At 42.8% G+C, this 1,091,956-nt stretch overlaps 4 protein-coding genes and 2 non-coding genes across 13 annotated transcripts in view; 3 read left to right on the top strand and 3 right to left on the bottom strand.

Annotated features, from left to right (window-relative positions):
• Positions 1-151,286: 151,286 nt before the first annotated feature.
• On the bottom strand, positions 151,287-151,358 carry TRNAI-GAU (transfer RNA isoleucine (anticodon GAU)). The gene has a single exon. It is a non-coding gene; the product is annotated as a tRNA-Ile (tRNA).
• Positions 151,359-326,810: 175,452 nt separating this feature from the next.
• PPFIA2 (PTPRF interacting protein alpha 2) lies at positions 326,811-814,567 on the top strand. Of its 3 annotated transcripts, XM_060245141.1 has the most exons (32): positions 326,811-327,157; positions 337,530-337,780; positions 573,693-573,755; positions 630,112-630,213; positions 646,266-646,430; positions 654,835-654,909; positions 687,727-687,843; positions 701,857-702,078; positions 703,551-703,697; positions 706,798-706,932; positions 714,164-714,247; positions 715,241-715,372; positions 716,805-716,867; positions 724,925-725,016; positions 730,739-730,874; positions 731,832-732,052; positions 735,170-735,407; positions 736,831-736,860; positions 741,406-741,536; positions 746,656-746,810; positions 752,601-752,694; positions 781,825-781,906; positions 793,213-793,413; positions 796,915-796,977; positions 800,143-800,172; positions 802,325-802,500; positions 802,931-803,028; positions 806,991-807,166; positions 807,253-807,321; positions 808,919-809,078; positions 810,686-810,787; positions 813,066-814,567. In XM_060245141.1, the coding sequence occupies exons 2-31, from the start codon at positions 337,532-337,534 to the stop codon at positions 810,742-810,744; spliced, it is 3,765 nt and encodes a 1,254-aa protein (XP_060101124.1). In that variant the 5' UTR covers positions 326,811-327,157; positions 337,530-337,531; the 3' UTR covers positions 810,745-810,787; positions 813,066-814,567. The 3 variants fall into 3 exon arrangements, 1 of the variants encoding a protein (XP_060101124.1); XR_009555743.1 differs by lacking the exons at positions 326,811-327,157; positions 337,530-337,780; positions 810,686-810,787; positions 813,066-814,567 and adding exons at positions 472,568-472,834; positions 713,638-713,724 and having other exon boundaries at positions 806,991-807,321; positions 808,919-809,058; XR_009555744.1 differs by lacking the exons at positions 326,811-327,157; positions 337,530-337,780; positions 573,693-573,755; positions 810,686-810,787; positions 813,066-814,567 and adding exons at positions 472,569-472,834; positions 713,638-713,724 and having other exon boundaries at positions 806,991-807,321; positions 808,919-809,058.
• Positions 814,568-815,927: 1,360 nt separating this feature from the next.
• ACSS3 (acyl-CoA synthetase short chain family member 3) lies at positions 815,928-918,533 on the bottom strand. Of its 4 annotated transcripts, XM_060245137.1 has the most exons (16): positions 918,116-918,533; positions 913,854-913,998; positions 899,256-899,444; positions 891,262-891,396; positions 890,802-890,942; positions 889,047-889,127; positions 888,869-888,964; positions 876,095-876,246; positions 875,178-875,281; positions 847,700-847,795; positions 844,524-844,587; positions 832,167-832,248; positions 824,086-824,208; positions 818,344-818,443; positions 818,005-818,180; positions 815,928-816,534 (listed from the first exon to the last, which is right to left on the bottom strand). In XM_060245137.1, exons 1-16 carry the CDS (start codon positions 918,451-918,453, stop codon positions 816,463-816,465), a joined length of 2,094 nt encoding a protein of 697 aa, XP_060101120.1. In that variant the 5' UTR covers positions 918,454-918,533; the 3' UTR covers positions 815,928-816,462. The 4 variants fall into 4 exon arrangements, with proteins under 4 accessions (XP_060101120.1, XP_060101121.1, XP_060101122.1 ...); XM_060245138.1 differs by lacking the exon at positions 888,869-888,964 and having other exon boundaries at positions 918,116-918,201; XM_060245139.1 differs by lacking the exon at positions 899,256-899,444 and having other exon boundaries at positions 918,116-918,200.
• Positions 918,534-960,101: 41,568 nt separating this feature from the next.
• Positions 960,102-1,057,324, top strand: LIN7A (lin-7 homolog A, crumbs cell polarity complex component). Of its 3 annotated transcripts, none has more exons than XM_060244566.1 (6): positions 960,102-960,241; positions 989,793-989,911; positions 1,040,407-1,040,478; positions 1,043,567-1,043,776; positions 1,045,110-1,045,319; positions 1,057,109-1,057,324. In XM_060244566.1, the coding sequence occupies exons 1-5, from the start codon at positions 960,196-960,198 to the stop codon at positions 1,045,317-1,045,319; spliced, it is 657 nt and encodes a 218-aa protein (XP_060100549.1). In that variant the 5' UTR covers positions 960,102-960,195; the 3' UTR covers positions 1,057,109-1,057,324. The 3 variants fall into 3 exon arrangements, with proteins under 3 accessions (XP_060100549.1, XP_060100548.1, XP_060100550.1); XM_060244565.1 differs by having other exon boundaries at positions 1,057,030-1,057,324; XM_060244567.1 differs by having other exon boundaries at positions 960,120-960,241; positions 989,793-989,885; positions 1,057,030-1,057,324.
• On the top strand, positions 1,045,592-1,045,658 carry TRNAS-GGA (transfer RNA serine (anticodon GGA)). The gene has a single exon. It is a non-coding gene; the product is annotated as a tRNA-Ser (tRNA).
• Positions 1,057,325-1,087,768: 30,444 nt separating the features above from the next.
• The window catches only part of MYF5 (myogenic factor 5), a 5,100-nt gene continuing 912 nt past the window's right edge, over positions 1,087,769-1,091,956 (bottom strand). Inside the window, exons 2-3 of the mRNA XM_060244418.1 lie at positions 1,088,930-1,089,005; positions 1,087,769-1,088,712 (exon numbers count right to left, since the gene is read on the bottom strand). Of these exons, the coding sequence (XP_060100401.1) occupies positions 1,088,519-1,088,712; positions 1,088,930-1,089,005 (270 nt within the window). The 3' untranslated portion in view covers positions 1,087,769-1,088,518. The remainder of the gene's footprint in view (positions 1,088,713-1,088,929; positions 1,089,006-1,091,956) is intronic.

Below are 1,091,956 nucleotides of genomic sequence, written 5' to 3'. Positions count from 1 at the left end.
CCTTTCACCTTTGTCCCCTTATCTTCAGGAATGGTGTTTGAGAGGTGAATGCAAGGGGTTTTTGTGTGTACAGTTTGGCTCCTGGCCATTAAGTAAATGTATTCTATGGGGAAAGTGTTGTGTCACTTTTCTGAGAGTTTAAACCAGATATTTGAGACCAATCTTTTTGTAGGAATGTGGATAAGGAAGACTGAAAGTTTAAGTCGTGGACATCAGAAAACAAGTAATTTTTCCTTGGTGAAAAATAATTATATAATTACTATATTTTTAATTATGCTTTTGATTCAATTACTCCATCTCATGATGTAAATATTAGTAAATACAAGTTTAAGTGCACTGAATAATTACAGTATACCAGGGCAGCAGCATAGAGTTGTCTTATTGTGGAATTAAACTCACCCAGTGAGAAACTCTATTCTATTTAATAGCCCTGAGTACATTGTCCTCAATAAGGCTGTGGTAATAATAAAAGAGCTCTCTAATGCCTGCTTCAAAAGTATAAATAATTAAAGCACTCATCTATAAATGCATGCATACCATTAAACAAGTTTTACAATGCATTTTATTGTAAATGGAAAGTATAGCAAAATTTGGTTGAGTTTAAGGGACTGCATAGAAGACAGGGCAGGATATAAAAAGTGAAAGTAATATTTTTGTTACTAAAGGCTGTAAAAGAGAAATATTTTATTCTAAGTATATGCTGATCTTCTGTCCTGTATAGGAGCCCCAGGCTAACTTACAAAATCTATGTAAAGCACTAAAACAACGTTATTGTAACAGCGTCAGTAAAAACAAACCAATAACCTATACTAAAAAACTGATATAAAATCAGTCTGAATACTAGCAAGATAAAATTACTAAAGATCCGCAAACCAGCAAAAAAATGGCTGATCTTAAGCAGAAAAAGCAGTTCAGGTCCTAAACTTTAAATATCATCTTTAAGCTTTCAAATTTGAGAGTGTCCTGTGCAAACTTCCTGTAGGGTATCATCCTGCAATCATGGTACTGTTCAGGCAAAAGCTGTCCCTTGGCAGCTACTGCCGTATAACAGAAGCGTACAGAGCAGACCTTCTAGTAATGCTGTCTGTGCAGGTGGCTCTACATGGAAAAAGGCAATCCTTGAAGTACCTTGACCCTAGACTTCATAGATGGGTGCCAGTATTTTGTGGTTGTATTAGCTGGACTGTAGTATCTAAACTTAATATAGTCATGTGTTACTCTTTCCAAATAAATGCTGTAATACAATTGCCTTTTTTAAAAAAAATCCATGTTATACTCTAAATATATAGTGTTGGTTTTCTAAGTATAGCTTTCAAATTTTAGACCTTGATCCTAGTACTAGTACACAGAAGTAATTTCTACCATCCTGCATATCAAAATTGTTAATTTTTGACAACTGTACTTTTAAGATATTAGTCTTCCCCCTTTTTATTATTTTTATTTCAAAAACATTTTAAAAGCACAATTTGTTTACCATTTGGATTTTAAGTTACCCTTCCCTGCAGGCAGGGCTCAGGGCAGTTTACATCAGAATACCAACAGTATTGAGTTAAATCAACATTAGGTTGTAATTATATTCATAATCCATACATATCAAACCTTTTAAACTGCTGCTTCAGTGTGGAATAGCCTGCTGCTTCCATTTCTGAGCTAGAGTTGCTCTAACTAAGATTGCTGTGGTAGGATTCCCTGTTGCTTTCCCATTCTATATGGGATTTCAACTAAAAGATAAATCCTCAGTGTGAAATCAAAGGTATGAATCCAAATAATGAACGCTTCCAAAATGTTTCTAACGCCATACAAGACCACTGAAAGTGGAAAGGTCCCCATCACTTTACTGCACTTCCAGTATAACTAATTTGCCTGAAATTTTAGCTGATCTCACTCGTGTCAAATCCACGGATAATACATTTTCAAAGAGTTATTCCTAATCCCTGCATTAATCAGTACTCATGCCACTACCTGGAATACTGTTTTCAGGGCTTTTTTTTTTTGTAGCAGGAACTCCTTTGCATAACTGGATTTTAGAAAGATGCAGCCCTTTGATTTTTATTCTGCCAAGTCCATCTATTCAAAGAAATCATTATTCCATTCTGCTCCAGTTCCCATATAACACTGCTGCCTTCCCAAAATCAATATACCAGTACTACAAATAGTGCAGATTGATAATACCTAAATTTGTTAGGAGCAGTTAAGCCTCCTGATCAAAAGAGCCCCATGGCGCAGAGTGGTAAAGCTGCAGTACTGCAGTCGGAGCCCTCTGCTCACGACCTGAGTTTGATCCCAGCGGAAGCTGGTTCAGGTAGCTGGCTCCAGGTTGACTCAGCCTTCCATCCTTTTGAGGTCGGTAAAATGAGTACCCAGCTTGCTGGGGGGAAAGTGTAGATGACTGGGGAAGGCAATGGCAAACCACCCCGTAAAAAGTCTGCTGTGAAAATGTTGTAAAAGCAACGTCACCCCAGAATCGAAAACGACTGGTGCCTGCACAGGGGACTACCTTTACCTTTTTAAACCTCCTTTTACACAAGATGTTTGTGCAATTTTCCTATGCACTCTTGACTTTTTTGTATGTAAAGTGTCATCAAGTTGCAGCCAGCTTACAGTGACTGTAGCAAGGGCCTTTCAAGGCAAGTGAAAAGCAGAGATTTGTCATTGCCTTCCTTTTCAGAATAGTAAGTCCAGTAGCACTTTTAAGACTAACAAATTTTATTGTAGCATAAGCTTTCGACAAACACAGCTCTCTTCATCAGATGCGTGTCTCTTCCTCTGCAGTGTCACCCTTTTATTATTATTTATTTTATTATTGTTATTTATTATAATCGTCCAAATCAAAAGATAGAGGACGATTATAATATGATGGAAGGATTAAAAATAGTGGCTAAACGTAAAAACTGTCGTAATAGGTGATTTTAACTACCCGCAGATTGATTGGGACAATATGTGTTCTGGTCGAGAGAAAGAGACTGAGTTTCTAGATGCTCTCAATGACTGTGCTATAGAGCAGATGGTCTCAGAACCTACCAGGGGTGGGGCGATCCTGGATTTGGTCCTAAATAATGCCCAAGACTTGGTGAGAGATGTAAAAGTGATGGCACCGCTTGGGAGCAGTGACCATAACGTTATTGATTTCACCATTTGTATAAATAGAGAGTTGCCCCAAAAGACCAGCACAACCACATTTAACTTTAAAAGGGATAAATTCTCTGAGATGAGAAGCTATGTGAAGAGGAAACTGAAAGGAAAGGTAAATACAGTCAAAACCCTTGGGGAAGCTTGAAGGCTATTTAAAACTACAATCCTAGAAGCTCAGATAAAATATATACCACAAGTTAGGAAAGGCAGAAACAGGTATAAGAAAAGGCCTGCATGGTTAACAGAGTAATGGAAGCTGTAAAAGGTAAGAAGGACTCCTTTAAGCGGTGGAAAGCTAGTCCAAGTGAGATTAATAAAAGGGAACACAGGCAATGGCAAATCAAATGCAAGACTGTGATCAAGCAGGCAAAAAGGGACTATGAGGAGCATATTGCAAAAAATATAAAGACCAACAATAAAAATTTCTTCAAATATATTAGAAACAGGAAACCAGCCAGGGAGGCAGTGGGGCCCTTGGATGACCAAGGGGTAAAAGGATTATTGAAGGAGGATAGGGAAATGGCTGAGCAGCTGAATGCATTTTTTGCCTCCGTCTTCACTGTGGAAGACGAGAAGTGTTTGCCCGCTCCAAAACCACTAATTTTGGAAGAGGTGTTGAAAGACCTGAGTCAGATTGAGGTAACAAGACTGATACAACTGATAGACGAATTAAAAACTAATAAGTCACCAGGTCCGGATGGCATACATCCAAGAGTTCTGAAAGAACTCAAAGTTGAACTTGTGGATCTTCTGACAAAAATCTGTAATCTTTCATTGAAATCTGCCTCCGTTCCTGAGGACTGGAAGGTAGCAAATGTCACCCCCATCTTTAAATTCTCAACTTGAGGAATCTAAACCTGTGGGTAAATAAATGAATTTTTTGTATGTAGTCCATTTGCACTATTATTCAGATTATACAGCAGGATGTTTATTTAGCATCCTTGGACCTCAAGGAAGCATACACCAATCTTTCAGACAGTTCCTGTGCTTCTCATTCCAAGATCACAGTTTTCAATACAAAGCCTTACCATTCAGCCTTTGAACTTCACCAAGGTTCTTGTGACACTGATAGCAGTCCTGAGGCAGCAGGGAAATTCACACTTACCCTTACATGGATGATAATCTGATTAGAGCTAAAAATGTTGGGTCAATGATCAGGGACACCAAGTTTACAAATACAACTACCTCAGGCACATGGGTTCCTTATAAACCTGCAGAAAATCCAGTTGCATAGCCCTGCCTAAAGCAAGAGGAAGCATGACATAACCAGCTTGGATGACTTTGTCCCACTGAAGAGAAGAAACTTTCAGGTAAGTTCAGTGTTTCAGTCTCACTGTCCTGTGTTATAAACATTTATTAATGAATAGCTGTTATGCAGTCGAGCACTAATTTATACAAAAGGGCTGGTTGATATGATAATTTATTCAGAAATAAAGCAATATTGATTTTAAAATAATGAGATGTTGTTTCATAAGTAGAGAAATGAGCAGATAGGTATCTATGACATTCCCCCCTTCACTTTGCTGAGCAGATCCTTTCTTCTTTTTTTCTTCTCCATTCCCCAGATTTTAAAATCCATATAGATATATTCTGACCCAGCCTAATATACGGAGGAACTAAAAACCCTTTGTTGGTATATGTTTGAATATGGTACATGTGAGGCTGATGTGAATTTACAACTACATACAATAGATAATTTGTCACAAAAATGTAGCTGTTTTGTTCTACGGACAGGTGTTTGTAACTTGTGAGATCACAGGCACAGGCTTAGCTAACACAAAATTTCTGAAGTCTGTGGAGACAGGAATATGCACATAGGTTCTGATTTTCTGCCGTTAACACTTGAAAGGGATCAGCCCTCAGAAAAGGACTACCAGTTCCACTTCCCTATTTCAGGATGCTCCTAGGTTCTTCACTGTCCTATCTATTTCTCCCCATCTTGCTTCTTAATACTCTCAGGTCAACAGTAGAATCCTTCCTGAACCCCCTGTGAATCAGTGCTTTTAGACAGATATAATGCATCTGCAGTTAGCTGTCCATTGCAGTATCCAGGAGAGTTGGTGTATGGAATGATCTTACATTTTTCACTATATTCTTATACACATGAATGAAACAGGCATTGACATTCCAACTCTCTGCAGTGAAACTCTGGGAACAAGCTTTTTCCTCACACACATAAAAATATGTTTTTTAAAAAATTGCAATCAGACCAGATTTGTCTTTATAGAAAGCCAGCACACAAATCATTTATAGAAAGAGGTATGCAATCTTTTAGTTCTGCTACTTTTAAATTGGAGGGGTTAGTACCTCACAGACACTTTTGGATAAGGTATCTCCAAGGCTGCAAGTCTAAACACACCTGGGAGTATTGTCCCCTTTAAGTCCATTTTATCCCTGTTACAATTGTGTGTGGTAGAAAAAATAGTGTGCAATCTTGTGTGTGTGCCCATCATGAACATATATTTTTATTCTAGCCTAAGTTTTAATAAACTTGAGCCCTCTTAGTTGTTATCCAGAAAGACACCCCTGTACTGAGTCCTAAGCCATGCACCCCTGGAATGTGATATTGCAATGTAACCCTAGAATATTAATATGACACAGCAATGCCCATTTGAATTGGAATGGTCTTTCTTGCACATAAGGGAGAAAAATCCAGTTCCTTCTAGGCCCCAGGCTGGAATGATGTCGTATGGTTCACAGGCTGGACAGACGTGATGGCTATGCTGAAAGGCTAAGGAGCATCCATCTTTCTGCTCCTGGAAATGAAGAATTCCAGGCCCAGAGAGGGACACATAGTGGGCAGAGCTGTAAAAGTTCCTTCACTTCTTTTGGCAACCTTTTAAGTCCTATTATCAAAACATAAAAACAATATAAGGGTGACCAGGAACCCTGCAACACAAATAAATGGCTTGTATATATATGTTCTGTTATTCTTCAGGGCAAGATAGCAGAAACACAAAGAACATAACATAAGAGAAGCCATGTTGGATCAGGCCAATGGCCCATCCAGTCCAACACTGTATCACACAGTGGCCAAAATATATACACACACACCACACACATACACACACAGTGGCTAATAGCCACTGATGGACCTCTGCTCCATATTTTTATCCAATCCCCTTTTGAAGCTGGCTATGCTTGTAGCCGCAGCCACCTCCTGTGGCAGTGAATTTCACATGTTCAGTCAGAAACACAAGGCCTCTGGAGGGAGATTTCTCTTGAGAAGGGGGGGGGGGGGTGAAGGCAGGAGGGGATGGAGAAATCCTAATCTTGACAGGTAGAACAAAATATATGTTCATTGCCTGTTTTCTAGGGTAAATTACATCACATCAAGCGATTCAATTACCCAATGAGGAAGCAGAGTGTCACACCAATGGAAAATCTGAGTGTCATATGTTGTGTACCGAGTTCGTTATAAGGTGCTGGTTATCACCTTTAAAGCCCTATATGGCCGAGGACCTGCCTACCTTGGGGACCGCCTCTCTCCATATGTTCCCCAGAGAGCACTGAGATCTAGTTCTCAAAACCTACTACGAATACCTGGACCAAGAGAGGCCAGATTGAAGGCAACTAGGAAGAAGGCCTTCTCCACAATGGCTCCCAAATGGTGGAACCAACTACCAGAGAAGGTGCGAGCCCTGCAAGACCTAAATCAATTTCGCAGGGCTTGCAAAACCACCCTCTGTCAACTCGCATTTAAGATGGCACCTGGAGATGACACCTAGCCATCCTATACACATTCTGAACTGTGGCACTTTAATTTAATTTATATTTGATAAATTTTAATTGTTAATTAACTTAATCTGAATTGTATTTAACTATCTTAATTGTTTTTTAATGTATTGATGGATTTTAGTGTAATCGTGGTGTAAACCATGTCATGTGAGCCGCCCTGAGCCCTCTTCGGCGGGGGAGGGCGGGATATAAGAATAAATTTATTATTATTATTATTATTAATATCCAATCAGAGATCATTGTATCATAGAACCATACCCCAATAGAGGAATTTTAATTACACTGGCCAAATGACTTTTTATGGCCCTGTTTTTCCAAACTGATTCCTTTGAAGCTCCCCAAAAGTGATAGATTTCTCCCTTAATGTCAAACATGGATAGACATCCATCAAGTGTTCAGGAGATTGGTTGACTTTGATAGCCTTAGCAGTAACGAAAGAAAAATAGAAATTTTGTTAAGTCTGATTCCCTGGCAGAAATGTGAGACCAGTTTATAGGTATACCACACATTCACAACAAGATGGCCACTTAACCTTTAGCTCATGTTACAGTTTGATAAATGCCAGCATGCATCAACAGTGCTTCTTTATGTATAGGACAAACAGGTCATTCCCTACACAAAATAATAAATGCACACAAATCTGAGGTTAAAATGGCAGTATTCTGAAATCCTGTAGGGTTATATGTCAGTCTCAAATACACTAGTGCTGATCTCTAGGTTTCCATTCCTCAGCATAAGAACACTTCAAAAAGTTATTTGCAGAAAGAGACAACTACACTGAAAAAACTGGTAAAGGTACTTTTTCTACTCTTGGATGTCTCTGTTGCTGTGCATTTAGCTGCACTATGCTAAAAGCCTGTCACAAGTGCACTGCTGGTGCTTTCGTTCTTAACACACACACACACACACACACACACCAAAAAACCCACTTGCTTTTGGGCTCCATTGTTCAAACCCCTTGTGAGAATTTTGCTGAACTCTTAAGATTTGACACATTTTCTAATATTTTTCCCTACCAAAAATGGGGAAATAACCAAAGCATATAAAGCAGACAGATGGAAATATTCATCATGCCACTGTGGCCACATAGGAGAAAGTAATTTAAAAGAATGATAGGAGTAAGGTTTTATTATGACAATGATAATTCAAGAAGCATTTTAAGGTAGATGCTGAGCTGATATAATTTAGTACACCTTCTGGTGATGCCAGGGGTGTGTGGCATATGCAAATGAGTTGTGCTAATAAGCTCTGGCACCTCTTTTTCTATGAAATAACCCCTGTGTGTGACTATAAAGCATGCTAATCCAGGCAAAAAAATAATTGCCGATATCCAGATTGGATTTCTACTGTGTACTTGCTTGCGGGTAGCAATCATGTTCATCAAAATTATTAAACCTGCCATTAACTAACTTGCTCAGTCACCTTTTCTACTCATTCAGTGCCTTCCAAGGAAGGTAAATAAAACTTTAAAACTTGTTCCTAATTTTATAGAGGGAGTAAAGGTGGAACTACTTCAAATGAAATCTAATTTTTTTTTCTTTTTATACTTTATCATGGAACTCCACTGGGTGGTGGTATGGAGCTGAATTTCAGTGGAAACATGCAGATGCAACAACAATTCAAGAGATCCAGTGCTATTTTAAAGCATGTCAGAGTTCAAAGTGCTTGTCACTTTAGCAAAAACATACATTTTAAAGCGCAGCATAAGTATGACTTAAAAATTGTAACTTTAGGTCTTGTCTACTCTTTGCCTGTTTATTAAATAAGTATAATAGCTTAATTATATGGTCTGCAGTATAACAGCAAGAGCAGATTATGGGCTATAAAGCTGATCACAGCACTGATTCAGAAAGGTAGTTCGCTTCAGCACTGGGTCACAATCTCATCCTGGTGCCAGTGATAGACTGCCCTACATGGCACATCTGTACCATAAAAGAAGGTAAATTCTAGTGCCTTAACCTTGTTGCGACAGCAATAATAGCAAGTGGTTTATAGGGTTTTTAAATGCCATTGTGGCAGAGCTGGTCATCATACAAGTTTGGACCACTCCAGTTAAAAGAACATAAGCCTGCATCAGGCAGTAACTCCTTAATCATACAAACTCATCTGTGGCCACAGTTATCTCATCTCTGGTTGTCTCCTTCAAAGCAAAATAACTTGCTATTTATACTAGTTCACATATAATTGTGACAATGGTGTGTTTACCATACTTACATATGTATGTGAATGTGGAATGTGGAATTTTGGAGGGAGCAGAGAAAGGATGCTTGATTTCTTGCTTGTCAAGGTTGGGATAATGAGCAGCTCTCAGGCAGAGCTAGGAGCCAGAGACCAAGTTGGTTGATGGTCTGAAAGCAGAAATCTAGACTGTTGTGATTCAGAGATATTAGATGTTTTGAAGTGCATCAGGGATTTTTTGGGATCCTGACAGCCATTCATTTTCTCAGGGAAGAGAGCCATAAAATGCAAAAAGAGGTCAAGGAGAGCAAGAGATGGGTTTCCACTGGGAGATAACTATTTGCTGATCTGCCAGGGAGACAAAATTGGTAGTTGTTGTAAAACATGATCTGGGTACAGAGACAGGTGAGATGTGAACTGCAGAATGATTGAAGGGAGACTGGGGTACTCCATACCAAACCTTTAATGGCATAACAGTTGCAAATAAAAATACACAGAATATAAAAATTTAAACATTGGCGATAAAATCAAAATGAAATCGAGCTTACAGATGCATTCATACATGGTCAGATTTAAATTTAAGGATGTCAGCCAAAAATTTTGCCACAGCCTCGCTAACCTCCCCCTCAGAATCATTCAATAAATAATAACAGGGTGGCAGAATAGACAAATCTGGGGAGAAAGAAAACTTGCAAAATAAATCTTTATGGCTGTTATGATAAAAGGAACAATCAAGCAATATATGCTGAATTGAGTCGGGAATATTCACTCCACAGGAACAGAGTCTGTCGCCTAAAGGGACTCAATGATATCTCCCTTGTAAAACGTTGGAGGGAAACACATTTAGTCTAGCCAACATAAATGCCCTGCGATGACTTGGAATGGTTAAGTCTGATAGATAATGGGGCATTTTGCCGCAGAAAGCATAAAGACCTAAGGAAGCTGGGGAACAAATATAAGGGTCTGTTGGATGTAGTTTTGTTTCCTCCAACTCCAACAGTCTCAATTTAATACATCTGAAGATATATGACTCATCAGAAGTAAAAGAATCATCAACCTCTAACACCAACTTGTTAAGTTTGGACATAAGAACTGCTCACCAGGATGAAATATATGAGTCTCCTTTCACACAATCAAGAAGGCTGTTAGGATCTGTTCTAAAGTGAATTTTGAGCTAGAATTTAAACACTGCAATCTGGGCTTTTGTCTCCACCAAAGACTGATCCACTTCAGAGCAGAGAACAAAGTAGGACACACATTTTGGCATACCAAGAATTTGTCTAAAGAATGAGACTTGAATGCCCTCCACTTTCCTGGTAAATGCTGAGATCCATATAGGGATACCATAAAGAATTTGGGCTAGCATTTTAGCTTTGAACACCTTAATTGCTGCCAGAACTAATTGGTTGCCCCTTGCAAAAAAAAACCTGTTTAATTTGAGCAACTGAACATTTAGCCAAGTTGACGGTGTTGTTACGATGTAAAACCCAGCTTAACTTGTGATTAAAAGTGATCCCCAAGTATTTAAAAAATTTTGTTTGCTCAATTGTTGAGTTGCCAATAAACCAACGGGGCGAAGGATGTTTTCTTTAAAGACATTTTGCAACAACTTAATTAAGTGACTTATGAACAGGTTATGTTAATGGGAGATTTCAATGGAACCATCAACAACTCTCTGGATAGATCTGGAAACAAAAAGAAGAAAGATGGGAAGCTACCAAAGTCCTTCTTTGATTTAACAGAGCAAGAAAGTTTGGAGGACATTTGGAGAAAGTTTAATCCTAATGTATGTGACTATACCTTTTTCTCAGCAAGGCATAACTCCTTCTCAAGAATTGATATGTTATGGGCCATGAAGGACCTGGGACTTATTACAAATAAGATGGAAATTCTTCCAAAAATAGGTGCAGACCACAATCCACTAATGTGGTCAGCGAAGGCTATGAGAAAGAGCAGAAGATGGTGACTAAATGAAGATTTGTTGCAAAAAGTGGAAGTAGTGGAGTCTCTGGAAAAAGAAACTAAAGCTTTCTTCCAAATAAATGAAGACCAGGAGGTTAAAACACAGACCGTTTGGGATGCATATAAAGCAGTGATGAGAGGATTACTAATCTCATTGAACAACAAAGACAAAAGAGCTAAAGAAAAACAATTGAAAGACTTACAAACAGAAATAGGCAAAAAAGAAAAAGATCTAAAAAAACGACAGGGGAAAAAGAAAATAATGCGAGAAATTACAATTTTGCAGAATCAATTGAGACATTTATTGAACAAGGAGGTGGAATGGATGTTAAAAAGGTTAGAGCAAAAATCATTTGAAGGTGCCAACAAACCAGGGAAATATTTGGCTTGGCAACTTAAGAAAAAAAGGGAGAAAAAGTTTGTAAATAAAATTTGTGTGGAAGGGAAAGAAATTGTAGATCAAGCTGGAATTAAAAGGGAGTTCTTTAAATTTTATGCCAAACTATATAAAGGTCAACAGGTAAAAAAAGAAAAAATAGATGCCTATTTGCAAAGATTAAAAGTGAAACCTTTGAATTATAATATGGAAAAAATTTTGAATAATCCAATTGAGAAGGTTGAAATTGAAGCAGCGATTTGTTCAATAAAATTAGGGAAAGCTCCGGGTCCAGACGGCTTTTCAGCAAAATTTTATAAAGTCTTGGCGGATGTACTAGTACCCCAAATGCAAAAGCTGATGAACTGTATTAGAGAAGATGGGAAGGTACCAGATTCTTGGAAAGAAGCTGTTATTTCATTAATACCGAAAGAAGAAAGAGACTCCACGAATGTTAAAAACTATAGACCGATTTCACTACTGAATAATGATTACAAAATATTTGCTAGAATTCTAGTGGAAAGACTCAAATAGCATTTAAACATTTCTATTCAGGAAGAACAAGCAGGCTTTCTCCCTAGGAGGCAAATAAGGGATAACATCAGAAATGTAATAGACATTGTTGAATATTATGAAAAACATCCAGAAAAGGAGGTGGCTTTATTTTTTGCGGATGCGGAAAAAGCTTTTGATAATCTTAACTGGGACTTTATGTTTGCAGTTATGGAGAAAATGAAATTAGGAGATGATTTTATAAGGATGACCAAAGCAATATATACAGAACAACAGGCAAAACTCTGTGTGAATACTGACTTAACTGAACAACTGAAGATTAGCAAAGGCACAAGACAAGGTTGCCCTCTATCACCATTGTTGTTTATAATGACCCTAGAGGTCTTGTTGACTCAAATTGATGAATACAGTGAAATAGAGGGATTGAAGTTGAAAGGCTTTTTCTATAAATACAGAGCCTTTGCAGATGATGTGATGTTTATTAATGAGAACCCAGTACAAACGATGCCTTTGTTGTTAAGTACGGTGAGATAGCTGGCTTTTATATTAATAAAGAAAAATCGAAAATCCTTACTAAGAATCTGATACTAAACAAACAGAAAGAATTACAAAATGCCACTGGATGCGAAGTTGCTTCCAAAGTAAAATATTTAGGTGTGGAGATGACGATGAAAAACATTGACTTATAAGAACAACTATGAAAAGCTGTGGCATAAAATAGAAGGTGATATGTTAAAATGGAATAAACTAAACATATCTGTGCTGGGGAGGATATCTGCAGTTAAAATGAATGTTCTACTAAGGATGATGTTTTTATTTCAAACTATCCCAATAGTGAAAGATAAGAAACAATTTAACCTGTGGCAAAGAAAGATTTCAGAGTTTATTTGGGCGGGCAAGAAACCAAGAATCAAAATGAAAATCTTAACAGATGCGAAAGAAAGAGGCGGCTTCCAATTACCTGATTTAATGCTATACCATGATGCAGTTTGTTTGGTATGGATTAAGGAATGGATGACCTTGATCAACAAAAAATTATTGGTGCTAGAAGGACATGGAAATATCTTTGGCTGGCATGCGTATATGTATTACGGGAAAGAGAAGATGGATGGGTTTTTTTCACATCACTCTATAAGGAGGAATTTGCTGAATACTTGGAAAAAATATAGTAAGTATGGAGATGAGAGGAAACCACTTTGGATTGTGCCAACAGAAGTAATATGTATGCCGCAAAGTGTAAGGGAAGGGAAATGGGTATCATACGAACAACTGCTAAAGTTTAAGGGGGCAAAGTTGAAATGAAATTGGTTGAAGAACTGCAGGACAAATTTGATTGGTTTCAGCTGTTACAAATTAAAAGCTTGATAGAGAAAGACATTAAGAGCACAGGTATAAGACGAGAGAAAATAGAAATGGAGAAAATGCTGTTGGGTGAGAATGAAAAATTGATCTCAAGGATGTATAAACTGTTATTGAAATGGTCTACAGAAGAAGAGGTGGTGAAGCCTCAAATGATTAAATGGGCGATTAACTTTAATAAAGAAATACAGATGGAGACGTGGGAACACCTATGGAAGAATTCAATGAAAATATCAACGTGCTATAACATAAAAGAGAACTGTTTCAAAATGCTGTACAGATGGTACATGACACCTAAAAAGCTAACAAAAATGAGTAATCAAGCTTCAGATAGGTGTTGGAAATGTAAAAAACATGAAGGTTCTTTCTACCACATGTGGTGGACTTGTGAAAAGGCGAAACAATTTTGGACAATGATTCAACAGGAGATCTCGAAAATCTTGGGTTATAATATTAAGAGAGCACCAGATGTCTTTCTGGTGGGATTACAAATGGAAAGTTTTCCAAAGCAAGACAGAACATTGTTGTGGTATTTGCTTTCAGCGGCGAGAACATTGTATGCGCAAATGTGGAAGCAAGACAGAATACCTGAAAAATGGGACTGGCTCTTAAAGGTTCTTAACTGGAGTGAAATGGACAAACTTACTAGAATCTTAAAAGACAACAATTTGGAGAAGTTTAAAGAAGACTGGAGTAAATTCCAAAGTTACGTGGAAATACAATGGAGGGTGAAGAGTCATTTAGTAGTTTATGACAACATCAATTGAACTTTAAATGATAATGAACAATCGTGATTATTGAGTTAGTAGAATATAGTTACATGGTAATTATGCATATATGAGTTAAGATAAGATTAAGAGAGCTGGAACTCCGGAGTTGACTTTATAACTTTGAGCTTTGTGTTTAATAAATACTAAGTGAATTATAGAGAAAGGGCTATTGAAAGATAACTCTTTGTGTAAAAATTTTATAACGGTGAAAAGATATTTAGCAGTTCAACATTAATTGAACTTTTAATGATAAAGAGGTATTATGATATTGTGATAAAAGTATTAGTAGAACATAGCTATTTGGTAAATATATATATATGAGAGTTAAGATAAGACTAAGATAGGGGGAACTCTGGAACTGAATTAATAATTATGAGCATTGTGTTTAATAAGTGCTAAGTGATTATTAGAGAAAAGGTTAGTGAATGATAACTTTTTTTTCTTTCTAAAGATTTTATAATTGTGAATTTACCTTTAATATGCTTTTAATTTGTTTTAAGTACCGGCGGAGGTCATGAATAAGAAATGCTTTGGGTTGAAATAGAGGGCCCAAAAGGAAATTTAACTATGGGAGTTTGTTATCGCCCACCAAATCAAAAGAGAGAGGACGATTATAATATGATGGAAGGCTTAAAGATAGCGGCTAAACGTAAAAACTGTGTCATAATAGGTGATTTTAGCTACATGCAGATTGATTGGGTCAATATGTGTTCTGGTCGCGAGAAAGAGATTGAGTTTCTTGATGCTCTCAATGACTGTGCTATGGAGCAAATGGTCTCAGAAACTATCAGGGGTGGGGCGATCCTGGATTTGGTCCTAAGTAATGCCCAAGACTTGGTGAGAAATGTAAAAGTGATTGCGCCACTTGGGAGCAGTGACCATAATCTTATTGATTTCACCGTTTGTATAAATAGGGAGTTGCCCAAAAAGACCGCCACAACCATGTTTAACTTTAAAAGGGCTAAATTCTCTGAGATGAGGAGGCATGTGAGGGGGAAACTGAAAGGAAAGGTAAATACGGTCAAAACCCTTGGGGAAGCTTGGAGACTATTTAAAACTATAATCCTAGAAGCTCAGATAAAATACATACCACAAGTTAGGAAAGGCACAAACAGGCATAAGAAAAGGCCTGCATGGTTAACAAACAAAGTAATGGAAGCTGTAAAAGGTAAGAAGGACTCCTTTAAGTGGCGGAAAACCAGTCCAAGTGAGATTAGTAAAAGGGAACACAGGTTGTGGCAAATCAAATGCAAAAAACATAAAGACCAACAATAAAAATTTCTTCAAATATATTAGAAGTAGGAAACCAGCCAGGGAGGCAGTGGGGCCCTTGGATGACCATGGGGTAAAAGGATTATTGAAGGAGGATAGGGAAATGGCTGAGAAGCTGAATGCATTTTTTGCCTCCGTCTTCACTGTGGAAGATGAGAACTTTTTGCCTGCCCCAGAACCACTAATTTTGGAATGGGTGTTGAAAGACCTGAGTCAGATTGAGGTGACAAAAGCGGAGGTCCTACAACTGATGGACGAATTAAAAACTAATAAGTCACCGGGTCCAGATGGCATACATCCGAGAGTTTTGAAAGAACTCAAAGTTGAGCTTGTGGATCTTCTAACAAAAATCTATAATCTTTCATTGAAATCTGCCTCCGTTCCTGAGGACTGGAAGGTAGCAAATGTCACCCCCATCTTTAAAAAGGGTTCCAGAGGAGATCCGGGAAATTACAGGCCAGTCAGTCTGACTTCAATACCGGGAAAGTTGGTAGAAAGCATTATCAAGGACAGAATGAGTAGGCACATTGATGAACATGGGTTATTGAGGAAGACTCAGCATGGGTTCTGTAAGGGAAGATCTTGCCTCACTAACCTGTTACATTTCTTTGAGGGGGTGAACAAACATGTGGACAAAGGGTGGTGAGAACCAGAGAGGATTGTGAGGAACTCCAAAGAGACCCGTTGAGGCTGGGTGAGTGGGCGTCAACGTGGCAGATGCGGTTCAATGTGGCCAAGTGCAAAGTAATGCACATTGGGGCCAAGAATTCCAGCTACAAATACAAGTTGATGGGGTGTGAACTGGCAGAGGCTGACCAAGAGAGAGGTCTTGGGGTCATGGTAGATAACTCACTGAAAATGTCAAGACTGTGTGCGTTTGCAATAAAAAAGGCCAACGCCATGCTGGGAATTATTAGGAAGGGAATTGAAAACAAATCAGCCAGTATCATAATTCCCCTGTATAAATCGATGATATGGTCTCATTTGGAGTACTGTGTGCAGTTCTGGTCGCCGCACCTCAAAAAGGATATTATAGCATTGGAGAAAGTCCAGAAAAGGGCAACTAGAATGATTAAAGGGCTGGAACACTTTCCCTATGAAAAAAGGTTGAAACACTTGGGACTCTTTAGCTTGGAGAAACGTCGACTGCGGGGTGACATAATAGAGGTTTACAAGATAATGCATGGGATGGAGAAAGTAGAGAAAAAAGTACTTTTCTCCCTTTCTCACAATACAAGAACTCGTGGGCATTCGATGAAATTGCTGAGCAGTCAGGTTAAAACAGATAAAAGGAAGTACTTCTTCATCCAAAGGGTGATTATTGTGTGGAATTCACTGCCACAGGAGGTGGTCGCGGCCACAAGCATAGCCACCTTCAAGAGGGGTTTAGATAAAAATATGGAGCAGAGGTCCATCAGTGGTTATTAGCCACAGTGTGTGTGTGTGTGTATAAAATTTTTGCCACTGTGTGACACAGAGTGTTAGACTGGATGGGCCATTGGCCTGATCTAACATGGCTTCTCTTATGTTCTTACATCAGTCAGATCTGGATAAGTCATGGAAGCTGTGTGGCATCATCACCTAATGGTTGCTGCCAGGCCTGGCTCCATGAGTTCTCCCTCAAAGTCCAAAATACATCTGTAAAGGGTCCTGTCCCTTCATACTGCCATCTAATAACAGAAACTAAGACTTCATTAATACTGTAGTTGTTGCCTGGTAACAGTCACAGAAGGCATTTATTGTTTTAAAGGGCAACGTGCTGCTTCTATTTTGTGGGGAGATTTACCCACCCAGTGTTTTTTTTAAGACTTCATATTTTTCTGCAAACCTAAGGTCTTTCTCTGGCTTTTACAAAGATTTATCTTGTCATGTGGATAATTAGTTATATTGGTTACAATAGTAGCTCTGATGACAGTCATCAAAGCCCAAACTTTTAGAAAGAAGAAAATGGAGGTGTGGGGAGAGGGGTGGTGTTTCTGTCCAGCAGAGCACAAGCAAAGTTCAGCAAATTCTTATTTTAGCCACTTGATTTGTAATGTTTCCATCTTCAAATGACTGCAGGCAAAACATGTTTCAGATGTTAGCAATGTTATAAATTAGTGGTGGACAAAAAGCAATGGGAGCCTTCAGCAGTCACCTTTCCCCTGATTCTGGAGAGTGAGAAAAAGGGCACCACTTCTGTTCCAAATAAACTTGGAGCCATGTTTCTGAATGAAGAATTGCATCTTCTGAATGATATGTTTTTATGGGGTATATGAATATCCTTCCAGAGAACACAAAATGTATATCCCAGAGCACATTTTGATTCAAGCTTAGAAATAAAACTTACTTTTGTGATTTGGACCTTTAAGCTTAATCATCATTTCAGCTTCAGAGTCTCCACTATGTTGAAAACAAAGCAAATATAAATATGGGAAATGTCACCCCAGAGTCGTTTCCGATTCTGGGGTGACATTGCTTTCACAATGTTTTCATGGCAGACTTTTTATGGGGTGGTTTGCCATTGCCTTCCCCAATCATCTACACTTTCCCCCCAGCAAGCTGGGTACTCATTTTACTGACCTCGGAAGGATGGAATGCTGAGTCAACCTTGAGCCGGCTACCTGAAAACCCAGCTTCTGCTGGGGATCGAACTCAGGTCGTGAGCAGAGCTTAGAACTGCAGTACTGCAGCTTTAACACTCTGCGCCACAGGGCTCTTAATATAAATATGAGAGACTCATAAATAATGATTAATACAAGTTACTTATCCATTTCACTAAAAAATCTTTCATAAATGAATGGAGGTGAAAGATATTGCTGTATGACCTTTTTGGATGTTTCATATTATGTTTCATAATTACATGCTACCTAAAAGTTATTGATATTTATGGCTGGGGGCTGCATAAAGATATTTGCACAAATTCTTGGTTATTACAAAAAATTAAAAGGTGAGGCTCATGTTTTTGACTGCAGGAAGCACAAACACAAACAAAGTAAGTGTAAATGAGGAGAGATAAGAAATGGGGCATAAGGGAAGACAAAACCCAAGACTTTGATTAACAGCAAGCCTTGGATTCAGCAGGAGCTCACAGGAGTGCAGCTTCTGAACCTTTCTGACAGTTCAACCTCCTTCTTCCCACCTTGTCCATTGAATAGTAGGTGCAGCTGCATAACAATCCCTAGATGAGCTCCACCACCTTTTTTCCCTACAAAATGACCCCTGGTTAACAGAAAGAAAAATATGCATGGGTAGCCGAGGCTAACCCAGTCTCATTAGATCTTAGCATCATTCAGCACCAGCTTTAGTTTCAAAATTATTTTCAAGGACAGCCCCATGTAAAATGCATTATGGTAGTCAATCCAAGAAGACACAAATTTGTGAATTTCCTGTATTGTGCAGGGGATTGGACTAGATGATCCTGGAGGTCCCTTCCAACTCTATGATTCCATGATTCTATGAAATAATTAGGTGACAGTAACCAGAAATGGAAGATTCTGTGTTTGATATAGTTAATAACATGCTTCTTTTGCCAGTGCCATCACTTGTTGATCAAGTGATTAACACCTCTACTGAAAGGGTAATGGACAGCTAGTTTGGTGTAGTGGTTATGAGCAGTGGACTCTAATCTGGAGAACCAGGTTTGATTCCTCACTCCTCCACATGCACCCAACTGGTTGATCTTGGGTCAGTCACAGTTCTCTCAGAGCTGTTCTTTCAAGTTATCTCAGAACTCTCTCTGCCCCCACCTACTTCACAGAATGTCTGTTATAGGGAGAGGAAGGGGAGATTGTAAGTCGTTCTGAGATTCTGAGTAAATGGCAGAATATAAATCCAACTCTTCTTCTCTTCCTCCTCCTCTCACTGATAATAGGTCCATTCACTATCCCCAGATATAGATTCCCCCTTCCACCACCCTTAATAGTCCTGGTATCAAGAGGCTGTGTATCCATAAACTACACATGAAGCTGGCTTATATTGAACCAGATTTTGTTCTATTAAGGTCAGTACTGTCAGCTCTGACCAGGAGCAGGTCTGCAGGGACCTATTCAGAGGTCTTTCATATCTCCTACTACCCCATCTGAAAATGCTAGGGACTGAACCTGTGACATTTTTCATTCTGCAACTTATTGGCTCAAATTGTAAGTCAATATTTATGGGCATACATCCTCCAAGGACTTCCATTTTATATTGCCATCTCTGTTGCTAAGCAACAATGTGAAACTGTGGGTTCAGTTTGCACAACAAAATACAGTTAGTACATGTTACGGTTTAATGCTGACCAACGTATTATGGCTTGTTGTACTGTTCTCATTCATATGTCAAAACTAATTGGGATTTTATCAGTCTAGGATATTTATTTATTTATTTATTTGATTTATACCCCACCCTCACCACCAAAGCAGGCTCAGGGTGGCTCACAACAACAAAATAAAAACAATCAGTTTAAAAATAGCATGCCATTAATATGACAATTTAAAAATCAATCATTAAAACAATCTATTTCTGATATAATTTGTAGTTGTTTCGTTTCCGATGGCTTCAGTATTCTTACATTTCCTCCCACAATACGATAACTCTAGATCAGTTAAAGGCTAGCCGGAAGAGTGTGGTTTTACAGGCCTTGCGGAACTGGGTGAGGTCCCACAAGGCCCTCACATCCTCCAGTGGCTGGTTCCACCAGTAGGGGGCTGCTACCAAGAAGGCCCTTTCTCTGGTAGATTGAAGTCTAGCCTCCCTCGGCCCAAGGATCACTAGTAGTTTTTGAGATCCAGATCTAAGTGCTCTCTGGGGAACGTGTGGAGAGAGACGGTCCCTAAGGTAAGCAGGTCCTTGGCCCCATAGGGCTTTAAAGGTAATGACCAGCACCTTGTAGCGAATCCGGTATAAGATAGACCACAGATGAGCATGCAGCTTAAGCAGGTATACACAATATACAGACAAGAAGATGGGCCAAAAGGCCAAGTAGTTCAACAAATGATTTTAGTTATGCCATAGAAATAGGCACAAAGGAATACAGAATCCAATCAAATGAATGCAGGATTCAATTGACTAGCAGCCACTGGTGATCAACAAAGAAAGCAAGATCAAACAAACTAAATAAACACCCAAAGAAGGACAATTAATCACTCTTCCTAATAAGCTAGTCACTCCCAAAATTTATTGACTCTGAAGTGTTCTGTTTGCTAATTAATTCACTTCAGTGTTTTCAACTTAAAATCTTCCTTAAATTTTTAAAAATGAATTTGCAATGTTCTGTGAGTTTGAATTCCTCCACCAGGACCTGATGCCATTCTTTATGTTTAGTTTGTAGCCATACATTATCTTGTGCAAAGACTGGTCTCTTTGGTGGAAGGACGTAGTTGGCAGATGACAGGATATGTCACATTAGAAGACATGTGGGGAAGGGAATGCTTTGTACACAAACACTGTTCCATTCTATTCTCTGTACTCAGGATATATACAGCTGCCCATGGAGAAGCACTTCAAACCTATACAAGTTCCAAACATAATAAATATGTTGGTCTTTAAGCTGCTGTTACTACATATTGTTTTTAATAAATGCATACAAATTATAAAATTAAAGGTACTGACTCTCAAATAGAAAAGAGGGGAAATGAGGGCAAATTTTATAACAGATGTGCCTTCAGTAGATTTCTCATCATTGTTGGCCATAAATACATCTGGGGGTTACATGATGGCACAAATGAGAAACCAGGCATTGCCTTTAAATCAAATGCTATTGATTGCTGAGCTGTGAGAGCCATTGTCTGTTAGTGATGTGGAACTGTCTGTGAGCTCTTGCCAGTTCTTTGTTGCTGAGCAACAGCATTTTGACCCCTCCTGTTAAGAATTTGTAGTATGTATGTATGGATTAAAAATAAGAATGATGTGGAATGAAAATTGTCTACTCATTGTTCTCAATTCTTTAATAACCAATCAAATTGCTTGTTGTGCTAGGACATAATAGATGACAAGGAATAATCTTAAACCAATACTGGAGGTCCTAGTCCATGCAAACTGAATGGTTTGGAAATCAAATAACTTCAGCCAGCCATCAGGTAAAAAACCTCTAAATTCAAACCCTTGTTTCCTCTGTCTCATAGATTCCCTATTACTGAATTTTGAAATTAAAAATAAATAAATGAGATTACTGGGAAGTATGTGCATGTATAAAATTGGGGAGATTATTTGAAAGTATCATATGTATTAAGGATGCCAGCCTCCTGGTGGGACCTGGGGATTCCCTGGGATTACAGTTTATCTCCAGACTACAAAGATCAGTTTCCCTGGAGAAAAAGGCTGCTTTAGAGGATGGACTCTATGGCATTGTACTTCACAGAGGTCCCTCCCCTCCCCAGGTTCCATCCCCAAATCTCCAGGAATTTCCCAAACTGCATCTGACATCCCTATTTAATGAAGCATATAATACATATGTGACATATACTTTAAAAATAATGCTAATAAACTGAGTTTCTTAAAATAATATTTCAACCGTGATAAAAAAAAATTTTTAAAGAGCTTTCCCATATAAATTAAATAATATATGACCAATGTTTATGCCAAACATTGTTTGCTAACAAAATTATTCAGAACAATACTTTGTTAAAAAGGACAGGGGTAGTGTATGCTCTCTGCAATTTCTGCATCATTTAATGTGTCATGTTAATGTTTATGCTTTGTTTCAGCTCTGTTTCAGATTTCTGCTTAGTCTCAGATTTCTGCAGTCCAAATTCTATTGCACTGCTTATTGGATGTCCCATCCTACTGATTGCATTGACTTACACTACATAATCTTCCTTGAGTATTGATGAGAAAGGTGGACTATAAATAACATAAATAAATAAGTTAGGTTTCTTTCCCCTCATGGGGAGGGGCTGTGACTCAGTGGTGAGCATCTGCTCTGTATGCACATGGTCCCATATTTGTTCCCCAATGCCTCCAGTTAAAAAAGATCAGATAGTAGGTCATGTGCAAGAATTTCACCTGAGACTCTGGAGAGCTGCTGCCAGCCAGAGTACTCAGACCAGTTGTTTGACTCATTCTAAGACAGATTCATGTGTTCATATATTTTCACTGGTAGTTTTGAATTAAAAAAATGGTAAGAGGAATGCGCCCTCAGAAGGGACCTCTTCTTCAGTTGGTGAGCGGGAATCCTTTCAAGCCAAGGAACCATCCCTGGGCAGGGGGAGAGGGGGGGGTTGGTAGTTGGTGATTCGATCCTTAGGCAAGTAGACAGTTGGGTGGCGAAACCACGTACTGACCGTATGGTGACTTGCCTGCCTGGTGCGAAGGTAGCGGACATTACGCGTGTAGTAGATAGGCTGATAGTGCTGGGGAGGAGCCTGTGGTTGTGGTGCATGTTGGCACCAACGATGTGGGGAAATGTAGTCGTGAGGTCCTGGAGGAAAAATTTAGGCTGCTAGGCAGGAGACTTAAGGCCAGGACCTCCAAGGTAGCCTTCTCAGAAATGCTACCTGTTCCACATGCAGGGCAGGAGAGACAGGCACAAATTAGAAGTCTCAATGTGTGGATGAGACGATGGTGTAAGGAGGAAGTTTGTTAGGCTCTGGGATGCTTTCTGGAACAAGCGGGAGCTGTACAAAAGAGACGGTCTCCACTTGTCCCCGAATGGAACCAGGCTGCTGGTGCTTAAAATCAAAAAGGTGGCAGAGCAGTTTTTAAACTAAATCTTGGGGGAAAGCTGACAGGAGATGAAATGTCTCTGGTTCGGGACGACTCGTCTCAAAGAGATGAAGAATTGGCTGCTATTTTTCTACTGGGTAACAGATCAGAGTTGTCCACTGTGATGGTGACAAACAGTATGCCAGAGTCTCGAGGCGGCAGGAGGAAGGTGGTGGGCCTAGCTTGCCTGGGAAATTATAGATGTTTGCATGCAAATGCTAGAAGTGTTTGAAGTAAAATTGGTGAATTGGAATGTTTAGTGTTGGGAGAAAACATAGACATTGTGGGAATTTCAGAAACTTGGTGGAACGAGGAGAATCAGTGGGACACGGTGATTCCTGGATATAAGTTATATCGGAAGGATAGGGAGGGAAGGGTTGGAGGTGGGGTGGCTCTATATGTCAGAGAGGATATACGGTCCAGTAAGAGTGAGGTCAGAGAATTAGATTCCCTTTTAGAAATGCTTTGGGTTGAAATAGAGGGCCCAAAAGGAAATTTAACTATGGGAGTTCTTTATCGCCCACCAAATCAAAAGAGAGAGGACGATTATAATATGATGGAGGCTTAAAGATAGCAGATCAACGTAAAAACTGTGTCGAAATAGGTGATGTTAACTACCCGCAGATTGATTGGGTCAATATGTGTTCTGGTCGAGAGAAAGAGATTAAGTTTCTTGATGCTCTCAATGACTGTGCTATGGAGCAGATGGTCTCAGAACCTACCATGGGTGGGGCAATCCTGGATTTGGTCCTAAGTAATGCCCAAGACATGGTGAGAAATGTAAAAGTGATTGCGCCACTTGGGAGCAGTGACCATAATGTTATTGATTTCACCGTTTGTATAAATAGGGAGTTGCCCCAAAAGACCGCCACAACCACGTTTAACTTTAAAAGGGGTAAATTCAATGAGATGAGGAGGCATGTGAAGAGGAAACTGAAAGGAAAGATAAATACGGTCAAAACCCTTGGGGAAGCTTGGAGACTATTTAAAGCTATAATCCTAGAAGCTCAGATAAAATATATACCACAAGATAGGAAAGGTACAAACAGGCATAAGAAAAGGCCTGCATGGTTAACAAACAAAGTAATGGAAGCTGTAAAAGGTTAGAAGGACTCCTTTAAGCGGTGGAAAACCAGTCCAAGTGAGATTAGTAAAGGGGAACACAGGCTGTGGCAAATCAAATGCAAGACTGTGATCAGGCAAGCAAAAAGGGACTATGAGGAGCATACTGCAAAAAACATAAAGACCAACAATAAAAATTTCTTCAAATATATTAGAAGTAGGAAACCAGCCAGGGAGGCAGTGGGGCCCTTGGATGACCATGGGGTAAAAGGATTACTGAAGGAGGATAGGGAAATGGCTGAGAAGCTGAATGCATTTTTTGCCTCCGTCTTCACTGTGGAAGATGAGAACTTTTTGCCTGCCCCAGAACCACTAATTTTGGAAGCGGTGTTGAAAGAGCTGAGTCATATTGAGGTGACAAAAGAGGAGGTCCTACAACTGATGGATGAATTAAAAACTAATAAGTCACCGGGTCCGGATGGCATACATCCGAGAGTTTTGAAAGAACTCAAAGTTGAACTTGTGGATCTTCTAACAAAAATTTGTAATCTTTCATTGAAATCTGCCTCCGTTCCTGAGGACTGGAAGGTAGCAAATGTCACCCCCATCTTTAAAAAGGGTTCCAGAGGAGATCCGGGAAATTACAGGCCAGTCAGTCTCACTTCAATACCGGGAAAGTTGGTAGAAAGCATTATCAAGGACAGAATGAGTAAGCACACTGATGAACATGGGTTATTGAGGAAGACTCAGCATGGGTTCTGTAAGGGAAGATCTTGCCTCACTAACCTGTTACATTTCTTTGAGAGGGTGAACAAACATGTGGACAAAGGAGACCCGATAGATGTTGTTTACCTTGACTTCCAGAAAGCTTTTGATAAAGTTCCTCATCAAAGGCTCCTTAGAAAGCTGGAGAGTCATGGAGTAAAAGGACAGGTCCTCTTGTGGATCAAAAACTGGCTGAGTAATAGGAAGCAGAGAGTGAGTATAAATGGGCAGTCTTCGCAGTGGAGGACGGTAAGCAGTGGGGTGCTGCAGGGCTTGGTACTGGGTCCCATGCTCTTTAACTTGTTCATAAATGATTTAGAGTTGGGAGTGAGCAGTGAAGTGGCCAAGTTTGAGGACGACACTAAATTGTTCAGGGTGGTGAGAACCAGAGAGGATTGTGAGAAACTCCAAAGGGATCTGTTGAGGCTGGGTGAGTGGGCGTCAACGTGGCAGATGCGGTTCAATGTGGCCAAGTGCAAATAATGCACATTGAGGCCAAGAATCCAAGCTACAAATACAAGTTGATGGGGTGTGAACTGGCAGAGACTGAGCAAGAGAGAGATCTTGGGGTCATGGTAGATAACTCACTGAAAATGTCAAGACAGTGTGCGTTTTCAATAAAAAAGGCCAACGCCATGCTGGGAATTATTAGGAAGGGAATTGAAAACATATAAGCCAGTATCATAATGCCCCTGTATAAATCGATGGTGCGTTCTCATTTGGAGAACTTTGTGCAGTTCTGGTCGCCGCACCTCAAAAAGGATATTATAGCATTGGAGAAAGTCCAGAAAAGGGCAACTGGAATGATTAAAGGGCTGGAACACTTTCCCTATGAAGAAAGGTTGAAACGCTCGGGACTCTTTAGCTTGGAGAAACGTCGATTGCGGGGTGACATGATAGAGGTTTACAAGATAATGCATGGAATGGAGAAAGTAGAGAAATAGGTACTTTTCTCCCTTTCTCACAATACAAGAACTTGTGGGTATTTGATGAAATTGCTGAGCAGACAGATTAAAATGGATAAAAGGAAGTACTTCTTCACCCAAAGGGTGATTAACATGTGGAATTCACTGCCACAGGAGCTGGTGGTGGCCGCAAGCATAGCCACCTTCAAGAGAGGTTTAGATAAAAATATGGAGCAGAGGTCCATCAGTGGCTATTAGCCACAGATTGTGTGTGTATATATAAAAAAAATGTTTTGGCCACTGTGTGACACAGAGTGTTGGACTGGATGGACCATTGGCCTCATCTAACATGGCTTCTCTTATGTTCTTATTTTCTCACCAAGCACGACGGATCCCCAATAATTACTGATGTCTTTGACCTATGCCTCTTATTGCCTACTCAAAGGGTTGTTCCACCATATGTCTCTCCACATTTTGACTGCGGAAAACCAACCTCAGTCACAGTGCCGAATAGTGCATCATCACTTAAAATATATAAACTCTTATCCATCACCATCCCCACCAGACTAACCACTTTCCACATCTACACAGAGGGGGAACTGGAGCAAGAAGGAGGAAGTCCTTCAGCAGACAAGCAAGCTGTTGTCATCAATTCCGAATTGGAAACAGATGAAGGCGCATGCAGTGGAGTGCCAGACACAGCCACATAGATAAGAGCACCCTCCCCTTGCATAGTAGCGACCAGTGTTCCCTCTAAGATGAGTTATCATGAGCTAGCTCACAGATTTTTAGTTTTCAGCTCACACAATTGTGTCTTAACTCAGGAGGGATAGCCCCAGAGCAAACTAGTTTAACCAATAGCCAAATCACTCGCTCACAACTTTAATGCCAGTAACTCATGAAGAATAAGCTTTGCTCACAAGACTCCCCAGCTTAGAGGGAACATTGGCAGTTTCATACTTTTCTCACCCACTAGGTGAACAACACGTGCAATCTTCCAAGAAACAGGAGAGCATGGGGCCAGAGATGGCAGCACTCATAGAGAAATGAGACAGACTTGAAGCATGGCATGAAGACATGGAGATAACAGGTGAAATAAGGGATATCTGGTGAAAAAAGGGTGCTATATCATCACCTGGGTGCACCACCACTCACCCGTGTTCCACTAACTATGTACTGAAGAGAACCAAGCATATGAGGTTCATCACCAATGCCCCATTGTTAAAGAGGGTGCTGTCTACAATCAATGATACTCAACCTTCATGGCCACCTTTAATGTTGTTTTGTATAGTTAAAGATTCATGTTATATTTTGGACCTCTAGTCCAGAAAACCCTCCCTATAGACAAATAGGTGATAGGCTAGAAACCTTGTATGGGGAGATCATGAAGCAGCTTTTTAGACCTCACGCAATAACTATTTACAGACAGTTATTATTTCTGAAACCCTTAAGCAGGTATGCCGATGCTCCATGATAGCTGCTTCTTTTGAACCTCAAAGCACAGCATGCACTCAACCTTAATTGAAACCCCCCTTTGTTCTTTATTGTAGCAAGAAGGCATGAGCACCGTCTTGAGATTCTCCAGAGAGGTCTGCAACGACTCCACCAAAGGGACATCCAGCAACGACTGACTGAAGGGCTCAGAGTTCATGAGAGAGAGGAGAGCAATGTGGGTGGCTCCAAGGGTAGGGAGGTTACTGTTGAAAATTACGAGGAACCTTCATGGCCATCGGTTGAGGAAGAGGTTAAAGGAGATAGTATTGAGGAGGGAAAAGCAGAATTGCTTGAGGAAAAGTTTGGACAGGGAGATGATGCAGCAATGGAAATGGATCAGGGAAAATGCGAGGCTGAGGGGGGAGAAATTGAAAGGCGCCATACCACCATCCTCAGGGAGACCCATTAAGTTATTTCATTGTTTTAAAAAAGGGTAGACCGTCATGGTGATGTTCAACCTGACAATGCCCTTCCCTTCCCTTTCCCCCTATTTGAACACCTGTTGTTCAGTGACTCCTCTCGTGTAATGATGCACGTTGCTCCTTACATGCTTGTTTAATAAAGAAAGTTTGAAGCAATGCACAAAGCTGTGGTGTTTATTTTTCAATTTATCTGTAACAATGGATTTGTTGTTTAACAGGACTAACTCATATTGGGACACAACATAGTTTGGGAACCATGGGAGTGAGATAGCGCAGAACCATGGTATAGCCTGTAATGACTGAAATTTTAGTGCATAAGCATTCTTAATTTCACAAAATAAAGGCTCACTGGCCAAAAACTAGGGGAAAGTGGCAGGTTTTAACAAGTAATGACTGAAACTTTAGCGCATAACAGTACACATTCTTAATGATGTTAGCCACTGTGCTGTGGAAGGATTCAACAAGCCAATTCTTAATTTCACAAAATAAAATCTCACTGGCCAAAAACTAGGGGAAAGTGGCAGGTTTTAACAAGTAACGCATTGCCTGCCATCAAATGTCTTCTCACAGAATTTTTTTATCCCAACTAGGAATTAGGGGGAGTACAGCTTCTTCCTTTTGGGTGCCCTCTTTGCTCTCTCTCCTGCAACTGCAACCTTGACTGAATCACGTGCCAAGGTGCCTGAGGCTGTTTCAATTACAGAAACAGCCTCCACATCAGACCCTGCACCCCCCCATTCCCATCACTCTTTCCTCTGTAAAGTCAAGATGCCTTTGCCCTAGCATCTGAACCAGTAGTGCAATACACCTCGAGATGTCTTCCAACGCTGCAGCTGATGCCTGCATAAATCCATGGATAGCCTCCCGGGAAGAACGGTCCTCCAACCTGGATGCTTGCAGCTCGTTCATGAAATCTTGGTGCTCCTCTCTGGCTGAATTCATCATTACCCTATTTTCCTGACTGGCATGTTGTGGAAGCTGCTCACCGACTTTTTGCAGTGCATACACATGCTTCTTCCTTGCCCTGATGACCGCAAGTCTGGAACGTGGGCTGAGGTCCACCATGATAGCCCCAGGTGGAATGTCTGAAATAACAGTATGGATAAAAGTTGAGTCAGTAATCAGTACTGTAGTTTGCTAGACACCTCACAGCAGTACTTAGGGGAGAGAGCCTGGCCTGGGCAATAGGGTGAAGGATCTTTCATGTGGGGTGGGTAGCTGGATGGTGGGAGCAATTTAGAAATGATAGGGGGGCCCAGTAAAGGAAGGACTGCAGGAAGAAAAATGTGGAGGGTGGACAATTTGATGGGATCTAATGAGGAAGGGAAGAAGGGAAGGAATAATGGAGGGAAAGAAGGAAGGAAGAAAAAGAAAAGAAAAATGAGACAGGAGAAAAAGAAAGTAAGAAAAAGAAATGAGGGAAGGAATTAAGGGAGGAATGAAGGTAGGGAGGGTTGGAGCTGATAACACATGATGGTTATGAATTGTGCAAGTAAGGAGTAGACTCAGAGAAGATGAAAGGGGTTGCTGGGCCTGGAGTAGTAGCCTGGAGTAGGCAATGCCCAAGAGTAACACATAAATGTGCATTAGAAAAATCCACACACTCACTGTCTGGGTCCCGCTCACTCCCATCTGCTTGCCCCTTGTCCGGCATTGCATCTGCAGCCTCATCCATCTCCTCCCCTGCAGGAGAAGTGTTTGACAGCACGACAGTAACTAGACATAGGAAACTCAATGCTGTTCCCATAACCTAATGGTGAATCCCACCCATGAGTAAAGAAGCAATGTGTGATGTAGTTATAGGCTTTGACTGAAAGGTCATAAACTCACGTCCAGATGCTCCTCCAGTAGCTCCACTGCCTCCGTCATCTTGCTGAACAGTTGAATTCTCACCAGAGTCGGTGCCTGTAAGGATAACATAGCCTGAAATCAGACACATTAATTAATGCAGTCTCAAGCCACTTGTAATGAGCTTTCAAACTTGATTTTCCTGGGTGAACAGGTAAAATACGGTTGGAAAATGCATCGAGAGAGGATTGAAAGTGCGTCATTTAGTGTGAGTGATCATGGCCTTAATTATGCAAGTGTTCCGTGGAAAGGCTGCCCATCTGGTTTTCAGAGAATGGGTGGCTTGCCTCACAGAGGCATAAGAACCATACTGACATTTACCTGAAGCAGATAAAAGGCCAACTTGGGTTGGGTCACCGTCCTCATTGAAACTTCCAAACAAACCAGTCTGCAAGTCTTCAAGTTCCTGGACAAAGCCTTGAGAAAATAAACTTGACACATTATGCGATTATTGCTCATTGCATCTTAAAAGGTAGTGAGGAGGGAGGGAGGGAAGAAAGAAAGATTGAGGTAGGAAAATTGGGCTAGGAGATGTGTAAAGAAAGCAACTCCAAAAGCTTTATCCAAGCTATTCGCTTGTATAGCTTTCATAGGTTATGTAAATTAACACATTTCCTCCTAACTTGTTATGCCATTAAAGGTTTGGTATGGAGGTGTATTGGTAAGTTGTTATTTGATTTGGTTACATTGCATTAATTATTGGCAACATATGTTAGACTGATGTATATCTTTGATTGAAGATGAGTGGGAAAAGGCAGCTTTACTGTTGAGGCTGGTGATTACCCACTGAGTATGAAATCATTCTAAAAAGATGGAAGTTTGAATAGAACACCTGCAGCAGAAGAAACATTTTTGCAAAACTATAATCATCTGCACTCGAAATCCGGTCGGCACTGGCACTTTATTCTCCCCAAAGCTGTTTGAAGAGAGGGCTGGAGGAGAGAGAGAGAGTTTCGCACCATCCCTCACTTCTGGAAGTTTAGGGGGGGGACCTCCATCAGTGCCCTGATCGAATATTCTGAATCAGCCCAGGCCCTGCCGAGGCGGTGGAGCCTAGCCTCATTAACCCACCCACCCCCGCAGTGATCAGAGGGGTGCCACAATGAGGATCGGGCAGCCTTCACAGGGCCTGGACTGATTCCAAATTGTTCCAAATTATTTGAATAGCAGCAGTACCTGTCTGTCGTGTCGGGAGTTGGGCCCCCCCCCCACCATACCTGAACGTCCATCTCCTGTATCATTGCTAATGACACTGCCGGTCACAGGGTCTAGCTCCTGTGAAAACAAAAGATGTCTGATTACCCGAAGGCTTGGTCACAGCAAGTCTACGCTTCGTGTTTTGCGACACTCGATGCGGGCATATGTCTGCTTCTCCATGGAGTATGGCATCTAGGTCTTCGTAGACGGGACATCTCTTATGGTCTGATCCTGATTCAGAGTTCGCCGCCACCACCTTCTTGTACTCTGATCTTAACGCCTTTGTCTTGGTGCAGCATTCCTGGGCCGTCCTACGACATCCTCGAGTGGCCATGCCCCTGCCGATTCCATCATAAATATCGATGTTTCTATGTGACTGGCGCAGTGCTCTCTGCACCCTACTTTCCCCCCACAATGCAAGCAGGTCGAGGGTCTCCTCTCTTTTCCAAGAAAGACCTCGCACATCAGACATGCCTGATGTCTTTATTGAGCGCTTGAACCGTTAAGTGGTGGGGCACTGTTACTTTCCAGGCACCGTTACTTCCAAGGCTTTGTAGCGGGAAAACCCTATTTATACGTTACCAATTTCAGCCGGATCAATCAAGGAGGCAGCAGAGACGTAGTCAGGAAAACAGCTTTCTTTATTTTACGTGCACGGGCCCTTGACACGGGCTGCAGACTCTCAGGAGAGGCTGAGAGACTGAGCCCCGAGCCCAAGAAACTCACAGCTTTTATAGGCCAGTTAGGGTGGCATAGGGTGGCATATAGGCATACTTCTTTATTTTCATACAGTATACATTTCAGTACCCTTCTCATGGTCCAGTACAGACGTTCTCACTTCCCTTCTCATCCCTCATGTTGCAACCCATGTTTACACGGCTCAGTTCCTCTTAATGGAGTTTCCCGTTCTATGACGTTCATCTATCCAACAACAGCTTCTTTGTATTGATCACATTCATTTGTCTCACAATCTCTATTACAATCTCTATTATGATCATATCCACAGTTTCATATTCTAAGTCACATTTAGTTATCTCAGTTTCCAGCAGGGACTTCCCACAGTGGTAAACATGAATCTTACTTCCGTTATGGTAAACATCTATGCTTACTGTCCTGGATGTTACTTGCTTCAGCTTGCGGTTAGTTTATGCAATTATGCTCACTATAGCTAGTCCATAGAGGGGTTAGTTCCTCTTTTCTTAAAACTCTGCATGTTTATTACTAACAGAGCTTTCTGTGTCTACTTGGTCAAGCTTGCGTTTCCACTGTCATACACTTGATTATGATTTATAGATTAATAAAGCATTGTCAAAGCATTTATTCTGGGGTCCTGCCACAGCTTGAAATAAGAAGTTCCGGCCAAACTAGCCATGCATTCTAGTGTCGCGTGCGGTAAACGGAACCTGACCATATGCCGCGCCAATCAGAAAGACCTGGACTATCTCCTGGGTCAAATTGCGGTGAGATCAATCCGGGGCAAGTCGGGATGACCACGATGCTGCCGATTAACAGTTGTGGAAGTCTGAACATGCTCTGGAAATCTGAATGGGAGACGTGACTATGCGGCAACTAAAGATGCAACTGAACAGGCCCAAGAAGTACAAAAAAGATACCTGGCTGCTTTGAAGGCCTTTCTGCAGATATACTGGGTTTTATTTTTCCCCCAAAATCTATGAGTGAGAAACAGAATTTGAAAAACCATGCTTTACTAAATCAAATCCATGCTACTTTTAAATAAATTCCTCCCGATATCTAATTTCCCCCCCTCAGCATGGTGAATTTACCTAATTAAAATGTCTTGCTTTCTTCAGGATCTGGATAGTAAATGGCCTGGGTCACACCAGGCTAATCCTTTTTGATCTCTGGTCCCCAATTGTAGAGACTGGTGTGATCCAGTAGGGTTCTTTGTAAGTTAATTATGATACCTTCCCCTTCAACTTCCCCCCTGCCTCCTTCTCCTGCTTCTCTTTCTTAAAGAGCAGAGGTAGTTAAGGCCTCATTGATCTAAGAAGCTAAGCAGGACTGACTCTGGCAAGTATCTGGAGGGAAGAAATCAATAAACATAGTTGGAATTAATTTTAAAAAATGGTATAATGGAGAATTGATCCATGGGCATCTCAGGCTCTGGGGGGGGGGCTGGGTTTTGAGGTAGATGCACCAGATTTGCAGCATAGTATCCAGTGCCTCTCCCCAAAGTTTGGGGTCCAATTCTTTGAGCCCCAAAAGAAGATGCCCCTAAAGAAGATGCAACATTAGCAAGAAGATTAAGTAAGATTATTCAGAATTACATACTTCCTGATCAAGTAGGATTTATCAAGGGACGAGACTTTATAGATAATACACATAAAGTACTTAACCTTATTAATGTATCTAAAAAAATAAATTACCAACAGTTTTAATATCATTAGATATAGCTAAAGCATTTGATTAGTTAGAAATAGATTATCTTAAGACACTCTTAACTAAAATGGAATTTGGAAAACATTTTATGACAGCAGTGAATGCTATTTATGACTCTCCATCTGCAGTAATAAAGATTAATACACAATTTTCTAATAAATTTATATTGGAGAGAGGAACTAGACAGGAATGCCTGTTATCTCCCTTATTATTTGATATGTCTATTGAATCGTTAGCTTCACAAATTAGAAATTCTAAGTTAATCAAGGGCATATTAGTAGGTAAAACAGAATATAAACTTACTTTATTTGCTGATGATATGCTATTATTACTTACTTCTCCCACAAAATCAATACAAGTGCTTAATTTGGTCCTACAAGAATTTGGAGAAATTTCAGGCTTATTAGTAAACCAATTAAAATGGAAAAGTTGCCTCTAAATTTATCTCAAAACTAACAAGCAGAAATAAAAAAAAATTCAGATTACCAGTTGGCCCCTAAATCAAATAACTTATTTAGGAATCAAGATTTCAGTAGATATTAATAATTTGTTCAATTTAAATTATTTAACTTTGGCAGAAGGAGTTAAACCTTCAGTTACAGAAATGGGACAAATCTTTATTTTCTTGGTATGAAAGATATCATTTAATAAAATCATTTATCTTGCCGAAATTTATATTTTTATTTAGAGCATCACCAGTGACAATTCCTAAAAATATTTTCAATGTTGGCAAACTATTCTAAATAATTTCCTGTGGGCCAATAAAAGGCATCGAATACGTTTGAATATATTATGCCGAAGAATCACAAAAGAGGGTATGCAATATCCATCTTTGTTTAATTATTATAAGGCTACCCAATTAAATAAAATTGTTATAATGTTAAGAAGAGAAAACTTACCTGATTGGGCACATAGATATTCAATCTTGTCAATGCCTTTTCATATCCACGATGTGATATGGCAAAGAGCTTCTGAAAGACCAATACGAATAAGACAGGACCCTTTTTTAAAATCCTTGATGTCTGGGACAATATGAGAAATAAACTACTTCCCAACCTATCAAGATTCACTTCTTTTATTGGACAAACATGGTACTTACCTGCCAAACATCAGCAACAATATCAAAAATGGCATCAGTTTGGGGTTGACACCCTTAATGACTTAATTAAGAACAAAAAATTTATAGATAAAATCACTAGAAAAAAACTATTTTTTTCAAAACAATTGGTTAGAATATTATCAAAGATTTCAGGTTTTCACGGCTGGTAACATCATTAGGGTTTGTAGAATCTTTCGGGCTCTAGTGCCGTGTTCTACTGGAGAAAGTTTTCCTTCTGGACGTTTCGTTCTCAGCTGCGGAGAACATCCTCAGTGGCGTTGCAGCCGGAGCAGGCGCTCTGACCTTCTTGGCTGCTGTGCATTGAGTGATGCACAGCAGCCAAGAAGGTCAGAGCACCTGCTCCGGCTGCAACGCCACTGAGGATGTTCTCTGCAGCTGAGAACGAAATGTCTGGAAGGAAAACTTTCTCCAGTAGAACACAGCACTTGAGCCCGAAAGATTCTACAAACCCTAAGAATATTATCAACTTAAACATCTCCATGAGTCTATTAAATTAATAGAAATAGTAAAACAACCATTAACACTATTTGAAAAAATTTTACAGTCAAAAACAGGTATTTCTAAAGGGATACTCTCCAAAGTATATCAAGCCATTTTATTTAATACAGAAACTAAAAGACTTCCATATCAACAAAAATGGCAAACATTATGTAATTCCAATCTTACAACTGAGATATGGGATAAAATTTGGAATAGCTATGCTTCAACTACTCCTATTTTAGAACTTGGGCAACAAACCTTGAAATTATAACTTTTTGGTATACCACTTCCCAGCAATTATCTCATATAACAAAAGAGCTTTCACCACAATGCTGGAGGAAATGTGGTGAGATTGGCACATATAGACATTGCTGGATGGACTGCCCAGTAATAAAATAATTTTGGAATATAATTCTTCAAAAAATAAAAGATATTACTGGATTCTCATTGGAATTAGAGCCAGAAATTTTGCTTTTGAATGTATGGCCTCATTATATACAGTCTAGGTCTACCTATGAAATGATAACTATGCTGCTATATGCAGCAAAATCAAGTATTGCTCTCCTTTGGAAAAGTGAACGACAACCAACATTAAGCCTATGGCATAAAAAATTATGGAATCTTTATTTAATGAGTAAAATAGCATCTAACATAAAATCAATATAGAATCCTCTTCAGGTTAATACTTTTGAAATCGTTTGGTTTCCTATTTTAGAATATTTAATAGCTCAAGGTGAGATTTCTAATATAATAAAAATATTATTTGTATTAGCTAATTTAATGTAACAATTTGTATAAGTAACAAGTAAAAAATAATTTTTAGTTGATGTAGTTCGATGGTCAGATGGTAAATTTATTAACAATCCGGTATGAGATAATACCTACTTTATATGTATTGTTAAATTGTTCCTTTTTATTGCTTAAGTGTTTGATTACAATAAAAATTGTTATTACAAAAAAAAAAGATGTGATGGCTGGAACTCCCTTTGGAATTCAGTTGTGCTTGTCACAACCTTGCTCCTGGCTGCACTCCCAAAGTTCCCCGATATTTCTTGAATTGGACTTCAACAACAGAATATTATTAATGGTTATCCACAATTATAAAAACCTATAGTGCTTTACATATTTTTCCTTGGGGGCTTTTTTCTATGTGGGCTACTTTCACTATGGGCTTCTTTCCATGTGGGTTTATTTCCATGTGGGCATGTTTCCATGGGGGCTTTTTTTTCCTGTGAGCATTTATGTCAGTGGGGTTTTTTCTTTAGGCATTTTTCCTTTGTGCTTTTTTCCTAGAACTGGGACAAATATCCACAGCTACTATCTCATCCCAATGCTGCAGTAAAGGATGCTTTTTAAATGATTCTGGAAAAAGAAAATTTCAGTGTTGTCTGTGTGAAAAACTGAATAAACAAAGGCCTATTGGAATCTCATCCATTTGCAGGAAATGTCTATAATGGAATCATAGAACACATAAATAGTATGAAAAAATATATATTTAAAAGAGCAATCAGTAGTCATTCTCTTATCTGGTGATGTTAATGCACAATGAGAGTGCATGACTTATTTTATAGTTCAAATCCCATATACATACAAGTGAAATATTAATCTGCTGTTCAAAAACCCAAGGAAACTGCCTTTGCTTCTAGAGTTTAGTCAATAAAATATCAACAGTCCTTCTCATTAAAATAAAACAGAAAGGTTCAAGAATTGTCAGGTACATAGCAATGAAAGTCAAAGGACGAACAAATACAAGCATTTTGTATGCTGACATCTTGGGATACGGTTTATATATTCATTCATTCATTCATTCATTCATTCTGTAAAGCTTTAGGCCTACCAACTGCCCTGTTTAAACAATAAATAGATTAAATATGAGCAAGGACTAGAGAAAGGTTCCAAAATAAAAATAATCACAAAGAATAGCATTAAAGGGTAAACAGATAAAACCATGCAAACATGTATCTCAAGGTCAGAGATGAAATCATCCCATAGTCTTTGGTAAAAATAGCAGCAACAGCACCCAGCTTTCACTGCAGTAGCTACAAGACTGGCAAAACAAAGAGCTAGCAGATCAGTCAACCTTGAATTTTCATATAAGTAAATAGGAAAATGTAATGCATAAGCTGAAGCACATTTCTAGGGAGGGAGAAACACAGAGCTTGAGAAATAGAATCGTCAAGCAGAGAGGGTCTGATTTGGCTGACATTTGTTCATCATAACAATGGCCAACATTCTCTGCTGCTTTCTTTCTTACCTTGACCTCTCTATGAGCACTTTTGCCATGGGCTTTGTAGATCTAGGGAATAGATTTTGGATGTTACATGAAATTAGCTTAACATATAAATATCATTTTATAATTTCAGGTTCAATTAGGGACAGCTGTTTAATGGTTGCATCCAAGAGAGACCTTCAACATTTTTTTGCAGCACTGGGAGAAGTTGCACCTTCCAAACTTTGCCTTATAAACTGCAGACAAGGAATCCTTAGTGACATTGAAGTCAGACTTTACATTTGGATTGCTTTATAACAAAGATCCAGAAGTTCTGCAGCATATGAGGTCTAAAAGACTTAAGGATGGCAGCCACCAACAATAGGACAGAACTGTGTTTATGGATCAATATGCAAAGTACCAGGCTGCTGTGTGTGTGTGTTGTATCAAGTAGAATAGCAGAATAGTTTATAGACACATCTCAAACAGAATATTGAAGGTGCAAGCAGGCACCAGATGTTCTAAAAATGTACCTTCTCCAAATTTTAATTGGTGATGTGAAAGATTCAATGTGTCAGTGAAGGTTCATTAGAGTCCCAAAATAAGCAAACTCAGTTATTTGAAACAAAGTTGCATTTATTGGCTTCTCCAAAGTTGCTTCAGCAGGATAGACATTGGAACTGATGTGGATCAGTTCGACACATTGGTATTTAAGATTACACATCAAAAGAATTCATGCGCCTTCTTAGTTCTCAAAACAAGGCTGTCTTCGAAGACGATACATTTCAGTTCCCCCCTTATCTCTTACAGTTGGTGGTTACAGTTCCCGGAGGCAATGTCCTTGCCATTCCCGGGGCGGGGGGGGAGGTGAGAAGAGGCCCAGGAACTTCTTACTTCAAAGCCTTTTTAGTAGCCTTTGATATTCCTGGGAAACTACTCTTGGGTTTGCCCTTAAGGGGCATCCCCCAATTCTACTACTATAGATCTCCTGGGTTAGTAACACATATATCTTTTATTAGCATATTGATTAGTATAAGCAGTTAATGATCAGAGTTTCAAATAGCATTAATGAACAGAGTCTGACACAATGAACCCAGATTTTTTTTCATTTGCCATCTTTTTCTATTTTGGATTTCGGCTGCCTTAGTTTTGGAGGCAGAGTATTCTGAAACGGTTTGAGAGTTGCTGAGCTTCTACCACATCAGGGTACAAACTGACAAAACACTTAATTGCCCCCCAAGGTGGAATAAAGAGTCAGACACAATGCGTTGGTATAAAATTGGGCCACTTTATTAAACATCATAATAAACAGCAAGGGCACCCAATCAGCGGCCTGGCCAGGGCTAGGGGTCACCGCGACCGCTCCCCTGCCATTAGCGGGAGAGAGATTCAGCCCCCCAGCCAGAGCTGTGTGACTCAGCTCCCACCAGGCAGGCCCAGGAGGGAGGCACGCACCAGAGGACCCAAACCCAGATGCACGTCTCGACAGAAAGGCCCCCTCTAGTCGAGCCTCCAGGACGGTCTGCATTCTTCACACCCCGGGTCACCAAACCCAAGGTTGATCATGCCAGACCACTAATTCCCCAAAAAAGGGATGCTTCACAGTCCTCCCCTAGCTGCATAGTGTCCTAAACCCCCAAAACCTGCCACTACTAAGGCCAAGTCTCTACTTAGGGCTTAGCGCCCACCGGGAGGCCCAAAACCACCCGCAACCCTTGCCACAAAGCTCTAAAGAAAAGCATATTACCCTTTTCTGAGAGATGTACTCCATCCCCTCTGTAGAGATCATGAAATGTCCAGATGGGGCCCAACCCCCCTTCCGACACCTCCTTATTAGCCTTATACCGGGCCCTCTCAATAGCGGCAGGGTCCCAAGCATAGCGCCAAACAAGGCGGGGCAGCATGGCTGACCAAACTATGGTGGTCCCAGGCCATCGCTCCCTAATACACTGAAAATCATCGCGGGCCTGCCAAACTAAGGCCTTGCCCTTTAAAAGCCCTAAATCATTACTCCCCAGGTGAACAATTAAAACCTGAGGAGGAGGGCCCACACTGTCTTGAAATAACAAAGGCACCAAGCCCAGCCACTGAAGGCCCTGGTGCCCCCGCCACTCAATACAAACATGTTGGCTGAGTCCCAGCTGAGAGCCGACCAAAGTTCTCCGCGCCTGATGAGCAACCCAAAACACGTGGCTATGGCCACAGACGAGAACTCAAGTCCTCTGGCCAGGAACAACAGCATCTAAAGAGAAAAAACAGTTAAACAAGAACATAACCAATATCAGTCAAGCAAACAAACTACCAAGGCCTGAAGAAAGGTCAAACATAAGACTTGTAGGCCAAGGAACGTCAACAGCCCAAGCGCTGAATGGAGGATGAAGGATATCCCATGGCGGCAGCTGTCGAAGCTGCCCCAATTCTAAAGGAATGGGTCCCAAACCGCACCCCAGACAACCCCAGCTCACCTAAAGCACGTGATGCCACTGCCCAAAACTGATGCTTCGTCAACGGGCTACCATCATAATGGCAAAATAAAAACCCATCCTTGGACCCCCGGACTGCCAAATAAGCAGCCAACGCAGTAACTGGACACAGCTCAAGCTCTGAACAACTACCCAACTCAAGTACGGTACCTCTTTGCAACTGATCCATCTTAAGAGCGATGGACAGTAATCACTGCCTTACCCCCAGATAGCTTCAGGTCCCTTAACAACAGAGCCTTACCAGAAACATCATTTCTGGACTGTGCCACCAGCTCGCTGACTCTAAGGGCCCCAAAAAAGGCTACTAAAGTTGCAGAATGAAACAAACATGCTTCAAAAGAAAAAGCACACACCACGTCCCAAATCCCAATTCAAGCCCCACAGAATTGATGGAGACATAGGATTCCGCGTATCTACCCTGGGTCCGGCCTCTCTGGCCCAACCCTCCAGCATCTTTCAAATACGAAAATCAGCTGTTTCCTCCCTATAACCCAGTGCCTTACTGGCAAAAGCCAGTGCAGACAAACACCCCCTAATGGATCGCACAGCCAATACCTTACCTCGAAGCGAAGCACAGTAATGGAGCAACTGCTCCACCAGGAGGGGCCAAACGATACGATACCCTACCTCAGCCATAAAGTCTTCAAACTGCCGCACAGCCCATTCGTAAGACTTCCTGGTGCTAGGCGCAAGGGCTAGCCCTATCGCTCTGCAGGCCTCGATTCTCCAATCAGCCATAGCCCCTGGGGCATTGGCACCACCTCTCTGTCGGCGTCTGGGGCCAGCTGACAAAACCTCTCCATCTGTTTATGAGATAGAGTGTCAGCCACCCCGTTACTCACCCCAGGCACATGTTTGGCTAAGAACAAAATATTAAGCCACAAACAATGCAGAGTGAAGGCCCTCACCAACCTCATCACCCACTGGGATTTGGATGAAAGGGAATTAATGACACGGACTACTGCCATATTATCACACCAAAAATGAACTGTGTGATTGGCCGTATCCTTCCCCCACAGCCAAACCGCAACTAAAATGGGAAATAACTTGAGAAACGTAAGATCTCGGTTCACACCTACCTGCATCCACGAGTCTGGCCAACCCGCCACGCACCAATGTCCACGGAAATAGACTCCAAAACCCAAAGACCCCGCAGCATCAGACATGACCTGGAGCTCAGCTTCGAGCCTCATGTCCTCTCTCCAGAAAGAGACCCCATTGAAGGACTCCAAAAATTCCTGCCAAACCTTCAAATCATCCCTCATGCTGCAGGTAACCCGTGTTTTATGCTGAGGCAAGCGTAGCCCTGCCATAGCATCACAGAGCCTTCTAAGAAAAGCCCTTCCAGGAGCAACCACTTTGCACGCGAAGTTGAGGTGCCCCACTAACTGTTGCAGCTCTAACAAGGTAACCTTCTTTTTACGAAGAAAGGCAAAAATCCTAGCCCTCAATTCAACTATTTTCTGAAGAGGTACCCTGGACAGCTGCACCACTGTATGAATCTCAATTCCCAAAAACGTCAACTTCTGGGTCAGACCCTCCGTTTCCTCTGGAGCCAAAGGGACCCCAAGCTCCACAGCCAGCTCAATAAAGCCTGACAGCAGCTGCCTACAACACCCAGTCCCCTTGGGTCCCACAAAAGGTAGTCATCCAGATAACGAACGACGTCTTGTAAACCCACTTTATCCCGTACAGCCCATTCCAAGAATGTGCTGAAATACTGGAACGCAGAACATGATACAGAGCAGCCCATAGGCAATGCTCTGTCCATATAAAACTGACCCTCAAAAGAAAACCCCAGAAGCTCAAAATAATCAGGATGCACTGGTAGAAGGCAAAATGCAGATTTAATATTGCATTTAGCCAACTCTGCACCCACCCTGCAGTGTCTCACCATAGCTACAGCCTGGTCAAAGCTGGTATACCTAACTGAGCATAAGTGCTTGGGAATCCCATCATTCATAGACCTCCCCCTGGGGAAGGAGAGATGGTGAATCAAACGAAATTCACCAGGTGCCTTTTTCGGCACCACGCCCAACTGCGAAACCCTAAGAGTACCCACTGGAGGTTGTGAAAAAGGACCCAAGATCCTACCCTCCGCCAATTCCTTGGCAATCTTATCTCTAACAACCTGTTCTAAGTCCTTAACTGACTTAAGGTTTCCAGACATAAACGGGACACGAGGCCCCTGAAAAGGGATCCTAAAACCAACTTTAAAACCTTCCAACAAATACAAACTGTCTGCCCTTCATGGGTACCTCGACAACCAATGCTCAAGAGGCCCCCCCCCTTATTGGGCTGGGACTTTTTTTTAGCTTGATAGGATCCTCCACCCCCACCAGGCTTCTTTGCATTCTTACATCCCCGAGCTCTGGGGCAGCTGTCAAAGGAGTGGGACCCACAGCACATGGGGCATTCGTGCTTGAACTGGCAAACCTTCCTGCTACACACTCCCAGAGAGCCAAATTCTCAGCAGAGCAAGCAAGGTTGAACCGCCTGCCCCGCTGAACCGGGGGGAGAGCCTGATGCAGTCAAAGATGTAGTAGATGACCTGCACACCAGGTGACCGCTATCAGAGCACTCACCCAAGTTAGGCCTAGCCGGGGACATGACCTGTAGCCACAGCTGCTGATGGATATGGTCCCACTGAAGAGACGGATACAGGGCAGCCCTCATCTGAAATTCCTAATCATACTGTAACCAGGCAGGGCCGCTAAATGCAGGGTAGCCCTTATAAATTATATCCAAATATTGGAAAAGGGCAGCTGCCCGCCAAGGCTGCACCCAGGCAATCACCCCGGCATAAATACAAAACCCCGGAAGTTACAAATAGACAATTCATCAGTTCAACACCATATTGTTTTAATTGTTTTAACTGTCTTGTTGTTTAATTAATTGTTGAACTGATGAATTGTCTATTTATTTATTTATTTATTTTAGCATATTTCTATTTCGCCCATTCCCCATAGGGCTCAGGGCGGAGTACAACATATGATAAAACAAGAAAATACAATAAAAACATTCTATAAACAGACAACTCAACAGCACTCAGATTACCATGTCATCACATATTTGTAACTACTGTTGTTGATTTCTTTTATTGTGATTTTATTGATTGTGAGCCATTCTGAGCCTGCCTCAGTGGGGAGGACGGGATATAAAACTAATCTAATCAACATTTGATGTCATTTCATTTCCGATGGCGTTAAGTACTTATTATTAGGTGTCCTTTTTGCTATTATATCAGTGGATCCAGAATCAGTTATAGACTAGCCGAAATAGTGTTGTCTTGCAGGCCTTGCAGAACTGGGCGAGGTCCCGGAAGGCCCTAACCTCCTCCAGCAGTTGATTCCACCAATGGGGGGCAGCAATCGAGAAAACTCTTTCTCTGGTGGATTTCAATCTTGCCTCCCTCATCCTGGGGATTGATAATAGATTTTGCATACCAGATCTAAGTACCCTCTGGGGAATGTGTGGGGAGAGAAGGTCCCTAAGGTAGGCATGTCCTCAACCATATAAGGCTTTAAAGGTAATGGCCAGCACCTTATACCAAATCTGGTATACTATTGGCAGCCAGTGCAGTTCCCACAGCCCCGGCTGTATGTGCTCCCACCTGGAGAGCCCCAATAGCAGCTTGGCTGCCATGTTCTGCACAAGATGTAGTTTCCGGATTCGAGACAAGGGCAGCCCCATGTAGAGGGCATTACAGTAGTCCAGATGAAAACCCAGCCAATACCTCCAGGCAATCTGGGCAAGGGGGTGCATATAGATGTTAAACAACATCGAGGAGAGCACTGCCCCCTGAGGCACACCGCAATTAAGCGAGAATCTCCGGGATGACTGTCCCCCTATCACCACCCTTTGTCTCTGACCTTGAAGGAAAGAGGAGAGCCATTGCAAGGCCAACCCCTGAATCCCTGCGTCGGTGAGACGGTGGGTCAGCAACTGATGGTCAACTGTATCAAACGCAGCCAACAGATCTAACAACATCAGTACCACCAACCCGCCTCAGTCCAGATGCCGCTGGAGATCATCCACCAGGGCGACCTGGTCCCATGACCAGGGCAGAAGCCAGAATAATGGCAATCTAGGATGGAAGCATCCTCCAGAAAACTCTGTAACTGTAGTGCTACTGTCCTTTCAATAATTTTACCCAAAAAGGGTAAATTTGAGACTGGCCGATAATGTGCCAATTCAGCTGAATCCAATGTTGATTTTTTTCAAGGGAGAGTGGACCACTGCTTCTTTAAGAGGCATTGGAAAAAGCCCTTCAGAGAGGGAACTATTTACGATATCCCATATAGGATGTCGTAGCTCCATCCGGCAAGCTTTAATCAGCCAAGATGAGCAAGGGTCTAGATCACACATCATTGGGCACACAGTGGAGAGAATTTGGTCAACTTTTTCCAGGCTGAGTGTTGTAAAACAATCCAAAGTTGGTCCAGAAAACAGGCACGGATCCTCGAGTTCATATACTGTTTCAAGTGTGGCAGGGAAGTCGTGATGGAGTAACAAGATCTTATCTGCGAAAAAAAGTTGCAAAAGTCTCACAGCCGATATCCAATTCCCTAAGATTTGGTCTACCTTGTGGCAGGGTTGTAAGTGTCCAAATTGTACTAAACAATTGTGCCGGGCATGAATTCGGAGATGCAATCTTGGCCGCAAAGTAAGCTTTCTTTGTGGCTTTGACTGCCATCTCATAGGACCTCATAAATTCTCTATAAGATGTTCTAGTCGCTTCATCTTGAGTACGCCACCACTGCCTCTCTCGCTGTCTGAGCTTTCGCTTCATCAGCCACAGTTCTGGGCTATACTGTAGCAGCAACCTTAGCTGCTGGTGGTCAGGCAGAAACAAGGCCACAGGCAAAATCAGGAAGAAACAGCAGTTTATTTAACGTGTACACGGGCCCCAGACCAGACTCATGTCTGAACACATCTGGGAGCCCCGATTGCAGGAAGGTCTACAGTTTTATAGTCACAGACAATCATTTCCAGTAAACACCTGCCCAATTACAGGAAAGGACAACCCCACATCCTATACATCATTACAAGCGTCATATTACTAAAGGAACAAGGAGGAGACAGGGAGGGTCTTTCCATACATGGCATTGATGTTGCTAACACTCTTGCAGCAATATCCTTCATAAAAAACACATTTGCCCCTTTGACCTGATTCCAAGGTATATGACTCAATGCTTATTCCAGCAAGCTTCTAGCTCCTCTTTTCAGCAGTTGTGATGAGCCAGTGGGCCAAAGATTAACTTCCTCTTTTGTTGCCTTACGCTTCTCTTTCCCTACTTTCGCAATCTTGAAGGATTATTTCAGAGACACCTAGCAAGCACTTTAAAATCTCTTTGCCCTTTTGCTTTCTTGCCCTTGTGCCTAATTAATGGCCTTCAATTTACCTTATTTAATATATTTTTATTTCAGCCCTGCTTCAATACCACTGTGCCAATTTAGAGTGAGGATACAGGGGGCACTGGGGAGCGATCTCATCAATGACCCTAGAGAGCCGGTCGTACCAAGACTCAGCTAGGTCATCCAGAGAATCGCCAGGGGGCCAGGGATCCCGTAGAGCCATCTGGAATTGTACCAGGTCCATCAGGCTCCACAGGTGAGCTAAAATATGCTTGCTGCCTAAACAGGTTTGGGGTGGGACGTCCATATGAGCCTTCAGGGCATAGTGGTCCGGCCATGGCACTGCTTCTGCCACTAAAACTCCTGCTGCAAAGATCAGGTCCAGCATGTGCTCAGTCTGGTGGGTGGGCATTGTTACAAATTGGGAGAGTCCTAGTGTCACCATGGATGACATTAGGTCCACTGTCTGATTGGAGTCCGCATCATTGGCATGGACATTGAAGTCACCCGGGATCAAGAGCCTTGGGTGCTCCAATGCCCAGCCTGTTATGGCCTCCATCAAGGATGGTAAGGCACTGGCCAGTGCGTTAGGTGGACATGTAATGAAGGTTTCTTTTAAAGGGTATTGTGGATTCCATCGTATAAGCCACCTATGGATATTTTGGCTTATTTTTCTCTTTTTGAATGTACCTGGGTAGAGATGCTGGTTCCCCAACAATTTTATATGACTATTTTGAGATCTTTGTTGTCTGGGGATCTTTTGGAATTTATGGGACAATTATCTCCCCAAGATGCTCTGTCTTATGATAAATTTAAAGTTTTGGCTAAGCAGCATTTTGCACTGAATGCTGAAACATATAGGAGAACATTTAGAAGGGTGGACTGTACCTTATGGACTGGAAGCCTCCATTTGGCTGCAGCTAAATTAGGGCAGAATCTGGATTATTTGCTAGCAGTTGAAGGGGTTAGTAGTTTTGAGGGCCTGAGAGAACTGATTCTGAAGGAGCAATTCCAGAAATTATTGCCAGATGAAATTGCCCCATTGGTCCTTGACAGAGCCCCTGCTACAGTAGAGAATGCAACTGGCCTAGCAGAACTTTTCAAGCTGAATAGGCAGAGTGGATTTGGAAAGCAGCTTCCAGCTGGAGGAGTTAGCAGTTGCTCTGCTGTGACAGATGGGTAGGCTGGGAAAAGGTGGGGAGGGGAGTAAATCCTCCACCCCCCAGGAGAAGAGCTCTTCCCTAACAGCTGAATTTCATTCTAAGGTTGGCCCTTCTAGTGGAATCTGTTTTTTTCTGTAGGAAAACTGGCCATTTACATAGAGACTGTGAACTTTTAAAAGCTAAAAAACCAGTTAAGGAACCTCCCAGTACTAGCAGTCCAGCAGTTCAGATTATTTCCTATGACCCTCTTGCAACTGAGGGCTGGGGGGAGAAAGAAGAAACATTGACAGGTGCTTTAACTGTTGCTCCAGTCACTACTGAATTAGTGGCTGAACCTAGGACGTTTACATTTGCTACTGCTTCGACAGAAGCATCTAGTTTAGGAGTTAATTCTGTTCCACCCAGTGTGAATTGAGCAACTCTACAATTTTCAAGAGAGGTAAGGATTAATGATATAACTGTTAGTGCATTTCGGGACTCAGGAAGTGATGTCACTGCAGTTCAGCAATCTCTAGTTAAAGATCATCAAATGTTAAACAAATTTGTGTGGATAACTCCTTATGCTTCTGCTGCAGTTCAGAAAGAGCTAGCTAAAGTGGAATTGGAGTATAAAGAACTGAAGATGGTTTTACAGGTAATTGTACATTCAGATGGGTTTAAAGTGAAGACGGAGATTGCAGCGTACAAGACGATGATCCGTATGACATTCTGCACTGGGCATTACTCGGGTGTGTAAGACATCTCGAAGGTCTCTCTGGCGCACCAGAATGTAGTCGATAAGGTGCCAGTGCTTGGACCGTGGGTGCATCCAGGTTGTCTTCAGACTGTTCTTCTGCTGGAAGATAGTGTTGGTGATGGTGAGCTGGTGCTCCATGCAGAATTCTAGCAGGAGGCGCCCGTTGTCATTGCAGTTGCCAATGCCGTGTTTGCCAAGTACTCCTTTCCAGGCTTCCGAGTCTTTACCTACTCTGGCATTGAAGTCGCCAAGGATGATCACCTTGTCCTCTGTAGGGGTCTTCCGTACGAGGTTGTGTAGATCAGCATAGAACTTGTTCTTTTCTGCAGGATCTGCTTGAAGGGTTGGGGCATACACACTGAAGAGTGTTGCATGCTGCTTGTTTTGAAGTGGGAGGCACATGGACATGATGCGATCTGAGTGACCTGTTGGCAGGTTTTCGAGTTTGGAGGCAATGGAGTTCCTGACCATGAAGCCAACGCCAGAAAGGCGGCTCTCAGCCTTTGACTTACCTGACCAGTAGAGGGTATAGCCAGCACCGTGTTCTTGAAGACTACCTTCCTCAGGGAAACGGACCTCATTGAGAGCTGCTATGTCGATATACAACCTGAGAAGTTCGTGGGCAACTAGAGCAGAGCGTCGTTCAGGGCGACCACTGTCTACTGTGTCAAGCATGGTTCTGATGTTCCAACACGCAAGCTTTAGTCTTTGCACACTTTGTGAGGCAGGTGCATGCCTTTTCTTTGTTGTTATTTTTTGACCGCAAGTAAGGATGCCCATTGACCGCGGCTAGCCAACTGGGGTGGAGGAGACGAGCTTTGTTTAGGCCACCTTTTCTAGGCCCCTCTCCGTGTGGAGCAAGCAGTGCTGTCCCTAGATAAGGCTGCTTGGTCGTTCAGGGTGCTGCCGAAAAATGCTTTCATCTCCGGATTAGCATCAGGCGACCAATACCCTGAACCGCCTACATGCAGGATCGGGACTGCGGCTTCCAGTGGCACCTTCCACCTGCCGTTTCGCCCCTTGCCCATCGCTGCAGGACTTGATGCGTTGTGGATTGTGTATGTGGATATGCCCTTCAGGCCTGCGCAGAGGAATTTTTTAGGTGAAGCCCAGTGTGCGCGGTACTGGCTCCACCCTTTCACCTGGGGGTCATCTGCCATGGCCCAGTAAGCCGGGACGCCGGCAGCGAGTCCTCCAGGTGGTAGGTGTTACATTAACAAGCTCTATCTGCCCGGGTTTGATGTTAGAGTTTTCCTTCTCGTAGGCTGGCGAGGTTGGTGGGCCCAGCCTGCCCATCCGGTTATACCGCCGGACAATTTGGTCGCACCATGACGTAGAAAACTCTGTGAAAAACGGGGGGGACCATCGAGAAGGTGTTGCTACGGATGCAGTAATGCAGGAGAGGCCATTGCAGTGACCATCTGCCAGGCATAGCCAGACAGTGACCACGCGGCGTTCACTACACCGGGAGAGGAGAGGCTATGTATTGCACATACACTTTCCCTGGGGGGGGTAGGATACCCAGAGGGAGCCCACCCCCCCACCCCAGCCGAAGTTAAAGCTGCCTTCCAGGCAAAACTCCAGTCAAGAATTGAGGACCCCAGTTGCCCCACAGACCCTTCTCCAGAAGCACTCTGGGAACACCTAAAAACTACCGTCCTGCAGATCTCTGAAGAAGTCCTCGGGTTCTCTACAATGAAGAACAAGGATTGGTTTGATGAGAACAATCAGGAGATCCAAGATTTACTGGCGAAAAAGAGATCTGCCTACCAAGCACATCTTGCTCAGCCCTCCTGTCCTGGGAAAAAAGCAACCTTTCGCGCTGTATGTAGCAACCTCCAGCGCAAGCTTCGAGACATTCAGAACGAGTGGTGGACCAAGCTTGCTGAGAGAACCCAGCTGTGTGCAGACACTGGTGATTTAAGAGGGTTCTACGAAGCCCTGAAGGCAGTATATGGTCCATCATATCAGACTCAGAGTCCCTTGCGTAGTGCAGACGGCCAAGTGCTCCTCACCGACAAGGCATCCATATTGAACCGGTGGTCGGAGTATTTTCAGGTCCTCTTCAGTGCCAACCGCGTAGTTCAAGATTCAGCAATCCACCTCACCCCACTTCAACCAGTGAAAACAGAGTTGGATGAGATCCCCACTCTAGAAGAGACTGTTAAAGCCATCAAGCAACTGAAAAGTGGCAAGGCAGCAGGAGTTGATGGAATTCCACCAGAGATCTGGAAGCATGGGGGCACAGTACTACATAGCTCACTTCACAAAGTACTTGTCACCTGCTGGGAACAAGGCAAATTACCACAGGACTTTCGCGATGCAATCATCATCACCCTATACAAGAACAAAGGGGAAAAGTCAGACTGCTCCAACTACCAGGGGATAACCCTGGTCTCCATCGCAGGCAAAATCCTTGCCACAATACTCCTGAACAGACTGATGCCCACCATTGCAGAAGAACTCCCAGAGAGCCAGTGCGGCTTCAGAGCTAACAGGAGCACCACCAACATGGTATTTGTTCTCAGGCAGCTCCAAGAGAAATGCAGGGAACAAGGCTCTGTATATGACTTTTGTCGACCTTACCAAAGCTTTCGATACCGTTAGCAGGAAAGGCCTGTGGCAAATCTTGGAACGTTTAGGATGTCCCCCAAGGTTCCTCAGCATGATCATCCAGCTACACGAAGACCAGCGAGGCCATGTCAGACACTGCAACGACCTCTTGGAGCCCTTCCCAATAGGCACAGGTGTAAAGCAAGGCTGCGTTCTCGTGCCAACTCTCTTTACGATCTTCTTTAGCATGATGCTTCAAAGAGCCGCAGTAGATCTAGATGAGGACGATGGTGTCTACATCCGCTATTCACCGATGGCAGCCTGTTCAACCTGAGGCGACTAAAGGCCCACTCCAAGACAATGGAAAAACTCATCCGAGAGCTACTGTTTGCTGATGATGCTGCACTCGTCTCCCACTTGGTATCAGCTCTGCAGCATATGATGTCCTGCTTTGCAGAGGCTGCCAAGCTATTCGGCCTAGAAGTTAGTCTGAAGAAGACAGAAGTTCTCCACCAGCCTGCACCCCAGGAAGATTATCACCCTCCCTGCATCACTGTGGGTGAATCAGTTCTGAAGACAGTCCAGCAGTTCAGCTACCTGGGGTGCATCATCTCCTCAGATGCTAAGATCGACAAGGAGATTGACAACAGGCTGGCAAAGGCAAACCGTGCATTTGGCCAACTGCACAAAAGAGTGTGGAGCAACAAGCATCTGAAAAAAGGCACAAAGATCAATGTTTACAAAGCGGTTGTGATGACAATCCTCATCTACGGCTGCGAATCGTGGGTTTTATACCGTCATCACCTGCGACTCCTCGAGCGCTTTCTTCAGCGCTGCCTTCGCACCATCCTCAACATCCCCTGGAGTGACTTTGTGACCAACACTGAAGTTCTCAAGCGGGCGGAGGTTACCAGCATCGAGGCACTGCTGTTGAAGACGCAGCTGCGCTGGGCAGGACATATTTCTAGGATGGAAAACCACCGCCTTCCCAAGATTGCCCTGTATGGCGAACTCTCCACCGGCCATCGAAATAGAGGGGCACCAAAGAAGAGGTACAAGGACTCCTTGAAGAAATCCCTTGGCACCTGTCGCATCAACCATCACCAGTGGTCTGACCTAGCCTCAGATCGCAAAGCATGGAGGCACACCATCCACCAGGCTGTCTCTTCTTTTGAGAACGCACGCATAGTTGGTCTTGAGGACAAAAGGAGATTGCGGAAGAATCGCACTGCTACAGCACCAACCCTAAATCAGACTTTTCCCTGCAGCCACTGTGGCCGGACCTGCCTGTCCCGCATTGGTCTTGTCAGCCACCAGCGAGCCTGCAGCAGATGTGGACTATTGCACCCTTCTTAAATCTTCGTTCGCGAAGCCAAGCCGAGAGAGAGAGAGACATTCAGATGCAGCCTGTAAAATTCCTGTGCTGCTGGGTAATGACTTTGGTTATCTTTATCATAAACATACCTTGTTATCTAACCCTGCTTGGTCCAGTGAAACCCATCAGTCTGTAGACACTCATACTTAGGGTGAGAGCAGCATTGTTGTGTCTTCCAGTAATAATCTTCCCTGCATGCCAACTGAGTTGAAGCCGGCTATAAATCTGGAGCAGGCAGGTTTTCAATTGGGGAGGGGTGAAGAGGTAGCAGCTGAAACATTGTCTACAAGCAGCTTTGCTCTCCTTTCTTTAATGGAATATTTGGAAGACCTTAAAAGTGCTCAAAAGACTGATCCAACATTAGAGACCTGCCGTGCTCTTGCAGTGCAACCTCGTAATCAAGATGCTTGTGTTTGGTTCTACTTTGAAAAGGACTTGCTTTATAAGGAACACAAGCCAGAAGCTTTTCCTGAAGAATGTGACTCTAGAAAACAGATTGTGGTCCCTAGTGGATTTAGAGCTAAAGTTTTGGACTTAGCACATACATCTGTGTTTGCTGGCCATGCAGGAATAAAAAAGACACTGGAAAAGGTAACTAGGTATTTCCATTGGCCAGGGGTTTATGATTCACTACGGGATTATGTTAAGAGCTGTCATATGTGTCAGGTGGTTGGTCATTCAAATGATAACCCCCCAACAACCTTGCAGAGTATTCCTATGGGTTCTGCTATTTTTGAGAAAATTGGTATTGATCTGGTGGGCCCATTTAATAAGCCAATGCGTGGGGGTAAGAAATATATTCGCACAGTGATTGATTATCCTCACATATGGCCATAGCCACTCCTATGGCTACTACTTCTGCTGCAAATCTGGCTAAAGCTCTTTTAAATGTTATTTGCACTTGTGGAATTCCTAAGATTATTGTGTCAGATTTGGGGTCAAATATGATGTCTAATCTGACCCAGCAGGTGTTTGCTTTAGCAAAAATTGATCATCATACCAGTATAGCCTTTCAACATCAAGGGAATGGCTTAGTGGAAGTCACTCAAAAAACTTCAGTTAACATGCTGCACAAATATGCATTGGCTCATGGTAGTACTTGGGATAGTGAGTTACCTTTTGTGATAGCTGCTTACAATGACACTGTTCAAGAGAGTTTGGGTTTTGCCCCGAATGAGTTGGTGTATGACAGGACCTTAAATAATCCCTTATCCCTGTTAAAGAGTCAATGGGAAGGTTTTGTGGATGCTAAACCTCAGTGTGTTGCTGCCTAGTTCCAAAACTTACGGTGCACTTTGTTGGATGTCTGGGAAGCAGTTCAAAGTAGTTTAAAGGCTGCTCAGGAGAGTCAAAAGCGGTTTTATGATCATAAGGCTGAAGATAAAGAATTTTTATCTAATGAAAAGGTGCTGATTTTGAAGCCAGTTAAACCACATAAATTGAGTCCAAAGTGACTGGGACCTGGCACTATTGTTCAGAGACTAAGCTCAGTGCGTTATTTAGTGGCCTGTCCAGAATTGCATTCCAAGCCCCAAGAGTACCATGGGAACTCACTTAAAAAATATTATGAGAGAACTGTTAATTTTGTGAGTTTACAATCAGAGGAAGAGGATCTGTTTCAGGGTCCCCGTGATTTATTGGCAGAGTATCAAGCTTCATGCTGCCTTGATGTTTTGTCTAATTCTAGTTTTTCTGAAGTGCAGGCTGTTCAGTTATATAGTTTGTTAAAAAAAAACTTTGAGAGTGTTTTCTGTGGGCAGCCTGGAAGAACTTCTATAATAACTCATTATGTTGACACTGGGGCTGCCGCTCCAGTTTCAAGTAGTCCTTATTGGGTAAATGATGCCCATGCACAGGATGTGGCTAAGGAAATAGCTGAAATGCTTGAATTGGGTGTGATCAAACCTAGTCAGTCTCCATGGTCATCACCTGTGGTATTAATCCTAAAGAAAGATCAAAGCATAAGGTTCTGTGTGGATTATTGTAACCTAAATGCTTTAACAGTAGCCGATTCTTTTCCTCTCCTTTGCATTGATTAGTAGAACGCCTAGGGAAAGCAAGATTTATTTCTGTTTTTGTTTTGACCAAAGGTTACTGGCAGGTACCTTTGAAAAACATTTAAAAGCTGCTACTGAGCCTCAGACCATTTCTAAATTAAACAGGACAGTTGAAAACTAGTGTGTAATATTGGACAAGAACAGAGAAAGCCTGGGTGGCAATCCCTGTTCTGCAATGGAACTCAATAGATGGAGAAGAAGAAGAAGAGGAAGAGGAAGAAGACTGCATATTCTGTTTAAACCAATTTTTTGTAATATATTGTAATAACATATCTTCATATGTTCCCCAGAGAGCACTGCATTCCAGCTCACAAAATCTTTTGGAAATCCCTGGGCCTAAGGAGGCCAAACTTAAAACAACTAGGGAGCAGGCCTTCTCTATAAAAGCACCCCAATGGTGGAATCAGCTGCTGGAAGAGGTGCGGGCCCTACGGGATCTTAACCAGTTCCGTAGGGCCTGCTAAACTGCTCTCTTCCAAGAAGCCTTTAAGATGTAACCAGAACGAATATTACACTTCTTGGATAAACAGAGACTGTAGCACCACTGTATTGTTTTAATGTTATTCTTAAAATTAATTTATATTTTGTATTTATATTGTTGATTGATTTTATCTGTTATTGTCGTACCATGATATTGTATCATGCTCTGTAAGCCTGTAAGCCTGAGCCTGCCTTGGTGGGGAGGGCGGGGTATAAATAAAAACATTATTATTATTATTATTATTATTTGTCATTAAATGTTAGTACACATATATAACATTTTCTCCACCCCACCCCCCTTTTGTGATCCCCAGTAGTGCATGCCCCCGTATCAAATGTTCCCATATTATTATTTAATCTAATTTGTTATAAGGTAATAAGGTACTAAACTTTGTCTATTAGAAAATCTTTCTCCGAACAACTCAAAAGTTATAATCCGTCTTCATGATATTTCTTCTTAGTCATTAGGAATAAGGAAAAAAAGCTATAATCCAATAATCATATCTTTTAAACTGTAATCCATACATCGTTTCTTTAAAAATTAATCATTGTCAAAGATCACCAAATGTCCTTTAACGTTCCATTGTTTTTCAATGTATTTTTGAAACTTTCCCCAATTGTTTTTAAATTTCTCTAACTCTTGTTCTTCTAAGATTCTCGTAAGTTTGTCCATTTCACTCCAGTGCATTACTTTCAGAGACCAATCCAGGAAGAAGACTGCATATTTATATCCTGTCCTTCTCTCTGAATCAGTCTCACAGCTGCTTACAATCTCTTTATTCTTTTCCCACAACAGATACCCTGTGAGGTGGGTGGGGCTGAGAGAGCTCTCACAGCAGCTGCCCTTTCAAGGACAATGTTTACAAGAGCTATGGCTGAACCAAGGCCATTCCAGCAGGTGCAAGTGGAGGAGTGGGGAATCAAACCCAGTTCTCCCAGATAAGAGTCTGCACACTTAACCACTACACCAAACCATCTCTCCGTCAGCCAGCTCACCTTACAAGATTATTGTGAAGATAAAATACACAGAAGAGAACTATGCATGTTTTGATTTTGTATTATTTTATGATCACTGTATGACCCTTTGAATAGGTTATTTATTCACCAGGCTATAATCAAATATATCACAAATCATAATAGCATTTTTCTGAGGAAGCAAGTGATTCTTTCTATATGTATTACTGCCAAAGACATTTTTACATTGTCAATTATTACTCCTGCTGAATTTCCTTAATAGTTCAAATATCTCTTTTCTAATGTTCCTTTTTAATGACAATTTGAAATGGAATTCTGCCCAATAATTCTAGTGGCATTAATTTTAACTGCCAGTAAATTTATTTTATATCTTTTGCTAGTATGGAGTAAAAACTTACCTTTTAAAAAGTTTAAATATAGTAAGGTAAGTGTTATGTATTGGAACTGGAGTTTGGCCTTAGGGCCAGCAGAGACTTGGCTGAGCTTGAGACCCTGAAACAATAGCCAACTGGATTCAGGAAGGAGGCCCATCAAGGATCATTAGGCCAGCTATTAACCTATAGTTGTGTGTAATGGGATGATGGTAATGGGATTCAGGAAGAAGGCTCATCAGGGATCGTTAGGCCAGCTATTAACTGATAGTTGTGTATAATGGGATGATGGTAATGGGTTTTTGGGTGGGGAGGTTTGCATGCATATAAGCAGGGTCGTTGGTCCTGCCAGACTGTTCTGTTCCTATCTCACTATGCTGAATCACTGAATAAAGAGCTGAACTCACTATCTCTTGGGTGTTCTCATGCTTTGAACCCAGTACATTTTACTGGTGATGAAGGTGGGATCCTGGTGAGTGAGGAGCCCCGGCCATCGGCACCACACCATGCATTGCTGTACTCTGCATCCAGCATCGCACAACGCATCGCCACTGCCGGATGACATGGCTGCTGCTCCAGGACACTTTGATGAGTTCAACGCCACCACAGAGGACTGGGAATCCTACTCCTCCCGCTTCACTTTCTTCCTGGAGTCTCTGGACATCACGGACGAGGCAAAGAAGCGGGCCACCTTCTTCCATGTCTGTGGTCACTCGACATTCGAAATCACCCGTTCCATGCTGGCTCTGACCGACCTCAAAGACATGCTGTACCAGACCATCTTGAACCAGCTTCAAGAGCACTTCATGCCTAAACCCTCCATTATAGTGGCCTGCCACGTGTTCTACGGAAGGAACCAGGCAGTGGTGAGACAATTACAGCTTTCGTTATGGCTCTCCAAAGGGTGGCCTGCCACTGCAGTTTCAGCAACCTGGAGGAGGTCCTTCAGGACCTGCTACTGTGTGACCCCAGGAATAAAAGAATCCAACGGAGGCTCCTTGCCAAGGAGGACCCCACATTCCAGGTCACAATGGAAGAGGCCCTCGCTGCAGAGGCAGCAGACCAGTTCACTGTGGAGGTCCATAGGCCGCCAAGCCCACCAGTTTCCAAGAGGGCCACCACAGTAGCTCACCACGTGGAATCGGCTGACAAAGTGGAAGAGGTCCTACAGCTGCCCCGACCGCAATGCCACCTCATGCTGCAATCTCAAATCCCTGCACCAGCTGCGGAGAGCTCCAACACAACCTGGGAAACCCCTATTGTCTGTCAGTGCGGGTGTGTGCAGAGTGAGTGGTGTGATATATACAACAGTGAGCCCCAGTAAAGAAGTGAGCCAGACACCTGCAGCTAGTGCTAAAACAGTGTATTTACAGAATATATACAACGTGTCCACTAGTGCAGTAATATACATCAACCTTAGGATCAAAGTGCTCCGCCAGCATGTGACTCCTCAAAAAGAGACCTGTGCACTGGTAGTGCAGTCCATATATAGTTCCATCAGCCAATCCTGGCAGTCCATAGTCATGCTGACTCAGCAGGTACTTTCCACCTGTCCTTTACCGGCTAGAACCGGCTTGCTGATAAGGTCACTGTGACCTAGCCTGCCAGCTAGATCACTTGCTGTCATGTTGTAGCTGTCAAACTGTGTAAAGGCAGACTTAATACTAACATTGTCACCCCCATAAAGCCTAATGGAGATGTTCGTATCTGTGCAGACTACAAGTGTACGCTGAACAAGGCGCTACAAGACTACGCCTACCCAGTGCTGGTGGTCAGCCATGTTCTAACTTCCCTTGCTGGTGCGAAAATCTTTGGCAAATTGGATCTGGCACAGGCATATCAACAACTGCCAGTCAATGAAGCCACTGCCAAGGCACAAATGATTGTTACGCATAGGGGGGCATTCAAGGTTAAGAGAATGCAGTTTGGGATCAGAATGGCCCCGGGTATCTTCCAGAACTTAATGGACTCCCTCTTAAAAGGTATCCAAGGGGTCCAGCCCTTCTTTGATGATGTTCTGATTGCCACCTCCGCACTGTCCTACAACGTTTCGACTCAGCTGGACTAAAAGTGAAGCAAGAAAAGTGTCTCCTGCGAGTCCTATGGTTCGAGTTTCTGGGATTCTTAGTCGACACAGAGGGCATCCATCCAGCTCCCAGCAAAGTCAGCACCATAGTCGATGCCCCGGAACCCAAATCCAAACAAGAGCTACAAGCATTTTGGGGGTTGCTGAACTTTTATCATTCCTTCTTGCCCCTCAAAGCCACGTTCGCAGAACCCCTTCACCGTCTCCTCGACAAGAATGCTCCTTGGGTCCTTGATAAGAAGCAAGCCTCTGCATTCCGTGCCATCAAAGACCTGCTGACCTCCAACAAGGTCCTGGCACACTTCGATGAATCCTTGCTGGTCATCCTCACCTGTGATGCTTCTCTGTATTGTGTTGGGGCGGTCCTCAGCCATCGCCTCCCGGATGGCAGGGAGGTGCCAGTAGCTTATTACTCCCACACTTTGAATTTGGCTGAACGCAACTACACGCAAATCGACAAAGAAGCACTGGTATTGTTGCAGGAGTAAAAAAGTTCCACAACTACCTCTATGTGTCAGAACTTGTAACTGTGATTTCTTTGCTTAGCCAAACTGCCTCCATGTTGTAACTTAGAAAGCTGACAGCGGTCATTGACCCGGGCCTCTCTGCTATGCCAAATATTTAGGGCAGTAAGACAGGCGGCAGAGAGTCTCTGCTTAACATCCACAGGTGCCCTTTGAAGCCGGGCCGTTTGGCCTTCGCAATAGGGGGGCATCCTCCTTTGCTGATAACGAAGGCTGGGAAGGAGAGACAGCCGCTTGGGACCCGTGTGAATTATTGTTTTATTATGCTTTGCTGTGGGCATAAAATGTAACCAACTGCCCAGAATCGCCATTACTGTTATTTCGTTACTATAGTACTGTAGTTCTTCCAATAAAGATTCCTAACTTGCAACAAGTATTGGACTCTTCTGAAGTTCATCCAAGTTCTGACACTATGGGCTGCTGTAACACCATTGTCACAGACTACAAGCCCTTGCTGGGTCTACTTGCTCCCGATCAGCAAACCCCCCAGATGCTTTTGCCCCGGGTCCTGAACTGGTCTATTTTTCTAGCAGGCTACCAATACTCCCTGCAGCACAGGCTAGAAAAAGTGATGGGGCATGCCGACACCCTCGGTCGCTTGACATTACCTGCCCAAGACCTGACGCCGGTCCACCAGATCCTACTCATCAAGGATCTCCCTAACCGACCATTGCAAGCTGCTGACATTGCCCGCCACTGCATCTTATCCCACTTTCTTGACTGGGTGGGGAGGGGATGGCCTACTGGCCGGACAGGCTCCAAATTTACAGCTTTTTCCTCATGCCGGAATGAACTCTCTTCCCACAAGGGATGCTTACTCTGACGTAGCCGGGTGGTGGTTCCCTTTGCCTTGTGCCAACGAGTTTTGAAAGCCCTGCACGAGACTCACCTGGGCATCGTTAAAATGAAAGCGCTCGCCCGGAGCTATGTATGGTGGTCGAGGATGGACAATGAGATTGAGACCTGGGTCAAGAAATGCCAGGCCTGCCAGGAAACCCAGCCAGAACCACCCCGTGCCCCTGTGCAACACTGGGAGTTCACCCGCAACCCATAGTCCTGGTTGCACTTGGACTTTGCGGGTCCCTTCCAGGGGCAAATATTCTTTATTTTGGTGGACTCATAGACCAAGTGGTTGGAGGTAGTCCCAGTCACTTCCACCTCCGTGAGGCAATCTGGGTACTCCATAGCATTTTCTGCACACACGACATCCCGGACACGGTGATCACAGACAACGAAATGGCCTTCACTTCAGAGGAGTTCCAAGAGTTTCTGGATCGCTACCTCATCAGGCACATCCACTCTGCCCCATTCCAATGGACAGGTGGAACAGATGGTGCACACCACAAAAGAGTCTTCCCAGAGATTAATTCACGAGGACTGGGACCACTGATTAGCTGCGTTCCTTTTCAGTCATTGAGTGACCCCTAGTGCTACCACAGGTTGTAGCCCAGCAGAGCTTCTCATGGGTCGCCGCCACACCTGAGGGGCTTCATCAGTCCAACAGGGAGTGATGGAAACCAGCACATCTTAGAGACTATGTTTGTTAGGTGTTGGGAAACTTTGTGGGGAGGAGTGTTATGTATTGGAACTGGAGTTTGGCCTTAGAGCCAGCAGAGACTTGGCTGAGCTTGAGACCCTGAAATAATAGCCACCTGGATTCAGGAAGAAGGCCCATCAGGAATCGTTAGGCCAGCTATTGACCTATAGTTATGTGTAATGGGATGATGGTAATGGGATTCAGGAAGGAGGCCCATCAGGGATCGTTAGGCCAGCTGTTAACCAATAGTTGTGTGTAATGGGATGATGGCAATGGGTTTTTGGGTGGGGAGGTTTGCATGCATATAAGCAAGGCCGTTGGTCCTGCCAGACAGTTCTGTTCCTATCTCACCATGCTGAATCACTGAATAAAGAGCTGAACTCACAATCTCTTGGGTGTCCTCATGCTATGAATCCAGGTTTGTCCAATTTCAAGAATTCAGTATAGGAAAGCTATGCTGAGTCAAACTAATGATCACCCATTCCTGTGTATATTCTCCAAATATGGCCAGTTCTTGATTCTTTAGAAATTAGCCATCGCTGTAATGAAGTGCTCAGTTTCCTGCTATGTTTCTTGCCATTTAAGATATCAACCTGCAATTTAAGACCTCAAGGAAACAATGGAGACTTTGTGCCCTCAGGTGGAGCCATACATCATTAGATATTGTATTACTACTGTCATTTACCTCCTGGATTTTCCTGTGTGAACAGGATAGAATCACTATATTTAATAGCACCAAGCTTCAAACAAGATGTTCTGACATTTTCCCCCAACAGCTTTGAATTCCTATCATCCAAGGACTTGTCTAGAACTAAAATACAAATACTCCTGCTTATCTGGTTTATAGATAAGAGAATAAATCATTTTTGCTTTCTATGTCTCTATCCATGTACTACTGTAGTCTTCAAAGAAAGTTCTGTTGCATAAGTATGTGAAGAAGATTATTGCCTTTGCTACAACCAGCATGCAATTAAATGTGTCTTCTTAAAGGAAGAAAACAGAATTCATAGAGCTATTGTAAGTACACCTCAGTGTACATTTCCCCTTCTTGAACATCCTACTGTTCCTTGCATGTTCCTGATCCATGCATGCAACAGCAACAGTTGGTGATTTTTGTCAATTCCTTCCCCTGCTGCAATGGCTTTCCATCTCCCCCTTATGCTGTTCGTAGAAGTCACCTATCTCCAGAAGCAACATTTCAAAGGGTATTTCAGGCTGCAGCAGGAGGGAGAAAATCATGATTTAGAATAGATCCTGCTCATTATCTCTCAAGCTCATATGTTTCAATAGCAGTGTTCCAACTGGCATAGTGGTGGAAAGTGCTGTCAAGTTGACTTGTGGTGATCCTATAGGATTTTCAAGGCAAGAGCTGAAATGAGGTGGTTTGCCATTGCCTGTCTCTGTGGAACAGCTCTGGACTTACTTGGTAATCTCCCATCAAGAATTAACTATGGCTGAGCCTGCTAAGATTCTCAGATCTTACAAGAGTGGTCCAGCCTGGGCCATTCAGGTCAGGGACAACTAGCATGAGGATTATTTATTTAAGACATACATGTTCAAGCCTCTGTTGGATATATGGAGTCATTGTTTTTTGGCCATCTTGCGATCATTACTCTGAAATATTCTGCATCATCATACCAACACCACGCAGTAGACAGAGCCTTTAAGTGTTGTGTCTGAGCTACATATGAAGTCTTAAGAAATGGAAAGCATAGATTTCAGTTCATTGTAAAACTGCTTTAATCAACCGCATTTTAAATCTGTGAATTTTTCTTTTGTCCTTTGCCACCCTGTTAGCCAGAAAATAAACAATCTATCACAATTATAAGAGCTATCATAAAAGACAGACATCTCACATTGAACTGGCACTCCTGATCGATGGGTTCTCATGTAAAACACTATTGCAGGTAAGCAGTTCATGAGAAGAAAGAAGTCAATGCCAAGGAAGAGATTTCCACCCACAATTTCAAAGCAATGTCAATAAAATGTATGATCTGAGCAACAGAACTCAGAGACTTGACAGATACTGAATATTTTAAAACTCTAACAAACAGAGAACTTCATCTTTGCTGATTTATTTGCATACCAACCAGAGCAAGAAAATTTCTACCACCACAGAGTTGTTATATTTATTTCAAATATCTGTATTCTGGCATTCTGCCATGAAGGCACCCACGGCAAAACTAATCCCATGATTGCTGGTGTGTATGCAGTGGATTCACTTGGCAGGGTACTGGAGGAACGTTGAATCATTTGTTGCCAGATGTTTATATTTTCAAATCACTGCACCTCACAGCTGCTTTCCCGGCAGGATACAAGGTTCACATATATTTCTCTACTAGAGGAGTGACTTTGAATGAACAAATAGCCAGAAACCTAAATGCATTAGACAGGGGAAGAAGAAGAAGACTGCAAATTTATGCCCTACCTTCTCTCTGAATCAGAGACTCAGAGCGGCTTACAATCTCCTATATCTTCTCCCCCCACAACAGACACCCTGTGAGGTGGGTGGGGCTGAGAGGGTTCTCACAGAAGCTGCCCTTTCAAGGACAACTCTGCAAGAGCTCTGGCTAACCCAAGGCCATTCCAGCAGCTGCAAGTGGAGGAGTGGGGAATCAAACCCGGTTCTCCCAGATAAGAGTCCACACACTTACCCACTACACCAAACTGGCTCTCTAAGACATATTAATGAAGTTTAGGTCCATCAGCAGCTATTAGCCATACTAAGTAAATGGAATCTTCATACTCAAAGGCAGTAAACTTCTGAAACTCAGCATTAGGAGGCAATATAAGGAGAGGACCCTGGTCTCTGTGTGTTAGCAGTCAGACCCCTTCTCCCACTTAGAGGTACATCACCCTAAAACTGTAAATGTAGGGCACTGGTTGAGCCAAAATGGATGATAGTAGGGCAACAGCCTGATAAAACAACCTCAAAGTGTGAGTAAAAGAGGTTGGCTGGCTACTTCCCTGTCTTCACCCTGGAGACATGTACAGCTCAGTAGATCACCCAGGATCTACTGATACACTCAGGAACAATCTCATTAACACCCAAGCCTTGCTTCCACTTTGCCCATTACTCTTGATTAAGCACCACACAAACAATATTTAAATTTATTCACCTTCCCCATCATACTTCCTGCCTAGTGCTTGTAGGGCCATCAAACCTCTCCTATCTCTTTATCTACCTCTGGTAGAACAATCAGTTCATTGTCCTCTGGCCATGAGTCAACCTGCCTCAGAATATGTTTTGCCCTATAAATATGGCACTCTGTAAATATGCCCTATAAATATAACACAACAGCAGTGTAACATAGAGGGTGACTCTTACTTCCAGTAAACCTCTCTTGGGAGGCTGTATGGCCCTAGTGTCATTCCTCCAGCCAGCTGCTCAGGAATGGTCCTGCAAAGACTCATCTTCATTATCAGTAGGCAGCTGGTGGTGAGCCAGGAGGTGTGCACTTTGTTGTTTGACCCGTAGCTCAGCTCTCAGACTTCATCTGTGACATTCCAAGGGTGCAATTGATCCTGGAGTCAACTGAATTTTACCTGTTGGATTGGAGCTGGAGGGTGGAGGTGGCTCTGCACCAGCTGTTGGCTATAAGTCCTGGCCTACCAACTCATTTTCCTGCTGGTCAGCTTTTGTCAACCCTAGGCTGGCTACACAGGGCTCCTCATCCTCTGAGGAGACCTCGCTGTCACTGAGCCCTGACTGACTCATGGCACTTTTTTTTTGTCATATATCATATTCATACTCCTCCCTCTTCAGTTTACTCTATTGCACATATCAACCTCTTGAAACTTCTGTTGAAGCAGTTGCTCAAACTTCTGGAATGTGAACAGTATCTTCCTTCCACTACTGGCAGCTGATGGAATCATTATATACATTTTTCAGCTCCAGAAAATGCCATGTTCCATGCCATGAAGGTTTACATTGTGATATACCTTCCAACTTTGTCACAGTAATATATATTATTAAGTTTCTAAATGTCATGGGTGGCAGTGAAGAATCAGAGGTGTGCAGACACTGCAGTATTGTAGCACAGCTGGAAGACACAGCCTGCCTGCAAAGACAGTGCAAAAAAAGAATGTACTGCTTAAAACAAGGTACTGTTAATTCCAGCATTTTTAGTTTCAAAGGATAATGTTTGTTTTTTTCTCTACATGTTATTTCATTCCTTGTGTGCCTGCATCTTATCTGAGCAAAAATGGACTCCTCCTTTCTCCTGAAGGTGTATAAAATAACCCCTCCTTTGGATTTCTTTTCTACTTGTGTTTCATCCCTCTAGTGATTGTGTAGCAGGAAAGACCCCTGCAGTAGGCAATTGATGGGCATCTCAGTGAAATCTGTGATGATGAATTCAAAAGGGGTAATGCCTACATGCTGTATTCCTGGCGGTTGGCTTGGGCCTTGCCTAGGATTGTTTCGAGCACAGGGCACACACATGGTGGCTACCTTAGCACACAGACTATGGAGTTTGGGAATATACAGCTCCTATCTAACAGTTCAGTCATGGCAGTCTTTCCAAAATGAGTTCCTTCATGAGTCTGCTGCACTAGGGGCCAGGCTATTGCTTCGGGTACTAACAGTCGCTCATCAGGTAACTGGATCTATCCCTGAGCACGAGTTGGGGAGGCTCCTTGGGTCTCTGCCCATTTCTCTTCTTTTTTGGTGTATCGGGGGGCTCATTCAGACAATTGAACTTGGAACACTGGGCAAACTGAGTCGTCTGCTTTCAAGTCCTGTTCTTGAGCAGCAGCTTGCTTCGTGACCTCGTCTGCTTTCTGGTTTCCTTTGTTCATTGGACTAAGGGGCTTCTGGTGAGCATTGCAATGCATGACTGAGACCCTTCTCGGTGCCTAGATGGCTTCAAGGAGTTTCAAGATCTCTGGTCCATACTTAATGGTCTTTCCAGCAGAATTAATTAGTCCTTTCTCTTTATATAGCGCTCCATGAGCATGAAGAGTCAAAAATGCGTATTTAGAATCTGTGTAGATATTAGCTCTCACGCCCTTGGCCAGTTCCAGAGCTCTTGTCAGGGCAATCAATTCGGCCTTCTGAGCTGAGTTGCCAGGAGGCAACGGTCTGGCTTCTACAATACTTTGCAATGTGACCACAGCATATCCAGCATATCGGATCCCATCTTGAATGTAGCTGCTCCCATCTGTATAGTATTCTACTTCTGGATCAGACAGAGGAACATTCGTCAAGTCTGGGCAGCTGGAATACACTTCATCCATGGTCTGAATACAATCATGATCAATCAGCTGGTCACTGATAGGAAGTAAGGATGCGGGGTTGAGAGTGCCAGTGATGGCTAGCCGAATTCAGGGATTTTCACACCTCATAGCCTGATACTTAGTCATGCGGCTGTTCGTGAACCAGTAATTCCCTTTGTAGTCCATGAGTGTTAGGACTGCATGGGGCATCTTCACTTCAAACTCCTGACCCAGGGTAAGCTTGTCAGCTTCCTTCATGAGCTCCGCTGTAGCCGCAACCGCTCTAAGACAGCCAGGCCAGCCTTTGGCCACTGAGTCCAGTTGCTTGGATAGGTAGGTGACTGGGTACTGCAATTACCCCAATACTTGTGTTATGACTCCAATAGCAATTCCACTTCGCTCATGCACATACAGAGTGAAGGGCTTCTCCACGTCTGGGAGTCCTAGATCTGGGGCTTCAAGCAACAATCTTTTAAGCTCTTGGAAGGCGTTTTTCTGTTCGGCTGCCTTCTCAAATGGTTTGCGCTCTCCCCCCTTTGTATCTCTGTAAAGGGGCTTAGCGATTAAGGCGAAGTTGGGGGTCCAGACACAGCAGAACTCTGCGGCGCCTAAGAACTCTCTGACACAACGCCTAATGGTGGTCTCGGGAAGTGCACACACGGCTTCCTTTCTTTTCTTACCCAAGGCGCGAAGAGATATGGAACCCTAAGTACTTCACTAGGGGCTGGCATAGCTGGGCCTTCTTCCTAGACACCTTGTATCCCGCCCTTCACAGTAAGTCCAGGAGCTCCAAGGTCGCTTGGTAGCAGTGCTCTTGGCCTTCCGCCACTATCAATAAGTCATTAGCATATTGAACAAAGATGCAGGCATGCACAGGTCCAAGACTGCTGGCAGGGAAAACCACTGCTCTCTCCTTCAGCAGGCTCTTCAAGGGTGCTGCCACGGGGTGATCAGTCCCATCTTCCTTCTGAGATGGGCGGTAGCCAAGCAGTCTCCAATAGAGGGGTCCTATTCACAAGAAGCAAGATTCATACTCACTCTCTGGAGGGCTTCTGACTAATGCTGGTTCCTATCACCTCTTCAGGTCTGATTAGGCTCACAGCTCAACCTGGCTGAGGATGGGGTAGACAAATGATGGTCAGCGAAATGAGGCTAGGAGCTCCTACCGATACTCTGGTCTCCCCTGCCACCACCTATGGCTGGCTGGGGCTAATCAGCAGGGATAAGGTCCCCCCTCATTAGACTGATCACATGCACCAGAAAAAATGTAGCAGGAAAGACCCCTGCAGTAGGCAATTATTGGTTGGTTGAGTGACAGATGAGGCCTGAGGCAGGATCAGGAAAACAACCTTTTATTGAAGTAAAATGCATGCATGGATCAGACCAGGCTAGTGCCAGGAGAGATGAGACTGACCCTGATTAAAGGAAGAACACAAGGTTTTATACTGCTTAAAGTTACACATCAGCATAATCAATTGAACTGGAAACATATCAAGACACAGATGGGACATGATTGGTTCTTTTAGGTACTTTCCATACATGGCATTACATGGCAGCATTATGTGTAGTCATAAGACAAGCTAAACCACAGCTTTCCAGTTCAGTAAACAACATCTTTGGGATTTTCTCCAGGAATCTCTCCCGGGGTGCAATTTATATACTCATATTTCATCAAGTTGCATGTCATAACATTAGTTTGCTAGCTCTCATACTTCCTGGGTTTCTTTGGGACTTTCCAAGCAAGGCCAACCTTACGCAACACAACAGATACATTTCACACTTCTAAGTATGCTTTTATACTGCCCTGCAAGCAAGCTTATCTGCTTCTTGTGGCCTAATCAGTTTGATCCCAATCCTTTACCAATCAATAGCCAATTTTATTTTGATCCTTAATAACACCTGCCACAATTGCTTCAATATTTCATTGCTGTATTTCCAAACCCTTTAAAAATGCAGGGAGATAAGTTGGAGATATAGCAATGAAATATCAAAGTAACCATTAGAGGGAGCAAAACACATGAAGAAAGGTGGGGAAACCCAACATAGTATGGGCACACAAGCAACAAAAATGAGACTTGAGGAAAAGCCTGCTGTGTAACAGACTCAGAGGCAATGAAGAATTCCTTGCTGGTCAGCAGGAGGAAAGAAGAAAAGAAGAAGCAAGTGTGTATGAATCTTTAGCACAGAGCCATTCCATGCCACAGCATGCAGATGGATCTGGACAGAGAAGGACAGCAGGCAGCCTAAGTCAAACCTAATCCATAGAGTCCCAGAAGGCCAAAATAAAAATGAACTTTTAGCAAACAACAAGAGAAAGATAGTCTGCGTGAAGGTGAAAATAAACTTCACAACTTGAAGAAGGGATGGGGTAGAGCTATGCCACAGCTGACAATTCTCTGGGTAGGACTGGCATGCTAGCATCATACCAGTATGCTGACATCACTTTCAATAAAAATGAAAGTAACTGTCATGGAATAAAAAAACTGTATACATAAAAAAACTGTGGTAAAACAACAACATTTTTGCAAATCCTAGAGCATCTATAACATCACTCACAGTTTTTACTGGAAGTGATACCAGTACACTAGCATGATGCCAGCATACATGCCAGTTGTCCCGCTCTTCCTTCCTTCTGGCACTTGAGGTACCAGAAGGCAAAATATTGGGTTGCCTGACAATCCTAAGAAGGGGTCATTTTACACACCTTCAGGAGGAAGGAGGAGTCCATCTTAGCTCAGATAAGCAGCCGGAAGCACACAGTCATGAGGAAACAAGGGATGATTCCTACATATTGAGGCCGAGATAATGAATGCAACTTAAAGACTGAGAGTGCCCAGGGGTTTTTTTTGTTTTTTGGTTTTTTTTAGAAAAAGCCCAGCAGGAACTCAGTTGCATATTAAGCCACACACCCTGATGTCACTGAAAGTGATGTCACCTGTTCAGTAGGTTACTTTCTGCATGTTGACACAGAACATCAGCTGCATTTCATGGACATGTTTTCTCACACAGCCGAATGAAATACCTTGTTTCATCCCACCCACCCCCACACACAAACATGGCTAGAGAGACAGTGCGCCACATACAGCAGAGTGGGCAGTGGCATGCCCAGCTTATCCCAGGAGGGGGTGTTTGTGAGTGGCTCCACATCTCTCACTCTCTTTGCATGCCCATTGGAGGCTGGAGGTGGCAGAGAGGATGGAATGCATGGTCTGGGAACAGGTGGCTGCCTAGTGCCTTCCCTCTGCCGGAGACCTTTTTTTGAGCCGGAGCCCTGGCCAAGCCAGCCAGAACTGCATTCCTGTGTGTTCCTGCTCTAAAAGAACCCTGGAAGTGCCTGTCTCTTACTAATCAGAGAGCTGTATTAGAACTTGGGATGGGGTATGAATTAAAACTAGTTTTATTTGCTCAGTCTGTTGTGCTACCTACTCAATGTGCATCTTTAATTTACTTATTAAACTTCTTTTCACTTCAAATGAAGTTGTTCTGATCTCTGTAAACCGCAACAAGCCCTATTTCATTCAGCCCACATTTAACAGGCATAGAAAAGGAGAGAGAGACCTAACACAATAGTATAGTCTTTCAGTGACCTAAAAGAGAAAGGCGCCTGAGCTCAAACCCTTGAGCTGAGGCAAACCTTTTAGAAATGATGGTGATGCCCTGAGAGAAAAGTGGAGGAGCAGTGGAGGAGGAGGAGGAAGCATCTTACCTGGGGTCTAGAGGCAGGAGACCCCAGGTTCACTGAATGATTTCTTCATCCCCATGCTGCAGAACAAATGTTTGTGAGGCTCATGTCACCTCAGTACCAGGGCCAGATCTAGGGGAGCAGAGGGGGGGCTTGCCCTGGGCGCCGCCAGAGAGGGGTTGCCAAATTGGATATGGAGTCCATTCTATTCTATGGGACCATAAGATAAAATGGACCCAATAGGAGGCATCAATTTTTAATTTTGCCCCCCCCTCCCCAAAAAACATGTAGATCCAGTCCTGCTCAGTACCATTAGAAGCAGCTCTAAGGATATCTTCCTTTTGTTTCCCTTCAATTTATTTACATTAAATGGAATGTGATCCACTCTGATTTTGATCTTTGTGCTGGGAACTACAGTTATTTACATAGCACAATAGTTTAAAATGTGCTTCACCAAGCGTATCTTATTTATTCTCATAATAATATTAAATTCCCTTTTTACAAAAGGGAAACAAAGCATTAGAGACAGTTGCTTACTTAGGGTAATTTGGTGAAAGCTGAAAAGCTTTCTAGCCTAGCTTTCTCCAGCCCATGCTAGTTTTCTGTGTGAGAACTTGTACACATGTTAGCACTCAAACAGATGTGCATCCCTCCCATCTGACTTCTGGCTTGGTACAATCTTCAACAGGATTTACAATAAGTTTACATTGAAGGTGTAGATTAGGTCTTCTTGAACACTGAGGTTTTTTTTTTTAAGGAATTCATGCATCCAGCAGGGAAAAAAATATGCAAGCAATGAAACATGGAATGGATGTTCATGCAGGTGTCAGTCATTGTTCAAAGCCCCAAGGATGGTAGGTATTGTTCACTTGAGCCACCCTATACTTGCTTAGTTCCTCAGACCTCATCTAGACAAACAGGTCATCATGTGATAACACTGTTTGGGAGCTGTACCAGTTCTGACTGCTGACAGCGAAATCCTATACATAGAAAACTACCAAGCCAGTACTGGCAAACAGGGCTCTGAAATGATTGTTGTGGAATGTAAAAGAGCATGGACCTCACCACGCTGATGGCAATGGGAAACTGCATACAGCAGAATCTTAATAAACGCTGCGAAGATCAGGGAATCTCCTCTGATTATGTTCTGCCTCCTTCCCTACCCAAATAAAGTGAACTCTACAGATGTGCAAAAGAAACTCTGTAATGCAGTTTCTTCTCATCTTTGTCTTGCTGCAGTCCTTGTTTTGTCAAAACTAAGCAGAATTATATTAGGATTCATGTGTTCTTTTTTGCAGGAAGCTTCCAGTCCGAATCATGTTCTCGAAATCATACACTGTTAGTAGCTTCATACCACAACTATTTCTCAGCTTTGCTTGTAAATGGCAATGACAGAGAGTTGGCTACCATTCTCATAATGTCATTCCTAGGAGGAGAAAGAAAAACTGCAGCTACCTTTGCAACACACTCCTTAGTAAATGTTGCTAAGTGACAGACAGACTTTGTCCCTCTGGAGAAGCCACTGAAAATTGCATGTGTACTTAGGTGGAGTTTAATGAAATACCAAGGAAACACTCAGAGACCTTTGGATCTAATGCATGCTGTGATCTTGGTGAGAAAAGTACTGCTCTGCAATAAATACATAACTGTGTCAAAATGCGGGCCTGGCATAACCTGAGTAGCATTGCTGCAGAAATCACTGAAATGAACCCCCCAGGCATTTACAGTTATGTTTTCTTTAGTTATGCATGTGCCTCATCACACATTGTAGCTTGTCTAACAAGCAAGAAAGTCCATGGTGTAGAGCCATATTTTCCAAAAGCACCTGCACCTTTAAGAATTAGGATTGTCAAAACACAACCCATTTATTTCAGCCGCAGCACTCACTAGGAATGCACTGGAGTAAATTCTGAAGCACCTCAGGTATGGTGGACATTATGAGGAACATGGGCATAACAGAGCTGTCATTCATAAGGGTAATACTGAAGTTACATTGATAGAACATAGGTCAAAGGAAATTATAAACTTGACAAAGGAATGGGGTAATGCTCCAGACAGGAGAAGTATTATTTTTCTTTGGGCAGCAAAATGCCACAAACTAATTTGGGTGATCACAGATAGCTTTATGGAAGAAATTGCTCTGGCCATATATATAACGGAAGGGTTAGAGTGATCTGACTAGTGGCTAGAGAGAAAAATCTCCAGAATTTGAACACAGCATGAAAGAAGATTGTATATTGTTTTATTATTTTAGATTGTGTATATATATATATACACATTGTATATTGTTTTATTATATGTATCTGATTTTAACCTTGTATTATTGACTGTTACCCACCCAGAGCCCATGTGGGAAAGGGCAGGCTATAAATTAAAAATTAAAAATAATAAATAAATAAATAAATAAATAAATAAATAAATAAATAAATAAATAAATAAATAAATAAATAAATAAATAAGTAAGACACAAAGAAGTGAAGAAATGGAGCCGAGAATGCCTATCTGGATAACACTACACAAAATGTAAAGAGCTTCCATGTTGCTGAAATGTTTTTGCCTCAGGGCTATGAGATTATCAGTCATATGTTAACATATTTGAAACAACAGGAATATATATTTGTTATGTTACAAATCTGTCCTATTGGGCAGGCAGATATTTTTATAAAGCAGATTTTTTTAAAAAAATCAACTTGCCTACTTGATGTAGTAGCTTAACCAAATTGTTTCCAGGCTGTCCTCAGAAATCATCCTTAATAAGCCCAGTTAAATTTAATGGCCTGATTTTCTATAGACTTCTTCCCTCTTGTGCAAAACTTGTTTCTTTTTATGGGAGCAGTAAAACTGTTCATATCCTTTGCATCTGTTAAGAGAGATAATAGGGGAAACACCTGCTGTTTTCTTACTGATGAAGCTCAGCATCAACTGGTTGTATGAATTGTCTCTAGGGATATGTGACTTATTGTAGAAATGGATAGTTCATGAAATTTTATTCATATGGGAGGCTTTTGGAAAGTTACAATGCAGTGCTGTAAAGCAATTTATAGGCCTGAAGCAATCAGATCTGATCCTTAATAGACAACATTACAAGGAAATGCTTATTTTGTACCCATATACACAACTCAAATAAGTACAAGTTTTTTTAAAGATAAATTTTCTTGACAGCAGCCCTGAAACTCTTTTCTCATTCTGCTTGATCTTTTTCATTTCCCTAATTTATGACACTCTACAGCCCCTGTTTTCTGAGCACTGAGGGAACAATGTTATCTGTTCAGACACTTAACAGCATTAATTAAGCAATAACACATATGCCCATGAACATTAGAACTGGATAAACGTAACCTCCCCTTTTGCATTATCTGAAAAAAAATGTAGTTTAGAGCTAGGAGAAAGATCTGCTTGTCAGTGGACCTTGTTGTTTTTACTAATTAGGTATTGTAATACAAATTAAAAACATACAGTCAAAAGCAAACATAATGTACATTTGTGGATTAAACTGCAATCACTTTTCTTGAAAATTAGAGTTATTTAAATTTGGAGACTGGAGGCAAGAGCAGACAAAATAGATCTTTCTACAAACCTGATAAAAAACCCTCAGCTTTGCAGAAAAATTCAAAATCTAAAACACCTCTTCTAACTTCTTTTTGAAAACTCTTTTATTTTTACAGGTTTTTTAAAGCATTTATTTTACAGGGGGAAAATATTGAGGTGTGAATGCAAGATGGTGTAATGTGGAAACGGGAAAAAACCACAAGTTGGGTGGCTGAAAAGGGAAAATTCTCCCTGTGAGAGTGGCATGTTTCTACTGAAGAGCTCCATAGCTGAGGTGATAGGATGATTTGTTGTAGATAAATTAATTGTAGATTAAAACACTGCAAAATAATAGAAGCAGTGCTTGTACCTTTAAGAAACGAATGTGTGCTGCAGTGGCCATTGTGGGGGTCACTAGGCAGCCACAACAATATTGTTAGCCTTCAACCTTTCATTTTTGTTTGTAAAAGACTGGAGTGAAGGCACTTTTCAGGGCTGACTTGCATGACTCACCCAAGCAAGACTACTTCTTTGTTCAAGCCCCACCTTTCCCAGAACTAAGCAAAAGTACCTGCCACTTGGCCACTACATGGCAACTGACACAAAAATATATTACAAATACTTAACTATGAACATGGAAATACAGGCAGAAGAGTATATTATGCCTCATTTGTTTGCCCTCAAGTGAGGTATAGGGAATTTAAGTAGGTGGGCAAAGATGGCAAATACACAGGGTCAATAACCTGGCAGTCTAACCAGGAAACCTTCTAAATAATGAGATTTTTCTTGGTAAACTAAAGGTTTTTTAATTAAGAAAATAACACAACATACAAGAATAAGGAATCACTCTACAATCATATAGACCTAGAAAAAATAGCAGGAAAAACTGGATAGAGCCACAAATAGGGAATGACACAGACAAAGGAAATATTTTACCTCTTGCAGAATCCAGAAGCAGCAGCCAACAGCAATGACGATAGGGGAAATGGGGAGCAAGAAGTGACCAGTATATCTTGCAGAATAATGGATCCAATACTGATCAGGTATTTGGGGGTGACTCAAGCAGTAAGGATAGGGGGTACCATATGAGAAACACCTGACTGGCCAAAACCCAGCCTTATTATACCCAGATTTGTGTTCGGGGGCACTATCAGGTGACTCCTGACATCATTCCCAGAGATGGCTCCCAAGCAAATTGGCAAAAGAATTAATGGGCATTGATGGTTTTATCTATTGCAAACCATTGCTAAAACAAAGAATTATGAGTGGTGAATTCAGCACCAAATCACTATCTATTGTGACACCATGGTAAACACAATGGGGAAGGTCTACATGATTGGATTAAATCCTTGACAGTAATAATCTTTCTGGGCGTTTTCATTGTGCCAGACACTTGCCTAGATGATTGGCAGGAACAGTCTTTTGTTGGGTGTGAAGTTGTGACAGCACATCTATTGTTGACTGTTTGCTTCTTCGTTTATATCTCCATGGGGTGGTCAAAGTATGTGAGGCTCTTGTCTTACCCTTATGGCATTTGGCAGGATCAAGAGTTGTTGTTTTAGGACATCACAGGAACATGGCTTCTATGAGTGCTGCTTCTTGAAGCTGTCTTCAAGTGACAGGAACGCAGATCCAGCCTGCAGGGCTGGGTAGTTCTCTGAGGAAGCATGATCTGGAGTCCTCTCTCAGCAGGAGAAACTCAAACAGTCACATCAATAATAGGAGTAGGTACAGGAACTGTCTGGAGCCTGGCCTGGAAGTATTGCTGCTTGGCTCACACAGAATCAATGTCCATATTGGGTTAGCACATATGCCCAATACTTAGAGTTCAACAAAACTGATCATTTTATCATGCAGGAGGCAAGTGTTTTTGTAATATAAGTCCATAGAAACTAGGGTTTTTGTGGTTCTAGCACTAAGGTCAGAGTGAACATAGTCCACACATGGTGGGAGAGGGGGTCCAGGGTTAACACATTATAGTACAAATCTTAGAAATGTTCCCTTATTGTAAGCCAAATTGCCCTCTAAGAGAGGTTGGGGAATTTAAGTGTTGGGCAACTATGGCTCAGCAGGATACAGAATCTATGTATACAAGAGATGACCTCCAGAATTTCCCTCAAAAATAACGAGGAGGATCTTGGTGTAAAATATAAGTTGGCTTTATTAGAAAAATCAGTCAAGCATACAGGTAAATTAATTCATTCAGCATTCATACAGTTCTAGGAAAAATAGAGATGAAATTGATAAGGGTCATATATAAGAGATAACACAGACAAGGAAATACTTTACCTATCGTAGTCTTCAGATGAAGCTCCAGTAGTGACAAAAAAGGAAAAGGGGAGCAAGACACGGCCTGCGTATCTTACTACTGAGGGCCTGAAACTGATCAGGTTTAGGGGGTGAGTCTAACAGCAGGGTATGTATACTGTCAGATGCACACCTGAGAAGCCCTGGGTTCGACCTTTTAAGGACTACCCTGTGCCCTCAGGGGGTAGGGGTCAGATGACACCGGGTCAGGTGGGCTATGATGCTGGGACATGTGGTATATGACCTCAGAAAAGGGGAGGCTCCTTGGTGGCGTTTGGAAAGTAACGGGATGAAGGGGTTGACTATACTGAACAAAGTTATCTACAGTGACAATATAAGGTTGAATTGTTATCTAAAGTGACACCCAACCTACACAATGGCGTCGGTCTCTGGGTTAGACTGGGTCTTTGTCTTCTTTCCATCTTGGCTAGCACAGTCTTTTGTAAGATGTATAGCCTGGAATGTTGGGCAGGATGCACAAGGTAGATAAGCTTGATTGCTCTATGGAAATGTCCAGGGGAGCAGTGGGTATGTGGGGCTCCTGTTTAGCTCTTATGGCGTCCCAAATACATAGGAAGATGATTGCTGCTGCTGTTAACCCGTGTAATGGCTTCCTTCAGGAAGGCTGGAAACCACATCGCTGGACAGCTCATGGCAGCGGCGCAACCTCTTGTTCTGCAGAGCCAGAGACTGACACATGATAGCAGGCTGGGAGGCCCCTTGCTAGGTGTGGGCCCGTTCATGAAAGCATTTTGCTAGTGACTGGGTCCCGAGTAACACACACAGGCCTAGTAGCAAGCTGATAGCTCAGCCTATGATGCGTGTAAGTTGGAAGTCCAGATGCCCTTGAACCACACCGGGAATCACGATGTCCGTATGAGCATGAGGGAGGGGGCACAGGCTCACATTATGCTTAAGGGGCATTTCATGTATTAAATACCACAAACATTCAATGCAAAAAATGTATCTTTACGTGTCAGTCCATTATAAAATATGGGGTAACTTAGCCTTCAAACACACACACATTCACACACACAACCCTCCCCCCCCACCCTACGTAATGGTGGTTTTAAAGTCAGCCAGCAGCTACAACCTACTATTTCGTCATATGGCTATAGCAGCAAAATACTATGTTTTAAAAGTTGCTACTATACAACTATATGTTTTCTTTGACAAAGATAAAAATTAAGATTCATTGCCAACTGGACAGAAAAGACAAGAGGTAAAGCTGCCCCTCTTTTTTCTCCTTTAGTTGTACATTTTTTTCTTCTTCTTTAGCCGTACACCTTAGGGAGAATCCGGCCCCTTCCCGCCCGCGCCAGCTTCAGCTGGCTTTAGGGCGGGGGCCGAGTTTGCCTCCCCGGATGGAGCGAGGCAAACGGCCTCTTCATCCGGGGATGCTGGGGGGCGTGGTTGCTGGGGCTTCTTAGCCCGACCACGCCTCCGGCCATGCACTTTGCTGGCCATTTTCGGCCCACCCTCCCACCCGGCAATAGTACAGGCTCCTCCGGTCGCCATTGTTTTCGGGGCCAGGTAGGAATTTTTTCATCCCATCTGATTGGCCTGAGCTGGGATGTTTTTCGCCTACCTTGTACTGTTGTTTTGAGGTTGGGCTTATTGTTAGGTAACTTTATTGGTGGCGGGACTTGAAGGCAGGTTTGTTTTGGTGACCACCCATGGTTTTCCCCGTTAAGGGAAGTGGCGGGGGATGGACGGCAGCTGGGTTAAAACGGCCCTCTGCTGTCTTTCTCGCTACAGGGTTACCTCGTTTAGCGAGCCGTTCCTGGGAGGGCGGCTGCGCCATTTGGAGGTTACACCCGACCATGCTGGCCTGGCAGCAGCTAGTTTACCCGGCTGCTGCTGGGGGCTGGGTGGCTCGCCCCATCGGGTCCGGGAAGGGTTTTGGAGTTCCCTTTGCCTGCCCGGTTAGTTAGGTTGCCCCAGGCTGTTGGTTCAATAAAGTTGCCCTGTTTTACACCCATACACCGTGTTGTCTCGTTCTTCCGACTGGGGGGGCAAAGACAGCTATTGTGCTGCACTCTTCTCTGTGCTTTCCTTTTTATGGTGCATCAAGAAACAGCAGGGTCTGTTTCTTGGCTATAGCCCTGGATCAACTATGAGAGATGCTTCATTCCCCATTCCTAGACCTAACCAAACCCTTAATCTAAGATTATTTAATATATAGCTATCATGTGTGTGTCTATGACCTAATAACCTAAGATTATTTAATATATAGCTATCATGTGTGTGTCTATGACCTAATTGGTGGTTGCTAGGAATGTGGAGTATTGCACACAGCAAGATGGCAGACAGTAGTCCATATATTTCTGTAATGGGGGGCACTCATCAAAGGAAGCTGCTATCAGAGACATGTGATGTGTACTGCATCCCTTAGGAAAGGGTTGCCAACTCCTGTTTGGGAAATACTTGGGGATTGGGAGTGAAGAGGGCATTGTTTGAAGAGGAAAGGGACCTCAGCAGGGTATAATGCCATAGAGTCCACCCTCCAAAGCAGTCAGGGGAATTGATTGTTATCATCTGGACATCAATTGTAATCCTGGGAGATATTCAGACTCCACCTGGAAACTGGCAACCTTGGAAGCAGGAAAGTGGTGCCCTTTCTAACCTGCTACCTAAAGAAAGCTGTATCATATAGCTTCATGGACTGTGCTCCCCGCCCCCCCCCCCCCCTTCCCGGTATTTATGCTAGGGAAAAACCTTCATTCTTTTGTTGCAAGTTTTAGGAACAATTCCCATTCTGTTGAAATGCAGTTCACATTCTGTGGAAGTCAATGGCAAAAGTACTCTTGCCATTAATGGTTCAATGAAAGCGTAGGTTGAAAAAAGCCCGTTAACCTTTTGTACAACAAACTGCCTACCAGTTTCACAATTAAATGTGTGCAGATTGCTAAAACTGGTTGCTCTTTGCTCTTCTGGCTGCAGCCAAGGGTTCTGAAAGCTGCTGTCAATAAAACTCGTGGAAGCTTGTGCTGAATATCTCAACATTTTCCCTACCATAAATCACCTGTTTCTGGTTAGTGTAGCACAGTAGGACTACCTTAAACTGTTTAACAAATCAAAGCTCAATTAAGTGATTTTTTTAAAAATAAAAGAGACAGAACACTGGGACTTTTAAAAAGATTAATTTTCTAATTTTTTTGTTTCCTTTTAGGTTGAGATGTGTAATGTTGCAACATCTGTGCTATGCTGTTGTAAAATGAATTTTGAAAGTGTAAGATTAGACACTGACTGCACCTTAGGCTGAAGTGTAAAGCCCTTTGACCTGAGTTCTTCCACAAAACTGCCAGGACCAGCCCCACAGCACAAACAACCCTGCTGGCCTCTTGAGGCAGCATGTTTAATTTTCTCTCCCCTAAAAAGCAATGGTAAATTATTTTTCAGAACTAGATTGGCAGCATAGTAGCTTTCTCCTGTTCAACAAAGGACAATGTATTGTTTTGAATGTGTACCTGTTTGTCCTTCGCATTATGCCAAGCTAGCAGCTAGCAGAAAGGAAGTAGCAGCAACTTGGGCCCAGGACTCACTGCAGGGCCTATTTGTGGTGCCATGGGGGTGGGTGGCTGGGTGGAGAGGGTGATTGAGGCTTAGGTGATGCTTGCTGGTGCTAAGGGGGTGGGCTGGTAGCAAGCTGGGGCCATTCCTGCCTACCAGCTGGCCTATCAAGGAGCTGGGAAGGGCTACAGACAGTTACAGAGGGCATTCAGCTGGCCTACTTAGGGTGATGCAGGGGAGTCAGCTGATGAGCAGGATCCATACTGTCCCATGCTTCTTACAGCTGTAACCAATAAAGTTGTGGCCAATCTTATCCAAAAACCTGTGTGTGTGTATGTTATTTCAAGCTTGTATTGAAAATGGAGTTAGTAGGAAGGAAATAAAGGAACACCTGGCCTTTGGTGCCTGCCTAGCCGCCCCCTCCCCCTCTTGGCACTGGTGCCACAATATGTGCTCCGCTTTTCAATATGTCATACTGAAAAGGGTTTGGCCTAAGGAGACTGATGTCAGGCTCTACTACAGTGATAACCAACAAGAGATCCACAAGGGTTATGACATCTCCCAGTGCGTTCCTGGTGCGCACTTGCTCTTGAGGATAAAATCTAAAGTGACTGGAATTAAACAAAAATAAAACCCACTAAGGAAATGGAAAGGAGGACGATTAGCTTGGAACGTGCAATTTTCTGTTGAAATTCCCAAATTTTGCTATTGTTCATTTCCTTTGGAAACTATTTTGTGACTGGCATCTCTCCCTTCCCATGTGTTGTATATGTGCTTAGAATTGTATCTATAAGCTGGAGTTCTTGCCTGACTCACTGTGGCCTGAAGGACAGAGCTTGTGGGACTCGGGAACAATAGGCAGCAGGATCCAAATCCTGCTGCCCTGCTCCAATCAAGAATCCCTGCCTGGTTTGAATGGTCCAGTCACAGGCAGCGTGGGAACTTTGGGTGTGTATATAGAGAGGGCCCTTTTATTCAATAAAAGAGCTATGTTCACTACCACCTCGCCTCATCACTGTATAGAACCCACTATATTATACCATGGCAGTTTTGTTGTGGTGGCACTCACTACTTTTCCATATGTACTTACTGTTCAATTTGTTGGGGACCTCTGCTGTAAACTTGAATAATGTTTGTGAACTAGTATGGATGTTTCCTCAGTGGGATATATGTTGAAAGAAGGGTCATTGTTGATTCTACTGATAACACCCATCAAACCCTGGGGGAAGTGGCCTGGCTGAAGAGGAGAATAAGGTATGGCTGCAATCTTAAAACGACTGTCCAGGGTTGATGATTTTGCCCCCACACTTATCAGCACAGGAAGAGAGGTTGCTGACTATGCCTGAGGAGGTAGCAAATGAAAGATACAGGAGTAGCCCACTGCTGCAGGAGCTGCCCTCCACCCTACTGAAATGCTGGTGGGATAATGATGTTAGTAAAGGAACTCTTTTGTTCACACTAAAAGGTGGCATTGTGCCAAGGATATACTCATTGCTCATTAAACTCATTTCTCATGGTCTAAATGCAGCACCCTTACTGAAGCCAAGCACATCTGAGTGGGATCAGTGAACCAAGTCATGGTGGGCAGCTGCAGGTTGGGGGAGTCAGCCAGAGCTGGCAGTGGTGAAAAGCCACCTGGCAAGGAAGGCTGCTGGGCAGGCAGCACCACATCAGACAAGCACCCCCCAAGTGCTTGATCGGGGGGCTGAGGACTGGCCAGATGCCAGCAAGAATTGTGGGTTGAGGAAAAATTGAAATAATAATAAAGAGAGGCTGCAGTCCATTCTGAATGTAAGCATATTTCCTTTATATTTGAATGCAATGCAAGCAATGTTTATTTTTTTGTCACATTTCTAGCCTGCCTTTATTCCGTCATGAAACTTTTAGCAGCATACCTAGAGATTCCTAGAAGATCTCCCACACAGATGCTGATCCCACCCAGATGCTGATCCCACCCAGATGTGCTCGGCTTCAGCAAGGTTGCTGCATTTAGACCATGATAACTGTGTTTAAGGAGCAATGAGTATATCCTTGTGACAATGCCACCTTTTAGTGTGAACAAAAGAAAATCCTTTACTAACATCATTATTCCACCTGCAAATTTGTGAAGAGCAATTATGGATGTTTGAAGAATTTATTCTTGATTTCATGAGGACAGAAGATGATAAAAGTGGGATATTTTAAGACAAGATATAGCTGATGTGGCAAACTGATTATATAAGATGTCAGATGAGCTTTCAGCTTTACTAAAGGAGAATCTTAATGTTAAACTTGGCAAGAATTTTCAAACATCTGAATTCTCAGTAGTTTCCTACCAGCAAGTCTTACTAATCATTTTTGTTTTAGTGCCACTAGTCATGTCTAAGTGGTATCAGGAGAATGGGCTTTCTCATTTTAAATGAATTAATGATCCACATTTAATGAGAAAATAATTGATCGTTACTTAAGGGGGGGAATAGTTAAATTTATCATCTCTGTTCTTAAATGCATTGCAAAGTCAACTGTATAGATACCTTGCAGTACAGGGAATTATGATTTCTTGCTCATAGCTTTTTGGTCTTAAAAAGTATGATTTCTGTAGTTATTCTGGAGTAATGACAGCAGTAGATGGGCACTTCATTTTCATGTTTCATTAATTGCTGTACCAAAATCAAGCTGAGTGCAGTTCCCCAGACATATACTATAGCCTGCCTGTAGTGTTCTTGACCCCCTCTGTTGCTTTTGCAAGTTCAGCCTTGAAACAAAGACAGGAGGTTTTCAGAATCACTTTTGGGTTACCACATGTGGCCAATGGGCTATATTGTGCTTAGTGGGTCACCAGTTGTTCAAGAATATTCTACAGTGACCACATAAAAAAAGTTTGAACTCCTGTTGCTAGCGTTTTTTCTTTTTCAGAAAAAAAACTTTTTTCAGAAAAAGGTGGGGTACAAGAGGGAAAAGGGGGAAGGGGGAAATATAAATGCATCAATAAATTTCAAATATTATTAATAGTTTCATACAATAAGTAAAATCAACATAGTGAAAATACATATTTCAAATGCGAGAGCAGATAGTAAAACATTATTGCAGTATTTTGAGGAGAATTCTCTCTTTAAAAGAATAAACAAGAACTTCCTTAGTTGCAATATTCTATTAATAATAAATGAATTAGCGTATTTTTCGGTCCATTAGACGCACCGGACCATTAGACGCAGGTGGCTGGCTGGGAGACAAGCGGCGACTCCCTCCGCCCCCACCGCAAACCCAGCACTTCGCAGGGAGCAATCTCGCCGCTTGTCTCCTGGGGGCTGCAGGCCCCTCCCCCCTTGTCTTTTAGTATTCGCTCCATAAGACGCACGCACTCCCCCCCTTTTTTTGGGGGGGGGAAGTGTGTCTTATGGTCCGAAAAATACAGTACATCTTTTAGACAAATTTGGTGCTAAGTTTAAAGCATGCTAAAAACCTAGATATTGTCTTAATCGTTTAACAATCTTGAAGTCTTATTCTTACAAAATATTTAAATGTAGCAGAATACTTAATAATAAAAAGGGCTAAAACTCAATAATCAATATCTTCATCACTTTGATATAATATACAAATGATTTTAAGAATCAAGATATTTAACTATTCCCGTAATATATTAAGCTTGCCATTGCTGCTGAAATTCTTTCAGTGGTCTTCTAGTTATATAATTAGTTAGTTTTGCCATTGCTGCATATTCAGCTAGTTTTCCTTTCCAGATCTCTATTGTAGGACAGTCTTCTGTCTTACATTTCATTGCAAATGTTGTGCTGGCAGCTGTCAATATATATATTAAGTAAGTCTTGTGAAATTACCCCTATATTGCCTCACATTGCTGGCATTTTTTCTTTGGTGAAAGAAGGTGCATCATTTCACATTCTTGTGTCGCAAGATGCATCTGCTAGAATTTGCACATCCACCAAACTGTAATAGGGGTAAAGCTCTATTTGGTCACTCTTGCTTCTCATCCTTCCTTGTCATTCTTTGCTGATAGGAGAAAACCCCACAATCTGATAGGAGACAGAGAAGAGGATATTTGGGCAAGAAAGCAAGGGGCCCTTCAGCCATACCTTGTTCCGTCCAAGCTCTGAGTCTTTCTGGCTTTCCATGTTATCCTAATTGCTCCTACAATTTAGAACGAAGATATGAGATACCAAAATATAGGTTTAACTAGGGTCTGTACAGTGTTAGATATTGACATCAAAGGCATCCAGCTAATCTTTTATTTTTTAGGTTAGAATGAATGGAGCAGCCACTGCAGAAAAAGCCTGCAGGAAGGGAGGTGGAGTTGGCTTCAGCAGGCACTCCTTCCACAGACTATCTGGACTGCATGTGGCATTTGGCCCAGCCCTGCTCCCATGGAGCCTTGTACCAGGGGTAAGAAGATTTGCTGCACCCAGTGGTGATTTGTTGGTATCTTCTTTCAGTCTTCTACTTCATGAGAGATCAAGATAGGTAGCCGTGTTAGTCTGACTGTAGCAGTATGTTTATGTTTAAATCGATTTATACCCCTCCCTCCCTGCTGAAGTGGGCTCAGGGCGGCTTACATCAAATTATAGTAAACTATGATTGCAGTCATAAAATGAATAAAACCATTAAACAGTACAAGTTAAAACAATCTGCCGGTGCTAACAAATCAGATTTTACTCATATTCTCAGGACAACAATTGTTCCAGAATTCTCCTACAGTCGACTGAAGGCTTGCCGGAAGAGAGCAGTCTTACAGGCCTTGCGGAACTGAGTGAGGTCCCACAAGGCCCTAACCTCTTCCGGCAATTGATTCCACCAGGAGGGGGCTGCCACTGAAAAGGCCCAATCCCTGGTGGTCGGCAGTCTTGCCTCTTTCAGCCCGGGGATCACTAGGAGATGTTGCGATCCAGATCTTAGTACTCTCTGGGGTACATGTGGGGACAGATGGTCCCTCAGGTAAACAGGTCCTCAGCCATATAGGGCTTTAAAGGTAATAACCAGCACCTTGTAATGAATCCGGTACACTATTGGTAGCCCGTGCAGTTCCTGCAACTCTGGCTGTATGTGCTCCCACTTGGGCTGCCCCATTAGCAGCCTAGCAACTGCATTCTGCACTAGCTGAAGTTTCTGGGTTCACGACAAAGGCAGCCCCAAGTAGAGAGCATTACAGTAGTCCAATCTTGAGGTGACCATTGCATGAAACACAGATGCCAGGTCGTCATGGCCAAGGAAAGGAACCAACTGTTTCGCCTGCCTAAGATGAAAGAAGGCGGATTTCGCAGTTGCTATCTGGGCCTCCATTGTCAAGGAGGCCTCCAATAGCACCCCCAAGCTTCTGTCCTTGGGCGCCATTGTCAGTGGCACCCCATCAAAAGTAGGTAGGGGGATTTCCCTGCCCAGACCACTGTGACTCAGGCAAAGGACCTCTGTCTTTGTTGGGTTCAGTTTCAATTGGCTCAGCTTAAGCCAACCAGCCACGGCTTTCAGCGCCTGATCCAGGCTTTCTGGGACATTGTCAGGTTGGCCATCCATAAGCAGATAGAGCTGGGTGTCATCAGCGTACTGATGGCAACCCCGCCCATACCTCTGGACAATCTGGGCAAGGGGCTGCATGTAGATGTTAAACAACATTGGAGATAGAACCACCCCCTGAGGCACACCACAGTTAAGCGGGTGTCTCCGGGACGATTCTCCCCCAATTGACACTCTTTGTCCCAAACCGCATAGGAAAGAAGAAAGCCACTGTAAGGCTAGCACCAGAATCCCTGCGTCGGCGAGGCAGTGGGCTAGCAGCTGATGGTCGACTGTATCGAATGCAGCCAATAGGTCTAACAGCATCAGTACTGTCGAGCCGCCTCGATCCAGTAGAAGAGAGTAAGAGTATATTCATTCATACATACATACATACATACATATATATATATATATATATATATATATATATATTCTGCCCTCTCTTCAAACAGGCTCAGGGCAGATCACAACACATAATAGGCCATTCAGCCACACAATATAAAAACATTCATAGGCAATTAAAACATTTAAAAACATGATTTAAAAATAATTGTACTAATGTAGAAACTGGTTCTGCTGGAACTCCTTAAAGCCTAAAAAAAATGAAGAAATGAGCAACAACTCAAGAAACCTCATACCCTGCCACAAATAGTGTTGGGGTGTGATCACATGAGCAGTTTGGCCTAACATAGCCACCCCTGCCCTCCAGATAAAATGGGCAAGATCAGAGCTTTTTTTTTTGTAGAAAAAGCCCAGCAGGAACTCATCTGCATATTAGGCCACACCCCCTGACATCACCATTGTTTCACACAGGGCTTTTTTTGTAGAATAAGCCAGCAGTGGCTCATTTGCATATCACACCACACCCCCTGACATCAAGCTAGCCGGAACTGCATTCCTGCTCAAAAAAAAGCCCTGGGCATGATCAAACATGCACATCTGGTTCCTGTGCCCCAATCATCCATATTTCATGCTAAAATGACTCCCACATGGATTAGATGGAAATTCCAGTTGCTACCTGGGCAAAGCACTTTCATGGCAGGTTTCCGGGTATCTGATTGCCCAGGTGCACCATGGAAATGAATGAGCAGTGTGATCATTCCCCTCTGTTTCTGGCACATCCTTTCCCCCCAAACCCATTCCAATGTGCATTTCAGTGCCCCCATAGAACATGGCCAGGAGTGCATGTGCGCTTGTCTGCTTCTGCACATCGCACAGTGGTACTTAGGAAAAAAACAACCCAGCTGCAGGTCCATGGTTGCAGCATGTTAGCGATATGAATGACCAACCATGGGCCTACAGTGCTAAGATGTCAGCTTAGCTGGTGCTGTCTGATCAATGCAACACGTCTCAAACTCAAGTGGCTTTTATAAATCCAAGATACTGCTGTGGCAACTGGCCTGTCTGACTGTACCATTAGTCTTTAAGATGCTATTGGACTCTTAATCTCTTCTACTGCCACTTCACGATGTAATTATATTAGCTTAAATCTAATCATTATAGTGTACTCAAATCTAAGAATGTTTAATTTTTATAATTTATTCTGAAAAATCTATTGTTATCATGCATTATTGTAATTTGTGTTAATAAGGCTCTTTGCAATTTAATTTCTTTAGCTGAGCATTAGCAGATACTAATAGCCTGTGAACAGGGCATGAACTTTGTTGTTGTTCAGTCACACAGTCGAGTCTGACTCTTTGCGACCCCATGGACAAAGTCACGCAGGCCCTCTGGTCTTCCACCATTCTCCGAAGTCTGCTCAAATTCGTGTTTGTTACATCAGTAATGCTGTCCAGCCATCTCATCTTTTGCCATCCTCTTCTTCTTTTGTCTTCTGTCTTTCCCAGCATCATGATCTTCTCCAGTGAGTGCTCCCTTCTCATTTGGTGACCAAAGTATTTGAGCTTCAGCTTCAGCATCTGACCTTCCAGGGAACAGTCTGGGTTGATGTCCCTTAGGACTGACTGAATTGATCTTCTTGCAGTCCAAGGGACTCTCAAGATTCTTCTCCAGCACCACAGCTCAAAAGCATCTATTCTTGTGCGCTCGGCCTTCCTTATGGTCCAACTCTCACAGCCATACATTACTACTGGGAATACCATCACTTTGACTATACGAACTTTTGTTGGCAGGGTGATGTCTCTACTTTTTATTATACCACCCAGGTTCACCATAGCTGTCCTCCCAAGGAGCAAACATCTTTTAATTCCATGGCTACAGTCACCATCTGCAGTGATCTTGGATCCCAGAAATGTGAAGTCTGTCACTACTTCCATGTCTTCCCCTTCTGTTTGCCAAGGTGTGATGGGGCCAGATGCCATGATCTTAGTTTTTTTGATGTTGAGTTTCAAGCCTACTTTTGTGCTCTCCTCTTTCACCCTCAACAAGAGGTTTTTTAGGTCCTCCTCACTTTCTGCCATTAGAGTGGTGTCATCTGCATATCTGAGATTGTTGATGTTTTTCCTGGCAGTCTTAATTCCGGCATGAACTAGGGGGCTGTTTATCCTTCTTGCATCTTAATTAGGCTCAAACGTATGAAAACATGAACGAAGTCTCATCTGTTGTACCTTCTGAATGCAATAAGTAAAGTCCTGATGTGCATTTTTGTAACTGTGGACTTTTGTAAAGCAGGGATTTTATGAAACATGGGGACATATAATGATTTATCTCTTTTGAAAGGTAATCAATTCCTATTTAATTCATTACTACTACAGATAAATAGGTAATTAAACAAAGGTTGTTTTCATGGAAGAAGGACTTGATTAAACTAATACGTTTTCTATAAAAGAAAGCTATGTATTGCTTGAAGCTAATGGTTTCAGATTTTTCTGTTGTTTTTTTCTTAAGTTCCAAAATGCAGCTCTTTTGAGGTTCAGCCAGAACAGGCTTCTTCTTCTTCTGGTCTTTGCATTCCCGGGTTGGTCAGTTATTGCTATGATAGCTCTGCCTAGTCACATCAGTCAGATTGTGCATTGACTTACATGGGCACAAAGTGTCACACTGCTAAAAACATTAGCCCTAAGAAAGAAAGGAAAACCCACAACAAGCTGGTAGAATTTCCAAGGGCATAATATCCTTCTAATCCTCTTTAGTAAAAATAAAGAACACTTTTAGAGAAGGAGAGGCGGGTAAGCATGAAGGTAAGGAGGTACAGGGAGAGATGTTAGATTTCCTACATTAATATTGATATGGTGTTTATTCAATCACTGAAAATACTGCATCATTATACTACCAACAAAGCAGGCATTAAAAATGTAGTAAGCCTTGACATAATCACAGAATACTTGATTACGAAACAAAGGCATACTGCACATTTTGTTTACCTTCTGATTTCAAAGTCACAATTACTTTCATTATTAATGTTGTTGTTGTTTAGAGCCATTGGTGTACTTGCACTTCACAGAGTAATGGAAATAAAAGACTGGTTCCTGTCGTGAGAAGCTTACGCTTCGATGGAGGACAGAAAAACAGAATGAAAGTGGACACACAGAGGCAATGGTAAATCATGAATATTATGCCCGAATGCAGTTGTGTATTGTTAAGTTACTTTTCTTCAGTGGTGATGACAGATGAGAAAACCAACCCTACAGTGCAAAATCACCTTTCCCAAACACAGAGCTATTTCCTGACATTTTCTAAGCCATTTTTAGGCCTCAGCTTGGCCTTTCTATTGTCTGAAGTACAGCCATCTTTGAACCATCCAGAAATTTCTGCCTTTCATAGAAGCACAGAGCCAGTCTGTCTCTCTGGAAGGAGGTGCATCTTATTTTGTTGGGCAAGAAATAGCCAGGAGACTGGTTTATTGGGCCTGAAGGTCATTTGCTTGTTACAGTAAAGCAGAACACCCCAGAAGCTTGCTGTAGAAGAACACGCAGTGCCAAAAATATCAATAGGACCCCAGAAGGGCCTGTCCTATGCTATCCTACCGAAATGCCTGCAACCAAGGCAGGTTCACCCACTAGGCAAACTAGGCGGTTGTCTAGGGCACTGGGAGGAGGGGGCATTGAATTGGGCTCCCTCCCGATGCCCACCATAACTTCCTAATTTGCCTGCCTGCCTCCCCACTGCTGCTGCTGCCTACCCCCTCTCTTCCCTTGTGCTTTGACCACCCCCACCCCCCATCAGAGCATCCCACACTGCGGCTGGGCCCTACTGGCTTTGATGTGGGCGGTGCATCGTCTAAACCTTTGAAGCACAAGTGGGAGAAGGCTTCACTCCCCCTCACTTCCAGTTCCAGGAAGGGGGGGAGAGAAGCCTTCTCCCATGAGTGCTTCAAAGATTTAGATGGTGCGCTGCCCACATCAAAGCTGGTAGGGCCCAGCAGCAGTGCAGCGTGCTCGGGGGGGGGGGACAGAGTGCGCTGCTGTGTTGCAGCGCTGCAGCGGGGGGTGGCACTGCCTGCAACTCATGGTGAACCCACAGTGAGCATGCAGATATATATGTGCTCAACATGACCAGGGTGATGTAATGTAGGTGTGTGAAAGTTAATCTGGACACCCCACAAAAGAAAACCCTTAAACAGCATTGGGTCATTGGCCCTCTCCCCTGGTTCAGGGTTTGGGGAGGTACTGCCTGGTAGCTCAAGGAATCCAGATATTATAGCAGGGTGATAGGACAGGTATACTTGGCTTTCCTCTTGCTGTGTGTTGTTTCTCTATGGCAGATGCTTTCCTGCTTTGTGGAGTGGAAGGAACTTAACCTTTGGGAAAGGAGCTAGTTTCTGGCCTCTTGGGGAGATGGGAAGTTTGCTACAGTGCTTTGTCCATCAATAAACTGTACTTCAAATGTGAACTTGCCTCTGTGTAGACTGGGCCCAAAAGGTCAATGAAAATCTTTCCAATAGTGCATGACTCTGCTCTTTTGGGATGAGGACTGATCCCCCTCACCACAACAGAGGCTACTGTGTGATTTGGTCTTTCAGAGAGTTCCCTTTGGGTTTCAATGTTAACTGGTGGGACTACCCATTGCAGGCTATGCCTGCTAGGTAAAACAGTGGCAAAGAAACACCAACCCAGAATTCTACCTAATAGTAGGGTTGCCAAGTCCAATTAAAGAAATATCTGGGGACTTTGGGGGTGGAGCCAGGAGACATTGGAGGTGGAGCCAGTAGCAAAATTGTGAAAAGCATAATTGAACTCCAAAGGGAGTTCTGGCCATCTCATTTAAAGGGACTGCACATCTTTTAAATGTCTTCCCTCCATTGGAAATAATGAAGAATTGGGGCATCTTCTTTCAGGGTTCATAGAACTGGACCCCCTGGTCCAATCTTCAGTCGTGCCCACTAACCAAATTGGGTAATCTTATTTGTCAAGCAGTCAGTTGAGTTAAGTGGTTGTTCTAACATGAAGACCAAATCACCTGCAAATGCCCACAATTTGTAATGCTCACCCTTGACCAACGCACCTTTAATATTAGAATCTTCTCTTATTTGTTTATTCAAAATCTCCAAACATAAGATTAATAAATGCGGTGACAACGGACAGCCTTGTCTTGTACCCTTCTGGATAGTAATTGATTCTGTTGTTTTCTTATTGGGAAAAAGAATACCTGCAAGTTGGTTTTATCCCTGCTGCATGAAACTTGCACATACACACAGGCAGGGGTCATTTTGTAGAAAAATAGGTGGTGGTGCTCATCCAGGAATTGTTATGCAGCTGCACCTACTATTCAATGGACAAGGTGGGGAGGAGGAGGGGGAACCCTCAGAAAGGTTCAGGAGCTGTGCTCCTGTGAGCTCCTGTTGAATCCAAGGTCTGCGCACAGGGATAAGGAAGAAACGACAACAAGTAGTTAAGCCCAGAGACAATGTCTCCCACACTATTTTAAAAAATGCATCTTTAAAAATGGCATCAGTATTCATTTCAATTTGGCTAGATTATTTCCTACAGGCATGTAATGCAATTTAGTTATGCATGGGAACCTGGCTGCATGAAAATAGTAATAACCTTGGAGACTGATAGTTATATTTTTGTCACTGTTTGTGGAGCTATTAAAGAAAGGAATCATCCCCTGCCCCCGCTTCTTCCGTGACTTGTGCAAGCTCAAAAATACTTGTGAGGAGATGTCATACTTGTGGTTCTATGTAATGTTGTAATCAATAAGTTTCCTGGGTTTTGTAAGCAGATGTTGCCCAATACATATTCCCAGTGACAGACATCTGCAATCAAATATTATTACAGTCAATGAAACCTGATCCAAAACATTTTAAGAGTCTCTTTGCCCATACAACATCACAATAATATTGTCTTTGGTACTGCTGTTTTCAGGATATAAAGGAGCTATTATTCAAACACTCCTAGGGTTTTCTTTAATTTATTATTGTTGTTGTTACTATTCATTACTATCCCACTATTCATCTAAAAAGCTCCCTCTCCATTTGATCCTCACAACAACACTGTGGCATAGGTTAGGCTGCGAGAGAAAGGCCCAAGGTGTTTCAGAAAGGCCCAAGCAAGCTTTCAGACAGAATGGGGATCTGAAGCAGTTTCCCCAGTCCTAGTACAATACTCTACGCCATGCCAGCATACATACTGTTTGAATTTATGATATTGCTAGTATTGTGGAGTACTGAATAAATATGTTTATATTGCATTAACGCCCTCAAAAAAATCCAGTCTTGTGATTTGATTCAGGGTTGGACACAGTTCTTTGGAATTTTCTATGCAACTTTGCCTAGGGAGCTACAGAAAACAGGTGTTTGTCTCTTTTTGGATTCTTTCTATCACTGCCTAAGTATGAGAAATAAGAATAATTATTCGTATTTCAAATGCATGGCTTCAGAATGAAACAGGCAGGCTTACAGGCTTGATAAGCATTTGTCTACACTTTAACAGGGTTAATTAGCCTGCATTTACATACTATAGTTTAATTAACTCATATTAAGCCGTAAGCATATTAGGGGCTCTTTTTAGGGAGGGTTATACTATTCCAGGGGCCTAGGTACCCCAGTGATGCAAGAAATATCCACTGAATAAAAGTCAAACAGTAAATTCTAATTACATAAAGGAAGTTAATGTCTCAGGGTTTTTTTAAACGATGAGCAGAACAGATAGAAGAAAACAGGCAGCATGACTTTGAGCATGTTAACTTAGAAGTAAATCCCATTAAGTTGCATAAGGCCATCAGGGACAAAATAGACATGATGAAACCTGTGAAGCAGCTTCCTGTGCAGATGTTCCACACAGTCTCATTGCTCTGTGGGCAAACACTTGCTTGACATGGAGAAGGGCCCAGTTTCCTCTCCTGGCATATCAAGCCAAAGACTTTGTCTGAAAGCCACAGTTCCTCAAAGCACATATTACAGAGCTAGATGGACTGATGATCTGTTTCAATATCTAAAAAGCTTAATATATTCATGGATGCCCTGTGTATGTAAATGTGCTTACTGCACCACTGCATGTGGAGATAGCATTAATTTAGCTTGGAGGGCCACAGGTATGCTAACAGGTATGAATGGTCTGACTCATGGCAGGCATGGACAAGACTTTTATCAATGTCTACTGTCATCTCTGTGGCCATAAGATCTCCATGTGAGAGTACCCCTGCTTGCTCTGCTTGTTGAGAATTCTACTGGCTCACTTAAACACTGACAGAGGAAGTTGAAGCAGGATGCAATCATGCAAGCACAAGGAAGGAGTAACTTTTGGTAAGCTTTGCTTATCTCTGCCTGTCTTTTCATTCATGAGTCATATTTTTGTAGAAGTGGTGTAAAGAGAAGAGCTGGGGAAATTAGAGATGAGGATATAGATGAATGGAGATAAACATATGAGTCTGTGATTCCCCCTGCTGTGTATGAGAGTGTGAGTCTCCCTATTTGTAGGTAGGAGAACTATCCATATTTCACCAGACAGAATAAAGATTATGTCACATAATGATTGTAACATGTGGCCCAGCTCTTACTCCCAAGGAAGTGTGCATAAGATCCCACCTCCATAGTCTAATCAGTGCTGGTTCATAGAATAGGTTTAAGGCACCCCAATGAAGGGGTATCGCTTCCCTCTGGGGGGTATTTTCGGAATAGGCACTAGATGCTATAGTGAAGATTTGGTGCCTCTACCCCAAATAACACCCCCCCCCCCAGAGCCCTAGATACCGGCAGATCAATTCTCCATGATTTTCTATGGGAATAAATCTCCATAGGGAATAACAGAGTTATTACAGAGTAATAACAGAGTTATAACAGCAGACATTTCCCTCCCCTCCCCCCACTTTCTGACGACCCTGAAGTGGGGGTAGGGCCTCCAAACCGGGGGATCCCCTGCCCCCACCTGGGGATTGGGGGCATGTCTTGTGGCAAGGAGTTGCGTGGGTCAAATGCTGCGCGACCCTGCACTCATGACAGGAGTGGGGGGTGGGATGCGGCTTGGCCTCCGCCAGTGCCTTCCTGTGAACGGGGCAGGGGCCTCCACTTGCCTCTCTGAGACAGCCCTGCTGGATGTGAATGCCGGCCACGGCACCGACCGACAGCAGCACGGTCACCCCAAGCACCACCTTGGATACCGCCGACATGTCCCAGGATGCAACGCGCCACATGGAGCATGCGCCCGCCTCCCCGCACACAACCCTCCTGCACATGGCTATAGGCTTAGCGCGCCCAATGACCCCCAGCCCAGGTAGTCGAACGCCGAGAGCGACCGCCTGTTCCTGGAGCAGCTTTGCTCCAAAGAGCCTTCCAGGGGCAACCCCCACCCCCAGAGAGCAGGGAGCGGCCTGAGGCCCAGTCAGCTGCATGTGGTTCCGCTCGGGAGCCTCGTGGTGCAGCTGACCATCTGCCCGGCTGGCTTGTGTTCAAACATCGCCTCCCAGAGGAGCAGCTACGGAGAAGAGGCGGCAGCAGTGCAGTGGCATTGCCAGCTCCGAGATGGGGTGGCTTGCCACGCTCCTTCACGCCGTTTCCCCCTCCCCCCGCTTCCATTTTTTTGGGGAGCGGGGGAAGAGGCTGGAAATCCTGGGGTCCCCCGCCAGGGCGAGAGGGTTGGGAAGCCTACCCTGCCCAGACATGGATAATGAGCGGAAAGGCCCCCTCAATGGGGAGGCTCCCGGATTTGTTTAGAGATTAGTCTGATCTGGGGTTAAATAAACGGCTTTTCTTCCTGATTTCACCTGTGGCCTTCTTTCTGCCTGACCACCAATGGCTAAGGTTGTTGCTACAGTGTGACTTTGTCCATGGGGTCGCAAAGAGTCAGATTCGACTGTGCGACTGAACAACAAAAAATGAGGGAGGACTATGGATATCTTTAGGAAGCACCATTCTACCCTAAGGTTCTGTTTTCCAGAGATATCTGAATCCCTGTGATTATGACTGGAAAAGGGGGAGGGACAAAAATGACTGAGAATAGGCTGTTTATTTTTTAATATGGAAAGGTTTAATCACTAGCCCATGTTGGATCTGAGCAGCAGCTGCAGAATGGCCATAAAGGGGAAGTTTCCTCCCATCTTTACCATTAGCAGGCCTCAGATTCAGTGGGAGATCACAGGAGCACAGCTCCTGAACCTTTCTGAGAGTTCCAGCTCCTCCTTCTGAGAGTTCCACCTCCTTGTTCATTGAATAGTATTGCAGCTGCATAACAATCCCTAGATGAGCTCCACCACCTATTTTTCTACAAACAACCTCTGACCATTAGGATAGCACAAAGATGTGCTGGCGCCATTGAGGCCCAGGGTGCACTTCAGAGATACTGCTTCTGTACCTAGCAGGCATGGGGGGGGGGGGCGGAAATAAGAGGAGCCTTCACGCATCTGTGCTACTGGAATGCTGCATCCCACCAAGACAAGATGGGAGGAGGCCTGCATGGACAAGCCAAATATCTTTCTGACCCTAAACGTTTTCTTCCCAGTTGTCCAGTGAGATTATCTTCCAAGTAAGTGTATGTTGGATTGTGGCTTTAATTGATGGGTATGTAGGGTGGTTAGTAAGTTTGCCAGCCCAAGACTGTGGGAAACCTGCCAATGTGGGGGTAGGTTCTCTGGTATTGTTGTGACCTTAATTCTGGAAAGACCCAGAAGCAACAAAATCACATAGGGCTGATGTATTAGCATTCGCCCATTGCCCCTACACTGTAACACAATTTCCACAATTTTGTGCAGTAAGTGCCATCACTGTTCATTGACCCTGACAATTTCCTCTCTACTTGCCTCTCTGACAGTGGAGGAGACCCGGCAGCCCTAATGGGTAGTAACATTAAATAAAAAACACTAACATTCATGTTAAAAACAATGAACTATAATTTTAAAAAGAACTTCATACTAACATAGTAAAACAGGTAAAATATATAAACAAACAGGAAAACATGGATAGGGCAGTCTTCATTTTATGTATTTATCTACTTTATATTCTGTCTTTCTTGCTGAGACTCAAGACTGTCAGAACTTGAAGAACTTCAGACGGTTCCCAAACTCGTTACAAAGTATAGGATCTTTATTGAGAACTATAGTGCTGGAGGTACGAGATAACAGTAATGCCAGTACTGGCATTTGGTTACATTTTATGCAGTCAGAAGAGATACCATAAAGTCATCTTTCACACGGATTGCAGACAAGTGTCTCCTTCCCAGGCCCTGTTATCAGAAGGGAGGATGCTCTCCTGCTGTGAAGGCCAAGCGGCCTGGCTTCAAAAGGCCACCTGCAGATGTGGACCCTAGGCTATCGGTTACCCTTCAGTGATCACAGAATATTGCCAGGCCCTGGGATCTTGTGTTAGTTGTTTATACAGCATAGCATGGGTTAGTATCAGGTTACAGCATGGAGTTGGTCTGGCTAACAGCACATAGGAAAGTTACAAGTTCTGACAAAGACAGATCACAGAATATAAAGCAGTGCAAACAGGCAGCTTAATGAACTGTGCAATAGGACCACAGAAGTGGATAATAGGGGTGTACATTTGACTAAATCTAAGCTGGAAAAATATTCTTTCAGCCAGATATTTTTTCAGGCATTTATCACCTACCTGCTGGGTAGTCATAGTTAAAGGGTGTTTAAAGAGATTGCAGTCCCTTTAAATGACTTCCAGATGAACATACCACTAGAAAAGGGTGTTTAAAGGGACTGAAAGCCCTTTAAACACCTTCAGAATTCTCTCACAGAGTTGCACCACTTGCACAGGTTGGAGGAGGCATTTAAAAGGACTGTGATCCCTTTAAACCCCTTTCCTTCTTCCCCTGAAACTAATGGAGGATGGAGGCACCTTCTTGGGGGGCCCAAGATTTGGACCCCGGGTCCAATCTTTTTGAAACTTGGAGGGGGCTGAGGAGAGGTACCAGCAGCTATGCTTCAGATTTGGTGCCTCTACCTCGAAAACACCCCTCCAGAGCCCCAGATACCGCCAGATAAATTCTTCATTAATCAATGGTCCCACAGGGTATAATGGAGCTGTTAGCCCTGGACCCTCTCTCCCACCATTATGGACTCTAGTTCTCTGGCCCTGGTGCCAGGCTTACATGGACTTTCAGTTACAATGGACATTAGTAACTTAAGTCTCATGTGCCTACTGCACTATGGACATTTAGCCTCACTGGATTATGAGCATTTGGCCTCTCTGCCAGCCCCAATATAGACATTTACCCTGTATGGACCATGCAGCAATGTTTCCAGCCAGACTTCAGCCAGCTTCCTGCCTTTGCCTGATATTGTGTGACTCAGTGGTAGAGCATCTGTTTGGTAAGCAGAAGGTCCTAGGTTCAATCCCCGGCATCTCCAACTAAAAGGGTCCAGGCAAATAGGTGTGAAAAACCTTAGCTTGAGACCCCGGAGAGCCACTGCCAGTCTGAGTAGACAATATTGACTTTGATAGACAGAGGGTCTGATTCAGTATAAGGCAGCTTCGTATGTTCATATGTTTGTGCCTGACCTGCAAAGAGGACTCCAGACTATGCTTCCCAGATGATCTGCTCAGCCCTGCAGACAGCACCTTTACTCCTGTCATCCAGAAGACAGTGCCAGAAGCAACTCTAGCAGAAGCCATGTTTCTGAGATGACCCAAAACAACAACTTCAGCTCCTGCAAACCACCATGTAAAGATGTATGAACCATGTACTACATTCCAGAGATCAGGTATGCTTTGGAGATGTAAATGAAGAAGCCAACAGGCAACAATAGACTTGCTGCTATGTTTTCATACCTAACAAAAGCTTCTTCCTGCCGACCATCAAGGCAAGTGTGTCACACAATAGAACATCATGGAAGATGATTGCTTGTCAACTACTCCATCCTGTCATGTAGACCTCCTTCATTGTTTCAGCCAGGGTGTCACAATAGGTAACAATTTGGCGCTAGATTGCCCACTCATCTTTCTTTGTTTTAATGATGGTTTACATTAGGTAAAGTCATCATTGCCTATTAATCCTTTTGTCAGACTCGTGGGAGCCATCTCTGGGCTGATGTCAGGTATCACATGACACTGCCTCAGGATGCAAATGCGGCTATAAGAAGGCCAGTTTTTGGCCAGTTCAGTGTGTCTCTGACAGTACGCTTACCCTTGCTGTTCAAGCTACCCCCCAATTACCTGATCAGTATTGGGTCCATTATTGTGACATATGCTAGTTATTTCTCCCCCCCCCTTCTTTTATTGTCTTTACTATTGGATTGTTCCTTCTACTTCATCGAGAGGTAAAGTTTAACCCTGTGTGTCTTTCCCTTATATGTTTCTCTGTCTAATTTCCCCTCTATATTTTCCTAGGACTATGTGATTGTTGTATGATTTATTTTTCTTGTATGCTTGAATAATATTCTTAATAAAAACCCATTTTTAGTTTAGAAATCTCCTTGTTTTTTGAGAGGGCTCCTGGGTAGACTGACTCCTGTATACACAGGTTATTGACCCCGCTCAGTTTGCCATCTTTGCCCACCCAAATTAATCCCCCTATATCTTGTTTGAGGACAATTTGGCTAACAGAGCTGACAAAAATTGGGAACTCCAAATATTTATGGAATCCAAATACCATATTTGTATGGGGATTTGGGAATATTTGGAGAAACCTATATGTTTTGGCTTCTATTTACCTGAACCTGAAAAATACTGGGGGGGGGGGGGGGGGGGTTGCACTCCCCTAGTAGAGAACATCAAACTTTCACAATATGACCTGCAGCATAAGTTTAATTTCAAATATCACAATTCCTGCTAACAATCTATCATTGTTTTGGGGAAAGACTCAACTGCTGATTGGAGAAATGCTGGCGTCTTTAAATATCAGGAAGGATACTGAACCCTTGAAACTATATTTTATTAAATATCCTACAGATAAACCAGCTGCAGAACAAGCAGTTATCACCATATGTATAATAATGGCAGAAAATTAGATTATATTTTTAAAGCTACAGTGTTTAGTGTGCTACAGATGTTTGTTTTCCCTATGTGGGCCTTATTCTAGTTTAATCTTCTTACATTGTAGAATCTTGTAAAAATGGATGAGGTATAGACATAAATTTCAAAGGAGAAGCAAATGTGGTTCTCCTTATGGAAAAGACAATTGTTTTGACATAGCAGATGTTCTAAAAAGAGGAATTTGGTGTCATCATCTTCCATTAATATTGTTATAATGCTAAATGTTTCCTGGGACAAATGATTAAGTGAATCAGTGGAAGAGTATGGTCATATGAAACCATTTAAGTTCAGTTATACATAACAGAAATGGTGAATTCAAACATAGATCTTTCCCCAAACTAATAGACACTGAGGACAGGGGACCACAATCTGCAAAAAGGTATTACTGATATCCTGCTTTTCATGAAAAGGTTTATGTTGATGTATTATTCCCCCCCCACCCCCAATTTCATCCTGATAACAATGTAGCTAGGCTGGGCTAAAAGAAGGTGATTGGCACCAGAGGGGAGAAAATAGTTGTTGGGGTTTTTTTTGCGGGGGGGGGCATCTTTGGTTCAGTGGAAGGCATCTTCTTTGCATATAGACAAAGATTCAGTGCTCATCATCTTCATGTAGTAATAAGGTAATCTGAAAGATGTCTGTCTGTAACCATTGACAGCCACTGCCAATCGGAATAGACAATTTTCTTACCAGTTCTCTTTCCTCAGAGCTGTCTGAGGAAAACTGATGTTAGTCAAGAGATAAACCATGACTGAATGGAAGGTTGAACCTGTTGTGTCCATGAAGCTCTTTTTGGTCAGAATCTACTGAACTAGAATAAGTCGCACATAGGGAAAACAAACATATGTAGAACTGCCCATATGCTGCTGTCACATAGTTTAAGCCTATGGTTCAAATATGAAGAAAAAATAGCTCCACGTGAATGCACATGCATTGTGGTTGATTCAAAGAGTAATTGATTGAGAGTTTAATTCACTCAATACCTCATGCTATTGAGGAAATTCTTGATAATTGGATGTCTGAGTCATTGGTACTGTGTTCCTGCTGGGAGAACAGTATCCTGGCCATGGTAATGCTACTGAGGCATAGGATTATTGAGATCCTAGTTGTTCAGCTCAGATATGTCTAGCAGAAACGTCTATTCTCTAAAATTTAGAAATCCTAGCCTAAAATGAACAGCTCAAAAACATTTGATACAAGGTCATATGGCTACTACCTTGACTAAAAATTCCAAAAAAGCACATGGTATAGTCCTCCCAGGATTATATTACCTAGAATAAAAATCTAAGCATAGCCATGTGGCCCATAAAGTCCAGCATTCTGTCTCTAACAGTGGCTAGTTAGATACAAAAGGAAAGCCCAGAAGCAGGCCCATAGGCAGCCCTGACTGATCTCCAGCATATGACAATCAGAGGCTGGGTACAGATGGGCAGCTTGGGGCAGCAGCCTCCTGGCTCAGCAAAAAAGCCAGCACACCACCATGCAAAGATGTATGAACCATGTCCGAGGTGCCCTGGGCCGGTCAGACAGCACTCATTCAGATGGCTAGGAAAGGCAACAGGGAAGCACTTTGGAGATTTGGTACCACTTAGTAAGTGGTAGCTTTTTAAGGCACTGGAAATGCACCAGAAGAGGACATAAGGCTGCGAGCAAGGCGGGACCCAGATGTGCACGTTTGAATGCACAATTTAAATCTCGCTGTGGGGAGTTCCTGTGTTGGCCCAAATAGGCCATCTGTATTCAGCCAGAGGCATATGCTTTGTCTTGCATATGCTGATAAACTATGAGTTACAGTCATTTTCCCTTAGCTCTCTATTTGACATAATGGAATGACTGCAATCTACTGCTGAAAGTTGTTATGAACTCTCATGCTGACTGGCATAGGAGAATGGCCTTGAACAGTAGCATCTGTTGGTACTGCTTAGTATACAGGTGAAGAGTATCTATTTTACTACTCTGAATTTGAAGCCAAGTTGGAATGTTCAAATACTGTCAAATGGGTAGTCTGTTAAAAAACCTGCACTGAAGGAGTGTTAAGGGGTTTACCAGATGAAGTTCAGCTGTTGAAATTAATGGGCATTAATGCCAAACTAGATGCTATATCAGAATATGGATATCTATCTGAACTCACTGTCACACAGAAGAACAGGGTATCTTTGCAACATTTTGTTGCTTCATTCAGCTCTAGAGCATTGTGAGGGGAGAGGACTTCCACCTTCCCTCTCAAGCAGTTTTGGCTAGCAGAAATGGCATGGGGGGCTGTTTCTGGCTCCTCATGTCCTAGGACAGTCATGGGGATCCCAAGAAAGGGGTAAACAGGATCCCCATGGCTATTTCTGCTGGTGAAAACAGTTTGCGGGAGGGGGGAAGATGGAAGTTCTTCATCTCCCTTCATGGTGCTGCAGAGCTGAATGAAGTAATGGAGCACTGTAAAGTAAGTTACTCGGTACTTCCGTGTCACACTGAATTGAGTGGGCACACATATTCCGAGTCCTGGCTCATGCCAGATGTAACATCTAATTTGGCTCTTACCTTAATCAAAATTTGGTTTTTCTGTCTTTTTGGGGTGTAGGACTAAAAGTGATTTCTAAGGGAAAATGAAGAAGCCATTCTTTCTGTAGTGAATGGTATAATCTTGTAAACAGCATAACAGAGAGAAATAGCCAGCCAGAAAGAAAGAAAGAAAGAAAGAAAGAAAGAAAGAAAGAAAGAAAGAAAGAAAGAACATTTTATTGTAGTCAGTGAAAAAACAGCATTTTTGGTCCTGAGACTGGAACCTATATCTGTATACTTCCTAGGTTAGTACTTAATTTATTAATTATCATATGCGGGGCTTTTTTTTGTAGCAGGCAGTCCTTTGCATATTAGGCCACACACCCCTGATGTAGCCAATCCTCCAAGATCTTACAGTAGGCCCTGTAAGGAGCCCGGTAAGCTCTTGGAGGATTGGCTACATCAGGGGTGTGTGGCCTAATATGCAAAGGACTGCCTGCTACAAAAAAGCCCTGATCATATGGTATTGTGTGTGGTACAACCAGGAAACCCTAAGATTGTCTGGCAGCCAGAAGTCCTAGCTCTTTTAGTATTTTGCATCACTTGGTGGTGAGCTAGAATTGTTTTTAAGGCCAGATACATATCAGAGTTGGTTTGCCTTTGCTTGCCTCTGCATCATACCCCTGATATTCCATGGAGGTCACCCTTCCAAATACTAGCCAGTTAGTTTCTAAGATCTGATGAGATTGTGCTAGCCTGGGTTAGTAAACTCCATGCTCACAAACTGGTTAATTATGCATAGATATATGGTAGGACAAGCATAGTTCATGCCTGCTTCCCCTTTATGCATGTTGATTTCAAAGCACATGATGTTATCTGTCAACTAATTTATTTCCACAGTTGGAACTGGGAGAAGGTAGAATTATTGATGTTTAATAAGTGGATTCAGGTGGGTAGCTGTGTTGGTCTCACTTAATTACTCTCAGTGTTCCACAATTAAGATGTTTTACTTTTACACATCAATCTCCAATTATGGTTTATTTATTTGCTTCACTATGTTTTCCCTTGGAATTAAATTCACACAAATGATGACCATATAAACTAAGCTTGTTATTCCTGCTGGTCCTTGAATCTGTTAAACATCTTCATAATCTTGTATGTTAATTTGTTGCTCATCCTCTACCTATATGTATGGATTGGTAATTTCTGTTTCAATGTACCTGAAGAAGTGTGCATACACGCAACACTTATACCTTGAATAAAACTTTGGTGGTCTTAAAGATTCCACTGGACTCAAATTTTGTACAAATGGCCTATGTTTGAGGTAATTGTATGATTTTATTCTGATTTGGGGCTACAATTTGGGCCTAAGTTTGTTTCTACCTTTTTTTTTGTTCAGTTGCAGTCAAGTCCGATTCTTTTATCTAATTTGTAATAAATACATGTATTTTTGTATATTTGGTAATATTTATGTTTTATGTTTAGATACAGACTTATTAAGCCCTCGCATTCTTCTGTAAACTTTTGGTTCTTAATTCAATTCTTTTGGATTAAGTTTTTGTCCTCCCTTTGTTTTATCTTTTGTTGTGGTCTTTAAGGTGTCACTGGACTTAAACTTAATTCAATAAGTGGTTATCCTTACAAATAAATTTTAATATCTCAACTTCAGGTAGAAATTAGGCAAGCCAGAAAGAAAACATACATTAATATTTGGCTCCAGCAAATGAGGACTGTTGCATAGGTTTCTCCCCTGCTGTGCCTGCACTGGCACTACTGCACTTCTTTTTTTCAGTAGCAGTAAATAAAATCTGCATTTTGTTTTGTGTTGACATTTTGCTGTCCTGTTCTTCAAACACAGGTATACTCTAGGGATGGGTGCAAACCAAATCATGAACCAAGTTTCATCATGAATCAGGCCAGTTCACAATCCAAACTGTCCACCTGGTTCACAATCTGCCCACAAATTGCTTTTCCTTCACAACTGGAAGTGTGCTGCCACTGCAGCAAGACCAGGGGAGGGAAAAGCAAACATTTAAAAGTGCCCCCATGAACCTGAACCAGTTTGGAAAATGGAAGAGTTCATGGAGGTTTACAAACCATGGTTTATGAGACCCCATGAACCACAAACCTCCATGAACCCTGGTTTGTGCCCATCCCTAATATACTCTCCTTTAAAAAAACCAACTTCCTAACATGCTCTTTAAGAACAATTTCGCTATTGTAGTTATGTCTCATTTGTCTGAAAGACAGATCATTTTGCTCATGTTTATAAATGAACAGAAGAATGGGAATGTTTCAAGGGCTGTAATACATTTTATTACTGCTTTCTCCACTAGGTAGCTTTTTTTTGTCTGTTTGGACACACACCATATGAACCAGCTGCACATTCAGAGAACATAAAAAGAGAACTGCCTTGTTGGAGCAGATCAGTGATGCATCTAGTTCAGTGCTTTGTCTCCAACAGTGATGAACCAGATGCCTTTGAGAAACTCGCTAAAAGGACATGATAGAGAGAGACATCCCCTGCTATATACACATTCCTAGGTGATCTGTCATTCACTAGCTCTAAACTACAATATTTTTTAAACATTGCAGTTTTGTTCAAGATTATGCCTAGGATTACTAACCACTGTAGCAAAATACAAACGTGCTTAAAACTCTTGTGTATAAAGCAGGGGTCGTTTTGTAGAAAAACAGGTGGTAGAGCTCATTCAGGGATTGTTATGCAGCTGCAATATTATTCAATGGACAAGGAAGTGGAACTCTCAGAAGGAGGAGGTGGCACTCTCAGAAAGGTTCAGGAGCTGTGCTCCTGTGAGCTCCCACTGAATCTGAGGCCTGATATAAAGTATTTTTAAAAGCCATCTATTTCATTTATCACTAAGATTTCCAAGGGCAATGAGTTCTAGCAGTTAATTTAAGCATGTTATGAAGAAGTGCTTCGTGAAACTAATGTTTATCTGTGGGTTTTATTGTGTGGCTCACAGTTCGACACAGCTTTCCTTCTGGTATATTATAATTCTCATAAATTGGTTCCACAAGTTCCTTTGTAATTGGAAATGGAAGTGGGCATACAATATATCACATTTAGCACAATTGGCTACTATAAACTTTTTCTTGCATTTCTGCTTGCTCTAAGAACTTAAGAGAAGCCATGTTGGATCAGGCCAACGGCCCATTCAGTCCAACACTCTGTGTCACACAGTGGCAAAAAATTTTATATATACACACACACTGTGGCTCTAGTGCCAGCGCACTGGATTCAACCAAATGTGTATAAAATTCAGTTGTGTGATCTTTGTCATCCACATTACTCCAGTGGTTTCCACACACCAAGGAGGAAGAGGAGTGTGGGGTACTGAAAAATTACAAAGCCCTGTAGGTTTTTTAAATTATCAAGATCTAGCAAAAGTTTCTGTATCTGTGTGCTTCATCCACATACATGTTTCCATCATCTTCACACATACATTAATTTCACTTGCACAACCCTTTAATTGTATTTGTCTGTATTATTTATAAAGTTTTATGGCTGCTACTTGACATTACATTTTATGACATATATAGTCCAGCCCCACAATGTCTCATTTATGTCAGTTCCAGCTCTCATAATAAAGGAGTTCAGTTGCAATCCTGAACATATGAAGCTGCCTTATACCGAATCAGACCCTGGGTCCATCAAAGTCAGTATTGTCTTCTCAGACCGGCAGCAGCTCTCCAGGGTCTTGAGGTTTTTCACACCTATTTGCCTGGACCCTTTTTAGTTGGAGATGCCGGGGATTGAACCTGGGACCTTCTGCTTACCAAGCAGATGCTCTACCACTGAGCCACAGTCCCTCTCTTGGAGAAATCCGGGTCTTACCTGTAGGCTGACAACCTACCAGGACCATTTCCCCTTCCCAGTACACTTCTGCTTTAAAAAAGCCAGCAATGAGGGGGAAAATTAAGGCTATAACCACAAAATGGGGGAGGACTTGCATTTCCACAGGAATTTTCAAGATCCCTGAATTTTCAGGGTGTTTTTTTCTTTTAAAGTAAATCCTCTTGTACTTTTATTTCTGGAGACTGTAAACACCTCAGTCTGTTTTTTTACTCAGGAAAACATTGACCAGAAGGAACAGTGGCCATGGTATAGCCCAGTCTCATCAGAATTGCAGGATCAGTACTTGGAAGGGAGACCACCAAGAAAACTTTTCAGTAGACAGCAAAAATTGAATGAAGGAGAGAGAAATGGAACAATGGGTGGGGGGGGGAGAGAAACGGAATGGGGGGGAGAGATGGAAAGAAATAAATGGAAAGACGGGGGGAAGAATGAAAGGGGAAATGGAATGAGGGGAGAAGAAATGGAATGAAGGGGGAGAAATGGAACAAGGGGGGAAAGGAAAGGAAAGGAAAGGAAAGGAAAGGACTGTCTTACCACCACATGCTGTTGCGCAGCCCTGGCAGGCCACTGTGTGAGGCGGCTTGGCCCCCCAAGTGCAGCAGGTGACCTGGGAGCTGGGAGGCTGCCGTTTGAGTGCAGTTGGGCCCCCCAAACATGGCAGGCAACATTGGGAGGCCACCACTCAAGCATGGCTCGGCCCCCCAAATGCAGCAGGTGACCTGGGCTCCAAGAGGCTGTCGCTCAAGTTCATCAGGGCCCCCTAAATGTGGCAGGTGACCCAGGCACCAGGAGACCACTGCTCAAGTGCAACAGGGACCCTCAAATATGGCAAGCAACCTGGGCACCAGGAGACTGGCACAGCTTGGCCTCCTGAACACAGCAGGTGACGAGAGCCAAGGCAGAGCCAGAATGCTATCAAAGGCAGCCAGAATGCTGCTGAGGCCAGCCGGAACAGCATTCCAGTGCATTCTGGCTCACAAAAAGCCCTGTACATACTCTACTGAAGGGGTGTCAAATTCATTTGTTATGAGAGCTGGATCTGATATAAATGAGATGTTGCTGGGCCAGGCCATGTGTGCCATAAAATGTAATGCCAGGTAGCAGAGATATACACTTTATAAAGGACACAGACAAACAGAAAGATTTTTTTAAAAAAACTTAAAACATACTTATAACATGAGCACTTGTTGGTCTTAAAGGTGCTTTCTATGTATCTCTCTTGTACAATCCAGGGAACTGGGCAAAGGAAGTTCTGGCTCTTTACTTCTTTCCCCAAGGGACCAGGAGGGGGAAGAACCTCAGCCAGTAGAAGGAAGAGAGGCTTGGCTCAGTAGCTCTGCTGTGCAATTGAGAGAACCTGGCAAAGCAAGCTATCCTTCCCCTCCTTCCTCCCCAAGGGAGAAGCCTTAGCCATTGGAGAAAATAGAGGCTTTGCTATGTAGCTCCAGTGTGATTGATCAAGCTTGGCAAAACAAGCTGTGATTCAGAATGAAGCAAGAGAGAGGGAGAAGGAAGCAGGTGACAGCCAATTGCTCAGGAACCTGATAGGAGCCCTCCAGGGGCCTAATTCAGCTCCCAGGCTGTATGTTTGATACCCCTGCTATTGTATCCTCCATAAAAAAATACTTAATGGTGTATGCTTACATTCATGTAGATGCAGCCTGAGATGAAAACTACTAAATGAAGCATGAATATCAGCTGCCTACAGTGTTCACAAAGCATTTTTCTTTGCTCAGGGAAAACAAAGGGTACTTCATATTTCCATGAAGCTCTACAATCTAAACTTCATCCATACCAGCTGCTTTGATATCTTTTCTAACAATTATGATTCTGAGTCATGTAGCACCAAATAGACCCTCATCAGGCAGACACTGTCTTTGATCCGAGGTCAAAGCAGGCCTGAGTATGTCTTTAGTGCTGTCTGCTGAATGGCTGCCCATATCAGACAATATCAGAACTTGGGGAGAAAGCCTCTATTACATGTTTACCCTAGTCCCTATTTTATCTTCACAAATGATTGGTCCAATGTCACCTAGCAAGCTTCAATGCAAAGGGAAAAATTGAACCTTACAGTCCTTCTTTGACTTCTATATATTACACTGTCTCAAAGAGGTTGTTCTTTCCCTTTATTTTTTTTAATGAATTCATAGTTTCTAAATAATATGCCAGTGTGTTCATCTGCTTGATGACTCATGGTTAGATGACTTGTGCTCAATATTTTTCTATTAATTATCTGACTGAGCTTTCACATAACAGTGGAAATGGCATCATAACTACTCCTCCCACATTGATGCAAAATATCCACATTTCCAGTCCGTTTCTAGTTCTGATATTTTCAGATCATTCAGCTGTCTTCTTGTCTTCATATGGCACAAACACAAACGGCACCAATTATTTCATTTTCAAGTGGACTATATATAAACAAGAATGTGACCACAGAGGGGATTCCCTTTCACATTATTTTATTTAAAACATTTTAATGTCATATTTCCACCAAATCAGGGTCCCCAAAGCAGCGTACATAAAAACATCTGAACAATTTAAAATATTTAAATTATTTTTAAAACTCAATAAAACACACAAATCAACAATAACCGGAACTGGGGAGGAGAGCCAATAACAGTTATTGGAAGTTTACTAGAACCATCCAAAAAAAGATACCACTAGAGAGAGACAGATGAATCTCCCTAGGCAGGAAGTTCCAAAATTTTGGTGCCTTGACTGAGAAAGCCCTTTCTAGGGTTGCCACTGTACAGCCTCACATTGAGGGGCAACTGAAAATGACCAGAGTAGATGGGTAGGCTCATATGGGGTTTCCCTTCAAGACTGTCCAGAAGACTGTCCAACACCACCAACATAGGGACATACATTTCTGTCATACTGATGGCTGGCTGCTGGCCCCTGCATCCCACCACTGGTGCCCGCAAGTGACAGGGCACTGCAGCCGTCCTGTGCCATTGTAACTGCCATTTACACCAAAGTAACTGGATTTATGCTGGTGTAACTGGAACTTATGCCAGCATGGGACTGAGTTGACTCCCAGAGCACTTTCAGGGGGCCCCTTTCAGTCCTTAACCCTCTGATTCCACTCACTTTCAAAAAAACAACAGTCAGATTGCAAGGCTTCTGTTGGGCCCAACAAACTTGCTTGGCTCCAATTTGCATTTTGGGGGAAAAGTGACTCTCTATTTTATTTTACTTTTCAGTTACATTACCATTACATTGTATTTTGGAAATGGAACACAGGGAAGGGTAGGCACTGTTTCCTTGTTAAAATAGCTTTGTTTGTTTACATGCTTGCTGTTCTTGCTTTTTGCTGGGTTTGAGATGGCTGTATATATTCTTGACTGAGAACAGTTATTTTTTTCGGGGGTGGGGGGTGGGCAGCTGCTTCAGCCATTCCTAAACTCTTTTTTCAATTTTCCATTTCATTTTTAAATGGTGAGGTGGTATCTACTGAACAAAAGAACAAATCCTAAAATGGCAGCCTGGGTTCTGTCTCTCTGAAGCAATGAGAAAGCCCATCTATATAAAGAAGGGAGGGGGATGCAAATCAAAGACCTTTTTAAAATTTCATTTTGCATTATGTGCAACCCAGAGAGAACATTGGCAAGGAATGTGTACTATGTACATGTTCATGCTCTTCATTTTGGTGTTACTTAAAATGATGTGCTACAGTTTCAAAGGGGCAACCAACTAGCTAATGCTTAGAGAAGAAACTGAAAAAAATCAGTTGAGTTGCACTTTCAAAACTACAGCAAATGTATTGGCATAGGATCTGGGGATACTTTTGGTAGGCAGATATTTTGTGCCTTCTTTAAGCCTGTGATTATCTGTGCTTGCTGAAGTGGATGCTGAAACAGTTCCTTTTAAAAGTTAATTAATGGCCCAGCAAGCCTGTTAAGCATTCTTTTTAAAATGTCAACACTCTAAAGCAGGGATCTCCAACCCTCGATCCGTGGACCAGTCCTGGTCCGTGACCTGTTAGCAACTGGGCTGTGAGTTGTATAATTATTTCATTATATATTACAATGTAGTAATAATAAAAATAATAAGACAACATTGGATTTATATCCAGCCCTTTACTCCAAATTGTAGAGTCTCAGAGCAGCTCACAATCTCCTTTACCTTCTTCTCCCACAACAGACACCCTGTGAGGTGGATGGGGCTGAGAGAGCTCTTCCCAGAAGTTGCCCTTTCAAGGACAACTCTGTGAGTGCTATGCTTGACCCAAGGCCATTCCAGCAGCTACAAGTGGAGGAGTGAGAAATGAAACCTGGCTCTCCCAGATAAGAGTCTGTACATTTAACCACCATGCCAAACTAATAGAAACAAATGCACAATTGTATCATCTCAAAACCATCTCCCTCCCCGGTCCCTGGAAAAATTGTCTTCCACCAAACCGGTCCCTGGTGCCAAAAAGGGACCGCTGCTCTAAAGAGTTAGTCAAGTAGGTGTAGGCGTGTATTGAAAATTGTTCACCACCTAGGAAGCTACAGTTAACAGGAACTGGTTTCAAGCATATAACTTTCAAGCATATGACTTCCTTTATTTATTTATTTATTTATTTATATTAAGATTTATACCCCGCCCTTCTCACCTAAGTGTCTCAGGGCGGCTTACAACATAATAATTAAAACAACTTCAGTTTAAAACATTTAAAAATACAATTAAACCATAAATTAGTAAAAAACAAGATAGAATAAAACCGGCGGCCTATAGATACATTTTGTTCCACCCAAGATGTTTTACATTGTCAGCTAATGTCATAGGCCTGCCGGAAGAGGACTGTCTTGCAGGCCCTGCGGAATTGCCCTAGATCCCGCAGGGCCCGCACCTCTTCCGGCAGCTGGTTCCACCAATAAGGTGCCGTTATTGAGTAGGCCCGATCCCTGGTGGATTTTAGACGGGCCTCCTTTGGCCCGGGGACTACCAACAGGTTTTGTGAACCTGAGCGTAGTACTCTCTGGGGAACGTGTGGGGAGAGACGGTCCCTAAGGTAGGCAGGTCCTAGGCCATATAGGGCTTTAAAGGTAATAACCAACACCTTGTACCGGACTCGGAATATTACTGGCAGCCAGTGCAGACCCTGGAGCCCCGGCCGAATGTGCTCCCATCTTGGGAGCCCTAATAACAGCCGGGCAGCAGCGTTCTGCACTAACTGCAGTTTCCGGGTCCGGCACAAGGGTAGCCCCATGTAGAGGGCATTACAGTAGTCCAGCCTCGAGGTGACCGTAGCATGAATCACTGTTGCCAGGTCGTCACGTTCCAGGAAGGGGGCCAACTGCCTCGCCCGCCTAAGATGAAAAAAAGCGGACTTGGCAGTGGCTGCTATCTGAGCCTCCATCGTCAATGAAGGCTCCAACAGCACCCCCAGGCTCTTAACCCTGCCCGACGCTGTTAATGGAGCGCCGTCAAAAACTGGCAGGGGGAGTTCCCTTCCCGGGCCGCAGCGCCCCAAGCAAAGGACCTCTGTCTTCGCCGGGTTCAGCTTCAGCCCACTCAGCCTAAGCCACCTAGCCACTGACTGTAACGCCCGGTCCAGATTTTCTGGGGCGCAGGCGGGCCGGCCGTCCATAAGCAGATAGAGCTGGGTGTCATCAGCATATTGATGGCAACCCAGCCCATACCCTCGGGCCATCTGGGCAAGGGGGCGCATATAGATGTTAAATAACATTGGGGAAAGCACCGCCCCTTGAGGCACCCCACAATCAAGCGTGTGTCTCCGGGACAGTTCCTCCCCAATCGCCACCCTTTGTCCCCGACCGTCAAGGAAAGAGGAAAGCCATTGCAAGGCCAACCCCTGAATCCCTGCGTCGGCAAGGCGGCACGCCAGAAGCCGATGGTCGACCATATCGAACGCTGCCGATAGGTCCAGCAACATCAGCACCGCCGAGCCGCCTTGATCCAGATGTCGCCGAAGGTCATCTACCAGGGCGACCAGCACCGTCTCCGTCCCGTGGCCCGGGCGGAAACCAGACTGGTAGGGGTCAAGGACAGAAGCATCCTCCAGGAAGCTCTGTAGCTGCAACGCCGCTGCCCTCTCTATAAGTTTGCCCAAAAAGGGCAAATTCGATACCGGCCGATAGTGTGCCAATTTGGTCGGATCTAACGTTGTTTTCTTCAAGAGGGGACGGACCACCGCCTCTTTAAGCGCTGATGGAAAATGTCCCTCCAATAGGGATCTATTTATGATATCCCGTATAGGATATCTTAGCTCCCTCTGGCAGGTCTTAATAAGCCAGGAGGGGCATGGGTCCAATTTACAAGTTGTTGGGTGTGCAGATAGGAGGATCCTGTCAACTTCTTCCAGGCTGAGCGCGCCGAAGCCGTCCAGAACACAATCCGAAGACAGGCACGGAGCCTCAGGTTCACTAGCTGTATCTAATGTGGCAGGGAAGTCGGAACGGAGCGATGCGATTTTATCCGCAAAAAAATCCGCAAAAGCCTCACAGCCAATTTCCAATTCATTAAAATTTGGTCTGCCCTGTGGCAGCGTTGTAAGGGTCCGAATTGTATTGAACAGTTGTGCCGGGCGCGAAATTGCGGACGCAATCTCTGCCGCAAAGTAAGTTTTCTTTGCGGCCTTGACTGCCATCTCATAGGACTTCATAACCTCTCTATAAGATGTTCGAGTCGCTTCATCTCGGGTACGCCGCCATTGCCTCTCTAGTCGTCTGAGTCCTCGTTTCAACCGCCGCAACCCCTGGTTATACCAGGGTGTCGGCCTTGAACGAGGGCGCAGAGGACGCCTAGGCGCGATCTCATCGATGGCCCCGGTGAGCCTACTATTCCAAGACTCCACCAGGTCATCGAGGGAATCGCCAGGGGGCCAGGGATCCCGCAGAGCCGTCAGGAACCGTTCCGGGTCCATCAGGCTCTGCGGGCGAGCTAAAATAAGCTCGCCGCCCAAACGGGGTTGGGGTGGGACGTCCACACGAGCCTTGAGGGCATAGTGATCCGACCATGGCACTGCTATGGAAGCAAGATCGTTCACTAAAACTCCCGACGCGAAGATCAAGTCTAACATGTGACCGGCCTGGTGAGTGGGTGTCGTAACTACTTGGGAGAGTCCTAGTGTCGCCATGGAAGACACTAGGTCCATCGCCTGATTGGAGGTCGCGTCATCGGCATGAACATTGAAGTCACCCAGAATCAAAAGCCTCGGGTGCTCCAATGCCCATCCTGCTGCGGCCTCCATCAGTGATAGTAAGGCGCTGGCCGGTGCGTTGGGCGGTCGGTACACCAGGCAGATCGCCAACCCCTCCCCAACATCCCACGCCAGGCCGGCACATTCAATGCCCTTGATCTCCGGAGCCGGGAGGGCCCGGAAGGAGTAAACCTCTCGAATGAACAGGGCCACCCCTCCCCCCCGCCCGCTAGTCCGTGACTGGTGAAGGACCGAGTATCCCGGGGGCGCCATCTGGGAGAGTATCCCGGGGGCGCCATCTTTGCATGGTGATTGTTTGGATAAAAAACTATTAAATACTTTGGCAAATTTGAAATGCTATTACAAAAAAATTAGAAGCTGTAGGGATTACACTGGGCCCACACAACCCAGGCAAGCCTGTCCCAGCAGACATTCACACATATTTGCCAAGGATCTAAATTTAACATCTAATGTGGACAGGCCATTATGTTCAGACTACATCCAAGATTCTTATTTTATTTTATTTTATTTTTAGGTTAGTTGGTTTTTGTATTATTTCAAACTTTGACCTCCTTCAGGATCAGGTAATAAATCTATGTTTTCTGATGCTATGATTAACATGGCTATCCATCTCCTATTTTTATATGTAATTTCTCCTTCAGAATCCTGATATTTTCCTTTGACATTTTCAGTCCACCATTCCACTGAATTTGCCATGGATAGACTTGTAATTAGAAAGAGGAAAGTTCTTTCTGATGCGGAATATTCATCTTGTACACCTACAACAGCCTGCAGTAATGTGAAGCAAAAGCCAGGACGACAGTACCAAGATGCTTGGAAAAGAACCTATGAATGGCTCTCTTATGATGTGGCAATGAAAAAATCATATTGTGACATCTGTCACTTTGAAGCAAATGACATAAATGTTCCTCTTCCAAACACATCAAGAGACTAAGATACAAGTGAAGGTTTTGCTCAAATGGCTTCTCAAAATGAAATAAGGCATTGATCAGATTTCAAAGTCATCAGAATTCTTTTTTTAAAAAAAAAACTTTTTAAAGATTTTATTATTAACTATTTTGACAATACAGAATAAATATATGAAGAAGCATTTTAGCAACCTCCAACAGAAATTACTGAGCATATAAGCACGATAAATCCTGTACAATACAGTTAGAAAATTCAACATAACGATATCATCAAGAGTAAGACTACTTTGTGTAACCAAAATAATACACAAAATATTTTTCAAAAACTGATTCTGAGGTACTGTCTGACTGCACCCCATATTGTATGATAATGATGATGATAAGAAATATGAAATAAGAAAGAAAGTGAACTAAGAATAACATAAAAATCATTAAAAAGTAGGTAAGATATAAATAAAATTAATAACAAATCCTATTCAAAATTCAGAGTGAAAGAATTTGTCTAGAAGTTGAGTAGCCTGGTAGGATATCATGAGTTGAAATATACTCCATAAATGGGAACCATTTTTCTTCAAAAGAAGTAGATTTAGGATAAATGTCCGATTGGCTATTTGGTCTGTGATTTTTTTCCACAATTAATTGATCCCATATTTTTGTGAACCATAACAAGATTTAAGGTGTTGTGTTGGATTTCCAGAGAGAAGCTATTGATGTTTTTGCTGCCATTAATAAACTATCAATTAATGAGCATCTGATTGGAGGAACTGTTGTATCTTGCCAATATTGGAGAAAAAGTATCAGAGGCTGAAATGGGATTCTATAACCAGTCATTTTAGCAATGTGTTCAAAAACTGTGTTCCAGAAAGCTGCAATAAATGGACATTGCCACCAACAATGTATGAAAGATCCAGTGTCTCCACACCCTTTCCAACATAAAGGAGCTGGATGCTGAAAATTTAGCCAGTTGTTTGGGACTAAGATACCAGTGAGTTAACAACTTAAAGTTTTGAAGCTTCATGTGTCATGAAGATGAACTGACAAGCATAGAATGGTCCTCTGTTACAACATTATTACAATATTTATTCCAAGACATTTGATAAGGTAAGAGTTTTTAGATCGTGAACTTTTTTAAAGTATTGCATATATTTGCGATGTAAGACCACAATAATTCATTTCCTTACTATCTAGCAGCTTTTCAAAGTCTGTTTGTGGAGACTGCAATACTATATTTAGTTTGAGTAGTCATATGCCAAAGTTGAAGATAGAAAAACCAGGAAACATCTGCTTGTAATTTTCGTTCCAGAAGTAGCTTAGGAAGAAGGCCTTGTTTTGAAGATATATCTACTAGATGAGTGATTTAGCTTTCCTCCAGACTGAGAGGATATGTGGGTCACAACCTGGAAGGAACAAATCTTGTAAAAAGGAGGAGAATCTGGATATGTTTGGTAATAACTTGCCTTTGAGAGAATCCCAAGATTTAAATAAAGTTGGCAGTATTAAGTTATTACTTATCACTTGTGAACGAGATGATGGTTTCCTCCAAAAAGCCTCCTGAATGTTCATAATGTGAGGGAGCTCAGAAATGGTCTATGTCCAGTCAGCATACTTCACATTCCTGAGCAACTTAACCACTGTTGTCAGCAATGCAGTTATGTAATACAAAGTTATGTCAGAATACTTTAGACCTCCTTGAGAGGTGCATAGTCTTAAGATATTGAAAGCAATACGTGGTCTTTTGTGCTTCCATAAAAACTGATTAAGTATGCTTTGCCAGGCAGTCAAAAGATTGTTTGGTATATAAATTGGAAGAGTTCAAAAAAGAAATAAGAGCTTTGGTACCACAAAAGATTTTATTAAGTAGAAGCGATCATGCCAATTGAAGAATAATTTGTTCCATTTTCTAAGATCCGACTGGATATCTTGAATTTTCTTCAAATAATTAATCTTCAGCAAATCACTAGATGAGGAGGAGAGTTGAATCCCTGGGTAGGGCAGTGATGATTTTGACCATTTATAAGCAAAAAGGGTTTTCATAGAGTTTATTCTATCATCTGATAAGGTAAGAGGTAAAATTGCAGACTTTGAGGTGTTCACTGTCAAACCTGCAATAGAGCTAAATTCTGCAAGAACTTCTTGAAGATGCAGTAAAGATGTTTCTGGTTCTGTGATGTACAAAAGCATGCCATCAGCAAACATACTAACTTTAAATTCATGATTTTGCAGGGGAACTCCACATATGTTGTTGTTATTTTGGATCACATTTGCTAATGGTTCTAATGCTATTGCAAAGAGAATAGTCTCTTTGGGACATCCCTGACGTGTACTTCATTGTAGAATAAATTTGTTAGATAATGTTCCATTCACTCTGACATATGCAGAAGGATTAGCATATATGGTGTCCACCATACGTACAAAATTATCCCCAAAGTTCATATTTTTCAAAAGGTAAAGTAGATATTTAGTTTCCAATTAATCAAACACTTTCTCAATATCTAATGAAAGTAACAACGTTTCTGGGCCCTCCCACGTACAAGATGAGATTATATTTATGGTCTTAAATATGTTGGAAGTGAGGTCTCTCCCAGGCATAAAACCAGTTTGATCAGGTTTAACATAATAAGTAATGAAGGTAGACAATCGTTTGGCTATGAGGGAAGTAAAAATTTTATAGTTCTGATTTAGGAGAGAAATAGGACGATAGGAAGCAGGAGTTGTAGCATCTCTCCCTGGTTTAGGTATCACCACTATTGATGCTTCATTCCATGATGTTGGCATTCTTCCTGATGTCAGTATTTCATTGCAAGCATCTACTAATGGAGCAGCCAGGAGTAAGGCAAATTTCTTATAGAATTCCGAGGGGAAACCATCAGACCCTGCTGTTTTATTATTCTTCAGTGTTTTAATTGTATGTAGAATTTCCTGTGAGTCAACTGGCCTATTTAAGTCCATACAATGTTCTTCAGAGAGTTTTGGTAGATGAGGCACCTTTTTAAGATATTCATCTATATCTGAAGATTTTTAGAAGTATAGAGCATAGGATAATAATCAGCAAAGATCTTTGCAATTTCTTGCGACTTAGTATGAATCTTGCCATTGGCATCTCGAAGTGAAGTAATCATTCTAGAAGCTCGCTTTTCCTTCACTCTCCATGATAAGAGTCTTAAGGATTTGGGAGAGTGACTCCATGTTTTCTGTTTTATATAAAGCAAATTCTTCCAGTCATTTGATTTTGTCTTTAAGATTGTTTGCTTTTGTCTTTTAAGGTGAGATGACAATGAGATAGATTTTCCACGCAGAACCACCTTAAGTGCATCCCAACATATAGCCGATGTAGTATCTTCTTTAGCATTTTCTGAGAGATGTTTGACATTTAATTCCAATTCATTTGTATAGTATGTTGAGTAAAGTAGTGATTTATCATAAGGCCTTGCCCTTGCCCGAGGAGAATCATTATCTGTAAGCATCATACAAGATACCCACACATGATCAGACCACATTATGTTATTTAATTTTTTAAAAAATATATATATCCCCCACCAGTTAATTAGAGTAAAAATCAAATGTATACCCACACCCACCCACCTATACACACACAAAAACAAAGGAATTTATGTTCAAAGACTTTTCAAAGCAAGTAAAAACTTGCTTTGTAAAAAAGTTGAATAATCGAGACTTTTTTATCTATCACTGAAGAAAGTGGCCGTTCCCATTTACGCTTAGAGGCTGACTTCCCAAAATCAGCAGGCATCGGCACTTGGTGATTCTGAAGAAGGAGTCTTCCAGATTCCCAGTCATCAGCACTATATGTGTGTTCCTTATGGACTACTTGTATTTTGACTTGATCCTTCCAGTGATAAGGGATGTGTGCATGTCGCAGAGCCTCTGCAATGGGTTTCAAATCTCTTTGTTTACCAAGAACATCAGGAGGGAGATCTGGGAAGATAGCTATAGCAGAGCCTTTAAATGACAAAGAACCTCGGGATCTGGGAGCATCAAGGATTGATTTTCTCATGTGAGAGTCAGGTATCACAGCCAGAATGTCCCTTGGACCATATTTTTTATTATTGCGGGCAGAGTCCAGTCTGTAGGCAGCTGTTATTAAAGGAGTCACCCCACCTCCAATTTTAACTCATGAGTAAGTCACCTTGTTAGAAATGTAGAGAGTTCCAAGATTGGGGCCAAAGACTCATCAAAGCCCCGGAATTTAAGGTGAGTTTTATGTGAAGAGGCATCCAAGGCTAAGACTTTGGACTGTAAGCGTTCGTATTCTGATTTAAGAGCCTGGTAGCCATTTTGTTAGTGCTTATTTCATATGCTGAGTCTGCTTTTTGTGTAACAGTTTGTATCGATATTTTTAATTCAGTCAGTTGCTCTGAAAGTGGCATAATAAGAGCTGACATGTTGGCCATCAGCTTCTGTTCCATTTTATTAAACAGTGAGGTAAAAATCTCATCTTGCGATTGGGGGGGCTGCGGGCTTACCAGGGCTTGTTCTGTCACCGTGTTGTTGCTTTCTTCTTCACTCTCTTCACTGACAAAACCGTCAGAAGCTCAGGCATAAAGTTCAGGAATATATTTAGAGTCCTTTAAAGCTGGCCCTGACTTGTTTGCCTTCTTACTTCCCATGTCAGAGATAGATATTTAAAAGTTCAGATTGCTTATTTATTTGGTTTAAGGAGGCTGAGGAAGCAGAGCACTAAATTAGGCGTCCATTTCCTTCAGCACCAACGCCACGCCCCACCCCCCATCAGAATTCTGATTTGTAGTGTGCAGCTGTCCAAGCCATAGCATCTGTTAAAGCAAGGGTAAATGTACATAGCAAGTTTTCAGAAGGCCAGTAGAAGCAAATGCAAGATACTAGAAAGGCACTGCTGACAATTTTATCATCAATAAGATACCTCACCTGTCAGGACAGTGCATGATGAGGAAGAATCAAACCTGATGAGGAAGAGTTAAAGCTACATGCTGATGATATTCCATAGCTAAAATCACGATTGAATCATACAAATTACAAAGGGATTTTACCTACCATTGTTAATGAAATGCTTGAGATAATGGGTCACAATTTTCTCAGTGGCAGAGCTAGGTTGCCAGCACAAGGACAGTGCCCCAGGCAAGGTGTTGCTGCTGTCTCCTCTTTCTTCCTCCCATGTAAGCACAAGCATGACCACAGGGGCCTGGTGCCTGCACCTCAGAGCATATGCACTAGCCAACCATCATGGCTCCGCCTCCCATGTTTGTGCTGGAAGCACAGATGGGAGGCGAAGCCACAGTGGCTGATTAGTGCACAGGTGCAGGTGGCACTGCCATGCTGGCTTATTTCCTTCAGCTCAGAGGTAAGGGTGGGAGGAAGGGCCCAAACCAGCACCCTCCCTGAGGCCCGCACCCCTAGGCAGCCACCTACTGCTGCCTTATGGACATGCCAGGCCTGAATTTTCTACATACACTAATGAGAGAGATTAAAGCAGCTGTTTATTACAGAATATTTGTTGATGAGACTACAGATATCACCATACAAGAGCAGGTTTCATTTTGCTTCCACATTGCTGCAGAGGATGTTTGTGGAGGAATTTTTTTATTTATGAAACCGAATCCACCACTCCTAAAACTCTCTTTTCTATTCTGAAAAATTTATTCTGTCACCTTGGTCTTTCTCTTGACAGATGTCGTGGCTAATGCTATGATGGGACACTGAACGTTGCTGGGCATCTTAGTGGAGTACAGGCTCTTGTAAAGGCTGAGAGGCCTTTACAATGAAAAAAGAAATAAATTATACCCTGGCTCAAAGACTTTAACCATGCATTTACCAAATGAAAGTATCTGTGATGCCATAATTTAGTAAATTTCAGTACTATATGTTTGGTGTAGTGGTTAAGTGTGTGGACTCTTATCTGGGAGAACCGGGTTTGATTCCCCACTCCTCCACTTGCACTTGCTGGCATGGCCTTGGGTCAGCCATAGCTCTGGCAGAGGTTGTCCTTGAAAGGGCAGCTGCTGTGAGAGCCCTCTCCAGCCCCACCCACCTCACAGGGTGTCTGTTGTGAGGGAGGGAGATAAAGGAGATTGTGAGCCACTCTAAGACTCTTCGGAGTGGAGGGCGGGATATAAATCCAATATCTTCTTCTTCTTCTTCATTGCTTTGCATGTTGTAAGCCCTGAACCCCCTCTCCAACTGCTTTGAACTGTTATGGACCATAATCATCTGGCTGTTATGCTACACCAGCTATGGACATTTATCGTTTATGGACTGTACAGCAGCGTATCCAACTTGTTTCCTGTCTATGCCTGCTATTGTGTAAATTGCCTATGCCTGCAAAATTGAGGGAACATTGGACTATGCTTTATCAGCAGCCCTGAGAGAAACCATGTTCCTGAGATGTTCCAAGAAGATAATACTCTCTCTTGCAAATTGCCATGCAGAGAAGATTTCTTCCTCAAACACCACATTCTAGTGTCCTGCAAACACTTTGGAAATGCAGACGTGAAGGCATAGCTGTCAACAATGAACTGCCACAACATCTTTTCATCTAAACAAAAGAATTTTCCTGCCACCCATTAAAGCTAACCTCCAGCTCAATAGAACATCGTTGAAGAGATCGCCTGTCATCAGCTACATCCTGCAACCCATCTCCTCTCTTTTGCTTCCCCATTGTTCCCATCTGAGGTGCAATGTTCCCGCTAAGCTGCAGAGTCTTGTGAGCAAAAAATCTACTTTGTGAGTTACTGGCATTAAAGTTGTGAGCTACTGCATAAATTAGTGTGCTCTGGAGCCACTTTTCCTGAGCTAAGACAAAAATGTGTGAGCTGGAGGCTAAAAATCTGTGAGCTAGCTCACACTAATTCAGCTTAGAGAGAACACTGTTGAGGTGCTACAATAGTGAATATTTGACCCTAAACTGACTACTCCAGGAAGTTGATTTAGTTTTTTGAGAACGTATCTTCTGAGGAAAGAGGAGATCCTTAGGTAAAAGCTGGTGGATATGCACAAAGCTTGTTTAGATTTGCTTCTTACTTCATGAGATTTGCTTCTTACTTACAGTTATTACTGCTTGGGTTTGGTCATTTGGACACATTAAGCACAACTCTTCAAAAAAGTAATCTACAGTTCCATCAAGCAGAAGTTCTTACTTCTGCAAAGGAGAGTACAAAGCAACTGCAGAACAACGTTGACTAGTTCTGGTCACAGACAATCAAAACAGCAAAAGTCCTAAACCTGCACAATGTGTTGATGCTGGGAGTGATCCTCACCAGTTTAAATCTGCTAAGGATTTCTACAGGATATTTTTTAAAAGTGAAATCATTGATACTATCTACAGCAGTTTTCACAAGAGCTTTTCCTCAGATGTGTTCAAACACATGAACAAAACTGAAAAGTTTGCCATAAGAAAGGATAATAGTACATACATTCTAAACTTTCACAAAACTGATTTGGATGCTGCCTGACTACAGCTTCATCAGGATATATTTTTTGATATTGCTAGGGAGCAGAAAGTTAAAATTTTAGCTTTTTGTGATGTGACTGATCTATTCAGTGGAGAACAAGGGAAATGTCTGCACTGCATCAGATACTACCAGAATCAGAATAGGCTTACCATACCTGTTTCCTCCTGCACCTCAGAAAGGTCATTCTCATGCCTTTATACAGTAAAGATCATTCTATGGTCAAGCATGCAAGGCTCAATCACATGGCTTTTCTTCATGGAATAAACAGATCTCTCAGGAAATTGATATTAATGTTATAGCTAACGAGGTCATTCAAAGAACATCAATTAGAAAAAATACATTCAGTGTCATCTAAGTACAGATTTTACTTGTACTTAACTGATGAAGTCTGCTTAAGAGCATATGAAAGCTTACATTCTGAATAAAACTTAGTTGGTCTTAAAGGTGAACTTGTCTACTGCTTTGTTCTATTAACTGATATGAGTTTGAAGTGAGAAGAAAAAAAAATACTATTACTCTGAGCTGTGTACATTGCTCAGAAATTGAGTGCACAGCAACCATTTTGGGTCCTAAGACTGGCCAATCAATATCAACTGGCAATCCAAGGCCCCAAAGACATCCATCTAGCCTCAACAAGGGTGTCAAGAGATCGAGTCTCCTAGGTGGGTTAATCCTGGTCTCTGAGTTGTGTAAAGGCTCAAGCCCTTGTTCATTCTAAGGTTTCACCTGTGTGTAAGTCATTAGGGAACTGGCTTTTAGGTATCAAAACAGCTGGGTCTTTCATCAATCACATACATCTGGGTATAGGCAAACATTTCATCTGACAGTTTGACATCTAGAATGGTAAAAAGCAGCTTGACAGATCTTGATCTAGGTGGAGCATCTAGATCAATTAACCATCTAGATTGGTCTATTAGGACCAAATGCAGAGGCCAGAATATAGGGAGTCAGAGTTTAGCTCAAGAAGGTCTCCAGCTTGAGGGTGGTAGAGCTGAAGATGTTGCAGGGTGAATGAACCTTAGTTCGTCACTGACTACCACAAGGCTGTGTGAGTTATTCTGCTGTAAAAAACTTAGGACGTTTTCCCACAGAGCTTACCTCGGAGTGACGTCCCTCTTCACCACGCAGCATCTGCGCGGATTTCCCACCAACTGCTCCGCATAACCAGGAAGAGCCGCGGCTTTTGCGTCACTAACGTAAACTGGTTTTTAGCGGTTTACATCTGCGATGCAAAAGGTCCGGCACTTCCTGGTTATGCGGAGCAGTTGGTGGGAAATCCGTGCAGACACTGCGCAGTGAAGAGGGATGTCGCTCCGAGGTAAGCTCTGTGGGAAAACACCCTTACTGAGTTTCTGGGAAAAGCCTTAAAAATTACAGCTGGCTGTAGGGCTATGTGGTAAGCATAGATAGTTAGGGGGTTTTGTTTTGTTTTGCTAGCTTTGCTAATAATGTGTACCTTTTTCCTTTTGTATGTTTTGTCCATGTTCTGTTCTATTCTTTATAAAAATAAATTTTATTTATTTTTTGAACTTTAAACCTAGTCTGGTCCAAGTTTGTATAATTGGCTTGTTTTTAATCTCTCTGTTTCACCACTTCAAAGGGAAAGACCCCTCCCTAAGTTCTTGTAGGATATTCCCTTGAAAGAACCTATGGCCTTGATTAAAATATTTTTCACTTTTACCTCCACCAACCCCCAGATATCATGACAAAGGGCAGGCCTTTTTGGTCTGGCCCCAAGCTAGTGGAATGAGCTCCCCACAGAGATCAGGGCCCTGTGGGACCTGTTAAAATTCTGCAGGGCCTGTAAAATGGAACTATTCTGTGAGGCTTTTAGTTGAGGCAGTGGGCATTCAACAGGACCAGCACCTCCTGCCTAAACCTACTCAGACTTGCTCACATATGCTCAAACTCCGATACTGTTTATCTAAATTGCTGGCTTAAAATTATCATTGAGCAGGTTTACTTATTAAATTTCTGATCAGATCCAAGGAACTAATGCTCACCATCTTAATGTTTACTTATCTGTTTAAATCAATGCATTTTAGTTTTTAGAGACAATCCATTCAATATATTATGTATTCTATTGTATGATTTTGTATTCTATTGTATAAGGAACTAATGCTCACCGTCTTAATGTTTGCTTATCTGTTTAAATTGATGCATTTAAGTTTTTAGAGACAATCAATTCATTATATTATGTATTCTATTGTATGATTTTATGTTGTAACCTGCCCTGAGTCTACTTTGATGGGAAGAGCAGGATAGAAATCCCATAAATAAATAAATAAATTCTGCCCTGACTCAGAGGCTTCAGCCATGCATTTACCAAATGAAGGCATCTATGATGCCATAATTTAGTAAATTTCAGTACTTAGTCACCCTTATGACTAAGGCAGAAACAAGACTCCTGTAATTGAATGTCTAGAAAAACTTAAAAAAAATTCCCCTACAGGCTTTTCTGCGTTGCCTTTCTTAGTGTCAAATTTGTGACTGTTAGTTTATCCTATGCACATGATATGGGGGAAAGCCGACAGAAGATGAAATGTGTCTGGTTCGGGATGACTTCTCTCAAAGAGATGAAAGATTAGCTGTTACTTTTCTACTGGGTAATGGAATAGAGTTGTCCACTGAGATTGTGACAAACAGTATGGACTGCCTGGCAAAGTCTCAAGGCATCAGAGGAAGGCTGTGCGCCTAACTTGCCTGGGAAATTATAGATGTTTATATACAAATGCTAGAAGTGTCTGAGGTAAAATTGGGCAGTTAGAATGCTTAGTGTTGGGCATTTCAGAAACATTGTAATATATAATGAAATAATTATACAATAATTATACAACAGCCCGGTTGCTAACAGGTCACGGACTGGGGGTTGGGGATCCCTGGTTTAAATGTTTTAATTATTATTATGATCACCACCTTGTGGACCTTGACCAGATGGAAAGGTGGCATAAAAATATTTTAAGTAAATAAATATGGCCCAGTGCAGAATTAGATGTAATGATAGGTGATTTCTATGACATCTGGTGGTTAGACATCTGGTGGTTATAACATCTGGTGCTGTAACCTGTCCTTATCTCCATTTAGTAATATATCCCTTAGTAATATAGACTGCTTTCTAGAGTGTGTTTTAAGAGTCTATTTAGATTTTATTACTATTTAACTGTCATGGTTGCCTCCCCCTCAGGAATTCTTGGAATTATGGAGTTATGCTTTTGTGGAGTTGCTGAGCATTCACTATTCACAAAGAAAAGTATTAAGTGACTCTCTATAGCTCAGTGTGGTGCTAACCTGTATGCTATTTTACATCTAGTTTACTGTGCAAAGTGCTGACACATTTATTATTATTTAAAACATGTCTAAACTGCTTCTTCATAAGATCATCCAACATTCAATTAAAACATTCATGATAAAATACTCCAATTGTTACCTTAAAGTAAGCATAATCCTAGTCTAAAATGAAAAAGTAAAAAAACAGATGTAAAACATTCTGTATTCATAGCAGCAGCCATAATGTAAAACATCATGCACAATAGACAGTTTTAAAACAGGTTGCAGATTCTCTGTTTTTAATTGCTAAAGATGTATGCAAAACACTGTGTGAGGCACAATATAATCTCCATCTTTGAGATTGGATCTTCTGGATGTTAGAAAAGATACAGAAAGATGAATCCACAAAGCCTGATTCTGTACTATGGATTTCCAGCTTCTTCAGAAGTATCACTTAGTAGTTTGAGCCCATTATCATTAAATCAAAAAGTGTTATTTCAGGGAAACAGAAGGTTTCACTCAAGCCTTTTGTCAACCAAAATGTAGCAGCAGAACATATTTGAAACCATTTTTGTTATATATAATTTTATAGCTAGTGGAAACCATGCACTCTGTTTAGCAGCTGCAATGCTTTAGCCCTTCAAGTATTACCTGTAGTCTTATAATAGACATTGAGACCATTTATTTTACAGATGAAAGCTGTCCTCAAACAAGGGGGCCGCTATATTAATGGAAGTGATTTTTAAAATATATATCATATATTTTATCAGTCAGTTTGTACAGAATCTTAAAATAGTAACTACTGGTGTAAAACAGAAATGGGTGTTTAGGATGACTGGAAACTAAAAACATGCCAAGTTTAGATATGGCAGAGGCTGAGAGTGGTTATTTGTTTTACATGCTTAACATGATATACATTAGTCAGGGTTATACCACTGACTCTTTGTCAGAGTCAGGAATTCATTGCTTGCATTCTGCAGCAATGCTGCTAGGCTGCTTAGGCAAGCTTTGCCTCCCTGGGAGGGAAGGGAGGATATCCAGCCCATTTGGGCACGCGTTTGAGGGGGCGGGGCTTGGCCATTGTAACGGCCAGACCTCTGCTCCCTGCTTCAGTCCCCAGACGAGGATTGGTCTAGGTGGGAGTGTTTTTGAGCGCTCCTGGAAGGCTCTAGGGGCTCCTTGACTAGTGTTGAGGTCCCCCCCATTGGTTTCAGCGTTGGGGTGGCTATTGGCGATTGGGTCGCTGATAAGCTGGAGAGGAGCTGTGGCTCCTGGGGTTTGCTGTGGTGTCTGGCTGGGCATTGAGGAGCTTCGTGGGAGAAGAAGGAGCTCCATTTTGACGGCCAGTATATCGTTATTAGGGTTTTATAAAAAAATGTTTTTCCCTTGCCTGAGGGGCTTGGGGGGTTAGTCCTCTCCCTTGTTTGACAGGGCAATAGGGGTTTGGTAGAGTTGTGTGGATCCCCTGCTGGGGGCAGGGAGGGTGTTGTTTAGCAGGGTCAGCCATATTTTCCTTCCCCTCCTTGTTGTGTGGGGCGGCGGCCATATTTGGTTCCCTTTCTTCTCCAAGGGAAGGCAGCCATTTTAGAAGGATTTTGAGGGGAGGCCATTTTGTGGGTCTGCCCTAGTCTGCGTCAGGCAGGCATTTCTGAGGGGTGGCTTTGGGGGACATCTTCGTAGGGGGCCACTTGGATGTATTTGTAGGCACTATTGGCCCTGAGCATTGTGACAATGTCAGGTAAGAAGGGGTCTGGAAAACCCAAGGACAAGCAGCCTGCGCCAAAGGCTCTAAGGCTCTGCCTAAGAGGCCACCACCGCCTGTATCTTCTTCTGATGATGATGGTGATGAGGGGGTTAATGCTAGCATAATGCAAAGGCTGTTGGTGCTGGAGGAGATGTCTGGTATTCCTCCTTCAGAGAGGGTAGGAGCGGAAAAGTCTTCTAAAATGGCGCTCCAGGCGAATATGTTAACCAGGTTGTCTTTTCTCGAGGGCAGGTCTGGTGCTTTCATCACTGACAGTGCCATGGGTCTCGGAGTTCCAGATGGGGGATCGGTGTCATCGTCGGGAGCTGCTGGACCTGGGTCGACACTGGTGCCTGTTGGATCTGTTGGTAAGGCTGGGGAGATTCCACAGGCATATGCGGGGCTGGCTTGGCCTTGGGGGTCATGGGGTCATGCCTCGCCTGCCAGGCAGGGCATCCCTGCTGTGAGTTCTGGGTTTTCTCCCCCCACAGGTATGGGCTCACAGTCAAATTGGTCTTGGCCGACTGGACAGTGTGGCCCTTGTGGAGTTTGGTCGGGTGTGGGGCAGCAGGCCCTTGCAGGCTCTTGTATGGGAGGTTGGGGCTACCCTTCTCTTTACGGGATGGTCCCTTTTACCACTTTACCTTTGGGGGAAATAGCTTTGCCTTTAGGGGATCATTTGTTCCTAAGATCCTAAAGGGGGAGTATGTCGATATCTTCTCCCTCCTGTTCCAGGAGTTGGAGAAGAAGGATAAGGAAGACCTGGATGACAAGGAAAAAGAAAAATTGAAGAAGCGCAAGGTGGACCAGACTTGGGCCAATTGGCTTCCAGGGGCCGATAAAGGTGGGTTCTCTTAAATACTGGCTGTTCAGGTATCCGTGGACAGCTGACAGCATTTACCTGCTAAAAGGTTTTAAGTTCGGTTTTAGGATTCCTTTTCAGGGGCCCCGGGTTCCATTTATGTCCGAGAATCTTAGTTCTGTTAAGGGTTTAGAGCAAGTAGTCAAAGATAAGATTGCCAAGGAGTTGGCTGAGGGCAGGATTTTGAGCCCATTTCCCCACCCCCCTGTGCCTAAACTTAGGGTTTTGCCCTTGGGTGTAGTGCCTAAAAATGCACCTGGGGAATTTTGTTTGATTTACCATCTTTCCTTCCCCAAAGGGAAGTCTGTTAATGATGGGATTCCCAAGCATTTATGCTCTGTTAGGTATACCAGCTTTGATCAGGCCATAGCCATGGTTCGATGCTGCAGGGAGGGGGCAGAGTTGGCAAAATGTGATATTAAATCTGTATTTCACCTTTTACCTGTCCATCCTGCTGATTTTGAGCTCTTGGGATTTCCTTTTGAGGGTCGATTTTACATGGACAGAGCATTGCCAATGGGCTGCTCTGTATCGTGTGCAGCTTGGCTGTTTGTGAAAAAGTGGGTTTGCAGGATGTCGTTCATTATTTGGATGACTACCTTTTTGTGGGTCCTGCGGGGACTGGGCGTTGTGCACAGCTGTTGTCTGGCTTTATGGAGCTGGCTGCAGACTTGGGGTTCCATTGGCTCAGGAAAAAACGGAGGGTCTGGCCCAAAAACTGATCTTTTGGGGGATTGAGCTGGATACCCTGGCACAACTGTCCAGGATACCTTTCCAAAAAATAGTAGATTTAAGGAATAGGATTCATTCCTTTCTTCTTAAACGGAAGGTTACCTTGATTGAGTTACAGCAGCTGGTCGGGCATCTTAACTTTGCTTGCAAAGTGGTTGCCCTGGGGCGAGCCTTTCTTTGTAGGCTTTGTGACGCTAAGGCAGGTCTACGCTTGCCTCTACATAGAACATGAGTTAGCAGCAGCATGAAGATTTGAGGGTTTGGCAAGAATTTTTGGAGTTTTTTAATGGGATCTCCTTTTGGAGAGACGACATGAGACTGGAAGCTGAGCTCCAGGTCATGTCTGATGCTGCTGGGTCCTTAGGTTTTGGAGTCTATTTTCGCAGACACTGGTGCGCGAACAGTTGGCCAGGCTCCTGGATTCAGGTAGGGGTGAACCGAGATCTTACGTTTCTCAAGTGCTTTCCCATTCTAGTTGCAGTTTGGCTGTGGGAGAAGGATATGGCCAATCACACAGTTCATTTTTGATGTAATAACAGCAGTAGTCCACGTCATTAATTCCCTTTCATCCAAATCTCAGCGGGTTATGAGGTTGGTGAGGGCCTTCACTCTGTGTTGTCTGCGGCTTGATATATTGTTTTTAGCCAAGCATGTCCCTGGGGTGAATAACGGGGTGGCTGATGCTCTCTCTCATAAAAAGATGGAGAGGTTTCATCAGCTGGCCCCAGATGCTGATCAAGAGCCGGTGCCAATGCCCCAGGAGCTATGGCTGATTGGAGGGCCGAGGCCTGCAGAGCGATAGGCCTAGCCATTGCACCTAGCACCAGGAAATCTTATGAACGTGCTGTGTGGCAGTTTGAGGACTTTCGGGCTGAGGTAGGGTATCGCATTGTTTGGCCCCTCCCGGTGGAGCAGTTGCTCCACTACTGTGTTTCTCTATGAGGTAAGGGATTGGCCGTTAGAGGGTGCCTGTCTGCATTGGCTTTTGCTAGCAAGACACTGGGTTATAAGGAAGAAACAGCAGATTTTCATCTCCGAAAGATGCTGGAGGGGTGGGCCAGAGAGGCTGGACCTAGGCTGGACACGCGGAAACCTATTTCCCCTCTGATTCTTAGGGGCCTTGTGTGACATAGTGCTTGGGACTCTGCAGGTATTGAGAGGGCCCGCTACAAAGCTAACAAGGCAATTAGGAAGGCATTGGAAGGGGGGTTGGGTCACTATCTGCCCCATCTGGATATTTCTATGAAATTTCCTGACCTCTACAGAGGGGATGGGGTGCATCTCTCCGAAAAGGGTAACGTGCTTTTCTTGAGGGATCTCCAGCAAGGGCTGCGGGTAGCCTTGGGCTTCCCGGTGGGTGATAAGCCCTAAGTAGAGACTTGGCCTAAGTAGAGACGTGGCAGGTTTTACTGGGTTTAGGGTACTATGCGGCTAGGGGAGGACCACGAAGCATCCCCTTTTGGGGGAGTTAGGGGTCTGGCATAATCAACCTTTGGGTTTAATGACCCGGGGTGGGGAAAATGCAGACTGTCCTGGAGGCTTGACTAGAGGGTGCGTCTGGTGGTTGGGCCTTCTGGGGCCTGCCTCCTTGATGGGCTGGCCTGACAGGAGCTGTGTCACACAGCTCCGGCTGGGGGCTGGGTCTCTCACCCGTGAATGTCAGGGGAGCGGTCTGTTGAGACCCCTAGCCCTGACCAGGCCACAGTTTTGGGTGCCCTTGCCGTTTTTATTATTATGCTTAATAAAGTGGCCCATAGTTATACCAATGCCTTGTGTCCGACTCTTCTTTCCGACTTTGGGGGGGGGGGCAAAATGGTATATGACTTTGAGAATTGTGCCTATATGATGAATACAATGCAAAAGAACAGTGGCAGCACAATATATGAAATACAAAAATACAAAAATACAAAATATTGTGCACAAATACTCTTAACTGGTGTAAATAAAGTTCTATTATAATGAAATGAACAGCCTACAACAGTGGGCATACATTCATACAGTATAAATAGAAATAGAAAACAACAGTCTCAAAACAATATTCCAAGGAGGACCCCACACAGTCACAGAGTTTTCAAAATGAGTACAATGACTCAAAAATAAAGTTCCACAGGAGTCCCTCCGTTGTTTGTTGACTTCTGAAGGACAAATTCTAGCCTTCACGCAAACCCCGGATTTGATTGCGTTCCGCTGCTCCTGCAGCTTCCTCGTAAGTCAACTGAAAAATCCAGCCAAGTTCTTTCTCAAACGCCCAAAAGCTGCAAATTAAGATATCAAAATGGGCGTTTGAGAAAGAACTTGGCTGGATTTTTCAGTTGACTTACGAGGAAGCTGCAGGAGCAGCGGAACGCAATCAAATCCGGGGTTTGCGTGAAGGCTAGAATTTGTCCTTCAGAAGTCAACAAACAACGGAGGGACTCCTGTGGAACTTTATTTTTGAGTCATTGTACTCATTTTGAAAACTCTGTGACTGTGTGGGGTCCTCCTTGGAATATTGTTTTGAGACTGTTGTTTTCTATTTCTATTTATACTGTATGAATGTATGCCCACTGTTGTAGGCTGTTCATTTCATTATAATAGAACTTTATTTACACCAGTTAAGAGTATTTGTGCACAATATTTTGTATTTTTGTATTTTTATATGATGAATACAAGCTTCTCGGCATGAATTGACTTTTAGCTTGTATATAGTAGTTTAAGTGTTCAAAGTGTTTTGACACATTATCCTGTTTAACCTGTAATGCAGACTAGTATTATTATTGTCATAACATAGGGGTGCAGGGGACAGAAGAAAAAGGCCATTTCCACATAAGTTATTGGCCAAGGTTTGATGCTGTTGGGAAGAGGGTTCCCCCCTGCCCCACTTCTCAACAATATTGTGGTGCAATCATTCTTCTTTAAGGGTTTCTCTGACCTTTGTCCAATTTCCCCTCAAACCTGCTTTGTTGTGCTGTGTGGGTGGAAAAGTTTGGATTTTCTCAGTCCCACCCACACAGCAACTGTTTCCCCTGCTGCTGCTGGCCATTCCCCCCCCCACCGCCGCCGCCTCAAGGGGAGGCTTTTTGCATTGTTGTAAAAAATTAACACATTAATATTATTATATTATATGTGAATTCCCAGCTTGCATTAAAAAAGAGAGAGATGTCCTTCCCCTCCATGTTCACAAATAGCCATGTGTCATTAAGGCATCTGACAAACATTCACAGCTGAGTTCTTGGCATTAGGGGGAGGTATTTGTGAGTTTCCTGCATTGTGCAGGGGGTTGGACTAGATGACCCTGGAGGTCCCTTCCAACTCTATGATTCTTTGAACCTGGAGAATAAACATACTGTCTCTTAATGTCTGGCAATAGGAGAACCCCAGAGGTAATATTTCAATATTTCTTCTTCTTCTTCTTCTTCTTCTTCTTCTTCTTCTTCTTCTTCTTCTTCTTCTTCTTCTTCTTCTTCTTCTTCTCTTATTTATATTCTGTCCATTCCCCATTGGGGGCTCAGAGCGGAGTACAGCAAAGAGAAATAAAATCATAATAAAACCAATTACAACATTCATCAAAGTGCAGCAAGATGATTCAGCAAGATGACATGACAGCAAGGTGGTATAGCACAAAATAGTACCACAATACAGCATCACAGTACAGCAGTGCACTGTATTGAACAGCAGAACAGTTGGGAGGAGGCCAACTGATCAATAAATAGATGCCGCTGCCTCATCCAAAGACCTGGCGGAACAGTTCCGTTTTGCAGGCCCTATGAAAGGCCAACAAGCCAGGTAGGGCCCGGATCTCCATAGGGAACTGATTCCACCAGGTCGGGGCCAGGACCAAGAAGGTCCTGGACCTGGTAGAGGCAAGATGGGCATCTTTTGGGCCGGGGACTATCAGAAGATCTTGGGAGGCTGAACAAAGTGACCTCCGGGGCATATATGGGAGGAGACGGTCCCGTAGGTATGTTGGTCCCTGGCCACGCAAGACCTTAAAAGTAAAAACTAACACCTTGAAATGGATCCAGTACTCTATAGGCAGCCAGTGCAGGAGCGCCAGCTGTATGCTCACCCGTACAGGTGATGCAGTCAGCAGGCCAACTGCTGCATTCTTTAACCGCTGCAGTTTCTGGATCAGTTTCTGGGGTAGGCCAGCATAGAGTGAGTTACAGTAGTCCAGCCTGGAAGTAACCATTGCATGGGTCACTGCAGACAGGTCTTGGAGGGATAGGTATGGTGCTAGCTGCCTGATCTGCCATAGATGGAAAAAGGCAGACCCAGCAGCCACTGTGATCTGGGCCTCCATGGAGAGGGAGGCATCCAGAATCACCCCCAGACTCTTCACCTGTTGGGCCGGTACCAGAATGGCATTGCCCAGGGCTGGGAGCTAGATGCACAACCACACACCCCTCGACTCAAGTACAGGACCTCCATCTTAGTTGAATTTAACTTCAGTTGACTCTGCTGTAACCATCCAGTCATGGCTCCTAATGCCTCGGACAGCTGTTCAGGGGCAGAAGACAGTCTGCTGTCCACCAACAGATAGTGCTTGGTGTCATCAGCATACTGGTGACAGCCTAGTCCAAAACCTTGGGCAATCTGGGCAAGGGAGCGCATATAGATGTTAAATAATATGGGCAAGAGAATAGCTCTCTGCAGCACTCCATATATAAGTGGGTGCCACAGGGAGGTCTGTTCACCAAGCATCACCCTTTGTCCCCATCCCCGGAGGAAGGAGGAAAACCATTGCAAGGCTACCCCCTGCACCCCGGCAACGGTGAGGCAGTGGGTCATTAGGTCATAGTTGACCATGTCAAATGCTGCTGATAGGTCAAGAAGAATCAACAGCGCTGACCCACCTTGGTCCAGATGCCTTCTTAGGTCGTCTAATATTTTAAAATTGTTATTATTTCTAAGCACAACCATTCTAAACCACGGGCTAGACAGTAATTCTCAAGAGACTTTAAAAATAGGTTTCATTTCTTCAGAAATTTCAATTTATTTGTGGCTACTCTGGAGTAAAGCATATTGAATATGTTTGCTATTTCAATATTTGGATTATATTTGAAAATGATAAGCATGAGAAACCGCCCTGAGCCTGCTTTGGCAAGGAGGGTGGGATATAAATCCAATAATCCTAAACCTAAACTTAAGTGGGGGAAATAAACCTGGGTATTTTCATTCCCTAATCATTTTATATTGGAGGCTACAATTCATTTTCCTCCTCATAATTTGTTCCTTGTATTAATGATTTATAAACCAGACATGCTGAAATATCTGCAGGCTAGACTGGATGCAAGCAGTTTATGAAGCAATGCCTTTAGCAGGTGCAAGTTAGTAATTTTGGCTTTTCCCACCCCGCCTTGAGTCGTGTGCTGAAAAACTGCAAGTATCAAGTGACCTTTTGGAAAACTGACAAAATTGTAATGTCTTTATCTGTGTGTTGATTGCAGGGTGTTCCTTGAACTTCCTCATATTAATTTGGTCTTAAAATTCACTGGTACCTAAAATGTTTTAAGGAATACATTTTCAATACAAGAGTGTTGTTCTAGGAAGTAAAAATGTTGTATGTCCATTATATGTGAATTAATTGTAGAGTCTTTCAAGCAAATATCATTTACATACAGATGCAGTAGCAAGTGAGAACTACTGAGATCTGAAATGTAGATTGTTCAGGAGGATCATCATGATCTCTAAAATCTGTACAGAGTTATGTTTTGTAAAATATCTGTTATCAATGCCAAATAACTCATCAAATAAGTAATACAAACACAGCTGAGTTCTTGGTATTTTTTCCAGATAGTAAAGAGACATAGAATAGTGAGAAAGCATATACTGTTTTCGCACACAGCTTACCTCGCAGTCACAATCCTGTTCCCTCCGCAGCGTCTGTCGGATTTCCCACCATGTGCGCCGGAGTTACAGGAAGTGCCGTGGCTTTTGTGTAGCAAACGTAAACTGGGTTTTAGCGGTTTACGTTTGCTACACAAAAGCTGCGGCACTTCCTGTAACTTCGGTGCAGATGGTGGGAAATCCAACAGATGCTGCGGAGGGAACAGGATTGTAACTGCGAGGTAAGCTGTGTGCAAAAACAGTCATAATCTTTGTAGGGATAAGACCGATGATTGGTACCTGATTTCTCCAACTATAGTACATAGAAGACAATTACTCATCAGAAAAGACAATTTTAGGCTAGGTAAACCAGTGATCTATTAACACAATTTTGTAACATCATTCAGTTGATTAGATGGCTTTTTTGCAGTCAAGTCACAGCTGACTTACAGCAATCCCGTAGAGTTTGGGCAAGATACATTCTGAGGTGGTTTGCCATTTTCTGCCTCTGCATCACAACCCTAGTATTCCTTGGAGTCCTCCCATCCAAATAGTAGCCAGAGTTGACTCTGCTTAGCTTCTGAGGTCTGACAAGATCATGCTAGCCTGGGCTATCCAGGTCAAGGCAATAAATTAGTCTTTACCAAAATGCATTTTCAGAAGCCACAATACCAGTAAAATCGCTTCATAAATGATGTTAATTCTGCTCTGTTGATGGAGGAACCTAGGTCTCCAACATTCCTCAGACATTCATAACATGTTCTGAATTTTGGTCTCCACTGCATTTTAAAGTTATCACTACATTCCTCAGGTTTCCTTTTTGAAATGCACATTGGAGACACCAGTGTGGAAAAGGCCTTTGATGATGGTGTGGAATTGTTTTCCATTGCCCCGAAAGGTAGGACCAGAACCAATGGGTTGAAATTAAATCAAAAGAGTTTCTGACTCAACATTAGGAAGAACTTCCTGACCGTTAGAGTGATTCCTCAGTGAAACAGGCTTCCTCAGGAGGTGGTGGGCTCTCCTTTCTTGGAGGTTTTTAAACAGAGGCTAGATGGCCATCTGACAGCAATGAAGATCCTGTGAATTTAGGGGGGAGGTGTTGTGAGTTTCCTGCAATGTGCAGGGGGTTGGACTAGATGACCCTAGAGGTCACTTCCAACTCTATGAATCTATGATAATCAATTGAAGGGCTTTAGAGGCATGAATAAGAAGCACCAAGAGAAGGAAAAGCAGAGTATCAAGATGTAAATACCATGAACCAGCACTCTGTGGCTATATCTCCTTCTCAGAGGCTGATCTCTACCTGGTCTGGGGGCTTGGTCCTGTTGTGTGAGAACTGTTACTCACTGAATTCAGTGACCTAGAGAAGCTTGAACTATGAATTACGGAGAACTAGTTTGTTTCCATACCAACAGATCTAAGTATTTCAGAGAAATCAACCATGGAATCAAGGAGTATGCAAGTCAGTTAGCTTATCATGTGCATTAACCAGGAAAACAGATTAGCAATGTCATGTGAACACATATGTAGCTTGTTCCAGATATAGTTAGTCCTTCTCATGGATTGCTGCCTTGACATGGTGAGAGGGCTTGTGCGGTTCAGTGAGGCTGTGGGCTATGCCATGCAGGACCACCCAAGATGGACAGGCCACAGCTGAGATCCCAGACAAAATGCGATCTACTGGAGAAGGAAATGGCAAACCACTCCAGTATTCTTGCCAAGAAAACCCCATGGACAGTAACAAAAGGCTAAAAAATATGGCACTGGAAGATGAGCCAGTCAGGTCGGAAGGTGCCCAATATGCTACTGGGGAAGATCAAAGGGCAAGTATAAGTAACCACAGAAAGAATGAAGCGGCTGGGCCAAAGCTCAGCTGTGGATGTGTCTGATGGTGAAAAAACAGTCCGATGCTGCAAAGAACAATACTGCATTGGAACGTGGAATGTAAGATCTATGAATCAAGGTAAGCTGAATGTGGTCAAACAAGAGATGGCAAGACAGAACATCGACATCTTGGGAATCAGTGAACTAAAATGGACTGAAATGGGTGAATTTAACTCGGAGGATCACTACATCTATTATTGTGAGCAAGAGTCCTGTAGAAGAAATGGTGTGGCCTTTATAGTTAACAAGAGAGTGAGGAAGGCAGTTATAGGACACAATCTCAAAAATGACAGAATGATCTCAGTCTGTATCCAAGGCAAACCATTCAATATTACAGTAATCTATGCCCTAACCAGTGATGCAGAAGAGGTTGAAGTGGACCATTTCTATGAAGATCTACAACACCTTTTAGAATTAACATCAAAAAAAGATGTCCTTTTCATCATAGGGGATTGGAATGCCAAAGTAGGAAGTCAAAAGGTGACCGGAACAACTGACAAGTTTGGCCTTGGGGAACAAAATGAAGCCGGTCAAAGGCTAATAGAGTTTTGTCAAGAGAACAAGCTGGTCATAGCGAACACCCTCTTCCAACAACCTAAAAGGCGACTCTACACATGGACATCACCTGATGGGCAACGCAGAAATCAGATTGATTATATGCTCTGCAGTCAAAGATGGAGAAGCTCCTTAAAGTCAGCAAAAACAAAACCTGGAGCTGACTGCAGCTCAGATTATGAGCTACTCATTGCAAAATTCAGGCTTAAACTGAAGAAAACTGGGGAAACCATTAGACCATTCAGGTTTGACCTTGATCACATCCATTATGAATACACAGCGGAAGTGAAGAATAGGTTTAAGGAACAAGAGTTGATAGAAAGAGTACCTTAAGAACTATAGATGGAGGTTTGTGACATTGTACAGAAGGCAGCAATTAGCACCATCACAAAGAAAAAGAAATGTAAGAAAGCAAAGTGGCTGTCTGATGAGGCTTTACAAATAGCTGAGGAAAGAAGGAAAGCAAAAGGCAAAAGTGAAAAGGAAAGATTCACCCAACTGAATGCAGATTTTCAGAGGACAGCAAGGAGAGATAAGTAGGCCTTCTTAAAGGAACAATGCAAAGCAATAGAGGAAAATAATAGAATGGGAAGGACAAGAGATCTCTTCAAGAAAACTGGATAAATCAAAAGGAATGTTTTGTGCAAAGATGGCCATGATAAAGGACAAAAATGGTAGGGACCTAACAGAAGCAGGAGAGATTAGGAAGAGGTGGCAAGAATACACAGAAGAATTATACAAGAAAGATCTCAATGTCCTTGACAACCATGATGGTGAAATTGATGACCTCAAGCCAGACATTCTGGCGTGTGAAGTCAAATGGGCCTTAGAAAGCATTACTAACAACAAAGCGAGCAGAGATGACGGTATCCCAGTTGAGCTATTCAAAGTCCTAAAAGACGATGCTGTTAAATGATGCACATATTATGTCAACAAATTTGGAAAATGCAACAGTGGCCACAGGATTGGAAAAGATCAGTTTATATTCCAGTCCTAAAGAAAGGTAATACCAAGGAATGTTCAAACTATCACACCATTGCACTCATTTCACATGCCAGCAAGATCATGTTAAAGATCCTACAAGCTAAGCTTCAGCAGTATGTAGATCGGGAACTACCAGAAGTTCAGGCTGGGTTTCGGAGAGGTAGAGGAATTAGAAATCAAATTGCTAACATTCAATGGATTATGGAGAAAGCATGGGAGTATCAGAAAAACGTCTATTTCTGTTTCATTGATTAGGCTAAAGCCTTTGATTGTGTGGATCACAACAAACTGTGGCAAGTCCTTAAAGAGATGGGAGTACTAGCCCATCTCACATGCCTCCTGAGAAACCTATATAAGGTTCAAGAAGCAACTGTCAGAACGGGATATGGAACAACTGATGGGTTTAGAATAGGAAAAGGAGTTCGACAAGGATGTATGTTGTCACCTTGCTTATTTAACATCAACAATTTCAGATATGCAGATGATACCACTCTAATGGCAGAAAGTAAGGAGGACCTAAAGAACCTCTTGTTGAGGGTGAAAGAGGAGAGCACAAAAATAGGCTTGAAACTCAACATCAAAAAACCTAAGGTCATGGCATCCGACCCCATCACACCTTGGCAAATAGAAGGGGAAGACATGGAAGTAGTGACAGAATTCACATTTCTGGGATCCACGATCATTGGAGATGGTGACTGCAGCCATGAAATTAAAAGACGTTTGCTCCTTGGGAGGACAGCTGTGGTGAACTTGGGCAGTATAATAAAAAGTAGAGACATTATCCTGCCAACAAACTCTGTATAGTCAAAGCGATGGTATTCCCAATAGTAATATATGGCTGTGAGATCTGGACCATAAGGAAGGCCGAGCGCAGAATAATAGATCCTTTTGAGCTGTGGTGCTGGAGAAGAATCGTGAGAGTCCCTTGGACTGCAAGAAGATCAAATCAGTCAGTCCTAAGGGAAATCAACCCAGACTGTTCCCTGGAAGGTCTGATGCTGAAGCTCAAATACTTTGGCCACCAAATGAGAAGGGAGCACTCACTGGAGAAGACCATGATGCTAGGAAAGACAGAAGACAAATGAAGAAGGGGATGCAAAAGATGAGATGGTTGGACAGCGTTACTGATGTAACTAACATGAATTTGAGCAGACTTCAGAGGATGGTAGAAAATAGGAGGGTCTGGCATGACTTTGTTCATGGGGTTGCAAAGAGTTGGACTCGACAGTGTGACTGAAAAACAATATATAGTTAGTACTGCAAACTAAAGCTGAACTATCTAAAAGAGAAATACAGATTTTACACCCATAGCACAGTTCAAATTAAACAATAATCTGTGGATTGAAAATTATTTTCTAATTATATGTTATAAAATTAGTCTTTGGTTGACTAATGGGGGCGCATGAATGTCGACCTATTCTGGAAGCAGAGCAGGCAAACCCATGTGGGAGGAGACCACAGAGACATTGGCTGGGGCATCCAAATAATGGCCCAATATGGTGTTTTGTCTTGAAACGTAAGCTAATGTACCGCGTGCGATCGCTACAGAGGCTACCAGGGGAAACCCACGGGTCCCCAGATGTAGCTCGCTAGACACCCCGCCCATCAAGATCTGTGGCGAGAAGTTTAACTGGCCAGGATTGGACTGGTCAGATTGGGGGCAGATCCGGGGAATGTATATAAGCGGGACCTGGCCCGTGTGTTCTCTCTCTTATTAAATTTTTATCATTCATTTTTGCCCCACAAAGCGGCCATAGCAGAACCCCTCCACAGGCTCTTAGATAAAAACGCCCCGTGGGTCTGGGGAAAGAAGCAGGCAGCCGCTTTTCAGGCGGTCAAGGAGCTCCTTGTATCCAATAACATGCTCCACCATTTTGATGAAGCCCTGCCGGTGATCTTAGCGTGTGATGCGTCACCGTACGGGGTGGGCACCGTCCTGGGTCACCAACTTTCAGACGAGAGGGAGGTCCCGATAGCCTACTACTCCAGGACCCTGACCCCTGCAGAGCGCAACTATGCCCAGATTGATAAGGAGGCCTTGGCAATCGTGGTGGGGGTGCATAAATTTAACGACTACCTGTACGGTAGACGTTTTGCGATCGCCACGGACCACAAGCCGCTCCTGGGACTCCTCGCCCCAGACCGCCAGACGCCACAGATTCTGCCGCAGTGCGTCCTGCGGTGGAATCAGTTCCTAAACTCTTATTCGTATGCCCTGGTCCACCACTCGGGCAAGGCGATGGGTCAAGCGGACACCCTCAGTCGCCTGCCGCTGCCCTCCATGGACCCGGCCCCAGCCCACCATGTGCTGTTCATTGAAACGCTACTGGAGAGACCCCTCCACACCGCCATGGTAGCGAAGGCCACGGGGCGGGACAAAATACTCGCACGGGTTCTCAACTGCGTGGGGAGGGGATGGCCTGAGGAAAAACAGGCCAAAGAATTCAGGGCATTCACAACATGCAGGGGAGAACTGTCCACACACAAGGGGTGTCTTCTCTGGGGAAGCAGGGTGGTGGTTCCCCCCCATTGCGGAAACAAGTGCTGGAGGCCCTACATGAAACTCATCCAGGGATTGTACGAATGAAGGCCCTAGCACGCAGTTATGTATGGTGGCTGGGGATGGACAAAGAGATCGAGGGGTGGGTTCGAAGGTGCCAAGCCTGCCAGGAGTTCCGGCCCGAACCGCCCAGTGCCCCGCTGGGAAGCCCATAGGAGGTCCACCGCTGGGAAGCCCATAGGAGGCCGTGGTCTAGGTTACACATTGACTTTGTGGGGCCATTTCAGGGCCAAACATTCTTCATTCTGGTGGACGCTTACACCAAGTGGTTGGAAGTTATCCCCGTAGCCTCCACATCAACGGCGGCGGCGGTCTGAGCGTTGCGCAGGGTCCTTTGCACACACGGGATACCCGACACCATCGTCTCAAATAATGGGACCGCGTTCATCTCCCAGGAATTCTGGGAGTTCTTGCAGAAATATCTAATACAACATATACGGTCCACCCCCTTCCATCCGGCCACCAATGGCCAAGTGGAGCGGATGGTACGCACCACAAAAGAGGCCCTGGGATGCATAGTACAGGGGGACTGGGACCACCACCTGGCCTTCTTCTTATTTGACAATAGAATCACCCCCAACCCAGTCACCGGGGTGAGCCCAGCCAAGTTGTTAATGGGGAGGAAGCTGATCACAAGGTTAGACCGGTTAGGGGGTTCTTTCCGGGGGATCCTGTGTACGCAAGGAAATACGCAAGCGACCCCGAGTGGGTAGCGGGCCGGGTGTGGCGATCGCTACAGAGGTGACCAGGGGAAACCCACGGGTCCCCAGATGTAGCTCGCTAGATGCCCCACCCATCAAGATCTGTGGCGGGAAGTTTAACTGGCCAGGATTGGACTGGTCAGACTGGGGGCAGTTCCGGGGAATGTATATAAGCGGGACCCGGCCCGCTTGTTCTCTCTCTTGTAAAGTACCACTGAATAAAGCATGTTCCCTTCAAACCATCTCGTCACTCAGTACATTACATATGGTAACCGGACTTTGGAGCCACAGGCAAGAGCCAGTCTCATTTGGAGTACTGTGTGCAGTTCTGGTCGCCGCACCTCAAAAAGAATATTATAGCATTGGAGAAAGTCCAGAAAAGGGCAACTAGAATGATTAAAGGGCTGGAACACTTTCCCTATGAAGAAAGGTTGAAACGCTTGGGGCTCTTTAGCTTAGAGAAATGTCGACTGCGGGGTGACATGTTAGAGGTTTACAAGATAATGCATTGGATGAGAAAGTAGAGAAAGAAGTACTTTTCTCCCTTCCTCACAATACAAGAACTCATGGGCATTCGATGAAATTGCTGAGCAGAAAGGTTAAAACGGATAAAAGGAAGTACTTCACCCAAAGGGTGATTAATATGTGGAATTCACTGCCACAGGAGGTGGTGGCGGCCACAAGCATAGCCACCTTCAAGAGGGGGTTAGATAAAAATATGGAGCAGAGGTCCATCAGTGGCTATTAGCCACAGTGTGTGTGTGTGTGTATAAAATTTTTTGGCCACTGTGTGACACAGAGTGTTGAACTGGACGGGCCATTGGCCTGATCTAACATGGCTTCTCTTATGTTCTTAAGACAGTAATCCAGGTGTGGCCTGACATGCATCTGTGGGGCAAGGCTGGATTATGTCTTCAGCTGCCAAGTGCCCTTAGGCATGTATGGACCAGACTGCGTTGGAAGAAAAGATGGAACAAGGTTCCAGGAGAAGGGTTAATTACTGAGAAGAGCCTTAATAGTGGTGATTTGGCATGCCTGGGGGGGCCAGTGGAGGAGGAAGGTCTGGATACTCTATAGCCAGAGCATGTGAATGGAACTGCACTACAGTGCTTCTAATAAAGCTGTTTGAGACTTATTTCTCTGGACTTGGGCTTGTTGCCCCAATACTATGGAAGAAAGACCCCTCCCCTACCCAGACTATTAAGGTCTGTATGAGGCCCCCCATCCACTTCCCTCCCTCAGAGGCAAGGTTTTCCCTCTGTTTCTCTTTCCCTTTACTGAGCCACCCTAGTAATGTGTTTTCTTCTTTGCTGAAGAACTCTTGTTATCCTACCCTGTCACAGTATGTTTGGGCTGTTAAGTTTGCTCAGGAACCTAGGGAAGGATTGGGAGTCCCCCTTAAATAACTTAAATGGCACTCAAAGCATTTTGAAATTCAAAATAATAAAATATTTAACATAGAGGGGAAAGGTCAAGTGAAATGAGGCGTTGAACATTTCTGAAGTAATTCAATATAGATAACTCTAAAGTAAAATCAGTACATGCACAGTCTGTAATTCTTATGTTTCAAACTGAGAGCTTCTTAAGCTATTCACAGTTACTTGAATATTTATGTTAAGAGTCTTTTGTTCCAGTTTTTGTAAACACTCCAGTATATTTGCTTTGAGTATTCTTTGACTCTTGGTTTCCAGAAGGCTGGTACATTCTTTCTAGTACTCAAACCCATTCTATTGAAACACCAGTACTTGTCTTGAGTTTTTAACTGACTCTTAAAGCTAAAGGCAGTAACCAGACCAGGGATCTCGTCACTCTTCAGAGCTAACTCCCTGTTTGACTGAGTAGGCTAATTCTCATCTCACTAGAAGATCTAATCCCTTTCTTTGGCTTAAATGGGAGTCTTTGTCTACTTCCCAAACTTCCTTATCAACTTTTCCTCCAGGCTTCTGACTCTGTTAAACTGCTCTCAGTCAGGGCTGAATTCTGAAACTGTCAGTAATTCACTCCTAGTAGGGCTGAAATCAGATTGAATTCTCCTCAACATCAAGTTCAGAAGTCTTTCTCTGCTCAGATGATACTAACCAATCAGATCTCTTGGAACAGCTGTCACTCAAGTCTCTTTGGCTCTGTGGAGAATTAACCCGTCTCAGTACTTTATCTATTTACACAGCGCTTTTAAAAGTGCAGTCTGTCACAGCCTGCAACTCTGCAGGTGACCTGGGATGCTCCCACATCACAAGCACTAGTAGAGATGCTGGGGACCCGAAAGCATGGTACCTGGCGACAGTGCTGGCTGCTCCCCCCACTGCCTCCCTACCTCCCTCTGCAGCACTACGCTCTGTCCTGCCCCCCCCATTGATCAGAGGAGCGTGCTGCGATGAGGAACAGCCCTACTGGCTTCAAGGCAGCCAGCATCTGAGTGTTCTTTGAAGAGAGAGCTGGAGGAGGCTTCTCTCCCCTCCTTTCCAGAACCGGAAGTGAGGGGGGAGCAAAGCCTCCTCCAGCTCTCTCTTCAAAGAACACTCAGATGCTGGCCGCCTCAATGCTGGTAGAGCCGATCCTCATCATGACATGCTCCTCTGATTGTGTTGGTGGGGGGGCAGAGCGTGGTGTGGCGAAAGGGAAGGAAAAGGGCTGGAAGCAGTGGTGGTGGTGGCAGTGGCAGGAGAAGAAGAAAAATTTGATGCCCCCCTCACGGCACCCTAGGCAACTGACTAGTTTGCCTAGTGGGTGAGTTGGCCCTGTCTGGAAGCCATACCCCTTCACAGATCTACCTCAGAGGTGCTAGCTCATGAACTCCTGGCTGTCTTTGGCAGGATGGGTTTCCCATAAACAAGGCTGTTGGATCAGGCACATAATCTGTTGGGATGAGTGTTTAGGGATCTGTGGTACCTGCTAGAACTTAAGCTGTCCCATTTGGCCACTGACCATCTCAAAGCTATTGAATTGGTGGAATGATTTAATAAGACCTTAAAGCAAATAATGTGCAAGTTTATGTAAACAGAGCCACAGCAATGGCACCAGTGGCTGAGGGGGAGGGCTTAAGAGAAGTTTCCCAGGCCAGAATGGGATTCTCTCTGTAAACTACTGGGGTCGACGCAGTAAGAGACCAGAGTCAGAGAGTGATTTCAGCAAGCTTTACTTCAGGAACACAACACAGACTGAGCTCTATTCAAACCTCCCGCTCCTTTATACAATTCTTGCCCCCTTCTGATTGGTCCTTAACTATGTACATGGATTGGCTATTTACAGGGGCCTAAGGGCCTATCAGGGTACAGTATGAGCCTAGATGTTAATTGGCTACTTATGTTTCAATCCTTCCCCTGATTGGGCACGCTTAGGCCTTCTCTGGAACCCTGGTGTGGAGTACAAGCTTTGGCTTGTTCAGCTTCCCTCCAAAAGTAACAGTTCCCTCCAAAAGTAACAGTTCTCCCATTTGAGCCTAGGACACAACACCCCTCCCCCCATAGTTCCAGCTATCAGGTGACATAGTCCTGGAGATATGCCAGAGGGCGGCGGTCTCGTGTCGAGCGTCGGAGCTCCGAGGGGACTGGGCGTTCCGACTCGGTTGGTGGTTCCGCGGCTGCAGAGCTGGAGACATCTGGGATGGCGGCCCCGGGAGACCTGGGTTCAGCTGCGCGGTCGGGGGTGTCCTCCTGCTGGGCCGAAGCGGGCTCCACGGAACCCTGTTCTGTGTCAGGCTCACGGGGACTTACGTTGTCCGGATCTGGAGCCTCTGACCTTGGCTCCCCGGCAGGCAGGCGACCACGGAGTTGGTCGATGTGTCGCCTCAGGAGATGTCCATCCTCCAAGGTCACTGCATAGGAGACCGGTCCGGTGACGTGGTCCACCTTTCCAGGGAGCCAGGCGGGGCCAGTGGTGGCATAGTTCCGTGCCCACACTGTCTCACCTGGGTAGAACCCTCTGGGGGCTTTAAGGTGTTCCGGCGCCGGTCGCCTGTCTGGGGCTCGGTCAGGGTGCAGCTTCTCCAGCAGGGTGGTGATGCGGCGGCCCATGAGGAGTTCGGCTGGACTGCGACCTGTGGAGGCGGTGGGTGTGGTCCGGTAGGCCATTAGGAAACACGCCAAGTCTTTTGGCCAGTCTGAGGGGCCCAGACGGTTCAAGGCCTCCTTTGCCGTGCGCACCATCCGCTCTGCCTGGCCATTGGTGGCTGGATGAAACGGGGCAGAACGAATGTGCCTGATGAGGTTCCTGGCTAAGAAGTCCTGGAACACTGCGGACGTGAATGCTGTGCCGTTGTCGGTGACGATGGTCTCCGGCAACTCGTGGGTTGCAAAGATGGCCCTCAGAGCCGTGATGGTCGCCTGCGATGATGGCGAGGGCACCTGGACCACCTCCAACCACTTGGAGTATGAATCCACTAGTATGAGTAGAGTCCGCCCATGGAAGGGGCCAGCAAAGTCCATATGCAGTCTTGACCAGGGGGTTTTGGTGGATTCCCATGGTTGCACTGGGCCACGTGGGGGGTCAGGCCTTGACACCTGGCATGTCGGGCACCTTTTAACCCAAGCCTCAATTTCTGCATCGAGGCCGGGCCACCAGACATAGCTCCGTGCGAGAGCCTTCATGCGGACTATGCCCGGGTGTGCCTCGTGCAGGGCTCTAAGCACTTGGTCTTGCAAGGGTTTGGGGATGACGACTCTGTTGCCCCATAGTAGGCAGCCTTTGTGGGTGGATAGTTTGTCTTTCCGGGCTGCAAATGGAGTAAATTCTGGCCCAGTCGAGCCCTTGGGCCACCCCCTCCCCACCCAGTCCAAGACACGGGAGAGGACTGGATCACGAGCGGAGCGGGCAGCAACGTCGCGGGCGAGCAATGGCCTGTCCGGAAGCATGTCCATCAGTAGGATCTGATGAGCCGGGGCTGGATCGGGATCCACGTCAGGCAAGGGCAAGTGGCTCAGGACGTCAGCATGTCCCATTGCCTTGCCCGGGCGATGCACTAGGGTGTAAGTGTAGCCGGCTAGAAAAATGGACCAACGGAGGACCCGTGGGGACAACACCTGAGGGGTCTGCCGGTCTCATGCAAAGAGGCCCAAGAGGGGTTTGTGGTCCGTATAGAGGGTAAAGGGCCGGCCGTAGATGTAATCATGAAATTTTTTGACGCCGACCACAACTGCCAACCCTTCTTTGTCGATTTGGGCGTAGTTCCGCTCCGCCGACGAGAGGGTCCGCGAGTAGTACGCGATAGGGACTTCGGTCCCATCCGGGAGTCGGTGGCCCAGAACTGCCCCCACGCCATAAGGGGATGCATCGCATGCAAGGACCAAGGGCAGGGTCTCGTCGAAATGGGCAAGGACGGAGTTGGACATCAGGAGGCCCTTGATATCCTGGAAGGCTTTAGCATGCTGGCGGCCCCACGCCCAGGGTTGGTTCTTGTCTAGAAGCCGGTGCAGGGGTTCGGCAACTGCTGCCTTGTGGGGGAGAAAAGCATGATAAAAGTTTAGGAGGCCGAGGAAGGCCTGGAGTTTTTGCTTGTTGGTGGGCGCTGGAGCATCTCTGATGGCACGCAGCTTGGCGTCGGAGGGGTGGACCCCCTGGGCATCGATGGAGAACCCCAGGAATTCCACCCGATCCACGCCCAGGAGGCACTTCTCCCGTTTGACCTTGAGGCCGGCTGTTTCAAAACGTTGTAGGACTCCTCTAAGGCGGGCGGCGAATTCTTCAGGCGAGGCTGCAGCGATCAGCACATCATCGAAGAATGGAGTGACTCCGGGAAGTCCTTTTAAAAGAGAGTCCATGAGTTCCTGGAACAACCCCGGAGCCACACTCACGCCAAATTGCAACCGCTTTACTCTAAAGGCCCCCCGGTGGGTCACAATTGTTTGGGCGTTGGCCGTGGCCTCATCCACCGGCAGCTATTGGTAAGCTTGGGCCAAGTCCAACTTGCCAAAAAATTTTGCGCCGGCTAGGGTGGCTAAAACGTGGCTGACGATGGGCACAGGGTATGCATGGGCCTGAAGAGCCTTGTTGAGGGTGCACTTATAGTCTGCACAAATCCGCACCTCCCCACTGGGCTTGACTGGAGTCACGATGGGAGTTTCCCAGGTTGCGTGGGTGACAGGCTCTAGTATTCCCTGTGCAATCAGTTTATCCAGTTCCTCCTCAATTTTAGGCTTGAGCGCGAATGGAACTCGCCGCGCTTTAAGCCTAATAGGCCGCACTGTGGGGTCGAGGTGTAGTGTAACCGGGGGACCCGTGTAGCAGCCCAAGGTGCCATTGAAAACGGCCGGGAACTCTTCACAAACCTTGTTAAAGTCCACTCCGACAGTCTTATTGACCCCCCTGATCTCTATTCCCAGGGGCTTGAACCAGTCGAGACCCAAAAGGTTTGTAAGGTGGTTCTTGACCACTAGCACTTGTAGCTGGCCCTTGAACCCCTTGTATTGGACTGGGACCGGGCCCACTCCCAAGATAGGCACCTTATTCTTCTGGAAGTCCACTAAGGTAAACCCCGGGTCCCTGAGACGAGGCCTCAGCCTGGTGGGGATTTTAAAAAATGTCTCTGCCTCTATAATAGATGATGCTGACTCAGAGTCCACCTCCATTTGGCAGGGCACCCCCCCCCGATCCCTACATTGACCCGGATTTTGGAGGGCCTGACTGGCGAGGGTAGGTACTGTACCGGGTATGGGTGGGCGTGGAGAGCGTCGGTCTCGAAGTCTGGCTGGCCTTCGGAGTGCGCAGATCTTTGCGGGACACGTGCTCGGGATGTGGATCTGCAGGCACAGGCGATGTGGCCTTCTTTGTTGCAGAGTCGACAGGTGGCATTCCGGAATCGGCAGGTCTTCCGCTCATGCTGGCCCTCGCAACTTGCACATGCAGGTGGTGTCTTGTGTCTCATGCCCTGTGGGACATGGGTGGTCTTCCTTCCTGCTGAACGATAGCCGGTTTGTAGAGCTCTGTCCTCATCCGAGTCCTCCATAGATGGTTCAGGGTTGATCTGGTGTGTCGCAGCCTGTCTTGTCAGCCGCGGCTCTGCTGATCTGCCCTTCTCCCAGCTGGTGGCCACGTCGATTGCCTTTGTTAGGTCGCACTCGGAGAGGGACAGGAGTTTCTGTACTAGTTTTTCGTCCCTCAAGCCCCATACAAACTGGTCGAGCAGGGCTTCATTGAGGTCTGCGAAACTGCATCGGCTTGCCACCCGGCGCAGGCTTGTCAAGAACGCCATGGTGGTTTCGCCTGCCTTCTGTGTCCTTTGTCGGAAGTCCCAGTGCCGGGTGAGCTTGGTTGGCTGGGGCTGGAAATACTTCTCCAGAGCGCTGATGATGTTGTCCACCAGCGTCTCTGAGAGCTTCCTGGGTTGGAGAAGAGCCCTGGCTAAGTCCACGGTCTCCGTGCCACACGTACTGATAAGCAGAGCTCTCTGCATGGTAGTCTCTGTAATCTTCTGGAAGGTCAGGTATGACTGGAAGCCTTCGACCCACGAGTCCCACAGCTCGGGGCGATCGATGCTAAAGGGCTGCAGGAGGTTAGCTGAAGCCTCCATTCTTGGCAGCGTGTCTGGGCGGCTTGAGAGATGGGGTGTGCGCAGAGCAGAGGTGCGGACCCAGATGGCTTGGATTTAGCCACCTTTCCGTGTTCCTGGTTCTGTTGCTGGTTCTTACTGGGATCCCATCCTCGTCGCCAGTGTAAAGTACTGGGGTCGACGCAGTAAGAGACCAGAGTCGGAGAGTGATTTCAGCAAGCTTTACTTCAGGAACACAACACAGACTGAGCTCTATTCAAACCTCCCGCACCTTTATACAATTCTTGCCCCCTTCTGATTGGTCCTTAACTATGTACATGGATTGGCTATTTACAGGGGCCTAAGGGCCTATCAGGGTACAGTATGAGCCTAGATGTTAATTGGCTACTTATGTTTCAATCCTTCCCCTGATTGGGCACGCTTAGGCCTTCTCTGGAACCCTGGTGTGGAGTACAAGCTTTGGCTTGTTCAGCTTCCCTCCAAAAGTAACAGTTCCCTCCAAAAGTAACAGTTCTCCCATTTGAGCTTAGGACACAACACTCTCCCTTTGAGCTGTTATACAGGAGGTACCCTCAGGGTTTCCTCAATTTGATGCAAGAACAGTGGGAGGTGTCAGGATCTCATGGACAATGGCTGATCCCTACAGGGATCCCAGGCTCAGGGGAAGTGGGTATATGGCCAGGAGGAGGCGGAGAAGGAGAAGAACCTGTGAGGTAGGTGGGGCTAAGTGCTCTGACAGAAACTAGTCTTAAGCAGAACAACTCTGAGAGAGTTATGACTGACCCAAGATCACTACAGCATCTGCATGTGGAAGAGTGGGGAATGAAACCCAGTTCTCCCAAATAAGAGTGTTCACAGTCACTACACCAAATTGGCTCTAGTTCTTCCAAGTTATTGGAACAATGGCAGGGGCCCTTTGAGATGACCAGGAGGGTTGGAAAGCTAAACAATGATGTCAGGAGACGGGAGATGAAGAATCCACTCCACATTTATTATGTTACTCTTCTCAAGACTTGACAGGAATGAGAGTCTCAGTTTGCTGAGGTGCTGGAGGCTGAGGAAGGACAAGGAGACACCAGTTATGACCTGGTCTCAGAGGTTGCTTGGGCCTGACATCAGTTGCCTTTGGAAAATCTGTCACTGGAACAGGTGCACCTGGTGAAGCTGTAGAGGCTGCATTAAGGGATGTACTGCCAGGAAGGCTGGGGCATATCACCTGGGTTCAACATGGTATTGAGATGAAGCTTGGTGTGTTGGTGTGTACAGGACACCACTCATGGCCTAAAGCTGTAAATGCCAGTGTCAAGCAGGATGGAGAAGAGATGCAATGGCTAGGGGTGATAAAGGAGTCTAAGAGTCCCTAGCAAAGTTCCTCTGTGTTGGTGCCTAAGCAGCCTCATTTCAGTGCCTGATGGACTATGTTCTGACCAAGATGGAGTGGATCACCTTGGCCTATATTGTTGACACTGTGATCTTCAGTCTGGACTAGGAAAATAATCTGGTTCACGTGATCCAGGTGCTAAGAAGGTTAAATGAAGCTGTCTTACAGCTAAACCAAAAAAGTGCAAGGTAGCCTGGATAGAGGTGCCCTATTTAGGATATTTGGTTGACCATGGGCAGATATATCTGTTGAATGTCAAAGTGTAGCTCCAGCCCACTGAAAAGAAAGCCGTATAGCACTTCCTAGGTTGGCAGGATATTATAGGTGCTCCGTTCCCTGGCTTCCAATGGTGGCAACTTCTCTGATGAACATGATACAGAAGCAAATGCCTCACAAATAGCAGTTGTGGCGCAAGGTGTTTAGGACAGTGTTTACCCAAGAGCCGGTGTTACAGATTCCAGACCCAGTGCAGCACTTTGTTCTGAAGACAGTTATGTCTGGAATGAGATTGGGGCAGTGGTCAAGGAAGAAAACCCCATCCTGTATCTCAGCCAAAAGCTATCCGAGTGAGAGCAGAGGTACATCTTGATTGAGAGGGAGGACCTAGTGTAAAGTGGGCTATGCAAACTCTGAAGCACTATCTATGGGGATTTCATTCACACTGGTGACCAATCATTCTCTTTTAATTTGTTTACAATGTGTGAAGGACAATAACCTGTGGCTGACCTGATGATTCCTATTTCTTCAGCTATGCATCTTTGTAGTACATCATGGGGTGGGTGGAACCCATATTAATGCAGACTTTCCCCCAACAGGTGGAAAACGTGCAGTTGCTGATGAACTGGTCACCTTCTCAATAGGGGAGGGGTCTTTGGCTGGTAAACTGGGCAAGCCCAGATGGGACAGGGGTCACAAGGACGTTGATCAGGGAACTCGGGCAATCTGATTTTGGAGCCATGCATTCTGTTGGACAAGGCTAGATTATGGGATCAGTTGTCCTTGCTGGAGAGAAAGTGCCCTTAGGCATCTGTGAACCAGACTGAGTTGGGGGAAGAGATGGAATGAGGCTCCAGGGGAAGGAGCTAATTATTGGGCACAGCCTTAAATGCAGTGATTTGGCACACCTGGGATTATCAGTGGAGGAGGACGGTCTTGATATTTTGTACTTGGATGAGTGAATGGAACTACTCCACAAGATTTTAAATAAAGTTGTTTGAGATTTGCTTCTTTGGACTTGGGCTTCTTGTCTCCACAGTATGAAAGGACAACCCCTGCCCAGTCTATTAAGGCTGGGTGAATCAGGACACACCCACCCTATGCTACCTATATAATGGTTTCTGCTAAAGATTATCAAACAATAATACAAAATTATAATGGCTATGCTGTCATTTTTATTTTATTGTGTGCAATTGCATGTATTACAGCGTATAAGTAGCATTTAATTTCTGATAAGACAAGACCTGCAACATTTCTTTGCTATCCCACTTTGAGCATGTAATACCCAGAAAACCTAATCAAGCACCAGCTCTCATTTGTTCATAGTTTTTGTAAAGGGTCTGTAGGGTAGGTAGGGGCTATGAATCAGGTACAGTACTTGGTCCATGTATACATGCAGGAGGGCTCAAATCCAGTCCCTAGCCATCTCCAGTGAAAAAACAGTCAGGCTGGACCTTTCTTTGCATGAGTTCTTGTAGATTTATTGCTAGTCACCTTATTCTGAACTGACTCTATAAAGCAGTTTCATATATTAGCCTCCAACCTAGATGATCCATATGTAAATCTTCAAAATTTTGCTAAAGTATAATGCTTAAGGGTGATCAACTATGGTAGGAGAGGGACATCAACATGTAGCAGTTGATTACTTCACCCCACACTGTGTAAGTCTCAGGCAGCACAGGGAATCAACTGTAGGGCAGTCAGGAGCTCCCAACCACTCTATACCTGGTCATCCTTTCACTGCCTAAATCTCAAGCAAGATGAGGAGTCCACTGGGGCCTCCGAACCACCCTAACATTGGTTAGTCTCCTCCCTTCTCTGCCTCAAGCAGCGCATAGAATCACCTGTAGAGTGCTTGGGTGGGTCAAAACCCTACAGAAGGTAATTGGATGGATGAGGGCAAATAAACTAAAGCTCAGTCCAGACAAGAGTGAGGTTTGCTGGTCAATGGAGAAGCCTCACAGGGATTGCAGAGCCAGCCTTTTCTGCATTCCCTCTGAAGAAGCAGGTTTGTAGCTGGTTGGAGGCTCAGGTAATCTCTGTGGCACACTGCACCATTTATCAGCTCTGGCTGGTGTACCAGCTACAACTATTATCTGAAAAGCATGATCTGGCTGTGGTAATATATGTTCTGATCACAGCCAGGTTAGGTTACTGCAACTTGTTTTATGTGAAACTGCCTTCGAAAACAGTTTGGAAACTTTCATTGGTCCAAAAGGCAGCAGCTCTGTTAAACAATGTAAGAAATGGTATTATGTAATTAGAAATACAGTGCAGTGAGCAAGATAGAAACATATAGCAACAGATATGTCTGTATTTGTAGTATAGCCCACAATCCCATTCTCTCTACTGAAACACCTAAATGACTAATTCTGTTATAATGTAGTTGTATTCCTGTACAAAAATGTCCTCCTGAACAGCTCTCTTTTACATAGTTTGTGGAAAGCCAGAAGAATAAGAGTCTTCCTGACTTCCTCAGGCAGGCCAATGGATAAGGTTGGAGCCATATAGAGAATGCATATGTACCAGCAGTTGTTGATCTTGCCCATTTGCAGGATGGCAAATGAGTGAAGGTATTGTGGCAGGGCACATGAGAAGAGGCAGTCCTGAAGATTAGAGGGTCCAGAACCATGATATCTCTGACGGCCAGTACGTTGAATGGAACCCAGTAACTAATTGCTGGTGGCCAAACTGCTCCAGGCTTTCCTGGAAGACACATCTATACTTGATCCATTCCAGTCCAGTTTCTGCCCAGACCACAGGATGGAGACTGTATTAAATGCCCTCACAGATGACCTCCAGGGGCACTTGGATCGAGGTGGTCAGTGCTGCTGGTTCTTTTAGATCTGATAGCAGCATTTGACATAGTCAACTACGATCTCATGGCCCACTGCCTTGCCGACATAGGAGTTCAAGGAGTTGCCTTGCAGTGGTTTTCCTCCTTTCTCCATGGTCGAGGACAGAGGGTGGTGCTTGGCAAGCAGGTCTTCTCATGACACCCACTTGAATGTGGTGTGCTGCAGGAGGCAATTCTCTTACCAATGATGTTTAACATATATATGTAGCCCCTTGCCCAGTTAGCCCAGGGGTTTGGGCTGTGTTGTCACCGGTATGCAGATGACATCCAGTTTTATCTGTTGATGGACAGTCATCCAGACTCTGCCCTGGATCATCTGAACAAGGCACTGAGGGACATGTCTGGATGGCTGCAGCAGAGCCAGCTGAAGCTTAATCCAACTAAGATGGAGGTCCTGTACCTGAGCTGGGGTGGAGTAGCACAGGATATCAGGCTACCAGCCCTGGACAGCACACCTCTTGCGCTGGTCCAGAAAGCAAAGAGCCTGTGAGTGATCCTGGATGCCTCACTTTCTATGGAGGTCCAGGTCACCACAGTTGCCAGGTTGGCCTTTTATTATCTCCGGCAGATCAGGCAGCTAGCACCTTACCTCTCCCCTCTTAGCTACAGTGATCATGGCAATGGTCACTTCCAGAGTAGATTACTGTAACTCACTCTGTGCAGGCTTGCCCTTGGGGCTAATCTGGAAACTGCAGCTGGTGCAAAATGCAGCAGCATGCCTGTTGATGGCATTGCCTGTGTGGGCATGTATCCAACCGGCACTACCTACTGAGTACCATATTCACTTCAAGGTTTTGATGCTAACCTTTAAAGCCCTGCATAGCCTGGGACAGACATATCTGAGGGACTGCCTTTCCCCACATGAGCCCTGAAGAGTTCTGCACTCAGAGAACTAACATCTGCTGGTTGCCCCAGCCCTAAGGACATCCACCTAACCTCAGCTAGGGCCAAGGCCTTTTCTGTCCTGGCCTGGTGGAATATGCTCCCATTGGAGGTTAGAGCCTTGTTGGATTTGTTACCTTTTAGCATGACTTGCCAGACGCAGCTGTTCTGCCAGGCCTTTGACTGAGGCAGCAGGTGCCCAAACTACATCAAACTGGCCTCCCTTGCCAAAGCACACTACATTTGACCAAAAGTGTGCTGGAGTACACCATCTGATGGCCCACTTGTAACATGATATTTATCGGTCAGCTAGAAATTTATTTATTGGTCAGCTAGAAATTGTACTGCTGTGAACTACTCTTTTTCCTGCTCTGTAATGAAGATCTGTTTTAATATACTGATTTTATCCATTTTAATCCTATTATTTTACTGTTTGATTATGTTGTAATTCACTCTGAGCCCATTCATGGGGTAGGGTGAAATATAAATTCCCTAAATAAATAAATAAATAATGGGAAGCCAATGAAGTAACTGCTGCGTGGAAGTACTATGCAGGCACTGCCTACTTCCTAATAATAATCAGGCTGCAGCATTTTGTGCTAAATGGAGATTCCAAGATGGCTTTGAGGCAAGACCCAGGGTGTTTTGTTTTGTTTTGGGTTTTTTGGGGGGGATGCAGTGCAATAGAGTTCCAGAACCTCTTCATGGAAACAAAATTCTCAAAAACTGTTTAGAAGTTAATGAGGGGCAGCCATCTGTTTCTTCTTCATTTCCCTCTTGAGAGTTCTGGTACCTTTTTTCCAGAAAAAAAAAGCCTTGGCAAAACATATAAACAGTTTATTATAGTAGTCTAATCTCAATGCTACCTTTGCATAAATTCAGATTTTCAGAACTAAGAAAGTGTGTGTGCATGCACACATTACTTTGCTTCTCCTGTAGTAATGTTGGGTCCAGTAAAGCCCCTAGGCTCTTGACTGAGTCAGCAAATTCAGTTGAACCCTTGCTTGCAGGTGTACTACCTGAACACCAAGAAAGAAGAAGATAAGAAGATATTGGATTTATATCCCGCCCTCCAGAGTCTCAGAGCAGCTCACAATCTCCTTTATCTTCCTCCCCACAACAGAGACCCTGTGAGGTGAGTGGGGCTGAGAGGGCTCTCACAGCAGCTGCCCTATCAAGGACAACCTCTGCCAGAGATATGGCTGACCCAAGGCCATTCCAGCAGGTGCAAGTGGAGGGGTGGGGAATCAAACCCGGTTCTCCCAGATTAGAATCCGCACACTTAACCACTACACCAGACTGAACCACTACACCAAGTCCTGAAATCTTTATAAAACTATCATATACATCCACTGGAAAATAAAAACACAAGTCTTCAACAAAAAAAGAAATTATTTTGGGGAAAGCTGAAAATCAAATTTATAAACTTTTTCCCAGGGCTTTTTTTTTTTGTAGAAAAAACCTGGCAGGAACTCATTTGCAAATTAGGCCGCACCCCTTGATGCCAAGCCATCCAGAACTGTATTCCTGCTCAAAAAAAGCCCTGCATTTTCCTGTCTCTTCACATATCATTGTCATTAAAATGAGGCACTAAGAGTCACTATCTTTACTTAAACAAATAGCCAGATTTCTGTAGTCCTCCACCCCAGCCTGTACTTTACCTTCTTAGCAAAGGATTTACAGATTGGCCTTGAAAGGTCATTTTTAGTGCTGGTAAATGGTTATGAACATACTGTATAAATGAACATATGAAGCTGCCTTATGCTGAATCAGACCCTCGGTCCATCAAAGTCAGTATTGTCTACTCAGACTGGTAGTGGCTGAGGTTTTTCAAACCTATTTGCCTGGACCTTTTTAGTTGGAAATGCCAGGGATCGAACCTGGGACCTTCTGCTTATCAAGCAGATGCTCTACCACTGAGCCACTGTCCCTGCCCACATACTCAAACTTCCCTCTTATCCTGCTGTGTATTCTACCTATCCCCTTACTGGCTCAGCTACAGGTCATCTAGCCCCTTAACATAAGAACATAAGAGAAGCCATGTTGGATCAGGCCAATGGGTCCATCCAGTCCAACACTCTGTATCACACAGTGGCCAAAAATTTATATATATATATATATATATATATATATATATATATATATATATATATATATATATACACACACACACACACACACTGTGGGCTAATAGCCACTGATGGACCTCTTGAAGCTGTCTATGCCTGTAGCCGCCACCACCTCCTGTGGCAGTGAATTCCACATGTTAATCATGTTATCTACCTCGACCCCAAGATCTCTCTCTTGGTCAGTCTCTGCCAGTTCACACCCCATCAACTTGTATTTGCAGCTGGGATTCTTGGCCCCAATGTGCATTACTTTGCACTTGGCCACACTGAACCTCATCTGCCATATTAAAGTCTACCCACCCAGCCTCAACAGATCCCTTTGGAGTGCCTCACAATCCTCTCTGGTTCTTACCACCCTGAACAATTTAGTGTAATCCGCAAACTTGGCCACTTCACTGCTTACTCTCAACTCCTAATCATTTATGAACAAGTTAAAGAGCATGGGACCCAGTACTGAGCCCTGCGGCACTCCACTGCTTACCGTCCTCTACTGCGAAGACTGCCCATTTATACTCACTCTCTGCTTCCTATTAATTAGCCAGTTTTTGATCCACAAGAGGACCTGTCCTTTTACTCCATGACTCTCGAGCTTACTAAGGAGCCTTTGATGAGGAACTTTATCAAAAGCTTTCTGGAAGTCAAGGTAAACAATATCTATCGGGTCTCCTTTGTCCACATGTTTGTTCACCCCCTCAAAGAACTGTAACAGGCTAGTGAGGCAAGATCTTCCCTTACAGAACCCATGCTGAATCTTCCTCAATAACCCGTATTCATCAATGTGCCTACTCATTCTGTCCTTGATAATGGTTTCTACCAACTTTCCTGGTATTGAAGTCAGACTGACTGGCCTGTAGTTACCCGGATCTCCTCTGGAACCCTTTTTAAAGATGGGGGTGACATTTGCTACCTTCCAGTCCTCAGGAACGGAGGCAGATTTCAATGAAAGATTACAGATTTTTGTCAGAAGATCCACAAGTTCAACTTTGAGTTCTTTCAGAACCCTTGGATGTATGCCATCCGGACCTGGTGACTTATTAGTTTTTAATTCTTACAATGGCTCTCCTCCTTCCTCGAAGATCGGGGACAAAGGGTGGCAATTGGTGGCGAGCGGTCCCGGAGGCACACACTGGATTGTGGAATGCCTCAAGGGGCAGTTCTCTCACCAATGTTATTTAATATCTATATGCGCCCTCTTGCCCAGATTGCCAGGAGATATGGACTTGGGTGCCATCAATATGCAGATGACACCCAACTCTACCTGCTGATGGATGACCGGCCTGACTGCGTCCCTGAAAATTTAGACCGGGCCTTGCAGGATATGGCAATGTGGTTGAAGGGGAGCGGGCTGAAACTGAATCCAGCGAAGACAGAAGTCCTTTGTCTGGGTCGGGGCACCCGGGAAGGGGAAATACCTCTCCCGGTCTTCGATGGGGCGTCGCTGAAAGCGGCACACTGGGTTAGGAGTCTGGGAGTTTTACTGGAGCCTTCATTATCAATGGAGGCCCAGATTGCAGCCACTGCCAAGTCAGCCTTTTTCCATCTGAGGCGGGCAAGGCAGTTGGCTCCCTTCCTAGAGCGCCAAGATCTGGCAACGGTACTTCACGCAACGGTCACCTCGAGACTGGATTACTGTACATGGGGCTGCCTCTGTACCGAACCCAGAAGCTACAGCTGGTGCAGAACGCAGTGGCCAGACTGTTGCTGGGGCTCCCTAAATGGGAGCACATACAGCCTGGACTGCGCGAGCTGCACTGGCTGCCAGTTATATACCGGGTTCGTTACAAAGTGCTGGTCATTACCTTTAAAGCCCTATATGGTCGAGGACCTGTCTACCTTAGGGACCGTCTCTCCCCATATGAACCCCAGAGAGCACTGAGGTCAGCTGGTAAAAACTTGTTGACCACCCCCGGACCAAGAGAGGTGAAGCTGCAATGCACCCGCAATCAGGCCTTCTCCTCTGAAGCCCCGAACCTATGGAACCAACTTCCAGAGGAAATGCGGGCCCTGTGGGGACCTTGAACAATTCTGCAGGGTCTGCAAGACCTTCCTCTTCCGACTGGCTTTCGCTGACGTAGAAAGAAATTGCTAATGATTACCGCCATCATAAAGAACAAATAGCATTAGCACTTTTATCAATTTAATTAATTAATTTTAAACTTATCAGAATTTTAATGTTAATGTTTAATGTTAAATGTAACTTTGTCTTTTGTATAATGGAAATTTGAATGATGTTGTTAGCCGGCCTGAGCCTGCTCCGGCGTGGAGGGCGGGATATAAATAAAATTATCTATCTATCTATCTATCTATCTATCTATCTATCTATCTATCTATCTATCTATCTATCTATCTATCTATCTATCTAATTCGTCCATCAGTTGTAGGACCTCCTCTCTTGTCACCTCAATCTGGCTCAGGTCTTTCAACACCCCTTCCAAAATTAGTGGTTCCGGAGCAGGCAAACACTTCTCATCTTCCACAGTGAAGACGGAGGCAAAAAATTCATTTAGCTTTTCAGCCATTTCCCTATCCTTCTTCAGTAAACCTTTGACCCCTTGGTCATCCAAAGGCCCCACTGCCTCCCTGGCTGGTTTCCTGCTTCTAATATATTTGAAGAAATTTTTATTGTTGGTCTTTATGTTTTTTGCAATATGCTTCTCATAGTCCCATTTTTGCCTGCCTGATCACAGTCTTGCATTTGATTTGCCATTGCCTGTGTTCCCTTTTATTAATTTCACTTGGACTAGCTTTCCACCGCTTAAAGGAGTCCTTCTTACCTTTTAGAGCTTCCATTACTTTGTTTGTTAACCATGCAGGCCTTCTCTTATACCTGTTTGTACCTTTCCTAACTTGTGATATATATTTTATTTGTGCTTCTAAAATTCTAGTTTTAAATAGCCTCCAAGCTTCCCCAAGGGTTTTGACTGTATTTACCTTTCCTTTCAATTTCTTCTTCACATGCCTCCGCATCTCAGAGAATTTACCCCTTTTAAAGTTAAACGTGGTTGTGCTGGTCTTTTGGGGCAACTCCCTATTTATACAAATAGTGAAATCAATAACGTTATGGTCACTGCTCCCAAGCGATGCAATCACTTTTACATCCCTTCTTAGGCTATATGTGCTCCTTTTATGCACAGATAATTTCCTCCTTGCCTTTAGCCCCTCATTCATCATATTTTCTTTCATTTCATCTTTACATATATGTTCCACTTTTCAGTTGCTTGCCAGCTTCCTTCTAGCTATCCTGCCACTCACGCCTCTTTCTACTGCTTTTTTTATATACTGTTTAGAACATTCTAGTAAATTAGCAGCTGGCACTTGCTGGGCACTTGCTTGGCATTGTGAAATTTACAAGACCCCTCAAGGTACACCACCATTGAAATCCTATTTTGAACTTGAAAGCCTCTTTCAGTGACTTTTCACCTCCCCTTCATTTTAATTTAATTTTAATTTAATTTTTGGATTTATATCCCACCCTATTTCGCAAGCAGGCTCAGGGTGGCTCACAACAACAATTTCAATACATAGTACAGATTAAAATTTTACTGCGCAAATTTAGTGACAGTCACTAGGTTTATGAACTGATGAGTATATAAAATACATTGTATCACTTTATAATCCATGTTTCCCCCATTCATATTTAACAATAACACCTCATGTTTCAAACTTTAAAAATATTAACAGAAAACTTATTTCTCCGGAAACCAACCCTAAAATGCTAGGCTCATGGGGTTCTTATATACTTACAATTACGTGTTGTTTTTTGCTAGTGGTGGAATGTTTCAAGGTACTTGAGTTAGTCTGAAGGAGTTGCTAATGAGGTAGGAAATGAAATTATCTTCATGATTAAGGATATGATTGATTTACAGGACAGGTCTCTCTTAAGCACCCTGTGGAATGAAATGGAATTGTCCCACAACCAAATAGTGGCTTCACACTGGTATGTCAGAAGACAGATGAAGGAGAAGTGCCTGTGAAAATAGGGAATGGGTTAGCTATTAATCATAATGCCTAAGTGGAAGCTCCATTTATAGCAGGAAAATATCACTGAATATCACTTTCTGGGGGAAAGCAACAATAGAGAGATGCTTTAGGGTCCAAGCCTGTATAATGGGAATCCTGTTGGCCACAAAGTGCTGGACTAAGTGAACCATTGGTCTCATCCAGCAGACCTCTTACATTTTTATCAATTGTTGGGAAAATTGTTATATTTAAAATGAATCATTAGATTCAAAGAATAGGGTTTTTGTATTTGTGTGGGAAGGAAAGTCATCTTCCATTCAAAGGATGCAATTCTAACCCAACAAAGCTTTGCAAAGATTTTGTGAGACAATGTAATATCAATATATTCCTCCTCTACAATGAGACTACAAATTGAAGTCAAGTATCATAATGGTTATAAAGTACCTTGAAAAGATATTGTGCACACCACAGTCAGCTTGATGTTATGAGTATGCAATGCCATGACAACTATACAAGTATTAGAAATATGTAATAAAAATACAGGTCTTGTCCTTCACCTGCTTGGGTTTTTTTAAATCCATAGTGTATGACTAAGAACTGACAATAAAATACAGAGACTATTTCCCATTACCAACACTCCTAGGGGAGTGCTACAGGACATCAGCTAGATTTGAGTCCAGTAGCACCTCAGAGACCAACAAGATTTTCGAGGCATAAGCTTTTGTGAGTCAATGCTCCTTTCATCAGATATTAGGTCACACTAACACTCAAATAAGCCTATGTATTCAGGTTAAATTTCTTTTAAACCTTTCTTTAGAAGGAAAGGTCATGAATTTAATGATCACAGGAAGACTGTAGGTGAACTTAATGCCCTAAATATCTGAAGAACCACCTTTTTCTGTATAGTCCAACTTGTGTGGTAAGGACTTCAACAGAAGCACTACTCCTGGTGTCTCCTCTCACACAAGTGAAGCAGGCAATAACTAGAGATGGAGACTTCTGTGTGATGGTTCCCTGCCTGTGGAATACCCTCTTCCTTGAAATTTGCCTGGTGCTATAGTTGCCAGCCCACAGCCTGGAATCCTCAGGAGCATCTGAAGGGTGAGGGCAGGTACACCACTATCACACTTGGTACATCATCCCTTCCAGTGAAAACCAGAAGTGATCTCATGAAGACTGGGGCGGGGCACTCTGGGATTCTCAAAAACTCTTTGGTTAAACTCTTTGGTTACATCATGACATCACTTTTGTTTTTCCTGAAAGTGACACTGTGTGCCAGCATGATGCCAGCATGCCCCTTTGATTTGCCAACATTTTTCTTCTATCAGTGGGCAACATAAAGGTTTGCCAGGAGGTGTCCCTCCATAGTGGGAGACGTGGCAAGCCTACATGGCATCTGCATTACTGGTTTTCAAGTACCAGTTTGAAATGTTTTTCTTTACTCAAGCATTTGATTGAATTTTATATCTATGACTTGTTCTTCTCTGACTTCTATACAAGGACTTGTACTGATTGCTGTTTTAAAATATTGATTGATTACTTTATTGTATTGTGCTATTTTTATTATTTTTTATTTTAAATTGTCTGTTTGCTGCTTTATGTAATTAACTGTCTTAGACAGATTCTGGAAAGTGTGAATATGCTATGGCAAGGACTCACCCATAGCCGCCTTTGTGGGCTTGGGGATGAAGGGCAAAGGGGAAGTAGCCATGTGGTCTTCTTGCTGCATGGCTGGGAACCAGTGGGTAGGGTCCAGCTGGCTGCAGGGGTGACCTGGCTCATCAGACATGCATCAGTGGAGGGGGGTAAGAACAGCAGGCAGTCTGAGGGCTCCTATTTCCTAGCCTCTTCTATTTTAAGCAGTGGCCTCTATGCTTCTGACCTCAATGCATTTTTGTGGCTTTCCCTCTCCCTCCCTGAATTTCACTTATAGGTGCATGTTTCAATTTCTTATTGTTCTGTAATTTTCCTTGTCACTGCTTTTCTAGTTGTTTGGGCAATGAGGCAGATCCTGGTGGGGGGAGGCCATGCCTGAGTGCCTGCCTCCCACAGCTTGGGGACTCTCTTTAGGGGTTTGGAGTGGAGTATTATCAGGCCTGTAGCTAGGAGCCATGAGGGGAGGGGGCTATGGGGGGCCACAGGGCGAGGGGGCAATTTAAATAATTCAGGAGGCTGGTGACTGCTCCTACCACCCTTCCCATGCTATTTGGACCCCACCAATCAGCTGATTTGTGGGCCCTTTAAATGGCTTGGGAGGGGCAGCAGCCAATTTAAATTGCACAGAAGAGAAGGACAATCTGGGGGTGAGGGGGCCCCCAAATTGTCAAGGGGGCCATGCCCCGTGGGCCCTGGTTAGCTACGGGCCTGCGTGGAGTCAATTCAGCAGCATGCACAACTTGGGGGCTGCTGGTAGGGATGTCACCACTAGGTGGCAAGGGAATCATGTAGTGGCCAGCACCCATATTGTTCCCAGGGGTTGTCACTCCATGGTTTTCACCCTCAGCAGGCAGGCTGGGAGGTGGGGTTAATTGGGAAGCAGGTGGGTCACCCAATCCACCCCTTTGCTGTGCCAATGCTCCTGTGATGCAGTCAATAAAAGCTGTAGCCTTTACTTTCCTAACACAGGTTGTATTTGTTCTCATTCCTCACCTGTACTTCCCCATGCCCCCGGGCCCACAAGTATCTTTAAAATAAATAAACGATTCAGTCCTAAGTAAGTATGTGAAATGAGAACAATGGGAGGCAAATAAAATGAAAATGTAGCACATTTAATATTTTTTAAAAAAACATAATGGGCAAGTTAGTTTCCAGCCACAGTAAGTAGCAATAACCACCATTCACGTTGAACTTGAAAAGAACATGACAAAAAAGATGAGTAGATTAAAAGTTACTGGCATACCTAAATGAGTCTACTATTTCTTTTATCTTATTAGAGATTGATTTTTCAAGCTTCTCTCTGACACATGTATTTGTATATTAAGGTACTTTTGCATGACCTCACATGTAGATACTGAAGTAAAGGCTGCAAAATTATTTCAGCGGTAAGGTACATTTGGCACAAACAGTGGCCATTTTGTTCAGCATGGCAGCTCTACTACAAAAGCAGGATGTAGTCAAGTCAGGACTGAACAGGATAGAGCAGGGGTGTGAAATATTTGGTCCGAGAGCTGAATCACGCCCCCGGAGGACTCCTATCAGGCCCCCAAGCAACTGGCTATCATCTGCTTCCTTCTCCTTCCCTCTTGTTTCCTTCTGTATAACAGCTTGCTTTATCAGGCTTGCTCAATCACACAGGAGTTGCAGAGCAAAGCCTCTATTTTCTCCATTTGCTGAGGCTGCTTCCTTGGGGATGAAGGGAAGGGGGAGGGAGAGCTTGCTTTGCCAGGATCTCTCAATTGCACAGCAGAGCTACTAAGCCAAGCCTCTTTTCCTTCTATTGGCTGAGGCTCTCCCTCCTGGTCCTTTGGGGAAGGAAGGAAAGAGCCAGAGCTTCCTTTGTCCAGCTCCCTGGATCCCATGGGGGAGCTACAAAGAAAGCACCTTTAAGACCAATGAGTGCTAATGTTTTAATCGTGTTTTATTTTACATTTAAAAAAATGTTTAATTGTGTGTCTTTTATAAAGTTTATATACACCTGCTACCTGACATTACATTTTATGACATACATGGCCTGGCCCAACTTCTCATTTATGTCAGATTCGGCCCTCATAACAAATGAGTTCAACACCCCTGGGATAGAGTGTATCTCAGAGACAATTTTTGGAGCTAGAGTGGTTACCTCATCAACTGTAGATCCTTGAGAGCCAGTTTGGTGTAGTGGTTAAGTGCGCAAACTCTTATCTGGAAGAACCGGGTTTTATTCCCCACTCCTCCACTTGCACCTGCTGGAATGGCATTGGGTTAGCCATAGCCCTGGCAGAGGTTGTCCTTAAGAGCTCTCTTAGCCCCACCCACCTCACAGGGTGTCTGTTGTGGGGGAGGAAGGTAAAGGAGATTGTGAGCCGGTCTGAGACTCTTCGGAGTGGAGGGCGGGATATAAATCCTATATCTTCTTCTTCCTGGTACTGTTTTCAGTAACAGCCCTGTACCAAAGGTTAGTGCTGCACAGTGTAGGAACACAGTGCTGCTGTTCAGTGCTCTTTCACTGGCTGCACCTTAACAGGAGGTTGCTGACAGAACCCTTGTTTTTGTGGTGAAGTGAAAGAACTGCTATACTAAACAAAATGGTCTGGCATGATACCATTTGACATGCATATCTTTCCCTCTGTCCCTTACACCCTTGCAAAAAACCTTGATGCAGATTACATTAAAGTGAAATACAAATGTTTTGTGGGTGGGGATTCTCAGATAACTTGGATTCAGACACAGTTGATAGATCTCTGCCCCCCTTACATTGTATCAATAGCACTTGGGAGAAGGTGCCCACAGCTGAGTGGGATGGAAAGATGCCTAGCGGCTGTTTGTTCCACTCTCTCTTCCGGTTCTATTTTACTTTTTGCTTTTAGCAGGTTGGTCTAATAGGCAAATGTGGGGTAAATACTCTTGTTTCAAGTGCCAGTGATAAAGGATTATATATCCATTGCTAATTCCATAAATCCTTTAACAATTTTGAAGTTAACAGGGTTTTCATTTTTCCAGTTTAAACTCTGAAATTTGACTTTCTGAAATTTTTGATAGGTAGTTATTTATAGAATTGACTGCATGTTGCCCAAATCCACGTCTGTGTTGTTATTTCTTTAAAAACAAAGAGCTATGCAACACAGTTTTGAAACTATCAAAATCGGGGAAGGAAAAAAATGCCTATGTTTATAGCATTTGTCACAATTAGAGTGTCTATTTCCATTCATTTACTTGACAGGATAACAAGTGACCTTCTAGGTTCTTTGAACAGCACAACCAATATTCTAAGATCAGAATCAGTTTTGATTAGAACTTCCTCTATGTGAGTAAAATTCATGTCATGTTCCCTTAGACCCTGACAGTGTCACGATGACAATTTTTATAATGTGATTCGGAAGGTATTTTCTCTGTCACATCCCATTTGGCAATGTAAGTAACCCATGAATCCTCCCAAGGAAATGACTGATCCCCTGCAAAGCCTAAAGGGTGTGCAGTTGATAAGGGTGACAGTTCTGTCCACTGAAGACAGAATAAAACTTACAAAGACTAAACATGTCTAAAACATACTGAGGTTAGCAAAGAAAAAACGTATATAGAAAATGAACAATAAATTCAGCAAAATGTCTTGTTTTCTGTTAGCAGATCTTAACCAAAATACTGAACTAAAAGATATTTATATAATAGATTATTTATTACACCTTATACATGAGAGCTACATGGAAGGGAACTTAAGAATAATCATAAATCCATTAAAAGTAAAAACCCATAAAATAAAGTAAATAGGCCAAGGCTAGGGATTTAATCTTTTATTTTTAAAAATGCATCACCTAGTAACTGTAAGCAAAAGAGTAACAATTCGTTTCCTAGATACACATTTACATTTATATCCTAAATTTACATTTTGTTCACCTGTTTCATGTGTTCTATTGCCATAGCAACCCTTTGGTCTCACACTTCAAAATACAGATACCATTGCCAGATAACACCAAGTATGTAAAGGTATTTCTGATGAACTTGTTGACACACACCATTTCTTTCTTTCTATGCAATATGCAGCTGCCAGGTCATGACCTCTGTCTTAGACATATCCTCATTACTCAATTTTTACAAGTTTCACCATTGCTTGTCATTTGTTCATAAAATCAGATCTGAATCAGTTGTAGCCATCTCCCAAGGATTGCAAAGTATTGCTCTTTATTATATCTATTGTATCTGTCTGCTCAGTCAATCAACAGCTGTAGTCAAACTGTGAGGGCAGGAAATTTAAGAAGCCTAATGCTAGCTATAGAATCAGTTCAATCAGTTTCACAGAAATCCTCCAGGTTCCTATGGAAGATTGCATCATGTAGTTGAACTGAAGCCTAGTACCATTGTATGGAGGCAGCACCCCTGCATTAACCACCTTAGTTGGAGGCTGTCCAGCCAAGGGAGCTGCCCAACTTTGCTCAAAGGATCCCATAGGTCTGATACAGAGAAGGACCAGACAGGAAGGACAGACCCAGGGAAGAGCACATGATGAAACAGAAAAGGGCAGTCCCAGCCTTAACAAACCCAGGTAGAATAGAAGCAAGCTCCTTTAGAGGAGGCCAGGGGGTGGAGTAGGGTGTGCCCAGACCCAGGGGGAAGCCCCAGTGACCTAGCCCCTGGACTGGAGGGAGAAAGAGGGGCTAGAGATGACTCTCCTCCAATGAACCCTCAAAAAGTGGGTCCAGAAAGGGCCAAGGAGAAAGTGCCAGGCTATAAGGAAGAGGCTAGAAGAAGAGGACTGAGGCAGTCAGAAGAGAGGGAACAGGGTGCAAGCAAATCCCCCCTCCTATTCTCCTGGAAATAGAGGCCTTCTCAAGGTCTGCTGGGGGGGAAAGGTGAAGCTGGAGGGTGCTACATCCCAAGGCTCTGTCCCTATGACAAAGGAGTCAAACAACCATGTAAATAAGGTAACACACTATCATATTTTATGCTGATTCACTTAGAATAACTTTTAAAAATCCAGAATCAATATTTACAACTATTTCTGAAAATGTTTGTCACTCCTGTATGTCAAATTCCCCACTTTGGTCCCCCAAAATAAAATAATCTTTTTCTTTATAAAGTTCCTTTTATTAGAAGATCCAAAGTAACAGGTACAGACATCTTGTCTGAGTCAGATCTGGTAAGTCCCAGATCTTCCTCCAGTATTATAGGATACACTAACAAGCATTTGCCCCCTTCCAGGCATAGAAAGATACATGAGTAAATTTCCAAAGCATAACATAAACCACTCAAGACTAACACCTTAGATACAATATTGTTACTTTTGCTACAGCAGACTAAACAACAAGTGTTTACCCTGGGATCTAACAAGTGAACAGGAAGACAGGAAAGATAAGACATCCAACTTTCAGAGCAAGAAGTTCTCAGTTTTCAGAGCAACCAATTAACTCTTCATGGCACATTTGACACTATATTCTTTTCCCCATACAGGCTGGAAATGCCTTATTTTCAATGACCTGGCACAGAAGTTCTGTTCCCTTTAATTCTGAACATTTAAAATAAACTACCAATGAGTTCTGTCCCATGACCTTACTCCTGAGTATTTGATACCATACCATCACCACTTTGGTCAACTGTCTTCTCTAATTCCCATCCTCTTTGCTGTTATTTAATTAGGCTGTGGGGAGGATAAAATAATTTTTTTTTCTTTGTAGCAAACTTTCCTATTGTCTAATTTTAGCGAATGAAAAATTCTGTGCAAGTGTGAATTTTCAAGATAACCTTCACAGAAAAATAGAACTCTGTAGGTATAGCTGAAGGACGTGCAGTTAAGGTTCAGGATGAAGGGAGGTGCTATAACTCAGTGGTTCAGTCTGTCATCTCCAGGAAAAGAATCTGAGTAAGCAGTTACTGGGAAAGATCTTTCTCTGCATGAGATCTTGGAGAGCAGTTGTTGGTCAAAGTAGACAACAGATGACTCCATCATCCAAGACAGTGTGAGGAACCTTCATAAGTGGCTGTAGCTGGACACTGCCTTTTTTAGGACTGACAATTTTTGTTACATGTATGTCCTGCTTATCTGCCTTTGTGCAGCTCAAGAAAGCTGTGCAGCTCAACGCAGGATTTCAAGGAGGCCACCTGCTTAGGTTCCGCAAGGTTGCAGTATCATGTGCCACTTCACCAGATTCTGAGAATTTTTGTCTTCTGTCCTCTTCTGGAGGAAGGCTAAAAGTCACATTCCCGTGAGTTTTTAAATAACCTTAATACTTTACCCGATACACCTATTCTCTGAGACTTTTTTCTACTGATATTGTGAACCATATCTACCCCAGTTATGATAAGAAGCCCACCAGATGTTTGAGAAATCTCTTTCTGTTGCCTGCAAAAACAGGAGAGGTGTTAAGCATCTGGCAGGCTATACTGTACATTCAGCAAGATGATCACCAGTAAACAATTTATTCTTTTTTCTAGCTGTTCTGTGAAGACTTATGTGCTACCTGGAAATGCAGGTTAAATATGTAGGTATCTCTTCACACACACTTCTCTTAACCTCTCTTGGCCTCAAGACCATAGCCAAAATAGAAGCTCCACAAGGACTTTGCCACTTGGAAGTTCCTAGTGGTTGTTTAATACATTCTGAGGCCCTAACACATGGTAAGGGTGAGTGGGTCATGTGATCACACACATTAAATCCAGAGGTGTAGGTGGCTATGGTGGGCCAAAAAGCCAATCTGATTGCAACCATTATTTGCAACATGCTGAGGAAGAAAGCAGGCTGACCAGGAGGATAAGGTTGAGTTCAGAGCAGAAGAGAGGGGTAGAATGGACAAAGAGGTGTCTTCTTGTGGTAAGAAGAGGCCAGCAGAGCCATGGGATGGGACTAGAAGGAAAGGAGATAGACACTAATAGCAGAGAGCCAGGGAACAAGTCAAAAGACATGGAAGCGCATTGCTGGCTAGTGAAGAGAATGTTTCAGAGTGGGACTCGGGTGTATGTGCATACATTGCTTGATGCTTAAGTGCCAGAATTGTTGAGTGATATACTGTAGGTCAGTTCTGGGCCAAAGCTGAACCTAGAATTTTATCCCTAAAATGCATACCTTTTCTTGCTTGTGGTAGGATCAAGATTGCTATTCCTTTCTCTGGGGAAAATATTAATAGTGGTAGGAGATGAGTACTTTATTTCTGTAGCTCATAGGTTATATATTGGTTCAACATTCCCTGAGTAGGTTGAAATATCACATTATATTTTAAATTTTTATTTTACAAAATTTATATCCCACCATTCTGCTTCATAAGGGCCACCAGGTGGCTAACAAATTAAAACACACATAATAAAATTATATCTTAAAAACCATTATAAACCATATAAACCAACAAAAATGCTTCATTAAAACAGTTAAAACCAAAGCTAAAATAGATAAAAAGGTAAAGATAGTCCCCTGTGCAAGCACTGGGTCTTTATTGACTCATGGGGTGATGTCACATCAGGACATTTTCTTGGCAGACTTTTACAGCGTGGTTTGCTGCTGCTTTCCGCAGTCATCTACAATTTACCCCCAAAACATAAAAAGAACAATTAAAACACTGGGCAGTAAAGAGGGATTGCTGAGGGAATGTCTTCACCTGCTGGCAGAAGATGGCAACAGAAGGGGGGGAATGAGAACATAAGAGAAGCCATGTTGGATCAGGCCAAAGGCCCATCCAGTCCAACACTCTGTGTCACACAGTGGCAAAAAACCCAAACAGCTGCCATCAGGAGATCCATCAGTGGGGCAGGACACTAGAAACCCTCACACTATTGCCCCTCCCAAGCACCAAGAATACAGAGCATCACTTGTCCCAGACAGAGAGTTCCAAAAATATGCTGCAGCTAATAGCCACTGATAGACCTCTGCTCCATATGCTTATCCAATCCCTTCTTGAAGCTGTCTATGCTTATAACCACCACCACCTCCTGTGACAGTGAATTCCATGTGTTAATCAACCTTTGAGTGAAGTACTTTCTTTTATTTGTTCTAACCCCACTGCTCAGCAATTTCATTGAGTGCCCATGAGTTCTCGTATTGTGAGAAAGGGAGAAAAGTACTTCTTTCTCTATCTTCTCTATCCCATGTATAATCTTGTAAACCTCTATCATGTCACCCCTCAGTCGACATTTCTCCAAGCTAAAGTGCCCCAAGCATTTTAACCTTTCTTCATAGGAAAAGTGTTCCAACCCTTTAATTATTCTAGTTGCCCTTTTCTGCACTTTTTCCAATGCTATAATATATTTTTTGAGGTGTGGTAGCCAGAATTGTACACAGTACTCCAAATGAGGCCACACCATCGATTTATACAGGGGCATTACGATACTGGCTGATTTGTTTTCAACTCCCTTCCTAATAATTCCCAGCACAGCATTGGCCTTTTTTATTGCAGTCGCACACTATCTCGACATTTTCAGTGAGTTATCTACCACGATCCCAAGATCTCTCTCTTGGTCAGTCTCCTCCAGTTCACACCCCATCAACTTGTATTTATAGTTAGGATTTTTGGCCCCAATGTGCATTACCTTGCACTTGGCCACATTGAACCTCATTTGAATCTCACTGAAGACAAAGATACAGAGTTTTGGTGCCATAACAGAGAAGGCCTTCTCCCAGGTCGCCAGCTGCCTGATCTCAGAAGGTTTTGGAAGGCCTTGGAGGATGATCACAGTGGTCATTTAGCTTTATAAGGGTGTAGGGAGTCTTTCAGCTGTGTTGGTCCCAAATCATAAAGGATTTTAAAGGTCAACACCAATGCAATGTTATTGTCTCACAAGCACCAGTCATTAATTTGGTCTGGGTGTAGGTAAGATCTCATGAAGTCACAAGACAAGCCCTAGATAAAACTAATTGTATTATTTTGAGATGGCATTTCATTGCATTTAATTCCTATAATGATTCCTTGGTATAATCCAAGTCTGTCTACACCTTTAGCTTCATAGCAGAAGGAATGTAGGATTTCTGTGGGTAACAGCACACATCACAATCCATCAGTCCATCACAATCCACAGTCCATCACAATCCTTAGTACATCATTAGCCTTTTCTGAATGTTCACACTATGCATAACTCCACTCCATTCCCTCCCCCAGTGCTGTCCCAAACGTCATCATCAACAGTACTGCTTATTTTGTTTCTTTGGCTTGAAACCAATTCTCATTTCCTGCCAAGTGCCACAGATACTACAAAATGCTTGTCCTGCCATTGTACTTTTGCTACATGATATAGACAGCAGAGTGTGCTTTGAAAGGCTTTTTATAAATAGAACAGAGATGCTGTAATAGCCTACTGATTTTTCCAGACAACTTCTGTCTGCTGATTGGGATTCTGAAGGGACTCCCCTCACCCCCCCAGTACTAAAACAATCCAAGTTATGTATTTGCATAACAGCATATTCTTCAGAACAGTAATATGTTTGTGTGTTTGCCTTTTATGCGTCAAAAAGCTTCTCTGTTGAAGAGACATTCTAAAATGTCCTTAATTTATTTTTTTCTTTAAATGCATTGATTAATCTGCCCCCCTTTTAACCTGCCTCTCCTCAGGGAATTCAGATCATCATATGTATTTCTTCCTTGTTCTGGCTTATTCTCACCATGACCCTGTGAAGTAGCTTAGACTGAAAGAGTCTTGGCCCAAGGGACTTGAACATGGACTCATTTGCCCAACATTCTAATCACTGTACCACACTAACTGTAATATATGAACCCTGAACCATCAAAGCTTCTCTAGGCAACTTTCCCTTGGAGAAGAAAGCCCTGAAGACTTATAACAGCCTTGTAATCATCTGATTATTATGGTACACTGAAATGCAGAAATGCACACTGCAAAAATGTACACTGAAATGCAAAAACAAATATCAGATACACAATTTTTAGAAGCAAGGCATTAAAACAGATCTTTCCCCTTTTTACAGTATAACTTTTGTCTCAAGTCAAGCAACTAATAAGATCACATTGTATTTGTTTGAAATTTAAAATAAATATTTTGAATTCTATTTTATTCTATTATATTCAATATTTGACTCTAACTTTCTGTAGAGTGGTTCCACAGTGGAACAGGCTTCCTCTGGAGGTGGTGGGCTCTGTTTTGGAGGTTTTTAAACAGAGGTGAGGTAGCCATTTGACACTGTGCTGGCTCTGTAAACTTAGATCAGATTATGAGAGGAAGAGCAGGAAAGGTTGTATCAGTACTTAGTTCTCATGGCCCTTTCCTATATGCCCAGGGACATGCTGATTCCACTTTAGGGTCAGGAAGCAATTTTCTCCAAGCTAGTTTGGCCACAAATCCTCAGAGTTTTTTTAAAAAATCATTTTCTGGGCATGGAGCAGGGGCCACTGGGGGTGTGGGAGAATATAGTTGTGAATTTCCTGCATTGTGCAGAGGGTTGGACTAGATGACCCTGAAGGTCCCTTCCAACTCTATGATTCTATGTATAGTTTTCTTTCTGTGCAATAATACCGTGTAGCATATTAATCAGCATGTATTAAGCACATTCTCTTTCCACACACACTATCTTCTCCAGAAATACTGCCTTAAAAATACAGTACTCTTACAAAAACCAAACCATCATTTTAACAGAATTACACCAGAGTATCCTGAATCTGTTACCTCTCAAGTTAATAAGTGGACATAGTAGATGGCATATATAGTGATGGAGGAAAGAGGAGGGCTACTGTTACCAAAATGCCATGGGGAACCACTTGCAGTGAAAAGTCAGCAACATCTCACTCAATAAGTGCTTGATTCCCTGGGCAATGGCTCTAAGTAGGGAGTTTCATAGACCTCTTCCTTATCCATTATTGCATTTCCACTGCCATCAGTAAGGGTTTTTCTGCACCTCTGAGTCTGCTGTATCAGCTTCACTCAAGCCTATTGTGAAGTCTCAGTTTAGGGACATATCCTTTTCTGCACAGTGTCCTGATACTTGGGTAAAAGGATTGGGAAATTAATGAGGAATTCATACTCATTTCTTTTTTTTCTTTTTTTTAAAACAACTTATTGTGAAGAAAACACATAGAAGATTAAACCTAGATTGTTATTAAAAACTATTTTAGCAACATATGCAAGTGGATTGATCCAGAAATAAGCATATATATGCTTCTTCATACATCTCAGTAGTCTAGATTAAATGCATCAGATCTCAATACTCCCCTGACTTGTCCAGTGCTATTTTTAACAAGAAAAAAAATCTGTCCAATTTTCTAGCCTTGATAACTCTTCTTGTTTCAGTCCTAGGTAGTATACTCTGTCATTTCTCCCACTGACTTTTTCAAATGTCATTCATTAACTGTCACTCTCAATCTGTCCTCTGCTTTTCCAAGTTTCTAAAAGTGGTTTCCCTACCCTTGTGCAGAGATATTTATTTAACCAATGATATCCCAGGACTTTTATAAGCAGTTTCCTGTTTTACAGTTTCAAGTTACAGAACTGTAAATATATACATTGAAAAGTTAAAGCACTTTATTTAAATACCAACAAAGTATTGTGTGACAGTCATTTCATTACATTAATTACTTACAAATTCTGAAAATAATTGTAGGCTAAGGATTCTATGTGTATTTTTAAACAAGCAAAAAGATGACAAACTATTAGAAAACGTATAAAGAATCTCCAGATCCTGAAATGATAGGCTAAAGCTTTGATTTGATGCTTGCCTCATGCCACTGAAGAATATCCCTTGTGGAAGTAACTTGACCATGGAGTCCAGGAAGTTTTGGGCGGTAAGGGAAGCAAATGTATGTTTTACTTCACTTGTTTTTTCTTTGGGTGTTTAATATATGGTTTTCTGTTGTAACACACTCACAGCAAATGGGATGAGATTCAATGGTATGGAGCTTGAAGAAAATCAATATAACGGAGCAGTTAGAATCTGACCTTATTTGATGTGTTAAAGGGAGACTTTCTCATTGGAAAAGTACTACATGGAGCTTTCTCCTTAGCTGTTAACATAAATAGAATCTAGGACTAAAAAGAAAGATCACTTTGAACACTCTAATGAAGTCATTAAAATCCCATGCTGTTCTGCAATTCTACAATATTACTTTTGCATGCAAAGTGAGTGGCTAAATTAAGTAGATGAAGGTATCTGTAGCATTGAGAATCCACACACATGCCTAATTGCAGTTGGACATGGCATAGTTGTTTATTTATTATCCTACTTTTCAGTCAAAATTAGCTCCCAAAGTAGTTCACAATTGGGAAAAGCCAAGAAAAATGCCATTAAAAGGGGATTCTTTGCTGACATGACGGAATCTAGACATGGTGGAATCTAGACATGACAGAAGTGTGCGTGCATGCTTTCTAACCTTTGAACATATTAAGCTTCATTATACAGTAGCAGACCATTGGTCTGTCAGGGTTGGAATTATCTCCTCTGATGGACAATAGCTTCCAGTGTCTCAGGAAGAGATTATTCACATCACCTACTACATGGTGCTTTTTTAAACTGGAGATATCAGGGCTTGAACCTGAGGCTGAGACCGTCTGCATAAAAAGCAGATGTTCTACCACTGAATCACAACCCCTGTCCCCACTTTCTATTACAGTTTCATATATTGTGGCTGAAAAGTGTGAATGCAGTTGAGCTTCCTAGTGGAGAGGCCAGGGCATGAGAGAAAACCTTAACAATAAAAATATAATAAAAGCATGAAAAGAATTAAAGTTATCAGTTGATTCTTTTGAAAAATGCCATTCTTTTTTGTGTCATAGCATTTGGATTTTCCCCCTAGGTTGGACTGTTTGCTTTATCTGTCCCCATCTTTCACTGCCATGAATAGACTTTCCTCCCTGATGCCTATATAAACATCCAAAGGGAATTACCATCAGGATGTGGATTTGCTAATATTTTTCTTTCATACTTCTTTTCCCCTTTAGATGTAAAATTGTAGAATTACGTGAAAACCTGTGTTCTTATCTGCAGTAAGCTGAACTAGAAATGCCAGTGTTGCTTTGCCTGAAATCTCCATTAACACCATATGTTCAGAACTGAAAAGGAAGTTCTTTTATTACCTTCCCCAAACCCACAGAAGTATGTAGAGTGGCATATACCATCATGCTCAGTGGCAGCAAAGCCTCAAACAGCATCTCTTTCTGTGCCCTTGGGTGCAATCTGCCTTAACCTAGCGTGACTTGTTTCCCAGCGCTGCAAATGCTGGTTCACACAGGCTGCTTGGATTTTAGGATGGAACTCCAGCAGCAATAACTTTGATTTGAAGGAGTAACTCTCTAGGTTGAGAAAAGTATGATAGTAGTTTAAGAATGGCTTTTGACTTTAACAATTTACTGAGTGGAACAATTTTGATTGTATACATTGGCAAATCAAATAAGACAGTGGATGGAGGATGAGGGTAGAGTCATACTAGGTCAGAATGGGTTCCTGACAATGGTCCTGTATGCTAATGGTGAAGTTGTATCAGTCTGATTAACTTGATATTCCCTGTAGTGTTTTCATTGCTTATGAATCATATTCTTGGCTGTATTTTCTTTACTTATGAGTTATTCATACATTCTTGTATTGTTTATCTGATGTGTATTATGAACAAGTGATATATCTATACGACTTTATTCACCTAACTTATGTTGCATATCTAATCCTTCTGAGTAACTAACTTAGAGACTGTTTAAAGTAAGGAACCCCAAAGAGGGAAGTGTGACCATGAGAGAATTGCCTGTTATAACATTCCTTGCCATAAGTGTTTGCTTTGCTGATTTATCTCAATAAATGCTTCTTTCGTGTTCACCTGAGAAGTGCACTTGAGTGATACTCAGAGCAAAACCTTACATATTGCCAGAACTCCATTGCAACTGTGAACAGTTCTGATCCCTGAAACCACCCAATGCCATGAGTGAAGCTGGAGACAATGGGAATGGGGCTGTCAGCAGACAAGAGAACAAGCCTGATGATATAGGGCTTTTGAAGGGTCCTAATCTCAGCAAGCTGGAAGAGAAGGCCAAGGGGATGCAACTTTCACCTCTCAAGATTGGAAATGGGGACCCCAAATAAGTGGCTGGGAGGATGACTCAAACAGGTGGCCAGGGATGACCCCACAGCAGTAGCAGCCACAATTCTCTCTGGCTATGTGAGAAACTGGAGGGAGGGAAGGCGCCAGGAGTCACTTTGGATGAAGTGACGGGGGCTGGAGAGAGAGAGTGGTGCAGATGAATGGGGGACCCACAGGGCAGCTGGAGTAACTGTACCAGTCCAGACACAAGACACAGGGGTGAGTGACAAAGCACACCTACAAGCCAAGATGCATGCCTTGGGAGATGAACTTTATCAGGAGATCACTGCCCTGGGAGACTATGTGAGAACATCCCTCCAAGCCATTTTTGAAGTTCAGCCAGGAGACCAACCTATGCAAGTGGTGCAGGCTCAGGCAGGTGGCCCCTCAGGAGGGGAGCACCCAGATGGATGATTGAAGCAAGCACAGGCTCCCCCAGGAGGGGGAGACCAGCCAGGACAACCTCGAGAACCCCAGCCTCCACAACCAAGAGTGCCAGGGGCTCCCATTCGGTGTTACGAGGTGTATGGAAGTTGGAAGTGAAGTTTGATGGTGACCCCAAGAAGCAGAGCTATTTCCTGGTGCAGGTGAGGGAGTTTCTTTAGAGGTGGGGGGATATCTTCTCCACAGAAGCAAGCCTCATCAACCATCTCAGTTTGAGACTAGAAGGCACCACAGTTAAACAGTATGTGATGATGTATGAAGCCAGGTCTCCTGACTTACACACTGAGAGCAACTTCCTCCAAGCATTACGAGAACAATTCCAATACTCATTAGAAGAAGAGTGGGCCAGATCAATGCTAAAAAGACTGTCAAAGTTGGTGAGAGAGTATTCAGCAGATTTACACGCCTATGCCACTAAGGTGAGAGACTGGAATGAAAGTATAAAAGTCAAATTCTACAAGGCTGGCTTGAATGTGGACTTGGTGGCCAAAGCACTGATTCTGGACAACCCATGTACACTCCTGTGTTGGGTACTGCTGGCATGTGAGGTAGAGAACTGCAAACAGATGGTGAAATTTATGAACCAACAGCAGCAGACAACTCACGGATGGAGCAGTAAAGAGGCTCCTGGAGGGAAGGACACAGTCGAGGAAGGGCCTCCCCACACCAGAAAGACAGTGTAGGATGAAGCAGCACCTGTGCCTAAAATGTGGAGGGGAACCCATTTTGTGGTTGACTGCCCCTCTGGATCTTGAGCCTCCCTTCTGATGAAGAAAGAAGAAGTGATGGTCAAGATGGCTATGAAAAGCTGCGCTAGGGGAGTACCTAAAAGGAGCAAGGAAGGAGCAGTGGCCATGTGCCCAGTGAAGAAATACAATGATGTGAGAGAGAGACCTCCAGCCAGCAAGAAATGAGAGAGACCTGCTGTGAATGGCACCAGACAGCAGGTCCAAGGGCTTGATGTCCAGCCTCAGGTGAAGGCTAAAGTAACTTTGTTTTGTGTGCCCATCATGTTAGTGAACCCAAAGTTGAAAACCCCCATACAGGTGCAAGCTCTGTTAGATTCATGGTACACCAGAAACTTAATTACCCCCAACATAGTCACTGGGCTGGGGTAGAGACAGTGGAGCTCCCGGATCCCACCTGGTTTTAGCAAATAGACAATTCTGCGATGTGGGGAAAACCATGCTCTTTAGAAACTGAGTTGAGCCTAATGGGGATGGGAACCCAATGGGAAGAGCTGGTGTTTATAGCAATCACCTCAGCCAATTTCCCAGTGGTACTAGCGGCACAGTGGTTATCACAACCCATAAGGGCAGAAAAAAGATGTGAAGAGCACAGTTGGGATGTATGCTGGGATTCAGACCCTCCTCTCACTGAAGTTGTTTGCCTGACCAGGGAGGAGCTGAGCAAGATTTCCTGGGAATATAGAGACCTGAGCCAAGTGTTTGAAGAGACTGAGGCAGACGAGCTGCCCCCTTACAGACCCACTGACTGTGCTATAAAGCTTATTCCAGGAGAGACTTTGCCTAAAACAAAACTATACTCCATGTCTTCCGTGGAGAGAGCCAAATTAAGAAGTTTTTAGACAAGAACATAGCCTGAGGGTTCATCCAGCTGGCAAACTCCCCCCCACACACACACACACTGCCCCAGTCCTCTTCCAGAAGAAGGATAGAGGGCTGAAACTGTACAGATTATAAGGGGATAAATTCAGTGTTGATATCTAATGCTTATCCAACTCCATTGATCAAAAATCTGTTGGGGGTGGTGACCAAACAAAAAATATTCACAAACCTGGATTTGCATGATGCGTATTTCTAGGCATGCATATGCAAGAGAGATACAAATGGAAAGCCACGTTCAACACTCAGTTGAAACAGTTTGAGTATTTGGGGATGCCATTTGGATTACAGGGAGCTCCAAGGGTGATCGTGAACCTGATCAATGAAGTCTTGCACAAATTCCGTACAAGAACTTAGTCATTTACTTGGATAATGTGTTAATTTATTCAGAGGACCTCCTGTCCCATGTAAAGCTAGTGAGGGAGGTCCTGGTTGCTCTCTATGAAACAAACTGTTAAGTTTTCAGAATGTGAGTTCCACAAACAAAAGTTGGATTGAGTGTCATGGGAGGATATGGGGATGGATCCAGCCAAAGTGAAAGACATGGTGGGGTGGGAAGCCCCCAAAATGAGGAGACAATTACAGTTATTTTTAGGTTTTGCAGATTTCTACAATCCCTTCATTAAAAAGTTTGCGCAAGTATCCCTGCCCCTCACAGACTTGTTTAAAATGAAAGGGAAGGGCCTTGAACATAAGCAGCCATCGGCCAGGCTGAATTGGACTAGCCAATGCCAGGAGGCTTTTGAGCATTTCAAACAGTCGTTCATGTCAGAGCCAGTGCTCCAGCACCCCAACGAGAACTGCCCCTTTGTGGTGCAAGTCGATGCTAGTGAAGTGGTGGTTGGCAGAGTAATATTACAGAAAAGGTCAGATGGTAAACTCCACCCCTGTGCATACGTCTCCCAGAAGTTCAATGACACAGAAAGAAATTGGTCAGAGTGGGATAAAGAGGCTTCAGCTGCTAAATTAGCTCTGACTACTTGGCAACAATGATTGGAGGGAGCCTTTTGAAATTTAGACAGATCACAGGAATTTAGAAGCATTAAAAGCCCCTCACAGAATGGGGGATAAACAAGTGAGATAGGCAGTTTTTCTTTAGGTTTCCACTAAAGCATCTACCTGGAAAGTACAACTTCCTAGTGGACATGTTGTTACACCTCCTGCAACATTACAGTAAAAGGGAGGAGGGAATTGACTCTTGTTTCAGCTGGGAGGATCAGTCATAATGAGAAGTCAAGCAAACAGAGAGCTCACCCCTCCTCCTGACAACATTTGGGCAGAGAGGATTAAAAAAGCAACAGAGGAAGAGGAGGAGGAAGAAGAAATTTATACCCCACCCCTCCACTCCAAATCTCAGAGTGGCTTACATTCTCTTTTACCTTCCTCCCCCACAACTGACACCCTGTGAAGTAGATGGGGCTGAGAGAGCTCTCCCAGAAGCTGCCCTTTCAAGGACAACTCTATGAAAGTTATGGCTGATCCAAGGTCATTCCAGCAGCTGTAAGTGGAGGAATGAGGAATCAAACCTGGTTCTCCCAGATGTGCACTTAACCACTATACCAAACTGGGGAAGCAGAGTTTAAAAGTGAACTGGAAAAAAGGGATGATGGTTGTTTGTACACAGGTGATTGTCTATATATGATTGTCTCAATAGGCCACATCATGGCCAGTGTGCATCATGGTAAAGAAAAGAAAAAAACCTCCTGGTCTGTTACATCCATAGAAATGGCTTTCAGGCTCTGGGCTATCATTACAGTGGACTTTATGAGAGATCTTCCTCCTAGCAAGGGGAAGACAATCATTTTGGTAAGACTGGACACTTTTTCTAAACAGGCTCACTTTGTGCCATGTGCACAGATACCCACCACTATGCAACTGGCTAAATTGTTTTTGCAACATGTTCTTAGGCTGCATTCCTTCCCAGAGAAGGTGATCTTGGACCGAGGAGTGCAGCTTGTAGCCAAATTTTGGAAGGAAGTTTACCAATACTGAACAAAGGCTAAGCTCCGCCTACCACCCAGAGATGGATGACCAATCAGAGAGGGCATAACGTTACACAGATCTTGAAAAGTGGGCATTGTTTTGATGAGCAGTTGCAGCATAGTAGTGATGGTGGACAGTCCTTTGGACTAAAATGGAATAAGTTCTGGGGTTTTGAAAGTATTTATTTTAACTTCAGTGTCTATAGGCTTTTTGGTCATGCCATTTGAGATTACCTTACTGAGAGTGGAACTGGGGTCAGTGTTCATCTGTAACAGGCGATGTCCTGTATTTTTGTTAAATGTCAGGAAGTTGGTTTGATTACATCCCCAAATGACTCTGGAATCTTCCTGGCTGTTTAATAATGGGGTCTGATGTACACAGGCACTAGCCATGCAACACTTTATTTGGGATGATCTCAGTGGCCTCCAAAACAGACCTTCTGGCAGAGGGTTTTCACAACTCTTTTGTATCCATACAGTGAGTCAGTGCTGAGTAATTTCTAGTTCCCCATAAGATTTCTCTTGGCTTTGTCAAAATAGACTTTAAATTGTGCCACATTAGTTTCTTCTTGGACATAAGATTGTATTTGGAGGCAATACTCATGCTACTGTTTGGACATCTTTCTGGAAAAACTTGGATGGCAGATTATCATTTATTATATTTATACTCCATCTTTCATCTGTCATGGAATTGAAAGCTGTTGGCAGATTATTCCTTTTATAGTCTCAGACATCCAAGTGACCAGTTTTCTTGAGAGCAAAGACTTACCCTGCCAACTTTGACTTGACAGAGTCTGAAGTACAGAAGCAAGCAGGGTAGACAGAGCATAAGATTAGCAGCCATACTTGATTCAGAAAAGCTTACTGACTTTCCCTCACCTTAAATTGGCTGGGTGAAAAGCAGCCCTAGCCATTCTGAAGGCAGCTTCTAGAATTCAGCTGGCTAGATCTTAAGGGGGCAAGAATCCTACAGGGGATTTTCAGTTAAAGTGATTGTCTGGATCTGTGGCTGGGGCATGGGCTGCTAGCCTGGCACTGCGTTTTTTTTTCTTGGTTGCATTTGTGTGATGTCACTGCCTCTGTTGTTCCTGCCAGGGAGGGAGAATATTGGAAGGATAGTGGTCCAGGCCCAGGTCTGACAAAGTTGACTGTTATGTATGAGGACTCAAGTGAGAACTGAATGGGTGTTCCACATGCTCATTGGAGCCAGACAACCAGAGCTTGGGGACTTGGGAACAATAGGCAGCAGGATCCAGATCCCTGCTCCAATCATGAGCCCCCTGCTGGTTTGAATGGTCCAATAGAATGCTAGCACAGGGATCCTGATATGTATATAAGGTTGGCCCCGTTGGCCCTTTTCCCCAGTCGTATACTTAGGCCTTACTATGCCGAAATCAATAAAGAGCTTATAATTCACTACCACCTTGCTTCTTCCATGTATGGAACGTACTATATTATAGTGGCGATGAAGGTGGGATCCTGGTGAGCGGCCCAGACCAGCACCACAACGCGCATCGCTGCCTCAGTTCCAGCACTGCACCCTGCACTGCCTTGGAAGAGATGGCTGCTACACCAGGACCAATTCCAGCTTTCAACTTGGCCAGGCCTGAGAGATGGGAAATGTGGTTAGAGCAGCTGGAGAACCACATCGAATACAATAGGTCATGGGTTGCAGGAAGAAGGCGCTGCTCCTCAGCTCCTGCGGAATGGACGTCCTGGTCCATGACTACCAAAAGCAGGAGATTGCAGTAAAGGGAGTGTGCCAGCTGCGGGGAGGACCATGAGCGTCGCTCCTGCCGATTTTGGGATGCCATCTGCCACCAGTGATGAAAGACGGGCCACCTAACAAGGGTCTGCCGCTCCAGGCCAAGGCGATCCACCCTGAGAATCGCCGACTGGCAAAGTGCGGGCAGACACCAAGACACCGCCAAGGCGGAAGACCTCAACTCTATCTACTCCTCGGAGGAGTTGGCTTACCTGCTCCTCTGAGGAGTAGATGGAGTTGAGGTCTTCCCGAAATCGGCAGGAGCGACGGTCCATGAACGGGGATGGCTGCAAATGGGCTTCCTCCCAGGGCATAACTTCTGGAAGGTCTAGAGTGAAATTACAGTCTGTCCAACCCCCGAGTCCACTTCCATTTTACATGGCTTGCCCTCTATGAATGTAGTCACATGCAACTTCCCAGACTAATTTCACTCTGGACCTTCCAGAAGTTATGCCCTGGGGGGAACCCCTTTTGCAGCCATCCCCGTTCATGGTCCGTGACTACCAAAAGCAGGAGATTGCTATAAAGGGAGTGGGGTTTCCGAGGGTGAAATACGACAGCTTCTCAGGGAGACTGCCCCCAATAGTTGTGGAAGAGGACTTGAGCAGTTTACTGGGCAGAACATGGTTTGGACCCCTCAGAATCCAGGTGACTGGATTAAACCAGGTTCCTACCTGGCTCAGGGACTTCCAGAGCATCTGCGGGGAGTTTCTGGCAGTTTTTAACGGAACCCTGGGAACTTACACGGGGGCCCCTGTGTCTCTGGACCTAGACCCAAATGTCCAGCCCATAAGGCAGAAGGCCCGGCGTGTTCCCTTCGCCCTGAAACACGAGGTAGAGGAGGAGCTAGACCTCCTGGTAGCCCAGGGAGAGTTGGAACTGGTTGCTAATGCCCACTGGGAGATGCCCATCATCACCCCAGTCAAGCCCGACAGCTGTGTCCACCTCTGCGTGGACTATAAGTGTACGATAAATAAGGCGCTACGGAACCACACCTACCCAATGCCAGTTGTGAGCCATGTGTTGGCCTCCCTAGTGGGGGCCAAAATTTATGGAAAATTGGACTTAGCTCAGGCTTCCAACAGCTGCCGGTGGACGCCGCCATGGCTGAGGCGCAAACAATAGTGATACATAGAGGCACCTTCAAGGTCAAGCGCCTCCAGTTCAGAGTCAGTGTGGCCCCGGGTATCTTCCAGAACCTAATGGACTCTCTTTTAAAAAGTATCCCGGCGTCCAGCCATTTTTCGATGATGTGTTAATTGCCACCGCCATGGAGGACGAGTTCGCTTCCCGCCTTTATGCAGTTCTCCAAAGATTCGACGCAGCAGGCCTGAAAATGAAGAGGAAGAAATGTCTGTTGGGGGTTCCTAAAATTGACTTCCTGGGATACTCCATGAAGGAAAAGGTGAAAGCCATCTGTGATGCCCCCACCTGTCAAGTCGGCAGATTCAATAACGAGTCTTTGTTGATAACAAAGTAGCTAGTTTATTGATATCATGGTTCTCGACTACAAGGAGATTGAAAGACTAAAGATCATACAGTAGAATGCAATCATATAAGGTACACTTCAAAGGGATTCTTGAGGGAGGGGTACTATGCAGGGCACATTCACACATTGATGTTACAATTTCGTTCTCAGGCCTGCTTTGGCCTTGAGTGTCTCTTCGGCTCCAACCTCCCCCGATGACCAGCCTAAGAAGGCCCAATAATCTCTTTCACATATTCCCATTTCAAAGCACAACTACATAACAAAGGAAAGGAGGGGGGGGGGTGAGGAAAGCTCGCGCTAGCAGCATTGGCATACAGTATGGCTTTACCCAGGATGCTTCTCTCCTGAACCAAAGATTGAGCACAGGCCTTACCAGAGTTAAAGCAGACTTGACACCACCCCCACCAATAAAGCGGAACTACAGGCTTTCTTAGGACTCCTCAACTTCTACCACGCCTTCCTTCCCCACAAGGCGGTGGTAGCGGAACCCCTCCACTGCTTACTGGACAAATGGGCCCCATGGGTATGGGGCCGCCGGCAGGCCAACGTTTCCAGGCGGTGAAGGACCTCCTCATATTCAACAGTCTGCTGGCGCATTTTGACGAGCAGCTGCCCGTGGTCTTGGCGTGTGGTGTGTCTCCTTACAGGGTAGAGGCGGTATTAGCGCACATGCTGCTGGACGGTCAGGAGGTTCCGGTGGCTTATTATTTGAGAACATTGCAAAAACCTGAGTGCAACTATGCACAAATAGATAAGAAAGGGTTGGGCATTGTTGTTGATGTTAAGAAATTTCAGAAATGTTAAGAAATGATTATTTGTATGGCCAACCCTTCACCATTCTCACAGACCATAAACCACTCCTAGGCCTGTTTGTCCCCGACCGCCAGACACCACAGATGCTGTCACCCTGGGTTTTAAGGTATTTTTTGCCTTTATTTTTGTGTTTGCTGGGTTTTTTTCCCTTTTTGTCTGGATTACTGGCTTATTGTTTGATTTTGGGTCTCACTCTTGGATTACAAATAGGGTAATTAGCCCTGGATTACAGATTTACACTTTGTAGTTTCTGTACTTGGAATCTAGTTGGAAGACTTGGTGGTGATTTGGATTACAACTGAATCAGCTTTGTTGCAAAATTCATATCAGGGAATGGCTGCTGTTGTAGTGAACTGAACTGAACTGTTTTCCCTATTGACTATCTAGTGTGGTGAACTGAAAAGTGGTGTTTATTATTATTTTTAGTATTGTTTTGGCTAACACAAACTGTTGATAGAAGCCAGAAGGTTGTTTTCATTTTTGAACTGTTTTGGTGGAGTTTAGCTTATCTGGTATAAACAGGAATATAGAGTTTCAAAACAAATGTGGAAGAGGTGTTATTGGATTTGTGGTTGTGAGTGTACTTATTTTAACAAGAATGAGTGGTCCCAAAGAAACTGTTAAAAGAAAAGACAACAAAGAAGGAAAGCAAACATTTCTTTCACCTAATGTTCCATCTGGACCGGGCAAATTTATGACCATGCAAGGAGATATGAAAGAAATGCAAACTGCTTTAATGTCTGCTATAGTACAGTTAACAAGCAAAGTAGATAATATTGGTGAACAGATGGCAGAGATTAAAAAAAGAGCTTTTGAAAAACAGCAGACAGACAGCTGAGACTAACAAGGCTCTAAAAGTGTTAGATGGTCAGGTGACAGAGAATATTCAAAAGGCAGAACATCTGGAAAAAGAACAGTGTATACAAGATTCTAGACTCTTGCAATTGGAAGTAGGTAGAGCTGCATATATGCTGAGGTTTCAAAACATACCAGAAGAGAAAAATGAAGATTTACAGAAAATTCTAAGTGAAGCCTTGGCTGAAATTTTACAGGTGGCTTCTGAGAGGATGGAAGAAGAATTTGACCAAGTTAGACGGGTACCATCGAGCTATACAAGATAAAACAAAATGCCTAGTGAAGTTCATTTGAGATTCACAAGGAAGAAAACCAAAGATGACATTCTAAAACAAGTAAGAGATAGACCTATGATGATATGGAAATATGGTGAAAATTCTGAGAGAGGTTCCCTGGCCTGTGAAACAAAAGAGGAGAGAATATCAAGAGTTAACAGATTTTCTGAGAAGAAGAGAAATACCTTATATGTGGCTAATGCCAGAGGGCCTTTTTTTTACATACCAGAAGAACAGATACAGGATTAACTCCATTTTAAAGTTCAGAATTTTTTGGAAAAAATGAAGAAAAAAGAAAGCAAAGAAAAGAAGGATGAAGAGGAGGAGGAGGGAGAAAGCTCTGGTGAAGAAAATCCAAATGAACCATGCAGATACCATACAAGACAACACCCCCAAAAAAGATAAGAAAGATAATGATAATCCAAATCCATAATGGCTTCAATAGTTTCAATTAATGTGAATGGACTCAATTCTCCTGCTAAAAGGAGGAAGATGTTTAGATATTTGGCAAAATTGGAAATGGACATAATTTGCTTGCAAGAAACTCATATTCTAATGAAAGACCAACACTTTTTGAAAAATAAAAAATTGGGTAATTTATTCACAGCAACAGACATATATAAGAAGAAACGAGGAGTGGCAACATATATTAAAGATAAATTTAATCCACAATTGCCATTTGTCTCTGAAAATGGGAGAATTTTATTGGTTGAAATTACAGTGGACAATAAAAAAATCTTACTTGCAAATATTTATGCCCCAAATGATCACCAAGAGAAATTTTTTCAAGATTTGCGTCTTAAATTATCAAATTTGGAGTATGCAGAATACTGTTTAATAGGAGATTTTAATGCAGTCTCTGATAGACAACTGGATAAAAAAATGCATAAACAGATGAAAAGTAAAAGTCTTCAGTTACCAGCAAGCTTTTGGAAATTAGCAGAAGAAATGGATCTGGTAGATGTATGGAGTACAAGATATCCCAATTCCAAAGACTTTTACTTACTATTCCTCCAGTCACCAAACCTTCAAGAATTTACATGTGTTGGCTTTCGGCATGTTTGATTAAAGATCTAGCTGACATAGAAATTCAAACAAGAGTTATCTCAGGTCATAGGTCTGTAATGATAAAGCTAAAAGGTCTAAGGAAGAGAAAATTATGGAAGTTAAATACTTCAATTTTGAAAGATAAAGACTTTCTTAAAGAATCCAAGGCCAAAATGGGATATTTTTTCAAACAGAATATAACACAAGAAGTAAAGATGCAAGTAGTCTGGGACACTGCTAAAGCTTATTATAGGGGCCTTGCAATTAGATATAGTATCAAAAAAAAAGAAAGAAAAAAAATCCAAAATTTAATGTCACAAGCCGGAGAAGCTGAAAAGAATCTTAAAAAACAACCAACAAAATATGAATTTAAAAAAAAAAAGGTGAAAGAAATGCAACATAAATTGAATTTAATTCTTATGGAAGAGATGGAGATTAAATTGAGGTATGCTAGACAAAAAAATTTTGAACATGCCAACAAGCCTGGAAGGTGGTTGGCTTATAGGATGAGAAAAGAGAAGACCAAAAGAATCATTATGACACTGAAAGATGAAAGCAATAAAGAGGAAAATCAAAAGCAAGAAATATGTCAAATTGTGGAGCAGTTTTATAAAAAAATAATATGAAGTTGCTTAAGTTCAAAAAACGGAGTTAGAAGAATATATCAATCAAAATAACCTCAACAAATTTACAGAGGAACAGCAAAAAATTCTAAATGAGCCAATAACAATAAGGGAACTTGGAGAGGCAATGACATCTCAAAAGAATGGCAAAACTCCTGGGTCAGATGGTTTACCTGCAGAATTCTATAAAGCTTATGAAGAGTCTTTGCTCTTACCATTTAAGCGTTTTATTGAAAAGATTCAAGATGAAGGTCAAATACCAGCTTCATGGCAAGAAGTTACAATATCTTTGATTCCAAAAGAAAATGATTATTTGAAAGATATTAAAAACTATCGTCCAATTTCCCTTTTAAATGTGGATTATAATTTTTTTGCTGCAATACTGGCACAACGTTTGAAGAAATACACCACGATCAAGCAGGATTTCTTCCTAAAAGATATTTGAAAGACAATGTCAGAACAGTTTGTAATATTTTGGAATATTATGAGAGTCATCCAGAGAAGCAATTGGCTTTAGTTTGTTTAGATGCTGAGAAGGCCTTTGATAATGTTCATTGGTATTTTATGTTACAACAACTGAAAGGCATGGAATGTGGTGAAAACTTCTTGAGAGCAGAAGCAATATATTCCTCACAAAATGCAAGGATGACAGTGAATGGCGAATTAACAGATGTTATTAATATTCAAAAAGGTACAAGACAAGGCTGTCCATTGTTGCCTCTACTTTTTATCTTATCTTTAGAGATGCTGAATAACCAAATAAGGGAAGATGCAAATATAAAGGGAGCTGTGATAAAAGATGAACAATATAAACTCAGAGCCTTTGCTGATGATTTAGTCTTTATACTAGAACAAACTGATGGACTCAATTGACTGTCTTATAAATAAGATCAAGCAATTTGGATATTATGCAGGGTTAAAGATTAATTATCATAAAACAAAATTTTTGACAAAGAATATGACGATGGAACAAATTCAATCCTTCTAGCAAAAATCAGGATTTTTGTATTAAAAAAGAATTAATATTTAGGTGTTGTTATTTCAAATAAATGCAGCAATCTAAAAGCAGATAACTATGACAAACTACTCAAAGAAATTAAAAAAGATTTGGAAAAATTGCATGATTTGAACTTATCTTTAATGGGAAGAATAGCCCTAATAAAGATGAATATTCTACCAAGATTACTATTCCTGTTTCAAACTATTCCAATACTTTTAAATAGTGGATTTTTTCAAGAATTGAACAACATGGTTGCCAAATATGTTTGGCAAGGTAAAAAACCTAGGATTAAACTAAAGACATTGCAGGATTCTAAATTAAGAGCAGGCATGGGCCTGCCAGACTGGCAGACTAGCCGCCCTGAGCCTGCCTCGGTGGGGAGGGCGGGGTATAAATAAAATTTTATTATTATTATTATTATTATTATTATTATTATTATTATTATTATTATTATTATTATTATTATTATTATAAAGCATCTGCACTTTTATGGGCAAAAGACTGGATACTTTTGAATGACAAGAGACAACTGCTATTAGAAGGACATGATTTGACTATGGGGTGGCATGCCTAAGACTTGAAGGCCACTCCTATTTTAAGAATCATTGGTTTTGAAAATCTTTGTATCATATGTGGTCATGGTTAAAGACTAGAATTCACCAAAAAATTCCAAGATGGGTTTCTCCAGTAGAAGCATTTACCCATCCAAATCTCCTAAAATTAAATCAGAATTATAGGTATGATGACTTGTTGGGAAAAGACAACAAATTGAAAACCAAAGAAAAACTGGAAAATATGGATATCAAAATGAATTGGTGGCTGAGAATGCAAGTTGAATCTAGATATGCCAAAGATAAGGTGACAGGTTTTAATACAGAACAATATTTATTTTATAAAAAAAAATTGGGCCCACAAGAAAACTTTATCTCCAAATTATATGCATATCTACTTCAAATGAAGACACAAGGTGAACTTGTAAAGGATTGTATGGTCCAATGGGCAAAAAAGTTTGGTTACAATATTGCATTAGAAGACTGGGAGAGACTGTGGAAGCTTAACGTTAAATTAACTAGGTCAGTAACTTTCAAAGAAAATCTATATAAGATGTTTTATAGATGGTACCTGACCCTACAGAAATTGTGTAAGATTTATACCAATAAGTCCAACCAGTGTTGGAAATGTACTAAACAGATTGGTTCCTTTTACCATATGTGGTGGACATGTGAGATTGTGAAAGACTATTGGAAAATGGTGCATGAAATGCTACAGAAGATCATGAAGACACAGATCCATTTCAAACCAGAACTATTTTTATTGAACATATTTCCTGAGGACTATTGCAAAGAAATGAGGCACTTGTTGGCGCACTTTAACGTAGCACCTAGTATTCTTTTGGCGCAGAGATGGAAATCTCAGGAAATCCCCATGAAAATTGACTTGGTGGGAAAAGTTCTGGAAACAGCAGAACTGGACTTTTTATCCTAGCTGCTGGCTGGGAAATCTAGAGAAGAAGCAAGAAAATATTGCATGAAATTTTATGCCTGGTTACACAATCAAGACTTATAAGATTCTCTGGTGTGAACTCATTTTTTCCTGTATTTTATATTATAAAATTTACCTTTACTGGAATTGTCAATATTACTAGATAATTTTAACAAAAGGTGTATACTATAAAATTTGAAAATGGATTATGTACAGTTGAGATAAAATAATAGGGGACAATTTATGTAAAGAAAATATTGTAGAATTAAGCTTTTTGAAAGTATTCTTATGCAAAATAATACCAGGATGTATTGTTCCTTTTATTTTCCTGTCCTTTTATTTTCCTGTTACTAGATAATTTTAACAAAAGGTGTATACTATAAAATTTGAAAATGGATTATGTACAGTTGAGACAAAATAATAGGGGACAATTTATGTAAAGAAAATTTTGTAGAATTAAGCTTTTTGAAAGTATTCTTATGCAAAATAATACCAGGATGTGTTGTTCCTTTTATTTTCCTGTTTCCCATCCCTATCTTTTTCTCAAACTAATAAAACTTTTTGAAAACCTAGAACTTTAACACCATTTCTTTCACTGGTTTCTCAAAATACTTTAAAGATCCCAAATCTTTCAAAGCCTGGTATGTTATCTAATATTTATGTTCTCAGTTATTTCAGAATGCTATATGATGGGAAAGACAAAAAAATTAATATTGTGAAATCCTTCCACAATTACTGGGAATGGGTTTTATAGTGTTCTACAATATTTTCACACTTTGCCTGATTTCATGTTGCCATTTCTCCCTTTTCTAGTCCCTATTTGTATTTATCTTTCCTCTTCTGTGTTAATAGGGCCAGCTTTTCAAACACCAGGTAATATTTTTAGGGTAAAAAGCATTATTAAACTAAGCTATCATTAGGGTTTGTAGAATCTTTCGGGCTCAAGTGCCGTGTTCTACTGGAGAAAGTTTTCCTTCCAGACGTTTCGTTCTCAGCTGCGGAAAACATCCTCAGTGGTGTTGCAGCCGGAGCAGGTGCTCTGACCTTCTTGGCTGCTTTCTCCAGTAGAACACGGCACTTGAGCCCGAAAGATTCTACAAACCCTAATGATGTTACCAGCCGTGAAAACCTGAAATCTTTGATAAGCTATCATTAGTTCAACAGCTGCTTGCTTTGAAATAAGCAAGAAATATTAAAGTAACTTATAAGCAAAGCTGCTTTCATTGAAGCAAGAGCCATTATGCTATGATCCACAAATTACCTAAAAGCCGGAAAGTTTAACTTCAATGAGATGAAAGGTCTATCCACAAAAAAATTCAATGACACAGCACCTGGCTTTACATTAATTTAGTACAACAGAGGTAAAACAATTTCATATCCCCTTCATCTTATAACAGTCTGAACTTATGAGTCACTCTGCCAGCAGAGAAATACTCAGAACTCAGCTAGAGTCAAAAACAGCTCTACTGTCACAATGCTGTGACCTATGACTTTATTCTGGTGTCCTAATTCTTCCAGGTTACCGTCCAATCCCATTTCTCTGGTATTTTTTCTTGCTTCCAAAGCTGCGCGTATAAAGTCCTAGCAGTTGATAACAGGTACCAAATTAGAGTCCTATCTTCTTTTGGAAATTTTTCTAATTGTAAACCAAGTAAAAACGTCTCTGCAATTTTCTTAAAATCGTAGCCCAAAATTTTGGAGATTTCTTGTATCATCTTCCAGAATTCTTTCGCTTTTTCACATGTCCACCACATATGGAAGAAAGAATCGTGGTGTGAAATGGACAAATTAACTAGAACACTAAGAGGCTATGATTTAGAGATATTCAAAAGGGAGTGGAGAAAATTTAAAGGATATATGGAGAAAACTTGGAAAGTAAAGAAACATTGGACAATTTTTTAGTTGTAAGAATATATATATTGAACTTTGAGCAGTTAGAAGTGCCTTTAGTATTGGTTTGAATTTATAACCTCGGGGAAGTCAACATTGGAGGGAGGGGGGATGGAAATGTCATATGGGTTAATGCGAAAAAAAAATTAAGAAATAGTTAAGTTTTGTAACCATATGCTACCAATAAATTGTTTAAACACATAATTCTTCCAGGTTACCATTGGTGAAGGATTGTGTATTGGTGCTATTATATTGGCAAAAGTCACAAGGGCATAACGGTACTCAGGGCTGCTATATGACACAGAAAGAAGTTACAAGGTAGGAGTGAGGATGGTTCACCTGTGCAAAATTCTTCTCTGTTTCATACAGAAAAATTATCTAACTACATTGGTGCATTTTTTTTTTAAATTTGAAGATTTATTACAGAAATTTGTTGCTGTCAGGTAGGACTTGCACTAAGAGAAAATATGTGGAGAAAACTTTATATTTTGTATGCACAAAATATTACAGTCTTGTTTCAATAAAGATCCGTAACTCAGCATCTAGACTAACTGTTCCATGTCCCAAGTGCACCAACCAGAAGTCATTATTATAACCCTGATCTAAATTTAGCTTTGATTTTGGCAAATGTGTTTATAACTGGCCTTTATTTTACCATCAGGTGTTAGAAGATTTATATCCTACTTTTCCACAGTGTGTACAAGCAATAAAATTAAAATCAAATGATAAAACACCATCAAAAACTACAGTCATCAGTGTAAAACAGACATTACATAATAAATTTGAAATACACAGCTAAATGCTCTGGATACAGGAAAGGCATAATTGCTAAATGCTGCCACCGAAAGGAGACCAAGGAGGAGAACCTACAGGCTTTCAATGGAAAAGCAATCTATTAAGCAACAATCTCTGTAACAAAGCCATGGTCAACTAGTCATCATTTAAGACAAAGTCTTAAATAATAATGCATATAATGATATCTCTCTGCAAGTCTATTTCCCACCTTCTGTACAGATTGGAAAGGTACTGTTGAATTATTAAATAAATGGGGTCTTCCTCCTCATTCTGTAAGTTTCTGCCTTCTCCAGCCTGTCTATGGATGGGTGACCTCTTTCATTAGGTAGAAAGTAGTGAACAAGTTGGCTGTATCAGGTTGAGCACATTGCCAAGGGCAAGTGAGTGGAGGATTTTCTGTAATCCCTCTCAATTGTCTGGATGCCAATTATGCCACACTGGAAAAGGAATGATGAGAAATCTTTCTGAACTCATTGAGGGCACAAATGCTAAGATCACATGCAGAGAGAGAGAGAGAGAGAGAGAGAGAATATTTGTATGGGAAATAAGCACAAATGTATTTTAAGATAGTAGAACTGAACTGAGCTGATATGTAGCTACTGCTCTGCTTGGATGTACCCAAAGGCAGCACTGTCAACATTTACCTGGTTTTATGTGTACTATGCAGCATTTTAAGGCCATTTACGAGCATCTGGTTGCACTGCTTCTTGTCAGCATTTTCTGTTAAATCCCATTATGGAAGTTCATCATTCAATTTATTTCATGATGGCTTTTGGCATGCAAAATCACACATGAGATGCAGATTTTGTTTAAAATTTACACTCAGGCTACCTAGCAATTCTGAATTAATTGGACATTGGCAGCAGTAGCAAGATTTTTTTTTTGCTGACTTGAAGGGTTATTTTTGTGCTTAAGTCACTTGTGGGATTTCAAAACTACAACAGTAGACAAATTTATTTTGGCACCTGCCATCTATATACAAATTGTTGGAAGAGTGTGTCTCATTTAGTGCACAGCATAGCTTATTGTTTTAAGTACTAAGTACTATGTGAAGAAAGTGGATAGATACTATGCATGTTTGTAAACTGGAGTACAGCTTGCAATTTAGAGATATATTGCAAGACTTTCTCCCATGTAAGCAGTACTCTTAGATCCTGCCTTGTTTAAACACTTTTATTAGAACATTGTCATATTGGCAAAATGTGCCAGGCCAATGCACCTCTGTCACATTAAAGTTTATGCTGTGCTTCAGTTTCTTTCTGGTGGTTTCCAGACTTCTAATATCCTATTGCATTGACTATTAAATGTCCCATTTTGTTGATAGTGCTGACTCACTATGTGTAATCCAATTTGGGCCCTTGTGAGAAATGTGGACTATACTGCACATGTATGGTCTAAGCATGTGCTAAGAACATTTAAACAAGATGGAGATTGTGATGAATACTTACTCAAATAAGTGACTCATAACAAGTAATCGTGGTTGATGTCATATCTAAATTGACCCCAAGTACTTGAACAACCAGCTTCCAGTAAATTTATCAAACCCAACAAGGAGACACACAGTTAAATGTATCAGTCACTCCTCTACATACATTAAAAGCATATGTAAGTAAACAGTCCTAAATGCTGACAATAAAAGATGAGTTAATGCTTATGGGCCACACAGTGAAGATTTACAAAAGTAACTGGGCAATAATCTTTGAAAATAGATAATGCATTGGGGGAGGGGATTGGCCATTCCTGATTAGATGTGGTGAATCTTCTTGTCTTTGCCCCAGTATTATCTTTTTTCTCCTGTGGCCTAAGGTGAATTTCTTCCTGCAAGGTGGATGGTGCCAGAAGAGTGAGCAAAGCAGTTGAATGTTTTATGGAGGCTACTTGTGGCGTGCTAATTCATCACCCAGACATATTCTTCAGGCAGATGGTCTTGTTCAGGGCTCCGTGGAATATGAGGTGCCCTGATATCTGGGTTGCAGCCTTAGAAGCCTTAGCCCACCCCTTGTGGCAGTTTTAAGCCTTGGACCAGATATACCTGCATACCCATTCCTTTGGGTGAAGACCTCCTAAAATGTCCTTGGGGGTGGAGTCAGCCAGGTAGCATCATGCCCAGCTTGAGGGCTGTCACTTCACTCCACTTCTGCCCATGTTGGCCCACTGGTCCTGTCTTTCCAGATCTATCCCCAGCAGTCAAGCTAGAGAAAGGTTTCATCGGCCAGCAAGAGTGTCACCTGATGCCCAGATCCACACCCTGCACCACTCCAATGCTCCAACAGATGTAATCAATAAAGATGTGGCCTGTTTTATCCCAACTCATTGTTTGTGTTTTCTCCCTATGTCTTCTCCCTGCTACTCCCATCCACCATTAGGATTGCAAACACAGTTATGCCCTTGATTTCAATGGTCCTAGAAGGGTGTAACTCTTCCAAGGATTCAATTGAAAGGCATGTAAAGTAAGGATCATATCAACAAACACACATACAAGCAAGATTCTTGACCAAGCACAACCACTGCATATAAACTGTACAACTTGCTTCTGTCTTAATTATGGTATTTATTATTATTGATCATTTTAGGCTTACAAAGGAATTCCAGGCATAAGGACACATAAATTGGTATTTATTGTAACAATATGAGGATGCGACTGACAAAACAAATGCTAATGCTGTCAGGAAGAATTCTCTGGGGTTTGTCAGAGAAGACTGAATGAGGACAGTTTGGTGTGTATCAGCTCACCCCTGCTGGGTCACTGAAGTAGCAAGAAACATTTTGCCCCCCAAGTCGGAATAAAGAGACGGACACAATTAAATTGGTGAAAATATGGGCCACTTTTATTAAAATAACTAGCAACGGCAAGGGCAACCGAACTGCGGCCAGGTCAGGGCCAGCGGTCTCCTCAGACCGCTCCCCTGCCTTTTTCAGCGGGCGAGAGACCCGGCCCCCCAGCCGGAGCTGTGAGCCACAGCTCCCATTAGGCAGGCCCAGCAGGGAGGCTCGCACCGGAGGGCCCCAAACACCAGACGCGAGTCTCAGCGAAAGGCACCCATCCAATCGAGTCTCCAGGACAGTCTGCATTCACAAACCTCGAGCCACACCCAAGGTTGATCCTGACAGACCCCTAACTCCCCAAAAGGGGGAGGCTAACCGGTCCTCCCCAGGCCGCATGGTGCCATAAACCCCGTAGAACCTGCCCTGAAAAGTGACCAACTCTACCAAGGCACCAACCCTAAGCCAATTCCTCAATCCACTGAAATGCTATGCAAGGTAGGCAAAAAACACCCCCCAGTCAAATGCCAAATCGCCGGGGAGTGAAAAAATTCCTACCCGGCCCCTCCAAACGGAAGCGACCAGCGATTGCCTGCATAACAAATAGGGCGGGCGGGTGGGCCGAAAACGCCGGGAAGACTGCCGCGGCATCGAGCGGGGCTTCAGCAACAGCGCTGAAGCCCCGCCCCCTCAGGACGCGCTCAAAAGAGCGCCGAAGAGTCCGCTCTCCCTCCAAGGGGGGGCAAAACTTCCCCTTCAGCCACGCTGCGATGCAGCGGGCTTCAGGAGGCTTCTTTGCCCCCCAAGTCGGAATAAAGAGACGGACACAATTAAATTGGTGAAAATATGGGCCACTTTTATTAAAATAACTAGCAACGGCAAGGGCAACCGAACTGCGGCCAGGTCAGGGCCAGCGGTCTCCTCAGACCGCTCCCCTGCCTTTTTCAGCGGGCGAGAGACCCGGCCCCCCAGCCGGAGCTGTGAGCCACAGCTCCCGTTAGGCAGGCCCAGCAGGGAGGCTCGCACCGGAGGGCCCCAAACACCAGACGCGAGTCTCAGCGAAAGGCACCCATCCAATCGAGTCTCCAGGACAGTCTGCATTCACAAACCTCGAGCCACACCCAAGGTTGATCCTGACAGACCCCTAACTCCCCAAAAGGGGGAGGCTAACCGGTCCTCCCCAGGCCGCATGGTGCCATAAACCCCGTAGAACCTGCCACAACTAAGGCCAAGTCTCTACTTAGGGCTTAGCACCCACAGAAAGACCCCAAACCAACAAAAGCCCTTGCCGCAAATCTATCAGAAAAAGCACATTACCCTTTTCCGAGAGATGCACACCATCCCCTCTGTAGAGGTCGGGACATTCCTTAGAAATATCTGGATGGGGCAAATAGTGGCCCAAACCACCCTCCAGAACCTTGCAAATTTCCTTATTCGCTCAGTGGGCAACCAAACTGCGGCCAGGTCAGGGCCAGGGGTCTCCTCAGACCGCTCCCCTGCCTTTTTCAGTGGGCGAGAGACCCGGCCCCCCAGCCGGAGCTGTGAGCCACAGCTCCCGTTAGGCAGGCCCAGCAGGGAGGCTTGCACTGGAGGGCCCAAACACCAGACGCGAGTCTCAGCGAAAGGCACCCATCCAATCGAGTCTCCAGGACAGTCTGGATTCACAAACCTCGAGCCACACCCAAGGTTGATCCTGCCAGACCCCTAACTCCCCAAAAGGGGGAGGCTAACCGGTCCTCCCCAGGCCACATGGTGCCATAAACCCCCAGGCACTGCGCCACACCCAGCGCGGAATCATGGCCGACCAAACCATAATGGTACCAGGCCATCTGTTCCTTATGTACCTGAAATCGTCTCGGGCCTGCAAGATCAATGCCTTGCCCTTAATCAGCCCGGGATCATTCCCTCCCAGGTGAAAAATCAATGCCTGCGGAGGAGGGCCCCCAGACCCATGAAACAAAAAGGGAAGCAAGCCAGGCCACTGAAGACCCCGGCGCCCCCTCCATTCTATTGTGACACGTTTGCTGAGCCCCAGCTGAGAGCCAACAGCAGTTCTCCGAGCTTGATGTGCCGCCCGAAACACATAACTGTGCCCGCAGATGAGAACTCTGCTCCTCCGGCCAGGAACAACAGCATCTAAAAGGAAAACAGACAAGTTATACAACCCAAACCTCAAAATACCCCAGCTCCTAACCAAAACTTATTAGCGGAGCAAAGGGCGAATATAACCTTTGTAAGCCTGAGACCGCCAACGGCCCAGGCGTTGAATGGACGAAGTAGGATAACCCAAGGCAGCAGCCGTAGAGGCTGCACCGATTCTGAAGGAATGGGTACCAAACCTCAATCCAGACAAACCCAACCAGGCTAAAGCCTTTTGACGTCACAGCCCAAAATTAATGCTTTGTCAACGGACTGCCCCCAGCGTGACAAAACCGCGATCCTTCGCAGCCCCTCCGCAAAGCCAAATAGTCGGCTAATGCGGAAACTGGGCAAAGCTCCACCTCTGAGCACGAACCCAACTCTAGCACAGTCCCCGTGCCCTCTTGATCAGTTTTAGATCGCCGGATAGTAAGGACCACCTTACCCCCCAGCAACATAATATCCTTCAATATGAAACATCACGCGTGGAGCTTGCCACCAGTTCACTAACCCTCAGAGCCCCATAAAAGGCTACCAAAGAGGCTGCGTGGAACAAAACTGCCTCGAAATGAGACGCACACACTGCGCTCCAAACCCCTTGCAAACCCCGAAGAATATCAGGAGACAAAGGGACCCTAGTATGAGGCATAGGCCCAGCCTCCCTGGACCACCCTTCCAGCATCTTTCGAATACGAAAATCTGCTGTTCCTCTTTAAACCCCAAGGCCTTGCTAGTGAAGGCCAGCGCAGACATGCGTTCCCGAATTGATTGCACGGCCAATCCCTTACCTCTCAAGGAAACATAATAATGGAGCAACTGCTCCGCTGGGAGGGGCCAAACAGTGCGATGCCCTACCTCAGCCCTAAAGTCCTCAAACTGCCGCACGGCACACTCATAAGACTTCCTGGTGCTAGGTGCAATGGCTAAGCCTATCGCTCTGCAGGCCTCGGCTCTCCAATCAGCCATAGCTCCTGGGGCATTGGCGCCGCTTCCAGATCGGCGTCTGGGGCCAGCTGACGAAACCTCTCGATTTGTTTACCATCTGTTTATGATAGAGAGCGTCAGCTACCCCGTTATTCACCCCAGGAACATGCTTGGCCAAAAAACAAAATGTTAAGCCGCAGGCAACGCAGAGTGAAGGCCCTCACCATCCCCATAACCCGCTGCGATTTGGACGAAAGGGAGTTAATAACCTGAACAACCGCCATGTTATCGCACCAAAAATGAACAGTGCAATTAACCATATTACTCCCCCACAGCCAAACCACAACTAAAATGGGAAAAAATTCCAAAAACGTGAGGTCCCGGCTCAAACCGGCCTGCACCCACAACTCAGGCCACTCTTCCATGCTCCAATGTCTACGGAAGTAGACCCCATGACTTAAGGGTCCTGGACCAAGTTGGCACTCGAGGACCTTGAAAAGGAAATCTAAAGCCCAACGTAAAACCGTTCAACAAATAACAACTGTCCTCCCCACATGGATACCTACGAAGCCGCTTCTCAAGAGGCCCCACCTTTATCGGGCTGGGACCCCTCTCCAGTTTGAAAGGGACCACCGCCTGATCTTTTCTGGCCCTTACGTGGACGAACTGTAGGGCAGTTGTTGAAAGAATGTGGGCCAGCACACAGGGGGCATCCGTGCTTAAAGTAGCAGCCTTTACGACTGCACGCCCCCTGGGACCCATACTCCCATCAAAGCAAGTGGGGTAGAACCGCCTGCCCCGCAACCCTGCGGGAGGAGGAGGACACACCAGAAGGCGAAGAGGAAGCCCTAGTCACTAGGTGACCACTGTCAGAACGGTCCCCCAAATTGGGCCGAGCAGGTGACATCACCTGCAGCCACAACTGTTGGTGAATCTGATCCCAAGGGAGTGAAGGGTACAAAGCGGCCCTCATCCTGAACTCCTGGTCATATTGGATACAGGCCGAGCCGCTGAACATCGTATACCCCTTGTATATGATGTCCATATATTGAATCAACGCGGCGGCCCGCCAGGGCTGCGCACATGCTATCACTCCCGCATATATGAAAAACCCCGGGAGCCAATTGGCCCAGGTCCGATCAACCTTCCTCTTCCTGAGCTTCTCCATCCCTTTATCGACCAGCTCCTCCTTGCCCCTCGTCTCCAAATCCCTAAATAAAAGGGAGAATACGTCCACGTATTCCCCTTTTAAGATTTTCTCTCTTGTGGCAGGCAGCAGGTGATCACCCAGCACAAAGCCACCTCCCCAAAAGTCATAGCACTAAAAGGGACCGCCCCGTACTTACCAGCCGATAAAGCAGGCACCAAAGCTGATCCAGTACCACCCGCACCGGACGACGTGCCCGCACCAACATCAGAGCCAGCAGGCCCCACAGCTCCTCCAGCAGCAACTGCAGCAGATCTGCCTTCCAGAAGAGATAAGCGGGTCAATACATCTGCCTGCAAAGCACGCTTGGACAACCAACCCTTCTTGGGCAACTGAGAAGGTGGAAACCCCAATGCCTGCTCAAGTGCCCGCAGCCTCTAAAAAATGGCTGCATTAACTTCATCGTCCCCTTCATCGTCCGAAGATGAAAGGGGGGGCGGGGGCTTAGAAGGAGGCTTAGGAGCCTTAGGGGCAGGCTGCTTCCCTTTTGATTTTCCCTGCCTTTTCGACCCGACATGTTCGCTAAAGCGCACAGCAAACAGCAGACTTTCTTTAACTAGCTTAGCCAAGCCTGAGGCCAGCAAAGGAATAAAAGGTGGAAAACAGCCCTCAAAATGGCCACCACCTCAGTGAACTCTAAAATGGCCGCGCTTAAACACCTCGTAAAATGGCTGCCCCAAGAGCAAGGGTGTGATAAAGAAGAAGCAAGGCCGAAATGGCCCCCAAGCACCAGGAGAAGTACAGCACCTCAAAATGGCCGCCGCAAGAGCAAGGGGTGTGGGGAAGAAGAAGCAAGGCCAAAATGGGTGTCAGGCACCAGGGAGACGTACAGCACCTCAAAATGGCCGCCCCAAGCACACGGCTTGAGGGAGAAGAAGCAAAGCTAATAATGGCTACCCAGCCTCAGGGAGAAGTACTCTTACCAGCACCCCTGAACTTCAGCCTCTCAAAACAGCCGCCCAGCCCCGCTGTTCCCCACAGTCTTGGTCAAATGGCCACCCCATCCCCTGACAGCACCACAGTCCTGAATAAGACACCTAAAAAAGTCTGCTGTGAAAACGCTGAGAAAGCAGCGTCACCCCAGAGTCAGAAACGACTGGTGCTTGCACAGGGGACCTTTCCTTTTCTCCCCTCCAAGTGCTAACCAGGGCTGACCCTGCCTAGCTTCCAAAACTGGACTAGTCTGTCAGCCAGTAAGAAAAAGGGGGGGGGGATCCCAATGGACTGCTCTTTACCCCCAAAAGGCGATGATCCTATAGTCAAAAACGACTTGTGCTTGCACAGGGGACCTTTCCTTTCCTCCCCTCCAAGTGCTAACCAGGGCTGCCCCTGCCTAGCTGCCAAAACTGGGCTAGTCTGTTAGCCAGTAAGAAAAGAGGGGGGGGGGATCCTAATGGAATGCTCTTTACCCACAAAAGGCGATGTTTCTTTAACCCCTGTGAAAACCAACCCAGCAGAACACCCAGCAACAGCCCACAAGAGAAACTTTCTCCAGGGCACACACAAGCCCTGGTAATCAAACTGTTTAAAGGTAGAATGCTCCCTCGACGCTCTCAGCTCGGCTCAGACGATCCACCGACGCTCCACAAACAGACAGCCCAGACGCGACAGGAGCTCATACACAAGCTCCGAGCCAGCCGAAAACGCCGGGAAGACTGCCGCGGCATCGAGCGGGGCTTCAGCAACAGCGCTGAAGCCCCGCCCCCTCAGGACGCGCTCAAAAGAGCGCCGAAGAGTCCGCTCTCCCTCCAAGGGGGGGCAAAACTTCCCCTTCAGCCACGCTGCGATGCAGCGGGCTTCAGGAGGCTTCTTTATAACTAAAAATGTCAGGAATCTCAGACAGTTCTACAAAAGAGGGTATTTCTCCATAGTTAATATTCTTCCCACTAATTCAGATTGTTGAGGATTCCAGCTGTAATACTGGCATGCTGAGCATAAGCGTTTGTAGCTTTTATCTTTCCAGAGTTCATGTTATTGTTTGGGAATAAATCATACTTGAACTCTGACTGTGAGATATTTAGTCAAATGAAACAGGCATTGTTTGAGACCAGGACTGAGGTTGTGACTTGGTTGTTTGAAAACAAGATGACTAATTTGCTGTAACGTTGATTTTTCATCTGTGGAGAAAACTACAGATGTATTGGTTTAGGACTAGGACTGAATGTAGATAAATGTTAGTCTCATAATTTCAGTGCAATGAAGATTTTTTGATCTGGACCTAAAATATGGCCTGAACATGAAAGATTTCCACTGTTTTCTTGAATAGCTACAGAACCATTTGATTTCATCAGGGGGTTCTGTTCTGTATATAAAAGTAAATGAGAGTCTTGAGGCATCTTAAAGGCAAATGAAAATATATGTCAAAATAAATCTGCTAGTCTTTAAGGTGTAACAAGATGCTTTGTTGTTGTTGTTGTGTCATAGCCACATGATCGTCCTTCAGATATTTGCTCCATAGCTGTCTTTTATATGAATTTCATGATAGCCACTTCATCCTAAGTGCTATTCTAGGAAAGCAGCAGCCGTTGCTAATGAAAGCTTTCAAACTCTTGACAAAATTCAAGAAATTGGTTTCCTCTGTTTCTTCTTTCATGTATCACTTGAAAAATAAATTTTCCACTGAAGCCAAATGTGTAAACCAAGTATGTTGAATCCATACAGGACAGAGTATATGGTTTCTTTTATGCAAGGTTAACTGAAATGAATGGAACTTGTTGAATAAAGTGTTCTTCAGCACCATTACTTTCAATGTGGGGTTGTGCTAAAGAAGTTTTGGGAGGATTGTATTTAGAGCTGTACAAAAGTTACAGAATTGGATTTTTTCTTTGGACTATTCACATAAATCTTCTATTTTAAAAAAGTGAATGCTGCAACACAGACATCCTTTAGCTGGTCAGATGATGGACCTGCTACGTAGCTTGTGCAAATAACTTCAGACATGAATGGTCTGCTCAGATGAGCAATATAATGCCAGCAATGGGGACTTCTACTGCAGGACTAGAAGATGAGCTCTGATCTTTAGAAATTCTTGTTCAGTGTTACCCAGGCTACAGGGGGGATGGGCTGTAGGGGCAATTATTTGAGCACCAGCTCTCTTGATTCCTTGCTGCTTAGCTAAAAGCCTTGTAGTCCATCACATGTCCCTCCCTTCAGGACAACTGCACAAGGAGAAAGGTTTCAGCCTTTTCCTGAGTAATGGGTACATGTGAGCTGTCCTTACCTTATACTATATAGCATTTTAGCACTATAATATTACATATACAAACCTTATTTATATACTGTAATAAATAAACTTACCAATAAAACAATGCAAAACAGTTTTCAGGTCTTAACATACATTCATTTACATTTCACTTGTGCATTGTTCTCGATAGCGCAACAGCAATCACATTTTGTTTACCTTGGATGTGCTCAATGTCAAATTTATAATCTTGAAGTTGCAGGCTCCATCTTACCAGTTTGATATAGGTACTTTTTACCTGGTTCAACCATTTCAAAGGTGAGTAATCCATGCACAATGTGAATTTTCTTCCCCATCGGTATGGTTTTGATTTACTTATGGCCCACACAATAGCTAAACACTCTCTCTCCATAACTGAGAGGCGTTGTTCCCTTTCTACCAGTTTTCAGCTTAAGTACAGGATGGGCTGTTGCTGACCATCCTCTCTGCACAGACTTAACATTGCCCCGATACCAATATTAAATGCATCAGTAAATAAGGTAAAGGGTTTTGAAAAGTCAGGTTCTGTTAAAATAGTCTTAAGGTGGTCAAATGCCTTTTGGCATTCTGAATTCCAAATTATTGGGTCAGGGTGTTTCTTTTTAGTGCATTCACACAGAGGAGCTGTGATTGCACTGAACCTTCTGTAGTACCCCACTACACTAATAAATGCTAAATCTGTTTCTTGGTGGTGAGTCTGGGCCATTCTTGTATAACTTGTACCTTGCCCCAGTCCACTTTGATCTTACCACCTCCTAGCACATACCTTAAATATTTTATCTGAGTCATGGCTAGCTGACATTTGGATGCTTTGACAGTGAGACCACTGTATTTTATTCTTTGGAACACAATTGTAAGATGCTGCAAATGTTCCTTCTAGGTCTGGCTGAAAATCGCAATATCATCAATATAAGTGACAGCAAACTCTTAATCCTCCCTCCCTAGTAATGAAAGTATTTTTTTTAACCAAACTTTTTATTTTTGCAATATATTGAAATAAATTCATCTATTCAAATTCAAATAACACATTTTCCTCCCCCCCACACCTCTTATTCATGACCTCCGCCGGCACTTAAAACAAATTAAAAGCATATTAAAGGTAAATTAACAATTATAAAATCTTTAGAAATAAAAAATTATCATTCACTAACCTTTTCTCTAATAATCACTTAGTACTTATTAAACACAAAGCTCATAATTATTAAATCAATTCCAGAGTTCCACCTAATTTGCTGTGACGTTGATTTTTCATCTGTAAAGAAAACTACAGATGTATTGGTTTAGGACTAGGACTGAATGTAAGAATGTAAGACTAAGACCTTAGTCTTATCTTAACTCTCATATATATATTTACCAAATAACTATGTTCTACTAATGCTTTTATCACAATTCTTCTTTATCATTTAAAGTTCAATTAATATTGTCATACACTACTAAATATCTTCACCATTATAAAGTTTTTACACAAAGAGTTATCTTTCATTAACCTTTTCTCTAACATTAACTTAGTACTTATTAAACATAAAACTCATAGTTATAAACTCAACTCCGGAATTCCAGCTGTCTTAATCTTATCTTAACTCATATATGTATAATTACTATGTAACTATATCCTACTAACTCAATAATCACGATTCTTCTTTATCATTTAAAGTTCAATTAATGTTGTCATAAACTACTAAATGTCTCTTCACCCTCCATTGTATTTCCATGTAACTTTGGAATTTACTCCAGTCTTCTTTACACTTCTCCATGTCCTTCTAGCACCAATAATTTTTTGTTGATCAAAGTCATCCATTCCTTAATCCATACCAAACAAACTGCATCATGATATAGCATTAAATCAGGTAACTGGAAGCCGCCTCTTTCTTTTGCATCTGTTAAGATTTTCATTTTGATTCTTGGTTTCTTACCCGCCCAAATAAACTCTGAAATCTTTCTTTGCCACAGGTTAAATTGTTTCTTATCTTTCACTATTGGGATAGTTTGAAATAAAAACATCATCCTTGGTAGAACATTCATTTTAATTGCAGATATCCTCCCCAGCATAGATATGTTTAGTTTATTCCATTTTAACATATCACCTTCTATTTTATGCCAGAGCTTTTCATAATTGTTCTTATATGTTTTTCATCGTCATTTCCACACCTAAATATTTTACTTTGGAAGCAACTTCACATCCAGTGGCATTTTGTAATTCTTTCTGTTTGCTTAGTGTCAGATTCTTAGTAAGGATTTTCGATTTTTCTTTATTAATATAAAAGCCAGCTATCTCACCATATTCTTTAATTTTCTTTAACAACAAAGGCATCACTTGTACTGGGTTCTCATTAATGAACATCACATCATCTGCAAAGGCTCTGTATTTATAGGAAAAACCTTTCAACTTCAATCCCTCTATTTCACTATCTTCATCAATTTGAGTCAACAAGACCTCTAGGGTCATTATAAACAACAACGGAGATAGAGGGCAACCTTGTCTTGTGCCTTTGCTGATCTTCAGTTGTTCAGTTAAGTCAGTATTCACACAGAGTTTTGCCTGTTGTTCTGTATATATTGCTTTAATCATCCTTATAAAATCATCTCCTAATTTCATTTTCTCCATCACTGCAAACATAAAGTCCCAGTTAAGAGTATCAAAAGCTTTTTCTGCATCCACAAAAAATAAAGCCACTTCCTTTTCTGGATGTTTTTTATAGTATTCAACAATATCTATTACATTTCTGATGTTATCCCTTATTTGCCTCCTAGGGAGAAAACCCGCTTGTTCTTCCTGAATAGAAATGTTTAAATGCTGTTTGAGTCATTCTGCTAGAATTCTAGCAAATATTTTATAATCATTATTCAGTAGTGAAATCGGTCTATAGTTTTTAACATTCGTGGAGTCTCTTTCTTCTTTCGGTATTAATTAAATAACAGCTTCTTTCCATGAATCTGGTACCTTCCCATCTTCTCTAATACAGTTCATCAACTTTTGCATTTTGGGTACTAGTACATCCGCCAAAGACTTTATAAAATTTTGCTGAAAAGCCGTCTGGACCCGGAACTTTTCCTAATTTCATTGAACAAATCGCTGCTTCAATTTCAACCTTCTCAATTGGATTATTCAAGATTTTTTCCATATTATCATTCAAGGGTTTCACTTTTATTCTTTGCAAATAGGCATCAATTTTTTCTTTTTTTACCTGTTGTCCTTTAAACAGTTTGGCATAGAATTTAAAGAACTCCCTTTTAATTCCAGCTTGATCTACAATTTCTTTCCCTTACACACAAATTTTATTTACAAACTTTTTCTTCCTTTTTTTCTTTAGTTGCCAAGCCAAATATTTCCCTGGTTTATTGGCACCTTCAAATGATTTTTGCTGTAACCTTTTTAACATCCATTCCACCTCCTTGTTCAATAAATATCTCAATTGATTCTGCAAAATTGTGATTTCTCGCATTATTTTCTTTTTCCCCAGTCGTTATTTTAGATCTTTTTCTTTTTTGCCTATTTCTGTTTGTAAGTCTTTCAGTTGCTTTTTTTCGCTCTTTTGTCTTTGTTGTTCAATGTAATTAGTAATCCTCTCATCACTGCTTTATATGTATCCCAAATGGTCTGTGTTTTAACCTTTTGGTCTTCATTTGCTTGGAAGAAAGCTTTAGTTTCTTTTTCCAGAGACTTCACTACTTCCACTTTTTGCAACAGATCTTCATTTAGTCTCCATCTTCTGCTCTTTCTCATAGCCTTTGCTGACCACATTAGTGGATTGTGGTCTGCACCTATTTTCGGAAGAATTTCCATCTTATTTGTAATAAGTCCCAGCTCCTTCGTGGAGCATAACATATCAATTCTTGAGAAGGAGTTATGCCTTGCTGAGAAGAAGGTATAGTCACGTACATTAGGATTAAACTTTCTCCAAATGTCTTCCAAACTTTCTTGCTCTGTTAAATCAAAGAAGGACTTTGGTAGCTTCCCATCTTTCTTCTTTTTGTTTCCAGATCTGTCCAGAGAGCTGTTGATAGTTCCATTGAAATCTCCCATTAGCATAACCTGTTCATAAGTCACTTGATTAAGTTGTTGCAAAATGTCTTTAAAGAAAACATCCTTCACCCCGTTAGGGGCATACAAGCCCACCACCAACATTTTTTTTTCATTTATCAACACCTCCATTGCAATGTATCTGCCATCATTGTCTTTAAAAACCAGTTTAGGTTCCAGTTCTTTTTTAATGTAAAAAACCACTCCTTTTTTTTTCTTTAGCTAATGAAAAAAATTGTTCTCCCAAAGCCTTATTCCATAAAAATTTGTAATCCAATTGTTTAATATACACTTCTTGTAAACAAATTATATTACATTTCTGCTTGTTAATCCAATGAAAAATTGCTCTTCTTTTTTGCAGTGAATTAAGTCCATTTACATTCCAAGAAATTAATTTGTAATCCATAATGTTTTCTCAGTTATTCTATACCTTCAAATTCTTTATTGTCCACAAAAAAATCATTCATTCCTTGAGTGTCAATTATTATTTTTTGCAGTCTTTTATATTCAAAGCTGAGACCTTCTGGTAGAATCCATCTATATCTTATGCCCTTCTCTCTTAGCTTGTCCATCAATTTTTAAAATTGTTTTCTGTCACTGATAATCTTTCTCGGCAGCTCCTTCATTATTTGTACTCTGCTTTCCTCTCTCACCATTGGGGTTTCAAATTGCTTGCTTAGGATCCTTCCCACCACGTCTCTCCTGGTAAACTTCACTACGACATCCCTGGGTAGTTTACGCTTTCTGGCAAATTCTGAATTGACTCTATATGCATAGACACATAAACACTCCATCTCCTCCGGATCTTCTTCCAAAAATTCAGCTATAATTGTGGCAATATGAGTCTTCAAATCCTCTTGGTCATTCTCAGGTACTCCCCTTAGCCGAATCATGTTCTCCATCAACTTACAGTCTTGTAGTATTGCTTTATCTTGCATTTTCTTAATGGTAGCATCTTGATCTCTAATTTTTACTTCTATCTCATCAGTCTTTTTAGCTATTGCTTGAGACTCTTTCCTTAGTTCATCAATTTTCTTCTTAAATTTTTTCTTTACCTCTTCAACACTGGAGTTTATTTCCTTAGTTAATTTATTCTCATTTCTAGTGATTAAATCCCTCTTTGCCTTCAATATTCTTGCTTCCATAGCATCCAGTTGTTCATGAACTTGTTTAGACATTCTCCCCTCTCCCACTGAGGCAGCTCTTAACCTTGTAACTCTTTATTCCAACTTCTGCTCAAACATTACTGACTGCCCATTGCAAATAATTTGTTTTTAGTTGGTATCTTCACTCCCCAATCTGATAGTTGCATTCAACAGAACAGAGCATGCCCTTTTCAACAAGCCTAAAATCGCCGTCCTCAGAGCTTCCTAGCTCAAGATATTAATTTTTAAAGTTCCAAGCCTCTCTTTTTTAAAAAGTTTTCCTTTTCCCCCCTAGGGTTTATTTTCCATTTTCAAGCACATAGTCCATGTTATTTAGCCCTTAGGAGATTGTTTATATATGCTTTGAATCCTTTTAAAGTACACTTTCAGGTTATTTAGTGAAAATATTTTGGCCTTTCTGTAATTGGCCTCTGATGTTTCTCTATGGTTACTGACTCTTGCAAGTAGCCAGATACTTGGATGCTCCTCATTCACTCCACACTTACTTCCTGACTCTCTAGCACTGAAGTCTTGTTCTCAATGGTTGTAAGCCTTGCAATGATTGCAGGAAACGTCACTTCCTGTTTTAAGGAGAGAGTCTGCAGCTTTGTTACGACTGGATTTTTTTTTTGAAGCCACAAGAATTCATAACAGCAAGTATTTTTCTGCACTTTTCTGCTTTCTTTTAAGTCCAAAAAACCCACTTCTACCCCCTTCCACTTCTCCTTGATTTCACACTTTGAAAAATAGTTCTGGGTCCCAGATCTTCCCTTTTATCAAGCTTAGATTAAACCTGGAGTAGCAGATAAGGATCTTTACCTTATTAACGACATCTATTCTCTCGTTATACCGTCCACTTTATCTCAGATGTTATTATAGTTCATAGGAAGTTGAAGCCTTAGTGAGTTTGTCAATTTAATGACTCCAAAGATTCTTTGTAGGCAATAGAATGCAATTCTTCATCGGGGGAATCTTCAAAGCCAATAAAAAACCCCTCCTGGGATCGTTCATCAGCCAAAGTGAATCCCCCTCGAAATAAACACGCATGCCATAGACAAGTTCCTTTACTGGAAAGAGTAGAAAGTAGGCTTTAAGAAGCCTTTTCTGTCCAAAAACAAAGATCTTGGTCTGCTCCACACAAGGAAACAGGTCAGCTTACCAAGCTTCAACCCCGGAAGTCGTAATGAATGAATGAAAGTATTTTTGGTTGGTCTTTGGGGTTCATGGTCACTTGCCAATAACCTTTTGTCAAATCAAAATGTTGAAATGAAATTAACAGCCCCAATTGTTTCAACTAGTTCATCTTCCCTAGGCATTGAGTAGACATCAGGTTTGGTCACTTTATTTAAACACCTGTAATCTATACAAAACCTCATAGTCTTATCTGGTTTTGGAACCAGAACCACACGTGAGTCCTAAGGACTTTCAGATGGTGCAATCAGTCCAAGGTTCAACATTTCCTCCACCTCCATCTTCATATATGTGGTATTTGGGCCGGACACTTCATATGGTGGGAGTGCAACAGGCCTCAAATCCTCCGTATTGATCTTGTGGTGGGCTATGTTTGTTTTCCCCAGCAAGTTGAAGAAAATACATTGAAACTTAGCTAGAATGGCTTGTATTTGCCCTTGTTGGTCTTTAGAAAGTGAAGCGGCTAACTTAACTTTATCAATAGCGCTCTCCTTTGTGATTCTCCCCCAACCAGACAACTCAGTTCCATTACTCTCCCCACCTTTCATCATAAGTACCAAATTATTATGATCATAATATGTTTTAAGCATATTTATATGGTATATATTATATTGGTCCCCATCATCACTTATTGTTACCAAATAGTTTGCATTGGAGACTTTATGGGTTATTGTATAAGGTCCTTCCCAGGCTACTTCCAATTTGTTCTTCCTCCTGGGCTTAAGTAGTAAAACTGGATCTCCAGGCTTGAATTATCGTACCCGGCCTTGGAGTCATATCATGCCTTTTGTCACTGTGCTCTTCTCATGTTGCCCGTTGCTCCCGTTCTCAACTCCTGTAGATGGTCTTTAAGCTCTTGCAGGTAGGTGATGACATCGATGTTCTGAATGACATTGATGTTCTGACCATACGTCTTTCAAGATGTCTAGCGGACCTCTTGCTTGTCTCCTGTAGAAGAGCTCAAAGGGACTGAACCATGAGCTTTCTTGGGGTACCTCCCTGTACCCAAAGAGCAAGTGTTGTAATCAATGGGATGTTTGTAGGCATACATTTTCAGCATATGATTCAGTGTCTTGTTGAATCTTTCATTCAAACTGTTGGCTTGTGGATGGTAAGCAATTGTTGTCACATGTCAGATGCAACAGGCTTTCAGTAGTTCTTACATGACCTGAGACATAAAGATCATGCCTAAATCTGTTACCATCTCTTTGGGAAATCCAAGTTTTGAAAGCCAGGACCCAGACTAACCCAGGTCCTCTTTATGGCACCATGGGAAGGGGCAAGAGCAGGGGCAGCCATGGCAACGCCTTACCAGGCAGAGGGGGTAGGTCAGGGTCAAGCATGTGAATCTGGGGCCCGTCTGACCTGATGCCAGCCTCGATGCCAGCCCTATAAGCTGGCTTGGGTGTTTAGGGGGTGGAGGTGCCCAATGGCTACTTAGGGCACCATGCCACTCCTGCTCACCATCTTCGGCCATCAGACAGCTTGGCCCACTCTCCCAGCCCTTTAGTTAGGTGTTTGGGTAGGAGTTTGCATAAGGGTCTGTCTACTTGATTTCTTTTTGTCACAACTTGGCAGTATCAGCATGGGGCTGGGTCCATTCTCAGGAAGCCAGCCTGCATGTCCATTTCCTGAGTGTGGGGATCCCCCTAAGGGATCTTGGTGAGGGGCAACTGATATGCCCAGCCGGGGGGCATGTCCAGGGATTACCCTCATGCTCAGGTGGCAGGGGAGACCTCATCATCCGCCCTAGTTGGATCCAAAAACCTGCCATCCCAAGGCAAGAAGCTGATCATTGACTGGCAGGTGGGTCAGTCAATGAACTGGATTGTTACCCTCTGCTGTGCCTAGGCTTACTACAGCTGTAACCAATAAAGTTGTGGCCAATTTTATTCCACTCTTTCTGAAAAATGGTGTGTGTGTGTGTGTGTTATTTCAACTGAAACTGTAACTTAGACTATTAGGCTCAGCGGTGCTGATGTTGTTGGACCTATTGGCTGCGTTCGATACGGTCGACCATCGGTTACTGACCTGCCGCCTTGCCAACGTGGGGATCCAGAGGTTGGCCTTACAGTGGCTTTCCTCTTTCCTCGAAGGTCGGAAACAAAGGGTCGCGATTGGGGGTGAGCTATCCCGGAGGCACACGCTTGATTGCGGAGTGCCTCAGGGGGTGGTTCTCTCCCCAATGTTATTTAACATCTATATGCGTCCCCTTGCCCAGATCGCCCGAAGGTATGGGCTGGGCTGCCATCAGTATGCTGATGACACCCAGCTCTATCTGCTTATGGACGGCCGACCAGTCTGTGCCCCAGAAAATCTAGACCGGGCGTTACAGGCTGTGGCTGGGTGGCTCAGACTGAGCGGGCTGAGGCTAAATCCAGCGAAGACAGAGGTCCTTTGCTTGGGTCGTCGGGGTCCGGGGAGGGAAATCCCCCTGCCAGCTTTTGACGGTGCGCCGTTGATAGCGGCGAACAGGGTCAAAAGCCTGGGGGTACTATTGGAGCCCTCCTTAATGATGGAGGCTCAGATAGCAGCCACTGCCAAGTCCACATTTTTTCATCTTAGGCGGGCAAGGCAGTTGGCCTCCTTCCCGGAGCGCGACGATCTAGCAACAGTGATCCATGCCACGGTCACCTCGAGGTTGGACTACTGCAATGCTCTCTACATGGGGCTGCCTTTGTGTCCAACTCGGAAGTTGCAGCTAGTGCAGAATGCCGCAGCCCGGCTGTTGCTGGGGCTCTCAAGAAGGGAGCACATCCGGCCGGGGCTCCGGGATCTGCACTGGCTGCCAATAACTTACAAGTCCGGTACAAGGTGCTGGTTATTACCTTTAAAGCCCTATATGGCCTAGGACCTGCCTACCTGAAGGACGGTCTCTCCCCACATGTTCCCCAGAGAGTACTGAGATCGGGAACTCAAAACCTCCTCGTTATCCCCGGGCCAAAAGAAGCCCGCTTAAAATCTACCAGGGACAGGGCCTTCTCTGTTATGGCCCCTTCCTGGTGGAACCAGCTGCCTGAAGAGGTGAGGGCCCTGCGGGACCTTGCTCAGTTCCGCAGGGCCTGTAAGACAACCCTCTTCCGGCTGGCCTATAACTAACCGGCACAAGAAACTAAGTGTGGTTCTATTAGACTTCTGCCTCTCTTAATGCTTTAAATGTTTTTAATTATTTTAACTGTTTAAATACCTAAACTTAATTTATGTGGGATTTTATGTTGTAAGCCGCCCTGAGCCACTTGGTGGGAAGGGTGGGATATAAATCATAAAATAAATAAATAAATAAATAAATAAATAAATTATTTGTAGGTGTTTGAAGAAACTTTTGTCTTGGGTGCCCACCTCAAGCCCTCCTCTTAGTGCTGGAGCCACAAATACATTAGTAATATTTCTGCCACTGTTTTGTATTCAATGTCTTTTAGAGGGACAGTTTCTGGGAATTTGATTGTGTAGTCAACCATGGTGAGAATGTACTTGTTCCGTCTCCTGGTGACTTGAGAGAGGGGACCAACAATGTCCACTCTTTCCCCAAAAAATGTTTCTGAGACCACAGGGATTGGCTGTAACCTTCCTTTGGTTCTATCTAGAGTTTTTCCTGCTATTTGGCAGGCCTGGAAGGATATGTAAAAAGCCCTTATGTCTTTTCCCATACTGGGCCAAAAGAACCTCTCCTGCACCTTGTTTTGTTGATGCCCAGGTGAAATGCCACTGGTGTTTCATGGGCTAATTGAAAAACTTGCACTCTATATTTCCTGGGAATGACAAATTGTTTCTTTTTCTCTCAGACTACATTATGTTTTCTTTTCAAGGCAACTTGATACAGTCTTTGGTCATAGTTTTTGAATTGACAAGGGTTTTCCACAGTAACCTCTTGTTCATTTGCTTCAGCTTCCTGCCACAGTTCCTATAAGCTGGGATCTCGTTGTTCAGTCAGGAATTCTGCAGCATGTACACTCTGTAATCATGTCTCCTCTTCTGCACTGCCAAGGGCTTTTGGATCTGGTTGCTGTTCAGCTTGTGCTAGTTGTTGAGCTTCCGTACTTCTGGTGACAATGTTAACTGAGACTTCCTCCTGGCTTTTAACTTGGGAAGCCAGATCATTCCCCAATAAAATTGGTATATCAATATCCTTCAGAACTCTCAGTATCCATTTGCCTTGGAAGTTCTTGTAATTTATAGGGACCTCAGGTAGAGCTACTTCAATGCAGGTCCATGAATGCCTTTAATGGTGCATGTTCTCCCATGCTACTGGTGTTTCTGCACTTATTTTGGTTGGATCAAGAAAACCTGCATGCCAATATCTAGATAAGCCTCTCCTTCTTCATCATTTACTGTCACAATCTCTATATATTCTCTATTCAAATCCTCTTGCACCTTCCATATTTGTAAAATGCTAGCTGGCTTTTCTTGTTGTGAGTTTACTGTGGGTGTAGGGATTTCTGCTGTCTCTGTGTCTTGGTTCAGACACTTCACTACTTTGACAGTTTTGGTCACTGGTGTTCTTTTCCCTTTCTCCAGCTTTGGGCAGAAACTTCTAAAATGCCCCTCTTCCTGACAGTGGAAGCAGCTCACTGTCCTTTTTCTAGTTTGAGGAGGACTGGCTCTCCTTGAACGATTGTTGTTAGCAGGCACACACTTTTCTAAGGAAGCCCACATTTTGGATTTTTTCATAGGTGCCACCCACATAGATCTTCCTAAATCTCCCTTTATCTCATCAAGTATTGTGGCTGCCTCTTCCACAGTTTTTAATCCCACCCCCCTCAGAACCCATCTAAACTGGGAGGGAACTTGGCTGTAAAATTGTTCCAGCTTGATTAGGTTTTCCAATCTTCAAAAATGGTGACTTTACTTCCTTCAATTTGCCTGTTTAGGGCTCTATCTAGGTGACACCCTAATTGTGAGTATATCTCCCCTGGCTTTCTCTTAATTTATCTGAATGTTTTCCAGCTTTGCTCAGCCATGAACCCATAATGAATTCTAACTCTTTCTTTGAATACTTCATAGTTAGATGTCGCCTCATCATGCATTTCTGAGTATATAAATTTGGGGTCTTAAGTACAACATCCAGTCTTCATCAGCTATATGTAAATCATGACAGGTTCTTTTAAAACTGGCTTCAACATAATCCCCTTTCTGGTATCTAGGGATTTTTTTTCCTGTTCTACTGAGGGACGGTCTTCATTTCCAGGGTTAAAGTGAAGGTCTGCCCTTAACTGTATTTCCTGTAATTTGAGGTTAAAAATTTATTCCTCATGTTCAGGTGAATGGCAAATATATCATTACAGGTACAGCTAACCCAGAATATAATTAAACATGAATATTTTGGAACCAGCTAACCAGGAATAGGTTCTTGAAGTTCATTTTCAAACAGGGTTTTAATTAAGATGCAAAAGCCTGGGGAGAGCTGGAAAAGATGTCTATCTCAAGCTCAGTGGGTGACTGGAATATATGAAAAAATGCTTTTGAAAACTGGCACTGCTTTAATATGTTCAGGAGGAGAGTGAATATTTGACAGGTCAGCTTTCCCTAATGTTTCTTGCTTGTTTCAGAGAGTTGCGAACTTTATAACAAAAGCTACTTGACCCATATAAATTACTAAAAGTATGAATATTTCATCAACAGATCCTCCCCAGCATTTTTTAGAAGCAAGTGGTAGAGCTGGACCTCTTTGTCCTGTTTCAGTCTACAAACCATGACTCTTTGGCTATTAAGATTAAGGATGCTTGAACACCAATCTGGCTTGTGGTCTTTTTGCCTATCAAGAGCAGGGAGACAATTTTCATCAGTTTATTTGTTCACAAATAGTTTGTTCCCATTCCATACCATACCAAACCTTTAATGGCATAATAGATTCAGATAAAAATACACAGAATATAAAAATTTAAACATTGGAGATAAAATCAAAATAAAACCGAGCTTACAGATACATTCAAACATGGTCAGAATTAAATTTAAGGATATCAGCCAGAAATTTTGCCACAGCCTCACTAACCACCCCCTCAGTATCACTCAATAAATAATAACAGGGTGGCAGAATAGACAAATCTGGAGAAAAAGAAAGCTTGCCAAATAAATCTTTACGGAGGTTATGGTAAAAAGAACAATCAAGCAATATATGCTGGATTGAGTCAGGGGTATTCGCTCCACAGGAGCAAAGTCTGTCGGCTAAAGGGACTCGCTGATATCTCCCTTGTAAAACTTTGGAGGGAAACGCGTTTAGTCTGGCCAACATAAATGCCCTGCGATGACTTGGAGTGGTTAGGTCTGATAGATAATTGGGCATTTTGCCACAAAAAGCATAAAGACCTAAGGAAGCTGGAGAGCAAGTATAAGGGAGAGTTGGCCGTAATTTCGTTTCCTCCAATTCCCACAGTCTCAGTTTAATACATCTGAAGATATATGACTCTTCAGAGGTAGAAAAATCATCTACCTCTAACCCCAATTGATTGAGTTTAGACAGAAGCAGTGCTGTCCAGGACGAAATATATGGGTCTCTTTTCATACAATCAAGAAGGCTGTTGGGATCTGTTCTAAAATGAATTTTGAGACAGAATTTAAACACTGCAATCCAGGCTTTTGTCTCCACCAAAGACTGACCCACTTCAGAGCAGAGAGCAAAGTAGGACACACATTTTGGCAAACCAAGAATTTGTCTAAAGAATGAGGCTTGAATGCCCTCCACTTAGTTTGTGGAGTTTGTTCCCATTCACTGTGTAGTTTGTTCCCATTCACTAGGTTGCTTTTCATATATTCATACAGTACAGTACCATGCAATCAGCAGTGTTTTACTTACATTTTCAGTTTAATGAGAGTCCTACACCCCTCCCCCCACAATTCCTCCCCCACAGATCTATTGGCAGTGTACACAGTTTGTCAGCCAATCATATAAATAAACAGTGGACAAATGAAACAAAAGAGCCTTCATCGTTCAACAAATAAACATCCCTGAGAGAGAATTCTACAGTTTTGATGCCACAACTGAGATAATCCTTTCTCAGGTTGTCACCCATCTAGCATAAGATGGTGGGGGCAACTGAAGCTGGGCCGGAAAAGGATGACCATAGTAACTGGTCCTTAGATACCCCAAAGAATGCATTTTAAATGTGAATTCATACATTTCTTTTGGTTTTCAAAAAATATATAATACTTTGCTGAAAAGTTAGTAACTACCAAAATATGTATCACTTGATCTAATAAAGTATATCAATGACTGACATTGCTATAGTGACTTTAGCAATTTGATCTCCAGTAAACAACTGTAAAAATGTGCTCCTTTCTGGAAGGATAGCTTATATGAATAAAACTCCAAGGATTTTACCCCCTGAAAATAAAATATGAGAGAGCTCTAATCTGAAATGGTAACTAAAAAATCCAATTAGGAAAAAAAAACATATAGAATAGCTTTTAAAAGGTTAAAGAGCTTCAGTACCTTAATGGGGCTGATATCCCGTTTAAAGTTAGTTTCAGGAAGAAGACATTTTGCAGACTGCAAGAATTCTCATTACTCTTTGTCATGATGTGAAAAGGGAGGGGGGGAGTAATGAGATTTGGTTTTAAATAAAACTATTGAAAATGTTGATTGCCTCCTAACTCTGAAAACTTATCTATATTGAGTACAGAGGTGAGAGTGCACAACTTGTGCCATCTAATTACGCTTATTAATTACCCCAAATACTGCCTCACTCAGTATCATTTGTAATATATTCCTGTAATTCTAATGTATCTGGAAGCTGGTCCTATTGCAAATCAATGGGGTTGGTCAGTGACTCCCTTCCTTTAAATTGAATCCAATGGGTGTGATCCAGTCAGCTTTCTCCCAGTCTTAGTCAACTCTCCTCTTGATTACAGTCTCAGACCTGTGTCTTTTGTCCATGCATGTCCCATGATCCCAAGCAAAGCCTTTTTAGTGGTCAATGGTTAGTTACCAGTGGAAATACTTATTGAATCCAATCCAGTGATTCTTACCAACTAAGTCTTTCTCTAACTTAACTGAAAGGACAAGGTTTGTATCCAGTGACGCTTTGAAGACCAACAAAGTTTTATTCAAGGTACAAGCTTTCATGTGCATGCACACTTCTGTAGCAGCAACCCACTAGAGTTTCCACTTGCTTCTTGTACCTATATCATGGATACTTTTGGCTATATAACAGAAGCACAGCTATTGCAGGTGTTCTGTAACCCCAAACCTGCACACAATAATGGGGACAAAGTTGTTCCTGACTTTCTAAAACCAAAAGGTCTGTGTTTGGCGAGGCCCTAGGTTTATTTAGCCAAGGCCTACTTAGAGTATTGAATCAGGTTTCATGATCCCATTCCTCATCATCTTTTATGAAATGTTTATAAGACAATGACATTTCCCATTCACTCCGGTTCACGGGGGTCTAATTCAGCCAATGGGCTTTCCAAATCCTGATTGCTAAAATACTTTCCCTTGACCTCTAACCACAATCTCAACTATTCGAATTTGGGACAGCAATATTTTCAGAAAAATCCTGTTTTCCCAAAACTCTTAGCTTTCAAATCGCAGAATCCAGCTCCAGTATCTGCCTAAACACAAGTAAAGAATAAAAAACCCACAAAACATTGACTAAGACTTGTTATAGGTCTTCAGCTTGATCAGCTAGTTGCTCCTTTGATGGCTAGTTGCTCCTTTGATGGCTTCAGCTAGTTGCTCCTTTGATGGCTTCTTCCTCCCGAGTGTTGAGCACGTGAGCTAGTGTGACAGCAGCTAGGGGTCATCTAGTTGCCTGTGAACCCCACTGTTGTGGGTAAGTGGGGCCCAGAAATCGTCTGATAAGTTTTAGGCCCAGGAACAGACTGTACCTGGGAAAGCTCGTTTAAGATGAGTCCAGGTTGGAATTTATGCATGGGATGGTGCACCTGGAGAGGGAGAGTTTCTAACACATATTTAGACACATCATTCATAGCTCTTCCTAATGACTGAATCTCTTGAAACCACACAAGAGTCCCTACCTGGGCCGGGTCTCCCTTACTCCCTGTTACACTAGGAGGGGCCTTCCATGAATAATTTCTTAAAAGAAGTTAATTTCCAGCCCTTTCCTGGGTAAGCTTCTCAGTTTGAACAACGCAATGGGCAATGTGTCAGGTTACTTAAAGCTAGTTCTCTGACACATTTTAGCCACCTAATTATATCAATGAACCGGTGTACTCTCTCACCTTTCTCTGGGGCCGATATCTTAGAGGCCTTCTTGGTTCTGATGGGAAAGGCCTTATTCCAACTGGAGTAAGCACACAAAAACTAATGAGTACTTAGTGATCTGGACAGCTCAGTGAAATTTACTATCATAAAAATGGGGTAGTTCCTACATACTGCACCCCTAGGGCGCCGATGTGGGGATTCAGGGGTTGGATTTACAATGGCTTACCTCTTTCCTCGAGGGTCGGGGACAAAGAGTGGCGATTGGGAATGAACTGTCCTGGAGGCGCCCACTTGATTGCGAGGTCCCTCAGGAAGCAGTACTTTCCCCAATGTTGTTTAACATCTACATGCGCCCTCTTGCCCAGATTGCCCGGAGATATGGGCTGGGTTGCCACCAGTACACTGATGACACCCAGCTCTATCTACTTATGGACGGACGGCCTGCCTGTGTCCCAGAAAACCTGGACCTGGCATTGCAAGCTGTGTCTAGATGGCTCAGGCTGAGCGGACTGAAACTAAATCCAGCGAAGACAGAGGTCCTTTGCTTGGGTCGCCGTGATCCAGGGAGGGAGATTCCCTTACCGGCCCTCGACGGTGTGCCTCTGACAGTGGCGCACAGGGTTAGGAGCCTGGGGGTGCTATTGGAGCCTACTCTAACTATGGAGGCCCAGATAGCAGCCACCGCCAAGTCCACATTTTTTCACCTTAGGCGGGCAAGGCAGTTGGCCCCTTTCCTGGAGAACAGCGATCTGGCAACAGTGATCCATGCAACGGTCACCTCGAGGCTGGACTACTGCAATGCCCTCTACATGGGGCTGCCCCTGTGCCGAACCCAGAAGTTGCAGCTAGTGCAGAATGCCGCCGCCCAGCTGTTGTTAGGGCTCCCTAGATGGGAGCACATTCAGCCAGGGCTTCGGGGACTGCATTGGCTGCCGATAACATACCGAGTTCGGTACAAGGTGCTGGTTATGACCTTTAAAGCCCTTTATGGCCTGGGACCTGCCTACCTTAGGGACCGTCTCTCCCCACATGTTCCCCAGAGAGTGCTGAGATCGGGGTCTCAGAACCTCTTTATAATCCCTGGGCCAAAGGAGGCCTGTCTGAAAGTGACCAGAGACAGGGCCTTTTCAATTGCAGCCCCCTGTTGGTGGAACCAGCTCCCGCAGGAGGTGAGGGCCCTGCGGAATCTTGAACAGTTCTGCAGGGCCTGTAAAACAGCCCTCTTCCGGTTGGCATACAACTGACCGATACTTGGATGCCTGAATATCCAAATTTATGAACATCAGAATATTTGAATACTGGAATACTCGAAGAACCGACTTAAGGAAGAGGTAGCATAGTATATTGATGTGTGCTTTATGCATTCTGTGTTGTAAGCCGCCCTGAGCCCGCTTTGGTGGGGTAGGGCGGGATATAAATCGAACAAATAAATAAATAAATAATTTAGGCCCTGTCTTGGATTATTTCTGGCATGGGACACACATCTGGTTGCAGCTGTAGCACACAGTCCACAACACCTGTCTATCTAGTAGCCTTGCTATGGCAGAGTCTCCTATAATGTGTTCTCTTATAAGTTTGCTGCACTAGGGCCAAGCTATAGCTTTGGGGACAAATAAGCATATTATCAAATAGCTGTCCTTGGTAGATGTTCCATGGGCTTTCCCTCCTTCTTCTTGGGTATAATGGTGAAACCATTCAGATAGCTTGGCTTGAAACACTGGGCAGATAAGTTTTCTGCTGCTGCTGAATGGCTTTGATGTGCTGTACAGTGCAGCTTCCAAAAATCTCAGGATCTTGGGGTTATATTCAGTAATCTCTTCTGTGTGAATTAATTCCTTCTCATTAGATAGGGCTTCATAGGCATAGAGGGTCAAAACATACATGGTAAATTGGTGCAGATGCTTGCTCTGGCTCCAGCTGCTAATTCAAGTGTTCTGGTCAGGGCAATTGGCTCTGCCTTTGCAGGGTGACCCCAGCATATTCCACCTGGCGCACTCCATCTGGTACAGAACTCCAACTGTAGTCCCATATCTTTCAGGAATGAGGAGGGTGGCAGCCTTGCTGACATCAGGTAGCCCTAGGGCCAGAGCTTTTAACAGCCTTTTAACTTCTTTAAGGTCTGATGTTACTTAGAGTCTCACTTTAAAGGGTGTTCGCTCACCCCCCCTTTGTAACTTCACACAAGGGTTTGGCAATTGGGGCTTTCTTTTCCTTGGGGAGGCTCCTGTAGGCACACACGAAGTCCTGGCACTGGGCCAGCTGCTTCTTCTGTGCCTCTACCGTTTCCTTGGCCATCTCTCTCTGGTGCAATTTCGACTTCAGCCTTCAGGCATGAGGCTTTATTGATGGCAGCCAGTTTCCCTTTGAGGATCTGCTCGGTCTTCTGCTTGCTGCTAGGCAGCTTTCCCTCTGCCAGCTGCTTGACCTTTTCGTAGATGCCCAGTAGCTCGGACACCGCATACATCAGGACCTCCAGGTCGATGACCCTCCGCTTCTCCATCTGGACCTGCACCTCTGCCAGGGTATTCTCTCTTATCTCCTGCAGCAAATGGGGCAGGAAAATACTATCGAGGGAATCACTTCAGCCCACAGCTTCCTCTGCAGGCCTTCCACATTTTGGGCCAGCTGCTTGGCTTGATGTCCATAGCCTTCCATCTGACTGGCTGAATAGCACCTCTCTAGTCTCCTTCAGGCTCAACTCAGCCTCCTGCCGCCTTTACCTGATATCTGAAGCTGGCTGAGCCACAAAGGCACCACTCACCATCTGCTGAGCACCTGCGACTTTGTGGTTGGTGGACAAATAGATTCAGTGGGCTTCACATAGGTGCTCCAAAAAGGCATCTGGTTTCTGGAGGACTTCTGCTACCTCACACATATTAATGGGTTTCATGGCCGCCTCCTTCATGCCTGCTGGTAGGGCCTGCCGATATGGGCTTAATAGGCAGATGGGAGCCTCTCTGTTGGCATCCCACGTGATGTCAGTTCCAGGGAAATGAATTGTAGCCCGTCATGGCACGTTATTCCCTTCCTCCTTCTGTCCCATCATGGCCCAGGAATTGGGAAGCCTGGATCTGCTGGAGAGGCATCACATGGCTGACGGGGACTTCTTCTGAGGTGGCAAGCTGGCCAGAGGCAGGGGGCTTGCTTCTGGAGACCTCTCTGGGGGAGCCCATAAATCTGGAGTTCTTTGGTCTTAACCGATGAAGGGGGCGAGGGTGAAGTCTAAGTGGCAAAAGGGAAAGGCTGGGAGCTTTGTGTTGGACCGGCTCCCTGCAAGGGGCAACAGAGACACTGCCCTATGTCCTAATATCTGATTCCCAAGGGTGCTTTGGTATAGATTGCCTTGGCCTGAGACTGAGATGCCTGAGATGCCTGTCCAAGAGTAGTGTATCTTGCAACCACATAGGTGGTTTAAAACCAAACTATACTAAGAAACAATATACAAGGACTAGTCTGAGTGGTCAGGGTAACTCATAACCTTTGTCACATGAACCCTCAGATGACTGAACAACACCAAATGTAGGTCATTCTAGAATCATAGAGTTGGAAGGTACCTCCAGGGTCATCCAATCCAACCCTCTGCACAATGTAGGAACATACAAATACCTCCGCCCAAATTCACAGGATCTCCATCGCTGTCAGATGGCCATCTAGCCTCTATTTAAAACCCTCTAGATCACAAAATGTTACAAACACTTCAAGAGCCCTATCTATACCATAGTCTCCACTAAAACCTATGTCAGAATTGCAATCATGCAGTCTAAGGGTGTCCCCTAGACTGTGATCCTCCCATGGTTAACCAGACAGATGAGACATTCTTAGACACAAAAGGGAGTGGGTGAGAGAGTGGTCTTGACACAAGGAAACACACGTCGCTTCGTAACAGCTGCTGCCTTCAGCAAATGTCACGTTTCATTCACACACAATCTCACCACAAGCCCCTTCCCAGTTCCAGTACTAGGCTAGCACAGCTTCAAGGGCACTGGTGGGGAGAACTACATCCCCTTTCTACAGCAAGTTTTACAAGTGTGCAGCCGATGGGTGATCAAGTCCTCCTTCCCTCCGAGACGGGCTGAGGCCAAGCAGTCTCTTATGGAGAGGTTCTATCTACTAAACCCCATCCACATACTCACCTGCGCAGGTCTTCTTACTAGAGCTGGTTCCTGAATGCCTTTCTGTGGTCTGTTTGGTGACCCGTCCAGCCAGGCCAGGCAGAGGCAGACAGAGTCCAGGCAGCTGAAATCAGCTGGGAGCTCCTTCCCGGACCCGAGGCTGGCTTGACCATGGCCCCAGGCTGGTCTGGGGGCCAAAGGGCGGGGCCCAAATCCCCCCTTTTGACCAGCCCAATGCACCAGAAAAATGTAGCAGCAACCTTAGCTAATGGTGGTCAGGCAGAAACGAGGCCACAGGTGAAATCAGGAAGAAACAGACATTTATTTAACATGTACATGGACCCCAGACCAGACTCATGTCTAAACGAATCTGGGAGCCTCGATTTCAGGAAGGTCAATAGTTTTATAGTCACAGACAATCATTTCCAGTAAACACTTGCAAAATTACAGGAAAGGACAACCCATATTCCATACATGATTACAAGCGTCATATTACTAACGGAACAAGGAGGAGACAGGGAGGGTCTTTCCATACATGGCATTGATGTTGCTAACACTCTTGCAGCAATATCCTTCATAAAAAACATATTTGCACCTTTGACCTGCTCCCAAAACATTTTCCAAGGTATATTGCTCAATGCTTATTCCAGCCAGTTTCCAATTCCTCTTTTCAGCAGTTGCAGTGGGTGAAAGATTAACTTCCTCTTTTCCTTACTTTCACAATCTAGAAGGATTATTTCACAGAGGCACCTAGCAAGCACTTTCAAAATCTCTTTGACCTTTTTCTTTCTTGCCCTTGTGCCTAATTAATGGCTTTCAATTTACCTTATTTAATATATCTTTTTATTTCAGCCCTGCTTCACTTCCTCAGATACGATCTATGCATGTGCACATGAAAGTTTGAATAAAACTTCATTGATCTTAAAGGTGCCACTTTGTTCTGCTGCTTCGGACCAAAACGGCTACCCACCTGAATCAATCGTAATTTAAAGGAGTCATTGGATTCAGATCAGTGGAATTTACTTTAGCATAGCCATTTGTCTGATCAGGATGAACAGATACATGCTAAATCTACTATCTTGTACCAATAACCCTAATCCTCATTCTAATACTGCTACTGCATAAAATCCAGTTTGTGTTTCTTATACACACTATATAGAAACAGTTGTTGTACAGTACCAATAAGGTCCAATATAGGCCAAGTTTCTGTGGTCATGATGGTTCTTGCAGTGTCTTTCCTTTAAGTCTGGCATAATCCCTCCAGCTTTCTTAGAGACAAGTAAAACTGTTTCCCTCTTCTTCTAGATTGCTTCCTTTTATCATGTTTATCTCTGTGCTTTCTTCCTTATCTGCTTCTTCTCCACTGTCTCTGCCTTTCTCCTCCCTGACTGGAAGCTAAAACTACAGGTACTCCTAGGTTGCCTTATTCTCAGTTCCAATGCAATATAATAAGTCTAAGCTGTTGGAAATAGGGTCTATATGTATATCAAATGCTACAGAACACTCCTGTGCAGAGTTACGCCTTTTACCTAAAGGACCTAAAGGACCGCCTCTCCCCATATGTACCCCGGAGAGCACTGAGGTCTGGTTCTCAGAACTTATTAACAATCCCTGGGCCAAGAGAAGTTAGGCTGAAGGCCACTAGGGAGCAGGCCTTCTCGGTGATAGCCCCTCGTTGGTGGAATGACCTTCCAGAGATGGTGCGAGCCCTGCGGGACCTGAACCAATTCCGCAGGGCTTGCAAAACATTTCTTTTTCAGCTGGCATTTGAGACATCAGGTGGTAATTGAGATGGAACCTGACTAACGAACAGCCATCTTAAATACAGCAGGATTATACTAATTTAGCACCTATTTTATATTTTATATGTTTTTATGTATTTAAATAACTTATCTGTAATTAATGTTTAAATTGTTATGTTGTTATGTTTTATGAATCATGGGATCCCATGTCGGTTATATTGTTCAATGTGAATCATGGGACTCCCGTGTCTGTTAGCCGCCCTGAGCCCGCTTTGCGGGGAGGGCGGGATATAAATAAAATATTATTATTATTATTATTATTATTATTATTATTATTATTATTATTATTATTATTATTAGCCCTTTTCCTTCAATGGATTTGGAAGGGTATGCTTACAATTGCACTGTAGAGTATCCCTTGTTTTTAAATCTCTGCTCTGAAATTTTAACACTGCATTCTTATGCAGAATTACACCTTTCCATAGAAGGGTCCATCTCTGCATAGGACTGCATGGTAATATATTTGCAAATGGCTGAAACAAGATGTAACAGTTGGGTGAGTAGGCCATAATACCTACCTCCTGCAAGTGTGCCCAGATCTGATTTTATTCTAAAGGAATACATATAGCTATTTGAGCATCATTTTTAGAGCATTGCACTGTCCTCACTGGACTTGAAGGAACTGCACAGCAGTGTTTTACAATATCATTTTGAAAATACCAATAAATCATGCATCTCTGTTGGTATTTGTTTTCATTTAAATTATCTGTCTTCGGAAGATAAACTGTATGTGTCATCTGAACAGGATTTACTCAACCTCCTTTATTTCTCATTCCATCATTTCTCTCCTAATGATTGATTAAGTAAACAATTTAAATACATAAATAACTCATATTGTAAAGATCTTTGAGGGTAAAAAGAGGAAGGACAGAAATCAAGTTTGAAGAAATGGCTAGTTTTTAGTCATTAATCATGTGTCATTCTCCTTGCAACTCTGAAAGGATGCTGAAACTAACTTGGATATAGGTGTTTTGGCTCTCTTAAAGTTACATTTGCAATTGATTTAAGGGAGCAATATATATGAAGAAGAGGAGGAGGAGATTAGATTTATATCCCACCCTTCACTACCCAAAGGAGTCTCAGAGCAGCTCAGAGCACCAAACTGGTTATACATAGCTCAGTATCTCATTGCATGGTTTCTCAACATCAGGGACTGATGCCTCATTTTCTATTCCCTTTTTGACATCAATAATATTTTTCAAAATCTAGCAACATAATAATATTACTGCTTCCACCTTCAAAATTAATTATCTTTGTATGTTTCAGTGGTTTTGTTAAACAGCTCTCTTTTCTGGTGACAATGCATTGGGTTATCATCAGAGTCAAATCACCACTATCCACTTGTTTATTCTTTTAACAATTTACTTTTCTTTAAGAACAGTAAAAGACTCATGTACATAAAACATAGTTCATTATTTCTTTTAAATCAATGAAGATTGTGACAAATGTAAATAACAAAGAAGATATAGACCAGGGGTGTCACACATGCAGCCCAGGGGCCAGATCAGGCCCCCAGAGGGCTCCTATCAGGCCTGTGAGCAAATCTTCTTTCTTCTCCCTGACTCTTGCTTCCTTCTGTGTCACAGCTTGCTTTGCCAGGCTTGTTCAATCACAAAGGAGCTACAGAGCAAAGCCTCTATTTTAGGGTTGCCAAGTCCAATTAAAGAAAAATCTGGGGAATTTGGGGGTGGAGCCAGGAGACTTTGGGGGTGGAGCCAGGAGACATTGGGGGTGGAGCCAGGAACAAGGATGTGACAAGCATAATTGAACTCCAAGGGAGTTCTGGCCATCACATTTAAAGGGACAGCATGCCTTTTTAAATGCCTTTCTTCCATAGGAAATAATTAAGGATAAGGGCACCATCTTTTGGGGCTCATAGAATTGGACCCTCTGGTCCCAATATTTTTGAAACTTGGGGGGTATTTTGGGAAGAGGCACTAGCTGCTATACTAAAAATCTGGTGCCTCTACCTCAAAAAATAGCCCCCCCAGAGCCCCCAATACCCATGGATCAATTCCCTATTATTCTCTATGGGAATCATTCTCCATAGGGGATAATAGAGTGCCTAGTAGACATTTCCTCCCCCCCCCCGTTTTCTAAAGGGGGGGGGCCCTCCAAACTAGGGAATTCCCCCCTCCCTGCCCCCTCCCTCTCTCTCTCTCACACACACACACAAACATTTACCTTACTTGGTCTTTTTCCAGCAGAATTTGCTGGCTGTGAAAAAGAAAGTAAGACTGCACAGGAAAAGAAAGGGAGGGGCCGTTCCTGTTTCCTGTGCAGCCTTAAAGGGCCGTTCCTGTTTCCTGTGCAGCCTTAAAAACGGATCCCAAGCTGTAAAACATGATTCCTGCAGGTATGTTCTCTCTCCCCCGCCCCCAGACTTTTTAAGAGCGGGGGAGGAGGCTGAAAATTCAGGAGTCCCCAGCCAGGGCGGGAGGGTTGGGAAGCCTACTCTATTTTCTCCATTGGCTGATGCTCCTCTCTTGGGGAGGAAGGGAGTGAGGGAGAGCTTGCTTTGTCAGGCCCTCTCAATCACACAGCAGAGCTACTGAACCAAGCCTCTCTTCCTTCTATTGTCTGATGATGCTCCTTTCCCTCTCATCTCCTGGGGAGGGAGGGAAAGCGCCAGAGCTTCTTTTGCCCAGTTCCCTTGATCACATGGAAGAGATACTAAGCACCTTTAGGCCAAAATATTGCAATAATGCTAATCTTTTAAGCGTGCTTTATTTTAAGGGTTTTTTTCCCAAAAAAAATCTTTAAATGTGGTTGTTTGTGTCTCCTGCATTACATTTTATCTCCTCCTCCTGCATTACATTTTATGGCACAAATGGCCTGGCCAAACAAGGTCTCATTTATGTCAGATTTGGCTCTCACAACAAATGAGTCTGACACCCCTGGTACAAATTTGGAGAAAAAGTTTCCAAGTTAATTAGAGTTTTAACAGCCATATACTAGTAAGGGGAAAATGAGACTGGGAGGGGGGGAGTTTCCATAGTAAGAAAGTTATGTACAGATAAAATGATTATATAGGATAAAAGTATATGGTGTTGTCTCTCAGTGTGTTTGTGGTTTAAAGTGGCTTGGACTGTGTGTGCATGTGCATGTGTAAGAGAAAGAAGGGGAGATATGGATAAGCTTCTTTTGAGAAAAGGGGTCCCAAGAGCCATGTTAGCTGAGTACTACAGAGTACAAATGCAAAAATAAATGAATGTACCACTTCCAACCCTGAGATTCTATAACTTATTCAGGAAACTTTTGTGACGCAGCTCCAGAGGCATGCTTTCGGGCCACAGCCACATGCCTGAGAAATGGACAAGCACTAAATATACCACCAAAAATACTTGATTTTTAAAATTTAAACATTTGTACTTTTCTCTGATACCAGAGACTCAAAGCATACAAAATATATAAAACCACACTTTAGAACTAGGCATACAGGCGCTTAGAATATACTTTCAGAAAGTAGTAGGATATAGTCACTCTGGGCACTGCTTATTGTAGCAGCACATCTGCTGCAGGGTCACAGGTTGTAAGACCCAGGCTAATAGACCCAGGCCATGACCCCACTGGCTTATGCCAAAGGTTGCATCTTCAGATATGTCCAGGCTTAAATCAACTGCAAAACAGGGAAGGGCAGATGCTGAACTACAGGTGCTGAACTACAGATCTTTTTACTGTTTACTTTCAACTGTTTTCTTTCTTAATCAGTATCATCTATATGAATCAGAAAATCTGAACACCTATGATTAATCTGATCAATCAGCCATCTTGTCCAGCACCCAGATTCACACAGTTGACCAACCAATCACTTCCAAAAGGGGTACTGGGCCAAAAATAAACTTGTGATATACACCTCTGCCACCACCCTCTGGTGAAAAGAGCTATAGAATTATAGAGTTGGAAGGGACACCCAGGGTCATCTAGTCCAACACCCTGAACAATCCAGGAAATTCACAAATGCCTCCCCCTAAAATCACAGAATCAGCATTGCTGTCAGATGGCCTTCTAGCCTCTGTTTAAAAACCTCCAAGGAAGGAGAGCCCACCACCTCCCAAGGAAGCCCATTCCACTGTGGAACCACTCTGTCAGGAAGTTTTTCCTAATATTGAGCCAGAAACTCTTCTGATTTAATTTCAACCACACATACCTGCAAGTTAATGTTACCTAATGTATGGACCACTCTCTGCAAAGTTTTAGTGTTCTTATCTCCAGTTATTGGCATCATACAAGGCTTTGAATTATTGTTTCACTCCTCCATACAATTTAGTTTTAACCCCTCCTACTAGGTTAGCAAGGCTCTTACCAAACACCTTTTTTCCCTACCTTTGTAACCATCTCCCAATAGAAGACTACCATCTTGAAAGCATAAACCATGGTCCAGAAATCCAAACCTTTCCTGATGACACCATTGACGTAGCCAGTCATTTATTTAAAGTATTGTTCTTTCTCGTCCTAAGCCAAAGCCTTCAACAGGAAAAACAGACAAAAACACAACCTGTGCTCCCAGTTCCTTTACCTTTACATTTCTCCAAGTGACTTACCTCTCAGGAACAGAGGATGGAGCTGAGAGAGTAGGTGTCACCTAGGTACCCATTAGTATACAAGGTTCCTTAGGGGGCAATCCTCTCCCCAATGTTGTTTAACATTTACCTCCCCAATGTTGTTTAACATTTACCTGCCCCCCCTCACCTACTAGTGTGGAGTTTTGGGCTGGAATGCCACCACTATGCTGATGACACCCAGCTTTACTTGTTGATGGGTGGCTGGCCGAATACCACACTGGCAAATTTGGCTGGAGGGTTGGAGGCTGTGGTGAGATGGTTGTAACAGAGCCAGCTGAGATTGAATCCTTCTAAGATGGAGGTTCTATGGATAAGGCATGGAGACTCAGGTTTGGAATACCAACTTCCAGCTTTTGACAGTGTGCCTTTAAAATCAGCACCAACCATCAGGAGCTTGGGTGTGATCCTGGATGCCTCCTTAACAATGTAGGCCTAAGTTACAAATGTTGCCAGACTGCCATTCTTCTAACTGTGCCAGGTCAAGCAGCTGGCCCCCTTCCTGTCTCATCCTGACCAAGCCAAAGTAATCCACACAACGGTCACCTTCAGATTTGATTACTGTAACTTGCTTTATATGGACGTATCCTTGAGGTTGACCTGGAAACTTCAACTGGAGTAGAATGCAGTGGTGTGGGTGGGTCCTTACAGAGAACCCGTGTATAGCACATATCTATTCCATGCTGTGTGCATTGCACTGGCATCCAGTGGAGTATCAAATCAGGTTCAAGGCCTTGGTGCTGACCTTTAAGCCAATGTTCAGCTTAATGGTTCAGGATGCATATATCTTCAGGACTGCCGGTATACCCCAGAAGACTGTTGCACTCAGTAGATCAGAATCTATTGGTGTTCCCTGGCCAGAGGGATGTCTGGCTGTCCCTGACTAGAGCCAGAATGTTTTCTGCCCTGGCTCCAACCTGGTCAAACTGTCTGCCAAACAACATCCATGCCCTGTGAGATTGGATGAAGTTCCACAAGGCCTGTAAGGCAAAGATATTCCACCAGGTATTTGGTTGAGGAGAGCGATGGTTACATCCTCAGGGCATTCCCACTCCCTACCTCCCATGAGGCAGTGTCACTACTAAAATTTTAGCACCATCATTTAGATAAATCTATAGTGTTTTCTATTGTTTTTAAAATTGTTTTAATTATGGATTATATGAATTTTACTACATTATACACCATCCTGAGCCCTGCATTGGTGGGGATGGGAAGTTCAAAATTAATTAATTAATCAGTTAATTAAATCAGAAGCTGTAACAGCTACAACCTTCACCCATACAACATCTGTGGAGAAGAAGGCATGGGAATGTGCATGCTGAATTTTAAATAGGCAGCCCAGGGCTGCTATCTATTGGCCAGCTGGTATGAGGCAGTCTAATTTCTATACCAATAGTTCTTCTTATCTTAGGGTCATCCAGTATCCATGCAGGAGTAACAGGAATGAGAATGTTATACATGTTATGTAAGTGCTTAGTTTAAATGCAAATATTTAAATACATGCAAACCAGTGGAACAAAATGTCCATCTACTGGCAAAAATGAAACAATATAAACAATTAAACTGAGGAACAGTTAGTTCTATAAATAATATTGGAATTAAATACAAAATTAGTGCTCACATATGTCATTCAGACTGCCATAGGCTTACATGAAACACTCATAGAAACTCTGTTGGGAAATGATCCAAGTTAATCCTAATTATATTTATTTTTCATTTGTTCATTTAAATGACTAATCCTTCAGTAGCATGACAGCTTTCTGAGATAATGTAATGTATTTCTATATCATCGAGCCATCCCTTTTCTAACATGAATTATGTTCATTTTTATTTTATTCTATTGACAATAAATGTAGGATTTGAATTTGTCTTCTTGTATTTAATTTAACTTTACAGGTATTTATTTTTAACAGAGTTCAATTAATTGGCCTGAGAACTAAACCCCAAAATTTGCACCCATGATGTGATGAGTTCCCTGGAACTGCAATAGTTCAATAAGTTATTGTCCACTGGCTGCCAAAAGACCAGGGTTCAGTGCTCTTTGCAGCAGAAAATTCTGATTACAGTTGAGTCATCAGTCTTGCTATGTAGACATAATAGTCCTTACTGCAGTTTCTTGAAGGTTTTACACTCAATCTGTACTTCTAAATTAACTTTATCTAAATATGTGTTTAGAATATTTGGTGGTAATTATATACAGAGAGAGAGAGATATGAAACAGTGGCTTCATGGCTGTATACTTCTATTATGTAACACAGATTGGTAAAATGAGTAGGTATTAAAGAACAGCATGTTTGGCATAACCAGTATTAAAGGAAGCATTGCAAATTTCACAAAACATATTTACACTCTTTGAAGACGGAAGATCACTTCCACTGTTTCTGGACCCAGGCTTCCACTTGCTACTCAAACTGGACCCAGAGAAGGGGAAATTAGCTTTTAAAAGGGTTCTAGAAGGGAATAATGCAGGACTTTGTAGGTCTGCATATTCCAGGGTGGATCTTAGTAGGGGTATGATACAATAAAATTGTGAAGAAAGTGAGTGAGAGTGATTATAAATACAAACAGATAATTTAATTGCATACAAAATAAAGTAAAAAAAAAAATAAAGAACCTATGCTAAGCACCTGAGAACTAATTCCCTAAGTAACCTCACACCCACACCCACACACCAACAAGAGGACACACTTATATACAGGGCTTTTTTGTAGCAGAAAGCCCTTTGCATATTAGGCCACACACCCCTGATGTAGCCAATCCTCCTGGAGTTTACAGTAGGCCATGTACTAAGAGCCCTGTAAGCTCTTGGAGCAGCGTTTCCCAATTGCAGGGTTGGGGCCCGGCACTGGGACACGCAGGGCTCAATGTCGAGTCCTGGGGCCTCCCCCTGGCTGCCCCCCTGCATCACACCGCCCCCCAGCGGTGCCACACAGCCCGCCTCCTCCTTCTCCCTCCCTTCCCCATTGCTGGTAAATTCCAGGCTTTGTAAAGCCCCCCCCCCCTCCTTGGTAAAGAAAATGGACCAGGAAGTGCGGGGGAGGGATCAGCTGCCCGCCGATTCCAGCCGCGGTCCATTCAAAGTACCAGCAGCCCGCCCCACGCTGAGTTAGCTCAGCACCGTTTTCCTCGCCGACAAGAGAGGGGGGGAGCTTTACGAAGCCTGAAATTTACCAGTGGTGGGGAAGGGAGAGAGGAGGAGGCACTTGCTCAGCGAGAGTCAGCAGTTTTAAAGGTGAGTTGCTCCCATCCCGTTTTTTCTGTTTTTCTTTTCCTTTCCTCTTGCTTTCCTCCTTTTGTCTCTCCTTTCTTTCACTCCTTCCTTCCCTTTTCCTTCCTTCATATTTCCTTTCTCTTCCTTTCCCCCCTCCGTTTCCAACTCTCTCCTCCTCCCTCCCTCCCTTTCTTTCATTCATTCTTTCTTTCTTTTTGTCCCATCTTCTCTCTCTTTCTGTCAGTCTTTTCTCCTTCCTTCCTTCCCATTGCTAATCTGAGTAGACCTGCGGGGGGGGGGGGGAGATGCCCTGCCATTTAATTTGATTTCTTTCTTTCTTTCTCTCTCTCTTTCTGTCAGACTTTTCCCTTGTCTCTCTCCTTCCTTCCTTCCTTCCTTCCTTCCTTCCTTCCTTCCTTCCTTCCTTCCTTCCTTCCTTCCTTCCTTCCTTCCTTCCTTCCTTCCTTCCTTCCTTCCTTGCCATTGTTAATCTGAGTAGACCGGGGCAGGGCGGGGGGAGAAGCTTGAAATGCCCTGCCATTTCATGTTTTCCCAGGATGAGAGCATATTATATTTTTAGTTTTCTGCTGTGTGATTTTTTGTTTTTTTATTCTAAAAATTGCATTGCAAAATTCCACCATTCTCCTCCCTTTCCTAAACAAAATATTGCAAGAGTTTTAGCCTTGTTTGTACATCATTTCCTGTCTCCCAGATTCACCCCCAAAGTCTCCTGGCTCCACCCCCATATTTTAGTGGGCCACGAAGGAGAAGTGTAAAAATAACTGGGCCACGGGGTGGGGGGGGGGCATTTGGAAAACCCTGTCATGGAGGATTGACTACATCTGGGTAGTGTGGTCTAATATGCAAATGAGTTCCTGCTACAAAAAAAGCCCTGCTTATAAGGTGGGAAAGAGGAAACTGGGACACTTTTAGGGAAGGGACATATGACCTGAACTCCTGGGTCTGGAGAGGTCCAAGGTCCAGAGTGAGTGAGGAGGACAAAAAGGGAGCCTGCAACATTGTTGCAGGGGAATTCAAGTATTTGGAAAAATCTGGCACACTTTTCACTGAGTTGTGTGGGACACAGCTTTAGTTGGGAAGGCCACAAGCATGCTTAAGTAACATCCTTAAAGGTCAACATACAGCTAGGCCTGACTGCAGAGCATTGTGGTTCAGAGTGGTAAAGCTGCAATACTGCAGTCCAAGCTCTCTGCTCACAACCTGAGTTCGATCCCAGCGGAAACTGGGTTCAGGTAGCCGGCTCAAGGTTGACTCAGCCTTCCGAGGTCAATAAATTGAGTACGTAGCTTGCTGGGGATAAAGTGTAGATGACTGGGGAAGGCAATGGCAAACCACCCCATAAAAAGTCTGCCCTGAAAACATTGTGATGCGACGTCACCCCAGAGTCTGCTTGCACAGGGAACTACCTTTTTTTTTTTTTTTTTAAGCCTAGCTAAGAAGAAGAAAAGACAGAAGATTTACCAACATTCTAGTTGTATCTATAACAGAAACATAACTTTCACTATGCCCTACTGAATCTCTACTATGTTTCTAAGTAACAATAGAAGTAAAGGGGAGCTAGACCCCAGAACTGGATTTATCTGGTCAAGATGCACGTGAAGTAGAATTTCTTTCTGTGGCATAAATCCTGACCAATTAACGGATTCCAGTCTGGCAAAATATGTTAGTACTGTGTAGTTGGCACTCGCATACTGCAGCAAATTAGTATGTGTATATGCCAACATATAATCAAGGCTATATAAAGTACTGCCCACCCTGAAAGAGGGTAGAGCAGTTTAGTTTGCAGGCTTTGGCTTAGCTCTGCTCTTTATTTATAGCAATAAACTTTTTTCTTCCCCCTCCAATAGATTTCCCTGAGTGTTTCTATTGGTCAAGAATACTTAGAGCACAGATTTGTGTAACAGTTGGGGTGGTCTTTTTACAACAATTTGTAAATTGGACCCATGCCCCTCCTGGCTTATTAAATCTTGCCAGAGGGACCTCAGATATCCTGTACGGGATATCATAAATAGATCCTTGACAGAAGGGCATTTTCCAATGCCGCTTAAAGAGGCAGTGGTCCGTCCCCTCTTAAAAAAAATCTTTAGACCTGGCCCAATTGGCACACTACCGGCCAGTCTCAAATTTGCCCTTTTGGGGCAAACTTATCGAGAGGGCAGTGGCGATGCAGTTACAGACTTTCCTGGAGGACGCTTCCGTCCTTGACCCACTTCAGTCCAGCTTTCGCCCAGGCCATGGGATGGAGACGGTGTTGGTTGCCCTGGTAGATGACCTTCAACGGCATCTGGACCGGGGTGGCTCGGCAGTGCTGATGTTGTTGGACCTATCGGCTGCGTTCGATATGGTTGACCATCGGTTACTGACTTGCCACCTTGTCGACGCAGGGATTCAGGGGTTGGCCTTACAGTGGCTTTCCTCTTTCCTTGAAGGTCGGGGACAAACGGTTGCGATTGGGGGGGGAGCTATCCCGGAGGGGCACACTCGATTGTGGTGTGCCTCAAGGGGCGGTTCTCTCCCCAGTGTTATTCAACATCTATATTAGTCCCATTGCCCAGATTGCCTGAAGGTATGGGCTGGGATGTCACCAGTATGCTGATGACACCCAGCTCTATCTGCTTATGGACGGCCGACCAGTCTGCGCCCCTGAAAATCTGGATCGGGCATTACAGGCCATGGCTGAGTGGCTCAGACTGAGTGGACTGAGGCTAAATCCGGTGAAGACAGAGGTCCTTTGCTTGGGTCGTCGAGGACCGGGGGGGGGGGGAATCCCCCTGCCAGTTTTTGACGGTGCGCCGCTGATAGTGGCGGACAGAGTCAGGAGCCTGGGGGTACTATTGGAGCCTTCCTTAAAGATGGAGGCTCAAATAGCAGCCACTGCCAAGTCCACATTTTTTCATCTTAGGCGGGCAAGGCAGCTGGCTCCCTTCCTGGATCGTGACGATCTAGCAACAGTGATCCATGCCACGGTCACCTTGAGGTTGGACTACTGCAATGCCCTCTACATGGGGCTGCCCCTGTGCCGAACTCGGAAATTGCAGCTGGTGCAGAATGCCGCGACCCGGCTGTTATTGGGCCTCCCAAGATGGGGGCACATTCAGCCGGGTCTTTGGGCTCTGCACTGGCTGCCAATAATATACCGAGTCCGGTACAAGGTGTTGGTCATTACCTTTAAATCCCTATATGCCCTGGGACCTGCCTACCTGAAGGACCATCTCTCCCCACATGTTCCCCAGAGAGTACTGAGATTGGGAACCCAAAATCTTCTCGCTATCCCTGGACCAAAAGAAGCCCGCCTAAAATCTACTAGGGACAGGGCCTTCTCTGTTATGGCCCCTACATGGTGGAACCAGCTGCCGGAGGAGGTGAGGGCCCTGTGGGACCTTATTCAGTTCCGCAGGGCCTGTAAGACAACCCTCTTCCGGCTAGCTTACACCTAGTTTGGTGTAGTGGTTAAGTGTGCGGACTCTTATCTGGGAGAACCGGATTTGATTCCCCACTCCTCCACTTGCACCTGCTACATGGCCTTGGGTCAGCCATAGCTCTGGCAGAGGTTGTCCTTGAAAGGGCAGCTGCTGTGAGAGCCCTCTCCAGCCCCACCCACCTCACAGGGTGTCTGTTGTGGGGGAGGAAGGTAAAGGAGATTGTGAGCCGCTCTGAGACCCTTCGGAGTGGAGGGCGGGATATAAATCCAATATCTTCTTCTTCTTCTTCTAACTGACATAGGAAATTAAATGTAGCTCTACCAGATTCTTGCTATATATACTGGTGTAATGCTTAATTTTTTTTAAGGTTTTAAATGTTTTGAATGTTTTAAATGTTTATATATTTAAATACCAATTTAATTTTATGTTTGACTACCTGTTGTGAGCCGCCCTGAGCCACCTTGGTGGGAAGGGCGGGATATGAATCATAAATAAATAAATAAATAAATAAATAAATAAATAAATAAAGGGGATGAATCCCATAGCTGGACATGGGAATCCGCTTTCCCAGGAACATGATAGGTCCAAGAGAAAAAGTCTGAATTTCACTGGCTGGTTGAACTGCTGTCAAACTTTGGTGGTGGAAAATGGGGAAAATACCTTTATTAGGTTATTGTGAGCCAAATCTATATGGACACAAAAACCTGGGTAAGGCAACATGATTAAGGTACTTTAATTAAATTAAATCAGACAGATCTGCATTGACACAAAAATTTGGGTGAGTCAAGATAGCTCCTGAAACAGGATAGATCAAGGGTGGCCAAACTCACAACATAAGAGCCACATAGAATAAACATCAGATGTCTGATAGCCACAAGACATGAACATCAGGCATTTGAGAGCCGCAAAGAAAGAAGAAAGGAAGACAAATAGAGGGGGCGGGAGGGAGATGTGGAAAGAAAGCAACTTTAACTAAATACCTTATCCAAGCTGCCTGCTGGCTTGGTTTGGAGAAGTAATTTAAAGAGGGAAATGCTTTCTCCAAGCTGGCTGACAAGGCAGTGGAGGCTTCAAGAGTCACACAATATGTGCGAAAGGGCCACATGTCGCTTCCGAGCCACAATTTGGCCACCCCTGGGATAAATGTTGTGAACAAGTCAGCTACCTCCTTCTCTGAGGATAAGGGAATGGAAGAGTCATGCCCTGCACCAGTGGAACGCTTGTCTGAATACCTCGATTTAGAGGCAGAGCCAGCAAAAGACATGTCAGGCAATGAGGGTTACTCATTCTGGAGGCAGACAAAAGAAATGGGACAAAGGTCACATAGGAGACATCAGGTACATTTGACAGCTCTGGAGAGACAGGGAGAGATAAAGAAGTGCTTGGCTAATTGTTCAATGGCAATCATTACTAATTGCTGATGCAGAATTGTTACAGAAGCCAGAATTGCAAGTCAGTGAAGAAGTAACACTTGTGTGTCATTAGGCTAATAAAAGGGAATTACCCTCACTATCACCCCCACAGAGAGCTGATTATTCAGCAAACAAATTACTGCCTGGCCTGGCCTTGCTGCTTTGAAATCCTGTGTTGTTAACCAGTGTGTGTTTTTCAAACAGACTTCTTTTCAAATTAACTTCTTTAATTTCTAACCATTAGGGATAGGGTTGCCAAGTCCAATTCCAAAAATATCTGGAGACTTTGGGGGTGGAGCCAGGAGACACTGGGGTGGAGCTAGGAGCAAGGGTGTGACAAGCACAATTGAACTCCAAAGGGAGTTCTGTCCATTACAATTAAAGGGACCTCACAACTTTTAAAATGCCTTCCTTCCCTCCACCCACCCCTTCTCTGATTTCACCTCAGAGGCGGAGCGGGCGATGCCGCTGCGCTGCTGCCGCCTCTTCTCCGCTTCACCATAGCTGCTCTTCCAAGATGGGCTCAGCCTGAGCCCATCTCGGAGGAGCAGCTACGGTGAAGCGGAGAAGAGGCGGCAGCAGCGCAGCGGCATCGCCCGCTCCGAGATAGGGCGGCCCACCACGCTCCTTGGTGCTGTTTCCCTCCCTCCCCCCGCTTCCATTTTTGGGGGGAGCGGGGGAAGAGGCTGGAAATTCTGGGGTCCCCCGCCAGGGCGGGAGGGTTGGGAAGCCTAATTAGGGATGACATGTTCAGAGTTTATATACCTCACCAAACAAATCCTTCCAGAAAAATTTCAGACTGATAGGACATTTTCAGTTATTTTGTAAATAACTGAACGTACGGAATAGGGAAATCAATGAAATGAATGACATTTATTACTTAGTTACTCCATTTATTTAATTTCTCTAATGATAGACCACTGAGGATTCATATATGAATGTGCCTACATCTGACTCAGAATTGTATTCTTTAACTAGCTGTCCTAGGTAGAGGAAGACCAATCCCACTACCTGAGGTCTTTGAAAGGCCAGAGACAGACCCTGTGAACTTCTGCGTGCAGCACATGTGCTCTGTCACTGGCAATAGCACCTTCAGGAAGGACGTCTATATGAAAAAATGTGCTCATCAAGCATCTCCGTTTATCTCCATTAGTCCTTCGGAGATGTAAGCAGGAAGTACCGCTAGGTAAGTATAGGAATAGGCAGAAGTTTGTGTTGTGATAGCTTCTATAGGTTAAGTTGTGTAAACTGGACTGATATAGTATTTATTATTAACTAGATGAATAATGCATTGGGGAGCAGAGATGGAGCAATCTATGAGCTAGATCTTGAAACTGTAAGAAGTTTGGGAATATTAGCATTTGACAATGCAATTTTAAAAATAAAACATCAAGAAAAAGCACAACGATTACAGTGGAAACTAAAAATATAAAACGCTCTGGGCTTGAGAAAACATGAAATGTCTGGGCATTGCAAACTTCTCCCTCTGCCCCCAGGTCTACTTAGACTGGCATTGGCTCTTCAGTATAATAGCTCTCTTTGGCTGTGGGTTCCCAGGTTAGAGTACTCAGTAAGAGTACTCACTAGGCTCCAGTTCTCAGGTCCATTCAGCAAAGACATGCTGGCTCAAAGCATCAACCCTTTATTTTCAAGATCAAAGAACAGTTTATAACTGGCAATATATATGCTGAAATGTGAAACTGAGCTCCACACCATTAAAATACATTGCAGTACAGATAAAGCTGCAAGGAAAACAAGAAATGGACTTTCCATTAAGGTCTCTGTACCCAGATAGATTACTAGGCTATCTGAGCACAGAGACTTTAATGGAAAGTCCATTCTGCATTTTCTTTGCAGCTTTGCAAACCCAGAACTGCTTCCTGCTTCAGCCTGCAAAGACAAGGAAGAAGGACCTGGGAACTTCAGCAGCCTTAGAGCTTCAAAGGGTGAAGGCAGGAAGGGAAAGAAAAGAGTCCCGCAGCCCTGATTAAAGCCCTGGGCAGGTTGGTCCTGGCCCATGGACCAGACTTTTGACATTTCTGGTCTAAATATTTTGGAAATTGTATACAACATGATGAATGATGACAACTCTCACTGAAATATGGCTTTTCAGTACCATCAAACAAAGCAATTAATTCAGTTGTTCAGATTGTCTCATGAGAGCAACTCATTTATATGTTGCAATGGCACATAATTTTCTTAACAATTGCCAAATAAATACATGAAAAATAGCAAAATGTATTAGTATCTTCTTCTAGTATGGGAGCAAAATAAGCCACTTAAAACAACAACTCCCAAAGGTCCCCATCATAAACACAGATTATAAAGAGATGAAAGTATAAAATTTAATTAACTTTAATGAATATTTATTGTCAAAAATTATAGTAGTAAGCTTCTATGTTAATAATTCCTTAGGAGGCCTAGTAATAAACATGACTAGAAATACATGAAATACATGTTGAATTATTCCCAGTGAAAGGGAAAACCTTTCATCAAGTGATCTTTATAATAGCTGTGTGAATAATGGCAACACTCCTCCTATTATTTAATCTCTGGTCGCCTCACTTTTGCCTAATTATATATTTTAATAGATTCAACATTCCTATTCCAGCCTGTGTTGCAATGGAGAGGAAATAATGTTTTCACCAAACCTCAAATGAAAATATTACAGGGCAAGGATTGGGACCAGCAGGCCCGTAGCTACGAGGGGGTCTGTGGGGGCACAGCCCCCTAACTTCTTGCCAAGGACCCCTGACTCGGGGGCCCCAAGGAGCCCCCAGGTGATGGAGAGGTCGCTGGCGGGGCAGCACCAGAAGCAGCAGGGGCCTCCTGCCTGAGTTAAAGGGCCCGCCAATCAGCTGATTGGTGGGCCCTTTAACTCAAGGGGGTGGTGCTGGCTGCTGCTTCTGCCCCCCACCGGTGCACTATTTTAGTGGCAGAGAAGGAAGGTCGGCAGCCACAGTGACTCTTCCTACTGCTCTTGTTGCTGCCCTCCCTTTCCACCACTAAAACAGCATGCAGGGTCGGGGGCAGAAGCAGCCCCCAGCCCCCTGCCTGAGTTAAAGGGCCCATGGAGCAGTTGGGGGCTGGAAGCTGCTTCTGCCCCAGGCCCTGCATGCTATTTTAGTGACAGGAAAGGAGGGCAGAGACGAGAGCGGCTAGAAGCAGAAGCATCCCCCAGCTGATCCACGGGCCCTTTAACGCACCGGAGACTGGGGCTGCTTCTGTCCCCGGCCCACTCACTATTTTAGTGGTGGGGGAGGGTGGTGACCAGAGCAGCAGGGAGGCTGCTCTCTCACCAGCAATCCTTCCACACCACTAAAATAGCACGTGGAGCTGGGGGCAGAAGCAGCCCCCAGCACCCTGCTCTTGTTAAAGGGCCACGGACCGACTGGGGGCTGCTTCTGCTCCTGGCCCCATGCGCTATTTTAGTGGCGTGGAAGGAAGCCTGGTGAGAGAGCAGCTCTCCCTGTCGCTCTTATCGTTAGCTTCCCTTCCCCGCCACTAAAATAGTGAGCGGCGGGGGGACAGAAGCAGCCCCCAGTCTCCTGTGCATTAAAGTCTCTCCCTTTAACTCATGCTGGAAGCTGGGGGCTGCTTCTGCCCCCAGCCCCGCTCACTATTTTAGTGACGAGGAAGGGAGGCGATGAGAGCAGCAGGGAGGGAGGGTGGGGGGAGTGAAGAAAGGGAAGGTTGTGTGGGGTGCCAGGAGGCATGAGTGCCCCCCGAAAAAATTATATGCCCCCCGACCTTCCAGATCCTGGCTACAGCCCTGGGGACTAGCCTCAAGACATTCTCTGTTCCAGAGCTGAAGAGTACACTTTGGAGCAGGAAAGGGAACAGTGAACCAGTAAGGAGGTGAGAAGGAATGGTCTGCCTGGAATCATCCATGTAACCTACTTAGGTTTTGTCTACAAACCTAGCAGATGAGGTGTCTTTGAATTGCCTTCATTTCTTTCACTATTCAGACATTGCTGCAAGAAAGCCAGTTTTATCATTATCAATAACAGAAACAAACTTTTTGTTTGCTCACATCTCCTTTTTAAAGGAAGGTGAACATTCCCAATGTTAATGTCTTGCCAGAAATGAACCCTTTTCAGCCATGGTCAGTCTGGGAAAGGGCAGTTATCCATGCAGCCCTAAGCACACAATAGCTGGCATGCATTATTTTTACACCAGTTCTCAATTATCTAGCTCTTAGCCGGGTTAATGGGGTTGGAATTTGACCTGAGCCTCAACCTCAAAGGGGTAACAAATTTAGGCATTCGTTCATTTTTTTTTATTCAATAATTTCTCACTTCTTTTAAAATGTATTGTATGTCATCTTTTTTATTATAGCTAGGGGTCTAATAGCAGGAAGTGCCCTGGGTCTCTCTAGACCTCAAGAGGACCTAAATCTTCGCCAGTGCTTCCTACCTTTGTATTTATTTGTTCTTGACCTCAAAATAGCATTTTCTTAGCCTACCCAGAACTCAGACCACTAGGCTTGCCAGCCAATAGCTGGTTCCTGGTAGGGTACTGGGTGTGTGTGTGTGAAGTATGTCATGGCCCTGTTGCTCTAATGGTGTGTTGTCAGTTCTGGGCAAGTGACATCCTTGCATCAGCATAACCCTGAAGGGTTCACTGGAAACTCTATGGTTTTACCATTAGGTTTCCTGTGAATCCTAGAGCATCAAATTTACACAATGATGTCATTTGCAGGACAAACCTGGAAGTGATGCAACACAACTGAATTAGTGAAAATTCTTCTCTCATTTCTCTTCTCCTTACTGAGCAGTGGCAGGGTTGGGGGTTGTTGTCAGGAGGCGTCCAGCTATAGTGGGACATTTAGTACCCCTTCAGACTACACTAGGAGGAGATACAAAGAATAAGAAATAGAACTTAATAGCCTCAAGAACTACAAAAGTCATTTGAGTAGTTCATATTATTGGCTTTGGTAAATACCATATGGAGAAGCTTGCTAGGCAAGGTTTCAATTGTAGATAAAATCCAATGGCACTATAATCCATTAAAATTTACATTATATAAACAATGCTTCCTCTAAGCTGTGGAGTCTTGTAAGCAAAATTCTACTTTGTGAACTACTGGCATTAAAGTTGTGAGTGAGGGATGTGGCTATTGCATAGATTAGTTTGCTCTGGGGGCATTCTTCCTGAACTAAGACAAAAATATATGATCTGGAGGCTACAAAACTGTGACCTGGTTCACATTAACTCAGTTTAGAGGGAACACTGTATATAAGGTAACTAGGATGGCAGTGCACCATTGATGTCAATGAAACTGATGTCACTATGTAAGCTGACAAGACATTTCTCATGTTATGCACAAGAGGCATTCTCTTTCCGTGCTTCCTAGTATTTTGTGAGAAGGAATGCATCTGCCTCAAGGGTAGATTCATAACTACTTCCATTTGTGAGACATGTAGAAAATGCATGTTTTCCTTAGTAGTACTTGGGACCATGTTACAATACAACATATGATATTACATACAACATGATATTACTAAGGCCAAGAAAAGCCAATGGGGGGTGAACATAATGTCTCCTGAGTCAATCAGGAAAGGAAAGGTCACCTGTGCAAGCACCAATCATTTTCCAACTCTGGGGTGATGCTGCTTTCACATTTTCACGGCAGACCTTTTTACAGGGTGGTTTGTCATTGCCTTCCCCGGTCATTACACTTTCCCCCCAGCAAGCTGGGTACTCATTTTACCGACCTTGGAAGGATGGAAGGCTGAGTCAACCTCAAGCCGGCTACCTGAACCAGCTTCCGCTGGAATCGAACTCAGGTCCTGAGCAGAGGGCTCCAACTGCAGTACTGCAGTTTTACTGCTCTGCGCCATGGGGCTCGTACCCCTGAGTCAATCAAGCAGGGATCATATAATGAATGAGAAGATATCACTACAGTGATTTGTAGAAATGTCACTTAATAGAGAATTAGATTTGGCTATGTGATAACATCACAGAGGCTAAACAATTACAGGCTGAGTGTAATGTTTCCTATAGGTGAACACTTTTGAAGCAATTGCTTTAAAAATGATTGAAGTGGTCTTTCAGTGCTGATAAAGCATATGTAGAAAATGGAGAGGACTTCCAGTTTAGTCCTGGTTCATCCCCAGGATGCTTAGCTGTGAAACTGTGCCTGAATGCAGAAAGCCTGAATGCTTTCTGATTGTTCTGTTACCAGAAGCAATGGGGTCTGAATGATGTTCTCTGCCAAAGTCATTCCTTCTTGGCTTCTACTGAGTTCTTTGTACTGCAGTGTTTTTGAACAGCCAGCAACAGAATCATACCAACACTGTATTTTCTTATCAAATAGCTCTATATAAAAAACCTTAGCAGATCTTTCATATTCAGTATTGCCTTCCAGTTCTGCAAAATTAAAAAGACCACAGAGATTGCTCATAGCAGAGCATCTAGCTCAGAGGCTATTGTACAAAGCAGAAAGATTTCAAAATGGATGAGTGAAAACAAGCCAATCACTAGTTACCTCCCCCTTCCTTCAAGATTTTATTCATTCTCACAGCGCTGACCAACTTTAAACAATGCAATTTTACATGCCAATTTTCCTGTTTTATACTACAGATATTTCAATATGCAGTCAAAGCCAGTAAAACTAGCTAAAAACAGAAAAATTGGCTATGCTCTAATTAGAAATTTTCCATGTATTTTATGCTTAATAAAATGTTCTTGATAGAGATTAAAGTTAGTTTGCTCAGTACAAGATTTGTGGATGGGCCTGGAATTACTTGGGTTTGTTTTTTTTACACAGTTTTTCCCATTCCAGTTAATTGCTTTCCCCCCAGGATGTGTTGTATTTTCACTAATATTAAATCAAGCACAGGTGTGCAGTTGTAATATTATATACAGAAACAGAAATAAATTGTAATTGATAAATCAAAAGCATGCTTGACCAGCTCGATGCCATTGCCACACTTACAGTGTTATCCTAAAAAGAATTACAAACATCTCTCTAAATCCATTGGCTTCAATAAACATAGAAGGATGTAACTGCTTAAGATGGCACTGTCACTTGCCTAGAGTAGGTCTTCCAATAGCATATCCCAGTGGCTATAAATTAAGATGACAAGGAAGCCAGCAGCCACAAACCTGCTGTTTCAACAAGTGTCAAAAAAGGCAGTTCTAGAACCCACCAGATGCTGCTTCAGGCAGATGACCCAGAGGCAAGCATTAAAAGTTGATGCTGCTGTTGTTCTAGCAACACTAACACCTAGGCAACTGAAGAAGAGGGTGGTAAGAAGAAGTAGGTGGCATGTCAGAAGAAGTGAGGAGGCATTTAAGTCTCAGCAAGGCTAAGCTGGATTCCTGTACGGATCTTTGGTGCTGAGTTTAAGACAGCATATAGAGTGGAGCAATCCTCTTCCCTCTAGTCTGAGAATAAGCAACTGGGAGCATCCAAGGAGGAGCATCCAGGATGGCTAGAATAGCATGGGAGTGGCATGTCTCTCAAACGGAACATGGATTATAGGAACTGGCAATATTTAACACCAGACCATTCACGTATCTCTGCAAAGCTCTCAAAGTAAGGCCTGAACTAGGTGAATTCCATGAGTCAGGTTAGGGTTATCCCTGTATCAACCTGCCTTCACTTCAGCCACATGGGAACTTATCTCCTCGAGCACCCCAGGGCCCCATTCAGACAGAGACTGTGATGGGGTGGAGGGAGGAGAGGCCACTGCCTCCTGTCCTACTGTTTTCCCAATACAGAAGGGGCCATGACTCTTAGAAGGCTGCATAGACTGTATTCAGTGCACATGTAGACTCCAAAACCCTAATGGCTGTCAGTTGAGCTATGTTTACAAACAGTGTTCCCTCTAAGCTGAGTTAGTGTGAGCTAGCTGACAGTTTTTTAGCCTCTGTCTCACACATTTCTGTCTCAGCTCAAGAAAAATGGCCTCAGAGCAAACTAATTTATGCACTAGCTCACAACTGTAATGCTCACAAAGTAGAATTTTTGCTCACAAGAGCATTGTGAGCATTGCTTAGAGGGAGCATTGCTTACAAAGTCTAAATTTCTGATTAACTAGAACAAAGCTTGAGTCCAGTGGCACCTTTAAGACCAACATAGTTTTATTCAAGGTTTGAGCTAATTGTAAGAGAAGAAAGGTGATGTACAATATAATAAAAATGAGGTCAAACATGAAAATCAACATACTCAAAGGAACAAGAATTCAGAGCTCTGTGCTGTGCTGGCAAATACTGGGCCAATGCACATAGTGAGCATTTCTCATATTAACAGCCAATATATACAACCATCAGTCCTCAGATTCAGCAGGAGCTCACAGGGGCCCAGCTCCTGAACCTTTCTGAGGGTTCCCCTTCCTCCTCCCCACCTACCATGTCCATTGAAGAGCAGGTACCGCTGCATAACAATCCTTGGATTAAGAGAGCAGGCAGCCAGCCAGCCACCAGGAGCTTTGCCACACCCCCAGCAGTCCTCATTAACCCCTGGAGAAGCCCTATGCCACTCTTTCTTCACTTCTTATGTGATTTTAGGCAGCGAGTGGCTTGCTGGCCTTTTGACTCGGGATGGGGACCAGGAGAGCCCCAGGTGAGTGAGGCCTGCTTGGACTGGCTGGATCTCTAGCCAGCCCAAGCAGGCCTCACTCACCTAGGGCTCTTCTTTCTTGCATCAGGTTGCTTTTGACTGGTGGGGGAGTGGCATATGCTAATGAGTTATGTTAATGAGCTCTGCCATCTATTTTTCTACAAAACAACCCCTGACAACCATTACCATGCAGAAACATTTGCAGTGACTTCCACCACATGGTCACAGTGTAAGAATTTGTCCTAATTCTTTTTGCTGCTAAAGCAATCCATAAGACCTGGGAATGACATATACCATCTAGCTACAACCCCAAGATCAAATTGGTCAAAGTAGTTTTTGTGCCAGGCATTATTGATAGGCAACAACCACACCTGGATACACATTTTAATCTGTATTTGGATATGGATCCAAATTATGCTCATGATTCATGAGCCAGGAAATGATACATTTGCCAATCTCCCAAGCTAGATTCTCAAATCTCATTGTATCACGTTTTTTTGCAAAGATTTAGAGTACCTGAGTGTCTATTCATCATTATTAATATTTTTATTGTTGATGTTCTTTAACTCTTCAGCTGTGTGGGAAAATGACAGGAATACAGCTAACATTTACTTGACCCTTTGCAATTAATTGCAGTGGAATCAGAATTTCTCTCTTTATATGTATGTAAGACCTATTATGTCAGCATGAGCTTGACATGCTGTTTCTGTAACATGCCTTTCCATATGTATTCTGTTTCTGTAACATGATATTCCATGGGCATACTGTTTCATGGTGCCTATAGACTTTGAATCCTATAACTTTGAATCTAGACTGGTAACAGACATAACTATGTAAGCACTAAGAAATGTGCAGGTGGAATAGGGAGTAAACCACATATGCTTTCCATTGTACTCTAAACTGAACTGGTACTTATCATATTGCTTGGTAACACATAAGGACAACAGCGCTGTTGACCTTCATCCTCCAAATAGCTCTATGCAGTGCCATCCATGGTAGGAGACTTTTTGCATGCATTTTTTTCACTATAACTGTATGCTTTGTTCCTGCTTTCGTTATTCCTGGCTTTGGCTGTTTGCAGCACAAGGCACATGCTCTGAATTTAAACTTAATAAACCTTTTACTCTTTTAATGTGAGGAGTGGTGTCAATAACTGGCAGAACCTTGCACATTACAGAATTGCTGTTTTATACAAATTAGGGTGTAAACCAAACAATAGATTTCACTTAATGTCAGTAATATATGTATGCGTACATCATTTCCGCACATCTTAAGATATTTTGCTAAATGTTCACATCTGCCAAATCCACCCAAAGGAAATTTTACTGACACAACGTCACATTACCCAACACCAACATCCTTTTTCTAGGCAATAGAAACATTTCTCAGACCACACTAGGCAGAAGCAGATGCTGAACCTAGTCAATGGGAATATATCTTTCTTATTTTAAAACAGCTATGCTGGCTGACAATTTGTTTCCAAGTTCAGTTTAAGGGGCTGGTTATAACCTCTGAAGCCCTTCATAGCTTAAGACTATCTCTTCTCGCATATCCCTGTGCTCCAGTTTTATTCCTCAGGATGCCACCTGATAGTTGTTGCCTCACTTACAATAGCCAACCCAACATAAACTACAACCCCATGCTTTTAAACTACAGCCTCATGCTTTTCCCATCATAGCTTCCACCATATGAAATATGCTGCCTGAGGAGATGAGAGGGAGCATCATTCTTAGAGGTGTTTAGGCAATGCTTCAAGGTTATTCTGTTTGCTAGGGCTTTGGATGGGGGTAGTCTGGAGTCATTTTTTGGGGGGAAGGAGGGAGTTACGGGTCAATTTATTATGTTTTAAATTTAAATTAGTAAGCTGCATTAAGGTATAGGAAAGACATGGTGTAAATATTTTAAATAAATAAGAAAAACCTCCTGCTGTCCACCACTTCTCCATTGCAAATTCCTTCCTGAAATGACAGTTCATAGCTAGAGACAAAGCAGCTGAGGTTTGTGACTTCAAGCTGCCTGTGTAATATGAAAGTACACCTTTGTATACCTAATAGAGCTTAAAAACAGTTGCTTGAAGCTTTGTATTCCTAAGCAACTTTTTAATGTCATCATAGTCAAGATGATACATCACCATTTGCCAACATATATGTCAAGACAAATATTTAGTCAGTGTCCAATTTTAATTATTTTTGTGACATTACTCAATTTGATATTCCTTTGGGGGAGTAGAAAGCACCTAAGTGCTATCAAAACTACATTTGCTGAACTATTCAAATAATTAGCTGCTTTAGAGGTAAGCATTTGATAGTGATTATTGTCTAGTAGTCATTATAGAAATGAATTTCCAGCCAAATGACCTAGATTCAGATAGTATGTTATGCATTTGACTCCACTAAATACCACCAAGATCTGTCTGAAAGACTTTGAAAAAATAATTAGCCATGTTAAACTTTAAATATTTATTGAGGGTTGTCTCTACACATCTTCATCAGGATGACTTGTTTGTATTTATTCCTTCATTTTAAAATGTACTTTTGAATTTTGAGCAACACCTGCAAATGTGTGTACATTCTAAGTCTTGATATATATGCTAACCTCCAATAATGTAGTACATTAGATCTACAGAGGTGAGATCACATATGCAAGAAGAACCTTATGAATACACATTTCACACAATAATTAAAGTAGCTTTCATAAATTCCCAGTGAATTCATAAGAAAAGAAATCTGCTTGTCATACATCCTGCTGAAAAGGTTCTTCAGAACATTCAGTCTTAAATCCCCAAGACAATGGATTCCAGTTTTTGCCATCCAATGTACAACTGTTTATCCCATAAGAATACTCACTTCCTGGCATACTTTATTCAATGAGTGTAATGGATGAGTCTTATTAATACAGTGTGACATTATATTCCAATAGCAGTGATTGTTCCATGCAGGCAGTGCTTTCTCAAACCAAATATCACTTACAGGAGAAGATGCATCATGTAGCACATAAGGTCACATACTTTAATACCTGAGATGCTGATGGCCAACATTAATAATCTTTACCATGCTAGCTAATCACTTGCTATTGAACAAGCTTTATCAGCAGTTAGATGAACTGCATGACATAAAATTTAGAATGACTGTCTAATATTTATCATCCATTCTATTAATTCTCAGAAGAACATATAAGTAATTCTTCATACTAGAACATACCATTGTAAAAAGGGGGGCAAACTGTATAACATTCTTCAAATTTCATTGGTTGTATTGCTCCCAGGAATTTGCTCTGAACGGAAATTCAACAGTGCACTTGAATATATCTGCTCTGAATACCTTATCAGTATTTTTCAGGCATATTTGGGTATCCTCAGTGGTATTGGTATCTGAAAATATTCAGGAATACCAGGGGCTGGCATTTTAAGGATTCCTTTCCACTTTTTAAAACTTTAACCAATTTCCCAGGCAACAGGAGGGAGACTCATAGCTGGCACAAGTTAGGCAGTGGGAATTGCAGAGCTGTGGGTCTGGCTGGCTCCTTCTCCATCACTCCTTCCCATCCTTTGTAAGAGTGATGCCTTTTCCAGTACCTTTCCCCTTTGCAGTCCTCTCTCCTGCAAGTAGGATGGCTGAGGGGTACCTTGTTGTGGGGCCCATGGAACCTGTCCACTATGCATTCCGTTTGAAAGGTTCTTTAGAACATTCACTGTTAAACCCATAAAGTTTTAAATTCCCAAGGTTGAAACCATGGTGGTGGGGGGGTGTCTTTAACAGACTGGCAGCACTGGTTGCTCTGCCATTGTAGTGTAATTTGATTTGAAAAACAGCCACCATTAAGTTACCCAAATGGAATAATAGAACCCAACCAATCCCAGAATTCCACAAAACCTTGAATGCAAATCCTCAAATGCTATTGGTGGTGGTGGAAAATGCTGTCAAGTTGCAGCTGACTTATGGATACCCAGGACTTTTTTTTGTAGCGGGAACTCCTTTGCATATTAGGCCACACACCCCTGATGTAGTCAATCTTTCAAGAGCTTTCAGGGCTCTTAGTACAGGGTCTACTGTAAGCTCCAGGAGGACTGGCTACATCAGTGAGGTGTGGCCTAATATGCAAAGGAGTTTCTTCTACAAAAAAAGACCTGTGGATACTCTGTAGAGTTTTCAAAGCAAGAGACATTCAGAGGTGGTTTGTCATTGCCTGCCTCTGTGTAGTAGTCCTGGACTTCCTTGGTGGTCTCCCATCCAAATAGTTACCAAGGTCAACAATGCTTAGCTTCTGAGATCTGACAAGATTGGGCTATCCTGGGCTATCTAGGTTAGAGCAAAATAGTACTGGGGGACCCAAATATCATTGAATACCAGTATTTATACACTTCCCAAAATGTGAATCTAAAAATACTGTTGGTTTTTTTCAGGTAGACATCTCTAAATTCATGATCTGCTACTTTAACTATTAATGACTTGGGCCTCTTGAATTTTGTTTATGCACGTCTGAATAAGTAGCTGGCTGACTTGTGTTTCTAGGGAAAAAAACAATTGATAGATAGTTGCTAAAACTAAGCCATTAAATACATTGTAGTGAAGGGATAATCCCATGCTGCCCTGAATGCAGTTGAAAAAGATCAAGATCTGGATGGATACATCAAGCCCTGATATTCTTAATAATGAAGTCCTATGTTTTGTTTCAAAAAGACTAGTTTATTTAAGAACTCGAAGGTGCCCAAGGAACATGGTTCTTGGAAAGAATGAGATACCAGAGGTTACAAGATGCTATATAGGGTATCATAAACTGTTACAAAAAGTGCTCTGTTCAAATCTAAGGTTCAAAGGGTATAGCAGTAATTTTCCTTTATTCTACAAAGCATTTTATCACCAACCCGTGAACTGATAACGTTTGTGAATGTTGGGGAGTATACGCTTTAGACATAGCAGGCCATTCACCGTTACATAAACATTCTTAGCCAGATGGCAGGGAGGACGTGGAAAGGGGGTTGTAAATAATGGAGGAAAATCAGAGCCTGAGTTTGACATTTGTTCAACCATCTTACACTGAAATAGCCAGGCTTGACAGGATGGGTGGATGGGTGGGTGGGTGGACGGGTGGGTGGATGGGTGGATGGTTAATATTACAGTCTGAACTTAGGCTGTTGAGTAAAACAGTAAAATATCTAGGGACTATTAAACAAATGAGAAATCAAATAAAAAACAACTGTAATTCTCTGTCCCTTGGTGCAAAATGTACTCCTATGATGATGAATCATAAATAGTTATAATAGGCAGAATAATCTGAAGGTTACCAGATTTCTGTTTCAGACGTGTCCCCCCATCAGTTTCTTTCATTATCTTCCAATATCCTCCACATTATCTTATCTTTTTACCCAAAGAAAAAATAAAAGCCTAAACTCTGCTATTCCCCAAAATGTCAAAAAACAGAGTTCTTCCCTTAAACCCTCTCAGACTCCTTCATCCTATCCTATAGAAAATTAGCTTCAGAAAATTGCCTGAGACATCCCTGATAATGTGTAGCTCCTTGTGCCAAAGGAAAATTTCAGGGCAGTCATAATGCCATGTCTGCATCTTCTGCTTCAGTGGTGCATAAAGAGAGAAGAAGCATCATCTAAACCTCAGCTATTAGGGTGCGGAAGATAACTTCATTGTGTAATAATATCAGAGATTATGAGACAGAGACTGCTTTGTAGTTTACTAACCCAGTTATAAGAATTCCGCATTTTTAATGCTGTGGTTATATTCAGATGGCACAGATAGGAGAATTTTGTCTGAAATGGGCACAATGAGAACTTGTTTCTTTGTTTGCATGGTCATTTCATGACCCCTTTCACATAGAGTCAGAGCACTTAGTTGACCTAGAGCAACTAGAATTCTTCTTTCTTCACAAATGGGTCTGTAAACCCAGGATCAAACTCTTATTGGTAGAAGGGGAGAGACACAAACTATATATACTGCAGCACCTGAGTAGATAAGGGTACCTATAATCATCAAGCCGCATACCAAAGTGACAGCTGCCTCCTCCCCCTCCCCCCCACACACAAAATGAATACCGGATGATTCCTATGGGGGACTGAGGCAATTGTCCCTGATGGGAGGCTAGTGAGCTCCTGATCCACCCATCCAACAAATGCCAGATGTTTACTATGGGGGAAAAAGAGGGGTTAGCCTATGCTTTTGGTGTAGCCTGCTTCATATTGTTTGGGAAAAGCATGCTTTGCAACACAGACGTTATTTAGAGAATTGTGGAGAAGCAACTGTTCTAAGCTGACATAGTTTGGAGAGGAGACATACCCAATGGATAAAATGATGGATTTAAACTGAACACAGCTAACCTTATACCAGTAACATGTCCCTTTAACATCAGGTTGCATGTTGATACAACTCTCTGGGACTCAGTAAAGCCATAGAGTTTTGCCTGAATCCTAGATCCTTGGTTTGGCACCCCCCACAGTTATTTGCTGAGAGGATGCTGTTGTGTGTAAAATGGTTGCTATTTTGCACTGGTTTGTGTTTGCAATGGGTGAGCTTTTCAAAAACAGGTGCGTTGTAATTCTAGGAGATCCCCACCCGGAGGTTGGCAATCCTAATGCTGGGCATTTGTGCAAAAGCTGTGCTTTGGGGGGGGGGGGAAGCTATGTTGGGGGTGTTAAAGGTTTTTCAGTGTCTCTCTGTATGTTTTACAGGGGGGGAAAGTGTTGCAAGGCAAGCATGACTAGTTCTGCCACCCTTCTAATAACACTGCCCCATTAATTATTAATTGCAAACACCTATAGTTTCTTATTCACTCTTTTCCAAAATTAAATCCCATTTTTCTAGCATCTTCAATGGCCTGTTCTCAGACGATTAAGAAGACAGCCTCTTGTTCTCTGCAAACACTCAGGGAGGTTGCCAATCTCCAAAATGGAGAATCTAACTTTGGCTGCCAAAACAAAAGCACATTCTTGCAAAAAGATTCTCACAGGCCCATGTCTGGGAAAGTGATTTCTTCCAAGGGGCTTTGGAACATAGCTTTAAAAAAAACCAAACAAGGTAGAACTTTTCAGAATAAAACATTTTCAGCTTCATGATATTTTGATAACTGCCTTCTACTTTGATTGATCTTATATTTTGCTATTTGAGAGACAAACAGCATTTGACCTGCAAACAGTCCTAAAAGGTCAGGGGCTCTAGGTCAATGGTTTTACAGGATGGGAAGTGCAGGCGGCAGAAGGTTACAGAAATGTTGTTGTACAATATATTTCAAATGTTGCCATCTTAACACTTCCTGGGCATTCTTAAACACATCTGTCCCAGCTTAGACCTGATAAGGTCAGTTAAGATAAATAAGCAGAAAGAACTTCGTCTCTTGACTAGGGGATGGCTAGAAAGAGGGTGTGCCCCCCCTCCTATTTGTTGAGAGATGTGATGGTAAGTGTTGGTAAAAAAATAAAAAAAATTGCTGCCATTGTGGGTTTTTTACAAGGCTGTTTTGTATTTGCAATGGGAGAGTTTTTAAAAAACAGATGTGTTGTAATTCTAGGAGATTTCCACCTGGAGGTTGGCATCTCTAATGCACAGCATTTGTGCATGTGCAAAAGCTGTGCAGAGCTGTGTCTGTTTGTTACATGTTTTTAAGTAATTAGTTTCCCTCACATTTCAATGCAATGAACATTTTTAAAAAATGTTAGTTCTTTGGGCTGCCAGAGCCTCTGATTTTAAATGCATAATTTGTCAAAAGAAAAATTTAATAGCAGTGGTCTGATAGGCACAGAACTATGGGTGCCAGCCACAATATGAATCACCCAACAAAGAAATTTTATTTTTACACAATGTATAGTCCGTATTAAGCAGTTAGACATTCATAACATTACCTTATAACATTGCAAATTATTGTGACTATATGCATATTATAAATGGTATTATTGCTTCAATTTTTAATTTTGTATTAATGTTGACTTCTCTCTTTGAAATGAAAAATGATCAGTGTGCCTGGTCACAACCCATCCATGAATTCTATGATATATGTAAGGGTTGGTGCATGTTTCTTAACTTATCATAAGTTTAATTCATTGTATACACACATCAATGCTGATATTAACTTGTTTGCTTCAAAAAAGTAATAAAAATATAAACAGGGGGAAAAAATTTAGATGTGCAAAAAGCATGAGCGAAGGTCCTGGTGTGCAGGCAGTCTGTTTGAAACACGGTCTGCTCTTTTAATTGGAAAATCATTATTTGCTACAAGTTATTAAACTAGAGCACAAGATAAAGGGGGAGATGACAACAGTGTCTACCACCTCTGTAGATCTAAGGAAAATTATAACAACAATTTAACCATACAGTAGTTACTGTCACAACATGCCATGGATGTTCATGGAGCAAATACAAAGCGGTCCCCCCCACCCTTCTCCATGTAGGGGAATCCATTTCCTAGCATTTGGCCAAAGAATAAATTTAAAGACATATATAGAAGTTATTTCAAAAAATGAACACGGGGCTGAACAACGGTCTCTTCAGTTTATATCTATTGCTCTGATTTAATATCTAGAATGGGTATTCTTCTAGACACACATGTACTCTAAACCTGCACGAGGCACTTTGTGTAGTTTTGAACTGTATCATTATATATAAAAATTATTGCTTAAAATGACAATAATGTGTATTTTAAAAAAGAATAATAATAATACAGAAAGAAAAACAGAGAATAGAGAGAGCAAGATAATTATATAAATAGTTTACATTTTAACAAGCAGATTCTCAGCATTATTATAAGGTACAATTGTCATAAACTGTAGAGCTGAAATAAAAGTTAAGATTAAAAGTGAGAATTTCACAAAGATGATTATTGACTAGATGACTGTTCCCCCCAGCCTGGAACACTTCCTCTGTAGCTTCAAATAGTTAAGCAAACTCTGTTTGGTTCTCCACAATTCAGTTGCTTCTCTACAATTCCCTAAATAATGTCTGTGTTGCAAAGCATGCTTTCCCCTAACAATATGAAGCAGGCTACACCAAAAGCATAGGCTGACCCCTCTTTTTCCCCCATAGCCATAGGAAACATCTGGCATTCGTTGGATGGGTGGATCAGGAGCTCACTAGCCTCCCATCAGGGACAGTTGCCTCAGCCCCCCATAGGAATCATCCGGTATTCATTTTGTGTGTGTGGGGGGGTGGCAGCTGTCTACTACTCACCTGCATTTGGTTGGTGAATTAAAGCTTGATTCAAGGCTGGAAGCCTTCACTGGTGCTGCATCTGTGATGGAAGAAGGGAGAGCGAGATAATGTGTGTACAGCAACAAGCTGTATTCATGGCCATTGGGGACAAACCTGTTTCTGCAGGACATTTGAATACAGCCTTTATTTGCATGTATTTCAAAACATTAGGAGTTGAGGAAATGGGAGGCATTTGGGGGTGCAATTCTTTTACTGTTTACATAGCAGGGGTCCCAGTAACAATATCCTCTGCCTTCACTGAAATCTGCGGCTCAACACTGTTGCAACTATTTTAATTAAAGATAGTAATTTCTGTAGATGTTAGTGACAGTTGGACAGCCATATGTGAATCTCCTCGCTAAAGTAGCCTTATGTTTTTCTCTAGTACTTTTTAAGTTTGGTATTTACCAACTAAGGTACAGTAAAAAAAAAAAAACCACCTCTTTTTAACGGTAAAGACAAGCCATATAGCTGTACTCGTTAGTGATTTTTTTCTTTTGTACAACTCTAGATCTAAAGACACACTTTCTTATGTGTTCCCTTAAGACCTTCCTTAAGTTTAAATACTGTTTAATTGCTGGCAGACAATGACTAATAAATAAGATCTGGATGTTGCTTGCTAGTTTCTGTACGTTCAAATGAGAAGCTCTGGGCTATAATTATGTGAACGATTGCTTCAAATGGTGACTGTTTGCCTGTCAAAATGCATAGCCTTTATTTTCACTTAACAAAATAAGACAAGATGCTAAGGAAAAAATGGTAATGTGTTAGAACAAGAAACAGAGGTAAGATTGCTCAGACTAGTTCCTGAAAATTCCAATGCACATTACAGTAGAGTATCAAAGGTGAAGAGAGGGGAAGGTTGAGATATTGGAGGTGGACAGAGACTCACCTCTGCATCAGAAGTGCAAAAAATAGGGGTAAGAAGGAAGGTGTCATAGGTTCTGGTAAGTAGATACTGCTTGTATAGGCAAACATTTTTCCTGCTGCTGAAGTCACACTGGGATCCTTTCTTCAGAAACATTACTCGGGTCTTCTCACTCTTTCTCTGCCAATTTATGTTTCCTCAGCTCTCCTTTCCAGCCAATAGTCCACATTCCCTGCCCTACCTCCATATTAGTGTTCTGATCATGCTGGCCTTAGAGGGAGGCAAGAGATCCTTATTTTTTTACTGAGATATAGCAGGTATGACAGGTGGGAAAAGGTAAGTGAAACTCACAGTGGAATGTGTGTCAATTTACATGCATGTCATCTATTTAAAAGAGCCCCATGGCACAGAGTGTTAAAGCTGCAGTACTGCAGTCCTAAACTCTGCTCATGACCTGAGTTTGATCCCCGGTGGAAGCTGGGTTTTCAGATAGCTGGCTTGAGGCTGACTCAGCCTTCCATCCTTCCAAGGTTGGTAAAATGAGTACCCAGCTTGCTGGGGGGAAAGTGTAGATGACTGGGGAAGGCAATGGCAAACCACCTCGTAAAATGTCTGTTGTGAAAACATTGTGAAAGCAACGTCACCCCAGAGTAAAAAATGACTGGTGCTTACACAGGGGACCTTTCCTTTCCTTTTCCATCTATTTAATCTCCATGCCACATCTTGACTAAACATAATTTTAGGTTTGTATGTTTGTGTTTTTCTTATATTTTCAAATTGTATGAATGTCTACAACCTGCTGTACACAAGAAGACACAGTTTTTAAACTATGTTTGGGGGCATTAAAAAATATGGCCTTAATCAGATCAGGACTCTGTTTACAGAATATATCTCTGTAGCTACAACCCATTTAAAAGCCATTGCAATGGTTTGTTGACATCTGAACACCAAAGATAGCAAAGGTGGTGCAGACTTCCTTGGCTCACTGGGAGTGATTTGTTTATTTGAAATTCCTCCTTTATTTTATACCCCTCCTTTCTCATCAGACCCATGGCAAAATAAGCAGGAGTACTATTGTTTTCCTACCTTGAGTTAGGTAGGAAAAGGGCATAGGCACTTCACCGCTGATATCTTTCAGTGCTGAGATGTTGTAGACTTTAAAACTAGTGTAATGCAAGCTTATATGAGATTTCAGTTCATTCATGCAGGACACAGTTTGAAAGGTCTGAATGAGCAAAATCTCATTTTTAAAAAATTCCAGTGGTTATCAGTGAATAGCTAAGTAACCCAGCTAATGTGGAACAATATGCTCTGCCATTTGCATGTTGTACACACATTGAAACAATTTCTTTGGATTTTCACTTTCATATGAGACTTGACAGATTAATGGCATTGTCCTCTGTATGTCAAATGTCACTGAGGGAGAATACTGCCACAGCTGTGATGTTCATTAGATGTGATCTAGCTGAAGGTGAAAGACAAGTATTGGCAGATATGTTTTTGTGTCCTCTGGTATGTCACTTGGTTGTTAACCTCTTTTCTAGCCAGCTGAAATCACTAACAATGTAGACCACCATGTGAGGACACAAGTAACATATAAATAAGAAGATGCACTTATATATACAGCTAAAGAGGGGAATTGCTATGAGAAGAACAGAGCAGTAGAGAGACAGCACCTCTAAATCAGTCATCCAGGGTTTAGGGAGTTTTGGAATATTTAACAGCAATATGCAGTGTTGTTTAGATTTGTCATGGTTATCAGAGAAAATAGCCAAAAAAAAGTCACACAACTGTGTTATATAAATAAATGACTAATCTCACTGTTACACTTGCTGAATTCTGTCACAGATTATCATATGCTGCTTGATTTCCTTGATGTTATTGTATTTCTTGTAGTTAATACTATGTATCAAATATTTTTGTATATGAACTTTTTATCATAGTCCTGTGCATCATGGATTTAGTACTCAATAGCTACTGCATAATAATATAGACATAAGAACAACTGTGACTTATATTGTACTGAATCTTTCCTCACAGAATCAAAGACCCACTTTCTGTTTCTAAACAGAATGAATACATTATTGACAGCTATGTGTAAACTGCTTCCTAACAGCTTTGTCCCATGCTGGTCCAGTTAATGTTTAGTTCTATTAATTTTATGGACTGGGATTGAATGAGAAGGAGAAGCAGGGTATAAATGTTTTAATAAATAAAAATGTGGCTCCTTGCTGAGGCACTCTTATGTGGCATTCTTATGGGTCGGGGGGCTCAAAGAAATTGTGTTTGATGGTCAGCACAAGGTTTGGTACAGGTCTGGTAAAATATCTCCAATTAAAATATTTACTAGAAGAAAAGTTGTCTCCTTTATAGTGAATAAAATATTCCCTTGAAGGTGTGTTAGTATGTCCATTTTAAATGGGGGAATAATATAATTCACCTGTTGGACAGATTTCTCCCAAATATACTTCTCTTTGAACAAACTGATACTAAAATACATATTGAAAAAATAATCCACATTTTCCCATAAAATGGCTGAACATATATGAATTGCAACTGAATGGTGATATTTCCACATCCAAAACAGTCGCATTTTGATTCCTATTATTAATTACCCACACACTGTTCAAAAATGCAAGGACTGCATAGGATAAAGATATTGTCTTTTCTATACTCTGGAAAAGGTTTCTGTGCCTATTCAACCCACAGGGGGGAAAAAAGAACTAGTTGAGTGGCATGGCTAACATGTTGGCTAGCACTGGGAAATGGGCAGCCCAATCCAGACATACGTAGCGGCCGGTCGCTCGGGCATGGGCGTATCTATGGCATCGCTCGTTGGCTTCCAAAGGGGAGACATTATGCCACACTTGGAGGGGAAAGAGCAGCCCGACGAGCGAGAGACAACCCGTCGCCATGGTGATTCCGCCCAGGCGCACGCCATTGGCCAGCTGCTGAGGTGGGGGTAGGGGAGGGTCAGGCTCGTGCGGGACTACAGAATTGGCCAGCCCATTGCACATAACCGGGTGAGGGGGCGGAAAGCCCATGCCTGAGAGGCTGTCAATCCTCCCACTCCCTCCCGCTGTCAGAGTCTCTGCTAATGGCAGGCAGGCAGAGGCATGTGTGGACAAGAAGGAAGTGCCAAGTGCAGGAGGTCGCTGTCCTAGACAGCAGCTGGAATGTGTGTCTGGGAGCAGCCAGACCAAGTCCGAAAGACACCCTCTGGAGCCTCTGACTTATCAGTTTTTAATTGTTCTATCAGTTGTAGAACCTCCTCTCTTGTCACCTCAATATGACTCAGATCTTTTAACATCCCTCCCATAATTAGCAGTTCTGGTGTGGGTAAACACTTCTCATCTTCCACAGTGAAGACAGAGGCAAAAAAATGCATCCAGCTTCTCAGCCATTTCCCTATCCTCCTTCAGTAATCCCTTTACCCCTTGGTCATCCAAGAACCCCACTGCCTTCCTGGCTGGTTTCTTGCTTCTAATGTATTTGAAGAAATTTTTAATGTTGGTCTTTATGTTTTTTGCAATATGCTCCTCATAGTCCCTTTTTGCCTGCCTGATCACAGTCTTGCATTTGATTTGCCACAGCCTGTGTTCCCTTTTATTAACCTCACTTGGACTAGCTTTCCACCGCTTAAAGGAATCCTTCTTACCTTTTACAGCTTCCATTACTTTGTTAACTATGCAGACTTTTTAAAATACCTATTTGTGTTTTTCTTGACGTGGTATATATTTTATCTGAGCTTCTAGGATTGTAGTTTTAAATAGTCTCCAAGCTCCCCCAAGAGTTTTTACCCTATTTACCTTTCCTTTCAGTTTCCTCTTCACATGCCTCCTCATTGCAGAGAATTTACCCTTTTAAACTTAAAAGTGGTTGTGTTGGTCTTTTGGGGGTAACTTCCAATTTATACAAATGGTGAAATCAATAACATTATGGTCACTGCTCCCAAGCAGTGCAATCACTTTTACATCTCTCACCAGGTCTTGGGCATTACTTAGGACCAAATCCAGGATCACCCCACACCTGGTAGGTTCTGCCATCTGCTCCATAGCACAGTCATTGAGAGTGTCTAGAAACTCAATCTCTTTCTCCCAACCAGAACACATATTGACCCGATCAATATATGGGTAGTTAAAGTCACCTATTATGACACAGTTTTTAAATTTAGGCACTATCTTTAAAGACTTTCAAGATGGCGGTGGTGAGAGCCTAGGTGCTAGGGCTCCCGCCTAGGTAACAGCTACAAACAACATGATACTAACAAACAAAATGAACAAGACTAAAATTAACAACAGTGTGACTACCAAGCATCAATTAGGGTCTTTAACTCACAAGACAACGGAGGCGGCGGCTCTTAATTCTCACGGAGAGAGAACTAGGAATACCGCCGCTGGCCGGGCCAACGCTGATGCGGAAGCTGGGCGCAGCCGCGGACTGGAGTGTGGGAAGTGTCCGAACGATGCCAGGGAGAGAAGTGTGGTGCAGAGCGGTGTAACGAGAATGTGGGTGGCAATCGTGCTACGGGGTGTGGCCGGAGGCTGCTTCGGATGGAGGCCAGGGAACTTGCTGGAGTGTTGTGAGTGGACAGAGTGGTGGACTGGTCCTGGGGCATTTGTCTCGGTGGGCACCCTCCAACTCTTGTTTCTCGCCCCTCATTGTTTTACCCTGTGGATGCTGCCCAGGCACAGCTGGGCCGGCAGCTGGGAGTTCCCCGACTGGGAAGCCCTGTATGGGGCTCGAGTGATGCGGGGAAGCCCAGTGTGCTGAGCTACGGAGGGATTGGAGGTGGCGACGGAACTGTGACTGTGCAGGGACGTAGCTGAACAGTTGGGAGGACAAAGGGAGGGCCTCACCCCCCCTGGGTTGCCTGAGCTGCAAATGCTAGTAGCCCCTGAGAAAGCCACATCCATATGAACTGCACCTGCACTTTGAGAACATTCGTGAATACCTGAGCACTGGCACTTTAAAAACTGTACTTTACGATCTTCCTCCCTAATTTGGGATCCTGGACTCCCATTCCATTGAACAACAGATTTTTACTGACCACTATTTTGATTGGAAATTATTATTAATTAATTAATTAGATATTAGTCAATTGATTGGTACTACGGATTTAATATTATATATTTATATTTTTAGCAGATTAATTGGGGGGATTGGAATCAGGGGGGGACTTTCTTATTAAAATGCTAAGAATGAAAATAATTAATTTCGACTAATCAATTAGAGGGGAATTTAGGGTGGACTTTATATTAATTAATTATCGATTAAATAAATAGTGAGTCTGATAATTAGGGGGTTGAAGTGGATGGTGGGGTGGGAACCTAAATTGTGAGTTTTCAGATAATCCAGGTGGGAAGGGGAGGTCGTCCTAGTATCAGTAAGATCATACCGGGCATAGGTGTGGATGCTTGGCCAGAAGATTCCAGTGCTCCTGGGAAGGGGAAGGTATGACGGTGGGAATAGACAGAATTATAAGGGAAAGAGGCGGAGACAAAACAGTGCTTGACCTCCTTCCAGTCTACTTCCCATCCCAACAGTGACAGGTAGTGGGGCCAAGAGGAATTGCCCGTCTCCGTCATTGGTGTTATGCAATGCCAGGTCCGTAAATAACAAGACCTCAATCCTTAAGGAGTTCCTGCTCCGGCAGGACATGGACCCGGCTTACGTGACTGAGACCTGGGTGCGAGAGGGGGAGATGGTGGCTCTCACCCAGATGACCCCCCTGGGCTACTCGGTCTTTCACCAATCATGGACTAGTGGGTGGAGGGGAGGGGTGGCATTATTCATACAAGAGGGTTACTCCTTCTGAGCTCTCCCGGCCCCAAAGATAGATGGCATTGAATGTGCTGGCCTAGCATGGGATGTTGGAGAGGAGTTGGTGATCTGGCTGATGTACCATCCACCTAACGCACCAGCCAGCGCCTTACCATCCCTGATGGAGGCGGTGGCGGGCTGGGTGTTGGAATACCCAGGACTTATGGTCCTGGATGATTTCAATGTCCACGCCGATGACGCGGCCTCCAATCAGGCGATGGGCTAGTGTCTTCCATGGCGACACTAGGACTTTCTCAATTTGTTACGACTCCTACGCATCAGGCAGGGCACACGTTAGACCTGATCTTTGTGTCCGGGATTTTGGTGAACGATATTGCAGCAGAAGTGGCGCCATGGTCGGTTCACCTAGCTCTCAAGGCCCGTATGGAGACGCCTCAACCCTGTATGGGCAGAGAGCCTATTTTGGCTCTCCCGCGAAGCCTGATGGACCTGGAATGGTTCCAAATGGCTCTACGGGATCCTTGGCCCCCTGGCGATTCCCTTGATGACCTGGTTGAGACCTGGCAAAACCGGCTATCCAGGGCTATCAACGAGATCGCACCTCGACGCCCTCTGTGCCTTCGTGTGAGGCTGGTTCCATGGTACACCTCGAAGCTGTGACAGCTGAAACAACGGCTCAGATGGCTAGAGAGGCAGTGGCGGCATACTCGTGATGAAGCGACGAGAACATCCTATAGAACGTTTATGAAGTCTTATGAGATGGCAGTCAAGGCCGCAAAGAAAGATTACTTTGCGGCTAGGATTGCGTCTGCAAATTTGCGCCCGGCACAATTATTTAGAATAATTGGAAATCTTGCTACACTGCCTCAAGGCAGACCAAATGTGAGAGATTAGAGATAGGTTGTGAGGCTTTTGTGAAATTTTTTGCAGATAAGACCACGTCGCTCCGCCAGGACTTGCCTACCACATTGGACACAGTACATGAACTTGAGGCCCCGTGCCTGTCTTCTGATTTAGTTCTGGATCACTTTGACACACTCAGCCTGGAGGAAGTTGACGGAATTCTCCCGACTGCATGCCCAACAACTTATGATTTGGACCCTTGCCCCTCCTGGCTGATTAAATCTTGCCAGAGGGAGCTTAGATGTCCTTTACGGGACATCATAAATAGATCCCTCTTGGAGGGGCGTTTTCCAACACCCTTGAAAGAGGCTATGGTCTGTCCCCTCTTGCAAAAGAGTACAGCAGATCCAGCCGAATTGGCAAATTACCGGCCGGTCTCTAATTTACCGTTTTTAGGTAAAATTATAGAGAGGGCAGTGGCATTGCCGTTGCAGGGCTTCCTGGATGCCGCTTCCATCCTAGACCCCTGCCAGTCCGGCTTTTGCCCGGGCCATGGGACGGAGACAGTGCTGGTCGCCTTGGTAGATGACCTCCAGCGGCATCTGCATCGAGGTGGCGTGGCAGTGCTGATGTTGTTAGATCTGTCGGCTATGTTTGATATGGTCGACCATCAGTTACTGACTCACCGCCTCGCCGACATAGGGGTTAGGGGGTTGGCCCTACAGTGGCTTTCCTCCTTCCTCAAGGGACGGGGACAAAGGGTGGCAATTGGGGGTGAGCTGTCCCAGCGGCGCACACTAGATTGTGAGGTGCTGCAGGGAGCAGTTCTCTCCCTGATGTTGTTATCATCTACATGCGCCCCCTTGCCCAGATTGCCTGGAGGTATGGGCTTGGGTGCCATCAATATGCAGATGACACCCAGCTCTATCTGCTAATGGACGGCCAGCCTGACTGCGTCCCAGGGAATCTCGACCTGGTATTGCAGGCTGTGGCAGGTTGGCTTAGGCTGAGTGGGTTGAAGCTGAACCCGACGAAGACAGAGGTCCTTTGCATGGATCGTGGCAATCTGGGAGGAGAAATTCCTCTCCCGGCCTTTGACGGTGCGCCGCTGAAAAAGGCGCACCGAGTCAGGAGCTTGGGTGTTCTACTGGAGCCTTCATTATCAATGGAGGCCCAAATAGCAGCCACTGCCAAGTCAGCATTTTTTCATCTGAAGTGGGCAAAGCAGTTGGCCCCCTTCCTAGAGCGTTAGGACCTAGCAACAATGATCCATGCAACGGTCACCTCAAGGTTGGATTACTGTAATGTCCTCTACATGAGGCTGCCTCTGTGCCGAACCTGGAAGCTGCAGCTGGTGCAGAACGCGGCGGCTAGGCTGTTATTAGGGCTCCCGAAATGGGAGCACATACAGCTGGGGCTACGTGGACTACTCTGGCTGCCAGTTGTATACCGGGTTCGCTACAAAGTGCTGGTTATTACCTTTAAAGCCCTACATGGTCGAGGACCTGCCTACCTGAAGGACCGTCTCTCCCCATATGAACCCCAGAGAGCACTGAGGTCAGTGGGGAAGAACCAACTGACTATCCCCGGGCCAAAGGAGGCAAAATTAAAGATTTCTCATACACGGGCCTTCTCCATTGCAGCTCCACACCTATGGAACCAACTCCCGGAAGAAGTGCGGGCCCTGCAGAGCCCTGAATAGTTCCTCAGGGCCTGCAAGACCTTCCTCTTTAGGATGGCCGTTACCTGACTGAATGACTGATGGACTCATCTTAAGTGATTCTGCCATCATACATACTTGCATCTAATAGAACAGCACCAGAAATGTTATTTTTAAATTGGAATGTTTTAAGTTGAATGTTGATTTTAAGATTTCTTGTATAACTTATTGTACAGACTGATTATGTTGTTAGCCGCCCTGAGCCTGCTTCGGCGGGGAGGGCGGGATATAAATAAAATGTTGTTGTTATTATTATCTTTAATTTTTTCATCATATTATTATTATCTTCTATTTTTTGATCCGGTGGGTGATAAACTCCCATAGTTAAACTTCCTTTTGGGTGTCATGTTCTCAGGATGCAGGTAGGCAGGAGTCTAAAGCCAGTCCAAGGTCAATGTCCAGGAAGTCAAGCAGGAGCCAGGTCATCAATGCAGAATCACAAACCGGAATCAGAAGTCAATGTCCAAAAGCCAAAAGGTCAGGGTGCCAAGGAAATCAAGCAGGTCAGGATCAGGAAGAGAATAGACTCGTTGCTTCCACAAGGTTACCAGGTCCTGGGTGGGAGCTATATGGGGGCCTCAATCAGCCTGCTCCCTGGGTGGCAGTGACTCTGCTCGAAATCAGGGCTGAGAGATCTGAAGCATCGGCGTGCCTCATGTCTTCGCTCTGAAAGTTCTTTCCGGAGCCTGCTTCAAACCCTTGAGTTGGGAGGGGGGGAGCTTGGAGGAGATCATCAACAGCTGACACTGGTGCCTGGAGAGTGATTGATGGGCCAGCTGCTGTTTGTTCAGCTGAGAAACTGGCTGGCAACTCTTCCAGGTCTGTTAACCCTTCCAGCTCCTCCTCGTCAGGGCTCATGACATTGGGCCCCCTATTTCAACCCAAAGCATTTCTAGAAGGGAATCTAATTCTCTGCCCTTCTCAGTCTTACAGGACTGTATACGCTCTCTAACATACAGAGGCACCCCACCTCCAACTCTTCTTTCCCTGTCCTTCCGATATAATTTATATCCAGGAATCATTGTGTCCAATTGATTCTCCTCATTCCATCAAGTTTCTGAAATACCCCCAATGTCTATGTTTTTCCTCAACACTAAGCATTCCAACTTCCCAAGTTTGCCTTGGACACATCTAACATTTGTATACAAACATCTACAATTTCCTAGGCAAGTTAGGCCTGCAACCTTCCTCCTGCTGCCTCAAGACTTTGGCAGATAGTCCATGCTGTTTGTCACCATCTCAGTGGACAACTCTAATCCATTGCCTGATAGAAAAGTAACCACTAACACTTCATCTCTTTGAGATGAGTCATTCAGAACCAGAGACATTTCATCTCCTGTCAGCTTTCCCCCAAGATTCAGTTTAAAAATTGCCCTGCCACCTTTTTGATTTTAAGTGCCAGCAGCCTGGTTCCTTCTGGGGACAAGTGGAGACCGTCTCTTTTGAACAACTCCCATTTGTTCCAAAAAGCATTCCAGTGCCTAAGAAACTTAAACCCTTCCTCCTTACACCATCATCTCATCCACACATTGAGACTTCTAATTTGTGCCTGTCTCTCCAGCTCTACGTGTGGAACAGGTAGCACTTCTGAGAAGGCTACTTTGGAGGTTCTGGTCTTGAGTCTCCTGCCTAGCAGCCTAAATTTTTCCTCCAGGACCTCACGACTACATTTCCCCACATCATTGGTGCCAACATGCACCACGACCACTGGCTCCTCCCCAGCACTATCAGTCTATCACTTGCTGAATACCACCACTTGCTGAATGCAACAGACTTCTGGACAGGGAGGACTGGCTGTGTGTGTACACATGTGTAGTGTGAGTGAGTGTGCACATGAAGAAGGATCTCTCCCTCCCTCTCTTTAATCTCTGTGTCCAGCTCTGAGTTGCCTGTTGATTGCCTTCTTGCTAGAGAAAGCAAGAGCATGAGCAAGCAAGCAAACTGAAATTAAACTGCAGCCAGCAAATTTGATGTCAGTGGAGATTATGTTGTAACTCAACCACACATGCCCTTTAAAAATGTTGGGCAGGACTAAAAAAGGAATGATGGACTGGGGGTTTGGCATGAACCAGAAATAGATGAAGAACACCCAAAATGGGGCGAGTGTTTGCAAGCTGCGCATATAAAACAGTAATGCAGAACCATTGTGGCAGGTCTGAAATAAGTGGTCAAGCTTAAAATCACAGGCAAGGCCCTAATGCAGAAATGGTTCAAGATTTAAATCTCTGCTGTGCATGAAGTGCACTGGTTGATGTCTCTCAGCCTCAACCTCTCCCAAGGGTCATTATAAAGACAAAATATATGATAGTCCAAGCTTTGAGGACAAACATATAACAGATGGGTAAGATGTCTTGTTGGTCTGAGGCCTAAACACACATCAATTTTTGAAGCGAGTATATATCCAAGCATTCTATTTATGAGGGATTATTGAAAGCAAGAGCAGCTTGGTGGCAGGAGACATGTGAAGATCTAATCAGCTTCTCCACTTCTGTCAAGACAGTCTGATTAATGGTTTTGTTTATTTTCTGCATGGTTTTTCTCCTGATGACATTTTACCTGGCAACAAACTTTGATTTTATCAGACTCTCTACTGTTGAATAAAAAGGAGGAGGTCAGTTGAGTTTCATGTTTCCTTAGAATAATTTCAGTGAAGAGCATAATTGATTGACCTTTATATCATCATGTCAGTTATAATCACTGTATTTTCTGAGTGGAATAACGTACATTATCAATTCAACAATGAAGTGGCTTTAGCCAAGCATTCACAAAGAATCACAAAAATGCTTAGAATGGGATCAAATCCTACATTCTGAAACAAAAAAAGAGATTAAAATTCCTGGCCATGTCATCTAAAGTCTCCATTAAAATGAGAGGTTTGGAGAGGCAATCTGCAAAATCATTTTATTTGAGGAAAAAATAACCTTTTTTCAGCAAGAGGACCCAGCTGACCCAGAAGTCCCTGGGTTGAAGCTCAAGCTAAAAATGTCATCTGCTCTTTTTATACCTAGAACCCTATGTATACCTAGAAGAAGACATTTAGGCAATAAGGCTGAAAACCTAAGCACATTTACTTGAAATCAATAGGACTTGTGTGTGTGTGTGTTCAGTGATGTCAAGTTGCTTCTGACTTACAAGTGACCTGATGTGGTGAATTAATGACCTCCACAACATTGTATTATTAGCAGCCATTCTCAGGACTTGGAAACTGAGGGCCATTGCTTCCTTGATTGAGTCAATCCATCTCCTGTTGAGTCTTGGGGTGCTTTCACACATTGACAATTTGTAAGTGGATTTTTCCATTTTACACAGTAAAATCTAATAGCAAATTTCAGTAAAATGGATTATCCTATGATTATTCCTTGCTCTTTTCCTGCTGCCTTCAACTTTTCCTAGCATTATTATATTTTCCAGTGACTCTTGCCTTCTCATTATGTGACCAAAGTACAATAGCCTCCTCAGTTTAGTCATTTTATCTTCTAGAGAGACTTGATTTGGTCTAGAATCCACTTCATCTTTTTGGTGGTCTGTGGTACCTATAAAACTCCCATCCAACATCACATTTCTAATTAATCTACTTTCTTCCAGTCAGCTTTCTTTAATGTCCAGCTTTCATACTCATTTATAGTAATGGGGAATTTCTTAGTATGAATTAACTTAACCTTGGTTGCCAACCACATCTTTCACTGTTTTCTGCCAGTAATTTGGTCTCATCTGCTCATCAGTGTATCTTAACTAGTCAATGTTCTTTTGACCAGTTTTCACTCCACTTTCCTCTAAATCTGATCCCACTATCTTTATGACATGTTCTGTATATAGATTGAAGAGACAGGAAGATAAAATGCATCCTTTTCTAGCACCTTTCCCAATTGGAAATCATTCTGTTTCTCTAAAATGTGTCCTAACATTAGCTTCTTGTTCAGAATACAGGTTGCACCTCAGAACAATCAGATGTTGCGGCACCGCATAGTCAAAGGCTATGCTGTAATCTAATAATACTAATAATAAATTTATTTTTATATCCTGCCCTTCCCCACCAAAGGCAGGCTCAGGGCGGCTCACAGGACATGGTGTATACCATGATTATAGTAAAATACAATCATTACTATAAAAACAGTTATAATATAGTTAAGTTACATTCATAAATTAAGTTAAAAGTTAAATAAAACAGTTAAACCATTATAGATTATCAATTAAGGTGCTACAGTTCAAAATATGTATAGGATGGCTAGATGTCATTAACCGAGTTCCATCTTAAAAGCGAGCTGAAAGAGGGCGGTTTTGCAAGCCCTGCGAAACTGATTTCGGTCTCGCAGGGCTCGCACCTCCTCTGGTAGTTGATTCCACCATTGGGGAGCCATTGTTGAGAGGGCTTGCTCCCTCTTTGTTTTCAATCTGGCCTCCCTTGGTTCAGGGATTTTTAAAAGATTTTGAGAACTAGATCTCAGTGCTCTCTGAGGAACATATGGAGAGAGGCGGTCCCTAATGTAGGCAGGTCCTCGGCCATATAGGGCTTTAAAGGTAATAACCAGCACCTTATAACGAACTTGGTACACAATTGGCAGCCAGTGCAGCTCCCGCAGCCTAGTCTGTACATGTTTCCACCGAGGTAGTCCCACTAACAGCCTGGCCACCGCATTCTGCACTAGCTGCAGTTTCCGCGTTCGGTATAAGGGCAGCCCCATGTAGAGGGCGTTACAGTAGTCTAGCCTCGAGGTGACCTTTGCATGGGTCACAGTTGCCAGGTCACTACGTTCCAAGAAGGAGGCCAGCTGCCTCGCCCTCCTAAGGTGGAAAAAGGCGGATTTAGCAGTGGCAGCTATCTGGGCCTCCATTATCAAGGAAGGCTCGCCCAGCACTCCCAAGCTCTTGACCCTGCACACTGGTATCAGTGACACACCATCAAAGGTTGGTAGGGAGATCTCCCCTCCTGGCCCGCCGCGACCTATGCAAAGGACCTCAGTCTTCGCTGGATTCAGCTTTAGCCCACTCAGCCTGAGCCAACCCGCCACGGCTTGCAGCGCCCAGTCCAGATTTATAGGGACATCGTCAGTCCGGCCGTCCATCAATAGATAGAACTGGGTGTCATCAGCGTACTGGTGGCAACCCAGCCCATACCCCCAGGCAATCTGGGCAAGGGGGCCCATGTAGATGTTAAACAACATTGGGGAGAGAACTAATTAAGTAGGTGTCTCTGGGACAGCTCTCCTCCAATCGCCACCCTTTGTCCCCAACCTTCAAGGAAGGAGGAGAGCCACTGTAAGGCTAGCCCCCGAATTCCTGCATCGGCGAGGCAGCAGGTCAGCAGCCAATGGTCGACCATATCGAACGCAGCCGATAGGTCTAGCAACAGCAATACCGCCAAGCCGCCTCAATCCAGATGTCTAAAAGACATAGGCTTATTATTTTCCCTGAAATGCTTTTGTATACTCCAGTAACCATTGTAAATCTGCAATATGACCTCTAATGCCTCTTCTTTTCTGGATCCAGCATGAAGATCTGTCATTTCTCATTCCATATATAGTGACAGTCTTTTCATAAGATTCTGAGCATCATTTTGCTTGCCTGATAAGTTAACGCAAGGGCTCAATAGTTGCTGCAAATTTTGTCATCTCCTTTTTGCTCACCAACACCTTGAATGACAACATGGCACCAATCATGGGTTACACTAGGGGCTTTATTTATAATAAGCTGATCTTAAGAACTAAATCCAAACACCTAAAGCACGGGTTGTGGCAGGCTTGCAAGGCAAGTCTCCTAATCAAGCAAAACCACCCTGATTTCAGATCCAGATATGGAATCAATCCAGATTTTCAGCAGCCCAACTGCGGTACCTTAACTGGACTAAAACCCAGTCTTACTGTTGTGGATGCTGCCCCAATGTGATAGGAATATGTTCCATAATGCTTCACCATACCCAGGGCCTTGTGAGTGATGGACCAGAACTGATATTGAGAAAATGGAAAGCAGCTCTCATGCTGGAATAGCTGACCAGCCCTATGACCAACTGCCTGAAGTGATACAGCCATCACCCACACTGGGCAAATTCTGTTGACCATACTCGGATGCAGTGTTGGTCAGTTTTGGTCTACCATACCTTCAAACTGACAGCATTGCAGTCAAGAGCCACATCAGAAATGAGGAAGGCCCTATTCCTCCCATCCCATCGGGAGTTGACTTAACAATTCACTAATAATGAATGCTCTGAAGAAGGCTACCAGGGTAGCCACTGTGAACAAGTCCTCTTCCCATGGAGTTGAGTATATGTCCCTAAACGAACCCACTAGGGTCCTGAGATCTCAGGCATAAAATGGCACCATGTATCAGAAACTGGGGGCACTTCCTGGACCCATCCCTTTAACATGTGTTGTAATCTAAATTCCCCCATCCTTGAGTCTCTAGGCTTTTGAATGAAATGCTATTGCCACAAGGTAGCCCCTGATCACCCTCACTGTTAGGTGCTTTCTCCTCAATACCACCACAAACTGCAATAAAAGTAACTGGACAACATTGACTGAGCCCTAGCCTTTCCTAAACCTGGTAAAATTTACTGGTACCTAGTTTAAGATGCCCTCATACTTGGCAATAATGATGCCTTGACTGCTCATGTGACCTTGCTCTACCAAGACTCCACAGAGCCTCCAACATAGGCTCTGATTCCTTGTTCTCCTCTGGAGCTAACTCTTTGAACTGCTCCTCCTGAAAGCAATATAAATCATCAGCAATGTTGTTGTCAATGAACAGTATATTGCAGCATAAAGACTGTAAAATGAAAGTCATCACAAGCCAAATACCCATGGTGACTGTGAGTGTCAAGCATGCGGTTTCAATGATGAGTCAGGTTTGATACAAAACTATGTTTATTGATAGACCGATACTTTTTGTGTAACAGTTTCTTGAGAGTGATGCTAAAGATACATTGATACAATACTTTTAAGGCATACTTCAAAAGGATTCCAAAAGGTGGGGGCAAGGGATGCGCTCTCACACATAAACTATCATAAATGTCTACATTCTCATAGCGTTATCAGGACGCCATCCTTGCTTTCCCCAGATGTGCCACACTCCCTAACAGGAATGTATGGGAAGGTGCTGATTACTCTTTCTCAAGTTAGTTTTGTTTCTCTCTACTTCTACTTCACAAACAATAAAGCAAGAAGGGGGAGGGGGAAAGAATAACACAGTTAATAGACCTTGGTCCTCCATGATATTTCACAGGCCAGCTTTATGGGGGACTCTAAAACAATCAATTACCAGTGGAATTCTACCATGCTTGACATACTGCCCCCCTTAACATCAACGTCGGGGTTTTTGAGGGAATGCTTTATAGAACTTGTTTACTAAATCAGGGGCTAAGACAATTTGTTCTGCCACCTATTCATTCTGGCTGGCAGGGAAATGCTTCCACTTAATCAGTACAACACTCCACGTTTCACTTTAGCATCTAAAATTTCTTCTACTTCATGATGACTCTGATTCCCAATCTGGATAGTTTATGGAGCTGGTGGTCGAGGGTGCCAAGAAGTACCACCCGGGTCTCTTCGCAAAAGACTGCAATGAAAGACAGGGTGTATTTTACTAAACATCTTGGGTAACTCCAGTTCAACTGTCACTTTATTGATTACCCTTTTTATTTTGAATGGACCCAGAAACCTATAAGCCAACTTCTTTGAAGGCTGATTCAGCGGAAGGTTTTTTGTTGACACAAACACAAAATCACCCACTTTGAAATCCCACACGGGTACATGGGATTGATCATATTGTTTTTTATAAGCTTCCTTGGCCAGTTCTAGATTCTCTTGGATTCCCTTCCAGCTTCCCTCCAATTTACCCCACCATTGTTCAAAAGAGGTGGGGTCTCGGGCTCGCTCTCCCCCCGGCAGCAATGGGACAGGCTTGCCTTCATAGCCATTCACAATCTGAAATGGGGAAGCTTTGGTTGAGCTATGCACACTGTTGTTGTAACCGTATTCGGCAAACGGCAAGAGGTCCACCCAATTAGATTGCTGGTGGTTCACATAACACCGTAAATACTGTTCTAAAAGCGTGTTCATCCGTTCCATTTGTCCTTCCATCTGGGGATGGTATGCTGAGCTCAACCCCTGTTCTATACCCATTAGCTTGCAAAACTCCCGCCAGAAGTTGACAACGAACTGTGGGCTTCTGTCACTAATGATCTTATCAGGGAATGAGTGGAGTTTCACAATATGGTGGAAGAACAAATAAGCTAGCCTCTTAGCTGTTGGCAGTTGCGCACAAGGAATGAAATGCGCCTATTTGGAAAAGGTGTCTACTACTACCAGAATTACGGTCTTCCCCTGTGAGACTGGTAGTTCGACTATGAAATCCATTGATACTATGGACCAAGGACGTGTAGCTGTTTCTAGAGACTTCAACAATCCAGGGGGCTTCCCTCCTCTTCTCTTAGCCATTAAGCAAATAGGGCAAGAAGCCACAAACTCAGAAATGTCCTTTTTCATAGAGGGCCACCAGAACTGCCTGTTAATTAGGTGCAGTGTCTTCACATACCCAAAGTGCCCAGCCAGTTTATTGGAATGGCAAAATTGCAGGACCTCTGAGCAGAGGCTCTTAGGGACATAGAGTTTGCCATCTTTATACCAAAATCCATCCTCCTCCTTTTGCACTTCACCCGGCCGGTCTTCCCCTTCATTTTCAGTCTCGGTGGCCAGCTGTTTCCCTGCCCCCCACTTCTCTGTCTGCAGATTCTGCCTTGATTTGGACCGTGTGGTTACCATGGTGGCTACTTGGGAGGGGGAGATCAGGGAGTCCACTACCTCCTCTTTCTGGCTATTGTGCTGAGGTGGGTGCGAGAGGGCGTCTGCCAAGAAATGTTTTGTTCCTGGGATGTGCTTCAGTACAAAATCGAATTTAGAGAAAAATCCCGCCCACCTAATTTGCTTCTCAGTGAGTTTACGGTGGCCAGTGAGCGCCTCCAAATTTTTGTGGTTGGTCCAAATTTCAAATGGCAGCTTGGCATCTTCAAGCCAGGACCTCCAGGTTTTTAAAGCATAGGTCATCACAAAAGCCTCTTTGTCCCACACGACAAATTTCTCTGCTCCTGAAAAAAATTCTTAGAAATATAGGCACAGGGTTTCAGCCTCCCCTCCTCGTCCCTTTGCATGAGGATGGCTCCGACAGCGAAGTCGGAAGCGTCACATTGCACAATGAAAGACCTTAATTCATTGGGGTGACTCAAGACTGGCTCACTGGTGAACAGTCTTTTAAGCTTATTGAATGCTTCCTGACATTTAGGTGTCCAATTTAGCTTTGCTCCCGTTTTTTTTTTTGGAGTCTGGACCCTTCCCCTTTGTCTTCAACATTTCAGTGAGGGGCAACATTATTTGAGCAAACCCTGGTATGAAGGTGCGGTAAAAATTGGTGAACCGGAGGAACGATTGGAGCTCTCTATGTGTCATTGGGGGAGCCCAATCTAGTACCACCTGACCTTACTTGGGTCCATGGCCAGTCCCCGCCCAGACACCCTGAAACCCAAGTAATCGAGTTTGGTTTTATGGAACTCGCATTTGGACAACTTAGCATACAATTTGTGCTTTAGCAGTGTGCTGAGAACTTCCCTCACTAGCTTCACATGTGCTTGGAGGTCTTGAGAATAGATAATTATGTCATCCAGGTACACCACCACCCCCTTAAACAAATATTCTCTCAGCACTTAATTGATAAAGTTCATGAACACTCCTGGTGCTCCTTGCAATCCAAATGGCATCACTAGGTACTCAAATTGTCCCATTGGTGTATTGAACGCCATTTTCCACTCATCCCCCTCTTTGATGCGCACCCTGAAGTCCGCATCTCTCAAGTCCAATTTAATAAAAATCTTCTCCTCCGACACTGTACTGAGTAAGTCCTTGATGAGGGGTATTGGATATGCATTAGAAGTGGAAATCCCATTGATCCCACGAAAATCAGTACAAAGTCTAAGTGAGCCGTCCTTCTTTTTCCTAAAGAGGACGGGGGCTGCGTGGGGGGCCGTGGCAGGTTGTATGAAGCCTCTTTTCAGGTTCTTATCTAGAAACTTCCTCAGCTCCATCTTTTCAGCCCACCCCATTGAGTACAGCTTTGCCTTGGGCAGGGTTTGCCCCGGGATCAGTTCAATGGCATAGTCCATGTCCCTATGGGGTGGGAGTTCATCAGCCCCCTGTTCACTGAATACCCCCCTTAAGTCTCAATATGCCTTGGGGATCATCTGGACTTCCTCCATTGTCAGGCAAACCTTATTTCAGGGCGGCGGACTGGGGTCCCACTCCTTATTCCAATGATGGGCTCGGCACATCATATATTTGAACTCTATTGTCTGGTCCCCCCCAGCGGATGTCTGGCTCGTGCTTTGCCAGCCACCCCACTCCCAACACTACATTGTAAGAGGAGGATGGGGCTATTACAAAAGCCTCCTGGTCCCAGTGGTCTTTAATGCCCACCGGCACCAATTGAGTCTCTAATACGCATGGCTCCCCCCTCATTACTGACCCATTCATTTGATCAAATTGGATGGCATGCGGCAAAGCCGCCGTGGGAGCCCCAAAGCGTCCACCAGTTTAGGGGTGATTATGTCCCAAGTGCACCCCGAGCCAATCAAGGCTTTCACCTGAATGAACCTTCTGAGTTTGCTGTTTAACAAAATCACTGGTACAAAATATAGCGACCCCGTTACTCTCACCCGGAGTAGTGCTGATTCGTCGGCAACCTGCTGATTGGCACCATTTAGAGCAGGTCATCCTCGTTTCCCGCTGGCTCGTCCTCCCAGGACATCTCACTCATCGATAACGATGGTCTCCTCGTCCAGCACCGAGCTCGTGGCCGCACTGCTCTTCGCCACATCCTTAGGGCGGCTGGTCTGCTTTCTTGGAGTTGTCTTGGTGGTGGTTGACGCTGGCCAAGGGGAGTTAGGGCAGCTGCTGGCCAGGTGGTTTGGGTCCCTGCAACGAAAATATTTGCGGACCACTGCGGACTTTCCTGCTCCTCCCTCCACCTGAGTCTTTGCCTCTGTCTTCACCCCGGGTTTCTGATCACGGCCCATCTTGCCACTCTGCTGCTGGTGCTGCATGTCCACTCTCTTCATGTTGGTCTCTACCTCTCCCGCCAGCTGTATCCACCCCACCAGGGTGGTTGGCCTCGCTTGCTGCAGGGCTCGATCCAGAACACTCACATTCAGCCCCCGGGTGAAATGCTCGATCTTCATCAGCTCACTCCACCCCCTCACTTTAGCTGCGTTGGTGTGGAACTCAGCCGTGTACTCATGGATTGACTTAGAGCCTTGTTGTATGTCCCTTAGGGCAGCCAATGCATGGGTCTCCTGAAGGTGGTCCTCATACTGGGCCAGCAATGCTTGGAGGAAGGTGGCCACATCATCCAGTTCTGGGCTCATGGCCTCGTACAAACTCACGTACCATCACTTAGCAGCTCCCTTCAGTTTCGATCCCAGGTAGTCCACACGGCTAAATTAGTCAGGGAAGGTGTTTCCCCAATAATGCATGTAGCTATTGGCCTGGAACATGAAGTACTCCACCTCTTCGGGGTCCCCATCGAAGGTGGCCTCCAACTCCCTCCCTTGGCCACTCTCTCAATGGGCCAGGGGTGCTGCCGGTTGCGCCCAGGGCGGTATTGCCAAGGGTCTAGCTGCAGGCGGTTGCGGGGCTCTTCTCGGGTCAGTCGTCCGCAGGATATGGTCGACTTGCCTGTTGAATTCTCCGGCCATCATGGTGGTCATTGCTTGCATCTCATCCCACAACCCCTTGGTGACCTCTTCAACTTCCTTTCTTACCACCGAACGGAACTTTCGAGCAATCTCATCTTCCTCATCCCCTGGGCCCATTATTTCATGGGTCCCAGCCGTTTCCACCTCTACCAAAGGTGGATCGCTTTCCATGCAGGTCACTGCTGCACTCCCCTCCTCTCCAGGCTCAGCTGCCTTGTCTGCTCCTGTGGCCATCTTCACCCGGCGCATGTGCCTGGTTAGGATGGCATCTCTGCGCGCCAGGGCCTCGTCCATCATAGTGGTAGAGGTGCGCGGTTGCCACTGGCGCAGGGTGACCGAGAGTTGTTGAATATGGAGAGGGGAGACCTTCCCAGCAACTCTCCGGGAGCCCAGCATGTGCCACAATGGGGTTCGTGCTCTCACCCCTTCTTCAGGTTCTGGAAGTTCACTGCTTACTGGAGTCTTTTCAGCCATCCAGTTACAAAGTTGCCAGGGATTCTTATAGGATCACTCTCAAAATGCCAAGCATGTGGTTTCAATGATGAGTCAGGTTTGATACAAAACTACGTTTATTGATAGATCAATACTTTCTGTGTAACAGTTCCTTGAGAGTGATGCTAAAGATAAATTGATACAATACTTTTAAGGCATACTTCAAAAGGATTCCAAAAGGTGGGAGCGAGGGATGCGCTCTCACACATAAAGTATCATAAATGTCTACGTTCTCATAGCGTTATCAGGACTCCATCCTTGCTTTCCCCAGATGTGCCACACTCCCTAACAGGAATGTATGGAAAGGTGCTGATTACTCTTTCTCAAGTTAGTTTCATTTCTCTTTACTTCTACTTTGCAAGCAATAAAGCAAGAAGCGGGAGGGGGAGGGGGAAAGAATAACAGAGTTAATAGACCTTGGTCCTCCATGATATTTCACAGGCCAGCTTTATGAGGGACTCTAAAACAATCAATTACCAGTGGAATTTTACCATGCTTGTCAGTGAGGTCAGATTAATAACCACTTGCACCGTGGCCTGATTGTCACACCAAAACTTGACGACCTTTCTCAAAAGCTGCAGGTGCCACAAATGAACCACCACCATAGGGAAAAACTCCAGAAAGGTCAAATCCCTGGTGAGGGATTACATTGTCAGACTTTAAAAAGAGAGTACAGAGAGTATGGTGGCGTAGTAGCACGTTATTCTCTCCTTAAAAATCTTAAAAATCAATTTAAAATAATGATCTGCTCACCAGAAGCATTGATGGTATCATTATTCCACAGATACTCATTATCTGTATCTCAGTGGCTCTCTCTCATCTATACTGTCTTTTATCTCTTCCATTCAAACCAAATCCCAGCAGGTTGTCAGTTTCTTTCACAAAAAAAACTTTACTCAAGTGTCTTGGAAAACTGGGGGAGGGGTCTGTGATAACAGCCAGAAACCATCAAATAAAGAATATTTTTCAATTATACCTGTGTTTAGTGAATACATATTTCAGTTGGAATGGGTGTATTTGGTTTTAACAGCCAATTTAATCACAAATATTTTGTTCATCTTTCATCTTCACTGAAGGGAGCTAACCATTCACTGGGAGAGTTCAAACTGTTTAGCTGCAGCATTTCAAGACATGCATAATATAAATGCTGTCAATATAAGGCTGTAGAAAGATGCCAGGAAACAGAGAATACCCCAGTATTGCCCCTCATAGTAGTCTGAAGAAGAACAGTGGTGTTTTCTTCTATTTAGTGCTATAGCCTTCAAAAATAATATCATGAAAATGTACACATTCCTTTCCTTTTATACTGGAGGTAAAGTGTTGGTTTCAAACCCTTTCTGCAGAAAATGAAAAGGTGCTTTTGTATGTGCAAGAAGGAAGTGCCATTTTTTTCCTTTGCATTGTAAACTAGAATACTACATCCTATACTTTTCCTCCCCTGATTCTCAGGAATGGTTTTTCTTGAACTTGCAGAGGACTGCAACAGGAAGAGGGAGGGTTCATTCCACTTACAAGTTTTTGTTTTAGATTCCATGCAGTAAGACACCCTGGTTTTTAGGACTAAAAGGAATACAGTCCACTTAGGTGGGAAGCCTGAGAGCAGAGATACCTTTCACCACATTAGCACTACTCTCAGCTCAGTCTAGTGCTGTTGCCAATGTTGGAATGGGCAGGACTGGTTCCCTTGGGATGATTTTCCATTCCAGAAACTGGATTGCTGTGGGGTAGTCTAATCCAAAAGTGATGACTGGGTATCAAATATGCTTGGCTGCCATTTTTCAAGAGTTGGTTGAGGAGGAGGCCAATTCCATCTGTCCTTTAGTCTTCCTAGTGCTGGGAATACCTCAGAGGAGTGCATGATTGTCAGATATTCCACTGAGAACTGGCTGCAGGGTTCCTGAAGTGTTCTTGAGTACCAACACAGCAAATCATGTCTGAATGTTGCACACTAATCCTAAGACAGGTTTTCTTCCATCTCCCCAATGGTAAGGACATGGACACCTGGAATCTCTGCATAATGCAAGTGTTGTTTGACATCTTTTCCTTGAGCACAAGACTGAGGGGCAAGATTGACAAGTTGAAAGCATTGCTTAACATCCTATACTTAACATCCTATACTTTGCAAGGGTTGGCCTTGCAATGGCTTTCCTCCTTCCTCTCTGATCGGGGACAAAGGGTGGCTATTGGGGGTGAGCGATCCCAGAGGCACACACTTGATTGTGGGGTGCCCCAGGTAGCAGTTCTCTCCCCAATGCTGTTTAACATTTATATGCGCCCCCTTGCCCAGATTGTCCGGAGGTTTGGGCTGGGTTGCCATCAATACGCAGATGACACCCAGCTCTATCTACTAATGGATGGCCGGCCTGGCTCTGCCCCAGGGAACCTAGATTGGGCTTTGCAGGCTGTAGTGACGTGGCTCAGACTGAGTGGGCTGAAGTTGAATCCAGCGAAGACAGAGGTCCTTTGTGTGGGCCGCGGCGCCCGGGGAGGGGAAATAGCTCTCCCAACTTTCGACGGCGCACCATTGAAACCAGTGTGCCAGGTAAAGAGTTTGGGTGTTTACTGGAGCCTTCATTATCAATGGAGGCCCAGATAGCAGCCACTGCCAAGTCAGCATTCTTCCATCTGAAGCGGGCAAGGCAGTTGGCCCCCTTCCTGGAACGTCGCGACCTCGCAACAGTGATCCATGCAACGGTCACCTCAAGATTGGACTACTGTAATGCCCTCTACTTGGGGCTACCTCTGTGCCGGACCCGGAAGTTGCAGCTGGTGCAGAACGCGTCGTCCAGGCTACTATTGGGGCTCTCGAAATGGGAGCACATACGGCCGGGGCTTTGCGGACTGCACTGGCTGCCAATTACCTACCGAGTCCAGTACAAAGTGTTGGTTATTACCTTTAAAGCCCTATATGGCCGAGGACCAGCCTACCTAAGGGACCGTCTCTCCCCATATGAACCCCAGAGGGCACTGAGGTCAGTGGGTAAAAACAAAATGACCATCCCTGGGCCGAGAGAGGCCAAACTCCAAAACACCAGAGCACGGGCCTTTTCAGTTGCGGCTCCTGCACTGTGGAACCAGCTTCCAGAGGAAGTGCGGGCCCTGCGAAACCTCGACCAGTTCCGCAGGGCCTGCAAAACCGCCCTTTTTAGACAAGCTTATAACGATATCGACTGCTGAGTTGCTAGGAACAAAGAACCGCCATCTATAATATTATCTAAACTGGCAGAACCAGCGCCAGAACAGCTTTATTGCTGCCAGATATATATAATGTAACTTAAACTATGTATTTTAATTTAATTAACTGGTTTTTATATGTTTAATTTTAATTGTTAAATTCAATGTTTTACCTATTTATGTTAATGTTGAATTTTACCTATTTATGTTAATGTTGAATTGTTGTTAGCCGCCCTGAGCCGCCTAGGCGGGGAGGGCGGGATATAAATAAAATCTATTATTATTATTTATTATTATTAACATGTAATTAGCACTTCTGATGAAGGCAGCTGTGTGCAAGGGCCACTTCTGAGTTGTGAAACAGCTGGTTGTCAGGTATGTTCTTCAGGCTACTAATTAAGCATCTCTGCTCCAATAAATATTGGACTGGACAAATTTGGAATTTTTTTTCTTTTGTTGTGTTTTACCTATTGATGTTGCCCTCCTACATTGCTTCCAACCTTGCATACCCTTGACCACCAACAGGAAGAAAGAGGTTCCACTCTTTTAGTAGTGTATGCTATCCAGGGCCATAGGACAGCAGAGAACTATGTTGAAGCAGGAATAGTACCATGGACAGTTCCATAGTACACATAATACAGTCATAGCCTCATCCCACAGACACTGAAGCAGTAATCTGGCATAGGGATATAATTCAAATGTGAATATATTTTAACAAGTACAAAGATGTCCTTAGCACTGAAACAATAAACTACTTGTGTCACGTTCCAGATTCCTGTCTTGACTGTATTTAAAAAGGAAATGAAGCAAGTCTTCGTAACTTTGAGATGTAACTTGGAAAAGAACAGAATGTTAATTGGGAATCACAGCATGAGAAATTAGTAAATATTGTACTTGTGGGGGGGCTGGTTTAAAAATGGAATAGAGGAGTCTAAAATTATACTTTTGGCAGCTAACATTTCTGCTGATAGGATGATACACTATACTGACTTTGAAAACAATGGGAAAGAATTAATGTGCTTAATTATTAAATACTTTAAAACTGATTTTTTTGCTTTTGTAACAAATAGAAGCTTTATTATTTTAAATAGCTGTTCTTTGTTATTTACAAGTTATGCAGATATTATTCATTTTGTGTCTCTGTGTGTATAAAATGCTGTTTTATCATATATATAAAACTATTTTAAAAAGCATCATATGCTTAATCTAGAACCATGTGAATTATGCTGTAGTTCATTTTTTACTAGTGTATTCTTCCTTAGATTTCACCTATTCTGCCAAGGAACTCTGGACCATGTACTTGGTTGTGACCCCTGTATCCCCACAAGTGTTTTAAGTAAGTTACACTGAGCTAGAGTAACTGGCCCAAGATCACACTAGTGATGGCAGCATCACTTCACCTGTCTCATGAGATCTGAAAGTTTTTCTGGCACTTTATTCATAAATGTTCTTGGAATGAAGGCTGAGCAGTAAAGTGTCTGAGTTTGCAGATGGCACAGAACTATTCAGGATGGAGAAAGCCAAGGCTGAAGAGCACTAAGAGAATCTCCATAAATTGGGTGAGTGGGCAAATGAAGTTCAATGTAGGTAAGTGTGAGGTGATACACACACAAAAAAAATCCAGCCAGCTATATGCTAATAGAGTCTGAATTTGCTGAGACTAAGAGGAAGAGGGTTGGGTTTACAGTGGATCAGTCAATGAAAATGTAAACCAAGTGTGTTATAGCAGTGAAAAAGGCAAACTCTGCTGGGGATTTTTAATAAAGGGATTGAATATAACCAATATTATAATGTCCCTATATAGTTCCATCATGCCTTTAGGGAGTGAATGATTTTATGGCCCACTTATAAAAGTTATAACTTTAAACTAGCCACTCACATGGTCTCTGCCTAATTGATCTCATGAGGTGCTTGCAAAGATAAAAGGTAAATGAGGAGATCCATATATGCCACCCTGAGCTCTTTGGAAGAAGGATAACAATACAGTGAATGGATGTATCAATAGAGATATTCATATGGAATTCTATTTTTTGTGGATTGTGGGAAAAGTTCTGGTACCTAAAATAATGGCAAAACTAGATGTGATGGGGAGAAGATTCCATGTGTATGTGGACATATGCCTGCATCCACATCTGAAGCAGATGTGCTTTGAAGCATGTGGTAAAGACTCAGCTAAGCCCTTTCCTATTGTAAACTATTGCTTTCAACTTTCTTATTCCAGCCCAGGTCTGATATTGGATGACAGCCTCTCTGGAAGTGCAAAAAGCAATGATATCCACAGGGCAATACCATGCAGAGCTTTAACCTTCTAAGCATAACTCTGTTTAGAATGGCCTTGACAGTGAGATGAGCTGTCATCCTGTCTAATTTGACCTACAGATACTATAACAGAAATCATGAGGTAGAAAGAAGCCATCAGAACATTATTTTTTAAAATAACTTCCCTGGAAATTTAAAAAAAAAATCTGATTTGCTTAAATTACTTGGTTATTAGTGACAGAAGTAGCTAGTAGCCATGTGTGACCAATGACCAGAAACAAAGACAGAATGACCTTTCTGAAATATTGCATTTATTAACACTTCAATGGAGTAACTCTATTACTTGCGACTTCTTAATGACAAAAGAAGAAATTGATTTGGGATGAAACTTGGCCCAACACCATTAACCTTAGAACATTTCTTCCTTTATAGTCTGTAACTTGAGATTATAATATCCACATAAATAAAGAGCTGGGCTAAGAAACTAAGGCCTTATGGGAACCATTAGCAGTTACTGTGCACAGGCTTCAATCTATACAACAAGATGTTGCTAAAAACATAAGTCAAAATGCAGGAATAAGGTATTTGTTTAGGAGATGATAATTCAGAGAAAGGATACAAATATCTGCTTCAACTGTTTGTTTGCTAGATTTGTGTTTTTATTTTTTTAAATTTTATTTATAGCCCACCCTTCCCATAGAACATACTCAGGGTGGGTTACATCATAGAAACAGTCAAAAGCTAAAATTAGATTAAAATTATATAAAATCTAATATTACAGTACTAAACATTGAAAGCTAAAAATAACAGATTCAGCCTCACAGGAATGGCCTATTGGTCCAGGTCCAGCAGGTCCTGCAGCATTCAGATGGAATGGATGGGGGAGGCCAATAACAGGTGATGTCCACTACCACACCTGAAGGCCTGAAAAAAATGAGAGAGGTCACACAAGAATATTAAAGAACACAACCCACAGATTATAGTGACCACAATTTCTAACTATAAATATACTTCAAAGTGGATGGGTAAGGACAATATACATTCACCAAAACAAAATAATAATAAAGTCACTAAAACAAAATAATAATAAAGTCCAATAAGCTGGTAGAGTCTCAAATTGTAGAGTCCCAATGAGTCTCAAATTGTAGAGTCCCAATGTACAGGAAGTTGACTTGATATTCTTGCTTCGAAATTTCTTCCAGCAAAGGTGTACTCCACTTTTTCTCCAATAAAGACTGCTTCAATAAGTGAAGTCAGTTTCACAATCTTCTTTCTTCATACATAAATAGTTATAATAATTTTAAAATACATCTATACAGGACATGAAGTGTCAGTACAAAGTTTCTTATGACAGGCAACGGCTCCAAAATGAGCCATTAAAGCAGTCTTTATTAGAGAAGAAGGAAAGCCCATGGGCAACCATCCTGGCAATGTTCCAGGTGACCACTCTCCTACCATGTTTGATTCCCCCTCTTGGCATGACAGTGCCACCCTTACCAAACATCTCAGGCAGAGATGCCTGGCATCCCTGCTCTGTTGCGGAACTCTCCTGGAGAGCTCTGGAGGTAGTTGCAGTGGGACTCACCTCATGGCTGGCTGGTGGTGACTGCTTGGGCACCCCAGCACCAGCCTGCTTCTCCTCCATAAGATGCACCACCTGGAGTCAGTTGGCCAGGGTCCTGCCTACAATTGATCCGGGCCCTGCACAGCTGGCATTGCGCATAGCATGGATCCTCCATCAGCCGGAAGTGCTTCCAGACTGCAGAGCTGTATGGATGCCCAAGCTGACCAGCAGCTTTGGTATCCACTGGAGCCACTTCTTATGAGGTGCTCAGGACAGACACATAGTGTCTTGGGGTGGCAGGAGGACCTGGCCGCCGGGGGGAAGTGGGCGGAGATGGAGGCAACTCGTGTGTCTCCAACTCTTCCCCCTCCACCCAATGCAGCCTTCCCTCCTGGCCATCCCCTGAAGGCCTGCTGGTGCCTGAAGGAACCAAAGAAGGGGACTGGTCCTCCTCAACCAGCTTCTCCAGCTCCTGCACAACACTCTGCATCCTCCTTGGGATGATTGTTTTGGACAGAAAACTGTCCCCAAAGCTCAGCTCCAAGGAGGAATGCTCTTGCTACCCCTCCTCCGGCTGCTGAAGCTGAGCAACATCAGCTGGAGGAGAGACTGCCCAAGCGGCAGACCCCTGCTCAGTGCCAGCACCTAATGGCACTTCTGCTGGGGGCATCCCAGCAGCAGCCTCGATGAAGGGCCCAAGGCGGACCTTCTTCATCACACTATAGCCAGAGGTTGGAGTGCTGGAAGGCGGCTGTGGAGTGGCCCTACACACAGGTGGGGGGAACCATGGTCCTCCCCCTCCCCTCCCCCCCTCTAGTCTTCTCCCTGGCCTTGCCCCCAGGGCCCCTCTTCTGCTGCCTGTCACCCTTGGCCAGTCTCACAACCTGAACTGAGAGTGCAATCAAGCTATCAAAATCTTTTGGCTGTCCCTGGGTTAAAAGAGGCTAGACTTAATTCCACCAGAGCAAGAACCTTCTCAGTTGCGGCCCCAATACTTTGGAACACCCTCCCAGAAGCCCTGCGGGACTTATCACAGTTTTTCAGGGCCTCAAGACTGAACTGTTTCAGATGGCATTTGACATCTAATGGGAGAGGGCTGCCACCACATCTGGATCTATCATGCTTTAGTAATAACTGCCTAGGATCTGTATGCGTTGAGAAAGGAAAATATTAAATGATCTGCCTGAAGTAGCACCATTGCAATTGATTTGATTGTTTTATTGTTCTATTGTTTTAATATTGCTTATTGTTTAATGTGTATTTTATGTTGTTAGCCGCCTTGAGTCTGCATAGAATGGGTGGGATATAAATAAATAAATAAAATAAAATACAAACCTAACTCACTACACTGTACCCTGAACCAACAGGTGGCCTGACTTCTTTTTAAAAACCCTCTCACCAAAAGTGAGAGGCTTTTTTGGTCCCTAACCTGCCCTTTTTTTTGATGAAACCAACAGCCCAAAGACACAAACCAAACCAAAAAGGAATCTCAAACAGCGACAGTAACCAAAACCCCCTGCCCCCGCAACCAGGAAAAAGAGACAACAGGAAGCACTCTTAAAAACTTAGCTTTTAACAATAAAACTGAGGCCAACCCCCCCCCCCCCAAGGAAACAGAACCTGGAAAAAGGGACAATAGGAAGCACCCAAGAGCAGCAACAAATCCAACAAATAATCCTCTTGAAATAGTAAAAAACTTAACTTTTAACAAAAAAACTTAGTCCAAGGAAAAAGTGACAATAGGACAGAAAGCAACTGCAGCAGCAAGAAATCCAACCAAATCCAACTAAGAAATCCAACAAATCCAACTCTTCAAAACTGAACTTTTAACAACAAAAATTAGGCCAAACCAACACCCCGCCCCCAAGAAACAGAAACAGAAGGAAGAAGGAACAACAGCAACCCAACAGCAGGAACAAACCCAACAGAGAATCCATTTTAAACCGTAAAAAACTTAACTTTTAACAATAAAACTTAGCCTCCACAACCCCCTTCCCAACAACCTTCACCTTAACCAACAAGAAATCCAAGCCACCCACCAAAATCAGGAAAAGTAAAAAGACAGTGTGCTTTTAAAAGTCCTTTAACTAAAGTAAGATATTAGGCAACTCCCCCTGCCCCCACACCAGGCCCCAACCCCCAACAGAACCCTCTAATCCAAACCTCAAATAAGCCACTCACCCAAATCTGGATAAGTAAAGGGACTCTGAGACTGATGTTGCACTCACCCTATGCTGCTCTGACGTTCCCCTTTTCAGCACGGTGTCTTTCGGATTTCCCACTATCTGCCCCAAGGCTTCAGCCTGCATTGCTGTTTTTCTGCAGCAAAGAGAAACTGCTAAAAACCAGTTCGGCTTTGCCACGCAAAAACGGTGATGCAGGCTGAAGCCCCAGGGCAGATAGTAGGAAATCGGAAGGATGGACATATGAAGCTGCTTTATACTGAATCAGACCTTTGGTCGCATTCCTTCGATCGTGGGCGTTGCAGACCAAATCTTTAACCAGAACCTATCTATGACTAAAAACCTAACACTAACACTATGGGCCCATTCACTCTGAGGAATCTCATAGTCTATAATGGAGAATGGAGAGACTTTCAAAAATATTCCCTATCGACACTATACCTTTCCGTATGAAACTTTCAGGATTACTCAACACAGGAAATGACAGAATTTTGCAGACCGTCGCATTGCTTCGATCGTGGGTGTTGCAAAAGGGCCCACATGACCGCAGGGGTGGGCTGACTTTCCCAGGTGTGCCAGAAACGCTCAAAGAGGGGATTCCAATTTTCTCCTGAAATCCAACGTTTTAAAGGTTAAGTTACCCTTCAGGGTTACTTAAACCTTAAAACACCGGATATTTGGAGACCGTTTTATTGCTTCGGTCCTTGGGAGCACAGGAGGCACTCCATCACCGTAGCCGTCGGCTGCCTTTCACTGTAATGATTCCCATAGGTTATAATGGAGAATGGAAAAACATGCATTTTTTTCCCCATGAAGAGCATACCATTCAGCTTGATATGAAAAATACATCTTTCCCAACTCTAAACCAAACCCCAATTTTAACCAGAAAATAAGAGTGTCCTGAACTCTAACCCTAGCCCTAACCCTATGGGCCCATTCACTGTAATGAACACCATACGCTAAAATAGAAAATGGGAAAAAATCCCAAAAATTCTCCCCCTCAAGATTATACCTTTCAGTGTGATATGAAAGGTACTTCTAACCCAAACGTAAACCTAACCCAATCTTTAACCAGAACCTATCTATGACTCAAACCCTAACACTAACCCTATGGGCCCATTCACTCTCATGAATCTCATAGGCTATAATGGAGATGGAGAGACTTTCAAAATTTTTCCCTATCGACAGTATACCTTTCAGTACGAAACTTTCAATATTACTCAACACAGAAAATGACAGCATTTTGCATACCGTAACATTACTTCGATCGTGGGCATCGCAGAAGGGCCCTCAAGACCGCAGGGGTGGGCTGCCTTTCCCGGGTGTGCCAAAAACGCACAAAGCAGTGGATTCCAATTTTCTCCTGTAATCCAATGTTTTAAGGGTTAAGTTACCCTTCAGGGTTACTTAACCCTTAAAACGCCGGATTATTGGAGACCGTTTTATTGCTTCGGTCCTTCGGAGCACAGGAGGCACTCCATCCCCGTAGCCGTGGGCTGCCTTTCACTGTAATGATTCCCATAGGTTATAATGGAGAATGGAAAAACATCCAAATTTCTTCCCCATGAAGAGTATACCATGCAGTGTGATATGAAAAATACATCTTTCCCAACCCTAAACCAAACCCCAATTTTACCCCGAACATAAGTGTGTCCTGAACTCTAACCCTAACCCTATGGGCCCATTCACTGTAATGAACACCATACACTATAATAGAGAATGGGAAAAAATCCCAAAAATTCTCCCCCTAAAGATTATACTTTTCAGTGTGATATGAAAGGTACATCTAACCCAAACCTAAACCTAACCCAATCTTTAACCAGAACTCAAACCCTATGACTCAAACCCTAACACTAACCCTAACGGCCCATTCACTCTCATGAATCTCATAGGCTATAATGGTGAATGGAGACTTTCAAAATTTTTCCCTATCGACAGTATACCTTTCAGTATGAAACTTTCGGGATTACTCAACACAGAAAACGACAGCATTTTGCAGACCGTCGCATTCCTTCGATCGGGGGCGCCGCAGAAGGGCCCTCATGACCGCAGGGGTGGGTGCCTCTCCCGGGTTTGCCAAAAACGCTCAAAGCAGTGGATTCCAATTTTCTCCTGAAATCCAACGTTTTAAGGGTTAAGTTACCCTTCAGGGTTACTTAACCCTTAAAACGTCGGATTATTGGAGACCGTTTTATTGCTTCAGTCCTTCGGAGCACAGGAGGCACTCCATCCCCGTAGCCGTGGGCTGCCTTTCACTGTAATGATTCCCATAGGTTATAATGGAGAATGGAAAAACATCCAAATTTCTTCCCCATGAAGAGTATACCATGCAGTGTGATATGAAAAATACATCTTTCCCAACCCTAAACCAAACCCCAATTTTACCCCGAACATAAGTGTGTCCTGAACTCTAACCCTAACCCTATGGGCCCATTCACTGTAATGAACACCATACACTATAATAGAGAATGGGAAAAAATCCCAAAAATTCTCCCCCTAAAGATTATACTTTTCAGTGTGATATGAAAGGTGCATCTAACCCAAACGTAAACCTAACCCAATCTTTAACCAGAACTCAAACCCTATGACTCAAACCCTAACACTAACCCTAACGACCCATTCACTCTCATGAATCTCATAGGCTATAATGGTGAATGGAGACTTTCAAAAATTTTCCCTATCGACAGTATACCTTTCAGTACGAAACTTTTGGGATTACTCAACACAGAAAATGACAGCATTTTGCAGACCGTTGCATTCCTTCGATCGGGGGCGCCGCAGAAGGGCCCTCATGACCGCAGGGGTGGGTGCCTCTCCCGGGTTTGCCAAAAACGCTCAAAGCAGTGGATTCCAATTTTCTCCTGAAATCCAACGTTTTAAGGGTTAAGTTACCCTTCAGGGTTACTTAACCCTTAAAACGTCGGATTATTGGAGACCGTTTTATTGCTTCGGTCCTTCGGAGCACAGGAGGCACTCCATCCCCGTAGCCGTGGGCTGCCTTTCACTGTAATGATTCCCATAGGTTATAATGGAGAATGGAAAAACATCCAAATTTTTTCCCCGTGAAGAGTATACCATTCAGTGTGATATGAAAAATACATCTTTCCCAACCCTAAACCAAACCCCAATTTTACCCCGAACATAAGTGGGTCCTGAACTCTAACCTTAACCCTAACCCTAACCCTATGGGCCCATTCACTGTAATGAACACCATACGCTATAATAGAGAATGGGAAAAAATTCTGCTCCTCAACATTATGCCTTTCAGTATGACATGAAGGTCCATCCAAGTCAGTATTGTTTTCTCAGACTGACAGCGGCTCTCCAGGGTCTCAAGCTGATGTTTTTCACACCTATTTGCCTGGACCCTTTTTTGGAGATGGCAGGGATTCAACCTGGGACCTTCTGCTTCCCAAGCAGATGTTCTACCACTGAGCCACCGTCCCTCCCTTCTTGTATTGTGAGAAAGGGATGCTGCGCTGAAAAGAGGAAGAGTGGCATAGGGTGAATGGGAAATAAGTCTGAGTTTTAAAAAGTCCTCTTACTTATATCCTAAGTAAAATAAGAACAAGAACCCCAAGTCTTGCCTTTGTTTGTCTTCCAGTCCCGGCAGGCCATCCATCAGCAACCCAACAGCCCTGCTAAGATGCATGCATTTGCAATGCATTTTGCAAATGCATACTTCTGATTGACTGCAGGGACTCCTGTCCCCCTCCTCCTCCCTCCCTGATCCCAGGGAGGCTATGGGAGAAGTGGGAAAAGGCTTCTAAGGGTGGGAAAGGAGGGAAGCAGCTTCCCTGAGGCTGTAAAACCTTCTTTCTTGCCTTTTTCATTGAATTCTGAATACGAATATATTGAACTATACAAGAACTCGTGAGCATTCAATGAAATTGCTGAGCAGTAGGGTTAGAATGGATAAAAGGAAGTACTTCTTCACCTAAAGGGTGATTAACATGTGGAATTCAATGCCACAGGACGTAGCGGCAACTACAAGTGGGGGTTAGATAAAAATATGGAGCAGAGGTCCATTACAGGCTATTAGCCAAAGCATATTATAGAAACTGTCTGGGTCAGTGATGATCAGTATTGGTGCTTGTTGTGGGGAGGGGGGCAAAGTGGAAGGGCTTCTAGCCCCACTTGTGAACCTTCTTTTTTTTGCCACTGTGTGGCACAGAGTATTGGACTGGATGGGCCATTGCCCTAATCCAACATGGCTTCTCTTATGTTCTTAACCGTATTCGGCTGCTGTATAATGGGGGGAAATAGGATTCGGAAGTTTTCAGCTCCAAATACTTCTGAATCAGGGGGTATTCGGGGGATAATTCAGTTTGGCCAAAATGAATGCACATCCCTAGTGATCAACTGTATTGAATGCTGCTGATAAGAACATAAGAGAAGCCATGTTGGATCAGGCCAATGGCCCATCAAGTCCAACAATCTGTGTAAAATAGTGGCCAAAAAAATTATATATATTTGACCTGACTGCTCAGCAATTTCATTGAATGCCCACAAATTCTTGTATTGTGAGAAAGGGAGAAAAGTACTTCTTTCTCTACTTTCTCCATCCCATGCATTATCTTGTAAACCTCTATCATGTCACCCCGCATGTTGGTATAGAGTCCATAGGGCAAAGCATGTGTAGATCTAGATCATCTAACCTGACAGCTCTTGACAGGTCAGGCTAATGTAACCTTGGCAGAAAGCAGGTTGGAGATGGACTGTGCCTGGAAAGCACCTGCTGTGCGTCAGCATATTTCATGGATAGATGTGATTGGCTGACCAATGTATATAGGAGGAACAGTGCCAGATGAACTTTATGGTCGTTTTCGCACTCACCTTCCGCCGGCGCGACCCCCCTCTTCACCGCGCAGGATCTGCGCGGATTTCGCACTAAACGCTGCGAAGCAGCCAGAAAAGCTGGCAGCTCACGTCGCAAAAGCCGCGCAAACGCCAAACTGCTTTTTGGCGGTTTCTGGCTGCTCCGCAGAGTTTAGTGCGAAATCCTCTCTGGTTCTCACCACCCTGAACAATTTAGTGTCATCTGCAAACGTGGCCACTTCACTGCTCACTCCCAACTCCAAATCATTTATGAACAAGTTAAAGAGCATGGGACCCAGTAATGAGCCCTGCGGCACCCCACTGCTTACTGTCCTCCACTGCGAAGACTGCCCATTTATACTCACTCTCTGCTTCCTATTAATTAGCCAGTTTTTGATCCACAAGATGACCTGTCCTTTTACTCCATGACTCTTGAGCTTTCTAAGGAGCCTTTGATGAGGAACTTTATCAAAAGCTTTCTGGAAGTCAAGGTAAACAACATCTATTGGGTCTCCTTTGTCCACTTGTTTGTTCACCCCCTCAAAGAACTGTAACCGGTTAGTGAGGCAAGATCTTCCCTTACAAAACCCATGCTGAGTCTTCCTCAATAACCCGTGTTCATCAATGTGCCTACTCATTCTGTCCTTGATAATGGTTTCTACCAACTTTCCTGGTATTGAAGTCAGACTGACTGGCCTTTAATTTCCTGGATCTCCTCCGGAACCCTTTTTAAAGATGGCGGTGACATTTGCTGCCTTCCAGTCTTCAGGAATGGAGGCGGATTTCAATGAAAAATTACATATTTTTGTCAGAAGATCCACAAGTTCAACTATACAAACAACTGGTCTGGACCGACCTTTAGAAAGGATGGCTGTGATTATTAAGAGCCAGCATGGGTTTCTCAAGAATAGGTCATGTCAGACTAACCTGATCTCTTTTTTTGAGAAAGTGGCTACCTTGCTGGATCAGGGGAATGCTATAGACATCATTTATCTTGATTTCAGTAAGGCTTTTGATAAGGTTCCACATACTATCCTTGTTGACAAGTGATTTGGATCCTGTTAGCATTAGGTGGATCTGTAACTGGTTGATAGATCGCACCCAAAGAGTGCTTGTGAATGGCTCCTCATCTTCTTGGAGAGGAGTGACAAGTGGAGTGCCTCAAGGATCTGTCCTGGTAGCGGTGGACTGGGTCTAAAAATATTGGTTGCCAGGAGACAAAGGGGGCACACCCACAGCTATAAGGCTATCCTTTAATTTTTATTAGAAATAAATATTTTTTTCAAAAAATAAATAAGTGGAAAAAGGTACAATTAAAACTTTTGCAAAATAAATGTGTGTGTGTGTGTATAGTAACTACAGTGCACATATATTGTACATGTTACTGGCAGTATGCTGTAGATATTAAATGTAAGTACAGATTGCATTTTCTCCAGGGGAGCTGATCTCTGCCAGCTGGAGATCAGTTGTAAAAGTGGGAGATCCCCAGGCCCCACCTGGAGGCTGGCAACACTAAATACAATGTAAATTTTAGTTGCATTACAGTAATAATAATGGGAGTTCTATTATATTTTCAAGCTACTAAAAGGACATTAACATTTTTAACATATTGTCTAATATTTAAGGGGGCCCTCTTCATCAATGGCTCACTTGCCATCGGGCAAGCTGACACCTTGGCCAGTCCACCACTGTTTCCTGGGACCTGCTTTGTTCAACATCTTTATTAATTATTTGGATGAAGGAATAGAGGGAATGTTTATTAAATTTGCAGATGATACTAAATTGGGAGGGGTTGCAAATACAGTAGAAGACAGAAACAGCATACAGGATGACCTTGACAGGCTGGAAAACTGAGCTAAAACCAATAAAATGAATTTTAACAGGACTAAATGTAAAGTTCTGCATTTAGGTAGGAAAAATCCAATGCATGGTTATAGGATGGGAGAGACTTGTCTTAGCAGTAAGTAGTATGTCGGGAAAGGATCTAGGGATCATACACTGAACATGAGTCAATGGTGTGATGCGGTGGCTAAAAAGGCAAATGCATTTTTGGGTTGTATCAACAGAAGTATAGTGTCCAGATCACGTGAAGTGATGGTATCGCTTTACTCTGCTCTGGTAAGACCTCACGTGGAGTATTGTGTTCAGTTTTGGGCACCACATTTTAAGAAGGATGTAGACAAGCTGGAATGGGTCCAGAGGAGGGCGACGAAGATGGTGAGGGGCTGGAGAACAAGTCCTATGAAGAAAGGTTGAAGGATCTGGGGATGTTTAGCCTGGAGAGGAGGTGTCTGAGAGGTGATATGATCACCATCTTCAAGTACTTGAAGGGCTGTCATCTAGAGGATGGTGTGGAATTGTCTTCTGTGACCCCAGAAGGCAGGACCAGAACCAATGTGTTGAAATTAAATCAAAAGAGTTTCCGGCTCAACATTAGGAAGAACTTTCTGACCATTAGAGTGATTCCTCAGTGGAACAGGCTTCCTCGGGAGGTGGTGGGCTCTCCTTCCTCGGAGGTTTTTAAAAAGAGGCTAGATGGCCATCTGACAGCAAAGAAAATCCTGTGAATTTAGAGGGAGGTATTTGTGTGAGTTTCCTGCATTGTGCAGGGGATTGGACTAGATGATCCTGGAGGTCCCATCCAACTCTATGATTCTATGACCTGGAACAGGAAGCTATATGCTGCTACTGGGAAGTGCTAGAACAAAGTAGGAGTCAAGGAACACCTTTAAGACCAACAAAGATTTATACAGAATGTATGCTTTCGTATGCATGCATACTTCTTCAGAAGAGGGGATGAGGTACAGTGAGCTGAAATGCTGTGCTGGTATGTCTCAGAAAAGTGAAAGTAAGACCTGAAATGGGCTATTTTACTGCATTTCACTCCAGCATATTCCAGTCTTCTTCTGTGGGATCCTACCCTCCCAAAGGACTTCTGAGGACATTGCTTGTGCAGGAGATTTTGCCTTGGACCTGATGGGTATGGATGGCTCCTGGGAATTTGGGTGGGCTTGAATGTCTTGGAAGGATTGCAGGGAGCTGTGTTACACCTCAAACAACTTTTTATTGGGGAATATTAATATTTCTTAGCTCAAAATGGTAGGCCTATGAGAGGTGAGGTGCATGGGATCTATGGTTAATAATGGATTTTATTATAGCATAAGTTTCAAATAGTTACATCCCAATCAAACAATTTCAAGCATACAAGAGGAATACAAGAGGTTAGCTGAATAAGCAGGATGGGGGAAGGTGATACAATACCTATATCTTTGTAGGGTAGACTCAGTCAGAGGAAATGCAAGGCCTCTGGAGGGAGATTTTTCTTGAGAGGAAGGGGGGGTGAGGGTAGGAAGGGGGTGGAGGAAGGAGAGGATGAAGGGATTCCTTTTTTCCTTCCTTTTTCTTCTTCTGCAACCAGCTTTCCTGCTCTTACGCTACGCTGCGCTAAACCTGACAGGTTGGGTTGTCTGTTTTCTAGGGTAAATTACGTCACATCACTCAATTAACCTACCCAATGAGGGGGGAGAGTGTCACACCAATGGAAAATCGGGGTGTCATATGTGTAATATCCAATCAGAGACCATTCGCATCATAGATCCATACCCCAACATAGACATTTTAATTACACTGGCCAAATGACTTTATGGCCTTGTTTTTCCCAAAACTGGTTCCTTTGAAGCTCCCCAAAAGTGATAGATTTCTCCCTTAGTGTCAACCATGGATGGGCATCCATCAAGTGGTCAGGGGACTGAATGACTTTGATGGCCTTAGCAATTAATTAAAGAAAAATAGAAACTTTGTTAAGTTGGGAAACTTTGTTAAGAGTCAAAATTGTGAGATCAGTTTACACGTTATACCACACATTCACACCAAGATGAGTGCTTAGTCTCTAACCTTTGTGTTCCTGCTGTCTTGTCCTGAGGATTACCAGATACAAGCCATTTATTTGTGTTGGAGGTTTCCTGGGTCATTCTTATTTCCTTATGCTTTGATAACAGGACTTTTAAAGGTTGCCAAAAGTGAAGGAATTTTTATGGCACTGCCCACCAGTCTCTCTGGGCCCGGAACTGTTCATTCCCAGGAGCAGACAGATGGACACTTCTCAACCTTTCAGCTGGCATCATGTTTGTCTGGCTTGTGGGCCAGAACCACATTACAGACCTGCTTTGGGTCAAGAAGGAACTGGATTTGTCTCCCTTATGTGCAAGAAAGACCATTCCAATTCAAATGGGCATTGCTGTATCCAATTAATATTCTAGGGTTACATTGCAATATCACATTCCACGGGTGCATGGCTTGGAAATAAGTACAGGGGTGTCTTCTTGGGTATCAGCTGTGGGTTTTAAGCATCACTTTTCATTGGTCAAATAGCCACAACTCTGTCTCCAAAAACCTTTCAGATCATTGGGTGCTGCTTGTTCTTCTCTGCTTGTGTCCTGTAAATTCTGTGTTTAAAAACTTTTTAAAAATTAAGCCTAATTAGATTACTGTGGAGTTGTTTTTCCCACCCACCATTTGCATTTTAGTTTTATTGGGGGGGGGGGGGAATAGTAAGATGGAAGTTTGGGTGGGAGGATGCTTAGTATGGGAGTGTTAGCCAATTGGATATAAACTGAAGATTTTTAGACCACTGATTGTTTTAGATATTTATTTATTTATTTATATTTTTACTTATATCCCGCCCTTCCCACCGAAGTGGCCCAGGGCGGCTTGCAACATAGTAAACTTACATAAATTTAGCTTAAAAACATTTACATAATAACGATTAAAACAATAAATTAATAAGACATAAAAACATAAAAACCAGCGGTCTATTAAATGCATTCTAGTTCCATCCAAAAAATTTCTCAGTATTAGTTAGTTGTTGTAGGCCTGCCGGAAGAGGGCTGTCTTACAGGCCCTGCGGAACTGCCCTAGGTCCTGCAGGGCCCTCACCTCTTCCGGCAGCTGGTTCCACCAGTAAGGCGCCGTTACCGAGAAGGCCCGATCCCTGGTGGATTTCAGGCGGGCCTCCTTTGGCCCGGGGATTACTAACAGGTTTTGTGAACCCGATCGTAGTACTCTCTGGGGAACGTGTGGGGAGAGACGGTCCCTAAGGTAGGCAGGTCCTAGGCCATATAGGGCTTTAAAGGTAATGACCAACACCTTGTACCGGACTCGGAACGTTATTGGCAGCCAGTGCAGATCCCGAAGCCCCGATAGCTACTTAGATAGCTACTTATTGTACTGTGGGTTGCTGAGTGGTAGGGGTACAGGAGGGAATTAGAGAATGGAAATAAAGAACATCATTCAGGGTGCTGGCACTGGGTTGGGGACCCCAGTAATTGAGGGTAGAGGGAGGTATGGCAGTGGAAGAAGGTTGTGGGAACGAAAGAGACAGATATATAAATATGCTCAATCTCCTTCCAACCTTCGTCCCATTCCAAGGCACACTGGCATAATGGCTAGGATTGTAAACTCCCCTCTGACAAACAAATGTCAGATTCATTAATAATAAGACCAGTACACTGCAGGATTGCCTGGCAGCTCAGAATATGGATCTAGCTTGCATGACTGAGACCTGAGTATGGGAGGGCAAAACTATTGCCTTGCAAGAACTGACTCCCCCAGGCTTTTCAGTCCTTTATCAGTCCCAAACTAGGGGAAGGGGTAGCCTTACTCATCCTGGAGGATTTCTCCTTCAAGCCACTCCCCACCCCCAAAATCACCCACATTGATTGTGTTGGTCTTGTATGGGATCCTAAGGTGAGCTTGGCTGTCTATCCAGTGTACCAATTGCCTAGCACACCAGTGGACAGTCTGCTGAGCCTTTTGGAAGCCATATCCAGGTGGGCCCTGGAATTCCCAAGACAATGTCCTTGCCAGTGAGGTGGTGCCCTCCATTCAGGCTTCAGACTTGGTGTTTTCCACAGCAGCACTAGTGCTCACCCAATTTGTATCAAGTCCCACACACCAAGCAGGCCACACATTGCATCTGATTTTTGTCATAGGGATAGATGTGGATCTGACTTCAAAGGAGGAGGTGCCATGGTCAGACCACTCAGTTTGAAAGGCCCAGCTGGGTGTTCCTACCCCCTATGTATAGGTGGTGAGCTGATTTATGCTCACCAGTGGAGACTAATGGATTCTGTTGAATTCCAGAATGCTCTGCAGGATCTGATGCCTTCCAGCACCTCATTAGCTGAGCTGGTAGAGGACTGGAATTTCCATCTCTCTGAAGTCATTGATGAGGTTCTCCCCAACATCCTCTGTGCTCTCATGGGGAATCATCCCCCTGGTATACCATGAAACTTATGGGGATGAAATGAGAACTCAGATGACTTGAGCAAGTTTGGCAGCAGGTTTGTGAGAAAGCCACAAGAACACCTTATAGGACATTTATGAAATCCTATGAGGTGGCAGTGAAGGCAGTGAAAAAGGATTTCTCCACTTCCATTGCATCTGCTACTCATGCCCAGCACAATTGTTTTGGATGATCTGGTCTTTAACATCCCTTACAAAAGGGAGCCAAAATAGTAGTAATTTGGACATTAGCGATGAGGTTTTTGCAAGCTTTTTCACAGATAAAGCCTTGTCGTTCTGCCATGACATTTCCACCAATAAGTGAACTGGAGGCCCCTTGACCACCTTTGGATTCAGTCTTGGACTCTTTCAGCCTGCTCTTTTCTGCTGTTGTTACAGGATCCTGGGTGCTGTCAAACCAACCATGTGCCTCCTTGACCCATGCCCCTCATGGCTAGTGAAAGCTGGCAGTGAGAAGTTACAGGCCTGTTGATGCATATCATCAAATAATCCCTGGAAACTGAGGCTTATCCAGATGGTGTTAAGGAGGCTGTAGTTGTACCACTCTTGAAAAAACCAACTCTGGATCCTTGCCCTTTTCATTTCTGGGTAACGTAATTGAGAGGGTGGTAGCTGAACAGCTCCAGGGCTTCCTGGAGGACTCATCAGCATTAGACCCACTCCAATCCAGTTTCTGCCCAGGTCATGGGATGGAGATGGTGTTGGTCACCTTGACATATGACCTCTGTAGACAGCAAGTCAGTGCTGCTATTACTAATAGACCTTATGGCAGTATTCAAAACAGTTCATTACGATATTTTGACCCACTGCCTCACTGACATAGGAGTTCAAGGGGCTAGCCCTTTAATGGCTTGTCTCCTTTCTCTGAGGCCAGGGATAGAGGGTTGCACTAGGAGAGAATGTGTCCTCTAGACACCCCTTAATACGTGGGGCTCCTCAGGGGGTACTTCTCTCCCTAATGTTATTTAACATCTATATGCATCCCCTCACCCAGCTGGTGCAGAGTTATGGGCTTGGGTGCCATTAATATTTTGATGGCACCCAGTTGTATCTATTACAGAATGGCTGCCCAGATACTGTCCCACAAAATCTGGCTGCAGGTGAGTCCATGGTTGAGTAGTTGAAACAGAATAGGTTGAAACTGAATCCAACCAAGATGGAGGTTCTATGGCTGGGGGGTGGGCTTCAGGATTGGTGCATAGGTTGCCCACTCTTGATGGGACACCACTGACACTGGCACAGTCTGTTAAGAGTCTGGGAGTGATCTTGGAGCCTCCTTGAATGTGGAGGCCCAAGTCACTCACATTGCCAGGCTGTCATTTTTTCCTTTGTGCCAAGCTCAGCAATTGGCCTCTTTCTTGTCGTGCCCTGATCTAGCCACGGTAATCCACTCAGTGGTCACCTCCAGGCTAGACTACTGTAACTCCTCTATGCTGGCCTACCCTTGAGACTGACCCTGAAGCTCCAACTGGTCCAGAGTATAGTGGCATGAGTCCTGATGGGAACACCATGGATGGCACGTATACAGCCTGTGCTGCACCAGCTCCACTGGCTTCCGATGGAGCACTGAGTCAAGTTCAAGATTTTGGTACTGACCTACAATGCCTTGAGCAATCAAGGTCCAATGTACCTATGGGACAATCCCCTCCATTATGTCCCTGGGAGAGTGTTATACTCCTTAGACAGCAATCTGCTGGTGGCTTTCACCTCTAACGACATCTGGCTGTCTTCAACCAGAGCCAGAGCCTTCTCGGTTCTGGCCCCAACCTGGTGGAACTCTCTGCCAAACTCCATCAGGGTCCTGCAGGATCTTATGCAATTCTGCAGAGCTTGTAAGGCAGATACCTTCCACCAGGCTTTTGGTTGAGGACAGCGATGGTTACCATCTTAGGTGGCATCTTTCTCTGCTCTCTCTACATGTTTTGCCTCTTCCCCTTGCCTGCAAAGTACCCGGCAGTCTGAACCGGGATTAACTAATTATCATCATCTGATTTTTAAAATGTTACTGATTGTTTTATTTCTGTAGTTTTTTGTGGGTTCTGTACATCACCCAGAGCCCTGCAGTAGCAGGGATTGGATGGTACATAAATACAATAAATAATAACAACTGAAGCAACAAAGGATAGTGAGAAACCAGTCTTGCTGACCAATAGATTCAGAAGAATTTGAAAACACAAATCATTTAATGAGTTGAAATTCCACCTATTCTACTTTCCCTCAGATTTTCTAGGTAACAATATTAAAATTTTATAGAAGCAATTAAAATCATGAAACACTAAAATATTAATATTAGAACATCATTCCATACTTGCTTAATCTTAGCTCAAATAAAAATGTCTTATAGTTATTCCAGAAAATGTTCAAGGTCAGACTGAATAAGCAGTGGAGCTAAAACTTGCTGCTGACGTGGCACTGCTGAGTTCTTTCCGCTTTAGCCAATGAAGATTTAAACCTTTGAGCTGATAATCAGACCTGTGAGAAACATGAAATAGAAGTAATTGAGGCTCTGTTGAAAGTTGGAATAGGTTGTTTTAGGGTTTCATCTTAATATTATGTACCATTCCCACTTTTCTGCTGCAGTTTAGACTAATAGCAATTAGCAACAAAGAAATCCCTCCTAGAGTCAAGCTGCCAAGGGAGAGTGGTTCAGTTTTCTGCATCTGAGGGTGAGAGTCACTAGCAGAAAAGCCCAGCAGAAGAATCAGTTTACTAATCTTGCAAAAGCTGGTATTTGCAAGAAGGCTTTGACAGGAATATCCATCTATATCTATCTATATTATATATTCTTGTCAAATATATATATTTGTTGATACAAATCTCTTTAATTGTATTCAGTTTCAAGAAATTCATTTTTTTACAGATGCTATGTCATCTTCCATACTCAGTGTTTCTAAAAACTGTCACTTAGAATAGCCTATAAGATATTATCTGAGATTCATAGGAAAAGTAACTAATTTACACAAAGTGCTTGATCAATATTGAGCATTTCCAGTCTTTTTCCAATGATGATTATTCCAAATTAAGATTATTTAAGTGACAGCAATTGTGATGATTTAAAAATCTACCAGTGCCATCCTAAACAGAGTTACATCCTATTAAGCCCATTGCCCTCAGTGCACTTGAAAGGGTGTAATTCTGTGTAGGCTTGCACAGTAAGTGCGTTTTGCAGATGGCTTGGTCCTGAGCAGGGACCCACTGGAAATACTGGTACATGCAGCAATTGTCTAGAGTTGATAACACTGACTAGAACGTGTTCTAGTATGGATACGAAACATAGCAATATGGCTCCAGATTTTTACTGTTTAAAGCCTCAGAGGTATTAGCTGAGCACCTTACTTCAAGCAACCTCAGGCCACAATGACAGACTGAGTATTAGACTAATACTCATCTCATCACAGGCTTTTCTCCCCATCCCCCTTTGCTTTTGAATGTTTAATACCACTCTGCATAAAACATTTTTTTTTTCAGTTTTCTAGTCCATCTATGTTCAAGACTCACTATGAGGAAAACATCACTGGGGATATGCCCAGACAGTTCCACGGAGAAGATATTGCAAAACACTAGGCTTAATCTCTGCTCCTTCCTGGCACTTTTAAAATGTAGGTTTGCATGACAGTAACTCATCTGCTAGGACTATTGAGGAATCTGCCTTACAATTTAGCCTTCTCTGGAGGTATAATCATGGGTAAAGCCAGGGTTATGAGCCATCTCTCAGTCTTGGTTAATCAGGCTTGCCATTCAGGTAATTCACTCATCACAACCAGGAGATTTAACCATCCCACCTTCCCCATTGCCACACTTGGCATCTATAGCTCCCCCACTGCCTCCTTGGGACTATTTTTGGCCATGTTCCCACTTTATCATCACAAGCACCCAAAACAACCAATAACAGTCAGGATTCTGGCTTTCCTTCAAACAGAACAATAATTTCACTAAGGTTCCAAAAATGCCTCCAATAGGATTTGTCCCCAGCAGTAAATACCAAAGAGAAAATAAAATAAAAATAGCAGCCATCAAGTAAGAAATTACGTACAATCTTATCACCAAGGATTGGTTCTCTACTACTGAAATAACTGGACAAAGACCCCCTTTGTCATGACCTCCACTGAGCAGGCTCTGGATTGACTCAGAAGCCTCAGAGGAGGAGCCTGAGAGAAATATGGCCTGGAGGACAGTAGGGAAATCCAGAAGATCCTTCCATAGTAAATGCCCAGCCCATCTGTTCCAGAAGCTGCCTCTAAGAAGTAGAGGTGTGTGCTTGGTGTAAACTGAGCCAAAAGAAATTCCTCAGCCAATTACCAAGGGGGCTGGTGATTCAGCTATTTAAAAATGACTGCCCCAAAAAACTCAAAAATATTCAGTATTTTTTTGGGGGGGGGCACTGGATAACAGCAGTTACAGGGCATTTAAAAGGATCTCAGTGCATTTGGAGTGAACCCTCAGGCATTTAAATGGACTTGTCCACAGCAGTAAATACCAAAGAAGACAGTGTCCCTTTAAATGTTCCCCCCCCCTTTCCATTGGAAATAATGAGGATGGGGCACCTTTTTTGGGGGGGGGCATAAAATTGGACTTCTTGGGCTAATCTTTTTAAAACTTGGAGGGGTTTTTTAGGAGAAGCACCAGCAGCTATGTTGCAAATTTAGTGCTTCTACCTCAAAAAAACAGCTTCTCCAGAGCCCCAGATAACCCTGGTTTGATTCTCCATTACAGCCATTGACTAAAATGGTCCTCATAGGATATAACGGACCCAAACCCTCCCCAGCAATCTCAAATATTTCCTAAATCCCGATATCATACTGATATTGGGATTTGGGAACAGCAAGAAATATCAATATTTTAGGATTCAGTATACCCAAACCAACAATAAAACTATGACCTACCCCCCCAAAACCAACCCCCACCTCTATTGAGAAGCCAGTAGTTGGAGCTCATCAACCAGAAATTCCATCTGCCTTCCCAAGTCCTTGGGCAACTCAGCACCAGCCCAGGGCCGGACCCACAAGTTTAACAGGATTCACCTCACCCTAGTAAAATATCATAAAATTAACATTTGGATGCAACAAAAATCCAGTTGAAAAGTAAAATCCATGAAATAAAACAGAAATACATTTTATTTATTTAAAATATGAATGGTGGTGGAAAGTGCCATCAAATCACAACTGACTTTCAATGACACCATAGGGTTTTCGCGGCAAGAGTGAACAGAAATGATTTGCCATTGCTCACCTCTGTAACAAACCTAGACTTTTGTATTGACATACTCAAACAAGGGATATTGGCTGTTTATCTTATTATATATACTAAACCTATCTTCCACTATATTTTAATGTTTTTTTTCCTAATGGCAAACTAGAATGATGTATATATTTATATTACATGTTAAAAGGTAAAATAGTTGGACAGGAAAAACTTCTGGGAAATAAATGCCCTCTTTTTGACTCAGGTTTATTAGCAATAGAATAATTAACAGGCATTCTCACATTCTGACATGTTACTGTTTTATGGTTTCCCACGCTAATGCAACCCAGATCAAAGGTTTTCTAAATTTGTTAATTTTACTATTCTGCTATTGGATTTTAACTTTGTACCACTATTCCAAACCCCACCAGCTATATGTGGCTCTGCTTACTGTACCTCATTCCTCGTCTGAAGAAGTGTGCATGCACACGAAAGCTTATGTTCTGAATAAAACTATGTTGGTCTTAAAGGTGCAATCGACTCCTTTTTTGTAAACCTAGACTTTGTTGGTGGTCTCCAATCCAAGTACTAAAAAAGGCTAATCCTTAGCTTCTGAGATCTGGCAGCAGTTGGATAGCCTGGGCAACCCAGGACAGGCCAGATATGCATACCCCACCTTAATCTCCTTACACTCAAAGTGGCTAACAAAGCAATACATTGCAAACTCATTAAAAAAAAATAAGAGCAGGCCCATAGCCAGGAAATTTTAGATGAGAGGGCCCAGGAGATAGGTGGTGGGGGGCCAAAAAATGATGTCATAAACTTTTTTTAGGACAGGACTTGGCAGTGATGCATCCGTTTGCCATGGAGAAACAAACCCCCGGGGGAGGGGGTGCTTATTAGCCCCACTCTCTGCACCGAACTACCCGGTCATCCTCATCCTGTTCTTTAGAAGGCAAAACCCCTGGATTGTGTCTTTCAAGGAATGGTGCCCTGCAGGTGTCCAAAAATGAAACATAAAAGCCCTTGAGGTTCAAAGGGCTGCCTCCAAAGGGTCCTCAAGAGAAGGCAGAGGAGAGTGAGAGGACCCAGGGCAGGAGTGGAGCAGTGGAGCCACACAGCCAGGTGCGTGTGAAAGGAGGCTCGCCTGGGCTGAAATTGACAAGCCGGCTGCCAGTTTCTCAGCAGCATCTTGTTTGCCAAATAGAAGCCCCAAAATTGGGCTCTTTTTCCTTCTTTACAATGACTTTTCTTTGTTTTCTTTTTCTTGCTTAAAGAAAAAGATGATGTCACTTAAAGGCAAACAATTAAACAGATTGGAAATAATAAAAGGGAAGAGGGAGGTCAAGGGAAAGAGGGGGAGGGAGAGCCATCACCTTCTCACCAGGCGGGAGGCAACAGCTTGGGTGCCAACGGAAAGTAGCCACTCGCTCTTGGGGGTGGGGAGGAAAGGGAGCCCCTCCTTGTGCCTGTTGGAAGCAGATTGAGCAATTATCTAGTTTACCTTCTCCTCTCGGAAGTTAACAATTGGTGGGATTGTGGCTGCTGCTATTGACCCAACACTTTCCCTGCAGTTTTGAGGTAGACTGAGCAGGGTGTTGCTGAGACAAATGGGGGTGGGGTGAAAACCACAGCACAGTGAACGAGTCCCTTCCCAGCTTGTTTCCGGCTGGATTGAACTACTGGGCTTCAAAGGCGAGGCCGTTCTGTCCTTTCCCAGGCTCTCTCTCTCTCTTCCCCTCCTAAAGGAGGGGCCCAACAGAGGGAAGGGGGGTTTCAATAGAGCGGCTTTGACCCCCTGCCCCCCATAGCTATGGGCCTGTATAAGAGTCCATTAATAAGATAATAAGATAAAAACAATACACAAGATAAAACACAACAAATTCTTCCAAAACAGCTTACACTCCATCAAATGCCCTCTGAAATAAAACCACTTTAACTGCCTTCCTAGACTCTCTGCACCCACTCAGGTAAACCATTCTTATCACCTAAAAGCTCACAACATGACTGCTGCTAGATGAATAAGCTTACAAGGGAAGATTCTATGTGCTTGCCCACAGAGCCAAATGAATGCTAGTAGGTTCCAGGAGGCTCTGCGGGATCTGATTTTCCCTGGTGGCCCATTGGATGAACTGGTGGAAGACTGGCATATTTGTCTTTCTGAAGCCATTGACATGGTCGCTCCACAGCACCCTTTTTGCCTCCATGCCCACTTGGTTGCATGGTATTCCCCAGAGTTGAGGCAGCTTAGCCAGAGCTTAGCCACTCTGAGCCTGTCGAGGGAGGGCAGGATATAAATTTGATAAATAAATAATTAAATTTAATGGGAGCTGAGACAACCGGAGAGAGTGTGGTGAAGGGTCCGTGATGAAACTACAAGAGCATCATATAGGTTTATGAAGGCCTATGAGATTGCAGTGAAGACTGCTAGGGAATTGGACATAGGCTGTGGGGCATTCTTGGGTTATTTTGCAGATAAAGCCTTGTCATTCTGTTGCAACCTTCCAGTCACAATTGATTCAATAATGGAACTGGAAGTCCCTTGCCCATCTTTAGGTCCAGTTTTGGACCATTTCAGGCTGCTCTTCCAAGATAAAGTTGATAAGATCCTGGCTGCTGTGAAACCCATCACTTGCCCCCTTGATCCTTGGCCATCATAGCTGGTTAAAGCCTATGGTGATGGTATACAGACTCCCCTGAGGGAAATTATCAGTTTGTCCTTCTCAATGGGGACATTCCTGGGGGCCTTGAAGGAGGCAGTGGTTCATAATCTCCTGAAGAAATCATTTTTGGACACCACAGTCCTTGCAAACTATCACCCAATCTTGAACCTGCTGTTCCTGGACAAGATAGTAGAGAGGGTGGTGATGACACAGCTCCAGCCTTTCTTGTAGAATACTGATGGCCTGGATCCCTTCCAGTCTGGCTTTTGCCCTGCCCATGGATGGAGACAGTCTTGGTCACCTGGGTGGATGATCTCCAGAGGCATCTGGATTGAGGTGGTTCGGAACTGCTGATCCTTCTTGATCTTGAAGGTAGAATGCCAGCAGGGGGGTGGGGGCTTTCCAGTGTTTTGCACTGAGTGTCACATGTATGACTATCTGACCAGAAGTCTTGGGTGTGTGCTCGATGCAAGGAGCTCCTGGTCCTCAGGGAACGAGTTTGTACCCTTGAGGCCAAGGTGACTGACCTGGAAAAGCAGAGACAATCAGTTAGGCACTCGGAGAAGACTCTCAGGGATGTATTAGATGAGCCCCACTCTGAATGTGGCAGCCCCGTTGCTGCCAGGGAGCATGAGGGTCGAGAGGGAACAGGGCACCATGCTGAGGATAAGGGGAATGTGCCCTCAGAAGGGACCTCTTCTTCAGTTGGTAAGCGGGTATCCTATCGTGCCAAGGAATCATCCCTGGGCAGGGAGAGGGGGGGGGTCTTGGTAGTTGGTGATTTGATCCTTAGGCAAGTAGACAGTTGGGTGGCAAACATTCATGGTGACATGCCTGCCTGGTGCGAAGGTAGCGGACATTACGTGTGTAGTAGATAGGCTGAGAGACAGTGCTGGGGAGGAGCCAGTGGTCGTGGTGCATGTTGGCACCAACGATGTGGGCAAATGCAGTCGTGAGGTCCTGGAGGAAAAATATAGGCTGCTAGACTTAAAGCCAGGACCTCCAAGGTAGCCTTATCAGAAGTGCTACCTGTTCCACGTGCAGGGCTGGAGAGACAGGCACAAATTAGAAGTCTCAATGTGTGGATGAGACAATGGTGTAGGAAGGAAGGGTTTAAGTATGTTAGGCACTGGGATGCTTTCTGGAACAAGAGGAAGCTGTACAAAAGAGACAGTCTCCACTTGTCCCCAGATGGAACCAGGCTGCTGGTGCTTAAAATCAAAGAGATGGCAGAGCAGTTTTTAAACTAAATCTTGGGGGAAAGCCGAAAGGAGATTAAATGTCTCTGGTTCGGGAGGACTCATCTCAAAGAGATGAAGGGTTAGCTGTTACTTTTCTATCGGATAATGGCTCAAAGTTGTTCACTGAGATGGTGACAAACAGTATGGAGTGTCTGCCAAAGTCTCGAGGCAGTAGGAGGAAGGTTGCATGCCTAACTTGCCTGGGAAATTATAGATGTTTGTATACACATGCTAGAAGTGTTCAAAGTAAAATTGGAGAGTTGGAATGTTTAGTGTTGCGGGAAAACATAGACATTGTGGGAATTTCAGAAACTTGGTGGAATGAGGAGAATCAGTGGGACATGGTGATTCCTGGATATAAGTTATATCGGAAGGATAGAGAGGGAAGGGTTGGAGGTGGGGTGGCTCTGTATGTCAGAGAGTGTATACAGTCCAGTAAGACTAAGGTCAAAGAATTAGATTCCCTTCTAGAAATGCTTTGGGTTGAAATAGAGGGCCCAAAAGGAAATTTAACTATGGGAGTTTGTAATCGCCCACCAAATCAAAAGATAGAGGATGATTATAATATGATGGAAGGATTAAAGATAGGTGCTAAACGTAAAAACTATGTCGTAATAGGTGATTTTAACTACCCGCAGATTGATTGGGTCAATATGTGTTCAGGTTGAGAAAAAGAGATTGAGTTTCTAGATGCTCTCAATGACTGTGCTATGGAGCAGATGGCCACAAAACCTACCAGGGGTGGGGCATCCTGGATTTGGTCCTAAGTAATGCCCAAGACTTGGTGAGAGATATAAAAGTGATTGCACCGTTTGGGAGCAGTGACCATAACATTATTGATTTCACCATTTATATAAATAGGGAGATGGCCCAAAAGACCAGCACAACCACGTTTAACTTTAAAAGGGGTAAATTCTCTGAGATGAGGAGGCATGTGAAGAGGAAACTGAAAGGAAAGGTAAATACAGTCAAAACCCTTGGGGAAGCTTGGAGGCTATTTAAAACTACAATCCTAGAAGCTCAGATAAAATATATACCACAAGTTAGGAAAGGCACAAACAGGTTATCCACGACGTGGGGTCGTGGTTAACAAACAAAGTAATGGAAGCTGTAAAAGGTAGGAAGGACTTCTTTAAGCGGTGGAAAGCTAGTCCAAGTGAGATTAATAAAAGGGAACACAAGTTGCAGCAAATCAAATGCAAGACTGTGATCAGGCAGGCAAAAAGGGATTATGAGGAGCATATTGCAAAAAACATAAAGACCAACAATAAAAATTTCTTCAAATATATTAGAAGCATGAAACCAACCAGAGAGGCAGTGGGGCCCTTGGATGACCAAGGGGTAAAAGAATTACTGAAGGAGGATAGGGAAATGGCTGAGAAGCTGAATGTATTTTTTGCCTCCGTCTTCACTGTGGAAGATGAGAAGTATTTGCCTGCTTCAGAACCACTTATTTTGGAAGGGGGGTTGAAAGACCTGAGTCAAATTGAGGTGACGAAAGGCGGTACTACAACTGATAGACAAATTAAAAATTAATAAGTCACCAGGTCCGGATGGCATACATTCAAGAGTCCTGAAAGAACTCAAAGTTGAACTTGTGGATCTCCTGACAAAAATATGTAATCTTTCATTGATATCTGCATCCGTTCCTGAGGACTGGAAGGCAGCAAATGTCACCCCCATCTTTAAAGAGGGTATAAATTCCACACCATCCTCTAGATGACAGCTCTTCAACTACTTGAAGATGGTGATCATATCACCTCTCAGACACCTCCTCTCCAGGCTAAACATCCCCAGATCTTTCAACCTTTCTTCATAGGACTTGTTCTCCAGGCCCTCACCATCTTCGTCGCCCTCCTCTGAACCCATTCCAGCTTGTCTACATCCTTCTTAAAATGTGGTGCCCAAAACTGAACACAATGCTCCACGTGAGGTCTTACCAGAGCAGAGTAAAGCGATACCATCACTTCACGTGATCTGGACACTATACTTCTGTTGATACAGCCCAAAAATGCATTTGCCTTTTTAGCCACCGCATCACACCGTTGACTCATGTTCAGTGTATGATCCCTAGATCCTTTCCGCACATACCACTTATTGCTAAGACAAGTCTCTCCCATCCTATAACCATGCATTGGATTTTTCCTACCTAAATGCAGAACTTTACATTTAGTCCTGTTAAAATTCATTTTATTGGTTTTAGCTCAGTTTTCCAGCCTGTCAAAGTCATCCTGTATGCTGTTTCTGTCTTCTACTGTATTTGCAACCCCTCCCAATTTAGTATCATCTGCAAATTTAATAAACATTCCCTCTATTCCTTCATCCAAATAATTAATAAAGATGTTGAACAAAGCAGGTCCCAGGACACAGTGGTGGACTGGCCAAGGTGTCAGCTTGCCCGATGGCAAGTGAGCCATTGATGAAGAGGGCCCCCTTATATATTAGACAATATGTTAAAAATGTTAATGTCCTTTTAGTAGCTTGAAAATATAATAGAACTCCCATTATTATTACTGTAATGCAACTAAAATTTACATTGTATTTAGTGTTGCCAGCCTCCAGGTGGGGCCTGGGGATCTCCCACTTTTACAACTGATCTCCAGCTGGCAGAGATCAGCTCCCCTGGAGAAAATGCAATCTGTACTTACATTTAATATCTACAGCATACTGCCAGTAAAATGTACAATATATGTGCACTGTAGTTACTATACACACATTTATTTTGCAAAAGTTTTAATTGTACCTTTTTCCACTTATTTATTTTTTGAAAAAAATATTTATTTCTAATAAAAATTAAAGGATAGCCTTATAGCTGTGGGTGTGCCCCCTTTGTCTCCTGGCAACCAATATTTTTAGACCCAGTCCACCGCTACCAGGACAGATCCTTGAGGCACTCCACTTGTCACTCCTCTCCAAGAAGATGAGGAGCCATTCACAAGCACTCTTTGGGTGCGATCTATCAACCAGTTACAGATCCACCTAATGCTAACAGGATCCAAATCACTTGTCAACAAGGATAGTATGTGGAACCTTATCAAAAGCCTTACTGAAATCAAGATAAATGATGTCTATAGCATTCCCCTGATCCAGCAAGGTAGCCACTTTCTCAAAAAAAGAGATCAGGTTAGTCTGACATGACCTATTCTTGAGAAACCCATGCTGGCTCTTAATAATCCAGCCATCCTTTCTAAAGGTCGGTCCAGGCCAGTAGTTTGTATAGTTGAACTTGTGGATCTTCTGACAAAAATATGTAATCTTTCATTAAAATCCGCCTCCGTTCCTGAGGACTGGAAGGCAGCAAATGTCACTGCCTTCTTTAAAAAGGGTTCCGGAGGAGATCCGGGAAATTAAAGGCCAGTCAGTCTGACTTCAATACCGGGAAAGTTGGTAGAAACCATTATCAAGGACAGAATGAGTAGGCACATTGATGAACACGGGTTATTGAGGAAGACTCAGCATGGGTTTTATAAGGGAAGATCTTGCCTCACTAACCTGTTACCACACTTCAAAGAGGATATTATAGCATTGGAAAAAGTCCAGAAAAGGGCCACTAGAATGATTATAGGGTTGGAACACTTTCCCTATGAAGAAAGGTTAAAACTCTTGGGGCTCTTAAGCTTGGAGAAACGTCGACTGCGGGGTGACATGATAGAGGTTTACAAGATAATGCATGGGATGGAGAAAGCAGAGAAAGAAGTACTTTTCTCCCTTTCTTGCAATACAAGAATCCGTGGGCATTCAATGATATTGCTGAGCAGTCAGGTCAAATACATATAATTTTTTTGGCCACTATTTTACACAGATTGTTGGACTTGATGGGCCATTGGCCTGATCCAACATGGCTTCTCTTATGTTCTTATCATCAACATTCAATACAGTTGACCACTAGGGATGTGCATTCTTTTTGGCCAAACTGAATTATCCCCCGAATACCCCCTGATTCAGAAGTATTTGGAGCTGAATACTTCCGAATCCTATTTTCCCCCATTATACAGCAGCCAAATACGGTTAAGAACATAAGAGAAGCCATGTTGGATTAATCCAATGGCCCATCCAGTCCAACACTATGTGCCACACAGTGGCAAAAAAAAAGGAAGTTCACAAGTGGGGCTAGAAGCCCTTCCACTTTGCCGCCCCCCCCCACAACAAGCACCAAGAATACTGATTATCACTGACCTAGAAAGTTCCTATAATATGCTGTGGCTAATAGCCTGTGATGGACCTCTGCTCTATATTTTTATCCAAACCCCTCTTGAAGCTGGCTATGTTTGTAGTTGCCGCCACGTCCTGTGGCATTGAATTCCACATGTTAATCACCCTTTAGGTGAAGATGGCCACTAATTTTGGAAGGGGTGTTGAAAGACATGAATCAGATTGAGGTGACAAGAGAGGAGGTCCTACAATTGATACACGAATTAAAAACGAATAAGTCACCAGGTCTGGATAGCATACAAGAGATCCGGGAAATTCAAGAGTTCTGAAAAAACTCAAAGTTGAACTTGTGGATCTCCTGACAAAAATATGTAAACTTTCATTGAAATCTGCCTCCGTTCCTGAGGACTGGAAGGTAGCAAATGTCACTCCCATATTTAAAAAGGGTTCCGGAGGAGATCCGGGAAATTACAGGCCAGTCAGTCTGACTTCAATACCGGGAAAGTTGGAAGAAACCATTATCAAGGACAGAATGAGTAGGCACATTGATGAGCACGAGTTATTGAGGAAGACTCAGCATGGGTTCTATAAGGGAAGATCTTGCATCCCCAACCTGTTAAATTTCTTGAGGGGGTGAACAAACATGTGGACAAAGGGGGCCCAATAGATGTTGTTTACCTTGATTTCCAGAAAGCTTTTGATAAAGTTCCTCATCAAAGGCTCCTTAGTAAGCTCGAGAGTCATGGAGTAAAAGGACAGGTCTTCTTGTGGATCAAAAACTGGCTAATTAATAGGAAGCAGAGAGTGAGTATAAATGGGCAGCCTTCACAGTAGAGGACGGTAAGCAGTGGGGTACCGCAGGGCTCAGTACTGGATCCCATGCTCTTTAACTTGTTCATAAATGAGTTGGAGTTGGGAGTAAGCAGTGAAGTGGCCATGTTTGCAGATGACACTAAATTGTTCACGGTGGTGAGAACCAGAAAGGATTGTTAGGAACTCCAAAGGGATCTGTTGAGGCTGGGTGAGCGGTCCACAATATGGCAGATGAGGTTCAATGTGACCAAGTGCAAAGTAATGCACGTTGGGGCCAAGAATCCCAGTTACAAATACAAGTTGATGGGTTGTGAACTGGCAGAGACTGACCAAGAGAGAGATCTTGGGGTCGTTGTAGATAACTCACTGAAAATGTCAAGACAGTGTGTGATTACAATAAAAAAGGCCAATGCCATGCTGGGGATTATTAGGGAGGGAATTGAAAACAAATCAGCCAGTATCATAATGCCCCTCTATGGTGCGGTCTAATTTGAATACTGTGTACAATTCTGATCACCGCACCTCAAAAAGGATATTATAGCATTGGAAAAAGTGCAGAAAAAAGCAACTGGAATGATCAAAGGGTCAGAACACTTTCCCTATGAAGAAAGGTTAAAACACTTGGGGCTCTTTAGCTTGGAAAAACGTCAACTGCAGGGTGACATGACAGAGGTTTTCAGGATTATGCATGGGATGGAGAAAGTAGAGAAAGAAGTCCTTTTCTCCCTTTCTCACAATACAAGAACTCATGGACATTCGATGAAATTGCTGAGCAGTCAGGTTAAAATGGATAAAAGGAAGTACTTCTTCACCCAAAGGGTGATTAACATGTGGAATTCACTGCCACAGGAGGTGGTGGCAGCTACAAGCATAGCCAGCTTCAAGGTGGGGTTAGATAAAAATATGGAGCAGAGGTCCATCAGTGGCTATTAGCCAAAATGTGTGTCTGTGCATGCGTATATATATATATATATATATATACGCATGCACATATATATATACACACACACACACACATACATATACATATATTTGGCCACTGTGTGACACAGAGTGTTGGACTGGATGGGCCATTGACCTGATCCAACATGCCTTCTCTTATGTTCTTCAAGTACTTTTATTGCTGTGTTCTTTTGCTGTGCTTTTGCTTATGTGTGTAGTTCTCAAACTGTAAGATGTTCTAAATGTTGGGAAGGAGGGAGTTCACAATGCATGCTGCGTGTTCAATCTATGGAAATGTATGTGGCTTGCACAGAACGAAATACAAAAATAGTTTGTGTAGAATGTGGAGTGTCATATTATCAGGCACAAATTGAATATCAGGAGGGACAATACCTTAAAGAGGGAGTTTCCGCTGACCGACTTCACTCTGTGCATGCTGGCCAGTTAATTTAAAAGCTTACAAAATCAAAAAGCCTAACCCTAAGTTTAAGGCATCTGTCCAGGAGACTAAGAAAATTCTGTATAGGACTGTGTTTGATGATGCTCAGGATGAGAAATTTGTTATTTCAGAGCCTTATGCCCATTTTACTTTATTACCAGGTCCGGATGGCATACATCCAAGAGTTCTGAAAGAACTCAAAGTTGAACTTGTGGATCTTCTGACAAAAAATATGTAATCTTTCATTGGCATCTGCCTCTGTTCCTGAGGACTGGAAGGTAGCAAATGTCACCCCCATCTTTAAAAAGGGTTCCGGAGGAGATCCGGGAAATTAAAGGCCAGTCAGTCTGACTTCAATACCGGGAAAGTTGGTAGAAACCATTATCAAGGACAGAATGAGTAGGCACATTGATGAACATGGGTTATTGAGGAAGACTCAGCATGGGTTCTGTAAGGGAAGACCTTGCCTCACTAACCTGTTACATTTCTTTGAGGGGGTGAACAAACCTGTGGACAAAGGAGACCCGATAGATATTGGGCGTTTTCGCACTCCGGAGCCACTGGCAGAGACTGACCAAGAGAGAGATCTTGGGGTTGTGGATTATTAGGAAGGGAATTGAAAACAAATCAGCCAGTATCATAATGCCCCTGTATAAATCGATGGTGCGGTCTCATTTGGAATACTGTGTGCAATTCTGGTCGCCGCACCTCAAAAAGGATATTATAGCATTGGAAAAAGTCCAGAAAAGGGCCACTAGAATGATTATAGGGTTGGAACACTTTCCCTATGAATCAAGTTTAAAACGCTTGGGGCTCTTAAGCTTGGAGAAACGTCAACGGCGGGGTGACATGATAGAGGTTTACAAGATAATGCATGGGATAGAGAAAGTAGAGAAAGAAGTACTTTTCTCCCTTTCTCACAATACAAGAATTCGTGAGCATTCAATGAAATTGCTGAGCAGTCAGGTTAAAACGGATAAAAGGAAGTACTTCTTCACCCAAAGGGTGATTAACATGTGGAATTCACTGCCACAGGAGGTGGTGGCGGCTACAAGCATAGACAGCTTCAAGATAGATAAAAATATGGAGCAGAGGTCCATCAGTGGCTATTAGCCACAGTGTGTGTGTGTGTGTCTACACACACACACACACACACACATATATATATATATAATTTTTTTTGCTACTGTGTGACACAGAGTGTTGGACTGGATGGGTCATTGGCCTGATCCAACATGGCTTCTCTTATGTTCTTATAGTCCCCCAGGCAGACTCCTCTGCTGCCGTTGCCTCCTCCCCAAGCCCCCCTGACCCAGCATGGAGGAATGTTTCCATTCCCCAGAGATAGTCCCTATTTTCTGGTTGCAATTCCAAGTTTATCAGTGTCCCTGTGTTTGCCTTTTATTGATTTCTTGGTCAAAAATTTGTTAGTGTGAATTGATATATTTGCCATTCTGTGGCAAATGACAAAGAAACCTCAGCCTAATGTCTAACCTAAACCAAATTGTTTTGCTTGAATTGGTGGTGCTTATGACCTGAATTTGGATTGGGACCATGTCAGGGGGAAAGGAGTTAAAGACTTTCTCTCCCTATTTGCTTTTAATGGTGCAACCTTCAGGACCGCCTTTCCTAGTATACCCCCCAAAGAGCATTATGCTCTAGTGATCAAAATCTGCTGGTGGTCCCTGACTCAAAGAGTGTCCAGCTGTCCTTGACCAGCCTGGTGGAACTCTTTCCTGGGAGAGATCAGGGCCCTATGGAACATCTTACAGTTCTGCAGGACCTGCAAAACAGAGTTGTTTCTTCAGGCTTATGGTTGAGGGCAGCAACAAGCTCCTTTCTGATGGGATCAATCTAGGATTGGCCTCCCCCTCCTTCTCCTATCTCTACTTCCCTTCCCTTCTAATCAGATGTCTATATATTGCCACTCCATAGGATTTTATGCCATCTTTTAGCTGTGTAATGGATTCTATTGATCTAATTGTAATTCTTATAATCTTTAGTGTATTTATTGTATTTTTTAATGTTTTAGAATATTGTATACAGCGCCGGCCCGTGAGTGCATGGCGCTCTAGGCAGGTGCCCCCCACCACCGCTCCCCCACGGCGCTGCATTGCAGCACTGCACTTCATCTAACCCCCCCAGGTGCCGCTCCAAGATGCTCACCTGCCCACTCCTCCTCCCTTCCCTTTCCATCACTGCTTGCCTGTGCAATCACAACGCTGCACCGGGGCCCTGCCAGCACTGACGTGGCATGCATCAGGCGGGCAGCAACGGGAAGGGAAGAGGAGGGGGGTGGGCATCTCGGTGTGGCACCTGGGGGGGGAACAGAGTGTGCATTGGGTAGGCAACAACTGGATGGGATGGGAAGGGGACAGGGGCACCTCGGCATGGCACGGGGGTGGGACAGGGGTGGGAAAGGATGGGCGGCTGCAGTGGTGGGTGCACGGGCAAAGGAGGCAAGCAAACTAGGTGCTTGCTTGGGGCACCAGGGGTGGAGCCCAATTTGGTACCCCCACCCTCCCAGCGCCCTAGGCAACTGCCTAGTTTGCCTAGTGGGTGAGCTGGCCCTGGCTGTATGCTTTATAAATTGATGTTACCCGCTCTGAGCTGGCTTTGGGGAGAGCAGATTATAAATTCAATAAATCAAATAAACTAAACTGTCAGTCAAAGTCACTTGATATTTCTTCGTATTTACATTAGTTGTGACCAATGGAATTTTTGTGTACTTCAACACTAAATTAAAAATGATCTGAGAGGACTAGGGATAATAGTGTCTGGTTTAGTTGTGGGCCCATGCACTGTTTGTTTTTATCTCCTGACAGCTGAATGAGCAAATACATAAGGAGGTACTTCAAAGCTGTGAAAAGCATATATTGATTCTGCCTTTCTTATTGGTGATGACACTCCTACACACTTTGGCTTATTCTTCTACTTGTGACTAATTCATTTTTGTGGGGGTGGGGTGGTTCAACATAACAAATTAGTCAACCAAAGTAATAATTTGAGAGAATTGTCTAGCTCATTAAAACCTCATTTTGTTGCACAGATAAATTCATCTAAATTTAATATACTGCTGCTCTCGATACTGGCAAATTATTTTGGGGGTATGCACAAATCATGCAAAATGTGTCTTATTTGAGAAACGGAGGAACAAGGAACTTTTTCTGCTCCAGCAAGATATTGTCTCTTTCTTAACTATATCATTTTTAAAGAAGGTGGGACTTTTCGGAGGGATTATAGAACTGTCCCTCTGCAGAATGTATGACATTCCTTGATTTCTGCATACAATACCTTCTCCCACATAAACCTGCCCATGAACTAAGATCATTCTTTGAGACCCTTCTCTCAATGCCCTCACCTTTGGAGTTCTGTTTTTGTTGTTATAAATATATCCTTACTGAGCTCAAGGCAGCTTCCAATATTAATAAAATGCATTACATAGACTACATAAAAACATAAAACCAAAAATTTAAAAGTACAATTTAGGACTGCTTTAATAAAATACCATCGTAAATAAAACTGTCTTCAGCTTTCGCCTAAAGAATGGAAGAGATGGGTCCAGGTGCACCTCTCTGTGGAAATTGTTCCATAATCCTAGGGTTGATCTTATGATGAACTCTGTCCACTTCTATTCCTCAGACGCTAGATTTTCCCTCCATTTTTTCTTTCCTTCACTGACTCAGCAGCTGTGATCATGTGTATTCTTCTCCCCTGAAGAATCTGTGGCTGTCCCACCCTGTGTCAGTAATATATACTGGCTATTTGCTCAGCCCAGGAACTTGAGGGAAGGGGTAGGATTGCCCTTTAACTTAAACCACTAAAAATGACACTTGAGATGCCTTTAAAATTTAAAAAATAACAAAAAAAATTAACACCAAGGGGAAAGATCATGTGAAACCAGGGGTTGAAATTACTGAGGAAGGTCAAGGCCACAGAATGCAATGTTGTTCAGTTGCCTGTATTATAAGGAGGCTTGTTTGGAGATTATTACCCCATTGTTGGATAAGATTCCTGGTTATACAGATAAAGCCAGGCTTGATTATCTTAACTTATAAGTGTTCCAAGATCATTTATCAAGTAGCTAGTTTTTGTGTAATGATACTTAAGTTATAGAAACTGTATTTTAATTAGGTTTCAATTTAACTTTTATTTTGTATATCTGGTAATTTGACTCTGGTGGCTTGCTGCCACTTGAGTCAGCATTCCCCGCACCTGACCCAGCAGCAGTGGAAGAGGCACAGCTGCAAGCAAGAAGCCCGCAAACTCACCCCCAAGTTAGCTCAGCTGAGGGAGCAACTCTGCCAAGACTTAGCAACCTGTTGGAGGGATGCATGCCTGTGAGGAAGGTGGTCGCTAAGTCCTGAATTTTAACAGGAGATTCCCCGCTTGCTAATTGGAGCATCACCAGAGGCCCATTTAACCACCTGCTCAGGTCTGAGCTCTCCATGGCAACAACAAGTTGCCTCTGTGCCAATTCGCATCCACCCCAGGTCTTGCATTCCTGATCAAACTCTTCAGCTTCCTGACTCCCAGCTTCAGATGACCTTACTCTTCACCCCCCCCCCCCGACTCAGCTACCTGACTCAGCTTTGGTTAGAATTCCCTGACTTGACCCCAGACTGGACTTTGCTCCTGACTGCACCCAGCCCGTGACAAGACCACAGACTACTAAAATCACAACAAATCAATAGGCAAGTCAACTAAACTTAAACAAAACCTCCTCTGAAAGAAAAAAAAAAACCTTGTCAAGCTGGGAATTCCAATTCAATCTTCAGACCAGGCTTCACAGATGGAGCCTAAGATAGCGCCCAATCCACCAACGGCAGACCCAAAAGCAACAGACAATGAAAATGCTCTGCTTTGCCAAGTGAGATGTAACTCTGCTTTGCCAAGATATCCACAAATATTTTAAAGAATTAACAGATGAATACCTTTACCCAATTAACTGGCTGAAATGACCAAGGACTTATTGGACACTACTAAAATAGGCAAACAGCTGAACGGAGTCTATCATTACAGGGAAAACTAAAACAAAGTCTCAGAACATTCCATAACAAAATTGGGTCATAGCACTCAAGAATTGCTAGAAAGCCCATAATCTTAGATTTAGAGGGACAGAGGACGAAGCAGAAGAAAACACAAACCTGGCTATCTTTGCGTCTAACTGGCTAGCCAAGGCTGTATTGCTGGAGGAAGGTACAGCCCCAGTGATAGCATGGGCAATATACCTGGGTCTACTGGAGTATGCACAAAGAGTGAGACAAAGAGATATCTTAGCTCAATTTGTATACCCCTGGATGAGACACAAAATATTTAAAGAAGCAAAATAACAGGGATCTCTATTCTACAACGGCAGAAAAAAATTGGTTCTTCTAGATCTCTCACTGGAGGTGGTAGAAAGAAGAAAACAAAACAAAAAATGGCAAAACTACACAGCACTAACATTTGATTCTAATGGAGCTCCACAGATATCCTTGTTTATAAAACCTGAATTTATATGGTGCCACAGATATCAATATGGGGAGAATTTTACTGGAAAAACTGGACATACACCTTACACCGGAGGAGGAAGAAGCTCTATGCCATGTAAACCCACTGGAGGAAGAGTCCAGCCCATTAGAAACAGAATGAACATGTCAGCGACAATACAAAATAGTAGCAACTCTTGTTAGAACTATAAAACACTTTTTAGATATATAAAACTATTGTTAAATAGAACACTAAGATTAGCCTATAGTTAATTATAGTAGTTAATATTTTATAGGTCTACTTAATACAGATGAACAGTAAAATTTATGAGTAGGATATGTTTATTATTTCTCCATGGTTCCCCCCCCATAAATATGCTTGTGAAAACCATTTATAGTATATTTATGTTTAAACCTTTATGCTGTTAGAAACAGATAGTTAGTATAATTGTGATCCATGAGTAGAAACTTTATATTTGCAAATAGAATCTAATTCTGCTGACGCTTTTCTTATGGTTTTCTTGCTATGCAGCCCTATGCAAACCCCCCCCCCCCAAAAAAAAACAAATCAAAAACAGCATTAAGTCTTAATGAAATCACAATTGGATTAGAAACCTGGGGTCTCTCATTAACATTTAAAATCCAGTGACCCAGAACCCAATTTTTCACAATTCCTAATGTTAATAGAAGATTTTAATAATCAAAGAAAGCATACGATGAATATTTCTTACAAAGAAGCTGGTGGAGGCTGGAAGCTTTCTAAATAGCTATAACAGTTATGTCACCTTCCAAGCACCTGTATCCTTATCCAACTCCTAACACATTCTTTAAAAATAAAAGGATGTTGGTGCAAAATATCATCTGTTTGCTCATGTTTTTAAAATCTTCTAAGCAGATTGAATCATCAGTCCAAATGACACCCACACATTTCATTTTTGTTTGCTTGATTTTTTTTATTTTGAAGTGATATTATGTGTTCATACATGAGCTTCCAGATCCAAATAAACTGAATACACCAAAATCTATGCAATGCCATAACTGCAGAAATCATGTAGAGATGAAGCAAATAGAAGTGCAGTAAGTATTAAACCAGTCTGCACGTGGAGAAATTACCATGCAGAAGGTGAGAGTTTGACGTCAGGGGTGGCCATGGTTGAACATCTGCCAAGGCTCCCAGGCCAGTTTATTGACCACTGCTGATCAGTAATCTTTAGCCTGTATGTTCTCACTAGGAAATGGGAGATTGTTTCAAGACTCAAACAATGTAATGGGGACTGCTAGGGTGACCTACCATTTCCTGGTGGCAGAGCAACCTGGGAATACAGTATTATTCTCTTGTGCTCTTTTCAACTTTAGTGGTGCTGACAGGATTGAAAAGAGGACTCAGTGTTCTCCCCAGCAGTAAACGAGTGATTTATTCTGAGATCACTGTGCTTCGTTCTGGGGTAAGTTTTCATTTCTTAATGAGAGAAAGACTGAAGGGAGTGGAACAATGACTTTCTTTGCCTCCCTTTAGCTTTGTTGGGATTAGGCACTAGGATTTATGCATGGGGGTGATGGTGGACACTGGAGGAAGCAGTGGAGACTTGCCTAATGTTAAGTTCTAGGTTCACTGGAGGATATTTTGCCAAGGGCCCCCAACCTGTAAATGATCCAACAGAATGCTTCCATGTGGTTGCTATAATAAGCAGATCAGTCCAAAGAACATAGCATGTGTTGATACTCTCTAGAAAACTGGTGAAAAATGCCACATTGTATTTTGTAACTGTTGTTTAATATTGGGTCTATATAGAAAGACTAAATTTTAAAGCTGCTTTTTATTTCTTCTTTTTTCCTCTCAGTTTTTGCCTTAGAGCGAAGGTTAGAAAAATAGATTGTTTTCCTTTGTTCTAAATCCAGTTCTTTCTGCTTTCAGGCTGCTTTCAAAATATATTCTTGGATCTGCACACCCACAGATAAGACAGTCAGGTCTCTCCATATGCACAAAGATTTTCTCTTATCTGGAAGAAACAGCATTACTCAAGTATCAGAGCAACCCAAGTTCAGTGAGGTTATTATTACTGTTGTTGTTATTATACCATAACTGTGCATAGTCCTTTATGAAGTAACAGCAACAACAAAAGGCTCTTGCAAAGAATTCAGGTTTTCACGGCTGGTAACATCATTAGGGTTTGTAGAATCTTTCGGGATCAAGTGCCGTGTTCTACTGGAGAAAGTTTTCCTTCCAGACGTTTCGTTCTCAGCTGCGGAGAACATCCTCAGTGGTGTTGCAGCCGGAGCAGGCGCTCAGACCTTCTTGGCTGCAGCCAAGAAGGTCTGAGCGCCTGCTCCGGCTGCAACGCCACTGAGGATGTTCTCCGCAGCTGAGAACGAAACGTCTGGAAGGAAAACTTTCTCCAGTAGAACACGGCACTTGATCCCGAAAGATTCTACAAACCCTAAAGGCTCTTGCCCTTGTGAGTTTGCATTTGAAATTTGTATACTAGGGAAGTCAATAAATGGAGGAGAGGAAAGTGAGAACAAAGGTAAAAATGGAACAAGGTTTGTTCAGCTGAATTACATGTCCTTGGGTGCAGTTTCATTTGGGAATTATAATAAAGGAATTTAAATTTCATGGGAAAAATGCGGTTTGAGGAGGGAATTGGAAGTAGAGAAAGTATTATTATAATGTGGGTATTCAGACGGGTCTGTTGAAACAACTCTTGGGCCAGTGCAACTAATATCAGTGGCCACTTAGATCAGACCCAGCCAGCTGCAATGAAGAAGGATGTAGGCCCACATCACACCACTCAGATCTGTCACATGGCCCCAGTATAGGGACTACTCTGCTTGAATATGGCTGGCAGTAATGGCCACAGGTATTGTTGCTGCTGACTAGGTCTGAGTCAAGTGGTCTTCAAAGTGCTTCCAGCACTGTGGTGGCTTGCCTTGCCCTTGCCCTGGCCACCTGCAACACTCCATGGCAGCAGTCCAGCAAGAATTTTTCTGGTAAGTTAAAAGACTCTTCAGTTCCTGGAATTGTGGGTAGGTGTTCCAGGAAGAAGGAGCAGCGATGGAGAAAGGGTAGAATGTTTTAAGAGGAAAGGAGAGTTAGAAAAACTGAGCATGGTGTGGCATATGGTATGCAAAGGGATATTGTTGTCTGCCTATGGACAGATAAGAAGGATGAAAAGCCATGAGGGCTGTTGATGGTAAGCACAAGAAGCTTTCCTTGTATCAGAGAGTATCAGAATCCAGCATAGAGAATTAAGAAAGAGCATCACATGGGCTGAACAACAATAGAGATTCATCATCATCATCATATAGCTGTCACATGAAAACATTGTTTGAGAGCAAGGAAACAGGCATTCTCTTAACATATAATCTAATGTTATACATGTTCATTTAATTAAAGGTTCCACTCCCAAAAAGACTATACTGAAGACTACCAAGAAATAATAATGGAGGTTCTCTGAGGCTGCAGTCACACTGGAGGCTTGGTGTGATCTGGCCGTGCCTGTATTTATAGAGGTTTAAATGGTCGTGGGAAGAGATGACCAGACAGCACATCCTGAAGCAGCTCCTCCATGTGCTGAAGCATCCACATTACTGGTTCCTCAACCATAGAGCACGGTGTCCAGTTGGGGTGGGTGGGGGAAAATGGCTGCGCATACACTTATGTGCACATCCCTACTGGGCAAACAAACCATGACAGAGATGGAAGTGACCATTCATTTTCATTTTATTTGATTTATATCCCGCCCTCCCGCCAAAGCAGGCTCAGAGCGGCTCACAATATAAAAACCACAACAACCAGTTAAAAACAATACATATTATAAATTACACATTCAATAGTTAAAACAATCAATAGGAAAACAATTCACACTTCCCATCTGGCATCTGGGACAGGAGGGGTTCAAATGTTTGGAAAAGCTGCATGGAAACCCTGGCATACATTAATACTGAACTTTCCCCAGTGTCGGCCAACTTCACTTCCAGGACAGGACAGACCTTGGTGTTGACATCTGGGGCAAACTGGGTCTAATTATGGGTCTAATTATGCTATTAACATTGACAAAGCTGATGATATTGGCATGAACTGCTCATGTGACCACAGCCTGAGAAAGGGTTTCTCTCTTAGTGTGGGTGTGGGCATGCATATGTGCCATTCAGTCACAGCTGACTTATGGTGACTCTGCAAGGTTTTCAAGGCAAGAGACATTCAGAGGTGGCTTGCCATTCCCTGCCTCTACATGGTGACTCCGGTATTCCTTGGTGGTCTCCCATCCAGATACTGACTAAGGCCAACCCTGCTTAGCTTCTCAGATCTGATGAGATCTGATGAGATCTGACTAATTAGCACATCCAAATCAAGCGAAGGTTAAATAATTGCATTGGATCTTCTATCAGCCTTGCAGCATCAGTGCAAAGAGCATATCAGCCTCTTCTTCTGGCTGTACTCTCCATTCTAGATCATAATTGCCATCAGATTGTCTCCAGAGGTTCTTTCACCAGTGCAACATTTCACTAGCTCAGGAGTTTTCTTTTTTGTGTTGAATGTCAATTGTTGGAAAATTTGCCTCTCTAAGACTGCCCATGAAAAAACAAAGTTGTCACTTGAAAAGAGAATGTAATTGAACAGTCTTAGTTCTAGAATACTGGATGATTTATTATTGTTCTCGGCTTGAGCCCAAAATATAGGCAAGTACAATGGAGCAGAAATTTCATGTAATGTAATATATTAACCTTAATTATAACAATGGTTTGATCATTTAGCACACCCACTCTTTGTACCATATTTGACTCAGTAGAAGTGAGAAATATAGCAGAAGGTTGTAATGCTCAGAAGTATAAGAATCCAATTTAACAAAACTGCTATAATAAAATCATGAGTACAGGATGAGTCCATGAGGTATGTGACTGAGAGGGCTGCCTGTTAAAATGGAGTACCCCAATACCTAGAGAAAGAGATTCCTATATACAAAATGGAGCCTGACCAGAAATGGGTCAAGAAAATACCCCATTCAAAATGTAGTAGAACCAGTAGAGAGTTTGTTCTGGTTATCACCTAAAGACTCCGTCTCAGCACTACCCCTCCTATCTCTTCCACCTCCGCCCAAACAGTATGGCTCACACCTTAATCCTCAGCTACGGATCAATGGCCCCTCCTTTTGGCCCACCCAGCTACTTCTATTCACTCCTATAATAAACACCTGTCCTGCTTTGTCTACCATAGTAAGTTCCTTCCTGAGTGTCAAATCCAAACCGGTACAATATCATCCAGTTTCACCCTGGCCCATCCTTCTAGTGAATACATGAAAATCACAATCTACTATTCTCAACTAAGACTCCATTCAAGAGGGTCATCACCAGACCATTAAGGACTCCTTAGTCACTAAAGGGTCCCCCCACCCCTCAAAACCTTATATAATCTGAGTGAACACTCCACGCCGGTGTGCATTCTGTAGGGCGCCATTTGCAGTTTGTACCCCCCCCCCCCGTTACTCCTGTAATTGTATAGGGCTTGCTACGCTGGTCGTGTTTGCCCTCCTCTTTGATGTTCCTACTGAACGGACACCTCCTCTTCTGGATCAGGTGACTATCGCCCCCTTCAACGACTACTCAATCTCCTTATCGATAACCTCTACCCCTCCTAGCTTCTTGATTGCCTGTATTGCGTATTTGTGCATGTGAATGTATTATTTTTACATATTTTGAGTAAACATTATAAAATCTATTTACCTGGAGTATTCTTGACTGAAGACCAACCTCCATATCATTGAAGTAAAGATCCTTTGCTCCTAATTTGCTCTACCTAGTCTCCATATTCGCTAATTTCCCCATTCTAAAAGGAGACTCAAAGCATTTCCCATAACAGGTAGATGGGTGGGTAAGTGAGAAGTAAGGAGAGGCTTCAGTGACTGTGAGGATGGGGGAAGAAAGAACAGGAAGGAAAGTAGTGGTTGGGAAGAAATGGAAAGGGAAGGTGCCTGGGATGGAGGGAAAGGGGGAATGAGGGGAAGAAGCCAGAGCCAAGGCAAACATGGAGGAGCAAGCTGGGGTAAGTGTGGAAAGCATGAGAAGGAGCATTGGTTAGAGTGAGATTTCTCTGCCCACAAGTCCTTGACAGGCCTCCATTTGTAGATTATAAAGATGAATAAACATTTTTCTCAATATTCTCTCACTCTTCTTGGAAATTTGTATATTAAATATGGAGGTACTTCATTGTTAAGTTCAGGCACAGGTAAGCCAAGTGTGAAAGTAGCATAAATGAAAGAGAAAAATACCCATGCATTTAAACTCTTTTATTGCAGGCTGCTTTCTTGCTTAAAAAATGGCTTGCCTGTTCAGCCAGGTGATCTCCAACTGTAAGGATTTTTGAGCTGCCTTCTAATTTTCTGCCATGGATGAAAAACAAACAAAAATCCTTGTTGAACAAAAATACTTCCTGCATATTTATGTTTCACAAGGAGTCTGCTAAATGCAAAAGTGGAGACAGAGTTACCTGTTCATCCATGCAATGGCTAAAATGTATGATTATTGCATTTAGGATGTGGAAGTGTTTATTGTTCAGATGCATGGACCCAGGCTACAGAGACAAACCAATAATGTAAAAGAATCCCCAAACCCCTGATTGCCAATAATATTTCTCTTGTTTTCAGTAATCAGTGATTCCCTTTAATAATAATGGTGATATTTAAGAATGAATGGTTTATTTACATTTATCTACAAAGAACCTCTATTCATGTGCAGCCCAATTTTGGAAGAGCAAATGCCACTAAATATTTAATAATTTCCTGGGCAAATTTAGATTTCCTCTCCATTTTTCCAAGGTAGAAATTGATCTGGTATGTAACTCATGTCAATAAATCATAAATTACCCTCCCCTCCCTTATATCTTCCCTCTGAGATTAGTTAGCTGTCCACTGCTAAATGAATCTGTGCCACAGCAAATAAAAAACCTGTATAATTGATCAATTCAGGAAACAAAAGGAATACACAGTTCAATCCTAGGCAAAGTTATATCCATCTATGTTCATTGAAGACAATAAGCTCCAAAAGGTATAACCCTGTTTAGGATTGCACTGTATGTCACCTAACTCCTGGCCAAGTTTCTTATTTCCTTGCCACCAGATTCTTTTCTTGCAGCTGGAAATGTAGGGTATCCTGTAATGCATATAGAAAAAGTGTAGGGTTTAACATCCTCATCCTGCTTCAAGAAACCTTTGAGCACATGACATCAGCACAACTAATACTATGATTTGTGCAGAAACCCTGAGACATGCAACCTCCTCCATTTCTCTAAGATGGTAATGTGAAGATGCATCTTGGCAGGTTCTTTCAAATTGCCCTGTTAAGGAAGATACTTTTTAATACACCACTCCACACATTCACTTCCAGGCAAATTACTGACAAGTCTTTGGGAATCCTGCTAAGAAAAACAGAGGTATCATTTGAAAAAAAACAGGAAGTCATGGGAGAACTCTGTGTTTTCATGTATATAGACATCATAATACTTCCATGAATTCTAAGGATGCAATCCAACCATCAGTTAATAGATAAATCTTTTTACTTCGGTGGGCTTTACGCATGGCTAATTATTTGCAGAATTCTGGTCTTCATTGTTATCACTGCTCTACTTTCTCTCATTGCTATTTTTACTATAAGCATTTCCTAGGCAGAGCTGGGGGCAGGGAAGCAATTGACCAAGTGCAAATGTTTTTGAGACCATTCCCCCTGAAACTGCTGCCTGTTCATGTGCATGAAGCTGGATCAAATTATAAACAGCTTCACTGATGCAGAATTATAACAGTACTTTAAAAACAAATGACTACATGACCTAGAAATGCAACATGTTGAATGTAAAGAGCAGTTATTCTACCCAAGTTTTCTCTATGCCATCAAATTAATGAAAATTTGAAAGCCAGAAATGGCTGAAAGTTCATGGTCACAATCCAGAATGTTTTAACTTACTGGTATCAACAAGTTTAAGTGCATGTATCATACACTGGATAGTGACCTATATGTTTGTATGTTGCTTTTAGGTAGATGTCCCAACAATTTTTAGTTTTGTTTCATTCTTCAGAAAAAGCCGCCTCCCCCCCACCCCCCCCCCCAAAAAAAATCAGTTCAGCAGCCTAGATGATAGTCAGCTTTGTACTTTTAGAGTTTCAGATCTAGATTGACATATAATCCACCTGAACTATCTACTACTTAGCCTAATGCAGTTCATGTGGTTCATTCTGTATGTATATAGTCAGGATATTATGTGTTGAAATAACATGTGTTGATTTGACAAATACGTGGGATTTAAAATATAGACAATCTGTCTAATGATCTCATTAGCAGCAGTAAAATTAGTTTTCTGAAATGATAGTAAGTCCATCTTTTCTAAAAGATATATTCACATGCAAACTATATTGTGATTAAAAAGGGGGGACATATTGCACTAAACTGCTTTGAGTTAAAGTACTGCTGTAGCTGCTGCTGCTACTTCTACTGTTACTCAATATTACTACAGCTACAACTTCTGGTTTGTATTTATTTATTTTTTAAACAATTATATTCTGCCTTTTTACCATCTCAAGTTTGAGGCTGTGCACCTATTGTTGAGACAAAGAGTCAGGATTGGGAGTCTATTGGTGTACTGCCAACCCTACTACACAACACACTCCTAGCCAGAACTAACAGAGATGGTTTAGGGGCAGTGTTGAAGAATCCTAGACTAGTTGTCCAGGAGAACATCAACATTCTTGCTGAGGCTACTTCTCAAGAGCAACTCAGGATTTCATGGTTTCCATGACAACCATCCCAGGTATGGAAGTTGTTGGGAAATACATGTTAATTTGAGGCTTTGGAATGGTAAATTGGAGTCGAGGCTTTAGCTTATCAAAAGAACTAAAGTTTACTAGAAAACATCAGGATAGGGTACTTGAGATAAAACAGAAAAACAATCTCGTTTACCAGCTAGTCTAACTATGTCTGACTACATGGCTACGTTCTTTGTTCTCCACTGTTCTTCTCCCCAAAAAATATTTCGCCAGGAAGAAGAGCAATTGAGCTTGCATTCAAGATCAAAGCATTTCATACCTAACATACCTAGCATACCTAACATACCTCACATCATTCGTGGGTAAAAGAAGAATCAGCCCACTAAGGGGTTTAGGTCACAATACATCACTTGCTCTATCAGGTAAACAAACAGTTAACCCTATAATGGCTGGAATGTACATAGCTTGTATTCCAACAACCCCCTTCTCAAGTTATGCAACATTTCAGTCATTAGCAATTTCAATCAAGTTCATACTTTCACGTAGTCATTCAAACTTCAGTCTGTCGAGCAGCTTCGTCATGTCAGCGATCATTTCTTCAGAAGGGCAATATTGTAATTCAATCAGTCCTTCTTTAATCATCTCTTGCACAAGTAAACACTTGATGACAATATCTTTGTTGTCTAGTTTTATATTCTCAGCTTTGCATATGCTTATGCATGCTTGGCTGTCTTCATACATGAGTACTGGTTTAGGTTCCTCTATTCCAAATTCCTTAAGAAGAAAAATAATCCATCCCAGTTCATTGCATGCCCTTTGAGCAGACACACATTCAGCTTCAGCAGTAGATTGAGCTACAATCTTTTGTTTCTTAGTGTTCCAGTCAATCAAACTATCTCCACAGAATAATACATTTCCACTTGTTGATTTTCCATCTCCTTCATTTCTCCCAAAGCTGGCGTCCATGTAGACTACTAGTCTTGGGTTGTCACATGCTGAAATTAGTAATTTGTAATCAGCAGTTTTAAATAGGTATCTTGCCATTCTCTTTATGGCATTCCAATCATGGTAATATGGTGAACTTGTCTTTCTACTCAAGATTCCAACAGCAGTAGAAATATCTGGTCTCAAGATTCTGCTTAAGTACAGTAGTTTTCCCATTGCTTCTCTATATTCACGATTGTTTTCAAGCAATTTTCCTTCTTGCAAAGTTAAGTATGCTGGATCAAGTGATGTACTAATGTTTCCATGTTTCTTTATTCCCATGGATTCAATAAAGTCCATAATTTTGTGTTTTTGGTTCAGCACAAAACTTCCATCTTCAGCTCTTTCAATTTTTATTCCAAGGTAATGTTTTATGTCTCCAGTTGTTTGACTTCCACATCTTTATTTAGCTCATCAGCAATTTCTTTGATGTCCTCCTTGTTGTAGCAACATAAAATCAGATCATCAACGTAAGTCAATATGTACTGGTATTGTCCATTTTTGAGTCTTGTAAACAAACAGGGTTCCAATTTCCCTTGTTGAAATCCTTGCTTCTTTAGTAGTTCTGTCAGCTTATCTGACCAACCTCTTGCGGCTTGTTTTAATCTATAAATTCCCTTTTGAAGTTTACACACAAGTTTTTCCTTTCCAACTTCTTCAAATCCTTCAGGTTGTTCCATGTAGATTTCCTCTGTTAAGTCTCCATTGAGGAAAGCTGTTTTAATGTCCATGTGTTCAACTTGCATGCCTTTGGAGGCTGCAATTGTTAGAAGTATTCTGAACGCAACATGATTTATGACAGGTACAAAAGTCTCTGTATAGTCAATTCCTTGTTCTTGCTTGTATCCTTTTGCTACTAAATGTGCTTTGTATCGATCCACACTTCCATCAGGATTGTATTTTACTTTGAGTATCCATTTACAACCAATAGCTGTTCTTTCAGGAGGTAAGTTTGCAAGTGTCCAAGCTTGCTTTTCATGTAAAGACTTCATTTCATCATTCATTGCATCCATCCATTTCTTTCTTTCTGGATCGGGTAGCTGATTTATTTCTTTCCAAGTTGAGGGTTCTTTGACAGGTTGTACTGTTGCACAAATTCCAAGTCTTGGTGGTGGTACGCCTTTGTTGCTCCTTGCTGACTTTCTCACAGTAACTGTGGTTGTCTCTGCTTCTCTTGGACTTCCTGCTTCCCCTTCTGATTCAGTGCTTTCTTGTGAAGGTGGACCTGCCTGCTCACAGGTGGTCTCTGCAGGTTGCCAAATAGCAAATTCACTGAAGGTAATATCCTCGATAGGATTCTGTACTGTGGATTCAGCTTGCATAGGAGCTTGCAAAACACTGTTGCCATCTATATATACGATACTGCATTATTTGACAGTACGTGCATTAGGGTCTAGGATTCTGTATCCTCTTCCACCATTGGCATAGCGTACAAGTATACCAAGTTCTGCTCTGGGGTCTAGTTTTCCCCTTTTCTCCTTAAGTACAAATGCGTATGCTTTGCAACCAAAGGGTCTTAAATGTTTTAATCCAGGTCGTTTGCCATACCAAATCTCAAATGGCGATTTATTAGTCACTTTGGATGGAATTCTGTTATGCAAATAAACTGCTTCACCCCACATGTAATCTGGTAGTCCAGATTGTATTAGCATTGATCTGGCCATTTCCATAATTGTTCAGTTCAGTCTCTCAGCTGCACCATTCTGCTGTGGTGAATAGGGTATAGTAGTTTTATGTTGAATGCCTTGTTGTTCCATAAACCTTTGGAACTCACTGCTACTGTATTCAGTTCCATTGTCTGTGAACAATACTTCTGGAACTTTGCCAAATTTATTTCTCACAGCAGCAACATAGGATTTAAATTTGTCAAATATTTGATCTTTGCTTTTAATTAAGAAGACATAGACATATCTTGACTTGGCTTCTATAAATGTTAAAAAATACTTTTAAAGTATTTAAGCATGTATTTAAGCAGAGGTCCATCAGTGGCTATTAGCCACAGTGTGTGTGTGTGTGTGTGTGTGTGTGTATATATAATTTTTTTTGGCCACTGTGTGATACAGAGTGTTGGACTGGATGGGCCATTGGCCTGATCCAACATGGCTTCTCTTATGTTCATGGAATTTTCACATTGATCACATCATTACACATGAAACGTTCCATTGCATTTCCTTGGGCGTCGTTCCTTTCATCAGCTGATGTTGAGGGATTTTCCCCTTCTGTGTCAGACATTGTTGAATTCAGGCTTCCCAGGTCGGCAGAATAAAGCGGCGTGTCCTTGAGGAATGCAGTGCTTCCAGCTTCTGATCTTCACTCAGCAGCCTCGAGCAATGGAATTAGGCTCCCGGTGGGTCCTTTGTTCCTCTGGTCATTCCATTAGCGAAAAATATGGCCCTTTTCAAAATAGCTTCTGGTCACTTTAAAATACTTTTCTCTGTCTGCCTGTTCTGACTTTTAAAAAATCACTTTCCAATATGCCAAGCTCCAATATAAACCATTTGTTGTAACCATCCTCTGCTACCAATTTGTTGGGGAAAACATGTTAATTTGAGGCTTTGGAATGGTAATAATTGGAGTCGAGGCTTGAGTTTATCAAAAGAACTAAAGTTTACTAGAAAACATCAGGATAGGGTACTTGGGATAAAACAGAAAAACAATCTAGTTTACCAGCTAGTCTAACTATGTTCTTCTCCCCAAAAAGCATTTCGCCAGGAAGAAGAGCAATTGAGCTTGCATACAAGATCAAAGCATTTCACACCTAACATCCTCTCTGACCAATGTTGTGTTCACATCTTTCGTGGGTAAAAGAAGAATCAGCCCACTATGGGGTTTAGGTCACAATACATCACTTCCTCTATCAGGTAAAAAAACAGTTAATCCTATAATGGCTGGAATGTACATAGCTTGTATTCCAACAGAAGTGCACAAACCAGAAAATGCAGTTCAGTTCATGGTTAATGGTGTGTGCAGACTACAGACCATCACAATGTTTTTTGAGCTAGACAAACTGGTTTAGTTCATGAAGTTTATGATATGGTAAAATGCACCCCCCCCAAAAAAAAAAAACACGTGCTAGAGATGCCAAACTTGTAGGAGATCTCCAGATGACGCTCCTCTACTTGTCCTCCAGGTTTGGTGAGTATTGGACTTATGAGGTCTGATTTACAGCCCCCTAAAGAAGCTGCCCCCAGGAAAGCCCCCAAAAGAAGCAGCCCACCAAGCTTGTAGTGGATCTCCAGTTGACTCTCCTCTATCTGGCCTTGAACTTGGGTCAGGATTTGATTTACGTGATCTGAGTTATGCCCCCCCTCCCAAATAGATACTTCATTTTTCCAAAGGACTAAGAGGAAGCCGGAGAAATTATCAGCAGAAGGTAAGGGGCATCTTTGCAAGCCCAGCAGAACAAGTGGCACTGCAAACCCAACAGGAATAAGACCAAGCCAAGAAAGTGCTTTTGAGGGAAATGTCAGGCACAGGTTCAAAAGTTTAAAGAATGGATCCCTGGCAAGCTACACACACCAAAGGCACAGGAAATCTCTTCCTGCCTCCCGCTGCTATACCTCTCCAAATTGGGGGTGGATTATATTTCTGGGGTCCCAGTTACTGAACCCAAGAAAGGTCTCTCCAGTGCTTTCTCTGGAAAAGACAGCTGCAATTATCTGAGTCTATGGAACAGCTCAGGAAAAAGCCAATGACACCCAAAAACTTCACTTGGGCAGATCACCCCTCCCCAGCCAGACACTGGAAGCAAAGCAAGCAACCCTCCCATGCTTACAGTCCCCCCCCCCCCCGTCTTCAAAGGCAGGTTCTGAAGGATAGAAAGGCAGATATCCCCCGAGTTTCAACAAAATGTTATGCCACAACAGCTTGGTGGGCTGTCCCAAATTTATGCCGCAACAGATAGGCAGGCACACTAGTCCCACCAAACCAGTGAAAACCAGAGTGTTCTGATTAAAGTGATTAGTGTTGCAATGACAGAAAGGCAGACATCCAACAGGATAAGGGCTCCCTGAAGTATGTCATTCTGGATCGGAAGAAGGAAAGTGCTGTCGCTGCTGCTTCTTGGTTTCTTCTCCTTGGCTTTTTTCCCCTCTAATAATAACTCTTGCTCTCTGTGTGTCCTTTGGGAGGGTGGGGGTGGATGGCAGAGAATTAACGCTGGGCGAGCTGCGAAAACTCAGCAGCAGCATCTGGGGAACTGCGCGCGCGTGTGTGTGCGCGCGTGAGGCAGAGAGCGCTCGACGTGATTACTTCAGAATTTATTTAAGGGCTGGTGGAAACCACTGCAGCGGCTTCCAGGGGAAACCCCAGCCCAAGAAAGGAGGGCGACAAACACGCCTTCTGACACAAGAGCCTCGCATTCTGCTGCAAGTAGTCCTGCAAGTGCTCTCGTCTTGAAACGAAGTGACTTTTTACTATCGATCGCACAATTATTGTAACCCAGCAAATGAACCCCAATGCCCAACAGATGCGCGTCCTTATTTTGAGTATTCACGTCTACAGCAAACTGATTACACGGGATCCCCGATTCCAGGAGAACCGCTGGGAGCCAGAATAAATCTCAGATTTGATCAAGGAGGCGCCAAACCATTCTGATCAAATCACCTTCTGGAGAGAAATCATGCTTTCTGTGATAACAGCATGTAAAAGGGTTAAAAGGGGAAAGGACATGAGATTGTGACATTATTTGGACCTTACTATCCCTCTGCATTTGGATATTACTGCATTGCCTCTTCCTCCTTGTTGGGAAGCAGATCCCTAGGTTGTGGCTCTCCCCCCACCCCGGATCTTCAACTCAGAAGAAATACATGGTTCTTAATCGAGTTATGTGCATTTGCTTATTCCCATAGCTGATTTCCCAGTGATTCTAGACTTTTATTTACTCCCATCCCCGTTCACTTGAATTATGGCAAAAAAATTTCTCTACCTGTTTAATTCGGCTTTAGGTTTGATTAAAAAACACCCCGTCCCTCACGATTGAATGGAGAGGTCTTGAGCGTAAGCCTAGGCGTGGAAGGAATGGGCCATTCCAGCTGTCACTCCTCGAAGTTAATTTCCAAGGAGTGTAAAATCCCCTTTTCGCGACCCCTCCCTTCTTAATCCCGGCTTTCCCGGCTGGAAAAGGGGCTGCTGGACCTTTAAGAGGCGCCTCCTCTTCTCCCCTCCTTTTAACAATGGTCTCAACCGAGCTCTGCTCCTCAAAGCAAAAATTGTAATATGCCATTTTTCCCATGGACGTTTCCCCCTTTCGGCTGCTCGTGAAGTGACAGGAGAAAATGCTGAGGTGCTGCCGAGCGGCTCCAGGTGCCGGCCGAGGGGGGCTTCAGGGGGCTTCTCAGAGGAGTAGCAGCGGCGGCGGCAACCCGGCTTGGGAGGCGAGTTGAGCAGCGGCTGGCTGGCTGAGTTTGAGTGTGCGTGAGGTAGCGAGAGCGCCCATTCGGGAGGGACTGCAGTCGGCACTGATTTCACTGGAAACGCCGCCAGGAGAAGAGGCATTAGGTACGGAAGCCACCTGCCTTTCCTCCGCGCGCGCCATCCCGCCTCTGGAGAACGGGCGGGCAAATGTCAACGGGCCGCCTATCACGAGATTTTTTTCTCCCCCCCCCCCCCCCGGTAGAATATTAGGAAGTCGACTTCTCCGAGGGGCTTCTAGGGTGCTGCTGGAAGCAACGCCAGAGGAGCCCTGGCAGCCCTAGCTCATGTCATGATACTAACCGCGGGGGGGGGGGCGGAAAGTGGTTCTGCTCTTTTTTTTCCACGAGGTGATCCCGTAGCCCAGTGGAAGAGCCGCGGCGGGGAAGGAGTTAACTAGGAGGAGGGCTAGGCAGCATGCAGTGTGAGGCAGACAATGGCAAGGATTTTCCCTTATGGAATTGCTCGCCGTGGGTGAAGTGAGGTGTAGCTGACAGCATCTGTAAAGGGGGGAAGGAGGGAGAGAAGCTGGGGAGGAAGGACGGGGAATTTCAAGCACAGCATCGCTTAGGGGCTGCTGCCAAGAGGAGGGATGGTGCTTTTGAAGTGCGAAAGGGTAGGACGAGCTCTCGCTGCTGATGTCACAGCAGGCACGACGTAAGGGTGGGGGGCAGGCAGAGGAAGAGATTGGCCGAGGGGACAAAGTAGCTGAGGGCGAAGACTTCGTTGAAGGGAGAATTAAATTTAACACAGCGAGGAGTTGAGGGCTCCAAGAGATATATCAGTACTATTACTGCTGCTAGTAAATAATAATAGTAGTTGTAGTAAGCCCTTTTGAAACTGAAAATCTTCAAGGTGAACTCTGGCAGAGTGAAGGAAGAGTCTTTTGTCAGGCTTCCAGACTCTACTGTTCTGTCCACCTCTACAGAAAGGGAAATCATCTGGATCAGCAATATAGCAGGGCACAAACAGAATCAATATTTCTCTCTCCCCCCCCCCCTTTCAGGTTTTGTACTAGGAGGTGTTTGATATCAAGATGTGGAGGAAATAGAGTGGGTGGGGTCTCGGGAAAGGAATGACTAACAGTTTGCTGAGAATTTTTATCCTTTAGTAGGAAAATTAACATAGTGTAGACAGGGCTGGCCCTAGACTGTCTGGCACCCTAGGCAAGGCTAACTTCTGTCCCTCCCATGCACTAATAACTTCACCGAGTCACATGGAGGAGTGCCCTATTTGGCACCCCCAGAAGGCCAGTGCCCTAGGCCATTACCTAGTTTGCTTAGTGGCAGGGCTGGCCCTGACACATTAGTGTTTTGAAACACCAAAGTAGGAAGGCTTTGGATAAGCATTGTGGGCCATACTTTAATGGTACCCTTTTGGGGATAAGGTGAGAAAGAGCCTTCTGTGCCCTTAGAGTAATCTTAAAATATACAAGTGGCTTGGTTTCCTGTTCATTTATCATCTTATCCCCAAAAGTGCACCAAGTCACAGAACTTGATGATGTCCTACACTGATAATGGATAGTATAATGCTTATAATGTGGTGGACTCTACTGAGGGAGGTGAGATGTGTTTTATTAAACTTGATTAACAAGCACTTCTATAGTAATAATTCTCTTACCATGTACTTTCATTTGTTGTGACTAATACAGGAGCTACTATAAAGGTTAGAATCCATGATAGCACATGGGCTTTGCATACAGAAAAACCTGTGTGAAATATTTGGCATTTCCAATTTTAAGAAGTACCTTCAAATTGCATATTTGAGCAATCTGACGAAGCCTTGCAAAATTGTTGTCAGTCAGGGTAGATGGCATGGAACCATAGTCTGACTATTAGAAGTTTGGGAAGTTTTATCTAATTTTTATCATTGCTCCATAATGACTTGATTTTCCAAATCAGCTGGAAAATATCTATTTGATGCTTCAGTGGATTTCTTTGAGAACTCCAATCTGAAGTTCACTGATGTCAAAATTAATGCTGGTAATATTGGCCTTGTATAGGAGTATCATTGTAGCCAGAAAAGTATGTCTCTTGTGTGATAAGTGGAAAACAAACTAGAAGTTTCAATGAAAAAATATTTAACTTCTGTGAAGTCTTAAAGGAATTTAGTTGAATTCATAAAACCAACATTTTGTGACACAATTCCAGACGTTTACTTAGAATTTAGTTTCATTTATTTCAGTGGGTACATCCCATGCAAGTATGCATAAGCACTGGTTCTTTGAATTTTAATTAAATATAGGTTCTTTCTACATGAAGCTTTGAAACACTAAAATAGAAGTTTTGTGACCTCAGAAGACATATTTTAATGATGGAGTGGGAATTCTGTCCATCAAAATTATTCAGTAGAATTAGATGCTTATGAAAGGTCCTAAATTCCTGAAACAAACATAGCTAAATGATGAATCTACAGCAAACATCATGTTACATGAAACCTTGTGTCTGATTTACACATGAAGAATAATATGTGAGTGAAATGGCAGAATCCTGTGAAAAAAGAATAGATGGTAACACTTAAGGCTGCAGATGACAGATTCCAGCTTTAAATGTTCCTTCATATACATAAAAAGGGAAGGAAAGGTCCCCTGTTCAAGCACCAGTCATTTCCGACTCTGGGGTGATGTTGCTTTTACAAAGTTTTCATGGCAGACTTTTTATGGGGTGGTTTGCCATTGCCTTCCCCAGTCATCTACACTTCCCCCCCAGCAAGCTGGGTACTCATTTTACTGACCTCAGAAGGATGGAAGGCTGAGTCAACCTCGAGCTGGCTACCTGAAAACCCAGCTTCCACCGGGGATCGAACTCAGGTCGTGAGCAGAGCTTAGGACTGCAGTACTGCAGCTTTAACACTCTGTGCCACGGGGCTCTTATACATAAAAACTCCCATGTAAATGGAAAACTGGCTGAACAGCAAGAGAAATGCCACTGTCTTTTTGTTTGCTGTGTGGTTTTCTGCTTGTGGGGAGTTTCTAATCATAGAGGAACATTCCAAAATGGGATCTTCTGCCTGCAGTCTTTATTGGTCCATTCTACCACCTTTCATATCTGCCACCTCACCCCCTGCATATGAGAATCATGCCTTTGTATTAGAATGGCTTGCCTTGCAGTTTGCTATAAGAAAGTATAGCCCTTTTGTTTATTTTTCTGTATTAAATAGTAATAGGTTTGGGCTAAAATTATTTTGGGCCAGTAATTGTAGAACTTGGCACTTTATCACCTCTGTTCATTGTACTTCAAAACTGTTATATGGAAAGGGCATTTTGCACTGGGTAGTTTTGTTATGTTTGGGGTGAGTGTTGATCAATTAATTCATTATATTTTCCTAATGAATTCAAGGCTCAGTAATTAGTAGAATACTATTTAGAATACTTCTGCTGAAGAAGAAAGGAGGCATGTGATATAATTTGGGCAACCATATTTTCCTTTCACATGTATTTGTAAAAGTTTAGAAATTAGACTATTAAATGTATTCATATTAAACACTTTTTAGAACTTAGATTATTAAGTATATTCATATAAAATGGTTCTTTCAAGATTATTTCAATTTAGAAGTATCTTTCTGGAAAAGAATATCCAATATCTTGAAATAAAGTGTTTAAAATCTTTTATTTATTTGAGTAAACAATAGTCAGGCATGTCAATCAAATTACAGGAATGATTTAAAATTACAAATTATAATCAATTTACCATTGAAGCACCAGCAAACTCCCATTCACTTTACTACAAGATTTTGTACAGGATTGTACTACATCTAAAATAAATTACTTTTGTGATTCAGTAGGTTTTTTTGTTGTTATTAAAACCTGATGTGTATGCTTTATTGAAAGGTGGCTTTTGCAAGGAATCTTGTTAATGGTTCCTCATTCTCTTGGAGAAGAGTGACAAGTGGAGTGCCTCAAGGATCTGTCTTGGGACCTGTTTTGTTCAACAGCTTTATAAATGATTTGGATGAAGGAATAGGGAAATGCTTATTAAATTTGCAGATAATACTAAATTGGGAGGGGTAGAAAATACAGTAGTAGACAAAGACAGGAGGATGATCTTGGCAGGCTGAAAAACTGGGCTAAAACAAATAAAATGAATTTTAACAGGAATAAATGTAAACTTCTGCATTTAGGTAGGAAAAATCCAATGAATAATGATAGGATGGGGGGAGACTTGTCTTGGCAGTAGTATGAGTGAGAAGGATCTAGGGGCTTTGGTGGACCATAAACTGAACATGAGTCAACAGTTTGTTGTGGTGGTTTAAAAGGCAAATGTGATTTGGGGTTCTATGAACAGAAGTATAGTGTCCAGATCACGTGAAATGATGGTATCACTTCGCTGTGGTTAGACATCACCTAGAAGGATATAGACAAGCTGGAACATGTCCAGAGGAGGGCAACAAAGATGGTGAGGGGTCTGGAGATCAAGTTCTATGAGGAAAGGTTGAAGGAACTGGGTATGCTTAGCCTGGAGAGGAGATGGTTGAGAGGTGATATGATCACCACCTTCAAGTACTTGAAGGGCTGTCATATAGAGGATGGTGCAGAATTATTTTCTGTTGGACCAGAACCAGTGAGTTGAAATTAAATCAGAAGAGTTTCTGGCTGAACATAGGAAGAACTTCCTGACAGAGTGGTTCCTCATTGGAAAAGGATTCCTTGGGAGGTTGTAGGCTTTCCTTCCTTGGAGGTTTTTAAACAGAGGTTAGATGGCCATCTGATAGCAATGTTGATTCTGTGAATTAGGCAGATCATGAGAAGGAGGGCAGGAAGGATTGCATCAGTGCTTAGTTCTCCTGGGCCTTTCTTACATGCCCAAGAAAATGTTGATTGCCACTTTGAGGTCAGTCAGTTATTTTTCTCCAGGCCAGTTTGGAAAGGGATCCTGGAGGTTTTTGCCATCTTCTGATCATGGAGCAGGGGTCACTGGGGATGTATGTGTGTGGGGGAAGTCTTTGTGAAGTTCCTGCAGGAGGGTTAGACTAGATGACCTTGAATGTACCTTCCAACTCTATGCTTCTACAATAAGAATTCAATTCACTTTCATGGTGGTTGGATTTTAATGTCATCTTTTTTAAAAAAAAAAAGTTCAATAGGATGCAGTGTAGAAATGACAGTCTGTTTTGTTTGAATTTGGGTTCTAGTTGGCTAATAGCCTGACACCATCTTTAAGAATGTTTCGGTGGTATTTAACACCTCAGAGATTAAGCCATATTGCGATAAATCAATCCTCCAAATGTTGGAAAAATTGTGGAGAGGTGGGCACATTTATACGCTGGTGGGCACATTTATACACTGCTGGTGGTCTTGCCCGAGGGTGCAGTCGTTTGGGGCAGTAATTGTGGCAAAAATCAAGGATATCACGGGCTATAATTTACCCTTAAGATTGGAACTCATTTTGCTTGACTGTTGGAAAGTTATTCCTATTACTTCTCTCATTAAATCCCTGATATCCCTTTTACTAGCTGCTGCTAAAATGGTGTTAGCCCAATTTTGGAAATCTCCCAATATTCCCCCAGTTAAAGCCAGGTATGCTAAAATCTGGGAGGTCTATGCTATGGACAAGATAGCAGATAGTTTATGCAATATAAACAATTCAGAAGGTAACGAATCTCTGATGTACAAGTGGCTTCCATTTCTTAAATTTTCTTTTGGTCCTGTGCGTACATGTATACCTGGTAGATATTATGACATTATCAATTTGATGTAATTAATATATGGACAGAGTACTTATTTTTTTTAATTCAGCTGTCAATTATGTATGTGTGTGTGAATATATATATATATATGTGTGTGTGTGTGTGTGTGTATTGTGTTTTGTTGTTTTGTTTGTATTTTGTGTATATATATTTTTTTTCTGCTGGTATGCTATGCTTATAAACAAAGAATGATTGCAGATACAGTCATTGATTGCTTTATTTGTATGTTTATTAAATTCAATAAAAAGTTTTTGGACAAAAAAAAAATAGCAATGTTGCCCTGACTTGGATAGCCCAGGGAAGCCTGATCATATCAGATCTTGGAAACTAAGCAGAGCCAACCCTGGCAAGTATTTTGATGGAAGACCACCAGAGAATACCAGGGTCAGGAGGCAGGGGCAGGGGCTATCAAGCCACTTCTCTAGAACATAAGAGAAGCCATATTGGATCAGGCTAATGTCCTCTGTGCCCAGTAGGGGTTGCCAGATGTCACCAAGTGTGCCAGATGTCCAGGCACACTTACAAAAATATAGCAACCCAAAAAGAAAAGAAAGAATAGCAGTGCTGTATGTAAAATACATTTATTTATTACATTTTAAATTCCACCTTGTTCCAGGATTTCCCGGGGGGGGGGGGTTAAACGAGAATTACACAACAATACTAAAGTAGAGTAGTTGAATAGAGTAGAGAGTAACTGCCCAGTCATCTTTATGGCTGCAGGGACATCTAAATTTGGGTCTCCTTAGTCAACACTATAGCAACATGCATGCGAGCAGCATCCCTTGACTCAAAGATGATGGTGGAAGAAAAAGTTAGATGAACATCTGCACTTTCCTACTATATGATATTTCAAGAACCACCTCTTATCCCATCCAGACTATACCTGAATACAGCACTACCCTTAAATGATTTATACCTTATATCTGTAATGTAGACAACTTAGACAGCTATCCAAGTTTGGATGCTCTCTTTATCTCTATGCTTATGCAAGTTAGCTGGCAGCAGACTGCAGACAGCTGTGTCGCAAACATATAAACAATATTACAAGAGTAACAAACAGAGCAGCAGTAAGGATCTCCCTAACATAACTGCCAATTGTCACATTGGTCATAGGCAATTCTACAGGTAGCAATGGTATGACTGTACAGCCATTCCCCCCGCCCCCCCAATGCTATGATCAGAACAAACCCTAGACACTTGGAAGAACTGCCTTCTTCCCTATGACGATGCCAGTGTTAATACAAGAGGATTAATGTATTTTCTGTGCAACCTCCTACTTTTTGTTAGCGATGAATAGCTTATGTACTATGTGCAATTTACATATATAGGCAGCTTATATTAATGACATCTGTAGCAGGTAATATTTCCCTTATGAACCTCTTTCCATCTTCCAAGGGAAATTTCCAGAGACATATTGCTTTACTGATGTCTGCATCTTTGGTGTGATGCATGGGGATTCCAGAACTGATAGGCAAATTGCCCAGCTTGGTTAAGCCACAAGGATGGACTCTGACTCAATGACAGAGAACAGGCATGTCAGAAGTCCCACATTTATCTGTAATCCCATGATGTGGCTCATCAGAGTGGCTATCATATATACAGTATATATATATATATATATATATATATATATATATATATATATATATATATATATATATATATATATATATATTCCTACTTCAGTATGGACACAAAGAAATATATATATATATCTTCCTACTTTGGTTTGGACACAAAACCAGTAATGGTTATGATGTTGTATGCCACTTGTTTCTCCACAGTTATGACAACACTTCCTGGCTTATCTCATTAAGAGAGTTGGGGGAGGATTGGAGTGTGCTGGAATTCTATCTATGTATTATTACCAACATGTGGTCCCATCTGCAGATACCTAAACCTGAGGATCAGTGCCACATGGATGCTGAAGAGATTCTTCTGCAAATGTGAAGGACCCCCAAGGTTTGCAGGAAAATCTCAAATTTTAAAAAAAAATCATGGGGAGATTTAAATCCCCCTCAAGTAAAATAGCATTCTCTGTGCAAGTGCAGAGAATGCACTTGTCTCCGGCATTTGGAGGAGGCTGGGAGCCATGATAGGCCTGGCAGCTACTAAAAAGGCTGGGACTCCATGCTGGGCATGGCAACAGCTGCCAGAGAGCCCAGAGGCCATGCTGGGTTTGGCAAGAGAGTAGAGGAAGGTGGGATTCCCCCCTGCAAGTCTCACAGGCCCCCACTTGTTCAACTTTATTCTACATAAATCAGTAATGCTGTCCCCTTCTAGTATGTTAAGGTATTTTCTAATCTAAGTAGAATTGTGCTGAGTTGAACACACTGTATTTATTATAATAAATTTGAACAGGTTTAAGTATGTGATGCAGTAGGTTTCACCTTCCAAAGGCTTCTTTTGTGGCATAGGGTTGGCCATTTTCCCTACATCTATATAGGCATTTCTTGATTCAGTTGTGTTTAGAACTGTGCACTTCTGTCAGTTTATGAAGGTCTAAATCAGTAGTCAAAGGATATAAATAAGAAGCAAGTTTGGTTTTTTAGTGTTGTAGTTTTGACTATTCAGACTATGATATGGGAAACCCACATTCACCCATTCTTCCATGAAGCACCTTGGGTTAACCATGCTCATTCTCACCGATCTCAGTGGGTTGTGAGGAGAAAATTGAAAAGGGAGAATCATGAGCTCATTGGAAGACAATTAGAGCGCCTTTAAAAAAAAAGTGGGTTAAAATGCACTAGATTCACATATTTCTTGTTGTTTGGTCTAGTGCTGCTATAACCCTCAAAATGACCTGGCCTTCATCTTTGGCTTGGGGTTCATGACAGCCTTGTCCTCAGAACATGATTCAAGGAAATGCATTTTGCAGATAACAGCAGGGGCACATAACCCTGAAAAATACCAAGTGAGGTCAATGCAGGTACTAGTTCAGGAAAGGATTTAAGAACAGTACTAGTTTGACAAACAACTCAGACTATTAATTGCACTAAGTGATAAGTGTTCATTTTCTGTGCTATGAAGTGTTGACAAACAGCCTCAATAGTGAAGAGATTATTTGAAGGGTGTACCTATATATTGCTTGGGTGAGAGGCCATCAGACATTAGTTGATGAACTTTTATAACATTTTTGCTTGATCTTAAACCCAATATTTTTCAATTGATCCATACATGTTACCACCAGTCATTAGGAATGTGCACAAGATCCACAGCTCTCTACATTGCTTCTTTAGATAACAGCTTTAAAATAAGATGGACATACCCATTATTCAAATTTCTGTTGCAAAGAGTTAAAACAGATATGCCACCAGTAGGTGAATGAAGCTTCACACGCAAGGACAGGCATATTTATCAGGTATAAAATTGCTCTTGGTGCCAATTCTCTTTATTGAACATATTCAGTTTAACATTTGAAGACTCTTAGCAAGAAGATAACTATCCTGTTCACTTTAGTAAAAAGCTATGATGGTTCTGTTCATTTCCATAGTGTTTTTACAGGCAATGTTCTTAAATGGTATGTATTGTTTATTGAGAAATAACCAACAGCATATTATTGGTTCTATATACTGGTTTATGGAATTACCTTGTGTTTCTCAGTAGCAGAAATCTTAGTAATGTTATTATAATTGTGACATTAATTGCTTTTCCAAGTGCCACCCTTAGGCTAGGCTGTAACAATCTTTGAACAAATTAGCTTTGTAGAAATGCTTCTGTCTTTTTGTAACCTAGTTTGAGAAACAAATGGTAAAGAAGGCAATTAGTAAGAAATACTTAATTCTTATTGGAAGAGATTCAGGAGCCAATGAACTCAAACTTTGTTCTTATTGGAAGAGGTCTTCTGTGCGAAGGGCTGACTCTATCTTAGATGAATTGCCAAGAATAGTAGACCACATTCAGATGTCATGACAAACTTCTAGGTTTATTTACTGATTTGCTATATCTGCATGCTCTCTCCCTTCATGTATGGGAAATGATTCAAAGCTTTCTGGCCTGGTAAGCCTTCAGACTTCAAGCTTCTCAATATGTCCAAATGCAGGCACTGAAGTAAACTGAGTTTTGCTCTCTGCAGATCAGGACTCTACATCTTCATCTTCTACTACTACAGCATGTGACTGAAAAATTGTGTGGAAGAAGTTTTTTTTAATTTGCACATCATTTACACATCATAGCAATCTGGTGCTTGATGGTTTCCTAAACTAGGAAACTTTCATTTGCACTCTGCACACTATTGGAGGGAGGAGGAAGTGTATGAGCCTGGCAGTGGCACCCAAGTTGGGTTTGTGCCAGTCATGAATAAACAGGTATTCGTTCTGATGTCTGAATGTGACTGTAGACAGAAATAACATTCTTAGATTTCTTGCAGGTTAGACCCTGATATAAGGAACTGTTAGGGAAAGCTATCCTTGGCAATTAATAGTAACTATGGGTGTCAGTACAAATAAGCAGAAGATTAAATGTAGGATACAGAGGGGTGGGTGGGTAAAGGTCAGGTAAAAGAAACTAAAAAAAGGAAATCTTTGACATGATTGCAAAGGACACTGTCTGTGTCAATCTGCTGATGAGACTTTAAATGTAGACAGGCTCAGAAACTATGCAGTGTGGAATGATCCATTACTTTATATAGCTGACAAGCAGCTTTGAGACTAATGATCAACACGAAATGTGAAACTTAATTTTAGTGGAATAATGTGAGATCAAGTTCTCTGAATGATATACTTATTTTATCTATGTAATACTTCAGGTTTTTAATTCTTTGTTTCATTTTAAGAAATGATGTGTGAAGTGATGCCAACGATCAACGAGGACACCCCCATGAGTCAAAGGGGGTCCCAGAGTAGTGGGTCAGACTCGGATTCTCACTTCGAGCAGCTAATGGTGAACATGCTGGATGAAAGGGATCGTCTCCTTGATACACTTCGAGAGACCCAGGAAAGTCTGTCTCTTGCACAGCAACGCCTTCAGGATGTCATCTATGACAGAGATTCCCTCCAGCGACAGCTCAACTCTGCACTGCCACAGGTATGCTGCATTTATATATCTTTGGAACTTCAGTGCGTAAGAAGTACTTATAGTTAACAGCGTGATCCATAATGCTCTATCCTGCCTCCATACCTACCGTAGTGTAAGGCAAGTTATGTTTTTGTATCAGCAAAATTAGATATATAACACATGCAAATGAAAGAAATCCTATGCCAGTAAGAGATGTGAAATTTTATAGCATTCAGTTGTTTTAATCCTTATGTGATAAGCTGCTCCTGCCAAAATTCTCTCTTCTATGTACCTATTAAAAGAACATTCTATTCATTTGTTTTGTGCCATCATACTTCCAAAACTATATGTGAGTGCAATCCAATGACTCTCCTTCATTAAATGATAAGTCTTACATTGGAAGAAATTATTCAGTTAGCAGAAATGAATGATTGTATTCTGTGCATCTAGGCTTGCCAATCCCCAGGTCCCAACGGGGGTTCTTCCGCTCTCCTAGGCTCCTTCCCACCCCCAGTCAGCTGGCTGGCGGGGGGAAGCCCCGCCTTCAGAGGACCATGTGCTCTGGAGGCTTCAGTCTCCAATTGAAGGGCTTCCTCTTGGGAAGGAGTGTCTGTGTTACTTTGAAGAAGGTGGCAGCAACTCGTGAGTAGAGAGGCCAATCCCTCACTTCAGAGTCGCGAGAAACGGGGTGGGGGAGAGGGAAAAGTCTGCTGGGCACTTCATTATTCCCTATGTGGAGATCGATTCTCATAGGGTATAATGGGGAATTGATCTGGAGGTTTCGGGGGCTCTGGGGGAGCTGTTTTTTGAGGTAGAGGCACCACATTTTCAGTATAGTATCTAGTGCCTCTCCCTGAAGTACCCCCCAAGTTTCAAAACGATTGGACCAGGGGTCCAATTCTATGAGCATCAAAAGAAGGTGCCCCTATCCTTCATTATCTCCTATGGAAGACATTTAAAAATGTGTGCTGTCCCTTTAAATGTGATGGCCAGAACTCCCTTGGAGTTCAATTATGCTTGTCACACCCTTGTTCCTGGCTCCACCCCCAAAGTCCCCAGATATTTCTTGAATTAGACTTGGCAACCCTATGTGCATCGTGCCCTTTTAAATTTATTAATCATGTCAGAGTGCTGATATGATAACTGGAAGTGAGATATTTCCCCAGATACCTTCAATGTTCAGATATTTTCCCCTCATCTCCTTCTGTTTTAACCCAAACAAGATGTGGTGATATCCATGAAAAGAGAACACACAATTTCTTCAGCCAAGTTCTATAGATGTGCTTTAACAATTTTGCAGTATGCATAACAGATTGTAGGTGTGTTTTCTTCCATAGAGATTGTCTTTCAGCTTCACCTAGGTCGTTTTCGCATTTACCTTCCGCCGGCGCGACCCCCCTCTTCACCGCGCAGGATCTGCGCAGATTTTGCACTAAACGCTGCAGAACAGCCAGAAAAGCCGGAAGCTCCCGTCGCAAAAGCCGCGCAAACGCCAAACTGCTTTTTGGCGGTTTCAGTTTGAGCGGCTTTTGCGCCGGGAGCTTCCGGCTTTTCTGGCTGCTCCGCAGCGTTTAGTGCGAAATCCGCGCAGATCCTGCGCGGTGAAGAGGGGGGTCGCGCCGGCGGAAGGTGAGTGCGAAAACGACCCTAGTCTAAAAATGGAAGCTGGTTTCATGCTATGTACAGACTAGACTTTCCCTCCATTTGCCGGTTAATACTTATAAAGGGCTACAAAACAATGCATATTAAATTCATCCATGGTAACTGTGAAGATGATACTATGGTGTTTGAAAACACTCACTCTTTAATAAAGAGTATCAACTGTTTTGGCTCCCTAGGCTGATAAGTGAAAGGGTACTTTCATGTGTGAATGGAAAACATGAGAAAGAGAAGAATGTAGAGAACTGTTAAATAACAGCAGAGAGTTCTTCAGTATCCTGTAACCAAGGCACAATTAGATGGTAAGAAAAGATTGTAATGGTGTGGATAACAATTTAGAGAAATAATAGCAGATATTAGTGATGGTGGTTCTCCCACCTTGGTGGCCCTGATGAGGGCAGAAAAGTAGGGTGTAGATTTTGTAAAACGTAAATAATGGTCAGTTGTCATTAAGTTTAGTGAGCTCTCCACAAGTAAGTTATATTTGATGATGTTGCCAAAATGTACATTTCTTGTTCAGAACATGAATTTGCTTAATTGGTAATGGTAGGCCAGAGCAACAAGATAACTGTGCCAGAAAAAAACACTTTTCTCACAATTTAAATAGAAATATCAAAAGTTTCTCATAGGTGAACAATCACACACAAAAAAATGGTAATAGTAGGCATCATTGTAGATCAAATGTCATTCCACTGAGAATGTGCAGTGAGATTCTGTTTATGTAAAAAATGGGCTTTCATTAAGTCTGAGTTTTGTCAGAGTTCTGACCCAGCTCAGACAGTGCTAAGTAAACATTCTAAAACTTCCCATACTGTGTAAGGTTTGGTATGAAGTTTATGAAACTTCCCACCAGTAGCTCTGAATTTCTTGACATTGTTAACTTGACAAGGAGGCAAAAACCATTGCTCCCAAAAGCAATTACTTATTTGCATTTAGCACTGAAGTCTTGGGGAGGGACCAAAAAAAAGGCAAGAAAATGTGGAGACCCTCCATCCCATTGAATAATTAAAACCTTGACCAAGGCTATTGCAGTTGAAAAGCTTCTCAGAGCTTGATTGTACCAACTCAGGGATTGCATCATTTCTTTTCTTTCCACTTTGGCTGGGGAAATCCTGGAGATTTGGGAGTTGAGCCTGGGAAAGGGAGGAGCATCAATAGGGTATTATGTCTTAAAACCTACCCTTTAAAGCAGCCATTTTCTCCAGGGGAAATAATCTCAGGTCGTTTTCGCACTTAGCGTTTGCTCCCCTTATTCCGCGGCACAATTATGTCCGGCTCATTTTCCTCGTTTTCGCACATGGACTCTTTTGCGGAGTCGCTTTCCATGAAGCCCCGGCTCAAATCGTTTTCCCACTGGCATCGACTCGAGTTCGATGCCCTGTCAATCATTTTTTTTTAAGCGCAAGTCTGGTTGCATAACTACGTAACAACGTAACATCGAGCAGTCACAGCTGTTCATTCCCCTTCTTTTCGTGGACAAACCGCATCACGTGTGCCGCTTCTGCTTATGGATTGGCTGCAGCTGTAGTATCCTCCACAGCCCTTTATGTATTAACAGAAGCATTCACAGTGGAGAATCCCAGCACTAGATTCCCCCCCCCCCCAACACAAATTCCGAAGTTGCGAAATATCGCAATAACGAAGAGAGAGAAATTGAGGGGTTTGTGTGTGTGTGTGTGGCAGCTTCTTCCTTTCCCAGCCTCGCTCCCTCCCGGGTGGCGAAGCTGGGATTTCCTCCGCGCTCTTCCCCCTCCCCGGCTGGCGCTTGCAGCTGCAACGGGGACCTGACTGATTCCTGCTGCCAGAGCTCCCCCCCCGCCCCATTCTCTCCTTCCCCTTATGTGGCGCGTGTGAAGAGCGAGCTCGCGTCTATTTTCTAACCGAGCGGAATGTAGCCAGGGAGGAGAATGCAGGACTCCAACTTCCCATTTTATACATGGCGATTTTGTGCAGGTCCAGAAATGCTGGTGGCACAGCTGAGGGAGGCATTGCCTTTTTAAAACACACACACATGAATGCTTTGGCCCGCGCCGGCACTAGATTTCCCCCCCCCCAACAATGTATAATATATAATGCAATTCCGTAGTTGCAAGATAACGCAACAGCGGAAAAGCAACCTCACATACCCGCCACTTCAGCGAAATAACGCAACTAAAGTCAATAATAATAAAAAATTATAACGAAACCAATTGAAGTGGCAATTGAGGCTATTCCAGGAGGGGGTTTTTTTTCTATTTGTTAATTTCGAAATATCGCTATTATGCAAGAAATATGAAGTTTTTTTTAAAAAAATGGCCGTGCGGGCACTTTTGGGAAGCGCCGCGAACGGCTGATGATTGGCCAAGGGGGTGGATGGGGTGGGAGGACGGAAAGGGAGAGGGTGACGCCCACAAAGCAGTTGATCCGGCGTGGATGGATTTCCCACAGCAAACTCCGCGGAGTGGATCCGGAGGTTTTCAAAAACTCCGGAAGCATGTTGAAAAACATACTCCGGCGTGAAACCCCTGAAGCGCCGGAGCAAACCGCAGCGCCGGAGCAACAGGTGCGAAAACCAGGAAAAGATCCGGAGGTAAATGGGGTGCTACGCCAGAGTAAACGCTAGTGCGAAAACGCTCTCAGTATTTTGGAGTTCAGTTGTGATTCTGGGATATATTCAGGCCTCACCTGGAGGTTTGCAGTCAAAGGTATATCCACAGCTGCACAGAGCCTTAAAATCACACTTGCTTAGATCTGTCTAAGTTGTGGTTAATGTCCTAGACTTGGAGCTTAAATCATCATAAACTGGAAGCACATTTTGTATGTATGCACAATGTCACCTTATAGTATTAATCAATACTATATTCTAAAGAAGGCCCAGGATGTGTTTTGAACATTTCTCAATAGTGTTGGTAATTACCCAATTTCAAATAAAGCTGAGATTGCCTATTGATAGTTATACTGCTTCCTATAAAAGAAAACTAATAGAAATAATATTCTAATACAAACCAATGTAACTTAAGTTTTATGTACTAAAGGAAATCTGAAATGATTTACATACATAGGTGACTTTCCTGTGAGATGGGCTTGTGTGGTTTTCCTATTGCTGATGTGGCTGCTGATAAAACGTAACAGCAATGGGGCCTCAGTATAGCAGGTTTCCCCATAGTTCGCTTGTTCTGGCCACTTCTCTTTGGGGCTTTTTCTTTTTTTTTAAATTTGCATTAGACTATATATTGTTGTATCAATATAATGGTATGCAACTATAGATGTAACAGGTTCTCTGAATTCTCAGCTTTCTTTTTAAAAATAAAATTATATTTCTAGTTCCCTTTGCTGCAGGGGCTTGACTTTCTTTTTATATTTTTTCAAGGAAAGTGTCTAGAGACTTCAAAAGTGAAAGCTAGGAATTCAGAAAACCTGTTACAAATATTGGTACAATGGTATATTGACATAACCATTGTGGCAAATTCCCGGAGATTGTGAGGGGATGAGGGGGTGGGGCACATGAGCATTTGTGCATTCCTGTGACAACAATAATGTAGCATTGATTTTAAAAACCTAAAAGCCTCTCAGTGGCATGGGAAGGAAATGGCCATCCTGGGACAGGGGCACAGAAAAACTGAACCTTTCCAGTAGGGTTGCCAAGTCTGACTCAGGAAATACCTGGGGACTTTGGGGGTGGAGCCAGGAGCAAGGAAGTGACTGTCGGAGCGGGAGTAGCAGAGTGAGGGAGATGACTTGCCCGACACAGGGCTTCAGGAAAGAAAATCAGGCAGACACGTGCAACTAGTGCCAAAAGGTGTATTAACATATATACACGACAAGTGCTCTCTTGTGCAGTCTATACAATATCACCTCCACGGACAAAGTGCTTCGCCTAACCACCATCTCACAGGGAGAGACCTGTGTGATGCACACACAGATCATATATAGTCCAAGCAGCCAATCCTGGCCGTGCTGACTCAGCAGATTGCATCACTTGGCTTCTGCCGGCTCAAGCCGGTCTGCTGATCAGGTCACTGTGACCTAGCCTGGCAGCTAGATCACCAGCTGTCATACTGTAGCTGTCAGACTGGGTTTATGTAGATTCTTGCTCCAACACACCTCCTAATCTATTTAAACCCAGTACACCAAAACACTTTACACAGTTTACATACATGTCCACCAGCAACATTACAGTTCATATTTACGTAGCTCGGAACCCTTTCCGGAATTCGTTCAGGAACTCATCATGATTGTAAAACACATCATCGTGTTCCTGTTCAGCCAGCTCTTTCAGACGCTTGGCTTCAGCCTCCTTCTCCCTTGCCTCGCATTCTGCCACCCAGGCTTTCCATTTCTTAGCCTTTTCTTTTAACATTTCCTCAAATCCGGGTGGGTCTGGATTGACAGTCAGAGTGACATAGGGACACTTGTACCTAGCGGGACGTTGGCCTTTGGTGGACCTGGCAGACACCCGTGGCCCTGTGCTTGGACCAGCTTTGTCTTCTTCGGGTTGCTCTGTTCCCACCTCCTGGGCTGGTTGCTCTGCCCCTGTAATTGGGTGTTGAACCTCCTGACTCTCACACTTTACCTCCAGTTCCTGCATTTGAGGCTCTGCCTCCTGACTCTGCTCGTCAGGCTCTGTGCCAGCATTCGGCTCACCTTCTCCAGCCCCACTGGGTGCCACCTCCTGGGCTGGAGTTCTGGGCTGCGCTCCAACATCGTTATCGCTACTTGGCAGCAGGACAAATTGTTTCTGCAAGGAGTGCAACCTTGGCCAGCTGCTTTCTTCATTGAACTGGGCACTCTTATTAAGTGTTATCTTGCTTTTGCTATTGCAGAAACGATAACACCTGGCCCTTGGCTTGTAGCCCAGAAAAATTAGGCTCTCTGCCCGGACATCCCCCTCCCCGCTACTCGTGGAGTGGATGCCAACCCGAGCCCGTGACCCAAAGACTTTTAAAGAACTCAAATCTGGGGTCTTGTTCAACAGTAACCTGTAAGGCACATTTTTCACAGTATTACACCAAACCCTATTTTGCAAAAAAACAGCTGCATGTATGGTTTCTGCCCAATAGGTCATTGGCAGTTGTGCATCCTCTAACATGCAATACATCACATTCTGCAATACAGCCCCATGCCCATTTTCTCGGGGCGTTGCCGGGTTCGTCAGACGGTGGGCAATGCCCTTGTTCTCCAGCCAACGTTTCATCTGGTTAGATAAGAATTCCCCCCCTCTGTCGGTTTGTACAGCTAGGAGATTAACCCCTAATTGTCTCTCCACTGCTTTGACCCACTTGGTGAATGTCTTATACACCTCAGACTTATGCACCATGGTGAAAACCCACGCGTACCTCGTGTGGTCGTCGGTGGCCACCAAGCAGTATCTCCTCCCCGACAGACTCTTTGGCAATGGGCCAATAACGTCTAAATGGACTAGTTCCAGGGCTCGTGTGCTTTCCCTTGAGCTTTCTTTAGCAACAGCACACGCCTTGCTTTTGGTCTTCTTGCAGACCTGGCAATCCAAGTAACATTTGCAAGGATTTACTTTCAAACTAGGCACAAGCTCCAGGGTTTTCTTTAACGCCCCAAATCCGCAGTGCCCAAGTCTCCTATGGAGCAAATGTATACAATTATTGTGCACAGGCTCATTCGACACCTGAGCCACCTGGGCACAATCACTCTGGACCACATACAGTTTACCTTCCCTCTTTCCTGTCACAAGCAACTTTCCCCCACCTCCCAGGATTTTGCAGCAGGTTTTCTCAAATCTCACCTGGTATCCCTGGTCAAACAGTGTGCTAACACTCAACAGGTTAGACTGCAGTGAGGGTACATACAACACATTTTGCAACATACATTTCAGTGCAGGAAATTCCACATTGCCTGAGCAAACAGAATTGGCAGTGGTCCCATCAGCCAATCTCACATACTTATGCTCAGGACTGTCAATGTTTTTCAACAACTCCTTCTCGCAGCAGAGATGGCTCGTTGCCCCGGAGTCTAAAATCCAAGCAGACCCTGTGCTCTCTACTGCAGACGTGACCAGCCGGGTTGCTTCCTCACACGGGCTGGCGGTCCTCCGCTCTCGCCGCACACGCCCCCGCCTCTTCTCCCTCTCAGGGCAAGCTCGGAGCAGGTGCTGCGACGACCCGCATCCATAGCAGCGACGGACTGCAAACGCAGTCGGCTCCACTTCCTCCACCTTCGGACGCCTGCCAGCAGCAGAAGCTGGCTCATTCTTGGCTGTCTTCCCGGACACACCGATAACAGCACGCTGCCCGGCCGACACCCCCGGACAGCTCACGGCCGCAATTCTCTCTTGGAAGTCAAGCAGGTGGGCACAGACGTATTCCATGGTCAGGGTCGCTACGTCCACCGTCTCCAGAGAAGTTATCAGGGGAGTGTACTCAGGTGGCAACGACGACAGCAAAATGTACACTCTGTCGTCTGGAGCTACAGTCTTGCCTCTTGCCTCCAGCTCAACGAAACAGTCCGTTAGCCGTTTGATGTGATCTTTCACACACCCTCCAGCCGGCATAACGGTGCGGAACATCCTCCTTGTCAAGGCCATGAGGGAACCAGCAGTGGTGCTAACATGCACCGCACTCAACGCGTCCCAGGCAGCCTTGGGAGTGTCCTTCCCTCGCACATAAACCAGCTGGTCATCTCCTATAGATAGCACTATGTTGGCCAGTGCCTTATCCGATAACACAGTCTCGGCAGGAGATAAGTCAGCAGGGGGGTTACTCACGAACAGCCATTGCCCTTCACGCTTGAGGTAGTGTTGCATTCTCAGGCTCCACACCGCGTAGTTGGCTGAGGTGAGCTTCTCAACAGCTACTCCAAGCTGTTGCTGAGCCATCGTGCCGACTCCTCCTCACAGCTGGCTGCCGACGTCCCTCTGGCTCTCAAACAGAGAACGGTGGTGCTTCTGTGTCCTTCGCCGGCGTTCCTCGCCTCCGGCTCTTTCCAAACTCACAGTCAGCTCAACTCGCAACTCTCTCCTCCGCGCAGCGGAACCGCCCTGGGCCCATAACCCTGTCGGAGCGGGAGTAGCAGAGTGAGGGAGATGACTTGCCCGACACAGGGCTTCAGGAAAGAAAATCAGGCAGACACGTGCAACTAGTGCCAAAAGGTGTATTAACATATATACACGACAAGTGCTCTCTTGTGCAGTCTATACAATATCACCTCCACGGACAAAGTGCTTCGCCTAACCACCATCTCACAGGGAGAGACCTGTGTGATGCACACACAGATCATATATAGTCCAAGCAGCCAATCCTGGCCGTGCTGACTCAGCAGATTGCATCACTTGGCTTCTGCCGGCTCAAGCCGGTCTGCTGATCAGGTCACTGTGACCTAGCCTGGCAGCTAGATCACCAGCTGTCATACTGTAGCTGTCAGACTGGGTTTATGTAGATTCTTGCTCCAACAGTGACATCACTTCCAAGTCAAAGGTCAAGAGATGTCACTTCCTGAGCTTCACCCCTCTATATCACTTCCAGCACACTGCATCAAACCCCACCTCTAATCCCCTTCATGGGGGTTTAGGAATCCTAATCTCTACATCATTTAAATTGAATGTGTCCATCTAAAAAATTCAAACCCATGGGCAATGGCTGTCCTCCTACACTTCAAAATGGGGTCTCTTCTAATACTAAATGTATATATCCCTCCCCAGCAAAAATGATCAGATATAGCAAGGTGCTGTAATGAATCTGAATTTTTTATTGAAGACCTTTTATTAGATAATCCAGCACACCTGATTCTAAAGTGGGGGGGGGGGGCGGGGAGAGACTTTAGTGCTAGACTCAGTTCAAATGATAAGATTCTAATTGACAAATTTGGATGAAAGCTTGCTAAATAATGTCACTTAATTCAAAACAGATATGGGCTTCCGCCTTAAACATTGGAAGCCATTCCCAATCTAGTAAGATTTAGTTACTGCTGTCTTCTCAGGTCAAACACAATTACAAGCCTAAGTAGCTCTATCATACCTCTGGTAATTCTGTGGTCAGGTATTCCTCAGTTGCATTCCCTTCGCCACAAAAAAGAATTTGCAGCTCTTTATGCTTCAGGAACTTGGCAATTTGGAGGCTTAAGATAATGCACACCAGAGGAAAATTCTTATATGCACACTAGAACATATTATGTCCTCCTTTATGTCTAGCAATTGGGAGTGGAGGTTTGCATATATCACCCCTACCAAAAATCCTAATAAGCAGCTCTGGTTACCATCATGTCATAGAATAGCTCTAGGGTTGCCAGGACCTGTCACTGACCAGAGGCAGAAGTAGTTTTGTCAGCTCCAGTTGGGGTATTCCTGGAGACTTGGAGGTGGAGCCTAGGGAGGACACGGAACTCAGTGGATTACAATGCTCCCAAAGTCCACCCTCCAAAGCATCAATTTTCTCCAGTAGAAATTGACTTTGTAATCTGGAGATATGCCATAATTCCAGGAAATACTTTCAAGTATCAGTTATTCATCTTTCCATTTAGTGGGATTAGAAAAGAACACAATATCAAAGCAATATTTGCAGTACTGCATTTAGAACACCTGAGACTCAGAAGCAATGTTCCCTCTAAACTGTGGGGTCATGTGAGCAAAAATTCTACTTTGTGAGCTATTGGCATTGAAGTCATAAGCTTCTGCATAAATTAGTTTCATGTGGGGCCATTTTTCCTGAGCTAAGACAAAAATGTGTGAGCTGGAGACTAAAAACTGAACTAGCTCACACTAACTCAGTTTAGAGGAAACATTGCTCAGAAATATGTTTAAATGTCATCTAGAACCAACATATTCACAATGCAATAAACTATATTGCTTCCTTTTCACAAAAAATACAATTCCTGTCAAACTAGCTGATCTTTACCTGGAAAATCCCTCTCCCCAGTTGTTATAGGATTGGTTTGTTTGGTGTGTTTGTTGTGATAAAAAACTGCTATATCTTAAGGGGGGGGAAGGAGAGCAGGATAATTAACTCAGCTAAACAATGCTAGCAAATAAAACTAGGTTAGTTTTAACACCCATTTTCTCAAGTGAAAATGACTTCTGTAATCTGGAGATGAGTTGAAGAAGTATGCTTGCACATGAAAAATATACCTTGAATTAAACTTTGTTGGTCTTAAAGGTGCCACTGGGTTCAAAGTTTTAGCAAGGTTTTAAAAACTAAGACAAATTTCTTCAGAATGTTCCAGATACCCGGACCAGCATATACCAAAGTTAAGCTGAATATGGGGTAGCCAAAGGCAATAAAAGCAGAGGAGGCAATAAATCAGATAAGACTGAATGAAAAATTAAACAGTCTCCACAAGACTGGGACTGCGCTTAGCCTAGCCCAGTTGAGAAACACATAAAACAAAAACTTAAGCACTCTAAACAGATACCTTAAATCATTTAAAATCAAGCACTGTAGAAAGTACCTTAGTCGCAGAGCAAAACAGCATTAGGAGACTACTCCTTGCCTGCACACACGCCCACTGACACTTCCTGTTCTGGAAGAGAGGCTTTTCTTCTTACAGATACATTCAAACATGGTCAGAATTAAATTTAAGGATGTCAGCCAGAAATTTTGCCACAGCCTCACTAACCACCCCCTCAGTATCACTCAATAAATAATAACAGGGTGGCAGAATAGACAAATCTGGAGAAAAAGAAAGCTTGCCAAATAAATCTTTACGGAGGTTATGGTAAAAAGAACAATCAAGCAATATATGCTGGATTGAGTCAGGGGTATTCGCTCCACAGGAGCAAAGTCTGTCGGCTAAAGGGACTCGCTGATATCTCCCTTGTAAAACTTTGGAGGGAAACGCGTTTAGTCTGGCCAACATAAATGCCCTGCGATGACTTGGAGTGGTTAGGTCTGATAGATAATTGGGCATTTTGCCACAAAAAGCATAAAGACCTAAGGAAGCTGGAGAGCAAGTATAAGGGAGAGTTGGCCGTAATTTCGTTTCCTCCAATTCCCACAGTCTCAGTTTAATACATCTGAAGATATATGACTCTTCAGAGGTAGAAAAATCATCTACCTCTAACCCCAATTGATTGAGTTTAGACAGAAGCACTGCTGTCCAGGACGAAATATATGGGTCTCTTTTCATACAATCAAGAAGGCTGTTGGGATCTGTTCTAAAATGAATTTTGAGCCAGAATTTAAACACTGCAATCCAGGCTTTTGTCTCCACCAAAGACTGACCCACTTCAGAGCAGAGAGCAAAGTAGGACACACATTTTGGCAAACCAAGAATTTGTCTAAAGAATGAGGCTTGAATGCCCTCCACTTTCCTGGTAAAAGCTGAGATCCATATAGGGATACCATAGAGGATTTGGGCAAGCGTTTTGGCTTTGAATACTTTAATAGCTGCTGGAACTAATTGGTTGCCCCTTGCAAAGAAAAACTGTTTAATTTGAGCAGCTGAACACTTAGCCAAGTTGATGGTGTTGTTACGATGTGAAACCCAGCTTAACTTGTGGTTAAAAGTGATCCCCAAGTATTTAAAATTTTTTGTTTGCTCGATTGTTGAATTGCCAATAAACCATCTCTGTGGGCCCCAGCAATTTGAAAAGACAACTACTTTAGATTTGGTATAATTGATAGTAAGTGAATTACAATTACAGTAGTCATAAAAGGCGTTCAAATACCTTTGCAGGCCCACTCTTGTACAAGAGAGGATGGTAGTGTCATCGGCATAAAGTAATAAGGGGACCGCTTGGCCTGCAAGTTTAGGCGGATGACCATTGATAGGGGTCAAAAATTGTGCCAGGTCAGTTAAAAATAAATTAAAAAGATGTGGGGCCAGCACACAACCTTGTTTTACCCCCTTTAACACTGGGATTTTACTAGTCAAGTCACCGCTAGAAGAAAATTTCACTTGGCAAAAGGTATTAGAATGAAGTTTCCTCAAGAGAAACAGCAAACGAGGGTCCATTCCCAGGTAACCTAGCTTGATCCATAGTTGGGCTCTATCTATTGAATCAAAAGCACCCTTCAAATCGATGAAGGCAGCATATAATTTTTTTGACCCGGTATGCATATATTTTTCAGCAAGGAAGGCCAGAGTGCAGCAGTGATCCATAGCAGATTTGCCTTTGGAGAAGCCAATCTGTTCAGGACCTATGATGTTGCCTAGGCGCATCCAGTCAGTTAATCGGAGTTCTAAATGTTTTGCATACAATTTGCCCACTATAGATAATAAACTAATGGGGCGGAAGTTTTCTGGTAACTCCAACCCCCCCTTTTTGTATATTGGGATAATTATAGAGTCAAGCCAAGAGTCAGGGATGGAGCCATGCAGATCGATAAAAGAGAACAATTTTGCAAGGGGCAAGAGCCACCAATCGGCAAACTTTGTGAATACCTCAGCGGGAAGGCCATCAGGGCCAGGTGCTTTACCCGCTTTTAAATCCTTCAATAACTCACTGATTTCCTCTAGAGTTACTGGAGGCCAGACCGGCATATCAGTAACTGAGGGGTTTGCTAAGATAGGAGGGGATACACATGGGGCAGCAAAAATGTTAGAGAAGTAATCAACCCATGTTTGCTCAGAGATATTTGGGTCAGTAGCAGAATTGTTTTTTAGATTACCTGAAATGATTCTCCAGAAGGCCTTATTATCGTTAGATTTTATCGAGTGGTAAAGTTGGTCCCATTTATTCTGAAAGAAAGCTTTCTTTTTGGATGTAGTAAGCTCCAGGTAGGCTGTCTTGTAAGCAATGTAGGCCTTAATTTTTGATTGGTCTTTGGAGTGACAAGCCTCTTTAAAATGAGCTCTCAGTTCTTGTTTCCAAGCTAAACAATCTGTATCGAACCAGCTGGAGAAACTAGACCTAGACAAGATCACCGGTTTAGCTTTGGCACTACAATAATCAATTAATAATGAAAATCCTGAAAGGATTGAATCATCTGAATTGGAATTTATGATTGAATCCCTTAATCTGCATAGCGCTTCAGAGCCAAAGAGGGAAGAAAACTCCCTTTCTAGGGCCGGGGACCACTTGATTTTTTTTAGAACATTCTCAGGAGCCTTCATGGATTGGGAAGGTGATACCATATTAACCTCCAGATCCAATCGTAGGGATAGAGTTAGGGGCAGGTGGTCACTTTCTGTGCGCGGATCGATGTAAAAGTTATCGGTAGATGACAGAAGGTTGGGTGAGCCCACACAAAAATCTATCACACTGCAACCCCTTGTGGAAAAAAAAGTAAAGTCATTTGCAGCTGGAAATTTGGAGAGACCATTAAATATTATAACATTGTGCGCTATGCAGAATTCAATTAATCTAAGACCCGCCTTATTGGTTAAAGTATCTTTAGAACAACGGGGTAAACATAGTTGTAGTGGAGGGGATTCAACCGCTTCAAAGCCAAAATGAGAGATCCATTTCTGATTGTTACTGCCTATCCGAGCATTAAAATCACCAAAAATCATGAGCTGAGCAGTATGGAATTTCCTAGACAAAGACGTCACATAGTCAGAAAATTTCTCCCAGACAGCATCAAACTCCAGCTCACCATTAGAAGGGGCTAAATAAACATTAATCATGATTAGGGTCAGTGCTGGGGAGGACAGCAATAAAGCCTGGGCAATTGGCGGGCAAGGATCCAAGAGGATCACCTTAAATGGTAAGCTGGATTTCACCAAAGCAGCCATGCCTGCTTTACTGCGACCTTTAGAGTGAGATCTATAAGCGGGGAGATTAAAAACTTTAAAATCCGTCAGTCTAAAACTGTCTTCTGCCCATGTTTCCTGAAGGAAGACACAATCAAAGGATTTCAAAAAGTCCAAAAAATCTGAGTCATTCGCTTTACTCTTCCACCCAGCAATGTTCCAGGAGATGATGTGGATCTTCCTTGTGGCTTCCCTAGCTGGTAGTCAATCGATAATGGATATCCTTTCTAGAACCCTGGAGTCATCAGTGAAAATACAACCATTATGTTGGGGTGCCCTTGAGCCAGTTAGAGAGAGTTCCATAGACAGATCAATTAAGTCAGCTGATGGGGGACAAGGGGGCAGGGGGTTGCTTGCAGGATCTAGGTTGATTGAAGGAACTGATTTCCCCGGCTCTAAAGACCTTTGCAGCTGCAGCTTAGTACCTTCAAGTCTTATGAGTATCGCCTGTTGATCTTTTGCTGGAAGACTCCCAAATGACTGCAAAAGGTCATCTTCTAATGAAACATTAAGGGGACTATGCGTCACATCCATACAGGGCTGCACTGATGACTCATTATGCAACTCGGGGTTTGCTTGGGACTGACCAGATCTGGATACCTTAAGACACATTGCAGCCTTATATTTTGCCGCTGAAGATGATGCGTTCTTCAAGAGATGGGGATTACTTCGTGTCCTGACCCCTGCGGACAGGTTAGGCAGCAGAGCATTAGTTTGAGAGTTAATAAAAGATCGAACAGGGAAAACCCCCTTTGACCATAGGTAATTCTTTCGCCTCAGAATTAGTGAAGGAATGTTGGAGGATTGAAAGGTAAGCAGAATCCTCTGCATTTGAGACTGATCATTAAGAGATTCAATGGTAATCAAGTCAATTTTGTGATAGTTCAGATGAAGAAGTTCACAGAGATGGGATTTAGCTAAAAGTTTACTTCTCCAGCATGGGGTCTTCCTGCCATAAGGACAAACAGTGATGCAAACCTTATTGGGCTGTAGAACCAATTGTTGCACGTTCCTTTTAAGGCCCACGCTGACCTTAGACTCCGTAAAGGAGCTCCGGGGATCAACCTCCTGAGTTGCAGACGGACATCGCTTTAAAGGGGCTAGAGCTCCAATAGAGGTATCATCCAGCTGGGCTAAGTAGACTTTATCCATTGACACTGATAGTCTCTTTAGTTCTAAAGAAAGGTCAAGAATTTGGTCTTCTAAACTCTTTAACTTTTTAAAGATACAATCCACTGTGCTTGCAATAAGGGTAATTGGGGCAAGTTCGTCAGAAGACATGGATCTTTCTTCATTATCATGCTGACTCTGCTGCACCTTTAAAGCCCCCACCCCAGACAGGAGTTGAGAGTCAACGCCATCCTCGTGATCAGACTCATTAGTCAATTCATTAGTCGGTTCCTCCTTTTCAGCAGGCTCTACCTCGTCATCTAAAGGGGAGAAGCGATTCGATGTTTCAATAGCAAATGATGGCAGAGCAGATTTGGACTTATTGTTTAAGGTAAAAAAGTCCTCTATCCTGAACTGTTTGCAAAGTGGCAAAGAAGCAGATTCCTCCTCCACTTCTCTTGGCCGCTTGCCTGATGCCATTAAGAGGGTTCTGTTGGGTGGCAATTAGCCCTGTCCTGATAAAAATGAATAAAAAAATAAATAAATAAAACAAATACCAAACAACTAATGTCTTAAAACTTACAGATAAAAGCCACAACATCTGCTAAGAATATCGTAAAATATCTTTAAAAGCCAAATTTGTCAGAGCCAACTCTGTAGCCGACTGCACTCCGCCTTGTTGCTTTGCAGGAGTTGACTTAATTTCAACCTTCAGTTCAAATTAAAAGATTCTAAAAAACACACACAAAAAACAAAACCCTGTCTTTGAGAGACAGGCTAAGACTGTGTAAAACTTTATAAAACTTTATAAAACTTCAGCTGTAGGTCATTAGCTGCAGCAGCTTCTGATTAGGAAAACGAAGGCAGAGGCTTATTGACTAATTAAACAACCAGAGCTTGGGAAAGACAAAACAGAGGCACCAAATATCAAAAGTGAGGTGATAGGATAAGATTATTTAAAAACAATTCCTTCCATCAAGGCAAGATAAAAGTTAAAAGATTAAAACAACTTAGCGTTAGTAGGAGCGAAGAGACAAGCGGCTGCCTTCCTCCGAGTCTGCGCAGAATGCCTCCAAAGGGATCTGTCGAGACTGGGTGAGTGGGGCTTTTCTTCTTAAAGGCAAAGCAACCCCAAAAGTTCTCAATAAGTATTCTACTGCAAAGTTCTGCAGAAGTTGCTGCTGACAGGTTGAGTGCAAGGCAGTTTATCAGTTCATGCATCATTCAAAATCTCATCAAGAACACCTCATGCCTTTCTATTCTGCAGTGAAGGCACAGGGCAGGTTTGTGTGACGAGAAAATGTTTGCTAAATCTCCAGTATGATCTCCCCTCTCTCTGTGCCTGGAAGGAATGCTTATTTACACACCAACCACCGTTTGAGTAATGAGATCTACAAATCGCGCAGGCTCTACAAATCTTCCTTACTAACAGGACAGGACACCTCCCTCCCTTCCCTTCTTTTTTGGCTCTTGCTTCCTCACACAGGCACTCACCAATTGAAAACCTAGGCTAACCACCATCATCCCGCTTCTTCCTAGCATGCCTGGGTGATGACTGGACTCCAGTGCTGGGCCTTTGGCGGGTGCAGGGGTTCAGGCAGGCTGTCTCTCTCACTCATATGGACATAAACGGAGGCACTTTCTCCCTCTATCTTTCATACAGCCACGCATGTTCTTTTCTCTCACTGGCCAAGAGCGAGTAGCACCAAAAATTGGTGCTCTCCCCCCCCCCGCTTTTAGATTTTTGGAGAGTGGGGGAGGAGGCCGCAAATGCGGGGGTCCCCCGCCAGGGCTGGGGGGTTAGGAAGCCTACTTTCCAGCCCCACAGCAGCCATTCAGAATGTCTACAATCTGATAATGTTTGACATAAAGCTGGGGAAATCCCAGGGATATGCACAAATGTACCATAATGTTATGGGAGAGCAGGGAAACAACTCATTTCCCAACAGTGTTGTGTAGAAATGGCCATGGTCTCAGTAATTCTTACAGCAATTAGTTGTAATGGAGTGATGGGCCCTAAAAAGTGAGTTTGTGATGGTTGAAACTTTTGAATGCTCACTTTTATGACTTTATGGCATGAGTTATTTATATATTTCCTCTTTAAAATTCCTGGTAATTAATGAGATGATCCCCTCCAAATAGTCTTATAGCTGCTTTACCTGCTGACCCGTATGTTTCTAAATGGTCCCAATTAATACAGGAGAAAATTAACTCTTTAAGTATTGATTTAGACTTCCTGGCTAACTCCAATGAAACCTATATATTCCAAACAATTCAAAGGAGAATCCAGGACATTGATTTACAGCTAATGAAAGCTGGAGCAGAGGGGACTTGTTCCCTTCATTTCCTGGGTCTTGCCTTCCCGCAAAACTCTATGGCTCAATACTTTTCAAGCTTAACAATACCTTCTCAATGCAGAGCATTAATGCTGGCCAGTCTGAACATATTTTCTTCAGCTGTGGTTACAGGCAGATACAAGGGTATTCCCTATGAGGAAAGACTCTGCAGATGTCTCTGTAAAGAACCTGACTCTGTTCAGCATGCCCACTGTTTTGCTCAGCTACGTTCACATTTGATTAGTCCTCTTTTCCAACTCTCTGAGACTGCGACCAATAGAGGCATTGAATTCTTTCTAGCAGACAAAAACTCAGAAGTTACTGATCAGGTGGCAGACTTCCTGACAAATGTACTTAGGGGCCAAGAAAAGGTGGAAAGAAACGAGGGAAGAGGAAAGGGTAGGAAGAGTGAGAGAGATGGGGTGTATCTATGGTTCCTCTTTGGATGGTTAGGCTTTTTACTATAACCATTTTAATTACTGTAATATTTGAGAAGTGGAGCAGAGGTCAATCAGTGGCTATTAGCCACTCTCTGTGTGTGTGTGTATATATATATATATATATATATATATATATATTGGCCACTGTGTGATACAGAGTGTTGGACTGGATGGGCCATTGGCCTGATCCAACATGGCTTCTCTTATGCTCTTATGTTATGTTCTTATTACTGTTTAAAACTTTTATCACTTTGTTTGTCCTATTATTATTACTACACCTAATGTTACAAATTGTTGTATTTTGATTGTTTCTCCTTTTGTCGGCATATAGGCTGATTTATACTGCTTTTTTAATTGTATGCCAATAAAGGTTTTTGGAATTTTAATTAATGAGATGATCTTTACTGAAGTCAGTTGGGAGTTTCTGCACCAAATTCTTCAAGGCAGGAGTGCACTTCTAATTTTTAATTTTATGAATACAGCCTCTTTTTATTAAAGTAAGAGGAGCTCTGTTTAAGTTCTTCCACTATTGTAAATACCATAAGTTCTGCTTTGCATTTCCATGTCTTGTGATATGCAAACTCTGTAAGATAGTGATCTGTTTTATCTGATCTCTGTCCATGTATTACATATTCCCTTCACTTTCTCTGTCTTTAGCAACAACCCATGCATTTCTTATCTAGAACTGCACATGTCTTTACCTCAAGTGCAGCTCCATCATTTTCTGTGGAACTTTAGCAGGACTACGCATGACTCAGTAGCGTTGCCTGATGAATTATTCCAGATTGCCCTTTGTGCACCATTAAATTAATTATTTTAGCATTGGGCCAGCATGAAGAAAGTAGGAGGAAATTATGTGAGATTCTCTTCAGTTTAGCTGCAAAGCATACTTCCCAGAAAAAAACTATAGAAAATGATTTCTTGAAGTCACTACTTTGTCAGTGCATGCACACACGACAAGCTGAGGATTTCAGTAGACTGTACATAAATTAAAATTACGATAGTATTGGATTTCTTCCCACTCATGTAAAATGGACTTCAGAAATGTAGCTATTTTTTCCAGATTTTTTAAAATGGTTACAAAATGTTTTTTTTTTTAAAGACCAAATATGACAGGACCTGTATGTACCTATGTAACTGCAGGGGAGGGATTTACCAGGAGTTGGAAGGAACCCAGTCTGCATCACTGGCAACATGATGACATCACTTCTGGTGTGTATTGGAAGTGATGTCATTACATTGTGATGTTGCAGTATGTCACGTTCTCAGGGTGCAGGCAGGCAGGAGTCCAAAGCCAGTCCAAGGTCAAAGTCCAGGAAGTTAAGCAGGAGTCATGTCACCAATGCAGAATCACAAACCGGAATCAGAAGTCAATGTCCAAAAGCCAAAAGGTCAGGGTGCCAAGGAAATCAAGCAGGTCAGGATCAGGAATCAGGAAGGAGCGTGAATGCAAGCCAAAGAATAGACTTGTTGCTTCTACAAGGTTACCAGGTCCTGGGTGGGAGCTATATGGGAGTTTCAGTCAGCCTGCTCCCTGAGTGGTAGTGACTCTGCTAGAATTCAGGGCTGAGAGATCTGAAGCATCGGCATGCCTCATGTCTTCACTCTGAAAGTTCTTTTGGGAGCCTGCTTCAAACTCTTGAGATGGGAGAAGAGCTTGGAGGAGATTGATCATCAACTGCTGACACTGGTGCCTGGAGAGTGATTGATGGGCCAGCTGCTGTTTGTTCAGCTGAGAAACTGGCTGGCAACTCTTCCAGGTCTGTTAACCCTTCCAGCTCCTTCTCGTCAGGGCTTATGACACAGTAGGCTTCCCAACCCTCTCGCCCTGGCGGGGGACCCCCGAATTTTCAGCCTCCTCCCCCGCTCTTAAAAAAATCTGGGGGCGGGCGGAGAGAGAACATACCTGTAGGCATCATGTTGTTTTACAGCTTGGGATCCATTTTTAAAAGGTGTCCCTTTAAGGCTGCACAGGAAACAGGAACGGCCCCTCCCTTTCTTTTCCTGTGCAGCCTTACTTTCGTTTTCACAGCAAGAAAATTCTGCTGGAAGAAGACCAAGTACGGTAAGTATTTGTGTGTGTGTGAGAGAGAGAGGGAGGGGGCAGGGAGGGGGGATTCCCTGGTATGGAGGCCCTCCCCCCCTTTAGAAAGTGTGGGGGGGAGGGAAATGTCTACTAGGCACTCTATTATTCCCTATGGAGAACAATTCCCATAGAGAATAATAGGGAATTGATCCATGGGTATTGGGGGCTCTGGGGGGGCTATTTTTTGAGGTAAAGGCACCAGATTTTTAGTATAGCAGCTAGTGCCTCTCCCCAAAATACCCCCAAGTTTCAAAAATATTGGACCAGAGGGTCCAATTCTATGAGCCCCAAAAGATGGTGCCCCTATTCTTAATTATTTCCTATGGAAGAAAGGCATTTTAAAAGGCGTGCTGTCCCTTTAAATGTGATGGCCAGAACTCCCTTGGAGTTCAATTATGCTTGTCACATCCTTGTTCCTGGCTCCACCCCCAATGCCTCCTGGCTCCACTCCCAATGTCTCCTGGCTCCACCCCCAAAGTCCCCAGATTTTTCTTTAATTGGACTTGGCAACCCTATGACACAGTGATGCTCTGATATTTGAGCAAAAACTCCATGGTAAAAATGACTTCTACCATAGAGGTTTTGCCCAAATACAAGGTCATTGCTGGATATCACCTGTGTAATGATGTCAGTATCACCAGTGACATAGCTTGGGCCTTCATCCTGTTTCTGATAAGTCCCCCCTGTTTACCAGCTGATCAATGATGGTGGCAGGGTCATGGGCACTGGATCCCCCTTCTCTGGCAGTAGGCTAGCAACCCTGATATATTCACTAATATTCATCAATACATCTAATTCTGAGCATGGTTTTAGAATGGAGGTCAAATATCTGCATAATAGGACTATGTGCAGGTGTGTGTGGGGGGATTTGACAGACCTGAGGGACCTTCCCCCTCAAAGTTTGCAGAGCAAAAAAACAAAAGTATATATATATATATATATATATATATATATATATATATATATATATATATATATATATATATATATATGGTAAGCATAGTTAAAATGCCACAGAACTAGAGAATGCTGTACGAGATCTTGTAAAATGTTTTGATACTGCAGTCAGCACTGCGGGTTGCTTAGCAACTGAAGCTTGGGCCTAGGCAACTCTTGTGGAATAGAAGGCTGAGCAAAAGCAGCAAAAATAGCTTGGAAAGGAAGACAAAGCAGTGTGTGGAAAGGGGGGCAAAGTAGACAGAAGTTGGGAATATAAAGAACAAAATTGGTGAGGTTTCCCTCCTAAGTGAGTCTTGCAGATTTTAACCTTGTAAAATATATAAATACACAAAATCCAGTGATTAGAACAACAGATTCAAGATAAACATAAAATGGGCATTGTAACTGATCTCTAAATACTTTCTTATTTTAAAAACGAAGATTTAACTTTTTTTAAAAAATGCACTTGACAAAGTTGGTATTCCAGAACCATATACTATACAATTAGAAAGGCCCTTGACCCACTTTTTTTTTAAACTTGCTTCTCTAAGTGGGAACTCTATCATGATTAAGGATTTCACCTAGAATCTGTGATGTTCCATACCTCTGGAACTATTTTCTCCAGGGGAACTGATCTCAGTCTAAAGATCAGTTTTAATTCCAGAACTGCTGACCACACCTGGAGGTTCATAACCATATTTACTACACACAAGCATACTGAATCAGGATTACCAGGGCAGATCTAGTGTGACATGTAGACTACATGAAAACACTAATATTCAGAAGAACTGAGGAAAGGGTCTGTTTGGAACTCAGGCTTTTGGAATAAGTGATTACTGTTAGTGGTTTCTAAACTGAGAGATTATATTGCTCCATCTACTATGCAAGTAGGGTTGCCAACCTCTGAATAGGGCCTGGAGTTTCCCCAGAATTCCAGCTGATCTTCAGATGTCAGAGATAATTTCCCCTGCAGGAAATGGCAGCTTCTGAGAGTAGACTCTGTGGTATCACATCCTCACTTCCCGGGTACTGCCCCCAAATCTCCTGGAATTTTCCTAGCTAAAGTTATCAACCCCATCTGCAATTGATGTCCTTCAATAAAAATTCATCTACTAATATCAGCTATAGTGAGTGTATGTGACCATTGCTGCATAGTAAAGGAATTAAACTTCATCTGTGCTCAAGGGTACCTTCTTCATTAGTTGCTAGGATGAATCTTTGCACTGAGAACGAGGCATTCCTGATTCAGGAGAAATATTTATCTCATTTCTAAAAACAGAATGGTGGGACTTTTTAAAATGACAGTGACATGTAATTCTGATCATTACGTCATGGCTGAAATTGGTGACTAGTTTATTTGCAGTTCCAAAGTATTTATTTGCAGTCCCAAAGTATGTTGAATTCTAGTTTTAATCCAGGTGTTAAAGGAGTCTTTATAGAAGAAATGCATTTTGCACATGTAGTGTCGCTGTAAATTCCACTTGAACTGAAGAGACTTTGATATTTACTAGGCAGGAAAGCTCTATTTCCTTTTTCAAATGCAAACTTGAGGGGGTGTTGGGGGAGGGTAAAAAGGAAATGACCAGGGAGGAAAATGTAATGACTTTACTGTATTGTACATGGTGTGATCAATATTAAGCTTTAATTGTGTTGTGTTAAGGAAATTTACAATAGTCTCATTTTCTTGATTGCTGTTTAGCAATAAGGATTGTGCTGATTCAGGGAAGAAGGGTGTAGTCTAGTAAGCAAATAGTTGTTTTTAGATAATCTGAAATTATATATTCAGTTGTATGCTGTTTCCTTCTCTTGCACATTTTTGCCATTCCAATTGTATTAATTTCTCAAAATGCACATACCTCAAAATATCAAGCAATAAATCTAGATACCTTTGTAACAAATAGAATAGCTCTTTCAGAGGACATGTTTTCTGTTGTTGCTTTAAAGAATGTCAACCGTTCCTTTAAAAAATCATTTCAGAGTTTATTCCAGTGTTATATTTTGTGCTTACATCTTAAAAGTTGTAAGCACCGGGTTTCCTGAAAAATACTAATTGACTTGTACAGTCAGAATAGGGTTACTGGTATTTTCTGGATGCCAGCGGGGGGACTGTCCTTGTGTGTGCAAAGCCATAGAGTTTTGTTTATTTATTTATTTTAGTAAATTTCTATTTCACCCATTCCCCGTAGGGCTCAGGGCAGAGTACAACATATAATAAAACAATAAAATACAATAAAAACATTTTCCCCCAAAATGCTACAGTGTCCCCACATATTGTGCCCGGCGTGATTATATCACTTCCGGGTAACTTCATCATGCCAGGCACATTGCATGCTGATGGAGCTCTTCAGGGCAGGGCTCCCCCGCTGGCCAATCCTGTGCCAGCAGTTTGGAGGTCCTGAAATTGGGAGAAACCCTACCCCCAGCAGGAGAATGGGAACCCTAAGTCAGAAAGGCATTCACAGCAGCAATGGATCTGGTTGTCTGATCCCCTTTCACATTCAAATGAGGTATGGAACAGGAGTGGTAGGATTAGAGACTTGCCAGCAAATTGGAGGAGAGGTAGGGAAGGATGCTTAAGAGATCTCTGTTCTCCCATGCTGTCGTAGTTTAGAGAGCTGAGTTGCTTGTGCTTGGAGCAGAGAATAAGGGGGGGCAGGGTTGGGGGTATGAATTGGGGGTATGTCATGGGCAGATCAGAAGCAGAATTGGCATGGATCTCTGAAATCTTTGAGCTCAAGTCTGAACATCGCAAAATGACAAAGGCCAGAAGCTAGGCTTGTCAGAGCATGTTTGTGTTGCTTTTAAATTGATGCAATGTAGGCACTAGCGAGCTTCCCCATCCATCCTATGTAGCACATCCATCCTATGTAGCACATCTGTGAGAGAAGGGAGGGAGATAACTGAGCAGGGTGAGACTCTGTGTATTTTTCTATCATATGAGTACATTTAAAGCTACACCTCCAGTCTTTGAGTAGTGACCATCTGTTAATCTTACTGAACCTTTCCCCACCCAGTTCTATAGGCCTTGTCTTTAATATTTTCTGCATAGGATGTGAAGTCAAAGTCTTAGACTGCAGCTCCTAAGTGTCACCTACTTTTTTACTTCTATTGTTTTTCAGTTGAGGTCACTTCTGCAAAATATAACTTTGTGAAGTAGTTGATGGTTTGCATGTTCAGGGTAATCATCACAAGGTCCAGTCTTATCTCTGGAAACAAAATAGAAAAAATTGCTATAGACATTTTGTTCAGGCTTCCATAGGATAGTGAAACATTTTGGTTTTGGGTGCTACTTTACCAGTCTGAAGTTTGCAGATAGCTAAATGCAAAAGCGGATGGTGCTGTGCATTTGGATCACCTACTTTTTTGAATGGAGGTTGCAATTTCTATTTCCTTCTAAGGTGCAACTGGATATCTGCTTCACTTAGCAGCATTTAATCTAATCAAATCTACATAACATCCTATACAGAGAATATACTTAATCTGAGGCATATTTTTTTCACTCCCCATCCCCCACCTTCCATTTTGTTGTTTGTTTCATTATCTAACCTGAGTAGAGGTCTTGGAGAATCTGAAAGCTTACAAACTATTCTGCAGTATTTTGGTTGGTGTTCATTTGTTGTTATTGATCTTTCAAAAATACAAATGCTACCTTCCCAGAGGCTCACTTGAGGGCAGCTCAGAAGTAAAACTACAATAAAATAATAAAACCACAACATGAAAACAGCAATTAAAACAAGCTAGGACTTAAAAGCAAGACCAGCAGCTTGAAATCAGTCTGCTGGTGGCAACCCAGAGATCACGGCTTTGGACCCACAAAGCTACCTAGGATCTCTGTTTAGTGGCCATATGACCTTTCTCTCATCATTTCTCACTCTTGAGTATACACACATGCACATGCCATTTCAGCAAGCAGAATTCAAATGGAGCAGGAAAGCAGCTTTTATTCTCTTTCTGAGCATGGGGAAAATCAAAGAAAAGTGTGATAAGTGAAAAACAGGGCTGTCGCCAGGATCTGGAAAGTCAGGGGCATATAATTTTGGGGGGGGCATTCATGCCCCCTGGCACCCCACACAACCTTCCCTTTCCTCACTCCCTCCCGCCCTCCCTGCTGCTCTCATTGCCTCCTTTCCCCGCCACTAAAATAGTGAGCGGGGTTGGGGGCAGAAACAGCCCTCAGCTTCCGGCATGAGTTAAAGGGAGAGACTTTAACGCATGGGAGACTGGGGGTTGCTTCTGTCCCCGCCTCGCTCACTATTTTAGTGGTGGGGAAGGGAGGCCAGCAACGAGAGCGGCAGGGAGAGCTGCTCTCTCACCAGGCTTCCTTCCAGGCCACTAAAATAGCGCATGGGGCCGGGAGCAGAAGCAGCCCCCAGCCGATCCGTGACCCTTTAACAAGAGTGGGGTGCTGGGGGCTGCTTCTGCCCCCGGCTGCACATGCTATTTTAGTTGCGTGGAAGGAATGCTGGTGAGAGAGCAGCCTCCCTGCCGCTCTGGTCACCACCCTCCCTTCCCCGCCGCTAAAATAGTAAGTGGGCTGGGGACAGAAGCAGCCCCCGGTCTCCAATATATTAAAGGGCCCACGGATCAGCTGGGGACTGCTTCTGCTTCTGGCCCCACATGCTATTTTAGTGGCGTGGAAGGAAGGCTGGTGAGAGAGCAGCTCTCCCTGCCACTCTTGTCGCTGCCCTCCCTTCCTGTCACTAAAATAGCATGTGGGGCCGAGGGCAGAAGCAGCTTCCAGCCCCCAACTGCTCCGTGGGTCCTTTAACTCAGACGGGGTACTGGGTGTTGCTTCTGCCCCTGACCCTGCATGTTGTTTTAGTGGCGGAAAGGGAGGGCAGCGACAAGAGCAGTAGAGAGAGTTGCTCTGGCTGCTGAACTTCCTTCTCTGCCACTAAAATAGTGCGCCGGTGGGTGGCAGAAGCAGCAGCCAGCACCCCCCCCTTTGAGTTAAAGAGCACACCAATCAGCTGATTGGCGGGCCCTTTAACTCAGGCAGGAGGCCCCTGCTGCTTCTGGTGCTGCCCCGCCAGCGACCTCTCCATCACCTGGGGGCTCCTTGGGACCTCGGAGTCAGGGGGCCTTGGCAAGAATTCGGGGGGGCTGTGCTTCTACAGGCCCCCTCATAGCTACGGGCCTGGTGAAAACAAGTATCTGTTCCATCCTCTGGTAGTTATCATCATCCATGTATTAGGTTATCTGTAAGGGCTCTAAGCAGATGCTGTAACAAATTCAGGCAGTTCTGGTGTGCTACATTATCAAAGCTAACTGACACATGCACAGAAATATGTTTTGTTTAAATTACTGCGTAGTCCAGTACTACTCATCCTCCACAAAAGCCCCACCTTTGCTTAACTCACAACCAGACCTCAAATAATATTGGCTTAAATTAATAGAAACTGTAAGAGACTTGCATAGACGGGAGGAAAAAGGTGAGGCTTATTTTAATTGGAAGGAAAGGTAGAATGGTAGCAGTTCTGTTTTGTTGGCACACTGTCTGCTTTATCACAAAATGGCCTATTTAGCATATTCATTGTCTTGTGTGAGGCAAAAGCCATGTATAGTTTCAAATGTAGATTGTGTGTTTTGCAGTTTTCAGTTGAGTAGTATCTGCCAAATTGACAATTAGGTAGAACATAGTGAGTTCCCTCTTTCTAATATCTAATATCCATTATCTTTCTAATATCTTGCTGAACCAGTTGCCATTTTCCCATGCACAATGGCAGCTATCACATCCTCCAATATGTTTTAGTTACTTTATCATGGATACTTTCAGGGCAGAACTGAGCTAGCTATAAAGCTTTTTATGTATGCATAGCCTTCTGAACCCTGCAGATATCCATTACTTTCTATGAGAAAATGAAGGTACATGTTAATTTTTTTTGGGGGGGGGGGGGCAGATTTGTGATAGTGATCAGTAGCTGGTTTTGTTCTGTGCTAATATTAAAGTAGGTAACTTTCATGCTGGATTGCTTATGTTTGGCATTCACATGTGTACATTTCTTTTTGAAAAGCCATGCCATAAATTTATAAGTTTAATGATATGAGTTGCCTTCTAGCACACGATAGAATAAAATGGAGGTGTATAGGACACAAATATCTGGCAGTCACGGCTTGTGGCAAGATGGTTAGCAGCAGGAACTTTGTGTTCCAGTCTCTACTTCTTAATTCTGCTTCATAAACATCCCTATCAGCTACTTTAGCTTGAACCAGACATGTTAATGGGCACATAAACTATTTGATGGCTCATTATCTCTAAGCTTGTAAAAACACATGACCTAAACCGAAATCAAAATAAATCCAGACTGGTCAACAGCACGGTGTTTGTGCCATTTAAATAATTTGCCTTTGAGGATGCAGCGGAAGGGGGAGGGTGTCTGAAGCATAAGGAAATGCAGTGTTAATTCTAATTAAACCAAAGAGTTAAAGAAAGGAAACCGTCTGCTTAGAATCAAAGGCTCTATCATTTGATTTAAGCAAATCCTCAAAGCCTCAAATTATTCATTTGAAAACATATTTTTACTCTGGACAGCATCTGTTCAAAAGTCTTAAGCATTTTGAGCTGAATTTTCTTCCAAAGGAAGTGAGGATTCTAATATTTACTACTTTTACAGCCTGATCCACAATAAAAAGTCACAGCAACTGTGGTGATAGTTCACAGAATAAAACTCTACAAAGGTAGACCTGGAGCTGAAGTATATACATAGTTGCAGATTTGAGTGATGTTTGTTGGCATTTATTCACTAGTAAATAATTATTCTTACTATTAGCTAGGTTTCTATGCCATTTAGCAACTGGAGAATATATTTTAAAAAAATAGGAAGCATAACTTGCTTCTCAACAGCTTGGAAGAGGCTATGTGCGCACATAGAGATAGATTTATTAGGGATGTGCAAAAAAAAAATTCGGTTTTACACGGATTCGGAAGTATACAGGGGGGAAAAATTCGGAATCCCCGTATACTCCTGAATACCGCATTCAGAATAGCCGCATATACGGTAGATGCGCGGCTATTATCGAATATACGGCCCTTTTATACCCTATGGGCCATTGAAATCAATGGCAAATAGGGTATATTTGAAGCCACATGGAAGGGAGGGGGTTTGAGGGAGAGCCCCCAAATTTTCAGGGGACCTGCAGGGGACTCTCCCCTCCAACCCCCCCAAGTCCCAAAAAGATTGGGCCAGGGGATCCCATTCCAGGGGCACCCAAAGAGGGTGCCCCTATTCCATCATTATACCCTATGGGCCATTGAAATCAATGGCAACATAGGGCATAATTAGAGGCTACTGGGGGGCAGGGGGTTTGAGGGAGAGCCCCCAAATTTGCAGGGAACCTGCAGGGGACTCTCCCCTCCAACCCCCCCAAGTCCCAAAAAGGTTGGGCCAGGGGGTCCCTGTCTTTGGGCTCCCCAAAAGGCCCATTGCCAACAATGATGAGGAAAGCCCAATTAGCCACTTCCTCACTGTAATTGTCGTGGGAAAAGTGGCTCTGGGGAGCAGGGGGTTTTGAGGAGAGCCCCCCAAACTGCTGTGCAGCTTCAGAGCACTGTCCCACACAAAACTCACAAGGCCCAAAAAAATTGGACCGGGGGTCCAATTCCTGGGGCACCCAAAGCCAAACCTAACCACATCAGAGAATCTCTATAGGACCCAAATGCACTACATCCCTCTATCTACTCTATGAACCCTGCAGGCCTGGAAGCAATATAAACCCAGTTGCCAGCGTCACTGCCACACAAAACACAATCTGCTCAAGGTCTGCTCTGCAGACCTGGCTGCAGCAAACCCAGATGCCAGCTCTCCAGCCCTGCCCCAAACAACACGGGGAGAGCTGGCCAACCACAACAAGCCTGCTGGTTCTGGGTCTCTCACCCAGGTGCCAGCTTCCCTGCCACAGAACACACAATCTACTCTATAAAAACAAGAAAGTGACCCAGCCCACACACACCCTCGCCAACCCCCACACCAACCAGAGGTGATTAAAAAAAAACAAAATAAAACCAGCAGAATCACAAAAGGCCAAGTGTTAAAAAAGTGGCCTTTTCACCAACAAGAAAGCTCAGGCCAAATCAGTCAACAACACCCCCCCTAAAACCAGAACCAGGAAAAGGGGAACAAAAGTGGCCTTTTAAACAATGGAAATTAGGCCAAACAGCACCCCCCCCCCCAAGAACCCGAAGAGTAACAGCAGCAGCACAACACAGCAGCAACAAATCAAACACTGAATACTTTTAAAACAGTAAAAAAATAACTTTTAACAATACAAAAACTTTGCCAACCCTCCCCCCCCCCAAAAAAAAAACCCTTCACCCTAACCCCAAGAAATCCAAGCCACCCAAATCAGGAGAAGTAAAAGGACACTGCACTTTTAAAAGTCCTCTCACTAAATTAAGATATGGGCAAATTGGCAGAAACCCCTAACCCCCTAACCCCAAATAAGCTACCCCACCACCACCACCCAAATCTGGATAAGTAAAGGGACTCTAATTCTTAAAAAGTCCTTTTACCAACAATAAATAAAAACAAGAACCCCAATATTGTCTTACCTTGTCTTCTCTAGTCTGGTAAGGCTGAGTGAGAGAGCAGCAGGCAGCAGCTGAAGCCAAGGGCCAGCCAGCAGCAGCACAATCTCTCACACACAGCAGCAATGGAGGAGTCCAGCCAGGAAGGAAGACTCCTTAAAAAGCCCTGCAAAGCATGCATTTGCAATGCATTTTGCAAATGCATGCTTTGGATTGGCTGCTGGGGCTCCTCTTCCCTCTCCCCCCCTCCCTGATCCCAGGGAGGCTATGGGAGAGGTGGGAAAAAGCAACTAAAAGCGGGAAAGTAGGCAAGCAGCTCCTTTGCGGCTGCAGAAGCTACTTTCCCGCCTTTTGAATTGACAGCCGTATTCGGCTGCCGTATAATGGGCGCCTATGGGGATCGGCTGCAGCCTATTCCATATACAGCCGAATCAGTGGTGATTCGGCTGTAAATACAGTTCGGCCGAACCGAATGCACATCCCTAGTTATTATTCAAGAGGAGAGGGTTGTTGACCTGATCCTAACTCCTCCTTCACAATTGGTCTTCATGAGTGTGAAGGTCTCAGTGTGGGTTGTGTGTAGCTTACATGTTATGTATTGAAATAAGCAGGCCTCATTTTGGGCAGGAGCTCACAGGAGTGGAGCTCTGAAACCTCTACATTTTATTGTGCTCTTTATTTCTTACACTCACCCCCTCAAAATAAAAAATTCTTCTGGGCTCCATTGTTCATTTTGCTGAACTCTATGATTTGACAAACTTTGACAAATTTTCCCATTACAACAAATGGGAAAATAACCAAAACATATAAAGCAGTGAACTTTCTGATGGCACTTGGGTTTGGGTTTTTTTTGGCCACTGTGTGACACAAAGTTTTGGACTGGATGAGCCATTGGCCTGATCCAACATGGCTTCTCTTATGTTCTTAAATCTTCATCATGCCACTGTGGCCACATAGGAGAAAGTATGATGGGAGTGAGTAAGGTTTAATTATGACAATTATAATTCAAGAAGCATTTTAAAGTAGATGCTGAGCTGACATAATTTAGTACACCTTCCGGTGATGTCAGGGGTGTGTGTCATATGCAAATGAGTTATGCAGAGTTGTACTAATGAGCTCCAGCACCTCTTTTTCTACAAAATGACCCCTGGAAATAAGCTTTAGTGTAATATAATTAAAATGAATACAAAGAACTTCATGCCCAGCAGTTTCTGTATATCTTATAGAGTAGTAGATGAACCCTTGGGTTAACACACATGCAGCCTACCACTTCTGGTCCTGTTAGGTCTGCTTATTTGTTTAAAAGTGCTGTTCCCAGCATCATTATTTTGTGCATTATCCTCTTTTTCTTGACTACATTAATTTGAACAGAAAAGAAATCATACTATTTAGAAGTAGATTGAGAAGTATAGTTACTTGGGATACTTCCATGGCTGCATTATCAATCAGCTAACAGTTATCAGTTTTCAAACCATATTGAGCAAGTTTGCTTTAAAAGAGGTAAGTGACACTATAGAAATTACCATCTTTGCAGAGCAGCAAAAAGGCACTTTTGATATATTTATAATAAAGAGGGACATATACCCTTCAGAGAAAATGTGTTGAAAGTTTTCTGTGGCGTGGTTATAGTCAGGGAACCAGAAAAGACACTAGGTAGAGGGGAAATCCTAGTCATTCCCTTGCTGGTCCCTGCAGTCTCCACTGTGATAATCCTACCCCTTAATTAGGGGCTGTGGGCTGGGTTCAGGGCAGAAAACATGTCAGGTATTCTTGTGGCTCCAAGTTCACACTCTAATCAGCTGGCCAGCAAAGGAAAGAGTGTTCTGTATACTTTCTAATATGAACCTTCTTTGCCACCACCGGCCAGGTGATGGGGCGGAAGACACTTAGTGTCTACTCAAGCCAAGAACTTTTTCTTCCATGATGCTACCTCAGATCAGGTGATTGAGGGTGGGACTTGGCAAAGAAAGGAAAAGCCGAAATGTGTGACTGGTTCGAGGTCACCATCAAGTTTTCATGGTAGAGTGGGGGATTCAAACCTAAATCTCCTAAATTTAGTCTGTCACGCTAACCAGTCTTGCTTTTGTGATATTTGTGAGAACTCATTTCATGTGCAATTGAGTTGTGATAACTGCAGTTGCATGGATGCTTTGGTGGTTAGTTTTTTTTTTAAAAAAAACAGTTTAGTAAATGTAATGTACTGAGTGACGAGACGTGTTGAAGGCAACGTGCTTTATTAGCGAGTACATCACAAGGCAAGGCAACGCGGGCCAGGTCCCGATTATATACATACCCTGGAACAACCCTCAGTCTGGCCAAGTCCAATCCTGGCCAGTTAAACTTCCCACCACAGATCTTGATTGGCGGAGCGTATTTGCGGAGCTACATCCGGGGACCAGTGGACTTCCACTGGTCACCTCCATAGCGTCCGCTGTGTTATAATTTCGGGACTGAAATGCAAGACACAACACTCCTCCCCCCCTAGTTCAAGACATGAAATCTTTCAAGTAGGTTGGCACCCTGTGTTCCCGGGTCGACCTCCTCGGGGTTATTTGGGGAGTTGGAGTGGCCGCCGTGGCTGGCGGGGCAGCTGGTTCCTTGTGGTGGGGTAACGCTGGAAAAGGGCTGTCTGTCGCCTGTTGCTGTTCCAGAATCTCCTCTCTGGGGGGGGGGGGTGTGTGCTCCCTCCGCTGTGGTGCTCTTCTGCCCGCATAGTCGGTGCAGCTGGCATAGGCTGGGCAGCTTCTGGGGGTGTTGCTGTTAGTACTCTTCCGCTTCCCACTCCCCTGATCGCTGTCAGTTCTTCCGGCAATGTGCGACAGCACAGCTGGTCAATATGCCTCCTTAGGATCTGGCCCTCCTCTGACGAGACCTCGTAGGAGCGGGACCCAGTGACCTGCAGCACCCGGGCGGCTAACCACTCCAGCCCGCTTGCAAAGTTCTTTGCTTATAACGGATCCCCTGGAAAGAATCCCCTAGCGGCTTCCCTGGTTTCAGGGGAACTGCAGAGGTCCGTAGCCCAGTCAGGATGCAACCTGTCTAGCCTCGTGACCAACTTCCTCCCCATTAGTAGCTCGGCAGGGCTTAACCCGGTGATGGGGTTGGGGGTGATTCTGTTATCAAATAGGAAGGCTGCCAGGCGGTGATCCCAATCTCCCTGTACAATGCGACCCAGGGCCTCTTTAGTGGTGCGCGCCATGCACTCTGCTTGGCCGTTGGTGGCTGGATGGAAAGGGGCGGATCGAATGTCCTGGATGAGGTACCGATTCAAGAACTCCTGGAATTCCCGGGAGGTGAAAGCGGTCCCATTGTCTGTGATGAAGGTCTCGGGAACCCCATGAGTGCAAAAGACCCTTCGCAAGGCTCTGACCACTGCCGCGGTGGAGGTTGAAGCTACGGGAATCACTTCCAACCACTTTGTGTATGCATCGACTAAGATAAAGAATATTTGGCCCTGGTATGGCCCGCAAAGTCTAGGTGTAACCGGGACCACGGCTTCCTGTTGGACTTTCAGCGGTGGACAGGGGCACTGGACGGATCAGGTCGAGACTCTTGACAGGGTTGGCACCTTCGAACCCACCCTTCTATCTTCTCGTCCATCCCTGGCCACCATACATAGCTACGTGCCAGGGCCTTCATGCGCACTATCCCCGGGTGTGTTTCATGTAGGGCTTCCAGCACTTGCTTCCGCAATGGGGGGGACCACCACCCTGCTACCCCAGAGAAGGCACCCCTTGTGCATGGACAGTTCTTCTCTGCGTGATGCGAATGCCCTGAATTCTGCATCCAGTTTGCCCATGGGCCACCCCCTTCCCACCCAGTCTAAAACGCATGCGAGGATGCGGTCTCTACCTGTGGCCCTAGCTACCTCAGTGGCATGGAGGGGCCTCTGTGGTAGAGTCTCTATAAGCATCACATGGTGGGCTGGGGTGGGATTTGGGTCCATAGAAGGCAGCGGCAGGTGACTGAGGGCGTCCGCGTGTCCCATAGCTTTGCCGGGGCGGTGGACCAGGGCATATGTGTACGAGTTGAGGAACTGGTTCCACCACAGGACGCGCTGTGACAGAATTTGCAGTGTCTGGCGGTCTGGGGCGAGGAGGCCGAGTAGTGGCTTATGGTCCGTGGCAATCATGAAATGCCTACTGTGCAGGTAGTCATTGAATTTATGCACACCCGCCACTATTGCCAAGGCCTCCTTGTCTATCTGGGCATAGTTGCACTCTGCGGGGGTCAGGGTCCTTGAATAATAGGCCATGGGAACCTCCCTCCAGTCTGGGAGTTGGTGCCCCAGAACGGCACCCACCCCGTACGGGGAAGCATCGCAAGCTAGAATCACTGGTAAGGATTTGTCAAAATGGTGGAGCACATCATTGGAAACAAGGAGGTCCTTGACTGCCTGAAAAGCGGTGGCCTGCTTTTTCCCCCAGTCCCACGGGGCGTTTTTATCGAGGAGCCTATGAAGGGGTTCTGCGATGGCCGCTTTGTGGGGCAAAAATGAATGATAAAAATTTAATAATCCCAAGAAACTTTGTAACTCCATCTTGCACATGGGGGCCGGGGCGTGGACAATAACCCTGGTCTTGTCGGCTGTCGGATGGATTCCTGCGGCGTCTACTGCTAACCCCAAGAACTCTACCCTCAACACCCCGAGGGAACACTTCTTCCGCTTTACTTTAAATCCCACCACCTGGAAACGGCGGAGTACCTCACGCAGACAGCTACTGAACTCCTCATTGTCCGGGGCGGCGATCAAAACATCATCAAAAAACGGTTGCACTCCGGGGATCCCTTTGAAAAGAGAATCCATTATGCTCTGAAAAATCTCCAGAGCCACACTAACCCCAAATTGCAACCGCCGCACCTGAAAAGCTCCCCTGTGAGTCACGATGGTCTGGGCTTCTGCTGTCTCGGCGTCCACCGGGAGTTGCTGGTACGCCTGGCCAAGTCCAGTTTCCCAAAAACCTTAGAGCCTGCTAGGGCTGCCAGTACGTGGCTGACCACCGGAACAGGTATGGGTTGTCCTGAAGTGCCTTATTTATTGTGCACTTGTAATCAGCGCATATGTGCATATCTCCATTCGGCTTCACTGGAGTGACTATGGGTGTTTCCCATGCAGCATAGGATACCAGTTCTAACACTCCCTGGGCCGTGAGGTGGTCCAGTTCTGCTTCTATTTTTGGTTTAAGAGCGAACGGAACTCGCCTGGCCTTCAGACTTATGGGTCTCACGTGGGTATTGAGGGGTAAGGTGATGGGAGGCCCCTTGTAGCACTCCAGGGACCTATCAAACACTTCCGGAAATTCCTGGCACACGTGCTCGAAATTTTGCGTTTGCATCTGTTGCACCCCCACTATTTGAATACCCAGCGGTCGAAACCAGGCCAGCCCCAGTAATGTGGTGAGCTGGCGTTTGACCAGGAGAATGTCCAGCTTGCCCTTAAAGTTCTTAAACTCTACCCTTACAGTGGCCCAACCCAAAATCTGTACAGGGTTTTTTTGGAAGTCCCGCAGTATGAAGTCCACTGGTCACAGCCTGGGCCGGCTACGGGGACAAAGTTTTCTTAGAGACTTTGTCATCGAAATTATGGAGATGGAAGAGCCCGAGTCCAGCTCCATTAGGCATGGAGTGCCCTCGATTAGGACCGACACCCTGACCTTATATGGGGTGGTGAGGGGCAAGTTCATTACCTGCAGGCTAGTCGATGCGGTCGAGTAGGCATCGGTTGAGTCGTGGTTGGTGGGCTGGCATCGGCGGGTGGCCTTGGCCCGGCAAGCCTGCGCTATGTGGCTCACTCTTCTGCAGTTCCTGCAGTCCATGTTGCGATAGGGGCAGTCCCGGTGCTCATGTGGATCCTCACAGCTGGCGCACTTCGTGATGGCTGGTCTCTCTGTTGCTTGTGGCCAAGTGGGCGCTCTCGGCCACATTCCTGGTTGGCGACGTAGCTGTTTTGCCTCCTCCTCCTCTGGGTTGCCCGGTGCCATCTCCTCCTGGTGGACGGCTTCCTCTCGCAGGTTGTTGTAAGCTTTGGTTGCTCTCTTGAATGTGGTGGCTTCGTTGAAGGCGAGTTGGAGGGTTAACTCTTCCTTTGCAAAGAGCTTTTGCTGCAGTCTTTCATCTCAGAGGTCCCAGACGAAGCAATCCCTCAGGGCTTCATCCAGCTTGTCGAAGTTGCAGTTCCCTGCGATTTGGCAGAGGGAGGCCAGGTAGACTACGGCTGTCTCTCCCGTCCCTTGGTCCCTCTTGTGGAAGAGTAATCGGTGGGCGATGATGGAAGGCTGGGGCAAGAAGTGCCCGGTCAGGAGTCTGACTATCTCCTCGTATGTTTTCTCCGTGATCTTTGCGGGGGCCGAGAGACCCTTTGCGATCTCGAATGTGGCCTCCCTGCAGACACTCAGGAGCATGTCTCTCTTACGGCTGTCGTCTGTAATCATGTTCGCTCATAGGTAGCAGTCGACCCGCTCTGTGTAGGTCTCCCACCTATCGGGGTTGGTGGGGTTGAACTCTGCAAGGTGGCCCGTCGTCCCACTTGGGTTAGCCGTGGCGGCGGCAGGTGTTTCTGTCTCGAATGCATGCCTTCCTCTTCTCCTGCCAGGTCAGCGAAGTCCCGCTTGGGGAGTTACCTGGCTAGAATCCCACCTTCATCGCCACTGTAATGTACTGAGTGACGAGACGTGTTGAAGGCAACAAGCTTTATTAGCGAGTACATCACAAGGCAAGGCAACACAGGCCGTGTCCCGATTATATACATACCCCGGAACAACCCTCAGTCTGGCCAGGTCCAATCCTGGCCAGTTAAACTTCCCGCCACAGATCTTGATTGGTGGAGCGTATTTACGGAGCTACATTCGGGGACCGGTGAACTTCCACTGGTCACCTCCGTGGCATCTGCTGTATTGTAATTTCAGGACTGAAATGCAAGACACAACAATAAAGCAATATAGTAGTTAGTACTGGAGTAGGATCTGAGAGATCCAGGTTGAATCCTCACTCTGCCATGGAAGCTCACTGTATAACTTTGAGTTGCTAAGTCTCTTGGACTGCCAGTGGAGGATGGGGTGGTGATGGGGGTGAACTTACCAGGAAAGGGCACTAACGCCAAAAATAAATGTGACATGCCTATGTGACTCAGAAGTGATGTAGACATGTCAGGGACATTGGGGGGGTGATACTCTGGTTTTGGGGCAAAAACTCTATGGTGGAATTAGAGTTTTGACCAAAAACCACAGCATCGCCCCCTGACATTATTAGTTTATTAGTTTAGAGGCTAATTTTAATCATTAAAATTAAGCTCATTAAGAACATAAGAGAAGCCATGTTGGATCAGGCCAACGGCCCATCCAGTCCAACACTCTGTGTCACATAGTGGCAAAAATTTTTATATATACACTCATACTGTGGCTAATAGCCACTGATGGACCTGTGCTCCATATTTTTATCTAAGCTCATTAATTTTATGAATTTTTTCCTGTTTGGCAGTAATCCCCTCACTGGCCAGCTGGCTGGTGCTCATGAGATGGAGCCAAAAATCAGATGATTTCTGCCCCCATGAGGTGGGTGCCGGCATTCCTAGTATGACCTTGGCCAGTCACTTTCACTCAGCCTAAAGTACCTCGCAGCATTGTTCTGAAGCTAAAATGGAGGAGAGAAGAATGATACAAGCTACTTCTGAGTCCCTACTAAGGAAAAAGGCAGCGTGTAAATGCAATACTGGGTGTTCTCCTCTACTGTTCACAGGGAATTTCTGCCAGTGGTCCCTGCTTTCTCCTTCAGATTCTGACAACCCCCCCATCTCCTTGTCTTCTTTCCCTTCCTCACCCTCCTTCTCATCCCTTAGTCCTAATACTAGTCCCCAACTTCCTCTTGCCCTCCTTCTTTCTTGGGACTTTCACCACCTCCTCTCTGGTTTCTTTTTTATGGGGACCCCCACCTCCTAGCCACTGGGATGAAAAGAAGGTGGAGGTTGAAAAGCACCAACCACCAGCCTGCAGCCAGCCACTGGCTCCCTTAGTGCTCATCTCTGGCCAGCCCCACCCCCATCCAGCAGTGCCCGTTTATTTTAGAGGCTGCTGTGTGCCATACACCCTGCCAGCCCAGATATTGCCACTGTTGTTTACCTCACTCTCCCAGTCTGCTCTTACTTCCCCTGCCATGTCAGTTCACACTGCCACCTATTCCTCCCTGTTTCTATGGCTGTAGCCTGCCTTCCGCCTCACTACCCTTCTTTCTTGCATTGCTTGATCTGTTCCTGCCTGCTTGCCCTTGGAGCTGCCAGCTCTTCCTTCCCCCAGTCACCACTGCTGCCAGATAGCTGGTTTTTCTAGGCTACAATTATGGGGTTGCTAGGCAACTCCCAAAATGGTAGTTTAAGTTGCATCTATGCAGGCACATACATTGTTTCTCTGGTTTGTGACTTTTAAAAAAATCCATGATTTTCATTTTAAAGTTTTTGGATTTTTCTGCAGACTGGGGGTTCCATGTAACTTGCCTGTTCTCTGGGGTTTTCAATCCATACAGGGGTCGGATTCAGAGTTAGATATTACTTGTTTTATTAAATGAAGAGTGCTTCATTTAATAGTATAGGCTAGTGATTCATCAGATAGAATTACTGGGAACTACAACTAATTTCAGTTTCTACAAGAAATGGTAATTGGAAACCTGAACCTTACTAATAGAAAGCTCAGCATTTGAGGAACTGGCAATAATATTAAAATAATACTGTGGGCATGTATTTAATTATTTATTAGATTTCTATTCGACCCTTTCCCAAAGGCTCAGGGCAGATTACAACAATACAACAATATTGGCTTATTTGCTTGTTTGTTTATTGTATGGCAGCATAAAATAATCCTATATATCATAAATAATAATTCCCTAATGGTGGTGGCCAAATGGAGCACTTCCATTAGCTGAAGGGTACATTCAACAAACTATTGGCCTATCTTGCATCAGTCACCAGCTCTGGGTTCCCATTGGCTGATTCCCCTGTCCCATGCCTACTGCAGGCCCAGGAGCACTGAACAAACTGCCAAAACAGTTTTACCTCAGAGACAGACACATCTCTGATGCTCCTCTGTGTCTGCTCTGTTAACCGGCCTCAGAAAGGGCTGCTGCTCTACTGCAGCATCACGAAGCATTTCCTCAGAGGCAAGACTTGTAAATTGAAACTTAATTGTGTACCAAAATTGTGGAATCTTGCCATGCTCTGATATTGTTTGAAAAGCTAGTTAAAACTTCTATCGAAATGGGGGAAGATAAAAGTGCTCCCTCATCACTGTGTTTGCTGTGTTTTTGAGACTACTGTACAAGACATCTGAATGTTGGAAGAAATTTTACCATCATATGGTTCCCACCGGGGACTCCTGATTCAAGTTAAAGGACTTTTCTTCTGCATTCCAGAATTGGACTGAATATATGAGTACTGAGGTCCTTTTTTGCACACATGAAGGTGTTTGTTTATTTATTTTATGACTTCTATCCCGCCCTTCCCAACAAGTGGCTCAGGGCAGCTTACAACACAGGAATCTGACATATTGTTGTCAGGGTATGACTGGTAAAAAATATTGTGTATGAGAGTGTTTAGATTATATGAACTTTATATAAGTATTTGTATCAGTTTTCTTTATTTAAGAGGCTAGTCATCACGGAAACTCCCTGGGGGGTTGTTTTCTTCTACTCCACTTGGAGGTTGGCTACCCTTGGCCTGGCAGCACCTTCTGGGTGGCTTGATGACACCTGACTGGCATGACTTAACTAGGCCTGGCTGCTTGCTCCTGTTCAGCAGCAGTGCCCCTATGACAGCCAGTGTGACTTAGCAGTTGCCAACTCCAGGTTGGGAAATTCCTGGATATTTGAGGGGTGGAGCCTGGAGAGGGTAGAGTTTGAGGAGGGGTGAGACCTTAGACAGGTACAATGCCATAGATTCTACCCTCTAAACCAGCCATTTCCTCCTGGGGAACCATTGTTGCCAATCTCCAGACAGCAAGGATGGGTGGGCACTCACCCATAGCCTTGAGGTGCATGCTCTACAGTATACCACAACACAACCAGGCCAGGCAACCCCCCCCCTCACACTGATGCTAAATGTAGCAAGGTTGAACATGATAGGAAAAGATGGTGACAGTGTTAATATTATGAAAGCCAAGCAGTTTCTAAGCACATGCTGGTAAAGTGAAAGTAACAGATCTGCCAGGTAGATCATCTAAGTGACAGAAGGTGGCTGGTTGCCAGATTGCATCAGCCTGGACAATGTCAGCCTGACTCAGCAGCAAGCTGATTGGTTACCTGGGTGGATGGATTGTATAAATGTGCAAAGACACTTTACTGTGTGTGGGTTATGTATGGTAGAGTTGCAGCGGAGCATTCTGTCGGTTTGGAGAGTGGAGGTGTAAATAAATTGTATATAGTGGTTTTATCACTGCTGTGTGCAAGCCTTCATTCTTTGCGTCACCTAAGACCACCTTCACTAAACACAGGCACATCAAAAGGGTTATAGGCCCAGCACGCTTCTGCTGCGCCTGTAAGTTCTGAGAGAGGTGGTGAAGAAGGACGCTGAGGTGCTCCAGAGGCTGTCTTGGAGAGAGGACCAGCAGTGGCTGAACGTCGGAGGCTGAGCAGGATGGCTACAGTAGCAGCTACTGTCCTGGTGGATAAACGTACTACCACCAACTATAATACATGGTCGTTGAGGCTCGAGTATTTCCTGAAGCGAGAGGGGCTATGGGACTGTGTTTCTGCTCCTCCCGAGGATCCCACGCCGGTAGAGACCATTCAGGACCAGAAGGCTCTTGCCACAATCATCTTGAGTGTCTGACGACCAGCTGGTGCATGTTCGAGGGCAACAGAAAGTGAAGGAGGCTTGGGAAGTCCTCAAGGCCATGTATGTCCAGAAATTAGCAGGCTCGCTGATATCTCTAACTCGGAAGCTGTACAGGAAACGAATGCTGGCCGGGGAGTCGATGAGGGACCCCCTCGACGGTATGTCTGTGTGTTTCCAGGAGTTAGAGCAGCGGGGGAAAGCTATGCCTGATGAGGACAAAGTCTACCTAATCCTCAGCTCTCTTCATGAGAGGTTTGACATGCTTTTAATAGCGTCTGAGGGCCAGGATTCAGATAAACTGACTTTACCATACATAACGGGAAAGCTCCTGGCTGAAGACCAGAGGCAGCTGGAATGCAAAGAGCAAGCTGGTGGCGACCACCGGGAGAAGCCTGGGGGAGTTGTTTCCAGCTGGCAGTCAGAGCCGGAGGAGAGAGCTTTACAAGTAAAAAAGAAAAGCTGTTACATCTGCAACCAAGCCGGGCATCTGCGGAGGAGTTATCCCCAGCAAAGGAGAGGCCGGCAGCCATCTTCAAGGACGCAGCAAGCAACTCTGGTGAGGACTGCCTCAGGGCTACAGAGTGTGCCGTGGATTATAGACTCTGGAGCAACGCAGATGTTTTGCTGCAAGGAGGAGCTGTTGCAGGACACCAAGCCGGCAAGTCTAAAAACTGTAAGCCTAGCAGACGGCTGGGAGGCTGACGTGCTTTGCCAAGGCACTGTGCATTTTCCGGGACTAAAGTATACCTTTACTAATGTACTGTGTGTGCCAGCTTTGGAGACAAGCCTGCTAAGCGTCTCAGTATTAGCAACAGCTGGTTTCACAGTATCTTTTGATGTTAATGGCTGTAAGATACTGAAAAAAGGTAAACTGTGGGCAAAGGGTGTGTTAAAGGAAAATGTTTATGTATTAGACCAGATGGTGGGAAAGGCACATACAGTGTGGAATAAGCAGCCCCACAGTAGGTGCTTTCATCGATTGCACAGACGTCTGGGACACGCAAGCTACAATACTATCAATAAGACACTGGCTATATTGCAAGGGGAAAAGGTTGATAAATGTGATGTGTTCCTAGATTGCAATATATGCAAAGAGGCAAAGTCTAAAGCATTCCCAGTAGCAAAAAAGAGTGACCGAGTGTCAGAGAAACTTCTCCAATTAGTGCATGCAGATGTGGTGGGGCCGTATGCACCCAGTGTATCAAAGAATAGATATGGTTTAATCATAGTGGACGACTACAGTCGCTTTGCGTGGGTGTATGCAATTAAGCAAAAATGTGATGTATTTCCAACCTTCAGGTACTGGGCGAAAAGAGTACAAAGGCAGTTAAACTGCAAAATAGCAGCTCTCCAAAGTGATATGGGGGGTGAATTTATGAGTAAGAACTTTGGAACTTGGTAAAAAGAGGAAGGCATTAATCACAGAGTTGCCAACGTCTCCTCTCCAGCAGAAGATGGCGTGGCGGAGAGAAGAGGAGGCACTTTACAAACCATGTGTCACGCCTTACTGGCAGACAGTGCACTGAAATTGGCATATTGGGGAGAAGCATTAAAAACAGCTTGTTTTATCTCTAATAGATTATGGACTCAGGCTCTAGATGATATACCATATAGAGTTCTGTATGGAAAAAAGCCAAACCTTGACTACCTTAGAATCTTTGGGTCTAAGGCATGGGTGAATATTCCTCTGGACAAGAGGAGGAAAGGGGGAGCCAGAGCCAGAAAGCTATTATTTGTGGGCTATCAGAATGGCATGAAAGCATATCGGTTTGTGGACTCAAATGATATGGTAAGGCTGAGTAGAGCAGCTTCGTTCTGTGAGGATGAAAACTGGACTAGAATACATGCCAATGAAATGCCTAAGAGTGTTGAATTACAGCTATCTCTGCATAGTGAGGAGGGGCAAAATGATGTAAACAGAGAAGCTCCCTCACTGAGACAGAGAGAGGAAATTGCTGGCAGTTCAGATAGTATAAAGCAGGAAAGCTCTGAAGCTATAAGGTGCAAAACACCTGAGGTCAGAGTGTCTGCTAGAGAAAACAAGGGGATACCACCTAAACGGTATGGATATGACAGTGACATAAATTATCTGTCTAATGGAGGTTATCTGGCTAATGGGGAGCCCAGGTGTTACCAGAGAGTACTGGATCTGGATTATGGTACCTCTTCCACAGAGGAGGAAGAGTCACAAGCTAAGAGTTCTGAAAAGGTTGAGGCTCCAAGAAGGTATCTCGAGAACGGACTCTATGTGCCAGCAGACTGGTAGTGTTAATGCATTGAATGTAACTCCAAAGGCAATGCTGGCTGCTACAAATGTATTAATTAAAGAACTAAACTGAAAATGTAACTGCAATAAATAAACTCAGAGTGTCAAAATGTGTAAGCACCAAAGAATGATATGAGTGCTGGTAAGCTCAAAGCTGTAAAAATAGTGTGCCTCTGTAGTACAGATGATATGGTATGTGCTCTGGCAGAGCAGCCAGAGGAGGAAAAAGGGATGAGCCGGGGGAGGCTACCTAAGTAAACTATCTAACTGTTAAGAATGTACTTGGAACAGTAATTAAAGTAACAGAACTAAACGTGTGTGCCAACACAGAGTCACAGAGGCAGTATACTGAATGGTGATGATTGTATATCTGAAAGCAATGTAAAAAATATGAAAGCAAATGTGAATGTAAACTGTGTATCAATGTTACTATAGAACATGTGTAATGTGTAATGTTAAGATATGTTGCAGCTATGTGCTATATAAACTGAGGAGGGGTGTTAATATTATGAAAGTCAAGCAGTTTCTAAGCACGTGCTGGGAAATTGAAAGTAACAGCTCTGCCAGGTAGATCATCTAAGTGACAGAAGGTGGAATCATAGAATATGATGGAAGGAACCTCCAGGGTCATCTAGTCCAACCCCCTGCACAGTAAAGGAACTTCACAAATACCTCCCACACAAAAACACATTCCCAGTGTCCCCTGGTCCATGACCCGAAGATGGCAAGAAACCCTCCAGGATCCCATGCTAAACTGGCCTGGAGAAAAATTGCTGACTGACCCCAAAGAGGCAATCAGCAAGCATTTCCCCATGCCTGTAAGAAAGGTCTCTGAGAACTAAGCATTGATGCAACCCTTCTTGCCCTCCTTCTCATGATCTGCCCAATTCACAAAATGAGCATTGCTGTCAGCAGTGGCGGACTGGGTCTAAAAATACTGGTTGCCAGGATATATAGGGGGCCCACCCACAACTCTAAAACTATCATTTAATTTTTGTAATAAATAAATACAAATTTCAAAAATACAGAAGTGGAAAAAAGGTACAATTAAAACATTTGGAAAATAAATGTGTGTGTGTGTATATATATATATATATATATTAGTAATTACAGTATACATATATTGTACATATTATTGGCAGTATACAGTAGATACTAAATGTAATACAGATTGCATTTTCTCCAGGGGAGCTGATTTCTGCCAGCTGGAGGTCAGTTGGAAAAGCAGGAGATCCCCAGGCCCCACCTGGAGGCTGGCAACCCTAAATGCAACATATTTTTTAGTTGCATTACAGTAGTAATATTGGAACATCTATTATATTTTCAAGCTGCTAAAAGGTCATTAACATTTTTAACATATTGTCTAAAGTTTAAGAGGAGTCACTTCATCAGGGGCTTACTTGCCGTTGGGCAAGTTGACATCCCGGCCAGTCTGCCACTGGCTGTCAGATGGGCATCTAGCCTCTGTTTAAAAACTCCCAAAGAAAGGAGAACCTACCATCTCCCAAAGAAGCCTGTTCCACCGAGGAACCATTGTAACTGTCAGGAGGTCCTTCCTAATGTTTAGCTGGAAACTCTTTTGATTTGATTTCCACCTGTTGGTTCTGGTCCAACCTTCTGGGGCAACAGAAAACAATTCTGCACCATCCTCTATAGGACATCCCTTCAAGTACTTGAAGATAGTGATCGTATCACCTCTCAGTCTTCTCCTTTCCAGGCAAAACATACCCAGCTTCTTCAACCTTCCTCATAGGAGTGGGTCTCCAGACCCCTCACCATCTTTGTTGCCCTCCTCTGGATAGATTTCAGCTTGTCTATATCCTTCTTAAATTGTGGTGCCCAGAACTGAACAATACTCTAAGTGAGGTCTGATCAGAGCAGAGCAAAGATGTAAGCATCATATAAAACATAAGGTGTCTTAGTTGTTTGCATTTGTCATATGCAGGCAACATAGAAATGAACGCTTTCCCCTGCCCCGTCTTCATTTGTATACGGTCACCTCAGTGAATGAGTAGCGAAGTCCAATCAGTAAAGTCCAATTGGTATGCCAAGGCATATGTATTGTACCTGCTCTCCCACTTAAAATAAAATAGCATAAAAGTCCTGATAAATCAAAGTGTCCATCTTGTCTATTGTTATTTGGCACAGTTCTGCTGGAAACATACTTTCAAGACTTCTACAGCCTAGACCTGGTTCTGCTCTGCTCTTCCCCCCAACCCTACAACTAGTATCCAAAGGCATCTGCCCCTGGAGATTCCATTAACTATTGTCAGCATTATGAATATGTCAGCCAATGGAGCCTTGCACTTCATTTGAATCAAGTTGGGGAGCCAGTGCAAATCAACCCACAGCATAATTTGCTATGAATCTTGCTTGTTATGCCCCTTCTCCTTTCTTATTCTTTGCAATTTAATCAAATAGCTTCCATCACTACATTCACCATTGTGACTCAAATCTATTTATGACAAACTGCTCTTTCCATCTGCCTATTTTATGTAGATAATTTGTATTCTGCCTATCTATTACAAGATGACTCACAGCACAAAATCAAAATATTATAAAATCATAAAACAGATTTTTGAAAATTGCAAAACAGAAGCCAATATCAGAATAAAAATAAAACAGCAGTGGAACTTTCAGCTCTATCTCTTCTTATTTCAAGTGACAGTGCAGCCATTCAATGTCTAATAATTCTCAGCTCTGTAATTATTACACTTTCTTCATATATCCATATCATATCTAAATTCAGCTGCTGTATTCTCATCTCATAAGAACATAAGAGAAGCCATGTTGGATCAGACCAACGGCCCATCCAGTCCAACACTCTGTGTCACACTGTGGCTAATAGCCACTGATGGACCTCTGCTCCATATTTTTATCTAACCCCACCTTGAAGCTGGCTATGCCTGTAGCCGCCACCACCTCCTGTGGCAGTGAATTCCACATGTTAATCACCCTTTGAGTGAAGAAGTACCTCCTTTTATCCGTTCTAACCCAACTGCTCGAATGCCCACGAGTTCTTGTATTGTGAGAAAGGGAGAAAAGTACTTCTTTCTCTACCTTCTCCATCCCATGCATAATCTTGAAAACCTCTATCATGTCACCCTGCAGTCGACGTTTCTCCAAGCTAAAGAGCCCCAAGCGTTTTAACCTTTCTTCATAGGGAAAGTGTTTCAAGTTTGTAATCATTCTAGTTGCCCTTTTCTGGACTTTTTCCAATGCTATAATATCCTTTTTGTGGTGCGGTGACCAGAATTGCACACTATTCCAAATGAGACCGCACCATTGATTTATACAGGGGCATTATGATACTGGCTGATCTGTTTTCAATTCCCTTCCTAATAATCCACGACCCCAAGATCTCTCTCTTGGTCAGTCTCTGCCAGTTCACACCCCATCAACTTGTAATTGTAGCTGGGATTCTTGGCCCCAATCTGCATTACTTTGCACTTGGCCACACTGAACCTCATCTGCCACCTTGATGCCCACTCACCCAGCCTCAACAGATCCCTTTGGTGTTCCTCACAATCCTCTCTGGTTCTTACCATCCTGAACAATTTAGTGTCATCCGCAAACTTGGCCACTTCAGTGCTTACTCTCAACTCCAAATCATTTATGAACAAGTTAAAGAGCATGGGACCCAGTACTGAGCCCTGCGGCACCCCACTGCTTACCGTCCTCCACTGCGAAGACTCTCTGCTTCCTATTAATTAGCCAGTTTTTGATCCACAAGAGGACCTGTCCTTGTATTCCATGAATCTTGAGCTTACTAAGGAGGCTTTGATGAGGAACTTTATCAAAAGCTTTCTGGAAGTCAAGGTAAACAATATCTATCGGGTCTCCTTTGTCCACAGGTTTGTTCACCCCCTCAAAGAAATGTAACAGGTTAGTGAGGCAAGATCTTCCCTTACAGAACCCATGCTGAGTCTTCCTCAATAACTCGTGTTCATCAATGTGCCTACTCATTCTGTCCTTGATAATGGTTTCTACCAACTTTCCTGGTATTGAAGTCAGACTGACTGGCCTGTAGTTACCCGGATCTCCTCCGGAACCCTTTTTAAAGAAGGGGGTGACATTTGCTACCTTCCAGTTCTCAGGAACGGAGACAGATGCCAATGAAAAATTACATATTTTTTGTCAGAAGATCCACAAGTTCAACTTTGAGTTCTTTCAGAACTCTTGGATGTATGCCATCCGGACCTGGTAATAAAGTATAATGGGCATAAGGCTCTGAAATAACACATTTCTCATCCTGAGCATCATCAAACACAGTCCTATACAGAATTTTCTTAGTCTCCTGGACAGGTGCCTTAAACTTAAGGTTAGGCTTTTTGATTTTGTAAGCTTTTAAATTAACTGGCCAGCATGCACAGAGTGAAGTCGGTAAGCGGAAACTCCCTCTTTATTGTCCCTCCTGATATTCAATTTGTGCCTGATAATATGACACTCCACGTTCTACACAAACTATTTTTGTATTTCGTTCTACAAAAAATATTTTTGTATTTCGTTCTACGCAAGCCGCATACACTTCCATAGACTGAACACGCAGCATGCATTGTGAACTCCCTCCTTCCCAACATTTAGAACATTTTACAGTTTGAGAACTACACACATAAGCAAAAGCACAGCAAAAGAACACAGCAATAAAAGTGCTTGAAGAACATAAGAGAAGGCATGTTGGATCAGGCCAATGGCCCATCCAGTCCAACACTCTGTGTCACACAGTGGCCAAATATATGTATATATATACACAAACACAGACACACATTGTGGCTAATAGCCACTGATGGACCTCTGCTCCATATTTTTATCTAACCCCACCTTGAAGCTGGCAATGCTTGTAGCCACCACCACCTCCTGTGGCAGTGAATTCCACATGTTAATCACCCTTTGGGTGAAGAAGTACTTCCTTTTATCCATTTTAACCTGACTGCTCAGCAATTTCATTGAATGCCCACGAGTTCTTGTATTGTGAAAAAGGGAGAAAAGGACTTCTTTCTCTACTTTCTCCATCCCATGCATAATCTTGTAAACCTCTGTCATGTCACCCTGCAGTTGATGTTTTTCCAAGCTAAAGAGCCCCAAGCGTTTTAACCTTTCTTCATAGGGAAAGTGTTCCAACCGTTTAATCATTCTAGTTGCCCTTTTCTGCACTTTTTCCAATGCTATAATATCCTTTTTGAGGTGCGGTGACCAGAATTGTACACAGTATTCAAATTAGACCACACCATTGATTTATACAGGGGCATTATGATACTGGTTGATTTGTTTTCAGTTCCCTTCCTAATAATCCCCAGCATGGCGTTGGCCTTTTTTATTGCAATCGCACACTGTCTTGACATTTTCAGTGAGTTATCTACAAAGACCCCAAGATCTCTCTCTTGGTCAGTCTCTGCCAGTTCACAACCCATCAACTTGTATTTGTAACTGGGATTCTTGGCACCAACGTGCATTACTTTGCACTTGGCCACATTGAACCTCATCTGCCACATTGACACCCGCTCACCCAGCCTCAACAGATCCCTTTGGAGTTCCTCACAATCCTCTCTGGTTCTCACCACCTGAACAACTTAGTGTCATCTGCAAACATGGCCACTTCACTGCTTACTCTCAACTCCAAATCATTAATGATCAAGTTAAAGAGCATGGGATCCAGTACTGAGCCCTGCGGTACCCCCACTGCTTACCGTCCTCCACTGAGAAGACTGCCCATTTATACTCACTCTCTGCTTCCTATTGATTAGCCAGTTTTTGATCCACAAGAAGACCTGTCCTTTTACTCCATGACTCTCGAGCTTACTAAGGAGCCTTTGATGAGGAACTTTATCAAAAGCTTTCTGGAAGTCAAGGTAAACAACATCTATTGGGTCCCCTTTGTCCACATGTTTGTTCACCCCCTCAAAGAAATGTAACAGGTTGGGGATGCAAGATCTTCCCTTACAGAACCCATGCTGAGGCTTCCTCAATAAATCGTGCTCATCGATGTGCCTACTCATTCTGTCCTTGATAATGGTTTCTACCAACTTTCCCGGTATTGAAGTCAGACTGACTGGCCTGTAATTTCCCGGATCTTCTCCGGAACCCTTTTTAAAGATGGGGGTGACATTTGCTACCTTCCAGTCCGCAGGAACGGAGGCCGATGTCAATGAAAGATTACATATTTTTGTCAGGAGATCCACAAGTTCAAGAGTTTTTCAGAACTCTTGAATTTCCCGGATCTCTTGTATGCTATCCAGACCTGGTGACTTATTAGTTTTTAATTCGTCTAATCAATTGTAGGACCTTCTCTCTTGTCACCTCAATCTGATTCAGGTCTTTCAATACCCCTTCCAAAATTAGTGGTTCTGGAGCGGTCAAACACTTCTCATCCTCCACAGTGAAGACGGAGGCAAAAAATGGATTCAGCTTCTCAGCCATTTCCCTATCCTCCTTCAGTAATCCTTTTACCCTTTGATCATCCAAGGGCTCCACTGCCTCCCTGGCTGGTTTCCTGCTTCTAATATAGTTGAAGAAATTTTTATTGTTGGTCTTCATGTTTTTTGCAATATGCTCCTCATAGTCCCTTTTTGCCTGCCTGATCATAGTCTTGCATTTGATTTGCCACAACCTGTGTTCCCTTTTATTAATCTCACTTGGACTAGCTTTCCACCGCTTAAAGGAGTCCTTCTTACCTTTTACAGCTTCCATTACTTTGTTTGTTAACCATGCAGGCCTTCTCTTATACCTGTTTGTACCTTTCCTAACTTGTGATATATATTTTATCTGTGCTTTTAGGATTGTATTTTTAAATAGTTTCCAAGCTTCCCCAAGGGTTTTGACTGTATTTACCTTTCCTTTCCGTTTCCTCTTCATATGCCTCCTCATCTCAGAGAATTTACCCCTTTTAAAGTTAAACGTGGTCGTGCCGGTCTTTTGGGGCAACTCCCTATTTATACAAATAGTAAAATCAATAATGTTATGGTCACTGCTCCCAAGTGGTGCGATCACTTTTACATCTCTCACCAGGTCTTGGGCATTACTTAGGACCAAATCCAGGATCGCCCCACCCCTGGTAGGTTCTGTGACCATGTGCTCCATAGGACAGTCATTGAGAGCATCTAGAAACTCAGTCTCTTTCTTTCGACCAGAACACATATTGACCCAATCAATCTGCGGGTAGTTAAAATCACCCATGACTACACAGTTTTTTCATCTAGCCACCATCTTTAAACCTTCCATCATATTATAGTCGTCCTCTGTCTTTTGATTTGGTGGGCGAGAACAAACTCCCATAGTTAAATTGCCTTTTGGGCCCTCTATTTCAACCCAAAGCATTTCTATAAGGGAGTCCAATTCTCTGACCTCAGTCTTACTGGACCGTATGCCCTCTCTGACATACAGAGCCACCCCACCTCCAACCCTTCCGTCCCTATCCTTCCGGTAATACTTATATCCAGGAATCACCGTGTCCCACTGATTCTCCTCATTCTACCAAGTTTCTGAAATTCCCACAATGTCTTTGTTTCCCCCCAACACTAAACATTCCAACTCACCAATTTTACTTTGAAGACTTCTAGCATTTGCGTACAAACATCTATAATTTCCCAGGCAAGCTAGGCCCGCCACCTTCCTCCTGCCGCCTGGAGACTCTAGCAGGCAGTCCATTTGTTTGTCACCATCTCATTGGACAACTCTATTCAATTACCCAGTAGAAAAGTATCAGCTAACCCTTCATCTCTTTGAGATGAGTCTTCCCGAACCAGAGACATTTTATCTCCTGTCGGCTTTCCCCCTAGATTTAGTTTAAAAACTGCTCTGCCACCTTTTTGATTTTAAGCGCCAGTTGCCTGGTTCCATCCTGGGACAAGTAGAGACTGTCTTTTTTGTACAGCTCCTGCTTGTTCCAGAAAGCATCCCAGTGCCTAACAAACTTAAACCCTTCCTCCTTGCACCATTGTCTCATCCACACATTGAGACTTCTAATTTGTGTCTGTCTCTTCAGCCTTGCACGTGGAACAGGTAGCACTTCTGAGAAGGCTACCTTGGAGGTTCCCACCTAGCAGCCTAAATTTTTCCTCCAGGACCTCACAACTGCATTTCCCCACATCTTTAGTGCCAAATGCACCACTGGCTCCTCCCCAGCACTGTCTATCAGCCTATCTACAACACGCGTAATGTCTGCTACCTTCGCACTAGACTGGCAAGTCACCATACGGTCAGTATGTGGTTTTGCCACCCAGCTGTCTACTTGCCTAAGGATCGAATCACCAGCTACCAAGACCCCCCATCTCTCTGCACAGGGATGGTTCCTTGGCACGAAAGGATACCCGCTCACCAACTGAAAAAGAGGTCCCTTCTGAGGGTGCATTCCCCTTATCCTTAGCCCGGTGCCTTCTTCCCTCTCGACCCTTAGGCTCCCTGGCAGCAACAGGGCTGCCACGTTCAGAGCGGGGCTCAACTAACACGTCCCCGAGAGTCTTCTGCGAGTGCCTAACTGACTGTCTTTGCTTCTCCAGGGCAGTCACCTCAGCCTCAAGGGTACGAACTCGTTCCCTGAGGACCAGGAGCTCCTTGCATCGAGCACACACCCAAGACTTCTGGGCAGATAGTCATACATGTGACACTCAGTGCAAAACACTGGAAAGCCCCCACCCGCCTGCTGGCATTCTACCTTCATGATAGCTTTTTAAAAATATGCAGTCCCCTTTTAAACCCTGTTTGTTTATGTGGTTCCCCACCTGGAGAGTCTACTTACCTTATTGGGAACACAAGGAAAATAGGCATCTGGGTTCCTGGTCCTTACACAGCCCCCAGGCTAAGAGACACAGGCCAAGAGCCCTTTAGCTCTCTGGCAAAGCACAGCTTAATAATGCAAAGAGGGTGGGGAACACAGCCACTCCTAATCTATCAGCAACAATCACCTTCAGCCCACTCAAACCAAACAGACAGCAGTTCCCCAGCAACCACAAACTCAGAATTTTCAGCAGTCACACAAACTCTGAAATTCTCAGCAACTTTCCCAGCTGCTTAGAAAGCCAAACCTCACCCTTATAGAACTTATTCTCTGCTCTCTCTCAGAGCTCTCTGAAATGTGCTCAGCCTCTGGCAAGGCACAGCTTTGCATGATTCTTTGGTTACACACTCAACACAAGGAATAATGAGGGAGGCTCAAGAGATTCAAAATAACTAATTCAAGGAAATATCTACCTCTATGTTGCTCCAGATTACTTCCTCAACGCTTCGGCCATGGGTAGACCAGCCAGCTTCCGGGGGTGGTTGGGGCAGGGCTTGCTGATGAAGCTCGAGGGTGCTGGACCTGCTTTCAAGCAAGTCCCACCAGCTTCAAGTTATTGACTTTTAACAGTCTTTACTAGATGGCTTAGGAGCGGATAGAGTCTTTAGTAAGTTTCAAAGTCAATGGCTTCCACAGGACTGGCTGTGCCTTCAAGTGGTCTGCAGCTGGCTTTAAATGAGACCACTGAATCCACGTTGCCACTCCTTGGACCTTGACGGCTGCAGGAGAACTTAAAAGAACAGTAAACGGGCCCTTCCATTTTGGCTGTAAAATCTTAGCCCTCCAGCTTTTAACCCACATACTATCTCCTGGCTGGTAAGCATGTACAGGAGAATAAATTTGATATGGCAGTCTCAAACACATACCTATTCACATCTTTTACATCTTTGTCCAGGGCTTGCAATTTCTCATAAGTTATAAGGCTCCCTAACTGAGAGGTCACCCCGAACTCCCTGAACTATAGGGGGCGGTCTTCCATAGCTTCTAGGCAGTCATGTTCTAATTCTTCCCCAGGAGTTGGCAACAGGGAAGCTGGGTTCAGAGTTGACACAGTCACTATCTTGTCACGGAGATTTTCACACATAAGATATAGTTGAACTGTAGCACTGAAATGTTGAACTGTATATAGTTGAACTGTAGCACTGAAATGTATAATTCACAATGGTTTAACTGTCTATTTAATTTTAACTTAACTTTTGAATGTAATTTTATTTGTTTTAATTGCTTAATTGTTTGTTGTAATATTGTATTTTACTATCATGGTATATACCGTGTCGTGTTAGCCGCCCTGAGCCTGCCTTCGGCGGGGGAGGGCAGGATACAAAAATAAATTTATTATTATTATTATTATAAGAGCTTGTATAACAGCTTGCCTTGCTGTCTGTCTTGTTCGCTTCTATAAGCGATTTATGGCTACCCCAGCCCTTCTTCAGCCTCAGTTCTTCCTTTTGAATTTTACCTCATGACTACTGAACTCAAGGGGTGGGTATAATATGGATTTCTCAGTACTAGTCTCTTCGGGGTTTTTGTTTTGTTTTCAGATGGATATAGATCTCGATAGGTAGGGGACCACAGCAGCTTTGATGGTTATTCCCAATATACAGGCACCAGAGAACTTAAAAGTAAACCACAGAACTTTATTTACACACACAGTCTCCAACTGGGGAATGGGAGATATTTACATGGGCTATATTGTATCTCAGATAGTTAACAGTTGCTCAATAGTTCAGGCTTATAATACAGATATTACTTAGGTCTCTCTCGGGGTACACAGTTCATATATTCACTCTCCAACACTATTCTAGGTTGGCCTCTTGGGCGTAATGTGCCTGGTCTCTCTTGAGCCGACTGGTGTCTCTACTCCCAGCCCTTCAGACTCCTCTAGACCCACATCTTTTCCCTCATCCACCTCTTTAGTTCTTAAGAGGAGTGTATATGGTTCTGTGACCTCTCAGGTCTTTCACTGTGACTCTCCTTCTGTCACACACAGCCCCTTGGCTGTCTCTACGAGCTAGCAGTGAGCTTAACTTACCTCGAAGTCTCTCCTCAGCTGTCTCAGCTCCTTCGGAAAAATCAACTGCTCTCCTCAGCAGTCTCCTTCAGCCTGTTAGTCACTGATGACTCTCAGCCGTTAACTGTCAATCACTCCTTCTGAGAGTTCCAAGCACTCCAGCCCCCACCCTCAGATCATCTGACTCAGGCTCTATTCGTCCTTAGTTTTTCTCTTAACCCTTCCATTGCCATCACAGCTTGGTATCTGACCATGCGGGCAGTAGTGAACCAATAGTTCCCCTTGTGCTCAAGAAGCGTTTGCACATAATGAGGCACTATTGCTTCTCGCTCATGCACATCCAAGTAAAGAGCTTTTCGGTATTTGGTAATCCCAGGACTGGAGTCTTCATGAACTGGCACTTCAAGCTTTTAAAAGCATTCTGACATTGCTCTGTCCATTCAAAGGGTGCTTTTTTTCTCCCCCCTTTGTGGCTTGGTACAAGGGCATAGCTGTTATAGCAAAATCGGGGTCTTCAATTCTGTAGAACCCTGCTGCTCATAGGAACTCTCTTAGCTGGCACCTGGTAGTGGGCACGGGAATGGCACACACAGTCTCTTTCCATTCTTTGCCTAGCTGCCATTTGCCCTGAGATATATGGAAGCCCAAAACTTCACTGTCTCTTGGCATAGCTGAGCTTTCCTTCAAGACACTTTATACCCAGCCTTAGTCAGGAGCATTAGCAGGGCAGCAGTGGCACCTTGACAAGTCTGTAAGTCTTTGGCCTCTACCAGCAGATCATCACAGTTCTTTGGTTTCCACCATTCATTCCTTGCCCACGTATAGCCCCTCTGCCTCTCATAGATGGCTGCCCAGCCAGAGCCATTGCCAACAGATCAGCCTTCTTTTTCATCTTTCTTTCTGCCTACCGCTTTTGGTTTGCATCTCAATTGGCAATCTCTAACAATTAGGATAAATTCATGCCTGCAAAGTCGTCTTGCTTCTGTAGCTTTTTGCGGATGTCAGCATAAGATAAGGCAATGAAAGCTGTATTCACCATGTGCAAGTTTTCTTGCATCCTCAGGATCGAATGGAGTATACATTCGAAATGCTTGCATCAAGCGCATCAAGCGCTCAGCAAAAGCTCCAGGGCTCTCATCTGCTTTCTGGAGAATTTCACTGACTTTGGACATATTAAAAGGCTTCTTGCCTGCCTCTTTCATGCCTTCTAAGATTGCCTGTCTGTATTCGGGTAGATGCTCTTTGGACTCATGGCCATTGGGATCCCATTTTGGGTATGTTGCAGGAAAATGGGCTTTTATCCACTCCTCTCTATCTGCAGTCTCTGGGGGAACCTTTCCCTCTTTGTGCTTTCAGGCATGATGCAGAATGCAGCTCCTCTCCTCTGTAGTAAAGAGGGCCAGTAAAAGCTGTTGACAGTCTGCATAGGTGGGCTGATGTGTGGCCATAATGCTGGTTAGCAGATTAGTCATTGGAGTAGGATTGTCAGAAAATGCTACTAGATCACTTGAAGTGAAAGGCACATACATGTATCGGGTTTCAGTGCCAGGGCCGGGCTATATTGGGACGTGGACTTCCCAGAGGGGAGCTAACAAAGAGCCCTCTGCACTAGATATAAAACCTGGAAAAGTCAAGGGGGAGACCATGGAGGGGCTAGAAGTTTGCTCAGTACTGGGAAAGAGTTCAGTGTTGGAGGAGAATTCTAGGGGTGAGCTAAGGCCTGTTGCTAATCCTTGATTGTTAGACACAGGTGTGGGATAAAGGGGAGCTGTTGCATGGAACGATCGTTCAGAAAACAGCTGCTGGATTGGATTTAAAGTTCGCAGAGAACTTGTTCGCCCTTTCACAGCCCAGGCTTCCTCATTCATCCCTACTTTCTGGTTCTCCTCATCAAAGGTTTCTGGAGCACTTTTAACTAGCTGCATTTTGCTCTCACCTTCAGCCTCGCCTTCTGCTGCCCCGGCACCTGCTTCAGCTGGGAGCATCAGGAGAGGTGGATACACTGGAACATATGGCGGGAGACTAGCCAAGGGGTCTTCTGGTTCGGCATCTAATACTGGGGGCTTTTCCTTCTTTGGAGGGGGTCATTGTTTTTGTTAACACGTCCTAGTGCAAAGCCATAACTTGACTTGCAGCTTTGGCAGCAGCCCTCTGAGCCCATTTTTCCATCCTCTGCAACTTTTCTGGCCACTAGTAAGACTTCTGCACCATTGCTGCCCAACTGTCGATGTAGGGGAACTGACTTGCATGTCTTAAGGACTGTGTTGTGCTACACTTTTATAAACTTGATAAAGCAAGCCTTGGTCAAAGCTGCCCTCGGGCAGCCATTCTACATGTAAAGTCACCCAGTCTTTCTGACATAACGCTTTCAGAGTTCCGGGAGTCAATTTGACTCCATAATCATCACAGAAATGTTCCTTGAAGTTTTTATACATGTACTCTAGCAGGATTTTTGACTGATTTCCATCCATGGCACCAGACGTTTAGATAAGACATTTCTAGGGAAAACTGAAAACAGCAGCCGCCAGTAAGGGGTCTGGCAGCCAAGGAGCCCTGGGGGTTTCACTTCCTCTCTCTCATGACCCAGTGAGGTTGCCCTACTGGGAACTGCACAAGAGAAAGTCCCTTTCGCTTAGAGGCTTTGCTTCCTCTCATTCACACACGCACACACACCACAGAAATCCTCCCAGATCCTAGCTTCTGCACTTCAGCTCCAAAGCGAAGTCTAATAGACAGAGCTTAAGGGGTGATCAGACCCTTCTTCTCTCCTAAGGAGAGGAAATGAGAATTCCCAGACGATTCATACTCACAATCCTGAAGATCTTCCAATTCCCTGGATACATCGGTTCAACCAGGCGTGGAATCTTGGTTGGTGAACCGGACACCTTCCCCCACCGAGGCGGAGAGAGCTGGACTCGATCAAAAATGTGACCGTGGCACCTAGTCCGATCTTCCCGCCACGAAGGTAGAAGGCGGACAGTTATGTAGCCACCCCAAGGGGAAGGAAATGTCCTACCCTGTTATTTTCCCATTGGCCAGTGCACCAAAATGAAGCAGAGAAATAACCAGGTCCGCACAGACTTACTGGTATGAAGCAAGGTTTGCTTTTTGGTACCAAAAGGAGGACTCAGTTGGGCACAGGGCCCCAAAATGACTGATGCATTTTCTGAGCACAGACAGTTTTTCTAGCAAGAAAGAAAGCAAGCAGGCTGGCGTAAGCTTATCTGATTTCAAAGATCCTGCCTCATGGACCTCTCCCCAGTAAATTTCCATGACATGATTCCTTTTACTCTATCTATTTACAGCAAGTTGTCTGTAGGAGGCTGTTCTCTTACCTAATCTTCAAGCTGGGGCTCACAGCCACTGGACAGTAGTCAATTTCTAATGGCAGTATTGCAACAGATACCTTTAGTTTGAAGGAAAAACATGCTCATTCAATATAGCAATTATTATTATTATTAGGGGTATTAATTAATTATTCAGGGCTCTCCATTGATCCATGCAGAGGAATATCTGTGTGGGCTGGAGGAGTTGAGTAAGGAAAGGACAGGGAGTTAAAATTGCTCCTTTTTAGATTAGTGAGGAGAATTTGGAAGCACTAGCTATCGATACTGCTGATTGACTAATACTTGAAATGTCACCAACCCCCAGAACACTTCCGTACTTCTATTTTTTTCTCTGTCTTAATAAAAGCATAAATCCATACAAGTGTGTATATATTATTTTAAAATATAAAAAAGAGGAAAGGAAACGAGAAATTGTCTTGTCAGATTTCTGTAAAAATAAACTATTGGTGGGATAAGTAAGCAAGTGGTAGGAAGCAAGAGAAGGAGATTGGATTTTTCCCTCACCAAATGTGTGCCCTTCCCAATAAGTTCATTTGTTAAAAAAATGTAAAGGCAAGGAAAAACTAAACCTATGTTAAAATGGAACAAGATAGAGATGTGAACTGTGTAATAAGGTGTTAAAAGTAGCACAGACACTGTAAAAAAAAAGACACTGATCCAAACAAAGCTAAAACAATGTCCCAGCCATTCAGTTCAAGCTCATGCTGAAATCATCTATAGAAATCAGTGTAAATTAAGGGGGGGGGGGGTCTAACATTTGGCTAGATTATGGTTGTGTCTGCTTTTCCATTTATATTTATGTCCTGTTCCTATGTGAGAATGCTTTGTGGCTTCTATTAACAAGGAGGGACTTGTGATTCTCGTCAAGTATGTTTTAGATAATACACTGGTTAATGTGCACTTCACAGCTGATGAATTTGATGAGGGAAGTCATGACTCAGGGGACTAACTTTATTTCCCTCCAGTTCCTTCATTTATATCAATGGGTCCCAAAATGGGAATGAGATCAGCCATCTGCATCAGCCTTTGCATGTTCATGACAAAAAGCTCTTGAATAAGAATACAGATAACTGATGGAATTAAGTCTATTATATAAATATTACATTACAGTATATTGCTACACAGAGTATTTGCCAGTGACCACCTGAATAAAACTAGTCCTAAACCACTATGATATTTTTAAATTTAAAACACAGTCCTATATTTGGCTTCAAAAGTAATTCTGCTTAACTTCTATGTGATATAGTTTTTTCCCTAACAATTAGCTGATTCTGCATGGGAATGAGGGCCATTTTCAAGAGCTGAAAAGTTTTAAAAATGAGCTGTAAAATGGCAGCACATACCTATGGTAGTATTTCCTAGCTTTGCCCTCAGAAAGTGAGTAGCTCAAGATAACCCAATGAGCTTCATGGCTACACTGGAATTAGAGCCTGGTTTGAAGATGGTGATCATATCACCTCTCATCCGCCTCCTCTCCAAGCTAAACATCCCCAGCTCCTTCAACCTTTCCTCATAGGACTTGGTCTCCAGACCCCTCGCCATCTTTGTCGCCCTCCTCTGGACCCGTTCCAGCTTGTCTATATCCTTCTTAAAATGTGATGCCCAAAACTGAACACAATACTCCAGGCGAGGTCAAAAAACAGCCAACATAAACATAAATGCTAATTTTATATTTTGTTTTAAAAAATACTAACATTTGCAACAAAATTGTAACTCATGAAATATTTTTCCATGAACAGTTAAAATAAAAGGCCCTGAAAAGCATGACAGAATGTATACGAAATATGAATAGTCATAGCTAACCTTACTTTTGATTAAAATAATTTGACTGGGAGATCTCATAAGGCTTTTCCAGTTAGTGCAAGTAACCCTTCAGCTTCTACTAGATTTCTGCCAGTTCTCCAACTCCTTCTGTGGACTGCACTATTCCTCAGCACCACACTTTTCAAGGGCAACTAAAATGATTAAAGGGCTGGAACACCTTCCCTATGAAGAAAGGTTGAAACGCTTAGGGCTCTTTAGCTTGGAGAAACGTCGACTGAGGGGTGACATGATAGAAGCTTACAAGATAATGCATGGGATGGAGAAAGTAGAGAAAGAAGTACTTTTCTCCCTTTCTCACAATACAAGAACTCATGGGCATTCGATGAAATTGCTGAGCAGACAGGTTAAAACGGATAAAAGGAAGTACTTCTTCACCCAAAGGGTGATTAACATGTGGAATTCACTGCCACAGGAGGTGGTGGCGTCCACAAGCATAGCCACCTTCAAGAAGGGTTTAGATAAAAATATGGAGCAGAGGTCCATCAGTGGCTATTAGCCACAGTGTGTGTGTGTGTGTGTGTGTGTGTGTATATATATATTTGGCCGCTGTGTGACACAGAATGTTGGACTGGATGGGCCATTGGCCTGATCTAACATGGCTTCTCTTATGTTCTTATGTTCTAAGGTATGGATAAAACCAACACTTAGAAATAGCATGCTTAACACAGAGGGTTGGACTAGATGACCCTAGATGTCCCTTCCAGCTATATGATTCTATGTGTGTGTGTCCCTTAATAAAGCCATGTTTGGAAATACTATCAAAGCCTGACAAGAGACTTGTGGGGGTGTGACAAATTGCACTTCCATTTAGTGGAAGTGCAGCTGCTGGGAATTTCCTTTGGGAAATCCTTTGAAAGCAAAAAAGGAGGATAAGGAAATGAAGACTGTATTCAGGGGAACTGTACTTCTGCATTTTTAAAATTTATTTTTAAGGAATTGAAAGTCTCTAGGCTCCACCACTAAAGTCCCCAGGTATTTATGGAGTTGGTCCTGGGAACCCAATGTGGATGACCTCTGGATCAAAGTCATGACTGGTTATGACTGGTTCGGCAGTACTGATGTTACTAGATCTGTTGGCTAAATCTGTTGGCTGTGTTTGACACCACCACCTCACCGATGCAGGGATTCAGGGGTTGGCCTTACAATGGCTCTCCTCCTTCCTATATGGTCGGGGACAAAGGGGGACAGTCATTCCAGAGACATTTGCTTAATTGCGGTGTGCCTTGGGGGGCTGTGCTTTCCCCCAATGTTGTTTAATATCTATATGTGCCCCCTTGCACAGATTGCCCAGAGATATGGGTTGGGCTGCCATCAGTATGCTGATGACACCCAGCTCTATTTACTGATGGACTGGCCGTCCATCAGTAAATAGAGCTGGGTGTCATCAGAACATCTGGATCAAGCCGTGGCAGGATGGCTTAGGTTGAGTCGATTGAAGCTGAATCCGATGAAGACAGAGGTCCTTTGCCTGAGTCGCGGTGGTCCAGGTAGGGAAATTCCCTTACCAGCTTTTGACGGTGCACCACTAACAATGGTGCCCAGGGTCAGAAGCTTGGGGGTACTTCTGAAGCCTTCCTTGACAATGGAGGCCCAGATAGCAGCCACTGCTAAATCTGCATTCTTCCATCTTAGGTGGGGGAGGCAGTTGGTTCCCTTCCTGGAGTGCGACGACCTGGCAACTGTGATCTATGCTATGGTAACCTTGAGACTGGGCTACTGTAATGCCCTCTACATGTGGCTGCCTTTGTCTTGAATCCAGAGACTGGTGCAGAATGCGGTGGCCAGGCTGTTACTGGGCTTTCCCAGGTGGGAGCACATTCAGCTGGGGCTACGGGAACTGCACTGGCTGCCAGTAGTATACCAGATTCGCTACAAGGTGCTGGTTATGACTTTTAAAGCCCTATATGGCCGAGGACCTGTTTACCTTAGGGACCGTCTCTTCCCACACATTCTCCAGAGGGTACTTAGATCTGGTACACAAAATCTATTAACGATCCCTGGGCTGAGGGAGGGTAGACTAAAATCTACTAGAGAAAGAGCCTTTTCAGTTGCCGCTCCCTATTGGTGGAATCAACTTCCGGAGGAGGCCAGAGTCTTGCAGGACCATGTCCAGTTCTGCAAGGCCTGCAAAACCATACTTTTCCAGCTCGCCTTTAATTGATCCTAACAGTCCAATACAGTAGCAGGAAGAACATCCATCATCTAACTGAACTGAAAGGATATCCTGATATTACCACCATATTGTTTTAAAGTATTTTAGATTGTTTTAATTAATGACTGACCTGAACCTGTTTAAATGTAATTGTTAGCTATATTGTTATTGTGATTTTATAGGTTGAGAGCTGCCCTGAGCCTGCCCTGGTGGGGAGGGTGGGATATAAATCTAATAATAAATATAAATAAATAAAAAATGTGGAAGAGTGGGAATCAAACCTGGTTCTTCAGATTAGATCTGCCGCTCTTAGCCATTACACCAAACTGGCTCTCAGGATAATTCCACAGTTCATACTGAAGCTTTCCCGGATGATCCCATACATAGGAAGATTTCCAGTGTGAACTAATGTGATTAAAATAGCTTTCATGCTTGAAACGGTTTGCAAATCAGCCTTTTATTTCCTGAATACCTCGAAAAGCATTATAAAGAACAGTGCAACCTCTAAAATTTAACTCTTGTGAGTATTTAAGACTCATGAACAGATTCTGTTGTAGTCATGATACAAAATATCCACATTCTTCCCAAATGGCAGGAAAAAATAGTGCTTCTGGATTAGGGGCTATCAGGTTTCCTGCTGTGGTAGGACACTCCACTGGCAGCTCTTGGTACCTGCAACTGCTCCAAGCAGTGCTGGGAGAAAAACTAAAAAACCCTGTTGGTGGCATGCATGTAATTATATCCAATTCCAGTAACCTTTAATGGCATAACAATAGCTTACAGAAAGAAATGCGCACACAATTTGCCCATATGCAAAGATAAACAATATAGATACATCAAATTATAGTGCAATTATATCACTTCCAGAGAAAATCTGGAAGTGATTTCATGCCACTCTAGGAATCAACAGAGACGCTGGAGCTTTGCCCTAGTTTCTGGTGATTCATAGAGTGATGTAATGTAACTTCTGATGTTCCCATTGCTCATGCAATGTTGGCAGCCCCATGTCCCCATCTCCCAACCTCTTAGTGATTGCCAGGTATGGTATGGTCTGCCCAAAGAAAGCCCTGTCAATTTTTCATACATAAATTGCCGTTATATCAGATATCAAATTGGGTTTATGGTGACAGTGGCTCTTCTTGCTCATCCTGAATGCAGTAGGGGCCACACCTTGCCTGGCCCTGGGGGTAGTTGTGGGGTCACAGTGATTCTGGGGACCCATCTTGGACCACCTCTGAAATTTTGATTACTTGAAACATATTTCTGTGTTGCCATGGTGATCTTTTGTAATTTATCTGTGCTTCATTGTAAAGCTGCATACATAATTAGTTTCTCATGTCTATTCTAGCTTTGGAATCCATGTTGCCACCAAGCCTTGGCCAACAATAATTTGTCTAGGAATGTACATGTTTGTTTTATCTTTTAAACCTGTGATTCCTTTTCATTATATTCATTATTAAATATTTGTTTTAGTTACTTGGTTAATTTTGTTTCTACTGCATTCAATTGGAAACTAATTTCTGGTTGTGACTATCCCCTCCCCATCCTATTGGCATGAAATTCTTGGCATTGTACTTCTGACACAGTCTCCCCTGTCAAATTCCAGAGATGAGCAAAAGCATCCTCAATTAATAGACAAATTAAATTCTCACTTTCAGGGAGCACAGAGAAGCATATGATCACCTAAGAAAGCAGGGAGCTATTGGATAGCATGGTGCTCTGTCAGGTTCATATCTGCTTCCATGCCCTGATGAATCAAAACAGCATTAGCAGATATGGCACTAGTGGTTTACAAATTTCCCTGAGTGATTCCAAATGGTGGAGGTAGTTTCATTTGGATTGATTGTAGAGGGTAGCCATATTGGTCTGCAATACAACAGCTAGATTTAAGTCCAGTATCACCTTAGAAAGCAACAAGATTTTTGGAGTATGCATGTGCTTTCACTGAAGTGGACCAGTTCTATGAAGATCTACAACACCTTCTAGAATTAACACCAAAAAATATGTCCTCATCATAGGGGACTGGAATGACAAAGTAGGAAGTCAAAAGGTAACCGGAACAACTGACAAGTTTGGCCTTGGAGAACAAAATGAAGCTGGGCAAAGGCTAATAGAGTTTTGTCAAGAGAACAAAATGGTCATAGCAAGCACCCTCTTCCAACAACCTAAAAGGCGATTTTACACATGGACATCATCTGATGGGCAACACAGAAATCAGATTGATTATATACTCTGCCGTCAAAGAAGGAGACGCTCCTTACAGTCAGCAAAAACAAGACCTGGAACTAACTGCAGATCAGATCATGAGCTACTCATTGTAAAATTCAGGCTTAAACTGAATAAAACTGGGGAAGCTATTAGGCCATTCAGGTTTGACCTTGATCACATCCCTTATGAATATACAGTGGAGGTGGTTTAAGGAACTTGAGTTGATAGAGTGCCAGAAGAACTATGGACGGAGGTTCATGACATTGTACAGAAGGCAGCAATCAGCACCATCCCAAAGAAAAAGAAATTCAAGAAAGCAAAGTGGCTGTCTGATGAGGCTTTACAAATAGCTGAGGAAAGAAGGAAAGCAAAAGGCAAAGGTAAAAAGGAAAAATTCACCCAACTGAATGCAAATTTTCAGAGAAAAGCAAGGAGAGATAAGGAGGTCTTCCTGAAGGGACAATGCAAAGCGATAGAGGAAAATAATAGAATGGAAAGAACAAGAGATCTTTTTAAGAAAATTGGAGAAATCAAGGGTACGTTTTGTGCAAAGATGGCCATGATAAAGGACAAAAATGGTAGGAACGTAACAGAAGCAAGCGAGATCGGGAAGAGGTGGCAAGAATACACAGAAGAATTATACAAGAAGGATCTCAATATCCTTGACAACCATGACAGTGAAATCGCTGACCTTGATCCAGACATCCTGGAGTGTGAAGTCAAATGGGCCTTAGAAAGCATTACTTACAACAAAGCGAGCGGAGATGATGGTATCCCAGTTGAGCTATTCAAAGTCCTAAAAGATTATGCTGTTAAAGTGATGCACACATGGCAACAAATTTGGAAAACACAACAGTGGCCACAGGATTGGAAAAAAGTCAGTTTATATTCCAATCCCAAAGAAGGGTAATGCCAAGAAATGTTCAAACTATCGCATCATTGAACTCATTTCACATGCCAGCAAGGTCATGTTAAAGATCCTGCAAGCTAGGCTTCAGCAGTATGTAGATCAGGAACTACCAGAAGTTCAAGCTGGGTTTCGGAGAGGTAGAGGAACTAGAGATCAAATTGCCAACATTCGCTGGATTATGGAGAAAGCAGGGGTGTATCAGAAAAATGTATATTTCTGTTTCATTGGCTATGCTAAAGCCTTTGATCGTGTGGATCACAACAAGCTGTGGCAAGTCCTTAAAGAGATGGGAGTACCAGACCACCTCACATGTCTCCTGAGAAACCTGTATAAGGGTCAAGAAGCAATGGTCAGAACAGGATATGGAACAACTGATCTGCTTATTTAATTTACTGGCCTTGATGAGGCCAGTATTCTCCATGATATTACAGCCATTCGATGTTATATATAAATACCATGAATACCATGAATTAACTGATGCCTACAGCTGCTGTCCTCACAGCGTCTCTGTGTTGTGCAGATAAAAGTTAGACTTGAAGACTGACACAGAATGCAAAGCCTGAGCTCCATTTTTCTTCCATCCTCCAATGTCACTGTGTCGTGCAGAGAAAAGGTAGGCTTGAAGACTGACACAGGCTGTATATCCTGAGCTCCATTTTCCTTCCTTTCTTCCCCCAACATCTCTGTGTTGTGCAGGGAAAAGCTAGGCTTGAAGACTGACACACGCTACAAAGCCTAAGCTCTGTTTTCCTTCCTTCCATCCCCCAATTTCTCTGGGTTGTGCAGAGAGGAGCTGGGCTACTCGATGAAGCAGAAGCCAGAATTAAGATTACCGGGAAAAACATTAACAACGTCAGATATGCAGATGATACGACTCTAATGGCAGAAAGTGAGGAGGACCTAAAGAACCTCTTGTTGAGGGTGAAAGAGGAGAGCACAAAAGTAGGCTTGAAACTCAGCATAAAAAAAACCAAACTAAGATCATGGCATCTGGCCCCATTATTCCTTAACAAATAGAAGGGGAAGACATGGAAGTTGTGACAGACTTCACATTTCTGGGATCCAAGATTACTGCAGATGGTGACTGTAGCCATGAAATTAAAAGACGTTTGCTCCTTGGGAGGACAGCTATGGTGAACCTGGGCAGTATAATAAAAAGTAGAGCCATTACCCTGCCAACAAAAGTCCATATAGTCAAAGCAATGGTATTCCCAGTAGTAATGTATGGCTGTGAGAGCTGGACCATAAGGAAGGCCGAGGGCATAAGAATAGATGCTTTTGAGCTGTGGTGCTGGAGAAAAATCTTGAGAGTCCCTTGGATTGCAGTCAGTCAGTCTTAAGGGAAATCAACCCAGACTGTTCCCTGGAAGGTCAGATGCTGAAGCTGAAGCTCAAATACCTTGGCCACCAAATGAGAAGGGAGCACTCACTGGAGAAGACCCTGATGCTGGGAAAGACAGAAGGCAAAAGAAGAAGGGAACGGCAAAAGATGAGATGGCTGGACAGCATTACTGATGTAACAAACACGAATTTGAGCAGACTTCGGAGGATGGTGGAAGACAGGAGGGCCTGGTGTGACTTTGTCCATGGGGTCGCAAAGAGTCGGACTCTACTGTGCGACTGAACAACAACAACAATAATGTGTGCTTTCAAGAGTCAACACTCTGTCAAAAGCACTCTTGACTTTCAAAAGCTCATACTCAAAAAATCTTGTTAGTTTCTGAGGTGCTACTGGAATTGAACCTAGCTGTTCATTTGGATTAGATACCCATCTGAATTTAAAGAATGGAGGAGTGTTCTGATTGGATTTTGATGAGTTACATTCCATATATATATCCCCTGATGGCAGTGATATGGCAAAGCTGAATTTTGTATATAGTAACTGGCCAGAGGATTCTCCAGCACCTGCTAGCATGGCCTTGGGTCAGCCATAGCTCTGGCAGAGGTTGTCCTTGAAAGGGCAGCTGCTGTGAGAGCCCTCTCCAGCCCCACCCACCTCACAGGGTGTTTGTTGTGGGGGAGGAAGGTAAAGGAGATTGTGAGCCGCTCTTCGGAGTGGAGGGCGGGATATAAATCCAATATCATCATCTTCTTCTTCTTCATTAGCTACAAAGTCACAAGAAGGAATCCTGAGTAAGTATAATTCATACAGTGAATAGTCACTTAGCAGCTTGGGAACCTCATGTAGCTCTTTGACATACTACCTCTGACTCTCCTGAACATTATTCTCCAGCATGGCACTTGTCCCATGATTCAGGAAGATGGGCAGTGGGTCTTTTGGTTGACAAGTGTTTCCCACTTTGAAACAGCCCCTGCTGGTGAAATAGGCAGGCTATCATTTGGTTAATGATAGTTGCAAATGTGGATCTCTGAGAGCCACAGAGTGAGTATCACTGCAATAGTACTTTCAAAATGTCTTAGTACTTTCAAAATGTTACTGATTACACATTAACATGGTGCTTCTTAGGACTATAAAAATTCTATGTAGTCTACAGGCAAAGTGAATTGGATAACATGTCATTAAATATAATACATAGAATCAAAGAGCTGGAAGAGACCTCCAGGGTCATTACAATACTCTGTTTTTGTAACAACAGCTTTCCCCCTTTTGTGTATGGAAATGGGGCAATAGTTGTGCAAATGCATTCTCCTTGAGTGTCTTCATTTATGTTAAATGCATGTATTGATCTTGATCTGGCATTGCTAAAAGTACACAAATAACTGGACACAAATGACTTCTAAGAACTTGCAAAGGTGTGTGAGCACATATTTTCAGTTTATTTATAGTTCTGAATGAATTTTTAAAACTTGCATTTAGCTGTAAAGAGAGCAAATTCATAACACAATGGCCAAATAGGGTTGCCAGCCTCCAAGTGGGGCCTGAAGACCTCCCGCTTTTATAACTGATCTCCAGCTGGCAGAGATCAGCTTCCCTGAAAAAAAATGGCTGCTTTGAAGGGTGGACTCTATGGCAGTGTACCGTGCTGAGGCCCCTCCCCTCTGCAAAGCCCTCCCTTTTCTGGATCCACCCCCAAAATCTCCAGGTATTTTCCAACACAGACCTGGCAACCCTACTTCCCAGTGTAATTGAGTAAAGATAGTAACCAATCCATTGTGATTGTCATAGAACAGCATTTCCCATTTGCAGGGTTGTGACTCAGTACCAGACCACGGAAACCTCACTACTGGGTCACAAGAAAAGCCAAAGCTAGCCCCGCCCCCAGCAAAGCATGACCTCTGCTCTACTTCCTTCCTTTCCCATCTCTCTGTTGTGCAGAGAAAAGCTAGGCTTGAAGACTTACACAGGCTGCAAAGCCTGAGCTCCATTTTCCTTCCTTCCATCCCCCAAAGTCTCTACGTTGTGCAGATAAAAGCTAAGCTTGAAGACTGAAACAGGCTGTGACACTCTGCCCCCTCATTCGGTAGTTTAATTGCGTGATGTGACGTAATTTACCTTAGAAAACAGACAACCCAACCTGTCAGGTTCAGCAAGTCCAGGGGGTCCAGAGAACGCAGCAGAGAGAAAAAGAAGGAAAAAGGGAATCCCTTCATCCTCTCCTTCCTCCACCCCCTTCCTACCCTCACCCACCCTCTTCTCAAGAGAAATCTCCCTCCAGAGGTCTTGCATTTCCTCTGACTGAGTCCACCCTTCAAGATCTAGGTATTGTATCACCTTCCCCCATCCATACTGATTCAGCTAACCTCTTGTAATTCCTCTTGTATGCTTGAAATTGTTTGATTGGGATGTAACTATTTGAAACCTATACCTATAATAAAATCCATTATTAACAAAAAGAATTTTCAGTGGTCTATCTCCGTAGACAAAGACAGAGATCCTGTACACCTCACCTCTCGTAGGCCTACCAAATATTAATATTCCCCAATAAAAAGTTGTTTGAGGTGTAACAGAAGTGGTGGAGAATGCGAGCATGTCCTGTACTTTTGGGAGCTGTGAGACAAGCCTCAGAACCTAAATTTACAGACTTAGAGAAAAGACCCTGAAAAATCCTTGTGAAGTGTGTGTGTGAGATTCTGTGTGCTTGAAAACTATCGGTGGGGATCAGCTTTCTCTTTTATCTCTCTACGGTAGAGTGTCAGTCAGCCACACCGATTGGGCCATGAGATTCCGTGCAAACGGCCATGAGCTTTAGTCAAATGCAAATGGCTGACACTCGCTGAGGTCCTTGGGAATCAGTGCCCATCATGGGCCTCCCTGTTTGTTATTTTGCCCAGGGCTATTTGGTTGGGTTCTCATAGGCTAGAGAAAAGTCTCACCTGTGTGCAAAATTCCCTTTCTCAGGCAGAATGCTGTCCCTTTAAGGAGCAGCTCAAGAGAGAGCCAGCAGTTTTACCCTTAAAAGCAGCTCCGATTAAGCCAATAGAGACATAATGCCAGACAAAAAGGACCCCTCAGACAAAAAGGACCCCTCAGACAAAAAGGACCCCTCAGACAAAAAGGAGCCCTCTTCCCCATCCCAAACAATGTTTAAACCCAAAGAGAAGTTAGGCAAACTTCAGAAGTGGCTTATCAAACAAGGAGAGAACCCACGGAAGGGAGGTGTGTTTAAAGGGCCAGACCCACGCACCACTCTGAAAAATGCCTTTCAAGATTTCTGTGAAGGGTTTAAGCCCCGTTCGTCCTCTAAAGACAAGTATGCTGCATGGGGACTATGGTCAGCTCTGGGAGACTGTGCAGAATATGCACAAGAGATGCAGGCTAATTATGAGAACTATGCTGAGCAGACAGGTTAAAACGGATAAAAGGAAGTACTTCTTCACCCAAAGGGTGATTAACATGTGGAATTCACTGCCACAGGAGGTGGTGGTGGCCACAAGTATAGCCACCTTCAAGAAGGGTTTAGATAAAAATATGGAGCACAGGTATGTGTGTACCGTATATAATTTTTTTTGCCACTGTGTGACACAGAGTGTTGGACTGGATGGGCCGTTGGCCTGATCCAACATGGCTTCTCTTATGTTCTTATGTATGTTCTTATGAGGAAGCTGCAGGAAAATTGGCAAAACTAGAAAAGGAATTAGCTGAAAGAACAGAAATAATGCAGAGAGACTCCAGAGAAAAATTACAACAGCTAGAACAGGAACTGACAGAAAAATTGAACACTCTAAAACAGGAATCTGAGAAGTTAGAGGCTACTGAGAGATCCTACATAGAGCAGATAGACACACTACAATATGAGGCACACAACAGATGGGTCTCCCTTGACACAGAATTACGTGAAAAATTAGAATTAAAAGAGGCAGAGATAGAGAACTTGCGTGCTGAGAAATATGACCTATTTGTTGACAAATAGGCTTATGTCTCCTCTTCTTTAGATGCCCAACAGAAACTTAAGGATGCTTTGACCCGTGCTAGTGCAGCAAAACAAAGGGCTGCAGACTTAGAAAAACAACTCACAGAAACTCAAGGCCCAGGAGAAAACCCAGAAGCATATGTAGACAGGAAAAAGCTTTTGGCCATGCTAGCCAGGAGAGTCCAAAGCCTACATGAAACCTATGAATTTGATGATGCAGACTTTAAAACAACGCTTGTTGCAGGATTAAATACCCAGACAAAACCCATCATTGGTCTACTTGATCCCATTGCAGTTCCTTGGGACACCTTAGCAGCCAGAATTAGGCAGGCTACTGACTATCTGAGAGAGACAGGAGGCCTAAAACTGCAAAACCGTTCCAATCATAAAAATCAGGAGCCCAAAAACTCAGAGCCAATTCAGGTAGTCACATATGCTAACAATGGCCCTCATTCACTATACAGGAATGAGACAAACAGCCGACCTAATGCACCTCAGCCCCCTCCACGCAGCTGGAATAGGGACAGGGCAGGCAACAATAGACACGGACATGACCCTGCTAGAGCTGCTCCACCCCAGAATTTTCACCCAGTGCCCCCTCCTAGACAGAGTCTTCCTTCCTTAGGAAATAGTGGAGATGGGGGCACCTTCTTTAGGGGCTCATAAAATTGAACCCCCTGGTACAATCTTTTTGAAACTGGGGGGGGCAGAGGCTGGGGAGAGGCTCCAGATGCTATGCTGAAAATTTGGTGCCTCTCCCTCAAAAAACAGCCCCCCTCTGATATCAGCAAGACACCCCTGGACTGATACCCCTAGAATATGAATATGACATAGCAATGCTCATCTGAACTGGGATGGTCTCTTTTCCACAGAAAAGAGGCAAACTCAGTCCAATCTCTAGGCCCCTAGGCAGGCTGACATGGCACTGAGTCTGGTTCACAGACTTGGCAAACATTTGGCTGTGCTGAAAGGCTAAAGAAGCATCCATTTTCTAATCCTGGGGATGGAGAGACTCAGGCCCAGATAAGGAAATATAGCAGGCAAAGCTGTAAAAATTCTTTCACCCTTCAACCTCTTTCGTGCAGTTCTCAAAACAAAGAAACAACATGAGGGACACAAACACCCCCTTGCAACTCCTAAGCAAATGGTCTGTATGTATGGTCTGATGGTCTGCTATCCCTCAGGAAAGACAGCAGAAACAGAAAGACAGCAGAAACAGAAAGGTTAAAAGCCAAGTGCCATCTTGTGTGAATATGTGGTATATCTCTAATTTGGTATCACATTTCTGCCAGGGAATCTAGGTTCTATAGAATCTCTATTTTTCTTTAATTACTGCTAAAGGCTATCAAAGTTAAGCCATCTCCGGAACTTGTGATTAATGGAAATCCATCCTGACATATAGAGAGAGATCTATCACCTTTCATGGAGCTTGAAAGGAAAACTACCTCTGTAATAAAAGAGTCATAAAGCCATTTGGCTAACGTAAATAAGATTCCTCTTTTTGGGGATTTCATGAATGACACTCTGATTTCTCATTGGATACTTGGTATACACTCTGCGTTATTATTGGACACTGGGAGTCTCTGGATGTGATGTAACTTACCCTAGAAAACAGGCCACCCTACCTGTTAAGAGTATCTTTCCATCCTCCCGTCTTCCTGGCAGCCTTCCATCCTCCCATCCCTTCCTGCCTTCATTCCCCCCCCCCCGCCCTTCTCGGGAGAAATCTCTCTTCAGAGGTCTCTTGCCTTCTATGACTGAGCCTACTCTGCAAGAACTAGGTAATTATATCACCCCCCCTCCCTGCTTATTCAACTCTGTAATTCCTCTTGTATGCTTGAAGATTATTTGATTGGGATGTAACCATTTGAAAATCATTTCCTGTAATAAAATCCATTAATTTAACCAAAGGATTTCAGTGGTCTGTCTCCATAAACACTGACAGAAATTCTGTTTTACCTCACCTCTTACAATCTACCATTTCGAGCTATTAATATTCCTCAATAAAAAGCTGGCTGAGGTAACACCCCAAGCCCCAGATGCCCATGGATAGATTCTCCATTATACTCTATGGGAACCAGTCTCCATAGGGTATAATGAAGTGTTTAGCATTTCCCCTCCCCCCACTTTCTGATAACCCTGAAGTGGAGGGAGGGCCTCCAAACCAGGGGATCCTCTGCCTCCAACTGGGGATTGGCAACCCTAAAGCTGATGATTTATCAGCCTTTGCTCTTTTAAAAGCTGAGCTGTACACAGGCTTCCCCCCACTCCATGCTGGCATCTCTAGAAAAAAATTATAAAAAATACCCTTAAGGCATACTGGCTCCAAGACCTGGCTCAACAAATACTACCTATTACATTTCTCAGCTATAGGAATGTGGTGATGAGAGAGAGAGAGATCAGTTGGAGTAATTCAGTCGATAGTAATGAATAGGGAATTCTGTCTTCTGTCCCAAGTCTATATGTTTGTACTTGGTGCAGAAACAGATACGATCCAACATATCTGCTCTTTCTTCCTGCATGCGTATGAAACAATTGGAAAGGGGTTTTAAAATGATTGTTAAATTCCAAATGGCATCAATAGTTGCATGTTTGTTTTAATTACAGACAAGTGACTTCCAAGAGAACACTTTTAGCATTCTTAGTTTGGAATTATGCCTCCAGCACCCATCCTTGACATGCATTCCTGGTTCTGTGGCAACCTATGCTGCTCCCCATCTGTTTGGATGGCATGATGCCTATTTGTAAGTATGTCAGAGCCTTGCTGTAGGGCATGTGTGGCAGAACATAGTGGATTCAAGGAGACAACATAAATCGCTAAAAGTGGCTTTTCATTATTCTGGAGCCATTCATGCATTGGCTTCTGAAATCTGCAGAATTCACTAATGCCTTCATCCTCCCACAACCACACAGAAAATCATCCCAACTGAATATGTGGGAATGGTCCAGGATAATGGCAACAAATTGCTCTTTAATTTCCTATCAATTTTAATTAATCTTTTAAAACAGCTATCACACAACATTTAAAGCATGCTAAAACTATCACTCTTGTAGCATTGGTCGGTTGAAATTATGCTAATATACGGAATTAAGCCAATCCACAATTATGTTTATTACATGTTAACCTCAGCCTTCTTCCCAAGGAGTTCAGGTTCCATTAGATCTTTGTGGTTCCATTAGATCTTTGCAGCAATCCTGTGCAGTAGGTAAGTCTGGGAGTGAATGATTGGTCCACTAAGTTATTGTTTATCATACTCTAATAGTGGTCAGGATATCTTTGGATAATTCAATCCAGTGACTGGAGCTGTGAACAAGCCTCCCGAGGGTCCCCCCCAAAACATTGGGGAGTTCTAAAAAGTCCAAAAAATGATAAAAGGAGTGCCTGTAGCGTTAAGCTGTAGAATGCATCCGCGGCTTTTTGCTAGGCAACCACAGCATTCCAAGGGTTTTTTTTGTCAATAAAAGGCAGGGGGAGGGGGCAGGGCCCTTTCCAGGCCTATTTTGATCTTTGAAGGAGGACTCATCAGGACCAGGCCTGGCTAGGTTACTAGCTCCAAGTTTGAAAGTTCCTGGAAATTCTGTGGTGGGTTCAGAGGGAGGCATGTTTTGAAGAGGAGGAGGCCTCAGCCAGATATGCCATAGACTCCACCCTCCAAAGTAGTCATTCTCTCCAGGGGAGGCAGATCTCTGTATCTGAAGTTCAGTTGTAATCCTGGGAGATTTCCGTGGCCCACCTCGAGGCTGGCAACCCTATGCCTGGAAGCATCCTTTAGATGATTTGATATCACCTAATTTGCTTGACTCACCTATTAGGCCTGGCTTCTTGCTACTGTTCAACAGCAGCCATCCTTTGAAAGCCAGCATAGTGTAGTGGTTAGAGTTTCAGAGCAGGGTTTGCAAGACCCAGGTTCAGATCCTCACCTTGCTGTGGAAGCTTACTGGGTGATTTTGGACCAGTCATTTTTAGTAATCTACCTCAGAGAGTTCTTGTGTGGATAAAAAGGAAGAGAGGAGAATAGTGTAAGCTGCCTTGGTTCCCACTGTATAGAAAGGCCATTTTTTTCAGGTAGAGGCTGCAGAGAGGGAGGCAACAGAAGCTGAAGACAGAGGTGCAGATAGATTGTGTGGAAAGGAGATAAAGCTGACAACTCCAGGTTGGGAAATTCCCGGAGATTTGACAGGTGAAGCCAGAAGAGGGTGGGGTTTGAGGAGGGGAGGGACTTCAGACATGTATAATGCCATAGGCGCCACCATCCAAAGCAGTAATTTCCTTCAAGGGAACTAGCGTTGCCTCCTACAGGTGAGGGCTGGTGATCACCCAGAATTACAATTGCTCTCCAGATGGCAGAGATCACTTTCCCTGGAGAAAATGACTGTTTTGGAGGGTGGAACCTATGGCAATATACACTGCTAAGGTTGCTCCCCTCACCAAACCTCACCCTTCCAATGTCCACCTCCTCAATCTTCAGGAATTTCCCAACTTGGAGCTGGCAGTCCTAATGGATAATTGATCTCTGTAGTTGTGATTCCTGGACAGCTGTCACAATTACTGCTGCTGTGGTGGGGGGAGAAGCAAGTGGGTGGCTGGGAGAGTGATGGGGGCAGAAAGAGTGATGGGGTGGGACAGAAAGAGAAAGGAGGTGACAGATATGGAGGAGAGAGAGAGTAGGAGAACAGGTGGCAAGGAGGAGAAAGAGCAAGAGGCAGAGAAGCAAGGAGATAGAGAAGGAAGCAAAGGCGGTGGTGGGGAATGGGATAGTTGCTCCCATAAGTTTCTGACAGGTTTTTACTTGTACCATCTATTGTACAAACCAGCATAAACACACAGGATGTCTTTATATGCAACTTTAAAATGTTTTGGTTTGATATGCTAAAATGAGATTATATGAAAAAATGAGTTATATGAAAAGACTGGGCATCCATCTTTGGTCTATTTGGAGTAAAGAATAAAGCACACTTGGTCACAGTTTTCACTGTGAAAAAAAACTATATCACCTGCAATGTCTATGAAAAGAAAAAGTTGAAGAAATCTGCCTGGTTTGTTGAAGATGGTATGAAATATTGTCTTCACTTTGGCCATTTTATTGGATTGTCCATGTAATGTCATGTGATCATGTTATGTTTTGCTTTTTTTTCCAATTTGGAGTCACCTGCCATTTGAATGGGGCTTCCTATTCAGTTTGGTATTTTTTAAAAAAAGTTTGTCCCAAAACAAAAATCAGTTTGCTGGAATCCTGTAATACTTTAGAAATCTGAAACTTTCTAGAAGTGCCCTTCCTAAGTAGGAACTTTCACATTTGCTTCTAATGTTACTTTAAGCAAAACTTGTTGCTAACTCCAGAAGAAGCTCCAGGGTTCTAGGCCTTCGCAATGCAGTGACACATCACAATGTGACACTTCTACACAATTATCTGTAATAACTCACTGGAGCTTACTTATCTTTAAAACAGAACATGGAAAATGGCAGTGTCACACAGCAAGAAACCAGGCAGGGCCTTCTGCTGGCTGCCACCATTCTGATAAGGGTCTGTCTGGGGGCCCAGAACACCCACCCAAACCCTATATCTTCCTTATTAACAGATACCCTTTAACCATGACCAAGGAAACATGATGACCCAGGCAGTTTAACAATAACAACTGTTTATTTATAGTGCTCAAACAACAGGTGGCTAATAACAGACTTTTAGTGCAGCAGTGAATAACAAGTAAACGGTACAACTAAGCAGCCCTAACGCATCTAACTAGATGTTCCTTGTTACTAATATCAAAACTTGCACCTCCTTTGGGTGAAGGATCCCTTCCTCCAGCTACAGCATTCTCTTCAGACTGCAGCCCTTCCAAAGAGAACAACTTCCCTTTCCAGCCAAGCTTTCCTCCTAGGTCCTACCCCCTCTGGGCTAGTTTTCCCTCAAAAACATTGCTACCCAATCAGAGGGATAGAAGGAATCCTGGGAGATGTAGGCCCTTGTATGTACTCTCCCTAGGCTTCTCCCTACCCTCCAGGCTGTACTAGGTCTCAGATCATGACAGGCAGTTATAAATATATTTATTTGCAGCATTTTAGTCCACCTTCTTCTGTAATGGAAAGATGATAAAAGCAATATACAGTTGCAAATCTATAAAAATAAACATATGAAAATTAAAACTGTATAGAAATTTCAAAAGCTCTGCTGAATAATCTTGCTTTGGACAACCTGCAGAATCTCAGCTCAGCTTTTCTAACAGCTTCAGGAATAATAAATACATATTTTATACTTTTTAATTATATTTATTATCTCTGTTTTTATAATAATGTGAACCTCTCTGAGCCTTGGTTTGCCAATCCCCAGGTCCCAGTGGGGGTTCTTCTGCTTTCCCAGGCTCCTTCCCGCCTCCAAAGCCACCATGTGACTTTCCACCTCCGGAGGCTTCAGTCTCTGATTGGAAAGGCTTCCTCTTGGGATGGTGTGTCTGTGAAGAAGTTGGCAGCAACTCTTGAGAAGAGATGCCAATCACGTGCTTCAGAGTCGCCATAAAGGGGGTGGGGAGAGAGGGAAGGAAATGTCTGCTGGGCACTTTATTATTCCCTATGCGGAGATCAATTTGCATAGGGTATAATGGAGAATTGATCTGGAGGTATCGGGGGCTCGGGGGGGGGCTGTTTTTTGAGGTAGAGGCACCACATTTTCAGTATAGCATCTAGTGCCTCTCCCCAGAATACCTCCCAAGTTTCAAAACGATTGGACCAGGGGGTCCAATTCTATGAGCCCCCAAAGAAGGTGCCCCTACCCTTCATTATTTCTTATGGAAGGAAGGCATTTAAAAAGGTGTGCTGTCCCTTTAAATGCGATGACCAGAACTCCCTTGGAGTTAATTATGCTTGTCACACCCTTGCTCCTGGCTCCATCCCCAAAGTCCCCAGATATTTCTTGAATTGAACTTGGCATCCCTATCTGAGCCCCACTTTGTGGGGGAGGAGTAGTGTATAAATTGAAATAATAAATAAGGAAGCCTGTTCCATAAACTAGGAATATCTACTGAAAAGGTCTTAGATCCAGCGGTAGCTGTTGGAGCAAGAATCTACATAAACCCAGTCTGACAGCCACAATATGACAGCTGGTGATCTAGCTGCCAGGCTAGGTCACAGTGACCTGATCAGCAGACCGGCTTGAGCCGGCAGAAGCCAAGTGATGCAATCTGCTGAGTCAGCATGGCCAGGATTGGCTGCTTGGACTATATATGATCTGTGTGTGCATCACACAGGTCTCTCCCTGTGAGATGGTGGTTAGGCGAAGCACTTTGTCCGTGGAGGTGATATTGTATAGACTGCACAAGAGAGCACTTGTCGTGTATATATGTTAATACACCTTTTGGCACTAGTTGCACGCGTCTGCCTGATTTTCTTTCCTGAAGCCCTGTGTCGGGCAAGTCATCTCCCTCACTCTGCTACTCCCGCTCCGACAGGGTTATGGGCCCAGGGCGGTTCCGCTGCGCGGAGGAGAGAGTTGAGAGTTGAGCTGACTGTGAGTTTGGAAAGAGCCGGAGGCGAGGAACGCCGGTGAAGGACACAGAAGCACCACCGTTCTCTGTTTGAGAGCCAGAGGGACGTCGGCAGCCAGCCGTGAGGAGGAGTCGGCACGATGGCTCAGCAACAGCTTGGAGTAGCCGTTGAGAAGCTCACCTCAGCCAACTACGCGGTGTGGAGCCTGAGAATGCAACACTACCTCAAGCGTGAAGGGCAATGGCTGTTCGTGAGTAACCCCCCTGCTGACTTATCTCCTGCCGAGACTGTGTTATCGGATAAGGCACTGGCCAACATAGTGCTGTCTATAGGAGATGACCAGCTGGTTTATGTGCGAGGGAAGGACACTCCCAAGGCTGCCTGGGACGCGTTGAGTGCGGTGCATGTTAGCACCACTGCTGGTTCCCTCATGGCCTTGACAAGGAGGATGTTCCGCACCGTTATGCCGGCTGGAGGGTGTGTGAAAGATCACATCAAACGGCTAACGGACTGTTTCGTTGAGCTGGAGGCAAGAGGCAAGACTGTAGCTCCAGACGACAGAGTGTACATTTTGCTGTCGTCGTTGCCACCTGAGTACACTCCCCTGATAACTTCTCTGGAGACGGTGGACGTAGCGACCCTGACCATGGAATACGTCTGTGCCCACCTGCTTGACTTCCAAGAGAGAATGGCGGCCGTGAGCTGTCCGGGGGTGTCGGCCGGGCAGCGTGCTGTTATCGGTGTGTCCGGGAAGACAGCCAAGAATGAGCCAGCTTCTGCTGCTGGCAGGCGTCCGAAGGTGGAGGAAGTGGAGCCGACTGCGTTTGCAGTCCGTCGCTGCTATGGATGCGGGTCGTCGCAGCACCTGCTCCGAGCTTGCCCTGAGAGGGAGAAGAGGCGGGGGCGTGTGCGGCGAGAGCGGAGGACCGCCAGCCCGTGTGAGGAAGCAACCCGGCTGGTCACGTCTGCAGTAGAGAGCACAGGGTCTGCTTGGATTTTAGACTCCGGGGCAACGAGCCATCTCTGCTGCGAGAAGGAGTTGTTGAAAAACATTGACAGTCCTGAGCATAAGTATGTGAGATTGGCTGATGGGACCACTGCCAATTCTGTTTGCTCAGGCAATGTGGAATTTCCTGCACTGAAATGTATGTTGCAAAATGTGTTGTATGTACCCTCACTGCAGTCTAACCTGTTGAGTGTTAGCACACTGTTTGACCAGGGATACCAGGTGAGATTTGAGAAAACCTGCTGCAAAATCCTGGGAGGTGGGGGAAAGTTGCTTGTGACAGGAAAGAGGGAAGGTAAACTGTATGTGGTCCAGAGTGATTGTGCCCAGGTGGCTCAGGTGTCGAATGAGCCTGTGCACAATAATTGTATACATTTGCTCCATAGGAGACTCGGGCACTGCGGATTTAGGGCGTTAAAGAAAACCCTGGAGCTTGTGCCTAGTTTGAAAGTAAATCCTTGCAAATGTTACTTGGATTGCCAGGTCTGCAAGAAGACCAAAAGCAAGGCGTGTGCTGTTGCTAAAGAAAGCTCAAGGGAAAGCACACGAGCCCTGGAACTAGTCCATTTAGACGTTATTGGCCCATTGCCAAAGAGTCTGTCGGGGAGGAGATACTGCTTGGTGGCCACCGACGACCACACGAGGTACGCGTGGGTTTTCACCATGGTGCATAAGTCTGAGGTGTATAAGACATTCACCAAGTGGGTCAAAGCAGTGGAGAGACAATTAGGGGTTAATCTCCTGGCTGTACAAACCGACAGAGGGGGGGAATTCTTATCTAACCAGATGAAACGTTGGCTGGAGAACAAGGGCATCGCCCACCGTCTGACGAACCCGGCAACGCCCCGAGAAAATGGGCATGGGGCTGTATTGCAGAATGTGATGTATTGCATGTTAGAGGATGCACAACTGCCAATGACCTATTGGGCAGAAACCATACATGCAGCTGTTTTTTTGCAAAATAGGGTTTGGTGTAATACTGTGAAAAATGTGCCTTACAGGTTACTGTTGAACAAGACCCCAGATTTGAGTTCTTTAAAAGTCTTTGGGTCACGGGCTCGGGTTGGCATCCACTCCACGAGTAGCGGGGAGGGGGATGTCCGGGCAGAGAGCCTAATTTTTCTGGGCTACAAGCCAAGGGCCAGGTGTTATCGTTTCTGCAATAGCAAAAGCAAGATAACACTTAGTAAGAGTGCCCAGTTCAATGAAGAAAGCAGCTGGCCAAGGTTGCACTCCTTGCAGAAACAATTTGTCCTGCTGCCAAGTAGCGATAACGATGTTGGAGCGCAGCCCAGAACTCCAGCCCAGGAGGTGGCACCCAGTGGGGCTGGAGAAGGTGAGCCGAATGCTGGCACAGAGCCCGACGAGCAGAGTCAGGAGGCAGAGCCTCAAACGCAGGAACTGGAGGTAAGGTGTGAGAGTCAGGAGGTTCAACACCCAATTACAGGGGCAGAGCAACCAGCCCAGGAGGTGGGAACAGAGCAACCCGAAGAAGACAAAGCTGGTCCAAGCACAGGGCCACGGGTGTCTGCCAGGTCCACCAAAGGCCAACGTCCCGCTAGGTACAAGTGTCCCTATGTCACTCTGACTGTCAATCCAGACCCACCCGGATTTGAGGAAATGTTAAAAGAAAAGGCTAAGAAATGGAAAGCCTGGGTGGCAGAGTGCGAGGCAAGGGAGAAGGAGGCTGAAGCCAAGCGTCTGAAAGAGCTGGCTGAACAGGAACACGATGATGTGTTTTACAATCATGATGAGTTCCTGAACGAATTCCGGAAAGGGTTCCGAGCTACGTAAATATGAACTGTAATGTTGCTGGTGGACATGTATGTAAACTGTGTAAAGTGTTTTGGTGCACTGGGTTTAAATAGATTAGGAGGTGTGTTGGAGCAAGAATCTACATAAACCCAGTCTGACAGCCACAATATGACAGCTGGTGATCTAGCTGCCAGGCTAGGTCACAGTGACCTGATCAGCAGACCGGCTTGAGCCGGCAGAAGCCAAGTGATGCAATCTGCTGAGTCAGCATGGCCAGGATTGGCTGCTTGGACTATATATGATCTGTGTGTGCATCACACAGGTCTCTCCCTGTGAGATGGTGGTTAGGCGAAGCACTTTGTCCGTGGAGGTGATATTGTATAGACTGCACAAGAGAGCACTTGTCGTGTATATATGTTAATACACCTTTTGGCACTAGTTGCACGCGTCTGCCTGATTTTCTTTCCTGAAGCCCTGTGTCGGGCAAGTCATCTCCCTCACTCTGCTACTCCCGCTCCGACAGTAGCTGCCCTAGCCACCCTACAGGAAAGAATAATAAACCAATAGGAGGAATGGAGCTGTTGCACAAGCTGATACTGGGAGAGGGGGTCCAGAAGGTATGTAGGTCCCAAGACATGAAAGGCTTTAGAAGTACCAACCAGCATCTTGAATTCAACTAAAAATAAACTGGGGAACAGGACAATGATCTTAAAATAGGGGTAATATATGCAAGATGTCTGGTCTTAGTGGGTTGTTGCATTTTGTACCTGCTGAAGTGTCCAAATTGTCTTCAAGAGTAGCCCTACCTAGAGCATTTCACAGTAGTCTAACCTCAGAGTTACTGTTACATGGACCAGAATGGTCAAATGCAGCCTCCAAACATGATGTACCTGATAGCAGCTGCTTCTTGCTATCCCCTCAACCTGTTTCTCCAGTACAATAGCTGGTTTTAAAACTATCCCCAGTCTCTTAACCGAGTCTGAAATAGAGTTGCCAAGTCTTACCTTGGCTTTGGAAGGGGATTATTCTCACTGTGGTACCATAAAGTTTTTACCCAAATGCTAGAGCATCCCTCATGCAACATGACTGGAAGTGACATCATCATCCCGGGCACGTTGTATGACAGTGGAGCTCTTTGGGGGTAGGGATCCCCCCAGGAGCCCACTCCATGCTGGCGGGTTGGGGACCCCAAACCAGGGAAACCTCACCCCACAGCGGGAGCTTGGCAGCCCTGGTCTGAAAAAGGCAAAATTACCTTATGAAGAGTCCGCTACATAGCCCTCTCCAAGGCTCTAGCATTTACAATCAACCTGACCTCTGTCTACTTTGGATTAGCACTCTAAAATTAATAAATTCAGCAATATACAGGCATGCAGTGAATTGAATATCTAACTGGTACAGTCAACATTAATGGCATGAAAAGCTACACCAGCAATGTGTCTGATTTTCTTCTAACTGCAATATACATTTCTAAAGCTAGCTTCAGCAAAAATTACAGTATATTTGTATTCATCATGTGTATGTTAACAGGTTTCCTGAAAGATACTTAGAAACTGTACACAGATCAAATATAAATATCATATGTGCACAATTAATATAATTATAAAATATATGTTTTGACCTATTACATCCTGTATAAGCTGTTACAAAACACTGAAAATACTTACTGCTAAAAGGTTATAATTGTGTTACTAAAAACAAAACCTATCAGCCTGAGGCCGCTGGCAAGAACAACATTTTTGTGGCCTTCTCAGAGTATGATGAGTTGCAGAACTCATAATCTCCAACTGTTCCACTTCAGCTGCAATGACCATGTTTTATTTGAAGCCATATCATCATCAATTATCTGCAACTTGATATGTTTCTTCATTTATTCTGTGCTTTCATTTTTGTTCTTCGCTATGTATGACTATGAAGTGAAAGCTAGAGGCCAGGATAGGCATTACAAACAGGATTACCAAAGGTAACTACAGGCTTCCTGAGAAAGATTTGTTCTGTGTTACCCTTTACAACCAAGGTCCAACCCAAAACTCACTTCAGGGGAAGAAGAGATTTGATTCTTACTAAAACTAGAAACCCCCATCACACATCTCACAGAGGTCTGAGAGGAGCAGAGCAGCTCTGATAGCTGAAACAGCTGGAGAAATTGCTGAGAATTTCTGAGTTTTGAAGGACTTCATTCTGAGGTTTGTGGGGCTGCCTAAAATTCTGAGGTGTGATAGCTGGGGAACGGCTGTTGTTTGGTCTTTGTTTGCTCTTTGTTTGGTTGAGTGGGCTAAAGGAGAAAGAGATTGAGAGTGATTGCTGAGGAGTGCCTCTGCTCCACCCTCCTTGCATTTTAAGCTGCGCCTTGCCAAACTTGGTGGAATGAGGAGAATCAGTGGGACATGGTGATTCCTGGATATAAGTTATATCGGAAGGATAGAGAGGGAAGGGTTGGAGGTGGGGTGGCTCTGTATGTCAGAGAGTGTATACAGTCCAGTAAGACTGAGGTCAAAGAATTAGATTCCCTTCTAGAAATGCTTTGGGTTGAAATAGAGGGCCCAAAAGGAAATTTAACTATGGGAGTTTGTAATCGCCCACCAAATCAAAAGAGAGGGGATGATTATAATATGATGGAGGGCTTAAAGATAGCGGCTAAACGTAAAAACTGTGTCGTAATAGGTGATTTTAACTACCCGCAGATTGATTGGGTCAATATGTGTTCTGGTCGAGAGAAAGAGATTGAGTTTCTTGATGCTCTCACTGACTGTGCTATGGAGCAGATGGTCTCAGAACCTACCAGGGGTGGGGCGATCCTGGATTTGGTGCTAAGTAATGCCCAAGACTTGGTGAGAGATGTAAAAGTGATTGCGCCGCTTGGGAGCAGTGACCATACTGTTATTGATTTCACCGTTTGTATAAATAGGGAGTTGTCCAAAAAGACCGCCACAACCACGTTTAACTTTAAAAGGGGTAAATACACTGAGATGAGGAGGCATGTGAGGAGGAAACTGAAAGGAAAGGTACATATAGTCAAAACCCTTGGGGAAGCTTGGACACTATTTAAAACTATAATCCTAGAAGCTCAGATAAAATACATACCACAAGTTAGGAAAGGCACAGACAGGCATAAGAAAAGGCCTGCATGGTTAACAAACAAAGTAATGGAAGCTGTAAAAGGTAAGAAGGATTCCTTTAAGCAGTGGAAAACCAGTCCAAGTGAGATTAGTAAAAGGGAACACAGGCTGTGGCAAATCAAATGCAAGACTGTGATCAGGCAGGCAAAAAGGGACTATGAGGAGCATATTGCAAAAAACATAAAGACCAACAATAAAAATTTCTTCAAATATATTAGAAGTAGGAAACCAGCCAGGGAGGCAGTGGGGCCCTTAGATGACCATGGGGTAAAAGGATTACTGAAGGAGGATAGGGAAATGGCTGAGAAGCTGAATGAATTTTTTGCCTCCTTCTTCTCTGTGGAAGATGAGAACTTTTTGCCCGCCCCAGAACCACTAATTTTGGAAGGGGTGTTGAAAGACCTGAGTCAGATTGAGGTGACAAAAGAGGAGGTCCTACAACTGATAGACAAATTAAAAACTAATAAGTCACTGGGTCCAGATGGCATACATCCGAGAGTTCTGAAAGAACTCAAAGTTGAACTTGTGGATCTTCTAACAAAAATCTGTAATCTTTCATTGAAATCTGCCTCCGTTCCTGAGGACTGGAAGGTAGCAAATGTCACCCCCATCTTTAAAAAGGGTTCCAGAGGAGATCCAGGAAATTACAGGCCAGTCAGTCTGACTTCAATACCGGGAAAGTTGGTAGAAACCATTATTAAGGACAGAATGAGTAGGCACATTGATGGGCACGGGTTATTGAGGAAGACTCAGCATGGGTTCTGCAAGGGAAGATCTTGCCTCACTAACCTGTTACATTTCTTCGAGGGGGTGAACAAACATGTGGACAAAGGAGACCCGATAGATGTTGTTTACTTTGACTTCCAGAAAGCTTTTGATAAAGTTCCTCATCAAAGGCTCCTTAGAAAGCTTGAGAGTCATGGAGTAAAAGGACAGGTCCTCTTGTGGATCAAAAACTGGCTGAGTAATAGGAAGCAGAGAGTGAGTATAAATGGGCAGTCTTCGTAGTGGAGGATGGTAAGCAGTGGGGTGCCGCAGGGCTTGGTACTGGGTCCCATGCTCTTTAACTTGTTCATAAATGATCTAGAGTTGGGAGTGAGCAGTGAAGTGGCCAAGTTTGCGGATGACACTAAATTGTTCAGGGTGGTGAGAACCAGAGAGGATTGTGAGGAACTCCAAAGGGATCTGTTGAGGCTGGGTGAGTGGGCGTCAACGTGGCAGATGAGGTTCAATGTGGCGAAGTGCAAAGTAATGCACATTGGGGCCAAGAATCCCAGCTACAAATACAAGTTGATGGGTTGTGAACTGGCAGAGACTGACCAAGGAGAGATCTTGGGGTCGTGGTAGATAACTCACTGAAAATGTCAAGACAGTGTGCGTTTGCAATAAAAAAGGCCAACACCATGCTGGGAATTATTAGGAAGGGAATTGAAAACAAATCAGCCAGTATCATAATGCCCCTGTATAAATCGATGGTGCAGTCTCATTTGGAGTACTGTGTGCAATTCTGGTCGCCGCACCTCAAAAAGGATATTATAGCATTGGAGAAAGGGCAACTAGAATGATTAAAGGGCTGGAGCACTTTCCCTATGAAGAAAGGTTGAAACACTTGGGACTCTTTAGCTTGGAGAAACGTCGACTGCGGGGTGACATGATAGAGGTTTACAAGATAATGCATGGGATGGAGAAAGTGGAGAAAGAAGTACTTTTCTCCCTTTCTCACAATACAAGTACTCGTGGGCATTCAATAAAATTGCTGAGCAGACAGGTTAAAACAGATAAAAGGAAGTACTTCTTCACCCAAAGGGTGATTAACATGTGGAATTCACTGCCACAGGAGGTGGTGGCGGCCACAAGTATAACCACCTTCAAGAGGTGTTTAGATAAAAATATGGAGCACAGGTCCCTCAGTGGCTATTAGCCACAGTGTGTGTGTATATATAAAATTTTTTGCCACTGTGTGACACAGAGTGTTGGACTGGATGGGCCGTTGGCCTGATCCAACATGGCTTCTCTTATGTTCTTATGTTGTGGTTAGCTCTAGAGAGTAAAAAACACAGCCAAAGAGATGGTGTCTGTCTTCGACTTACTATCTCCTTTCCTTATATAGTTGTTAATTCAGTCCATGAAGGGGTCCTGAATACATTTAGCAAAACCATGTGGAGGCAGAAGAATTAAACATACAACCTTGTATTTTAAATATAGAATTTTGTGCTGTCTAAAAACCCATGATCTATATAGTTGTTCAGTTGCACAGTTGAGTCTGACTCTGTGACCCCATAGACAAATATGCCAATAATGGAAGCACCAAACCTCCACATGTAAATCTTGATCTAAACCAAGATCTTTAAAGTGCTGAGAATATGTGATGTGAAGCTCACTAAGTCACATTGGACAAGTTATTCTTTCTTAAGTAATATACTTCACATAGTTATTGTGAGAAAAAATGCCTACTGAACTCCTTTGAAAGATGACAGGATACCACTATGTTCATGGCTCTTTTTGTAGAAAAAGCCCTGCAGGAACACATTTGGATATTAGGCCACCCACCCCAATATCACCATTGTTCACACAGGGCTTTTTTTGTAGAAAAAGCCCAGCAGAAACTCATTTGCATGTTAGGCCACACCCCCTGACACCAAGCCAGCTGGAACTGCATTCGTGTGTGTTCCTGCTCAAAAAATGCCCTGACTATGCTGAACAAAACCAATGTATATCCACTCTGCCTTTTTTTGTTTGCATAGCATTTTAGTTTATGAATGTATAATTATGAATATTTTATAGGATATCAAGACCTCGATGACCCAGGCTAGCCTAATCTTGTTAAATCTTGGAAGCTAAACAGGATCAGCCCTAGTTAGTATTTGGGTGAGAGACCACCAAGAAAGTGCAGAGTCATGATGCAGAGACAGGCAATGGCAAGTCACCTCTGAACATCACTTGCTATGAAAAATACATCAAGTCACCATAAGTTGGCTGTGAATTGACAACACTTTCAACCTCCACCATAGGATGCTGAAGTACTCCTCTCCCATGAAAATCAGTTCTATTTTAAGGCATGTGGTAAAAGTATTTAACTAGCAATATGTTAATCAGAAAATTGTGAACCTCATTATCTTAATTGTGACTGCATTCATTAAAATTAAATCAGATTCCATACACATCCTGCTATAATTATAGTGTTAAGAACAGAAACATGAACTGAAAATGTCAATTAAAGACAGTATGTAGACTGTCAAATGCATTTAAACAATGGAGATTTCTGTGAACCAATAACTATTTATAGAAATTATTTGGCTCAAGAACTGAATAGCAGAGATTATAGCAGAGAAAGTTTTTATTTTCTCGCGTAAGCCATTGGCAAGATATGTTATAAATTTGCCATCTTGCTGCTTTTTGTTGCTATTAATAGCAACTTAGATGTAGAATTTTGTTTATGCATCTTATGAAGACTTGAGGCACATAATAAAGATCAGATAATTTGTGATTTCAACACTGTAGACATAATAGCAAGAAGAGAGCATGGTACTGCTTTTTTCAAAATCTTGTGGGATTTTAAATTACTTTCCCTGATATGTACACACACTCAATCATCGCTTGCTTTCACAGCTGAGCTATCACTGGTTGAATGCTGCCTCACAGCCTTCAGTTTGGGCTTCAGTTTTATTATGTATTCACATACTGTTTCTGTAACTAAGCTTGTTTCTGCCCTCCGGGATCCTAATGCCTTTGCCATGATTGGACATTCTGGTTGAACTGGCCAATTGGGGCCCCGGGCATGTAGCTACTGTATGCAGAACATAGGATCCTGGAGAGACCAATAAGGTTATCTCCTGCCAACTACATGGGCGTGTTGTGGGCATGTTTATTACCGTTTTCGCACACAGCTAACCTCGCAGTCACAATCCTGTTCCCTCCGCAGCGTCCGGTCGGATTTCGCATCATCTGCACCGGAGTTACAGAAAGTGCTGCGGCTTTTGCGTAGCAAACGTAAACCGCTAAAACCCAGTTTACGTTTGCTACGCAGAAGCTGTGGCACTTCCTGTAACTCCGGCGGAGATGGTGAAAAATCTGACCGGATGCTGCGGAGGGAACAGGATTGTGACTGCGAGGTAAACTGTGTGCGAAAACGGTGTATGTGTTTTCCCACTGTATACACTCCCTGCCTGTCCGTATGTTTCCTCAGTCTGATTAAAAATAAAATAGGCTGAACCCACGGCTGAACTCACTATTTAACAAGTTTATAGTTCACCTATTACCATTGGGCAGGGGTCATTTTGTAGAAAAATAGGTGGTGGAGCTCATTAGCATAGCTCATTAGCATAGCTCATTAGCGTATCCCCCCCATCCAAAAGCAACCTGATGCAAGAAAGGAGAGCCCTGGGCGAGCGAGACCTGCTTGGGCTGGCTAGAGATCCAGACAGACCAAGCAGGCCTCGCTTGCCAGGGGCTCTCTTGGGCCGCCCTCCCCCCAGTCAAAAGGCCAGCAAGCTACCCGCTGCCCAGAATCACATAAGAAGTGGAGAAAGGGTAGTGTGGGCTTCTCCATGGGGTAATGAGGGCTGCTGGGGGTTTGGCAAAGCTCCTGGTTGCTGGCTAGCTGCCTGCTCTCCTAATCTAGGGATTGTTATGCAGCTGCACCTATTATTCAATGGACAAGGTAGGTGGGGAAGAGGAGGGGGAACCCTCAGAAAGGTTCAGGAGCTGGGCTCCTGTGAGCTCTTGATGAATCTGAGGGCTGCCATTGGGGAAAGTGAACAAAGGACTAACATCTGAACACCTGATTAGGGTTGCTAGCCAAGCACCGGCAACCAGCAGGAGTATTTTGGGATCAGGAAATGACATTATGACATCATTTTTGGTTTGTACTCTAGGAGCTGGTTCATCTCTATAGGTTCAAACACCCTCTCTGCTACGAAGCTTCGTAGATTCTCATGGAGTAGTTTGTTCCCTCTCTGCCTAACCTAACTCACAGTGTTGTGATGATGAAGTGGAGGAAAGGAAAAATAGAAGGATGCCAGCTGAGGATCCTTTCTCTTCTCACATTTTCTCCATGTTGTCTCTTGCTGTACTGGCTAGGGATGCTAGTTCTGCTGTGGGAAAGTCCTGGAGATTCTGGGGATGGAGCATAGGGGGCTGGGAAGGGGAGTAACCTCAGCAGGGTATAATGCCTTACATTCCACACTCCCATTTTCTCCAGATGATCTGATCTCTGCAATGAGATCTGCTGTAATTCCTACAGATCTCCAGGCTCTTCCTGGAGGCTGGCAAACTTACATGCACTCACTGCCCATGAGCTAACATCCTTTTCCAACAGCTACTCCACACCAACAGTAACAGTAATACCAATACCTCCTGTCCAGGGGAAGGAGTATTCCCACAGCCTCTCCCCACTTCCACTCGCCACCCATTTAAACACACAAACGCAGAGACACATGCACCTTCATCTCATAGAATGTGCCGATTGGCCAATTGCTGAGGGAAAGGCCTCTCCCCCGCCACTTCCACCACTCATTCAAATGCATACTCATTCAAACACACACACCTTCCCCTTGCAGATCTGGCCAGCTGGCCAGTTGCTGAGGGGAAGGGAGACTCATGCAACTTCTCCCCCCCTCCCTGCTTCCACTCTCCACATTCAAACACACACTTATTCACACACACAGATGCACATACCTTCCCCTCACAGAAGTGGCTGGCTGGTGAGTTGCTGAGTGGAAGGGAGACTCGTGCGGCCTCCCCTCCCCCCACTCATTCCCGCTTTCTTACTGGCTGCTGAGCATGCTAGGGCTCCATCTTCCCCCAAAAAATGACTCCCAGTCACCTCCTCTCCCTCCGTAACGGCTTCATATGTTTATGTTCACACCACCACCCAGACCCAAACCCCAACTTACCCTTCTGCTTCGCAGCCCAATTGAGGGCTGCTAGGGGTGGGGCTTAGCTGCTGTCAGCAGGCCAAGCTACTCATATGCCTGCCTTTAAAAAAAAACACCCACCCTATACTTTAGAGCTTCTGGAGCAGTGCTCCAGAGAGCTCCACCCCAACTGAGGACTGGTGATGTGTATTTCAATGGTAGAATACTGCAGGGCCCCATAATAGTGGGGTGCTATTTTCTTCTGTGTAGTTGCAACCCATGAGATTATGAGCTCTGGATTATGGTTTGACTGCATTTTCAGTTGTCGGGGTGCTATAATAAAAGCCTGCTACCTTGAGCATAAAATAGACATATGGATTCCTTGCTGTAGAGCTTCTACTTTCTTCTACAATGTACTGCTTTTATAATTGCAAGGAATATTGTATGGTATTGATAACTCTTTATACTGCTTTCATCTTTGTTGCATTCTTCTAAAATAGGGGAAACCATACCATTTCTCCTCTCTATTTTACTTGCATTTTAGATTTCCTCTTCCTTGTCCAAGGTCTATTAGTTTGTTGTTGTTTTTCTGTATTACTCAGTGGTTTTTTCCCCTCTCCAACTGCTTCACTCTTACCACTGATTACCTCTCTGCAGTTGCTTGTTCTGTCACTCACTGTCATTTGTAAGTAGCAATGAACTGCGACTGGCAAATCTGAGGACTAAAGGAGGGGTGAGATTTCTCTGTTCCGCTTCTAGAAGAGCAAAAACTCAGCAGAAATCTTTGTGGCACACTTCACAGCATTCTTCACAGTGCTTTGATGCATTTACTCACTTTTTAATTGCTGACAGTAATGATAATCATAAATTAAACGTGTTGTTTGTTTACCAGGGTCTTGTATCAGCTGCGGATAGTTAATTTCAGAATGCAGTTATTTGAGACCATAGATTTTTCTGACAGTTTGATTTCATAATTTCTCATTTGCAGAGCTCTATGCTTGGTTTACTCAGGCCAGGAACTTCCTTTCCCAGGCTAAGCAGAGCACAGTTCACCCAGGGAAGGCACCACTTTCCCTGGGCTGCCTTTGTGTACAGGTCACCTGAGCTGGGTGCCACTTTTTACCCCTGGGTTGGACTAGCCCAAGGTGTGTGGGGGCAAGCCATCAGCCCGAGAGGACTTTACTTGATGGCTATAATCGCCAATCTGCCCCAGTTCTATTTAGTTGTCAGAACATACAGGGAAATGTTTAAACAGCCCTGCTTTCCTGAATGCAGCTGACACAGATTCTTAATGACTCCCTTTGTCCCTAAATAGCTTTTTGATGTCAGGTGAGGATCAGTGGAAAACTTAGAGCTTGCTGGTCAAAGGAATGCAGTTTGCAGATTCAGCCATCACAAAAGCCTCTAGTGGCTTGTAATTGTTGTGTCCTCCTTTGACATGCAGCAGATCTGACAATCAGGCAGTCCCCAGCTACTGCCATACCCTCTCAGGCAGCATCTCCTGGTTATTTAATTTTCTCTTCTCTAGTCAGCTTACTGTGATTATATGTATTAAATAAATGTTTATTTGTTTTATAGGCAGGGGTCGCTTTGTATAAAAATAGGTGGTGGAGCTCATCCAGGGATTGTTATGCAGCTGCACATACTATTCAATGGACAAGGAGGTGGAACTCTCAGAAGGAGGAGGGGGCACTCTCAGAAAGGTTCAAGAGCTGCGCTCCTGTGAGCTCCCACTGAATCTGAGGCCTGTTTATAGGTATTAAATAAATACAAAGCCATAATTTCTACAAACAAAAATCCCCATAGTTCAGTTTTGTTGTTCAGTTGCACAGTTGAGTTCGACTCTTTGCAGCCCCATGGACAAAGTCACACCAGGCCCTCCTGTCTTCCACCATCGTCTAAAGTCTGCTCAAATTCGTGTTAGTTACATCAGTAACACTGTCCAGCCATCTCATCTTTTGCTGTCCCCTTCTTCTTTTGCCTTCTGTCTTTCCCAGCATCAGGGTCTTCTCCAGTGAGTGCTCCCTTCTCATTTGGTGGCCAAAGTATTTGAGCTTCAGCTTCAGCATCTTCCAGGGAACAGTCTGGGTTGATTTCCCTTAGGACTGACAGATTTGATCTTCTTGCAGTCCAAGGAACTCTTCAAGATTTTTCTCCAGCACCACAGCTCAAAAGCATCTATTCTTCTGTGCTCAGCCTTCCTTACGGTTCAACTCTCACAGCTGTACATTACTACTGGGAATACCATTGCTTTGACTATACGGACTTTTGTTGGCAGGGTGATGACTCTGCTTTCTATTATACTGCCCAGGTTCGCCATAGCTGTCCTCCCAAGGAGTGAACGTCTTTTAATTTCATGGCCACAGTCACCATCTGCAGTGATCTTGGATCCCAGAAATGTGAAGTCTGTCATGACTTCCATGTTTTCCCCTTATATTTGTCAAGGAATGATGGGGCCGGATGCCATGATCTTAGTTTTTTTTTATGCTGAGTTTCAAGCCTACTTTTGTGCTCTCCTCTTTCACCCTCAACAAGAGGTTCTTTAGGTCCTCCTCACTTTTTGACATTAGAGTCGTATCATCTGCATATCTGAGGTTGTTGATGTTGTCCCCGGCAATCTTAATTCTGGCTTGTGCTTCTTCCAGGCCAGCATTCCGCATGATGTACTCTGCATATAAATTAAATTAGCAGAGTGACAATATACATCCTTGTCAAACTCCTTTTTCTATTCTAAGCCAATCAGTTGTTCCATATCCCGTTCTGACTGTTGCTTCTTGACCCTTATACAGGTTTCTCAGGAGACATGTGAGGTGGTCTGGTACTCCCATCTCTTTAAGGACTTGCCACAGCTTGTTGTGATCCACACAATCAAAGGCTTTAGCATAGCCAATGAAACAGAAATAGACATTTTTCTGATACACCCCTGCTTTCTCCATAATCCAGCGAATGTTGGCAATTTGATCTCTAGTTCCTCTACCTCTCGAAACCCAGCTTGAACTTCTGGTAGTTCCTGATCTACATACTGCTGAAGCCTAGCTTGCAGGATCTTTAACATGACCTTGCTGGCATGTGAAATGAGTTCAATGATGCGATAGTTTGAACATTCCTTGGCATTACCCTTCTTTGGGATTGGAATATAAACTGACCTTTTCCAATCCTGTGGCCACTGTTGCTTTTTCCAAATTTGCTGACATAATGTGTGCATCATTTTAACAGCATCATCTTTTAGGACATTGAATAGCTCAACTGGGATACTGTGATCTCCACTCGCTTTGTTGTTAGTAATGCTTTCGAAGGCCCATTTGACTTCACATTCCAGGATGTCTGGCTCAAGGTCAGCGATTTCACTGTCATGGTTGTCAAGGACATTGAGATCCTTCTTGTATAATTCTTCTCTGTATTCTTGCCACCTCTTCCTAATCTCTTCTGCTTCTGTTAGATCCCTACTGTCGTTGTCCTTTATCATGGCCATCTTTGCATGAAACATTCCCTTGATTTCTCCAATTTTCTTGAAGAGGTCTCTTGTGCTTCCCATTCTATTATTTTCCTCTATTGCTTTACATTGTTCCTTCAGGAAGGCCTCCTTATCTCGCCTTGCTGTTCTCTGAAAATTTGCATTCAGTTGGGTGAATTTTTCCTTTTCACCTTTGGCTTTCACTTTCCTTCTTTCCACAGCTATTTGTAAAGCCTCATCAGACAGCCACTTTGCTTTCTTGTATTTCTTTTTCTTTGGAATGGTGCTGATTGATGCCTTCTGTACAATGTCATGAATATTGACATCTTGGGAATCATTGAGCTAAAATGGATGGAAATGGGCGAATTTAACTCAGAGGATCACTACATCTATTACTGTGGGCAAAAGTCCTGTAGAAGAAATGGTGTGGCTTTTATAGTTAACAAGAGAGTGAGGAAGGAAGTAATGGGATACAATCTCAAAAATGACAGAATGATCTCAGTCCGTATCCAAGGCAAACCATTCAACATCACAGTAATCTAAGTCTATGCCCCAACCACTGATGCAGAAGAGGCTGAAGTGTCCAGAGTTAAGTATGTGAAGGCAGATCTTTCTCTACCTTCTATGTTGCCCACTAGACCTGATGGAAATCTTCTGCCGCAGAGAGCTGGAGAATGCCCATAATCAACATTTACTTCACTGGCAGAAGAAACATATCTTTTGTATGTTTTCTATTCACAGAGAGAAAGGCTTAGCAATTTTGCTTTATTTTGTTTCTTAATAGCAAGCCCTTGTGCCACAGTGTACTTGTTTTGGAAGATCTACTAGTCCTCTTCAGAAGATTCTCAGGGTATGTGTTGGAGTGGGGAGGTTGCTGAGTGAAGGAAAAAGCAAGAAATCTCTTCCTCTGCTAGGTCATTCCTTTCTCACTTTCATTTGCTTGATCTGAATTTCTGGATTTGAAGATCAAAATCTCTCTCTCTCTCCCTCTCTCTCTGGGTGTGGGTGTGGGCGTGTGCATGCATACGTACCATTCAGTCACAGCTGATGTATAGTGTCTCTGCAGGATTTTCAAGGCAAGAGATGTTCAGAGGTGGTTTGCCATTGCCTGCCTCCATGCCATGACCCTGGTATTCTCTGGAGGTCTCCCAGTCAGGATCAACCCTGCTTCTCTTATGAAATCTGACAAGATTGGACTATCCTGGGCTATCCAGGTCAGGTGCTATTTCTAGCCTAGCTAAATACACTTTGCATTTGTGCATATGTACCCTATCCAAATTGTGCTATCCCTTATGTAGGTAACTACAAGAGTTTCAGTTCCCCAAGAATTTATAGTCATATATATAAGAGCAACAAATTAAAAGCAAGAAGAGAGGCTCGGCACCCAAAAAGGTTGCTTGAAAAAGTTTTATTGGGTTAACTACTTTTAAAGGATTTCTTTCCTTTTGGTAAGCATTTGGTAAAGTAGAGAAGCATTAAGAAAGGTGTGTTGAAAGTAGTTATTTTGTATATGGAGCAATACAGAAATCAAATCAGTGCTCATCAGTGCCCTTTCATATACCACTATTCCTCTCCATAGAAATAAACCCTGTGCAAGAAAGTGCTTGTATACAGTACTGAATTAATACCCTTGCCAACTGTATTTTTATGTGGTGTATAGAAGAAACAGTGATCATCTCTGCATATAGACTGTAGTATGGTAGGTGGAAAAGCCCTCTAATGCTCAGTTTTCAAGTGTTCTTTTTAAATGGTCATACAATATATGATACGTTTGTAGTTAGTATGCCTTTTAAGTATAAAGTCCATTCTAATTTTTATTATTGCTGCTCTCTTTATTCTTGTAAAGTGTGCTTCAGAGAGACTAAAATGAACAAGCTATAAATATGGTATATCTTTCATCACTGTTTTTCTATCACAAGCAAATGGATTTGAAAAGAATGAGCACCTCCTTGTGGAGATAAATTAGATTGCTGAATAGAAAGCATTAAGACAACACACCTCCATTTGCTTCATCATGTGTATGAAGCTTGCATTCATGAAAGGCCAATTGGCTTGTTAATTTATTAGACAAAACTGAAGTAAATTTTACAGAAACATGTGGGCACAAATACGACACCTGGGAAATATATCGAATCTATATGGTGATTAAACTATGACTGGAAAATCTGAATTCAGATTTCTTCTCCACTGTGAAACTTACTGGGTGATCTTGTGCAAATTATTTTCTTGGTTAACAAATACCAGGGCTGCTGGGACATGTTACAAAGATCCACTCCGCTTGTGTCATTGTGGTTTCTGTGCAGTCTCAGGAGTATATGGTAATATGAAGAAGTAGAGTGCCGTGTCTCTGTTATTTCTTACTTAGATAACCAACACATTGCACATTACTTGATTACTGCACGCTTGCTGCTGAATAAGTGAAATTATTCAATTAAAATGACTGCAGATAAGAAAATACTGGGCAATGACTGAAGGTAAAAAAAAAAATACTAGGCGCTACTAGCACTGTAGTGCTAGTTCCGTGATTGTTCACTTACATTGCAAGGCATTATTTGATACTGCATTCACCAAGTTTTGAACCTATAATTGGTCCCTGGTGTCATCAGAAAAATCAAAAGCAACTGTAACATAGAACCTGCTTTGCTTTGGGAAGGTTCCAGATTCACTTCCTATTTCCTTGGTATCTGGTTAAAGGAACTCGGGAAGCAGATGTCAGGAAGATGTTTGCCTTTCAGAGACCCTAAAAAGGTACTGCCACTCATTGCAAATAATATCGGGCTACATGGTTCAGATGTTAGAGAGAATACTTCATATCCTCTGTCATCTGTCTCCCATGTGCACTAGAGTCACATTCATGAAATGTGCAATGTAGGGATGGGCACGATTCATGCACAAATCAATTCATGCATAAATTGTGATTCATGCACAAATTGGGCTGGTTTGTGGTTTATTTTGAACTGGTTTGGGAGAAAATGCCTCCCATGAACACTCCTGAACCTCCTGAAACTCCCATAGGGGTTCATGAGGTTCAGGAAGGGTTTGTTACTTCCCTGTAAGACTTAGTCTCCGCAGCCAACCTGTGGCTGCAGGGCTCTTGAGGAAGCCAAGGGAAGAGAGTTTAAAAGGCCTTCCCTCCCAGGATTGTCTTCCATGGGCATCCTATGGCTGTGGGGCACTTGGGGAAGCCAAGGGAAAGCAGTTTAAATTACCCCCCAGATGGCTTGGCTTTCATAGGTGCCTCATGGCCATGGGGCACTTGGAGAAGCCAAAGGGAGGCAGTTCAAACTGCCCCCTCCAAGCCTCAGCTTCCCTAGGTGCTCTTTGGCAACGGGGTACTTGGAGAAGTCAATCCTAGGAGGGAAGACAGTTCAAGCTGCCGTCCCTCAGATTCTCAGCTGAGTCCGCAGGGAAACCTCTCCCCACAGGATCAGCTGTTTTGCAGGCTCTGCTGGGCTGTCCAGCTTCCACTGGGCAGCCCAACAGAGTCCCAGCTGAGCCCATGCGAAGGCCCCTCCCTGATCTTTCTTTGCTTCCCCAGTCAGCCTGCCAGGGCTGATTGACTTGGGAAGAGAGAAGGGGAAGGATCTCTTCATTGTACCCTATGGGCCCATAGGATACAATAGAGAGATCCTGGGGTGGAAAAGGGAGAGGGTGGTATTTAAATGCCTCCCCCTCCCTCTTCCAGCTATGTGGCTGCTCTCTAGAGTCCCATGGCAGGCGCACTGGGGAGAGAAATGGGAGGTAGAGCGAGTCAGTTTCATTCCCCTTGGCTTCCAAGCCTAGGGGAGTGAAGCTGACCCAATCTACCTCCCATTCCCTTCCCCAGCCAGAAGCTACAGAGGCCACCTGGGGAAAGAAAGGAAAGGGAAAGCTGGTCAGTTTCATTCCTCTGAAACTGACCATGCCCAAAGGGAAGTGAGCTCTGAAGGCATTGAAATGCCTTAGGAGCTTACGGGGGAGCAGATAAATTGGACTAATTGATGAACTATTGGGCAATCAAATGAACCACGAACCATCATTTTCCTTGTTCATGCCCATCCCTAGTGCAATGTATTCTGCATAATGTAACAGTAATTTTTCTTAAATGTTGGGCTCTCTTGGAACACTTTAGCTCATGCAGTCATTTTGGAAATACACAGATTAGCCATCTAATTTATGGCTAGGTCATGTAGCAGTGTTTGCTCATAAGCAAATTATGTTTCTGTTTCTTTCCTCACTCTTAATGTTTAACAGTGTCTCTGGATTTTTAAAAAATGTTCATTGACCTCAGCCCATTTTGCTTTTGCTGAAGATTTCATATTTCCTGTTACGGGGCTTTTTGCATTTCCAAATGCTAACTGAAGCTGTAGTTTGTCTTGTAAATGCAACTGAAAAGTTAATGGGTTAAATATCAAGGAACTATTTTGCTATTGGTAGCAGGAGCCTCTGACTCATTCAAGAGGATCTTTATGGGATGCAATCCAATACATTTTAGCATTAAAGGGGGGGGGGAACCCTTCCTTTAACATCCTATGGATGTTTTGCCTAACTGGGTCCCTTCCAAATCTGCTTTAAGGTTTTATCTATGCTTTTATAGATAGATATTAATGGTTTTATTTTAATTTTACTGGGAATTTAGTCCTAAACAGTAAATAGAGCTTTAAATTCACTGTTGGACAAAATTTTATGGCAGTGCTTTACAGTAATAATAATTATGCTCATAGCTGGCTAAAGCAGCGTGTAGTCGCAGAACACTATGTGCTGGGGTTTCAGTGAAAGGTGCTTTATTCTTGTAGCGCTCCATTATTTCTGTATGAGCCATTGCACCTTCTATTGTTTGTTGGTTTTATGTGTTTAGAAGAGTTCTCTAAAGTAGTAAAACCTTGTTTATTCTGGCTTTTGTTTTGGTAATAGGTTTCAAAACACTATTCATTATAGACATCTAAAAATAATAGAAATATGAAGAGTAGGAATTGCACAAGAAACAATCATAATTATGTGAACTGTTATTCTGAAAAGTTTTGAGGGGTTTGTTTTACCACAGAGTTTTTGCCCAAATAGCGGAGCATCACCTGGAAGTTATTTGCATGATGATGTCACTTCCTGCATGACCTAGGCCTTCTTCTTCCTACCAGTAAATCCCCAGAAGTTATTTGCATGATGATGTCACTTCCAGCATAACCTAGGCCTTTCCCCTCTTATTCCCCATCAGTTGCCAGGAAGGACCTGTGTATCCTATGTACAGATCTTTTTCTAACCAATCACAATGTCTTAGATATCACGGAGCATTTCTGCAAGCAGAAGAATATGCACTCATGAAGCACAACTTTCTTGTCCTTCCAAAAATCTTGAAAGATACGACCTGTGAATTCTTTTATTTTTATTTGATTTAAATAAAACTATAACACGATGCATCTGGTAGAGAGCAAACTCCTTTGCACACATACAAAAGGTAAGAGGCCCTAGGAGTCAGACAGGGGACCCTCAGGAACAGGATTTCAGGGGGTATTTCAAGCTGCTGCAAGAATATTCATCTGAAAGTACCCGCGAAGTTGTAAATTAGCATTAGACTTTAAAAAACTGTGGCCTATAAAAAATTATTTATAGTGGACAATTTGAAAGACATCCTCCAAACTTCCACCTCTGTTATTTTCTAAGCACTCAGGAACATGGAGGTATTTTATAGGCTAAAAACTAGCTGTGTGTATGTAGCTTTTGTCTAGTTGGTATGATATCTGCATTGTGAGAAGCAATGCCTGAAAAAGATGTGCAGAGAGTACTAATCTGCATTTTTCTTGATCTATGTTCCTCCCCATTGTACTGACTCCTTTATACTGAAAGAATAGCCACAGAATACCAATAAGATATTTTCCAGATTTTTTGGGGGGGCTCATATTTAACCATACACACACCCCTAACTTAAACTATAGCATGATGTATCTGATAGTGTCCTCCCTGTTTTTATCTTTTTATCTTCTTATTTTCTATTATTCCTGTTGAATCTCTGGAGCTGATCTTGTATCAAAATAAAACTTGAATGTTAAAGGATTGGACTCCCTTGCTTGCATACAAAAGGTAAGAGACCCTAGGAGTCAAACTAGCTTGATGATTTTTGTTTGTTGCTCCAAGGTATATATTAAAAACATTGTATTCATGGGGCTTGGCCTAGGGGTGTGTTGATACTGTGGAAACATTCCTGCAGTTGTATAGGGCTTTAAAGGCTACTTCTGACCTCTGAGTATTACATTGAACACATTTGAATATGTAATAGATAATGACTGTAGTTGGTTTTTCTTTCCATGTTTCATGATTTGCAATTATATTACAGCTATATTAATATTTGGAAACTTGAATATAATCCAACAATTAAGTTATGTTTGTGGACGTTAATAAGCATAGATAATATTATGCATCTTTTGTTCACAGCTAATTAAGGAACACATTTTCCGTTTAGGGCTTTGCAGCTAATGCCAATGAATATCTCAAAACATTACACAGCTTCTGCTATGAGCCAGCTCATTCAAACATGAACACCATGTTTCCTGGGGGAGAAACTCCTTTATGATGATAAGCTAGAATGTTGGTTTGAGCTGCAGGTGCTTCTGTATCAAAATGCTACAAATATTTTAGAAGAAAATCCACATGGATTGGAGGTGTGATTAATTCCATAGTCAAGTTTTTGAAAGAAGGTTAAGGGAGGTATCGTTTGATTCAGAGAAACCTGTAGATGTCTCTGTGGTGTTTTGTTCTGTGGCATGTCCTTGGCAGGAAGGGTGCTTCTTCACTGCCCAGTCCCCAAGTCCAGATCATCTGCTTGAAGGATATTATAAAAATATAACATTATCTTCATCAACTTAAGGATCCTATGAAAGCCTTTATCAAGATAATGACACCAAAACCGATTAACTTAGAATGACTTGTGCTAGTGAAGAAAAACCCTTCACCCAAGAATTTATCTCAATTATTCTGACTGTTACTGTCTATGGACAGGAGCCCTGCTGCTGAATGACAGTTGGGTGTGTGTGTTGGAGATAGTAACCTTCAAGCTCCTACCACAGAGAACTCAAAGTCTTAGTTATGTTAGTGGCTTACTATTAGGGGTGTGCATTCGGTTTGGCCGAACTGCATAGACCACTGAATCACCCCTGATTCAGAAGTATACGGCACCGTATACTTCCAATTCCATTTTCAGGCCATTAAACGGGAGCCGTATATGGCTCCCCGTATACTTCCATATAGATATTCGGAAGTATACAGAAGTCAATGGAAAAGGAGCTTCTGCAGCCTCAGGGGAGCTGCTTGCTTCCTTTCCCGCCTTTGGAAGCCTTTTCCCGCCTCTCCCATAGCCTCCCTGGGATCAGGGAGGGAGGGGGAGAGGTGCCCGAGCAGCCAATCCAAAGCATGCATTTGCAAAATGCATTGCAAATGCATGCTTTGAAGGGCTTTTGTGTAGCTGATGGCTGGGCTAATCCCTCAGCCATCAGCTACATTGTTGTTCTTTTGTTTACTTGGGTATCCAAGTAAACAGTGTTCTCTGGCCAATCACAGAGCAGTGCTATTTTTTTGAAACTGATCTGTGTAGGGTCAGAATCTGCCTGGCTGGACTCCATTCCATTGCTGTTGTGTTTTGTGTTGGTGTGAGAGAGAGACTGTGCTGCACTGGCCCTTGGCCTCAGCTGCTGCTGCTCTCTCTCAGCCTTTCCTGACCTGCCTTGAGAAGAGAAGACGTCTAAGGTAAGACAGTCTTGGGGTTCTTGTTTTTATTTTAGTTAGTAAAAAAACTTTTTAAGACTCAGAGTCCCTTTACTTATCCAAATTTGGGTGGGTGAGTACTGGGTAGCTTATTTGGGGTTAGGAGGTTCTGCTGGGGGTAGGGGCCTGGGGTGGTGTGGGGGGGTTGCCAATTTGCCCGTATCTTACTTTAGTGAGAGGACTTTTAAAAGTGCAGTGTCCTTTTACTTTTCTTGATTTGGGTGGCTTGGATTTCTTGGGGTTAGAGTGAAGGCTTTATTTTGGGGGGAGAGGTTGGTAAAGTTCCTGTATTGTTAAAAGTTAAGGGGTTTTTTTTACTGTTTTAAAAGGATTCTGTGTTTGATTTGTTGCTGCTGTGTTGTGCTGCTGTTGTTCCTTTTCTCTTCTGGTTCTTGCGGGGGGGGCATTTTGGCCTAATTTTCATTGTTTAAAAGGCCACTTTTTTAACAGTTGAGTTTCTTGGCCTTCTCCTGTTGTCCCTTTTCCTGGTTCTGGTTTTGGGGGGAGGGAAGCTGGCACCTGGGTGAGAGACCCAGAACCAGCAGGCTTGTTGTGCTTGGCCAGCTCTCCCCATGTTGTTTGGGGCAGGGCTGGAGAGCTGGCATCTGTAGATTGTGTGCTCTGTGGCAGGGAAGCTGGCACCTGGGTGAGAGACCCAGAACCAGCAGGCTTGTTGTGCTTGGCCAGCTCTCCCCATGTTGTTTGGGGCAGGGCTGGAGAGCTGGCATCTGTAGATTATGTGTTCTGTGGCAGGGAAGCTGGCACCTGGGTGAGAGACCCAGAACCAGCAGGCTTGTTGTGCTTGGCCAGCTCCCCCCATGTTGTTTGGGGCAGGACTGGAGAGCTGGCATCTGGGTTTGCTGCAGCCAGGTCTGCAGAGCAAACTTTGAGCAGATTGTGTTTTGTGTGGCAGTGACGTTGACAACTGGGTTTATATTGGTTCCAGGCCTGCAGGGTTCATAGAGTAGATAGAGGGATGTAGTGCATTTGGGTCCTATAGAGATTATCTGATGTGAAGTTAGGTTTGGCTTTGGGTGCCCCAGGAATTGGACCCCCAGGTCCAATTTTTTTTTGGCCTTGTGGGTTTTGTGTGGGACAGTGCCCTGAAGCTGCACAGCAGTTTGGGGAGCTCTCCTCAAAACCTCCTGCTCCCCAGAGCCACTTTTTCCACGACAATTACAGTGAGGAAGTGGCTCTAATTGGTTTTTTCTCACCATTGGAAGCAGTGTTTCTTTTGGGGTGCCCACTGATGGGTGCAGTCTTTTTGGGCCAGGGGGGTTTCATGCTGGGGAGTCCCTTGAAGCTGCCATGCAGTTTTGGGGCCTCTCCCTCAAACCCCCCTCTGGCCAGAGCCACTTTCCCCACAGCAATTATAGTGGAGGAAGTGGCTAATTGGGCTTTCACCGTCATTGGTGGCAATGGGCCTTTTGGGGAGCCCAAAGACAGGGACCCCCAGCCCAATCTTTTTGGGACTTGGGGGTTTTATAGGGGAGAGTTCCCTGCGGGTTCCCTGCAGTTTTGGGGGCTCTCCCTCAAACCCCCTTCCCCCCAGTAGCCTCTAATTATGCCCTACGTTGCCATTGATTTCAATGGCCCATAGGGTATAATGGTGGGATAGGGGCACCCTGGAATGAGACCCCCTGGCCCAATCTTTTTAGGACTTGGAGGGTTTGTAGGGAAAAATCCCTTGAAGGTCTCCTGCAAATTTGGGGGCTCTTCCTCAAATCCCCTCCCCTCCAGGTGGCTTCCAATATACCCTATTTTGCCATTGATTTCAATGGCCATAGGGTATAATGGGGCCGTATATTCTGAACTAGCTACGCATCTACACGGCTATTCCTAGTACAGTAATAGGAAATACACAGTATTCCGTATCTATTTGGCCCTGTGTATTTCCGAATCCGTGTAATTCCGGGGTGGTTTTTTTTTTTTTTTTTGCACACCCCTACTGATTATCCCATCCCATCCCCTGCTAGAAAGTCACACCTATAGCCATCAAGTAGGGAAGACTAATATGATAGAAGAATGATTCTGGTGGGTAGCCATGTTGGTCCGAAGTAACAGAACAAAGTTTGATACCGCTGTGGCATAACTTTGTTATGATAGAAGGCCACCCCAAGGGGAAAGGAGAGAAAGAAAGCTTTTTAAAACTCTGGGCTTGGAGAAGGGCTTTGCCATTTTGCGCAGCTATTCAGATGCATACAATCGATGGAGCAAGCTTACTCCAAGGGACTGTATCTTGTCCACAAAGCAGGGGACAAGAAAGAGGAGTCCCGTTTTGGAGATCTATGCTACTGATGAACTCTAATTTCCTGCTGCTTCAGGTAAAGCTCACCTAAGGCAAATATCATTTAAGAAGTACCAAGAGAAGGGAAAGAGATCTCCTTTTCTTTGTTCCCTTGTTAAGCCCAAAAGCTTGAATAGAACATGGGTATTATTTTCCCCCATTTATTACACTTCCTTATATTTTGAACTCTTCATATGTGATCTCTGGAAACTCACCACATCTATTTAGTCTACCTATCTGAAGGTGGTAATGGGGAGGGGCAACAGAGAAGCTTGTCAACCCTGGGGAACAATAGCTCTAAAGTGTGAAGTTGCAATAGATTGCCCTTCGCTTGCTCATAAAAGGATAGCAGGAGGCACAAAAATGAGGCAAACTCAGTGTCAGGCCCTGGGGCCTCAAGACTGGGCTCCTCTGTGGAGTGGGCCTCCAGGATGCAGATTTTCTCAGGCATAGACTACCCCCAATGCCTCAGAATTTGGGAGGATGAAGGGTTAGACACTTTGATCACCCTCTCCTGCCACAAACTCTCTCAGTTGTTCAGATTTGTTGTTGTTGTTGTTTTGGTCATCAAGTCGCAGCCAACTTATGGTTCCCTATAGGATTTTCGAGGCAAGACTCATTCAGAGGTTGGTTGTCATTGCCTGTCTCTGCGTAGTGACACTGGCAGTCCATGGTGGTCTCCCATCAAAATACAAACCAAAGCAGACCATGCTTAACTTCCACAAGATATGACTAGATAGGGCTATCCTGGTTATCCAGGAAAGGGCATGCTGGATATAGTTTATATAAATTTGCAGCTAGTAAAAAGTGCTTCTTTCATATCTGCCACTAGATGGCAGTAAGTGTAAGGATTATGTCAAAATGAGAAATGTGCAGTTAGAATTGCATCACATGTGGTTAAAGGCAAAAAGTTCTCATATGTTGGATTATGAAAATACCACTTGTTAGGTTTCAGCAGACCTGTGCCATGAATGCAAGACCTAAGTAAGATTATATGATCTAATCTGTGCAGGTTTGTATCATATTTTTTTTGAAAACTCTTTATTGTTTGCCACAGTGAACTAACAAATGGCTACAGTTCTAGAATTTGTCATGAGATATATTGTATTTCATTCAATAATGAAGATGTTGAAAGATTCATTATATTTAATGCATTTGTCCTAGCTCTTGGGCTCAAGATTTTAAAATGAATTTGGCACACTTGTATGAAGATCTGTTGTTACATAATCAGGCAAACATGTTTAAAAGATAATTCAGATGCCGCTTCTCAGGTACTAGCTGCTAGAAGTTGTGAAATTTGAATGAGAAGAACAATGGATCTGAAAGTAATGGATAAAAATCACATTAAAATGTGACTTAAGAGAGTAACAATCTCAGTGTTCTCTTGATAAGACGTTAGAAGTCATCTGATGGATACACACATAGACAGAGAAACACACACATATATAAAGCATTGCATGCTGGCATTTTCCAGCTTTCTCAATGGCTGTGGTATGTACCACATCAGCCATTGGCACATCAATCGCCAGTCAACTGTACTTACCTACTATTGGTTGAGTCTGCTCCTCTTTTCCATGTGTTGGGCCATGGGGAATCTGTTAGGCAGTGGCTGTTCCTAGGCAAACCAGTTTGCTTCTGTCAGTGAAAACCAAGTAACAGTAACAGGCAGGGGAAGGAGGCCTTTTCCTAAGCCTATTTTGATCTTTAAGGAAGAACTCATTGGGGCCGGTCCTGACTAGAGTTGCCAGCTCCAAGTTGGGGAATTTCTGGGCTTGGGAAGGGGAAAGGCATCAGCTGAATATTATGCCATAGAATCCACCTTTCAAAGCAATTACTATCTCCAGGGGTAGACAGATCTGTTGTCTGCAGTTCAGTTGTGATACCAGGAGATCTTCAGGCTCCATCTGGAGGTTGGCTACCCTAGGCCTAGGTGCTTCCTACTGTTCAGAACCAGCCCCCCATGACAGACAGTGTTGCAAAACAGTTAGTGCTTCAGAGCAGGGTCTGCCAGACTCAGGTTCTTGCTATGGAAGCTGAGTGGGTGATTTTGAACCAGTCACCGACTTTTAGCCTAACCTACCTCACAGAGTTGTTGTACAGATCAAAAGGGGAAGAGGAGAATGATGTAAACTACTTTGGTCCCCACTGTGGAGAAAGACTGCATTTTTCTTAGGTAGAGCCTGCAGGGAGGGGGAAGGAGATGGAAAGCTTAACTCAGGAGGCCCAATAAATGTAGGTAGATAGTTGCCTGGAAAGAAGATAGGGTTGCCAACTCCAGGTTGGGAAATTCCTGGAAATTTGAGGGGTAGAGCCTGAAGAGAGTGGGGTTTGAGGAGGGGTGGGACCTCAGACAGGTACAGTGCCATAGACTTCACCTTCCAAACAATTTCTGCCTGGAGAACTATAGTTGCCAATCTCCAGGTTACAGAGACACACACTAATGCCTAATTAGAACCACTAATGCCTCTTTGGAGTAATTGACTAACTGCATGTGTATTCTTTTTGAGCATTGGTTCCAGATTATGAAGTATTTTGATCACAGGAAGTTGATATCGAAACACATAAATTCTACCTGGGAAACGTGCTATCAAATATGCTTATTCATCTTTGAGTCTTCACTACACTGCAACATTGTTGTTTTGAGAGTCTTTCAGCAATAGCTTTGTTTCTCCACGGAGAGATCTATGTGTCAACACTGCTACACTATAGCAGCCTTTTGGGTGGACTCTTTAAGTGACTCTGGTTTTTGTATGATTTGTATTTTCATAAATTGTGAGCATGTAAAAATAGGCTTATTGCTTTACATGAATTTATAACTTTATTACTTAGCCTTAAAGTAAATGTATCTTGGCACTGAGCTTTTGTAAGTGTTTGTAGTTTATTGTTAGTCCTTAGAGACTTCTTCAGAGATTTTACATCTCTTTTGAACACGGTTCTTTCTAGGTTCTCAGCCATACTGTGTTTTCCCCGTTTAGTTTACACAATCTCCAGGTGAGGGCTGTAGATCACTCTGGATTACAACTGCTCTCCAGATGGCAGAGATCATCTCTATACAGAAAATCCCTTGAGGCACATACTCTATGGTATACCATAACACAACCATGCCAGGTCACAAAAGACAGATCACGCCACAAGCTCATGCTGATGCTAAATGCCACAAGGCTGAACATGACAAGAAAAGGCTGCAACAATGCACTGCAAACAAAAGGAATGCTGAGCTTCAGCAACTGTGACTATCATCATGCTCCCCGCAACACCTCCCATAATTATTCTTCCTTCTCTCAATTCTGGGCCTGTTTCAGGGCCTTGACCCACCACAGACACAGGGACACACACGTGTGTGTGGGGGAAGGCTGGCATATGTTTCAGCTGCAGAGTGGGTGGGAAGACAGTGAGGAGGGTGAGTGAATGACAAGGATTGGGGTGGGTGGGAAGTCAGAAAGGCTGGGGGGAGGTGAGTGAAGGCCAAGGGTTGCGGGTGGGTGGGAAGATAGCAAGGGTGAGTGAATGTCATGAGTGCGGGGAGTAGTGGAATGCCAAGGGGGTAGTTGAGAGGAAAAGGTGGTTGGGGGTGGTATTGGGGGTAAGTGGTAAGACACTAAGAATGGGGGAGGGAGTGAATGTCTTCACTTGGGTGGGTGGGTGAGAAGACAGCAATGGGGGGACATTCACCCAGAGCCTCTTTTTAGAGCCTGTTGCATTTTTCTTCACAACAGGCCTTATTCGTAGTCTGTATATCAAACTTTTAGAACTTGACCTAAGAAGGAGAAACTTCAGGAAAAACTGGCAAATTCCATTTTCAAAAAAAGTAAAGAAAGGATTTTTATGGAAAATCCATTTGTGGCAAATAGCAAAATATAGAGTTAATGCTGGTATGAGTCTTGATTATTTTCAATTATTGCATAAATTCTAATCACTGGACACTGCAATATGCATTCTGTAGTCTTACATATCTTCTTATAGCAAATTCCTCCATACTATTACATTGTTACTAGTGGGTAAATCAACCACCTGAATCAACTACCTGAATGAAATTATACATGAATGAATAATTTCATTCATTATAGAAATCAAACCCACCCTTACATAGCTTTTTCTTTGACTGTGACTAGATAGTTTCTGAAAGTAATGATACTGTTCCTCACAATTTGAAACATTGCAGCAATCTAAAGCAGTAATAATTAGAAGTCTCAAAGGCCTTAATTAAAGTGGATATCTTCCCTCCCGCTGAAAAAAAGTTCACCAGCTTGCCTATAGACTGTTGCTGCCATTCCTCCCAGTCCTGAATATTCCAGCCATGAGCCATAGATACACAGGAGCAGAGATACACAGATGTGCACATCTTTCCTTCTTCCACCAATACCACATTTAGGAGCTTCTTTTGAAAATCCCACATGTCAGAATGATGTTCTGCTGTCCAGGAAGAAAAGGAAAAAGCCTGTTAGTACATGCATGAAAGAGGATTGCAGCCATTATCTGGAAGGTGGTTATGTTGATTTACAGTATTTGCAACCAGGTAACAATAACAAACCAGTATATACTGAATGTTTTCTGTGCATAGCCATTGTTGGATTTATTTTTCATTTTTATTCTAGTTTATATAGGTTTCCAAACAGACTCATCACTAGATGTCTGTGCTGTTGAAAAGCAGTATAAACACATTACCCAAATCACTCACAACTGGGAGTATTCAGCATCATAATACAAGTGTAGCATCTCTCAAAAGTAAAACGTGATCTCTTTGTTGTTGGCTCCAGCAACAATTTTTAGCCAATACTACTTTTGAATTTGAAATAAATAAGCAGGATAGTCAACGACCACCACTGGCCTCCAGACAAAGATGTCTTCTGGACAACTGTGCACACACTCTCCAAAATCAACCTATTCATTATAAGGAAATAAATTATGACTTTCTGACAGTATGAGTAGGCTAATAATTGGATTTCAGTATATGTGCCATACTTTCCCTCTTCAGTCTCTCACTTTTATTTCCCACCCCTCATCCAGGGACTGCAGGAGTCCATACCTCTGTCTCCCCTCCCCACACTCACACTTCATCCTCACAATAGATCTGTGAGGTATGTTAGGTTGAGAGAGCATAGTAACTCTAAGATTTTGCTTTTCCCTTCCCATCAATAATAGGACTGTGATATTTATAGGTGCCTACTAGTAGCTGAACTCCCATGTCAACCAATTGTGTAATTTTGTCTGTCCTATTCTCCCCACCCCCAGCAATCTATGCCCTTGGTTATAAATGACCTGATTTTCTCTTAATGTTTTAATGGGTTTAGGCTTAAATAATATGTATACATTGAAATCCTGTTTTTCCTGTTCATTAAAAAGGAGTGTCACTTCTTTGGCTGATCAGTCATCTACTTTTTATTTTAAGAGGCTCAGTGTCAGATTCTAATATTAAATGTGAGATATAAATAGGCTTGCAAAATCTGCTAAAACATGCATAAAATATACAATATATTTTTAGATGCACATTAGCAGCTGCTTGTTGGAGAATAGAAACTGGGAACTTCTTTTTTCAGATTAATGTGTGTCAATTTAAAGAAAAAAGATACTGGAAGTCACCACTGAATAGTACACAATGATGTTTGCCAAATAATAAATGTCTTTTTAAAACAATCCTAGACGTTGCAGTGTTTTGGCACGTCTGTAAGTTTGATAGTCTAAATAATCCTTTTTAAAACTTTCAAAATTTTAGTACATAAACTGACCTTTTGTAGGATGATTCACAGATTATTTTTGCATGTGTTGCAGTATGGAAGCATTTGTTTCCTTCATATATCTGACTGCAAACCCAATAGGGCATAATTTTGTATTAGAAAGGGCCACAATGAAAGGGGCAGGCTGTATCTATAAATAATCCACATTAGAACAACATATTTTCTTATGAATATTTGGTTTTGACTTTTCACTGAAGAGTTCTGCAAGGCTCTTTAGTGCTGTGCTTTAGTCAGATTTGTAAATAGCTGGTGGTAGTGGAAACTGCCATCAAGTAACAGCTGACATAGTGACCCCAGAGTGTTTTCAAGGTGAGAGGCATTCAGAGGTGGTTTGCCAGTGCCCACCTCTTTATCACGACCCTGGTATTCCTTGGTGGTCTCTCATCCAAGCACTAGCCAGTGCTGACAATGCTTCGCTTTCGAGATCTGATGAGACTGGGTTAGCCTGGGCTATCCAGGTCAGGTATAAATGGCTACATTATGACAAATTTAAAGTAAAACACAAAGTCATGCATATCTGCATTTTGCATTGTGGTTGTAGCAGTGAAGCCTTGGCATTGAAATGGTGTGGAAATACTCAGAATGTTGGTGCACATTCAGGAAATACAGCAACCAGAAAGTTTGCAGTATAGTTTTTGTGTGAGAAAGAAAGAACAGGATTCAAACCTTACATAGATTTCAGCTTCGTGGACTCAAAAAAGACTTGGAAGTCATTCAAAGAGGTAGAGAATTTAGGGACCAGGCAGCTCAAAGGCAGTTTCTTGAGAAACAAGAAGAGAAGATGCAGGAAGAAGAGTATTTCAAGATAAGGGTAAACAGGGCAGAGAAGAGGAGAGGCTACTTGACAAAGAAACAATTTGACTAGCAAATGCAGTTTGAACAGTTAGGACTCTGACAGTGCAGTCCTTATCAGGGTTACACCCTTGTAAATCCATGGACCATTGTAGAATGCTGTCACTCTATTTAGAATTGCACTGTGAGCCAAGTAACAAAGAATGGCTAAGGTTGAAATACTGACTGTTGTATATTATGAGCTGTATAGAAAAGTGGGGATCCTGTCACTATAGCAATCAATCAATCAGATTTATATGGTCAATGACTAGCACAAATCATGGGATTACAGGTTATTGTGAGGTTTGTCAAGTAACAGTCAGATAGACTTCCTCTATAGAACTACAAGTGAAGCTTTATTGAGTTGCTACAGTTACATAACCTTTTGCATTGCAGAAGCATTGCTAGGAATGAAAGTAATTGATACAGGCAGTCCTAAGTAACCCCAAGTCCCAAACTCCCCCCTTCTAGACCTATCTAACATAAACAGTAAAAAAGCAGTTATCTCTAACGCAAACAGAGCAGGGATTCCAAACTATTAGGAAGGGAACTGATCCTGCAGCCACTTGGATGGAATCTAGCTGCCAACAGGCTCTAAACTCAGATAAGGGTCTCTGACCAAATCCAAATACCTTTATTGGTATAGAAATAAAAAGTACAGCATGGCAAATCTACAGAGTTTCAGTTATAAAAACCAGTCAAAAATCAAGAAGGAGAGCTAATCATTTGCTCCCTGATTGTTATGACAGCCAAAAGATACTTTGCAACTAGGCTTGTAATATGGGAACATTGGTCAGATAACAGAAAGAAAACTAACTTTGCTTCAGCTAATCCATAAAGGTTAGACAGGATAGCTTTGATTATACAGTCTTGCACTTCCCTGTAAAAATCTCAATGAAGTAAGATATGGGCAACTGTTTCAATGTGCCTTCCATTACATGGGCAAAATCTTTCCTGATAAGGGACGTTAGCAAACCTCCCAGACAGTACTGCTGAGGGTAAAGCATTGAATCTTGAGCGGTGTAACTGGGGCGAAGTAATTTGGGAAAGGTAGGCAGCAGGCAACCCATTACCTGGAAAGATACCAAATGCTAAAGGGAAGAAAGTTTTATGTTCAGAAGAACAAAGGGACTGTTTCTTAATATCTAAAATCCTCTTTCAAAGTTCTGAATGCCTGTGTTTCACTTAACATATAGAGGTTGTCCAGAGAGATACCTATGGAATGTATTTTCTTCTGGATCTCGCTATACCAATTGGAAATGAAGGAATCAGCTAACATCCTATGGATATAACTAGCAGAGTCAGCCCTAAAGTGTAGGCATAGCCAAAACTTTATAGTTAATAGCCATGTCCTGGTCTCAATCAGATGGGTTCCAGTCTCTAGGCACATTGTAACATAGCTAACACTGTTGGGAATCCCCAAAATACGGCATAAAAACAGTGCCTGAATTTGCTCAAGTTGGGAATTGAAGGCGCTAACCCAAATGGGGATTCCATATAACAACAGAGAAACTGTTTTGGCATTAAAAACACAAATGGCAGCTGGGATAAATTGGTTGCCCTTCTCGCAAAAAAAAAAAAAAGCTAACCAACCCAGATGAACTACATCTTGCCTCCACATGATCTTGACCAGCACCTAAGCAGGACACAAAACAATTCATGTACAAAAGTTCACAATACCCAGCCATTTCTCCTGGGTCCTAGCCTCAAAGCATTGACCATGAGATTTCAGTAATGAATGTCAATAAATCAAAAGTCGGTTTGCAGTTTACAGATACACACCAGAACAACATCTTAACAGCATACTCAAGATTGCTACTACACAGACAGTGTCTCCAGATTTTTATGCAATAATCTAGAGCAAGAGGTGTCAGTTATCAGAGATTGTTAAATAAACAAAATATTGCAAGAGTGCCAATCTTTTAAGCATGATTTATTTTAAGTTTTAAAAAAATCTTTGTGTTTGTCTGTGTCTTTTATAAAGTTTATATCTCTGCTACCTGGCATTACATTTTATGACACGTAGCCTGGCCCGACAAGGTCTCATTTTTGTCAGATTCAACCCTCATAACAAATGAGTTTGACACCCCTGCTCTACCTGATACTTGATGTCTGCTACATAAATAGCTAGAAAAATACCATTAAAAAAAACTCTTATAGTACTGACCAAATACAATAGCTATTTCCCCAGTGCTACAAATTTCCAGGTGTTAACTGAGTGGAAAACGTTCTGTTTTACTAGTAGGCTTTCAGGTGGCAAGCTACTCTGGACTAATATTGGGATGCCTATACATGCAAGGGCAGAGTCTCATATGGGTGGCTATCATAATCCATGGGTCTTTTCCCTTTCACAGATTCCCAGTGCAAACTATTGCTGGCACTGATTGTCAACTCATTGTGTTGGGCTCCAGGGATAGATGGGGCATTCAACTGGTTTACGAGCCACCCAGTTCCCAAGTGGGCATCCTATCTGAGCTGGCAGAGGTGCTTTCAAGCCTGGTGATAGAGATACCTAGACTGGGATACTTCAGTATTCATGCTCAGAGCCTCTTGTCTCTTGTCTGGGTTGACTCTGTATTTTGTAGCCTCTTTGAATGCCATGGCAGCGTATGAAAAAAGACATACTTAGACTTAAGTAAACCTAGTGGCAAAATTGTTTCATTTAGCCCAAAAGATGGTCCCTACCTTGACTTGGCTGATTTGGTCACATGGATCTAAGCTGCAGTAACCTTGAGACTCATCTATTGTAATGCTGTCTACTGGGAAGCTCCAACTAGTGCAGAATTCTGCAATCTGGTTACTGTCAGGAGCTTGATAGAGTATTAACATCACACCCATTCTTTACGTCACTCTGCTAGCTACCTATCAGTTATTGGGTTAAATTCAAATTACTGGTTATCACTTACAATGCCTTGGGCCCATGCATCTGCAGGATCTAGGATTGCTGGCTGAAGGTTGGGAAATGCTTGGGGAGGGAGAGGTTTGGGGTGAGGAGGGACCTTAGTAGGGTATAATGCCAAAGAAGTCTTTTTCTCCAGGGGAACTGGTCTCTGTCACCCAAAGATCAGTTGTATTTTCAGGAGACCTCCAGGCCCTAACTGAAGGCTGGGCACCACATAAATAACACCGTGTACAAATATACTCCACTTGCATAATGAAACTATAGTAAGCACTATATTAATTCATTCACCTATATAAAGAAGTAACATACTTATTGCACAATGCAATGATTACAATCAGCCACAAATTGGGTTTACAGACCTCAACAAAATCTCAGAGTCTTTGGTTAGAGGATAATAATTGCAGTCCAGCCAGGAAAATTCTCATAGGCTCATATGGAAACAACTCAGGTGGGATGACAAGCATCTTAGGTAAATATTTGAATGTATCAAGAGAAATACTCTTCTTCCGATCACCCTTTGTTCTGAATAGCTGCCTGTACATATTCATTTTCTGTTGTAGTTTCCTCATCATGGAACGGCCTGTCTGAAAAATCAAGGAGGGGTTCCACTTTTCATTCTGATGGTGTAAAACAGAATTGATCAGGAGGCCATTTTTATAAAGGAAAGAACTATGATATACTGGAATGGAATCTTCCTTGAGTCTCAGTGAGAAAAGTGAACTATGAATAAAGCCAATAAAATAAATTGATCCTATTCATTAGTTGAAATGCATGCTGATAGTGAGGGATGTGTGTCCACTGGATGAATATCTGAAACAGGACAAAGCCTCTAAATAGTAATCTTTTTAAAAATCTCTAAATGTAGACAAAACCCTATGGCTTTAAATTGATCTAAATAGTTACTGATTTCACCATTTGTATAAATAGGAAGTTGCCCCAAAAGACCTGAACAACCACGTTTAACTTTAAAAGGGGTAAATTCTCTGAGATGAGGAGGCATGTGAAGAGGAAATTGAAAGGAAAGGTAAATACAGTCAAAACCCTTGGGGAAGCTTGGAGGCTATTTAAAACTACAATCCTAGAAGCTCAGATAAAATATATACCACAAGTTAGGAAAGGCACAAACAGGTATAAGAGAAGGCCTGCATAGTTAACAAACAAAGTAATGGAAGCTGTAAAAGGTAAGAAGGACTCCTTTAAGCGGTGGAAAGCTAGTCCAAGTGAGATTAATAAAAGGGAACACAGGCTATGGCAAATCAAAAGAAAGACTGTGATCAGGCAGGCAAAAAGGGACTATGAGGAGCGTATTGCAAAAAACATAAAGACCAACAATAAAAATTTCTTCAAATATATTAGAATCAGGAAACCAGCCAGGGAGGCAGTGGGGCCCTTGGATGACCAAGGGGTAAAAGAATTACTGAAGGAGGATAGGGAAATGGCTGAGAAGCTGAATGAATTTTTTGTCTCTGTCTTCACTGTGGAAGATGAGAAGTGTTTGCCTGCTCCAGAACCACTAATTTTGGAAGGGGTATTGAAAGACCTGAATCAGACTGAGGTAACAAGAGAGGAGGTCCTACAACGGATTGATGAATTAAAAACTAATAAGTCACCAGGTCCGGAGGGCATACATCCAAGAGTCCTAAAAGAACTCAAAGTTGAACTTGTGGATCTCCTGACAAAAATATGTAATCTTTCATTGATATCTGCATCCGTTCCCGAGGACTGGAAGGTAGCAAATGTCACCCCCATCTTTAAAAAGGGTTCCAGAGGAGATCCAGGAAATTACAGGCCAGTCAGTCTGACTTCAATACCAGGAAAGTTGGTAGAAACCATTATCAAGGACAGAATGAGTAGGCACATTGATGAACACATGTTATTGAGGAAGATTCAGCATGGGTACTGTAAGGGAAGATCTTGCCTCACTAACCTGTTACAGTTCTTTGAGGGGGTGAACAAACATGTGGACAAAGGAGACCCAATAGATGTTGTTTACCTTGACTTCCAGAAAGCTTTTGATAAAGTTCCTCATCAAAGGCTCCTTAGTAAGCTTGAGAGTCATGGAGTAAAAGGAAAGGTCCTCTTGTGGATCAAAAACTGGCAAATTAATAGGAAGCAGAGGGTGAGTATAAATGGGCAGTCTTCGCAGTGGAGGACAGTAAGCAGTGGGGTGCCGCAGTGCTCAGTACTGGGTCCCATGCTCTTTAACTTGTTCATTAATGATTTGGAGTTGAGAGTAAGCAGTGAAGTGGCCAAGTTTGCAGATGACACTAAATTGTTCAGAGTGCTGAGAACCAGAGAGGATTGTGAGGCACTCCAAAGGGATCTGTTGAGGTTGGGTGAGTGGGCGTCAACATGGCAGATGAGGTTGTAATGCACATTGGGGCCAAGAATCCCAGCTACAAATACAAGTTGATGGGGTGTGAACTGGCAGAGACTGACCAAGAGAGAGATCTTGGAGTCGTTGTAGATAACTCACTGAAAATGTCAAGACAGTGTGCGATTGCAATAAAAAAGGCCAACGCCATGCCAGGAATTATTGGAAGGGAATTGAAAACAAATCAGTCGGTATCATAATGCCCCTGTATAAATCGATGGTGCGGTCTCATTTGGAGTACTGTGTGCAATTCTGGTCACCGCACCTCAAAAAGGATATTATAGCATTGGAAAAAGTCCAGAAAAGGGCAACTAGAATGATTAAAGGGTTGGAACACTTTCCCTATGAAGAAAGGTTAAAACACTTGGGGCTCTTTAGCTTGGAGAAACGTCGACTGCGGGGTGACATGATAGAAGTTTACACGATTATGCATGGGATGGAGAAAGTAGAGAAAGAAGTACACTTCTCCCTTTCTCACAATACAAGAACTCATGGGCATTCAATGAAATTGCTGAGCAGTCAGGTTAAAATGGATAAAAGGAAGTAATTCTTCACCCAAAGGGTGATTAACATGTGGGATTCACTGCCACAGGAGGTGGTGGCGGCTACAAGCATAGCCAGCTTCAAGAGGGAATTGGATAAAAATATGGAACAGAGATCCATCAGTGGCTATTAGCCACAATGTGTGTGTGTGTGTGTGTGTGTACGTATATTTATATTTTGGTCACTGTGTGATACAGTGTTGGACTGGATGGGCCATTGGCCTGATCCAACATGGCTTCTCTTATGTTCTTATGTTACTTGTAGACAGATCTAAAAGAGTTGTTGGACACCAGCTGTGGGACTAGTCCTGTGGGGTTCCTCAGGGCACAGTCTTATTCCCCATACTGTGCAGCCTCCATATAAAGCCCTTAGGAGAAATGTCATAACTTTGGAATTGAGTGTCATCAGTATACTGATGAAACCCTGCTCTACATTCAAATCTCCTTGCATTGTGGTTAAATGGCAAAGACAGAAGAAATTGAAACTGGATTCAGGTAAAATAGTGATGCTAATTGAGGCCTTGAAGGACACTATACTTCCCACCTTTAACAGAGTTCAACTGACCTTCACTGACTCAGAACTAGGGATTATACCGGATCCAGTTTTACTGCTAAAGAAGCAGATTAATGCAGCTGCAGAAATGCTTTCTTTCAACTTCCTCAAGCCTGGAAGATGGCTCCCTACCTTGACTCAGTTAATCTAGCCACCTAGATCCATATCATGGTAGCACTGAGATTAAACTATTGTATCAACATGACTCTGCCCTTGCAGTTAACCCTGAAAGTGCAGTTATTACAGAACGTGGCATCTCAGGAGCTGAATGGATGTGCACATTGCACCAATTCTGCTGTCACTCAGTTGACTGCCCATCAGCTACCACATTCAGTTCAAGGTACTGACTATCACATACAAAGCCCTGCATGACAATGGACCATCATATCTGTAAGGCCACCTCTCCTCTTACATCCTGCTATGACAGCTCCATTAATCTCTTAAGGATTTTCTGCAGATGCCACCCTACTAGAGAGCCAGTTTGGTGTAGTGGACTCTTATCTGGGAGAACTGGGTTTGATTCCCCACTCCTCCACTTGCACCTGCTGGATTGGCCTTGGGTTAACCATAGTTCTGGCAGAGGTTGTCCTTGAAAGGGCAGCTGCTGTGAGAGCCCTCTCAGCCCCACCCACCTCTTGTGGGGGGGGAGAAGATATAGGAGATTGTAAGCCTCTCTGAGTCTCTGATTCAGAGAGAAAAGAGGGGTATAAATCTGCAATTCTTCTTCTACTAAGGTTGCCAGGTCTCATTACTGGAGTTTCTGGTGCATGTGTGTGTGCTGCAATGACATCACTCAGAAATGATATCATTGAACATATGAAGCTGCCTTATACTGAATCAGACCCTCGGTCCATCAAAGTCAGTATTGTCTACTCAGACTGGCAGCAGCTCTCCAGGGTCTCAAACTGAGGGTTTTCACGCCTACTTGCCTGGACCCTTTTTAGTTGGAGATGCCGGGGATTGAACCTGGGACCTTCTGCTTACCAAGCAGATGCTCTACCACTGAGCCACCATCCCTCCCCATTATTGTGCCAGGTACATTGTGTGGGAATGCTCTATCATTTTTGGGGAAACTCTATGATCACCATAGACTTTTTACCCAAATGACAGAGCATTTCTTGCACATCGTGTCTGGTGCGATGACATCACGTCCTGGTGACATCATTGTGCCAAGCACGTTGGGCATGGCAGAGCTATGTGCCAGTGGATTGGAGGCCCTGAAAGTGGAGGAAACCCCCCATCGGGAATGGGAATCCTACACCCTGCAAACAGGCAAGATTAACAGCCACTAATCCATATGGTTAATTTGCATTGCCTGCTATTTCAGTACCCATGATGATCCCTTACCCAATAAATTCAATTGGTAGGGATATCCAATTTGTATGGAAGAAAAAGTACAAGAAATAGCTTCTTAGGAATAATTATATTGTTTCACTAGAGTAAATTCTTTCTTACCATGTAGGATCTCTTGTGTTTTCTATTTCCCTTTTAAAAATTCCATCTGCTGCTTTTACGTATATATAATACCTTGTGTGGTTATCATATAGTGAAAATTCAATGTGTGCTCTTGCATGTTTGCTCATAAACACACGCATTTCTTTTTGCCATAAATCATATCTGTACAATTTAGGGAATGTTACTTTCTTCTTGGTTTTGTCACTGAATAATTCAACCAGTCTCATACATTTGGGAATGGGGAGAAAGCCATCTACAAAAAAAGTGATCAGACACACAAGCCATCTCTCATTTTGGAACAAAAATGCTGGGTTCAAGCTGTGCAAATTATAATTTATTACAATAAGTTATATTGATATAAATTTGAAAGGAGTAACAGAGCCACACAAGAAAAAGGTGAAGATTTTTAAAAATCTATAAAACATTATTAATTCATCTGATTAATTTAACTTTGTCATCTCTCATCCTAAATGGCTGCTATTTAATTTGAACCTAAATTCATCTGTTCACTGTGTTTTCTGACTAAGCCAGTTACTCTGTCATGGACAAATCTAGGGGGAAATGGGTGAGTCACCATTGTTTTATATTAGTATCACAGATTTTATTTAAATCATTGACTCACTAGTGTCTTAGTGATTCCTGTGTTCTGTCTACTATGTTCTGTCATGCACTGATTCAATGGCCCTTTAAACATATATGTTGATTAACAATAAGAGAGAGAGAGAGAAACTCATTCCTTATTTCTTCAGAAAGAAAATTACAATGTTAATTTGCTGTCCTGGAGGATTAAAGAATTGTGCTGAACATTGTGGGAGATACGTTCATTGTGGGAGCATGTTCACCCATAGCATAGTTTAGGTGGATAACTGCTCTAGAATTCCTTCTTCATAAAGAATTCTTCACCATCACCAGCCCTTTTCACAACTTTTTCAAACTTATTTAAACTTATCACATTGAAGGGGGGAAGGGGAAATGGTAATAGGACTACCAAAAACCTAAAGCTCTTCCTCAGTTTCCACAGTTCCTGATTTTAATGAACCCTTAATTTAGACATGAAATCCATAATCCATAGGTTTTTCTTCTTTCTGATCAGTGAGCCTGGAAGAGTTTTAAGAACTTGCATTTCCCACAATCATGGGGACCTCATGAAGAGGATATACAGAGGTCATATGCCCAAGTTAAGTTATATACATGGAAGTATGGAAGTCAAGAAGAAAAACTTTGGATATACCCATGTTACCCAAAGAGGTTATCTCCTGTATTGATGTGATGTCATCATACTGCATGTGCTTTGTGCATGCAGAAGAAGATCCCAGAATGGAGCCAGGATTTCCCTGCCAGATGCCTAGAAGGGTTGCCTTACTTCAGGTAAGGGCTGGTGATCACCCAGAATCACAACTGCTCTCCAGATGACAGAGATCCTGGAGAAAATAGCTTCTTTGGAAGTGGACACTATGGGATCATACCCTGCTGAGATTGCTTCCCTCCCCAAAAGTCACCCTCCAAGGCTCCATCCTCAGTCTCCAGGAATTTCCCAGCTTGGAGCTGGCAATTCTAAGAAAACTGATCTTTGTAGCTGGGAGTCGCATTGTTATTCCAAGAGATCTCCAAGTTGGCAGCCCTAGGAGGAGAGAAGGAAGCAGAAAAAAGGGAGAGAACATGGGGCTTTCAAGAAAAGGGAAAGAGGAAATAGTGGGGGAGGGGGTAGTGAGATGGCTCCCACATGTTCTTGCATGTCCCACCCCCTTGTATTTTCTAATTCTCAAGCTGGCTGAATATGAGGAATCTTAAATCAAGATAATGGATTCATGAATAGATCAAGGCAGATCTTTCTACAACCCTGGAAAACACCAGAGGTTAGTAAAAATCTTTGAAATCTAAAAAACCCAACAATGTTGTGGTTTTAAAAATCCCAGAATGATGTAAGAGACGCTTGTAGCTTTATGAAAGAAAGGCCCTTAGTGGTATTACAAGTCTTGGATTCTGCCAGCAAAAGGTAGAGGACAGGGATCTTTTTCAGGACTGCTTTGACTTTTGAGGGCACACTCATTAGTGCAAAGCTTGGTGGCACCCAGCATGACCCTATGCAAGGCAGGCAAAAGACGTGGTGCCCAGCCCTGTGCAAGATGGGTGAGGGAAGTGGTGCCCAGTCCTGCTCAAGCGATGCAACCTCTTACCCACCCAAGGCAAGTGAGGGAGTAGCACCTGGCCTGCATGAGGTGGCCAGTCCCACTGGTATACTACATGAGTTGGGTAAGGGAGTTCAGTAAGGGAGTCCACCGAAGCCCACAAGTGGCAAGGGAAGCAGCACCTGGTCAATTGATTAAGTAGGCTACTTCTTCCTTCTTTCTTCCTCACTTCAAGAGGTGGGACAAGATCATGCAGAGTGCCTCTTCTTTTCTCTTTTTGGGAGTGGGGCTAGGGTGGTCTGGGGGAGGGACCTTTTCTAGGCTTTTTCACTCACAGTCCACCTATGCTCATGGGGCTGCTGGGAGGATGAAATGGAGGAAAGGAAGATGATCTAAAGTTCTTTAGGCTGCTGCTGGGGAGAAAGATGGGGTATAGATGAAGTCAATAATAAATAAGAACATAAGAGAAGTCATGTTGGATCAGACTAATGGCCCATCCAGTCCAACACGCTGTGTCACACAGTAGCCAAAAAACCAGGTGCCATCAGGAGGTCCATCAGTGGGGCCAGGACACTAGAAGCCCTCCCACTGTGCCCCTCTCAAGCATCAAGAATACAAGCATCACTGCCCCAGACAGAGAGTTCCAACAATATACTATGGCTAATAGCCACTGATGGAGCTCTGCTCCATATGTTTATCCAGTCCCCTCTTTAAGCTGTTTATGCTTTGTGTCTATGCATAAAGATGAAGATGGGGCAGATAACAGGTTGGTGTGTGAGTGGAGAGAGAAGGAAGCAGAGAAAGGTGAGGATGTGGGGGTTACTAGGTGGAGGGAAAGAGAAAATAGTGTGGGGAAGGAAATACTAGCGATTATACTCATGGAAACAAAGAATGATGAGTATTACAGAAAGTCTGGATTTGCTGGATCACTTAGCTATTCTAGTTATAGTATTCAGCTGTTTCTATGATACAAGGCTGCTGGGATGAGCTGTGAGAACAGTACGTAACAAGCATTTGAAGCTGGGCTTCTGTATATTTATAGAATGAAAATATAAAGTTTCCACCTCATAACTTGGCTGCATTGGGTTCATGTTGAGTGGCAACCATGGTGCAATTGTTTGGTGTAGGATTTTTTCATGGGCAGTACAGATTAAAAGGAGCTGAAATGTGTCAGACCTAGCTGATATATAAGCAGCTTTCTGGTTGGTTCATCTATATTTTGCATGATAATTGTTAGGGTACGTTAGTTTCATCTCTTACTATATTTTAAGAAGTAATGACTTATGTTTGGACACATTTGACAGTAATAAATTCTTGACTTTGGTTTTATCAGTGTGGTGAATCAAACACTTTTGATTTTTATTTGCAATGTGGGAATTGTAAATTGTAATCCTGTTGTAATCCCGGATGGAGGGATCTCCCTTCCTGCTTTTGACGATGCGTCACTGGTACCAGCGTGCAGGGTCAGGAGCTTGGGAGTGCTTCTGGAGTCTTCCCTGACAATGGAGGCCCAGGTGGCAGCCACTGCCAAATCTGCCTTCTTTCATCTTAGGCGGGCGAGGCAGTTGGCTCCCTTCCTGGAGCGCAGTGACCTGGCAACAGTGATCCATGCAACGGTCACCTCGAGGCTAGACTACTGTAATGCCCTCTACATGGGGCTGCCCCTGTGCCAAACCCGGAAACTGCAGCTAGTGCAGAACGCAGCAGCCAGACTGCTATTGGGCCTACCCCGGTGGGAACATGTGCAGGCTAGGCTGCGGGAGCTGCATTGGCTGCCAATTGTTTACCGAGTTCGTTACAAGGTGCTGGTTATTACCTTTAAAGCCCTATATGGCCGAGGACCTGTCTACCTTAGGGACCGCCTCTCTCCATATGTTCCCCAGAGAGCACTACGATCTAGCTCACAAAATCTCCTAGAAGTACCTGGGCCAAAGGAGGCCAAACTAAAAATAACTAGAGAACAGGCCTTCTCTATAAAAGCACCCCAATGGTGGAACCAGCTGCCGGAAGAGGTGTGGGCCCTACGGGACCTTAGTCAATTCCGTAGGGCATGCAAAACCGCCCTCTTCCGGCTAGCCTTTCAAGATGGAGCTTGAAATAAACATCACACCATCACAAATATTAATAACTGAGATAACACCGAATAGAGATATTTTAGACTGTTTTTAGATTGTTTTAGATTATGTAAAAATTTAATAGTAAATTGTAATTTTATTGAATTGTATAACTGTTTTATTGTTCAATGGCTTTGCCATGCCTGTAAGCCGCCCTGAGCCTGCCTTGGCGGGGAGGGCGGGGTATAAATAAAAATTTATTATTATTATATTATTATTAAAATATGCTAGAGGGTTTTTAAAAATTATTTTACCTACTAGTTGATGTTTGAAATTGACATCAGATTTCTGAACAAATAACTGCACAAACTGGGATCCAAACTCACCTGGGTCCCATTTGCGGTGCCATAGGGAGGGGGAGAGCAGGGGTAGCCATTATTGCCTTGTTGCAGGGTGGAAGGAACAGGCCAGCAGTATTAGCACAGGAAGCTGAATGCTTGCCCTCTCTCCCTTTCAGTCCTATGGGGTGTCTTGGATGGAGGGCAGGGGCACCTGTTGGCTACTTAGGGTGCTGCACCACTTCTGCACCCTCTCTTTTATCTCCAGATTGCTTGGCCCACCCACCCATCCCTTTATTTAGGTGTGTTTCGGGGGTTGCATACAGTTTCTGTGATCATATTTTTCTTTTGTCAAAACTTGGTGGTATCAGCATGGGGCTGGATCCATTCTCAGGAAAACCGGCCTGTGTGGCCATTTCCTGAGTGTGGGGATCCCAGTAAGGGATCTTGACATGAGGGGCAGCTGAGGTACCCAGCCCGGGAGCATGTCCAGGGATCACCCTCACGCTCAGGTGGCAGGGAAGGCCATCTCTGGGCTTCTGCCCTAGTGGGATCCAAAAACCTGCCATCCCAAGGTGACCAGCGGTTCATCAACTGGAAGACAGATCAGTTGATGTATAGGATCCTTACCCCATGCTGTGCCAAGGCTTACTATACCTGTAAACAATAAAAGTTGTGGCCAATTTTATTCTACTTTTTCAAAAAAAAATACTGTGCTTGTGTGTTATTTCATTTGTGATATGTAAACTAAACTGGAGTTTGGATGTATAGAGGAGTGGTCTAGGGTGCCCACTTCTGTCCCTCCCCTTGGCACCGGAGCCGCAATGAATTTTGGTACTGTTGACTACTGTTGTTATTTTTACTTAGGTTACTTCCCTAACAGACATGAACTTTTCTTTCTATTTGCTTTTTGGATTGCCTCTTAAAAATAGCAGACAGCATAGCGACTTGTTTTTAGTCATTTGCATCTTTTTGTGTGCCCCTCAAAAGCCACAGAAAACTGGGGTGGGGGGTTCAAAGGACGTGAAAATGTTTCTAAAACTGTTTCCCTTGGCATGGCTCAGCTCTATTTATCATACCATGGAAAATCACAGCATTCTTCTCTCCTTGTTTAGCTTATTCAGATTTTGCATCTAGTTTCATAGTTATTTGTGGAACAAAAGTAATTCAGATAACAGGGTGCAGTAACCTCTATGTCAGAAACTGCTTAGTTTATACTGATTAGAGTAGATAATCTTAGCTCACTCATAGTTCCACTGTGATATCTTAATCTCAGTTATACCTCTGTCAAATGTGCATGAACGTGATGACTAAAGGGGTAAAGGTAGGCCACCAGGCCTTTAAATCCCTCAATCCCCATTCATGCCCCCCCCACATCGCCTCTACACACCAGTGTCAGGACAGGCACACACATCCCTACCTGTAAGGCTGTCCACAAACTCCTTCCCCTCCCACTCCTCAGTTGTGGGGTAGGATGGAGTGGCAATCTCCTTGTGGGTAATTTTGCAAAAGAAATCCCTGTATTTTAGTATTAAAGAATGCCACACCTTCTAATCTCAGTCCACATCAAGGTATCTTGACAAAATCAGTGAACCTATATGTTTGTAAGTATTTCCTGCTTTCTGTTTCAGTGGCATTTACTCTACTTTTAGAGTAAAATAATTCTGCTGATACTATGGATTCAGTGCCCTTTGTTATATATGCCGTATGCATAATCCCTGGGGGTTGCTCCTTACATTACGTATGTGGGTATCTCCAATGGACATAACTGCTGAGTGCAACAAGATCATACTAATGAAATAAAAGAATCAAAGGAACTAATCATCCAAGGAGAAATTGTACTCAGGTAGAAGCTTTAGCAGTATACTAAACAGAGCTGCTGTTTGTGTACATAAACAGTTAATGGTTTTTTATTTGTAGAAAATGTGTATGCTGCTTCTCCAGAGACCTGCTCTAGATGGCTCACAAATAGAACTTCCAGTGACCACTATGACGGAGTGAGAGTGATAACCTGCTCCCCCTTCACACCTGATACCTTGTACCACTAACGAGTCACGACACCAGGGAGGGAAAACGGCTACATGGGCCCCATTTGGACATTATCACTTAGGGGTGTACTCACTTTTGTTGCCAGCAGTTTAGACATTAATGACTGCGTGTTGTGTAATTTTGAAGGGACAGCACATTTACACTGTTATACAAGCTGTAGACTCACTACTTTACATTGTAGCCATCATTTCTTCAGTGCTGTCACATGAAAAGATATACTTAAATATTTACAAAATGTGAGAGGATGTACTCACATCTTCTTTGTGGTCTCTGTGCTTCACCCTCATGGGATAGAGGGCCTGCGCTGATCCCCGAATCGGTACCTGAAAAGCCCGGGATTTTTCCGTGCTCGGCGCCAATGGGCACGCGCAGGCGTCCCAGTACGCATGCTCACCGGCGCCAGTGCGGGGATCCCGCCAGTTCCTTTCTGACCACTGCATGGAGAGGTTTGCCTTTTGTGGAACCTTATTCAGTTCCGCAGAGTGGTGGGGGTCAGAGAACAACATCTGCCAGGGAGCTCCCTTCCATCTCCCACCTTCTACTGTGATTATCACCACAGATGCTTCCTTGAGGGGTTGGGGGGCCCACATGGAAGGCCTGTGTGTGTGGGGCCAGTGGCCGCCAAAACTGACTCAGTTCCATATAAACTATCTAGAACTGCTGGCGGTTCACTTTGCCCTACACTCTTTCCACCCCTTAGTGGCGGGGAAGACTGTAGCGCTACTTACGGACAATACCACTGCCCTGTGCTACATCAACAGGCAGGGTGGGACAGTGTCTCGTCGGCTCTGAGCATTGGCGATGGATCTCTGGTTGGAGTGTCTCCAATACGACATCTTCGAGAAGGTGGCACACCTTCCAGGGGTCCTCAACATTCAGGCAGACTCCCTCAGCAGGGGTGGGGCTTCCCCGCACGAGTGGGAACTGCAGTGGTGTTTTCTAAAGCCTGTATTCCAGCTTTGGTACCCGCAGCTGGATATCTTTGCCACGGCCGAGAACAAGAAATGCCCCATGTTCTGTTCCAGAGGGGGAGCGGATCCAGCCTCTCTGGGAGATGGGCTCCTGCTTCCTTGGGAGGGCCGGTTCCTCTACATGTTCCCGCCTCTGCCATTGTTGACGAAGGTGGTCAAGGGAGAGACCATGCTGCATCCTGGTGACTCCCTGGTGGCCTCGCCAGAACTGGTTCTTGATCCTGCTCCAACTGTCGAAGGGGGTCTTCTACCAGTTCCCGGCATAACCGGACCTTCTGTCAGCTCAAGGCAGGCATGTATTCCATCACAACGTGCCCCATCTGAAGCTGACAGCATGGTTCATCGACCAGTAGGGTTCTCTGACAGGGTCCAGCACGTCCTTATGAACAGCAGAAAACTGTCCACCCACGCTTCCTATGACAGGAAGTGGCGGAGATTCACTAAGTTCTTAGTTGACCCTTCAGTCTCACGTAGCCGGGTGGGGTTGTCGGCAGTTTTTGATTTTTTGTTATCCCTAGTGGATGCGGGCCTGGTTTTCTCCTCCATCAAGGTGTATTTGGCAGCAATATCTGCCTTCCATGATCAGGTGGAGGGATACTCTGTTTTCGCACACCCTCAGTCCAAGAAGTTTTTGAAGGGGTTGTTTAGGCTGCATCCACCATCAAGATCGCCCCCACAGTTTTGGGACTTGACGTTAGTGCTGGACAAACTAACTCGTCGCCCTTTTGAGCTGATGGCCACGTGCTCTTTGCAGCTCCTGTGTTGGAAGACTGCATTTTTGGTTGCCATCACATCAGTGCGTCGTGTTGGGGAGCTCACGGTGATGCATTGTGATTATCCTTGGCTCCGGACATTAGTTTTCTTCCGAAGGTGGTCTCTCAGTTCCACCTCAATTTAGAAGTTTGGTTGCCCACTTTTTACCCTAGCCCTTCCTCGGACGAGGAACGTAGGTTGCATGCTTTGGACGTTAAGCGTGCTTTGCTGTTTTGTTTGAACCGTTCAAAGAATTTCCGCAAAGACAAGCAGCTTTTTGTTTTGTATGCTGCTCCCAACTAGGTTCCAGGATTTTGTCTCAGAGGCTCTCAAAATGGCTCACTGAGACGATTAAACTCTGTTATTTGTTGGCAAAGAAGCCATTACCTGGACCTGTTCGTGGACACTCCACAAGAGTGATGGCCATGTCTGTGGCGTTACTGAGAGGCATGTCCCTTACTGATGTCTGCAAGGTTGCCACCTGGTCTTCTCCGCATGCCTTCATGAAGCACTATGCACTGGACGTGCATGCTCAGCAGAGGACTCGGTTGGGAACTGCGGTGTTGCAAGTTGTTTCTTCTGGTTGACCGTCTTCCCGCCTCCAGGTATGTCTTGCTTGCTAGTCTCCCATGAGTGTGAAGCACAGAGACCACGAAGAAGATAGAAAGGTTGTTTACATGTAACTGTAGATCTTCGAGTGGTCATCTGTGCATTCACACTACCCGCCCTCCTTCCCCACTGCTGACGGTCTCCCTCCAGTAGGAGCTTCCAGCGGTCAGGAAGGAACTGGTGGGATCCCCATGCTGGCGCCGGTGAGCATGCGTACTGGGACGCCTGCACATGCCCATTGGCGCTGAGTGCGGAAAAATCCCGGGCTTTTCAGGTACCGATTCGGGGATCAGCGCAGGCGCTCTATCCCATGAGTGTGAATGCACAGATGACCACTCGAAGATCAACAGTTACAGGTAAGCAACCTGTCTTTCTTTGACATACTGTATACTAGCCTGAAACCAAAGCAGGAGGGAAGTAACCTCAGCAGGGTATAATGACATAGAGTTCACCCTGCAAAGCAGACATTTTATCGAGGGGAGCTGATCTCTGCCATCTGGACAGCAGTTGTAATTCTGAGTGATCTCCAGCCCTTACCTGGAGAGTGTATGTGAGAGTGTCGGGAGGAAGCTTCACAAGGTAAGTATTCTTAAAAGAGTCCAGTGCTCCAATTGCAATTTCTTGAAATCAATGCAGCTTGGCAATAATATCCAGCGACGAGGCCGTACTTGTCTCCTTGTCTCCTTGTCTCCTTGTTTCACTCCAGCTTCAATGAGCTTTATATAATTCAATACCACTACTTCAAATACAGGCAGTCATAAGACATGCTCCATCCTACTTCAGTGCCACCATTATCCTATCCAGCTGTTGTTGGAAGTAAGCAGCTGATAACCAAGGGCCTAAGCCATGAGGCACAGATGGAGAGCATAGTAGTTATGGAACAGAAATTCAATCACAGTTTCAGTTATCTCAGGGTTATGAGTGGATAATAGGTAGAGAGTCTTACAGCCATTAGATTGTCCTTGATTTTGAAAAGGTTCTAAGTAGATGGCATGGATATTGCAGTAAAATGTACAGTGCAGGAGAACATGTTCAGTCCATACTAGGGTGAACAGCAAAATCCTGCAAAGACAGAGATCCTTTGATAGATAGATAGATAGATAGATAGATAGATAGATAGATAGATAGATAGATAGATAGATAGATAGATAGATAGATAGATAGATGAATTTATTGTCATTGTTCTCAACAATGCTTGGGTCGTCGGGGACCGGAGGGGGGGGGAAATCCCCCTGCCAGTTTTTGATGGTGCGCCGCTGATGGCGGCGGACAGGGTCAAGAGCCTGGGGGTACTATTGGAGCCTTCCTTAAAGATGGAGGCTCAGATAGCAGCCACTGCCAAGTCCGCATTTTTTCATCTTAGGCGGGCAAGGCAGTTGGCTCCCTTCCTGGATCGCGACGACCTAGCAACAGTGATCCATGCTACAGTCACCTTGAGGTTGGACTACTGCAATGCCTTCTACATGGGGCTGCCCCTGTGCCGAACTCGGAAATTGCAGCTGGTGCAGAATGCCGCGGCTCAGCTGTTATTGGGCCTCCCAAGATGGGGGCACATTCGGCCGGGTCTTCGGGCTCTGCACTGGCTCCCAATAACGTACCGAGTTCGGTACAAGGTGCTGGTCATTACCTTTAAAGCCCTATATGGCCTGGGATCTGCCTACCTGAAGGACCGTCTCTCCCCACATGTTCCCCAGAGAGTACTGAGATCAGGAACCCAAAATCTTCTCGCTATCCCTGGGCCAAAAGAAGCCCGCCTTAAATCTACTAGGGACAGGGCCTTCTCTGTTATGGCCCCTTCATGGTGGAACCAGCTGCCGGAGGAGGTGAGGGCCCTGCGGGACCTTATTCAGTTCCGCAGAGTCTGTAAGACAACCCTCTTCCGGCTAGCTTACACCTAACTGATATGGGAAACTAAATGTAGCTTTATCAGATTCTTGCTATACATACTGTTATAAGGTTTGATGTTTTTAAGGTTTTAAATGTTTTGAATGTTTTAAATGTTTATATATTTAAATGCTAATTTAATTTATGTCTGACTATCTGTTGTGAGCCGCCCTGAGCCACCTTGTGGGAAGGGCGGGATATAAATCATAAATAAATAAATAAAAATTAGCATACAGTACAATGAAGATGTCTAACAGATTCAAGGACCAAACAGGAATAACAAGCATAGTTTATATGGTTACTATTCTTTTTGGCTTTAATTCTAGGGAGAAGTTTTCAGTTAATGTGTTAGCAAGTGTATTTTTTTTTCTTTACAAATATAGTATTTATGGTTTCATGCCTTTTTTATCTTGCTTATGTTCAGGTTATTCATAAATTCATATATAGTGGTAATGAGAAAACCATTCATGACAACTAAATAACACAAATTGATATGCACTTTTCACATTTCTCTTTCTAGCTTAGCTTTATAGTGATGAAAGAAAATTAAAACATATATTATATTTGTACCTATAGCAAGCTAGCTTTTGAGTAGGATGAGAAGTCTAAAGGGACAGGGTCTCATGATTGACCTGGAAGGACATTTCTGACTGAAATGAAATAAAATCTTGATTTCCCTCTTGAGATGCTAGTGCTCATACTTCTAGCTGGATTCCAGACTCTCCCTCCAGTCCCAGTATGGCAAGTGTGCAACAATATAGTAGAGTTAGCATATGCTGAACTAGACCTTGTACCTTTGTGTCATGATGTTGATCATCCATGAGAGAAACTGGAGGCTTTATGTTAATAAGCAAGAATATTTGTCTTCAATCATATTATCACATTGAATTCATGAAGACTTAAGCCTTAGTAAATAACATGCATTCCTTCCATCTGCCCTATATATAACTTTTTGGTTGGGAAACAGAATAACCAGCCTATGGAGAGACCATCCATATTCAACTTTATACAATTTGATATAATGAAGTTACATTGTGACTTTTCTAGTTTATAGAATGATATGGAATATTAAAGTGAGCACTCTAAAATACTCATTTTTACACACAAAAGTATTTATTCTTAATATAAAGGATAATTATAATAATTTGCATAAAATTGCTTTGTTGGTAGCATTTTGACACATTATACTGTTATATTTAATCCTTATTTCTCAGATATTTGGAAAGGTAACAATATCTGTCATAATTTTTGATACCATATGCATACTCTATTATTGGCTAGCATTTACTGCTGCAACTTCGTTTTTAAAAGTTATTATTTTTCTTTTAGAGTAAATTACTGAAGTATTTGTACTCTTTGTAACCTAATAATTATATAAATTATTTTTAACAGTGTTTGATCTTGGACAAAATGAGAGCCAGTTTGGTGTAGTGGTTAAGTGCGCAGACTCTTATCTGGGAGAACTGAGTTTGATCCCCCATTTCTCCACTTGCAGCTGCTGGAATGGGCTTGGGTTAACCATAGCTATCGCAGATCTGTCCTTAAAAGGGCAGCTTCTGGGAGAGCTCTCTCAACCCCACCTACTTCACAGGGTGTCTGTTGTGGGGGAGAAGGTCAAAAGGAGATTGTACACCACTCTGAATCTCTGAGATTCAGGGTGTAGGGCAGGGTATAAATCCTCCTCCTCCTCCTTCTTTCCACTACTGTGCCTCAGCTTGAGTACTGATATATCTAAGACACATCCATACTTGTAGTGTTTTAGCTCTGGTCTAAATCAGAAGCAAAGGCAAGCATATGAAGAGATGCTTCAAGAAGTAGCATATGTTTTCTCTCAACCCCTAGATATATATAAACCATATAAAACCACAGAGTTTCTAGTGATTCCAAGAGAGGACTGACATCACTTCCAGGTTTTTCTTATAAGTGATGTCACACCATCAGCCTGATGGCCATGTTTTAATATTTTATTTTATGTGGAGGTCTGGCAACTCTGGTCATAGTACCCACTTGGTTGTATTGCACTGAGAAATCTATGTACATGCTTTGTCCCTTTATTCCCCAGCTTGCATTATTATGGATGAAAAGAATAAATTCTGAAGTATATTTTTTAAATATCTCTTATTTTTAACAATTTCTTATTTTCTGAAATAAAAATTTTATACAGCCTCTGTCAAGTCTGCCAGCTCTCACCCAGCACAATTATTTAGAGTAATTAGATCCTTAACTTCTCTCCCTGAGAGAACTCAAAATATTAAGAATTTGGCCATTAGCTGTGAGACTTCTGTGAGCTTTTTCACAGATAAAGTCTTTTTGCTCCATCATGATCTCCTAGCCGATGTTGATAGAGTAAGTGAGCTGGAGGTCCCTTGGAAGTCATTGTTCTGTATTTGACATCTTCAGCTGACTCTCCTGAGCTGATTCTGGGTGCTGTTAGTCCCATTACATGCCTCTTAGACCCGTGTCCTTCATGGCTGGTGAAAGCCACAGCTGAGAAGATGTGGGACTCTCTTGTGGATGCTATAAACCTGTTCAGGGGTCTAGCCAGAGGAACTGAAAAAGGCTGTGGTTGTGCTTCTCTTGAAAAAACCAACTTTGGATCCTACGGATCCTTCCAATTACTGCCAAGTCTTGAATATTTCATTTCTGGGTAAGGTAATTGAAAAAGCAGCAGCAGAACAGTTCCAGAAATTTCTGGATGACACATAAGTGTTGGATCTATTTCAGTCCTGTTTCCACCCCAGTCACAGGACAGAGATGGCTTTGCTCACCCTCACAATCTCCACAGGTGGTTGGACTGAGGTGCATCAGCTCTTCTGTTATTTCTTGATCTTACAGCAGTGTTCAATATGGTTGATTATGATCTTTAGACCCACCACCTTGCTGATGTAGGAGTCCATGGAGTAGCCTTACAGTGGCTCATCTCATTTCTCCATGGTTGGGGACAGAGCATGGTGCTGGGAGAGAGGATGTCAATTATGCACCCACTGATATGTGGAGCTCCTTAGGGGGCAATCCTCTCCCCAATGTTATTTAACATCTACATTCACCCCCTCACCCAACTGGTGTGGAGTTTCTGACACTCTGCTATACCTGTTGATGGATGGCCTGTCAGATACTGTTCCTGCACATCTGGCTGGGAGTTTGGAGGCCAAGTTGAGATGGTTGAAGCAGAGTCAGTTGAGATGGAATCCTAATAAGACAGAGGTTCTGTAGCTCAGTGGGGGAGACACAGGTCTGGAAGGCTGACTTCCAGCTCTTATCACTGGCACTGACTGTCAAGAGCCTGGGTGTGATTCTGGATGTCTCCTTGTCAGTGGAATCTAAGATCACAAATGTTGCCAGACAGTTGTTTTTCATGTCTTGCCCTGACCTGTCATGCTAATCCACACAATTGTCACCTCCAGGCTAGACTACTGTAACTTGCTGTATGTAGGGCTACCCTTGAGGCTGAACTGGAAAACTGGTCCAGAATGCAGCCATGTGGGTCCTTACTGGGCTCCCCCTGTGCTGCACAAGCTGCACTGGCTTCCAGTGGAGTACCAGATCAGGTTCAAGGTTCCAGTGTTAACTTTCAAAGCCCTTAACAGCCTGGGACCTACATATCTTCAGGATTGCCTTTCCTGATATACCCATAAAAGAGCTTTATGCTCAGATGATAAGAACTTCCTAGTGGTCCCCAGCCTGAGAGACATCCTGTTGTCCTCAGCTAGGGCCAGGGCTTTCTCTGCCTTGACCCCTACCTGGTGGAACTCTCTGCTAAATAACATCCTTGCCCTGCTATTCTGCAGGGCATGTAAGGCAAAGATGTCCTGCCAGGCATTTGGTTGAGGACAGTGATATTCCTTCATCTAGTTTGACACTCCTCTTCCTTTCCCTTGCCCCCTCCTCTTTGAGGCAATGATATTTTCAGGAATCTATCCCCATCAGACAGGCTTAGGCTGCTGTAAATTGTATTTTTATGTATTATTTAATGTTAGAAAAATTTATTTTGTTTGTAAGATTTGTAAATTAATTACTCTTATACGCAGCCCTGAGCCCTGTTTTCAAGGTAGGTCATCTCAAAAGTTGATTTAAATAAATAAATAATAAATTCTGAAACAATGCGGTGCAATTCTAAACAGATTTACATGCTTCTATGTCACCTGAAGTCAATGGCCTTAGAAGGGTGTAATTCTGTTTGGGACTGCATTGTGTATCTTATTCTCTTAAAGAAAGTCTGAGACTATGGTTTTGACAAATGGAGTGACAAATGGAGGTTCTTCGTCATGATTTTGGCTTTCACTCTTCCATCCTTAATGTGGAAGTGATGGCCAACCTCATGCCAAGGGCTTCCTGTATCTCTGTTCATCTGCAAAATTTGCAATTTTTTTTAAAAAAGATTAAATTTTAAAAATACATCTTTATTATCTAATAGCCGATATAATACATATAATCACTTCTGCTCTCTCCTTGATGTTCAGGGTTGTTTTTTCCACCTTGCTGTTGCATGTGGGGGAGAATCCATAGCCTAAAGGATGCTTGGAAAAGAACTTTTTTGGTCCATCACCGATTTAAATATGTTTTAATATATGCAGTTGTACAGAGTGCAGTTCTGTTCGTTTCAGTAAATATAACCTACACTATCGGATCTGTGTAGGTAAGAGCAAGCTTTTTGTCAAAGGATCTGTTCAGTTACTTCAGTTCATTGTAAAGCTGCAACCTAGGTGAAAAGAGTTCAAGTCCCGGCTAATTTCAATATTCAGAATTGTTTTTACTGTTGATAGCACTGATATACCCAATCATCTGTGGTAAAGACTGGTACAAGGTAAAGACTGGTACAAGGATGTTGCCAGGTTGGGAACCACAGTCTCACTTGGAGCAATGATTTGCCACAACTAATAATATTTTTTTAGGTAGGATTTTTATTTCATGTGTGTTTCCCTTTAAAGAATGAGATCTTGTTATTGAACAGAAAATTTATTGTCCTATGATTGCCTACTCTAACTTGGAAAATTCATGGAGATTTAGGGGTGGTGCTTGTGGAGGATAGAGTTAGGAATGGGGAGGGAGCTCAGCAGGGTTGTGATCCCAGAGTCCATCTGCTGAAGGTGCCATTTTCTCCAGGGGAATTTATCTCTGCAATCTTGAGATTATGTAGTTCCAGAAGTAACCCTATGTTGTAACTATCAGTGCTTTTGTAACAAGTATTATAGATTGCTGATGTTATATTCAAGAGGACTAGTTTCAAGCTTTGGGGGCCCTTGACAAGATGCTGCATGGGGGTCCCTCTTTAATGTGATGATATAATACAGATAAGGAGAACAAGCAAGAAAATAGTGGCAGTTATTCCTAGGGTTGCCAGTCCCCAGGTCCGAATGGAGGAGCCCCTAGTTTCAGGAGCTTCTCCTAGCCATAGACCAGCTGGCCAGCAGGAGAACCCCAGCCCCTAAACAGGCACATCACTATGTGACGTCCCTGATGCAATGATATCATCCAGAAATGATGCCATCTTGTTGAGGATGTTGTTCGGGGGATGCTCTGGTTTCAGTCAAATGCTATGATTTTAAGCCAATTTTATCATAGAGCTTACCAAAAAACCAGAGTGTCCCCCATGCAATGTTCCCAGTGTGATTATATTACTTTACATCATTGTGACGTCCCTGCCCACCCCTGGAATTTCCCCCAAATCCCCCTACCAGATCAATGAAGGGACCTGGCAACCCTAGTTGTTCCTAGCTGTTATTGCTCAAGCACAATCTGCTGCCACTCATCACGGGTGATGGCAGCTAATTTTGTTTGTGGTAGTCATTCTTGCTTGGGCATGTGAGTGAACAGGTTACAGCAGATGGAGCCCTTTACTTTCTGGCAATGGAGTAAGAGGTGGAGCCACTACCTCTGTCCTTTTTATTCCATCCTTCCTCCAAAAATTTCAGGACTGCATATTAAGTTCTGCATTTCCCATTTCATCCTCACAACTAGCCAAGCTTTTTGTTAGTCCCAAAGCCACCCAGTGAACTTCATGGTAGAATTAAGATTTGAACCCAGGTCTCACAGATTCTAATCTCACTACACCATGATGACATTCATGTCAAGAGTCCAGGGATGGTAAGCCCAGTTCTTGCAGGGAGAATGTCAATGCCATCACTACCATGACCCAAGTGTGGATGGCAGGCTTCAGGGAGCCTTAGATCTTTGTATTGGTGAATGTGGCACTTGTGTGATTGGGGTTAAGGAGTTGAATATTAGGAGCTCATGGAATCCTGGTGGATTGCTGCTCATTTTTGCTATATATTCCATAACATAATGTTGACATCTGTGGAAGTTGGCATGCAAATATACACAAGAATGCACTGGTGTTCATGTGGGAATACATTAATACTTTGCAATCTTTTTGTTACATAATGTAACATTTTCCTAATATTTTGAAATTAGTCAAAATTAGATATGGAAGTAGAATATGAGACATCAAAAATCCTCTTGTTTGATTACATTTATTATGATTTTAAATTATGCATTCATTAAGCTTATGTGTCACAACTTGTACTCAGCAGAATGTTTTGTGTGGATTTAAAATATTTGGTAAAAACTAAAGCAAAATAAAAATCCAACCAAGGCAATATTTTTATCTTGTCTGGAAGTACCACCTCAATTTAAGTAAAAAGGAAAGCACTATTTTTGCTGATAAAAATGTCAATGGATTTGATTATGACATTGAATACTTTGTCTGGCAGAGAGAGAACGAGTAGTATAATGAATGTTTATTTTTTATTTTTTTATTAAATTTATATCCCACCCTCCCCTGACAGGCTCAGGGCAGCTAATGAATGTTTGCAGCTTGTACAATATAAATGCTTTTTTTTTTTTTAAAGGGTGTTCCTGAAAACATGGGCTATGACAAATGTTCAGCAATCAAAATAATGCATTGCTGTCATTACCATCACAGTACTCTTCTTTTGTAATTTTGTACTGCAGCACATTATATTTAAGGGAGGCAAATGTACAACAAAGTTATCCTTATAAATAATACTGTATCCTGAGGGATTTTATTTAGAAGGAAGGAGAATGTGTTTTTAAAAAGGCTCAGTTTAGTCTGGTGATCTGCCTGGTTTTTGAGGGCTGCCTCAGATTTCTTCCCCTGTGTTCAGTTTTTCTTTAGTAGACATGGACAAAAATATATTGTGTGATCAGTGGGGCGAGGAATATACACATCCTGATCTTTAACTAAATGATGTGACTGTGAGCAACTGTGAACCCAATGAGACTGTCTTTGCCATCCACATCTATTAACATTATATGTGATATGATTCCATTTAGTCAGAAGAGGTCCCCTGTCTGACACTGTGCAAGCTTGCTTGAAATTGTAGCTGTGCGTTAACGGTTAACAGGGGTGCTTAGCATAATCACTTTCCTAGTCTGTAGAGGAGGGAGGTGATTATCACTAAGAACAGATGGGCAGGGTCCAAAGCATTGCCAGATCCTACACTAGCTACATTTGACTGTCGGTTGCTCTAAATCCCCTCCCCCCAATTTTTAAAATAAAATCTTTGATTTCATTTCTCTGCGTATATGTGTATGTATTTTAAAGAATTTGCTGAACTAAAGGCTTGTTGACTGATGACTTTCCAGCTAACCTCACAAGTGTGGGCATGAGGGATTCATGGGCTGTCGCTTGTCTCTGTATGGATGGGGCAGATGTTAATTTGTACAGTAGCCTCCCTGGAATGTATGGAAGTATTTGTCCATAAGCAGAGCACTCTGCTATGCCTCTTCTGTAGCTCCTTGTGGATTGTATTGTAGCTGTGAGCAGAAATGATTTTCTCCGATATGAGCACTGTCTCTGGGCCCCCTAAGGTACATCCTCCCAATGGAACTCGGCTTTATACTTTCCAGGTAAGTGAGCTTTAATTACTTAAGTTATTTAAAAGTTATTTCCTGCTAAAAGCTTATAAAAAGAGCAAGATAAATAGTATATGAGGTTTTAAGCAGTAAAAATGTGTTAATATGGTTTCACTACTGAAGTTAAGATTATCTGTAATTTTAGATGAGACTGGAAAAAGCATATTTTTCTGTGTTATTCATAAACAGCATAACCCATGCTGGATGCTGCTGTTTTGTTTTTTCTTAGAAGTACATTTTTATATTTAGTAAATAGCAACAATATACATGATATTGTAACAATGTGTTAGTAATGTAAAATGGGCAAGAATGCTTGGTAGAAGTTTCCATGTTATACTGGCAGGAGAAGAGATTTTAAAATCTTAAAACCAAGTTGCTAATGCCTGGTTTTTACTTTGAATATTTTGGATGGCAGTAACAGGCATGCATGAAAAGGCACAGCTTGGTTCCACTGCTAGATTGATCAGGGTTTCTAGTTTACAGACATGTTCAGCTAAAACGTATGGAGTGCTCTTCTGTGGTACATGGAAAGGTAAGAAATTATTTCTCTCTCTCTCTCTCTGATGCAAAGGAATATTCCTTTTTTGTTCTTATATCATTTGAATAAATGAAATCCTTGATACTGTGGTTCCTGGATTAGGGTAAAATATAATTCCTGAGGGGGTTTATCCCCACCCCCCAAATATCCAGATAGAAAGTGAAACAAATAATGGCAACAGATGAATTCTTCTGTCCCTCTGCAGCAATGCACCCAGGTCATTATTTAAAATGACAATACCTCTTTCATTTCATCATCTTTATGTGCATGGGATTAAAATAAAGCTCCTTGTTCTTCATTTCGAATCTATTGTGGGTTTTGGCAGTTACAAAATAAAAGTCTGTGATGGGTCTTTAATGATATAATAATTGATGCATAAATTCTTCCCAGGTAACACAATAAGGAATCTAATGCTAAAATCTGTAGCCTGAAAAATCATCCATTTCACCTACTGACTCTTTGGAAGTATTTGGAGAAAGTTCTGTGTTTGTTTCAGATCATATTCTTTTACTGTATTATGGCGCTATTTTTAACCATAGCATTCTGCCTTTCCAACATTGACATCTACTGATCTCCCAGAGCGGGCCTGAAATACTGTGTTACTTCCTCACAGTGATGTTCTGATGATCCTGGCTGCGATTCAGAGTCCTGAGTATTCCAAAGCTGGTCATTTATAGATTGGTTACTTTCCCCACACTGAGTCAAAATTAAATTCATTTTCCTGGATTCTTCCATGTTCCTCAATATAACAGCCTCTCCCCCCCCCCCCCAAATGCCTTTTCTTCGTATCAAATGAGATGGACCAGCATTTATTTTGAAGGAAGTAGCTGTAATTCTTTACCTAGCTATGCATGTCTAATTACCACAGGATAAGTGGAACTGGTGGGTGTAACTAGGCACTGAATGGCAACAAAAAGCCATGATCCCAGCCTTTCTACATGGGCTTCCCATTCTTTGCTGTGAAAGGATGCACACAAGGATTCTCTGTGGTTTTACGCTGGACAATTTATGCATCATAGAATGAGAAAGCAGGAAACCAGGGCCCTTTGGAAACTTTGTAAATACATCAGGCTACTCCTACACACAGCCCAGATCTAAATATGAAAATTAAATATATTTACTTGTTTTGAAATATTGATCAACTTTAAATCAGTCAACATAATGAAGAAGTATACTGCCTCTTTCATAACTGATATATTTAGTTTTATGGACTACATCTTAGGTGGATTGGAGCTTTTAAGCTTTTCTTTAAAAGTAGCCCCTCCTTTCAATTCCATGTCACAATGTTTTGATGGAAACATAAATTGTGAAACAGTGTAGGGGGCAGTGTTCCCTCTAAACTGAGTGTGAGCTAGCTCACTGTTTTTAAGCCTCTGGCTCACACATTTTTGTCTTAGCTCAGGAAAAATGGCCCCAGAGCAAAGTAATTGATGCAGTAGCTCACAGTTTTATTGCCAGTAGCTCACAACTTTATTTCAGTAGCTCAAAAAGTAGAATTTTTGCTCATAAAACTCCACAGCTTAGAGGGAACACTGGTAGGAAGCGATGGATTTGGAGGGGAAGGAGAAAAAGTTATGCAGAATTGGTCATGTATACATACATGCTGTATGGAGGTCAAGGGTGGCGGAGCTGGTCCAAATCTCATTCAGATTTAGTTGTCTAGAAACTGAGCCTGGTGCTGTGGCAAGCTAGAGGTACATCAGGCTAGAGTGCTAAAAGAACATGCCATTGTGCTACCTAGAGTAACACAGTCAGCATTACTGTGTCAGCAATAGCTTTTCCCACCAGGTCTACATTAAAAAGTCTTGTACTGGGTGACTAATAGACTCAATACAAATGAAATGTGGTGTCAGCAGATTGGAGATAGCTGTGTCACCTTGAATGCTGGTGGTGGTTGTTTTCTTTTTGCTCCATTGGACTAGTCACATTGGTTCTACAGTCTTACAACCAATACCAATGATTTGCATCCAACATACTGCAAGTTGGGTGTAGGGCATGGAATGGAATTTTCTCACCTCTTTTCTCCCACTGCAGTCCACTGAACATCCTCAAATTCTGTCCAATGGGGTCAGAAGCCAAACGATAAGACAGTATGAGGGTCCATAGTAAGAAGGAGGAATTGGCAAATTTGTTTCCTTTCTATTGATAAAAGAAGGGGTGGAAATCACTGCGTTGCTAGAATTTGACTAACAGGAAGCATTTTGTGCATACCCTAGGAAGGAACTGTTTCTCTTGTTTTGCTAGGCTGTCATTCTAACTTTGTAAACCAGAACTCACCAAAAATCTATATGTTGCAAGAATGTGTATGCTTAGAACACTGCAGTTTGCAATGCCATTGGTGAAAAGAGCAACTTTTCTTTGTGTTTAAGATACAGACTACATTACTTTTTCTTACACTGCCAAACAGCTAGCCACAATTTCTTCACTGTTACCCTTTTGACCTTTGTACATTTTCTAAACCTTCTAAACTTTTAACATCTACCAAGCATCCTGCAAAATTGGGATACTATAACCCTCCAATTGCTCAAACATATGTAACTTGAAATTTATTAACAGCAGATATTGTTCTGTTTTTAATCCAAGCATGATTTTTGATAGTGGCTGAAATAATTCTATAACTGTTGTATAGTCAATGTTCTCTGCCAGGAAAGGAAGCAAATATACTAAATGAAGACGATAGTTTCTCAAGTTTATATTTGCACTTCAAAAAGTAATGACATTGTTAAGCATGTGAGTCATATTTTCCACATATAATTTTAGCAGCCGTAGTTTAATTCTTAGGTAGAGCCAAAAGCAAAAGTATTCCTTTATAAAATCTATTATTGGAAGGCAATAAAATCCATGGGCATTTTATAAAAATGCTGTGTTTAGATTTATTTTACTATCCTTTAGAACCCTTTCCATTGTTATTCTTTGTGTCAATTTGTTGCTTACATTCTCTTAAGTAGGAAGAATTGATATACCCTATACAGATCAGTGACTAAAAATTCTAATATGAAAACTCCATCATATGAAAATTTCATCATAAGTATTCATAATCAGATGTTCAGCTTTGTTGTTGCATCATTTATTTTTTCCCCCTGCTAGTTATGTTAATGTGGACTTTTTCTGCGGATTAGTTTCCATTTTATAACATTACATTTTCATTTGCAACAAGAATGAAGGTGAGTGATGATAGCTTTATCTGAATTTTTTTAAAAAAAAAAAATCCACACCCTTCTACACTGTTTATAACGCTTCGCAGAACACTGCACTTTGTGGAAGCTGTTTACATTGCCAAGGTATTTCATTGCTATATTTATACATCTGTGTACAACCTAAAAATACCTGAAATACCTGTACATATAGGGACAATTACGTTGAACTTCTAATCATGTTTTATCAAAAGCTGGACTGTTTGTTGTCATGAGCACAACTTCCTCAAATATGTTCCCTTGGGGTACTCAAAGCAATTAAAATAGAAGGCTTAATAATGTAACACAGGAAGGCATAGATACCATGTGGGAGTAAGGACTATTTGAGCTGTATGCCATATTTTATAAGGAAAAGATATTATAAATTTTTCAACAGTAATGAACATTGACTATCTTGGACTCTCTTCATAGTGCTAGCTTGTTTGATGAGGGTTGCATTATTCACATGTACAAAAAATTCATACAATGCCATATTTTCCAGTAATTGTGGTAAAGATGCAGCCTTAAGAGATAGAAGGTAGCTTTCTTATCTATGTGGATTCTGTGCTTATGTGTTACATATAAATAACTTCTTTGGAACCATTTGCTCAGAAATGCATGCTAGGGTGCCAGCCAATGTTCCCTCTAAGCTGCAGAGTCTTGTGAGCAAAAATTCTACTTTGTGAGCTACTGGTATTAAAGTTGTGAGCTATTGGCATTAAAGTTGTGAGCAACTGCATAAATTATTGTGCACTGGAGCCATTTTTCATGAGCTAACCCAAAAATGTGTGAGCTGGAGGCTAAAAATCTGTGAGCTAGCTCATGCTAACTCAGCTTATAGGGAACACTGGTGCAAGCCTCCAGGTGGGGCCTGGAGATGTCACGTTTTTACAACTGATCTTCAGCTGACAGAGATCAACTCCCCTGGAGAAAATGGCTGCTTTGAAGGGTGGACTCTATGGCATGGTACCATGGTGAATTCCCTCCCCTCTTGAAACCCCGTCCTATCCCAATTCCACCCCTTCAGTTTTCAGGTATTTTCCAACCCAGAGCTGGCAACCCTAATGCATGCACATTTCAGAAATTAAGCTGGACTGCAGGATTTTTATTTCATTAACATTGTTTTATAATTCTGATCATTATAAATAACAAGTTCATATTGTTTCTTCATTTGCTGCATTTAGGAAGGTATGTAAGACTGTCCTGTTCCAGAAAGTGTTTGGTGCAGGATATACAGAGTTGAAAATAGGCAGGAGGGTTGTGGGCATGGGCATGAGGGGCCCACATTCCAGCTGGAATGCTGCATCACTTCCAGTAAAAACTAGAAAGTGATCTCTGGTAGCTCCACAAATTGCTGGAAACTCTATGGTGAAATACTCTGGTTAAAGAAAAAATTAACTGGAGGTGAGGTAGTGCTGTATGCAATGCTTCCTTTCTCATTCTTTTTTCACTGTTTCAAATTGTGGCAAGCAACAGGAGCTTGGGACAGTTCTAAGCATATATAAATTTTATATTGTGTTTTATTTATTTATTTTATTGGACTTCTAGCCCACCCTACCCCGCAAGCAGGCTCAGGGCAGGTTACAAAAGATAATGAGTACAGAATACAGCTTCTAAAACTACAAACCAAGCATTGAAAAATAGTACGCATCAATAAAAAACACCAATAGCAATTATAACAATTGTTTTAACAAGAGTTTTAACTCTATGTACTGGCTTTTAACTGCATTTTTTTTTGTTTTTAAGTGCATTTGTGTACTGGTGGATTCTTTTGATGTTTTGATCATGCAGTTTTTGCTGTTTTATTAGCTGCCTTGAGTTTGTAAAGATAAGATGTTATGGAAACATTTTAAATAAATAAATAATCATTGCCAGAAAATTATTACTCTCTCTCTCTAATGTTGTGTTTGAAAGTAGTGTATATGATCTATGTGTTTCAGACCCTCCCCTCAAGGTCAAGTTGTAGCTCTATTCCAGTATAATTCAGTCTTCTTCTCTCCATATAAAGCTATCTTGAGCCAAGAGGAAAAGTGAGGTATAACTATTTTAATTAATAAATGCTGTTTAAAAAGTGTCATTCTACCAAATGCAGATAAACGTGGCTTCACACTGCATCTTTCTATAATGTGTGCTGGTCTACTGATCATTCTAACTATCCTTTCATGGTTCTTTGATATTGTCAGAAGGAAATCTCCCATTACATGCAGTTTTTTCTCTACTTTTTTTGGTATGTACTTTTTTTGCCCCATAGTTCGATATCAGTTCTGTTATGGTTGAGCTTCTGCTGAAGCCAAAGTCAACCTTCAAATATTGTTATCATTTGTGGACAAAAGGTTGGTGGCTAGTCTTGAAGATGAAAGCAGCCACAGTCTGCTTACCACCCCCGCCCCCAATATATGTGATTATACAGACAAAGGTACACAAGCATCCAATACTGCCCAGGCCACTCTTTTCACCTGTCTTCACCATGAGATGGAGAAAGTAAGCAGGATGACCCTCAGCAACTGCTGACACCAAAGGTTACAAATGGAGGAGAGGGAGAAAAGAGGATCTGCATTGAAACCAAGGCCCCCAAATAACTGATTCTGGGCATTGTGGATGATGATGTATACAAAGCCATTCTAGTTCAGTAAAACTGTTGAATATGCTATGATTCCACTGATGTGAACAAATTTTCTATCATATTGTATCACTTGAGTGTGGTGCATTGATAGAAGTGTGTTTTATGGAACTGGATTCTACTGGAAAAATCCTCAGCAAGCAACAATCATTCATTTTAATTAAAGGATGTGTAAAGTCTCTAGTGCTTTTTAAATGTCTATAGCTTCAATTTTTAACAACATTGTTAAAAAGTGACACTTTGTTTAGTAGGTACACAAGAATTTATTGCTTTCTTTTTTGGCAGTTTCCCAACAAATGCTATTTTTGGACAAATGCCTGTTCATGCTGGTTTTTAATTACATTTACATTCTTTATTTTAAAAATAGGGAAACATATATTAATAATGAAATGGAGGAAAGTGCAACATTAGTTGTAACTTTTCGGTGTTACTTATCTCTCCTATATAATAATTCCCTTAGCAGATTGGTCATGAATCAGATACTCTCGCATTGGCTGAACTGCCTGTTGCTGCATTGCAGAGGGGAGAAAGAAAGCCTTTTCTTGATTGGCTGAGTGAGTGAAGAGGCAGGAAAAACCCAGAGAAAGCCTTCCCTTGATTGACTGAGGGAGGAGGGAAAGAGCCAGAGAATGCCTCCCTTGATTGGCTGAGGGCTCCTCCCTCTCCTCCTCTGGAAGGAAAATAGCCAAAGAAGGGGGGGATGGTGGCCATTGGCAGCACAGCAGATACACGGGGGGGAGTCAGAGAGAGACAGAAAGAGAGAATGAACACCTGTGTTTAAGACTAACAATGTTAACAAAGAGAGAGTGTTGGTCTGAAAGGTATCACTAAAGGCCTTTGACAGAGAACTCACTGGGGCCAGTCCTGACTAGGGCTGCCAGTTCCAAACTGATGGGAAATTCCTGGAAATTTTGTGGTGGAGTCTGAGGAGGACAGGGCTTGAGCAGGGGAGAGGCCTCAGCTGAATATAATGCTATACAGTCCACCCTCCAAAGCAGTTATTTTCTCCAGTGGGAGACAGATCTGTTGTCTGGAGTTCAGTTGTGATATTCGGAGATCTTCAGACCCCACCTGGAGGTTGGCTACCCTAGACCTGGCTGCTTACTACTGTTCAGCAGCAGCCCCCCATGATAGCCAGAGTGGCATAGGAGTTAGGGCTTCAGAGCAGGGTCAGCCAGACCCAGGTTCTTGCTGTGGAAACTCACTGGGTGATTTTGAACCATTCACAGACTTTCAGCCTTACCTACCTCACAGGGTTGTTGTGCAGATCAAAAGGGACAGGAGAATGATGTAATCTGCTTTGGTCCCCCCCCCCCCGACTGTGGACAAGACTGACCTTTTCCTAGGTAGAGGCTGCAGGGAGGGGGGAGGCAATGGAAAGATGAAGTCAGAGAGGAAGATAAAGGGAAGGAGATAGGGTTGCCAACTGCAGGTTGGGAAATTCATGGAGATTTAAGGGGTAGAGCCTGGAGAGGGTGGGGTTTGAGGGGGGATGGGACCTCAGACAGGTACAATGCCATAGACACCCTGTAGACCAGCCACTTCCTCCTTGGGAATAATCATTGCCAATCTCCAGATGAGGGCTAGAGATCACTCAGAATTACAACTGTTTCCAGATGGCAGAGATTACTTCCCCTGGAGAAAATGGCTGCTTTGCAGGGTGCACTTTGTTTCGTTATACCCTGCTAAGGTTGCCTCGCTCTTGCTTTGGTCCACACTGTGATTTCAGACCACTCATAGACTTTCAGCCTAACCTAACTCACAGGGTTGTTGTGCAGATGAAAAGGGAGAGAGGAAGATGATGTGAGCTGCTTTGGTCCTCACTATGGACAAAGGCTGTATTTTTCCTAGATAGAGGCTGAAGGGACACGGTTGTTGTACAGATGAAAAGGGAGAGAGGAAGATGATGTGAGCTGCTTTGGTCCTCACTGTGTACAAAGGCTGTATTTTTCCTAGATAGAGGCTGAAGGGAGGGGGGGGATATGGAAATATGAAGTCAGATCAATTCCCCTACAGAAAATGACCACCTTTGGTGGGTGGGAAGACAGCAAAGGGGGACCACTCGCCCAGAGCTTCTTTCTAGAGCCCGTTGTATTTTCTCTCATACCAGGCCTTATTTCTAATTTTAAAATAAAACAAAATCCTCAGCTGAACCAAGAGTTACAAAACCTGTACTTAAGGATGCATGGTAGCCCTTCAGTACTTAAGGATGCATGGTGCCCCTTCAGTGGTACTACACAACCATCTCAATTTTAGTTATCAGAGTGGATCATAGTTAAAAAGTTGCACCAAATTGCTATCCAGCTTATAATTTATTTATTATGGAACATTATTGTTCTGTTCATTGAGCAGTGGATATTAGAGAGGTAATTTCCAAAATGTTGGATTTCTAGATTTGTACCATCTATTTTACCTTTACTTTAAGTGACCTCAACATACTGTATTCAAGGTAAATTATAACACTGCTACAGTCATACAGTCATATAGATGGTAAGACTGCTAGTTGAAAGTAGACATCTAACCCAGGCTGTCTGATGGCTTTTCAATGCTCAGATTGTGGTTGTGAGCTACTGATAGCACAGGTCTATGCCAGGTAGGGTGTACATTCGGTTTGGCTGAACTGAACACAACTCCAAAAAACAGCTGATTTGGCTGTATTCAGGCAATATAGAGCTGAATCAGATTCTCTGATCTGATTCAGGTGCTGAATACAGCATCCGCAAATGGTGCCTGAATTTTGGCAGCCATTCAGCTCCATTATACCCTATAGACCATTGAAGCTGGTAGACCATTCAGCTCCATTATACCCTATAGACCATTGAAGTCAATGGCAAAATAGGGTATAATGAATTGCAGTTGTGAGGGCGGGGGTTTGAAGTAGAGGGTCCAGATTTTCAGGGAAGCTTCCAAGAGCTTATACTTCAAACAAAAAATTGTTTATGTTAGAAAACCGTAGGAAACCATGGAGGGAATGGGGGCAACCTCTTTGGGTGCCTGGGGGTTCCATTGCCCTGAGATTTGTAATGAGTGTAAAGATTGTAATTCAACAATCTCCTGTTCCAGTCTGTTTTTGCAGCAAAACATGCTGCAAAACATGTTGCTCAGCTTTGTGAATCTTGATTTCAGATTTGTGTCCATTCATCTTTTAGTATACACACCCCTATTAATAACATGCTTGAGAACTAAGTTTGAGACTAGTGGCACTTTTAAAACTAACAGAATCTGAATTCTGGGGAAAATAAAGAGCTGACCAAGTTATTATGTCCACTGAGATAGGAAGCTGATAGCTCTATCGCAGGGGTGTCAAACATGTGGCCCGGGGGTTCCTGGGTCTTGAGTATTTTTGCTTTGATTGGTCTCTTGGCTTTGTTATGATAGATAGGAATGCTTCTTTCTTTGAGTGTGTGCCATGCCAGAACCAAGAACTGGAATAAGTACATTGCAGTTACAGGTTCCCAAGCTACTTGCTTTAAAAAGACTAGAGGTGATATTCGTGCAACTTATTGCCACATAAGTTAAGGCTCCCCTTCAGCAGCCCTGATTTCTCAGAAGCTTCTTTTAAAACCCAAGTGTCCTGTCCTGATTTCCAAAATTTTCTTTCTTACAGTGCAATGTTACAGGATTCCCCACAGGTATTTCTTCTGCAGGGCTATGGTTCAGTATGCAACTCCTTTGCATGCAGAAGGTCCATGCCCCATCTCTGCTGCTTGTTACTAGTGCGTTCAATGCACTGGTTTTATGCTGCAGTCTGTACAGAAAGCCCCCATCCCAATTTTTAAATCTGATAGATTCTCTAATTTAAACTAAGGTCCTGTGCATTGCACTACCATTGCCACAGTAGCACTTGTTCTGTTCCTTGCAACTATGTTCCTTGCAAGCTAGCATCCTCAGCACAGTTGACTTGACTGCAAAGATTCTCTAGGAGAATCTGATGCTGCCTAAGGTAGGTTTTCCCATCATAGATGGTGCCCCCAGAGGATTCAACCCCCTGGTCCAGTCCTTTTGGAAGTTGGGGGTTCTGTGGGGGAGAGGAAGCAGCCCTGCAAGTTTGGTGTCTCTCATTCAAACACCATTCCCTCCTACCACCAGAGTCACTTTTCCCACTGTAAATTCGGAGGGGAAAGTGACTGACTGCTTTTCCCCCATCATAGGGGGAAAGGGCTCTGTTTGGGTGCCCCTAGAATTGGACCACCTACTCCATTTTTTTTTAAACATAAGGGCTCTCTGAGGAAGAGACTCCTGCAGCTGCCCTGCAAATTTGGAACCTCTACCTTAAGCCCCCACCCTCACCCCAGCCGCAATTCATTATACCCTATTTTGCCATTGATGTCAATGGCCCATAGGGTAAAATGGGGCCTTACATTCAGGAATAGCCAAATATCTCCCAAATCAGATTTAGCTACCAAATCTGCTATTAGGAGATATTCAGTCACCCCCCCAAAAAAAAAAAAAAATTAAGCCCTGAATACTCCCAAAGCTGAATTTTCCTGAATTTTTTTTTTTGTTTGTGCACCCCTGATTCCAGGCATTCTGTTAATAATAGCATAAACCTAGTGATATGTTCTTACACACTGTACTATCATTAGTTTAATCTAATGGGACAAAACTATAATAAATAGGGATGGGCACAAATCAGGAAAATGCAGTTCAATTTGTAGTTTGAACTTTTAGCTACCAAACTGGTTTGGTTTGTAAGATTTGTGATGTGGTAGAATGGCTCCCAAGCATGCTAGAGACATCAAACCAAGCAGAGGATCTCCAGCTGATTCTCCTCTGCCTGCCCTTATGGTTTGGTGAGAATTGGATTTATAGGGTCTGAATTAAATCTCCCCCGCCCCTCAAAGAAGGTGCCTCCAGGGAAGTGCTTTCTGGGGAAATGACAGGTGGTCATTTTGACAGGCACAGGTTTATGAGCTTCAAGAACGTATAGAATGGATTGTGTACAAGCTAAAGACATCAAAGTTGCAGGGGATTTTCCACAGAAGATCCTATGCATGCCCTCCAAGTTCATCCTCTACTGTTGCTTTGAACATTTAGATTGAGCAGAGACGTTCACAAACTGGCACAAAATGCCATGAACTGCTCGGAAGTTAATGGAAACTTCATGCTGGTTGACTAGTGAAATCACAGAGTGCCCAAGAGAACCCAGTGCCAATATAGCATTGTCAGCTCAATAGGACTTACGTCAAGCACAGACTCACAATCCAAGCAACGGGAGGTTGGAAGCTCAGCAGAACCAGTGCAATGTACTAGAACTCAGTAGAACCCAGTGCCAGTTCAATCATAATCCAAAATGGGAGCATTTTTGCAAATTCACAGGACCTATGCAATGTGCCCAGCAGAACCAGTGCCACTACGGCAGTGCAAATCCAACAGAACTAAGGTCAAACCAGAGAATCTCTGCAGGAGAAACTGAAGATGAGGGGGGCATTTTTGCAAGCCCAGTGGAACCGATGCAATGTACAGAGTGCCCAGCAGTATCAGATTAAGCACAATCCAAGAAAGGGAGGGGGGGTTGCAAACCCAGCAGAAGCAGTAGAATGCACAGTGTGCCGAGGAAAACCCAGCGCATTGCAAATTTAAAAGGTCTGATCACAAAGCACAGATTCACAAATCCAACCTCAGGATGGGGGGTGGAATCTTGCAAGTTCTGTGCAAGAAAATGGGAAGGAAACACAAAGAAATGCAGGCCAAGGGGGAAGAATGGTGATACATGGTAATTACATAGATTAAAAGTTGTTCATCCTTTCCTGTAGTTATGAGCCTAGAACACTGATTACATTATGTATAGTCATTGATGGGGCATAATGCATGGATGGTGGCTGCGCATATCTACAATGTTGGTTTCACCTACCAAACTAGAGAGGCGAAAATTCAAAGGGAAACTAATTTAGTTTGGTGGCCACTTTTCACTGTATAGTTTATCTTCTGATCTGAGTAATCAGATGCCACATATACATAAGAGTTGGCAGTATAATTCAGCATATATTCTTTTACAATAATCAGAACAGGCATGGGAAAGAATCATATTTCTTTTTTTGGGGGGGGGGTATTTCAAAGGAGATATCAGCCAAGTGTTCCACAGGTATCTTTCACGATTGACAAACTTCTGTATTTAAATATCCATGATATATACAAAACATAGCAAGCCTGAGTACAGAAAAACTACCCCTCTGTCTCTGTGAATGCTACACTGAATTTTCTACTGCTAGGGCAGTGGAAGCTGCAAAATATACTAATTATTACCGTTTTCGCACACAGCTTACATCACAGTCACAATCCTGTTCCCTCCGCAGCATCCGGTTGGATTTCCCACCATCTGCGCTGGAGTTACAGGAAGTGCCATGGCTTTTGGGTAGCAAACGTAAACCACTAAAACCCAGTTTACATTTGCTACACAGAAGCTGCGGCACTTCCTGTAACTCCAGCGCAAATGGTGGGAAATCCGACCGGACGCTGCGGAGGGAACAGGATTGTGACTGCAAGGTAAGCTGTGTGCAAAAATGATATATGTTTTTTGCTTGATAAGTGTTTTGTGAATGCTATAGAGAAATCCTTAAAGAAATGCAATGATGAATGAAATATTCTTTTATTTATTTATTTAATATCTTACCCTCCCCACTGAAGGCAGGCTCAGGGCGGCTCACAGGTTGGGGTCAAACAATGACCAACTAGATAAAACAGCAATAAAACATAAAACAATTTTTAAAACAGCAGTATCAATAGGTGCTAGGGCAATAGTTCATACAAACAGTTAAAATTTTGATGGAAGCAATATAATTGGATGATTGGTATTAGATGTTCCAACGAGGACCCCAGGTCGCCATAGCATGGTAAAATAAATCCAGAGTAATGTTTAGATTTATGGGCCCAATCCGTTGCTATAGAAGTTACCATTATGGAAAAGCATGGTGGAAGAGTGCCATTTTACAGGCCCTGGGGAACTGTGCAAGCTCTTGCAGGGCCCTAATTTTCTACTGTGCAAGCTCTTGCAGGGCTTTGTAATTTTCTCAGCTTTATTGATGAGAAGAAAGATGGCAACACGGTAAGAGCTGCTGAGAGAGCTCCCGTGCAATTTGTCCTTTTAAACCTTTTTAGAAGGAGAAGGCACTGGACTAGATTAGATAAACTGCAGTGTTTGAAACTGGGCAATGCTGGGTGGAACAATTATAACAAAACCGGACTCCCAGTTCTGCAAAATCTTTGGAATAATCCCATGACCAGAAGACTCACCGCTGCAGCTGGCCTGGCCTAATTACACCATCGGAGCTTGTAGGTGCCGCGGAGTGGAGTTTGAGCATAGCCAGGAACGACACAGACATTCCCGAGCAGAGAGAGAGCGTCAGCGGAGGAAGCAGAGACGCCCACGGAAGCCAGTGATTTCCAGCTAAATGGTTTGCTTTGCCTGTCAGCCCCAGCTTGAGCTGGATAACGAGGCTGTGGATATTTTCTGAGACTTCAGCCCCTGGAGGGGTTTACAATGAGGGGATTAGCTTCCAGCCCCACCCCTCCCAAGAGACGCTATCACAGCTGATATTGAAGACACCAGCTTTTGTTTACCTCTGCTCCTTGCCTGCCTTTCTAAAGCTCCCATTGCTATGACTGAGAAGCTGGGAAAGAACAAAACCATTGAAGAACGAACTAGCATTATGCAGTGTAAATAAGAACAGCACTGAGCTCTACTGTAAGTCTAAACTGGACAGACATCGGAGCCTGAAGTTACAAACGATAACTGGGACAACTAATCCTTCCCAGTTGAGACTGCACCTGCACTTTTTCACTTTGCAATTTACATCTTGCACTTTACATTGCATTAACAGCTGCTGTTGCAATTTTTGCACTGAATTCTCAACACTGCATTGCCCAGCACCTTCTCTCTATTCTTTTAAATTTACTGCTGCTAACCAGGTTTTATTAATTCTTCTGCAAAATTAATTATTGGAAAATGTTTTAATTAATTGGATTGTTATCTAATTATTAGTTAGATTAATGTCGATTTAGTAGGAGAATCTGGATTTAATGTTAGAGCCTAAATTATTATAAGTATAGTTGGTACCTTGTAATAGCTGCTAATTGACAAGTAATTAATTTGTTGGATAGAATAATTTAGGGGGGTTGTGATTATTCAAATTGAGATTAGTTTAATTAATTAGTGGTAGGGACCAAATTAGGTTGCTCTTTATTAAATTAGGCTAGATAGGTTAGGAGTAGATATAAGGTATAAATATAAGATTAGGAAGCACAGGATAGGTGTAAGAGGACATTATCACAGTGTGATTGGTCTATGGCTGAGGCAAAGACCACCTAATGCTGATGTCCAGTCAGGGGATCCCAGTGCTCCTGGGACAGGGAAAGTATAGCAGTGGGAATAGGAAAAAACTAAAAGGAAGGAGACTGAGATACGGGAATACTCGCTCTCCTTCCAGCCTATGTCCCATCCCGATGGTAGCAAGTAGTGGGGCCAAGAGAAATTACCCACCTCTGTCCCTGGTGTTGTGCAATGCCAGGTCCATTAATAATAAGACCGCAGTCCTATGAGACTTCCTGCAGGAGCAGGCAATGGACCTGGCTTGTGTGACTGAGACCTGGGTGCAAGATGGAGAGATGGTAGCTCTTTCTCAAATGGCTCCACCTGGGTACTTGGTCCTTCACGGACTAGTGGGCGGGGGGAGGGGTGGCACTACTTATACGGGAGGCTTACTCCTTCTGGGCGCTCCCGTCCCCGATGATTACTGGCATAGAGTGTGCCTGCCTCGTATGGGATGTGGGGGAGAGGTTGGCTATCTGGCTGGTGTACCGTCCGCCTACCACACCAGCCAGTGCCTTACCATCCCTGATGGAGGCCGTAGCACGCTGGGCATTGGAGTACCCACGGCTTTTAGTCCTGGGTGACTTCAAAGTTCATGCCGATGATGCAAACTCCTTACAGGTGACGGACCTGGTGTCATCCATGGCGACACTGGGACTCACCCAATATGTAACAACTACCACCCATCAGGCCGAGCACACGTTGGATTTGATTTTTGCAGCAAGAGTTACGGTGGACCAGATTACTGCCAAGGCAGTGCCATGGTCAGACCACTATGCCCTGAAGGCCCGTATGGCTGTGCAGCCACAACCCTGTTTAGGCGGTGAGCATATTTTGGCTTGCCCGCAAAGCTAGATGGACCCTATGCGGCTTCAAATGGCTCTGTGGGATCCTTGACCCCTGGCGACTTGCTGGATGAACTAGCGGAGATGTGGCATCAACAACTCTCTGCAGCCATTGATGAGATCGCTCCCTAGCGCCCTCTTCATTGACATTCACGGCTTGCACCTGTCAAGCATAGGTATTTCGAATAACCAAGTGATTGTTTGATACAAAGACCTGTTTTATTCATAATCCATTGTTGCTCAAGGTGCAGTACCTTGAGAGTGATACAGAATTACTCATGGCATAGTGTTTTAAGGACTACATCAAAGGGTATAGAAAAGATAGCTTCATGACATAACAAGCATGTGTGAATTGTTACAACTATGCAAAAATACTGCCCAATATTATCTTGTGGTTGAAACTTCCCTCGATCTCATACATTCTTGCCCCTGTTGATAAGCAATGAATGGGAACTGTTCAGGGGAGGCGCCTCCTTTCTCTCTATCATCAAAGTTACAGCATTCCTACATTTGCTACCCAGAGGTGGGAAAGAGGAAAGGGAGGTGTGAAAGGGAAGAGGGGGTTTGAGCTTTGATATGCAGCTATGGGAAAAACAGTGGTCAGGGCTAAAGAGGAAGGAATCAGAATCCAATAAAGGTATTGATTTAATACACAGAAATAGCATGCTTGAAATGGCAACTAAGACGGCTAGAGAGGCGATGGCAGTGCACCCACGACGAAGCAACAAGAACATCTTATAGGCTCTTTATGAAGTCCTATGAGATGGCAGTTAAGGCTGCAAAGAGGGCTTACTTTGCAACCCAGATGGCATCTGCGAAATCTTGCCCAGCCCAATTATTTAGAACAATTCGGATGCTTATAAAATTGCCACAGAGCAGACCAAACGATAAGGAATTGGAAATCGGCTATGAGGCTTTTGCAGAATGTTTTGCAGATAAAGTCCTGCTGCTCCGCCGTGATCTCCCCGCCAATCTTGACACAGTGAGTGAACTCGAGGCCCCAAGTGCGTCTTATGGTTTAATCCTGGACCATTTCACTCCACTTAACTTGAAGGAAGTTGACAAGGTCCTTTGCACTGTACGTCACACTACCTGCGATCTGGACCCGTGTCCGTCCTGGTTGATATGTGCTTGCTGGACGGAATTGCGAGCCTTGTTGTAGGTGATTATCAACAGGTCCCTGATTGAAGGAACCTTTCCCATGCTCCTTAAGGAGGCGGTGGTATGCCCTCTCCTCAAAAAACCATCTTTGGACCTGGCCATATTGGCAAACTACTGGCTGGTGTCAAACTTGCCCTTTCTGTGTAAAGTCATTGAGAGAGCAATGGGAGTACAGTTACAGGGATTCTTGGATGACGCTTCCATCTTAGATGCATTTCAGTCTTGCTTCCAGCCATGGGACAGAGATGTTACTGGTCACCCTCATGGATGATGTCTTGAGACATCTGGATCGGGGCGGCTCAGCAGTGCTGTTGTTGTTAGATCTGTCGACTGCGTTTGACACAGTAAGATTCTGTGTTGACTATCAAAGGCTAAACAAGGTTACATTTCCTGATGTATACCCAATATCAAGGGTGGATGAACTAGTGGAAACAAATTAGCTACATATTTTCTACTTTGGATCTGATATCATGCACATAAGAGGGAAGGAGAATGTAATTGTAGTTGCACTCTCCAAAACCACCCAAGGGTGAAGATTGTTAAAAAAAAAAAAGGTTGTTGATGCATTTTTTAATACTGTATATGTATATATGTTAGTATTAAACAAAAAGGTGACATCAGGGCCGGCACGTGGGAGTCAGTGAAGTAGGCGGCCACCTTTGTGCCACTTTGCCACAGGAGTGGGAGGCAGGGGCAGGCGCCCCCTCCCTGTCCCCGCCAACCTGACCAGAGGCACTCCCCGTCCCCACCGACCCGACCAGAGGCGCCCCCTCCCTGTCCCCGCCAACCTGACCAGAGGCACCCCTGTCCCCACCGACCCAACCAGAGGCGCCCCCTCCCTGTCCCTGCCAACCTGACCAGAGGCACCCCTGTCCCCACCGACCCAACCAGAGGCACCCCCTCCCCATCCCCGCTGACTGTGCATGCTTCCCATGACCAGAGGCATCTCCTCCCCATTCCCACCGACTGTGCTTCCTGTGACAGGGCCACTCCCAGTCCCCACCAACCCAACCAGAGGTGCCCCCTCCCCGCTGACCATGCTCGCTTTCCACGAGTGCTCAGCCCGACCCTCCCCTGCTTCAAAGGGAGCAGGCAAGAGACCATGGTGTCTGGAGAGGGCCACATGTGCTTCGCTCAGCCCAGTTCTTCCCTGTTTCAAAGGGCCAGGCTGAGCACTCCTGCAAAGAACATGTGGCCTGATGATGTCACCAAGAGGGGCCAGGGGATCAGAGCTTGGCCTAGAGGCACCAGAACCCCTAGCACCAACCCTGAGTAACATGCACCCATATGTTTCACCCATTGCACAGGAGAGGCTTGTGAGAACCTCCTCTGAAGGAATGATTTGTATTGTGAAAAGATCTGGCTGTTAAAATTCACATTTTCATTAAATTGAGCCTTGATATATTTACAAAATAATTGTATACAGTTTTGGTAATTTACCATTTATAATTGTATACAGTTTTGGTAATTTACCATTTATGGTAAATTTACCACATAGGATTATCTGCATAATTGTTGTATTTGCAATGGGGAAAAAAACATATCCTTAGAGAGGAGAAAAACTCCAAGGTCACATTTTAGGTGAAAAGGAAGAGTCAACTATTTTTTCTTCCCAGTCCACCCCTGCTACACACTTACAATTTGTATAGAAAGTCAGATGGATGTGGTGACATTGGACGGGCATGATCCTTGCATGTGCACACTGTCCATGTTCATTATCTTAAGGTCAAAAGAATATTCAGAGGTGGCCAACGGTAGTTCTCCAGATTTTTTTTGCCTACAACTCCCATCAGCCCCAGCCAGCATGGCCAATGGCTGGGGCTGATGGGAGTTGTAGGCAAACAACATCTGGAGAGCTACTGTCGACTGCTGCTCAATATTATCTTGTGGTTGAAATGGAATATACCCATTTCCTCTGGACAGCTGTTCCAGATGATGAGATTCCTAGAATTCCCAGATGCCAGATGTATTAGGGTTGCCAATTCTGGGTTGGGAAATACTTGGAGGATTTTGTGGTAGAGCCCAGGGGAGGTGGGGTTTGGAGAGGAGAGGGGCCTCAGCAGTTTACAATGCCATGGAGTCCACCCTTCAAAGCAGCCATTTTCTCCAGGGAACCAGATTTCTGTCACCTGGAGAACAGTTGTAATAGCGGGAGATCTCCAGACCCCACCTGGAGACTGGCAATCCTACATGTATGTACAAAAAGAGGAAAAGATTCAAGATCCTTAAAATTTGCTTAAAACAAGGTTAGAAATGAGCCTTTGTGCATGCTTGTGTAAAAAAAAAAAATCTATTGATCCTCTAGTCTCCCCCCTCCTCCAATATGTTGCTGTATGTTCAGATGTTCAGTGGAAATTGACCATATGTTGTTCTATGATTTGCTTATACTTTGGTCTACAGTGGCAGGAACCCAATGCCCAGAATGTTCCTCTACTGCTTATTTGTTTGCATTTGGAATATTTTGTTTGTTCTTAATTTATTTTCCTGTATTCTTCTAAGTTCCTTCTTTATTATTTTTGAAGATCAGATTACGCCAGCTAGCATCTGTTGGCAGCTGCTATTGTTCAGGGATGGTTAGCACATTCTCTTTTCATATATCAGTGATTGCCACCTTATCCAGATGAAAGCCATATTTTTATTAAATGACTACAATGATAGTGTGGGCTACCAAAAAGCTTAAACTTAGACACAACTTCTGCATTCTCCAAACCTTTGTATTGCTGAAATAAAATTCTGCAAATATTTGCCATTCTCTTCCCCCCCTACCCCAATTTCATTTCCAGTTCAAAATAGTCAAATATTTTAGACTGACTGGCTTCAGGTTTGCTGGCTGCTGCTGATTGTTTTGATTCTGTGAGGCTTCACAGATGAAACCCTATGCTTCCACATAACAAACACCTTTGCATGATGTACAGAAACTCCCTCCCCCAAATATTAAAAGTGTATTTTGTTTTTCTTTGGAAGTGACAGGAATCCAGTTCCAATTGCCTGCTAGTTCATAGCGATATATATGCTAATGGTCAAGTAGGAACACCAATTAAGGGATTTGGTGCTAAGAGGTCTCCAGGCAATTCCTGGAGATTTTCCAGAATGCCCTCCACCTGTCTGTCCCAGAATGCACCTGTGACCTGGGCAGACTGGAACAAAGGGATGGAGGGAATGGTATAAAGAGGGTTGAGACAGGTTGATTCAGCTGGGTTGATTCAGCTTCCTCTAAGGTGCTTGGAGGTGGAACTGAACTGCTAGTGAAGTGAGTATTAATTTTGCTTTTCCAAAACTGCCGGGGAGCATTAACTAAGGTTGCTGTGTGAGAGAACTGTGTGAATGCTTGGCGCCTGCTGGAGAGGGGTTTCTGATTGCTTCTGTGTATCTTTTGTGTGGTTGTTGCTGAGAGAGGAGGGCTTGTTTACCTGGGGGTGCTTTCTGGCCCCACCCTCTACTGTTGCTCTGACTATTGAGTCAGAGGTGGGGGCTTGAGCCTTTAAATTACAAGCTCCTCCTTGCCAGAGGCATGAACCGCAGGGTAAGAGCTAAATGGCTCTTGGTCTGTGGCTCTTAGTCAGGGGGTCTTGCCCGGGGGTTCTGTAGGAAGGTGAATAGATCCTCACAAGTAGTCTCAAGAGGGAATTTGGCAGTGGAATTTACAGGGAAGTCAAGATAAAGAGAACTAATTTTGAAATGGATTGCAGCAGCATGGCTGGTAAGGAAGCTGAGGTATTGATGTGTAAAGTCTGTGGGGTGTTTACCTGAGGATAGCAGCAATTACACTTGCAGCAAGTGTAAGTTGGTAGCCCTGCTGGAGGAGAAGATACAGGGACTTGAGGCACACTTGGCCACACTTCAGTGTCTAAAGGAAGGTGAGGATTTTCTTGGCAGTACCCATGAAGTGCTCTTGAAAGGACAGTTATCTCAGAAAATGGAAAAGAAGGGTTTGTGGAAAAATGTAACCCACATCAGCAGGAAAATCAGGAGACATTCTGAGCCACTGCTGCTCACCTATCGGTTCCAGGATCTCCCCACAGATTCTGATTCTGAATAATTGGAACAAGGGCTACTTCAGCCTCCATGAAGCTTGAAGGAAGTTTCTCAGGATCCTGTGGATAAGAAGCCTGGAGCTCCTGCTCCCCAATATAGGAAGAGGAAGGTGGTGGTTATTGGAGGTTCCTTGCTCAGAGGGGTAGAGCCTAAAGTGTGCCAACCAGACTCATTGTCTCAGGAGGTATGCTGTCTACCAGGTGCACGCATCCAGGATGTGACAGAAGGGATAGGAAGACTCATCAAGCCCATGGATTATTATCCTTTCTTGCTGATCCATGTGGGAACAAATGATACTGCCCATCACAGCCCTGAACATATTAAAAGAGACTATGTGGCTCTGGGTCAGAAGGTGAAGGAGCTGGGAGCGCAGGTTGTGTTTTCGTCAGTTCTTCCTGTCGAAGGCTGTGGTTTAGGATGAGAAAGAGCAATACTTCATATAAACTGGCTATGTTGATGGTGTCATCAGGAAAGATTTGTATTTCTGGACCATGGCTTACAATTTTGAGATAGTGGTCTTCTATCGGGAGATGGTTTTCACCTTATGGAGGTAGTAAAAAGAGTGTTTGGTAAGAGCCTTACTAATCTAATAAGAAGGCCTTTAAACTAAAATGTATGGGGGAGCAAGACAATAATTCAAAGCCTATTATTTTGCCAGTAACTGGAGATAAGAACACTAAAGCTTTGCAGAGAGAGGCGCATACACTAGGTAACATTAACTAGCAGATATGTACAGAAACAAAACCCTCAGGATGCGTAAAACCAGGCCTTTCAATTACCCGGAACAGGGGTAGAATTCCACACATCCCTGATGTAGCCAATCCTCCAAGAGCTTACAATTTCTTTTTTGTAAGTTCTTGGAGAATTGGCTACATCAGGGGTATGTAGCCTAGTATGCAAAGGAGCTCCTGCTAGAATTGCACCCCTGCCTGGACATCTGTTGGAAGTCCAACTCTGTTAAAAATGAAAGGTCAAATAAATTCCTGACTTGTCTTGCTGCCAATTTTCTTTTCCAGCAAGTGGAGAAGGAAACAAGGAGTTCTGCTATCTTGGACTTGATTCTCACCAACAAGGAAGAACTGGTTGATGAGGTAGAAATAATGGACACCCTGGGCATTAGTGACCATGTGATTTTGGAATTTACAGTCTTAGGGAAGGGAAAAGCTATACATAGTCAGATTTGTGGGTTGGACTTCAAAAACACAAACTTCAACAAACTTAGAACTCTGCTGGGTAAAATCCCATGGTCAGAAATACTTAAGAAGAAGGGAGTTGAAGAGGGGTGGAAGTTTCTTAAAAGCAAAATATTGAAAGCACACTCACAGACAATTCCTATAAGAAGAAAAATGGGAGGTTCCTAAAGAAGCCAAGCCATAAACAGCTCTCTAAAGACTTAAGAAATAAAAAAGACTCATTTAGAAAATAGAAAGAGGGCCTTATAACAAAGGATGAATATAAACAAATAACCAGTGCTTGTAGAGATAGAATTAGAAAAGCAAAAGCTCCCCCTTTAAACCTACTGCTCCTTGAAGAATTTCACTGGAGGAATGCCCTTCACTCTGAGGCTTGCCTGTCACCTGTTGCTTTCTTTTAGGAGCCAGACCAAAACATTTCTGTCCACCCAGACTTTTAATTAAGGGGTTAATTTTTAACACTGTTTTAGCCTGGAAGCTTTTAAAAAAAGAACTCTGTGATCTGTTTTGTGACCTATTTTTTATGCTGTATGATGCTTTTTAAAATACTGGGTTATAATTAATATATTTTATTTAATTTTTTGCAGTTTTTATTTTGTAAACTCTCTCAGATAGTTTCCTGGAGAAGTGGCATAAAAATGTTCTAAATATAATTTTTGGATTAAGATTTAGAACTTTAGTTTTAAATGCAAAAAACACATGTATTTTGAAGATTTCAGTTGTGCGTCATGACCCGAGAAAGCTATGCATGTGCTAAAACCTTTTTGATTCTGAATTATGAATGGCTTTGTGTTCTGTTCTTGCTAAGTCACTTTTTAAGCATGAAAAATGCAAATATGCAGTTGTGGAAATATGCAATTATATGTGCTTCATTATTATGATAAAAAAATTACTTTAAAAATCTTTCCTGCGTTCTTTATAGCTGCAGGTAGAATGGTACGCTAATTTGTATTTAAAGCATTATATTATTCCAAACCATATGTGCTTCAGATCTGTTTCTATGTCAATGCAGGATTAATCCACATATGCAAATTGCTTTTGCAATTCAAGTATTTTGAAAAAAATAAATCAGATATTTGCACTCTGGGAAATCCAGGGTAAAGCAAGTTTTAAACCAACCTCTTAATTTCAGTCTCAGCCAGTTAAAAGAAAAACCTGACTGTCATCAACAGCAGGCAACTCTGCCAAGCCTTAATCATTGATCAAAGTTAAATGCTATGCATTCTTAGAATTTGGAGGTGCCCCAGTTCTTCGTATGAAACCAAGATATCCATCTACTAGTAGCAAATACATAGGCAGCTGCAGAGGTTCACATATATATGTACATTTAGTGCAGTAGTTTTGTTTTGTTTTTTAAGGTAACTAGCCACTTGTAATTCAATATATAACTGATTTCTGGTTATATACAGAGGTGATGCTGAGTGGTATGGCTGATGCCTTAGAACAGATTGTACTTTCCACACTAGAAAGAGTGGTGCTTACCTTGAAACATTCTGTGAAGAATCTATGAGTTCTTTTAGTAGGAAATATGGCTGCAAATGCTTTGTTCCAACTGTTTCATGCTCTACCTCTGAATCTCCAGAAATTTCCCAGCCTGCTGACAACCCTAAGTGCTTTAAACTGGCTCCTTGCCTTTTCTAATGCAGTGCCATTTTCATACTGTTTAAACCAGGGCTTCTCTCTCTCTTTTTTTTTGTAGAAAAAGCCCAGCTGAACTTATTTGAATATTAGGCCACGTCCCCTGATGTCACCATTGTTTCGCACAAGGCTTTTTTGTAGAAAAAGCCAAGCAGGAACTCATTTGCATATTAGGCCACACCCCTAATGCCAAGCCAGCCAGAATTGCATTCCTGTATGTTCCTGCTCAAAAAAGGCCCTGGTTTTAACATTTAAACCAGAATTCAAGTTCCTGTTTTATTCAGTCATTCTTCTAGCATCTATGCTTTTATGAAGCCATGCCCTCACACCTTCTCATAGTCATTATTCTTGCTTTCTACTCGAGCCCTTGCTGGTTCAGAATGCTCATGCATGCCTCAACAGATGCCTTCCTTCTGGTCATGTAGTAGGTTTGCCAGTCCCCAGGTCTGGGTGTTATGGTCAGAAGGCCAATCTATTTGAAAGAAAGGAGTTCTGGATGTGGGTCAAAGAAGCAAGCAGTTTTATTGCGTGGTTTGCTTAGCACAGGAAGATCAGGGCAAGTAAACCCACCCAAAAATCTTCAAAGCCTGTGTTGCAGCACAGCTCAATTTAAGCCTACCTTGTCCAGCCTAGTCTGGCTCTGCTGACCAATTGGTCAACAGCCTCACAATCTTTCCGCCCTATCCCATTCAGTCTATCACGCACGCACCCCATGTTTTCCCCCTCCCCATTTCCTCTACCTCGGCGCTTTTACGGCCGTTAAACCTTACGTTTAATTTTCTTACTTTGGCTCATTTTAACTTTTGTTTCTTTGTTCTGAAGCATGGAATGTAAGCTCTTATCTGCTTGGCTAAGCGAAGCATCCTGCTGCATAACTGTTTGACCCTGTGGTTTAGCTACATCCTGTTACACAGCACCACCAGGTGTCTTATAACAAAATGAAAACACAATTTCCTCTACTCATCATGAGCAGGAGATCACCCAGTTTTTCAGGCTCCTCCCTGCCACCAGCCAGCTGGGGGATGCCCCGCCCCAAAAGCCATCATGTGTCTTCAGACCTCAGCAGGCTTCAAAGAGGCTTGCAACTGTTTGTTTTTCTGAATATATGTGTGCCCTTAAATCTAGCAAGAAGAATGCTGCAAGGGGAACAGGGCAAGCAGAAAGAGCCATGTTGCTCTCAGTCTTTGGAGGAAAACTCCACCCTCCAGACTGTTCTTTCATTTTCCTGAAGAAGTTGGTTGAAATACAGCAGATGGTTATACTCAGCAATGTGAGTAAATTGCCCCAGTAAGATCACAAAAGTGTAGGCTTGCTAACTGTGTATATTTTGGCTGCTGTGTGAGAGTATGTGAGTGTGAGTTCACTTTCATTTAGCTGCTTGGGGATGAGGAAATGAAGACTGTATTCAAGGGAACTGCACTGCTGTATTTTTATTTGTTTTAGGGAATGGGAAAGTCTCCTGGCTCCACCCCCAGAGTCTCCCAACTCTACCCCCAAAGTCCTCAAATATTTTCTGAGTTGGACCTGGAAACCCTATCATGTAGTCAGGGATGATTTGAAGTTCATAAAACAGATGTTCACAAATCAGACTTATGTGGCTCTCAGTGCCCTTTTGCTGTGAAATATGATTGCCTTGATTGTTTGTAGTTCAACATGAATAGCATTTCAGATAGACTTGCGTCTGCACAGTGGAGACATTTCCATTATTTAAAAGATTTTAGAATATATGGGTGCTGTTGCCGTGTCTGTACCATTGGTAGCATTAACCATGTTTCATACTTAGATCTTAGTGGATAGAACTACAGCCCAGTGGGTCAGCAGTGTAAGAACATGTGCATGGGATCTAGTTAACACAGGTGTTGGAGAATCAGATGGGGAGTCAAAATGGGCAAGGTTTGAGTCTGTAAATACAAGCCATACATATTTCTCCGTGCATCCCATAAGGGTTAGGATAATAACCAAGAAAAACGTCACTCTTGTTTGTGTGCATGCATCCAATCAGTTGGGTGGATGGGTTGGATAGGATGTCAACTATGGAACAAGCAGTGAAGGAATGCACTGTAAAATAGTTGGAATTATACTTGAACACAGCTATGAATGAACACTGAGTCAACCTGGCAAAACTGGCAAGGCTAGAATAGAAAGAGAAGCAGAAGCTTCCCTTGCCTTCATGAATGCATCTGGGCAGGATTTACTGTATTGTTGGGTCCCCTCCACCAACATGTACAAATATGATGGATATAAATGAGGGATGAGGATGGGAAAGCACTGAAAAATTGCATTTGAGGAAACCATTTATGATTCAATTTTGAACATTTCATGCATTTGCAGTTTGAACATTGCAATCCAAACAGAGGAGAGATTGAGTATCCCAGGATATAAAGGTGTTCATTCATTTTTTTAAAATGGTTTGATACCATGAAAAGCTATATACTTAAAAAAAAAAGCTGTGGAAATGGTGGGAACAAACCCATGAAAGCTATCATAGCCTGTTGGTCTTTCATTGAATGCACTTAAGAAATTGGAGATCAAATTGGTATTCATAGCAAAGGTAGTCACTTCAGTTACTATCTCTGAATACAAAGGTGGATCATCTTGTGCAAATGCTGTATTCCTAAAAGTAAATATACCAGAAGTGTTAGGAAAAAAATGCAGCTTTTTGTGAAAGGGAGGAGGACTAAGAAGGTTGCTCTTTTGGCTGCACAAGTACAGAAGGAAGAACCCCTTTCCTGCATCCTTCTCTCATTCCCACCCACCAGCCAACCTACCTTTATCTGCACACTCATCTTAAGCTTTCCCCCTTTCACTCATCCCTAGTGGGGAAAACTATAGTCTAGTTGTGTGGTGAAAGCTGCCGTGCCATCCTTCTCTCCCTCCTACCTACTGACCACCCTACCTTTTATCAGATGCCCTCTTCAGTTGCATTTATTATTTACTTACTTCATTTATACCCACTGGCCCCACAATATGGACCCAAAGCAGCCTATATGATTCTCCTCTCCTCCATTTTATCCTCACAGCATCCCCATGAAGTAAGTTAGGCTGAGAATTTTAACTTACCCGAAGTCACACAGTGAGCTTCCACAATTCTGGTCATAACACCTCAAAAGATATTATAGCATTAGAAAAAGTGCAGAAAAGGGCAACCAGAATGATTAAAGGGTTGGAACACTTTCCCTATGAAGAAAGGTTAAAGTGCTGCAGATGGAAAAAGGCAGACTTGGCAGTGGCTGCCATCTGGGCCTCCATAGTCAAAGAGGACTCCAGGGGCACTCCCAGGCTCCTGACCTTTGGGGCCGATATTAGTGGCACCCCCTCAAAAGCCAGTAAGGGAATCTCCCTTCTCAGGTCACCGCAACTCAGATAGAAAACCTCCGTCTTCGTCGGATTTAACTTCAGTCAACTCAGTCTGAGCCAAGATGCCACGGCTTGTAGTGCCAGTTCCAAGTTGTCCAAGGCACAGTCAGATCATTCACCCATCAATAGATAGAGCTGGGTGTCATCCGCATATTGATGTGTGTTTTTGTTTCCATAATAGAAAGAATTGTGTGTTAGATGAGTGAGAGATTTAAAATATCCTAGTCAATCTGTGCTTCTGTATACATTTGTAATCTAATTGTGAAAACTACTTAAGAGATCTGCGTTACTAAGGAAATGAGCACAAACTGAAGTATTATAATCTAACTAGGAACACAGTTAAAATTTTAAAAAGTGATAATTGAGATCTGTAGAGCAAGAAACCCTTTGAGCCTTTGGCAAAACAGATGGAGCTGAACATGTTTGTCAGCTTGGTAAGAGAATTCAGATGCATACATTTGTTTCTGTTTTGGTTTCACCTCTTATTTTAGAATACAAAACAAAGCTTCTTGCCTTTGGTCATTTTGCCCACAAAATATTGCTTGTTTACTTGAAGAAAAGGTCCTGTTCTCATAGCTGCTCAAATAAATTGTCTTTCCTGATCATCTAAGTTACCAATGTGCTTTCTCTCACTTCAACTAAAATTGAATATGACAAAGGGTAAATCAGGGCCTCATATGATCCAGGTTTTTTGGAAATCTTTGTCCCAGTGAACCCAATGAAATGGAAAATCCGCATTGAAAAAATTGAGCCTAGGTGTATAGTTGTGAAGTTAGATAGACTACATTCAAACATCATGGGGGGGGGATCTCAATTTCCTGTACATCTAAATATGGAAACTTTAAGAAGTTAATGGAATCCAGACTAAATTTTCCATAACCTCCCAATGCCTTCCACAAATCTCCATGAAATGCTTGCTATTCATGATTTGATAGGGTCCCCAAGGAGCAACCTGGAGGATGTGGTAGTAGAAAGGGGAAATCAGTGGAAATTGCCAGTTTAGTCTAGATCCAACTGTGAAGTTTCTTTCTTGCCAACAAACTTTTCTTTTAGTTTCAAACTTTTTTGGTGGGTAAGAAAGAATCTTTAGTTTGTTGAAGTGCCCTAATTTGTGAAAAGATTGTGATTAGATCAGACGCTTGAAACTAGAAATCTTCGGTCTTAGCTCCAGGTCCAAGGAAAAAAGGGAAACTGAGGATTTTGGCCTAATCATAGAATCATTGGAAGGGACCTTCAGGGTCATCTAGTCCAACCCCCTGCACAAGGCAGGAAATTCACAAATAGCTTCCCCTAAATTCATAGGATCTTCTTTGCTGTCAGATGGCCATCCAGCCTCTGTTTAAAAACCTCCAAGGAATCAACAACTTACAGATACTCCATATTTATATCAGACACCCAGTTGGCCCACCTCTCTGCTGCCAATCATTTGGCCAGCAGAAGGGACTTACCCAGCAGGAGGGAGGAAAATTTGGACATTTCAGGAACATGCCTACAGGACTTCAGTGTGACCTGGACTCATTAGATAGACTAGTGGAGCAGTGGCACCAACAACTGCGGCCATCGACAAGATTGATCCCCAGCACCCTATACGCTGCCATTCATGGCTTGCACCGTGGTATACCTCGGAGTTGTGGCTGATGAAATGGCAACTTAGATGGCTAGAGAGTCGATGGCAGCATACTCATGATGAGGTGACATGAACATCTTATAGGCTGTTTATGAAGTCCTATGAAGTGGCAGTCAAGGCAGCAAAGAAGGTTTACTTTGCGGCTCAGATTGCATCTGCAAATTCTCACCCAGCCCAATTGTTTAGTACAATTCAGACCTTTACTAATTTGTCACAGGGCAAACCAAATGCTAGGCAATTGGAGATTGGCTGTGAGGCTCTTGCAGACTTTTTATGCAGATAAGGTCTTATCGCTCCGCCGCGACCTTCCTGCCAACTTTGATACAGTAAGCATGTCTTCTGATTTGATTCTGGATCAATTCACTCCACTCGGCCTGGAGGAAGTTGATAGAATCCTTTGCACTGTACGTCCCACTACCTGTGATTTGGACCCAGGGCCATCCTGGCTAATATGTTCTTATTTATTTATTTTTATTATTTATTTATTTATTTCATTTATATCCCGCCCTCCCCCACCACGGCAGGCTCAGGGCGGCTAACAACATTCTACAATCATACAATAACAAGTAAAACCTTAAAATTACAATATAGAGCAATAAAACATTAAAATATTAACTTAAAACCAATCCAATAATACAGTTGTGATGCGGTATAGATCTTTAGACCGCATTGGCGGACCCTTGGTTACCGTTTTTCCTAGCAGTCCGAGTATGCTAATTTAAAAAGGGTGGTCTTGCAGGCCCTGCGGAACTGTTCAAGGTTCCGCAGGGCCCGCACCTCCTCTGGGAGTCGGTTCCACAGGGTAGGGGCCGCGATCGAAAAGGCCCGTGCTCTGGTACTCTGATATTTAATTTCCTTCGGCCCAGGGACAGTCATTAGGTTTTTCCCGGTTGACCTCAGTGCTCTCTGGGGTTCGTATGGGGAAAGACGGTCCCTCAGGTAGACAGGTCCTCGGCCATATAAGGCTTTAAAGGTAACGACCAACACTTTGTACTGGACCCGGTATATAATCGGCAGCCAGTGCAGTCCACGTAGCCCCGGCCGTATATGTTCCCGTTTTGGGAGTCCCAACAACAGCCTGGCCGCCGCGTTCTGCACTAGCTGCAATCTCCGGGTCCGGCACAGAGGTAGCCCCAAGTAGAGGGCATTACAGTAGTCTAGTCTTGAGGTGACCGTTGCGTGGATCACTGTTGCGAGGTCCCGGCGCTCAAGGAAAGGGGCCAGCTGCCTTGCCCGCTTCAGATGGAAGAATGCTGACTTGGCAGTGGCTGCTATCTGGGCCTCCATCGATAGTGAAGGCTCCAGTAAAACACCCAGACTCTTTACCTGGCGCGCTGCTTTCAATGGCGCACCATCAAAGGTCGGGAGAGCTATTTCCCTTCCCAGAGCGCCGCGACCCACGCATAGGACCTCTGTCTTCGCTGGATTCAACTTCAGCCCACTCAGCCTGAGCCATGTCGCAACAGCCTGTAATGCCCGGTCGAGGTTCCCTGGGGCGGAGTCGGGCCAGCCATCCATTAGTAGATAGAGCTGGGTGTCATCTGCATATTGATGGCAACCCAGCCCAAACCGCCGGGCAATCTGGGCAAGGGGGCGCATATAGATGTTAAACAACATCGGGGAGAGAACTGCTCCCTGAGGCACCCCACAATCCAGTGTGCGCCTCCGGGACCGCTCGCTCCCGATAGCCACCCTCTGTCCCCGACCTAGGAGAAAGGAGGAAAGCCACTGCAAGGCCGACCCCTCAACCCCAATGTCGGCGAGGCGGCGCGTCAGTAACCGATGGTCGACTGTATCAAATGCAGCCGACAGGTCTAACAACATCAGTACCGCAACGCCGCCCCGATCCAGTTGCCGTTGGAGGTCATCCACTAAGGCGACCAGCACCGTCTCCGTCCCATGGCCCGGCCGGAAACCAGACTGACATGGGTCTAGGACAGAAGCGTCATCCAGAAACCCCTGTAGCTGCTGCGCCACGGCCCTCTCAATAATTTTACCTAAAAACGGTAAATTGGACACCGGCCGGTAGTTCGCCAATTCAGCCGGGTCTGCTGTAACTTTTTTCAGGAGAGGGCGGACCAAAGCCTCTTTCAGAGGTGTTGGAAAATGCCCCTCTAAAAGGGATCTATTTATGATGTCCCGTAAAGGACATCTAAGCTCCCCTTGGCAGGATTTAATCAGCCAAGAGGGGCAAGGGTCCAGATCACATGTTGTCGGGCGAGCAGCAGAGAGGACTCTGTCGACTTCCTCCAGGCTGAGTGGGTCGAAGTGGTCCAGCACTAAACCCGAAGACAGGCACGGAGCCTCAATTTCACTCACTGTATCTAGTGTGGTAGGCAGGTCTTGGCGGAGCAGCGAGATTTTATCTGCAAAATATTTCGCAAATGCCTCGCAGCCTATTTCTAATTCTCTAACATTTGGTTTGCCTTGTGGCAACGTTGTAAGATCCCCAATTATTCTAAATAATTGTGCTGGGCGCGAATTTGCAGATGCAATCTTGGTTGCAAAGTAATCTTTCTTTGCAGCCTTGACTGCCATCTCATAAGACTTCATAAACGTTCTATAGGATGTTCTCGTTGCTTCGTCCCGAGTATGCCTCCATTGCCTCTCTAGTCGTCTGAGCCCTTGTTTCAGCTGGCGCAACTCCAAGGTGTACCATGGAGCCAGCTTCATACGAGGGCGCAGAGGGCGCCGGGGTGCAATTTTGTCGATAGCCCTGGACAGCTGGCCCTGCCATATTTCCACCAGGTCATCGAGGGAATTGCCAGTGGGCCAGGGATCCCTCAGGGCCGTTTGGAACCGTTCCGGGTCCATCAGGCCCCGAGGGCGAGCCAAAATAGGCTCTCCGCCCATACAGGGTTGGGGCGGCATCCCCACACGGGCCTTAAGGGCTAGGTGATCCGACCATGGTACCGCTTCTACGGCGATATCGTTCACCAAAATCCCGGCTGCAAAGATCAGGTCTAATGTGTGCCCGGCCTGATGCGTGGGAGTCGTAACAAATTGAGAGAGTCCCAGTGTCGCCATGGACGACACTAGGTCCATCGCCTGAATGGAGGCCGTGTCGTCGGCATGGACGTTGAAGTCACCCAGGACCATAAGCCTCGGGTACTCCAACGCCCAGCCCGCCACTGCCTCCAATAGTGATGGTAAGGCGTTAGCTGGCGCGTTGGGCGGACGGTACACCAGCCAAACTGCCAACCCCTCTCCGACATCCCATGCCAGACCGGTGCATTCAATCCCGTCAATCTTTGGGTCCGGGAGAGCCCGAAAGGAGTAATCCTCCCGTATGAGTAATGCTACCCCTCCCCCCCGCCCGCTCATCCGTGATTGGTGAAAGACCGAGTATCCTGGGGGGGACATCTGGGAGAGAGCTACTGTCTCCCCGTCCCTCACCCAGGTCTCGGTCACGCAAGCCAGGTCCATGTTCTGCCGTAGCAGGAACTCCCTAAGGGTTGCGGTCTTATTATTTATGGACCTGGCATTACATAACACCAATGACAGAGGCGAGCATTTCCTCTTGGTCCCACTACCTGCTACCATTGGGATGGGAAGTAGACTGGAAGGTGGCCGAGCGCCATTTTGTCTCTGTCTCCTTCCCTTATATTTCTGTCTATTCCCACCGTCATATCTTCCCCTCCCCAGGAGCACTGGAATCTCCTGGCCGAGCATCTGCACCAACCCAAGATGAACCCAAGGTAAACTCGCCGGTATCACTCCCTGATTTGTTTGCACCTGCCGTTCAATTTACCCTCCTCACCATAGCCCCTCCGGTTCCCGGCTAGTAAACCCACTACTCATGTCTTAAATTAATTAATTTAGTTAACCCTCCCAATCTACCTTACAACCAATTAGTTTGAATTCATATGCATTCATTAGTTCCTAAACTTATTAATAAATAATCCCTCCCACCCCCATCCTAATTAATAAGCTAAGAATTTTTTTTTTTAAGTCTAAATATTAAGTCAATCGCTAATTGATTGGTAAAATAATCAATAATTAATTAACAATAATAATAATTAATTCTATTAGTGGGCTAGCCATCGTTCATCCGTGGGGTGTGAGTCCAGATAGTCTGTTGGGTAATTATTGCACACTGCCCGTAGATGTTCTTCATTTATAACGTTTTCCGTTTCAGTCCCAGTGATGTTAAAGTGCAGGTGCTGATGGTGGCAAGATGTTAAGCTGGTCCCAATGATGTTAAAGTGCAGGTGCAGATGGTACCAACTTCGGGTTTAGTTCAGCCGCTCGGGCCTCTGAGCCTGGTGGTCTGAAAAGAGGGGGGGGGGAGTGGCAAAGTCTGTCTTGCAATCTCTTGGCTAGTCCGGCCAGGGAGCACAGCTTCTGTCCGCGTCGCCTCCGATCTTCTTTGACTCAGCACACAACCTGGACTCCCCTGAGCCCCGTATAGGGCTTCTCTAATTGGGGATACCCAGGCTGTTGAGCCAAGCGTGTTATTTGGCGCTTGCCGGCAGAAGGGGTGGATGAATAGGTGAATGGGCGTGAGATGACAAAGAAGGAGGAGGGGGGGGGAGCAGGGGGCGGTGCCCAAAGGCGCCCGCCAAGCTTTCGTCCTAGGGTTCACTCTCCCCTCGTTTCTCCTCGACCCCTCTGCTCCCCTGGAGCTCGTCGCTACTCCCCGACCTTCCAGCTGACGCCCGCAACTCATCCACGGCGCCCTCGGCTGGCTCCCGCTCCGCGCCGGTTCGTTCTCGGCGCCCTCGACTGATTCCCACTCCGCACTCACCGGCCGTCTTTTCCGGCTGCGTTTCACGCCAGGCCGCGGCCGCGCCTCGCCTCCGTCGCTGCACCAGGCCAGGCGAGTCTCCGGCTGCTGCCTCCGCTTTTACCGGCGAGGTTTCCTCGTTTCTCACTCCGTTGATGTTTTATTGCTGTTTCTTCGTTGCTGCTACTATCAAGTCGGTTGTCAGCTATTGTTATTTCAGTCTTATTTTGTTCTTATTGACTGCCCAGGCGGGAGCTCTAGCGTTAAGCTTCAACCGCCGCCGCCATTTTGTTCATTCTTGCCAGATGGAGCTGTGGGCCCCGTTGCATGAGATTATCAACAGGTCCCTTATTTTTAGGACCTTTCGCACACCTCTTAAAGAGACAGTGGTTCACCCTCTCCTTAAAAAGCCATCCTTGGATCCGGCGAATTGGCAAACTATCGGCCAGTGTCAAACCTACTCTTTTTGGGCAAGGTTATTGAGAGGGCAATGGCAGTACAGCTACAGGGGTTTCTGGAGGATGCTTCCTTATTCGATCCATTTCAGTCCGGCTTCTGTCCAGGTCACGGGACAGAGATGGTACTGGTCGCCGTCATGGATGATCTCCGGAGGCAATCATTTAGATCAAGGCGACTTGACAGTGCTGTTGTTATTAGAGCTGTCGGCTGCATTTGATACAGTCGATCACCAGTTACTGACCTGCTGCCTCACCTACGCAGGGATTCAGGGGTGTGCCCTTCAATGGCTTACCTCCTTTCTCTAAGGTCAGGGCAAAGAGTAGCAATAGGGGAGCAATCGTCCCGAAGGCACTCTCTAACATGTGGTGTGTCCCAAGGGGCGGTTCTCTCCCCAATGCTGTTTAACATCTATATGAGCCCCCTTGCCCAGGTCGTCCGGAGATATGGGCTGGGATGCCATCAATATGCAGATGACACACAGCTCTATCTAATGTTAGGTGGCCAGTCCGGCTGCGCCCTGAAAAATCTAGACTTGGCATTGCAAGTTGTGGTGAAGTGGCTCAGGAAGAGTCGATTGAAATTGAACCCTACGAAGATGGAGGTCCGGCAGCTAAGTCGCGGCTGTCTAGGAAGGGAGATCTCCCTGCTGGCCTTTAATGAGGCGCCTTTGGTGCCAGCATCTAGAGTCAAAAGCCTGGGGGTGCTCCTGGACCCTTCATTTACAATGGAGGTCCAGGTAGCAGCCACTGCCAAATCAGCATTCTACCATCTTTGGCGTTGGTTCCATTCCTCGAACACAGCAACTTGGCAACAGTAATCCACACAATGGTCACCTCGAGAATAGATTACTGTAACACCCTCTACATGGGGCTGCCCTTTGTTCCAAATCTGGAAACTGCAACTAGTGCAGAATGCAGTGGCCAGGTTGTTATTGGAGCTGCCTGTATGGGTGCATATTCAACCTGCGCTGCAAACACTACACTGGTTGCCTGTGGCGTTCTGGGTTCACTTCAAGGTGCTGGTTTTAACCTTTAAAGCCCTCCATGGTCTGGGACCTGCTTACCTTCAAGATCACCTTTCCCCATATGTGTCCCAGCAGGCACTACACTCAGGCTCTCAAAATCTTTTAACAATCATGGGCCAAAAGAAGTATAGTTGGCCAGCACCAGGGCCAGGGCTTTTTCTGTGGTAGCCCCCACATGGTGGAATGCCCTTCCAGAAGAAATTAGAGCTCTGCGGGACCTGGTACAGTCCCCCAGGGCCTGCAAGACCAAACTCTTTCAGCTTGCATTTAATACCTGAGGCAGGCAACCGACCAGCACTATGATAATAACATCTGAGTGCCAACAGCAATAATGTCAGCAATATGTGAGTGCCAAAGCAATAATAGCAGCGATGGTAAACGAATCTTAGATGATCAGTTTATAGTTTATAAATTGTTATATTGTTGTTTTGTTATATTGTTTTTAAGCTGAATTGTTGTTTTAAAATGTTGTTAGCCGCCCTGAGCCAATAAGGGGAGGGCAGGATACAAATCTGATTAAATAAATAAATGTTGGGGTGATGCTCTGGTTTTTGGGCAAAAAGTATGGTAGAAGCTAATTTGGCTCCATTATATACTATGGTGCCATTATAGTCAATAGTTCCCATAAGGTATAATACAGAACTGATCAAGGGCTCTGGGGCACTGTTTTTTGAGATAGAGGCACCAAATTTGCAGCATACCTGCAGGTGCCTCTCCTCAATCCCCAACCCTCAGTTTCAAATCTGGACAATACCTGGACAACACTGATAAGATATATATATGTGTGTGTGTTCAGATTTAGCCAAATGCACATCCCTGGGGACTACAGGTATAAGTATGGATTATTAATACCTCACTGATTATGGGAATTATTCCTAAAGAATTAAAAACAGCAGTGGTCAAAAATCTGTTAACAAGATCTGTACTAGATTCTCATGTGTGGGCTAATTATAGACCATTTTCTAATCTACCTTTTGTGGTTAAAATGTTTAAAGACCTCTGGTTACATGTCTGCCTTTGATCCATTTTAGTCTGGCTTCAGGCCTGGCTTTGGGACAAAGATTGCCTTAATAGCTGGTTAGCTTGAAAGCTTGATTGACAGCTGGTTAGTTTAATAAAGAGAGTTCCTCATTACTGGGTGATCTGAAAAAGGACTGAGATGTTTAGAAAGGTGCTGGTAGAGAGGTCATACTGCATCTGATAGATCATGCTGTAGAGCTCATAGTAAGGCCTATGAACTGGAAATGATGGTAGAGAAAGGTTACTTCTCTATTATTATAGTATCAGCTAGTTCATGTTCATTCCAATTGTTCAAGTTAGCTGAACATTCACTGATGTCTTAATCTGAGCTTCTACTGTCCCAGAATCAGACAATTAGCTGTGATACTTTTGCCAGTTTGTTGTTGTTTTTTGGTTGATAAAGTATTGAAAATGTGCTCCAATCTGGACATTACTTGTAACACAGGTACACCAAAAGAAAGTCCTAATACACTGCCTGGTGTTTATGGACTGTTTTGACCCAGTTTTCACAATGGATGTGGACAAGATTATGAGATCTGTGAAGGCCAGTACTTGTATCCTGAATCCTTGCCCATCTTAGCTGCTAAAATCATGTAAGGAGAGGACCACATCAACAAACCTGTAGTATCTAAATCTATCACTAAGTCAGGGTACCTTCCCTTCGAAGAGACAGCTATCCATCCACTACTTTAAAAAAAAAAAATTATCCCTACAGGAAAACAATGCGGCCAATTATCAGCCAGTCTCTAATATACCCATTCTGGGAGCACACCAGCTCCAAGTCATCTTAGATAACTCATCTGCTCTAGACCCTGTTCAGTCTGTCTAGAAACCAGGCTATGTGACCAAGATGACTCTGTAGCTTTAGTTGATGACCTCCGTGTGAGTATAGGCAAAAGTCAAGCCTCTGTGTTCCTCTTATTGGATTTATCTGCAGACTTTGATACAGTAGACCTTGGCATCATGTTGAGGTGGCTGGAGACAGAAGTAGGTAATGGGATATGTATTAAACTGGTTCAAATCTTTTCTCATGGACTGAACTATTGGAAACCTGTTATCAGTATGGGATCTATCTTGTGGAATTACACAGAATACAATTCTGTTCCCATACTTTTCAATCTCTATTTAAAGCCTTTAGGAAAAATCATTCATGATTTGGGGTTGGTTGTTATCAGTATGTTGATTATACTCACCTCTCTCTATATATATTTTTACCCCATATCTTTTGGTGATGCAGAGGTCATGAATCACTGCCTGGATGCTGTGGGTAACTGACAAAAAATAAATGAATTGAAACTAAACCTTGAAAAGAGGTAATGCTGGCTGAGTAGATGAAGGTCTTGAAATATGTTCTCTCCATTTTTGATGGGTTCAACTGACTCTTGCTGACTCAGTAAAAAACCATGGGATTATACTGGATCCTGGTTTATTACTGGAAAGTAAGTTAATGCAGCTGCAAATAAGACTTTTTGCAAGCTTAGCTTGGTCCATTATATGGCCCTATGCCTCAATATGGCTGACCTGGTCATCTGGATCAGTGTCACAGTAACATCAAGACTAGACTACTATCAGGGCTTTTTTGAGCAGGAATGCACAAGAACGCAGTTCTGGCTGACTTGGGATCAGGGGGTGTGGCCTAATATGCAAATGAGTTCCTGCTGGGATTTTTCTGCAAAAAAGCCCTGACCACTATAATGCACTGTACATCAGTCTCCCTTCAGAATCAACTGAGAACCTCCACTGGTCCAGAATACTGTAGCTCAGATGGAGCTAGACAGAGTATGCACATTACTCTCATTCTGTAGACTCTGCACTGGTTGTCCATTTGTTACTGGGGTCTCTTTAAAGCAGGTGGTTTAAATATTTTGCCCATGGGCCAGAACCAGCCTGTCCAGGGCTCATATCCATCCTGTCAGCAACTGGTGCGAGGGAGGGAACAGGAGGCTGCTGGGGGGGTGGTCAAGCTGGTGGAGCCTAAGGCAGTGGAACAACCTTGTCTGCAGTGGTCTAGCAGAACCCTTTCACTCCAATGGCAGCCTCACTGATAAACTGGAGTCCACCATAGCTGCATTCATAATGGCTCAGGACTTCAAAGCGAAGTGACCTGGCAGTTTTGGCTGGAGGCAGCAGCCACTGCATGAGCATCTCCAGTTTATTGAGCTTTGCTGGGCCTAGAGTTTGCAATAGAGATTGGCACAAACCAGGAAAACCCAGTTCAGGTTAAATTGTCAAGTTGGGTGATTGATGCAGGCTATTTGCTGTGCCCTGTGATCTGTGGAACTCCCTCAAGTCACTTAAACCTTATGTGACACTGATGGGTGACAACTGTGACCTGGGAAGGAAGACAAGTTGCCATGGGGGAAAAAAAGTTGCCTTGGGAATTAGGAGGACTCTGTTGATCTGCCATGCCTGCCCAGCTTTCTCAGAATCACCCTGCCAGCACTGTGGGAGAAAGAGTATAGCTCCACAGACATCTTTGAGAAAACAGATTGCAACTGGAAGGGATGGCTTTGGATGGAACGAACAATATCCAATTCCTGATAAGGGTTGGCATGCTGTCCTCCTGTAGTCATCTTTGATTAGGGAGCCCACTCCAATGGTGTAAGTGGAAAGGGATGGCTCAGGACTTGGTGCAACAGAACTAATAGGAGGCTCCCTGACTTCATCACCCATGTGTCCTGCCCCCCACCCAGGCTCTGACTCGTGGCTGGCAAAGAATGGATGGTCATTGGTGGTGATCCACAGTGATACTCCAAAAATGGAGAGGGGATGTCTGTGAGTTTGAACTGGAACCCATAACCAACCTAAATAACAGGATATGTTCCTTAGAGAGCCAGCACACAGGAATACTCAGCCTTCTGTGTCACCTTGCCAACAGGCTGAGTTGTACTGAGCCATCGAACAAGGGAAAGGACCTCTAGATATGCAGAGGCCAGGAACAAGGGGAAAGAAGGAAGATCCTCCCAAACATGGCCTCTGGATATGCCCCCAGAGCTCACTGCCCTTGTAGCCCATCAGTGTCACCTTGACAGTGGAGAGCAAGTGAAAAGGGAGAGCTTCATCCCAGAATGACAATGGCGATGATTAGGAAGATCTACCAGCCAACCTCTAAAGGAGTCCCAGGGTAAAGGTCAGCCAACCAGCAATCAATCACCTTGACAGTGCTATGGAGCCCCCTCCCCCACGCACAACATCAACAAAACATCAGCTTCTAATCTGCTCCAAATCAAGGCCCTTGCCCCATCTGGTCTGGCAAGCAGCACCTTCATAGAAGAATGAGAGACAGGACAGCTGTAGCCACTCTGGCAGTGGGGAGTGTGAAAGGGGTTGGCCTATCGGCGCGTGTGTGTGCAGAGGGAGGAATAGAGAACTGTACAAGAGTATACTCCAGAAAGAAAGTGAGCCACACACCAGCACCTAGTATAAAAGCAGTGTATTTACAATATATATACAGTGCAACTAGTGCGATGAATTTTCATAAATCAGAGTGACAAAGTGCTCCGCCAGGATCCACCTCTCGACTGAGAGAAATACAGGTTGGCATTACAGTCCTTATATATACAAGTCAGCCAATCACGGCAGTCCATATACTTGCTGACTTCAGCAGGTACTTTCCCTTAGTCACAGTCCAGCCAGAACCGGCTTGCTGACAAGGTTAATCTGACCTGACCTGTCAGATAGATCCACCTGCTTCTTTGTTGCTCCTGTCATGCTGTGGAAGGAGGACTCAATACATCAACATGGCCAGGGTCATTGGCCAGGGAATGAAGGGAAGGCCCTCTCAGATGAGAAGGGAGCCACTGAGTGATGATGCAGGCACTGTGCATTGATGTGCTGTCTTGAGAACCCCGATACATTGCAGGCAAAGAGGATGCCACAGCACGCCACACCTGTGGATTTAATGGCTAATGCCACTACGATGGGTCTCTGATACATTCACCCCACCCGTGAATGGTAAGGGTGGCTGATGGCCAGGAGTCACAAAGGGAGGTGACTCAGACACAGGGCCCAAAAGGAGTGAAGAGACAAAGAGGGAAAGAAAGGTCAACAGAAAGAACACCCAAACTCCAGGACAAGGCCCTGGGGAAAGAGTCTGACCACATGTCAGCAGAAATTGCCTTGACAGTAGGACTAGTCAGACCCTTTCCTGTAGTGTGCTGCTATATGAGCAAACATCCAAATCAGAGAGAGAGGAATGTGTGGCATGTCCTGAAACCATTCACCCTGCCAGTAGTGTGGGTGAGAGAGGATGGATGTGAAAGGAGTCATGGCCTGGGTAGGGATCCAAGAAAAGGACAAAAGTTGCCCTGGGAACCTGCACCCTATTGGCCTGCTGTGCCTAGGGCCTCCTCTGACCCCAGGTAGCTCTTGATCGCCAAAGCAAAAGGACACATCATGGACCTTTGATAGGCAGTCACTACAAATCAACATCCTGGTACAAAAGCAAGCCCAACCCTGATCCCGTGGCCCACCAACCGTAAGTGTCCCCCCAAAATAGTGGAACATCAATGACAACAGTGACTAAAACAACTACTACCCACATCCCATGCAAATAAAGGATCTGCCAAGCTGTCAAGCATGGATAGTTGATTGATTGATGCAGGCTATTTGCTGTGCCCTATGATCTGTGGACTTATGTGACACTGATGGGTCACAACTGTGACCTGGGAAGGAAGACAAGTTGCCATGGGGGAAAAAAAGTTGCCCTGGGAATTAGGAGGACTCTGTTGATCTGCCATGCCTGCCCAGCTTTCTCAGAATCACCCTGCCAGCAATGTGGGAGAAAGAGTATAGCTCCACAACAATCTTTTCTGGGTGGACTTGGCCACAGAATTCCCACCCCATAGCCACACCACCACATTGTGCCTCCCCCCAAAAAGAGAACCACACAACAGCACTCACTGCCTTGGGGATTGCAACCAGATATCAACATCCCATTCCCAGGAAGGGTCTGCCTGCCAGGCATAGGTTACATGGGGCGATTTACACAGGCTGCATTCAATGCTTGAGAGCCCTTGGAGTCCCCTAAACTAGTGTGAACAAGTGATTCAACAATGAGTCTCATCTGACAAATACTATGAGATAGTGCTGTGAGGAGATTGTTGCTCTGGAAGGTACTAGGGTTCTTCTGGATGAGGTTAATGGTGTTTGGGTTGGCTGTGGGGCAAGCCCAACCCCACTTGGCAGAGGTGACCATCATCTTACCTAAGTGCAGGGGTGTGACCCACGGGGCACATGCCAGGATTACGCAGAGAGAAGAAGGAATGGAGGGACATGCTGGAGGGTGACTTGAAGTTGTGCTCTGCCAGGTCTAGAGCAGTTTGACCCTGCCAGGAGAGGCTGACCTTCAGGAAAGCCAACTCATCCACTCTGAAAAAACAGAATGAGGAAGGGGACAGTGTAAATATTAATAAAAAAAACACACCAAACTGCTGTTCAGACCACTGTAAAGATTCACATAATGCAAATAAAGTATATAAAAACCAATACTTTATCTCATCTACAGGTTCATACCATATGGTTTGTGGTCCAAAACCAACACACAGTGTACAGTATAAACATATGCCTAATGCAAAAGCAAAGAATTTACAAATTATGTTGTTGAAAGTATAAATCCCAATATATACTAGTCTCACTCCAGCTGAAATTATTTCCTCTTCAATCTGAGAGTATATTCCATCATTTCTTTAGGAGTGGACCAATGCTCATATAATGAATAGAATTCCAAAAGCCAAAGGATGACGCTTTTCCAGGTACAATATTGTTCGAATGGTTCTCTGTCCAAACTATATTGTCAAATTATATTGTCGTTGTCTTCTTCTTACATTGAAATATATAATGAAATAATTATACAACTCAGAGCCCAGTTGCTAACGGGACACGGACTGGGACCGGTCCACGGCTCAGGGGTTGGGGACCCCTGTCCTAGACAAGCCAGTGTTCATGCTCCTCCTCCTCCCCCATGTGATGCTGAACATGAAGTGGTGTTGGGGCAGGGAGTGTTTGATGGGGGCATACTGATGGAAGCAGGAGCAGCAGGGAGTTGGGAATCTTGGATGTTGAAGGTGAGGATGCATCATCACTGCTGCCTTCAGAGTCACTACTGTCACTATGCTCCCTTCCAAACAAAGTTAGAGTGACAAACTGGGATGTGTCTTTGCAGATGCCTCTGGAGAACAATGGTGACCATTGGTGACCTGGACTTGGGCATGGCACACCTGGGACCTGGCTCTCCACCACTGTTATTGATATAGTATAACTTAAGAGCGCAGAACCTTGTTTGCAATGGCTAGTCTGTTGTGCAGTATATAAGAAGCTCTTGTGTACTAGTTCTAGAAGTCCTAGAAGCTCTTGTGTCTGCACCTACCTATAATAGAAATGGGGAACACTTAAGCTGTGTCCAGTTGCCAGACTTTACATGTGGGTGATATGTTGATATACACCATATTTTTCTTCATCTGTTATTTGGCTTGCTTCTCAGATTTTTAAAAGTGGTATTCCAGGAAGCTTCTTGCAAGTTGTTCAATGATTGTCTTTATTACTTTGTTTCAATCAATTTAAAGCAGTCCTTTCCTTGTTAGAAAAGGTGTTCAGATATTACAAGACGCTCCAGTGAGTTGAGATCTTCAAAAGTATGACTTGATGCTACACAGATGCATACATGGCTTCTATTATTATTATTATTATTATTTGTGTGTGTGTGTGTGAAGCATGCTTAAGGATTTCTGGATTAGAACAAATTTTTTTACGTACAAAGGTGAACCAGAGTTTTAACATCACAATTTTTGTTTAAACGGTATAGGGAAAAGGTAGTCCATAAAACTGATTAATTGTATTCAAAGCAAGAAGCAGCACTGAAAATGTATTCTCCGTGTAGAAACTACACATTTACTGATATTTTATGGCTGCATTCAAATGTTAAAAACAAACTCCAATTAAACAAAGAATTGTGATTGAGCATGGCTTGTGAGCTTTACAGACTGTACCTTTTCCCTATACCATTCCCTATAGCATTTAAAGAAAAACTGTGGTTTTAAGGATCATGATTCAAGTGTTGCACAGAACATCTGGAATGCTTGCTTTTGCTGACATTTCTGGGCAACTCATTGATTTCTCTGGTTTGTTTCACACATTTTGAAGTTTAGAACATACAACTAAGAGACAGTATAGCAGAAAAAAATTGTAACCTGCTACCATTTACTATTTCTTTCCTTTATTGCAGCAGACATATAAAGAATAGTAAATGACAGAAAATCCAGTTTCCTTGATTTGCCTAAATCAAATGGTTCTTTGCTGTCCATAATGGGAAAAGAGTTTTAAAGCGATTATTCCCAAGGCTAAAGATTGGGGATTATCTGTTTGGTGGGAAAGGAAAAACCATTTGCCTCCTGATGTGTGCTGATGTTGTCACAGAATTTAACTCTCAGTGTGACAATACCCTCATAATATGTGGCAAATGAAGACTGTACCTTACAGTTCTCATCTGTAGATAAGCAATTTTTCTTATCTGTATAGTATACATGATATTGAATCACTCTTTTGGCATACTCTGTGCTTTTATAACAATGCTAAAATTTCAAATTATGGCAAGCTGTTATTACAGTGTTCTGCATTGTAAGAATTCACTGTCACAGCACAGCAGGTTATCAATATATCTAATTCTCAACATGCCTAAATCTGTGGAAACTTAAATCAGGAGTCTGGGGACAAGACAGAGCTTTCCACAAACCTGTGGAAAAATCTGTAATAAAAAAATGGGGGAGTTAAGGCCATGGAAAAATCTGTAACAAAAAAAATGGTGGGGGGGTTTAAAGCTACCAAATATTAGAAGCAACTCCTTTAGTTTTAAGAAATTAATTAATTTCAAGGGACATTGCTAGACAACCACAACAGTATTGCCAGTCTTCAAACCTTGGTTTCTGTCAGTAACAGGGTACTACCAAACATGCATAACACCCAGGCCTGGCAGCTGGCCACTGTTCAACAGCAGCCACCCCATGAAAGGCCACGGCATAGGGATTATAGTAGTTTCAGACTAGGATCTGGAAGACCTAGGGTCAAATCCCTACTCTGCCATGATGCTCACTGTGTGGCTTTGGGTCAGCCATACATTCTTAGCCTAACCTAGTAGATAATGGTGTAAGCTGTTTTGGTCCCCTTTGTGGATAAAGACAGGGAATAAACAAAGTGAATAAATATAGCTGAAAACAGGGAGCAGTTGGTTGGCTGGTGGGTGGGAAGGAGAAAAGGAATCAGGGAAAGGTGAGGCTGACAGGAAGTGGAAAAGAAGAAATAGTGTGGGGAGGGGGATAAAGGGGAAAGTCAGGTGTCCCCCACAAGTTATTGTGGGTTCCTTACTACACAACTGGATCTGGCCCTGTGGCTTGCACCATACAAATGGCAGCCCAGTAGGGCTGGCCTAGTACAGCTGACGGAATTATGCAGATTTTTCCCAGGGAGAGGCTGACATAGGGATGGAAGGAAGGGAAGCTAAAGACAGGGGGGTTGGCTGGTGGGTGGGGAGGAGAGAAGGAAGCAGGAAAAGTAGACAGGTTATAGGGGCCTTTGGGGAATAGGAAAAATAAATAGTAGGGAAGAGAAATGAGATGTCCCACACACATCCTTGAGGATTCTTCACTTAAGGATACCTTATTCTTATATGGCCCCATCTGTGCATACTTAAATCTGGAGACTGGAGTCATGAACAAGGTATGTCTTTCCACAAACTTGAGAAAAGCCCCTTTTGGGTTCCCTGCTTATCTGTAATTTCCATTTGTGCCCACTATGTGTGGATACTTATTTCCGCAGACCGGGGGCACATGGAGGGAAAAGAGATTTTTCTGCACACTTGGGGCACTTTCAGATGTGCAGAAAAATCTGAAAACTTTGAAAAAAAAATTGAGGGGTTTGAATTTTCCCCAAAAGTAAAAAGTGTTATCTGCACATGCACAAACAGTGCACTGTCTGGGTCAGACTCCCCACACTGCTGCTGCCCCCAACAAAGCCAATGTTGTCCCAGCCCAGGAACCCAGCCTAAATGCCACCGCCCAGCTTGCTTCTACTGCCAGGCTGGCCATCACTGCTTCTGAACCTACCACAACCAGGAAAAACATCGCAGAGCCCACTGCAACCAACAGAGCTGCAACCAAAGGAGCCACCAATGGGGCCATCAACCCCAGAAGGGGCATCAACCAATCTGAGCCACTGCCATGATACCCGCTGATGGGGAGGCCAGCACCAACGTCATCGCTGGAGTCAACAGCCAGCACTGAAGGGCTGGGCTTGGTCTTGCCACCTAAATGCTATGTGCTTCCACACACTGGCTTTCCACCACCTGGGGTCCCATAGAGCTTGCTGTGGCTAGCACAAAGGATACATGGCAAAGCTTCTGAGACCCCGAGGCAGGAGCCTGTAATAGGCGGGCTGGGTCGGGTGAGGAAGAGTGAGCGGGGAGGGAGGGAAGGGGGAAAACAAACCACTCACCAAGGGAAAGAGCTGCTGCAGGGCTCAAAGATATGGAAAGGGGGGGAGAAGGGGGGATTGGCTTGGGGAGAGAGAGAAAGGGCGAGTATTGGCTTGGGGGAAAGAAAAGAGGAGGATTTGCTGGGGGAAGAGAGAAATGCAAAGAAGGGATTGGTTTGGTGGATGGTTGGAAAGTAAATGAAAGGGAGATAGGCTTGGGAAGAGAAAGAAAGAGGAGGATGGGGGGAGAGGGAAGGAAGCAAAGATGTAGGGATGCCCTCCTCACAGGTTTCTTGCAGGCCCCCATTTGTTATTCTTAATGGCTTACAATATTAGAAACTGTGTGTATTCATGGGACAAAACAAACTATAATTTGTGCAAAATTTCATCAGTGAGGTTACACAGCATACAGTTCCAAGAAAGCTGAAAGTTAGTTTTTGTGAAATATGATTATTTTTGAATGCAAGGACCAAAGTGCCAGTGAAAGCATCCTGTGAATCACTGTTTTATGAAGTGCCGTTATTCAAACTGACCCAAGCTAGGAAATAATGAGGCAATTTGGCTACTCCTGTATGAATACCTTTGAAACCAATAGGAGCTGCACAATAGTCCAATCTCACATAAAAGCAGTTACTGGTGTTTTGTGCCCAAAAGCTGACACAAGTATGTGAGTTGACAATTAGTTTCTTTGCTGGTAGCAAATTGCAAAAAATATAAAGATGTCGATGGGATTTATGAATTCCAGCAAAAATACTCTGTCTAGCTCCAGCTGAGCTACAGTATTCTGGACCAGTGGAGGTTCTCAGTTGATTCTGAAGGGAGACTGATGTACAGTTCATTATAGTGGTCAGGAACTCATTTCCATATTAGGCCAAATTAGAAGTCTCAATGTGTGGATGAGATGATGGTGTAAGGAGGAAGGGTTTAAGTTTGTTAGGCACTGGGATGCTTCTTGGAACAAAAAAGGGAGCTGTACAAAAGAGACGGTCTCCACTTTTCCCCAGATGGAACCAGGCTGCTGGCGCTTAAAATCAAAAAGGTGGCAGAGCAGTTTTTAAACTAAATCTTGGGGGAAAGCCGACAGGAGATGAAATGTCCTTGGTTCAGGAGGACTCATCTCAAGGAGATAAAGGGTTAGCTGTTACTTTTCTACCGGGTAATGGATCAGAGTTGTCCACTGAGATGGTGACAAACAGTATGGACTGTCTGCCAAAGTCTCGAGGCGGCAGGAGGAAGGTTGCGGGCCTAGCTTGCCTGGGAAATTATAGATGCTAGAAGTGTTCGAAGTAAAATTGGTGAGTTGGAATGTTTAGTGTTGGGAGAAAACATAGACATTGTGGGAATTTCAGAAACTTGATGGAATGAGGAGAATCAGTGGGACACGGTGATTCCTGGATATAAGTTATATTGGAAGGATAGAGAGGGAAGGGTTGGAGGTGGGGTGGCTCTGTATGTCAGAGAGGGTATATGGTCCAGTAAAACTGAGGTCAGAGAATTAGATTCCCTTCTAAAAATGCTTTGGGTTGAAAAAGAGGATCCAAAAGGAAATTTAACTATGGGAGTTTGTTATCACCCACCAAATCAAAAGATAGAGGATGATTATAATATGATGGAAGGATTAACGATAGTGGCTAAACGTAAAAACTGTGTCGTAATAGGTGATTCTAACTACCCGCAGATTGATTGGGTCAACATGTGTTCTGGTCGAGAAAAAGAGATTGAGTTTCTTGATGCTCTCAATGACTGTGCTATGGAGCAGATGGTCTCAGAACCTACCAGGGGTGGGGCGATCCTGGATTTGGTCCTAAGTAATGCCCAAGACTTGGTGAGAGATGTAAAAGTGATTGCTCCGCTTGGGAGCAGTGACCATAACATTACTGATTTCACCATTTGTATAAATAGAGAGTTGCCCCAAAAGACCACCACGACCACATTTAACTTTAAATGTGGTAAATTCTCTGAGATGCGGAGGCATGTGAAGAGGAAACTGAAAGGAAAGGTAAATACAGTCAAAACCCTTGGTGAAGCTTGGAAGCTATTTAAAACTACAATCCTAGAAGCTCAGATAAAATATATACCACAAATCAGGAAAGGCACAAACAGGTATAAGAAAAGACCTGCAGGGTTAACAAACAAAGTAATGGAAGCTGTAAAAGGTAAGAAGGACTCCTTTAAGTGGTGGAAAGCTAGTCCAAGTGAGATTAATAAAAGAGAACACAGGCTGTGGCAAATCAAATGCAAGACTGTGATCAGGCAGGCAAAAAGGGACTATGAGGAGCATATTGCAAAAAACATAAAGACTAACAATAAAAATTTCTTCAAATATATTAGAAGCAGGAAACCAGCCAAGGAGGCAGTGGGGCCCTTGGATGACCAAGGGGTAAAAGGATTACTGAAGGTGGATAGGGAAATGGCTGAGAAGCTGAATGCATTTTTTGCCTCCGTCTTCACTGTGGAAGACGAGAAGTGTTTGCCCGCTCCAAAACCACTAATTTTGGAAGGGGTGTTGAAAGACCTGAGTCAGATTGAGATGACAAGAGAGGAGGTCCTACAACTGATAGACAAATTAAAAACTAAGTCACCAGGTCTGGATGGCATACATCCAAGAGTCCTGAAAGAACTTGTTGAACTTGTGGATCTCCTGACAAAAATATGTAATCTTTCATTGGCATCTGCCTCTGTTCCTGAGGACTGGAAGGTAGCAAATGTCACCCCCATCTTTAAAAAGGGTTCCAGAGGAGATCCGGGAAATTACAGGCCAGTCAGTCTGACTTCAATATCAGGAAAGTTGGTAGAAACCATTATCAAGGACAGAATGAGTAAGCACATTGATGAACATGGGTTATTGAGGAAGACTCAACATGGGTTCTGTAAGGGAAGATCTTGCCTCACTAACCTGTTACATTTCTTTGAGGGGGTGAACAAACATGTGGACAAAGGAGACCCAATAGATGTTGTTTACCTTGACTTCCAGAAAGCTTTTGATAAAGTTCCTCATCAAAGGCTCCTTAGAAAGCTCAAGAGTCATGGAGTAAAAGGACAGGTCCTCTTGTGGATCAAAAATTGGCTAATTAATAGGAAGCAGAGAGTGAGTGTAAATGGGCAATCTTCGCAGTGCAGGATGGTAAGCAGTGGGATGCCGCAGGACTCAGTACTGGGTTCCATGCTCTTTAACTTCTTCATAAATGATTTGGAGTTCAGAGTGAGCAGGGAAGTGGCCAAGTTTGCAGATGACACTAAATTGTTCAGGGTGGTGAGAACCAGAGAGGATTGTGAGGCACTCCAAAGGGATCTGTTGAGGTTGGGTGAGTGGGCGTCAATGTGGCAGATGAGGTTTAATGTGGCCAAGTGTAAAGTAATACACATTGGGACCAAGAATCCCAGCTGCAAATACAAGTTGATGGGGTGTGAGCTGGCAGAGACTGACCAAGATCTTGAGGTTGTGGTAGATAACTCACTGAAAATGTCAAGACAGTGTGCAATTGCAATAAAAAAGGCCAACGCCATGCTGGGAATTATTAGGAAGGGAATTGAAAACCAATCAGCCAGTATCATAATGCCCCTGTATAAATCGACGGTGCGGTCTCATTTGGAATACTGTGTGCAATTCTGGTCACCGCACCTCAAAAAGGATATTATAGCATTGGAAAAAGTCCAGAAAAGGGCAACTAGAATGAAAAGGGTTGGAACACTTTCCCTATGAAGAAAGGTTAAAATGTTTGGGGCTCTTTAGCTTGGAGAAACGTTGACTGCGGGGTGACATGATAGAGGTTTACAAGATAATGCATGGGATGGAGAAAGCAGAGAAAGAAGTCCTTTTCTCCCTTTCTCACAATTCAAGAACTCATGGGCATTCAATGAAATAGCTGAGCAGTCAGGTTAAAACAGATAAAAGGAAGTACTTCTTCACCCAAAGGGTGATTAACATGTGGAATTTACTGCCACAGGAGGTGGTGGTGGCTGCAAGTATAGACAGCTTCAAGAGGGGGTTAGATAAAAATATGGAGCAGTGGTCCATCAGTGGCTATTAGCCACAGTGTGTATATATATGTGTGTATATATATATATATATAATTTTTTTGGCCACTGTGTGACACAGAGTGTTGGACTGGATGGGCCATTGGCCTGATCCAACATGGCTTCTCTTATGTTCTTATGACAGCTCCACCTGAAGAATGTCATCATATTTACAGGTGGATAGGTAGGCAGATGCAGACCGCAGGCCCAAGGCTTTGCAGCAGAAGGAGAGGAAGAGACTTGAGGAGGTGGGGTGGGGAGCACTTGCCTGGCATGATTTCAGTCACCAACTTTAGTTGCTTCACCGACCTTGAGAGGAACTCAGAGAGTGGGACAGCTGCTAAGCTTCATGGGGTGCCCAGAGCCACATTTTGTAGCTCTCAGGAGACTTTTATGGCTAATGAAAAGTACTTGTTTGTTTGTTTATGTCCTTTATTAAGTTTATATCTCCTCTACCTGGCATTACATTTTATGAGACACATGGCCTGCCCCTCCCCAATGTCCTAATTGTGTCAGATCCAGCCCTTGTAACAATTGAGTTCGACATCCCTGCACTAATAAACCAGAAAGATGTCATATCAACTCTATAGCAACAACAGACGGCAAGGGAGGCCAGATAAGATGTATCTTTTATAACTCCAAATGTATACTTTATAATTCCAAAAGCACCAAATGTTTCTTTACAAGTGTAAGCATAGTACACAGTGCAGAAAGAGATCCATATTTTATTTTATTTATTTATTAATTTGATTTGATTTATATCCCACCCTCCCCACCGGGGCAGCTGCATGCTATATGTGCAGTACTTCCCTAATATTCGTAGAGTTTAACAACATCATGTTTTCCCTTTTTCCACTCAGCATGCAAGCAGAATATCACAGCAGTCCTGGTAATTGGTGATGGGTGCATACCCTTCATACCTCTATTTAGCCATCCCACTTGAACATAAATAGCTTGACTGAAAATGGAATGAGGAGATGGGAGGTATACACAGATCTTTTATTCTCCAATACAGCCCTCTGTGACCACAGCCAATGGAGATGAGGAAAACAAATCTGTTAAATCCAAGTGGGATTCCTTCATGTGTATGCACTGTGCCCTAACATAGGGAAGGACTGGGCCCCAAATGTAGAACAGTATTACGGAATCCAGTTAATTGGATATTTTTGATATGTTATCATAATACTGTATGACTGAAATGTCATATAGATTAGACGTTTAATGAGATTTTAACAATCAAGTTTTGGTAAAATAAATTGGTTGCAGCTGCATGCTATATGTGCAGTACTTCCCTAATATTCAGAAACAAATGACATTGCAGGAAGTATCCTTTGGGAAAAGAATGATCATCACTTGCTTTGAGGCTACTGTCAACATTGCAGGGTGGATGGGAATAATTATTCTGCTTCTGCAGTTGCCATCATAGTGCTATCTTCCAGATGAGATTTCCTATATGCGGCTGCGTTAATTTTTTTCAAGTTATGTTTTTCCAAATTAATTGAAATCCTATACCCAAGGATCCCAAAATAGGCATAGTAAGCATCCTCTAAGAAGAAGACCAAGTCTGCCCCAAATGGTGACTGAAAAAAAGTAGAGCCCATTTCCATGGCAGCATTTTGCCTCTTGCCTCACAATGAAAAAGGTAAAAACAGAGGCTATACTAGTTTTCAATTTAGGACTCAAAGGGGGGGGGGGCATAAAGAGGCTGCTGTCATTCACATTTATGTTCCACACAAACACATACATGCTTTCTTGCTGTAATTGTCTTTGCTCACTTTGAGCTCTGACCCAGGAGAAGTAAGGCATGCCTGAAAAGCAAAAGGGTTGGGGAGGGGAGGTATTGGTTTTTGCTGAGATCTTCTTTCATTTGCAAAAAAGGAGACACTGGTTTAATTAAATACATTTTTAAAACCTTTAAAGTTTTCCATTTAAATTATGGAAAATGTAAACAAAAGTGGAGAATCAGAACCATTGCTGCCATAAGAAACTGCCAAGGACCCATTACTAACATTCTGCTAAGATGGCTACCTGAAAGTAAACAGAGCTTGAAGAATCTCTAAAACACACCCAATGTGAAACTGACCAATAGGGAGATTATTGCTAAACTCTGTGCACAGCATGCACACACACACACACAAATTTTGGCCCCAAGGACAAAGGTCCATTTTTTCTAATTGGGATACAGAATAGATACTCCACAATAGCTAGGAGAAAAAGCGGAGCAAAAAGAAAGTGCAGATTGCATGAACAAATTTGAAGTCAATCTCTATTACTCAACTTCTGTGAAAATCAGGACTAAACTATGAATGCATAATAGGCCAAAGACTGCAGCAGAACAGACATGAATATAGAGGAATCTGACATCTCTAGCTTCCTAGCTCTATGGTCCCATCAGAAGTACTGGTGTACTCTGTAAAGAGATGTTGCACAGTTCTTCACTTCCAGCACAAAGTGGTCTGTCCACTGAGGATTATTCTTTCAAAAGAAGAAGATATTGGATTTATATCCCGCCCTCCACTCCTAATCTCAGAGCAGCTCACAATCTCCTTTATCTTCCTCCCCCACAACAGACATCCTGTGAGGTGGGTGGGGCTGAGAGGACTCTCACAGCAGCTGCCCTTTCAAGGACAACTCCTACAAGAGCTATGGTTGACCCAAGGCCATTCCAGCAGGTGCAAGTGGAGGAGTGGGGAATCAAACCCAGTTCTCCCAGATAAGAGTCTGCACACTTAACCACTACACCAAACTGGATGGTATGCATGCATATTGTAGATGACTTAATGAAGAAATTGGCCCAATGAAGTAGAATCATATCACTGTCCTCTTCTGTGAGAACAGTAAAGTTCTCTTGTTCTGTTGTGCTCTGTTTCATTGTACATACCTGGCCACATCTCTTTATACATACATACCTTGGCTCTCTATACATATAGCATTAAAAGTGACATATTGCCTTGATATTTATAGCTCTGAATAAATGAAGCTTTCCCTCCACTTCTCTTGTTGCTGTGAACAGGTGCCAGTGGGGAGATACTCCTGATCCAGAATAACCTTGAGCTACATCTAGCTATAATAGAATTCTATTATTTTTAAAATCCAGCTACAGTCTTTGTAGAAAGAATTTTGCTATTAAGAAAGAAGCTTTAAATTAGGAGTGTAAGCTTTAATTGTACTACAAAGCAATGATAACAAGCCTTGGTTACCTTCCACCATTTATAGAAAGTGGTTGGTGAGGTGCATCCAGAGCTCAACAAATGTCAGAAGTAAATATAATCCAGAAAATGTTAAGACATCAAACACTCTGTTGCATCATTAGCAAGTGCTCAGCTCTCCCACATTAGTAAACTGGATATGCTTCAGGTGGTATAGAGTTGCCAGCCTCCAGGTGGGGCATAGAGATCTCCAAGAATTACAACTGATCTGCAGACTACAGAGACTAGGTGCTCTGGATAAAATGGCTACTTCGGAGAGTGGATTCTATGGCATTATAACCCACTGATATCCTGTCCCTTCCCCTTCTCTCTACAGTCTCCACCCCTAAAATTTCCAGCCTGAAGCTGGCAACCCTAGGTGGGTAGCTGTGTTGGTCTGTAGTAATAGAAAATAGAAAATAATCTTATTTTTTTCTCTCCCAAAATACTAGCACTCAAGGGTATCCAAAGAAGCTGATGGGTAGTAGGTTCAGGGTGCATAAAAAGAAATATTACTTCACCTAGAGAGTGATTAAAATGTGGAATTTGCTGCCAGAGGATGTAGTGATTGCTACAGGAATAAACAGCTTTAAAAGGGTATTAAATGGAGAATAAGTCTATCCATGGCTACTACTCATGATGATGGAGGAGAACCTCCACATTCAGAGGCACTAATTCTCTGAATCCCAGAGCCAAGAGGCAACATCAGGGGAAGGCCTCAGCCTCTATGCCCTGTTGTTGGCTGTCCGGAGGAACTAGTTGGCCATTATGCAAGGCAGGATGCTGGACTAGATGGATCATTGGTTTGATCTAGCAGGGCTCTTTTTATGTTCTTTGAAAAAATCAAGTTCAGTAGCATATTAAAGACCAACAAAATTTTCCAGGGTATAAACTTTCATCCGTTCAAGTTCACTTTGTCAGATACCTGGTTACATTGTGTGCAGAATACACATTAACTGCAAAAATTTACAAAAGGATCAGGGAGGAGCAGTTTATTAGTATCAGCTAGACTCCCAAATTATGAAGGAAAATCATATATATTAATTCAAATGTATGACCTACAGGTAGGGTAGTCAAGTCCAATTCAAGAAATATCTGGGGACTTTGGGGGTGGGGCCAGGAGACACTGGGGGGTGGGGCCAGGAAACACTGGGGGTGGAGCCATGAGCAAGGTTGGAACAAGTACAATTGAACTCCAAAGGGAGTTCTGGCCATCACATTTAATAATAATAATAATATTTAATTTGTATCCCGCCCTCCCAGCTGAAGCAGGCTCAAAGCGGCTCACCGCACAGGCACTTCAACAATTAAAACAATACATATTATACGTACATACATTTATAAAATTAACATTTATAAAATTAATCATCATTGTAATTAAAAAACATTCTACGATTAGATTAATATTAAAATCTTGATGTTATACATTGTACAGTTTTTCCGTGGCGATGGTATTCATTCACAGCATGCTGTAAGATCATTAAGTAAAGGCCAGCTGAAAAAAAGCAGCCTTGCAGGTCCCTAAAAGGGACTGCACACCTTTTCAATGCCTTCCCTCCATTAGAAATAATGAAGGATAGGAACACTTTCTTTGGGGGCTCCAATCCTTTTGAAACTTGGAGGGTGTTTTGAAGAAAGGCATCAGATGCTATGCTGCAAATTTGGTGCCTCTATCTCAAAGAACACCCACCCCCCAGAGCCCCAGACTCCTGCGAATCAATTTCCCATTATTCCCTATGGGAATCGTTCTCCATAGGGAATAATAGAGTGCCCAGTAGACATTCCCCCCGCCCCACTTTCTAAAGCAGGGGGGAGGGCCTCCAAACTAGGGAATCCCCTGCCCCCACCTGGGGATTGGGAACCCTCCCTCCCTTTCTCACTCTCTCTCTCTCTCATACACACACACACACACACACTTACTGGGTCTGGTTACTTGATCTGAAAACGAAAGCAAAACAAATGGAAGCTGCTGCTGACCCTTCATCATAAAGTGTTTCCTGTTTCCTGCTCAACTTTAAAGGCACACAAACAACAGAAACACACACACACATTTTAAAAACGGGACCTTTGTGCAGGTTTCTAAACCTGCCGGAGCTCCAGAAATACATGGTGGCTGTGGGGGCGGGGCTTCCCCCCACCAGCCAGCTGGCTGGGGGCTGGGGGAAGCCTGTAGAACCTCCCTCACTGGGACCTGGGGATTGGAAAGCCTACCTACATGCCATATAGGCATGTCTCTGTGTGATCAAGAGTCCTGAAAAAGCAGCTGCTCTGTTATGGGGAGAAAAATCTAAACATGTACAGTTTCACACTGACATTCAAGTAGGCTTCCCAAATCTCCCGCTCTGGCGGGAGACTTCTGGTTTCACAGCCTCACCTCCCGCTTTTCAAAACTCTGGAAGCGGGGGTGGGGGGTGGAGGGGGGGGGAGAACATACCTTTAGGCTTCATGTAGAGCTCCTGAGCCGTTTGCAAAATGTCTGCCCCTTTAAGGCTGGGCAGGAAGCCGGAAGCAGGAAGGGCTTTTGAGAAGGGCCCCTCCCTTTCTTTGCTTTCGTTTTCACAGGAAGTAGAGTTGTCCGGAGGAAGATCTGGTAAGTGTGTGTGTGTGAGAGAGGGAGGGGGCAGGGGATTCCCTAGTTTGGAGGCCCTCCCCCCTTTAGAAAGCGTGGGGGGGGAGGGAAATGTCTACGAGGCACTCTATTATTCCCTGTGGAGAACGATTCCCATAGGGAATAATAGGAAATTGATCTGTGGGTATTGGGGGCTCTGGGGGGCTATTTTTTGAGGTAGAGGCACCAAATTTTTAGTATAGCATCTAGTGCCTCTCCCCAAAATACCCCCCAAGTTTCAAAACGATTGGACCAGAGGGTCCAATTCTATGAGCCCCAAAATATGGTGCCCCTATCCTTAATTATTTCCTATGGAAGAAAGGCATTTTAAAAGGTGTGCTGTCTCTTTAAATGTGATGGCAAGAACTCCCTTGGAGTTCAATTATGCTTGTCACATCCTTGTTCTTGGCTCCACCCCCAATGTCTCCTGGCTCCACCCCCAAAGTCTCCTGGCTCCACCCCCAAAGTCCCCAGATTTTTCTTTAATTGGACTTGGCAACCCTACATTCAAGTCAGCATGCTTTGTGTGGGTAGAACATGCCACTCACTTCCCCCTTTCCCCCATAAGTGTATTCAGTCTTCACAGGTGTATTTTGTAAAAAAGGGTTTCCATTGGCACTTAAGAACCAGCTTGACATAAGGCCAGCCAATCATGTTCTGTCTTCTCTCCCACAGTATAAAGAATGGGATCATTCACCTAGTGAAGTTTCAGATTCTTGGTCTGTTTTTTGTAAATAAAAACTCCTTTTAGCTTATTATAGGCAGTAAGCGCAGTTGTTATAGATAATAGAGCTGTAATAGTCAATTTTTAGTCGTTTCTGCACCAAGGAACAATTTAAATTCAAAGACCAGTTCCTGAAATACTATCAGGTTTATTTATTTCACAATGGACCATTTCCAAAAGTGACGAAAAATGTTTTTGAAAAAGGCTGTTTTGCACTTTCATTGTATTCCTGTATTTAGAGACACATTAAAAAAAATATATATGTGTTTTCCCTAGAATGTTCTTCCTCATGGTGAGGTTAAAAAAAGAAAAGCTCAGGGAAGAAATGACTCCTCTTACTTAAATTCCATTCTGATTTCTCTCTGATGGTGTCACAAAGTTCAGAGACAGGAATGTATTTCAAAAAATATGTAAGAAGTTGCAAAAAAGAAAAGAATAATGTTGCAGTTCTATCACAGGAGACTGATCTGTTGGGCAAACTTTAAAATATCATAAAGAATAATGCCAAGGCTCAGTTGTCAAGTGGTTACTGCCTGCTTAGATACATTGACAGAGGACTAACTAATTGGTTTTGCCTGTATTTCAATATAAATGCTTAATGTCAAAATTCTTGAATATAAAGCTGGAACTTGCCTTAATAGTACTGATTTGAACATATAGATACACTGTAATACATTGTAGGATAAAATTAACCTTTCAGATCACTAAGACTATCTGGAGAATTTCACTTTCTGTTCACCAAGCCTCAGAAGCTTAGCAGGTGGCTACTTGGGACTTCTGGGTGGTAGCTCTAAGAATGTGGAACCCTTTCCCTAAGACACTTCTTTTTTTGAGGGTAGTATGGTTTGAGCAGGTTTTTTTTTTTTAATTTACTGAAGGAATATGTTGGCCTAGTTTTTCATTCTGGTGGGATCATAGAATCATACAGTTGGAAGGGACCTCCAGGGTCATATAGTCCAACTCCCTACGCAATGTAGGAAATTCACATATGTACCCCATGACCCCTGTTCCATGCCCAGAAAATAGCAAAAAACCTCCAGGATCCCTACCCAAGCTGGCCTGGAGAAAAACTGCTTCCTGCCAAAGTGGTGATCATTTCTTTGGGCATGTAAGAAAAGGCCACGAGAACTAAGCACTAATGCTACCCTTCCTGCCCCTTCTTCTCATGATCTACCTAAGTTCACAGAATCAGCATTGCTGCCAGATGGCCATCTAGCCTCTGTTTAAATACCTCCAAAGTAGGAGAGCCCACCACCTTGCGAGAAAGCCTGTTCCACTGAGGAACCACTCTAACTGTCAGGAAGTTCTTCCTAATGTTTAGTGAAAAACTTCTTTGATTTAATTTCAACCTTTTAGTTTTGGTCCACCCTTCTGGGGCAAGAGAAAACAACTCTGCACCATTTGCAGTATGACAGCCCTTCAAGTACTTGAAGGTGGTAATTAGATCACCTCAGTCATCTCCTTTCCAGGCTTAACATGTTTTTGTTGTCATCGTTGTTATCATTTGATTAGAGGAGGTTTTTATTATGAATAATTCTGCGGGTTGTTATAAGTTTTGTTTTGGGTTTTTTATTTAATTGCTTATGATCCAAGACAGTGTTTAATTAGTTCTATTGTATGGCATCACTAAAGATCACTAAAACTGCAAGACAGATTATGCATTTGTTAACAAATAATGATATGTGCCTTGAAAACAACATGTATTCATCTTAAAGCCCAAGGAAAAAACCCTAAAGCATCAGTAAAGAATACAAAATTAGATTTACACTTCATAAAATGAGTTTATAGTCTTAAAGGATTGAGAATGTTTCTTTGACAATTGTAATTACTGCAGATTATCCTTTGCTTTAGAAACAATCAATTAATGATTCATGTGATGTCCTGTGAAAAAGGGAGATCAAAGTTTTAATCCAGTGGCACCTTTAAAACTATCAAAGTCTTATTCAAGGTATTAGCTTTTGAGTGCATGCACACTTCTACGGATAGAATCATAGAGTTGGAAGGTACCTCTAGGGTCATCTAGTCCAACCCACTGCACAATGCAGGAAACTCACAAACACCTTCCCCTAAATTCACAGGATCTTCATCGCTGTCAGATGGCCATCTAGCCTCTGTTTAAAAACCTCCAAGGAAGGAGAGCCCACCACCTCCCGAGGAAGCCTGTTCCACTGAGGAATCACTCTAATGGTCAGGAAGTTCTTCCTAATGTTGAGCCGGAAACTCTTTTGATTTAATTTCAACCCATTGGTTCTGGTCCTACCTTCCTGGACCACAGAAAACAATTCCACACCATCCTCTATATGACAGCCCTTCAAGTACTTGAAAATGGTGATCATATCACCTCTCAGCCGCCTCCTCTCCAGGCTAAATATCCCCAGCTCCTTCAACCTTTCCTCATGGTCTCCAGACCCCTCACCATCTTCGTCACCCTCCTCTGGACCCGTTCTAGCTTGTCTATATCCTTCTTAAAATGTGCTGCCCAAAACTGAACACAACACTCCAGGTTGCGTGATCTGGACACTATACGTCTGTTGATACAGCCCAAACTTGCATTTGCCTTTTTTAGCCACCGCATCACACTGTTGACTCATGTTCAGCGTATGATCCACTAAGACCCCTAGATCCTTTTCACACATACTACTGCTAGGACAAGTCTCCCCCATCCTATTACCATGCATTGGATTTTTCCTACCTAAATGCAGAACTTTACATTTATCCTTGTTAAAATTCATTTTATTGATTTTAGCCCAGTTTTCCAGCCTGTCAAGGTCATCATAAGAACATAAGAGAAGCCATGGTGGATCAGGCCAATGGCCCATCCAGTGACACTCTGTGTCACACAGTGGCCAAAAAAATTATATATGTATACATACTGTGGCTAATAGCCACTGATGGACCTCTGCTCCACATTTTTATCTAACCCCCTCTTGAAGCTGGCTATGCTTGTAGCCACCACCACCTCCTGTGGCAGTGAATTCCACATGTTAATCACCCTTTGGGTGAAGAAGTACTTCCTTTTATCCATTTTAACCTGACTGCTCAGCAATTTCATTGAATGCCCACGAGTTCTTGTATTGTGAGAAAGGGAGAACAAGGACTTCTTTCTCTACTTTCTCCATCCCATGCATTATCTTGTAAACCTCTATCATGTCACCCCACAGTCGATGTTTCTCCAAGCTAAAGAGCCCCAAGCGTTTTAACCTTTCTTCATAGGGAAAGTGTTCCAACCCTTTAATCATTCTAGTTGCCCTTTTCTGGACTTTTTCCAATGTTATAATATCCTTTTTGAGGTGCGGTGACCAGAATTGCACACAGTATTTCAAATGAGACCGCACCATCGATTTATACAGGGGCATTATGATACTGGTTGATTTGTTTTCAATTCCCTTCCTAATAATTCCCAGCATGGTGTTGGCCTTTTTTTATTGCAATCACACATTGTCTTGACATTTTCAGTGAGTTATCTACCACAACCCCAAGATCTTGGTCAGTCTCTGCCAGTTCACACCCCATCAACTTGTATTTGTAGTTGGGTTTTTTGGCCCTAATGTGCATTACTTTGCACTTGGCCACATTGAACCTCATCTGCCATGTTGACACCCACTCACCCAGCCTCGACAGATCCCTTTGGAGTGCCTCACAATCCTCTCTGGTTCTCACCACCCTGAACTATTTAGTGTCATCCTGTATCCTGTTTCTGTCTTCTTTTGTGCTTGCAACCCCTTCCAATTTAGTATCATCTGCAAATTTAATAAGCATTCCCTCTATTCCTTCATCCAAACCATTTATAAAGATGTTGAACAAAACAGGTCCCAGGATAGATCCTCTCCAAGCACTCTTTGAATGTGATCCACCTAACAGTAACAGGATCCAAACCACATTTTACCAACTTGTCAACAAGGATACTATGTAGAACCTTATCAAGAGCCTTACTGAAATCAAGATAAACGATGTCTAGAGCATTCCCCTGATCCAGCAAGGTGGTCACTTTCTCAAAAAAAGAGATCAGGTTAGTCTGACATGACTTGTTCTTGAGAAAACCATTCTGGCTCTTAGTAATCACATCCTTTCTTTCTAAATGATATGTTCCATTTGTTGATTTTTAATTTTTTTTAAAGAAATGCTTCATTTATTGTTTATGAAATGAAAACATTATCTTATTTTAATGTTTATTACCATTCTTTGTGTATCTTAATTGTTTTTAATTACAGATTTTAGTAACATCTGGATGTTTCCCTTAATTATCTTATTAATTTTGAATATATATTTAGGTATTCTATGATATAGCATAGCTTATGAATGATTTTTTTTCTCAGTGACTAGGGATGAGCATGGACCAGGAAAATGGAGGTTCGTTGGAGGTTCGTGCTTTCAGGGTTTTCAGGAACCATGAAACTCCAATAAACATTCATTGAACAAACCGTGGTTCTTCCAGTTGGGGAGTTCGGCCCTGTCCTGAGTGAGCTCCAAAGGCATTTAAATGCCTTCAGAGCTTACTTCCAGGTTGGGCTGTCTGACCAGAAATGAGCTCTGGAGCCCACTTATGGGTCGAGCCAGCCTGAGTGAGTTCCAGTGGTCTTTATAGGCCTTTGGAGCATGCTTTGGGAGCTCAGTCAATTCAGGCTGCTTAACTCAACTGAGCTCCCAAAGTGAGTTCTGAAGGCTTTTATAGGCCTTATATACCCTTATATGGGCAAGCTCTGAAGCGGTGGACTCTGAAGGCTATAAGTCTTCTGGTGCTGATATGCATATGAACCCCTCCAGGTTCTTTCCCATAACAACGAGGCATGGTCTGTCAGTGTGACTGAGAACTTAAAATACTGACTTTGGGTTAACAATGATTATTTAACTGACCTATATTTTGGAGCTAAAAGAGAAAATTGTTCTAACCTGAGAGCCCAGACCAGCCCAATCTCATCAGATCTCAAAAGCTAAACCAGGTCAGCTCTGGCTAGTATTTGGAATACCAGGGTCATTATGTGGAGGCAGGCAATGGAAAACCACCTCTGAATATTTCTTGTCTTGAAAAGTCTATGGGATCACCATCAGTCATCTGTGACTTGACAGCACTTTCCACCACTCCACCCCCAAAAAAGAAAATATTTTCATAACTGTAAATAAATCATAGATTAGACACCAAATCAGTAAACAGCTCCTTGATCAAGAATTACATTGAGCTGTTGTAGTGCCATACTTTAAAAACAATTATTATTATTTTTGATCCCCCTTCTTGAAGCCTTTCTCCATAGGCTAGTTGGGACTGGAATTTTGATTATTTAAATCATTGTGCTATTTTAATTATATTTCTTAATTAAATCATCAACATTTCTGACTTTTTGCACAATATAATTTATTTGACAAGAACACATAAAATCATGTAATGAATAATGCATTTCTTTGACCTGGAGGCTTTTCAGTCACAAAACTCTGACATAAAACCCTTGTTAATGGATTTTTATCTAATAAAATAGCTTCCATAGGAAGCTGCTTTAAGGCAAGAGAACAAACTCGAAAACTCTTTATTGTATAAAATAAAAATCTATCTGTTTAATTCAGATCTATTAAATGCTAATACAGAAACATAATCATTCTTGGGCTCTTCATTACAACAAACCCTTGCATATAGTATACATGCTCTTACATAAACGGAAACTTCTTCCCATGACAGTAATATTAAATTAGTTTGTAATATCTTTGAACATATAGTATCACAGTGAATCTGTTGTGTTTTGCTGTTAGTAGTCACTAAGGCACAAGAGTGGTTAAATACATTGCAGACCAGGAAAGTCCATAGTCTGGTGATGCTGAGAAAAGTCCAAAGAATATGAGTCTTTATGGCAAGTTGTAATATTAGATTCCACCAGGGCTTTTTTTTGGAGCAGGAACACACAGGAATGCAGTTCTGGCTGGCTTGGTGTCAGGGGGTGTGGCCTAATATGCAGATGAGTTTGTGCTGGGCTTTTCTACAAAAAAGCCCTGTGTGGAACAATGGTGATGTCAGGGGATATGGCCTAATATGAAAATGAGTTCCTGCTGGGGGGGTTTCTACCAAAAAAGCCCTGGATTCCACTTATATCCTCAGTGACCCTTGTTCTATGCACAGAAGATGGCAAAACTTCCAGGATTCCTTGCCAAACTGGCCTGGCAAAAAATTGCTGACTGACCCCAAAGTGGCTTGGACCACTTTTCAGCTTACTCAATGACACAGAAGTATATTTATCATTTGGGGGTCTGCTTTTCAGTTTCCACTTTAAAAGGAGATAGACACATGCCCTATTTTCAGACTTTGATAGCAATGTCTTGAACCATGTAATCAGATTTCTCACCCTTATAGCTGGCCTAACAAACTTGATACTCCAGTGAATGAAACTTAAATACCTATTTATCATGTATGAAAACAATGGAACTTTTCCTTATAAAACTTGAGTAGTGTGCCCATGAGTATACGCATTTATTTTGCATACTGTAACAGGCTTCAATGAAAAGCACTGCAGTGAGGCATTTTGGTAATATCATGAGGTCTGTAGCATAACCCATCCAGATCCATGATTACACAGGCATAAAGATAATAATAGAATTATCATGACAATTCTAATTGGTTATATATGGCTTAGACAGATGGGAGAGTGGGCATGTCATGCCAGCTGTATGGGGGTGTGTATGAAGCAGCCACATTTTGGCTTAGCTTTTATTTGTACATGTTGTTTCTCCCTAGGGAAAAAGTAATCCTTGTTTTTCATATATTTATAAATTGCCGGCTGTGAAAAAGAGTTTTTTTATGCTATGCGTATTTTAATGTTTTAGCCTCCATTTGAGTTAATTTAGGTGTATGCAAAATATCTGCAGTAAATAGAACCTTTCTGTGATTATATCATGTTTTCCAGGATCCACATCACATTGATAGATGTAATGTATATAATTGAACTACATCTTTCTAACAAGCACCTCTCACCTTTCAAAAGTCGCAGCAAATATATGGACAGTGTTCTGGAGAATCTTCCCAACTCTTCTGTATTCTGCACTTCTTAACTTGGGCAGAAGGTTCAGAGAAGAGTGAGAATATAAAGAACAAAGCAGAAAGCTAAAGAATGAGTTATGGCAGAGGAGAACTCAAAAACAGGCCCAGCTCCTGAATGCTTGAGTTGCAGCTTGTTTCTATCTGCAAGAAATTCACTGAATAAATACTTGCCTTGGACTTTTTCTATAGTGTTCACTTTTCACCCAAGTTACTGCATTGTTGTTTAAATCATAATATAAACTTTAACCTTTGGATTGTATACTGTAACAAGCTGGAGGCTTATGAGGAATCTCTACCCTCTAGGACTCTCTAAGTTGTCAGAACACGAACAGGGTAGTTCCCCCCCCCCCCCTCACCCCACAGCATTCCATCTCCTATGGAGCATTTTCATTCCCTATTAGATTATTTTTAGAGGTTTTCTTTTCTGCTTCAATTTTACAAGTCATTTTCCTATGCATACCTAGGAAGTACTCTGAGTATATACAAACCCCTGCCTTCTCTATGGGTGGCTTGAGTTCACTGCTCTCATTATAATGGGATCTCATGAGAAATCACAGGGCAACAGAACAAAGTCTCCCACTTCAGGACTATCTGTGTTTTTAGGGGCCTGAGCAGTCTAATTTCCTCTCCTATCCCCTTTAATTTCATTAGATTATACACAGAAACTAATCATTTCATCTCTTCTGAAATATATTAGTTCTTGTTGGGGGGTTTAGAAAAAGGATTTTTAAAAAAGTTTTCTGCATACTTGGAAAAATATTTTGAGTTCCTTGTCTGTGGCTGGTCCCATTTTACAGTTTTCATTATCCACAGGTTTCAGCTAGTTGGGTTTTAGAGTGATTACCCAAAACATTGCTCTATTAAAAAATTCTGCTGTACTTTAGATAAACAGAATTTTCATTAGCGCCAGACTTGTCTATATTAAAAGATAATCTCCACATTAAAAGATGTTGGCTTGGATCACCTATCTTTGCTCTGCATGTGCTTGTCTCTGGGATTGTGGAGTCAGCCTCTGTTGCGGAGCTTGCTTCCTCTCAAACTAGGCACTTTCAACTCACTGAAAAACATTGGATAAATGCAAACAGAAGTGCCTAGGGATGCCAGTCCCTACATGAAAGGAAGAAATCCCCCAATTTCACAAGCTCTTGTTTGTCACTGGCCAGCTGGTCAGCAGGGGAAGGACCAACCCCAACAGCGACCACTGGCAGCCACCCCTCTCCCTCCTCTCCACTGAGATTTAAAGGGCCCTCCAGCTGATTTTGGGAGCACATGGCTGCCAATCAGTTCTGGGACACATTAAATCTTGCAGAAGAGGAAGGAATGGTTGGCCACTGGCCACAAGACTGAACTCCAAGCAGCAAATTTACCACTTGGAGTTCAGGCATACATGGCCCCTACTTTCAAAAAGCATTTGAAGGGTCCCTTTAAATGTTTTTTGCAAGCAGCAGCTGCATGCACCTGAATTCCAAGTGGTGAATTTGTCACTTGGAGTTCAGGTGTGCATGGCACCAGCACACTCACTTGCAAAAACACTTTAAAGGGAAGGTCCCTTAAATGGTTCTTGTGAGCCAATGGTGCCTTCCATGGGGTTGTGCCCTAATATGATGATATCACTTCTTCATGATATCATCACATTGGGGACATCCCCGCCCCCTCCTGGAATGCCCCCTAAAGTCCTCTGCCAGTGAAAAGACAGGATCTGGCAACCCAAGAAGTGCCTAGTGTAAGAGGAATTGAGGACTGCCTGTGCAGCACCCAGAAAGAAGTGCCCATGGAACAACACTATGGTATTCAAAGGGCTTACTTGAAATCATTTTTGAAATTCTTTGTATGCTGTTATGTAGTTGCAGTTAGTAAATGCATTTATACTCAAAGTTATTTCCAAAAATATGTATTGAATGCTTAATTGGAGCCTACACAGCCATTTTCTTGCAATTTCACTTTTAAATCTGGTGGTTAAGGTAAAAGTAGTCCACTTTTGAGGAAAGCAAACTTTGTTATTTCAGATTGCTGAATTAAATGTAATTCATTCTACATTCTAGGGAAGCTTAAATAAGTATTATTATAAACATAAAAGCCATAGTATTACTCTTAGAGCATCCAGCAATATGGTGATATCACTTTCAGTTATACAAGCAGAAGTGATATTATAGTATGAATGGACACTATTTGAGTAAGTCCTGCCTTCCTCAGTCTCCCAGGGATAGCAGCCCCTTGTCTGACAGCCCTGTATTGTAGGTAGTCTGAATTACTTGTGACCTTTTCTTTGTCTTTGCAGACTGTCATGATGCATGTGGTCACCTTTTTATTCAGAGTTGCTGTTTCCTAAGAATGAAACTTAGAATGAGCAAATAAGCTTCTCTTCTTAATCACATTTAGCTATTCCCAAAGTTTTACAGATGTTCATTCTCCATGCTTCATTAGAATTTGATGAAATATTAATTTCTATATATTTGTTTCCTCCTAGTAGGTTTTCTGAACCAGTTACCATTTTCATCACATCTTAATTTTGATTTTAAAATCCTTTGATGTTCCAAAACAGGCTGGTTATGTAATAATGTTTTCAGTAAAAGCAAGCATAAATCTGATAGTATCTATGCATCATTGTATCAGTCATTTGCAATTGCATTGTTCCATGCACAGCTGTGATTGATTACAATAGCATAATATTCAACAATGTGTTAGTTCCGTTTCTGCCCATGGGATCTTCAGAATGTGGGAAGATTCCAGCCATTAGAAGATTTCTGTCTTGAAAACACTACCTGTGCTTTCAGGGATTTAAATAAGCCTACGTCTTTGAATGTGTTTCAGTATGTAATTGACATTTTCCTTTTATTTCTGTGCCTCTAAAAAAAATGTACTTGATTCTTATAGCTTGACTGACTGACTGACTGACTGACTGACTGACTGACTGACTGACTGACTGATACATCTGGCCTTGTCTAATTCAATTTAAGCCTTTCATTCCAGTAAGGTTTTTTTCCTTTGGTCTGGGCAATGTAATAGAATCATAGAGTTGGGAGGAGCCATATAGGCCATCTAGTCCAACCCGCTGCTCAATGCAGGATCAGCCTGAAGCATCACAGACAAATGTTCACCCAGCTGCTGCTTGAAGACTGCCAGTGAGGGGGAGATCACCACCTTCCTAGGCAGCCAATTCCACTATTCTTAAAGTAAAAAAAAAAAAAAATCCCTAATGTCCAGCTGGTGTCGTTCTGCCCATAATTTAAACCCATTATTGCAAGTCTTATCCTCTGTTGCCAACTGGAACAGCTTTCTGCCCTCTTTTGACAGCCTTTCAAATACTTAAAGACAGCAATCATTTCCCTCCTCAACCTCCTCTTCTCCAGACAGAAAATTCGCAAATTCCTCAGCCTTTCCTCATAGGACTGGGTCTCCAGGCACTTGATATACTCAAATACTATATTTGCAATCCCAGTAGAAACCTTATACACATATCATAAAATATAATGGAGACATGCCCAGTTTTCCCTCTAAGCTGAGTTAATGTGAGCTAGCTCCCAGTTTTTTAGCCTCCAGATCACACATTTTTGTTGTAGCTTAGGGAAAATGGCCCCAGAACAAACTAATTTATGCAGTAGCTCACAACTTTAATGCCAGTAGCTCACAAAGTTGAATTTTTGCTCACAAGACTCCAGTTTAGAAGGAGTATGCCTAGAGAAGGGAGTGGAATTATGTCTGCCACAACATGTTCATTCTACTATGGCACAGAGCCTACTTGTTTACAGACGCCATCCCTGCAATCAGGAAGTTATCTTTCCCAGGATTCCCAATTATGGGGACAATGCCTTTGAATGTAAGCTATAGTAAACATGCTTGAGTGATGTAAACATATCCCTTGTATTCCTTGTAAAAAATTATGCTGTGCATATTACTTCAAAATGTGTTTGCCTTTATTTTTCTGTAGACATAAAAAACCCAAAAATTTTCACATTCAGAAGAATACATACAGAAATAAGTGCTTAAAAATACAGGAATGTTTTCTTCCTCTAAACCATTCTTAGCAACTAAGTTGTCTTGCTAGGTTAATCATGTATGCAAAATTCTGTCAGAAACATTTCCATAATCAGTTCACACACCATTCAGAGGCAACACCTTTGCTGTTAATTTATCATGCTTGCAATACAAAAGGAACTTCAAAATATTAATGGGATTGTCCCATTATTCCATGTGTATCTTTTCTCCATTGCAGGTTACTGCTGTCAACATATCTGCATTGCTTAAAATACTGGACAAAAGAGGGTATTGATTTGATTGTATGATTGCATTGAGATTTCTTTTTGTGCTGTGATGTAATCAATGCTCAAATATGTTTATGTGCATTAGGGTGTACAAAAAAAATTGAAATTGGGGTATTCAGGGCTAAAAAATTCAGAGGGCCATATATTGCTGAATAGCAGATTCAGTAGTCAAATCTGATTTGGGAGATTTTGCTATTCCTGATTATATGGCCTCATTATACCCTGTGGGCCATTGAAGTCAATAGCAAAATAGGGTATAATGAATTGCAGCTTGTGGGGAGGGGGGTTGAGATAGAGGCTTCAGCTTTGCAGGGCACCTGCAGGAGCCTCTCTGACACAGCTCTCCCAAGTTGGACCAGGGGGTCTGGTTCTAGGGGCAGCTGTAGAGGGTGCCCCATTCTTCATGCTTTCCCATGGCAGCGAGAAAAGGTGTTAGTTTCCCCATGGTGGGAAAATTGATACTAGGGAGGAGGGAGTTTGAGGGAAAGGCACCAAATTTGCTGTGTAGCTGCAGGAGCCTCTCCTCCAAGGAACCTCTATGTTCCAAAAAGATTGAACTGGGGTTCTCATTCTATGGGACCTTAAAGTGATTGCTCTCCTTCCTTTCCCATTGTCTCTTATGATGGGGAAAACTTGCAAACACAGGCAGCAGTCAAATTCTCCTAGAGAATCTCTGCAGTGGAAAGTCAACTGTGGTGAGGATGCTTGTTTGCAAGAAGCATAACAGTATTATGTGCCCAGCAGAACAAGTGCCACTGTGACAGTGCCAGTGCCACATGCAGGACCTTAGTTCAAATCTGAGAATCTCTCTGAATTACAAACCTAGGGGGAGTGCTTTCTGCAAGGACCACAGTACAGAAACAGTGCATTGAATACACTGGTACTAAGCAGCAGAACCCTGTGCCAACCTAATATTGACCAGCCCAGTGGCACAACCCTACAAAGTACTGCCTAGCAGCTGAACCCAGTGCCCTTGTGGTCTGGGTATACCAAAAGATGAATGGATACAAATCTGAAATCAAGATTTACAAATATGAGCCTCCTGTTTTACTTCAACATCATTTCAGAAACAGACTGGAATATCCTTTCTTCTATTAACCCTGCCCTCCTCTTCTGTTCCAGTCTGATTCAGAAGGCCAAAATTTGGTGGCTATACAGGACTGCTGTATTTGGCAGCTGAATCAGATCAGAGAATCTGATTTGGCTGTATACAGCCCAAATACAGCTGAATCAGCTGTTTTTCAGGATTATATTTGGTTCAGTCAAACCAAATGCACACCTCTAATGTACATCATTAGGAAGAAAAAATATGAAAACTGAAAACTGTTATACACTGTACATGTGTAGTAGTCTCAGCAAAGTCTAGAAACCAAAAAGATGAATAGCAAATCACTTGTTCATCACTGTACAACAAAACTAGGAAATGTAGGTGCTTTCCACGTGGGGACAGGCTTGTATGTTTTCCTCATTGCTGTAGTGGTTGCTGATGCAGCGCTATGGCAACAGAGCTTCCATGTGGCAGGTTGCCCCACAATTTCTCTGTACCAGTCCCTCAGCAGCAGCCATCTGTTTTCTCTAAAGCTACCTGGTCTTTTTCAGCGATTTTTTTCTTTTTAAGCTGGTAATTGAATGTCATTATATTGCTATAATGATATGACTATATATATCATATTTTCTGAATTAGCATTTTTCATTTTTAGAGAAGTAGATTTCTTTCCCTTTCCCCTTTCATCTCCTCAATTAAAGGTGCTAGAGACATGCTTTTTTATTGTGAATTAACTGCAATCATTCTCAGAACATTACAGCAAAGAAGATATAAGAAAGATAGGGGGAAAGCCACAATGTTTGGGAACCAAAAGAAAAACCCACTTCCCAATAGCATCTAATCCAAGACAAATAGCCCATGTGTAAATGGTTTCCAGCATCCAGAGTGAGATCAAAAGGGTCAAAGTCCCTAGTTTAAACTTGTAAACCAATTTAATTAATGGTCTAAGAGGTAGAATATTTTGAATAGATTTTCTAAGAGCCACATCACCAAGCAGTGGTAATATAGAAAATATCTTAGTGACATGTATTTTTTATTCATGTAGGTGTTGTGCAAAGGAGGAAAATTTCCATTTCTCCCATAGATGCATGATCTGCAACCATATCAGAAACTCTAGTAGCTCCCTGTGAATGCAAAAGATGAAGATTTTCCTCCTCTGCACAATTGTAACATAAAAACTGTATTGAGTAGGGCTTCAGGACCAACAGACAAGTGCAGAAAAACCTTTATGATGAGAGGATACTGTGACTAAGGCCAAACTAGATGAAGGCTACCTGTGCCATTTTAGAGAAGAATGTAATCATTTAAAAATTGCTGTGAGGTGACAACAGATGATCTTATTTCCTTAAGGTTACCAACTCCCATTTGGGAAATACCTGAAGATTTTGGAAACTAGGAAAGGCAGGGTTTGGGGATGGCTCTGAGCCATTTAAACCAAACAACTGAGCAGCTCAGCTGTTTTTCATGAAGAGCACAAACCTCCATGAACTGCGTCAAAATTCATGAAAGTTCATGGCAGTTCTTCAGTTCACAACTATTACTTTACAAACAGCAGTCAAAATTCATGCTGAACTTTAGTTTTATCAGCTGATTCATGTCCATACCTGCTTTAGAGTTGGTCCTCACAAACCTATATCTAGTTCTCCCAAACAGAAGTAGATTAAAGATAGCAGATCCTGTGTTTTTATCTGGAAGTTTCTTCCAAGAGTTGAACATATACGAACATACGAAATTGCCTTGTACTGAATCTGACCCTTGGTCCATCAAAGTCAGTATTGTCTACTCAGTCTGGCAGCAGCTCTCCAGGGTCTCATCTATCTGTGCCCTCACCTTGAGCTTTTTGAAAAGGAGGAAGGAGAAGGATCTGCAGCTGCTGTCTAACATGAATCTCTTGGCATCTATAGCTACATTTTCAAGACAACAATTCCACATTTGCTCAAAATTTGTAGTTTGCCTTAGCAGATGTAATGGTGTGGGAAAGTGGCCACTGTGGATATATCCAGTCCAAATATACATAAGAAAAACACCTTGGTATTTTCCAGGCATATTTGAGTCTCAGGATGTTATCTGAGATATTTTTTTGAGGGGGGGTGGGAGGTCTTGGAAATGGACCTCAAAAAATCCTGGAACTATTTGGAACAACTGGAAGTATCAGGAGCTAGAATTTCATGGCTCCCAGGACTGTTTTTTTTAAATCAAGTTGATTGCTTTTCTTATGTTCTCTCATAAACATAGTAACATTTGAGTTTCTTCTATTTGTTCTTCAGCCTCTATTCGTTTTAATATGGCCTTCCTGCAAAATAAGCTGTACATTCTGGAATGAGATATAAGCCCCTTCAATGTAATATGGAGAAAGAAGATGATCAAACTCTTTTAACTACCAGTTTTGCAGTTATATTATGAAGCAGTCATATTCCATTCCTACAGAATTATAACTTAACTTTATTACTCATTCATTTTTTCTATTCATTTTTTCACTTTTTAACCTAAGCGTTAAGATGGTAATGACATATATTTGTTCTGATGCTGACTGCCTGTCACCTCAAAGCTCTGATTGAATCAAACCTGAAATTTAAAAATAGTAGTAGAAGTGTTGTTTTTACTTTGGATTAGGGATGAGCATGAACTGAACCACAAATCATGATTTGTGCTAAAAATGGCCAATTTGTGGTTCAGTCCAAACTGGTTTGTCTGATTCTGCCACAACCAAACACTAACCGACCTTTTTTCTTGGCGTGTTCTTTGCTTTGTGTTTGCTTCGTTTTTCCAGACAGACTGGCTCCAGCATTATTCCCAGCCCTTTCACATTCAGTTTCCAGTGAAACTGACTGGATGCCACAGTTCTACTCTCCCCATCCTCCTTCGCTTCTGTTCAGTTTCCAGTTAAACTGACTAAACACAGCAGCTCCCTTCCCCTCAGCCCCCTGTGGCTTCTAGTTGGAAACTGAACAGAAGCTCAGGAGGATGGGGAGAGTGGAGCTGCCACTTCCAGTCAGTTTCCAAGCTTCCAGGTGAAACCTACTGAAAGCTGCAGGATGGCTTCCCTTTCTTTCCCCAGCTTTACATACTTCTAGGAGAGCAGTTCACTGGGGGTACCTGCTTTGGAAGGGGCTGTAGGTTGCCCCTCCCCCCAATCCAATTTACACCAAACTTGGAGTTGGTAGAGGAAAGTCCATTAAATACTTTGTTACCAGTTTGGCATCTCTGGCCCAATCAGGGGCTATTCTACACCTTCCCGAACTGAATGAACCAATGAACCACAAATTGTTCAGGAATTTGGAAAAACACAAAATGAACCAAACCACCATTTTTGCGTTCCATGCCCATTCCTAGTCAGATACTTATGTCAATAAGTTAATACAGGCAACTTTCTGATCCACATTCTTGGGACAGAAAAAGAATTCTTGCAGCTGCTGATGTATAAGCATGTTCCATTTTTTCTGATTGTCATAGCATTACACCTTCTTCCCTTTTTACTGCTGAAGTCCTATATGAGTTTTATTAATATGCATTTTCCCGTGGGTTTTCTTCTGATATTAGTTCCGTAAGAACTATGGTGGGTACAAAATTGTACCTGTGACCACTTTTCTTTCTACCCCAAGGCTGATCAGGCCCTAGAGGAGAGCTAGGGCTGCCAATACCTGGAGATTTGAGGATGGAGCCTGGGAGGGTGAGGTTTAGAGAGGAGAGGGACCTCAGTAGGGTATATTGCCATACAGCCTACCTTACAAAGCAACCATTTTCTCCAGAAGGTGGAATAAACATTTTAAATAAATAAATTATAACTGAATAAGCAATCTATATAGTCTAGAGACCAGGTATAACTCTGGGAGAGCTCCAGCCTGGACCTGGAGACTAACAACACTAGGACAGGGCCAATATTCAGTAGTGGATAGAGGGCAAGGATCCTTTAAATGAAATAAATATACTTGGAAAACATTTATACATCCTAGGCTAACATTATTCATGCTTCCCACTCACCCAAGGTTGATCAGAACTCTACTGTGTGCACAGTGTGCTCTATCAGGAGAACTCAATTGATGATGAACTCTGCCCTAGTATATCTTTGGCACCCTCCTTTTTAGGGCTGATAATGTCATAGTATTGCATGCTCTCTCTCTCTGTCTCTGCCTTCCCTATGCCTCTTTTTCTTTCTCCCTCAGCTTCCAGGGTATGGTTGTACACAGGTTTTTTGTGGGCCTCAGTTGGGTCATGGGCTCCAATAGCAACTGCTTCAGAGTTGTTTGTTCTCCTTCTCTTGCTGAACTAGCTGGGGTGGGGGAGAGAATGTGGTAGACATTCTTACACTTATATAACACTATTCAGTTGCCAATTAAAAAAATTCCTCCTCCAGTGACAGAGGAGGAAACAGATGCTGTAGCAGCCAAGCCTTGCAGAAGTCCAGGACCTGCAAGCTTGCTGTGGGACAGGCTCTGCTGCCACCAATGCTAGCACCAAAGAGAAGCTTCGGCAGGTATGGTGCTGGCATAGGAAGACTGGGGCTGGTTTCTTCTCTTTCCTTCCTTTCTTCACCACTTTTGTTGCCATGGGAGGACAAAAATAATGGTCTAAATTTTGGGGGCTCCCTATAAATGGTAGCTGACTTATGGTGACCCCACAGGATTTTCAAGGAAAGAGATATCAGTAGTAGTTTCCTGTTGCCTGCCTCCGCAACACGAACCTGGACTTCCTTGGTAGTCTTCCATCCAAATACTAAGTAGGGCCTACCCTGCTTAGCTTCTGAGATCTGACAAGATCCAACTAGCCTGGGCCATCCAGGTCTGAGTCCTACCCCCACCTCTAAATTTTGAACCAGTAACAACACTCACAAAAATCAGGATAATGAGAAAGTGCCCTACCTGAAATCTGAATTCAAATTATTAAGAAAATAATTCAGCGCACATTCCTTGAGACCACAAATCTATATTCCATGTCTTACATTTTCCCTCTTGTTGACTCTTCCAAAAGAACAGGAGGAAAGCCAAGGCTAATGGGCTTGATGTTGAATCTGGGCATTGAAGCCATTGGGATATAGGTCATAAGTAGGAGAGTATTATAAATGTGGGTGTCATATGACCTCAGATGCCCATACAAGAGACAGAAACTACCTGCAATTGCAATCAGAAGCATCATGATCATTGCCCCCCAAGTCGGAATGAAGAGTCAGACACAGTACATTGGTATAAATAATGGGCCACTTTATTAATCATCATAATAAAATGGCAAGGGCACCCAAACTGCGGCCTGGTCAGGGCTAAGGGTCACAACAGACCGCTCCCCTGCCATTTGTGGGTGAGAAACCCAGCACCCAGCTGGAGCTGTGTGATGCAGCTCCTGTCAGCCCAGCCCAGCTGGGAGGCACGCCCCAGAGGGCCCAACCACCAGACGCATGTCTCAATGGAAGGCACCCTCTAGTCGAGCCTCCGGGACAGTCTGCATTCTCCCCACCCCAGGTCATCAAACTCCAAGGTTGATCATGCCAGACCCCAAATTCCCCAAAAGGGGGATGCTTCATGGCCCTCTCCTAGCCACATAGTACCCTAATCCAGAAAAACCTGCCACCACTAAGGCCAAGTCTCTACTTAGGGCTTAGCACCCATCGCTACCCACAGCCCTTGCCGGAGATCTCTCAAGAAAAGCATATTACCCTTTTCTGAGAGATGTGCTCCATCCCCTCTGTAGAAGTCAGGAAATTCCGTAGAAATATCCAGATGGGGCAGATCCAGTGGCCCAACCCCCCTTCAAATGCCTTCCTAATTATTTTATTACCTTTGTAGCGTGCCCTCTCAATAGCTGCAGGGTCCCACACACTGTGCCAAACAAGGCGGGGAAGCATAGCTGACCAAATTATAGTGGTCCCTGGCCATCGCTCCCAAATGTACTGAAAATCCTCACGGGCCTACAAGACAACGCCTTGCCTTGTACTAGCCCGAGATCATTCCCTCCTAGGTTAATAATTAAAACCTGAGGAGGAAGGCTCATGCTCCCTTGGACTAACAAAGGCAGCAGGCCTGGCCACTGAAGGCCCCAGCGCCCCTGCCAGTCGACACAAACATATCGGCTGAGTCCCAGCTGAGAGCCGAATGAAGTTCTCCGCACCTGATAAGCGGCCCAAAACATATGGCTATGGCCACAGACGAGAACTTGGCTCCTCTGGCCAGGAACAACAGCATCTAAAAAGAAAAAACAGTCAGACAAGAACATAAACCAGTAACATTACAGTCAAACAAGCAAAGCTAGGGACTGAGCAACGGTCAAACATAAGATTTGTAATCTGATGAGCACCACCATCCCAAGTACTGAATGGAGGAGGAAAGATACCCCAGGGCAGCAGCTGTCGAAGCTGCCCCAATTCTAAAGGAGTGGGTCCCAAACCGCACCCCAGAAAACTCCAGCTCACCTAAAGCCTGTGATGTCACAGCCCAAAACTGATGCTTTGTCAGTGGGCTACCTTTATTGTGACAAAACAAAAACCCTTCCTTTGGCCCCCGAACTGCCAAATAAGCAGCCAAAGCAGAACTGGGCACAGCTCAAACTCAGAGCAGGTGCCAAGCTCCAGCACAGTACCTCTTTGACAGTGGTCCGCCTTAGAGCGACGGACAGTAATGACCGCCTTACCCTCAGTTAACCTCAGGTCCCGTCGCAACAAAGCATTACCATAAACATCATTTTTGGACCATGCCACTAGCTCACTGGATCTTAAGAGCCCCCCAAAAAAGCTACCAAGGATGCAGCATGAAACAAAGTGGCCTCAAAATATGAAGCACACACCATGCCCCAAACCCCCTTCAGGTCCCTAAGAATCAGAGGGGAAATAGGTTTCTGTGTGTCCAGCCTAGGACCAGCCTCTCTGGCCCACCCTTCCAGCATTTTTTGAAGACGAAAATTAGCTGTTTCCTCCTTATAACCCAGCGCCTTACTGGCAAAAGCCAATGCAGACAGGCGCCCTCTAATGGATCACACGGCCAGTCCCTTACCTCATAGAGAAACACAGTAGTGGAGCAACTGCTCCACCGGGAGGAGCCAAACAATGCGATACCCCACCTCACCTCTAAAGTGTCGATGCGCATAGAGAGACCCAGAGGGTGATGCTTAGCGACGCAAGAATGAAGGCTGTACACAGTAGCTGTAAAACCACTATATACATTTATTTACACCAACTCACTCTCCTGACTGACAATATGCTCCGCTGCAACTCCAACTCCATAAACCCACAATCACCCCTGTTGCTCTGTACATTTATACATGGGATAGCCAATCAGCAACTTGCTGTGTCATGCTGATTCTGCTGGCTGATGTAAGACTTCTGGCAGCCAGCCACCTGCTGTCAGGTAGATCATCTAAGCCTCTAGATCTACTTTCTGTTTTGCAGCACATGCTATAAGCTGTCTGTTTACACATAATAGTGACATAAAGTCCTCAAACTGCCACACAGCACGTTTGTAAGACTTCCTGGTGCTAGGCGCAATGGCTAGGCCTATCGCTCTGCAGGCCTTGGCTCTCCAATCAGACATAGCTCCTGGGGCATTGACACCGCCTCTCGATTGGCATCTGGGGCCAGCTGACGAAACCTCTCCATCTTTTTACGAGAGAGAGCATCAGCCACCCCGTTATTCACCCCAGGAACATGCTTGGCTAAAACAATATGTAAAGCCGCAGACAACACGGAGTGAAGGCCCGCACCAACCTCATAACCTGCTAGGATTTGGATGAAAGGGAATTAATGACATGGACTACTGCCATATTATCACACCAAAAATGAACTGTGCGATTGGCCATATCCTTCCCCCACAGCCAAACTGCAACTAGAATGGGAAAAAACTCGGAAAACATAAGATCTCGGTTCACTCCCGCCTGCCTCCAGGAGTCTGGCCAACCGTCCGCGCACCAATGTCCGCAGAAATAGACTCCAAAACCCAGAGATCCAGCAGCATCAGACATGACCTGAAGCTCAGCTTCAAGCATCATGTCTTCTTTCCAAAAGGAGATCCCATTAAAGGACTCCAAAAATTCTTGCCAAACCCCCAAATCTTCCCTCATGCTGCTGGTAACCCATGTTCTATGCTGCGGCAAGTGTAGACCTGCCATTGCTTTAACTACCTGTTCTAAGCCCTTAACAGAACTAAGGTTCCCAGACAAAAACGGAACCCAGGGCCCCTGAAAAGGGATCCTAAAACCAAACTTTAAACCACTTAACAGGTAAATGCTGTCAGCTCTCCATGGATACCTGGCAGCCAGCGCTCAAGAGGACCCACCTTTATCGGACTGGGCCACATTTCCAGCCTGATAACTTCCTCATCCTCCTCCTGGCTTCTTTTGATTCTTATGCACCTGGGCTTTAGGCAGTTATTGAAGGAGTGAGGCCCGCCATACATGGGGCATTCATGCTTCAACTGACAAGCCTTTCTGCTACACACCCCCTGAGAACCGAACTCCCAACAAAGCAGGCGGGGTTGAACCCCCTGCCCCACAGAACTGCGGGAAGAGGCTGCAGAAGCCAAGGAGGTAGCACCCGACCTGGCCACCAAATTACCGCTATCAGAGCGGTCACCTAAATTTGGCTGGGCAGGAGACATGACCTGCAGCCACAGTTGCTGGTGAATACGGTCCCACTGAAGGGAAGGGTACAATGAGGCCCTCATCCTGAATTGCTCATCATATTGATCCAGGCAGGCCCACTAAACATAGTGTACCCTTTATAAATTATATCCAAGTACTGGATGAGTGCAGCCGCCCTCCAAGGCTGGGCACATGCAATCACTCCAGCATTGATAAAAAAAAAACCCTGGCAGCTAATTCGCCCAGGTCCGACCCACCTTGCGCTTCTTCAACTTTTCCTTCTCCTTGTCGTCCAGATCCTCCTTATCCTTCTTTTCCAACTCCCGAAACAGAAGGAAGAAGATATCGACATACTCCCCTTTTAAGAACTTATCTTTTGTTGCAGGCAATAAATGATCCCCTAAAGGCAAAGCAACCTCCCCAAAAGGTAAGGTGGTAAAAGGAACCATCCCATAAGGAGAAGGAACACCCCAATTCTCGTTGAAAGAGCCTGCACTACCTTGCTGTCCCACACCCGACCAAACTACACCGGGGCCACATTGCCCAGTAGGCCAAGCCCAATTTGATAATGGCCTTACTCTGCGGGGGAAGCAAACCCTGTATTCACAGGGATGCCCTGCCCCACAGGTGAAGCCAGACTCCAAGACCCCCAAGGCCAAGCCAGCCCTGCATACACTTGTAAGATGTCCCCAGCCTTACCGACGGATCCAGCTGGCACCACAGTTGACCCAGCTCCCACAGCTCCAGATGATGACACCGATTCCACGTCTGGACTGCCAAGGCCCATGGCACTGCCAGTGAAGAATGCACCAGATCTGCCCTCAAGAACAGACAACCTGGTTAGTACAATCGCTTGGTGCTCCCTCTTTGAAGCCCTTTCCCCTCCTGACCCTTCAGAAGGAGAACTGCCCAAAGCCTGTTCCAGCACCCGCAGCCTTTGCATAATGTTCGCATTAACAGCCTCATCACCCTCCTCGTCAGAAGACGACAGCTGGGGTGGAGGCCTCTTAGCAGGGGCCTTAGGGGCCTTTGGTGCCGCCTGCTTCCCTTTTGGCTTCCCCGACTCCTTTCCTCCAGGCATCTCTGTAACTAAAAGACCCTCAAAATGGCTTCTGCACAATGCCAACTAACATGGCCGCTCTCCCTTAAATAAGAAGGGGACCCAATATGGCCACCAACTAAAATGGCCGCCCTCCCTTAACTAAGAAGAAGGGGACCCCATATGGCTGACCTACAAAATATCAGGGAAGCAAAATGGCAACGCAGCTAAAACAGTAATCCTCCCCCTGCCTGCCTGAAGTAAAACCACCAAATCCAACCACTTCCCTGTCAAAGGAGGGAGGAGGCTGGGCACCCCAACAATAAGAAGAGAAAAAAGACCACCTTGCGTGATCCTGGCTCCAAACAGCCGACGACCCTCAGCGTTCATTCTCACCGCCACAAAATGACAGGAGAGTGCACAGCTCACAGGAGAGGCCCTTTGCCCGTCAAGACAGTCGCCGCTGCCACAGATGTGGTCTCTGAGCCTGGGGAGCACCCAGCTCCGAAGAGACTCCCTTCGCCTGCAAAGACGGCCGCCGCTGCCACAGACGCAGCCTCCGAGCCTGGGGAGCGCCAAGCTCCCAAGAGACTTCCTTTGCCTGCAAAGACAGCCGCCTTCACCACAGACGCACTCTTCGAGCCTGGAGAGCGCCCAGATCTCAAGAGACTTCCTTCACCTGCAAAGACAGCCGCCGCCATCACAGACGTGGCCTCCAAGCCTGGGGAGCGCCCAGCTCCCAAGAGACTTCCCTCGCCTGCAAAGGCAGCCACCGCCACCACAGACGCAGCCTCCGAGCCTGGGGAACACCCAGCTCCCAAGAGACTTCCCTCACCTGCAAAGGCAGTGACCACCGCCGCCATGGATGCTGCCTCCAAGCCTCAGGCTCCTGAATCCCCACAAGACCGCTCTAACCCCAACGAAGAGGCAAGGCCTCCTCCCCATCAGCACTCCAAGCCTACGAAGATCGACCCTTCAAAGCCGATCGTCGTCGAGACTGAAGCAGGGAGCGGAGGTCTGGCTGTTACAACGGCCTGGCCCCGCCCCCTCAATTACGTGCCCAAATGGGCTGTAGATCCTCCCTTCCCTCCCAGGGAGGCAAACCTTACTACTGCATCCTAACAGCGTTGCTGCAGGCTGCAAGCATCGAATTCTCTCTACATAAAGGGTCCCAGTGTTGCTCCCTTGGGTATTGGCCCAGTCCTGAAGAATGCTTACAAGTTCACTGGCATCATGAGGTCAGCTATAACTGTGAATGGTAAAGCCCTCCTCCATGTTCAGTTTTAACAATGGTTCACCATGCCCCATCTTTTCAGAGTTTCTGACCTTAAGTGGCTGTCTGCTTGAGCAGGAAAAAGCAACAGGAGACAATAGTGGACCAATTAGAGTATAAGGTACTTATGAGCATCCACCTCCTCATTAATATAATTAGGCCAACTGATAGCATTGTGTTCCCTCTCTGTTTGAAGGTGCACCGTTATTTCAGTTCTAGGGTCCCAGTATCTTAGACAGGCTGACTCACTGGAATTAAATGGAGCCAATGACTGTATTTTTTCCTTCCCAGAAAACTGTGTCTTTTATCACATGGATTTTCCCAAGGTCTGCAGATTTTTCACATTGGAGCTATGGTGGCTCCTTTGGCCAGGTTTCCCATAAATGGGAATAGGAATGAGGTAGCAGGCATCCAAATTAAATTATATCAGCCTCCTTTGCTGAAAGTTGCTAAAATTGCTAAAGTTGGATGATATCTTTCTGATTCACTAGTTCCAGCTGGAAATTGTATTAATGTTATGTTTTTTATTGATTTGTTTGATTTTCCCCTGCTCTGAGCCCAATTGCAGGGTAGAGTGGAATATAAATCTGCTAAATAAATAAATAAATTATCCAAGCCTATTCAGAAATCTCCCCTTTTCAGAAAGAATTAATCTCTGGAGAATTATTTCTCACACATCTTGGTATATGACCCAGTCCTTTCTAAATTCACCCCATAGGTTGCTGAGCAGCCTGGATGCTAAGGCCCAAGTCTACTGTGAGGTCAAGAGCAAAGAACTCTCAAGGCACTTTGGAGCAGCTCCACACAATAAAGCTCTACAAGGAAGAGAACAGCCACAGCCTTGAAGGCAGACCAGAGTCATGGTAGACCTCCAGGGGACACCTTCCATTTTGCACTTCAGTCCTAATGGAAAATAACTAGGGTTTTCAGGTCTTACCTTGACTGGAGCAGGAGACTTTGGTGGGTATACTGGGGGTGGGGTGGGGTGGGGATGTCACACTATGTCCCTGGCATGATGACATCACCCAGAAGTGACATCATCATGTCAGGGACTGCATTGGGAACACTGGTATTTGGGCAAATTCTATGGTTTTGAGGCCTCAAACATCAGAACATCCCTGCATGACATCCCCAGTGCAATGATGTCACTTTTGGGTGACCTCATTGCATCAGGGGCATTGCACAGTGATGTTCCTGTTTGGGCATGGGTTTCCCCCTGCCAGCCACTTGGCTGGCAGCGGGCTGAAGCCCTGAATATTGGGGTTTTCCTGGTACCACCAGGGGAATGGCAAGTCTAAAAATAACTGATGAGACATGAAGCTCTGTGGTTGAGCACAGGCTTGATCCCAGTCTTCCTCCTTTTCTGTATCCTTCAGGGTGAGACAGAGATTGAGGAAAACACTTAAAGTGTGAATGGCAGTATATACTACCACTAAAGCGATTCCAGAGGCTGCACTTCTATGAGAAAAGAAAAGCTTAGAGCATATGGAAACCTGGATCTGTCCCTACACATACATATTCTGTCAACATAGATATTTCATCCAGAAGGGTATGTTAGAAAACTGCATGTCTTTCACAAAAGGTTATCAGTGTCAATTGCATAACATTGCAGACAGAATGAGGATTTGGCTGGATACTAACCTTTTGAGCCATGGTTGCTGTCTTTAATGCTTTTTTAGATGATCTAGCCACTGCAACCACAGCTGGAATCATTGAAATTCCTAAAATACATTCCTAAGCCATTACACCGCTCTAAACCCATGAGATCTAACTGTTTATGTGGATGTAAATTTGTTTAGGTTTGCAGTGCCAATATCAGTCACAGAACAGACAATAATTACATTATTAGGAAATAAATAAGCATGCTGCGCAGAAACAATGATTGATAATATATTTTCATGGTTTTTTCCAAGTCCAGGTCTATAAACTTGCTTTAGAAGTGTCTGAGGGGGGATAACTTTCACAGTTTTGTTATGGGTGCAAGAAAAATTAATTCCCTTTGTGCATATCTGTATGTGTTTATCTGGCATGGAGACTTCTCAGTTTCTTTCACAGAAATGTCCAGGATACTCTTTCCTTGCTGCAGTTTTGGTATTTAGGAATCATGGACACTGGCCAAAGCAAGCAGCCAGTTGGGAGCATAGATTTTCCTGTGACATAAGGTAGAGACAGCATGTCACTACTTCAGATTTGTAGTTTAAGCCAGCATAAAGGGCTGGAAGCCAGATTTCATCAGAATGTGCAAGGATAACAAGATTTATTTAGAGTTATTTATTTGAATTCTCTCCCCCCCAGGTATTTGGTTTTTCACTTAGTCATACTTCTGATTCTTATTCATATGTAGACATTAATTGTTCTTTCTGAGATGGACAAGGTTTTTAAAAGGGCCACAAATTGTTTGGCCATATGAAATACACTCTTGACTGTTCCCCTGTCTGTCATATGATTTGAATCAGACTACATTCTCAAGATATTTGTCAAGCATACAGACTTCAAGATAACCAAACGATTTTGAAATAAAGTATTGGTTTATTGTAAATCCACTGTGTTCATGGTACGACCATATTGAAAGTGATACAGTTCTGCACACCATAGTTGACTTTAAATGATACTTCAAAGAGATACTAACAGAACGCAAGGAATCTCGCATATGCATGTGAAAAGCTACAATCACAGATTCGGCTATCTTTTGTGGTTACAAACATCCTGGATCCCAGGCTCATGCCTGGGAAACTATCCCAGGGAGGCACTATCTGTCAGTGTGCGTGGAAGTTCTGCAGGTATGAGTGCCCTGATAAGTGCAGCCACCAGTAAAAGTTCTATGAAGACAAAAACTCCAACAAGCCAGTTGAATCAGTTGTATTTGGGGTAAGGCAAAGAGAGTAGTAATAGGCAGGCAGATAGTCAATACACAGCAAGTTCAGTCCATCCAAGTTAGCAGTACACAGTCACAGTCCAAGAGAGTAGTCTTACACATACCAAGTCATCATCATCATCAGTCAGTCCGACAGAGTAACAGCCTCTGATCACAATAGCTCTCCACACCTCTGCACGTCCTCCGTATTCATCAACCCACAGAGAATGAGAGTTAGGCTCTCTGTTGATATAGTGCAGCTAGCCAATCATGTTACCCAATTCTTAACTAGCTGCACATGATTCTCACATGCCTTTCATTAGCAGGTATAGTAGGAGTTACATAACAGTGCATCAGCACTTTTCTCCTTAAAGTGCCCAATGCTGACACTATCTTCAAAGCTGGCATTTCTACATTTGTTACAGTAGGTGAGAATTATAGGGTAGCTTACATAGCTTTGATATGCAACAGAACAGTAAGATAATAAACAATACAGCTTTCTACTGAGAATAAAATGTATGCTTGACATACTGCCCCCCCTAAGCCGCGGCCCAGGGTTTTTCTGGGTGCAGTAGGTAAAATTTCTTTATTAGACGGGATGCTATCACATTAGATGCTTCTACCCACTCATCATGACTTGGGGGGAAATGTTTCCACCTTATTAAAAAGTAGAGCACTCCCCTTTTTAACCTGGCATCCAGTATTTCCTGCACCTTGTGGTGACTCTGCCCCTCCACTTGGATTGGTTGAGGCGCCGTCGGACGAGGGTGCCACTTCATAGCCACTGGGTCCCAGCGCAAAAGGCTGCAATGAAAGACAGGGTGGATTTTACTAAATAACTTCGGTAACTCTAATTCCACTGTCACTATCACCATTTTGATTTTGAATGGTCCCAGGTACTTGTAAGCTAGCTTCTTTGAAGTCTGTGGTAATGGCAAGTTCTTCGTGGAAAGGAAGACCATTTCCCCTACTTTAAAATCCCACATAGGGGTGTGTTTTTTATCATAATGTTTTTTGTAAGCTTCTTTGGCATTTTCCAAATTTTCCTGTATGACCTTCCACCCTTCTCCCAAGGGTCCCCACCATTGTTCGAATGAGGAAGGGACTATGGCCTGGTTACCCCCTGGTAACGGGGAAGGGCTTCCCTTCATAGCCATTTACTATTTTAAATGGAGAGGCTTTAGTTGAGCTGTGAATGCTGCTGTTATAACCATACTCGGCAAATGGCAATAATTCTACCCAATTGGTCTTCTGGTGGTTCACATAACACCGTAAATATTGTTCAAGCAGCGCATTCACCCTCTCAGTCTGTCTGTTTGGGGGGATACACTGAGCTCAATCCTTGTTCCATGCCTGTTAATTTACAAAACTCCCGCCAGAAGTTGGCAACGAATTGCGGGCCCCGATCACTAATTACTTTGTCCGGGAATGAGTGGGCTTTTACCACATGTTGGAAGAACAAGCACACTAGCTTTTTGGCGTTGGGGAATTAAGTGCAGGGGATGAAGTGGGCTTGCTTGGAAAAAGTGTCCACCACTACCAAAATTACTGTTTTCCCCTGTGACGGCGGTAGTTCGACAATGAAATCCATGGACACTACCAACCATGGTCTCCCAGCCATCTCAATAGGTTGCAACAGCCCAGGGGGGTTTCCCCCTCTCTTTTTTGCCATGATACACACTGGGCAGGAGGACATGTACTCAGATATGTCTTTTTTCATTTGGGGCCACCAAAATTGTCTATTGACGAAATGTAAAGTTTTTACATACCCAAAGTGGCCAGAAAGTTTACTGTTGTGACAGAATTGCAAAACCTCTTTCCGGAGGCTTTCCAGTACGTAGAGTTTCCCCTCCCGGTACCAAAAGCCCCCTTCTCCCTTTTTTACACCTTCTGGTTTAGTTTTGCCTTCTGCCTCCACTGCGTCTATCAAGCGTTGCCCTCCCCACTGGTTCTCCTCTTTCTTTTTCTTTGATCAAGTAGTAACCACCCCAGTTAGGTGTTTGGGGGAGATTATGGAATCAATGATCTCCTCCTTTTGGCTATCGTATTGAGGCAGTCGGGAAAGAGCGTCCGCCAAAAAGTTCTTAGAGCCCGGTATGTGTTTTAGGGTAAAGTCAAATTTGGCGAAAAACCCCGCCCACCTAATTTGTTTTTCGGGTAGTTTTCTGTGCCCCGTTAGGGCTTTTAAGTTCTTGTGATCAGTCCAAATCTCGAAGGGGACCCAGGCCCCTTCTAGCCAAGATCACCATGTTTTTAAGGCAAACGTTATGGCGAATGCCTCTTTATCTCATACCAACCAGTTTCGTTGCTCCTGAGAAATTTTTTTAGAAATGTAGGTGCATGGCCGTAGCCCCCACTCTCATCGGTCTGCATTAGTATTGCCCCCACGGCCACATCAGAGGTGTCACATTGGACCACAAAGGGTCTAAGTTCGTCGGGGTGGCTCAGAATAGGCTAACTAGTGAAAAATCTTTTGAGTTTGTCGAATGCCTGTTGACACTCAGGCGTCCAGTTTAGCTTAGCCCCCGGTCTTTTTGCTTCCGGACCCTTCCCTTTAGTTTTCAAAAGGTCTGCGAGGGGTAACATGATTTGGGCAAACCCCTGAATGAAGTTACGATAAAAATTTGCGAATCTGATAAGTGATTGGAGCTGTCTACATGTTCTCAGGGGTTCCCAATCTAGTACTGCCTGGATTTTGGCCGGGTCCATCGCCAATCCTCTTCCGGACACCCGGAATCCTAAATAATCCAGTTCACGTTTGTGGAACTCACACTTGGATAATTTAGCGTACAGCTTATGTTCATATAAAGTAGACAACACCTTCCTCACCAATTTCACATGGGAGTTCATGTCCTTTGAATAAATAATTATGTCATCCAGGTACACTACCACCCCTTGGTACAGGTATTCCCTCAGGACTTCATTGATGAAATTCCTGAATACCCCCGGGACCCCTTGTAATCCAAAAGGCATGACCAGATACTCAAACTGGCCCATGGGTATATTGAAAGCAGTCTTCCATTCATCTCCCTCTTTTATCCGCACGCTAAAGTACACATCTCTCAAATCCAGTTTGGTGAAGGTTTTTCCCTCTGAGACAGTGCTCAGAAGGTCTTTGATTAGTGGGATGGAATAAGTGTTGGAAGTCGAAATCCCATTAATCCCCCGAAAGTCTGTGCAGAGCCTAAGACTGCCGTCCTTCTTTTTCCTGAAAAGCACAGGCGTGGCGTGCAGGGCAGTTGCTGGTCTAATGAAGCCCCTTTTTAGATTTTTGTCTAGGAATTGTCAGCTCTGCTTTCTCAGCCCACCCCATGGAGTACAATTTTACCTTGGGAAGTTCCTGACCGGAGATGAGCTCAATCGCACAATCCATGCTTCGGTGAGGGGGGGGGGGTCATTTGCTTTCTCTTCACTGAACACCCTTTTCAAGTCCCGGTACTCTTTAGGGATGGACTGGACCTCCTCCACCGATAGGCATATCCTTTCATTTTGGGGAGGGGGTTCTGCTCCCCATGCCTTGATCCACAGGTGCCATTTACATTTACTGTCCATAAAGTCTATGCTTTAGTCCCCCCACCTAATGTCCGGTTCATGCTTGGTTAACCAACCAACCCCTAGGACCACATCAAAAAATGCGGAGGGGGTGATCACAAATAACTCTATGTGCCAGTGGTCCTCTATGCCCACAGGCACCGCCTGTGTTTGTTCTACGCATGGCTCCCCCCTCATTATTGAGCCGTCCATCTGTTCAAATTGAATGGGATGGGGCAAGGGGATTCGTGAGAGGCCGAGAGCTTCTACCAATTTGGGAGTAATTATCTCCCTCGTACACCCAGAGTCAATTAGGGCTCTCACATGCACGAACCTCTTAAGCTTTGGGTTTAATAAAGTCAACAGGACAAAGAACAAAGATCCAGTTATCCTCACCCTCAGCGGTGCCATTAGATCCATGGCCTGCTGCTCGGCACCACTCAGTGCAGGTTATTCTCATTTTCCGCCGGTTCTTTTCCCCAGGACATCTCGCTCATCTCGTCCAAGATGATGGTTTCCACCTCCGTGATGGGCAGAGTGGTGGCACTCCCTCTCGCCAACTCTTTAGCACGCGACAGAGCCTTCTTTGGTGCAGCGACGATGGGTTTCAGGGCTAGGGGGGCCCTCGAGGTTTCTCCGGGCACTTTTGCGGCTAGGTGATTCAGATCCCCGCAACGGTAGCACTTACGGGCCGGGGGGAGTTTAGAGGCTCCCCCCTCCTGCGGGGCCTTCTTTACTTCAGGTTTTGCCCCAAACCAAGACTCACATCTGCCCTTTCCCCCTTGCTGCTGTTGTCGCTGTAGGGCCACTCTCTTCATGTTGGTTTCTACTTCCCCTGCCAGCTGCACCCATCCCACCTTCATGGTGGGGCGGGCTTGCTGGAGGGCCCGGTCCAACACACTTGCATTTAGGCCCCTGTGGAATTGCTCTATCTTCATTAGTTTGTTCCAACCCCGGACCTTTGCCATGAACACAAGCTCCGGACTCCTGGTCTCATACAAGCTCACGTACCATCTCTTTGCAGCTCCTTTAAGTTTGGAGGCCAGGTAGTCCACTCTGCTGAACTCGTCCGGGAACGTGTTCCCTCAATAGTGCATGTAACTATTGGCTTGGATGGAGAAATACTCCACTTCCTCAGGAACTCCGTCAAATGTCGCATCAAGCTCTCTCCCCCTGCCGTAGTCTCGGGGGCCTGGGAGTGCCGGCGGTTGGACCGGTACTACGGGTGGTGCGGGAAGCTGCGGGGCCAGGACCAGTGGTGGTGGTATCACTGGTTGTGCTGGCAACTGAGGGGCTAGGGGTGGCCTTCCCCCTGGGATCCCCGGTAATCCTCTCGGGTCCCCCAGTCTCAACAAGCATTCGATCTGCCTCCGCATCTCTTGGGCCATGAACGAGATCCATGGCTTGGATCTCATCCCTCAAGCCCCTCGCCATGGTGGCCATCTCCTCCCACATCGTCTTGATGACGTCCAGCTCACCTGGCCCCTTGCCTCTGTCTTCGTCGGAATTGGAACCTCTCGCCGCTGTCATCCGGTCGGGGCTCCCTTCGGTCCTCATCCTCCCTGGGTGGGCTGCCCTCTCGCTCGCCTCCTGGGGCTCCGCCACCCCTACCTTCCTGGGTAAGCCTCGTTAGGATGGCTTCTCATCGGGCTGGGGCTTCTTCCATCAGGGTGGTTGAAGTCCGCGGCTCCCACTTCCGTGGGGTGATGAAAAGTTGCTGTACGTGTAGAGGGGAACCGTGCCCCATGACTCTCCTCGCATCCAAGACATGCCACGGGGGGGGGGGGGGTCCGCAACTCGATTCTATCTTCCAGCCCTCTTTCCAGTGGATTAAAAGGTTCTCTGTTATCTGGAACTTCCTCAGCCATTCGGTTCGAAAGTTGCCAGGTCAGTTGAACTTTAACGTGGATCACTTTCAAATTGTCAAGCATACAGACTTCAAAATAACCAAATGATGATTTTGAAACAAAGTATTGGTTTATTGTAAGTCCATTGTGCTCATGGTATGACCATATTGAAAGTGATACAGTTCTACACACCATAGTTGACTTTAAATGATACTTCAAAGAGATACTAACAGAACGCAAGGAATCTCGCATATGCATGTGAAAAGCTACAATCACAGGTTCGGCTATCTTTTGTGGTTACAAACATCCTGGATCCCAGGCTCATGCCTGGGAAACTATCCCAGGGTGGCACTATCTTCAAAGCTGGCATTTCTACATTTGTTACAGTAGGTGAGAATTATAGGGTAGCTTACATAGCTTTGATATGCAACAGAACAGTAAGATAATAAATAATACAGCTTTCTACTGAGAATAAAATGTATGCTTGACAATATTATGCTTATTTATATCATAGAAAATGGTGAGAATAATTAAGGTATTAATGAAAGGTCTTTGGGAGATAGGGTAATGGGGGATTGAAGATGGAGTACATTCTGAAACTGTTCTTTATTTGTAGTTTGGTATGCTAGTTTGCACAACGGGATTGTTTTTGTCTCTCCAGCTTGAGTCTTTATTATTTGTGTCTGAAGGTCACCATTTTATATTCATAGTTAGATGGTTCCAGTGAGGCCTTTGGAGGTCACTAATGGCACTTGATATCACTATGGATGTTGGCTGCAAAGATGGGATTGGAGAAACATGAATAACTCTGCTCTTATTATAGGGAATTTTTGGGGCATTAATGGGAAACAGTGCATTATTTATTCCTTGTATTACTTGCCCATTGTGGAATCCCCCAATATATACATAGGGTTCCAGGAGATGTCCTGTCTAGGCAGTGACCAAAGGCAGGTCAACTTAGGTTCAGAAAAGATGCTTATCATACGTCTTCCAACCATGTCAACCATAACATATGACTTTCAGTCATACCACAGCTGTGGAACTGTGGAGACTGAGGTTGGTCAACAGAACTGTGCTTGGTGGGTTACTGTGAATGGAACTATGGTGCATTGACTTCTGGAAACTGCTGTATGGTACTGTATTCAACATTTTTGTTATTTTAACTACTTGGAAGCAGCCCTAGTTCTTGCTTCATTGCTGATGGTTGTGAGTGAATGATTGCAATATTTTGAGAATCCATTGCTTTTTAAAACCTTTTTTTCAAATAACAAAATTAACCAAGATAAGAATTCCACATGCTACATACATTACCCTATTTATATTGCATGGTTTTCACAAGGAAAGGTTTTGACAATGGCACTTTCCCTTTCAATTAGGAAGGGAATTGAAAACAAATCAGCCAGTATCATAATGCCCCTGTATAAATCGATGGTGCGGTCTCATTTGGAATACTGTGTGGAATTCTGGTCACCGTACCTCAAAAAGGATATTATAGCATTGGAAAAAGTCCAGAAAAGGGCAACTAGAATGATAAAAGGTTTGGAACACTTTCCCTATGAAGAAAGGTTAAAACACTTGAGGCTCTTTAGCCTGAAGAAACGTCGACTGCGGGGTGACATGATAGAAGTTTACAAGATTATGCATGGGATGGAGAAGGTAGAGAAAGAAGTACTTTTCTCCCTTTCTCACAATACAAGAACTCATGGGCATTCAATGAAATTATTGAGCTGTCGGGTTAGAACAGATAAAAGGAGGTACTTCTTCACCCAAAGGGTGATTAACATGTGGAATTCACTGCCACAGGAGGTGGTGGAGGCTACAAGCATAGCCAGCTTCAAGAGGGGGTTAGATTATACTATGGAGCAGAGGTCCATCAGTGGCTATTAGCCACAATGTGTGTGTGTGTATAGATAGATAGATAGATAGATAGATAGATAGATAGATAGATAGATAGATAGATAGATAGATAGATAGATAGATAGATAGATAGATAGATAGATTTTTTGGCCACTGTGTGACACAGAGTGTTGGACTAGATGGGCCATTGGCCTGATCCAACATGGCTTCTCTTATGTTCTTATGTATTATAGATCAGGTTGCTAGTCCCAAACAGAAATCAGTTCAGGTCTTCACATTTCCATTCAAGACTTGATTTGTAGCAAAGCAGGCCCCTCATATTCCCATTCCGACCTGCTGTATTACATATCAAGCCCCAAACTGCCTCTTTACATATTTTTCAGATAGATGCATCTCAGTTAGCTGCTGGAACAGTGGACAGATGGGTGACTGCTGCATCTTCCTCATTTTCCAGTTATATTCAGAAGGAAGCTTATAATGTGATTTGAAAGGTGGACAGCTTAAAATTTGCATTTCCCTTCTTATTACAATGTGGTGTTCTCAAAATACAATAAACGTATTTTAAGATGTAACAGATTACTTGGGTGCTTCCCGCTGCGTGCATCTGGATGTGTTATTACAGTCTACTGGAGCACACCTGTGTAGCACATCTAATCATTTTCAGGAAGTTCCTTTTTGATGGCCAAGGGAGCTTGATCATCATTTAATTACAATTCAATGGACTTAGCCATAGAAAATAGGTCTGTATATAAGGCTCGGAGGAAATTATCCCATTTTTCAAAGGTAGTAATTTTGCAAATAAATAGGGAAGAGGTATTCCTCCCCCTTCTACATAAAAAGCACCAAACTGATAGCTTTAATTCTGATGACAATTCAAAATAAGTTGAAATATTTCAATATTTCAAAATGTTGAAATAAGTTTATTGTTGAAATATAGGGCAACTCTATATTCTTGGTGCTGGAGAGGGTACAGTGGGAGAGCTTCTAGTATCCTGGCCCCACTGGTGGACCTCCTGATGGCACTTGAGGGGGGGGGGGGGGTTAACCACTGTGTGACAGAGTGTTAGACTGGATGAGCCATTGGCCTGATCCAACATGGTTTCTCCTATGTTCTTATGAGAGAAACGATCAGCTGGCAGAAATCATTAAGTAATTAAATTATTTGTTTGTTTGTTTGTTTTTGATGTATAATCTATCCTTCTCTCTATGGGCTCTGGGCAGGGAACAACAAATAATAAACCCTAACGGAGAGAGGAATCCACTTGCTAAGCCCCTCTGTTCAGTGTGAGCAGAGATATAGTAAGTGGCTCAGAGCCTTGAGTCCACCTAAGACTCCCAAACCCCACCAGGGGAGAGGAATCATAATCAAAATCTGGGTCCTTAGCCAAGGAATCCAATAGCTATGCCTATCTGCTCAGCGTGAGCAGAGAGGTGAGTGCTTAGAGTGGCTTAAATCCACCTAACACCAAAACCCCAGCAAGGTAGAGGAGTTTCCAATTATGAAGAAATGTGCTCTGCTAGTTCAGCTTTAAGAAGTTCCCTGCCTCTCTTTGTAACTGCTAACAGCAGAGAAAAGAAGCTGCAGAGCTGAAAGTGTACATAGAGCTTTTGAATACCAAAGAGCAGAATGGGACCTCTGTTATTGGCAGGTAGCAGTTCCTTGTTAAGCTTTGGAGGGCTCCTGTTGGTGTTTCTGAGGCTGTAAAATTCCACCCCCCTTCTGCCTTGGAGTTTTATAAACCATTTAATTGAGTCAGTCTGGAAAATCATTCACAAACTACCATGAACTGCCATAAACAGTACCAAAGTTCATGAAATGTTTGTGGCAGGAACCTTTCCACAAACATTGCTTCTCAGACCACAAAATTCATGATGAACTTTAGTTCATGAGCTAGTTCATGTCCATCCCTAAGGCCATCAGCAGGGCCAGTTGCATAGGGTGTAACCCATTTTATTCTCTTCCCCACACTATTTCCCCCATCCCACATAATATCATCTTTCCCTGCTTGCCTCTTTCTTTCTCACCTGCTCACTAGCCTGCCTTTTATTTGTCCCACATCTTTAGCAATATTTATTATTTATTCACTTTATATCTAGCAAATAAATGGCAAGACTATGTCTCTACTAGCAGTAATCTTTAGTAATACTGATGGCAGGCAATTGTTGGAAATATTTTCAAAAAAATTGCAGAATGGCTAGAATATTGTACATGTGTGCATTGATCAATCATGTGGAAAGGAGATATGGCTGAAATCCTGACAGTCAACCTTACTATAATTTAAGTAGCTTTGGTGATATTTCCTGAGCTTCAGGATGCTACCATAAGGTTAATTAGCTGGCTAGAGACAATAGGGAAAAGCCAAACATTACATCAGTGATTTATTTCTAAAGTGAGTCAGAAGCAGAAATAGTCACTTGGTTCAGTACTATTAAGAACAAAAGATCAGTGTGTATGTGGAACCAGCTGACTGTCATAGATAAGATGGCAGTCACAAAGACTTCTTTCATGGATCTAGAAGAGTGGGCAATACAAATCACTTCATTCACTGCATGGAGGATAATTCTGAGCATTGTCCAAAAAACCTATAAACAAGACATCAAGCAATCTGGCTTTCATATAAGTATATATATAAGTGGAAATAATAGATAATATGACCATTTTCAAGGGAAAACCTGGCTGTATGTGTATGCCTATGAAATATAAGAGATTTTAACTGATCCCTAATATTAAGCCCCTGGTCCTCAGGGGAAGGAAGGAAAGAGCCAGAGCTTCCTTTGCCCAGCTCCCTAGATCCCATGGGAGAAATACAACGAAAGCACCTTTAAGACCAACAAGTGCTAATGTTTTAAGCATGTTTTAAATTTTTTTAAAAAAATATTTAATTGTGTTTGTCTGTGTCCTTTACAAAGTTTATATCTCTGCTACCTAATCTTAGATAGGTACACACATGGCCCGGCCCAAGGTCTGGCCCAACAAGGTTTCATTTATGTCAGATCTGGCCCTCATAACAAATGAGTTCGACACCCTTGTACTAGATTATAGTCACTGGAGAAAATGCTGTTAGTGGGAATGGATGGAGTCAGACACTTTTGAGAACTCAAAAAGGACTGGGGGCAGAATAGTTATTGATCGTCCTGAGGAGCGTCGGGGAAAGGAGACATGCATTAATGGAAAATACAGAAATTAAATGTGAAGGCCAAAGAGGACAGTAACTATAGATCTCAACAATTAAAAGTAGATCTCACAAGTGAAAGAGAACAATCCTTTAGAGCAATTATTTAATTTTTAAAATATTTCTCTACTGCTTTTTCTGTCATTCACTTTGTTTAGTGTTTGTTTTCCCCTTGGCCCTGTATTTCAAGATTTTGACTTTCAAAGCCCTGAATGGCTTGTGACCAGCATATCTGTGGGACTGCCTCTTCCCATATACCCCTTCCCCTGGAAAGCTTTATGCTCCATGGATCAATTATTTTCTGGTAATCCCTGGCTCAAAAGAATTCCACTTAACCTCAATTCAGGCCAGGGCATTTTCAGGTGGAACAAACTCCAACTGGAGATCAGGGCCCTGTGGGGACTGTTGCAGTTTCACGGAGCTTGTAAGACAAACCTGTTCCACCGGGCCTTCGGCTGTGGTGGTGGGTGTTTTATCAATATGTAACCTCCCTGCTGCAACAGCCCTGCTGAAATGATTCTGCTTGAACTGACCGGCTACCTTAAGGGCATGTCATCTGTTTTATACCAGCTTGGGGGTGGGGGGTGATATTTAGCATAATGTTATGAGCAGATAAAATCTGATACTGACCTCTGTTGAATTTAGGGTTCCCACCCCCCCCCCCGCCGGGGGACCCCTGGATTAGGAGCCTTTCCCCCCAATCTCCAAGAACGTGGAACCGGGAGGGGTGGGGGGGGAAATGGCGCGGCCTCCCTTCGCGAGGTGCATGCTGGGACTCGTAGTCCTTGCATCCTCTCCGGCTGCTACAGGCGTCTCCTCGGGGAGTCTGGCCAGCGGAGCGGGGGGAGCTCCGCCCCCAGAGGACCATGTGCGTTTCTACCTCCGGAGGCTTCAGTCGCTGATTGAAAGGCTTCCTCTTGGGATGGGGTGTCTGTGTTACTTTGAAAAAGTTGGCAGCAACTCGTGAGTAGAGAGGCCGATCCCCATTCAGTGTTGCCAGAAATGGGGGGGGGGGGGGAGTCTGCTGAGTACTTCATTATTCTCTATGTGGAGATCGATTCTCATAGGGTATAATGGGGAATTGATCTGGAGGTTTTGAGGGCTCTGGGGGCACTGTTTTTTGAGGTAGAGGCACCAAATTTTCAGTATAGTATCTAGTGACTCTCTCCAAAGTATCCGCCAAGTTTCAAAATGATTGGACCATGGGGTCCAATTCTATGAGCCCCAAAAGAAGGTGCCCCTATCCTTCATTATTTCCTATGGAAGGAAGACATTTAAAAAGGAGTGCAGTCCCTTTAAATGTGATGGCCAGAACTCCCTTGGAGTTCAATTATGCTTGTCACACCCTTGTTCCTGGCTCCGCCCTGATGTCTCCTGGCTCCACCCCCAAAGTCTCCTGGCTCCACCCCCAAAGTCCCCAGATATTTCTTTAATTGGACTTGGCAACCCTAGTTGAATTTCAGTCACCAGTTTGGTGTAGTGGTTAAGTGTGCGGACTCTTATCTGGGAGAACCGGGTTTGATTCCCCACTCCTCCACTTGCACAGCCATAGCTCTGGCAGTGGTTGTCCTTGAAAGGCCAGCTGCTGTGGGAGCCCTCTCCAGCCCCACCCACCTCACAGGGTGTCTGTTGTGGGAGAGGAAGGTAAAGGAGATTGTGAGCCGCTCTGAGACTCTTTGGAGTGGAAGGCGGGATATAAATCCAATATCTTCTTCTTTTCATACATAATACTGTTTTAAATTATATAAATTAATTTTAACTTTGTATACTTATTTAATGTTGTTACTTGCCCTGAGCCTGTAGTGGGAAGGATGGGTTATAAATAAAAAATAATAAATAGAATCCTTTTAAATATAAGGTGCCAGATATTGAAGGGAACCTCTTCATACAAAGCATAGCAGACACTGAACTGATTGATGCTATAGAATAAATAATCCTTGTGATTATTTCTTTTTAGCTTTTATCCTACTAAAGTAGGGTACCTGTGAAAATAGGTATTCTGTGATTTATTTATAAATCAAATGTTAGTTTTGTGAAATATTGCAATATAGAGTATAAAAAACTGAAATTGCAGAAGCTGGTTACAGAAATGGCTTAGTGAAGAAGATTCAGCAGTGAAAAGGTCACAGTTTATCATAGGATTTGTACTATATAACTTTGTATAACTTTGTATTAGACAGATCGACTTGACTTATTTTTGTATAGATTTTAGACCCTTTTAGAATGTTCTTTTGTCTTGACTTGTGTTGGCATGTTTTATCTATTTGTATGTATATGTGTGTATGTCTATTTTTTCCCTCTCTTTTATCTCTCCTTTAACGCCAATAAAGGTAACTGAATATAACTTGGATATTGTCATGCATTTAGGCTGTACACTGATAATTATGACTATGAACCTGGCAAACTTAGGCCCCTTTATGTGATATTGATGTCAGTGGAAGAGATGATCACATTCTTTTCATTTAAATTGATGGGCCTTAAAATTTGCCTGAATTGCACACTGAAATTATAGTTAGCCAAAGTTAACTATTCTAATGTTCCATTAATGTCTCATAGAACTTAGAGCACCATATATCATTCTCCCCTCCTCCATTCTGTTCTCAAACAACCCTATGAGGAAGGTTAGGCTGAAAGACTGGCACTCAGCTCCTTCATAACAGAGAAAAGATTAGAACCCTCTCGCTAGTACACCACAGTGAAGAATAGTAAGAGAATGGTATTGACATACCTACATGCATTATATAATAAAGAACTGTATATGTTTTTCTAAACGGCTTAGTCTAGAAGAGGTTCAACCAACATGCATGGCTTGCAGATTGTATTCTGCAAGGCCATGAAACTGGAAGGAACTATATGACTGTTTCTCACACAGTACCTTTAAAAAAAAAAAAGATAAGAGAAGCCATGTTGGATCAGGCCAATGGCCCATCCAGTCCAACACTCTGTGTCACACAGTGACCAAAAATACAGGCACTATCAGGGGGTCCATCAGTGCGACCAGGACACTAGAAGCCCTCCCATTGTGCCCCCCAAGCACCAAGAATACAGAGCATCACTGCCCCAGACAAAGAGTTCCAACAATATGCTATGGCTAAGGTCTTCCTTGGTCTCAACCCTGCCCCAACTGCTGTTTAAACTTATCTCAGTACTGAATCATTGTGCTGTTAATATGTTACTATGGCTTATTTGCTGATACAATAAAGACAGACTGTCTTCAAAGATCAGTTAAAGAAGGGGTGTCGAACATACATCCCAGGGGCCGAATCAGACCCCCATAGGGCTCCTATCAGACCCCTGAGCAACTGACTGTCATCTGCTTCCTTCTCACTCTCTTGCTTCCTTCTGCATCATAGCTTGCTTTGCCAGGCTTGCTCAATTACACAGAAGCTACAGAGCAGAACCTCTATTTTCTCCATAGACTGAGACTCCTCCCTTGGGAAGGAAGGGGGAGAGGCAGACTTGCTTTGCCAGGCTCTCTCAATTGCACAGCAGAGCTACTGAGCCAAGCCTCTCTGTCATCTGTTGTCCCCTGGGGAAGGAAGGAAAGAAAGAAAGAGCGAGAGCTTCCTTTGCCCAGTTCCCTGGATCCCATGGGAGAAATACAAAGAAAGCACCTTTAAGATCAATGAGTGTGTGACGGAAAGCTAGGGGTTAACCAGAAACTGAAGACGCACAGGGCCTGCGTCAGGTGACCTGAGGGTGGGGGCAAAGTGCTTGGAGCTCTCAGGGAGGGAAAGTGGTTGAGTGACAGAAACTGCTGAGGCAGTCATTCAGTCAGTTGGTGTCTGACAGAGTTGGTGCCTGTCAGAAGTCTGTCAGAGTTGGAGCCTGACAGAGACTGAGTGGGTCAGTTCATGCCTGACCAAGGCTGAGAGGGCAGCTGATACTGTGAAGGAGCTTGAGACAGTGGCGGGAAAGTCTTCCAGAGACTACAAGCTCGACAAAACCAGCCACGAGGGCTGTGTGTGTGAGGAACCAGTGTGAGTCAGTCAAGACCGAACGGTCACAGACACCTGTATACACCTCTGGAGATCTAGTGAGGTGGTTGAGAGAGCGGATGTGGGTCTGAGACACCAGAAGAGCTAGGAGCAGAGGCTCTAGTTGAGAGGTGAGACTTGGCACATCATTCCCAAGAGGCCAGACCTTGCTAGAGGTGGAGAGTGTGTTATATAGAAACTGTGAACGGTGAGGCTGAGAGACTCAAGAAAGGAAAAGTTATTGTAAAGCCTGAAACAACTGAGCAACGTGTTAGCCTGTGTAAATAGCTCCCATATCCCCAAGTTAAAGACTTTGTGTTATAATAAATCTGTGGTTTGAGTTAAAGTTCTTGAGAGCCTATATTTTTGGGAAAAACAAACAAAGCTGCTGTGGTCCCCTATGAAGTGAATTCTATTTCCATCAGAGAACAAAAGTAAAATACCCCGAAGAGACTGATAGTAAGAGATCCAGTGAGGCCGTGAGGCAAGCGCTGCTATAGAGTGCTATTGTTTTAAGCATGTTTTAGTTTTAAGTTTTTAAAAAAAATCTTTGTGTTTGTCTGGCTGAGAACAGACGGGCATTCTGGGGCAGCCTGGAGGCATCTCGAATCGGGACGGCTCAAAAAGAGCTGTCCCAACACTTCCGCATGCTCACCCGCATGCCACCCCCATCCCATCCAATCAGCGGCAGGGCACCTCCACACAGGAAGGTGCCCCAGAAGCCAGATTCCTTTTTTTTCCCTCGGGGGCAAGCGCTCATGTACACAAGCACTCCAGCACTCTGAATGGTTTGTTTAAAAAAAAACCCCTGGAACCAGCTTGGGGCGGCTTGGCAGTTCCACACCGCCAAGTCGCCTCATTTGCGCCCTTCCCCATCCAGATGGCAAGGAGGTGACTGACAGTGGGCTCAAAGATTTGCTACCACTTTGGAAGTGGTAGCTTTTTGAGCCGGTCTCAGGCACCTGGAGGACAGGGTGATAACAGGAGGAGGACAGCCGGCAGATGTTACCGCCTGTACAGATTTTTTTGGGTCAACTTCAGAGGCATCTCTGAGGCGATGCAAAGTGCCGGTCTATAATCAGCCTCTGTGTCCTTTATAAAGTTTCTATCTCTGCTACCTAATCTTAAATAGGAATACACACAGCCTGGTCCAACATGGTCTCATTTATGTCAGATCCAGCCCTCATAACAAATGAGTTTGACACACCTGAGTTAAAGAATTCTGCACCATAGTGTTTAAAAGAGAAAATGCCACTGGTGCCAAAAGAGAAAATGCAACTGGTCCGGATGACATACATCCAAGAGTTCTGAAGGAACTCAAAGGTGAACTTCTGGATCTCCTGACAAAAATATGTAATCTTTCATTGAAATCTGCCTCCGTTCCTGAGGACTGGAAGGTAGCAAATTTCACCCCCATCATTAAAAAGGGTTCCAGAGGAGATCCAGGAAATCACAGGCCAGTCAGTCTGACTTAAATATCAGGAAAGTTGGTAGAAAGCATTATCAAGGACAGAATGAGTAGGCACACTGATGTACACAAGTTATTAAGGAAGACTCAGAATGGGTTCTGTAAGGTAAGATCTTGCCTCACTAACCTGTTACAATTCTTTGAGGGGGTGAACAAACTTGTGGACAAAGGGAACCCAATAGATGTTGTTTACCTTGACTTCCAGAAAGCTTTTGATAAAGTTCCTCATCAAAGGCTCCTTAGAAACCTCAAGAGTCATGGAATAAAAGGACAGGTCCTCTTGTGGATCAAAAACAGGCTAATTAATAGGAAGCAGAGAGTGCGTATAAATGGGCAATCTTCGCAATGGAGGATGGTAAGCAGTGGGGTTCCACAGGGCTCAGTACTGGGTTCCATGCTCTTTAACTTGTTCTTTAATGATTTGGGGTTGAGAGTAAGCAGTGAAGAGGCCAAGTTTGCAGATGACACTAAATTGTTCAGGGTGGTGAGAACCAGAGAGGATTGTGAGGCACTCCAAAGGGATCTGTTGAGGCTGGGTGAGTGGGCGTCAATGTGGCGGATAAGGTTCAATGTGGCCAAGTGCAAAGTAATGCACATTAAGGCCAAGAATTCCATCTACAAATACAAGTTGATGGGGTGTGAACTGACAGAGACTGACCAAGAGAGAGATCTTGGGGTCATGGTAGAGAACTACCTGAAAATGTCAAGACAGTGTCCGATTGCAATAAAAAAGACGAACACCATGCTAGGAATTATTAGGAAGGGAATTGAAAGCAAATCAGCCAGTATCATAATGTCCCTGTATACATTGATAGTGTGGTCTCATTTGGAATACTGTGTACAATTCTGGTCACTGCACCTCAAAAAGGATAATATAGCTTTGGAAAAAGTCCAGAAAAGGGAAACTAGGATGATTAAAGGTTTGGAACACTTTCCCTATGAAGAAAGATTAAAACACTTGGGGCTCTTTAGCTTGGAGAAATGTTGACTGCAGGGTGACATGATAGAAGTTTACAAGATTATGCATTGGATGGAGAAAGAAGTCCTTTTCTCCCTTTCTCACAATACAAGAACTCGTAGGCATTCAATGAAATTGCTGAGCAATCAGGTTAAAACAGAGAAAAGGAAGTACTTCTTCACCCAAAGGGTGATTAACATGTGGAATTCATTGCCACAGGAGATGGTGGTGGCTACAAGCATAGACAGCTACAAGCATAGACAGCTTCAAGAGGGGATTAGATAAAAATATGGAGCAGAGGTCCATCAGTGGCTGTTAGCAACAGTATATTATTGGAACTGTCTGGGGCAGTGATGCTCTGTATTCTTGGTGCTTGGGGGGGGCAAAGTAGAAGGGTTTCTAGACCCACTTGTGAACTTCCTGATGGCACTTGGGTGTTGTTATTTTTTGGCCACCAGACACAGAGTGTTGGACTGGATGGGCCATTGACCTGATCCAACATGGCTTCTCTTATGTTCTTATTTTTCCCTCTCCTTTTGGTTATCTCGATAAACATTTCTTGTGTCAAGCTTATTGGGAAATTTAATATAGCAATGTTTTTCTAGTCATAGAAGCAGGATTCTGAGTGAAGTAAATAAATCTCCCATGAAGAATATTTCTTTTAAAAAGGTACATTTATTCAACTAGATTCAGTTCACATTCAGGTTGCAGTTGAAAGGAGAGAAAGAAGCATGATCTAAAGCATGGTCAAAAATGGTCAACTTGTGTGTGGGAGTATGAGAGCTTTGCATCTACAGGAGAGACCTGCAGAGATAAGTATCTCCATGGAAGGCCATGTGCGGAGTGAAAAGACAAAGAAATAGAGGAGTCAGAGTCAAAGGGAAGCTCCCAGGTTAGGACAAAGAGATGCATCTCATTCAAGGAGATAACTTCTATACAAATTTAGAGTGATGTAGCAACCCCCAATGTCCAGGCATACTGAGTTGCTCACTCCAACAAAACTAGGGATGCCAGCCTCCAGGTGGGACTGGGGGATCCCCTAAAATTACAACTCATCTCTAGACTACAGAGATCAGTTCCCCTGGGAAAAAATGGATGCTTTGGAGGATGGGCTCTATGGCATTGTACCCAAGGTTCCTGCCCCCCCCTCGCAAGTCTGCAGGAGTTTTCCAAATCTGGATTTGGCAACCCTTCCTCCCATTCCTGACTGGTGGCCAGGAAGCACCTGGCCACACTATGTCAAACCCTTATATTTCCTTTGGAACTTGAGAGAGTTTAAAGAGCAGTTTGGAGGTTTTATGCAGGCAGCTTCTGGGAGTGAAACTCTACAGAAGAGAAAAGGAATGAGATTTCCCGATATCTTTATGGAGATATTTTGGCTGTAGTCTTAAACTTTTACAATATTTTGAAGAAATGACTGCTTAGTTGGCAAATTTTCTGCCGCACAATTCAACATTAATAGAAAAGAACATTTACAAGCATGTGGACAAAATCTGCTTGTTTGGAGTAATGAAATTTTAATCTATCCATCAAATAAAAAAAGGAAATAAGCTTGCTAGAAGATTCAGAAGTTTATTAAACAAAGACATCATGAACTGGTGCACTTCTAAATTGCTATACACTTATAATTTGTCCATTTTACAAAGAACAACAAATTGAAATAATATATTAAGAATATATGACTAAGACAAGGCTTACCTGATAACATTTTTTGTATATTGTTGTATCTGTATGACTTTTAAATTTATAATGTTCATGAATATGGAGTAAGCAAGTACAAATCAATCACAATCCAGTTGCAAGTTTTCTTGTGGAATTTATTGAAATGAATGAAAATTGTGCAAAATTATGAGACAATTCTTACCTAGCTTCTATTTATTTTAATTGGCAATGTGCAGAAACACATCTTCCAAGAACAATGCCCTTGAACAATTTTTTAAAAAAATGCAGCTTGGTATTAAATTGGAAAGTATAAATCATGCAACTTGAACTGCAATTATATTGTATATGTCTTGCTTTTCTAATAGGTTTCATCAAGAATATAATACTTATATTGTAAACAACTCTATCATTATGCATACTCTGTGCTAATTTTGATTTTTCACTGAAATATTTTAGCTACACTTTACAATGTGGTCTTGGCTCTCTCATTTGAGTGGAAATTGACAGCATGGCTATTTCTGTCTCAACATAATTTTGGATAGATTGTATTGTTTTGCAAACAAATCATTTCAATTCAGTGGACTCTCTGTTGCACACTTTTTTCAGATGACGGTTGCTGCTGGTACGAGCATTGAGAATAACATTCAAAGGACCATATCCTGCCCTAATGTATGTTCTATATATCTTGGATTTTTGTCTGATTTAAATGCAAAATCTCATAATGTGAATTTGCTCTTTGTCATCTACAAACCCATGCTCATTTCAGAGATACTGTGTATTATACTACAAGTTAGGGGTCATAGTTGGTTCTGAATTACCATCAAAGAGGTTCTTTATCATTTGATGGGTCTCCTAGTAGCATCTATGGGTCTTCTAGTTGGTCTGTTGGTTGGTCTGATGGGTATCCAAGTGGTCTAAATTGCTTACCTGCTGGCTTAGGCTCCTGTCATTTGGAATCAAATAATGTGGGACCTACAGGCAATGTTTACTTAACTTCTAGATTGGGCCTGAATATACAAATTGGAAGAAAACTCCAATTTTATGCAAGGCTCCTCTATTTCATATAAAGATCTAATAGAAAGAGAGAGGCTGGTTTCTGTTATTAACCCATATTCATATGCTTGTAGTATAATAGCAGTTGTTACATTCCACATTATCCACTTCTGTAAATAGAATTGCTTGCATTAATTCTGTTTCTTTTATATTGTAATGTTTAACGCCTCTCAGATGTATCCTTAGTCTATATGTGTGCATGCTCATGCATGTTTCAAAATGTGATTAATACATATGAGATGGATAAAACAAGAAAAATGAATGCTGTATGTCTGAATGACTGATACACAGCCAGGGCAATAATGACAATAAATATCTGGAATCAGCAATAAATGCCATGTTAGCAGAATATCCCCGCTAACTAGATCAAGTGCTTTTTGCAGCTTGAAATTTGCACCCAAATTTCTTGTTGCAATATGAAGTAGAAGGATTGTCCACATTTATTTCTAGCAAAAGGCTTCATGATGATTCCTAAATTCATGCTGTAAATACATTAAACAGTAAAATGACTAAAAGTCTGTGTGTTGTGCGATCAAATAGCTTCAGACATTTGGCAACTCCATTAATTAATGACCTCTGAAATGTCCTATCATTAACAGTCTTACCCAGGTCTTGTAATCTGAGGGCCATGACTTCTTTTATTGAGTCAATATATCTCATGTTGCATCTTCTTTTTCCTACTGCCTTCAATTTTACAGAACAGTATAGTATTTTTAGTGACTTTTGCCTTCTCATAATGTGACCAAAGTACAACAGCCTCTTTTTAGCTTCTGGAGAGTTCAGGCTTGATTTGATCTGTAACTCTCTTATTTGTATTTTGGGTGTTCCATGTTTTCTGTAAAAATCTCCCCCAACATCATATTTCAAAGGAATCAACTTTTTTTCTGTCAACTTTCTTCCTTTGCGATAGGGTTGCCAGCCTCTAGGTGGGGTCTGGAGATCTCCTGCTTTAAGAACTGATCTCCAGCTGTCAGAGATCAGCTCCCCTGGAGAAAATGTGCTGCTTTGAAGGGCACTTTGAAGGGCACTTGATCAAAGCCACCAAGTCATACACCATCTTTCAGTTTGCAAAAATATATTACAAGGATTATGTACAACACATAATAAACAATGCAATAATTGTAGAGGCTGGCGATGCTAGGGCCTTTTAAAGTAACAGAAACCCCAAAGAGGCCAAAAAACCCATCCCCAAATGAATAGATATACTGTAAGACCAAACCTGGAAATAGTCCAACTGAAATTCACAAGGTGAATTTACCCACCTTGTGAATTTCAGTTGGACTATTTCCAAATTTGGACTTATATCTATTCATTTGGGGATGGGGTTTTTGGCCCCTTTGGGGTTTCTGTTACTTTAAAAGGCCCTAGCACTGCCGGCCTCTATCATGATTGTATTGTTTATTATGTGTTGTACACAATCCTTGGAATATGTTTTTGCAAACTGAAAGATGGTGTATTACTTGATGGCTTTGATCAGTCCCCTGGAGAAAATGACTGCTTTGTGGCATTGTACCATGCTGAGGCCCCTTCCCTCCCCAAACCCTGCCTTCTCCTGTCCCCACTCCCAAAGTCTCCAGATAGTTTCCAACATAGACCTGGCAAGCCTACTTTGAATCCAGTGGCACCTTAAAGACCAGGGCACCTTCCAAACCCTCTAACTATATGTAATGGTTGGTGACTTCAGTTTCAATGTATCTGAAGAAGTGTGTGTACGCATGAAAGCTTATACCCAGAATAAAACTGTGTTGGTCTTAAAGGTGCCAGTGATCTCAAACTTTGTTCTTCTGCTTCAGAACAATCCACCTCAAATTTTCTTCCTTGTCCGATTTTCACACCGATACATTGTAATTGGAAATACCATGTATAAATTATCTTGATCTTGATTTCCAGCAACACATCTTGCATCTACAAATCTTTCCTAGCTCTTTCATGGCTGCCCTTCCCAGTCTCAATCTCTTTCTGATTTCTGGAATGCAGTCTCCCTTTTGGTTGATAATGGAGCCAAGGAATAGAAAATCTTTCACACTTTCATTTTCCTCACTGACAGTCTTAAAGTTGTGTGATTAGCCAGTAGTCATTACTTTTTACTTCTGAGTGTTTAGCTGTAATCCTGTTTTGGACTTTCTGCTTTCTTGCTCATCAGTAGTCATTTCAAGTCTTCACTATTTTCTACCAGTAATGTTATGCATCTACATATCTCAAACTGTTAATGTTCCTTCCACCAGTTTTCACTCTACCTTCATCTAAATCTAATCCATGTTTCCTTATGTGTTCTGGATATAGATTGAACAGACAGGAAGATAAAATACATCCTTGACTGACACTTTGGCCAATTGGAAACCATACTGTTTCTCTATATTCTGTCCTAACACTAGCCTCTCATCCAAAGTATAGACTGCACATCAGAACAACCAGATGCTGTGGCACACCCATTTCTTTTAAAACCAACCATAGTTTTTCATAATACACACAGTCAGAACCTTTGCTGAGTGTAAATTTGCAATATGATCTCTAATGCTTCTTCTTTTTCTGAATCCAGTTTGAATATTTGGTATATCTTTTGCCACATGTGGTAATAGTCTTTGTTGTAAGATTTTGAGCATCACTTTACTCACTAGAAGTTAATGTGATGGTCCAATAGTTGCTGCAGTCTTTGGAACTGTTTTGTTTTCCGTATTTGTTGACATATTCTTGTTAAGGTTTTGATAGAGACTAAAAACCTAACTACCTGTTATGTATTAAAACGTGGATTATGATGAAAAATTGTGAATAGTTGAAGGTGAACTTCATTCCAAGCAAAGAAGTGTTGGGTAGGAGACTGACTGTGCAGCTGGTGCTTGGGGATTCACTGTTCCCCTACCCAGCATTTCTGTCCTCCCTCAGCTGTATTTTCCTCCAAGTGTCTCTGAGATCAAAATGACTCTGGTAAGAAGTAAAAAATTGCTGGGTATCATTTGAATGTATCAATTAAATATTTCCATAGTTGCCAACCATAGGAAATGTCATTGCAACAATGAGTTTGACACCCCTGTTCTAGACATTCAGTTGCATGTTGGGTTGCCAGGTCCACTTCCCTGGCTGGCAGGGGGCTTCTGGAAGTGACATCATGCAACTTTCAGTAAAACTGGAGGTGCCATCTCTGACATGATGACATCACCTGGAAGCAATGTCATCACATCGGGTACATTGGGGGCAGCATTCTGGGTTCTGGGCAAAAACTCCATGGTAAATTTGCCCTCAAATTATAGAGCTTTTGCCCAAAAACCAGAGCATTGCTACTGACATCCCCAACACGATGGCATAATTTGAAGATGACATCCTCACATAATAGACAGCACTTCTGGTTTTACTGGAGATCACTCAAAAATGTCATTTTTTGGATTTCAAGAGCACAGGATCCCCAGCCTCCAACAAAGGACTGGGAACCCTAATTGCATGTATGTCGATCCACCCCTGCATACACACATCGAGGCTGTATTGCTTGATAAGAACTACATGCCAGGATAGGTGCTGGTACCAGTTTACCTACCTCAACTCAGTCAAAAGTGGAAGCAGAGGAAAGTAATGTACTCCTGAACTGATGCTACTGACTTGAATGTGTTTACTTACGTACTCATGTGTAGTCCATCTTCCTCAATGAGACTCAAGGCAGATTACAAAATTTAAAACAACAATAAGATAATTCAATGCATTCCAATAAAATTGTCTGAACTTTTCACAGACATTAGAATTACAATTTTACATTTAGAAAATGCTCTTATCAGTAATTCAATTTTACACATTCTGTGGAATGATAACAGTATCGAAGCCTTCCTGACCTTGGCAGGCAAGACATTCTCCAAGTGGGAGCCACAACAAAGATGCCAAGGAATTCAGAGGCTGGAGCACTAAAGCTGCTGTAAATCAAAACTGAGACTAATGAGGGCTGGACCTATAGTAATTCAACTCTAACAGGACACAAACCAGGAGTGGGACTGAAGAAATCCCGCATAAAGAGAGAGCTAGTTTGGTGTAGTGGTTAAGTGTGCGGACTCTTATCTGGGAGAACCGGGTTTGATTCCCCACTCCTCCACTTGCACCTGCTGGCATGGCCTTGGGTCAGCCATAGCTCTGGCAGAGGTTGTCCTTGAAAGGGCAGCTGCTGTGAGAGCCCTCTCCAGCCCCACCCACCTCACAGGGTGTTTGTTGTGGGGGAGGAAGGTAAAGGAGATTGTAAGCCACTCTGAGACTCTTCGGAGTGGAGGGCGGGATATAAATCTAATATCTTCTTCTTCTTCTTCTTAAAGGAGGAGCCAATCAAAATGATATTACAGCTAAGAAAAGTCTGTCTTACCATCTGTCCAGGGCTTTTTTGAGCAGGAATCCACAGTTCTGGCTGGCTTGGTGTCGGGGGTAGGGGGTGGTCTAATATGCAAATGAGTCACTGTTGGGCTTTTTCTGCAAAAAGCCCTGTGTGTAACAATGGTGATGTCAGGGTGTGTGGCCTAATATGTAAAGGAGTTCCTGCTGGACTTTTTGTACCAAAAAAGCTCTGTATCTGTCAATATAAAGGACAGCTCATTATTTGGAACTCTGAAAGATAGGCTACAACACATCTGAGAACTTTATTCCTAAAATACACAGCCCCAATAGATCTAACTGGTAGAAATGTTAAAATAGTTCAAACCAAACACAGAGGATGTTATTTACCTTTGAAAACCCTAGAGTACCTGCATTACTACTACAGTAAAAATCCTTCTTGGATTCCAGAGGGATTTTCCCAGTCAGGGTCTTTCTTAACACCAACAGGTCCAGCGCATGGAAGTAGGTCAGGTAGGCAGCTGCCTTGGGCGCCACCTGGCCATGGGGGTGAAGGGCGGGGGCAGGCGCCCCCTCCCCATCCCGCTCACACCAACAGAGCTGGCTGGATAGTGGCCGCCCGCATGCTTCTTCCTCCGTTCCAATTTGGAATGGAGGAAAAAGCATACAGGCGGCCGCTTCCCAGCCAGCTGAGTCCCTCTGAAGGGGGGGAGTGGGCTGGGCAAGGGGCGGGTCGACTGTTCTTGCTTGGTCTGCCTCTCGCCCAGCCCCTCTGCTCTTCCTCCTCAGAGGGACTCAGCTGACTGGGCAGCGGTCGCCCTCATCCTTCTTCCTCCGTTCTGGATCAGAACAGAGGAAGGAGCATGCGGGGAGCCGCTTCCCAGCCAGCTCCCTTTGAAAGGGGGGAGGGCTGAGCGTTCTTGCTTTCCAGCCAGTTCCCTTTGAAGAGGGCAGGAGGGCTGGGTGAGGAGCAGCTCTCCCCCCTCCTTCAGAGGGAGCTGACTGGGCCAGCAGAGTATGCCAGTGCGATGACGTCACTTTAGGTGATGTCTTCATGCCGTATGAGCAAAACATGTGTGATTCAAGTCTGGGGGGGTGGGGGGCAGGGTTCTGCCTGGGGCAGCAAAACCTTTAGCTCTGGGCCTGATCACCAACATAACTCCTCTGCTCCCAAATTTGCAACAAGCTAAAAAGCCACAGAAGGCAAGAGAGTCGCCCTTCGAATGTTCCACCTGTGAAAATTTCTACAGCTGTGCATCATCAGATGATAGATGCCTCTGAGTCCCAAAGTGATAATTGTTGCTCATATCTGGAAAACCCCATCAAAGAAGACATAATCTGTCTGAAGCCAAAATTCCCAAATGCCAAAGATCTATTTCCTGCTTCTAGGAGATGTTGGTGGTCAGAGCAGCTAAGAAATGATATCGTAATAGTTGATTTGATAGATACAAGACTACCTTTGGGAGAAGTTTGTACAGACTACCATTAATAATAGACTACTGTTCTTTTTATGTGAGCTATATTCAGATACATCAGTAAGAATTAGAATGGGCATATTGAGTTCTCTAAGGAAATCACAACAGGGAGGAGGGCAAAACAAGGGTGTGTCTTATCCCCTCTACTTTTAATCTATATATAAATGATATTGTTTCAAAATTATCTGGACTAGAATTTGTTGCGCCAACTTAAGGCCATCAGAACGTTCCAATATTGCAGACAATATGGTCCTAATTTCTTTAACTAAAATTGGATTGAAGAGATTTTTATACAACCTGGGTGAATATTGCAAAAAGGAAAAACTAATAATTAATTACTCAAAATCCAAAACAATGGTATTTTGGAGGAGACTGAAAAATATTAATGGAGTATACATGGCACCCCAATTGAACAGTGTAAAATCTATAAATATCTAGGTTTAACCTTCCATAAGACCTTCACCTTCAGTGAAATGGGATGTCCATTTATTAAGATAACTGGAGCAACAATGTGATTCTGCTATACCAAATGTGGTTTTTTGATTGCACCAGTTCTAAATTTCTTTGTTTCCAAAGTTATTGCTCATTTGCTGTATGGAATTGAAATCTGGATACGGAAAAAATCAACACTCATAAATTTGGAAAAGGGGAGTCCAAGGGGACTCCAACAACCATGTTGCAGGCAGAACTTGGTCTTCCTTTATCAGGGCATGTGGTAATTCTTAAATCATGGAAAAAATACCAATCAGCAAACCCTGGTTCCTTCAGCAATTTGAGTTATCAGCTGTTGCAAAACAAGGACAAATCCCAGTTGACCTTCCATAATGACATTGTTTCCCAATATATAATTCCAGACTATTTACTCTAGCTTTTGGGAAGCAATGCTGATTAGAGGGATTATAAAGTGGATGGCCTGACTGATAAATTTCTAACGAGTCAATCAAAACTTTCTCCATGGTCTAAAACCATTTTAAAAGATCGTTTTAGAGCATGCTATCTAACTAAAATCACAACCCACAATCTCAGAATAGCACTTTCATCATTATATTTCCAGTCAATGCCAACTGAGATGCTACTCAGGCAATTCATTAAAAAACCCATGGATCAGTGTATATGTATCTGTGGAAGTTTGATCGAGTATTGTCTTGGAACATACAACTTCAATGCTGTATCAATTGCACTAGTTACCCCTTTGCTTCCAGGCCCAATGTAAAGTTCTAGGTGTCAGCACTGAAGCCTTTTGTGATTGGGGTCCTCATACTTAACAAACTGCATCCACATGACAACTGTGCTCCTTAGACAACCTTTGCCTGGTGTTGCCTTCCCTAAGATTGTCTGTATGGCAATAATTAGGTCACAGGCAGAGCCAGCCCTGCTACTAGGCAAACTAGGTGATTGCCTAGGGTGCTGGCTTTCTGGGGGTGCCAAATTGGACACCCCATGTGACTCAGTGATGTTATCAGCACAAGGAGGGCACCAGAAGTTAGCCTTGCCTAGGGTGCCAGATAATCTAGGGCCGACTCTGTTTTTTTCCCTCCCGATGATATGCTCTGAAATGGCCTTCCAGTGTGGGTTCAGAGACTTTTTCCTCACTGCATTTAGGATAGCGTTTGTAAACTGTTTTGGCAAATCTGATTTCATTGATTTCATCTATGTTTTTAATGTGTGTTGTTTCTATGTGTTAATGGACAATTATGTTATTCTTGTGTCCTTGCAATTTGTTATTGTGCCACAATAGTGAATGCCAAATAAGATTGTGCTTCTACACATGGATCTGTTTTCTTAAACCAGGGCAATCAGTAAAATCCTAAGAAGAGTTACAACTTTTTAAAGCCATTGATTTAAGTGGTCTTAGAAGAATGTAATAGAACAAAGTTGGAGTCAAGTGCACCTTTAAGGCCAACAAAATTTTACAGAATGTAAGCTTTCGTGTGCCCCAAGCACACTTCATCAGATGAGGAATCATGTACAGCTATATGTATATATAGCTGGCAGGCAGTGGTTTAGAATGCAAAATGGTACAAATTTAAGATCCAATGACAGAATAGTAAAATTAACAAATTGAGCAAACCTTTGATCTGGGTAGCATGATCTTGCAAAAGCAATAAAACAGTAATATGTCAAAATGTAAGAATGTAAGATAGATCTACTTGGATCTATCTACATGGAATGCACCGCATTAAACCTTATGGAATGGAATTCCATCAGCATGAGAAGAATCTAACACGACTTAAAACTGTGCTGTGAACCTTGTAAGTGAAGGGATGTTGAATTAAGCATGGCTTCAATCAGTAATCACAATGTAGAGCAGGGGTGGGGAACATCAGGCCCAAGGGCCATTTGCAGCTCTTGAGATCACTTGGTCTGGCCCTCGGGGACTGCTGGGCTGAGCCACATGGTGGCCTCCCTGGGGCCCGGCTGGCTGGTCAGGATCACTGTGCAGCAGTGAAGGACTGCTGCTGGGGTATGTGGGTGCCTTTAAAGGTATTCTGAGAGCAGCTGCAGTTTCCACATAGAGGCAGCAGTGGGGTATGGGAGCCAGCTACCACCACTTCAATTTGCATGTGATTATCCCAGATAGTGTGGCCTAATATGCTAATGAGTGTGTGAGCTCATATGCTAATATTAGGGGATGTGGTCTAATATTCTTGGACCTAGGCATTTGCCTAGGGCGGTGGGCTGGGGTGTGTGCGTGCTGAATTAGGCTCTTCCCACATGACTTCAAATAGAAAAACAATTATTTGCATTAATTTTGCCGGCCTGAATCGTTCTTCCTCGGCTGAGCACTGTTTTTTAAGTTGATAATTTTGCATGGTCCACGAATGATGTTATAAATATCCAAATGGCCCTTGGCAGAAAAAAGATTCCCCACCCCTGATGTAGAGGTTGGCCCAGTTGCTGAAACAATGTAGCATTTACCTGTGAAGATACTGGTGTGTCAGCAAACAAAACAAGAGCAGAGGAAAGACAAGGGTTGCATCAAGGAGACACACTTGGAGCAAGCCAAGCCCAAGTGACCTCAGAGAGCCACTTCTGACTTGGATAGTGTCTGTGCAGGTCTGGGAGACAGACTGCTTGATATAGAATGCCAAAGGGATAGCAATGATACCCCAAATTTCCTAACTCCAGAGAAGCTAAAATATGTGATTGCCCCAGCACTCTACCTCTCCATTTTGGAGGTTCCTAGTCAATGGAGGGCTTTCACCTTGGCAAGATGGCGAGCCCTCCCATCTGCAGTTGTAGATGGGAGATTTACAAATACTCCCATGAAGGAGAGAACCTGTCCATGTGGCACTTATGAGGTGGAATCTATAGAACATGTACTGTTTTGTTGTCGTTTCTATCAGGAAGTTCGATCTAATGTAATTTCCCCTCTGATTATTAATTACTTAGGTTGTTCTGATGCAGATATTTTAAGGAAGCTTTTGATGGATGTGAATTCACAGGTCACTATTAGCTGTGCTGAATCTTTCTCATCAGCTTGTAGAATTTGGCGTGAAATTTTAGGTATAGATTCTAAATTTTAGAGCTATATAAATGGTCCAGATTTTAAATTCTTATGTATGAATTTTAAATGTTTAATCTTAGAGATATTCCTGTTATATTTAGATCAATTTTATTCTTAAATGTTTTATTGAATAGTTTTTGCTGTTGACTTGTACTGGTCATTGGCCGAATAAATTGATTGATTGATGATTTTGGTCTGGGAGACAATGATAGAAGAAGAATAAGAATTGCAGATTTATACCATGCCCTTCTCTCTGAATCAGAGACTCAGAGCGGCTTACAATCTCCTAGATCTTCTCCCCCCACAACAGACACCATGTGAGGTGGGTGGGGCTGAGAGGGCTCTCACAGCAGCTGCCCTTTCAAGGACAACCTCTGCCAGAGCTATGGCTAACCCAAGGCCATTCTAGCAGGTGCAAGTGGAGGAGTGGGGAATCAAACCCGGTTCTCCCAGATAAGAGTCCACACACTTAACCACTACACCAAACTGGCTCTCAGACATAAGCCATATCTGTTGGCTTCTTCCACACTTCCACATCAGTGCTGCCAGTGCCTTCAGTGAACTGTAGCTTCTTTTTAAAAATAGGATTCTATCTCCCGTCTGCATAACAATTATACAGTGGGTGAGATCAGGAGAGGATCCTTCCCTATGCATCAATGGTCTCATTTGTTTTTCTTACTGTTTGCAACTTGCAAGGAAATTCCTGAAAATTTCATCCTAATAGGATAAATTTAGAGCTGAAATGTATCATTATTGTGCCTTTAATTTCCTCTAATATGTGATGACTTTCTCCTGTGGCTGAAATTTGTGAAGGAGACATCCATTATTGGAAATGTGACAGATATAAGGCTGTCCCACCCCAGAAGAGGAAAACAGCCCCAAAATCATAGGAAGTTGTGTGGGTCCCCTCAGTTGATAGAAACTGCTTGTCACAGAAGGGACCAGTCTCAAAGTCACAATTTAATCCATGTGTGGGGGAAAGGGAGTTAAACAGGAATGAGTTTCCTTCTGGAACAACTGGAAACATTGGCCAGATAGTTTGAGGTCCCTGGGCTGTTGATGTAATAATATTAAAAAGCATTAACAAAAAATTTAACTAGCTGAATTCAAATATAATTATGTCCACTTTCAAATATTAAACAATGGATCATGCATCACAGTATGGATCTGTGATACAGCCTTATCCTGTTTACTCAGAAGTCCCCAATGAGCTCAGCAGGGCTTGTGTGCTTAGAACTACAGCACTGTGAATGTTAGTTGTAGGACTAACATCAGTAATAACATGTCAGCAAACATGTTACTTTATACAATATCACAACTAGATGAGACTATGTCATTGGTAGATGTAGATAATACACTATTAGTTAAGCACAAGATGAAGCACCACAAGAGTTCAGATATACCAGATTTTTCTTGGATCAAATATTAAGAACTTGCCTAACAACATAATCCAAGATATATTATTTTCTTTGGAACTCAGGATGAGAATCCAAGCATCTCCCTTTCAGATCTCTACCAGACCTAGGGCGTTTTCGCACTGACCTTAATCAGCAGCAACGCCCCTCTTCACCGCGCAGGATCGGCACGGATTTCGCACTAATTGCCGTGGAGCACCCGGAAGAGCCGGAAAGTTCCGCGGCTTTTGCGGCGCAAATGGAAACTGGTTTTTGGCAGTTTCCGTTTGCGCCGCAAAAGCCGCGGGACTTTCCGGCTCTTCCGGGTGCTCCGTGGCAATTAGTGCGAAATCCGCGCCGATCCTGCGCGGTGAAGAGGGGTGTCGCTGCTGCTTAAGGTCAGTGCGAAAACGCCCCTAGACATGCTTAGCTTCATGTGTCTTTAGATCAGGATATCCTCACAAACCCAAAGTCATGGGGCTCTACTGACAGGATTCTGTACCATACATTCTGATTAGTAATAAATGTTAAGTATTTCAATGCAGACTGGTTTAAAAACTTTTATAACCGCAAAATTAGAAAACCATGATGGACTTTTTGTTGAAAGGTTTTTATTTGGCTGTCTCCAATTAATGGTGCTTTTTGGTAGTCAGGTAAAAATGGATTTTTGTATTCTTGGCAGACCTAATTTCTTGACCTTTGTTTTTTACAAGATGGCAGGATAGATGGATGCATTTTGAAATTATTTATGGAGATTAGTTGAAAATATAAATCAGCCCATTCTGTCAAGCTCAGCATTACAGTCGCATTCTCAAAGGGTACGGAAGGACTGTATGCATCCAGGGCTTTTCCCCTGGGGGAACGCAGTGGAACTGAATTCAAGAACCTCTTTGTGAAAACAAAATTCTCAAAAAATGCTTAAAAGTTCTTTAGGGGCGCTTGTGTATTTCTCCTTTATTTCCCTTTTGAGAGTTCCAGCCAGGGCTTCCCAGCTCCCGGGCGGGGTGAGGGTTCTCCTGCTTTGGGGGTCCCCAACCTGCCAGCCCACAGAACTTCCAGACTCACCTTGCTTAGCTATTAAAGAAAAATAAAAGTGTCACCTGCATGTTTGGTGACACATGACTCCAAATCCCTGCACAACCTCTCCCAATGATTTCATGTAAAAGATCAAACACTGTTGGACCCCATAGCATAAATGGGACCCAGAACCACCTTCTGGAATTATCAGCCAAGTAAAAGCAGAACCACTGAAGCATGGTTCCTTCCTATCCCCAACCCAGCCAGCATCTCCAGAAGGATACCATGGATGATGGTATGGAAAGCCACTGAAAGGTCCAGGAGAATCAGCAGATATACATTCCTGAGTCATACTCCCACTGAGGGTCATTAGTCAGGTTGACCAACGCCAAATCCTATCCCAAATATAAGCCTCAATCCAGATTGAGCCTTGATTTCTCTGCCGATTTCATTTTTGCTTTCTCCCTCCTTCTTTGAGAGTTTTTTTCTGATCCCCCACCCCCTTACCAGTTTGGCAGTGGGCTACACTTTTCTTTCTCTCACAGTTCCTCTGGAGAAAAAATTTAATTCCATTCTAGGGTTGTCAGGTCCTATCTGGCTGCCAGCAGGGGGATCCTTGGTCCTCTCTGTGATCTTCTTCATGTAGGTTGTGATGATATCACTCAGAGGTGATATCATCATGTCACTAATGTTGGGGGGAATTGCTCTAGTTTTGGGGCAAACCTCTATGGTTTGTAGCCAATTTTACCATAGAGTTTTACCCAAAAACTAGAATGTTGACATATAACATTGTCAATGTAATGATGTCATTTCTGGGTGATGTCATCACATCACCTTTCAGGTCAGTTGGAATCAGGATACCCCCCTAGCCAGCTGACCAGAGGCAGGGAAGTGCCCCACAAAAGCAGAATTCCCTGGTGGGGGTCTGGCAATCCTGTTTAAGTCTGATACCATGTTGTGTTAAAGAAGAGATACTCACCACCAATGCTCCCTCTAAGTTGTCTTGTGAGCAAAAATTCTACTTTGTGAGCTACTGGCATTAAAGTTGTGAGTGAGCAATTTGGCTACTGCAAAAATGACTTTGTTCTGGGGACCATCCTTTCTGAGCTAAGACAAAAATGTGTGAGCTGGAGGCTAAAAAACTGTGAACTAGCTCACACTAACTCAGCTTAGAGAGAACACTGCTCACCACTCACATCTTAAGAAGGAATTAAAAGGAGTCTCCTATCATGGAAGCCCTTTCTAAATTCTCCCTAACACGTCTCTAGGAATTGTGTCCAAGATTCTCTGTACTACTACCAGATTGCTTCTAGGTTCCATTTAACATGCTAAACTCAACACACATCCTGGAACTGACATATCTGAAGGTCCACTTTTCCTAGTATAACCTATGGACTGAAATCCTATTGGGCAGTCCTTCTGTTACCTCCATCAACCAGGCTGGTATATACAAGGACTATTTTCTGCTAATATTCTTCAATTTCCAAGGAATGTGAAGAAGCCTGAGCTATGTTGTCACCATTCTCTAACTGATCATCATTGGTTTTCTGAAGGACTGTACTGGATTGTATTCTAGACTACTCTTTTACATTTGTCTTATACTGTGGTTTTTTAAATTGTTGCAAAATTAATATGAATCTATTTTAATCAGCCTAGAAATATGGAGTATGAATTTTAATATAAACAAATTAATAGCAAATCACTTCATAGCTCATTTCTGATGTCCATTTCACTGTTTGCTTTTCACTGTCTTATACTGTTTCCTTTCTTCTAACAACTTGCTCTTCCAGGCTTTTTTTTATACATTCAAATGTTTATAAGCTGCTCCATACCTGAAGTTGTGTTAAATGTTTTTGGATGGATGATTTGCTTATTCTCTTATAACAATTCCAATACACAGAGAAGTGGGAATTACACATTAATTCTGAATAATTGTGTCATTTATTTTGTTTACATGCTAGATAAAGCTGGGAAGGAATAGTATGTTGAATCATCTAAATATTTGCTATATATGTGATGTTTCTACTGGAGACAAGGTGTGTATGTGTGTGTATACAAGTATATTAAATATATATTTAAAACTCAGCACTAATTCAATAGGCTCCCTAGGGTGAGGTATAAATTGTAATTTTGTGTACAAATCAGAAGGAAAAACATTCCCAGCTATGTGTTCATTTCTTAGCAGTAATAAGATATGCCCTGTGATACAAGGAGGAAATGATGCGATTAATATCTCAAAATATTTGACCTTTTCCTTCTAAGAAAGCTTTAGAGTATGATTCATAGAAAAACAAAGGTTTAGTTTAAAAGTCTAAAATTGGGTAATTTACACAGGCACTGTTGTCTCATTTAATTTAGAGAGGGCTGATCTTATAAATCAGTGAGAATTAAGAATGGCTAGGTTTAGCCTAGCAATGTGACTTCCTAAATATTCAGTTTTTTTGTTTGATCTGGAAATTTTCTTTTAGTTTTCTTTGCAAATAAAAATCAGGACTTTTCCAGATTATACTTTATGTAAATGTGTTTTATAATCCAACAGTATACCATCAGAAGCTCTGTACAAAGCTAAACAGCATTCTGTTCCAGCATGCAGTGTCTATTAAAACATGTTGTTTCATATCATCCAACACTGTGAACAAACATTAACTTGAAAATGTACTGTCTGCAATGTCTATGGAGGGGGAGTCTCCCAAGAGAATTAGGGAGGAGGGGGCAATAAAATGTGCTAATAAATGCCATCATTTCTGATGCAAAACTGGAATTGATGTCATCATGTTTGGGTGACAGCCTATGGTTCCCCCCCAAAAAAACTCTATAGTTAAACCTCAGATCTTGAGGTGAATCCTAGACCATTGTGCTGATGGAATGGTGTCTGTGATGGTAATGAAGGGGTTAACAAGAAAACTAAGGACGCATAGAGCCTGCGTCAGATGATGGGTGGGGGCCAGAGTGCTCGGAACTCTCAGGGGTGATTAACAGCTAACGGCTTAGAGCAGTTAGTGACAGATAGAGTCTGAGGGAGACTGCTGAAGAGAGCAGTTGGTCTGAGAAGGAGCTGAGACAGGAGCTGAGGAGAGTCTTCGAGAGAAGCAAAGTTCACTGTTCACTCTATAAAGACAGCCAAGGGGCTGTGTGTGACTAAAGGAGAGTCACAGTAAAAGACCTGAGAAGACCTGAGAAGAGCTAAGGAGGTGGTTGAGGGAAAGATGTGGGTCTAGAAGTCTGAAAGGCTTGGAGAAGAGACACCAGTTGACTTAAGGGACTTGGCACACTATACCCAAGAGGCCAACCCAGAATAGTGTTGGAGAGTGAAAGCTGTATGATCTATGAAACCTGAGAGACCTAAGTGAACTAGATATTATAAAGCCTGAACTACGAAGAAACTGTTAACTGCTTGAGATACAATATAGCCCATGTATATATTTCCCATTCCCCAGTTGAAGACGGAGTGTGTACGTTAATAAATTTCTGTGGTTTACTTTAAAGTTTTCTGGTGCCAGTATATTGGGAAAGCTATCAAAGCAGCTGTGGTCCCCTACAAACTAAGTTTATATCCATCTGAAAGCAAAACAAAACCCCCAAAGCATCTAGTACCCACCCCTCAAGTTCTATAGTCGTGAGGTAAAATTTTAAAGGAAGAACTGAGGCTGAAGAGGGGCTGGGGTAGCCACAAGCCGCATATAGAAGCGATCCAGTGAGACCGCGAGGCACGCTGTTATAGTGTCACTTCCAGCTTTTGCACCAGAAGTATTTTTACAAATGTCAAAAAAGTGCCCCTGCCCTCCAAATTCTCCCACAAGATTGCCAATAAAGGGGAATTTTCTACCTACAAGAAAAGGACTTCATTATTTGTTTAAGTGGTGAGAACAGGTGATCATGTACATGTATCACAACGCTTCTTCGTTTGTTGAACTGGGTAGGATATTTCAAAGCCACAGGAATTATGGGTAGCTTCAGATGTACTACAGAAGCAGAGGGTGAGGGAGCATAAGTGCCTTACACTTTCTTATCCCCATGCTTCTGCTGTAATGTTCAAATGGGACTGATTTTTCAAAACTGAACCTGCCAGTCTTCTCATTCAATAAGATACATAAGCAGTGGCACTGAGCAGGGGTACCACCTGAGACTGTTGTTCAAGATGGCATCTCCCAATGTCCTTTCTCCTCACTGCTGCCATGACAGGTTCAACGGGGCCAAGTGCAAAGTAATGCACATTGGAGCCAAAAATCTTAACTATAAATGAACATTGATGGGGTCTGAACTGGTGGAGACTAACCAAGAGAGAGATCTTTGAATCATGGTAGATAACTCACATGGAATCAAGCCTTTTTACTCTCCAGGCATATGGAGAGTAAAAAGGCTTGAATTCATTTAAAATAACATTGTATGGGAAAGAAATACAAGGTGGAGTCTGTATTAAATAGTAACTGATTAATAATCAGAAACAATTAACAAAAATAAATAATTATTGTGAGATATTAAATCAATCATGTTGACGTCCAACTGTACTTAATAAGCCCATATTACTGTTGAAGATTGTACATAATTGAAATGGAGCCAATAAAATCCTTGGGTCTTTGTATGAAAGGACTTTGGGCTGCTGCTGTGTGACTGAATAATATTTTCATAATTGCCTAGTGTTGGGTTTGCTTGTCTTTGATTGTTTAAACAATCACTCCTATCATTGTATTATATTGCTCTCTCAATCACACAGGAGCACCGGCAGAAGCAGCTGGGCCAACCTCCCCCTCCAGCTGGTCGGTAGGGTGTTTAAATCACACAGGAAGGGCAATGGCTGTTCCTGCCTCTCTTTGCGTGCAATCTGAATCACTGGCAGGGGCAGCCTTCAAGCGTCTTCACCATGGCTTGAAGGCCACCCCTGCCCCCGCCAGCAATTCAAATCACATGGGAGAAGTGGCAGGAGCAGTTGCTGCCCTTCCTGCATGATTTAAAGACCCTGCCAATCAGCTAGTTGCCATGCTCTTTAATTGGAGGGGGAGGCCAGCCCAGTTGCTTCTGACAGTGTCCCACATGATCAGGAGAGTGCCCAGAAGCAAGCACCAACCTCCCAGGTGATTTAAAGGCCCTGCCAATCAGCTGATCAGCAGAACCTTTCCCAGGTACAGGAAGGGCAGTGGCTGCTCCTGGGTGCCCTTTCACACAATTTAAATCATCCTGGAGGGAGGGGTGACCCTCACCCTCCTTACCTAGGGCACTAGGAAGCCTGGAACTGGCCCTGCCTAGAAGTCTTTAAAGACACTGTAGCTAGTCACTACACATGCCCATTGGGGCTTGCAAAAATCTCAGAACCCCACTGGGCATGCACAACTTGCAGTCCTGTTTTTAAAGTCACTCTTTAAAACAGAGGGAAGGAGTGTTCAATGTAGGCAGTAGAGGGTGAGAAGGGTCTTGAAGGGGACCTCAGGCCAACACTTCATTTTGTCTCATTATAGAGCTTGCCATGTGCATGCCTGTCTTTGCATCTACAGTTCATTTGTCTCAGTGAGAATAAAGTGTAGATATTATACTTCTTATCCAGGAATAGGAAGCAAAATTTTACAATAGACATTTTTACTAAATATAGAAATTCCAGTTTTCAATAAGATTCTCTCTTACAAGTTTCATCTATGTCAAGGTATCAAGGATTTATCAAAACTGTGGGATTAATTTTTTCAGCTTCTTATGAAAGCCTTCACTGCAGCAGCAAAGGTGATAGATTTTGATCATTAAAATCGGCTGAACCAAGGGACATCTGTGTTCCTGGATGGAGTAAAGGAAAGGAGCTAGAAAGAGTCTAGAAAGATGCCTTGGTCATAATATATATTTTGAGACCATATTGAGGCCACATTGAGGCCATGGAGTGAAGAGATAAATCACAAAACCACAAGCAAGTTAAGGCTGACTGCTCCAACTCAGGAAATTACAGGAGATTTGGGGGGGGGGGGGAGAGATGCCTAGGAAAGGTGAGTTTGGGGAAGTTGGAACTCAGTAAGTATATAATGTCACTTTGTGATGTCGTGTCCTATGATGTCAATTCCATATCAAAGATCAAGTGGTGGCACATTGTAATATCATTTCTGGGTCACTTCCCTAACTGTGACCTTTCCTATGAAGTCACTTCCTCCTATCAAAATGTTGTATTCCACTGTTGGAGACCAGTTTGAGGTTGCCATTGCAGCTGATCTCCATATGGTGACTTGGATCCTAAGAACCATAAGTGAAATCTGGGCAAGTTATACTCTGGTATATAGTTCACACAGTTCAAGGCAGGAAGGGGCACAATATGCTCTTTGAAAGGACACTGTGCCTGGTCAGCCAATGATAACACAGCTAACTTCACCTAAAGCAGAAATGTGAACACAAACAGAATGACTAAATTGTGCTCACTGAAACTAGGGTATTTTGAAAGCTTCATTCGGCTCAAGCGAGTAGTTTTGCGAACATGGTCTCAGACATCTTCGTTAGAGCAGGAGTAGTCTGTCTGTGTCTGCAGAAACCCTTAAGAATGGAGGTATTTACGCATAACAGAAACTAGAGTTGCCATCAACTAGCTAACATCATCTCTGTCATAACCAGCAGGGGCGTAGCTAGGGCTTTGGGGGCCTGGGGCCCAAGATTTATGTGGGCCCCCCTATGTGTGTGCACGCCGCCAGAAACAGGATATGATGTCACTTCCAGCTTGTGGTGTGACGGAAGGCCTTGCCATCTTCTCATACACATACAGAGAGAAATAGATTACTGTTCTGAGGGGAACCATGACACTATGGAGGTTTGTGGTGTGAGGGGAGAAAGCCTTGCTGCCTTCTCCTACCACGCACACACATATCGCCTTTACACCACAGTTCAAGGTTCTGGCAATCCCTCGGGTGTTTGCTCAGTATGATTCAATTCAATAAGACTTTATGAGTATAGCAAACTATACACTCCGTGTCAAAACATCTACAAAGGACAGATCCCAGAACTCCCTTGTGAGAGGGGAAATAGAATACAATTCATCGCTGCCCTGAAGTGCTAACGCAACTCGTGTTGGAGCTCAGCTTTTCTCTTGTCATTTAACACCACTCCCACCCCCACCCCCCAAAAATAATAAAACTGGGTTTCCCTTTCGCCAGCAGATTCACGTGGGTAGCCATATTGGTTTAAAGCAACAGAACAAAGTTGGAGTCCAGTGGCACCTTTAAGACCAACAAAGTTTTTTTTTTTTCTGGATACAAGTTTTCGTGTGCACGCAACACTTCTTCAGTATCTGAGGAACCAGTATTTGAAGAAGTATGCAGGCATACGAAAGCTTATACCCAGAATTAAACTTCAAAGGTGCCACTGTATTCAAACTTTGTTCTGCCAGTACCATGTGTCTCTGAAATACCAGGCTGGGAATAAATCTCTCTCCCTCAATGTTTTAAAAAAGAGGACTAGGAACCTGTCAATGCTATCTAAATCCATCCTCTGAAAATGTCAGACGGACAACAGAAGTAAAGCTCAGAGTTCATTTTATTTATTTAATATCCCTCCTTTCTCCTCAGTAGGGAACCAAAGTGGGTTACATTATTCTTCTATCCTCCATTTTACCACAACGAAGTAGGTTACGCTGAGAGCATGAGACTGCTGCTGTTGGGGGGGGGGGGATGCCCCTTCGGAGCGGCGGGATGGGGGGCTGGGAGTCTGGCTGGGGCTGAAGGGGGTGTCTTTTCCTTGGATGGGGGGGGGGATCAGCGGCGCCGAGGCTCAGAAGCAGTCGACGAAGCACTTGAAGGTCAACCTGAAAAACCTCATGTGTTCAACGCGGGACGCGAGAGAAGCGGGAGTCCGGCGGCCAGGGAAGGTCGGATCGGGCGGCCCGGAGGGGGGGAAAGACCCCCGCGGTAGCCCACCTGCAAACGCGCCTGGGGGAAGCGGGCTGTGCGCCCTGGGCGCATGCACCAGCACGCCCAGTCGAGGCTTGCCTGCCTCCTCCTTGGCCCGGCTGCAGCGAGCTTCTGCCGCTCGCCTCCCTCGGCTGGAGGAAAGAGAGAGACTGGGGGGAAAGGGCCCATGACGTCAGCAGCCCTCTCCCTGCCTCCCTTCCCCCTCCCCTCCTCCCCGCCGCTGCCGGCGTCACAGCCGCCGCTTTCCTTTGCAACGCCGGTGATGCCCTGCATGCGTATTGCACGGGCGTGTGCGCGCCTGTATGCCGGGTTGCCAGCGCCAGGTGGGGAAAGTTCCTGGAGATTTGGAGGGGAGGGGGAGAATCAAAGCGGGGGAACTTCGCGCCAACTTGCAGCTGGCGGCAGGTGAGCGGGGACCCCCCTTGGCAATGCGGGGACCCCCCAGACCTGGTGTGACCCGCCCCCCCGCCCCCCTCCCTACGCCACTGATAACCAGTTCTCCATCTCAGCCTATTGGTGCCTGGGCAGCATTGGATCAGGGTACCTTGCAATCCCCTCTTTCCCCTACTTACCAAGTATTTCTGTTTATCTCCTACACACCCCATAACGTTTCTTGTGGAAGAGGAGAGAAAGACAGACACACATGCATACATACACAGAATGCAAACCTGACCAGAGGAATGCTATATATGGGGGGATGACACTTTCCACCTCCTGGCGATTATGTTGCCCGTGGGTAACAATCAGTGTTCCCTCTAAGCTGTGTTAATGTGAGCTAGCTGACAGTTTTTTCGACTTCAGCTCAGTCATTTCCATCTTTGCTCAGGAAAAATGGCACCAGAGCAAACTAAATTATGCAGTAGCTCACAACTTTAATGCCAGTAGTTCACAAAGTAGAATTTTTGCTCACAAGACTCTGCAGCTTAAAGAGGGAGTATTGGTAACGAAAGTAGGAAATCAGAAGAGTGAGGCTCTTGAGGCTTGAACTGTGGGCTCCCCTTAAGCCAGTTTTAGCACCCCAATGTGCCACTCCCAGTCCCCCAAGACACCTATTCTTGTTGAAAATGCAGATCCAGAAATATAGAACAGGTGCTTCCAGCCAATAGTATTTGAGCAAACCACTACTGTTTCTATTTATTTATTTACAATATTTGTATCTTACACTTCTCCCTTCAATAGGACTACTAAGGTAGCTAACAAGTTAAAAACATACATGGTAAAAACATTTCTTAAAAACCATTAAAACTAAATGAATACATATCATTCAAACAATTAAGATCAAGTTAAAATATGTATACATAGACCTCCAACGGCAACTGGATCGAGGCGGTGTAGCGGTGCTGATGTTATTAGATCTGTCGGCTGTATTTGATACGGTCGACCATCAGCTACTAATCCACCGCCTCGCCGACATTGGGGTTAAGGGGTCTGCTTTACAATGGCTCTCCTCCTTCCTCATGGGTCGGGGACAAAGGGTGGCGATTGGGGGAGAACGATCCCAGAGGCACACACTAGATTGTGGGGTGCCTCAGGGAGCAGTTCTCTCCCCGATGTTATTTAACATCTAGATGCGCCCCCTTGCCCAGATTGCCAGGAGGTTTGGGCTGGGTTGCCATCAATATGCTGATGACACCCAGCTCTATCTGCTAATGGACGGCCGGCCCGCCTCCGCCCCGGGAGACTTGGATCGGGCGTTACGGGCTATCGCAACGTGGCTTAGACTGAGTGGGCTGAAGTTAAATCCGGCAAAGACAGAGGTTCTCTGTGTGGGTCGTGGCGCTCCAGGAAGGGAAATATCCCTCCCGACCTTCGACGGTGTGCAGCTAAAGGCGGCGCAGCGGGTGAAGAGTCTGGGTGTCCTGCTGGAGCCTTCATTATCAATGGAGGCTCAGATAACAGCCACTGCCAAGTCAGCATTCTTCCATCTGAGGCGGGCGAAGCAGTTGGCCCCTTTCCTGGAGCGTCGGGACCTAGCGACGGTGATCCATGCGACGGTCACCTCACGACTGGACTACTGTAACGCCCTCTACATGGGGCTGCCTCTGTGCCGGACCCGGAAATTACAACTAGTGCAGAACGCGGCGGCCAGGCTGCTGCTTGGTCTCCCAAGATGGGAACATGTACGGCCGGGGCTACGCGAGCTGCACTGGTTGCCGATTGTATACCGGGTCCAGTACAAAGTGCTGGTTATTACCTTTAAAGCCCTATATGGCCGAGGACCGGCCTACCTGAAGGACCGCCTCTCCCCGTACGAGCCCCAGAGAGCACTGAGGTCAGTAGGAAAAAACAGACTGGCTACCCCTGGGCCAAGAGAAGTTAAACTACAGAACACCCGCTCACGGGCCTTCTCGGCTGTGGCCCCATATCTCTGGAACCAACTTCCAGAGGAGGTGCAGGCCCTGCGGAACCTTGATCAGTTCCGCAGGGCCTGCAAGACCACTCTTTTTAAATTAGCTTTTATGAACAGCTGAAGTACAATTTTATAACGAAGAAAATCCGCCATTAGCACTAACTAGAATAGCGTCAATGATAATGTTATAGTTTGTTTTAATTAATGTTCTACTGGTTTTTAAGGTTAAGTTAATGCTTAATTTAATGTTCTTAATGTAATGGTTTTAATTAATGCACCATTGGTTACTATGTTGTCTATTAATGTTTTATTTATTAATGTACCATTGGTCACTGTGTTGTTAGCCGCCCTGAGCCTGCTTCGGCGGGGGAGGGCGGGGTACAAATAAAATTTATTATTATTATTATTATTATTATTATTATTATTATTATTATTATTATTATTATTATTATTATTATTATAAATGCAGGACAGGAAGGATCACTGAGGAAACACCAGGCAAAGCTAACACATCTTTACACAATGGTAGAAAATAGCAATAGAAAAGATCAGGAGAGTCTCTGTGGGAAGAGAGTTCCAGAGCTATGAGTGAGGGGCAAATTCAACTTTGCAAAAGAATTTAGACAACTAACAGCTTCCAATGCAAGCAAGTCTCATCAGCTCTGCACCACTCTGGGCTGAATAAGAAAGTGCCTGTGAAACACTTTTCAGTTATCTGCATTACATAGGAATAATACAGGAGAAAGGAGCTGGTGTGTACTTCTCTGTTGGGACTCTGAGGCTCCTCTGACTAGACTAACCATCCAAATTGTATAGTCAGATGTGCCAAGTAGGCCCAAGCACAGTTCTAGATACAGCTCAGAGTTTCCTGTCTCCCTTTGTCAACTTATTACATATAAGAAATTTCCTCAGGAGCTATCTAAGCCATGAACAACAAGGGTCAACAATCAACATCCTTTCCTTGGCTTTGGCTTTATTCTCCCAGCATCCTCCTAATTCCCTTTGGCAAGCAGGTTACCTTTCACTGCCTGAATTTCTGCCTGATGCACAGCTTTGAAAGGTTTCCAGGGGAGGGGGATGTCAGCCTGACTAGGGCTGATGCAACCAGGAGCTCTGCTTGCCAGAGGCACAGACTAGGCATGGGGAGAGGGGGAGAGAGTGATTTCCCTCTCCTACTACCATTGTTACTCACCCTTGGAGTCACTCGGGGGCAGCCTGGCAATCTGGTCCTGGTTATACTGCTTTCACTTCTGGGACTTAGGCAGAGCAAGGGATGAGCACCAGCCACAGGGGAGACAGCCAGCAAAACAGCAGGCAGGGCAAGCTGTGCTGGTAGCCATAAAGTAATCCTTCAAGGAATTTATTTTTATTTTTATTTATTACTTTCAATTTATATCCCACCCTCTCCGCAAGCAGACTCAGGGCGGCTTACAACATCATAAAATACAATCAATCCAATAAAACATATAAAACCATAATTTACTTATATCAATTTTAAAACCATTCTATAGCACTGTTTCAGTACAGTATAGGTGGTATTGAATTCTCGACTGTGATCGCCAGCATTCTATAAGATGTCCGGTGGCAGCCCTTTTTCAGTCAAACAGCAAAGGCCTGTTTAAATGGGAAGCAGATTAAGGATGGGCAAAACTGAGCCATGAATTGCAATTCATGCTAAAAATGGCCAGTTAGTGGCTCGTTGCAAACTGGTTCATCTGATCCCACTGAACACAAAAATGAATTGGCCTTTTTTCTTGGCATGTCATATGGTTTATGGTTGGTTCTTTTTCCCAGACAGCCTCACATAATTCCCCAGCCCCCTGTACTTCTAGTTAGTTTCCAGTGAAACAGTATATGGGGGCACCTGCTTTGGGGGGCTGTAGCTCGGCCTCCCAAAATCCAATTTGTACCAAGCTTGGAGAGCAGGTAGAGAAGAGTCTGCTGAAGAGTTTGTCATAAGTTTGGCATCTCTAGCCCACTTGGAGGCTGTTCCATGCCTTCCTGAACTGAATGAACCAACAAACCATTAATCATTTAAGAAATTGAACTGAACTGAACCACCAAATTAGGCAACCCAACAAATAACAAAATGAATCACCATTTTCACGTTCCACTCCCATCCCTAATCCAATTCTAAAACATCTTCATATGTTCCAAAAGTAAACATTATACTATTAGTCTTCTGCTAGTGGTATTATATCTGAGAACAGTGATATTAATGGATTATGTTACTGGCTTACTATGGACCATGAGAACCAAATCCAGATTTACCACTAATATATTCACAATAAGGACTTACAGGCAATATTAGACATGAAATTCTGTTATATGTGTTATGAAATACCTGCTTATCTTATTCACTCTTTGAATTGTTTATTGGGCACTTGCAGATATACATACAAAGCTTATATCAAACCTAAAACCGACTCTGCCAACACTGGGTCATCACTTAGTGCAGGGGTGGCCAACGATAGCTCTCTGTCAAGCATCGATATTTCTCAATATTTCTCAATAATCAAGCTTTTGTTATTGAATGAAAAGTTGCTTTATTGTAAAATTCCATAGCTTAGTCAAGGACAGAATCCTTGGAAGTAATGACATATACAGATTCAAATAGTTACTTTATAGGAAGACTTCAAAAGGATAACATAAGGATGCAATTTGAGTCATGGATTCAAAGACTACTATCTAGTATCTCTTTTATTGCTAAGGAATACAAGCTAATAAAAACATCTCCCTTCCTCACACTTTCTTGGAGAGTAGATAAGACCTGTCTGTGTGAATCTGGGGGAGAGGTGCATTACACCGTTGCTACAAGGCTAACCTAAACATCCTCAGGCCAGATGGCATTATTATGCACTCGTTAGTTGTAAAGGTGGGGGGAGCAGGCCAGAGTGGTGTTCTGCTCTGTCTGTTGGGCCTACATGACACATGTAAATATGCATGCTTGACACTCTCCAAATGTTTTTTGCCTACAACTCCCATCAGCCTCAGCCAGCATGGCCAATGGCTGGGGCTGATGGGAATTGTAGGCAAAAAAACACCTGAAGAGCTACCGTTGGCCACTCCTGACTTAGTGTATGCTTCCTTCTTTCTCCTTTTATAGGCCTTTTACCATGTGATGAGGAACAGTTGTCATGTGATAGAAATTCAATAAATAGCAAAAGGTCAAGCAATCCTAGCTTTTTCAGTCCTGGCCCCGACCTGGTGGAATCAGCTCCCTACAGAGATCTGGGCCCTACCTGGCTTATTAGCCGTTCGTAGGATCTGTAAAATGGAGCTGTTCTGTCAGGCTTTTAGTTGAGGCTGCAGCTGTCTATTCTTGATCTGGTTGGCCTCCCCTATTGGTATTGGAACTGTCACCTGTGCTATAAAATGGACTAATGTCTGCCATCTCTATGAGATATCATGATGTGAGACGGCCAGGCTGGGCAATATGTGATGATATGGTAAAATTTTCTGAGTGCTGTTGAGCTGTTCTGTTTATAAAATGTTTTTATTATATTTTATTGTTTTATCATATGTTGTACTCTGCCCTGAGCCCTATGGGGAGTGGGTGGAATAAGAACATAAGAACATAAGAGAAGCCATATTGGATCAGGCCAATGGCCCATCCAGTCCAACACTCTGTGTCACACAGTGGCCAATATATGTGTGTTTGTATACACACACACACACACACACACACACACATATATGTGTGTGTATATATATATATATATATATATATATATATATATATACACACACACACACACACACATACATACATACATACTGTGGCTAATAGCCACTGATTTATTTATTTATTTCATTTGATGGACCGTAGCTGCCACCGCCTCCTGTGGCAGTGAATTCCACATGTTAATCACCCTTTGGGTGAAGAAGTACTTCCTTTTCTCCGTTTTAACCTGACTGCTCAGCAATTTCATTGAATGCCCACGAGTTCCTTTATTGTGAGAAAGGGAGAAAAGTACTTCTTTCTCTACTTTCTCCATCCCGTGCATTATCTTGTGAACCTCTATCATGTCACCCCGCAGTCGACGTTTCTCCAAGCTAAAGAGCCCCAAGTGTTTCAACCTTTCTTCATAGGGAAAGTGTTCCAAACCTTTAATCATTCTAGTTGCCCTTTTCTGGACTTTTTCCAATGCTATAATATCCTTTTTGTGGTGCAGTGACCAGAATTGTACACAGTATTCCAAATGAGACCGCACCATCGATTTATACAGGGGCATTATGACACTGGCTGATTTGTTTTCAATTCCCTTCCTAATAATTCCCAGCCTGGCGTTGGCCTTTTTTATTGCAATCGCACACTGTCTTGACATTTTCAGTGAGTTATCTACCGCGACCCCAAGATCTCTCTCTTGGTCAGTCTCTGCCAATTCACAACCCATCAACTTGTATTTGTAGTTGGGATTCTTGGCCCCAATGTGCATTACTTTGCACTTGGCCACATTGAACCTCATCTGCCACGTTGATGCCCACTCACCCAGCTTCAACAGATCCTTTTGGAGTGCTTCACAATATTCTCTGGTTCTCACCACCCTGAACAATTTAGTGTCATCTGCAAACTTGGGCACTTCACTGCTTACTCCCAACTCCAGATCATTAATGAACAAGTTAAAGAGCATAGGACCCAGTACTGAGCCCTGCGGCACCCCACTGTTTACCATCCTCCACTGTGAAGACTGCCCATTTATACTCACTCTCTGCTTCCTATTAATTAGCCAGTTTTTGATCCACAAGAGGACCTGTCCTTTTACTCCATGACTCTCGAGCTTACCTAAGGAGCCTGTGATGAGGAACTTTATCAAAAGCTTTCTGGAAGTCAAGGTAAACAACAGAATAGAAATATCCTAAAATAAATAAATAAATGGTACCTACTCTGAATTGATTCTGTATTACTTTTAGTAGCTTTGTGATAGGAGAGGTTTTGTGAGGTTGAAACTGAACTAAAGGATACCCAGTATGTATAGTGGTTAGAATTTCAAACTAGGAGCTGAAATACTAGGCTTGCCAGTCCCCAGGTGGGGGATGGGGGATCTGCCAATTTAATGAGTTCCTGCCTACCACCAGTGAAACCAGTGGCCATCCCTCTCCCTCTCCTCCTACAAGATTTAAAGGACCCTCCAGCTGATTGGTAGGAGCATGTGGCCAGCTGATCATCTGGAGGGCCCTTTAAGTCTTGCAGGAGGGCCTTATAAATTTTGCAGGAATTCAGGCATGGGCAGCCTCCACTTGCGAGAAATTATTTAAAGGGATCCTTCCCTTCAAATGGTTGTGCTGCACATGCCTGAACTCTGAGTGGTGAATTCACATCTTGTTCAGGCATGCACAGCACCTGGCCCCTCTTGCAAAACCATTTGAAGAGGTTTCCTTTATTTATTTATTTATTTATTTATTATTTATTTATTTAACAAATGGGGGCAACCCACACCTGAATTCCAAGCAGCAAATTCATCACTTAGATTTCAAACTTGAGCAGTGCCTGCTTGCAAAACCATTTAAAATTAAATAGTTTTTGTAAGTGTACACTGCTGGAACCTTCCAAGGGGCTGCATGCCCAATGTGATGATACCACTTATGTGTGACATCACTGCATCAGGAACATCCCTACTCTGTTCTGGAATGTCCTCCAAAACCTCTCACCAGCAACAAGGTAGGACCTGGCAACCCCATGGGAGACCCAGATCCAAATCCCCACTCTGCCATGGAAGCTTACTGGGTGGTGTTAGGCACTCTGTTACACATTCTCACTCTAACCTACCTCAGAGCTATAATGGAGGAAAGGAGAACAATGTGAACCATTTTGTATCCCCACTGGGGAGAAAGGGGTTATAAATGAAGCAAATAAATAAGCAAATAAGTATGTTCAACCCAATGTTGATAATTGTTTTCCTGTGTCATTACATTATTTTTGCAGTTCAGTGAATCACACATTAGTCGTACCATTGTGTTTATCATTTAGCTTGTAAATGAGGGATGGTGGCTCAGTGATAGAGCATCTGCTTGGTAAGCAGAAGGTCCCAGTTTCAATCCCTGGCATCTCCAACTAAAAAGGAAATCTCTCATGGGCATTCGATGAAATTGCTGAGCGGTCAGGTTAAAATGGATAAAAGGAAGTACTTCTTCATCCAAAGGATTATTAACATGTGAAATTCACTGCCACAGGAGTGTCTACAGGCATAGACAGCTTCAAGAGGGGGTTAGATAAAAATATGGAGCAGAAGTCAATCAGTGGCTATTAGCCACAGTGTGTATATGTGTGTGTATAATTTTTTATTATTATTATTTTTGGGGGGGCCACTGTGTGACACAGAGTGTTGGACCCCTCCTCCAGTGGATTGAATTCTGTAAAAATTGCTTCCCAAGAAAAGTGCATAATTCAATTGCAAGCATATAGTACATAGTTCAACTGCAGGCATGAAGGACCAAGAGTGGTTTCCCCACTCATTCCTGCTCTGCTCACTGGGCTCTGAAACAGCCAGCAACTTGGAGAGATGAGTCCCAATGGACTCTGTGCAACCTCTGGACTCTGTGCAAGTGGGCCACCTTTGTCCAGCGCTCCTGCTCCATCCTAAGGGATGTAAGCTGTATGAGCAGGCAGAGTCCTACCTGGCCATCACCATTTCTTCTGACATTAACTTTTTGGGCACAGCCTGTAGAACTGCATTCCGCAGCTGCTCCCAGCATCCAACCATCTCTCCAGGCACAGGGCAGAAGGGCAAAGTGGGAAAGGCAAGGTGGATCCCCCTCGAAGACTCCTGTGTGGGCCAGCTGGGGAGAAAAGTGCAAGCAGAGGCTGGTGGGTAGTGATCCATGCAATGGTGGTCACTTTCTCAAAAAAAGAGGTCAGGTTAGTCTGACATGACTTGTTCCTGAGAAAACCATGCTAGCTCTTAGTAATCACATCCATTCTTTCTAAATGTTCCAGGACTGACTGTTTGATGATTTGTTCTAAAACTTTTCCAGGTATAGACTTCAAGCTGACGGGTTGGTAGTTACCCGGATTGTCTTTTTTCCCCTTCTTGAAGATGGGGACAACATTTGCCCGCCTCCAATCTTCTGGCATCTCTCCTGTTCTCCAAGAATTCTCAAAAATAATAGCCAGAGGCTCAGAAATTACATCCACAAGCTCTTTTAGAACCCTTGGATGCAATTCATCTGACCCTGAGGACTTCATTTCATTTAAAGAAACTAGGTGTTTATGTACTACCCCATGTTGATCCGAGGTTGGAACTTCATACCCTCCTTATGTATTCTGTTTTTACCATGTTGAGCACCATTTCCCTCAGAAGAGAAGACTGAGGAAAAGTAGGAATTGAGCAGTTCCTCCTCTCTTCATTACCTGTTACAATTTCACTTTAGAGAGCTGTTTATGGAGCCACTTCGGATTCTTTAGGCTTTTTCCATTTCTCATAGGAATTGTCTGTGATTGCGCTTTCAGTATTTTGCTTTTAAGAAACTTCCACCCCTCCTGAACCCCCTTCCCTCTAAGTATTTCTGACGCAGCATAGTTCTAAGTTTATCGAAGTTTGCCTTTCTGAAGTCCAACCTATAAGTCTGACTACGTATAGCTTTTCCCTTCCCTAAGACTGTTCACTGAAATCCAAGTATAAGCAAATGAAATTCCAAAAATCACAAAGTCGCTACTGCCCAGGGTGCCCACTATTTCCACTTCATCAATCAATTCTTCCTTGTTGATGAGAATCAAATCCAAGATAGCAGATCCTCTTGTTTCCTTCTTCACTTTCTGGAAAAGGAAGTTGTCAGCAAGACAAGTCAGGAATCTATTTGACTTTTCATTTTTAGCAGAGTTGGACTTCCAACAGATGTCCAGGTAATTGAAATCTCCCATGATCACTGTATCCCTTCTCTTGGAGAACTTTGCAGTCTGCTGTAGAAGTATCTCATCCAAGTCCTTTGCCTGGCTTGGTGGTCTATAGCAGAACCCCACCATAATATCACTGTTATTTCTTACTCCTTTTATTTTTACCCAGAGACTCTCAACTGAGCTGCCATGCTCCGATTCACGTATTTCCTCACAAGTATATACTTCCTTCACATATATTGCTACGCCTCCGCCCTTTCTCATTTGCCTGTCCCTTTTAAATAAGTTGTACCCCTGAATCCTAATATTCCAGTTGTGTCATCCCACTAAGTTTCAGTAAGTCCTATTTTGTCATAGTCTCCTTCCTTTATTAGGACTTCCAGTTTCTCCTGTTTGTTTCCCATACTCTGTGCATTAGGGGATGTTCACTGAATGCCAAGATCCAGAACTTAATCTCTTGTCGTCACCATTTGGCTCCGTTTTTCAGACTCCTTTCCTTAAAATAGTTGTTCTGGCCTGGGCACATACCCCACACTTTACACAGGGAACACTGATGTAAATAAGTCATTTAGCTTGTCAACTATTTCTCCACCTTCCTTTAGCAACCTTGGCCAACCAAAGGCCCAACTACCTCTCTAACCAGCTCTCAAAATTATTTTGAAATTACTTTAAAACACATATTTAAACAATTAACTTCTTGTACATGTTTCAGAGGAGTGAATGACTGCATGTGGTACAACACCTTAATTTTCCTCCTCATTGTTGGAAATAACTTTGGGTCAAGTACAAAAATTAACTAATTAACTCTGGGTAATTTATAAAAGTATAGGGTCAGAATGATATTTATGGGGTTATAGTCCATTCATCCCAAGAGTCAATCAGAATTCTTTAAATAATGTTGTAAATTACTATGGATTTGTCTTGTGCATTTTTTATTCCTTGTGCTGGCCCTTTAATATGATCATCCAACCTATAAATGTGAAATATGTCTTTCCTGAGTTATCATGTCTCATTCATAATTGGTTCTGATTTGTGGTTGATTACCCTGTTAAATTGTTTTTAAAATCTGTGTTAATGGGATAAAGTATTAAACCAACAGTTTGGCTGTATCTTTCAGGAGATGTTCACTGAATGCCAAGTATAAGCAAATGAAATTGCCCTCCATGCCCAGTTTTAATAGTAGCTGAGCCTTTTCTAGCCAGCACTTCCCTTATTAACATTCTAATTATAAAGACTTATTTTAATCAGTTTAAAGCTCAGCTGTCATAGTTTAAAATCCCATTTCTTGTGACAGCTGAGATGTAAACTCAGAGGACTCTTTATTTTAAAATATCATAGCTGAATGTCACATTTGATACAGTAACTCATTATTAAATAAAATAGGATCACAGTTTTCAATCAAAATCCTAGTTATTTGAATCAGTGCATTGTCTGGGATCCAAAGAAGCCCGCAGATCTGGGCCAGTTCTTTCTCTTCTAGGTAATATCATTATGATTTCTTAATAGCTATAGGCCTTCATGTTCTTGAAACCTGAAGTTTCAACATCAACTTGTCAAGTCTTCCACATGTGGTGGACTTGTGAGAAAGCGAAAGAGTACTGGAAGATGATACAACAAGAAATCTCCAAAATTTTGGGTTATGACTTCAAGAAAACTGCAGAGACGTTTTTGCTTGGATTACAATTAGAAAAATTTCCAAAGGAAGACAGGACTCTAATTTGGTACTTGCTATCAGCTGCTAGGACATTGTATGCACAGCTTTGGAAGCAAGAAAATATACCTGAGAAATGGGACTGGATTATGAAAGTTTTATCGTGGAGTGAAATGGACAAACTAACTAGAACGCTAAGAGACTATGATTTGGAGATATTCAAAAAGGAGTGGAAGAAATTTAAAGGATATATGGAGAAAGAGTGGAATGTAAAAAGACATTGGACAATTTTTTAGCATCAATGAGGGAAAATATATATATATATATATATTGAATTTTGATCAGTTAGTAGTACCTTTAGTATTGAACTTGAATCTATAACTTCGGGGAAGTCAACATTGGAGGGAGGGGGGATTGAAATGCCATATGGGTTAGTACTGAAATAATTAAGAAATAATTAAGATTTGTAACCATATGCTATCAATAAATTGTTAAAACACAACATCAACTTGTCAGGTGGCACAGGCAGCTATAGTCAGAAGGTGGGACTTCAGAAGCCTCCATCCCGTGCCTTGCATACATATATCTCTCAGAATAGACCTTTGAATCCAACCAATCTCTGTGAGAAATATAATGGGGATACACAAAAATACAGGTACACATTAAATGTGATTATCTTTATGGATTATCCATTCTCTAAGCTGTTGTACACTATTTACTCAAATGCAACACTACATTTTTCCAAGAATGCCATTAAAAAGAAAAGGGATTCAGTTAACAAAATATTTCTGTATATCACTTTAGGGGGTTGTCTTACATTCAGGGTCATCTTCCTTTTGAGTAAATATGGAAAATAAGTGGTAATCTTGCCAAATATATTTAGAAACCATCTTGTTGAGTTCTTGAAAAAAACCACTATTTAAAAATACTGGTATAGTTTGGAATAAAAATAACAGTCTTGATAGAATATTCATCTTTATTGAAGCTATTCTTCCCATCAAAGATAAAATCAAATCATGCTGTTTTTCCAAATCTTTTTAATCTCTTTAAGTAGTTTATCAGAATTGTCCATTTTTAAACTACTACATTTATTTGAGATAAGTACAACCTAAATATTTGATTCTTTTCTCATACAAAGAGCCAGTTTGGTGTAGTGGTTAAGTGTGTGGACTCTTATCTGGGAGAACCGGGTTTGATTCCCCACTCCTCCACTTGCACCTGCTGGGATGGCCTTGGGTCAGCCATAGCTCTGGCAGAGGTTGTCCTTGAAAGGGCAGCTGCTGGGAGAGCCCTCTCCAGCCCCACCCACCTCACAGGGTGTCTGTTGTGGGGGAGGAAGGTAAATGAGATTGTGAGCCGCTCTGAGACTCTTCGGAGTGGAGGGCAGGATATAAATCCAATATCATCTTCATACAAAAGAAGTTGAATTTGCTCTACCGTCATATTCTTTGTCAAAAAAATTGTTTTATGATAGTTGATCTTCAGTCCTGCCCAGTAGCCAAATTGGTTAATCTTATTTATAAGACAGTCAATTGAATCTGTTGGTTGCTCTAGTATAAAAACCAGGTCATCTGCAAAGGCTCTCAATTTATATTGTTCACCCTTCACCACCGCGTCCATAATATTTGTGTCTTCTCTTATCTGGTTATTCAATACCTCTAAGCATAAAATAAAAAAGAAGTGGTGACAATGGGCAACCTTGTCTTGTACCTTTTTGGATATCAATTGCTTTTGTTAATTCAACATTCACCATCACTCTTGCTCTTTGGGATGAGTATATTGATTCTATTGCTCTCAAGAAATTTTTACCACATTCCATTCCCTTCAATTGTTGCAGCATAAATTGCCAATGGACATTATCAAAGGCCTTCTCAGCATCCAAACAAATTAATGCCAATTGTTTCTTTGGATGAGTCTCATAATATTCCAATATGTTACAGACTGTTCTAACATTGTCTTTCAAATACCTTCTAGGAAGAAATCCAGCCTGGTCTTGATATATTGTAGACTGTAGAACTTTTTTCAGGCGTTGTGCCAATATTGCTGCAAAAATTTTATAGTCCACATTCAAAAGAGAGATCAGACGATAATTTTTAATATTTTTCAAATCTGCACTTTCTTTTGGAAAGGATATTGTGGCTTCTTGCCAAGAGTCTGGTATTTGGGCTTCATCTTGAATCCTTTTGAGGAGACGTTTGAATGATAACAACAAGGACTCCTCATAAGCTTTATAAAATTCTGCAGGCAATCCATCTGGAGCCGGGACTTTCCCATTCTTTTGAGATGCCACTGCATCTCCCAGTTCCCTTATTGTTATTGCTTCATTTAAGATTTTTTGTTGTTCTTCTGTAAATTTATTAAGATTATTTTGACTAATATAGTCTTCTAAATCTGCCTTATGGACTTGTTTATCTTCATATAATTTTCTGTAAAATTGTTCCACAATTTGGCGTGTCTCCTGTCTTTGAACTTTCTCTTTGTTATTTTCGTATTTCAGAACTGGTAATTCTTTTATCATTCTCTTTTCTCATTCTATAGGTCAACCACCTTCCAGGTTTATTAGCATGTCCAAAAAAGTTTTGTCTTGCAAATCTCAATTTTATCTCCGTCTCCTCTATAAGTAACAAATTGAGTTGCTGTTGTGTTTCTTTGACCTTATTTTGAAACTACTGACTTGTTGGTTGTGCTTTTAAATTCTTTTCAGCTTGTCCTGCTTGCAACATTAATTTTTGAAAATTTTCAGTTCTTTCTTTCTTCTTCTTTGCACTATATCTGATTGCAAGGCCCCTGTAGTATGCTTTAGCTGTATCCCAAACTACTTGCATCTTTACATCTTGAGTTATGTTCTGTTTAAAAAAAGATTCCATTTCAACCTTAGATTCTTTAAGAAAGTCTTTATCTTTCAAGATAGAAATATTTAACCTCCACGATCTTCTCATTCGTGTACCTTTGAGTTTCACCATTACGGGACTATGGTCTGATATAACTCTTGTTTGAATTTCTTTCTCAACTAAATCTTTAACCAGGTTTGCTGACTGTCTATTCTTGACCACATTTGATGACTGGCAGCGTAGTAGGTAAAGTCTTTCAAATTTGGATATCTTGTTCTCTATACATCAACCAGATCCAGTTCTTCTACTATCTTCCAAAAATTTATTGGTAGTTGAGGACTTTTAGCATGTTTGCGTTTAGCATGTTTACACTAGTTTAAGCTTACTACTTCTTCCCTCAGCCAGTTCTGACTCTGATTGATCTCTTTAACTGTCACCCTCTCACCAACATTCCATCAGCTCCCACTAGTCACTCTTAAGGAGAGGCAGAACCTAATCTATCCTTTGCAATAGTGTATCTTGATTTAAAAGGTTATTACTGCTTCCTGACATGTCAAGTGGTTAAAGATATAGCATGCTGTTTTATGTGTTTCATTTCCATTCAACCTTTTAAATTTCACTCCCTTTTAAAATCAGTAACTTCTGAGCACAAATTCCAGTTTACACTTTGTTTCTGAAGTATGTTTTGATTCTTACATAACGAATGCAGTTGTCTGATAAATTTTGAACTGTCATTATGTTGCATTTGATTTTCAAAATCAGGGTGCCTTACAAAGCAAAAAGTGACTGATTTAAACCATATGAGAGCCTTCAGGCAGAATTTTCTGTTCTCACTAGATTCTGGCAATATATACAATTAAAGCATTATTTTAAAGCCAAATTTGGCTCTCTTGCCTTAATTGTTTAGAAGACTAAACAATTCAATTTTTTATTCAATAGAATACACACATTTTTATATTCCTCTGTCTTCTCTGAACTGGAACCAGCACTCAGTGGGTATAAAATGGAATGCAGAATAGCTGAGTTCTTTTCTCAAAGGTATCAAAAGCTACTGTGGAGAAACACCATCTTAGAGTGTTGGTGCTTCAGTGGCAGGGATCAGTAAATCCCTCAGCAGGCTTTGTAGCCTTCCTCTCACTTCCCCCCCCTCCCTTCCAGAGCCAAACCAACAACGCTAGGGGGAAAATCTCCTAGAGAGGCAGGAAGTGCTTTTGTTCTTGGCATGTGTGTTAGCAGGAAGAGAAGGGCAGTTGGAAGCCAGCGCTCGAGCGAGCATGTGGTGAGCAATGGAGGCTCCTGCCTGGGAGGCCCCCAGGCAGGCAGACTAAGTAAGTAATTCACAAGACAGGGCAAGTTTAGATCAGGGCCAGCAGGACGCGTTTATAACACATTTTGTTTGTCAGGCTGTTTGCTGTGCGTGTGCTGTGCTGTGCTGTGCTAACTTTTGAAACGCAACTGTTTTTGTTTTGTTTTTCTTTTCCTATCTTTTTCTCTTTTAAATAAATGTTTTTTTCTGTTTTAAATACTGGCAATCTCTGTACCACATAGATCCCCAGACCGCTTTAGACCACGCTGTTTTTAAGAAGGGGGCCCCAGGGAAGGGGGAAGGCATGCAGTTGGATAAGGTGCCAATCCTCCAGGGGTGCCCCAAAGAAGCGCGGAGGTCTCTGTGAAACCCAAGTGCAGGGTGGCAGAGGACCTGGAGGCCTAGCCTCATAGCGGGAGAGGGGGATTGGGAGTCCTGTTCCTCTCAATCTGAACCCCGGGACTGAGCAGGTGGTGGCAGCACGCCCAAGGGGCAGGAGGAGAAATAGCTCCCTCCAGGAGTTGGCGACTCAATAGGGAGCTGACGGGACCGGGTCTGAAGGCAGAATCGGGCCGGTTCCGCCACACTTGTCGGCAGTGGTGGGATGAGAACAAACAGAGAACTTGATTGGCCAGGCATTTTTGGTTTTTGATGCGTGCAAGCACCCAGAGGAAGCAACAGAGGTTTTGTTTTATTTTCGGGTCAACTGGAGTAGGGAAAGTTTAGCTAGTTAGGATGGAGCGTGCTAAGATGCGGGAAATCCTGAAGATGACAAAGCCACAGCTCCAGGAAGAGTGTGCAAAGCACAAGCTGGAGTGTGACAACATGACTGTAGCAGATATGCAAGTCCTCCTGTTGGAGTATCATAAGCATGCAGGGGCACCTGCAGAAGTGCCCCCCACCCAGTCAGAAGCAACCTTGCGGCTACAGATGGAACTGGAGAGAATGCGTATCGAGGCGGACCGAGACCGCAGACGGGAGGAACGAGAGAGAGAGGAACGACAAGCAGAGAGGGATGAGATCCGCAGAAAGGAGGAACGAGAGAGGGAGCTGAGACGAGCTGAGATCCACAGACGGGAGCAGGAAGAGCAACGTCGCCATGAGCTTGAGGTGCTACGTCTGGAAGCTGAACTAAGCAAAGAGATCCAAGTCACCCCCAAGGACTTTGCAGTGTACCAAGAGGGAGAAGACCCCTCCATATACCTCTCCAACTTTGAGAGGGCAGCCAAACAGTGGGGGATTGCAGAGGAGGACTATATGTCTTACCTCTGTAGCAACCTGACTGGAGAACTTTCAGCCATCTATCACAGCATGCCTATGGAAGATGGGGGGATAACTTTTGCGGCCTATAAAGCCACTGTATTTAAAAGGTTTAAACTGGGGCCAGACCACTCCCGAAAGCAGTTCAGGGGTTTGGCTCCACAAGAAGGTAAATCCTATTCTGAATGTGGGGTAATGAAGGAACAAACAGTTCCAGTGTTATTGGGCCGGGATTTGTTGGTTGGCCAGTACTCTATCAATGCTGTAACCCGCAGCCAAACCCTCAGAGGAAAGTGGGAGGAGGAAGGCAACTTTAAGGAAGCCACCTCACCACCAACCAGGGAGGAGGAAATAGCCCAGGTTACTGAGGACGAAGAGAGGGCAGTCACCCCGGAGGGGGAGGACCAGCCTGTCTCAAGCCCTGGAGTAGGGTGTTCCCAAGGGGAAGAGGGGTGTAGCTTTCCCCAAGTGCAGCAAGAGGCTGTCGATGTTCCTAGCAAGGAAAGGAACCTGTCTAGCATAAAGGATGCGCATGCTGAAGAGACCAAGGTGAAGAGTGGAGATTTCACAGGAGGTTCTGAGAGCAGCAAGGCTAATGTGGGCTCAGAGGAGCACATAGCTGAAGGCTTGGGGGAACGGGAGCGGTTCCAGAAGGGGGTCCGGAGCGGCCTTAGGTTGGAACCGGTTCACCAAGTAGCTGTGGATCAGGAAGTGGGATCGTCCGAGACGCTCTCAAAACAGGTCGTCTTGAAGCAGGGCAGACAGGAATCCTGGGAAGCTGTGGAACCTTCCAGGCAGGAAGGGGGTCAGTTGGGTAGTGCTGAAAAACCAACCGAGGGGACTGAGAACCCAAGCCAAACCCTCAGGGGAAGGTGGGGGGAGGAAGGCAACTTTAGGGAAGCCACCTCACCACCAACCAGGGAGGGGGAGGACCAGCCTGTCTCAAGCCCTGCAGGAGGGTGTGCCCAATGGGAAGAGGGGTGCCAATTTCCACAAGGGCAGCAGGATGCTGTGGAGCCTTCCAGGCAGGAAGGAGCTCAGTTGGCTGACACTGAAAAACCAACTGAGGGGGCGGAGAACCCAGATCAAACGTTGGCTGGGTGTTCTGGAAACAGTGGGACTAGGGGTGGCTTGAAGGAACAGATGATAGGAAGTCTGGGGCAGCCAGAAATGTTCCTGTCTGAGGTTCAAAGTGACCCTAGGCTGGAAACACTGTGTGAGGTGGCAAGGGACCAGAAAGTGGAGTTCTCAGAAGCTGAGACAGGGGATAGGGTGATGGTTTTCCTGCCCCTTCATACTGGTGAACGGAAAGTGGAATGGGAGGGACCCCATGTGATTGTGGATGACCTAGACGAGGCTACTTATGTGGTGGCTATGGAGAAGACGGAAAAGGCAGTTAAAGTGGTACAGGTGAATATACCACAGCCATTCTCTGCGAGGTCCATGGTGTTGCCTATAGGTAGGAAGGAAGGAGACAAAAAGAAGCTGGGACAGCAATTGTTTGGAGCCCCAGAGGTGGTTTTCTGGGAGGTCAGAGTGGACAGAGGGAATATTCCACCAATGAGGGATAAAGAAGAAGCAACTGTGTGGGAACTGGGCAGTTTCCAACCCCATATGTGGGGCCAGGGATTTCCTCCTTTGATGGACCACTCACCCCAGCAACAGCAGCAACGGAGGGAGAGCACCAAACTCCAGAGGTGGTCCTGGGAGATGGAGGAGTACATCTTAAAGACTGGACATTCCTTCTGCATGCAGCAATGCAACGTTTTGTCCAGAAAGGACACGGACACCTAGGGTGTGGGACTTTGTGTATTGTTGGGAAAATTCCTAATATTGGCAAATGTTCTGTTTGGGTTAACGGGTTTCTCCTTGTTTGGTTGGATTCTGCTACGGGGTCACCTCTGTAGGAGGCAACCCCTCCGGCTCAGAATTTAAGGAGGGAGACGTGTGGAGAAACACCATCTTAGAGTGTTGGTGCTTCAGTGGCAGGGATCAGTAAATCCCTCAGCAGGCTTTGTAGCCTTCCTCTCACTTCCCCCCCCCTCCCTTCCAGAGCCAAACCAACAACGCTAGGGGGAAAATCTCCTAGAGAGGCAGGAAGTGCTTTTGTTCTTGGCATGTGTGTTAGCAGGAAGAGAAGGGCAGTTGGAAGCCAGCGCTCGAGCGAGCATGTGGTGAGCAATGGAGGCTCCTGCCTGGGAGGCCCCCAGGCAGGCAGACTAAGTAAGTAATTCACAAGACAGGGCAAGTTTAGATCAGGGCCAGCAGGACGCGTTTATAACACATTTTGTTTGTCAGGCTGTTTGCTGTGCGTGTGCTGTGCTGTGCTGTGCTAACTTTTGAAACGCAACTGTTTTTGTTTTGTTTTTCTTTTCCTATCTTTTTCTCTTTTAAATAAATGTTTTTTTCTGTTTTAAATACTGGCAATCTCTGTACCACATAGATCCCCAGACCGCTTTAGACCACGCTGTTTTTAAGAAGGGGGCCCCAGGGAAGGGGGAAGGCATGCAGTTGGATAAGGTGCCAATCCTCCAGGGGTGCCCCAAAGAAGCGCTGAGGTCTCTGTGAAACCCAAGTGCAGGGTGGCAGAGGACCTGGAGGCCTAGCCTCATAGCGGGAGAGGGGGATTGGGAGTCCTGTTCCTCTCAATCTGAACCCCGAGACTGAGCAGGTGGTGGCAGCGCGCCCAAGGGGCAGGAGGAGAAATAGCTCCCTCCAGGAGTTGGCGACTCAATAGGGAGCTGACGGGACCGGGTCTGAAGGCAGAATCGGGCTGGTTCCGCCACAGCTACTTTAGACTTAAGACTTCAACTTCTATACAGAGAAATCATCCCATAATCTTAGGCTGTTTGTCATGCTCCATGATTTCTGGTGGTGTGTGCTACTTCTGGAGAGACAGTCACATAATTTTTGGACAGGTCATTATACTAGTCTGGCAAGAAGTGCAGAAGTACATTATCTTTATGTTGTCTTCACAGAAGTGCAAAAGCAGATTATATTCATGTTGTCGAAGGCTTTCATGTCTGGAGTTCATTAGTTGTTGTAGATTTTTTTTTTACAAGTCTGCATCTAGTGTATTTTCTTAGAATACATAAATTGTCATGTATTATCATCTCTTAATTTTAGGTCATCGACATTTTGATACATTTATAAGTCTTCCGTTAAAGTTGACATTTCCAACAAAGGCAATCTTATAAAGAAGGGAGATATAAGTTCACACCAAAGAATCTTAGGAGTCTTGAGTTTCTAGCCAAATATAGAGTTTCAACCAGTGCTTTCTTGCTTCTTCCTTAGATTCCCAGCCAACAGCTGGGATAAGTAGTCCAGCTCAGCCGTTTCCAGAATTTTCTCCACCAAGTCCGTTCCTATGAGGATCTCCTGAAGCTTCCATCTTTGTGCCAAAAGAATCCTGGCTGCAGCATGAATATGTGCCAACAAATGTTTTGTCTCTTTAGTTTAATCCTCAGGATATATATTCAATAAAAATAATTCTGGTTTTAATTGAATCTGTGTCTTCAGAATCTTCTGTAATAGTTCATGGACCATTTTCCAATAGTCTTTCACCACCTCACATGTCCACCACATATGATAAAAAACGCACATGTTTAGTACATTTCCAACATTTGTTAGACATGTTAGTATACATCTTACACAATTTCTGTGGAGTTATGTACCATCTATAAAACATCTTATACAGATTTTCTTTAAAGGTTACAGATTTGGTTAGTTTAATGTTGAACTTCCACAACCTCTCCCATTCTTCTAACTTGATGTTATGACCCAAGTTTTTCACCCATTGGACCATACAATCTTTTACTACCTCATTTTGCATCTTTATCTGTAATAGATGTGCATAAAGTTTAGAAATCAGCTTTTCTTGAGGACCTAGAAGGATTTTATCAAATGGATATAAAATGGATACTGTTCTGTATTAAAATCTATTGCCTTGTCTTTAGCATACCTAGATTCAACTTGCATTCTCAACCACCAACTCATCTTGGAATTTTCTGGTAAATTCTCAGTTTTAACCATGACCATGTGTGGTACAACGATTTCTGAAACCAATGATTCTTAAAATAAGAATGTCCTTCCAGTCTTTGACACCATAGGTACTTATGCCAACCCAAATTAAGATCATGTCCCTCTAAGAGCAATTGTCTCTTATCATTCAATAGTATCCAGTCTCTTACCCACAGAAGCACAGAAGCTTTATAATACAATTGCGAATCTGGGAGGCCCATACCTGCACTCAGTTTAGAGTCTTGCAATATCTTCAGTTTGATTCTCGACTTTTTGCCTTGCCAAATATATTTAGAGACCATCCTATTCAATTCTTGAAAGAACCCATTATTTAAGAGTACTGGAATAGTTTGGAATAAAAATAACAGTCTTGGCAGAATGTTCATCTTTATTGAGGCTATTCTTTCCATCAAAGATAAATTCAAATCATGCAATTTTTCCAAATCTTTTTTAATTTCTTTGAGAAGTTTGTCATATTTAAACTGCTACATTTGTTTGAGATATATACACCTAAATATTTGATTCTTTTCTCATACAAAAACCCTGATTTTTGTTGGAGAAGTTGGATTTGTTCTATCATCATATTCTTCATCAGAAATTTTGTTTTATGGTAGTTGATCTTCAGTCCAGCCCAGCAACCATACTGGTTAATCTTGTTTATAAGACAGTCAATTGAATCTGTCGACTGCTCTAATAAAAACCAGTTCACTGCAAAAGCTCTCAATTTGTATTGCTCACCTTTAACCACCACTCCCTTAATACTTGTATCTTCTCTTATTTGGTTATTCAGTATCTCTAAGCACAAGATAAAAAGGAGTGGTGATAGTGGGCAACCTTGTCTTGTACCTTTTTAAATATCAATTGCTTCTGTTAATTCACCATTCACCATCACCCTTGCCTTTTGGGAGGAATATATTGATTTTATTGCTCTCAGGAAATTTTCACCACATTCCATTCCCTTCAATTGTTGCAGCATAAATTGCCAATGAACATTATCTCTGCATCCAAACATATTAAGGCCAGTTGTTTCTCTGGATGACTCTCATATTCCATTATATTACATACTGTTCTGACATTGTCTTTCAAGTATCTTCTAGGAAGAAAACCTGCCTGGTCTTGATGTATTGTGGATTGTAGGACCTTCTTCAGATGCTGTGCCAGTATTGCTGCAAAAATTGTATAGTCTGCATTTAAAAGAGAGATTGGCCGATAGTTTTTTATATCTTTCAAATTTGCAGCTTTTTTTGGAATTAGAGATATTGTAGCTTCTTGCCATGAAATTGGTATTTGAGCTTCCTCTTGAATCTTTTCAAGGAGACGTTTGAATGGTAACAGTAAGGGCTCCTCATAAGCTCTATAAAACTCAGCAGGTAGACCATCTGAACCCAGAGCTTTGCCATTCTTTTGAGATGTCAATGCGTCTCCCACTTCCCTTATCGTTATTGGTTCATTTAAAATTTTTTGTTGTTCTTCAGTAAATTTATTAAGATTATTTTGTCTAATATATTCTTCTAAATCTGCCTTTTGAACTTGTCTTCGTATAGTTTTTTATAAAATTGTTTCACAATTTGGCATATCTCCTGCCTTTGTACTTTCTTTTTGTTATTCTCATCTTTCAATTACTCTTTTCTCATTCTATAAGCCAACCACCTTCCAGGTTTATTAGCATGTTCAAAAAAGTTTAGTCTAGCAAATCTCAAGTAGTAAATTAAGTTGATGCTGTGCTTTAAACTTAATTTGGAACTCCTGTCTTGTCGGTTGCACTTTTAAATTCTTTTCAGCTTCTCCTGCTTGGGACATTCATTTTTTGAAAATTTTCAGTTCTTTCTTTCTTCTTCTTTGCACTGTGTCTGATTGCAAGACCCCTAAAATATGCTTTAGCAGTGTCCCAAACTACTTGCATCTTAACATCTTGAGTTATATTCTGTTTAAAAAAGGCTTTGGATTCTTTAAGAAAGTCTTTTTCTTTTAAAATAGAAATATTTAACCTCCACACTCTTCTCATTCATGCACCTTTGAGTTTTATCATTACAGGGCTATGATCTGATATAACTGTTGTTTGGATTTCTGTCTCAACTAGATCTTTAACCAAGTGTGTAGAAAGCCAACACATATCAATTCTTGACCACCTTTGATGACTGGCAGAATAGTACGTAAAATCTTTCAAATTTGGATATCTGGTTCTCCATACATCAACCAGGTCCAGTTCTTCTACTAACTTCCAAAAACTTGTTGGTAGTTAAGGACTTTTAATTTTAGTAGGCTTATGTGTTTTTTTGTCCAATTGTCTGTCAGAAACTGCATTAAAGCCTCCTACTATGCAGTATTCTGCATATTCCAGATCTGACATTTTGAGATGTAAATCTTGGAAAAATTTCTCCTGGTGATCATTCGGGGTATAAATGTTTGCAAACAGGATTTTTTTATTGTCTACCATGACTTCCACTAAAAGGATTCTTCCATCTTCAGAAGCATACTGTAATTGTGGATTAAATTTGTCCTTAACATAAATTGCCACACCCCTTTTCTTTTTATTCCTGTCTGTTGCTACAAACAAACTGCCAAGTTTCTTGTTTTCCAGAAGGTGATGGTCTTTAGCTATAATATGGGTTTCTTGCAAACAAATTATATCCATTTCCAATTTTGCCAAATATCTAAAGGTCTTTCTCTTTTTTTACAGGAGAATTAAGTCCATTCACATTAATAGATATTATTGATGCCATTATGAGTTTTTCTTATCACTATCTTTTTTATCTTTTAGTCTTGTCAGATATTTCCGTGGTTCATTTGGGTCCTCTTAATCAGAGCCTTCTTCTTCCTTCTTTTCTTTTCCCTCTTTTTTTTTCACTCTATTCAAAATATTCTGAGCTTTAAAGATGGAATTTATCCTATATCTGTTCTCTTCATAGGTAAAAATTAAACCTTCTGGCATTAGCCACGTATATGGTACATCTCTTTCTCTCAGAAAGCTTGTCAAAGTTTGATATTCTCTCCTCTTTTGTCTCACTGACCATGGTACCTCTCTCAAGATTTTCACCAAATTTCCTGCTATCATCACCAGTTTGTCTCTTGCTTGCTTCAAAATGTCATCTCTGGTCCTCTTCCTTGTAAGCTTCAATTGCATTTTGCTAGGCAATTTATTCTGTCTCATAAAGCTTGATGGTACACGTTTAATTTGATCAAACTCTTCCTGCACCCTTTCAGAATTTCTGCCACTGCCTCACTTAGTATTTTTTGTAGATCTTCAGTTTTTTCTTCTGGTACATTTTGGAACCTCAGCATATAGGCTGCTCTATCTATTTCCAGCTGTAGCAGTCTAGTGTCATGAACATTCTGTTCTTTTCCCAGTTGTTCCAGGAGTTTTAAAGCTTTATTAGTCTCTGCTGTCTGCTTTCTGTTCTCTAGGAGCTCTTGTTTAATCTCTGTCATCTCTTCTCCTGTATTGTCCACTTTGCCATCAACTGTGCTATGGCAGTTAATAGAGTATGTTGCATCTCTTTCATGTCTCCCTGCATGGTGATAAACTTCCCTGGGCCAGACAAAGAGCTGGGTGAAGGTATTCGTGGTTTACCTTCTTGATTATCTTTTTAAAAATTGTTTCTTTAAAGCCAGTCGCAGCTTTATTTTCCATCCTTATTAAAATATTTGCACTCATGACCACAAATTCCGTATGCTGCTTCTTAGAGAATTTGTTTTAGGGCTCAGTGTTCCTATTTATATTAAAGCTAGTATCTGTCAAACAATACCAATGTTATACAATAGTCTTAGAACACCAACCTTTTAACTGCTATCCACAATTTAGCAAACCCAAAACAATGATAAAACTTATATTAAATAAAATATTTTTAGAACAACATCTTTAGTGCCACCTAGCCAAAACAATTCAATTTACTGAAACAGGAACAGTTCGCTGTGATGTCTTTTCTAACAATGTTAGTTCAAGAAGGTCCAAGTCTTAAACTCATCCAACAACTCCAGGTTATAAATTGTAATCCAGGGCTGAATGCCCCATTTGTAATCCACAGATAGAATCAAAAATCAAATATCCCAAAAATATCCCAAAAAGAGAAAAAAATGAAATAAACCAAAACCAAACACAGTAATCCAATTTTTCCCAGATTAAAAATAAGAAAATGAAAATGAAAAAGTCCAGATATGATATGGAGAGAAGATAAAAAAAAGAAAAATGGATATAAAAAATAAAAAGTCAAGAATAATCAAACCATATAAAAAACAAGACCAAAATTAGAGGGTTATATCCATAATATCCATCATCAGGGGTTTGTAATCCACTTTGGGAATTTCCCTAGATATTCTTCCATCAGGCAACAGTATAGATGTATTTTATAATCCAGTATACTTCCTGTTCTGCCTTTCTGTTTCTCACATCAGAGCTGGCTTTTGTCCAGTCTTGCATTCTTTATTAATGGAAGTAAGCAAGAGTCCAGTAGCCCCTTAATGACTGACAAAATTTGAGGCAGGGCATGAGCTTTCATGAGTCACTGCTCACTTCTTCAGGTACAACTAGAATGTGAGCCCATCTGTCATATCTTAGAGAGTGAAGTGATTTCAGATGCCAAATGACAATAGAAGGCATTGGTAAAAATATGAAACCTAGGTCTCAGGAGGATACTTCATTATCATTTGAAATTCAGCAGTCTCTTTAATCTCCCTTTAAAATTTCTTTTTAAGAGAACTGGCCACTCTTAGGTCAGCAACTGAATGTCCTGGAAGGTGATAATGTCCCCCCACTGATTTTTGAATGTTGTAATTTCTAATAACAGTAGAAAGAGCAAGAGTCCAGTAGCACAAAGACCAACAACATTTGTGGCAGGGTATGTGCTTTCTTGAGTCACTGTTCACTTGTTCAGTCTTATTTCCATTTATTCTTTGCAGCTTCCTTCACTAAATTCTCCTGTAACAAACTGAGACCTAGGTTTCCTATCTCATTACCAATGCTAATATCACCACATCTACTACTCCTCTACATATCACATCTAATCCAAATTCCAATGGCATAACAATTGCAAATAAGAGTACACAGAATGTAAAAAATTAAACATAGGAGATCACATCTAATCCAATCACATCTACTATTGCCACTCATCATCTGAAATCATTTTTATAAAGTTTATATCTCCAGTACCTCAAGTTAGATTTTATGGCACACTAGGCCTAGCCTGACTAAGATCTGGCCCTTGTAGCAAATGTGTTTGATACCTCTGGTTTAGACCAGCTTGTTTCAATACAAAAATGAGTATTTATTTGGACGGATAATTTGTTGACTTGGTAGACTTGTATCTCATTCTAAAAAAAGAAATCAGTTGGGGAAAAGTGAGAATACTGTCTAGTACAGATGCTTCTAATTTTTTTTCTGATCACTACCAAGGAAAATGTATAAATGCATGAACTGTTGTGCAACATTGCTAAACTAATTCATATCCTCTCTCATTCTATTAAATATTCAATAATTTTGTGTAGCAACAATTTTAAAACTTCCATTTGCAGTATAAAATTTGATAATTAGCTAAATAATTTCCAAGCTTAGCTTTTTAATTGGTGCTGTAACCCAGACATTTCTTTATAAAACTTTAAGAGTACAGTTCTGTCTGTCAAACTGTATTAGTTACGCAGCAGTTTCCACCTTGAGGCTTCTAAAGTATTACTGACCATGCAACATTTTTGTGGCAAACAATAATTCTAGATGACAGTATCCCTTTGCTTTGTGTGCATCTGTGAGGCAAATACAGAGCAGAGGTCGTTATCATCACATTCTATTATGTAACCGGGTAAAACAAAGCATGCATTTCTTTCCTTTGACTTGTAGGGAACATATTTTTGGAAATGCGAGTTGTTATGCAGAACCGAAGTGATATACAACATGACAGACTTGAACAGAATGTTTTTAGCAACCAATGGCATTTACCTGTGTTTTTCTAACACATGAATTCAAAACTGACATCTTTTCCTGTTATTAGAAATCAAACACGTTCAACATTCATTTAATGCTGAAAGGCAAATTCAGTTTTTACAGTGAGCCATTTACAGTGAAAGGTTTGCTGATACATTGTGTGTGTGTGTGCGTAAAGTCACAGCTGAGTTTTGGCAACCCTAACAAGGGCTTTTAAGGCAAGTGAGAAGCATTGCCATTGCCTTCCTCTGCAGAGTCTTAGTGGTCTTCCTCCCATGCACTGACCCCCACTTAGCCTCCAAGATATGATGTGATCTAGCAATATCATGCTGCCTTCCTTCCCTGCTGATACATTGCCAAAACATCTAGCTGCCCCCTTTCACTATAGCTGCCCTTTTTCACCTACGTGTAACTACATGATAATAACTGCTTCTAGTAGTTCAACAGTATGATGAATAGGAACACAAATTTAGCTACAGTATTGCTGATAGCAGATGGCCGCTTTGGGGTGGCTTGAAGCCGCCCCAAATACAGCTGGTCAGAAATAGAGCACCCCAGAGCTTCCAGATAGCACTTGCAGAAAGGAGCAGGCCGTGGTGCCAGGGGAGTGTCTGGAATGCTCATGCATCCTGTTCGTGGCTCCCCGAGCACTCTTCAGGCGCTTCTGAGCCTTCCAGATGGCTGGAAGCCGCCTCAGAGGTGCCCCAGTGAAAAGATACCACTTTTGACGTGGTGCCTTTTTGAGGCGGGTGGAGCAGTCCAGAGGATGGTGTTTGTACGGAATCGGGACGCCTGCCAGATGTTTGTGTATGGAGGGGTTTTTTGGGTCGCCTCCTGAGGTGTCCCTGGGTTGGCCCAAAGTGCTGGTCTATTAGTAGCCTAGGAGTGGCATATTCAAATAGCATTTTCCCCCCTTTAAAATTATCACTCAGTGGCCCCAGCTTCAGGGCTGGGGAATGGAGGAATAATTTTGTGGTTGCTAAGCATTTTTAAAACCAACCAGGGGCCTGAAGTACATTAACTTATGAAAGCTGAGGAAGCAATCATAAGCAGGTCTACTCAGAATTAAATCCCATTTTATTCTATGGGGCTTACTTCAAGGAGTGTGTTCACAGAATTGCAGCTAGGGCAAACACTCAGTTTGTCAGGCCTCCTGCAGGCATTCTTAGTTACTTGCTACCTAGGGGCCCCGTTACCCTAGTAGGAGAGGGAAATCTCCTTTCCCCCTCTCATTTCCTGCAGCTTCTCTAAACAATTGTAAGGGGGGGGGACCTGCAATGCCAGCTGTGGTACCACATCATTTCCAGTTTTAAACAGTGACATATAGTTGCTGTAGGAATTACCAGAAATTCTATTGTAAAACTGTAGAATTTTAAGCTATTAATAGAATAGAACTACCTGTGTTGTACCCAGTTTTTTACTATAAGTGATGTGATCACACAGCCCGTATCATGTACACCCCCCCACACACACACACACACAAATACCTGCCTAGAGGCCTGCTGCCAGCTACAGAAGAATTTGTTTAATGGGGTCATTTTCTGCACCACTATGTCATTTCAAGGTAAAACCTGGAAGTGACATATGGTAACTCTCAAAATTGCTTGATACTCTATGGTTTTAACATAGACTTTCCAGCACTTCCTAGAGTTACCCTACACCACTTCTGGATTTTCTCTGGAAGTGTGGTAATGGTACAGAAAATCTGTATCACTGTGTGCAGGTTCTTGAAGAAAATAATGGGAAGCCATATGTGTTTGTCAATGGCGGGGAGGGAGTGCTCTGTACAGTCCCATTAGTTCTGGCCCCAGAAGTAGGACCAGAACTAATGGGTTGAAATTAAATCAAAAGAGTTTACGGCTCAGCATTAGGAAGAACTTCCTGACAGTTACATAGGCTTCCCAATCCCCAGGTCCCAGCGGGGGATCCCCCATTTTGACAGGCTTCTCCCCGCCCCCAGCCAACTGGCTGGCAGGGGAAGCCCCACCCCCACAGTCATCCTGTAGTTTTAGAGCTCCTGCAGGTTTAGAAACCTGCAAACAGTTTTTAAAATGTGTACCTTTAAGGCTGAGCAGGAAGCAGGAAACAGGAAGGACTTCATGGGAAAGAATCAGTAAGTTTGCTCAGAGAACGGCCCCTCCCTTTCTTTTGCTTTTGTTTTCAGAGCAAGCAGGAATATTCTGCAGGAACAAGACCCAGTAAGTATTTGTGTGTGAGAGAGAGGAAGGGGGCAGTGGATTCCAAGGTTTGGAGGCCCTCCCCTCGCTTTAGAAAGCATGAGGGGGAGGGAAATATCTACTGGACACTCTATTATTCCCTATGAAGAACGATTCCCATAGGGAATAATGGGGAATTGATCTGCAGGTATTGGGGGCTCTGGGGGGGGCTATTTTTTGAGGTAGAGGCACCAAATTTTTAGTATAGCATCTAGTTCCTCTCCCCCAAAATACTCCCCAAGTTTCAAAACGATTGGACCAGGGGTCCAATTCTATGAGCCCCAAAATATGGTGCCCCTATCCTTCATTATTTCCTATGGAAGAAAGGCATTTGAAAAGGTGTGCTGTCCCTTTAAATGTGATGGCCAGAACTCCCTTGGAGTTTAATTATGCTTGTCACACCCTTGTTCCTGGCTCCACCCCCACAGTCTCCTGGCCCCACCCCCACAGTCTCCTGGCTCCACCCCCAAAGTCCCCAGATATTTCTTGAATTGGACTTGGCAACCCTACAGTTACAGCAGTTCCTCAATGGAACAGACTCCCTTGGGAGGTGGTGAGCTCTCCTTCCTTGGAGGTTTTTAAACAGAGGCTAGATGGCCATCTGACAGCAATGAAGATCCTGTGAATTTAGGGGGGAGGTGTTTGTGAGTTTCCTGCATTGTGCAGGGGGTTGGAGTAGATGACCCTGGCGGTCCCTTCCAACTCTATGATTCTATGTTTATATACACTTTGTTGCCAGCACCATTTGTTACTAAATCTTCCTTGTTGGAACTTACTTTTTGTTATGTATGTGGACTCAAGGGAAGACTTTGGTGTTTCCACCTGGCTTATTGGAGCCATATGGACTGAGCTTTGAGGACTTGAGAACAAAGGGCTGTAGGATTCAAACCCCTGCAGCCCAAGACCAATCACAAGCCCCCACCAGTTTGAATGACCCAATAACGTGCTTGCGCAGGAACCCAGAGATGTATATAAATTTGGCCTGTGGGCCCCAACGCCAGTCTTGTATTGTGACCTTTTGCTATGTGATTTCTATTAAAGAGCTTGTTATCAATTACTCTGAGACTCTGCCATGCATAGAACCCACTATATTATACTTTTTAAAAGGGATGTTTTTTCCTGTGGGATGGAGTCAGCTTGTGTTACCAGAAATGCTGAGGGTTTTGTTTTGTGGGGGAATTAGCAGAGGCAGACCCAGGTAGACCTCTTATGGAGCAGAATTTTCACAAAGTGAAGTAATAATCTTGAAATGATCAAGCCAGTTTTAATAAAGAAAAGGATTTTATTGAAGGGAGAATAATATTTTAATACACACACACATGTAGAATTTAAACTAACATGCATACAAGAACACCAGAATATAGGGACTAGTGGAGTGAATAGAGGATGAAGTTGATGGGGGGGGGGGAATCATATGTACCTGTCCTGGAGAGCTGAAGTCCATGGAGAAGAGTAGCAGAATGACCAGCGTCCCACTATGGAAGGTATCCAAAAAGAGCTTGGGGGGTGCAAGTCTGAAGGCACCAAGACAAGACACCCTAAGCATGTCCAGAGTGTCTCCTTAAATAGGCAAAAATGTAACCTTGGGGCAAAGGTGGTCAGAATGTTCCTCGGAGCAATGTGAAATTGTATTATGGAATTGTGAGACAATGCATGCAAGAGTGAGCTGATGGGTTTTGCTGAGACAAACAAAGGGTCTCAGAAAGCCTGGGTGATGGACTTTGGGTGTGATTATTAAGTGCTGATAGCCCATTGCTGCAAAGGTGAGAGAAGAATTGAAAAGGGGTACTTGAAGGGCTGTCTAGAATGACTAGAATATTTGAATGGAGGCAGGAAAGCTACTAATTTCTGAGACGGGGCAGGAAAATTAAGTTTTGGGACCATTAACAGTTGACATTGATACTGACACACCCAGAGGTGTTATTGGCAGAGACAAAAGGATTTAGGAGAAGACAGAAACTCTAGTGAAAAGGACTTTTCTCAGTTTGTGCATTCCATGGAAGCTAAAAAGAATGATCTTATCCTGGGGAGGGAGGGAAAGAGGGAGAGCTTGTTTTGCCCATTTCCCTTGATCACATGGGAAAGGTGCAAAACACCTTTAAGGCCAACAAAGTTTTGTTCAAGGTATGAACTTTTTGCCTTACTACACACACACACTCAGAGAGAGAGAGAGAGAGTTTTGTTGGTTCATTATGTTATGCCAGGGGTATCCTGGGTGCAACTGGGTTTGCCTCCCATATTTCACTGTATTCATGCCTTCATGATCTAGTCTTTTTCAGTAGGAAAGCAATGTGAACCAGTTAGATGAGGAATAACAACAAGCCAGTGAGGTGGATTAGGCTGAGAGTGTCTGTTCAGATCAAGTTCACCCAACACACTTCCTTTGCAGACTGGGGATTTTTAACCTAGGCTCCCCAGATAAGTGGGCTGATACTGACCATCATACATTGTCTCTGTATTCTTGCACTGCCTCATAGGAGTTCTAGTTATTTCTCTGGGGAAGAGTATAGTTTTGTAGACAAACACATAGCCTTCAGTCTGTACCATGGTGCTTTCACATGTTATTGACCAGCACATGAAGCAATTTATGTACAAAAGGTTGCAATGCCCAGCCATTTCAGGTTATCCTCTGGGTCTTAGGCTCAAAGCACTGACCATGAGATTTCTGTAATGAATGTCAATAAATCAAAAGTAAGTTTGTAACTTGCAGATACCCACCTGAATAGCATACTCAAGATAGTTATAGCTCAGACATTGTTTCCAGTTTTTGATGCAATAATTCAGAGCAAAAGCTGTCAGTTATCAGAGACCATTAAACAAAACATTGCAAGCTTGCTAATGTTTTGAGCATGTTTTATTTTAAGTAAAAAAATCTGTAATTGTTTTTGTCTGTGCCCTTTATAAAGTTTATATCTGTTACCTGGCATTCCATTTTATTACACACATGGCCCGGCCTGACACAGTTTAGGGGTTTTTTTTAAAATAAATTTTATTAAGTTAGAAAGAAAGAAAGAAAGAAAGAAAGAAAGAAAGAAAGAAAGAAAGAAAGAAAGAAAGAAAGAAAGAAAGAAAGAAAGAAAGAAAGAAAGAAAGAAAGAAAGAAAGAAAGAAAGAAAGAAAGAAAGGTAGGTTACATTCTGCTTATCAATATACCAATAATTTCAAATTCAAATACACAGTTTAGTTTTTGTTAGATCTGACCCTCATAACAAATGAGTTCAACATCCTTGATCTAGACCTATTTCAATCTGTTCTAAGGCCTGGGTTTGGGATTAAGTGGCCTTGGTTGCCCTGACTGATGACTTTTGCTGGAAGAGTGACATGTCATAAACTTCAGCTGGTTCAGATGCAGGAGCCAGGCTGCTGTTAGGGGTGTGATACAGGGATCATATCAGTCTGGTGATGAAAGATCTGAACTGGCTGCCTATTTGGTTCCAGACTCAATTCAAAGTGCTGCTACTTATCTTCTTGTTGTTCAGTCACACAGTCAACTCCGACTCTTTGCGACCCCATGGACCAAATCACACCAAGCTCTCCTGTCTTCCACCATCCTCCGAAGTCTGCTCAGATTCATGTTAGCTATATATCACTAATGCTGTCCAGCCATCTCATCTTTTGCCGTCCCCTTCTTCTTTTGCCTTTTTTCTTTCCCAGCATCAGGGTCTTTTCCAGTGAGTGCTCCCTTCTCATTTGGTGGCCAAAGTATTTGAGCTTCAGCTTCAGCATCTGACCTTCCAGGGAATAGTCAGGGTTGATTTCCCTTAGGACTGACTGATTTGATCTTCTTACAGTCCAAGGGACTCTCAAGAGTCTTCTCCAGCACCACAGCTCGGAAGCATCTATTCTTCTGCGCTCGGCCTCCCTTATGGCCCAACTCTCACAGCCATACATTACTACTGGGAATACCATCGCTTTGACTATACAGACTTTTGTTGGCAGGGTGATGTCTCTACTTTTTATTATACTGCCTAGGTTTGCCATGGCTGTCCTTCCAAGGAGCAAACATTTTTTAATTTCATGGCTGCAGTCACCATCTGCAGTGATCTTGGATTCCAGAAATGTGAAGTCTGTCATGACTTCCATGTCTTCCCCTTCTATTTGCCAAGGTGTGATGGGGGTCGGATGCCATGATCTTAGTTTTTATGATGTTGAGTTTCAAGCCTACTTTTATGCTCTCCTCTTTCACCCTCAACAAGAGTTTCTTCTCTATAAATCTGTGTGTGTGTGTGCCTTCATCTTCAGAGGTAAATTGGGTGGCAGCTAAAAACAGGAGTTTCTCAGCAGCAGTACCTTGCTTGTGAAATGCCCTTCCTCTTGAGGCTTGCCTGGCATCTATGTTACCCTCTTATAGGCACAAGGCACAAGACCTTTCTGTTTAACAAGGTTTTTAATTAAGGGTTTGATACTTTACCACCATTTTAATAGTATGAAGTTGGGGCTCCCCTGCGTGAGATTAACACATCCCTGTTATCAGGGATGTCCCCAAGGGCTCTGAAGGAGGCAGTGGTTCACCCTCTTCTGAAAAAAAAATCTTTGGACCCAACAGTCTTTACTAACTAATGCCTAGTATCGAATTTACCATTCCTGGGCAAGGTAGCGGAGAAGGCGGTGGCAACACACCTCCAGGCCTTCTTGGAGAAAACTGACATCCTAGACCCCTTCCAGTATGGCTTCCGCCCTGCCCATGGGACGGAGACGGTGCTGGTCGCCCTGGTGGATGGTCTCCGGAGACATCTGGAACATGGTGGATCGGCGCTGCTGATACTTTTAGCTCTTTTGGCAGTGTTCAATACACTCATCCATGAGTTGTTGGCCCACTGCCTTGCTGATGCGGGGATTTGGGGATTAGTCTTACAGTGGCTGACCTCCTATCTCCATGGTTGGGGACAGAGGGTGGCTCTCAGGGGAGAATTGTCCCAGCAACACTCACTTGAATGTGGTGTGCCACAGGGGGCAATCCTTTCCCCGATGCTATTTAATATCTATATGCGCCCCCTTGCCCAGATGGTCCAGAGATATGGGCTGGGTTGTCACCAGTATGCTGATGACACCCAGCTCTATCTACTTATGGATGGCCATCTGGACTCCGCCCCTGATGAACTGGGTGAGGCACTGCAAGCTGTGACTGGTTGGTTGTGCCAAAGCCGACTGAAGTTACATCCATCTAAGATGGAAATCCTGTGTCTGGATCAAGGGGGGGGGGAGGATGGGAACAGGCTGCCGCCCTTCGATGGTACTCAATTAGTTCCGTCAACAGAGGTGAAGAGCTTGGGGGTATTCCTGGATACCTCTTTATCTATGGAGGTCCAGGTTGCTGCCACTGCAAGGGCCGCCTTTTTCCATCCGAGATGGGCCCGACAGTTGGCGCCCTACCTTACCCCCCATGATCTAGCCACAGTGATTCATGCAATGGCCACCTTCAGATTGGACTATTGTAACTCTGTCTATGTGGGGCTACCTTGATTCTGTTCCAGAAACTCCAGCAGGTGCAGAATGTGGCAGCCCGGTTATTAGCATCAAGGCCTTTACAAACGCGGATGCACCCAGTGCTGCATGAACTGCACTGGCTACTCCTTGAGTATTGGATCCATTTCGAGGTGTTGATCCTTACCTTTAAGGCTCTTTACGGCCTGGGGCCTACATAACTTTGGGACCACCTCTCCCCATATGATCCTCCCCAGGCTCTAAGGTGAGCTGCACAACATCTTCTTGTGATCCCTGTTCCTAAAGATGCCCAACTGGCTTCAACAAGGGCCAGGGCCTTTTCGGTCCAGGCCCCCACCTGGTGGAATGAGCTCACACTGGAGATCCAGGCCCTATGGGATTTATGTAAGTTTCACAGGGCCTGTAAGATGGAACTCTTCTGTCAGGCTTTTAATTGAGCCGGTGGGTGTCCCCTGAAGTCATTACTCCCCCCAGCACCTTATTAGCACCTTACTATCTAGGTGCTTACGTTATGCTGAATACTGCCGGCGTATATGTAGTTTATGATTTGTTGTCAATGATGTGATCATGGTTTCTGTTAATTCTGCAATTACGATAGTATCTAGTCTGAATATGGTTTGTTTAATGTTTTTGTAAGGTTTTTAATGTCATAAGCCGCCCAGAACCCACTTGCAGGATAGGACGGGGTATAAATCAAAAATTAAATTAAATTATGTTTTAGTCTGAAAACTAGTATTCATTTTACAGTGCTTAACTATGTTTTCATGCTCTGCTTGGTGGGTGAGTTAAGAATGTTTTGATGTTCTGTGTGGTGGGTTTCAGTTAAAAACATTTAATGCTTTTACTATGTTTTATTTTGTAAATCTTTCAGGCAATTTACTTGGAGAGGCAGCATTAAAATTCTCTAAATAAATACTAATTACAATACTCCGTCATCACTGGTCTTTTGACTGACAGCACAGTGTCCTTTCCTTCTTGCAGGCATAGAAAAATTGCTTAACTTTTATATCTGATTGGAGTTATATCCAGTGAGAGATAATTATGCCAGTCCAATAGATTTACTTGTTTTTGATAATTCAGTTTTTGAAGGAGATATAAAGAAAAAAGATTAATCGATCTTGCAAAGAAAGTTATGCAAAGGACATAGGGTATTGAACTGGAGTTAGATAGGTAAGATTGGGAGACATTAAACCACTATTGGTATATAGTAAATGAACAAAGAATGGTAATTATGCAGACTTTGGCAATCTGAGAGAACTATCAGTCAGGTTTTCATCAGAATATATTAGCACATTTCCAAGCTTTTACCAAAAAGCAACAGCTTTTTAAATGATAATTAAAAAAAAAATTCTGAAGCTCAGTACTAGAATGTGTAACACTTTTACTATTAGCTCTTGACTCTGGAGTAGTCTCATTGCTAAATATCTGCCAAGTGACTATGCCAATTGAGAGGTATTTCATTGCTATTGCTTTGTTAAATGCTTCAGGAATAATGCTACGTAGTATCAAAGTTGGAGAAGAAATCAATATGAGCATCATTTTAGAAGCGATGCTACATTTTAACACATACACCTATGTTTGATTTTTCAGGAATTTGCTGCACTTACAAAAGAGCTAAATGCATGCAGGGAACAACTACTGGAAAAGGAAGAAGAAATTTCAGAATTGAAAGCTGAAAGGAATAACACCAGAGTAAGTAGAAAAGCAATCTTGAAGTGTATGTTTTGTATAAGAGTTTCAAATCATTCTTAGGCATTAGTTTCAAATGTCAGAGAAACGAGCACCCATTCATGGGCTCAGCTTCTAATGTCAAACTTTTACCAATATTTATTTGCCTTGGTAGCATTTTTTTGTCATTGCCTCCTGTTTGTGTTTGTTTGGCACTTTAGTTGCTGTTTTGTTTTCCATCTCTTCTTCTGGATGCCAGTTTTAAAGCAGAGAAGCACCTAGTGGATTCATGAGTATCTGGTCTTTATATTAGCTTTCTGGACATCTCCCAGTTCAGGTTTTGACCCAGGTATGAAGCTGAAATTGTGGTTGATGCCTAAAGATTGGCAGGAAAAAAACTGTGTTCTAATTGGTTGATCTCACTAGACCTTTCAATGGCCATGGTTGTTATTGTTTACGAGGCATAGCTGCCAAGAGTACATGACCTGGTGACATTAATGGGATTGTTGCTGAGGAATTCCACCTGTGTTCTGCACAGGGCTGTCAGAACACAGGATGCCAATTGAATAATACTTATTTCCCTAGAGCTTTCCTTCTGAAATCCTGCAGGATTTTCATTTGCTGTTTCTGATTAACATGTGTATGACACATCTGGATCACACTGTGCAAGTAATGTTGGAGCAAAGTATCTTGAATTTGTTGTTATAGTTCTCAAGACATCCATTATTTGTTAGCCAGATCCAAGTGGGCAGCCGTGTTGGTCCTAAGCAATAGAACAAAGCAGTAGACATGCTGCACCTTTAAGACCAACTAAGTTTTATTCAGAATGTAAGCTTTCGTATGCTCATTTCGTATGCTCATTTTTGTCTGATGAAGTCTCTTTAGAGCATACGAAAGCTTACATTCTGAATAAAACTTAGTTGGTCTTAAAGGTGCAGCATGTCTACTGCTTTGTTCTATTTGTTAGCCAGTTAGTTTTCAATGGTTAGCCATCTTATGTAGGGAAAAACTACATTTTTTTCTTTTTCATGTACTGAAGTACCTGGGCTCACATAGCAAAGTGGCAGTAGCCAAATTGGGATGCAAGGGACTCTACATTGTGGCAGCTCTCTCCTCCAAGACAGGCAGGCAGGCTCTGGAGCAGCACCCAGGGTAATAAAGTACTCTGGATGCCTTCATCAATGTGGAAGTTAAGCTTGTTCGAGAAACTTCAACTCTTGCTTGATAAATAACTTCTGGCTTGTGTGGTAAATAATTACTGGTATGATCCAGTCTTCATATTACACTTTTCATGTAGAAGCTGCTGTTCAACAGCTTTTCAGCAACATGTAGTACCTGACTCCTGTACATCATTTGGGTAGCCTTCACATCACTTGTCAGATATTTCTAGGAGCCACAGGCAGCGGCATAACAACTAAACAGATGATCTGGATAGTCTGCATAATAAAGAGCACCATATGTTGTTGTCCCATATGCAGAGATATTTTTGAGTGGCATCCTCATGGAGCTGTGCCCCAAACTGGCAGCATATTTTTTTTAAAAAAAATCCCAATGAAAAATACATTATTTAAGGTGGATGGGCTTTTTTAATCTCCTGGGTTTTTAAAAAAAATTACTAAGTAATTCACATAAATGCAATGTTAGCCTCTTATGGAGATGCAAGTAAGCACTGATACACACCTGAATGGCTTTAGTGTCAAGGAAACAGACAATTGAGAAGGCTCCAGGAAGTGGAACTCATTAGTGGCAAATTGGCACTTTAAAAAATTAAGGGCTTTATTAGTTACTTACAGTGGTAATGAAACTAACTAGGAGCATTTTGGAGAGTAGATAAAAGCTTATATAGAAAGAGCCAGTCTCTTGTCACTGTCTATTAAATTCTAATAAGCAAGGCCCCCTGCTATTGCAGCATACACAAACTATGCCATTGATGCTTGTCACATTTGATATAGTAGGCTAAAACATTGTTTATTTAGCATCACTAAATAAGTTAACTTTCTTTAAAGATATAGCAATTTAAACATTGACATAATTTTTACACACTTCAAGGCTGCCAGTTGATTAATTCAATGCTTAGAAATATCAGTCTGTGGTTTATAAGAATGTCTTCTTCACAGCAAGACTATAGGAAGCAGTAACCTTGCTGGGTGACATGCTAGAAATCCTGACAACTAAAATTAATAAGCTACAGCAGGGGTGGACAACGGTAGCTCTCCAGATGTTTTTTGCCGACAACTCCCATCAACCCCAGCCAGCATGGCCAGTGGAAAAAACCAAGAATTAAAATGAAAATTCTGATGGATGCAAAAGAAAGAGGCGGATTTCAACTGCCTAATTTAAAGTTGTATCATGATGCAGTGTGCCTGGTGTGGATTAAGGAATGGATGACATTATCAAACAGAAAGTTATTAGCATTAGAAGGACATGGAAATGTTTTTGGATGGCATGCTTATATGTATTATGGGAAAAATTAGATGGATGTTTTAGTCTCACATCACTATATCAGAAATAATCTGTTAAATACTTGGTCAAAATATAAAAAATATGGTGATGAAAGGAAACCGCTCCGGATCGTTCCAACAGAAGTAATAAAAATGTATTCAGATATTAAAGAAGAGAAGTGGTTAGCATATAAAGAACTTTTAAAATTCAAGGAAAAAAGGTGGAATTAAAATCGGCTGAAGAAATACAATATAAATATAACTGGTTTCAATTGCAACAAATAAAGAGTTTGCTTGAACAGGACATTAAGAACTATGGAATAAGACAAGAACAAACAGAACTGGAGAGAATGCTGTTTGGAGAAAATGAAAAGCTGATTTCAAAGACATATAAACTATTATTGAAATGTTCTACGGAAGATGAAGTAGTTAAATCACAAATGATAAAATGAGCGATAAATATAAATAAGGAAATACAGATGGAGTCATGGGAATACTTATGGAAGAACTCTATGAAAATATCTATGTGTTATAACATAAAAGAAAATTGCTTCAAAATGCTATATAGGTGGTAAATGACACCTAATAAATTGGCAAAAATGAATAATTAGGTGTCGGATAGATGTTGGAAATGTAAATGTCATGAAGGATCTTTCTACCATATGTGGTGGATTTGCGAAAAGGCGAAACAATTTTGACAAATGATTCAGCAAAAGATTTCAAAAGTTTGGGGATATAATATTAAGAAGGCACCAGATATCTTTTTGTTGGGATTACAAATGGAAAAATTTCAAAAGCAAGATAGAACAATAATTTGTTATATGCTTTTAGCTGCACGGACGTTATATGTGCAATTGTGGAAGCACGATAAAATACCAGAAAAGTGGGAATGGACTTTGAAGGTCATGCATTGGAGTGAAATGGACAAACTCACAAGAATCTTAAAAGAACAAGATCTAGAGAAGTTTAAAAGCGAGTGGGGAAAGTTTAAAAAATATATTGAAAAACAATGGAACATTAAAGGACATTTGGTGATCTTTGACAATGGTTAATCTTTAAAGAAACTATATATAGATTACAGTTTTTAAAAAATAGAATTATTGGATTATAACTCTTTCGTTTACTTGCTAACAACTAAGAAGAAATATTATGAAGGTGGACTATAATTATAACCTTTGGACTTTTTAGAGAAAGATTCTTTAATAGATAGAGTATATTACCTTATAACAAACTAAAGTAAATAGTAATATGGAGATGTATGTTAAGGGGGAAGGCACTGCTGGGGGTCACCAAAAAGGGGGGGGGTGGAGAAAATGTGATATATGTGTGTGTGTGTGTGTGTATATATATGTATTAACATTTAATGACAAATGATAACATACCATTGCAATATATTACATTATAATAAAAAAGCATTCTAAGATTAGATTAATATTAAAATCTTGATATTATACATTGTACAGTTTTTCCGTGGTGACGGTATTATTCAACAATATGCTGTAAGATCATTAAATAAAGGCCAGCTGAAAAAGAGCAGTCTTGCAGGCCCAGAACTGAGCAAGGCTCCGCAAGGCCTGCAACTCTTCTGACAATTGGTTCCACCAGTGGAGGGCTGAGATTGAGAAGGCCCTTTCTCTAGTAACTTTCAGTTTGGCCTCCTTCAGCCCGGGGATTGTCAATGGATTTTGAGAACCAGATCGCAGCACCCTCTGGGGAATATATGGGGAGAGACGGTCCCTAAGGTAGGCAGGTCCTTGGCCATATAGGGCTTTAAAGGCAATAACCAGCACCTTGTACTAAATCCGGTACACTATTGGCAACCAGTGCAGCTCCTGCAGCCCCGGCTGTATGTGCTCCCATCTAGGGAGCCCCAATACCAGCCTGACTGCTGCATTCTGCACTAGCTGCAGCTTCTGGGTTTGGCACAGGGGCAGCCCTATGTAGAGGACATTACAGTAGTCCAACCTTGAGGTGGCCGTCGCATGGATCACTGTTGCTAGGTCACCGCACTCCAGGAAAGGGACCAGCTGCCTTACCCGCCTAAGATGAAAAAAGCGGATTTAGCAATGGCTGCTATCTGGGCCTCATTGACAGAGCAGGCTACAGCAGCACCCCCAAGCTCTTGACCTTGCGCACCATTTGCAATGGTGCACCGTCAAATGCTGGTAGGGGGATTTTCCTGCCCAGACTGCTACGACTCAGGCAAAAGACCTCTGTCTTCGCTGGGTTCAACTTCAACCTACTCAGCCTGAGCCAGCCTGCCACAGCTTGCAACGCCAGGTCTAGGTTTTTTGGGACACAGTCAGGCCGGCCATCACTAGATAGAGTTGGGTGTCATCAGCATATTGGTGACAGCCCAACCCATACCTCCAGGCAATCTGGGCAAGGGGGCGCATGTAGATATTGAATAATGTCGGGGTGAGTACCGCCCCCTGTGGCATCCCACAATTAAGCGGGTGCCTCCTGGGACAGTTCACCCCCAATCGCCACCCTTTGTCCCCGACCATCAAGGAAAGAGGAAAGCCATTACAAGGCCAACCCCTGAATCCCCGTGTCGGTGAGGTGGCGGATCAGCAACTGATGGTTGACCGTAGGTCTAACAACATCAGTACCGTCAAGCCGCCTGGATCCAGATGTCGCTGGAGGACATCCACCATGGTGACCAGTACTGTCTCCGTCCCGTGACCTGGGCGAAAGCCGGGGATCTAAAATGGAAGAGTCATCCAGAAAACTCTGTAACTTTAATGCTACTGCCCTCTCAATAATTTTACCCAAAAAGGGTAAATTCGAGACCGGTTGATAATGTGCCAATTAGGCCGGATTTGATGTAGCTTTTTTCAGGAGAGGGCGGACCACAGCCTCTTTAAGTGGTGTTGGAAAAAGCCCTTCCAAAAGGGATCTATTTATGATGTCCCATATAGGACATCTAAGCTCTCTCTGGCAAGATCTAATTAGCCAGGAGAGGCAAGAGTCCAGATCACAAGTTGTTGGGTGTACAGGACTTCCGGGATTGGAAAATGGCGAGCTGAGCTGCTTTCCTTAATGGGGGCAGTCTGACACTTCTGTTTGGGGTAGTAAAAGGCAAATTAATGCCTTCTGCCTACTTAGAGAATCGTCCAAGATATGCACAGATACTTTGAGGAGACTTACCTTGGCTGAAAGGGAGTCCTGGAGGGGGCTTTTTTGAGGCTTTGAGGAATCTCCAGTGAGAAGTTGCATATTCATCATCTGCAGAAGTTTCCAGAGTCATTTATTTGACTTAAGCTCGACAGGATCCGAATCTTCTTTTACAACTTTAAACATCTAATCTACAAAAGACTGGTGTCGGCTTGGATAAACTACCCAAAAAAGGTATCAATTGCTATCTCTTCATTCCGGACTATTTACAGCCAAACAAAATGAAATTAAAAGGTTGGAGTTGGATATGATGGAAGCTTGAGAGGAGGAGAAGAAAAGGGGCTAAATTTGAACTTTGTAAATTTAAGAGACAGCGCTAAAAGGAGAAAGGAATTTATTGTTTAGTCTATCTGCAGTTAAGGAAGTGGCCCCATCGTCATAGCTCTCCAGTACTCACAGTCAACACAGGAAGTACGTCAGACATCGCGAGATTTCTCTACCAGTGAAACGAGACTTGGTGGCAGGAAAAGCAGGAAGTACCAGAGGAAGAAGGAAGTAGAAGAAGAATCAGCCTACTCTAGGATTACAGTATCAGAGAGAAACATCGGCGACGATTGCTGGGAGGATAAAGTTTTAACAACATTTTTAAAGTGATTGGGACAATAAAAATTGGTAGAGTTAATTGAACTGGCAATTTTAAAATAAGGACTATTGGACAGAGGTGAAGAAGATTTGAATTGGATAAAGGGGGGAAAAAGGACATTTTTTAAAGTGAAACAAAAGTCACGACTTTTGTTTTGGGGAAAATAAAAACTTTAAATATTAATATCTGAGCCTGGGAGGTTCAGAGGACGGTGAAATTGGGTTCATCTGAAAGGGCAAGCTTCACTCTATTAAACCTGATGGTTCAAATTTAATTTGGAGAGATAAAAATTTTCAATCTTTTTTTACATGTCAGATCCAAAGCAAATCCGTACTTCTTCAACAGAGAAAATCCAGACTCAGCTAGTTGCATGCCAGGATAATGAGAGGTGTGAAAGAAATGATAACTGCCTAAAAAAAGAAATAAGAAAGGATATTGAGGACTCAAAAAAAGAATTAAAAAAAGAAATAGAGAATCTCAGGAATGAGACTGCAGTAACTAAAAAAGTACAAGAGGTGGAAGAGAGAGTGAAAACATATGATTCCACCTTGTTAAAACTTCCAGAAAGGAGATAATACATGACTGTAAGTTGATAGAGACACAGATTTGTTTGAGAGGTGTACCAGAGGATGAAGAATCTGATCTAAAAGACTATATAATAAAAATAATTGCAGAATATTTGGAGGAAGATCCTGAAGGGAATAGAAATATGTATGATTATATGTATAGGGTGAATTCACTCTGCGAAAAAGAATAATCTGCCAAGAGATGTGGTGATTAGATTTATGACAAAAGAAATGGTGGGAAAAATCAAAAACAAAAACTTTGAAAAGACACTGATAGTGGGAGGTAGTAGAATAAGAATTATGAAAGAGTTGCCAAGACAAGTGTTAACTGACAGGAATGCATACAAAAAACTGACAGAAAAACTACGTGACAACGGAACAAGATATAGATGGATAATACCTGAAGGTTTGAGTTTTGAACTTCAAGAGAAAAGGATTACAATTATAAGCACACAGGAACTGCGTAGATTTTATGAAGAAAATAAAGAATTTGCACCATGATGGATTACAAATTGGTATCTTGGAATGTAAATGGACTAAATTTACCACAAAAAAGAAGGGCAACATTTCAATGGCTAAAAAACCAAAATTGTAATATAGTTTGTTTACAAGAAGTGCACATTAGACACGAGGATTATAAATTTTTATGGAATAAGCAATTGGGACTACATTGGCTGAACAGAAGAAGAGAGGAGTAATTTTTTATATTAAAAAAAGAATTAGACCCGATTTTGGTTTTTAAAGATAAAGATGGAAGATATATAGCGGTGGAAATTACATTGAATGCTAAAATATTTTTATTGTTGGGACTTTATGCTCCAAATGGTGCAAAGGACATTTTTTAAAAAAATATTATGCAACATTTGGATGAAGTGACCTATGAGCAAATTTTGTTGATGGGGGGTTTTAATGGAACAATTTAGAACACAATTGATAGATCTGGGAAGAAAAAAATTGATAAAGAAGGGAAATTGCCAAAAATCTTCTTTCGAGTTAGTTAAGCAGGAAAATTTGAAGGATATATGGAGAAAGTTCAATCCTGAAGTAAGGGACTATACCTTTTTTTCAGCTAGACATAACTCTTTTTCTAGAATTGACATGTTGTGGGGTACCAAAGATTTGGGACTTATAACAAAGAAGATAGAGATTTTACCCAAAATAGGAGCTGATCATAACCCAATAATGTGGATTACAAAATTGTCTAAAAAGTCAAGAAGATGGAGATTAAATGAAGATCTATTGCAAAATAAAGAAATAGTATCATCTCTAGAAAAGGAAACTAAAGCTTATTTCCAACTCAATGATTGACTAGATATAGAATTTCAGATGGTTTGGGATGCCTACAAGGCAGTAATGAGAGGAATATTAATAACTTTGAATAATAAGGATAAGAGAGCAAAAGATAAACAGATGTTGGACATCAAAATGAAATTAAGAAAAAAGGTGAATTAAGAAAAAGACCAGGAAAAAAGAAAACTATAAGGGAGATTACAATATTACAAACACAAATGAGACATTTGTTAAATAAGGAAATGGAATGGAACTTGAAAAAATTACAACAGAAATCTTTTGAGGGAGCAAATAAACCTGGAAAGTATTTGGCCTGGCAATTGAAGAAAAAGAGAGAAAGTAAAATTATTAATAAAATTGTGGCTGACGGAAAAGAGGTGGTAGATCAAGAAGGAATAAAGAGAGAATTTTTTAAGTATTATGCTAAACTATTTAAGGGTGTTAAAGTAAAGAAAGAAGAGATTGAAGCGTATTTGCAAAAGATTAAAATAGCACCCTTAACTGAATATATGGAGAAAGTTTTGAATGATCCAATTGAATTAATAGAAATAGAAGCAGCGATTAATGCAATGAAAGTTGGAAAGGCACCTGGACCAGGTGCATATACGGCAAAAAAAATTAAAATTCTTAAAGAAGAATTAGTACCGAAACTTCAAAAATTAATGAATATGATAAGATTAAATGGGAAAATACCTAATTCATGGAAGAAGCTGTAATTTCATTGATTCCAAAGGAAGATAGAGATGTCACGAATGTAAAGAATTATAGACCAATTTCATTACTGAATAATGACTATAAGATTTATACAAGAATCCTGGCAGAATGGCTTAAACAATATTTAATAAATTTTATAAAGGAGGACCAAGCGGGTTTTCTCCCCAAAAGGCAAATAAGAGACAATATTAGAACTGTTGTAAATATTGTAGAATATTATGAAAGATATCCAGAGAAGGAAGTTGCATTATTCTTTGCGGATGCAGAGAAAGCTTTTGATAATTTGAACTGGGACTTTATGTTTGCAGTAATGGAAAAATAAAGTTGGGGGAAAACTTTATAAGAATGATAAAGGCAATATATACTGAACAACGTGCAAGGTTATGTATAAATGCAGATCTTACAGATGAAATGATTATTAGCAAAGGTACAAGACAAGGTTGTCCGCTTTCCCCCCTGTTGTTTATAATGACTATTGAAATCTTACTGATGCAAATACAAGATGATAAAGAAATAGAAGGGTTGAGAGTTAAAGGATTTGTTTACACATATAGAGCATTTGCAGATGATATAATGTTTATAAATGAAAATCCTACACAAGGAACACCTTTGTTGTTGGCTAAAATACAAAATTTCGGAGAATTGGCAGGATTTTATGTGAATAAAGAAAAATCAAAACTTTTATGTAAAAATATGCAAGTAAATAAACAAAAGGAGCTGCAGAGACTAACAGGATGTGAAGTTACTTCTAAAGTAAAATATTTGGGTGTGGAAATAACAACGAAGAATATTGACTTGTTTAAAAATAATTATAAAAAGTTATGGCATAAAATGGATGAAGATATGATAAAATGGAACAAGCTTAATTTGTCATTGCTTGGAAGAATAGCTGCAATTAAGATGAACATTTTGCCGAGAATAATATACTTACTCCAAAGTATTTCAATTGTGAAAGACAGCAAACCGTTTAATAAATGGCAAAGGAAGATTTCAGAATTTGTATGGGCTGGAAAGAAACCAAGGATCAAAATGAAAGTCTTAATAGACGCTAAAGAAAGAGGAGGATTCCAATTACCAGATTTAAGACTGTATCATGAAGCAGTTTGCTTAGTGTGGATAAAGGATTGGGTGATGCTATTGAATAAAAAACTTTTAATGTTGGAAGGTTATGGAAATAAATTCGGCTGGCACGCTTACATGTACTATGGAAAGAAACAGATGGATGGCCTTTTCTCTCGCCATTACATAAGAAATAATTTGCTAAATATCTGGATGAAATATATGAAATATGGTGATGAGAGAAAACCACTATGGATAGCACCAGCAGAAGTCATAAGAATAACAGCTGTTTCGGGAGAGGGAAAATGGATGTCATATAATCAACTATTAAAAATACAAAGCGGTAACGTAGAATCGAACTATAAATATGATTGGTTTCAAATGCAACAAATAAAGAGTCTGGTGGAAAGTGATCTTAAAACTGATGGAATAAGACGAAAACAAACAGAAATGGAAAACGTTCTGCTTGGAGATAATGAAAAATTAATTTCAAAAATTTATAAGTTACTTTAAAATGGTCTACGGAAGATGAAGTAGTGAAATCACAAATGATTAAGTGGGCAGTTAATGTAAATAAAGAAATACAGATGATACATGGGAATATTTGTGGAAGAATTCTATGAAACTCTCAACATGTCAGAGTATTAAAGAGAACTGTTTTAAGATGATGTACAGATGGTATATGACTCCTAAAAAGTTGGCAAAGATGAACAATAAGATGTCAGATCGATGTTGGAAATGTAAAAAACAGGAAGGTTCTTTCTACCATATGTGGTGGACTTGTGAAAGAGCGAAAAAGTATTGGCAGATGATTCAACAAGAGATTTCTAAGATCTTGGGATATGTTGCAGAGACTTTTCTGTTGGGATTACAAATGGAAAAATTTCCAAAAGAAGATAGAACTTTAATCTGGTACTTGCTCTCAGCTGCTAGGACATTGTATGCGCAGTTGTGGAAGCAAGAAAAAATACCAGAGAAATGGGATTGGATTGTAAAAGTTATGACATGGAGTGAAATGGACAAGCTAACAAGAACCTTAAGAGACTATGATTTGGAAGTATTTAAGATGGAGTGGAAAAAGTTCAGAAGCTACGTAAAAAAAGAGTGGAAAATAAAAGGACATTGGACAATTTTTGATAATGATTAAGTATAAGAGGGAGGAGGATTTTAATTGTGGTTTTTAGTAATTAAGGGTACCTTTAGTATTAATATTTTAAGTTTAGTACACCGGCGGGGGTCAAGTAACAGGGGGAGGGGTGGGTAGAAAGTAATATATGGGACAGAGGGGAAAAGTAGTTATTAATGACGTAAAAAACTGACTATATTACCATATGTTACTAATAAATTGTTTGAAACAACAAGTTGTTGGGCGTACAGTGGAGAGGATTCTGTCAACTTCCTCCAGGCTGAGCATGCCGAAGCAATCCAGAATTAGTCCAGAAGACAGGCACGGGGCCTCCAGTTCACGTACTGTTTCCATTGTAGTGGGGAGGTCGCAGCGGAGCGACGAGAACTTATCTGCAAAAAATTCCGCAAAAGCCTCACAGCCAATCTCCAATTCCCTAGCATTTGGTCTGCCCTGCGGCAGTGTTGTAAGATTCCGAATTGTCCTAAACAATTGTGCCAGGTGCGAACTTGCAGACGCGATCTTGGCCGCAAAGTAGATCTTCTTTGTGGCTTTGACTGCCATCTCATAGGACCTCATAAACTCTCTATGAGATGTTCTAGTTGCTTCGTCTTGAGCATGCTGCCATTGCCTCTCTAACCATCTGAGCCCTCATTTCAGTTGTCGTAATTCCGGGGTATACCACAGCACCAGCTTAACACAAGGGTGCTGAGGAGTGATCTCATTGATGGAGAGCCAACCCTGCTTAGACTCCACCAGGTCATCGAGAGAATCTCCAGGGGGCCAGGGATCCCATAGAGCCGTTTGGAACCACTCAGAGTCCATCAGGCTCCGTGGGCAAGCCAAAATAAGCTCGCCACCTAAACGAGCTTGGGGTGGAACATCCACACGAGCCTTAAGGGCAAAGTGGTCTGACCATGGCACTGCCTCAGCAGCAATATCGTCCACCAAAACCCCGACCACAAAGACCAAATCTAACATGTGCCCTGCCAGGTGAGTGGGCGATGTAACAAGTTGGGAGAGTCCCAGTGTCGCCATGGATGACACTAGGTCCTGACTGGAGGTCACGACATCAACATGGACATTGAAGTCGCCCTGGGTACTCCAATGCCCAGCCTGCTATGGCCTCCATCAGGGATGGTAAGGCGCTGGCCGGTGTTTTAGGCGGATGGTATACCAGCCATATCACCAACACCTCCCCAACATCCCATGCCAGACCAGCACACTCAATACCATTGATCTCTGGCCTGAAAGGAGTAAGCCTCTCGTATGAATAGAGCCACCCCTCCCCCCCCCCCGCCCACTAGTCTGCAATTGGTGAAAGACTGAGTATCCTGGGGAGCCGTTTGGGAGAGAGCTACAGTCTCTCCATCTCGCACCCAGGTCTCAGTCACGCAAGCCAGGTCCACGTCCTGTTTGAGCAAAAACTCTCGGAGGACTGAGGTCTTATTGTTTATGGACGTGGCATTGTATAGCACCAATGACGGAGATGAGTAATTTAGCCTGGCCCCACTACCTGTCACTGTCCAGATGGGACACAGACTGGAAGGGGGCCGAGCATCACCATGTCTCAGTCTCCTTCCCTTATATCGATGTCTGTTTCCACCATCATACCTTCCCCTCCCCAGAAGTACTGGAATCCCCAGGCCGGTCATCCCCCACTGGTCTCCACCTCAGCCTAGGCCAGATGTAAACACAACTCACCCTGCAATTAATTAACTCCCCGACCCTCTCCGCCTTTGCTAATCCAATTCCCTTGATTTATCAATAGCTGTCAATGATTAACTAATAAAGTTAAGCCCAACCCAAAAATTCCCCTTTAAATTAATTAGCTAAAAATAATTAAGTTAAATCTGCTGACTCATTCATTATAAGACCCTCCCAACAATTTAAACACCCTTAATTAATTTGCCAAAAATTATATTTTATATCAAATAGCCAATTAATTAATTAAATAATAAATATATCCACATTAGTTAACTAAAACACCAATCAATTTAGCAGTTAAACATCCATCATTAATTCCTTTTGAAGATTAGCAGCTTGGAGGCAGTTGGAGGTAGATGTTGTGGCAAGATAAAGTGCTGCTGGGTCTCTAAAGTGCAGATATTAGCTGGAATGTCCTTAAAGTTCGATTGTACAGTGCAAAGTCTCCACTTCCTCATTCTTTCCAGCACAAGTTTTGTGCCAGACGTCCCTCCTGCGCAGCCTAGCAAATGTTCTACCTCCAGATCATTTTTCAGAACTGGATAAGATGCTATAATACCAGATAATGTACTTTGAGGTTCTGTTCTGTAATACCCTGGGCAAGGGGTTGTTTAAATCCCGGAAAATCCCATTTCCCACCCCTTTTTGAAGAAGAAGATGAGGAGGAGGGGGAGGAGGAGGAGGAAAATAATTATTCTGCTTTAAGCATATTTTCACATTTCAGATTCAGGATTCATAAAACTAACAACTGAAAAGAAAGCTGAATATAGAACAACATGTATATAGCATTTAGAAAAGCAATGTTACTGTTACTTAACAAATATATATTCCATAGCATTAATTCTTATCAGTCAAGAGCTGCACAGTTACATGTCCCTGAACTCCTTAATTAATCTGCAAATTTGGGACTTCCTTCAGGTTTGTAGAGAAATCTCTTCTGTCTGTCCCTGTCTCCATTGGATAAATGTTTTGATCCACACTCTTTGGCCTATTTCAATATTAAATATATGATATACCATTTAGTAATTCCATTTTTAGGATTATTCACTGGAGCATAATGCTTACTACAGCTTGACAACACTCCTGAGCAAAGCCTTTAGTCTAATCTCTGCAACGTATCTATTTGTTGCTTCTGTGTAGATAAGAACAGTGATGCTAAGAAGAGCAACTGTGAAGTGGTGATGTACTGCACTTGCAGTCTTAGCATACATGAATATGGATAAAATAAGATTTGCAATGGATGTTTACTTTGGCAGGTGCTATTCAGTCTACATTTACCATCCCTGCTTAATTCAGATCTCTGCTTGACTTCCCCCACCCCCACCCCCCGACAATCATGTATCATGACTTTTTCAAAATTATTAGCTTTAATGTAAAAAGATCTGGAAGAAACCTGTGACCTATTTTTTACCATATGGACAATGTTAAGAGAAAACACCATAGATAAGCATATGGGAGTATACTGATATCTAGAAGGCCATGAAGAACTTTAATAGTGATAACCAGCATTGTGATTTGCACCTGGAAGTGAATATGAAATTGGCACAAGTGATGCAGCACTGGAGTTATATGTTCTGGGCAGCCGATGCCAGACAGGAATTTCACTGCCATATTTTGTACCAAGTGAAGCTTCCAAGGCAGTCCCATATAGTGCACATTGCAGTAGTCTAGTCTGGAGGTTATTGCAGGGAATCTAAGTCTCCAGCTTTGACAGGAGACCTCTCACCTTTGCCAGCACTACCAGAAATGGTGGGGCATGATCGACGCCATGAGATCACTTCCAGTGAGCCCCAGAAATGACTTTATCAGATCAGTAGATGCTCTAGCATTTCCCCAAACTCTATGTTAAATCATGGAGTTTTAAGCAAACCTTAAAGTAGGGGTGGCCAAACTGTGGCTCAGGAGCCACATGTGGCTCTTTTACACATGGTGTGTGGCTCTCAAAGCCCCCACCACCCTATCAGCTGGCTTGGAGAAGGCATTTCTCTCTTTAAGTCACTCCTCCAAGCCAAGGCAGCTGGCAGCTTGGAGAATGCATTTAAAGTTAAAGTTGCATTCTTTCCACTTCTCCTGCCCCTCATCTATTTTCCTCCCTCCCTCCTTTCCTCCCTCCCTGCTCTCAAGCATCTGGTGTTTATTCTATGTGGGTTTTATGTTATGCAATTTTGGCCACCCCTGCCTTAGAGTACCACCAGTGACACAATTATGTCAGTTCTGGGTCATGCCAGAAGTGATGTCACTGCATTGCCTCCTCCCTGCTGGGTAAATCTTCTGCCTTGGGCAGTCAATCCTAGGTTACAGTAGCATTGATCAGAGTGGCTAGACCACCAAAGTCTAAATAAGGGGCCTACTTTCAGGCCATATATAACTGAAAGAAGTCATTTCTTGCAATAAGACCAACCTACTTATCCATCAACAAAGATGAGTTAATTTGTAACTTAAAATAGTTATATCTCTCCCGTAGTAACTTAAAAACATTTATTGCACTGTATGCAAGTAAGGGTGCTAAAACTGAAACTCAACATGTAAGGGGCTTGAACGGTACTGGGTTCATCAGGCCAGAATCAGTTAGTTGCCTGTATGTGGTAAACATATCTCTTGCTTTCATTAAAAACATACCCCTGAATGAGGCAACCTTTTGGGGAGCTGTTTTGTTTATTTTATCATGATTATTGTTCACCAATACTTGCCTGCTGCTTAGCCCTAAAGCAGCCTTCAAGAAGCGGGGGGGGGGGGGGGGGTGCAGAGGAGGAGATACTGTTAAAGCACTTCAGGTTTATTTGAATAAAAATAATGATTTACTTGGTCATACTCAGTGTGGTATAAATAGAGCTCCAAACTGTTGAGATATATAAACCTAAAGAAATTTACTAGTAGTTTGGAAATAGTTACATGCAGATGAAGCAGGCATGCAGCTATCTGTTATCAATTATACCATATACATTTTGATGAAATACAGTAACTCAGAATTGAAATTTGTCTTGGATTGTCTTACATGCCTATTAAATTCTAACATAGATTATCAAAATGTTATTAGGTGATTGATTTCAGTATTCGTTATATACTGTACCATATGGTTTGATGGTTTAGTTTGACAGCTTTAATTGGTGTTCCATTAAACAATATTTTAACTCATAAATTATTTTACCCAAGATACAACAAAAGTGAGTGGAACAGTTTTCTACCATGTAAAGTATGCATGAGATTTCAATAACTACTAATTATGTTAATGTTTTATTTCCCTTCATATTTTCTGCAATAATACAATGGAATGCTGTCAGATAGTCATATCCCTTTTGGTATAGTAAAAGCTGCCAATGTCATTATTATTTCATACTATATAGTTTAGAATTACAGTCCTAGTGACCTTTAGGTGCAAATGGTCTGACTTTCTTTTATGTTGAACCCAATAGCTGTTACTGGAACATTTGGAGTGCCTTGTTTCAAGACATGAAAGATCATTGAGAATGACGGTGGTGAAACGCCAAGCACAGTCCCCATCAGGAGTTTCCAGTGAAGTTGAGGTTCTGAAAGCATTGAAATCTTTGTTTGAACATCACAAAGCTTTGGATGAAAAGGTACAGTGTGGAAACAAACTTAAATAATACTTTTGTCTGCTTTACTATGATTAAGTACATAGAACCCTTATCCTTTTGGTATATGTGCTGGATATCTTGCCAAAATGTCATTTCAGCTTTTCAAGTGTGGCTAAGGAGACACTAGATCTCAAGCACTAAAAGCTGATTCCTGTGTCATGTGATCAGTTGCCATAAGCAGGAGCTTCATACTTTCTGGGGCAGACTAACCATTTAACTTGCAGGGTAAGTTCCTGAAGGCCTGGTGGCCAGAAGTTATCCAAGCCAAGCCACAATAACTCTGCCCATGCCATGGAGGCACCTAGCTAAGATCCTTCATCAGTAGCAATGATTGCCACAACTGGGTTTGAGCAGAGTGGCCCCTGCAGTGCTAGTTTGTAGAGTTAAAGGGGCCACTCAGATAGACTTCATCCAGGAATTAAACTTCCAGTTCTGCACCTGCATGCTCCCCGTGACAAGCCACTGTAGAGGAAACAATTTGTTATGGGTAAATCCCATTACATTCAGGCCAGCATCATAACTGTAATATCCCTTGCAAAGGATAAATCCACATAGAAAATGTTTCCTGACAATATAATACTAGTATGACTTTGACTACCAAGTCCTGGCCCCCAGAGACCAGTCAAATTACCAGACTTTATTTGGATAAGACAGGGACCAATTCTATATACAGGGTTCTCCATCCAACTAGAGATAGAGACGTAAACTATCATTCTTGCTTCCACATGTGCAGTGTCTAATCCATAGCCACCTTACAAATACTGCAAACAAGAGCCAATTGTTCAAAGTTAATTTGAAGTGAACTTCATTACATTTTCTCAGAAAATTCTATTGGAGGTATTAATTATAAACTAAATGAATGGACTTCCAGAGTATTATGAAAAATTCGCTATAGTGCCTGTTGTGTTTAAATCATTGTCATATAACACTTTTATTTGCAAGTCCCAAGCAATGTGAAAATCATCTCCTGGCCTTTTAATTGAAATGAAATTCAATGTTTGACTAGGCTTAGAAAGAGATAAGTAGTATCCTATTGAGGTAAATGCTATAAGAAATACACTCCAGCTATAACTTAAAAGTCTCTGGTACCTTTTGCCTTCTGCTTGACACTAAATCAAGCAAGTTCTCAATTGTATTTGGACATATAATGCAACATTACTAGCCATAATGTTCAGAATTTTCATTACTGGAGGCTGATTTTTTGAAAAGCATTGGAAAAGTCGTAGTGCATTGTTTTCTTATATCTGATTTATCAATGAGAACTGAACTTGCAAAGTTTAGATTTGAAAAATCAAAAATTCCCTTTCTATACTGCTCAAGAGCTAAGGCTGATTTACCTGAACCTTTAAATGAAATCAAATGTAGATTATTGGCCAAGGGATGAATTTTCAGGAAAGTAATTGTTTAATTTGCTTTTGTACGTCCCCATCACAACCATAACTCTTCCAAAAATAGATTGAATGCTGGCACAGGGACTCATCATCTGACTTTATATGGTGCAACAATGCAACAACAGCATCACAAGAGACATAGCTGTAAAAGTCTATTGCAACAAGAATAATCACATCTCACAGCAAACTTCTGCTTGTTCATGATCAGCACAAGTTTAGGTTGTTGTGCTAATGTGTTCCTCTCCCTCCTCTCCTCACATGTGGAACATGAATGAAAACTTCCCTATTCAGGAAGCTTTCAATCAGATTACAGTTTTCTACCATTTCCAGTTGCAGATGTCTGGATAGATTGAATTTGTCTCCTCCCCAGAGACCAGGATTCTAAATCTCAATTTAGAAGCCCAGTTTTTGTTGAGGAAACAAACTCCAAATTGCCTGGATGCCAGGAATCAGATGTCACATTTGTTTCAAGACCTCCCAAGCTAAGAAGCTTTTAATTGCATTCTGCCTAGTGGGAGATGGGCAAAACAGGAGGAGAGAAGGGAGCAGAGGTTTGTTGTGATATCTGAAACCAACTAAAGAGTCTAGTGGTACTTTAAACTCTCACAGATTTATTGTGCATAAATTTTCATTAACCCAGAGTCCACTTTGTCAGATGTAGATATATCACTCATCTTTTACCCAGTAAGCGACATCTCAGTCACCTAAAAGCGATGTTAGCACCACCACCATGCAATATCTTTTTTCATTAGGACTGATGAATACCACTGGGGATCTATATATGAGATGGGGATCCTCAGACGACTGGTGGGGTTCACCAAAGGCCCTCACTCTCTTATGTGACATTTATAGGCCTTTAATGAAGGTACTTCAGTATGTGCTTCCTTGGAATATTTTAAATTGTAAGTATATGCAGCTGTTGTTTAATAATTCTGTCACTGTAAGTTTTCTGTAGTTGGCAGCTTTGTAGGATGCATTTATTGCTATTATGTTCAACCAATTCAGCCTGAAAACCAGCCAGTGAAAATGTATTTTACTGACATTAGCATCTATCCTGTTCTGGCAAATTGTCTGCAAAATTAAAGGATCACAGTCAAGCAGGTAGGCAAGAAACAAGCTGGATGGAATCCAAGGGTCAAGGCAGGGACTTAAACTGGAGGCTAGAGATCTCCACAAGAGGCAAGCAGGAAAACTCTTTAGCAGTCAGTTACTATCTAGGCTCAAGGACAAGCTGGTTGAAACAAAATGTAGAACTAGCAAAGGTTGGGACTCAACAGCTGGATGACATAGGGAACTGAGTGTCCCACCCTTTCCTACAGCTAACACTAGGTCCCTGATTCTGCAAAGATTCTATAGACATGGCTCTTCTTCATGAAAGAGACTAGAGTGTGGAAGGCCCTGAATTGCCAAGTGTGCATTCCACCTGTTCCAGCCTTCATCTCTGGCCCTCTTCTTTCTCTGTTCCCTGGTTTCCAGGGGAAACTCTAGAGGTGTGGGAAATGGACAGGTCCAGTCAGGGGTTCCATAGAATCATACAGTTGGAAAGGACCTCCAGGGTCATCTAGTCCAACTAGTGTTGCCAAGTCTCCTGTAGCCTCTGGCGGGAGACTTTTCTTGTGCACACAATGCGCACACGGCGCCATGACGTCACCCAGAAGTGATGTCATTATGATCTCTTGAGATATCTGGATCAGGGCGGCTCGGCAGTGCTGTTGTTGTTAGATCTGTCGGCTGCGTTTGACACAGTTGACCACCAGCTTCTGTCCCACTGCCTCGCCAACATGGGGATTCAGGGGTCTGCTCTTCAATGGCTTACCTCCTTTCTCCAAGGCCAGAGACAAAGGGTGGCTATAGGGGAGCAATTGTCCCAGAGGCATCCTCTTGTATGTGGGGTCCCTCAGGGGGCAGTCCTCTCCCTGACGTTGTTTAACATCTACATACGGTCTGGGTTGTCACCAATATGTGGATGACACCCAGCTCTATCTGTTGTTGGGGGGCCAGTCCAGCTGCGCCCTGAAAGATCTGGACCTGGCATTGCAAGCTGTAGTGAAATGGCTCAGGCAGAGTCGACTGAAATTGAACCCAATGAAGACAGAGGTCCTGTGCCTGAGTCTCAGTGGCCTGGGTAGGGAAATCCCCTTGCTGGCCTTTGATGGGACACTATTAGTGCCAACGTTGAAGTTCAAGAGCTTGGGGGTGCTCCTGGAGCCTTCGCTGACAATGGAGGCCCAGGTAGCAGCCACTGCCAAATCCGCATTCTACCATCTTAGGTGGATAAGGCAGTTGGTTCCATACCTGGAATGCAACGACTTGGCAACGGTGATCCATGCAACGGTCACCCCAAGAATAGACTACTGTAACACCCTCTACATGGGGCTGCCCTTGACTCAACTTTGGAGGCTGCAATTGGTGCAAAACACAGCAGCCAGGTTGTTAATGGAGCTACCTGCATGGGAGCACATTCAACCTGTGCTGAAAGTGTTACATTGGTTGCCTGTGGCATTCCGGATTTGCTTCAAGGTGCTGGTTATAACCTTTAAAGCCCTATGTGGCCAGGGACCTGTCTACCTTCAGGACCGCCATTCCCTATACATACCCCAGAGACCACTATGTTCAGGGATCTCCTCAAGATCCCTGGACCGAAAGAAGCTTGATTTACCAGCACTAGAGCCAGAGCATTCTCAGCAACAGCCCCCACGTTGTGGAATGCCCTCCCTGAAAACATCAGGGCGCTGCAGGACCTGCCACAGTTCCACAGGGCCTGTAAGACCGAACTTTTCAAACTTGCCTTTAATGGCTAGGGCTTTAATGGCTAGGTGGCTATTCAGCATCAACAATCTAACTGAATTAATACAATGGGAAACAGAAGCTTGCCATCTCAGATTTTTAATATATATGAAATGTTTTTATAGATCTAATTTTAATATGTTTGTAAACTGCTAATGTTTTTAAACTGTTGTTAGCTGCCCTGAGCGTCAGGGAGGGCGGGATATAAATCTGATAAATAAATAAATTTGTGAGATAAAAACTCTATGGTACCTATTGTACCATAGAGTTTTCCCTCCCAAATTGCTAGAGCATCTGGGGAAACCATAGAGTTTTCCTGGAAACACCTAGAGCGGACAGCACATGCCATTGCCAGTGCTATTACATCACTTCCGGGTGACGTCATTGTGCCAGTGACATCAGGGAAAGTTCCCCCCACCAGCCCAATGTGGACTGGTGGGTTGGGAACCTGTCCAGCTCGGAGGCTTGGCAGCCCTAAATCCAACCCCTACTGGTCGTATGGGAACTTGAACAGTATCCTGCTGTTGGAGAGGAGGCATGGGCTGTTCAGTGGAAGCTCCTGGAGTACACACAGCTTTGGGCATAAACTATTGGAAGTCTTCACTCCCTGTCCAGGCAGGGCTATGGTAAGCCTTGACAGCATCTTTATTGCTGATTTTGAAAGGGTTTTTACAATATGGCAAAAATCTTCTAATAGCACCATTATTGGGGGGGGGGGCTGTGTTGGCCCTGATTAGTACTAAAATGGGAGATCACCAAGGAAGTCTAGGATTAGTATGCAGAGGAAGGCAATGACAAACCACCTCTGTTAGTATCTTGCCTTGAAAACCCTACAAGGTTGTTGTAAGTCAGCTGTGACTTGCTGGCAATTTACACACATGGTCAGTGGAGCATTGGAACAATGTGAGGAACAACTTGGGATGGGGGATGGGAACTGGCAGAAATCTTATACAGGAAGAAGATGGATACTTAAAGCCAATCATAGGTTAATAAGAGTCAGTCAATTTGTTGTTTAATTCATATGTGCACTATTTCCATGTGGTGGCGCTCTATAGATAATTGTCAACATGAAGCTCTTCTCTTCTATTGGGAATGTACTCCGCATCACCAGAAATTCTTTATTTATTTTATTTATTTATTTATTTAAGATTTATATCCCGCCCTTCCCACGAGTGGCTCAGGGCGGCTTCCAGTAGTAGATCCAGCAAAATTACAATATTTAAACATATAAAGGGATCAGCATTTAAAACAGATAAAAACAGATAAAACCATAGTTATCAATAAACATTAATAAATATTTCAACTGTATATAAAAGAAATCCGGCAAGTTACGTTAAAATTCTCAAGCTATGTATAGGCTAGCCGGAAGAGGGTCGTCTTACAGGCCCTGCGGAACTGAACAAGGTCCCGCAGGGCCCTCACCTCTTCCGGCAGCTGATTCCACCATGTAGGGGCCATAACAGAGAAAGCCCTTTCTCTGGTGGATTTCAAACGGGCTTCCTTCGGCCCAGGGATAGTAAGGAGATTTTGTGTTCCCGACCTCAGTACTCTCTGGGGAACGTGCGGGGAAAGACGGTCCTTCAGGTAGACAGGTCCCAAGCCATATAGGGCTTTAAAGGTGATGACCAGCACCTTGTACCAGACTCGGTATATTACTGGAAGCCAGTGCAGGGTCCGAAGATCCGGCTGAATGTGTTCCCGCTTTGGGAGACCCAATAACAGCCGGGCCGCGGCATTCTGCACCAGCTGCAATTCCGAGTTCGGGACAGGGGCAGCCCCATGTAGTGGGCATTACAGTAGTCTAACCTCGAGGTGACCGTGGCATGGATCACTGTTGCTAGGTCGTCGCGCTCCAAAAAGGGGGCCAACTGCCTTGCCCGCCTAAGATGAAAAAACGCGGACTTGGCAGCGGCTGCTATCTGAGCCTCCATCTTTAAGGAAGGCTCCAACAGCACCCCCAAGCTCCTGACCCTGTCCGCCGCTATCAGTGGCGCACCGTCAAAGGCTGGTAAGGGGATTCCCCTTTCCGGACCGCGGCGACCCAAGCAAAGGACCTCTGTCTTCGCAGGGTTAAGCTTCAGCCCGCTCAGTCTGAGCCATTCAGCCACGGCATATAGTGCCCGATCTAGATTTTCCGGGACGCAGGTCGGCTGGCCGTCCATCAGTAGATAGAGCCCGTACCTTCGGGCAATCTGGGCAAGAGGTCGCATATAGATGTTAAATACCATCGGGGAGAGAACTGCCCCTTGGGGCACACCACAGTCAAGTGTGCACCTCCGGGACAGCTCCCCCCCAACTGCGACCCTTTGTCCCCAACCTTCAAGGAAAGAGGAAAGCCACTGTAAAGCCAACCCCTGAATCCCTGCGTTGGCGAGGCGACCCTTCAGTAGCCGATGGTCGACCGTGTCGAACGCCGCCGACAGGTCTAACAACATCAGCACCGCCGAGCCGCCCCGATCCAGATGCCGTTGAAGGTCATCCATTAGGGCGACCAGCACCATCTCCGTCCCATGTCCCGGGCGAAAGCCGGACTGAAATGGGTCAAGGATGGAAGCATCCTCCAGGAAAGTCTGCAGCTGCATCGCCACTGCCCTCTCAATAAGTTTGCCCAAAAAGGGCAAATTTGAGACCGGCCGATAGTGTGCCAATTGGGCCGGATCTAAAGATGGTTTCTTTAAGAGGGGACGGACCACGGCCTCTTTAAGTGGCGTTGGAAAGTGCCCTTCCCTCAGGGATCTATTTATGATATCCCGTATAGGATATCTAAGGTCACCCTGGCAAGATTTAATAAGCCAGGAAGGGCATGGGTCCAATTTACAGGTAGTTGGGCGAGCAGCTAAGAGGATCCTGTCAACTTCCTCCAGGCTGAGGGGGTCGAAGTCATCCAGTATATAATCCGAAGACAGGCTCGGAGCCTCGGGTTCGCTAACTGTCTCAAAATTGGCAGAGGAGTCGGGGCGGAGTGACGCGATTTTATCCACAAAAAATTTCGCAAAAGCCTCACAGCCTATTTCCAATTCAATAGAATTTGGTCTGCCTTGCGGCAGTGTTGTAAGTCCTCTTGCAATAGAAGTGTTGCCATGCATAATAATAATAATAATAATAATAATAATAATAATAATAATAATAATAATAATAATAACTTTATTTTTATATCCCGCCCTCCCCCGCCGAGGCGGGCTCAGGGCGGCTAACAGACATGGAGATCCCATGATTCATGTAAAACAAACATGAAGTTTGAAGCTTTTAGAATTCCAGTTGCCTTTGGAAATCAAAGAAATGTGGAAGGAATTTATATGAGAATCCCTAAGAAAGTTGTCCCCAGTCCAGAAATCACTGCACTTTTCATTCTATAACTGGATAAAAACCATGTAGCAGAGGCATTGAAGTAATTACTTTGATTTAGTCTACAGTTTAAACAGAATGGGAGATATTTACATCAGTCTTCCATGTACAGTCTCAGATTACAGCAAACAAAAGTGAAAAAAAGTCTGAAAACTAACTGAGAAATTAAAAAGTAATATATAATTTAGGGTTAAGGTGGTGACACGTGGGTTTTTTAAAATGTCAAAATGTAAAATTTTTGATTTTTCTAATTAACTTTCAGCAGATTACTAGAAAGGGATTAATGTAATCTATTTGTTCTAAAAACAGTATCCTGTGTGAGAGAGAAACCAGAAGGGGATAACTGAAATATTTGAGACTGTGGAACATCTTTTCATGAAAAACTTAGATCATGGGAATTTTCAACAAAAAAGGAGAGTACTATCATAAAGATTTCTGTGTCTATTATAGAGACCCCAACATAGTGTAGAAAAAATAGGAATATAAAGTTAATTCTATCTTTTGTTAATATAACTCTCCACAGAAGTAGTATTAATAAATTGTTTCCCCAGAAATATTCAGGACATCATGCACATGACTTCAGAATGGTGGATCTCATTGTAAAAAATTTCCATCAGTGAAATGGAATTTCTTTACCTCCCTCTCTGGCTGCAGTACAAAATGTCCCCCAGATTCTGTTCCGGGGGTACACAGGATTTCCAGGAACAACATAAGGGCGTCAGGGTGCTTGATGAAAATTGCCATTCCCTTTCCATTAATAGAAATTTATCAGGAGATCCAGACCAGTCTGTAGGTTTATTATTAATGAGATAGACTGACCTTCTAGTAGAAATTGTGTTATTGCATCATCTTTTTTCTTCTAGGTAAGGGAACGACTGAGGGTTTCCTTAGAAAGAGTCTCTGCACTTGAAGAGGAACTTGCTGCTGCTAATCAGGAGGTAACATACAGAACTCTTTTTTCTTATGTAGTGCAGTTCTTTTTAACCAAGTATTTGGCCATTTCAGATAGCATTTTTTAAAAAGTGCAATGAAATAAGATACTGACTGAACGAGGACCTGTAGATTGGATTAATAATATTGTGGGATACTTATTTAATTCAGATCTACATTTTAGACAAGCCTAATGACTACCTCCATAGGATGGCAGGGGTGGTGGTGATACTTTCTCCTTTCAATCATAACCCTCTCAGATGAGGACTAAGAGGGCACTACTTAGGCAGAGGGCACTAAGTTGAATAAAAAATGAAAAAAGGAAGAAATCATTACATTAAAGAAACTGGTTTGTTTTTAATCCCCAGATCTATACATTTACTATGGCAGTACTCTTAAATATATGGTGGAGCTTGTCCTGTTCATCTGCCACAGAGATAAAATAAAGGAGAATTAAATGCTTATTCTTGTTCATCTTGTTCCTCAGTTTTGTAATATCTGGACTTCTTGGGGGAGAGTCATGCATATGGGGCATCTGGCCATTTCCACTGAGTGTTTATTTCACATTGGATAGTATCTGCCTAGAAGAGAAAGAGATGAACTTGTTCTTCTATCATGTGAACTGTGCTGCTTTTCCATTGAGTGTGTGAACCTGGACACTGATTTTTTAATTTAATATTCAAAATCTCCTTTATCTGTATCTATGTATCTGTCTGTCCTGCTCAGACAGACAGATAGGTACCCAACAGCATATACGTATTACGTCTATGATCCAAAGATATTGCTGCCATTGTTTCAGTGGAGTTTCTAAGCTTATTAAAAAACAAAGAAAGAAAACAGCTATAAAAGCAGAACAGAAAGTAATGAAGCAAGAGCACAAGAGAAGGGGGAAACATTAATACCATTACTTGCCAACTTTACTATTTTTAGCCTTCCTCACACCTGCAGTCTACTGATGATTTGAAATATATGTTAAACAGTGCCCTGCTTTGAAGTTTATTTTGCAAAGCTACTTTATCTGTCTTTTTGGGTATTGCTGAAATGTTCTCTTCATGAACCCTTCATTCCCCCCATAACTACCTCATGTAGTACTTAGTGTAGGATTTCATTCCATCTTTCTGAGTAGTAATTGCAGATTACATGTTGCCAGCTTTTCCTATCCCATTTTTATTAACAAAAGCATTGCCAATACAACTGGCAAATGAAAAAAAAACTTTACTAAGCTATTCCCCAAAGTGCATTTGGCTTTTAAAAAAATGCTGCAGCCCTAAATGCTTTTTAGATATCACTGAAGATGAGTATAATGGCTACTCATTAGAATACAAAGAATAATTATCAGTCCCTTCTATCCAGTTTTAATGATTCACATAAAACCAGATTATTTTTCTAGGCATCCACTACATTTCCAAAAGTTAACTTTCTTTCCCCAGAGAATTAAAGATTAATTTCTAGTTTCCATTACTTGGCCACTTCAGGCCTAGAGACTTCATGGCATTCACATTTTTCTGGGACAGTTTACCCCCCCCCCTAAAATTTCTGCTCCTTGCCACAGCAGAAGAGATTACACAGAAGCCTTGTATCCAAAGCAGTTGAACCTTCTGTCTAGGAAATGTGGCTATGATGGCTGGGCATCAAGAGAGTTTCAAGATAAGTGTGCTAAGGATAAAACATTAAAAAGCATTTCAGTAAGACAGCAAAATTTCTCAGATACTATGTGCCATGATAGTCAGCCTTTTCCTGCTAATCTTCTCTAGCCTTTCATCTATATGTTAAGCTATCTAGTACTTTTACACATGCTTAACAGAATAGATAGATATTTCAACTTTAACAAGGGTTCATATGCATTTTACATTTTTTTGCTGAATCAAAATCCTACATGAATGTTCAAGGTTATTTAAAGCTAACCACAAATCACTTTTAGCCTCTGCCTTAAAATTCATCACTTCCTTTTAAAAATAGTAATGTTTTGGAGAAATTCCAGGGGACAAGATAGTTAGCTGTTTGTGATACATTCTGTTTATGTTATGCTTCTATTTTGGTACATTTTTGCCAATACAGTTCTTGTGTCCTTTATCTGATAATCTCATTTGTCCAAATATACGGCTTTGATCTTCTAGAGAAAATAGCACAAGATCATTTGAAAAAATATCAGGTTCAGAATGATTTGGGGGCTGGACAAAAAGGCATTCATTCTTCTGTTGGTTTAACAGTATTTACATTAGAACAGTACTTCTTTTGCTGGCGAGGGAACAATTTTTGTTGATTCCATCTCCAAGTGTAGCCCACCATCATGTTCCTAAGAAGGGTTGTTAACCTCCAGGTGGGACCCAGAGATTTTTGGACTCTGTTGGTAGGGTTGCCAGGTGTGGGTTGGGAAATATCTGGAGACTTTGAGGGTTGATCCAGGAGAGGGTGGGATTTGGGGAGGGGAAGGGCCTCAGCATGGTACAATACCATAGAGTGCACCTTCTGATGCAGCCATTTATCCAGGGGTTTCAAAAAAAAAAACCACTGGAAGCAATAATACTATCACACTATAAGTGTGTAAATGCATTCTCCCTAAGAGACGGAGGACATCTTGGGTGTTTCCCACCGTCCAATCAGGGAGGCAGGAATCTTAAAAAACTTCCCCTTCCTGTGGATGTGGGAACCACCCTCCTTCCAGTTTATTTCCTGCCTCGACAGGGAGTAGCAGCGTTTAGGCTAGGTTCCTACCCTTTCTCATTACTTGCCTATCTCTTAAAAAAAAAAAAGATATTTTTCTTTCCCTTCAGTTCCTACCTTGTTGTATCATCTCCTGATATTCTACCTCAGATCTTTTTTTCTACCTTTTAATCCGTCCTTCAGTCCCTCTCAGCTCTTCTGCCTCCTTCCCCCCCCCCCACTTTCTTCAGCACTTCAGGAGCGGCGCGGCTCTTTAAACTCAAGCCGCGGCCGAGCGCACAGCATTCAAGCCGCAGAGGAGAGGGAAAATGACGCGTCAGTCAAGAGACGCGTTCATGGACGACGACCTGGTTCCTGACGCCTGGCGCGGAACCGAGAGGCCCGCCTCCGGAGCCGGCATGACTTCCAAGCTTGCCTCGGCTACCAGCAACGTGCCCTGTAGGGGCGAGAAGCCCAAAGGGGAACACAGGCGGCGCTGGTCTTCCCCAGCCGCGGAGGAGGCTTTCTCGTCAGGGCTCTTCCCCACTAGCGGCGGCCATCTTGGGGAGCGCAAAAAGGCGCGAAACGGGGACAGACCTCAGCCATGCAGCTTCCAGACGCAGGAACGTCCCGATGCCAACCTCCTGGCGGGAGACCCAGTTGTGGATGAGACCCAACCTGCACTGGAAGCCACGCAGACCTGCCAGCCCCAGACGGGCTTGGGTAACGTACCCTTTATGGGACCCTCCTTTTTTACTGAGTTTCTTGAATCAATAAAGCAGACGGTGGGGGCAGCAGTCAGGGCATCTGGCCATAGGAGACCAAGGTCCCCCAGGTCCAGTTCCTCCTCCAGATCCCCTTCTCCAAAGAGGTCCAGAGGTAGCTCCAGCCACCATAGGGCTTCAAAGAAATCTCTGCTCTGTGACCAGATGGAGAGCGAAAGATCCATTTCTGAGACCCACTCTCATGATTCCTATGGGGGAGATCGGGAGGAGGGCGAATTCTTATCTGATGAGGAGATAGAGGACGTTGCAGTTCCGGAACTCACATCACGGTTTTTCAAGGCAGAAGAGTTCCAACCTCTTTTAGCCAAGGTGCTGTCTGCTCTAGACTTACAAACATCACCCGAGGAGCAGGAGTCTCCCCACCCACTAGCCAACCCCAAAAACAAACCCAAGGGAAATACAGAGTTTTTCCCCAGATTCAGATCCTCTGACAAGGTTTTTCCCGTCCCTGAGTTCTTTGAGCGTCAGTTGAAATCTGAGTGGGCCAAACCTAGTACCAACAGGCAGGTACCCAATTCTAACAAGAAGCTCTATGAATTACCTGCCTTTGCTAACGATATGCTGCAAGTACCATTGGTGGACGCACCAATCGGAGCCCTACAGTCACACGGTCTGTTAGCTGAGGATGGCCATGGCTCGGTGCGAGACAACTGGGACAAAAAGATAGACTTGGCCTTGAAGAGGAGCCACGAAGCTACGGCTCTAGCCATCAAGGCAGCTGCGGCCACCTCGATAGTTTCCAGAGCAGCGATCGTCTGGATAAGGCGGCTTACCCAGCTACTGCCAGACGTGGATAAACGGGTCCTGGAAGGTACCAACAGACTCCTTAGGGCCTCCGAATTTTCAGCGGATGCCTCATTGGATGCCCTCACTTTCTCCGCTAGAGCAATGGCATCAAGCACCGTAGCAAGGAGGGGGTTATGGCTCCGGGCCTGGCCGGCAGACGTGCACTCCATCGTGTCAGCATACCCATTCCAGGGAGAAAAGCTATTTGGAGACACCCTGGATAAGATCCTGGTGGAAACACGAGATAAGAAAAAGGCCATGCCCAAGTATCTGCGCCGCTCCGATAAGAGAAGCTTCGGGTCTGGTTCCTTTCGTGCCTCCTCCAGCTTCTCCAAACCAAAACAGGACTTCAGAAGAACAGCCTGGGGACAGTCCAAACAGAGTTTCTGAAAGGGCTTCTCCAATTCCCGGTTCCAGAGGAATCAGCCCGATAGGTCCGACAAATTCGAAAAGGGCCCCAAGCCCAACAAAGCATGACTGGAATTCTATTCCAGTGGGGGGCCGTCTACTACACTTCCAGCAGGCGTGGGCGGCCTCGAGGGTCGATGCTTGGACGTTGGAAATCGTTTCATGGGGTTACCCCATAGAATTCAAAAGGGCACCTCGAGATCGTTACTTGGTGTCTCCTCTTCGCTCAAACCCAGAACGAAAAAGCATCACCCTCAAAGCAATTCAACATTTACTGGAAATTGCAGCAATAGAACCTGTTCCTCCATTGCAGAGATGTCAAGGTGTCTATTCCATCTTCTTCACGGTGCCCAAAAAAAACGGGGACTGGAGAGCGATTCTAGACCTAAAATTTTTAAACAGGCATATCAACCTCCGTCACTTCAGGATGGAGTCCATCAAATCTATAACGGAGTCCCTGCACCATCAGGACTACATGTCATCTCTGGACCTAACAGAGGCATATCTGCACATTCCAATCCTCCCAGCACATCACAAGTTTCTTCGCTTTTGCGTAAACGGGACTCACTACCAATTCAGAGCCTTACCTTTCGGCCTGGCGACGGCACCACGGGTGTTCACCAAGGTGTTGGTGAACCTGATAGCAATCCTCAGATAGAGAGGGATACATGTGCACCCTTACCTCGACGACCTGCCGATAAGAGCCTCGTCGACGGAGAGTGCGGAGCAGGACGTTATACACACCATATCCTACCTTCAACAACACGGGTTCATAATCAACATTCCCAAGAGTCATTTACGGCTGTCCCAGAGGCTACAACATCTGGGTATGGTCATCGACACAAGGATGAACTCTGTTTTCCTCCCAGAAGACAAGATACTGAGGACCAAGGCATTGGTGCTCCAGATAGTGCGGGAGCCATCGTTGTCTCTCCAGACCCTGGCACGACTTATGGGTCTTCTAGTCTCAGATCTAGAGGCGCTTCAATGGGGCCACTTTCACACCAGACAACTTCAGATGTTTTTACGTCCTTATCAGATCCACATCATGGAGAAGCGCTCTATGTCGTTGACTGTTCCCAAGAAGGTCAAGGAGAGTCTCCTGTGGTGGACGAAGGATCACAACCTGCGTCAGGGGAGAACGTTCCACGTTGGATATAGTACAAGTTGGATGTAGTACAAGTTGGATATAAATGTCCTTTTATGTCCTTTTATGATTCACCTAGATTTGCAAAAACACCATTTGGCAGAGAACTGTATTACCTTTTATGGCTATCCAGACCAAATGGCCTAGCCACACTGTTTTATGTGACCAAGTGACCAGTTAGTTTGCCAGACTGCTTGTATTTCAGCTCACAATACCTGATCCCCTTGTCTGATGAAGTGTGCTTAAGAGACCACACGAAAGCTTATGTTCTGAATAAAAATTGGTTGGTCTTAAAGGTGAGACTTGAATCCTGCTTTGTTCTACTGCTTCAGACCAACACGGCTGCTCACTTGGATTTGTTCTGTGTTAATATTGGTAAGTGTACCACCAGCTTTCTATTTTCTGACTGCTGAGACCTCCGGTTTTGGCAAAGTTTTAGGAGCGGCTTGGACCGGTGCGTCCAGAGCCGCTTCTAAATCAGACCGCATAGGGGTCCCCCACGAGGGGTGACTCGATTCTGGGACCCAGGAAGGGTCCTGGAAGGCAGGAAGGCAGGAAACTCGTGGTTGAACGGGGGTGTCAGCGGAGGCGGCTGCCCCTAGATCCCAGCTAGTTCTAAGCCTCACTGTCTCGATCACCATTTTCAAATGGCTCGAAGGTCGACTGCTGGACTTTTCTTTTGATTCAAACGGCTCTGCAGTATCGAGATAAGCTGCATCTTCATTATTAAGACTCTAAGTTTTCTTTCTTCTTATTGCTGATCTCTGAAGCATTGTCTTTGACAAGCAGGAAAATGGAGAACTGGGGCTGAGGTGGAATTCAGATAGAGGCAAAGGTGGAAAAGTGGGGAGGAACTCTCTCTCCTTCTCTTTCAAGGCTTCTAAAAGTTTCTGCCTAACCTGGTGATGCTCATAATCCCTACATGAGAAGAACCACATTAATTCTTAAACACAGAAGAGACTTGATGGGTGAATTTAACTGATTTCCTTTAAGCTTCTTTTTGGAGAAAGATTTGACTTCAGGAAAGTTGCTTGCAAGCATATATGGACGAGAAGGACAGCTGGCTTAAGAAGTAATTTGAAGCCTAGACTGAAGTGCTCTGAACAAATTTATGTGAACTCCAACTAGACTTTTAAATCCTGGTGGTTACTGTATATTGGATTATAAAATATAACCTGATTGTTGGCTGAAAGAAGAATACCTACACCTATTTTTAAAGTGGATTATAATTCTCTGCTGGTGGATGTTATGGATATAACCCTTTAATTTTGTTTTTATTTTTTTTACATATATGGTTTGAATATTTTTGATATGGTTTGAATATTTTTGGCTTTGCATTTATTTTTCCATGTTTCCTCTTTTTTATTTACCATACTTGGAGTCTATCTTATTTCTGGCCGCTATTTTTTTTTTTTTTGTGGGGGGAGTGTCTGGTCCAATTTTGTTTTTTATTTTTTTCTTGGGTTGTTTAATTTTTACCTTTTGATCTCATCTGTGGATTATACATAGGACATTCAGCCCTGGATTACAAATTTATACCTTGAAGCAGTCAGATGATCCTGTAGTGATTTGGACTTTAATTGAACTATTATTGGTAAAAGATCTGTTATAGTGAATTGTTTCTGCTCTAGTGAATTGAACTGTTTTGGCTAAATGGCACTAAGGGTGTTGTACTAAAAAGACTAGTCTTACTAGTCTTATCATTGTTTTGGGATTGGCAAATTGTTGACAGAAGCTAGAAGGCTGTTTTCTTTTTAAAGTAATTCCATAATACTGGCACTGCCTGGTTGAGATTAGCCTATCTATTATAAACAGGAATACTGAAGAGGTAACATACAGACCTTGTGGCTGTGAGTGCATTTACTTTAATAAGGGTGGAAAATAAAGCTGTGATTGGCTTCAAAGAAACAATAAAAAGAAAAAGAAAATCGAGAAGGTAAACCACCAATACCTTCACCAAGCTCCTCATCTGGCCCAGGGAAATTTACGACCATGCAGGGAGATATGAAAGAGATGCAAAATACTCTATTAACTGCCATAGCACAGTTAACTAGTAAAGTAGATAATATTGGAGAGCAGATGGCAGAGGTCAAACAAGAGCTTTTGGAGAAAAGCAAACAGACAGCAGAGACCAATAAAGCCTGAAAAGCATTAGATTACCCAGGTGACAGATAATACACAAAAGGTGGAACAACTGAGAAAAGAACAGAACATACATGATTCTAGACTCTTGCAATTGGAAATAGATAGAGCTGCCTATATACTGAGGTTCCAAAACATACCAGAAGAGAAAACTGAAGATTTACAGAAAATTTTAAGCAAAGCCTTGGCTGAAATTCTACAGGTGACTCCTCAAAGGATGGAAAAGGAGTTTGATCAAGTCAGACGGGTGCCATCAAGTTTTACGAGACGGAATAAACTACCCAGTGAAGTTCATTTAAAGCTTACAAGGAAGAGGACCAGAGATGATATTTTGAAGCAAGCAAGAGACAAACCTATGATGATAGCTGGAAATATGGTGAAAATTTTGAGAGCGGTACCATGGCCAGTGAGACAAAAGAGGAGAGAATACCAAGCTTTAACAGGCTTCCTGAGAGAAAGAGAAATACCCTATACATGGCTAATGCCAGAAGGCCTCCTTTTTACCTATCAGGAGAATAGGTACAGGACAAACTCCATCTTCAAAGCCCAGAACTTTCTGGATAGAGTGAAGGAAAAAGAGGGGAAGGAAAAGAAGAATGATGAAGAGGAAGAAGAAAGCTCTGGTGAAGAGAATCCAAATGAACCACGGAAATACCTGACAAGACAACAGACTAAAAAAGATTAAAAAAAAACAGTGATAAGAAAAATCCATAATGGCATCAATAGTTTCTATTAATGTGAATGGATTCAATTATCCTGTTAAAAGACCTTTAGATATTTGACAAAATTGGAAATGGATATAATTTGCTTACAAGAAACCCATATCTTAACTAAAGACCAACATCTTTTGAAAAACAAGAAACCTGGTAGTTTATTTACAGCAACAGATATTAATAAAAAGAAAAGGGGAGTGGCAATATATATTAAGGATAAATTTAACTCACAACTGCAGTACGCCTCTGAAGATGGAAGAACCTTATTATTGGAAATTACAGTGGACAATAAAAAAATCCTACTGGCAAATATTTATGCCCCAAATGATCACCAAGATAATTTTTTTCAAGATTTACATCTTAAATTATCAAATTTGGAATATGTGGATTACTGCTTAATAGGATATTTTAATGCAGTTTCTGATAGACAATTGGACAAAAAGCACATAAACAGATTAAAAGTAAAAGTTTTCAATTGCCAATAAGCTTTTGGAAGCTAGCAAAGGAACTGGATTTGGTTGATGCATGGAGAACAAGATACCCAAATTCGAAAGACTTCACCTATTATTCCCCTAGCCATCAAACGTGGTCAAGAATTGATATGTGTTGGCTCTCTACAAACTTGGTCAAAGATTTAGTTGAGACAGAAATTCAAACAAGAGTCATATCAAATCATAGTTCAGTAATGATAAAGCTTAAAGGTACTCGACTGAGAAGATCATGGAGGTTAAATACCTCAATTTTGAAAGATAAAGACTTTCTCAAGGAATCTAAGATTGAAATGGAATCCTTCTTCAAACAGAACATAACACAAGATGTAAAGATGCAAGTAGTTTGGGATGCTGCCAAAGCATACTTTAGGGGCCTTGCAATTAGATATAATGTCAAGAAAAAGAAAGAGCTGAAAATTTTCAAAAATTAATGTTACAAGCTGGAGAAACTGAAAAGAATTTAAAAATGCAACCAACAAGACAGGCGTTCCAAAATAAGGTTAAAGAAACACAACATCAATTGAACTTGTTACTCATAGAGGAGAGGGAGATAAAATTGAGATATGCGAGACAAAAAAATTTTGAGCATGCTAATAAGCCTGGAAAGTGGCTGGCCTATAGGATGAGAAAAGAGAATGCCAAAAGAATAGTATTGGTCTTGAAAGATGAAAACAATAAAGAGAAAGTGCAAAAACAGGAGATTTGTCAAATTGTGGAACAATTTTATAAAAAATTATATGAAGATAAACAAGTTCACAAAACAGATTTAGAAGATTATGTTAACCCAAACCACCTTAACAAATTTACAGAAGAACAACAAAAAAATTTAAATGAACCAATAACAATAGGGGAACTTGGAGATATAATGGAATCTCTAAAGAATGGTAAAGCCCCGGTCCAGATGGACTGCCTGCCAAATTTTACAAAACTTATGAGGAGCATCTACTGTTACCATTTAAGCATCTACTTGAAAAGATTCAAGATGAAGGCCAAATACCAGTTTCTTGGCAAGAAGCTACAATACCTTTAATTCCAAAAGAAAGTGTGGATTTGAAAGAGATAAAAAAATATTGTCCAGTTTCTCTTTTAAATGTGGACTATAAAATCTTTTCTGCAATATTGGCACAGCGTTTGAAGAAAGTTTTACATTCTACAATACATCAAGACCAAGCTGGATTACTTCCTAGAAGATACTTGAAAGATAATGTTAGAACAGTTTGTAATATCTTGGAATATTATGAGACTCATCCAAAGAAACAATTGGCACTAATTTGCCTGGATGCTGAGAAGGACTTTGATAATGTTCATTGGCAATTTATGCTACAGCAACTGAAAGGTATGGAATGTGGGGAAAATTTTTGAGAGCAGTAGAATCAATATACTTCTCCAAAGAGCAAGGGTGATGGTGAATGACAAACTAACAGAAGCAATTAATATCCAAAAGGGTACAAGACAAGGCTGTCCACTGTCACCACTCCTTTTCATTCTATCTCTAGAGATATTGAATAACCAGATAAGAGAAAACACAAGTATCAAGGGAGCGGTGGAAAAAGGTGAACAATACAAATTGAGAGCTTTCACAGATGATCTAGTTTTTATATTAGAGCAACCAATAGATTCAATAGATTGTCTTATAAACAAGATCACTCAATTTGGTTACTGGGCAGAACTGAAGATCAATTACCACAAAACAAAATTCTTGACAAAGAATATGATGATGGAACAAATTCAGTCTCTTCAACAACAATCAGGGTTTTTGTATGAGAAAAGAATCAAATATCTAGGTGTACTTATAAGTGCAGCAGTTTAAAAATGGACATTAAAGAAATTTAAAAAGATCTGGAAAAATGGCATGATTTGAATCTATCCCTAATGGGAAGAATAGCCTTAATAAAGATGAATATTCTCCTAAGGTTATTATTTTTATTCCAAACTATTCCAGTATTTTTAAATAGTGGGTTTTTTCAAGAATTGAACAAGATGGTTTCTAAGTATATTTGGCAAGGGAAAAAACCAAGAAGCAAACTAAAGATATTGCAAGACTCTAATTTGAGAGTAGGTATGGGCCTTCCAGATTGGCAATTGTATTACAAAGCTTCTGTGCTCTTGTGGGTAAGAGACTGGATATTATTGAATGATAAGAGGCAATTGCTGATAGAGGGACATGATCTCACTCTGGGCTGGCATGCATATCTATGCTATCAAAGACTTGAAGGACATTCTTATTTTAAGAACCATTGGTTTCGGTAATCTTGGTATCATGGTCATAGCTAAAAACATGGTCATAGCTAAAAATGAAAATTTATCAAAAATTCCAAGATGGGTATCCCCAGTGGAAGCATTTACTCATCCAAATGCCAGTTTGGTGTAGTGGTTAAGTGCATGGACTCTTATCTGGGAGAACCGGGTTTGATTCCCCACTCCTCCACTTGCACCTGCTGGAATGGCCTTGGGGCAGCCATAGCTCTGGCAGAGGTTGTCCTTGAAAGGGCAGCTGCTGTGAGAGCCCTCTCCAGCCCCACCCACCTCACAGGGTGTCTGTTGTGGGGGAGGAAGGTAAAGGAGATTGTGAGCCGCTCTGAGACTCTTCGGAGTGGAGGGCGGGATATAAATCCAATATCATCATCATCATCATCATCATCATCATCATCATCATCATCATCATCATCAAATCTTTTAAAATCTAACCAGAGTTATAGATATGATGGCCTGTTGGGAAAAGACAATCAACTGAAAACCAGAGAGGAGTTGCAAAATATGGACATTAAAATGAACTGGTGGTTGAGAATGCAAGTCAAATCTAGGTATGTCAAAGATAAGATGATAGGCTTTAATATGGAACAATATCCATTTGATAAAATTTCCCTAAACCCTCAAGAAAAACTAATTTCTAAACTATATGCATACCTACTACAGATGAAGATGCAAGACAAAGTTGTAAAAGATTGTATGGCTCAATGGGCAAAAAAATTGGATCATAATGTTACATTAAAAGAATGGGAGAGATTGTGAAAGTTCAATATTAAATTAACCAGGTTGATAACTTTTAAAGAAAATCTGTATGAGATGTTTTATCGATGGTACATGACTCCACAGAAATTGTGTAAGATGTATACTTATATGTCTAACAAATGCTGGAAATGTGCTAAACAGATGAGTTCTTTCTACCATATGTGGTGGACATGTGAGATGGTGAAGGACTATTGGAAAATGGCTCATGAATTACTACAGAAGATTATGAAGACACAGGTTATATTCAAACCAGAACTATTTTTATTGAATATATTTCCTGAGGACTATCCCAAAGAAATGAGACATTTGTTGGCACATTTCAAAACAGCAGCCAGGATCCTCTTGAAACAGAGATGGAAATCTCAGGAAATCCCCACGAGAATGAACTTGGTGGGAAAAATTCTGGAAACAGCAGAGCTGGACTTTTTATCCCAGTTGCTGGCTGGGAAATCTAAGGAAGAAGCAAGAAAATACTGGTTGAAATTCTATGCCTGGCTAGATACTCAAGACTCTTCTCTGGTGTGAATTTATATCTCCCTATAATACTCTGTATTATAAGATTGCTTTTACTGGAAATGTCGAATTCAATAGTTATTTAACAAAAAGATTTATAATACTAATACTAAATATCAAAATGTTGATGATGCACAGTTTAGATACAACAATATGTGACAATTTATGTATTTTAAGGAAGTATTGCAGATGTAGACTTGTATTATTTGAAAGTACTCTCTATGCAGATTAAGATTGATTTGTAATCTTTATTTATTTTTTCCTTCTTATTCCCCATTCCCAACTTTTTGAAACTAATACAACTTTTAAAATCCATTTTCTGACTGCTCCTATAGCCATTCCATTCATCTTCTACCTTTGTTCAGTTCTAACATCATCATCCAAGCTCCCTGGGTAGATATCCTGACAAAATACCTCTGCTATAACCTCTGGCTCCTGACCCTTTTTAAAAAAAAAAAAAAGTTGCCTGCTTATTGATGGGCTACCAATTGTCTCTCTGAACTTTTGCTGTTCAGATCCTAGTGCAGCCTATTAATTTTTGCAATGTACTTTAATTAATTAATTAGATTTTCTGTCACCATTCACCCATAGAGTCTTGCAGCAACTTTCAACATTAAAAATATATAAATAAAAGCAACATAAAACAGATAAGAAATATAAAATGTTAACATTAATATGTTAAACTACCAATTAAGACCTTTATTTTGCCTTCTGATTTTTTTTTTCTCTTTGAAGATATACATATGTAAAGTACTGGACAGTCTTCTTAAAACGTATTGAAATACAATTTGTGAATGCAATCATTATCAGACCTAACTCTTCTAATGGAATTATATTATAACTAATGTTGTTCTGGTTAATACATAGGAATGCTGCAGACAAGTTTCCCAATTCTCAAGTGTCATTGCATGCTCCCTTGCCTTCCATCCTTCTCTCTTCTACATAAAATCCTCCTCCTTTTTCTGCCGCATTGTCACAATATCTCTGTTCATGCTAATTGTGGTTTCCTTTAATCATAGCTTGCACATCAACTTAAAATTCATGTTTCAGGCTCTAAGTACAAGCATCTGCAATAGCCTTCTGAAGTATACAACGACTTATTCTAAAAGGGATTTTATTACATAGTTCAGCTAGGTAGTCGCCCTGTGGCGCAGAGTGGTAAAGCAGCAGTACTGCAGTACTGTGGTCTGAACTCTCTGCTCACGACCTGAGTTCGATTCCGGCAGAAGCTGGATTCAGGTAGCCGGCCCTAGGTTGACTCAGCCTTCCATCCTTCTGAGGTCAGTAAAATGAGTACCCAGCTTGCTGGGGGGAAAGTATAAAAGACTGGGGAAGGCAATGGCAAACCACCCCGTAAAAAGTCTGCCATGATAACATTGTGAAAGCAACGTCACCCCAGAGTCGGAAACGACTGGTGCTTGCACAGGGGACCTTTCCTTTCCTTTCAGCTAGGAAAAGTGTCTGTTGGAACTCAGTTATGTTTTGTTTTTAAAGAACTCCCATTTGGAAAAGGCACTTTATATTCTCATCATACATATAAGAGCATAAGACATTGTGATTTTTGATAAGAACATTCCAAATCAATTTCTGTAATCCTGATTTTTTTTCTATTTCCACCTTCTTCCCCTCAAACTGCAGCTTATTCTACTGCTATACTGACCATCATTACTAAAAACTGGCATCTACTATGCCTGAAAACATTTTGATTGCCTTTTCTTAACCTGGATACCATATCTGTGCTATTAAAAAAAACAAGTGATGGAAGATGTCAGGACACATAGCTGAGAATAGTTGTCTTCAGTTCAACTTCAGCATTTAACCCATGCTGTATTTCTTAAATAGCCAGGTAGTTCATCAAAAATTAACACTGAATCCAAATTAATACTGCTTACTGAATCCAAATTCTAAAAAGTCTATAATGCCCCTGGCTTTAGCTTCCTAACACACTAACTGCAAATTCTGACTGCAAGTTCTCATTAACGCTGCATTAAATTTGCATTGCAATTATGAAGGCACTGGGGGAGGCAGTTAAAAGCTTATTTGTAAAAGCTTGAAACATGAGGAAAAAGTCACAAATAAATGCATAAGTTCAACTCAGTGGTATTGGCACATTCTAACATATCCTTCAGTAGACCTTTCTCAGAAAGATGATCCAATCACAGCCTACATACATCTGAGTTTAGATCAGGTCTATCTGTCAGCCAGTACATATGATGACCCTTGCAAACATAGCTCAGGTCTTGATTTCTATCCAGTGTGGCTTACAGCAATTTACGTGCTACTCTGCTGTCTTGGGCATGAGTCATGCTTTGGCACATTGCTTTTCAACTAGAGAGCATGAGTGAGAAAATTATTCTGATGTATCTTTAAATATAAAATATCTCAGCTATTCAAACAAAAATAGAATTTATTTAAAATAACAGACTTCCAATAGAAAAAAAAAAGATCTAAAAGTGTGATGTTACATTGAGTGTGTAATAAGCCTCCCTGCTTTAAAGCGATACACATCATGACTAATCAGAATAGAAATACATGAAATCACACTAGGGGTTAAACAAATATTTTTATTATTATTCCTAATGATGTCTAATATTTTATAATAGAAATTCCAGCAAGCAAACAGAATCTTGTCTTAAATATAAAATTGTTTTTTTAAATATATGTATTCTGTCTTCATTTTAGTTCATGTATAGATTTAATATCAACATTTGGTTATGAAATGGGGATAACAATATGTAAAAAAAAAAAGGTAAAGGTAGTCCCCAATGCAAGCACCAGTCATTTCTGACTCTGGGGTGATGTCGCATCACAGTGTTTTTACGGCAGACTTTTTATGAGGTTATCTGCCATTGCCTTCCCCAGTCATCTACACTTTCCCCAGCAAGCTGGGTATTCATTTTACCAACCTCAGAAGGATGGAAGGCTAAGTCAACTTCGAGCCGCCTACCTGAACCCAGCTTCTGCTGGGATCAAATTCAGGTCATAAGCAGAGAGCTCGGACTGCAGTACTGCAGCTTTACCACTCTGTGCCACGGGGCTCTAATAAAGGTAAAGGTAGTCCCCTGTGCAAACACCAGTCATTTCTGACTCCGGGGTGACGTTGCATCATGTTTTCATGGCAGACTTTTTTGCAGGGTGGTTTGCCATTGCCTTCCCCAGTCATCTATACTTCCCCACCAGCGAGCTGGGTACTCATTTTTACCGACCTCAGAAGGATGGAAGGCTGAGTGAATAGAATCATATTTTCAGGAAGATTTGTCCGTTTTCTTAATTATATGGGAAATATGCCCCTATATTTATATTGTCATGACCAGGATAGCCCATACTAGTCTGACAGGGGCATTGCCAAAAAATTTTGAGTGGTGGGGCATTGGGAAATCCAGGGGTCAGGAGAGAGGGGGGCAGGGAGTGTAGAGAGAAGAAGACCTCCCCCTGGCTCCCTCCACCTCTCTGTTGGAGAGGCATAAGCTCGCTGGCTTTAAATTTTTTTCTGCTTTTATAGTTGAAGACTGCTACAGGAAGATCTCCCCCACCCCTGCCTCACTGACTGTCAGAGAGGCATAGACTCGCTTCGTTTTTTTCCTGCTTCTGTAGCTGAAGTTGACTGCAGAATCAAGAGTAAAACTTTCCCCTCACCTCTCTGACTGTTGGAGAGGCATGGGCTCACTGGGACTTGTGAGATGTGATTGGAAAGTTGGGGTATGGCCCCAAGATGCCCCACCATGGCTTTGGGCCTGCAGCCTGATCTCACCATATTACAGAAGCTTAGCAGGGTTGGCCCTGGTCAATATTTGGGTGGGAGACCACCAAGGAATACCAGATTTGCTACACAGAGGCAGGCAATGACAATCCACTTCTGAAAGTCTCTCCCCTTGAAAACCCGACAGTCACAATGAGTCAGCTGTGACCTGATGGCAAAAACAAAACCCTAAAGATGGCCTCTATTGGCCATACTATAGATTGTGTCGAGAATATTATGAAGAATAAGAAACACATTCTGTGGTCACATTTTATGTAAACATATATATTTGCAAATATTTCTTTCTCTTATATCTGCTGTGCAGTTTTCTTAATGCAAATTGTCCCTGAGCAGCTGCTGCATGCCCTGATACTGAAAACATATGATTTGCCCCCCCCCCAGTCGGAATGAAGAAGCAGACACAAGTGTTGGGTTTAAAAACCGGGCCGCTTTATTAAAACATTAATTAACTATGACTGGCAGGGGGGTAAAACCTAAGCCAGACAAGCCCTGGGGTCAACCCCGGACCCCGCCTTGTCCAAAGGGCGAGCCACCCTGCCCCCAGCACAAGCCCGCCATATTCGAGTTGTAGCTGAGCGGCCAGGCCTCGAGCCACCACCATCCGCGCCGGCATCAATCCCCATGGAAAGATCTGCCCAGGTGAGGCTCCCTGTGATCTGCAATCCCCGCACTGAGCCGTGTAGCCCATCTACTGTTCATACAGACCACCGCACCAACGGTGCTAGGCCATAGGTGCTCCCCTGGAAAACCCTGTGGCCAACCTCCTCCAGCCACCGCCAATGCCAAGCCTCTGCTTAGGCATTAGCGCCCCACCGGTTGGCCCAGAGCCGACCGCACCCCCTGCCGAATCTCGTCTAAAAAGGCCCGGTTACCCAAATCAGAAAGGTGAACACCATCCGGCCGATACAGGTCAGCCTGCTCGACCCGTATGGCCGGATGCGGGAGAAAAATTCTCAATCCCTCATCCATAGCTTTCTGAATGGCCCGATTGGCCTTGCGCTTGGCGCGTTCCACACCGCCCGGCGAAATGGCGTGCCTCCACACTCTGCGCGGCAAAATTGCCGACCAACCAAAATAACCCAGGGCCACCTCCGATGAATTTCCCGGAGGTCAGCCAACGCCTGCTGGGAGAGAGCTTTCCCCCACAGCAGCCCCAAGTCGTTCCCTCCCAAGTGGACGACAAGAATGTGTGGAGGTGGTGCCTTCCATTCCTTGAACAACAGGGGCATGATCCCGGGCCAGCGCAGCCCCCGACGACCCAGCCAATCCACAGTGGCCCATGCACTGAGGCCAAGCTGGGTGAAATGGGCAGCCCAGAAAACCATGCTGTGCCCGCAGATGAGAATGCGACGTCTCTCACCACGAGCACCAGACAAACAACTGTTAACATACAATAACGACAATACAACCCAAAAGGCCCACCACCTACACACTAGGTGACCAAAGGGCGAACATACGTTTTATAAGCCGACGACCGCCATCGGCCTATATGATGAATGGCGGAGGGCGTGTAACCCATAGAAGCGGCTGTGGAGGCCGCCCCAATCCTGAAGGAATGCGTCCCAAATTTGACGCCCAGTAAACCCAACCTTGCCAGGGCCCTGCTTGTGACCTTCCAAAATTGATATTTGGTGAGAGGAGAGCTGTCATCATGCCTTAGAAAGGGGCCCGCACCATCCCCCCTAACCTGAATGTAACGCCGAACAGCCCTAACCGGACATAATTCCTGTATGGAGCACATACCAATCGTGATGACAGATCCCCTCTGCCTCTGGTCAGTCTTGGACCGGCGAATTGTCAGAACAAGCTGACTATTAGTGATTTTGACATCCCCGGACTGGAGCGCCCTCCCAGAAGTATCAGCCTTAGACTGTACTACCAGCTCACTTACACGCAAGGCCCCGAAAAAGGCCAACAACGAGGCAGCATGAAACAATGCTGCCTCAAAGGGTGAAGAACAAACACCGGGCCAACCCCCAAACAACCCACGAAGGACGGACGGGGATATAGGTTGCCTGTCGTCAACTCGCTGGGCCTGTTCCCGGGCCCAGCCCTCAAGCATCTTCCTAACCCTAAAATCACCCGTGTACTCAGGAAAACCATGGGCCTTGCTGACAAAAGCCAATGCTGCCAGTTGGCCCCGGATGGATTTCAGCCCCAGGCCTCTTTCCTTTTGGTGCACGCAGAATTGCATAATGTGCTCCACTGGAAACGGCCAACAGTCCGGCAGTGCAGCCGCACTTCTGAAATCCCGAAATTGAATAGACGCTCTGTCGTACGCCTTCCTGGTGCTAGGAGCTAGTGCCAACTGAATGGCCCTACCGGCTTCCTTTTCCCAAGATGCCAAAGTTCCGATGGCATTTTCGCCGGCCAAGGATCTGCTTCTGGGGCCAGTTCCCGAAAACGCTCCATCTGTTGGCGAGACAGAGCATCCGCCACCCCGTTGCATACACCCGGTACGTGCCTTGCCAGGAATAAAACATTCAACCGGAGGCAACGCAGGGTGAAGAACCTAACCAGATTCATAACCAACACAGATTTAGAAGTCAAAGAATTGATAACATGGACAGCCGCCAAGTTGTCACACCAAAAGAGGACCGAATGGTTGGCTAGCTGCTCCCCCCAAAGCCAAACGGCCACCAGGATAGGAAAGAATTCCAAAAACGTCAGATCCCTACAGAGCCCGCTGTCCAACCATTCCGCGGGCCATCGCTCTGCGCACCAATGTCCTCTGAAAAATACACCAAAACCGTTGGCACCGGAGGCGTCTGAAGAAATCTGAAGCTCTGCTTCAATCTTCAGATCCTCCCTCCAGAAAGAAACACCATTGAAGGAGTCCAAAAACTCCTCCCAGACCTCCAAGTCTGCTCGCATTCCAGCAGTGACGCGAGCTCGATGGTGGGGGAGGTGCAACTGGCCCATAGCGTCACAAAGGCGCCTCAAAAAGGCCCTACCTGGGGCCACCACTTTGCAGGCAAAGTTAAGGTGGCCCACAACCTGCTGTAATTCCAGCAGAGAAACCTTCTGCTGTCCCTTCAAAGTGGCCAGCCGGACCTTCAGGTCGGCGACCTTACTCTCCGGCAAATGTGACGTTTGCTGCAGAGTGTCAAGATCAATGCCCAAAAAAGTGAGGACCGTGCTGGGTCCCTCGGTCTTCTCGTGTGCCAATGGCCCCCCGAGGTCGAGGGCTAATTCCTGAAAGGCATTCAGCAACCTGAAGCATTGCTCAGACCCCGCTGGACCGACAAAAAGGTAGTCGTCCAGGTAATGCACCGTAGCATTGACCCCGGTCTTGTGCCTGAGCGCCCATTCCAAGAAGGAACTAAAGCGCTCAAATGCCGCGCAAGAAATCGAGCAACCCATCGGCAATGCCCGGTCCATATAAAATTTTCCCTCAAAGGAAAAACCCAGTAGCTCAAAGTCCCCGGGGTGAACAGGCAAGAGGAGAAAAGCTGACTTAATGTCGCACTTTGCCATCTCGGCCCCAATCCCGCAAGACCGAACCACTTTGACCGCCTGGTCAAATGAGGTATAACGCACTGAGCATAGTTCCTCGGGGATGGCGTCGTTAACCGATGCCCCCCTAGGGTAAGATAGGTGGTGAATAATGCGATATTCACCTGCAGCCTTCTTGGGAACCACCCCCAAAGGTGATACCCTCAACGTGGGAACCGGCGGTGCATCAAAAGGTCCAAGGACCCTTCCTTCCCGACATTCTTTGGCTATTTTTTCCCAGACCACATGCTCAAGCCCAACAACAGAACGTAGATTAGGAGCCAAAAAGGGGGCCCTAGGCCCCAGATAGGGAATCCGAAACCCCAAGTTAAACCCGTCCTGCAAGTATCGGGCATCCGCTTTGCACGGGTACAGACGCAACCACTTATTGAGTGCCGTCAGGCAGATGGGGCTGGGCCCCTTTTCCAGGGGGGTGCTGACCGCCCCCACCGCCCCCGGGGCGCTTACTGCCTGGTCTAGACTTAGATCTGCTGCATGCCGAAAGTGCGTGGGCCCTGCTGCAGAGCGGGCACTCATGTCAGAACTTACAGGGCTTCCTGGGACACACACCCTTAGATGCGAACTCCCAGCAAAGCAGCCGGGTTTGAACCGGCTGGCCCGCTGTAACGCGGGCCCCTGTAGAAGACTGTTGTTGTTGTTGCACCCTCTGAACTAGATGGCCGCTATCCAACCTATCCCCGGCGTTTGGTTTTGCCGGGGACATCAACTGCAGCCATAGCTGCTGATTTATCTGGTCCCACGGCATTCCAGGGTTGACTGCAGCCCTCATACGGAAAGCTTTGTCGTATTGCAGCCAGGCTGCACCGGCGAAGTCCGTATATGCCCGATAGACAATGTCTATATACTGAAAGAGGGCCGCCGCCCGAGCCGGCTGTGCCCTTGCAATAACTCCAGCATATATCAAAAATCCGGGCAACCAATTTGCCCAGGACCTATCAACTTTTCTCCGTTTCAGCTTCTCCTTCTCCTTGTCATCGAGCTCGTCTTTACTTTTCTTTTCGAGCTCTCTGAATAGGAGACTGAAGACATCCACGTATTCACCACGGAGAATTTTCTCACATGTAGAAGCTGTCAGGTAGTCCCCCAGGGGCAAAGAGGTATCACCATAAGGAAGAACATGAAAAGGGATGTTGGCATAAGGGTTGGGGGGATAAAACCACCCACTGCCCTGAGCCACCGGCCAAGCCCCCTGAAGCTGAGCAAGCTGCTGACCGCCCCAAGGCAAAATACCAGGGGTGGACGGAGGGGTAGAAACAGCAGGGGGTGCAATAGCGCCCGCCTGCTGGCCGCCCGGAGCAAAGACTGTACTGTGCAGGGGGCTAGGTGTGTGAAAACCCCAAGCCCACGGCTGAACAGAACCCAACTGCTCGCTAACTCCTGGCTGCCCAACACCCCAGACTGCCCCGCCCGGCGCCGTCAGGGGAGGAAGTTGAATGGGGCCCCACGGCCACCCTTGACTTGGCTGAAGAAGGGGCTTACCACCGTCACTCGGGAAGACACCGACGCCACCAGGGGTCTGCAGCCCACCGCTACCAGATGCGCCGCCACTCGATGCCGCACCCGACGGGCCTTCCTCAGGATCCTCCTCCTGGTCCGGTTCCAGTGGTGACTCCGGCTCAGCTGGCCCACCCTGCAAAGCAGAAAGACGTGCGAGCACTTCCGCTTCAAAGGTCAGCCGCGCCGAGCGGCCGGAGGCACGTCGACGTCCCTCCCAAATGGGAGCGCCCCTAGCAACTCTTTCCTGTTCCAGGGCGTCCAGCTGTCCCATAATGGCCAGCCGCACACACTCACTTTGCCCGGGCTCTTCAACTGGGACCCTCTGCTGGCCCCGCCCATGGGGTGGGCGGGCGGGCTGCTTGCCCTTTGATTTGCCCTATCCTTTTTTGGGTGCAATACTACTTGCCTCTATAAGCACAGGCCAAAAATCAAGAGTAACTGCCCACAGACACTAAGATGTTCCCTTTGTGCACCCCCACCCCAAAAGTGGTGTGACGGTGAGGCGGATAAAGTCAAGTATGCGTCACCCAGACTCTAATAAACAGGCCAAAAGCCCAGTGCAACCCACAAACAGCTACCCCAGACTACGGACTCCCCACGACCAAAGGGGAAGAGGGTGGTGGGAGGGGATGCCTAGAGGAACAAGCCAAGCCCACGTCACCCCACAACCAATGCAGGCAGGCTCAGGCCAACCCGGCCCCAAAAAGAGGGTGGGTTGCAAGCAATTAAGCACCCCCAGGTACCACCAAGCCTAATTCCCCCCACAGAAAGCCCAGTGTGTAATGGGCCCTAGATGGCCACAAAGCCCCACTCAGTCAGAGCCCACCCAAAGAAAGGCTACTGCCCTATGGCTGGCCAGACGCCTGCGAACAGCCGCACTAACACGGGCCCGCTGCGCGCTTCCCACGCTCAGCGGGGAAAGGAGAGTGGCTGAGCCTCGCTGCCTCTAGGATCGTCACCCTGCCATGGCTGGTAAATACCAAAGCGCGGCGCTAGCCTCCACTCGGCCACCCAGACCGCTAACGGCCCCCGCCGCGCTAAAAAACAGCTGAGCCTCGCAAGCGCTGCTTCGCCAGCTGCACGCGCTCTTCACAGCCCGGGGGGCTGGGGAATATTGAGGCTGCTACGCTCGCCTCCCTGCACAGGCCACCCAGGCCGCCAACCCCGCCGCGCTCAGCAGCTACTCAGCCCACGCCGGCCCCGACACGCTGGCTGCACACGACGTCGCCGCTCGAAGAAAGGAACCAGTCCAGGCCGCGCCGCTCCACAAATCCCGGCCCCGGTCCCTCGTCGGCTCGACGCTCCGCGCACGTGGCTCTCCCACACAGCCAAAAACAAACTGCGTGGCGGAGGGCGGGAGCCGGGGCTTATAAAGCCCCAACTCCCCGCCCTAGCAAACACCCGTATGTCGGGTGATGCTGCTTCTCCCGCCTTCCGGGAGGGGCAAAGACGGCCCCCAGCCTATAGGCCAGCAAGCCGGTTCGGCTGGGTAGGGGCCAGACCTTACCGGTAGTGTCTCTTCACAGGCAGTGCATAAGAATAGGAGTGTTATCAGACACCCATTGTGCCAGTCTGTGGCTGGTATGAACCACCCATTATATAAACTTGCTTCTGTTTCTAGCCAAATGTTTCAAAAGTATTTAGTTCTGCTCTGAATTTCTCAAGTTGCACCACTAAAAATAAAACACTTACAAACAAGGAGATTTTTTTTTTAAATACATTCTTATATGATTTTATAATAACATTCCAAGTATGTTAGAGAAAGATTGAATGTACTGGCCTATAGCTGGAGGTCAGGAAAGCAGAATGCACTGCTTGGTTGTCCACTTCTCTGCTCTTTGGTTACTTCTTACTTTATATGTAAAGACTTTTAGTGTCACTTTTATGCTACATTTAATTCCTATAATAGCAATCTTCTGCTGACTTTGTTACCCCATTCTTTACTTTCTTTTTGCATTACAGCAGTTGCTAGAACCCGTATCACTATGCCTATAGCTATAGAAATAGTAATACTTCAGTATATCTTAAGTTACATTTATTGAAAGATTTTGAAGGCCAAATATGCTATTAGGGGACCTAAAATATCTACAAATAAATGAAATACAGGAAAGCATTAATGGCTTATAGAAATGTTGAAAATTTAAGTAGTAACCCAATTCCAAAATATCTTTGAGACAAGTCAAAGAACATGGTTATTTGCATGCAAATATTTGTTTACATGTTGTAAATTATAATATCTGTAATCTTTTAATACTTCATCCTATTCAGTTTTAGCAACCTAATAGTTTCTGTTGATTAACCACATTGGCTACATTACTGTCACTGCACAAAGCTAATTACTGTTGATTATGTTATAATGCATAAGGCTAAAATACCTTTACAATTTACTTATTTAAATGTTTATCTTTTATAGCCTTTACTGCTCAGATTCCACCAACAATGACTTACAAGAGCAGTTCGTAAACCTCTCAATAAAAGTGTAAGAACATTACAATTGAACCGTTGTAATTAGTCATTTAAATGTTCAATGGTTAACAACAAAGGATCCCAATAAACATTATGGTTGTTAGACTGCAGCTAGCTTTAGATTAGATTTACTTGCTTAGCTTTTAAAGAAATATGTACTTGCTATATTGGATAATGGTATTGATAATCAAAACACTGCACTGGAATGCACAAGCCAAGAATGATTACTCTGAAAGGCATGACTAAATATTTTATCATTAAAAATGTTCTCTAAATTATGTCTCAGTAATGTGAAAGTTCATAGTAACTCCAGAATTGAATTCCTTGCTTCGTCTCCATGCTTTTTTTAAAAAAAGGAGCACATGACCAGATCTCTGTGAGTTGACGGTGTAGAAAGAGCTGGTAGGTGGACAACTGCACAAGTAGTGCAGGTTTGGAAACTCTTATGATGTCATTTGAGATATGCTGTACCCTAGAGCAGGGGTGTCAAACATGCAACCTGGGGGCTGGATCAGGGCCCTGGAGGGCTCCTATTAAGCCCGTGACCTAGTCTGCCCCCTTCTCCTTCTCTTGTTTCCTTTTGCATCATAGCTTGCATTGCCAGACTTGCTCAATCACACAGGAGCTACAGAGCAAAGCCTCTATTTTCTCAATTGTCTGAGGCTCCTCCCTTGGGGAGGAAGGGGGAAGAACAATCCAGGGTTGCTGTCTCAGTAACACAGCAGAGCTACTGAGCCAAGCCTCTCTTCCTTCGATTGGCTGAGGCTACTTCCCCTTCCTGTCCCCTGGGGAGGGAGGGAGAGCCAGAGCTTCCTTTGCCCAGTTCCCTTGATCACACAGGATACAAAGCACCTTTAAGGCCAACAACATTTTATTCAAGGTATGAGCTTTTTGCCTTGCTACAGAGAGAGAGAGTTTTGTTGGTTCATTATGCCAGGGCTTTTCTGGTTGCAACTGGGTTTGCCTCCCCCTTTTCACTGTATTCATGCCTTCATAATCCAGTCTTTCTCAGCAGGAAAGCAATGTGAACTACTTAGATGAGGAATAACAACTAACAACAAGCCACTGAGTATGTGTCCAGACCAAGTTTACCCAGCACATTTCCTTTGTAGAGTGCTAATCTTTTAAGCATGTTTTATTCATTCATTCATTCATTTAAAAAACTTTTTAATTGTCTTGGTCTGTGTCCATTATAAAGTTTATATCTCTGCTACCTGGCATTACATTTTATGACACACATGGCGTGGCCTGACACAGTTTAGTATTTTGTTAGATCCAGCCCTCATAACAAATGAGTTCAACACCCCTGCCCTAGAGCTCACTGAGTCTGCCACCACTACATCTGTCCTAAATGGCTGTACAGAGCGGTTATTAATGTCATTGTCTGAGGCCTCTGCACTTTTGAGCATAACTTATATGTATATGTCCATCAGTTTCCTAGTGAACTGAGGCAGTCTAATGGCATTAATGGATATATTGTGTATTCTGAATGCTTGGTGATCACAAAGCCAGTAACATTTCTGTTTTACATAGGGCTTTTTTGTAGCAGGAACTCCTTTGCATATAAGGCCACACACCCCTGATGTAGCCAATCTTCCAAGAGCTTACAGGCAGGGCTCTTATTACAGGGCCTACTGTAAGATTTTGGAGGATTGGCTACATCAGAAGCGTGTATCCAAATATGCAAAGGAGTTCCAGATACAAAAAAAAAGCTCTGATTTTACATAAATAAATGCTCCCAAATAAACTGAGAGGATCTTCATTGTCTCAGGATTGTTTGAATAATGTGGAATGAAACACCTGTGGCTAGACTATACTGTTTTATCAATTATTTGATTCCTCAAGAAAACAAAACAAAATAGAAACAAAATGGACCTGAGATGATCTCGTCAGATCTCAGAAGCAGGGTGGATTGTGGTTAGTACTTGGATGAGAGACTTCCTTGAAATACCCAGTTGGGAGGACAAGGGCAGGCTTCATTCAGCGACCACTCTGAATGTCCTCCAGGCCTCCAGTAGGGATCAGTCACCAGTGGTTGCTATGGCTTAAATTTGTTTTTACAAAAAATACAACAAAACAAAAACAATTATTTGATTCCTTAGAAAGCTGGCACAAGGCCAACTTAGCAAGGGTGGTGACCATTAAAACATTCCAAATATTAGAACAGCATTTAAAATAAAGGTAAAGGTAGTCCCCTGTGCAAGCACCAGCCATTTCTGACTTTGTGGTGACTTCGCATCACGACATTGTCACAGCAGACTTTTTATGAAGTGGTTTGCCATTGTCTTCCCCAGTCATCTACACTTTACCCCCAGCAAGCTGGGTACACATTTTACCAACATCAAAAGGATGGAAGGCTGAGCCAACCTTGAGCCGGCTACCTGAACCCGGCTTCCACTGGGATCGAACTCAGGTCATGAGCAGAGCTTGGACTGCAGTACTGTAGCTTACCACTCTGCGCCATGGGGCTTCCACATTTAAAATGCAAATGTATATAAAATATTTAAAACAATTATATGAAACATATAAACACATAATAGGGTTGTCAATTTCCAGGTGGGGCAGGGGATCCCCCAGTTTGGAGGCCCTCCCATTTCAGAGTCATCAGAAAGTGAAGGGGGGGGGAATTTCTGCTGGGCACTCCATTATTCCCTGTGGAGACCACTTCCCATAGGGTATAATGGAGAATTGATCTGCAGGTATCTGGGGCTTGGAGGGGGGCTGTTCTTTTATGTAGAGGCACCAGATTTGCAGCATAGCATCCAGTGAGTGCCTGTCCTCAAAACACTCTCCAAATTTCAAAAAGTTTGGACCAGGGGTCCAATTCTATGAGCCCCAAAAGAAGGTGCCCCTATCCATTATTTCCAAAGGAGGGAAGGCATTTAAAAGGTGTGTGGTCCCTTTAAATGTGATGGCCAGGACTCCCTTTGGAGTTCAATTATGTTTGTTGCAACTTTGCTCCTGGCTCCACTCCAAATGTCTCCTGGCTTCACTCCCAAAGTCTCTTGGCTCTACCCCCAAAATCCCCAGATATTTCTTGAATTGGACCTGGCAATCCTAACACATAAACACATAAACCCACAAACAAAGAAGATGGCTAACAAGAGTTAGTTAGTGATAGGCCTCAGATTCAGCAGGAGCTCACAGGAGAGCAGCTCCTGAACCTTTCCAAGGGTTCCTCCTCTTCCTCCCCACCTACCTTGTCCATTGAATAGTAGATGCAGCCTCATAACAATCCCTGGATTAGGACAGTGGACAGCCAGCCAGCCACTAGGGGCTTTGCCATGCCCTCAGCAGCCCTCATTAACCCATGGAGAAGTCCGCACCACCCTTTCTCCACTTCTTATGTGATTTTCGGTGGCAGTGGCTTGTTGGCCTTTTAACTGGGTACAGCAGCTCAGGAGAGCCCCAGGCAAGCGAGGCCTGCTTGTGCTGGCTGGATCTCTAGCCAGCCCAAGCAGGCCTCACTCTCCTGGGGCTCTCCTGTCTTGCATCGGGTTGTTTTTGGTTGGGGGAGGGGATATGTTACTGAGTTATGCTAATAAGGTCCGCCACCCATTTTTCTGCAAAGTGACCCCTGATTAGCAAAAACAAAACCAAACAAAAAGTATTCACTCAGTGGTGGAAGGGACACAGATGAGTCTCCCTGGGGAGGGAGTTCCAAATTTCAGTGCCACAACCAAGAAGGCCCTTACTTAGGTTTTCCCCCATTTAGCTTCAGATGGTTGGGGCATGTGAAGCAGGGCCTCTGAAGATGACTGGAGTGGTCAGGTGGGTTCATGTGGAAGTAGGCAGTCCTTAAGGTATGATAGCCACATGCCCAATTGAAGGTAAATACCAGCACCTTGAATTGGACTAAGACGGCAACTGGGTGACAATGTAGGTGGAACAATGTTTCTAAGGAGACACTCAGTATCTGTACATAAGTGTTGGAAATGTTTTAGTTCATCAGAGGAACAAGCTGAGTGGCTAAAAGTGGACCAAATTTGTGATAAAAAAATTAAATAAGAGAAGATATTCTGTCAGCCTAGAATAGTTCATGTTTTTTGGATCCTTTAAAAAATTTAATCTCACCTGCATCTTTGCTCCAAGTAAAATAAAGCCACAGTAAGTTAGATGTTTACAAATCATGTTTAAATCTCCTAAAATGTTATAAATATCTAGCAAAACCTCCTCTGAGACTAGGCCTTGACTTCTTCACATTTTTACTATACTGTTAATTAAATTAAATCCTTTTAGTACATGGTAGGCAAGTGATTTAATTGGAAGCAAATTTCAATCAAGATAATTAGACTGACATAATTTAATACTTTACTGACAGATGGTTTGAAATATAATTTAAATGAAAGAAACATTAAGAAAAGCCAATAGCAGGAAAATAATGATGTCACTATCTTACTGCATGGTACAGTGCTGAATAAACCCTTGATAAAAGGCCAAATATAATTGCTGCATGTATGCTTTAGGTAATCAACCAACATTCACATTTAATATGCCACTGTACATTTATGTGCTTTGCCTCAATGAACTTTGTTTAATTTCTGCCCCACAAGTAAATGTGTAAATGCAGAAACTGATAGATTTATTATAATGAGGGGTGAAATTGAAGGTGCTAAATACATTCAGTTTATAAAAAAGATTTACATGGAAATGTTGCAGAGAGCTTACTTGCATTTAAATTCATTTGAAAATGCTCTCTGAGACTAAGAGGGGAAAAGATTTTGGGGTCATTGTGGGATAGCTTAATGAAAGTGTCACCCAGTGTGCTGCAGTGGTGAAAAAGTAAAGTTCTATTTTACAGATAATTAGAATAACTAGGAAAGGGATTAAAATGCTCAATATTGTAATGCCCCTGTATAGATCATTTTGAATACCGTGTACAGTTCTGGTCACCATATCTCCAAAAGGGCATTATAGATCTGGAAAAAAGTATAAAAGAGGGCAACCAAGATAACTATGAGCTTGGAGCATATTCCCCGTGAGGAAATCCTGAAGAGTCTGGGACTTTTCATTTTCAAAAAGAGACATCTAAGGGGGAATATGGTAGAGGTTTATAAAATTATGCATGGGGTGGATAAACCTGACAAAGGAGCCTGCCTTCTGATTTTTATAGAACAATTCTATACTTTATTTTGGAATTGTTGCAGCTTTTCATTCCTCTGTGTGTGAAGTTCTTATCTCTGACAACATACATATTACCATCTGCATGGTAAGTTTCCTCTGGACCCTACCTAGAGTAATGGTATCTTGATTTCAGCAAGGCATGGTGTCTGTGGGTCTCAACAATTGTTTTAAAAATTGAGAGAGGTACACTGAACTCTCCTAAAAAGTGACTTTTTTCTGTTTGGTTAAAATTGTATACTAGACAGTGCTGAACAGTGTTCTTAATTTGAAACGCACTGTCCTGCAGTCTTGCATGCACTTTAAAAAATAATCTGCCCTGGATCCTAGATGGCTTACAATGGACTAGGCAAGTTAGTCCATTCTTGCCTGTCTACAGGTAGAAATTTACAGTACAATCCTAAAGAGAGTTACACCAGTCTAAGCCTATTCGTTTTAATGGGCTTAGACTAGAGTAAGTCTCTTTAGGATTGTACTGTTAGTAGCCTACTGGATCAGGTTCAGGTATTATTTTTTTCTTGTTGTTTAAAAAGGTACACATGTGCATTGGAGTGGGTGCAGAATGAATCAAGTGATAGCAGTGAAACTGACAAGGCCAACTTCCCACCTTGTCACTTTTCATTAGACAGCTGTTCTGAAGGGCTTGTGTCCACTCCAGCACCAAAAATGTATTGCAATACTTTAATTTTAAAAAAAAATCTGGAGCAAGGTTTCAGGGAATCATTTTTCTACAGGCACACATTTTTGCAAGGTTGCTATATGATATTTCAAGTAAAACAAAGTTGCTTTTAAAATCACCAGACATAGAGACATACTGGTATGCAGCAGTCATCTGAAAATGGGAGCCCTGAGTAAAGGAAAAACCCGAATTCACTCGACAGCCAGGCCAAGTAAAATTGGAATAGCTAGACAAGATCTAAAGAAGAAATGGCACAAACACGCTGCCCACACTCAGTGTAGCTCTCAAAATATAACTAAGGTTCAAATATGTAAATTTGGGACTAGTATAGGAAGCATTTGTGTGTAATTTATGTATTGTGCATCATTAATCACATGACAAACTAACCTCTACTTAGGGTTGCCAATCCCCAAGTGGGAGCAGGGGATCCCCCAGTTTGGAGGCCTTCCCCCTGCTTTAGGGTCATCAAAAAGCGGGGGGAGGGGAGAGAAAGGTCTGCTGAGAACTCTATTATTCCCTATGGTGACTTATTCCCATAGGAAATAATGGCGAATTGATCCGCGGGTATCTGGGGCTCTGGAGTGGCTGTTTTTTGAGGTAGAGGCACCAAATTTTCAGTACAGCATCCAGTGCCTCTTCCCAAAATAGTTCCCCAAGTTTCAAAAAGATTGGAGCAGGGGGTCCAATTCTATGAGCCCCAAAAGAAGGTGCCCCTATCCATTATTTCTTATGGCTGGAAGGCATTTAAAAAGGTGTGTGGCCATTAAATGGCCAGAACTCCCTTGGAGTTCAGTTATGCTTGTCACACCTTTGCACTTGGCTTCCCCCCCAAAGTCTCCTGGCTTCACCCCCAAAGTCCCCAGATATTTCTTGAATTGGACTTGGCAACCCTACCTCTACTTCTCAACCACTTAATTATTTTTAATAGTCTCATGGATGGAAGCCACTGGAGTTATTTTAGAATGAGAGATTATATCAGGTCCTGCTCTCAGATTTACAGAAAGGGAATGTTTCATTGCTGTCTGAGTTTAGTGTTCACTAAAATGAATGAGGTAGTTCAGACCTTTATCCCTGTGGCATATATTGCTTTACAGTTTACCAGCTTTTCACCCTTTTCCCTACAGCTACAATGTCAAAGGAGACTTCATTTAAAAAATGAAATCAGTGCATAGTTCAGGTTATGCTCTTTGTTGTCTTAATATCCTTTGTAACATAATCTAACATCAGTAAGTGATATTGCTGTATTTCTGTGTTAGCAAAGATAACCTATAAAGTGCTCCTTTACACTGAGGTCTCAGTTACACATTATGACCAATAAGGCAGTGGTCTACATCTCCCCCCTTCCATGTCTTCTCAGTAATACCTAGGACATGCAAAAGATATTATCACACTCAAAGTTTCCCACTTGCATTATCTGTCTATGGCAAGCCAGCAAAATACACAGTTCACATGACTGAACAATTATGGCTTGGCAGCACTCATGCATTTCCCACAGCAGGAAGTTAACCCTGACTCATTGGAACAGCTCATCCATTCCAATAAAGTGTTTAACCACTAGTAGAAATTACTTCTAATTTTCCAGTCCAATTTATACTTGGCATCATTTATTAATGGGATCTGTTGCACACTAAATCTCACTGGAAAGCTTTCGATTATAGCTTTTGACAAAGAATTATGTTATATTATGATGAGTCACATTATATTGCAGATAAGAATTTTTGAATATATCTCTTTGAAAAAATGTTTGCAACGTTGACATCATATGATTCTAGCTTCCTAAATGTATATTTGATCAATTTGATTAATAATATTTCTAATACTGTTTACTATATTTTTCCCTGACCACTTATTTCACAAATGAAACATACTGAAGTGAACTATGGGGGTGGGGTTTTTTTGAATACTTGCTTATTGATTTTGCTTCCCCCCTATTTGTACATGTGCAACATACAAACTCTGATATAATGCTCCTAAATAATATAAATGTTCATTTTTAAAAGTAAACGCTATAATCCAATTTAGCAGGGTGTAAGAAATATAAGAGCCCCATGGTGCAGAGTGGTAAGCTGCAGTACTGCAGTCCAAGCTCTGCTCACAACCAGTGTTGCTTCTGAACTAAGCGTGAGCTAGCTCACATATTTTTAGCCTCCAGCTCACACATTTTTGTCTTAGCTCAGGAAGGATGACCCCAGAGCACAATAATTTATGCAGTAGCTCACAGTTTTAATGCCAGTAGCTCACAAAGTAGAATTTTTGCTCACACAACTCTGCAGCTTAGAGGGAACATTGCTCACGACCTGAGTTCGATCCTGGCAGAAGCTGGGTTCAAGTAGCCAGCTCAAGGTTCACTCAGCCTTCAATCCTTCCAAGGTCAGTAAAATGAGTACCCAGCTTGCTGGGGGTAAAGCATAGAAGATGACTGGGAAAGGCAATGGCAAACCACCCAATAAAAAGTCTGCCATGAAAACATCATGATGTGACATCACCCCAGAGTCGGAAATGACTGGTGCTTGCACAGGGAACTACCTTTACCTTTAAGAACTATGGAACTCTGTAAAACATAATTTCTGAGTACACATGCATAGGATTTGGCTATAAGTTACATTGCTGCCTATTATGTGATATATGTCAGGGACTAATGTACAGTATCTGGTATGTCCCCGGGAGACCACTATGTTCCTTGGATAGCAATCTGCTGGTGGTCCCTGGCCTTGTCCTGGTGGAACCCCTCTGCCAAACACCATCAAGGCCCTGTGTGGGATCTTACGCAATTCCGCAGGGCCTGTAAGGCAGAGATGTTCTGCCAGGCTTTTGGTTGAGAACAGCAACAACTTCTATTCTGGTTGGCACTCTCTTCTTGCTCTCCAGACTTGCTCTGTTTCTCTTCGCCCCTTGCTCATGAAGTTGCCAGCAGTCTGGAATTGGAAGTAATCTGTAATTCACTATTTAATTATTTATTTTTTTGTATTGCCGTTGTTTTTATCAAATGTCCATTGCCCAGAGCCCTGCACTATCAGGAATTGGGCAATTCAGAAAAAAAACAGTAGTAGTAATAATAATAATATTTCAATAAATATTATTATTATTTATTGAAATGCTTGGCCATTTACTGTTTTTTTTTACCATATCTTTATGCTCTCTTTTAGATTATAGCTTTGCGTGAGCAAAATGTACACATTCAAAGGAAAATGGTATCAGGAGAGAGTCCTCCTGACTCAGAACATATCAAAGGAATGGAATCAGGACCAAAGGTTCATGAAAAGGTAGGAGAAAGCAGTGTTCCTTTGATTGAAATGCTCTAATCAACACACAAATTCCCTATCTAAACAAGCTACAATGAAATTGTTCTGGTTTTATTAATTATTGCAATTTCTGCCCTTATAAATCAAGTCCAAACAGGCACATCTGCCTTCCATCCCGCTCCTGCACTCACCCTGTCCTTAGGCATCTTTGAGACTGCTCAAAAAGCTACCACTTCTGAAGTGGTAGCAAATTTTTGTGCTGCACACCATCTGCCTTTCTGGCATCTGAATGCTGGAGCATGCAAGCAAGGTGGATTGGCAGTGTGAACCTACCAGGCCGCCACAAGCCACTTCTGGCTTTTTTTTAAAAAAATACATTGTTTCCAAGCGCATAGGTGCATGGGTGCATATGCACAAGACCACTGAAGTGAATGGGGAGAAAAGAAACCCAAATCGAGCTGAGGGGATGGTGCGCTACAGCCATCTGACAATGCCAAAGGACCTCCCACATGGGATACAGGCACTTTGTGAGGGAGCGTGTGGACAGACTTTCACCACTCCATTTTCAGCCGGTGTGATTTGGGACGCCTCCAAGCTGTCGGTCTGGACTCAGCCTAAAGAAATGTTACCTCATTCAGAACCTTATTTTTCTTCAGTCTCTAACATACTGAAAAGTTAAGTCAAAGTGGACATTCCCCAAGAAATCTTTTTCAGGTTGTCAGCATTGGTAGGATTTGTCTCAATTGCTAATTCTGCATTTTCCTTAAGAGAGTAATTTCTAATTACATTTAAGATTGTTGTCCTAAGCACAGTTACACACTTCTAAAACCATTTATTTCAGTGGATTTAGAAAGGTGTAAGAGCCCCGTGGCGCAGAGTGTTAAACTTGCAGTACTGCAGTCCTAAGCTCTGCTCATGACCTGAGTTCGATCCCTGGCGGAAGCTGGGTTTTCAGGTAGCTGGCTCGAGGTTGACTCAGCATTCCATCCTTCTGAGGTCGGTAAAATTAGTACCCAATTTGCTGGGGGGAAAGTGTAGATGACTGGGGAAGGCAATGGCAAACCACCCCGTAAAAAGTCTGCCGTGAAAATGTTGTGAAAGCAACGTCACCCCAGAGTCGGAAACGACTGGTGCATGCACAGGGGACCTTTCCTTTCTGAGAAAGGTGTAACTTTGTTTAGTATAGCACTGTTAGGGAAACTAAATGAAATGCTGGGGTATACTAAAAAAAATACTAAACTAAATAAAATGCAGGGCTGAACCTCCATTTTCTTAGTTCATGCCCAGCCCTAGTCCGTATATTTAATCCTCAGCATGGCCAAATCTGTACATACTTATATGTTAGAGACTGGAGTCATGAACATATAGGACAGATCCTTCTACAATCCTGTGAGAAGCAAAAAAATCTCAAATAAAAAAAATACATTTTGGGGTTAAAAGCCCCCCCCCCCCCAATAATAGAAGCCTGAAGCTTTAATAAGCAAACAGCCCTGTGTGGCTGTTTCTAGATGACCATGATAATATTGCCAGTTAAAACTTTGGTTTATGTCAATAAAATGCAGTGAAGGGGCCTCTCAAGGCTGTTTTGGCCTTTTGATAGCAACCACCAGGTGACTTGCTACCATATTTTCAACAGCAGCCACCCCCACAAAAGCCAGTGGTGTGTTGTGGTTACAGTTTCCGACTATGATCTAGAGACCAATTCAGATCCCCACTCTGCTATGGAATCTTACTAGGTAACCTTGGACCAGTCAGATATTCTCAGCCTCAATTATCTCATGAGGATTTTTGTGAAGATAAAATAGAGGATAATTATGTAAGTTGCTTTGTGTCCATATTGTGAAGAAAGGTGGTCTATAAATGTAGCATATAAATAATAAGTATAGCTGAAGAACAAGGGCAGATAACATGTAAGTTGGTTGATAAATGGGAAGGAGAGCCGAGAGACTGCCAGGAGGAGGGAAAGAGGAAATAGTGTGGGGAAAGGGATACGGTTGGCCAGTTTTTTCAGGAAAAGGCTGCCCAGGATGGGTAAGAAGGGAAAACTGAGGAGCAGGGGCAGATAAAAGTAAGTTAGCTGGTGGGTAGAAAGGAGAGAAGGAGACAGGAAAGTGGGAGATGTTATAGATCAGGTTGCCAAACATGGGGCCTGAGGGCTGGATCAGACCTCTGGAGGTTCTTATCAGGCACATGAGCAACTCACTGTCATCTGCTTCCTTCTCTCTCTCTTGCTTCCATCTGCATCACAGCTTGCTTTGTTAGGCTTGTTCAATCATACAGGAGCTTCAGAGCAAAGCCTCTGTTTTCTCCACTGGCTGACCAGCATGTGAAGTGATTTATGTAGAAAAGCTTGCAATGCCCAGCCATTTCATGTTTCCCCTGGGTCTTAGGCTCGAAAAATTGAATATGAAATTTCTGTAATAAATGTCAATAAATCAAAAGTAGGTCTGCAACTTACAGATACACACCTGAACAATACCTGGACAACATTTTAACAGCTTACTCAAGATTGCTACAGCACAGGTTGACTTCCGGCTTGGTGTCATGGAGGATTGACGTGCTTCTCAATAGAGCAGCAGACCAGAACCTCTGTTTTGGGCAGAGAAGGTGATTTTAACGCCTGCTGCCTACATCTTCTAGGCAAGGGGATGGCGAAGACATGCTCTTAAAATTCTGAGGGGATTTACTTTGGCCGGTGAGGTATCCCAGTGGGGTTCCTTTTTGGCTTTGAAGAGTCCCCGGGGAAGAATTGCATTACAATGTCTACAGAGGACATCTGGGGTCGTTAAATCGACTTAAATTCATCATGAGCCAAAGCTTCTTTGGGACTAATTAATATCTACTTTGGAAGAGGACGGTGCTTGAAAGCATCACGATCTTTAAAAGTAAAGATCTTTATCTATCACTCCGGGACTAAAATAAGATTTATTTGGAGGAAAAATAAAGGTCTGGATACATTTATATCATATTAAAGTAAAGAAGAAGAAGGAGGGGGTAAATTTGGGACTAAGAGAATTAGAGAATAAGGTTAAAAAAAGAAAAACAAAAAATTGTTTTGCATACCTGCGGTCAGGCAACCCCCTCCGAAACAGAACAGAACTGCAGATCAACAGGACATCACAGGAAATGGCGTCATAGGAGTATCGTGAGACTTCTTAACCATAGAATACTAGACTTCGTGGCAAGAAAGGAAGGAAGCGGCCATTAAGAGAAGAGAAAACTGCAAACCTCCTAGCCCTCTCTAGGACTATAGTCAGAGAGAAACATCGACAACCATTGAAAGAAGGTCAGAAGTTTAAAAAAAATTTAAAAGACAACAGGACTTTAAAAATTAGCAGAGCTGGCAAATATCACCATTGGAAGATTAGATTTATTGGACAATGTGATTTGAACTAATTTTGGAGCACTCTAGAAGAAAAAGATTTTTTTTAAAAAAAAAAAAAAAAGGGGGGGCACAAAAGCCGCAAACGTTATTTTGGAGAAAATAAAATTTTAAAAAATTAATATCTCGGCTTTGGAGCTTCAGAGAATGGCGATTTTGGGCTTATCTGAAAGGACAGGCTCCATTCTTTAAGACTGTACTGTTAAAAGGTGATTTGGTGAGGTCAACTTTAAAGCCTATATTTACAATGGGAAGGCAGTGATGTCAGCCCAAAAACCAGGAGCAAAGCAGATACAGACGAGAGCTAAGACGTTGGAAGAAGTGAAAAGGTCCAAAACGCAAGATCAGATGGATGCAATGGAGGCAAGATTGGTTAAAGTGATCAAAGACTCTATAACTGAATGTAAGAAGGAATTAAAAAAAGATATAGAAGTTCTCAGTAAAGATTTCCAAGCAGTGTCAAAGAAAATGCAGGAGGTTGAAGAGAAAGTGAAAGACCATGATGTAAGAATTAATACAGTGGATTCCACAATTAAAAAAATGCAGGAGAAAGCAGTCCTACAAGATTGCAAGTTAATGGAAAATCAGGTACGTCTGAGAGGGGTGCATGAAACTGATGAGACTGTTATAATAAAAATCATAGCTGGATTTTTGGGAGATGATCCTGATGAAACCAGTTACTTCTATGACTACATCCACAGGGTCAACTCAGACTATGCAAGAAATAAACTACCACAGGATGTGGTAGTGAGATTTGTGACAAGAGATTTGGTGGGTAGGATTTTAAGTAAACAATTTGAGAGCAAATTGGAGATGGATGGCAGTAGTGTAAGAATTATGAAAGAATTGCCAAGGAAAGTCATAAATGACAGAAGATTGTATAAAAAGCCGATTGATAAGCTGAGAGAAAGTGAAATAAGATATAGATGGATACTTCCAGAAGGTCTGGGTTTTGAATTCAAGGGGAAGCGGTTTACCATCACAACCACTCAAGACATGGCAAAGTTTTTGCAGGAGCATAAAGAATTTGGGGGTACAGATTAAAATAGAAAACCATGATGGATTACAAATTAATATCTTGGAACGTAAATGGACAATTCACCACAAAAAAGGGGCAACTTTTCATTGGATTGGGAAGCAAAAATGCAATATAATTTGTCTACAAGAAATACATATTAAACAAATGGATTACAAATTTTAATGGAATAAGCAACTAGGTATGGAATTTTGTTCATTGGCTAAGGAGAAAAAAAGAGGTGTGTTTTTTTATGTGAAGCAAGAATTAGATCCAAAGCTGATTTTTAAAGATGATGATGGCAGTTTTATTGCGGTGGAAGTGATGCTAAACCATAAAAGAACTTTGTTATTGGGATTGTATGCCCCAAATGGAGCAAAAGACTCTTTTTTAAAGGATATTATGCAACAACTAGATCAAGTGACATAGGAGCAAATTATGCTAATAGGAGACTTTAATGGAATGGTTAAAAACATTTTGGATAGATCTGGGGGAAAAAATAATGAAGAAAAACTACCAAAGTCATTTTTTTAACTAGTTAAGCAAGAAAGTCTGGTGGATATATGGAGGGAATTTAACCCTAAAGTACGGGACTATACTTTCTTTTTAGCAAGACATAATTCTTTCTCAAGGATCGATATGTTATGAATTACAAAAAATCTGGGACTTACAACAAAAAAAAATAGAGATTCTTCCTAAAATAGGGGCAGACCACAATCCATTAATGTGGTCTGCAAGACCCATAAAAAAGACTTTAAGATGGCAGATAAATGAAGATTTGCTGCAGGAAAAGGTGGTAGTAGAGTCTCTGGAAAAGAAGACTAAATCTTTCTTTCAAATAAACAAAAATGAGGACATTCAATTTCAAACAGTGTGGGATGCATAAAAAGCGGTAATGAGGGGCATCCTAATTACATTGAATAATAAAGATTAAAAAGCCAAAGAAAAACAAATGATAGATTTGCAAAAAGAGATCAGAAAGAAGGAGAAGGAGCTCAAAAAGAGACCTGGGGAAAAGAAAATTATAAGGGAGATTACAATATTACAAAGTCAACTGAAACATTTGTTAAACAAAGAAGTGGAATGGAATTTAAAAAGGCTTCAACAAAAATCTTTTGAAGGTGTGAATAAACTTGGAAAATACCTGGCCTGGCAAATGAAAAGAAAAAGGGAAAATAAAATTATTAATAAAATTATTTTGGGAGACAAGGAAATTGTTGACCAAGAAGGAATTAAAAGAGAATTTTATAAATATTATGCCAAGTTGTTTAAAAGTCATGTGGTGGACAAGGAAAAAATTGATGCATATTTACAGAAAATTAAGGTAAACCCCTTAACTGACAAAATGGAGAAGGTATTAAATGAACCAATTGGAAAGGAAGAAATAGAGGCGATTAACTCAATGAAATTGGGAAAAGCACCTGGTCCAGATGGTTTCACAGCAAAATTTTATAAAGTCCTCTTGGAGGCTCTACTACCAAAACTTCAGAAACTGATGAACATTATTAGAATAAATGGGGAAATACCTAATACTTGGAAAGAAACAGTAATTTCATTGATACAGAAAGAAGATAGAGACGCCATGAATGTAAAAAATTATAGATCAATTTCATTACTTAACACTGATTACAAAATATATGCTAGAATATTAGCAGAATGCCTGAAACAGCATTTGAACAATTTTATTAAAGAATAACAAGCAGGGTTTCTTCCCAGGAGGCAAATCAGAGACAATATCAGAACAGTAATAGATACTATTGAATACTATGAGAAACATCCTGAAAAAGAAGTAGCATTATTCTTCGCAGATGCAGAGAAAGCATTTGATAACGTGCATTGGGACTTTATGTTTTCAGTGATGGAAAAATTGAGATTGGGAAAAGATTTTGTAAGAATGGTGAAGGCAATATATACTGAACAACAAGCAAGACTCTGTATAAATGCAGATTTGACAGAGAAATGATAATCAATAAAGGAACGAGACAAGATTGTCCTCTATCTCCATTGGTATTTTTAATGACTTTAGAGATATTGCTTATGCAAATCCAAGAAGATAAAGAGATAGAGGGATTGAAATTGAAATGTTTTTCTTATAAATACAGAGCGTTTGCAGATGATGTAATGTTTATAAATGAAAATCCAACTCAAGTCACACTGTTGCTGCTTCAAAAGATACAAAAATATGGAGAGCTGGCAGGCTTCTATATAAATAAAGAAAAGTCAAAAATTTTGTGTAAAAATATGTCAATGATAAAACAGAAGAACTACAAAGTCTAACAAAGTGTGAAGTGACCTCTAAAGTAAAATATTTAGGTATAGAAATAACAACAAAAACATTGATTTGTATAATTATTATTATTATTAAAAATAATTATGAGAAGCTCTGGTGGAAAATTGATGGAAATTTATTAAAATGGAATAAGTTGAACTTGTCTATGCTGGGCAGAATCTCGACAATCAAAATGAATGTATTACCAAGAATTATGTTCTTGTTTCAAACGATTCCAATAGTGAAGGATAATAAGCAATTTAATAAATGGCAAAGGAAACTCTCAGAATTTGTATGGGCTGGTAAGAAACCAAGAATTAAAATGAAAATTTTGACTGACGCAAATGAGAGGGGAGGCTTCCAACTACCAGATCTAAAGTTATACCATGATGCAGTCTCTTTGGTATGGATTAGGGAATGGATGACGTTATTAAACAGAAAATTATTAACATTAGAAGGCCATGGAAACGACTTTGGTTGGCATGCATATCTGTGTTATGGGAAAAGCAAGATGGATAGCTTCTTCTTACATCATTATATAAGAAGTAATTTGTTAAAAACTTGGTTGAAATATAAAAGATTCGGGGATGAGAGGAAACCTCTTTGGATTGTGCCAACAGAAATAATAAAGTTATATTAAAGAGGAGAAATGGTTATCATATAAAGAGGAGAAATGGTTATCATATAAACAACTGCTAAAAATACATGGCGGTAAGGTGGAATTAAAATCGGTGGAAGAATTGGAATATAAGTATAATTGGTTTCAATTGCAACAAATCAAGAGTTTGCTTGAACAGGATATTAAAAATGATGGAGTAAGACAAGAACAAGCAGAACTGGAAAGAATGCTGTTTGGCGATAGTGAAAAATTGATTTCAAGGATTTATAAATTATTGTTGAAATGGTCTACAGAAGATGAAGTAGTTAAATCTCAAATGATAAAATGGGCAATAAATATAAATAAAGAAATACAGATGGAACAATGGGAGTACTTATGGAAGAACTCTATGAAGATATCGACATATTATAATATTAAAGAAAACTGTTTTAAAATGTTATATATGTGGTATATGACACATAAGAAACTGTCAAAAAATGAATAATCAGGTGTCGGATAGATGTTGGAAATGTAAAAAACATGAAGGATCTTTCTGCCATATGTGGTGGACTTGTGAAATGGCAATGCAATTTTGGCGAATGATTCAGCAAGAGATTTCAACAATTTTGGGCTATAATATTAAGTCTTTTTGTTGGGATTGCAAATGGAGAAATTTCAGAAACAAGATAGAACAATAATCTGGTACATGCTTTCAGCTGCATGAACATTATATCCACAGATGTGGAAACAAGACTAAATATCAGAAAAGTGGGATTGAATTATGAAAGTTATGCATTGGAGTGAAATGGACAAGCTTACAAGAATCTTAAAAGAATATGATGTAGAGAAATTTAGAAATGAGTGGGGGAAATTTCAAAAAATATGTTGAAAAACAGTGGAAAGTTAAGGGACATTTGGTGATTTTTGACAACAGTTGAAGGTTTGTGGACTAGTAAATGGACCCTTTTTATAGTAAAAAATGAGACTATGGAAATATATATTTTTTCAATCTTATGATAAGGACTAAAGGAGTATAATAGTAAATCATTCTTTTTTATTTTATTTTATTAGAGTTATAAGTTTCTTTTTTTATGCAGATTCTAAAAATGCTAAAATTACCTTTTATTTTTGTTTAGTACTTTTTTTAGTACATCAACTAAAATGCACCGGTGGAGGTCACGAAAAGGGGGGGAGGGAGGTGGAAAATGCAAAGTATTGATGTTGATTTTTTTAAATATTAATGTAATATCTTGCAGAATAATAAAAATGGTTTTAAACACGAAGATTGCTACAGCACAGACATTGTCCCCTGCATGTTTTACCACAATCTTAATGTAATTAAATACTGAGTGCTGAACTCATTCAAACTGGTTTAGAATACCAGGGTGGGGGAGAAGGGTCAAACTAGTTTACAAAGAAGCTGCATCTGAAGGCAATTTAAGGTAAGTTGAATGTTCTCATTTTGAGTTGTTTTCAGCTCTTCTTGAGAAAAGGGGAGGAAAAAGGGGCACAATAATTTAGACTGTGACATTTCTATTCACGGGGGTGGGGGAGAGCAATTTCTGATGACCCTTCTCTGGCAGCAGACCTCTGACTCCCAGCTTCATGCTGTTCTTGGGGATCCCTTTTCTCCCAGGATCAGCACTGGAGGGGACATTTTGGGCTTCACCATCAGGGGAGAGGCAGGAAAATTCACTTACAGAGTGGATTTGGGGATGAGGGCATCTGCAGTTTGGAAAGAAATTTAGTCATAGTGATTGGGAAGACTCCAGAGCATCCCAAACAAATATAATTTGTTTAGCCACATTGCCATATTATATAGTAGTCATGTCAAAATTTGGAAAAGTTAAATATCTTTGAAGGTGAATTATCATTAACAGCTTCAACTGAATTTTGCACCTTTTCCAGTCCTGCTCAGGATGTGCCTTGTTTGCTGTTTATAGACCATTTAAATGCAAGTAGTGGAGTTCTTTATAATATAAAACTTTCAAGATGCCGATGTACATTCTTAAATGCAAAGAAGTTACTAAATTATTTGCTGCAATAGTTTTTTTATGTTAAAAACCAATACAAAAAGATAATTTGAGTAAATTGTCACATAACATAACTGTGGAGTCACCCTGTGGAAGACTCCATATTGGGAGATATTGGGACATATTGGGAGCTATCTGACCTTCAGAGGATGATTATAACTTGGAGAAAATTTGCTTCAAGGAATTGATGCTATAATTTTGCTGTTTATTAAATATAATCATTGTGCTTGATGTATAAAACATAAGTTAAGGCATGATCTTTGGCCCTGTAAAATTCCCATGCTAATTTAGAAAATTAATGCAATCTGAGTCCAAAATGCTGCTGATCAAAAGAGTATGGTTTAGTTTAAGAAGCAATATAGATACTGTATTCATTTCCAGATTGTTTTCTTAATGGGTCATTATTGATACAGTTTACTGTAAAGCTATGTGTGCATGGAATTTGATCAGAACATTTGCTTGTTTGGCATGCAAGAGAGGAAAAAGGAATTACAAGGAATGCAGAATGGACAAAAGAGAGGTAAGGCATTCCTCATGTAGCAGAGATTTTGGGAGGGGAAAGAAGGCAGATGTAGTTACCAGAGGGTACAGGTATCTTAAGCAGTAATAATTGGAAAAATCTACAAGACTGAAAGAAGTTCCTGTCTGGGAGTAAAATAATATATGTCATGTTGTATCTCTGAATACTTGGCAACAAATGGACATAGGATATTACAGTTTAGTCCTGTAGTACATTCTTAAGCAAGGTATCTAATTAAAAAGACTGGATTTAGTTTTTAAACCAGGGAACATTAACATCTAACAACTGCAATAATTTTGTCACCTCTGCAGCATTCAGTTTGTTAAGCTAATCGCATGCTATTGAGCGCTTGTGGATGACATAAAATAGTATTGTGATATTTATTATGGTATCCCAAGGGCTATTTTCATTAACTGTCCAGAACATTTTAATTAGATGGAATAAAAATATAAAGACAACTATATTACTTCATTATGTAGTTGTTTGGAAAGAAGGAGAAATAGGCTAGTTGAGAGTGGATGTTGTACTTTTTTTAGGGTTGGGCATATTTTTCAAAAAAGTTGGCTGATAGAATAGCATCAGGACCAAAATGTTTGCCCCATCCCATACATAAATCTGTGTCATGGGTACAATCTTTATACATTGCTATGGTTTGAGGATATAACCCTGAATAATCAAGTGTATATTTTGCTTGATCCCTCTGCATGATTACTTGAATCAATTCCATTATTTTCAATGCAACTTACTCCCAATTAAAAATGCATAGGATTGCAGTTTGTCATTTCAGATATGACTGTTTTATTCATATTGACTGGTAAAATGACATGTCACAACCATGTTTTAAGAATAAATTCTGTAATGTATGAGAAAACATAGTCAGAACAAACAAGCTTCATGGTACATATATACATGATGCTAGTATTTTACACACTTTGGAAAATTATTTTAAAGTATTACTAAGGTCTACATTTTCCCCCCAGTATGCTGGATTTTAAAAACGATTTTGAATTATTTAAGTGTTCGCTCATTCCTTCATTTATTTATGGCAGAGTTGTAGGAGGCAACAAACACCATGTTGCCTCCTATTGATTACTGATACATTGTCTCCATAAAGACATTATTGCATTACTGCTTTACATTTGATCTACAAAGAGAAGGGAGAAAACCTCAGACATTACTGGTGGTGGTCGAACTACCTTGCCAAGGTGTGGTGTCTGTATTATTCAGGCTACACATCCAGAGTTCTGTGGTGATAAAGTGGAATATACAATTTCAGAATGTTGGGGAGGGGGACTTGGTCATTCCCATAAAAGAACATCCTGCAAAAAAAATATATTACCACCACATGGAGAATGGTGCTGGTTGGGGGTGAGGCTAGAACCTTCATCTCTGATATACCAGACAGGTGAGAGAAGTGGATCCAGACCTGGACCTATGTTGCAATAATCAACTCATGCTTGGTTCTCACAGGGTGGCAACTCTGCTCAAGACCTATGTCAGTTCTGAAAAGACTTATGTCAGGGCAAAGATTTATGTCAGTTCTGTAAATAGGGTAAGCCAGCCTCCAGGTAGCACCTGAAGATCTCCCACTATTGATCTCCAGTTAACCAAGATCAGTTCCCCTGGAGAAAATGGCTTCTTTGGAGGGTGGAGTCTATGAGATTATACCCTGTTGAAGTCCCTCCCCTCCACAAGCTCCACCCCCTAAATCTCCAGGTATTTCCCAACCCAGAGCTGGCAACTCTATCTATGAAGAGGGAAGGATTGCTTTTCTGGCTATGGAACAAAGTTTGAGTTCACTGGCATCTTTAAAACTAAGATTTCCAGTGCTAAACAATATTGATTGCCTGAAAAGTGCAGAGGCCACAGGAAGACGTTTGCAGGCCTAAATTCTCTGGGAAATTATAGATGTTTATATATAAATACTAGACATGTTTGAGGTAGAATGGGGGACCTGGAATGAGGAGGAGGAGAAGGGAATGAGGAGAAGAAGAGAAGAAAAGAAAAAGCAGGCACCACAGTATGAATATGAGACAAAAATCAATCTAAAAAAATTCATAATGTCAAAAATCAATGTCAAAATAAATTTCTATGGAAAAATGTGTATTCAAAAATAAATATATGCAAATAATATTACAGTGTCAGAGGAGAACACAGACATTGTGGACATTTCAGAAACTTGGTGGGATACAGTGATTCCTGGATATAAATTATGTCAAAAGGATAAGAAGGGAAGGATCAGAGGTGGAGTGGCTCTGTATGTCATTGAGGGTATACAGTTTAGTAAAATTGAGAATCTGCGACATATAGATTTGCTTACAGAAATGCTATGGGTGGAAGCAGTGGGCCCAAAAGGAAGCTTAACTCTGGGAGTTCATTATTGCCCACCAGATCAAAGGGTAGAGAATAATTTAGAAACAGCAATAGACTTAAGGAAGGTGCTATATGAAATAATTGTGTTGTAATAGATGATTTTAACTACCCACACATTGATTGGGTTAATTTGTGTTCATGTCAGGAGAAAGAGATTGGGTTTCTAGATACTTTCCATGACTGTGCCATGAAGCAGATGATCACTGAACCTATCAAGGGGAGGTGATCCTAGACTTGGTCCTAAGTAATGTCCAAGACCTGGTGAGAGATGTGAGTGTGATAGCACGAGTTGGGAACAGTGCCCAGAATGTTATTAAGTTTAACATTCATGTTAATAGGGAGTTGCCCCCAAAGACACAATCACATTCGACTTTAGACATGATAACTTCTTTCAAATGAGGGGGTTTGTGAAGTATAAACCTGTGACTACACAGACAGAGGGAGGGGTGGGTAAGGAGAACCAGAAAGCCAGCTGCAGCCAGCAGCACAACAGGGACTCTCTTATCCTGGCTAAGCAGACCAGAGGGAAGACTCCCTCTCAATGATCCACCTGTGGTGCCCCACTCCCAGCCTTTCAGTCAAGTACCTGATTGGCCACTTGAGAAAGCAAGGCTCTGAGGGCTCAAATCATTCTGGAGGCCCTCATGAAGGCTGCCCAGCTGTACAGCCAACCAAAGACTGCCTTCACCTGCCTTGCCCCCTTCCTACCTGACACAGACCCATAAATGGGGCCCCAGGTAAGTTGGGGGGCATGCTTCTACCAAGTCATATGATTAGTCTTTTAAAAATCAAGGACCAGTTTGGTGTAGTAGTTAAGAGCAGCAGACTCTAATCTGGAGAACTGGGTTTGATTCCGCACTCCTCCACATGCAGTCAGCTGTGTGGCCTTGGATCAGTCATAGTTCTCTCAGAGCTATTCTCTCAGAGCTCTCTCAGCCCCACCTATCTCACAGGGTGTCTGTTTTGGAGAGAGGAAGGGTAGGAGATTGTCAGCTGCTCTGAGACTCTAAGTGAAGGGTGGGGTATAAATCCAACTCTTCTTTTTCTTCTTCTTCAATTCCATATTGTCTTCTCTGTCTGGGAGCAGCTTTTCATGGTCTCAGGCAGAGATTGTCCACATTGCCTATTATCCCATTGTTTTAACTGGAGATGGTTGGTACTGAACTTGGGACCATCTGTATATGAATTTGATGCTGTATCACTGAGCCAAATCCTCTCTCTGTAATTGGTGATGGAGTTTTAATTCTCTAATTGGTGTCTGAAAGATCCTTAGAGTTTGAAATTTCACTTTCAGCTTCATGGATTTTATGGATTAAAAAGCTTTTTAAAACTTTTTCATGTATCACCTTGCTAGAGTGTGCTCCTTGTTCTTTGATTCTGCATATGCACATGTAAGTATGTATTCACTTTCATACTGTGGTCTGGGCACCACAGGCGACCAGTACTACCCAGGGTATAACACTGTAATTCTCACTCTTTGAATTTTAAATCCGTGGGATGAAAATGTTCAGAAATTACTTTTCTCACCACCAGTTTTCTTCAACAGATCATCATAAGAAGATTCTAAAACAGAGTTCTGGGCAGACATGGACACAAGTTGCTGATAATAGACTTTGAACATACGGTAGTTGTGTGAAGCTGTTGTTTCCTTGCATTTAGTTGGAATGCTGCTTTCAGATCAATTTTAGCAAGTTATTTTGGAGGTTTTACAAATGCAGAAAACAGGATCTTAACATCTAATTCACTTTAACATCTCATTTAAAAGTTGATTGTTTATGAATGTTGATTTTGCAAGCCTTTTCCTATTTCCTCAGTAGAGAAATGTTATTGTTGCTTTGTTTCAGCGTCTGTCAAATGGCTCTATAGATTCAAATGATGACACCAGTCAGTTGGTGGAACTACAGGAACTTCTTGAAAAGCAGAATTATGAAATGGCACAGATGAAGGAACGCTTGGCTGCATTATCTTCTAGAGTTGGGGAAGTGGAGCAAGATGCAGAGACAGCTAGGAAGGAACTCATTAAAACTGAAGAAATGAACACTAAATATCAGAGGGACATTAGAGAAGTAAGCAAATTATACCATCTCCACTTAAAAACTGGATGTCATTATGTGAAGTGATGGAATATTATATTTTCTGTATTTTGTGTCTTAGTTCATATTGTAAAAGTATGGGAAGGTGTGGCAAATGATCAGAGCAAACGGCATATGTTTTTTGAATTCTCAAGATGAAGCCCAAATTAATCCATCAAAAGAAGTATAATTTGTATTTCGACATGTGTACCTAATGGGTTCCAAAGTGTTCTGTCCCATTATTTTGACCTGAAGGCTCCCCTATTTTTTCTAGTGTACTAGACAACACGTAACACACATACATATGACTATTTCCACTCAGTAAGTTGTCTATCTGCAGTGGACAGCAATTAGGTTTACCTTTTTAAAGGGATTATTTCTTTAACTATGACCAGAGCTTTTTTGTAGAAAAAGCACAACAGGAACTCATTAGCATATTAGACCACACACCCTGACATCACCAGATGGGCGGTCAACCAGCCAACCCACCTCATAGAGTTTCTGGTGATTGACTCTGGAAGTTCTAGAGTAAAGACACTATAGTCAGACCAAAACCACAAGAACCTTAGCTTTAAAGCAGTTTCCAGCACAGTTACCAGAGGTTGCCATTTTGCTAATATTTTAAACAGAGGAAACAGAACACTGAGAAACTCAGGACTGTGTGTGTTTAAATTTCTGAACATGCTCTAAGGAATAAAGGAAACTGACAGATACAAAACCAAAGAAGAGAAATAATTTGTATGTTTCAGCATATAAGAGATGCAACTGACATCTTAACAGCCAAATAAGGGTTTGGTTTTCCCTCACAGGAAGTAGCATGAGCTACCTCACACAACAGGAGCATGCTTTTTCAGTGTTACAAACTGTCCTGAAAAAAGAACTGCAAGTCACTTGTGCTTCCTGTTTCCCCTGCAACAACCACATGCAACTTTTTCCCATGGTACTCTGGTGACCATTGCAGAGACATGGCATACTATCAAATCAACAATACACAACACATATAATACGGAAGCATGACCATTTGTATGGAAAAGGAAACTCAGTCAAATCAAACTGGAATCCTGAAACAGCTAGGATGAAAGAGGGAATCGGAGGCTGTATGAGTTTCTTTGTACTGAGTTTTGTTTACAGTAGAAAGGTGTATTAGCATACCCTTAGGTACATGGGGGCAGTAGCAGGTACAGGAGCAATACCGAAGATAGTAAAAATCAAAAGCACCTTCTCAATCCCAAAATATTTTGCAACTCTGCCATGGAATTCTTCTCAAACTTCTTCTCAGATTTTCCTTGTACATTCAGACTTTGAGGTTCCTCTTGAGAACAATAAGTGTAGCTTTCTCCTAGCTGATTGTGACTTCACACATTTTGAAGTGGCGTTTAGATAAAAGCAAACTATTACTGGTCTAACATGAACATTGGTAACCTATGTAAGCTGTGGCATTTGATGTTACTGTTTTTTCCTTTAAGGCTATGGCACAGAAAGAAGACATGGAAGAGAGAATTACAACTCTGGAGAAGCGTTACCTAAGTGCACAGAGGGAATCCACTTCTATCCATGACATGAATGATAAGCTAGAAAATGAACTCGCAAACAAGGAGGCCCTCCTGCGTCAGGTTCAGTATCTGGATCAATACTAGGTCTACAAGAACTTTGGAAGAGAATAGTCTTGTACATTTAATTATTTTGTACACTGCATTTTTCTTGAAAAAAAATTTAAATTTGTTGTCTTGCTGTGAACGTAGACTGCCTTCCCAGATATTAGGGGATTTGGGTCAACAAAGAATTAGGATTTGTCTGTCAAGCAGGAAAAGAGGCAATAGTGGATCAGATTAGGCAGAGTTTAATTTCAACCTAAGCCCCAGTTTTAATATAAGTGCTTTGTACTGGAATTAGGGATGCCAAGTCCAATTCAAGAAATATCTGGGGATTTTGGGGGTGGAGCCAGGAGACACTGGGGGTAGAGCCAGGAGCAAGGGTGTGACAAGCATAATTGAACTTCAAGGGAATTCTGGCCATTACATTGAAAGGGGCCGCACACCTTTTTAAATGCCTTCCTTCCATAGGAAATAATGGATAGTGGCACCTTTTGGGGGGCTCATAGAATTGGACCCCCTGGTCCAATCTTTGAAACTTGGGCGGTATTTTGGGGAGAGGCACCCCAAATACATTTGCTGTGCTGCAAATGTGGTGCCTCTACCTCCAAAAACAGCCCCTCCAGAGCCCCAGATACCCGTGGATCAATTCTCCATTATTTCCTATGAGAATAAGTTTCCATAGGAAATAATAGAGTTCCCTCCCCTTCCCCTGCTTTCTCTCTCTCTCTCTCTCTGACTCTCACACACACACACACACTTAACTTTCTCTCGTGCCTCCAAAATGAGGTCTGGAAAGTACAGGGGCTATGCTGCTCTCAGTGATTGTAGTCTCTCCCCAAATAATGAAGATAATTCATCTAACAATATGTTAGTCCCCTACAGACATATCTCAGGCATACAACTGCAGTATGAAATATAAGCTAGACAAATAGGCTGATAACAGACGGCCATTTTGGAGCAGCTTGCAGCCACCCCAAAGAAAGCCAGCTGAAAGAAGAGTGCCCCGGTGCTTCCGGATGGTGCCGGAAGAAGGGACGGGCCTTGGGTGGCCTGGGAGCATGTGCAATGTTCACATGTCCTGCTTGCAGCTTCCTGGGCACTTGTAAGGCACTCTCCGGGCTCCCAGACAGCCAGCTGCCGCCTCAGAGCCGCCCTAGCGAAAAGGGACGACTTTCCCAGTGGTTCTGTTAAGCCAAATGCCCTCAAAACGAGGTTGGGGAATTAGTTAGGTGGGCACCTGGCTCATTAGGAATCTTTTTACCAATTTATACCAGGCTCAATCATCCAGAGGGTAAATGCTCAATAAAAAGGACTCTAATTTAATAAAAACCAATTGTAATTTATTTAGAATAATAGTTCTTCCACACAAGATAAAAATACAAAACAATCACACATTCACACAGGCCTAAGAAACACAGATAGATTGATAGGGGAACATATAAGGGTAAACAGACAGGGTAATATTTACCATCGTAGTCTTGAGGAAGGTTCCAATGGCGACATCAGAGGACAGGGGAAATGGACCCAAAACTGTGGCCAGAATTGGGGATGGATCTCTGCTGCGGAATGTGGGTTGCTGATAGAAGCACACATGAGGGGAGTTGGGTCAGAGGTTAAATAGGCTCCCTCAGACCCTACAGGGGCTGGGAGGGAGGAGAAAGGGGGAGGCTCTGTGATGACCATGAAGGCTGGACATTAGCAGAGCCAATGGTGAGTCCTTTGGTGACATCCAATTGGGTGTCAGCTTTGACCAATGAACTTCACCTTAGTCCGGTGAACCTGGAAATTTCCAAGCTGCAATATTGCCTGAGGCGGCTCCAAGGTATTAGACTGGGGTGAGAATGGGAATGGCTGGATACTTGAGGTTAAATGGGATTATCTGGGAAGGTGACAATAGGGAATCAGATATTGGCCTAGGTATCCCCGGTGTAGACAAAAGAGTTGGTAATGACAGGAGATGTCCTTCCTCTTATTCCATCATCTTCTGGGCAGGAAACATTGTTTAAGGTTTTGCTAGACAATCAGGACCAACAGTAGAGCTGTTAATCCATTCATGGGGCAGATGGGTTGCTTGCAGGCCAAGGGTGACACAGGGTGTGTACGTGATCTTCCCACTAAGAAGGAATGGAGTCCAGCCTGGCAGGGTATGCTTGGATAAGCTTATGCAAAGCTGAAGCAGATGCTGGAGATGAAATCAGGAAAGCACGATGGATCCTGGTGTTGTTAGCCTTAGGTTCATGGAGGCAGGCTGGAAACACGGTGGCCTGGCTTCTCCCACTGCAGCGGCCAAGACTGGGCACACAAGGAGCAGAGTTCTGGCTAACACGCATCCAGAGGTGTAGAATGCAAAGCTGCCACATAAGCCTTAGAAGCTGTGGGCAAAGTCCACTTCTTAGAGCAGATGTGTGAGAGTCAAATCTCCAGGCACCCTGGCAACCATACTGGTGATCACGATGTCCATATGTATGAAAAGTAGGGGGCTTTTCCTCACAGTTCCTTTTTGAGGTGGCTGGAGCATCTCTCAGGACAAGGGTAAGTGCAGGATGGGGGCTGCCAGCAGATGTTGCCGTGTGGCCGGTTTTTTGGGGCCACTTCAGAGACATCTCTGAGTTCACCCAAAGTGCAGGTCTGTAATCAGCCATAGTTCACCACATTTTCCCATTTAACCTCTACCCCTCCTTTAACTGACTACTGTAAAACTGTGGTTTGTTTAATATAATGTCAGGTTTTCCATAGCATATCAGTTACCCTTTCTGCTTTACCTTGATATGATCCTGAATATCTAAATCATGAGGTCTGTATACAAGATAAATTTTTGCTGTTTTGATCCATGAAGTAATTCTCTGTGCCAGCATTACAGCAGAGAGAGGCTACAACTACAGATAGTCTTCCTTCTCTCTTGTGAAAAGCCCCTAGCTCTGCTCTATGGGAAGATGATATGCATCATAAAATTAAGATGTGTGCAAGTCTAGGGTTTAAAAGCTTATAAACTCTATCTGAATTAAGCTTTAATAAGCTTTCACTATTCTTCCTTTTCCTTGTAAATGCCCCTCCTGAACTTCAGTAAATTCCTTATTCAGCTTTAAAATGATTTCAATCATATTTTTCTGGGTTTCAGATGGAAGAAAAAAACAGACAGCTTCAAGAACGTCTCGAATTAGCTGAGCAAAAACTACAGCAAACAATGCGGAAAGCAGAGACATTGCCTGAAGTGGAAGCTGAACTGGCTCAAAGAATTGCAGCACTGACAAAGGTAGGATAAACTAAGGCGTAGGTTAATTGCAGAAATATACTTTCCTTTTACATTGATTGTCATCCCTTTTTCCTCTCTTCAGCATCACCTGCAGCAATAAAAGCCTATTTTGGAATGGACAAAGATGATTCTCCTTTATGACACCGTAAATAAACACTAATCATATATGAAGATATTTGCTTAAATTTGACATAATGGCAGAGGCGTCGCTTGGTATTTACTGTATGGCTTGAGTACATTTCTCTCAATATTCCAAAGGAGGTGTTTTATAATACTTTGTATTATAAAAGAGTTATGATTATTCCAACTCAGCTATAATCATGAGCTTTGTTTGCCATTAAATTTTTTCCATGATTTTCTACATCACATTAATTCAAAGAAAGACTATGATCACTTTCATAAAAATATATGACAAGGCAAAAACCACTTTATTTTCCAGACCCTGCTCAAATTAATTGTGGAGGAGTATAATCCCAGCAGAAGCTGGGTTCAGGTAGCCAGCTCAAGGTTGACTCAGCCTGCCATCCTTCTGAGGTTGGTAAAATGAGTACCCAGCTTGCTGGGGAGAAAGTGTAGATGACTAGGGAAGGCAATGGCAAACCAACCCATAAAAAGTCTGCCAAGAAAACGTCCTGATGTGATGTCACTCCATGGGTCGGTAACAACCTGGTGCTTGCAGGTAGTTTGTAAAGAAGCTATAGCTGATTAAATGTCTCCAATCTTGCGCAAAGTTATAAGTATCCGCACATCTGAAATGTGTATATCTCACAGTGGGAGGATATGGAAGTAACCATTGGTAACAGAAGATTCACAAGTTATTGAGATGACTTTCCTTGGATCTAAGTTGTAATATCCAAAACCAGCATTTTCTGTTGAATTTTGGCCATATTCCCTGCACACTTTGTTAGAAGTAAACCCTATTGACTAACTGTGACTCACCTTCAAAATAAACATGCATGGGATTGCTCTGTTAGGTAAATATATTCAGGAACACAACAATAAAATCCTTCTTGGTACTAAATAATAGAAATAAAGTTTTTTGCAAGCAAAATCTTTACATCAGTGATGCAGGACAGTCAGTTTAAATGTGAAGAGCACCTAAGGATGAATAAACCCTCTCCCCCTGATTTCTTTTTTTAAAATTTACACATTTTTTTGGCTTAATACCCTAAATTTTTCAGATATCCTTGGGAAGGTACACAGTTGAAACTGTTTTACCCATTCCAGCAGTAATCTGGAAATGGGATCTCAAATGCACACATGGAGGTCCCCTACTCTCAGGCACTTCTGTATTGATTTCTGTTGACACATCAACATACAGAAAAGAATTTGTGTATATGTCTCTCCCCTTCATAGAATGAACAGGGAATTCATATAATACATACAATGGAGTGTGTACAATACCATGGATTAGAAGGGTTCTATGCCACATGCACAGTCATATAAATATAGGAACTGCTATAAGTTGTATTGAATTCTGCTCTCTTTGGACTATCATTTCTGACTTCATGTGGAGAAGTAATGGTAATTATTACCAACTTTTTTTTTATCTTGTGCAGTTCCAGTCCTACCATCTCTTCAGGGTGGGTCTTGCTATTTTTATATTTTTTTCTGAATTCCTACGATTCAAATCAGAAACAAATGAGATATATTTTGTATAGCAGGGGTGGTCAAACTTGCTTAATGTAAGAGCCACATAGAATAAATGTCAGATGTTTGAGAGTTGCAGGACATGAACAAATATTACACACACATCTTTTTTAAAACTCTTAATATTTTTTTTGCACAGAAACATAAAATATATATGTATGCACTTGACAACACCACCATGCTAGAAAGAGACTTTTTTGAAAACAAAAGCTGGGAATAGCAGTCCCCATAAAACCAGCATCGGAAAGGGTTAGGGGATTATTTTTTGGCACCAGTGGGAAAAGGAAACACCCATGTACCATATAAATCACTGGCCACTTGCATCATTATGCATCTCTCTTTGCCTTGACACCAAGGTTAGTAAATACAGCTCCTACAATAGCTATGAAACTAAGGAGGAACCCTGTACTGCCCTCTTTAATTGTCCCCTCCTTCCAATGACTCCCTTGGCTCTTGCTCTTTTTTACCCTGCTCTAGGTCTCCATGTGACTTCTGTGGTAGAGGAGAAGAGCTTGCAAGCCTGCCTATTTCCCTCTCCTTTCCAGCTTCACACACAATGCAAGTGGTTGCCTATATGGGTCAATGCTCAGAGGTTGACTGAGGTCCTGATGCTAAGCATGCTTACTTGGGAATAAGCCTGCATTAAATTCCTCCTCAACCTCTGATAGCCCCACAATATGTGTGAAAGAGCTGCATTTGGCTCCCGAGCCACAGTTTGGCCACCCCTATTGTATAATTTGATGATGACCAAGCTACTTTGGGTGTAACACAAATGCATGTAGTGGAATTATATTTGTTCCACAAACGCTTCTTCAGCACACAAACTTGCAAGTTTCCTTCTTTTTTCTCCAAGCAAGGACCTCTAATTCCAAAAATAATTAGCAAGGTCAAGAAGGCCCATATGTTGGGATGGAATTAATTGACAGGAGCCAATTTGGTGTAGTGGTTAAGTGTGCAGACTCTTATCTGGGAGAACCGGTTTTGATTCCCCACTCCTCCATTTGCACCTGCTGGAATGGCCTTGGGTCAGCCAGAGCTCTCGTAGGAGTTGTCCTTGAAAGGACAGTTGCTGTAAGAGCTCTCTCAGCCCCATCTACTTCTCAGCCCCACCTACCTCTGTTGTGGTATGGGAGGTAAAGGAAATTGTAACCGCTCCGAGACTCTGAGATTCAGAGTATAGGGTGGAATATAAATCCAATATCTTCTTCCTTCCAAGTCCAAGCAATGATCATTGCCTATGGCCAACAACCCTAAGTGTCCCAAGCATTTTCACGCCTGCTCAGATAGACAGCATACATATAAACCTGGTGGAAGGAACAGTTTAATATATAAAAAAGCATGTATCATGATTTTCTGAGGGCTTTCATAGGTTCATATTTTAAAAGCTAAACAAAGCAATATTTCATGGATTAGATTTTTCAGAAGGCTGGCTAATTTTCTGAAGACAATTTGCCTTGTATCTGGAATACATTTTCAGTCCACTCTGTTAAATAGGCATCTGATCTGTTGACCTGAGAATTTATAACACTTGAATGTGAGGTGCTTTAATCTGCCTTTTGTTAATGATCCTGTGTAAATGTTTAACTTTTAAATAGGAAGAACATATGCATAAAGTCATCAATAGAATGGGTTTAAATAAATATATAATCTAGGTTGTTTCATTACATCCTATTTACAGTTTAGCACAGTAATTTTCAGACTATGGTTCTTGTCCAAGATTCCATGACCTCTTCTACAAAAGATGGAATTTTGCATAAGCGCATGTCCTATTGACTCCAGTTTTGGTTGTGCATCTTTCCATGTACAATGGATATGCAATCACTTTGGTGGCCTTGATTGGACAGAAAAACAGGATATAAATGTAAATAAAGAGATAAATCACAGCATTGCCCCAACATTTCAATCAATAGAAAAGTACTTATATGCAGGATGGATACTAGGAGCTCCTGCTTGGGAAGGAACAGTAATATAGTATAATATTTATCTTAAGTATTTATCATGGGTTTGATCCAACCAGCTTTTCTGCAGAGAAGAAAGGGAGGAAAGGGTCCCCCTTGACCACCAGAAGCCTATGACAGGCACATGCAATGGCAACTGGAATAAGGAGAGGAATTGAGACAGAAAAACTGGCTGGGTCCAACCCATTGTTATGTATTTGTTCATTACATCATAACCTCGTAAACTGTTGTAGTATACTGTTGTAAACTATTTTTAATGTATAAAAATGTACTATGGTAACACTCAGGGGTCATTTTGTAGGAAAAAAGGTGCAGGAGCTCAGTAGCGTTTCTCATTTGCAAATGCCCCAGGATATTTGTGCAGCAGAGAGAGAACTCCCCACTGCATGCAGACCTTGGCTAAAGGTTCAGGAGCTGCGCTCCTGTGAGATCCTACTGAATTCAAGCCCTGGTAACACTAAATTTGGCAGAAATAGACTTATTCTGTATTGTGCAATCCCTAGAGAAATTTTGGAAGTTCATGGCACACAGAAAAAGATGGTTGGGCTCAGCCTCTTAGGGAGCACCAGGATCAGGAAGACAACTTAGATGTATCCACATACAATATCTATTTGATGCAATGGAAATTGCAAAGCATAGGAATTACCTATATATTCTTAATTCATGTTGGCTATTCATATGAGCTGATTTAAATGTGTATAGTGAATGATACAGCCTGTCCTTGGCTGTACCATTTCAAAGTACAAGGAGAAAGATTAAAACTTGTAGGCTAAAAATTCCCTGCACATGTCCTTGAGAAGGCATCTTGTCTGTCCTAAACCTGGGAATGTTGTACAGCCTGCTGTTTCTGCATACTGTAGCAACCATATACCAAGAATGGAGCATTCTCAAATTCTGATTGGCTTAGCAAGAATTTGGAAGCCCATGTTTTCACAAGGATCCAGGGAAAAGCAGTCATCGTATCTGAGACAGCACCTCCTCTTAGCTATAGTCAGGGTTGTATGAGGGTACAATAGACTACTCAGCTTCCTAGATTAGCCTTGTCTGGCAAGTATGTAGGCTCATCAAAATTCAAGCTGAATTAAAAAAAACTTTAAATAACATTTTAGATTCCATTGCCCTTCCCTCTGTCTCAAGGGAAATGATGAGGGGAAAATACCTCACAGAGAAGAGAAGTAGGATATATTTTACAAACTACTATTTTTGCCCCTTCCTCCTTGCAGAAAAAATGTTCCTGAAAAACAAGCATAAGTACCCAAGTGGTTTTTTCACCACTGCTTGGCCTCAGCTCAAAAAGGATGATGGAAGGAGCTTGCCAGTCAAGCGGCTGGGTAGCCCAGTTTCCATAACATTTCAGCAGCCAGTGAGTACTTCTCCAGTCTGGGAACTGGGAAATTATCCCATTGAAAGAAACATGTAGGAAGCTATATATCCAGAAACACCTTTAAGGAATCCTAAAAGATTCCTTTTCTTCTGCTGAAATGCCATCTGGCATAAGGTGGTACACAAATTTATCTATAAACTGCTGCTGATTGGCCCATCCTAAGAATCTGCTGCTTCCGTAAATTCCAGATGCGACTATTTCCCTTTGGCACCTCAGATGAAAGGAGACATTTCTTACATCTGAGTTGGCAAGTGGAGTTATTACCACCTTCCTACATGCTGAACCAACTCTCATGCATGCCATTTTCGATTCTCATTCATGTCTTTTTATCACGTCCTCCTTAGAACTGATCTGGACTGTATTGTTCCAGGCATTTCTCATATAATAAAAGGGAAATAAGGCAAATGAACCTTAGCTTAAGTGTTTGGGTCTGGAAAGATGGGTAACCCCTCTCCTTGGTACCCTGGCAGTCTGATCCTGCCTGTAGCAAAGAGGAAATGCTATCCATGATGTAATACTCAAAGACTGCTTTCCCCCGGCCACTTGAAAGAATTGCAATTTTACAGGTAAGAACAAAAATCAATTTTCTAACAAACAATCAATTTGCCTTTTCTGTCAGAAAAGTCTTGTATGATTGGAGGGCCTTTATATTCAATGTCCATGTGTTCTGAATACATTTTCAGAATTGGGTACCAACAACTGATATTATTTGTGCCGTTCCATAATTGTGAGTGCATTGACGAGCCACTATGCTAAATGCAGTCCACTTAATGGACCATCCAATAAGCAACCAATTTTCTGCTCCCTTCCTGGGAACGAAAAAAATGGAAACTGTCAAGCATGCAGCTAGAGGGTTGATGGTGGACTGTTCAGTTTAAAATTGTGCTTTCAAATGTTTTCAAACAGTATTTGTACCTTTATTGGGTGAAAGGCATTAACTAGCTGATTAAAGTTTGAATCCTTACATTTTTATTTTATGTTATTAGGTAAAGGTTCATTTGTGTAGGCCTTTTAACTTTTCCCAATGTTGTTCAATGTTGCTCATAATGAGCATGGAATCCATGTAATTATATGCCCAGAAAACTATGCTGCAGGAAAACTGAGCCATAGTCATGGTAGAGTGATAAGACAAGTGCTTTGCATTCACCACAAGCTCAATAATCTTTATGATAAGCTGGAAAAGTTGTTTTCATTGACTGTTAGTAATTTGCCTTTATACTTTATAAGGGAACCTATCATGGCATTATAAATGACTAACCCATTTGAATTAGTGTATTTTGTTACATTATACATTGTTTCCATTATGATAATGTTGTAAGATTTAAAAAAACCCCTCAAAACCTGTTCTGGCATTGGAATCCCAAAGTCTCATTCAATTGCTGAATTCACCAAAATTCCAATCAGACCTCTTTGCCAGAATTGCTTAAAATTATTGAAGATTAATTTCTCATCAGCCAGCCATCACTAACCTGGAATTTCCATACTTGGGTTGTTGGCTTTTTTAGCATTCTGTTGTTTTAAGTTCATCCACATCAACTGCCTCATGTCACCCTATTGTAAGTGTGGTTTATTCTACATAAAATTATGTCAGTTGAAGTATTAAATTTGCAATCACGCTTTTCTTTTAAGCATTCTGTGCTGTGTTCCGTTCAGTGTTGGTGTCTTTAGTTCTGATTTTCAATTTTGTCCCTCTCCTTTTCCTTGACTTGTTAGTCTGATCCAACCTCTTCTACCTCATCTGATGATTATCAATATGTTATGGAAGCTAAACTACAAGAAATGATCTCCATACGTAGGAAGGTAGTCCTACTGGACTTTACTTTCTATTGCTAAATAGAGTCCATCTGATTTTGTTTTCATATTCTTAAGAACTCTGTTTTTTAATTTATGTATTTATTTTATTGATAATCAACCATTGTGTCATTCAGTGCTTAAAGAGCTTACAATTTTATGATGGCAGGTTTGTTTTCAAACCATACACAGTTTGCATGTTACATTTGGCTGATTTCATTGCTCATAAATAACTCCAATGTTTTGCTGAATGCTTGGATGTTAACAGGCCTTGTAGCTGACACATTTCAAGCAATGCTGTTCAGCTGCCTGTTTGAATAAAAATTTATTTTTTGAAAACTAATTTTGCAGTTAGTAGTAGCTTGCTTTATGTTTTCTTTAAAACTAATTGAGATTTTAACTCACAATACTTTTTTAAGTTTAAAAAAACTCGTATTATTTTTCACAGGCCGAAGAGAGACATGGCAACATTGAAGAACGCATGAGACACTTGGAAACTCAGCTGGAAGAAAAAAACCAGGAGCTTCAAAGAGTATGTCCATTACAGATAGTTTATTGTATGGTTTATAACTGGAATGGGTAAAGTTGGTTTTTCATTCTGTTTTCATGCACACTATATAGGCTGGTTCAGGCATTCAACTGTATTTTATTATGTTTTATTGCTGTTTATATTGTAAGCTACTCTGCCTTCCTTTGAGGTAGAAAGGCCCCTACTAAATGTTTTAAATAAATAATATACAATAGCATCCGTGTGCATGTAAGTATCCTGCAACCAGCAAGGGTCATGTGAAGCACCAGTTATATTAAATAACACATCTGCTGTAGCCAGAGGCACTCTTTTGAGGTGCCATAGTTGCACAAATCGGAAAGCCATGTGCGTAATAATCCCTAGTGAAGTGATCACCCTGAAGGTTGTCAGATTTTGACACAACTAACAAATTCACTGTCTATGGTATGCACGTTTGTGAAGATAACTGCAAAGATTGCTTTATTAGCCTACGCCTAGTCAACTGTTTTAAAATAGCTTATGAACAAACCATCATTGTATTTTAATGAGACTATGTCCTCTCTGTAACAGTTTGCAAATGTAAATGTAAATCTGTAAATGTAAATTATGCAACATGAATGTTGGCAAAATGAATTCAGAGATGTATTACTGAAAGATTTATTACTAAAACCCAGAATTCCATCCATTTGTTAATATTCAGATATGAATGTGGTGACTCTGTTAATATAAGAAAATTATTAGCTATCAACATTGTGAAGGAAGGTACAATGTTGATAGGTAATTTTTTTTATATTAACAGTCATCACATTCAAATCTCAATATTAGCAAGTATTGTACAATATTGTGCAATATTCTGCTTTGACTCTAGTACTGATAAAATTTATTCTTCAGCAGCATTTGCTTTGTTATGTATTACTGTTATTTTAGTTGCCTGTACCAATATTTATGTTTCAATAAGAGCAGCATTTTAGTTAACATTGGAACTGCCCGTTTTGTTTCCTTGATACTCAAATGAAGGCTAGACAAAGAGAAAAAATGAATGAAGAGCACAACAAACGGTTATCAGATACTGTGGACAGGCTTTTGACAGAATCTAATGAACGCCTGCAGCTACATTTAAAAGAGAGAATGGCAGCTTTGGAGGAAAAGGTAATATTAAATGATCAAGAAAAGTAACTAGCAAAATCAATGCAGTGATTTTTTAAAATCACAATTGAAATATGTTCTTGCTTCTGTGAAATAAAAGCTGCTGAATGTTTATGGCATGAAACAAGACCACATGAAATCCTCTCCTCTCATGCCCTTTGGCACCCAGTCCTCTATCTTTAGGGGCTATGGTTCAGTGGAAAAGCACTTTGATATCTCCTGGTGAAGGACATCAGGTGGCTAATGCTGGAAAAGGCATTTTTGTTCCTGAGCGCATAGAGAATAGCTGTCAGAGTAGGCTGAGCCAGAAGGACCAATGTTCTGTCTCAAACTGAGGCAACTTTGTGCATTCAATGGGCTTCTTCCCACATGTGTGAGAACAATGCATGCCCAACAGTGTTTGCATAGATTGGATCATGCCTTTGATGTTTAAAAATTTTAAAAATCATTTAAAAAAATGATAGGTATGCTATCTCAGTGAGCTATTATATAGTAGACTTGTGCAAGGGAGTTGATTACATTTCTTTCAATGTCATTTATTTAAAAATAATGGTTTCATTAATGTTCTGTTCCATATATTTTTGCTTTGTTATTTTTCTTTAATTATTGTTGTTTTGTTTTCCATAATTTTATTTTTGTGATTGTTTTTGATTGACTCCAATGGACGACACAAACACCCACACAAACTGTTCTTGGGTCTGTACTTGTACAGTTGTAATCATAAGTTGCTACAACTTGCAGTTAATCAAGAAAGTTCAGAGCCTCTCTCCCCTTTCCCCTTAAGCAACACTGTGTTCTTTCTGGGCCCTCATTTAAAAATGTTGCCTGCCTTGTGAAAAAGAAACCAATAGAGGCAGAGACTGCAATAAAAAAAGAGGACAGAACAGAATGAAAGAAAATGTTTTTTCTATTATAGACTGTTTACCTGGATAATTTGTTTCATTTTAAAATTAATTATAATAATTACAAAACATCCTATTTTGTTACTATTGTAATTAACAATGAAAGAAATGCATAAACCTACTATATTGTACCTAGAATCAGTACAGTATAGTGGTTAAATTGTTAAAAGGATAGATCTGGGCTGTCATCCCTGCTCAAGGACCACACTAGATAACTTTGGGGCAACAATTCTTTCTTCTCAACTTATTTCAATTTTACTTCATAAAATGGGAGAGAGGGAAAACCAATATGTCACCCTGAGCTCCATTGAGAGGATCAGGATAAAAAAAAGATGTTAACAATAACTTTTGACACAGTAAAATCAGGAATGCGTTTATTAATAAAACAGCATTTTCAGACGAACTATGTATCTGAGATAATAGACACATTATTGCCATTGCATGAAGAATGATAAAAAAGACTACTAGGTCTGCTTAATCTTTTTACCTTGATTTTTGCTGTATCTTATTTTGATTTGAAATTTCTCTCCTAGAATGTTTTAATTCAAGAATCTGAAAGCTTTAGGAAGAACTTGGAAGAATCTTTACATGACAAGGTATTCTAAATATTTTTTTCCTCAAATGGTAATTTTATTTATTTAAAGAAAATTGTTGGATGTTTTTATTAATCAGAACAAATATTGCTTGGGGAATTCGTCTACCAAAAATGTTCCTAGAGATCATTGAACCAAGTATTTTTAGCGCAAAGTTCTTAAACCAGACACTTGCCTAAAACTCTTTAATGAAATTTCATCCTTCAGGAAGTGGGTACAGAAATGTTGAGTGGCACCAGAGCAAACATGAGTTACTCCTCACAAGGTGTATTGACTGAATTATGTGGCACTGGCCTGGTTATCGTATTGTTTTGCTGTGGGTGAACAAGGCTACCTCTGACTTGCTTTGCTTCTCACTGCATAACTGCTGCTTTCCAGTGCCATTCTAAGAATGCTTTTCTGGGAGTAGGCCCCACTGAATTTGAGTACAGTTCTCAGTAGACCTGCTTTAAGATTGCTCTGTAGGTGTACTGACTAGATTGAAATTTTGTTGCACTTACAAGAAGTTTTTAGGTGAATGATAGAAAACCAGCATTCTTATTTAATTCATGAGTTTCAGCCCCACATGGTCCAGAGTCTCACAGTCATGCCCTTTGCAGTGCAGCACAATTTCAGCCATTTACCATTGGCTTAGAGAAACAGTCACATTAAGTAACATTTCTACTAAATGTCATTTTCCTCTTTGCTTTACAGCCAGTAGAAAAAAATAAGTACTTTATCCTAAAATACGTATAAAGTTTTTTTAGGAAATCAAATTAAATTGAAACAAGGGCAAGAAACATGGTTGTAGCTGAAGTCTGGAGGCAAAATAACTTCATATCTAACAGCCAAACTCAACAAGCACAAAAGAAATTGCAAAACAAAAAATATATTTTAATTTAGTTGACATTTTTTTCCTAAAAAGAAACCATTCTGGAAGGAGCAGATTAGGTTAGCCTACAATGACTCATGGATTTCTTGTTATTTTTAGTCATTTTAGTAATTTCTCAGCCACGTTTTCTCATGAATAATAGTGCATGAAGAGGCATGCTTCCTCCCATTGAATTTAGCTACCATTTTGTTCCTAAAAATGTTTGGAAGAAGTTGATGAGGTTAGATCCCTGCAATTACTCATGGTGTTCTTGTTACTTTTGTTCATTTTTTTGGCATTTTTTTTTACTTTATTAAAGGAAGAATTTAAAAATTAACAACTCCAACAAAATCTTTTGCACTATACAAATGTAATATCACATAAACATTATACCTTCATGTTTTCTTCATCTTCTTCCTTAATTCTTCTCTCAAATATTAAATAGTAAGATTAATAAAATTCACTAGTTAATCTTAGCTCATTATATTAGCTTTACATTATATATTTCAAATCAACTTTGAGCTAAGTTATTCTACAAATAACTTAATATAGCCTAGCCCTGGGAGACCTTAAAATTAAGGGCTGGAGGAGAACAAAACTCCACCTTCCATGGGCTGATTATACCTTGGGGAAACATGCCCAGACACTTACAACAGTCCCACCACTCTCTAATATCAGAGAGTTATGCTTCCATTATAAATTGTACCCCAAACCTCATTTATATAAAGGAGTCAACGCTCTCCTCAAAATCTCCATGATCTTCAGAAGTGCATACACGACTTGCTTTAACTGGAGTTAGGAGCAGAGCGCTCCTTTCTCTTGTTTGCTCTCAATGCAGGGGGCGGAGGGGAAGGGTGGGATTTAAAGCAGCCAGCAATAATAAATCTCCTTTTGTCCTCAAGACCAGCTATGCGTGCGTTCTCAAAGGAAGAGACAGCCTGGTGGATGGTGTGCCTCCATGCTTTGCGATCTGAGGCTAGGTCAGACCACTGGTGATGGTTGATGCGACAGGTGCCAAGGGATTTCTTCAAGGAGTCCTTGTACCTCTTCTTTGCTGCCCCTCTATTTCGATGGCCGGTGGAAAGTTCGCCATACGGAGCAATCTTGGGAAGGCAGTGGTTTTCCATCCTAGAAATATGCCCTGCCCAGCGCAGCTGCGTCTTCAACAGCAGTGCTTCGATGCTTGTAACCTCTGCCCTCTTGAGGACTTCAGTGTTGGTCACAAAGTCACTCCAGTGGATGTTGAGGATGGTGCGAAGGCAGCGCTGATGAAAGCGCTCAAGGAGTCGCAGGTGATGACGGTATAAAACCCACGATTCGGAGCCGTAGATGAGGGTTGTCATCACAACCGCTTTGTAAACATTGATCTTTGTGCCTTTTTTCAGATGCTTGTTGCTCCACACTCTTTTGTGCAGTTGGCCAAATGCACGGTTTGCCTTTGCCAGCCTGTTGTCAATCTCCTTGTCGATCTTGGCATCTGAGGAGATGATGCACCCCAGGTAGCTGAACTGCTGGACTGTCTTCAGAACTGATTCACCCACAATGATGCAGGGAGGGTGATAATCTTCCTGGGGTGCAGGCTGGTGGAGAACTTCTGTCTTCTTCAGGCTAACTTCTAGGCCAAATAGCTTGGCAGCCTCTGCAAAGCAGGACGTCATATGCTGCAGAGCTGATACCGAGTGGAAGACGAGTGCAGCATCATCAGCAAATAGTAGCTCTCGGATGAGTTTTTCCATTGTCTTGGAGTGAGCCTTTAGTCACCTCAGGTTGAACAGGCTGCCATCAGTGCGATAGCGGATGTAGACACCATCGTCATCATCTAGATCTACTGTGGCTCTTTGAAGCATCATGCTAAAGAAGATCGTAAAGAGAGTTGGCGCAAGAACGCAGCCTTGCTTTACACCTGTGCCTATTGGAAAGGGCTCCGAGAGGTCGTTGCAGTGTCTGACTTGGCCTCGCTGGTCTTCATGTAGCTGGATGATCATGCTGAGGAACCTTGGGGGACATCCTAAACGTTCCAAGATTTGCCACAGGCCTTTCCTGCTAACGGTATCGAAAGCTTTGGTAAGGTCAACAAAAGTCACATATAGACCCTTGTTCTGTTCCCTGCATTTCTCTTGGAGCTGCCTGAGAACAAATACCATGTCGGTGGTGCTCCTGTTAGCTCTGAAGCCGCACTGGCTCTCTGGAAGGAGTTCTTCTGCAATGGCGGGCACCAGTCTGTTCAGGAGTATTCTGGCAAGGATTTTGCCTGCGATGGAGAGCAGGGTTATCCCCCGGTAGTTGGAGCAGTCTGACTTTTCTCCTTTGTTCTTGTGTAGAGTGATGATGATTGCATCGCGAAAGTCCTGTGGTAGTTTGTCTTGTTCCCAGCAGGTGACAAGTACTTTGTGAAGTGTGCTATGTAGTACTGTGCCCCCATGCTTCCAGATCTCTGGTGGGATTCCATCAACTCCCGCTGCCTTACCACTTTTCAGTTGCTTGATGGCTGTAACAGTCTCTTCTAGGGTGGGGATCTCATCCAACTCGTTTTCACTGGTTGAAGTGGGGTGAGGTGGATTGCGGAAACTACGCGGTTGGCACTGAAGAGAGCCTGAAAATACTCCGACCACCGGTTCAGTATGGATGCCTTGTCTGTGAGGAGCACTTGGCCGTCTGCACTATGCAAGGGACTCTGAGCCTGATATGATGGGCCATATACTGCCTTCAGGGCTTCGTAGAACCCTCTTAAATCACCAGTGTCTGCACACAGCTGGGTTCTCTCTGCAAGCTTGGTCCACCACTCGTTCTGAATGTCTCGAAGCTTGCGCTGGAGGTTGCTACATGCAGCGCGAAAGATTGCTTTTTTCCCGGGACAGGAGGGCTGAGCAAGATGTGCTTGGTAGGCAGATCTCTTTTTCGCTAGTAATTCTTGGATCTCTTGATTGTTCTCATCAAACCAGTCCTTGTTTTTCCTTGTGGAGAACCCGAGGACTTCTTCAGAGATCAACAGGATGGTAGTTTTTAGGTGTTCCCAGAGTGCTTCTGGAGAAGGGTCTGTGGGGCAACTGGGGTCCTCAATTCTTGACTGGAGTTTTGCCTGGAAGGCAGCTTTAACTTCGGCTGACTGAAGGCTGCCAACCTGAAGCTTCCTCCGAGGGATACCTTCTCTCCTGGGTGTGGGTTTAAAGTGAAGACGGAGATTGCAGCGTACAAGACGATGATCCGTATGACATTCCGCACTGGGCATTACTCGGATGTGTAAGACATCTCGAAGGTCTCTCTGGCGCACCAGAATGTAGTCGATAAGGTGCCAGTGCTTGGACCGTGGGTGCATCCAGGTTGTCTTCAGGCTGTTCTTCTGCTGAAAGATAGTGTTGGTGATGGTGAGCTGGTGCTCCGTGCAGAATTCTAGCAGGAGGCGCCCATTATCATTGCAGTTGCCAATGCCATGTTTGCCAAGTACTCCTTTCCAGGCTTCCGAGTCTTTACCTACTTTGGCATTGAAGTCACCAAGGATGATCACTTGTCCTCTGTAGGGGTCTTCCGTACGAGGTTGCGTAGATCAGCATAGAACTTGTTCTTTTCTGCAGGATCTGCTTGAAGGGTTGGGGCATACACACTGAAGAGTGTTGCATGCTGCTTGTTTTGAAGTGGGAGGCGCATGGACATGATGCGATCTGAGTGACCTGTTGGCAGGTTTTCGAGTTTGGAGGCAATGGAGTTCCTGACCATGAAGCCAATGCCAGAAAGACGGCACTCAGCCTTTGACTTACCCGACCAGTAGAGGGTATAGCAGGGTGACAATATATATCCTTGTCGAACTCCTTTTCCTATTCTAAACCAATCAGTTTTTCCATATCCCGTTCTGACCGTTGCTTCTTGACCCTTATACAGGTTTCTCAGGAGACATGAGAGGTGGTCTGGTACTCCCATCTCTTTAAGGACTTGCCACAGTTTGTTGTGATGCACACAATCAAAGGATTTAGCATAGTCAATGAAGCAGAAATAGACGTTTTTCTGATACTCCCATGCTTTCTCCGTAATCCATCGAATGTTGGCAATTTGAACTCTAGTTCCTCTACCTCTCCAAAACCCAGCTTGAACTTCTGGTAGTTCCCCACCTACATACTGCTGAAGCCTAGCTTGTAGGATCTTTAACATGACCTTGCTGGCATATGAAATTAGTGCAATAGTGCGATAGTTTGAACATTCCTTGGCATTACCCTTCTTTTCCAATCCTGGCCACTGTTGTGTTTTCCAAATTTGTTGACATAATGTGTGCATCACTTTAACAGCATCATCTTTTAGGACTTTGAATAGCTCAACTGGGATACCATCATCTCCACTCGCTTTGTTGTTAGTAATGCTTTCTAAAGCTCATTTGACTTCACTCTCTAGGATGTTTGGCTCAAGGTCATCGATTTCACTGTCATGGTTGTCCGGGACATTGAGATCCTTCTTGTATAATTCTTCTATGTATTCTTGCTACCTCTTCCTGATCTCTTCTGCTTCTGTTAGGTCCCTACCATTTTTGTCCTTTAGCATGGCCATCTTTGCATGAACTGTTCCCTTGATTTCTCCAATTTTCTTGAATAGATCTCTTGTCCTTCCCATTCTATTATTTTCCTCTATTGCTTTGCATTGTTCCTTCAGGAAGGCCTCCTTATTTCTCTTTGCTATTCTCTGGAAATCCGCATTCAGTAGGGTGAATCTTTCCTTTTTACCTTTGCCTTTTGCTTTCCTTCTTTCCTCAGCTATTTGTAAAGCCTCATCAGATAGCCTCTTTGCTCTCTTGCATTTCTTTTTCTTTGGGATGGTGCTGATTGCTGCCTTCTGCACAATGTCACAAACTTCCATCCATAGTTCTTCAGGCACTCTGTCTATCAGCTCTAGTTCCTTAAACCTATTGTTCACCTCCACTGTATATTCATAAGGGATGTGATCAAGGTCAGACCTGAATGACCTAATGGCTTCTCCAGTTTTCTTCACTTTAAGCCTGAATTTTGCGATGAGTAGCTCATGATCTGAGCCGCAGTCAGCTCCAGGTCTTGTTTTTACTGACTGTAAGGAGCTTCTCCATTTTTGACAGCAGAGTATATAATCAATCTGATTTCTGTGTTGCCCAGGTGATGTCCACGTGTAGAGTTGCCTTTTAGATTGTTGGAAGAGGGTGTTCGCTATGACCAGCTTGTTCTCTTGACAAAACTCTATTAGCCTTTGCCCGGCTTCATTTTGTTCTCCAAGGCCAAACTTGTCAGTTGTTCTGGTCACCTTTTGACTTCCTGTTGGGTTTCTGATGCAATTTCACTTCCTGTTGTCATGAGTTAATTAAATGTTTGTATATGCATGCTGATGTTTAGCCAGTGAGTAGGTAGATCCAATGAGAATGTGTGCACGTACTTCCTGCCAAGGCTAGGTGTCGATATGCATAGTGACCATTCAGGGAGAGCCCTAATAGGCTAATTCATATATTTGGGTGGTGGTCTAAGGGAAACCATTTGGTCAGTTTTATTGCCCTTTGTGTAAAGCCCTTAGATCTCCATGCAGTTGAAGTTAGGACTTAAGAGAGTCAAGATGTAGCCTAGAAGCTAGAAAGGATATTGAATCCTTCTTTGTTTTCTAGAAATCCCAGTCATACCTTTTCCTCATTAGTAAAGTAAACTACTTTGTATTCTTAAGCTAAACCGTGTGCCTGGCTGTTATTTGTGGTTATCTCCACATTACTCTGCTAATAGTATATCAAATTCCAACACTTCCTACTTTGGCATTCCAGTCCCCCAGCCTCTTCTGCATTAGTGGTTGGGGCATAGACTTGGATTACTGTGATATTGAATGGTTTGCCTTGATAGGGACCGAGATCATTCTGTCATTTTTGAGATTGTATCCCATTACTGCCTTTGTCACTCTCTTGTTAACTATAAAGACCACACCATTTCTTCTATGGGACTCTTGGCCACAATAATAGATGCAGTGATCCTCTGAGTTAAATTCACCCATTCTTGTCCATTTTAGTTCACTGATTCCCAAGATGTCGATGTTCAGTCTTGCCATCTCCTGTTTGACCACATCTAGCTTACCTTGATTCATAGATCTTACATTCCATGTTCCAATGCAGTATTGTTCTTTGCAGCATCGGACTGTTCTTTCACCATCAGACACATCCACAGCTGAGCATCCTTTCGGCTTTGGCCCAGCTGCTTCGCTCTTTCTGTGGTTACTTGAATGCTCTTCTCCAGTAGAATATTGGGCACCTTCTGACCTCTCATCTTCCAGTGCCATATCTTTTAGCCTTTTGTTTCTGTTCATGGGGTTTTCTTGGCAAGGATACTGGAGTGGTTTGCCATTTCCTTCTCCAGTGGATCACATTTAGTCTGGATTCTCAGCTGTGGCCTGTCCATCTTGGGTGGCCCTGCATGGCATAGCCCACAGTCTCATTGAACCGCGCAAGCCCTCACCACGACAAGATAGCAATCCATGAAAGGGCTGAATACTCCATGAAAATTGGAAGAGCATAACCATCAAGATCACCAGTGTTGTCAGTCTTGTTGCTATAGAAAGATTTTGACTGATTTTGCACTAGAGTTTGTTCCGCGCGGAGAGCCCTTTTGCCTCGGCGCTTCTCTCGGTTTTCACACAAGTTGTCCTGGAGCTGCGAGTTGGCATGCTGCTTTTCCATGGCAAGCAGAAACCACTTGTAAGAGGATCTTGCTTGCTGCAGAAAAGCGGCGCACCAACTCACAGCTCCGAGGCAGTTTGTGCAAAAACCAAGAGAAGCACCAGGAGCAAAAAGGCTCTCCACCCAGAACAAGTCTCGTGTGAATTTGGTTATTAACAGGGTTTAAAAAAAATAATGGAAACATTTCTGTTGGCATGTTTTATCAAACTGGTTAAAATGATCAGGGCTTTTTTTGAGCAGAAATGCACAGGAACACAGTTCCAGCTGGCTTGGTGTCAGCGATGTGGCCTAATATGCAAATAAGTTCCTGCTGGGCTTTTTCTACAAAAAAAAAGCCCTGAAAGTGATTATTTGCCATGTTGCAAAGTATACCATAAAAAGTAAATATTGTCAGTTAATAAACTAGACTGCAACATTTTAACAGGATAATGGTATAAGTTTGTCCTTTCTTTCCAGAAGGTTAAGAATCACAGTCTTTTTATTGATCAATTTTCTCCTTATATAATTTCATATAATGCAAAATATTTCCCATGGATTTTTTTTAATTTTCAGGAAAGATTGGCAGAAGAAATAGACAAGCTGAGAGCTGAACTTGACCAACTGAAAATAAGAGCAGGGTCTTTGATTGATCCCACATTGTCAAGGTAGAAAGAGAAAATAATAATAGCTTAACTGAAAATTCTGTTTACTGTTTAGCATCCAAAAGGTGTAACTTTTGAAAATGTCATTGCTTTAATCATAATTACTTTGGGAAAGATCCAGAATTTTGGCTGAAGTATGTAGTCAAGACCAGATAAAATGGGTTGTTGGAAAGAACAACCAACAAGAATACATTCGCGCATTAGGTACCTTTTTCCATCCAAAGGAGTCAATGTAACTGCCAATCTACTCTGTGAGCAGTATCTGACATATAGCGATGTACACAACATAGCTCAGCCCTTTCTCTCTGACCGATTTCGCACTAGGGCTTGTTCCAGGTAGAGAGCCTTTTTGCCTCTGGGACTACTCTCCATTTTTGCATAAGCCGCTGTGGAGCTGCTAGATGGCGCGCCACTTTTCCGCAACAAGCAGAAATTGCTTGTCAGATGATCTCGCTTGCTGCATAATAGCAGTGCACCAACTCACAGCTCTGGGACAACCTGTGTGAAAACGGAGCGAAGCCCCGGGAGCAAAAGGGCTCTGCACCCAGAACAAGCCTAGTGCAAAATCGGTGCCTATCTCTCTGGGTCAAGAAGTCAAGGAAATCCAGAAAGAGCTAGGGTGACTCAGAGAGTCCTGGAAGTTAGGTTTGGTTCTCTTATGTATTTAGAATTTGGTTGTATAAAAACATTCCAAAATGCAAAAGTAATGTGAGGCTAAAAGATAGCATTATCAGTACCAGGAAGGCCATATCACTCAAAGTATCCTAAAGCCTCCTGGGAAACAGAATCGAAGTTTCAACTATAGAGTCTAATTAATATAGAAATTGAAATAACACTGGGTTAGCATAGGCGGATGACTGAGGCTCAGTCCAGCCCTAATTCCGCAACAGTTTCCTCTAGTAGCTGAAAATGGTAAACCTCTGCTTTAGAATCTTTGGTGGTAGAAAATACTGTGAAGTCACAGCTGATTTAAGTTGACACCATAGGGTTCTCAAGGCAAGAGGTGATTTGCCATTTTCTGTCTCCGCATAGCAACCCTGTACTTCCTAGGAGGTCTCCCATCCAAGTACTAACACAGGTTGACCAGGGGCATAGCCAGGATTTTTTTTCTTCTTCAGGGAGGCATTTAAATAAGTTGGGGGCACACCCTCACACTCCCCAGGCTGTCTCACGGACACACCAGTCAGCCAAGCCACGCTCTCCCTTCCCTGATGGTGAGGGTGCCCCATTTCTTGGCTTGGCCCCCACACAGCTCTCTCAGACCCATGCCTCACGTAGGCCTGGAAGAAAAAGGAGAAAGAAGGGCAGTGGACAGTGGTACCTGGGCCCTGCCATCAGGGCCATGGAAGCCAGAACACTCCACATGCAGCTGGGAAAGTAAAAAGGAGGCTTCCCCATCATGGGGCTTTCCAAGGCAGCACTGCTCTATCCCTGTGACCTCCTATAGGGTGCCACCTGGTCCCCACTGGGCATGGGGGAAAGGGCTCTTGCAGGCTTCGGTTGCCTTTGCAGGGGCAGCAGAGAACTTCCATGCCCTTTGAGCCATAGGGGCATGAGGGAGGTGGTACCTAGGCAGGGTTCTCTTGCTGGTGGCCCTGCACTCAGCAGGCTGCATGCCTGTACTGCCAGGCTTCCAGAGCCAGGGGACAGTGGAACTCCCTGCTCCTACAGGCCACCCTGGCAGCACGGCTCCTCCCTTCCTCCTGGAGGAGACCCCAAGTCAGAAGATACTTTTGAATCTGCAAATGGGGGGAGAGGCAGCAGCTCCTTGTCTATGGGCCTTGGTAGTAACTCAGGGTCCGAACCCTGGAGAGCCCCACTGTAGCTATGGGCCTTGGGCTGACCCTGCTTAACTTCCAGAATCTGATGAGATCAAGTTACCCTGGGCCATCCAAGTTAGGGCCTTTGTACCCTATGTTATTTTTCCATGTAGCAGCTGCATATTTCATTTGGTTATTTCACAAAAATAGTGGCAGGGAGGGAATTGGGGTTTTTCCTCCATCTGGTGCTGCCATTATTTATTCTGCTGCTATTTTACTATTTATTCCTCGGTCAGTTGTTTGGACATTGCTTAATTTTCTGTTTTGTTTGATGTGAGACATGTTTTATTATTTTCTATTTATGTTTAATTTATCTTTTATGCTGTTTTTATTTGTTTTTTCATGTATTTTAAGTAATATGCTGTGATCATCCTGGATGGTTTTTAATGGAAAGTGTAGATTATAAATATTTCAAGTAAAATTCCATGAACTAAGAAAGGAGAAATATTTCCTGTACTCTGTGCAACCAAATCAAACCAAACATAAACATACATCTAGCGAATTAGAAACAGATGCATAGTATTTCTGTTTTCTGCTACATTCTCTGTCCACAACAGAATATTGCGTTTTGTCTACGACACCTGAATTCTGGGCTCACCTCAACATTTTGATAGTGGTTGTTCCATTTCAGATCATTTACTTGAAAGTTATGTATAGAGAGCAATTTTATAAGTTTTGTTCCTTAGTTTTCTTCATTTAGATCATAGTTGTTTTCAGACAAATCAATAGCATCATGAAAAGGCATTTTAAAAAAAACTATGAAAATTTTTATGCTTTATATCCTAAAAGTTTCTGAAAGCTATCTTTGAAAACCTCTCTCATAATCTCTGCCTTTAAGCTTTCCATTAGGAGTAAAAACTCTCAGGTTAATTTAGTTATAATTATATATCATCCTTGCTCTGCTACTTTGTGCAAATACTAGTTTGATCACAAACCCATATTTTGATTCTTGATTTAATGGAAAAACCAGGCCTGGCTCATGGGGTTCTGGCACCAAGGCAGAACCCCAACACACGCCCGCCCCCCAACTCTGGGAGCAGACTAATCCAGAGGTGATGTCATTGCACCGGGCACTTGGTGCGCCCCCTGCCTAGCATGCTTCGAGTTCGGAGCATGCTGGGCAGGGGAAGACTGGTTCTTTCTGGGCTTTGAGGGACTGGAGAAGCTCCTCCAACCCCTCAGAGTCGAGAAAGGCTCAGGGATTGTGCGAGTGGGGACAGGGAGAGGGCACCCCAGGCAATTGCCTGGTTCACCGACTCCCACGTGCCAGCCCTTGGAAAAATTTATTAATCTGTCATGTTTTAATTCCAATTAAAAGAACATGGTTTAAGGAGGGAATTAGATTAGTATAGCACAGTGCCTTATTTTGAATTGCAGCTTCTAGTATAACTAGTGACTTCAGAAGGACATATATATCCATATTGTTAGCAACTGGATGGGAAATGGGATCTTCCTCAGGCCTTCCTTATTGGGGTCAGGTTCAAGGGGCTGACAACTACAAATGATGTACAGATGCAGGTAGTGGAGTGACAGTCTTTTTTGTTTTGTTTTTTTAAAGCAGCTTCTAGATGGAAGAATTTGGAACACAGAATCACCAAGTCCCCCTCACTTTCCTCATACCTCCTGCAGGTCCATTTGGAATTCTGCAAGTGATTTAGATTTCTACTAGATTAAGCTAATGCGTCCTCACTTTCTCAATATCTCCATAAATACAGGCTGTGGTTTTAAGAGAAGCTCTGTTTAATTGCGATGGCTAGAAAGGAATATTATGAGACTTTTTAAAAGCAAAATAGCTACTTCACTATATTTATTATTCATTGGCACTCTTAAAAGCAAGTGTCCTAGGAACTAAGTCCTGGCATGTAAATTATAATTTCATTACATTCTAAATTATGGTCCATTACATCACATTGTGAAAATGACAACAGACACAGCATTTGTTGCAATAAGATCTGATACATGCACAGTGCTGGCCCGTGGGCACGTAGCTCCACAGGCAGGCTCCCTGCCCACTGTCCCCCTGCTGCTGCCTGCCACCGCCCCCTCTCTTTGTGGCACTGCCTGGCAGTGCCGTGCTCCGTTGCCACCCCCCATGAGCCATGCTGCGCTACACCGAGGCTGGTCCTTAGTAGCTTTGATGTGGCTGGCTTGGTTTCTACTTCTTTGAAAAGCCCACGACGCGAGAGGAGATTTCGCTCCCCCTCCTCCCCAAAACTGGAAGTGAGGGGAGCAAAGTCTTCCCTTGTGTTGCATGCTCTTCAAAGAAGTAGAAGCCTCACCAGCCGCATCAAAGCCAATAAGGATCAACCTTGGGGAGCGTGGCGTGGCATGGCGTTCGGGGAGGCAGCAACAGAGTGCAGCGCTACAAAGGGAAGGAGGGGGGGGTTTGCAGCGGCAGGCTTGCTGCGACAGGGAGGGAGGGAGGGAGAGAGGCAAACTAGGCATTTGCAATGGGCACTGGGACAGGGGAGCCCAATTCATTGCCCTCTACCTCCTGGCACCCTAGGCAACCGCCTAGTTTGCCTAGTGGGCAAACCAACCCTGTATGTGCAGGGCTTTTTTTGAGCAGGAATGCACAGGAACACAGTTTCAGCTGACTTGGCACCAGAGGGTGTGGCCTAATATGCAAATGATTCCTGCTGAGCCTTTGCTACAAAAAAGCCCTGTATTAAACAATGGTTATGTCAGAGGGTGTGGCCTAATATGGAAATGAGTTCCTGCAGGGTTATTTCTACCCCCCCAAAAAAGCCCTGGATACATGTCTTTGTTAAGTGGACTTTGCTGAGATGGGAGTCCACTTTTGTTTCATGACAATAAAGAAACTATATTATAACACAGTGCATTCATCATGGTTTCATAATCTGTGCCCAGGAGTGCTGCCAATAAAGAGGTACATTTTACCTATTCCATATCTCTTCAGAAAGTGATGCTTTCTCCCACATAGAATGGAAGGTTTTAGAATAGAATTATAGTCAGCTTCATGATGAATCTTGTGATTACAATATTTTGCTGAAGGAGGGATTGTGACTTAGTTGCAGAGCCATGGTTCAGTGGTAGAACATCTGCTTGGCATGTAGAAGGTCCCAGGTCCAGCCTCCATCATCTTCAGTTAAAGGATCTGGTGATAGGTGATGTGAGAGATCTCCGACTGAGACTCTGGAGAACCACTGCTAGTCCAAGCAGAGAACTGAATTTGATGGATCAAGGGTTTGATTCAGTATAAGGCAGATTCATATGTTCATGCGAACTTTGCATGAAAACAGTCTTAGGTTCACTCCTTGCCACATCCAGTTAAAGTATCTCAAGCAACAGATGTTAATAAATGTTTTTTCTCTGCCTGATACCCTGGTCATAGCAGACATAGCAGACAATATTGATCTTGACCCGTATTCTCTAACTTTTGTATTTAGGTAATCAAACTACATCTTTGCATCAGTATTATCTGGTATGCTGTGAATTGGGTATGATAGAGAACCAGAGTTTATTTGTTCTACTCCAATAAATTCAGGAAGGTTATATGGAGTGTTCTATTCTTTACATGTGTCTGTGAAATAGATCAGCTTGAGAGATAATGATTTGCTCAAAGCCACCCAGTGAGCATCATAGCTGAACAGAGATTTCAGCCTGGGCTTCCCCATCCCAACACTCTTTCTATTGTACCACTCACTCTCAAGACAATATTTCTCACTGAGTTTTACTGACAGTTTCTGAAAATATATTGCAGAGTTTCATTACCCCCATAGTACATTAGAAAATCAACTATTCTACCTCCTTTGTTACTGGAATTAAATTATAGGATAAAAGTTCCTATGTGTTGTAAATTTGTAATGGATTATTAATTTTTATAGGTTTCTTTTATTCATGTGTTTTTATCTTCTAATTCATTTGCCACTAATATTTTTCAGGCCACATCTTGATTCATCAGCAGAATTTAGGTACTCTGTGGGCTCTATAGTTGATAGTCAACCAGATTATAGATCTACAAAAGTGATAAGAAGACCCAGGAGAGGCCGTATGGGAATCCGAAGAGATGAACCAAAGGTTTTTGTTGTTCTTGTTCTTTTGTTTGCTAAAAGCAGTAAGCTTTATTGGTATAACGTAACTAACAGTTTTAGTAGGGTTACAAAGTGTCCCCTTTTTTGTGTGTGCCTTTTCCCTTTTGGGGTGTTTCTAAACAACTGATGAAAATGTCCTCTTTTGGGGTTGGAACGTTAGGAATATTCCTAGTTAGTAGTTACCACAGCTTTAATACTAGGGGTATTTAAAATGAGATTTGTCATAGCAATCCAGACTCCAGAAACCTTTATTGGCATAACAAGTGATCATAGCGGTCATTTGTTTGAAGTAGTCTGGAAATATGTATTCTTTTTTGTTTTTCAACATATGGTAACCTTGGTTTTAGTCATAACAGAATGATGGACTTGTGACTCTTACAATGCAATCCTAAACCCAATTACACCATTCAAAGCCCATTAGTGCCAATGGTCTTCAAAGGATCTAACTCTGTTTAGGATTGCATTAATTCCCATATTTACATTCCACAGCTGTGGGAGATCAGAATGGTGAGGAAGAACACTCACTCAACAGAGGCCTGGTATCACCTCACTTCCTGTTTATGACCAGCAGTCCACAGTTGGGCCACAATGGATGCTTTTAGCATGATATATAATTCTTGAAATATCATTTTTAAAAATCCAAGTGATAATGCCAAAGAATGATGCTATTAAATTCTTCCTGTTATCAGAAATAGTCTTATGATGTATAGCCCATTACTATGTCTGCTTATAGAAGAAAATAATTTACACAGTATTTTTCTAATAGCAGGAAATGTAGGTCAATTTAATGTTATGAAGCAGCCATGAGAAATTAAGAAAATGGTTTAAGTGTTAATCACTGCAACAATTTTTGAAAGTGCTAACTTTCCAGCTTTTAATTTTTGTGAAAATTAGCATTTTTTTTTAGGATAATCAGTATGTATTTTTATGATTTTCTGATAAGGTGAAATCCCTTGGAGATCATGAGTGGAACAGAAGTCAGCCAATTACTGTTCTGAGTAGCCATCCATTTGAGAGTGACACTGAAATGTCTGATATTGATGATGATGACAGAGACACTATTTTTAGTTCAATGGATCTTCTGTCACCAAGTGGGCATTCTGATGCTCAAACCCTTGCTATGATGCTTCAAGAGCAACTAGATGCAATCAACAAAGAAATCAGGTATGTTAACTTAATCAAAAAGTGTGGCGTTTTGTGGTCATCTGCAAAAACACATGATGATGATGGTGAGGAGGAGGATGACAATGATAATGATGATAGAATAAACATAGATATGGTGCTCTTTGAGTATTCAAAGCACTTATATATATTCAGTTGGGTCCAAACTAACACAAGGGGTCAGATGAAATTCAGCAGACCCCCAATTTTTATTTCTTTTCTTCTATTTGTGTCCCACCCTTCCTGCAAGCGGGCTCAGGGCAGCTTACAAGGTCACATAGGTAAAATAATATAAAATTTAAACAGTTAAAATTGAGAAGTTTAAGCAATTTTTTTTTCCAGAAATTTCATATAACTCATAGACCAGAGTGAAAGTTGCCTTGATGGTAAAATTCAGATGGAAGCCTCCTGAGAGGTGCTGTACTGAGCCACTGAACACTACGCTAGGGCTATCAGCAGGGAAGGCTGAGAATGGACTTTGGACACCTGCTGTCTCAACAAAAAGCCCAATGGAACAGCTCCATTTTACAGGCCATGTGGACCTGTGATAGGTAGATCCTGCAGGGTGCTGATCTCAACTGGGAGCTTGTTCCATCAGGCTGGGTCCAGGGCTGAAAAGCAAGCGATCCAAGATGACACCTGATCCCAAATTCCCATGACCCAGGTACAGAAACAGGACTCTGTTCTTCACTGGATTCAGTTTCAGTTGGCTCTGTTTAAATCAATCCACCATGGCCTGTAGCACCCTGGCCAATACCTCTGGAGATAGAGCTGGGTATCATCAGTATATTGATGGCAATCCAGCCCATACCTCTGGTTCAATTGGGCAAAGGGGCACATATAGATATTAAACAACATTGGGGAAAGGATTGCTCTTTGCAGCATACCACATTCAAGTGAGTGCTGCTGGGACAACTCTTCCCAAGCACCACCCTCTGTTCCTGACCATGAAAGAAGGAGGAGAGCCATTGCATGTCTTCATGTCAGTGAGGTGCTGGGTCAAAAGATCATAACCAACCATGTTGAATGCTACTGTTAGATTAAGAAGCAACAGCAGCAGCACCTCAATCCAGATTTCACCAGAGGTCACGTGAGAGCAACCAGCATAGTCTCTGTCCCATTGCAAGAGCAAAAGCTGGATTGGAATGGGTCCAGGATAGCAGCATCATTCAAGAAGGCCTGGAGTTGCACCGGTGCTGCTCTCTCAATCACCTTGCCCAGGAATGATAAGATCGAAACTGGGCCATAGTTTGTGAGGACAGTAGCATCCAAAGATGGCTTCTTTAAGAGTAGATGCACCACTGCCTTCTTTAAGCCAGCTGGGAAAGTCCCTGATGATAGGGACAAATTGATGATATCTTCCAGAGTAGTCTGAATGCTCTCCCAGCAGGCCTTAACCAGCCAGGAAGGGCACGAATCAAGGAGACAAGTGGTGAGCTTCACAGCTGCCAGGATCTTGTCAATTGCTTCCTGGGAGAGCCAACTGAAATGGTCCAAAACTGGACCTGACGATGGACAAGGGGCCTCTCATGAGGTTCTTGAGGATCCCCTGTGCCCCAGGAGCAACATTTCAGGAAACTCAGTGGACTGTATTGGGAGGGAGAAAGGCAGCAACATTATGTTCCACTTACAGAAGTGGCTTGCACAAGCAGAGAATTTAGTCTGGATCCAATCCATTGTCTTGTTGAAATTCCAGCAATTCTTATATAAGAACATTTTAAAAAAAAACCTCAGGTTATAACTACATAAGTTAGATCTGTAGTATTATACTCATGTTGTCAGGCTGTGGCTGAGAGAAAGAGGCCGGTTTAAGACCCTTGCTAAAAGTTTGCAACAGTGAACTCAAGAGCCAGATTGTCTGAGAAGGATTGGGGAGACCAGGTTCAAACTCACTGGGTGACCATGGGCAAGTCACTACATCTCAATTGAACTTACTACTCAAAACTGTAATGAGGATAAGAACAGGAAGAAAGAACCATTCCAACCATCTTGAAGTTGAAAAAGCATGAGAAGAAGATGATTGATAGGTAACAAAGATAAAATTTTAATCAGGAACTTCCTAATTAATAGTCTTTTAACCAATATATTAGAATAGTTTTCATTTAGACTTAATGTATTTGATATAGAATACACATCAGTTACATAATGTGCACAGTTAAAGCAAAATAAAAGTTTTGTGCCTATGGTTATGCAAAATGCACAAATTCCACCGTTGTAAAAGGGAATCAGACCCACAATGCTAGAACAACATAATATGTCTGACAACATACCATCTTGAAACAGCATACTATCTCATAATGCCATTCATGATCTGCTTACCGTAATCATAATTGCCTGGGTTAAATTAGGAAAGGGAGAAAAATAAAGTTTAAGGAGATGGTTTTTGAAATGGAAATTCATGGAAACTGCAGAATAAGGGACATAATGTGGTCAAAGCACCCAATGAAAGCTGCAAATAGAGCCAAAGTATTGATCTAGGATGTGAGGAAGTGTTGACATGAAGAATGGAAGATAGTCAAGAAAAAATTAACTTAAAAATAAATTACAATTTGTTTGTTGGTTGTGAAAAAATAGGACGTTTTGTGAGAAGCCTGGATGACGTGATAATAGGAGAAAGTTGTCCATGTCCTACTAGTGAGCTTGAATTTGGCAAGCTTCTGCTGGAAACAAAATGTCTCATGAGATTTATCTTCAGTCTAGTCAAACAGGACAGTTCTTATATGTGAAACTGTTACCTTAGTGACCTTTAGACCTGAATGGGATCATAAATATGTACAAGAACGAGTGCTGTTTCAGACTAAATTTATTCTTAACATTACCCATGAAGATCACGTTATCTGAGGAAGTGTGCCTGCACACAAAAACTCATACCTTGAATAAACTTAGTTTGTCTTAAAGGTGCCACTGGACTCAAAATTGTTCTATCACTTATGAAAAGACTCTTAATAAACTGTTGGGATGTGGAGTCTCAATTCACTGTTAACATGGAGCTTAGAATATCAAACATTGTCCCTTGAGTCTCTGTGAGAAAGGCAGGCTATGAATGACATAAGCAATAAATAGCATAGTTGATATGACTTAGGCTGTTTTCTTCCTTTACTTCCATGTTATTTTGGATAGGTTAATCCAAGAAGAAAAAGAGTCAACAGAATTGCGTGCTGAAGAAATTGAAAACAGAGTGGCCAGTGTGAGTCTAGAAGGCTTAAATCTGGCCAGGATGCATCCTGGTACATCCATTACTGCTTCAATTACAGCTTCCTCACTTGCAAGCTCTTCTCCTCCCAGTGGGCACTCAACTCCAAAACTCACTCCCCGTAGCCCAGCCAGGGAAATGGATAGGATGGGTATTATGACACTGGTAAGGGCATGCAGTTTCACTTAATGCTTTGTTTTAATAAAACAAAGATTATTCTGATTGATGTTATTTGTTTCTCTCTCTGTTCATTTATTTATCCACTTTTTATAAGTCTCTGTGTATTGTAAAATCTGGTTCAGTATGGGCACAAAACACAGTAAGATCCCAGTCTGTGTTATGCAGGATACAGTAAGTCAGAAAGTATCATAACCAACAGTTAAGCTGCTGGGGGTAAGGATTCTTTTTTAGTTTCAGAAAGTCATCATCAAATCAGTAATTCTTACAAGAATCTCTGTGTTCTGTCTCTTGAGAGCCAGTGTTGCATGGTATGGTCATAGTGCCAGACTAACACTGGAGAGTCCTGTTTTTAATGCCTTATCACCCATGCAGCTCTCTGGGTAACCATGGTCCATCATTTTCTGTCCAAGTAACTTACATTACAGGGTTGTTGTGAAGATAAAATGGGTGAGGAGAGAACATATACAATGCCTTGAGTTTCTTAAAAAAAAAGAAAAAGGGCAGGATTTAAAATGTCCTAGATAAAAGGGTCTGCTATTTACACAGTGGCTACAGAATAAAAATCCTCAGGCAAGAACATTTTGTGAAAGACCACTCTCTGTCTCCTTTTCCAAACCATCACTGCTTTGGGAAACCAGTCAGTGCCATGGTAGATGAACATACCAGCTTATATTTGTGTAAATGTTAGCACAAAGTGACCATTTTGAAGGTTCTATTACGGTAAATTTTAATGACATAATATGGGCAGTAAAATCATTGTGATGTTAGTGAGGTCTTAATATTGTGAATTTCAAAAAAGACTATTACTCTCTTTTATAAAATCAGCCCTTGCCCCTGGATGAAGACTGTTCCATCAAACAAACACATCTCATTTAACAGAAGGGAGTCAATTGATCCAAACAGTGTAAATCATGAAATAACCTTGGAGAAATAACAGATTCTACAGTGCATATGAAATGCATATTTTGACATACTCAGATATGACTGACTTACTTTAAAATATGATAGTAATTTAAACAGATTAACAAAATGCATTTTAATACCAGCTCCTATTATCAAAAATACTGTCAGAAATAAAAATAAATAGAGGGAAATGAAGAGATAGCTAATTGCAAGGCTGACGTTTATTTTGGGGTCAGAATCCCTAGAGGATTGTATTACCATTCCAGATAGTTGTGTGAATCTGTTGTACAGAGATAACAGAGGTTTTGTGTCATTCTAGAAAGAAGAAGGCTCTAGTCCATGAATATTTACAAAGAAGGAATTTATCTTAAAATTATGTATTGGGTTTCATTACAATTATATCAAGTGTTATTTTCTGTTGTTGCAAAAATGAAAAACAATTTGTCATCAATATATCTTATTGATCTGAAATTTCTCCTCTGTTTTTCTTTGAAACCAACTCCAGCCAAGTGATCTTAGGAAGCATCGGAGAAAGGTATACTTGCATATATTTTAATGTGTTTTAATGAAGGCTTACCTTATTTTCGCTGATAGACCATTAGTCACTAATGTTCCCATTAGTTGTCTGAATCATTTTATAAAATGGATTTCTGTGGTTGTTTTCGCACTCACCTCCAGCCGGTGCAACCCCCCTCTTCACTGCGCAGGATCTGCGCGGATTTCGCTCTAAATGCCGCGGAGCAGCCTTTTGCGCCGGAAACTCCCGGCGCAAAAGCCGCTCAAACGTAAATCGCCAAAAAGCAGTTTGGCGTTTGCGCGGCTTTTGCGATGGGAGTTTCCGGCGCAAAAGGCTGCTCCGCGGCATTTAGTGCGAAATCCGCGCAGATCCTGCACGGTGAAGAGGGGGGTCGCGCCGGCTGGAGGTGAGTGCGAAAACGACCAGCATTTGTAATTGTTGAGGAAACTTCAGAATATTTGAGTCAAACCAAGTTTTCTAAACTCAAGTAAGGTTATTGAAGTTTGAGATGTACTAACTAATAAAGAATAATGAATAAAATCATTTCTAATGAGTATGTATAAACTGAGGAACCCTCACTCCAGGAAATAATTGCACAATTTCTCAAGGGCTTGAACTGGGTGTTTTTTGTTCCCTCACCTAATTTTTTCCTTTAACTGCTCTTAAACATTCCATCCATTCTGGAACAAATTCTAGTAATCATTGGGCCTGGGGCGGAAGCTTGAGAAGAGTCTTCCTTTTTATTAATGTGTTTTTTCTACATACCAATGTGTTTTTTTCCTACATAACAAGGAGCCCCCAGAGTATATGAAGACCTTTACCCATATCTTTGAGGAGCTCTGCAGTATGATTCTTGTTTTCCATACAGGGACCAGCTAATGATGTGATAGTGATGTGAACACAGATAGTGATGTGAACACAAACATTTTATTAGTTAGCTTCACAAAACACTTGACATGCTTCTAAATAAAGCAGGAGTCAAGTTGCACCTTTAAGACCAACCAATTTTTATTTAGAACATAAGCTTTCATGTGCTCTTAAGCACACCATCAGATGAGGAATCCAGCACAGTGAGCAAAGCCATACATAGCTGAGCAGAGCCATACATAGCTGTTAGGCAGTGGCCCAGAATGCAACATGATACAGATTTAAGAACCAATGACAGTGAAGTAAAATTATCTGGTAGGCAGTGGTTTAGAATGTAAAATGGTACAATGACAGAATAGTAAAATTAACAAATTGAGCAAACCTTTGATCTGAGTAGCATGAGCATGTGAAAGCAACAAAACAGTAGTATGTCAAAATGTAAGATTGTCTGTCAGTGACAATGGGAGATGAGTTCAATATATGTAATGGATAAGCAACCAAAGTCCCTGTTTGAGTGTGTCAATACAGCTAAAAGAGAAATACATTGGATAGTGATGTTCTTGTCCACCTAATTTACTTTTTAACATGTAAACATCATTCTAGTTTGCCATAGGAAAAAGGAATACAATGAAATATAGTGAAAATGGGTAAAGTATATGTAATGCGATATACAGCCAATATCCCTATTTTGAGTATGTCAGTACAAATAATTATACTGATACACAATTCTAAAAGATAAACACATTGGAATACTGTGGATGTATAGCTATACTCACTGAGAGTGGGTTTAGCATCTGTAATAAGATAAAACAAACCTTTTTGGAACTAAAGTACCCACCTGATGAAGTCAGGACACAGATCAACAAAGCCAGAATGATACCCAGAGAAAACCTGTTACAAGACAGACCCAAAAGAGAAAATAACAGAATACCACTAGTGGTCACACACAACTGTCAACTTAAAACAGTTCAACGTATCATCAACAACGTACAACCTCTTTTGGACAGTGACAGCTCTCTTTCAAAAGCACTGGGGGGTAAACCTTTTCCTGCACACAGACAGCCCCCCATTCTCAAACAACTCCTCACCCACAGCAGTACAGCATCTCATCTGAGCATGGACATCAGTACCAGAGCTTGCAATAAACCCAAGTGCCAACTTTGCTGCCACATATACTCAGACAACACAATCACTGGGCCTAACAACATTAACTATACCATCTCAGGCTCATTCACTTGTTCATCTTCCAACATGATATATGCCATTAAATGCCACAATGCCCTGCTGCTCTCTACATAGGGCAAACAGGATAAACCCTATGCCAAAGGATAAATGGACACAAATCTGACATTAGGAATCACAGAACTGAGAACTCTGTGGGAGAACACTTTAACCTTCTAAAGCATTCAGTGGGTGACCTCAAGGTAGCTGTTTTACTGCAAAGGAACGTCAAGAACAGAATGGAGAGGGAAATTGCTGAATTACAAATTATTATGAAACTTGGAACAAACACCTCTCCAGGACTGAACAGGGATATTGTTTTTTTATCTCATTACAGATGCTAAACCCACTCTCAGTGAGTATAGCTTTACATCCACAGTATTCCAATGTGTTTCTCTTTTAGAATTGTGTAATCAGTATAATTATTTGTATTGACATACTCAAAATAGGGATATTGGCTGTATATCGCATTACATATACTTTACCCATTTTCACTATATTTTATTGTATTCCTTTTTCCTATGGCAAACTAGAATGATGTTTACATACTACTGTTTTGTTGCTTTCACATGCTCATGCTACTCAGATCAAAGGTTTGCTCAATTTGTTAATTTTACTATTCTGTCATTGTACCATTTTACATTCTAAACCACTGCCTACCAGATAACTTTACTTCACTGTCATTGGTTCTTAAATCTGTACCATGTTGCATTCTGGGCCACTGCCTATCAGCTATGTATGGCTCTGCTCAGCTATGAATGGCTTTGCTCACTGCGCTGGATTCCTCATCTGATGAAGTGTGCTTAAGAGCACATGAAAGCTTACGTTCTAAATAAAGATTGGTTGGTCTTAAAGGTGCAACTTGACTCCTGCTTTGTTCAACTGCTTCAGACCAACACAGCTGCCCGCTTGGATCTGTGCTTCTAAACAGTTAAGCTACCTAAATATTATACCTTTGCGAATGAGTTTTCCACTCAAACGTGATGACATCTGTAATGTAGCTATTGATCTTCACCCTGTTTGTGAAGTCAAGCAGACTTGTTATTACTCAGTACTCAGTATTGTATATAGCACCTTAGTTATGGCTCCTGCTAATTATTTATTCCTATAGCATATCAGATCTATATCCATGTTACCAGAATAGTACAGATGTAAGTACTATTTCTAACAATGTCTATAGGCTACCAAGTTGGTTTGACTGGATAGCGCACATGACCATTTGGACTGTTTTAAGTGTGTGTGTGTAGGGGGGGTGGTTCCCATTACCCTCATAAGGCATTACTGTGGGCCCAGTCTTCTGTTTTTCCTCCAGTTCTCTGGCCTTTTATACCTTGATCACCAGTTCTTATGTTCATGATTACCTTACACCCTGTAGTCTGATTTTGTCCTAACTTATTTCTAAGGTGCATTCATTTGTTTGCTTAAGAGCTATGTTTTCCTCCATTTCCTCCCTCATCAACAAACCCCACACCCTCTACCCCAGGGGGCCCACAACCTTTTGGAGTTTGCAGTTACTTCAAAATAACTGCCACAGGAAGCAGAGACAAACCCAAAATGCCTGACTGGGGGAAGGAGAGAGAAAGAGATTATGGAATAAAGAGAAACAAATGTAAATGGCAGTGGGGGAGAAAGAGAAAGTCTAATAAAAATAAGGAAAGCCTGAAAGTAAATGGAGCACAAGTCCAATTGCTTACAAGTCCTTTAGACTGGTCTCTGTGGTGTCAACTATTGAATGAATTTATTTATTTTATTTTCATTCAATTTATATCCCACCCTCCCTGCCGAAGCAGGCCAATGACAATCCCTGCCTTTCGACCTGCCCACTTTCTTAAAAGCTTGCCCAGAGCCAGGGGAACTACTGGTAGGCACCACATTGGGGAACCCTGGTCTGTCCAAATTACTTCAAATACACTGTTTGCAAGATTAACAAATTTCAGTCAACATATAAAAACACCATATTAAGCTTGAACCCCGTGGCACCTTTAAGACCAACAAAGTTTTTATTCAAGGTGTAAGCTTTCATGTCCATGCACACTTCTTCAGAAACACAAAAACTTGAATAAAACTTTGTTGGTCTTAAAGGTGCCAATGGACTCAAACTTTGTTCTGCTGCTTCAGACCAACAAGGCTCCACACCAGAATATAAAAACTCAGCCACTCATTCTTAATGTCTATAAGCAGGTCCCAGAAACTACGTGAGATGTGGAAGATGTTTTCTCGCTTTCCCTCCTGGTATAGTTTCTGGAACTTTCTATGCATTTGGACACTTTTAGGACTACCCATGTTGGTTTGGTGTCTGTCTAGTTTACCAGACTTGTCTCATGATGCCTAATAGTTCAGTTGGCTTGAAAAGGTTTATCACTTGCAGATGTGTTGAGGTTTTGCACCATATTAAGTTGCACACAACTTAGAAAATGGGATTCTAAGTAGAATTTCCTGCTAATTATTTATTTGTTAAAAAATATTTATTTGTAGATTGCAGTAGTTGATGAAGATGGACATGAAGACAAAGCTACAATAAAATGTGAAACCTCCCCTCCTGCAACACCCCGAGCCATTAGAATGACTCATACTCTACCTTCTTCATACCACAATGATGCTAGAAGGTAAGGAGTTCATTGCTGAAGGTGTTAATTAACAAATAAGATGCATTCACTTCACATTAATAAAGCTGTATGCTAATTTGCTGCTTACCCTCTACCTATATGTATGGACTGGCAACTTCCATTTATCTGAAGAAGTGTGCATACACATGAAAACTTATACCTTGAATGAAACTTGGTTGGACTTAAAGGTGCTGCTGGACTTGAACTTTTTTTCTGCTGCTTCAGACCCACATACTGTCGCTACCCACCTGAATCTGTTGTATAAGTCAGTGATGTTACCTTGGCATTCTTTCCCATGGAATAGGCACAAACCCATTGAAACTTTGAAACAGAGGCTTCTCAAGGCAGACTTCACTCCATCTCTCCTGATTCCCTGGTTGTGGCTTGCTCCCTTTCTCTAGTGTGTCAGACCTTTTAACCTTTCTTCTCTCAGCTGGGAGAGTTTCACTTTGGCCTGTCCCAAGATTGGGTTTGAGTCCCCACATATGTTGTCTTGGCCCTTTTTCAAACCCCTACCATGGGCACATATCCCCAAACTTTTATGGTCCAACTCAGGATACCAAAATAGCCATCCATTTTGCCCCTTCCTGGCATGTGAGCAAATAGTAATTTCCAACCTGCTTGTCCCCATAAAGGAGAACTCATCTCTTCTCAGCCTAAACTCTGAGGTGTCTATGGCTTAATTCCCAGGGAAAAATGTTTTCTCTGAGATCAGGGCCTAACGGAGTATTAATCAAGGTATACTGCATTCCTCTATCACAACAATACGGATTTAGCAAGTCCAAGGAGGAAGTAATGATAGCAATAAGTATTCATGCACTAAATTTAGCTAGTCCCAGTAACCTTATAGTCTAGGTTTTGGCTAGCCTATGTAGGAAAAAAGCCATGATAGGGCAGTGATTTTTAACTGTAGTGATAACCTATGTGAATTCCATACCTCTGAACTCTTGAAAGTTTCAGATATATAATCCATGAACATCATTTAGAATATGTTAAGTGGCATTTTGTGGGGCTTAGTTACATACCTTCACATGGAACAAGAATTGCTTCAAACAACTGCTATGTGTGATATAGAATGCTTCTAATGTGCAATCACTCACACATGATAATACCACTTGATTGAATTCTGTTATACACTGTGAAATTGGGGTTATTATTATTTCAGTTATTCATGTTCTGCCCTACTGTGAAACACAGATATATTGGATGGGTTACATTGTATTACTCAGATGCTATCTTTTTATATAAGACTGTGTTAGCAAAATTGCAGGGGGGGTCTCATCTTTTTATGAGGAGGAAGAGCAGAGAATGGTCCTGGTAGAGCTTAGGAGCTGATCTTTTTCCAATAATACAAAGGTACAGTATCAGAAGGAAGACTCCAGAGTTAAGATTTTTTTTTAATGTTTACTTAGAAAAATATGTAAAAATACAATCACACACACAAGCAGTACAAAAACACAAAATCAAGAGCTAGAAAAATAGGGAATTTTAGTGATTGTTGAAGAGGGTGATATTACCTGTTCCAGATGTACAGATGTCCATTTAGAAATTAAAGATGGAGACGTGCACTGCCATCATGCCATGTCTGAGGCCCATTACTTAGAGTAATGGGGGAACAACCTATGTGCCCAGATTGAACAAGGTTTGCTCTCATGTTTTATAGTCTTTGGATGGGTGAAGACCCTCCCAGAGCTATGATGACTCTTAATAGTCGTTTGATGGATCTTTCCTGGGTTCCTGAATGGATTCCCAGTTCAAGACAAAAGAAGTGAATTACCCTTAATAACTGGTCATGAAGAATCATCATGATATAATGTTTAGCGATAATTTAACATAGATATTGAGGGAAGGGGACAGGAAGGAGAGGGTTGTGTAAATAGGTCTACAAATTAACATAAGGTAACAAAAAAGGCATCAGGATGGACTAATGGAAACAGGAGGGATTAGCCAGCAGTTGCTATCCAGAGATTAAGGTATGAGGCATACTTTACCTGAGACCCATTGTTTTACATGTTCCATTGCGGAGTGTGTGTGTGGAGTGTGTGTGTGGGGAGGAAACTTAGCATGAGGCTGCTGCTGTTCTACTGAACCACAAACACTTTCTACATGCTGTATTTCATTCCAGCATGGCTTCTCTCTCTTGGCCTGCTTTTTGCAATGGATCATGGTTCAGAGTGAAAGACTGGAAGACCCCATTGTGAGGAACCCCGGTCAGAGGCTTTACTCGGAGGTGACCACTTTAAATTTCTCCTCAGTCACCTTCCCTCAGTCCCTCAGTCAGACTCACAGAAATCCTATCAGAACTAGTAATAATTGGCACCAGACGGTTTTAACGTTAACAACCACAAAATATTTATTAGGTAACAAAAGACAAGGAGGGGGATGAAGTAATATTGATTATAACTGTTCAATACGCAGGAGGCAAATCAGTTGGCAGTGGGTTGGCAGAATAAAACAATTACAGAGAGACTTTTTCAGGCTGAGGTAAAACTATAACAAGTCTTTGGCAGAAGATCTTAAAAATAAACAATAAACCAGGCAGGTTTCAGAGTCCCACTAGACTCTACCTAACACAGGCTGTCTGTGCCTTCTGGACACTCAGAATGCTGTTTCTTCAGATGTTTTACCCTAACTTAGGCAGTGCCAAATCATATAAATAACAAACTTCAGTCACTCTTCCACACACACATAGAGAACTCCTGACTTGTGTCAATATTCTCCCTCACAGACCCTTTCACACTAGCTATCTTCCAGGACTCGCACCCCTCTATACCGATGCATCTCAGCCCCACATCTAGTCCTCTGGTCTGAGTCTTGGGTACCTCTGCTGACCCCCAGAATCCAGTTCTCCCCTCAGTGTGTAATTGTGTGATCTAGTTTGTACTTGAAGATTGCCCTGATGCACCGGCAAAATCTCCCTCAGAGAGTTTCAAACCAACTGAAAACTTCCTCTTCCGGACAGAGTCCACTCAGCTCTGTCTGCCACAAGGAGCTCAGCCACTCTGGCCGCTCTCAGCACCTTGTCCAGTTGGTTTTACAACTGCCCGGCCTAAGCCCACTGTCTTCACTTCAGACTAGTATATTGAAGACTTCTCTCGAAGACCCCCTGGCTCAGACTAAAAATCCTGAGTTGATTTTCTGCTGAGCATACCTCAAAAGGATACTTTTCCGTTGCTTGGGCAACGTTCCAGCCAATTGCTGCAAGCCTGTTCCCCAGCTACTCAGGCTAAGGGCCTGAGTCCGTCACACCCATCTCTTAGTAGGGTGCTTCCCCAGGTGGAGGCAGCACCCCTGGGTAACAACTGTTTTGGTTTTTTACAAATCTGAAGTGTAAAAATTAAAAATTAAATTCTTATAAAGAGTTTAATCTCGTAAAGAGTTTAATCAGAATCATCCCAGTAGGCAGCCGTGTTGGTCTGAAGCAATAGAACAAAGCAGTAGACAAGTGCACCTTTAAGACCAACTAAGTTTTATTTAGAATGTAAGCTTTCGTATGCTCGTAAGCATATGAAAGCTTACATTCTGAATAAAACTTAGTTGGTCTTAAAGGTGCACTTGTCTACTGCTTTGTTCTAATCAGAATCATGTCATTGTTTATATGTTAATGCTTTTGCTATTGTTGGCCGGTTGTGGGGAATCTCTCAAAAATGTGTTTCTTCATCAAAATCTAGTAGGAAGAAATTACCTTTCATTACATTTTTACTTTGCTCCTGATCAGAATAGAGGGATATCAGGTAAGACAACTTCCCCTTTTGGGAAGGTGGGAACCGTGACTGATCCCACACCCACAAAAGAGAATACAAAGATCAAGATCAGATTAAACTAAGTGCTTATTAATTTTTTAAAAGGCTGAACTGCAGTGGTATTTACCCTATTCCTGCAGTCACCTTAAGAGGCTACCTGATTATTTTGCCAGCATTTGGGCAATCCCACCTTGACTCCAAAGCCAGAGCACTGCATAGCTGCCCTTAACTTATCCTTGTCTGCACACCAAAACTGTACAATCAAGGTCATTCCCAGCACTAGTCAACATGAAGGTTCAGGACTGTGAGTTCGCTCTTCAGGCACTTGCATTTTAAGTGCTCAGTTTGGTTGCCTCCCACAATCATAAGATGCCTTAGATGCTTGCCAATGTGATTAAAATACCAGTGAGCCCATATTAAACCTGCCATCTTAAAGCCAAACTACAAGTTTGGCTGTTTTGGCACTTGAAAAGGAGCGGAGGACAAGAGTTCCTGGAGCTACCATGTCTGTGCCTTCCATCACTTGTAGTTTGGTTCTTAGTGCCTTACCAATAATAATAATAATAATAATAATAATAATAATAATAATAATAATAATAATAATAATAATAATACTTTTTATTTATATCCCTCCCTCCCCGCCAGGGCAGGCTCAGGGCGGCTTACAACATACCAGTGTACTCTGATTAGGCTTATTAAATTCTAAACCCCTCCCTACCATCCAGTATGAAGCAGGTGAAAAAGGACTACCTCAAAGCCAATTAGAGACAGACCCAATTCCTGCTCTGTCCAGAAGCAATCAGCTGTTCCCATACTGTTCTTAAAGGGAGGAAGGGTATGGCAGCTCTTTCAGCAAAGAGAGGAAAGGTGAGAGAGTACTAGCTTAAAATAGCCAATCCCAAGTTCCCCACTGATTGGCTAAGCAGCATCATTCTATCCTGCCCACCCAACAGTCTTGTGCTTTCCTTTTTCAAAGTGTGGGGGGAGGGGTGCACCAAAAACAGCTCTTAGTGATTATAGGAACCAGTCTTCTTTGTAGTTGAGATCCATTTGAGTCCCATCAAAACATCTAAAAAATTTCTGGTCAGAATGACTTAAATAGGAATTTGATGAATTATGTCTCCATTCTGTCACCTTTTGTTACATTCAATAATCTTTATGGGTATTAGTAAGACATGTAAATAAGCCATTATGCGGTTCTAAATATTTTAAATGTGATGTAGGAAAGATATCATCAGTAACCTGATTAATGTTTCCAGTTATGAAGACACTCTTATTAAATTCCAGATAATTCGTTTGCACAGCTGCTTAGAAGGAGATTGGACCTCATAAGGAGAATAACATATAATCTTTCTCTCTTTTTTTGTATTTTATAGTAGCTTGCCTGCTTCCTTGGAGCCAGAAAGCATTGGTCTTGGCAGTGTCGGTAGCAGCCAGGATTCCCTACACAAAGCTCCCAAGAAGAAAGGAATAAAGTCTTCAATAGGACGTTTGTTCGGTAAAAAAGAGAAGGCTCGACTTGGACAGCTCAGTAAGGAATTAGTTGCACCAGGCTCAAGCTGCTGATTTCCAGTTATTTTTGGATGATGGTGTAGTTCTTTTTTGGTTTTGTTTTCCAAAGACTCATTCCCCTCTTTTAAAGTAGTGAAATCTTTCCCACATATTCCTATTACTGTAAAGAGTAGTGTCTGTCATGAAATTCATTTTCTTCTACATAAGCAAATGTCCTAGAAGAAGTTCCTTTTTGTTTGTTTATATAGGCCACATTTTTAGAATTGTTTCATGTGTGGCCATGAAAGACAATGCAAATAAAAGCCTTGGACAACAAACATATAAATTTGTACACATGTCCACATCATCTTCAATTGTGGTTTTAACATCATTCTAACTGAAAACATAGTAAGCAAGAACTAGGAGCACTGTGAAACTTAGAAGCTCTTATATCATTGGGGTGGGGGATCCCAATTAAAATATTTTTTGTTATCCCTGTTCATCATTCTGCTAATCAGCTAGTGTAATTACCCATACGTTTTTTCAGGTATGCAATTCACCCTTTATTCTTTTATTAGTCAGACAGCTCTAAGTGGGCATTAGTGAGACATGTAACTAAAAATATTCCTCCCTTCCTTATTTTTTCATCTTCTGTCACCCATTGCAATGAAAGTTCTGTGCCAATCAACAGCATCAGTCAATACACACCATTCATATTCTCACACACCTCCTTTGAACAGCTTCAAGAAATAATTAAGAGTAAAAATTTGCTTTCTGGAAGTAGGTTATTTGGAATGGGTTTTTTAAAAATAAAATTATTGCTTGTAGTCACAGTGCTACATCTTTTAGAAAACATGTAACAGATGCTTCTGACCTTGATGCCTTGATGAAGCCTGTTGCAATACAACCTACATAGCACCATAATAACATACACATAATTAATTATATTGTTGTCAGTTTCCACGATACTTGTAATATTTCAAGTAGTTCTACAGCATTTCCTTCAAATTAAAAGCAGACACTTGTTCTTTACTTTCTATGATTTTATGGACAAGATGTAGCAGAAAACACAGGTGAAGCTCTGGCTGATTTTACATTGGGCAAAAGATCCAGTAATGCTGTGCTTTCAAAAGTGATCATCTACATTACAATGTGCCTTGACATCTGTCTTGTTCCGGTGTTTTGGCTGTCATTTACATTTAAATTCCTGAATTGGCTCTGACACCGTTTTCAGCATGGAGTTGCCCCTGACTTTCCAAAACTACTTTTGAATGAGGGTTTTCCAAGAAGCACATTCCACAGGACCATAAAGATGATATCTTTCCTGGGAAACAGGGCAATAACTCGTTTCTCAAGAAACAAAGGAACTCTTAAACCTGCCCGCCTCCAGTAAAGCAAGCAAATGTGGAGGGGAAGTCCAGGAGCAAAATTTTGAGTGTAGATGAAAAAAATATATTTCAGATTTCTAGAAGGCGATTTCAGTGCTCAGAAAATCAGACCCAAACATGAATGTAGAATCAGCCTTTGATATTTATGAAAGTGTCTGCTTATTTAGAAAATAGTCACTGCTTTCCAACTGCACAGGTTGCAGATACTTAAAATATCTTGTCTAGCTCTAGTTTTCAGTTTAAAACATTGACATGCAGTGGTGCCATCAGAGTCTGACTTTGGGGCAGAAATTCTAGGCCTAATTTACAAGTTCAGCAGCTCTTAAAGCAGGCTGTAGTTTTGCATTTAGAGGTATAAACTGACATCTAACAGAGGTCATAAGAGTATTAACCAGACTCTTAAATTTCCTAATTGCATCACTGTTGATGATTGTGATACCAAAAGCCCCTGCTGGCATTGTGCCTTTCTCTGTCTGACCAGATATAAGTACTTACAGTCCAGAAAGGGCAAGCTTCTGTCACCTGAACAGAGGCTGCCTTGATCAGCTGGAACTCAGATGCACAATAGAAACACCCAAGCAAGGCACACGGGAGGAGTCATGAAAAACTCACTCAACAGGATTCACTCACACCCACGGAGTTCTTACCTTGTGGGAGCCACCAATTACCCCAGAGGGAACTGCAGTTTAAATCAGGATGGTTACTCCACTGCCTCATCACTAGCTGAGAAATATCATCTGGCCTTCCAGTATCTTCATTCATGCCTCCAAACATAAAAAATAAATGATGTTAAATAGCCAGTGACCATTTCATCAGCAGCCTAGTCCCAGCAAGATAGTAAGGCTGATCCTGCTTTGCAGGCTTCACATTTCCTCATCGCCATGAGAATTCACTGAGATTTTTTTTTTTAAAGTACTGGTAAATATGTTGATTGACACCTGGATCAGTGCTGCAGGGTAACACATTCTCTGCTTTCCTTGCTTAAAAATTATTTTTTAAATTTCTTGTTTAAAGCTTACTTTAATAATAGTAATGGAATCTCTGTTTCCGTTCCACTGAAGCCCAAAATGCCCTGTGAAATGATGCTCCTGGGAGATACTGCCCCTCACATAGGAGCAACATGAGGAAGATTCAGTCAGAGGTTAGCTGCAAGATAAAAACAGCCCCCAGTCAGAAGTGTGTCACAGGAGGAAGGGTTCAGGAATGCCCCCCCTCCAGTTACCAGAAATTTCCACTGGATACAATCCATGGTACAGTCTTTGGGCGTTTTCGCACTCACCTTCAGCCGGCGCGACCCCCCTCTTCACCGCGCAGGATCTGCGCGGATTTCGCACTAAACGCCGCAGAGCAGCCGGAAGAGCCGGAAACTCCCGGCGCAAAAGCCGCTCAAACGGAAACTGCTTTTTGGCGGTTTCCGTTTGAGCGGCTTTTGCGCCGGGAGTTTCCGGCTCTTCCGGCTGTTCCGCGGCGTTTAGTGCGAAATCCGCGCAGATCCTGCGCAGTGAAGAGGGGGGTCGCGCCGGCTGAAGGTGAGTGCGAAAACACCCATTGTGTTTCAAAGTTTATACCATGATAAGCCGCAGATGGTCAGATGAAATTGTGTGGAAAATTTCCTTGTTCCAGACATATCCAAATGTAACCTTCCATGTTGCTGTATAATAAGGGAAAGAGAACAAGTTTTAAAATCCTCACATATTTCTTGTCAAGAATATTTTTTGGCTTACTGTGGACTGTGGTTGATCTTACCAATGATGCTTTTCAGTAGAGGCAACTTCTTCTGAATTGTCCTATACTTGAATACAAAGGACAGGGGTATTGTGTCTGATTTAAAAGTTCATGCACATATGTTATTATGTCTTGTCTTTTTGAAGATCCGTGTAGTCAACAATACATACTTTTTGCCCACAGTTAAATGCATTTTGATGCCAAAGCCTCATTTTATGCATGCATGGATCCTGCATAATAAGCAGGGCTCTTTTCGTAGCAGGAACTCCTTTGCATATTAGGCCACACATCCCTGATGTAGCCAATCCTCCAAGAGCTCACAGGGTTCTTCTTACAGGGCCTACTGTAAGTTCTTGGAGGATTGGCTACAGCAGAGGTGTGTGGCCTAATATGCAAAAAAGTTCCTGCTACAAAAAAACATACCCTGATAACAAGTGTGTATATATATATATATATATATATATATATATATATATATATATATATGTGTGTGTGTGTGTGTGTGTGTGTGTGTGTATATATATATATATATATATATATAAAATATCTGTACTTATATACAAAGAATGTAAACGTGCCCTATGATTGTTTCTTATACAAGGCAGTGATCAGATCTGAAGTTGAAAATCACATCATTTATTGTCTTTTTCTGTGGTACAGTAGGATACTTTATTTGTTTTCAAACATGAAAACTTGTTTTAGCTACATTTGCTTTTGGCTGTGAAAATAGTACCTACTTGACTAAATATGACAGAACTTTGTTTACATTATTTATAGTCCTTTCTCTCTGAGACTCAAGGTGGATTATATAGTATAAATCAATAAAAACCAACAGGATGGTACAGCCAATAAACAGTGCTATAGAATTCTGATTGTACCGATCAGAAGCCAACCAGAAATCTGAAACAAAATGAAAACAAACCTGACAGGATAGCATAATTATTTAAACATATGTTAAAAAAATATTAACCAGATTTTTACTAGGGGCATTTAATTTTTTTAAAACAGTATTTTCCAGTTTGGGAAAACTGTCAGTATTTTTTTTAAATCGTGAATCACAATACCGGTATGGTATTTGGATCCAGGATTTTTCAGCAATCCTGAATTTTGGGGGGTCCAATAGACCTGAGGGGAAAAAATATTGGTTTAAAAAAGCCAGTCTAATCCTGGGGCTGCATGATTAATATAGATATAAGCAAGAACAGGTCTTCCAGTTTGAGACTAAGTAAACACATGATGTTTCTCTTCTATAACCACTAGTTACATTGTGTCATTTTAATTTAAAAGCTCACACTTGTACAATGTAACATTTCCTGGGGATTAGTGCTTCCATTGGCTTATATATTGCTTGTAAGCACAGGGTGTTTTCGCACTCACCTTCAGCCGGCGCCGCGACCCTCTTGACGACGGAGGATCTGTGCTGATTTCCCACACGAAGCGCTGGAGCAACCAGAAGAGTCGCCAATTTCCGGCGCGAAGCCCGCTCAAGCGTTTTCCTGCTTCTTGGCGATTTACGTTTGAGCGGGCTTCGCGCCGGAAATTGGCGGCTCTTCTGGTTGCTCCAGCGCTTCGTGTGGGAAATCAGCACAGATCCTCCGTCGTCAAGAGGGTCGCGGCGCCGGCTGAAGGTGAGTGCGAAAACACCCACAGAGTTTACTCCTAGGAGGTAATACATTCAGGCATATGTACTGTGCGGGCTATGAGCAGAAGTCTGGCATACTGTACATAGGACTCCCCTTTGTGATATCTAGGCTACACCTCTTTTGTGATATCTAGGCTACACCTCTTTTGTGTATCTTTATCCAGTCATCCCTATGGAGGGGTCTGGACAGTAGTTCATTTTGAGACAGCAGAAAGTGTGTAGAAGAGAAAGAGGTGATTTCAGTATATACATTCATTCAATTTTCACATTGATGGAACAGACTGTGCAACATTTTTATGGTTCCAAAAAACCAAAAAATCTGTTTGGCCCGATGTGACAGTGGGGCAAAGAACACGTGAAGTTGTACTTCTCTTAAATGACTCTGAGTTATTTCTTTTCTTCAGGAAGCTACTGTAGGAATACATTCAACAAATTTCATTCTTTCATGAGTACATAAGAAGCCAAAGTTCCTTTAGCATGAACTCAGGGTTTATCGTATAGTTTCTATCTAACCTTCAGTATAAAATACAATTAACCACATATTTAGAGTCAGAGATTTTTTTCAGTGACTTTATAAAACAACAAAATTCTAGAAGAACTCTGGATTAAAGGACTTTCCTCTGAGTGTTTGCCATTTAAAAATGACATTAAGCAATATTTTTCAAGCACCACAAGAAGTCTTTTTCAGAAATCCCAGTTGTTAGAGGACACATGCTTATATTGCTTAGTTATTAAGATTTCTTTCTGGCAGGCAAGCAAACAAGGAACATTTCCATTACCCATCCCATTTCCTGCAGGTAGACAAACCTAGTACAATCTTTTTGTTAGCTACTGTAGGAATTTGTTGTGAACTGTAGTTTAAAATGCATTTAAATCTACAACATGGTTTCCTTGTAAATAATCATATTCATCCCAGTGTAGACTGCAGACGAGTAAGCAGCTTTAGGATTTATAGCCCTTGGGATTCCGTGCCCCCCCCCCCCAATCAAATTTAAATCTCAAAAGCAAAATGGGAAGCTAATAGAACTCTTGAAAAGAATTATAACGGGAAATTGCGTTTCCTATCTTAACACAGGAGGCTACATGGAAACTGAAGCTGCTGTACAGGATTCTCTAGGACTTGGTAAACTTGGGACACAGGCAGAGAAAGATCGAAGGCTAAAGAAAAAGTAAGTTACTTGGTCATGTTCTTTTCATTATGTCATATGTTAATACATTCCTTTGATGCCGGGTTGGTATCAGTTACATCTCTTGGTAAACCTGGTAGGTGTTTCTCTCAGTAAGAATCTATCTAGTGAATAAAACTGACAATACATTTTATAATGCTATAGTTTAACTGACAAAGTGGTATGAATTTGAAATTTTAAAGATGTATGTTTGCAAAAAAAAAAAAAAAAGTGGTATTTGTGCCAGGTGCAGTTTTAATGACTAACCACAATGGATAGTTTCTGTTCCTTTAGGTGGAAAATGAGAAACAGAAAGTGTTTTTTTTATTTATCAATGAGTAATCTATTAAAACATGAAGATGTTCTTCACTAATGATAGTAATTTTTTTAATGCCATGAAGGCGACAACTTAGATGTTTGTATATGCAAACTATGGGATAATTATATGGTTCCTTGTGCTGTGCCTACTTGTAACACTAATACTTTCCAGCAGATGCTATGACTCAACACACTCAAAAAGACTATGGCAAAATATATTATTTCTGTTTCTCAGTGTGTTGGTGCTGTGTGAAGCGAAAAGAAGTATTTAAAAATCATAGAGAATAAAAGGGATTTTCACAAAGCATCACAAACCTCCACAACACTTTGAGAGTTCATGGAAAGTGTTTTAAAGTGTTAAAATTTTGCTCGTATTGATCCAAATTGGAATTTTCATACATTTGTTTGTGCATATTAGGAATCAGAGTCAGATTGTCTGATGATCATGCATATACCCCATTGTCTGCAGAGTTCAAAAGTCATTGAAGTAATAATCACATTCTTAATAGTCTAAAATTGATTTTTCTCTCAATAAGCTTTTTTTCTTGCCCTCTTTCATAAATCAACATATCTTTATGGAACACATTGAAAGGTCTCTAGATTACAGTTTTTTTAATTAAAAAGGAAAATGAATGTTGGTTTTATAAATAAAATAGGTATACAGTGTGCTATAGGGATAGACATGAACTGCAAAAATGCAGTTCAGTTTGGTTGGTGTGCCCAATTCACGAACCATGAACTTCCATCAACTTTTAGCTGCCAAAGAAACCAGTTTAGTTTGTGAGGTTCGTGATGTGGTAGAACAGCCCCCCAGCATGATAGAGACATCAAAATTGCAGGAGACCTTGCTGACACTCTTCTACCTGCCCTCCAAGTTTGGTGAGGATGGGGTTTATGGGTTTCAAGTTATGACTTCCCAAGAAGGTGTCCCAGGAAAGTGCTTTCTGTGGAAATGACAGGTGCAGGCTAAAGACGTTTAGGAGTGTATATAATGGATTTTGTGGAATCTAGAGATGCCAAACTTGCAGGAGATCTCCAGATGACTTTCCTCTATCTGCCCTCCAAATTTGGTGAGGATTGGATTTACAGGATCTGAGTTATGCCCTTCCCAAAGAAGGGTACCCCAAGGAAAATGCTTTCTGAGGAACTGACAGGCACAGGTTCAGGAGCATATAAAACAGATCCTGTGCTAGCTAGAGACATTAAAATCACAGAGCACTGTCCCAGATGCTCCTCTACATCCCCTCCAAGTTCTGTCCCCCATTGCTTTGACATTTGTTAATTTCCAGTCTGTCTGGAAATGTATCTGTTCACGAAGCATCACAAACCTCCACAACACTTTGAGAGTTCATGGAAAGTTTATGCTGCTTGGCCTGCCATGAACTGGCCAAAATTAATCACAAACCTTAGTTTGTGAACTGATTCATTTCCATCCCTAGTGTGTCACATTAAGAAATACCTCAGATACCCTTTCCTACAGGCAGTGTAATAATTGCAATAGGGAAATACTGCCTTGAATATATTCGCTGTAATACTGATGTAGAGATTTTTAAAGTTTATAGTGTATTCAGGATTCCATGCTGCTGCTAATTACATCTTGAAAAGCAACATTTGTACAATTTAAAGACCTTTTTTTTTGTTACCAATAATATGGCACAAGAAAGCTCCAAAATAACAGCCTCCTGCTTCAGACTAGAAGGAACAATGACAAATAAATGAAATAAATGAAACAAACACATAATATAAGCTCCATCTGGCCCTATCAGCTTTTTAAAAACAGTTGGTGGGTAACAGGAGATGTGTCAGTGGGCACTATGACACACAACGTACCACAGTGGGGAACACTGCTCTATATTATATTATATATTATATAATAACCTCTCCTGGTGCCTACCATGTGGATTTAGTCAGATGGAGCTTTCACTCAGAAAGGCTTCTGATTGGTCATTAGCAATTTGATTTGTTATGCAGATTTTCAAAGATGTTGCTTTGGCAGCAGCTGCCACCACAACATGAGATTCTTCACAAGTAAGCTGTAGCAGCCAGTTTGTGGCTGGCTTCACCTCCTGAAGCAACCAGTTTGTGGCTGCACCCACCATGCTGTGTCATATTCCAAAGGTGCTGCAGGTGAAGAGCTTGATATAGAGCCTGCAGGCTTAGAAATCATAGCTGTGTTGTTTGGCTACAAAGTTTTATAACACTTCCCTTGCCTAACAACCCCCCCTTTCCCCCCTACATGCAGGTTAATAAAAAAAAGCCTCCCACTAGCAATGAGAAAAGGAGAGTGGGTTCAGTATTAGATAGACAGTCAGTGCTGGCCTGACGGTGCATAGCGCCTTAGGCAGGCTTCCTGTCCGCCCCTCCATCCGCCCCCCCATGCATGAGGCTTGGCTCCCCCTTGCCACGCCCTGCTGCTGCCTTCCCTCCCCCTGACACTGCAATGCAGCCATGCTTCATTGCCGAGCCTCGTGTGTGCCACCACTCATCTGCACATGAAGCTCGGCTCACCCGCCACCGCCTTCCCTTCCCCCATTCCCTGGTGCTGCAATGCAGCCGTGCTCCATCCCCTCCCCTCAGAGCTGCGCTGAGCTGTGCTGTGCTGAAGCTGGACCCTACCAGCTTTGATGCGGCCAGTGCACCATCTAACGCTTTGAAGCCCACGCGAGAGAAGGCTTCTCCCCCCTCCTTCCTGGAACCAGAAGTGAGGGGGAGTGAAGCCTTCTCCCGTGCTGACTTCAAAGCGTTAGATGGCGCACTGGCCACATTGAAGCCAGTTGGGTCCAGCTTCAGCACAGAGAGGCTCAGTGTGCCTCTGAGGGGGGGTGATGGGGGGTGATGGAGTGCGGTTGCATTGTGGCACCGGGGGGAGGGAGGGGGAGGGAAGGTGCAAGGCAGCAGCAGCGGGGCAAACTAGTCAGTTGTCGTGGTCGCAGGGGGAGCCCAATTTGGCGCCACTCCTCCTGGCACCCTAGGCAGCCACCTAGTTTGCCTAGTGGGTGATCCAGCCCTGTAGACAACATATACTTATCTTTTGGTATTTCATTATAGCTCATTTAATGTTAGTATGTCATCAACAGAGAAAATACATGCTAACCATTCAACAATGTAAGGTCATTGGTACAGAGGGCTAATGCCATATAACACCAGCCAGATTACCGTGGATCCATATTCATTTAGGCATATTAATCCGTCAGTGTGATAATGTTTTAGTGTTCTAAAACATTCATAACTGGTGAAGGGCTGGACTTATAACTAGAATTGTTTAATGATGTGTAATGATCTGTAAATAAATTTCTTATCTGTACTAGTAACAATATTGGGTTAAGGGAGTAAATGACAATCTAATGAATATAATGAATTAATTTAGGAATGCTTGAATTGATTTAGATATATTATTTAAATGATTTGTATTTAGTAAGGTCAAAATGAAATGGGTTTTTGAGTATTGTTAGATTTTTGAATTGTTAGATTATTGAATAAGATATTAGAAACAGAGAATTGGGAATTGATAATATTGGTTTTCACAAGCTTTGAGATCATCTGACATTATATATTAGTCTACAAGGTATTCTAAAATAGTTTGATGAGAGTTTGAAGAAAAATTAATCCAAGCCACTAGAGGGCAATATATAACAAGGAACAAGGGATTGAGAAAGGAACTGTTACACTAGCTAGGAATGGATACTAAAGTAACAGAGACTAAAGTAAAGAAGTTTGGCCAAGGCACTCCCCCAGGAGGTGGGGTGAAAATGACGCCAGTACCGGCTAATCAAGATGCACTGGAGAAATTACAACAAATTGTAACAGAAGGGTTTAAGCAAAATCAGAAAGCCCTGGAGACTATGAAAGTGGACTTATTAGGACAAATTGAAAAAACCAACAAACATGTAGAAGAATTCCAAAGACAATTGTTAGTCAACATGCAACAAATACACAATCTATCTGCAAAGGTGGAGAAAATAGAAGAAAAAGAAAAGGATACATCTAACTTGGCCCGGGAGAATAAAGCGTGTATGACAGACTTAGAAGATAGAATAATAAAACTGGAAATGGAGAAGGCTGCATATATACTGCGATTTCAAAATATCCCGGAAGATAAAGAGGAAGATATAATGAACAAAATTGCAGATATCTTAATTATAGATGAAGAAGACCTACTATAAGAGGGGAAAAGAGATATTGAATGGGCCAAAAGAGTCTCTTCCAATTACACGAGAAAGTTTAACCTACCAAGGGAAGTACAAGTTAAATTTACCCGTGCAACAACTTGTGAAAAAATTTTGAAGAAAGCAAGAGAATGTGAATTTAAATGGAAAGATGTCAGCATTAAAGTGCTCAGAGAAACACCTTGGGGTGTAAGACAACGGAGATTTAAATACCGCAAACTGACATCTTGGCTACTGAAACATTCCATACAATTCAGATGGCTTATCCCGGAGGGGGTTTTTTTTCTATACCAGACCAGAAGGTACAACATAACTTCTATGGACAAGCTGGAAGACTTTTGGGGGAAATTTGTTGAGTCCAGCAATGGTGAGTCAGAAACAGAAATTGGAGAAGACCCAGAAGAAGGGGAAGTACTGAAAGCAGCAAATAAAGAAGACCTTCAGAAGGACTTAGGAGGAGTTAAAACAAGACTACAATTGAAAAATGTCTTAAGGAAGACCTTAGATAGTATTGAGCCATCAAAATGAACCCAAACACAGGATTACGAATAACCTCAGTTAATGTCAACGGTTTAAATGAACCAGGAAAAAGAAGAAGGATTTTTCAACAACTGAAAAAAATAGTCTCTGAAATAATTTGTCTACAGGAAACCCACATTAAGGAAGACAATGTTAAATAACTACAAAACGGGAAATTGGGTACACTGTACTACTCATCAGATCCAGAGAAGAAGGAAAAAAGAGTCGCTATTTATGTACAAAAGCACATTAAATCCGACTGTTTATATTCTGACAAGTTGGGAAGAATAATAATTATTCAATTAGAACTCAATGGCGAGAAAATCCTGGTGGGGAACATCTACGCCCCGAATGAGAACTTAGAAAAATTTTACAAGACAATACATGGAAAATTATTAGACTTTAATCCCAAAAATTGCTGCATTATAGGTGACTATAATGCAATATTTGACTTAGAAAAAGATAAAAAAATTGAGGAAAAAAAGAAAAGAAGACGGAAACTTCGTAGTACTCTCCCTAAAGCCTTTTTGAAAATGGCTGATGAACTCAACTTGATAGATGCATGGAGGACAAAAAGCCCTCAAACAAAGGATTATACACACTACTCCTCAGCACATAAATGTTGGTCAAGGATTGATATGTGCTGGATATCTACGGACTTGACTTCATCTCTTAACCAAGCAGACATACTACCTAGAACTTTTGCAGATCACAACCCAATCCAGATAACCTTTTCAAAAATATAGAAAAACCCCCGATGGACTCTTAACCTACAAATCTTGAAAGAACCAAAGTTTATCGAAATTGCAAAGAAAGAAATGCAAGAATTCTTCCATCATAATCTTAACAAAGGCACCAAGATGCATTTAATTTGGGATGCATTTAAAGCCTTTTTTAGGGGAATTGCGATACAATATTTGGCCAGGAGGAAGAGAGAACGGAATAAACTTTATAGTGACCTAGTAGCTAAATTGAAGGAGCAGGAGACACAACAAAAAAAGAAGAACACGAAAGAGATAAGACTTAAGATACTTGCTATTCAACATCAACTTAACATATTACTTACAGAAGAGGTTGAGAAAAACTTGAAATGGGTAAAACAAACTCACTTTGAAAATGCAAATAAAATTAGTAGGTGGCTAGCCTATAAATTGAAGACGGAGAGAGAAAGAAAGATCATAAAATCCCTGGAAAATGAAAAGAAAGAAGAAGTAACTCAAAACAGCCAGATGAAGATAATCATCCAGGAATTCTACCAAGGACTATACAAAAGACAAGAAATTCCAGATCAAAGACAAGAGGATTACATTGAAAGTGTTAAAATTAATCAGATATCTAATGAACAACGAGAGAATATCAGGAAACTGATTACATTGCATGAAATTGTTGAAGCGATCCAATATCAAAAACAGAATAAAGCATCCGGCCCGGATGGGCTTCCCACTGAATTCTTTAAAACCTTTGAAGAAATTTTGCGAAAGTAATCACATCAGTGATTCATGAAGATCAAACGGGCTGTACCAAGGAGATTAATGAGACAAAATGTGAGACTGTTATCCAATTTGATGGAATACTATAAAGAACACCCGGAGAAACAGTTTGCTGGGATTATGATCGATGCCGAAAAAGCTTTTGACAGAGTTAATTGGAATTTCATTTTAAAATCATTAGTAGTGATGGGATGTGGAGATAAATTTACTCAATTGGTAAGAGCTATTTACACAAAACAGAATGCAAGAGTAAACTTTAATGGAACCAGAACGGAACTATTTGAAATAGAGCAAGGTACGAGGCAAGGATGCCCCTTATCCCCATTACTCTTTATTGTAACACTGGAATTTTTAACTAAAAAAAAAGAGACGATAACAGGATTAAAGGCACAAAAATCAAAAACAAAGAATTCAAGATACAAGCTTTTGCGGATGACCTTCTTTGCATTTTGGAAGAACCGACGTCATCGATAGACTATCTGAAGGAAAGGCTACAGCAATATAGTGAAGTATTGGGCTTTAAAGTCAATATGCAAAAAAACGAAATTCCTGGTTAAAAATTTAAGCAAAGAACAAATAACAAAATTAGAAAATAAATCCGACTTTAAATGAAAAGAAAATAAGATATTTAGGAATCCAGTTTACAAATAATCTAAAAGACCTCTACCGAGACAATTATGAAAAATTATTAAAAGAAATTCGATCTGATCTAAGCAGATGGACAGGTTTACAAATCTCGCTTCTGGGTAGAGTTGCAACAATTAAAATGAATGTGTTGCCTAGAATTTTGTTCCTTTTTCAGATGATCCCAATTATTTTACCAAAGTTATTCCTTCATCAACTTAACAAAATGATTTCGGAATTCATATGGCAGGGGAAGAAGCCCAGAATTAAGCTTAAAGTGCTACAAGACTGTAAATCTAGAGGAGGCTTCTCACTTCTGGACTGGACCTTATATCACAAAGCATGCTGTATTGTATGGCTTAAAGACTGGCTAACTTTAGAGAATAAAAGACTGCTGGCCAGTGAAGGAGCAGGATTAGAGAGAGGCTGGCACAACTACCTTTGGTACCAAAATCCACCCAAGGGTAGTTTTTTTTTAAGGCATGAAATTAGGAAATCCTTATTTAAAGTGTGGCTTGAGATTAGGAGTAAGTATGTATATACCCCTTTATGGTTATCGCCTATTGAGGCTTCCATGCATCCGAACTTGTTTAATTGGGAAAGTCCTAATACATATGGAGACTTATTAGATAACCAAAATAACTTGAAATTGGAGGAAATTGGTAAATTAGACTGGTGGTTGCAATGCCAAGTAAAGTCCAAATACCAATTGGATAAAGAAAAAGGTTTTCCAAAAAAATCAAAATTGAATGAGTTGGATCGATTATTGCAAGTGAAACCAAAAATTATTTCTGATGTGTATAAATGGTTGCTTCAGGACAAAATGCAGGGCGAAGTAGTCAAAGAAGCTTGGATAAATTGGCTAAAAGACTTTGGTTACAATATAGAATTAGATGAGTGGGATAAATTATGGAAACAAAACCTTAAACTGACAAGATCTACGGTATATAAAGAGAATTTGTATAAAATGGCATATCGATGGTATCTTACCCCAGTACGTTTGGCAAAGATATATCCCGACTATTCCAACAAATGCTGGAAGTGTAAAAAAATTAAAGGATCCATGTACCATATATGGTGGCAATGCGACTATGCTAAAAAATATTGGGATTTGATTAGTACATGGATCAAAAAAATCCTTAAAATTAATTTACCCCATGTGCCAGAATTGTACCTTTTAAGTATCTGTAGAAATAACCTTCCTAAATCCACCAGTAAATTATTATTACATATAGTTACTATAGCCAGAATCCTCTATGCTAAGTACTGGAAGACATCCTTAATTCCAAATAGAGAGGAATTTATCGCAAAATTATTAGAAGCCGCTGAGATGGATATGTTGACTATAAGACTACGAGAAGGTAATATGCAGAAATGTAGTGAGACGTGGAATCCAGTCTATCTTTGGGTGAAAGAAAAAGGTGTAGACTTGGAACAACAGAGCTTGTAAATGGACGACCCCCAATGCTCCTTGTATGATTGGGGATTTCTGGAATGATGTTTATCTGGTGTATGTTGGTCTGTTGTATGATTGCATGATTGTTATTAGTGTTATTATTGTTATTATTGTTACTTTGTGCTCTAATGTTGAGTTGTTTTGTTGTCTTTTTGTTTCTTTCTTTATTATAATAGAAATTGTATATATGGATAATGTTTTAGTGTTCTGACATGTTCTGATATATGAAAGAGTATAAAATGACAAAGGCCGTTCTAAATCTCTGGTCTGCTCTATAGCACTTTCTCCTCTTCCTTCTTGCAGTTCTGAGACAGCAACATGTGAGGATTAATAGATATGTCTCAGATTGTTCTGGTGTGCTGCTGCCTGAGAGGAAGACTTCTCAAATCATGTTTTTCTATCTAGGCTCCTTTCACTAGGCTGATTCATAATACATATACAAGCCAAAATTAATTGCATCCTTCTGCATGATTTATTTACTTAATTAATAGTCCGCTTCTCTCACTGAGACTCAAACTGGATTACATTTTTAGACGTTTTCTTTAAAAAATACTTTGTTATACAACAAGAAAAACAGTATATTACATACAATAAACAATGCAAAACTGCCTATTTTTCCACAGACATTAAAACTTCAAGTCTGCTATAAAATGCCTGTATTTTATAACTGTGTTTACACACTCTACAGAATAAAAATCAGAGCTTTTCTAAAACTGTCGAGTTGGTTGTTCCACCAGGTAGAAACCACAACAGGGATTGCTTGAGTATGGCCGTCTCTTGCGGTGCCTTCAGAAGGCTATGCTCATGTGAGTAAAGTGGTCACAATGAAGCATACTGAGAAAGACAGTCCCACAGTGTGGATATGTGGATCCTAGGCCATGAATAGTAATCAGTACCTTGAATCAAAATTAGAAGTAACTGATTACTGTGTGCTTTTCCTTTGTTGGAAGTCTTTTGCAATCTTGTTAATATACAGCTAGTCTATTGAAGGATGAAGGGACTTACTCTATGGAGTTGCTCCATATTTAGATGTGTAGACTAGCTTACAGTAATTTAATTCCCTGAATTCTGACATGGAGTAAGTTGCATATTTTCTTGTGACAGCATACTTCACTACTGACATGAGAAAGACCTGAGAATTGGCTCAGTGACTTATTTTGTTAAAATTCTTGTTGGTGATTTCCAAAAACATGGAAACTATTTTAGGTCTTTGACAACTAAGCATTTACTGGAGAATCCAAAAGCAAATGAACTTCACTAAAGAAAATGCCATTTTAAATCATGAATGGAGACTGAAAGGAGAAAACTTGGAGCAAATTAATTAGAAGATCTCCTTGAGATTTAGAGTCCTAGATAGTCTTCTCTGTAAAGTTTTATTGAATGGGGATTTCCATTTCTCCCTATTTGTGTGTGATTTATTGCAATCCCTGGATCCTTTCTTTAAAACAGTTACTGTTGGAATCCATGCTTTGGAAAATATGTCAGTTTAGTAATGATTTTATGTATGTTCTTCAAAAGACCAACTATTTCACATTGGAGGAGGTTTTCCTAATTCTAGTCAGGTGAATACCTTCTGACCCCTCTGAAATTTTCTGCTTTGAATTATCAGTTTAGTTATAGAACACTGGAATACATCCTGAGGCCGAAAATACCTGCTATTCAACTCTTTGCTGACCTCTGAATTGTGTAGACATTAGCTGTATATGAGTTTTACTCCTGAAAACCTGCTCTGGTAGTTGTATGTGTTCAGTCAGCAGGCTAGGGAGAATGAATGGGGAGGGAACCCACTGGCCCTGCCTGGATCTTCACATGTTGATCCTATCTTTGATATACCCATGCGCTCAGGGATGTCCCACCTCAAACCAGTTTAGACGGCGAGCATATTTTGGCTCACCCGCAGAGCCTGATGGACCTAGTGCGATTCCAGATGGCTCTTTGGGATCCCTGGCCCCCTGGCAACTCTTTAAATGCTCTAGTTGAGTCTTGGCATAGCCGACTCTCCAGGGTCATCGATGAGATTGCATCATGGCACTCTCTGCGTCCCTGTTCTAAACTAGCACCGTGATATACCCCAGAACTGCAGCTGATGAAATGAGGGCTCAGACGGCTAGAGAGCCAGTGGCGGCGGACTCAAGACGAAGTGATTAGAACATCTTATAGAGAGTTTATGAGGCCCTATGAGATGGCAGTCAAAGCCACAAAGAAAGCTTACTTTGTGGCTAAGATTGCATCTGCAACTTTGCGCCTGGCACAACTGTTTAGCATAATTTGGACACTTACAACACTGCTGCAAGGCAGGCCAAATCTTAGGGAATTGGATATCTGCTGTGAGGCATTTGCGAATTTTTTCACAGACAAGATCTTGTCACTCCACCTTGACCTCACCGCCACAGTTGAAACAGTATGTGAGCTTGAGGCCCCATGCCTGTCTTCTGGACCAGCTTTGGATCATTTTAAATTGTTCAGTCTCGAGAAAGCTGACAGAATTCTCTCTACTGTGCGTCCAACAACATGTGATCTGGACCCTTGCCCATCCTGACTGATTAAAGCTTGCCAGGGAGAACTCCGATATCCTATATGGGATATCATAAACAGATCTCTCTTGGAAGGGCTTTTTCCAACGTCTCTTAAAGAGGCAGTGGTCCACCCTCTCTTTAAAAAGTCCACTTTAGATCTGACCAAATTGGCACACTACCAGCCGGTCTTGAATTTACCCTTTTTGGGTAAAATTATTGAGAGGGCAGTAGTGCTACAGTTACAGAGCTTTCTGGAGGAGACTTCCGTCCTAGACTCCCACCAGTCTGACTTTCATCTAGGCCATGGGACGGAGACAGTTTTAGTCACTCTGGTGGATGACCTCCAGCAGCATCTGGACCAAGGCAGCTCGGCGGTACCATAGAAGCAGTCGACCATCAGCTACTGACCCACCATCTCGCCGACACAGGGATCCAGGGGTTGGCCTTACAGTGGCTTTCCTCTTTCCTTTGTGGTCAGGGACAAAGGGTGTCAACTAGAGGAGAACTATCTTGGAGACACCCACTTAACTGTGGTGTGCCTCGGGGCAGTTCTATCCCAAATGTTGTTTAACATCTACATGCAACCCTTTGCCCAAATTGCCCGGAGCTATGGGCTGGGTTGCTACTGGTATGCTGATGACATCCAACTCTATCTACTGATAGACGGCCGATCTGACGATGTCCCAGAAAACCTGGACCAGGCATTGCAAGCTGTGGCTGGATGGCTTAAACTGAGCCGTCTGAAGCTGAATCCGATGAAGACAGAGGTCCTTTGCCTGAGTCATGGCGGTCTGGGTAGGGGAATTCCTCTACCAACTTTTGACAGTGTGCCACTGACAATGGCGCACAAGGTCAAAAGTTTGGGGGTGCTACTGGAGTCCTCCCTGACAATGGAGACCCAGATGGCAGCAACTGCGAAATTCACCTTTTTTCATCTTAGGCAGGTAAAACAGTTGACTCCTTTTCTTGACCGTAGCGACCTGGCAACTCTGATCCATGCAATGGTCACCTCAAGATTGGACTACTGTAATGCTCTCTACATGGGGTTGCCCTTGTCACAAACCTGGAAACTACAGCTAGTGCAGAACATGGCAGCCAGGCTGTTAATGGGGCTGCCCAGGTGGGAGCACATACAACCAGTGCTGCAAGAACTGCACTGGCTGCCAATAGTATAGCAGATTTGCTACAAGGTGCTTATTATTACCATCAAAGCCCTTTAGGGCCGAGGACCTGCTTACCTGAGTGACCGTCATTCCCCAGAGGGTACTAAGATTGGGAACTCAACATCTTTTAGTGATCCCCAGGCCGAGAGAGGCGAGGCTGATGGCTACCAGGGATCACGCCTTCTCAGTAGCAGCCCCCTTCTGGTGGAACCAACTGCCGGAGGAGGTTAGAGCCTTGCGGGACCTCACCCAGTTCTGCAAGGCCTGCAACACCACACTCTTCCAGCTTGCTTTCAGCTGACTCTGAGACTTATAACAGCAGGAGGAATCCAGGAAATACTGATGTCATCGAACCTGAATAACATCAGAATGTTATTAGCACCAATTGTTTTAAATTTAATTGATTTTATTATAATGATGCACTAACGTGTTAGTCTCTTATTGTTTTATGATTGTTGTTGTAAGCCACCCTGAGCCTGCCTTGATGGAGAGGGTGGGGTATAAATTTAATAAAACCTAAAACCTAAATCGAAACACTTACATGGTACAGTTTCTCTATACCTAGAATCAAAATAATTCAAATAAATCAGAGCCGACATTAGAAGATTTGATCCCAGTTCCTCCTGTATCGTGTTCATTCTCCCTAGTTTATATGGTTGCTGCTCTCTAGGAATTAATAAGTTTGCCTATTACTACTCCAGGAGTTGTTTTGCTTAGGGAATCTTGCTTGGGCACCAGTGGCTTAAAAGTGCCACCATTGCATGATGGACCAGAGTATCCATTCTTTAGACAGAAAACTACATTTTTATGACATAATAGCTGCCTGCCAAACATTACAGCTTAGGATGTGTTATCTTTTTTGCTGGACAGTTTTCTGAAATAGTGAAGTCAAATTTCCTTGCATCAAAAATTTGAAGAGCTTTATCACAAAATAAATATTTGTGGGTGTGCTTGCTATTAAGTAGGGATAGGCACAGACCAAAAAATATGGTTAGTCATAGTTTGTAATGTGCCCAGTTCATGAACCAAAGCTGTCACAAAATTTTAAGAGCCAAATGAACTGTTTTCATATGTGAGGTTCATGATAGAATGGCACCTAGCATATTAGAGACACCAAACTCACCAGAGATCTCTTGCTGACTCTCCTTTACTTGCTGTCCAGGTTTGGGGAGGAATGAATTTACAGGGTCTGAGTTACAGCCTCTGAAAGAAGATGCCCCAAGGAAAGTGCTTTCTGGGGAAATGACAGCTGACATGCAGTCATTTTAACAAATGCAGGTGCAGGAAGTTCAGGAGTGTATAGAATGGATCCTGTGCGAACTAGAAACTCCAAACTTAAAGTGGGTCTCCAGCTGACTGTCCTGTATCTTTCCTACAAGTTTGGTGAGGAGTGGATTTATGGGATCCAAGTTGCAGTCCCCCAAAGAAGGTGCCTCATCCTCCATTGTTTCCAATGAAAGGGGGAAACAGCAAAACAACAACAACAAATAAGGGCAATAGAAGCCCAACAGAACAAAATCAAAGTCCCAGAGCATCTCTGCAGTAGAAACAGAAGGAGGGAGGCATTTTCGCAAGTCCGGCAGCACTAGTTCAACGTGCCCAACACAACCAGTGCCACTGCAGCACTGCAAACCCAATAGGACTAAGATCAATCCAAAGAATCTTCATAGTAGAAACTGAAGGTGGGAGAGCATTTTTGCAAGCCTAGCAGAACAGTGGAAAATAGAGTGTCCAGCAGTTATTAGTGCAATCAAAGAATGCCCAGCAGAATCAAGAGCCATTGTGGTAATGTCAGCTCAACAGGACTGGTGTTAAGTACCAAATCACAATCCAAGCAAAGTGAGGAGGTTACAAGCCCAGCAAATCAGTTCCAAGTGCAGAATTCCAGCAGAACCCAATGCCACTGTGGCACTGCAAGCTTAAAAGGACTGATCTCAAAGCAGAGTCATAAGAAATCCAAACAAGGAGGGGGTTTTGCAAGCCAGCACAACCAGTTAAAATGTGCAGAATGCCCAATAGAACCCTGTGCCACTGACATTGTAAGCTTAAAAGGATTGATCTCAAAGCACAGTCACAAATCCAAGCAAAGGAGGTAGGTTTTTGTAAGCTGTTTAAGAAAATGGGAAGTGAACACAAAGGAATGCCAGCAAAGAGGGGAGGATCCTCTTGAAATTGACAAGATTAGTTTGAAACTAATCCTCCTGTTGCTTTGAAGTTTGGTAAACATTTAGATTGAGCTGAAACAGTCTGTTTGGAAATGTATCCATTCATGAACTGACACAAACCTCCATGGACAGTTTGAAAGTCTGTGGAAGGTTCTTGCCCGTCGACCTGCCAGTTAAGTTTGTGAACCATGAACCAGCCAAAATTTGTCATGAACTTTAATTCATGAGTTGGTTCATGCCCATCCCTACTATTCAGAATGTAAAGTATATGTACTACCTCAGCCATCATATATAGCAGCTATTGAAATGTGGACATGTTTAACATATCAAAGAGCCCTGTGGCGCAGAGTGTTAAAGCTGCAGTACTGCAGTCCTAAGCTCTGCTCACAACCTGAGTTCGATCCCCAGCGGAAGCTGGGTTTTCAGGTAGCTGGCTCGAGGTTGACTCAGCCTTCCATCCTTCCAAGGTCGATAAAATGAGTACCCAGCTTGCTGGGGGGAAAGTGTAGATGACTGGGGAAGGCAATGGCAAACCACCCCGTAAAAAAGTCTGCTGTGAAAATGTTGTGAAAGCAATGTCACCCCAGAGTTAGAAACGACTGGTGCTTGCACAGGGGACCTTTCCTTTCCTTAACATATCAAGGGGTTAATAGATCATTAATCTAATACATCTACAGTTGACTAAAAGTGTCTTTGTATAGTTTAGATTAAGAGCCTCTTCTTTACAGTATTCACCTAGTTGGAACAGCAGCCTTTTAAGTCCTATCTTGGTAAGAGATATTAGGACCATGTCATCTGCATATAAAAGAATTGAGATTTTCTGATGACCAAGTTTCGGAGTGACGAGCTTAGGACCTGACAGCCTGTGCACTATATCATTTAAGTACAGGTTGAAAAGGAAGGGGGCAAGGACACAACCCTGCTTTACCCCCCCCCCCTAAGTATTGGGATTTCATTTGTTAGGGAACCTGAGGTACCCACCCTAATTTTAGCAAAGATGTGTACACGTAATTCTTGAAAAAGGAACAACAAACATTTATCTATGTTTGTGCTAGCTAACTTCTGCCAAAGACGGTTTCCATCTATAGAATCAAATGCAGAAGCAAGATCTACAAATACTACAAAAAGGGCTTTGATTGGGCCATTAATGCCCGAGAGAGCTAGTTGATAGAGATTTTGACATTGATCAACTGTGCTTTGGCCCTTTCTAAAGCCAGCTTGGTTAGGGAGTAGCACATGATTAGAGGTTTCCCAATTCTCCAATTTGTGCAAAACATACTTACTGTAAAGTTTTGCAGTAATGTTCAACAGGCTTACAGGGCAATAATTTTTTGGGTCTGCTCTGTCACCCTTCTTGTGAATAGGCACAACAATACCCAATTTCCACCATTTGTTAGACTCATGCTAAATCACTGAGGTTTGCATGGGTTTAATATTCAAAAACGAAATCGAATAGCAAATAAATTAAAACAAGGGGTTCTCATGTATTCATCTGGACATTCAGTCTTTAGCCGTATAACTACTTATCTCTAATTGCTAATTTTTGGGGGGGGGTTACTATGCAATATATATTTAATTAAAATTGTAATTTTAAGTCCTATCTTGGTAAGAGATATTAGGCTAAATCAATTGGTGCTGAATTGTGAGAAATTAAAAATCATGTTCTTCACAGAAGTGTAGAAACCCCTAAGTTGGAGTATAAGAGGTAACCAGATTCAACAGGTCAAAGCCTTCCATTACCTTGGAATCCATTTTAACTATAGAACTAGTTGGGTACCACACAGAAAGGAAATAATCCAAGTTACTAAATGTAAAGTAGCAGCACTTACCCGCTTCTACTTCACTAAAGGTAATCAATTTGTTTCTGCAGCAATCAAAGTATTCAACCATAAAATAACTGTAGGATTGCTCTATGAAGATCCCATTTGGATTATGGCCCTCAATAAGGATGTGGAAAGAATTCAATCAAGTTTCCTACAGAAGATATTGGGCCTTCCCACATGCATGCCATATGCGGCCATCTGCCTAAAAACCAATCAAAGACTCCTTGAAACTAGAGCATGGACTACGGCCATTAAATTTTAGTTGCATATGCTTTTAGAACAGATGATGGTAGTCTTATTGCTCACTTGTTAGTGGAGTCTCAGTCCTCTGTGTGGCTCTGCCATAAAATCAATTAAATCAGGATTAATATTGGAGATCTGTTTCTATATACCAAAAAAATCAGCTTTCTTATTGCTTAGACAAAGATTGGTTGATATTGAATTGCAGATTCTCAAAAGCCTTACTAAAGGCAGATGTTCACCCTTGAGTTTGGAGATTTTACCTCCTGAATATAGGGCTGAATATCTCACCTGCCTAACTGCCCCTTGGCAACACAGAGCCTATTTGCTAGCTAGGTTCAATGTGCTACCATCTGCAATACTTCTTGGAAGATTCCATAAAACTCCCTATGCTAACAGACTGTGCACTTTTGTATGTTCAGAGATAGAAACTTTAGAACATGTGTTCTTAAACTGTACTTTTTACTCTGACCTGCACTCCATACTCATTGACCCGTTTGAGTGAGCAAACAGCGAAGCCCAACAAATATACAAATTGTCTTCTTGTTGTTAACTTGGAACCAATTGGTTCCAAGCCGCCCTGAGCCACTTGTGGGAAGGGCGGGATACAAATCTTAAATAAATAAAAAAAAAATAATAAAAAAAATAATTGAAACTGTTGCAAATTTTTATATATCTAGCATCTAGGAGGCACTTAATGTATTTGCAAATTGCCATTTGATGAATGGATTGGTTCCCTGTTATGTTTGATATCATGCCAATAAAGGTTATTGAATTGAAAGTTCTGGAACTCCATTCTGCCACATTTTCCCAGATAAAAAGCTCTGCCTATATGCTTCTTATCAGCATCAGTAAGATTAAGAATTGAAAAGAGAAGTTGTTGTTAGAGAAAACAGTAAAAGAAATGTTTGTATTTTGGAGGATTCAATTCAGAATTCATTTGTATTGAAAAGCAGATTATTAATTTCCCAAATCAATGAACAATGTAGGTATTTTATTTTGTATTGGCAGTTGTCTAAAGAAGAAACAAGTTGGCCTCTGTGGAATGGAAGCAGAAAATAAAACAGTTATGATACTTAGAATTAACTTGTCTTGAGAGAGACAGATAGCTCGTGTAAGATTTATAGCCTTTTAAAATTAATTCTTGATTCTGTTTCCAAGACCAGAGAGAATCCTTTTTAAGTTTACATTTCTTCATTAGCATACTATGTGGAATTATTTCTTGACTACATACTACCTCGAACATAAGGTCTTTTCATATAACTTGGGAGTTTTTCAGTCTACTTAAATGGCTAGATAAGAGGTTCTCAAATGCTAATTAAAACTTTTTCATGCATCTTCATGCTTTCTGCTCCTTCCTTATCTTTTCCCTGGACAGCCAGGACTGGCGCTAGGGTTTCTGGTGCCCCAGGCCACCTCCCACCTGTGCCAGCCCCGCTGCCCCCTCGCCTGTGCCACCACCCAGTGGCACAACAGTGGTGAAGTAGCAAGGAAAGGCAGGCTCCAGGCAGCCTCTGAGTGCCTCCAAGAGCACACTGCACATGTGGCAATTGCCCACAGCCCCTGCTCAGCCTTCTCAGGTCTGCCCAAGAAGACTGAGTGGGGCTGTGGGTGAACAGTGTATGTGCTCTCGGAGATGCTGGGAGACTGCCCTAAGAAGGGCAGTCTCTGAGCACCTCCGAGAGCTCATGTGCCACCCCTGCTCAGCCTTCCCAGGTCTGTGCTTCTGGTGGAAGCACAGGCCCAGGAAGACTGAGCTGGGGCAGCGGATGGGCAGTGCATGTGCTTGGAGGCAATCAGAGCCTGCTCACCCTTGCCATGGAAGCCTCCCATGGCAATAGGAAAGCAGGCTTTGAATGCCTCTGAGTGCCCCTGTGTGGTCAGGTGGCACCTTAGGCAGCTGTCTACATGGTCTACAGGGAGGTGCCAGTCCTGCGGACAGCCCCTTTTCAAAGTACACACAGCAAGCCATGTAAGTCCTACAAGGCTCTTTAAAAAAGAATATAGTGAGACCTTTATCGATTATGCTTTAAAAGCCAGTATGGTGTGTGTGGGGGGGATAGAGTTAGTATCTGTACATGGCCTTCAAGGTCAGGTCTTTGGTGTCTGGGCTTAACTAGTCTCCCACTATGGCAAGAGGCCACCTGCCAGCAACCCCCATTGCCTACTGCTGATCTGAGTGGCAGTGGGAGAAAAATAAAATTTAAAAAGTATCATTGTCAATGGCCCTGTGTCACTTCTAGGTAAATTGGAGAAGTGCCATAGGTTAGTTCTAGGAACTGCTGGAAACTAGAGTTACAGATTTTCACTTCTGGAGTTTTACCTGGCAGTGATGTAGCAACTTCACTGATGTTGCATGTACATGCCCCCATGTTCCCACCCCCAGCCTTCTGACCAGTTGCCAGGCTTGGCCTGACAACCCTGCTGGCAGCTGACTGTGGGGCCATATGGCTCAAGGTCAATCTCACCATGTGACTGAAAGGGACTTTGCACAAGAGATAGCAGAAAACTTCCATATTGGTTAATAATTTTCAGCCAGAATCCAACTTAACAGATGGAAAGGTGCCTGGGAAAAAATTAAGGGCTGCTCATAGAAATAAAGACAAGTGTGACACCAAACCTGAACTTTCAGTATTCAGCTGAAAATTGCCATCTATCTGTCTGTCCGTCCGTCTGTCTGTCTGTCTGTCTGTCCTGAGTAATGTCTCTCAAAACAGAGAAAACAGAGTGAAAAACAGTTATTTTATACCATGAGTAACTAGGATGACTGCATTAGGACCATAGCTACTTGGTGCTACTAGGGTTGCCAACTCTGGCTTGTGAAATTCCTAGAGATTTGGACATGAAGCCTGGGGAAGGTGGAATTTGGGAAGGGGAGGAATCTCAACAGGCTATAATACCAAAGACTCCAACCTCCAAAGCAGCCATTTTCTCCAAAGGAACTTATCTCTATAGTCTGGTGATCAATTATAATACCAAGAGATTGTCAAACCCTCCTGGAGATTGGCAACCCTAGGTGCCACTCACCTATGCTGAGATATTAGTGTCCAGCAGCCAGTAAATATGCTTTCTGGCTATGCTCTGAAGATATCTGGATGCTAGATAGTTGAATTCCTGCATTTTTAAATGGGGGGAGGGGTGGAGAATGATTCCTTTTCCTTCCTCAGAAGCCAAAAGTCCTTGCTCCCATTCCTAGAAAACAGATAGTTCCATTTTTATGTTAGCCAGATGTGTGCAAGATGGGCTTACCATTTCCTAACAAAAGTCCTGCAAATCCTCAGGGGTTCCCAGATCTCAGTTGGGCTAGATTATGTATAGTTATCAGTTGAATTTAGGGTGGCCATAATATCTGCAGGCCAGCCAGGGACACCTTGAGGGGGGAAGGAATGTGTGTGCGCGCGCCGCCGGAAACAGGAAGTGACGTCACTTCCGCTGACATCACGCCACCGCCGGAAACAGGAAGTGACATCACTTCCTGTGACATCATTTTCCCCGCACCACCTGCCAGAAGCAGGAAGTGACATCACTTCCTGTGACATCATTTCCCCCATGCCACCTGCCGGAAGCAGGAAGTGACATCACTTCCTGTGACATCATCTCCCCCAAATGACATTATTTCCCCCAAATGCCACTGCCGGAAACAGGAAGTGACTTCACAGCACTTCCTGTGACGTCCCCAAAAATCCCCCAAATATCACCGCCGGAAACAATTTTGTTCTCAAATCCTGTATATACTTCATCAGTATATGGGATAAGGCACTTTCTCAACTGTGCTGCATAATGCAGCCTATTTATTTTGTCCTGTTTGCTCTGTTGGCTCTATCTGCATCACCTTCATCACTTTCGGGGTGTGGATCCCCCAGTGGGGTGGGCTCCCGACTCCCTCCGCCGGCTGTTTCTGATAGCCCTGCGCCCCCTCTTTCATTTGATATGTGTCCCGTGCGGGTGCCACCCTCCCACCGGGAGATGCCGCAAAATGAGTCCCTTTGAGGCTTATAGCGGCAGGGCTCGGGGGAAGCAAGCTAGACTGCTGTTCTTTTGAGGGGTTATAGAGTGTTTCGAGTCCGTCCCTGTGGCTTTGGTCCCATCATTGTGGGACCCAGGGGGCCGGCGCAGCGGCCCGCTGAAGCAGCCTGTCGGTCACTTCCGGGTTCCTGTCCTGCATCTCGACCTGTGTTATTAGTGACAGGCTGCTTCGGCGGGCCGCTGCGCCGGCCCCCTGGGTCCCACAATGATGGGACCGATGCCACAGGGACAGGCTCGAAACACTCTATAACCCCTCAAAAGAACAGCAGTCTAGCTCACTTCCCCCGAGCCCTGCCGCCATGAGCCTCAAGGGGGCTCATTTTGCAGCATCTCCCGGCGGGAGGGTGGCACCCGCACGGGACACATATCAAATGAAAGAGGGGGTGCAGGGCTATCAGAAACAGCTGGCGGAGGGAGTCGGGAGCCCACCCCACTGGGGGATCCACACCCCGAAAGTGATGAAGGTGGCGCAGATAGAGCCAACAGAGCAAACAGGACAAAATAAATAGGCTGCATTATGCAGCACAGTTGAGAAAGTGCCTTATCCCCTATACTGATGAAGTAAATACAGGATTTGAGAACAAAATTGCACCAGAAGACACAAACACAAAGCTCCCTTACACTGAATCAGTGCTTGGGTCCACCAAAGTCAGTATTGTCTACTCCAGGGGTGGCCAGAGTTGCTTAACAAAAGAGCAACACAGAATAAAGGTCAGATGTTTGAGAGCCGCAAGACATGAACATCGGATATTTGAGAGCCACGGAAGGAAGGGAGGGAGGAAGGAAGGAAGGAAGGAAGGAAGGAAGGAAGGAAGGAAGGAAGGAAGGAAGGAAGGAAGGAAGGAAGGAAGGAGGGAGGGAGGGAAGGAGGGAAGGAAGGGAGGAAGGAAGGAAGAAAGGAAGGAGGGAGGGAAGGAGGGAGGGAAGGAAGGAGGGAGGGAGGGAAGGAAGGAAGGAAGGCCGGCCGCCTCCTCCTGCCAGCCGCCCCCCCTGCTTTTGGCCCCCTCCCTCCCTCCCTGCCTGCCAGCTTACCTTCTCCCAGGGTGCGGCCTCCCCTCCGGGCGGGCGGGCTGGCCAGGAGGCGCAGCGGCGGCTGGTGCTGCTGGCGGGGCTGGCGGCGGCTGAGGAGGAGGCGGCCGAGCCCACCGACCCGGGGCCTCCCGCCACGCCACAGGCGCCGCCGGCCTGCCTCCCGCTCCGGCCACGGCCTCCCCCTCTGCCGCCGCCGGGGCCCTACGCCAGCGAGAGGAGCCGGTGGGCCGCGCGTGCGGTCGGGGAAGGCGGCGAGTGAGGGACCGAGCGTCCCTGCGCGTGCGCACGGCGGTGTGGCGGGCCCTACGCCGCCCACTCTCCTGGCCCCGCGCATGCGCAGAGCCTGCCACACCGCCGTGCGTATGCACAGGGACGCTCGGTCCCTCACTCGCCGCCTTCCCCAACTGCGTGCGCGGCCCGCCGGCTCCCCGCTGGCTAAACCGGGATCTCTAATGGTCCCGGTATAGCCAGCCCGGGAGGCGGGAATTGGGGGCCAGAATCGGGACTTTCCCGGGTGACCGGGACGATCTGGCCACCCTAGTTGAATTGCTATATGCTGTGTTATATTTAGACCACTTCCAAATCTCCCAAAAACCAAAGCAAGAAGCTATGAGGAAAATTGGAGGGAGCCGCAGATCAAAATTCACCCACACAGCAACTAGTGGGGAATTGATTGCTTGATCTGAGGAAAGCAGAAGCCCAGGGATGGAGCAACTGCTAGTGAGGAATTGGACTTAGTATGCTCTGTTCAGAGGTTGTGGAGTGGTTGTTCTGAATTCCTTGTCAGGGCTGGCCCTGCCACTAGGCAAATTAGGCATTTGCTTAGGGTTGGGCATGTGGGGGTGCCAAATTGGATGCCCCCCACACCTTGATTTAAAGCAACCAGGCAGGGCGACCATTCCAGGATGTTGTGCTGCTGCTGGCATCACCTCTCTCTGCCCACCTAGTCAGTTCTCAGCAGCCAAGGTATTCCAGGCGGGCTGTGGGGCCAGTGCCCAGAGGATGAAGGAGCAGTACGGTGCAAGGAAGCAGCAAGGCCATGAGTGTGTGTGTGTGTGAGAGAGAGAGGCGTGGCGTGAGGAGCCAATGGGGCTATATGTGTGTGAGATAGAGTGGAGCATGAGAGGTACAATATGGGGCAAGGAGGTGGCGGGGCCTTGTGTGTGTGTGTGCACAAATGCATGGCCCCTGCTGCTGGGAGCCTGCCTTGTGTGCTGCTGGGAGCCTGCCTTGTGCTTTCTCCCTCCTCCCTCCCAGCCAGCTTCCACAGTTTCCCTGCTGTGATACATGGACAGATACTGTGTCCCTTGGACAGCACTGTCGCCCCTGTGCAGCAGGAAGGGATAGTCCCATGCATGTGTGAATCAGCCTCAACTCTGTGTGTGTGTGAGTGAGTGAGCACCTGGAAGCCATGGTGACAATTCATCTCTTTTCAAAAATTGGTTATCAGGGCGGGAGAGAAGTTATCCTTGCCTATGATTACTATTCACCTATTTTTCTTATTAAATATATTAGTATAGCTGCTAAGGGTGCATGATTTTGTTGAATACTTTAGAACCTTTATCTTTTCATGCCTCTTAACCACTCTTAATTGTCCATTATCCACTATAGCCTATTGAGGCATGGGATTTGTGACTGTTTCTCTTATATAAGGGCTCATAAGAAGCCCTTATATATTAATAGCTCTAACATCCACCAAGGAGTATTTATTGTGTGCAATGGCCATAACCTGCCCCTTCCTGCCCCCAAACAAGATACAGCAGTCTTAGGGATTTTTTCATACTACACTAAATAATGCGTTCTGCAGCTGGATTTTTACTAGTGTAGTGTGAATGTACCCTTAGTCAAGACACATATATCTACAACCCTTAGAGACTAGTATACATTGTGTTCCCCTCCCCCCCCTCAGGCAAATGCAGAGTTGGGCTTTCTTGAGTGCCCTGAAAGAAGCAGAACAGTCCTTGTCAGCTATGTTTTCATAATGTCGTGGTCACACAAATGTGGGAACTGCACACATAAATAAGAGTGCATATTGTATGTTGCCTTACACATTCAGCAGGGCTAATTTTTTGTACTTGTGCCAGTTTTGATTATTCTAATTTGAAGTGCTGTCCAGTTAACATTATTTTTGTATAAAGAACATATGCCAGAAGATATGGAAGCTGTATTTACTGATGAAAATTCTAAATCTTTTTTATAATTTGATGCTAGCTAAATGTATTCACTCTGTATGGGGATAGGTATTTAGTTTAAAAGAGGGATAGGCAATGTTTCAATGTTTATTTTTTAAAACAAATGCCATTTTTGCTATGCCTCTTCTTTAATTTCTTAATCTATCATATAATTTCCTTTATGGATTGGCATATATTCATTAATGTTTGTGTGCTTTTCTTTTCCATCCATCTCTCTTCATCTCATGAAAAGCACATCTGGGTAAGTTAAACCACAATGGTTGCTGATCATGACCATTTTCAGCACCATGTTTGAATTTCTTATTTTGTTTCCTGCCTCTATTATTATTTCTTTATTTTTACATAACCAATTTACGTTGCAGATCTATGTAGAAAGTTACTCTTTTTAAATCTTCTAAACTGGGTGACATTTGAGACCTTTTCCAAGGTGTACTCATGTTTCTTCTTACCCAGTGATTATATATGAAATGAACTGGGTGAAATCCTAGATAGCTGAAATAAGTTACAATGGCATCATTGCACCTTTGTGCTGTAGATCTAGTATTTTACTCATTTTTTGTTCATTCTGTTGTTTTATATGAACTTCATACAGAACAACAGGACTGTGCTAACTTTTCCACTCTTTCATTTCTTGCCAATTCAGTTAATTTGCAAGTTGAAAAGATATTTTATTACTATTTTGAATTTGGCTAGATTGATTCAAAATTCAACATTGTATAAATTGTTCCATGCAACATAGGAAGAATTACATGAGCTTTAGCACTTCAGTGAATATGCTTATGAAAGCCTTCCGTTTGGTGAGGAGAGGAGTTATATAATTATTTAATGTTAAGCTATAGCAATATAAATGTGTGCATTAAAATATGGGCCTGGTTTATTATACCTGAAAACTCCAGGGGGAGATAATTATATATAGCAAAGGTGGTACAAGCGTGAGAGGTCATACATTCTGCAAATTTTGGTATTCATCATGATTTGTTGTTTGATTTGGAACAGTAATTCTTATCATAATTCAAAGCTGTTGTAATTCTATCTGGTGGGTACTCAGTATTACAAAGTACATTTTAATGTACTGACTATATGTTTTCAGGAAAAGAAGTTACACTCACCACCTTGCAGTATATGAATGTGTATTTCTATCCCATGGTTATAGCATTATTTAATCAAACTGAGCAAATTGTGTATTTAAGCTAAACTTCCCTAACTTTTCAAATAAAAAAAAAGATTTGTTAATTGGGTATATGGGTATTTATTGATTTTAATTGATTGTGATTAAGTACAGGCAAGTATACCCACCTCAGGTCTCTTTGAGAAATGTGGACTATTAATTAAATAAGTGGCAAATTAATCCACCTGTCACATTTTATCCCAGCCTTCCACCAACTAGCTCAGGTGACGTAAGAGTAAAAAGCTGAGTAAGAAAAAAGTTTGAATCCAGTGGCACTTTTAAGAACAGCAGAGTTTTATTCAAGGTACAAACTATCTTGAATAAAACATTGTTGGTCTTAAAGGTACCACTTGATTCAAACTGTGTTCTGCTGCTTCAGATCAACACGGCTACCCATCTGAAGCTGAGTAAGAGAGATTGACTAGGGGTTAGGGGAGTGCAAACTTTTTTTGGTAAAATTCAGATTCAGGAGTATTAGGGTGCAAAGATATTCAGGGGGTGGAATATTTTCAAACATCTGGAGATATTTGGCTATTCCCGAATATATGACTCCATTATACCCTATGAACAATTGAAGTCAATGGCAAAACATAGGATGTAATGTCCAGGAGTGGGCGGGAAGGAGTTTGAGAGAGAGGCACCAAATTTGCAGTGTAGCTGCAGGAGCCTCTCCCTGAGAGAACCCCCAAGTTTCAAAAAGATTGGACTAATGGGTCCAACTCTAGGGGCACCAATCCCACCATTGTTTCCTATGATGGGAAAAACTAACTTCTTCCATGGCACTGCCCACTTCTGGGGGGGGGGGGTGTTCTTCAAATTCTGTTCTCCTCTGGGTTCCTCTCTGTCATGTCGCCCTGGCACTGTGCTCACTGCTCCTGAAGAACCCCTTTGGGTAGCCACTCCTCGCTACTGGATCCGTTGTCTCCTGCATGGATCCTTGGGGTTTGGGGGTGCTGGGTTTTAATTGGCAGTGTCTCTGGAGAGCTTAGGGGGCACTCTACCAAGCTGAGTAAGTCTCCCCTCAGCATGCCTTCAGGCTGCCTAAAAGGAGGAGCATTGTTTTCCCCCCTGCCCACCTACCCTGGTACCTTCTACATTGTGGCTCACTGGATTTTTTTTGGGGGGTGGGCTTATGGTATGGGGATGGCCTGATACCCCCTGGTGGCTCTCCCAAACAGATAAAGTCCCCCACTCAACCTTCAGGGGCCACAGGAGGACCATTACACCTCCTTTCTCCACTTCCCCCCTCCTCCAGATTTTGGGGTCCCTGGGGTAGGCTGATGGGCTCCCCCAATCCCCCAGCCTTCTGCTGTGGGTTCCAACCAAGCCCATGCTAGCAGCCCCCCACCCCCACTAGAACCATTTTCTCCCTACCTCGTTGCATTTCTGGCACCCCTTGCACTGTAGTGCCCCGTCTTTGGGTGCCTGCTGCTCCAGGGGGTCTCCTACCCAGTTCTCTCAGCTGTGGCATTGCAGGGCCACCCCCATTCCTGAGATATCATAGGGGATGGGGGAATCCCCTATGCACTTGAGTGCTGTTGGTGGGGCTGCTGGCTCTTTAACTCCTGGAGCAATCTTTGTGAGTTACAAACTTTCTGAGCTGGCTGGCATAGCCCAGCAGCAACACCAGCCTTGCAGAAGTGCACATTCCAAATGCATGGCTGTGATTGCACCCCTCTCCATCTTCACCTCCCACCCTGATCACAGGGAAGTAAAGGAAAAGATGGGGAAAGCCCAGAAACAGTGCACTCCCTTTAACTTTAAAACCCCCTTTCCCACCACTATTCAGAAGCCCCGAATACTGCCAAAGAATTATTCAGGCAGCTGTATCCAGTTAATAATTTCCAGCCAGAATCCAACTTAAAAGATGGAAAAAATTTAAGGGCTGCTCATAGAAATAAAGACAAGTGTGACACCATACCTGAACTTCCAGTATTCAGCTGAAAATTGCTTGCTTGCTTGTTTGTTTATTCATTTATTTATTTATTTATTATCTATAGACCCTGAGTAATGTCTCTCAAAACCGAGGGGGAGCGGTGGTTCAACACTTCAGGGCCTGCAGTAGGGGGTCAGAGTTTAGTTAATTTGGTTAAGATTAGAAAATTGAGTAGTTATTATTGGTCTTGAGCTCACCTGCTAAAGTTCAATATCTGTGCTGATTTCTATCAAGATTGCTTATACCATGCCCATAAGTGTGTCTGAATTTCCATAGCCTTTTTAACATATATAGAATTCAAAAAGCTGGTTTCTTTTTGCATTAATAGAAAATAGGATTTAACTGTATTTAAAGATAATTTGCATACATAACTTGCATATCCTGAAGTACAAATTGAAGCAATTGAAAGCATGCAATGAATTACATTTTGGATGAATCTCCCGAAGCAGTTTAAGCAGGTGAACTCAATCACTTAGCTACAGATTAGGGATGGGCACAGAATGGTGGTTCATTTCATTTTGTGGTTCATTGGGTTGCCCAATTCAGTGGTTCGGTTTGTGTGTTTTTTTCAATTTCGCAAATGATTCATGGTCCATTGGTTGCTTGGTTCAGGAAGGCATAAAACAGCTCCTGAGTGTGCTAGAGATGCTAAACTGGTGGCAAACGTTTCAGCAGACTCTCTTCTGCCGGCTCTCCAAATTGGGTGCAAATTGGATTGGGGAGGCAAGCTATAGCCCCCAAAAGCAGTTGCCCCCAGTAAACTGCTCTCCTAGGAGTATGTCAAGCTGGGGAAAGAAAGGGAAGCCGCCTTGTAGCTTCTGGTCCATTTCATCCCCAGGAAATTTGGAGGAGAGGACACAGTTTAGAAACAGCAGCTCCACTCTCCCCAGTTCAACTAACTAGAAGCCACAGTGGGCTGGGGAGAGCGGAGCTGCCACTTCTGGTCTGGAAGCTAACCAGAAGACAAGGGCTGGGGAAAGCAGAGTTGCAGGATCTAGTCAGTTGCACTGGAAATTGGCTAAAAGCTGCAGGGGGTGGGGAAAAGTGGAGCTGCATGTCTAGAAGCCGTAGGGGGCTAAGAAATCATACCAGGCTATTTGGAAGAATGAACCAAATATAAACCAAATGACATGCCAAAAAGAAAGGCGGATTTGTTTTTGTGTTTGGGTGTGGCAGGATCAGTTTGGAATGAACCATGAATTGGCCATTTTAGCATGAATCACGATTCATGGTTTGGTTCATGCCCATCCCTACTGCAGATGTAGTACTGGGGAATGTCTGTTCTACCTCTTCAGCTACCACCACAGGAACATGAAGCTTTACATTTGCTCATGAAAGTACTGGGCCCTATAAAATTCTAAGCTGTTGATCTGACTGAATATAGAAAAATACTTTTTAATGAATTTGGGGAAAAATTTCCACCAAAAACATTTACCTCTGCATAGGGCTTCTTTTGTTGCAGGAACTCCTTTGCATGTTAGGCCACACATCCCTGATGTAGCCAATCCTCCAAGAGCTTACAGGATTCTTAGTACAGGTCCTACTGTAAGATCCAGGAGGATTAGCTACATCAGGGGTGTGTGACCTAATATGCAAAGGAGTTCCAGATACAAAAAAAGCCCTGCCTCTGCAGCCTGCAGGTGCTGGGAGTCATATAGAACTAAGTATTTCAAAGAAGTCTAACATGTAGCAGACTTTAAAAGTCAGTAGCAGTAGAATTCTTATTAGTTTAACAAATTATGGATTTGGAATCCACATCTCATATTATTTCAGATAGTTCAGTTATGACTCCTCCTTTGTAACTACAGAAGTCAGTGCTTATTTGGGGAAATTTGTTTGGGAAATTTGCTAATTTCATCTCGACCTATCCTAAAATTTTTCGTTGTATTTAGTTGTATTGACTCTGATTTTGTTCCAGCTCAAATACTTTATTTTATTAAAGGAAAAATTGCTCTATTGTTAAATTATCTACAAGAAAAATGAAATGTTGAACAAATTTTTAAAATAAAATAATATTTCTTTCTCCATCCTGCTGGGGAAATGCTGAGAATTAGATGTATGGGAACTGTTCACATATTAGACATACATTGCAAATGGATTTCAGAGTGCAGTGAATATTTGCAGAATGAGAAAATGTTTCACCAAAATACTTTTAGCAAGCAATAGCGCATTCTTCCAAAATCTTAACGTTCAATAGAAAAATGAAGACTAATGTATATTCCAGTGCTGTCGCTTATGACATCACTAAATCTATGATGTTTGTTTCTAGCATATTTAATAGTTTGTGATGCACTTCTAGGCATGAACTTCTGGAAGAAGCTCGGAGGAAGGGGTTACCTTTTGCACAGTGGGATGGGCCTACGGTGGTTGCATGGCTAGAGGTAAGCTCTGGGAAAATCCTTTGAAAATGTACATTTATCTGATTTTATCATATATTAAAAATGTTTCAAGAGTAAAGATTAATTCAGCCTCTTTAATGGGAAGCCTCTACTACCATAACCATGTATCATTCAAAGTTTTACTGATACAAATTAAATAGTTTATCAGAAAGTACTGTTGCACAACACACAACAAAAACTAACTACACAAAATGATTGATATATGAATAATACATGACACATGACTTAAAGGCATGGATATAGAATCACCAGAGAGATGTATAGCTGCAGTACAGTAATGCGCATAAGCAAATAAGACATTAGTCTACAGAACAGTACAATTTTAAACCAGCAGAGGACACACTAAGTAGTAGAGAAATGAACCATAAACCCAAATGCATTGCCAATACACCTGAAATGAAAGGCTGCGAACAAGAGAATGAGTTTAATGCCTATTAGCTACCACAGTTGCTCAGCTAGTTACAGCTCAGTTCCCTAGTGAACAAAAGTTGTTTCATACCTGCCTGTCCAAGGATCCAGGAAGACAGACTCTCACAGGTTCTCTCAGTCCTCAGACTTCTAAAAGTTAGAAGGAGAAGAGGGCAAGGCAAGTATAAGCCTTTGAAGGCCTCAAGACCATTAAAAGGCAAGGCTTCTGCCAGTCCACCTTCTTCCTGGACTTTTCTACATTTCTCTTGGTCAGGGTAGTACTCCTTAACAGAGGCATGGATTTAATATCTTTCTCATTTGTTGCTTACTTTGGCACACAGGAAACAAATATCCTCCTACTCATAACATATTTTCATATCTCAAAGCAATGGGCTAAGCAAAGTGCTTCTTGTTAGATGTTCTTGTTTTTCAGAGTTGCAAGTGTATGCTTGTGTCCTTGGGACATCATGCTTTCTCAGCAATCAGCAGTACTTCTGATGACCTCAAATGACAATTCTCAGGCCAGGCTTCAATGAATATACTCCTGTAATTAGGTCCCAGTAGGAGACTGCCCAGTTTTGCAGGCTCTTCCCTTCAGGTCCCAGTAGGAGACTTAGGGTTGCCAATCCCCAGGTGGGGGCAGGGGATCCCCCGGTTTGGAGGCCCTCCCCCTGCTTCAGGGTTGTCAGAAAGCGGGGGGAGGGGAGGGGAATGTCTGCTGGGAACTCTGTTATTCCCTATGGAGATTTATTCCCATAGAAAATCATGGAGAATTGATCCGTGGGTATCTGGGGCTCTGGGGGGGCTGTTTTTGGGGGTAGAGGCACCAAATTTTCAGTATAGCATCTAGAGCCTCTCCCCAAAATACCCCCAAGTTTCAAAAGGATTGGACCAGGGGGTCCAATTCTATGAGCCCCAAAAGAAGGTGCCCCTATCCTTCATTATTTCTTATGGAAGGAAGGAATTGAAAAGGTGTGCCGTCCCTTTAAATGTAATGGCCAGAACTCCCTTTGGAGTTCAATTATGCTTGTCACAGCTTTGATCTTGGCTCCACCCCTAATGTCTCCTGGCTCCACCCCCAAAGTATCCTGGCTCCACCCCCAAAGTCCCCAGATATTTCTTGAATTGGACTTGGCAACCCTAAGGAGACTGCTCAGTTTTGCAGGCTCTTCCCCACCTCCAGCCAGCTGACTGGCGGAGGGAAGCCCTACTCCAACAGCCACCATGCCTGTAAAGCTATGCAGGCTTAAAAGAAGCCTGCAGGCTGCCTGTGTTTTGCACTCTGTGTGTGCCTAAATCTGAGCAAGAGGAAAGCTGAATGGGCAAAGTGAGTAGGCAGAGCCATGTGGGTCTTCCCAGTGAGTTTGTGAAGCATGTCAAAAAGGAAGAGAAGCCAGCAGAGTCCCTCTGTTTGGAGGAAAACGCCACCCCCTAGGCTGTTCTGTTTTCCTTTTTCTATGAGTCTGAAGAAGTTGGTTGAAATACAGCAGATGATTACATTCAGCAACTCCTGTGAGTAAATTGGCCCAGTGAGATCACAAAAGTGTGTGTGTGCTAACTACTTATTTTGAATGCGTTGTGAGAGTATGTGTGAGTGTGGGTGTGTTCACTTTCATTTCATGGAACTGTAGCTGCTGGGGGATGAGGAAATGAAGACTGTATTAAGGGGAATTGCACTGCTGTATTTTTATTATTTATTTTAGAGAATGGGAAAGTCTCCTGGCTCCACCTCCAAAGTCCCCAGATATTTTCTGAGTTGGATCTGGCAACCCTAAGCATGATTATGCATGCAAAGAATCCTGTTATCTAGTTCCTTGCAATTGTGGTTTCTGATACATCTTGGCATCTCAGTGGTTAATATTTCATTTGAGTTGGCACAGTTGTTACAGCATATTCCATCTGATGCACCAGCTTCTGACCTCCTTCAGCTGAACTACAGATTTTCCTGAAGCCATTTGAACAACAACTCAAAACCAAGAGTCAAATCCATTTTGACAAGCTGCCCCTATGAACAAAAGTTTTCTCTAGGTTAAGAGGTGTTTTTCATGTATTTACATCTACCTGCAGTAAGATGTTTTTATGGAATGCAAAACAATGATGGGCAGCACATTCTGAGGGCCCTCCAGGCAAAGGCATCCAGTCACTGGCATAAGTATGGCACATTAGCCCACTCCCTGTGGACATTCTGCAGGGGAAAACAACAATGTTCCGCCCTCTGCTAGGCACAGACAGCAGCTGAAGTCATTAGAAACCCCAGCAGCATCCATCAACAACATAAAGGTAGCCAATTATGCCCTCATAGATGGCACACACAGTTGCAACCAGTTACTGGCTGCCAATAATACTGCTGCCCCCTGAAAAAACCCCTCCCAAGAGCCAATGGATGGGGTGAAAGACCCTCCAACAGTGGCACTCCAACAGAAGCATGTGGCCCGAAAGGCCCCCTCCCCATCCCAGAGGAGATGTCTGTCCATTCCCCAGCAAAAGCCAGACAAGCAGCAATACAGCCACCTACCTGTATACATCCCTGCTCCAAGATAAACAAACCTTACTTCTGGAAATGTAAAAATAGAAAGCCAAAATCAGCAGTATGATGCTATTTATTATCTATATGTGCCCCCTTGCCCAAATAGTCTGGAGATATGGGCAGGGTTGTCACCAGTATGCTGATGACACCCAGTTCTGTCTGCTTATAGATGGCTGTCCGGGCTCCACCCCTGATGAACTGGTGAGGCATTGCAAGCCGTGGCTGGTTGGTTGCGCCAGAGCCGACTGAAGTTAAATCCATCTAAGGCAGAAATCCTGTGTCTGGATCGGGGAGGGGGGAGGGAGAAAGTGGGATCAGGCTCCCGCCCTTCAATGGTACTCAATTAGTGCTGCCAGCAGAGGTGAAGAGCTTGGGTGTATTCCTGGATACCTCTTTATCTATGGAGGCCCAGGTTGCTGCCACTGCAAGGGCTGCCTTTTTCCATCTGAGGCGAGCCTGATAGTTGGCTCCCTACCTTACCCTGTGATCTAGTCACAGTGATTCACCCAGCGGTCACCTCCAGATTAGACTTTTGTCACTCTCTCTACATGGGGCTACCGTTGACCCTGCTCCAGAAATTCCAGTGGGTTCAGAACGCTGCAACCCAGTTATTAGCATCGAGGCCTATATGGGTGCAGATGCACCCAGTGCTGCACGAACTGCACTGGTTACCCCTCAAGTACTGGATCTGGTTCAAGGCTGTGACGGTAAGGTATGGGTTAACAGAAAACCAAAGACGCACAGAGCCTGCGTCAGGTGGCCCGAGGGTGGGGGCCAGAGTGCTCGGAACTCTCAGGGAGTGAGATTGTCAGCTAACGGCTGAGGAGAAGCAGTTAGTGCCTGACAGAGCCGGAGAGAGTTGTTGCCTGACAGAATCTGGGAGAGTTGGTCTTTGAGGGAGCTGGGGCAGTAGCTGTGGAGAGTCTTCATGAGAAGAAAAGCTGACTGCTAGCTCTATAAAAACAGCAAGGGGTTGTGTGTGACTAAAAAGGAGAGTCACTGTGAAGACCTGAGCGGTCACAGACACTTATATACATCTCTTAAGAACTAGAGAGGTGGTTGAGGGAACAGATGTGGGTCTAAGAGTCTGAAGGGCTGGGAGTAGAGGCTCCAGTCGACTGGAGAGACTTGGCACATCATACCCAAGAGGCCAGCCTTTGCTAGTGTTGGAGAGTGTATTATATGTGAACTGAAAACCCGAGAGACCTATAAGAAAGAAAAAGAGTGGAGGATTGAAGGAGACATGCCAGCAAGCACCCCACTAAAGCCCTGATGTCGATGCCAGCCACATGGGGCCAGCTAAAGAATATCATACAGGCATGGCTCATTGAAAAGGCACTTGGACAGCATGGCTGTGAATCCTAGTATGATCCCCACATAGGAAAAAGGGAAAGGCAGGTAAAAGTCCGGGGGCTGACTTTTTGCCACCACAAACAACTGAAGGGATGGCCAACTGGTGAGCCACCTAGGATATCCATCAGTTTGCCTGGGGCACTGCTACACAATTCCATCCCTCTGCTGCACCCATGTCAGCAGAGCCTGTGCATCCAGCATGGCTGGCCCACTCATGCACTACCTGCATGGCTTATCAGTCACCAGTAGTGCTGTGGGAGAGTCTGGGAGCCAGAGATCCCCTTTCCACCCCCTCAGACTACCCATCAGCCCATTCCATGTGCATACCACACACATAAGCCAACAGAGTATGGGGGAAGGGGGGTCAGTCTCCAAGGTGCTCCAGGACCCCTACTATGCTTTGGGGGGGGGGGAAGACCTGCATGGTGCCGTCATGTGGATGGCAGAAGACGGTTTCACCGTGGAGTGATTTGAATTGCAGTATGGCAATCTGATCGATAATATCCGGAACAAAGATATTTGAAACAGAAGTGGGTCAGTTTAACACGGACTCAACACGCTGTGTGAACAGGGCCTCAGACTCATTCCCTTGCAGGATCTAGGATTGCCAGGTCCCTACATCACTCTGGCGGGGAGTGTTCTGGGGGTAGGCATGGATGTCATGTGGGGCATATGGCCCTTGGGACGGAGGTTCCCCACCCCTGAGCTAGAGCATAGTGTAGTTATCACCTCTGAGCTAGAGCATAGTGTAGTTACCACTATGCACACATGCACATATGTGCATGCACATAGGTTAAAACATTATGTGGTTATGTAGTTATGCGTATATCGCTAAGTAGTAAAAAAAAAAAAATGGCGACCATAAACTGATGTCTGAGGCTCCTTTTGCTCTGAGACAGCCTTCAGACATCCGGAAGTTGGTTAACATCGCAGCAGAACTATCCAGACGGGAAAAAACTATGAGGTGAAACCGGAGAACTCAAAAAACACCACAAAGGAGCAGGTAACAAAATAATCCAGTTCCGAGAAGGATTGGGGAGGAGCTACCATGAGTTAATACTGGGAGGCAGATGTTGCTGTCTGATCAGCCACTTTAAATCAGGAAGGAAACAGCAGTGACGACTGATTATACTGTGCACCTGAACAGGGCCTGAGTGTCACCCAGGAAGCTGATTCATCAGGTAAAGTGGGGCAGCTGCTAGGCCACCCTAACCACAATTGAATTCTGTCCTCTGCCAGAGGGAGTCCTGACAAAGGAATGAATGCAGGCCTAAACACATTCCAATCCCCCAGCAGTTCTCCTGGGAAACTTTCTTGGGTTCTTTCTCTGTTGCATGACAGGGGCCATGCTGCCAGGAGGCTATGACTTGGGCTGTCCTGCATGAAAACAATGCTGGGTTGAGTTGTGGGAGACAGAAGAAGGGTAGGGTTTTATACCCTGCTTTCCTCTACCCCAAGAAGTCCATAGTGACTTACAATTGCCTTATTCTCTCCAGAATAGGTATCTTGTAAGTTCTGAGATAACTGTGACTGGCCCAAGTCCACCCAGCAATCTTCATATGAAGAAATGGGGAATCAAACCCAGTTCTCCAGATTAGGGTTGACCACTCTTAACCACTACACCGCACCTGGCCTTGTGCAAGGGCATGAGAAAACAGGTCTGGATTCCATGGCTCTTGCTTTTCTTTTAGTTGAACCTCTGTAGAGAAGGGGGTACCTCTAAGGGTTCTGCAATTAGCCATGTTAACCACACAATGTGAACTTTACTCTCCCTCTTGGATGTTTCTAATAAGTGCTGGAACAGTAATATTAGCTGCCCACTGTGAACTTTTCCTGCCACCAAAGTGCTGCGCAGCTCAATCTGAGTCCACATAGCAGCAAGCTCTGAGACAGGGTAGTTGCTATCCTGTGCTCCTCTGGGCCTTTGGGGTGTGGCAGGGTACTTGTGTTTTCAATTTGCGTAGGTGCCTATGAGCTAAGCCATGTTTTTTGCTGGTGCAACCTTCTTCCACAGACAGGTGGCATGCCCAGGCTGAAATGGCTTAAGGAGCTAATTAACTCCGACCCACCCCCAGCCTTCGTACTTCTGCACAGCCACAGGGGCCTACACCACCAGTCCACTGACAGGCAGCCAACACAGGGCTGTACCCACAACCAAGAGCTGCAGGGCAGCATTGCCCTGCTGCTGCAGCACAGCTCCTGCTTACACTGGCATATCTCTGATACACCAGTGTAACAACTTGTTGGCTCCCGGAGTGTTCCCTTCCCCCAGGATTTAACTGTCAGTGCAGTTATCACTGCAATCTCAGCAAAAGTCACAGTTTCTGATGGCAAACGACATAGTCAAGATCTGCAGTTTGTTTTGCTCAGAGGTAGAGCCTTCAACTGAGAGGAAATGTAAAGGGAAAATATTCAACAAATTAATGTTTGATGAAGCTGAAATCTCCAAAAAGCTTTAGTATTCAAATTGGTCTTCTGTTAGGTATGCAAGTTCTGTATAAGAAAAAGAAAGAGACTTGAGCCTTTAGGGATTTTTGAAGAACTTTCAAATGAAAAGTGACATTGAATCATGTAATACATACAAACAAAGGTGTCACATTTAATTTTGTATAATTTATAGCTTTGACAAAACTAAACATGGAGCCAGAAGATCCTTTTTATTCATTTTCTGCAATTATGCTACCATGAAAAGACTAAATTGTTAGGCTTGTGAATGGCCTCAGACTTGGCTGAAAGACACAAACTAAGGGTATATAAATCTGAGAAAATGTTGCTGAAAGGCTAAAACATGGCTTCTTTGAATATTTAAATATTATGTTTAGTTCTAGAGATAATCTGTAGTATCAGACAGTAGCAGTTTATTGTGTAAGAAATAATGCCTGATTTGAAATAGCAATGGAATGGGTGATGCATTAAAAAGCTGTAGGGTGCCACAATCCCTCAGGAGTACGCTAAGGGTCTTCTTAAATAAACAAAGTGGAACATTATTCAGAGTTAATAAATAAAGGAACACAAGGTTTACCAGAGCATTCATAGCAGCTTGCCAACCAGGTTACGCAGAGCCATAAGTAAAACCTGGTCTTGAGCTTCTCCATATTTTGGTACACTTGAACTTTAATACATCATTAAATGGCTTTCTGGATATTATCCTGACCCTCAAAACCAGTGAGCAATTGCTATGAAAAGACCTCCATCTGCCCTGTGGAACTTCAGGGCATTTCTCCAGTCAATGCTACTTACAACAAATGTATTTTAGTTTTCATTGTGTCACTTCTGATTCTTACTAAAGTGCTACAAAAAACAAAAAGTATTTTTGTTGTTGTTGAACACATGCCTTTTCTTGCAATATACATATCTGGAAAACTGAAATATAAGTGATGCTTTAGTAATAAGAGCATCATTAAGTTTGCTGAAGTTGGAGCTCTTCCAAATGCTTCTTGCCAGCTATCAAGATTAGACATAATTTCTGAGAAATTTATACCAATAGGAATCTGTACAGCCATTGCAATCTTCACATCAGGTTCTCCTACCAGTCTCCTTACTCTTGAGAGTATGAGCAGTTACATTATTTTCTGTTGCTACCCCAATATGGAATAGCCTCCCAGATGGAGTGTGGCAGACAACTACCTTGGGCGGGGGTGGGGAAGGTCTGTTTAAAATATTGATGGGATGAATAGTACAATCTCTGGCTTCTGCTCTTTAAATACTTGCTTAAACTACTTGTTTTAATGATTTTAATAAGTCATTATATTTCTGTTATATTTTATATTGTTACTTGCCATGGGTCCTGACTCTGTTGGAAAGGAGACAAAATGTTTCCCCTTCTAAGGCTTACCTATTACATGCTGATTTACTGCTCATTGTTTGAAAAATATTGATCTTTTTTTCCCCCTTAATGAAAGTAATATCATTTTACTAAATTTGACAGACTGCATGGTAATGTCACTGGTAATATTAGGAAAAAGTGGTATTTTGAACACAAAACACAGCTGAAGGTGGAGGCTCCTTTGCCTCACATGGAAGGTAGGAAGTGGGTCCAGGGGATACAAGCATTCTGTGTCAGGTCGCCAGGGGGAGAAGCCAGTAGGAGCATATCTGTCGACTCCTCTCTCTCCATTTCCTCCTTGAGCCTTGTACTCGGCCCACCCTTCCGCCCCGTATACAGTGTACACTGTGCTGGTTTTTGCACCCTCCTTGTGATTGGCCTGGCAATGGGAGTGGTTTTTCGCATATCTTGCACTGCTATCCACGGAATGTTGTTTTGGAACTGGTGGAGCCAGGGCTGGCTCGCCCACTAAGCAAACTAGGTGGTTGCCTAGGGTGCCGGGATGGTGGGGGCACCAAATTTGGCTCCCCCGGTGCCCCAGGCAAGCACCTACTTTGCTTGCCTCCTCTGCCCAGTCACCCACAGCTGCCCATCCTTTCTCATACCATGCTCTATCTCACCCACCCCGGGTGCTGTACCAAGGCACCCCCACCCCCTTCCCATACCATCACCACCCACTCGCATGATCACAGCATACTGTGCTGGGACCCTGCCAGAAGAATGCACTAGTGAAGGCTTGGCTTGCCCTCCCTTCCAATTCTGGAAATTGGGGGGGGGGGGGAGGAACCTCAGCACATTCTTCTAAAGATAAGATGCATGCCACATCAGGGCTGGCAGGGCCCTGGCGCAGCACTGTGATTGCACAGGTGGGCAGGAACGGGAAGGGAAAGAAAGGGGGGAGGAGGGGAGGTGAGTGGGCATCTTGGCATGGCACCTGGGTGGTGTAATGGAGAGCAGTGGCAGGGGGCAGTGGGAGGGGCACCTGCCTAGGGCACCACACACCCATGGGCCGGCGCTGGGTGGAGTTATCATTTAGGTTGGTCACTCTCAGACAGTGAGTGGATTAGTGTGGGAAAAGGTAAAGTGGAGCACCAGAAAATACCAACCCAGTTGGGGGGAAAGGGGCCCAGCAGGATCTGCCTGCGGGCTTTGTGGCCCAGGGCAGGGAATGAGGGCTGCCTTATGAGCTACTCTGGCAAGGCTTTTACCTTCTGCTTTTACCTTGTAACTTCCAGGAAATTACAGGCCAGTCAGTCTGACTTCAATACCGGGAAAGTTGGTAGAAACCATTATCAAGGACAGAATGAGTAGGCACATTGATGAACACAGGTTATTGAGGAAGACTCAGCATGGGTTCTGTAAGAGAAGATCTTGCCTCACTAACCTGTTACATTTCTTTGAGGGGGTAAACAAACTTGTGGACAAAGGAGACCCGATATATGTTGTTTACCTTGACTTCCAGAAAGCTTTTGATAAAGTTCCTCATCAAAGGCTCCTTAGAAAGCTTGAGAGTCATGGAGTAAAAGGACAGGTCCTCTTGTGGATCAAAAACTGGCTGAGTAATAGGAAGCAGAGAGTGAGTATAAATGGGCAGTCTTCGCAGTGGAGGACGGTAAGCAGTGGGGTGCCGCAGGGCTCGGTACTGGGTCCCATGCTCTTTAACTTGTTCATAAATGATTTAGAGTTGGGAGTGAGCAGTGAAGTGGCCAAATTTGCGGATGACACTAAATTGTTCAGGGTGGTGAGAACCAGAGAGGATTGTGAGGAACTCCAAAGGGATCTGTTGAGGCTGGGTGAGTGGGCGTCAACGTGGCAGATGCGGTTCAATGTGGCCAAGTGCAAAGTAATGCACATTGGGGCCAAGAATCCCAGCTACAAATACAAGTTGATGGGGTGTGAACTGGCAGAGACTGACCAAGAGAGAGATCTTGGGGTTGTGGTAGATAATTCACTGAAAATGTCAAGGCAGTGTGCGTTTGCAATAAAAAAGGCCAACGCCATGCTGGGAATTATTAGGAAGGGAATTGAAAACAAATCAGCCAGTATCATAATGCCCCTGTATAAATCGATGGTGCGGTCTCATTTGGAGTACTGTGTGCAGTTCTGGTCGCCGCACCTCAAAAAGGATATTATAGCATTGGAGAAAGTTCAGAAAAGGGCAACTAGAATGATTAAAGGGCTGGAACACCTTCCCTATGAAGAAAGGTTGAAACGCTTAGGGCTCTTTAGCTTGGAGAAACGTCGACTGAGGGGTGACATGATAGAGGTTTACAAGATAATGCATGGGATGGAGAAAGTAGAGAAAGAAGTACTTTTCTCCCTTTCTCACAATACGAGAACTCGTGGGCATTCGATGAAATTGCTGAGCAGACAGGTTAAAACGGATAAAAGGAAGTACTTCTTCACCCAAAGGGTGATTAACATGTGGAATTCACTGCCACAGGAGGTGGTGGCAGCCACAAGCATGGCCACCTTCAAGAGGGGGTTAGATAAAAATATGGAGCAGAGGTCCATCAGTGGCTATTAGCCACAGTGTGTATGTGTGTGTGTGTGTGTGTGTGTGTATATATATATATATATATTTGGCCGCTGTGTGACACAGAATGTTGGACTGGATGGGCCATTGGCCTGATCTAACATGGCTTCTCTTATGTTCTTATGTTCTGTGGGTTTATGGCCCGGGGAGGCTGGGGCCTTACAAGTCAGTTTCCAGTTAGTTTTGCTGGTCAGAGGTGAGCAAAGTGGGGCATCTGGGGCATGGATGCTTGTCCAACATAAGGCTTGCCTGCAGTCTGCATACAAGCCTATGCTCTTGTGCAGTAGTTGCAAATGATCTATAAAGTGGCCCTAATTTAATCCCAACTCTTGTCTCTGTCTCTTTATTCCAACTGGAGAGACAAATGCCACTAATCTTGCCAGCAGTTGACTGTCAGATATGGAAGGCATAGCCTGCTCAAATGTGTACATGGAGCCGTCTTTCTACAGTGACATCTTGAAAAAATGGCTTCCAAAGTCCCTTCCCCCTAAAAAAAAAATCACCAGAAGCAGATGAGAAAGTGTTCACAAAATGCCTATTTTGTTGCAGCTCATCTCACCTCCAATACCAGTTCTAATAAGACTTCGGGTGGGTTGGCATTATCAATTTAACTCAATGTAATTTTTTTCACTCAACAGTTGTGGCTAGGAATGCCTGCCTGGTATGTTGCTGCTTGCCGTGCAAATGTGAAAAGTGGCGCCATTATGTCTGCCTTGTCTGATACAGAGATTCAGAGAGAAATTGGAATCAGCAATCCTCTCCATCGTCTAAAGCTCCGTCTGGCAATCCAAGAGATGGTCTCTCTAACAAGCCCCTCAGCTCCTCCAACATCTAGAACAGTGAGTCATGTCCATCTACCTCTCTGTGCTGTTTGACATTATGTAAGTAAACAGCAACAATTGTGATGTGAGAATACCTCTGCAATAGTGTGCATTTCAAAACCTGTTACTTAATTTACTGTGTTCATAGTCCAGTGCAGACAAAACCATAGCTAATGCTCTAACTTTGGTCACATTCAGAACATATGATGAAAGTTTGATTTAGTTTGTTGGTTCAGCCCTGTCCTCAGAAGATTTGTGTTAGTTAGACACTATGAGATGTATTTGCCACCTTGAAAGCTGAGAGTCTAAAGAGACAAGGTGGCTGCCTTAATCATAGTTTTTCAAGTTACCCTTCAAACCATAACTTTGAATCTGGTTTGTGGTGAGTCCTTCTTTCATAACACCTAACCATGGTTAAACAAAACAGATACTTTAGTACAGGGTTTAAAAACTTCTAAACTGGCTGCAGAAATTGCTTAATTTTCCTTACATTATGACGTTTCCTATGGCACTGTCTCTCATTTTTTTAAGGTTCTGGTTCTGAATAGAATGCAAGTGATCTCTGGCATGAAAGTGAAACCTTCTTGTCACAAGAGTTTTTGCTAGTCACATGTACAGATGTGAAGGGGAAATTCCCATATATGTGAAGTTTCTGCATATAACTGTCCTAAGGGTACCAGTCCACAGGTGGGGCAGGGAATCACCTGATTTTTTTGGCTCCCTCTAGATGCCAGCCAGCTGGCCAGTGGGGGAAACCCCCACCCCAAGTCATCCATGCCCCCCTTGAAAAAAGTGGGGCCCATACATGCCTGTCCTGCAAGCCATCAATTTGTAACTTGCAGAGCAGGCATGCATACTGCCTGCTCTTTCCAAGTGGGGGCCAAGTGCACCTGCCCTGCAAGCAGCAAATGTGCAGCTCCCGGTGCAGGCACACATGGTCCTGCTTTTCCTCAAGCATTTAAAAGGAAGGTTCTCTTTTAAATGGTTTGAGGAAAGTTGGGGGTATGCACGTGGCACTGCAACTTAACATGATGATGTTACTCTGCATGTCATCATCAGATTGGGATGACCCCTCCCCCTCCGAGAACACCCTCCACCAGGGAGAAGATGGGACCTGGCAACCCTAGACTGTCCTAACCTATTTGTATGAGTTGGGAAACTGTGATTAGCTCCATGTTCCAGTACGATTCTGGGTATTAAAATAAACGCATGTGAACTTCACACAGAATGGTGAACAATTTCCCTACAGATGCATACCCTTGTTTAGGAAATAAATTATGTATGAGGCAGAGATAAAACACAATGAAAGACTGGAATATATGATATTGACTAAGTTCCCATTTTTTTTGGAAACTAAATCTACAGAAGTATCAATATATTTTCTGAAAGTAAATATTTTATATTAAAGCTATGTAAAAAATCCAGTTATCAACTAGAGACAGTTTTCTAAATAATTGCAGTGGGAAACCAGAGTAATTTTACTAGTCTGATTGAAACTCCTTTCCTTCCATTGAAATCCCTAAATTGTCATCCCCTTAAAAAAATCTCCAGATTCTCTTTAAGCAAAATGTCAATGGCCACTCTGAAAAGCAATATTGTACAGTGGGAAAACAAATACCTCTGACCCTTTTTTTACGATAGAAAATTTCTCTCCAGAAGGTATAAGAGAACATAAGAACATAAGAGAAGACATGTTGGATCAGGCCAATGGCCCATCCAGTCCAACACTCTGTGTCACACAGTGGCCAAAAAAACCCAAATGCCATCAAGAGGTCCACCAGTGGGGCTAGAAGCCCTTCTACTGTGCCCCCCCACAAGTACAAGAATACAGAGCATCACTGGCCCAGACAGAGAGTTCCAATGATAAGCTGTGGCTAGTAGCCACTGATGGACTTCTGCTCCATATGCTTATCCATTCCCCTCTTGAAGCTGTCTATGTTGTAGCTGCCGCCACCTCCTGCGGCAGTGAATTCCATGTTAATCACCCTTTGGGTGAAAAAGTACTTCCTTTTATCTGTTCTAACCCGACTGCCTCAGCAATTTCATTGAATGCCCACGAGTTCCTGTATTGTGAGAAAGGGAGAAAAGGACTTCCTTCTCTACCTTCTGTATCCCATGCATAATCTTGTAAACCTCTATCATGTCACCCCACAGTCAACGTTTCTCCAAGTTAAAGAGCTCCAAGCGTTTTAACCTTTCTTCATAGGGAAAGTGGTCCATCTCTTTAATCATTCTAGTTGCCCTTTTCTGCACTTTTTCCAATGCTATAATATCTTTTTTGAGGTGTGGTGACCAGAATTGTAGACAGTACTCCAAATGAGGCCACACCATTGATTTATACAGGGGCATACCCCTGAGTTTTTTCCTTAAAAACCTTTTCCAATCATGAGCTGTTTGATCTAATTTTCCCTCTTTCATGTGTCTCCTAAAGAATTATTTTTCATGTTCCTTAATGACCTTCCATTCCAAAGTTTCCTCCCCAAATAGACACAAAAGTAAGGTAAGCTCTGACTATTAATGACCATTCCTCTGGCATGCATGAAGATGCTCCATCCAGGAAGTAGACAAAAATCAAATCATCACATTTCCTTTCTTTATGCCGTTGCTCTTTTTGAGAGAGAGGGAGGGTACTGCTGCAGCTCTGTGTTCTTGAAGAACACAGAAAGAGAAGCAGAAAGGATGAGTTGAGAGAATACAGGAAAGGAGCCAGATTGTGTACCTTCACTGCAGCGGCCACATGAAGGTGCCTGCTTGCTGTGCATAATTAAGGAGATTTACACTGTACATCTCACATTGCTACCATGCCATCCTCTTACCTATGTGTGTATCAGCAGGAGAAAACTGCAGTAGCACACACATCTAGGCTATGGGACTCAGAAGCACAAAGTTTGCCTGATTACTGAAATTGGACCCATCTGACCAAAGTGGTATTTGATGGATCTGAAAAATGTGACATTTCTTTATTTAATTATATTCAGATAATCTCTTTCAAATCAGAAACCTCAGGCCTGCCATTCACTACAGGTGTTAACTAGCTTAATGTAACTGGTATTTTTCTTGATTGGATTTTAATTGTGCTTGATTACATTTCAGTGGTGCTTCCTACAGTTCATGTCTCCTTGTCCCTGCTGTTTGTTCAGTTTTACCTTTACATAAAATAACTGCAAAACAAGGATCACCATTGCATTTGAAGAAGCGGGCCCTAGTCCATGAAAGCTTATGCTGGAATAAAATGTTGCTAGGTGCTGCAAGTCTCCTGTTATTTCTTGCTGCAACAGATTTATGTAGCTATCCTGCAGGAATTATCTCCAGATCAGAACAAGCCAAATTTCATCATTTCAAACAGAGGAAGATGAAAAGCAGCTAAGTTGTCTCTAGCTACAGCTCAGCTGAGGCGAGGACATGGTTGTGCTCATTGTGATGCTGTATGCTGTTAACTTACAGTGTTGCTGCCTTTCTTCTTTAACACTGCTTACCTAATGCGGATTCTACCTGCCTCCCTGTGGGTACTGTCAATAGCCCTCAGGCAACGTTTGGGTGACTCATGAAGAAATGGAAAATCTTGCAGCTCCAGCCAAAACGGTTAGTCTTTCTATTAATAACAACTTCGATGTCTATTCCAGTACCAAAATGCACTTGACTTTGCTGTAGGGCTAAAAGTGGAAGCTACATAACAACTATATACTACTCTGTATTTTATTGCTCTGTCTGTTGAGCTGACTTTCATATATTAAATTGCATGTCTGATATAAAAACAGTGTTTGTTTAAAGTCCAATCGATTTCATAAAGGGAAATTTCAGATAATTTGTGCTAAAAGAAATAAAAAATGTTACTTAAGAGATTTGCTGAAATTCTAGTTTTGATAATATTTTGTCTCTCTACTGCTTTAAACACCTAGTTAATGTTTTTTTCTTGGTATAACCTTTATTTAAACATAATGGTTAAGTATACTAGAATGCAATAAAAACTCTAGATGCATTAATATCAATCTGCAAAACCACCATAAACCATAATATCTCTGTATTGCTAGTGCAGTAATCAAGATGAGAACATGGTATTAAAAACCTGCCTATAAAATTAATGCTCTGACTTGAAAACTCTACCTTTAATCCCAGGGTCATGGTGGTGGCTGGCTACTGTTACCTAAGAATGTACATGTTTAGGGGTGGGCTTTTAAAAACAATAATAATTGTAAATAAATAATAAACTTCAGTCAATAAATAATGAACTTCAAATAAGCTGACCCTGGCATAAACACAGGCCCTGGAGGATACAATTCAAGATCCTAAACTAACTTTTAAAAATGGTTGTATCAGCAGAAAACTGATGATATTTTGAACAAACAGAACAGAAAATCATAGGATCATAGACTCATAAAGTTGGAAGAGACCTCCAGGGTCATCTAGTCCAACCCCCTGCACAATGCAGGAACCTCACAAATATTGCCTCCTCCCTAAATTCACAGGATCCACATTGCTGTCAGATGGCCATCCAGCCTCTGTTTAAAAACCTCCAAAGGAGGGCACACCATCTCTCGAGGAAGCCTGTTCTACTGAGAAACCACTCTAACTCTCAGGAAGTTCTTCCTAATTTTGAGCCGGAAACTCTTTTGATTTAATTTCAACCCGTTGGTTCTGGTCCTACCTTCTGGGGCCACAAAAAACAATTCTGCACCATCCTCTTTATGACAGCACTTCAAGTACTTGAAGATGGTGATCATATCACCTCTCAGCTGCCTCCTCTACAGGCTAAACATGTCCAACTCCTTCAACTTTTCCTCATAGGACTTGGTGATTTCTTTTCTCATGAAGCACTTAGATTACAATAATCATATTGTTGCTATCAGATATCTTCATCCTCAGTTTTTAAATTCTAGCCTGTACATTCTAACACCCAATAAGTATTCTTGGGAAGCTAGCTCTCCTCATGGTCAGATGCCACATTCAATCTTCTACTCTTAACTTGCATTCATTTGACCTGGGGCCCACATTTTCCCATAGCTATAAATATATCTTGTCACACTGCTTTATGTATATGCACTTCAACTTGAACCAAAATATTTGCAAACAATTAAGTTTTTAATTCCTTGAGTTTCAAAAACAGTTGCAACGGACATTCCCAGTTTGGCTGCTTTGTCAGACATTGTGAAACATTTTAGTCACTGCCATAAATGCCACAAAATGGCTCTTTCTTCAGTTATTAGATTGGCCATCTTGAGGTATATTGGGGTATGAGGTATAATACAGCAGACTTCTTATTTTACTCAGGTGAGGAATTCTGCTCAGCTAGCTGAAGCCTAAGTTATCAAATCTTAACAAAGAAGTTCGTTTCTCTAGTCTTAGGTAGGGCTTTTTTTGAGCAGGAACACAGTTCCAGCTGGCTTGGTTTCAGGGGGTGTGGCTTAATATTCAAATGAGTTCCTGCTGGGGTTTTTCTACAAAAAAGCCCTGGTCTTCAGGTCAAAGTACACAATGACTGTGATCACACACACTATATAATGCACTTTCAATCCACTTTCAAAGCACTTTCCAGCTGGATTTTGCCGGTTCAGATAGTAAAATCCAGTTGGAAAGTGCATTGAAAGTGCGTTATTTAGTGTGTATGATTGCAGCCAATTTGTTCAACACATGTCAGATCACAGGTATACAGTTGGACTCACAGTCAGACAAACAGTGGGGAAACTTGCCTTTAGAAATGCTTGTTCCCTTGGTGCTGTAAGGAAGTGTTGTTAGGGTGGAGGAGGAGCTTCTGCATTCGCTCCTACGTCACTTTCACCAACAGAAAGGTCAGAGGGGCTTCTCCCTTTTTTGGTTCAAATGTACATAGAGACAGAGAAAAGTAGCAAAAGCCCCTCCCATCACCCTTTCCACTGGTGACAGTGGGATGAGAGGGAATGCAGAAGCTCCTTTGCCTCATTTTCAGCACTCCTTCACAGCACAAAGTGTATGAGCACATTTTAAGGCGAGTTCCCCAGTGTAGATATTACTGCAAGTCTGTTTGTGCACACTTGACCTAACATGTATCAGGCATATTGTGCATGTAAACCCTTATTTCCATCATTCAGCTGCTTTTCCCACTGCCCCCATTAATTTTATTTATTTATTTGACATATTCCGCCCTCCCCACTGAAGCAGGCTCAGGGCTGCTTACATTCACAGTCATAAAAACCAGTATCGATATAAACCATAGACATAAAAATATAAAAATACATAATGAATAAAAACATAAAACAATATCAGGTGCTATTACGAACTTAAAATATAGTATATTGATGTGTTGGTAATAGCAAGAGCAAGTTGATCTCTTTTGGTTCAGCTTTTCTTTCACAGGCTGTTTCCTTTGCCTATTTACACTGGGCATTAAACATCCCCCTTAGATATTTTTACAGAACACTTCCTTTTAAGCATGTATTGGGTGGGGGGGTTGAACCATCTCTTAATTAGTGTAGGCTGAGGAAGGTTTTTCTGTGAAATTGCAAAAATACTTCTAAGGAAATGCTGCTGGAGGATTATTTGTCAGAGATGCTTTAGGCTGATCCTGCATAGAGCAGGAGGTTGGACTGTATGGCCCCTTCCAACTTTATGATTCCATTATGTTAATTTTAAAGAATAATTTCATGAAAATAATTGGATTTCTGCTGGAAATTGACATTTAGCATTTGGCTTTATGATTCCATTTTATTTTTTAATCATGTTGTTTTTCTTTTGTTTTCTAACTCTACTAATGACCATCTTCTGACACTCAAGAAAGAGAATGAGGAGGGAAGTTGGGCTCAGGTATGAAATTTTTCCGCTTAACAGTTACCCAGTACAGCTAACAATAATTTAACATGGGGTATTGGGAGTGGTCAGTATTTCTGTAAATAAGAGGGCTCTGATTATCTTGAAAGGAATATTTCGGTGGTCTCCTTTTTTCAGTATAAAGCTTGCTTTTATACTGATTATATTTTAACTCAATAATAAAAGCTTCAAGGATTAATATGATGTTGCATCAGGGACATAGCCAGGTTTGCTTTTTTTTAGGTCAGGGGGCTTTCTAAAAATTCAAGGTGCTCCTGAATTTTTAAACAGTCCCCTGACCTAAAAAGCTGGAACCAGCAGGCCAGTTCTGCTTCTTGCAGCTGGCTGGAGAAGTCTCAAGCCAGCTGCAAGAAGCAGAGGCCGCCGCTTCTCACTCTCCCATCCTGCTTGCAGAAAAGGAGGGAAGACCGGGGCTGGGGGTGCTGTCAGACCTGGTCTTCCTTCTTCTCGCAGCTGGCTGAAGAAGTGTCTCCCTGCAAGAAGCAGGGAGACAACCCGACCTGCGGCCTTCCCTCCACCTGAGGGCAGCCCCCTCCTTCCCCCGCAATTCAAATTGCATGGGAGGGGCAGCCACCAGCCTCCACTTTAAATGGTGTGGGGGAGGCCACAGTGGCTTCTGCACACCCCTCCCACATAATTTGAATTGTTGGGGAGAGGAGGCCATGCTGGCAGGAGGGTAGGCCACAGGTTGGGGGCCTTGAGTTAGGAGCCCCCCACCCAAAAGTCAGGGAAAGGGCCCCCACAGGCCCCCTGTGGCTACAGGCCTGTGTTATATTGTCTCTAACAGAGCAGGTTTGCAGTTGAGGTGCTACTAGATTTGTGTCTGCAGAGGCTCAGGTCTCCTTCTGTAACATGTAGTGCCCTTAGCCAATTTTGGCTGATGTGCCAGATGTGGTCTTTTCTTGAGAAGAGTTATTCATCCATGTTATGTTCCCACCCAGGTTTGATAGCTGTGATGCACTTTGTGATGCTACCTTTTTTCAGAAGGTTCAGAATTTGGCAGCAAGATTGTTGGGTGGTGTAAGTTACAGTGAGCATATTGTGCCTCCACTGCTGCTGATTTGCATTTGGGCATGATTCAAAGTGTTAGTTACTACTGTAAAACCCCAAAGCAGCTTGGGACCAGATTTCTTAAAAGATCTCCTTCCCCATATGAGCCTGTCAGATAACATAATCTATGGAAAACCTGTTCTGTATGCCTATACCTTCTGAAGCAAGAGGAATAGCCATCAGATACAGGGACTTTTCTATTTTTGCACCCAAATCCTCTCCCTGCCACCAACCATATAAACCATAAAAATTGCTGAATATGGTTGAAAGTTGGGGGAAAGAGGGTAATCTGAAATGTATGCTAGGAATTAAGAACAAAAAAGAATACTAGCCAGTGTGGCATGAATCTTCTGATAAATGAAAGTTTCAGTATTGTAACTAAAGTGAAGCTCTCTTCAAATTCACTTTAGTTTCATAAAGCTGTTAAATCCAAACATACTCTGATGCAGGCCCATAGCTACGGTAGGGCCTTGGGAGCAGACCACTCCATTCAACCCCCCCTTCCATCTGTATGGCCCCTCCATTGAAGGGCCTCCAATCTGCCCCCTTTGCTCATCTCACATCTGTTGGCAGGCCTGGAACAGATCAATAAACAAAGGTTAGGGTTGTTCTCCATAGTTCGAATATTTAAATATATGGGAATATTATCTCTTCAGTTCTCCTTTCTTCTCTATTTAGTATCATTTTTAAATACAGTGTTAGGAAGCTCAGTCTGTTTTCTGTATTTGAATTGTGGGAATTTCAGAAACAGAGAGGGTTCTTCCTCACAATGGAGGGTCTAGAAACTTTCGGAAGTCTTCCCTCCTAAAGTAGATAGGAGTTCTGCATTATTACAGGATGCCATCTTTTCCCTGTAATGCAAAAAATAATCTCTGGTAAATCCAATTTTTCTGTTTATTTTTTCCATTTCCAATCACCTTGCTTGCAAGGTTAAGAATGCCTTCCTGACTGGAAATGTGGTTTACATAATTAACTGTCTTATTTAGATATATTACCTGAGTGTAATGTTGAAACATTATAAATTGTCTTCTTTCTTGTGAATGGGTAATAGTAACATCTCTTAATTTCCACCCCATAGACTCTGGCTTATGGTGACATGAACCATGAATGGATTGGTAATGAGTGGCTTCCCAGTTTGGGATTACCACAGTATCGTAGCTACTTTATGGAATGCTTGGTAGATGCAAGGATGCTAGATCATCTCACAAAGAAAGATCTTCGTGTACACTTAAAAATGGTGGATAGCTTTCATCGGTAAGCTCAGACAAATAAAAAAGTAAGCATAGTTACACAGAATGTTTTCTTCACGGTATAAGACATAGGACTGGCAAACTTAAACCAAGTAGGTTGTTTCTAAGTATTCTTATTTCCAAAAAAAATGTAACAATCTATAGAAGCTACAAAATGTGTTCAGAATTTATAAAATGTGTTATGAAGAACGTATCTGTTCAATAATGCCTCCGTCAAATTCCAAAATCTGTTTATTAAGGTCTCAGCCAAATAGCAGTTAAAACACATTCTCACAGCTGCATTCACTCCCACTTCCTACATCTGACCTGAATACCTCTTCCCATAACCTCTTAAAGAAACATATACATACCTACACCACATAACCTTTCACAAGCAGGAAATGACTTTTATTTGAAACTGATTTGTGATATGCTGTTTTTTCCTTAACTGACAGTACAAGTCTACAGTATGGAATCATGTGTTTAAAGAAACTGAATTATGACAGAAAAGAACTAGAAAGGAGAAGAGAAGCAAGTCAGCATGAAATAAAAGGTAATAATACTCACAGTGCATTCCTTCTGAACTTTCAGTCTACTGATCTCTTAATATTCCTAATGTGGAACAAAATTCGAGTCCAGTGACACCTTTAAGACCAACGAAGTTTTATTCAAGTTATAAGCTTTTGTGTGCATGCACATTTCTTCAGATATATTGAAATGGAAGTTACCAGTTCATACATATAGGTAGACAGCGGGCAGCAAATTAGCTACAACATAATGAAGATGTTTAACAGATGGAAGGACCAAACAAGAATAACAAGGTTAGTAAACAAGCTTTCTTAATTGTGGAATGCTGAGAGTAATTAACTGAGACTCTGTCATGATGTTCCATCTGTCTCCTCTCAGGGGTGTTAATGGCATAGGTTCTTAGAATACAACCATATATGTTCCAGTCCTGCAGACAGAGATTCTCACCTGAGGAATCTACAACAAACCTTATTTAGAACTAAAATATCCACCTGATTAAGTTAAGAAACAGATTAACAAAGCCAGAACAATACCCAGAGAAAGCCTGTTAAAAGACAGACCCAAAAAGTCTGAATAACAGAATACCACTAGTAGTCACAGACAGCTCTCAACACAAAATATTTCAACACATCATCGACTTGGATAATGAGAATTCTCTTTCACAGACACTTGGGGCAGACCTTTTCTTGCACACAGACAGCCCTCCCAATCTTAAACAACTCCTCACCCACAATAATACAGCATCTAACTTGAACATGGACACTGGTACCAGAACTTGCAATATACCCAGATGTCAATTCTACTGCCACATACTGTCAGGCAACATGATCACTGGATCTAACAGCATTAAATACTGCATCTCATGTCCATTCACTTGCTCATCTGCTAACATTGTATATGCCATTAAATGCCAACAATATCCTTCTGTTCTCTACATTGGGCAAACATGTCAAATTCTAAGCCAAAGGACAAATTTACACAAATCTGACATCAAGAATCACAGGACTGAAAAGCCTGTAGAAGAACACTTCAGTCTTCCAGGACATTCGAAAGGTGACTGTTTTATTGCAGCAAACTATTTTATTGCAAATAACTGTTTTATTGCAAAGGAACTTCAGAAACAGACTAGAAAGGGAAATTGCTGAGGTGCATATTATTATAACACTCAGAATAATGGAACACCCAGGACATAACAGGGATATTAATTTCTTATCTCACTACATATGTTAATCTCATGCAGTCCTCACATCTGTATTCTCATCAATGCCACAGAAGGGCAATACATCTTCTTTATTTTATTCTTATTTGGAATAGTAGATTGTAATCTAATGTAATGAATAGTAGAATGTAATGTAATTTGAAATGATAGATTGGAATGTATTTATCTGGTCTGGGGACAGAGGAGATTCACTGCACAGCCAATTACCCCACCTCAGAAGAAAGGATGCTGTACGTTCACCTCTACGCTTGAGAGGAGATGGATGGAGCATCATGGCAGGGTCTCAGTTAATTACTCTCAGCAGTCCACAATTAAGAAAGGCAGGGCTTTTTTTGAGCAGGAATGCAGTTCTGGCTAGCTTGTCTCCAGGGGATGTGGCCTAATATGCAAATGAGTCCCTGCTGGGCTTTTTTCCAGCAGACATTTCCTCCCCCCCCCCACTTTCTGATGACCTTGAAGCTGGGAAAGGACCAAACCGGAAGATCCCCTGCCCCTACCTGGGGATTAAACAAACCGGAAACCACAGTGTACAGATTAGTAAAACACACAACAAACACTGTGTAATTATATGCTGCAAATAAATACTTTAAACATTTAACTTATACATTTCTTCATTCACCAAAGTCTATAAACAAAATTCCAAGAGTTGATACAAGGTACCACATTCTGCTGTCAATTACTTCCTCCTTGTTGATAGACGCAGACAGTACTGGTAATTATGATTCATTCCTGTAGCAGTCCTCAGCTAACGGCTACATGAGTCCCAGGTTTAAATCATGTTTCATTACCACTTCTACTTGGCCACTTATTCTTCAATCCGGAACCCGTGTTTAGGTCACAGCTCACAACAGCTTCCTGAAAATCTTTTTTTGCATAAATGGTTCTCAAATGAGAAGTTTGTGTAGAGTGATTGGTGTACAAAGAATTATGAAGAAATGTATAAATTAAATGTTCAAAGCATTTATTTGCAGCATATAATTACAGTGTGTGTTTTACCCACCTGGGGATTGGCAACCCTAACAGCAACCTTTGTTAAGGCTACTGCCACCTCTAGATAAATTTGTAAGGGAAGGGGGCAGTTGTTGTAGGATTTTTTTTTTTAACAAAACGTATATCTCTTTCTGTTCCATAGGGCCACCAAGGTGCCTAATGAGCTGATCCCAAACTTCTGAGAATTCCAAACTTCAGCTGTGTTTCTGGTTAATTTTTTAAAACCCATGTGTGGTACATTAGCCATATATGAAATATTTTCATACCCAGGAGAGCTGTTTTGCAGTGAGAGTATTTGGAATTCATTCCATTAAATTATCAGTGACATTTCTATAGACAGTGTAGGTAGGTTTTTAGTGAGGGGATATGTCTAGGTCTGCAGGAAATGTCCTATGACTGTCTGTTCTGCTTTATGCATACATACTTGGCCTTGGGCCAAAAGATTAATGCCAGACCATGGTGATGGCAAAGAACACACTCATTCTTCCACTGTATGTCACTTATCAATACGTTTCTGGGAATAAACACAGACTGAAAAATGATAGTATGGTTATAGAAATTGGAAATGTATCTTTGATATTGGTTCATACCATAATTTCTCTACTTTGTCCCTGTAGATGGTCAAGGTAAAGCAGCTCAGGAAGGGTTCCAGAAACCACCTTATCCAGTTTTCACCCTTTCTTTTATCCACCATAATAATCTTTATGGTTTGCTTTCATGAGAACTTAGATTCAGTAAACTTAATAACTTGTTTACATGGGAACGATTCATTATGTGGCAGGTATAAACCCACTGACAAAACCATAGTCAGACATGAAGTGATTTTCATGTAGTGACTGTAGTTATTACATTATAGCCAGATGACCAACTATCATACAGTAATTGCTGTCATCTAATCAATGAGATGGATCAGCAGAATCCAGCCATGATAGATGGATACCAGAGTGTATCACAGTAATTGTTTTTCTTAAACTACAGCAATTTTGTTTGTGGGGGAAGTGGCACTTAGCAACTAAAGCAAGTCTGGTGCTTTGACTCTTTAATATATATAACATGGTTCTGGCTTTTTTAGTCAACAGGGTAACCTAATAGCTCCTGAGCTGCAGCTATATGCAAAACAACATGGATTCAATCCATCAGTTATAATCTATGTGTAGAAAACAAGATTTCTGCATGTGGATATACTGGTGCCACAACTTGGGTATAAGAGGCTTTGTCCAGTAATAAGATTTTGCTTATTACCTCTTATAAAATGCTATTCAATAGCCAACATAATGTGTCTAGTAACATAATAGTATGCATACTGCCTTTTATTTTCGTCATGCTTCCCTCAGCACCATTCATACAAATGTCTTCCTTTATCATCATTTCAAATATTTTACAATAAGCAGGAGAGAGATGTATGATCTGTCTTTGTCTGCATGATTAGAGCTATATGTTAAATATTTTAATAATAAATAATAATAAAGTCCTACTCCTTACACAAGACATGTGTAGAAATTTTATCAAGCCATTATACTTTTTTTAAAAAAAAGTCATTTCTGCTTATAACAAAATAAGTCTAGAAATCAGCACAAGAAATGATGATCCCCTTGCAAATCTCCATAATTTCTTCTAAGTATATTAATATTTTGTTAAATCAATAGATGGAATATAGACAGACTATAAATGCCATATAATAGAACATAAATTACATATAAATGGTTAAACTGTCTATATATCTTAGTTTACTTAAGTGTTCAGTCAGTAGGAAAATGCTTCTCTCCCTGTTTTTATAGATGTGTTGGTTTGGAGTAATGACAGAGTCATACGCTGGATACAAGCAATTGGATTACGAGAATATGCAAACAATATTTTAGAAAGTGGTGTGCATGGATCACTCATAGCTCTGGATGATAACTTCGATTACGGCAGTTTAGCTTTATTGTTGCAGATTCCAACACAGAATACACAGGCAAGTAAACAAATTCTGCTTTGTAATTTTTCATATGGTTTTGAACTTTTTAAATTACTTCAATAATTTTATTTGGTTAAATATAGGCACGGCAAATCTTGGAGAGAGAATACAACAACCTGTTGGCACTAGGAACAGACAGACGACTTGATGAAGTATGTAATCTCATATTTAAATAATTATTATGAATAATAGCATAATAAATGTTTGTTAATTATATAAGAACATATGAACTAGTCAATAACTGAAAAGCTAACAAACAAAAGTTTTCCAATTCAACTTTATTTGTATTCCCTTTAAGGGATTAAGTGTGATACTAAGGTGTGAAAAGTGATATGTGAACCTCCCTCCTCCATTATATTCTCACTACAACTCTGTAAGGCAGGGGTGTCAAATGTCTAGCCCGCAGGCCTGATCTGCCCCCTAGAGAGCTTTTGTGCAGCCCCCAAGAAACTGCCTATGGTCCACTTCCTTCTCCCTCCTGTTTCTGTCATTGCCATTTTTGTTTTCCTCTGTGGGATTGAGGCAGCCAAGCAAAGCAGCCTCTTTTTGCTCTTTCCCTCTTCCACCTCCCTCTTCCCCAAGGGAGGGGAAGGGAGGAGGAACCTCAATCAGCGGAGAAGCTTGGATCTGTAGCTCTGCTGAGCAATTGATAGAGCCTGGCACAGCTAGAGCTCTCTCAATCAAAGCTAGAGCTCTCTCAATCAAAGCTAGAGCTGTGCCATGCTCTCTCAATCACACAGCAGAGCTACAGAGCCAAGCTCTTCCATTGGCTGAGGCTCCTCCCTTCCACTCTTTTGGGGAAGAGTGAGACACTGTTTTGCTGGCTGCCTCAATCTCACGGGAGAAATACAAAAAGCACCTGTAAGACCTACACAGTTTTATTCAAATTAAATAACAGCTTTTTGCTTTGCCCCTCCTCTCTCACCACTATATATTGCAGTCTCTCAGTTCTTGCATTGCCTTATAGGAGTTGCCGTTATTTTTGAGGAAGATTATAGCTTTGTAGATAAACACATAGCCCTCAGTCTGTGTCATGGTTCCTTCACATGTTCTTAACCAGCTCACAAAGAACCTATGTACAAAATCTCACAATGCCCAGCCATTTCATGTTTTCCCCTTTCGTCTTAGGGCACAGAGCATTGACTGTGAGATTTCTGTAATGAATGCTAATAAATCAAAAGTAGGTCTGCAACTTACAAATACACACCCGAACAACACCTGAACAGCATCTTAACAGCATACCCAAGGTTGCTACAGCATAGACATTGTCACCAGTTTTTGATGCAATAATTCAGAGCAAGAGGTGTCAATTATCAGACTGTTAAATAACAAAATATTACAAGAGTGCTAATGTTTTAAGCATGCTTTATATTTTAAGTTTTAAAAAACCTTTGTTTGTCTCTGTGCCCTTTATAAAGTTTATATCTCTGCTACCCAGCATTCCATTTTATGACACACATGGCCCAGCTCGACAAGGTCTCACTTATGTCAGATCTGGCCCTCATAACAAATGAGTTTGACACCCTAAGGTATATTAAGCTAAGAGAAAACTGTTCAAGGTCATCCAGTGAGTGGTGTGGTGAGGGGGGATTTGCAGCAAGATCTCCCCATGTCTAGTTTTATACCCCACTGCATCACACTGCATTTCAAAAAAGTCACACTGCATTTCGAAAAAAGTCAGCAGCTGCAGCATGAAAAGATTACGGAACTTAATATAGCATGTAAAATATAAAATTTGTGTGTTAACAGACTGATGACAAGAATTTCAGGCGTGGCTCTTCCTGGCGAAGACAGTTTCCTCCACGAGAAGTCCATGGAATCAGTATGATGCCTGGCTCTTCAGAAACTCTGCCAGCTGGGTTCAGGTTAACTACAACATCAGGGCAATCACGAAAAATGGCAACTGATGGTACGTGGCCACGCTTTCTCGAAACTGAAGACATTTGAGTTTGTTTTATTAAGGAAAGAACATTCCATACCAGACTTAGCTATTTTTTCCAGTATAAAATATTTAATAGGCAACTGGCATCTAAGACTGAGACAATTCCCTTAAGCAGCAAATGAATAGCCTTGGGTATAGAAAGCAAACAATCTTGTTAGGGTTTGGGAAAAAAGCACATATACAAGATTTTTCTTTTGCTGTTTATTATTAAAAGTATTCTGCCTTTCATATAAGACTCAAGGCATCCTTCAATATGCCAAAACAAAAAAAACACTATAAAATACAGCATATATAAAATGTAGGCAGATTCAAATTTTGAGCTATCAAAAACACTAATCGAGGCAACTCAATACAACAGCTAAGCTAGGCCTGCCAATTATAAGGAGACTCTACAGAAAAGCAGTTTTGCACACCTTTCTACAATTTAATAAAAAGGAGACTTCCATGCCTCTACAGGCAAGTGATTTCATAATTTTGGACTAAAAGCAGAAACTAGTTGGGTTCCAGCAGCAATAAGGCACTTCTAGCAACTGTGCCAACCTGCTTACCCATCAACAAACATCCTCATATTTTTCACATGATTGAGTGGTAAGCAAAGCCCATTAAGACAACCTCATCCTTTCCAACCTGCATCACCTATGGCTTTCAACTGCTGCTGAAAAATATTCACTTTCACCTTTTTATTATAATATTGATACTGTGGGGGGAATATTTAAACTATGGAAACACCCACTGATGATGTGTCAGTTGCATTTTTATGGATTTTTTCTAGGTTTAGGTTGGAAAAATGGGTTTGTTTTCATAATATCCAATTATAAAATGTTTAATCAGCAGCAGCTGCAGCATGGCTTGCAAAAGCAATTTAAAAGGATTGCTTTTAAATACTTTTGCAAGCCATACTGCCAAGGTGACAGCACAAATTGCAAGTGAACCTTTAAATGCCTTCTGAGCTCACTTGCAAGTTGTACTGCTGCTGCAGCAGTTGCAGTGTGGCTTGCAAAAGCCATTTAAGGGAGTAGCTTTTGCAAGTCACACTGCATCATGAACTGGTTCATTAAATGGAAAGGTTTGTGGAAAGGAAAATGAAAAGTTTGTGCATCTCAGAAACCTTCACAAACCTCCATTTTCCCAGTTTGTGCCCATCCCTAGAGGTCATAAGCCACAGCAACAGCCTTCTTAAAGCAGCAGCAACCTTTTGAGTACCAAGATCCCTAAGAAATAGTTTGTCAGGGTTTCTGGAAACTGCAAGAAGAACTGAAGAGTCCTGTAACACTACAGTTCCCACAGTACCTAAATTATATTAATTCGGTTGTTAAGGTGATTAATGAAGCTACAAGTTCTCCCACTTGTCCAACAGTACCATGTTCTCTTGTGGAAACTCAAAGCAAACCAATTTAGTATCGTAGAATGAATTATTCAATCATAATTACAGGCTTAAAAAACCAAACAAGGTCAAGGTATAGGTACTGAGTCATTAGCAATGACCTACATATTGAATTAGAAAAGAGAAGATGTTTTCCTTTCTGTGTTCTATTTTGATTCAAACATATTGTTTTACTGCTCCCAATTTGCAGTTGCTTCAGCACGGTTGCAGAGGTTAGACAGTTCTACAGTTCGTACATACTCATGCTGACAAGACTAGCTAAGAAACAAGAGCAGCGTTTGAGCTGATGTGAGTATTCAGAGATAAAAACTTAAAGATTATTACTTATGAAAAAAAGAAAACTCAAGGAAATAACCATAGTGGGCTGGGCTCCCATGAAGACCTCACAAGGCAGGCCTTGCTCTTACCCAAGTGGTACCACTGCAGATGGGAGCTCACATGGTTTACTATTTTCCCATCTCTCCTCCCCCCCCCATTCCAAAAAAACCCAAACCCCACCTTGATTAGGCAGACAGGAGGAGAGGTCAAGGTAGCTGAGACTTTATCAGGAAGCAAGCCCTTCTGTGAAGGCATTCCTTCCATCATTGAGGTGCAGAAAGACTCTCTCTTTTTTGGACTGTTGGTGCTTTTGTTTTCAGAGCGTCAGAACCTACACTGTTCTCTGACTTATTTGTGCATGCATGTCAGTAATCCAACAAGCAAGAAGCAAACCTACGTTGTATATCTTGGGGTAATTATAGACAAAGCAGGACTTATACAATTTAAATTTGTCATGGAATTCCCAAAGCTATTTAAAACAACAGGAGGATAAAGTATGTGTGGAAGGATTGGGCTTTGAAATCATACTCTCCCCCTCCCCAACCAAATTCCCCTCTGTCCTTCCTGAAGGCTCTATCCACCGTCATGATTGTTGTAGCAAAACCAGAAGGCACTTCCTCCCAAACAATGGCTGTGAAAACAGAAGAGGCACCTTTTGCAATTCCCTAAGCCTAACCCACAGCCTGTGTTTCCAACACAGGTCCAATCTTCCTGTCATCACTTTCATCCTAACTTCAAGGGACATAACTGCCTCAAGGAGATCCCTGAAGAGGTGGCATATAAATGTTTTTTTAAAAAATAAATAAAACAAAATGTAGAAACAAAAGACAATGATTTGTCCCCTACACATGATTTGTCCACTGATCCTCAGATTCCCCCTCCAGCCTTAGCTTATTGCTCTCGGTTCTAAGCACCTAACTTCTCGGAGATAAAAGCTGATATTCCTCATATTCCTTGAGCACAGCTGGTTATCTGTCACAGTCTTTTTCTAGCGTAATGCAAGTTAATTGAAATCAATGGTTTACCTTCTTTCTAAAGCAAAAATACTAAAACAAAGGTCAGGAAAGGAAATGTTGAATTGGAACGGTATGAAACTAAAGCAACAGGGCAAATATTAGCATGCCCAAGAGTGCAAGGTCATATGCCACCACATAGTTTCAGACAACATTGCAAATTCAAAAAGTGAAGGGGCAGTGCTTACAGACTACAACCCTATGATTATCTAATTTTCCTGTTGTTGCAACTGTGTATACGCAGCCACTGCTTGAACATCCAAAACCTAAAAACAGAAAAACTGAATTTCAGAATGACTGGAGTGCAGTATAGAAACAAACAAAAAATCAGCAATTTTTAAGGACACATTTCTAGGAGTAAGCTCTGTTAAATAACATGTGACTTACTTTTAGTTGACTCACTTAAGATTGTTCTCAAAGTCTATTAGGTTTGTTTGCAAGAATGAAAGCTACACTAGGTGAAAAAATGAGTGGGTTAATAGTTCTGCAGTAACCTAATAAAATGACCATATATTAATAATAATAATTAATAATAATATATTTCTTAATATATTGTTCAACTTAATTGACCGATACACCAGCTATCAGATCTTGAGCTTTCCAATATAAGGAAAACTTTTAAAGGATCTATTGCATATTGTCAATCTATTGTCCTACCAAGAGTATCTTTATCATCCCAAAAAAGTCACAGGTTCTAAAAAGTATTAATAAGAATGTGAAATTTCACCCCAAGAAATGTCTTCTTTGACATTATTTTCCATTTCCCATCTGTATTTTCCCCCCAACTGGAATATTTATAGTGTCAGTCCTAAACAGAAGTTCACCCTTCTGAAGCCATTGAAGTCAGTGGGATTCAAAGGCTGTTAGTGAGTTAGGATTGTATTTTTAATGTAACAACACTACTTAGATTCTTGCTTTAAGTGAACAATTGTAATGATAGTTTATCAACTAAGGTTGCTGTTTTCTAACAAATATCAACTTTTTAATGTAAATGGTATTTGTACAGTAGATTGCAAAGTTGATGACTTCAGATAGTGCCTATATTGTTAAATGTTCTGGGATACAAAGGCAGAATGCTACCATTGTCTTTTCTCCTGTTCTTCCACTAGTGCTGTCGCCCATTCTTATGTCTAGCAAGCCATCCCACTGGAACCTCATTATCTACCACTGGTAGGCTTTAGAGAAATGAGCCTATATTAAGAGGCTTCTTAATGATTGTACTGTTTTTCCCACCTGTAGATGTCACCTCTTCTACTTTACCTGAAGTGCACTACCGCCATCTTAAGAAGCTTTTTATTCAAGAACAGGGTAAACAGTGAAGAAATAAATAAATGTTTATCAGATAAAAACATGTGGCAATCTTTTTACACATTAAGTTGTTGAGGTGCAGTCTGTCAAGTACTACTGCCATGCCAACTCTCATTTATTTCAACAGAGTTTACATAGCACGTGGGCACAGTACAGATGTGCAGCAGTAGTACTAGACAGACTGAATCTTCTGGATATTTCAATAAAATAGCTACTGAATAATTTTTAAAAATAAACCCCAACATATCTTTTATCAGGAATCTGGCCAAAATGAAACAAAGACACTCATTTTTAGACTTGTTTTCATCTGTTTTATTGTAATATAATAGAATTTACATATTTACTGTGTATGTATTTCTTTTAATATGTGTAAGTCTCATGTAAATGAATATAAATATGATTTTTTTAAAACAAATCTATGGTACATGGGGTCTTAGTGCAAACACTTGACAATACAGTGTCAATACTACTTACTGTTTGTATCTTTCCATTCCACCATTTTTACAGTTTTGAATTGTAGCCCTCAATTGGATATGTTTAGCAGAGTTATTAGATGCTTCAACATGTTCCTACTTTTTTTAAAAAAACCCACCTCTGTCGATATTTAAAGCTCAACACCTGCCTCCAACTATTTCCAATAGAATTATTTAAATGTGGAACTGGAGCCAAAAAAATGGACCTATTAAGGCAAACCAGAATTGTTATATATAATCTTGTAGAAAAGCACTGTGATGGCTCTCCTTTTTAAACTCAACATGAACAAAAAACTGTTGCAAGAATAAAAAGCAATTACAGGAAATTAACAAAGACATTCTCCTCATGGATATTCATGGACCAAGAAGAAACTTCTTTTGCTAAGAATCTTTTTTCCTTCCACTTTCTACTTATGTCAACCAACATCAGAGTCAAACAACCAAACAAAAAAAGGAAAGGAAAAAATAATTCTGATCTTCAAGTTTTCAGTTGTATAAAAATGTCCTCCCATTGTTTCAATATCATAGGGTATTAGACAGCTGTGTGTCTAACGTTACACTTTTATCCAAGATGGCCTTGCTGAGACTTCACTGAAGTCACTTTATCAGAAGAAGTAACTGAAAGACAGCAAAGTAATATATAGTGTACAAAAGTTTAGAGGAGAAACTATTACCTGCTGTGGCTTTATTTGGTGGTGTTATTGATGTTTATTCTTTGTTTATATGGGAAGTTTCAAAGTAAGACCTATATAATTCTGTCATTTACCTGCTATTTGCTAATCTCCTGCCGCCTGATCTTAGCTTAAGACCTGTCTTTTGGTTATTCCTTTCAGCAGGTTGATCTGCCAACATCTTGCACGTACATTTGTTTTATCGCGTACTTTTATTTACCAGACTTCACTTAACGAAACGGTGACAGATTTTTCTCCCCTGCTGTCAATAAAAGAAACTCAGTGCTGATTATGTATTCAGTGTGTGATCAGGGTACATGTGTCATAGCTTTAGTAAGGGATAGACGTTGGGCTTCAGGTCTGAAAACATTAATGCAGTCTTCCACAAGATGGTGCACTGAACTTTCTCCTTTATATAACAAAAGTGCACTTTCCAAAATGCAGATCCGTAGTACTTTTGTGATAGCCACCAAGACACTGTTTTGCTGCACTGACTACTAAATCACTGGGTTGAAGCCTGAGCACAGATAAAAATCGATCTGGAAACCATTCCTCTAGACTGTCTTTTTTTTTAAATAATGCATTTTGGACAAGAATACAGCTGAATCTAGCAATGTGTTTTTCAATGAAACTTTATTTTAGTATCAAAATGCTGTTTGACTGTTATGGCACCCTCCCACCATCACCCTTTTACTAGAAAACGTGTTTTTAAGTTCAGAGTTCTCTTTATAAAAGGGAAGAGGCTGTGAATGCTATTTGGGCTGAGCTGAACATAAATAGAAAGGGTGAGTGATTCCCAGGAACGCTTTTTGATAAGTCCAGGAAGCAAAGAGTTATAAGAGCATATAAAGAAGGGAAAAGAAAATCAATTGCTTCTACCTCAGATTATATTTTAAATTTAATAGCATGCATGCCTTGCCTGGAAAACTTGACCACAGAGTATATTTGTGTAGCAATTATCAAAATCTTCTAAATGGGGGGAGAGAGTAATAGCAAAAAAAAATATTAATGTAGAAGGTAACAAAAATACAAAGTAAAAGTGATCAATTAGTGCCAGTTCCCATCATAGCTACATTTTGTTTAAAAACAACGTCGTAATTTCCACCCAATGACATTAATATTGTGTAGTACAATGTTGAAATATTTTGATAGAATTTACTTTTTGAAAAATGATAAATAGGGGTCACTTCCAGGCTTTAGGGAGTAGTTCTGCCAGTTTATTCTTTTTTGCCCCCCATCAGTAATGTGAAAGGAAGATTAATTGGTATTAGTATAGATTGCAGACAGCAACACTCCTCATTTGCCCCCCATCTACCCCAACTTCATTAAAGCAGATAGGGAACATTCAGCTGCTCCCTCCAGCCAACCAAACAAGTAATTAGTGGAAGCAACCTGCCTGCCCCCTCCCTGAGAAAAGCATAACCGTGTATTCAGGATGATGCTGAGTAAATAGCACCTATCAGTTCTATATGGAACTAAGGCTGGGGTGGGCCATGAGAGTACCTGATCTTGCTGTGTAAAAGGTAGCAAGCGGTAGTGGTTGCTGCTCAGCAATGGCAGATTCAGAGACTGAGGAATGTGGGGGCACCAACTGACCCCTGACAACTTGTTTCTATCAATATGAGAAACAAAATAAAGGGAAAACAAAATGCTGTAAAGGTTATTGGGGACAATTTATATAAAGTGCGTTTAGTTCCTATAGCATATTCTATTAATTCTTATAATTTTTTAAACCTTAATTCTGATAGCATTCTAGGAATAGCTAAAACAGCATACATTTTTGGTTTTTATACTACCTCATGTCATAGCACAAAGTTAAGTCTTTCCTTAGAACAGAGCACTCAGTTTTATCCTGGCTAACACTTCATAACCTTTCATTACCATTAGTTCCTGATTATTATAGGTCAGAGGTGCCAAGTACATTTCAAACACTTCAGAATTTACACTATTATTTAAATAGATATGTGAATCCCTCAATGAATTTTTATTGACAAATCTGAACATTCATCAATAAAAATTACATCACCAAACAAATATTATGCTTATTTGATTGTCCAATGTAGTGTAAGACTGAGCAACACTTTCACAGAAAAAAAATTAGTCCAAAATGTTTCAGTTTTGTTCCCAGCATAACTAAATGAAATGTATTCCAGATATTACCCATATCTTAATAGCATTAAACAGTCACTTTAACTTTTTCTTCAGTGCATCTTCCACATGTTGAAATGCAGCAGGATCCTCAATGGTTGGACTTATCTGAAGAAATAAGACCAATGAATCAAGATGCTATATTTCCATTATATTTCTTTTGCCTAGTTTTTGTTATAATCATTTACAACTTACTATTTGCCCACAGAAAGTATGAACTTCATGGCTACTGTGTTATTGTACTGGCCTATGAGAAAATTCAAATATATAGGAAGGAGTAACAGTATATAGAACTAACTCAAAGATATACTGTCACTAGCATTCAAAACACACTAAAGATTAATTTAAACAGAGACCAATATAATGATTAATTGCAGGAAAGGACACTCATATTCCATGCAGATGTTCTAGTTGTCCACAAAGTCCTAACAAAGACCCTGGGCTACTTTTATTCTGTTTCAATTGAAAAAATCTTCTACAATGGTATATGTGCTTCAATCTTTCAATGGAATGACAAAATGAGGAGTGCTGCAGTCTGCAATCTGCTACTATACCAGCTAATCCTTCCTTTCAAATGTTACTGCTCGATTTAATCCTGGAACTAATCCACATTCACAAGTTAAAATTCCCCTTCACTCTTTCTCCTTTCACTCCTTATCTATCAGTCTTCCTCAATCCCTTCTCCCCTCACCCCTTCTATGTCGGTCTTCCCCCTTTTTCTGTCCACCATTTTCTCTGGCAATCTTTCTTACCCTATTTTCTGCTCTCACCCCTTGTATATCAACCTCCCCACTCAACTACCCCCCAGCACTTCTCAGACAATGTTCCCCCTTCTCAATCTACCACCCCCTCTCCTATTTTTCTCCCCCCTCTTCTTTCTGTTTTCTTCTTCATACAATCCCCTCCTTTTTCTCTCTCTAGAAGACAATCCCCTCCTTTTTTCCTTCCTTGGGAGCCATGGTGGCTGTGGTGGCAGCAGGACTGTGTGGGAGGGAGGAATCCTATCTCCCCATCCATGGCCAACCATGGTGCAGCTCCAGGCCACTCCGCCTACCTTTGAGTACAGTGGCAGTGCCTTGGGGCTGCTCCATACCCAGAACCAAATCTGAAGTTCGAAGAGCGGCTCCTGGCATCCACTGCCACCATCTCTGCCAAGGCGAGTGTGCTGTCTGCACATGTGTAGACAACACAACTGTATTCTGGGAGGCAGATTTAAACCCCCATATATTTATCAGTTCAGATTTTTTTTTCAAACTTGGGGAGTCTTCCAAATTTGCAGGAAAATCTGTTTAGTGTCATTGTGGCCACAATCCATGGATTTAGGCACCACAGATGAAGGCCACACATATATAGATATATAGATTTCAGATGGAAGGCACAGCAGAATAGGATTGGCCTGTTCCACGAAGTAAGGCCATGTCAATGTCATTCTGCACCCTACAGAAGTTTTGCATACATTTATGAGTAGGGCATAAGATTAGGAAATTGCCTACTGCACTGTATAGATTAAGCTTTTTTGTTACATATACATCATAGTATCACATGCATCACCATAGTAATAGAAGAGCTGCTGTTCACCTGGTATGGCTTGCCATTTACAAGGGAAGAAAGAGCCGACCGTGGTATCTTGCCAGAACGTGTCTTTGGGATCTGTTTCACAAGTAGCACTTTCCGGAATGCTGCCACTGGACCAATATTTTCTCTAACTCTCTGAACAATTTCTTCCTTAAGTGATTCCTCTTCCGTATTCACATCTGATAAGGAATGCGAGTGTAACTGTCATTTTATTTCATTGTTACAGTTTTGTTACCTAGTCTAAGGTAGGATATATATATAAGGTAGGATATAAAAGTGAAAATAAACTGCATCCGTATTGACCCAGGGTTTGAATAAGTCTAAGGAAACAGGATTTCTCACCATTTCTTAGAACACATAATGCTAGTGGCACATGGCCTTTCAAAGAATCCTCATGACCAACAACTGCACAGTCTGCCACAGCCTTATGGGAGAGAACAGCCTGGAAAAGAAAACAAACGTCAGTGAACCAACTTAAGTATGGACTGGTAATTTAGATGCAGAGTATTACTAAATCCCGAAGTCGTCATCTGTCTCCTACTATGAATGTCACATTGAGCATTCAGGCATACAATGAAAATAGATGGCCAAAGTAACTCTTTCAAAGGTTCTATCTTGGGAACATTACCACACTGTGGATTGGTTGAAGTATTCATTATGGACTCTTTTTGGCAGCTACCATAGTTTCAGCCATTGGTGGTTTACACTTTTCATACATTATATAGTGCGGTTAGTTTGCTTAGTTTGCTTAGAGCTCACTTGCAAATTTATACAATGCTGCATTGTTGGTATGCATGTTGTCCGTGCAGTTTTACACATATACTCTTCTCACTGGTACATTCTCAAAATTTAGATTGATGAAAAATCTATATAATCCAGTGCTCCAGCAGCAAAATACTTAATAACTATGAAAATTATATTAATAAGCCCTTTGGGACTGAAAACTATAAAACTGTTAACTGTCCAACCAACAATACTAAGCATAAACCACTCTCATAGAGACATATTTTCAAACTAATAATACTGGTTAAATTTTATAATATTTCAATGTTTTGTGGGTCTGGGAACAATCTTAACTATAAATCAACTAAACAATGTCACAAAAATAAAGAAAGTGTATATATTGTTTGAACATGAGATCAGAGCTATGTCATGATGTATTCAGCAAAGTCATCAAATCACTATCCACTGTATGGGAAGCAAATAATGGAAATCAAGCAGCATAAAGGACAGTATATTGCTTTCTGAAACAGAATACAAACAATACATAAAACAATTTAGCCAAAGCTTTCCTTTCCAAAAGAAAGAAGCAGCAGCAATAAAGCCTCAAGATGCCACAACATCAGACCTGTTTGTCAACATGAAAAAGGTAACTAAAGTATAAAAATAAATGTGAGGATTTACCTTTCCACAAATAGATGGAAGAACTAGTTTTCTAACACTTTAAAAATGCTATTTATTTAAATGTTAATGGCTTTGCAAATATGTCTCCCAAAAGCTACATTGATAAAAAAGAAAAATTAGGTTTCTGTTAAAAATTATAGCCTTCACTTTGAGGCCATTTTTGAAATTGCAAAGGAAAAATGGATTACTATGGTGATTAGATTCATGAATATTCTGGCATGCAAAGAGACACAAACACTTGGAAAGCCAATGTTGATTCTAAGGTGTAGTGATTGTCTACTTTGGCTTCCTCCTGCAGTGTTGGTTATCTGAATTTACTTACTGATAAAACAGCTGAGCATGATGTACTTCAGGTTTTTGTTTTACTTCATTTATTTGCCTTTTAAAAACTGCTACATTTGATTAGGCTGTTCATATGTTTAATTATTCTGTTCTGTTTTTTCTCTAATGCTTTCGATCTTCCCTCTGCCTACCATTTTATTTCATTCACTATTTGAATTCTGTTACTTTATTTACTGTTTCAGTAGTTTATAATTTTCAGTCTTTGGCATTTTTCTGTGATTTCTCTTGTGTATGTTGTTCCTTCATTGCCGAGTCGTGATGTGATGCTTCTGTGTCTTTAATTCGTGTTAGTTTATCATCAAATCTTAATTTTTATGTTCCCTTATTTTCCATTCTTATTGTTCTTTTTTTTTTTGCTTAGTCCTCAGTTATGCCTTCTTCATTCATGGGTTCATTCTGCAAAGTGGCTGTACATCTTAATTCTCATTTTGTTCACTATGTTTATTTTTTTCATCCTCAGTTGTTTCCCTGATATTTTTTCAATATCTTTCTTTTTCTTCTTCCATTTCCTAGTTTTTATTCTGTTGTTCCTTTGTTGTTTAAACTTCATTTTCTTCCTTGTTTTCTGTTTTTGTTTTGGTAAAGCCGTTTCATCTAGAAGTTCCTTCAGATTAGTCTTCTTGTTTATTGCCATCTGCCTTGATCACTCTGCTTTTTTCCTTCAGTTTTCCCATGGATTATTTTATCTTTTTAAAATTTCTTTTAAATCAACCCCCTGATGTCATAACAGTCTTTCTTTTTTTAAAAAAGAGAAGATTCCTTCTAGATGATTTCCTACTGAGATTGTCTGCTGTGATAACTCTTCTTCAAGTGGAGGGATTCACTTGACATTTCATCTTATTCCCAAATTATATGGTTTCAAAGTCTTTATGTTTTGTAGTGTTTGGATTATGCCTCTGCTCAATTTATTTTTAATCCTTTTCCATTTGGCTTTCATTCCATTTTCTCACTTTCATTTTACTATTTTTCTTTTCTGTTATTTTTCTGTAGTTGTGACTACATTTTACTCTATTAATCCTTTCTTCCTCTTTCATCTATTTTTTTTTTATTTCCTTATCAATCTTTTGTTATGTCACCCCATGCTTTTTAAACTTTTGCTCAAATTTGGTTGCCCAGCCAGGCTCAGGCCTTGCCACCCGTAGTTCTCATATACCTCTTTGGCTTTTATATAAAGTAAGGGATCTGCAAGGAGCTGCAGGGAGCATCACATTTCCCCCTTCCTGGTATTTCCCTTCCATGAAAGTACCCATAGTTCCTCCCCTTTTCCTGCTTCCTTCTCTCCTTTGTACCCAACCAGCCAACCTATCTTTTATACCCCCCATGTCATCCACTTTCCCTTCTTTCCTCCCCTAGCAATAATTACCTAAAGAAATTATGGCCCACTTGTTGCAATGCCAGCCATTGAATCGGGCTAAGTTACATGCAGGGCTTGTGTCAGCTTTTTTGGTACCCTAGGCAAGGCCCCCCACCCTTGATTTCCACTAACTGCTTCACCACGTTCACTTTTGGTGGGTAGGCTGCTCCTGAACAGTAGCAAGCAGCCAGTCCCGAGCAGGGTGGATAAAAATCAATGTGTGTTTTTTTTAAATTTAAAACATTTTTTTTAATTTAAATTTGATTTTTTTAAAATTTAAATCGGATTTTTTAAATAAAATGCTTTCTGAGGAAAATAAATTTCATCCAAAGGTTATTCCGTCATGAAATAAGGATTAGTTTTTAATTCTGAAGCATAAAGCTGTATATTCATGCAATGTTTAAATTTTTTGGTAATAAAATTCTATTAATCCATTCACAATGACATGCTCTTCCAGAGGTTTCTGTAAGATTACTGGGCAGTTTCTCTGTCTACAAGATATTATCACAGAACACAGATGCTTGGTTTTGCAGTTCTCAAAACTAATTTGTGTCTGTAGAGATCACATGCCTCTTCTACACAGCAAAAATGTTATAAAATGAACTGACTTGAGAAAAAGACCTTAATCTCATTGTTCTACAAACCTATGTACACAGAATCAACCCCTTAAGTGTTAAGTTTCAAAAAGTTCAATGAATAGAAAAAGATTGCTTTGAGTGGAATAGATCTGCACAAGAAGAAACTTAAGTGTGAGGAGGGAGGGGCAAGCAGTAAAAATGAAAGTGAAACTTTTTGAGCAGAATACTCCACAAGACTTTGGATCTTTTGTATGTATAACCCGAGGTTTATCACATCACTTTTTTTCCCTGGAGGAGAAAACCTTTAATGGCAGCAGGAAGTAAAAGAGACCCAGTTTGGGAATATTTTAATGAATTTCCTCTATCTATTGGTAAGGCAGGCATGCGTGCAAAATGCAAACACTGCAACAAAGAAATGCAAGGCCTGGTGGCCCAAATGAGGCAACATCATGAGAAGTGCTGTGATGAAGATGACAACAGAAACATGTTTGAACAGGCAGGATCTTCAGGTTGGTAAACATTTTTATTTAATCATATTTCTTAAAGAGTGCCTTGAATTGTCATGTTTGAGCAAAATTATATTTCTTATTATTACTGCACGTTACTGTCATTTTGATACAGTTATGAAGAAAAGCAAATATTCTTTTTTGGGCAGTGTTGCATGGCAATGAATACAATAAGCAGAAATCGTATAAATAACAGCATTAATTTTTTTTTAGGGGAATTCATCAACACTGGAAACTATCGACCTTCAAGATCACCATCCTCCTACAGTTTCAGAGGTATCTATTCAGGATAGTGTTTCAGTTGCACCATAGACATCATCATCAGACACCTACAGTATATCACCTAAAAGAAAGAAAAAGCCCTTCCCTCCTGGAACCACCATAGATAAGTTTTTGATAAAAAACAGCAGATTAGAAAAAGAGTTAATTGATGAAAAAAATTCCCAGCTTGTTTATGCAACCAACTCTTCTTTCCGTCTGACTGAGAACCCACACTTCATTAATATGGTTCAATCACTGAGACCAGGATACAGTCCACCCAGCAGAGCAGATGTTGCAGGGAAGCTGCTGGATAAAGTGTATGATAGAGAAATGGAGCAATGTGCAGCAGCTCTGAAGGATAAAATTGTTAACCTAAGTCTTGATGGGTGGAGTAATGTCCACAATGATCCAGTCGTATGTGCTTGTATAACAACAGAAGAAGGGAAAGTCTTCCTTGCACAAACAATAGATATGGCAGGAAATACACACACAGCAGAATACTTAAAAGAAGTGGCAGCAAAAGCTATAATAACATGTGAACAAAAATTCAAATGTGTAGTACGCAGTTTGGTCACAGACATTGCTGCAAATGTCTCTAAGATGAGAAGAAATTTAGAAGAGCTGGAAGGGAATACAAAGCTAATAACATGGTTGCAGTGCTCATTTGCTGCACCTCCTAGCCAAAGACTTCAGTGTTCCAGAAATAAAGGCTAATGTTGATATTGCTAAATACTTCCATAACAATCATTTTGCTGCAGCAGCTCTGAAAAGAATGGGTGGGCCTGAGCTAATGCTCCCACAAGATGTTAGATGGAACTCTGTGGTGGACTGTTTTGAGCAGTATATCAAGAACTGGCCTATTCTGATGACAGTTTGTGAACTTAAATTTGTGGATTTAAATTTCCACAGATTTGGCCATACTGAGAATTAGATACATTGGTATTACTAATTTATTATATTTATATCCTGCCTTCTCATTAGACTCAAGGCAGCTAACAAAACAATAAATTTCAAACATACAAAAACAATATAACATACAAAAACGAAATAACAATCAATAAGCAAGTTAATAACACACAAAATAAGAACTCAGCTAGATTTGTCAAAAACAGTTTACCTTTCACTGAATGTCCTCTGAAATAAAAACTTTTACACACATTGCTGAATGCATACAATATTTATGTCAAAGGAGGCAGTAGACAACATGGCATCTTCTTGACACCATCATTTAAAAACTTTTCTAGGAAGCCACCAAAAAAGGATATGTTTCAATGAAGTTCTTCCTCTCAGACAGATTTCCCCCCCATTATTACTTTTTTTTTTAAGAGTGCAGAGTGTTAAAGCTGCAGTACTGCAGTCCTAAGCTCTGCTCACGACCTGAGTTCGATCCCCGGTGGAAGTTGGATTTTCAGGTAGCCGGCTTGAGGTTGACTCAGCCTTCTATCTTTCCGAGGTTGGTAAAATGAGTACCCAGCTTGCTGGGGGGGAAGTGTAGATGACTGGAGAAGGCAATGGCAAACCACCCCGTAAAAAGTCTCCTGTGAAAACGTTGTGAAAGCAACGTCACCCCAGAGTCAGAAACGACTTGCATAGGGGACCTTTCCTTTCCTATTACTTTTATAAGCATTTTTTTACTCACCTCTTCAATTGCACCTGCTGAAATTCTATGACCAGCAACATTGATCACATCATCCACTCGTGACATGACATACACATATCCATCTTCATCCATGAAACCTGCATCCATAGTATCATAGTATCCCTTAAAAAGGAAGAAGGGAAAAACACTTTAGATACATCATCAATATGTATTTCGTTCCTTTATTTAAGGTGACACCAATACCATCAACCAAGGAAATCGCTTTTGCTGTGATCACGCGTATCCAAAATGATTGTAAAGCTTGGTCCAGATGCCTCCCATGTCGATGCTGCTGCAAACAGTACTAGCAAAGCCACAGATGCTTCTCCATAAAGCAACTATAAAATGTACAGCTGTTTACCATATGCATTCTTTGCATCATTTAATATCCATTTGTACAGGGTTGTAGAAAGCCACCCCATGGGCCCCTGAACAAAATTCCATCTGGCCTCCCAATGACCCTGATCAAAACCAAATATCATAACTAAACAAATCATTTGGTTTTTGTTACTGTGAACAGAAGAATAATTGTTAACTGGGAATAATTCCCATTGTATTAAGTGTGATATAAGTCTCTCTCTCAAACAGTACTAAACTGAAAAAAAACCCACTTTAGAATATTTCTACTAACCTGATAGAAACAAACAGACAAGAAAATAGCAATTTACAGGATGCTTCATAGGGGAAGGAAAAAATGGGGGGAAGTGAGAAGTCGATTTCTTTGAGAGGAGGCAAGCAAGTCAAGTCATTTATTTATTTACCTTCGATTTATATTCTGCCCATTCCAAAAGCGGATTCAAGGCGACTAACAGTCATAGTAAAACCAACAATCTCAATTACAAGTTTAAAATGATAAAACAAACAATTAACAATTTAAAAGCAAGATATTAGGTGCAATACAAATATCTGTTGGTGGTCCTTCTGATGGTATTGCTCAGCAGCACAGAAGTGGCAGCCTTCTCCCACTAGTTACTATAAGCCTGTCAAAAAAGTTCAGTTTTACAAGCCCTGCAGAACTGGGAGAGATCCCGCAGGGCTCTTACGGCCTCAGGGACAGCATTCCACAGCATTGGTGCTGCCATTGAGAAGGCCCCGGCCTGTGTAGAGCTTAGACTGGCCTCCCTTGGTCTGGGGATGGACAACAGATTTTGAGTTCCCGAACGCAGTGCTCTCTGGGGAACATATTAGGAAAGGCAGTCCCGTAGACAGACAGGTCTTCGGCCATATATAAAGGTCAATACCAGCACTTTAAAACAGACTCGGTACACAATAGGCAGCCAATGCAGCTCTTTCAACACGGGTTGAATGTGCTCCCATCCAGGGAGACCTATTAACAACCGTGCTGCAGCATTCTGCACTAGCTGCAGTTTCTGAGTCAGAGTCAAGGGAAACCCCATGTAGAGGGCATTACAGTAGTCTATTCTTGAGGTGACCATAGCATGGATCAGCATTGCTAAGTCGCAGTGCTCTAGAAAAGGGGTCAACTGCTATACCCGCCGCAGATGGAAAAAGGTTGACTTGGCAGTGGTTGCTACTTGGGCCTCCATAGACAAGGAGGACTCCAGGAGCACTCCCAAGCTTTTGACTTTTGGGGCCAGAATTAGTGGCACTCCATCAAAAGCCGGTAAGGGGATCTCCTTTCCCAGGCCACCCCAACTCAGATAGAGAACCTCCATCTTTGTCGGATTCAACTTCAATTGACTCAGCCTGAGCCAAGATGTCACAGCTTGTAGTGCCAGGTCCAAGTTGTCCGGGGTGCAGCCGGATTGGCCACCCATCAATAGAGCTGGGTGTCATCTGCATATTGATGGTACCCCAGCCCATGCCTCCTGACAAGCGGGCACATGTTGATGTTAAATAACATCGGGGACAGAACCACCCCTTGCAGCACACCACGTGTAAGTGGGTGCCTCCGAGACGATTCTTCCCCTATAACCACCCTTTGTCCCCAACCTTTAAGGGAAAAGGCCAGCCACTGCAAGGCGGACCGCTGAATTCCCACGTCGGCGAGGTGGCTAGACAGTAGCTGGTGGTCAGCCGTATCAAATGCAGCTGACAGGTCTAATAACAGCAGCACTGCTGAGCCGCCTTGATCCAGATGTCGCAGGAGTCATCTATGAGGGCAACCAAAACCATCTGGATGAAAACTGGACTGAAAAAAGTCAGTGCAGAAGTGTTCTCCAGGAACCCTTGTAACTGAGTCACCATAGCCCGCTCTATAACCTTACCCAGAAAGTGTAGGTTCAACACCGGCCGATAGTTCGCCAATTCGGCTGGGACTGCAGATGGCTTTTTTAAGAGGGGACATACCACAGCCCCTTTAAGAGGTGTGGGAAAGATCCCCTCTAGAAGGGATCTGTTGATAATCATCTGCAATGGTTCACGTAGTATCGCCTGGCCAACTTTCACTAGCCAAGACGGGCACGGATCCAAACTGCAGGTGGTAGGGTGCACAGTAAGAAGGGTCCTGTTGACTTTTTCCAGACTGAGTGGAGTGAAGGAATAAAAAAATGGACCAGAAGACGCTCTTGGTGCCTCAAGTTCGCTCGCTGTATCAAGTGTGATGGGCAGGTCATAAACCTTATCTGTGAAAAAACTCGCAAAAGCCTCATAGTCAAGTTTATTGTTACAGTCAGTCAAGTTTATTGCCTCATAGTCTATTTCTAATTCCCTAACATTTTGTTTACTTTGTGATGAAGTTGTTAATGACCGAATTTTGCTAATTATGCTAAATAATTGTGCCAGGCATGAGGTCACAGACGCAATCTGAGTCACAAAGTAAGCCTTCTTTGTGGCCTGGACTGCCATCTCATAGGCCCACATAAATGACCTATAGGATGTTCTTGTCATTTCGTCATGAGTACATTGCCACTGACTCTCTAGTCATCTTAGTCACCGTTTCATCGATCACGTATACCACGGTGCCAATCGTGAGTGGGGACTAAGAAGACGCTGGGGAGGGATCTCGTCGATAGCTGCGGAGAGCCGGTTATTCCAGGTCTCCACAAGATCATTCAACAAGTCGTCAGAGGGCCAGGGAGCCCACAAAGCCATCTGAAACCTCATGGGGTCCTTCTGACTTCGAGGGTGAGCTAAAACCTGCTCGCCGCCTAAGCAGGGCAGATATGGGATATCCACACGGGCCCTCAGGGCATAGTGGCACTGCATCTACAGAAATCCGATCCACTATAACTCCCTATCACAACCACTACTATGGCGGTGGCAGCCTATCACCTCCTGCCTCAGTGAGGGCAGCTAAATATACATTAGTCTCTTCGAGGGTCTGATACAGTATATGAGCAGGGGACCACTGCAGATTTGAAGTCTTTCCCAATCACACAGGCACCAGAAAACGTAACAGCAAACTATAGTTCTTTATTTACAAAATAGGCTTTAACTGGGGGATGGGATATCTGTACAGAGGCTACTTTGTATCTTGTAGAAATAACATTTGCTTTACAGTAGGTTGGCTAGACCCTCCAGCAATGCTCTGAGGTATTTCAGGGTACACAGTTCTTCTTTTAATCCACTCTCCTAAACTTAAATCAGGCTGGCCTCTTGGGCTTTGAGTGCCTGGTCCCTCGAATCATCTGGTTTGACAAGCCCCAGTTCTCCTGACTCCCTCAGACCCACGGCTCTCCCTCAGCCACATTATAAACTCATAGGAGCAGTGTATCATATGTCTGTGACCACTAAGGTCTTCCACTTAGACACTCTCTGTCACCTTCCTCTTCCTTAGAGGGCGCTCGTGACCTAGAGATATGCCTCACGCTCAGCCACCTGGCTGATTTCACAGAGTGTATATAGAGCTTCACTTCACACCAAGCCTCTCTCACACACTCGCAGTCCAACTCTCTCTTTCTGACCATTTTTTTCTGACAGTTAACCACTGAGTCACATGACTCAGGGCTCTCTGAGGCCTCAGCTTCTCCATTAACCCTTTGATTGCATCACACTCCCATTGCAAAGATCATATCTAGCGTGTGCCCAGCCTGGTGTGTTGGGGTTGTTATATAAAGGGAGAGTCCTAGTGCCGCCATGGAAGACACTAGGTCCACCACCCAACTAGAGGCTGCATCCTCGGCATGGAAATTGAAGTCACCCAAGATTATAAGTTGAGAGTACTCCAAAGCTCAGCCTGCTACAACCTCCATCAGGATGGTAAGGCACTGGCTGGTGCGTTAGGTGGACGGTACACCAGCTAGATTGCCAAACTCTCCCCAATATCCCACAGCAAGCCGACACACTCTATGCCAGTGATCTCTGGGGACGGGAGCGCCCGGAAGGAGTAAGCCTCCCGTATAAAGAAAGCCACCTCTCTCCCCTCCCCCGCTAGTCAGTGCTTGATGAAGGACTGAGAACTCGGGAGGAGCAACTTGGGAGAGAGTTACTGTCTCCTTGTCTCGCACCCAGGTCTCAGTCACGCAGGCCAGGTCCATATCCTGCGTAAGCAGTAAGTCCTGCAGGGCTGAGGTCTTACTATTTATGGACCTGGTGTAGCACAACACCAAGGATGGAGTCGAGTACTTCCACTTGGCCCCCATACCTGCTATCCTTGGGATGGGATACAGGCTGGAAGGAGAGTGAGCCACTATACTCCTTCACCCAAAGGGAATTCACTGCCACAGGAGGTGGAGGTGACTACAAGCATAGCCAGCTTCAAGGGGGTTAGATAAAAATATGGAGCAGAGGTCCATCAGTGGCTATTAGCCGCTCTGTGTGTGTGTGTGTGTGTGTGTGTGTGTGTGTGTGTGTATATATATATATATATATAAATTTTTTGGCCACTGTGTGATACGGAGTGTTGGACTGGATGGGCCATTGGCCTGATCCAACATGGCTTCTCTTATGTTCTTACCTTCCCCTCCCCAGGAGCACCCCAGACATCTCCCCCTAATGATCTCCGCTGAGCTTCAGATCACCATCAGAGTACAATGGCTGCAACTTACAACTTATCCTGCCTTTCCCTCCCACTCAATCCAGTGCTCTATCCAACACTATCCAAAATCTACTAATACAGTATTCCTACTACTGAACTTTCAATTTATTTCCAATCAAGATGGTGTTTTAAGACTTAAGGAAAAATATTTCAGTGTATCTGATGAAGTATGCATGCACACAAAAGCTTATACACGGGATTAAACTTGTTGGCCCTAAAGAAGCCACCGGACTTGAAATTCATTCCAGATCTCTCTTCTCATTCCATTCAATTTCATTCCATCCTCTCCTCTCCAGCTGGCTATCGCTCTAGAATTTATCTTTTCTAGTAACTCAGTTTGTGCAAAGATATCACTAGCACTTAGCCTAAGAGTTCATTTTCAGCATGGCCAGAGTTCTGGAAGAAAAATACCTCTGGGCATGCACAGAATGCCTTTCCCTTAACATTAAAAGCAAAACTGCAGTTTCCTTTCTTCCCACACACTTTAATAACTCAGTAGCATATTTAAAGGTGCAGAGAAAGCAGTGGGATCACTGAATGATATTTTAAAAATCCTTTGTAAAATGAAGTTAGTATAACTACATACCTGTGCCATGATAATAATAAAAAAAGAAGCTTGTTGGACCACACCAGATGTTTCTCTAGTCCAGTGTCCTATTTCCCACACTAGCTAGCCAAGCAAATGCTTTTGGAAATCCCATCAGCAGGGAACAAAGGTAAGAGCATCCCCTCCCTGGCATTCAAGAGTATAGTGTGCCTAAACATGGAGGTTCAGTTTGGTCATCATATATAACAGCCATTCAAGGACCTTCCCACCTTCACGTATCTGTCTATTATTAAGTATGTTTTAACTTCTCAGCCATGGTAGCAATGAGAAGAAAGGTTAGAAATGGGCGGCTGGGGGCAGCAAACACAGACTGTAGGGGGAGAGAAAAATGAATGCATACCAAGTTGGTTGATGAGCTTAGGAACAACTCATGACAGAAATGTTTTCCTCTGCACTTTAGCTTTAAAAATGCGCAGTGGAGAACTTTCTAAAATAAAAATAGCTTGTAAAAAACCATGGCAAACAGCATCAAGATGTCAAAGTATCCTTCTGCTTGCTCTGCTCTGCCTTGCCAGCACTTCTAGTGGCTGTAGTGCAGAACTATACTGAAGGCAAAACAAAACAAACCCCTGAAATGCATTCGTGATTCTTGGTTCACTGGTCCTTCAAGCTGACATGGGCACCAGGAATTTTGTACCCCCAGGCCCCTCTCTCCATGACCCTACTTTTAGTATCATTACACATTCCATAAGGATTACTTATTCTTTTGTCTAGTGAGGGCATATTAGGAAGGAGGAGGACAGGAGAGGTAGATTTGGTAGTAATGCACTTAGAATCATAGAGTTGGAAGGGGCCTCTAGGGTCATCTAGTCCAACCCCCTATACAATGCAGGAAACTCACAAATACCTCCCCCTAAATTCACAGGATCGTCATTGCTGTCAGATGACCATCTAGCCTCTGTTTAAAAACCTCAAAGGAAGGAGAGCCCACCACCTCCCAAGGAAGCCTGTTCCACTGAAGAATCGCTCTAACCGTCAGAAAGTTCTTCCTAATGTTGAGCCGGAAACTCTTTTAATTTCCACCCACTGGTTCTGGTTCTACCTTCTGGGGCCACAGAAAACAATTCCACACCATCCTCTAGATGGCAGCCCTCCAAGTACTTGAAGATGGTGATCATATCACCTCTCAGCTGCCTCCTCTCCAGGCTAAACATCCCCAGCTCTTTCAACCTTTCTTCATAGAACTTGGTCTCCAGACCCCTCATCATCTTCGTTGCCCTGCTCTGGACCTGTTCCATCTTGTCTATATCCTTCTTAAAATGTGGTGCCCAAAACTGAACACAATACTCCAGGTGAGGTCTTACCAGAGCAGAGTACAGCGATACCATCACTTCACATGATCTGGATACTATACGTCTGTTGATACAGCCCAAATTGGCATTTGCCTTTTTAGCCACCGCATCACACTATTGACTCATGTTCAGCGTATGATCCACTAAGACCCCTGGATTCTTTTTACATATACTACTGCTAAGACAAGTCTCCCCCATCCTATAACCATGCATCGGATTTTTCCTACCTAAATGCAGAACTTTACATTTCTCCCTGTTAAAATTCGTTTTATTGGTTTCAGCCCAGTTTTCCAGCCTGTCTAGCTCATCCTGTATCCTATTTCTGCCTTCTATTGTATTTGCAACTCCTCCCAATTTAGTATCCTCAGCAAATTTAATAAGCATTCCCTCTATTCCTTCATCTAAATCATTTATAAAGATATTGAACAAAACAGGCCCCAGGACAGATCCTTGAGGCACTCCACTTGTCACTCCTCTCCAAGAGGATGGGGAACCATTCACAAGCACTCTTTGGGTGCGATCTGTCAACCAGTGACAGATCCACCTAACGGTAACAGGATCCAAACCACATTTTACCAACTTTTCAACAAGGATAGTGGAACCTTATCAAAAGCCTTACTGAAATCAAGATAAACGTATACAACATTCCCCTGATCCAGCAAGGTAGTCACTTTCTCAAAAAAAGAGATCAGGTTAGTCTGACATTTCTTGTTCTTGAGAAACCCATGCTGGCTCTTATTAATCCACCCTTTCTAAATGTCCCAGGACTGACTGACTATTTGTTCTAAAACTTTTCCAGGTATAGACGCCAAGCTGATGGGTCGGTAGTTACCCAGATCCTCCTTTTTCCCCTTCTTGAAGATGGGGACAACATTCATCCACCTCCAATCTTCTGGCAGTTAGGTCAAAGTTCTTAATATGCAAGGGAGGCAACAAAGTTTTTTAAAAAGCACTTAGAAATACATGTAGTATTCTGTTTCAAAGTAGGTCACATTGATCTACAATACAATAGCAAATATTTAATTTAATTAGAATATTTAAGGATTCAAGACTATAAAATCTGCACACATCCAGGAAATGTTTAGGGCTAAGAAACTGAAAAGGCTATGTTTCTACCAAAAACAAAAAAGGTGGGGTGACTGTAGAGATCAGTATTTAGCATGAGAAAATATCAATATACTCAAAAAATCCAGCCTTACTTCTTGTAATAAATCCATTGATAACTTATTACAATTGTACTTACTGGAAATTTTTCAAAATATAACTCTTTATATAGGGCTTCATTTCTCCAAAGACCCAAAAAGGCTCCAGGAGCCAAAGGCAACCTGGTATAAAACAAAAAAGGCAATGATTAGAACAAAAATAACAAGGATAACAAAATCATAACAGAAAAAAATTCTAAGAAATACCTGGTTAAACATTCATAGTATGCAAAGTTTATTTAGGTGCAAACATGTAATTTTTACTAGTACTGAAAGACAACTGTCTGCATAGTAGTCTTTGCCAGCTCCTTCGACAGTCAAGTCATCTTAGGTATAAGTATACACTAAGCCTCTGCTCCCTGAATTCCCTTGCCCTGGCCAGCTGATGAATGACAGGGGATTGGACTAGATGACCCTGGAGGTCCCTTCCAACTTTGTGATTCTAACCACTATTGGCTTTCATATACAAGTGTCAAAAAAGTCACTAGGATGAAACTGAAATTACTCATCACATCTAGAAGAAGATGATGATAATATTGGATTTATATCCCGCCCTCCACTCTGAAGAGTCTCAGAGCGGCTCACAATCTCCTTTACCTTCCTCCCCCACAACAGACACCCCGTGAGGTGGGTGGGGCTGGAAAGGGCTCTTACAGCAGCTGCCCTTTCAAGGACAACCTCTGCAAGAGCTATGGCTGACCCAAGGCCATGCTAGCAGGTGCAAGTCGAGGAGTGAGGAATCAAACCCGGTTCTCCCAGATAAGAGTCCGCACACTTAACCACTACACCAAACTGGCATCTATGGGTGCCCTGTACATTGCTCCTAACAGCTAGAGCTACAAAATTTCTCAACATGCACTACTGCACACCATCCTGAGCCTTCTTCCCTTAAAGGCATCATCTGCCTTTGGAGACAGAAACAGTCCATACAGAAGGATGGTAGCACTCATCTCCTTCTGAAGCACAGCACAGAGGATTTTTACTCAAAAGCCCCTATTGCAAACAAGAAGACTATCCTTCCTCAGAGCTGAGGTTCATCAAAAAGCTTCTGCTTGTGGTAGAAACTCAAGCTGACCCCCCATTTATCTCAGAAGAAAAAGAGAAACTGAATACTCACCTTGAATTCACAATGAAGATGTTGAAGATGTTGGATTTATATCCCGCCCTCCACTCCGAAGAGTCTCAGAGCGGCTCACAATCTCCTTTACCTTCCTCCCCCACAACAGACACCCTGTGAGGTGGGTGGGGCTGGAGAGGGCTCTCACAGCAGCTGCCCTTTCAAGGACAACCTCTGCCAGAGCTATGGCTGACCCAAGGCCATGCTAGCAGGTGCAAGTGGAGGAGTGGGGAATCAAACCCGGTTCTCCCAGATAAGAGTCCGCACACTTAACCACTACACCAAACTTAACCACTACACCAAACCACTACACCAATGTTAAGACACTGTCATAAATCGAAGGTGTGGGGGTCTGGAAACTGCCTAATCTGATGTTTTTCAAATAACTCATCAATATTCTTCAAACCCACTTCCATAATAGCAACATTATGACCTTAGATTTTATTAGAATTTATTATAGTAGCATATCATTTTTCAACTTGTGTTACTACTGAAGTTAGCTCAAGCAGGGTTTCTGCTATTGTCCCTCTTCTAACCTCAAACCATTAAAAGCAAAAGAGAACAAAGAAAGTTAAATGTGCATACATCTTAAAACAGTCCGATTACAAAGATGCAGATAGAGATAAAACACACACACATTTAAAAGAGGAGAAATCAGAGTGAAGATGTTATGCTGTGTTTTTTTTCCCTCTGAGAAAGTGAAAACTTGCTTCTCTTGCACTATTTTCTAACCGAGAATGAACACTGAAATGCTTTTTATTATGAGATTTTAAAATATAGCTTTTGTTCCCCTTCACTTTTTCAAAATGCTTTGTGATAATTATATTTCTATCTGACAACTATCATGCTGCAGATATGTCAAATCCTCTTTCCTACTCCAAATTTCATTATTTTCTGTAAAAGCAACTGCTTATGGTAGGAAATAGACCAAAGCTAGAAACATAGGAAGGAGGAGAGAAGCTTGTTTCAACATGAGAAAGTTATCCATTCGCTGAACTCCTTGGAGATAATATATATATAGAGAGAGAGAGAGAGTTACTGATCTTTTAGAAATCAGTTCAGAGACCAAAACTTTCTGAAGGATTCTTTGTTATTTTAGTATATTTCACGTGGCTAATTTTATCTACCGTTACATTGATAGCAGGTGCAAAGATACATTACTGAAGAAGAATTGCAGATTTATACCCCGCCCTTCTCTCTGAATCAGAGACTCAGAGTGGCTTACAATCGCCTATATCTTCTCCCCCCACAATAGACACCCTGTGAGGTGGGTGGGGCCAAGAAGGCTCTCACAGCAGCTGCCTTTTCAAGGACAACCTCTGCCAGAGCTATGGCTAACCCAAGGCCATTCCAGCAGATGCAAGTGGAGGAGTGGGCAATCAAACCCGGTTCTCCCAGTTAGTCCACGCACTTAACCACTACACCAAACTGGATCATTGAACAGATTAATGTTATATAAAGGTTTATTAAGTATCTTGATTTCCTGATAGTCTTTAATACTATGATTCATTAGGCTGGGGCCAGTAACTTGTTTCTTTTCAGATAGCTAGTTGAAACAGAACTGTTGTTTGTAATATTGTCTTTAGTAAAAAAAAAAAAAAAGTGTTGCAAAGTTTTTGGATTATTTCTGAATAACACTAGCTGTATAGAGAACAGAACGTTTTAAGTCCAGAAAACATGCACCCTTTTCTAGAATGGATTTTCTCAACCTGCAGTTGGCAACTGGTAAGTAACACTGGCTGTCATAAGCAGGATGCTGCTGAACAGGAGCAAGCAACCAGCCCTAGTTAAGCCATGCCAGCCAGGTGGCATCAAATCATCCAGAGGGTGCTGCCAGCCCTAGGGTAGCCAACCTCCAGGTGAAGCCTGACGATCTCCTGGGATCACAACTGAACTCCAGACAACAGACTTCTCTCCCCATCCTGGAAAAAATAACTGCTTTGGCGGGTGGAATGCATGCCATTCTGTTCACCCGAGGCCCCTCACTTTACTGAAAAAATCATCCTTGGTTGCCTAGCAACAGCTTCTGGCTAGCACTTACCTGGTGGCAACCATGGCCTCTGAGGAAACACTTCCAGTGGGGCCAGGCCTTGCCACCTAGTCACATTATGGAAGTGGCTCCCTGGCTATTTCGGTGGCTTTCAAAGGCTGTATGTGCTGGGAAGCTATCTGTATGGGCTGTCGATGGGGCGATAGAGCTCTGTTGCTCATGGCAGCTGTGATGCCTTTTGTGGGGCTGCAGTAGAACAGCAGCCTTTTGTGGGGCTGGTTGGCAGAAAGGACACAGAGAAGCATTGGAGATGTGTCTGTCTCTGAGGTAAGACTGCTTTTGGCAGTTTGTTCAACATTTCCGGGCCTGCAGTAGGTGGGGGCAGGGGAGTCAGCCAATGGGAAGCTAGAGACTCTGACTAAGCCATAATGGGCCAATTATCTGTTGACTGTATGTATCAGCGAATGCCAGTGCTCCTTTTGGCCAGCACCATAAGAGAATTTAATATCTATGATATATTTAAATTTTATAAATAAACTAAATAGGGCAATGTTGCATGTTTATTTAATATTTAGATTTATTAATTCAATCTTCCAGTGGCTTCACAATTTCTAGAAACTGTAGCATTTTGCATCCAATATACTGTTCAGATCCTCCATCTCTCTTCTTAAAGCCTTTTGGGCTTTTTTTGAGCAGGAATGCAGTTCCAGCTGGCTTGGTGTCAGGGGGTGTTGCCTAATATGCAAATAGATTCCTGCTGGGCTTTTTCTACAAAATAGCCCTGTGCGAAACAATGGCGATGTCAGGAAGTGTGGCCTAATATGCAAACGAGTTCCTGCTGGGCTTTTTCTACAAAAAACCCAAAACAAAACCCTGCTTTTGGGAAAAAGAGAGGAGCTATATTCCAACACTCAAGAGCCAGTCTAGCAGATGTCATTGAATTAAAACCTTAGAATGTGGTAAATCTAAGCACCTGAATAATCTAACACCTCAATAATTAGTTTCTGAGGCTGCCTTAGAATTCTCTCACATGCATGTTACCATTTTCCTTAAATCCACTCAAGCATGAAAAAGCACAAACATCTTTGCCATCAGTACTCTTTTTACATTGTTTATAAAGTTCTTTACTTTTCTTAGTGCCATAATACATTTAAAACTAAAACAAGCATTACCCCCAGGCTTACAACAGAGATCACCCAACCTCCACCCTCACTGCCTGCCATTGCTCAGCTGGATGCTGGGAGGAAGATGCCAGGGAAAATGGCAGATCAACCTCATACTGACACCATGATGTCACTTCCAGTGTGACCCAGCAGTGATAGCGGTGCACCAGGGTGATGTTCTAGCATTTGCCCAATACTATGGCTAAACTATATAGTTTGGGGGAAATGCTAGTGTCATCTGACACAATGATGTCACTTCCAGATCACATCAGAAGTGATGTCATGGCATCAGCACAACACCAAAAAGATAAGTCCCTACCACTCACAATCTTTCCACTTACAATGTAAGTATAAGTTAAACAAGACACATTCAGGATGAGAAAAAGTGTAAGGTGAACTGATTGAGAAAGACCAGCATAAACAGTGATATTGGAATGTTTCATCTGTATTTGCTGTCTTCATCCATGATCCCTGTTCCTCAGTCCACTGTACAGCCTACCTAGTCCCATCAGCCATAAACTACCTTCATCCTGGTTCTCTTCTGTTCTTAGAGTCTTAACCTCCAAGCTTTTGCCATTAACCCTGTCTGCCCCACAGCTTCCTCAGACTTTTCTCTATAGACAAGCAGACAGCCTTATTCTAAGTGATTTTTATTAGTCTTCACAAAAAACTACTGTGTTCAGATCAGGCAATCAATACAAATAATTTCACATATTATAGCATAATTACACTCAACATTTTGCTTTGAATTCCAATATTTAAAAATGCGATTTCAGTATATGATTGTAGCATGAAGATATTTCTAGTGCTTCAAGCTATTCATGATAAGAAATGACTGTAGAAACATTTTTAAAAGGACCAGTTTGTTAAATCCCGGCTAGTAATTCTTTGCTAAAATATGTTCACTGAAGGAGAACAGAAATATTATTTTGCGTATAATTATCTCAATACACACCTGTATTCAGCAAAACCATCAAGAACAGAAAGTTATCTGAATGCTTTCAAGGTAATGTCAGGATAGTACTTCTCAGTACAGGTGCACCTTTGATTTGTGTAACTGTTTAAAAAGTCCTTATGACATAGAGGAAGGACAATTACCACTGAGAGATTCAATAGCAGTTCTTTTAGAGATTTTTTTCTTGCTCTGATTCTTTCAATTTAACCACTAAATAAGAGAATTCATCACACAACGAAGTTTCACCAGGGCTTTTTTTGAGCAGGAATACACAGGAACACAGTTCCAGCTGGCTTAGTGTCAAAGGGTGTGGCCTAATATGCAAATGTGTTCCTGCTGGGCTTTCTCCACAAAAAAAAAAACCATGTACAAAACAGTGGTGACACCTGGGGTGTGGCCTAATATGCAAATGAGTTCCTGCTGGGCTTTTTCTACAAAAAAGCCCTAAATTTCACTATTATGAATGCTAGACATTAAAACTGGTGAAATACGTAGAGCAGATCAACACAAAAGGCATCAGTGAATCAATGAAGTGTATAGTAATGGACCTATATCAAGTGTACCAGAAGCAGACAAGCATAAGGTACAAATAACTGAAAATTTAATTATTTAATAAGAAATCTTTGCATTTAAAATATATTGGTAGTTCCTGGTGCCAATTAGTAGCAATAAGTAGCAACTGATGTCAATTAGTAGCAATACGCAGCATTAATATGCATGGATTTTCTCCATGATCGTCTCTAAATCTATTTGCATGTTCTTACACATGAGTATTTGCCAAAAATTTATTGTGATCTCTCAAAGTCAGGAGTACTGTGACTCTTCACAGTCTATCGATTTATTCATGTTATTGGTTCTCTTAATGTTATAGTTTATCTCATTACTGCTACAAAATAACATGAATAAGATGATGAAAGGGTGAACAGGAGCTGCAAAATGCAGGAGTTTAAACTTTCCAGGTCCCCACATGCTTAAGCCCTATCTCCCTGCACACTCCAATCCAGTTCTGAATCAGGTCATTGTGCACCTGGAAATTCAGTTCCAAAGCACAAAACTCCTGGATTTGTTAGACAGTACCCCTAGCAAAAATTTTAATGTTTTGTACATATATTTTAGAGTGTTTTTAATTTTTCTGATGATGCGTGTTTGTTTAGTTTTAATGGTTTTTAAGATGTGTTTTTAGTACATGTTTTTAATCTGTCAGCTAGCTTGGTGGTCCATATGGGGGCAGAAAGGCACAGTATAAATTCTGTAAATAAATAAACATGGAGTGTGGACTTGAGGACAAGTAGTAGTTACACCTTTAGACAATATTGAAACTTAAAGTAAAGGTAAAGGTAATCCCCCTGTGCAAGCACCAGTCATTTCCGACTCCAGGGTTACATTGTTTGCACAACATTTTCATGGCAGACTTTATACAGGGTGGTTTGCCATTGCCTTCCCCAGTCATTTATACTTTACCCTCAGCAAGCTGGGTACTCATTTTACTGACCTCGGAAGGATGGAAACAGGGCCGGTCAGAAAGCCCATGGCGCCCCAGGCCGACTTACTGCCTGTGCGCCCCCAGGCCAACCCCTTCCCGTTTTTTCTGTGGTGCTGCAACACAGCACCGTGCTCCACCACAGCACCGTGCTCCACTCCCCACCCCCAGTGCGCTCAGACACCAGCCTCATGCTTACTAGCTTCAGGGGGGGGGCATCAGAATAGCGCTCTCTCTCTTAATACAGAGCAGAATGAGGCTTAGCTCCCCCCTCCCTTTCTGTTCTGGAAGGGAGGGGTGAGAGCGAAGCCTCTTTCTGCTTTATATTAAAAGACGAGTCTATTGCGATGCTGGCCGAAGTGAGTAAGCATGAGGCTGACGTCACTACTCTGAGCGCGCCAGAACAGGAAGGGAGGGGGGAGCAAAGCCTCGTTCTGCTCTGTATTAAGAGAGCGTGTTATTCTGATGCCCCCCCTGAAGCCACTAAGCATGAGGTGACCTGCCTGTATGGGGGGGGGGAAGGAGGTGGCCTGCCCACCGCCTAACTGCCCCAGGGCAATTAGGCATTTGTCTTGGGTTCCAGGAGGGGGGGAAGAGCCCAATTCGGTGCCCCCCCCACCTGGCACCCTAGGCAAATACCTAATTTGCCTAGTGGACAAACTGTCCCTGGATGGAAAGCTGAGTCAACCATGAGCCAGCTCCCTGAACCCAGCTTCCGTCGGGATAGAACTCAGGTCGTGAGCAGAGCTTGGACTACAGTACTGCAGCTTACCACTCTGTGCCATGGGGCTCTTAGCTATTGAAGACCCTTTTTTATGCAGACTCAGATGTGCAGACCAGTTGTGGGAGAAATTTTATTTCTCCTAAACATTAACTAGACTGTTGTTCTAAATATCCAGCACTGCAAATGCCCAGGATTTTTAGAATGTAATAATGTAAGGTTTTATTTACTGCCTACATTAAAAGCATCCTGGAATTAAGCTATTGTAATTAGACTCCAAAGTTTTACTAGTACATTACATAAGAATGGGGAAATTATACTAAAATAACTTTTCTGTTTTAAATGTATATCTTAAGGAAATACTTAAAATGCTTTTTAGAAATACTATGTTAGGAATACTATGCATGTTTTAAAAATACAAAAGTTAATACATCCAAACTTTGCCACTTGTGTTCATTGTTAACATAAATATAAATACTAAGTAACATGCATATTTGTTTTACTCTCAATCAAAAGTCAAACAATATTCAAAATATTGAAGAGCATAAGAGAAGCTATGTTGGATTGAGCCAATGTCTCATCCAGTACAACACTGTGAAACACAGCGGCCAAACCCCAGGTGCCATTAAGAAGTCCACCAGTGGAGCCAGAACTCCAAAAGACCTCCTACTGTTGCCTCCAAGCACCAAGAATACAGAAATCTTTGCCCCAGATATAGTATTCCATCTATACCTTGTGGCTAATAGCTGTTGATGGACCTCTGTTCCATGTGTTTATCCATTCCACTCTTGAAGCTGTCTATGCTTCCTGCGCCAGTGAATTCCACATTAATTACTCTTTGAATGAGGAAGAACTTCCTTTTATCTGTTCTAAGCCTATGGCTCATTAATTGTCGCGTGTCCACAAGTCCTTGTATTGTGTGAGAGAAAAGTACCTCCTTCTCTAGCCCATGCATAATTTTAGATCCAGGTGGGCAGCCGTGTTGGTCTGAAGCAGTAGAACAAAGTAGGAGTCAAGAAGCACCTTTAAGACCAACAAAGTTTTATTCAGAATGTAAGCTTTTGTATGTATGCATACTTCTTCAGATGAGGGGATGGGGTACAGTGAGCAGAAATACACATAGCTGGTGGGTTAAGCGTGTAAACTGATACAAAGTTAAGATCAAATGGCAACATAGTGTAATAAATTGGAAGACCATTTGGTTTAGATAGCATTTGCATGGGAAACCAATAAAAGGAAATAAAAGTTGCCTGTTAATTGCTCTTGTTACAAAACAAAAGGAAATGTATAATTTTGTAAACCTCTATCATGTCACCTCTCAGTTGTCATTTCTCCAAGCTAAATAGCCCTAATTTCTTTAACCTTTTTTTCACAGGGAAGGCTTTTCCATCCTCTTAATCATTTCAGCTGTCCTTTTCTGCATTCTCCCCCCGCCCCCCCCCCCCCCCCCCGCCGCAAGGTTATATCTTTTTTGAGGAGCGGTGACCACAACTGGTCACAGTATTCTAAATGAAGCTGCACCACTAATTTATACAGGAGCATTATGATACTGGCTAATTAGTTTTCAGTTCCCTTCCTAATAATCCCCAGTACAGCATTTGCCCTTTTTATTGCAGTTGCACACTGAGTCAACATTTTCAGGGAGTTATCTATCATAACTCCAATATCTCTCTCTTGGTCAGTCGTCACCAGTTCGCCATCTCTTTTGTACAAGTCTTGCTTGTTCCAAAAAGGATCTTAGTCACTAACAAACTTAAACCCTTCTTCTCTATACCATTGTCAAATCCATGCACTGAGACTCTTAATTTGTACCTGTCTAGCTGGCCCTGTGCTGGGCATGGAACAGACAGCAGTTCTGAGAAGGCTACCTTGGAGGTCCTGGCCTCGAGTCTCCTCCTAGCAGCCTGAATTTTTCCTCCAGGCCCACACAACTAGACCACACATAATGTCCACTACCTTTGCCCTAGGGAAGCAAGTCACCATGCAGTCAGTACAGATGTTCACAACCATCTATCTACATGATTAAGGAGTGAATCACCAACTACCAAGAACCCCATTCCATGCCCAGGGGATGCTTCCTTGGTGTGAAAGGATACCTGTTCATCAGCTGTAGAAGGGGTCTCCTCTGAGGGAACATTCTCTTTCTTCACCACAGTGCTCCCTGACAGCAGCAGGATTTTCATTCTCAGAGTGGGAAACATCTAGCAAGACCCTGAGAGTCTTATCGGTCTGCCTGCCTGTCTCCCCTTCTCCAGGTCAGCCACCTTGGCCTTGAGGGTGCAAACCCATTGCCTGAGAACCAGGAGCTCTTTGCACTGAGTACACACACATGACTTCAGTCCAGATGTTGCATTCAGTGCAATACACGGGATAGGCTCCAACCCCCCTGCTGGCATTCTACCTTCATAATTGTTTTGAGTTGCTGCTGCTGTATTTAATTCCTCTATTTATACATTTCCTATTTATGTAGATCTGTTTGTGGAAAGTTTGGTTTCCCATTTAGGGACATGGAGAGACTAGTGTCCTGGCTTCCTTGCCCTCCTTGTTCCAGAGACTTTATCACTGAAGCTTGGACACTTTGGCACTGGAACTCAGTCCTGCTAACTCACAGAGCTGGAGCCTGCTCATAGGAGACTTAAATGAATAGCTTAGGCCAAACCTCCATACCTATTGGAGCCAATCACACTGACTGGGAACTACCCAATAAAGAAGAATGAGTGAGTCACCCTCTTGTTGATTGGTGAAAGGGAGATACTCAGACAAGAACTCCTCTCCATTCCAGGCTGCCTTTTACTTCCAATGCTAATTTAATTTCAAATTTAGCTCTCCTAGGCTTGGATTAAAGGTTACTCTAATTGAATAGCCTCAGCAGTTACAGGTGATATCTAGCTGCTTTTTTTCTTGTAGGGGGAAAAACCCTTCTTTAAAGAATGTGAGAATTAGTTTAAAATTGGACTTCATTTTGGTCTTAGGTGTATTTAAACCCTAGCTGCAGTTTCTTATACTTGTGTTTTCCTCCTTGTTCTTCTTTTTCTATTACAAAATCCCGCCTAAAATTTAGCCTTATCTACAAACTAAGCATCTGTAGCGTCTTGTATTAGTACTTTAATCTATAGGTGTAATAAAGATTAAAAGTGATATTAGAGCTTAACCTAGCCCCATGACCTCAGTTTTGCTTGTTTTTTGCTTGACCCTCTGTTCAACCTTTCCCACACTGCAGTAAAACTAGGCAAGAACATCTGAGTCTGTTCAGAACCTGTTTTGACAACTTCTGAAACAGGCTACGGTACAATTAAAGAAAAAAATCATGTCCAACGTTGTAAATTTTACCTATTACCTGTGAAGTAAGGTATCATTCCACCACACAGGGTACATCCTGGTTCAAACAGCAGACTGTAACATAGTCTCAAATGGTGAGTTCATGATTTGACACTGTTCTGCCACCCTCTACAAAAGCAGCACTGTTTCAGAGTATGCTGGCTATTATTAATATGAATGAGGAAAACAAGAAAGGACTAAGCTAGGATACTAGTAATCAGCTCACCAAAGCTGACTTCCAAATATTTCCCGTAAACCAACCAAAAAATGACATATACCATAGCGACAAAAATAGAATGAGTTCCTAAGCAGAGGCAGTGGAAGTTGAAAAGGACACAAAAGCAGAACAGGCAACTATTGGTGCTCATGTGAGATGTTACCCTTTAAGTGGACTACCAAACTGAAGGAGGAAGGCTCCTTATAATTTTGTATCAAATGGCCAGAATGCAATATGTTAATATGGTGCAATGACTATGGCAAACAGAAGACTCAACCCTAGCTTTTGCTGACATTAGATTTTTGAAGGAGCGACAGGATAACATTGACCAATTCCCCACTAGGCTTGTTCTGGCATTGGAGCTTCCCCCCTGCCGAAGCTTCTGTTCGATTTCACAAAAGCTCCCCTGGGGCTGCGACTCACTCCACCTCTTTCCCACAGCAGCTTGTGCAAAATAAGCCCCAGGGCAGCTTGTGTCGGGAGGTGGGGGGAAAGCTCCAATGCTGGAACAAGCCTAATGGGGAATCCATCATTAATTCAGAATTAAATCTGAAATACTCCAAATGGTCTCTTTTACAAATATTTTACCAGATAATTCCCTAAGTCATCAAAGAAACAAAACTGGATGTAGCAGGATGGTAGCTCTCTGGGTTCCTAGATGGGTGACTGGAGAACACAACCACAGAAAAAAACAAGTTTCCCAGAGAAACACAGAAACCACAATGTTCTCTAGAGGAAGCAAGCCTTATAAAAACAGTCTACATTGATCTCATACAAATTACAACCAGCAAGAGACCAGTGTAGTCTAACAACCCCAGTTCTGTACCACAGGAGTAAGCCAAATACTCACTGTTAGACCTAGCCAGGTTATTTCATTTTTAATAACATGATAAATGGCTTTATACAAGTAAATGATCTCCTGTACAAGTTATTTTCCTAAAGTCTTTCTTCTCCAAAATAACATCTTTCAACCCAGAAATAATTTTTCCTTGCCAGAGGATTTATGTTCCTGGTGGAACAGTGACAAACACTACAGATTATCAATGAAACAGAATTTGCAATATTCTCTAATGATCTGATCAGATCATTTCAAATCCCATCATTAAAACTCAGCAAAAAGGAAAAATGGCTCATATTTTATATTTTAATTCTTCTACAAAGTGGTCTGAAGCCCAAATTAATAGGCAGAAAAGTCATGCATGTAATCAGTAGGCAGAAAAGTCATGCATGTAATCAGCATCAATAACTGTACACATCATTTATTTATGAATTATGTTTGGGCACATCTTCACTCTCTTCACCACCCTATACCTATTATTCAGTTTATCAATTACGTATTTGTCCAATGCACCAGAGAAAAGTCATGTGGACAAGTGGTATAAATATTTTAAACAAACAAATGTTTTAAAATGCCTTTGAAAGTTGTGCTTTACTTACTTCACCACAATATTTCCTAAAGTATTTGCTTTTACTGGTTGCTTGTTGTCATCCAGAATCATCACTGCAACAAGATACAGCATAACAAGTGGTTACCAAAGTAAGGGGTTGTTTTGTTCTAAGTTGTACTTTTTATGACAGAGAAGAGATTCATATTTAACTGCAACAGCAAATGCATAACAAAGCAATTACAACCATTTGCAATGTCCCATTAGATTAGATCAGTGCGTTTGTTAGCAGATCAGACTGAAAGAAGCTTCTGATGAAGAGGAGGGTAATGTGAATTACATTTTTAAAAAACTCTGCAGAGAGAAAACCCTGAAGAAATTATTATAGTTTGTATAGTGATGAAAAAAAATTAAACCCTGCCTAACAATCAGAGACAACATTAGAGTCCAGTGGCACCTTTAAGACTAACAAAGTTTTATTCAAGGTATGAGTTTTCGTGTACACACACACTTCTTTATATATCTGTTGGTCTTAAAGGTGCCACTGGACTCTAAATTTGTTCTGTTGCTTCAGACCAACAGGGCCATCCACCTAGATCTAAACGCAGACAATGAAACAGCAGCTGGTAGTGACAAATGAGAAAATCAATCCAAACATCATTTGGGGATAATAACTAAATAAGGCCCTTTCTAGAAATTGTGCTGTCTCTTTAAAAGTTTGGCACCATATAGCCATGTCTGCTTTGTTCTACTTTGCCACCAGTCTAAGGTTGCCAACTGGACAGGGAGGACAGGTGTAATGTGTGGAAATGGACACTTTCATGGCATGAAGTTAAATAACATCAAAGATTTCAGGTGTTCACGGCTGGTAACATCATTAATGGTAACATCACTCAATGCACAACAGCCAAGAAGGTCAGAGCGCCTGCTCTGGCTGCAACGCCACTGAGGATGTTCTCCGCAGCTGAGAACGAAACGTCTGGAAGAAAAACTTTCTCCAGTAGAACACGGCACTTGAGCCCGAAAGATACTACAAACCCTAATTAAATAACATCACCTAACAAATGCTTGACTATCAACTAATATTAAAGGAACAGCTACAGGGACTGGTTTAAAACATTGCAGACCTACAAACCAGCCCCTTCGCCTAGCCTTCTCTTCTAACTGCTGTGCTACAAAATGCTTTTACAGAAGCCAACAGCAGAAGAGGAGATGAGACAAGGGCGCAAGCAAAGGGGATGACAAAGTAGTGCCATAGTAGATCAGCAGTGCATGGCTTGTAGGAGTCACACACTCACTCTGGATACAAACCCAATGAAGCAAATGTATAATTGCTTATGAAACTATTCTCAGCTTTATTTCTTGCCATAATTGAGGGTTCTTCTCAAGTACCTTTTGCCCCACAATTGCCCTCCCAACAACTGCTACAGCTACCAACAAAAGGGGCAAAAAACCCTGCTGCTGATTGTTTATAATCTTCATTTGTCCTGCCTTTTTATTGTATAACCATAGTTGAATATTTTTCAGCAAACTGAGCACTTCTGATATAATTTTAAAGTAATTGTAATTATATTTCAAGAGCAGGTTTCATCCCTCAAATATTGCAGGCCAAACCATAGTACAAAGTCATGAAAACACTACCATTTTTAATTTTATGACATCACATGCTCATCTGATTTTGTTTTTCAATCTAGCAGCAGCAGCAGCAGCTACTGCCTCTCATGTCTGATGCTGCTTCAAAGTCTACATTGCCTACAGCTAAAAGAAGAATGCTGCACATGAGAGATAATGTTCATAATGTTCCTTTCAAATATCAATTCCTGCAGAGGACTCTTTCATTGACAAAAGTGTTTCATTGACAGTTTACATTGAAAGCATTTATATACTTGCCAAGTTCAATGACTATTTTTGATTCATAACAACATGTTTATACAGGTCACCGACGTTATGTCCAGTGGCATCTTTATGCATGTTAAAAACATGGTAATTTCACTTAGTATACGAATATCAAAAAACTACATCCCATTGTTTACAGTACTGGCTTTGTAGAATACGGGGAAGTTTTGAAAAGAGGTATAGGGCCTCACTACATGATACGTTGTTTCCAAGCCTGCCTTGAGACCTGTCAAGCCAGACATGCTGGGTATTCTATGTCCGGACTTGACCTGAAAGCACCACAGGGAGCCACTATTTGCTATATCCAGGAAATGCAAATGCCAACTGGACAGGGAGGAATGCAGTGGTTTTTGTTGTTGTTCAGTTGCACAGTCGAGTTCGACTCTTTGCAACCCCATGGACCAAGTCACGCCAGGCTCTCCTGTCTTCCACCATCATCCGAAGTCTGCTCAAATTTCTGTTAGTTACATCAGTAATGCTGTCCAGCCATCTCATCATCATGCACTGACAGGTTACACAAAGTTTCTCAAACAGCAGCTCCCTTAGGCCATACCAGTTCAGTAAAATGACCACCTCAATCCCAATCAGCTCCCTGTACAGGAACTACATTTCAGTGGAGAACTCCCTGTATATATCTGATGAGATAGGACTCATGGCAGACATGGGCAGAGGGTGGCATTCTGATGTATGTAACAGATTTCCCTTAACAACAAAGCATCCAAATCATCATCGTCAGACACAACTCTGTACATGTAATCAATAATGTATGTATGGAACTGCTCTGACTTTGACAAATGACCTTAATAGGGTATGTAAACAATTATGTTTGTAGACTGATAGGGAAATTGTGATTGCCTAAAATTATGTGATTGATCCTCCTCTCACCCATCTTTTTTCTCTTGGTTCACATTTGTACATAGAACTATTGATCCATGTATGATAATCTAAGTCAGTTAGGGTACTTAAAGACAGAAAACCCAAGTTCCAGTCATAAACTGGACTGACATTATTATGCTGCAATAAGCATGCTTTCTGGTAATGGCAACAAAAATCACTGTAGCTTTGGGTAACTACTGAGATATATTTTTTAAATTGAAATGTTACAGGGAAAATGGGATTTAGCAAGTATTCCTTGTACTGGTGTTCTATTTTGCTATGAAATAAAAATGTTGATGTAGCTCATGAAGGCAGATAAAGGTTGGGTTTGGGTCCTCAGTTGTTAAATACAGACACAATTTCAGTCAGATTTCTAAATTCCACCTGCAGACAGCCAAAGACTCCTTATAGAAGTTGAGCCATATTCTATCTTATTGTATATAGTTGCAACTATACCATTGTATCCTGGCACCAGTCTTCCAGTCTGTCCTGGTGGAGGTGTAAGAGAGTTTCCCAAGCCAACGCAGGAGGCAGTTATAGCAGAACCTGTTTCTGCAGAACAGAGGAAATAGTTGTAAAATCTGTAGTCAATATGATACTAGAAAGAGAAACATGTTTCTCCCCCTTATCCAATTTCTCACATTATTTATTTCCCCCTAGCCCACATAGCCTTTCACTTTTCTCTGCTTCCTACCCACCCACAATTATTTGTCCCTCCCTAGTTTTCAGCTTTCCATCCTCCCCTCACCCTTGCAGACATGTTCCTGCAGCTTCTCCCACTTTTTCTTTTGTCACCCACTCATCTACCTTTTCCTGTTAAGGTTACCATCCCCCAATTCCCTATATATGAAAAAAATACAACAATGTCAATGTTATTAAGTTTAACATACATATATTCAAATGGAGATATTAATAACAATTTTTGCTATGTGATGTCCCCAATGCAATGTCATCACTTCCAGGTGACATCATCACAGTGGGGACATCACATGGGGACTCAGGTATTTGTGCAACTCTATGGTTTTGTGGGTGAAAAACCCAGAGTTTCATCCAACTACCAGAGCATCCCCTGCATGGCATCCCTGCCCACCCAGAATGCCCTCCAAATTCCCTTGTCAGATGGGTGAGGGGAACTGGCAACCCTATTTCCTGTCCTTCCCTTCAGCTTAACCTCCTTCTCTCCCACCAGTCTTATTTGTTCAGCTCCAGAGTCCCCACTCCAACCAACAGTAAGCACAGAATCCTCAGCAATATTATGTGACTGCCTAGCAGCCCCCTAAAAGGGTACTAAGATCCAAAAACATAATTTCATGAGATCTTAAGAACATAAGAGAAGCCATGTTGGATCAGGCCAGTGGCCCATCCAGTCCAACACTCTGTCACACAGTGGCTAAACCCCCCCCCCCAGGTGCTATCAGGAGATCCACCAGCGAGCCAAGACACTTCCACTGTTGCCCCTCGCAGCACCAAGAATACAGATCATCACTGTCCCAGTCAGAGAGTTCCATCTATGTCCTGTGGCTAATAGCCACTGATAGACCTCTGCTCCATATGTTTATCTTGGTGGGCTTTAATTTCTTAAAGCAACAGGGGTTGCTTCTATTATTGAGGTGTAGCCTCCCAATGAGTTGGATCCTGTCTAAATTTTGCATCGGATCAGAACTTTCCTATCTCCCACTGATCTCTTTTCCGTAAAAAAACAAATATCACAGCTTATTTGAGGCTCTAATGGGGTGGAAGGAAGCTTCATCAGTTGTTTTTCTATGTAAAGCTTGAATAGGTATAAATCATTTTCTCATACTATAAGCAGCCTCCAGAAAACTTTCTATTTAAAGAGGTTTCTTGTTAGAACTACCAATCCAAAGGCTCAGACTCTGTTATGTGAAATTAAAGTATCAAGAAAAACAGGAATCACAGGAGAAAGTAAGACCAGGTGAACAAATACAATCTCACTGTGTACAGTGATTGAATAAACAATTTAACATTACTTTTAGCCTCTACTTTATTATATTACAGCAATTCTCCTATGTTCAATATGTTCAAGGTCTAATTGATAATATCTGTTTTCACATTTGCATTGCTGTATTCGGAATGCCAAACTTTTCCCATTCACTATTAGAACACTTCTAATAGTGAATGAGAAAAGTTTACCGTTCCAAATACAGCAATGCAAATGTGAAGAAAGATACTATTGATTAGTCCTTGACTTATGCAACGTGAAATTTAATGATGCTGCAAGATTGCAATGGGGTGACCTAGAGGAAGCCAGCCAGTTCACTGGACTCTCAATTACACAAATGAAATATTATTATATATTCCCGAGGAAGGCTCGAAACATACTATATAGTTATTAAAATCCATTGGAATGTATATTAATCAGGATGTAAGTTGTGAGAGGCACTAACTTTGTTACTATGAATTTTTATGCTGTATGTCAAGGCTTAATGTGAGTACTGGATTGTTACATATGTATGGACATTTTGATGTTTTTGTATTTTGTATTAGTGATATGAATTTTGTATGATATGAATTTTGTATTGAACATAGGAGAATTGTTGTAATATTATAATACACTAGAGGCTAAAAATGTTAAATTGTTGATTCAGTCATTGTACATGGTGAGATTGTCTTTGTTCACCTGATGTGAAATTAAAAGCCAGGATCTCAGACATCAGATACCATTAATTATGGTACCAATTTCATAGCTCCTACACAAGTATTTGATTAATACTGCTGCCCAAGGCTGAACACAGTAGGTTCCCAGGGCTGATGTACACAAGTAGCCAAACCTTTTAAAAATTCTATAAAGTTTTATTTTATATCTTTCAAAACAAAATGTTTAATCTATAGGCAACACAACACTCTAAAGTCACTCAGCAAGAAAGACAATAAAAAGTAGCTTAACTATCTAACACATTTCCAAGACCTGCATTAAATATCACAAACTTTAATTTCAGGAGTCATTCTCTATGCTGCTGTCTATTGCAATTTTAGCATATCATAGTCCAGACCTTTAGTTCATCAGAATCTAAGCCGGCCCCCTTTCTCCAGGCTCTTAGCTCAATTACAGTTTTTATGGCCAAGTAGCATCAGGTGATGATCAGTATTCCCTCTAAGCTGAGTAAGTATGAGCTAGCTCAGTTTTTTAGCCTCTGGCTCACACATTTTTTACTTAGCTCAAGGATGGCCCCAGAACAAACTAACTTATGAAGTATTCAAATTGCTCACTCACAACTTTAATGCCAATAGCTCATAAAGTAGAATTTTTGCTCACAGGACTCCACGGCTTAGAGGTGATGATGGTACCCAATCAGGACACATTCTTGCTGGAACCCTCTAGAAAGTTATCTCATCACTCCTGATTCCCCCTCCCATTCTGTGGGCTGCAGGTTCTCATGAGAAGCTATTTACCACATTTCCAGCTCTGGCCTTGAAGATGATAACAGCTATGTAGGCAGAGACCCACCCAATTAGCAACACCTGCAAGATGGAATAAGTCCCTTACTATTCACATTAACCCTTGCGAGGCATCAGGTGTACTTTGCCTCATAGGTGCCTCATGCTTTCTTGATCATTGTGAGTCTTAATAGCTTATGTGCCTTTGATTATGGTCTTCCCTAAGACTACCACAAGTGGTGGAAATGAAAAAAAAGAAAGAAAATATGGTACAAGGATTTCACTGACTCTCTAAAGTTACTAGTGATCATTTCAGAATGTATTTGATATTTTATGTTTGTTTGTAGCCGCTGTAAGTAGAACTGCAATGACTGTGCAGAGCCAAAGATTTTGAGTTTACAGTTTGTAAGCTACAAGCTGAACTACAACAAATGTTTGCAACGTTCTCACAAGGTATAAAAGAAACATTACTATTGTTATTCTATGGTGTGGGAATTAGTTACTTTTCAGTGTGCAGGCAGCCTTTTGTCTTTGAGAGGAATAGCCCATGTTTTGGTTTTTAAATAAATTATCTTTTCTCATATACCTGCTCATCAAATACTGCAATTCCTTCCAGAACTGTCTAGGATGACACTGAAAGGACCTCTATAACAATATTCTGAAATTTACAAGGGAAGAAGTTATCCAAAGATGATAAGTATATTCCTCCCAAATTTCAAATCCATGTGAAATATTCTGGGGGGAAATTTTCAGCCACCACTGCTAGGTTGCAAGGCCATATTTATTGTCTTTTTCAGGGTTGCCTCAATTTTCCTGTTTCAAGATGCCTTAGTAAGAAAAATAAACCCTTGAATATGAACCAAGGACAAGCTGGAAATCCAAAAATAAATTCCCCCTTCAGGCAGTTTGCGCTAAATGCCACCTCAGGCAGCAGACAATAGCAATGCTACATGATGAGCTGCTGAAGGGGTCACTGTGTTAAACAGCAGAAACTGCTTACACCACAGCTTAAGGAATACAAGTGGAAAAGGGTTGTGCTAAGGGAACTGCAGACACATGAATGATCAAAGGGTAAGAAAGAAAGAATGGTGGGGAGAAATTTTAAAAAAACAAACAAGGAGGCAGTGACAAGAAATGAAGAGGTGAAACCCAAGGCATGGGGAAATACAGTAAGGCAGAATAACGAAACAGAAGAAAAGAGACAGTGATGTGGAACTGTAGTGAATTAAGAAACAGGAAATATGTGTAAATGAACAACAGGAAGTGTAACAAAACAAAAATTCAAAGCACTAGGATTGTTTTTCATGGATTGCCAGTAAACCAGTTAGTGGAACACAGTAAAAGAACAGACATTAATTAGCCCTTTTCAGACATTACCCTCCTGGCACTGTGACTATTCATACAGAATGAACAAACAACTCACAATCCTCCTAATATGCACAGTTGCCATTTCTTCTGAAAAGAGGCAAAACAGTTCATTAAAGATTAATCTGTGATCTGTTATGCATGTTCCAAAGCTGCAATATACATGAACTGCCCCTTCCAGAAAACTGGCAATCATGTACATCCATAGAAGAAGACTGCAGATTTATACCCTGCCCTTCTCTCTGAATCAGAGACTCAGAGTGGCTCACAATCTCCTTTACCTTCCTCCCCCACAACAGACACCCTGTGAGGTGGGTGGGGCTGAGAGGGCTCTCACAGCAGCTGCCCTTTCAAGGACAACTCCTGCAATTTTCCGGCGCCCCTTAAAGAGGCCGTGGTCCGGCCCCTCTTAAAAAAACCATCTTTAGACCCTCTTAAAAAAACCATCTTTAGACCCGGCCCAATTGGCACACTATAGGCCGGTCTCAAACCTGCCCTTTTTGGGCGAACTTATTGAGAGGGCAGTGGCGAGGCAGCTACAGACTTTCCTGGAGGACGCTTCCATCCTTGACCCACTTCAGTCCGGCTTCCGCCCAGGTCACGGGACGGAGACGGTGTTGGTTGCCCTGGTGGATGACCTTCAACGGCATCTGGATCGGGGTGGCTCGGCAGTACTGATGTTGTTGGACCTATCGGCGGCGTTCGATACGGTCGACCATCGGCTGCTGACTTGCCGCCTTGCCGACGCGGGGATTCAGGGGTTGGCCTTGCAGTGGCTTTCCTCCTTCCTTGAAGGTCGGGGACAAAGGGTCGCAATTGGGGGGGAGCTGTCCCAGAGAGAGAGCTGTCCCAGAGAGCGGTTCTCTCCCCGATGTTGTTTAACATCTATATGCGACCTCTTGCCCAGATTGCCCGAAGGTATGGGCTGGGGTGTCACCAGTATGCTGATGACACCCAGCTCTATCTACTTATGGACGGCCGACCGGTCTGCGCCCCAGAAAACCTGGACCGGGCACTACAGGCCGTGGCTGAGTGGCTCAGACTGAGTGGACTGACATTGAATCCTGCGAAGACAGAGGTCCTTTGTTTGGGCCGTCGGGGACCGGGAGGGGAAATCCCTCTGCCAGCTTTTGACGGTGTACCGCTGAGGCCAGCGGACAGGGTCAGGAGCCTGGGGGTGCTATTGGAGCCGTCCCTAAAGATGGAGGCTCAGATAGCGGCCACTGCCAAGTCCGCGTTTTTTCATCTTAGACGGGCAAGGCAGTTGGCCCCCTTCCTGGCCCCCGACGACCTAGCAACAGTGATCCATGCCACGGTCACCTCGAGGTTGGATTACTGCAATGCCCTCTACATGGGGCTGCCCCTGTGCCGGACCCGGAAATTGCAGCTAGTGCAGAATGCCGCGGCCCGGCTGTTACTGGGCCTCCCAAGGTGGGGGCACATCCGGCCGGGCCTTCGGGCTCTGCACTGGCTTCCAATAATATACCGAGTCCGGTACAAGGTGCTGGTCATCACCTTTAAAGCCCTATATGGCCTGGGACCTGCCTACCTGAGGGACCGTCTCTCCCCACACGTTCCCCAGAGAGCACTGAGGTCTGGCACTCAAAATCTGCTCATCATCCCCGGGCCCAAGGAAGTGCGTCTCAAGGCAACTAGAGACAGGGCCTTTTCCACAATGGCCCCTATGTGGTGGAACCAGCTACCGGAAGAGGCGAGGGCCCTGCGGGACCTTGCTCAGTTCCGCAGGGCCTGTAAGACAGCCCTCTTCCGGTTAGCCTATGCCTGATGAGATAATGTAGCTACCAGATTTTTGTGTTTCTACTGTATAGTTTAATGTTTAATTTTAAGGTTTTTAGGTTTTAATTGTCTGATTTTAGAGGTAATAACTTGCTCTGATTTTACTGTTTTATTGTTTTATTGTTGTTGTAAGTCGCCCTGAGCCACTTGTGGGAAGGGCGGGATAGAAGTCACCAAATAAATAAATAAATAAATAAATAGCTATGGCTAACCCAAGGCCATTCCAGCAGCTGTAAGTGGAGGAGTGAGGAATCAAACCTGGTTCTCTCAGATAAGAGTCCGCACACTTAACCACTACACCAAACTAGCTGTACATGCAATCAAACATAATAACTGAATGGGAGTATATATTGCTATGGCTTTGTGCAACAAAGGTTCCCAGTGGAGCTTCCCTAATCATTTACACGAAAATATACAGCAGTCAAACATAATTTTTTTGATGGCGTAGAACAAGCCTCTCTTTCAAGTGTGATATAAATCGTATTAGGCACCAACTGAATAAAAGCAGGAACTTAGCACACCATCTGCTTTCTAAAACAACCTCTAATGAAATAATAGGAACATGCCTAATACTAGGGATGTGCACGTGTCTCACGTCTCATCATTTTTACTGCTTCTCCAATATGCAGAAGCCATATGGTGGGTTTTAGGCAGACAAATATATTTTTTGATCCAAATATTCAATGGACAGCAGTCTTGAAATGAAAAACTACTGCTATTCAATTAGTAAGAGCAATTAGAGGTTTTTATCTAGACAACAAGGCTTTTCAAGATATAAGTTTTAACCACTGGCATCACCTTGGTGAGTCCTAAAGTAAATAGTGGTATGATTTTAGTTATGTAGAACAAATACAGATATAAGGGTTGGGTTACAAATGAAGCAAGGACTGTGTGTTAGTGGGGGTGAGACCCACAAAACTATCATTCCCTTCTATGAGATGATAATGGACTGCAGCAATTTCAATAAAGCATGAGACTGAGATAAAGCAGCAGGTTCCATTAGATTATGTGCCTGAGGAACCAATGACATAGGAGAAGGTTGTTTTTCATTCTCTTGAACTATCCAGTGGTCAGTTTAATTATTTTAACCCACTATGCAGATTAATCTAGCTACGCTTCAAACGAAACAAAAACTCTACCTTACCATGTGAATTTCAGTTCTTACGAAACAAAGGAAGGCAAATAAAATTAAAGATTGTTTTTCCGCTGCTGAATAGACATAAACCAGCTTCCAAAAGTGGAAGTGTACTGGAAACTAACTTACCTGTAGCTTCTTCTTTCCCAATTAACAAGCAAAGAGATGTACTACAGATTCAAATACTTTTTGGTGCAAAAAATGATACTGCCCTGCAGTCTACTGAACTTGTGATTGACTATCCACTGCCAGCATCTCTGGGACTATTAATTCTACCCATAACAACTTCTGAGAGTAACAGTTCTTAAATTTATGGGTCATTTGTCAAGGATAGGAAAAGGTATTTATCTATTCTACATGGAATAGCTGTGTGATCCAAATACTTGCTGTGTGCCTGGAAAACGTACAGGCATTCCAATGAGATATCATGCTAAAATCATGGAAAAGGCAGGATTTAATCTAAAGGATTTCGTGGACAGCCAAGCAATTTCATATCTAGTCAGTAAAATATCTACTGTTATCCAGCAGACAGTTTTCAGATTAACACCTTCCCTTTCCATGAAGGAAAGGACAGAAAAGTATAGGGCTCCATCCCTGCCCCTCCCACCCTGTGTGCTATCCCCATCAGGTCTCAATGAAGTTCCACTAGAGGGCTATGTAATCTCATTTCCAAACTACTGGATTACGAAGAATTCATTGTAAACAAGGACCCTGCATCCACAAAGAACGTCAACGTTCTCTATATTGAACAAGACCTTGCTCCCAGAGGAAAATCCCCTATTGTGAGGCTGATTTCTGTCCCTGAGAGAGATACTAGTGACAGGTTTATTGTTATTGTGGTCCTTAGACTAGATATAAAATACAAATATACAAAGTTTCCAGGATTTTAAAATACTTAAAGCATTTTTTTAAAGTTTAAAATTTCATCTAAAATCTAGTAACTGCCTATTTTCCAACTACCATGCATTTTCTGTAACCTGAGTATCACCATGCAGAAACTGGCTACTTGGTAGGTGATCTTAGGGTATCTATCAGATAGAAGGAACTTAGGTTTATCTTTTTCTGAAAGGCCCAAATTTTTTTTCAATCAGCAGGGTGATGATCTCCTTACGTGCCACCTTGTAACACAGGCATATGAAAAAAAAAGTCCTCTGTAATCTCAACCTCCGTTAATGGAAAAGTACAGAGCCTTTTTAGGAAAGGAATCCCATATATTTATGGCTAGCTGTATTGGGGACAACTCACCTACTCTCTTTTTGGATGAGCCGTGTGTCACTCAAAGAGCAACCCCACCCTCCAGCCCCAGGACAAATGAGGATTCGACCACTGAAGAAGCTGCTTTCATATTCCCTCTCATTGGCTCCTCTATTCTTACACTGCACTCACTTTCCCCTCAGTGGCTGTTGCTAGGATCCACGCTTAGTTCTGTCAGTACAAGACAACCATGCTTGGTTCTGATGCTAAAAGTTGGGGGGAGGCCCTTTCCAGGCCTATTTTGGTCTTTGAGGGAGAATTCATTGGGGCCAGTCCTGCCTAGGGTTGCCAGCTCTAGGTTGGGAAATTCCTGGAGATTTGGGGGTGAAATCTACGGAAGCCAGGGTTTGGGGATGGGAGAGGCCTCAGCTGAATATGATAGAGTCTACCCTCCAAAGCAGTTATTTTCCCCAGGGGGGAAAGAGATCTGTTTTCTGGAGTTCAGTTGTGATACAAGGAGATCTTCAGGCTCTACCTGGAGGTTGGCTACCCTAGGCCTGGCAGCACCCTCTGACTGACTTGGTGCCTCTTGACTGTAGCATAGCAGTTAGTGTTTCAGAGCAGGGTCTGCCAGATCCAGGTTCTTGCTGTGGAAGTTCTGGGTGATTTTGAATCAGCCTATCCTACCTCACAGGGTTGTTGTGCAGATCAAAAGAGGAAGAGGAGAATGATGTAAGCTGCTTTGGTCCACATCGCAGAGAAAACTGTCCCTAAGTAGAGGGGGAAGAAGATGGAAAGCTGAAGTCGGAGGGGCTTTATATAGTTTGAGAGGTTGGTGGGAACATATGATCCCCTTGGAAATTATGAAATTTTGCTGTACCGTTTGCAGATCTTTCTCCTTGGTCCACAGCCTATTTACTGTGTTGAAGCCTAGAGCCCAAGTCCTGCAAAACTACCCCAAGATATTAAGTTATTAACTTGCTCAATATGACGTCTATACCCCAAAACAACAATCTTTGTTTTCTGGTAGTTGATTGTAAGGGATTCTACTTCACAGTATGAGGAGAGCTTCCCAAGAGCCCTTCTCAACCCTACAGGTGTTCTAGATTAGGTGTGTCAAAAGTCCGTCCTACAGGACAGAACCTGCCCACCCAGGGCTTTAATTTGGCCCACAAGATGGGCTCAATATGCCTTGGCATTCTCCAGTGCAGTTGGCTCTGCCTCCCCCTTCCCTCCTCTGTGCTTTGCCTTGCTACAGTGGGTAGGTGTTTGTTTTTTGCAGGGCTTTGTCTGCCTTGGCTCTCCCAGGTGCAACTTTCTCCCCCTTGCTCTTCTATTCTTTGCCTTGCTACAGTGTGTGTGTGTGTGTGTGTGTGTGTGTGTTTCTGGGTTTCTGCCTTGGCTCTCCTGGGTGCAACTGGCTCCGTCTCCCCCTTCCCTCCTCTGTGCTTTGCCTTGCTACAGTGTGTAGGTGACTCTGGTTTTTTTTTTCTCCTGCGCTTCCACTGCCTTGGCTCTCTTGGATGCAACTGCCTCTACCTCCCCACCACCTTCTTCATGCTTTGCCTTGCTATAGTGGGGTATGTGTTCCTGTCTTTTTTTGCTGGGCTTCTTCTGCCTTGACTCTTCCAAGTGCAACTGACTCTGCCTCCCCCTTTCCTCAGTGCTTTGCCTACAGTGGGTAGGTGTTTCCAGGAGTCATTTTGTAGAAAAATAGGTGGTGGAGCTCATCCAGGGATTGTTATGCAGCTGCACATACTATTCAATGGACAAGGAGGTAGAACTCTCAGAAGGAGGAGGTGCAACTCTCAGAAAGGTGCAGGAGCTGCGCTCCTCTGAGCTCCCACTGAATCTGAGGCCTGAGTGTTTCTATTTTATTGGGGGGGGGGGGTTGGCTTCTTCTGCCTTGGCTTTTTCTGAGTGCAACTGGTCCCACCTTCCCCTTGCCGCCTTCATGCTTCCCCTTCCTACACTGGGTGTGTGTGTGCTTCTATCTCTTTTTTTGCTGGGCTCATTCATGTTGACTTTAGATAGGGAGAGGGAGTTGTGGCTCAGCTGAAGAGCCTTTGCTTGGCATACATAGAATCCCAAGTTTCTATCCCTTGCACCTCCAGGTTGTGGCTTATAAGAAAGACTTCAACCTGAGACTCTGCCACTTGAGGGAGGTGGGGGAAGCTCACTATGCTCAGCCATTTCTTGTTTTTTTTATGCGACATAGAATCATAGAGTTGGAAGGGACCTCTAGGGTCATCTAGTCCAACCCCCTGCACAATGCAGGAAACTCACAAACACCTCGCCCCTAAATTCACAGGATTTTCACTGCTGTCAGATGGCCATCTGACCTCTGTTTAAAAACCTCCAAGGAAGGAGAGCCCACCACCTCTCAAGGAAGCCTGTTCCACTGAGGAATCGCTCTAATGGTCAGGAAGTTCTTCCTAATGTTGAGCCGGAAACTCTTTTGATTTAATTTCAACCCACTGGTTCTGGTCCTACCTTCAGGGGCAATGGAAAACAATTCCACACCATCCTCTATATGACAGCCCTCCAAGTACTTGAAGATGGTGATCATATCACCTCTCAGCTGCCTCCTCTCCAGACTAAACATCCCCAGCTCCTTCAACCTTTCCTCATAGGACTAGGTGTCCAGACCCCTCACCATCTTCGTTGCCCTCCTCTGGACCCGTTCTAGCTTGTCTATATCCTCCTTAAAATGTGGTGCCCAAAACTGAACACAATACTCCAGGTGAGGTCTTACCACAGCAGAGCAAAGTGATACCGTAACGTCAAGTGATCTGGACACTATACTTCTGTTGATACAGTCTAAAATTGCATTTGCCTTTTTAGCCATCGCATCATACTGTTGACTCATGTTCAGCGTATGATCCACTAAGACCCTAGATCCATGATGGCGAACCTATGACACGCGTGTCACTGGTGACACGCGAGGCAATTTGGCTGACACACCGGAAACCAAGGAGCGTGGCGAGCTGCGAGTCCTTCGGAGGCTGCTGAGCCCGTCTTGGAGGAGCAGCAGCTGCTAAGGTGAAGGCGAGAAGAGGCGGCAGCAGCGCAGCGTGCCGCCGCCGCCTCTTTCCCCGGCTCCAGGCCGGGGGTGGGGGTGGGAGGGAAGGTTGGGGGTGGGAGGGAAGGTTGGCCGACGCTGCCAGCGCCTCGCCTTGACCTGGGGGTGGTAGGAGACAGCCTCCTGGCGCAACCCGTCCCCCACCCAAAGCAGAGGCAGCCAAACGCGCCTCCTCCTCGCAACAGGGCCGAGCTTTGCAACCCCCTTTTCCCGCCCTCCCCGGGGCCTGAGGAAATAGGTGGGTACAGCAAGAAAGAAAAAAAAGAGCATTGCAAAAAAAGAGGCAGGGGGGGAAAGAAGTGCCCTCCTCGGCGGGTCGCACCTTTGCAATGCCGGGGCTTTGCAAATGCAGGAGCAAGGCAGGCGTGTTTTTTTCTGTTTGTTTGCACGGAGCGGCTGGGTGGGGGGAGGCAGAGATGGCATTGCAGCAGTGTGTGTGGGGTGCAATGCCCGAGGGGGCGTAGCTCTTGGGCCTGTTGTGGGGCTGCCCCCCCCCCCTCCTCCTCCACCGGTCTTGGTTTTTTTTTTTTGCAACCAACATGATCTTTCTCACTTTGCTCTCTCGCTCTTTCTCATGGCCGCCTGCCGGAGGTGGGGTTTCAGATTTAAAGGACAAACTGCCCTTTTCAGCTTGGAAGAGGAGGAAGGGGGTGGGCGATGGGGGCTGTGTGTGGGTTGCAAAAGAGCAAGGGGAGGGGAGCATTGGGTCGCCCCCCTTGGCTTCCCTTGGCAAGCGCTGGAGGAGAAAAGGCGGGAAGAAAAAAAGATACACCTTTTCCTGCAGGGTTACCAATCCCCAGGTGGGGGCAGGGGATCCCCCTCTCCCCAAAATACCCCCCCCCCCAAGTTTCAAAACGATTGGACCAGGGGGTCCAATTCTATGAGCCCCAAAAGATGGTGCCCCTATCCTTCATTATTTCCTATGGAAGAAAGGCATTTTAAAAGGTGTGCTGTCCCTTTAAATGTGATGGCCAGAACTCCCTTGGAGTTCAATTATGCTTGTCACACCCTTGTTCCTGGCTCCACCCCAATGTCTCCTGGCTCCACCCCCAAAGTCTCCTGGCTCCGCCCCCAAAGCCCCCAGATATTTCTTGAATTGGACTTGGCAACCCTAGTCTGACCTAGGCCGCAGACCGCGCACTGGATCCTTTGTGCCTGGTTCTCCTGCGGCCCCCTCATTTGGTGAGTGTGGTTGAAATGACACGGTGAAGTGACACGCGACCCGAGGAAGACTACACTTTCTCCCGATTTTCGACACACCAAGTTGAAAAGGTTAGCCATCACTGCCCTAGATGCTTTCCCCTCATACTGCTGCTAAGACAAGTCTCCCCCATCCTATAACCATGCATTGGATTTTTCCTACCTATATGTAGAACTTTACATTTATCCCTGTTAAAATTCGTTTTATTGATTTTAGCCCAGTTTTCCAGCCTGTCAGAGGCATCCCTAATCCTGTTTCTATCTTCTTCTGTGTTTGCAACCCCTCCCAATTTAGTATCATCGACAAATTTAATAAGCATTCCCTCTATTCCTTTATCTAGATCATTGATAAAGATGTTGAACAAAACAGGTCCCAGGACAGATCCTTGAGGCACTCCACTTGTCACTCCTCTCCAAGAGGATGAGGAACCATTCACAAGCACTCTTTGGGTGCGATCTGTCAACCAGTTACAGATCCACCTAATTGTAATGGGATCCAAACCACATTTTACCAACTTGTCAACAAGGATAGTATGTGGAACCTTATCAGAAGCCTTACTGAAATCAAGATAAACGATGTCTACAGCATTCTCCTGATCCAGCAAGTTAGTCACTTTCTCAAAAAAAGAGATCAGGTTAGTTTGACATGACTTGTTCTTGAGAAAACCATGCTGGCTCTTAGTAATCACATCCATTCTTTCCAAATGTTTAGAATAAATGGTTTGTTCTAAAACTTTTCCAGGTATAGAGGTCAAGCTGACGGGTCAGTAGTCACCCAGATCATCTTTTTCCCCCTTCTTGAAGATGGGGACAACATTTGCCCGCCTCCAATAATAGCCAGAGGCTCAGAAATCACATCCGCAAGCTCCTTTAGAACCCTTGGATGCAATTCATCTGGCCCTGAGGACTTAGTTTCATTTAAAGAAACTAACTGTTTATGTACTATCCCTATGCTGATCCTAGGTTGGAACTTCATACCCTCCTTATATGTTCTGTTTTTGCCATGTTGAGCACCCTTTCTCTCAGAAGAGAGGACTGAGGAAAAGTACGAATTGAGCAGTTCCACCCTCTCTTCATTACCCGTTACAATTTCACTTTCTTGCCCTCGCAATGGGTCTACCATGTCCTTGCTCTTTTTCTTACTCTGAATATAAGAAAATAATCCTTTTTTGTTGTTTTTAGCATCTTTGGCAAGCCTCGGCTCATACTGAGCTTTAGCTTTTCTAACTTTTTCTCTACAAGCACTGGTGATTTGTTTATATTTATCCTTGGTTATAAGGCCCTCCTTCCCATTCCTAAAGGAGGTTTTTTTTATTTCTCATGTCTTTAGAGAGCTGTTTATGGAGTTATGGAGTCACTTTGGCTTCTTTAGGCTTTTTCCATTTTTTCTTCTCATAGGAATAATCTGTGATTGCGCCTTCAGTATTTCGCTTTTAAGAAACTACCACCCCTCCTGAATCCCCTTCCTCCTAAGTATTTCTAACCATGGGATTTTACCCAGCATAGTTCTAAGTTTATCGAAGTTTGCCTTTCTGAAGTCCAACCTATAAGTCTGACTATGTATAGCTTTTCCCTTCCCTAAGACTGTAAATTCCAAAATCACATGGTCACTTCCTGCCCAGGGTGGCCACTAGTTCCACTTCTTCAATCAATTCTTCCTTGTTGGTGAGAATCAAATCCAAGATAGCAGATCCCCTGTTTCCTTCTTCACTTTCTGGAAAACAAAGTTGTCAGCAAGACAAGTCAGAAATCTATTTGACTTTTCATTTTTAGCAGAGTTGGAATTCCAACAGATGTCCGAGTAATTGAAATCTTCCATGATCACTGTATCCCTTCTCTTGGAGAACTTTGCAATCTGCTGTAGAAGTATCTCATGCAAGTCCTCTGCCTGACTCGGTGGTCTATAGCAGACCCCCACAATAATATCACTGTTATTTCTTACTCCTTTTATTTTTACCCACTGTCAACTGAGCTGCCATGCTCAGATTCACATATTTCCTCACAAGTATATACCTCCTTCACTTATACTGCTACGCCTCCGCCTTTTCTCATTTGCCTGTCCCTTTTAAATAAGTTGTACCCTTGAATCCTAATGTTCCATTTGTGAGTGTCATCCCACCAAGTTTCAGTAGTCATGGTCTCCTTCCTTTATTAGGACTTCCAGTTTCTCCTGTTTGTTTCCCATACCCTGTGCATTAGTGAAGAGACATCAGAATCTACATTTTATGCATCCCGAGGGTTTAGTTACCAAACAAGCCTGCAAGTTAACATTACCTAGTGTATGCGCCACTCTTTGCAAATATTTAATGTTCTTATCCCCAGTTTCTGGCATCATACGAAGCTTTGAATTATTGTCTCGCTCCCTCATACAAATTAGTTTAAATCCCTCCTTATTAGGTTAGCAAGGCTGTTACCAAACACCCTTTTTCCTACCACCATAAGGTGCAAACCATCTCCTGATAGAAGACCACCATCTCAAAATCCGAATCTTTCCTGACGACACCATCGACGTAGCCAGTCGTTTATTTAAAGTATTCTTCTTTCTCGTCCTCAGTCATAGCCTTCAACAGGAAGAATTGACGAAAACACAACCTGTGCGCCCAGCTCTTTCACCTTCTGACCCAGGGTTACATAGTCTTTTCTGATACGTTCAGGGCTATGACGGGCAGTATCATTTGTTCCCAAGTGGATCAGCAGAAAAGGATAGTAATTCATGGGCTTGATAAGTCTTCAAATCCTTTCTGTCAGGTGCTGGATACATGCACTCGGCATACAGCAGACCTCTCGGGATGACAGGTCCGGTCGGCACACTTTGCGCTCCACCCCTCTGAGCAAGGAGTCTCCAATCACCACCACCTTCCTCTTCCTATATTGGAGAGCAGAAGTGCCAGGCTTCTTAGCCACGGATCCTGAGAAACTTTCTTCAAGCTTTGTGGAGGCTGAGGAAGTAGCCCTTGTTCCAATGGTTCAGAATCAGTTACTGTGGGGAGATCCTGGAACCTATTGTTGAGCAGCAGGGGCTCAGAACATCTTCTGATTTTCTTTCTCCTTCAGGTTACATTTTTCCAGGAACACTCCTCCTGTGTTGGGTTCTCTTCTAATTGCTGAGATATCATTTCCTCTCCCTCCTCTTGTCCTTTCAAGAGCGCCTCATGAGTTTTGTCAAGAAAATCCTCACCTTCCTTTATACACTGCAGTGTGGACAATCGTGCCTCCAGTCCCTGTATCTTCTCCTCCAGCAGGGCCACTAACTTACACTTGCTGCAGGTGTAATTCATGCTACTCTCAAGTAGAAATACAAATATCCCACAATCGTTACACGTCACTGCCTCTGCTCCATCACCAACCATACTGCTGCAATCCATTTCAAAATTTTCTTTATCTTCACTTCTCTTTAAATCCCACTATCAACTGCCACTTGAAACTCCTTGTGGGTAACTATCCACCTTTGTACAGAACCCCCAGGCTAGACCTCTGGCAAGGATGAGCCTTGCAAATTAAAGGCTCAAGCCCCCACCAACCTCTGACTCAACAGCCAGAGCAACAGCAGAGGGTGCGACCAGCAATTACCCCTAGGCAAACAAGCTCTCCTCACTCAGCAACAGCTACACAATGTTCTAAGCTGGCTCAGAGCACTGACCGTGAGAGTCAGTTGAGGAAAGGTTTGCTCCCCACTCCAGGAAGAACAGGGACATCAGCCCAGAACTGCTCTGCTGGCTCTCCAGTCTGCCTATGTAGATTTTCCTCTGCACCTGGGGCCTTGTGGTGAAGACACACCAACTTAATGCTCACCAGGAACACAGCAACATCATGCTCACCGAGAAACTGGTCTGTCTATGTCCTTTATAAAGTTTTTAAAAGGTAAAGATAGTCCCCTGTGCAAGCACCAGTTGTTTCCGACTCTGGGGTGACGTCACATCACAGCAGACTTTTTACGGGGTGGTTTGCCATTGTCTTCCCCAGTCATCTACACTTCCCCCCCAGCAAGCTGGGTACTCATTTTACCGACCTCGGAAGGATGGAAGGCTGAGTCAATCTTGAGGTGGCTACCTGAACCCAGCTTCCACCAGGATTGAACTGAGGTCAAGGGCTGAGAGTTTGGACTGCAGTACTACAGCTTTTACCACTCTGTGCCATTGGGCTGCTGTTTATAACGTTTAGATCTCTGCTACCTGGCATTACATTTTATGACATACATGGCCTAGCCCAACAAAGTCTCATTTATGCCAGACCTGTCCCTCATAACAAATGAGTTTGACACCCCTGTTATAGATAGTAGCACAGTGTATTCCTTGTATAATATCATTGGTATTGTCCTATTGGCAAGTCTAGGAGAATGGCGTTCAGGGGTTTTAAGCCACTTAAGTAGGTTATTTGCGTAAAAGATAAATAATGCCAGTGCTAGCAACCAACCTTGCCTGACACCTCTGTGGGTGGATGGGTTCAGTAAGGGATCCCTGTCCACTACATCTGACCCTCAGGTGGGTTTGTTCATGTAAGGCCTGTATAAGGTATAGGAGTCTTCTATCAATGAATGAGTTTGTTAGTTTGTCCCAGAGTTGCATTCTGGATGCAGAGTGAAATGCAGATTTGAAGTCAACAAAAGCTGCATAAAGTGAGATTATTCCCTTAGAGGAGTACTTCTTGATACAATGTCGGATAATCAGGCATTGGTCTATTGTAGATCTCCTTAGCCTAAAGTCTGCCTGTTCCGCTCCCAGAATGTTATCTTGTTTAAACCAGTCTGGGAGTTTGTCAAGGAGATGCCTTGCATATAGCTTACTTATAATATTCAGCAAACTAATCAGCCTGTAATTTGATGGATCTTTTGCCTTTTGCCTTTTTTATAGAATAGGACTACTATAGCCATTCCCCATGGTTTTGGAATATAGCCTGTATCATCAATATGTATGAAGAGGGGAGCCAAGAAAGAGGCCCACCACTCCTTATTTTCTTTCAAAGATTCAGGTGGAATACCATCATAGCCAAGGGCGTTAGCATTTTTCAGTTGGTCTATATGGGATTTAATCTCACCTGGAATTACAGGAAACTCTTAGAAGTGTTTTCTAGTGCTGTTGGGTACTAGTTACAGGAGGGCCAGCATCAACTATGCTGCTTCCCAACATTGCCAGATGAGAAAACAGCATGACTAGCATTTTGGTGATTCCCGTTAAATCCCTTCCCTACAAAACACAGCAGACATTACTGTCACAATTGGCAGCTGATACTATGAACACTGAACCATTTTGTTAGATATAAACACTGAAAGAAAGACAAGGAAAATTACAACTTCAAAGCAATGATTCTGTCAGCAAAGTAAATAACATATTACTGAAATCGTATTTATAAGGCTGTATGCTTTAGAAATATAAAAAAATTGCCACTGACAAAGGACTAAAGGTGTCAAAGAAGAGGAAATTAAGATCAAATTAAAATCAAACAACACACAATATTAGGAGTTCATGATCAACACTCTCAAGGTTTTTTTCCTCTCTAAATAGCAATAGTATGAGCCCCAATTCAGATTGGGATCTTTTATACCATTTTTTAAAAATTGTTGACAACACATAGTGATGAAAAATTATAGGAATCTCCACAGCTACTTTTGAAAGAATGTTAAAGAGACTGTAGATCCAATCACAAATCCTGACATCTAATCTAGTTTAATCCTAAATCTTTGTGATAATTTAAATTTTATCATTTCTTTAAAAAGTAAAAAGGCCATTCTCTAGTTAGTAAGTATATCCAAACATAACTTCTACAAAAAGTTATTTCAATTAGTAACGTAGCATACTATTTTTAGTATTCAGCATGCCTGGGGACTCCAATTTTTACTCTGTGATCAGCTGCTACTGCTCCAAGTGAAAATCAATGGAAGTCTCACATGCAGGAAAGAGTTTTGCTCTTTGGCTATTATACAGCTGATATTATTTCATAGTAAGTCACTTAAATTCAAGTACTGATTTTGTTGGGGTCATAGTTCCCAAAACTAATTTTCCACAAATCAGTTTAAATAGGCAATGTTTCACTGGATGGCCATTTTGTTACTGAATAATGATTCCTTGTAGGTTTATCCCTCATGATTGGAATATACTTTCAGTCTAGTGCCAGAAGACCTGCTGTACCTTGAAATAAATGTTTTGGAAGTTTTGACAGGTAAAACCATCAGAGAAATCACAACAGTATGCCATTTCCATCAAGTATATTAGTGGCACTGCTGTGCACTTATGCATATGTATGTGTGACAGGTAGACTGGTCAAGCCTGGATGGAGAGGGAGTCACTGGGGCACAGTGTTCCCTCTAAGCTGTGAGCTTGAGCAGCCACTCATTAACACAGGAAGTCCTACTCAGCAGCAATCTGGAGCCACACTGGATCTTGCACGGCCCATTGCCCATTTTAAGATTACAGCAGTTATATTATGCTCAGGATGTAACCTGATCTGGTCAGTAGGGGGGAAATTAGAGGGAACATTGCTGGGGCGGTGGCCTAGTGGAGTCAGTAGTGGCCAGGCATGGTGGCAGATTTTAGGGTGTCCATTAAGAGTCTGCTAGTGGGACAGGTATCACCAGATACACATTGTAGGGTGCTTCTGGGCCATGGCCTCTGCCACCCTAGGTGGGGAGAGAGACCACTGGTCATCCATGAAGCAGGCTGGACTGGGGGGAAAAGAGTGAATGAGGCTCTGTGGAAGGGCCAAATACTAGGCAGAACCTTAAAGGTGGTAATTCAGCATGCCTGGGGGTGGTCAATGGAGGCAGAGGCTGTCAGTAATATGACAAGCTGACTGTAACTGTGTCGTGAGGTTGCTAATAAAGCAGATGTAGATGAATTTTCCAGGAGTTGGGTGCAGTGATTCTACCTGATCAAGGGCAAATGGCTCCTGAGCCTACTGCAACCCTCCAAGTAAGCCAAAACGCACCCACCCTGTGAGACAATATGAAAAGAATTGACTTTAAAATGTGCTTATGCTTCTTATGTAAGATATTAGTGGTTTTCAAAGTAAAAGTACAATGCATATGCAATCAATCTTAATACTCTGCCACCCAACACAAATGAAGACAGAGTTAGAAGAAAGAAAGGAATCCTGTGAGAATGATCCAGCTACAGTGAAACTATCAAGAAACGAAGTGACAAATCTGATCATTGCTGCAATCGCACAATGTGATCCAGCCAATCACAGGAATCATGTTGTGAATAAGATGATATCACTACAGAACACAGCCTGACAGCATCATGGTGACATCAGTGAGGATAAACACAGTTAGTTCAGAGTGCCTGCAGAGTATCAAGGAAGGAGGGAGAGCACTGGTCAACTATTTCAAAAGCCATCTAGGCATCTGCCTCACCTCTATCACAGAAACTGAAGCTGCCAAACCATGCAGTCACTGCAGCTCTACCTTCTGCACGTCATTGTCAGAGGTAAGAGATGCGGAAAGTTTCAATGTTTTATTTTTGTGTGGAAATTTCCCCTTTCTAAAGACTCATCATTTCATAAAATTTCATAGAACCATAGAGCTGGAAGGGACCTCCAGGGTCATCTAGTCCAACCAACTGCACAATGCAAGAAATTCACAAATACCTCCCCCCAGACATTACCATTGACACCTGTACCATGCCCAGAAGATAACAAAAACAAAAAAACAAAAAGCCCACACCCTCCAACATCCCTGGAAAAACCGGCCTGGAGAAAAATTGCTGCCTGACCTCAAAGTGGTGAACAACATATCCCTGGATGTGTAAGGAAGGGTCACAATGAATTTATGCCCTGCTAACACCGTATTAGGTGAGCTTTGCAGTTGTAATTATTTGGGGGGGGGGGGGGTGATGGCTGCCACCACAAATGTATAAAATCCAAATTTAAAAATCAAGTGATATATACATTGGACTGGCTGTGCAATTTATATGTCCCTCTCACATGGTTGAAGGGGCATTCAACTTGGCAATCTGAAAGGGAACTAACAAGAAAAGCAAGTGGTGAGGTGCCCCAGTGACCTCAGTAGACAAGCATCAAATTCTGTTAAAACAGATGAATGAACAACCACATCCAAGGAATATTATGCATAGTTCTTTGGTGTGCAGAAAGTAGCATGCCAACAGTTTTAAAGGTTTTTTCCCACAATTCAAACAACGTAAGAAATATATATGCACAATTCCTGAGAACAAAAGAAGAACCTATGTGCTTCTACAGAATCTACAGAAGCATCCTGGGACATCAGAAGCACACAAAGCAATAGCTGTAAGGACATTAGGGAAGAGAACTAAGACCACTTTGCGGTGCAAAGCAGTAGAGTTAGTTGGGCCTCTGAGATTCTTACAATAAAGTCAATCTGGACAAATACTGCAAAACACAGTTTTGTGGAATTTGCAATCACTGGCCTGTTAAAAATGCTGCATATAATTCACGATCATAGAGAAATTCTGAAAAACAAGGCAATGCCATTCCAGTCTCAATCTTGAAATCTGCAAACCCTTCACAAAACAGAAGCTGAAAAAGTAGGTCAACATGAATTATTCTGATTTAATTCAAAAAATGGAAATAGCAATTTTATTTCCTTCATTTCTAAATGTACACCCTACTTTCCTAGCACAAACAGATCTATCCCCATGTCCCACAGTATACAAGACTTCACATCACATGGTATGAAAGAAAGAGGCAGTCAGCCAGATTATTACTGAACCACAGGCAAGAGAAACCAAATTAGCCAAGCGTCTTCTTTATGCAGAGGTTAAGGAGGAAAAAGCACTCTGAAAATCATTCCAAATATATCAGAAACTGCACATAAAAATGAAAAGTTTTTTAATGCATTTTACAAAATTACAACATTCTATTTAAATTTAATCCAAAGACTTCATTGGCTGCTAAACTATAGTACATAGAATTGAGGCAACAGGCATAAACTGTTGTTACTGAAAATAATTACGCATCTCAGTGTTAACCATTTACAATTTAATCATTTCAAGAACATGTTATCTCTGCTTTAGTAATCATAATAATATAAAGATGGAAGCAACTGATTAGTCTGATACTATCTTGTTTAGGTAACAATGATCTACAGCAGAGATTAGCATTTTATAAACTGTTTTTTGCTCTTTCCCTAACAAAAGCATCATCATGGCTGCCTTAAATCTTGTAAAGGATTATTCTTTCTATAAAAGAGATTCATGGAGCTTAACTCTCAGTTCACTATTCTCAAATCATCAGTAAAACCATCTACTTTATCCTAATGAGGGCTCTAGTCTCTGAACTAGAAAAAGCTGTTGCTAAGCAACAGGAATGACATCAGCAACCTGTAACATTTTCATAAAAAAATATAAAACCAGAGGCAGTCACAGCTTCTCTCACTTATGTAAATGAGATTTAAACAGTCCCCTCCCTTCCCATCTCATTCTTTCAGCAAATCCTAAAATAACTTTGCGATCAGCACCATGTCTGAACTTGCAATTTCTGTCTCTTCAATGAGAACTGCACAAAGGAAGGGACAGCAACATAACCAAGGAACAGCTACAAATATGAAACAGAACTAGTGGAAAGAATGCTTGATACATGTTTAATGCACATAAAAACATCTGCCTGAAGTGGTATGGAATGGATACAGGAAATCAGATGTCACTGTTGTGATCACCAGTATTGTGTAGTAGTCAGAGTATCAGACTAGGATCTGGGATACCCAGGTTTGAATCCTCACTTTGCCATGGAAAATTCTTGGGTGACCTTGGGTCACTTACTCTGTCCTAGCCTAATCAACCACACAGGATTGTTGTGAAGATCCAATGGAGAAGAGGAGGATGTTGGAAGCCACTTTGTGTCACCACTGGGGAGAAAAGTAGGATAGAAGAAAAGGAGATTGGATTTATATCTTGCCCTTCACTCAGAATCTCAGAGCGGCTTAAAATCTCCATCCTTTCCTCTCCCCACAACAGACACCCTGTGAAGTACATGGGGCTGAGAGAGCTCTGAGAGAACTGCTCTTAAGAGAACAGCTCTGAAAGAAATGTAACTGACTCAAGGCCACCCAGCAGCTGCATGTGCAAGAGTGGGGAATCTCCAGATTAGAGTCCACTGCTCGTAACCACTACACTAAACTGGGGTATACATGAAGTTAACAGATGACAAGGAATGAGAGTAAGGATGGGCACAAAATGAACCACAAAATGTCATTTGTGCATGAACCGGGCCAGTTCGTAGTTCATAAACCAAGAGTTCAGGAACCATGCCTCCTATGAACTATTCCTAAACTTCCTATGGAGGTTTGGGGATGGTTTGTGCCCACCCTCTAACAGTTGGCTTCCCCAGGCAAAAAGCAGTTGCAGGGTGCCTGAGTAAGCAGAGCTGGCAAAACAGTTGATCCGGGGGAGAGGGAGGCTTCCCCCTGCTAAGCTGGAGCTCTGCTGGGTTGCCCTGTTTCAACCAGGCAACCCAGCAGAACCTGCAAAACAGCTGATCCTCCGGAAGACCTCTCCACGTGTGCTCAGCTGGGACTTGGAGGGAAGGCACCTGTGGAAACCAATCCCAGTTATTTTGTCATACCAACCTTTTGCAGCCTATTTCAAACAATACAGTCCTTTGTTGAGTTTGAAAACACAGTTCTCTTTGCCAGGGACTTGAGAACCTTCAGGTATTTCCATATAGATTTCCTCTGATAACTCACCATTAAGAAATGCTGTCTTAATGTCTAGGTGCTCTATGAGCATATCTCTAGATGATGCCACACTCAGTAGTGTTTTAAGTGTAGCACTATTGATAACTGGTGCAAAAGTCTCTGAATAATCAGTTCCAAATTCTTGTGCATAGCCTTTGGCTACTAGCCTTGCTTTGTACAAGTATATAGTTCCATCATCTTTGTATTTTATTTTGTAGACCCATTTGCATCCAACAGGCTTTCTTCCTGCAGGTAGCTTTGTAAGAGTCCATATATCTTTTTCATAAATTGATAGTATCTCTTGTTCCATTGCTTGAATCCATTTCTCCTTTTCTTCATTAGGTAGATCACACACCTGTTTCCATCTCTTGGATTCCTCTTTAGGTTTCATAGTCTCTATGGATCTCACAGTACCACAGTATCCATATTTCTGTGGTGGTTGCCCTTTTGTGCTTCTTTCTGATCGTCTTAAAATGAATGGAGGTTCTGTTGCTCCCTGCGGTGCAGTCCCCATTTCTCCTTCTGGTTCAGTAGTCTTCAGAAAGAAGACCTGCCGGTTCTCCGGTGGTCACTACAGGTAACCAGGTACACCAATCTTCAAAAGCATCATCAGTAATCTCAGGATCAAAATCAGGTACACAGGGTGCTCTTGGCAAATTACTGTCATCCACAAACATAACATTACAAAGTTTAGTCTTATTCAGCTTTAGATCATAGACTCTGTAGTTTTTTCCCACTGAGGGATATCCTACTAAGAATCCAATCTCAGTCCTTGCATCAAGCTTCCCTCTATTTTCTCTAGGAACATATGCATAGGCTTTTGCTCCAAAAGTTTTAATATGCTTAAGTCCTGGCTTCTTGTCAAACCAAGCCTGGAACGGAGTAATTCCTGTTACTTTTGAAGGTATTCTACTGTGAATATACACTGCTGTATTTACATCTTCAGCCCACAGGCCTTTAGGTAATCCAGAATGCATGAGCATTGCTCTGGTCATTTCCTGTAATACACAATTAAGTCTTTATGCACTCCCATTCTGCTGTGGAGTGTATGGGACAGTCACTTTGTGTTCAATCCCTTCGGCTTTCAGAAATTTCTTGAACTCACTGTTGCAATATTCACCACCTCCATCTGTCAGCAAGCTTTGAGGTGCACGCCCAAATCTGTTTTTAACCATGGCAACATATTCTTTAAATTTATCAAGAGTCTCATCCTTTGATTTGAACATATAGGCAGCACTATATTTTGTCTTTGCTTCTGTGAAAACTGAGAAAAAATTATTTTTCCCAATTGAGGCTTTTATAGACCCAACAACATCATTGAATATTGTTTCCAAAAACTTTTCATAATGCATACTGCTTTTTCCACTGAAGCAAGGTGCAGTTCCTTTTGTTCTCAGACAAACATCACATCTTTGCTTGGATTTATCACAATGTACAACATCAAGAACACAGTCCTTTAACAACTTCTCAACACTGCATGCTTCTGTGTGCTAACTTTACATGCCAAGCATAAACACATCTCCTTTGGTCACACTTTCTGCCTTCAGTCTGGCAAACAATCTTTTCCACAACATCAACAGCATCTGACCTTTCACTTAAGTCCATAATATAATGAGCTCCATTTCTTACATCCCGTTTAAAACTAATTCCAGAATTCTTCTGAATAATTTCCCCTTCATCTCCTTTATCAAGATATACAGCATAATTATTTCTTATAAGCACTTGGCTTGAGAGTAAATTCTCAATAGAATCAGGTACATAAGCTACATTTTTCAATCTTACTGGCATTAAATCTCCATCAGTGGTAAGCAATTTCATTTTGATCTCACCCACACCACAAACTTGTAAGAGTTTCTGGTTGGCACCTATCATTTCAGGTCTCTGACTTTCATCCAACTCTGAAAACATGCTTTTATATCGACAAATATGCATATAAGATCCACTATCAATCAAAAATCTTCCTCTTTCACCAATAAAATTCACATTATTAACATGCATGGTACTTTCTCTGTTCCTTTCTTTGTTCCCACCTGGGCCATGTGGCTTGGAAAATTTCTGCTTTAAAAATTTCTGGCTGCTATTATTTCTATGGCCACGAGATGGCGCCCGTGTTCCCTCATTTGAAACATGTGCTTTAAAATTGCTACTCCTTTGTCCTTGTCCCCAGATCTGGAGGCTCCTTCCTCCTTGATAGCATTTAACAGGCCTTCCAGACTCAAATCTTTTTGCAGTCTCAAAATCATCTTAATTGGTTTGTAAGTACTGGGTAGAGCTTTCAATATAGTTGAGATTAAGTCTCTTTCTGCAATAGCCTCACCAAGCTCCTGTAGTCTGGATTGCATGCACATAAATTCCTTCAGACGTTTAGTCACATTCTCCCCTTCTTGCACTTGAAAACCAAATATTTTGCCCTTTAAATCAGGAATAGTGCTTATGGGAGTTTTGTTATATTTATCTTTAAGGCATTCAAGCATTTCTTTTGCAGTTTTAAGAGTGTGCAATTCAGGAATTTCATATGCCTCAATAGATTCTAAAGTGAGAGTTTTTGCAAAACCATCTAGCCTTTTCAAATTTGATTTTTCTTGCTCATTCTCAGGGGAATTTTCAGACAAATCTTTTTCAGCTCCATAAATCTCAAGTCTTTGCGTTAGGAACGAGAGCCAGAATGAGAAATTATTCTTAGTCAACTTCAGGGTACTAAATCCTATCACTGGTACGTTACTCACGTTACCAAAACCAAGGTATGCAGTGGCTGTTCCTGAAGACGTGGAAACAGAAGATCCAGTGGCTCCTCACTCTGGGTTCGACATTTTTCACAGCAATCAGGCAGGGCAGGGTTAAAGATTCTTCCTTCCTCACTGGAGAGAAAAAGTGGCTGAATGTTCCCGCGTGGTTGCAGCAAGGCTCTTCGAAGGTCTCCGACATAATCCACAGAGAAAGGGTTAAAAAGCTCCAAAAATTTCCTTTCTAGCACATCTGAGGCTTTTAGATAAAAGTAGCAGCGTTTCCAGATTGAGACAATCTGAATTCAAAGCTCATTTAAGTCAGAATGCTCTCAGTAATGGCCAGAGAAAAAAAGGCGTTTTAAAATTGAGGCTTGTCTGCACAGCATAGCAGCTTTTTGTCTATTGCTTTCTAAACGCTCTCAAAGGCAATCCAGATTAAAAAATCATTTAGAGTTCAAAAAACAGTCCATGCTATAAGCAGTTTTGTAGCAAGAACAACCGTCGACTGTTATCAATTTTGTTAGGGATTTCTGTTTGAAATTCTATTTCTTTATCTCAAACAGTGCGATGGATCACTGGATCAAATAATCATTGAGAGGCATTTAACATGAAAGCACAAACATATTTATTTCTAATGGGAAAGGATACTGGGAGGTGAAAATAACAAACACTATAGAACAGGGATGGCCAACGGTAGCTCTCCAGATGTTTTTTTTGCCTACAACTCCCATCAGGCCCAGCCATTGGCCATGCTGGCTGGGGCTGATGAGAGTTGTAGGCAAAAAACATCTGAAGAGCTACCATTGGCCGCCCCTGCTATAGAATTACATGCTTACACTAGAAGACCATGTGCTTAATGGAAGACCACTTCCTCCTCCTTCTTGAACTCTCTGCCTGAACAAAGGAAGTCACCTGACTAACTGACCAAACAAACAAAACAGGTTTTCCTGCTTCTAGACCTTGATTGACAGCAGTCAGTATTTTCTTCCTAGGTCATGCAGACAATAGGGAATCAGGCACAGTGTTAACCCTATAATGACTGGAACTTTAGGACATTGCAAAGGACATACAGAACAGATACATATTTCCAACACATAACAATCTCGTTACACATTTCTGTGAAAGTGTCTGCCTGAGACAAACACAGTTGGAGGGACCACAAGAAAGCAAGAAGTTATATTCCTGCTAGAGTCCATGGTCAAAGGAGAGCTGAGTTCCAACTACTTATTGCAATATGAATTAATAATTTATTTATTACAGTCATAGACCAGCACAATGTGGAGACATTCACATAAGCTTAAGGAGCCATAACTGTTAACCAATTTAAGACACAAAGTTCAATCAAGGAGGAAGTAACAATTGCCTTGTCTTATAAAAATAAATTGTATAGAACTTACCTGTTTGCCACCAGTGATCCAGAACTGGCACCTTGAAGATTTTTTTGCACCATTCTAGTGTATCAACATCACATCGCTCACCAGCTACAAACAATGTTCGGAACCTACATTAAATAAGATTATTTTCAAATTACTCTCCAATTTTTATTTATTGATAGCATTTACTGTTTGCCTTTCTCAGGTAAAGGAAATTAAATGCAGAGCAAAGCTCATTAAAGTTGTAAGAGGGATCACATAGTTGATAAAAGATTTCTGTCAAATATAGAGCTTGACTGGGTATACAGACAACACATTTTCAGTAGAGAGGAACCTGTGGTAAAGTGGGTCTATCTTATATGGTCAGAGACATACTGTAACCAATAAAAGACTGGTTCCCCCCAGTTTAGTGGTCAGGGAAAGCAAATTTGGGAGCACCCAGTTTTCCTAGAATCATTTTTTTTAATTTAAAAATATTTTCATCTTTATTTTTTAATTTTTATCTTACTTTCCTCCAGGAAGCTCACGGCAGTACTTGCCATTCTCTTTTTTTCCATTTTATCCTCACAATTCCATGAGGTAGATTAGAATGACAGCAACTAGTCCAAGGCCACACAGCAAACTCCACAGCTGAGGAGAGAATTATACCTGGGTCTTCCCAAACTTAGTTTGGCACCCTACTACACTAAGTTGGCTCTAACTTCTGGAGTGGAAACAGCAGCTGCACTGCCCCACCCTTAAGACATTTGAAGAGAGACGTACTAGTAGACAAGACAACAGAAAGAAATACTTCTAAACTGACAATACGTATGCATGCACACAAATATGCAAATTATCAGGCTATTTGTTTTAGCACCTTCATAGCTCATTAAACTCACTATATAATAGTCTTTGTCCTTGCTTCTAACAGTAAATACACTTCTGCTATAGCTTAAGCTCACTTTGTCAAACTGTACTGCTTCCCCAAGGTAGCCTCAGGGTCCTGCTGACGGATGGCTCTAATCGCAGTTGGTGCAGCAAAAAGGGCAGCTACTCCATGTTCTGCCAGCACACGGAAAAAAGCACCAGCATCTGGAGTTCCCACAGGCTTCCCCTATGGAGAAATTTGTTTTAAAGCTGTCGCTGGGTAAAAGTGTTCCATGATTCTTTCATATTTTAAGCTCTGAATACAACAGTGGTATCGACTTGTGAGCAACATGTTCAAGCAATGCCTGTGTACAAATACAAGAAAATTATTCCTTTGCTGTACCATAAATGTCTCAGCCCTGACTCATGGTACACTAAAAAACACACCAATATATAGAAAGCCCAATATTTCAAATGTGTGTGTCAAATAGGACATTGCTGCTGAGAAATAAGCAATATCTTCAGCAAGGAATACCCAAGTTGATGCCATAATTAATAATAATTGTATGCTATCAAGTTGCAACCAACTTGTGGTAACCCCAGGACTAGGGGTGTGCAAAAAAAAAAATCTGAATTAATCAGATTCGGAAATATATGGGGCCGAAATATTCGAAATACCATATATTTCCAAATACCGGTATTCAGAATAGCCGTATATACCGGAAATATACGGCTATTTCCGAATATACAGCCCAATTATACCCTATGGGCCATTGAAATCAATGGCAAAATAGGTTATATTGGAAGCTGCCTGGAGGGGAGGGGGTTTGAGGGAAAGCCCCCAAATTTGCAGGGGACTCTCCCCTATGAACCCCCCAAGTCCCAAAATGATTGGCCCAGGGGTTCCCATTCCAGGGGCACCCAAAAAAGGTGCCCCTATCCCACCATTATACCCTATGGGCCATTGAAATCAATGGCAAAAAAAACCGCCTGGAGGGGAGGGGGTTTGAGGGAGCCCCCAAATTTGCATGGGACCTGCAGGGGACTCTCCCCTATGAACCCTCCAAGTCCCAAAAAGATTGGGCCAGGGGTTCCCATTCCAGGGGAACCCAAAGAGGGTGCCCCTATCCCACCATTATACCCTATGGGCCACTGAACTCGATGGCAAAATAGGGTATAATCCGAGGCTACTAGGGGGCAGGGAATTTGAGGGAGAGCCAAAACTGCATGGAACTCTCAGACTCCAAAAATAGCTCTATAAAAACATGAAAGTGACCTACCCCACACAGCCCACACACCAGCCCCCTCACACCAACCAGAGGTAATTAAAAAAAACCCAAACGTGACAGAAAGAAACTTAACTTTTAATAACCCTCCCCAAAAAAACAGAACCAGGAAAAGGGACAACTGGACAGGATACAAAACCAACAGCAACAGATCCAAACAAATCTGAGAAAAGGCCAACAAACTCAACTGTTAAAAAACTGAACATTAAAAATGAAAATTAGGCCAAACAGCCTCCCCCCCACAAGAACCAGAACCAGAAGAGAAAAGGAACAACAGCAGCACAACGCAGCAGCAACAAATCAAACACAGAATCCTTTTAAAACAGTAAAAAAAACCTTGATTTTTAACAATACAGGAACTTAACCAACCCCTCCCCCCAAAAAAAACTTCACCCTAACCTCAAGAAATCCAAGCCACCCAAATCAGGAAAAGTAAAAGGACACTGCACTTTTAAAAGTCCACTCACTAAAGTTAAATATAGGCAAACTGGCAAACCCCCCCACCCCAGGCCCCCACCCCCAGCAGAACCCCCTAACCCTAACCCAAATAAGCTACCCAGTACTCACCCACCGAAATCTGGATAAGTAAAGGGACTCTGAGTCTTAAAAAGACCTTTTACTTTTATCCTAACTAAAATAAAAACAAGAACCCCAAGAATGTCTTACCTTAGATGTCTTCTCCAGGCAGGTCAGGCAAGGCTGAGAGAAAGCAGCAGCAGCTGAGCCCAAGGGCCAGCACAGCACAATCTCTCTCTCGCACCAACACCAACACCACAGCAATGGAATGTTCAGCCAGGCAGATTCCTTAAAAAGGTTCTCTGTCCCTACTCAGAGCAGTTTAAAAAAATACCACTGCTCTGTGATTGGCCAGAGAACAGTGTTTATTTGGATACTCAAGTAAACAAAAGAACAACAATGTTGCTGATGGCTGGGGGATTAGCCCAGCCATCAGCTGCACAACAGCCCTGCAAAGCATGCATTTGCAATGCATGCTTTGGATTGGCTGCTGGGGCTCCTCTCCCCCTTCCTCCCTGATCCCAGGGAGGCTATGGGAGAGGCAGGAAAAGGGTTCCAAAGGTGGGAAAGGAAGCAAGCAGCTTCCCTGAGGCTGCAGAAGCTCTTTTCCTGCCTTTTACATTGAGTTCCGTATACTTCCGAATAGTGATTTGGAAGTATACGGGGAGCCGTATACAGCTCCCATATAATGGCTTCTAATTGGATTCGAAAGTATACAACGCCGTATACTTCCGAATCAGGGGGTATTCAGCGGTCTATTCGGTTCGACCGAACCAAATGCACACCCCTACCCAGGACCATGAGGTTTCAAGGCAAGAGACGAACAAAGGCGGTTTGTCATTGCCTTCCTCTGCACGGCAACCCCAGTCCTCCTTGGTGGTCTCCCATCCAGGCACTAACTGTAGCCAACCCTGCTTAGATTTGAAGCTCTGACATCAGGCAGCAAGACTTTTGACACATATTACATAGGAAATAAAGATAGGCACCAAACAGGATTTATTATTTCTTTGCATAATTGACATGGTGCACAGTGACTCTTTTCCATTCAAGTCCTTGAAGAAATAGCCAAGTTGAAATTTGTTGTACTTCCTCATTGCAATGTCTTGAACTGCCAGACTGCATAAACAGCCAGGGGGCAATTTGTTATACCTTTCACATAACAAAACAACAGAAGAACTGGCTCTCTTATTCAGCTCTCCAGGGCATGCTTCCCTTCTCTCAGTCATGTCTTCTGAGCAGGAGAGACTAATAAGAGATCCGTTCCACTGTTGCTTATTACGTGGGAAGTATAAAAAAAATTCCACTTGGCTATTTATGAGTTTCTTACCAAACCAAGGCAACACAATGAGGAATGAATAAAGGATTGAAAGGTCTCACCCACTGGGCTTTACTGTCATAAAATAGCATCTACTTAATAAGCTGCAGCTTCCTACGCCTCAAAACTTTATCACAAATCTGACAAAGAGAATGAACCAGATACAATATTTAACTAGAATGTATTTATCTGTAATTGTTGCTCTTCTTAAAGAGTATACTCTGTGCAAACACACATAGAGGAGTGCACAGGCCACAGGTGAGACATTCTAGAAATCTCTGAAATCTTCTGTCACCTGTGCACAGCAACAGAGGGTGATGAGGCAGTGAGCCAACACTTTCCTGCTCAGCTCAAGCCACTGACTGTAATAGAGATCATGACCAGAACTATAGGAGCCAGGTCCTCTGGACATTCTCCAGAAAGATATTCCACATACATGAAGCCTTAACAAATTCACTTACCAAGCAACAGGAGCATTGAAATCGCCTTCTTCATCCTCAGCTGCCCTGTACCAAGGTTGTCCAAGAACCAAGGGAGATTAGCTGTTTAAAAACCTTTACCTTTCCAACCTCACTTTTTCCTGTTACTCTAGCATTGGGCTGCCACAACTAACAACACAACATCTTTGAAAAGCCAGAAAATCTATATCTACAAGTGACTGACAAGTTAGGTTCTGTCTCTCCCTAACAGCAGCCAATGAGAGCTAATGGAATGTTGATGAAGGGGATGGTTGAAAAGAGCCATTAGTGCACTTGAGAGAGTGTCTGGCTGAGTGAAGCAATAGAAGAGCAGGTTTAGGGTGACTGCAAAAAGGATGAATTGTAACAAAGAAAACCAAATGCTGGAATAGGGAAATGAAAAGGAACTTTGTGATCACAGCCTGATTTTCTCCAATGTTATGTTCAAACCAAAATAAAAGTTAACTCGTTGTTTGTTTAATCATGTAGGGCTGGATGTGTGGTCTCATGGAAAGAAGCACACACACATAAAAGCTAAGGTTATCAGCCTATGCATATGTTAGGATATGAATAAATAGTGGCAGCATATGAATAAAGCAGTGTTTGACTTCCCAACTCCAATAGTGTCTGGGCAGTGTCTGAGTAAGGGGTGATTATTAAAGGGGACTGGGCTACCTTGTCCAGTGGTGTCTCTGTGCATGAGAGAGAGGACATGGTATATGAAATGGTCATGGTTTTCTATGTATTTTAAAAGAGGCAAGACAGATGGTAAAAACAGGTTGCTTACCTGTAACTGATGATCTTTGAGTGGTCATCTGTGCATTCACACCCATGGGATTAGGGCGCCTGCGCCGATCAGTACCTAAAAAGCCTGGGATTTTCACGCCCATGCCCAGTGAGCATGTGCCAAGTCCCAAGTGCGTATGCCCACAAGATAGGGCACGGACATCCTGCCAGTTCTTTCTGACCGCTGTCAAGGCCAGACAAAGGACCAACAGCAGTGGGGAAGAAGGATGGTTAGCATGAATGCACATATGACCACTCGAAGATCATCAGTTGCAGGTAAGCAATCTGTTTATCTTTGTGGTCTCTGTGCTTCACACCCATGGGAGAATAGCAAGCAGACATACCTGGAGGAGGGTGCTGGAGGTCATCCAGAAGTAGCAGCCTGTAAGACCAGACGTCCCACTTGAGCCTTCTGGTGTCTGCGCACATCCAAAGCATAGTGTCTCATGAAGGCATGCGGCAAAACTCAAGTAGTGGCTTTGCAAATGTCAGCCAACGAAGCACCTAGAAGGAAGGCAGTGGATGTGGCCAGGGCCTGTGTGGAATGCCCACACACGGGTCCTGGTAAGGGTCTTTTAGCTGACAAGTAGCAGAGCTTAATAGTCTCTGTTAGTCATTTCGACAATCTTTGAGACGTAATCTTAGTTTCTAGCCTAGCAGTAGCATAGGAAACAAACAAATGTGGGTCCTTCCTGTAGACTTTCGATCTAAGGAAGAAAAGCAAAACTCGTTTCATGCCCAATGAATGTAACCATCTCTCCTCTTCGGAAGACGGTGAGGGGTAGAATGTTGGCAGGGAAATGTCCAAACTAAGGTGAAACTCTGAAACTATCTTTGGAAGGAACGAGATGTCAGGAACCAATGAAACGTTATCCTCTTGAAAACAAAGGTAAGGAGGGTCACAATGCAAAGCCATGAGCTCCCCAACTCTCCTAGCCGAGGTAATGGCAACCAAGAAGGCTGTTTTCCATGAGAGGAGGTTCAATGGTTCAAATGGGTGACCTGACAATTTATCCAACACCAAGGAAAGGTCCCAAGGCTCGGTGGGCTTTCTAGTGGGTGGATGCAGACAAAGCAGGCCCTTAAGAAATCTCTTTGTCTATGGATGTGCAAACACAGAAAAGTCATCTATGGGGTCATGGTGAGCTGTAATAGCAGCTAGATAAACACGAACTGAAGAGTAATTCAGGCCTGCATTCACTAAAGACAGCAAGAACTCAAAAATTAGCAGTAGTCCCACCGCATGCGCGTCAGCATTGGGATTCCCCAGAAAGTCCACAAACTTAGACCACTTATAGTCACAAGATCGCCGGGTAGAAGACCTGTGACTGTTCAATAAAACGTGCTGGACTCTTGCTGAAAAGCCTGAGGAGTAATCCTCCATGCTGTTAGTTTGAGATGTGCAACGTTGTGGTGCAAGAGCTGCCCAATCTGGATGGACAGAAGATCTGGTTCTGGGGGAAAAAGGTGAAACAACCCATTGGCTAGACCTAGCAGAATAGGAAACCAACTCTGCCGTGGCCACCATGGCATTATCAGAATGCAGTCCAGATGTTCCTGCAACATCTTGTTGACTACTTTGGTCAGCAATGGAAGGAGTGGAAAGAGGTATAGGAACTTCTCGTTCCAAGGGAAGAGGAGGCCGTCTCCCAACAAATCTATGCCTGCCCCGCCCCTGGAACAGTAGGCTGGGCACTTCCAGTTCAGAGCTGAAGCGAACACATCTATCACAGGACAACCTCATTGTTGGAACACTGGTGACAGGTAAGGCCAGCTGATCTCTCACTCGTGTATCTGGGCAGCCCCCCTGCTGAGAGAGTCTGCTTGGAAATTGAGCTCTCCTGGGAGATGGGATGCCACCAAGAAGGTCTGCAGGCTTATGCACTCTTCCCAGATGTCCATTGCCAGGGCACACAGTTTTCTCGACACTGTCCTGCCCTGATGATTGATGTAGCTGAGTGTTATCGTATTGTCCGTCAGAATTGCCACTGTGCGGTGAGCAATAAGTGGACAAAATGACCAAAGAGCATACTGGATGGCTAGAAGCTCCAAGAAGTTGATGTGATGATGCAGGAAAGAGGGGGCCACGGGCCCCCTCACACACAGAGGCCATTCAGGTGAGCTCCCCAACCCCACAGGAATGTGTCGGTGGTGACTGTCACAGATGGGGGTGGGAGATAAAATGGTGCTCCCTGTAAGATGTTGTTTTTCTCTCTCCACCAATCCGGAGGACCGAGGGAGGAATCTGGAGAAGCTGAAGAGGAGATCCTACCAAGCCGCGGCATTGCTTCAGAAAACAGAGTTGCAGAGTTCGCATTTTCAGCTTGGCAAAGACAAGTATGTTGGTTGTTGCTGCTATAAGTCCCAGAAGACGCTGAATTTGAAAAACCGAGCCCATCCTCCGAGATTGAAGGAGGTTGATCAGGGATACTATATCCTCCACTCGTTGTTGGGGAAGGAAGGCCCTGTGTAAGTTGGTGTCTGGCACTGCTCCTATGAACTGTACCATAGTGGCCGGAACAAGATGGGATTTCTTGGAATGTATCTTCAAGCCCAAGTTCAAGTTGATAAGAAGATTCAGAGTCAGGTCGAGATGTTGCAGAAGAAGGTCCCTTGAGCTCGCCACTACCAACCAATCGTTTATGTACGGGAATAAAACTACTCCTTGAAGACGCAGGTAAGCCGCCACCACCACGGTTTTGGTGAATATATGTGGGGCAGTGGACAGCCCAAAGGGAAGGGCCCTGTACTGGAAGTGATCTGGACGTATCGCAAAACGTAAATACTTCCTGTTTTGAGGATGGATGGTAATATGGAAGTACGTGTCTTTTAGATCCAATGTAGACATCCAATCCCCTTGTTTGATTAACGGCAGAATGCTTTGAAGAGTTGACATTCAAAATTTTTGGTATATGATAAAATCGTTCAAGTCCCGGAGGTCCATGATGGGTCTGACTCCCCCATCCTTCTTTGGTATTGCAAAACAACGGGAATAAAACCCATGACCCAGAGAGTAGTGGGGAACGCGCTCCATAGCTTGTTTCTGTAGAAGGTTTTGAACCTCCTCCAGCAGAGCCGGGGAAGGAGGAGTTGGTATGAATACTGACTTGTCCGGGAGACAAGCAAATTCTATCACATAACCCTCCTCTATAATGGAGAGAACCCAACGATCTGAAGTGATAAGGCGACATGCTGAAAGCTATCAGTGAAGGTGCGTGGGTCCAGAGGAGTGGGGGGAGGGAGAGAGGGAGGGTTTGCCAGAATCGGAAAGTCAAAGGCGCTGTTTAGGGTGCGAGTCCCCTTTGCCCTCGTCTGTTGTGCAGACAGGGATGTAAACTTGCCCTTGTTGTCACAGGAAGATCTGTTTCCAGAGTGCGAGGAGCATGACTTCCAGGTGTGATCTGGAGATAGTTTCTGGAAAGGCTTCTTATTCCAGGGTTTCTGCCAGGGTTTAGACTTGAAGGCCCTCGGGGCAGGAGAAGGAACACCTAAATTGCGTGACGTTTTAATGCTTTTGTCCATCTCCTGTAGGACTGAGTCTGTAGTGGTACTAAAGAGATCTTCGGCCGGTTTGGTGTAGTGGTTAAGAGTGTGGACTCTTATCTGGGAGAACCGGGTTTGATTCCCCACTCCTCCACTTGCACCTGCTGGAATGGCCTTGGGTCAGCCAGAGCTCTGGCAGAGGTTGTCCTTGAAAGGGGAGCTGCTGGGAGAGCCCTCTCCAGCCCCACCCACCTCACAGGGTGTCTGTTGTGGGGGAGGAAGGTAAAGGAGATTGTGAGCCGCTCTGAGACTCTTCGGAGTGGAGGGTGGGATATAAATCCAATATCTTCTAAAGGGAAGATCTTCTATGTAGGCCTTGGTGTCTGGCTGCAAGGCTGTGGTTCGAAGCCAGGCATGGCGTTGTGGAGTGATGGCTGAGGTAAGTGTCTTTGAAGAAGTATTGACCATGTGCTTAGACACAGCTAGTTGCTGTTTTGCTAGCAGCATTTCCTCCCTTGGTAATTTCTTTACTGCGGGATGCTTATCCTCAGGGAGTGAAGCTAGGTGTCCAGAAAGCTGTTCCCAGATAGATTACAGTGTTCTTTATTGTAAACTGAAAATCTGTTAATAATAATCTGATTATTTAAAAAAAAAACCCAGAAAGCTGTTCCCAAAGTGAGTAATGGTAGCGAGCCATGAAGGCAGAGTAATTGAAGATCTTGATTCCCAATGCGGCTGCCGAGTAAAATTTTCTGCCAGCACTGTCAATCTTCCTACCCTCCTTATCAGGTGGAGTAGAGTGTACCTTTCTGGTTTTTTAAGATGACGAAGAGACCACTATGGAATTGGGGCGCGGGTGTGTGAACCAAAACTCAGCCCCAATCTCCTGAACACAGTACATATGATCGAGCCTACGGGAGGATACTGGAATGGATGTTGGCTTAGACCAGGGTTCCTTGATGGTTTGCAGGATCACCTTGGTGACTGGAAGGGCGTTGGCAGTGGATGTGTAACATTGCATGATATCAAAGACCGTGTCATCAACTGTAGGCTGAGGTTGAATTATTGGTAAGGAAAGTGACTGGGCCATACGCTTAATAAGATCTCCATAAGATTTCAGGTCTTCAGAGGACGAGATGAGAAGATCATCAGTGATCTGAGGGTTTGGAGAAGACTCAGTTCGAGTTATATCAATGGAGCCTTCGGCATCGGAGTCTGTATTGGAGGCGGACGATGCTCCCTGGACATCGGAGTATTCCGACAAGTGCGGTGTTGAAGGTAAGTCTTTCGCGGGCAACATGACAGGAGTTTCTGCCGGCTTAGGCTCACGAGGTTTCTCTGTTTTTCGGCCTTCCTGCCAAAGAGGGACAGAGACAGTGGCCGACTGTGAACTTCAGGTTGGTGAATGATGAGATACCTGGAGTGGAAGGATGCTTCCGAGCGCTGCTTCCACTCCAGCGCATCACACGGAGAGTACCATGGGGATGGGTTGAAGGGGTAGCCCCTGTACAAGTATGACCACAGATGTTGATCCCATGTCGGTGGCGGAGGTGTTCTGCAGAAAGTAGACTGATGATTGATGTCGGGGTCGACCAATCGAAGTCTAGGCCATGGCTGTAAGGTTGGTTGAGACGCATCAGGGCCTGACGGAGAGTCTCTATCACTATTGCCCCGGGACTAGAGCAAGGAGAAGATGATTACTGCATCAGATCGAACTTGGGCTCAGAACTGGAGAGGGCCTGAGTGCATAGGATTTTCAGTACCGAGGGGCTTCTCTGACAAGATGGAGAGGCCAAGATCTCTTTAGGTAGAATCATTGAGACAGCAGTCAGAGTCAATACCAAACCATTCGGGGTCGGAGATGGGGTGTGACTAACACGGTTGCGCTTCTTCTGTTTCTCCTTATCCTTCTTGTGTTTCTTTCCCTTATCCGTATGAGACCCCAAGTCCTCCCTGCCTTTCTTTGCAGGTGTTGAGGACTCCGATTGCGAAACCGAGCCCGCACGTTTGAGGGGGCAAACGGTATCGGACAGCAGCTGGCTGTGGACACCTGTCTCTGCTGCCGGGATTGATGTTGGTGCCAATAGAGCGGTCAACGACGGTGTCAAAGGAGTTGAAGCTATTTTACTCAGAGTAAGGGTGGACTCCACTAGAGCAGCGAAAGGCAGGCTACCCTATTCTTTCTGGTCTGCTTTGAAATCCGAGCACAGTGAGGGCAGAAGTCGACTTGGTGGCTTTCTCCGAGGCACAGCAAGCAGAGTGAGTGACCATCGGGAGGAGCTATTTTACTGCCACAACGCTCACAGCACTTGAAGAACCCCCACCGCTTGTCCATAGACCGAGCGAAGCATGAGTCCAAATGGGGTGGGAAAGGGGGGGTACCCCGAAGGGTCAAAAAAAGAGTCAATAACTCCCTCTCTTCTTTTCTTTTTTTTTTTTGATAGTAGAAAGAGAACGATAGAAGAACTGGGCAAAAAGGCGAAAAGGCAATAAAGGGAAGTACCGACCGGAGCTGGGAAGAACGAATTGTTCGACATGGCAGTCAGAAGAGAACTGGCAGAATGTCCGTGCCCCACCTTGTGGGCATGCACACTTGAGGCATGCTCACTGGGTGTGGCCGTGAAAATCCCGGGCTTTCTAGGTTCCGATTGGGATTGGCGCAGGCACCCTAATTCCATGGGTGTGAAGCACAGAGACCATGAAGAAGATACTGTGCTTGCCTGAACTACCTGTAACCCTGAATCTATGGGACAGAGGTGGTGAAGGGTGGTATAGACTCTATGTATGCACTCTACGTGATTGAAGAAGGATATCAGAGTGTGCATGTACATAAGAAAAAGAAAGAAACAGACTGTGTGGGCTTTTCTTCCCTACTAAAATTGTTCAGTGAAACCCCAGAAGTCTTAGTATCATGAATGAGATCTTGCCCTAGCAGTCTTCAGTAAACTCCCAAAGATCACAAGTAATATTAAGTATTTGATAAATATCAGCGATAGAAAGCATAGAAATTTGGGACAATCAGCAGACAATCAGGCAAAATACTAGAAGAAAGTATGAAGAGACATCTTTCTAGCTAATTGTATACATGTAAAAGAGGTTTGACATTCCTCTTCCTAAGAATGGGTCCAAGATAGAACATTCTGATAGGGTTTCTTTGATTTTAGTACCTTGAAAACATTTTTACATATTTTCCTGCAGCCTTTAAGTTTAAGGTTTTTTAAAGCTAAATTATTTACCCCTATCAGAAATTATGGCTGCAGGTTCAAAGTCACACTCCAAGACTACTATTGACCAATCAAAAGCCTGGATTATAGAGGTTAAGGAGGGAAATTAGAAATGATCCATCACACACCCTCTCTGACAGCTTGGTGAAGTAATTAGATGAACCCAGAAGCCCATTGGGATGTAACTTCATGATCTAAGTGCTTCCATCCTACAGCTGAGCCTGTGTTATTCTAAGCTAGACTTGCAGATCCCCAGGTTCCAGCAGGGGATCCCCTGGTTTTGCGGGCTCCTTCCTGCCCCGTCAGCTGGCCGGCAGGGGGAAGCCACACCCCAACAGCCACCATGTGCCTTTCCACTTCAGAAGGCTAGAAGAAGCTTGGAAAGTCTTGCTTTTTAGAAGGTGTGTGTGCCTTTAAATCTGTATGAGCCAGGCTGAATGGGGGGGGGGGGGTGAGCTGACAGAACAACATGGCTGCTCCCAGTGAGCTGTGAAGCTGTAAGAAAGGGAGGGAAAGCAGCCCAGACCCTCCGTTTGTTTTACAATCCTTTCTGAAGTCATTTGCATAGTAAAGGGTAAGGTAAAAACCTCTGGTTTCCCTGTGTTAGTATGAAGACCTTGGAACTTCAGCAACATGTGAGTAAATTGCCCCAGAAAGTAAAGAAAGTGAGTAAATTGCCCCAGAAAGACCACGTCATCCACTTTGAAAGAACTGAAGTCCTTTCTACGGTTTCACATTATCATACTCGCCTGAACAGAGAAGCTATTGAGATATACAAACACCAGCACAATTTTAACAGAAAGGAAGAAGGCATTTCCATCCATCAATCTTGGTACCCAGCTCTGCAAAACACCCTACAGACTATAAATTGCAGAAAGTCTCAGAACAACCAGCAAATTCCACAGAACAATCAGCACAGTCAACAACCATCTTCCTTATCTTCAAACCCCTTCCAAACTTCCCAGCAATTAACACAGAACAATGGTTACATTCAACAGCCAGTTTCCTTATCACTACCCTTCCAGGAAGCCCCACCAAACAATGGGCACATCCACAAACCAATTGCCCTTTCATCACACCCCCTCCAGCCTACAAATAGCAGCTCTCCAGCAGCCCTGGCCCCACTCAATGCACAGCAGCCAAGAAGGTCTGAGCGCCTGCTCCGGCTGCAACACCACTGAGGATGTTCTCCGCAGCTGAGAATGAAACGTCTGGAAAGAAAACTTTCTCCAGTAGAACACGGCACTTGATCCCGAAAGATTCTACAAACCCTAATGATGTTACCAGCCATGAAAACCTGAAATCTTTGGTTTCATTAAACATTCTTAGTCAGTATATCACAATATTTGTTTCTTTCATTGGCTGTCTTATCAACTGTGATCCCTTTTTGTTGATTTGCTGCAGGGGAGGCAGCCTGGGAGTGAATCTGAGCCGCCTCTTTCCTCTGAACAAGTCTCGGGCGGGGAAAAGAGCCAGCACAGGGCCTTGTTCTTGCCCTCGGGCTGTCTTCTCTGCAGGGAAGGCAGCCCGGAAGCGAGGCCGAGTTACCTCTTTCCTCCACCTGAGTTTCGGGCAGGGGAGACAGAGCTGCATCGGCTGGAGTATGGGGAGGGGGTGCCTAGCAGTGCCTTGCAAGCCATGTGGCACCCTAGGCAGCTGCCTACATGGCCTACTCCCACATGCTGGGCCTGGAGATATGTCTAGCAAGTTACATGGTGTACACTTTTAAGAGCAACAGCATATATCTAAAATCTTAAAAAGTGAAGCAATGCTTACAAACAGCATTAAGACAAGCAATTACCTCATATAACACAGTTGTATTCCCATGTAGCAGAGGTCCATAACAAATGTAAGAATGGCCAACTACCCAGCCTAAATCAGAAGCTGCCCACCAAACCTACAATTAAAAAAATAAATTAGAAACAGAACATTGAGATCAAATCCTCGTAATTATAAAGTAGCATGCAAATTCAAATTACCTCTTTTGGTTGAAGTCCATATACAGCTGACATGGTCCAATTTAACATAACTGCATAGCCACCTGTTGGTCTAACAACACCCTAAGTGAGAAGCAATTTGAAATTAAGATCAATTGTGAATAAATATGCATTGAAACCTCTTCTCGTCAGGGAAATTACAGTTACTATGATTTAACTTGCAAAGGCAATTACTACTTCTCCCCCCAGCTCCTAGGGGAGAAATCTCAGAGCCTGTAGCAGACTCCGCTGTGGGGCTTATTGCTGCACTTCTGAGAGCTAAAACCTTTTTCTTCTAAAATAAAAGGTGACATACTCTGGAATTCATGTCCTCAAAAATGTGCTGAAAATGAAATACCAATCTTTTTTTTGCTGCAACTGATGCAATGCAGTAAACTTAGGCCAGTGACCCTATTGTGTGGCTAAGATCAAGTGTAGTATAAGATTTATTTGATGCTTCAGGTAACTGAATGAAAAGCAGTGGTTTTCGGTCTCAATGGAGCTGAAGATATGCACAGATGGGTACAATCTGTCTAACAGGAACACAGTTTCAACACTTCCAGTTCCCACAAATCCATTTAAGAAAGCAGCACAATGAAGTCTACACTACCAGTTTTCTATGATCACCACATCACAAGAAAAAAATTACTTACCTTTCCTTCAGACAATTCCTTGATCATTATAGTATATTTAACTGTGACCTGCCTAAATACATCCTAACTTGTTACTTCAGATGTTAAATGAACACCCAACCATATGAGTGAGTGATCTGCATATTTGGCAGACACAGATTCTTTGTAAGGACAGGGTTCAGACTAAATTTTCCATCACTTGTACAAAACTTGCCTGTCTACCCCTCCTCCCACCCCAGCCCACTAATTTTCACAAAATATTGATCTTGGAGGACAGGAGACCCAGTATGAGGAAGGCTTCAGCAAAAGATGTAGAAATTGTCAATTTTGGCAGATATTTGGCAGAAATTAAAAAATTAAATATTGCCAATTTTGGATCCAATCCAAATACTAGAAACGAAACTCATACAAAGGGATACACACAAGCAATTTCCACATCTAAAATCTAATCAGCTCCCCTACATATGCTCTTCTTTAAACAGTACAAAGAACCCTCATCAGACAGGTGTGTAATTTGCCCATCAAGTAACTGGCACTTTCTGTTAACATCTAAAGGAATTCTCAGTCTTTCTTCATGAATAGCTTAGTATCCCTTTCTCCTCTCATTCTTATTCAGCCTACTCAAATTCTCTGTTACTGTAATAATTCCTCTTGGTTCTCATTAACTTGTGAATTATTTAAAGTTATTTCTCTAGTTATAGTACATTTCATCAATCTCATCATATGCCACTTCCACACAGGAACTTAGATCCTTCAAGTTAACCATATCTAGCATAATACAGAGTCATATGTCATCCAGGGGAATGAACAGAACCTGGATATTAGAGACACAACACAACTGAACTAGCTGGAATCTTCAAAGTGTACCATACAAGATGAAATTGTAGCTGGGAGTACTTTAGGGACAGGAAATACAAATGCCTCAAATGTTCACCAACAATATATTTCAGAGTAAATTAAGAGTAATGAAATCTGACCTAATGTGATTAAGTCAGTTCCAACCATGCTCATCTTCTATTAGTAGTAAGCTTTGGGAAAACATTTTCAGCCTTTTAATTAAATGCTCTCTCATGTGGAATAAAACATAATTTGGTCACAGATACTTATACTGAAAGACAGAGCCTACCTTTGGTGTGCCAGTTGTTCCTGATGTATAAAGAATATAAAGTGGGTGGTCTGAAAGAACAGGGATGCAGTCACATGGCTTTGTATTTGCCATTTCTTCTTGCCAGTCAATGTCCCTTCCTTGGGTAAGAGGGACAGTTCCCTATACAACAAAGGATATAATACTGCAACTGTAGTTTATGAAAGCAATGGTTCAAATATATTCAGCTAGTTTTCCAAATGAAGACATCAAATGTATCAAAGTTTATAGCCACAAGAGTTTTAACAGCTATTTTGAAAATTACAAAATGTCATACAACATGGCTGATCCAACATGGCTTCTCTTATGTTCTTATACTTTAAATAACCAAACCAGAAAAGTCTTGCTATGACAGTATACATTTTTTAAGTATCATGAAATGAAATATTCCAATTAAAATATTCAGAAATAAAAAAAGTAGCAGTATTAACTGTAAATCTACCATGTTAGGGCGGTTGTAAATGAGAACTCTTTCAGGCTGGTGTTTTATCATCTGCAATGCTTTTTCTAGAAGTGGTATATATTCCACTTTCCGTCCAGGTTCTATTCCAAAAGTTGATGTTACAATGAGTTTGGGCTGAAAAAAACAAACATGGATTGTACATTAAAACATCATTTTCTGAAAAAATAGTAGAGATTAAAATGACTATGTTGGTGAAATGCTCAAGCAGTACTATACAAGGACATAGATATAGTTGTCTTGTTTCTCAGTTTAATTTGGATTAGGATCCTGAATGCATCCCACTTTCTAATCATCCTATACATAAACATATGTAAAGCAGATCCCTTAGTAATATTCCAGGAACTGAAATGTATTGCAAATCACACCTGCCTTCTAGAATGCATAACTCATAAAACAACTGAGAAATTTCTTTCCTTGCTCAGATTTTTCTTACACATTCAACATTTTAAAAATCATACCTCATATAGTTATGTGGGTGGAGTATGATTTCTTTGTCGCTCAGGAGCAAAGGAAGTAAGTTATTTCTCAACTGTTTCAGTATGTACTTAATAAGTCTTACTATGCACTTAGTAGTATTTGTTATATTAGTTGTCTTAGTATTAGTGAGTTATCTTAGTATGTACTTATTATGTCTTGGGATGAGAAGGGCTCTTATATATGAATACAATGCCACTTCCCTTTGATTCAAAATGCAGCATTCATTTTCTTGAATTGGAAAGGAACAGTTCTAAAATGTATTTACACTCTTTTAACAGTACTGCAGGTTTCCAAATGACTCACAGTCTTAAATACGTGGAGAAGATAAAAGACACACAAAAAACCCCCAGAGCTCATTCCCCTTTGGTTTGTTAGTTTGTTTTTGCCAGTGATCACCTCACTAGATTTCTTAATCTCTCTCTATCTATCTATCTATCTATCTATCTATCTATCTATCTATCTATCTATCTATCTATCTATCTATCTATCTATCATCTATCTCATAGATCATAATCCTCTTGTAGTGACCAAATCGAGCGTGGCCATTGGCTAATACCTGCACAAAATAAATAGCTGGCCCATCACAGCTCAGTCAGAGTCTCTGACCTCCCATTGGCTGACTCCCCTACACACTCAGGCCTAGGAATATTGAGCAAACTGCCAAAACAGTCTTACCTCAGAGACACACACATCTCCTATGCTTTTCTGTGTTCTCTCTGTCAACTGGCCTCAGAAAGGAGTGCTGCTCTAACTGTGGCCTCACAAAAGCTGTCATGGCTGCCACCATCAACAGACCTCTGTGACCCTATCAACAGCCCACACAGATGGCCTCCCAGCACAGGCAACCTTCAAAGGCCACCAAAATAGCCAGGGAGCTGTTCCACCTTTCCTGTCTTTCCTGTCACTTCCACTCTGCCTCCTCCCCTCAGCCTCATCCTAGGATGGTTGGCTGAGGGGATAGGGTTTGCCAACTCCAGGTTGGGAAATTCCCAAAGATTTGATGGGTGGAGCCTGGAGAGTAGGGTTGCCAAGTCCAATTCAAGAAATATCTGGGGACTTTGGGGGTGGAGCCAGGAGACATTAGGGGTGGAGCCAGGAGACACTGGGGTGGAGCCAGCAGCAAGGGCGCGATGATCATATTTGAACTCCAAAGGAAGTTCTTGCCATCATATTTAAAGGAACTGCACACCTTTTAAATGCCTTCCCTTCTTTGGAAATAATGAAAGATAGGGGCACCTTCTTTTGGGGTCGTAGAATTGGACCCCCTGGTCCAATCATTTTGAAACTTGGACGGTATTTTGGGAAGAGGCACTGGATGCTATGGTACAAATTTGGTGCCTCTATCTCAAAAAACAGCCCCCCAGAGCCCTGATACCCACAGATCAATTCTCCAGTATTCTATGGGAATCGATCTTCATAGGGAATAATGGAGTGGCCAGCAGACATTCCCCCCCTTCTGCTTTCTGATGACCCTGAAGTGGGGGAAAGGCCTCCAGATCAGGGGATCCCCTGTCCCTACCTGGGGATTGGCAACCCTAAGCTCAGAAGGCAAGTTCACCCAGTAACACTGCTTAGAACAGCAGCCTTAATTCAGCATGCCTACTTCAAAGAGCGCTCCCAAATCAGCGTGCACAAGGTTGGGGCAGCTCTCTTCAGCAGGAAACAGAGGCACTGCGATCTTTCTTGCGCCTAGTAGGGAGTAAACTCAGCCGAAACACTGGGATTTGCTTCCAAGTAAATGTGCAAAAAGAAGAAGATTATGAAGAAGTGGGATGACGGAAGCCTGTGGAATGCAAAGTGGCTGCAAATTGATCCCAGCAGGTTCTCTGTGTAAACGCCGGGATTGGGAAGGGAAAGAGAGGAGCCAAAAAGCACGGGGGGGGGGGGGGGGGACGGCAATCCTACAAGGGCTAGGCAGTGTGCAGTTAACTTACCACTTCCCCCGCCCCGCTCCAGGAGGCCCTCCTACCTTTAGAGCGGCAGCGCCAGGCAGTGAAAAGCTATCCCCCGGTGACTCCAAGCATAACATGCAACCTGGGCTCAGAATAAGTGAACGCCCCATGAGATGAGTGAAATCACCTCTCCCCGCCCCCTAACAAACACACACATTCTTTTCTCTCCCCCTGCTCCCTATTATTTGGCAGGCTCTTTCTCCGGGGTCAGGGAGATAATGCAGGGGGAAGACAGGCATAATTTTGTCTCCCACTGCCAATACTTTTAAAAGTGGGGGAGGGGTCATCAGAGCAGGAGAACCCCCGGTCCCAGCGGGGGTTTGGCAAGCCTAGCCAGATAGTATCCTCCACCCCCAAGCTCCAACAGCAAAGTGAAGCCTGCCCGGAGAGCCTGCATTCCCCCCTCACGTTTCCAGATTTTTGGAGAGCGGGGGAGGAGGCTGCTAATTCAGGGGTCCCCCGCCAGGGCGGGGGGGTTGGGAAGCCTACTGGAGAGGGTGGGGTTTGAGGAGAGGTGGGGCCTTAGACAGGTACAATGCCACCCTCCAAATCAGCCATTTCCTCCTAAGGAATCATTGTTGCCAATCTCCAGGTGAGACTGGAGATCACTCAGAATTACAACAGTTCTCCAGATGGCAGATATCAGCTCCCATGGAAAAAATGGTTGCTTTGCAGGGTGGACTCTGCGTCATTATTACCTGCTGAGACCACTTCCCTCCTGCTTTGGTCTCCACTGTGAAGGATTGTCGTTTTCCTAAGTAGAGACTGCAGGGGGGTGAGGGTATGGAAAGCTGAAGTCAGATCATTCTCCTATAGAAAACAGCCACCTTGAGATGCATACTCTATGGTATACCATCACACAACCAAACCGCTCAAAAACCTCAGATCATGCCACAAGTTCATACTGATGCTAAATGATGCAAGGCTGAATATGATAGGAAAAGGAGGCAAAAATTCACTGCAAAAGGGAATGCTGAGCTTCAGCGTCTGTTTGGCTGTCGTCATGCCCCCCCCCTCGTAATTATTCTTCCTTATCTCCATTCTAGGTCTCTTTTGGGGCTTTGAGTGACTACAGACACAGGGATACACACACAAACACATGCAGGGGTTGGGAAGCCAGCATCTGTTTCAGCTGTGGGGTGGATGGGAAGACAGCAAGGTGAGGTGAATTAATGCTAAGGTTGAGAGTGGGTGGCAAGACAGCAAGGATGTGGGTGACTGAATGTCACAGATGGGGGGGGGGGGTAGCGGCACGGCAAGGGTTCAGGGTAACCATGTTGGTCTGAAGCAACTGTCAAGCATGGTAAAATTCCAATGGTAATTAATTGTTTTAGGGTCCTCCATAAAGCTGGTCTGTGAACCATCATGGAGGGCTGAGGTATTTTGGCTCTGTTATTCTTTCCCCTTCCAGCTTATTGCTTTTGAAGTAGAGTAGTGAGAAATGAAACTAGCAAGAGAAAGAAGAAAGTGTGAGACATCTGGGGAAAGCAAGGACAAGACACTGATAACATTGTGATAATGTAGACATTTATGATAGTTTATGTGTTAGAGAGCATCCCTCGCCCCCTCCTTTGGGAATCCTTTGAAGTATGCCTTAAAAGAATTGTATCAACGTATTTTGATCTCCTGTACCAGGAGAGCATATCAGTCTATCAATAAACGTAGTTTTGTATCCACTTGACTCGTTCTTGAAAACTGTATGCTTGACAAAGTTTGAGTCCCGTAGCACTTTTAAAGTTTGAGTCCCCTAGCACCTTTAAGACCTACCACGTTTTATTCAAGGTATAAGCTTTTGTGTGCATATGCTTCTTCAGATACATGAAGAATCTGAAGAAGTGTGCATGCACACAAGAGCTTATACCCAGAATAAAACTTGGCTGGTCTTAAAGGTGCTACTGGACTCAAATTTCGTACTATTTTAAAATAATAGTTCAAGGAAACAATGCAATTAAATACTATATGTATTTAAACTAGCCACCACTTGTATCATTTTATGAAACAGAAATTTAGCATTTCCAAGCATCTAGCATGAGTATAAATCACATTAATCATACAAAACAACCATATTTTCCATTAGCTACGAGAACTTTTAGCACAGAAACAAAGAAGTGTACCCTTTTGTTATACTGGAAGCACTAATGTGTTTGGGTTTTTTCCCCATAAAGTGCCCTGAAGAGTGACCACCTGTTAGTTTCAAGGCTCTTTAAATCAAAATATTCAGTACTATCAACTAATGCTTGAAAAGTTTATGGGGAGAAGTTATTACTATCATAATTCATAGTAATTCTACTTTCATGAACATTACAGTCAATGTTACATTGTGCCATCAAACTGAAAACTAGAAGGATAATTTAGACTAGAACATATTAAAATAAAACTGCATCAGGAGATGCATTTCTCAACTAGAGGCATACAAAAACTAAACACATTAAGGCAACAGATAATGAAGGGGCATCCCCTGAATAATTAACGAATACCCCTATAATAATAAATGAAAATACACTTTTGCCTTTAACAGCAAAAAGGGTGTCTAATGCTATGTGTTAGAAGCAGAAAGCCTTCAATGGGAGTGGATTGATGGTTGTAAAAGTAGATAACAGACAGGCCTCTCTGAGAAGCTTCTAGTTAAAGCTGATAAGCAGGGGGACAGAGGAGTGGAAAAATACCAGAAATGACAGGAAGGTGGGGCATGTTGAGTAGATAAGCCTGGGGGCTTGCCTGCTTGTTTTGGGGTGTGAATAAAAACCGTTGGTATGGAAACAACTTTAACTTAGTCAGTTGGAGGCTTATGCCCAGCTAAGTTATGCTTTGGTGCCAAAGTAAATTCGTTTCATACCAGCAATGTGCGGACCTCGTTATTTCTCTGCTTCAATAGAAGGGAAAACCCATGATTCAATTCTATGTCTTTAATCACTGTTCACTTTTAGACTTTCAGTACCTGACAAGATTAACAATCATCAGTGGCAGGTTTATACAGAATGCCCAGAACTGTTCAAGATAAACTACAATAAACTGATACAATGCATGTACTGTTCTGTTAGCAGGATGGGAAAATAATTACTTTAATTAGATAAGATTCAAGGTATGCTCACCTTTTTAAACAGCTTCATGAATGAAGAATTTTCAATATGCACAGAGGCAGGAAGAGACTATAGTGAAGAATCTGACACAATCCAGTTTAATTTTACCTAGTAACTAATACCAAGGAGATGTTCCCAAGATATCTAAAAAACTGTTAATTTCCTTTCAGTCCTGTTTACACTTAAAGGTATGGTGTTAGTCATCATCAATGAATGTATTGTTCATGGCCATTGGCCTTCACAATTAAAATATATCTAAAACAAAATTACAAAGTTAAAATTCTAAAACCTCAGCAATCAGCATGATATGGTGTTAGTAAAATCATACCTGCACTGAGAAGCAGTTACTTCTAACAGAGCTTTTCAAGTTAACTCTATGATCCCTGAATGCTGGTAAAGGGAGAATTAGAACAAAAATGTCTGTCCACTGTGATGTCTGAATTCATACTTTTTATGGTGATAACATACTGAGATATTAATAAAAAAGTAGACATATTAGTAATAAAGAGTAGCATGATGTTGATAGCATGTACAATGACAGCAAACTGGCATTCCTTTCAGACTGTCTTTTTTACCTCAAGATTTTACTAAAAATGCTTTCTTTAAAATTTCTGACAAATAATCTGTACATAAAGATTCTTTTCTATTCTTATTCTTCTCAGTCTTTTATTATATTTAGATATGATTGGATACTCTGTTTCTTAGCTTTCCCCTTTATGATTTGCTGGTACTGCTCTCTTCTTCAGTTGAGGTCCTTCAAGGCTGAGTTTTTGGTACCCTTCACTCTACATATTCTTTTCAGAAATCTGGTTTCTTCTGTTGGCTTACCATTTCTAAATGTTATGTAGACAATATTCAGCTCTATCATTATTCCTGTCTCTCAGCTTAAACCTGTTATCTCTGCTCTCAACACTTCTGCTCATTATTTTTCTTCACACTTTAATCATGTTACACTTTGATAGGCTTCTCATCACAGGCCCTGTCTGTTGTTTCAAAATTTAACCTTCTAAACATTCTGTTACTTTATAACTTTTCTCCTCTTTTCTATCTTTTTCTTCCTTTCCACTCCACTCAATCATCCTTCCATTCATCATACATTTATTTTCTTATGAAAACTCCGCTCCCCCCAGTGCTGTTTGTAGCAAATACAAGTTCTTCACAGTTTCTGTGTGTGGAACTTCCTCCATTGTAGGGGTGCACATTCAAATTTATCCAAGCCAAAAATATACCCAGTGTACTTCGGCTTCCCAAATGTATCTAGGTTTTCTCAGGAAAAAACTGAGGGGATGGGGAAATCACAAGAAAATCCAGGTATACGCAGAAATTATGGTAGATCTGAAAAAAAACAGAAAGGCAGAAGGTTGCTCCTACTTATCTATTTGTCAGGCTTCTACTGCCATTCCTTTAAAGTTTAAAGGGAGTGCAGAAAACAACCCAAGTATCAGTTGTGCTGGGGGAGCAGACTGTTCCCATCAGTTTGGCTTGGGGCTGGCTTCTCATGCAGCCTGGTTTAAACTGGGCTGCAGGAGAAGCTAGCACCAGAAGCTGCTGCACTGCAGGGAACATTCTGCTAGCTGTGGCACAGGAGATCTTGAGGCCAGCTTCTCCTGAAGCCCAGTTTAACCTACCCAGGTCTGCACTGGTGGAGAGAGACCTCCCCACTACATAAAGTTCCTGGATCCATATCCTGGATCCAAATACCATACCTGTATTAGAAATTGAGATTTTTTGGAAATACCCCCCCAAAAAATCAGTTCCAGTAGACCTGAACTGCAAAATACTGATTTTAAAAAACTGCACATCCCTACTTCCTTTAGATATTTAGCCACACTCTTCTTTGTGCTACGTCTGATGTAGCCAATCCTCCAAGAATTTACAGGGCTCTTAGTAGAGGACCTACTGTAAGCTTCAGGAGGATTGGCTACATCAGGGATGTGTGGCCTAATATGCAAAGGAGTTCCTGCTACAAAAAAGGCCCTGCAAATATCCAAGAAGCTCACAAAAATGCACCTATGTCTCACCTAGCTCCAACCTAGGGCAGCTTGCACATGAACAAGCTGTTTCAGAGCAGCATATGCAGTACCACAAGCATCCTTTAGCTAGGGATTATCCTAGTTATTTTTTAAGGTTAGTCAAGTGTAACTTTTGTGATTATGTTTTCCTCTCTGTACGACTGCCCAAATTACATGACAACCAACATAATAGAAAACGTTAGTTCAGAGAGTGATAAATCCCTCAGATAAGCAATTAAACACATACTTTCTGGCATATGCTACTAACCCACAAAAATGTCCAATGTAAGTGTTTTAGAGAATGTAGTACCTATCTGATGCATATCAACAGTGTGAAAGAAATATCTATATACATAAAATTCCCTTCCTAAGTGATAGGGGGCAAGATGCTATTTATAGGTCTCCAGAGTAAAATTTGTCCCTTTAAAAACCTGAACAAAAATGCTTCTTACCTTTGCATGATCAATGCGAGTAGAGAGCTCTTTTGAAGCAAACCCACCAAAAATGAGGCTATGTATAGCTCCAATTCTTGCACATGCTAACATAGTGTACATTGTCTGTGGAATCATGGGCATGTAGATGACAACAGTATCTCCTTTCTTCACACCATGGCTCACCATGATTCCAGCCAACTTCGACACCTATGTATGTAATATTTTAAAGTTACTTAAAGATAGTTCTAAAAATTGATATAGCAGCTTGATAAAAGACAACCCAAATTATCTGAAAAGGCATTTTATTTAAAACATGCTCTGAAATCAGTAATATTTAATTAATAAAAAAGAAATTATTGCACAAGTCTTCCACGTTATTATTAAAACTATGCAAAATTGGAATAAAAAGGTAAAAATAAAAGCATCAGTGCATTTAGAATAACCAAGATATCAAAGTTGGCAGTGTCTCATTCGGTAAACATAAACCCTCACCAATAGTGAATACTGATCTGCAACTGTCCTATAGTACTAGCTGCTGAGACTGCAGGACAAATGAACAGGAAACCCATCCTGTTAATATGTGTGTTGCAGTGGGTATATACTTTGGTAGATTTTTTGTATTTTTATATGTGTATGTCAGTGTTCCCCCTAAGCTGTGCTAGGGGCACTAGTGCACAAAATTTTAGCTGGCTGCTCAGGGATTTAAGTGTGTAGCTCACAAGCATTTTTCCGCCATTGGGAAAAAATGAAGGATGGGGGCCCATAAAACAATCCTCTTGGTTCAATCTTTTTGAAACTTTGTGGGGGGGCTGAGGAGAAGTACCAGCAGCTTTGCTGCAAATTTAATGCTTCTACCTCAGAAAGCAGCCCCCCAGAGCCCCAGATACCCCCAGATCTAGTCTCCATTATAGCCTATAATGGTCCCCATAGGCTAAAATGCAGGAAAAAAATCAGAATTTTTTTGTAAACTGCCTTCAATCACAGTAAAAGTGAGATATAAATATCTGAATAAATAAGTAGTTTGAACAGATTGATAACATTTAAGCAACTTGTTTGTTAGGATTAGTCAAGGTTCTGACAGTGATTGTTCGACCTGTTATACTTGACCTGTAAATTTGTCAATATTTCACTAAAAAAAAAATCCGAAGTACACTGCAAGAGTTCCCCCCCTCCCCCAATGCTGGTATGTTTTCTAAGACTCAGCACAGGGTGACAGTCTGAGGCCAGGTCTTCCTGGATTGAGACAGATAGACCTGCTCTCTGGAGGCCAGTTCTACCAATACAGTGGAAAGGGGTGAGTAGACCTGTTCTACAGAGGCCTGGTCTACCCCCATAGAGGACAAAATTTTCTGTAATGACATCTGACTTGATACTGTTTTCTCTTATAATGTTTCAATTATTCTTAATATACAGTTTAAAAGAATTCATTCTGAGATTTTTTACAGGGTTATAGAAATACTCTTCCAGAAAACTAATTTATGCAATAGTTATATGTAGACTCACTACTAGCTTTTTCACTCAGAAGGTAAAATTTTTCCTCACAACACTGTGGGACTCAGGAAACTCTGGTATTTATGCATGTGTCTGCACCTGGAAGTCATGGCAACCTCTGGTGACTGACCCCTACTGGGGGCCTAGAGGATATTCAGAGAGGTGGCTGAAAAATGTCTGCCCCTGTTCTCCTAACTGCTGTTATTTCTAGGAGGTCTCCCATCCAAGTACTCGCCAGAGTCAACTCTGCTTAATTTCCAAAATCTGATGAGACTGGGCTTGCCTGGGCTATCCAGGTCAGGGCTACAATGAACTTTATTAAAATTTCATTTGTGAGGTACTCCATTTTATTTGAAAACAAGTAGGGATCAGCATCTCATTTCTCTGTTATGGATTGTTTCAGGGAAGGGGCTTCATTATACCAACAACCCTAGATTTTACTGTTCTGGGAGTGTATAGTATCATGTACACAAAAGCAACTAAAATAATCTCAGCTATTTAATCTGCAGATACTTAAATCTGCAAATCAGGGCCACACTGATAGAAAACAGATAGTTCTGCATACTTGGGGGAACCCCAGGTTTGCAGAAAAATCCAACAACAAATACATTTTTTAAAAAGGTAAAGGTAGTTCCCTGTGCAAGCACCAGTCATTTCCAACTCTGGGGTGACGTTGCTTTCATGACATTTTCACAGCAGACTTTTATGGGGTGGTTTGCCATTGCCTTCCTCAGTCATCTACACTTCCCCCCCCCCAGCAAGCTGGGTACTCGTTTTACCAACCTCAGAAGGATGGCAGGCTGAGTCAACCTTCCAGCTACCTGAACCCAGCTTTCGCAAGCACAGCTTTGGTCTGCAGTACTGCAGCTTTACTACTCTGTGCCACGGAGGTCATAATTCCCCCCTCCCATTATAACATTATTACTGCAAGTGCAGAAAAATTGCCAAATGCTGCTGGCCACCAGGCAGCCTCCTTCATCTTCATCACATTCTGTGCAGCTCCTGACAACAAGGTTGCTGCCAGTGTAGGTCCCAGAGGTCTCACCACAGTTCATGATAAAGAGGTCACTACCAGCATGATGGCTCACAGAGGTCCTATTGCCAGTGCAGTGGCTCCCAAAAACCTTCCCACTGTGGCTCCCAGAGCAAGGTCAACCCCAAGAAAAAATCAGCCCCAGTGGCACTAGAGGAGACCAAAGCAGGCCAGAGAATCAGACCCAGCACAGCCTTGGCCAAGCCCAAGCTGTGGCATAGTCAATGGAGGGAGGGGGTCAGCTGGCGGGGTGCTGAACATGAGGAGGGTGACAGGAGAAAGAGAAGGGGAAAGCTGCTAGAGAAGGGGTGGGAGGAGAAAAAGGGGTGAGGAAAGATTGTTAGAGAAGGGAGGAGAGAAGAAAGCGATGGCAGCGGGATGGGATACCACCTCCTAGCAAGTTTTTTTCTGGTCCCTGCTTATATGTGCATAATCAAGATAGTCTATGATAAGCAGCAACAGCCTAGGTTTGGTTCAATTTGAGGGCTTTGATGGAAATTACTCTAGTTAAAAGTGCTTGGTGTTGCATCCTCACACACATTAAAACAAATCTGTATTTTTCACAACACAATTAAGCTGCACTAACCTTTCAACAATCTATTTATTAAACTGGAATCTTGCCTTTCAAAATCAAAAGTAGCATACAAGGTTACATTAAATCAATAAAATATAGAAACGGAGGACTGTAATCCCTCTTCTGAGTTCATTCCCTTCTTCATTGCTGAATAACCACAACTTTATTCTAAGGATGAGGCAGCAAGAAGCAGTCAAGTGCAAGATCACAGCCAAGACATTTTGAGGGCTATTGCATCTGGAAAACAAATGCTTGTTAAATAAAGATGTGTTTTGTACTGAAATTTGTTTTCTGCTCATCTTTTTTGACTACTGATTCAGTACTCACTCTCCTGGATCAGATTCACCTGGATCAGATCTAGTTAGGGTTGCCAAGTCCAATTAAAGAAAAATCTGGGGACTTTGGGGGTGGAGCCAGGAGACTTTGGGGGTGGAGCCAGGAGACATTGGGGGTGGAGCCAAGAACAAGGATGTGACAAGCATAATTGAACTCCAAGGGAGTTCTGGCCATCACATTTAAAGGGACAGCACACCTTTTAAAATTCCTTTCTTCCATAGGAAATAATGAAGTATAGGGGCACCATCTTTTGGGGCTCATAGAATTGGACCCTCTGGTCCAATCGTTTTGAAACTTGGGGGGTATTTTGGGGAGAGGCACTAGATGTTATACTAAAAATTTGGTGCCTCTACCTCAAAAAATAGCCCCCCCAGAGCCCCCAATACCAACGGATGAATTCCCTATTATTCCCTATGGGAATCGTTCTCCATAGGGAATAATAGAATGCCCAGTAGACATTTCCCTCCACCCCCCCCCACGCTTTCTAAAAGGGGGGAGGGCCTCCAAACCAGGGAATCCCCTGCCCCCTCCCTCACACACACACACACACACACTTACCAGATCTTCTTCCGGAGAACTCTTGCTGTGAAAGTGAAAGCAAAAGAAAGGGCGGGGCTGTTCTCCCAAGCCCTTCCTGCTCCCTGCCCAGCCTTAAAGCGGCAGACATTTTACAAACGGCTCAGGAGCTCTATAATGAAGCCTACAGGTATGTTCTCCCCCCCCTCCACCCCCACCCCCCGCTTCTCACTTCTTGAAGACCGGGAGATGAGGCTGCAAACCCAGGGGACTCCCGCCAGAGCGGGAGGGTTGGGAAGCCTAGATCTAGTCCAGTATAGTGTTCCCCACAATACTAAGACTATTTTGAACAGGACTGAATGGAAGGATACCCCATGCAGTCCTCAATGGAAAGATACTTAAATGTCACCTTCAACTGTCAGCTTGCATTTGAACATTTTCCCCTCTCAGCTTTGTCCTCTATATAGATCATATACATATAAGCTGCTGCTTATAGGGGTTAGCAGCTCACAGTGACCAACAAAAATGTGCTCATAGCACAAGCTCCACTTCTTATAAAGGTTTATGTTTAATTTGATTTATTTATTTATAAAACATGTGAGTGAATACCAATTCTGCCACTTTCACATGATCTTCTTGGCCTATGTAGCAACAGCCCATACTACCTCCAGCCAAAGAAATACAAAACGGCAGCATTTCTGAAATCAATCATGCAAGTGCAATATAAGTGGGGCACTATAGATACAAATATTTAGCTAAAAACAGGTCTCAGAGCCCATACGTCTTTGAGTGGAAATATTCATTTTTAAATTTAAGTACCCATATTTTATTGAATGCACTAAATTGCAGTCAGCAGCATAAAACAATAGAGTTTTATGATGCTGAAAAACAGGAGAATAGGCATCTTTCTTTGAAAAAAGTATACTGGAGACTAAGAAAACCATCTGAAACAGATATTTTCAAGATATTATGCAGGTCTCATCAATGCAGTTTACTCCCAGTAAAGTGTTTGACTTCAGTAGGTATAACTCTGTTTAGGACTGCATTGTAAAGGATTTGTAGATGCATATCATGCAGAGACCAACCAATATTTGAATTAAAGTTAATGTCAGCTCCATTTTTCTTTTTCCTATCTCATAATTTAACCTCTTTGTTTATATCCAAAGTACTGTGAGCAGAACTTATCTTCATGGAACTAATGTGAGTGGAACTTCATATGAGCACAGCTATCTTAATGAAACTACTCTTTCTTGCTTCCACTTCTCACCAGAAAAGCATATAAAAGGAGCCCTCTTGGATTAGATCAATGGCACATCTAGTCCAGTATAGTGTTACCCACAATACTTATGGATCTTTGTGGCAAACTATTCAAATTGCAATATATCAACAAGCATAGCTGAAGTAATTACTCAATAAAATATAATAATGTTGGTTTCCATCACAATGTAGGTAGTTAAGTGATATTAACTCAGTGGCTTAGAAGCCACTTGAGGCTCTTTGACATGCCACCTCCTGTGGCTCTTCTGAGCCTTGTTCTCCTATATGGCACTAGTAAGGTTTTGCTCTGAGTATCATTCAAGTGGACTTCTCAGTTGAATGCTGAAAAAGTGTTTATTGAGATAAACAGCAAAGCAAGGAAGCCTTTCCTTGCCAGAAGCAAAATGAAACTTAACTTATTTATAGACTGCTGACATAATGGCCCCAGAATTCTGGGCATGCAAATCCAGCACCAAAATATATTTAAAAGAGTTCTCAGGTCTATAACATTTTGGGTAAATCAAAGTTACACATCCTCTCTTGTCTCCATCTTCTGTTTCCTAAGAGACAGTGATAACAGGCTATTCTCTCATGGTCACGCTTCCCTCTTTCAGGGCTCCTTTCTTTAAATCATTCTCTAACAGTTACTCAAATGGATTAGATATGAAACATACCTGTTGGTTAACTACAAGTCTTATATCAGTTGTTCAGGATACACATCAGATTATACTACTGCATAAACAATACAACAAGAATATTCAAATTCCAAACCTTTAATGGCATAACAATTGCAAATAAGAGTACATAAAATGTAAAAAGTTAAACATAGGAGATAAAATCAAAAAGAAAGAGAGATTATATGTGCATTTATACGAGATCAGATTTACATTTAAGAATGTCAGCCAAAAATTTTGCCACAGCCTTAGTAACCTTCCACTCAGTGTCATTCAGTAAATAATGACAGGGTGGCAGAGTAGATGGATCTGGGGACAAAGAAAGCTTCCAAGATAGTTCCTTACAGAGATTATGATATATAAAACAATCAATATATGCTGAATTGAGTCGGGAATATTCGCTCCACTGGTATAGAGTCTATCACATAAAGGTACTCGATGATATCTCTCCTGTAAGACTTTGGAAGGGAACGCATTTAATCTAGCCAACATGAATGCCCTGTGATGACTTTGGACATAAGAACTGCTGACCAGGATGAGCTATATGGATCACTTTTCAGACAATCAAGAAGGCTGTTAGGATCCATGCTAAAATGAATTTTGAGCCAGAATTTAAACGTTCCAATCCAGGCTTTTGTCTCCACCAAAGACTGACCCACTCCAGAGCAGAGAGCAAAGTAGGACACACATTTGGCAAACCAAGAATCTGTCTGAAGATTGAGGCTTGAGTGTCTTCCACTTTCTTAATAAATGCAGAGATCCATATAAAGATACCATAGAGAATTTGGGCTAGTGTTTTAGCTTTGAACACTTTAATTGCTGCTGGGACTAATTGGTTGCCCCATGCAAAGAAAAATTGTTTGATTTGAGCAACTGAACATTTAACCAAGTTGATAGCCTTGTTACAATGTGGTACTCAGCTTAACCTGTGGTTAAAAGTGATCCTCAAGTATTTTAAAAAAATTGTTTGCTCAATTGTTAAAATGTTTTTGTTGTATTTTATTGTTTTATTATATGTTGTACTCTGCCCTGAGCCCTACAAGGAGTGGGTGGAATAGAATAGAAATTTACTGAATAAATAAATTGTTGAGTTGCCAATAAACCATCTCTGTGGGTGCCAGCAATTTGAAAAGACTACTACTAGATTTGGCATAATTAATAGAGAGTGAATTAGAGTGACAGTAGTCATAGAAGGCATTCAGCTTTGCAGGCCCACTCTTGTACAAGAGAGGATGGCAGTATCACTGGCATAAAGTAATAAGGGGACCACTCAGTCTGCTAGTTTGGGCGGATAACCATTAATAGGGTTCGAAAATTGAGCCAGGTCAGTTAGAAATAAGTTTAAAAGATGCAGGGCCAACAGGAATATATAAAGAACTTGTTAGTGAAAAAATACAGCCAAGAATATAATTCATAAGCAATGAAAACTTGACAGAGAATAGCCAGTAATTCCAACAGTTACAGAGTCACTATTAGCATACAGGACCATTGTCAGGAGCCCATCCTGATAGTACCACTGCCCTACATACACCAAAGGATTCTGTTAACTGTTCTCTCCTTTGATGTGTGGATGGGGGCATGGTGACATCAGAGAGGCATATGTTGGCTAACTGCTTCTGTATATGTCAGGCCCTATGGCTAGTTGGTATGCCACCCTATGGCTAGCAGAGGTCAGCAGAACTGCTATGGACTCCAGTGCTCTCAGTTTATTGGAGTTAGGTTTTTTTTAAAAAAATACATTTTTATTTACAGAATTATTTACAAAATTATGCCCTGTCTTTCTGCCCTCATCAGGGCCACCAATGCTGATAGGAGATTAAAGAAATACTTGACAAAAACACACATTAAAAACTACTAGACAAACAAGAATTCATTAAAGAAATTAAAACAAATCTAAAATACATATTAAATAACATAAAAACAACAATTAAAACAGAAGGTAGAAAGGAGGGATCACTGCAGGAATGCCAAATGAAACAAAAATGTCACCCACTACCAGAAGACAGCAACATTTTATGCTGAGCTGCGAGGCTTTTAATACTAGATTTTAATGTTTTGTTTTTATTACTGCTATTTTGTAAGCTGCTTTGAGCAAGTTCCTGAGAGGAAGCATTAAAATGTTATAAATCAATAAATAAGGGGACAGACAAGTTCCAGAGTTTTGGTAGCACAACTGAGAAGGTCCTCAGGTAGTATAACCATAGTGGTTGGCTAGATTGGAAAGGTTCCTCTTGGGATAGGGTGTCTGTGTTACTTGGAGGAAGTTGGCTGCAACTCGTGAGTAGAGAGGTCAATCCCTCGCTTCGGAGTCGCTAGAAACGGGGGGGGAGGGAGGGAAACGTCTGCTGAGCACTTCATTATTCTCTATGTGGAGATGGATTCTCATAGGGTATAATGGGGAATTGATCTGGAGGGTTTGGGGGCTCTGGGGGAGCTGTTTTTTGAGGTAGAGGCATCAAATTTCCAGTATAGTATCTAGTGCCTCTCCCCAAAGTACCCCCCAAGTTTCAAAATGATTGGACCAGGGGGTCCAATTCTATGAGCTCCAAAAGAAGGTGCCCCTATCCTTCATTATTTCCTATAGAAGGAAGACGTTTTAAAAAGTGTGCTGTCCCTTTAAATGTGATGGCCAGAACTCCCTTGGAGTTCAATTATGCTTGTCACACCCTTGTTCCTGGCTCTGCCCCAATGTCTCCTGGCTCCACCCCCAAAGTCCCCAGATATTTCTTGAATTGGACTTGGCAACCCTACTGCATAATATCTTCTATAACATCTAAATTATAAAAATACATCAAACACATATACAGCTCAGAATGCTGTACACTATGGCAATTTGGTTTTCCTCACACAATTTCAGAGTGAGCATAACCTGAAATGATATTTTATAAATTATAAATTTATCAATTTATAAAATAATACACTGATGTCTTGACACCCATTTAATATTATGTTGATAAGTGATTTAATGCAATCAATAAAGACAGAAGAAAGAAACAAAGTGACTAATCTTTGTAAGTGAATAAGAAGTCTAACTGAATTCATTCTAAAACTTATACTATGTTATCTGCACAAAGAGTGACCCTAGAAGCATTGCGCAGCATATTAAAACAGCAATAACAGTTTTAAGGTTACTAAAAATGACAATTAAAATAGAGTTATTAAAAACACTAACAGAAAAAGAAACCAGCCACTTTCAGCCAGCACAAAAGTTTTCTAGGGAACCAGGTTTTAATTCACCTATGTTCAAGTCTAGCATCACATTAGAGACCAACAAGAGTCAAATTTCCCATCATCAGATGCAGGTAGGAATGGAGATCCCTGACATTTGTATCATCTGGACTTGTTGGAAAAGAAAAACTCCAGAAATTTCACCAGGCCTTCAGCAACTTCCACCCCACATCAACCTGGCCATGAATCCATGCAAGAAATACATAACGGAAGAATAAGAACCATATTATACTGAAAAGTTACCAATCGTCAACGTATCTACATGCCTCCAGTCACCATTCTAAACACACCGAACAAGCCATTGTCTACAACCAAGCTCTGTGCTGCACCCAACACCTCTGACAAGTATTCTCACCTGTGGGATCTACAACAGATATTTCTAGAATTACAATACCCACCTGATGAAGTAAGGAAACAGATCTACAAAGCCAGAAATATACCAAGAGATCAACTGCTACAAGTTAGGCCCAAATGAAACAAGAGAACACTACTGATGGTCACATAGAGCTCTCAGCTTAAGCCAGTTCTATACATCATTAATGACTTGCAACCTATGCTGGACAATGATAACCCTCTTTCACAAGTATTGGTATTTTCTTGCCCACTGGCAGCCTCCTAACCATAAACAATCTCTTACCCACAATAATGCACTTCCCGACACAGGCTATGGGACCAGGGCCAACTCTGTCACCATATGCAATCTGACAACCCAATCACCAGACCTAACAACACCAGTCTTGCTGTCTCAGAATCATTCACTTGTTCAACTTCCAATGTTATATAAATCATCAAGGATAAACAATGCCCTTCTACTTTCTACATTGGGCAAAGAGGTCAGTCCCTAAGCAAGACAATAAATGGACATAAATCCAACATCAAAAATCACAACACTCAAAAACCAATGGGAGATTCATTTTAATCTTCCAGGACATTCCACTACTGACCTAAGAGTAACAGTCGTCAAACAAAGAAACATCAAAGAGAGATTACAATGTTCGATTGCTGAATTTGAGTTCATTCACAAATTCAGAACAATGGATCCCGCCAGGGCTGAACAGGGACAAAGGATTCTTATCGCACTATAGATGCTAAATTTCTGTCTCTAAGCAATTCTCCCCCTCCTCTAACAAGCTGATTACATTTTGCATTCTACTTCTACACGCTGATTCCTTTCTTTGCAATATCCCCCCCCCCACCTTCAAACTGGGTCATAAGGACTCAGGGATCTCCATTCCTACTTACAGTATGTCACAGAAGTGAGTACATTTTGTAAATATTTTGTAAATATTTTGTAAATATTTTGTAAATATTTAAGTATATCTTTTCATGTGACAACACTGAAGAAATGACACTTGGCTACAATGTAAAGCAGTGAGTCTACAGCTTGTATAACAGTGTAAATGTGCTGTCCCCTCAAAATTACCCAACACAAAGACAGTAATGTCTAAACTGCTGGTAACAAAAGTGAGTACACCTCTAGGTGATAATGTCCAAATAGGGCCCAAGTTGCCACTTTCCCTTCCTGGTGTCATGTGACTCATTAGTGGTACAAGGTATCAGGTGTGAAGGGGGAGCAGGTTATCGCTCTCACTCCCTCATACTGGTCACTGGAAGTTCCACATGGCACCTCATGGCAATGAACTCTCTGAGGATCTGAAAAAACAAATGGCTGCTCTATATAAAGATGGCATAGGATATAAGAAGATTGCCAAGACCCTGAAACTGAGCTGCAGCATGGTGGACAAAACCATACAGCGGTTTAACAGGACAGATTCCACTCAGAACATACCTTTCCATGGTCAACCAAAGAAGTTGAGTGCACGTGCTCAGCATCATATAAAGAGGTTGGCTTTGGGAAATAGGCGCATGAGCGCTGCCAGCATTGCTACAGTGGTTGAAAGGGTGGAGGATCAGCCTGTCAGTGCTCAGACCATACGCCACACGCTGCATCAAATTGGTCTGCAGGGCTGTCATCCCAGAAAGAAGCCTCTTCTAAAGATGATGCACAAGAAAGCCCGCAAATGGTTTGCTGAAGACAAGCAAACTAAGGACATGGATTTCTGGAACCATGTCCTGTGGTCTGATGAGACCATGATAAAGTTATTTGGTTCAGATGGTGTCAAGCGTGTGTGGCGGCAACCAGGTGAGGAGTACAAAGACAAGCGTGTCTTGCCTACAGTCAAGCATGGTGGTGGGAATGTCACAGTCTGGGGCTCATGAGTGCTGTCGGCATTGGGGAGCTACAGTTAATTGAGAGAACCATGAATGCCAACATGTACTGTGACATACTGAAGCAGAGCATGATCCCCTCCCTTCGGAGACTGGGCCACAGGGCAGTATTCCAACATCAGTGGTCCCCAACCTTTTTGGCACCAGGGACCGGCAGGGTGCGGGAACCGCAGGGTGAAAGAACTGAATTTGGCCAACGCCGCTCCCACTCCGTCACCTCCTCCTCCTGCATCACCTCCTCTACCCTCCGTGTTTAGTATGTTAAGCCGGGGAAGCATCTTCTCGGCTCTTTAAAAGCTCACCTCCCCCCGCCCACTGCAGCAGCAGCAGTGAGCGATCTGCTAAACAAGTGGCGCAGCCTTTGCCTCCGGAGGCAAGGGCAGCGTGGCTTGTTCAGCGGTCGCTTACCGCTGCTGCCGGTTTCTCCCATGGATCAGCTGCTGCCACGGGAGAGGGAGGTGAGCTTTTAAAGAGCCAGGAAGGTGCTTTCCCTGGTTTAACATAATAAACACAGAGGGAGGAGGAGGCGATGTGGGAGGAGGAGGAGACGGCACGGGGGGGGGGGGGGAGGCTGTGGGGCACCGTGGGGGTGGGGCAGCTCGGCTGGCAGCCCGGTTGCTGATGGACCATGGACCGGTACTGGTCCGGGGCCCGGTGGTTGGGGACCGCTGCCAACATGATAACAACCCCAAACACACCTCCAAAACGACAACTGCCTTGCTAAAGAAGCTGAGGGTAAAGGTGATGGATTGGCCAAGCATGTCTCCAGTCCTAAACCCTATTGAGCATCTGTGGGGCATCCTGAAACAGAAGGTGGAGGTGCGCAAGGTCTCTAACATCCACCAGCTATGTGACATCGTCATGGAGGAGTGGAAGAGGACTCCATTGGCAACCTGTGAAGCTCTGGTGAACTCTATGCCCAAGAGGGTTAAGGCAGTGCCGGAAAATAATGGTGGCCACACAAAATATTGACACTTTGGGCCCTATTTGGACATTATCACTTAGGGGTGTACTCACTTTTGTTGCCAGCAGTTTAGACATTAATGGCTGTGTGTTGCGTAATTTTGAGCACATTTACACTGTTATACAAGCTGTAGACTCACTGCTTTACACTGTATCCAAGTGTCATTTCTTCAGTGTTGTCACATGAAAAGATATACTTAAATATTTAAAAATGTGAGGGGGTGTACTCACTTCTGTGACATACTGTATATCTGATGGAGCTCTGACTCACAAAATCTCATATAATAAAAATCTTGTGGGTCTCTAAGCTGTTAAACTTTAGCTGTTCTGCTGCAGACCAACACAGCTACCCTCTGAAACCAAAAATCTGATGTTCATGTCTTGCAGTTCTCAAACATCTGACATTTATTGTATGTGGCTCTCACATTAAGCAAGTTTAGCCACCACTGAGAGAGAAGAAAGGAGATCCTAAAAAGAGGATTTTTTTAGTTGTAAGTTATTTTTCTTAGTCCTATCCAGCATTATTCACACTTATAATTCTAAAAAGAAGAGAATCAGCTACTGCTCAGATTGCCTTTTAGGGAGAGAGGAGGGCATTGTCAGATGTGACTCTGCAAGCAGTTTTAAGAAGAAGACTGCAGATTTATACCCCGCCCTTCTCTCCAAAGGAAGAGTCCCGTGGTGCAGAGTGGTAAAGCTGCAGTACTGCAGTCGCAGCCCTCTGCTCACGACCTGAGTTTGATCCCAGCGGGAGCTGGTTCAGGTAGCCAGCTCCAGGTTGACTCAGCCTTCCATCCTTCCGAGATCGGTAAAATGAGTACCCAGCTTGCTGGGGGGAAAGTGTAGATGACTGAGGAAGGCAATGGCAAACCATCCCGTAACAAGTCTGTTGTGAAAACATTGTGAAAGCAACGTCACCCCAAAGTCAAAAATGACTGGTGCTTGCACAGGGGACTCCCTTTTTTTCACTTCTCTCTGAATCACAGTCTCAGAGCAGCTTACAATCTCCTATATCTTCTCCCCCCATAACAGACATCTTGTGAGGTGGGTGGGGCTGAGAGGGCTCTCCCAGAATCTGCCCTTTCAAGGACAAATGCAATAGCTATGGCTGATCCAAGGCCATTCCAGCAGCTGCAAGTGGAGAAGTGGGAAATCAAACCCAGTTCTCCCAGATAAGAGTCTGCACACTTAACCACTACACCAAACTGGCTCTCAAAATTTCTGTCTCTAAGCAATTCTCCCTCTACTCTAACAAGCTGATTACTTTTTGCATTGTACTTCTACACCCTGATTCCTTTCTTTGCAATATCCCACCCACCTTCAGACTGGGTCATAAGGACTTAGGGATCTCCATTCCTACTTATATCTGATGGAGAAAGAAAGATATTGTGTTATTTCTAGGCAGGATACCCATGTTCCTTATAAAAAAAAATTAAAACAAAGTAGGCAAAGAATCTGTTAGAACACAGTGGGAGGGGGGCTTCAATGCGCATTAGGTATGAAACGGAAACCAACACAAAAAATGAAGATAAAATGGATTACTTTGGGCTGTGTAAAATCTCTAATCATGTATTGGTTAATCATGTAATCTAATCATGTATTCCATAATCATGGAATCATCTCATCGACCAGCCAACCATGAGAAATCATTCTGGTATGGAAACACTCCAAGTCAGAATCCCATCTCTGCCATGGAAGGTTGCTAGGTGACCTTGGGCTAGTCACACATTCTCAGCCTAACCTACCCAACATACTATGTGTGTAAGATAACATGGAGAGAAAAATGTAAGTTGCTTTGTATTCTCCCTAGGGAAGAAGATGGGGTATAAATAAATAATACAAAAAACATTGTAGATTTTGGCTGATTCTGGACTCACCTTGCTCCGGGGCAGGCTTCTGTTTCTGTGCAGAACAAGCTGGCAATTTCACACTAGTTGCTCCGTGCTGCCATTTTGCACAGGGCAAATCTGCGATTTGCTGAGCCACAGTGTAAACCTGTTACACTGCAGCGCAGCAAATCGTGAGTTTGCCCCTTGCAAAATGGCAGCGCAGAGCAACTGGTGTGAAATCATCAGCTTGCTCTGCACAGAAATGGAAGCCTGCCCCAGAGCAAGGTGAGTGCGGAATCAGCCTCCATTTTGAAACATATAGTGACATTCAGCAATAAACACGCTATAAATTGTTATATGTGAGAAATATCATATAGCTTGACACTGTCATCGTAAGACTCTCTAGTATACAGATAGAAAAAATATATTCTCTATATCTAGAATTTCATTCAGCATTTGCTTGTTGAACATATCCATGAAACATACCTGTTCAAGAACTTCTTTGTAAGTTATAGCTTCTTTAGTATTTGTTACAGGACTGTCATGGATAATAGCAATCTGGTCTCCTTGTCCATTCAAAACATGGCGATCTACAGCATTGTAACAAATATTCAGCTCTCCTCCAACAAACCTAGAAGAAAAACAGCATTCTAGGTTGTAAAAAAAAATTACAAACAAGAAAAAATATTTGCTGGATAACTTCTAAAATTATATTCTGATTTCTCTTCTGCAATCCCTCAGTCAAAATCAGATGATAAATTGGTGAACTTAGAGCAGCATCCTAAGAACTGTTACACCTTTCTAAATCAATTAAAATCAATGGACCTAGAAAGGTACAACTCTTATTAAGATGGCACTGAAAATTGATGCAATTATTATCTTACTATCTGTGTTGCCTGTTTTGGCCTTTCTAGCCTCCTTAGGTTTGCCAGATAAGGAAGCATCAGCAACATTAGAAGCCATGTGTTCCACATGCATGGACAACATTTGCTACTATTCCCAGACCACTTCTTTCCTGTAACTATCGCATAGCCCCAATCCTACTTTCTCTTTGGATTTGCATTTATTCCACTATATCTGCCTGGCAGATGTTTACTTTTCAGGCCATTACCAACCAATGCCTACTTGCATTGGAATCTTAAGCACATCCACTATTCATATATAAGTATCACTGACTCAGTGGAGTTTACTCCCTAGCAAGTGTTCTTCAGATTGCTGTCTCTTTCTGATTTCACATATCCATCATTTCCTTGACCATGCTTGCTTCCTTTCTTCCTCCCACTGTACAGATAGTGTCATCAAAGAGCCAAGGGGGGGGGGGGAAGCTGCCTAGCCTATTCTTGCATCTTTTAACAGCCAGTTGATATGCAGAAATCAGCCGATGAAAATTTCTGTGAGATGGAGATCTACATTATCACCACTATGACAGCTAATGTAGCCAACTAAAAAAATGGATTCATAATCCTCTCTTGACCTTAAATTTGAGAGTTTTCTTCAGCATTTTCTCTCCAATGTTGCCCATATCGCTTAACTTCTCTATTTCTTTTTTCTCACGATTTGGTTTACCTACCCTTCATTCAGGTTCCTCTTAAAATTAAACATGTTTATATTTGAATATCCATCTCCCTACATTTATTGTCTTAAAATCAGTCCATACAATACCATAGCCTCAGTCAGGGCCGGATTAAGAATTAGACCAAGTAGGCACTGGCCTATGGGCCCCATGCCTTTAGGGGCCCCAAGCCAGCTTTCCTCCTTATTTTTTCCCCTGCCTGCAGCCCTCCCAGCCTGCACACGCAACCAGGACCAGCAACTAAGTCGCTCTTTGCCCGACTTGCCTAGTGTGTCTGCTGCTGGCTTTGTCGCCAAGTTTGCCTCTCTCTGCTTCTCCCCCACAGTTTTGTCAAAGGGGCTTTTAAGAAGGTGACTGCAGGCTGCAGTGGGCAACGCAGGTGGCAGGGTGGGTGCTCCAACTCTGAGATTATTTGCAAGGGCGCCCCCAAGATTCTGACTGCCTAGGGGCCTCCACAAGGTTTAATCCAGCCCTGGCCTCAGTCACTCTTGGGTATGCATTTGGACAAACAAACATGAGCTGTGATATCACCCTCATATATAGCCAACAACAATTCTTATGATTGTGACTAATTCCTAAATGCACTCCCAGGAATGGTCAGGCCTGCAGGTGTAGACAAAAAAAAAGTATTCTATAAATCAACCATTATTGATTTTTTTTTCCTCAGAGAAGCCATACAGTTGTCAATTACAAACTACAGACTATGCTTTGAACTGGCAAACATTAAAAATTCAGAACAGAAACAACAAATCTGTCAGAGCTGGAATTTCATCCTACTTTATAGTTTGTGGGGGGGAAACCCTCACAACTCACCAGAAAACTTAGCTTACTATTGGGTAACAAATGTTTTTACTATTCCACTAATTCATGTATGTTTATGACAAGCATTCTGTATAATTTGCAAGACTTTGTAATTAAGAAGGCAAATGTCAAATTTGTGACTGTAATAGATTCAAGTGGGTAGCACTGTTGGTCTGAAGTGGCAAGGCAAAGTTTGAGTCCAGTGGCACCTTTAAGGTATAAGCTTTTGCGTGCACACACACTTTTTCAGAACTGATGAAGCAGGCATGCACACAAAAGCTTATACCAGGGATGGCCAAACTGTGGCTCAGGAGCCATATGTGGCTCTTTCACACATATTGTGTGGCTCTTGGCCAACTTTGAGAAGGACTTTGTCTCTTTAAATGATTTCTTCAAGCCAAGTCAGCTGGTGGCTTGGAAAAGGTATTTAAAGTTAAAGTTGCTTTCTTTCCACCTCTCCCTCCTCATCTATTTTCCTTCCTTCCTGCTCTCAAAATCTCATGGTCATGTCTTGCGGATCTCAAACATCTGACATTTATTCTGTGTGGCTCTTATGTTAAGCAAGTTTGGCCACCCCTGGCTTGTACCTTGAATGAAACTTTGTTGGTCTCAAAGGTGCCACTAGATTCAAACTTTGTTCTGGTGACTGTAATGAATGTTACCAGAGATATTTTTATTCTGAAGCTAAGGTGACCAACAATTGCTGTAACAAATTCCAAAGATAGACCACTTTGAGAATTTTAAGCTCAAGCTACATGGTACAATTTGTAACAGTTAGGGTCAGGGACAGGCCTATAGCCACAGGGGGGGGGGGCTCCATCGAACTCCCCCTTTGACTAGTATGGCCCCTCCTTTGACTAGTATGGCTCTCATGGCCCCCACTCCCCTCCGCACCGCACCTCCCCCTCCCTCCCACCCCGTGAAGCGCTGGCTCCTCCTGGGGCTCTTTCCAGGGCCTCTTCCCCCACCAATCATGGGAAAAGCCGTGGGGAGGCCGGCACTCCTCTGCCAGCCTTCCAGTATTCTTAAATGAACAAAGTTTGAGTCCAAACTCTGCCCATGGTGCAACTCTGCCCATGGACATGATATGTGACTGGATGGAGGCCTTGAGGGGATCCAAAGCAAAAATCATGTGGATCCATGAGGATCCATGTTCCAAAACCAAAGTTTTTGGTCCCTGGTGCTGCCACAAAGCTGTGGAGCCACGATTTCTGTGGTGCAAACTCTGCCCATGGACATGATATAAGAAAAGATGGTGAGGCTGGGGGGATCCAATGCAAAAATCATGTGGATCCATGAGGATCCGTGGTCCAAAACCAGGTTTTTGGTCCCTGGCACTGCCACGAAGCTGTGGATCCATGATTTCTGTGGTGCAAACACTGCCCATGGACATGATATAAGAATAGATGGTGAGGCTGGGGGGTTCCAAAGGAAAAATCACGAGAATCCATGAGGATCCGTGGTCCAAAACCAAGTTTTTGGTCCCTGGCACTGCGACGAAGCCGTGGATCCATGATTTCTGTGGTGCAAACTCTGCCCATGGACATGATATGTGATTGGCTGGTGATCTTGGGTTGGCCCAAAGCGAAAATCATGAGGATCCATGAGGATCCGTGGTTTGGAAACATGTTTTTTCAGTGCTGTGGCACCACAAATTAGTAGAGGCATGATTTTCCTGGTGCTGCCTATAGTCTAATAGAGGATCTACAACATGATGTTGGTTTGATTCCATTTCACCATAAAAATCATATGAATTCATGAGGACCCATGCTTTGGAACCCTGTTTTTGCACTGCTGAGGCGCCACAAATTCATGGAGGCATGATTTTTGTAGTCCTGCCTATAGTCTAAGACAGGATCTACAGAATAATACTGGTTTTATTTCATTTCGATGTAAAAATCATATGAATTCATGAAGATCCGTGTAGATCCGACTTTTACCCAGTCCCATAAATCATGGAGGCGCCCTCATCTTGACAATGCTCCTGGACTGAAATCAGGCTTCAACCTACTTTAAAAATGTTACTAGCTAATATTTGTCTTATCTCCATTAGTGTCACCTTTTTTTTTCCTGACAGGTCTCGTTTAAGAGGCAGAAATTTAAAAGGCGAAGTCCCAGAATGGTGGTAAATTGAAGCGAGTTTCCACCTGTTGAATTTCTGCCTGCCAACCCCCTATTCACGGTAAAGGACTCGGCTGAGAGATCTGGAGAAAAACTACAAAATCTTTCAGAAAGGGGCAGGTGTGTGTTAATGTACTGTAGCAAAAGTTAAGAGAATTAGGTGACGCCTTACAGACTAATCGATCCTTTATCATTATTACTTTTGTGACGTGGCCCAGGCAAGAGCTCAGCAAGCGTTAAGTCGGCCACTCACCAAGAGGTGCTATAGAGGTCCTTCCGCTCCATGGTTTTTGTCCAGGGTTTCTGCCACTTGATGCCCTGAGCCGCCTCCGCCCACAGTTTTTCAGGCTCCTCCACCGACGCCCTGAAAATGGTCTCATAGTCGCCTGCAGGAACTGCTGCCCGGGTGGAGAAGGAGGACGTTCTCTGGAACCTGGTAGGCAATCGACCCCCGGCCCAGGGGCCCAGGAAACGCACCTCAGAAAGCGCCTTGCTATGCCGGGGTACTTTCCTGAGTCCTGCATCCGAGCCCCAGCAGGCTGACCTGCAGACAACTTTCTGCAACAAAACTCTCCTGAACTGAACGCTCATGTTCTCAGAAGAAAGTGTGACCTTGTCCCAGGATGGCCCTAGGTAGGGGAGTAATGATGGGAGAGGGGATGACACAAGACTAGAAGGCAAGACCTTCTCGTTCAGAAAGAAATATTGTGCTCAAGTTTTACAAAAGGTACTAAAAAGAGCCGAACTGGATTGCTCAGCAAATACGCCCTGGATTACTTAGCAAATACGTTAATAAGTCAACGGTGGCTCCAGTCCGGGCTTTGCTGTTGGCTCTCAAAGCCTCCCCTTTCTTTAGTAGGAGGCCAACTGAGAATTGATTGCATACATTGCGTAAGTGCTGGTTTCGGTGCCCCTTGCAAGTTTTTTTGATCTCTGAACTTTGCTGTTATAGGCACACCACGTCCCCGGGTTCATTTTTTTCTTATTATGATATGCTTAGCAAGGGCCTGGGAATACATAGTCTGATTTAGATTCCACCCCCACCCCCTCGACTTTCTCCGCTTTCCTCCTTTTGCAAAGCACTTCACTCTTGCGCCCCCCCCCCCACGTTCCCTCAAACCGACTTTCTATTTAAGAAGCCAACGCATATTTTAAAATGCGTGTAGTAAAGTGAATTTTACTTAATCTGTTCCTTTCGAAATGTTGTCATCCCCCTAGTTTAAAAAGTCACTATGGCAATTCTGGAAGATCCCTGCTGGAAGAACGATTGTGGCGCACACCTGATCTAAGACAAACAGGTCCTGAATGCAGTGAATGTTCTTAAAATACAGCTTCGCAAAAAAGGTGGTTCTCAAGCAAAGCATCTGTTGCCCCTTCATATCGCTACTTTCCCCACAGATTTCACAGTGCAGTGAGTGAAAGTAATGTGCTTGTTCTATGAGAGATGTTTTATTGCCATATTTCCTATATTAGGGATACATCCTTCAGAGAACAGGGAATTCATAAGAGAAACATCCTCAAGACGATATAAATTTTTAATGTTTTTGTTTTTAAATCTGTGCCAAGTCTGTGAACAAATCACATTTCTGTATAGCTAACACTGACTACTCAGGGAAGGCACAAGTGTTTCATAACATGTCTCCAGCTGTGAACGTTGACAGGAAAACTTTTCAAAAAGGAAAGAAGTTACTATGGGAACACATGAGCTTTACCTCAAAGAAAACCTCCACACTCACTGCTGTTGGACATTAACTCTCAGAGCCATGTTGCTGTATCAGCTGGAGCTGGATGTTTCATATAACTGACTAATAGGCAACATAATAAAGTAGTGTCTCCGCTCAGCTCTTTTCAAAACTGGTTCTTTTTGAGCATGCTAACAATTTAAAAGTTGACATTTTCAAGCTACTGTGCTAGAAAGCAGATAAGAAGTGATACTTTGGCACACTACTAGTAGGATTGGACTCAGTGAAGCCAGTGTGGTGTAGTGGTCATTGCTGGACTACAAACTGGGAGACCTAAATTCAAATCCACACTCTGCTGTATTTTCTCTAGCTGAAAGATCATGAATAAATTAATGGAAATGGGACCAAGGGTAAAGTATCTATGAAAAACAAAATAAACCTGTAAAAAAAATCAAATGAAAATATATCTAAATAAATTCTTTATAATATTCAATTGTAATTAGACAGACATAATTGAATATTATAAAGAATTTATTTAGATATTAACACTGTTAACTATTAACACTGTTCATGATCACAAACACCAAAGTCTCCATTTCAAAGCATACTGATGAGCGAAATAACTGTCTTTTTTGAAAATACACTTATTGTCCCATCAATCTCCAAAATACAGATATATTAAAATATTATAATAGACAGGTTTTTCTTAACTATATAGTCTGTTTCAAATTCTTAGTCAAAGGATTATATATTTTCTATTGGTGGACTGTAGATGTGGCAACTTGATGGCTCCTGAAGAGCTGCTCCACCACAATCTTAAATCTTCATGATGCATTTCCAGTGTCTCATATCAAAATCTCACCTTGGTGTCAATATGTATCATTAATTGCATCAAAAATAAGAAACACGGATTCATAAGAATTATTCAGTATCAGTGCAGGTTGATGTATTTTCTCTAGCTGAGCAGCTGTTTGAAAGTTTTTTTTACATGTAACTACTATTCTAAGTAGCAGCCATAATATGAACAATGGTCACTACATAGATTTACATTATATGTCGAGCTACATGCCACTTTGTTCACAGGAAATATGTGTGACATGCTTTGCAAACTGGAGGTAAGCACACATTACTACCTTTCAGTGTTTCATCTATCATTCTACCCATACATTCCATATCTAGGGTTGGCAACTTCCCAGTGGGGCTTGGAGATCCCTCCGAATTACAGTTTATCTCTCCTATACTGATATTAGCTATATCAATATAGCTAATACTGAAATTCATAGATTGGGGCTATGTAAAGTGAAGCGATTTCCAGCAAACTTGGAGGACCCCCCCCCCCAAGTTTGTAGAAAAATCTGGTGTTTTTTTTAAATGTAGAGCAGTTTATAATCTTCCCAAATGCTCATTGGGCAGGAGAAGGACCCCACATTGGAGGCGCCAATGGGTGGGAAGCAGGTTTGCCCATGGGAGATGTAGGTAGGTGGGAACTTACTGCATCACCACAGGATGATGCAACTTCTGGCACATCTTGGAAGTAATGGTGTCATGATGGGGCAACACTCTACCAGTCACCCCAAAACTCTATGGTTTCCATCACCTAGGTAGTGAAGATGGGAGGTCCAATCAAGGCTAAATATAATGATGCCACCTATATAACACCTGTTTTGTTCAACATCTTTATCAATGATTTTGATGAAGGAATAGAGGAAATGCTTATTAAATTTGCCAATTATACTAAATTGGGAGGGGTTGCAAACACAGAAGAAGACAGAAACAGGATACAGGATGAACTGACAGGCTGGAAAACTGGGCTAAAATCAATAAAATGAATTTTAACAGGGATAAATGTAAAGTTCTGCATTTAGGTATGGAAAATCCAATGCGTGGTTATAGGATGGGGGAGACTTGTCAGCAGTAGTATGTGCGAAAAGGATCTAGGGGTTTTAGTGGATCATACGTTGAACATGAGTCAACAGTGTGATGCGGTGGCTAAAAAGGCAAATGCAGTTTTGGGCTGTATCAACAGAAGTATAGTGTCCAGATCATGTGATGTGATGGTATCACTTTGCTCTGGTAAGACCTCACCTGGAGTACTGTGTTCAGTTTTGGGCACCACATTTTAAGAAGGATATAGACAAGCTGGAATGGGTCCAGAGGAGGGCGACGAAGATGGTGAGGGGTCTGGAGATCAAGTCCTATGAGGAAAGGTTGAAGGAGCTGGGGATGTTTAGCCTGGAGAGGAGGCGGCTGAGAGGTGATATGATCACCATCTTTAAGTACTTGAAGGGCTATCATCTAGAGGATGGTGTGGAATTGTTTTCTGTGGCCCGGGAAGGTAGGACCAGAACCAATGGGTTGAAATTAAATCAAAAGTGTTTCTGGCTCAACATTAGGAAGAACTTCCTGACTGTTAGAGCGATTCCTCAGTGGAACACGATTCCTCGAGAGGTGGTGGGCTCTCCTTCCTTGGAGGTTTTTAAACAGAGGCTAGATGGCCATCTGACAGCAATGAAGATCCTGTGAATTTAGGGGGAGGTGTGTTTGTGAGTTTTCTGCGTTGTGCAGGGAGTTGGACTAGATGACCCTAGAGGTCCCTTCCAACTCTATGATTCTATGATAAGCAGAGTGAAGCTCTGGTATTAATCTAACACCCAGTCTATAAACTTCTGGAACATGGTGGCTCCATGAAATCCAAACAGCATGACTTTAAATTGGAACAACCCCTGCAGGGTGGCAAAAGCACTTTTCTCTTTATCAGCAGCTTCCATGAGAACCTGCAAATACCCCCTTCGTTAAATCTAGGGCTGACAGATAACAGGCTGTTCCTAATTGTTCTATAAGGACATCTGATTGGGGCATGGTGTGTGTGTCAAACTGGGCAATTTTTTTCACCTCTCTGTAGCTGACACAAAACTGGATGCTTCCATCAGGCTTAAAGACCTATACCACAGGGCTCTGCCGCACAATATAAGAAGGCCCAGTGACACCCCCCCCCCGGAAGAGCATCTCCTGGACTTCCCAGGCCACAACCTCCCTCTGTATCTGGAGCAAGAGCCTCCAAGCTGCTCAAGATACTTGCCTCAGGGTTATCAGTACAGTGTGGGTGATAGCTGGCTTGTGAGAGGAGACTCCAGGAACCCAGTCTAACTCGTCCTGCACCTCAGCCTGTTGGGTGAGAGGCAACCCTGCATCCAGCTGAGATGACTCTTCTCCATGGCAACCACCCTCTGATAGCCAGAGCAGGTCCCCAGCTAGGTGGCACTCCATTCCCACCATTCTTTAGGACCCAGTGATCCACTAGCACCCTGCCCTCTACCTTTAGGGACATAGCCCAAGAACCTTGCTCATTCTGCTCTTTCTGAGCTTGTTGGGCTTCCCTAAAGCATCAGGCAGTTTCTTTCTCAGCCACTTGCAACCATTCCTTAGATGCCTCATATATTCTGTGGAAGGCAATCTTTCCTCTGCTTGTGGGGTTACCCACCAATCTTCTACCAGGTCTAAGATTCAAACGGTACAAATCCAGTTGATGTTTGGGGTGTCTCCCATACTGCAAAAGCAGGGGGCTTGAGTAAAACTCCCACTGACTTGGCCATTCATGTAGTAATTTGCCCAAGATCATCTTCAACATCTGGTTAAATCATTCCACAGGAAAATCGATTAGGGGATATCTCACAAATATGAAGAGTTGCTGTATTACTAGTGTTTGGCAGAGTTGCTTCATTAGGGCCATTGTAAATGGAGTGCATCCATCTGGCAGTATCTCCCTGGGCAGTTCCACCTGAAAAAAAAAGATGCAAAATAAAGCTTGCACTACTTCATTTGTTTGCCTGTTGTGCAAGGAAATGGCCTCAGGGTACCAGGTGGCATAATCCATCAACACCAAGTACCAAAATCTTCACAGAGTCTGCAGCAAAGTTCCTACATAGTCTGTGGCCACCCTGTGAAAAGGTGTCTGTTATGGGAAGAGGAGGCAAAGAAGCTTCCCAGTGACTGTAGCCAGGGGTCGTTTTGTAGAAAAATAGATGGTAGAGCTCATTAGCATGACTCATTAGCATATGTGGCCTCCCTCACCAGCCAAAAACAACTTGACGCAAGAAAGGAGAGCCCCGGGTGAGCGAGGCCTGCTTGAGCTGGCTAGAGGCCTCACTCACCTGATGCTCTCCTTGGCTGCCCCCTCCCCAGTCAAAATGCCAGCAAGCCACCCGCTACCCAAAATCTCATAAGAAGTGGAGAAAGAATGGTGCGGGCTTTTCCAGGGCTTAATGAGGGCTGCTGGGGGTGTGGGAAAGCTCTTGGTGGCAGGCTGACTGCACGCTCTCCTAATCCAGGGATTGTTATGCAGTTTCACCTACTATTCAATGGACAAGGTAGGTGGGGAGGAGGAGGGGGGCATCAGAAAGGTTCAGAAGCTGCACTCCTGTGAGCTCCTGCTGAATTCAAGGCCTGACTGTAACCATTATCACCAGTGGAGGGAGCCATGGAGGTCTAGATGTTACTTGCAGGGTGGTCTCCCTCTTTGCATTGCACTCCATCAGTGGATAATCTCTCTGATAATGGCCTCACTGCTAGGATTGCTAGCCCCCAGGTCTGGGCAGGAGATCCATTGGTCAGCAATGGAAATCCCACCCCCGAACAGCAACATCACTGTGCAACGTCCCCGACACAATGACATCCAATGGAAGTGATGTGATCACATCAGGACATTGTGCACCAGTGCTTTGGTGTGAGGGAAAAACTGTGGTTTGAGGGCAATTTTACCATGGAGCTTTGCCCTCAAACCGGACATCTCTGTATGACACCCCAATGTGATGACATCACTTCCATCTGATGATATCATGTCAGTGATGTCGCATGGTGACACTGGCATTTGGGCCAGAGCCAAAGGCTCCCTCCTTTGAAAGGTCCCAGGGCTCAGTGTTCATATAGTTTTCCATAGGACTGAGGCTTATTTGAGCACTTCTGCCTGGCTGCAGGCTACCCAGAAGTGTTCTCTGGGCAGGAGGATCTGTAGGAGTCATTCCATCGCCACCTCCTGTATAATCCTTTTCTCTCCTTCGGTTGCTGGCTTCAGCCATCAGTAGGCAGCATCCAGGAAGGTGGTGATCATGCCTCTGGGCTGATCAATCTTCCAGCATGTAAGGGCCTAAAACCTCTGCCAATAGTTCTCTAAGGTGACCTTATATTGGACAAGAATGGCTGCTTTTATATTGTCAGAGATGGTGTTCTCATCCTTAGACGGGGCCCTCAGGGCAGCCTGAGCCTCCCTGGACAGTTATTGTTCCAGGATAGAAGCCCCAGGGCAGGGTCTTCAAGGCTAGGCATCTTCTCCTGGCAGCCACCAATGTCACTGCCCCCCCCCCCCAAAGCCATGGAGGGAAAGCAGTGCAGGAAGGCAAAAAGGCAAGGAAACAGCCATAAAGGCAGCTCCCTCCACCAGGAGCCAGTGAATGCATGCATGAGTTGGATAGGTGGTGAGGGAATGGAAACAGCAACAATGATGCTGCCAGTAGTAGGGTTCCCAAATCCCCCGCTAGGCCTGGAGACTTCCGATTTGGAGCCTCCTCCCCCCGCTGGCCATAAAAGGGAAAGCGGGGGGGAGGGGAGGGGGGAGAATGGCAGCCCTTCCCACCCAGCCCCGATCGCAGCAGCCAGAGCTCTTCCGTTTTCTCAGGCTGCTTCCCACCCCCAGTCAGCTGGCCGGTGAAGGGAGGGGAGCCCAACCACGCCCCCAAAGGACCATGTGCCTTTGCACCTCCGGAGGTGAGTTCTGTTCTCCTGCATCAGATTTCCCAGAAACGGGGGGGGGGGGTGGGGGGTGGAGAGGGAAATGTCTTCTCATAGGGTATAATGGGGAATTGATCTGGAGGTTTCGGTGGCTCTGGGGGAGCTGTTTTTTGAGGTAGAGGCACCAAATTTTCAATATAGTATCTAGAGCCTCTTCCCAAAGTATACCCCAAATTTCAAAACGATTGGACCAGGGGGTCCAATTCTATGAGCCCCAAAAGAAGGTGCCCTTATCCTTCATTATTTCCTATGGAAGGAAGACATTTAAAAAGGTGTGCTGTCCCTTTAAATGTGATGGCCAGTACTCTCTTGGAGTTCAGTTATGCTTGTCATACTCTTGTTCCTGGCTCCGCCCCAATGTCTCCTGGCTCCACCCCCAAAGTCTCCTGGCTCCACCCCCAAAGTCCCCAGATATTTCTTGAATTGGACTTGGCAACCCTAGCCAGTAGGCAAGCTGCCCAAGAAGTGGCTGGCCCTGTGTGCAAGAGGAGGAGAAAGAATTCCCCCTATGTAGAGTTGCCAGGTCCAATCTTCTCCCCAGTGGGGGGAATTTGAAGGGCATTTCAGGAAAGAGCAGGCACCATGTGTGCCTGCCCTGCAATTCACCACTTGCAGGGCAAGCTAGCACAGCACCTGCTCTTTTTTCTTTTCCCTCGCAGGAGGGGAGGGAGAGGGGTGGTCATTTGGTGGTTACTCTTGGGGACTGGAGTCTACAATATTGGGAGATCCTCTGCCCCCACCTGGGGACTAGCATCTCCACCCCATGAGTCTCACAGGTCCCTGCTTGTCAGGTATCTAATGCTGACCCCGGATCCTGCAGATCAAAAAACCCAAACACGGGCCAGATATAGACTCAGAAGATGTTTGTGCAAACCTGGGTCAACTCCCAGTTTTGCACAAAAATAAAAAAAGAAACAAAATTTAACATTTGAGGAGAAAGATCCAAGATCATACGATGCTATATTATGAGATCTAGCCACTTTTGTGTGGGTTGCATGGCAACTCCCAAAACAGTCCAAACTGGCCAAAACAGATGAGAGACACCAATGTGGCTGTAGGAGAGAGGAGCAGCTGCCTGCTATTGTGTAAACCAGTGAGGCAGAAGCAGTGGGCATGGCAGGAAGGTGGGTGTATGGGAAAGGAGAGACAATGCCCAACCATTTACCAAAGCAATCTGCAATCACAGTAGCTAAACTTCGGCCTAACATGCATCAGATGACATGTGGATCCAATAGTATCTCATCTGGTCTTTTATGACTGCTGAGCACCCTGGATCCTTAGACTGAGCAACTTGTTGGGTTTCCATAGCTGAACTGCTAATTGCCTGGAGCTACGCCAGCCTACTGCCAGCTCTGAAAATCTATTCTTCTCTATTCAGACCTTTGGTACTTTGTTCCAACAAACACTCAACAAGATGAACTAATTCAGCCTGGACATTTGCAGTAGAAACAATTGTTCAAGGAACATTTATTCTTTCTCATTCTTTTTAATTAACTCTGAATTTACTGCTTCTCGCAATAGCTACCGTAATTGCATATTTATACCAGTATTCTGCTTACTCTTTAGATTATTCATGCCTGACAAAATATTCTGAAACAGAAAGGGAAATTGTAATGGGTTTCCAGGGGATATATTGGGGAAAATATTAGCATTAAAAAGTATCTAAATTACTTTTGCAAGCTACTTGCTAAAACTTCATTTCCATCTTATTATGATAACTATGCCCTCCATGATTTCTTACATATTTTTAAATACATCAGACAGAAAAGAAAGATATTGCTCTGTCACGAAATACTATACTGTGAATCACCTTTATGCATTACAGGGTTGTTGCTTTCTACATCATGATTTTGCAGTGTAAACTATTTGCATTAGTAATTATTATTATAGAAATCAATTAGTATAAACATTCTTCATTTTGTTTAGATTACCGTTTAGAGAGCTTTACTTCAGTATATATTTAAAGAATGAATGATAAATTAAATTCAGTAGGAATTACAAAAATCTTCACCCTACCGTTCTCCTGCTATGCCTACATATGGCATGGCTTGGGTTGGGACTCACACACACATCTTTGGCCAATTACTGCTCTCCTAAGTAGCATAAAAACTCCAACTAGGACACCCATAGATCAGTGACAGGATACATGATGTGGCTTCAGATCTCTCTGGCCTAATATTTTACTCATAAGAACACACACTTGCAAAATTTACTGGTGAAAACTTGCATAGAAAAGGTCCACTATGCATAAACAACTGAGAATAAGAACAAGCATTGTTACAACATATGTCAGTACTGTTCTTCTCAGAGCACTTTCTTGAAGACCCCAAAACCAGTTACAGATTAACTGCTGGAAATTTCAATTCCACCTTCAACATGAACCTGCTGTGTACTTGTTCAACAGTCTTTTCAGTTGTCCGCTGTATCTTCTACACTGTGCACTGTGGAGGTATACTGGCATGACATAATCACATGTCATGCTAATATAAACATGCTTGCAGGTGGGGAAAGCAGGGAACACTCCCATGTTTCTGGAAGGCTACCAGCCACTCCATTGCTAGTACTGGTCAAATAGCCATTTTTACTTTGAAAGATCAAAGCCTGTTGGAGCAGTACAAACCAGAACCTGCAGATAATGTTAATGTAACTTTCTACAAGGGATGGATAGGTATTGACCCAGTGACTACTTTGTATTTCCCAACAAGTGAATCCTTCATTGTGGGACCCTCCACAATGAAAACTGAAAGAGTACCATGTGAGCATATTCATTGACTTCTCTGGCAGGGGAGGGGGGAAGATAGGGTGATGGTTGAGCACTAAGAGAAATAGTGGCACATCCTATCCTTATTATGGTGACCCATGTGGTCTGTTTGTATCAGTTGTGCAAAAAATTCTTCCTAGCAGAAGACCTAGGAGAGTGGCTGAGTATGTCACAGTCCTCCATAAAATGAAAGGTGCTAGGTAGCATTTGTTCCTTTCCTTGTTCTGTTCTGCAGCTGAGGAGGGGAGTGGGGACAGGCTGCGTTCATGGAGGTTTCCATAAATGAAATTGTCAACATGCTACCCAGTAACTGTTGAGTGTTAGCAATGTTTTTACAGGCTCCAATGCACTTGCTGTCCTTTCAGCTCCTTGGTACTGGGGCTTTTTTTGGAATTTCTTTTCAGTATTGTGAGTACATACAATGCAAAGTAGCTGTGCTTGAGTTACACTGGCATGAGTGAAGGACAGATGCAACATGATTTAGAATTCGGCTAACAAGGTAACACAACTGGGACAGTCCTCTGCCCAAACCTTTGCGGAGCAATTGTCTGTTAGAATAGACATTTCTGGGATAGGGGGCCAATGACATGACCCAATCATGTGATGGAAGGAAGGTTGCCAGATAAATTTTCAAACATAAGTAGAATATGTATCTTCAATTAAAGTAATGCAATTCCAGAAATTGTATAGTTGCTTCAAATGTATGATTTATCTTAAGTTATATTTCCACCAACAACATGACAGCTGATAAATTGGACTTTAAGAACAGATTAAAAGACGTATTTATCTAATATGGTGTGACTTTGTTGGCTTATTTAAAATTACTTATTTGGTTCCAAATAATTACATTTAAATATGCATTTGAAAAGTACTGTCAGAATTTACCAGATATTAGCTAAGAAGAACCTTCCTCTTATTTAGATTGCAGTTCTGGAGAACTGTTACAAGCAGGGCTTTTTGGTAAAAAAAACCAAAACAGCAGGAACTCATTTGCACACCCCTTCATGTCACCATTGTTTAACATACGGCTTTTTGTAGAAAAAGCCCAGCAGGAAATCATTAGCATATTAGGCCACGTCCCCTGACACTAAGCCAGCCAGAACTACATTCCTGTGCATTCCTGCTCCAAAAAAGCCCTGGTTACAAGAATGTTTCTTAGAAGGGAATTGAAAACCAATCAGCCAGTATCATAATGCCCCTGTATAAATCGGTGGTGAGGTCTCATTTGGAATACTGTGTACAATTCTGGTCACTGCACCTTGAAAAGGATATTATAGCATTGGAAAAAGTCCAGAAAAGGGCAACTAGAATGATTAAAGGGCTGGAACACTTTCCCTATGAAGAAAGGTTGAAACGCTTGGGGGTCTTTAGCTTGGAGAAACGTCGACTGCGGGGTGACATGATAGAGGTTTACAAGATAATGCATGGGATGGAGAAAGTAGAGAAAGAAGTCCTTTTCTCCCTTTCTCACAATACAAGAACTCATGGGCATTCAATGAAATTGCTGAGCAGTCAGGTTAAAACGGATAAAAGGAAGTATTTCTTCACCCAAAGGGTGATTAACGTGTGGAATTCACTGTCACAGGAGGTGGTGGTGGCTACAAGCATAACCAGCTTCAAGAGGGGATTAAATAAAAATATAGAGCAGAGGTCCATCAGTGGCTATTAGCCACAGTATGTGTGTGTGTATATATATATATATTGACCACTGTGTGACACAGAGTGTTGGACTGGATGGGCCATTGGCCTGATCCAACATGGCTTCTCTTATGTTCTTACTATATTTATGGGGCTGAACAAGTTTTCCATTGACTATTTATTGTTCCATTTTTAAGGAACCAAGATTTTTAAAATAGTTGGCTTACGTTTTGGGTGCACTAGATCTCTAGTCCAGTCATTTTATTTGCCAGGAGCAATAAGATAACTGGTTGTATTTGCTTTTGCACCAATAGAACTATGTCAGTCTTATCTAGAAACTCCTGTACTTGATTGCCATAAGGCTAACTGAAAATTTTATTGTATATTTATTTTGCTTTTAATGGATGCTTATGTCACAACATCCACAGGTCCAACCCATGGATGGAACCACCATTTTAAAGAGGTTTAAAAATGGCACTCTTGTTCCCTTCCCCAGCAAAAGAGTCATTTTATAGCAAAGTAAGGGGTACTCTTCTATTTTATATAGTACCTTTTTATTAGTTTTAGCTTATATGTTTTAATTGTACTGTTTTAAGGATTTTAATTTTGTAATTTGTTGTATTACTGATGTAAATTGCCCAGAGCCCAGCACTAGCTGGGGTGGGATTATGATGATGATGATGGTGGTGGTGGTGGTGGTGAAGAAGAAGAAGAACAACAACAACAACATGAATATGAATATGCCAGTTATGGCTATCCTTTAAACGGTATTATTTGGCTATGGTGATCCACTCCAACACATACTGGATATGTTTCAGCACCTGAAAATGCATTGCAGGTGAGTGGGAACAATGCCTCAGCCTGCCACATTGCAGGCACAATCAGTATTGAACTCTAATATTTTAAAATATCTTTTAAATTGTAGTAGCATACATGGGGCAGACTTGTGAACACCATCGTGCCTTGTTTGCTCCTTAATTAAGGCATATGGTCAAAATAATTCTGTAAACTGGAAAAAATAAACATCATAATCAAGCTAATTTCTGAATCCTAATCTTATTGTATTGTTACTGGATGTTTTATGCTGTCTTGTTTTCTGGGGGGGTGGGGGTTGTAATCTACTTTGACTCTCAGTAAGAAAGGCTGGCTATTAATGAAGTAAATCAATAAACAAAAAGAGTCAATGGAACATGTTTATTTAGTAAGATTTCACTTCATTTCACATACTAGTAATGAGATGTTGGTTTATTTGTATTTTAAAAACTGTAAATTCTGGAGATGCTATGTTTTCAATTTTAAATTCCTACACTATGTTTTCAGGATATATGATGGTGAGTCTGCTGCTCTTTCTATGACATTATTTTTTACATCTTACAGTTTTAAATAAAATATTAACATACTTGTTTTACAAACAGACTTCTTAAAATAGGATACAGAAGAAACTTTCATGAACACAATCCAATCCATTTGTTTTATATTTCTATATTTGATTGCCATATAATTTACAAGACAAAGCCTATAAAGATGGCATAAAAACATACATATAATACAGATTTTCTACAAATACTTCTCTAAAATAATCATGCCCCAGTCCCTATCACATATACCAACAGCAGAATTCTTGAATTTTCCCTCACAACAGGTCTTATTCCTAGTCTTAAGTATTGCATTATTAAAAGTCAGACTACCAGACCTCCTGCACTCATGCTCGCACTGTACATTCTGTACATTCCTATCCATTTATTTGTACACCAAATAGTTCCATTCATGAAGCACACATAAGCCTACCTATACATTGAAGGTTATGCTGAGGATCCAAGGAACTAATGTACCGAAGCAGTATTGTAATTACAGTACTCTGGAACTATTCATCAATGAGATAGATTCCAGTGGGCGGTCATATGCATGCACACAAAAGCTCATACCTTGAATAAAACTTAGTTGGTCTTAAAGGTGCCACTGGACTCTAACTTTGTTCTGTTCCTCAACGTCATTGTAGCAACTTCAGACTTCACAACAGCCTGGCAGTGTTTCTGCAACAGCAGGAATGGATAAAAAAGTAAATCTAGCAGACACCCTTTTTATTTTGATAAAGAACAATCCATCATTTTTAACAATTTTATCAACAGAAGACTGGCCACATTCTTGTTGCTCTATTTAAGTGTAAGGATAGGTATGCTTTTTTCTGCTCAAATTGAGTGCCATCAGGATTACTTTGTTTGGAAAATATGCACTATTTTTGCTGGTAGGGGCTATTAAAATACTTCATTTATGGCTGTGAGGCAGTTACCTTCAAACTAGCCATGGTGACTGAAGGGAAACCACCATATTCACAGGCATCAAACCTTAAAATACCAGTGGTAGGAGGCAACACTGGAGGAAGACCTTAGACTCTGTGTCCTGTTTGTTGGCTCTCCAGTGCGACTGGTTAGCCACTATGTGAAACAGGATACTGGACTAGGCGGACCACTGATCTGATCCATCAGGCTCTTGTTACATTCTTATGGTAGCTGGGGATTTGAACCTGATCTAACAACTGCACTATGCTCGTATTTAAGTGAGTTTAATTGACAACCATAAGAATGAAAATGCAGTCATTTTTATTAATATACTTCATTATATCAATAAAATGTTGATATACTTCATTATGATAGACATAATTTATTCCAAATCACACCAGTATCTAATTTAAAAACTCTCCATGGAAATAATTTAACTGATACATTCAACTAATCCCCTTATAGTTCAAATGTACTGGTCATGACTCACTGCATCAGCCATTGGCCCATCAACCACCACTAAAGTTCTGTTGCATTCCATTGGATGAGTCTGCTCCTCTTTCCCACCTGCTGTCACCTATCCACTCTCTATGGCATTCAGAAGAGAAAGTAGGTGGAAGCAGCAGGGAGATGGTGAAGAGATAGGGAATGAAGGTGGTGCCGCTGTGGCTCTTCCTCCTGCTAGCCTCCAAGGTGAACAGCGACTCAGGGGAACAAGTGGCTGGGCCTTCTCTTCTTCTTGAAATGCAACTAGGCAGCCTCACTGGGAGTGTTTCCTCAGAGGCCATGACGGCTGCCGCTTTCCTTTCACTCTCTCCCTCCCTCACCCCTTCAGCTTCACCCCAGGACAGATGAAGATTGGGCCACTGGGGAAGCTGCCAGGCAGTGGCTGTTGCTAGGCAACCCAAATTGGTTCTGTCAGTAAAAGGCAATGGGGGAAGGCCCATTCCAGGCCTATTTTGGCCTTTGAGGGAGAACTCATTGGGGCCAGTCCAAGTGTGAATGCCTTTGCTTGGATGCATGAATGTGTTTGCGTGTGTATCTGGGTGAGAAGACAACAAGGGTGAGGGGCACTTGCCCAGACCCTCTTTCTAGAGCCCACTGTATTTTCCCTCACAACGGGTCTTATTTCTAGTTTTAAATATTGCATTATTAAAAGTCAGACTACCAGACCTCCTACACTCATGCTTGCACTGTACATTCTGTACATTCTTATCCGTTTATTTGTACACAAATCTAAATCTAAATAAAGCACAGCATTCCATTATCATCCAGGATCTGGTTCATTTTCACCCAGCAGACACTAGTATGTATGTTGGGGATGGGGGTCCATTCATGTCCCCAATTCCAAAAGCCTATCTATGACTCCTAATGTTTCAAACAGACCACCCTTGAAAGCTCTGTGCTGTAGGACCTGTGTGACGAATTACAACAAAAGCATGATTTTGCAAAACGGCAGAATCAGTTGAAGAGGGGCAGAGAGAGAAAAGAGTGGCTATGATTGACAGCTCTTTTCCTAGCTCTCCCATTGGTTGGAACAAGGCCAGAAAGTTCTAAAGGGGGAGCTGGGTTTTGACAGTTGTGGTGGTTGAAAAAAAAAAATTCCTGAGAGAGAGACATGGGAGAGGTGTCTCAGGGAAGATCTCTAGGGGAGTGCCAAAGAGAGCATGGTGCAGAAATACAATATCCACCTGAATGTCCCAAAAGTGTTTGCTAATTCCCATCCGGCTATGTCAAATACATTTTGTTATTTTATTTAATTTTCTAATTAGTGTATCCAGTGCCATTTCTGCTATTCTTGGGGAAAGTGATGGGGAAACCATCTGAATAGAGGGAATTAACAGGTGTCCATCATAGCCTGTTTCTTTGTAAGCTTAACTCTGCCCTGTAGATAACTAGTCAAGACTAAGCAGATTGGTCCAGAAACTGGGAGTGCCTTCAACATATTCTGTGATGCTTTATTCTGTTATGTGGGAAAGGAATGTTTTATGCAATGAGCAACTTAGATCACAATTTTTATCACTATTATTTAGTTATTTATAGTCTGCCTTTCTCACCGAGACTCAAGGCAGATTACATTGTGTGTATCCAACAGACAGGGACAACCAGTGGGTTTGGACTACAGTGGGTTTGGACTACTAAAATCTGAAAATAAATAAATTCCAAATAGAGCTGAAACAAAATATGAGCTTTTTAATACAATATATTAAGTGGTTTCAGATACATTAAGAAACTACCTAGTCTGGAACATACATACAGATAGGTAGCAATAAAGTCGTGTAGGCTATAGTCCCTATCCCTTTACCAATGCAACTTTCTGATCATTTCATTACAGTACAATCCTATTTGACTGTGTAAAAAAACTTCTCTTGAATAACTTCCTCTGTATGCAATCAGACTGGCTTGGTATTCTATCAGGGAATTGAACCTTTTGGTGTGCTAACCAAATACTCTTCCACTGGGCCATGCCTGGGTTTGCAGTGTTTTCTGCCTAGCATTGTATGGCTGCTAGGGAATGCCTAATGTGTTGGCTGATTGATTAGGAATCTGATCCCTTGTGCAGGAGGAGTAGGTGGAAGCCCAGCCTTTGCCTTGTCTTTTCCTCACACTCAGCCCATTTCTAGAAAAAAGGTAGGCTGCTTTGCCTTTTGGCCAGCATCTCCCTTCCTGAGAATGAAATTTGTGTCTTCCATTTGCCATACAGGTGTACTTACCCAATGAGACATGGGAGAGGATGTGTTGGTCTCTGCTGAAGGTGCTGTTACATGCACCTTATAGCTGCTCCAGAGTCCACATTTCCTTGCCTGGCAAAAGAGAACCCAGCTGCAGGTGGGGACCTGAACCCATGTTTTACGACTTCTCTGTCATATGTCCTCTTTCCGCAGCCTCCTGCCACTTGTGCCATTAGCCTCATTGGAAGCTGTAGGGCTGGTAGCTCTTTTCTCTCTTCAGGCATTCCACTCGTGGGTAGAATCAGTGTGACTTCTTGAGGACTTGACCTCAAGTAGAGGTTGGCTGCACTCATAGGTGCCACTCATGGGCATCTGCTGCTTACTGCTTCTTGCTAATGGATGTTGCCAGTGTTGCTAAGGTCTCCAGTGTGCTCACTATGTGGTCTGCACCTTACAAAGGAGCATTTGTAATTTCTCTGTATTCTGCACAATAGTCATAAAATGTCAGCTAGTGGCACCTGCACTGAACTAGCACTTTGCTGGCATAGGTCCACAGTAGCCAGTAGACTCTTGGGATAGTGTTGTAATTAATTTACCAGTAGAATCTAAAGGTTATCGTGACAGATGATGATTCTCAGAAGGCACTGTCTAGATAAATCTGCCATGCCCAAAGACTAGCGCTTGCATCTCTCAAATGAGCCTGCTTTATAAAAGCATAAACCAAAGCCTTTTGATGATCCCTACAGCTTTCTTTTCCATCCTCAGATTCTGCTAGCACAATGACTCACATTAAGCCAAAATGAACAAATACAATGGAGCTAACTACCCTCAGTGTTTCAGGGCTTAGTATTAAATGACTGTTTTGTTGAAAATGTAATGAAGCTTAGATTTGAGAACCTGAACCTGCATTAGGAGATGAATGAGGAAAGCTTCAGCCTCCATGCCTTGAGTTAATACTGGAAAAGATGATTGCTCCTTCAAGAAACAATACAGCTGTCAAAATTGTTATTATTCTGTACATAATTGTAAGACACTATTCTTACATAGAGATTCACTTGAAGAGTGTGGGCTGATGTGAACATAGAAAGAGGGGACTTACTAGTCAGTGAGAATATAGTATAATTCTTTCAGTGAATCACAGCACACCTTAGCTAATTTAAGAGAATCTTGAAAAGTTACAACTTCCTCTCAGTCCATGCTTTCCAAGTTCTTCAGCTCAGGATAAAGCATGTTTCTTAACAAAGATATATGGATCACAGTAGATGTCATAGCAAGAGGATTTCTGTTTTAGAAACCCAAGAAGAATTTCACATGGGAAAATACACTTTTCTAATGGCTTACCTGTGAAATATTAGATTATGTAGCTCTTCCCAGTTTAGCTCTTACCCACACTGAGAAACAGTTGCCTATGGCTTATTTATGCTTTTATGCTCCTGATTTTCTGCACATATGGGCATTCAAAGCTACTTACAGAGCAAAAGAAAAAATACAAGAGTCCCTTGCCTCATTTCAATGGTCATGGGCTAAATACTTGTAATTGAGGAGGAACAGAAGCTCAGATTTCATTTAGCTGGCAAAGATGCTTCCAGCATTCCTCTCAAACTTCTCAAATCCTACTCAAAGATGAATTTGTAAGTGTTTAGCAGCAGAAAGTCATAACATCACATGCTGGAAAATTAAGTGATGCTCTTCTGAAGACCTATGTAATTACATCTGATCCTGCCATATAAAGATATTGCTGAAGCATTCTTCTGACTGGGTGATAGCAGATGAGCATTTAGGGGCAGAAGGGAGGTGTTCCAGATTGGGCTAGCTCAAAACGAACCATCCAAAATCCTCCACATGCTCCCTTGCAAGCTGTCTCCATCCCGTCCATGGGGTGACACGGGTCCAATCAGATGACTGTCGTGCACCATTCCCATTGCTCAGTTTTCACCCTTCCACTTCCAGATGCTGAGAAGGCAACTGGCATGCAGCTCAAAAATTTGCTACCACTTCAAAAGTGGTAGCTTTTTGAGCTGCTCTCAGGATTCCGGAGGACAGGGTGAGTATGGGATGGGGATGGGCGGCAGATGTTTGTGTTTGAAAGGATTTTTCTAGTCAATTTCTGAGGCGTCTCTGAGTCAGCCCAAAATGCCAGTCTGTAATCACCTGCTGTGTCTCATTCTCATGTCAAATAGTCTTGTGTTTTTAGATCTTTGTATAATTTACTATTTAGGTCTATTTAGTGGGACTTACTCTTAAGACAATGTTCTCAGGATGACACTGAGTGTTTTTAAAGTGTAACATTAGCAGTTACAGTGGGCTATCACTATTCAGAATCCACCCATGATTTTTTTCTTTATATTAGTCATATTCAGCCTTTCCCTGTCCATCCCTCATTTCATTTTGCAGATTTTAATAATCATATAATCTGTGGCCTGGTTCAGAATTAGATATTTGATAATGGCATATAAGCTTTTCCCATTACTACTGATCTTTTTCTGCAACATTCTAGGATGCAGGAGGAAGGCTCAGCAAGCTGATACCCAATATGGAATGAGTGTCTATCCTAAAACATGTCCCAGAATCCTTGGCAATGAAGAGAGGCATCATGGCAAGGTATGTCTGTGTCAAAAGTGTTCACAGAAAGATTGAAGTTCACCATATCTGTGACAGCACAACTATGTACTCATCATTTAAACATGAGAAAAGAATGTCAATAGTTTGGTTGTGTGTGTGTGGTGTTTTTTTTTAAAGAAAGCAAGCTAGTATTTTTAAGTCATATTTGTTGAGTAGTGGGTTTGTTTGGTATTTTTTGGCTCTCTCAGTTGACATGCCATGTATATTTATAGAGCAACAGAGAAGCAGTGACAAGAAGCTTCTGAACAGTCCAGCTGCCTTCAATACATGCCTTCAGTTGAATAAGGCTCAGTTGAATAAGAGTTTCAGAATTATGGCTCATGATTCAAACTTTTTTTTCCTGCTGTAACACTATATATATCTTCTGGTAAATGCTAGTTCTTGTCATATCCTATTTAAAATTCCTTGGTGTATCAATTCAGAAGAATTCAAAAGCTTGTCTTTTTAGAGTGTTGATAGTGGAGCTTTGATCTTTTGCTAAGAGATTATGCCAACAGAATGCAAAGGAGATAGCGTATATGAAAAAATGCCCATCCTTTTATTTAAAAAAGAAAATGAAATAGAATGTCTGTCAAAGAATATCTCAACCACTTCTCTGAAGGAAATAGGCTGCAGTATTAACTAAGCAGCAAGAAAGAGATAGTGGCCAAAAATGACATCCATACATCTTTAAACTATAAAATGAAGCCTTTTCTCCCCAGCGTGTAGTCATTGAATATCCATAAAGCTTACTTTCTTAAATTCTTAGACTCTGCTTGTCAAGATGTCAATTGAAAAAAATTACAGCTCTACCCAGCCCTACCAGGAGGTGCTGTGGTAGAGCTGAGTATTGTAGTTAACTAGGTAGTATAGCTAGCTATTTGTCCAAATAAAAACCCTTTGTTGCATCATACTTTTTATTAGCACTCACCATGACATCACAAAACAGTGCAAGCTTTTGAATACCCTAGTAGTCTTCATGAGACTGATGTTCAGTACCACAAAAGGAAATCAGAAAGGAAACACAATGGTTCACAGCACACAGTGGTTCCCAGTATGGTGGAACCATCCCTGTATCTCCAGCATCCAGCCTTAAAATAGCCTTAATGAGATTACTTAAAGAGATTTCAAGCATCACTGAGCTGCTGGGACAGAAGCAGAAAAAATGGTAACACTTCTGACAAGTCTAACCATTAATTTGATGTCTCCTCAACACAACCGAAATACATTGAATAAAAATGTTGTAGACTTTAGACTAACAAACTTTGGGATTAATTTAAGAAATATCTGACAAGAAACAGTCAAAAGAAGCTAATCTGAGTAATATTACCTGCTGAAAGGAAGGTAAACAATCCCCATAAGCAAAATTCCATCTTCATCCAATTACAGGGTGCGGTCAGACGTCCAAAAAACCCCGCTACAGGCATGAGTTGAGCCCGCAGGCATGTCGGATTTTACCCGGACGTTCACACGTCCGCATCTGTGAAGTGTGCTTAGCCCGTGCCCGTCCCACGCTGATGCGCCTTGCTCGCGGATTAATTTGCTAGTGCTTTTAATCCGGAACAAGACGCTCCCTGAGCGCTCTGCAGCATCTGAACCGGCAATCGTTGCTCAGTCGCAGCAGCGCTTCCTGCTTCCAGCTTCCCGCCATGCATATCACTGCGCCATCGAAGGAAGGAATCTGGGGCGTGCGAAGGATCCAGATAGCCTTAAGGCAGTCTCTCAGAAAGCAACGCACAAAGCAGCATGGCTGAGAGCCATGGCATTTGTTTTTTTTTGTTTCCCCCGCTGGTCTATCGATATATCGATATATCGACATATCGATGCATCGAAATGGAATGTGATGTCCCGTGCGCGGTATCAAATGCCATGGGAAAGAAGGAAAGCGGCTGCGACCCCTCATTGTTACGATACCAGACCAGGGGGGGGGGGGGAATGAATGGTTGCCAGGGCACCTGGAGAACTGAGCTTGCACACGTCTGGCCAGAGTGCCTGCTAGCACAATGAGTGTCTTGCCGTAGTCGCGGGGGCCAGCCGTGGAACGGAAGAGACTGCGCCGCCAAGGAGCTATCCAGGCGATTGGTTCTGAACTTCATCTCATCTTAGTAGAAGGCTCACGTATACACCAATGTCACCTTTAGCGTTCAAACAACAGTCTTCCCCATGAACGGATTGCCACTATTTGAAAATAGGCCAGTGCAAACACAAACGCGCATGCGCTCAAACGAATCCAAAAAAGCTGTTAGCGCCCAGCACTGCGCCTGCACTAATGCTGGTTGCCGCCTTATGAAAGTAGTTCCGGTAGGGCGCTGTGTGATCGAGCAATGATGGGATCAACATGGGATAGCATCGGAACTCCACGCTGTCTGATCAGGGAGCTGGATGCAACGGATTATTTGAGAGACGCGTTAAAGACGCTTTAAAGATGGATTTAATGTAAGTGTGACCGCACCCGTAGTTTAGCTAATCTGCATGCAGAGGGTGCTAAACCAAAAGTGGTGAAAGTGCCTCAGCAAAGAGATACCAAAAATCTGGTATAACTTTTACTGATTTGAACAGTGGTTCTGCACTTAGCTTTCCAATCCTTCTCAAGTAATAGCCATCAGCATGGGACCAGTTGTTGGTAATCAGTTGCAGCAGGGCATATAATATGCATCCAGGGCATATAAAATCCACTACCTGGAAATGATTTTAGGTAATGAGAAAGCAGAACTGTGAAGGAAAATTTTTTTAAAAAATGTGAAACACTCACTATGTAGCTTAGTATTCATTAAGAGCCAGGAAACTATAGGTCCTAAACTGAGAAACTGGTCCAATTGGCGCTAAGTAACAAAGCATTTAAACTTGTGGTGATTTTCACTTTTCACTGCAGTTTCTGTTCTGTTGCTCCCTAACCCCATCCCAAATCTATTAAACAACAGGAACATAATTTAGGAGTGAATTTACCTTATGGTTCCACAGGTATCACTATACTAGTAGTTTCCACAGGTATCACTATACTAGTAGTTTGTTCTTCAACAATATTCTCTGTAGTTTTGTGCTTTACTGGTTGAAGAACTTCATTATACTTCCAGTAATTATTACAGTTTCAAATACTGAGATACATAATAGCATTCTTTTATGTATGAGCTCCTAACACAAGTTAAATTGACCTATGACATAATTTAATATTCAAATTATGCATCCAGCCATAGTTAGTTAGTTTATTTGATTTATATCCCACCCTCCCCACTGAAGCAGGCTCATGGCGGCTCACAAACACAATAGGATAACAATAAAAACAGTTAAACATTAAAATAAATACTTTAAAACAGTTTAAATAAGTTGGTGCTAATTCGATGTGATTTAGGATGGCATTCAGTGTTCTTAGGCATCCAATTGGATCTGATATCGTGGTGGTGGTCATCAGTCAGTTAAAAGCTACTTGAAATAATACTGTCTTGCAAGCCTTGAGGAACTGAGCAAGGTCCCACAAGGCTCTGACCTCCCCAGGCAGTTGGTTTGACAAGTGGGGAGCAGTGATGGAGAAGGCTGTTTCTCTAGTTGTTTTCAGTCTTGCCTCCCTCGGCCTGGGAATTGATAATAGATTTTGCATACCTGATCTAAGTACCCTCTGGGGAACATGTAGGGAGAGATGGTCCCTAAGGTAGGCAGGTCCTTGGCCATATAGGGCTTTAAAGGTAATAATCAGTACCTTGTAGCGAATCCAGTATATCACTGGCAGCCAGTGCAGCATCTGCAGTCCAGGCTGTATGTGCTCTCGCATGGAGAACCCCGATAGCAGCCTGGCTGCAGCATTCTGCACCAGCTGCAGTTTCCAGATTCGGGACAGGGGCAGCCCCATGTAGAGGGCATTACAGTAGTCCAAGGTGATCGTAGCATGGATTGCAGTTGCCAGGTTGCCGCGCTCGAGGAAGGGAACCAACTGCCATATCCACCTAAGATGATAAAAGGCAGATTTGGCAGTGGCTGCTATCTGGGCCTCCATTGTCAGGGAAGGCTCCAGTAGTACCCCCAAGCTTCTGACCCTAGGCACCATTGTAAGTAGCACTCCATCAAAAGTCGATAGGGGGATTTCCCTGCCAGGACCACCACGACTCGGGCAAAGGACCTCTGTCTTCATCAGGTTCAGCTTCAGACAACTCAGCCTGAGCCATCCTGCCATGGCTTGCAATGCCAGGTCTAGATTTTCTGGGACACAGTCAGACTGGCCATCCGTCAGTAGATAGAGCTGGGAGTCATCTGCATACTGATGGCAACCCAGCCCATACCTCCGGGCAATCTGGGCAAGGGGGTGCATGTAGATGTTAAACAACATCGGGGAAAGCACACCGCAATTAAGCGGGTGCCTCTGAGATGACTGCCCCCCAATCGCCACCCTTTGTACACTGCAGAATTACAGTATCATGGAAGCTTCCTTTGCCAAAAGGAGACAGAAATTATAATTGGAAAGACATTGCTTTAAGGATTAAAAGGAATGACTAACGTAGACATTTCCATTTTTGGGAACAGGAGACAGAAAAATATCTGACCTAGTAATTAAATTTAAAAATTAGTAACAAAAGAATAAGGAAGCTTGAATAAAGAGAGATGACATAATTGGTGTCATTTTGCGCCCAGCCAGCCAAGCAGATTGCCCTGCCAGTTACTAAGAGCAGCAGCAGCTTGGGTGGCATCCTGATTACAAAGAGAAAAGACATTTATTTGGAGATCTTTGCTTTATTTAAATAAAACAAGCAGGGACCTACAAGAAAATTTGGGGCAGAGAAAACCTTTTTTTTCTCCCTGTCCATCGTCCTGCTCTCATCATCTCTTACTCTCCATCTCTGTTTTCCTGTGAACCCTGGGCCATCTCTGACTTATTTTTTTTTTTTGTATTATATTTAGTGGCATACATGCTCTCACCCTCTTGCATGCCCACTCACTTTTGTTTCTCTGCTCCTCCTGCCTGCCTGCTGTGACTTTGCCTACCAATTACTCGTTGGCTCTTCATCCCGTTTGTTATGGCACAGGGAAAAGCAAGTGTGCCCAGGTATAAGCAAACAGCATAACAACCGTTGGTTGGGGGGTGGAATAAGCAGCAGACTGGAGAGCAACCTACTCTTTGTCCAGCACTGTGTTTTCACCCATAAAATAAAGCTTTTTCCTGCAAATGTAGAGTTTTCCCTGAGACCTCTCCCTTAGTCTCTGTAGTTCTTCCTTGTGCATTTTTGATCGACAGACGGAGGGGCAGCCATGGCTATTAGATATGTGATTTTATCTTAATGGCTTAATTACTTCTGTCATTTGATACATTGCTTGAATACTACTCTAAACAACAGATTCCACTTAATGAAGAAGAGTTATGTGATGGGATTATATATTTTGTAATGGGTTATAACATGACTGGAAGCAACTATGCCAAAGCAAGCAACAAGCAAGCAGGAAAATATGTCCAAAGATTTCAAGACAACTAACAGTTCCACAGCAAATCAAACAAAAATGCCTATGAAGTTAAAATAACTAATTTGCATAAAACAATTCAGTAGAGGCTATGTACCTGAATGAGGATAAGGACTCTTGGGTGGGTGGGGAAGGGAGAATGTGCCAGGTGAAACTGTTGGTAGGATACAATTATCAGCTGATCTCTCCATTTATATTGTGATGTGCAGGCAGGCAGTGATGCAGGGTGAGTGGCTAGTCAAAGAGCATGATCAGGGTCTGGTCCGAGGTTGAGCACCAAGTTAGAATGTCAGCACAGAATGCTGTCCTTGGGTTAAAGGACAACCCAAAGGCAGTGTCTAGTAGTCCAAGAGTCAAGCATGAGTGAGGTAAAGCAAATCCAAGAATCACAGTCTGGCAGTCCAAGAAGTCACAGAGTCTGATTCAAGAGTTGCCGGAATACAAAGCAGGTTCAAATATAATGGACACAGGTGAATCATCCGGACTCTGAGAAGCAGCATAATATAGAGCTGCAGGAGGGGTGACTGTTTTTTATTTGCCTTTCCTTAACTGCTGAGAAGATTTAGCTGAGGTTACTATGTGGGATAACAGTGTTTGAGGGTGTATATAGCTTGTTGGAGAGTGGTGCCTTTTTAGGTAAGCGTGCTTCCTGTTTGTCTAGGTTGCCTGGGAGAAATTTGATTGCTTGGGTGTAATTGGATTTATTGTTGGCCCACCCTCTGCTGGGTGAGGCTTCTATTGTGTAAGGTTCCTCCTCGCCTGAGACACGAACTCAAGGGCTCTTGCCCTATGGCTCTTAGCCTGGGGTTCTGGCCTGGAGGCCTTGTAGGAGGGTGAGTAGCTCCTCAGAAGTAGTCTTGGGAAACAGTTTGGCGGTTGAGTTTTCAGGGAGGTACAAGATAAACTAATTTGAATTGGATTTCAAATTTGAAATGGATTACAGCAGCATAGCTGGTAAAGGAGCAAAGACAGGAGAGTCTCCCTAGCTTAAAACATAAGAGAAGCCGGCGCAGACTCGGAGGAAGGCAGACGCTTGTTTCTTCGCTCCTAAAAACACTAAGTTGTTTTCAATCTTCAATCTTCTAGCTTTTATCTTGCCTTGATAGAAGGAATTGTTTTTAAATAGTCTTATCACCTCACTTTTAATTTTGGTGCAGCTGTTTTATCTTTCCCAAGCTCTGGCTGTTTAATCAGTTAATAAGCTTCTGCTTTCGCTTTCTAACTCAGAAGCTGCTACAGCTAACGAACTACAGCTGATGTTTTATAAAGTTTTACGTTGTCCCTCAAAGACAGGGTTTTTTTTAGAGTCTTTTAATTTGAACTGTGAATCTAACTGAAGGTTGAAATTAAGTCAACTCCTGCAAAGCAACATGGTGGAGTTCAGTCGGCTACAGCGTGGGCTCTGACAAATTTGGCTTTTAAAGACATTTCACAATATTCTTAGCAGATGTTGTGGCTTTTATCTGTAAGTTTTAAGATATTAGTTGTTTGGTACTTGTTTTAATATTTATTTATTTATCTTTTATCAGAACAGTGCCAATTGCCATCCAACAAAACCTTCTTAATGGCATCGGGCAAGCAGCCAAGAGAAGTGAAGGAGGAATCTGCTTCTTTGCCAGTTTGCAAACAGTTTAGGATAGAGGACTTTTTTATCTTAAACAACAAGTCCAAATCTGCTCTGCCATCATTTGCTATTAAAACATCGAATTGCTTCTCCCCTCTAGAAGACGAGGTAGCAGCTGCAAGGGTCTTTAGAGTCTGGGAGATCAATTCCTTCAATCAACCTGGATGCTGCAGGCAACCCCCTGTCCCCTTGTCTCCCATCGGCTGACTTAATTGATCTGACTATGGAACCCTCTCTAAATGGCTCAAGGGCACCCCAACATAATGGCTGTATTTTCACTGATGACGCCAGGGTGCTAGAAAGGATATCCATTATTGATTGACTACCAGCTAGGGATGCCACAAGGAATATCCACATTGTCTCCTGGAAAATGCTGAGTGGAAGAGTAAAGTGAATGACTCAGATTTTTTGGACTTTTTGAAATCCGTTGATTGTGTCTTCCTTCAGGAAACATGGGCAGAAGACAGTTTTAGACTGACGGATTTTAAAGTTTTTAATCTCCCTACTTATAGAACTCATTCTAAAGGTCGCAGTAAAGCAGGCCTGGCTGCTTTGGTGAAATCCAACTTACCATTTAAGGTGATCCTTTTGGATCCTTGCCCGCCATTTGCCCAGGCTTTATTGCTGTCCTCTCCAGCACTGACTCTAATCATGATTAATGTTTATTTAGCCCCTTCTAATGGAGAGCTGGAGTTTGATGCTATCTGGGAGAAATTTTCTGATTATGTGATGTCTTTGTCTAGGAAATTCCATGCTGCTCAGCTCATGAATTTTGGTGATTTTAATGCTCGGATAGACAGTAATAATCAGAAATGGATCTCTCATTTTGGCTTTGAAGCGGCTGAATCCCTTCCACTACAATTATGTTTGTCCCGTCGTTCTAAAGTTACTTTAACCAATAAGGCGGGTCTTAGATTAATTGAATTCTGCATAGCACACAATGCTATAATATTTAATGGTCTCTCCAAATTTCCGGCTGCAACTGATTTTACTTTTTTTTCAACACGGGGTTGCAATGTGATAGATTTTTGTTTGGGTTCACCCAACCTTCTGTCATCTATCAATAACTTTTACATTGATTCGCGCACGGAAATTGACCACTTGCCCCTAATTCTATTGTTAAGATTGGATCTGGAGGTTAATATGGTATCATCTTCCCAATCTGTGAAGGCCTCTGAGAATGTTCTAAAAAAAAAATCAAGTGAGTTTTCTTCCCTCTCTGGCTCTGAAGCACTATGCAGATTAAGGGATTCAATCATACATTCCAAATCAGATGATGCAATCCTTTCAAGATTCTCATTATTAATTGATTATTGTAGTGCTAAAGCTAAACCTGTGATCTTGTCTAGGTCTAGTTTCTCTAGCTGGTTCAATACAGATTGTTTAGCTTGGAAACAAGAACTGAGAGCACAATTTAAAGAGACCTGTCACTCCAAAGACCCAACAAAAATTAAGGCCTATATTGCTTGTAAGACAGCTTATCTGGAGCTTATTACATCCAAAAAGAAAGTTTTCTTTCAGAATAAATGGGACCACTCGATAAAATCTGATAATAAGGCTTTCTGGAGAATCATTTCGGGTAATCTAAAAATCAATTCTGTTACTGACCCAAATATTTCTGTGCAAACATGGGTCGATTACTTCTCTAACATTTTTGCTGCTCCATGTGTATCCTCTCCTATCTTAGCAAACCCCACAGTTACTGATATGCCGGTCTGGCATCCAGTAACTCTAGAGGAAATCAGTGATTTATTGAAGGATTTAAAAGCGGGTAAAACACCAGGCCCTGATGGCCTTCCCGCTGAGGTATTCACAAAGTTTGCCGATTGGTGGCTCTTGCCCCTTGCAAAATTGTTCTCTTTCATTGATCTGCATGGCTCCATCCCAGACTCTTGGCTTGATTCTATAATTATCCCAATATACAAAAAGGGGGGGTGGGGTTGGAGTTACTAGAAAATTTCCGCCCCATTAGTTTATTATCTATAGTGGGCAAACTGTATGCCAAACATTTAGAACTCTGATTAACTGACTGGATGCGCCTAGGCAACATCATAGGTCCTGAACAGATTGGCTTCTCCAAAGGCAAATATGCTATGGACCATTGCTGCAGTCTGGCCTTACTTGCTGAAAAATATATGCATACCAGGACAAAAAAATTATATGCTGCCTTCATTGATTTGAAGGGCACTTTTGATTCAATAGATAGAGCCCAACTATGGATTAAGCTAGGTTACCTGGGAATGGACCCTCATCTGCTGTTTCTCTTGAGGAAACTTAATTCTAATACTTTTTGCCAAGTGAAATTTTCTTCTAGGGGTGACTTGACTAGCAAAATCCCAGTGTTAAAGGGGGTTAAACAAGATTGTGTGCTGGCCCCGCATCTTTTAAATTTATTTTTAACTGACCTGGCTCAATTTTTGAACCCTATTAATGGTCATCCGCCTAAACTAGCAGGCCGAGCGGTCCCCTTTTTACTTTATGCCGATGATACTACCATCCTCTCTTGCACAAGTGTGGGCCTGCAAAGGTATTTGAATGCCTTCGATGACTACTGTAATTGTAATTCACTCTCTATCAATTATGCTAAATCTAAAGTAGTCGTCTTTTTCAAATTGCTGGCGCCCACAGAGATGGTTTATTGGCAATTCAACAATTGAGCAAACAAAATTTTTTAAATACTTGGGAATCACTTTTAATCACAAGTTAAGCTGGGTTTCACATCGTAACAACACCGTCAACTTGGCTAAATGTTCGGCTGCTCAAATTAAATAGTTTTTCTTTGCAAGGGGCAACCAATTATTTCTAGCAGCAATTAAGGTGTTCAAAGCCAAAACGCTAGCCCAAATTCTCTATGGAATCCCTATATGGATCTCAGCATTTACCAGGAAAGTGGAGGGCATTCAGCCTCATTCTTTAGACAAATTCTTGGTATGCCAAAATGTGTGTCCTACTTTGCTCTCTCCTCTGAAGTGGGTCAGTCTTTGGTGGAGACAAAAGCCCAGATTGCAGTGTTTAAATTCTGACTCAAAATTCACTTTAGAACAGATCCTAACAGCCTTCTTGATTGTATGAAAAGAGACCCATATATTTCATCCTGGACAGCAGTGCTTATGTCCAAACTTAACCAGATGGGGATAGAGGTTGATGATTTTTTTACTTCTGATGAGTCATATATATTCAGAGGTATTAAACTGAGACTGTGGGAGTTAGAGGAAATGAAACTACAGCCAACAGACCCTTATATTTGCTCCCCAGCTTCCTTAGGTCTTTATGCTTTCTGCGGCAAAATGCCCCATTATCTATCAGACTTAATAATTCCAAGTCATTGCAGGGCATTTATGTTGGCTAGACTAAATGCATTTCCCTTCAAAGTTTTACAAGGGAGATATCATCGAGTCCCTTTAGGCGACAGATTCTGTTCCTGTGGAGCATTCATGTGAATATTCCCGACTCAATTCAGCATATATTGCTTGATTGTTCCTTTTATCATAATCTCCGTAAAGTTTTATTTTGTAAGCTTTTTTTCTCCCCAGATTTGTCTATTCTGCCACCCTGTTATTATTTATTGAATGATACTGAGGGGGAGGTTAGTGAGGCTGAGGCAAAAATTTTGGCTGACATCTTTAAATTTAAATCTGATGAATGCATCTGTAAGCTCGGTTTCATTTTGATTTTATCTCCAATGTTTAAATTTTTATATTCTGTGTATTTTTATTTGCAACTGTTATGCCATTAAAGGTTTGGTATGGTATGGAGCAAAGACAGTGACTTGCAAAGTCTGTGGCATGTTTGTATTCTTACCTGAGGGTAACAGCAATTACACTTTCAGCAAGTGCAAGTTGGTAGCCCTACTGGAGGAGAAGATACAGGTACTTGAGGCAGTCTTGTCAACACTCCAATTCGAATGGGAAGGTGAAGATTTCATGGAGAGAGCCCATGAAGTGCTTTTGAGAGGACAACAGGAGGAGGAGGAAAAGGAACCTCAGTGACTGGAGGAGCATCCAACACAGGAGGAGGGTGCATGGAAAAAGGTAACCCATAGAAGCAGGACAAACAGGGACATTTTGCACCTCTGTTGCTAAGCAATTAATTCTAGGATCTCCCCATAGATATTGATTCTGGACCACTGGGACAAGGGCTACTTCCCCAGCCTCCATGAAGTCTGACCAAAATTTCTTAATGGACTATACACTGAACATTAGTCAGTAATGTAATGTGGTAGCTAAAAAGGCCAATGCAATTTTGGGCTGTAGCAACAGCAGTATGGTGTCCAAATCACACAAAGTGATGGTATCACTTTGCTGTGGTTAGACCTCACCTAGAGTATTGTGTTCAGTTTGGGGCACCACAATTGAAGAAAGATATAAACAAGTTGGAAACCAAGTCCTACAAGGAAAGGCTAAAGGAGCTCAGTATGTTTAGCCTGGAAAGGAGACAACTGAGAGGTGATATGATCACCATCTTCAAGTACTTGAAGGGATGTCGTATAGAACATAAGAACATAAGATGAAGCCATGTTGGATCAGGCCAGTGGCCCATCCAGTCCAACACTCTGTGTCACACAGTGGCCAAAATACACACACACACACTGTGGCTAATAGCCACTGATGGACCTCTGCTCCATATTTTATCTAACCCCCTCTTGAAGCTGGCTATGCTTGTAGCCGCCACCACCTCCTATGGCAGTGAATTCCACATGATAATCACCCTTTGGGTGAAGAAGTACTTCCTTCTATCCGTTTTCACCTGACTGCTCAGCAATTTCATTGAATGCCCACGAGTTCTTGTATTGTGAAAAAGGGAGAAAAGTACTTCTTTCTCTACTTTCTCCATCCCATTCATAATCATAGAGGATGATGCAGAGTTGTTTTCTGTTGCCCCCAAAAATAAGACCAGAACCAATGGGTTGAAATTAAATAACAAGAGTTTTCAACTAAACATTAGGAAGAACTTCCTGACAGACTAGTTCCTCAGTGAAACAGGCTTCCTTAGGAGATGGTGGGCTCTCCTTCTTTGGAGGTTTTTAAGCAGAGGCTAGTTTGCCATCTGACAGCAATGCTGATTCTATGAACTTAGGCAGATCATGAGAAGGAGGGCAGCAAGGATTGCATCAATACTTAGTTTTTGTGGCCCCTTCTTACACACCAAGGGAAATGCTGTTTACTGCCTTGGGGTCAGGCAGCAATTTTTCTCTAGGCCAGTTTTGCCAGGGATCCTGGGGAGAGTCCCCCCCCCCCATCTTCTGTGCATGGATCAGGAGTCACTGGGAGTGTGGTGGGAGGGATTCGTGAATTTCCTGCATTGTGCAGGGGGTTGGACTAGATGACCCTGGAGGTTCCTTCCGACTCCATGATTCTATGAAACCAACTTGTTACCTCCGCATCTAACAGCTTCCCTTGGCTGGTTTGTATAGGCATATGCCTAAGGGTCCTGCTTGCAGTCAACTGCTCAGGAGTAATCCTGCAACTACTCAGGCAGCTAGTGTCAGGCCAAGAGGGCTTCGTTGTCTCTCTAGATGTTCTGCTTGTATCCTCTGTCTGCAGTGTTCTAAGGGTGTGGTGATACTGGAGGGCTAGGAATGATTACCTTTGTTTCACCTTTTGCATTAGGCTTGGAGGGTGTCAGTGGCTGTGCTCCAGCTGTTGGCTGTGAATCCTAACAAGTCAATAGTTTGTCTTCATGCTTGCTGGCTTCTGCTGACTTAGAGTTGCCTACACAGAGCTCCTATTCTCTTGAGGAGTCCTATTCTCCTGAGGAGTCTCATTGACCCCTGGCTTAACCATGACAAATTAAAATAGTTGATGTGGGCAGCAAACAACTAGAATTCTGTTCATGTGACAGACTTGGTGGTTGGATCTGAGTGTCTGTGACAGCAAAGGATAAAGTGTATAGGTAGCAAGGCCAAATCCAAGATTTTGGGGGGAGGGTGAGCAAAGAGTGTCCAGGGGTTGTCTCCCCTCCTCTGCCCAGTAGTTGAGAGTGCAGGTGGCAGAGCACTTGCAAGTAAGTGGATGGGGAAAATGCGAACAGGTGGACAGCAGGAGAGGTGTGTGGATGGAGTGTGTGACAGCAGTAGACCTGCTGGAAGCTCTGCACACAAGCAGCTGCCCTACTTCAGGTATGCTGATGCTGGCCCTCATAGGTACTGAGCTGTTGAAGAGCTGCTTTTGAACAAATCTTTTACAGCAGCTTGTAACCATTGATGGACCCCATCTTCACCATTGTTTTTCCTGTGATTCCATGACCGTGTCAGCTGAATAGGAGGCTGCCAAAATTTTTGACTTTTATACATGAAGTGGAACAACAACAAAAAAAGCCAAAGCCTCTTATGCTCAGGGTTTTTGTTTTTTTTTTTGTAGCAAGAACTCCTTTGTATATTAGGCCACACACCCATGATGTAGCCAGTCTTCCTGGAACTTACAGTAGGCCCCATACTAAGAACCCTGTAAGCTCTTGAAGGATTGGCTACATCAGGGGTGTATGGCCTAATATGCAAAGGCTTTCCTGTTACAAAAAAAGCTCTGTTTATGCTATTAATTTGGAAGATTTTGGATTTCCTGGCCATTCACATTCATTTTTACTGTTCTCAGGATACATAATTACAGAGCAAAGTTATCTCATGAGCTTTAGAAAGGGGAGTTTTTACAGACACAAATATTATAAAAAATGCTGACAAAAAGAATAATACAGCCGGTCTACATCCTGGATGACCCAGTGAAATAAAAAAGGCTGTTTATTATAAATAAAATCTCATGCCATCTGTTCTCTGTAGTTACATATTTCTGGTATGTGCTCAGTCCAAACAATAAAACCTAATTTGTATGTATGAATCAAACCCATTCTCTAAATTTGTCACAATTTCATGTCAATACAGCTTAATAATATTACTAAAATAATCACCTTTACATTTAGAATGAAACCTTTAATTTTGTTCACCTTTCATCTTGAGGTTCTGTGTGTTTCACACTGAATCATCAGTTAATTCCCCTTAGAAACGGCTGCAAAAAATACTGCATTGGTACAAAATATTTATATTCCTATTTTTGAGATTAACTGAATCCATAATTCAAATAAACTCCAGATGTTGCTGTAATAACATTTCCAATAGGTTTTAGAAATATATATATATATATATATTTCTAATGTTTTGTGTGTGTTCTAATGCTTTGGTATTTTTTTTTAACTATACAGGAAAAATTTACAGAGGGTCTCATCACACTGTAGAGATAATCTATAAGGTATCACACAAGACTATTCGTTGTTTTGGCTACAGGAAACTGACATAGCTACCTCTTTGGAACTGATCTGACCACCTGGATCCACACCATGGTGACATTATAACTAGACTACTGCAATGCACTCTACATAGGTCTCCCCTTGAATTCAACTCAGTTGAATTCTCAGAGACTTCAGTGGGTGCAGAATGCTGCAGCTCAGCTATTATCAGGAGCTAGGCAGAGCATGCACATTACTCCAATTTTACAGTAATTTAATTGGTTGCCTATCAGTGATGTGGTATAATCCACTTTGAGTCCCAGTTTGAAATAAATAAAAATAAATTATATTCAGAATAGATTCAGATTCTGTGACAACAACTGTGTTGAAATGGATTGCTGTATGCATTGGAAGTTCAAAACAGGGAGTTCAAAAAGCTGTGGTTTCACTTTGTAAACACAGCAAGCTTACTTTGATATTCTTTAGATATTTCTCTCTCTCAGGAGGTGCCAGCTTTATTGCAGAGCTTGATGGTTCCATTCTTTGGACAACTATCGAGATAACAAAGAGCCCCGCCACCTGAAAAAACAAAAGTTGGCAATGTCTGCCTGAGGATCTTAAATGCTGATGAATGATAGATGCATATTATAGTTCTTTTATTTGAAGATGCATGGAAATAATAATTACTAAAGGAAAAAGCGAATATTTGAAAAGATTATTTGTACAGTGTTTTATAGTTTCCACATCTTAAAAATCAAAGACATGTAGTCAAGTTCATGTCGGGGTTGTCTTCTCTGAATGGCTGCAGCTCTCCCCCATCTCAGACAAGAAGCACGAAACACCACCATACCTCAGCCCTCCCCAGTCATCTGCTCAACAGCTTCAAGAAGGGGTTGGAGAAACCTCTGGAGCAGAGGTCCTTCAGTGGTTATGAGCCACAGCGTATTGATGGAACTCTCTCTCTGGGGCAGTGATGCGCTGTATTCTTGGTGCTTGGCGGTGGGGCAACAGTGGGAGGGCTTCTAGTGTCCTGGCCTCACTGATGGACCTCTTGATGGCACCCGGGTTTTTTGGCCACTGTGTGACACAGAGTGTTGGACTGAATGGGCCATTGGCCTGATCCAACATGGCTTCTCTTATGTTCTTATAGTCATCTTCAAGAGGGGATTGGATAAGCATATGGAGCAGAGGTCCATGAGTGGCTATTAGCCACAGCTTATCATTGGAACTGTCTGGGGCAGTGATGTTCTGTATTCTTGGTGCTTGGGAGAGCTTCTAGTGTCCTGGCCCCACTGATGGACCTTCTGATGGTGCCTGGTTTTTTTGCCACTGTGTGACACAGAGTGTTGGACTGGATGGGCCATTGGCCTGATCCAACATGGCTTCTCTTATGTTCTTATGTTCAAGGTTTTAGAGGTTTACATGTAGTTACCATCCTCATAAGGACGTTTACGTAACTGATGTTAAATACAAGCTCTTGGCTGTAGTTCCCTGCACAGTTACATAGGAGTTAGCCCCACTGAATAAAGTGGGATTTACTTCTGCACGATCATACTGCATAATATTGTCTTCGTTCTCCAGTAACATATATGAAGTGTTACATATTGGAAAGATGAAAGTTTTAATCCAAAGAATTCTCAGCTTTCAAGCCAGATAGGCTTTAATTTTGTTTTTCTCTCATTCGTTCAAACTCTCCTGATGACTGGAGGATGAGACATGACATGAAGTTAAGTGGCACAACATGAAACTAAGCAGCAGAACTGGCAGGAATTAACCAGCTGAAATCAAAATGCAAATTGTTCCTGGAGGGTTTCTTCTGTATTTGGAAGGAAACCTGAACAGGAGTTTTTGAGAGAGAGATGACATTTTAAAAACTAATGTGGTATCAGTGGAAGTTGCAAAGAAATTTTGCTTGAATGACGGACGAGAAAGAAATAGACTTCCTTATATCCCTGCTGGAAAATCTGTGAATGGAAGATTTTCAACAAAAGCCCCAAATATATTATTCTCAGTAACTGACACGTTTCATTTTGAGAGTGGCAAGCTCAGGGTTGGTGGTTTGTCTGTCATAGAAACCAAAAAGCATGTGCCCTCTGCATTGATCTGTGTAGTATAATCTGCTTGCAGCTGATCATGGCATTTGCAATGATTTTCAGCTACTGGTTATAGGCAACAACAGCTAGAATTATTATTATCTAGGGCCTCTCTCCTTAGGATGTGGCCTCTAGACATCAGACTGCTAGATCATTCCCATCACCGCATTGCTTATTCAAAGTCTGTAATAGTGACAGTGGCAGCAGCAGCAATGGATATAACCTGCATGCTCCAATGTATGCTCTTTTCATTTGCTGCACTGCATTAATTCAATTGAATCCATGAAATGTTGCAGCTATGCATGAGGTCTTGCCAGTAAGCATCATCCTAACTGGTGAGTGGGAACACAGTTACCAGGGATGCTGTTGGCAATACTTTAACTATAGTTATCTAGTGCTTTTGATTTTGCCACTAGAGGAAACATAAGATCACAACTAGGTTACCTTGGACTGTAAAATCAGCTGTCAGAGACTAATTTTGTGGAAATCTTAATCCAGGTTGTGACAAAGATGTTTTTATATATTCAGTAATCTCTCAGTCTTTGAACATGCTAAATTTTCTGTTCTATAAAAGCCACAGCAGAGATAGTACAAACAAGATATTGTAGTGTTTGATTAGAGCTGATGCAACTGGATGTCCATTAACTCATTTTCCCCAGCACTGGCTGGAAAGACTCTTTTATTTACCATCAAGAGTGCCTGTTTACTTCAGCTGAGGAAAAGCCTTTGATAGTAATGCCATTGACAGTACAGCAATCATTAGGAATTTTATTTTCCAGCACAGAATGTGGGTCAGCTTGAAGGCAAATTTGACAACTTCTGAAGTGAACTTTGAGCTAATCAGTATGGTGCCATTTTGAGAACCTTGAACAGCTGACTTTAGAGTGTAATGACAACAAAAATTGTTTGGTCCAATTTAAAAATAAGCTATGTGAAAAAGGTAACTGAAGGAACTGTCGTCTCTCATTCTGTCCAATGCTTTAGCTTGCATACATGCTGGGCTAGAAAACTGAGAATGGAAATGTAAATCTGGGATTTAAAAGATAAAAGATGTTAAAATAAACATGGAATGAAATAAGAAAATGTCTTGCTTTGGGCATAGTAGCTTGCGTCTCAAAATTTTATAGGTTTCCTTCGTTTCTTAAGTCAGTGTGTATAGTGGTTAGAGTTTCAGACTAAGATCTGGGAAACCAAGGTTTGAATTCTCATTCTGCTGTGACAGCTCACTGGATGACCTTGGGCCAGTCATACACTCTCATCTTAACCTGTGTGACAGGGTTGGTGTGAGGATAAAATGGAGAAGGGGAGAATGTAATTGTGATGTTTATTATATATATATGGAATGGAACTGTCTGCTTCTCCTCTAATATCTGTGTGACTTGGTTTGGTCCTGATGGCTGCTTATAGATGGTGGCTTAAGCCACCTTGAGGATGGCAGGCAAGTGCCCCCCAAAAGTACATCTACATGTGCACATCTGCCTGCCATCCCCATCCCACCCCCGAGCTGCTGCCAACTTAACAGGAGCCACCCTTAAAAGGCACCACTTTAAAAGTGGTGCCTTTTTGCTGGGACACCTCCCCAGCCATCTGGATGTGTAAGACCAAGGCCCCCTAAACCCATCTTTTCTGGACATTGCTAAGTGTAACTTGAATGTCAGACTCTTTAAGCCGGCAAGAGACTCCATGCCTCCGCAATGGAGTCGTTCTCTGTTAGGCCTACTGAGAAGGTCCAAACCTCTTAGGCCAAGGCTGTGCCACCCCAGAAACACCCAACCACCAAGCACAACCAAGGACTCTCAGCCGCCTTAGCAGCCGCACAGCTTCTCCCACTTGACAGAACTGTGGACTCTGCCACAACCGTGAGCTGTCCAAAAGTCCCGCTTCAATGCAGTTCATCTCAATGGAAGCCATCGTTCTCAGGCACTGTCTTCGGGCTTCTTTCTGTGTTCTTGGATGCCATGGAAGCGAAGTGAAAGCACCACACATGCTGGGTGTAACTAAGATGTGTTGAATGGACTATCAATGTTATCTTGGGACTGATCCAGCCAGCCATCAAAAACCAGACTTAAGACAAAGACTGTGCTAGACCAGCTAAATGAATCATCCGGAGCTGTGATCAATGCAGAACCTGTCATTTTTGTGCAATTCCGGGTGTCACTTTAGATAACAATTCAGCCCTAAAGCATCCTCTTAGATAGTATTATTTAGATATGTTAAGTCCATCAACCTCTAATCCTTTCCAAGCGTCACCATGGAGCCTCCCCTTTTCTGAGGTCACATATCACATGACATAGTGTCATAGCCCACCTGACCCCTATGTCACAGGTCATCTGATCTAACCCCCCTAAGGGCACATGGTCATCCTTAAAAGGTCTTACCCATGGTCCCCCAGGTGCGCATCTGCCTTGCTGTTTAGATTCACCCAAAACCTGATCAGTTTAGGGTCCATATAGTGAGATACGCTGGCCATGTCTTGCTCCCCTTTCCCTTTTTCATCGCTATCGGACATTTTGCCAGAACACTATGAGAAGGTAAAGTATCACCCTGTCTAAATTGTACCCTTATGTTACCGCTATATAAGTGTATCATCTCTATTTTTCTTAGGAGCTGTATGATTGATAAATGTATTGTTTTATCCTGTGTGCCTGAGTGAATTTTCTTAATAAAATATACTTTTAGTTTACCAACAATCTCATTATTTAAAAGGAAATTTGGGGAAGACTGCCTTCTGTACATAGGTTTTTCAGTCCTGCTGCAGTTGGTCATCTGTGCCCACCAAACTAATTCCCCTAAACCTCTTTTAAGGGCAATTTGGCTAACAGATGGCCAAGAAGCATCCAGAAAGTGCCCAGGGACCACGGACAGGGTGCGTGAGTGCTCTACATGCTCCCTGAGGCCCCCATGGTCCGTCCCTCTTCCATGGCTGTCAGGACATTCCCGGGTACTCCTTTTCTGGCTGGCTCACTTCTGGGTTGGCTTGATGCTGCCCTCAGCTGTCTGTCTGTTAGCAGCCATTGTGTGGAGTTCTAGTTTCCATTTCCAGTTTTTGCATGTTAGCTGAAATTGTTGTTGTTGGAAATATGTATCTGTTCTGTATGTCCTTTGCAATGTTCTAAAGTTCCAGTCATTATAGGGTTAACACTGTGCCTGATTCCCTATTGTCTGCATGACCTAGGAAGAAGACTGCTGTCAATCAAGGTCTAGAAGCTGGAAAACCTGTTTTGTCTGTTTGGTCAGTCAAGTGATTTCCTTTGTTCAGGCAGAGAGTTCAAGAAGAAGGAGAAAGTGGTCTTCCATAAAGCACATGATCTTCTAGTGTAAGCATGTAGTTCTATAGTGTTTGTTGTTTTATCTCTCAGTACCCTTTCCCTGTAGAAATAAATATGTTTTTGCTTTCATGTTAAATGCCTCTCAATGATTATTTGATCCAGTGATCCATCGGACTGTTTGAAATAAAGAAATAGAATTTCAAACAGAAATCCCTAACAGTTGTTAGTGTTGTCTCCTTACAAATAATTGTCTGATGTTTTGAACCAGCTTGACTCTGCTGAATGGATCTGAGAATGGATGCCTGAGTGAGCACTCCAGTCTGGAAACCTGCAGCCAAAGGGGGACATTACAACTATAAGCCAGTTCGGTTTCCCAGTGGGGAGGAAAACTAAGTGTAAATAATCAAGAAACAAAGGCTATAGTAGGCAAGCAATCCAAAATCAAATAATGCAGATCACTAATATTTTAAAGCCCTTCAGGTGGATCATGAATAAGATATTCATTGCCTACTTTATGTTGTTTGTGTAGCACTGTGTTCTTTTGGCAAGCAAGACAAATCTGGAAGACTTGCCTCATTTGTCAAGCACAATATTTCCATTTAGCTTCTAAGCAAAATCACAAGATTTCTATTTAGCTTCTGACCATTGTTAGGAACCAATGATTTCCATAACTCATCCAAGTTTGGCTGCTTGCTGCTGTTCCACAGCAGCCACCTAATGAAAGTCAGTGCTAAGTAGTGGTTAGAGCTTCAGACTAGAACCTGGGAGACCCAGGTTTGAACTTTCACTCTTCCATGCCAACTCATTGGGTGACCTTGGGCCAGCCACACATTCTCAGTCTAACCTAATTTGTAGGGTTGTTGTGAAGATAAAATAAAATAGAGAAGAATAATATAAGTTGCTTTAGGATTCCATGGAGGACAAAGATGGGTATAAATGAAGTAAATAAGTTCTAAATACACCTGAAGATGGGGGCAATTTAATGCTAGCTTCATTGGTGGGTGGGAAGAGTTGAGGATATAGGGAGTGCTCAGTGGCTCAGCAGGCACTGTACAACTGGGCCAGACTTTTCTAGGAAAGAGGCTGCCAGGAGACGGAAGGAAGGAAAGCTGAAGGGGGGGGGCAGATAAAGGTTGATTGGCTGGTGGGTGGGAAGGAGAGAAGAAAGCAATCTCCAGTTCTGATGTTTATTAACTATTTTGCATACTAATTCACTGCCTACTCTCTCTATATGTAGGACTGCTAATTCCATCCCATGCTATTGTCTGATAAAGTGTGCTTTTAGCACACAAAAGCTTAAATTCTCAATAAAACCTTGTTGGCCTTAAAGGTGCTACTGGACTCCAATTTTGTTTTATTGCTTCAGACCAACATGGCTGCCTACCTGGATATATGCTAATAGGGGCTGTCCAGAAATGGAAACAAGAAAGGGGAGAGAGGAAAATGAGATGTTCCCTGCAAATTCTTGTTGATTGCCCATTTGTGATTACATATTTTACTTGAAAACTGGTAGCATGTTGGAGCCAGCCACATTTTCCACTTAATCCTACGCAATTTCTCTCCCTAGCACAACAAAAGCTCAAAGAGATGGAGTTTCCCCATTATACATAGTCTTGTTTGTGTCATCTAGCACTATCTGCGCTGTGTAAGCACACTGAACACATTAATTTCTGCTTTGAGTAGACCTGGCAGACCACATTGTGTGAGTTACTCGACATGTGGCTGCAGACATGGGGAAGATTCTGTCACAAGAGAACTTGCAAAGGCAATGTTCTATGAGATTTTGCTTCACGAATTTCTTTCCATCTGGCTGCTGGTCCTTCCTGTGCAGTATCAAGCTTGGAATGTCTTGTTTGCTTGACTGAACTGTGATGCCTGGTATTGGGTAGCAATTCATGATTAGTAGTTGTGTTAATCTGAAGCTGTTCTTCCTCCCTTCCTCCCCAAGGGAGGATCCTCAGGCAATGGAGAAAATAGAGGCTTTGCTCTTTAGCTCCTGTACGATTGAACAAGCCTGGCAAAGCAAGCTGAGATGCGGAAGGAAGCTAGAAAGAGGGAGAAGGAAGCAGATTGGTGCTTGTGAAGAGGGATCCCCGAATAATTAATGAATACCTCAATAATAGTAATGGAAAATATGATTGTGCCTTCAAAAGAGAATGTCTGATGCAACATTCAGAGTGACTGTTAAGAGGCCCCTCAGAGGAGCTTCTGCTAAACTGTTAAAACCAGACAGGCTAAGGGTGTGAATCCAAGATAACAGGGGCCCCACAGAGAAGGAGCTTCTTGCTGATAACACAGAGGGACAGAGCAGGGGAAAACTACAAGAAATTACTGGAAGGAAAGCAGGAGGTGGAGCATTTGAATTAGATAAGAGGGGGCTTGTCTGCTTGTTTTGGGAATGAATAAAAATAGTCAGAAGGCTGATGATTTTAACTTAGTCATTTTGAGCTTATGCTGACAAGTTCTACTTTGATGTCAAAGTAAAATACCTCATTTCAAACCAAGCAATGTGTGGGGCTTCGTTATTTACCTGCTACACTTGCACAGGGGACTGCTACCTTTTTAAATCTGAAACAATAAAATAAAAGAGGAGTCTGAAGTTGGGACATTCCTGAAGATTTGGGGATACTGCTTGGGAAAGGTTGGGGTTGAGGAGCAGAATATAACGCCAGTGTCCACCTCCAAAGCAGCCATTTTCTCCAGGACAACTGATCTCTGTCATCTGAAGAGTCCGTGCGACCTATTTGGAAGTTGACAACATTAGTCTAGCGGCACCTTAAAGACGAATAATATTGAAACTAGCATGCACTGAACTGTCTGACAAAAGCTGCTGCTGAAATACACTTGTTAGTCCTTAACGAGTCACTGGATTCCTGTTTTGACTTTACATGGATTGGGGGAAAGGACAGCGCAGGTTATAGAGACTCTCCCCAGACTCTTTTGGAAGACCGCCCCAATCTCAGATGACGCCATGACCGTTGCTCAGGGCTGCAGCTGGCCTCCGGTTGACCCCTGTCTCATGCGCTTTCTCTGCAAGCCCTATTCCAGCCCAGCGTTTCCAACCACCTCCCTGCACACACACGCTTGCGCCATCCTTATTGCCCCTCGCCGCCCTTCAATACGCATGCACATACACGTTCGCGCGTGCCTCTCTCCCCCTTGCCCACTCCGTCCTCCTCCCGAAGCCCCACCCTCTTCCCCCTCCCACTCCCAATCACTCTCCCGGCTGATGCTGGAATCGAGCGTCACTCCAGCTTCGGTGGCGCTGCAGACATGGCGACGACGCTGACAGTGGTCCAGCCGCTGAGCCTGGACAGAGGTAAGCGCACTGCTTGGCGCCTTATCCGGCTTCACTTGCAATGGCAGCCTGGAAGGATAGCCGCTTTCCCCCTTTGCCCTTTCCGCCGCAAAAGGCTGTAGAGAGCGCGCTTGTACTGAAGCTCCGTCCCCAAGAGCCCAATCCTCTGCCTTTGCCTGAGCGGGCTGTGAGATAAGCGCAGGCTGGGTCCCATTCCCATAGGAGCAACGTTGGTCAGCCGGCAGCAGCGCGCTTAACCCGCACCTGGGGTTCCAGGCTTGTTGCCGAACTGGAAGGAGAATAGGACACAATACGCCCTCCGAGACGGGTTAGCTGTTCCTCAGCACTGGGGACTTAGGGCTGCTGAAAGGGCTGGGCACATGCATGAGGAGATGGTATGAAAGGGGAAAGGGCTGGGTGAAAACTTTACACGAGTGTGCGAGCCTCGTTTGCCATAATGGTTAATCGGTAGAGCACAGTGTTGAAGCCATAGGATCAACCTGCCTGGAGATACAGCAAGAACCCACTTTTAAAAGAAATAAAACAAACACAGTCTAGACCAACAGTCGTTAAACATGGACCAAACTTCATAGAAAATAATTCATTGGAAAAGGGGAAGGATTTCAGTGTTTTGTTTTGTTTTTTAACAATTTGGATTAAGCAGGTAAAATGTGTGAAGGGGTCTATGATAATTTATGTGGTCTGGGTATTCACATAGCCTGTGGCTATTGTGTGCTGTGCTAGGCTCTCTGATTTTTTGCATGATTAATTTATTTTTACATATAGCTATTGCATAGAATTGCAGTCTGTCTTTACTGCACTACCAAGTGCAGCTGCAGAAGTGCTACCTGGTTTACATTTGCCTTTCAATTAGATTACTTTTTGGTGAGTGGTTTTGCCCCTCCCCTTCTATAAACCTTCTGTAAAATGCAGTGGCAAAATGAGAGAAAGCTCCCAATCTGGATTAAATGCTTGTGGTAGAAACCACAGCAATCAGTATTATATTGTGCTGTGGGGTGCATCTTTCAATAACAGTTGGCTGGGATCGGTAGCACAGGCTGCTCTAACATGGGAAGGAGAAACTGGTGGGTAAACTCACGGAGGAGGATTCAGAAGGAAGAGAACCCAAGAATTAAGAGATGGGGTGTTTGAAGGAAGTGAGAGAATGGGGAGTAAAGTGGGATAAAGTTGCCAGGTTGAAGGTTTATACCCAAGGTGCTAGGTCTTGGGGGTGGCGGGCAGTGGTGTACTATGGATAATTCCCAAAATTAAGTCATAATTCCAAAAGATCAGCTTCCAGCTAAGTGTACCTTGGATGGAAAGGAAAGGTCTCCTGTGCAAGCACCAGTCATTTCCGACTCTGGGGTGACGTTGCTTTCACAATGTTTTCACAGCAGACTTTTTTACGGGGTGGTTTGCCATTGCCTTCCCCAGTCATCTACACTCCCCCCCCCCCCCCCAGCAAGCTGGGTACTCATTTTTCCAGCCTCGGAAGGGTGGAAGGCTGAGTCAACCTCAAGCCAGCTACCTGAAAACCCAGCTGCCGCCGGGGATTGAGCTCAGATCATGAGCAGAGTTTAGGGCTGCAGTAGTGCAGCTTTAACACTCTGCACCACGGGGCTCTCTTTATTTATTTATCACCTTGGATGACAGCCCTATAATTATAGGGCATCTGTACATTCATAAAGGGAGAATTTTAGTCATTCTTGATTCTACCAACCCTGCCATCATCATGATCCCTCATTTTAAGTGGACAATGAGGGCCAAAATGGAGTGGAATTAGATGGTCTTCTGGATGTCACGTATTGATCTTAACTAACCAGTCCATCCTTCGCCGGTCAGCTTCTAACTTGATGTTGCTGCTATGAGAATTGTGAGGCAACGTAGAAACCAAAAAATAAGTAATTGTGTTTGGCATTGATGTCTGTTCTTATATAATTTCTTCATCTCTAAGAGTGCAATTGCAGAACCATGCTGCACTGCTGTTTGTTATAATTAATTTAAGAGGTAGATATGCTACAATTATGTTTTCAAAAAATCAAATTTTACCAAGCAAACCCAAAGCTACATTGGGAATTTGAAATCCATTGGTAAAATATGTGTCATGAAGATGTTAGGATTCCCCTTCATAAGCATTTGTCCCCACAAGGAACATTACAAATTAGAGAACAGTTGATCATCTTATTTGCTCTGCCACTGCTTGTTTTGTGCATTTTAGTGAAATCAAATTAACTCTCTTGGTATACAGCGTTCAAGGAACTTCAGGCATTTATTTTGAAATCTGTACTGTGTGTACCTGAAAGCCACTTCACAGGGCTTCTATATCACTTAAGAATTATTAGAATCAGGAGTTTGGCTATAAATACACTATCTGTTGAGGATTACAAATGAGTCGATATAGAAAACATATAAAGATTATTTTTGTCCATTCTATGAAAAAGAACTCTGTTGATCTCAGTTTAAATTTGTTTAAACTTTAGACAACTTTTCTGGATTCTGACGAAGACTAGAGGTATTTGTTTGATGGTCATAATCTTTACTAAAATTGATTTCTGAAGTGTATAATGTATGGTATACAAAAACAGTTTAGATCAGGGGTGGGGAACCTCCATCCCAAGGGCCATATATGGCCCTCGAGATCACTTGATGTGGCCCTCGGGGGATTGCTGGGCCGAACCAAGCCATGTGGCAGCCTTTCCGGGGCCTGGCTGGCCAGCGAGGATTGTGGGACTCAGCCATGCTGTGTAGCAGCCTCCCTGGGGCCAGGCAGGGATCACAGGGCCCAGATGTACTGTGCGGCAGCCTCCCTGGGGCATGGCTGGCCAGCCAGAATTGCTGCAGAGCCTGGAAAAGTTACTGTCACAGTTCAGGTAAGTTTTCCCCTCATTTCTTTATTTCACTTTCTTTCCATTTCTTCTCCCCATCTCTTTGTTTCCCTTTATTCCCCTTTCTTTATTCCCTTTTCTTCCCTTTCTTCCCCCATTTCTTTATTTCCCTTTCTTTCCATTTCTTCACCCCTTTTCTACATTTATTATCCCTTCTTCCCTCCATTTCATTTCCCTTTCTTCCCCCCATTTCTTTCTTTCCCTTTCCTACCCCCTTTCTCCCTTTCTTTCTCTCTTGATTATCCCAGATGGTGTGGCCTAATATGCCAATGAGTGTGTGACCTAATATCTAATATTAGGGGATGTGGTCTAATATGCTACTGAGTTCCTGGACCTATGTGTTTGCCTAGGGTGGCAGGCCGTGTGTGTGTGCCAGATTAGGCTCTCCCCACATGACTTCAAATAGAGAAACAATTATTTGCATTAATTTTGCTAGTCTGAATCGTTCTTCCTCAACAGAGCACTGTTTTTTAAGTTGATAATTTTGTATGGCCCATGAATTATGTTATAAATATCAATATGGCCCTTGGCAGAAAAAAGGTTCCCCACCCTAGTTTAGATAAACAGTTAAAGGAAAGAGAGAACACTGTTTAATGAGAAGAGTTTTCCTGCCTTTTTCTTAGAATCCCAGGGTGTAATCTGCAGCTCTGCCCCAGTGCTGACTACATTAAGCAGGATAAATATTTCCTGGCAAAAGGTTTAACAGATGGCAATCCATTAGGAAGCACAGCTTTTCAAAGGAAAGCATTACTATTTAAAGGGAGTAGATGAAAGTTAAATGTAATTACAATTCCACCTTGTATACTTAGGTTTCAGATGAATTTTATATGAGGGTGTGTATAATAATAATAATAATAATAATAATATTTTATTTATATCCCACCCTCCCCGCCGCAGCGGGCTCAGGGCATGTATCACCATGTATATTAAAAGATAGGTGACTATTACCAAACACATTGGTCACAATTTTAAGAAGTATTATGGTTTGGAGGTGGGTCAAGACTTAATTAGGTTTTTTTATTCTGCTAAGCCATCTGAAGCGTTCATTATTTTAAATTTTGCAAATGAATGTGCTAAGTCAAATTTAAAATTCATTGACATTTTTATTGAAAATAATACAGTAGCAGTTTAATTACCTACATCTTTGCATAATATAAATATTATTATGTATGAAGCATCCAGTATTATGTGTTGATATTGCATGAAGTAGTCTCTCCAGTGGTCAGTAATGCTTGCCAGCTAAACACCGAATAAGGGGCAAGAAGAGAGAAGCATTCTTCCAAGATTTACCGACTGTTGATTCCACTTAAGTTTTCCAACTACACAAAACTAGTAGGAAGGTTAATAATGTTGGCCATAATTTATCCCAGAAAAATGCCAATAAATATTTTAATTCCAGTATACTTAAAGTAGGAGATGCAAGGGGGATTTGATATGCCACTAGAAAGAGAAATTGTCCATGGTGTAGTATACTGATTTGCCATGTTTAGCCAAGATAATGACAAATGATCATTGTACAGCCCAGGCCTATGCATGGTGGGTTGGAAAAAGGCTCCACTGAGTTCAGTTACTCTTTAGTAAACTTACTTAAGATAACAGCCAAACAGGAAGTTCTGTGTTTCAGCTATGGAATCCCATGTTCTTGCTAAAATGGCCATTACTGTGCTAGAATTTATACCAGTTTTAACCAGTTAATATCCCAAGCTCTTTCAGTAGCAAAACATAATATTACTAGTACAAAAAGAAATCAAACTTATAAAAAACAGCTATTACCACACATTGTATCACCCACCAATCACAACCATGCTTTTAGTGATATCTCAGTTAGCAAGAATCCTTTCCATACCCTTTCCCACATACCAAGGCCCAAGCATACTTCCATAAGTGATCCACAGAAACTGCTCTAATATCTAATACTAAGATAGCTTAGTGGTTGGGGAAACTGTCAGTACCTACAGCCACAAGCCCAAACTCTTCAGCAAAGGGTTGTCTCCTGGGAGGACAGTGCAAGCAGCCACTTTTTTTTTTGCCATGGCAGAAAAGGAATGCCATTTGAGTTAAAACAGTAAACTATCTCAGTAGTCTAATGCAGAGGTCACCAACCCCTGGGCCGTGGCCTGTTAGCGACTGGGCCGTGAGTTGTATAATTATTTCTTTATATATTGCAATGTAGTAGTACTAGTAGCAGAATTAATAATACATTGGATTTATATCCTGCCCTCCACTCTGAATCTCAGAGTTTCAGAGCTGCTCACAATCTCCTTTACCTTCCTCCCCCACAACAGACATTCTGTGAGGTGGGTGGGGCTAAGAGAGCTCTCCCAGAAGCTGCCCTTTCAAGGACAGCTCTGCCAGAGCTTTGACTGACCCAAGGCCATTCCAGCAGCTGCAAGTGGAGTGGGAAATCAAACCCTGTTCTCCCAGATAAGAGTCCACACACTTAATCACCACACCAAACTAATAGAAATAAAGTGCACAGTTGTATCATCCTGTAACCATTGTTCCCCGCCCACCCCTTCGGTCTGTGGGAAAATTATCTTCTACAAAACCGGTCCCTGGTGCCAAAAGGTTGGGGACCACTGGTCTAATAGCAACCATGCATGACAGAAGAAATGATGATAGAATCTTTACAGTCTCAAGGAGCCTGACTCTGCAACATGCCCTCTTCAGTCCTTTCCATGTTCTTGCATGGGATGGTACCAATCAGACAGCCTGGTACCACTGATTCCAATGAGATGCAGTAGGAGAACACAGGCTCAACCAAAAAAAGATTCTAAGTTCAGTCCTTGGCTGCAAACTTGCAGAGGAAATGGCTAAATACAGCACTGATTCTGTTAATCAGAGCTGGTGATGCTAGGAGCTGTCTGTGGCAGTTTGCTCTTAGAATGCTCTTAATGTTGTCCAGTCCCTTCATATTGTCCTGTCTCCTTCATGTGAATCTGGTTGCCAGTAGATGCTGATTATTTTAGCACCAGACTTTGTTATCCATCCTACTCAGCCCTTTACTTCATGTATCATGGTTTCATTATACAAGGACAGTGTATAGTACTATACAAGGGACAGTGAACTGTTTGTTGGGAGCCTGAGCCCTTAACTTGGTTGGGTTCCTGTGGCTATGAAGAATATGTAGACTTTGAACTCTGATGGAATGTAGTTATGGAAAGTGTGCCTGTACACTGGACTATTCCAAAAGCAAAGGTAAATAGCAAGATACCAGACACCTCAAAATACCAAAGACACCAAGACACCTCAAAATACCAGAGACAGAACTGAAATGTAAAGCAAAACAGAGACATTGGGGTGCAGATTTTTTGTTCTAACAAGGTTTCTACACCCATTGAAATTGGTATAAGAGACCGAGTAATAGATGCAGCTTTCCCCCATCATTGCAGATTCATGCTGGGTAGAAGATAATGGATTTATACCCCACCCTTTACTCTGAATCTCAGAGTCTCAGAGTGGCTTACAATCTCCTTTACCTTCCTCCCCCACAACAGACACCCTGTGAGGTAGGTGGGCCTGAGAGAACTCTCCCAGAAGCTGCCCTTTCAAGGACAACTCTGTGACAACTATGGCTGACCCAAGGCCATTTCAGTAGCTGCAAGTGAAGGAGTGGGGAATCAAACCCAGTTCTCCCAGATAAGAGTCTGTGCACTTAATCACTACATCAAACTGGCTCTCTGGTAGGGCTGCACCTGTTACTTTGCTGTGTGTGGTTATTTTCAGAGGCACAAAAGATATTTTATCTTGCTATAACACAAATGTGGCAACCCCACATACAAACATCAGGTTTTCCAGTAGACACAGCTGAAGGCCTTTGGGGGTCGTTGGTATGGTGAGGGATCAGAATAGGGAACATCTCCTGCTTCTTTGCATGCTGAATTGCAGCCTTGTTGCCTAAAAAGATATTGGAATGGTCATCAGTAATAAGTAGAGTCTTACCAAAAAAAGAGGACTCTGTACTTCCTTAGGATAAAGTGTCCCTGTCTGATGGCTTTATTACTACCACTGAGAGACAACTCTTGAGGTTTAGGGAAACGTTTGGGTGCAGAGTGCAGGAACAATGACATAGACAAAAATATTTAAGTAACCACCTCTCCCCCCCGTTTTCAGATTTTATAATTTTTATTGGTTTTAACTACAGAAAGATAAAGCAGTACAAAAGATACATAAAAGGGGGAAAGGGGCATTTACAGAATGGGAAAAACAGAAACAGAAAAAAGTACAAATATACCAATTATAATTCTACCTCCAAATAGACTACCCGGATCATTCTGCCTGCAGGTATAAAGATCTCCATATATTTTACCATCCTTTCTTTCATTACAGAAAATTTTTAATAAACTAATACTAGCAATATGAATGTCAACAATTCTTCTTGAACACAAATAAGTGTATAAAGTTAAGAAAAAAATTTTCAAAACCATCTCAGCACCAATTTTGCCTAATTTAGCATAACCCTATTATAAGCACAAATTAAATTGTTGGTTTAACAAAATCCTTATTAAAATAGACACATAGAAATCATATTTTTATCTTTAACAAATTACAAAAAATACAACTTAATAATTTATCTATCTCAGTCTAAACAGTTTCTCCAGAGAGGCATGTTAGAAACAAATCTACCAGATTACAAAACAGTTGTACTATCTACCTTTTCAACAATTAATCCAACTCTTACATCAATATGATCATTTCACTGAATCTTAATTTCCGGTCTTGTTTTACTGCTGCGACATAGGGATCCATTTTGGTTTTCTTTTGTTGGTTTCAGAGCGTAGCACTTTCCCTTTCCAATTCCATGGATGTCAGCCGAATCTCTTTAACACTTCTGTAGATTTTCAGTTTCACTAGTTTTCAGCATAAGAATACCCATTTGCTCTCTAATAAGCTGCATTAATGAGCCAAGATCCTGTCTCAGAGAACTGATATTGGATAAGAAATCTTTTTTATAAGACATTTCGCTAGGCAGTGCCATTTTCTCTGACAGCAAACAGTCTCTTAATCCAAGTTGAAAAGTAGCTTCAGGGTCCTGTTAAATCCACATTCCACAAGAGCTCCAGCTGAGATTTCAAATGTTTCATTTCATATACAGTCAGGCGACAGAGACAGATCTCTCTAAAATATATCTCCTTTATGTTCAGATCATTGCAGTCTAATGTTGGTCTCTTTTGTATATGTCCAATAGTAATCCGGGTCGGTTTTAGTATTTGTATTCAATCCAATTTAAATAGTTAGCAATACTTAAGATTGCTCGTAGACTTTTTGAGGCCTCATTTCTCTTTCTTTGAGCTAGCCTCTCGTTGTTATGCAAAGCGACCCATTAGCCAGCGGTATTGAAAAGTCACTTGTTAAGTAGAATTGCCACATTAGGAATAGAAAGACGCTACATCAAAGGCATACTGAGAAAAGCGAAAGAAAGAAAGAAGTCGGGCGTTCATCTTTTTCTGTTGGTGCACCAACTTTCATGGCTGTGGAGCCTCGGGACATGCAGGAAGCACAGGGACAGCCGCTGCTGAATCCCTAGCTCCCTGCAAAAGTCCCATGCCGAAGAAAAAACCCCTCCAGGGCTTTTCTAGGAGGGTGCCACTTCGGTGACCCCCCCTCCAAAAGCCAGAATCAGAGGCACCGCAGGAGGACGATCTGCGGATACTTCTGAAGGCAAGATGACTGAGCCCGAAAGTCTCTCCCCCCAGTTTTCAATTTGATTTGGGAAAGGCATCATTCTCTGCCTGCTAGGTGGGACCAGCCTACCTCCCAGCAGCAAAACAAAAGCAAACAACCCGCCCACCACCACAATACAGTTGTTGCCAGGGTACCCATTCTCCAGCCTGGGGTGGTCCTTCCACGAGAGCAGAGACACCCCAACACCCAGAAAGCCAGGCTTGGCACTAATGATGGGCTTGCTTGGAGCCATTGTTGGACCTGAGATAGACAAAGATTCAAAACAACAAACTTGTTGCAACATTCCTCTATGCATCTCCCCGCCCCCCTCCCCTCCAGCCTTCTCCCTCTTCTGGGAAACAAAGGATGGGCAGCTGGCCATAATCCAAAGGTCCCAGTTTATAACGGGCTAAGAGGCTACCTATTGTCAGAAAAGGCACATAACAAAGGATCATACCTCTAGTACATCCTCCGTGGTATGAATGGATTATGTTCTGTAGGGTCATTTTGTAGAAAAAGAGGTGCTGGAGCTCCTTAGCACAACTCATTTGCATAGCTTATTTGCATTTGCCATACACCCTTGACATCACCAGAAGGTGTACTAAATTGTATCAGCTCAGCATCTACTTTAAAATGCTTCTGGAATTCTAATTGTCATAATAAAACCTTACTTCCGTCATACTTTTTAAATTACTTTCTCCTATGTGGCCACATGGTATGAGGAAGATTTCCATCTGTCTGCTTTATATGTTTTGGTTATTCCCCCCCCCCTTTTTTGCGGGGGGGGATATTAGAAAGTTTGTCAAATGTTAGAGTTCAGCAAAATTCTCACAGGGGGTCTGAACAGTGGAGCTCAGAAACCAGTAAGAAAGAAAGAACGCAATAAAATGTAGAGGTTCTGGAGCTCTGCTCTTGTGAGCTCCTGCCCAAAAAGAGGCCTGAATATCTGTCTTCCTCTAAGGAATCCTGCCACACTATGGTATTAATAGTATTTCTTCCCTCTAGCTAATAACCTCGTCTGTGTACACAAATCCTCCAACGTTTGTCTACATTTACATGTCCTAACTTCCTGCATGGCTATCAAGGAATTATTATCTGGTCAGTTCCACCAGGTTACCACCCTATAGAACAGGGGTGGCCAACGGTAGCTCTCCAGATGTTTTTTGCCTACAACTCCCATCAGCCCCAGCCATTGATCGTGCTGGCTGGGGCTGATGGGAGTTGTAGGCAAAAACATCTGGAGAGCTACCGTTGGCCACCCCTGCTATGGAATATCTCATCACACCTGTTAAGAAATGCCTTTCTTCTTGTTTAGCACCTGGGGAAACTCAAACATTGCTTTTTGTTAGGATCTCCTAAACCCATTATGTCATTGTCATTTTAGCTCACTCACATTAACATACCTTTATAGGATACATTTTCAGGTACACCCAATTCTGCTATGCCATGTGTTCTGCTGACCAATCACAAAGCAGCACCCCAGTCCATATCAGGTCTCGTGTGTATAGCGCTGGTCATTCTGCACACATCCCTCTCTTCTGTCAACAGGCTGAACCATTTTCCAAGATCTTGCAAAGTATTACTCGTAAATCTCCTCCCCTTCTCTTTTACCCGCTACTTACTTTTATTTCAATATCTTGCATGTATGTCACCCAATTTGTGTGCATATATTTAAATTGTTATTTTCTCTATAGTAAAACTCATTTTAATTTATATTTGGCCTAGTTATTGACTCTAATAAAAGGGGTTGATCAGAGGACTATCTCCATAAACATTGATAACAGATCTAACACTATCCCTCCTCTCACTAAGCTCTGCCTTTGTAGCTATTTTCACCAACTGAACATCAAAGGCAATATTTAATAATTCTGTCAGTAACACAGTGGGTGAAGCCAGGTGCGATTAGTAATGCTTGCTATAAACTTATGCAAGTGCACTGCTATGCATTCATTGCTCTTCATTGCTGTTTGTTTTTCAGAGTTCATTGTGCTTTTCAATGTAGAAATGTGCCCTAGTGTGCTAGACCAGCGGTCCCCAACCTTTTTGGCACCAGGGACTGGTTTTGTGGAATTTTTCCATGGACTGGGGGTGGGGCAATGGTTTTGGGAAGATACAGTTGTGCACTTTATTTTGGTTTGGTGGTTAAGTGCTCAGACTCTTATCTGAGAGAACTGGGTTTGATTCCCCACTCCTCCACTTGCAGCTGCTGAAATGGCCTTAGGTCAGCCATAGCTCTCGCAGAGTCATCCTTGAAAGGGAACCTTCTGGTAGAGCTCTCTCAGCCCCACCTACCTCACAAGGTGTATGTTGTGGGGAAAGAAAATAAAGGAGATTGTGAGCTGCTCTGAAATTTGGAGTGGAGGGCAGGATATAAATCCAATGTCTTATTATTGCTACATTGTAATATATAATGAGCCACGTGGCGCAGAGTGATAAAGCTGTAGTACTGCAGTCAGAGCCCTCTGCTCACGACCTGAGTTCAATTCCAGCAGAAGCTGATTCAGGTAGGGGGGGAAGTGTCGATAACTGGGGAAGGCAATGGCAAACCACCCCGTAAAAAGTCTGCTGTGAAAACGTTGTGAAAGCAACGTCACCCTAGAGTTGAAAACAACTGGTGCTTGCATAGGGGACTACCATTACCTTTAATATATAATGAAATAATTATACAACTCATGGCCTGGTTGCTAACAAGCCATGGACCAGGATCGGTTCATGGCCCAGGAGTTGGGGACCCCTGCACTAGACTATTATACTAAAGGCCTTCATCATCACAGTCCCCACTTCTTTGCCAGGGGTTCTCTAAACACTGAGACAGAGCAATGTAGCTTCACATTGTTGTGAGCTATGTTTTCTTGCTAGGGCTACTACCTGTGAGCTGTGAATGGCTGTAGAGTTAGTTTGTATCCATTTCTTCACAGTAGCTGTGGGGACAGGAAGCAGAGAGGGAAATAGTGGACATTGGCTCTCTACTGTCTTAAATCACTACATATTTACTTATGTATGCATATGTCAACAAGTTCAACCAATTTATAGTGACCCCATAAAAGGTTTTTCAAGGCAAGTGAGAAGTAGCGGTGGTTTGCCATTGCCTTTCTTCATAGAGTTTTCCTTGGTGATCCCCCATCCAATTACCAATCCTGCTTAGCTTCCAAGATCTGACAAGATAGGGCTACACTGTATTATTCTGCATGCTACATATTTATGTAGGGCAGTTATTTTGCTGTTTTAACTTTACACTAGTTGGCAAGGTAGAGCTTTATTATGCAGGAAGATAGCCTTCAAATTAAGACAATCATTTAACCAGTCCTTTCATTCTATCAAATCCATCCATTACTTCTCCCACTGTGGTTTCATCCACATGATACTTGACAAAGCCATAACAACACCCATATACCACTGTAACTTCACTATGCTGTTGTAACCTCTCCTTGTTCAATTAACTTGGTGCTGGAACTGGGCAGTAAGTCTTCTCCAGGGGCTATCCTTGTGTTATTTTCCTTGGTCCCAGATATTACCAGTAGCAACATGAAACTGTGCTCTATTTTTATCTGTACACCACAATGGCATTTACAATCAATATGTGCCTGTCGAAAATACCATCAAGTAATTCATGGCTGAAAAGCTCTTCTCTCCCCCCCCCCCCCAATACACACAATATTGTAGATGCCTAAGATTGATTTAATGAGAGGGGATTTAAGATTCAAACACAGGTATTCCTTTCTTTGATTCTTGTCAGCTAGGGTTGCCAAGTCCAATTCAAGAAATATCTGGGGACTTTGGGGGTGGAGCCAGGAGACTTTGGGGATGGAGCCAGGAGACACTGAGGGTGGAGCCAGGGGTAAAGTTGTGACAAGTACAACTGAACTCCAAAGGGAGTTCTGGCCATCACATTTAAAGGGACTGCACACCTTTTAAATGCCTTCCCTCCATTAGAAATAATGAAGGATAGGGGCACCTTCTTTGGGGGCCCTTAGAATTGGACCCCCTGGTCCAATCTTTTTAAAACCTGGCGGGTATTTTGGGGAGAGGCACTGGAAGCTATGCTGAAAATCTGGTGCCTCTATCTAAAAAAAAAAACAGGGTCCCCCCAGAGCCTCAGATACCTGGGGATCAATTCTTCATCATTCAGTATGGAGATGGTCTCCATACTGAATAATGGAGTGCCCAGCAGCTATTTGCTTCCCCCCACTCCCCGCTTTCTGATGTCCCTGAAAGGGGGGGAGGGGGGAAGGGCTCCAAACTTGCCACCGCCTGGGGATTGGCAACCCTACTCCCACCCCGTGCCAAGTCTATGCCTGCCCAGCAGGACCCGCGGTTCATCACCCCAACCAACACCCATTACCCTAGTTGGTGATCCATACCGAGGTAAGTCCCCAATTGTTCCCGGGCCACAGTTACCCAAGGGATCCCCCCGCCCCGCCTGCTGACGCACCTGGAAGGGATTCCCCGGGTCCCCCTCGAAGGGGTTTCCCCCGCTGTTCAGGGCCATGCCTGCCCTCTCTCCGCCATGGGTCATGCGTCCGCTCCCTCCGCCAGCCGGCGAAACTCTGAACGCCTGAGAGAGTGCACGTCACCGGCGAAAAAGGGAGGGGATTCCCAACAGGGAGTGCCGCGATGCCTCGATGTCCATGTCGCGCATTCGTGACGCACATGAGAGCGTCCTGTGGGGGGAGGCTCATGAGAGCTGTAGTTCTTTGTGAGTTGAGCACGAGCCCCAGCTACGGTGGGCGGGGAGGGGGCGGCAGCGGGGCGGCGCGGCGGCCTCGCCCGCTCTGGGCTGGGGCAGCTCGCCATGCTCCCCGGCGCCGTTTCCCCCTCCCCCCGCTTCCGTTTTTTTGGGGAGCGGGGGAAGAGGGTGGAAAACCTGGGGTCCCCTGCCTGGGCGGGAGGGTTGGGAAGCCTATTGTCAGCATATGTTTTCTTGCCTGCAAAAATGTCTTGCAGCATACTCCTGGTGTGTAGAACACATTTCCAAAATAATGGGAATTTTAATCACTTTGCAGTTTAATCTCACAAGCACTGCTATTTAACATGAGCTTTGCTTGGGGCAGGACTGGTAGAGGAAGGGATGCGCAGCAGTTCAGCTAACCAGTAGATTGAATTGCAGATGTTCCAGAATTTCAAGGATTTAGAAGGCAGAAGATCATGTGGCATATAGTGGGCAAGGGTGAAGGAATATTGTAAGGGACAAACTGAGGATGTAGAGAAACATAGCAGAGTATAAGAAGAGAAGTGAAGTGTATCATTAGCCACATTCTAATGCCAGCAGATTCATTAAGTGCCAGTATATAGCGACTCCATCGCAAGTGTTAAAATCAAAAGTGTGCTATACATGTAGGTGTAATTGATATGATATGATATGCTTTATATGAAAGATGACTATGTGGGATGTTTTGAGTCCTTTGAAGAGAGTTCCATCATCAGAACAAAACTGTTCATCAGATAGAATCTGAAGGCAATTAATTTGCAGTTATCTATGGAGCAAAACTATTTAATAGTGACCTAATAATTGCAGTAATTGTTAATGTTAACATTGTGGCTGAGAGACAGGAAGAGGATAGCTTCCTAATTTAATAATACTGAGCAGTTCCTTATGCAGACTTAGTTTATTAGCTGAGCAGTTCTTCATGCTGGGACATACCCCCCCCCCCCGAGGACCAAGGCTATGTTAGAAGGCCAGAGCACCCAAGGATCCTTCCTTAGTAAGAGCACAGAATTAGAAGGCTGGAAGCAGGCTTTTCAGGTGCTGTCTGAATCAGGTTCTGGAAAGAAGGAAAGGTTGCTTTGGGAACTGAATATAGGTTACAGCTTGATTATAAATACTCCTTAAGATAACTTGTGAATCAAATATTTTAATTGTACAGATGAAATGGGAATAATGTTGTGTCAGTTCTATGGATGGTCTCCCACTGAACATGGTTTGAGCAAATTACAGATTTCATCTTTTCCTGCTTACATTAATTTATTATGATGCTTGGGAATTGCAGTTCCTTTGGTACATAAAGATATCATAGCAAGGAAAAAGCATTACCGCTGGCTGTAATGTTTCCTACAAGTCAAAACTGCAAACTGTAAAAAAGTCAAATTAGAAATCACTCAGGCATTAACATGACTTTTGACATTAAAATAATCCAAAATTGTTGGGAATAATACGTCTTGTTCTCAAATCTGTCTCAAGCAATTTGAAGGCATTCTCCTGCAGTATTGCAAGTTCCATTGATAAATTTAGGTTTTGGCCTGAAAATTCATGTAGCGGGCATGGAGTAGATGTGTCAAAATATAGTGAGAGAAAAACAATAGGTAAGATCATGAACCGAAAAATGAATTGCGGTTTCAAACCAGTTCATTTGGTCACACCATTCCCGAACCAGAAAATGAACCGCCTTTTTCGTTGGTGGTTGGTTTGGTTCGTTGCAGTTTGTTTTCCAAACAACCTGGTGCCAGTTCAATAAATTCCTAAGCAGTGCTAGGGGTAAACTTCTGGGAGCCCTAGATACAACCATTTCAGTTGTCCATACCTTGATTGGCAGCCCTGGGAGCCAGTCAAGGAGCTCCCATTCTGCTCTGCTGGAGAGCAGACTCAGCCTCTCATTTTGCAGCATGAAGAGAGAAGAGTTAGTTGTCATGAGAACTGAAGCTGAGATTTCCTGAAGGCACCTGCCTTGGGGGTGTGCTATAACTTGGACATTCCAAATCAAGTCTTCACCAAACTTGGAGGGTGGGTGCAGGAGAGCCTACTGAGGACTCGTGGTGAATTTGGCATCTCTAACTCATGATGAACTATTCTACACATCCCTAACCAAATGAACCGGTTTGGGAAATCAAATGAACCACAAACCTTTGTTTACCACCAGTTCGGGCAATCAAACAAACCAAAAACCAACACAAACCAGTTCATGGCAATCTCTAATAGTAGTAGATAGGGGGCCCCTATCATCATCAAGCCGCTTTACAAAGTGACAGCTGCCCCGCCCCCACATGCATGTGCACACACAAAAAACGAACGCCGTATGTTTCCTTATGGGAGAGTGACGCAACAGTTCCCGATGGGAGGCTAGGGATCTGCCGTCCCCAAGGAATGCCGAATGTTTTCTAAGGGGGAAAGGAGGGTCAGCCACAGGTGTAGCAGGCTTCATATTGTTTGGGGAAAGCGTGTTTTGCAACACAGACGTTATTTAGAGAATTGTGGAGATGCAACGGTTCTAAGCAGACATAGTTTGGAGAGGAGACATACCCAACGGATAAAATGATGGCTTTAAAACTGAACACAGCTAACATTATACATGTAACACGTCCCTTTAACATCAGGTTGCATCAGGTTGCGTGTCGATACAACTCATGCTCTTTAACTTGTTCATTAATGACCCGGAGTCGGGAGTAAGCAGCAAAGTGGCCAAGTTTGCAGATGACACTAAATTATTCAGGGTGGTGAGAACCAGAGAGGATTGTGAGGCACTCCAAAGGGGTCTGCTGAGGCTGGGTGAGTGGGCGACAACGTGGCAGATGAGGTTCAATGTGGCCAAGTGCAAAGTAATGCACATCGGGGCCAAGAATCCCGGGTACAAATACAAGTTGATGGGGTGTGAACCGGTAGAGACTGACCAAGAGAGAGATCTTGGGGGTCGTGGTAGATAACTCACTGAAAAAATGTCAAGACAGTGTGCGATTGCAATAAAAAAGGCCAACGCTACGCTGGGAATTATTAGGAAGGGGATTGAAAACAAAGCAGCCGGTATCATAATGCCCCCCTGTATAAATTGATGGTGTGGGCTCATTTGGAATACTGTGTACAGTTCTGGTCACCACACCTCAAAAAGTGTATTATAGCATTGGAAAAAAGTGTAGAAAAGGGCAACTAGAATGATTAAGGCTTTCCCTATGAAGAAAGGTTAAAACGCTTGGGGCTCTTTAGCTCGGAGAAACGTCGACTGCGGGATGACACGATAGAGGTTTACAAGATTATGCATGGGATGGAGAAAGCAGAGAAAGAAGTACTTTTCTCCCTTTCTCACAATACAAGAACTCATGGGCTTCAGTGAAATTGCTGATCAGTCAGGTTAAAACAAATAAAAGGAAGAACTTCACCCAAAGGGTGATTAACATGTGGAATTCACTGCCACAGGAGGTGGTGAAAGCTACAAGCATAGCCAGCTTCAAGAGGGGTGGGGTTAGATGAAAATATGGAGCAGAGGCTATTAGCCACAATGTGTGTGTGTGTGTGTGTGTGTGTATATATATATATATATATATATATATATATATATATATATATATATATATATATATATATATATATATATATTGGCCACTGTGTGACACAGAGTGTTTGCCTGATCCAACACGGCTTCTCTTATGTTCTTATCATGATCTGCAACTTGTGTTTCACAACTTGGTGCACACTTAAAGATACTGCTACTTACTTGAGCTCTTTTTAATATTTGCAGTGTGGTGATTAACATGTAGAATTCACCGCCGCAGGAGGTGGTGGAGGCTACAAGCATAGCCAGCTTCAAGAGGGGATTGGATAAAAATATGGAACAGAGGTCCATCAGCGGCTATTAGCCACAGCATTTTATTGGAACAGTCTGGGGCAGTGATGCTCTGTATTCTTGGTGATTGGGGGGGCAAAGTGGAAGGGCTTCTAGCACCACTTGTGAACCTTCTGATGGAATATGGGTTTTGTTTTGTTTTCTTGCCACTGTGTGATACAGAGTGTTGGCCTGATCTAACATGGCTTCCCTCATGTTCTTATTATGATCTGGAACTTGTGTTACGGGGGGATACTGTTGCAAAGACATTCATGACTAGTTCTGCAACCCTTTCTAATAACACTGCCCCGTTAATTATTAATTGCAAACACCTACAGTTTCTTATTAACATTGAAACCTATCTTTCTAGCAGCTTCAGCAACCTGTTCTCAGACGATCATGAAAACTGTCTCTCATCCTCTGCAAGCACAGGGAGGTTACCAGTCTCCAGGCTGGAGAATCTAGCTCAGGCTGTGAAAACAAGAATTCTCACAGAACCGTGTCTGGGAAACTGGTCTCTCCCAAGGTATCATTTCCCACCTTCTAATTTGATCGATCTTATATATTGCTAATTGTGAGACAAAAGTATTTAACCCCTCAAACTGTCCTAAAAGGTCAACTGCTCAAGGACAGTGATTTTATGGTGAGAAGTGCAGAAATGTATACCTCTCAGACGTAGGAGAGTACACACCTGCAGTTCAACAAGAATATTGACAAAATACGGATATTATTAAAGCTGACACAATTTCGGGTCTAATTCTTCCGGGGTTGGAAAATGGCGAGTTGAGTTGCTTTCCCTAACGGGGGCAGGCTGGCACTTCTGTTCAGGGTAGTAAAAGGCAAATTAATGCCTTCTGCCTACATTTCTCAGCTAGAGAATTGTCCAAGATATGCACAGATACTTTGAGGAGACTTACCTTGGCTGAAAGGGAGTCCTGGGGGGTGCCCTTTGAGGAATCTCAAGAGAGAAGTTGCATATTCATCGTCTGCAGAAGTTTCCAGAGTCATCAAATTGGCATACGCTCGGCAGGATCCAAACCTTCTTTTACAATTTTAAACATCTAATCTGCAAAGGACTGGTGTTGATTTGGATAAACTACGGAAAAAAGGTACTATTTGCTATCGCTTCATTCCGGGACTAATTAAAGTTAAACGAAACAAAAGTAAAAGGTGGGAGCTGGAAATACTGAAAGCCTGAAAGGAGAAAATGATAAGGGGCTAAATTTGAACTTTGTAAACTTAAAAGACAGTGTTAAAAGAAGAAAGGAATTTATTGTTTAGTCTATCTGTGATTGAGGAGGCAGCACCATCATCACAGACCTGCAGTTCTCATAGTCAACACAGGAAATACGTCAGATATTGTGAGATTTCTCTACCAGTGAAACAAGATTTGAAGGCAAGAAAAGCAGGAAGTATTGGAGGAAGAAGAAGGAAGTCAATGAAGCAAACAGCCTACTCTAGGATTATAATACCAGAGAGAGACATCGGTGGCCATTGTTGTTGGGAGGACTAAGTTTTAACATTGTTTTTAAAGTGATTGGGACATTAAACATTGGTGGAGTTAACAGATTTGGCAATTAAAAAATTACTACTGTTGGATAGTAGATAAAATTTGAACTGGTAAAAGGGGAAAAAAGGAAATTTTTTTAAAGTGAAGCAAAAGTTGTGACTGCCATTTTGGGAGAAATAAAAGCTTTAAACATTAATATCTGAGCCTGGGAGGCTCAGAGGACAGCGAAATTGGATGCATTGGAAAGGGCAAGCTTCACTTTATCAAACCTGATGGTTCAAATTCAATTTGGTGAGATTAAAATTTTTGATTTCTTTTATATGTCAGACCCGAAACAAACTCGTGCTAGGGCTGCTTCAATAGAGAAAATGCAAGCCAATTAGATGCAATGGAAGCTAGGATAATGAAGGGGATGAAAGAAATGATAACTGCCTCTAAAAAAAAATAAGAAAGGATAGTGAGGACTCAAAGAAAGAATTAAAAAAAGAAATAGAGAATCTTAGAAATGACACTGTGGTAATAACAAAGAAAGTACAAGAAGTGGAAGAGAGAGTGAAAACACATGACTCCGCCTTGTTAAAATTACAAGAAAAAGTGACAATTCATGACTGAAAACTGATGGAAACTCTGATCCATCTGAGAGGTGTACCTGAAGATGAAGAATCAGACTTGAAAGAATACATAATAAAAATAATTGCAGAATTTTTGGAGGAAGATCCTGAAGGAATAGAAATATGTATAACTATATGTATAGAGTAAATTCACTCTATGCAAAAAACAATAATCTGCCAAGAGATGTGGTCATAAGATTTATGACAAAAGAAATGGTGGGAAAAATCATGAATAAAAAATTTGAAAAGTCATTTGACAGTGGGAGGCAGTAGAGTAAGAATTATGAAAGAACTGCCAAGACAAGTGTTAACTGACAGAAAAGCATATAAAAATTGACAGAAAAACTATGTGTCAATGGAATGAGGTATAGATGGATAATAGCTGAAGGTCTGAGCTTTGAACTTCAAGGGAAAAGGATTACAATCACAAATACACAGGAACTGCAAAGATTTTATGAAGAAGATAAAGAATTTGCACCATGATGGATTACAAATTGATATCTTGGAATGTAAATGGACTAAATTCACCACAAAAAAGAAAGGCAACATTTCATTGGATAAAAAAACAAAATTGTAATATAGTATGTTTGCAAGAAGTGCACATTAAACAAAAGGATTATAAATTTTTATGGAATAAACAATTGGGACTAGAATTTTTTACACTGGCTGAACAGAAGAGAGGAGTAGTCTTTTATACTAACACTCTGTGTCACACAGTGGCCTATACACACACACACACACATTGTGGCTAATAGCCTCTGCTCCATATTTTCATCTAAGCCCTCCCCCCTGAAGCTGGCTATGCTTGTAGCCTCCACCATCTCCTGTGGTGGTGAATTCCGCAGGTTAATCACCCTTTGGGTGAAGAAATTCTTCTTTCTATTTGTTTTAACCTGACTGATCAGCAAATTCATTGAATGCCCACGAGTTCTTGTATTGTGAGAAAGGGAGAAAAGTACTTATTGCTCTGCTTTCTCCATCCCATGCATAATCTTATAAACCTCTATCGTGTCACCCCGCAGTCGACGTTTCTCTGAGCTAAAGAGCCCCAAGCGTTTTAACCTTTCTTCATAGGGAAAGTGTTCCAAACCTTTAATCATTCTAGTTGCCCTTTTCTACACTTATTTCCAATGCTATAATACACTTTTTGAGGTGCAGTGACCAGAACTGTACACAGTATTCCAAATGAGCCCACACCATCAATTTATACAGGGGGGCATTATACCGGCTGCTTTGTTTTCAATCCCCTTCCTAATAATTCCCAGCGTGGCGTTGGCCTTTTTTATTGCAATTGCACACTGTCTTGACATTTTTTCAGTGAGTTATCTACCACGACCCCCAAGATCTCTCTTTTGGTCAGTCTCTACCGGTTCACACCCCATCAACTTGTATTTGTAGCCGGGATTCTTGGCCCCGATGTGCATTACTTTGCACTTGGCCACATTGAACCTCATCTGCCACGTTGTCGCCCACTCACCCAGCCTCAACAGACCCCTTTGGAGTGCCTCGCAATCCTCTCTGGTTCTCACCACCCTGAATAATTTAGTGTCATCTGCAAACTTGGCTACTTTGCTGCTTACTCCCGACTCTGGATCATTAATGAACAAGTTAAAGAGCATGAGTTGTATCGACACGCAACCTGATGTTAAAGGGACGTGTTACACGTATAATGTTAGCTGTGTTCAGTTTTAAAGCCATCATTTTATTCGTTGGGTATGTCTCCTCTCCAAACTATGTCTGCTTAGAACCGTTGCATCTCCACAATTCTCTAAATAACGTCTGTGTAGCAAAACACGCTTTCCCCAAACAATATGAAGCCTGCTACACCTGTGGCTGACCCTCCTTTCCCCCTTAGGAAACATCCGGCATTCCTTGGGGTGGGCGGATCCCTAGCCTCGCATCGGGGACTGTTGCGTCACTCCCCCATAAGGAAACATACAGCGTTCGTTTTTTGTGTGTGCACGCGCATGTGTGGGCAGGGCAGCTGTCACTTTGGAATGCAGCTTGATGATGATAGGGGCCCCATATCTACTACTTTTGATATACTACTTGATATACAGTACAATTGGTTTTAAGCAAAACATAGGGGTTTTATCTAACAGCAGAAACAATTTGAAGATTTCGGTACAAAAGGTTATCCTCTAGGATTTGTTTGTGTGGAATATGCTGTTTGTACTTCAACATATATAGTTTGGTTCTTCTTTATTGGAGCAATGACCATGTACAAAAAATCAGGCAAGTTATTTTGAGAGGAGGGGATGTTCTGGTGTAAATTGGACCCTTAGATTCCCTTAAGTGAAACCATAGTTTATAGCTATATGTATCTCAGAGCTATATGCATGCAAAGATATACACTAAATTATGAATAATAGTTATAGATTACCCCCTGTGTTTAATGATACAGAAGCACATCTGTGCCATTTGTTACCAGGGGACCAAAGGCAGTATACGTGTGTGCTTTTTCACAAGTGTACCTCCAAGTCCTGGGGTAAGAGGACCTTTTAATTTGTGTTTATATAGATAAAAACCTGAGGCAATACCTTGGGAAAGTATCATGGTAGAAGACAGAGGGAAACAGTACTGAAGTACAGTCTTTAACATACAAAAATAACAGGAATGAGTAGAGAAAAGAATTAAGAAGGCAGCTTGGGAATCATTAAGCTACAAGTAACTGGCTGGGATACAGAATCACTCAAGCATTTGATGAATGAGTTTTCAACAAGATATTCTTATTGGAAGCTGAACTGCTTATGCTAGGGGGTGTCAAGTGTCTGGCCTGCAGGCCAAATCAGCCCACTCAGAACTTTGATCAGGCCCACAGGGCTCTTTCTTCCCCTTTGTCTTTTCAAAGGCTAAAGCAGGAAGCAAAGCTACAAAGAAAATGCGGAGTGGATTTTCCATTCTGGTCTGTGGGCACAGAGAACTGAATGGAAAATCCACTCCATGTTTTCCTTGCAACTTTGTCTGTGCTGCAATGTGCTTCAGTGGAGTGGAGCTCAGTGTAACTTCCCAGCATTCCTATGGCCAGCTGAAGCTTCCTGGAGTTGTGTCCTTGCACATAAAGGGTTGATGCTTTGAGCCAGCTTTGTCTCTGCTCAATGGACATGAGAACTGGTACCTACTGAGTACACTAACTTGGGAACCCACAGCCAAAGGGGGATATTACACTGGGGAGCCATTGCCAATCTGAGTAGATTTGGGGGGGGGGGTGGAAAGAAGCTTGTAATGCCCTACCCTGGCACGTTCATGTTTTCCCAGGCTGAGAGCATTTTATATTTTTAGTTTCTGCTGTGACAGCTGTGTTTTTTCTTAATGTTTTATTTTTAAAATTGCATTGCAAATTCCCACTATTCCCCCACCTTTCCATTTTAAACAAAATATTACAAGAGTTTTAAGCATGTTTGTATTTAAGTTAAAAATATCTTTGTGTTTGTTTGTGTCCTTTATAAAGTTTATATCTCTGCTCTCTGGCAGTACATTTTATGAAATGCATGGTTTGGCCCCACAAAGTCCCATTTATGTCAGATCCGGCCCTCCTAATAAATGAGTTCGACACCCCTGGCTTATGCTGTTCTCCCTCAGGCTAGCCTAGGAAGTGAGAACCCTCCCTCAGTGTTGTTACAAATGTACAATGTCCCCTGAAAAGGAGATGGGGAGGTAGGAGGAGCAAGGTTCTTCTCAGGTAACGCTCAGAGGATAGACAGTGACCTCAAAGGGATGGATATTGTGATAAAATGAGGAGAAGATTAAAGGGCAGAGCAGAAAATTCATACGTAGCCTGATCCAACAGTCTCAGTATTCTCCCTCAGTAGTTGGAAATAGCAAGGGTTGGAATGAGTTTTGTGCTGAGTATCTAGTGACAGAGAAGCAGTTCCAGAGTGAGACTGAACCTAGCTTGGTGACCTCAGCACTTCCTATTGAGACCAAATGCCATTAGCCACAAGCTAGGATCCTTCTTTCCACTGGGCCACTGGGGATTGAAGAATCCAGAGATGTTCAGTGACTGGGTGAATGCTAGAATCTGTGCCCTCATCTAGAAAAATGTTGGAATCCAAGTTGCCATCCGTGAATTTGAAATTTTCTTTGTGGGATACATCTTAGTGATAAAATGGAGGGGATGTGGGTCTGCTAGAAACAATAGGGACACCTGGATGGCAAGTGCAAGGTGGCAAGTACAGTTCATGCCATCAAAGAATGGGCAGGAAGTCGGCATTGAAGGATTTGCTGGAGGCTGCACCCCAAACTCCCCCAACCGTTGGTTCATTGAGTCAATGATTGAATTCACTCCAGAGAGAAAAATATTCTAGTCAGCTTAATGCTGAGGTATTTTTTTATTGACCAAGGAAAAAACCTAATATCAAAAATAATCCAATAGAGCATTAGGCAAACACCCCGAAATAAAAATAAGGAACATTCCTTGTCTGCTCACCAAGCTCTTCAAAAGTGAGTATTTGAAAAGAAGCAAGAAATGGTGGAAAGGACTGTCTACTTATACCTTTCTGCTTACCTAAAGGATTCACTGCAAGATGCCACTCTGAAATGGGGTAGTCTCTGACAAGAACCAGACCCTTCGTCCATACCATAGGTAAGAATTCTTTGTTCAGCAGTGAACTCTTACCTAGATATATAGGGTTTTTTCTATGTTCAGTGAGTATAGTGCCTCAGATACTTATCTCTTAAAGTTTATGCTAGCCTGGAACATGGAGGCCAAGCTAGGAAGGTACATTTGGAGGGCAAAGCTTTACTTTTTACACTTAGGTTGTCAGCAGGAAAGCAGAGACTTGTGGGATAATTGAACCAAGGAATATGTTAGCTATTTTAAAACCTATATACAGGGTTCGTTTTGTAAGAGAAAAGGTGGTGGAACTCATCCAGGGATTATTATGCAGCTGCACCTACTATTCAATGGACAAGGTGAGAAGGAGGAGGTGGAACTGTCAGAAAGGTTCAGGAGCTGTGCTCCTGTGAGCTCCCGCTGAATCTGAGGCCTGCCTATATAACACAAAAGAACAGAAGGGCCCAGGTTCATGTAACCCCAAATTCTGCAATAGTTTTCCCTCTCTGAGACTTGGGCCTTTCTGTCTCATCTCTAGAATTTAGCCCACCCATCCTGCTGCAGCTGGTGCATGGGTATGTTAACAGTGAGAGGCTTGGTTCTCATAGAAGCAGAAATACAAAAAGATAGTGATGGTAGACAGCTCATAATGCAACAAAAACACATTCTCATATATCACTAAGCATAATCCCGCTACTATCAGAACCTTTAGAAATAGAATCATAGAGTTGGAAGGGACCTCCAGGGTCATCTAGTCCAACCCCCTGCACAATGCAGGAAACTCACAAACACCTCCCCCTAAAGTCACAGGATCTTCATTGCTGTCAGATGGCCATCTAGCCTCTGTTTAAAAACCTCCAAGGAAGGAGAGCCCACCACCTCTCAAGGAAACACTTTTGATTTAATTTCAACCCATTGGTTCTGGTCCTACCTTCTGAACATATGAACATATGAAGCTGCCTTATACTGAATCAGACCCTTGGTCCATCAAAGTCAGTATTGTCTTCTCAGACTGGCAGCGGCTCTCCAGGGTCTCAAGCTGAAGTTTTTCACACCTATTTGCCTGGACCCTTTTTTGGAGATGCCACGGATTGAACCTGGGACCTTCTGCTTACCAAGCAGATGCTCTACCACTGAGCCACCGTCCCTCCTTGTTTTCTGGGGCCACAGAAAACAATTCCACACCATCCTCTATATCAGGGGTGGGGAACCTCCATCCTGAGGGCCGCATATCACTTGGTGTGGCCCTTGGGGATTGCTGGACAGATACATAGATTGCCATGTGGCAGCCTCCCTGGGGCCTGGCTGGCCAGCGAGGATCGTGGGGCCCAGCTACGCTGTGCAGCAGCCTCCCCAGCGCCAGGCAGGGATCACAAGGCCCAGATGTACTGTGTGGCAGCCTCCCTGGGGCATTGCTGACCAGCCAGAATTGCTGCAGGGCCTGGAAAAGCTACTGTCACAGTTCAGTTTGCACTTGATTATCCCAGATGGTGTGGCCTAGTATGCTAATGAGTGTGTGACCTGATATGCTAATATTAGGGAATGTGGTCTAAAATGCTACTGAGTCCTGCTGGGCTTTTTCTACAAAAAAGCCCTGGACCTATGCATTTGCCTAGAGCAGCAGGCCGTGTGTATGTGTGTGTGCCAGATTAGTCTCTCCCCACATGACTTCAAATAGAAAAACAATTATTTGCATTAATTTTGCTGGCCTGAATCATTCTCCCCCGGAGGAGCACTGCTTTTTTAGTCGATAATTTTTTATGGCCCGCGAATGATGCCTCCTCTCCAGGCTAAACATCCCCAGCTCCTTCAACCTTTCCTCATAGGACTTGGTCTCCAGACCCCTCACCATCTTCACCATCTCCCTCCTCTGGACCCATTCCGCTTGTCTATATCCATCTTAAAATGTGGTGCCCAAAAGTGAACACAATACTCCAGTTGAGGTCTTACCACAGCAGAGTAAAGTGATACCATCACATCATGTGATCTGAATATTATACTTCTGTTGATACAGCCCAAAATTGCATTTGCCTTTTTAGCCACCGCATCATACTGTTGACTCATGTTCAGTGTATGATCCACTAAGAGAGTCAGTTTGGTGTAGTAGTTAAGTGTGTGGACTCTTATCTGGGAGAACCGGATTTGATTCCCCACTCCTCCACTTGCAGCTGCTGGAATGGCCTTGGGTCAGCCATAGCTCTGGCAGAGGATGCCCTTGAAAGGGCAGCTGCTGTGAGAGCCCTCTCAGCCTCACCCACCTCACAGAGTGTCTGTTATGGGGGAGGAAGGTAAAAGAGATTGTGAGCTGCTCTGAGACTCTTCGGAGTGGAGGGCGGGATATAAATCCAGTATCTTCTTCTAAGACCCCTATATCCTTTTTGCACATACTACTGCTAAGACAAGTCTCCCCCATCCTATAACCATGCGTTGGATTTTCCTACCTAAATGCAGAACTTTATGTGTATCCCTGTTAAAATTCATTTTATTGATTTTAGCCCAGTTTTCCAGCCTGTCAAGGTCATCCTGTATCCTGTTTCTGTCATCTTCTGTGTTTGCAGCCCCAAATGATTCAACCCATCAGGATACATCTGGTAACCAACTCCAGAATTTAAAGCCACATTATGAAATACTTTTAAACTGCATCCTTGAGGTCTTTTAATACTGTTACAGTATGTCCAGAGATATTCACATAAAAACAATACTCCTGGTGTATATAAGCACACACTCCTCCGTGCTGAGCTAGCATTGTGTCTTAATGCCAATCTATTTTGAATTACCATTTTTGCTGCTGAGTTCATTTCTGTTTGTAAATTCTGTATTGCTAATATTGTGAGATTGAAGCTTTAGTTCAGCAGACATTAACCAGCACCTTTTCAAATTCAGCTACCCCCTCATGTAGTAGCAACCACCTAACTGTTGAATGGAAGTGTGTTGGTATCTGATAAGAGGATTTATCATGCCTTCCCTTTTGAGGTGTTGAACAAACTTCCAATATTAGGCATATCAGATGAATGCATCTGATGTTTCTAATTTTGGAAGTTTTGCACATCACATAAAAAGGAAAGGCAGATGGCTTTGTCCATAAATTTGACTAAGTTTCTCGTGAAGTCTGCAATATGAAGAAAATTCTGGAGTGATTTTAGAACAGTGGTCCCCAATCTTTTTGGCACCAGAGACCGGTGACTTGCCCACTGCGGCCCCAGGGCCAGCAGGGTGGGGAAACTGAATTTGCTCTCCCCCCTGTGCCGCCTCACTGCCCCCCCCCCCCGTGGTGCCTCTTCCTCCCTCTGTTTTTACCATGTTAAGCTGGGGAAAGCACCTTCCTGGCTCTTTAAAAGCTCAACCCCACCCCTCCCCCCTGCGGCAGCAGTGGTGAGCAGACCGCTGAACAAGCAGCACTGCTCTTGCCTCTGGAGGCAAGGGTAGCACTGCTTGTTCAGCGGTCACTCGCCGCCGCTGCCACGGTTTCCCCTGTGGATCAGCTGATTGGCAGAAGGGGGTGAGCTTTTAAAGAGCCTGGAAGGCGCTTTCCCTGACTTAACATTGTAAAAACAGAGGGAGGAGGAGGCACCGCGGTGTGGGGGTGGAGAGACTGCAGGGTACCACAGGGGGGACCGAGGCTGGCAGCCTGGTTGCTGATGGGCCACGGACCGGTACTGGTCCAAGGGATGGGGACCGCTGTTTTAAAAGATACATTCTTAATTGTTAATCTTTTAATGTAGTCAAAATGTAGTAAAAAAATAAATGCAGGTTTGGGGGGGTGGGTGGGAAGAAGCAGCTGAAGCAAGAAAAGGGGAGAGGCTGGGGGGGGGGTTGCAAGGAAGGGAAAGAGGAAATCGCAGAAGAGAAAATAGATGCCCCCTGCAAGTCTTCACAGGTCCCCTGCTTGTGTTACATTTTTACTTTTCTTTTCTTTAAAGCTCTAGTTATCTCTTAGCCCATCAGACGCAAACCTTTGCAATATGCAAGGTAGGAGGGGAAGAATTCTGCAATTCTTATCATCCAAAAGTCCAGGGTACGGGTGGAGAGACAGCTTCTTTCAATTATTTTATCTTTTATTTGTACCTTTTCTCCCTGGGTGAGCAGCTTCGTCATTTCTGATAATGCTAGTCATCATTTTGGAAAAGGGATTGTATGTGGTTATTTATTTCATCTCTGCCCCCCATCATTGCTGTTTAGAGCACTAACCATCTGTTGGGTGAGGAGGATATGGTGCATGCAGGCTTCTGCTGTATATGAAGATCAAGAGAGAATACATTTTAATTAAAACACACATGAAAATCCTTGGCACATAGCCAGGAAGTACACAGAAAGATTGGTAGAGCTTCTGGTTTTCACAATGCCAGTGTTTCTTTCTCACATTTATATTTAATTTTTTTCTCCATTTTGAACAAAATTAAATTGTGGTCCTGATGTGTTCCTACAAGTTTTGGTCTTTCCTGTTTTGCAGTTTCACAGTAATAATATCGTTTTAAAGAATATGAATCAAACATGCAAATTAAGATTTTCTCAAAATCCTGGATCTTTTATCATTTATAGAGTTATTAAAATGAACTTCAGAGTGTGCTAAAATCATTAGGAACTAGTAAAATAGAGTGTTAAATAGAATTAGAAAAAATAAAGATTAATTATCCTTCCCCTAGCAATTGTCCCTGTGCAATCTCTGCAAATGAGATTTGCACATGAGATATGGTACTGATGTATGGTACTGATATAGGAAGTTGTCAAGACAGTTATTAGTAGGATGATATAGTAATTTACATAATAAACATATCTGCAAAAATAGACAAGTGGATGTACATGGGTAATCAAAATATTTTCTCTTAATAATTTCTTAGGCATTCAGTTTACATTATCATTTTGATTGGACCAGCTGTACTGTTGCAGCTAGACAGTAAGGTTTCAAAGTAAATGAAATTCTTATTTAAAAGCTTAAAATGAATAGACCCCCACCACTGAGTCTTGAAAGCTACTGGCATAATATAAAGTAAGAGTGTTGTTAAACACCTAGCAGGTCACAATAATTGATGCTAATTTGTGTATTGTAAATTGTGCTGGCTAGAATTATCCTGAAATACACTATTAGCTAGCAGTTTTTGGGCCAGTGTCTTTCAGCCTGTCAGCTAGCTAGTTTGATATTTGTTTTTAGACAGCTTCCGTTTCGCTTACCCTAAATGACTTGCATCTTTTAAAGTTCCAAAATGTTAGGCAATGATGTTTTAGCTGTGGGGAGTTAAGAAGGCATCTACGATACTCTTGTTTTATATGGAGTCATTACATTCTGCCTCAACATTACATTTTGCAAACAAAGTACAAGGTTATGTGTCAGCCGTGCAATAGTGCAAGACAGAACTGTCCCCTGGGTCCTTTTAAACACTTGGATCACTGTACTATTCAGTTCCATCCCTGAAGTTATTTCTACATGGAAAACAAAAATTTAAAATTCTGTCTGGCCAAAGATCTATGCTTCTAGCTTGCAAATCAAGAACTACACAAGTCTGGGCTGCTTGCTTAGCTGGATGATCAGCTTCCATGTAAAGTTTCAAAATATACCTTCAACTTCATGCCCACTTTCCTGCTTCTCATATATTTTGCAGACTAAGATTGCAGCCTAAAGCAATATGTTTAGTTAAAGAACCGAAAATGCAAAGCTGAACTTGATCTTATTAGTACAGAGGAAAAAAATTAAAATCACTGTGGTATTAGAAAAGCTCGTATTTCAAATTATTTCAGTCACTCCTCTGTTTAGCTGGAACATAAACATGAATCATAATGTATGTGTCCCTCCCTAAACTTTTGCCCTATTTTTATATATTCAGATGTTGCCAGAGCCATTGAACTGCTGGAGAAGCTACAAGAATGTGGAGAAGTACCAGGACACAAACTACAGTCACTTAAAAAAGTACTGCAGAGTGAGTTTTGCACAGCTATCAGAGAGGTATGGTAATGAGGCCCTGGTATACTTTGTGGGGGTTGGGGATAGTGCTGCTTTTGACAAGGGTCAAATGAGGAGTGCAAGCCACTGAACAGTCCCCTGTGCTATTTAACTAAGTCAACTTTATCCCATGGATTATCTGTAAGTCATTCATTGGGTTTGATTAAAATCATTGTAGTAGTGAGGACACAATGGGTGTGATCACGGGAGATTTGGCCTGACCTAGCCATGCCTCTCCTCCATATTTAATGTGAACAGTCACACATGCACATCTGCTCCCGAGTCCTACCCATACCTACCTCATTTTAGGATAGACTGGGAGTGGATTAAATAGCTACTGGGAACTTCCTGGTAGCAGATCTCTAAAGCACATGCAGGGTGCATTTCCCAGCTGTCTAAACGGCTGGGGCGCATGATGCACATGCCCCGTACGCGCAGGAGCAGTATGAATGCTCCTCTTGTGTGTGGGTGTGGCCTATGCCACTCCTGGCAGCAGGGTGGGGCCTGTATGACTGCCAGGGTGGGGCCTGTATGACTGCCAAAGAGTATTGGCTTTTTCAAAGCCGGAATACTGTTGCACCAAATTCCCCATGTGATCTCACCCAGTTGTAATGTCACAGTCATGTAATCTTTGGCCGAACAAGATACCTTAAATCAGTTGTTTTGGATACACCACAAAATATTTCTGAATCAGTTTCAGCGCTGTAGTGATTTCTATCCCATTGAACTTTAGAAAGCTTTGTGGAGAAATGCAATTCATTGGTTGTTGTTTGGATAAAGAAATATTAGTTGATTAACTGTATGAGTTTTAGTGATTGACTGAAGGCATAAATTTACATATGACCAAACAAATTAAAGACAAAGGTATACATTCTTTTAAGATCACACCTGCTTACTTTGTAATGGGCAACATCTTAGAAGAGGGACTGCCTTCTGAACCAATTATGCACTTTTAAAAAATTCATTTTTAAATGAGTTCTGTGGGCTCAATTAGGGAAGGCATCATAGATCAAACAACAAACATCCCAAACCTAAGACCCACCCAGCAAGTGTATATTGCTGATGCTGGCACCACTCATTGATATCCTGTGCAGAGGGGAGATATGTAACAAAAACATTGACCAATTTCACACTAGACCTTTGGTCCTGGTTTAGCCCTGTCCCCAAGCTGACATTCTACACTAAAATCATAGAATCACAGAGTCATAGAGTTGGTTTCTCTGATTCTAGTGTAGAATGTCAGTTTGGAACAGGGCTAAACCAGGATTAAAGGTCTAGTGCAAAACTGGTCATCTTTTGGTCAAGTATGGAGAGCACAGCAGGAGTTCATAGCTACCATGACTCAAGAGCAGTGTGTCAGCAGCTCCCCCATGACAGGAGGATTTACAGCCAACTTGCTTACCCTGATGTAGCCAATAGCTATGCCTTTGATGTCAGGGCACTGCACCCATCCCTAAATTATATCTAGGGAACACAGCCTCCTGTACTGTAAAGAGCATGGTGGGGTGACCATGAGGAACTTTAGAATGAACATATTCCAGTTAGTTTTGTGAATGTGGGCTTAACTCCCTGTCTACAATGTAGTCCCTTTTAGTCATGTACACACGCTGGGAAGGAAACACAAAGCCATTCCAGCCTCAACTTTCAATTACTTCTGTAGGTTACTCAGTAGAGGAAATCCTAATAGAATGTGCAAGATCTCTGCCACAGTTAGGGTTCATCATAGGCTGCACAAAGCTCAGGAGCACCAGCCTTTTGCCAGACAAGGGAAATGAGGGTATGACGTTCCAACCTAGGATCAGCATAGGGGTAGTACATAAACACCTAGTTTCTTTAAACGAAACTAAGTCCTTAGGGCCAGATGAACTACTTCCAATGGTTCTAAAAGAGCTTGCAGATGTAATTTCTGAACTTCTGGCTATTATTTTTGAGAATTCTTGGAGAACAAGAGAGGTGCCGGAAGATTGGAGGTGAACAAATGTTGTCCCCCATCTTCAAGAAGGGGAAAAAGGAGGATCTGGGTAACTACCGACCCATCAGCTTGACATCTATCCCTGGTAAAGTTTTAGAAGAAATCATCAAACAGTCAGTCCTGGAACATTTAAAAATGATGGCTGTGATTACTAAGAGCCAGCATGGGTTTCTCAAGAACAAGTCATGTCAGACTAACCTGATCTCTTTTTTTGAGAAAGTGACTGCCTTTCTGAATCAGGGAATGTCGTAGTCATCGTTTATCTTGATTTCAGTAAGGCTTTTGATAAGGTTCCACATACTATCCTTGTTGACAAGTTGGTAAAATGTGGTTTAGATCCTGTTAACATTAGGTGGATCTGTAACTGGTTGACAGAATGCACCCAAAGAGTGTTTGTGAATGGGTCCTCATCCTCTTGGAGAGGAGTGACAAGTGGAGTGCCTCAAGGATCTGTCCTGGGACCTGTTTTGTTCAACATCTTTATAAATGATTTGGATGAAGGTATAGAGGGAATACTTATTAAATTTGCCGATTATGCTAAATTGGGAGGGGTTGCAAATACAGTAGAAGACAGAAACAGGATACAGGATGACCTTGACAGGTTGGAAAACTGGGCTAAAACCAATGAAATAAATTTTAACAGGGATACATGTAAAGTTCTGCATTTAGGTAGGAAAAATCCAATGCATGGTTATAGGATGGGAGAAACTTGGCTTAGCAGTAATATGTGTGAAAAGGATCTAGGGGTCTTAGTGGACCATATGCTGCTATTTAAGAAGGATATAGACAGTGTGATGTGGTGGCTAAAAAGGGAAATACAATTTTGGGCTGTATCAACAGAAGTATATTGTCCAGATCATGTGAAGTGATGGTATCGCTTTACTCTGCTCTGGTAAGACCTCACCTGGAGTATTGTGTTCAGTTTTGGGCACCACATTTTAAGAAGGATATAGACAAGTTGAAATGGGTCCAAAGGTGGGTGACGAAGATGGTGAGGGGTCTGGAGACCAAGTCCTATGAAGAAAGGTTGAAGGATCTGGGCATGTTTATCCTGGAGAGGAGGCGGCTGAGAGGTGATATGATCACCATCTTCAAGTACTTGAAGGGCTGTCTGTGTTTTCTGTGGCCCCGGAAGGTAAGACCAGAACCAGTGGGTTGAAATTAAATCAAAAGAGTTTCCGGCTCAACATCAGGAAGAACTTCCTGACCTTTAGAGTGGTTCCTCAGTGGAAAAGGCTTCCTCAGTAGGTGGTGGGCTCTCCTTCCTTGGAGGATTTTAAACAGAGGCTAGATGGCCATCTGACAGCAATGATCCTGTGAATTTAGGGGGAGGTATTTGTGAGTTTCCTGCATTGTTCAGCGGGTTGGACTAGATGATCCTTCCAACTCTATGTTTCTATATAGGTTGGACTTCAGGAAAGCAAATTTTGAGAAACTTAAAGTTATGCTAGGTAGAATCCCATGGCCAGAAATACTGAAGGAGAAGGGAGTTCAAGAGGGGTGGGAGTTTCTTAAAAGCACAATATAGAAGGCATAATTACATATGATTCATATGAGAAGAAAAAATGGCAGGAGCATAAAGAAGCTAGGGTAGCTCCATAAACCACATTGTAAGGACTTGAGAAGTAAAAAAGACTCATTTAGGACATGGATACAAATGGATACAGATTTAGGAAATTAATACAAACAAATAACGGTGCAGAGAGAAATTTGTAGGGAGAAAGGAAAGCTAAAGTTCAGTATGAGCTTAGGCTAGCAAGAGATGCTAAAAAAACAACATAAAAGGTTCTTTTCTTATGTTCAAAGTAAGAAAAAGAGCTTGGGTGCATGGTAGGCCTCTTATGGGGACAGGATAGTAAAATTGTAACAGATGATGAAAAGATGGCAGAACTGCTCAAATCCTGCTTTTCCTCAATCTTCTCTTGTAAGGGGAATGGTGCTCAACCTGGCAGAAACAGAACACCTGATGAAGGAAGGGTGTTGTCGCCTAGAATCAATACAGGAGTAGTACGTAAATACCTAGTTTCTTTAACTGAAACTTAGTCCTTGGACCAGATTAACTGCATCCAAGGGTACTAAAAACCTTGTGGATGTAATTTCTAAGCCTATGGCCGTTATTTTTCAGAATTCTTGGCAAACAGTTGAGGTGCTAGAAGATTGGAGGTGAGCAAATGTCCCCGTCTTCAAGAAGGTGGGGGGGAGAATCCAAGTAACTACCAACCTATCAGTTTGGCGTCTACACCTCGAAAAGTTTTAGAACAAATAATCAGTACTTCAGCATTTAGAAAGGACAGCTGTGATTACCAAGTTACTGGGTTTTTCAAGAACACGTCAAGTCAGACTAACCTTATCACTTTTTTTGAGAAAGTTGCTATCTTGCTGGATCAGAGGAATGCTGTAGACATAATTTATCTTGATATCAGTGAGGTTTTTGATAAGGTTCCACATAATATTCTTGTTGACAAGTTGGTAAAATGCGGTTTGGATCCTATTATTAAGAACATAAGAGAAGCCATGCTAGATCAGGCCAATGGCCCATCCAGTCCAACACTCTGTGTCACAAAGTGGCAAAAAAATTATGTGTATATATATATATATATATATATATATGTATATATATATATATATATATATATATATATATATATATATATATATATATACACACACACACACACACACTCTGTGCCTAATAGCCACTGATGGACTTCTGCTCCATATTTTTATCTAAACCCCTCTTGAAGGTGGCTATGCTTGTGACCGCCACCACCTCCTGTGGCAGTGAATTCCACATGTTAATCACCCTTTGGGTGAAGAAGTACTTCCTTTTATCTGTTTTAACCTGTCTGCTCAGCAATTTCATCGAATGCCCACAAGTTCTTGTATTTTGAGAAAGGGAGAAAAGTACTTCTTTCTCTACTTTCTCCATCCCATGCATTATCTTGTAAACCTCTATCATGTCACCCCGCAGTCGACGTTTCTCCAAGCTAAAGAGTCCCAAGCGTTTCAACCTTTCTTCATAGGGAAAGTGTTCCAGCCCTTTAATCATTCTAGTTGCCCTTTTCTGGACTTTCTCCAATGCTATAATATTCTTTTTGAGGTGCGGCGACCAGAACTGCACACAGTACTCCAAATGAGACCGCACCATCGATTTATTCAGGGCATTATGATACTGGCTGATTTGTTTTCAATTCCCTTCCTAATAATTCCCAGCATGGCGTTGGCCTTTTTTATTGCAAACGCACACTGTCTTGACATTTTCAGTGAGTTATCTACCACGACCCCAAGATCTCTCTCTTGGTCAGTCTTTGCCAGTTCACATCCCATCAACTTGTATTTGTAGCTGGGATTCTTGGCCCCAATGTGCATTACTTTGCACTTGGCCACATTGAACCGCATCTGCCACGTTGACGCCCACTCACCCAGCCTCAACAGATCCCTTTGGAGCTCCTCACAATCCTCTCTGGTTCTCACCACCCTGAAGAATTTAGTGTCATCCGCAAACTTGGCCACTTCACTGCTCACTCTCAACTCTAAATCATTTATGAACAAGTTAAAGAGCATGGGACCCAATACTGAGCCCTGCGGCACCCCACTGCTTACCGTCCTCTACTGCGAAGACTGCCCATTTATACTCACTCTCTGCTTCCTATTACTCAGCCAGTTTTTGATCCACAAGAGGACCTGTCCTTTTACTCCATGACTCTCAAGCTTTCTAAGGAGCCTTTGATGAGGAACTTTATCAAAAGCTTTCTGGAAGTCAAGGTAAACAACATCTATCGGGTCTCCTTTGTCCACATGTTTGTTCACCCCCTCAAAGAAATGTAACAGGTTAGTGAGGCAAGATCTTCCCTTGCAGAACCCATGCTGAGTCTTCCTTAATAACCCGTGTTCATCAATGTGCCTACTCATTCTGTCCTTGATAATGCTTTCTACCAACTTTCCCGGTATTGAAGTCAGACCGACTGGCCTGTAATTTCCCGGATCTCCTCTGGAACCCTTTTTAAAGATGGGGGTGACATTTGCTACCTTCCAGTCCTCAGGAACGGAGGCAGTTTTCAATGAAAGATTACAGATTTTTGTTAGAAGATCCACACATTCAACTTTGAGTTCTTTCAGAACTCTCGGATGTATGCCATCCGGACCTGGTGACTCATTAGTTTTTAATTTGTCTGCTCACCCCACCTCCAACCCTTCCCTCCCTATCCTTCTGATATATGCAGGAATCACCGTGTCCCACTGATTCTCCTAATTCCACCAAGTTTCTGAAATTTCCACAATGTCTATGTTTTCTCCCAACACTAAACATTCCAATTCACCAATTTTACTTCGAACACTTCTAGCATTTGCATACAAACATCTATAATTTCCCAGGCAAGCTAGGCCCGCCACCTTCCTCCTGCCCCCTCGAGACTCTGGCAGACAGTCCATACTGTTTGTCACCATCACAGTGGACAACTCTGATCCATTACCCGGTAGAAAAATAGCAGCCAACCCTTCATCTCTTTGAGACGAGTCCTCCCAAACCAGAGACATTTCATCTCCTGTCGGCTTTCCCCCAAGTTTTAGTTTAAAAACTGCTCTGCCACCTTTTTGATTTTAAGCGCCAGCAGCTTGGTTCCATCCGGGGACAAGTGGAGACCGTCTCTTTCGTATAGCTCCCGCTTGTTCCAGAAAGCATCCTAGTGCCTAACAAACTTAAACCCTTCCTCCTTACACCATCGTCTCATTTACACATTGAGACTTCTAATTTGTGCCTGTCTCTCCTGCCCTGCACGTGGAACAGGTAGCACTTCCGAGAAGGCTACCTTGGAGGTCCTGGCCTTAAGTCTCCCGCCTAGCAGCCTAAATTTTTCCTCCAGGACCTTACGACTGCATTTCCCCACATCGTTGGTGCCAACATGCACCACGACCACAGGCTCCTCCCCAGCACTGTCTTATCAGCCTATCTACTACACGCGTAATGTCCGCTAACTTTGCACCAGGCAGGCAAGTCACCATACAGTCAGTACGCGGTTTCGCCATCCAGCTGTCTACTTGCCTAAGGATTCAATCACCAACTACCAACCCCCCCTCCCCCCCTGCCCAGGGATGGTTCCTTGGTGCGAAAGGATTCCCACTCACCAACCGAAGAAGAGGTCCCTTCTGAGGGCACATTCCCCTTATTCTCAGCACGGTGCCCTGTTCCCTCTCGACCCTCACGCTGTCTGGCAGCAACGGGGCTGCTACGTTCAGAGCAGGGCTCACCTAATACACCCCCGAGAGTCTTCCCCAAGTGCCTAACTGACCGTCTCTGCTTCTCCAGGGCAGTCACCTCGGCCTCAAGGGTACGAACTCATTCCCTGAGGACCAGGAGCTCCTTGCATCGAGCACACACCCAAGACTTCTGTCCTTTGGGCAGATAGTCATACATGTGACACTCAGTGCAAAACACTGGAAAGCCCCCAACCCCCTGCTGGCATTCTATCTTCATTATATATATATATATATATATATATATATATATATATATATATATATTAAGATATACAGTCCTCTTTAAATGCTGTTTGTTTAAGTGGCTCCTCTTCTGGAGGATCAACTTACCTTATTGGGAAAACAAGGAAATCAGGGATCTGGGTTCCTGGTCCTTAGGGAGCCCCCAGGCGAAGAGCCACAGGCCAAGAGCTCTTTAGCTCGTGCCCTTCGGCTCGCGTCTTTGGCAAGGTGCAGCTTAAAATGCAAAGAGGGTGGAGCAGAGGCACTCCTAAGCAATCAGCAGCAATCACTCTCAATCTCTTTCACCTTTAGCCCATTCAACCAAACAAAGAGCAGTTCCCCAGCTATCACAACTCAGAATTTTAGGCAGCCCCACAAACCTCAGAATGAAGTCTTTCAAAACTCAGAAATTCTCAGCAACTTCTCCAGCTGTCTCAGCTATCAGAGCTGCTCTGCTCTGTTCTGCTCCTCTCAGACCTCTGTGAGATGTGCTCAGCCTTTGGCAAGGCGCAGCTTAAAATGCAAAGAGGGTGGAGCGGAGTCAGACCTAAGCAATCAGCAGCAATCACTCTCAATCTCTTTCACCTTTAGCCCACTCAACCAAACAAAGACCAAACAAAGAGCAGTTCCCCAGCTATCACAACTCAGAATTTTAGGCAGCTCCACAAACCTCAGAATGAAGTCTTTCATAACTCAGAAATTCTCAGCAACTTCTCCAGCTGTCTCAGCTATGAGAGCTGCTCTGCTCTGTTCTGCTCCTCTCAGACTTCTGTGAGATGTGCTCAGCCTTTGGCAAGGCACAGCTTAAAATGCAAAGAGGGTGGAGCAGAGGCACTCCTGAGCAATTAGCAGCAATCACTCTCAATCTCTTTCACCATTAGCCCACTCAACCAAACAAAGAGCAAACAAAGAGCAGTTCCCCAGCTATCACAACTCAGAATTTTAGGCAGCCCCACAAACCTCACAATGAAGTCTTTCAAAACTCAGAAATTCTCAGCAACTTCTCCAGCTGTCTCAGCTATCAGAGCTGCTCTGCTCTGTTCTGCTCCTCTCAGACGTCTGTGAGATTGTTAAGTGGATCTGTAACTGGTTGACAGATCACCCCCAAAGAGTGGATGTCAGATCTTTTTTTGAGCAGGAATGCACAAGAATGGAGTTCTGGCTGGCTTGGTGTCAGGGGTGTGGCCTAATATTCAAATTAGTTCCTGCTGGACTTCTACAAAAAAAGCTCTGGTGGTTGTTAATAGGAGTGACAAGTGGAGTGTCTCAAGGATGTGTCCTGGGTAAATATTGGTAATTAATCAAGTCTTTAACAGTTTTCTTGAGTGTAAAACTAATTGTTCAAAATCCATTGAAGATCTTGTAATAGCCTCTGTAATTTTAGGGTTATCTAGCAAATGCTGGGCCTAGAGGTATTCAAACCATGGTATCGAAGTTATTGTTTGTTGATCCAGCTTAACTTTTATGATAAGTTTCTTCTTTGAGACCATGTCAGTTAGGAAAACCAAGGAAGCTCTTTTCCAAGTTCAGAATGAGTCAGAAGATTGGGCATTGACAATGATCTGGTTTATATAAACTCCTTCAACACATATAAGGTCTATGAAGAAATCTTGCTCTATTAAATGATATCTACTCAAGGCACCTTGGTATGTGATTTAAATTTTTTTCCTGGAAATGCACAGTAGTTTATGTTTCCCCACCTAGTGCTCCTTACGTTAATAGTAGTTATTATACTTTTTGCTTTGCTTTATTTATTTATCATAACTAATCTGTTTCAGTATGCTATGTAGGTCCTATTTTCCCCCTTTTTCTACTCACTTCTATACATATTGTTGATTTTTTTGGGTACGTTTGTTTTTGATTGGGGTTCTTTTTCTTTTGTTATATTCACTATACTTTATATAAAAACCAATAAAAATTGTCTTTGAGGAAAAAGGAACTGTCCTGGGATCTGTTCTGTTTAATATCTTTATGAATGATTTGGATGAAGGAACAGAGGGAATTCTTGTTAAATTTGCAGATGATACTAAATTGGGAGGAGTAGCAAATACAGTAGAAGACGGAGCCAGAATACAGGATGATCTTGATAGACTGGAAAACTGGGCTAAAATAAATTAAATGAATTTTAACTTGGGTAAATGTAAAGTTCTGCATTTAGTCAGGAAAAATCTAATGCATAATTATATGATGGGGGAGACTTGTCTTGGCAGTTAGTATGTGCAAAAAGGATCTAGGGGTCATATTGGACCGTACACTAAACATGAGTCAGCAATTAGATCCAAGTGAGCAACCATGTTGGTCTGAAGCAAAAGAACAAAGTTGGAGTCTACTAGCACTTTTAGGACCAACAAAGTTTTATTCAGAATGTAAGCATTCGTATGCATGCATATTTCATCAGACAATGGAATGCTGTACAGTGAGCATATATATATAGCTGGTGGGCAGTGGTTAAGAATGGTTAAGAAAAACATGTTCTCAGTTTAACCCAGAATGAAGGAGTAATAGAGCAATTAACATACTACATTTATTGCCTTGTGACACTCTCACCATTATTCTCCAATTCTGACAAGCTACTGCCTTTGTTGTTTTCCCATGCTAATGGTATCCAGACCAAATGTTCTTTCAATTTGTTAATTTCACAATTTTGCTATTGGATTCCAACTTTATACCACTTTGCAATCTTTACCACTGCCTATCAGGTATATGTAGCACTGCTGTCTGTATCTCATTCCATTGTCTGATGAAATATACATGCATATGAAAGCTTACATTCTGAATAAAACTTTGTTGGTCTTAAAGGTGCTGCTAAAGTCCTACTTTGTTCTATGAGTCAGCAGTGTGATGTGGTGGCTAAAAAGGCAAATGCAATTTTGAGCTATATTAACTGAAGTACAGTGTCCAGATCAAGTGAAGTGATAGTATCACTTTACTATGCTCTGGTTAGACCTCACCTAGAACATTGTGTTCAGTTTTGGGCACTACAATTTAAGAAGGATATAGACAAGCTGGAATGTGTCCAGAGGAAGGCAACAAAGATGTGTGTGTGGGGAGGGTGGGATGTCTGGAGACCAAGTCCTATGAGGAAAGGTTGAAGAAGCTGGGTATGTTTAGCCTGAGAGGAGACAACTGAGAGGTGATGTGATCACCATCCTTAAATACTTGAAGGGCTGTCTTATACAGAATAGTGTGGAGTTGTTTTCGGTTGCCCTGGAAGGTTGGACCAGAACTAATAGGTTGGAATTAAATCAAAAGAGTTTTCAACTAAACATTAGGAAGAACTTCCTGACAGAGTGGTTCCTCAGTGGAACAGGCTTCCTTGGGAGGTAGTGGGGTCTCTTTTGGATGTTTTTAAACAGAGGCGAGGTGGCCATCTGACAGCAATGCTGATTCTGTGAGCTTAGGCAAAACATGAGAAGGAAGGCAGGAAGGGTTGCATCAGTGCTTAGTCCTTGTGGCCCTTTCTTACATGCCCAGGGAATGCTGTTCACCACTTCAGAGTCAGGCAGCAATTTTTATTTATTTATTATTTATTTATTACATTAAATTTATATCCTGCCCTCTCCGCAAGCGGACTCAAGGTGGCTAACAATCAGTTATATAAAACAATTTTACAATGATAAAATACATTTACAACATTTTATGGTGCTATACATTTTAATATGGCGGGATCTTTCTTTTTCTGCTGATGATCCCATGATATTCGTAGCTCTTCTCAGCGGTGAGAGGTGGTGGTTCTATCCCAGATTCACATGTTGAAGGCCTGTTGAAACAGTTCAGTTTTACAGGCCCTGCGGAATTGTGAAAGATCCCACAGGGCCCTTATGTCCTCTGGGAGGGCATTCCACATTTCTGGTGCCACCACCAAAAAAGCCCTCGCCCGAGTGGAGCCACTTTTTTCTAGGCCACTTTTGCCAGGGATCCTGGAGAAGTTTTGTGTTTGTTTGTTGCTATCTTCTGGGCATGGAGCAGGGGTCACTGAGGATGTATGTGTGGGGGGAGAGGTATTTGTGAATTTCCTGCATTGTTGGACTAGATGACCCTGGAGGTACCTTCTATGATTCTGTGTTAAGTAAAATAAAAAATTAAAATTAAAAGAAATGTAAAATTCTGATCAAAGCTAATAATTAAATGGCAGCATAAAGTACTTTTACACTTTAGGGGGGGGGAGTTTGCACCTGAAAACCAGCAGCTATCTAAAGTTTAATTTTTGATCTGTTGTATTTTCTGTCTACCACTATCTGATTGTAATGGAAGTTCTGTTATTTAACTAGCAGCACAGTTGAACACTTGGGTACTCAGGCAATAGCAGAACATAGTTTTTAATTAAGAAATTTCTGAATGGCTCATGGAGACAGAAAAGGCAGTGTGCGTTATTGTAATTTGTGAGCTCTTGCTTAGAGATATAAGAATTTAGTACCTGCTTTAAGATTGTTTAAGAAGAATAACATTCAATTTTAGTAAATAATGATCATCTCTACAAGTATGTATGTAATTTTGGCCTAAGACCCTTAGTCAAATGAGCTAAAGGATTAATTGATTGATTGATGAAGGACTTGAATTTGATCAAATAAATTTCTTTAATTGATGTCTGGTCATGCTGAACACTCTTTTAAATGCAGTGTAGTTTATTTGTTTCAGCAAAAGAAACTTTGCTATCTCTGCAATTGCACTACAAAAACTCTATGATATTGATATTCATTTGTGAGAAATACTCTGGATAGCAGACAACATGTAACCTTTTGTAGCAGGTGCAAAACCCAGGAAACCAGAAAATTACTTAGATTATGATTTGCTGTTGGTTGAGTAAACCAAAAGCTATCTGACTGGATGTGTGTGCAACAATCCAAGTGAAGCTTTTATGGGCTATTATTTAGCAACTATTGTTTTCTCCATTAGTGCGCCCCAAATTCACTAACAAACTTATAATTAGGCGTTTAAGCAGTAATTTGTGAATTCTGAAGATGTAATGATATAACATGTGCCAACTGGCATAAATTTGGCAATGATTTCTCTTGCCTTTTTAAAAAAAATTTCTGTTTATGGAAAAAAGGATATTAACAGAAAACAGCTGAGCATCTGGAGTAACTGCATGGTAGCTCTCACATATGCCAAGATTTGTGGTTATTATGACTGCAGTCTGAATGTTACAGTTATAGAGTCCCAAATGTTTTGGAAGGTCATTTGCTCCTACCACAAGATTGCAATAAAACGTTTGAATCAAGAGTGGACAAAAAAAAACCCGCAAGCTGAATTTCAAGGGTGTTTTTTAAGGCCACCTTTCCAGAGTCTTTCTCAAGGACTATATAAATACTCTTTAGAAGCATTAAAGTAAAAAGGTACCTGGCACATGCTGTCTAGACTGCTGTTCTGACCCCTGGTATCTCATTAGTTCCTCCAACTGTCTCTTGGCTATGCAGAAGTACTCAGTGGAATGAAGTAAAAGGTAGAAGAGAACAGCCCAGTGACCAAACAAGAGCAGAATGAATGAAAGGAACTTCATTGTAAGTCACTGATGTGATTCTTAGCCTTCAGTGCTTTCTGCACTCTGATATGAATATTCAGTTACAAGATATACATATAACAGAAAGAAAAAACTCTCTGTGTAAAATGCAATTTTAACTTGTTGTGAATAATAAGTATCAAAATACAAAACAAATAATATCAGTACATATCACCAAGTTAAAACCTCATACATTACTCAGCGCTCCTACTGTCCTTATGTGGCTGAAGGCCACTAAATAACATTCAGTCCAGTGTAAAAGTAGGTGGTCCAATGGAGAACCGGTCCGCTTTGCAAGCCGTTTCAGATCTCAGATCCTTCTTCTAGGGACCATTCTTATAAGTGTTGTACAATTTCCCAGGTCCAGTAGTGCCAAAAGTATTCCTAGTTTTCTCTAATTAGCACGCATAATAGCAGGAATGCCATAGTAAGTACTATCCTTCAAGTATAGTACTTACTATGGCGTTCCCACTATTATGCATGCTAATTACAGAAAGCTAGGAATACTTTTGGCACTACTGGACCCGGGAAATTGTACAACACTTATAAGAATGGTCCCTAGAAGAAGGATCTGAGATCCAAAACAGCTTGCAAAGCGGACCGGTTCTTCGTTGGACCACCTACTTTCACACTGGACTGAAAGTTATTTAGTGGCTTTCAGCCACATAAGGACAGTAGGAGCATTGAGTAACGTATGAGGTTTTAACTTGGTGATAGGTACTGATATTATTTGTTTTGTATTTTGATACATTATTCACAACAAGTTAAAATTGCATTTTACATGGAGAGTTTTTTCTTTCTGTTGTGGTTTAGTCTCTCCTCCGTGGTCCCGTTTACATTGTGACAAGATATACATACAGCATCACATCTGGGCCTTTCCTGTGTGAACAGATATGAACATATGAAGCTGCCTTATACTGAATCAGACCCTCGGTCCATCATAGTCAGTATTGTCAAAAAGCTTCTGATGACCATATAGAATCCCAATGGTCTGCATCAAGGATCATATCACAATCTCTATGCCAACGTACAACATAAGGTGGCTGTCTAAAATGATCTAACAATAACATGTGATACAATTTAGAGATAGTATGTTTACTGTTTTGGTTAAAATTCAACACCAATCGTTCAGATTCAGTTTTAGGACATAATTAGCTGCTAACAACATTGGGGAATTTAAAAGGTGTGTTAGCTGAATATACTCAAACCAAGAAGGAAGGCAGTTTAGTTTCTTTCCCAGTTCAACCATTGACAAAATTGAGCTCCCAGCGATTAATTGAAACAAAAATTTTATTGAGTTTCTGCTCCAAAAACCGTAAGATTCCTGTTTTGCCGCTGGAGCAAACCAGGGTTGCCTCAAAAAGGTAGCAATTAAAGAAATGGGGGGGGGGGGCAATCTCCAATCTTTTTTGGAGATGCCAGGGATTGAACCTGGGACCTTCTGCTTACCAAGCAGATGCTCTACCACTGAGCCACCGTCCCTCCCCTTATTTTTATTTTGTGTATTTTTATACTCCTTTCTTTCTCTACATGTCTGTCTGGCCTCCATGTGCTTTGTGGGAGGAAGAGTGATAATACATGTGGGTGCAATTTATGTTTGAAATGATTGTGTATTTTGTAACTGATTATTACTGAGTTTATTCTGGGTACCTTGGGTAAATAAAGCAGGGGCTGACAGCTATTAAAGTTACTGAGGAAGGTCCAGGTGGGCCAGTGCCCTGGGGAATGTCTGTTTCTGAGCTCCAGCCTTGTCCAGAGGTTCTCTAACTTTGTTGCCCATTCCCTGTTTGGGTGCTTCTTATCTCAACAGCAGCCTTTACTAGAGCTGATAAGCCTTGCTCCCCATCTGCACCAGCTATGATGGGGCCATGGTCAGCAAGGTCACTTTCTGGTTTAACTGTCACCCTGGCAACTGCTTGTGACAGGCCAAAGACACAAATGTTTTTTACATGACTAGCAGAGACAACTAGGGAAAAATGGAAGGGGTAAAATTTTGTCCCCAACAACTACATAGGCACCACTTGTCTCTTTTTGCCCATCCTGAGCAGTTGCCAGGATGATGGCTGAGACAGGAAATAGGTCTTGTTCATATCCAGCTACCTCTTCAGCTGCATCTAGGAGGGCCAGTCTGTAGCTGGCCAGGAACACCACCTGTCTTGGCTCCCACCCCTCTCCCCTATGAAGCCCTTTTCCAGGGCCAGCCCACCTGTGGCAGGAAGCACTGTTGACAGCTTGCTCTCAGCTTGGCATCCATATGGATGAAATCAAATAATTTTAAATAGTTCTCTTAGAATTAGTTAAGAGCAAGGGCCTGGTTTTATAAATTTTTCATATTTGTCTCCAAGTAAACTTTTGTTCTATGAAATATTTGAGGCTATTCTGGACTTTTTTGCTGCTTTTGTTTGTACAGAGGACTAGTCATTTGGGTCTGTTTTAGTCTGGACTTCCTTGGCAAGAATAAAGAGAGTCCTGCTATAGCAAGGGTGTCAAACTCATTTGTTATGAGGGCCGGATCTGACATAAATGAGACCTTGTTGGACAGGGCCATGTCAGGATGGGCCATGTGTGTTCCTATTTAAGATTAGGTAGCAGAGATATAAACTTTATAAACGACACAAACACAATTAAATATTTTTTAAAAATAAAATAAAACATGCTTAAAACATTAGCACGCATTGGTCTTAAGGGTGCTTTCTTTGTCTTTCTCCTATGAGATCCAGGGGACTGGTCCAAGGAAACTCTGGCTCTTTCCTTCCTTCCCCAGGGGACTAGGAGGGGGAGGAGCCTCAGCCCATGGAAGGAAGAGAGGCTTGGCTCAGTAGCTTTGCTGTGCAATTGAGAGAGCCTGGCAAAGCAAGCTTGGTCTCCCCCCCCCCCGCTTCCTCCCCAAGGGAGGAGCCTCAGCTGATGGAGAAAATAGAGGTTTTGCTTTGTAGCTCCTGTCCAATTGAGCAAGCTGGGCAAAACAAGCTGTGATGCAGAAAGAAGCAAGAGAGAGGAAGAAGGATGCAGATGACAGCCAGCTGCTTGGGGGCCTGATAGTTGGTCTCCAGGGGCCTCATTTGGCCCCCGGGCCTCATGTTTGACACCCCTGCACTATAGTAAAGGTTGAACTGAGGAATAGTAATAAATCTCTTTTAAAAGGAGCAGATAATTTGCTCTCTCTCCATTTTTGTACTGACAAAGAATTAAACATACGTGAGTATAATCCCTGAGAATAAGGAAATACATTAAAACAGTGCCCTAAGAATTATGGGGGAAACACAAAATGCTAATGCACCATGATTGAAGCTATGCAATTTGTACTGAGATTGTAGAGGATAGTGGTGGATTATGTAGTGGATTCTTTTTTTCTTCTTTCTCTGGATAATTTATTCTCTGCAAGGATACTGCTTCTTTCAGACTAGCACTTCTCCTTCAGTGAGGGAAGGCAGCCAGACTGGCTAGATTACACCTCTTCTTGCTCCAGGAAGGGCTATGCAATTTGTGTAGATTATATTGTCTCAGAGCGAGGCTGACCCTTCAGTTTTGATAGCCCTGCTGCTCCAGCAGGACGCTTGAGCCGAACTCCACTTCCTTGGAGGCTCTTGCCTTAATTAGTATGGAAGACAGAAAAGCCTTGAAGAATGGTCTATCACTGGTCTTAAAAAGAAAAGAAAAGAGACAAGACAAGCTTCTTCCACAGGAGGTTCTAAGCACCAGAGAATGACCTTTATAGCAGTACAAACCACCATCAGTGCTGGCAGATTGAAAGCTTTGGGTAGTTCCACAGCCAGCCCTCCACTGCACAGGAGGAATCCAACAGAGATCTATCGGGTCTGAGCTTAGACCAGTCTTAGAAAGAGATAGTTGAGACAGGCTGGGTCTGTGCCTAAGCTGGTCTTAGAAAGAGGCAGTTGGTCCTTTTGACATTACTGATTTATACTGGATGGTATCCATCATTGACTTGGTTCCATGTAAAATAATGCAGGGTTTCACAGCAAATTTCCTTCCATTAAGGAGGTGTCTCTGAAGCAATCTGGCCATTTCAAACAATTCCACTTTCTTTCTCCTCCCTTTTTTGCCTCACTCATACACAATCTTACTTGAGCATTTTTTTAAAGTTCTACTGTGAGCACTGAAATGATAAACAAATATAGCAAGTTAGTGTTGTTTGCAGTCCCCCTCCCCAAGCCCCCCACTCCTTGTTATGTAAACGGATCTCTCTCTCCTCCTGTACTCACATTTTTAAATCCAAATGGACAGCCGTGTTGGTTTGAAGCAGCAGAACAAAGTAGGAGTCAAGTACACCTTTAAGACCAACGAAGTTTTATTCAGAACGTAAACTTTTGTGTGCTCCAAGCAAAACAAAGCAAAAGGCCTTTGTGTACCAGCTGAACCATCAGGAACCAAAAGGCTCCCAGCCTGAGTTCTGAAAAGAGGAGCCCCCCCCTCTTCCTCCATGTTTTCTGATTGCCAGCTCTCTGCAGTTTCTAGGAAGTTGTTTAAAGTAGTCTGCTCTCCCTCTTCCTGATTGCAGCTCAGTGATGCAAAGAATTTATTTCCATGTTGCCAAGACATGTTCTTTCAGATACTGTATGTAGCTGAGCTGCAACTGGAGGCTTGGGGAGGGAGGATTGCAAACAAGCCTGAAAGTCAAGGCATCTCTATAGTGCTGCTATTTCACTGACTTGTTATATATTTAATTTAGTGTTTCAGCGCTCACTGTAGAACCTTTTTTTAAAAGGCCGAGGAAGATCGCACATCAGGGTGAAAAGGGGAGGGGAAAGAAAGCGACATTGCATGAAGCACTATGAGGCACTTCACATAGCTCCCCACAGCCAGGGCCGGCCCTAGACTATCTGGTGCTCCACACAAGGCTGACTTCTCCCCGCCCCCACTGATAACCAGTTTTCAGGAACAGATGAATTGTGGGGAAAATGAAAAGCACAAAACTTCAACTTGCTCCCTGACCTGGATAGCCCAGGCAAACCTGATCTTGCCAAATCTTGGAAGCTGAGCAGGGCCAACTATGGCAAGTATTTGGATGGGAGACCTCCTTGGAATAACAAAATTGAATGGGCAGGCTCTATTCAGCACCCTTTCTGAATATCCTCCAGGCCCCCAGTAGTCACCAGGGGTTGACATGATTTCCAGGTGTACCCACACAAACACACACACAATAACAAAGAAACCAACTTGAAATTGCTGCCTTTTTAAAAAAGTGAAAGTAAAAGTAAAAGATAAAAAAATGTGAAAGTAAGTAATACAGCAATCTTTCATTTTCTTTATCAAACAGAAAACAGTTTAGTGCATAAATCACAAGGTGCTGGTAGACTTTATATTCCCTGTAACTTGGGATCTTAAACACACATGTGGAAGCAAACACTCCAGAAATTAATGCGTCTTCCTCATTAATGAAGTGTCATCATCCTGCCATGCCTGCCTTGCCACATCACCAGAAGTGGAATCAGCTAGGCCAAATGAAACAGGAGTACAAAGATGTCTAGGAGACACATAACATGCATTTTCCTCTGTCAAGAGGATGTGAATCCCAAGGCCACATTTACATTGCAGACCTAGACAGGTTCACTCATCAGGATACACTCTTCCTACCTGAAGCAAAGACCCAGAGTTACCTTTCCACCACCTCACGAGCTGGAAGTGCTTTGGAAAAGCCTAAGAGGCATTACTTTTCTCTTTGCAGGGAACACCCATTCAGAAGCAGCTGCTTCCATCATAGGAAGATATTTAATTTGGAACTAACCAAACTTTTGTGATTGGCCCATGGCAGCTATTTTGCAGTGATGTCCACACCTAGTTCTCAAAATTCCAGTAATGCCTATGGGGTCAACAAGTTCAGGGATCCTTAGTCTAAACTAATGGGACTATAATACTGATTGACACTCCTTGTAAAAAACTAAACTCATTGGCTACCACTACCAGACATACAGAACCTACACGGTAGAGATGTAGAGGCAGAGTGCCAACTCATATCTACCTCCATGATGCCTCATGACTAGCAGAGACTTTCAGTTTTGAACCAGAAGCTTAGGCTATGTCTTCCTACTTTAAAAAAAAAAGTCTGCAGCATGTGTGCATTATGCCATCAAGTCACAGCTGACCCAGTGACCCATAGGGTTTTGAAGGCGAGATGTTCAGAGGTGGTTTGCCATTGCTTTCCTTTGCATCATGACCCTGGTATTTCTGGGAGGTTTCTCATTCAAATACCAGCCAGGGTCAACCTTCTTTGGCTTCCAAGAACTGACAAGATCAGGCTAGCCTGGGCTAAAGTCTGTAGTAGCAAGCAAAACTGAAGTACCATAGTACCTTAGAGGCCAACAACGTTATGGTTTTAAAACATTTTTCAAAGATTGTGTGCCATTCTAACATAGGCTGGTATTTATGCATAGTAGCTATCTTCACAAATCAAAATGTTGTTTGTCTCTAAGGTGCTACCGGACTTAAATTTTATTCCCAACTGCAGACTAACATAGTGACCAACCTGAAACTATCTTTTTAAAGACATGTTTTTCCCCTGAAAAAAGTGCATGCAGAATGCAGTAGTGGTTAATGGATCCCAAGATTTGGGCAGAAAAGACAACAAAGAGCAGACGTGTTACTGACCTCCAAACAGACATGCCGAACCAAAGTAAAAGAAAAAAGGGCAACCTCAGCTTGGGGAATCGGATCTTTTACCAAAAAGCTTTCACCACAGGGATCTGAACTACATCTCCCCCCTCCCCCTGCCCCAACTGGAGCTCATACGAGGTTGGTGTTTTTAATAATGAAAGTATAGGAGGGATGACACACTTTGCCTGGAGCGCAAAATTAGCTAGGGAGGGCTCTGGTCTTTCTCGCTCCTTTTTTCTTTGCCCGGGGATCACGCCATAGCAGCAAGTGGCCCTTTCCAGTCCACTCTCCTCGCAGCGTCCATGCATTGGATCTTGTGTAGAGCCTCGCAAGCCCCCTCCAGCCTGTCGCTACTGACACGTGGAGAGTGCTGCGAGTAAACTCAAGACCTCACAATGCTTTACTCCTAGTGGGGAGGGAATCCAGGACTCCTGTCTTGTGCAGTGGTCAGACTTCGAGTGATTCGCATGTGCAAGCTGAGAAGGCAGCTGCGACGGCAGGCAGTTGATGCAAATGTGCCCCACCAGTGCTGTTCTGCTCCTTAGCTAGTGCAGGTGGCCACTGGGCACAGAGTTGGAGGCTCAGAGTTAGAGCAGCTGGCAGCCTGCCTGGAACCCATTTTGGACACTGAAGCACTTCTGGTTCAAACTAGGAGAGCGACTGAAACAAAGCTACGCTGGCAGGAGGCAGCGCACGAGGCCAGGAGGCTCCTGCTTCACCTGTGCAGAGGATTCAAGATGGTGAGATGATGAGAGCTGCACCCTCTCTGGCAGCAGGGGGAAAGGCAGAAAGAAGGCAACCAGATCCAGCCTCCATGCTGTCCCAGACTCCCAGGGACTGCCACAGCATGCCACCTGCAAGACTGAATTTGCAGTCATGTGGGTGGCGGCCAATTCAGCACCCTTGGGAGCCCAGCGCCCTAGGCAGTTGCCTAAATTGCGTAGTGGCAGAGCCAGCCATCCCCACAGCAATTCAGAAGCAGGGTTTGAAAATGGAAGAAAAGCAGTTTTCATCAATAATGGCTCAGGCACACTTCCTGAATGGGGCACAACCGGAATTGTATGAAAAGGTAAATTAATCCCATTAGCAGCCAGTTGCTGAAACAAAAGAACAAATCTGTGAAAAATTACTAATACAATATGAACAATGATTTTCCAAAATTGTAAGCGATTTTATAGTCAGTTCATGTATAGGTAAATGTGAATCAAATAAGCAACATTTAATTGAAGGTAAATTTCATAAATAGACACAAGCTTCACAAAGTCATCTTAACAGTGACAAAGTGCTAGTGCAAATTGAATGGAAAGTCATCCATGGTTGAAAGTAGACGTCCCAGGAAGCCCCCAATGTGGATAGCCAATGTATTCTACACATTTCAATGAGTTTTTAAAAATCATACTGAGACCTCACAACGCTTTACTTCTGGTGGGGAGGGTTAGGATTTCCCACCAGTTGCTCCACGGTGCATTTTGACATGCAGCTCCCTCCAGATCCCCTCGTGGCTTTGTGATGCTGTCTTTAAAGGATTAAGAAACATGGAGGAAGCCCCATGTCAAATGCACCTGCGGAGCAACTGGTGGGGAATAGATCACTTCCACCTGGGGAAAACAAGCCTGGGAGCAGAGCAAGACTAGTGAGAAATTGGTATATTTCTCTGTCCCAATTCCACACATGGGTTTATATAGTAATTAGAATCATGGTCTCATTTCTGGTTGTTCTACTGAGGAGTGGGAATAGGTCATGGAACAGCTTTAATGGAACCAGAAGCAATATATCTCTGAATGCAATTTGCAGCAGGGAAGCTGCAAGGGGAGATTTTGGCATTTGTTCCTCTGCTCTGGGTCTTCTGAGGCTACTGTGCGACAGGATACTGTACTACTGATCTGATCAAGCAGGACACTTCTTATATTCTTAGGAGAAGGTTTCAGAAGCAGGTCGCTCTCTTTTTCTGCCATCACACCCCAGGGCCATAGCCAGAAAATTTTGGGTGGGGGGGGCCCAGGAGAGAAATGGCCCCTGGTGGGGCCAGCAGGAGCCCATATCTGGTGGCTAGGGTTGCCAAGTCCAATTCAAGAAATATCTGGGGACTTTGGGGGTGGAGCCAGGATTAAGGTTGTGATAAGTATGACTGAACTCCAAAGGGAATTCTGGCCACCACATTTAAAGAGATCACACACCTTTTAAAATGCCTTCCCTCAATTGGTAATAGTGAAGGATAGGGGCACCTTCTTTTATTTATTTATTTATTCCGTAACTTATATCCCGCCCTTCCCACAAGTGGCTCAGGGCGGCTTACAACAAATAATAAAACAATAAAATCGGAACAAATTAATACATTTAAATTCAAACATTTAAAACCTAAAAACCTTAAAATTTTACATTTTACATTAAAACTGTGCAGTATAATCACAAAAATCTAAGATCTAGAAAGCTACATTTGTCTAGTCAGGCGTAGGCTAACCGGAAGAGGGTCGTCTTACAGGCCCTGCGGAACTGAGTAAGATCCCGCAGGGCCCTCACCTCTTCCGGTAGCTGGTTCCACCACATAGGGGCCGTTGTGGAAAAGGCCCTGTCTCTAGTTGTTTTGAGGCGCACTTCCTTGGGCCCAGGGATGGTGAGAAGATTTTGAGTCCCAGACCTCAGTACTCTCTGGGGAACGTGTGGGGAGAGACGGTCCCTCAGGTAGGCAGGTCCCAGGCCATATAGGGCTTTAAAGGTAATGACCAGCACCTTGTACCGGACTCGGTATATTATTGGAAGCCAGTGCAGAGCCCGAAGACCCGGCCGAATGTGCCCCCATCTTGGGAGGCCCAATAACAGCCGGGCCGCGGCATTCTGCACCAGCTGCAATTTCCGGGTCCGGCACAGGGGCAGCCCCATGTAGAGGGCATTGCAGTAATCCAACCTCGAGGTGACCGTAGCATGGATCACTGTTGCTAGGTCGTCGGGGTCCAGGAAGGGGGCCAACTGCCTTGCCTGTCTAAGATGAAAAAACGCGGACTTGGCAGTGGTCGCTATCTGGGCCTCCATATTTAGGGACGGCTCCAGCAGCACCCCCAAGCTTTTGACCCTGTCCGCCGGCCTCAGCGGGACACCGCCAAAAGCTGGCAGGGGGATTTCCCCCCCCCGGCCCCCGACGGCCCAAACAAAGGACCTCTGTCTTCGCAGGATTCAATGTCAGTCCACTCAGTCTGAGCCACTCGGCCACGGCCTGTAATGCCCGATCCAAGTTATCTGGAGCGCAGACCGGTCGGCCGTCCATAAGCAGATAGAGCTGGGTGTCATCAGCATACTGGTGGCACCCCAGCCCATACCTTCGGGCAATCTGGGCAAGAGGTCGCATATAGATGTTAAATAACATCGGGGAGAGAACCGCTCCCTGGGGCACCCCACAGTTAAGTGAGCGCCTCCGGGATAGTTCCCCCCCAATCGCGACCCTTTGTCCCCGACCTTCAAGGAAAGAGGAAAGCCACTGCAAGGCCAACCCCTGAATCCCTGCGTCGGCGAGGCGGCAAGTCAGCAACCGATGGTCGACCGTATCGAATGCCGCCGATAGGTCCAACAGCATCAGCACTGCCGAGCCACCCCGATCCAGATGCCGTTGAAGGTCATCTACTAGGGCGACCAACACCGTCTCCGTCCCATGACCTGGGCGGAAGCCGGACTGAAGTGGGTCAAGGATGGAAGCGTCCTCCAGGAAAGTCTGTAGCTGCCTCGCCACTGCCCTCTCAATGAGTTTGCCCAAAAAGGGCAGGTTTGAGACCTTTTGAGGCTTGTAGAATTGGATCCACTGCCCCAGGCAGCGAGGGGGGGGGAAGGGGGGTGGATTGCATGGGAAGGAAGGAGACACTCTCTTCCAGGCAGCCCGGTGCTTCTTTGGGGGGGGGGGAGAGGAATCAGGCATGTTCCCCTGTCCCCAGCAGGGATGGCGCTGCTGCTTCTGCTGCTGCTGCTCTCCTTTTTGGTGGGCCCAGCGGCACTTACCGGAGGGGGGGGCTGAGGTGAAGGTTTCCCCACCTGGCTCCTGCCTGCCAGCTACAGGTCTCTTCTCTCCGCATGCCAGGTGCACAGGGTCCCAGACACGACTCATTGCCTCATGCTACCCAACCCAACCAGGCGTGCCTCCTTCTCTTCCCTCCTCTGTGTCACTGTGCCTGTCCACCCCATCAAGGCCTACGACTTGTGGGAGGAAGGGAAGGCAGAGGCGAGGGGCTGCTGCCAGCAAGCAGAGGAAGGGGCACTGCAAGGGAAAGGCCCCGCTGCTGCTGCAGGCAGAGGGATGGCCCGGCCCGACAGACAAGAGGGCTCACGCTGGTGTCGCTCTCAGGGGGACACAGCGCTTGCAGCCCACCCTTCCCCATGGGTCCTAGAGCCTATCCAATGGAGGGGCCCTAATAGGGAAGGGGGGGTTGAATGGAGGGGCCATGCCCCCCGGGGGCATCTGGAGCTACAGGCCTGTCGCACCCCACACCTTGCTAGTATTACTAAAGAACCATTTAGAAATGCCTCTGCTGGTCTCCAACCAATAACAAGATATTAATCCATTTATTATTTTATTATTTATTTTTTTATTTTACTCGATTTATATCCCACCCTACCCCACCGAGGCGGGCTCAGGGCGGCTTACAGCACAAAAACTAACAATTTAAAATACATTAATAATACATTGATAATTATAATTATACAATAAATACATAAAATACATATAAAATACATAAAAACATGTAAAACTCACTTCAGTATGTACTATGCTACCTTCTTTAAATCAATTCTTCAATATTCCAGTATTAAAAATCTGATGTTCGAGATTTGAATATTCAGGCATTTCGATAACAATTAATTATATGCCAACCGGAAGAGGGCTGTTTTGCAGGCCCTGCGGAACTGTTCAAGGTTCCGCAGGGCCCTTACCTCCTCCGGGAGCTGATTCCACCAACAGGGAGCTGCAATCGAGAAGGCCCTGTCTCTGGTCACTTTCAGACAGGCCTCCTTTGGCCCAGGGATTGTAAGAAGGTTTTGGGACCCCGATCTCAGCATTCTCTGGGGAACATGTGGGGAGAGACGGTCCCTAAGGTAGGCGGGTCCCAGGCCATAAAGGGCTTTAAAGGTCATGACCAGCACCTTGTACCGAACTCGGTATGTTATTGGCAGCCAGTGCAGTCTCCGAAGCCCCGGCTGAATGTGCTCCCGCCTAGGGAGCCCTAACAACAGCCGGGCAGCGGCATTCTGCACTAGCTGCAACTTCCGGGTTCGGCACAGGGGCAGCCCCATGTAGAGGGCATTGCAGTAGTCTAACCTCGAGGTGACCGTTGCATGGATCACTGTTGCCAGGTCGTCGTCCTCCAGGAAAGGAGCCAACTGCCTTGCCTGCCTAAGATGGAAAAATGCGGACTTAGCAGTGGCTGCTATCTGGGCCTCCATAGTTAAAGTAGGCTCCAATAGCACCCCCAGGCTCCTAACCCTGTGCGCCGCTGACAGAGGCACACCATCGAGGGCCGGTAAGGGAATCTCCCTCCCCAGACCACGGCGACCCAGGCAAAGGACCTCTGTCTTCGACGGATTTAGTTTCAGCCCGCTCAGCCTGAGCCATCTAGATACAGCCTGCAATGCCAGGTCTAGGTTTTCTGGGACACAGGCAGGCCAGCCGTCCATAAGTAGATAGAGCTGGGTGTCATCAGCATACTGGTGGCAACCCAGCCCATATCTCTGGGCAATCTGGGCAAGAGGGCGCATGTAGATGTTAAACAACATCAGGGAGAGAACTGCACCCTGAGGGACCCCGCAATTCAGCGGGTACCTCCGGGACAGTTCACCCCCAATCGCCACTCTTTGTCCCCCGACCATTGTAGAGCCAACCCCTGAATCCCCACGTCGGCAAGACGGCAAGTCAGCAACCGATGGTCGACCATATCGAACGCTGCCGATAGGTCTAACAACATCAGTACCGCCGAGCCGCCTCGGTCCAGATGCCGCTGGAGATCATCCACTAGGGCAACCAGCACTGTCTCCGTCCCATGACCCGGGCGAAAGCCCGACTGATGGGAGTCAAGGACGGAAGCATCCTCCAGGAAGCTCTGTCGTTGCAACGCCACTGCCCTCTCAATGAGTTTACCCAAAAAGGGTAAATTCGAGACCGGCCGATACTGTGCCAATTCGGCCGGGTCCAATGTTGGTTTTTTTAAGAGGGGGCGGACCACTGCCTCCTTAAGAGGTGTTGGAAATTGCCCTTCCATTAGGGATCTATTTATGATATCCCATATAGGATACCTAAGCTCCCTCTGGCAAGATTTAATAAGCCAGGAGAGGCACGGGTCCGAATTGCAAGTTGTAGGGCGTGCAGATAGGAGGATCCTGTCAACTTCCTCCAGGCTGAGAGCGCCGAAACCATCCAGAATACAGTCTGAAGACAGGCAAGGAGCCTCGGGTCCGCTTACTGTCTCCAATATGGCGGGGGTGTCGCAGCGGAGCGATGTGACTTTATCTGCAAAGAATTTCGCAAAAGCCTCACAGCTGATTTCCAATTGACTAGCGTTTGGGCTGCCCTGTGGCAGCGTTATCAGAGTCCGAATTGTGTTAAACATGTGTTAAACATAAACAAAAACATAAATAGCTGTGACATATTTCATTTGAGACACATATCAAAATTACCATTCACAGGAAGCATTTAGTCCTCTCAGATAAATTCTTTCAATAAAGCCGCATAACAAGCTGTTGTTGATTTTTTAAAACTTCTGAAAATTAAGTGCCGGCTCCCTTGTTCGCTTAAATCACAGAGTATATTAGGATTGCCAAGTCCTACCTGCTTCCCAGTGGGGGTATCTTCAGGGCTTTCTGGGAGCCATGTGGCAACGTTCTAGTTTTGGGGCAAAACTCTTGTTTGAGCCCAAATTTACCATAGATTTTTGCCCCAAAACTAGAGTGTCACCATATGACATCAGCCACACAATGATGCCATGTCTGAGTAACATCATTGTGCTGCATTGAGGGCAGGGTTTCCACCCACCACTCAGCTGATCGGCCACAGGGAAGAGCCTTCAAAAGTAGGGAAAACCCACCCAGATTGGGAGGATAGCAGCCATAGGGTATATTCACAAATTAATGATACCCATCCCCTCCTCCAAACCCTGATAACAAGGCTATTAAAAAATGTTCCAGTAGATATTGTCAGGGCTTTTTTTGTACAGGAATGCACAGGAATGCAGTTCCGGCTGGCTTGGCATCAGGGGTGTGTGTCCTAATATGCAAATGAGCTCCTGCTGGACTTTTCCTACAAAAAAATCCATGTGTGAAACAATGGTGACACCAGGGTGTGTGGCCTAATATACAAATGAATTCCTGCTGGGCTGTTTCTGCAAAAAAGCCCTGGATATTATTAAAATCATCACACAAGTTCTTACATTAGCAAAATTTGTTTTCTTAAGCAATATCTATGTCGCATATAAAACAGGCTTGGAAAGGTGGTGTGCTCTGCATAGTTAATAAGAAGAGAAAACAAGCACCCATCTTCTTCATGTTCACTAAGCCTTTCATCAAACTATCAGATTATGTCCTCTTGAAACTTATCAAATAAAGGGGCTGTTGCTATTCATTTAGTAATTATGAATGAAGAAAGATTTAGAGAGACAGGGATTGCTGTTGCCCTGGATTTTTTTATGTGGTTGAAAGGATATGTCTCCAAGGAACATCAGTATGCAGATTTAATGATTTAAAATAGCTGAGCTACCTTGCCTAAAAGAGATTACAGTCCTCACATGAATAGCTTGGCTGTCTGAATCTGCCTTAGTATCTGCAATAGGTTATATCTACTATCCGTGACAGTATGTGGAGATGGCACTTTACTTGTCACAGGTTCAGGTGGGCAACCAAATAGATCACAGTTTCATTAATTGTATGTATCGGGAAGGAGGGAGAACCGTAAATCTGTTTTTTAAGATCCCCAATGGCTCATTTAATACAACTTCATGAACTGTGATGCATATTTCCTGACAAAAATAATTTAACCACTAGGGTTGCCAACTCCAAGTTGGGAAATTCCTCAAGATTTGTGGGAGAATCTTGAAAAGGGTGGGGTTAGGGAAGAGGAGGGACTTTATAATGCCATGGAGTCTACCCACAGAAGCAACTTTTTATCTAGGAGAACAGATCTTTGTTATCTGGATATCAATTATAATTTGAGGAGATCTCTTCATCTGGAGGTTGGCAACCCTGTTGCCTTCTTATAAAAGGCAGTTATTCATTTGCAATGACATAATAGCATGGGGTTGGATCTAACCATCTTTTGGACTCTTCATGAGAAAGAGAGGAGGGGGTCCCCATTGACCACAAAAAAATGCCCTACTGAGGGTTGTAGGAGTTCCCTGAAAAATGGTCATGTAGGACTAGCTCTATAGTAAAGAGGGGAATTGGTTAAGATAGAGTGAAAAAGGTAGCTGGATCAAACCCACTAAGAGGTCTGATTTCCTGTATAGGAAGGAATCCTAGCTGTACATTTGTTTGCATGTAAAACTTATGCTGTTAGAATTGCATTATTTTTAGATTCTTTCTTGGGTTTCAATGAAAAAGGCAGGCTATAAATAAATAAAGTAAGTAAATAAATATGGCCAGTCTCCTGTGCACAAAAAAAGAACAGCCATGGGAATAATAATGGGAAGTATTAATTTAAATTTAACAGGCATGTCTCGTTCTCTTCCTTTGCGCTGTGAAGGATTTTCCTTGTAGTTTTTCATAATATTATGTTAAGCTGATGACACCTCTGTTCATTCCACTTAAAGCCCTATTATATGCTAATCAAAGTGTCCTGCCAAAATTACCTGTTAGGAGTCTAATCTTGTTGGATTTATCATTTCTGTAGGATTCGATATGAATATTTTTAGGATAAAAGTCAAATTACACCGAATTTCTAAAGAAAAGAGGTGATGGGTTGTCGTAATTTCTAGTATGCCTTTGATGTCTCTGAAAAGAGAGAAGAAAGAGAGAAACACTGGTTTGTATCTTGGTCTTTGAACTGTTGTTTATGTCAGGACTTCATATTTTTTTATTATTATTATGGACTTGCTTTTCTGTGTAAAGAACATCTGAATAAACGGTGTCCATCCTGTGTTTTCTATCTGCTGGTCAAAAGCAAGTAGTGCTGGCCAGGGTGTCTGGGCACAGAGTCTCTTACAAATGGCTGCTCAACCAGCAAGTGACTTAGCACAACAAATAACACCAAAGTAAATATGTGATGTCACCCCAGAGTCGGAAGCGACTGGTGCTTGCACAGGGGACCTTTCCTTTCCTCAAATAGCTTTATGTATTGAATGGGTTTTAACATTTGTTTTCTTAATAATATGCATTTGTTTTCTTAATAATATGCACTTTAATCATGCCCCTTTCTCTTGCTAAGCCCTAAAATACTACTCGTTGTGTAGTCCTGAAAGTTATAAGGAGTTTAAGAGCAGTGTGAGTTGTAGAATTTATAGGTTTGCAGTGCCAAAGGTCTGGACCAAGGATTGAGTCTTTGAATGCATCCCTTTCACTCTGCTTATGGCCCCATTGGAGCAGTTCTGAAATAAGAGCCTGGTGAAAGCTGAAACATCACAACTAAGAGCTGAAAAATTTCTGTTTATCTGTTCACGCAGTTTTGTACATAATATTCAGAGTCAATGGGAAGCAAGAGATGCTCATGACAAGATGTACTATGTACTTACCTCCCCCAGCCAAACAATCAGAGCTGATAGGTTTATGTGCATCATCACTTTTGAGAGCATGTGCCTAGCTGCTTTTCCAGTCTTAGTTGCTGTTGTTTTTAACATGTTCCTTCAACATGTCTTGCTATATTTTCCTGCATTAAAAATATTTGTAGCATTGATATACATAAGGAACAAATTAATAAATTTTCATAAATTTATCAGCAGGCAACTACAGCTTAACATTTATAAAAGATTTTAGTATTCGAAGTATTTTTAAAATACCTAGTAAAGCTTACAAACAGCCCTGTAAGGTAAACCAGAATTATTATCTCTATATTACGGAAGGGGTAGTGGATGCTACATATAAGTGGCTTGGTTGAAGGCACAGTGAGTTCATAGCCAAGATAAATTTTTGAACCATGGAATTCTCCAATCATAGCTCATGCTCATAGGGAGCAATTTTAAGCAGATCTGCTCAGAATCCTGCATTAGTCTATTCATTGGGCTTATCCCCAGATAAGTGTTCTTAGAACTGCTCTTTTAGCCAAGGCTCTGTATCATTTAACATTAGGTATGGACTTCTGTTATATAACCTGCACTTTACAATTGGATTAAATAGGTGTATGGAAAAGATTCAAAATGTAATAGAGCTAAATTTTGTGGGATGCACAAAATGAGCAATTTTAACTTTTCTGATGGTTTAGGAATATTATTTTTATTTATTTATTTTATTGATTTGATTTATATCCTGCCCTCCCCACCAAAGCAAGCTCAGGGTATAAAACCCTCACGGTATAAAACCACAATAGACAATTAAAATCCATACATACTATAAAATTCCACATTCCATAGTTAAAACAATCAGAGTAGTTTGGTGCTAATCTCCTTGATATTATATCATTTCAGTGGCGACAGTATTTCTTCAATTTCCCTACGATACAAGCTCAGTTGGCATCAGTTGGAAGCCAGTCGGAAGAGAGCGGTCTTACAGGCCTTGTGGAACTGGGCAAGGTTCCGCAAGGCCTTCGCTTCCTCTGGTAGTTGATTCCACCAGTAGGGGGCTGCAATTGAGAAGGCCCTCTCTTTAGTGGTCTTCAGTTTGGCCTCCTTAGGCCAGGGATTACTAATAGATTTTGAGATCCAGATCGAAGTACCCTCTGAGGAACGTGTGGGGAGAGACGGTCCCTAAGGCCATATAGGGCTTTAAAGGTGATAACCAGCACCTTGTACCGAATCCGGTATACTATTGGCAGCCAGTTCAGTTCCCGCAGTCCCGGCTGGTCCTAGGCCATATAAGGCTTTAAAGGTGCTAACCAGCACCTTGTACCGAATCCGGTATACTATTGGCAGCCAGTTCAGTTCCCGCAGTCCCGGCTGTATGTGCTCCAACCTGGGCAGCCCCAATAGCCTGGCTGCCACGTTCTGCACTAGCTGTAGTTTCCGGGTTCAACACAGGGGCAGCCCCAAGTAGAGGGCATCACAGTAGTCCAACCTCAAGGTTACCGTTGCATGGATCACCGTTGCCAGGTCGCCGCGTTCAAGGAAGGGGACCAACTGTCTCACCCGCCTAAGATGGAAAAAAGGGGATTTAGCAGTGACTGCTATCTGGGCCTCCATTGTCAAGCCAGGCTCCAGCAGCACCCCCAAGCTTCTGACCTTGTGCTGGGACACAGCCAGGCCATCCGTCCATCAGCAGATAGAGCTGGGTGTCATCAGCGTACTGGTGGCAACCCAACCCATCTCTCTCTCTCGGCTTGGCTTCGCGAACGAAGATTTAAGAAGGGTGCAATAGTCCACGTTTGCTGCAGGCTCGCTGGTGGCTGACAAGACCAATGTGGGACAGGCAGGTCCGGCCACAGCGGCTGCAGGGAAAAGTCTGATTTAGGGTTGGTCCTGTAGCAGTGCGATTCTTCCTCAATCTCCTTTTGTCCTCAAGACCAGCTATGCGTGTGTTCTCAAAGGAAGAGACAGCCTGGTGGATGGTGTGCCTCCATGCTTTGCGATCTGAGGCTAGGTCAGACCACTGGTGATGGTTGATGTGACAGGTGCTAAGGGATTTCTTCAAGGAGTCCTTGTACCTCTTCTTTGGTGCCCCTCTATTTCGATGGCCGGTGGAGAGTTCGCCATACAGGGCAATCTTGGGAAGGCGGTGGTTTTCCATCCTAGAAATATGCCCTGCCCAGCGCAGCTGCGTCTTCAACAGCAGTGCCTCGATGCTGGTAACCTCTGCCCGCTTGAGGACTTCAGTGTTGGTCACAAAGTCACTCCAGTGGATGTTGAGGATGGTGCGAAGGCAGCGCTGATGAAAGCGCTCAAGGAGTCGCAGGTGATGACGGTATAAAACCCACGATTCGGAGCCATAGATGAGGGTTGTCATCACAACCGCTTTGTAAACATTGATCTTTGTGCCTTTTTTCAGATGCTTGTTGCTCCACACTCTTTTGTGCAGTCGGCCAAATGCACGGTTTGCCTTTGCCAGCCTGTTGTCAATCTCCTTGTCGATCTTGGCATCTGAGGAGATGATGCACCCCAGGTAGCTGAACTGCTGGACTGTCTTCAGAACTGATTCACCCACAGTGATGCAGGGAGGGTGATAATCTTCCTGGGGTGCAGGCTGGTGGAGAACTTCTGTCTTCTTCAGACTAACTTCTAGGCCGAATAGCTTGGCAGCCTCTGCAAAGCAGGACGTCATATGCTGCAGAGTGGGAGACGAGTGCAGCATCATCAGCAAACAGTAGCTCTCGGATGAGTTTTTCCATTGTCTTGGAGTGTGCCTTTAGTCGCCTCAGGTTGAACAGGCTGCCATCGGTGCGATAGCGGATGTAGACACCATCGTCCTCATCTAGATCTACTGCGGCTCTTTGAAGCATCATGCTAAAGAAGATCGTAAAGAGAGTTGGCGCGAGAACGCAGCCTTGCTTTACACCTGTGCCTATTGGGAAGGGCTCCGAGAGGTCGTTGCAGTGTCTGACTTGGCCTCGCTGGTCTTCGTGTAGCTGGATGATCATGCTGAGGAACCTTGGGGGACATCCTAAACGTTCCAAGATTTGCCACAGGCCTTTCCTGCTAACGGTATCGAAAGCTTTGGTAAGGTCGACAAAAGTCACATACAGACCCTTGTTCTGTTCCCTGCATTTCTCTTGGAGCTGCCTGAGAACAAATACCATGTCGGTGGTGCTCCTGTTAGCTCTGAAGCCGCACTGGCTCTCTGGGAGGAGTTCTTCTGCAATGGTGGGCACCAGTCTGTTCAGGAGTATTCTGGCAAGGATTTTGCCTGCGATGGAGAGCAGGGTTATCCCCCGGTAGTTGGAGCAGTCTGACTTTCCCCCTTTGTTCTTGTATAGGGTGATGATGATTGCATCGCGAAAGTCCTGTGGTAATTTGCCTTGTTCCCAGCAGGTGACAAGTACTTTGTGAAGTGAGCTATGTAGTACTGTGCCCCCATGCTTCCAGATCTCTGGTGGAATTCCATCAACTCCTGCTGCCTTGCCACTTTTCAGTTGCTTGATGGCTTTAACAGTCTCTTCTAGGGTGGGGATCTCATCCAACTCTGTTTTCACCGGTTGAAGTGGGGTGAGGTGGATTGCTGAATCTTGAACTACGCGGTTGGCACTGAAGAGAACCTGAAAATACTCCGACCACCGGTTCAGTATGGATGCCTTGTCTGTGAGGAGCACTTGGCCGTCTGCACTATGCAAGGGACTCTGAGCCTGATATGATGGACCATATACTGCCTTCAGGGCTTCATAGAACCCTCTTAAATCACCAGTGTCTGCACACAGCTGGGTTCTCTCTGCAAGCTTGGTCCACCACTCGTTCTGAATGTCTCGAAGCTTGCGCTGGAGGTTGCTACATGCAGCGCGAAAGGTTGCTTTTTTCCCAGGACAGGAGGGCTGAGCAAGATGTGCTTGGTAGGCAGATCTCTTTTTTGCCAGTAATTCTTGGATCTCTTGATTGTTCTCATCAAACCAGTCCTTGTTCTTCCTTGTGGAGAACCCGAGGACTTCTTCAGAGATCTGCAGGACGGTAGTTTTTAGGTGTTCCCAGAGTGCTTCTGGAGAAGGGTCTGTGGGGCAACTGAGGTCCTCAATTCTTGACTGGAGTTTTGCCTGGAAGGCAGCTTTAGCTTCGGCTGACTGGAGGCTGCCAACCTGAAACTTCCTCCAAGGGATACCTCCTCTCCTGGGTGTGGGTTTAAAGTGAAGACGGAGATTGCAGCGTACAAGACGATGATCCGTATGACATTCTGCGCTGGGCATTACTCGGGTGTGTAAGACATCTCGAAGGTCTCTCTGGCGCACCAGAATGTAGTCGATAAGGTGCCAATGCTTGGACCGTGGGTGCATCCAGGTTGTCTTCAGACTGTTCTTCTGCTGGAAGATAGTGTTGGTGATGGTGAGCTGGTGCTCCATGCAGAATTCTAGCAGGAGGCGCCCGTTGTCATTGCAGTTGCCAATGCCGTGTTTGCCAAGTACTCCTTTCCAGGCTTCCGAGTCTTTACCTACTCTGGCATTGAAGTCGCCAAGGATGATCACCTTGTCCTCTGTAGGGGTCTTCCGTACGAGGTTGCGTAGATCAGCATAGAACTTGTTCTTTTCTGCAGGATCTGCTTGAAGGGTTGGGGCATACACACTGAAGAGTGTTGCATGCTGCTTGTTTTGAAGTGGGAGGCGCATGGACATGATGCGATCTGAGTGACCTGTTGGAAGGTTTTCGAGTTTGGAGGCAATGGAGTTCCTGACCATGAAGCCAACGCCAGAAAGGCGGCTCTCAGCCTTTGACTTACCCGACCAGTAGAGGGTATAGCCAGCACCGTGTTCTTGAAGACTACCTTCCTCAGGGAAACGGACCTCACTGAGAGCTGCTATGTCGATATTCAACCTGAGAAGTTCGTGGGCAACTAGAGCAGAGCGTCGTTCAGGGCGACCACTGCCTACTGTGTCGAGCATGGTTCTGATGTTCCAACACGCAAGCTTTAGTCTTTGCACACTTTGTGAGGCAGGTGCATGCCTTTTCTTTGTTGTTATTTTTCGACCGCAAGTAAGGATGCCCGTTGACCGCGGCTAGCCAACTGGGGTGGGGGAGACGAGCTTTGTTTAGGCCACCTTTTCTAGGCCCCTCTCCGTGTGGAGCAAGCAGTGCTGTCCCTAGATAAGGCTGCTTGGTCGTTCAGGGTGCTGCCGAAAGATGCTTTCGTCTCCGGGTTAGCATCAGGCGACCAATATCCTGAACCGCCTACATGCAGGATCGGGACTGCGGCTTCCAGTGGCACCTTCCACCTGCCGTTTCGCCCCTTGCCTATCGCTGCAGGACTTGATGCGTTGTGGGTTGTGTGTGTGGATATGCCCTTCAGGCCTGCGCAGAGGAATTTTTTAGGTGAAGCGCAGTGTGCGCGGTACTGGCTCCACCCTTTCACCTGGGGGTCATCTGCCATGGCCCAGTAAGCCGGGACGCCGGCAGTGAGTCCTCCAGGTGGTAGGTGTTACATTAACGAGCTCTATCTGCCCGGGTTTGATGTTAGAGTTTTCCTTCTCTTAGGCTGACGAAGTTGGTGGGCCCAGCCTGCCCATCCGGTTATACCGCCGGACAATTCGGTCGCACCATGACGTAGCAAACTCTGTGAAAACGGGGGGGACCAGCGAGAAGGTGTTGCTACGGATGCAGTAATGCAGGAGAGGCCATTGCAGTGACCATCTGCCAGGCATAGCCAGACAGTGACCACGCGGCGTTCACTACACCGGGAGAGGAGAGGCTATGTATTGTGCATGCACTTTCCCTGGGGGGGTAGGATTCCCAGAGGGAGCCCACCCCCCACCACCCAACCCATACCTCTGGGCAATATGAGCAAGGGGGTGCATGTAGATGTTGAACAACATCAGGGAGAGCATCGTCCCGAGGCACCCCACAATTAAGTGCGTGCCTCCGGGACGACTCTCCGCCAATCACCACCCTTTGTCCCCAACCATCTAGGAAAGTCATTGCAAGGCCAACCCCTGAATCCCTGCATCGGCGAGGCAGTGGATCAGCAACCGATGGTCAGCCATATCGAACACAGCCAATAGGTCTAACAACATCAGTACCGCCAAGCCGCCTCAGTCCAGATGCCGCTGGAGGTCATCCACCAGAGCGACCAGCACTGTCTCCGTCCCATGACCTGGGTGGAAGCTGGACTGGTGGGGGTCTAGGACGGAAGCATCATCCAGAAAACTCTGTAACTGTAGCGCTACTGCCCTCTCAATAATTTTACCATAAAAGGGTAAGTTCGAGACTGGCCGGTAATATGCCAATTCAGCCAGGTCTAATGTAGGTTTTTTCAAGAGGGGGCAGACCACAGCCTCTTTGAGAGGCGTTGGAAAAAGTCCTTCAGAGAGGGATCTGTTTACGATATCACGTACAGGATATCTAAGCTCTCTCTGGCAAGCTTTAATTAGCCAGGAGGGGCAAGGATCCAAATCACAGGTTGTTGGGTGCACAGTGAAGAGGATTCTGTCAACTTCCTTCAGGCTGAGTGTTTCAAAGCAATCCAAAACTGGTCCAGAAGACAGGCACGGGGCCTTGAGTTCACGTACAGTTTCCAATGTGGCGGGGAGGTCATGGCGGAACGACGAGATCTTATATGCAAAAAAGTTCGCAAAAGCCTCACAGCCAATCTCCAATTCCCTAAGGTTTGGCCTGCCTTGTGGCAGTGTTGTGAGAGTCCGAATTGTACTAAATAATTGTGCCAGGTGCGAAATTGCAGACGCAACCTTGGCTGCAAAGTAAGTTTTCTTTGTGGCTTTGACTGCCATCTCATAGGACCTCATAAACTCTCTATAAGATGTTCTCGTGGCTTCGTCTCTAGTACGCCGCCATTGCCTCTCTAGCTGTCTGAACCCTCATTTCATCTGCCACAATTCTGGGGTATACCACAGTGTTAGCTTAGGGCAAGAGGATGCCGAGGTGCGATCTCATCAATGGCTCTGGAGAGCCGGCCATGCCAACACTCAGTCAGGTCATCCAGAGAATCGCCAGGGGGCCAGGAATCCCATAGAGCCATTTGAAACTGTTCAAGGTCCATCAGGCTCCACGGGCGAGCCAAAATATGCTCACCACCTAAACAAGCTTGCAGTGGGATATCTACACAAGCCTTGAGGGCATAGTGGTCCGACCATGGCACTGCTTCAGCAGTAATACCATCCACTAAAACTCCCACCGCAAAGACCAAATCTAGCAGGTGCCCCACCTGGTGAATGGGCATTGTAACAAATTGGGAGAGTCCCAGTGTCGCCATGGATGACACTAGGTCCATCGCCTGACTGAAGGACGCATCGTCAGCATGGACATTGAAGTCACCCAGGATCAAGAGCCTTGGGTACTCCAATGCCCAGCCTGTTAGGGCCTCCATCAGGGACAGTAAGGCACCAGCTGGTGTGTTAGGAAGATGGTACACCAACTATATCGCCAACCCCTCCCCAACGTCCCACGCCAGACCGGCATATTCAATGCCATTGATCTCTGGGGCCGGGAGGGCCCAGAAGGAGTAAGCCTCTTGTATGAATAGAGTCACCCCTCCCCCCCACCCGCTAGTCCGTGATTGGTGAAAGACTGAGTATCCTGGGGGAGCCATTTGGGAGAGAGCTATGGTCTCTCCATCTCACACCCAGGTCTCAGTCACACAAGCCAGGTCCACGTCCTGCTCGAGCAGGAAATCCCAAAGGACTGAGGTCTTATTATTTATGGACCTGGCATTGCATAACACCAATGACAGAGGCAATAATTCAACCTGACCCCACTACCTACCACCGTTGAGATGGGACGCAGATTGAAAGGGGGCCAAGCGCCTCCAAGTCTCGGCCTCCTTCCCTTATAGCGATGTCTGTTTCCACCATCATATCTTCCCCTCCCCAGAAGTACTGGAATCCCCAGGCTGGTCATCCCCTACTGGTCTCGCCACAGCCTCATACCAGTTCTGAAAAACACAGCTCACCACCCTGCAACTAACTAACTCACTAAACCTCTCCACCCTTGCCAGTCCAAGTCGTCTTCCTAATTTTTATCTATACCTGCCATTTAATCTAGTCTAATAGATAATTAATATTTAAAACCCCAACCTCCACTAATATCCTCTCTAATTAATTAGCTAATGATAATTCAATTAATTCTAATGACTCATTAGAACTATCGTATCAGAATGCCCATTTGATGGTCTTCCGTGTTTATGAGATACTGTTTAACAGGATGTACTGTTTAACAGTGTATACTGTGCTTAATAGTGTAACATTTAAAGTTGTGTAACTTTTCATTTAGCTGTTGTCACCAGTTATTATTTTACACACATGCATAGTTTGTAATAGCCGACTCCAGGTTGACTCAGCCTTCCATCCTTCTAAGGTCAGTAAAATGAGTACCCAGCTTGCTGGGAGTAAAGTGTAGATGACCAAGGAAGGCAATGGCAAACCACCCCATAAAAAGTCTGCAGTGAAAACGTTGTGATGTGATGTCACCCCAGAGTCGGAAATGACCTTTACCTTTTTATAGTTTGTTATGATGCTCATATATATTATTATTACAACATATCCTATAAGTACTCACAAAAAGAAGACGAGAAGAGATTGGATTTATACCTCACCCTTCACTACCTGAAGGAGCCTCAGAGTGGCTTACAAATCTCCTTCCCTTCCCCTTCCCACAACAGACACCCTGTGAGGTAGATGGAGCTGAGAGAGCTCTAAGAGAAACTATTTTTGAAAGGAGCAGCTCTGTGAGAACTTGTGACTGACTCAAGGCCACAAAAGCAGGTGCATGTGGAGGAGTGGGGAATCAAACCTGGTTCTCCCAGATAAGAGCCCATGCACTTAACCACTACACCAAACTGGCTCATCAAACTGAAAGGAATAGTATTTACAGTATGCTAGGGATATTAAAGGACAGCAGGTTCATCATTTTAAGAAATGTATTCTTTCCCATATGTTAACACATTAAGGCAGGTTTATGGAAAGCATACACACACAGTCACACATAAATGCAGTAGTCAGGGAAACTAAATTCTGTGGCTGCCACATACAAAATGTGAACTGGCTCCATAAAAGTTTAAATGCAGCACAATAGAAGCAGAACAAGGGAAGCACTGATTAATTGACTGGGGTTTCTTTCCATCCTAGAAACACAGTTCTGCTGCCTAATCACCATCCTTTCACCTGTTTAGGTATCATGAATTCAGCCCTGTAAACCCTCATGTTTTCTGGGAAAGTTCTTAAGAGGCTGAAGAGAATCTTCCAACTTGATAGGGATTAGTATTATTACAAAGGAATCAGCAAAAGTTGCATTCTCTCTTCCAAAGCAAAAGGGAATGTTCTTTCCTCAGGAGAGGAGGTGAAGGCATGACTGGAAACTGAGGCTGCCAGGAAATATTTGCAAATTCTCTGCTGCCTCCTTTGAGCATGAAAAGATGGTATTTTGCAGATAGAAGAATCCATTGTGAAAAGCAGGTGGAACATCGTATTTCCGTTTACATTCAATACTGTGATTTTTTTTAACCTAAAGTAGGAGACACAGCAGAACTGTTGCCATGTGACAAATTTAGGGGAAGAAAAGAATCCTCCCCCCCCCCCAATAAACTGATGCTTCTTTGCTTTGAATAGCTTGAATCAAACCTTTTAGGAATTATTGCATTTTCATGACTCAGATTGCTCTCATTAATTGCAATTACATGAGTGGGTTAGGAAACCCAAGTTGTTGTTTTTTTAAAGCATTGTTAGGCCTATTTACAGTTACTATATCCTGATGACTTCACTACAGGAGATCTTAAAAGGACTACTAATGTTAGATTCTTTATGCTGTTTTCATTGATATCACTAATGTAATACCCAGAATCCAGGGTCACGTCAAATGAGTGATGTTTAATCAGAGCTCCCTATTGACCTCAAGACAAAAATCAATTATAGTAGGAAAATGCTTGACTGCTAGCTATATATGTACTTCCAGTGGCATTTGATTACTTAGATGGCCCCCCTTTTTTGGGGGGAGGGGGTAAATAGCTAATATAAATTCTACTACTAAAATCCAGACTATGTAATGGTAACATATGACCAGTCATAATTTGGAAATGATAATATAGATCTTGCCACAGTAAATCTTTATTATGCAAGTTTTGTTTTTGCATTTTAGCAATGTGATTCCTTTTTACAGATTTTTATACATTTCTGTGCACCATATAATACCATGATTGCTGACAGAAAATTCTAGGGATAAGCACTTGGTAGTGTTTATCCCTGTTGAGTAAAATGTTCCATGTGCAGGGCTGGAGAGACAGGCACAAATTAGAAGTCTCAGTGTGTAGATGAGACAATGGTGTAGGGAGGAAGGCTTTAAGTTTGTTAGGCACTGGGATGCTTTTTGAACAAATGGGAGCTGTATAAAAGGGATGGTCTCCACTTGTCCCCAGAAGGAACCAGGCTGCTGGCGCTTAAAATCAAAAAGGTGGCAGAGCAGTTTTTAAACTAAATCTTGGGGGAAAGCTGACAGGAGATGAAATGTCTCTGTTCAGGAAGACTTATCTCAAAGAGCTGAAGGGTTAGCTGTAACTTTTCTACCGGATAATGAATCAGAGTTGTCCACTGAGATGGTGACAAACAGTATGGCAGCAGGAGGAAGGTTGCGAACCTAACTTGCCTGGGAAATTATAGATGTTTGTATACAAATGCTAGAAGTGTTCGAAGTAAAATTGAGGAGTTGGAGTGTTTAGTGTTGGGGGAAAGCATAGTCATTGTGGGAATTTCAGAAACTTGGTGGAATGAGGAGAATCGGTGCAACATGGAGATTCCTGGATATGTTATATTAGAAGGATAGGAAGGGTTGAAGGTGGGGTGGCTCTGTATGTCAGAGAGGGTATACAATCCAATAAGACTGAGGTCAGAGAATTAGATTCCCTTCTAGAAATGCTTTGGGTCGAAATAGAGGGCCCAAAAGGAAATTTAACTATGGGAATTCGTTATTACCCACCAAATCAAAAGATAGAGAATGATTATAATATGATGGAAGGATTAAAGATTGTGGCTAAACGTAAAAACTGTGTCATAATAGGTGATTTTAACTACCTGCAGATTGATTGGGTCAATATGTGTTCTGGTCGAGAGAAAGAGATTGAATTTCTAAATGCTCTCAATGACTGTGCTATGGAGCAGATGGTCACAGAATCTACCAGGGGTGGGACAATCCTGGATTTGGTCCTAAGTAACGCCCAAGACCTGATGAGAGATGTAAAAGTAATTGCACCACTTGGGAGCAGTGACAATAATGTTATTGATTTCACCATTTGTATAAATAGGGAGTTGCCTCAAAAGACCAGCACAACCACTTTTAACTTTAAAAGGGGCAAATTCTCTGAGATGAAGAGGCATGTGAAGAGGAAACTGAAAGGAAAGGTGAATAGGGTCAAAACCCTTGGGGAATCTGGGAGGCTATTTAAAACTATTTCAGTGTGGCCAAGTGCAAAGTAATGCACATTGGGACCAAAAATCTCAGCTACAAATACAAGTTGATGGCGTGTGAACTGGCAGAGATTGACCAAGAGAGAGAACTTGGGGTCGTGGTAGATAACTCACTGAAAATGTCAAGACAGTGTGCGATTGCAATAAAAAAGGCCAACGCCATGCTGGGAATTATTAAGAAGGGAAATGAAAACAAATCAGCCAGTATCATAATGCCCCTGTATAAATCATGGCCAACACTGCAAGTGTTGTTGTGCCACTAATATTACAACTGAAAAATGGGAAAGCACCTGGAAGCGACTTCACTGTAGCAGAATTACTTAAATTGCATGTAGATTGGTGGGCCTCAATATTGGCCAACCTCTTCACCTATATAGATTCATCAGCTCAGATACCAAAAGACTGGGGATTGGCCTTTATTGTACCTATATTTTAAAAAGGTAACAAGTCTAACTCAAACAATTACAAACCTATAAGACTTCTGAATACCATTTGTAAATTATACACCAAGTATCTATGTGTGAAGCTATATAAATGGTTAGAACAGGAAAATCTGTTGGAAATGGAATAGGCAGGATTTCTTCAAGGCTGCTCCAGAACATTGTTTGCTTCTAGATTATTTTACCCACAAATTTACAAAGACATCAAAGGGCAATCTATATGCAGCATTTGCGGACCTTAAAGCGGCATTTGACAACTTATCAAGGGGAAGACTTTGGGCTAAACTGGAAGATACATCAATAGATAAAAGACTGTTGAGACAAATAATTAAATTACATGAAGATAACAGTCTACAGATAAGATACACACAAGATGGTAGATTATCTTCCAGATTTCCAGTAAAAAAAAGGAATTAGAGTTGCAATCTAACACCTTTTTTATTAAATATATATGTGAATTCCCTAATTCAATCTTTACATGATATTGATACCCATGCCCCCCGTCTGTCAAGAAGGAAAAAGATATCAATCAATGTATGCAGATGATGCTGTCCTCTTATCACAATTGGAAATTGGCCTAAAACATGCCCTTTAAAATTTTGGCGAACAATGTGACATTGATCATTTACCAATTAATTACTCTAAATCAAAAATAATGCACTTCACTAGATGATATAGGAAAGTTAACTGGAAGATCAACAGTAATATTATCAAACAGGTTAAAACTTTCCAATATTTAGGTGTCACCTTCTCGCACAATGCCAGCTTCAAATTGCATACAATAATTTCAGCAACACGGCAGAAAGAGCACTAATGCTTTCCTCGGAAAAGATGGCCTAGGCTTTATTCCTGTGGCTTTAAAACTATTTCAAGCCAAGTCTCCCCCAATTACTTTATGGGTCACAAATTAACCTAATCAGCAATGTAAAAACCCTAAAAACCATACCGTCAAAATTTCTTAGATTATTGTTTAATGTCCCTAGATGCACCTCTAATGCCATTTTAAGACAGGAAGCTGACCTCCCTGGAGTAGAGTTAAAAATATGGAAACTTGCAATTTGCTTTTGGTTAAGAGTTCACTTAAAGGCGAAGGGTCTAATCCCATTTTTTCTTGCAGCAGACCCCTATCCTTGCTAGTCTGCTAAGATTATTGAAAAAAATCAAATAAATTGGGCTGAATCCAGAAGAACGTTTTGATAGGGACCTGAATGAAGCAAAAGCTCTGGTATTTTGGAGACTGAGTGACATTGAACTCCAAAACGATAAAGCACTGCTCCGCACAAATTATTCCAGATTAAAATCATGGCCAGATTATACACCTGCCTCTTATCTATCGAAAATAACATATGCGAGACATAGATGGGCTTTCTCAAGGGCTCACCTTGATGTTTTTCCATCTGCAGTATTAGCTGGTAGGTTCTGCTATCTACCAATGCAGAAACGATGTTGTCTTTGTTTAGAAAAAGTAGTTGAAACAGTCTTGCATATCCTTCTCCACTGTGAACTTTATCAAGAGGAAAGATTGCCTCTTATTATCCCACGTTTATCTAATTTCAAACCCTTGAAGTTTTATATAAATTTTAGAACTGAGGTACTTCAGAAATTTTTAGTGTAAGATATACAGTACAGAGCTCAATAACTCGGGCAGTAGCAAAACTTTGTTACATTGTAATTTGTAAGAGTAAATATTTGGAAGAGCCTTGATTTCATCAACTGTACTCTTATGAGTTGTCTTGCTGTCTTCCTTTATTGCTGTTCCAGTCTTTGACTTAAATAAATATTGATTGGTTGATTGATTGATTGATTGATTGATTGATTGAATAATCCTGATGACCCCAGACTCTAATGAGGTCTGGCTGTCCTCAATGAGGGCCAGGCCCCAACCTGGTGGAACACTCTTCCAGAAGACACCAGGGCCCTGCGAGATCTTTTACAGTTCTACAGGGCCTGTAAAGCAGAGTTGTTCCGCCAGGCTATTGCTTGAGGACAGCAATGGTTGCGGGGCTGGCATTTCTCCCCACCCCCCAAGAGAGGGGTCCCCTGCCTCTTACATGCAGTAAACAAAGAAATAAAGAAATAAAATTTGGTTTGTAAGCCAATCAGAAATAATAATTTTAAAAAAACAGAATTGAAGCAAAGCTAAGTGTTAACATGATACATTAAATAGGGTTCCCAACCTCCCGCTGGGGGCGGGTTTTCCTCAAATCTCAGGGCCTCCAGCCCACCAGCACAGGATTAGCTGGCAGGGGAGCTCTGACAGCACCTGACATGCCCAATGTGATGGTATCAACTGAAAGTGATGTCATCATGCTGTGCACATCATGCAGGGATGCTCTAGCATTTTGGCATAAAACTCTAAGGCACCATAGAGTTTTATACCAAAATGAGTGTCCCCACGCACCGTGCCTGGTGCGATTACATCACTTCCAGGTGCCATCTTCGTGCATGTGAGGGAAGTTCCCCCACTGGCAGCCAGATAGGACCTGGCAGCCCTACACATTAAATGGTAGGATCCAATTTACAGCAAACTATACATTGTAGTATAGACCACAGTCCCTAATAATTTATCCATGCAACTTTGTGAATCACTTTGCAATGTGCAATTCTGTTGCCTGTGTAGAAAAGCCTTCTTGAATAATTCAGTTGTGTATAGTTTATTCGGTTCAAGGTGTGACCCCTTTCATGTACTAGACGAGTCATGATTTGGGAGATATGCAAGATGGACAGTGAGCTATACAATCCTGAGTAAGCCCTGATGTGGTATCCTCGTCATGAATGTTGAAGTCTCCCAGAATGATCAGTCTGGGTTTCTCCAGCACTATATCTGAGACTATGCAGCCAATAAATAAGCAAAATGCCTACTCTCTTCTTATAGTGAGAAGCACACAGTTATTGCCAATGATGGTTTTTAGTGGAAGTCTGTGGAAACTCATAGAAGATAATGTCTAGTAGGTGTAGTTCTGTGTCAATGATCACTATGTAACCAGTGAAACTCTCTCTTTTTCCAGTAGCGGTAAACTTTCCTCCACTTGTTGTATGCCCTAGATCAGGGGTAGGGAACGTTGGCTCTCCAGATGTTTTTTTGTCTACAACTCCCATCAGCCCTAGCCATTGGCCATGCTGGCTGGGGCTGATGGGAGTTGTAGGCAAAAAACATCTGGAGAGCCAACATTCCCTATCCCTGCCCTAGATGAAAAGCCACAGGCTAAAAGCCCTTGTGCCTTTAAAATACACTACAGATCCCAATTACCTATTAAAGACAAGGAAGAAGATATAGTGGGAGGGGTTTGGCATTTTTCAGCATCCTTAGCCAGCAACAAACAGCCCTACTTGGCCTAATGGGCTACTCTGGCAGCGGTTTGTCAGACATTCTCCTTCATCCTATTGTTCTAATGCAAGGATATCAAATGTCCATCCCTCATGCCTGATCCGGCCCACAAATCCCTATGGTCTGCTTCCTTCTCCCTCTCTCCTGCTTCTGTTGTCACCATTTTTGTTTTCCTCCATGGGACTGAGCCGAGTAAAACAGCCTCTCCTTGTTCTTTCCCTCTTCCCCAAGGGAGGGGGAGGGAGGGGGAGCCTCAGCCATTAGAACAGCTTGGCTGTGTATCTCTGCTATGTGACTGAGAGAGCCTGACACAGCTAGTTTTTTAAATCAAAGCTAGAGCTGTGCCAGGCTCTCTCAATCACACAGCAGAGATAAACAGCCAAGCTCCTCCACTGGCTGTGGCTCTTCCTCCCTCCCCCCTCTTTCTGGGGAAGAGCAAGATGCTGCTTTGCTGGCTGCCTCAATCCCATGGGAGAAATACAAAAAGCACCTGTAAGACCTACACAGTTTTCAAGGTAAGTAAGAGCTTTTTGTCTTGGCCCCCTTCCCTCACCACTATACAATGCAGTCTCTCAGTTCTTGCACTGCCTCTTAGGAGTTGCAGTTATTTTTCTGGGGAAGACATAGCCCTCAGTCTGTGTCATGGTGCCTTCACATGTTCTTGACCAGCACACAAAGCAACTTACGTACAAAAGCTCATAATGCCCAGCCATTTCATGTTTCCTTCTGGGTCCTAGGGCACAGAGCATTGACCATGAGATTTTGTAATAAATGTCAATAAATCAAAAATGGGTTTGCAACTTAAAGATATTTTTTATTTATTTTATTTTTTATATGATTTGATTTGATTTATATCCCACCCTTCCCACGGAGGCGGGCTCAGGGTGGCTTACAACATAAAATTCTAACAATAAGGTTAATAAATATTAAAATAAAAGAAATAGTTTACAGCAGTTAAAACCAGAAAACAATCTAACAGTGTGCTATTCTACAACCTTCCTTCACAGTTTTTAGGTACCAGTCAGTTATATGCCAACCGTAAGAGGACTGCAGGCCTTGCGGAACTGCCCAAGGTTCCGCAAGGCCCTCACCTCTTCTGGTAGCTGGTTCCACCAGCAGAGGCTGTAATCGAAAAGGCCCTATCCCTGGTTGACTTCAGACGGGCTTCCTTTGGCCCAGGGATTACTAGCAGATTTTGAGAACCAGATCTAAGCACTCTCTGGGGAACATGTGGGGAGAAACGGTCCCTAAGGTAGGCAGGTGCTAGGCCATATAGGGCTTTAAAGGTGATAACCAGCACCTTGTACCAAACCCGGTATATTATTGGCAGCCAGTGCAGTCCCCAGAGCCCTGGCTGAATGTGCTCCCACCTGGGGAGCCCTAATAACAGCCGGGCGGCAGCATTCTGCACTAGCTGCAACTTCCGGGTTCGGCACAGGGGCAGCCCAATGTAGAGGGCATTACAGTAGTCCAACCATGAGGTGACTGTTGCATGGATCACTGTTGCCAGATCATCATGTTCCAGGAAAGGGGCCAACTGCCTTGCCCACCTGAGATGAAAGAATGCGGACTTAGCAGTGGCTGCTATTTGGGCCTCCATTGTCAGGGCAGGCTCCAATAGTACCCCCAAGCTCTTGACCCTGTGTGCCATTGTCAGTGGCATACCTCAAAGGCTGGTAGGGGAATTTCTCTTCCCGTACCACGCCGACCCAAGCAAAGGACCTCTGTCTTTGCTAGGTTTAGTTTCAATCTACTCAGCCTAAGCCATCTAGCCACGGCTTGTAACGTTAGGTCCAGATATTATGGGACAGAGTCAGGCCGTCCGTCCATGAGTAGATAGAGCTGGGTGTCATCGGCATACTGGTGACAACCCAACCCATACCTCCGGGCAATCTGGACAAGGGGGCGCAGGTAGATGTTGAACAACATTGGGAAAAGCACCGCCCCCTGAGGCACCCCGCAGTCAAGCATGTGCCTTGGGACAGTTCACCCCCAATCGCCACCCTTTGCCCCCGACCATCGAGGAAAGAGGAAAGCCATTGTAGGGCCAGCCCCTGAATTCCCGTGTCGGCGAGACGGCAAATTAGCAACCGATGGTTGACCGTATCGAATGCTGCCAATAGGTCTAACAACATCAGTACCGCCCAGCCTCCTCTGTCCAGATGCCACTGAAGGTCATCCACCAGAGCAACCAGCACTGTCTCCGTCCCGTGGCCCGGGTGAAAGCTGGACTGATGGGGGTCGAGAATGGAAGCATATACACCTGAACGACACCCGGACAACATCTGAACAGCATACTCAAGATTGCTACGGCACAAACATTGTCTCCAGATTTTGATACAGTGATTCAGAGCAAGAAGTGTCAGTTATCAGCGACTGTTAAATAACCAAAATTTAAGCATATTTTAAGCATATTTTATTTTATTTTAAAATGTGTTTGTGCCTTTATAAAGTTTATATCTCCACTACCTGGCATTGCATTTTATGACATACATGGCCCGGCCCAACAAGGTCTCCTTTATGCCAGATCCGGCCCTCATAACAAATTAGTTTGACCCCTTATTCTAATGAATAACACAGCATACCGAGGAAGGCAGGGTCAGTGATGTGCATTCCTGGTAATAAATGGTGCTAGTATGGAAACTGTCCACATAGTATGAAAGAATCACATGACTTGCACATTTCAACCAGTACAGCATGGAAGAGCAGCTATGTTTAAGGAGCTTCTGATAAATGTTAGTGTACATTGACCTGGTAGGGCAGCAGCCTACTTCATATCAGATAAGCATACTGAGTGCTGAATCTAGCCAGCTTTTTCATTCTGTCCCAGTTACCCTCTTTATTACAGCACCCATGCCACAAGGCTTTTGTTCTCGTTAGTCCCATGATCTTCGGCACAGCCTTTTTGGTGGCCAAAGGCACCCTTTCCTCTTTTTATTATTGGTGGAAAATGGTTTTGTTTGTTTATGTATTTATTAAAACATGTATATTCCACCTTTCTTCTTCGTTCAAGGCAGCTTATAATAATAGTTACCTAAAAACAAAAAATAAAATAACAAGCCCTAAAGCCCTCCCCCTACTACCCCTGGCAAAACATGCAGGCCTTGTTTTCAGGGAGTGGCTGGGCCCCTTGCACCTCTTCAGGGAGCCATTATCACAGAGACGGAGCCACAATGAAAAAGGCCCTGGCTCAGTGCCAAACAGCCTACCCTAAATTAGCTCCAACTTGGAAAGATTTCACAGCAAAACCTCCTGGAACAGATCACACTATTGCATACTCCTGCCGTGATCCAAGCTGCTATAAGAAGTGCAAATCTGCAACAGGAAACACACAGACTGCTTTAAGTGTTCATATGGACTGAATGTCCAAAATCCAGATGGATATTTTAAATTACAACCCTTAGCTCAAAATCATTTACTGTAAACGTTGTTTACAGTACAGCTCTTTAATGAGGTATCCAAATATAGGGTTGCATCAAGTGATGCATGAATGGAAATGCAAGCTCAGTGCAGTTCTGCTTGCATGAGCAATAGCACTAGATATATGTCAATACCCATAGATTCCTTTCCTCATATGTTTGTGCAGTTTTTGTGTAAATAGAAATGCAGGTTTATCCTCGCACTAGCAGCCAGAATTATCTTTTTAGTGCATTTCTGCTTGTTCAAGGGCTCTAACTTGCACAGAAATCTTCCACTGGACCCAGCCCACAGTGCTTCTTTGTACTGACCAAGAATAACGTATCAAGATCCTTAAAAAAAAGAGTAAAAATTGTTGTTCCTCTCCTCTCTCCTTACAAGACAATAATTATTAGTTGGCCTTTTACACTGTTTATCCTGTTGTATGTTCTATAATTAAAAGTGTCATAGCTACCGAGAAAGTTAAACAAGATTCACTTCATTGCAGGTTGTGATTGTTAATGAGTCATCATCCTCATTGCACCAGGCGGAATGACACATCCCTTACTGCATGGCTTCCAATTGTTCTGACAGCTGGTATAATGATGCAGATGTTTGTCTCCAAGGGAAGCTAAGAGTGTCCCAATGGAAACACATGATTACTTTCAGATTAATGAAAGAATAGCATACCAAAGCTCTTGCTGTGAAAAATGACAAATTTTATATTTATTCACACCAAGTTTAAAATCCTAAAAACTGTGTCAAATAATGTGCCAAATCATTTTTTCCTGCAAGTTTACAGGCTTTGGAATTCTATGAAAGCTGTTTTTTAACAAGTCAGAGCATTATCCTACAAATGTACATACTCAGTAAATGGGTATGTATTGTTTCAAATAGTTGGTATTCATCAGCAGGGCTGGACCTAGACTGTTTGGCACCTTAGGCAAGGCTAACTACTTGTGCCCCCTGCCCACACTGACAAACAGACACACACATGGGCCCATAGGATAAAGTGGAGAAATCAGCCCACTGCTGTGGTGTGACACTAGAGAAGAGATTTTAAACTTTATCTTATGGGCCCATAGGATAGAATGGAGAGATCAGGCCACCGCTGCGGCCCAGCCCCAGAGAAGGGGTTGCTCTGCTAGCCCGTGCCTCTTGGAGACTCTGAGAGGCATGGGGGGGGGAGATCTTTCTCCTGCTTTTGTACTCCAGGGTGCAAAAGCAGCCCCACCAAGCCCATGCCTCTCAAAAGCAGGAAGAAAGCCCCACCGCTCTGTGCCTCTTGGAGACTCTGAGAGATGTGGGGAGAGGGCATCCCAGGCTGCAAAAGCAAGAAGAAAACCCCTGCAGCTGGCTCCTCTCAGAGACTCCGAGAGGCACACGAGGGTGGGGGGATGCCGCACAAACCAATTCTGCACCCCTGAACTGTCAGCACCCTAGGCAATAGCCTAATTCACCTACTGACCCTAGGCAATAGCCTAATTCACCTACTGGGTGGTCCAGCCCTATTCATCAGACACAATATATTTTCTTAAATATCAGAAGTGAAATACTTACTGCTTTGCCTAAATCAGTTATCAAGTCACCTATTAATCGCTCTCTGTTCTAATACTTTCCCAGATGTCTATTCTCTTTGATGCAAAGATCTTAAAGGTCTAAAAAGCAGCTTTGAGGAAGGGGTAAATGATAAGATCTGTTCACTGAAAGATTATCAGAAATTGATCTTAGGACATTTTCAATGAAAGTGTATGATACATCTCTGAACTGTAGGTTTTTTTCAATAGTCTGCTATATTGGTGATCAGCAGAGTTACATGATTCAAAACCACTTGACCTTACACCTGAATTGTGACAGTGACTTTTTCAGGCCCCACATCGATCCTGGCTGGCCAGCCAGGCCCCAGGAAGGCCACCACGCAGTGCAGCTGGGCCCCACAATCTTTGCTGGGCAGCTGGGCCCCAGGGAGGCCGCCACATGGCTTGGCTCAGCCCAGCAATCCCCGAGGGCCAGACCAAGGGATCTTGAGGGCCGTAAACGGCCCTTGGACTGGACGTTCCCCACCCCTGAGCTAGTACAATCCAATGGCTAGGGTAATTATATAGAAAATGATAACGCATACAGGGAAAGAGAAGCAACGTAATACTTATCATTGAACATGTCAACCAATAGATAGTTGTGTTTGAAGGTTTACATTATTTCAGATACAAAATGTTGATGACTGAGTGCTTAGAAGTTAGTAATATCCAACCGTCATTTTGTAGAAAAATAGGTGATGGAACTCATCCAGGGATTGTTATGCAGTTTCACATACTATTCAATGGACAAGGAGGCGGAACTCTCAGAAGGAAGAGGTGGAACTCTCAGAAAGGTTCAGGAGCTGCGCTCCTGTGAGCTCCCACTGAATCTGAGGCCTGGTAGTATACTCAGCAGTGTAGTAATGCGAGTAGGGCAGTGTGATTGTACAAACCAGATTCGACTAAGTATCCTTGGAAAAGGAACATAGAGTATAAGGAAAAACCTCTGGAATACTAAATATCCCTAGAATATTGCAAACTTAACTCTGTTAGAAACTTTGACTAGTAAACAGTTATTCTTAGTCCATTGTTTTTCTTCTGTTTTTATTGCTTTAGGTGTACCAGTATATGCATGAAACCATAAACGTTAATGGCTGCCCAGAATTCCGTGCCAGGGCTACTGCAAAGGTAGGATATATGCATCTTTAAAAATACACACTACTGAAGTGGCCTAGTAATTGACTGTGCGCGTGTATGTTTCAGGTATTCGTGTGTACACTGTAAGAAAATTTAGACATCAGTGGCAGCCCAGAGTCTAGAACCAGTGCTACTTCCAGGTAACAATCATAATGGAAAATTCAACCTTTGTGCTGCTTCTGTAGCTTAAGAAAAGAGAATGCTTTATAGAGTTCAAAAGTGGGAGAGGTGGGGCAGTCAGTTTCCAAATTGGATCTACAAGTTCATTGCCTACTGTCAGGTGAGTCCAATCAGCTTTTCCACTGATGAAGAACGCCACCCTAAGATACTGTGCTTGGGAACATTGGACCTCCATGCATGAAAGCCATGTGAGACAGGTATTGTAGTAAGGAGTGAAATTGAGTAAGATTAAGTGGGAAAGATTGGTTGCATCCACCCCACAGACTACTGGTGCTTCTGCAACTAAATTCTCCTATAGTGTTTCTTTTTTTCCTCACTGTTTGTGGCCTGTCCTAGGATTAGCTCAGAAGAGACTTCCAGAATTCTATTTTCAGATGTGCTGAATACACATCTTTAACAGGATGGCAGTAGCCATGGGTATCTGTGATGTCTGAAACAAGTGATCAGTTGGTGGAGTTCCATGAAATCTCTTTACAAATCTATGTAGGTTGTCTATATCAAGAACAGATATGCCCTTTGTACTGATATCTGAAATGTGCTTTTGCATTTTCCCTGTATAGAAATAACACCATGGTGTTGTTCCTTTTTTAAAACCCTTAATAAATTGTAATGCATTTCCTCTGCTTTTATAAAGAAGGGGTAAGTACAGAAAAAGGAAAACTAGGAAAATTGTTTGGGCTTCTGGCAAGCACATATATACCATCTGAAAAGATTGTTCCTAACAAATCAGAACATAAATACTGATCTTCCTTTTGGGTTAGGGCCAGTGAAAGAATTTGAACAGAGATAAGCAAAGATTTAATGCAGAGGAAATATTATAGCACTGAAGCAGCTAGAAACTCTCAGCCACACAGCACTTTAAAAATAGTTATACCTCTATTCTGTAAATGTATTCAAGTAAAAGATGCCCATTTTGTTATCTACTAGAATGTTGCCATTATTCTTATGTGGCTTGTGCTTGACCTGAACACTGCAAATATTGAAAGCTTATCATCTCTGGCCCTAGACAAATATTGAAAGCTTATCATCTCTGGCCCTATTCTAGATTGTTTCCACTATGGATGAATGCAGAAATTACAACCTTGTAGTACAGTTAAAATGGGAAAAATCTCAAGAAGATTTGCCATTCTCATTTCTTATTCATATAGAACAGCAGGATTGTAGAGCAATGTTTTGATATCACAATACTTCCTGGTTTTTTCTGGGCTGTCTGCATTGCATCTTTCTTGTGCATTTATGTTTGACATTTAATGTCTGCATGATAGGAAAAGTTTGCATGCTGACAAGTTTTGCATATATATTTAAAATATTCATCTGTTAAACATAAATCCCTATCAGAATATTGAACAGGCCAAGTGATTTAAGTTGTAGGATCTCAAGCCAGATCTGGCAGACCCAAACACTTTCTGGCCCCATTGATTTCACTTGGGAAGCTAAGTATGTCCTTGAGTCTCTCCTACTGAAATCAGTGGGACTTTGGCTATACCAGCCCTTTATTTATAGTCAGCAATACACAAAAATATATCACACACTAATAAGCAGTTGCTATTTTTTTCTGCAGCCCTGAGCTGGATGATCCAGGCTAGCCTGATCTCATCAGATCTCAGAAACCAAGCAGGGTTGGCCCTTGTTAGTTCTTGGATGGGAGACCACTAAGGAAGTCCAGAGATGGTATGCAGAGGCAGGCAATGGCAAACCACCTCTGAACATCTCATGCCTTGAAAAGGGCTGCTAGGAAGGGCTGCCATAAGTGGGCTGTGACTGGATGGCATTTTGCACACATGCAAGTTTTTTCTCCGTTATTTCTATAATACAAGCTACTGGTTTGTTTTTAAAAATTAAGATATGCCTCCAGTTTTTTAAACGAAGAATGCAGCCCACATTTGCTGCCTTATTTCACCCATTGTTATGGTGAAAGATTAACTAAAATTCAGTCACCCAAAGTTATTACATTTCCATGGTCAAACGATTTACTAAACAGCGCAGTGCTAACCAGAGTTACACAGATTCAGCTTTGCTTCACATTGCACAGTTACTCACTGAGACCGAGTCCAGTTTTTCCAATACACACAAGGGAAATGTTACATGTATTCCTCATCAGTGATGCATGTCTTTGCTGGCATGGAGCTCCATGTGTATATTAGAAGCTGCAGAGTTCAGAAAATGAATCAAACATTATTTAAAAATCCATGTGCTTTCCATGAAAATTAACTAGAAATAAACTAGAAATAAATTAACTAGAAAATTAACTAGAAATTTTCTTCTTTTTTTCACAGCAGTCAGTAAACATTTACATCCATAAATATGTGAGTGTTGCAAGGAGGTCACAGTCTAGAGCAGGGGTGGCCAATGGTAGCTCTCCAGATATTTTTTTGCCTACAACTCCCATCAGCCCCAGCCATTGGCCATGCTGGCTGGGGCTGATGGGAGTCGTAGGCAAGAAACATCTGGAGGGCTACCGTTGATCTAGAGAATATAGGAAAAATTTCACTCCCCTCTGGAAATTGCTATTAGGTATGAAGCACAAATGTGCATATGGAGTTCCATTGCCTGGAAAGGCTGCCCCAGTGCAAGGAGCCAATTTGAGCTGCTATTCCTTTTCTATACAGGGAACACATTAATGTGAAGGGACACCCACATGTGCCTGAACTCTTTGCACATCAGGATTTAGGCATCATAATTACTCAGCTAGAACATAACTGGGCATGAAGGCGTGGAGCACACATTATCTAACTTGTATATAGCTACACTTTTTAATCAAAAGAGGTGATGTAATATTTGTAAACAAAGCATAAGAAATACAAAATATGGCTTTGTGTGAACAAACCTGTCAGACAAAATCAACACATGTACTTCTTATTCTACAGTCTGTATTGCTAAATATCTTGTTTCCTTCTAGGCAACAGTAGCTGCCTTTGCAGCAAGTGAAGGCCATTCACACCCTCGAGTGGTAGAACTGCCAAAGACTGATGAAGGCCTTGGTTTTAATGTGATGGGGGGAAAAGAACAAAATTCTCCTATTTACATTTCTCGCATAATTCCTGGAGGAGTAGCAGAAAGGCACGGAGGACTCAAACGTGGAGACCAGCTGCTTTCTGTTAATGGAGTGGTATGTGTATACACTTCACTGATCTGGTTTTGTGAGTCTTACTGGTTCGGATGTCTTTTGACCACAGGTACATCTGAAGTACCTAGAATGTCTTCCAAAGTAAAGCACTTCAAAAGGCAGTGCTTAGGATCATAGCTGTATTTTAAAGTGATCTTCTGCACCTTTGCACGTCTTTGTTGGCAGCAAATCCCATTGAAGGCAGTGGAACTTACAGTCAAATACTGCTTTTGGAGTTCCTGTGCAAGGCTGATTTTATGTGTTATGTTTCATTTGTGATACAAGAATCCTGGATCTTTGGCACCCTGCTTTTATAGTAGGAGGGCATCATTTTAGCTCAGAAGTCTACGGCACTCCCTGATCATTTCCATGCTACTGGAATTGTGTTTTCTGTCTCAGTGTTACATTCAGTTCTATTGAGTTAAGTACCTAAAGGTTAAGAAAACATAAACATATAGGCTAAATAATACTGTCTGTGAATTTAAAAAAATAACAGATATTAACACATATATGAAAAACCATGAATTTATTATGCATTTGATTAATAACAGCTATTGGTCTCAGTTATCTTTGACAATCTATAATGACATCCAAACATGACAAATACTGACTTTGACCAAATGCATTTCAACCTAAATTGGTCTTCCCTAGTGCTCAAACCAATAACATTACAACATAGCTCCTGACATAATAGTATACCATTCATTAATCATAAACTGACCAAGATAAAAGCTTGAGTCCAGTGGCACCTGTAAGACCCCCCAAAAAGTTTTATTCTGGGTATAAGGTGACATGTGCAGAACTTTGTTCTGCTGCTTCTGACCAACATAACTACGCACCTGCATCTATGACCAAGATAAAGTCATTCTGATAATTACTGTCTATTCTCAAGGGATAGAATTTTAATCATTAACCTCATTCTTAATACTGGCACAGCCATGGTAAGGTACGCTTGTTCCTATAACAATGGTTTGATCAATTGTGTGCCTCTCTCACTTGGTCTGAAAAATTCTGTAAAGCCAGCAGCCAACACCACTATTCTTTATCTTGGCAAAAATGCATTTAGTCATAGTCAGTATTTGTCATTTTTTGATGCCGTTGTAGTTTGTCCATGATAATTAAGGCTTCTGTAAGGGCCAATGTCTGTTTTTCTTCAGTTTTTAATATGTTACTATCCGTTGATTTTTAAATTTAAAAATTCCCTCTTTCTCAGCCTATGAAGAGCTGCAGTCAGAGGGGGAGAAGGATCAAGAAAGTCTCCTAACCCAAAACCTCACAGCAGCTCAAGAGCTTCCTGCTTGCAGTTTTAAACTTTCATTCCTGTTTTTGTGTCCAGAGTGTGGAAGGAGAACACCATGAAAAGGCTGTAGAGCTTCTGAAGGCTGCTAAGGACAGCGTCAAGCTGGTGGTACGCTACACCCCCAAAGTCTTAGAAGAAATGGAGGCTCGTTTTGAGAAACTGAGGACAGCACGACGCAGACAGCAGCAACAGTTGCTAATTCAGCAGCAACAGCAGCAAAATGCACAGCAAAATCATATGTCGTAGGTGAGAGTGTTCATTGGTCTTGCTTTGAGCCTGCCCTTTAAAAGGACATGGGCACATCAAGAGCATTTGGAATGCTCAGGGCTGCTTCATATGTTCTTAACAGTAGGGTGGTTACTGCCATTCCATGGGAGCTTCCCTGGTGGTTCCTGGTAACATCCTCATTTTATACCCACATAGTTGAGGGGAGGATCCCTTTGTCAAGAATCATGCTAGTAAAGTACCTCCTAGTGCAGTGGACCCACAGTCTAGTAGATACAAGACATAAAAGGGACGGTGGCTCAGTGGTAGAGCATCTGCTTGGAAAGCAGAAGGTCCCAGGTTCAATCCCTGGCATCTCCAAAAAAGGGTCCAGGCAAATAGGTGTGAAAAACCTCAGCTTGAGACCCTGGAGAGCCGCTGCCAGTCTGAGTAGACAATACTGACTTTGATGGACCAAGGGTCTGATTCAGTATAAGGCAGCTTCATATGTTCATAAAAGAAAGAAGGGTGAACAGTGAAATAATATCAACACATTTAGAGTTAAAATGTTTCATTCTGAAAATTATTTGTATACATATGCACCATTTTTCTCCCCAATAAGACCTCAGTATGACTTAACAACTTTGTTTTCTCTTCCTCCATGTTATCCATACAGCAATTCTGTAAAGGAGGTTAGGCTGAGAGAGAGTGTCTGGCCTAAGGTCACCAGCAAGCTTCCATGGCAGACTGAGATTTTGAATTTGGTTTTCATACATCCTAGTCTGACATTATAACCAATACAGCACACTGGCTCACTAAAAGAGATTGTGTGGAATGGCAACAGGTTTAACATTAATTTAAACAAGAGAGAATTAGGTAGTACAAGCAGGGACCCACAATACTCACATGAGGGGAATCCTAATACTTGCAGCTTCTGTCAAGCTATCTCACTGTTTCTATCTGTTTTCTTCCAATTCAGCCATGGCTGCTGTCATTCCTCGCCACACCTCACTCTGCTGCTGACATTCTTTGTCTGTTTCTGTCTCCTTTTTAGCTCTCTCTACTGTCATCCTTCTCTCTGCTTCTGTCTCTTTCCATTTCAGCTATGCCATTGTCATTCCTTCTCTCTGTTTTTCTATCTCTCTTTTACCACTTCAGCAATCGCTACTGTCATACACACCCCTCCCTACTATCATTCTTTCTCTATTTTTTGTCTCTTTTTTCCCATTTCAACCATGGTGTAGAGCCCTGTTGAGCCCCTCTAGCACATCTCCCAGCTCTCTGCAAGGAGGCCAGTCTTGGGAACCTGCTAATAGGGCCCTTTAGAATTTTTTCCAAAGAGGATGGCAGCGCTCTGCTACCTTCCCCCACATAAGCTGCCACCAGACTGGGTATTTTTCCAGGGCCCACTCCACCCTGTTCCTTTTAGAAGGGTCAATGATCTCTCAATTAACAGGGAGATATTTAAGGTATTCATACGCTCTCTTAGGAGCACTCTTTGGTAAGGCCGAAAGGCAACTGGTCCCTTCTGCAAGCCACGAACACCAACACCAGAACAAAAGTTCAAACAAGATTTATTCTGGGTAAGCATCCCACAATGCATAGTGTAAAGAAAATGAAAAATATTTTATAACTAACTAAATCACTTTGGCAACAAGCCAGTTGTAGACAGTTAAAAGTCCAGAGCTTCACAGGGCAACAGCCCTTCTGGGACTGTCCGGCAGAGTCTTCCAGGATTCCAAAACATTCAGTTCAGTGGCCCTAAGGCCGCACAAAACACCTACCTAAGCAAACAAGTTAGTAAGCAAGCAGGCAAGCAAGCATGCTCCACAAGGAAGAAAAATCTCCTTTAACCATCACAGAGAGCCACTAATTACTAGCCAAGGTCTAATGCTGTTCAGCTGGCTGTTATCACTGTTAAGTGTAAACAGAAGCTCCTGCATGGACTTAGGCAGACAAGCTAAAACATAAGTCCTGGCACTACACATGGCTTCTATCTTTCCCTCATACACACACACAGAGGGCCAGAGCCAGACTTTTTGGTGCCCTAGGTGATTCCCATCTAACCCCACTTGCCTCCCCCTCCACTGACAGCCCCCCGCCCTGACTTCCTGCCCTGCCGCCCAACTGCCCCACCATACAGACACATGCAAAGTGTCATTAAATCAAGAAATCCTTGCAAAGAAGCTAAAATAGTTGGCAAGTGCATATGTGTGTGTTGTTTGGGAGGGGGCTGCAAACTGGTTGCACCGATGTTTTCATTTGTACAAAACACACTTGTCTGCAGTCACCTGCCCAGCAGGAAGTTGTGGCTCACACACACCCTTGGAGGGCTTGCCCATTACCCTTCCCAGCACCTCAGGAGACATCTGAAACAACCAGTTGGAAACTCCTCCACTGGAGTGAGAATTAATCATCCTCAGAGTTTGCTTTTAAGTAGCATATTTCCATGTGCTTCCTAGGTTCCATTCCTCTGAGAGGGCCAGATGGGCTTGGGGCCGGGAGGCATAACCTGCCAGATCTTCCTTGTTAACTTATGGGTTGGGGATCATTTCCGTGCAAGCGGGAGTCTTGCCAGCGTGCCACCTTATCTTTCCCTTTCTCTCCCTCCTTCCTTCCCTCTCTAGCTCTCTGGTCTAAAAAGACTCTTTGGAGCAAACAGCATTTCCCTTCTGGACCCCTGCCTGCAAATGGTTAATCCAGGTGACAGAGGGCAGGAGAGATGCAAAGGGCACTCCTGAAAAGCATCCCCCTAAAAAGTCTGGACCTTCCTCCCTTTGCTCTGTGGCTGGGGCTCTGCCTTCCATCACTGCCTTCCCTCAGCAGATGCAGATGCAGCTCACCCCCTCCTCCCCCTTCCTTTCCCCTGCCTCAGCCTCCCTTGCACTCTCTGCATGCATGCACAGAGGCAAGTTTATGGGGAATAAAGAGGCTGGAGTCCATGGCAAGTACCTACTCCATACATATCAGCCTCCAGGCAGCTCTGCCTCTTTTGCTGGCCCCCTTCTCTCTCCCTCTCTCTTTCTGCCAGGGAGGGAGGGAGAGAGAGAGGAAAGCAGGGGAGGAAGGAAGGAAGGAAGGGAGGGGCGGCAAAATGGCCACTCACTGTGATGAGTGCATTAGAGCAGAGTGGCCAACGGTAGCTCTCCAGATGTTTTTTGCCTACAACTCCCATCAGCCCCAGCCAGCATGGCCAATGGCTGGGGCTGATGGGAGTTGTAAGCAAAAAACATCTGGAGAGCTACCGTTGGCCACCCCTGCACTAGAGGGAAGAGATTGGAAAGGCAAAGCAGAGCGGTGGCCTGTGTGCACCTCTTGTTCCCGGTGTAATTTACAGACACATACACAAGATGGCAGGCTCCTTTGCATGAGCCCAATCCGAGGGCACCCCGGCCTGCTTCAGGTGATGTGTGCAGGGAGGTGGAGGGGGCACCGACCACCCCTGTGGCCGGGTAGTGCCCTAGGCAGCAGCCTACTTGGTAGCGCCAGCCCTTTGCTCGTACACACTCACACATACTCATTCTGATATTATCTCTATCTCTTTTTTCCAGTTCACTGCACCCATGCTGCCTGTCCTTCTCCCCCACAGACTTTTATCCTGCTTCCCTCCCCCCACCCATCCATCACATTCCAGAATTCATGAGGCAGTGGCTCCTCACCTCCTTGCCTGTCCAGTCCCCTCCCCATAAGTACTAATAGTTCTCTGGAAGTCTGCTATCTTCCTGGATTCTCCTACTGCCCTGCAGTGCTTCAGCTCTCACTGCAGATGGTGGGCACTCCCCCCCCATTCCAACATGTTCCACTATTGCCACCTTACTTGGGACTTCTCCATCCCACCTGTGTTCAGTGCAGCTGGTGGGTACTCCTCTATCCTGCTGCTGTTACTTCAGGACTTTTCCGCTTCCCCAGGCCTCTCCCAGCCTCCATTTCTCAGTCCCTGGAGACTGCTGCAACTGGTTGCTTCATCTTATCCAGCTGCCTTTTTTTCAGCTTGAGCTGCCTCCCACCACCTTCTCTAGTCCCAGCCACTTCTCAGCTATGGCATGGTACTGAAGTAGGCCCCACTCCTCTACCAGCACCCAAGGTTCCTTCCAACCCAACCATCTTTTTCTTCCAGCTGTTGTTAGGAGAAAATCATTCTTCTCCCCACCCCAACAGTGGTGCTGCAATTTTTAGATTTTTTAGTACTCCTCCCCCCAGCCTTTTTTCTTATTTTCAGATTTTTCTGCAACCCTGGGGATTCCCCAGAGTGTGTGGGAAAGTCTTGCTTTAGTAGAAGTGGGTCTGATCCACAGAGTTAGCTATTCACAGATTTGGCTATTAGTATATAGATGTCAGCAGGCATAAGAAGGAGCAGTTTCTTGCCAGTTCATGCAGACCCACTTATGTGTTACTAGGAGTAAGGCCCATTGTGAAAAAAAAATACAACGGGCTCTAGAAGGAGGCTCTGGGAGAGTGAATGCCACCTTTGCTGTCTTCCCACCCACCTGAGTGAAGGCATTGACTCCCCCCCCCACCTCAAGGGGAGCTGATTTCTGCCATCTAGAAAGCAATTGTAAATCTGAGTGATCTCCAGAGATTCCTCAAGAGGAAATGGCATTGCACCTGTCTGAGGTCCTATCCCTCCTCAAACCCCACCCTGTCCAGGCCCCACCTGAAGTAAGCAACTCTATCTCCTTCCCTTTATCTGCCTGGCTGACTTCAGGTTTCCATCACCTTCCCCCTCCCTGCAGCCTCTACATAGGAATATGTCTTTCTTCACAGTGGGGGGAGGACCAAAGTAGTTTACATCATTCTCCTCTCCTTCCATGTGAAATGAACAACAACCCTGTGAAGAAGGTTAGGCTGGAAGTCTGTGACTGATCCAAAATCACTCAGTCAGCTTCCACAGCAAGAACTTGGGTATGGCAGATCCTGAAGTGATCTCCAGCCCTCACCTGGAGAGTGGCAACAGTGGTTCCCAGGAGGAAAAGCCTCTCCCTCAGAGGCTTGCAGTGATACCTTAGGAATTTCCCACCAACCTGAAAAGGTACTACTAAAGGCCTCTGGGTGAGTGCTACCCCAGCCTTGCTGTCTTCCCCCCCACCCAAATGAAGGCATTATTTTCCCATACACACACACCTCTAGGGGAGGTGATCTCTGCCATCTGGAATTTCCTGACCTGGAGTTGGCAACCCTGTAGCCTCTACATGGGAAAAGGACAGTCTTTCTTCACAGTGGTGGGGATGTGGGGAACCAAGCACCTGGAGGTTTATTTTATTTATGTTATTTAATAGGCTTATATTCCGCCTTTTCCCATAGATGGGCTCAAGGCAGATCACAACATATAAAAATAACAAGAAAAACCTACATATCAAAGTTAAAACACCAATTTAAAATTAACAGTAAAAACAATAAATAAAACACACCACCGGTGGACAGGGTACAGCATATTAATAACCAGTTGTAGACCCACCTTATATGATGGTAATAACAATAGGATAGCACTGTAATAAGCATGATGTCACCACAAGGGAGGCCAAATGATGGAATAATAGGAAGCCCGCTGCCTCAATCATAGGCCCGGCGGAACAGCTCCGACGAAATGGCATGCCATACGAAATGGCAGTAATTCAGGTAGGGCCCGGATCTCCACAGGGAGCTGATTCCACCAGGCAGGGGCCAGGGCTGAAGAGGCCCTGGCCCTGGTTGAGGCAAGTCAGACGTCCTTAGGGCCAGAGGTGGTCAGGAGGTGTTGCATAGCCAATCGCAACAACCTCTGGGGTGTATATGGGGAAAGGCAGTCCCTCAGGTATGTTAGTCCCAGACTGCGTAAGGCTTTAAATGTCAGTACCAAAACCTTGAAGCGGATCCGGTACTCAATAGGTACCCAGTGCAGTTGATACAGCACTGGCTGCATGCTTGTCCGTAAAGGATCAGCCACAACGATAAGCCTGTGTAGAGTGAATTACAGTAATCCGACCTGGAAGTGACCGTTGCATGGATCACAGTAGCTAAATCCTGGGGGGATAGGTAGGCCGCCAGCTGCCTGGCCTGCCAAAGGTGGTGAAAGGCAGATCGAGCAACTGCTGTGACCTGGGCCTCCATGGTAAGTGAGGCATCCAGTATCACTCCCAGACTCCTCACCTTCTGAACTGGCGCAAGAGATGCACTGTCCAGGGTTGGGAGTCGGAGGCCCAACTCTAGTCCCCCACAGTTCAGGTACAGAACCTCCGTCTTGGTTGGATTGAGTTTCAGCCGGCTTTGTTGCAACCATTCAGCCATGGCTTCCAAGGCCCCGGTCAAATGCTCCAGAGTGGTGTCTGAATGGCCGTCCATCAACAGATTGAGCTGGGTGTCATCCGCATATTGGTGACAGCCCAGCCCAAAACCTCAAGCAATCCGGGCAAGGAGGTGCATATAGATGTTAAAACATCATTGGTGAGAGAATAGCTCCTTGTGGTACACCTGGGAGGAAATGGCTAGTAGCATGAATCAGCTGACAGGCAGACCTGCTCCATTGGTGCCTGTAAGAGGCAGGAAGCCATTGCAAGCTTTCCTTTTGCTCCCTCTGTTTATCTGCTGGAGTTGAAGTGGCCCCTCCCTGCTGTGAATGAGCATTCCTTTTTTGTCAGTTGAAAAGATGTAGGAAGGTAGACAGAATGAAATAAAAAAAACTGAAAGGCAGAGATACACAGAAAGAATGAGAAAGAACAGAAGGTGAGGTAGAAAAAAGAGAGGAAGAAAGGAGTGAGAGAGAAAAATGAGAAGAAGGAAGGTAAACAGGGCCCTAAGGAGAGGCAGTAGTGATCAGTAAGCCCCCAGGAGAACCTTTCAGCAGAGAATTGTCTCGCTCAGAGGTCAGTGGCCATCTGATGGTGTTCTTGCCTGATGGGGCTGGCAGTGGGCGGGGGAGAACAGAATCAGCCAGTGGCAAGGCAGAGGAGGATTGCGAGTCAATCCTACAAGAACATGGGGAAGGCTGCAGTGGTAGCGGGAAGTGGCGACAGACAGAGTGTCAGCCAACAGTTGGTGCAGTACAGCCCCAGTGACTGCAACAAATCAGGATGCTGCGATTTGCCACTGCAACTTCAGTTTTATGACTAAAGGATAATAAACTATAATTTATCTGTGGTGATGAAATTCTGGCTTAGAGTGAATTCTGGGTGATGACATTCTGATTTAGAGTGATTTCTGAGTGTAGGTTGCCTATTAAAGAGGATGCCCACCTGGGGATTCCAGTGCTCTTGGGGAGGGGAAGGTATGACGGTGGGAGCAGACAGAATTATAAGGGAAGGAGACCAAGACAAAATAGTGCTCGGCCCCCTTCCAGTCTGCATCCCATCCCGACGGTGACAGGTAGAGGGGTCAAGTGGAATTGCTCCGTCATTGGTGTTATGTAATGCCAGGTCCATAAATAATAAGACCTCGATCCTTAGGGAGTTCCTGCTTGAGCAGGATATGGACCTGACTTGCGTGACTGAGACCTGGATGCGAGATGGGGAGACTGTAGCTCTCTCCCAGATGACTCCCCTAGGATACTCGGTCTTTCACCAGTCACGGACTGGCGGGGGGAGGGATGGTGCTATTCATACGAGAGAATTACCCCTTCCGGGCTCTCCCGGCCCCAACGATCAATGGTATAGAATGTGCTGGTCTGGCGTGGGATGTAGGGGAGGGGTTGGCGATCTGGCTGGTGTACCATCTACCTAATACACCGGCCAGCGCCTTACTATCCCTGATGGAGGCCGTAACAGCCTGGGCATTGGAGTACCCAAGGTTTTTGATCCTGGGTGATTTCAGTGTCCATGCCGATGACGCGACCTCCAGTCAGGCGATGGACCTAGTGTCATCCATGGCGACACTGGTACTCTCCCAATTTGTTACAACACCCACTCACCAGGCAGGGCACATGTTAGATCGCGGCTGGGGTTTTGGTGGACGGTATTACTAACGAGGCAGTGCCATGGTCACACCACTTTGCCCTCAAGACTTGTGTGGATGCTCCATCCTAAACCCGCTTGGACGGAGAGCCTATTTTGGCTTGCCCACGGAGTCTGATGGACCCTGAGCGGTTCCAAATGGCTCTGTGGGATCCCTGGCTCCTTGGCGATTCCCTTGATGATCTAGTTGAGTCTTGGCATGACCGACTATCCAGGGCCATCAACAAGATCACACCTCAATGACCTCTGCGCCATCATGTTAAGCTGACTCCGTGGTATACCCAGGAGCTGCGACAGCTGAAACAAGGGCTCGGACAGTTAGAGAGGCAATGGCGGTGTACTTGAGACGAAGTGACTAGAACATCTTATAGAGAGTTTATGAGGTACTATGAGATGGCAGTCAAAGCCACAAAGAAGAATTACTTTGCGGCCAAGGTTGCATCTACAAATTCGCGCCTGGCACAATTGTTTAGGATAATTAGGAATCTTACAACACTGCCTCAAGACAGACCACATGCTAGGGAATTAGAGATTTGCTGTGAGGCTTTTGCAAAAATTTTTGCAGATAAAATCACGTCACTCCGCCACGACCTTCCCACCACATTGGATACAGTACAAGAGCTCGAGGCTCCGTGCCTGTCTTCTGGCTCAGTTCTGGATCACTTCGACATACTTAGCTTGGGGGAAGTTGATGGAATCCTCTCTACTGTATGCCCAACAACTTGTGATTTGGACCCATGTCCCTCGTGGCTAATTAAATCTTGCCAGAGGGAACTTAGATGTCCTATACGGCACATTGTAAATAGATCCCTGTCAGAGGGGCGTTTTCCAACACCTCTTAAAGAGGCAGTGGTCCGCCCTCTCTTGAAAAAGATTACATCAGATCCGACCGAATTGACACATTATCGGCCGGTCTCAAATTTACCATTTTTGGGTGAAATCATTGAGAGGGCAGTAGCGTTACAGTTGCAGAGTTTTCTGGATGACGCTTCCATCTTAGATCCTCACCAGTCTGGCTTTCACCCGGGTCATGGGACGGAGACAGCGCTGGTCGTCTTGGTGGATGACCTCCAGAGGCATCTGGATCAAGGCGGCGTGGCAGTGCTGATGTTGTTGGATCTCTCGGCTGCATTCGATACGGTTGACCATCGGTTACTGATCCGCCGCTTCGCCAATGCAGGGATTCGGAGGTTGGCCTAACAATGGCTTTCCTCCTTCCTTGATGGTCGGGGACAAAGGGTGGCAATTGGGGGAGAGTTGTCCCAGAGGCACTCACTAGATTGTGGGGTGCCACAAGGGGCAGTGCTCTCTCCGATGTTATTTAACATCTACATGCGTCTCCTTGCCCAGATTGCCCGGAGGTATGGGCTTGGGTGTCATCAATATGCAGATGACACCCAGCTCTATCTACTAATGGATGGTCGGCCTGACTGTCCCAAAAAATCTGGACTTGGTGCTGCAAGCTGTGGCAGGTGAGCTCAGGTTGAGTAGGTTGAAGCTGAATCCAATGAAGACGGAGGTCCTTTGCCTAGGTCGTGGCGGTCTGGGAAGGGAAATCCCTCTTCCAGTTTTTGACAGTGCGCCATTGAAAGTGGTGCACAAGGTCACGAGCTTGGGGGTTCTACTGGAGCTTTCCTTGTCAATGGAGGCCCAGATAGCAGCCACTGCTAAATCTGCTTTTTTCCACCTTAAGTGGGCGAGGCAGTTGCCAAGCGTGACGACTTGGCAACAGTGATACATGCAATGGTCACCTTAAGATTGGATTACTGTAATGCCCTCTACATGGGGCTGCCCTTGTGCCGAACCCGGAAATTGCAGCTAGTGCAGAATGCGGCAGCCAGGCTGTTACTAGGGCTCCAGAAGTGGAAGCACATACAGCCGGGGCTGCACGAACTGCACTGGCTGCCAATTGTATACCGGATTCATTACAAAGTGCTGGTCATTACCTTTAAAGTCCTATATGGCCGAAGACCTGCCTACTTTAGGAACCGTCTCTTCCCATATGTGCCCCAGAGAGTGCTGAGATCAGGTGCACAAAATCTTTTGACAATCCCCGGGCCAAAGGAGGCCAAATTGAAGAGTACAAGAGAAAGGGCCTTTTCGATCACAGCTCCTCACTGGTGGAACCAACTACCGGGTGAAGTGCGGGCCCTGCGGAGTCTTGTTCAATTCCGTAGGGCCTGCAAGACTACCCTTTTCCAACTGGCCTTCTCTTAATGTGGATTTTACATACGGCCATCATAAATTACAAGAGGAGAACATCTAGAACATAGCACCTGTAAATGTTAGTTTTTAACTTTGATTGCTTTAATTACAATGGTTTTAAATAGCAACCATTATGAATTCTATATTGTATTGATATAATGCTTTATATTGCGATCATGTGTCTATTGTATGTTGTGAGCTGCGCTGAGCCTGCTGTGGCGGGGAGGGCAGGATATAAATTAATTATTATTATTATTATTAATCAATGAACAGGGATTCTAAACCATGGTTTGTACATGGTTTATTAACAATGGCTAAATTCAGACATCACAATAAACTGTGGTCTACTGTGTATGTCTGGAGGACTAAGCAAAGTCTGTAGAACAGAACATGGTATAAATATGTCACAGTTTATTTTGATGTCTGGATGCTGCTAAGTGCAGCAGGCATAAACATTTGTCAAGGGGCACGGTTGACTGGGAAAGTATTTGCTTTGGATGTGGAAGAACCCAGATTCAGTCCCAGGCATCTCCATTTAAAATGACCAAGGAATAGGTGATGTGAAGACCTTGATCAAAAATCTCAGCGAGCCACTGCCAGTCAAAGTATACAACACTGACCTTGATAGAGCAATGGTCAGTATAAGGCAGCTTCGTGCATCATTACTTGCTTGTCCACTTAGGTTTAGGAAAATATTCACAGCTGCCATTTCTGTCCCTGGATTGTTTTTATATGAACCTGTTACATAGCTTCAGTTTATGCTTTGCTGTATTCATCAGAAAATCAGAACTGTACATTGATAATGTTGTTTGCTGAGACCAGCAAGCTGGTTCATTCTTTCAGCTGTCTGGCATGGCAATAGTTTCCTTCCCAAACAGTTTTCCCCTTCAATTTAATTTCAGAAACTAAGCCAAGCCTTATTGATTGCACTGCTTATTTGCATGGCTCTGCTTATGATTCACATCTTCCCTCCAGTTCTGCAGGCTCAAATCTAATTACTGGGGCTATAGATTCTAAATCATAGTTTGCCATGATAGGCAGTCCTTGCAAACTCTTGTTTGATGTCTGACAAGCTGGTAATATTTTGTGCAATACAATTGCGCTGTCAGCCCCAAGTGAAGTTTTTGAACTCTGTATCTTATTTGAAATTCAAGAATATTGGTGACTTGGTCACATTTAAATAGTTCCACTGATTTCAGTAAGAGTTGCCTTGATTTCTCTGTGTATGGAACAATAGGTTGTCACCATGGCAGCTAACCCAGCATCCTCCAGTTGGTGTATAAGGGCAGACCTATACAGCTTTCTTACACTTGCCAGGAACAAAACAAAAGCACTGACAATTGGCTCCAGGTCCTTCATGAATGGCTCTAGGACTATGAATGGCCTTATTTTAGTAACTGCTCCTGTTACACACAAAATTATCACCCAAGCCCCTCTGGCAAACTGGGGGGCATCTGGCGGGGAGAGAAGAAAGTAAATGTAAAAGGGAAAGGATGCAGTCCTATAGATATTTAGAAGTTTAACTCTGTGGGACTTCCCTTCTAAATAAACATGCATAGGAAATCATGGTGCCAATTCCTTAACATTCCTTGCTGTGCCTGAAACTTTATTTTGTTTTGCTATAGATTATTCTCCAGAAAGAAATTCTAAAGATCAAGAATTCAGCAACTTCACAGCAAAGCTGTGCTTCATATTCCAACATAGAGTGAAGCAGCAGCAGCACCGGCAATACCACAATTGCACTCACCAGCAAACTGTGAATTACTGCCATAAGAATTGTTTGACATGCCAACACCACAATAGACTCTCTCTATGAGGCTTTTCAGTATACTGAAGTCTTAAGATAAAAAAGGGTTGTTTGACCCTGATCCTGTTGTATGGTAAGATTTTTCAAAATTTAAGAAGTTGTTTTGAAAAGAAACACAAATGAAACCAAGTATTCATGGTTTCTGAATGAATGAATGAATGAATGAATGAATGAATGAATGAATGAATGAATGAATGAATGAATGAATGGTCCAGTTCTGCACTCCTGATAATAGTACTTCAATGGAATTTGTCAAACAGATATAAGACAGGCCAGTGCCAAGAAGAAGACTGTCCAGTGTTTGTCAGCCCCAGTACAGCTCTAGATATGCTACAGAAGGGGGGTGTATGTGATTAATTACATTAGAATGTAGATAGGGATGTGCATTCAATTATGCATCCTCTATGAAAACAACACAGTGTGGATCAACAGCATCCCTGTAATTTCTGATCCAGGTAGTGATAGGTATGCGGATGTCTCCTTTTGTGTGCAGATCTTCTGGCATTAACTGGATTGAGGCCTGTGTGTGTGTGTGCGTGTGCATAATAAGGTAAAGCAAAATTGCATCATTAAATGTCGCCACATGAAATTCCCTCATACATTCTACATACGTATTTGCATCTCATTGTTGTAGAGCTGTATATGAAATCCCATTTATAAGAATTCTCCCATTTTTCCCCTTTAAAGTTGTTAATAGATTTATAGAGCATTCCATTTGTAGAAGCATTTGGCTTTTTACTCTTGATGTATCCCTATAGTCTATTTATCAGGTTGGATTCTATCTTTTGTTAGTAGTAAGATATGAGGACCCTAGAACTGTATTTTTAAATATAGATATTGCTAGTATATCTACTATAGCTATTATCCAGAAATCTATAACTGAGTATACAGTATATTTATAAGATACAAATATATATATAAATATTGTCAGAATGTACTTGTTCCAGAAGTAGGATATATCCTTACTATATTGCAAATGTTGTGGAGATAATGTTAATGACAGAAACTTGGAGGAGGAGAGTAGATATAATCAAGTATCTCAGCATTTCTCTATTTTTCAAATATATTCTTTATTTCATAGTTTTTTCCGAGATTGACTGGACCAAGTCACTTATCTAACTTTGTTCTCAAAGGAGAGGCAGGCCTCCCTAAGAAACCACCTCTGATTGGTAGGGCAGTGTTAGTTTCCCTGAAGCTTTACATCTAATGTCTGATTTACATCATCAGAGAAGTGGAGGCAGTCACCCTTCCATTAACCCCTTTATCAGGAAGTCCCTCACCCTGCTCCAAGGAATATTCCATAGTTCAGTTTGTCATTTGTCGTTGTTTTTTTTTTTTGGGGGGGGGGGTTTACAAATACCTTTAGAAGCCAATTTTGAACTGGAAAGTTGAACATAACTAATTATGAGTCCTGCATTAGTAGACTGGACTGCAGACACCTTTTTCAGTGTTTCTCAGTGACTCTGAAAACAAAAAACTAGCACAATTGCTTGCTATAGTAGATTTCTTTACTTGCAGGGCATTTCTAGACATGTGAGAGCATTAAAAATCAGATCTGCTAAGTGTAGCTATACCCCACTCAACCAGCACAGGATTCTGACACCTAATTCTTCTACAGTGCAGATCAGTGTTCTCATTCTGTGGCCATGAATAGTTAAGGAAGGGCTATTGCATTATTCTGCCATTTATGAAATCAGTCCAAATTGTTGAAACTGAACTAGTGGCAACTGTCCTAGGTCAAAGCACTGATACCCAATGTTCTGCAACTAAAAATGCAATTGATTTAACATGTGACTTTTATACATACAAAACAAGTACTTTATCACCAAGAACTGGGAGTATAAAATGATGTCTCAACCAATGTTCCCTCTAAGCTGCAGGGTCTTGTGAGCAAAAATTCTACTTTGTGACCTACTGGCATTAAAGTTGTGAGTTACTGCATAAATTATTGTGCTTTGAGGTCATACTTCCTGAGCTAAGACAAAAATGTGTGAGCTGGAGGCTAAAAATCTGTGAGTTAGCTCATGCTAACTCAGCTTAGAGGGAACACTGGTCTCAACACTGGCTGTCATCAGAAGAATCAGTAGTAGAATGTGTACACTGCCATCCAAACCACTTAACAGTTTGATCCAACCAACTTTTCTACAGCTGAAAAAAGAAGGAAAAGACCCCTTTGACCAACCTCCCAAAACTATGCCAAGGATCATGGGACCTAGCTGGACAAAAGCCATGTAGGCTGGAGGCTGTACTTAGGAAGAGAATTGGCCTAGACTGAGTGAAAAATCTGGATGGATCCAATCCATGATCTGTAAATTCAAAATAAATCAAACTGAAATGTCGATTGAAATCTATATGCCCATTACTTGAGAAGCATTAGATATTAATAGTTATGTTGAATGACTGGTTAGAAAAATGTTATTTTCCTTAGTGAAATAATTTCTAACATTGTTTAATAGAATCTTAGTGGCTATCAGATCTACTTTTATAACCATCAGCCAGAATTCAGCAGACTCACATGCAGGGGGGCTCATCTCTCAAAGGAAGGCAGGGAATGATGTGCACATTTATTGTTTTACAAATCATTTCTAAGAGATGCATTCAGAGCCAAGTAATGTTCACACCCCTTTAGTTCATAAGACATGATGTTTTGGGTCATGGCTTTATGAAAATTAGAAGGAAAAAACCACAATTATGTGGAATTGTATTATAGAATTGCTTCAAAATGGCTAAAACTAAGACAATGGAGTTATAACCCTATGTTATACAACTTTAAGTATGGAATTCTATGTTTTGCTATTAGTTTTAGTTTACTCTACTTACCGACTGTGATGTGTCTTATGAAATATCTAACTTTTAAATGATATTGTTTTAAGGGTCTATGTAAGTATTGAGTGTATTTCATACACACTGTTGTTACTTTTTACACAATCTGTATTATGTTATAACCATACAATCTCAGTTATAGCAAATGCCCTGTAAAAAGATTTCATGTATTAAGCATAATGTGATAACATCTGCATTTCAGATCACCAAAATAAATCAGAAAATAAAAAATTTCAATAAAATGGACATTGCACAAAGTAGATTATATAAGTAAAATGTGAGTCATGTTTAAATATGGAGTATTGGCAATATTATTTGGATTGTGTAATTTAATAAATTTTAAACGTATAATTTGTCTTTGTATACCAGTTACTCTTAAAATATATACCCCACAATACGTTTGGGCAAATCCTTCATTTTAGGAACTTTGGCAACCCTTCATGTAGTACAAATACCAAAACTTTAAAAATCCTTTTTAAAACTAAACTTGCATAAACATTCTGAAACTGAGCATCTAGTTGCATAAACATTCTGAAACGGAGCATTGCTAAGATCCAATACGTTACTTATTGGATCAGATGAGACTTATCCAGATGCTTCTAACACACTTGGCATTTTCCAGGAAGCAGCCATGCTGGCTGGGGTTGATGGGAGTTGTAGGCAAAAAACATCTGGAGAGCTACCGTTGGCCACCCCTGCCGTAGGCAGCCCATGGAGATCAGAATGTGACTTCTCCTTGCTGTCAGATTGGCTGAGACCTACTGCCTCCAAAATTGGGCATGCTGCAACTCTGTCCAATAACAAAGGCATTAAGCTTGAAATACTGTCTCTCTGAATGAGCACCCCTACAGCTGAGTAGTCCTGACAGACAGGCTTCAGTTTTGCACATTTCTGTATTTGTGATGCATAAGATTTCTCTGATGCTGGTTAGACAAGTAGCATGATACAAAATTAAGCATCAAGTGCAGCGTTACTTCACTAAAAGATGGCTTGACAATACAGAGAGATTATGTTGAGTCTACCTGATTTCTTCTAGCTCAGTTGGTGTCTCAGAAATTAATCCAATAAGTTTCAAAATGAATCCCTCCTGAGCAACTTCAAGCAAAGAGACCTGTTTGATCTAGGGGGAAAAAAACTTTTTCGGTCTTTTACATTCTATAATAAGTAAGGGTTGTGTCTCTGAATTCATGAGTCTAAACTTCTATCACAACTGCACCAGGGATACAGTAAGCATAATATAGCATTTAGGCTTACACATAGTTTTGTAAAATTTGCTGGATGGAACTGGCACATAAAAGGGCACTTTAATGTCTTCTGTAAGTACTGTTTTCATCTGAATGGTAGAATGCTGGAAATACTCAATATTTCCAACTTTTTCAAATAAGACTGTGTGGTGTATTGGTTAGAATGTTGAACTAGGACCTGAGAGACTCAAGATTGAATCCCCAGGTTTCTGGGTGACCTTCAGCCAGAGACATATTCTTAACTTACCCTACCTCACTGGGTTGTTGTGATGATAAAATGAAAGAAAGGACAATGATGTAAGCCATTTTGGGTTTCCACTAAAGAGAAAAACTGAGTATAACTGAAGTAAAATAAAAAATACTAAATATGTAAAGGATCAAATTCAGAACTTCTATTTTTTTACTTTTGAGGAATAACAAGAGAGGCCAGACATCCCCTTGGTTTACTAAGGGACTGCAGACAATGAAAAGACAAGGGAGATGGCTAGAGGGACACTGGAGAAATACTCATGAGGAGTCTGACAAGACATGGGATAAAGTAAACCTTTTAAAGCTTACCCTGTGGTAGTGATGGTAAAGAAACAATACTTCTTTGCCCCCAATACATCTGCATAGAGTAGGCTTGTGGAGATGTGGGATGATATGGAGTGTTTGTCAACCTGGTGCTCAACACTTCGTGGATAAAATTTCTTGCATCCATACCTGTTTGGACTCTGCATTAGCAGAGATAGGATCAGATGGTGCCAGGGTACCAGCTTGTCCCATTGTATGGGATACCTTTCAGCCTCTGCTAATGCTGAATCTACACCTTTTTTTTGGAATTTTACAGAACTCTGGCTCGCACACTTACTAGGTGGAAAGCTAAGAACAGAAAGCTCCTTGCAGAAAGAAGGGAGGCTTGCTTGTGCAAGGGTGTCAGGAGCAAACAATTTCCTGCTACAAGGGTTATTTTTGCTCTTATCTAGCTGGACTTTTACTTTTAAAAATTCACATTGGAGTTCTTAATTTCTGAATCTTGTTACTGGTTAAGACTAGTGATGTCTAAGGTTTTTCTTCTGCCAATGTGCCTTTTTCTTCCTTGGGGGATTTGGAAAATTTGTTGTTGAACTCCGGTAGGGTTGCCAGGTTTGGGGATTTGGGATGAAGGCCTGAAGGACAGGGACTCCAGCAGTATAAAAGCCATAGAGTTCCCCCCTCCAAACACTCATTTTCCTACAGAGGAACTGGACTCTGTGGCCCAGAGGTTTGCTGTAATTTCAGGAGATCTCCAGGTCTTGTCTGGAGATGGGCATCCCTTAAATTGTAGTCTAAATTACTCTTTTTTTCTTTTATTTGACTCTGAGTTAGAAGTATTATCCTTAGTGTCATTCTCTGCTGGGGGATGTTTCTGAGGCAAAATTGGGATGTAGAGGTTTAAGGGAAGCTCTTGTGTCCTGAATTGGGGGCCTGATGGAGATGCCTGTGCATTCCCATCACAAAAGCTATACATCTGAAGTTATCCTGCTGTCTTTAATGTCTGTGAGTGCTTTTAACAGGACAGTCAGGGACTGGTGGTCAAACTTTACCATGTCTGCTTCTGACTCCTTCAGCTGCATCCAGACATGCCAGCACAAATCACTCTGGCCTCTGGGTGGTCCCAAACCAGAGTGTGTCTGCCCTGTCACAGCCTCCCAGCAATCACTGGGGATTGGAGTGAGGTCGATCCTTCTTCCTGTTGTTTTAAAGAATCCATACTCCCGGGGGGGGGGGGGGGGTTGTAGCAGGAATTCCTTTGATATTGGGCCATGCACCCCTGATGTAGCCAGTCCTCCAAGAGCTTACAGTAGGCCCTGTAATAAAAGCCCTGTAAGCTCTTGGAGGATTGGCTACATCAGGGGTCTGTGGCCCAATATGCAAAGGAGTTCCTACTACAAAAAAAGCCCTGCATACTCCCTGTGGGTTCTCTCCCTTTTTGACAAGCCATTTCTCCAGCTTATCAAGGTTGGGATCCTGTTGGATCATGGTGTTGATTATTCTCTCTTGTTACTGGTTTTATTTGCTCTTGGTTATGGTGTGCCAAGGGTATTTTGCCCACACCAGGGCAGCTTAGTTACCGAGTTGCAAAAGGAGCACAGCAGAGGAATCCCCCCCAGCTACTGTGTTGGAGCCTTGACTTTGAGGAGAGAATTAACAACCACATTTCAGTGTGTTACTTCAAAAGTAAGTTGAACTGCCAGTCTACCTTGTTTTCCTCCAAAGGGAACAACCCTTGGGGATTTAAAAGAAGGACCATAGCACCTTCCCAGGCACATACCTTTGGTTACAATGTGTGTGTGTGTGTGAGAAATGGGAATGATCCCTATGTGTGTCTGCATATGTAGTGATTCCTATTCGAGCTCTAACCAAGAACACCAATCCAAATAGACCTAATAATGCGGGAGTGGATTCCCAGCACTTTGCTTGGATCAGCCCAGGCCCATAGCTACGGGGGGTGGGGGGCTGCCCCCAACTTCTGCGTGGGGCCCCCCAACTCAAGACCTTGAACCCATAGCCTTCATTCTCTGTCACTGCTGTGGCTTCTGCCACAGCCTCCTCCCTCAACCATGATTCAAATCATGCTGGGGGGGGGGGCAGGAGCAACTCTGCCTCCTTGTGCCTTTTTAAGGTCCCACCAATCAGCTGGTTGGTGAGGCCTTTAAATCATACTGGGGGGTCAGCAGCTGCTACTGCTGTTCCTCTAGTGCATTTGAAGCTCCCAGGCTGTTGGGGGGTGAGCAGCAGACCAAGGGCTCTGCACTGAGGGTTAGGTGAGCCTGAGCTTTGCAACCTCTCCATGGAATCCTGGGTGGTGGTTGGGGGGTTGGGGTGAAGGGAAAGAGAGCCCTCCTTGGCTTGGATGGTGTAGTCCAAGCCAAAATTTGGCTGCTTGTTTCCCCCCCTTCTGTTTAAGTCTCCCAACTTCTATGACTACCCAGTACAGGTGATGCAGATACACAGAAACTGAGGGGGAGAGAGTGAGCAGAAAACAAGGCAACACTAGCTTGGGTATCCCAAGTGGAAGGCTGGCAGAGTGGTGAGGAAACAAAACTGGGGGCCCGGGGGGGAGGCGGGCCTGAGCCTTGCAACCCTCCCAATGGAACCCCAGGTGGTGGTTGTGAGGTGAGGGGGAGCTCTCCTTGGCCCAAGTGCTAAAGTCCAAGCCAAAGTTTGGCTGCCCATTTTGGCAGTGTCACTGCTGATGGGGAGGCTAGGCTCCAAGGAGGAGAAACCAATTCTGGGAAGGAAGCAGCAGCAAGTCCATTGTCCCCTGGAAATGGGCAAGGAGGACCTGTTTCAAAGAGGGCCCCTTTAGAATTTATTTGGGGAGAGCAGGATATGACACACAGATTGGAGGCTGGGCCCTGCTGGGGGCTGGTAAAGATGTGACTTCTGGTGGCCAGCAGCTGCACTAACCCACCCATAGCACCCAGGGCCAAGACAAGCTGTACAACCCTTTCCTGAGCAGCAAGGCCAAAGTCCTGCCCAGTCTGGGGAAAGAAAAAGGGAAGGGAACAAGAGAGGTTGCAAATAATGGGAGTGGCTACCAGGGAAATCCACTGGTCCTGGATAGGGAGAGCGACTGAGGTGGGCCCTTTAAATGGCACAGGAAGACTGGTGGCTGCTTCCGCCAGCCATACCATGTGACTTGATGTGGGGGCACGTGGTCCTCAAGCCGTGGCAGGGAGGGAAGGGGGACATAGGATTTTTAGTAGGAGGGAGCTTTTTAAAAATTCAGGTCCCCCCCAAAAAAAATTTTTTTAAAGCCCTCCACCTAAAAAATCCTGGCTATGCCCCTGGATTAGCCCCTTGCTTCCCAGCATGGCTGTTTTCCAGACTAGTGGCCAGCTAAGTGCAGCTAGCCAGTCAAACTGAAGAAGATGAAAGGAGGGAGAAAAACCACCCACAAAGAGAGTTGCATGCTCACACAAGTCCTGATCAGAGTTTCCTCTATAAAACATTCCCTTACAACAGCACTCCTGGAGGCATGTGTGCACATTCATGTGTCCAGACATGCAGGGTGTGCCCACATCCCTCCACCAGATTAATTGGTTACCTGAATCATCTTTCAGTTTGGATGGGGAGATTAGCTATGAGACAAAGTTGGCAAAAGAGATATAACAGGCAGGATCTTTACACCAGTATATACTAAAGTCAATTTCAAGAAGAAAAACTTAAAATAATTCGGACAAAGTAAAAGAGAATGGTTTTATTGAAAGATAAATGTAAAATAAACGATTGAATAACACACATACAAATAAAGCTATACAGAAACGGAGGAGATTAGAGACATAAAAGAGGAGTTTGGGGGTAATATTCACCATTCAGATGTGCAGAAGTCCATGAAAGATCATGAACGTCCAGCATATCACAAACAAAGGGGACCCAAATTCATAATTTTGGAGTGAGACTGTGTAGGCATCCTTAGAGTAACACACAGGTCTGTGGTTGGGCAGCTATTTTAATATGTTTGGGGAAGGTATCCTGGTGATGGCACCCTGGTGGGATGTATCTGTGTATAAGATAGGCAGCTGACACCATCTATTTTGATACTTCAAAAGGTACTACGCTTTACTTTGATAACCCAGGAAGAGCATCATAAACCTGTTTTCCAGAGGGGATGACCAGAGATGTTTACACTACAAAAGGAGAGAGATCATGAAAGGACAGAGGTAAATGCGTCACAGAAGAATGTTACTAGAGGACACACACACTTCAGAGAGATAAAGGGCACTTCCAAAGGGAAGAAGATGCCGGGACTTTGCTGATCCTAATACGTACCTTAAGAAGGGAGGGAGAAGGCAGATCACACCCAGGCAATGCAGATGCTGTTTCTCCATATTGTCCTGGAGGTTTCAGACTGCCTTATGTATGTATCACTTTCAGGATTTTACCACAGACAAAGAGGTGCCTTAGGATGTCCCAAAGGTGAGAGTGCCTGTGAATACAGGTGTGCCGGGCTTCCTTTAAACGTATGACATATCAGGGGCAGTGTTCCCTCTAAGCTGAGTTGGTGTAAGCTAGCTCACAGATTTTTAGCCTCCAGCTCACACATTTTTGTCTGAGCTCAGGAAGGATGACCCCAGAGCACACTAATTTATGCAGTAGCTCACAACTTTAATGCCAGTAGCTCACAAAGTGGAATATTTGCTCACAAGACTGCAGCTTAGAGGGAACATTGATCAGGGGGTGTCACACTTGGGGACCCTAAGTTGGGTGGAAAGGGGGTTTGGAAATGGCCTTCATATAAAACAATATTCTACTCTATGGGCTGTGCAGCTGTATCCATTGGATCCTAATCCCTCACTGATGTATTTGGAAGTGTATTTGCAGATCACCAAATGTGCATCCTTTCTGCACCTATAGAAGGAATTCTGGAAGGAACATGATGTGCAGAAACATGTCTTGTCCTACATATACAGTGGCTGGGATCAGATGGGGATTTATCCATAGCAGTCTCTTGACTTTGAAAAAGCTGCTTCAGGAAAAGATACACCATGGCAATCTGATGGTGCCTGCAATAACCATGGGCCACACACACAAGGCAGGTTATTTATACCACTCCTGTGCATGCATGGTATATCCATGCCATGTCCCAGCTGGAGACGCACCATGAAAGTGCTGCGACCATTTGGCTATTTAATCCATCCCCAGGCCATCAGAAGACGGGCAGATCCCAGAGGACAGATGTGTATGTGTGATTGCACACATTAAATGCGGGGTGATGGTGGCTATGGTGAACCCAAAAGCCCATCTGATCACATACACCAGTGTCTTACCATCTGGCTGTCTTTATCCAGTCAATGCTCTCCATCCATTAGTATTCCTATACCACAATATACAGTTTTCTGCCATCATGATTTCATGGAACTTTATCCAAGATTGCACATCACCCAAGTCCACACTTTTCCTGCTAGATATACCCCTACAACACTGCACTTCCTATAAGAACTGCAATCTACATCTCTAGCTTTCTAGCAAACATGGTGGCTTAATACAGTCTTCATCTTTCAGTTTAGTACCTCCAAGTCAGTTCCTTCTAGCAAACAAAGTATGTCTGATAATTCTTACTTGTTGTAAAGGTCTCCTTCAAACATGCCTCAAGTCAAAGGCAGTGATCTAGATCAGTGATAATCTGGCACATATGGTATAGTAAGGCAGAGCTAATTTGGCTTGGGACATTCTTCCACTTACTTTGCGGTAAAGGAAGTGGTTCTCTCCTTCCACACCAGTTCCATGACGAAACCAGAAATCCCATCAAGATTTTCTCAAATAGAAAAGCCAAAATGCAATCTTATCTGTTGCTTCTGTAGCTTTGCTTTGAAAATGTTAGGACAAGTTAAGAAATGCTTGAAAATATTTCCAGAATTATTTTCAGTTGTTTGCTTTAAATATTTGTATCCTGCTTTAAGATTTCTAATAAAGCTAACAAATAGGAAACACTACTTGTTGCTTCATCTGTAAAACCAGTAACTGTAAAACCTTTTAAAACAATTTTATTGATAACATATGGTAACAATTTCCATTAATAGCTTCTTTTCATCTATCCCATATGCTTCTTTCTAATCACCCCTCCCCCCCGTTACTTGACCCCCGCCAGTGTTATTTACTCAAAATACTAACATTAAAAGGTACCCTTAATTCTTAAGAACTAAAATTAATATTCTTCTTTCTTCTAAAGTTTAATCATTATCAAAAATTGTCCAAAGTCCTTTTACTTTCCACTCGTCTTCTACATAACTTCTAAATTTTTTCCACTCCCTTTTAAAATCTTCTAAATCATAGTGTCTTAAAGTTCTTGTTAATTTGTCCATCTCACTCCATGTCATAACTTTTACAATCCAATCCCATTTTTCTGGTAATTTTTCTTGCTTCCATAACTGCGCATATAGTGTCCTATAGCAGCTGAAAGCAAGTACCAAATTATAGTTCTATCTTCTTTTGGAAATTTTTCCATTTGTAATCCCAACAGAAAAGTCTCTGCAGTTTTCTTGAATTCATATCCCAAGATCCTAGAAATTTCTTGTTGGATCATCTGCCAATACTTTTTCGCTCTTTCACAAGTCCACCACATATGGTAGAAAGAATCTTCATGTTTTTTACATTTCCAACATCTGTCTGGCATCTCGTTATTCATCTTTGCCAATTTTTTAGGAGTCATATACCATCTATACATCATTTTAAAACAGTTCTCTTTAATACTCTGACGTATTGAAAGTTTCATAGAGTTCTTCCGTAAATATTCCCATGTATCCATCTGAATTTCTTTATTTACATTTATTTCCCATTTAATCATTTGAGATTTCACTAATTCATCTTCTGTAGACCATTTTAAAAGTAACTTATAAGTTTTTTAAATTAATTTTTCATTATCTCAAAGCAGAACTTTTTCCATTTCTGTTTGCTCTTGTCTTATTCCTTTAGTTTTAATATCATTTTTCACCAAACTCTTTATTTGTTGCATTTGAAACCAATCGTATTTGTTATTCAACTCCACAGCAGTTTTCAGTTCTGTTTTGCCACTTTGTATTTTTAATAGTTGATTGTATGACAGCCATTTTTCCTCACCTGTCTCAGCTGTTATTTTTATCACTTCTGCTGGCACTATCCATAATGGTTTTCTTTCATCACCATATTTCTTATATTTCATCCAGGTATTCAACAAATTATTTCTTATATAATGGTGAGAGAAAAAACTATCCATCTTTTTCTTCCCATAATACATATAAGCGTGCCAGCTGAATTTATTTCCATGACCTTCCAATGCTAAAAGTCTTTTATTCAGCAGCGTCACCCAATCTTTTATCCATGCTAAACAAACTGCTTCATGATATAATCTTAAATCTGGTAATTGGAATCCTCCCCTTTCTTTAGCATCTATTAAAACTTCCATTTTAATCCTTGGTTTCTTCCCAGCCCATACAAATTCTGAAATCTTCCTTTGCCATTTGTTAAATTGTTTACAGTCTTTCACAATCGGAATAGTTTGAAACAAATACATTATTCTCAGCAAAATATTCATCTTAATTGCAGCTATTCTTTCAAGCAATGACAAGTTAAGCTTATTCCATTTTATCTCATCTTCATCCATTTTACGCCATAGCTTTTCATAGTTATTTTTGAACAGGTCAATATTCTTCATTGTTATTTCCACACCCAAATATTTTACTTTAGAGGTGACTTCACATCCTGTTAGTCTCTGCAACTCCTTTTGTTTATATACTTGCATATTTTTACATAAAATTTTTGATTTTTCTTTATTAACATAAAATCCTGCCAGTTCTCTATATTCTTGTATTTTAGCTAACAACAAAGGTGTTACTTGTGTAGGATTTTCATTTATAAACATTATATCATCTGCAAATGCTCTATATTTGTAAATAAATCCTTTAACTCTCAACCCTTATATTTCTTTATCATCTTGTATTTGCAGGAATAAAATTTCAATGTGTGAAGCCTGCTGGGTCCAAAAAAACCAGCGGCAGTATCCCTTTAAGACTATAAAGCCCAGTAAATAATCAAATGTCTCACCTGCACTAAATGAAACACACATGTCCCTTACAAGGCAGAGAGCAGAAGAATATTGAAAATCCATATGTTAAAGCTAAGCTAAACGTTTACAAACTTTTCAGTTAAGTTTACATCGACTAAACATTTTAGAGGCTGCCCAAGGTAAAGAATTAATGGAAGCCAAACTGAATCATATTATATTAGAGTTCTATGGTACCACGTGACCAAGCTTCATACTCAGATGATTCCAGTTTGCCCCTGTGTATAGTTTAAAGAACTATTCTAAAGATTTATTAAAGATCAATTCAGGAGCAAGTTAAGATGGTGTAATTTTAATTCCACTGAAATTAGTTGGACAGCCATTCTGATGCAACAGCATAATTTGCAAGTTAACTTTTACGACTGCAAATGTATATAGGACTAGGATAAACTGTTTTAAATCCAAGGATTCTGGCTTGAGTGGTTTGTGGAGGGCAGCCTTAGATCCTTTCATATTGCTGGTAGAAGCCATGAGTTTACAACAGTTCAAATCAGTTTAGTCTTGGCAAACCGAAAAACTCTCCAGAGCTTGTCTAAAATAATTCAAACGTTATGGGAGCCATCTAGTGGCACAAAACAGGCATAGCGCTTGAAAATCAACTGCCAACTCTTATAGAAGTCTATAATGGTTAGAAGCACAAATAAAGCAGATATTGTATTTTATTCCTGATAATTATGAATTATCCCTGCACAACTTTTCAGTTAAGTTTACATTGACTAAACTTTTACTATTTTACTTTTGGCTAACAGACCCATTTTTTTCAAACATGATATAAAAGCCCTATTCAGCATATGTTTATCCTGCCTTTTCTCCAAACAGCAGCATGCATGGCATTTTCCTACTTTGCCATTTAGTTTCACAGTAACCCTGTGAGGTAGGTAATGCTGTGAGAATGTGCTGGTTCAGCAGTCTTGATGGCAGCTCACCCAGCAAACTTGATTTGCACCCAGCTCTTCTAGATGCTAGTCTAACATACCAGTCATACACTACCTGACCTTTAAAAAATTAAAAACCTGCTTGAGAACCCATGCTTTGCTGTGGCAGAGGGAATGAGTGGTGGCTCAGGAGGAGGAGTTTGCAAATCCCAATGAGGGGGAGTGTAGCACAGCAGCCTTTGAGCCTGAGAGAGAAAGGTTTTTTAATGTGGAAACAGCCCTGGGTGAGAACTGCCACTCTCCCCAATGGGGTGGGTGTAGGGAAGGTCTTTTAAGGTGAGAGCTGCCACAGCCAGAATCCATATCCCCAACAGGATGGGCAAGGAGAAGGCCTTCTAAGGTGAGAGAAGCTGGCCACAACCAGAATCCATCTCTCCAAAGGGGGTGGGGTAGAAGCACCAATTCTGGGTAGGACAGAAGTCATGAAGAGGCAAGTGTGGATTGGGGAGGCTTGGAGCAGGACCAGATTGATACGTTTTTGAGGAGGTGGGAATTAATAAATGATGTCCCCTTATGGGCCCATTCTATTCTATGGGCTCATAAAATAGAATGGACTCCGTACCCAATTTGGCCCCCCCTCCAGCGGCACCCTGGGCATGCGCCCCCTCTGCTCCCTCCTAGATCCAGCCCTGGCTTGAAGTGATGATTCTTGTAGGGACGAGGGGGTGTTAAAATATCCTAATGAGATGGCGTGGTTTCTTAGTTGAGGATCCTTGCACCTGCTGAGAGCCTGTGCTTCACTGTAGTCAGAGGATAAGTGGTGGTTCACAAGCCCATAAAATACATGCGTAGATATGTAGATGGGGGAGACTGGAGGTGCCAATTCTTGGGGGGATGCAGCTCATGAGGAAGAAATGTTAAAATATCCCAATGAAGGGATGCAGTTCCTCCACTGAGGAACCTAGCATCTGCTGAGACCCTATGCTTGGCTATGGAAGAGGGACAGGTTGTGGCTCAAAAGGAGGTGTTCACAAATCCCAGTGAGGGGGAGTGTGGCTCAACAATCCTTGAGTTTAAGAGAGAAAGGCCTTTTAACAATGAAAGAGAGCCCTGGGTGACAATGGCTGGGTCCAACCAGAATCCATCTCCCCAATGGGGTGGACGATTTAGGCTAGGGGGGACAAACATGGTGATGGGGTGTATGTGGGTGGGAGGCTGAAAGCACTGATGCTTGGGGGAACATAAATGTTCTTGGGGGACAGAAATAGAATCATAGAACCATAGAGTTTTAAGATACCCTCAGGGTCATCTAGTCCAACCCCCTGCACAATGCAGGAAATTCACAAATACTACCCCCTAAGTTCACAGGATCAGCATTGCTGTCAGATGGCCATCTAACCTTTGTTTAAAAACCTCCAAGGAAGGAGAGCCCAACACCTCCTGAGGAAGCCTGTTTCACTGAGGAACTGCTCTGTCAGTAAGGTCTTCCTAATGTTGAGCCGGAAACACTTCTGATTATAGGTCAGTCAGTCTGACTTCAATACCAGGAAAGTTGGTGGAAACCATTAAAAAAGAAAGAATTAGTAGGCACATTGATGAACAAAAGTTATTGAGAAAGACTCGGCATGAGAAGATCTGTAAGGGAAGATCTTGTCTCACTAACCTGTTAGAGTTCTTTGAAGGGGTGGACAAAGGGGACCCAATAGATGTTGTTTACCTTGTTCCAGAAAACTTTTGATAAAGTTCCTCATTAAAGGCTCCTAAGTAAGCTTGAGAGTCATGGGGTAAAAGGACAAGTCCTCTTGTGGATCAAGAACTGGCTAATTAATAGGAAAACGAGAGTGAGTATAAACGGGCAATTTTAAGAGTGGAAGGTGGTAAGCACTGGGGTACCACAGAGCTCAGTACTGGGTCTGATGCTTTTTTGTTTAAACCAATTTATTATACTGCAATATATTGTAATAATACTTATCATCTGTTATTAAAAGGTTAATACAAATACATTACATCTTCTCCACCCTCCCCCCCTTTTCATGACCCCTGGCAGTGTATTTTAATTAAATTGCTAAAAAAAGGTAATTTTATCTATTAAAGAATCTTCATAAAGAGATCTTAAAACAAAAAAAAAAGAATAGGGGGGAAAAAAAAACAAAAAACCCCCATATGTTATAATTGTAATCCATCTTCATAATAATCCTTTAGTCCTTATCAAAAGAAAAAAGAAAAAATACGTTCACATGGTCTCACATTTTGACTATAATCCATTTATCATTCCTTTAAAGTTCAACCATTGTCAAAAATCGCCAAATATCCTTTAACATTCCATTGTTTTTCAACATATTTTTGAAACTTTCCCCACTCCTTTTTAAACTTCTCTAGATCATATTCTTTTAAGATTCTTGTAAGCTTGTCCATTTCACTTCAATGCATAACTTTTAAAGTCCAGTCCCAATTTTCTGGTGTTTTGTCTTGCTTCCACATCTGCGCATATAATGTCCATGCAGCTGAAAGCATATACCAAATTATCGTTCTATCTTGTTTCGGAAATGTTTCCATTTGTAATCCAACAGAAAGATGTCTGGTCCCTTCTTAATGTTATAACCCAAAATTTTCGAAATCTCTTGCTGAATCATTTGCCAAAATTGTTTTTCCTTTTCACAAGTCCACCACATATGGTAGAAAGATCCTTCTTGTTTTTTACATTTCCAACATCTATCCGACACCTGATTGTTCATTTTTGCCAATTTCTTAGGTGTCACATACCACCTATATAACATTTTGAAACAATTTTCTTTAATATTGTAACATGTCAATATCTTCATAGAGTTCTTCCATAAATATTCCCATGACTCCATCTGTATTTCCTTATTTATATTTATCGCCCATTTTATCATTTGAGATTTAACTACTTCATCTTCCGTAGACCATTTCAATAATAGTTTATAAGTTCTTGAAATCAATTTTTCATTTTCACCAAACAGTATTCTCTCCAATTCTGTTTGTTCTTGTCTTATTCCATCATTTTTAATGTCCTGTTCAAGCAAACTCTTAATTTGTTGCGGTTGGAACCAGTTATATTTATATTGTAATTCCTCAGCCGATTTTAATTCCACCTTTCCTCCATGTATTTTTAAAAGCTGTTTATATGATAACCACTTCTCTTCTTTAGCATCTGAATATAATTTTATTACTTCTGTTGGCACAATCCAGGGCGGTTTCCTCTCATCCTCATATCTTTTATATTTTAACCAGGTATTTAGCAAATTGCTTCTTATATAATGATGCAAAAAAACCCGTCCATCTTACTTTTCCCATAACACATATAAGCATGCCAACCAAAAACATTTCCATGACCTTCTAATACTAGTAGTTTTTTATTTAATAACGTCATCCATTCCTTGATCTACACCAAACATACTGCATCATGGTACAACTTTAAATCAGGCAGTTGGAAACCTCCTTTTTCTTTTGCATCAGTCAAAATTTTCATTTTAATTCTTGGATTTTTCCCAGCCCATACAAATTTTGAAAGTTTCCTTTGCCATTTATTAAATTGCTTGTTATCTTTCACTATTGGAATTGTTTGAAACTGGAACATAATTCTTGGTAAGACATTCATCTTGATTGCAGAAATTCTGTTCAGCGTAGACAAATTCAACTTGTTCCATTTTATCAAATCTCCATCAATGTTACTCCAAAGCTTCTCTTAATTATTTTTGTACAAGTCAATATTTTTTGTTGTGATTTCCACACCTAAATATTTTACTTTGGGGGTAACTTCACACTCTGTTAACCTTCCTGTTTGCTCTTTGACATATTTTACACAAAATTTTCAATTTTTCTTTGTTTATATAAAAGCCTGCCAGTTCTCCATATTCTTGTATCTTACTAAGCAACAATGGTTTTACATGAGTGGGGTTTTCATTTATAAATGTTATATCATCTGCAAACGCTCTGTATTTATAAGAAAAACCTTTCAATTTCAGTCCCTCTATCTCTTTATCTTCTTGAATTTGCATAAGCAAAACTTCTAAAGTCATTATAAATATCAATGGAGATAGAGGGCAACCTTGTCTTGTTCCTTTACTAATTATCATTTTTTCCATCAAGTCTGCATTTACACAGAGACTTGCTTGTTGTTCAGTATATATCGCCTTCACCATTCTTATAAAATCTTCTCCCAATCTCAATTTCTCCATCACTGCAAACATAAAATCCCAATGCACATTATCGAATGCTTTCTCTGCATCTGCAAAAAATACTGCTACTTCTTTTTCAGGATGTTTCTCATAATATTCAATGATCTCTATAACTGTTCTGATATTGTGTCTAATTTGTCGCCTGGGAAGAAATCCTGCTTGCTTTTCTTTAATAAAATTGTTCAAATGCTGTTTAAGGCGTTCTGCTAAAATTCTGGCATATATTTTAGAATCATTGTTGAGTAATGAAATTGGTCTATAGTTTTTTACATTTGTAGCATCTCTGTCTTCTTTCGGTATCAACGAAATTACTGCTTCTTTCCCTGTGTTAGGTATTTTCCCATCTATTCTTATAATATTCATCAATTTCTGAAGTTTTGGTAATAGCGCCTTCACGCGGACTTTATAAAAATTTGCTGTAAAGTCATCTGGACTGGGTGCTTTCCCTAATTTCATTGAATTAATTGCTGCCTCTATTTCTCCTTTTTCAATTGGTTCGTTTAATACCTTTTTCATATTTTCTGTTAAGGGGTTTAATTTAATATTCTGTAAATATGTGTCAATTTTTCCCCTATCCACCTTTTGGCATTTAAACAGCTTGGCATAATATTTATAAAATTCTCTTTTAATTCCTTCCTGGTCAACAATGTCCTTACCTCCCGATACAATTTTGTTAATAATTTTATGCTCCCCCTTTTTTTTTCATTTGCCAGGCCAAATATTTTCCAGGTTTATTCGCTCCTTCAAAAGATTTCTGTTGAAGTCTTTTTAAGTTCCATTCCACTTCTTTATTCAACAAATGTCTCAATTGACTTTGTAGTATTGTAATCTCCCTTATAATTTTCTTTTTCCCAGGTCTCTTTTTAAGCGCCTTCTCCTTTTTTCCAATTTCTTTCTGAATGTCCATCATTTGCTTATTTTTGGCTCTTTTATCTTTATTGTTCAGTGTAATTAAGATGCCCCTCATCACCGCTTTCTATGCATCCCACACAATTTGAAATTGAGTGTCCTCTTTTTCATTTATTTGAAAGAAGAAATTAGTCTCTTTTTCCAGAGACGCCACTACTTCCTGTTTCCGTAGCAAATCTTCATTTATCTGCCATTTTAGGGTCTTTTTCATAGGTTTTGCAAACCACATTAGTGAGTTGTGGTCTGCCCCTATTTTAGGAAGAATCTCTATTTTTTTTTGTTATAAGTCCAAGATCTTTTGTAATCCATAACATATCAATTCTCGAGAAAGAATTATGCCTTGCTGAAAAGAAAGTATAGTCATGTTCTTTAGGGTTAAATTCCCTCCATATGTCTTCCAGACTTTCTTGTTTTACCAAATCAAAAAAAGACTTTGGTAGTTTTCCTTCAAAATATTTTTAACTGTTCCATTAAAATCTCCCATTATCATAATTTGCTCATATGCCACTTGATCTAATTGTTGCATAATGTCTTTGAAGAAAGAGTCTTTTGCTCCATTTGGGGCATACAATCCCAATAACAAAGTTCTTTTATAGTTTAACATCACTTCCATCGCAATATATCTGCCATCATCATCTTTAAAATCAATTTTGGGTCTAATTCTTGTTTAACATAAAAAAACAACACCCCTTTTTTTCTCCTTAGCCAAAGAACAAAATTCCATACCAAGTTGTTTATTCCATAAAAAATTGTAATCCGTTTGTTTAATGTGTACTTCTTGTAAGCAGATTATATTACATTTTGGTTTCCCAATCCAATTAAAGGTTGCCCTTTTTTGTGGTGAATTTAGTCCATTTACATTCCAATATATTAATCTGTAATCCATAATGATTTTTTACTTTTAGTCTGTACCCCCAAATTCCTTATATTCATCCAAAAACTTCTTTTCTTGAGTGCTTGTAATTGTAAATCTCTTTCCTTTGGATTCAAAACTTAGATCCTCTGGAAGTATCCATCTATATCTCATTTCATTTTCCCTTAACTTTTCAGCCAATTTTTTGTACAATCTCCTGTCATTTATAACTTTCTTTGGCAATTCTTTCATAATTCTTATGCTACTGCCATCCACCTCCAATGTACTTTCAAATTGTTTACTCCGAATCTTTCCCACAACATCACAAATATTACTACCACATCTCTTGGTAATTTGTTTTTTTCTGGCATAGTCTGAGTTAACCCTGTAAATATAGTCGTAGAAATAAATGGTTTCATCTGGGTCATCACCCAAAAACTCAGCAATGATTTTTATTATATATGTCCTTAAGTCAGTCTCAGCAGATTCAGGCACTCCTCTCAAATGAATCTGATTTTCCATTAGTTTACAGTCTTGTTACAATGCTTTCTCCTGCATTTTCTGTATAGTGGAGTCCACTGTATCAATTCTCGAATCTTGGTCTTTCACCTTTTCTTCCACCTCCTGCACTTTCTTTAACGCTGCTTGGGAGTCTTTTCTGAGATCGTGTTGTTTCTATGGTGCCATTTCCTGTGATGTCTTCACCAAGTCAGCAGTTCTGTTTCAGAGGGGGTTGTCTGACCCCACCACAGTTATCTCATCTCATCAATGAGGCAAGCGATTGCCTCCTGGGTCTTTCCCTTAGCTCATTTATTTAGCAGCACCAGTTGTAACAACCTAAACTCTGCTCTGGCTTGAGGCAGAGCAAGGTGTTTCTTTACAGTAACAGACAAGGCAGCACAACTCAAAAATAAGCAAAAATATTACTTTATTGAGCTGGCAGGTAGTTTTAAAACAGACTGGTGCAAGAAAACAATAGCGTTATAGAATATAACTAACTAATAAGACTTACACCATAATCACCAGCCAGGAAGCAGGACGGCTTTTTGCCAAAAAGACAGTATATAAAACAAACGGTTTTGGGAACAGTATAAATCCCCCTCAGCTGGCTAATGACAAACCAAAAATGGGCATTCTGGAAGAACTAATCAACCCAAGGCAGCTGAGGGTAACCATTAATTAGAAGGAGATTAGAACAACTCCTTCCAAGGTCACACATAACCAAAACACTGCTGGAAGAATAAAAATTGGCAAGCAGCCCAAAAATCAAAACCCCCACAGGGACAGGGGATGAATGTGGGATGGGGGTGAATCTGTGGACCCTACTTTCACCTTCATGACACAGAGGGGCACAGACAATTAGGTGAGAGGATGAGTCTTCTGTTGAGTAAACCATGGGTTTATCCCTCTGCTTGTCTATAGCAGAGGGACAGGTAGTGGGTCAGAGCCCTGACCCCACCAGACACCATCCCAGCCAGGACAGGTGTACAAAAAGTCCACTCAGGTGGAAGTGTGTGGGTCCTATCAAGCTTTAGAGGGCTAAGATTGATGTTTCCAGGGCTGCAGAAGTCCATTCCTCTCCCTCATTTCCATAACAATTAATTCATCAGTGCCAACATGTCTGGTCCATGAACTGCTTCCATGAAGCACATGAACCTCCATTGAAAATTTTGGTTTCTGGGCAGTTCATGGAAGAAGTGACTGCAGAAACCGAGGGTCATGAGCCACAAACCAGGCCTGGTTCATGATGAACTTCTGTTTGTAAATCAGTTCATGCCGATCCCTATTTCAGACATAGCCTTCCAACAGGTCTGTCCCTAGAACAATCCCAACAAAGGTGAAAAAATAGATGATGTACTGATTACTATAGCAGTATTTTCCAGAGATTTTAAAAAATAAATTCTAGCAAGATCAGCCACCAGGTTAAAGCACATTTTCATCAGTATAAATACTGGAGTTAGATCATGCAATTCACTTTTTTACATGAACCTCTGGGCAACCAAGTTGTCAACACAGAGTATCCTCTGAAATAAATAGCTGTGCTCGATCATACCAGTAGGTGTCCCCTTCTGTCATCATGATGATTAAAACAAAAAACTTGCTTTGCCAATAATGTTACCATTGACCTCAGTGGCAACCTCTGCCAGGTACAACAGACAACTATCTAGCTATTTTCTTAGAGTGACCATCAACATCCATAGGTTTTGCAATAAACTAAATTACAAAATGTAAAAGTTTTGCTGACAACTAACCAAGAGGTTAAAACCGCACTGAGTTTATTTATCATACTATTCTGCCTGGCATTCCATGTTAAGTTATGCAAAAAAATATAGTGTTACTGATAAAAATAAAGAATGACTACATTTAATTTTGTCTAACATGCTGAAGAGAAACACTGAGGGTTCTAAATGATTAATGAGTTAATGCCAAATATTTCCAATATATACAGTTTTTATCATGCAAGAAGAGCAGCTTAGAAAAGAAATCAAGTATATCTAAAAACATTCTTAAATGATATTTTGAAAGAAAGAGGGGTCCCCAAAGCACTCCATCTCCCACACATTTGCACCAGAGCTGGATATCATAATGATGTTCTTATTCCAGAATGTCATCCACAGACAGAAAAATCCTACTATTAAGCATTCAAAAAAAGAAAATCAATTTAAAAGCATAAAGCAAAGAGTTAGATATTCTTTAGGACTGATCTCAAATCAGACTATTCCCGTTATGCTTTCTAACTTCTGCTTACATGCTCTGAGTCTGAAACATGGAATCTGAAGGTTTCATAAGAAGCTGTAAACTGTACAAAAACATTCGCAGCCACAAGGAACCACCTGGAGAAACACCTGCTGTTCTTCTCTGTTTTCAGCTGTTTTTACACAGAGCACAAGCCCCTATCTCATTCTACTCAATCTCACTTTGACAAAAACCCATTATATACATTTACAGCACAATCCAGAGGGGGGAGGGCTGAAAGTGCTGTGGAAGCAGACTTACTGCTACGCCGGCGGTACGGAGGCTTACACCGGTGTATCCTCCTCTGCGCCGGTGAAAATGGGGCATGCACCACTCTCCGGCCGCCACAGCTTGCCGCTGCTGTGGGCTGATGGTGGCACGCTGCCGCACCACACTTGGGGCACAGCAGAGGCACAGGGCGACACTTCGGTGTAGGAGGGGACCGACCCAGGGGCATAGCTGCTGCTGATCGGCTTCCAGAGAGCTTTTGGTTCAGGAACACCCCCCCACACCAGGCGCAAACCTGTGCCATGCAAAATGCTGGCGTACCCCATAGGCACTAGTGGAAGCAGAAAGCACACACTGGCAGCGCTGGTGCAGCAGTGCACAAACCTGTTTGGGAGCCATGTTATCGCCCCACTAATCCCCTCCAACTCCAGGCTGGTCATGGCCCTCCTCCCGCATCCAATCAATGCCCCCCCTCCCTACAAAGTTTTCAACTCCTGCCACATACAACTCCCCAGGGAGGGCAGGTTGCACGGCATGGCACTCTGCTCCGGAGGGCCATGCCATGTGGACTTAGCGCGAGGAGGAGTGCACTTGGTGGAAGGAATGGCACAGAGAAGGATGTTAGTGAAGTTAGAGCAGCTGGACTTGGGGGAAGGTGAGCAAAGTTTGGGCTGACTGTTTAACCACTTTTGCTTCCCAGTCCTAACAGGTCTTGCTTCCAGAGCCCCCTGTATGGACGTGTAAGTCCAGCTAGGAGTCCCCGTGGCCCCCAGCCCCAAAGACCATCCAGCATGGTTGTGGCTTTGGCTGGGGTGCTGGCCACCGCACATGTGCATGTGGGGGTGCGGCCTGGCCGTCCATCCTGCTGGCAGCTCCCCCACCCCGTTTCTCAGTCATCCCCATGTCGGGGCGAAGGGGGTGCGACACGTGTCCCGGCTTTCCACAGCACAGACAGCGACTCACCATGTAGAGCACGTCCTGCCGCTCGCCCCGGCCCCCACCGCAGCTGCCTTGATTGCGGGCTCGCATGTGAGTCAGCTGGCCCATTATGCAGGACAGCTGGAATTGTGTGGGATGGCCCCACCAGAGGCAGCCAGGCGGGGGCTGATAGGCGGCAAGGCAGACACTTGTCCAGGGCTGTACCATGTGTCCACACCACCTGGGTCTGTGATGAAGCTGACAGGGGGGCTGAGATGGGGGTGGGTGCACACAGGAAAGGAGAGGCAGCCCAGGGAGTTGACTTGGCTGGTCAAAAATAATGGTGGCTTGATGGCAGGCTCAATAAAGAGGGAAGCTGGGCATGTGAGCAGTCCTGCCGCAGGGCGGTCTCAAACCCACAGGCCCAGCATAATGAGGCGGGGGAGTACCTCACTAAGCCAGGCCGCTTCTGCGATGTTCTGAGGCGGCTTACAGCAGCTACATGCTGGGGGTGGGGTCAGTCCTGGCTGAGAGTGTTGGCATGATCGGCTCCTCCTGACCCCCTTCGGAATGGGCTCAGTGGGGTCACACAGGGGCCACAAGCAGGGGTCAGCGAGGGCTGCCGCGGGGAGTTCTGGATATGCAAATGAGATAAACCTGTGGACTTGAAGGTGCACCTGCTCAGCCCAGGGAGCATGTGGGGACGTGTGAGTGGCGGCTATCATCCCTGTTGGCCACTGTTTGCCAAGGGACGGCTTCAGCTGGGAGTTGAATCTGTGGCCACTCACACCTCACAGAATGCCTGCCGTGGTGGCCTACCTGACAGTCCCACGGCCACGGCATGCAGGAACCCTGCTGAGGCATGCCTGGTATTGCACAGGGGTTCCCGGCATTGACGGGTGGCGATGTTGTGCAGCATGACGCACACAGCGACCAGCTTTGCCACAGGCAGGGGCTGCATGCTGTGTCGGCCACCTGTGTGGTGCAGGCAGCGGAACCTCATCTTCAGCTGCCCGAAGGCATGCTCGATGACCATGTGAGTGATTCTGTGTGCCTGGTTGTATGCTGCCTGAAGATCTGGGTGTCGTGTACACTCCCTGCGAACTTCACCATCAGATCTGTAAAGAGTCCCTGGTGGCCACTATGGCGCAGGCTGCGGTGGCTGTGCTGCCACCCCAAGGCGCTCCACCACAACTTCCAGACACTGCTGGTGTCCCGTGGAAAATCTGGGCGGGGCGGCATGAGAGCAACCACTATCAGCCAGCTGAGGTCAGCAGCCCCTGCATTCCACTGACTGTGGGAGGAATGGCGGCAGACAGATCGGCATCGACTGAGAGTCACCGCCAACTGAACTGGACTGAGGCAAAGAAGGCGCTCCTCTTTGACAGATGATGAGCAGCCTGAGTCCCCTCAAGGTGCGACACTGAATGTGGGGCGTCTGCGACTGGCCGCTCATGCCAGCATCTGACCCCTGTCCTGTTCCAAAGGTAGCCACACCATGACACTGGCGACCGATGTGGTGGAGAACCTATGGAGGGCATCCCCATGCAGGCAGTCGGCCCTAACTGCCTCCCTCATGTTGCGGACCCTGGATTTGCCCACACCCCCTCCCCATGCCCCAGGGGCTAGGAATGTGGTGGGGGCGAGCACGGCAGATTTGTGTGTGGGGTGGCCCCCGTCCTCCTCCCCTCTGGACCCAGCCCCTAATCAGGGGGAGCCACTGAAGGGACACTGACAGGGGCTCGACTTCATCACTTTGGCGGGTAGGGTGCTCCATGGAGCTAGCGGTAAGTGCTGACCAGATGCTTCCCCAAGAATTACACAGTCACACTATGGGGCTGGGTGTGTGCGTGAGGGGGGTGGGGCATGCAGCAGCCTATCACTGGGGAGTGCTCTCTCCGCCGTCGAGTATCTCATGGGCCAGCTCCCTAGCCGCTGCCAGCTAATCCCTGGCATCCCTATGGCACCGCCCCCTCCTGTCCCCGCCCTCGCGCCACTCTGGAAGCCCACACTTCAGAGTATTTTACACATCTGCAGGCTTGGTCCCACCGTGCTCCCGTGCACCAAACCCCTTTGGAAGCCAACGAGCGGCGCCATAGATCCGCCCACGCCTGAGAGGCCGGCTGCCACGTATGTCTGGATTGGACTGTTAATGGTTATTAATGTTCTGTCTGCAAAGTCTAAACCAATTTGAGTTGTACAATATTTTCTTACATTTAGGCTTTTGTTGCAGATGGAGGGGAGTGAGTCTACAAGTACTTTATGTGGCCACCAAACAACATGTTGCACAGTAAAGCTAAAGCTCATTATTAAAATTATTGGCATGATTGTTTCAGGTTTCAACCTTTAGACATTTATTTTACTGTGCTAATAAATATGTGAGAAATCCCTGTGCTATAGAAAGGGCACTATCTGGCGCCAAGAGAGCTCAGCTGGATTCTTACTAACAGGTAGGCTGTTTGTATCATTTCATAAATAATACCCTTCTTTCTGCTCCCTCACCATCTTGATTTGCTTCACAACAGTCACCTTTCATTAAACAGTCTCTTCCATCAATTGTGGTCCTACCTCAAGATTTCCTCATCCTGTTGCATAGTACTTTTCATTACTCCAAAGCAGCACTCATTAAAGAAAAAGTTGGTGACCTCTGGCTTAGAATGTCACTATCAGTTAAGAAATAAGAAGATAAGAACACAGCCACATAGCATTTATGTTCAGGGAATCAATATGTTGGTTCTTTATCAAATAGTTTAGCTGATGGGTACAAGTGCAGGGCCAGCATGAGTACTATATAGGCAGGAAGCTCCCCTTGAAAATGGCTTGGAAGTTTTTAATACTAAAAGTCTGCGTGTTTATTGCTGATGGAGTGTACAGTGGAGAGCTCTCTAAAACAACCAGAAAAATATATTTTCAATACACCACTTCTGTATAAATGATCCTAAACTGCCATTAGCATAGAGTATGTCAGTTGCTACAGGTGGTGTCAATAGATGCTTGTGACACTTAAACAAACACAGCACAAGTAGTATGCAGCTGCTCCATTAGTGGCTAGGATACATTTTATGAAACACAGCATGTGCCAGCTGCGTAAAAGATGTTGGATTACCAGCAACAACTGCATCACAGCTATTGTGCATATGTGCATTATTTAATGATCACCTGGAAAATCTCATAAAAATAAACAGAATTAAATAATAAAATTAATTCAGCTGGGTTTTTCCCTCAAGACCATAAAAATTGTCCCAGGAAATATTTTTAGGCTTGTCATTTCCAACATTCTAATTAAATAAGGGGAAGTAAATGAGTCCAAGACTGTCAGGAAAATGAGCAAATGAGCTCTTTACCATCTCAGTCTTGAAGCATTAATTAGAATATGGACTGGAAAGAAAGAATACAAGGGTTAGCTGACCATACACATGCCCAACTATATAATTAGCAATAACATTCTTTCTGAACAGTGACTGTGAATTCTGTAGTGTGTACCATGTGTTAACTTGAATAATGGATAGTGGGTTTTGGCACCCACCATTGAATGAACAGATATTTCACGATCCTGGAGAGTTCCCTCAGTAGCCAGAGAGTAACTGCAATTGTTCACGATGCTGCTTAAACTTAAAATTATTCCCAGAGCTGCCCTTCAGGCAAGAGGAGTTAATATATATGCATACTATACGTGCACACCACTTTTGAGTTAGAGAACATTTTCAAAATATTAAACTAAAACTCAAGACATCACTGTTCTTTTCTTTTTAAGTATTAGTTGTTAGCGAAAGAGAAAGGGGAGAATTATTTGAGAGAAATGGAAGAATGAGTTGAGCTCCAGAGAATGACAGGTTAAAAATGCTTAAGTTTATAATTTCTGGCCTCAATCAGGGCACAAGTTTCCAGATTACCAAACTGGGCAGCAGTCCTTGCTTAGGCTTCTTCACATCTTCCTTTTTCAGGTGCAGATATTAATATCCATGTTGGAGAGAGAATATAAAACATAATGTGAGAACAGCCAATATATGTTGCCCAGATGATTGGACCTGGTTCTTGTAGAATTTAATTAGGATAAGGCAAATAGAGAGCCTGTACAGAGGAATCATCTTACGTGGAAGTCCTTGTTACTTTTCAAACTAGCAAATTAAGCCTGTAGCTTTACTGAGCCAAGTAGATCTCTATCAGTTCCCTCAGTCACCTTCCAGTGAGCAGATTACTGCTGTGGTAACAGTGAACTGCAGAACAGGGCAGGTACCTGCTCCCCCACCAGCTAATCTAGTATGATGAAAAAGAGATGAAGATTTTACAGCTGGTTCAAGACACTACTGATGTCCTGCAGCAAGTACGCTGGAAATGTTTGCTTTCTAGTACCCACAATGGGAAAGCATAACCATGCATGTGCTCTTGATCTACTGGATCCCAGAGAGAGCTCCAAAGAGACCCAGTATGCAGTTAATGCCCACAGAGCAGTTGCATGGAGATTCCTTCCTGTGCTAGGGCATTTTGCAGACTGCTCACGACTCGATTCTAGGTGTCACCACACAGGGTATCCCAGGAAAATATCTGCCCTCTCCCAGGATGTCTCTTGGTTTGTGGGTGTAATAGCCAAGCTTTGAACCAAGAGCACATGATGCTACTGTACAGATATAGCTGTCATTTGTCCCAGGAATTCTCCCCAGTTTAAAGCAATGGGCAAAAAAGTGCCAGGGTGGGAAACGGCCGGTCACATCAACATTTATGTGGAGTCTTCTGAAATGTAGTCTCTTGGTTACCTTGACTGGGTAGCAAATGTGCCTTCAGTTGAGATTCAGCATTACAGCTGTTCCAGGATATTAAGCAATCTACATCAGATCCTGCACCAATCAAAATATGAGAGGTGTTGACCTTGGCTGTGACTCTTGAAATGCCAGCTAGCCAGAAAGTGGTGTATATTTCGAGCATGTGATTTGTCAGTGTTACACACTGCATACTTTGAAAAAGGTCATTGATCAAGGTCATGGCAGCCTCAAAAAGAAACAGGGGGTTTTATACATTTGTGTTGTAAAATGTTGCTGGCCATTACTACTTAAACTACTTCGGGACTTTAAGCTGAGCAGGCAGGAAAGAAATATTGTAGACAAAGAGTAAAAAGAAACTACTGATACTGTCTTGTATCTTGCAATAGATACTTTCAATTTCAATAGGGGAGGGACGGTAGCTCAGTGGTACAGCATCTGCTTGGGAAGCAGAAGGTCCCAGGTTCAATCCCTGGCATCTCCAAAAAAGGGTCCAGGCAAACAGGTGTGAAAAACCTCAGCTTGAGACCCTGGAGAGCCGCTGCCAGTCTGAGAAGACAATACTGACTTTGATGGACCAAGGGTCTGATTCGGTATAAGGCAGCTTCATATGTTCATATGTTCAATTTGTTTGAGGTACCATGGTAAAAAAAAATGCATGAGATAGTGTAACAAGCCAGGACAAAAAAGAAGATTCAGTCTTTTTGTTTGTTATCTGGACCCTGGAGGATTAAATAGCCTGTAATACTTCATTATCTTAATTCATCCAAATGAAAATTAATGTGCCACAAGTAGCTCACGCCTTGGCCAATATTTGACCCATAATAATTTTCTATGGAAATAAGAAATTATCATGGTAATTTTGTCCCCAACCTGTCCTACTCTAGCACTCCTGGAAGATCCCCTTCACATGTGGTTAATGGAATATTAGGTACAATTTAATCCTTAATTTCAGGACTAAACCCATAACTTTGCCTGCTGTATCCTAATGTACATAGCAAGATCATTAGCGGCTTTCTGACAACCACTAAGGAAGCAACATATTATGTTTGGGGAAGGGGGGAACCAGACAGTTTTGAAGCCAGCTATGTCATTGGCACCTCAGGGGATTATTCTACTCTTCTAATAGTTAGTCTTCTAATAGTATTGTATAGAAGTATGAATGGCCATTTTTTCTGCACACAAATTTGAACACATGAAACAAAGACATTTGCCTGGCTAGCAGCAGCTCCATGTTGAGAACTGGGTCTTTCCCAACAGCTGTTACCTGAAAACCATAAAGATGGAGATGTCAGAGATTGAACCTGGGACCCTCTTGATTCAGTCAATGTGCTCTACTAAAATTCTTGATGCCTTTTTAGCATTTAGAGTTGGTTATGTGCTTGGTGCTAAATAAAATCATGAGGAGGAGGAGGAAAAGGAGGAGGAAGAGGAGGAAATTGGATTTATACCCCACCCTTCATTCAGAGTCTCAGTGCAGTTTACAATCTCCTTCCCTTCCTCTCCCAACAACAGACACCCTGTGAGACAGATATGACTGAGAGCTCTCAGAGAACTGCTCTTGAGAGACCAGCTCTGAGAGAACTATGGCTGGCCCAAGCTCACCCAGCAGCTGTATGTGGAGAAGAAGATATTGGATTTATATCCCACCCTCCACTCCGAATTTCAGAGTCTCAGAGCGGTTCACAATCTTCTTTATCTTCCTCCCCCGCAACAGACACCCTGTGAGGTGGGTAGGGCTGAGAGGGCTCTCACGGAAGCTGCCCTTTCAAAGATAATCTCTGCCAGAGCTATGGCTGACCCAAGACCATTCCAGCAGGTGCAAGTAGAGGAGTGGGGAATCAAACCTGGTTCTCCCAGATAAGAGTCTGCTCACTTAACCACTATTCCAAACTGGAGGAGTAGGGAATCAAACCTGATTCTCCCAGATTAGAGTCCATTCATTTAGTCACTACACTAAACTTGGTCTCAATTAATTACAAATGCAAGTGGCACAAAATGTGAAGCTTGTAGTCTGAACTGGAAAAGGACTGGGGAGGGGATAAAGAGTTTTTATGCCAATATCAGTAGTTTCTTCCTACCCACAAGTCAGAAAGAATCACATGAAACGGAACTTCACATATAAATTTAGAGGTTTGCAGCTGACATATTTTACACACTGACTCCATGAGAATGATTCACTGTCCAGCACTTAAACAAGGCATGCTTAGCTGATCTCTGAAGAACCATTCACCTCCATAAAGCTTAATGTACATGCCTTTCACATGATCAGAACTTCAGTTATGTCCCAGGCACTGAGTTCTGCAGAGATCAAAAGTGCTTTGAAATATTAAGAGCCCTCTGACTTGAAAGAATTCCTATATCACATTGAAGAGCTGTTCATGATTGCAAGTTGTACCAAGGGTCTTCCAGGGGTTTGCATTCCAATAGAAACATGAGTCCAAAAGTGTTCACTAAAGGCAATTTATTGAAAGTATGACTATAAAAATAAAAGTCAAAATTAAATTTGCATTCTCAGTAGGCTAGCTCATATTGAGAAAAAACCTGAGTGGAAATAAGAAAGCATACCTTCAATCTGTTTGGTACTACTTAATTTCTATAGTATTTTATGCAATGATTAGATAGTTACAAACTGCTCAGGATGTCCAAGGCCAAAAAAAAAAGGCACACCCAATTGTAAAAATGTAATGATAAAACAATTAATAAAGCTCTGTCCTTTACTAGCATCCTAAAATATTGATCCCAAAACAAATGCCTTGGCTGTTATGGGCTGTTCTTTGTCAGGTAAAGATAACAATTCAGCATAACCAGTCTATATTAGGAGGCAAAATGCACACATAAAAATGCAATTTAATCACCTGCATGTGGGTGGTGGAGAATCTAAAAAAAAAAAAATCACATTGGAGCTTCTTCTGGGTCTATTGCTTCCAAATTTATGATAACTAAGATTTCAGTGTGGTACAATTTAAAACCAACATATATTTATGATATACAATATTAAAACATGGAGGCTTGATTAAATATATTTTAATCCCCTTATAAAACTATTCACAAATATACACAATTTAAAGTGACCTCCCCTATATACATATTTGTGGGACAGAGGCAGTTCACTGGATAGCTCTCTGCTTCTGGCTGCTGGGAGTGCCTTGACATGCCCAAACAATATCATGTGCATTGGTTTCAAGTCTCAGGCAGCTCATAGTACATGATAGATGAGCCTGGGATGAGGGGTCTCTGGAGTGCCTGGCTGGGATTCAGGGCTGGCACCGGGAGAGAGGGAAGCTGTGTCCTGTAAGGGCAGTGCAGGCTGAGCCGAGGAAGAGATTCGATCCACTATACTGGACAAACAATCCAGGCTGGATAGAGCCATACTCGTATCTGAGGAATAGACTGCAAAGAGGAAGAAAGAAATGGCATTCAGTTAAAAGAGATGTCATCCAATTGTTATATACCACCTTGGGCATTTTTAATAGGGAATATTTCTTACATAAAATTTAATTAGAGCTTTCAAAGGTCTGTGGAAAAATGCTCTGGAATCCCTGAACCTTCCAGACAGAAATCACCTACCTTGATGTGGCCTTATGCTAGGAAGGCCTTCAAACCTTACCATTGTGGAGATCAGAGAAGTAGACATTGTCGTAAGAGCTGTTTCTCCTGGACCACATGGGGCTGTTGCATTCAACCTGAAACAGAGTTTTGTCGCTATTGGAACAATAGCTAATTCAGTTACATTTACTCTAAGCCACCACAAACAGAGTGATGTTCAAACCCAACATAGCAAAGCTCCCATATAACTATCTTGTGTGAAAGAACGATGGATGACCTTTATTCTGTCTCAGAATGATTGCCGCAGGGTGGGTGGGGGGGGGGGGAGTTAGAAGAGATTTTCTTCCAAGCTAGGGTGGTTAGTGATAACTCAGATGGGGAGGCAAGCACTTGCTTTTGTATTCTCAAGGATAAAAAAAAAAAAGCTAGACTAGGAAAAGTTGAGGACAGTAGGAAAAGAGGAAGACTTAACATGAGATGGATTCAATAAAGGAATGAACAGCCTTCAGTTTGCAGGACCTGAGCAAACTAGTGGGATGTTTTGGAGGTCATCAGTTCATAGGGTGACCATAAATTAGATGTGATGTGACAGCACATAACACACATAGGTTAGTGTGGCTTGCTTAGTCTGAGTCATGCAAGAATGATCAGCTCTGCTGCCACCTTTCTGATGGAGGTACTGTTTTCAGACTGCAGCACAGTACTCTGGATGCTATAGATCCCATATGGGAGGGTGAGTGGAATGAAGATTGGCAAATTTCCTTCTAAAGCTAGAGTTGCTAGAATTCCTTCGTATACAGCACCACCTGAGATAAAAGAACCCTGCTCCCATGCCCTGGTGCAGGATGATTCACAACATTTTACATGAGGAGATACTCTTTATCTTGTCACATAGTCAATGACTGGCATTTAGAAGGAGAGATCCTAGTGAACTGGATCTCTTCTTTGAGCATCTATAGGTAACTGAGCAAAAAGCCTCTTGAAATATATAATGGTACACTACTACAAGCAGCGCAGCAGCAATCTACTGCTGTAGTAAGTGTGGAATCACATTTACAATGCATTTAGTGCAATTAAGAGTTAATCTTCCCCCAGTTATGTGATTCTATATTATGAAAGAATTCCACCTGATTTATTTTGTTTCGAAATTAGACACAAAATGGATTCTAATAATAATATAAATAATATACAATTAAAATACATTAAAATTAACAAACTCATATAATTAAAATTTAGGCACAATTTCAAAAACCATTCTGAACCATTCCATTTGCTCATTGAGTGCTGTTAGGCCATTATCTTTCCCTTCCCCTCCAAGAAGGGGTGGTTAAAGATGTGATAGACAGAGATGTTGGAGGTATAACTGTTACATCAGTGTAGTGTAGTGGTTAGAATGTCAGACTAGTATCTGGGAGACCTAAGTTCAAATCCCAACCATATGCCATTGAAGCTTGCTGGGTTACCTTGGGCCGGTCACACTCTCTCAGGCAAACCTACCTCACAGGGCTGTTGTATGGATAAAATGGAGAAGAGAAGGATGCATGTCGCTTTAGTTTCCCATTGGAGAGAAAGGTGAAGTAAAAATGAATTAAAGAAATAAATACTATCAAAATTGGGACCAGTTTTATTTCAGCATATTTAATTAGAGTGGGTGAGTAATAGCTAGACATTGTACAGAATTTCTCAGCTGACCTCCTGAGAAGCCAAGTCCTCTTTGGCTTCTGTTCTGACACTGCTTCTTGGGAGAGCAACGGAAAGGAAGGGGAACCAAGGCCAAAGCATCTGAGGAGCACCAAGTTAACCATGAAGAATGGATTGGAGCAGGAGAAAGCATCAGCCCGGCAGGGAAAGGATACTTTCCCATGGCTTCAGGCAAGCGCATCAAAGCCTGGCACGCCCAGACCAAACGCCACACAAAAAGAATGTGGCCGCAACAAGGCCCCCCAGCACTGTGCCTGTGGGTGTGTTTTCTCCATCAGCATGGAATAAACGCCTGGGAGAAACAAATGTTTCATCTCTGTTGGCAGGCTGGGGGTGGGGAGAGGAGCCCAGGCATTTCCAACGTTGTTTGGTTTGTGCCCTTGTCAAAAGAATATCCACCAGAACCCCTTGAGACTGCTCTTCTACACACAGGCAAATTGCAGCAACAGACTCTTGAGATTGTTTGGAAAGATAATACTCTGAAGCCCAACCCGTGTATGTGGTGGGAAGTAGTAAGAGCCACGGCTTGCAGCAAGAATGTTTGCCAAAGCAAGTCCCATCCTCAGCTAATTAGGTCGGATGACTTGGAATACAAAGGTCTCTGCTTGGATCCCAAACATGTGGTTGGGAAACCCCACTGGTTTCAACAAACTTCAAAGCAACATCATTAGAAAGATCTGAGTGTCTAATCAACTGCCCTGATTTAACAGCCTGCGGATGCAATCCTAAGCACGCTTACATGAGAGCCAGTCCCACAGGATTCAGTGAGACTTCCTTCTGGGAACACATGCTCTCTGGAGTCTGGACGGTATTGTAAGTGCATTTAGTTGCACTGCCACTAGTGTATCTTCTAAATTAGTGCTTTAAAGCATAGGGCTTTCTTTAATGTAAAGATTTCCTTCTTTGAGAGTCAGTTTGGACTTCTGGGATTCATCAGGTGCTCATTTTAGAAACAGTATTCCAATGCTATGCATATTGTCTAGGAAATGTCCTGCTGCCTGCAGTACAGTTTACTTCCAAGTAGACGGCCATTTTACATATTTGGCCTTCAGTAGTGGAGCGCTGAAGGCCCAGTTTTCTTTGTATCAATCTTAGCTGTTGTTAGAAATTGCAAGTTTTTGAAGCAACCCCCCCTCCTTCCCAGGATACACTCACAAAAAACTCTAGTAATATCCCAACCTAGAGCTGGCAGCCCTAACCCCACCAAAAAGGCTTGAGTAGACCTGCTTAGAATTGTTCTCCTGGTCATTATGTGGGGCCAGCAGCAAGCAGTGTTATGAGGGTTCTGGGTTCAGATTCTTGCTCAGCCATTGGAAGACAGCAGACAGTGGTTGACAGAAAGGTGAGCCAGGCTGACTGGTTTGTGTGACCAGCCAAAGAAGGAGGA

The sequence above is a fragment of the Heteronotia binoei genome, chromosome 8, assembly GCF_032191835.1.
Source record: "Heteronotia binoei isolate CCM8104 ecotype False Entrance Well chromosome 8, APGP_CSIRO_Hbin_v1, whole genome shotgun sequence".
Lineage (NCBI taxonomy): Eukaryota > Metazoa > Chordata > Lepidosauria > Squamata > Gekkonidae > Heteronotia > Heteronotia binoei.
The sequence above is the reverse complement of the archived record's forward strand: the minus strand, read 5'-3'. Positions and strand labels throughout refer to the sequence as shown.

Coding starts and splice junctions, on each gene's coding strand:
- PPFIA2 (XM_060245141.1), top strand. CDS start 337,532: ATGATGTGTGAAGTGATGCCAACGATCAACGAGGACACCCCCATGAGT. Junction 573,756..630,111: donor GGACCATATCCTGCCCTAAT/GTATGTTCTATA, acceptor TTGATTTTTCAG/GAATTTGCTGCACTTACAAA. Junction 703,698..706,797: donor AGGAGGCCCTCCTGCGTCAG/GTTCAGTATCTG, acceptor TCTGGGTTTCAG/ATGGAAGAAAAAAACAGACA.
- ACSS3 (XM_060245137.1), bottom strand. CDS start 918,453: ATGAGCGTTCAGTTCAGGAGAGTTTTGTTGCAGAAAGTTGTCTGCAGG. Junction 891,397..899,255: donor CTCGCATTGATCATGCAAAG/GTAAGAAGCATT, acceptor TGTTTTTTTCAG/CCCAAACTCATTGTAACATC. Junction 889,128..890,801: donor GAACAACTGGCACACCAAAG/GTAGGCTCTGTC, acceptor CTTCTCACTTAG/GGTGTTGTTAGACCAACAGG.
- LIN7A (XM_060244566.1), top strand. CDS start 960,196: ATGGCGACGACGCTGACAGTGGTCCAGCCGCTGAGCCTGGACAGAG. Junction 1,040,479..1,043,566: donor GTGCCAGGGCTACTGCAAAG/GTAGGATATATG, acceptor GTTTCCTTCTAG/GCAACAGTAGCTGCCTTTGC. Junction 1,043,777..1,045,109: donor TGCTTTCTGTTAATGGAGTG/GTATGTGTATAC, acceptor TTTTGTGTCCAG/AGTGTGGAAGGAGAACACCA.